This window comes from Schistocerca americana, chromosome 2, assembly GCF_021461395.2.
Source record: "Schistocerca americana isolate TAMUIC-IGC-003095 chromosome 2, iqSchAmer2.1, whole genome shotgun sequence".
NCBI classification, from domain to species: Eukaryota; Metazoa; Arthropoda; class Insecta; order Orthoptera; family Acrididae; genus Schistocerca; species Schistocerca americana.
The window spans coordinates 937,847,666-939,001,098 of record NC_060120.1 but is presented as its reverse complement, the minus strand read 5'-3'; the positions used below and the strand labels follow the sequence as shown (position 1 = coordinate 939,001,098).

The window sequence follows — 1,153,433 nt, the reverse complement described above, 5'->3', positions numbered from 1 at the left end:
CAAGACTAATAACTAGAGATGGGAAAAGCCGACCAATTAAAACCGATAACCATACAATGAAGGCTTTCACGGCCGGTGTTGTCTTCAGTTGAAACTTCCGGGCTGACAGGCCGTGGTCGATGTATAAAATTTCCACCTAACGTTTCGTCTCCATCTGCGGGAGACATCTTCTGAGGTCATCCGATTACTGCCACTGAGGCTCCAGGTACTCTCGCATTTATAGAGTGCATAGATGGCACCACCATTCGTCACGTGATGCCGACAGGTATGCCTGTCTTTGGAAGGCGTCATCATTCTCGATTAAGAGTAATCGATTGTCATTCTGCTGGCGCAATGTCGACATCCATATTTTGTCTAATTTTAAAACTTCCTCTTTTCTATTAAAATTGTTATGGTGTTTGTGAATCTCTATTGCTTCTCTGTACATGCGCGCATTATAATGGGATGCCGGCCGCGGTGGTCTAGCGGTTCTAGGCGCTCAGTCCGGAACCGCGCGACTGCTACGGTCGCAGGTTCGAATCCTGCCTCGGGCATGGATGTGTTGTGATGTCCTTAGGTTGGTTAGGTTTAAGTAGTTCTAAGTTCTAGGGGACTGATGACCACAGATGTTAAGTCCCATAGTGCTCAGAGCCATTTGAACCATTTTATAATGGGATGTTCGTGCTAGAACGCTTGTCTCTTAAAAATTTAATTTCGTGGTTCCCATCTCGAAAAACGTGCTCAGCTACTGCCGATTTTTCGATGTGTGCTAAACGACAATTTCTTTTGTGTCCTTTTTGTTGTTCCAATATACCGGGTGATCAAAACGTCAGTATAAATTTGAAAACTGAATAAATCACGGAATAATGTAGATAGGGAGGCACAAATTGACACACATGCTTGGAATGACATGGGGTTTTATTAGAACCGAAAAAATACAAACGTTCAAAAAATGTCCGACAGATGTGTGTAGCATAACAAAGGAAGACGAAGGAAGGATGATGTCCTTTACAGGAAATTCTCAATATGCCCACCATCATTCCTCAACAGTAGCTGTAGTCGAGTAATAATGTTGTGAACAGCACTGTAAAGCATGTCCGGAGTTATGGTGAGACATTGGCGTCGGATGTTGTCTTTCAGTATCCCTAGAGATGTCGGTCGATCACGATACACTTGTGACTTCAGGTAACCCCAAAGCCAATAATCGCACGGACTGAGGTCTGGGGACATGGGAGGCCAAGCATGACGAAAGTGGCGGCTGAGCACACGATAATCACCAAACGACGCGCGCAAGAGATCTTTCACGCGTCTAGCAATATGGGGTGGTTCTAATAAAACGCCATGTCATTCGAAGCATGTGTGTCAATTTTTACCTCTCTATCTACGTTATTCCGTGGTTTATTAATTTTTCAAATTTATACTGACTTTTTGATCACCCGGTATACTTGTCCACAAATGTATGGCATTTTGTATACCCCAGGTGTTGCTAGGGGGCTGTCGGTCGTCTTTTGCAGTTCTTAAATATTCCTTAATCTTCTTGGTGGGTCTGAAGATTGGTCCGATCCCATACTTGGCCAGAACATTCCCTATATTTAAAATCAGTTGCTGAACACTAAATGACAACTCGACGTGTTACTGTAGTAACAAAAAATTGGTTCTGATAGTGACTTATTAAATTCAAAAGTGATTAAATGTGACAGTTGTGAACGAAAAGCATTCTTCTTTTCAGTGCTGTTGGCTAGCAGAAACACCTCATCACCGTATACAGAAAACAACAACTACAATAATTTACGTACATCGCAACAAATCCTCTGAATACTTCAAAGAGAAACCCAGCCCTGCATGTCGGTGGCACAATTGTTTTCACAAAGCACAGAGGAACTGTGTGATTGTGAAACTGTTGCGTTCATTTGTTGCAGCTTATGTGACAAACTTATGTTTTCATCATTTCCCTGGGAATGATCACAGTCACATTCATGCGAAAACCTAAATCGGGCAAGGCGGCATATCTCACTCACATACCAGGCGTACAAATTAGTTGCATGGATAAGTGAGTCCTGTCATATGACACACGTACTGTCACTGGTGCCGCATTTGACTCACCAGACGTGTTATCCGACAGGAGGATTCGGTTGACTTGCCGCCTTGTTATCAAAGGTTTTGCGGTACCCATTCGAAAGCAAGTGTAAGTGAGAACTTCCATATAGCACGTTTTACAACATGTAAGCAACACTTCGGCTGGCTCAGTAGTTTGCCCGTAGTCCGCGAATGAGCTAGCACCGTGATTGCGTTCTCGTGTGCTAAACGCCAGACGAACAGCTGTGTCCCCTGCGGCGACCGCGTAATTAATATCTCGTTACGCCGTTTAATTGAAATGAGCTATAGCTGCGCCGCAAATAGAAGGAAAAAACTGGCGCCATTTATTTTTCAATAAGCCTCCTCACGCAGTGCATAATCCCGAATTTAATTGGATTGAAATTTGACATTGTGTTGTGTAATGATCTCCGTCAGACGCGCCACGGCTGTAATGAATTGCCTGCAATAAACGAATGGTCACACGCCCTTGTTCGCATCCCACCTGCCGCGCGGAGTGGCCGAGCGGTTAGAGGCGCCATGTCACGGATTGCGGAGCCCCTGCCGCCGGAGGTTCGAGTCCTGCCTCGGGCATGGGTGTGTGTGTGTTGTCCTTATCTTAAGTTCGATTAAGTAGTGTGTAAGCTTAGGGACCGATGACTTCAGCAGTCTGGTCCCTTAGGAATTCACACACATTTAAACATTCGGATCCCACCGTCGCGTCGTCACGACAGAACAGGCACTAAATCCAAACAAACCTGTCCAGTATGCATATGTACTTAAAAGGGAAACTCCCCATCGCATCCCCCTCAGATTTAGTGGTAAGAGGGCCCAGCGCATAGCCCGTCAAAAACACAAATCAAGCATGAAAACAGGGAGATGGTGTACTGAACTGTGAGAAAAAAAAGCAAAATCAAAACAGTGAACGGTCCAAGCTTGACAAGTGCAATATTGTGCAAGTTCATAAGTATATGTGATAGCAGGCGAGGTATCACACGGAAGTCTCACAGAAATGAAAACAACAAATAAACGGGTGCAAACTACGTTACAAAAAAGAAAGTCCAGTGTCAGATCTTCCAAAACGGAATGCAACTATGTAAGTAGGCTGTTTTGGTAACACCACGTAGCGCTCTGTATGAAAATCACTGGCTGTGCTGTGTGCAGTCTGTGGCTGGTTGGCACTGTTGTAATATTCGCTATTGTAGTGTTGGGAAGTTGGATGTGAACATCGCGTAGCGTTGCGCGGTTGGAGGTGAGCCACCACCAGCAGTGGTGGATGTGGGGAGAGAGATGGCGGAGTTTTGAGAGCGGATGATCTGGACGTGTGTCCATCAGAGACAGTAAATTTGTAAGACTGGATGTCATGAACTGATATATATATATATATATATATATATATATATATATATATATATATATATAACTTTTGAACACTATTAAGGTAAATTCATTGTTTGTTCTCTATCAAAATCTTTCGCTTGCTAACTATGCCTATCAGTAGTTAGTGACTTCAGTAGTTAGAATCTTTTATTTAGCTGGTAGTATTGGCGCTCGCTGTATTGCAGTAGTTCGAGTAACGAAGATTTTTGTGACGTAACTGATTCATGAAAGGTATACGTTATTGTTAGTCAGGGCCATTCTTTTGTAGGGATTATTGAAAGTCAGATTGCGTTGTGCTAAAAATATTGTGTGTCAGTTTATTGATGATCTGAATAAGTAAAGAGAGAAATGTCTGTGCGCTTTCAGTTCTGCTCAACTGCTTGAAAATCAAATAACGTAGAGGTTTACCAGCACAATCATTCATAAATTTTTCTAAGAAGAGGTTACAACTTCAAGAACGTTAAAAATAATTGTTTTGACAAAGCACAGAGAAACTGTGTGATTGTGAAACTGTTGCGTTCATTTGTTGCAGCTTATGTGACAAACTTATGTTTTCATCATTTCCTTGGGAAAGATCACAGTCACATTCATGCGAAAACCTAAATCGGGCAAGGCGGCATATCTCACTCACATACCAGGCGTACAAATTAGGTGCATGGATAAGTGAGTCCTGTCATATGACACACGTACTGTCACTAGTGCCGCATTTGACTCACCAGACGTGTTATCCGACAGGATGATTCGGTTGACTTGCCGCCTTGTTATCAAAGGTTTTGCGGTACCCATTCGAAAGCTACTTCCGTTTATCTGGTAATAGGGTAGTTTTGCAGAATCAGCTGTCATTATAGGCCCCTTCCTTATATATCGCTGTTGCAAACGGACGTTACAACACGACACAAGCACAAATTTGAATATAGTGAACGAGGCAAAAAAAAAAGTTGGCATAAGGAAATTTCGAATATGGTTCGCCCGCCTGACAGTCCAACACCATGCCCACTTAACCACCGCACCTTTCATATTCTCGCCTACTCTAGATTGCGCTTCTTGTCATTGGAGCGTTCACTGTTTGTGTTATGTTTTCTTTTCACAGTTCAGTACACCTTCTTTCTGTTTTCAAGCATGATCTGTGTCCAGTTTTTGATGTGCTGTACACGGATTTTTCAGAAGCGATACCGGAAAACACAGTTCGTTTGAATTCGGAAAGATTGCGAACTACGCGTATTTGATCATTCCTGTGAAGTTAGGTGCAGAAAACCGACGCGGAAGTAACGAACGTATTTTTATGGAATTTTTCTTACAAATTCTTACCTTCCTGTAAAAATAAATATCTCAGGGGTAGTCAAGTGGAGTCCGTTTGGATTGGATAATTTTTGAGGCGCAAGTGCATGCTTTTCTTTAATGTACAAAGATTTCACCGGGAAGTTTCTGATCATTCTGTCCTGCGTATGTACAATGTAAGGACATTATTCTTGTCCTGCGTACGGGAGAATGACAGATTTTTAAAACCTCTTCGTATAGAGCTTTCGCAAAATTCCCTGATTTAGTGCGAGTCACAATTACATTTTTTAATTTATGACTGCAGTCGTCAACTCTTTTTTGAACAATACTACCACATTTTCCGGGTGATTCTTGCATACATAAGAAAACATCATTCCTGAAACATGGTATACTGTGGTGTGAAGGGATGACTAACGTTTCTCAAATCTGTTTTCTGCGTATCGACGGTTTTCCCTCTTTGTCCCGTAGGGGGTCTATTGTACATCGATTGGTTCTGGTCGCTGTTAATTGCATAATCGATGTTGAAATCAGGGATGAGTACTTGAACTGTAACTGGAATCTTCCCGAAGCATGAAAAGCCGCTAGCAAGGTACACAGGACACGTCTGTCTGCAACGTAACTGCACTGAAACGCCAAAGAAACTGGTATTGACATGCGTATTCAAATACAGAGACATGTAAACGGGCAGAATACGGCGCTGAGGTCGGCAACGCCTATGTAAAACAACAAGTGTCTGGCGCAGTTGTTAGATCGGTTACTGCTGCTACAATGACACGTTTTCAAGATATAACTGGGTTTCAACTTGGTGTTACAGTCGGCGCATGAACGATGGGGCACATAAGAAGGAGAACTTCTGTGAAGTCTGCAAGGTAGGAGACGAGGTACTGGCAGAATTGAAGCTGTGAGGACGGGTCGTGAGTCGTGCTTGGGTAGCTCAGAAGGTAGAGCACATGCCCGTGAAAAGCAAAGGTCCCGAGTTCGAGTCTCGGTCCGGCACACAGTTTTAATCTGCCAGGAAGTTTCATATCAGCGCACACTCCGCTGCAGAGTAAAAATCTCATTCTGGATCATCGATATGAGCTTTCGGGGCCGACACGAATGTTTAAGTCTCCCCTGGCCATCATCACCGATACTGGACTGCTGATGACTGCAAACATGTTGTCTCGTCGTAGGAATCACATTTCAAATTGTATCGAGCGGATGGACGTGTACGGGTATGAAGACAACCTCATGAATCCATGGAACCTGCATACTAACAGGGGACTGTTCAAGCTGGTGGAGGCTCTGTAGTGGTCCGGGGCTTGTGCAGTTGGAGCGATTGGGACCTCTGATACGTCTAGTTACGATTCTGACAGACGACACGTACGTAAGCATCCTGTCTGATCCCCTGCATCCATTCATGTCCAATGTGTACTCCGTCGGACTCGGTCAATTCCAGCAGGACAATGCAAAATCCTACACGTCCGTAATTGCTACAGAGTGGCTCCAGGAACACTCTTCTGAGTTTCAACACTTCTCCTGGCCACCAAACTCCCCAGAGATGAACATTATTGAGCATAACTGGGATGCCTTGAAACATGCAGTTCAGAAGAGATCTCCACCCCTTCGTACTCTTACGGATTTATGGACAGCCCTGCAGGATTCACGGTGTCAGTTCCATCGAGCACTACTCCAGACATTAGTCGAGTCCATGCCACGTCGTGTCGCGCCACTTCTGCGTGCTCGAGGGGGCGCTACACGATGTTAGGCAGGTGTACCAGTTTCTCTGGCTCTTCGGTGTAAGACTCATCAAAATCTGTGATGAGTCAAATGGTCTCCTTGTAATCTAGCTGACCTGGTGACCCATGCTCCACAGACTTGATAATTTAAGTCATGTAAATATTTGCTTTGTGAGCCTCTCAATAAGTGTGTCTTTTGCCGACGACTTTCTTATTCTGGGACTTATCAAAAATGGTTCAAATGGCTCTGAGCTCTATGGGACTCAACTGCTGAGGTCATTAGTCCCCTAGAACTTAGAACTAGTTAAACCTAACTAACCTAAGGACATCACAAACATCCATGCCCGAGGCAGGATTCGAACCTGCGACCGTAGCGGTCTTGCGGTTCCAGACTGCAGCGCCTTTAACCGCACGGCCACTTCGGCCGGCAGGACTTATCCCAGTGGAGACTTTTGCTATTACCTAATGTGAGTGAGTAAATTATTTCAGAGTCGTTTCCCGCAGCAACCTATCTTTCCTGTCACATAACACAAAAAACTCCTCTCCCCAATAACTTAGAAACGGAGTTTCTCACAGTACCTGTCCGCCTGCAAAAGTGTGGAGGAAGAGGGGAAAAACTGCGCAACATACTCGTTCTTTAATGGTTTATGTCGGCCTCTTATTTTCGCTTAAAGCAGGGTGTCCATTCGTCCCATTTTTCCCGGGACAGTCCCGTTTTTTACCAAAATGTCCCGCTGTCCCGAAAGTTTTTTTGGGGACGCTCAAATGTCCCGTTTTTTTATGATTCCGCTTGGCTAGAGTATTTTACGCTACTGGTAGTCTGAGTTGCTATTAACTGCGCAATTATTTACTCTAGGAAGCGTGTGATGACTTTCAGCATACCCCAAACATATACCGAACTGTCAAACATCGCAAGTAATTTTAAACGCACTATAGGTTACACAGTATAACAACGAAGATTCTTCCCTTCTAAATCGATCCACTGAATCCGTCCTTTCGGTCCAGAGATACTCTACACCACTGACACTTGCTCTCTGGCTGTCGTCACCACACTGTTAATGTTTTGCACTGTTTAATCACTGTTTCGTTATGCCAAAACGAAAGTGTAATTTCAACAGCAATATAAAAAGCGAGTTTCCTTTTACCACTGGTAGTGGAGAAACTGTAGAATGTACGTTGTGCAGATTAAAATTTGCTATTGGTCATGTTGGAAGGTCTGACACTGTGAATCACATTAAGACGAAGAAACCGCATGAGTGATCAAACGAAAAGAACAAATAAATGCGTGACTACTATGTAAACTTAAAATCAGTAACAGAAATGGATAGGCAGTTGGCAGCACAAGAAGCTACATTTGCATACCACACTGCAATGCATAACCATAGCTTTAAGTCAATGGACTGTACTACAGCAGTTGTTAAAAAGCTTTTCAATCCTAAATCCACATGTGGACACACAAAATGTAATGCAATCATTTCAAATGTTATTGCACTGTATGCAGCTCAGCAGGTTTTAAATGAACTTAAAAGTGCTCGATTCATTTCTGTAATGATTGATACATCGAATCATCTGGATTTGAAGTTGGTTCCTCTCCTTATCAGGTATTTTCACCCTGAAAATGGCATCACGGTGAAAGTGCTCGAATTGGTTAATTTAGCTGGAGAAACTTCAGATTTACTTCAGAATTATGTGCTGGAGGTTTTAAAGAAATATGATCTTGGGGGAAAGATGATTGCAGTTTCTGCAGACAACACTAACACCAATTTTGGTGGTAAGCAGAGGAAAGGAAAAAACAATTTGTTCTATAAACTGCAACAGAACACAGTGAATAATATAGTAGGTGTTGGCTGTCCAGCACATGTGGTGCACCATTCCTTACAAAATGGCTCAGATTGCCTACCCATCGACTGCCAATTAATTGTAAACAAAATCTACCAGCATTTCCACATATATACAGTAAGGGTTGAATCTCTGAAGTCATTCTGTAAGTTTACTGAAACTGAACACAAAACTGTACTTAGGCACAGCAAGACAAGGTGGCTATCTCTGCTGCCAGCATTGGAAAGAATTGTAGAGATATTTCCTGCTTTGAAGTCATATTTCATTTCCCTTGATAAGTGTCCTGTTATCCTTAAACAATTCTTTGATAACCCTGAGTCTATTGTTCCTCTACATTTTCTTGTTAGCCAGCTGAAACCTTTCTCCACAACAATTAAATGTATTGAGAAACAAGAAATCACAATAGTGGAAGTTTATCAAGAAATAAACAAATTATTGGGAAAATTACAATGTAGAAAATCTTAAAGATTTCTCACATACTTTGTACATGAGACTCTAAGAAAGCTGGAAGAAGCGGGTGAAATTACTGTAGAACAATTTCATATTTATGCTGACATCTATGGCTCTTGACTGAGTATATTAAAGAATGGTGTTTACTATTTCTCACACCTTTTAAAGCATTTGACTGGGTTAATACTGAAAAGGAGCACCTACAGTGGAAGGATATTCAGGACTGTTGTGTTTTTTGTTAAAAGTATTGTACCAAATTTTCCTGTTGATGAAGACGAACTGTTTGATGAATTTTCATGTGCACAGAACTTCATAAAAAGTGAAGAAGGAGACAAAGAAAGAGTTAGCGCAATGTGGTGTAAAATATTTGCTTATTTCAAAAGTAAAAACATTAACATGAAAAACATGATTCATTTGGTGGAGTTTTGTCTGGCAAATCCTGGGTCAAATGCTGCTGTGGAACGTATGTTTTCGTTAGTGAACTGTTTGTTGTCAGATGAAAAAAACAGAATGAAAGTTGAAACAGTGAGGGCCTTGCTCATTGTCAAAACACACTTTAATGGCGTATCGTGTACTGATTTTTATGATACAATTTCAAACGAAAATGCACTTCTTGATAAAGTACATAAAAGTGAAAAGTACGGTGATAGTGTGGCAGAATAATTGTAAAACGTGTTTTGGAATCATCTGAGTGCACGTTGTAAAGGTAAACTTGTATGTGTATTAAATTTAGTCAATACAATATTTATGTCCCGTTCTTTTTCTTCATTGTCCCAGGTTTTTCTCTAATTAGTTTTAAATGTCCCCGTTTTCAATGAAAATGAAATGGACACCCTAGCTTAAGGTCGAACTACACGTGAATCGATACTGCTCGTATTGTCACTTTCGCCAACGAGCGGTACACAAGTTGTTCTACAGTTTTTCGCACTCCACAATGAGATGAGTTTTGTCCCGTTTTCCAGCGTTGGCTGATACAGGATAGCAATTATTGAACCATATGAAATAAAATCGCCATAACTTCTGAACGGTTTGCGTTACGACGTCCAAACTACGTGGTTGGCGGCGAGGCATGATGGGAATTGTATGGCTTGGTTTAGCGACGACGCCCACTTTCATAAGCAAAATTGGCGCATTTGGGGGACTGGGAATCCGCATTTCACTATCGATTAGTCTCTGCACCCTCAACGGGTGACTGTGTGGTGTGCCATATCCAGTCACGGAATAATCGGTGCGATATTCCTTGATGGCACGGTGATTACCCAACGGTACGTGAAGGTTTTGGAAGATTATTTCATCCCCATTATGCGAAGTGACTCTGATTTCGACAAGATGTGGTTAATGTATATGGGGCTCGACCTCACTGAAGCAGGAGGGAGAGTGTTTGATGTCCTGGAGGAGGATTTTTGGGACCACATTCTGGCTCTGGGGTACCCAGAGGCCACTGGCATGGGCGTCGATTGGCCACCATATTCTCCGGATGTGAACACATGCGACTCCTTTTTGTGGGGTTATATTAAAGACAAGGTGTACGGTAATAACCCTAAAGCCATTGCTGAACTGAAAACAGCCTTTCAGGAGGTGACCGACAGCATCGATGTCCCGACACTTGAGGGGGTCGTGCAGAATTTCGCTGTTCGTCTGCGCCACATCATCGCCAATAATGGCAGGCGTATCGAACATGTCAGATCCTAAACCCGAATATCTGTAGTGTCGTTTACATGTCGAATAAAGTGTGTGCACGCCGTAGTTTGTAGCTAATTTACGTTTTTTTCATATAGTTCAATAATTGCCACCCTGTACAATTCACAATGTCGACGCGTTATGTAACACATGTACGGCAGAATAACATGTCCAGTTCTTAAGGACCTCCCGTGTCTCGATAAGTGGCTAACTTTTTATTTATATTGCAAAAATAAGGTCCGGACAAAATAAATAAAAATGGACAGCAGCATGCGGTCCTCAAAATATTTTTCTTTGATGGTTGACTCTGTTCATAACAATGAATAAAATATTCACATGTACACACACGCGCGCGCGCAGTTCATACGTGCTCCCAATGCGTGTTCTCAACCTTTATTGTTTCAAAAGTTCTAATTTGGTGACAGTATTTGAAGGAATAATACAGGCTGTTCCGAAACTATTCGTTCAATTAATACAGGAGGAACAGAACATCAAAAAATATTGTTTCGGTAAGGAAAATAGGTTTCCTGAAGTCCGCTTGTAACGTTAGGGTACATTTTGTTAGTGGTGTTACGTTGTGTCCGTGTGGATGACTGGGAATATGTACTGACGTTCCCAACTACTCTGTGTGCAGATGGTTGGCTTTGAGACCTGGATGGAAACACGCTGATTCAGTCGCAGTCATTTCCGCCTTGTGACAACAACAGTGAACGTGGAGTGATTTACGTATGCTGAAATGGCTGACACGCATCTTGTATGCGGATCTGTGAACGGGAATAGATGAGCTGCATGGAAAGGGTATCGACAGCGTTTACCCAATCGACGAGTTCCACAGCACCAATGAATGTTACGCAAAGGGTATACTTCCAGCATGATGGGCGCCAGCCCATTTCAGCGTTGCTGTGAGGAATCATTTGAAAGCCACCTTCGGGAATCGATGAATCAGCCTGGCCACCTGTCCTCACGTGTGCGGATTTCTTTCTCTGGGGGAGTATGAAGCAGCAGAAGTATGAAGTCCGCAGCTCGTGGTCGTGCGGTAGCGTTCTCGCTTCCCACGCCGGGGTTCCCGGGTTCGATTCCCGGCGGGGTCAGGGATTTTCTCTGCCTCGTGATGACTTGGTGTTGTGTGCTGTCCTTAGGTTAGTTAGGTTTAAGTAGTTCTAAGTTCTAGGGGACTGATGACCATAGATGTTAAGTCCCATAGTGCTCAGAGCCAGCCAGCAGAAGTATGAAACCGTTGGGGAAACAGAGGAAGACTTCGTCGCTAGAATTACCGTCGTTGCTGGTACCATTGCGGACATGTAACGTATCTTCGGATAGACACGACAGTCAATAGAGCGTGGTAAACTGCCTTCTGTGCAAATCGTCCCTAATATCAGGAATGCCACCTCCTGTATTAATTTGAACGAATGGTTTCGGAATCATCCTGTGTAATAAATAAAATATGTAAGCATATTTGTCCGTCACTGACATAGAAGACCGCAAACCTTCTTTCCTTCCCATCTGTGCAAGCTATGCAGTGACTAGAGTACATGTAAAGCTTACTGGGACAGGATAAATGCCAGCTACAATGAAGTCGATAATTCGATCGTAATATTGGCATTTTAATTTGATATCCCGCACAATTGACAAAATTTACAAAAAAATGTGAATTTCTTTGTAAACGCACACACTCCTGAGAATGGCACATTAACAATTTGCAATTACGCACCCTATTACCGGCAGCTACGTTGATAAATACTCGGCACCTCGCAAGGATCAAGAATATTAGGTAAGTCGTTGGAAGTGGTTAAGCGTTGGTGAAAATCTCGCTTCCGAGCACACAAAGAGCTCTAACCGCAGAACTCTGCACGGAACACGGTGCTGCGATACAGACCGTATATCTCTTTTCGAAGACGATGGCCAAGACGCCGTCTCCAAGTCCGTACCGCACGATGGCTGAAAGCGAAGTCCACTCTCTCCATAATTCTCCCGTCCCCCACGCGTACGAAAACGCGGCGGAAGAAATCTCAGTTTCGGCCAATGTCGAACGCTCTATCATCGCCGAAATCCCTCCAACGGCATTTCTGAGATCTTCCCAATGATCGAGTAGATCATAACGCCCCTAGGCAAACGAAATTCCCGTCTTCGCCACGTGTTGCCCCTCACAGGTGGCTCCGGATGCCGGGCTACCCCCAAAAGCGCCGTATTGTCCCGCGTTTCCGGTGACCGCTACCTGCCGCCCACGGCGGCCCGGCGAGCTGCGGCCATCTGCAGACTTTACATTCCACAGTTATCAACTTCCGACGCTTTTCACCAACGCTTTAAGTTAGTGACTCAATCATGCAGACATGCAGGGAGTACTGGTCAAGAGTGCCTCATATTTATCATAATTCAATAGAGTCATGATCTGATGCCCTTGCCAGTCCCTTTATTATTAATACTAATGTTGGTAAGCTAACGTGTAAGTGCCCATGTCCTGGCACCTTACAAATATAATGCATATAATAAATATAATATACAATATAATAAATCAAGCCAAATACTTGACAGTATTACTGATTTTTTTTTTTTCCAAACCGACTGGGTTACGAGACATGTCCACCCTAACTGTTTGCCCATCAGCCAAGAGTTTTGCGTAGACGTGATTCTTCATCCATTCTGTTAAAATGAAGTGCCCTGTGGCGATGGCCTCTCGGCGGGTAGACCTGGTCGCCTGGTACAAGTCACTTGAGGTGACGCCACTTCGGCGACTTGCGTGTCGATGAGGATGAAATGATGATGATGAAGATGACACAAACACGCAGTTCCTGAGCGGAGAAAAAGCTCTGGCCCAGCCGGGAATCAAACCCAGGCGAGCTATTCACTCAGCAACGGTGGCGGACATCTATTCTGTGTAGGAACACTTTATCCAGCAGTCTTTATGTATTTTAATATTTTGATACTTCGACCATACTCTTACCACTTCCCTCACTGTCAGACCGATAAAGACCTACCATAAATTATCAGTTTCACGCCCTTGTTCATCAATTCTGGCGCCCTGCCTTTCACAGCAATAAAAACGGTGCAGGTAAGTCTGCAACTCGCCAACAAAGATATACAGCGCTCGACAGGCACTAGCGTCACGCCATCCACCTCGTTAAACTCCTGGGGTGTCCTTTCTCCTTTCGCTACTGAAGTCCCAAAATTAGCATCCAGCTTATATTTTCTGCGCGGCTAGATCGAAATTTCCGGTTATTCGATCTTTTCTCATCAAACGAGCTACACAGGAAGTTCCCCCTTTTTTTACCTCCTTCCTGCCACTCTCTTTTGTTAAGGCGTGGCGAAGTTTGTTTACAGGTGCAGGGAAGCCAGTTTCTTTTTCAGGCCGGGTGTGGCGTAATGGGGATTCTCCCCCCCCCCTCCCCCCGCACTCCTTATCCTTCCTCCCTCCCCTCCTGACACCTATCCCCTTCCCCTCACCAACCCTCTCCCTTGACGAAGGCGGCAGCCACCAGCTAACCTGGCGGCGCACAGTCTAATGGGCCTTTTACCTCAACAGCAGGCGCGGTTCGCTGCTAATGACACAAACAGGAGAGACCTTCTTTGTTACTTAACGCGCGCTCGAAATTACCGCACCTTCGCTGGCAGCCGCTTTCTATCCCGTTCTCTTTCCAGCCCGCTCTCTTTCCACCTCTTGCTACTCAGGCGGTAATTGTAAAGTGCGTCACCCACACCACACGCCCTCCGGCCAACAAGCCCTCCGCCCTCTTCTCGATCCTGTGAGATCAGCACCCGTGTCCCCTCGGCCGTTTGTGTTGTCCCTCGGCCGCACACACAGCCATGTACAGCGTGCTGGTGCCTATACAACCCACCCCGCCACCCCCTCCTCCATCCCTCCCGCGCACAACAGCATTTTGCACGCCCTGGCCTAATCTCGAAAATGGCAGAGACCGTTTCTTGGCCAAATGAGCGTGTGTGCTCAGCTGCAGGAATCTCGGCTAGAGGGGACGGCAGAAGGAAGCTGATTACCGTGGTAAAGCCAGCCGCGCCACGTCCCCACTGGCCGTTTTGCGCTCGGGTCCCCACCTCTTCTGTATTCCACGCCACGCTTTTGATGCGGTCGAGGACGTGCGAAGCGGGCGGCGATGCAAAAGCCGACACTACAGGCGCGTCCCTTTCTTCTCCTCGGCGTTTTCTCCCGTTTGCACACGCCGTCTGCTTTGTACCGACATGGGTCGTTTCCTCTCCCATCACCCCTTTGGTGAATCTAAGTTTTTCCTTCAGGGAACACTTGCATACTGCCTTCACTCGGCATTTTTCGTAATTGATGTAATTATTTTTATCTCCTTATTACACTACTGGCCATTAAAATTGCTACACCAAGAAGAAATATAGATGATAAACGGGTATTCATTGCACAAATATATTATACTACAACTGACATGTGATTACGTTTTCACGCAATTTGGGTTCATAGATCCTGAGAAATCAGTACCCAGAACAACCACCTCTGGCTGTAATAAAGGCCTTGATACGCCTGGACATTGAGTCAAACGGAGCTTAGATGGCGTGTACAGGTACAGCTGCCCATGCAGCTTCAACACGATACCACAGTTCATCAAGAGTAGTGACTGGAGTATTGTGACGAGCCCGTTGCTCGGCCACCATTGACCAGATATTTTTAGTTGGTGAGAGATCTGGAGAATGTGCAGGCCAGGGCAGCCGTCGAACATTTTCTGTATCCAGAAAGGCCCGTACAGGACCTGCAACTTTCGTTCGTGCATTATCCTGCTGAAATGTAGGGTTTCGCAGGGATCAAATGAAGCGTAGAGCCACGGGTCGTAACACATCTGAAATGTAACGTCCACTGTTCAAAGTGCCGTCAATGCGAACAAGAGGTGACCGAGACGTGTAACCAATGGCACCCCATACACTCACGTCGGGTGATACGCCAGTATGGCGATGACGAATACACCCTTCCAATGTGCGTTCACCGCGATGTCGCCAAACACGGACGCGACCATCATGATGCTTTAAACAGAACCTGGATTCATCCGAAAAAATGACGTTTTGCCATTCTTGCAGCCAGGTTCGTCATTGAGTACACCATCGCAAGCGCTCCTGTCTGCGATGCAGCGTCAAGGGTAACCGCAGCCACGATCTCCGAGCTGATAGTCCATGCCGCTGCAAACGTCGTCGAACTGTTCGTGCAGATGGTTGTTTTCTTGCAAACGTCCCCATCTGTTGACTCAGGGATCGAGACGTGGCTGCACGATCCGTTACAGCCATGCGGATAAGATGCCTGTCATCTCACTGCTAGTGATTACGAGGCCGTTTGGATCCAGCACGGCCTTCCGTATTACTCTCCTGAACCTACCGATTCCATATTCTGCTAACTGTCATAGGATCTCGACCAACGCGAGCAGCAATGTCGCGATACGATACACCGTATTCCGACCTTTATCAAAGTCGGAAACGTGATGCTACGCATTTCTTCTCCTTACACGAGGCATCACAACAACGTTTCACCAGGCAACGCCAGTCAACTGCTGTTTGTGTATGAGAAGATTGGAAACATTTTCATGTCAGCACGTTGTAGGTGTCACCACCGGCGCCAACCTTGTGTGAATGCTCTGAAAAGCTAATCATTTGCATATCACAGCACCTTCTTCCTGTCGATTAAATTTCGCGTCTGTAGCACGTCATCTTCGTGATGAAGCAATTTTAATGTCCAGTAGTGTAATTTATATCTTCTTGCGACATTAGGGCCAGCAGATTCTCTTTTGTACGTAACTAGACTTCCTTAATGACTCACCATTACAATACGCGCATTACACGCGACCAGTACATAATGATGACGATAATAACAATAGAGAAATAACTGTCCAGGCTAAAAGGTTGCAAGGACGCTCTCATAGAATTCAGATGTTTCTCATATTGACTCATTTCTGCAAAGTAACGTCAGAATAGTAACTCAGAACAAACTAAAATTAACTTGGAGTCAGCAATGTGTGCATGGTCACGCCTGAAGGAGGGGGAGTTGTTCTCGTTGTAGTGGTGTTATCCCATGGCAGTCCTAAAATAAACAATTAGCATCACCTTGCCCATTAGTGGTTGGGCCTTCGCGCGTTTTGGAGGTGACGAATCGAAGTATTTCCACTGCTAGCATTGCTCTTTTGCCTCTATGTCATAGTGATCCTCCCAGCGTAGCCACGGGTTCCCAGGTAGATGCCGTGTTTCTTGACTTCCGCAAGGCGTTTGATACAGTTCCCCACAGTCGTCTAATGAACAAAGTAAGAGCATATGGACTATCAGACCAATTGTGTGATTGGATTGAAGAGTTCCTAGATAGCAGAACGCAGCATGACTTTCTCAATGGAGAGAAGTCTTCCGAAGTAAGCGTGATTTCAGGTGTGCCGCAGGGGTGTGTCGTAGGACCGTTCATATTCACAATATATATATATGACCATGTGGACAACATCGGATGTTCACTGAGGCTTTTTGCGGATGATGCTGAGGTATATCGAGAGGTTGTAACAATGGAAAATTGTACTGAAAGTCAGGAGGATCTCCAAAGAATTGACGCATGGTGCAGGGAATGGCAATTGAATCTCAATGTAGACAAGTGTAATGTGCTGCGAATACATAGAAAGAAAGATCGTTTATCATTTAGCTACAGTATAGCAGGTCAGCAACTGGAAGCAGATAATTCCATAAATTATCTGGGAGTAGGCATTAGGAGTGGTTTAGAATGGAATGATCATATAAAGTTGATCGTCGGTAAAGCAGATGCCAGTCTGAGATTCATTGGAAGAATCCTAAGGAAATGCAACCCGAGAACAAGGGAAGTAGGTTACAGTACACGTGTTCGCCCACTGCTTGAATACTGCTCACCGGTGTGGGATCCGTACCAGATAGGGTTGGTAGAAGAGATAGAGAAGATCCAACGGAGAGCAGCGCGCTTCGTTACAGGATCATTTAGTAATCGCGAAAGCGTTACAGAGATGACAGATAAACTCCAGTGGAAGACTGTGCAGGAGAGACGCTCAGTAGCTCGGTACGGACTTTTGCTGAAGTTTCGAGAACATCTCTTCACCGAGGAGTCAAGCAGTCTATTGCTCCCTCCTACGTATATCTCGCGAAGAGGCATGAGGATAAAATCAGAGAGATTAGAGCCCACACAGAAGCGTACGGACAATCTTTCTTTCCACGAGCAATACGAGACTGGAATAGAAGGGAGAACTGATAGAGGTACTCATGTACTCTCCACCACACACCGTCAGGTGGCTTGCGGACTATGGATGTAGATGTAGTTGTAGATGGTGATTTAGAGGCTGAAGAAGTCATATCGACTGACCTGACACAGCTACAATATTACCATTGCTCCCTCGGCTCGACGGGTTTTTTTGAGTGGTTGTGAGCAGTCGGAGAACCCACCACGCAGGCACCTTTGTCATGTTGAAAATGTCGTGCAAGATGTGAAACTAATCCATGACTGATTTTGACTAGTTGCACTATGGCCCAGACAGTGATGCGCCGATCTTGGAGCAACAGGGGTTAAACTTGCGATTGCCAGTTCTTCACAGAAGAGGCGAGCCACTTCGCTCGTCACCATCATACTTCTGTGAGCACACTGGGAGCGTCTGTGCCACCGAATCACTGTGTAATAAGATAATGTAGTGTTGCTACTTTCCACGAGCGCAGTATGGATTGTTTCTGCATTGTTCCCTCCCAATGCCGAAAGCGAATGACCACAAGGTACTCCACTGTGTCAACGGTCTATGCCAGTTTATTTTGGCTCTTGTAGCGGCGTGGTGCAGTACTGTGGCCTGTGGATATCATTGTGTACCAGGGCTGCAGACATGTAGCTGTACATACTCATAAACAAAATACACTACTGGCCATTAAAATTGCTACACCATGAAGTTGACGTGCTACAGACGCGAAATTTAACCGACACGAAGAAGATGCTGTGATGTGCAAATGATTAGCTTTTCAGGGGATTTACACAAGGAAACTACAACGTGCTGACATGAGGAAAGTTTCCAACCGATTTCTCATACACAAACAGCAATTGGCCGGCGTTGCCTGGTGAAACGTTGTTGTGATGCCTCGTGTAAGGAGGACTTCGATAAACGTCGGATTCTAGCGTATCGCGATTGCGGTTTATCGTATCGCGACATTGCTGCTCGCGTTGGTCGAGACCCAATGACTGTTTGCAGAATATGGAATCGGTAGGTTCAGGAGGGTAATACGGAACGCCGTGCTGGATCCCAACGGCCTCGTATCACTAGCAGTCGAGATGACAGGCATCCTGTCCGCATGGCTGTAACGGATCGTACAGCCACGTCTCGACCCCTGAATCAACAGACGGGGACGTTTGCAAGACAACAAGCATCTGCGCGAACAGTTCGACGACGTTTGCAGCAGCATGGACTATCAGCTTGGGGACCGTGGCTACGGTTACCCTTGACGCTGCATCACAGACGGGAGCGCCTGCGATGGTGTACTCATCGACAAACCTGAGTGCACGAATGGCAAAACGTTATTTTTTCGGATGAATCCAGGTTCTGTTTACAGCATCATGATTGTCGCATCCGTGTTTCGCGACATCGCGGTGAACGCACATTGGAAGCTTGTATTCGGCATCGCCATACTGACGTATCACTCGGTGTGATGGTATGGTGTGCCATTGTTTACACGTCTCGGTCACCTCTTGTTCGCATTGAGGGCACTTTGAACAGTGGACGTTACATTTCAGATGTGTTACGACCCGTGGCTCTACCCTTCATTCGATTCCTGTGAAATCCTACATTTCAGCAGGATAATGCACGACCTCATGTTGCAGGTCCTGTACGGGACTTTCTGGATACAGAAAATGTTCGATTGCTTACCTGGCCAGCGCATTCTCCAGATCTCTCACCAATTGAAAATGTCTGGTCAATGGTGGCCGAGCAACTGGCTCGTCACAATACGCCAGTCACTACTCTTGATGAACTGTGGTATCGTGTTGAAGCTGCATGGGCAGGTGTACCTGTACATGCCATCCAAGCTCTGTTTGACTCAGTGCCTAGGCCAGAGGTGGTTGTTCTGGGTGCTGATTTGTCAGGATCTATGCACAGAAATTGCGTGAAAATGTAATCACATGTCAGTTCTAGTATAATATATTTGTCCAATGAATGCCCGTTTATCATCTGCATTTCTTCTTGGTGTAGCAATTTTAATGACCAGATGTGTAGTTCCCATAGTCTAATAACATATGAAATTCACTACAAATTTATGAAAATGCACGTGGGTTTTTTCATTATTATAGTCGTTGTTGTTGTGGTCTTCAGTCCAGAGACTGGTTTGATGCAGCTCTCCATGCTACTCCATCCTGTGCAAGCTTCTTGCCTGCTGCAACCTACATCCTTCTGAATCTGCTTAGTGTATTCATCTTTGGTCTCCCTCTACGATTTTCACCATCCACGATTCCCTCCAATACCAAATTGGTGATCCCTTGATGCCTCAGAACATGTCCTACGAAACAATCCCTTCTTCTAGTCAAGTTGTGACACAAATTTCCCTTCTCCCCAATTCTATTCAGTACCACCTCATTAGTTATGTGATCTACGCACCTAATCTTCAGCATTCTTCTGTAGCACCACATTTCCAAAGTTTCTATTCTCTTCTTGGCCAAACTATTTATCGTCCACGTTTCACTTTCATACATGGCTACACTCCATACAAATACTTTCAGAAATGACTTCCTGACACTAAAATGTATACTCGATGTTAACAAATTTCTCTTCTTCAGAAACGCTTTCCTTGCCATTTCCAGTCTACATTTTATATCCTCTCTACTTCGACCACCATCAGTTATTTTGATCCCCAAACAGCAAAACTCATCTACTACTTTAAGTTTCTCATTTCCTAATCTAATTCCCTCAGCATCACCCGATACAATTCGACTACATCGGATTATCCTCGTTTTGCTTTTGTTCATCTTATATCCTCCTTTCAAGACATTGTGCATTCCATCAACTGCTCTTCCAGGTCCTTTGCTGTTTCTGACAGAATTACAATGTCATCGGCAAACCTCAAAGTTTTTATTTCTTCTCCATGGATTTTAATACCTACTCCGAATATTCCTTTTGTTTCCGTTACTGCTTTTTCAATATACAGATTGAATAACATCGGGGAGAGGCTACAACCCTGTCTCACTCCCTCCCCATCCACTGTTTCCCTTTCATGCCCCTCTACTCTTATAACTGCCATCTGGTTTCTGTACAAATTGTAAATAGCCTTTCGCTCCCTGTATTTGACCCATGCCACCTTGAGAAAGGTGAAAGAGAGTATTCCAGTCAACATTGTCGAAAGCTTTCTCTAACTCTACAAATGCTAGAAACGTAGGTTTGCCTTTCCTTAATCTATCTTCTAAGATAAGTCGTAGTATGAGTATTGCATCTCAAATGTCCTGTGAGTTAAATAATGTGACTAGTGATAAAAAAAACGATAGATTAAATGTAAGCGGTACAGGGATTCGAACCGCCGCCTTCTCCCCGACCTGCTCGCAAGGCGCGAACGCTAACCGTTTTTTTTTTTTTTTTAAATCTCATTTTGTTCGTTACTGTTCCTTGCATTTTTTGGGGCGGACGTCCCCTGACACCCATTGAAGTTCATTGTTGATCTATTATTCGGCTTCTTAATATTTTTTTTTTTTTTGTCTATTTAATACAGAGGGCAGATAGTCGTCTGACAGAGCTCGATGACAACGGTCAAGAACGCCAGCAGATTTGCACAAAATATTAATTGCGTGACAATACTTTTTTTTAGTTAATGGTTTATTTATAACAACCCATCGTATGTGGAGGGTGTAGACGTCTGGGTCTCCGTAGCAGGAGGGTATACACGACCACTGCGAACAGCGCGGCAGTTACGGCGAACGGAACGCGTGTTGGCCACCGCGCTACACGGCATCCGGCGAGGGCAGGACAGCTACGGCGAGCCCCCTTATGACACTGTGGCGGTGATGAATGGCCGACGCATTCCGAACGGAGCCGCGCACATACTGCCGGCGGCCGGCGCAAGCGCAGGGGATCGGGACGACCGCGGCGCACATTAGCGCATTCCTGCGCGACCATTCTGCACGGCACGCGTCATGCGACGCAACGCAACGGAACGCAGCGACACGCACCACGGGCGCCGGCGCGGCGCGTCTAGGAGGCCGCGGCAGCACCTGCGCGCGCTCTGTGGGAGGGGGGGTGGCGCTGAGAGGGGAGGGGGGAGCTGTTGATACAGGTCGGGTGGGAGGGGGGAGGGGGCACCGTGGCACGGGTGGGCGCGGGAAGCCATTACGGCTAATATGGCTAATGCCCGCCTGTTTCGACAGCAAACAGAGGCGCACGCTCTCATTGTCGGAGCTGCCTGTTTCCCCCCGTAAACACAGAGACCAAGAACGGTAAACAGCGCCGATCGTAGGCACGCGGATCCGTAGCGATCCGCTCTTTTACTGGCCGGCAACGAATGTTATTCTCTCATGTATTCACCGGCGCCGGTTTTCCCTTTCAGTAGCACGCTGCTGGTATCCCCGTTAGCAACACCCGCGTTCGTGCAGTGCCAAGTTCTCCTCTGTGCTGTAGTAGAGCATAAACCTTTTCGCCCGATTCAGGCTCACGTTGGTGCGTCCCACTCAACCATTACTGCCAGCCCATACAAGGAAAGAGCGTGTTATGAATCAGTGGAACTAAATCACGATCACAGATTCTGACAGCTGACGAAATTAGCTGTCTGTGGTTGATCCTGTTTGATCTGATCAGTCAATGGCGCTGTTGTTCTTTATAAGTAGCATTATTAACTGCATCCGGTTGCAGTTTTTACTCTATTGTAAGAATCAACATGTAAAGGGTTAAAAGTTCAACCAAAACATGATGTCCTAGCTCAGGGGTGGCCGAGAATTCAGATCGCGAGCTTTGTACTAGCGCGACTGTCATACCGCTAAGCATCTCCCCCCTCCCTCCCCCCCCCCCCCACACACACACACACCAAGCACTCTGGAAGTGAGGAATGAGAAGAGGGGGAAACTGCGAACGCTCCGCTTCTAAGTGTCAAAAACTGGTTCAAATGGCTATAGGCACTATGGAACTTAACACCAGTCCCCTAGACTTAGAACTACTTAAACCTAACTAACCTAAGGACATCAGGCACATCAATGCCTGAGGCAGAATTCGAACCTGCCACCGTAGCAGGCGCTCTGTTCCTGAATGAAGCGCCTAGAACCGCTCGGCGAGAGCGGCCGGCTTTAAATGGCAGTGCTGTCGTTCTGAATACACTTGATTTTGTGTTTCAGATTTCTCAGTAATGTAGTACACAAACAAATCAAGTTTTCGGTATTATTTAATTATTTTTGGCATGCTGAAGACATAATATACACACAGCAAAAAACGTTTCGCATCATCCCAGTTCCCAGAACTCCTGAAGACAAACGTTGACTGTGGATATTGTATCACAGACACAGCCCCTTTGACGGTTCAGTGATGTCACTAAACCCGCTCAAAGATGTAAACAACCATGCATGAGCAGCGCCTATTAGACGGAGGGGGTCCGACAGCCGATCAGTTCCAGTCATTCCAGCAGGAAGGAGGTACACGGCTCGTGTTGTCTGTAGTTCAGCCATGCCTAGACGGTCAATGATGCGGTTTGATCGCGTCCGCATTGTTACTTGGTGCCAAAAAGGAGTCTCAACAAGGGAAGCGTCCAGGGGTCTCGGAGTGAACCAAAGCGACGTTGTTCGGACATGGAGGCGATACAGAGAGACAGGAACTGTCGATGACATGCCTCGCCCAGGCCGTCCAAGGGCTACTAATGCAGTGGGTGACCGCTACCTACGGATTATGGCTTGGAGGAAGCTGACAGCAACGCCGCCATGTTGAATAGTGCTTTTCAAGCAGCCACAGGACGTCGTGTTACGACTCAAACTGTGCGCAATAGGCTGCATGATGCCCAGCTTCACTTCCGACGTCCATGGCGAGGTCCATCTTTGTAACCACGACACCATGCAGCGCGGTACAGATGGGACCAACAACATGTCGAGTGTACCGCTCAGAATTGGCATCACGTTCTCTTCACCGATGAGTGTCGTATATGCCTTCAATCAGACAATCGTCGGGAGACGTGCGTGGAGGAAACCCTGTCAGGTTGAACGCCTTAGACACACTGTCCTGCGAGCACAGCAAGGTGGAGATTCCCTGCTGTTTTGGGGTGGCATTACGTGGGGCCGACGTACGCCACTGTTGGTCATGGAAGGCGCCATAACGGCTGTACGATACATGAATGCCATCCTCCGACCGATAGTCCAACCATATTGGCAGCATATTGGCGTGGCATTCGTCTTCATGGACAATTCGCGCCCCATCGTGCACATCTTGTGAATGACTTCCTTCAGGACAACGACGTCGCTCGACTAGAGTGGCCAGCATGTTCTCCACACATGAATCCTATCGAATATGCCTGGGATAGATTGAAAAAGGCTGTTTATGGATGACGTAATCCACCAACCACTCTGAGGGTTCTACGCCGAATCGCTGCTGAGGAGTGCGACAATCTAGACCAACAGTGCCCTCATGAACTTGTGGGTAGTAGCCACGACGAATACAGGCATGCATCAATGCAAGAGGACGTGCTACTTGGTATTATAGGTATCGGTGTGTACAGCAATCGGGACCACCACCTCTGAAGGTCTCGCTGTATGGTGGTACAACATGCAGTGTGTGGTTTTCATGAAGAATAAAAAGAGTGAAAATGATGTTTATGTTGATCTCTATTCCAATTTTCTGTACAGATTCCGGAACTCTCCTAACCGAGGTGATGCAAAACTTGTTTTGATGTGTGTAATTTTTACCCTCTACATAACGGCTTAACGACAGAGGCAGACAATTTCACCCAGGGTGCCATGGAATCGTTACTTCCTTAGTTTCATAATCGAAAAAGGTTTTTCACACAAATGTATCGATTGAAATATTGTACCACTTTTGCAACCTCGTTATGGAGTAAAGGAAACTGTGCCTGAGGAAAGGATTCTAGAGGTCCAGGATATTTTTAACATTTAAGGATTTATCATTAAGACAAATATAACCCTGTAGGTCAATCAGTTACATCTGCACATGCAGAAGGGCACTTCCAAGTAAAACGCAAACTGTCTCGAAAACAGATGTAAGACTGGCAGTGTCCTCAAAACCTTTAGCGAACAATCCTTGTAATTCTTTGGTTGGTTGGTTGGTTGGTGGATTTGGTGGAAGGGGGCCAAACAGCGAGGTCATCGATCCCATCGGACTAGGGGAAGAAGTCAGCCGTGCCTCTTCAAAGGAACCATCCCGGCATTTGCCTGATGCGACTCACGGAAAACCTAAACTAGGACAGACGGACGCGGGTTTGAACCGTCGTTCTCCCGAATCCGAGTCCAGTGTGCTAACCAATTCGCCAACCTCGCTCGGTTAATCCTTTTAAGGCCACAGTGAATTCTTCAAACTTCGGGTTTTTTTAACAGTAGTGAGCTGAGGGAACTTGACTGTGTTGGTCAGATTCTGTCCCTTCTATAACGTGATCTTCTTTTTAAATGTATCCTCATCAAATCAGAAATAAGTTCTTTCTCACTTTGCAGCGTGTTATTGTAAGCAGTGTGCAGTGAAGTCCACTTAAAATGTGATGCATGGAATCGATTCTGGATATTCTAATTTTCGTTCCTGCACGTCTTTTTTCCTTCATAAAATCAACAACTGAGAGTTTTAAGTCGAAATATCGTTCCAGGCATGCCTCTTGACTTAACCAACATACTTTGCAGTAATATACAATGTCTCCATTGCAAAAACTTCTCCAAGAATGGTTTGTACCAACAGCGCCCAAGAGGACTCCTCAAATAAATATCTACGAAGGAGTTAAAACGTATAGGACTTCCGTTGCCCTTATTTTGACCTTCGAGCGACCCTCGTAGCTGCACGTGAACAAGAAGTTTCCCTCTTTTTATGTGTAAATCATCGACTGTAAATAATTCTAGAATCTAATTTTATATGCGGAGTTCCCGTGTGCGCTTACAATCCCTTCCTGGATACCATACGGCAGTTACAAACTTTCCTTCGCCTTTCCTTTCCACGTCTTTTATGAAAATATTGATAAACACAATATGCGGAGCATTATTTCGGTTTATTTGTAGTACAAGTAATGTAAAAATTGAAAACAAAGAAAACATTTTCCACCTAAGGACTCGAGACCACGATCCACGTATTACCGTCTTGTACTCTTCCAGCTGCTTCGAAACTATGTCAGCATAAACGGCTCATATGTTGCCCGACCCGCGCCAATTCCGTTTTTTCCCCTAAACGCATGGTATTCTGGAACTTCCACTACTGTCATTTTCATTTGTGCCCAAGCCCTGCACATACAATTCATCTGGACAAAATCGGTGATGAACATATGAGCTGCGGTCCCCTTCTAAAATAATATATTATCAGTATTTTGAAAAAAATATAGTACGAATGAATAATGAACTTATACTAATAGTAAATGAGTTTTATTATTTAGGGCAGTTGAATAAAGCGACTAGGTGGAAAGGAAGACAGATAATGAGAAGGATAAAAGTGGTCTGGAGTGCTTTTCTAAATTCGGAATACATAATAAAGACCCCAATGTGTCTAAAAACCAATGTGTATTTCCAGTTAGGACATATAGCAATGGAGCATGGAATTCAGTGAAAAAACCAGTACTAGAAGAGACAAGAAAATCAGTCAAATGGTTCAGGCAACAGACAGGAGTGGAAGATGCAATTACGACTGGGGTTAAAATTAAATAGAGACGGTCAGGAAATGTATACAGGTGAAAGGATGTTAAAAGCTCCTTGTTAGATTCAAAGAGATAAAGCGCGAAACGACATCCTATTGGGAGGTGAGTTGATGACATACTATTTAGAGAGCTCAGTGACTTGGAAAGTCCACTAGCCACTGGATGTCAGCTGAGTAATAAAGGCATCATTGACATTCCAACCCTTCCAAACCTGCCCAAGTAGACTGATGGTGATGTGATTGTGAAATGGAAACGTGATGGAATAACTACAGCTAAATCAAGACCAGGTAGACACCGTGTACTGACGGACAGGGAATGTAGACCATACCGTCGAGTACTGCTGAGGATGGCTGTAAACTGTGGGATGACATCAACAGAAGGAATCACTCGCCAGTTCCAGAGTGCTATCTGCAATCCAGCTAGCTTAATGACTTGGACAGAATGTGGTACAATAATGGAGCAGCTCCTCATAAGCCCCCCCCCCCCCCCCCTTTTCCTAAGTCAGTGCTAAGCGACTTTTGAAGTGGTGTAAAGGGCGATATCACTGGGTAGTGGATGTGTGGGAGGGAGTGATTTGGATTGATGAATCACGCTGTACCGTTTGGAGTAGTCTGGTGACAATGATCGTTTGTCTCAGCATTACAGTGCAGCCTGTCATAAGGCATCGTCTGTCAAGCAACGGTTTTTTGGACAGTAACATTCCCGGTCTGTACAGGCCTACACAGAGTTCCGGCCTGAACCCAGTGGGTCACCTTTGTGATGAGTTAAACCACGGATCCTAGAGTCCACTACCTTCTCTATTTTCCGCACTTGAGCAATAATGGGCCGCCATTCCTCCACAGACATTCAGGCACCTCTCTGAAAGTGTCTCAGCTGGTTTCAAGCCGTCGTGTACATGTTAATGTACACGAACAGATGTGAGGATACGTCTGGTCAGACGTTGTCCGTATGTCTTCATATCCGTAGTTAAAGGTGGTAATGCACGGAAAAATCTGTCGGAGAAATTTATACAGCAGTGTGTGTGTAACTTCCATTTTTACATCCCATTGCTTTCCCATATAACGGCTTTGTCTCACAACTGAAGGACTACTGCCGTGTTCCTGATGCGATACACACCAATCCTGTAGATTTTGCGCTTGGGATATAGCCTCTTCCAGATATAACATTTTTTTAAAATTATAGGATGTGAGATCTGCCAGTTACGCAAAACACTGTTTTTTTCCCAAGTATCCAAATATGTTTCAGCACCACTGTGCCATCATCCGTGGGTTCCCGTTTTATCTAATCTGTAATGTGAACATGTTTACTAAATGATTACAAATTATGTGGATATTTATTTCAAACAATAGTTCGTTTCCTTTTGTTAATACGTTTACACTTGCTGTGCTTGATTTTATGTATTATTTATTATAGGTAGCTTGTCATCTGCAACCACACGGTGTTAAAGAGAAGTTTTGTTGGGAGTTAACCTATCATCTAAACATAACTTAGTTTGTCGCGGTATTTCGAACCTTTATTCGTTTTTACTTGCGTTTTCGTGTGGTAAGGCCTTTTATTCTCAGCGTCATGGTCAGGTGTCGTGATGCACACGTAAATACAACACGTATTTTCACAAATAAGGTGTTTTGGTGAAGTGAAAAGTGTTTTACGACCTTATTTGTAGAAAGTTGTACTGAAAAATCATGCACACCAAGTGTAAAGGTGTTAACAACAAGAAACGAACTACTGTTTGAACTAAATATCCACACACATTTGTAATCATTCAGTAAAAATGTTCACATTACAAAGTAAATAAAACAGAAACCCACTCATGATGGCACAGTGGTGCTGAAACATGTTTGGGTACTTGGAAAAAACGGTGTTTTGCATAACTGACGGACCTCACATCCTACAATTTTAACTGCAAACACGGTAAACACAAGGAGCTGCAAATCCAAATGATATATAACATTTTTCACAAGTAGCAGTGGATCGCTGTAATTTAGTAATCGCATTATTCTGTATATATAACGAAATGGCTCCATAATTTCTGTGGTTAGTTTACCTACAGGCAACAACTTTTGTCTGTAATTTTATGTTATTATCGGAATTTTCGTCGTCTCATGTGGCTGACCTCACTCGTTGCGGGTGCAAGTGCGAGTGTGTGTGTATGTTCGTGAGAGAGAGAGAGAGAGAGAGAGAGAGAGAGAGAGAGAGAGAGGAGAGAGGAAAGAGGGGCGTGCTACTAATAACTGATATTAGTTAACGCAATGTTTCACTGCTTCAACAACAATCATCTGTAACTGGATTGTGTAACCGCGGTGTTAAACACCCTAAAGTTCATCAATCATCGTTAATTACCAACAGCCGTGGTTCCGGCTCATTGTATGACAGGTGTTGTGCAATACTAACATTTGTCACATGGCAGGTGTACGAATTTTGCTTGTTTGTGTAGCAGTTTAATCTTTTATGAACCCTCACAAAAAATGGTTCAAATGGCTCTGAGCACTATGGGGCGTAACTTCTGAGGTCATCAGTCCCCTAGAACTTAGAACTACTTAAACCTAACTAACCTAAGGACACCACACACATCCATTCCCGAGGCAGGATTCGAACCTGCAACCGTAGCAGTCGCGCGGTTCCGGACTGAAGCGTCTAGTTCCCCTCGGTCACCGCGGCCGGCTTGAACCCTCACATTAAGAAGGAAGATGCTTCTCCCGTCTTTATAAGTAGAATTCAGAATCGTCTTCTCCATTGCGTGCAAGATTTTCTATTCATTTTTTTTTTCTTACTTTGATTTTCTATAGATTCTTCTGTCATGTAATCTGATGGTATGTTTTAATGAATTTTTATTGTCATTGTGTGAAGCCATCCTCGCACACGAAGCATAAAAGTGATAATTATTGCTGTGTGTGTGTGTGGAACTTTATCGAACGCCTTCTGGAAATCAAGATTTCCTCTCGCGATATCTCGACACTATTCTGAAAGATCATGAGTACGACACTCGTCGAAGTACATACAATAAAACTAGCACTTTATTACGTTAGTCGTATACACTGATAAGCACAACATTATGACGGGGGGTACTGGGCAAGTGATGCTCTGAGGAAAGTATTAGGCTGGTGTATAAATTCGTAGCGTTTGTGTTTTGTATGTTGGTATTCGGGCTGCTGTGTGTTTATTTATCGATTGTCATTTTTTACTTGTAGTTCCCGGTTGCCATATGAATTTACATACTGTTATGTGGAGATAGTGAGTGGAGCTGTGGACACTAGAAAATGAAGTGCCGAAAGGAAACACATTTCGATATATTCTTCTGTTCGAGATCGATAGAGGGGTGCCAGCAGCGAAGGCTCTGCCTCTGAGCACTATGGGACTTAACTGCTGAGGTCATCAGTCCCGTAGAACTTAGAACTACTTAAACCTAAGGACATCACACACATCCATGCCCGAGGCAGGATTCGAACCTGCGACCGTAGCGGTCACGCGGTTCCAGACTGTAGCGCCTAGAACCGCTCGGCCACCACGGCCGGCAGCAGCGAAGGCAGCCAGAAATGTTTGTGCCGTTTACGGGAATAATAGCACTGGACAGAGAACGGCAACAAATTGGTTTTCTCGTTTTAAGGAGCATTGTTTGACATTAGTGACTCTCCAAGTTCAGGAAGAACTTCAGGGTTTGATGAAGATCGTTTGAACTTATTAATCCACAATGATCCATGTCATCCCTACTCGAGAACAGGCAAATGTGATGAACTGTGATCATTCTACCATTGTGCTACATTTGCATGCAACGGGGAAGGTTGAAAAATCTGAAGGTATGAATACCGCATGCTTGAACCGAAAATCAGCGGGGGGCCATCTCTGCATCGTTGCTTGCTCGCAAGCAGTTGGGTTGTGAACATCAGCGACGACCCCTGACCTGTACCGTTACTTGTGACGAGAAATGGTGTCTTTATGCTAAGGTAAGGAAAAGAAAGGAGTGGCTGGGCCCGAACAAAGCGGCAACTCCCGACAGAAAGACCTGCGCGCTTCCTCAAAGATAATGTTAAGCATCTGGTGGAACAGTGACAGTGTGGTGTAATACGAAATGCTTCCCCGAGGTGTAGCCATCACTGTTCACATTTACTGTCAACAACTGAGACGTCTTGCAGACGCAGTCGGAGAACAACGACAAGACAGACAGCGTGAAGCTATGCTGCTTATGGAAAAACGCTACGAACTTATGCATCAACCCAGTATACAGGGTGGTCCATTGATCGTGACCGGGCCAAATATCTCACGCAATAAGCGTCAAACGAAAAAACTACAAACAACGAAACTTGTCTAGCTTGAAGGGAGAAACCAGATGGCGCTATGGTTGGCCCGCTAGATGGCGCTGCTATAGATCAAACAGATATCAACTGCGATCTGTCATCTTCCCGTAATTTCTGTTGTGCCCAGTGGCAGAACTGTACACGACGTTCAGAGTCGTCGCCATGCAATTCCTGGCGCATAGAAATATGGTACGGGTGCAATCGATGTTGATGTAGCATTCTCAACACCGACGATTTTGAGATTCCAGATTCTCGCCCAACTTGTCTGCTACTGATGTGCGGATTAGCCGCGACAGCAGCTGAAACACCTACTTGGGCATCATCATTTGTTGCAGGTCGTGGTTGACGTTTCACATGTGGCTGAACACTTCCTGTTTCCTTAAATAACGTAACTATCCGGCGAACGGTCCGGACACTTGGATGATGTACCGAGCAGCATATATAGCACACGCCCGTTGGGCATTTTGATCACAATAGCCATACATCAACACGATATCGACCTTTTCCACAATTGGTAAATGGTCCATTTTAACTCGGGTAATATATCACGAAGCAAATACCGTCCGCACTGGCGGAATGTTACGTGATGCAACGTACTTATACGTTTGTGACTATTACAGCGCCATCTATCACAAAGCGAAAAAAGTGGTCCAACTAAAACATTCATATTTCTTTACGTACTACACGAATATATAATAAAAAATGTGGGTTCCTGTTTTAAAAACGCAGTTGATATTCGTTTGACCTATGGGAGCGCCATCTAGCGGGCCAACCATAGCGCCATCTGGTTTCCCCCTTCAAGATAGACGAGTTTCATTCTTTGTAGCTTTCTCGTTTGATGCTTATTTCGTGAGATGTTTGGCCCGGTCACTATCAATGGACCACCATGTATAAGCGGAGCAGAGACGAATGGACAATCATTCTAGCGACGATACGAGCCGCAGTTGGGGAAATCTAGTGCCTTAAGCGACTTTGAGAAAAGGGCAGAATGCTATGGCACTGCCGGCCGCTGGTGGCCGAGCGGTTCTGGGCGCTTCAGTCTGGAACTGCGAGCCCGCTACGGTCGCAGGTTCGAATCCTGCCTCGGGCATGGATGTGTGTTATGTCCTTAGGTTAGCTACGTTTAATTAGTTCTAAGTTCTAGGGGACTGATGACCTGAGATGTTAAGTCCCATAGTGCTCAGAGCCATTTGAACCTTTTTTTTTGCTATGGCACTGCATCTGGCAACGAGCATCTCGGAAACGGCGAAGCTAGCCGGCTGTCCACGTGCTACTGCCGTAAAATTCTATGGAAACTGGTTGGAGGACGGTAAACCACTGGTAGGTGGCATGATGTTGGACGTCCACGCTACATCACGAAACGTGCGGGTTGGGAGCTTTTCCGCACTGTGAAGCAGGATAGTCGGCCATCCGTGGCAGACCTAACGGCACAGTACAACGCCCGTGCAGGCACAAGTATTTCGCAGCACACCGTTCAGTGCACGCCGTTGAACGTGGTGACTACAGCAGACGACCCCTGCGTCTTCCCGTGTTGATCCATCGACGTAGTCAATGACAACTGCAGTGTGGACAGGATAATCGAGGTTCGACCGTGGATCAGTAGAGACGTTATCATCCAAAGGTGTACACATTCCGCTTTGAACTCACCCATGCTCAGCCGGGCAGGCATGCTGTTGCACAGTATCAGCAGAACCGGGAGGCTGCTTTACCCGTAGCGAAGACATGTCCACCCCAAGCAGGCTAAAGGAATCTTGATTCAAATGGCTCTGAGCACTATGGGACTTAACTTGTGAGGTCATCAGTCCCCTAGAACTTAGAACTAAAACCTAACTAGCCTAAGGACATCACACACATCCAAGATTCGAACCTGCGACCGTAGCGGTCACGCGGTTCCAGACTGTAGCGCCTAGAACCGCTCGGCCACTCAGGACGGCCAAAGGAATCTCGCTTACCTGCCCGTCTTCCCTCTGTGTTACGCTACGTAGCGCCGGCCGCTGTGGCCGTGCGGTTAAAGGCGCTTCAGTATGGAACCGCGTGACCGCTACGGTCGCAGGTTCCAATCCTGCCTCGGGCATGGATGTGTGTGATGTCCTTAGGTTAGTAAGGTTTAATTAGTTCTAAGTTCTAGACGACTAATGACCTAAGAAGTTAAGTCGCATAGTACTCAGAGCCATTTGAACCATTTTTTTGAGCTACGTAGCAGATTATCCTGTATGCTTTCACTGTAACGTTATGAGCAGGATTCCGAAGTTGATGAAGGGTCTTCTTCCTTTTTTTCGAGTAACACAAGACGAAGCTCAATGAAATATACACGTATATTCATTTTGAGCCAGAAAATGGTGGAATTTATTTGTTCTTTTTTTTTCCTTTGCCGCGTATTTCGGGCTTACTTATTTATTCAGACACGAACGGTTTTTCTGCAACTTTACCCTCTTTCGACTAGTACCGGCTCTTCTCAATTCAAACCATCACCAGGTCTCCTCCAACATATGTTTTCCGTAGTAAGCAGAACCATCTCTGAAAGTCGAGGCCCCTTGCACCTGAGAAACTGAATATGTCTATTTTACTGCAATGCCAACTAAAGTAAGGTTTTGTTTCAAATGGTTCAAATGGCTCTGAGCACTATCGGACTTAACACCTGGGGCCATCAGTCCCCTAGAACCTAGAACTACTTAAACCTAACTAACCTAAGGACATCACACACATCCATGCCCGAGGCAGGATTCGAACTTGCGACCGTAGCGGTCGCGCGGTAAGGTTTTGGAAGTCTAGTTTTTGCAATCTTAGTGTTTTTCAGTGATATATGACAATAGTCATACCAATTTTAATTACTTTTTTCAGGGATATATTGTCGGTTCGCTGAGTTCGTTCTAACTGGCCAAAATAGTTCATTTTAAATTCCCAAATGCATTTTAGCAAACAAGAAGTTCGTTTTCCACATTGTATTAATTTAAAAAGCACATGTCTAAAAGAAGAAGCTTTTCTTTCATACTAAGCTATTTTCGCACTGCGTTGCAAATCACCAGAATGTAGTTTGTCCTACATTTGCAAAGCCTATATACTGCTAAGTGGCATCAAGTCCTTAGCAAAAATTTCCACACGCTTGTGGATCGCTAATTCCTTGTCCCCTTTCAAAATATTTACGGACTGAGGAAACAGATGGTCAAATTTACAGACGTGTCGTAACATACTCGAGGTTCCCGACTAAGTACACTACTGGCCATTAAACATGCTACACCACGAAGATGACATGCTACAGATGCGAAATTTAACCGACAAGAAGAAGATGCTGTGGCATGAAAATGATTAGCTTTTCAGAGCATTCACACAAGGTTGCCGCCGGTGGCGACACCTACAAAGTGCTGACATGTGGAAAGTTTCAACCGATTTCTCATATAAAAACAGCGGTTGACCGGCGTTGCCTGGTGAAACGTTGTAATGCCTCGTGTAAGGAGGAGAAATGCGTACCGTCATGTTTTCGACTTTGATAAATATCGGATTGTAGCCTATCGAGATTGCGGTTTATCGTATCGCGACATTGCTGCTCGCGTTGGTGGAGATCCAATGATTGTTAGCAGAATATGCAATCCGTGGGTTCAGGAGGGTAATACGGAACGCCGTGCTGGATCCCAACGGCCTCGCATCACTAGCAGTCGAGATTACAGGCATCTTATCCGCATGGCTGTAAAGGATCGTGCAGCCACGTCTCGATCCCTGAGTCAACAGTTGGCGACGTTTTCACGACAACAACCATCTGCACGAACAGTTCGACGACGTTTGCAGCAACATGGACTCTCAGCTCGGAGACCATGGCTACGGTTACCCTTGACGCTGCACCACAGACAGGAGCGCCTGCGATGGCGTACTCAACTACGAACCTAGGTGCACGAATGGCAAAACGTCATTTTCTCGGATGAATCCAGGTTTTGTTTACAGCCTCATGATGGTCGCATCCGTGTTTGGTAACATCGCGGTGAACGCACATTGGAAGCGTGTGTTCGTCATCGGCATAGTGGCGTATCACCCGGCGTGATGGTATGGGGTGCCATTGGTTACACGTCTCGGTCACCTCTTGTTCGCATTGACGGCACTTTGAATGGTGGACGTTACATTTCAGATGTGTTACGACCCGTGGCTCTACCCGTCATTCGATCCATGCGAAACCCTACATTTCAGCAGGATAATGCACGACCGCACGTTGCAGGTCCTGTACGGGCCTTTCTGGATACAGAAAATGTTCGACTGCTGCCCTGGCCAGCACATTTTCCAGATCTCTCACCAACTGATAACGTCTGGTCAATGGTGTCCGAGCAACTGCCTCGTCACAATACGCCAGTCACTACTCTTGATGAACTGTGGTATCGTGTTGAAGCTGCATGGGCAGCTGTACCTGTACACGCCATCCAAGCTCTGTTTGACTCATTGCCCAGGCGTATCAAGGCCGTTATTACGGCCAGAGGTGGGTACTGATTTCTCAGGATCTATGCACCCAAATTGCGTGAAAATGTAATCACATGTCAGATCTAGTATAAGATATTTGTCCAATGAATGCTCGTTAATCATCTGAATTCCTTCTTAGTGTAGCAAATTTAATGGCCGGTAGTGTATTCAGTAAGTTTTTACTGAATTTGCATTGCGAGACACCTACCGATTTATTTAAAGCTATTTCCTAAACTCTCGGAAACTTTCCTCCCGCTGGATTTGGGCTGTGTTTCATGGTTGGTATATCTTCCCCAAATCTTAATTTCTCCTCGATTTCGCTTAAATTTGCTTTGTTCATTTAGCTCCTCGTACCGTTATGGTAAGTGAGCTGCAGTGAAACTACTTACGCAGACATATGGATTGATAGCGCAATATGTTGTCAGGCAGGGATGCTGAACGGGTAGCGGGGCCTGGGAAGCTTGCCAGCCTTGTGAAAATCCAAGCTGACGTGTTTTAACTAGTGTGCTTCAGTACACATGCATTCATGTGTCTCCGTTGCGGCAGGTGGGCTGATTTAATGGTTGCGTCGGAGATAGGGGCAAACAAGCTGGAAGGAGTATTACTACACCTCTGGTATTGTCTGGATGGATTAATCACGTTTGTTGTTGCACCAGGTCGATGGCGATGGTCGTTTCAGTATACGCCGTCACCAAGGCGAACGACTTTTCGGAACATGGACTGCGCCTCGTACGTTGGTCGGTGGGCGCAATATTATGCTATGGCGGACATAGTGCCTGAGGTAGTAATCGAAGAATCCATTACAGTTGTGGACTATGTGAACATTACTGCGAACCACCAGCATACCTTCCTTCTTGATGGGGTCTTCTATCAGGGTGACTGTCCTGGTCACAAGATCAGAATCGTGCTACAGTGGTTCGATGAGAATGTTATTGAACTCACGTTGATGTCTTATTTATCAGCTTCTACATCTACATACATACTCCGCAATCCACCATACGGTGCGTGTCGGAGGGTACCTCGTACCACAACTAGCATCTTATCTCCCTGTTCCACTCCCAAACAGAACGAGGGAAAAAAGACTGCCTATATGCCTCTGTACGAGCCCCAATCTCTCTTATCTTATCTTTGTGATCTTTCCGCGAAATGTAAGTTGGCGGCAGTAAAATTGTACTGCAGTCAGCCTCAAATGCTGGTTCTCTAAATTTCCTCAGTACCGATTCACGAAGAGAACGCCTCCTTTCCTCTAGAGACTCCCACTCGAGTTCCTGAAGCATTTCCGTAACACTCGCGTGATGATCAAACCTACCAGTAACAAATCTAGCAGCCCGCCTCTGAATTGCTTCTATGTCCTCCCTCAATCCAACGTGATAGGCATCCCAAACGCTCGAGCAGTACTCAAGAATAGGTCGTATTAGTGTTTTATAAGTGGTCTCCTTTACAGATGAACCACATCTTCCCAAAATTCTACCAATGAACCGAAGACGACTATCCGCCTTCCCGACAACTGCCATTACATGCTTGTCCCACTTCATATCGCTCTGCGATGTTACGCCGAAATATTTAATCGACGTGACTGTGTCAAGTGCTATACTACTAACGGAGTATTCAAACATTACGGATTCTTTTTCCTATTCATCTGCATTAATTTACATTTATCTATATTTAGAGTTAGCTTCGCCTGATGTGAAGCCGATGGAACACATCTTGGACGCTATCGGTCGCCAACTCTATGACCACCTACTACCGACTTTTACTTTACGGTAATTACATGACTGTCCAGAAACGGACCAAGGATTTACCGGATCCACGCAAGATCGCTGACGTACTGCGCTCCAACGGTAGACCAACACACCACTAAGCAGCTGGTAATAAAGTTTTAGCGCTTCAGTGTATATGATGTGTAAAAAAATGTAAGGATGTAGATAGTACCTAATAGTTGATAGTAAATCGTACTAACCCCTCGCAGTAACTGAACCATTCTCTTACACCCAAACCTCCAAATGTTAGACAGTCGGATCGGTGTCAAACGTTGTTTAACGACGGAGTATCAACGAAAATTCCGATATACTCGTAGCTAGTGCTACGTGCTGTCGTCCAGGAAAACGTGCGTAGATGGTAAGTAATAAGTAACACCTGGCCTATGGAGCGCAGTAAAAGCATAACCGTAACCGTCTGTCGTGGAGAGCTCCCATGGGGGAGGCAGTAGAATGTTCCTTTGTCGTATCAAGGGTCCCCGGTCCGAGCCTCGCTCATTCCAGCTTTTCCGCTGTAGTGGTTGTAAAACTGTTATAGGGGACGACATGTCCCTGGCGTGTAATAGGACTGATCGGAATTTATAGTAATATTCTATTGGTAGTCCGCTTTCTCTTCGTTTATTTGAAGTAGCAAACCTATAGAGCACGAAATAAACATAGATGATCTGAACATAAGAATAAAGAAACAATTTATCACACGTGCAGAAATATTAATAGTAACAATAATAATAATAACAATTATAGTAATAACAATAATAATAATAACAATAAAATAGTAAGGATAATAATAAGTACATAACGTTTAGAAATCAATACGAACACCACCACACACGTACAGTGTCGTTCATTCAGAAACAATGGTTTCACACTAGTGGTTGTGTACAAACAAGTGTGTGAAGCAAATTACTTTCGTACAACAAGCACATTTGGTGAATCACGTATTTGCGCATCCAACCTGTAGATTTCAGTATGGAAGTTTGTGCCTGAAACAGAACTGTGTCGAAGTTTCAAAGAGTCTGGGTTCATCAACTAGTTTGGGCATTATCCAGCCATGATGATTGAGAATTATAGGAACGTGGAGAACACCACTGATGTATTTGAAGGACTGAACCTTAAGAAGACTATTCTGTTGTTGCAGATTAATCTCTTCGGAAGAATCTCGAGCAGCGTCGGAGATTTTACGAATCATTTGCTTGTATACTGTGAAGAAATGAAAATCAAGTAATCGATGAAACGAAGCTGTGTTTACTGGAATTGTGGGCATTGTGATTTTGTCTTCTGGTAGATTATTTTGTACGCGCAGGTTACCAACAACTCTGGCGTCTTTTTGGGGCCCGTAAGAACCAAGCATTACTGAGAAGGCGGAAAAAGAACGTTACAAATACAATAATTAGTTCTGAAATGAAATTTCTGTCTATTGTGCCACGCATCCCTTTAGACGAGATGAAGGAGTATGCAGATGCGGCACCATCTCCTGAATTGAAGGGAAACTCTACATAAAGACGGACATTCGATTACATGTCCAAGAGATAACCTCTTAAAAAGTCAGTACTGATTCTATAAGATGCCACATTTCTCGATACGAGGATTGTTGTAGTTACGCTAGTGGAAAATTTCTGTGTAAAGTTAAAAATACCATGTGATGTGTGTTATTCGACACGGCAAGACTGTTTTATGTGCGTCGTTATGGCCTACTGGGAATCATTGTTTCTTTCTGTCTGCGTGACTGCTTACTGGATCCACTATGATGGATTTCGATAATGCATTAATTAATTGCGGTACCTTAATCTCTTTGTGTTTAGCTATAAGCCTGTGCCAACAGATTTGGCTGATGAAACACAAAGGCATACATTACGCGTACCGCGCTCGTCGCTAAAATCTCCCGAGTCCGTTAACAATGATCAAAAAATTAACATTATAAAGCTGGGATTTATTTTGACAAGCGCAAGATGCGTTGATAGCAAGACAAGACAATGTCAGTAGTTTTCATGTGACTAAATCAGTGCTCGTTTAGACACTCCTACCAATCAGTAACGTTTCGAAAAAAAAAAAAAAAAAAAAAACAGATATTGTCAAGGGAGAGTAACTGCAATTCATTTTATAGCAACAACCATCATAAAACATTTCAAAATATGCTTCCGCTTTCGACCAGCAAGTCTGTCGTAGATAAAAGAAAAACAGGAGACAGCAAGCATCATTATAAAATCTAAAAAAATCTACGAACTAGCTACAACACTAAAATTAGATCTCGATGCATGTGGTACAAGAGATGATGTTAGGTATCCGTTGTGTTTTCAACGTAAGCGTAGGCAACAATAGGAAGAAGACAAGCCTCTATAGGCAGGGTTCAAGGCGCTCTTTATTTATTGATACATGTACACAGTGGGGTCTGCTGGATCAGTGTTAAAGTGACAGACTATCGATGTAATGGTCTCTGGTTCGACTCTTGGTCAGTTTTACGCTCTCGATCTGTCACTTATCACTCCCTTCACTTCTCGCAATGTTTGTTGATGTGAACAATGCAAAGTTCCACCGTGGTTTGAAATCAACATTAAACTGTAGGCGCCCGGATAAGTGGCTGGGTGAGTCAGTGCTAAGGTCGGAGGAAGACAGCGGCATACCACCTCCAACAGACCCACGCCTCGTAAGCCACTGTCATGTTCACGCCAACATTTGGGTTGATGTCGGGTTTAGTTACACGTCTACAACATCGAAACCGATAGCCACTTCGGCAAACTTCGGAGCTACATTCCTTAAGTAATGCGGCTTGATTTTCAGCAGTTCTGAACAAAATTCAAAATAGTTTAAAGTTTTAAAATTTTTAAAGGCGGAGGCAGAGCTCCATAGACGCGTGATCTTATGAATGTATGAAACAAGTAGAGCTAAGGGGGTCGGCGGAATAGAAAGCTAAACCACGAGAACTTAGTTCTGAGTTACTGCGTGTTATGTGTTTGGTTAAATCTGTAAATCGTAAGTTACAATGGACTTATTTGTATCTTTTTTACAAATTGTTACACCGTTCTTTTACCTATGTTATATGCCATATGTAAAAAATGTTAATAAGTCCTAGAAAAGTATCTAGTTGTAATATTGTCCCCATTATTGGGAGTGAACACTGTCTTCATCAGAAATCACCTGAAAAAGTCTTGAGAGCAAATATGTGACTCTTACTACCTTGCATCAGAGAATAGTAGTATACCAGAGACGCTAAATATAAGGAAAACATCTATTACAGTAATATTCCTAAAGTAACAGTGTCGATTGTTCCGTTGTGACTGAATTAATATGTCAAGTGCTTCCGAACGTTGTGTTTGTTTCCTTACGTATTTAGAAGCAGAATACTAGAGAATGAAAACATTACACATAAAAACACTTCAATATGTGTAAAACATCCGAGAAGCAACTACATGAAGCTTTGTCAAGTGCAGTCACAGTACTAATAAAGGTTGTGACCCATCGTATTTTCTTGCTAGCTCTAAGGTGGTAGCAATTACCTTTCATCTCTTTTTAGTAATGATGTATGTTAAAAAGTCCGCATTTATTTGATGACTAATCTTCACTGACATTGTTACCTGCTTTCTACTTGTCTTTCGTTGGAGATAGATCGTGAAAATAAATACAACAAAATTTATAGGGAAATAAAACAAAATAAAAAAAGCGCGAATACCCAATGTTTGACGTTGGGGCCAAGACAATGCTAACCTACAAACACGTTTACTACAGGCTTTTCTATTGTACAGGGTAAAACGAGACAATGACTATAACAACCTTACGTGCGAATAATGATGTATATTATATTAAATTCATATGGTGCAGACATTAAAGAATTGCCCAAAGTTTTAAAAATGCTATGTCTAAACCCTTTGAGATTAGAGTGATGACAATATAATGCTGAAACGCATTTATGTTTCCACCATCTGATAAGTTTCGTGTTGTATAATCAGGATCTGCATCACTGTCATCAAAAAACGGATAACTGTTGGCAGTAATATCTTCGTTGGACATCCATCTCTTTATTCGATTATAAGATTTCGACGTCGCTGCCTGTTTGATTCTGTGACATGACACTGTTTTCATCCATGAACAAGAACATAAACACGGTAAGGCAAAACATATATAAAGCCGACAAATGATTTCTAACAGTTCAAGTGGAACTACTTGTTGCCAGAAAGTAGTGCAGTTGAAACCACATAGGAAGCGTGATCAGTCTAATTTCACTAAACCGAAATTTAGCACTTTCTTCCACCGATCCCTTCAATGAAGATCTTAGAGCAGTGTAGTTAAGGAGGAAAAATAATTAGCTGAATATTCTGTTCGTTAGCACAGATGAGTATGTGGTGGACATTGACGTCTAGGAAGCGTTTCTGTTACGATACATTCGAGTTTTTAACAAATTTTAGACTTTTTGAAAAATTGTTTAGGCTACTGAACTAGTGTTTTAAACTAAGGGAGATGACTTTTCACTATGAAAGTTGCTGATTTGTTAGAGTAGAGCAACTGCATCAGTTTGAGCTAAGGGACCATGGTCTGGAAAACGACCGAGTGGAAGGTTATAAGCGAAGACCGTTCTGATACCCCTAACAGTGGAATACATATGCTGGTACTGTCGTTACTAAGACTGTATGGTAGGCAACTTTATGGTGTGGATAGTATGAAACAAAACAGGAAAAAATGCATAGTATACGTTCGTTCTGAAACGCACACCTTAGGAGGTAGAAGCACTTGTTCAGTAGAAGAGATGTATCTCACAGTAGCGAAGATGAACAAGCGCTCATGGCTCTTAAAGTATGCACTTTAGAGCCTATGTTACTAGACAGTTTTTACTTGTTTTGGTCCATAGTATCACCTCTCAAAATATGGAAAGCAAAGCGACTGCGGTAGAAGAGGTTTGTTCCATAGTATCGAAGGTGGAGAAGAGCTCATAGCTTTAGAGCCCAAATATACTAGACATTTTTGCTTCTGGTATCGTGTGCTTCAACGGTATCAATTAATTACGATACATCCTATACAGGGTGGTCCCTTGATCGTGACCGCGCCAAATGTCTCACGAAATAAGCGGCAAAAGAAAAAACTACAAAGAACGGAACTTGTCTAGCTTGAAGGAGGAAACCAGATGGCGCTATGGTTGGCCCGCTAGATGGCGCTGCCATAGGTCAAACGGATATCAACTGCGTTTTTTCAAATAGGAACCCCCATTTTTTATTACATATTCGTGTAGCACGTAAAGAAATATGAATGTTTTAGTTGGACCACTTCTTTCGCTTTGTGATAGATGGCGCTGTAATAGTCACAAACATATGGCTCACAATTTTAGACGAACAGTTGGTAACATGTAGGTTTTTTAAATTAAAATACAGAACGTAGGTACGTTTCAACATTTTATTTCCGTTGTTCCAATGTAATACATGTACCTTTGTGAAATTATTTCTGAGAACGCATACTGTTACAGCGTGATTACCTGTAAATACCACATTAATGCAATAAATGCTCAAAATGATGTCCGTCAACTTCAATGCATTTGGCAATACGTGTAACGACATTCCTCTCAACAGCAAGTAGTTCGCCTTCCGTAATGTTCGCACTTGCATTGACAATGCGCTGACGCATGTTGTCAGGCGTTGTCGGTGGATCACGATAGCAAATATCCTTCAACTTTCCCCACAGAAAGAAATCCGGGGACGTCAGATCCGGTGAACGTGCGGGCCATGGTATGGTGCTTCGACGACCAATCCACCTGTCATGAATTATGCTATTCAATACCGCTTCAACAGCACGCGAGCTATGTGCCGGACATCCATCATGTTGGAAGTACATTGCCATTCTGTCATGGAGTGAAACATCTTGTAGTAACATCGGTAGAACATTACATAGGAAATCAGCATACACTGCAACATTTAGATGGCCATCGATAAAATGGGGGCCAATTATCCTTCCTGCCATAATGCCGCACCATACATTAACCCGCCAAGGTCGCCGATGTTCCACTTGTCGTAGCCATCGTGGATTTTCCGTTGCCCAGTAGTGCATATTATGCCGGTTTACGTTATCGGTGTTGGTGAATGACGCTTCGTCGCTAAATAGAACGCATGGAAAAAATCTGTCATCGTCCCGTAATTTCTCTTGTGCCCAGTGGCAGAACTGTACATGACGTTGAAAGTCGTCGCCATGCAATTCCTGGTGCATAGAAATACGGTACGGGTGCAATCGATGTTGATGTAGCATTCTCAACACCGACGTTTTTGAGATTCCCGATTCTGGCGCCATTTGTCTGCTACTGATGTGCGGATTAGCCGCGACAGCAGCTAAAACACCTACTTGGGCATCATCATTTGTTGTAGGTCGTGATTGACGTATGACATGTGGCTGAACACTTCCTGTTTCCTTAAATAACGTAGCTATCCGGCGATCGGCCCGGACACTTGGATGATGTCGTCCAGGATACCGAGCAGCATACATAACACACGCCCGTTGGGCATTTTGATCACAATAGCTATACATCAACACGATATCGACCTTTTCCGCAATTGTTAAACTGCCCATTTAACACGGGTAATGTATCACGAAGCAACCGCACTGACGGAATGTTACAGCGCCATCTATCACAAAGTGAAAAAAATTTCCAACTAAAACATTCATATTTATTTGCATACTACACGAATATGTAATAAAAATGGGGGTTCCTATTTAAAAAAAAAAACGCAGTTGATATCCGTTCGACCTATGGGAGCGCCATCTAGCGGGCCAACCATAGCGCCGTCTGGTTTCCCCATTCAAGCTAGACAAGTTTCGTACTTTGTAGTTTTTTCGTTTGATGCTTATTTAGTGAGATATTTGGCCCGGCCAGTGTCAATGGACCATACCGTCCATACCGTCATATAAGAGACATTTTCTCTGGTATTTCAGCAGATATTTAATGCATATATATTTTAGAACGTGTAGCTGGAGTCAGTCCAAACAAAGACTGCTAACTGTGGTGCTGTTGCGAAGCGATGGAAAATGATATAAAAATGAAAGCTGGTGGATTTAAAAATTGCGTGTCCAATGCTATCGTGAGAAGAATAGGCGTGTCATAATTACAAAAACTGTTCAGTTCCATTAAAAGTATTGGCATGCTTTAGCTTTACAAGGAGTTGTATTTTGACGTGTTTGAAATTTCAGGTTGCCTGCTTTTCGAATAAAAAGGTGAAAATAATTTTTAGATGTATTACAAATCGAAAAATAGTTGCGATGAACCGAGTGTCCAGACTGAGAGTTAAGTTACGCCCTCTATCGTAAAGGTGACTTTTCAAGACACTGTCCATTCCGTTCAACTCCTCTTCCAAGTCCTTTGCCGTCTCCGACAGAACTGCAGCCTTCAGAGTTCTCTTTCCTTCACAGTGAACTTAAATTCCCCTTCCAAATTTCTCCTCGTGCTTGCACAGTGAAGCATCCCCCCAACTCTCTTGTGGTTCCCTTTTTAGGTACTCCACGTCGACGTCTGCTCGTAGATACGTATCGTCGGTAGGTTTTCCGGCTTTATTTCCCGACGTGACAGCGACGACTCTCCGATGAGGTGCGGGTCTTGTGTTTTGCTATTACTGCGAGTCTTGTAAATATCGCTTTTATTTAGTAATTTGCCCGGCTAAAACTCTCCCCTTTTATGATTAAGACAGCCTGCGCCACTTTTCGGAGGTAGTGGGGACGTCAAAGAGTCACAAAAGTTCATATTAAGCAGTCCGGAAAACACGTGAGTTAGCGTGTTAGTTAATGCCTACGCTTTCCGCTAGACGGTGCTTACTTACTGCCGAATAGCTTTGGTTCCGTAAAACCTTCACCGATTAGTATTAGGTAAATGAAACAAGTACAACACTCTTGAATTTCACTTTCACTCTATATTCAAGGATTAAGATGGTGATGGATGATGGTCTATTTAAAAGGTTCCTAGCCTGGAGGAATCTAAATAGTCCGCAAATGCCGATATTCATGCGATCTACGTCCAGATTCGCAACTAACGGCACACGACACTTTCAAAAGTCCACACGTTAATATCTGAATACCAGTACCTCTGAATTCACTCGTATCAGCAGATAATTTGAGTTTCTGTCGTCTATATGACCGTAAAGTTCCAATCTAGCACTAAAGTCCTAAAATCCCCTTAATACTCCGTTGCTACTAACAGTCAGATATCGTACACTACATCACTTTTAATCTCCGTAATATTCTAATAGTTTATCGCGAATCTGAACATCAACAAAAGCAAAACGAGGATAATGGAATGTAGTCGAATTAAGTCGGGTGATGCTGAGGGAATTAAATTAGGAAATGAGACACTTAAAGTAGTAAAGGAGTTTTGCTATTTGGGGAGCAAAATAACTGATGATGGTCGAAGTAGAGAGGATATAAAATGTAGACTGGCAGTGGCAAGGAAAGCGTTTCTGAAGAAGAAAAATTTGTTAACATCGAGTATAGATTCAAATGTCAGGAAGTCGTTTCTGAAAGTATTTGTATGGAGTGTAGCCATGTATGGAAGTGAAACGTGGACGATTAATAGTTTAGACAAGAAGAGAATAGAAGCTTTCGAAATGTGGTGCTACAGAAGAATGCTGAAGATTAGATGGGTAGATCACATAACTAATGAGGAGGTATTGAATAGAATTGGGGAGAAGAGGAGCATGTGGCACAACTTGACAAGAAGAAGGGATCGGACGGTAGGACATGTTCTGAGACATCGAGGGATCACGAATTTAGTATTGGAGGGCAGCGTGGAGGATAAAAATCGTAGAGGCAGACCAAGAGATGAATACACCAAGCAGATTCAGAAGGATGTAGAATGCAGTAGGTACTGGGAGATGAAGAAGCCCGCACAGGACAAAGTAGCATGGAGAACTGCATCAAACCAGTCTCAGGACTGAAGACCACAACAACAACAACATCGTGAATCTTAACACGATAAAGTCCAATCTAATTATTTTCTCGCTGACTGACACGGGTTCCCCGCCCTTTGACGAAACAATCAACGAAAAAAGGCAATAATGATTATCAGGCCTTTTTATAGGTTTTTCATCACAAGCGTTTAACGTCACTGCCTTCTCCATGACGGAGCTTCCGTAGCTTTGCTGTACGTACATCTACATCTACATGATTACTCTGCAATTCACATTTAAGTGCTTGGCAGAGGGTTCATCGAACCACAATCGCCGGCCGCGGTGGTCTAGCGGTTCTAGGCGCGCAGTCCGGAACCGCGCGGCTGCTACGGTCGCAGGTTCGAATCCTGCCTCGGGCATGGATGTGTGTGATGTCCTTAGGTTAGTTAGGTTTAAGTAGTTCTAAGTTCTAGGGGACTGATGACCACAGATGTTTTAAATCCCGTAGCGCTCAGAGCCATTTGAACCATTTTTTTTTTTTTTTTTTTTTTTTTTTACCACAATCATACTATCTCTCTACCATTCCACTCCCGTACAACGCGCGGGAAAAACGAACACCTAAACCTTTCTGTTCGAGCTCTGATTTCTCTTATTTTATTTTGATGATAGTTCCTACCTATGTAGGTTGGGCTCAACAAAATATTTTCGCATTCGGAAGAGAAAGTTGGTGACTGAAATTTCGTAAATAGATCTCGCCGCGACGAAAAACGTCTCTGCTTTAATGACTTCCATCCCAACTCGCGTATCATATCTGCCACACTCTCTCCCCTACTACGTGATAATACAAAACGAGCTGCCCTTTTTTGCACCCTTTCGATGTTAAACTACTTGCTGATATACTACAATTTTGATCTGCAATTACCGAACTCTGATTCTACACTATTTTCCCCTCTAAAAATTCTATTCTTAATTTTAAATTATTCTTTCTATAGCTTTTATCACTGTAAACTGATCCGAGGTGCTACAGCAGGATTTCCTGTTCTTTTCTGCCACCACCTGTCGATAACTTCCTTATCGCCGTACGCCTTCGCTAGAGGCAGGTTGGATACTGAGCAGCCGGGAGGAGACAGTCACGTGACGTGGATCAGATACGTGGCGCGGCTTCCAGAACGTGGCAGGGGCGCGAAGACCCTTCCGCCCGGCGTCGGCGACTACTCGAATAACGTGACAGTCGCGCACTTCCTCCCTCTCGGCCCTCTCGCTAATGGGGTGCGCGGCTGTCGGCTGAAACGCACAGTTCTGCGGCCGACTCCTCCCCTCCGCGAGTTCTTCGCCACTCGCCGCCAAATGCCAACCCCCGCCCCCCCTGCATCGGGCGCCTTTTTCGGCGCGCATCCCACTGCGGACCGGCCGACACTCGCGTTACCCATTAATTGTTCCCGTGACAGCGGGGGGAGTTCCCGCGCTGATGGGGAACACGGCACCGCTTTTGTAGCGCTCGCGGGGAAACCGTAGCTGTCAGTGCCCGGTGAGTAGGCGGAGGGCGTCTGCGGGGGTGGGTGAGAGGGGGTGGAGTCCACACGCACTCACCCAGGGGTCGCAGCTGCTCCGCCGTGCGACCGCCAACTTTTAATCCCGCCATTGCCATTACTTACCGCCTTACAAGGCCCTCCCTAATTCTTTATCAGATGACGAAATTAATGCTGATATTATGCATATGGAAGCACCAATTTTCGAGAGCCAAGTTGGGTTAATAGACGTTTTATGGGGATTTATTATGCGGAAGGGCTTTATCGCAGCTCCTCTGTCGCGCTGGTGCAGTGCTCTCTTGTCGCTGAGAATGGAGCGTTATCGGAACAAACACTTCTGCAGTTGCAGTTAAAGCATTGACCGAAGTGGCGGTGAACCTCGAATCTTTTCTGCCTTTCACGAACAATGTTTATACCAGGTGAGCTATCCAGGCGCGACAGAAGATCCGTTCAAAAAATGGTTCCAATGGCTCGAAGCACTATGGGACTTGACATCTGACGTCATCAGTCCCCTAGACCAGGGGTCTCCAAACTACGGCCTGCGGGCCGAAACCGGCCCGCGAGGGCTGGCAAATCGGCCCGCGTTAGCTGGCCGGACACCCCCGGTATCCGGCCCGCCAAATATTTGAGGTGGCACCTATACTGACAACAATTGAGTTTCGAGGCCTATCGCGACCAATACACCGCGAGATTGGCTCTGCTACTCGCTACAAGACTACATAACTATACTTATTGTTGCACCGCTTGAATAACAATGCGTTGACATACACTACCTCTGTTACGTATTGCAGTAATAGTGTTGATAACAATGATTTTGAGATTTCGTTAACTTTGCAGGGCGCTTTCGTGAAGAATGTGCAGTGACATACTTTTTTGTTGGTGAAATTCGCCAGAATAAAATACGCCAGAATTTCTGTCAGGTACGCCCACCAATCCAAATTATGTAATTAAATAAAAATCGTAATTCGTTTCAGTGCTAGCTATTCCCACAACCTTAGATTTTTACGATTTCATCTTTCCTTTAGCCTTACATTACGGTGATCATGGAGTGCTAGGGTCCTTTAATCCCACTAGGTAGAGCTTGGCCCTTATGACTTCGTGCAGGAGTCAATGTCGCCCGCCGACTATAAAGTTTGGAGACCCCTGCCCTAGACTTAGAACTACATAAACCTAACTAACCTAAGGACATCACACATCCATGCCCGAAGCAGGATTCGAACCTGCGACCGTAGCAGCCACGTGGTTCCGAAGCGAAACGCCTAGAACCACTCGACCACACCGACCGGCCTGAAGATCCGTCCTCACAGCTGTACTTCCGCCAGTACCTCTTGTAGAGACTCGAATTTGTGCTTAGTGCTTGAATGGAACGAAGCCTTACGGTGATTGTCATAATCGATGAGTGTGCGGCGGCTCGGGTGAAATTTTGTGAAGGCCCACACACCCCTTCTCTAACAGCCAGAGAGTTTTACATTCACCTTCTTATATACTGCAGGTGACAGCGCAGGCAGTTGTAATCTTCACCTACTTGCCGGAGTGCAGTTCTCTACACTACTGGCCATTAAAATTGCTACATCGCCAAGATGACGTGCTACAGACGCGAAATTTAACCGACAGGAAGAAGATGCTGTGATATGCGAATGATCAGCTTTTCAGAGCATTCACACAAGGTTGCCGCCGGTGGCGACACCTACAGCGTGCTGACTGAGGAAAGTTTCCAGCCGATTTCTCATACACAAAAAGCAGTTGACCGGCGTTGCCTGGTGAAACGTTGTTGTGATGCCTCGTGAAAGGAGGAGAAATGCGTACCATCACGTTTCCGACTTTGATAAAGGTCGGATTGTAGCCTATCGCGATTGCAGTTTATCGTATCGCGACATTGCTGCTCGCGTTGGTCGAGACACAATGATCGTTGGCAGAATATGGAATCGGTGCGTTCAGGAGGGTAATACGGAGCGCCGTGCTGGATCCCAACGGACTCGTATCACTAGCAGTCGAGATGACAGGCATCTTATCCGCATGGCCGTAACGGGTCGTGCAGCCACGTCTCGATCCCTGAGTCAACAGATGGGGACGTTTGCAAGACAACAACCGTCTGCACGAACAGTTGAACCATTTGAACCTAAATGCGCTACAGTTCAATACATATGATGATGATGGCAGCATGCTGCTTATAGAAACGTGACTGAAGCAGCAGAAATTATTTCATAAATTTACAATACTCTCACATTTCTCAAAGCATTCAATATAACGTAGAAAAATTGAAGTTAAACAATAAAAACATTGCAGACAACAGAATTGATATCGATCTTTCATAAAGGATCCTTAGTAAAGATTGTGTACATTTAAAAAGAAACGATTGAAAATTAAATTCGTTTTCATCTTTATGTATTTTACTCTTCACGGAAATGCTCTAGAACACGCATCTTTGTTTAAAAATTGACCACAGCTGGAAGTCGAACTCAGACCACCCACATGACAATCAGGAATTCTACCACAGAGACATGCGGCCCACTGAAAAATCGACATCGATTTTGTGTATTAAAGGTGCTCAAAAAAACTGAAAGTCGATTTTCGAGAGAATTTTTAAAGTGTTGCATCAAACTGCTTTGGCGAATCGATATTTGAGTTTAGAACTTCACATACCATAAATATAAAAAGAAAAATCCGAATGGCGTGTTGTCCTTGTAAGATAAGTCGTAAGGTCATTATGTCCTCCTGTATTCCTGCATTTCTCCGGAAACCAAACTAATATTCCCCGAGATCGGCTTCCATCTGTTTCCCCAGCCTTCTGTAAATAATTCACGTTGGTATTCCCTAATAATGACTCATTAAACTGGTGGTATGGTAGCATTCTTAACTCGCAGCACCTGCCATAGGGAAAGGGGTGGTACTGATGCGCAACAGAGTAACATCTTGATAAGATTTAAAGCTCCTCTTGACATTTTTCCTTGTCTGCGATTTAAAATTTTGTTTGTTTTGAAAATCCGCCTTATGCAAACACCATTTATTTCTTTTTATTCACCCAGACATGTTTCGACATTTATGTGTCATCTTATGTGGGTCAAATTTTATTTCTGTAAAGTATAATATAAAGCTCATAATCATTTATCTATTGTAGACAGAAAAATTATAACATGAGCCTTTTGTTTGGCTTGTTTTGATTGCTCATCTGAAAATTACATTGCTAGTGAAAAATACGTTATTGTGGATCGGCTTTTGTGCCCTTTTTTGACGTTTTTGACAGTATGCCATTTTCAAAGTAGTACCGAAGAAAATTCTTTGTGCTTTTCTGAAATCCTGTTTCGTAGGCAGTGGTTATGTATGTTACTATGCTTCCTATTTCGTATTCTCGTGGATATCTCTTTCACTATTATTGAGTAAGCTGTTTCCACACGGTTATTTATAAAATTTCGCTCACAAATTCACTTCACACGTATTTTCTATAACTTCTGTCTCCATACACATCGTGAGGTGCAGCAGACAGACGACATTAGTTCGAACGAAACATTCATAATTAGCGCCACATTAAACATTAGGGCCGGCCATTGTGGCCGAGCGGTTCTACGCGCTTCAGTCTGGAACCGCGCGACCTCTACGGTCGCAGGTTCGAATCCTGCTTCCGGCATGGATGTGTATGATGTCCTTAGGTTAGTTAGGTTTAAGTAGTTCTAAGTTCTAGGGGACTGATGACCTCTGATGTTAAGTCCCATAGTGCTCAGAGCCATTTTTTTTAACATTAGGTTCAAAATGGTTCAAATGGCTCTGAGCACTATGGGACTTGACATCTGAGGTCATGAGTCCCCTAGAACTTAGAACTGCTTAAACCTAACTAACCTAAGGACATCACACACATCCATGCCCAGGCAGGATTCGAACCTGCGACCGTAGCAGTCCCGCGGTTCCGGACTGCAGCGCCTAGAACCGCACGGCTACCACGGCCGGCTAACATTAGGCAAATGATAAACAAGTGAGCAGCGGCAGCAGCATAGCACGTCTCAATGAGTGCGGAGACAGACGTGTCTCCTCAAACCATGTTTCATCACATTTTTTGGAAAGTTGTGAGCGAAATTTTATAAATAACAGTGTGGAAACTGTGTACACATTAGGAGTGGAAAGAAATATCCACTAGAGATACGGAACAGTACGGAATATGTAAGTACACTAACATATATATAACTACTACCTAAGAAACAGCACGTCAGTAATGCACAAAGAATTCTGTTCATGACTACTTTGCAGGTGGCATGCTGTCAAAAACGACAACAAAGGGCACAAAAATCCATCTATAATAACGCAGTTTCGCTAGCAACATTATTTTCAGTCGGGCGGTCGAAACAAACCACACAAAATGCTTGTGTTATAATTTTTAGCCTACAACATGTAAATGATTAGAAACCTCGTATTATACGTAACAGGAATAAAATTTGACCCACAGAAGGTGACATACAAGTGTCGAAACATTTTTGGGAGAATCTAAAAAAAATAGTTGTGTTTGCATAAGGCGCTTTTTCAAAATAACCCAAACAGTGTAATAGTGTGTATAAGGCTTGGTGACTTTTTTTACGGGGGGGGGGGGGGGGCGGCTAGAGGAGCGGAGACGTGAGGACGTGGAAGAGAGAAGAGAGGATAAGGGGAAAGAGCGGAGAGATTCATGGGAAGAGAGATTGCGGGAGAGTGGGAGGCTGAATCGGTAGAGCGTGATGCAGGTTGCATGTCCGGCTGTCAAAGTGTCCGCGGGACTTGACTCAGCTGGGCTTGTAAGTGGCCGCTCTGAATTAGTGAGGACGGCGCTCCGGGAATGGACCAGCGATTCGATATGCAGGCCCGCTACGCGTACTGGGGTTGCGTCGAGCCGGGCTGATTTCCACAGAAAAGGAGACGGCTGTAGCAGACGCAGGTAAGCAGTCTAAAAATACACTGTGGCCCAGGGCTGGTTCACGAATAAGTGTCACACGAGCGACTTATCATTTGGCACACCCCCACCACCCTACTTCCACCTCATCCCTAAACATACGTTCCCTTTCCTTGGACTACTGTTACGAACTTTGTAATGAAATCTAAATCTACTGACCGTGGAACTGTGTCGATTTTTTTTCTTTTAAAATATGTGCTACATAGACATTTCTCTGTAACAGATATAAATGTCTGTACCATAATTTTGAGAAAAATATTAAAAGAAAATAATAAATTCATTTCCATTTAAAGTAATTCCTGCGATCTTTAAAAGCTTGGATGAAAGCAGACAGAGCTACCTATTACGCCGTGTAGCTTATCAGTGTGGAAGTCTGCAAGCTTTCCTTGGCTTTCACAGTTAGTGATTATATCATGTGAACTCCTAAACAACAGAACACCTTCAGTCACCCTAAAACACACTCAAGAGCTGCTCCTCGTGGCTCTCAAACTGAAAATGTTACCTGTGTAACAGAAAATCTGCTCTGCTCTGCAGCAGCACCTGAAATACACTACTGGCCATTAAATTGCTACACCAAGAAGAAATGCAGATGATAGACGGGTATTCATTGGACATATCTGTTATACTAGAACTAACATGTGATTACATTTTCACGCAATTTGGGTGCATAGATCCTGAGCAATCGGTAGTCAGAACAACCACCTCTGGCCGTAATAACGGCCTTGATACGCCTGGGCATTGAGTCAAACAGAGCTTGGATGGCGTGTACAGGCACAGCTAGCCATGGCAGCAGTCGAAAATTTTCTGTATCCAGAAAGGCCCGTACAGGACCTGCAACATGCGGTTGTGCATTATCTTGCTGAAATGTAGGGTTTCGCAGGGATCGAATGAATGGTAGAGCCACTGGTCGTAACTCATCTGAAATGTCACGTCCACTGTTCAAAGTGCCGTCAATGCGAACAAGAGGTGACCGAGACGTGTAACCAATGGCACCCCATACCATCACGCCGGGTGATACGTCAGTATGGCGATGACGAATACACGCTTCCAATGTGCGTTCACCGCGATGTCGCCAAACACGCTTGCCACCATCATGATGCTGTAAACAGAACCTGGATTCATCCGATAAAATGACGTTTTGCCATTCGTGCACCCAGATTCGTCGCTGAGTACACCATCGCAGGCGCTCTTGTCTGTGATGCAGCGTCAAGTGTAACAACATCCATGGTATCCGAGCTGATAGTCCATGCTGCTGCAAACGTCGTCGAACTGTTCGTACAGATAGTCGTTGTTTTCCAAACGTCCCCATCTGTTGACTCAGGGATCGAGACGTGGCTGCACGATCCGTTAAAGCCATGCGGATAAGGTGCCTGTCATCTCGACTGCTAGTGATACGAGGCCGTTGGGATCCAGCCCGACGTTCCGTATTACCCTCCTGAACCCACCGATTCCATATTCTGCTAATAGTCATTGGATCTCGGCCAACGCGAGCAGCAATGTCGCGATACGATAAACCGCAATCGCGATAGGCCACAATCCGACCTTTATCAAAGGCGGAAACGTGATGGTACGCATTTCTCCTCCTTACACGAGGCATCACAACAACGTTTTACCAGGCAACGCCGTTCAACTGCTGTTTGTGTATGAGAAATCGGTTGGAAACTTTCCTCATGTCAGCACGTTGCAGGTGTCGCCACCGGCGCGAAACTTGTGTGAATGCTCTGAAAAGCTAATCATTTGCATATCACAGCATCTTCTTCCTGTCGGTTAAATTTCGCGTCTGTAGCACGTCATCTCCGCGGTGTAGCAATTTTAATGGCCAGTAGTGTATGTGCTACATAGACATTTCTCTGTAACAGAAATAAATGTCTGCCGGCCGGTGTGGCCGAGCGGTTCTAGGCGCTTCAGTCCAGAACCGTGTTGCTGCTACAGTCGCAGGTTCGAATCCTGCCTCGGACATGGTTGTGTGTGATGTCCTTAGGTTAGTTAGGTTTAAGTATTTCCAAGTCTAGTGGACTGATGACGTCAGATGTTAAGTTCCATAGTGTTCAGAGCCATTTGAACCATCTGAAATAAATGTCTGTACCATAATTTTGAGCAAAATATTAAAAGAAAGTAATAAATTCATATCCATTTAAAGTAATTCTTGCGACCTTCAAAACCTTTGATGAAAGCACACAGAGCTATCTATTAAGCCGTGTAGCTTATCAATGTGGAAGTCTGCTAGCTTTCCTCGTCTTTAACAGTTAGTGATTATATCATGTGAACTTATGAACAACTGAACACCTTCAGTCGCCCTAAAACACACACAAGAACTGCTCCTCGTGGCTCTGAAACTGAAAATGTTACCTGCGCAACGAAAAATCTCCTCTGCTCTGCAGCAGCACCTGAAATACACACATCAAAAAAAGCCTTCCAGCACCTCGGTTCAAAGAGTTCCTGAACCTGTACAGAATATTGGAATGGAGATCAAAATAAACATCATTTCCTCCCCTTTTATTGCTCATGAAAACCACACATTGCATGTTGTACCACTATACAGCGAGACCTTCGGAAGTGGTGGTCCAGATTGCTGTACACAGTGGTACCTCTAATATCCAGTAGCACGTCCTCGGTGCATTAATGCTTGCCTGTATTCGTCATGGCATACTATTCACAAGTTCATCAAGGCAATTTTCGTTGAGATTGTCCTACTCCTCAACGGCGATTCGGCGTAGATTCCTCAGAGTCATTGCTGGGTCACGTCGTCCATAAACAGTCCTCTTCAATCTATCCCAGGCATTTTTGATAGGGTTCACGTCTGGAGAACATGCTGGCCACTCTAGTCGAGTGATGTCGTTATCCTGAAGGAAGTCATGCACGCATTGGGGGCACGAATTGTCGTCCATGAAGACGAATGCCTCGCCAATATGCTGCCGATATTCTTGCACTATTGATCATAGTTGGCATTCACGTATTGTACAGCCATTACAGCGGCTTCCATGACCGCCAGCGGCGTACGTTGACGCCATATAATGCCACCGCAAAACAGCAGGGAACCTCCACCTTGCTGCACTCGCTTGAGAGTATGTCTAAGGCGTTCCTGATGGGGTTGTCTCCAAACACGTCTCCGACGATTGCTTGGTTGATGGCATATGCGACAATCGGTGAAGAGAACGTGATGCCAATCCTGAGCGGTCCATTCGGCACGTTGTCGGGCGCATCTGTACCGCGTTGCATGGTGTCGTGGTTGCGAAGATGGACCTCGACATGGACGTCGGGAGTGAAGCTGCGCATCATGCAGCCTATTGCCAACAGTTTGAGTCATAACACGATGTCCTGTGGCTGCACGAAAAGCATTATTCAACATGGTGGCGTTGCTGTCAGGGTTCCCCCGAGCCATAATCCGTAGATAGCGGTCACCCACTGCAGCAGTATCCCTTGGGCGGCCAGGGCGACACATACCATCGACAGTTCCTGTCTCTCTGTATCGCCTCCATGTTCGAACAAAATCGCTTTGGTTCACTCCAAGACGCCTGGACACTTCCATTGTTGAGAGCCCTTCCTGGCACAAACTAATAATGCGGACGCGATCAAACCGCGGTATTGACCGTCTAGGCATGGTTGAACTACAGGGAACACGAGCCGTGTACCTCCTACCTGGTGGAATGACTGGAACTGATCGGCTGTCGGACACCCTCCGTCTAATAAGCGCTGCTTATGCATGGTTGTTTACATCTTAGGGCGGGTTTAGTGACATCTCTGAACAAAAAATGGTTCTGAGCACTACGGGACTTAACATCAGTCACCTAGAACTTAGAACTACTTAAACCTAACTAATCTAAGGACACTACACACATCCATGCCCGAGGCAGGATTCGAACCTGCGACCGTAGCGACCGTGCGGTTCCAGACTGAAGCGCCTAGAACCGCTCGGACACAACGGCCGGACATCTCTGAACAGTCAAAGGGACTGTGTCTGTGATACAATATCCGCAGTCAACGTTCATCTTCAAGAGTTCTGGAAACCCGGGTGATGCAAAACTTTTTTTTGATGTGTGTATGCCGCGCGCAGTAGCCGCGCGGTCTTTGGCGTCTTGTCACGGTCCCGGCGGCTCCCCCCGTCGGAGGTTCGACTCCTCCCGCGGGCATGGGTGTGTGAGTTGTCCTTATTTAAGTTAGGTTAAGAAGTGTTTAGGCTTAGGGACCGATGACCTCAGCAGTTTGGTCCCTTAAGAATTCACACACATTTGAACATTTGATGTGTGTAAATTCGTATGCATCTGAACGTGAAATAAATTCACGCTGCTATTTAATGCGAGTGTGCTTACTGTGTAAGGGGATTTTTTAGTAGTACGTATATGGAAACTGAGGAGTTGTAGTAAGAATCCAAAAGTTCTCCAACTAGATTTTGAGTTTCAAGTGGGTGTCTCTTTTAGACAAATATGTCTATCACGGCCACGTCGGGGCAAGCACGGATCACAGAAATCATGCTAATATAACATGACACATATTCTTCAAATTATTCGAATGGGTCGGAAATCGGCAGATGTGACGTGATGTACAGATTAACAAATGAGTACAATTTTAGAAAAATTGGATGATTTATTCAAAGAAAGAGATGCATATACTGTGCAAGTCAATAAAGCGTTGCTCCACCTCTGACCCCTACGCCAGCAGTTATTCGGCTTCGCATTGATTGATAGGGTGTTGGATGTCCTTCTGGGGGATATCGTGACAGATTCTGTCGAATTGGCAGTTAGACTCTGTTTTTCACTTGCCGCCCTGTTTTAACGACCCACCACCTAATTATTTAAGGTGGGACTTATTTGAGCTCTTAGCCGCTGCGATCGGTGTACAGGCCCTGATGTGGCTTGAACCTCCACACCAGTTCCCGCATCCGGTCGCACCGTTTCCCGTGTCCCGCCTCGTGGAGGCGGGTCGTTGTTGTTCTTGTTTTGTTTTTATCTTTTATTTTCATTTCTTTCATTTTGTTTTCTTTGCTTGTTTTCTTTTCTTTTCTTTGTTTTCTTTCTTTTGGCAGCTTTCCCAAAACCGTTTAACAAATATTCACAAGAAATTTGAAATTTTGAAAAGGAAATACAAATAAATAGTTAATAATGAAGAAGAGGAAAGAAGACAGGAAAGAGAGAAGTTTGTAGTCCCGCCACCCTGCGGTACTGAGGGTGAACGCCTTGGAATTGGTCGTCAAGCCATTGATCCTCAGGCTCCAATACCTAAGAAGATCTATGCTATACTATAGCTACTACTAAGCTAATTACTAGAGCTACTACCAACATAATTACACTATTGACAGGTTTAAAGTTCAAATGGTTCTGAGCACTATGGGACTTAACATCTGAGGTCATCAGTCCCCTAGAACTTAGAACTACTTAAACCTAACTAACCTAAGGACATCACACACATCCATTCGAGAGGCAGGATTCGAACCTGCGACCGTAGCGGTCACGCTCGTTCCAGACTGAAGCGCCTAGAACCGCACGGCCACACTGGCCGGCGTTTAAAGTTCCGTGTTTGTCTGTGGCAACTCCGACGGTGCGCCGACACTGTTTACATCTATCTTCGTGCATTGTATGTATTGTATTGTATGTTAACTGGGAACCTAGAAACGACGGAGAGGCTCCGTCCCCGCCGCAGCCGCAGTGGTCCACAACCCCACGACGACTACCGCAGTCCACTTACCCCTCCGCCGCCCCATACTGAACCCAGGGTTATTGTGCGGTTCGGGCCCCGGTGGACCCCCCAGGGAATGTCTCACACCAGACGAGCGTAGCCCCTATGTTTGCGTGGAAGAGTAATGGTGGTGTACGCGAACGTGGAGAACTTGTTTGCGCAGCATTCGCCAACATAGTGCAACTGAGGCGGAATAAGGGTAACCAGCCCGCATTCGCCGAGGCAGATGGAAAACCGCCTAAAAACCATCCACAGACTGGCCGGTTCACCGGACCTCGACACAAATCCGCTGGGCGGATTCGTGCCGAGGACCAGGCGCTCCTTCCCGCCCGGAAAACCGTGCGTTAGACCGCATGTCCAACTGGGCAGGCATGTTCGTGTATTGGTCTAATTTAGTTTTATCCTTTGTAATAGCTGTACTTATGTTAAGTCTAGTGTATTTCTGTCAGGTCTTTTACTCTGGCTTAGTTTTCGTCCTCCACAATGTGGTGTCTGTCTAGGTGCTGCATATAGGTTTGTCATCTGTACGGCCTCTCGCGTATGTATTCTTTGTGGCATTCGTCTGAATTTTTGTCTGTTAGTACGTTTAGTTCGTAGACTGTCGAAATCCCCAGCTGTTCGGAGGAGGCTGCCCATAATACTGCAAACGCTTTGAATTTGGGATAGGTCCGGCGAACTAGCTGGCGAAGGTAGGGTGTGGCAAGCACGAAAACAATCAACAAAAAGTATCGCCGTGTACGGAAGGCCGTTATCTTGCTGAAATGTATGAGGCTAGGATGGTATGCCATGAAGAGCAACAAAACGGGGCGTAGAATACCGTCGACGTACCGCAGTGCTGGAACGGGTGATAACCAAAGGCGTCTTGCAATGAATCGAAACGGTGCCTCACACCATCACTCCAGGTTCTTGGGAGTGACTCATCGCTGTCCGGCGACTCTCCAGACACGTCTTCGCTGGTCACCAGAGCCTGGAATCTTATTGACTGGAGCAGAACTGCCTTCAGTGAGGAGACCCGCTTCGGATCCAATGATCAGCTGCCGCCAACAGCAGTGTCACCCACCATACGGCCCGACAATCAGGAATGATAGTGTGGGGTGCCTTTGAATTTCATAACAAGACCTCTTTGGCTGTCGTCCACAGCTCGTGGCCTCGCGGTCGTGTTCTCGCTTCCCGAGCACGGGGTCCCGGGTTCGATTCCCGGCGTGAAAATCCCTTTCACCTACCTCGAGATGACTGGGTGTTTGTGTTGTCCTCATCACTTCATCTTCAGTCATGAAAGTGAAGACATTGGGCTGAGCAAAGGTTGGAAATTTGTACGGGCACTGATAACCGCGCAGTTGAGCGCCCCACAAACCAAACGTCATCATCATCATCATCATCATCATCTTTGGCTGTCATCTGCGGCACACCTGCAGCAGAGCGGTATGTCGACGATATTCTACGCCTCGTTTTATTGCCCTTGATGGCAAGCCGTTCTGCGCTTACATTTCAGCAAGATAATGGCCTTCCTCACACAGCGAGAATTTTGATTGCTTTTCTTCGTGCTTACCAAACCCTACCTTGGCCACCAGCGTCTCTGGATCTCTCCCTAATTTGGAACGTTTCGATCATTGTGGGCAGGGCCCTCCAACCAGCTCGAGACTTCGACGATCTAAAGCGCCAATTGGACAGAATTAGGCCCGATATCCCTCAGTAACACACTGAACGACTCTGTCAGTCACTGCTAAATCGAATAATTGCTTACATAAGGGCCAGAAATGGACGAATGCGTTACAGACTTGCTCAATTTGTGAAACTCTTTCTCATGAATAAATCATCGAATTTTTCTGAAACTATAATCATTTCTCTTTTTGTACATGTACTCACATCTACCGATTTCTGCCTCATTCCACTCGAGATATGAATTAAAAAAGCCTTGTCACAATTTTTCATGTTTTATTCAGTACACGATGCATTTGGGACCCTGTGAGTCCATCTTCAGGTGTAATTCGTCTTAACACATTATTTATTTGTTCTCTTGAATGAGATGAAATGCATATTCCTGTCACGAAAAGGTTTGATGTTAGATTACAAACTTCGTAAGTCAGACGCGGAAAATATATGTGAAATAGTGAAAAAGATGGATAGTGTAAAGTTGCCAAATAATCCAAGAAAAGCATTTTTAGCGTTTTGTAACGTTTTAGTAACAGTATAAGTATTTCCCTCCGTCGTTTTCGAGCATATCACTTCATTCAAGAGGCACATTCGCAAGCACATGTTTGTAAACACTTCACAGATGTTTTTGTACATTGCATGGTCAAAGATGAATTTTTCATAGTGCTAAAGACATAATTATTAAACAGTTGACACATGCAGGAAATAACTTTATAACAGATCTTTAAAATAACTGAAATAGCTATGGCTTGCGAAATCTGTTTGTTCGTTTATCATCGACTCTGGTTTTTTGATTTTGTGGAGGTATATCTCCAGTTGTTCTAACAGATTTAGGGTCTTACCATTGACTTCATTATGTAATACTACCAAATTGTTTTCTAGATTGTTGATGACATGTTTCGTTTCCAACATATATTGTGCAATGACTGATTTTCAAAGTGGTTGAGCATTTACAGCCTTGACAACTTAAAGAAAGTGTCCAATAACATATGACTACAACTGCGACACAAGCAGTCCTGAAGCTGTGTTTGTGTCGCAGTTATATGTTATTGGACACTTTCTTTGAGTTGTCAAAGCTGTACGCCTGGTTGATTAGGAAGGAGTTGAAGTTTGTGATGTCTGAAGATGGGTGTAATCCCAAAACGCGTAACATGTTCTAATAAAAGAGTCAATCGAACATCTCATGACTTTATTGCGATTGTACAGCACTGGTTGGCAATTATTGACATAAAAATGATCGCAGGCCTCAGACGGGATTTTATGTCCTGTATGTCACGCTAGCTTCTCCTCAGCGGTCGTGCCTCCCGCCTTCAGATTCGAGACGCGCCTTGGGGCTGGGCGCATCGTGTCGCTGGTCGACGTGAGCGTGTTAGCTGCCCGCCCGGCCGTAATCGCCTGGGAGTGGCGCTGTTTGTGCCGACATGGCGCGCTGCCGCAGCTCGGCGCCCTCCCTCTATTGGGTTGTGCCTGTGCCCTGTGAGGCGCGCTCAGTGCGGGCAGACACTAGTACGTGTACCTGCCCCTCCCCTACCTCTGTGTGGCCCTGCCCGTGTACGTACCGGCCACCCCCACCACACCAATCACCGTCTCCCACTCTACAATTAATTGCAGCGCCTCGCTGCACTGGTCCACGTCTCAAACGTTTCTCTCGTATTTGGAAAGAGCCGGCTTCACAACCCGCTGAGCAGTCTTTTATCAGGACGTATTCTCGGCGAGTTAAGTTGCTTGAATGCAGAGGCGTTTCGTTCCAGTTGTAGTTGTTGTGGTCTTCAGTCCTGAGACTGGTTTGATGCAGCTCTCCATGCTACTCTATCCTGTGCAAGATTCTTCATCTCCCAGTTCCTATTGCAACCTACAGCCTTCTGAATCTGCTTAGTGTATTCATCTCTTGGTCTCCCTCTACGATTTTTACCCTCTACGCTGCCCTCCACTACTAAACTGGTGATCCCCTGATGCCTCAGAACATGTCCTACCAACCGATCCCTTCTTCTAGTCAAGTAGTGCCACAAACTCCTCTTCCCCCCAATCCCACTCAATACCTCCTCATTAGTTATGCGATCTACCCATCTAATCTTCAGCATTCTTCTGTAGCACCACATTTCGAAAGCTTCTATTCTCTTCTTGTCTAAACTATTTATCGTGTAAGTTTCACTTCCATACATGGCTACACTCCATACAAATACTTTCAGAAACGACTTCCTGACACTTAAATCAATACTCGTTGTTAACAAATTTCTCTTCTTCAGAAACGCTTTCTTTGCCATTGCCCGTCTAAATTTTATATCCTCTCTACTTCGACCATCATCAGCTATTTTGCTCCCCAAATAGCAAAACTCATTTGCTACTTTAAGTGTCTCATTTCCTAGTCTAATTCCCTCATCATCACCCGACTTAATTCGACTACATTCCATTATCCTCGTTTTGCTTTTGTTGTTGTTCATCTTATACCCTCCTTTCAAGACACTGACCATTCCGTTCAACTGTTCTTCCAAGTCCTTTGCTGTCTCTGGCAGAATTACAATGTCATCGGCGAACCTCAAAGTTTTTATTTCTTCTCTATGGATTTTAATGCCTACTCCGGACTTTTCTTTTGTTTCCTTTACTGCTTGCTCAATATACAGATTGAATAGCATCGGGGAGAGGATACAAGCCTGTCTCACTCCCTTCCCAACCACTGCGTCCCTATCATGTCCCTCGACTCTTATAACTGCCATCTGGTTTCTGTACAAATTGTAAATAGCCTTTCGCTCCCTGTATTTTACCTCTGCGACCTTCAGAATTTGAAAGACAGTATCCCAGTCAACATTGTCAAAAGCTTTCTCTAAGTGTACAAATGCTAGAAAAGTAGGTTTGCCTTTCCTGAATCTTTCTTCTAAGATAAGTCGTAGGATCAGTATTGCCTCACGTGTTCCAACATTTCTACGGAATCCAAACTGATCTTCCCCGAGGTCGGCTTCTATCAGTTTTTCCATTCGTCTGTAAAGAATTCGCGTTAGTATTATCCAGCTGTGACTTATCAAACTGATAGTTAGGTAATTTTCACATCTGTCAACACCTGCTTTCTTTGGGATTGGAATTATTATATTCTTCTTGAAGTCTGAGGGAATTTCGCCAGTCTCGTACATCTTGCTTCAAGTAATACACAGAGTATAACTCTTCCAATTCTACAGAGGGGTCCAAAAAAATGTATCCTCTGTTTAAAAGTCCATAACTTGCAAACTAGTTGACGGAGTTGTCTCATTTTTGATGAAAGTGTAGCTTAAAGTCCAACTTAAAGATATCACTGTAGGTGTTCGAAATGGTCACCACTGACATCCACACACAAACGATGCCGCCGAACTGCAGCACGAACTACTGACTGCAACGTGTTCAGTTGGATATTTGCACATGAATGTACGATGGAATATCGAAGTTCAACCAATGTGCGTGGCTTTTGTCGATAAACGACGGCACACTGGACTCGCATTCGGGAGGCCGACGGTTCAATCCCGTCTCCAGCCGTCCTGATTTAGGTTTTCCGTGATTTCCCTAAATCGTTTCAGGCAAATGCCGGGATGGTTCCTTTGAAAGGGCACGGCCGATTTCCTTCCCAATCCTTCCCTAACCCGAGCTTGCGCTCCGTCTCCAATGACCTCGTTGTCGACGGGACTTTAAACACTAATCTAACCTATAAACGACGTCCTTTAGTATTCTCCACAGGTAAAAGTCCAGAGGAGTTAGGTCTGAGGAACGTGGTGAATACTCCACAGCACCTCTACGGCCTATCCATCTTCCTGGTAGATTTTCGTCGAGATACGCCCTAACACGATTTGGTAGTGGGCTGGGGCACCATCTTGTTGAAAGTAACCTCTTCCGTCTCCATACAAGTCTTGAATGGCAGGAAAAATGGATGCCTGAAGCTTCTGAAGGTACACCTCACCGGTAACTGTGCCGTCAAAGAAGAATGGCCCAATCAAGCCCCGGTAAGACAACCCACATCACACATGTACTCCTGGCAAATTCACAACTTTGTCTACATGGGCGTTCGGATTTTCGGCGGCCCAGTAGATGCAATTGTGGCGATTTACTGCGCCATCGAGTTTGAACTGTGCCTCATCAGACCACACAATCATCTCTGCAAACTCTTCATCGTTGTGCACCATGTTAGTAAGTCACTCGCAGTACTCCATTCTACGATCTGGGTCGTCCTCGTTCATTGCTTGTAGGAATCGTGGGATGTAGCACTTCCACTTTGCTGTCTTCAGAATTCGCCGAACACTTGAGCGACTCACTCCAGTTTCAAGGGCATGCTGTCTCACAGACTTCCGTGGTGAGTGAGTGAATTGTTGTAACACAAGACGGGAGTTAGCTGGACTTGTTACTGTTACAGGTCGTCCAGATCGTTGTTTGTGTACATCTTTAACACTGCCTTCGGCTTCAAATTTGTCTGGAATGCGACGAATCGTTAAATGTGTCGGTGGCTCTGTTTTATGCTCATTTCGCCGTTGCCGTTGAACCTCATTAATGTTTTCGTACTTAAAAATACCACTTCAAAACTGACTTCCTTTCATCGAATGTAGGCCTTGCGCCAGCCATGTTTACTCGAGTAACTAGGTGCAACTAAGAACAAAACACTGACTATCTGGCGACTGTCGCCTGACAAAACAAAATAACACAATACAATGGTTGTGTGGCGATTGCCGGAACTACAAACTATTACACTACCAAAGATGAGACAACTACGTCAATTAGTTTGCCAGTTATGGACTTTTAAACAGTGGATACATTTTTTCGGACCCCTCTGTATTTCACGATAGTTATTCACTTATTGAGACACGGCTGTTTATAATTTCATATACAATTTGCGCCAGCGAAGACACGTCACCCTCAGTACGAGGGGAGCTCAAAACGTAAATAACTCATTACTGCGGTAGGACAAGTAACTTCTGTTGAATGCTGCACTACAAAGAATCACGGATACGTGACACTATCCCACTTGTGCATCTACATCTACACAGATACTCCGCAAGCCACTGTACGCTGCGTGGAGGGGTACCCTGTACTACTGCTAGTCATTTCCGTTCCTGTTCTACTCCCAAATTGAGCGAGCGAAAAACGACTGTCTACACTACTGGCCATTAAAATTACTACACCAAGAAGATGACGTGCTACAGACGCGAAATTTAACAGACAGGAAAGAGATGCTGTGATATGCAAATGATTAGCTTTTCAGAGCACTCACATAAGGTTGGCATCGGTGGCGACGCCTACAACATGCTGACATGACGAAAGTTTCCTATCGATTTCTCATACACAAACAGCAGTTCACCGCCATTGCCTGGTGAAATGTTGTTGTGACGCCTCGTGTAAGGAAGAGAAATCCGTGCCATCACGTTTCCGACATTAATAAAGGTCGGACTGTAGCCTATCACGATTGCGGTTTATCGTATCGCGACATTAGTGCTCGCGTTGGTCGAGATCCAATGACTGTTAGCAGAACGTGGAATCGGTGGGTTCAGGAGGGTAATACGGAACGCCGTGCTGGATGCCAACGGCCTCGTGTCGCAGCAGTCGAGATGACGGATCTTATTTCCATGGCTGTAACGGATCGTGCAGCTATGTCTGTGTCAACGGATGGGGACGTTTGCAAGACAACAACCATCCGCACGAACAGTTCGACGACGTATGCAGCAGCCTGGACTATCAGCTCGGAGACCATGGCTACGGTTACCCTTGACGCTGCATCACAGACGGGAGCACCTGCAATGGTGTACTCAACGTCGAACCTGGGTGCACGAATGGCATAAACGCCATTTTTTCGAATGAATCCAGGTTCTGTTTACAGCACCATGATGGTCGCATCCGTATTTGGCGACATCGCGGTGAACGCACTTTGGAATCGTGTATTCGTCATCGCCACACTGGGGTATCACCCGGCGTGGTGGTATGGGTTGCCATTGGTTACACGTCTCGGTTACTTCTTGTTCGCATTGACGGCCCTTTGAACAGTGAACTCACCAACTGAAAACGTCTGATCAATGGTGGCCGAGCAACTGACTCGTCACAATACGCCAATCACTATTCTTGATGAACTGTGGTATCGTGTTCAAGCTGCATGGGCAGCTGTACCTGTACACGCCATCCAAGCTGTTTGACTCGATGCCCAGGCGTATTACGGCCAGAGATGGTTGTTCTGGGTACTGATTTCTCAGGATCTACGCACCCAAATTGCGTGAAAATGTAATCAGATGTCAGTTCTGGTATAATATATTATTCCAATGAATATCCGGTTATCATCTGCATTTCTTCTTGGTGTAGCAATTTTAATGGCCAGTAGTGTATATGCCTCCGTATGCGCCCTAATTTCTCGTATCTAATCTTCGTGACCCTTACGCGCAATGTATGTAGGCGGCAGTAGAATCGTTAACCAGTCAGCTTCAGATGCCGGTTCCACAATTTTTTTCAGTAGCGTTTCTCGAGAAGAACGTCGCCTTCCCTCCAGGCACTCCCATTTGAGTTCCCGAAGCACCTCCGGAACACTTGCGCTTTTTCGAACCTGTTGTTGTTGTTGTTGTTGTTGTTGTTGTTGTTGTCTTCAGTCCTGAGACTGGTTTGATGCAGCTCTCCATGCTACTCTACCCTGTGCAAGCTTCTTTATCTCCTAGTACTCACTGCAACCTACATCCTTCTGAATCTGCTTAGTGTATTCATCCCTTGGTCTCCCTCTACGATTTTTACCCTCCATGCTGCCCTCCACTACTAAACTGGTGATCCCTTGATGCCTCAGAACATGTCCTACCAACCGGTCCCTTCTTCTTGTCAAGTTGTGCCACAAACTCCTCTTCTCCCCAATTCTATTCAATACCTCCTCATTAGTTATGTGATCTACCAATCTAAGCTTCAGCATTCTTCTGTAGCACCACATTTCGAAAGCTTCTATTCTCTTCTTGTCCAAACTATTTATCGTCCATGTTTCACTTCCATGCATGGCTACACTCCATACAAATACTTTCAGAAACGACTTCCTGACACTTAAATCTATACTCGATGTTAACAAATTTCTCTTCTTCAGAAACGCTTTCCCTGCCATTGCCAGTCTACATTTTATATCCTCTCTACTTCGACTATCATCAGTTATTTTGCTCCCCAAATAGCAAAACTCATTTACTACTTTAAGCGTCTCATTTCCTAATCTAATACCCTCAGATTCACCCGATTTAATTCGACTACATTCCATTATCCTCGTTTTGATTTTGTTGATGTTCACTATGCTGTTGGTAGTAGCTTACCCGCACTCCTATTTTTTTATTCATTATTAAACCTACTTCTGCATTACCCCTATTTGATTTTGTATTTATAACCCTGTATTCACCTGACCAAAAGTCTTGTTCCTCCTGCCACCGAACTTCACTAATTCCCACTATATCTAACTTCAACCTATCCGTTTCCCGCTTTAAATTTTCTAACCTACCTGCCCGATTAAGGGATCTGACATTCCACGCTCCGATTCGTAGAATGCCAGTTTTCTTTCTCCTGATAACAACGTCCTCTTGAGTAGTCCCCGCCCGGAGATCCGAATGGGGGACTATTTTACCTCCGGAATATTTTACCCAAGAGGACGCCATCATCATTTAACCATACAGTTAAGCTTTTTGAACCAACCGGTAACAAATCTACCAGCCCGCCATGAATTGTTTCGATGCCTTTCTTTAAACTGAGCTGGTACGGAACCCAAACACTTGAGCAGTACTCAAGAATAGGTCGCACTAGCTTTCTATATGCGGTCTCCTTTACAGGTGAACCACTCTTTCCTAAAATTCATCCAATAAACCGAAGTCGACGATTCGCCTTTCCTACCACAGTTGTCACATGCTGGATCCAACTCATATCGCTTTGCAACGTTACGCCCAGCTATTTAAACTACTTGACTGTGTCAAGCAGGACACTACTAATACTGTATCCAAACATTACAGGTTTGATCTTTCTACTCATCCTCATTAACTTACATTGTTCCACATTTAGTGCTAACTGTCATTCATTACACCAACTGGAAATTTTGTCAAAGTTGTCTTGTCTCTTCCTACAATCACTCAACGTGGACACCTTACCACAGCATCATTAGCAAACAAACGCAAATTGCTGCCCACCCTGTCCGCCAAATCATTTATGTGTACAGAGAACAACAGCGGGCCTATCGCACTCCCCTGGGGCACTCTTGACGTTACTCTTGTCCGTGATGAACATTCGCTGTTGACGTCAGAAGCCGGCCGCTGTGACCGCGCGGTTCTAGGCGCTTCAGTCTGGAACCGCGTGACCGCTACGGTCGCAGGTTAGAACCCTGCCTCGGGCACGGATGTGTGTGATGTCCTTACGTTAGGTTTAAGTAGTTCTAAGTTCCATAGTGCTCAGAGCCATTTGAACCAGTTGTTGACGTCAGCATAATGTATTCTATTGTGTAAGAAGTCTTTGAGCCACTCAGATATCTGTGAACTTATTCCACTCCTCGTATCTTCGTTAACAGCGTACAGTTGGGCACTGTGCCAAATGCTTTCCGGAAATCTACAAATACGGAATCTGCCTGTTGCCCTTCATCCCTAGTTCTGCAATACAGTCACCAAGTCGACGTAAACAACGATCGGAAGGTTCTAGTAATCGTTCAATTTCTGCTTCGTCACGGAGCCATTCGAGAATTTTCTTTTTCTCCTTCTACTTGCTGCTCAGTATAAGATCCAGCACCTAATTTATCATTGTGGGTGGTTTTTGTCTCGTCCGCTGAGCTTGGAGCAGCCAGAGCCGGCCACCACTGATCCCTGCGTCCGAACGCACCGTTGCCCGTTTCTTCCACTTCGAGACGAGCCATTTCTTTTGCTCGTTTTTCTTCACTGTTGAAGCAGCCTTTTATTTATATGAAATAACAGTTCTCTGAAATGGGGATACAAATAAATTGCTCGAACAGTTCACGGGTGTACTGCCGGTCTATAATATCCAACGGGCTCGTTGGACACTATGGACCGGCAGTACGCCAGTGGACTGTTCGGGCAAGAAATACGCCGGGAGAGACGGAAGAATCACATTATAAATGAATTGTTTGATTAGAGAACTGCTGTATGAGCGTCCTCATCTCTTTCCGCCGCCAGATGTTCTTTCAGATTGCCAGAAAGATGGAAATCTCACCGTGCAAGATCTGGACTTCCAGATCAGCATCATTGACGTCTGTGCGGCCTTGGTCAAATAGTTGGCACCATATCATTACGGCCGGACGCGACGTTGTTTCTAGCCCATACAGCGCCAGAATTTCACAGTGAATCAGTGTGCAATTTAGACATTTTGCCTTCAACAATCATACCTTGCTGCGTACTGTAACTTTAGATTACGTTCGCAGTGGCCACTCCGCTTCACTCGCACGTTGTGATGCACCTGCTACGCGCTCCGCAGCTGAGCTGTGTCTGCAGCAAACTTGGAACATCTACCCTTTTCTGAAAATGCGACACGCCTGTTGCACAAATAGTCTTAGCGAGGGACGACATGCGTAATTACTTTCTCAAGCCCATACAAAGCAGAACTAATAACTGTATCGCGATTCGGATAAAAAAAAATTAACTTGCGGCATCAAATTCGGATAAAATGCTAAACTCTCGATTGGTGCCTGTATCATCGTGGTAGGGACTAAGCCAGACTGTCGTCAAACTGGCGAAGCTCGCCCTTTGGTATCCAGAAAATAGCATCTGATTGACTAGATAGTGAAACACAACTAGCTCTTCATTTACAGGAAGTGTTGAGTGCTATCGACAAAGGATTTCAAATTGATTCCGTATTTCTAGATTTCCAGAAGGCTTTTGGCATTACACCACGCAAGCGGCTTGTAGTGAAATTGCGTGCTTTTCGAATATCGTCCTAGTTATGCGGCTGGATTCGTGATTTCCTGTCACAGCGGTATCAATTCGTAATAACTGACGGAAAGCCATCGAGTAAAACAGAAATGATTTCTGGCGTTCCTCAAGGCACTGTTATATTACGTCTGCTGTTCCTTATTTATATAAACGATTTAGGAGGCAGTTTGAGCAACAGTCTATGTTGTTCGCAGATGATACTGTCGTTCATCGTCTAGTAAAGTCATCTGAAGATCAAAACAAATTGCAAGACAATTTAGAAAAGATATCTGTATGGTGCTAAAATTGGCACCTGGTACTAATTAATAAAAAGTGTGAGGTCATCCACATGAGCGCTAAGAGGAATCCGTTAAAGTTCTGCTACACCAAAAATCAGTCAAATCTAAAGGCCGTGAATTCGACGAAATACTTAGGAATTACAGTTACGAACAACTTAAATTGAAAATAACACACAGAAAATGTTGTGGGGAAGACGAAGAAAAGACAGTGGTAGAACACTAGAAATTGCAGCAGATCTTGTCTGTCGCATTTTGGAATACTGAGGTGCGCGGTGTGGGATCCTTATCAGGTAGGATTAACAGAGGACATCGAGAAAGTTCAAAGAACAGCACGTTTTGTATTATCGAGAAATAGAGGTGAGAGTGTCATGGACATGATACAGGATTTGAAGTGGCGTTTCTCTCCTCCATATGCGAAAGTAGTTTGTTGACGCCGTCATACATTTTCAGAAGCCATCATCGTAATAATATAAGGAAAGTCAGAGCTCGCACGTAAAGATATGGGTGTTCATTTTTTCCGCTTGCTGTCCGAGGAATTATTGTGAAGGTGGTTCGATGAACTCTCTGCCACTTAAGTTTGATTTTCAGAGTACCCATTCATGTGTAGATGTAGATGATGACTTCACGGACATATGAGGCTGTGAGCTATGTGAAGTCTTCCTCTGTAAACTTTCTTTGTCGAACGCACGCTAACGTGTATTGCTAGACGCATAGCCGGTGTCTGCATAACAGTTATCGCACAGTGTAATTCGCACTGCTCCCCTACTCACAGAGTCTCAATAGTTGTGGTACTGCAAGCGATAATTGAAAGCGAGCACAAACGTAATCCGTGGAGGCTGAGTGAGGGTGCAACATCGGCATGTGCCATATCCGTTATGTCATCATTAATCTAGCCAATCAGACGCCGACTTCCGGGCGTAAAAGTGCGAGCATCCCGTGTTTCACGGCTGTTCGGCTTTGTCCCTACGATAACGATGGAGGCAATCATCGAATCCTTAGAATTTTAATCAAAGACTCCGTCACCAAAGACTTCGCAGACATATCAAGTTGTGGTTTTCGCTAAGCTATAGCAGACAGTGCAGCGAATTTTCTGACGTATGTAGGTAGCCCTATTTCTTAACGTTTATAGCTACCGAATTATGACACTGACTTTGTATTTCAGTGGCATTGGAAAGGGTCTTCCTACAGGACTTTAATGCATGTGAGAGGTAAATCTGAAGCTCACAAATGAAAGTAGTGAAGGGGAAACGTGTCAGCCTTCCAGCTGAAGAGACCGGCCACGGTGTCAAGAGTAGCTGTGTTGACTCGTGCCGTGTTAACCGCACCCCTGTGGCGAAGCTCCCAGAAAGGATGCGCTAGCTAGCCTGGCTGGCGACTGACAGCTCCAATTACGGCGCTCGCAGGCTGCTCCTGGGAAGGGAAAGAGCTGCCGCGATCCTACCTCAGCTCACGTCACCTCAGCTCAGCTCACCTGCACACTGGCTACGGCCGCGTCGGTCCGTGGCAGCCGATATCGAGCCGATACCGGCTGAAGAGACGGTGGTCAGGGCCCGCCTATTCGAGACACACAAAGCCGGTTGCAGCGGCAAAGGGCGGTCGCACGCCGGTATTAAGGGCGCGCCGTACACGTGCTTTTAGAAGTTCACACTTCTCCTGCCACCTCAAACGTAAACGCTTCCCTCATCTTCGTCACAAACAACAAGTTGCATCTCCGAAAGATATAACTGTGGTGACAAAAGTCATAGAATACCTCCTAAAATCGTGTCGGACCTACTTTTTCTCGGCGTACTGCAACAGCTCTACGTGGCATGGACTCAACAAGTCGCTGGAAGAAATACTGAGCAGAAATATTGAAGCCGTCCGTAATTGCGAAAGTGTTGCCGGTGCAGGATTTTGTGCACGAACTGACCTCTCTATTGTTATTGTTGTTGTGGTCTTCAGTCCAGTGACTGGTTTGATGCAGCTCTCCATGCTACTCTATCCCGTGCAAGGTCCTTCATTTCCCAGTACCTACTGCAACCTTCATCCTTCTGAATCTGTTTAGTGTATCCATCTCTTGGTCTCCCTCTGCGATTTTTACCCTCCGCGCTGCCCTCCAGTACTAAATTTGTGTTCCCTTGATGCCTCAGAACATGTCCTACCAACCGATCCGTTCTTCTTCTCAAGTTGTGCCACGAACTCCTCCCCAATTCTATTCAATACCTCCTCATTAGTTACGTGATCTACCCATCTAATCTTCAGCATTCTTCTGTAGCACCACATTTCGAAAGGTTCTATTCTCTTCTTCTCTAAACTATTTATCGTCCATGTTTCATTTCCATACATGGCTACACTTCATACAAATACTTTCAGAAACGACTTCCTGACCCTTAAATCAATACTCGATGTTAACAAATTTCTCTTCTTCAGAAGCGCTTTCCTTGCCATTGCCAGTCTACATTTTATATCCTCTCTACTTCGACCATTATCAGTTATTTTGCGCCCCAAATAGCGAAACTGCTTTCCTACTTTAAGTGTCTCATTTCCTAATCTAATTCCCTCAGCATCACCCGACTTCATTCGATTACATTCCATTATCCTCGTTTTGCTTTTGTTGATGGTCATCTTATATCCTCCTTTCCAGACACTGGCCATTCCGTTCAGCTGCTCTTCCCGGTCCTTTGCTGTCTCTGACAGAATTACAATGTCATCCGCGAACCTCAAAGTTTTTATTTCTTCTCCATGGATTTTAATACCTGCTCCGAATTTTTCTTTTGTTTCCTTTACTGTTTGCTCAATATACAGATTGAATAGCATTGGGGAGAGGCTACAACCCTGTTTCACTCCCTTCCCAACCACTGCTTCCCTATCATGCCCCGCGACTCTTATAACTGCCATCTGGTTTCTGTACAAATTGTGAATAGCCTTTCGCTCCCTGTATTTTACTCCTGCCACCTTCAGAATTTGAAAGAGAGTATTCCAGTCAACATTGTCAAAAGCTTTCTCTAAGTCTACAAATGCTAGAAACGCAGGTTTGCCTTTCCTTAATCTATTTTCTAAGATAAGTCGTAGGGTCAGTATTGCCTCAGATGTTCCAACATTTCTACGGAATCCAAACTGATCTTCCCCAAGGTCGGCTTCTACCAGTTTTTCCATTCGTCTGTAAAGAACTCGTGTTAGCATTTTGCAGCCGTAGCTTATTAAACTGATAGTTCGGTAATTTTTACCTCTCTATTATGTCTCATAAATGTTCGCTGGGATTTATGTCAGGCGATCTAAGTGGCCAAGTCATTCGTTCGATTGTCCTTCATGACACATGTGCTCCGATAACATGGCGCATTGTCATCCATAAAAATTCCATAGCTGGTTGGGAGCACGAGATCCATGAATGGCTGCGACAGGTCTCCAAGTAGCCGAACATTGCCATTTCCAGTCAATGATCCATGTAAACACACCAAACACTATTATGGAACCACCACCAGCTTACACAGTTCCTTATTGACATCTTGGGTCCGTGGCTTCGGGGGATCTGCGCCCCACTCGAACGCTACCATCAGCTCTTAGAAGCTCAAATCGGGAAGCGTGCGACTAGGCCACGGTTTTCCAGTCGTTTAGAATCCAACCGATGTGGCCGATAGCCAAGAAGAGGCGCTGCAGACGATATCGTGCTGATACATCTACATCTACATCCATACTTTGCAAGCCACCTGACGGTGTGTCGAAGAGGGTACTTTGAGTACCTCTATCGGTTCTCCCTTCTATTCCAGTCTCGTATTGTTCGTGGAAAAAAAGACTGTCGGTATGCCTCTGTGTGGGCTCTAATTTCTCGGATTTTATCCTCTTCGTCTCTTCGCGAGATATACGTAGGAGGAAGCAATATACTGCTTGACTCCTCCTTCAACAAAAGCCCGTACCGAGCTACTGAGCGTCTCTCTTGCAGAGTCTTCCACTGGAGTTTATCCATCATCTCCGTAACGCTTTCGCGATTACCAAATGCTCCTGTAACGAAGCGCGCTGTTCTGCGTTGGATCTTCTCTATTTCTTCTATCAACCCTATCTGGTACGGATCCCATACCGGTGAGCAGTATTCAAGCAGTGGGTGAACAAGTGTACTGTAACGTACTTCCTTTGTTGTCGGACTGCATTTCCTTAGGATTCTTCCAATGAATCTCAGTCTGGCATCTGCTTTACCAACCATCAACTTTATATGGTCATTCCATTTTAAATCACTCCTAATGCCTACTCCCAGATAATTTATGGAATTAACTGCTTCCAGTTGCTGACCTGCTATATTGTAGCTAAATTATAAAGGATCTTTCTTCCTATATATTCGCAGCACATTACACTGCTAGCAAAGGCACTTGCGTCGGTCGTCTGGTGCCATAGAGCATAGACCATTAACGCCAGATTTCGCAGCAATGTCCAAACGGATGCGTTCGTCGTACGTGCCACAGTGACTCGTTGCTTGTCTGTTAGCATTGACAACTCTACGCATGCGCCACTGCTTTTGATCGTTAAGTAAAGGCCGTTGGTTACTGCGGTGGCCGTGGTGATAGGCAATGCATGAAATGTGGTATTTTTGGCACGCCCTTGACACTGTGGATCTCGGACTATTGCAATCCGTAACGATTTCCGAAACTGATTGTCCCATGCGTCTCGCTCAAACCACGTTCAAAGACTGTTAGTTCCCTCGTGCCGCCATAATGACGTCGGAAACCTTTTCGCATGAAGCACCTGAGTTCAAACGACACCTCCGCTCAAGCACTCCCCTTTTATAGCTTCTTTACGCGACTCTACCGCCTTCTGTACATCCGCATATCGCTATCTCAAGACTTTTCGTGATCTCAGTGTAGATGTCACGAGAGACAGACCCGTCAGTATGACGGGGAATATTGTGTGGTCAGTGGCGAAATAGGAAGAGCAGAAAGGCTCGGTCAGGAGAGGCCAGTGATTTCGAACGTGGACTACTCACTGAACATCACCTAAGTAAAAAATCCATCAGCGATATTCAACCCTTGTACAGCTGCACAAGTCGTGTGTGTGCGAAGTGGAAATGCCAAGGAATCCGACATTTAAACCACGACCGGATAGGGACTGTTGAGCATTGCGGAGGGTTGTAAAAAGTAGCACTAAGGTGTGTTAGACCGGAAATTTTTTTTCACATTTTTGGATTTGCAATTTTCCGTCTAAAATGATATATATTAATAATGCTGAAGATTAGATGGGTACATCACATAACTAATGAGGAGTTATTGAATAGAACTGGGGAGAAGAGAAGTTTGTGGCACAACTTGCCCAGAAGAAGGGATCGGTTGGTAGGACATTTTCTGACGCATCAAGGGATCACCAATTTAGTATTTTAGGGAAGCCTGGAGGGTAAAAATCGTAGATGGAGACCAAGAGATGAATACACTAAACAGATTCAGAAGGATCTAGGTTCAGTAGGTACTGGGAGGTGAAGAAGCTTGCACAGGATAGGGTAACATGGAGAGCTGCATCAAACCAGTCTCTGGACTGAAGACCACAACAACAACGTTACATCAGATAGTGTATATCGATTGTTACATTAGGCATAGTAGTTAGGCTATGACTTACCCGAGTACGTTTTCTTGACGTCCACGAAATGGCGCAAATTGATATTTTCTTAAGTAATGATTAGCTTCTCGCTTGGTGGAGAGTCACTCAGTAAAAGAAATAGCCTTCCCCGAACCACTATGTGACGTGACGCACACATCGGGAGCCGCACAAGGCCGCAAACAAAGAGAGAGTCGAGCAGGAATTAAAAAGCAAGCATTCGGATAACAGATTCTGGACCCTTTTGTAATGAACAATCGCGAAGACATATCCACAATTTCCCCATCAATTTAATTTAAAATTTGTTCAAAATTCAGTCACGGTTCAAACCATTTTTACGAAATTTCAGACGGAAGGGAAAATTCATGGTAGTATGCTAGTATGCTGAGGAACCAAAATCTGAAAACAAATTTCGGCTGTCGCCATTTTGTGAGGAGCTGATAATTTATGAAAATGGCGCCAACCGTTATAAAACTACTAAATTGTTACCCATTCGTTCTTCCTCCTTGTAGAATGTAAGCATACAGTGGAAACCTCCTTTCCGACAGTTGTATCCGACCCAGAACAGAAAACCTCTGACATAAAATAGAAGTGGTCAGTTCCTGTGCATCGACAGCTAAGCTTTGGCACCTGGCCTGCTACGTAATTAGCAACGGCACTATTTTTTGAATCCGCATGCCTACAGGGATGTGAGCTTGAGATACAGTGTATTTCAATTTGACTGAGTGGATTGCGGGCACACTAATAAAGTTATCCTTTTGAAATATGGCTCAATTAGTCCTCGAGCACGTCCGCAAGGGGTAATAGGTATTTTTTTATTTTAATGTATTCATTATTTGTTGCAAAACGCGGCCATAACCCATGACAAAGCTACATATTTGTTTCAAACGCCCGTCATTTCATTATTTTATTAAATATTTAAAAGAAACTGTGTTGTATTCTGTGCACAATATCATGTAGATCAAGAGTAGTGTTTGTTTTTTTTATTTCAGATAATATTTGCAGATTATAGGACTTCAGTCATGGACACACCTGATTTTGGACAGAGTAGTTTTAACTCCTCGGATGGGGGAGGGGGCTAATGATGATTGGATTTCTTTAAGAAATCTGAAAATGTTTTTCGAGAATCAATAAAATAATGTGCAAAAGGATTTAAGTTAATTGCTTCATTATTTTTTGCAAAAAATCGTAAAAATCGCTTATTTTATAGAAAGACAGGAGAATGGACTCGGAGGTGCTATGCAAGAGGAGTAGACTATTGCCGGCACTGGGTTTCGCCCTCTCCCTTCTCTCATCATCCTTTCGGAGTATGCTGATGGATTAGCTCCATACTTAACAATCATATACAACCGTTCGCTAGACGAAAGATCCGTACCCAAAGACTGGAAAGTTGCACAGGTCACACCAATATTCAAGAAAAGCAGTAGGAGTAATCCAGTAAATTACAGGCCCACATCGTTAACGTCGATATGCAGCAGGATTTTAGAACATATATTGTGTTCGAACATTATGAAATACCTCGAAGAAAACGGTCTATTGACGCAGTCAACATGGGTTTAGAAAACATCGTTCTTGTGAAACACAATTAGCTCTTTATTCACATGAACTGCTGAGTGCTATTGACAAGGGATTTCAGATCGATTCCGTATTTCTGGATTTCCGGAAGGCTTTTGACACTGTACCACACAAGCGGCTGGTAGTGAAATTGCGTGCTTGTGGAATATCGTCTGTTATGTGACTGGATTTGGTCACAGTTCATTGTAATTGACTGAAAGTCATCGAGTGAAACAGAAGTGATTTCTGGCGTTCCCCAAGGTAGTGTTATAGGCCCTTTGCTGTTCCTTATCTATATAAACGATTTGGGAGACAATTTGAGAAGCCATCTTCGGTTGTTTGCAGATGACGCTGTCGTTTATCGACTAATAAAGTCATCCGAAGATCAAAACAAACCGCAAAACGATTTAGAAGAAATATCTGATTGGTGCGAAAAAGCCGGCCGAAGTGGCCGTGCGGTTAAAGACGCTGCAGTCTGGAACCGCAAGACCGCTACGGTCGCAGGTTGGAATCCTGCCTCGGGCATGGAAGTTTGTGATGTCCTTAGGTTAGTTAGGTTTAACTAGTTCTAAGTTCTAGGGGACTAATGACCTCAGAAGTTGAGTCCCATAGTGCTCAGAGCAATTTGAACCATTTTTGGTGCGAAAAGTGGCAGTTGACTTTAAATAACGAAAAGTGTGAGGTCATCCACATGAGTGTTAAAAGGAACGCGTTAAACTTCGGTTACACGATAAATCAGTGTAATCTAAAAGCCGTAAACTCAGCTAAATACCTAGGTATTACAATTACGAACAACTTAAATTGGAAGGAACACATAGAAAATGTTGTGGGGAAGGCTATCCAAAGACTGCGTTTTATTGGCAGGACACTTAGAAGATGTAACAGACGTACTAAGGAGACTGCCTACACTACGCTTGTCCATCCTCTTTTAGAATACTACTGCGCGGTGTGGGATCCTTACCAGATAGGACTGACGGAGTACATCGAAAAAGTTCAAAGAAAGGCAGCACGTTTTGTATTATCGGGAAATATGGGAGAGAGTGTCACAGAAATGATAAAGGATTTGGGATGGACATCACTAAAAGAAAGGCGTTTTTCGTTGCGACGGAATCTTCTCACGAAATTCCAATCACCAACTTTCTCCTCGGAATGCGAAAATATTTTGTTGACACCGACTTACATAGGGCGGGACGATCATCACGATAAAATAAGGGAAATCAGAGCTCGTACGGAAAGACATAAGTGTTCATTCTTTCCGCGCGCTATACGAGATTGGATTAATAGAGAATTGTGAAGGAGGTTCCATGAACCCTCTGCGAGGCACTTGAATGTGATTTGCAGGGTATCCATGTAGATGTAGATGTAGATGAAGATGAATGCAAACAACGCACCATGCTATACGCGCACCCGTTACAGTTACCTACCCCCAGCATATTCACTTCACACACAACTCTCTCACAGCGCGAAGGAAAGGTGCCATTGTGCACGAAGGAAAGGAAAGTAAGACCTTTCAAATTAGGCGGCTGAACCGGGCACTCGGGGTCTCCAATTCAACAACGCCATACAAGAATCAGTTACTCGATGTGCACAGCAGTGGAAATGTCGATGGTACGCGCTTTGTCTCTTGTTTGAATACAAACGTGTTCCATTCACTCACGGCACTTGCTGCTCACAACAGTAATGCCCATTTACCCTCCGGCCTGAAGCTTGTATTCAGTACTGCTCAATTCCCGTCCAGTTAGTTTTACCGGTAGTGTTATAACTGCAAGTTAACAGTGTAGATGTTTCACTGATGGAGAGTTGGCCGTATGCACTTCGTGTATGGGTTTATTGAATGCAATGGAAATGCAGCACAGCGACTCTATGCTGGGCTGTTCCTGTTGCGACGGCAACCCGAACAAATTACTTTTTGCGGCTAACGTTTGTTGTATAGGAGGCAGTATAATGAAAACGATACACATGTAAAAAAAGGGCAACTAAGAGTATCAAGATTTATTGTATTGTGAAACCTTGCTTCTTGCCGAATTTCATGATTCTAGGTAGACGGAAAGTACACTATAGGATTTGTAGGGTTTGATGAGTGAGTTTGCGAGTACCAAAACATGTAACATAAATGAGCGAACCTTTTGATTCCATTGCTCAGAAATTTAAATATTTACGTACGATAAATACAGGTTGCACATAAAGTCCGGGAACACTTTCAATTATTTATTGCACAAGAACCAAACTTTGTACAGATATCATACATATGTCAGTTTGAAGAGAGACCGTGAACTTTTTTTTTCCATGTATACCGCCAAAGCGTAGTTTGGTAATCTGCCGATAGTCAGCGATAGTCGCAAACCTGGCGAGTTCAGGTGCGGAGCGAGCTGTTTTCGTGAAATGGCCTCCCCGATCACCATATCTCACTCCGCGTGACTTTTTTCTGTGGGGACACATTAAAGATCTGGTGTATGTACCGCCTCTACCACGTTATGTAGCAGAGCTCCGGGAGAGAATACGGGAAGCGACTGCCACAGTCGACGATGCCGTGCTGGGACGTGTATGGTAAGAATTCGATTACCGTCTTGACGTCTCCCGTGTCACTCATAGTTCACATATCGAATGTTTGTAAAAAAAAAAAAAAAAAAAAAAAAAAAGGACTTTCAGAGTTTCTCTTCAAAATGTAATATGTATGACACTTGTACAATGTTTAGTTCTTGTGCAATAAATAATTGAAAGTATTCCCGGACATTATGTACACCCTGTATAAACGCGATTGCTTTGTAATTTCCTTCTAAGCTGTGGATGAGCCAAGCACCACGCGTGGCAGATAAGATAGGTGGGTTGCCTACACGAAAGGTGGTTCCGTTTCCCGTGGCTGCTAGGCCTGTAAAAGAAGCGGCTGAATTTTATATCCTATCTATTTGCTATTGTTGAGACACATGCCCGTTACAAAGTATTTGTTACTCGTTATTTTCGTTACCTAATGCCATGACGTGCAAATGACTGTTTTTTCATCATTCACTGTGGAGCCACCTCCTCCTCTGAAAAATAAAAGAGGTCGTTTTCTTGTTTTCGGATGCATGGTGACTGCACTAAACTATGACAAAATGTACTACATTATCTTTAATGTGAAATCGTTTAAATAAGACAACTGTTTATTGTGAAATGGAACTAATCCTTCTATTTAGTTCAAATCACAATTAAATTTTACAGTCGAACTGAACACTTGTAAGAAACGTAGTTAGATCTAAATGACGTCGAAGACATGGATTCCCCACACAAGTCATGCTTGCTATGTATTGGTCGTACACGGTGTTTGAATTAGGAACTGGACGGTTACGAACAATGCGGACTCTCTCTAAGGGCCGGACTCGAACTGCGTCAGTGAAAGGAAACATGACGTGTCACAAAATGTGTTGGATTCTTCGTGTCACCACCGATAATGTCCTGTGAGAACAAGAATTTGGAGGAATGTGAAGAGTACCGAATCGGCACGACCTCCGTGCGTGGAAGAGTAACGAAACGTTTCCATCACTGCGAGTCCACTGAGGTAAGCAACTGGAGAAGTACGAAAGCTACCGACGCGTCCCGAGTCTCTGTGGATATAAACTTTCGAAAATTGCACGATTAATGCCTCCTATGTGCCGCAGTAATTATGCGCTGGCGTCAGGTTTTTCCACCTACAGCGTTTCATCCGTTCAAAGCGAATCTGCGTAACGGGGCAGCTGGATTCACAAAAGCATTTCAAAGTCATTATATCTGCCCTTGGAATAAAACCGCTCAACATGTTTCTACAGAAATACTGATAAAATAACAAGTAATGTCCGACGAACGAAAAAGCTTTAGTATCTGTTGCGACACATTTATTTGTATTTCTGCATGTATGTGATATGTGAAGAGCTTCTAGTGATAGCTCAAGGGCTTCCGTTATAAAAAAAATTGTTCATAAAGATTGTTTCAACTTAAAAAAATACATTAAAAATTAAATTATTTTCTACTGTAGCTCCCCTATCTGTATGACTGTCCAGCGTAACATTCCGAAAGAGAGTTTTTACTTTTGCCTGTCAGTGAAACCTTAGAAACCTGGCTGTGTACGCAATGTAATTTTATGAGAACTATGGAGTCTTCGAAACGCGAGGTGCTGACGCGAGATCGGCACCTTGCAACGCGATCACGGGAGGAGATAGTCGTTGCAAACCGCATTGACGAATGAGCGACACCGGCATAGCCACGCCCAGAAACGTTTCGCTACGCCGCCTCAACGGATCTTCTACTAACGGCCGAGCACAGTACAGCTCACCCTAGACCGCCATCATCGACTAGACGACAGCATCGTCTTCTAATGGGCCAGCTGTGTGATTTATTAGGCACAACTCCAGCTGAAAGTTACTATTAAATGTACTCTGAGTGAGAGAGTTGTATTTCGTCTGTGTCCAGAGATACGTTAATGTTCATAATCAGTTGGAAATATTCGTGACATTCCTGTGGATATACACTACTGGCCATTAAAATTGCTACACCACGAAGATGACGTGCTACAGACGCGAAATTTAACCGACAGGAAGAAGATGCTGTGATATCCAAAGCATTCACACAAGGTTGGCGCCGGTGGCGACACCTACAACGTGCTGACATAAGGAATGTTTACAACCGATTTCTCATACACAAACAGCAGTTGACCGGCGTTGCCTGGTGAAACGTTGTTGTGATGCCTCGTGTAAGGAGGAGAAATGCGTACCACCACGTTTACGACTTTGATAAAGGTCGGATTGTAGCCTATCGCATTTGCAGTTTATCGTATCGCGACATTGCTGCTCGCGTTGGTCGAGATCCAATGACTGTTAGCAGAATATGGAATCGGTGGGTTCAGGAGGGTAATACGGAACGCCGTGCTGGATCCCAACGGCCTCGTATCACTAGCAGTCGAGATGACAGGCATCTTATCCGCATGGCTGTAACGCATCGTTCAGCCTCGTCTCGATCCCTTTGTCAACAGATGGGGACGTTTGCAAGACAACAACCATCTGCACGAACAGTTCGACGACGTTTGCAGCAGTATGGACTATCAGCTCGGAGACCATGTCTGCGATTACCCCTGACGCTGCATCACAGACAGGAGCGCCTGCGATGGTGTACTCAACGACGAACCTGCGTGCACGAATGGCAAAACGTCATTTTTGCGGATGAATCCAGGTTCTGTTTACAGCATCATGATGGTCGCACCCGTGTTTGACGACATCGCGGTGAACGCACATTGGAAGCGTGTATTCGTCATCGCCATACTGGCGTATCACCCGGCGTGATGGTATAGGGTGCGATTGGTTACATGTCTCGGTCACCTCTTGTTGGCATTGACGGCACTTTGAACAGTGGGCGTGACATTTCAGATGTGTTACGACCCGTGGCTCTACCCTTCGTTCGCTCCCTGCGAAACCCTACATTTCAGCAGGATAATGCACGACCGAATGTTGGAGGTCCTCTACGGGCCTTTCTGGGTACAGAAAAGGTTCGACTGCTGCCCTGGCCAGCACATTCTCCAGATCTATCACCAATTGAAAACGTCTGGTCAATGGTGACCGAGCAACTGGCTCGTCACAATACACCAGTCGCTATTCTTGATGAACTGTGGTATCGTGTTGAAGCTGCATGGGCAGCTATACCTGTAGACTCCATCCAAGCTCTGTTTGACTCAATGCCCAGGCATATCAAGGCCGTTTTTACGGCCAGAGGTGGTTGTTCTGGGTCCTGATTTCTCAATACCTATGCACCCAAACTGCTTGAAAATGTAAGCACATGTCAGTTCTGGTATAATATATTTGTCCAATGAATACCCGTTTATAATCTGCATTTCTTTTGGTGTAGCAATTTTAATGGACAGTAGTGTAGACTGTACAAGTTACGTAATTCTTCACCTTATCTGTGTTATTGTAAGTGAATTAATATTGTATGTGTATTTCAAATCAGTTATTTTCCCGCTGTAGACTCAATAGACAATGACTGTTACCTAAGTACACATAATAACTTTCCATTCTGGCTGTAATAATCTTTTTGGCTTGCCTACGTGACGACGCATGACTGAGCTGTTCCTTGCAATTGCATACCACCGCTGAAAGCTGAAAAAAGTGATACTACTTTGCCATTACTTAAATAAATCTTGTCATGTGAAGAGCAAGGGTGCTACAATCCACCTTAATACACAGTTAACAACCAGATCTCGTGAACTGTAATGCAACTTCGAATTAGTCTGCTTTAAAATTTTTCTGCGGTATTAAATAAGATTAGAAAATGTGAACAAGTGTACCCTGTTATAGACAAGTGCAGTGACTCTCAATATTGAACATAAATTTCGCAGTACACTGAGGCGAAAAAAGTTATGGGACAGCTATATGCAAATGCGGACATGGTGGTAGTGCAGCATACATAAAGTAGAAAAGCTTTCATACGTGATTATGGTCGCACGACGAGAATTAAAACTCTGAACGCGTAATGGCAGTTGCAGCCAGACACCTAGGATATTCGATTTCGGAAATCGTCAGGGAATTCAATATTCCGAGACCCACAGTGTCAAGAGTGTGCCGAGAATACCAAATTTCAGGCATTACTTCTCAGCACGACCAACGCAGTGACCGACGGATTTCACTGAACGACATAGAGCAGCGGCGCTTGCGTAGAGTTGTCAGTGCTAGCAGACAAGCAACACTGCACTGTGTATGACTTCAGAAGACAAAGTGGGACGTACGATGAACCTGTCTGCTAGGTCGGTGCGGTGAAATTTGGCGTTAATGAGCTGTGGCAGCAGACGACCGACGCGAGTGCCTCTGCCAACAGCACGATATCGCCTACAGCGCATCTCCTGGCCTCGTGACCATATAAGTTGGATCCTAGACGATTAGAAAACCGTTGCCTGGTCAGAAGAGCCCCGATTTCAGCTCGTTTCACTTGATGGTAGGGTTCGAGTTTGGCGCAGGCCCAAAGAAGCCATGGATCCAAATCGTCAAGAAGACACTGTGCAAGCTGGTGGTGGTTCCATAATGGCGTCGGCTGTGTTTACAAGAAATGGTCTGGGTCCTCTGGTCCAACTGAACCGATCATTGACTGCAAATGGTTACGTTTGGCTGCTTGGAAACCATTTGCAGCCATTCGTGGACGTCATGTTCCCAAACAACGATGGAATTATCATGGAATGCAGTGCGCCGTGTTACCGTGCCATAGTTGTTGAAGAACATTCTGGACATTTCGAGGGAATGATATGGCAACCCACATCACCCGACAAGAACCCCATCCAACATTTATGGGGCATAATGGAGGGTCCTTTACCGACAACACTTTCGCAGTTATGGACGGCTATAGAGGCTGTGGCTCAATATTTATGCAGGGGAATTCCAATGACTTGTTGAGTCCATGCCATGTCGAGTTGCTGCACTACGCACGGCTAAAGGAAGTCCGAGTCCGTGCAGGCCGGCCGCGGTGGCCGAGCGGTTCTAGGCGCTCCAGTCCGGAAACGCGCTGCTGCTACGGTCGCTGGTTCGAATCCTGCCTCGGGCATGGATGTGTGTGATGTCTTAGGTTAGTTAGGTTTAAGTAGTTCTAAATTCTAGGGGACTGATGACCTCAGATGTTAAGTCCCATAGTGTTAAGAGCCATTTGAACCGAGTCCGTGCATAATCTGTATACTTGAAACAACAGTACCAAATAATCAAAAACTTTGAGTTACAAACCAAATCAGAAAATTTACCCTGAGCACGACATCCCACTTTCTGCAAAGCTAGTGCCCTCGGCTCAGTATTACCTTCTGTAATATATTTCAAATTGCAGCAGCTCTCTTCCAAAATCAGGCTTCCACATCAGTACATTTACCGGGCCAACGCTCGACACCCAAGACTCTCTCTCTCTCTCTCTCTCTCTCTCTCTCTCTCTCTCTCGAGCGGAATGACTACTTGACGACATAAACTTTGGAATACAGTCAGTCTTCCTTATACACGTACTCAGGAAAAGTGTTTCCCATGGCAAATGTCACAGACAAAACTGCCACATCTCATACTGTAACAACCTTTCAACAGGTTATAATTTCGTGGCGGACCGGAATGTGAATTACTCTTGGAGTTTCAAGCGGACATAGAAATATAAATTCCTTGTTTGCTACGGTGACTGATAGTGACTGCTTGTCGAATATTGCTTCTGCTGGCAATCAAGACACGATAATCGTATTTCCATCTACCGCGAACTATTATCACATATGTACTTTTAACAATGTTTGAATGGATGAAACCTCCGACCCAGCCGCGGATCATCCGTAACAGTTTGTTCACTGAAATTGCAGCCTCAGGAGGGATAGCAGGTAACGAAATTTATTTGTTGTGCGGTAGAGTATAATACGAAGATAGAGCGCAGCCACGGGCCTTATCGAGTCAGAAATTTCCATTTCTCTTCATTGGACAGCTCCATACATCTCATGCGAAGTTTTTCTTACTTGAAACCCAGTATATGAAGTTAACACACTGAAATGATGAACCCGAATAGCATATAAAGGATAAAGTGGTTTAATACAGGACTGCAGATTGCAAACCTGTGTAGCAACAGCGCCCGCTTTAATTGTGTTTACAAAGCAATTGAAGTTCCATAACCTGCTAGAATCCAGTGAGCTCTGAAATCTGCCAGTTACGAGTATATACATCATGGTTTGCTGTACAGTTGCAACAGAGGTATTTCGTAAAAGAATGGAGTAACTAGAATTGTCGCGAGAGGTAAATCGTCTGAAATGTCACATGTGGAGAGAGCTTACGATAAAGTTGATTAGTGTTTATATTTCTGCGAATGATAATGGCCGATATTTCTTGTACCTGTTTCGATGTTATACCTCTCGGCTTGAGCTAGATTAGCAAGCTCTTCTCTCAGAAGATATTCAGCGAGTTCTTTCACGTAATTTCGTGCTGGAATGAGAAGTGTTTAGCCGAAACGGCCCTGCAGAATTTAGCGTCAGTGGTGACCACTAGGTGAAAAAGGAGAGTTTTCCCGCTGCTGTGGCTTCGACCTTCATCTCGTAATTTAATGTCGGTTATTTGTGAAAATATCTTGTTATGTCTCGTGTAAGAGGAGCGTAAAGCACAGGGAACGAAACGTTTCTACAGTTTATTCGGAAAGGAGATGGCATTTGTAAGAGTCAAAATGGTTCAAATGGCTCTGAGCACTATGGGACTTAACATCGGAGGTCATCAGTCCCCTAGAACTTAGAACTACTTAAACCGAACTAACCTAAGGACATCACGCAACACCCAGTCATCACGAGGCAGAGAAAATCCCTGGCCCCGCCGGGAATCGAACCCGGGAACCAGGGCGCGGGAAGCGAGAACGCTACCGCACGACCACGAGCTGCGGACTTCGTAAGAGTCGAACGACGTGAATGGGAAGCAGTGGTTGAGAAGCCAGTGAGACAGGGTTGTAGTCTACTTCCGAAGTTTTTTAGTCTGTACATTGAACAGGCAGAAAAGGAAACCAAGGAAAAGTTTCGAGAGGGAATTATATTTCAGGGAGAAGAAGTAAAAACTTGGAGATCTGTCGAATACATGGTAGTTCTGTCACAGACGGCTAAGGACTTCGAGGAGCAGTTGGTAGGAATGGATAGTGCCTCGAAAACAGGTTATAAAGTGAACATCAACAAAAATAAAACAAGGATATTGGAATGTAGTGGAATGGTATCGAGTGATGCTGAAAGATTTCGATTAGGAAATAAGGAAATAGTGGATGAGCTCTGCTATTTAGGCAGCAAAATAACTGATTATGGCGGGAGCAGAGAGAGTATAAAATACAGACTTCCTACAGCAAGAAAGGCGTTTCAGGAAAAGAGGATGTTAAGACCTAATATAAATTAAAGTACTTGGGAGAATTTTCTAAAGGTATTTGCCATGAGCATCGTATGACAGTGAAATGTAAGTTACAAACAGCTCATAGAAGAAGAGAATAGAAGCTTTTGAAATAGGAACGCATAAGGTTAGATGGTAGATCGAATAAGAAATGAGGAGTTACTGAATCCAACTGAGGATGAAAGAAATTTCTGGGAGAACTTGACTAAAAGATGGGATCAGTTGATAGGATACAGACTGAAGCATCATGGAATAATCAGTTTGGTAACGGAAGGAAATGGGGCTAAAAATACAGTAAGCAGGTTCAATTGGGTGTAGGTTACGGCAGTTATGCAGAGATCAAGACGCTTAGACAGTGTAGAATGGCGGGAGAAGTAGCACCAAACCAATCTTCGGACTGGAGACTGAAGACAACAACAGGGAACTATGCTTGATACGTCAGAAGGCAAGAAGCTAAAATGTCTTCTTTTCCATTTCCGGAAGCAGATTCACATAGACAGAAACTAGTAACACATTTAAGCCAAGTTTATACTGCAGCTGATGCTGGATGTAAACATGTCTTTTATTAACCGTATACGGTCGTATTACGAGCGTACCACCTCGAATAGGACCATGCCTAGTAAAGGACTGTGGTGTTCAAACCCGTCTTCGAGTTGATGAATGCTTTGCCTTTAGTCCAAAGTGTTTCCGTGTTTTAGCTAGGCAAATTAGACGTAGTTGTACAGTGATGTGGAAACCTCGGGTGTGGAAAGGTTGGGTGGTTCCTTTCCGCTAGTTATTGCCTGGGCTTCCCGGAGGGGTGCCGCTGGTTATACCAAGTGATGAAATTACTGAGGTCAAATTGCTATAATCGTTAGGCAGACAGGGGGACCATCCCCCCGAAACAAAATTTTACTAAAAGCGTTTACATTCTTACGCACTTCAATTTACGAATTTTCTAGAAAATTACAAGCTTTTTTTTCATACAGGTTTCTTTTCAGTTGTGTTCCTGCGGGTTAGCCCTAGGTGGATTAGTTTTCGGCCTGAGTGCCCGTAGAAAACATTCCAGACAGAGATAAACTGTCATTAGCAAACCGACTACACCTTCTGCCGATAGCAAATCTGACACGGTGCCTTAGTCCACAAGTGGAACTGAAAAACCACACGAAGTTGAGTGAAGGCAAGACACAAGGGAAATTATGCTCCACTAATAAAAAAACAGCAGAAATACTGTACAAAATCTCTTCGCCCCTGCAGCTTGCCGAAAGATGGAAACAGTATGGTGCTGGATTTGGACTTCCCAATCAATATCACCCACGTTTGTGTACACTTGGTCAGATTGTCGGCACGATTTCATTACATCTAGACGCGACATCACATTTGATTCATATACGGCCATAATTTCACAGTGAACCTGTGTGCAGTTTAGACGTTTCGCACACAAGAGTCGTACTATCACATGTGCTTCAGCTTTCGAGCACGTTTCAAGTTTCTACAGTATTTCAGCCGCACAATGTGATGTATGTGTTATCTGTACCACTGCAGATCCGTGTCTGGAAGAAACCTTGAAATGCATTCTCTTCTTCTAACGTCACTACGTCTACCTGCTTTAATACCCTTTCGGTATGACCAGATTTGAGTACTCGTCTTCTACCCTAAAGTATTTACATTTGGACGAGAAAAATTGGAAATTTGTGGTAAGGTCTTATGAGACCAAACTGCAGAGGTCATCGGCCCCTAAGCGTATACACTACTTAATCTAACTTAAACTAACGTATGCTAAGGACAACACACACACGCAATGCCCGAGAGAGGACTCGAACCACCGACGGGGGGTAGCCGCGCGAACCGTGACAAGGCGCCAAAGACCGCTCGGCTACCCCGCACGGCATTTGGACGAAGTGAAGAAGGCGAAGCTGAATTAATTTGTACTTAGCTTTTCTGTGTTGAAGTTTTGACCATTGTCTCCCAGGCTGCTAATGCTGCTGCTCGTGCGCCAAGGAAACTGGTGCAGGCATGCCGATTCAAATACAGTGATATGTAAACAGGCAGAACACGATGGTGCGGTCGGCAATTGTTATATAAGACATCAGGTGTCTGGCGCAGTTGATAGATCGGTTGTGGCTGCTACAGTGACAGGTTATCAAGATTTAAGTGAGTTTGAATATGGTGTTATAATCGGCGCGCGAGCGATGGCACACTCCATCTCCGAAGTAGTGATGAAGTGGAGAGTTTCCCGTACGACTATTTACGGGTGTATCATGAATATCTGATATCCGGTAAAATATCAAATCTCCGACATCGCTGCGGCCGGAAAAAGATCCTGCAAGAACGGGAGCAACGACGACTGAAGAGAATCGTTCACCGTGACACAAGTGCAAACCTTCCGCTCATTACTGCAGATTTCAATGCTGGGCAATCAACAAGTGTTAGAATGCTGTATCGGGCATGGATGTGTGTGATGTCCTTAGGTTGGTTAGGTTTAAGTAGTTCTAAGTTCTAGGGAACTGATGACCTCAGATGTTAAGTCCCATAGTGCTCAGAGCCATTTGAACCATTTTGAACAAGTGTTAGCGTGTGAACCATTGAATGAAACATCACTGATATGAGCTTTAGGAGCCGAAGGATATGAAGGGACACGTTGTTAGCACACTGCTGTCCCGGTCGTTGTCAAATGGCTCTGAGCACTATGGGACTTAACATCTGTGGTCAACAGTCCCCTAGAACTTAGAACTACTTAAACCTAACTAACCTAAGGACATCACACACATCCATGCCCGAGGCAGGGTTTGAACCTGCGACCGTAGCGGTCACGCGGTTCCAGACTGTAGCGTCTAGAACCGCACGGCCACACCGGCCGGCGGTCGTTGTTACCTTTCGTGACAGGAGGCGCTATTTTTCAGTCAAGTAGCTCCTCAATTGGCCTCACAAGGGGTGAGTGCATCACGCTTGCCAATAGCGCTCGTTAGACCCGGACGGTTACCCATTCAAGCCTGATAGCACTTAACTTCGGTGATCGGACGGGAACCGGTGTTACACTGTGGCAGTGTCGTTGGCTTGGCAAAGGAGAGGGTGGCATGTGATAATGGTTGTAATGTAAGTGGGTGGAGGTATTTTTGCAGCCAGAAAGAATTTGGTCCAAAGGTTATTAGCGTGTACGCGATAGGATAGGGCGATCAGAAAGTACTCTACAAGCCACCAAAGACAGCAGTTAGTCAGCCGCTTTCATTCATTCGAAGCACGAGGAGCCACCGGAGATGCAGATGCAATTTGGAAGCGGATGTGGGTGGGTACCTGCTGCTTGAACGGTCGCCAAGGCCGGGAGATCTAGCGCCGGAGATTCTGGCGCGATAAATCAAAGTGTGGCCGCGCGCCAGCACCGCCCCTTCGGTGTCGCGGGTTCCGCGGATCGACTCCCTGCAAGAGCAAAAACGTTTCCGAGACAGTCTCCCTCCGTACCAATCACTGTCTCCCCAGATTAACGAGCAGATGTCGGGGAGCGGTCCCCCCCGTCTTTCGATCGGCCCCTGACACGGTCGCCATAAATTGGGTCGGCGGTCTAGAGACACGCCTTCTGCTAATGAAAGCGCCGCAGCCGCTTTGAGAGTGGTCAGTGCCGGGCCGGTGTGGCAGTGGCAGGGCGAGGGGTGGTAATGGATTGTGCCGCCAGAGGTCTCCAAACTGCCTGGACGAGCGCCAGCACGCGCCCAGTGCCCGCAGCCGCACACTCCTTAAGCCAGAAGTTCTTAACCTGACACTGGAAAGGAGTCGATTGCCGTTTAGAGATCATACTGAATTACTTTCTGAAAATAATTGCTCTTATCACTCCTATTTAATGATCTTCAACATTAAAATCGACCATTTTCACATTCACTGCTGAATATACACTACTGGCCATTAAAATTGCTACACCACGAAGATAACGTGCTACAGGCGCGAAATTTAACCGACAGGAAGAAGATACTGTGATATGCAAATGATTAGTTTTTCAGGGCATTCAGACAAGGTTGGCGCCGGTGGCGGCACCTACAACGTGCTCACATGAGGAAAGTTTCCAACCGATTTCTCATGCACAAACAGCAGTCGACCGGCGTTGCCTGGTGAAACATTGTTGTGATGCCTCGTGTAAGGAGGAGAAATGCGTACCATCACTTTTCCGTCTTTGATAAAGGTCGCATTGTAGCCAATCGCGATTGCGATTTATCGTATCGCGACATTGCTGCTCTCGTTGGTCGAGATCCAATGACTGTGGGTTCAGGAGGGTAATACGGAACGCCGTGCTCGATCACTAGCAGTCGAAATGACAGGCATCTTATCCGCATGGCTGTAACGGATCGTGCAGCCCCGTCTCGATCCCTGAGTCAACAGATGGGGACGTTTGCAAGACAACAACCATCTGCACGAACAGTTCGACGACGTTTGCAGCAGCATGGACTATCAACTCGGAGGATGTGGCTGCGGTTACCCTTGACGCTGCATCACAGACAGGAACGCCTGCGATGGTGTACTCAACGACGAACCTGTGTGCACAAATGGCAAAACGTAATTTTTTCGGATGAATCCCGGTTCTGTTTACAGCATCATGATGGTCGCATTCGTGTAGGGCGACATTGCGGTGAACGCACATTGGAAGCGTGTATTCGTCATCGCCATACTGGCGTATCACCCGGCGTGATGGTATGGGGTGCCATTGGTTACATGTCTCGGTCACCTCTTGTTGGCATTGACGGCACTTTGAACAGTGGACGTTACATTTCAGGTGTGTTACGACCCGTGGCTCTACCCGTCATTCGATCCTTGCGAAACCTTACATTTCAGCAGGATAATGCACGACCGCATGTTGCAGGTCCTGTACGGGCCTGTCTGGATACAGAAAATGTTCGACTGCTGCCCTGGCTAGCACATTCTCCAGATCTCTCACCGATTGAAAACTTCTGGTCAATGGTGGCCGAGCAACTGGCTCGTCACAATACGCCAGTCACTACTCTTGATGAACTGTGGTATCGTGTTGAAGCTGCATGGGCAGCTGTACTTGCACACGTCATCCAAGCTCTGTTTGACTCAATGCCCAGGCGTATCAAGGCCGTTATTACGGCCAGAGGTGATTGTTCTGGGTCCTGATTTCCCAGGATCTATGCACCCAAATTGCGTGAAAATGTAATCACATGTCTGTTCTAGTACAATATATTTGTTCAATGAATACCCGTTTATCATCTGCATTTCTTCTTGGAAAGCAATTTTAATGGCCAGTAGTGTAGGTGTCCTCTTAACAAGGGGATTTTCTCGATGCTTTTTAGAACTTGAAACTCAGTATCCAGACATCAACTAACTAAATTTTTACTGTTATTTAAATTACATATGTATTAACAAATGGAAACGTTACTTAACAAATGATAAATCATACTTTTTAATAAAAATAACGTGCTTCCGTGTTTATTTACCATTCACGTGAAAATATAAGCATTCACAGTCAATTAAACTTTGTTACAAGAATCGAAACATCAAATAGAAAGTAAAATATTTATTTACTAAAAACATTCAACAGCCTAGACCACATTCTTTATCTCATTATTTAAGACAATCGGTTTCGACAGACCTTACTGCCATCTTCATTGTCTAATATTTTAGTTATGAAGCGCGTTCATGTAAAGGCTGCACCTCACGCCAAGTTGTTATTGAGATAAAAATTTGTATTTATTTTTATTTATTTTGATAAAAAGGCATTCCGCATGTCTGTTTCAAATCTTACTTTGTTTTCATATGATCAGTAATAATTACAAATAAAAATGTCATTTTTACGAAAAAACGTAATCTAGTATTTGTGAAGTAACATTTCGATTTGGTAATAAATGTGGAATTTAATTAAAAATAAAAGAAGTATGCTATTCGTGAAGTTCGAACTAACGACTTTACCATCTATATTACGAAACGGCTAAAACAGTTACCCGGTCACAGCTGCAAGTTGCCTGTCTAAAGGCTTCCATGGACAATAAAAATATGATTTTGAGTATTTCAAATAATTTTTGACCAAATTTAATTTGTAAAACGCTGTCATAAGCTACTCTTTAAGAAGGAGAATCTTACATTAAAAGCATAACACAACACTACAACCATTAAAATTAGAACCCATCTGTTTTTCTTGAAGCAGTGTAACTGACGATGATAAATTATTTACTACTTGAGAACTGTGCCAGTTTGTGACTTCAAACAAACTTTATACACGTTATTGGAACCCTTTTACAAACATTTTCTCCCTGACACTCTCCTTTAAAATGATGAAAGGCAAGAATTTTATCGCTTATTACATTTTCACTGTTCGTGCATTAAAACTTCAGCACTGGCCACGATAATTTGATTTATTACTTTTTGCTATTACCTCTATTCGCAGCATACTTAGAAGAATGTATTTACATATACTATATATTGTACCTGCAGAATTATATCATTGTAAGGTACGTAGTTCAGGAGATGACGTCATAAACATTGAGATGCCTGAAACCTAGCTTTTGCTCAAAACGGGGCGCAAATTAACTCATCCAGAAGATCTTAAAACCAACATAATTTCTGTTTTTCATCTTCAGTCATAAAGGTTTTAAGAGCTTAACGTCAAATATTTCAGACATTAATTCATTTGTAAAGAAATCAAACGTTTGAAGCTGTTTTATGTATAAGAGTACAACAGTTAAATTCTTTAAGGAAACAGAGTGGAGGGGGAGTGAACTGGTTACAATCCTATTACGTTGTGCCATTCATCTACCAGCAAAAACGTTTTTAAAAAAGCGTGATTGGCCTAATCTTCAAAGGCCATTTCCCGTTTGTTGTATATACAGGGTGGTCAGGAACAGTCTGAAAAGCACGTAAATGTATTGCAAGGTAGGTTCTGCTGAGAAATAATTGTTAAGAAAAACTTCGATGCGTTGCTCCATTCCGAGGTAATTGGCATATAAGTTAGCCAATCAGGCCGTTGTGTACGATAATTCAAGCGTTCCCCCGAGACGATGACGCCAAACGTGTTCTTTGTTTGGTTTCCCAAACTGAACAAGAGAGCGATAAAAAAAATTGACATGAGGCGGTAACAAGGATCGAACCAGTGCCAAAGGCTGAACAATCTCGTGCGATATCACCTACGCTATCAGAACAACTGACATTAACTGTAACTGGCTGACCTCTTGAATTAGCGCGCGCAATGGCCTGAAGGGCTAACTTCAATGTTAATTAAGTCGAAAACGCCGCAACGTATCGAATGTTTTTCTTAACAATTATTCCTCAGCACAACCTACCACACAGCATCCTTACAAGCTTTTCAGGCTGTTTCTGACCACCCGGTATGTATGGAATTGCGTCGAACTAATTTAGGAAATTGATGTCCATGCCCCGATACTAAAACAAAGTCGAAGCTGGCCAGTCTGTAACGCCCTCTTGTTAAATTAGCTGACATCTGACGGCTAGCGGGCTGAGCTATTCGTGCCAGGAAAACGCCAATGGGCGTCACACTGGCACTGTCAATCCGTACTGTGTTGTCACTTCTGCTACGCGAACCAGTATGCCTGCCAGTCTGCAAGTAGGGACCTTCTCTCGAAGCGAAAATTTCACCATTTTCAAAAGAAAAGACTCCTAACATAGTAAAAAAACTGACAACCGTATTTGACATGTTTGGAGATATATCGATTTTTATACCACAAGTCAATTTCAAAATTTTAACGTGATGTTTGTAGGAGGTGGAGACTGCACATCACTCTTGTTACTAGTTAAATATTGACAAAAACTGCAATACAGCGCCGTTTTGCGCAGCTTACACAGAACAAACGCAATGCGCTACGCTGCTTTCGAAAGATCCGTTGCTCAGTAAGTTACTCGTATTTTGGGAAGGAAGGAAAATAAATATTTCAATGTGTCCAGTAGTTCCAGTGATACGATGTGATAATTTTGAAACTGTTATCTGGCCGGGAAAAACTGCACTCGTAAAAAATAGAGAGAGAAAAATGTAACTCCGACCCCAATTAAAGGTAAGTGCAGATTTCTGATGTGCGTAGAGACAGTACAGGGACCTATGCCATACATGACATACAAAGAGAGAAAAGATCATCGTAATAGTAGGAATCATAGATCGCAAGGGAAGAGTTAAGCATTCATTTTTCCCACGTGGCATTCGAGAATCGAACGGTCGTGAAATAATCTGCAAGTGATTCTGTGAACCAGCTGCCAAACATTTAAGTGTGAACTGCAAAGTAATGAACGCGGATGTAAATATCGACAACTACACTACTGGCCATTAAAATTGCTACGAAGATGACGTGCTACAGACGCGAAATTTAACCGACAGGAAGAAGATGCTGTGACATGCAAATGATTAGCTTTTCAGAGCATTCACACAAGGTAGGCGCTGGCGGCGACACCTACAACGTGCTGACATGAGGAAAGTTTCCAACCGATTTCTCATACACAAACAGCAGATGACTGGCGTTCCCTGGCGAAACGTTGTTGTGATGCCTCGTGTAAGGAGGAGAAATGCGTACCATCACGTTTCCGACTTTGATAAAGGTGGCATTGTAGCCTATCACGATTGCGGTTTATCGTCTCGCGACATTGCTGCTCGCGTTGGTCGAGATCCAATGACTGTTAGCAGAATATGGAATCAATGGGTTCAGGAGGGTAATACGGAACACCGTGCTGGATCCCAACGGCCTCGTGTCACTAGCAGTCGAAATGACAGGCATCTTATCCGCATTGCCATAACGGATCATGCATCCACGTCTCGATCCCCGAGTCAACAGATGGAGACGTTTGCAAGACAACAACCATCTGGACGAACAATTCGACGACGTTTGCAGCAGCATGGACTATCAGCTCGGAGACCATGGCCGCGGTTAGCCTTGACGCTGTATCACAGACAGGAGCGCCTGCGATGGTGTACTCAACGACGAACCTCGGTGCACGAAGGGCAAAACGTCATTTTTTCGGATGAATCCCGGTTCCGTTTACAGCATCATGATGGTCGCATCCGTGTTTGGGGACATCGCGGTGAACGAACACTGGAACCGTGTATTCGTCATCACCATACTGGCGTATCACCCGGAGTGATAGTACGGGGTGCCATTGGTTACACGTCTCGGTCACCTCTTGTTCGCATTGACGGCACTTTGAACAGTGGACGTTACATTTCAGATGTGTTACGACCGTGGCTCTACCGTTCATTCGATGCCTGCGAAACCCTACATTTCAGCAGGTAAACGCACGACAGCATGTTGCACCTCCTGTACGGGCTTTCTGGATACAGAAAGCCAGCTCATTCTCCAGATCTCTCACCAATTGAAAACGTCTGGTCAATGGTAACCGAGAAACTGGCTCGTCACCATACGCCAGTCGCTACTCTTGATGAACTGTGGAATCGTGTTGAAGCTGCATGGGCAGCTGTAACTATTCACGCCATCCAAGCTCTGTTTGACCCAACCCCAGGCGTATCAAGGCCGTTATTACAGCCGTTGTTATCACCTGGAACTTACAACTACTTAAACATTGCACGACAATGGCCGTCCGCATACTGCTGCCCACACTGCTGAATTTGGAACAAGAGTACCATAAGCCTGTTTAGCCAACAGTCCTGTAGTCTCAGCAATACTCCATGTCTTCCAAACCAAAATGTTAGCATCCTGAAATGCATCAAGACCACCATAATCTGCTTGATTGCCCCATACAACAGCAAGTGCCAATCAGGTACAACCTCCGAACACTGCTTGTACATCACAGGTAAAGTTCAGATGGAGTACACGAAAAAACTCAAATTTGAAGTACTGGATCATCCTCCATATAGTCCCGATCTTGCCCACTCTATCACTTGTTCGGTGCACTCAAACAGGCATTAAGGGACCGTTGATTTGCCTCGGACGAAGCAGTGAAAGAAGCGATGCATTCCTGGCTCGCAGCTCAGCCGAGAACCTTCTTTTGTGAGGGCATCAGGAAGCTTGTACAACGATGGACCAAGTGCGTTGAAACGCAAGGAGACTATGTCGAAAAATGATGTTCTTGTAAGTTCCCTACTTGAGTACAATAAAATTTTATAACTACTTTGCGGATAATAATTGACTTACCCTTGTACAAACGATTCGCAAACAACTGAGGCCCGTTGACATGGCACATTATCATCCATAAAAATTCCATTGCTCTTTGGGAATAGGAAGTCCATGAATGACTGCAAATGGTCTCCGAGTAGATTAATATATAACCATTTCCATTGAGCGATCGGTTCAATTCCACCAGACAACCCATTCCACGCAAAAACAGCCCACACTATAATGGGATCACCACCAGCTTTGCATAGTTCGTCGTTGAAAACTTGGGTCCATGGCTTCGTGGGCTCTGCGCCACACTCCAGCCCTACTATCAGCTCTTACCTACTGAAATCGGGACTCATCTGGCCAGAGAATGGTTTCCAGTCGTCTGGGATCCAACCAATATGGTCATTGGCTGCAGGCGATGTCGTGCAAGCAAAGGCACTCGCTTCGGTCGTCTGCTGCCATAGCTCATTAACGCCACATTTCGCCGCACTCTCCCGACGGATACGTTCGTCGTACGGCCACATTGATTTCTGCGCTTATTTCAGGCAGTATTGCTTGTCTGTTAGCACTGACAGTTCTAGGCAAATACCGCTGCTCTCGGTCGTTGAGTGAAGGCTTAGCTCCCTGCGAATCTAATACTACATCCATCTACATCCATACTCCGCAAGCCACCTGACAGTGTGTGGCGGAGGGGACCTTGAGTACTTCTATCGGCTCTCCCTTCTATTCCAGTCTCGTATTGTTCGTGGAAAGAAAGATTGTCGGTATGCCTCTGTGTGGGCTCTAATCTCTCTGATTTTATCCTTATGGTCTCTTCGCGAGATATACGTAGGAAGGAGCAATATATTGCTTGACTCCTCGGTGAAGGTATGTTCTCGAAACTTCAACAAAAGCACGTACCGAGCTACTGAGCGTCTCTCCTGCAGAGTCTTCCACTGGAGTTTATGTATCATCTCCGTAACGCTTTTGCGATTACTAAATGATCCTGTAACGAAGCGCGCTGCTCTCCGTTCGATCTTCTCTAACTCTTCTATCAATCCTATCTGGTACGGATCCCAGGATCCCACACTGCTGACCAGTATTCAAGCGTACTGTAACGTACTTCCTTTGTTTTCGGATTGCATTTCCTTAGGAGTGTTCCAATGAATCTCAGTCTGACATCTGCTTTACCGACGATCAACTTTATATGATCAATACATTTTAAATCACTCCTAATGCGTACTCCCAGATAATTTATGGAATTAACTGCTTCCAGTTGCTGAGCTGCTGTATTGTAGCTAAATGATAAGGGATCTTTCTTTCTACGTATTCGCAGAATGCCTGAAATTTGGTATTCTCGGCATACTGTTGACGCTGTAGACCTTGGAATAATGAATTCTCTAACGATTTCCGCAATGGCGTGTCTCATACGTCGATAACGTTTTCACATGAATCACCGGAATACAAATGACAGCTTCGCCATTGCAATGTCCTTTTATACCTTGTGCACGTGGTGCTACAGCCATCTGTATATTTGCCGGCCGGAGTGGCCGAGCGGTTCTAGGCACTACAGTCTGGAACCGCGCGACCGCTACGGTCGCAGGTTCGAATCCTGCCTCGGGCATGTATGTTTGTGATGTCCTTAGGTTAGTTAGGTTTAAGTAGTTCTAAGTTCTAGGAGACCGATAACGTCAGAAGTTAAGACCCGTAGTGCTCAGAGCCATTTGACCCATCTGTATATTTGCATATCGCTATCCCATGCATTTTTGTTTCCTCAGTGTATGGTCAAGCATACACATCTCGTGGTGTTCCTATAATTTTTCCGACTTTTGTATTCGTCTGTAGGAACCTTACTAAGTACTAGAAGCGCGATGGAAGTTAGTACGGTGCGTGCTTGTTGCTGTGCGTACGGGCGAGACAGCCGACTTGGAAGAGCGTGTGCGTTTACTCAGAGGAGCGTGTGCGTCTCGGAGACGGCCGCCAGTAGCGACCTAAATAAGTAAGGAGGCGGCCCTAATAAGCCACTGTGCGCAATGAGGACCGGGCAGGCAGGCGGGCAGGGCGGACTCTCCAGCTCCAGGCTCCAGGCTGGAGCGGCGGCGTAATTAGGACGCGCTACGCCGGGCGGCTGCGGTGGCGGTGGGCTCTGTGGCGCAGTCCAGTCGGCGGGACCACAGCGCATCATTACCAGCCGCGGAGGCAAATTATCGCTCGTGCTGCTGTGCCGTATTCCTAAAGCACTGGGCTGCCATCGGTTGTAGTCTTTCCTCTATTTCTGGAGAGCTAGCCGTAACCTGTGTACAGAACCATTTCGGCTGCTCCCGCCCACCCCCTTCAGACATTACTTGGCTTTTCTTGGGCCTTTATCCATTACACTCACGTCCGTAGCTGAATGATATCTATCTACATCTACATTTATACTCCGCAATCCACTCAACGGTGTGTGGCAGAGGGCACTTTACATGCCACTGTCATTACCTCCAATTCCTGTTCCAGTCGCGTATGGTTCGCGGGAAGAACGGCTGCCGGAAAGCCTCCGTGCGCGCTCGAATCTCTCTAATTTTACATTCGTTATATCCTAGGGAGGTATAAGTAGGGGGAAGCAATATATTCGATACCTCATCCAGAAACGCACTCTCTCGAAACCTGAACAGCAATCTACACCGCGATGCACAGCGCCTCTCTTGCAGAGTCTGCCACTTGAGTTTGCTAAACATCTCCGTAACGCTGTCACGCTTACCAAATAACCCTGTGACGAAACGCGCCGCTCTTCTTGGGACCTTCTCTATCTCCTCTGTCAACCCGACCTGGTACGGATCCCACACTGATGAGCAATACTCATAGGTCGAACGAGTGTTTTGTAAGCCACCTCCTTTGTTGGACTACATTTTCTAAGGACTCTCCTAATGAATTTCAACCTGGTACCCGCCTTACCAACAATTAATTTTATATGATCACTCCATTCAAATCGTTCCGTACGCATTCTCCCAGATATTTTACAGAAGTAACTGCTACCAGTGTTTCTGCGCTATCATATAATCATACAACAAAGGACCCTTATTTCTATGTATTCGCAATACATTACATTTGTCTATGTTAAGGGTCAGTTGCCACTCCCTGTACCAAGTGCCTGTCCGCTGCAGATCTTCCTGCATTTCGCTGCAATTTTCTAATGCTGCAACTTCTCTGTATACTACAGCATCATCCGCGAAAAGCCGCATGGAACTTCCGACACTATCTACTGGGTCATTTATATATATTGTGAAAATCAATGGACCTATAACACTCCCCTGTGGCACGCCAAAGGTTACTTTAACATCTGTAGACGTCTCTCCATTGAGAACAACATGCTGTGTTCTGTTTGCTTCAATCAAGCCACACAGCTGGTCTGATACTCCGTAGGCCCTTACTTTGTTTATCAGGCGACAGTGTGGAACTGTATCGAACGCCTTCGGGAAGTCAAGGAAAATGGCATCTACCTGGGAGCCTGTATCTAATATTTTCTGGGTCTCATGAACAAATAAAGCGAGTTGGGTCTCACACGATCGCTGTTTGCGGAATCCATGTTGATTCCTACAGAGTATTTTCTGGGTTTCCAGAAATGACATGATACGCGAGCAAAAAACATGTTCTAAAATTCTGCTGCTGTCTGTCAACAACGCAATAGACTGAAGGGTAAGCTATTCTCAAAAATGTTGTTTTACGTTCGGTATGCAATGTGAAATGTTCATTGTTGCTGCATTTATTAATTTAATAAATATGATATTAAATGTTTTGGTATGTCGCTTTTTGCGCCATTCTATCAATTTGTCTTCTAAAGTCGATGTTAAAAACCTCAATTACTTGGGATCGATTATTATTGGCCATGGATGTTCAGACATCGATGATGAAATCGAAATCAGCATCACTGATTTCCCGACATCGCAGATCCGTAGCGGGGGTCGCGCAGTGTTCGCGTAGCACGCTCCTTAAAAGCGGATGTGTTTGTCATGGTGAAACTCGCCAAAAGTGGCTGGTGCACACTTCCAAGGGAACCTCCCCATCGCACCCCCCTCAGATTTGCTTATAATTTGGCACAGTGGATAGGCCTTGAAAAACTGAACACAGATCAGTCGAGAAAACAGGAAGAAGTTGTGTGGAAATACGAAAAAAATAAGCAAAATATACAAACTGAGTAGTCCATGTGCAAGATAGGCAGCATCAAGGATAATCTGAGCTCAGGAGCGCCGTGGTCCCGTGGTTAGCGTTAGCAACTGCGGAACGAGAGGTCCTTGGTTCAAGACTTTCCTCGAGTGAAAAGTTTACTGTCTTTATTTTCGGAAAGTTATGATCTGTCCGTTCGTTCATTGACGTCTCTGTTCACTGTAATAAGTTTAGTGTCTGTGTTTTGCGACCGCGAGCTATATTTGCTGGATTCATCTTGTCCATGGAATACATCTCACGTATTTAATGCACTCTCGTCCAAAGTAGCGAACAGTGAACTGCCAGCCAGGGAGCCTCGTTAGCAGGAATACTCTCTCTTCCGTGCGCTGAAGTCGACTGACGTCGTGTGTTTCGATGTTTGTTTAGGTGTAGCGTCCCCATACTACGGCGCAGTTACCTCGCATCGGACGGATGGACGGACATATAATAATTGTCTGAAAATAAAAAATTGAACACTTCACTCCAGGGAAGACTTGAACACAGGACCTCTTGTTTCGCAGCTGCTCACGCTAACCACGGGACCACGGCGCTCCTGAGCTCACACTCTCCTTGATGTTGCCTATCTTGCGCATGGACTACTCACTTCGTATATTTTGCTTTTTTTTTTCAGAGTTCCGCACAACTTCTTCCTGTTTTCTCGATTGATCTGTGCCAACTTATAACTAAATCTGAGGGGGGTGCGATGGGGAGGTTCCCTTGTTAGAAACGAGTTGCTCCACAACGTAATTTGCGACCCCAGCGCTCTCCACCGGCAGTTGTCGCTATTATCTGGAGCACAAAACAGGAAATCTGGGAAAAGGGACAGGCTTAAAATTACATCATCAGCCCTAGCGATCGTCGAACACGAGCGGAGAAAGTCGAGGAGATTGTGGGCACGTCGATGGACTGAACAGTGATCTGTTGTGCATATTTAAAAATTTTGCGTTTGCATTCCTTTGGACTCATTAACTCAGGCCTAATGCATTTTACCTTTTTAGATATGCGGGAAACCGCTTCGGCTAGACAGTGTTAATTGTGGTAGCTGCTATGTATTCCATTATGTAAACAGAAATCCTCTTTTCCTGCGTCTATTAAAACGCACGTTTGCTTCAAAAATGGTTCAAATGGCTCTGAGCACTACGGGACTTAACTTCTGAGGCCATCAGTCCCCTAGAACTTAGAACTACTTAAACCTAACTAACATAAGGACATCACACACATCCATGCCCGAGGCAGGATTCCAACCTGTGACCGTAGCGGTCGCGCGGTTCCAGACTGTAGCGCCTAGAACCGCTCGGCCACTCCGGCCGGCGCACGTTTGCTCTAATGCTCACATGCTATAATCCGTTCACCATAAGAATAAACCTGATGTAAACAAAGACAAACGCGAGGATTGGTCAGAAGCCGTAGCAGGCGTACACTGGTGTTGCTACGCTCTTGGAAGTAGGTTCTACTTATGTAATAGATATCTTATTACTAAGTTACGTTATATGAAGCTTTAAGATATTCAAATGTATTAACAGCCATCAACGTTTTTCTTAATCACGCTTTAGCTACGTAGTTTCGATTACAAAAATCGAGTGCAGTCACAGCCTCTGCAGCGTTCTGCTCTGATAATCGCGCTGTTAATGTGCAGTACAAAAAATGGATGAGGCTGCTTTTGTCCCGAAGTGAAACACGCTCGTGGAACACCGTTAAAAAGTGCAGAGAAATAGGCTGTTCTTAATGTTTTTCATAAATTTACAGATTTAATCGGCTTTGAAGTTTTCGCAGCGCTGTATATGTTGCAGTTGACATATTATTCCACATTAAACGTGTAGCGCAGTCGGTAGTGTAAAGGAATGTGAGCTCTATGCAGTTTATGCGTGCGTTGTTTTAAATCTCCTCAGTATCAGTTTCTTTTTCTCTTTCAACCTGAAATACCTACATCTTGTAATTATAAAACTTACCATCATTTTGTATGAATAATGCAAGTCTTCTTGTTTCTAATTACAAACTGGACGCGAAATTCCTGTTTCCAATTCAAATACAAATTCTTGATTATCGATGTTCTGTGAAAGACTGTTCATAAAAGTTTTTGAAATTAAGAAAGCATAAGTTTAATGTTTTAAGGCAAAAATTAAAAACCAAATCCTCTTTATTTGGACTATGTCCATCGTTTTACACCACAGAGGTAGATAAGTATCGTAGAAATATGAAAAACGGTCTTTTTCACAGCATCGAACACTTCATACAAATGTTGCGTTTTTATATTTACTACTGTCCCATTACCATACGAACTCAACAAGACTGATCGGGATTAAGTCCCATAGTGCTCAGAGCCATTTGAACCATTTTTGAACTGATCGGGAGCCAAGCTGCGTGATTTGGCCCGAGAAGTAACAAGACCGTTACGCTGCCAGACGTATTGGAACTAAGGCACGCAGCTGTTTCACTCGTCACTACCGAACGCCGGCGGGATATAGAACGGCTCGTCATAAAAGAAGAGAAAATGCGGCGCCTGGTTGGCTTCGAGGATTCTGTTGTTGATAGGCTCGTTATCTACGTAGCAGGTGACACTTCCGGAACTGAAAAGTGTTTCTTGGATTCGGATAAGGAAGGAGCTAAGAGATTACCATACGACTGACTGTAAGTAATACCTGTACCTTCAGTGGCTTCAATATTTAACTATAAGGTGAAACCCTTCAGTACTCTCTTACGTTTACACACAGCTTATGCAGAAAAATTACCCTGTGGTTAAGTCAGGAATTTTCATCATTCTTGTTTTTAATTACAATAACACGTTAGCTTAAACGATAACGTGTTGCGGTTTACGTTTTGTCGTCTAAAGAACGTATTGTGGGAGATTTGCAGAGTATTATTTCATTCTGCTTAAAAAATAATGACGTTCGAAGCTGTATTGCTCCTCTGTTCGTCTGTTTTTACGTGTGAAATGCAGCTGGCCACGTCACTGCAGGCTAGCTGTACCAGCTGACCGGCCAGTGCTATCCAAGTTAAACGCGCCGATAAAGCAGTTGTCCTGTAATATCGCTAAGTCGATGTGCGCGTAACGCACAGCACAACGCGTACACTTATTATCGCACTTGTCAGTACTCGAGAGAGATTGGCTGGAGTCCCAAGTGAAACGGGAATGCAATGAGGTTCCAGCAAACGCGGAAGAATACATAGTGCAATGTTTACATCAGGTTTATTCTTATGATGAACGGTTTATAGCCATGTAGTTCTCTCTGTACTGACTTCCGAGGGGTCGGCCAGTGGTGTAGACAGAAGCTTTGCAGTTCGTTCAGCCACGTTCAAAAAATGGAATAAATTCACTCATGAGTGGAGAGTGCTCTTATTTACACATAAGATCGAATACTTTAAAACATCCTGCCATTAGATTGACAATAAAGTAGCAGAATCTTTTAGAGAACATGGAGGTGAATACAACAATACTGGCAGAAAGCAGAATGCGAACTGGCAACCTTACTTCATAATCCGCGTCTCTATCCGCTACGCTAACTACACTTGTCAAATGTTGTTAGTAGCCGGTCGGTGTGGCCGTGCGGTTCTAGGCGCTACAGTCTGGAACCGAGCGACCGCTACGATAGCAGGTTCGAATCCTACCACGGGCATGGATGTGTGTGATGTCCTTAGGTTAGTTAGGTTTAAGTAGTTCTAAGTTCTAAGGGACTAATGACCTCAGAAGTTAAGTCCCATAGTGCTCAGAGCCATTTGAACCATTTTATGTGACGTTATTTTCTTTTCGAAGTGGTAAGTAAGACTTCATGACCATCCCTTGTATTGCTCTATCTTCCAAGAAGTACATCTCAAAAGTACAACATTTATGACAGAGTGTAATTTCTATATTTCAAGTACTTTTTTTTTCTTTTTACTTTATTCAAACTTTCTCCGAGTTCTAGATTTGAATTCCTTTCCAATCGGCGATCGCTTTTCAGTCTGTGCCGTTGACTGTAAATAATTCTCTGACAGGAGTTGTAACGATACGGGAAAGATCACCGAACTTAGGCTCTGAAGGAATAAAAAAGGCGCGTGCAGAGACAGGCGAGAGCGAAATGTCTTTTCAGAGCAGAGCACAGGCAGGCGGCATCAGCTGACGTATTTCTCAGGGCTCTGGGCCGCCCTTCTGACGGATTTGGTGGCAGTATTCATAATTAAATAAGAATTTTGGAAAATTTAATAACTTTGCCTTTTATCCGCCGAGAGCACGACCTTCCCTCGACTCGCTGCAACTGTATTTCTTCGTTTTTCATTAATTTCCGTAATTAAGGAGATGGGAGATTTTCTCGCCTTTATTTCGCCGCCTGTCAATTATCTCGCAGCTTCGGCGCTTCTTAGTCGCTAATGAAACGAATCCACATAGCACTGCACTTGGTTACCGACAAGTCGTCCCCTCCATCTACAGTGCCTCTAGCAGCAGACACTGCCGCCAATAAACGATACATATCGACTCCTTAATGTACAAATCCTATAGGCTGGCAGAAGTCCTTCTCCCGTTTACGGCACCTCGACTAAGCGGTCAGAACAGCTAACTGCACGAGAAACAGTATTTCTTAGCCTCGAGGCAAATCTACGACTGAACTTACACCATCTGTCCGAAAACTCCCGAGACTGATTTTATTCCTGGAGTATAAGCGACGTCAGCACAGTACCTGCAATGGCATCTTGAACCATCAACCTTAAACAATAGTTGTTTTTTTCAACCACTGAGTTGTTAGCACTGAGAAGTTGTGGACGGTCGGCCATAGTGTGTCAACGTTGTTGTGTCACAAATCACTATTGAGTTACGAGCAGTGATTCGATTTCTCTAGGTTCAGATGGCTCTGACCACTATGGGACTTAACTTCTGAGGTCATCAGTCCCCTAGAACTTAGAACTACTTAAACCTAACTAACCTAGGGACATCACGCACATCCATGGCCGCGGCAGCATTCGAAACTGCGAACGTAGCGGTCGCGCGGTTCCAGACTGTAGCCACTCCGGCCGGCGGATTTCTCTAGAATAAGGCACTCAAACACGACGAAAAATAACGTAGCCAACAACACGACTCGAACCATACAACTGACTGCAGACCACCTAATGGTAGGTACAGTTCTGTGAGTAAAACATCATAATACACATTTGACGCAGTGCCAACGCAACGACTATGCTAATATCCCCAACGAAGCGTCGCACAGCCCTTCCTATAAACACGTGCTTATCTCTGAAAGTATGCATTTCCGGACGCATGTTTACTGGACATACTTTGCTTGTTTCGATTAGTGCTACCACCTCTCAAACTATTAGACTTTCTTTTTTTTTTTTTTTTTTTCAACGCCCTATACACAGTGGAGAGAAATTAAGCCACGAAATATTAATCTTGGATAGCTGATGTAGGTAGAAACCAAAATTAATAATGTTTAAATCGACAACAGACCATTTTTAAACTACGGAAACGTGGCGCCACGCGCTCCGATTGGCCGTGGGATTGCCCAGATGCGTTTCGTCGGTTGACGGGCAGCGGTATGGTTGTCGACTCACACATACACTACTGGCCATTAAAATTGCTACACCAAGAAGAAATGCTAATGATGAGCGGGTATTCATTGGACAAATATATTATACTATAACTGACATGCCATTACATTTTCATGCAATTTGGGTGCATAGATCCTAGCAAATCAGTACCCGGAACAACCACCTCTGGCCGTAATAACGGCCTTCATACGCCTGGGCATTGAATCAAAGCTTGGATGGCGTGTACAGGTATAGATGCCCACGCAGCTTCAACACGATACCACAGTTCATCAAGAGTAGTGACTGGCGTATTGTGACGAGCCCGTTGCTCGGCCACCATTGACCAGACGTTTGCAGATGGTGAGTTCACTGTTCAAAGTGCCGTCAATGCGAACAAGAAGTAACCGAGACGTGTAACCAATGGCACTCCATACCATGACGCCGGGTGATACGCCAGTATGGCGATGACGAATACACGCTTCCAATGTGCGTTCACCGCGATGTCGCCAAACACGAATGCGAGCATCATGATGCTGTAAACAGAACTTGGATTCATCCGAAAAAATTACGTTTTGCCATTCATGCACCCAGGTTCGTCGTTGAGTACACCCTCGCAGGCGCACCTGTCTGTGATGCAGCCATGGTCTCCGAGCTGATAGTCCATGCTGCTGCAAACTTCGTCGAACTGTTCGTGCAGATGGTTGTTGTCTTCTTAGGGATAAAGACGTGGCTGCACGGTCCGTTACAGCCATGCGGATAGGATGCCTGTCATCTCGACCGCTAGTGATACGAGGCCGTTGGGATCCAATACGGCGTTTCGTATAACCCTCCTGAACCCACCGATTCCATATTCTGCTAACAGTCACTGGATCTTGTCCAACGCGAGCAGCAATGTCGCGATACGATAAACCGCAATCGCGATAGGCTACAATCCGACCTTTATCAAAGTGGGATACGTGATGGTACGTATTTCTCCTCCTTACACGAGGGATCACAACAACGTTTCAACAGGCAACGACGGTCAACTGCTGTTTGTGTATGAGAAATCTGTTGGAGACTTTCCTCATGTCAGCTCGTTGTAGGTATCGCCACCGGCGCCAACCTTGTGTGAATGCTCTGAAAAGCTAATCATTTGCATATCACAGCATCTTCTTCCTCTCGGTTAAATTTCGCGTCTGTAGCACGTCATCTTCGCGGTGCAGCAATTTTAATGGCCAGTCGTGTACGAACGTCCCTCGCCCCGTCAGTGCCCCAACGTGTTACGCACACGTGTCGAATAGGTCTTGCTCCGGCAACAGGGCAATCGTGCGGCCAATCGGAGCGCGTGGCGCCAAGTTTCCATAGTTTTACCTACACAACATTAGTAATTTTGTTTCCTACTGGCACCAGCTATCCAGGGTTAAAATTTCGTGATACAGTTTTTCTCCACCTTGTATATTCCTTTTATTTATAAACAACTGTAGCACTTATCAATAATAACAGGAAACTCTTGGCTTTGATCATGATGAAGAACGTTCTATTGAGTAACAAAAAAGAATGATTGCAGAGACTTTTTATGTTTGCGCATGTAATCTGTATTTTCACCAAAAGTAATTGCTTTGGTTACATAAAAGGGCAGAAGTTACGCAATCAACTAATTTTTATTAGTTGTAAAATACAATTTATATTTTGTAAGGATATAAAATACAAAATGGACTAACACCGAAAGACGTTCGGCTCTAATTATGTGCAAAACAAAACAACAAACAAACTGAGAGACATCGGCTCCCTGTTTCTCTCTCTCTCACACATTCATTTACGTTTTTGTCCCTACCAATGCTATCGATTATCCTACTGTTTACTACGTCATTTATGTACCTTACCATACTTTTGGTAAAGCGCAGTTCTAAATATGTGTAGTTTGAAGTGTAAACTGAAGCCATTAGTCCCCAACAGCTTCGATTCGGAAGGTGTACAGAAATTCTCGCAAAATTTTTGGTGCCCTGTGCAATCTTGATACATATCCTGGGTTGTTAATTTCTCTTATGGGGACGCCATTGATGAAATGACGACTACAAACGCAAAATGTTTTGCTGGAGCCATTGCTTACCATCAACTGTATCACTGTTTCAGGACATGAGCTATGCTTTCCGTCTAGTTACGAGTTGCTTTGCATTCGGAATGGGAACAACGTTCCAGAAGGAGAGTTGCGTCTTCGGTTTGTGTTGTACAAGTGACGCAGGACGAGCGTGAGAATAGGAACGTCTGCAGCGCATTGCAGACTGGCGGCAGGGCAGGACGAGAAGAGGAGACTGGTTGTTGCGACTGCAAGCCAAGCAGAGACAGAGTTAGCGCGAGCTGGGCCGCCTGTTTGCGCAGTCGCCGGCTAAGAAGCTGTGCGCCTGGAGCAACAAGGCCGCGGCCCAGGGGGATCCCCCTTTTGTGTGTCTGGCGCATTAAAACCAATCCGCTGCGCCGCCGCCCCCGCCCCCCCCCCCCCCCCCACCCCCAGACGCGACGCGGCGCCGTAATCAGATTAGCGCCGTGCGCAACCGCCGAGGGAGGTCCGTGCGCCGCCAGCGCGCTCTGAACGGGGATAACGGAACCGGCGACCGAGTAGACAATCACAGCGCGCTGCTGCCGGAGACGTCCGGAAAAATCTCCCTGCAACTTTTCACGCTGACACAAGCCGCTCTCCTGCATAAATATGAAACAGCCTGGAAATCGGCTTTCGGCGCTTCGCTTCCGAGGGCGCCGGGCGGGACTGTCGAATTCCGCACCGGAGCGTCGCCACACGCAAACGTGTAAGTTACGCGGGATATTTTGCTACGCGCAGAGGCTTCCTTCCTTTCGCGTGGTACAACCTCTGGAAATAGGCCGAGAAAGAGGGTTGCATCACTGTCAGCCACTGTCTTGTGTTCCTGGGTCCTTAACAAGGGCGTACCCAGGATCTGAACTAGGGGAGGGCGGGGGGGGGGGGGGGGGGGGGGGGGCAGGTCATACTAGTCTCAGGAAACAAGGACTGGAGACAAAATACAGCACTTCTTACTAAATAAAACAGTAAACCAGTGAAAAACTGCTTTCAATAAACAGTTCACATACAAGAATGCATTTGTACAATCCGAGAAAACATGCAGCATTTCTTATTAAATAAAACAGTAAACTAGTAAAAAACTGCGAATATCTTCTAGGGGGGGGGGGGACCTGCCCCTGTTTTTGGGGTAGCACATTTAAGTTCTTGTACCTAACAAGATTGCACGCTGTTTCTGTCATTCTCTAATACACTGTCCATCTACGACACTGATGTAAGTATTTTCACCGACCAACGTGTGGAACAAACAGGGCAATCTATGTTATTTGACGTACTAGTCAACACCTTCCGCTGATTTTGCAGTGTTACACTGTTTCTTGTTGTCTACCGTGCGACGTCTTTCTTAAGGTATCACGCCCTTCTACGGCCAGCAAACTACGCACGAGATCGATTTAGGCTAAGTAAGCGGGTATTCTTACCATACATAGTACTGAGCATTTTTTATACAGGGTGAGTCAGTAGGAAAGGTACATCCTTTCAGGGGTGATTCTGAACAAAAAGCTTCAAATGAACATATGCCCTCTCCTTAACCATATTCGACACACAGCCGTTAGAAAATCACGTGCGTCTGTCGCATGTCCTTTAGCAGCACTCACACGCGAATACAACCATTGTTTTGTGTTTCTGGGTTCTTAAGAAGCTGTAACGTTATCGTACCAAACTGCCCCTCTTTTTAGGATAGCGCATTTAAGTTCTTGCACCTAGCAACATTGCACGCTGTTTCTGTCATTCTCTAATACACTGTCCATCGACACCACTTATTTACGTATGTTCACCGACCGGCGTATGGAACAAAAAGGCACTCTATATTGACGTACTAGTCAACACCTTCCGCTGATGTTGCAGTGTTGCAAAAACTAAGCGACTTAACTTCTGAGGTCATCAGTCGCCTAAAACTTAGAACTAATTAAACCTAACTAACCTAAGGACATCACACACATCCATGCCCGAGGCAGGATTCGAACCTGCGACCGTAGCGGTCGCTCGGTTCCAGACTGCAGCGCCTAGAACCGCACGGCCACTCCGGCCGGCAGAGTTGCACTGTTTCTTGTTATCTACCATGCGACGTCTTTCTTACGGTATCACGTCCTTCTGCGACCAGCAAACTACGCAAGAGATCGACTTTGGCTACTAAATAAGCTAACTTATCATACATAGTACTGAACATTTTTTTTATATACAATGAATCAGTAGGAAAGGTACATCCTTTGAGGGGTGATTCTGAACAAAAAAGCTTCAAATAAACATATGCCCTCTTCTTAACCGCATTCGACAAACAGCCGTTAGAAAATCACGTACGTCTGTCGCATGTCCTTTAACAGCACTGACACGCGAGTACAACCAAAGCGACATTAGGCAGCGTAGTGTTGTCTTTACTAGCCACAGGTCGTCTTTCGGTAATCCACACGTTTTTTCCCACTTACACATAGAGTCAGTGGGCCCGCTGCTTCCAACAATAGGGTTCCAAAACGTCTTCATGACAATCGACTTTTTCCCTTGGTGGGTTGATGCTGCTCCAATTACACTCATTTCGATGGAAACAACAACTAAGAAAAACCGCAGCTGTACACAAGAGCTGCTAATCGCATTGCAGTTGACTGTGGGTTTTCTGAACATCTGTTGTGGGGAACACTATTAAACAAAATATTAGATCACAGTCTTTCACTTACTGTCACCTCCACTTGTCCCGTTCCCCACTGTTTTCAATAGTTTCCTGGGAAACTCTTGGGAACATTTGATGTTTTTCGTTCAGAATCACCCCTCAAAAAGCATGTACCTTTCCTTCTGACTCACGCTGTCTATCCCACTTTTATTTAGTCTTACGTTTAGCTTTGAAGACAGATCAATAACGACGAATAACAAACTACCTGGATCAGCACATAACGAAAACAACATAGTTGTTTGTTCCCATGACTTTACTAGCACGTACTCTGCAGACCGAAATGTCTAAAATTGAATAATACAATTAATACTTTCACTATTTGAGGAGGACACCCCACCCCTCGAGTACACTGCGCCCGGCATCCGACAACTCTGGAGTCAAAAATGGCTCTGAGCACTACGGGACTTAACATCTGAGGTCATCAGTCCCCTAGACTTAGAACTACTTAAACCTAACTAATCTAAGGACATCACAAACATCCATGCCCAAGGCAGGATTCGAACCTGCGACCGTAGCAGGTTCACTCTTTAGTAAGTAGGATGTTTGGTTAGTTAGTTAGCTAGTCAGATGATTTCAGAATGAGATTTTCACTCTGCAGCGGAGTGTCCGCTGCAGAGTGAAAATCTCATTCTGGAAACATCCCCCAGGCTGTGGCTAAGCCATGTCTCCGCTATATCCTTTCTTTCAGGAGTGCTAGTTCTGCAAGGTTCGCAGGAGAGCTTGTGTAAAGTTTGGAAGGTAGGAGACGAGATACTGGCAGAAGTAAAGCTGTGAGTACCGGGCGTGAGTCGTGCTTCGGTAGCTCAGATGGTAGAGCACTTGCCCGCGAAAGGCAAAGGTCCCGAGTTCGAGTCTCGGTCGGGCACACAGTTTTAATCTGCCAGGAAGTTTCAAGTCAGATGACTTGTTTGATAATTAAAAGTTGTGTGGCCACATGACCACGAAACAAACAAAACTTATCAGAATCTGCGGAAAAAATTAATATTTGGGTCAACATTTGTAAAACTCTAATTCCTCTCTCTCAAACCCCACCCCATGGGGAAAAAGGGAGAGTTTTAGTTTTAGCGAATAAAAATTTACGAAGTGAATGAGTATTTTTCATTTATCCGTAACCATTTTCCACGCAAAAATAAGAACATGGATTTTCTTGAATTACAGCGCCAACTACCAAGAATAAAAAAAAGGGAAAATGTACGTAGTTTTTTACGTAGAATCTGATTCTGCAATAAAAAATGGGGGTTCCCATTTTAAATTTTATAGTTGCCTCCCGCCCCACCCCCAGAGGGGTGGCGGGCTAATTTTAGCACCAGCAGATGACCCCCTCGAAAACAATCAAGTTTGCATTCCACACATTTTTTCGTGTGAAGCTTATTTTTCGAGTTATTCTGAATTGTCAACTTATAATTTACACCCTGTATACATTAAATTTATTCGCAGTTGCGAATATGGACAACCATCAGCTACGTAATGGAATGATGACAACGTAAATTTGTGCCGGACCGGGAATCGAACCCGCGTTTCTAGCTTACCGCAAAAGGTCGCCTTACTATTTGGCTATGACTCACGGCTAGACCCAAACTTCCACATGTCGTCGACCATCTGTCTACATCTTGCACTCGTACATCCATCATCTATACACACATGCATACATGTCCGAAGAAACTTTACATCATATTTCTGAGCCAGCCTGCGTGGCCGAGCGGTTCTAGGCGCTACAGTCTGGAACCGCGCGACCGCTACGGTCACAGGTTCGAATCCTGCCTAGGGAATGGATGTGTGTGGTTTCCTTAGGTTAGTTAGGTTTAAGTAGTTCTAAGTTCTAAGGGACTGCTGACCTCAGAAGTTACTTCCCATAGTACTCAGAGCCATTTGAACCATATTTCTGAATAACACAGGCACTGCAACATCATAAGCCGTATATGGCTGCGAGTGGTACACCATTCGTTGTAGACACGTTGGGCAGTCCATATATATTCTGTCTGGCAAACTTGCAATGTATCGTCAGGTAAGGATGCGTTGACAGCGGCAACGATAACTGTCGCCAGACGCCGTAGCCGGAGGTTGTCCGGTTACAGTGGCCGATAGCTTGGTCACAGAGCGTCCAATCCCCTTCGTCTGGTTTTGGCAGGATTAAGGAGATTGAACTGGAATTTGTTTTAACCTTCTTGGGCGAGATGGATGCCACCATAGCTCTGTGCTTGGAGAAAAATGCTGCATTGCGAATTCTGCGATTGAAAAGACGCTACATCTGTCTCGAAAAGAACATTGCGAGTACTGTACACTTTTTCCTCAGTTACTGGAATAACCAGACAAGTTCTTAGAATAGAAGACATCAAGAGACAAACGTTATGTTACGTACTCTAGATTACAGAGTCTCTGCACGACATGAAAGAAATTCAGCAAAACGTATGTCAGTTAACTTTCAATGACGGTCATTAGCACACGTGTGGAAGAGGAATATAAATTTTAGAATATGATACTCTGAACACTATCACGGTGTAAGTGTATATGGATGTGTCCACTTAATCACGGGACAATTATATATTTTTATTTTTATGATTTTGGTTGGGGTGGCTTTAAATATTGTGGGCTAGCATGAGACTTTTAATTAACTTATACCGCGTTAGCTCTCGTACGGACATCGGTTGTCCCGAAGTACGTACGATATAATATTTTTTAAGAACAACGCGCGACTCAGCGCCTTCTAATAAATAGTTCGCGTGAGCGCTGCTATTTTGAAAAGAAAATATCCGTATTCTTACGCAAACAGTAATTATTAATATGGGTCTCAGGGGCTACTGGTTATTTCTGTACCAAATGTCACAAACATTAACTGAGATATTGCGGAATGTAATGATTTTCCATATTTCTTGTTCATTATTTGCAAGGCAAACCTGGAGAGAATCTCATCTGCCGTTAGGAGGACAAAATGAAACATACTGTACTCATTTAGTGCTGTGAATTTCGATAAATGAAATCTATCACTACTGTATTTAACTTTGAAATTAATGAAAGATCAAAATTGAGAAGTCTCTTGCATTTACATTTAGTAACATGAATCGGCAACGTAATGGCCAACTAAATCCTGCTAGGGGAGATGAACTCCGTTCACTACGAAGTTCTGCAAAAACTTTGTTAATTATAATTAATGGTTGCGATCATGAGAGGTGACAATTAAATAATACACACTTTCTAATAAAAAATTTTATTATATTTTTCAAAAATACAGATGAAACTTACGTTATTTATCAAACAGCACTACAATGGCGGCCTACCGCTAGACGAAACAAAAACAGGAGAGCTGGTTCAGTCAAGGCATTGTCTCTGATCTTCATGGCCTATGTTACACAGAGATTATACAAAAAACTGTGTTTTGTTAATTACGTCGGTATTTGTGTTTTTTATAATAATAATTTACAATCTTTACTATTTCTTATACGTCGCGCAGACGTACTTACAAGGGAACCTCCCCATCGCACCCCCTCAGATTTAGATATAAGTTGGCACAGTGGATAGGCCTTGAAACACTGAACACAGATCAGTCGAGAAAACAGGAAGAAGTTGTGTGGAACTATGAAAAAATAAGCAAAATATACAAACTAAGTAGTCCATGTCTATGATATGCAACATCAAGAACATTTTGTGGGCAGGAGCGCCGTGGTCCCGTGGTTAGCGTGAGTAGCTACGGAACGAGAGGTTCTTGGTTCAAGTCTTCCCTCAAGTGAAATGTTTATTTTCTTTATTTTCGAAAAGTTATGATCCGTCCGTTCGTTCATTGACGTCTCTGTTCACTGTAATAAGTTTAGTGTCTGTGTTTTGCGACCGCACCGCAAAACCGTGCGATTAGTAGACGAAAGGACGTGCCTGTCAAATGGGAACCGAAAACATTTGATCGCAAGGTCATAGGTCAACCGATTCCTCAAGGAAAACACGTCTGATATTTCTATACGACACTGGTGACGGCATGTGCGTCACATGACAGGAATATGTTGTCGACCTACCTAACTTAACTCGTACACTTGCCGAATGGATAAAAAGGTTCTTCTCCCTTTCCCGATTTAGGTTTTCTTGTGGATGTGATAATCAGTCCCAAGAAAGTGATGAAAACATAAGAGTTTGTCACATAAACTACAACAAATGAATGCAACAGTTTCACAGTCGCACATTTTTCCCTGTGCTCGGTCAAAACATACGTTTTTAACGCTTTCAAATTTTTCCGTGTGTAGACTGTCAAATCCTGCATATTTCCAAGCAAATCTGAAAATGTCCTTGAACTTTGGAGAGCGAAGTTGATTATACAAAAATTAAAGTTTTCACACAAGGGAGGACTTGAACCAAGGACCTCTCATTTTGCAGTCGTTCACGCTAACCACGGGACCACGGCGTTCCCGAACTCGCACGTACCTTGATGTTGCATATCTTGCACATGGACTACTCAGTTTCTATATTTTGCTTAGTTTTTTCATAGTTCCACACAACTTCTTCCTGTTTTCTCGATTGATCTGTGTTCAGTTTCTCAAGGCCTGTCCACTGTGCCAACTTATAACTAAATCTGAGGGGGGTGCGATGGGGAGGTTCCCTTGTTAGTCTTTAGATAATTTATCTTTCACACGTCTCGAAGCAAAAACTTCTTTTCCCTTTATCCAAATGTCTATTTACGTGACGTACCATCACAACACCTAAAGCACTCAAAAGTGGAAACACACACCCAGTGATACAATATTTGCAAACCACTTCATATTCCAGAATCACCACACCACTGGCAGAAAACCGCTGGTAATGGTTCAAATGGCTCTGAGCACTATGGGACTTAATTTCTGAGGTCATCAGTCCCCTAGAACTTAGAACTACTTAAACCTAACTAACCTAAGGACATTACACACTTCTACGCCCGAGGCAGGATTCGAACCTGCGACCGTGGCGGTCGCGCGGTTCCAGACTGAAGCGCCTAGAACCTCTCGGCCACCCAGGCCGGCACAAAATTAAGACTTTACTGGGTACATTTTCAATTAAAAATTGATTTCCGTGGGTCCTGCGCGGAGCCAAACGTTCGCAAAGTGTGGCGAGCAACCCGATTAGTGTGACGTCACAAGTTCGTTGCAAGGCCCGTATATCTCGTTGGTCCCGACTGTGATCTGCTGACGCCAACGCTAAGGTGTTGGGGTTGTTCGCTCGGAGCGCATAGCGATACGAGCATTGTCTGCCCCAGTCGGCCATCGGTGGCACGTTGCACTAGCGCTGTTGGGGCTTAATTTGCCCGTCCGAAAGTGACATTTGGCTGGCGGGCGGCGACGCATTCGCAGATAACGTCCGCCATTCTGCGTGCACGCAGCTGCCGGCCGTGCACGCATTCGGCTGCCCCTGCTGTTAACGGTGTACACACGCAGCGGCCTGTCCACCCCATTGCCGCGAATCATATCGCTAACGAGACCGCCTGCAACAATCCACAAAATGTTTGCTCACCGCTCTCATCATTACGCTACGGACAACACACTGTCCAATTCTGAGCATCGGCGGACACCGTCCATATGGAAATTAAAATTTTCTAAATAACTGGCAGTAAACATCAGTCTGTACGAGAGTCAGTATTATGTGATATCGGCAATTTGCGGCATCAGCTGTCTGCCGATAATGCTGTTGCGTACCAGGGTTTTGCCTGGCTCTGTCATGGAACGGAGCACATATACACTCATCGTCATAAAAAGAGCTGCAACAGGAAGGACAAGGCGGATTGCGATCTTTATTGGCAGGCAGTTCGATGGTGCAACACATATGAAATGCAAATTCTTTCAACTATGAAGGACCAACATGCATTGCGCTACACCGTCCGCAAAATGTACGAAATGTCGTTCAATAAGTATGCAACATATTTTTTTCTGAAAGCAAGTCGATTTCATTCAGGATTTCAATACACCATATTATTCCCCAGTCTTTCGGCTACACAGTACTGTTTTTCAACATGATCTCCGTTCAGTGCGACGTCATACAGGTAGGGCCCGCATGTCCGCATGGTACCACTCTACTCGTCGACGACGAAGCCAGCTTCTTGCTGCATCGATAACCTCCGCATCATCAGCGTACTCTTCTCGCGGAGTGCGTCGTTCAATGGGCCAAACTGACCGCAAAAAATGTGTTGCATTAGTTACTGAACGCCCCTCGTACGAGAGTAATCTCAAAAGTAAGGTCTCGTATTTTTTTTATAAGTACATAGACCTGTTTATTTCTACAATAGCTTACATCAATTTACAGCTTGAACATTTAGCCACTTTTCGACATAATCACCATTTCTGTCGATGCATTTTTGTAGACGCTGTGGCAGTTTCTGTATGCTCATGTCCTCCTAGTTCGCCGCCATGCTGCTCAGAAAGTTATGAACCTCTTCTTTCACCTCGCCGTCGGAGCTGAATCGCTGGGACCACAAATAACGCTGACAGGTACTGAGAGACTCTGAAAAAACTCTAACGGGGAATTCAGAACCGGAGAAGAGGAATATTGAGCAAGGGCATACGACTTGGCGCCCAGTGACTATCACCTGTTCCCTAGGTTAAGAGAACATTTGGCCGGAAAGCGATTCAGCTCCGACGACGAGGTGAAAGAAGAGGTTCATAACTTTCTGAACAGCGTGGCGGCGAGCTGTTATGACATGGGCATAGAAAAACTGCCACAGCGTCTACAAAAATGCATCGACAGAAATGGTGATTATGTCGAAAAATAGCCAACTGTTCAAGCTGTAAACTGATGTAAACCATTGCAGAAGTAAACAGATCTATGTACTTATAAAAAAATACGAGACCTTACTTTTGGGATTACCCTCGTACATGTTACTATGGTGTCGGGCCCCCATAGTTGTGGATACACGTCCAGACGTCACGGCACAGAGCTATACACGTCTCGGATGTAGTCCTGTGAGACTCCATCCCATGCCGCTTGCACCTGAGCCCGTAGTTCCCACACATTGGTGGGTAGAGTTGGAGTGTTGATGACATGCTCTATGGTACACCCCCCCCCCCCCCCCCCCCCCATATTCCTGATCGGAGAGAGACTGGGTGATGCGGCTGGCCATGGTAGAGTATCCACAGCCTCAAGTCACGCCCAGGAGGTGGCAGTGATATCAGAACGAGAGCTGTCCTGTCGAAACAGGACACGGGCATGGGCGTTCATGAACAGCGGAGTTACCGATTGCAGGACCTCATTTATGTACTGTGTAGCTGTCACAGAGCCCATTACGAACACTAAAGGTGAACAGGCACCACAAGATATCGCTCCCTACACCTTCACACCAGCTTGGCGGGATGTGTGATGGGAGATCACAAACCGCTGTTTGCGACGCTCACCTCTGCGCCTCTGGACCCCGAACTGCGGATGCTGCAGCCAAGGCTGCAGTCCTCCTGCCTCGGCCAGCCTCCCATTGTGTCCCGTCATCTGACGTTCGTGGGGATGTATGTAAGAGGCTTGTGTCGTTGTGGTGGGATGCTTGGTCATCCCTCCAAGGAAACAAGCTCCGGGCAGTAAAACCGCTCCCAACTGCTTGGACAACCTCCTCCCGACCATCTCGGCGAGAGGAGGTCCTTCTGACCAGGTTGCGGATTGGGCATTGCCGGTTTAGCCACCGCTACCTGCTCTCCGGTGACCCAGCCCCGCAGTGCACTTGTGGTCAGGCATTAACAGTGCGCCATGTTTTATTGTCGTGTCCCCGTTTTAGTCAATTTCGTGTTGTCCTGTCCCTGCCATCTACTTTACCAGATGTTTTAGCTGATGACGCTCGAGCAGCTGCCCGTATTCTGCGTTTTATAACTTTAACTGGTTTGTCCAATGACATCTAACCTTTTTACTTATTTTATCCGCATCTTTGTCAGGTCCTTCTGGTGTCCCCCCCATCCCCTTGAGTTTTGCTAGATTCCATGTGCTCTAACAACAGTGACTGGGCGCTAATGACCTCAGCAGTTGAGTGCCCTTAAACCCCATAAAAAAAAAAAAAAAAAAAAATAATGGACCCCGAACCGGAAGTTGTCACCTACAAGGCGATGACCTGCTGCCAATCTGTAGGTTCCCATGTCCGTCGTTGCAGACACCAGGCGAATCTGGCGCGACCCCGCGCGGGTGTGAGCGGCAGGCATCTAAACGGTCAACGTGCAGCGAGCCGTGCGACCTGGAACTGTCTGCCAGTGGTACGACCACTTCCAGGATGTTGCATAGAAGAAACTATAGCCCGGTGAACGGTTCCTGTTGTTGCCCTTGCATCCGCTCGCACTTGACGGACAACCGTCGGTGATTCCTCCTTGTGGTGCATGTCGGTATACCAAATCCTACATCTGGTGCATGCTTGCCTTCCTGCATCAATAGCCACCAACAATGGTGTCTTTTTTGAACGATGTGACGCGTAGTACGACTATCAGACCACCCAACCTTCCGAAGCCACACGACACGGCCCCTCTCGAACTCGTCTAGTTAGGAAAACTGCTGTCAAACATTTCGGCTGGACAGAGTACACATTCACACTGAGGTGACAAAAGTCAAGGGATAGCGAGATGCACATATGCAGTTGGCAGTAGAATCGCGTGCGTAGGGTATGAAAGGGCAGTGCATTGTCGGAGCTATCATTTGTACTTAGGTGATACTTGTGAAATGGTTTCCGACGTGATTATGGCCGCACTACGGGAATTAAAAGACTCTCAACGCGGAATGCTAGTTGGACCTAGACGCATAGGACATTCCAATTCGGAAATCGTTAGTGAATTTAATATTCCGAGATTCACAGTGTCAAGAGTGTGCAGAGAATACCAAGTGGAATGATCAGTTTACACAAGTAACGGGCAAGGCGAACTCTAGATTGCGGTTTATTGGTAGAATCCTGAAGCGATGCAGTCCTTCAACAAAGGAAATTGCTTACAATACGTTAGTTTGTCCAGTCTTAGAGTACTGTTCGCGTGTATGAGACCCTTACCAGTTGGGTCTGATTCAAGAGATTGAGAAGGTCCAAAGAAGAGCGGCAGGATTCGTGACTGGTACATTTAGCCATCGCGAGAGCGCTACAAATCTCATGGATAGTTTGAAGTGGGACACACTTGCAGATAGACGACGCGCTAAAGGGAAGGGGCTGCTCACTAAATTCCGAAATCCGAGCTTCGCCGAGGATGTAGAGCATATATTATCACCACCAACTTTCAAATCACGCCATGATCGCCATTCAGAGATAAGGGAAATTAGAGCTCGTACTGAGGCGTTTTCCCTCGCGCGATCCGCGAGTGGAACAGAGGGGGGGAAATATGACTTTGGCGCGAATTGTGCCCTGCGCCACACACCGCTTGGTGGCTAGCGGAATATATATGTAGATGTAGATGTAGCAGAAATTTCAGGCGCTACTACTGCCTGCCACGGGGAACATAGCGGCCGAACGCCTTCACTTAACGACCGAGAGCAGCGACGTTTGCATATGGTTATCAGTGCCAACAGACAAGGAACACGGCGTGAATCAACCGCAGAAATCAATGTGGGACGTACGACGAACGTATCTGTTAGGACACTGCAGAGAAATCTGGCTTTATTGGGCTATGGCAGCAGACGACCGACGCGAGTGCCTTTACTAACACCACGACATCGCCTGCACCGCCTCTCCTTGGCTCGTGACCATATAGGTTGGACCCTAGACGACTGGAAAACCGTGACCTGGTCAGTGAATCGCGATTTCAGTTGGTAAGAGCTGATGGTAGTGTTCGGGTGTGGCACAGACGCGAAGAAGCCATGGAGCCGTCAACAAAACACTGTGCAAGCCGGTAGTGGCTCCATAATGGTGTGGGCTGTGTTTGCGTGTTATGGACTGGGTCCTCTGGTCCAAATGAACCGGTATTTGACAGGAAATGTTTATTTTCGGCTGCTTGGACATCATTTGCAGCCATTCATGGACTTCATGTTCCCAAACAACAATGGAATTTATATGGATAACAATGCGCCGTGTGACCAGGACCCAACTGTTAGCGATTGGTTTGAAGAACGTTCTGGACAATTCAGGCGAATGGTTTGGCCCCCCAGACTGCCCGACATGTGTTGGACATAATCTAGAAGTCAGTTCGTGCACAAAATCCAGCACCGGTAACACTTTCGCAGTCATGGACGGCTGTAGAAACAGCATGGCCCAATATTTCTCCAGGGAACCTACAACGACTTTTTCAGCCCATGGCACATCGAGTTGCTGCCCTATGCCGAGCAAATGGAATCCGACGCGATATTATCCCATGACTTTTATCACCTCCGTATATAATTAAAGAGGGATGGTTCCCACCAAGTCATCTGGAAAGATAAACTGTGTTTTCAAAGCAGTAGTTAGTACAAAAAAATATTAAAGCTGGTGCAGCATGGAAGGTTGTACTGGCCTCCGATAAACTGGAACGAACAATCGCTGTGCGAATCTGTCTGGGGACGATACTGGTCCAAAAGGACACGTTGTTCAACACTCATGACTGAGGATAGGTTTGAATAATGTGGTGCGAAACATTGTTGCGATGTTGCAGATCAATTACAATGTTCCATAGGCTGTGGTTTTCACTATCCCCGAACAGTTCGTGGTCTGACTGTTTCAGTGCAGATAATTAGCGAGAGATGTAAATAGTGCTCCCGATAAGTAAATCACTAATGCATTGTCGTTGGTCTATGACAGCTATAGTAAAAGCATTCCTATGCTTACTAGTTTTGTTTATTCCGCGTTGGCAACACGGGGGCGACATAGCCATTTTATTTGTTCTGCTGCCGGCCGGAGTGGCCGTGCGGTTCTAGGCGCTACAGTCTGGAACCGAGCGACCGCTACGGTCGCAGGCTCGAATTCTGCCTCGGGCATGGATGTGTGTGATGTCCTTAGGTTAGTTAGGTTTAATTAGTTCTAAGTTATAGGGGACTAATGACCTCAGAAGTTAAGTCGCATAGTGCCCAGAGCCATTTGAACCATTTGTTCTGCTGTTTTTGCTGCTCGTAAACCTAAACTACTTTAATGAGTCATAACATTTGAACCAACAATCAGACACAGTTGCAATTTTCAGAGGTGATAATGCACATTTGGGAGATTACATACATACGTACTAAATCCTCACAGCAAATGCTGGAAGTGTCCTCCACCAGCATTCGATTTGCAACTGTACTCGTTCCACCATATTCCGCGATGTTCTGTAAGTGTATCATCGCCAATGTCGCTTATTTCGTGTATAATGGCCTCAAGGAGTTCCGCAGTTGACCGTGGTCTGTTCTTGTACACGCGACTTTTAAGGCACACCCACAAGAAAAAAAATCCGGGAAAGGGGGGGGGGGTTAGTTCAGGTGATCGGCGGAATGAGGGCACAAATCTATTAAATTAATTATGTCACCAAATAAGCTGTTTACGAGTTGCATGAAAACGTTAGACGTGTGACACGTTGCTCCACCTTGTTGTTAACAACCTTCTGTAAGATCGATGTCATCCACCTGTTCCACAAGTGTACTGAAAATGCCCGTATAGTGTCTACGATCATAACAAAGAAAATGGGGCCAACAATTCCGGAGGCTTACACTGCGTACAACATTCGAACCTTTTCAAAAAAAATTGGAAATTTGTGGTAAGGTCTTCTGGGACCGAACTGCTGAAGTCATCGGTCCCTAAGCTTACGCACTACCTAAACTAAACTTACGCTAAGGACAACACAAGCACACCCATGCCCGAACTCCAACGGTGAGGGGTGGGGGGGAGGGGGGGGGGGAGCAGCACGGACTGTGACGAGGCGCCTTAAACCGCGCGGCTGCCGCGCTCGGCGAACCTTGCATGGATGATATGCGGTGTTCTGTGTATCGATATAACTTGACAGATGGAAACATGCCTCATCTGTATATGGAGGTACGGAGAGAGTCTGGCAGTTGATAAGAAACCCCTGAAGCCAGCAACAGCAAAACCTTCTTTTCTCATGATCTGTTTCTTGCAATGCTTGTGTCAAATGCACTATGTATGGCCACAGTGCCGATCGTTTCGCAGTTTTCTGACGTGTGTCATATGAAATGCCTGTCTCCTGGCTCAGTAGATGCAAGAGTTCTGGAAAGTTCGCCAAGCGTCTTCGAACGTTATCGGTAACCTCTGCACTCCATGATGATCTGTGTTTACCACTGCCACTATTTAGTACACAAGTTGTCTCTAGTTTCCTTAAAATCGTTAAATTGTTGCCTTTGTTAGAATATTGCGCACACTGAATTTTTTTTCAAAATGCTAGCTGAGTTGTAACAAATGAATCTGTCTTCTAATATGTTTTCAAAATAAAAATCCGCTCTGGAAGTGTGAACTGCATGTTTCTGCCAGCTAAAAGCGGCGAACGGTTCACCAATTTGCTCGTTATTGTCAAGCGGCCCGAACTAAATACTCACAGGCTTCGCAACCCGCGACCGGCGGGGCTACGAACTAACACGAACCGATTACGGGCGCCATTATACCGGACAAAGGACCTTATGCGCAGAAACGACGATCAGCTTGCCAACAACGGGCGGTACTCCATTCTCCCCGAGCTAATGATGTCAATAAAACAACTACCCGTTTCTACAAGCTTTCGGAGGGAAATGACGACCCACTGAAATAGGTCACGTTTATATGGACCGTCCTGTACATTGTGTACGCAGTGGGTTGGGTGTATCCGTTGTGTACAGGGCAGAGAGATAAAGTTGTAGGTAACAGGAGTCATCTGTGCTCGGGCAAGACAAAGCACATCTCGATCAGTTGGATTCTGCAGGTTATGGAATCTTCATGCGCCAGCACGCTACGTTGACAGCATTGCAATCCCCTAATGTCACAAGCAACTCACACCATCGCAGCGTCGAGGCGCAACCTCGCTTGCACACGCACATTCCGTAACATAACACTCGTATTCACATCTTCCGCAACACTAGATGCACTTGCTAGCTCGTTGCCATTCACAATGTAGGCGCTTGACTGCAGTCAAACACTATGCCCACGACACGTCTTTTCTGAGTCCAGAGAGGCCATTTCACTTGTTCTCTCAACTCGCCGACGCTGTTCCCCAACGAGGCTCGTACACAAGAACGAACTGCGACGACAACGTCAACGTAACAACGAGGTGACAAAAGTCACGGGATACAGATATGCTCATATACAGATGGCGGTAATATCACATACACAAGGTATAAAAGGGCAGTGCATTGGAGGACCTGTCATTTGAACTCAAGTGATTCATATGAAATGGTTTCCGACGTTATTATGGCCGCAAGACTTGAATTAACAGACTTTAAACACGGAATGGTAGTTGGAGCTAGACGTATTGGACAAACCATTTCGGTAATCGTTGTTGTTCTTGTAGTCTTCAGTCCAGAGACTGGTCTGACGGAGCTCTCCACGCTAATCTGTCCTATACAAGCTTCTTCATCTCCCAGTACCTATTGCAACTTACATCCTTCTGAATCTGCTTAGTGTATTCATCTCTCGGTCTCCCTTTACGATTTTTACCCTCCACGCTGCCCTCCGGTACTAAATTGGAGATCTCTTGATGCCTCAGAACATGTCCTACCAACCGATCCCTCCTTCTAGTCAAGTTGTGCCACAAATTTCTCTTCTCCCCAATTCTCTTCAATACCTCCTCATTAGTTATGTGATCTACCCATCTAATCTTCAGCATTCTTCTGTAGCACCACATTTCGAAAGCTACTATTCTCTTCTTGTCTAAACTATTTATCGTCCATGTTTCACTTCCATACATGCCTACACTCTATACAAATACTTTCAGAAACGACATTCTGACACTTAAATCTATATGTTAACAAATTTCTCTTCTTCAGAAACGCTTTCCTTGCCATTGCTAGTCTACAGTTTATACCCTCTCTACTTCGGCCATCATCAGTTATTTTGCTCCCCAAATAGCAAAACTCATCTACTACTGTAAGTGTCTCATTTACTAAGCTAATTCCCGCAGCATCACCCGACTTAATTCCACTACATTCCAATATCCTCATTTTGCTTTTGTTGATGTTCATCTTATATCCTCCTTTCAAGACACTGTCCATTCCGTTCAGCTGCTCTTCCAAGTCCTTTGCTGCCTCTGGCAGAATTATAATGTCATCGGCGAACCTCAAACTTTTTATTTCTTCTCTATGCGCTACAGTCTGGAGCCGAGCGACCGCTACGGTCGCAGGTTCGAATCCTGCCTCGGGCATGGATGTGTGTGATGTCCTTAGGTTAGTTAGGTTTAATTAGTTCTAAGTTCTAGGCGACTGATGACCTCAGAAGTTAACTCGCATAGTGCTCAGAGCCATTTGAACCATTTTTTTCTTCTTTATGGGTTTTAAAACCTACTCCGAATTTTTCTTTTGTTTCCTTTACTGCTTGCTCAATATACAGATTGAATAACATCGGGGAGAGGCTATAACTCTGTCTCACCCCCTTCCCAACCGCTGCTTCCCTTTGGTGCCCCTCGACTCTTGTAAATAGCCTTTCGCTCCCTGTATTTTACCCTGCCACCTTCGGAATTTGAAAGAGAGTATTCCAATCAACATTGTCAAAAGCTTTCTCTAAGTCTACATATGCTAGAAACGTAGGTTTGCCTTTCCTTAATCTATCTCCTTGGATAAGTCGTAGGGTCAGTAATGCCTCACGTGTTCCAACATTTCTACGGAATCCAAACTGTTCTTCCGCGAGGTCGGCTTCTACCAGTTTTTCCATTCGTCTGTTAAGAATTCGCGTTAGTATTTTGCAGCCGTGACTTATTAAACTGATAGTTCGGTAATTTTCACATCTGTCAACACCTGCTTTCTTTGGGATTGGAACTATTATATTCTTCTTGAAGTCTGAGGGTATTTCGCCTGTCTCATACATCTTGCTCACCAGATGGAAGAGTTTTGTTATGACTGGCTCTCACAAGGCCGTCAGTAGTTCTAATGGAGTGTTGTCTACTCCCGGGGTCTTGTTTCGAGTTAGGTCTTTCAGTGCTCTGTCAAACTCTTCACGCAGTATAAAATCTCCCATTTCATCTTCATCTACATCCTCTTCCATTTCCATAATATTTTCCTCAAGTACATCGCCTTGTATAGACCCTCTATATACTCCTTCCACATTTCTGTTATGGAATTTAATATTCCAAGTTACACAGTGTCAAGAGCGTGCCGAGAACACCAAATTCCAGGCATTACCTCTCACCACTGATAACGCAGTGGGCGACGGTTTTCAGTTCATGACAGAGTGCAATGCCGGTCGGTGTGGCCGAGCGGTTCTAGGTGCTACAGTCTGGAACCGCGCGACCGCTACGGTCGCAGGTTCGAATCCTGTCTCGGGCATGGATGTGTGTGGTGTCCTTAGGTTAGTTAGGTTTATGTAGTTCTAAGTTCTAGGGGACTGATGACCACAGCAGTTAAGTCCCATAGTGGTCAGAGCCATTTCTGAACAGAGTGCAGCGGAGTTTGCGTAGAGGTGTCAGTACTAACGAATGCCGGACATTTGCCACGCCGGACATTTGCCACACTTGCCCCTTCGCCAGGTAGCGATCCCTCAGGTAAGAGGCGCCCTTCCTCGTAATTCTTCTGTCCGCTTTCAAACCGCCGTCTCCACATCTTACTCGATACAACCAGTACGTAAGGGACCTCCTTCTTCGACATCTTAGTCAAATACAGAGCTTCTTTCCGAAATAGAAATATTTATAACTTTTGGGAAACGAAAGGAATACCGTCGATTATGTCAGTATGTAATTAGTTCTGCCAAGTATAAATATAGATCCCTCTGTCTGTACGGTAGCTTCCTTTCACGCTTACTGATTGAGATAGAAACAGTCCATCGCCGAGCGAGCAACAAGAAAGGAACGATGTAAAGAGAATGCGAATGTACGCTAATCATTTCTTTTTGATCACTGCATTTGTGCCTACTTTAATTACTACAACTGCATGCCCAAAAGACAATAAGGAAAGAAGAAATGGGTATGTGAATGTTTGAAAAGAAGAACGACATTCGCCATATTAATTTACTCTCTAAAATGTGAAGTGAAGTGCAGCGGGAAATGTTCAAAACATGACTGAAAATACGTTCACTAAATAGAGATAAGAACATCTATGATTGACATGTATTCTAAAGTCGACGTACAGTTTTAAAATGTTAGAAATAAGGAAATGAAGTAATACAGAATGCTATTCTTGTAACGTACGTTGTTGTTCTACATTGTTTAGCTCTGGTATTTACAGGGTCACAGAGAAAGCATCCTAGGTTTTGGAGGGAAAAGCCGTGATTTTAATGATCTGCACTACAACAGAAACAAGAAGCACAACTTAAGGAAAAATAATGTAATTTGTGTTCCAGCTCACAGGCGACATTGAAGCAGATAGTTCAAAAAATGGTTCAGATGGCTCTGAGCACTATGGGACTCAACTGCTGTGGTCATAAGTCCCCTATAACTTAGAACTAGTTAAACCTAACTAACCTAAGGACATCACACACATCCATGCCCGTGGCAGGATTCGAACCTGCGACCGTAGCGGTCGTGCGGTTCCAGACTGTAGCGCCTTTAACCGCTCGGCCACTTCGGCCGGCGAAGGAGATAGTTCCTGTGACTTAGTATGGGTAGAGGTTATATTATACGACCGGAATAAATTAATAACTGCCTCCTTTTACCAACCCCCAGTCTCAGATGAAACAGTTGCTGAACAGTTCAAAGAAAACTTGAGTCTCATCACAAGTAGGTACCCTACTCATACAATTATAGTTGCAGTGACTTCAATCTACCTTCCGTATGCTGACAAAAATACATTTTCAGACCCTATTGTAGACTTCCGTCATTGTTATAAATGCTTTTTTTAAATTATTTTGAACAATTAGTTCACGAGGCCATTCAAATTGTAAATGGTTACGAAAACACACTTGACCTCTTAGCCACAAATAATCCTGAGCATCACGACGGATACAGGGAATAGTGAAAACACAATCGTAGCGAGGCTCAATTCCGTAACAAAGAAATTCAACGAAACTAAACGCGAAATATATTTATAAAAGCAACTAAAAATTCGGTTGACGTCTTTCTAAGAGACAGTCTACAATCGTTCCAAACTATGTAAGTGAAGACCATATGTGGCTTAAGTTCAAAGAAATACCATCAACAGCACTCGAGAGATTCATACCAAATAAATGAATAAGAGACGGAACGGATCCCCCGTGGTACACAAAACACGACAGAAAGCTGCTGCAGGAGCACGGAAAAAGGCACGTATATTTTAGACAAACGCAAAATCTCCAAGATTGGCGAAGTTTTACTGAGGCTCGAAATTTTGTGCGGATTTCAATGCGAGATACATTTAATAGTTTCCACAATGGAACTCTCTCTAGAAATGTGGCGGAAAATCCAAAGAGATTCTGGTTCTATATTGAGTAAACCAGAGGAAAGGGTCAGTAAGCGATGAGGAGGAGGAGGAGGAGGAGGGGGAGACAAGGGACCCAACCCTTCGGAGCAGGTGAAATCGTGGCAAATGTCCGCACACCGTGCTAACACACAGCAACAGTGTTACTGCACCGTATCAAATAACCGCAGAAATCAATCTGGAACGTACGACGAACGTATCCTTTAGGACAGGGTGGCAAAATCTGGCGTTAATGGGCTATGGCAGCAGACGACCGACATGACTGTCTTTTCTAACAGCATAGCCTTCGTGACCATGTCGGTTGGACCGTACGCGACTGGAAAATCGTGACCTGATCGGATGAATCTCGATGCCAGTTGATAAGAGCTGGTGGTAGGGTTCGAGTGTGGCGCAGACCCCACGAATATGGACCCAAGTTGTCAAGAAGACACTCTGCATGCTGGGGGTGGCTCCGTAATAGTGTGGGCTGTTTTTACGTCGAATGGACTGGGCCCTCTGGACGTTCGCCTGCTTGGAGACTATTTTCAGCCATGTTACCAAAAACGATGGAATTTTTTTGGATGAGCTTGCGCCATGTCATCGGGCCGCAACTGTTCGAGATTGGTTTGAAGAACATTCTGGACAATTCGAGCGAGTGGTTTGGCCACTCAAATCGCCCAACGTGAATCCCATCGAACATACATGGACACAATCGAGAGGTCATTTCGAGCACAAAATCCCGCGCCAGCAATACTTTCGCAATTACGAATGGCTATAGAGGAGGCAGCATGGCTCAATATTTCTGCAGGGGACTTCCAACGACTTGAGTCTATGCCACGTGGAGTTGCTGCACTGCGCCGGGCAAAAGGAGGTCCGGCACGATAATAGCAGGTATCTCAAAACTTCTGTCACCTCAGCGTACAGTGAAATGATAATGAAATCAAGACCCTAAGCTGTCGACAGGCGTTTATATACCGTGTGATCAAAAAGTCAGTATAAATTTGAAAACTTAATAAACCACGGAATAATGTAGTAGAGAGGTACAAATTGACTCACATGCTTGGAATGACATTGGGTTTTATTAGAACGAAAAAAAAACACCCCATATTTCTAGACGCGTGAAAGATCTCTTGCGCGCGTCGTTTGGTGATGATCGTGTGTTCAGCCGCCACTTTCGTCATGCTTGGCCTCCCAGGTCCCCAGACCTCAGTCCGTGCGATTATTGGCTTTGGGGTTACCTGAAATCGCAAGTGTATCGTCATCGACCGACATCTCTAGGGATGCTGAAACACAACATCCGATGCCAATGCCTCACCATAACTACGGACATGCTTTACAGTGCTGTTCACAACATTATTCCTCGACTAAAGCTGTTGTTGAGGAATGATGGTGGACATATTGAGCATTTCCTGTAAAGAACGTCATCTTTGCTTTGCCTTACTTTGTTATGCTAATTATTGCTATTCTGATCAGATGAAGCGCCATCTGACGGACATTTTTTGAACGTTTGTATTTTTTTGGTCCTAATAAAACCCAATGTCATTCCAAGCATTTGTGTAAAATGGCTCTGAGCACTATGGGACTCAACTGCTGAGGTCATAAGTCCCCTAGAACTTAGAACTACTTAAACGTAACGAACCTAAGTACAACACACACGTCCATGCCCGAGGCAGGATTCGAACCTGCGACCGTAGCTGTCGCACGGTTCCAGACTGTAGCGCCAGAACCGCTCGGCCACCAGCGGCCGGCAGCATGTGTGTAAATTTGTACCTCTCTATCTACATTATTCCGTGATTTATTCAGTTTTCAAATTTATACTGACATTTTGATCACCCGGTACATCAGCGGGAACAGTTGAAAATGTGTGCCCCGGCTGGGACTAGATCCCTGGATCTGCTGCTTACATGGCAGACGCTCTATCCATCTCAGCCACCGAGGGCACAGAGGATAATGCGACTGCAGGCATATTCCCCTTGCACTCTCCCAGTGAGACTCACATTCCCAACTTAATGTCCACACACTACATTCGTAGTGCCCCTGCCCATTACACTCATTACTCGCGGCAGACTATCTTGCCGAGTCCCGTAAGAGTTCGGGCAATGCGTGTGCATTCTCCGAAAGAACAGATACCATCTTCATATAGGTAGTGCTAACCGGTCATTGACCTCCTTCTTCTGTGCTGGATGCACACGCTTTGCCCGAAATCTTACGGGACTCGGTAAGATAGTCTGCCGCGAGTAATGAGTGTCGTGGGCAGGGGCTCTACGAATGTATTGTGTGGGCATTAAGCTGGGAATGTGGGTCTCACGGGGAGAGTGCAAGGGATAAATCCCTGCAGTCGCACTATCTTCTGTGCCCTCGGTCGCTTAGATGGATAGAGCGTCTGCCTAGATGGATAGAGCGTCTGCCATGTAAGCAGGAGATCACGGTTTCTAGTCCCAGTCGGGGCACACATTTTCAACTGTCCCCGTTGATGTGTATCAACGCCTGTCCACAGCTTAGGGTATGTATTTCATTATCATTTCATCCTAAGAGAGCTGCATGGTCACCGATGGTATCTGTTCTTTCGGAGATGTCCATCTTCATATCAGTGTACAATATCTTTCCAGCAATTGTTTCATAAGCGCGGTAGCGTATCACAGATGGCGAAGACAGCGGTGCTAATGTAATTGCGTCTCGCAAAATGCGTTGTGAAAATGTCACGAGACGTGACGAAATGAAAAATGAGAAGCGAGGTTAATTCGGTTAATAAAGTGCTCTATGTCGGGAGCGCCACGCCTTTGCCAAATGGCCAAAGGCAGGCGAAGGCGGCGGCAGCGGTAAACACGCCACGCTGCCGGGGCAGCAGGGGGCGCGCGAATGTAACGGGAGCTCCTCGCTGCTGATGAGTTTCATTACGCTAATTTCCAGCCAGCCGGCGTGTAATTACGGACGTGAACTGCTCCTATTTGCCGTCAGTGGCCTAGGCCCTTCCTCCTGGGCACAGTTCCTAACTACCGCTTCACTTCAGACTGATGCCGTTTGACCAAAACAAGACGGAAGCTGGAGTTCAGCGTCTTCTAGCTTTCAAATCCAATGGGGAACACGATCTACATCTACACCGGCTGACAAAAAAGACAAGCGCCAGGAAGACATGTTGAATGTCAGTGTAAGTTACGAGGAGAATACGGCAAGTGCCATAACCTGATTTCGTACGAACTTAGCTGAGTGGAAGAGGAACTAAAATTTGCGAACACTCGTCCTAGCTTATCCGTAGATACTCGGCCATAAATGTTTAATTTTGATGCTCTTTAGCTCGCTATAAGTTCAGTGTAACTGGTGGCATTTTGGCTAACTTTGCGGCCTCTCACTTTTGAGTCCCGTATTCGAAACACGTTAACTGTTGTTATAAATTTGATTTCGTTTCTTTTATGTATCCATTCTTGTCAATAGGAGATTACTACAGGCATGTCTCTTATCAGGTTAAGGGATACTAGGGCATTGTACTAATTATAAAATTACTACTGGGTTTCACAATAAGTGTCACACATTTATTAATAATATGCTTGTGTATTACATTCTCAGAGCTTCCAATCTTTTTAAATCCACATATTGTTATATTCAATTCTCATATCAGTTCTTAAATTTTGTGTTTTATTCTTAAGTGCGATGTCGTCAGTCATACGTCCACACCGCCGGCTGAGAGATCGGTCCGCCGGATGCGATTCTCTCGATAAACGGATCAGAAGAACGGCTGTGTTAGCCAAAGAGTACACAGCCAGTCGCAGTACTTACGCTCGCCGCGAGGCGCCGCTAGGCCACTTCATGTACAGCAGGAGAGTAGTGCAGTTGTGCCAGTCTACAGTTCGTAGCCGCGCTCAGTGGTCAGCAAGCGCCGATGTTACACATCGTCTGCAGCTCAGTCACTGATGCCATCAAGTCTTTGTAGCTCCGTTCCAAGTTAACCTTCAAATTCACCGGATTGGACATTCAAGATTACGAGAGATTAATTCGTCACTGCAAGGTCTGTGACCTGTAAATTATGTCATTCTACAGACGCTTAGTGTAGTCGCGTCTTCTATAATTGTCAACCAACAGATCATGGACTACAACGAAGTTAAGTAATAATTACTTTAGTATTTTGTACTCCTGTTAATTAATTGTGTTTTCCTGTTGTAGCTACCAAGCAGTCTTGGCAAAGTAGAACCCACGTTTCCATCTCCTTGGCTACCTCATGTTGATGGACTCGGTTATGGTGAAAGATCAAGAGCCATCATTATGTTTATTATTCATGAATATTTGGTGCATTATGTTGGATGATACGGACCGTAGAAACGTTCGAAACTTAGGAATTCCGATCTTCACGAGTATAGCGCGAAGGCAGGTTTGCCACAACAATAATCCTCCGTATGAATCTAACTCGGGAAAGAAACGTACTTAGCAGTGCTAAGAATTTCACGCGTTGGCAGTAATTTCGCTGCAAATCATGCATAACGGATCACTTTTCCCAAAATTGACACTAGCAGTTTATTATGAATCAAGCTACACTACAGGAATTTCACCTAAAAAAATTTCAAATAATTTGTCCATTCTTTTGTTTTTCAATTCGTTCACAAAATATACAGGTGGCAGTCAAATACGCACAATGTTCTTTCATTGGAAAACATTCGTGTAGTAATCTTCTACAGACATGGATACATAAATGAGAAACAAGAATGAAAATAATAATCGGGTATCGAAAACAGGGCGCAGAAGTGTGAAGATGCAACGCTAGCCTTTGTGCCAACGTATCGGTTGAGCTATTTACTCGCTAAAGGGCACTGAAAGTACCTTGAAAATTTTGACCGTCTTTTTCTGAGACAAGGTCGAGCGTGTACAGATAAGCCGAGGCATGACGTGTTCACTTGTTTTTGATCCGCTGAGTTTTGCAGCTTATGGAATCTGCATGCGCCAGTACACTACAGTAACAGCATTGCAAACCCCTAACGCCACAAGCAACTTCCGTAACAACAATTGCATTCACATCTTCCACATCACTGGATGCACTTGCTAGCTCGTTGTCATTCACACTGCAGGCGCTTGACTGCGCTGAAACACTATTCCCACAAGACCTCTTTGCTGAGTCTAAAGGGGCCACTTCACTCTTGCACTGAGCGAAGTTTCTCGAAAATTGGATTATGGCCCTTGCCGTGTTCTCCTCGTTAGTACTCCGACACATCATCGGCAAGTTTTCTAGCGAATAGAGTTGCAGTTGAAGAGGTCAGCGGGAGAAAGTGATAACCCTCAATTCAGCAATGATTAGTCTCATCACGGAGTATTTTTGAATGCACAGCATGGTTGTAACAAGTAACTCCATTGGTACCTATAGAAAAAAATGACTGCTACATAATTTCTTTGCTGTATTGTATTCATGTTGCTGTATTTGAATACAACCGACATGTAAAATGCAGTAACACAAAGTTACGCTGTTGTTGGTTACTGCCTTCTTCCGCCAATCCCTACAGTTCCGTGGGACAGGTACAATAGTCACCAGAGTGTATTAGTGATGTTCGAGTTTAGTGTTATTATCAGACCTGGAAGGCTAAGAGCGTAAATAGAGACAGATGGCGAGTGATCACTATGAAGGACACGGAGTCGCTGGTTTTGAATATCTAGATTTGTGGGCCATTCGAATGCGACGGCGATCAGATGTTGAACTGGCTGGGAACGTGAGGGCAGGCGTAACCGCCGTCAGAGTTCAGTCGATCGCGTCTGACCACTACAAGGGAAGATCACCGCTTCGTGCACTAACCACGTCGTAACACCTTCACATCTCCGCCTGCCATCCGGAAACAATCCTTGTCATCTCGCACCATTGGTCGGGGCCAACGGCCTTGCCGCACGTTCCCATCAGATCACGGAAGTTAAGCGCTGTCGGGCGTGGCCGGCACTTGGATGGGTGACCATATGGCCCACCATGCGCTGTTGCCATTTTCCGGGGTGCACTCAGCCTCGTGATACCAATTGAGGAGCTACTCGACCGAGTAGTAGCGGCTCCGGTCACAGAAAACCATCATAACGACCGGGAGAGCAGTGTACTGACCACACGCCCCTCCTGTCCTCATCCTCAAGTGAGGGTGACACGGCGGTCGGATGGGCCCGATGGGCCACTTGTGGTCTGAAGACGGGGTGCACCATTGGTCGAAGACTAACAATAGCCGGACTAGAGAATAACCACCCATGCGTAGGATGACGTTAACACTCAGCAGGTTGTTTATGTGATGAAAAGCGTGTCGCGATGCGACCACATGGAATCGTTGCGAATAGTAGTTTGAAAACAACGTTCACATCTCCTCGAGTGTGAGTGTGGTGGGATTAGAAAGGGGTTCAATTTTTTCGGTAAGGAAATTGTTTGCGGGGGAAGCTCAAGAAAGGAATAGTGACCGTTGGAGAGTGTCATCAGAGAAGTGAAAGACGGCCAGGCTGAATTTTCTGATGGAGCAACGCAGTTTGTTGCTGGAACTGCTGTTGCTGTGGAGAAAAACTGCTTCAGGATCAGCTGCTGCTGTTTCTGCCCTACAAGTTGCGCGAGATTTGCGTCTTTGGGACGCAACTAAACTTTTACTCAATTTATTGTGATTGAGAGTAGTCAGAAAGTAGGGAACGACCAAGGCAACCTGCTGATGCTGGGTCGAATGGCCAGGGACCGCAAGTAGCGGTACAACAAGTGTGAACAGCAAGAGAGAAACAGACTAGGGAGACGGAAGAGCAGAAGTAGCGAATCTGTGACCAGTGGCGTGTAACGAGAACAATACAACCGCAGTGAATACACAACTGAAAATGAGCAAATCTCGGTTATTGCTGCGAATGGGGACACCAGCGCTCGAAACTTTAACAGTGCGGCATGTCCGACAAGATCGAGTTTCGTGCCTCCGGCGAACTTTTCAAGAACGGTGGTCGGAATACCAGACGTACAGGGCTATTACAAATGATTGAAGCGATTTCATAAATTCACTGTAGCTCCATTCATTGGCATATGGTCACGACACACTACAGATACGTAGAAAAACTCATAAAGTTTTGTTCGGCTGAAGCTGCACTTCAGGTTTCTGCCGCCAGAGCGCTCGAGAGCGCAGTGAGACAAAATAACGACAGGAGCCGAGAAAGCGTAAGTCGTGCTTGAAATGCACTCACATCAGTCAGTCATAACAGTGCAACGACACTTCAGGACGAAGTTCAACAAAGATCCACCAACTGCTAACTCCATTCGGCGATGGTATGCGCAGTTTAAAGCTTCTGGATGCCTCTGTAAGGGGAAATCAACGGGTCGGCCTGCAGTGAACGAAGAAACGGTTGAACGCGTGCGGGTAAGTTTCACGCGTAGCCCGCGGAAGTCGACGAATAAAGCAAGCAGGGAGCTAAAGGTACCACAGCCGACGGTTTGGAAAATCTTACGGAAAAGGCTAAAGCAGAAGCCTTACCGTTTACAATTGCTACAAGCCCTGACACCCGATGACAAAGTCAAACGCTTTGAATTTTCGGCGTGGTTGCAACAGCTCATGGGAGAGGATGCGTCCAGTGCGAAACTTGTTTTCAGTGATGAAGCAACATTTTTTGTTAATGGTGAAGTGAACAGACACAATGTGCGAATCTGGGCTGTAGAGAATCCTCACGCATTAGTGCAGCAAATTCGCAATTCACCAAAAGTTAACGTGTTTTGTGCAATCTCACGGTTTAAAGTTTACGGCCCCTTTTTCTTCTGCGAAAAAAACGTTACAGGACACGTGTATCTGGACATGCTGGAAAATTGGCTCATGCCACAACTGGAGACCGACAGCGCCGACTTCATCTTTCAACAGGATGGTGCTCCACCGCACTTCCATCATGATGTTCGGCATTTCTTAAACAGGAGATTGGAAAACCGATGCATCGGTCGTGGTGGAGATCATGATCAGCAATTCATGTCATGGCCTCCATGCTCTCCCGACTTGACCCCATGCGATTTCTTTCTGTGGGGTGATGTGAAAGATTCAGTGTTTAAACCTCTTCTACCAAGAAACGTGCCAGAACTGCGAGCTCGCATCAAAGATGCTTTCGAACTCATTGATGGGGACATGCTGCACCGAATGTGGGAGGAACTTGATTATCGGCTTGATGTCTGCCGAATCACTAAAGGGGCACATATCGAACATTTGTGAATGCCTAAAAAAACTTTTTGATTTTTTGTATGTGTGTGCAAAGCATTGTGAAAATATCTAAAATAATAAAGTTATTGTAGAGCTGTGAAATCGCTTCAATCATTTGTAATAACCCTGTATTTCGTGCCCTGGAGGCTGATTGGCTGAAAAGCCTGTGTGGTGAATACTTCGTGAAACGGTTTTGGAGCTCGCGAAATCGGAAGTTTCTGGAAGTTTCGTGGTGTATGGGAGTTGTTATATTTCATTCCAATCCGTACGCAGCAAAGTTAAACATCAAACAAAGCAAGTGCATTTCAGGCATAAATATTCCCCATTCATGCTCTGTTAAATTATCATTGAGAACAAATCATCACAAACAAAATATGTTGTACTTATTTTTCTCTCTTGCTTCCTGTTCGTTGTTTAACGCTCCTCTCCTGTAGTGTTGCTGCTCGATATGGGATCCGCATCAGATAGGTTTGAGAAATTTCAAAGAAGGGCAGCACGTTTTGCATCACCGCGAAGTAGGGGAGAGAGTGCCACGGTGTGATACACGAATTTGGTTGGTAATAATTAAAACAATGCCGTTTTTCGTTGGGCAGGGGCTTCTCAGGAAATAGCAATCACTAACTTTTTCCTCCGAACGCGAAAATATTTTGCTGGTGCCCGCCCACATGATCATTGTAATAAAGTGTTAGTTTTTTCTTTCTTGCTGTTCGAGAGTGGAATGGCGCAGAAATAGTTTTCTGAGTAATTTCCACCATTTGACTGTTAATTCTTCATTTATTTTACACCGTCATGGTTTCAGATTTGTAGCCATTCTCAAGTCCATGTTGAAAAGTTAAAATATGTTTGATCTACGACTGGTCTAATACGACAACTGGTCTAAAAGACCAAAAATATGTTTCTTCGACGATGATACGTTAATCACAGACATGTTAGATATTTTAACTTTTTAACACGCGCTTGAGAATGGTTACCAAGCCGAAATCATGATTGTGTAAAATAAATTAACAATTAACAGTCAAATGACGAAAATTTCTTTCAAAAAATTCTGTATGACGTTGCCTCCACGAAGGGAAGGCCGTTAGTAGCTTGAAGGTGGTTCCAAGAATCCTCCGCCAGGCACTTAATTGTGAATTGCAGAGTTATCATGTAGATATAGATGCAGAAGGTTGTGTTCAAGAGTTAAGTTCATCACCGACTGACTGGCGTAGAATCTTCACACGTCAACTCAAACTCTCATAATTGGTGTGGAGCGCCCATTTATAATCTCGCATTTCGCGCGAGAATTTACTCGAAACAGAAACTTTTTAATTACAATAATTTTATAATTAGTACATTAATTTTGACAAAATATACATTTTGAGAAACCTATTAATTAGGTTTCTAAGAATGTCGTATTTCTTATTTAAATCTTGTTCAGTTTTACAAAAGAATATTCTAGAACACGAAAGTTTTTATCGTCAGTAAATTTTCCAATTAATAAGTTTTGGAAGAAGAATACTGTTGTTTCAAAATTCGAGAAAAAAAGCTTGAATTGAGGTATGTCTAGGATGATAGAACTAACTTTCACCTGTAGAGAAAATTTTAGTAGTACACACGTTGTACGTATCGTAATTATATTTCTTTAAATAAAATGTTCTTGATATAACTGACAACATTATTACAATCAGAAAACTGACAACTAGATACTGAATAATAAAGTGTAATGTGTAACATCTTTATAGAATTTCGACAATTTCTGAACATATTGGTTATACATCATGTATTTAATAGAGAGAATAAAAGAAAAGAAGTGTTATTTGTATCATTGTTTTCAGTTACTTTCTGTGTTTTAAAATAAATAATGTGATGACGAACCTTTATTACTGTACGTTAAACATACATGTTGTACTTGATAAAGCCCAAAAGAAATGATTTTATTGGTTACAACATACGCTGAAAGAAATAATTGCTTATATGTGATCACATGTGTCGCGTTATTCAGATAAAAGTTTGTATCGAGAGCTTTTGTAAGCATTCGTACAGAATACTACAGTAATGGAAATTTATCTGCGCCTCCATTTACATTTCGAAGTATACTTCAAAACTCTCTTCCAGAGAATCCTTCACGAACCCTTGACGTCCCCTTCCGCTCTGTACAGTTTGACATTCTGTTCCGTTCTATGACTTCCGGTGAGAATGGACTTAAAACCACCAGCACCAACATCATTGTTCAGTAGACGTCCCCTTCCGCTCTGTACAGTTTGACATTCTGTTCCGTTCTATGACTTCCGGTGAGAATGGACATAAAACCACCAGCACCAACATCGATATTCAGTAGACACCTCACGTCAAACGTGTACGACAAATGTTCGAGAGCCAGCCGTTGTGACCGAGCGGTTCTAGGTGCTTCAGTCTGGAACCGCGCGACCGCTACGGTCGCAGGTTCGAATTTCCTTAGGTTAGTTAGGTTTAAATAGTTCTAAGTTCTAGGGGACTGATGACTTCAGATGTTACGTCCCATAGTGCTCAGAACCATTTGAACCATTTTTGAATTGTTCGAGAAAACCGTCTTGCATACGCCCAAGACAGCAACGTTGAAATTCAGTTCACTGTACGACTTTAACATCTCCGGTTTGTAGTAAACCCTATGCGACACTCGAACGAGCGGACCCTCTTTCGGGAAGTCAGGTACTGTAATAAAGAATTAACCTAGGTAACCGGCTACAGCCATGACATATTTATAGAAAAGCATTTTTATTTCCTAATTAGCTGTATAAATTATATTTATTCGACCGGTTTCGGTTGTTTCAACCATCATCAACTGGAAGGAAAATATTCCTCCAGTTGATGTGGGTGAAACAACTCAAACCGATCGAATAAATATACTTTATACAGCTGATTGTCTGGTTCAAAAAATGGTTCAAATGGGTCTGAGCACTATGGGGCTCAACATCTGAGGTCATCAGTCCCCTAGAACTTAGAACTACTTAAACCTAACTAACCTAAGGGCATCACACACATCCATACCCGAGGCAGGATTCGAACCTGCGACCGTAGCGGTCGCGCGATTCCAGACTGTAGCGCCTAGAACCGATCGGCCACCCCGGCCGGCGATTGTCAGGTACTGTAGTTTTGAAATCATCGGTTACTTGAACATTGGCTGGTTCTACCTCTGCTCATAATGCGCCACTTCGAATTATTGACTTCACTGTTCTTTGTCAGTATCCCATGAAAATATGAAGTTTCCGTGTCTTGTCTTTAGAAGCGTTCAATATTTGTTACTTTCTACGTTCATTTTTCAGTTAGTATTTCCTAGTTGCTAAAATGCTATTTTTCTTTGTTTTCAGGTGAGTTGCCGTGTTCCTTTGATTGCACTTCTCTCCCCTTGCTGATGTAAGTATAACTTCTAATTACCTTCGTGTTGATAAAACGCGTGCAGTAGTGTAGGAAAACTTTATTTTCATCCACGCCCGCCGCATCATTGCTAATCGCATGGTGATCGAAGCTTAGGTGAGGAGCAATGTTGTACCGACCGTGTTGCGGAGTGTCAAACGTAAATCTGTGTGGGAATAGGAAGCTTTTAGTTGGCTAAAGGATCAGTTCGTTCTACACACCGCAATGGCATCCACTAGAGATCAGTCCCCCCAATGGTCGCTTGTAAAAAAAAAAAAAAAAACAGTAAAAAGAATTGGCAGTTTATGTACTAACGATATGCAGTCAGCCGCTTTTTTTAATTTGATGCGACATATTGTGGCATGAGCTAGTTTTCGAGCCATTGCAGGCTCATCAGCAGATGGAGGTGTTACAGGAACATTACATCGTGGATCATCTGCAATTAGACTCTTGGCTCGTGGTGTTGGCGAAAATAACGTGAATTAAAGAAAAATTAACGAAATGTGTACGAGACGAAGAGACCATTGTGTTTTAGGATCCTTACATTGCACTGCCTCGTAGCCCTTATTCCAATAACGCACGTTGTAGCCCACTTACACACACACACACACACACACACACACACACACAACTTTTAAATGCAGTTGGTTTCAAAGTAAAGAAACACTGAATGTTAATGCAAAGAGCATGAAAATAATAAATACTATACTTAGCGTCTCATGCCATTATATGGCCGGAAATATTATCACGATATCTGTTTGAACCCCCAGGGTTAAATACTTGAGTTTTTCTCTGTTCAGTTGTGTGATTTCCTTGATTAACCATTTCGAAGCGTAACTTCTTCAGCCCCATTGAAGTTGCGACCACGAAAGTGCTGAGGTCATCGGTCGCTAGACCTACAAACTACTTACACTAACTTAAACTAGCTTATGCTAAGAACAACACACACTCCTACGCCCGAGGGAGGACTCGAACCTCCGGCGGGAGGGGCCGCGCAATCCGTTACATAGCGCCTCTAACTGGGCGGCCACTCCGCGCGGCCGCAGGAAATCGGACAGCTTTGCGCAACCTCATTGAGATGATGACAGTGGCCTCACCCTACGGCTCACAGTGCTTTTGTTCACTGCCAGATCTCCTTAGACAGTCTTCAAGCGCCTATGAATATCTGCAAAGCTCTGTTTTTCCGACAAAAGGAGCTCAATGACAGCTCTCTGCTTGGAAAGCACCTCCACCGCAGACGCCATTTTGAAGGTTTCCTATAGCGCCGCCAGAAATCGGAACTTAATGAAACTATAGGGGCTGAAGCTGAAATATTTCACTATGTCCCACAGCAAATTCCGAATTTTTTCGGCAGAAACTGGCAGAGAAAAAATTGTGTTGCGTTACTTATGAAACGTCCTTCATAGTTTCTGTACGTAAGCAGAATTCATGTATATATTATACAACATACTTTTTTGAGATAAGAACATGGCTATATCTGAGACACACTGCAGATTCGCTACAGCTGTGTACACGGACTGAGCAACATAAAACTGGCCCAGAAAACATTGCATGCACCTTAGGCTTGCCAACTCGACTTACGTCATTCGTACCTGAGGCAGATGATTTAAGATAGGTTCCCTATCTTAATATGCGTGAAATACAGAGGGGTCCAAAAAAATGCATCCGCTGTTTAAAAGTCCATAACTAGCAAACTAATTGACGAAGTTGTCTCATCTTTGGTAGTGTAATAGTTTGTAGTTCCGACAATCGCCACACAAGCGTTGTATTGCGTTGTTTTGTTTTGTCAGATGGCAATCGCCAGATAGTCAGTGTTTTGTTCTTAGTTGTACCTTGTTTTCGAGTAACCATGGCTGGCGCAAGGCTTACATTCGATGAAAGGAAGTCAGTTTTGAAGTGGTATTTTAGGTACGAAAACATTAATGAGGTTCAACGGCAATGGCGAAATGAGTATCAAACAGAGTCACCGACACGTTTAACGATTCGTCGCATTCGAGACTAATTTGAAGCCGAAGCCTGTGTTAAAGATGTACACAAACAACGATCTGGACGGCCTGTAACAGTAACAAGTCCAGCTAACTGCCGTCGTGTGTTACAACAATTCACTCGCTCACCACAGAAGTATGTGAGACAGTGTGCCCGTGAAAATGGAGAGAGTCGCTTAAGTGTTCGGCGAATTTTGAGGACAGCAAAGTGGGAGTGGTATACTGCACGATTGCTACACGCAATGAACGAGGACGACCCAGGTCGTAGAATGGAGTACTGTGAGTGGATTACTAACATGGTGCGCAACGATGAATAGTTTGCAGAGATGATTGTGTGGTCTGATGAGGCACAGTTCAAACTCAATGGTACAGTAAATCGCCACAATTGCATCTACTGGGCCGCCGAAAATCCGAACGTCCACGCAGACGAAGCAGTGAACTTGCCAGGAGTAAATGTGTGGTGTGAGTTGTCTTACCGGGCTTGATTGGGCCATTCTTCTTTGACGGCACAGGCCGGCCGGAGTGGCCATGCGGTTCTAAACTCTATAGTCTGGAACCGAGCGACCGCTAAGATCGCAGGTTCGAATCCTGCCTCGGGCATGGATGTGTGTGATGTCCTTAGGTTAGTTAGGTTTAATTAGTTCTAAGTTCTAGGCGACTGATGATCTCAGAAGTTAAGTCGCATAGTGCTCAGAGCCATTTGAACCATGGTGCCCCAGCCCACTACCAAAATCGTGTTAGGGCGTATCTCGACGAAAATCTACCAGGAAGGTGGATAGGCCGTAGAGGTGCTGAGGAGTATCCACCACGTTCCCCAGACCTAACTCCTTTGGACTTTTACCTGTGGGGAACACTGAAGGACGTCGTTTATCGACAAAAGCCACGCACATTGGATGAACTTCGAGAATCCATCGTACATTCATGTGCAAATATCCAACTGAACACGTTGCAATCAGTAGTTCGTGCTGCAATTAGGCGGCATTGTTTGTGTGTAAATGTTAATGGTGACCATTTCGAACACCTACAGTGATATATTTAAGTTGGACTTTAAGCTACACTTTCACCAAAAATGAGACAACTCCGTCAATTAGTTTGCAAGTTATGGACTTTTAAACAGTAGATACATTTGTTTGGACCCCTCTGTATTTTCTGGGGCAGTTTTGCTGTACCCGCCCACTAGATGATTTTTAGAAGTGACGACCTGTGTGCCTTTACTAAACAATGCTCTGACAAACTGTCATTCGCTGCACTGTTGTTCACCGACGATTAGATAGAAGTTCTTTTCGTTGGTTTCCATTTACATAACTACGATGTGATGGCGTCAGGAGGAGGTGTCGAGCACCGGCGCTACTGCTGTTATGGTGGGGAGCGCGGCCAGCTATTGGAAAATCGGTTCGTGGTATTGACGCAGATAAATATCGGCGAAAGGGCTGGCTCAGAGCACGCACGCAAGGGCGTCGCCCGGCCCTTCTATTACTCCGGCACCTGCCGTGCGAAGCGGCTGGCAGCCCCGACGGTATTTACGTCAGCGGCAGGAGGCGGCGGGCAGCTAACGCCTTGGCGCCCAGTCAAGGGCGGCTCGGCCGGCCCTCTGCGTTATTGGAGGCTGAGGCTCCTGCCAAGGGCCGTGTCCCACCCCCGCCGCCCCCACCCCACTCCCTTGTAATTACGGCCGATCCCGCAGTTGGCGGCTTCCGGAAACGACCCTGCGCCCTCAAAGGCCCGGCCCGAGATTAACGTCTTGCGCTCCTTTGGCGACGCTTCGATACTCCGCTTCACTTTCTGCTGTTTGTTTACTACGCCGAGTGTAAACAACAACGCCCAAACGACGAGGCTTTACCCCCCTTCTGACGCTGTGATGCAAAATACACCTCCACAGCAGGGCGTTTGTCTCTAAGGCTTTACTCTGCAAGTAAGGCGTGGGTCAGACAGCGGAGAGAGCTGTAATCGAATACACCCTAAACGACTTTACTAAAGTACATGGCCAGCCGCTATGGCCGAGCGGTTCTAGGTGCTTGTCTGGAACCACGCGGCTGCTGCGGTCCCAGGTTCGAATCCTGCCTCGGGCATGGCTGTGTGTGCTCTCCTTAGGTTAGTCAGGTTTACGTAGTTGTAAGTCTAGGGGACTGATGACCTCAGATGTTAAGTCCCATAGTGCTTAGAGCCATTTGAACCATAATGTGCATGGTATTGTCAACAGCTACTGTGTCAGAGAAGCCCCGTACCACTGTGTCAAAACGGTATACAAGATGACCTGAAACAGTCTCAGAAGAATGTAAGGATGTTGGAGGGAAGGCTGTGCTGAGAAGTAATTGTTAAGAAAAATTTCAGTATGTTGCGCCGTTTCTGAGTTATGTAGCAGTGAAGTTAGCTAATCAGATCGTTCGCGCGCACCGACTGAAGCAGCCTTCCGCAAACAGTGTCGCGAAACGCGTTCTTCGTTTCATTTCCTCTAACCGAACATACGTAGCTTTTGCCACGTAGCTTATATTGATCACTTCCGGAAAACGCAGATTTTAATTGGTAATGAGCATTTAAAAAAGTGGTAACTCATGGACCCACAGATGTCTGCCGTTACCGCAATTTAGCGTGTGCAAGTCACTGAATTTGCATGAGCAATCAGTGACCTGTTTGGCTAACATCAATCGTAAATAAATCAGAAACGGTACAACAAATCAAATTTTTTCCTAACAACAGCATAGCCATCCCCCCCCCCCCCCCTCTCACCTCCCCTGTAACCCCTTACAGGTTTTTCAGACCGTTTCTGACTACCGTGTATATACTTTCTGTACTGGAACAGTTAGACACAACATCTATGTATCGAGCCGATCTTTAAGTGCAGTATCGTGTGATCTAGTGGTCATAACGACCTCCTTGACATTGTACGGCGCATCGGCATATGACTTGGGGACCTCACGTCCGTGAAGTAAGAGGGAAAGCGTTAGGTCGCCTACGCACGCTTTACCCAGTCTTAAACCCGATAACGACGTTATGCACCCAATGTGGATTAATGCTATACCTGGCACTTACTAGGCCCGCTATAGAGTACGCTTCTGTGGTATGGGCCAATGCTGCGAACATCCGCAAGGCTACAGAAAGTACAGAACGAAGCTCTACGCCTTGCTCTGCACCTATCCTGACGCTTCCCCACCAGGGCAGCAGGCTGACGTTCCAGTGTTAAAGGACCGCTCCCCAATTTTATGAAGAGGCGAACAGAAAACCCATTAGTAGCCAATCTGGGCAACCCGATGCATTGGCTCCCGACATCAAGGTAGCCGGACCAATTGTGTGAATAAAAACAATTGCGTGTAACAAAACAAGAATGGCACCTTGGTTCAAATGGCTCTGAGCACTATGGAGCTTAACATCTGAGGTCATCAGTCCCCTAGAACTTAGAACTACTTAAACCTAACTAACCTAAGGACATCAAACACATCCATGCCCGAGGCAGGATTCGAACCTGCGACCGTAGCAGTCGCGCGGTTCTGGACTGAAGTGCCTAGAACCGATGGCCACAATGACACCTTGAGCAGACGCACCAAAACGAGAAAAAATGGCTCTGAGTACTATAAGACTTTACTGCTGTGGTCATCAGTCCCCTAGAACTTTGAACTACTTAAACCTAACTAACGTAAGAACATCACACGCATCCATGCCCGAGGCAGGATTCCAACCTGCAACCGTAGCGGTCGCGCGGCTCCAGACTGTAGCGCCTAGAACCGCTCGGCCACTTCGCCGGCAAAAAGAGAAGAATTAAAAAACCAAACGAATAGAGCGTTAAGTAGGCGAGGCACTACCAAGTGCCAGAACTAGAAAAGAAACGAAATCCAAAGATCTCCTAAAGTCAAAGTGATTGAGTGAGTGGTCCTGTAGTGACTGTGTGTCTTGCGGGACTCGATCTTTCCCCATAATGAGTGGTCTGGAGTGGTAATATTTCGGCACGTATTGTGATGACATTCCGGCCAGTATTAATAAAGTAGTGAAGCACCCAGACGACATAGTGGGACGTCAGTGTACTTTTATAGACATACACACAATCGATGGGTATGTAAATGTTAATGTTTCAGTTCTCTGTGACAGGTAAAAAATGGTTAAAATGGCTCTGAGCACTATGGGACTTAACTTCTGAGGTCATCAGTCCCCGAGAACGTAGAACTACTTAAACCTAAGGACATCACACACATCCATGGCCGAAGCAGGATTCGAAACTGCGACCGTAGCGGTCGCGCGGTGCCAGACTGTAGCGCCTAGAACCTCTCGGCCACTCCGGCCGGCTCTGTAACAGGTAGAATGGTCACAAGAGTGCATTGTTGTTGTTCGTGTTTAGTGTTGTTACCACGCCTGGTAGGGTATGTGAACGTGCGTGAACGGCATTAGAAGTTGAGTGAGCACTGTGAAGGATCACCACCTTTCACGGTTTGAAAGGGGTCTCGTCGTGAATCTCCATTTCGCCAGCTGGTCGAACTGTGCAATGTCAAGATTTGTGAAGCGTTCAGATGTGACAGTGGCCCAACCCCTGACTACATCAGACCATGAGGGTATGCCTGCTCATCGTCAGTGTTCTGGTGGACCACGTCTGATCACCACAAGGCAGGGTCTCCGTATTGCGCATCAAGCACATTGTAACTGTGGTGTCATCTGAAAAGCGAGGTGCAAAGTAAACACAAGAAACGATACTCGCTGCAATCTGCATCGAAGGATGAACGACACCGGCGTGGCCACGCCCACAAACTCTACAAACGTTGAAACGTCCCCTATGAAAAATTAATGAATTACTGTGCTGATAAACCTCTTACATTATTTGCTTTTCAAACAGCTGAGCAAAACTGAACGTACTCAGACATTCACTAAACTGACACACAATATTTTTAGCGCAACGGAATCTGACTTTCAATAATCCCTACAAAAGAATGGCCCTGACTAACATTAACCTATACCTTTCACAAATCACTTACCTCACCAAAATCTTCGTTACTCGAACTACTGCAATACAGCGAGCGCCACTACTGCCAGCTAAATAAAAGATTCTAACTACTGAAGGCACTAACTACTGATAGGCATACTAAGCAAATGAAAGATTTTGATAGAGAACAAACAATGTATTTACCTTAATAGTGTTCAAAAGTCATTATATATATATATATATATATATATATATATATATATATATATATATCAGTCCATGATATCCAATATTACAAATTTACTGTCTCTGATAGACACACGTCCAGATCATCCGCTCTCAAAACTCCGCCATCTCTCCCCCCAAATCCACCACTGCTGGCGGCTCACCTCCAACTGCGCAACGCTACGCGCTGTTAACAGCCAACTGCCCAACACTACAATAGCAAATTTCAACAATGCAAGCCAGCCACAGACTGCACACAGCACAGCCAGTGATTTTCATACAGAGCGCTACGTGGCGTTACCAATAAAAGAATCTAAACAGCCTACTTACAACGTTTCGCTACACCGCCGCATCCGCTCGCGTGCTTACGGCCGAGCACAGTTTCGCTCCGCCTAGTCCGCTGTCATCCACTAAGGCGACAACATCGTCTTCTATCAGGCCAGCTGTGTGATCAACGTCTTAGGCAGAACTATAAGTGAACGCTATTGTTAAACGTACTCGGATGGAGAGGCTTGTATTTCGTCTGTCTCAAATGAAACGTTAATGTTCACAGAGAGTTCTAAATACTCATAACATTCCTGTGGAGACGGATTGTACAAAAGTAATTCTTCTTATCTAGGTTGTAATAAAGTGAAATAATAGTCTATGTCTTATAGTATCCACTCGGCCTCATCCCGGAGCAAACCGTTTTACAGGCGAGCGTATTTTCGTCCAGTACAACAATAACACCTTCATATCTCCACGTCCCGTCGAAGAACAGGTAATGGAATCCTTGCAACATTCTGCGGCGTGCCGCACCTTTGGTCGGAGAATAGCAGAAGCGGGATTAGGGAGCAACCGTCTCTTGCTTAGCCTGCCGCGGACACCACCAATAGAGAAGGCTGCGTTTGTAGCGGTGCCATGGCAGGAGGAATGGCGTGGCAGTGCGTTCGGCGATGAATAGTGGTTCTGCTCTACCACAATATTAGCAACCTAGGAACAAGTACCATTTGTGCAGCGTTTTTGAGAGGCAGAGCGGTGTTGCCACTGCCGTTAAGATGTGAGTAGCCATCGGGTATGACGTCAGGTCACTGCTAGTAGAACTCTTCACTGCACAACGGTCCGTCACGGATATCCTGCTTCCTCATGTGACACCTCTCACGCCACAGTATCGTAGTGTCATTTTTCAACACGACAATGCACGTCGACACATGGCAACTCTATGAACTACCTGCCTGATGTTGAGGTACTTCTGTAGCCAGAAAAATCCCCAGAACTGTTCTCGGTAGAACACACGTGGGACTAGCTGGGACGTCAGTTCAGTCCCATTGCCAACGTCCACGATATTCAGGACCAGTTGCGGGCCAATTTGCCTCAGGAGAGGATACAACAGCTCTATGACATCCTTATCAATCGAATCAGTACATACGTTCAGGCCAGATAGTTTGTGGCTTCATACTGATAAGTGGGCTTATACTGCCAAATTATGTGTTAGTTTCACTCAGTTTTGTAATCACTACAATAACGTTACATGCAATCTCAACACGTTAAGCGGCCTTTCGTTTCTTCCTCTCTTTTCAGATGCTTCACTTTTTTCATCTACATCTACATCTATACTCCGCGAGCCACCTTACGGTGTGTGGCGGAGGGTCGTTGCGTAGACCACGTGTCAGTTTTTCTCTTCTTCCTCAAAACCCCGTGTGTTTGTGATTTTTCCGATTTCAATATCATGTAGATTTGGAGACCCTAATTCTCCCAGGTCTTTTTCTGTCTGTCTGTACCAGTTCGGTCTTGTAGTTTTGGTCTTTAAAAATGTATGGATTTTGTGCGTTAACCTGTTTGAGCCCATTCTTTCTAAATGCCCCATGAACTGGATTCTTCTCATGCGCATTGTGTCTTATTTTGGAGATATTTTATATATTTCTGCATTGGGTTTTAGATAATGTACACTACCTTTAGTTCTTGGTCCTAGAATTTTCCTCATTATTTTACGTTCTTTCACTTCTAATTCCTCTTTTAGTGTTCTGTATTGAAGGTTTAGTGTCTCAGATGCGTAGGGAGCTTCGGGTTTAATTATTGTTGTGTAGTGTCGTATTTTGCAGCTCCACAAGAGACTTTGTTGTAAATGTTTTTTGTTAATTGAAATGCAATCTCCATTTTCTGGACACTTGATCTGACAGATTTCTTTTCCTTATAATTTTCTGCAATCCATTCACCTAAAAATTTAAATTCTTTTACTTGAGAGATTTCTTTGGCACTTTTTTTTTTTTTTTTTGCAGCTTTAAGCAGAACTTTATGTTCACATGATATTCGAAACCCATGATGTGCAGACATGGTAAACACTACCTCACACTAGTGTCGACACTGTCAAGTCAGTACATGTTCCAACTTGATATTCCCTGTCTCGATGGATCAGGCAATTTACATCCAATGGTTATGTCGGCAGCTGATGTAAAAAAAATTAATATTTTTTGGTCACACCTCGTAAACTCTTTCTTTAAAGAATTTACTTGGGCACATCAGGCTGTGTATTACGTGTACGAGTTCATTGAATGCAGTGCAAGAGCGGCACAACGGAGCTGTTCTGTGCCGTTCCCCCAGCGACGGTATACACATCAGAATACTGTTCCATCTGCTATTTTTGCGACTCTTGGAAGGTAAACCAATGTACACCGCTATGTATCACTGTTAATATGCAACTGACTCCGCTGGGAGAACAAAGCCGAGATAGAAAGGAGCGGTGCTCAATGCGAGATTGAAGGGTCGTTCAATAAGTAATGCAACACATCTTTTTGCTCGGCCGATTCCAGTTGAATAAAATGTTTAATTTATTCCAGGACATCGTGGAATATTCCCGCTTCAGCCCCCTACATTGGCTCTAAACACTATGGGCCTTAACATCTGAGGTCATAAGTCCCCTAGCGTTAGAGAACTACTTAAACCTATGGACATCACACACAGCCATGCCCGGGGCAGGATGCGAACCTGCGACCGTAGCAGCAGCGCGGTTCCGGACTGAAGCGCCGAGAACCGAACGGCCAAAGTGGCTGGCCAGCCCCTACAGTTTCATAAAGTTACGATAGGTGGCGGCGCTATACAGAGCGTTCGAAGTGGCATTTGTGAATGTCGCGTGACTGGGGCCTCCCGTCGGATAGACCGTTCGCCGGATGCAAGTCTTTCGATTTGACGCACTTCGGCGACTTGCGCTTCGACGGGTATGAAATGATGATGATTAGGACAACACAACACCCAGTCCCTGAGCGGACAAAATCGGAGAAAATCTCCGACCCAGCCGGGAATCGAACTAGGGTCCTTAGGATTGATATTATGTCGCGCTGACCACTCAGCTACCGGGGGCGGACTAATGGCGTTTGTAACGGACGTGCATTCCAAGGACAGAGCTGTCATCGAGTTTCTTATGGCAGAAAATCGAAACATCGCAAATATTCACAGGCGCTTGCAGAATGTCCACGGAGACACGTCAGTGAACAAAAGCACGGTGAGTCGTTGGTTGGGCGAGGCGTTTGTCATCATCGCAACAAGATCGCGCAGGCCTGTCCGATTTCCCGCATACCGACTGGCCGCACACAGCTGTGACACCTACAATGTGTTCTTCACCACAAACAAACGTTTCTTTCCTCATGACAACGCAAGATCCCACAGAAGTCTCTGCACGCAATAGGAGCTCACAAATCCTCACTGCACTGTTCATCCTCATGCACCCGATCTCACACCTTCCGACTTGCATTTGTTTGGTCCCATGGAGGATACACCCCACGGGAAGCAGTACGTGGATGATGGAGTGGTTACTGATCCAGCAAGTCGTTGGCTGCGACATCGACCAATAGACTGGTACCATACGGGATAGAGGCCCTCTCAGCAAGCTGGCGTAAGACCGCCGCTTTGAATGGAAATTATGTTAAGAAATAGGGTTTTTTAGCCAAAAGAGTGGGGAATAATATGTTGTACTGGAAACCTCAATAAAACCTACCTGATTCCGGAAAAAATGTGCTGCATTACGTATTGAACGCCCCTCTGATATTACTGATGTCAACATTAAATACTGTGAGTGAACGGAACAAGGTTGTTACCAAACAAGACTCACAGCACATAATAGCCACAGTTACACTGTTGTTGAGATATTTCTAGTGCAGTGTAGACACAAAGGTAAGTGGGAGTAACTAACCAAACTAAATTTAATTACTTTGTAGCGAGCCAACTCAGCTCATAGGTCCCTTACACCAAAATACTTTACCAGTAACTCAGATTACCTGCATAGTTTTGTCGGTGTAATTGGGACCGACCCTGTGTACTGTGCATCTATACTCATAGTTGGAAGTAACTCTAGCGTACGCCACACTGATTATCCCCTTTTTTCTAATGCTCAGCACTCGGGGGAAACGTTGCGAATGACGCGGACGACAACCCTGCAGCAAAGAGGAGTGCTGCATGTAGAGTCAGCCCTCGGGTATTCGGGACTTCTCTGAGGCTAGTAGAACCCAGTACCTGCGCAGGGCTGGGGCTAATTTCTAATTTTCCTTCATTAGTCCGAGTAAATTGGCGCTTTGTTACTGGCACGTTAAAATGCATTAAATTCCTCCTAGCGCGCTGCCGCCAGCGCTCCCGGTTCGCGGAAGCACGGAGGGAGGAGTTCTGTTCATTTCTTTCGGCGTGAACATCAAAGGCGGGCGGGCTGCATGACACTTGTACCGAGCGCGGAATTTCGGAGCGCTCGTTGCGAAATGTCAGCCACCTAATTAAATACTTCCACGGGCAGCTGAAAATCCGCTCGAAATTCCCTTGAACGCAATTACTGTCATAAAATATTCCGGCCAGTTCTTCTGCCGTCTCGGTATGAAAATTTTATTAAGTGATACTTGTACAGTACTGATACACGGCAAGGTGAGTGGATTGTAAGTTGTAATGGACTTAGACTGGACGACATCCGCCCTGACGTAAGCGAATGATTGAGAATGAAGCACATCGATCCCAGCTACGGTATGGTACATTTCTTAACCTTATCTCAAGCATTTAAACTCGTGAGCCTGAACCAGACAGGTACATGCATATGCGGGAAAGAAGGTTCCCCAAAACATCGTCTCCTTCAGAGGGAAACACGCGAACAAAAAATATACACTACACTGAGACTACACAGAAACAGAAACACATATGCAGGATGAATCACCTGAAACTTGCACTACAGATATTGCGCAAATGGAAAGTGCTACTGATGCGCTGTTTTCACAGAATGGATTGATAGTCAGGGGCTCTTATCGTTAACCAATAAACAAATCGTAATAGAAAGTGTATTTTTTGTGCTAAACTTATTTAAATGGAACAACGCTATTGACATTAACAAACTAAAAGTAGGGTACATTACAATGTTGGAGGTGTTCGTTGCAGGATTCCAGTGCGAGTCTTTTACATGATAGCGTATTTTGAAAAGTTTTCACACCGACATTGATTTGTGCCATTCAACCGGTGTAGTTGCCAGGTACGGTGTTGTTATGTTTGCTTACAGTGTGCTTGTGTGTTCCTTGAGTGCACTGCGGCTCTCTAGTCAATTAGCGTGTGATAGTCCCAGCAGTAGGTCGTGAGTGGGCAATGGGGTTTACCAATGCAGAAAAAGCCGACATGGTCATTGTGTACGGTGAGTCTAGGAAGAGTGCAGTTCGTTTTTGTACGATGTATGCGGCAAGGTATCCCAATAGACGTCAACCATCCTGGCAGTTATTTATCGACTTCTTGGCTCTGAGTACTATGGGACTTAATATCTGAGGTCATCAGTCCCCTAGAACTGAGAACTACTTAAACCTAACTAACCTAAGGACATCACACACATCCATGCCCGAGGCAGGATTCGAACCTGCGAACCAGACTGAAGCGCCTAGAACCGCTCGACCACAACGGCCGGCTATCGACTTCTTCAACCAGTTACGTGTTTGTGGTAAACATCTAGAAAACGTAACAGAAGTAAGCAAGTGACGACAGAAGACGGGGAAATTAATGTTATTGCTGCTGCTGCGGTTGATCAGCACGTTAGCTCCCACACAATCGCACGAGGAAGTGGCATATGTCAGACAAGTGTCCTACGCATTCTTTGGCGACATAGGTTCCATCCCTTTCACATCTCTCCATCAAGAGCTCCATGGAGACGATTATGAGAACCGTTTTAATTTCTGTACATGGCCATTAAGACAGGATACTCAAAATATATCATGTACCTTGTTTAGTGATGAAGCCACATTAACAAAACATGCCAGGTAAACTGTCGAAACATGCACTTTTGGTCTGTTGACAGTCCCCGTTGGCTTCGTCAGGTGGAACATCAGCGTCCATGGAGTGTAAACCTTTGCTGTGGGATAGTGAACAATCAGCTAATAGGCCCGTTTTTCTTAGACGTAACACTGAAGGCGCACAAGCATTCGCAGCCTCCGAACAGAACATTTTCCGCGAATGCTGCAAGACGTTCCTCTGCAGACTAGGAGGGACCTGTGGTACCAACATGATGGCTGTCCAGCCAGTGCACGAAGTACTATAGCATATCTTCACGAATTGTTTCCAAATTGTTGAATTGGACACAGAGGATCTGTACCCTGGTCGACACGTTCCCTGGATTTGATGCCTGTAGACTTTTTTCTGTGCGGAAAGCTAAAAGGCCGTGTCTGCAAGGGCATACCAACTACACCCGATGTTATGCAACGACGTATTGCTGCAGTGTGCTCGGATGTATCCGCTGAAATGCTAGCACGTGTGCAACAGTCATTCCATACCAGACTGGAAGCGTGTACTACCGCCACCGGTGGTCATTTTGAACACAGCTTGTGAAGGTCAGTTGTGTCGTTACTGGTCAGAATGCTGATAACTAGTGTATGCACTTGTAATGTTCTTTAGTGTGTGCTACCACAGGTATTGTACACTACTGTCCATTAAAATTGCTACGCCAAGAAGAAATGCAGATAATAAACGGATATTCATTGGACAGATATATTATACTAGAACCGACATGTGATTACATTTTCACGTAATTTGGGTGCATAGATCCTGAGAAATCAGTACTCAGAACAACCACCTCTCGCCGTAACAACGGCCTTGATACGCCTGGGCATTGAGTCAAACAGAGCTTGGATGGCGTGTACAGGTACTGCTGCCCATGCAGCTTCAACACGATACCACAGTTCATCAAGAGTAGTACTGGCGTCTTGTGACGAGCCAGTTACTCGGCCACCATTGACCAGACGTTTTCAGTTGCTGAGAGATCCGGAGAATGTGCTGGCCAGGGCACCAGTCGAACATTTTCTGTATTCAGAAAGGCCCGTACAGGACCTACAACATGCGGTCGTCCATTATCCTGCTGAAATGTAGGGTTTCGCAGGGATCGAATGAAGGGTAGAGCCGCGGGTCCTAGCACATCTGAAATGTAACGTCCACTGTTCAAAGTTCCGTCAATGCGAACACGAGGTGACCGAGACGTGTAACTAGTGGCACCCCATACCATCACGCCGGGTGATACGCCAGTATGGCGATGACGAATATACGCTTCCAATGTGCGTTCACCGCTATGTCGCCAAACACGGATGCGACCATTATGATGCTGTAAACAGAACCTGGATTCATCCGAAAAAATGTTGTTTTGCCATTCGAGCACCTAAATTCGTCGGTGAGTGCACCATCGCAGGCGCTCCTGTCTGTGATGCAGCGTCAAGGGTAACCGCAGCCACGGTCTCCGAGCTGATAGGCCATGCTGCTGCAAACGTCGTCGAACTGTTCGCGCAGATGGTTGTTGTCTTGCTAACGTCCCCATCTATTGACTCAGGCATCGAGACGTGGCTGCACGATCCTTTACACCCATGCGGATAAGATGCCTGTCATCTCGACTGCTAGCGATACGAGGCCGTTGGGATCCAGGAGGGCGTTCCGTATTACCCTCCTGAACCCACCGATTCTATATTCTGCTAACAGTCATTGGATCTCGACCAACGCGAGCAGCAATGTCGCTATACGATAAACCGCAATCGCGATAGGCTACAATCCGACCTTCATCAAAGTCGGAAACGTGATGGTACGCATTTCTCCTCCTTACACGAGGCTTCACAACAACGTTTCAGCAGGCAACGTCGGTCAACTGCTGTTTGTGTATGAGATATCGGTTGGAAACACTCGTCATGTCAGCACGTTGTAGGTGTCGCCACCAGCGCCAGCCTTGTGTGAATGCTCTGAAAAGCTAATGATTTGCATATCACAGCAACGTCTTCCTGTCGGTTAAATTTCGCGTCTGTATCACGTCACCTTCGTGGTGTAGCAATTTTAATGGCGAGTGGTGTATAAGGGTCGGTGTGGGAACTTTTCAGAGTACGACATCTCGTGAACGACTCGCACTAGAATCCTCCAACAAACGCCACTGAGACATTAATTTACCCTACTTTTAGTTTCTTAATGGTAATATGCATTGTTCAATTTAGAAAGGTGTATGTTTGCACAAAAATATGCTTTCTAAATATTTTTAGAATCTGTTGATTGGCTAACAATACGAGCCCCTTAACTACCAACCCATTCTATGAAAACCGCACATCAATAGCATTTTCCATTTCCGCAATATTTGAGCTGCAAGTTTTAGGCGATTCATCCCGTATACAGTGCAGTAAGAGACCAAGAACAATGGACGCAGTTAAATGCATCGTCAGACAGTATTTCAAAAACAACACATGAAGAGTACCTGGGGGCTCGACATGACAGACATGCCTATATGCAGCGTAACAACAATCTCCAGAGGGTGGACAGTGACACCCCAGTGACAGCAACAACAGTGACTCTAAAGAGGATGAGGAAAACCATTCCGAGGTATTCACCGCCAGGAACAACAGGTGATGGGAGTAACAGGTGTCTCCTCTGTCTTGTCATCTTTTTACATTCTTATAAAGCAACAAAATTTTATTTATATTTCAACCGAAAATTATCTGTTTTTTTAAGTATTTATTCCGCGTCAAATGTAGGAGATAAAAATAAAACAAAAAATTACAAAAAAGATGACGAATGAAAACTGTAATAGGTACGGCTTGTTTCAAAACATCTGGGAAGAGATCTTTACATCTATAACAAAAATAAAAAATATGAATAAACAAATACTCTTACAGCTTACTCCTCAGGCAAGTTCTTGACCATCTGGGGAGTTCAACGTTACAATGATTATTATAATTAGCAGTCTTTTAAGGAACACAACGCTTCATACTCATTAGCGACTTATGAGAACGATGCAACACGCCTATTCTGTCACAACTTTCATGGTGATATCTTCTTGTCTTCGTCCTGTCTTAGTGATGATGTTGCGGATGTGAGGGTGATGACAGACCCTCTTCGTTAAGATTAGAGTTTTTGGATAAATACTTCACGGATTTCTTACCGCGTCGGATCTGTGTACAGTCTCGAGCTTTCGACGGCTTCCTGCGTCCTCATCCTCAGGAGATTTCAGTAAGCCGTTAGGTGCTTAGTTTAGTGGGCCGAATTATGTAATACAGACGTTACGAAGCCCGGAACTTCCATATGCTCCCAATTCCTCTTCGTCAATCTTGCTTCTTTCGTTATGTAGTCGACACTTTTATGATATGGTCACATGAGATCGAAGATCTTTTTCTTTTTATTGACCATATGAGTAGTAGGCCCCTAATATCGATTTTAGCGCTGAGACAGACAGAGAAGGGAAATCACCATTTTTATATATTTTGCATGAACGAGAATCTGGTGGTCGACTAGGCCACTCTGTTTACTCGAAGCCAACCTATGCCGCAGAGCGCCTCCCAGAACATACTGGTAGAGATAAAAATGTTTCTGTCAAGGAGCACCTGGATTCAAAGATCAGATATCCAAGACACATGTTCCGGAAGAACAGCTATAGTGAAGGGGATATTAAGATAATCAACCGACAGAAGAGTGCCTATACCACCCCTTCATCTCTTTGGAGGTGCAACAAATGATGTAAGCTGAGTCCTGGGCAGAGATGTTATTCAGTGCATTTTCAGATGGCCCAAGAAAATTACCCAACTCTGCGCTCAGTAAAAATACGACTTTGGTCTCAAGTGTTCCTGGAATTTTTGAATTCCCTTACGAATATTGTAGTAGTTACTTTGATCAGTCAGAGCGAAAGATTTTAGAAGTCTGCACGTAATACTGATGCCACATTAAACATCGCAATTTCGGTAATTCTGCTGTTGCCGAGCACAGCCTCATGAACAGCCTCATGTTTGACCAAAGGGAAATTTTATCTCAGATACGTACTGGGTGGTTATAATTAAAGTGCAGTTACTCAAGGAGGCCCAGTATGGGATATAGTTATAGTATGAGAGCGATACCTGGTGGATAAGTTAATGCGGAACCTTTTTACACTGGAAAAGAATTAATTTCAGTTTTGCCTACCAGATACAAATCTGGCGCTGTATGCTGCTTGTATGATGGCATGATATCCTCGCACTCATTAGACAAACCAAAGCTGAGTGAACAACATGGTTATCGAGAAGACAGACCTTGCACTATCCGTGAAACTGTTTTATGTGAACAGCAGCTATTACAATGCTGCTAGCCGGCCGGTGTGTCCGAGCGGTTCCAGGCGCTTCAGTCTGGAACCGAGCGACCGCTACGGTCGCAGGTTCGAATCCTGCCTCGGGCATGGATGTGTGTAATGTCCTTAGGTTAGTTAGGTTTCAGTAGTTCTAAGTTCTAGGAGACGGATGACCCCAGCTGTTAAGTCCCATAGTGCTCAGAGCCATTCGAACAATGCTGCATTGAGAGAGTGTCGCCTACTGAAAGATCTGAGGAGAGGCCGATGTCATTAAATGGTGTAAAGAAGATGATGATAAAATTCGAAAACATGGGTAAGCCTGGCGTGGCACCCGGAAGAGGAAGGCGTCCTTTCCCGATAGAAGCTATTGACGTGGTTGCTGTTGCTTTAACTGACCTCGTAGCACTACCACGGGTAGTGCTAGTGCACTAGGTCACGAGAGTGGCCAACAGTACGGAAAGTTTTGCGGTCTTTTTTTACATTGGTACCCGTACAAGATGCAGACTGTGCAGCAACTGAAACCTCATGGTCTGCAGTAACGTTCTGCATTTGCTCTTCGATTCTGGGACGGATCGACGTTGATGACATGTGATCGGACAATGTTACTGTATAAGGAGTGGCAAGGCACATTTTACACTACAGGGTGCAGTGAGAACACAGAACTGTCGACTTTCGGGTACTGTTAAACCTCATGTCGTGCTCGAAGAGCCATTGCACTCGCCGTATTTCTTTGAAGAGAATACACCCAAGGGGCCTGTCATATTTACTGTGAGCCTGCACGTTATCGAGACCTCCTTGTGCAGCATATGATTCCAGCTATGGAAGAGCCCAGCTGTGTGGAAACCACTGTTCACATGCTAGCTGGAGCAACACCTCATGTCGTTCACCCAGTGAAATATCTACTTAATGCATCCTTCCACGAACGTGTTACCTCCAGAGGTTTCCTAGGTGCATGGTCTCCATGATCACCTGACTTAAATCCATGTAGCTTTTGGCTCTGAGGATATCTAAAAATGGTTCAAATGGCTCAGAGCACTATGGGACCTAACTTCTGAGGTTATCAGTCCCCTAGAACTTAGAACTACTTAAACCTAACTAGCCTAAGGACATCACAAACATCCATGCCCGAGGCAGGATTAGAACCTGCGACCGTAGCGGTCGCGCGGTTCCAGACTGTAGCGCCTAGAACCGCTCGGCCACTTCGGCCGGCTCTGAGGATACCTAAAAGAACGCGTTTACCAGGGACATGTTCGCTCTCTACCTGATCTGGCGGCCACTTACAAGGACACATTGTTCAGACTCCACCGGGACTGCTGCGAACTGCGAACAGCTGTTGATCACGTCGTTTTACGGACGCAGAATCTCGTCGATGTCTCCAGTGCGCGTGTTGAACAGATTGTGTAAGCGGTAGTTTATAATAAAATCAAGATTATACCTTTTTGCGTCCCGTCCATAATCCATTACATGTGGAAACATTTCCATACGTCTTTCTTGCATTCACAGTGCCAGATTTACATGTGTCGGCCGAAAATGGAGCTAAATTTTCCCAGTGTAAGGTTTCGAATATCTACCAAGTTTCTCTACCATACGGCAATTACAAACAGCAATGGACCTCTGAGAGTAGCTGCACTTTAATTATAACCACCCGGTACCGACTGGGATTCTGTCATCAAAGAAACCGTTGAGTTCGAAATGGGCAACAACATTAGCTGGGATAACGGCTGTAACCTTAGTGCTAAGTGTAACGGGCATATGCTGCTGAAAGGCAGCAGAGAAATACCTGGTGATTCATCTACCATTGTACGAAATCATCATCGTTACAAGTGTACTTCCGTCACAGAGTCAGCATAATTTCTGGTAGTATATGGAAGTTTAACTTCGCCACGTCTCCATGACATTCCATGGCCAACTAAATAAATTACTACATGGCATACAGACAGCTGGTGAGGATGACGACCGAGGGACTCGTCGACAGCTTGAGACTGCATATACATATGACCTAGACAAGAAATCCGCGAAGAATATGTTCAAGAATATCGCCGCGAAAGTAACATTCTCATGAGACTAGTGCCTTTTCTGTTATCTCACAACGGAGCGGTGAGGTGAGATGCATATTCGGCATATATTTCGCTACGTACCTTCGAAGCGATTAACACTGTGCCCATTCCCTGTACCCGTGGTTCTCAAATAGGGTAATTACTTCTTTAGGGCTGAAGCGAATCAAAGGCGTGCAAACACAAGGGTTCGTTTCTGATTTAGTCATCTCAAAAAATGTCTTTGATTTTTCGAGTCCAAACTTTACAAGGCCATCATACCCATCAGCCATTTCACTTCACAGCAAGATTAACGCCTCCTTTCTAGGCTTTTAAGTTCTTTAGCAATGCCGATCCACACTGCTCCTCATGTTTTGACATATCCCCTTTTATTTTTCGATGGCATCACACTGCCTACATCAGTAAATTTATAGTTTATTGTCGTACTATTGTATAATTTAGAATTTAGACCATTTTCAAGTACGTGCACTGTCTGACAAAAATGCGGAAGGCTTAGAAGGTGAGGAGAAAACGAAATGAAACTTCATGGGTTGGAAGGGTATTTGAGGTTCTTTCAGTGAACACAAAATCGAGTCAAATTTGTAAAGGAGTTGGTACTATAAGCCAGCCTATCAATACGACGTTGAACCCACTCTAGCTTGAATGCATGCACCGATTCAGTTGGGAAGTTTGTCATAAAGCCGATGCATGCTCTCCTGAGGCATCCTCGCCCACAACTGTTGTAACTGTCCCTGGATGTCGTGGATACTGGCACTGGGACACAGTTGACGTCGCGGCTGGTCCCACATGTGTGCTATCGTGGGCAGACATGAGGATTTTGCTGGCCACGGTAGTACTTCAACATCAGGCAGACATTTCATAGAGACTCGTGCCACGTGTGGACGAGCACTGTCCTGTTGAAAAATGGCACCACGATACAATCGCGTGAGAGGTAACACATGAGGGCACAGGATGCCCATGACATCAGGTTTCAGTCAGTCACCACCAGTCGTAGTCACACCCGACAGCTCCCCACACCATGGCCCCAGTAGTATCGCTGTGCCTCTCCAAAACATTGGAAGGGTGCCCCTGTCGAAAGGTCGCTGACGATGGTTATCTGGGGTCGTGTAGAGTAGGGCTGTTGATAAAATATCGATACAACGATGTACAGATTTTAGTCAAAATATATCGACATATATCTTGTAACCTCCCCACAAAATTTTATAATGACAGAAATAATAAATGAATAGGAGCCAAGCGTAACCTCCCTAGCAATTAAATTTAATGACAATAAAAAAATGAGAATCGCAATCTGACCCAAGTATAAGTTCCTCACGAAAATAATGAAAGTCAATTCAGTGATAAGAAAATCTCAGTAATAATGATAATTCAATTAAACCGAAATATCGGTGTTTGGCCCTGTGCAAAAATCAGAATTAAATTCTCACCTCATTGTGACTGCTAGTCAAATTTCTGCTCTTATTCTTGCGCACGGCTTGGAGGAACTGCATTGCAAATAATAATATTCTTTTTTTTTGTAATTTAATTGAAACTTTTCTTTAAGGGAAGTGGAACGAAATCGTTAGTTCAATTAAATAATTTTTTTTTTGTAAAATTGCTTTTGAAATCAAAATTATTATTGGGGCACTTGTTGGAAATTAATTACAATAAATAAACTTTACATTATCTGATGATTACCTTAATTAACAATATACCTCATTCAGCATCTTGACCAGTGTTGCCGACAGACTACATCACACAACCGCACTGGGCTGCTACTACTGACCGACTGCTCTGCATGACGACTACTAGCGAACTGCTCTACCTGACGACTACTAGCGAACTGCACTGCATGCCGACTACTACTGAACTGCATGACGACTACTACTGTACTGCTCGCAACACTCGCGCGGTCAAGCGCAGACTAACTACGATTATAGGCTCTCTGGTCAAAGATTTTAACGTGCCTCACCATCGCTGCTACGTTACATACGTGTTTCAATCTTCGGTAATTATTCTTCCGATACATCGATATCAAAATGGCAATATCGCGTTGCCGATATTTCTAATTTATGTTGTATTTTTTCACAATTTTCGGTGAATATTTGAAGTTGTTCTTTTGAATCTGTAGTAGAAAATAATTTCACTTTCACTGTGTGAAGAAGTCTTACTACTTGTTGAGCTCTCATCACGTCCAATCCTTCTCTTTGACTCCGTGAAGCAAGTATAGGTGGCGCAAAAGTAGTTGTCCGATTGTACTGGGTGGTGACGTGGGATAACAAGATTTGAGACTTGGAAGAAGTAGCACACCAGATGAGTAAAAAAAAATACGCAACTAGTGTGCTATTTCTTCACATCGCCGTTCTTCAAAAACAATTTCTGAAAATGATGAACAAAAATCTGAACGACAAGACTGGTCTCTGCGATGGGCAGAGACGTGCGAGGGGAAATGCTGACGTAATCGGCGCTCGGCAGTACTGACAGGAACTGCAACGTTTAGCTTCACCACGCAATTTTCACATTACAACTGCCACGTCACTGGCGTTGGCAGAAATGAAACAATTGGGAAGTCGACATGAAGAGTTTCCGACAAACCGAATATCTGACGAAACCGAACGACGGACCCATCGGACACAGTTTATTGTGTCACTTATATGCAGTGAGCGTGTATCGTTTTCCATTCAGTTATTGCTCTAATGGGTATAAGCAGGCTACTAGCTTGTTGACGTACAGGATATCTAATAATAAATCACTACTCAAATATACAGTTCCAAACGAGCAATATATTCACAGTGTGCAGCCGATATTTTTATTGGCCGGTACGTCGATATTTCTTCCGCCGATAATCTAAGTATCGATATGCTTTCTACAATCGAGAGCGGTTAATGATATTTCTTTAAGTATCGATATATCGGATTCCCTCATTTTTAAAAAAAATTATCAATTATAATGTAGAGTCGCTTTTCTTCGCTACACATAATGCGACGCCATTCGTTAACTGTCCATTGTTCCGGGCACGCCGTTTGTGTTGTTGTGTTCGGCTGGTCCCGGCGGAGGTTCGAGCTCTCCCTCGGGCATGGGTGTGTGTGTGTTTTCCTTAGGATAATTTAGGTGACGTAGTGTGTAAGCTTAGGGACTGATGACCTTAGCAGTTAAATGCGATAAGATTTCACACACGTCTGAACATTTTGTTGTGGTGTTAACTGCAGTCTACGTGTGAGAAGATAATTCTCTATTGCGGCTGGTCTCTGGGCAGTAGTGCATAATGACACATTTTGACGCAGGGAGTTTTTTATATTTAGTTAACAAACAGACGCAGATACGAAGGGTTTACGAAGTGCCGGATGCGCAAAACGACGAATCCACTTGCCCTGGTCAGGCGATGACTATGACTACACTCAGGTTGTCAAGCAGCCCAACATCGGGCCACTGTCACATATGAATGACCTACAAATTTAGATACTGTTCGCTTCGACTATCCGGATAAATGGAGACATACAAAAATTGTTCAAATGGCTCTAAGTACTATGGAACTTAACATCTGAGGTCATCAGTCCCTTAGGCTTAGAACTACTTAAACCTAACTAACCTAAGGACACCACACACATCCATGCCCGAGGCAGGATTCGAACCTGCGACCGTAGCAGCAGCGCGGTTCCGGACTGAAGCGCCTAGAAGCGCTCGGCCACTGCGGCAGGCTGGAGACATACAATGAGGTCCCTTTCAAACTCTCTCACGTGATGATAAGGCTGTCTCACGTCTCTACTTCTCGTAGACGCTTGAATTTGTTAGTTCTCCCATTATTATTATTATTATTATATTGCTTCTGTACTTCACAGTTTGTGATGACTCATGAAGGCTATGTGATTAAATGTAATAAAGGGCCTGAAGATCCCAATCTTACCAGGTGAAACAAATGCACGAAAAAATGTAAATAAATAAATTTTCGAGCTCAGAATATGTTGTAGGATTCTACGAGAAACGAACGTTAGTGGGGCTGACCGGCAGTTTTGCGGATCACTTCTGCTACCTTTCCTGTAAACGGCTGTGCTCTCGATGGAACCATCTTCAAAAAGAAATTGTAAATGCCGGCATTATTTCCGGCAAAAATTCCAGTAAAATTAAATTATATAAAAATTAAAAATGATCGGGGAATATAAAGCGAGCCCGGAACCCCACAAGGTTCCATTAAATCGCACCGTGCAAACAAATAATTGGCAAAAATAAATTCAAAACTAAACGGATTTGATACGTACGTCGCCCGCTAGAATGTTTAACAATTTGCGCAGGATCTGCGGACCACGGACAAAAGTGTGGTTGCTTTTTCCAGTACACGTGTAATACGGCTGCCGGCGCACAGTGGTGGAGTATGCTTCCCGTGGAGTTCTCCCCCAGATAAACGCTGCAGTTGGCGGTGGCGGCGCATTCTCCACAACGCGCAGCCCGCTCTGCCGGTTATTACAGCTGCGCCCATCCCATACCCCCTACCCACCCCCCTCACTCCCTACCCCTACCCTCCGCATTATCAGTTTTATGCCCCGCAATCCATTTTCTGGCGGCCGCAGACCGAACCCTGCCCCCGACCACAAATTCCGCAAAATAAATTCTCCATTAAATATCCGGCTAATGAACAAATGCCCGCCCCCACGGTTCGCGGCCCCGCCAGCTCTGTGCATATATACTGTACAATGCGGAAGATACCCAAAGAGTGCAATAAATCATAGCGTTCTCCCCTCTTTGTCCTTTTTTCTCCCTCTCGCCTATCTCGCGTCACTGAAATGGCGCTCTACTGTGCGCAGCCGATAGATAACGCCACTAAAAGAGTTTGTAATCAACGTTCCTTTTCAGCCTCGCCAACAAGGTAGACACAGGCTGTCGCTGATTAATTCCGAAAAACAGTAGCTCGTCGCAGATTGATGGTATTTTCACACAATTCGTGACCACAAACGCCATTTACTTCGTGCTAGTTAATCTTTTACGGAAAAAATGACAGAACCTCGTTCTGATGGTGGGTGTCAAGGTACACGTTTAAAGTTTTGGGACTTGTACTGAAAATGTGTACCCTGATGCCAAATCTTATCATTTCATTTCGCAAGCTACTCTACAATTTTCGTGTTTTGAATATAAACGTAATTTGATTTTCAAAATACTGCTGTAGCTATTTCACTTTAGAAGACTGAAGGAGTACGGAAATATAATTTTCATTTGTACACGGCGTCCGCAGCTCGTGGTCTTGCGGTAGCGTTCTCGCTTCCCGCGCGAAACGTGTGCGTGCTCTTGTGTTCCTCCAGGACAAAGTGTCAACCAAGTGTTTCATAAATATGTCCTTGAAAGGGTCAGGAAAAGGAAGAATCGAAAGAGACCTGACGTTGCAGACAGGTGGATGCTGCATCATTACAACGCCCAGTGTCCCACAGCAATGTCTGTCACGGAATTTTTTTACCTCAAAAGGCATTCCTTTTCTTCCACAGCCTCCCTATTCACCTTGTCTGAGTCCTTGTGACATTTTTCTTTCCCTAAACTGAAAAATGCCCTACAAGGATGTCATTTTGGGACTCTGGAGAACGTTCGAAAGACTGCGACTGATATGTTAAAGGCCCTACCAGTTAAAGCCCTTCAGCGCTGCAACCAAGACTGGGAACACTGAATCTGCCGGTGTATAGCTGCCGAAGGGAGCTGCTTATGAGGGGACAATACTGTTGTTTGAAAGAAATAAAAACTTTGGTAGACAAAATACCAGTCTCATTACTTTTCTCACACGCCTCGTACCATTCCTGTAACTTGTACTTCATGTTAAATAGTAATGCAGTTTAAACAATTTCCTCTTCACTTTGGTAGCATAGTAGGAAACTCTGAGTTCCTGTCCTAATAAATTTTATTTTGTTTAATTGTGAGGCTGTAAATTAGTTGGAACTAATCAGTTCGATTCATATAGCGCCAAATGCGCGCTATCGTCTTCTCATTTCAATATTTGTTAAGTCGAACCTGCAGCCTGTGTTATTAATGAAGTTCTATTGTGGTTATTATCACCATACAAAACTAACTTTTTGCGGTAATGATTAAGAACAACACGGTTTCGCGTCATCAAGCTTGCTGCTTTCCAACGACGACTGCTTGGCTTGCTGCTAAAATCAAATGGCTCTGAGCACTATGCGACTTAACTTCTGAGGTCATCAGTCGCCTAGAACTTAGAACTAATTAAACCTAACTAACCTAAGGACATCACACACATCCATGCCCGAGGCAGGATTCGAACCTGCGACCGTAGCGGTCGCTCGGCTCCAGACTGTAGCGCCTAGAACCGCACGGCTACTCCGTCCGGCTGTTGCTAAAATCATTGTATACCGTACGAAAAGGCTCAGAACACCTACACTTTTTTGCCAATTTTACGAATACATGGTTTCTTTTCTAATTGGCGATGTGATGTATCCTTTCTCTCGACAACGCTTTACTATCACGAATAAATTTAAAATAATTGTCCATGCAGATGAAAGAGGATACATTCGACAACTTCGGCTACGTAGGCGGGTACTTTGATTCGGCCAGTGGGTGTTGGGGCACGCTGCGGTCTCGGAGAGCATGCTAGATAATCCTTCGACATTGAATGTCAGCGACACGGAAGAAAGTTTTACGGAAGCTCGAAATTTAGTGCGGACGTCAATGCGAGATGCTTTTAATAGTTTGCACAATGAAACATTGCCTCAAAATATTGTAGAAAACCCAAAGAGATTCTGGTCGTATGTAAAGTACACCAGTGACAAAAAACAGTCAATACCGTCACTGCGCAATAGCGATGGAAATGTTACCGATGATGGTGCCACTAAAGCGGAGTTACTAAATACGGTCTTCCGTAAGTCCTTCACGAAAGAAGACGAAGTAAATATTCCAGAATTCGAAACCAGAACAGCTGTTGGCATGAGTGACATAAAAGTAGGTATCTTAGGTGTTGCGAAACAACTCAAATCAGTTAAGAAAGGTAAGTCTCCCCGTCCATATGGTATACCAGTCAGGTTCCTTTCAGAGTATGCAGACACAATAGCGCCTGTCTTAGCTATCATATACAACCGCTCACTTAACGAAAGGTCTGTTCCTAAAGACTGGAAAGTAGCATAGGTCACACCAATCTTCAAGAAAGGAAATAGGAGTAACCCATTGAATTACAGACCCATATCAATGACCTCAATTTGCAGTAGGATTTTGGAGCATATACTGTACCCGAGCATTACGATTCACCTTGAAGAAAATGACTTATTGATACATAACCAACACGGATTCCAAAAATATCGTTCTTGTGCAACACAGCTAGCTCTTTATTCCCATGAAGTAATGAGTGCTGTCGACAAGGGATCTCAGATCGATTCCATGTTCCTAGATTTCCAGAAGGCTTTTGATACCATTCCTCACAGTCGACTATTAATCAAATTGCGTGCACATGGAGTACGTCTCAGTTGTGTGACTGGATTCGTTATTTTCTCTCAGATTCGTAGTGATAGACGGTAAATCATAGAGCAGAACAGAAGTGGTATCTGGCGTTCCGTAACGTAGTGTCATAGGCCCTCTGCTGTTCCTGATTTACATAAATGATGCCGGCCGCGGTGGTCTAGCGGTTCTGGCGCTGCAGTCCGGAACCGCGGGACTGCTACGGTCGCAGGTTCGAATCCTGTGATGTCCTTAGGTTAGTTAGGTTTAATTAGTTCTAAGTTCTAGGCGACTGATGACCTCAGAAGTTGAGTCGCATAGTGCTCAGAGCCGTTTTTTTGAAAGGCGGTCTTCTTTGCGGCGAGATCTATTTACGAAATTTCGATCTCCAACTTTCTCTTCCGAATGCGAAAATATTTTGTCGACACCCACCTATGTAGGGAGAAAAGATATCATAATAAAATAGGAGACATCAGAGCTCGAAGATTTAGGTGTTCCTTTTTCCCACGCGCCATTCGAGAGTGGAATGGTAGAGAAGTAGTATGAAAATGGTTCGATGAACCCTCTGCCAGACACTTAAGTGAGAGTTGCAGAGTAACCATATACAGGGTGTTACAAAAAGGTACGGCCAATCTTTCAGGAAGCATTCCTCACACACAAAGAAAGAAAATATGTTATGTGGACATGTGTCCGGAAACGCTTACTTTCCATGTTAGAGCTCATTTTATTACTTCTCTTCAAATCACATTAATCATGGAATGGAAACATACATCAACAGAACGTACCAGCGTGACTTCAAACACTTTGTTACAGGAAATGTTCAAAATGTCCTCCTTAGCGAGGATACATGCATCCACCCTGCGTCGCATGGAATCCCTGATGCGCTGAAGCAGCCCTGGAGAATGGCGTATTGTATCACAGCCGTCCACAATACGAGCACGAAGAGTCTCTACATTTAGTACCGGGGTTGCGTAGACAAGAGCTTTCAAATGCCCCCATAAATGAAAGTCAAGAGGTTTGAGGTCAGGAGAGCGTGGAGGCCATGGAATTGGTCCGCCTCTACCAATCTATCGGTCACCGAATCTGTTGTTGAAAAGCGTACGAACACTTCGACTGAAATGTGCAGGAGCTCCATCGTGCATGAACCACATGTTGTGTCGTACTTGTAAAGGCACATGTTCTAGCAGCACAGGTAGAGTATCCCGTATGAAATCATGATAAAGTGCTCCATTGAGGGTAGGTGGAAGAACATGGGACCCAATCAAGACATCACCAATAAAGCCTGCCCAAACGTTCACAGAAAATCCGTGTTGATGACGTGATTGCACAATTGCGTGCGGATTCTCGTCAGCCCACACATCTTGATTGTGAAAATTTACAATTTGATCACGTTGGAATGAAGCCTCATCCGTAAAGAGAACATTTGCACTGAAATGAGGATTGACACATTGTTGGATGAACCATTCGCAGAAGTGTACCCGTGGAGGCCAATCAGCTGCTGATAGTGCCTGCACACGCTGTACACGGTACGGAAATAACTGGTTCTCCCGTAGCACGTGGTCAACGTTACCTTGTACAGCAGCAACTTCTCTGACGCTGACATTAGGGTTATCGTCAACTGCACGAGGAATTGCCTCGTCCATTGCAGGTGTCCTCGTCGTTCTAGGTCTTCCCCAGTCGCGAGTCATAGGCTGGAATGTTCCGTGCTGCCTAAGACGCCGATCAATTGCTTCGAACGTCTTCCTGTCGGGACACCTTCGTTCTGGAAATCTGTCTCGATACAAACGTACCGCGCCACGGCTATTGCCCCGTGCTATTCCACACATCAAATGGGCATCTGCCAACTCCGCATTTGTAAACATTGCACTGACTGCAAAACCACGTTCGTGATGAACACTAATCTGTTGATGCTACGTACTGATGTGCCTGATGCTAGTACTGTAGAGCAATGAGTCGCTTGTCAACACAAGCTCCGAAGTTAACATTACCTTCCTTCAATTGGGCCAACTGGCGGAGAATCGAGGAAGTACAGTACATACTGACGAAACTAAAATGAGCTCTAACATGGAAATTAAGCGTTTCCGGACACATGTCCACATAACATCTTTTCTTTATTTGTGTGTGAGAAATGTTTCCCGAAAGTTTGGTCGTACCATTTTGTAACACCCTGTAGACGTAGATGTAGAACAGCGACTGCTGTCGCTGTACAGGAGATGCCCTGTGTTCCGGGAACGTCGGCTATCATGCGTACAATAGGGGCCGTGTGCTTCCCGGCCCGCGCTCAGATCCTGGTCCGAGGCGCATTCCGCAGCCACACTTCCGCGAACAGCTACATTCGCCCGCCGGCCGCTAGGGGCGTGGAAGCGGTTCGGACGTCTGTCCGACCGTGGCTCCCGGCCAAGTCCCTGCAGCGATTCCCAGAATTCCGCTCCTGCAGAGCAGCCAACGGGTAGCACTAGATTCACAGGATCTCAGGCATACGTGGCGTCATTTTCGCGTCACATGCTGTATCGAAGACGGAATGAGTTATCTCTAGACTTATAAATCGATTTTCCATTTTTTTTATTTTTTTTTTTTTTATTTTTTTATTTTTTTTTTTTTTTTTTTTTTTTGTAACACCCCACCCGTCACTTATCTGGTTTTGGCGTGTGTTCACCCCAGCTAATTGACTAACAGATCAACAGAGAGTGCAAAACTGCCGCAATATCGGATAACGCAACGAAAGTAATAAGGCCCTGTGACTCCAGATTGAACAGCGGTGGCAGTGTTGACATTAATTGATTCAGAATTGATCACTTTTAATTAAAAAGGGGTGCACATTGATGTTATATTCAGCTATTGAACACCAGATGCAAATGTTGAACCTAAAATTAATTAAGAAAGTGACTTGGGATTTCAATTACTTGATTGAAAACAGATGAAGTCGATTAGCACAAATTTATTTTAACTCATGACCTTCAATCATCACATTACATGACTCTCCTACCAGGCAGTGGTAATAAATTGCGTTTGCGTGGAGTAAAGCACGATAACTCAAAAGTAATTCCTATCGAATGACCCAGGCGTAATACGAAGTGCGAGAAGAATCCTGCAATACACGGCCCATGAAACCCTCGTGGAAACTTTGCCGACGTGATCCAACAAATTAATCAGTGACCGGAGCGGGTGCAATATCACCGAATTCAGCGTGGTGGAGAGGCATCGTTGTGCGGACGTCGACCAACCTTGTGGTGCTGCAAGGCTGCGCTCGTCTATTCACTCCTAGCTATCTTGCTCAGTACATAGCTGAACCAAAACTTCTGCACAAAATACCAATTTTTCCGGAATTCTGACTCCCAGGAGAGTACTTCAAATTCCTTGGTCCTATCTTCCCATCAGAAGTCGGCCTATTTCATTCTGTCACTCTTCACCTGATTTACTTCAGGCTATGCGGACCGTGAATTCAGCGTGAAGTTGCTATAGTCACGAACACGCATATTTTGGCCTCTGTTGACTGTAGCTTTGTGCGGCTTACTCGCATGTTTCACCGAAAACGGGACAACGGACATTTATCAACAGGCGTACAAGTTCTGCGTCTGCTTCCTGGTACACCAACATGAGGTCAACCACCCACTAACTGTCACTCATCTTAAGGCAGCTGGACGCCGCGCCCCATTACCGCTTTCTCAGAGCTTGAGCCGCCCTAACCTGCCTATTGTCACTTCCCTTCGCTGCTCCCCACTCACACCGTCAACTCTGTATACTTCCCTGGGATTAACTAGCCTCCAGTAAATCGGTGAGTTTCCACAAAGTTTTCATGTCGTGTGAATTACTTTAAAACCGTCACCCGACATTAATTATTCCAATACGTCCATACTATACCCTCTACAAGATGCATTGTACCTTGTCAGTCATTTTTGTTCAGCCCTACTGTTCGCTCAACGTGAGTTAGGTGGTCTTTAATGACTTCATGTAAGGGGCATAGTTCTTGCCATCTTACATTTTTAAATTCATAAATGTTTATTAACGTTTATCTATACATCCCAAATGCAAGAATCTGGTTTATTTTAGAAAAAAAAATTTCGAATAATACGTATTAAAGTTATAATACGTTATAACCACATCTCTCTCTTCACAAATTCCTATCTTCCATTCCTAAATCGCTAATTTTAAGATTTTCGTTTCTTAATTACTTTTAAGTTCAGAAGTATTAAAAGCAGTATTATTATTAATCCTTATTGAAAATAAGAACCCCCGTCATAAGTTCGTGTCCTCCCTCGGGCATGGGTGTGTGTGTTGTCCTTAGCGTAAGTTAGTTTAAGTTAGGTTAAGTAGTGTGTAGGCTTAGGGACTGATGACCTCAGCAGTTTGGTCCCATAGGAATTCAAACACATTTTAAAAATGAGAAATAACGCACAAGTATTCTGTACAGGTACAGTTTCTTATTGTGAAAGTACAATCTTTCCTAGTAAGGAGGTGGGAGGTCATTTGAAGGGCTTATTTCAATAGTGGTACATGTCCATTTTTGTTCATTTTGAGATACACAGTCCAACAGTTAAGCGCTGAAAAATTTGCAGTTGAAATAAATGGCTCAAATGGCTCTGAGCACTGTGGGACTTAACATCTGAAGTCATCAGTCCCCTAGAACTTAGAACTACTTAAACCTAACTAACCTAAGGACATCCCACACATCCATGACCGAGGCAGGATTCGAACCTGCGACCGTAGCGGTCGCGCGATTCCAGACTGAAGCGCCTTGAATCGCTCGGCCACTCCGGCCGGCCTAGATTTTCGTAATTGCTCGGTTCATAGTAGAGAGAGACGTTAGGTACACTGAGCTTTTACATCTCTGTGACGTCACTATGACGTGGCCTAGTCGAGCCTGAGCGGAGTGACAATCATTTCAGAAGGTTTCCTCCAAACGTGACGTCATTTTGTAGTCACACGCAGTATTGACAGCCGAAGGAACTGTTGTCGAGTTTCTTTAGTGTTTGATGCCGGCCTCTGTCACGAGGGTAACAGCCTACAAGACTTCGTTCACACGGTCCGCAGTTCGTGGTCTAGTGAGAGTACGGCTTTATCGGCCGAGAACTCGCGGACGTGCTGTGCCTTTCCGCCTGCAGTGCCGGCCCGCTCCCCTTGTTTACTTCCTTTAGCCGTAGTGCGACAAAATCTTGGCGAATCAGTACCCAGAAGCAACATGGAGAATCGATTATAGAAACTACTTTGCTAGACTAAAAGCACTCGATGCTGAGCGCTTTTTAAAGGAAGAGTCCAAGATCCCGGCTGTCGACATCATCGTCATCCACTTTTCGATAGTAAGTGTCACAACCTATGTGAAAATTACTAACAACGCAACGTGCGACAGGGTTCTTCGACACATGAAACAAGGACTACGCTTCTGCAACGTAGACGGAAATGTTGGCAACGTCGAGGTTGCTCATTCCGGACTGGGACTGCAGACTGTAAGCTAATTTGAACTACCCTTGCAGGCCGTTGTGGCCGAGCGGTTCTAGGCGCTTCAGTCCGGAACCGCGCTGCTCCTACGGTCGCAGGTTCGAATCCTGCCTCGGGCAAAGATGTGAGTGGTGTCCTCAGGTTAGTTAGGTTTAAGTAGTTCTATGTCTAGGGCACTGATGACCTCAGATGTTATGTCCCATAGTGCTCAGAGCCATTTGAATCATTTCAAGAGGTGGAGAACGCCTTATTGTTACGTTTTGTTTTGTAGCATTTTCATTTGTACACATTTACTAATTATAATCATGTAATTACAAAAATAAATAAATAACTAAATATAAACAAATTATAGACCCGTTGAACCTACCCCTTATGAGAAATTTTGGGAATAGTTAGGGGCAACCCCTGAAGGATGGTTCAAATGGCTCTGAGCACTATGGGACTTAACTGCTGAGGTCATCAGTCCCCTAGAACTTAGAACTACTTAAACCTAACTAACCTAAGGACATCACACACATCCATACCAGAGGCAGGATTCGAACCTGCGACCGTAGCAGTCGCGCGGTTCCAGACTGTAGCGCCTAGAACCGCTCGGCCACTATGGCCGGCGAACGCCTGAAGAGGAATAGTTTATTTCTTTTTTATGGTAGAATTAAAGTGGCGCTGCTAAGAAGGGGTAGATTTGATTTTTGTTCCTTTTTTTTTAGATTAAACTTAGATGACAAGGTAAGTCCACGACAAAAAAGTGGCTAGAGGCTAGCGTTGAAGCTTCGGGATCACTGGCACCTGAGTTCGTTCCCAGCCGGGTTGGGGATTTTCTCTGCCCGGGGACTTGGTATTTGTGTTGTCCTCATAATTTCGTCATCATTCGCAAAAGTGGCGAAATTGGACAGTCAAAACATTGGGCATTTATACTGGCGCTGATAACCACGCAGTCGAGCGCCCCACAAACGAAATATCATCTTCATCATCATCATCATCATCATTGTGCAAACATGTAATTTTGATGTCACAGGCAGTATCGAAGATTAATAAAAACACGTCGTTCTTGGTACGTTTTATTATTATTGTAATTTAACGACACATAGTGAGTTAATGGCGGTTACAGCTTTTATTACTTCCAAGTTACAGTACAGAGTCTACACTTTTGAAACGTCATCATGATGTAACGGTTATGGAGCGAGGAACTGAAAAGTGCAAGATCATTCGTTGCGGGTTCATGAGAAACCTCCAAACTTTTCCCCTTTTTCTTAATAATTCCGTGACTTCCTTATTAATTTTACAGAAGTATACACCGTTATCAAGTATAGATTTAAGTGCAAGGTAGTCGTTTCTGAAAGTATTTGTTGGAGTGTAGCCATGTATGGAAGTGAAACGTGGACGATAAATAGTTTAGACAAGAAGAGAATAGAAGCTTTCGAAATGTGGTGCTACAGAAGAATGCTGAAGATTAGATGGGTAGATCACATAACTAACGAGGGGGTATTGAACAGAATTGGAGAGAAGGGAAATTTGTGGCACAACTTGACTAGAAGAAGGAATATGTTGGTAGGGCGTGTTTGGAGGCATCAAGGGATCACCAATTTAGTATTGGAGGGCAGTGTGGAGGGTAAAAATAGTAGAGGGAGACCAAGAGATGAATACACTAAACAGATTCAGAAGGATGTAGGTTTCAGTAGGTACTAGGAGATGAAGCTTGCACAGGATACAGTAGCATGGAGAGCTGCATTAAATCAGTCTCTGGACTGAAGATCACAACAAAAACAACATACACCGTCATATACACTGTTACCCACATTCAACAGTGTTCTCTCAGGAGTGAGTTGTTTTTGTCAATAATTCAAACTAAACATGGAACATGCAAATGCTATTAAATACTTAAAACACGATAGTCTTCTGGTAAAGCAAAGCTACCACTCAGGAAAAAAGCATGGAGAAGCTGACACATTTACAGAAGAATGAGAAGATAACTTAGTGTCAGGCATCTACGCAATATAAAAGAACATTTGCGAGGTGGTTCTTGTAGGACACTTCTTTGCCAAACAAGAACGTCTTCAAGTAAAGTACATTGCTAACCACCAATATGACAAAAAAATGGCTCTGAGCATTATGGGACTCAACTTCTGAGGTCATTGGTCCCGTAGAACGTAGAACTAGTTAAACCTAACTAACCTAAGGACACCACACATTTTCATGCCCGAGGCGGGATTCGAACCTGCGACCGTAGCGGCCTCGCGGTTCCAGACTGCAGCGCCTAGAACCGCACGGCCACATCGGGTGGCCCAATATGACATTTTTCGGCTTTTTATTACAATACGTTGTACCAATACCGATACGTTTTCGAGAGATCTTCAGTGTGCTGGCGTTTTGAAACAGCATTTATTCATAGAACATTAGTTAAATGACCTGCCGCTCTAATTCATCCGCTAGAATTGCTACCCAGCCTTCTTAATTACAGACTAATTCCTGAAACTAATTTTCAGAGTTTTAAAAAGCAAACTTATGTTGTTGAGACTCCTTAATGAACACTGTTGAGTATATACCGTAGATGGATTTAGTGCTGGCTGGGTTCAACTTGTTTTTTGCTTGCAAATCAGCAAGTCGTCTCACATTAGTGGTGATAAAGACGTAGTAGGAAGAACAGTACAACTTCTTCAGTAAGTTTTGGAATTAAATCTTGAGAACGCTGATATCTGTCCCTTACCCACAGCCCCGTCCACATGAATGCAGACTTTTACACATTTATAAACAACGCAGTTTCGATGTTAACGTAATCTGTAATAGAGAAAAAGCGAAACTCCCAGTTCTCTCTGATCTAGGCTAATGTTATCGACTTGAACGTAACGTTCCGTTCGCCTCACGTGTTTTGCACCGTACGGTCACGAAAGTCGGCAGAATGTTCTTTCCGTCTTCAATATTGCGTATGACGTCATAATGACGTCACGTTTGCAGGAAGTCTTGTGAGATGAGTGTAACCCGTCCGAGCGCGGTGAGCTCCCCGTAGCAAGAAGCTCACATCTGATATACTTGCTGTCGTAATTCTTAGAATTAATGAGACTGGTTGCTGTTTTCAATGTCCAATTACATAAGCGGGTTATGTTCATTTGAGAAATGCTGTCTGCAGATGCACAATCATTGTGTGTGCCTCATTAGTATTAATAAATGGAAACGTATTTATAGGTTGCGCGCCATTGGAAATGTCACATCTTACCTCATCGTATTCCATTTGACCTGCTTATTGACTTCGTTTTAACTCATCTGTTTATTCATTTGAGGACCGTGTAGTTAATATAATGTCGTCTCGTTACATATACAAAATTATACGTCCTTTGCACATGAGAATAATAAATGTAGTGCTGCCATAACAGTCTTTTGAAACCGTAAAATGATTGTAAATACGTATTATCTTACCCATTCATGCACACGAATTAAAGCAGCAGCCCATATCTTCAGTTGGTACATTCATTGCAGTTTTGGAAACCATTTCTGCCTTTCCTTTCTTTGAAAGTGGAGAAGCTGCCAACTTCATACTCAGTGTGTAGATATGTACTACGAAAAGATTTTAACAGTACCCCCCCCCCCCCCTCCTCTCCGCCGGCCGGAGTGGCCGAGCGGTTCTAGGCACTACAGTCTGGAACCGCGCGACCGCTACGGTCGCAGGTTCGAATCCTGTCTCGGCCATGGATGTGTGTGATTTCCTTAGGTTAGTTAGGTTTCAGTAGTTCTAAGTTCTAGGGGACTGATGACCTCAGAAGTTGAGCCCCATAGTGCTCAGAGCCATTTGAACCATTTTTAGTAAGCTCCCCCCCCCCCCCCCCCCACCCCAGTGGTAAAAGTGTGCTGGTCGTGTGCCGTATGTTCCAATTTGTGCGAAAAATAACAGTTCACTGCGAGAAAAATAAGCTTCTTCCTTTTCAGTTAAAAAAAGTAAATGAGAAAATGATAAATACAGCGACAGAAACATTCCTGTACCATGTACCATTACCTGTATCAGTATACGTTTGGCTGCATATGTGTTTTAAGTGAAGATTTTGTTGCTTGGGAAATAAGTCTTCTAAAATAACTATTTTGTAAATTTTGTTTTATACTTTATAGTCGGCTGAGACTAAGTTACCCGCCAGGGTAGCCGAGAGCGCTAATGTGTTGCTTCCTGGACTCGGGTAGGCGCGCCGGCCCTGGATCGAATCCGCCCGGCGGATTAATGACTACGGCCGATGTGCCGGCCAGCCTGGATGTGGTTTTTAGGCGGTTTTCCACATCCCCCTAAGTGAATACCGGGCTGGCCCCCACATCCCGCCTCAGTTACACGGCTCGCAGACATTTCAACACTTTCGTACTACTCCATGGATTACACTAGTCGCAGACAGTTGGGGTACACTAATTCTGTCCCGGGGGGTACGGGTTGGCGGCAGGAAGGGCATCCGGCCACCCCTTAAACATTACCATGCCAAATCCGATTAACCATGGCGACCCTGCCTAACTTTGGGAAGAGGCACAAGCGAAAGAAAGAAAGTTGGCTGAGACTAAGTTACCTTTTAATTGTCATTTTTCCGTTTTCCGTCGTTCCTTAGTAGCTTCAAAATTCATGGAGGTATGTTCCGTCTGTGCTACTAAATGAAAGGCAGTTTGTTTTTTAACCATATGCGTTTAACTTATTTTATTTATGAAGCATCTCCGGTGGCCTGTAATACATGTTTCTTTTTATGCCCGTAATAAATGTGCTATGTAGTAGTTATCATATGTTGCTATGCTACATTTTGTCGCGTTTTTTCTTGATTTTCAGATTAGAAACAAATTTTCGTAGAACAAATTTCATGAAGATATATTATGGTTTGCTGTTGCTTACGATTTCCAGAGTTGTTAGTCCATATGTATGGTGCTGGAGATGTGGTCATTCGGTCTCCATGCTCCAGTTTCTTATTCTAAGTGGTATCTAGTTTGTTTTGCCAAATTATCGACTTGTTTTGAATATTTACTGGCATTTTAGTGTTTCATGCTTACTTTGTAAATTAATGACAATAGCAACCCTCTCCTGAGAGGGCGGGAGAGAGAGAGAAAGGGCCGGCCGGAGTGGCTGAGCGGTTCTAGGCGCTACAGTCTGGAACCGCGTGACCGCTACGGTCGCCGGTTCGAATCCTGCCTCGGGCATGGATGTGTGTGATGTCCTTAGGTTAGTTAGGTTTAAGTAGTTCTAAGTTCTAGGGGACTGATGACTTCAGCAGTTAAGTCCCATAGTGCTCAGAGCAATTTGAACCATTTTTTGAAGAGAGAGAGGGCACACTTATATGTATAACAACATCGAACATTACAGAACATACTTATGTTAAATTAGATGCTAACCAGTTGCTTTAAATTGGTACTTACAACCACTGGTACTTACAGCCACTACACCACGATGAACATCCGTAACCTTTGACTCTGTGCTGTAGCTAAGACGAATCCTTTAACCGCTGATACGTTATTATGCGACGTTTAATTGTAACAAATCGTACCAAGAACGACTTGTTTTTATAAATCTTCAATGTGTCGTTGTCTTTTATAACACGCGAGTTGTGATACGAAAACTATCAAACTCTGAAATTCTTTAATCACCATATGACATTTTTGTCATTTTGTTACAACAAATTGTACCAGTACGTCACATGTGCCTCAGGTCTTGTGAATCTAATATTACACCGCACCAGTGAAGCTGGTCACCATCTTCCGAAACCGCGTGGTATCCGAACCAGCAGCATGCTTCTTTTGCCGTCGTTGTTTGCTTGGGTATGCCCAAAGTTCTTTGTTCTTTTCGTAGATATCGCTTCGTCGATGGCAACTGAAGAGCGGAAATAGAAAACACTGCAAGGGCCACATCTCACATTTGTCAGGTGAATGAAAAAAACAAAGTATTTCTGTTTGTTCACAACTGATTCGTATCCAAAATACTGATAAGGTATTCTGATAGCACAAAATTATGCTTCTCAACGCACCATCTCGAAAATAATGGGAAAAAAACTGAACGTTCTTAAAAAACTATTTAAGTGCCGTGCCAGGAAATTCACTGTTTCTAAATGGCAATAAGAAACTTTTTATAAGTTGATTTGTGCAAAGGAAAAGACACCAACTAGCCATTATTAACAATGCTATTTATTTACACAAATAGCGCCGTTATCGGTTTCGACTCGACAAATTCATCTTCAGACAACTAATATAAACCATTTGAAATGTAATATAAACTTGAACAGCTGTCTGAAGATGAACCTGTGTGTCTGAAACCGGTAACGGGGTTATTTTTGTAAATACATTGCGTTATTAACAGTTACTAGTTGCTGTTTTCTTTTTTACACGAATCGGCTTGTATTTCGTACACTGCCGCAATCTAAAAAGATTCTCACAAGTTTGAAATATACAAGTGGCGCACTTCAACAACCTTCCAGGAAACCGTGTCTTTTGCGTGTATTTTCACGTGAAATTCGAATGGAGCACATACAAATGATGCCATCAGCTGAACATTGATTTCAGCCCAAGTAACGTCTACTCAATATAGATCCCATCTTCTGTGCAAAACATACTTTTTTTCCTTGTTACCCAAACATGTTTCGGCACCTATGTGCTATCATTAGTAGCTTTTGTTTATTGAAAACCTGTGAAAAGTGAATATATTTTAGGTTATAACTGTTCTAACAAAATGGGGTTCAAATGGTTCAAATGGCTATGAGCACTATGGGGCTTAACATCTGAGGTCGTCAGTCCCTTAGAACTACTTAAACCTAATTAACCAAAAAGGACATCACACACATCCATGCCCGAGGCAGGATTCGAACCTGCGACCGTAGCAGTCGCGCGGTTTCGGACTGAAGCGCCTAGAACCGCGGCCGGCTAACAAAATGAGGCCTAAATACAGTTTTTGTTCTTACTTTGATTATACATTATACGTTTTTGCAGGACCGTCTGTATAGTTCCTGCACTGATAACTTGTTATCCCAATCCAAACGATGTAAAAATGAATTTTATTAACGAGTTAGCGCATCCCTTGAAAACACCGAAAAAGTACAAGAGCTGGAAATCCAAAAGGTGAACAAGTAACATTTTTGCAAAAGGAATTAGTCGATTCGCACAATTTGCCTGAGCGCTAGATCCAGTTCGTTGTTCAAACCTTGGTTAAAATACTGTAACATAGCTACAGTTAGACATATTTTCGAATGGCTACACTAATGGTTGCTGGTCCGCACTAAACTAAAAACCGTCTACCGCATGATCCAAGCTCAAATAGGAACCTAGCATTAAGACCCTCCTCCCCTCCTCCCTTAAACCGTGATTCTGCGCGCGGTCTTTTCAAACATAGTATGGTTTATTCAGTTTGTTACCCCAATTACCTTCGTTTCTGCTAATATACATTCGCAGCAGCGAAAAAACCTCGAAAATGTATAACGCATAACACAGAGTAACGCAACTACCCTCAGATGAAACATACATTTACTGCAGAGCGTTTAATCTGTTCTGTCAGTGTAAAGCAGTGTACAAAGCAAATACAGAAATGTTCCCATAGAGGCATGTTCAAAATATCGACCACCACGGTCACGGTAGGGCGTACAGCGTCTATTAACGTACAACTAGCATTGCCGGCAAAACAAACCCGAGAAAGAACCGCGCCGTACTGAATGCTAGCTGGAGGGCAGGGAGGGAAAGGGTATTACTGCTGCTAATGGAAAGGAACTTGAATTAACGGAAAAAAATTGTTTCCAAACAAGTCACACAACACACACAGTCGACATTTGCACTGTTGTGCAGATATTTTTTGTGACGTACAGGTAAAAACTTAAATGGTGGTTTAAAATCAAATGAAACGCAGTCACTCTGTAACGATCTACTGGAGACCAGTAGTCCCACACACCATAATGCTCAGAAAATATCTCGTAGAAACCTACGAAATTTTGTTAGTGGAGTTTTTTATGTTTATATCTGTTGTCCCATCAGTCTTAACGACCTTAAGTAACTTTATCTCCGGAACAAAATTAAGAAAATATATCAAACATACAACGTTCAGGTACCTGGGAGACATTAACCAGCGTGACTGCATTCCTTTCAACTTTGTACGTTACGAATAAACAGGAGTTGGACAAAACTGCGGAAACACAGCGAGAAATACATGTTTAAATATAAATGCAGATGCCAACTAAGCCTGCAGGTTGCGCTGTTGTATTTGACCACGAACCACACCTTTGCACTGTCCTCAATACGTTGCAAGTGTCAAGGGTGGTCCGAACAATGTTACGGATAGTTGTGAATGCATCATGTCGAGGCCAAGTGAATTTCCGTGTGGGCAAATTTTTGATGCTCGTTCAATGGGTGCTTCTGTAACCAATGTAGCAGTAATGTTTGGTGTTAAAAAAGGTATCGTAGCGAAGATTTATAACGCATACAGGGAAAGAGTATAAACGTCGAAACTTCCTGTCAGATTAAAACTGTGTGCCCGACCAGGACTCGAACTCGGGACCTTTGCCTTTCGCGGGCAAGTGCTCTACCATCTGAGCTACCAAAGCACGACTCACGCCCGGTACTCACAGCCTTACTTCTGCCAGTACCTCGTCTCCTACCTTCCAAACTTTACAGAAGCTCTCCTGCGAACCTTGCAGAACTAGCACTCCTGAAAGAAAGGATATTGCGGCGACATGGCTTAGCCACAGCCTGGGGGATGTTTCCAGAATGAGATTTTCACTCTGCAGCGGAGTGTGCGCTGATATGAAACTTCCTGGCAGCACTTGCCCGCGAAAGGCAAAGGTCCCGAGTTCGAGTCTCGGTCGGGCACACAGTTTTAATCTGCCAGGAAGTTTCATATCAGCGCACACTCCGCTGCAGAGTGAAAATCTCATTCAGGATAAACGTCGTTCGCTAAGTCACGACACGGACGAAAGTGTCTGCTGACCGATCGCGACAAACCGTCATTGAAGAGGATAGTGACGACAGCTGTAAAAGTCCCTGCAAAACTGAATGTCACTTTCACTAACCCTGTTAGCACCAAAACAACACGAAGGAAGATCTGTAATTTGCGAATTGCAGGACGACCTGGAAGTCCAAAAACAGTAATGTGTGATGCAACTGCCCTTAAAATAGTGCTTCGTTTATACGTTTTACGTCGTGTTTTTGTGTTTGTAGATGTTGAAAAATGTGGGTGCATTGTTTTCACTTTCTCTGGTGTGCTCTTTATATCCAATTTTTAAGTTTCTAGCGGTTAGTCCTATGTAGAATTTGTGGCGTGTGTTACGACGTGAAACCTATAAACGAAGCACTAGAAATCCTCCATATTACACAGAAGGGAACATTCATGAACATCCTTGAGGAAACAGAGATAGCCGGCCGTGGTGGCTGAGCGGTTCTAGGCGCTGCAGTCCAGAACCGAGCGACTGCTACGGTCGCAGGTTCGAATCCTGCCTCGGGCATGCATGTGTGTGATGTCCTTAGGTTACTTAGGTTTAAGTAGTTCTAAGTTCTAGGGGACTGATGACCTCAGAAGTTAAGTCCCATAGTGCTCAGAGCCATTTGAACCATTTTTGAACAGAGATATATTCATATGCATACAGCAACCCTACAAATTTACTCAACGAACAAACTGACGTAAAGCATAAAAAGTACACAGAAAACTTTATTCACATTATAAATCAAGAAAACGGGCAAAGTAATTACTCAGAGACGCTAAATAACAGATAACCATAGTAACAGCAATAACATCATGAAGAGTGTAAAACGAAGACATAACACCAATATAAATCATAGACATAACAAAATTACTATAAAAAATTAAAAATGTAAAACAAAAATCTCAAATAAAACTAAAAAAATTCCAGGCAAAACCATAATTGGAACCAAACCTATAAAAACAATAAAAAAACTGAACTTCACACATCACTTGTTGATAATAGTAACTGTGTAAACATGTAATCTCGCTGATCCACTGTCATCCAAGTTGTCAGAAAAGTAGCATACATGGAAACCAACTAAAATGAGATATACAATTCCAGTGTACACCTAAGAGGGCCCGCCCAGTTAGCCGTTCGATCTAACGCACTGCTTTCTGGGAGGGAAGGCGCGCCGGCCTCCGGCACGAATCCGCCAGGCGGATTTGTGTCGAGGTCCGGTGTGCCGGCCAGTCTGTGGATGGTTTTTAAGGCTGTTTTCCATTTGCCTCGTCGAATGTGGGCTGGTTCAGCTTATTCCGCCTCAGTTACACTATGTCGGCCATTGCTGCGCAAACACTTTCTCCTCGTACGCGTACGCCATAATTACTTTACCACGCAAACATTGGGTTTGCACTCGTTTGGTGTGAGACGTTCGCGCGAGGGGGGGGGGGGGGGGGGGGGCGTCCACTGGGGGGGGGGCCGAAGAGCACAATAACCCTGGGTTCGGTGAGGGGCGGTTGGGGTGTGAGTGGACTCCTGTAGCCTGTTGTGTGGTTGTGTACCACTGCGACTGGGCGGGGATGAAGCCTCTCCGTCGTTTCTAGGTCCCCAGAGCAATACAAAACAATACACCTAGGAGAAAGTAATAAAATTCTAAATAAGACAGGACATTACAGCAACGATGTTATGTGTAAGGTAAAAACACCTGACGATGCATTATAGCTCCGCTGATCACAGTTAAAAGACGATTATATTAAGACTATCACTTACTTATGTATTTACAGAGCACCTGATGATGGCAATATGCCGAAATGGGCTCTTCGTGAATGATCTAAATAAAAACAATTTACAGAGCAATGTAGCTGGCTATTATTTGTAATAATTATGCCATTAAAAGACATATTTTGCACTTCGCGCCCCAAAGAACACAAAACCTACCTAATAGCCGGTGTGTCCACCTTTGGCACGGATGTAAGCGGCGCCGCGTTGTGGCATGGAAGCAATGAAGCCTTGGTAGGTCGCTGTAGGGATCTGATACCACAACTGCACACACAAGTCTCCTAATTCCCGAAAATTCCGGGGAAGGGGAGGATGGGCGCTGACTCTACGTTCAGTCACATCCCACATGTGTTCGATCGGGTTCAGATCTGGAGAGTTGGGGGGCCAAATCGGAACTCGCTACTATGTTCCTCGAACTACTCCATCATACTCCTGACCTTGTGACATGGCGCATTATCTTGTTCAATGCCACTGCCGTTGAGAAACATGATCGTCATGAAAGGGTGTACGTGGTCTTCAACCAGTGTACGATACTCCTTGGCCGTCATGGTGCCTTGCACGAGCTCCACTGGAGCTATGGACACCCACGTGAATGGTGCCCACAGCACAATGGAACCGCCGCCAGCTTGTCTCTGTCCCGCCGTTCCCCTGGAAGGATAAGGACTGGCGTCCTCCCAACAGCACGATGAAGAAGGTATCGTCACTCATCAGACCAAGAAACACTCTGCCACTGCGCCAACGTCCAGTGCCGATGGTCACGTGCCCATTTCAGCCGTAGTTGCCGATGTAGTATTAACATTGGCACATACATGGGTCGCCGGCTGCGGAGACCCATCGTTAGGAGTGTTCAGTACACTTGAGACTCACTTGTAGTCTGCCCAGCATTAAAGTCTGATGTTAGTTCCGCCACAGTTCGCCGACTGTCCTGTTTTGCCAGTCTGCCCAGCCTACCCTGTCCGACATGTGTAATGATGGGCGACCGCCCAACCCCACGACATCTAGACGTGATTTCACCTTGGTTTCGCCACGTGTTGAAGACATTCACCGCAGCACTCCTCGAACACCCGACAAGTCGTGCAGTCTCCAAAATGCTCTCGAGCCGAGCCTCCGGGTCATCACAATCTGCCCTCGGTCAGACTCATATAGATCATGAACCTTTCCCATTCTACACACGGACAGCACGCTCACTGTGCGTGTGTCTGACTAGCAGTCATTCCTCGCCAGGTGACACTGCTGCCACCTGGACAAGTTTATATCGATCGTAGATCGGTGGTCATAATCCTCTGGCTGATCAGTGTATAGGGCAGTACGAATGGTCGCAGGTGTATTCTACCCGTGGGAGAGTTATGGGGTTGCTTCAATTACTTCCGTGTGGCTTGATGGTCGAGTAGATGATTTTCAATTGGACGCTACTTTGGCGACTAATCTATACCAGCTATTCAACCGGGGAAAGAGGGCCTACCTACAGTTTAATATGGAATCAGAACCACGTGTCTTTCCTGTCGACTCGTAACATCGTTGTGAGATGAAGGCAGGAAGAAAATTTCCTTGGTCTGGCCGGGATTCGATCTCGTGAGCCCTTGGTTTCCAAGTACTACCAGGCTCGACCACGGATTTGCCGAAAAAACTGAAATGGCAGACGCTTGATGACGGACGTTAACTATACCGAGAAAGTCTGCTTACAAAGTAGACCCCGCTTTAAGTTATGAATCCACGAATATAGTACAACCCCCTACATACCGCTCCCGTGGGCACCGCGAGGACAAAGTTAGACTAATTACACAGAAGCGTGTAAATAATCATTCTTCCCGCGCTCGATACGTGAATGGTACAGGAACTGGTGCAATGAGAAGCACCCTCTGGGAAACACTTCACAGTGGTTTGCAGAATATCGATGTAGAGTATTATCTATCCAACTGAATTACGTCCCCTGAGCCTACTATTATTCGCCGAAAACCTCGTTTCGATATCTCGGACCGTCCACGAATTAAAAAGGATGCAAGTTTTGCTGATTGTATGCAATGTAAAAATAAATTCTCATAGGCAGTATTCGCAGTCTAAGTTCTCTCTGTAAGTTCGTCCGGCTTTTATGGCGCTACTTCCTGCTGCAGCATATTGTAAGGTGGTGTAAGGCCTCTGACTTACTTTTGGTAGTCGATGAGAGTGATGTGAGTTGTCTTTTTATTCGATGAGTCATATTTCACACCTGTAAGCTGGATAATTTCATATAGATGTCTTTAATAGTCGATATGTTAAACCACAGAGCTTCTGCGTACAAGCAATGTGATCTTTGGTTGTCGGTAGTTTGTCGTTGCCGGTATAGCATTCGCGTGTATTAAGTGACAGGGTCTAGAGTCTATCACGCTGCTGAGCTGTTTGGGGAAAAAAGTAGCAGAACACAGAGTTGCAGATGATGTCGGTTTTTTGTTGTTGGAAATACGGTTTTGTAAAGATTAATTTAGAAGTGTAAAGATATTCAGGTAATGTTGCCGCTACACAGCTTGCTCGCACGTAATTTGTGTTTGAGAAAGGGAAATTTTCGTTTATTGATTCGAAGTGGTTAATTTGATTGTTGAGACGACGTTAAACAAAATTACCTGCTCACATCGCTTGGAGCCAGAGTCATAGATCCGTCACTCCTTAATACTCTCCATAAATGAGCTGCATGGCAGAGTTACATTTTTTAAGTGAATTATGTAAAGACTGTTCTAACCGTTAAAAGTCAGTTTGATTATGCAGTTTTCTAAATGCTACTTTTTTCTGTATCGCTCAGTGTGTTCAGCTTCTTTCGCCGTCCCCTTACTAAACTTTTACTTTGTACTCGGGCGTCACCACATTGTATTTGCGGAGCGCAGAAGTATTATGTGCTTAGCATAGTTGCTTTTCTTTGCATTGCACTTGGCCTAGGTTTTCTTTAGCTGGTTTGCTGCTGCGCTGCGTTCTAACATTCTGCTGGGTAAGTCATGAAACTTTGTCAGGGCCAGTTTGACATCACTGTCAGGGCACAGAAAGATTATTTACAGTTGTAAGTAGGCTGTTTAGGTTTTTATGTTGGTAACGCCACGTAGCGCTCTGTATGAAAATCACTGACTGTGCTATGTGCAGTCTGTGGCTGGTTTGAGTTGTTGGAATATTTGCTATTGTAGTGTTGGGTAGCTGGATGTGAACAGCGCATAGCGTAGCGCAGTTGAAGGTGAGCCGCCAGCAGTGGTGGATGTGGGGGAGAGAGATGGCAGAATTTTGAGAGCGGACGATCTGGACGTGTGTCCGCCAGAAAAAGGAAATTTGTAAGACTGGATGTCATCAACTGATATATATATTATGAGTTTTGAACACTATTAAGGTAAATACATTGTTTGTTCTCCATCAAACTCCTTCATTTGGTAACTATGCCTATCAGTAGTTAGTGCCTTCAGTAGTTAGAATCTTTTATTTAGCTGGCAGTATTGGCGCTCGCTGTATTGCAGTAGTTCGAGTAACGAAGATTTTTTTGAGGTAAGTGATTCATGGAAGGTATAGGTTATTGTTAGTCAGGGCCATTCTTGTAGGGATTATTGAAAGTCAGATTGCGTTGCGCTAAAAGAAAAAGTGTGTCAGTTTAGTGTTGATCAGAATAAGTAAAGAGAGAAATGTCTGAGTACGTTCAGTTTTGCTCAGCTGTTTGAAAAACAAGTAACGGAAGAGGTTTTCCAGCACAGTCATACATAAATTTTTCTGAGGGGACGTTTCACAGTCAAGCATTGCATTGCAAATTATCATTAGTGTCATTTCAGCTGAAGTTTAGTTCAGATCTCATTTATTTTGCCAGACATTCTTACTCCAACAGTGCTGTGTTCCGTTATTGCGGTGGGTCATTTGATGTTCGGAATTTTACTTAGTCAGTTTGGGTGCGTAAATCTGCAGGGCATTTTTACAGAACATTTCGGGCATTTATTCTTTCAAAGGGCAGTATGTAATTTTATGCAGGATTTTTATTGTTATTTTATGTGTCAGAATTGCAAGATACGTACTGTGATGTCACACATTATAGCACAGTTCACTCCATTGCATAATACAGAGTTTCACGTGATAGCATCTTTAATGTACAGTGTCAGGATTTTTAATTATTTGTAGTAAAAGTTAAGTGGAATACAGTGCCACAGTTTCAGATAGATTGGCGAGTCCTTTCATCAGTTAGTATTCGCATACGAGTTTACACTTGCATTATTCAGTTGAAAGAATGCTGGCATTACAATACATATACACACGCAAATTAAGAATTGGACACTTTATACAAAACAAAATGAATAATACAGTACATCCACTTCGTGTCCACAAGTTCTGTCAACGACTAACGCTCCATCTGCGGCGACCAGTCAAGAAGAGCGAATAGGAATAAACTAAACAGTCGACACGGTGCCGATTTTGTGGCGCTATGTTCGGAAGTTGGCACTACGATGTTTCTGAAGCTCTTTGGTGAGCAGCAGCATGGATAGAGAGAGCGTATTGTCTCTGAGGGACGGTGCCTGGCCGGCAGTTGAAGTAGGAAGTGGCTTGTGAACGGTCAGTCAGAGCAGAAGCGGCCTGGCAGTGTTGTGGAAGGAACGTCGTAGTTATATCGTGGCCAGGAGACCCGAGACTGTAACGCTCGCCTGGATAGTGTCTGTTTACGACCTGTGGAGATTGCTGCGATGCGCATCAAAATACGTTCTTCTCTGTGTGGACTCCAGAGTGGATATTGTCACAGCAGCTGGCCGATAGTATTTGGAGAAGTCCTGCGTACCGTTAGAAAGCAACAAAAAGGAAGATGAACTGAGTACTGAGATATAAGCAGCAGCTGTTGGGCGGATGCCCGGCTGCTAGACTTGCCAACAGAAAAGGGAAGTGTCAGTGGGCCGACTAAGTGGCAGAGTTGGTTAATGACAGTTGTAAGTTAATGTGTGTTCAGTGTTTCCATGAACTGTTCAGCATGAAATAGCCAGTCTTAGTTGAGCCACGAAGTGCTACTTGATACTTGATTGTTGTTGTTGTTGTTGTTGTTGTTGTTGTGGTGGTCTTCAGTCTTGAGACAGGTTTGATGCAGCTCTCCATGCTACTATCCTGTACAAGCTTCTTCATCTCCCAGTGCGTACTGCAGCCTACATCCTTCTGAATCTGCTTAGTGTATTCATCTCTTGGTCTCCCTCTACGATTTTTACCCTCCACTCTGCCCTCCAATATTAAACTGGTGATCCCATGATGCCTCAGAACATGTCCTACCAACCGATCCCTTCTTCTAGTCAAGTTGTGCCACAAACTCCTCTTCTCCCCAATTCTATTCAGTACCTCCTCATTAGTTATGTGATCTATCCATCTAATCTTCAGCATTCTTCTGTAGCACCGCATTTCGAAAGCTTCTATTCTCTTCCTGTCCAAACTATTTATCGTCCATGTTTCACTTCCATACATGGTTACACTCCATAAAATACTTTCAGAAATGACTTCCTGACACTTAAATCTATACTTGATATTAACAAATTTCTCTTCTTCAGAAATGCTTTCCTTCCCATTGCCAGTCTGATTTTATATCCTCTCTACTTCGACTATCATCAGTTATTTTACTCCCCAAATAGCAAAACTCCTTTACTATTTTAAGTGTCTCATTTCCCAATCTAATTCCCTCAGCATCGCCCGACTTAATTCGACTACATTCCATTATCCTCGTTTTGCTTTTGTTGATGTTCATCTTATACCCTCCTTTCAAGACACTGTCCATTCCGTTCAACTGCTCTTCCAAGTCCTTTGCTGTCTCTGACAGAATTACAATGTCATCGACGAACCTTAAAGTTTTTATTTCTTCTCCATGGATTTTAATACCTTCTCCGTATTTTTCTTTTGTTTCCTTTACTGCTTGCTCAATATACAGATTGAACAACATCGGGGAGAGGCTACAACCCTGTCTCACTCCCTTCCCAACCACTGCTTCCCTTTCATGTCCCTCGACTCTTATAACTGCCATCTGGTTTCTGTACAAATTGTTAATAGCGTTTCGCTCCCTGTATTTTACACCTGCCACCTTCAGAATTTGAAAGAGAGTATTCCAGTCAACATTGTCAAAAGCTTTCTGTAAGTCTACAAATGCTAGAAACGTAGGTTTGCCTTTTCTTAATCTAGTTTCTAAAATAAGTCGTAGGGTCAGTATTGCCTCACGTGTTCCCATATTTCTACGGAATCCAAACTGATCTTCCCCGAGGTCGGCTTCTACCAGTTTTTCCATTCGTCTGTAAAGAATTCGCGTTAGTATTTTGCAGCCGTGACTTATTAAACTGATAGTTCGGTAATTTTCACATCTGTCAACGCCTGCTTTCTTTGGTATTGGAATTATTATATTCTTCTTGAAGTCTGAGGGTATTTCGCCTGTCTCATACATTTTGCTCACCAGATGGTAGAGTTTTGTCAGGACTGGCTCTCCCAAGGCTGTCAGTAGTTGTAATGGAATGTTGTCTACTCTCGGGACCTTGTTTCTACTTACGTCTTTCAATACTCTATCAAACTCTTCACGCAGTATCAGATCTCCAATTTCATCTTCATCTACATCCTCTTCCATTTCTATAACATTGCCCTCAAGTACATCGCCCTTGGATAGACCCTCTATATACCCCTTCCACCTTTCTGCTTTCCCTTCTCTGCTTAGAACTGGGTTTCCATCTGAGCTCTTGATATTCATACAGGTGGCTCTCTTTTCTCCAAAGGTCTCTTTAATTTTCTTGTAGGCAGTATCTATCTTACCCCTCGTGAGATAAGCCTCTACATCCTCACATTTGTCCTCTAGCCATGCCTGCTTAGCCATTTTGCGCTTCCTGTCGATCTCATTTTTGAGACGTTTGTATTCCTTTTTGCCTGCTTCATTTACTGCATTTTTATATTTTCTCCTTTCGTCAATTAAATTCAATATTTATTCTGTCACCCAAGGATTTCTACTAGCCCTCGTCTTTTTACCTACTTGATCCTCTGCTGCCTTCACTACTTCATCCCTCAAAGCTACCCTTTCTTCTTCTACTGTATTTCTTTCCCCCATTCTTGTCAATTGTTCCCTTACGCTCTCCCTGAAACTCTGTACAACCTCTGGTTTAGTCAGTTTATCCAGGTCCCATCTCCTTAGATTCCCACCTTTTTGCAGGTTCTTCAGTTTTAATCTGCAGTTCATAACCAATAGATTGTGGTCAGAGTCCACATCTGCCCCTGGAAATGTCTTACAATTTAAAACCTGGTTCCTAAATCTCTGTCTTACCATTATAAAATCTATCTGAAACCTGTCAGTATCTCCAGGCTTCTTCCATGTATATAACCTTCTTTTATGGTTCTTGAACCAAGTGTTAGCTATGATTAGGTTGTGCTCTGTGCAAAATTCCACCAGGCGGCTTCCTCTTTCATTTCTTAAGCCCAGTCCATATTCACCTACTACGTTTCCTTCTCTTCCTTTTCCTACTATCGAATTCCAGTCACCCATAACTATTAAATTTTCGTCTCCCTTCACTATCTGAATAATTTCTTTTATCTCATCATACATTTCTTCAATTTCTTCGTCATCTGCAGAGCTAAGAAAATATTATTAATCCTAGAATACCAACGCATTTTCCATGACGCACATTACCGTGGGGGAGGGGGGGGGGGGGGGGGTCATGCCGTCCCCTATAAAAATCTAAGAAAAGGTGAAATTCGTTAATTGTTGTTGACTTATATTCACAACGCACTTTTTTAAGGAGTGCTGATGTGTAAGCTGGTTCCAGAACCTAACATGAAAATATCGTTTAGCACACTCTTAGCAGTATCAAGACACTTTCAATAACTGTACTACCAAATGTACTATTACTGCAAGAAAAAAAATGAAGTGGAAATTTCGTTAATTGTCTTTTAGAGAGATACTGATAAATATGTTCTTGTACCGGAAAATGCTGAATATGATATTGATCGGGAAAAGTGACATCTACCACTGAGACTTACATTTTTGCGTTAAGTTTAACTAAAATATTTAAAACGTTTCTGGAATTTGACAGAAGAAGTCATTAAGAGCAGTAAATATTTTTTTCAGAATTTTAAAATATAAAAAAACTGACTGGATTACAGTATTTTCGGGAGGTGAATATAAAGTAACCCCCCCCCTCCCCCCCCCCCCCCCCCCCCCCCCGATATTGTGCCGGTTTAACTACACACTAACAGAATGTGCAGCTTGAAGAAATGTGGTTTAACCAGTTCGTCGTTGACGCTAATTAACAAGTAATTATCAAGGTTACTATCGTCTGTCTTTTTAAGCTAATAGAGTATTTTACTCGAGTATTGCAGTTTTGAAGGGTGTAAGTATTCTTTTATGCCATACTTTAGGAATTGTTTACTTTTAAGGAAAAGTCTTGAGAGTTGCTGTTCTGAACAGTCAACAAAGGAAAAATTTTAGTTAACAAACGGTTGGTAAGTTACTGATTTTCTTGAAACCAAAGAGTATTTTTCTTTTTGGATTCTATTTTAGTGGTTATAAGTTATTTGTGAATGCGTGTCTGTCTAATGAAATATTCATAAATTTGCTCAACTTTAGTTTATCTTCTGATTTGGTTCAGAACGTCATTGACGTTGAAGTCCATTATCATCAGAACGCATCAGTTGGAAGACGGTATTGTGTTCGTTTAAAAATTTTATCCATTACGAGTGTAGAACACTGCGACAGTGATGAATGAAGATTTCCAGAATTAACTGCACCCAGTCGCCTTTTGTGACGGTTCAGTTTTTATTATACTATGACCGGTTTCGACTCGCCTAGCGACTCACCATCAGATGGTACACGATTTTAATGACTGTTCGTAACATAGTGGAGGTTGTTGTGTAGACGTGGCAAGACAGAAAAACGACAGAAATAAGCACTGAGTCTGGCGAGGTATCAGGAATTAATTACTTCTTAAGGTCGACCTGAAGGCATTACTCACTGTTATTAGCCATAGAATTAAACCGATAGATTTTTTCCACGGAAAAAGCAAAATGATGCGGAGTTCTTATGCAAGATTTTGTTTACGGATAAAACATCGGTGACAAGCGACGGGCAAATGAATCTTTACAAAATACAGCAGTGATCAGCACCCGCTGAGAAGTCGGTAAATAACGATCTTTGCCTGTCAAGGTATCACTGGTTTCTATTTCATTGATGAGACTCTAAATAACCACTTTTTTTCATTTCGCCGTCGTTATTGAAAGATGTCGGTCTGAACAGAGTACAGTCCACGTCTCACTGACACGACGGACTTCCGCACACTCGTTACAGCTAATTACAGGCCTCCTGGACAGAACAGAAAGCTGGCTGGATCGGTGGTTCGGGAATACTTAACGGTCTGCTCGCTCACCACCCATCACACCTCTGAACTTTTTTCTCTGGAGAAAATTAAAGCAAGGGGTCTACAAGGAAACACGTGATGTCTCACTAAGATCTGAAATGCCGCCTCTACTATGATAAATGCAGATTGCATTCAACTTACAGTTTTCTCCCCTGATCGCTTTATATGGCGTAGCAGTGCTCAAGATCAACATTTTGAACATTTTAATGTGACGAACATAATAACAAACTCATGAATTGTGCCTGAGTTATGTATTTGCTTCAGTTTGGTACAGCAAGACAAGCGTTCGTGTGACGTCTTCTCCTGACGGCGGGACAGTGGTTTCCTGGGTTGGGATTGTTTGGGGGAAGCGACCAAACTGCGAGGTCATAGGTCTCATCGGATTATGGAAGGACTGGGAAGGAAGCTGGCCGTACCCTTTCAAAGGAATCATCCCGGCATTTGCCTGGAGCGATAAATCACGGAAAACCTAAATCAGGGTGGCCGGACGCGGGATTGAACCGTCGTCCTCCCGAATGCGAGTCCAGTGTGCTAACCACTGCGCCACCTCGCTCGTTGTGGTTTCCTGCACTGTTAATTTGTTACTACAATGGTGTGCAAAACTTAAGGACGAAAATAACTTTCGCATGATGTGTCACCGCCAAGCAGCACAGCTCGATGAAACTTCGGACCATACATACGGTATAGTACAGTAGGTATTTGAAAGAAATGCGCAGTTAGACGAACAGAAATTAAAATTTCAATCGAAGGCATTGATTACGCTGAAGTCGCCTCAATTCTTCATGGTCCCTTGGACGTTACAGAACTCGGCAAATGGCTCTTAATAGGGGGTGTGATTACCATGGACGGGAATGTATGCTCTGCAATGTACTCCCATGCTGGCCACAATGTTGGTAACGAGTTCTTGTAGTGGGCCGTTTCCTCCACCAGCGCAGCTGACAAATGGTTTACTGTCGTTAGTGCATGTCGGCGAGATGCAGTATCTCTCCCCAAAGCTTCCTACACGTGGATTGTGTTTGTGTTATGTATTAAGCCGGGGACCTATAAATGACGGAGAGGCTTCGTCCCCGCCGTAGCCGCAGTGGTTCACAATCCCACAACAGGCCACAGCAGTCTACCCACCCCACCGCAGCCCCACACCGAACCCAGGGTTATCGTGCGGTTCGGCCCTCAGTGGACCCTCTCGCCGCCCCCCCCCCCCCCCCCACCACCGCCATACGAGTGTAACCGCTATGTTTGCGTGGTAGCGTAATTCTGGTGTACGCGTACGTGGAGACAGTGTTTGCGCAGCAATCGCCGACATGGTGTAACTGAGGCGGAATAAGGGAAACCAGCCCGCATTCGCCGAGGCAGATGGAAAACCGCCTTTAAAACCATCCACAGGCTGGCCGGCACACCGGACCTCGACACTAATACGCCGAGTGGATTCGTGCATATAAGTACTCCATGGGATTCAAAAATGGTTCAAATGGCTCTGAGCACTATGGGACTTAACATCTGAGATCATGAGTCCCCTAGAACTTAGAACTACTTAAACCTAACTAACCTAAGGACATCTCACACATCCACGCCCGAGGCAGGATTCGAACCTGCGACCGCAGCGGTCGCGCGGTTCCAGACTGTAGCGCCTAGAACTGCTCGGCCACAAAAATAAAGTATGGGCCGAATGCACCTCTGAAAACTCGCACTTGAGGAAGCAGTACAATGTTACGATAACGTTGACTGGTGAGTAGGACGTCTTAAAAGATTTGGAGGTTAGAAAGCTGACACATCATGCTTCCCCACACCATAACATCTGGACCATTAAACTGATCATCTTTGACAGTGCTGGACGTACCCTGGTGGGAGCACGTAATGCACCCATCAACATTGCCGAACATGATCGTTTTTGTGGTCCAAGTATTATGGTGTGGGGAAGCACAATGTCATGTCAGCTTATACTAACCTCGACATCTTTGAACACGGTACACCCACTGGACAACGTTATTGTGGCATTGTGCTCTTCCCCATTGTGCGTCTTTTCGGAGGTGCATTCTGCCGGGCTTCATTTTCAAGGATGACAATCGAACAACCCAGATAGAGAAACTCTTCGGACGACAGGATATTCCGCAAATTGACTGGCCTGCCCGTTCCCCCGACTTAACACTATCAAGCACGTGCGGGATACGCTGGGGAGACTCACTGCAGCGCGCCCACATCCACCAACGACCACCCAGTAGTGCACTGGTAGAGAAATGCGACGCCCTACCTCAAGAATTCCGTACCAACCTTATGTCCTGCATGGGAGTACGCATTGCTGTCCGTGGTGATTACGCACACTAATAAGAATAATGCGAGGTCTTTTGTAAGGTCATGTAGACCACCATAAATCGTGGTGACGGCAGTGCTGTTATGATCTTTGAACAGAAGTGTCATTTCTGTTCGTCCCATTGTGTATTTCTTTCAGTTAGCATCTGTGCTGTTCTTGCTTCGTATCATCCAAGTTTCATGCAGCTACTGCTTCGTGGTAGTGGTAGATCACGCGAAAGTTGCTATCGTCCTGATGTTTCCCACACCACAAAACGTGACGCACCGAAAACAAATAAAAATCGATAGTAAATGAAGAGAATGTATTTATCTGTCTTGAATAGTTCAATTTAGGTATACAAATACACCGATTCCGCAGAAACTCATTTACTTATCATACCCTGAAAAGCCAAGGAGACGGACAGGCGGAACAATGATATTATGTTACGTTTTTGCTAGTTGGATGCAGCCAGTTGTTTGTTATGGTTTCATTTTGCTACAAAATCGTATAAGTAGCTCTATCACCGTTTAAAATTTATAATCTTAGTGCCAAATTACGCTAACAAGTGCCTGTGATACCTTTTTGTAGCAAAATGAAACCACAACGAACGACTGACTTCGTCCAACAAGCAAAAACGTAAAATAATATCATTGTTTCACCCGAAGATGAGAGTGTAAACTGTCGAAACGCTGAACATGATGAAATAAAAATAGCGTTTGACGCAGATAATTGTTTTATTTGATTTATATTATTCTGCAGTGACTTTACGCCAATGCCACATTAGGCAATGGAATGGCTGCTACGTTCAATAAATCAGAAGTACAATACCTGAGAATGAACACGACTGCATCCGATTACATTACAGGTAAACTCCGAAGCGATATGAAATGGAAGTAACAAACAACACTGAAGAGCCAAAAAAACTGGTACACCGGCCTAATATCGTGCAGGGCCCCCGCTAGCACACAGAAGTGCCGCAGCATGACGCGGCATGGACTCGACTAATATCTGAAGTAATGTTGGAGGGAACTGACACCATGAAACCTGCAGGGCTGTCCATAAATCCTTAAGAGTACAAGGGGGTGGAGATCTCTTCTGAACAGTACGTTGCAAGGCATCCCAGATACCCTCAATAATGTACATGTCTTGGGAGTCTTGTGGCCAGCGGAAGTGTTTGAACTCAAAAAAGTGTTCCTGAAGCCACTCTGTAGCAATTCTGGGCGTATGGGGTGTCGCATTGCCTGCTGGGATTGCTTAAGTCCGTCGGAGTGCACAATGGACATGAATGGATGCAGGTGATCAGACAGGATGCTTACATACGGCTCACCTGTCAGAGTCGCATCTAGACGTATCAGGAGTCCCATATCACTCCAAAGCACACGCCCCACACCATTACAAAGTCTCCACCAGCTTGAACAGGCCCCTGCTGACATCCAAAGTCCATGAATTCAGGAGGTTGTCTTCATACCCGTACACGTACATCCGATCGATACAATTTGAAACGAGTCTCGCCCGACCGGGCTACATATTTGCAGTCATCAACAGTCCAACGTCGTTGTTGACGGGCCCAGGCGAGGCGCAAAACTTTATGTCTTGCCGTCATTTAGGGTACACGAGTGGGCCTTCGGCTTCGAAAGCCCATATCGATGATGTTTCGCTGAATGGTTCGCGCGCTGACATTTGTTGATGGCCCAGCAATGAAATCCGTAGTAACATGCGGAAGTGTTGCACTTCTGTCACGTTGAACGATTCTCTTCAGTCGTCATTGGTCCCGTTCGTGCAGTATCTTTCTCCGGCCGCAGCGATGTCGGAGATTTGATTTTTTACCGGATTCCTGATATTCATGGTACAATCGTGAAATGGTCGTACGGACAAATCCCCGCACCATTGCTATCTCGGGGATGCTGTGTCCCATCGCTCGTGCGCCGACTGTAACACCACGTTCAAACTCACTTAAATCTTGATAACCTGCCACTGTAGCAACAGTAACCGATCTAACAATTGCGCCAGACACTTGTTGTCTTAAATTGGCATTGCCGACCGCAGCGCCGTATTCTGCCTGTTCTGTACTTGAATACACATGCCTATACCAGTTTCTTTGGCGCTTCGGTGTAATTTGCTTTTGACATATATTTATGAAGCAATGTTGAACAACCACGTTTACAACTCCTCGCTATGACACCATAAGCCGTTTTTGAACTGTGTAACCATGCATCAAATGTGCCATACACTGTTTGATTTACTCACAACAGCATGGAATTGCTTTGGCAACAACGTAAGTACAGAAATTATGTCAGTTTTATACATAACACTTACCTTTTTTACATTTTTAACTATGAGAACAAATTATAACTTCTTTACTTCCAATGTGAGCGCAATCCTTTGTACAAACTGGTGAAGAGTAGTCGTTAATCCGCACCCAGCCGGCCGAAGTGGCCGCGCGGTTCTGGTGCTGCAGTCTGGAACCGCGAGATCGCTACGGTCGCAGGTTCGAATCCTGCCTCGGGCATGGATGTGTGTGATGTCCTTAGGTTAGTTAGGTTTAACTAGTTCTAAGTTCTAGGGGACTAATGACCTCAGCAGTTGAGTCCCATAGTGCTCAGAGCCATTTGAACCATTTGAATCCGCACCCATGGTGGGAATAAATACAATTCCAGATGTGACTGCAATTTGATGGCAGTAACAGGGGGCAATTCCATGTATAATATACGACTATAATAATGATATAGCGATTTCAAACGGCCATACCTATTTAACGCATAGCGATACATCGATAAAAATTACAAAGAACCTAAAAGAAACTTCAAGCATCATTTTTCATGTGTGATTACGTGAAGAGCATCAACATCATTTTTCGTACTTTGAAGGTGTCTGTATGACTATCCCTGCTCGCACGAACAACCTCGAAGCGATAATCCATTCTGAGGCATATGTGGAGCCACTGACGCGAGCGTATTAGAAACGCGCGTTTTGGGTTCACGTAATATTTTTTCCGAAGAAGAAGGCACATATAGAAGGACTTTAGGTCTTTGACATAGCCCCATAATAAGAAATCCGTTACTGCGAAGTCCGAATATCTAGCTGCTCAAGAGCAGTCATGTCCAACACGACATATCCAGAGGTCTGGAAGGCGTTTATTTAAAACTGTGCGAACCTTCGAAATCACTGCGCTTGTGAAGTTCGAAGTTTTGAACTTTCTTTTGCATTCTCTGTGATTCTTATCGACGTATTACTGTGTATTAAACAGTTATAGTCGTTTGTAATCGCTATTTTCATTTTGAATTGGCCTGCATATTTTCTTTCGAAACGAACGAATTTATTTTCCTTCCCGGGTCCAATGTGTACACAGTCGATAGGTGGAAATTTTAGTAGCCGTAATTGCTACCAGATAGATCGCGTTGACTAAACAGAACAGTGTCTGTTCACGCGAGGAGTAGGAAAGTGCCCGATGTGCGCTGTGATTTGATCCTTTTGAAAACACCGTACTTTTGTCTTCGAAGTTAACAACAGTCGCTAGGATGCAACCGCATACCATATTTAATGATTGTTGGGCTTTAACGGTGTACGGAATACCAGAAATCATTCCTGCAGGTTTTCAGGTAACATAAACCATTCTTACAGGGAAACGTGGCTCACTTATATGAACAAGATAATTTCCTTAAAACAGAATTTCTCATCAAGTCAGATAAGTTTCAGATTGCCTACTGAGCTGAATCAGCTCAGTGCACACCGATAGCATGGACGTGTGTACTTTCGAAAGGCTATGAAAAATAATTCCTACAAAACTCAACGAAAAACACGTTCCAGTATTCGTTGTGCATTGATCTGTTGTAGACGCCTCGTTGGCGCCATCATATTGTTGGCCGCCGCTGTACTAATCTTCGAGACAATGTTTTTAGGTTGGAGAGTAGTGCGAAGCTGAAACTCGTCGGAGCGAGCTCGGGCATTTCCGTCGCACTTCGGGAGACAGCTACGCGCCGGCTTCGGGCCTGTGACGAAAGCGGCAGCCAGCAACGTAAGCAACAAGTAGTTGGCCATGTTCTAAACAGTTGAAGCTGTCGCGTTCAAAACGAGTGGATCCGTTGTGTTTCAGCTAGTGTTTTATCGGTTTTTGACTTAGTCGGTGACCTGTGTATGTATCACACATAGTCTTGTGAATGTTTGGAGTGAAGTGTGCGTGTTTTCGAGTTTGCCGTGTGTGACCTTGTTGCTATTTAAGAGGTCTGGAATCGCTTCCGAATGAAAGCATCACCGTATTTTTCTCTGCTTGTCTAAAATGCGTGGTGGATGTTGAATGTATAGTTCGACGTCTACTTTTTGTAGGTATGAGCTCCGTAAGAGGATGTATAAGTGTTACCAACCGCAGTTTCTCCTTCCGGCGGGATTTTTCATCTTTCGTTGCAGTAACTTGTCAAATTACCCCTCGTTAACGAATCAGAATACCGTTCACTGTACTTTCTATAAGCAGCTGACAATAATTTCGTGTGGTATCCAGGCATAGTGATTATATACAAACAACCTTTTTTCTGTTAGAGTACTTTATCATATGGTGCTGTCAAAACAGAAGCTGTTGATTTGTTTACAAATAATATTATTAGCGATTTCAAAATATTAACGGTTATTTAGAGTAACGTTATGCTGTCATATCTGTGGATCTTTAAAGATTTGACCCGTAATTTGCATGTCGTGAAAACTAGATTTTGTACACCATTAGTATTCATACAGCCTATCTTCAGTGCGCAAGAAGGTGAAGCTATATTCTCATTTTTAATTTTTTTTTAAGTTGGCCCGCAGGCAATAATTTTTGTCATTCATGTCATCGGCCACCGATGCTCGCGTCAACTAAAGCGGATCTAGAGTAATTCGTTGTTGTGTTCCTGGCACGTAGTGCTCGCTAAAAGCTATTTCTTTGTACATTAACAGCAGCTACATTGCCGTATCCTACTTACAACTTAAAATATCGGATTCCCAATTTAATTATAAACGGGTTTTAAGTCGTTATTGCAGTTTCGATGACATTTTCACGCCTGGAAAGGAGCTGATCTTAGCTAGTCAAATCAGATTCGATTGGGTGGTGGATACCCTTTTAAGTTGTGGCATCACTAGTGATAGAAAACGGTGACGATATTTCTAAAGATCAATAGGTTACTGGGTCTCTTAGTACAGCCGGTTGTGTGTAAGATGTGTTTTCCTTTCTAGGTCGGATGTTGACTCAAATGACGTCGCGGTAGCACACAAGTGATGAGTGCGGCGAAAAAGTGAAACGTTACACTCAGTTTAGAAATAATATTCGTGTGTTGTTAATCTTCGGCAACAGCAGCGTCGTAACTGTGCGACAAGACAACAATGACGAGCCGCCGGAAAAAGCGCCAGCAGGATGGCTTCATGAAGAAGGTGTCTTCGCTCTTCAACCTAGACACGGTAAGAACATGAAAACAAAACAGCCTCTCACTTTACGCCGAATCGCTGCCCCAGTTTGGTGCGCCGTTAGCTGATGCCAGGAGCAATTCGAGCTTCCGCAAGCCTCGCGTTTTGCGCAGGAGTTAAATAGGCGCCGTCCTTTTGCAGTAGGGCGGCAAGCAGCTGAAGCAGTACTTTGCACGCCAAGTTTGCACACGCGGCAGCACGCCTCGCTTTACTTCGCATCGTCTCGCTTTCGTCTGCCCCTGGCGGCGTTGATTCACCTCCTGCGTCGCCCGACGGGTCCCCCCCTTTCACCTTTCCCGCTATGCTGGCTGCAGCAAGCCAGTTCCACTCTAGCAGGCCGGCGAACCAGCTTCGCGCCCCGTTGCCAAACCTCTTGTGGGGAAAAGAGAGGGCGCAACGCCCGTGCCGGCCAACGATCTTCATTCCTTTCTCTCCTCGCGCACCTGCGAGTATTGCAGCCACGGCGATAGTGTTCTGTCTTATAGCCGGCGATGGGCTTCGGAGTTGTCACACGTACCCCGATCCAGATTTAAAAAACTGCATAACAAAAGAAGCAAGCTAAGCAAAGTTCAGTCATCACTTGTTTCTTTAGACAAACCTCTCGTACAGACAGAGAGGTTATTTCTTACTCAATAGTGAAAACAGTAACCAATCATAATAGTTAATAATGTTACTTATTAACAGCAAATAGCACCGTTACCGGTTTCGACTCGACGTAGTTATCGGCAGACAGCTTTTCAAGCTTATAATTGCGTTTATCGTATGGCGCCCATGCTATGTTGGCTGTTCGTTGTAGCGAAAGTTCATTAGGGTGATGGTGCTCAACCGTAAAAAAACTGTGTAAGGAGAACTACTATACTGTAATTGGACATAACAACGAACGTAAACGACTGTCTTAAGATAAGACCGGAGTTAGATTTGTATAACCGGTACTTACATCGAAAGTCCTTGCTCTCTTGACTGTTTTGAAGATTTTCATATTTCAGGGAATAATAAGTAAGATAAAACGCTTTTCAAAATTTTGAAGGTACTATGTAGAGCACCACATACGCCTAAATAATTCGGCCATAAGAATGTTTACATGCAAAGACGTCAATTTACGAAGACAAAACAGTGCCAAAGAATAAATGTGTTGTGTTATTATTGACTTCCCTTTATTTTCTTAATACCGCATGCAGTTGTTCATGTTCATGTAGTTTTCTGCCATGTGCAGTGCAGTGAACGTTTCGATGCAGACGCCAAACACCTAAATGAACAATAGTAAAGTAAACAAAAGGAACCCGAAGGTGATCGTGAAACTTTACAGAAACATGTGTGGGTGAAAAAAAAAAAAAACGGCTCAAGGCAGAATCATCTTCCAAAACATGATTACCTGAAAACAAACACGAACCGAAAAAGTGAGTTTTAACCTCAAAATCAAAAAGAGCCAAAGGAGGGGATGGAATGCTCATTGTATAGCAGAAATTAAGTCCATCAATTGTAATATGTCAATGCAGTCGTTACATTGTAATTTATTATTCATTTCGTTTATGGTGGCATGTGTAATATGTTCCAGAGACAAGGCATATATTGGGAATTTCGTTTTTAGCAGTACATATGTTGTCTTGGTTTTAAGTGTGTGTGTGTGTGTGTGTGTGTGTGTGTGTGTGTGTGTCTTCTTACAAGGGAAACTTCTCATCGCACCCCCCCCCCGCCCCCTCCCCTCAGGTTTAGTATAGTAAGATGTTGGCCCAGTGGATAGCTCGTCAAATACTGAACATAGATCAGGCATGAAAACAGGACGACGGTGGTCTGAACTGTGAAAAGAGAAGCAAAATCGAAACAGTGAACGGTCCATTTTTTTGCTCCGCAAAACCATCATTGACGTGCCAATTCTCTGTTCACAAATTTGTGTCAATGTCATGGTGTAACGTCCTCTTGCAACAGCGAGGTATAGTAAGGAATCTCCGGACGTAAGTACGTCCTATTTGTTCTACACAACTGCCACATGTTATGACTCTTGCATTCCATTTTTGTCCATGATGGGCAATAACTTTTTTCTTCTACTGGAATCGAATGTTCCTTCACCGGCATTTACATCCTCAAAAGACGTACGCCGCGATCTTGTGCTTAGTGGAGGGTACTTCGTAACAATATTATCCGCTGCTGGTCCTACTTCATTCGCGTATGGAGTGAGATAAGCGCCGTATCTCTGTTATCTCATTCTCGTGAGCCCCACGCGAGATATACCAAGGAGGCAGCATAAAGTCCACCTCGAAACCGATTCTATATATTTACCCAAGAGCATTTCCAGGGCCCAGCGCCTCCATTCTGCCCCATTTGAATTACGACGAAGTCTTAGTGGCATGCCTGTTTGATGAGGATTCGAAAAATTTGCTCAGAACTCTAGGACAGGATGCATTAGAAACATGCGGTCGGCAACACCAGTGTAAGACAATGTCTGGCGCAGTAGTTAGATCGGTTACTGCTGCTAAGATGGCAGGTCATCAATATTTAAGTAATTTTGAACGTGGCGTTATAGTCGGCGCAGGAGCGATGGGACACGGCATAACCGAGGTAGCGATGAAGTGGGGATTTTTCCCGTATGACCATTTCACGAGTATACCGCGAACATCAGGGATCCGGTAAAACATCAAATCTCCGACATCGCTGCGGCTGAAAATAGATCCTGTAGGAACGGGACCAACGACCATTAAAGAGAATTGTCCGAAGTTACAGAAGTGCAACCCTTCCGCAAATTGCTGCAAATTTCAGTGCTGGGCCATCAACAAGTGTCAGCGTGCGAACCAGTTCAACGAAACATCATCGACGCAGGCTTTCGGAGCCGAAGGCCCATTCGTGCACCCTTAATGACTACACGAAACGAAGCTTTACGCTTCTCCTGGGTCCGTCAACACCGACAATGGACAGTTGATGTCTGGAAACATGTTGCCTGCGATTGGAGACAACCTCATGAATCCATGGACCCTGCATGTCAGCAGGGGACTGTTCCAACTGGTCGAAGCTCTGTAGTGTGTGGGACGTGTACAGTTGTAGTGATATGGGACCCCTGATACGTCTAGATACGACTCTGACAGGTTACACGTACGTAAGCATCTCGTCTGATCACTTGCATCCATTCATGTCTGCTGTGCATTCCGACGGAATTGGCCAATTCCAGCAGGACAATGCGACACCCCCACACGTCCAGTGCTACAGCGTGGCTCCAGCAACACTCTTATGAGTTTAAACACTTCCGCTGGCCACCAAACTCCCCAGACATGAATATTATTGAGCATATCTTGAATGCCTTGCAACATGCTGTTCAGGAGAGATCTCCATCCCCTCGTACTCTTACATAACAAAAACTGGCTGCATCCAACTAGCAAAAACGTAACATAATATCTTTGTTCCGCCTGAAGATGAGAGTGTAAACTCACAAAACGCGTCGTGGGATAAAATAAAAAGAGTGTGAGACAGATAATTCATTTATTTGCACTTTTAGTGTCACAAACAGTCGCATTTCCTGACAACAGTCCAACATGGACGTCATAAGGGATTGTAGATGGTGTTAGCGTCACTTTGAATTATAAATTAGACAACTTTTTGACATTGTGCGCTTTGTGGCGAAAGAAGTTGTTTAACATGTCTGAACGTTTCTGCCTTTTTTCCTTTGTGAAGTCGCACGAAATACCACCAAAGTTTTTTTCTGTGACCCCCTTCGTAGCTGAATGTAGCCGGCACGGTTTGGTCAAGGAGCTAGCCATCTTCTGGGAAAAAAAGTGAAGTTTTCATCGATGATCTTTAAGAGGTGCGACATCCGCGCAAACCAAATGAGACAGATAGAACAAATAAAAGAATGGTCAGCGTTGCTGCCTGCGATGCGGAAGGACCTGTGTTCGATTCGCAGCACCTCCTCAGACCTTCCCGTGTTACGGAGGTCTAGCACGCGGCCCATTCAGCCCTTGTGAGGCCAGATGTGGATCTACTTGAATAAAGAAGTAGTGGCATCATGAGGATTCATTTACTGGCAACAATAGCTGTTATCACATCCTTAGGATATGCAAAAAATACCTTATTTATGGCGATCTAAACTGGACCTAACAGTGACCAACCACCTGATCCTTGTTACGCAACCATTATTTGTTGTGCTTCCGGTCTTTGATGCTCCATCATGCCGTTTCTGTTTCGTATACTGATATGAGATTGTACTAATATCTCTGACCTCGATGAGACGCCGAACACTTACTACATCATTGGTACAAAACATTTCGCAAAGAAATTTGTTTCGTTTGCTGTAGCCAGTCGAACGCTTAACGTAACATTCAGAGTGAGCTCACAATCATTATTTTCAGTGCCAGTACTAACAAGGGAACCTCCTCATCGCACCTCCCTCATATTTAGTTGTAAGTTGGCACAGTGGATAGGCCTTGAAAAACTGAACACAGATCAATCGAGAAAACAGGAAGTTGTGTGGAACTATGAAAAAATAAGCAAAATATACAAACTGAGTAGTCCATGCGAAGATATGCAACTTCAAGGTTCATGTGAGCTTAGGAGCGCCGTGGTCTCGTAGTTAGCGTGAGCAGCTGCGGAACCAGAGGTCCTTGGTTCAAATCTTCCTTTCAGTGTAAAATTTTGTTTTTTACTTTCAGACAATTATCAAAGTTCAGGCACTCACACATAATCAACTTCGCTCTCCAAAATTCCAGGACATGTTCAGATTTGCTTGGACATATGCAGGATTTGACGGTCTACACACGGAAAAATTTGAAAACGTTAAAAACATATGTTTTGACAGAGCACAGGGAAAAGTGTGCGACTGTGAAACTGTTGGATTCATTTGTTGTAGTTTATGTGACAAACTCTTATGTTTTCATCACTTTTTTGGGAGTAATGCTCACATCCACAAGAAAACCTAAATCGGGCAATGTAGAAGAATCTTTTTACCCATTCGCCAAGTGTACAGGTTAGGTGGGTCGACAACATATTCCTGTCATGTGACGCACATGCCGTCACCAGTGTCGTATAGAATATATCAGACGCGTTTTCGTGTGGAGGAATCGGTTGACCTATGACCTTGCGATCAAATGTTTTCGGTTCCCACTGGAGAGGCACGTCCTATCGTCTACTAATCGCACGGTTTTGCGGTGCGGTCGCAAAACACAGACACTAAACTTATTACAGTGAACAGAGACGTCAATGAACGAATGGACAGATCATAACTTTGCGAAAATAAATATAGTAAACTTTTCACTCAAGGGAGGACTTGAAGCAAGGACCTCTCATTCCGCAGCTGCTCACGCTAACCGCGGGACCACGGCGCTCCTGCGTTCAGACTGTCCTTGATGTTGCCTATCTTCGCATGGACTACTCAGTTTGTATATTTTGCTTATTTTTTCATAGTTCCACACAACGTCTTCCTGTTTTCTCGATTGATCTGTGTTCAGTTTTTCAAGGCCTATCGACTGTGCCAACTTATAACTACACTCCTGGAAATGGAAAAAAGAACACATTGACACCGGTGTGTCAGACCCACCATACTTGCTCCGGACACTGCGAGAGGGCTGTACAAGCAATGATCACACGCACGGCACAGCGGACACACCAGGAACCGCGGTGTTGGCCGTCGAATGGCGCTAGCTGCGCAGCATTTGTGCACCGCCGCCGTCAGTGTCAGCCAGTTTGCCGTGGCATACGGAGCTCCATCGCAGTCTTTAACACTGGTAGCATGCCGCGACAGCGTGGACGTGAACCGTATGTGCAGTTGACGGACTTTGAGCGAGGGCGTATAGTGGTCATGCGGGAGGCCGGGTGGACGTACCGCCGAATTGCTCAACACGTGGGGCGTGAGGTCTCCACAGTACATCGATGTTGTCGCCAGTGGTCGGCGGAAGGTGCACGTGCCCGTCGACCTGGGACCGGACCGCAGCGACGCACGGATGCACGCCAAGACCGTAGGATCCTACGCAGTGCCGTAGGGGACCGCACCGCCACTTCCCAGCAAATTAGGGACACTGTTGCTCCTGGGGTATCGGCGAGGACCATTCGCAACCGTCTCCATGAAGCTGGGCTACGGTCCCGCACACCGTTAGGCCGTCTTCCGCTCACGCCCCAGTGGTGTCGCGACAGGCGTGAATGGAGGGACGAATGGAGACGTGACGTCTTCAGCGATGAGAGTCGCTTCTGCCTTGGTGCCAATGATGGTCGTATGCGTGTTTGGCGCCGTGCAGGTGAGCGCCACAATCAGGACTGCATACGACCGAGGCACACAGGGCCAACACCCGGCATCATGGTGTGGGGAGCGATCTCCTACACTGGCCGTACACCACTGGTGATCGTCGAGGGGACACTGAATAGTGCACGGTACATCCAAACCGTCATTGAACCCATCGTTCTACCATTCCTAGACCAGCAAGGGAACTTGCTGTTCCAACAGGACAATGCACGTCCGCATGTATCCCGTGCCACCCAACGTGCTCTAGAAGGTGTAAGTCAACTACCCTTGCCAGCAAGATCTCCGGATCTGTCCCCCATTGAGCATGTTTGGGACTGGATGAAGCATCGTCTCACGCGGTCTGCACGTCCAGCACGAACGCTGGTCCAACTGAGGCGCTAGGTGGAAATGGCATGGCAAGCCGTTCCACAGGACTACATCCAGCATCTCTACGATCGTCTCCATGGGAGAATAGCAGCCTGCATTGCTGCGAAAGGTGGATATACACTGTACTAGTGCCGACATTGTGCATGCTCTGTTGCCTGTGTCTATGTGCCTGTGGTTCTGTCAGTGTGATCATGTGATGTATCTGACCCCAGGAATGTGTCAATAAAGTTTCCCCTTCCTGGGACAATGAATTCACGGTGTTCTTATTTCAATTTCCAGGAGTGTAAATCTGAGGGGGGTGCGATGGGGAGGTTCCCTTGTGAGTGAATATTGATGACGCGCCGAACAATGACGTTGAACAACGCCCGCCAAAACTCTGTATGGTCGAAAAAATACAAACAACGAAAGCAAACAGCGTAATTCGAGTGACTTTGCAATCACTGCTTTCATTTTTGTTCTGCACTAACGACAAAGTGTGGTGCGAAACCACAACAAATAAAATCTAGCCGTGCCCAGAAATGCTCCGAGAAGGCGTTAAGATTGCGTCAGCCAACCGTATTTCACGCAATTTTTTACTCCCAGAAATAGAAAAGAAAACATGCAAATTACAGTTCAGATTTTTTAAAGGCAAAATACGCTTTTGCTTTGATATGATGCGTGTTAGTTGTGGCTTAATAAATTAAAGACACTGCAGTGAAGGCAGGAGATCCGTATGTTTCAAAGTGAATTCAAAACGCTGTGTATGAACTCGTGGTAATAACATTAACAGCAGCTCAGTTCTCAAACTGTCGCCGATCTTTTGAAGTAGTGCTCTGCCATTTACACGGAAAACGTAGTAGACTTTTTCCAGACACATTTATGCTACACTGGAAACTGTCAGGTATTCGACAAACACGAATTCGGTGAAGCGAAGGTTGTTACAGGGAACATCGTAATACGGTTGCTAACGACATTTAACAGTTGCTTGTTATTTCCTAATTACCCCACCAAAAACGAATGATTTTTAGTTTGTTGCATTTTATGACCGTGTTTGTAGTCATTAAGTGTCATACAAAAGTAAATGTGTTCTGTTTATACTCTTATCGGCAGTTCTTCTATTTTTTAAAACAATTACAGAACTGAAAATATTCAGATTTTAATTTTGCCTTCTTTCATTTTCCATTCCTGCATGTTTCACATATCCAGGCACATCCTAACACGACTGCCCCTTTTTGCCAGTCTGTCACGTCCTTACATTTATCCTTTATATACAACGTCCGCTTGAGACATAAATGCCTCACTGATCGCTACTTTCTTATGCTCACGTAGAGGTGGTGCGTGCGTGGTTGAGCACGCGAATCGATCGCTAAGCCATCTGTAAAGAGTTTAAGATTCATCTGTGCGTGCGCACTGGGATGACTAATATTTTGTCCAGTGAGTGTATGATAAATTGAGTGACCAAAAGTCACAGGAAGAGTTGTTCCACTTGAAGGAAATACGTGTGCGAAAACCACAGGTAGCGGCCAATGGCGCGAGAGTAGACATGATATCTGAGCAGTCTGTTGCAAATAAATGTGTAGTGAACGTGGCAGCACGTAACGGGGTAACTGGCTTTGAATGTGAGATAATACGCGATGACAGACGCGTGAATGAACATAACCCTTCGCAGATTACACAGAAATTCAGATTTCCGAGGCCGGCCGGTGTGGTCGTGCGGTTCTAAGCGCGTCAGTTTGGAACCGCGTGACCGCTACGGTCGCAGGTTCGAATCCTGCCTCGGGCATGGATGTGTGTGATGTCCTTAGGTTAGTTAGGTTTAAGTAGTTCTAAGTTCTAGGGGACTGATGACCTCGGTAGTTAAGTCCCATAGTGCTCAGAGCCATTTTTCAGATTTCCGAGGTCAGCAGGGACGGGTCTTCAGTATCTCAGAGACAATATTTCCATACGCGTGAGCCACAACAGAGGATGACCCCAGGGAATCCATTTCTAGCAGGTCTGTACGTAGACAACTCACCAGCAGCTGACGACACGTTCGCGTCCCTTAGCTGATACCTCGACTCATGAGTCTCAACTACTGCCTGACGCCTAAGACATCAACAATGGTAGATTGTCTGATGAATCAGTGTTCCAGTCGAATCGAACTGACGGGCTTGGGAGATTGTACGCTCATGAAACTATGGACCCTGCTTTTCAACTTAGTTGTGGCCTGGGATGTGTTCGCTTATCACCATTAAGCCCCGTCGTACGGCTGTAGAGACGACTGATATGTACAAGCTACACAGACATTGTTGCAGGCCACCTTTATCCGTTTCTGGCATTAGAGTATTCTGATGCACATTTCTGGCATTAGAGTACCCTGATGCACATGGCTTATTTCAACAGGATAACACGACATGTCATCGCTCTTTGGTTTTTCGCAGGTGACTTGAAGAACACTTCAATGAATTCACGACCATGTCTTAGCCCACGTACGCTCGATGAACCCCTACACGAACTATAGAAGAACTGTTAAGGTTAGCAAAGCAAGGTGGATAGTTCAGTATCTCTGCAGAGCGATTCGAACATCTCATACAGTCCATGCCTCGATGCGTCAACTGCAGTTTTGAGGGATCCCGGAGGTGCGACTCGCATTTAACATCCCGGATGTGCGACCCGCAATTAACATCACGTCCAGTATCTTCCCACGAGTTTCGATCACTCAGTTTAAATGCCTAATTGAAAAGTATACCTTCGATGTAGCGGCGCTGTATGTAATCCCAGTGGATGAATGTTTTTGCTGAGAGGTGGCGTGGTGGTATTCCCTGTTGCATAAGCGGAATCAAAGACTTGCAGCAATTTCCTCATTTCTGGAGACTTGTTACTGCAATTCGTTGCGTGATTAATTCCTCCGCACTAAAAGGGGAATGTGATTCTCAAATTTGTCGCAGGATGAAGGTCGTTTATGGAGACACTGTGCACTAAAAGCTGGTGGTGTCAGCGTTAGGAGGGGGGGGGGGGGGGGGGGACGTGTAAAACGTCCAGGCCACGCCCCACCCTGGGCAGGCGCATGTTGTGACGATCAGTGCCACGTTTTCGCCTGTGGAGGAGCTCATACGGTCAAATCGTCGAATGACCACACGTGACGTTGCTATTACACTGCCGATTTGCGCAAGAACTATGTATCACGTAATTATTGAAAGCTTCTTTATGGCAAATTGTGTCCACAGTGGGTGTCCAAGAATCTTTCAGCGAGTCAGAAAGCGCTGAGAATGGGTGTTTGTCTGACCCATCATGGAGATACGCGAAGCAAAGAACGGATTTCATTGCTCACATTGTTGCATGTTATGAAACATGATGACATCACTTCGATGAGCACGGAGAGGCGGCATTTCGGCTCCCGTCATCGAAAAACTCCTGCTCTACCCAGAAGACTGAAAAAGTGATGCTCAGTTTCCTTTTCGACAAAGAAGGACCCCTACTATTCGAGTTGCTGTCGCGGAGGGCAACAGTTAACGCTGAACAATATTGAAACACCTTGCTGAGACTCGAAGAGGGCATCGAGAAGAAACTCCGGGGCTAGGCCTCGAAAGAGATAGTGGCTCTGCAGGGCAACGCTAGGCCACATGTGGCCAAGGAGATCCTCGACTTCGTTCAGGAATTTCGATTTGAGGTCCTGGAACATCCACCTTGCAGCCCCTATATCTCCCCACGTGACTCGCGTATCTTCGGCCTATTAAAACAGTCCGGGAAAGGTCAGAGGTTCACCTGTGACAAGGAAGGGCAGGACAGCGTAGAAAACTGGATCTGTCAGCAACCGAGGAGTTCCTATCCTGAAGCCATGCACTCCCTTCCTACGCGCTGGGCTCGTGTATCAGTCTCAGTGACAATTACGTGTACTTGTACTGCTCCAAACAAACTGTATTTATAATTTGTTATTAAATTTCTTTACACATAAGTGTAGTCTCCTTTTCATTTGAATACGTCTTACCCATGATTTAAAATAAATTGTGTCACGTTCTTGATAGGCAAGTGTCAGATCAAAAGAAAATCAAAAAGAGAAAGAAACAGCGTTTACAGACAGATAGGTATGCGGTCGTAAAAGACACGATTTTGTTGTTGAGCTTTTATGAACCACTTTGCCATTGACCACAGGAGTTGCGAAGAAACGGCGTTCCTCTTCTCAGCACTTATGTCAGCGTCCTTTGAATTCTGCTTGCGTCAGCGCACTCCAGCGTGAATCGTACGGATGTTCTCTGGCTGGAGCCGTAATAAGGCGAGGCGGAATTGCGCGTAGTCTTGAGGGCGTATAAAGGAACTGTAGCCGGTCTCTATGTAGACCACAGTTATCTATTCACCGTTGCGAAACCACCTGCATCGTTGTAACATCGTTACGCTGCGGCACACATTAATGCGACGCTAGCGCCACAGAAAAGGTCCCTTGGGAGGTTTATACGACCAACGACACATGTATACCTCCATTTAAGGACACGTTTGCACCTGGAATCTGACGGTGTAAAAAGTACTTAATGAAGCTGGGTCACTTGTTACTTATCCAACGCCCCCTTCTTCCATCCGCCATTCACGGATGTTGTGGGCGTAGAACGATATGACGTAGTTTTCCATTTGTCCAGAATTTGGCCGGTTTGCCATTGTTCAAGTATAGTAAAAGAACTGCTTGGCTAGTATGTAATTTTAAACGTAGCTTCAGTGAACAGAAATTGTACTTGGGGCGAAGATGTGTAGTAACAGTAGTTTTTTTTTTTTCATTTTCTTGGTTTACAGCTTTAGCGATCAATATGCACAGTGGCTTCAGAAAACAAATTACATATGTCGTCCCACGCTAAGGCCATTGCGCAAAAAGAGTATAGCACACCTTCAGAAGGGAGTACATGTTCCGGATCTCCTGCAGACATAGTACAGCTGTGTTGCGAATGACAAGTGTATCACAGAGTGCGCGCGAAATGGCGCGGCAGCTGGAAGCATACTCCAAAGCTGAACTACGCGGGACAGTGCGAGTCCTGTAGGCAAAACGCCCAAATTACATGCAAATTCACCGCGAAGCTCTGGCGGATTGACTGTCAAATTCTGGCGGAGCATGGACCAAATGCAATGTCGCGTGCAGCCGTAGCGAAAGGGTGCCATCAGTTCGACTAGGATTGCAGAGACGTGAAATGAAATGAAATGATCGTATGGCATTGTTGGCCGGGAAGCCCCCATTCGGGGGAGTTCGGCCGCCGTATTGCACGTCCTTTTTAGTTGACGCCACTTCGGCGACTTGCGAGTCAGTGATGATGAAAACGATGATGAAGGACACACAACACCCAGTCCCCTGGCGGAAATCGAACCCGGGCCCCCTGCATGGTAGGCGGTAACGCTATCGCGGAGGCGGATTGCAGAGACGTGGATGATACTGGTCGGAAAGGAAAGCCATCGACATCGACCAAAGACAACAGTGTTAAGGCAGTCGAGCAACCGCAGACTGGCGGACAGTGCTCTGCAGATGCGCATCTCAGGAAACAGTAGCCGTTCTGTCCTCCAAGATCGCCTGTAGTGCCGGTAATTGTGCTCACGCTGGGTGCCACAATCACCGTCGCCTGCACACAAACACGCAAGGTTTATGACCGTAAAAGAACAAGGAACGTGGAAGATTAAACGGAGGTATTGTTCTTCTGCACGACACTGCAACACCCAACACGCCGCGAACAACAAAAACTTTGCTTCGACGTTTTCGATGAGACATTTGGGAGCATCTCCCGCCAAGTCCAGATCTTGGACCATGCGATTTTCCTCTTTTCAGCAAGCAGAAAGGATGTCGGAGGGGGTGGGGACCAGGGTGGAGAGATATTCCAGCGATGAGTTCGTTCACTCAGCATTCTCGAATGGCTTCGTTACCAAGGAGCAGATTTCTCCTGTCGAGGAAATGAACAATAGGTAGAACATACCGATCATTGTCTACAGCTTGGGGACTACGTTCACATATCTGTGTCACACGGAAGAATAATGCAGCATTTAATAAAACAACTTTGCCTTTTATATTAATAGACACGTCTTCGGCCTCGCATCTTATTGACTGGAGTAGAATTGTCTTCAGTGATGAGTCCCGCTTTGTTCTGAGCCCCGATGACCACCGAAGACGGTTCTGGAGATGCCCCGGATACTGGTAGGATATCAACCTGGTTGTCGCCCGCCGTACGGCACGACAACCAAGGGTGGTGGTCGCGGTGCCATCTCTTTTCGTAGCAGGACACCTTTGGTTGTCATTCGCGACACCCTTAAAGCACAGTGGTACGTCGTCGATTTTCTATACCCCTTTTTGTTGCCCTTCATGGCAAACCATCCTAGGCTTGCTTTTCAACAACATAATGTCTGCCCGCACACGGAGGAAGTTTCTACTGCTTTTCTTCTCGCTTGGACCAACAGGATCGCCGGATCTTTCCCCAATTCTGAACATTTGGAGCATTGTGGACAGAGCCCCTGGGGGTTTTGGCGATTTAACGCGACAGTTGTACACAATTTGGCAAGATATCGCTTACGAGGACATCTCACAACTCTGTCAAGCAGTTGCAAGCCGAATAACTACTTGCATAAGGGCCAGAGTTGAATCAACATATCATTGACTTGCTTAATTTTTGAAACTCTTTCTCTTCAATAAAACATCCATTTTTCTGATATTGTAATCGTTTCTTGTCTGTATATGTAGCTCATTTCTATCGATTTCCGTCCCATTTGAAGAATTCTTTTGTGGTGCGTCTTTTTTTAAAGTGTGTTACAGGAGACTAAGTAGGAAAAAGATCATCTAGATCTAATTAGACTATGCTTACAAATAGGTGCTTAACAGGGAGCGGTGAAAGTAAAAAGAGGGAGGAAAAATTATCAGTTGATACGTAATATGAAAGTCCGAAACAGTAATACAGCGACTAAAAAAATGGTAGAAGACAAAGATGGAGAGTGAATATATGACTAACAATCAAAACACTGAAACATGTTAAAATAAGTAGGGCTTTTGTGCTCAAATTGCCAGAGCTGGTATTAGAAAAGTAAGGCACAAATGTATATGGGCTCTGAAGAAGTGTTGAAAATTGGGACGAGCTAGCTACAGCCCATTAGGTAATTACACGCTATTGCTCCTCTTCATTACTACAAATAGAATAGCTGGGTAGTTCCGGCCGCCAGCACCATTCGCAATACCCCTGTACGTTCTTTCTCCCCTGGAAAGTAGATGTCTGCTGCACTGCGTATTGGGTGAAAGCTGTGGGTCGTTCGTGCGGTGTCCTCGTGGCGTGATTTTCGTAACGCGCTTATGCAAGCACGCTCGTGGCCTATCGCTAAACCCGTATCACGACACCAGGTTTTGCTGTGTTATCACCCACGCCATTTCGTTGCCTGAGCGAGGGGACCCATAAAGTGTGACTGTATCTTTGTTTCGCAGCCGTTGGTAATCTGCCGCCAAGACTGTTTCGCCTCAGGCGTTTTTGTTTGGTCTAGTGCTCTCGATTTCACTCAGACCCCACTAGACAATCGCTCGTGTCTGTGGAAACCCAGTGTAATAACCGACTAATTGCTACAGTATTCTCCCATCCACTACGAAACAACCTCTGCATTCCTTACCTTTATCATATTTGCAGGTGCAATCAGTAGGCTATGTTATCGAAAGAATCCGTACACCCCCTTTGAAAATTATGATTGACAGTGCTGAAAAAACTCTTACGTTATTTGATTTTCAAACAGCTGAGCAAAACTGAACGTACTCAGACAGTTCTCTCTTTACTTATTCTGATCATCACAAAACTGACACACAATATTTTTAGCGCAACGTAATCTGACTTTCAATAATCCCTACAAAAGAATGGCCTTGACTAACAACAACCTATACGTTTCATGAATCACTTACCTCACAAAAACCTTCGTTACTCGAACTACTGCAATAGAGCGAGCGCCATTACTGCCAGCTTAATAGTGTCCAAAAGTCAGAATATATATATCAGTTCGTGACATCCAGTTTTACAAATTTTCTTTTTCTGACGGACACACGTCCAGATCTTCCGTTCATAGTAACCTTTCAAAACTCTGGCATCTCTCCTCATACCACTGCTGGCGGCTCACCTGCAACTGCCCAACGCTACCCGCGGTTCACATCCAACTGCCCAACACTACACTAGTGGATATTCCAACAATGAGTCCAACCAGCCACAGACTGCACACAGCGTATTCAGCGATTTTCGCTCAGAGCAATACGTGGCGTTACCAACATATAAACCTAAATAGCCTACTTACAACCCTTAATATGAGATGTGTCCACCATTCACTTTTATGGCGGCTTGAAGACTGCAGGGGACACATTCAGTGAGGTGTCTGAATGTGGAGGAATGGCAGCCCGTTTTTCCTTACGTGCCGAAAACAGAAAAGGTAGTGTTTGCAGAGCCGACGTTCTAACTCGTCCAAGAGGTGTTCTGTTTGGTTCAGGTCGAGACTGTGGGCAGGCCAGTGCATTTCAGGAATGTTATTGCCCACAAACCATTACGTCACAGATGCCGCTTTACGACAGGCTACATTGTTATGCAGATACAAACAGTCATCGTGTCTGATTTTTTTGTGGTAAGTTCCTGTGGGACCAAACTGCTGAGGTCATCGGTTCCTAGGCTTACGCACTACTTAATCTAACTTAAACTAACTTACGCTAAGGACAAAACACGCACACACACACACACACACACACACACACACGCTGAAGGGAGAACTCTAACTTCCAACGGGAGCAGCCTCGCGAACCGTAATACGGGCGGCTATCCAGTGCGGCCCATCGTGTCTGAACTGTTCCTCTACTGTATGCAGTACACAAAACTGTAAAAGATGTTAATATCCTTCTACATTTAATGTTTTCAGAAGCGCAATGGAGGAACGCACGTTAACCACGAAAAACACGCTCATACCGAACACTACTACTCTCTAATTCACTGTTGGCACCACGTAAAGGCAGATAACGTTCCCTAGGCGTTCGCCAAACCGCGAACCCTTCCTTGCGATTGCCACAGGGTATTGCAGAATCTTTTTTGTGACTCGTTTTGCAAAGCACTATACCCCAAATCCAACGAAAATACACGCAAAGTATCTGAAAGGGATTTGCGCCGAAATATACTTTCACGAAAAGTTGAAATACATGTCGTTCCATGAAGCGTGTTTTAGTAGCTAGAAGGTTGACACCGAACGGGATAGCGCAGTAGTTAGCACATAGGATTCTCATTCTGGAGGACGACGTTTCAAACCCGCGTCCTGCCACCCTGATTAAGGTTTTCCTAAATCGCTTAAGGCAAATGGCGGGATGGTTCCCTCGAAAGGGTACGGCCGCTTTCCTTCTCCATCCGTCCCTAATTCGAGCTTGTGCTCCGCCTGTAGTGACCTCGATGATTTACATCTACATCCATACTCCGCAAGCCATCTGACGGTGAGTGGCGGAGGGTACCTTGAGTACCTCTATCGGTTACCCCTTTCTATTCCAGTCTCGTATTGTTCGTGGAAAGAAAGATTGTCGGTATGCCTCTGTGTGGGCTCTAATCTCTCTGATTTTATCCTCATAGCCTCTTCGCGAGATATACGTAGGAGGGAGCAATATACTGCTCGACTCCTCGGTGAAGGTATGTTCTCGAAACTTCGACAAAAGCCAGTACCGAGCTACTGAGCGTCTCTCTTGCACAGTCTTCCACTGGAGTTTATCTATCATCTCCTTAACTCTTTCGCTATTACTAAATGATCCTGTAATGAAGCGCGCTGCTCTCCGTTGGATCTTCTCTGTCTCTTCTATCAACCTTATCTTGTACGGATCCCACACCGGTGAGCAGCATTCAAGCAGTGGGCGAACAAGAGTACTGTAACCTACTTCCTTTGTTTTCGGACTGCATTTCCTTAGGATTCTTCCAATGAATCTCAGTCTGGCATCTGCCTTACCGACGATTAATTTTATATGGTCATTACATTTTAAATCACTCCAAATACCTACTCCCAGATAATTTATAGAATTACCTGCTTCCAATTGCTGACCTGCTATATTGTAGCTAAATGATACAGGATCTTTCTTTCTGTGTATTCGCAGTACATTATACTTGTCTACATTGAGATTCAATTGCCATTCCCTGAAATTACTCGTACTTCGGAAGACTTCTCTCCATTGAGAATGACATGATGATGGGACGTTAAACACTAATCTCCTCCTCGAAAGATGAGCGATACAAGCGAAAAACGAGCATGCAACTAAAGCCCCAATTTAAATTCCCTGTATGGTTATTAAGCAGGCTGTGCGTTTTGTTGTCACTATAAAGAAAATTTTGAGGATTCGTGCAGCTACGAACGACCGTCTCTTTACATATGGCGTTCAGAAACAAATAGGGCATATGGTGTTTTTTCCTGGTAATACTTTGCTTTAAAAAGGAATTTAGTGTTACCGATCAAAATGTAACATTTTGCCCTCCGTAATGGTTCTGCTGACGTGTAAAGACGAAGCGACGTATGTAGAATACTGGAATGAGTAAAGAAAACTGCGCTAGTTACCTTAAAATCTACTCCTGCAATTGATAAATCCCGCCAAATGTGAAGTCCATTACAATCGGAACGGTTCAGCCTACAGGTTTTTGGAACGGTAAAGGAATTTTGAACGTGGTCTTCATGGAACGCAAATCAGTTTTGCGACATAATGTGACAGATTAAAAACATTGAGACGATCCATCTCCAAAACAAAGGTGGTAGTCACTTCTCATTTGACACCATCAGAATCGTTAGCGGAATGTTTGTTAGCGAGACAGTTAACTCGCCGACACAGCGAGTTAATGTTTGATTTGCTTCGATGTAGAAACACTGATATCTGCCCTTGAAGCGTAGCAGTATTCCAGAGGAGTTCTACAACAACCTTCTGGAATACTACTACTTGTGACAGAGAGGAAGGTTTATGGACAGTATACAACGCACGGGAAGAGTGTCACGCAGTATGAAATCTTTTAGGTGAGACGTGATGTGTGTTGGAATACTGCAACTAATCAGTGTCATCTAATCAAGTCGAGAGCAACGTGCATGCCTGGAGTAATCTTGAATGATTCACTTTATCTCCATCGAGGTGGTACTTGACGATGATTGCCAACAATTTCGAAGATTAGATTGAGATGGGAATTCTGATGACTATCTGTAATAACACTATCGTTTGACGACTGACAGTGGTAATGAGGAAACAGAAGTGACGAGAATGATGTATAAGTATCTACATTTAACGCCTTTCTACGCAAATTTCTGTTCGATGCATTACGTCGTATCTCCAGCTTCAGTTCTGTGTGCTCCAAATGCGAAAGCCTGACAGTGCTTCCGCGCATTTGAAATCTCAAAAGATCCTTTAAATGCAGAAAAGAAAAAAATATGAAAGGTTTTTGGCAACAAAATTATTGCAGATTTTGCCCATAAAGTAGGAATAGTAATGGAGTGAGCATTCGGATGCACGTTCCAGAATTAGTGTCACCCATATACACAGTACCTTTCAGATCACGTTACTGTGTGCTACTGACCTATCCGCTATAACAATTCCTCGTTTCACTTGTTTAGATTATCACTCCAAGCGGCAATAATTATTATCTTCTTTGTTGTTGCTGTTGTGGTTGTCCCCAGCCCCCAGATTGGTTGGATGTAACTCTCCACGTTATTCCCTATACTTTCTTCCACTGCCAAATTAACAATTCCATGATGCCTCAAGGCGTCTCACCAATTTGCTTCAGTGCCTCCTCATTAGTTATTCGATCTACCCATCTAATACTCAGTAGTCTGCTGTAGCATTATATTTCAATAGCTTCAATTATCTTCTTGTCTAAACTGCCTGTCTTCCGCGTTTCACTTGCTTACAAATCCCTTCAGAGAAAGACTTCCTAATACCTAAATTCAGATCAGATGTTAACAAATCCCTCTCCTTCAGAAATGCTTTTCGCGTTATTGTCAGTCTGCATTTTATATCTTGCCAAATGGCAAAATTCATCTACTATTTTTCGCGTCTTATTTATTAATTAAATTCCCTGAGCATCGCATGGTTTTATTCGACTTCATTTCATTGCACTTGGTTTACTTTTGTTGATGTTCATCTTATAATATCTTACCAAGACACTCGTTCCATTCACCTGCTCTTGCAACATCTTTGCTGTCTGTGACAGAATTACAATTTAAATCACAGTTTTTATTTCTTCCCCTGAACCCTTATTTCCTTCCAAAATTTCTCCTTGTTTTGCTTTACTGATTGTCCTATGTGCAGGTCAATAACATGGGGACAGGCTATTATTGACTAATCCATAAATGGAAATTAGGAGGACAAAATACACATTTCCGGTTTGATATTGGCGACGTGTGCTGTACTTTATACTGACTTCGTGCACATTCCTACTCATATGTTTTGTCAGATACTAGATTAACACAATATAGTAGCAGCATTTCGCGAAAAGTAAGCCGTTACCTATTCCATAGCGAGTGAAATTTACACACCAGTATCATCTTTACTCTTACAAGGGAACCTCCCCATCGCACCCCCCTCAGATTTAGTTATAAGTTGGCACAGTGGATAGGCCTTGAAAAACTGAACACAGATCAATCGAGAAAACAGGAAGAAGTTGAGTGGAACTATGAAAAATAAGCAAAATATACAAACTGAGTAGTCCATGCGAAGATAGGCAACATCAAGGATATTCTGAGCTCAGGAGGGTTGTGGTCCCGTGGTTAGCGTGAGTAGCTGCAGAGCGAGAGGTCCTTGGTTCAAATCCTCCCTCGTGTGAACATTTTAATTTCTTTATTTTCGCAAAGTTATGATCTGTCCATTCGTTCATTGACGTCTCTGTTCACTGTAATAAGTTTAGTGTCTGCGTTTTGCGACCGCACCGCAAAACCGTGCTATTAGTAAACGAAAGGACGTGCCTCTCCAATGGGAACCGAAAACATTTGATCGCAAGGTCATAGGTCAATCTATTCCTCCACAGGAAAACACGTCTGATATATTCTATACGACACTGGTGACGGCATGTGCGTCACATGACAGGAATATGTTGTCGACCCACCTTACTTGTACACTTGGCGAATGGGTAAAAAGATTCTTCTACGTTGCCCAATTTAGGTTTTCTTGTGGATGTGATAATTACTCCCAAAAAAGAGATGAAAACATAAGAGTTTGTCACATAAACTGCAACAAATGAATCCAACAGTTTCACAGTCGCACACTTTTCCCTGTGCTCTGTCAAAACATATGTTTCTAACGTTTTCAAATTTTTCCATGTGTAGACCGTCAAATCCTGCATATGTCCAAGCAAATCTGAACATGTCCTGGAATTTTGGAGAGCGAAGCTGATTATGTGTGAGTGTCTGAACTTTGATAATTGACTGAAAATAAAAATTAAACTTTTCGCTCGAAGAAAGATTTGAACCAAGGACCTCTCGTTCCGCAGCTGCTCACGCTAACCACGGGACCACGGCGCTCCTGAGTTCAGTCTGCCCTTGATGTTGCCTATCTTGCGCATGGACTACTCAGTTTGCATATTTTGCCTATTTTTTCATAGTTCCACACAACTTCTTCCTGTTTTCTCTATTGATCTGTGTTCAGTTTTTCAAGGCCTATCCACTGTGCAACTTATAACTAAATCTGAGGGGGGTGCGATGGGGAGGTTCCCTTGTTAGTAGGTACGGGACAGAATAGCATATAGCAGAATTGTATGTGCTTCGGAATTTGTCCATTGAAAGCAATTTCCTTTCTGGACGATGAAGTCGCTTCGTACGTCGCATGTATTTGGAAGTTACATGAAGCGGGGAAGCAATGCCTTACTATTGTTCGAAGCAACCGCATTAATCACCAGCAGCCACTTTCAGAAAGCAGAGAAGAACATTCAGACTAGGGTTCCACAATGACCTCGCTGTCCATCGCTCATACAATGCGCTCATGATCAGCTGGTGTAATAGCGGTATAGTTCTCAACATAGAAAATTCGGGACTGACGTAACTTTCGAACTGGACGCACATCCACTTGCGTTTGAAGCCACCACATGCGATACAAGCGTAATGGCCCGTAAGAGCTATTGACTCACGCACGCAGATAAAAAGCGTGACACAAAATGTGGCAACACGTCCGATAAAAACGTGGAACGCTGGCGTCGCCAGATAAAAATGCGAGGATAAGTCCGATAACATCTGAGCCCTTGCGGGGGAAATTACGCTCGATAACACACTGTTTCAGATGGCTGCAAGACTGCATTTTGGATAGCATTTTCTAAAATCCTAAGCATTTAACTATTTTTTGCTAGATGGCGTGCATTTCGTAGATAATTCGGAAGTGCATATTGTTTGACAACACACTCGTAAGCAATGTTACGTGGTAACTAGAATATTTGGCCGGCCGGAGCGGCCGTGCGGTTCTGGGCGCTACAGTCTGGAGCCGAGCGACCGCTCCGTTCGCAGGTTCGAATCCTGCCTCGGGCATGGATGTGTGTGATGTCTTTAGGTTAGTTAGGTTTGATTAGTTCTAAGTCCTAGGCGACTGATGACCTCAGAAGTTAAGTCGCATAGTGCTCAGAGACATTTTTTGAACCAAAATATTTGATTTAATGTGTTCTGGAATTTCTTAATGGACATGTACGTGAACTAACCCCGAGTAACCGCTGCTAGATAATAACTAAAATACTAAAGAACAGGAAACAGCATTCAGGATGTTCAAGTCGCATTGCAAATGACGAATACATAACGTTGTCTGAATCGCGTCGTTCCCGAGCTATTTTCAAATACAGCTTGTAACTGCATGGAATGTTACGAAAGCTCAACGTTTGCCCATTGTAGAAGCTTTCGTTTCCACACCACGCTTCCCGCAAGTACGTAATCAATATTTTACATATGCGACTGGAGAATGACCCCCTACAGAAACAGGATACCGTGTGTTCATTCTCCTGTGTATTTCTTTCGTTATACAATCGGTCATTTCCTTCAGCTGCCCTAAAAACAAATACTCATTCAACTGTTCTGTGGCTTCTTTGTTTATTTGTACTTGCTTAACCCGCAGGACAGGATAGATAGAATAAATTGTGAAAAGGGGCCGAAATAAGGGGCTGTCAGTTACACTCGAACATACAACTTTATTATTTGATCAAACATTACAAGAGCCCAAAAAAATTTTTTTAAACACACAGCTTTAATCTTTGGGACTTAATTGCCGGCTGAAGGCCACTTAAATTTAAAAACGGCTGAAGGCCAATAACTTAAAACGAAAGCTTAATCAGAAATTTAAAAGGCAAGCCTTATCTTAAAACAGTTCATTAGTTAAGCTGAAGTAAACGAGTTAAATTCAAATTGGCTGAAGGCCGAACACTTAAAAATCTAAAACATTATTTTTTTAAAAAAATACCAAAGTCCTTAAGTGAAACAGTTCTTTAATTTAGGCTGAAGACCGTAAGAACAATCAAACTCAAACCGGCTGAAGGCCGAAGGCCGGCCGGGGTGGCCGAGCGGTTCTAGGCGCTACAGTCTGGAACCGCGCGACCGCTGCGGTCGCAGGTTCGAATCCTGCCTCGGGCATGGATGTGTGTGATGTCCTTAGGTTAGTTAGGTTTAAGTAGTTCTAAGTTCTAGGGGACTGATGACCTTCAGAGCCATTTGAACCATTTTTTGAAGGCCAAAGACTTAAAAATTCAATAGGTTGAAGTAAACAAGTTAAATTCAAATCGAGACTGCAATAGAAGGGAGAACCGATAGAGGTACTCAAGGCACCGTCCACCACACACATTCAGGTGGCTTGCGGAGTATTGATGTAGATGTAGATAGTAGAACCACAGCAGTGGAATTCCGTGTTAATAACCACGCATGAGAACCTTTAGGAGGCAAATTGCTGTAAGGAGAGGCAGCCTGTGCTGCGCGCACACACACACACACACACACACACATACACACACACACTCACTCACTCACTCGCGCTAGCTCTGTCCGGTCCTGATTTATGGCGGCTGGGGGAATGTAAAACGCAGGATGTGTGAAATCGGATCAGGCGCGCATGCGTGAAAATATTCATCTCGCGCACGCGCAGGGCCCCGCCGTCCGAGGAGGCGCCTCGCCTTGCCACGCCCACGCGCCGTCGACCGGCCTGCCGCCAGATATAAAGGCCAATTGCTGCCCTGCCACACAGCTGGCTGGCCTTTGGCGACGGCGTCAGGCGGAAACACCGCCGAGAATGACGCGAGGCGGCTGCCTGCAGTCGCCGAGGCGCTAAAATCCTGTCTCGCAGCAGAAAGCGAGTTGGGAACTGCTCTGCATTCGGCTTTTAATGATGTGGCTATAGCAGGCCTTGACAAATGTGTGAGCTGATGGGACGTAATAACTTCAGTGATGGCAAAACTTAGATTGCGTTTATTTACAGCAAGCCTTGAGTGCTATTACAACAAAATGTGTATGTTAGATCAATTGGAAAAATGCCGTACCTAGGAGGTCAGCATCTTGATAAGGTATTCTGCCTATTGGCAGGTACGTGACACCATTGCTGTCTACATCTGCCCCAATTCCATACCAATTGCTTCTTAGTGTGATATCTTCATCTTTTCACTTCATCCAACAATTTTATTCTTCGCCTTCCTATTTCCTTCTGTTCATGCACTCTACCTTTGACAGATGTTGTTAAAATTACTTTTCCTCGCAGTATATTTACATCCAAATCTGCTTTCCTTTTTTAACCATGTTTAGGAGAGTGCTTTGTTTCTTTGCCCTTACCAGTACTCCAATCCTAAAGAAAGCAGGTGTTGACAGATGTGAAAATTACCGAACTATCAGTTTAATAAGTCACGGCTGCAAAATACTAACGCGAATTCTTTACAGACGAATGGAAAAACTGGTAGAAGCCGACATCGGGGAAGATCAGTTTGGGTTCCACAGAAATATTGGAACACATGAGTCGATAATGACCCTACGACTTATCTTAGAAGATAGATTAATGAAAGGCAAACCTACGTTTCTAGCATTTGTAGACTTAGAGAAAGCTTTTGACAATGTTGACTGGAATACTCTCTTTCAAATTCTGAAAGTGGCAGGGGTAAAATACAAGGAGCGAAAGGCTATTTACAATTTGTACAGAAACCAGATGGCAGTTATAAGAGTCGAGGGGCATGAAAGGGAAGCAGTGGTTGGGAAAGGAGTGAGACAGAGTTGTAGCCTCTCCCCGATGTTATTCAATCTGTATATTGAGCAAGCAGTAAAGGAAACAAAAGAAAAATTCGGAGTAGGAATTAAAATCCACAGAGAAGAAATAAAAACTTTGTGATTCGCCGATGACATTGTAATTCTGTCAAAGACAGCAAACGACTTGGAAGAGCAGTTGAACGGAATGGACAGTGTCTTGAACGTAGGATATAAGATGAGCATCAACAAAAGCAAAACGAGGATAATGGAATATGGTCGAATTAAATCGGGTGATGCTGCCGGAATTAGGCTAGGAAATGAGATGCTTAAAGTAGTAACTAAGGTTTGCTATTTGGGGAGTAAAATAAGTGATGATGGTCGAAGTAGAGAGGATATAAAATGTAGACTGGCAATGGCAAGGAAAGAGTTTCTGAAGAAGAGAAATTTGTTAAGATCGAGTATTGATTTACGTGTCAGGAAGTCGTTTCTGAAAGTATTTGTATGGAGTGTAGCCATGTATGGAAATGAAACGTGGACGGTAAATATTTTGGACAAGAAGAGAATAGAAGCTTTCGAAATGTGGTGCTACAGAAGAATGCTGAAGATTAGATGGGTAGATCACATAACTAATAAGGAGGTATTGAAGAGAATTAGGGAGAAGAGTAATTTGTGGCACAACTTGACTAGAAGAAGGGATCGGTTGGTAGGACATATTCTGAGGCATCAAGGGATCACCAATTTAGTATTGGAGGGCAGTGTGGAGGATAAAAATCGCAGAGGGAGACCAAGAGATGAATACACTAAGCAGATTCAGAAGGATGTAGGTTGCAGTAGGTACTGGGAGATGAAGAAGCTTGCACAGGATAGAGTAGCATGGAGATCTGCATCAAACCAGTCTCAGGACAAAAGACCACAACAACAACAACCAGCACTTCAGTGTTCTTAATTTTATCCACCCATTTTATCTTCTCAGCCAAAGGCCTTGCACCTGTGGTAACACCGTTTCCCGTCAGACCAGCGGAGTCAAGCGCTGTCGGGCTAGGCTAGCACTTAGATGGCTGACCGTTCGGGTATGCCGAGAGCACTGTTGGCAGGCAGGGTACACTCAGCCCTTGTGAGGCCAATTGAGGAGCTACTTGACGGAGAAGTAGCGGCTCCGGTGACGCAAGCGACAACGTCTGGAAAGGTTATGTGCTGATCGCATGCCTCCCCTTATGTGCATCCAGTGGCGCCTATCGGCTGGTGAGGATGACACGGCGGTTGGTCGGTAACGTTGGGCCTCCCGTGGCTTGCTCTGACGGAATTACTTAGTTAGCTTATATTTTATTTTCTCCATTCTCCAAACCTGCATCTCGAATGCTTCTATTTTGTGTTTGTCTTTTTCAGAGTCAAAGTCATAAGTGAAGACATTCTTTACGAAGCATTTAACGCACCTTTTTCCTAACTCCAACCCTAGTTGGCTGCGAAGTAAGCGTTTCGTTTTCTGGAAAGCGTGCTTTTCCAATGTAGTTCTTGATATTGTTTCTTTTTCATTCATTCAGTTATCAGTTAGCATGTACCCCATATATCTGTATTGTCCAACTTGTTCAGTTTCTTTTTCACTTTCATATTTTCTTCGTGATGTGCTCTAATCAGCTTATTTTTCTTTCTGTTTTTCTTTCATTCCGTACTGTTCCTACCCTTTTTCTTCTACACGTACTCGTTCCTTCTCTACTTCTAGCGTCTCCATTATCAAATCTTCGACATATGTCGGAACTGCAGTTGGTCAAAGACAATAACTCAGTCTTACTGCTCTTCCGGTTTGAAAACAGTTTATCGTATCATTTCTTATCTTCGTGGTTGTGTACACCTCTTTAATTAGTTTCCTAATCTACCAAGTCACGTTCTTCAATATTAGAATCTTCATCATCTTCTCCCATTTCACTCACTCAAAGACCTTTTCTAGACCTATGAAACACAACCTTATTCGTTTCCCTCTTTCTGTATGTATTTCACCATTGAAAGGTAACGAGGCAGAAGTCCATTTTCCGCAGTCAAATCAAATGGTTCAAATGGCTCTAAGCACTATGGGTCTTAACATCTGAGGTCATCAGTCCCCTAGAACTTAGAACTACTTAAACCTACCTAACCTAAGGACATCACACACATCCACGACCGAGGCAGGATTCGAACCTGCGACGACCGAGGCAGGATTCGAACCTGCGACCATAGCAGCAGCGCGGTTCCGGACTTAAGCGCCTAGAACCACTCGGTCACAGCGGCCTTCTTTCCGCAGTCTCGATTTAATGCAGTACGCATTTGTGCATGAAAATCGACAGCCTGGTCCAGCCCATTGCCGATTCAGATAGCTTAACGTGAATCGTTTTAACAGTGGCTAAATCGGCAGTGTGCTGAACCATGACAAGTGTGGTCAAAGTCGAAACTGCGGAAACTTTCCTTAACGTTACTTTACCATTAAGGTACGGAATGATACCTACAAATTGAATTACATGCAGTGAAAAAAATAAATGACTCGTTAGTTCTGGGTGGAGTCGGTGAGATGCAGTATTATAAAATCCTTCTGCAGTCAGCTTCAAATGCTAGTTCTCTAATTTTTCTAAGTGATCATCGAAAGGAACGTCTTCGCTTCAGGGATTCACATTTGAGTTCACGAAACGTCTGTAATAATACTCACACGGTACCAAATGTAGCAACCCGCCTCTGAAATGTTTCGATTTCTTCCTTTAAGCCGACCTGGTGGGGAGTCCAGACTCTCGGGCAGTACTAAAGAATGACACGCATTAGTGTTCTATGCGCTGTCTCCTTTATTGTCCTAAAACTGAACGACTATACCGGAACCGAGCATTCGCCTGCACTACTACCGTTCTTACGTGCTCGTTCCATTTCATATCGCTCTGCAACGTTCCGCCTAGATATTTAACCGACGTGAATGTGACAAACAGCACGCTACTAATGCTGTATACATTTACAGCAAGCTGCCATTCATCAGACCAATTAGAAATTTTGCCCAAGTCATCTTGTTTCCTCCTACAATTACTCAACTACGACACCTTACCGTACATCACAGTATCATCAGCTAACAGTCGCAGATTGCTGATCACCCTGTCCCTCAGATCATATATATATATATATAGAGCAGTCCCATCGCACTTCTCTGGGGCGCTCCTGACAATACCCTTACGCTAATGAACACTCGCCGCCGAGGACAAAGTACTGGGTTCTATTACTTAAGAAGTCTTCGAGCCACTCACAGATCTGGGAACCTATTATGTACACTCGTACGTTCGTTAACGGTCGTACCATCAACTGCACGGTCCGGTCATTTGCAACTGGCACAGAGGTGAACGTTTAATTTCGAAGCGTGTATGAGGGTATCAGACAAGGGTTGTAGTTTATCACCGACATTACTTAATAAATACAATGACGACGTCTTAAGAAGGTGAAAACGAAAAGGACATCCTGGTTACAGATACATCAACATGAACCATAGTTACCTATCTGTTTTATTGTATTTGTCAATGAAAATAAATTAGAATATACCATACTTAAGTTGTACCTACTGGGCAAAGAATACAATTGTTCAATTAATAAAACGAAGGTAACGGCTTTATCATCAGTTACAGAGTAATTGAACGAGTTAAAAGTTGTAATTATTTAGGAAACCAAATAAGGTAGAGAGATAGATAACAAGCTTCATCAGTTTCAGTACATACGGGGTGTTCCAGGAATGTTCAACTGTGTGTGAATTCCTAAAGGGCCCAAACTGCTTAGGTCATCGGTCCCTAGACTTACACACTACTTACACTAACTTACGCTGAGAACAACACACACACCCATGCCCGAGGGAGGACTCGAACCTCCGGCGGGAGGGGCCGCGCAATCCGTGACAAGGCGCCTCAAACCGCGTGGCCACACCGCGCGGCGGAGTTCCGGGAGGAATGGTCAGTATTCAGGGATATGACGGGAATGATAGTTCGAAACAAAAGAGTCAAGTAAACCTGGGCTCTAAAACGCATACCTTAACAGCTACGAGCACTTCCTGATCTACGATACTTTGAAACAAATCTCTTCTATAGGAAGCTCTTTGCTTTCCATGTTTTGAGATGCGACAGTATGGATAAAAAAAAGAGAAAAGTGTCTAGTAAACAGGGGATCTAAAATGCATACCATAAGATCTGTGAGCGCTTGTTCATCTTCGCTACTTTGAAACGCAACTCTTCTAATGAACAAGTGCTCATAACGTTTAACGTATGCATTTCAGAGCACATGTTTACAGGACATCTTTTCTTGTTTTGGTCCATACTACCACTTCCCAAAATATGGAAAGCAAATAACTAGCTGTAGAAGAGATTTGTTTCACAGTAGTATCGAATATCAAGAATTGCTCATAGCTCTTAAGGTATGCGTTTTACACCTCATGTTTATTTGGCTTTTTTGTTTCGAATGATAATTCCTATCATATCCCTAAATATTGACCACTCTTCCGAGAACACCCTGTGTATGACACAGTTGAGAGTAAACGGAGTCAGAAAGGAAAAAAATGAATTTGAAAAACAAAGGCTAGTGACTCTGCTGTACGGGAGTGAAACCTGGGTCCGCACAAAGAGGGATCAGAATAAAACACAGGCGGCAGAAATGATATATCTAAGACGGGTGAAAGGTTGCACACTCCGAGACTGGATGAAGGATGGACAAATATTAGAGGAGAACTAAGTGCTGTGGGCATAAACAACACAATAGGAAATACAGAAACAGGTGGTACAGCAGAATGCCAGAAGAAAGACTCGAAACAACACTGCTGAGAGGCATGCCGACAGGAAGAAGAAACTCTGATAGTCTCAAAATGAGATGGACTGAACACTAACATTTGAAGGCGGAACAGGTAGTTAGCCTAATCCCTGTTATTGAAGACTGTAATGATGATGGAGCGGAAGTTAAACCTTACCTCCAAGTTTCTGCCCTCATTCATGTAGGCGATATAGTCAGTGACGCACGTAGCATTTAAAGTGCCATTTTGTGAGGAGCAATTGACACCCTTTGTTAATGCAAAGGCTTTGCATACAACATCGTGTTTTGAGTTTCAAATGAACGGCTCATAAAATCCATGTAACAAGCTTATGCCGTATGACTATTAATGCGTGCAACATCGACGAATATTCTCCGGCGAATTTGACGAATTATGTCTGCTTTATGGTATTCAATCATTAGACATGGAATCCCGTAAAATCTACGCCGTGTTTAGGAAGGCTCAACTCCCTGTCAAGCTCCCTCACTGTGATCCAGCAGATGATGGGCTTGGTAGGCTTAATGCAGCTGGATATTAGACTCCGTAGCGGAGTGATAGGCGAGGACGTTGTAGACTATTTCAATTCATGAGTGTCCTTAAATAAAAGTACACGCTTACACATAACTGCCTCACATACACCCACATTGCCGGAGAAAGAAGGCGGTCAAACCAAAACTTTCGATGTCGACCTAAAACATAAAATTATAACTGACTGCGGCGTAAACGGCCTTGCCGCAGTGGAGACACCGATTCCCGTGCGATCACCGAAGTTAAGCACTGTCGGGCGTGGTCGGCACTAGGATGGGTGGCCGTCCAGGCCGCCATGCGCTGTTGCCATTTTTCGGGGTGCACTCAGCCTCGTGATGCCAATTGAAGAGCTACTCGACCGAATAGTAGCGGCTTTGGTCAAGAATACCATCATAACGACCGGGAGAGCGGTGTGCTGACCTCACGCCCCTGCTATCTGCATCCTCCTTGAGGATGACACGGCGGTCGGATGGTCCCGATAATCTACATGGCTGTTTTAATCACTTGCAATGGGCGGTCCATGCACAGTGCAATACATACACAACACGTCATCCTAAGCCGTTTGCTTTGTTTAGACGAAATGTGATAGTTTGAAACGGACACTTCGATATCTCGCTGTTTGCCAAAACATAAATATTTTCGATGTTTAAATTTTAAAGGTTGTCCTACTTTTCGCAAATAAAACGCGATTCCCTTAAGCCTCTTGTTCTACAAGACCCCAATACGGAGAGAGAGAGAAGACAGCACAAAGACGACCGCGTCAAAAATAGTAGCAAAAGTCAGCGTGCAATTAGCAGTAGTGGTGGCACATTTGATTGATTCAGCGTGTATTACTGACATATCGATATCTAATGAGATTAATGTAATTGATGCTGACAACGTTTTATTGAGTTCATTAACACACTCCCAACAAATATGCAAAATAAATTCGTTAAGTTCGAACTGAAAAATTGTACTTTCTGTTATTTTTCGACTAACTAATTAAGTACATATAGCTGAAAAATAATTACTGAGTTGATTTAATACTATAGCGACAGGGTCGGAGGCAGCAATCATGAAATGCAAAAATTTAGAGCTTTGCGTGGCAGCCAGTATTTAATTTGAATACAAATTGCTGCGCGAGTCCTGCGATTCTCAAGAAAATTGTGATTGCGCTTCGGTTATCAGAAAATGTCTCAAGTAATCTTCTTGCGGAATTGCTGAGTTTCTGAGTGCGAAAGCTTCACACCAAGACTCGTACAGTTAGGTTCAATACGAACTTTTACTGACCGTTTTCCATTCTGTATTTCCTTCATGAACACATACACAATCACCAGAACTAGACGCTCCCTTCTGGGTATAAAAAACGGTAGTGTGAAACTTTCAGCACACATCTCTCACACATATGAAAAGAATGAAATATGGACACCGGACTTGAAACTATTTATTTAGATGTTAAAAATGATTTTACACCCCTTTATTATTCAATAGCCACGAAAACGACACGAACATTTATTTATTTCGCTAAAAGATTCCGTTTGAATCTGCGTTGGAGACATGTAACCATTGTAACAGATTTGAATATAAACGTCAGTATCGTACTCACATGCTACTTTAGCTTGTGTATTCAGGGGCATGTTAATAAGTGACCAAGATAGCGACTTTTTTAACCTAATTTTTTTTATTTATTTGCTTGCTATGTTTGGATTAGTGGTCTGTGTTTGTATAATAGGTCATTTTTACAATCTTCTTTGAACTTGTTACATGATGTTGTTGATAAAGAATTTGTGTCTCAGCATTGGGGTGCTAGTAATATCAGTTAAGAGAAAGACGGATTGACTAAAAAGAAAGAGAATGAAAATATAAAAAAAGAAAAACAGATAAGATCTTACACTACGTTCGTAGAAGACCCAACCAGTATTGCTTGGTTGCATGTACATGTCGTGGAACTACAGTGAAGGTAAACTTAGAGGGGTTCAAGGCTACACAGCGGATTACCAGAAATCGTTCTAATCACGCACTGTTCGCTGTTGGAACAGGCAAGGGAGAAAGTCGGTAACGCAAAGTACCCTCCGCCCCACATCATAAGGTGAAGTATAGATGTAGATTTTGGAACTGTGGACTCCAGGAAAGAGCTGAGAATACAGTAAATTATGGACCTTCAAAAGTGAGGAACGACACTAACTGTAAACGACTCGCAAGTAGATGCGCTGATAAGGCACAATATTATGAGCACTGCTCACCGCAAGACTGAAATGCCTCTTGGTGGCACTGCGAAGCGGTAACCAAAGTGTGTAAGCGCAGTAGAGAAGAGTGTGAACATAATTCTAGCGAAGATAAACGGGAAAATCCAGTGACATAAGCGACTTCGACAAATGCCAGATCATTATGCTACAGCGCCTGTAAACCAGTGTCTCTGAAACGGGGAAGCCGGTCAGCCGTTCGCATATTACTGTCGTATCTATTGAGTGTTGTTTGTAGGACGGCGAAACCACGAGCAGGCGACAATGTGTTGGACGCTCTGTATCGCAGGATAGGTGACGATCTGTACCCAGTGTTTCGGAGCACAGCAATTCAACGCCCATTGTGGATCGTGGGGCTCCCCTGCGCGTTACCATGTACCATGTTGACCAAGTGATATCGCCATTGGCTGTAGTAGTGGACATGGGATCATCTAGACTGGACTGGGATCAATGGAAACGGGTCGCCCGGATGAATCACGTATGTTGTTACACAAGTTCGATGATAGTGTTCGAATACTCCTTCATTCAGGCAAATGGTTGCGGGAACATGCGCCGCACCATGGAAGCGGGGCGGTGGGCGCAGTATTATGCTACTGGTTTCACTCTCCTGGGCTGCCATGGAAGCTGTCTGTGAACATTATTGCGGACCACCTGCACCTCTTCCCCAACGGCGATGGCATCTCCCAGCTGGATTACTGTTGGTGTCGCGCGACCCGAATCACGCTACAGTGGTTTAAGGAGCATGATAGCAAATTCCCGTTGATATTTTTGCCCAACATATTCGCTTGATCTGAAGTGGAGCACCACTGGAACGCCATTTCATGGATATACAAATTAATAGAATGGGAGCCAGAATTGATCCCTGAGGTAGACATTGTTTAGAATTCTCCACCTGCTAGTTGTCCGCTCAGGAACATCTTAGAACACACGTCAGAGATGTTTACTAGAAACGCCAGCTTTTGACATGGGATATTTTCAGTAAACTTTGACATAAATCCCGCAATCCACACCGAGTCATAAGCTACTGTCCCATAAAAAATTGCAGCTGTTTGAAACTCCGTTGAAATTAAGCCTCTGCTAGAGTTGCTAATGTTAAGACCTGGTCATAGCAGTTCCGATGTTCCCTACAGCCATCGATTAGTGGCCTCTTGAATACGATTTAGAATAAGCCTTTCTAGTATGTCATGCTGAGTAGCGATACGGTTCTGTAGCGAGAAGTACCGCCTTTGCGTGGTTAACAGCTCCCGTGAAGATTGTTGCAATCTGGCGATCCCTGGACAACGGCTTAATACCGGCTAATTCATCCACGAGGTTGCTGCAACAGAGCAAGAAGTACTCGAGAGACATCTGATGTACCGAGGGCTTGTCAATCCGTGTACGCGAAATCGCCGCTATTTTGGCTCATTAGTGTGTTATCATTGTCGTGCAGTGTAGAGCTGGAATGTGCAGAAGCAAGCGAGACGCGGGTTGGTACGCAGGAGGAAGAGCCCCCTGTGGCAGGTGCCGGCGTCGGCCAGTGAACCCGGTGGCTCCTGCTGCTGCTGCGGTGCCGCCAGAGCCGGCGACCTAACGGTACAGCCGCAGCCGCAGCCGCGAGCGCCACGGGAGCATTCTCGGAGAAAGCCAGCCGAAGGCCGTAGGCCGCTGCAGCGGGCGCTGTGCCAAGCTGCCTGCACCAACACATCCGCCAGCGAGCTATTTATCGGCTGCTGGCCTAACCCAGCTCATCCGCCATTCAGAGCTGGACGGATAATTACAGTCCATACACTGTACGTGTACATAATGCTTGGTGAGCATATAGTCTTCCCCTGATCACTAAAATTTATATCCAAGCAAATATACTACAGTACTGGCCATTAAAATTGCTACATCAAGAAGGAATGCAGATGATAAGCGGGTATTCATTGGACAAATATATTATACTAGATCTGACATCTAATTACATTTTCACGTAATTTGGGTGCATAGATCCTGAGAAATCAGTACCCATAATAACCACCTCTGGCCGTAATAAAGGCCTGGATACGCCTGGGCATTGAGTGAAACAGAGCTTAGATGGCGTGTACAGGTACAGCTGCCCATGCAGCTTCAACACCATACCACAGTTCAGCAAGGGTAGTGACTGGCGTATGGTGACGAGCCAGTTGCTCGGCCACCACTGACCAGACGTTTTCAGTTGGTGCATGCAACATGTGGTCGTGCATTATCCTGCTGAAATGTAGGGTTTCGCAGGGATCGAATGAAGGGTAGAGCCCCGGGTCGTAACACATCTGAAATGTAACGTCCACTGTTCAAAGTGCCGTCAATGCGAACAAGAGCTGACAGAGACGTGCAACCAATGGCACCCCATACCATCACGCCGGGTGATACGCCAGCATGGCGATGTCGAATACACGCTTCCAATGTGCGTTCACCGCGATGTCGCCAAACACGGATGCGACCGTCATGATGTTGTAAACAGAACCTGGATTCATACGAAAAAATGACGTTTTGCCATTCGTGCACCCAGGTTCGTCGTTGAGTACGCCATCGCAGGCGCTCCTGTCTGTGATGCAGCGTCAGAGGTAACATCAGCCATGATCTCCGAGCTGATAGTCCATGCTGCTGAAAGCATCGTCGAACTGTTAGTGCAGATGGTTGTTGTTTTGCAAACGTCCCCATCTGTTGACTCAGGGATCGAGGCGTGGCTGCACGATCCGTTCCACCCATGCGGATAAGATGCCTGTCATCTCGACTGCTAGTGATACGAGGCCGTTGGGATCCAGCACGGCGTTCCGTAGTACCATCCTGAACCCACCGAATCCATATTCTGCTAACAGTCATTGGATCTCGACCAACGCGAGCAGCAATGTCGCGGTACGATAAACCGCAATCACGATAGGCTACAATCCGACCTTTATCAAAGTCGGAAACGTGATGGTACGCATTTCTCCTCATTACACGAGGCATCACAACAACGTTTCACCATGCAACGCCGGTCAGCTGCTGTTTGTGTGTGTGAAATCGGTTGGAAACTTTCCTCATGTCAGCACGTTGTAGGTGTCGCCAACCTTGCGTGAATGCTCTGAAAAGCTAATCATTTGCATATCACAGCATCTTCTTCCTGCCGGTTACATTTCGCGTCTGTAGCACGTCATCTTCGTGGTGTAGCAATTTTAATGGCCAGTAGTGTAGATAGGAACTGCCGGACAAAAATTAGGATACCCTTTTAGGGGTTTACAATTCACTCATGATTTATTGTTGCAACAGTGCAAACGAAGTAAATGATTTACAGATAAATAGGACAAGCGGCTCTCAGGTACCACATATCGATCCATTCTGAAACACCCATATTAGTACGTGGTATAGCCTCCACTGGCGGCAGTGCAGGCGCTGACTCTGGCATCCAGTCCATCGTACATGGCGAATACTATACGTTATGCCACACCTGCTCGACCTGTTCACGAATCACTTCTCGTTTCATCGTATCCCACACGTGCTCGACCAGTGACAAGTCCGGACAGCGTGCTCGGCAGGGAAGTTTCTGCACGTCTTTCAGAACATGTTGAGTTTCACGTGCGAGCATTATCATGTTGGAGGAACACATCACCTTCCTGTTGCAATAACGGCAAAAGACTAGACCTAACAACGTTCTGCACGTACTGGTCGATAGTTAGCGTCAACGAGACTTGCAGCTTGTCGCACCTCAGACCATAAGGCCTACGATGGGACCAGGGTGTCTTGGACGAATGCATTCTACGAGACCGCACTCACCGCCCAAACGATCATCACTTGCGTGCAAGCAGAATCTGCTTCCATCGATGAAGACCACGGCACGCCATACCATCTTCCAAGTGATACTCAGACGGCACCAGCCTAGCCTTACAAGTCGATGCTGTGGCGTGAGTAAAGTCGGGCTAGAGGTGTGCGTGTCCGTAGCGTAGACCCTCTGCTAGTAGTCGGTCCCGAACAGTTCGTTCAAATTGGTTCAAACGGCTCTAAGCACTATGGGACTTAACTTCTGAGGTCATCAGTCCTCTAGAAGTACTTAAACCTAACTAACCTAAGGACATCACACATATCCATGCCCGAGGCAGGATTCGAAGCTGCGTCCGCAGCAGTAGCGCGGTTCCAGACTCAAGCGCCTAGAACCGCTCGGCCACAGCAGCCGGCGAACAGTTCGTCTTGACACTTCTAGACTCCTAGCTCACTTACCTGTGCAGTGGTAGCTGTACGATCTTCCACTGTTGCCCTTATGATACGACGATCCTGGCGGCTGTCTGTGCTGCGAGGACGTTCAGAACCTCGTCGTCGGGTGTGAGAATGCTCACGTGATCACAGATACCAGCATTGTGGCACAATTGTCGTCGCAACTCAAACTTGTGTGGCAGTTCTCCGAAAGAACCAATTTGTCACCTTTCAAACTCGCTCATTTGGCTCAAGGGAACACGTGGGCGTCTCCGTGACACGATTGCATACTTGCTTAACAGGCATGCACCACACCGGGCCTTTTGGCTGTGAACATTCTGTTTTTAAGGATAGACTCAGATTGCGATGTGGTGGCTGTGCCACTACGCTATCTGCTGGCAGACATTGAAAACATTATTAGTGCATCTACTGTCTCCCAGGTGGCATACGCCCTCTTCGGGTCAAAATCGTTTCAGGTGTACTAATTTTTTTCCGGCAGTGTAACTATGCGGATTGTTGTGAACGGCAGATTGACTCATAGAGTTTTTGTTTTCTTCACTTTGTTGCCTGTTGAACTCTTAGGCGACACTGAAATTTCTCTCCGTGCCTTTGCCACCATACCTCAGGTCAACGCCTCTACGTCTCGTATTCATGCCGTAAGAGTTTGCAAATCAGGAATTGGTGAACTGAAGCGTTTATCGTTAACGTAATCCCACAAAAAAGTCAAAAGGCGTTATGTCGGGTGGACGTGTGGTGCCCTTCATATTGGACTGTCTCTACCGATCTATATGTCTGGAAAGCTTTTACTGTGAGTTTCCACTATCGTGAGAACTACGATCAAAAGAATATATGAACAAGAACAGAAGACCACTATCAATCACCGAAATCGTAGCGGTGTTCCGTAGTTTTTCTTCTTCTTTTTCTTTAGCGTCTGTCCCAGGATCCTGTGAGTGGATTTGCTGTCTCCATTTTGTTCGATCGTGGGCCATGTGTGGATGAAGATTTATTGCCTTCGGGTAACTGTGCAGAGTGTCGGTCCATCGCTGCGTTCATCGTCCCTTTTGTCTCGTTCCCATGGTTTCCACTGTGTATGCTGTCTTTGCTGTAGTGTCGCCGTCTGCGTGCAGCACTTGTCCAACCATCGCAAACGGCTTTGTAGCATTTTTATTTTTTTTTATTTTTTTTTTGTTTTTGAATCGGTGTGTCTTTGTCACACATATATTACGCAGGAAGACGTACAGATGAAATCATTATTCTACACTGAAAGCGCAAAAAAAAAAAAGAACGACGCCCTGCGGTTCTTCCACGGACAATGTAAGTGTTATCACATGTGGTATTTTAATGAGCTTTCATTGACGTCCACCTAGCAGAGAATAGATTAGTGCTTAATTGTCTCTTCTTTTCAACGTGAATGCGAAGTTTTTCTAACAGTTTATTATACGTTTGACCATCCACTCGGAGCAAGTAACAATTCCTTTATCAGTTTTTCGTGGGTGTATTTATCTCTCAATTTGAACCAATCCTTGGACCAGCGTTTCGTTTTCTTTGTATTCGTTATACACAGTGTTAAAATCAATGCAGGAAAATCTTTGTCTGGATAGGTAGCAACTATAACTAGCGCGAAAATACTTTCGATACGATACGCACAGCTGCTAAAGAGAGGTTAAATTAGACAAACTTTGTTCGTAGGTCCGTACGCTTGTTTGACAAACTTGTAAATAAGAAACAAACTTGTGAACAAGAAACGGTGAATTTTACAGAGAGATTTGGTCTTTTACAAGGTCCTTTAGAATGAACAAGTAATTTAGTGAGTCCAAAAAGTGTTCTTGCAGCCGTATATTTTTTAAAGAAGTAAGTCGGTGGCACGTGAAAAGCAGCGAATACGAAATCAGATAACATTCAAAGCGATAACAAGGTTAATAAAATAGAAAATTTCATACAAAGGCTACTTCATAAAGTATTCGTCCACTCATCTTTCTTGACATTTAGAGCCTGAAAACCTGGTTTTAATTCAAAAAAATAAAAATTTAGTGCAGCTTCTGCGTGCAGTTATTCCTAGGCACAGAGCTAGCGCCGGCCGGAGTGGCCGAGCGGTTCTAGGCGCTACAGTCTGGAACCGCGCGACCGCTACGGTCGCAGGTTCGAATCCTGCCTCGGGTATGGATGTGTGTGATGGCCTTAAGTTAATCAGTTTTAAGTAGTTCTAAGTTCTAGAGGACTGATGACCTCAGCAGTTAAGTCCCATAGTGCTCAGAGCCATTTTTTGAACAGAGCTAGCTGTCACAGAGAAAGGAATTTTGTCCCTTTCTTCTTGAAGAGCATCTTTTAAGTCCGTCTTTTTTTAAATTTGTCTTCTTTTGATGTTCTCTTGCAGCAATTTCCAAAGTTTAATACATGGGCTGTGAGGAGGGATGTTGAGCTGTATGCTTGGGGCCGTTATTCTGTTGAAAGTCGTAATTTTCTTGGAGACCTAAGTTTTAGGCACTAGCGTTTATATTTTCCTTTAATATGTGCTGCAAAAGACCGTAGTTAACGTACACAAATTATACATCTGGAACTGCGCAAAAAAGAGGCCAAAAAACAAAGAAGACAACATGTATAAAAATGATTCACTGAGGTAATTTCCAAAGGATTGGCTCTTCAGATTTCGTATTCCGTTCATTTCACGCGCTACAGACTTACATTTTAAATAATATGCAGCTACACTGAGGTGACAAAAGTCTTGGGGTACCTCCTAATATCATGACCTCCTTTTGCCCGGCGTACTGCAGCAACTCGACGTGGTGTGGACTCAAACAAGTCGTTGAAAGACCCATGCAGAAATACTGAGCAATGCTGACTCCATGGGCGTCCATAACTGCGAAAGTGTTGCCTGTGCAGGATTTTGTGCACGAACTATGACCTCTAGATTATGTCCGATACTTGTTCGATGGGAATCATGTCGGGCGATCTGGGTGGCCAGATCATTTGCCGGAACTGTCCAGAATGTTCTTCAAACCAGTCGCGAACAATTGTGGCCCAGTGACAAGGTACAGTGTCATTCATATAAATCCCATTGTTGTTTGGGAACATGGCGTCCATGAATGGCTCCATACGGTCTCAGAGTATCCGAACATAACAATTTCCAGTCAGTGGTCGACTCAGTTGGACCATTCCATTTAAACACAACCCCCAACATTACAGAGCCCTATTTACAACTTGGATCCATGGTTCCGTGGGGTGTGCACCAATCTCGAACTCTGCCGCCAGCTCCTACCAACTGAAATCGGGAGTCGTCTGTACAGTTGGTTGTTTCGGGGAAGGAGACCAGACAGCGAGGTCATCGGTCTCATCGGATTAGGGAAGGACGAGGAAGGAAGTCGGCCGTGCCCTTTGAAAGGAACCATCCCGGCATTTGCCTGGAGTGATTTAGGGATCGTCTGAACAGGTCACGGTTTTCAGTCGTCTATGGTCCAACCGATATGGCCCAGGTGAGACGCTGCAGGCGATGTTGTGCTGTTGTCAAAGGCACTCGCGACGGTCGCCTGCTGCCATAGTCCATTAACGCCAAATTTCTCCGCACTGTCGTGACGGATAAGTTCGTTTTACGTTCCACATTGATTTCTGCGGTTATTTCATGCATTTTTGCTTGTCTGTAGGCACTGTCAACTACGCAAACGCCGCTGATCTCGGTTATTAAGTGAAAGCCTTCGGCCACTGAATTCTTCATGGTGAGAGGTAAAGCATGCACTGTTGACACTCTGGATCTCGGAATACTGAATTCCCTAACGATTTCCGCAATGGAATGTCTCATGCGTCTAGTTCCGACTACCATTCCGCGCTCTAAGTCTGTTAATTCCCATCGTGTGGCCATAATCACTTCGGAAACTTTTTTACATGAACCATACAAGTATAAATGACAGCTGCGCCAATGTGCGTTTTTGTACTTATTTATTTATTTATTTATTTATTTTATACTTCTCATTCTCACACTTGAGGGGTAGTGGGCGGGCCACTTGAGAGCGTCTCGCTCTATTTGGCCTTAGCTTAACATTTTTTGGTTGCTTTTTTTCTTTATTGACGATGTTCTTACAGCTATGTCTTACATCTAATTACTTCTAATATACAGTTCTTGCTATATATTTTCATATATTTACAATTATAGCTGTCCTTGTGTATATTGTTTCCACAATCGGGCATTTTGATATGGGTACAGTTTGCTGCTGTGTATTTGAACTTTATGGAATATTACAATAATGTGATAGGATTGACAATAAGAATTAAGAACTAGAAGTAAGTTAACAGAGAGAAATTGGAATTTATATAAAATTATGACATGGTTGGTACACAATTACTAGGGTTATAAGTACTTCGATGGTTGACAAGGTGGTTGGAATTACTATTTTTATGAATAAATGAGTGATCAGCTTGCTGTTATTCCTGGCCTATGGCTGTGCGATATTTAGGTTGTTCAGGTGTGAGGGAATTCACATAGGATCGGGATCCGGATCCGGATCTAGTGCCAGTACTGCCCTTTTATACCTTGTGTACGCGATACTGCTGCCATCTGTATATGTGCATATATCGCTATACCATGACTTGACACTTTCGTGTATATAGAACAACGCTTTTTGAACTAAGTGTAGCGGACGTGGGACTGTCGCACAAATGCATATACGAGCATTGACGAATTGTAAACGTCGACAAATCCTTGCTCCCAGAAGACCGACCCGAGTTCGGTTTGGCAAGCGCGCCAAGACTGCGTGTGTAGGTCGGGGGGGGGGGGGAGGTTGAAGCCACGTGGGCGTGCAGCTAGAGGAGGTCCGACGCGACGCTACGCTGGCGAGGAGCGCTATTTCGGTCCCTGCCTCGGGGAAGGTTCCGACCGTTACAGAGGCGCGCCAGCGGTCACTCCCCTACTCTCTCCCCCTCCCCTTCCCACGCTGTACCTGTCTACCTCCCCTCCACCAGCCAAGCCAGTTCCTTGAAGCTGCCTCCTCTTCCTCGGCCCGACGGCTTTGCTCGCTTCCTCGTCGGCGGCGTAACTTTCGTGCCCCAGTTAACGTGGGAAACTGCATTAATGACTACGTCCAGCGCTAAGATGAGGAATGTCGCGCTTTCTGAAGCTCTACACCGACGGCGTCAGGCGACGCGTCGCATTCGCAGACTAGGTGGAATTCCAGGCAGTGAGGGAACCGGTTTGAAAGGAGCGAGCTGGCACACAGTTCGAAAACTGGAAGAGCGGGGTTCAGATCTTTGTACGGTCTTCTCCTTTCTCTTGTAGCACGGAAGATGTGCTCCCTCATAATTTCGATCCACCCGTGGAGATGAGTCACTGGACATCTTCTTGAAAAGCCACCCAGATAGTGGATTTCGTGAAAGGAGATGCATTCCTGAAGCATCAAGGCGTTGTCAGACTGGTAATGGAAAGAAGTGAGGCGAAGATGGGGCAAAAATCGTAGACTTCCTTGAGTACACTTGTTGTTGTTGTTAAGCTCTTAATTCTGAAGAGTGGTAGTGCTGCAACTGTCTACGCTGGTGTATCCTATGCAAGCCTCTTCATCTCTGCTTACTTACTGCATTCTACGTGCTTTCCTTCCAATTGCATTTTGTATCCTCTCTACTTCGGCTGACAGCAGTTATTTTACTACCCAAATACTGAAACTCATCTGCCACGTTTAGCTTCTCAGTTGCTAATCCAATTTTCTCTGCATCGCCTGATTTAATTCGACTACGCTCTAGTATTACCTTTGTTTAATTTTCTTGACGTTTGCTCCATTTCAAGACACTATCCATTCCCATCCACTGTTCCTCCAAATCCTTCGCCATCTCTGATAGAGTTATAACGTCATTGGCAAAACTCAAATATTTCATTTCTTCTCCCTGAGCGCCAAATCACAGTCCTAATTTCTACTTGGTTTCCTTTAGTGCTTTCTCAGTGTACAGATTGAGTAGTAATGGGGATAGGCTACAAACCTGCCTCACTCCCTTCTCAACTATAGCTTCCCTTTAATGTCCTTCTACTCTTATAACTGCAGTCTGTGTTCTGTACAAGTTGTAAATATGCTGTCGCTCCCTGTATTTTATCTGTGATACCTTCAAAACTTATAATGGCGTAGTCCAATATAGTAAATTGTAAAAAGCTTTCTCTAATCTACAAATGCTGTACACGGAGGTCAGCTTGTCTTCAACCTTTCATCTTCAATAAGTCGTATGGCAGTATTATCTCTTCTATTCCAGCATTTCTCCAAACTAAAACTGATCTTCTCCGAGATTGTCTTCTGTCAGTTTTTTTGTAAACTATTCGTGGTGGTTTTTTTTTTTTTTTTTTTTTTTTTTTTTTTTTAAGCCATGACTTATTAAAGTGATGGTTCAGTAATATTCGCAAACTGTCAACTCCTGCTTTCTTCGGAATTGTGATTATGACATTCTTCTTGAAATCTGAGGGTAGTTCGCCTGTCTTATACATCTTACACACCAGGTGTCATGGCTGGCTCACCCAGGGGTGTCAATAATTCTGTGGGAATGTAGTCTATTCCAAGGATGTTGTTTCTTCATAAGACTTCCAGTGCCCTGTCAAATTCTTCTCGCAGTATGAGCAGGTTCAAATGATGCAGTAGATATACAGAGAGCAAGAGGCTTGCACAGAGCATAGAGAGCAGCATGAAACCTGTCTTCGGACTGAAGACCGCAACAACAACAACAACAACAACTACTACTACTACTACTACTACTACTGCTGCTACTACTACTACTACTACTACTGCTACAACATCGCGATTTTCCTCAGACGGATCCTAGAATGGTTCCTAAAAACTGACACAAACGATATCCTTTCGCATCCCTGTCTTATCAGACGTTAGCGGAACGTAAACGGATCTGTGCGTCTCAAATACTGACAGAAGCTAAAAAGCTAACTTTCTGTACCCAGCCTACTATAGCGTAGACTCCGCAAGCCACTGTACACCTAATGGTGGAGGGTACTTTGTACCCATATTAGCGATTTTCTGTTTTGTTTCATTTGTGGATTGGGCGAGGTGGAAAATAAGTCTAAATAATGCCTTTCCTGTGCGCACTCTGATCTCTTTCATATTTTTCTGGTGGTCCCTACGCGATGTAACAGTCATATACAACCGTTCGCTCAAGGGAAGATCCGTACCCAAACACTGGGAAGTTGGACAGGTCACACCAATATTCAAGAAAGGTAGTAGTAGTAGTAATTCACTAAATTACAAGCTCATATCATTAACGTCGATATGCAGCAGGGTTTTGGAACATATATTGTGTTCGAACATTGTGAATTACCTCGAAGAAAACGGGCTATTGACACGCAATCAACTCGGATTTAGAAAACATCGTTCTTATGAAACACAACTAGCTCTTTACTCTCGCGAAGTGTTGAGTGCTATTCACAAGGGATTTCAGATTGATTCCGTATTTCTGGATTTCCGGAAGGCTTTTGACACTGTACTACACAAGCAGCTTGTAGTGAAATTGCGTGCTTGTGGAATATCGTCTGTTATGTGACTGAATTCGTGATTTCCTGTCAGAGAGGTAACAGTTTGCAGTAACTGACGGAACGTCATCGAGTAAAACGGCATTGATTTCTGGCATTCTCCAAGGTAGTATTATAGGTCCTTTGCTGTTCCTTGTCTATATAAACTATTTGGAAGACAAACTGAACAGCCGTCTATGTTGTATGCAGATGACGCTGTCGTTTATCGACTAGTCAAGTCATCAGTAAATCAAAAAAAATTGCAAAATTATTTAGAAAAGATATCTGTATGGTGCGGAAATTGGCAACTGACCCTAAATAGCGAAGAGTGTTCGGTCATCCACATGAGTGCTAAGATGAATCCGCTAAACTTCGGTTATACGATAAATCACTCAAATCCAAAGGCCGTAAATTCAACTAAATACCTAGGAATTACAATTATGTACAACTTAAATTGGAAGGAACACATAGAAAATGCTGTAGGGAAGGCTAACCAAAGACTGCGTTTTATTGGCAGGACACTGAGAAAATGTAACAGATCTAAGAAAGAGACTGTCTACACTACGCTTGTCCGGCCTCTTTTTAGAATACTGCTGCGCGGTGTGGGATCCATACCAGGTAGTACATCGAAAAAGTTCAGAGAAGGGCAGCACGTTTCGTATTATCGCGAAATAGGAGAGAGAGTGTCACTGAAATAATACGAGATTTGGGGTGGACATTATTAAAACAAAGGCATTCTTCGTTGCGGCGGAATCTTCTCACGAAATTTCAATCACCAACTTTCTCCTCCGAATTCGAAAATATTTTGTTGACACCAACGTACACAGGGAGAAACGATCACCATAATAAAATAAGGGAAATTAGAGCTCACACGGAAAGATATAGGTGTTCGTTTTTTCCGCGCGCTATACGAGATTGGAATAACAGAGAATTGTGTAGGCAGTCCGATGAACCCTCAGTCAGGCATTTGGATGTGATTTGCAGAGTACCCATGTAGGTGTAGATGTAGATATACGTTGGTGGCAGCATAGCTCTTCCACAGTCGTCCACGAATAGAGGTTTTCTCAATTTACCCGACACCGTTCGTTACAAGCGGCTTCTAATCAGACTGCGTGCCTATGACAGTACCGTCTCAGTTATAGTGCTGTATTCGTGAGTCCCTGTCAGAAATGTCAACAGTTTATATGCAATTATGGGAAATCAGCTAGTGAAACCGAAGCGGTATCCGGATTTCCAAAGGAAGTGTTACAGGCCCTCTACTGTTCTTAATTTCGTAGTTTTCAACGGTATTCACTACCTACCACTTACAAACTATTTACGGAAAGCACCTGAAACATAAATCTGAGTTGCTACACTGGGATTTGAATCCTTGTTATACCGGATCCGAGTCCAGTGTGTAACCGCTGCGCCACCTTACCCATCGGCTAGTGTAGGCCTGTGCAGCTTCATAGTTTCTTTGCTGGTTAGTGCAGCATTCAGTGGCTTACGTGTGGAAAACACTTGTTCCTACGAGAATGTTAGGAGTCGCAGCGGCGTGGTAGCCGCGCGCCCCTCCGCAGGCAGCTAGCTTGCCGCACTTCCGGAACACGACTTTTGCGTTAACAGTCGAGCAGTAATCAGTTTTCACGTCGCACGCTCTGCACGGTTTAACGCCTCACTTTCTTTAGCTCAGAAAAAACGTCGCGCCATTCCACAGCCCCTTCTTGGTCTTACTTCGGCAGCACTCGGTAGCACCGCTACACGAGATATCTTTACTGCCGGCCTTCCTATACGGAACTCTTAGAGATTCACTTCCTTATGAACTCGACAAGACAAATGGGGGGCTATTCACCACGTACTAAATAAAGCCCATACGAAAGTGTAACATCTTTTTTTACATTTATATGTTACAATGAAGGTATATTTTCTATATTCTATAATATTTTAATATGTATTCTATATATATCTATATATATTCTATAATATTTTCTATAATATTATCTATTGGATATGGTACCAACTAAACAACTGTGAGGAAGGTAGAGAGACAGCCTTCGCTTTGTCCCAGTCCTGTTGACCTCTCATAGCCTATTTCTCAATAAGCAGGGAAGTCTACCTTCTCATCCATTCCATACCACTGATATACTCCAAATCATAATCACGTTTGTAGTGTCTCCCATCTCCAGACGACGGCCAGAAACGTCTGTCTTGCTACGTAGAGGAACATTCAGTGCCTTTAATTATGCGTGGGTATTCTTTGCTGCCTTCTTGACTCGCCACCCACGGCTTTTATCACCAATCTTTCACGCTCCTGTGATTTATCTGATAACAACGCAACTGCGTAAGACTGAATATTTTCTCTGTTGTTATTTTTAAGATCTCTATTTGTTCTCCATCAAAGACTAGTTCGTTTGTTTCAACTGTGGGCAAAGGCTGCATCCCTGCAGAGACAACTTGTGGATAATACGGGAACTGGTATACAATTATAATATGTTCCGGAGTACCCCACGTCTTGCTGTCATTCACATTCTAAGTTTGGCCTTTTCCCTGTTCGATGCAAATGCACTGGATACGGTCCGTGCCCATCAAGAAATGCAAAAGTCCGTTATTTAGTAGCTCTTCCACCTTAAGTCCCCCACTTAAAGCAGCCAGGCACGTAAATGCATATTTGACAACAGGCTTGCAGAAGCGTGTTTGAGCGAGCATGCTCAGATTCCTGGCGCTTCCACACGGTTCAAGCATGCTTGAGAAGCAATAGTTCGTTTACCAGAAAATTTCGAGCTCAGATGAGAAAGCGCTGGCTTTGGCAACCATTCTGTTTGTGTTACGAAAAGGACAAAACATAAAATTTGATACGTGAAATAAAAGGTGGGTAAAGAAACGAAAATATTATTTCCATATTAACTATTCGCGGTGTACACGCTTGGAAACTGTCTCAAAGCAGAGTTGATTTTCTTCTCTGCTTATCCATGTAATACGGCGTTCTTTGACCTGACTTGCATTACAGTACAACCTTTATATAAAATGTAATTTGACAGGGCCAAGTGGACATTAAATCAAATCAGATCATTGACAAATGCATGCACAAGCTTTCCTTTTCTAGATACACAACGCTCAGACATACACGCCTTGAAAATCGATAAGCAATCAAGCTTTTACAGTCCTGGTGGTTGTACAGATTTGTCCTACACACGCTCAAGCATGCTTGGGCAAGCACGCTTGCGCAATCGTGCTTGTCAAGCATACAGTTACGTGTGTGTCCCTCTTTACTGAGGGGGAATGTTGTACGAATTCTTCGTAACACAAATGCGCGCAGAGCTTAAATGCGAATCCTTCGAAAAAAAGCGTCTTAGTTCTTGCGAAACCCTGTTAGGGTACGTTTAAAAAGCCTGCATACCAAGCAAAATAGACTTTTTATCCCCTCACTCAGTACGTAAATGGAATAGTTCAGAAAATCGATAATATTACCACCTCTGCAATGTACTTATACGGTGACTTGCGGAAAGAAAAAGTAAATGTTCGTTTAGATTAGAATAGTTACTGTGTGTGTGTGTGTGTGTGAGAGAGAGAGAGAGAGAGAGAGAGAGAGAGAGAGAGAGAAATTAAGTGGAATTATTCGGGATGTCATGAGGCTCGGATGTTATCACGCTCTGTACTGGCCGTCGGTTTGAGACAAAAAAAAAAAAAAGTTAGTTAAATGACCTCCTTGAAGTTGACAAAGAGGAAAAGTTAAGGACCGCTCCGAACACCGGTATTTGAAGAAGCGAGTGACGTGTACAAGGAGATCAGCTCTCTGCAGTACATTTCTTATGGTTACTCTTTCTAAAAGGGATTAAGCTCAGGTAATGCTCTGCAACGATCTGCATGCGAACTGCACCAAATCTTGTGCACATAATCGCCCCCGCCATCAACGAGGTCCCGTTGATAGCACGCGAGTTGATATATGCCTAGCGACCCAGTACTTTTACCGACGAGGGTCGTATGGCACGAAAAGTTTATCAGTTGTGGGCAAGGACTAAGTGTTTCTCAAAGGTCAGCCAGTGCGGACTGTCGTAGAGTTGCGTCGAGGTAGAAGGAGTGGGGAGGGACTTTATTCGAAGAGGTAATTACAGGGCAGCGAAAAACTCGAACAATCCGTCTCACCCGAGTTCTGCCTGCTTCCATACCCTCCTGAATCAGCTGGAAAACGCTACGGCTCTTCCACTGAACGGGAAGTGTAAGTGAAGAGCCCACAGATCTAGGACTCAAGCTGTTTACTGGGCAATCTTTGCATATCCGACATAACTCTATCTTGCTGACAAAGAAAACAACAGATCTGCTTTTCATGTTCTTCTAGCCGAGATTAGAGCTTTTGAAAATTTTAAGAAAAACATCTGTGTCCACAGTGGTTTTAAAGAACATTGGACCGATAGTTAGGCTATCGCCAACCGCTCACCAAACTCCAATTTGTTTTACCGTCAAGAGGAATTTGATACACAGTGTGAGGGTTTTGAATAGAGCAGTAACGGTTAGCCTGGCTTTTCACATGGCCAGAAAGATAGTCCCAAACTTCATCATTCATAAAATACAATATCTGTTGAATTTCGCCATCCACGTTGTTTTTAAGCAGCCACTCACAGTTCTTAATCATCTTTAGTTTAATGATACAGTGCAGGCTTCCGCTGCCGGTACCTGCGTCGTTGGTGACTTTTTGGGGCACTAGGCCGTGGTCCAAGGCATACTGACTGACGTTTCGTCTTTAAATGCTGCAGACATCATCAGGGGCTGTAAAGACTCAGAAAGCAGATACAGCCCCAAACAAGCTCAGCAAGTCCACGGCCCTAAGTCCTTTTTGTGAAAGGACTACCGTCAAATGGGACAGCGTCACAACCCAACAAACATAGAAACCAATTTAAAAATTCGTAAGACTAGCACTGGCTTGCTTCAAAAATTAGCAATAGAAGAGAAGTATCGTATACAAAAATAAGTAGTCCAGGGAAAAAAGTACTAAATAATACACTTCGTTCTGCAGTAAAACACACACACACAAAGAAAAACACAGTGATGTAAGTGATTACACTGCCCTAACTTATGTCACATTGTGTGCACCACACACACACACACACACACACACACACACACACACTGAATGTTCTGAATGTCAGTAAGACTTAGAAATTTGCGTGCTTCTCTTAAACAAAAGGCGTGCTGAAACAAATGAAAATTATACAGCCACATTAACAAACTATAATAGATGGTTGCTGAAACGTTGTGTTTTGTGACAAAATAAATAAAACGAGTGCGCAACCATCAACAATTCCGTTAACAAAGAAAGTAACATTCCGAAAATAACGGGAAACGAGGCTAGAATGTCAATAGTTGTAAATAACATGCTAAATAATGTGGTTTTCGGTCTGAAATGGATGAGAATGGAAACCGTTTTGTTTGTTTGCAGATGACAGGCTGTAAATATGGGTGGTAGATATAAAGCTACGGATACAGAATAACTTGGGTCGTGTAAGGTGTTAGACGACCACAGTATTATTGCACCTGGGATTGAAGGCGCTTCGGTCGTTTGGTTTTTTTTTTCGCGATATTTAACGAGTACACGCAGAAAAACTTGGTAGTAAATGCGCCACCGTTTTGAAATCATTCGCAATGCGATGCGCCTTCCTTAGTTACCACCGTAGCCTACGTCAGCGTGTGTTTTGATTACGGCAGCGGGAGCTCAAGGGCAGTAATATCGTAGTTGAATAATGCAGGTAAAATTAAACGAATATTTGTTTTCAGAGCTAGTGATGTAGGACTAATTTTTACCATAGCGTAAACATACACAATATTTTGTGTTTCAGTTACGTAACATGTGTCATTGATTTACAAATGTTACCATATCATAAAAACTTTCAAACTGAGGTATAAAAACGAAGGTAGCAAAAAAGAGCTGAAACATGTTTCCATAAAGAAAATTAAGCAAATGGCGTCTTGCATCAAGCAGAATATCTCTCCAGTTATAGCCTGGTTTAAATTAGTGGGCATCTAATATTTAAGGTTCAAAGTCGTGACGTTATCCCAAAAAGTAATGTCCGCAGAAAGCGCCCCGCACTCCGTGGCGATAGCTAATCGCTCGTACAAAAATCTAAATTTCACATATGAAGTGTTTCTGTTAAAACAATTCCGATACACGAACCAGCGCCCTTGCAATCGCAGATACGTTATTATGCCACTATTTCAGGGTTGGGGATGTTTTGAGGGAGGGGACCAGACAGCGATGTCATCGGTCTCATCGGATTAGGGAAGGATGGGGAAGGAAGTCGGCCGTGCCCTTTCAAAGGAACCATCCCAGCATTTGCCTGGAGATAATTAGGGAAATCACGGAAAACCTATATCATGATGGCCGGACACGGAATTCAACCGTCTTCCTCCCGAACGCGAGTCCAGTGTGCTAACCATTGCGCCACCTCGTCGGTCACTATTTCAGATTAGGTTCTAGATCGCAGTGCAGGCTTTTATCAAGATCGCGTGAGAACGCCACGGCTTGTACGAGATTCGCCATGTGCACGCAACACGTGACTGAAGACTGTAACGATGAACGAAACCAGAGTTTGTAGCGCACGCAGCTCGACGACTCCTGTTAACACGTTTATTTCCGTGAGGTTACACTGCGAAATGCAGATTTCTTTCAACTTTCGGACGACAAGGTTTTGCATGGTAATATTGCACATGTTTTAATGGTTCTTAACTATTTGATTTGGGTGGAACGCCTAGCAGGTGTGGAAATGTGTGTGAATTCCTAAGGGACCAAACTGCTAAGGTCATCGGACCCTAGACTTACACACTACTTAAACTAACTTACGCTAAGGACATAACACACACCCATGCCCAAGGGAGGACTCGAACCTCCCGCGGAAGCGGCCACGGAATCCGTGACATGGCGCCTCAAACCGCGCGGCCACTCTGCGCGGCTAGCTACCAATGAGAGCCGTTTCTTGCGGTTCATCCTTTTGGAAACGCTGTGTTTCTTAGACCATACATAATATAGGTCGCACATGATGTCATTATATTGAAAGCAACATCTTGATCAGCTGGCTAAAGTGGCAATCATTTATAGGCGACTTCTGGAATACTGTTCAAATTATCTTAATTGTAGTATTTTGAGAAAACGTTTCTTTATTACGGTGGAGAAGTCGTCTGTAGCGTTTGGTTGCACCAAAAGTTATGAGAAAGTAAACAATATTTCGTTCCACAGGTAAAAAAGTAGCAGGCTCGTTTATCAAGAGTCAGTGAGTTTACAGGCAGGGTCTAAGGAGTGATATCGTTCCCAAGCAGATGCGAATGGTCTTCTATTTGAGGGAGCTTGTATGTGTCTAAATATTACAGAATCAAACATGTTTATCTAATGAAAATATATTAATCGTCAGATCTAAACCTCGCTGAATGAAGATTTTGAAAGAACGTTAAAATTTAACTCACTACAAGAGTTTTCTCGAAAATCACTGTTACTCATCATATACTGACATTATTTCGGTATCTGTGCTAGGTTAAGCAAAAGTCAGGAAACATAAACGCTTAGTTTTTGTAAAAACTCGACATTATCTATAGAAATGAATGTCGTTTGGAAAGCATAATAAAACGTTTCATATGTATTGTCGGGTGATCGCCAAGAGACTGAATCCTCCCTGTCAATCTATGTTATGTCTTTTCCCGTGGAAGCAGTGGAATAAATTAATCACAGTGTAACAAATATAGGAATTCACTGAAGAACTGTATTTCTGTCGCTTGTGAAAAGAAAGAGCTGCCAGCACAATGTTTCAAGCTGTTACCGTTTCACCTGGTCTATTGTAAAAACGATAATCATCGCATCAATATCTTGAATTTCGGAGAAATTAGATTAACTGTACTACTGCATGCGTTATATTAATACAAGAACTATTTCAGCTTCTGAAATGAGAAAAATTGCACTGTCCGTCCAACGAGAACCGAGACATTTTATCTTTGGCGTTTAACTGGCGTCAGCACAGTAATTACGGTGGCAGCCTGAACTTACAACTTACTGTAAACTAACAACTGTGCATTCCACCACTTCGTTGTAAGCAGGTGATGTTAATTAGCCTTAGTGTGTTAACTTTGTTGGGTCACAAAATCTCATTGGGGCAACTTTTATAAATCAAATGTTCAAGATATTTTCCAGAATGTTTTGAAGAAGGGGAAAGTGTGTGCTACGTTTGTCCTGAACACCTTGACTACCAAATAATAAGGACTACGGAGAAGCCTGTGGCGACTCTATTGAAATGCAGAACGCGGAAAAATCTTTCCTGGAAAAGAATCGTGATGCGCAGATAAAGTGCGGAAGAAATTCACTTGAAGCGTAACGCTTTAAAGACTTAACTGACGTTGAAGCCAATGTGACGCACGAGTTGAACAGTATCCCAAAGGAGGACTTTCCTGGCATTTGACATGGTTGCATTAATGTTCTGTATGTTGTGCAAAGTTGGGGGGAGACTATGTAAAACACGTGAAGAAAAACCCTTTCCTGCCCGACGAAACTTAAAAGTCTCTTCCACTTCCGAGAGTCATACACCTTGGAGTTGAATTTATGCGTTGACATCCCGTCGGGACGTCAGTGTACCTCTGCTGTAGCGCAAGAAACTCTTTGGCTGTGATAGTTCAATATCTCTGTCCATAGAGGACAGAAGAAAACGACAGACTGTCGTACCCCTGTGTTGTTCATATCGTCATAAGATTTTACACGCCTGCTGACGTGAAAGGACAGTATCGTGTTTTGATGTTTATAAGCTAATTTCGTATTTTTTTAGTTAATCGAAGCTGATATTACCAATACAGTAAGTAAATAACCCCATCAGATAAGATGAATATATTGCGACTAGACTCAAAAATTCCCACTTGAGATTTGGACATAAATTAAAACAAATATATGTATTACAACGAACTATTCTGTTTTTAATTGCTTTGGTTTCACCCCAAATATTACATGCTTTGGCAAACTTTTTCATAATTTGGGCAGGAAACGGGTAAAACCACACACTTTTTTATCAATCCAGTCTCGAAACCTTTTTGGGGTAACAAGGTATAAGAGTCAGTTTCACTTGGCGAAATACTTAGTCACAGTTAATGTACGTGGCTATTATGCTGTGATCGAAAGGATTTCGTATTTGAACCCAACATTCCGTCCCCATGTGCGGAGCCGGCGGAGTGGTCGAGAGGTTCTAGGCGCTACAGTCTGGAACCGCGCGTCCGCAACGGTCGCAGGTTCGAATCCTGCCTCGGGCATGGATGTGTGTGACGTCCTTAGGTTAGTTAGGTTTAATTCGTTCTAAGTTCTAGGGACTGATGACCTCAGAAGTTAAGTCCCATAGTGCTCAGAGCCATTTGAACCATTTTTTGAACCCATGTGCGGAGGACGTTTTCAAGGTGTATCGTATCGTTTTCGAGTGACAGATTCGCACCCTGCCTCGCTACTGACTGCAGCAGAATTCCGTTTACACGTGCTCCCGCGCTGTGGCGTGACGTCACATGTTTTGAATACCCGAGCGCAATTGGCCGTTGTCGATTGCCGCCGTCCACTGTTGCCGTCACATTCAGTTTCACGCCGCCCTCCTTCCTATTGAAATTCTTGGATTGTTTTACAATCTCTATGTCCTCTCTGTATAGCCTTTATGGTATCCCCTTGAGTTAGTATATTAGCGGGATGTTCCGTTAACCGCCCGCTGAGGTAAAAAGAGCGTTAAGACGGTCGCGCAAAAATCCAAGCGATGCACAAGCGCCTGTGAAATCGAAAGTTTTCCTGCCTTTCTATTATTAAGGCCGTTACTGACCGCATACGAAAAATCTTGAAAAAAGTATCATCGCTGTAATCTACAAACCCCCAATACACTATCACCGCCGGCCGCAGTGGTCTCGCGGTTCTAGGCGCGCAGTCCGGAACCGTGCGGCTGCTGCGGTCGCAGGTTCGAATCCTGCCTCGGGCATGGATGTGTGTGCTGTCCTTAGGTTAGTTAGGTTTAAGTAGTTCTAAGTTCTAGGGGACAGATGACCACAGCAGTTGAGTCCCATAGTGCTCAGAGCCATTTTTTGAACACTATCACCTAAAACTGGCCAAGGATGTACGCAAATCGCTGGAAAAAGCAGGAATTTATACGTGTCCGTGTAGTTGTGAGGAGGAGTACGTAAGTACTTCAAAAAGAACGACCAAAAAGAGAATGGAAGATCACAAAGGGGGAGATCGACAGATCAGCTGTTACAGAACATGCTTTGCAGGCAGGAGATCACTACATTCTCTCTGGTAGGACTCAAGTACTGGCAGCCTAAAGTGGAACCATGAAAGGATTTACCGAGGCCATAGAGATTGTAAAACAACCGACGAATTTCAATAGGAAGGAGCAGCACGTGAAATTTAATGCCATTTGGATCCCGCTGCTGAAGATGATTTGTACCAGTCTACAACCATGGGTTGACAAGCAACAGCAGATGACTGCAGTCAACAAAGGCCATAAGCTCGGGTATTTAAAAATGTGACATCACCCCACTGCGCGGGAGCAAGCGTAAATGGAATTCTGCTGCTCCAGTAGCTACGCTCCCCCTTGAAAATGTCCTGCGCAGATGGGGACGAAACGTTAGGTTTCAACGTGAAACCCATCGACCCGGCATAATAACCCGGAACCTTTCATTAGTTGTGACATGTCCGGCCGTGAAAGTTACCATTTTACAAGTAATGCATAATGATAGAAATTCGGCTACAACTACAGCGCACCTAGCACTCAAAGTCAACTCTACATCGCGCGTGCGTTAATGTTATGGGATAACGTACCGATGTCAATGGCACACCTTTCCCGAGACGCAACGCCAACAAATCATGCCTCAAAACATGCATTTTCACGTTTTGCCGTAGTTGTTGTGAGAACTTATGTTGCAAAATTCTGGAACGGCGTTAGTAAAGAAACAATGTTCTTGACACGTAAATAAAAGTAAACAACTGAAGACGCGATGGTAGGCATCTTGAAATGTCATCAGCGGAAAATAAACGCCTATATAAGCAACTGGTAGCAGCTAATTGATTATACAGTTGCAGTGTTCTAATACGTCCACAGTGGACAAGTATTATCTACTAATGTTAATACGAGAAAGATTAGAGATCCAAGCCGGCCGCTGTGGCCGTGCGGTTCTAGGCGCTACAGTATGGAACCGCGCGACCGCTACAGTCGCAGGTTAGAATCCTGCCTTGGGCATGGATGTGTGTGATATCCTTAGGTTAGTTAGGTTTAAGTACTTCTAAGTTCTAGGGGACTGATGGCCACAGATGTTAAGTCCCATAGTGCTGAGAGCCATTTTTTACAAATCCAAAACACGACAGTGAGACGGACAGTCTCAGTTGACGACAACCATTTAGGAGTAACTTCGAGATTTGTGGCCACAGGCACGTCATTAGAGTGAAATTATATATATATATATATATATATATATATATATATATATTCTTCCGCGGGTCAGATTGAAACCAATCGTGGACCGTTCCCCGCCCGCGGGTCGCCAGTTGCGGAACCGTGTTGTAGACGAAGACATTGTGTACTCGATGAAAAAAAAAAAAAAATCAAATGTGTGTGAATTCCTGTGGGACCAAATTGCTGAGGTCGTCGGTCCTTAAGCTTACACACTGCTTAATCTAACTTAAACTAAATTACACTAAGTACAACACACACACCCATCGGCCGACGGGAGGAGCCACGCGAACCGTGACAAGGCGCCCGAGACCGCTCGGCAACCCTTCGCGGCGCAGCGTACTCGATGACGTGGTTTACCACCACGCACAATATGTCTTCTCGACACCTACATCTACATCTACATTTATACTCCGCAAGCCACCTAACGGTGTGTGGCGAAGGGCACTTTACGTGCCACTGTCATTACCTCCCTTTCCTGTTCCAGTCGCGTATGTTTCGCGGGAAGAACGACTGCCGGAAAGCCTCCGTGCGCGCTCGAATCTCTCTCATTTTACATTCGTGATCTCCTCGGGAGGTATAAGAAGGGGGAAGCAATATATTCGATACCTCATCCAGAAACGCACCCTCTCGAAACCAGGACAGCAAGCTACACCGCGATGCATAGCGCCTCTCTTGCCGAGTCTGCCACTTGAGTAACGCTATCACGTTAACCAAATAATCCTGTGACGAAACGCACCGCTCTTCTTTAGATCTTCTCTATCTCCTCTGTCAACCCGACCTGGTACGGATCCCACACTGATGAGCAATACTCAAGTATAGGTCGGACGAGTGTTTTGTAAGCCACCTCTTTTGTTGATGGACTACATTTTCTAAGGACTCTCCCAATGAATCTCAAACTGGCACCTGCCTTACCAACAATTAATTTTATATAATCATTCCATTGAAATCGTTCCGCACGCATACTCCCAGATATTTTACAGAAGTAACTGCTACCAGTGCAATTTTGTCATATGATGACATATTGGAGACCGTGGCTGTTTTTGAAGACAAATGTTGATCGTGTTAGGACAGCAACCAGCCACAAATTTACTTTGAGTTCCTTTATTCAAAGGAAACCGTTACCGGTTTCGAATCGTTGCGATTCATCATCAGACGGTTTACACGCTTTCTTTCTACATTTGGTGTGTTTTTTACAGATTAATTGTCCTAAAATATAAATAAAACACAATTACAAACACGCCACACACAGATGGTTGCGTTGCAGATTTTTGTTGCATGTGACTTACGTGAAACGTCGGTTTCGAGTGATTGTTTCTATAACGTTCATCCAATCGATGTAAATGGATTCCCACTGCATCCTCGTTGTTGCACACGTAATAGTTCTCACTGTACACTTTAAATTTGTCACTGAGTTCATTCCAACCACGCACCACATGTTTTGGTACATACAAAGAGCTTACAAACATATGGGTGTCACAGATGCTACGATATATCGTAACTTTTGACGATGATGTCCCATGTTTGGAGAGGATCACATATTCTTTTACAAAACTGTAATGTCTTTTACACTAGTGTAGAGAGATAGAATTTTTTTTATATTTTTTTTTAATATATATGTATAAATCTGTTATTGCTAATTTAATTATAAAGTTTTTTATATATATTTAGAGCTGTATAGGTAAAATAGTACATTATTTTATTACATTTGGCAGCATGAGAATTATAGTAACAATAAATTTTCTACTTGATCTGCAGACAGGTGTATTAATATTATTTTTTGCTTTGGAGGCTGGAAAGTAATTTTTGGAAATTTTTCAGGAAAGGGGCGTTAGCCAACTCTGTTTGTTCGTTAAGGATATAGTCTGGGGTGCTGTTTTTGTGTGTGTGTATTTCTAATTCTTCTAATATATTCATAGTGGCCCCTTTTTCTGTTAGATGTAAAATCTTTAAGTTGTCCTCAATGTTACCCACTGAATGGTTTTCTTCAGCAATATGGGCTGCAAATGCTGATTTGTTCAAGTTACCAAGTCTTAGGGCATCAATATGTTCTTTATATCTAATTTCAAAACTTCTGCCTGTCTGTCCAATGTAGAATTTGGGGCATGTATCACACTTGAGTTTGTATATTCCTGATTTACGGTAGGGATTCTTGGAGGTGTTTACATCATGCATCACTTTTTGTTGTAATTTATTTTTTGTGGAAAAGCTGATTCTGATATTTTTCTTCTTTTTAAATAAGTTTGCTATTTGGTATGAAAGTGGGCCTATGTATGGGAGAGTAGCATATTTAGGTTTGGCTTCAGTGGCACACTGATTTGGCTTGAAGTGACTGCTGTGAAGTGGATCTGTGGGTTTCGTCTGCATTTTGTTGTGGAGTTTTTCTGTTATTGTGTGCCACTGAAGCCAAACCTAAATATGCTACTCTCCCATACATAGGCCCACTTTCATACCAAATAGCAAACTTATTTAAAAAGAAGAAAAATATCAGAATCAGCTTTTCCACAAAAAATAAATTACAACAAAAAGTGATGCATGATGTAAACACCTCCAAGAATCCCTACCGTAAATCAGGAATATACAAACTCAAGTGTGATACATGCCCCAAATTCTACATTGGACAGACAGGCAGAAGTTTTGAAATTAGATATAAAGAACATATTGATGCCCTAAGACTTGGTAACTTGAACAAATCAGCATTTGCAGCCCATATTGCTGAAGAAAACCATTCAGTGGGTAACATTGAGGACAACTTAAAGATTTTACATCTAACAGAAAAAGGGGCCACTATGAATATATTAGAAGAATTAGAAATACACACACACAAAAACAGCACCCCAGACTATATCCTTAACGAACAAACAGAGTTGGCTAACGCCCCTTTCCTGAAAAATTTCCAAAAATTACTTTCCAGCCTCCAAAGCAAAAAATAATATTAATACACCTGTCTGCAGATCAAGTAGAAAATTTATTGTTACTATAATTCTCATGCTGCCAAATGTAATAAAATAATGTACTATTTTACCTATACAGCTCTAAATATATATAAAAAACTTTATAATTAAATTAGCAATAACAGATTTATACATATATATTAAAAAAAAAATATAAAAAAAATTCTATCTCTCTACACTAGTGTAAAAGACATTACAGTTTTGTAAAAGAATATGTGATCCTCTCCAAACATGGGACATCATCGTCAAAAGTTACGATATATCGTAGCATCTGTGACACCCATATGTTTGTAAGCTCTTTGTATGTACCAAAACATGTGGTGCGTGGTTGGAATGAACTCAGTGACAAATTTAAAGTGTACAGTGAGAACTATTACGTGTGCAACAACGAGGATGCAGTGGGAATCCATTTACATCGATTGGATGAACGTTATAGAAACAATCACTCGAAACCGACGTTTCACGTAAGTCACATGCAACAAAAATCTGCAACGCAACCATCTGTGTGTGGCGTGTTTGTAATTGTGTTTTATTTATATTTTAGGACAATTAATCTGTAAAAAACACACCAAATGTAGAAAGAAAGCGTGTAAACCGTCTGATGATGAATCGCAACGATTCGAAACCGGTAACGGTTTCCTTTGAATAAAGGAACTCAAAGTAAATTTGTGGCTGGTTGCTGTCCTAACACGATCAACTGCTACCAGTGTTTGTTCCGCTATCATATAATCATACAATAAAGGATGCTTGTTTCTGTGTATTCGCAATACATTACATTTGTCTATGTTAAGGGTCAGTTGCCACTCCCTGCACCAAGTGCCTATTCGCTGCAGATCTTCCTGCATTTCGCTGCAATTTTCTAATGCTGCAACTTCTCTGTATACTACAGCATCATCCGCGAAAAGCCGCAAAGAACTTCCGACACCCGACAGACTTCATCAGATCTTTATTTCTTGCGCGGCTTAGTCGATGTAAGAGGGCAGGAGATGAGAGACATCATTGCGTAAGCTGACGGTTACGCGAGGAGCCGCACGGAGCCGAATGAAACGCCCGCCAGCCAGCCGCGGTAGCTGAGGTGGCCTTGTAACTGGTAATTGTTGCGGTGCGCCCGTGTCGCTTCCTCGTGTTTCATTCGTGGGGGGGGGGGGGGGGGGGGGGGGGGGGGGGGGGGAGAAGCAGTAGTGGGGTGCAGAGCGCGTTCTTATCACGAGAAGTATCTGTTTGCAGCCTTCTTCCTGGTCTTGACGTCACACAGCGGCCGCCGCCCCGGGACGTGGACATCACGCCTGTGGCGTTGCTAACACGAGCGGCGTCTCCGCTAATTGTACGCTTTGCGCCACTTGACACTGTGGCGACAACTGACACCAACAGATTGGCATTCAAGGGCGGAGTAGAACCTTCAGTCGGTTCCCATCTACTCACGCACTACTCGAGTCCTGAAAACTATGTTCTTTTAAATAAAAATAAAATAAACAAATAAATATTTTGACAGGTTTCATGTGAGCCAGAATTTGTTCCCATATTTTGCTCATCTCAGCATGACTTCAACGGCTTGCACATTCTAGCAGTCGTCTGCACCCACATTTTCTTCCCATTTACAGTTCCCAGATGTCGGAATGAATGTTTCACTAACCAGATCGTTTGATCGTGCTGTGGATTTTCGTTCCCATTTTTTTTTTTTTTTTTTTTTTTTTTATCACGAGCAGTTCACTTCAAATTTGACCTATCCAAGAAACTATCCAGGACCAGCCGTGGAGGGGTGAGGTGCGGGGTTTATACAGTACCGGGTGGTTATAATTGAACTGCAGCTACCCAAGAAGGTCCAGTGTGGTCTGCAATTATCGTATGACAGCGAAACTTGGTAGATATGCTAATGCGATGATGCGGAACCTACCTGTGCAGGAAAAAAAATTGCTTCCAATTTTATCTACCAGGTGCAAATCTGGCGCTGTGCAGCATTTCGTCGACGTCTCTGGTGCTCATGCTGAACAAATTGTGTATGCTGCGGTAGTAATAATATCAAAATTTGCTTTTCTCACTTGTTTGACCCTTTCTGCCCACGTCCCGTTCCTGATCCATTACATATGGAAACATTTCGACCCAACTTCAAAAATGGTTCAAATGGCTCTGAGCACTATTGGACTTAACTCCTGAGGTCATCAGTCCCCTAGAACTTAGAACTCCTTAAACCTAACTAACCTAAGGACATCACACACATCCATGCCTGGGGCAGGATTCGAACCTGCGACCGTAGCGGTCGTGCAGTTCCAGACTGAAGCGCCTAGAACTGCTCGGTCACACCGGCCGGCGTTGAAGAAGCCGACAGCTTCGTTTGAAGGCTTGTTGCTATATAAGTTCCTAAAACGCAGCGATCCGGAAGAGTCGTTATTAGTTGTATTCTTATAACTGATGTTGTTAGTAACTACCCGGATGTCGTGCTTATTACAAACTGTCGCCCCAACTATTGGGCTGTCTGAGCATGTCTCCATATCTGACTCAAACTATTTTCACTTATTGTTCCACTTTCATTACAGAGCATTTAAGATAAATACGGTGTTTAGGAAAAAGTGTCACGTATTCCTACAGTAGGTAACATTGCAAACAACTGGAAGAAAATTTCGTACTGTGGTATGTCCGGAAACCACTACCTGTTGAGATATGGACTAATCGGTTCTCACATTCCCATCTATCTGTTATGTAACAGTGGACCTATAGGCAATGCTGAACGTGGTTACCACGCATGTTCACGTCTTTCAGGCCTTCATCGCAGAGAATCACGCGCTCTATCATATACATCTGGCTGCATTCGGATTGCGTCACATGCATTGGTCACCGTTCGCACTCTGTCGATGTGTTGGCCATACATCAGTGTCTGTCCCCATAGCCAGGAATCCAACGGATTCAATACCGGTGAACGGGGAGGCCGTGTTAATGGAATATAGTCGTTGTCGCTATCCAAGGATAAAGTTGTCCAGTTGCGCTGGTGATTCATCGCGCAGAAATCGGTGATAAACAGCACCTGTTAATCTGTTTGGTACAGAGTATGGCCGTATAAGTCTCTCACCGATAATTCCTGCCCATTCATTGATACTGAAGTGATCCTTAGGTTTCATCTCCATGGTTGCTCTAGGATTTGCATTCGCCCGCACGTACGTATTGTGCTAGTTCGCTATGCTATCCCTTGTGTACTGTGAATACATTGCACAAGTAAAACGACCCATATTTCAAACTATTAGTTTCTGGAAGTATCATTATAGAAAATTTTCTTCTTATTTTTATCAGTACTGCCTCCTGTTGAAATATGTGACACTTTCTTTAAATAATGCTCTGTATATCTCTTGTAGCAGGTTAAGGCATAGTCCTCCACTAAATCCGTTCCACCAGAGTTGCATTCCCACATACCAGATGCAGGGATCTCTAGTTGTCGTGTTTGGAAATTATAGATGGCACCATCAGTAACAACGAAAGTTCTCCGTGAGGTCTATACAGGGTGTTACAAAAAGGTACGGCCAAACTTTCAGGAAGCATTCCTCACACACAAAGAAAGAAAATATGTTATGTGGACATGTGTCCGGAAACGCTTACTTTCCATGTTAGAGCTCATTTTATTACTTCTCTTCAAATCACATTAATCATGGAATGGAAACACACAGCAACAGAACGTACCAGCGTGACTTCAAACACTTTGTTACAGGAAACGTTCAAAATGTCCTCCGTTAGCGAGGATACATACATCCACCCTCCGTCGCATGGAATCCCTGATGCGCTGATGCAGCCCTGGAGAATGGCGTATTGTATCACAGCCGTCCAAAATACGAGCACGAAGAGTCTCTACATTTGGTACCGGGGTTGTGTAGACAAGAGCTTTCAAATGCTCCCATAAATGAAAGTCAAGAGGTTTGAGGTCAGGAGAGCGTGGAGGCCACGGAATTGGTCCGCCTCTGCCAATCCATCGGTCCACGAACACTTCGACTGAAATGTGCAGGAGCTCCATCGTGCATGAACCACATGTTGTGTTGTACTTGTAAAGGCACATGTTCTAGCAGCACAGGTAGAGTATCCCGTATGAAGTCATGATAACGTGCTCCATTGAGCGTAGGTGGAAGAACATGGGACCCAATCAAGACATCACCAACAATGCCTGCCCAAAAGTTGACAGAAAATCTGTGTTGATGACGTGATTGCACAATTGCGTGCGGATTCTCGTCAGCCCACACATGTTGATTGTGAAAATTTACAATTTGATCACATTGGAATGAAGCCTCATCCGTAAAGAGAACATTTGCACCGAAATGAGGATTGACACATTGTTGGATGAACCATTCGCAGAAGTGTACCCGTGGAGGCCATTCAGCTGCTCATAGTGCCTGCACACGCTGTACATGGTACGGAAACAACTGGTTCTCCCGTAGCACTCTCCATACAGTGACGTGGTCAACGTTACCTCGTACAGCAGCATCTTCTCTGGAGCTGACATTAGGGTTATCGTCAACTGCATGAAGAATTGCCTCGTCCATTGCAAGTGTCCTCGTCGTTGTAGGTCTTCCCCAGGCGCGAGTCATAGGCTGGAATCTTCCGTGCTCCCTAAGACGCCGATCAATTGCTTCGAACGTCTTCCTGTCGGGACAACTTCGTTCTGGAAATCTGTCTCGATACAAACGTAGCGCGCCTCGGGTATTGCCCCGTGCTAATCCATACATCAAATGGTCATCTGCCAACTCCGCATTTGTAAACATTGCACTGACTGCAAAACCACGTTCGTGATGAACACTAATCTGTTGATGCTACGTACTGATGTGCTTGATGCTTGTACTGTAGAGCAATAAGTCACGTGTCAACACAAGCACCGAAGTCAACATTACCTTCCTTCAATTGGGCCAACTGGCGGTGAATCGAGAAAGTACGTACATACCGACGAAACTAAAATGAGCTCTAACATGGAAATTAAGCGTTTCCGGACACATGTCCATATAACATATTTTCTTTATTTGTGTGTGAGGAATGTTTCCTGAAAGTTTGGCCGTACCTTTTTGTAACACCCTGTATATGTTCGAATGCTTCTGAAAAGCACAGAATCCAGGAACGACCCATTCCTTCACTTGGTTGTAACCTGTCGCGAAGTATCAAAACAGCACACACTCCCCCACAGAGTGGAAATTTGTTTCTGGGTACAATGTCCTGCCCAAGACTTACGCTATTGCTAAGCCATTTCACCGCGGTATCCTTTCTTCCGGGAGTGCCATTTCCTCAAGATTTGCAGCTCAAGTTCTCTAAAGTTTGGAAAGTGGGACGGAGGTTCTATCAGAAGTAAAGCTGTAAGGGGGGATCGTGATTCATGTTGGGATAGCTCAGTGGCTAACAACATTTTGTAACACCTCCGCTTTTTTCCCGACCTGATCTGGTCGACTAGCAGCCCAATATTTATTATTAACATGACCGTGAACCTAATGGGGCAGGTAATCGGAATTGACTGCTACGGAAGTTGTTACTTTCCAGTTCGTCCTGTTCAATACTATGATACTGAATGTCTGGTAATAAGGAACACCAACACCGTTTTACTAATTACGAACTTATATTCTTCTCAAAACACAAAAAGGAGACAGCCACCGCCTTTGTCATACACATATAATTACGGCTAATCTCAGCACAGGCTTTCTTCATCTTCCATTATCGTCACACGCTAATCCATCGCTGCATCCAACACTGCAATCCAAGGTTAGGCCGGCGCGGTAGACGCGAAACTAAATATCGGCACTAGGAACGTCACTGATCATTTTTATAAAGATACTTCATCACTTTCCCGGTATTTATTTATTATTTAGGGGGCTAACCACGGTGATGGTGACACCCTTCTCGTTAAAAAACCCTGTATTCCAATAATGGCCTCCACACACACACACACACACACACACACACACACACCATTCCCGCAACACGTCACAATCGATTGTTCGCCCTATCGACCTGTGCCGAGTGCAAAGTTATAGTAAGGGCCTACGGACCCCTTACAATTTCCAGCGATAGACAGGGTTCCGTATTCGAGCTCGGTGCGGCATAAAATTCTACTTTGCCAGGAAGTTCCATAACGGCGCACACTCCGCCGCAGAGCGAAAGATTCAATCTCGAATGTGAAGTTTATTTCGGTCCACGTGCTGCTACCGTCTAAACCCCTGTAAAGTACCCTTCTCTTGCAAAGTTAAGTGTCCAGTTACAGCCCCTTTAAGTGCCACCGCGCGAAAGAGAAAAAGCAACGTGTTCTTTGCGAGCCACTGGTATAAGAGTTGTGTTTGCGAAGCAGATGCACGCGAGACCAGTCTTTTGCGCATGAGTCACTCCGCAAACTTCCCGCAGTGCTGATTCAGCGCAAAGAGGAATGCGCCACGGATGCGATTGCCAGCTACAAGAGATTCGCCAGCACGAGAAATTTCCCAAGGTTGTTCACCTTCAGCGGCGTCACGATTTGCCTGACGCTATATTGACAGCCTTACCCTCAGTCGGTAAGTCGCCGTTACCAGGCAAGAGAAAATCTCGGCACATCCACATTTTCGGGATTTTTAAATAACAAAAGTAATGATTATTGTTATTAAATATTACATAACAATATTTATTAGTATTGTTCACGTCTGAGTCCTACTGCACCACGCGATGTACAAGAAGGGGCGCCGCCCGCTGTGGCCGAGCGGTCCTAGGGGCTTCAGTCCGAAACCGCGCTGCTGCTACGGTCGCAGGTTCGAATCCTGCCTTGGGCGTGGATATGTGTGATGTCCTTAGGTTAGTTAGGTTTAAGTAGTTCTAAGTCTAGGGGACTGATGATCTCAGATGTTAAGTCCCATAGTGCTTAGAGCCATTTGAACAAGAAGAGGCATTTTCAGATTTTGTTAGCTTTCGTTTGTGCTCACGTTGCATTCATTCGGTCAGAATGGCCTCTTTTCCGCTCGTAAGACCAATCTGTTCCGGTCTTATAAGAAGTTTTCTGCCAGGCCAGTTATTCAGTTGTAAATTTCCTGCCTAATAATTGTTCTGCATGGTATATCAACCTGTGCCATTCTTACTTCCTTTACGTCTTCTCTTACTGCACCGATGCACTTTATTGTTTCGGTGTTAGCTTTACTGTAGGTTTCCTGTCTAGTTAACCTGGTTGATTCCATTCCTTTAATTTGCTCGTAGATTTGTATCTTGCGTTTTCTCATATCCCCATAAATCTTGCTAAATTTTCAATTTCTTTAATCGCTCTTAGTTTGTATACTCTTTATTCAGTGTGATTTGGACCTAAAATTGTCGTGATTACTTTTATTTCTCTCTTCTGGACTTCTCCAGAGGCCCCCTTTCTGTTGTAAGTAGGCTGTTTGGTTTTTATGTAGGTAACACCACGTAGCGCTCTGTATGTAAATCGCTGACTGCGCTGTGTGCAGTCTGTGGCTGGTTGGACTCATTTTTGGAATTTTCGCTATTGTAGTGTTGAGCAGTTGGGTGTGAACAGCGTGTAGCGTTGGGGAGTTGGAGGTGAGCCGCCAGCAGTGGTGGATGTGGGGAGAGAGATGCCAGTTCTGAGAGGTTACTAAGAGCGGACGATCTGGACGTTTGTCCGTCAGAAAAAGGAAATTTGTAAGACTGGATATCATGAACTGACTTTTGAACACTATCAAGGTAAATACATTGTTTGTTCTCTATCAGAATCTTTCGTTTGCTAACTATGCCTATCAGTAGTTATAATCTTTTATTTCGCTGGCAGTATTGGCGCTCGCTGTATTGCAGTAGTTCGAGTAACGAAGATTTTTGTGAGGTAAGGGATTCATGAAAGGTATAGGTCATTGTTAGTCAGGGCCATTCATTAAAGTCAGATTGAGTTGCGCTACAAATAATTTTGTGTCATAAGTAAAGAGAAAGCTGCCTGACAAGGGAACCTCCCCATCGCTACCCCCTCTGATTTAGTTGTAAGTTGGCATAGTGGATAGGCCTTGAAAAACTGAACACGGATCAATCGAGAAAACAGGAAGAAGTTGTGTGGAACTATGAAAAAAATAAGCAAAATATACAAACTGAGAAGTCCATGCTCAACATAGGCAACATCAAGGACGGAACTGGATTAGGAGTGCCTTGGTCCCGTGGTTAGCGCGAGCAGCTGCGGAACGAGAGGTCCTAGGTTCAAATCTCCCCTCGAGTGAAAATTTTTTTTTCTTTATTTTCGCGAAGTTATTATCTGTCCGTTTGTTCATTGACGTCTCTGTTCACTGTAATAAGTTTAGGGTCTGTGTTTTGCGACCGCACCGCAAAACCGTGAGATTAGTAGACGAAAGGACGTGCCTCTCCAATGGGAAACGAAAACATTTGATCGCAAGGTCATAGGTCAACCGATTCCTCAATAAGAAAACACATCGGATACATTCTATACGACACTGGCGACGCCATGTGCGTCACATGACAGTAATACGTTGTCGACCCACCTAACTTGTACACTTGACGAATGGGTAAAAAGATTCTTCTGCCTTGCCCGATACTACGGCGCAGTTTACGTCGCATCGTACGGACGGACGGATAGATAATAATCGTCTGAAAATAAAAAAATTAAATTTTTCACTCGAAGGAAAACTAGAACCAACGACCTCTCACTCCGCAGCTGCTCACGCTAATCACGGGACCACAGCGCTCCTGAGCTTGGACTATCGTTGATGTTGCCTATGATACGCATGGACTACTCAGTTTCTATATTTTGCTTATTTTTTTCATAGTTCCACACAACTTCTTCCTGTTTTCTCGATTGATCTGTGTTCAGTTTTTCAAGGCCTATCCACTGTGCCAACTTACAACTAAATCTGAGGGGGGTGAGATGGGGAGGTTCCCTTGTGGGTACGTTCAGTTTTGCTCAGCTGTTTGAAAAATCAAATAACGGAAGAGTTTTACCAGCACAATCTTTCTTTATGTACAAAGGGGTAGTTTCATATTTCTTTTTTCCGTCAAAGGGGACGTTTCACTGTTTAAAACGAATCCTTGAGCCCCATAGAGAACATTCTGATTTGATTTATTGTTTAAGTTTTGTGCGGTTTGAAATCCAGTGTTTCATATACATGCGTTTTGTGGTCCTGAAACCCGTTTCCGTTTTGTGACAACGAATTTCGGTACCAGTCTTTTCCAGGTCAGTTCTCGGAACGATTTCGCCTAAATGTTTAAACTGAGGAACTCTATTGCTTCACCTGTATTTCGTTTTTAGAATTTTGGGTGTCAGCTAACTGCTAGAATGTATTTTGTTTCTTAAAATTGTCTTTGGAGCCCTATTCCTTCTGCTGTTTGTTTAAGAATTTCTATTTGTTTTTGCGCTGTTTCAGCGTCTTGACATGCATCGCCAGGTCGTCTGTAAATGCTAAGCAGTCTGTCTAACATTTGTTCTTCCTAATTCGATTGGTTCGTTAATTTTAAGATCTGTTTCCAGTATTCGCCACTCTTGGAATACTTTTTCTAAGACACAGTCCATAAGTAACAGACGGAGTCCATCACCTTGTCTCACACCTGTTTTCATTTCAAAGTGTATCGAATTGGGCAAGATCTATTTGATTTGGAACCTGCTTGATATTCATTATTATTTTTATATATCTCTTGAAGTTTGCTGTTGCCCTTCATATTACGCCATCTTGTGCTAGTATTTGCACCTCTTTATCAGTACCACACCAGAAACTCTATAATCTGCTTTTATGTTCTGGTCTTTGTGTACCCGTACTATTTTTCCTCTCTATTGTCACTTCTGGCTTCAAATTAACTATTCCTGTATGCCGTAGCAGACTTACCACCAAGTCGTCCCTTTCTCTGGTAACGATCTTTTAAAACTTTATCTTCAGGCTTGACGTATAATTTATTACTTCTTTACTAGCAGCTCTTTTAAACACATTTTGCAGACAGATGGACATATATCACAAAGTGTACCTGCAAAATTGTGTTACTGAATAACCCAGAATTTGTGAAGTATGGCGTGATGAACATTGAATTTGTGAAACGGATCTTTTACACATGGGATCTCGACACGTTCATGATCATAAGTGCAGAAAAATCCGCAGCTGTAGAGAGGGTTTTTCAGCAGACATTCTTCCAGAGCATCATTCCCAAATGCAACAGCAAAGAAGTGGGTGGAGTAAGTGATAGTGGTGCCAGAAGTACCATCCGTCACACGCTGTAGAAAGGAAAACTATGTCGGTAAGAACCACCTAGCTTCTAAGGAAAGGAAGTGGGAGTGAAAAGCTTTGTTAACACCTGACTTTTAGGGTGCTCTGTATGACCGACGTGTTGTGCAGACAGTATCGGAAAAAATGGCTCTGAGCACTATGGGACTTAACTTCTGAGATCATCAGTCCCCTAGAACTTACAAGGGAACCTCCCCATCGCACCCCCCTCAGATTTAGTTATAAGTTGGCACAGTGCATAGGCCTTGATAAACTGAACACAGATCAATTGAGAAAACAGGAAGAAGTTGTGTGGAACTGTGAAAAAATAAGCAAAATAAACAAACTGAGTAGTCCATGGGCCACATAGGCAACATCATGGACAATATGAGCTCAGGAGCACCGTGGTCCCGTGGTAGCGTGAGCAGCTGCAGAATGAGAGGTCCTTGGTTCAAGTCTTCCCTCGAGTGAACATTTTACTTTCTTTATTTTTGCATAGTTATTATCTGTCCGTTCGTTCATTGACGTCTCTGTTCACTGTAACAAGTTTAGTGTCTGTGTTTTGCGACCGCATCGCAAAACCGTGCGATTAGTAAACGAAAGGACGTGCCTCTCCAATGGGAACCGAAAACATTTGATCGCAAGGTCATAGGTCAACCGATTTCTCCACAGGAAAACACATCTGATATATTCTACACGACACTGGTGACGGCATGTGCGCCACATGACAGGAATATGTTGTCAACCCACCTAACTTGTACACTTGGCGAATGGGTAAAAAGATTCTTCTACCTTGCCCGATTTAGGTTTTCTTGTGGATGTGATAATCGCTCCCAAAAAAGTGATGAAAACATAAGAGTTTGTCACATAAACTGAAAATGAAAAATTAAACTTTTCACTCGATGGAAGATTTGAACGAAGCAATTTTCGTTCCGCAGCTGCTCACGTTACCACGAGACCACGACGCTCCTGCGTTCCCAGTGTCCTTGACGTTGCCTATCTTGCCTTGAACTACTCAGTTTGTATATTTTGCTTATTTTTTCACAGTCCCACACGACTTCTTCCTGTTTTCTCAATTGATCTGTGTTCAGTTTTTCAAGGCCTATCCACTGTGCCAACTTATAACAAAATCTGAGGGGTGTGCGATGGGGAGGTTCCCTTGTTAGAACTACTTAAACGTAACTAACCTAAGGACATCACACACATCCATGCCCGAGGCAGGATTCGAACCTGCGACCGTAGCGGTCGCGTGGTTCCGGACTGAAGCGCCTAGAACCGCTCGGCCACAACGGTCGGCTAGGACTGGGAAAGAATGAAGTAGTTTTCAGCCATGACCTTTCCAAAATAAACCACCTACAACTGGATGATCGGACACGGTAGTTGAAACATCGTCCTCCCGAATGCGAGTCCACGGTCTTAACACTGTGCCATTTCGCTGGACAGATATAGAACGGACAAACCCGGCGCCGAGTGCAGTGGGTCATGACGACGTAGCGGCGTCAGTCACGTAAATATCTGTTTCACTCACATTGTGTGAATAACGGGAATTCGCCTCCGTGAGCGAATGTCTGCACTGTTGTAGCGAGAGTGACATTTCTGCGACGCCCAGGAATAGCGGAGGGAGCGGCGGCCGAGCAGTGCTCCGCCTGGGGAATATTTCGGGAGCGGAGGCAGACGCGGCCGCGTGTTTACAGAGTGAGTGGCCAGACAGCTAAACACAGCGGCCGCGCTGTGCGGTCGGCTGGAGTCCCGGAATACACCCGGCCAGCTGGCCTGCGGCTCACCGAGCACCGCGCGCGGCCGTCTGGGCGCCACGTCCCTCACCACCAGTTCCATAAGACTTCCTGCTAGACTACTGCCCATTAAAATTGCTGCTCCACGAAGATGACGTGCTACAGACGCGAAATTTAACCGACAGGAAGAAGATGCTAGGATATGCAAATGATTAGCTTTTCAGAGCACGCACACAAGGTTGGCGCCGGTGGCGACACCTACAACGTGCTGACATGAGGAAAGTTTCCAACCGATTTCTCATACACAAACAGCAGTTGACCGGCGTTGCCTGGTAAAACGTTGTTGTGATGCCTCGTGTAAGGAGCAGAAATGCGTACCAACACGTTTCCGACTTTGATAAAGGTCGGATTGTAGCCTATCGCGATTGCGGTTTATCGTATTGACGGTAATACGGAACGCCGTGCTAGATCCAACGGCCTCGTATCACTAGAAGTCGAGATGACAGGCATCTTATCCGCATAGCTGTAACGGATCGTGCAGCCACGTCTCGATCCCTGAGTCAACGGATGGGGACGTTTGCAAGACAACAACCATATGCACGAACAGTTCGACGACGTTTGCAGCAGCACGGACTATCAGCTCGGATACCATGGCTGCGGTTACCCTTGACGCTGCAACAACGACAGGAGCGCGTGCGATGGTGTACTCAACGACGAACCTGGGTGCACGAATGGCAAAACGTCATTTTTTAGGATGAATCCAGGTTCTGTTTACAGTATCGTCATGGTCGCATCCGTGTTTGGCGACATCGCGGTGAACGCACATTGGAAGCGTGTATTCGTCATCGCCATGCTGGCCTATCACCCGGCGTGATGGTGCGGGGTGCCATTGGTTACACGTCTCGGTCACCTCTTGTTCACATTGACGCCACTTTGAGCAGCGGACGTTACATTTCAGATGTGTTACGACCAGTGGCTCTACCCTTCATTCGATCCCTGCGAAACCCTGGCCAGCACATTCTCCAGATCTCTGACCAATTGAAAATGTCTGGTGAATTGTGGCCGAGCAACTGGCTCGTCACAATACGCCAGTCACTACTCTTGATGAACTGTGGTATCGTGTTAAAGCTGCATGGGCAGCTGTACCTATACACGCCATCCAAGCTCTTTTTGACTCAATGCCCAGGCGTATCAAGGACAGAATTACGTCCAGAGGTGGTTGTTCTGGGTACTAATGTTTCAGGATCTATGCACCCCACTTGCGTGAAAATGTTATCACATGTCAGTTCTAGTATAATATATTTGTCCAGTGAATACCCGTTTATCATCAGCATTTCGTCTTGGTGTAGCAATTTTAATGTCCAGTAGTGTATTAGTATGCAGCAGGGCGCGAACGTACTTCCTCCGACACCATAACCACAGGTCTCTCCGTTCACATACAGCTCTTTGCATTAGTATTGTTTTCATTGTTAAAATCGTGCCAAGAGTGATGTTTGTGACAAATCTCCAAAGCGCTACTACCTTGGAGCAGCATACTGTCGTAACACGTAGCTATACTACAGAAACAACAAAATCGATTAAATCCAATATGGATTCTCCCAATTAGGGAGCGGCGGACGTCACATGACCCGACCCAAATACCGTGAAATGCTATTGGTTGTTCTTGTTTCCGGTTCTAGGCGCTACAGTCTGGAACCGAGCGACCGCTACGGTCGCAGGTTCGAATCCTGCCTCGGGCATGGGTGTGTGTGATGTCCTTAGGTTAGTTCGGTTTAAGTAGTTCTAAGTTCTAGGGGACTGATGACCTCAGATGTTAAGTCCCATAGTGCTCAGAGCCATTTTTTTGTTCTTGTTTCGGGCCGAACTGTCTCTAACAAGTGTTTATTCTCGTAGACTTATTCACCCCCCACGATAACTGTAAGAGTACAGTGTTTGCTACAGTTCTATGCTTTGATTAGTATGCGTCAGTCGGCGAGTCTTGACAGTCTGGAATCTTCGGTACGTTCCCTGCTTTTTTTCGGGGTCGGGGCTCTGTAGAGCTGAACGTGCGAGAATGCGTGTAGGTCGGTGTCTGGAGCTATAAGTGTTAGATCGTAAAGATGGCAATCGGCTACAGTAAACGCTAAATAAGGTGTTAAGAGGAAGAATTATATTAAAAAGTTGAGTGGTTATTAATTAATAATAACACACACACACATATATATATATATATATATATATATATATATAAATTATGGAGAAGAAACGAGTGTTAGCCTTTCCAAAGCGAGTGTAACAGTCACTGATTAGAATTTATATGAATTAAGGACCCATAGGGGACCGCAATGACAGTTGACACTGGTATCGATAAAAGAATCAAGATCACTTAATGATCCGGAATGACAAATTATCAGTATGGATATGAATATTGTGAAGGCGTAGTTGAGAACATTCACTGTTGGATATGCATATACATCGTGTTGTCATTTATAACAGACCCTGATCATGTGTAATTTCCCAAGCCGATGGCCATTAATCGCAGACACGTGACGAGCAATGGATAAAAGGTTCATTTCTGTGCGGACGGTCGTCTTCCTTAAGAGCCCGATAAGCGAACAACTACATGAACAGTAATATATGTAAAATTAAAAAGGGTGAGTCTATACAGCTCATAAGCTATGCTCCCGGCTTCCTCTGCAAAGTACATTGTGTGTATGCGCTTACGAGGTCTGGTCGCTCGTTACTTTCCGAAAACCATCAAAATGCGCCTCAAGTAACAAAACGGAACTTTAAAACGTACTTTATCCATCAAACGCAGTGATTAATAACTGAAAGAAACGACACGTGTTGAGCACATTTATCTCGTCTAATCTCCATGGAATTCTCGACATCACTGCCGCCATTCACACCATGATCAGGAAAGAAGGTTCTGCGCAGAGGGCATCGATTGTTTGTACCCTCTATGAGATGTGACACTTACCCGGTAGCATAGAGAGGCCTAAATATGGGGCAGTGAAACACAAAATATCGATTTCAAATAAAACAAGACGTACGAAAACAGCTGCAAGTATTATTCATGCTAAATATTATATGCAGGATCCGAAGAAAAGGGGATACAGAAAACGGAGACTTACAAAAGTGTGACTTCCGTAGACAGAGGAGCGATGAAGTATGCACAGTATGAGAATGAAAGAATATAGGTCAGGAATAAAGAGCAAAAGGAAATAAGCTGATACGAAAAATACGGCCCTCAGCTCGCCAAGACGAAAGAAAAGAACAAGAAAATAAGTAGCATCCATAAGAATTCAGCTTTCCCTACCGCTCGGTAGTGGGCGTTCCAGCTTTGACGGTTGGGAGCAAGGGTTATAAAAAACAATCTGGTTTTCAAAATGTTGACGTATGCTATTTGGTAAATAATTATTGTTACATGCTTTAACTTAATGGAATTCTGCTTTATAAATTTTATAAAGTAAAGTTACTTCCCTTTTTTATAAATGGCCATTATTGAACAGGTGGGCCATTAGAAAATTTTACTACTGACAGAGATCCAAAAGTAGGTAAAAAAGGTTGACGATCCCTGTACTACAGACCTGAATTCGATGCAGTGTGAGGTGAATGTCGTGTGACTAGGGCCTCCCGTCGGGTAGACCGCTCCTCAGGTGCAAGTCTTTCGATTTGACGCCACCTCGGCGACTTTCGCGTCGATGGGGATGAAATGATGATGATTAGGACAACACAACACCCAGTCCGTGAGCGGAGAAAATCTCCGACCCAGCCGGGATTCGAACCCGGACCCTGAGGATTAACAATCGCGCTGACCACTCAGCTACCGGGGGCGGACGCAGTGTGAGGTGTACGTATGTTACTTTGGCTAATACAAATATTTGCTACATGTGATTAGTGTGTTCTGTAACAATCATACTCCTTACTGTATTAAAGATATTGTTAATTAAATTGTATGTTAATAACAAACACTTGTTATGATTTTATCCCGACGTTTTCGCGATAAATCTAAGGCGCGGACCCGAACGAAACACACATAATTTTGCACATAATTTTAGTCAGATTTTCTGAGACGACTTTATAAAATTTTTCTTGTACATTTGTATCAATCGAAGACGGTCTCCTGACCGAAAGCGGCTGTCTGTGAAAGATAGTATCACAACAGCTTTTGTTGATTAGAAAAGGCCGTTCTTCAAAAACTTCTTTATGTTTAATAGAAGACATCAGGTCTTGTAGAAAGGAGGAATCAGATATAAAATGTGGGCGTTGTTTAACTACGTGGACCTTAAATAAAGGTATTCAGAATGAACTCGTTCCGTAGCACGACACGGCAACGGTGAAATAAAAGCGGCGGTACAGCCTTGTCTCCGTCGAGCAGAGCGGCAAGGGTGAAGGGGGGGGGGGGTTGGAGGTGGCAGAAGAGCGGAAAATGGAGAGAGATCTGGCGACCGGCTAATTTCGTTCCTCGGGAGGCGGACCGGCAGACAATTCCGAGCCAGCGAACGGGGGAGGAGATTGGAACTATTAACTATGCATAAGATCTCTCGCTTATCTGAGCTTGCAGTATTGGAATACTGGCGCCTACACCGGATTAGGTCAGCCCCGCTATACCCCGGCCAAACTCCTTCGTTTCCTCTCTTTCGCGAGATCAGCTGAGTCCGCCTTCTGAATGTCAACTCTGCGGGCGGATTAATACGGCCCGCCCGGGGCGGTGACGTCGTCCGCTCCTCGGAATGCGGCACGTAGCGGACGCCGGTGCTTTAAGGCGCGGCGGCGATCCGCCGAGTCGACGCGGCCGCTACAGCAGACGGCGGATTCTAACGCGACTGTATTGAGAGAGCGGCGGCCCGGCTGTGTCGCGCAGCCATTCGCAGGCCGCATTTATTTCGCGCGAACAAAGGAGACCTCCCCGCGGTGGCGGAGTGGCTCACAATTCAAGCGTAAAATCAGATGCAGCCGGCGCGAGCGGAATTGCTGATGCACTTTGCCGACGCCGGCTGCAGACCGAGTGGCTGCTTGGGGCGAAGAGGGCCCGGTCCCCTTACTGTTTTGTTGGAGCAACACTCACAAAAATAAAGGAAACTAGGCATCTGCATTGTCCCCCCCCCCCCCCCCCACCGCACGACACGGAATAGCAAATTCCAGAACAAGAAATAGTGAAGAGGCAGATAATGCACGTGGAGCTGGCACGTATGCTGCTGCATTCCACCGAGAGCGATGTTCACCTCTTCACTGTATAGGCGAGGCAGGCTCAGTTGGGTTAAGGTGCTAGAAACTTAGGGGCTAGAAAGGTAATTTCCAAAGAGGGTAACTAATGGCGACAGTGGTAGCTTCACTTGGACGCAGATTTTATTGAAACGTACTAGTCTCTTCATGTCTGGAGTGCGCTGATGGTCGCAGCTGTGTTCTCAAATAGTGAACACCTGCTTCAGTCGCTTAACTGTGCCTTAGCTGAGCCCAAGACTGGTTTCGGCTCTTAAATCGGACCAATTTTACTAGTGGATCTGAAACTTACACCACAGTAGGAAGTTTACAATCGTACAAAGTGGAGACAGAGCACACGACTTTTACTCTCGTAATCATTTAGCAATGCTTCGTCACAGAAAAATGTAAGCCATGTTTCTCTCTTTTTTTTTTCTATTTCTGTACTCATGCTGCACATCAGTAAATTCCCTTTTATATAAAGTTAGTAAATATTTCATCAGTTTTCTCTGTACAGTGGAGTGTGCGCTTATCTGCAAGTTCTTTTCATATTAAAACTGTGCACCAGACCGGGGCTCGAACCTGGCACCTTTGCGTTTCGTCGGCAAGTGCTCTGCAGACTGAGGTAGCCAAGTACGACTCAAGACCCGCCCTCACAACTTTACTTCCGCCAGTAACTCATTTCCTACTTTCCGAGCTTCGCACAAGTTCCCCTGGATACCTTGCAGGACGACCACCCCTGGAAGAAACGATATTCCGGAGAAATGGCTTGGCCGCAGCCTGGGGGATTGTTTCGAGAATAAATCACGGTCGAGACCCGGTCCGGTACACTGTTTTAATCTGCCAGGAAGTTTCAAATACGTAAATTTCCATTATATCGTGCATTAACAATATCAGAGTCGAAACCGGTAGTCGAATAAAATTATACTGGAACTCACACTGAACGTTATTTTGTTAAGTTCTGATCTGATGATGGCAGTAGCCAAAACGTCGTTATACTAAAGATTAGCTGAAAAACCTGGCGTTACCCGGATATTTATTTATTCCCATCTTCTGTTAGTTATCTTTTCCTTCCCCTCTACCTGTTATCGAGCGAGGTGGCGCAGTTATCACACAGAACTCGCATTCTGGAGGACGACGGTTCAAACCCGCGTCCGGCTATACAGATTTAGGTTTCCCGTGATTTCCCCAACTCGCTCCAAGAAAACGTCGGGACGGTTCCTTCGAAAGGTCATGGCTGATTTCCTTCTCCATCCTTGACACAATTCGACCTCGTGGTACGTCTCCAATGATACTGATGTCGACGAGACGTTAGACCCAATCTTCCTTCTGCTCCTTCTTCCCTCTCCCTTTCCTTTCTGTGTCCTTCTCTCCCCTCCATCTCTGTCCATCTCCTCCTCTTCCCTTCCTTTGTCTATTTCCTCCACCCTATCTGTCTGTTCATCTCCTACCCCCAATCTCTCTGCCTGGCTCTTCTTCCTCTGTTCCTGTCCATTTCCTCCTATTTTCTTTCTCTGTCGATCTTCTCCTCTCGCCTTTCTGTCTCCCTTATCTCTGTCGTTTTCCTCCTACTCCTATCTGTCTATCTCCTCCTTCCCACTCGTTGCCTGTCTATCTCCTCGTCCTACCTTCTCTCTCAACGTTATCACATTTATCCCAATAAGAGGCTGGTGGTTCTTACCCCTACAGTATTTCTTTCCGTACAGTAACTAATATGTGTAACAAATTTGAGTGAAATCGTTCCAGGGGTTTAGGATGAGCTTTTTACCCGTGGTTTTGCTCGCGCGCGAACATGTGTAATGTACTTCGTACATATTTAAGATATTTATAGCGTATTTGTACACATATTTCGCCTGAATTTCTAGAGAATTTCGCCTTGCAGTTTCATTTTCACAAAGGTTAATGTGTGTGACATTGTATCTCCTGCACTAGGTGCAAATGGTTCAAATGGCTCGGAGCACTATGGGACTTAACAGCTGTGGTCATCAGTCCCCTAGAACTTAGAACTACTTAAACCTAACTAACCTAAGGACATCACACACATCCATGCCCAAGGCAGGATTCGAACCTGCGATCGTAGCAGTCGCACGGTCCCGGACTGCGCGCCTAGAACCGCGAGACCACCGCGGCCGGTACGAACTAGGTGCAGTACAATGATATTTGTAACTACGTTCAGCGGTATATGTGCCTACAGTCTGCGAAATGTATTACAAACAGCATTAGTAGTAAAGAATTAATGAATTAAAACGTTATGCATGATGCGGCAGTTTTTTCTTGCATCTCAGTATTTGGCATCATATCTCTTCAACTATGCTCCGTACAATGATATATTTTTTTATGTACATACGTTCAGGACAAATGTGGATACTGTCTGCAAAAACTGTTGTGAATAGACTTTGTAGCAACGAAGTAATAAATTTAAACTTCTTGAGTGATGCGGTAGTTTTCCACGCGTTCAGTATTTATGACGTCGTATCTCCTGAGCTACGTGTCGTATACTGAAGTAATTTTTTTGATACATTCAGTGGTATATGTGAATAGGCTGTAAAATGTGTTACGAATACCGTTAATAGTAAAGAAATATTGCACGAATAGCGAACATGTAGTATGCGACAAACTTTTACCTTTCATCATTTTGTGGGGGTTGTCAGGGAGAAAAAATTTCGTAAATGTTTGAAATTAACCGTAAAGTTTGCTCTCGTTGTCAAACACTGGATAACTAAAGTATCGGTATTCTCACGTCGTGGGTTATACTGTTTTTTTCAGCGCCGCTCCCGCCACTCTCATAGAGAGGGTGGTTCTTATCCCATCAGTCATTTCCAGGCAGTAATGACACGTGTACCAAGTTTGGTTGAAATCAGTACAGTGGAGGAAGTGAGGAACATACACACAGTATTTTTCTGTTTTCGCGTTTGCAAGAGATTATGGGTCTTTCTTATTCATATAATAGAAGTATGTTCTGCAGTACTCGATGTTATTTAAATATAAGAGCGTGCTCTCATAAGGAAGGAGTTTATTCTGATTAATAATTGGCAGATGGAAGACCTCCAAGTGCAACTATAAGCAATGATTAGCCTATTTCTATTCTAGCTTGTTAGAAATAATTGGCTGTGTGTTCCTAATATGTCACAATGTACGAGGGCGTGGACAGTAAGGAATCTAAGAGGACAGTTTAAATTGTTTCGAGTGAAACGAGCAGCAACGTTTCTATTTGTCATTTCGGAAATATTTAACTGCGATCGGATCGTTAACAACAGTTTCGTAAATTCAGCGGCCAAGAAAAAGATCTCACCACACAGCAAGTGATGATGAATTTGGTGCAAAACGGAGACCTCCACCGGTTCCTTCGCACCCTGAAGAGGGCTTACAAGAGAACCTCCCCATCACACCCCCCTCAGATTTAGTTGGCACAGTGGATAGGCCTTGAAAAACTGAACACAGATCAATCGAGAAAACAGGAAGAAGTTGTGCGGAACTCTGAAAAAAAATAAGCAAAATATACGAAGTGAGTAGTCCATGCGCAAGATAGGCAACATCAAGGATAGTGTGTGCTCAGGAGCGCCGTGGTCCCGTGGTTAGCGTGAGCAGCTGCGGAACGAGAGGTCCTTGGTTTAAGTCTTCCCTCGAGTGAAAAGTTTAATTTTTTGTTTTCAGACAATTATTATCTGTCGGTCCGTCCGATGCGAGGTAACTGCGCCGTAGTATGGGGACGCTACACCTAAACAAACATCGAAACACACGACGTCAGTCGACTACAGCGCACGGAAGAGAGAGTATTCCCGCTAACGAGGCTCCCTGGCTGGCAGATTCCAACAATATGAAGACGCATATGTTATCAACACAGATCAGTCCGGTTTTAACTATAAAATGAAATCGACCAGCACGTTATCGTTAATTGGAGAATGCGACACGGAATGTACTGTAGACCAGCTGCATGCCACTTCACATAGTTATACCATACAATATGCTCTGAACAAAGCAGGATTTCTTTAACCTACATTTTATTTATGTTTGCAGGAAAAAAATGATGTATTTGGACCGCAAGCTCAGCAACAGGTGAATAGGGTACTTGCGCAAATGCCGAATGTCATTGTGAATTGCAGTGCGTCAGGAAAAATGGAGAAAGGACTAGTGAAAGACTTTAATGAACGCATGATTGCTCCTTACGCGGACAAAGATTTTGCCTTACTCCTGGACAGCTATACAGGACAGAAGGATCAGGCATTGTACAGTTTTAGTGTGGGAGTAGACGTGATTACCATTCCTCCAGGCTGTACACCTCTTGTGCAACCGTTAGATGTATTCGGTTTTCGGCAAGTGAAACACTTTGTGAAAAGATTCTATGATCTTGTGAAGCTGCACAGGTACACAGAGCAGTATTGTTTACGTGATAGTGTGTCAATTATCAAAGTTCAGGCATTCACACATAATCAACGTCGCTCTCCAAAATTCCAGGACATGTTCAGGTTTGCGTGGACGTATGCAGGATTTGACGGTCTACAAACGGAAAAATTTGAAAACGATAAAAACATATGTTTTGACAGAGCACAGGGAAAACTGTGGGACTGTGAAACTGTTGCATTCATTTGTTGCAGTTTATGTGACAAACTGTTATGTTTTCATCACTTTTTTGGGAGTGATTATCACATCCACAAGAAAATCTAAATCGGGCAAGGTAGAAGAATCTTTTTACCCATCCGCCAAGTGTAAAAGTTAGGTGGGTGGACAACATATTCCTGTCATGTGACGCACATGCCGTCACCAGTGTCGTATAGAATATATCAGACGTGTTTTCCTGTGGAGGAATCGGTTGACCTATGACCTTGTAATCAAATGTTTGCCGTTCCCATTAGAGAGGCACATCATTTCGTCTACTAATCGCACTGTTTTGCGGTGCGGTCGCAAAACACAGACACTAAACTTGTTACAGTGAACAGAGACGTCAGTGAACGAACGGACAGATCATAACTTTGCAAAAATATAGTAAACTTTTCACTCGAGGGAAGACTTATCTTGCGCATGGACTACTCAGTTTATATATTTTGCTTATTTTTTTCATAGTTCCACACAACTTCTTCCTGTTTTCTCGATTGATCTGTGTTCAGTTTTTCAAGGCCTATCCACTGTGCCAACTTATAACTAAATCTGAGAGGGGGGGTGCGGTGGGGAGGTTCCCTTGTCAGCAGACGTGGCGCGGGAACTGGCCTTTGCAGGCAGGCAGGCGCAGGAGAAAATGCGGTAGGTGTGGGCGTGGCGGCGCGGCCTCCAGAACCCGGGGAGATGCACCGGCGGGACGCGGCCAAGGGCAGTCAAGGTCACGGCCGACCTGTTGCCGCGGATAAGCCGAGCCGCACACTGCCCACGGCGCTGGGGCTGCCACAGCCTCAAGGCGAGTTAGTGTGGCCCTCACATGCAGACAACGGTTTGCCGATTCCGCTCACCTTTCGCACAATTGTGCTACATACTCAAGTGTAATAAAAGCTGCTCTGATACAATGCGTTTCACAGATGTTTCCGGTAAATCGAGGTTCAAAGTTTTACCCGTCTGTTCAGTACTGCACGAGAGCGCCAGCTGCCGAGCTGGATAAAACGGAAACGGACACCTAAACATTCCAATATGCATTTCAGACGACCTCGCCGGAACGGTACGGTACGTAAACGTCAAGGATTCTCGGGAACAAAGTATGGACGTTGACACTGCTGGTGGAACGGTGTCTTCGGCCTGTTCTCCCACTCAAGTTACACATAGAGACTTCAGAAAGTAAGTTACATATGTCGCCCTACGCTAAGACCATTCAAAAGATCTCTTCAACTGAACCAGTGCTCATAGATGTCTGAGACTGGTTTATGCAGCTTTCCATGCTACTCTATCCTTTGCAAGCTTCTTCATCTCCCAGTACCTACTGCAACCTACAGCCTTCTGAATCTCCTTAGTGTATTCATCTCTTGGTCTCCCTCTACAATTTTTACCCTCCGCGCTGCCCTCCAGTACTAAATTGGCGATCCCTTGATGCCTCAGAACATGTCCTACCCACCGATCCCTTCTTCTTCTCAAGTTGTGCCACAAACTCCTCTTCTCCCCAATTCTATTCAATACCTCCTCATTAGTTATGTGATCTACCCATCTAATCTTCAGCATTCTTCTGTAGCACCACATTTCGAAAGCTTCTATTCTCCTCTTGTCCAAACTTTTTTATCGTCCATGTTTCACTTCCATACATGGCTACACTCCATACAAATACTTTCAGAAACGACTTCCTGACACTTAAATCTATACTCAATGGTTAACAAATTTCTCTTCTTCAGAAACGCTTTCCTTGCCATTGCCAGTCTACATTTATGTCCTCTCTACTTCAAGCATTATGAGTTATTTTGCTCCCCAAATAGCAAAACTCCTTTACTACTTTAAGTGTCTCGTTTCCTAATCTAATTCCCTCAGCATTACCTGATTTAATTCGACTACACTCCATTATCCTCGTTTTGCTTTTGTTGATATTCATCTTATAGCCTCCTTTCAAGACACTGTCCATTCCGTTCAACTGCTCTTCCAAGTCCTTTGCTGTCTCTGACAGAATTACAATGTCATCGGCGAACCACAAAGTGTTTATTTCTTCTCCATGGATTTTAATACCTACTCCGAACTTTTCATTTGTTTCCTTTACTGCTTGCTCAGTATACAGATCGAACAACATCGGGGAGAGGCTACAACCCTGTCTCACTCCCTTCCCAACCACTGCTTGCCTTTCATGCCCCTCGACTCTTATAACTGCCATCTGCTTTCTGTACAAATTGTAAATAGCCTTTCGCTCCCTGTGATTTACCCCTGCCACCTTCAGAATTTGAAAGAGAGTATTCCAACCAACATTGTCAAAAGCTTTCTCTAAGTCTACAAATGCTAGAAACGTAGGTTTGCCTTTCCTTAATCTTTCTTCTATGATAAGTCGTAGGGTCAGTATTGCCTTACGTGTTCCAATATTTCTACGGAATCCAAACTGATTTTCCCCGAGGTCGGCTTCTATCAGTTTTTCCATTCATCTGTAGGGAATTCGCGTTAGTATTTTGCAGCTGTGATCTTACGGAACGCATTTTTGAATTTTGGGGTCCTTGTTTACTAGCCATTTTTGCTTCAAATGATCTCTATTGAATGGTTCAAATGGCTCTGAGCACTATGGGACTTAACATCTGAGGTCATCAGTCCCCTAGACTTAGAACTACTTAAACCTAACTAAACTAAGGACACCACACACATCCATGCCCGAGGCAGGATTCGAACCGGCGACCTTAGCAGCCGCGTGGTTCGGGACTCAAGCGCCTAGAACCGGTCGGCCACCGCGGCCGGCCAAAGAGCAGTAATAATAACAACAATTATAATAATAATAATAGTAATAACGATGATGATGATGATAATACTCGTTGTGGTACATTCTTAGAGAGGAGTAATAGAGAATCGTGATGAAATGAACGTTTATCTGTCGATACATTCCTACGCGTATCGTTGTGAAGTCATGTTGGATTATACATTATTTGACTGTAGCAAAACACAAAGCTAGGCGTTCTGGCGAAGGCGGGCCAATCGACCGCTGTGTCATCCTCTGCCAATGACGTCAATCGGATTTAGGGTCAGCACATCTCTCTCCCGGCTGTTGGTTTCTTGACGTCGGGACTGCAATTTGTTACTCAATAAGCTTCACAGCTGGCATCACGAGGCTGCTTGCACCCCGTTCAAACCTCCCTACTTCGAAAAATTACGCCGTCAGTTTCGGGAATCGAACCCGGGTTCTCCGCACAGCAGCAAGACACAATGACCATTTAACTACGGAGGAGGGCTGCTTTGACTACTGTGCGTCATATTTGCGATACGCGCATGAATGTAGGGATAAATAAATGTTCATTTCATCACCATAATACCTCTCCGTGAATGCACCGCAGTGGACGTCTTCTTCATCTTTTTCTTAGCATGTCGATGACAACCATTTAAAAGAAGTTACTACCTCAGCAAAGTGCACTGCTTTTGGGTTTCCTGCTGCCGTATCCTTTTGCATCATGATTCCGAGGAGATGGTGTAGACAGGGCAGGAAAGAAAGTGAATCATTGCTCAACACCCCACATGCACAGGAGACACAACTTGGCTATCGCAGACTCCCCATTTTAACATGTCAGTTTTACTTCTACCAATGTCCGCCCCCGGTAGCTGAGTGGTCAGCGCGACAGAATGTCAATCCTAAGGGCCCAGGTTCGATTCCCGGCTGGGTCGGAGATTTTCTCCGCTCAGGGACTGGGTGTTGTGTTGTCCTAATGGTCATCATTTCGTCCCAATCGACGCCCAAGTCGCCGAAGTGGCTTCAAATTTCGAAAGACTCGCACCCGGCGAACGTTCTACCCGACGGGAGGCCCTAATCACACGACATTTACATATTTTTACTTCTATCAATGCCCACGCGAAGACGAGTAAGTGGTCTCGATGTTGGGCATGACGGGCTATTTCCTGGGGTAGGTCCTCTTTTAGTGGTATCCAATCACTTTTAGCCCTGCCCTGACAATTTGGAGCCCCTCTTTCGCCTTTGACTTCACTAAGGGGAAGATGCATAAGTTGAAGCTTTTTCTGCTGCTATGATGTCGACCAACAGGTTCATGCCCACGAAGATGGTGTCTGTCATCAGTATTCAGTTTCCTCCTTTCTGATTTCGCTGATACTATCCGCCTGCTATCAGGTGCGGCTATTCCGACCAGAACTTGGATCTTCTCGACTGCCGCTGGTATAACAAGATAATGTTACATGAGAGGTCCCTCGACGTGTGGTGTCCTGCCACGAAAAGGATCTCCCGGTGTCGCCCTGTAACACTGCCATTGGTCTGCCAAACCTCTCAACACGATGGCAATCAGGGATTTAAGGAACAGATCCTTTCCAAGACCACCCTTAATAACACTCTCGATCAACACCAAGGGATTTTCAACCACCACATGGTTGTTATTATTATTATTATTATATTATTCCTTCGGAAGAAACATGATACGTCGTAGCGATACGTCGAGGGTTGCATTCGAATTGCGATTGTCACTTCTGCTTTAAAGGAGTGTCCAGCATCGGACCCAAAAGCCACCCTTGCGGCGCACCAGCATTGATGTAGACTAATGGTGCAGTCCGAGAGGCCCCGTGCTGGACACGGTCATGGAGCATTCGTCCTTACAGGAGTGCCCGGAGAAGACATTTTGAAGAGGAAGCTCTACACGCAATTAGGCATAATAATTACACTACTGGCCATTAAAATTGCTGCACCACGAAGATGACGTGCTACAGACGCGAAATTTAACCGACAGGAAGAAGATGCTGTGATATGCAAATGATACGCTTTTCAGAGCATTCACACAAGGTTGGCGCCGGTGGCGACACCTACAACGCGCTGACATGAGGAAAGTTTCCAACCGATTTCTCATACACAAACAGCAGTTGACCTGCGTTGCCTGGTGAAACGTTGTTGTGATGCCTCGTGTAAGGAGGAGAAATACGTACCATCACGTTTCCGACTTTGATAAAGGTCGGATTGTAGCCTATCGCGATTGCGGTTTATCGTATCGCGACATTGCTGCTCGCGTTGGTCGATATCCAATGACTGTTAGCAGAATATGGAGTCGGTGGGTTCATGAGGGTTATACGGAACGCCGTGCTGGATCCCAACGGCGTCGTATCACTAGCAGTCGAGATGACAAGTATCTTATCCGCATGGCTGTAACGGATCGTGCAGCCACGTCTTGATCCATGCGACAACAGATGGGGACGTTTGCAAGACAACAACCATCTGCACGAACAGTTCGACGACGTTTGCAGCAGCATGGACTATCAGCTCGGAGACCATGGCTGCGGTTACCCTTAACGCTGCATCACAGACAGGAGCGCCTGCGATGGTGTACTGAACGACGAACCTGGGTGCACGAATGGCAAAACCTCATTCTTTCAGATGAATCCGGGTTCTGTTTACACAATCACGATGGTCGCATCCGTGTTTGGCGACATCGCGGTGAACGCACATTGGAAGCGTGTATTCGTCATCGCCATACTGGCGTATCACCCGGGGTGATGGTATGGGGTGCCATCAGTTACACGTCTCGGTCACCTCTTGTTCGCATTGACGGCACTTTGAACAGTGGACGCTACATTTCAGATGTGTTACGACCTGTGGCTCTACCCCATCCCTGCGAAACCTCACATTTCATCAGGATAATGCACGACCGCATATTGCAGGTCCTGTACGGGTCTTTCTGGATACAGAAAATGTTCGACTGCCACCCTGACCAGCACATTCTCCAGATCTCTCACCAATTGAAAACGTCTGGTCAATGGTGGCCGAGCAACTGGCTCGTCACAATACGCCAGTCACTACTCTTGATGAACTGTGTTATCGTGTTGAAGCTGCATGGGCAGCTGTACCTGTACACGCCATCCAAGGTCTGTTTGACTCAATGCCGAGGCGTATCAAGGCCGTTATTACGGCAAGAGGTGGTTGTTCTGGGTACCGATTTCTTAGGATCTATGCACCCAAATTGTGTGAAAATGTAATCACATGTCAGTTCTAGTATAATATATTTGTCCAATGAATACCCGTGTATCATCTGCATTTCTTCTTGGTGTAGCCATTTTAATGGCCAGTAGTGTATTTGGTACGGCTGCCGCCACGCAGTTGCCAGACGTCCATTAACCGCTCCCCATCTCGCGACCCAGAGAGTGTGCTGTAGTCAGTTGGTCCGCGCCGCTCCAGTTGGACGCTGTCTGCCGCCACGGCGTCCGTCCCGTGGAAGATTCACGCGCAGTTGGCATTTCTCGCGTTATTACCACCTCCCGCAGAGTTATGGCGCTAATTACGAAAGGGCGCGGCATAAACACGGGCGGGCAGGGCACCGGCGTAAATCCCCGGGAGATCCCTTCCGTAAACACCGGCCGGACAAATTACCTGTTTCCGCTCTTTCCGCCCTCTCGGCTGGCCGCCGCATAATGATGCAGCCGTCTGCGCCGAGTTATTACGGCTGCTGCTGTTCAGCCTAAAGACGAACCACCGACCGAGTTCGCGCTGTGCTGAAGGTTTAGACAAGTGCTCGTCAAACTTCTTTGCCCAGGAGCCAACAGTGGCAATGTGAAGCGGCACCTCGGTCCGCAAATGTACCGATGTTATTCTTAATTGGTACCCTACGTAAATTAGTATATAATTGAGACCCCAACAGACTAGCGATCGCGAGGGCGCGATAAGGTGGCCGTCGGCCCACTAATAAAGGTCGTTGAAAGTCGGCATCATTCGGAATACTTCGTATGACTGTTTATCTGTTTCAGATTGCTGCCACCCTCAGCGACCCCAAAGCTGTGACACTATAGTTGCTTGACGAAGTGTTGTTGTGTGAGCGGTTCATTAAAACCGTAGTTGTACTAAATTTTAAATGCATTACGCAGTATGAGACACGATCGCAAATGTGTACTAAATGTTTTGAATGTCATTTTTCTTCTGCTCACTACCTTGTATTACAGCAGCCTTGATTTAACTTGATATCACTTGCTACAAATAAGTGACGCATTTGAAGACGACCGCCAATGTAATCCGTACTCATGAACCCGTGTTACTTCCGTGTCGAAGTTAATATCATAGCAGCTGATTCGCACGAGTCGTGCACGCACCTGAGTTGCCGATACTGGAAGTCGAACAATAATACTTCCCCTCTCACATCCTCTAACCCTGCAGTGGCCGCGCTATTTACTACTCTACCTTTGATGTAAGTAGCCAACTTTACTTACCTCACGGCCGAATTCATCAATTTCAGTTAAAATTAAACGTATCTTAAAACATTAGTGTCTCTATATTTTAGTTTGGCAACGGTTTCCGTGAGATCACCGAAGTTAAGTGCTGTTGGGCGTAGTCGGCACTTGGATGGGTGACCATCCAGGCCGCCATGCGCTGTTGCTATTTTTCGGGGTGCACTCAGCCTCGTGATGCCGATTGAGGAATAGTAGCGGCTCCGGTCAAAGAAAACCATCATAACGGCCGGGAGAGCGGTGTGCTGAACATACGCCCCTCCTATCCGCATCCTCAATTTAAGATGACACGGCGGTCGCATGGTCCCGATGGGCCACTTGTGGCCTGAAGACGGAGTGCTAGAGTGCTATATTTTAGTTTGTTAGTAACCGGGAAATCTACACTCTTACGAAGCTCTTAAGGTTCAATGAAGTTGTGCAGACGCATTCGACGTCGTTGTATTGAAACTAAAGTCTCCATCAGCTGACTAGTGGCGGAATCCTTCGCAGGCAACTTCTGGAATACTGTTCAGTATATCTTCATAGTAACTGTCCTTTATTACAATAGCTATTAAACGGTGCCCGATCTCTTACGGGAATCGGCAAAAAGCCGCGGGTAATGAGTATAATGGGCAGGGGCACTATAAATATAGTGCGGGACAATTAAGTTGGGAATGTGGGTCTGACGGGACGCGTGGCAGAGATAAATCCCTGCAGTCACACTATCCTCTTTGTCCTCGGTGGCTCAGAGGGATAGAGCGTCTGCCATGTAAGCAGGAGATCCGGATTCGAGTCCCAGTCGGGGCACACATTTCCAACTGTCCCCGTTGACTTATATCAACGCCAGTAAGCAGCTAGGGTATTCATTTCATTGTAATTCTCCACTTATATTGTCACAAAAGCCACAGCAGTTCTCGTTTCACCAGCTATCGATGGCTTTCAGTAATTACATTTCTTCAGTCAAAAAATCTGTAGTTTGATTATCGCGGTAGATATGGAAGTTTCGCATATTAATCGTATAGCAAAACATTCTCGTCTTTTCGCGCTATCTTTTGACAAAATCTTTTTTGGATATCTCAAACTATTTATGAGATACGAGGAATTTATGAATATTTTATTCTAGTTTTTTTTCCCTGACGCACGTGTTCGTCTCGGAGCGTTAAATTTTCTCGAAATTGGAAACAGACGACGATATACTTACAAGTTCAAAGAATAATTCAGTATATCATCTTCACCTACACAGCAACGTGTGACTTATCCCGCACCAAACACAAATTCATAGCGATACCTATTTTTCACTGCAGACTAAGAATTTCTTGAAGTGATTTTGACCATTGACGAAATGATAGCCGGTTCATCATGAAGCTGACGAATTAAACTATAAGATGTTTGAGAATTAGAGTTTATTACCGAATAGTTTCTTTAAAAACAGTTTGAGAAAGCTCGCAAATCGGTCGGCTTGAGCATCTTTCTGTTCACGCTGTCAAGGGAGCCTGACAGGTCCCGCACGCTTCCCCCCACTCGCTCCGTACTGAACTGTCAAAAGTCTCAACTTATTTTAAACGCACTGTACTCAGAGTTCCAAAGTGCAACAGTGCGGTTTCCAGCTGGCACACTGACGGTATGTTGGGTATTGAAAAGAATGCCGTACATCGGTCGTCCAGCTCTTTATAGGCCACACATTTTTGTGATAAAGCCTGCTGCCGTCCTTACGATGTTATTTATTATGTGGCTATCAGTTTTGGTGCTTCAGTGCACCATCTTCACGCCTTATCTGACGCTGAGGGGGTTTACACCATGCGTATACATGATCCAACAGTGGCCAGCATCTATAACTGGTTTTCGCAGGTTACCTGTGACAATGATGTTGTCTCTCCAAGCATCAACTATCAGCTGACTTGTCAGTCAGCTGATAGTTGATAGTAGTCTACGAAAACCAGTTGGCCAGTGATGGATCGTGTATACGGATGGTGTTAACCCCCCTCAGCGTCAGATAAGGCCTGAAGATGGTGCATTGAATGTCACTTCCCTGGGGTTTTCAGTCAGCCCTGAGGCTGCAAATGCGCGCAGCCCACATCAGTGGCCATTTCCTACTGGTATTGTGCATTTGCAGCAACACCACTGATTAGAAACGCCAGAGAAATCGCCATTAAAAGCTGTCCACTGCAATGAAAATCGTTTACCACAGGGTTAAAGGCGTTATTTTCATTCTGTGACGACAACCAGCATCAAAAGTCGTATCTTTTGTCAGCACTGTGCCGGTGTTACGAAGGTGGCTTTACGCTGGCGGTTGAACGGTAGTGCGTGGCAGTACTCTTTACTGCTTAACCCGTCACAAATGACCTTCCCCCTTCAGTGGAAAGTAGAGGGGAGAAGCGGGCTTTAAAGCGGAAGAAGGGGAACGTGTAGCAGCGAGGGAGCGGGCGACTGGAATTTACGAGTGTCACGTGTAGGTCGTTGGGTCGCAGCTGCAGTGTCGGAGCGTAATCTAGGGGGAGAAACAGATACTGGCCGGGGGGACGCCGCGCTGCCATTCATCGTGTTTCACTTTCCTTACTTACGCTTTCCACAGTTTGACGAACATGGAAATGCTAACATGTTCGTGGAATGGAAATGTCGAATTGTATTTTTCAAATCCACGCTCCGTAACCATCCTCACAAAGTGTAATAGAGGGTGCTCTGTTTTCCCTCCTTTCCCGTTCGAACTAGGACTGTTGATATTTTTAAAAACATCGAGTATGCGATATATCGATATTTAAAAAACAATACCGTCGTCGGCTCTTGATATATCGAAAAATCCTATATACATATCGAAGATGGAAATATCGGCCGGCCGAAGTGGCCGAGCGGTTCTAGGCGCTACAGTCTGGAGCCGCGCGACCTCTACGGTCGCAGGTTCGAATCCTGCCTCGGGCATGGATGTGTGTGATGTCCTTAGGTTAGTTAGGTTTACGTAGTTCTAAGTTCTAGGGGACTGATGACCACAGAAGTTAAGTCCCATAGTGCTCAGAGCCATTTGGAAATATCGACGTACCTGCCTATAAAAATATCGACTGCACATTGTAAAAGTACTGCCAGTTTTAGAGCTGTATATTTAAATATTGGTGTATTACTAGATATTCTGTACATCAACAAGCTAACAGCCTGTCGTATCATCCTTGTGGCAAGAATTGAAAGGAAAACTATGGCAGTTTACGCTTGGCGGTAACGACTTTGCTAACAATGGTAACGGCATGGAAGTGGCACAATAAAAGATGTCCGATCGGTCCGTCATCCGGTTTCGTCACATTTCGGATTTGTCCGGAATACGTCATGTGGACTTCCATGTTTTTTTTTAATATTTTTTAATTTCTGCAAATGCCAGCGACCTAGCAATTGTGGTGTCAAAATTGCGTGATGAAGCTAAACGTTGCAGTTTCTGTATGTAGCGCCCGAGCACCGATTGCGTCAGCGTTTCCCCTCAACATCTCTGCTCACTGCGGAGACCAATCGTATCATTCGGATTTTTGTTCATCATTTTCAGAAACTGTTTTTGAAGTATGCCGATGTGAAAAACAGCACAATAGTTGCGTTAAAATTGTTTTTTAAAGCAACTTGTGTGCTATTTCTTCATATAGGGTATCTTGTTACTCTATCCACCCTGTCCCCCCTCCCCCACCCCTCTTCCCCCCGGGTGCGGAAGTCCATCGTTAGCAAATGTTCGTTGCATCGTGTGTTCAGACACACGTGTACTCTGCCCAGCATTAAAGTGTGATGTTAGTTCCGTCTCAGTTCGCCGCCTGTCCTGTTTTACCAGTCTGCCCAGCCTACGACGTTCGACATCTTTATTGATGGCTGGTCGCCCAAGCAATCGACGTCTGGAAGTGGTATCACCTTGGTTTCGCCTGGTGGAGAAGACACCACAGCATTCCTCGAACAGCGGACAAGTCGTGGAGTTTCCGAAATGCTCGTGCCAAGCGTCTGGGCCATCACAACTGCCCTCGGTCAAATGTGTATAGATCGCTCCCTTCCCCATTCTACACACAGACAGCACTGTCACTGATAATACACGCACCGTGCGTGTCTTACTAGCTGTCATACCTCGCTAGATGATGCTGCTGTCGCCTGGACGGGTTTGTATCGATAGTTGGTGTGCGCTAATTATTGATTGACGTTGTCAGTTTATCTACTCATTGAATAGAGAGGATAAATGAAAGAAAAATTACAGAAAAGGAATAGAAATGACAATTTAAAGCTAAAAGAAAATGCAAAGATCAGAAGATGACTTACGAATATGAAACGTGCGTCGTTGCATACACGTTGTGCATCGTATCCACCTATTACAGCACAACATTGGCCGTTGCATTGCAATCCCACATCGAAGATTATTGACGGCAGCTGTGGCTTGCTTGCGTAGTGAGATGACACTGCATGTACAATGGGGACCACTGTGAGGTTGTAATTAGGAGTCCAGCCGGTGAGCACAGTAGTGGAATGGACTCTGCCATGAAACAGCAGGGACGCGGAATGATCATGGCGGGGACGTGACCGCTGGAAGCGGCTTCTGCCCGCATCCCAGATTAGGCTGTTGTGTGTGTGTGTGTGTGTGTGTGTGTGTGTGTGTGTGTGTACACCCCGCTTTCTGAGACGGCGCTGCCCTCCCGCGGCCTTCCGCGGCCCGTCGCGCCGTGTCGACTTCTGCCGTTCCGCGCCCGTTGCCCCGAAAGGGTGCACCGGCCTGGCTTAAAGTGCCAGACGTCCCGTCCCGACCAGACCGCGCACTCGCAGTCCGCATGCATGCATGCGTGCGTCAGAGACCGCGCGACGAGGCTATGCGGCCAGCCACAGGCCTTTGTAAAGCTGCTGCGCACGGCTAGCTGGGCTGTCATCTTTCTGCCGAGGACGTACACGGCGTAGAGACCAACTAATGGCTAGCGGACAGCGGGGCAAGTGCTTACGTTCGAACAGCTGACCCCTCGCACATAGCGCAGGCTGCAGGTCTGTAGCTTTGACCGTGCACGCCAAAGATGCTGCAACCTACGTCCATTTGGACCTGCTTACTATGTTAGCGGAAATGCTCGGTCCCTTACGTGGGGCCGGCCGCGGTGGTCTAGCGGTTCTAGGCGCTCAGTCCGGAACCGCGCGACTGCTACGGCGCAGGTTCGAATCCTGCCTCGGGCATGGATGTGTGTGATGTCCTTAGGTTAGTTAGGTTTAAGTAGTTCTAAGTTCTAGGGGACTGATGACCACAGATGTTAAGTCCCATAGTGCTCAGAGCCTTACGTGGGGATCTTTGGAAGAAAGTCAAAGTACTTTTCGTGAAACACTGTGGTGTAAGTTAAGAGAAGCTGAATTCGAAGAAAACTGTACGTCTTATGCTGCAACCAACTGTAATGTGTCCCTCAAAGAATGAATCCATACATATTATAAAAATGTATGTATGCATTTAATGTTCCACATATCCTCCTAAAAGATCGAGTACAACCGAACTTGGTACAGGTATCACGTATTGTGTGGAAAGAATCGCTGTGGGGGCAAGAACCAATTACCTATCAGTGCGGTGGGGGTGCACAAGCAGCGTAGTCAGCGACTCGCCAATACCCATACTTAGTCATCCAAAAAAATGGTTTAAATGGCTCTGAGCACTATGGGACTTAACATCTGAGGTCATCAGTCCCCTAGAACTTAGAACTACTTAAACCTAACTAACCTAAGGACATCACACACATCCATGCCCGAGGCAGGATTCGAACCTGCGACCGTAGCAGTCTCGCGGTTCCAGACTGTAGCCCCTAGAACCGCACGGCCTCTCCGGCCGGCCGTAATAAAACGAATGAACTTTAATCCCCCGGAAGCTAACTGTTCGGAGGTGGGATACGTCACAGTGACTACATAGGAGCACATTAAAAACCATGGATAGTCAGAACTATTAACCTGTATAACATTCCTATTTGACCAAAGACGGCTCCATTACTTGGTATTTCCTGGTTTCTTTTAGAGTCAGGCGTAGAGTCATCACCGGTAAGCGGAAAAGCTTCGTGACGGCGGACAGTGAAGAAAGAGTAAAGTGACTTCGTAATAAGAAATTTAGATTGTAGGACGCGACTTGCAGAAAAGGCAAATGTATATGTGATGGCGTGCAGTTGACACACCACGAAACCAATCGTTTCCCCCCATAATTAAATACCTGAAAGACGAACCGACTTCCCATTCATCATTAGTAAAGAAATATGGACTAGTTGCTTTTAAAACATAAATGAACTGAGACAACATCATTATTACTACCAGAATTACAGGGAATGAGGAAGTGCATCCTTACACGACGACCGTCGTGGGACAAAGGGTATTAAGTAGAAGAATTTAAGTACCTCAATTATTATGAAAAATATGAAACGGGAAGTTGCAGAAGAAACGATACACATTACAGTTTGGTGTTGGACATAGTGAGATATGTTGTTACATGACGTATACCTCACATATGGATCACGAGAGAAAGGTAAGGGAGATCAGGACGACTACAGAGGCACGTAGACAGTAATTTATACGATGCTCAATGCGCGAGTGGAACGGAAAAGAAAATCGATGATATTCATACCCCATGCACTGCATTGTGGCTTATCGAGTACATATGTAGATATGGATGTATAGCAGCGTTTGGGTTTGTAGTACGAAATCCACGGGCGTATGTAGGACTCGTCACGAAACGGGGTATGTCCTGCTTCTGGGCTGTAGCATCATGGATCAGCAGTAGTGAGCACTCCAAAGCGGCAGCTATGGCGAGACAAGCCACGCTACTAACCAAGAGCCTGTCTAATGGGGACCAAGGGATGAATACAGTAAGCAGGGTCAAATGCATGTACGTTGCAGTGGTTATTCGGAAATGGAGAGGCTTACACAGGATAGACGAGCCTGGAGAGCTGCATCACATCAAGTCTTCCGAGTCAGGTCTACCACCACCACCACAACAACAAGAATGATGTTAATAGTTTTATCTACAGGGAGCAGAATAGCCTGGACGCTCCTTCGTTTACGAGTTCTGTTGAGATTCAACAGATTTCGTTGGTAGTACAGATCAACAGAAACTACTTTAACTCCTTCCCCTCTCCCTGTCCCTTCTGTCTCTTTCCATCTCCTCCTTGTCGTATCGGCCGCCGCACAGCAGCCGTCAACTCGGCGCGGCGTGCTACAACATGCGCGGCACACAGCGAGTACCGCTGGCGCCGCACACGATGTCAACAACTGGCGCAAGTGTCGCGTCGTCGCGGGGTTAGCGGCAGCGTACACACCACTATCGATACGGATTACCCTGGCGGCGCTGCTCTTGCCACCAGACTGAGCAACCGTATAAGGGCGCCATCTACCAACACTCTGATTGGCCGGACTTGCGGATTTAAGCGAGCTCCCTGAGCCCGTTTAACCAGTTCAATCTTCGCCGATGACTGTGTTACTACCCGGCTGCTGGATTCACGAGGACCGAACCGTACTGTGGCCTCCCTGGCTGGAAACTTGCGACGCGTCGGTATCGACTGGTTGGCAGTGGTTTGGACTTGTATTCTCTCTACTAGTGACTCGGATTTCTCCTTGGCGCTACAGCCAGCGAAGTGTTGTGTAGTCGAACTTAGGTTTTGTTTTGAGGACAGAAGGTCAAATAAATTTGGTTATCACGGAATATTTGTTGTATTATAGTGCGGACATAACACTCCTCCCGCTCGCACCCCCTGTCTGCCCGCTCTCCCCCTTCTCCAGTGCTATTTGTCCATTTTCTCCTCCTCCTCCTCCTCCTCCCCTCCCCCCCTTTTCTCTCCACGTTATCACGCACCCCCCAATAGGAGCCTGATGGTTCTTCTCCCCAAAGTACCTGTTACCAGATTGTAACCATAGAATAATATCTCTGGAGTGAGCATTGTGTTCTGCGCATGTTGTCAACATTAAACCAGGACTGTCACGTGTTTTCGGGACTTCGCTGTGCCTGTGTGCTTTCTGCAGCGTTTGAAGTTTATAATATCAAGAGTTTTTGTTGTGTTTCACAGTTTGTTGATAGTGTAATAGCGATGGTGAATTACTGTTATTGCTATGGATGCAAAGAAAAATATGTGAATGGAGGGATAGTAACTTTTCATGGGTACATACCATGTAGCTCTAATTATAGTTATCATATTAGTGAGAGACATTGTATACGTTTAAAAATTTCGAGACGCATTATAATTAAGGCTTGATTCTGTAGACCTATTTTTCTACGATTTTATGACTATATAATAGATATTACGGCTCGTACAAAAGCTTACAAACAATCGCTTCCTCTCGTAAATTTGCTAGTAGAACAGGAAACGGAATGGATAGTTGTTTCAGCAAATACTATCCTCCACGCATTTATCAGTGACTTCTCGATTATGTATGTAGATTACTCAGTCTACTATTTATTTAATAAACAGGGAGCAAGTACGTAAAATGCGTTAAATAAATACTTCAAAGCGTCACCAGTGAGAAAAATTGTGCTTTAGGTCGCAAAAAGGAGAAAATAAATACGCAGAAATAGCAGAAAAAAAGACTAATTAGCAGGGATACAATCGCTAATGTGTGGCAAATTCGCTGTTTTTCGGACATTTGCAAAAGTACTAGCATACTGACAAGTCGTTTTGCAAGACTGTCACTGCAAAAATGTACGTCAGGTTCTGTAATAGTATAAAGTGCCGTATCGTACCGAAAACTACCAAAAATCGAGTGCATCTGAACTGTGACACCTATCGCAAAGAAGCAGGATGTAATATCACTTGCCCTTAAAAGTTAAGTAACTGGTTTATTCCCGGTATCAAATGAATACTGTTAAAATGTCTGCGCAACATATATAAATAATCCACGACACGTACGAAAAGAATCCGTCTGTACTAGGGATGTAGTGACATTCGAAATATACAGGGCGCTATACGGACAAACACACGACGTCCCGAGATCACGTGACCAGGCCGGCAATGTATGTTGACAACACAAAATCTGTTCTGCGCATGTGAGTGCTCACTCCAGAGATATTTACTCTATGATTGTAACTAATATGTGGACGAAATTTGGTTGAAATCGTTCCAGGGGTTTGGGCCGAGCTGTTTACCCGTGGGAGTCTGAATCCTTACAAAAACAGCTGTAGCCGCACGACGTATTTGCACGTGACGGGCGCCGCTCGCCTGTCCCTTCCTACAGTGCACCTCCGGAGTGATGTATATTCAGCTGATGCTAACGCCGGCGCTTCTGCTTTGCTTCCTGCGCGCGGTTTACATGGTCGGCAGAGGGGCCAATAAGCCTCTCCGCCCCCCCCCCCCCCCCACACACACACAGAGGGCTGAGCGCGCCGGTCGAATAACAAGCAGCTCTCTCGTAGTTGCTAGCCACGCCTCTCGTGTCGCGAGCAGTTAGCCCGGAGGTACAGGTAAGCACGCGCGCTCCGCTGTAATTACCCCTGTACATACAGGGCGTGCCCATTAGGGCGGCGCTCCCAGATCGCCCTCGCCTCCGGCCACGTCGCCCCACCTCAGCACGGCCACGCCATCTCCACTACAACAGGTCAGCGGAACGTGCCGCGTTAACGCTCCAGTTCAGCCGAGACGCCGATTCCGCATTTTTTATTAAAGGCGCTGACGAGGGGGAACTCTTCATCGCATCCCCTCAGATTTAGTGGTGACATGGCGCAGTGGACAGCCCGTCGAAAACTGAACACAGAACAAACATGAAAAGAGGAAGGCGGTGAACTGTGGGGAAAAAAAAAACCAGAAAGAGTGAACGGTCCAAGCACAAGAAATGCAATAAACAGCAGACTAAAACAGCAACAGCGTCGTGGCTAAGTGGTCATGGTGATAAAGTGGCAAGCGGGAGCCATGTTCGAACTCCCACGTGGCACTTACTAATATTTTTCTCACAATACTATGAACTGCCCGTCCGGTCACTGAAATGTTTGCTTTCTTTCTGTGGTTGTAGAACATGAACCATGTGGTAAGAATACGGCCGGCCGGAGTGGCCGTGCGGTTCTAGGCGCTACAGTCTGGAACCGAGCGACCGCTACGGTCGCAGGTTCGAATCCTGCCTCGGGCATGTATGTGTGTGATGTCCTTAGGTTAGTTAGGTTTAATTAGTTCTAAGTCCTAGGCGACTGATAACCTCAGAAGTTAAGTCGCATAGTGCTCAGTGCCATTTGTAAGAATACGTTACCGTTGCAAGTAAACGTGATGAATAGTGACAGCAGGCGAGATACCACATATACGTCTCACAGAAATGAAAACAATAAATAAATGGGTGTGAACTACTTTACAACAAAGGAATTCAAGAGTCAAGACTTCCAAAACGGAACCCAACTTCAAATACGCTAAAAAGATATGTTTTTACAGAGCACAGAGAAACTGTGTGATTGTGTAATTGTTCCGTTCATTTGTTGCAGCTTACGTGACAAACTATTATGTTTTCATCATTTCCTTGGGAATGATCGCATTCACATCCATACGAACACCTATGTCGGGCAAGGAGGCATATCTCACGCACTTACCATTCGTACGAATAAGGTGCGTCCATAAGACATTCCTATCATATGACAGACGTATTGGCACTAATGCCGTGTATGACACAACAGACGAGTTTTCCAGTGGGGGATTCGGCTGACTTGTTGCCTTGTCATCAAACGTCTGCAGTTTCCATTCGAAAGACTCACTTTCGGCTGCTAATAGAGTAATTGTGCGGAATCAACTGTCATTATAGACCCGTACCTTACACCTAGCTGTTGCAAACGGACGTTACAGACGACACAGACACAAATTTGAATAAAGCGAAAGGCGGAAAAAAAATGGCGGGAGGTAGGTTTGAACAGGGTTCGCACGCGGGGTAGTCCAACAGCGCAACCACTGCACCACGACGACTTCTGTATAATGTGTTGCTGTACATTGTGTCCTTCTATTGGACCCTTCATTGCTTCTGTTTTCCTTTTTCTTCACAGTCCGGTACAGCTTCTACCTGTTATCATGTTTGACCCGTATTCCACTGGGACCTCTTACCTCTAAAGCTGAGGAGGGTGCGGAAAGGGACTTCGAGTCGAAGCTCACGAGGAAGATTGCCACTGGTGCGTACGTCACAGCACGTGACAATGCAGGTCCTCTCGGATAGCGTGCGGAAAGAATGAATACCCACATCTTTCCGTACGAGCTAAAAAATGGCTCTGAGCACTATGGGACTTAACATCTGAGGTCATCAGTCCCCTAGAACTTAGAACTACTTAAACCTAACTAGCCTAAGGACATCACACACATCCATGCCCGAGGCAGGATTCGAACCTGCGACCGTAGCAGTCGCGCGGTTCCGGACTGAAGCGCCTAGAACCGCTCGACCACCGCGGCCGGCCGTACGAGCTCTGTTTTCCCTTATTTTATCGTGGTGATCGTTCCTAGCCTATGTAGGCCGGTGTCAACAAAATATTTTCGCATTCGGAGGAGAAAGTTGGTGATTGGAATTTCGTGAGAAGATTCAGTCGCAACGAAAAACGCCTTTCTTTTAATGATGTCCAACCCAGATCCTGTATCATTTCTGTGACACACTCTCCCATATTTCGCGATAATACAAAACGTGCTGCCTTTCTTTGAACTTTTTCGATGTACTCCGTCAGTCCTAGCCGGTAAGGATCCCACACCGCGCAGCAGTATTCAAAAAGAGGATGGACAAGCGTAGTGTAGGCAGTCTCCTTAGTAGGTCTGTTACATCTTCTAAGTGTCCTGTCAATAAAACGCAGTCTTTGGTCAGCCTTCCCCACAACATTTTCAATGTGTTTCTTCCAATGTAGGTAAAGAGGCAGAACTTGACACATATGCCTGAAATGAATTGGGGTCTTATTGAAACCAAAAACGAGTGCAAAAGCCGGCCAACAGATGGCACTGGACAGCAAACACGTCAGAGACACTGCATAAGAACCGTGTATAAAACGAGCTGTATTGACATAGGGAGTCAGACGCGCCAGCGTCATTGTATGACGAGAAAGTCACAGTGTGGTATGGATTTACCACATAATTCGTGATCTAGCCCTTTTTCATGGAGGAAATGTCGGGTGCTGCTTTTCAAACTGTCACTGTGACGGGTGCGAGATATGTCGCTATGTTACAGAATCGCATCATCACTAGCCTTGGTGATAAACACCTGCTGGTTAGGTACGACTTTCTTAAGGAATGGCGCTCCACCCCATGTTGCAACACGTGTGAAACATCTCATGCGGACATCGTTTGGTGGTGATAGCGTGCTCGATGAGATTGAAGTCGGGAAAATGGGCCAGCCAGATATTCATCGAATATCCTCTAGTTCCAAGGGCTCCCCCACCAGTGCTGTTCGATGCGTTCGCACATTGTCTTCCCTAAAAATGAAGCAAGGCGCAGTGCAAAAAGGTTCAAATGGCTCTGAGCACTATGGGACTCAACTGCTGAGGTCATCAGTCCCCTAGAACTTAGAACTACTTAAACCTAACTAACCTAAGGACATCACACACACCTATGCCCGAGGCATGATTCGAACCTGCGACCGTAGCGGTCGCGCGGTTCGAGACTGTAGCGCCTAGAACCGCTCGGTCATTCCGGCCGGCGATACAGTGAACCCCTGAAAATATGCACGTTGGGAGGAGTGCAGTGTTACAACAACATTGGCCGATGAATGTACCGTATTCAAAGATCTAGACATCAGAATGGCCTCGCCACACCGTTACACCTAGACCACCACATCGATTATGTTCGACAATGTTCCACGGCGCATTACGTGTTCCCAGTACGTCCAGTATCACTGCTCAGACTGAGTCTGCTCCCATCTGAGAAGAGCACACGATCGTGGTCCTCGTTGGTCCAGGCCTGTTTCTCTCGGCACCACCGCAAACGGTGCCGGCAATATGCGGGTGTCAACGGAACACTACGTACTGGTCGTCGGGCAGAGAGAGACAACTCTCCCTCCCCCCCCCCCCTCCCTCCCTCTTGACCCTCGCAGTAAAAAAAAAAAAAATGGCAAATGGGTGTGAAATCTTATCAGACTTAACTGCTAAGGTCATCAGTCCCTAAGCTTACACAATACTTAACCTAAATTATCCTAAGGACAAACACACATACCCATGCCCGAGGGAGGACTCGAACCTCCGCCGGGACCAGCCGCACAGTCCATGAAGTCCATGACTGCAGCGCCTAAGACCGCTCGGCTAATCCCGCGCGGCACACCCTTGCAGTCCCCGTGTCACTGTGGAGCGTGATACTGCATGTCTTACAGTTCTGTTAAATGTGGTTGCAGTCACACCCACTGTTCAACGTGGGGCCCTCCTTGCCTGTTCGACCATGTAGTGGCCTTGTGCTGCTGTAATTGACCCTTGGTGACCAGATTCTCTCTTTCGGACAACAGTGCCCGAGGTCCGGAATGCTGCGCATGCAGGTGACCCATTGCTGTGAGCAATACCTAAAACCTGGGCTACAGTCATCATATTTCATCATTTTTTTCAGTTTCTCGGTGATTATTCCCCGTGTGAAGTCATCTAAGTGTTGTTTCCGGGTCATATTGTAATATTGTATTGCACGCTGATTCACACACACTGTCTTTTTCCCGTTCCTTCAGCTTCCTCGTGTAGCGGGGCCAGCCTCATTTGGCGCTGTAGTCATGCTGATCTCACGCGATGTCACTTCCAACTTTCTGTGCAAGACTGGGAGACCTCTGTCAACATGCTCCCGCAATTTCGTTCATTCATAGTACTTATTAAGTTATTGTATCTAACTCGCCCTTAAGTTTTGCAAAGCAGTGTATTTTGATATAAGGGACTTGTGTCCGTTAGGTCATTACAGAGTAACTGCGTCTCGTTTGATTTCTAACACCCATTCAACTTTGTATATGTATTCCATCGCAAATACAGGGTGGCGCACGAAATGTGTTACCAGTTGTTTCTTTCACAGTTTACGACGCACATTAGATATCCCGCTGGGATCTCTACAGCAGTACCAGCAGAGCTTGGAAAAACAAATGAGTTACGAAATCACGTGTAATTCACGATACTGCCGCTAGGAGAGTAGTAAGCAGCAATGGCTGACAATGGAAGACTGACGACACAGCAACGATCGGCAATTGTGTCACTTTTTCATGAAACTAAAAGCCTTGTTGTGACTCAGAGGCGTTTTCGACAACAGTTTAACACACGATGGGTCTCTTGCAAGAAGACCATCCACAGGTTGTAAGATAAATTTGTACACGAAGGAACAGTATTGGAAGCGAAGTGACCTCGGCCTAAGCCTGTTCGTTCGCCGGAGAATATTGAAGCGGTACGAGTATATTCAAGCGGTACGAGTTGCTGTACAGAGAAGTCCCGGGAAATCGTGTAGAAAGGCAGCAGTGCAACTGCGAATATCCAGACGCTCCGTTTAGCGCATTCTTAAAAGTGACCTCCATATGTACCCATACAAGATGGCCTGTGCACAGAAGCTCACTGAAGAACACAAGCAACAGAGGCTACTGTTTACTCAGTGGGCGGAGGATAGGGAAGAAACTATCAACAACGTTTGGTTTTCAGACGAGGCGCATTTTCATTTAGACGGTGTGGTTGACAAACAAAGTTTACGCTTTTGGGCCACTGAAAACCCACAAGTGCTTCATGAACGACAACATTATGCTCTGAGGATTACAGCGTGGGCAGCAGTTTCCAGTCACGGACTTATGGGACCCTTTTTCTTTGAAGAAACTGTGAACAGCGAGCGTTATTCGAGCATGCTTCGCAATAGTTTCATTCCACAGCTTCTTGCTACTGCCTTCCCCTTCAACACGCAGTGGTTCGTGCAAGATGGAGCAAGGGCACAAACTGCAAACACTGTGTTGGAGTTTTTACACGAGCATTTCGACATGCGGATCATTTCACTCAGGTTTCCAGGTCGCTTCAATGACGGACAAAATTGCTCCCCAATAGTCCAGACCTCAATCCATGTGACTTTTTTCTTTGGGGGTACCTAAAGGAAGAATATAATAATTCCAATCCCAAAGAAAGCAGGTGTTGACAGATGTGAAAATTACCGAACTATCAGTTTAATAAGTCACAGCTGCAAAATACTAACGCGAATTCTTTACAGACGAATGGAAAAACTGGTAGAAGCGGACCTCGGGGAAGATCAGTTTGGATTCCGTAGAAATGTTGGAACACGTGAGGCAATACTAACCTTACGACTTATTTTAGAAGAAAGATTAAGAAAAGGCAAACCTACGTTTCTAGCATTTGTAGACTTAGAGAAAGCTTTTGACAACGTTAACTGGAATACTCTCTTTCAAATTCTGAAGGTGGCAGGGGTAAAATACAGGGAGCGAAAGGCTATTTTCAATTTGTACAGAAACCAGATGGCAGTTATAAGAGTCGAGGGATATGAAAGGGAAGCAGTGGTTGGGAAAGGAGTGAGACTGGGTTGTAGCCTCTCCCCGATGTTATTCAATCTGTATATTGAGCAAGCAGTAAAGGAAACAAAAGAAAAATTCGGAGTAGGTACTAAAATCCATGGAGAAGAAATAAAAACTTTGAGGTTCGCCGATGACATTGTAATTCTGTCAGAGACAGCAAAGGACTTGGAAGAGCAGTTGAACGGAATGGACAGTGTCTTGAAAGGGGGATATAAGATGAACATCAACAAAAGCAAAACGAGGATAATGGAATGTAGTCAAATTAAGTCGGGTGATGCTGAGGGGATTAGATTAGGAAATGAGACACTTAAAGTAGTAAAGGAGTTTTGCTATTTAGGGAGTAAAATAACTGATGATGCTCGAAGTAGAGAGGATATAAAATGTAGGCTGGCAATGGCAAGGAAAGCGTTTCTGAAGAAGAGAAATTTGTTAACATCCAGTATAGATTTAAGTGTCAGGAAGTCGTTTCTGAAAGTATTTGTATGGAGTGTAGCCCTGTATGGAAGTGAAACATGGACGATAACCAGTTTGGACAAGAAGAGAATAGAAGCTTTCGAAATGTGGTGCTACAGAAGAATGCTGAAGATAAGGTGGGTAGATCACGTAACTAATGAGGAGGTATTGAATAGGATTGGGGAGAAGAGAAGTTTGTGGCACAACTTGACTAGAAGAAGGGATCGGTTGGTAGGACATGTTCTGAGGCATCAAGGGATCACAAATTTAGCATTGGAGAGCAGCGTGGAGGATAAAAATCGTAGAGGGAGACCAAGAGATCAATACACTAAGCAGGTTCAGAAGGATGTAGGTTGCAGTAGGTACTGGGAGATGAAGAAGCTTGCACTGGATAGAGTAGCATGGAGAGCTGCATCAAACCAGTCTCAGGACTGACGACCACAACAACAACAACCTAAAGGAAAAAATTTTCCCGAAACGTCCACGTGATTTAATGGAGCTCAGAAGACTTATTCTTCAAGCTTGCAGTGAAATTACGGTAGACATGTGCCGTAGAGTAATCACCAACTTCAGTGTTCGTTGGAAGGAAGTTAGGAAACGAAGTGGTGGACATACTGAGCATGTGCTGAGTTAGAACAAATCTCCGTGGACGGCTCTTCATTGTAGTATATGTTCCTTTCAGATTGTATTGACAATAAAGTTTATATTCAAAAACAGAATGGTCACACATTTCGTGCGCCACACTGTATCTGCGCAAAGTGGAAATGTCGATTTTCTGTGCTGTGTGTCTTCTTAGGAAACAAACATGTTACGTCCAGTCACGGAACTTGCTGTTGATAACAGCATTGCCCTCTTCACGCTTCGCCCTCGAGCTTGCATTCAGTACTGCTCGATTATTGTGTGTAGGATTTGTTTTTCCGACATGTTGCTACTTGCACGTTAACTCAGCAGTGTGAATATGTTTACTGGTACTATGGAGGAGCGGCACAACGACACTGTTGTGACCTGTTCCTTGAAGCGACAGCAGCCACGTCGCAGTGTCTTTGCATCTGTAAGTATGCACAATTTGTGTTGTACTTTTTGATGCTTCCATATTACAATCTTCATCAGTGGTTTTCGCAGAAACAGAGATAACTGGAACTTGGGGGGGGGGGGGGGGGCGGAGGAGAATCAGAATCTGGCTCACCTCTTCCCTCGAGCGATTAAATACTCGGCTAACAAAGAGGACGTGGTGATCTGAAAAGAAACAAATGGCTCCGATTCACTAGTCGAATCGCTCCGCCTTGGCTGAGTGTAATTGCCACAGAAAGTGGAACAGCGTTATAACATGGCTAAGTGATTGATAGAGGAAGTGTCATGTTTAATTTGTAACTATTCGACGAGGTGGAATTTAATCAGTCGTTTTATCTGCGGATGTAGTTCTGTGTGAGGCATTACGGGTGTCCATTAGCATACGGAGGAGTAAAATGTAACAATTCTCAGGAAATCACCTCCGTTTATTGCGAGGCGTCTCGAGAGAAGACAAATGGTTGTCTATAAGTGTTCCTGGATGTAATATTAGAAAAAAAGCAGGGCATATATTACTTACTGTGAGGCTTAAAGCATCAGCTATGCATAGGATAACCGTAGCCCAGAACTGCCAATTGCGGAGGAGCGAAGTACGAGCTATCAAGAAGTGGATGTAAATCAGGTTTCAGTGCTGGAAGAGCGAGTGACTAACGAGGATATCTTCTCTAAATTGCTGTGTTCGGGGCGGAACCAATCTGCCCCGCTCAGTTCGATGGTATAAACGCTCACGGTAATCTATTTCTGTTGGACTGTATAAAACGTGTCGCCTGGAATCCGAATGCGTACCTACGTGCCACAGTTCTCCGTATAATGAAGGATGCGTAACATCTTTATTTATTACTGTCCACTTGCTTTTGAAATTAAGCTTTGTCCGTCTCATCCGATTTAATTAAATGTACTAACATCTTTTAGAGTCGCACTGAACCTCTTTGTTAATAAGACTAACATTAACGTAAAGATAATACCCCCATGTTATTACTGCTCAAACATTATACAAAAATCAAAATTGTCAAATTTTGTCTGTTGGATATCAAGTTACAGAAGGATTAAGTCAGGGATGTTGCATTTCACCCCCGTACATCGTCACTAATATTATAAATGTGGAAGTGACTATGTCTGTTAGTTTTCACGACCAAACAGCCGAACCGATTGCGATGAAATCTGATAAGCAAATAGCTTAAACTATGAGGAAGAACCCAGGATACTTTAGACAGAAAGAAAAAAAAAGAGATCCTTAAGAGGCTGAAGTAGAGAACGGAATATCTGTTTTTACACCAGTGAACATAAACCATGTTAAAAATTATTAAATTTGTTGCGTCATGAGTTATTTACAGTTGCTCACGTGCATCACGAGTTGTTCTTACCTGAACTGCCAGACGCGTGAGGGCAGCTGACATTGCACAGACAGTATCTTACTGATTTACCATCACTCATCACAAGAAAACTACCGATATGCAAGCATAGGTGTAGATAATAGCTTGTTACGTATAAAATACGCTGATGAAAGCATAGAATTGTAAGAACAAATGAAAATTATGCGGATCTTCGTGAGTTGCAGACGACTAACGGATTCTTGCCCAAGACTATGAAAATACAGAGGATATGTCTAGAAAAAAAGATACATGTGTGTAAAAAGTGAGGTCTAAATCTAAATACTACATTAGTAAATTCAAACAGATAGAAAAAGGTGGAATAATGAAGCTTTGGTACTGAAAGAAGGAACAGATAAGGACGAACATAAATACCTAGGGATGAACATTACAAATGGTGGAAAATAAAACAAAGAAATTAGGCGGGGAATATTATTTGCTTCGAACTGGGGTCGAGAGGTGCTATTAACTTTTTTAATGAATCTAAATGGTTCAAATGGCTCTCAGCACTATGGGGCTGAGGTCATTAGTCCCCTAGAACTTAGAACTAGTTAAACCTAACTAACCTAAGGACATCACAAACATCCATGCCCGAGGCAGGATTCGAACCTGCGACCGTAGCGGTCTCGCGGTTCCAGACCGCAGCGCCTTTAACCGCACGGCCACTTTGGCCGCCTTAAATGAATCTATGCCGCTTCCAACTTAAGTTTTAGTTTATTGTCAAACTGTTTTACAATTTCACCCATATTGTCAATTTTTTCCATTGAGATTTTGATGATATTACAGTCATTAAATGTATTTAAGTACTTGAAAGTGGCCTAAGGTCGAAGTAGTACGTATCAAAAGCTGCAGGCAGCAAGGAATCATTCAGAAACGATTGATAGTAATTGTGGGAAATAAGACTATTTCTTTATTAAATGGAATTTTTTGGGATGAGCATTGATACAACAAGAAGAATATTTGCATACAATACGTAAGGCCATTATAACACACGGTTCAGGAATATGGACATCGAAATGGTAACTAAATTCAAAATTACTAGTTGCAGAGACGAGTTTCTGGAGATGGCAATGATATAAAAATAGTAATCAGGCGCAGAATGAACTGTCAAAATGCAATTCAACAGAAACAACTTCAGTATCAAAAATGTGCAAAAAGAAAGGCTACTAAAATGTATAGTGGAGTACATACCAAATGGAAAAAAGGAGCTACCACCTTACAGTTGGAATCAGAGGATACAGTCGTTAACGAGAGAGAGGGATATTCCTATGGAGAAATAGAGAAGACAGCAGCCTACACATGGGACGATAATTCCCTGGTCAGGCTGCTGCCAATGTCTGAGCAGTGGTGCAGGTTGACAAAGAATGTTGTAGAGAACCATTGAGTCCATGATCTTTTCTCGAATGACTGGCGCAGATGAGAAAAAATTACGATGTGATTGCTGCACACTAAGGCTATGCTTCCATGTTTTGGTCAGAACTAGTTGACCAGAACATTGACAACGAGTAGACCTGTGCCTGCCCTCTCATTCTCATGCAGTCAAACATCGGACCACTGTCACTACTGAATGTCTCACAAATTTGGATGTTGCACGATTCTTCCACTCGGCCAAATGAAGACCCTCAACCAGACTCTTTCAAGACTCACTCAGGTGCTGATAACGAAGTCTAACACAAGTACTCAGCACCTTCATGTCCTTCACAGTGGTCACTCACTATGGGATGCTGTTAGACGCCCTTACATACCATACCAGACCTGGTGAGAAAACTGAACATGAACAACATTATGCGCTCTGGTGGCCGACATACCTCTAAAATGGTTCAAATGGCTCTGAGCACTATGGGACTTAACATCTATGGTCATCAGTCCCCTAGAACTTAGAACTACTTAAACCTAACTAACCTAAGGACATCACACAACACCCAGCCATCACGAGGCAGAGAAAATCCCTGACCCCGCCGGCAATCGAACCCGGGAACCGACATACCTCTCACAGAGATTTGCAACTGTAATAATTTTGACACCAGCCAACTGTGTGTGCGTGTACAAAGTTACATTAACATCCGACCATGTCGTCTGGGTGCGTCACTTTTTTTGGGGGGCTTTCGGATGTGGCAGTCAGTGGCTTGATGTTGGACTGCGTGGGAACGTGAGGGCAGACATATTGGACTTCAAGGTTCTGGTCAACCACGTCTGACCACCACAAGGGAAGATCGCTCTACTGGGCAGCAAGCACGTCGTAATCCACTCACATCTGCGTCATCCGAAAACAAGTAATGGATTTCCTGCAACATTCTGTATCAGCAGTTGGACTAGGAAACTACTGTTCGTGCGGAGACTGCTGTTGTTACCACGACACAGACAGCTGTGTTTGGTTTGGAGTGGTGCGGCGGCAGGGATGCATGAACTGCTGATAATGATGTGTTCGGCCATGGATCACGACTCTGCAGTAGTACCCTGGACGACCATGGAGGCGACCTGGGGAGGAGTCCCATTCTTCCATTGTTTTCGAGAGGCACAACCGTGTTATTACTGGCTGCATGATGTGGGGAGGCGTCAGGTACGATTTCTGGTCACAGCTGATCGTGATTGAGGCAACTCTGACGGCACAACAGACATCCTGCATACTGATGTGCTACCTCTCATACAACGGTGTCGTGGTGCCATTTTTCTACAGGACAATGCTCATCCATACATAGCACTTATGTGCATAAACTGTCTGTGTGACGTTGAGGCAGTCCCGAGGCAAGCAGGATTACCAGATCTGTCGCCGATAGAACAGACGTGGGATCATCTCCTTGCCAGTGTCATTATCCAGAATATCAAGGAGCAGTTACAACAGCTACGGGCTCTTGCTTCAGGGGAGGATACAGCGGCTTTATGACACTTTTCCCGATGTAATCAGTGCCTGCATCGGGGCCAGAGCGGACGCAGTGTTACACAGATAAGTGGGTTCGTACTGCCAGTTCCTTTGCTAATGTGGCTCGATATAGTAATCAGTTTGAAAGAGCACAATACACCCTCTCAAGACGATTTCAAACCTTTAAGAAACTTTTTCTCGCTGACGTCCCCCACAAAATGATGAAAGGAAAAAAGTTTGTCGCTTAGTACATTTCCATTGTTTATGCAGTAAAACGTCCGCCCCGCTAGCTGAGTGGTCAGCGTGACGGATTGCCGTCCTACGGGCCCAGGTTCGCTTCCCGGCTGGGTCGGGGTATTTTCTCCGCTTAGGGACTGGATGTTGTGTTGTCTTCATCATCATTTCATCCCCATCCGGCGCGCAGGTTGCCCAATGTGGCGTCGACTGTAATAAGACCTGCACCATGACGGCCGGACCTGCCCCGAAAGGGGCCTCCCGGCCAATGACGCCAAACGCTCATTTCCATTTCCATGCAGTAAAACTGCCACATGAAGGATGACGCTTTAATTGATCACTTCCTTACTACTAATTGTATTCGTGGCACATTTTCTAGACAGTATTCACATGTACCACTGACTGTATCAGAACAATTACATCGTTATACGACACGTAGTTTGGGAGATACGACTTCATAAACATTGAATACGCATCACGCTAGACCTTGCTACTAACTCTATTTGCAACGCTTCTCGCAGACACTATGCAAATGTGCCCCTCGGAATACCCACAAAAAAGTATTATGTACAACACGTAGTTCAGAACCTATGACGCTAACACTGAGAGGCGGGGAAAAACTGCCGCATCATGCATGACGTTTTCATTTATTACTTCTTTACTACGAACTCCATTCACAACACCTTTCGCATACTGTAGGCACATATACCATTGGATGTACCGGAAAAATTACATCGTTGTACAGCACATGATTCAGGAGACACTACGACATAAACATTAAGCTGCGTGAAAATAAAACTGCAGGGCGAAATTCGCTAGACATACATGTCAAATATGCGTTCAGATACGCGAGAAATGTGTAAAATATATGCGAAATATATTTGAGATGACCGTACGCAAGTGACGCCATGGGTAGAAAGATCGTCCTAAACCCTGGAACGATTTTAGTCAAATTTAATATACCGGGTGATCAAAAAGTCAGTATAAATTTGAAAATTTAATAAACCACGGAATAATGTACATAGAGAGGTAAAAATTGACACACATGCTTGGAATGACATGGGGTTTTATTAGAACCAAAATGCAGGATGGCGCTCCACCCCATATTGCTAGACGCGTGAAAGATCTCTTGCGCGCGCCGTTTGGTGTTGATCGTGTGCTGAGCCGCCACTTTCGTCATGCTTGGCCTCCCAGGTCCCCAGACCTCAGTCCATACGATTATTGGCTTTGGGGTTACCTGAAGTCGCAAGTGTATCGTGACCGACCGACATCTCTAGGGATGGTGAAAGACAACATCTGACGCCAATGCCCCACCATAACTCCGGGCATGCTTTTACAGTTCTGTTCACAACATTATTCCTCGACTACAGCTATTGTTGAGGAATTATGGTGGACGTTTTGAACATTTCCTGTAAAGAACATCATCTTTGTTTTGTCTTCCTTTGTTATCCTAATTATTGGTATTCGGATCAGATGAAGCGCCATCTGTCGGACATTTTGTGAACTTTTTTTTTTTTTTCCTTGTTCTAATAAAACCCCATGTCATTCCAAGCATGTGTGTCAATTCGTACTTCGCTATCCACATTATTCCGTGATTTATTCAGTTTTCAAATTTATACTGACTTTTTGATCATCCGGTACATATTAGTGACAATATGGAAAGACATTCTATAGGGGTAAGAACCACCAGCCTTGTATTGGCATGAGATTGATAAGTGGAGAGAGAAGGGAAGACGAGGAGATGGACAGACAGCGAGGGGTAGGAGGATGCATGAACAGATAGGAGAAGAAGGAGACTGACATAGTTTGGGAAGGAGAAATGGACAGAGAGAGGGGAGACATGGACAGAAAAAAGAAAGAGGAGGAGTGGACAGAGAGAGGGGGTGGAGGGAATTGACAAAGAGAGGGGAAGGAGGAGATGGAGCTAGAGAGGAAGGATCAGATGGACAGAGGGGGGAGGAGGATGTTGAAAGAGAGTGGGGAAGAGGAGGGGATGGACAGAGAGAGGTGGGAGGAGGAGATAGACTAATAAAAGATTCGAATAAAAAAGTATCGGGGCAACGCCGGGGTTATCAGCTAGTTAATACACTACTGGGCACTAAAATTGCTACACCACGAAGATGACGTGCTAGAGACGCGAAATTTAACTGACAGGAAGAAGATGCTGTGATATGCAAATGATCTAGCTTTTCAGAGCATTCACACAAGGTTGGCGCCGGTGGCGACACCTACAACGTCCTGAGATGAGGAAAGTTTCCGTCCGATTTCTCATACACAAACAGCAGTTGACCGACGTTGCCTGGTGAAACTTTGTTGTGATGCCTCGTGTAAGGAGGAGAAATGCGTACCGTCACGTTTCAGACTTCGATAAAGGTCGGATTGTAACCTATGGCGATTGCGGTTTATCGCGTTGGTTGAGATCCAATGACTGTTAGCAGAATATGAAATCGGTGGTTTCAGGATGGTAATACGGAACGCCGTGCTGGATCCCAACGGCCTCGTATCACTAGCAGTCGAGATGACAGGCATCTTATCCGCATGGCCGTAACGGATCGTGCAGCCACGTCTCGATCCCTGAGTCAACAGATGGGGACGTTTGCAAGACAACAACCACCAGCACGAACAGTTCGACGACGATTGCAGCAGCATGGACTATCAGCTCGGAGACCATGGCTGCGGTTACCCTTGGCGCTGCATCACAGACTGGACCGCCTACGATGGTGTACTGAACGACGAACCTGAGTGCACGAGTGGCAAAACGTCATTATTTCGGATGAATCCAGGTTCTGTTTACAGCATCATGATGGTCGCATCCGTGTTTGGCGACATCGCGGTGAACGCACATTGGAAGCGTGTATTCGTCATCGCCATACTGGCGTATCACCCAGCGTGATGGTTTGGGGTGCCATTGGTTACACGTCTCGGTCTGCTCTTGTTCGCACTGACGGGACTTTGAACAGTGGACGTTACATTTCAGATGTGTTACGACCCGTGGCTCTACCCTTCATTCGATCCCTGCGAAACCCTATTTTTCAGCAGGATAATGCACGACCGCAAGTTGCAGGTCCTGTAAGGTCCTTTCTGGAAGCAGAAAATGCTCAACTGCTGCCTTGGGTAGCACATTCTCCAGATCTCTCACCAACTGTAAACGTCTGGTCAATGGTGGCCGAGCAACTGGCTCGTCACAATGCGCCAGCCACTACTCTTGATGAACTGTGGTATCCTGTTGAAGCTGCATGGAGAGCTGTACCTGTACACCCCATCCAAGCTCTGTTTGACTCAATGCTCAGACCTATCAAGGCCGTTACTACGGCCAGAGGTTGTTGTTCTGGGAACTGATTTCTCATGATCTATGCACCCAAATTGCATGAAAATGTAATCACTTGTCAGTTCCAGCATAATATATTTGTCCAATGAATACCCGTTTATCATCTGCATTTCTTCTTGGTGTAGCAATTTTAATGGCCAGTAGTGTAAATAAAGAAATGGCACGGCACTTCAGTTTACAGGTCGGAGGAAGGCATAAGCATATCACTTGCAGTAGCCCCATGCTTAGTAAAACGCTGTGATGTTCAAACCAGCAGGTTTAGTTTATAAATCGCTGCGCCATCGTTGTCACACGCTGTTTAGCAACGTGACGTGAAATAAGAGAAATTTGGCTTTAACCAGCGAGAAGAGGAAAAGCGACGTGAGGGATGTGACGGGCCTGCCACACGCCAGAAAGGTGGACAGCAGAGAAGCGGGAGTGAACTGTCGAACGCGACCTCGCCCAGTGTGGCGCGCGGCGCGTCGCTACCGCTGCCGGCCAGTGCATGCCATTTGGCTCTTGTCAGGCCCAATTACGACCCCGTTGACTGACGGCGTGGGCGGGCGCTAACAGCCGAGCTGCGTAACGCATGCGCGACCGGGTCTGCGTGCCACAGACCACCCTCCCCTCCCCCCCCCCCCACTCTGTCTCTCTCTCTCTCTCTCTCTCTCTCTCTCTCTCTCTGGCACACACACACACACACACACACACACACACACACGTTACTCGTGCCCTAGGGTCCCGTTTTTCATCAGGGCAGTGCACTCGGTGGGCAATAATACAGGACGGTGTGTGGCCATTCATAACTCAGGGCCAAGGTCTCTCTCTGGCGCGCGCAGCGGGTGGCGGCCGCACGAGTGGACATTTAGGCCCCCCCCCCCCCCGGACGCCAAGCGACACGTAACCGATGGCCGTTAACGCCAGCTTCCAAGTGCTCCCAGCACCACCCCCATGTCGCGTCCAGGCCGACGTCTGCAGGATATATGGAACACTCGCCTGCCCCGATGCTGCTCTATCGCGGACAGTACACTGCGTGCCCCTGTTAAAACGCTCGAGAGGATATTCTCCGAGCGGTCCTTATGTCTCGACTGAGAGCGAGAGTGATGTCGTACCGAGCACCATTCTACGAGGGAACTTCAAAAAGTAAATTACGCCTTATTTGGGCACACCAAGTAACTTTTATTGAATGCTGCACTAGTCTTCAAAGTGACACAAATACGTGACACCACGTCTCCGAAATAAACGGTCAGAACGTTTTACTAGTCGTTCACTTCCTCTACGGTAGAAACCCGTTGCTTGGTGACGGAGCCATTCGAGAACGCTGTGTGGGTGTCCTTATTGGAAAATATCTTTCCTCCTCCAGATGTTCTTTCAGCATGCCGGAAAGACTGAAACTGCATGATGAAACATCTGGACTTTCTAACAATGCCACCAATTGCAAAGTAGGTTAGAAATCAGATTAATAATGTTGCTCACGCAGCATATGTTCGCTTTATCGGGCAACAACAAAGTTAATGTTAAAAAAATATATCGGCTCAACCACTTGTTTATAGTGTAAAACACTAGCCAAACACGACACTGAAATGACTCGCATTTCTGTGTCGTGTTTGGCTACGTGGTGTGTGGTATCAACGAAGACGCACGGGCGGTTAAAGACATAGAGGAGAGAGCCATGTGGTTAGATGTTGAACACCATAGGCGACACCATTTTAGAGTTTTTTATATTTTGACGACTATGTGGAGATACATCTTGGAAAAGACGGCTGCAACAAGGGAAGTAGCCACGATGTTTTAATTTTATTATCAATTTTATTGTGCCTGGTGCATGTTCCATTTTAGCGAGTTTAACAGGTTCTTTTACTTTTTATTATTCTGATGATGGAAGCTTCACTTCCAAAACGCGTCAACCTTAGTGTTTTACACTATAAACAAGTGGTTGAGCCGATATATTTTTTTTAACATTGACATTCACAACCACGACCTCTCATCCAGTATGGATAAAATCAAAAAAACAACAAAGTTATTGGCTGTGAATGGTATCGTTAGAATGGAAATAATGAAGTCACTGTAAAAAAGTCATTAATTTTGCACTTATGCGGCTCATCTAGTTGATTCTAGGGTAATTCCACTTTGACTGCTAGAAGATCCAGATCTGTATTATAGCAATATTTGAAGACCTAACAAATCCATTTTTCAGGAAATTCTTAATGATCAAACAATCCCAGATCAGAACAATGGTATGGTAGAAATAATTTATGACGTGGTGTTCTTGATCCACATTTTTATTAAACTTCTTGTAAATTCACATATACTTCTTCTTAATTGTCACATCGTTAAGAAAACAGTTTTGTATCAATCTTCATATATTTAATTTCCACTTTAACCAAACACAAGACTTGACTGTTCTTTTACAAAGCGAAATAACAACTTAACTTCTGCAAAGTGAAACAAAGACTGCTCTGTGCGCACTCGCGCCAAAACGGTTACAAGTAAGTCAAAGATTATGACAGTCTCACAGAAATGAATACACACAAGAACCATATCACTGTAATATATCGATACATCGGAGTACCTATACATTAAGAAAACCAAATGTGAATATTGTCACAAAAATATGTCTGTTACTTCGTAGAAAAGTAGTATGATATTACTGGTATCAAGAACTGGGGTTGGAATGCCGTAATGGTCACGTAAATAAAGAACCATTACAACTTCCAGATTAGCATCATCCACGTCTGTGCGGCCTTGGTCAAACTATTGGCACCATTTCACTACGGGTGGACCACACAGTGCCAGAATTTCAAAGTGAATCTGTACAGTTTGAGCGTTTTGCCCACAGGAATCGCGCTGCCTCTCGTACTGGTGTGCGTTCGCAGTTGCCGCACCACTTCGCTCGCACGCAGTGCTGCCCCTGTTATCCGTACCACAGCAGAACTCTGTCTGCAGGGAACACGGAACATGTACTCTCCTCTGGCAATGCGCCACTCTTGTAACGCAATGGTATCCGCTTGGGACGACTTGTGTAACTACTTACTTTCTGAAGTCCATACTTATTTTCGATAAGCTGTGCTCGTCATTTTTTAAATATTTCATAGAAACCACGTTGGAAACACCTACACCTACTAAGATAGATCACATTAATTTTGCTACCGATTTCTGTCATAAAGTGTCATCTGTTAGGCACAGAAATGTATTAGCTTAGCATATCTGCACCCACATTTACACCTACATCTATAGCCCGCAAGTCATCTTATGGTCTGTGTCGGGGGGGGGGGGGGGGGGGGACGTATTTGAGGTACCACTGTCTTGTCCCCCCTTTCGCGTCCATCCACGAATTGCGAACGGTACATGTGATTGTTGTAAAGTACCTCACGCGTGACGTGTAACTCCTTTAATTTTCTCGTCGTGATAATTTGGCGCGACGTATGTGGCACAGAGCAATATGTTGCCCGACTCCTCTTGGTATGAACGAAATTTCTGCAGCAACTGCTGTCTCTTGGAGCATTTCCATAACGCCCAACCGCCGTGTAAACGATCCCGTTACGAAACGCTCCTTTCTTCGTGGGTCTTCTGTATCTCTTATATTAATTCCACTTGGTAGCGCCGGCCGGAGTGGCCGTGCGGTTCTGGGCGCTACAGTCTGGAACCGAGCGACCGCAACGGTCGTAGGTTCGAATCCTCCCTCGGGCATGGATGTGTGTGATGTCCTTGGTTAGTTAGGTTTAATTAGTTCTAAGTTCTAGGCGACTGATGACCTCAGAAGTTAAGTCGCATAGTGCTCAAAGCAATTTGAACCCACTTGGTAATTTTCCGATATGCTACAGTATTGATTCAAATGGCTCTGAGCACTATGGGACTTAACATCTGAGGTCACCAGTCCCCTAGAACTTAGAACTACTTAAACCTAACTAACCTAAAGACATCAAACACAACCATGCCCGAGGCAGGATTCGAACCTGCGACCGTAGCGGTCGCGCGGTTCCAGACTGAAGCGCCTAATTCTGCCACACCGGCCGGCTGACGAATCAAAGAGGTCGTGGAGAATCTCGTTTGCGATTGTGTACGAATGCTCGAAATGTGAACACTGAAGGGCCGTGAAGAACAAGTTAATAGCGAACTATTACCCAGGAATGGTTGACGGCAAGCGAATGCAAAGTTGTGCTGCTCACAAAGCGCTTAGTATCAGCAAAATACATGGTTCCGGGTTCAAGTCCTATCCGACATTGGATGTTGTAAGACAGCGCACACTTCTCTGCATATTGAAACATTCATTCTGGGGACAATCCCCTAGGCTGTGGCTAAGCTGTTTCTTGACAATATCTTTCCTCGAGCAGTGCTAGTCAAACAGATTTTTCAGAAGAACTAGGAGCCTGGAAAGTAGCAGAGAGGTTCTCGCTGAAGTAGAGCTGTGACGGCGGGTCGCGAGTCGTACCTGGAGGCTTAGTCGGTAAGAACATTGTCCGCGAAAGGTAAAGATTCCGTGTTCGAATCCCTGTTCGTCAAAGGATTTTAATCTGCCTGTAAGTGTCATCGTATACTCTTTGATATTAGATTTTTAACGGGTTTCCTAGATCGATTTAGAAGAACGTCCGATGGTTCTTATCGAAAATGACACGGCTTATACACCCATCTTTGTCCAGGCAGATTGTTCAGATGTGTGTGAAATCTTATGGGACTTAACTGCTAAGGTCATCAGTCCCTAAGCTTACACACTACTTAACCTAAATTATCCTAAGGACAAACACACACACCCATGCCCGGGGAGGACTCGAACCTCCGCCGGGACCAGCCGCACAGTCCATGACTGCAGCGCATGAGACCGCTCGGCTAATCCCGCGCGGCTGTCCAGGCACACTACGAATATAGAGTGTGGACATAAAAATGTGAGAATGTGGGTCTCGCGGGAGGCATGCGCGAGATAGTCCCTCCAGTCGCGCTATCCTCTGTGCCCTCGGTGACTCAGATGGATAGATCGTCTGCCATGTAAGCGGAAGATCCCCGGTCCGAATTCCGGTCGGGGCACACATTTTCGCCTGTCCCCATTGATACAAATCAACGCACGTCAGCAACTAAAGGTATTAATATATAATTCTAATCTTTGTCCTATCCGTGATTGTGATTCGCCTCGTATGACCTCAGTATCGACGGATAGTTACTCATCAGCTGTCCTTCATTCCTTCCACAGATGTCTAAGCAAGAGATCCGTGTAGACGTTCGCTTTGCCGGGCTGACGGGTGGAGGGAGCCATTAAGGTCGCTCGGATTGTATGTTTGGCTCTGGATGACTGACCACGTCAAGCGACTGAAAAGACGACGCAGAACAAAGACCCACATCTGCGCGCGTCTTGTTCAGTAGCCGTGAAGCTATATGCTGCGCCATTGTTCCAGCGGCGGGGTTTCGTAGCGCATGGATTCATCTTTGTACTTGACTTCAAGCCGGAGAGTTACTTCGACAGTGATTTGCGTCTCAAAGTGTAGGAGCGATCAGGCAAGCATTTTGTTCAAGATATGGATCAGTCATTTGTAACTCCCAGGACGGCTGTCCAAAGAACACTTGATGAGTAATTCGGATTAAGTGAAGCGTTCGATACCGCTTCGCAATTTCACAACCTAACTGTCGCCTTCAGCCTAACCTCGTGAAACACTACAGACCAGTCTGTTGCCACAACACACATTCAGAAAACTTACATAGACGAAAAAGAAATATTGCCAATTTATTTTTCTCTTTACGTTTGCGCTCGTATGACGTCACATGCCACATCGTCTTTGCTTCACGGCACGAAGCCGACATCCGGTATCGTTATGTTCAATTGACCTTGTAATTCGTTAACTACTGCATTCGAAAATCTAATCTTCTTCAGTTATCATTAAATTATTTGCAGAAGCCTGTGTAGCAACGCTCTTACTGCAGCCTGAAATGAAGTAAGAACCATCCTACTTCACTGTCGTGATTAGTACAGTTAACAGAAAACAGCATGGCCCGCAGCTTGTATGATTTGTTTAAAGGACTTATTTTCTCGCTTATGGCTTTAGAAGTTTTTATTCTGTTGTTGTAAGACCGGCGTATCGCCATTTTCAAGCGTTTGGAGATACAGTGAACGCTCAGTAATTCGAAATTCGCTATAATTTGGACTGGTTTTGTATCAGGAAGTGAAAAGCTCATTTATTCTAAAATGTTGATCGTGTGCTCCCCCCCCCCCCCCCCCCCACCAAACCTCTTCCTCGCTTCACCCACGGCCAACAGTGGATATCCACTGTATCATTGTTAGAAGCACGCAATAGTCAGAGCCTGCTCAATTCGCTAGCTGAAGCGCGTATGACGAGTTGTGTTGAATTCCATCCCCGCGATCGTTTATAAGTGTGTTAAAGTGTAGTGCAGTGCGATACAGCAACAAAGATGAGTGCTAGGAGTAAATATAAATCGGGAAGTTTAGGAATTAAAGTGACTGATAAAATCCTAGACGGTAGTTCTGCCAGAATTGTAACCGCTTTTTACATTAAGGAAATTGGATTTAGTGCTAAAACGAGACGTACTAGCCGGCAAACGGTCAACTGGACACGTGAACCATGAAAACCTAACTTTTCTCAATTTTTTAAGTGAATCTAGTCCCGAAACGTTTCAGACAAGGGTAGTAACGTGCTAGAAACGACAGCACTCTGCGGGAGTTTCTGAATGAGGTTTCGAACTGCAGGCTGGACTGGAAAGATGTTCAGATGAATAAAGTACGTGGTTTCAGATATTATTACAGTTACTACAGATTTTGTTTATAGGGTACATACACCATATGTTATACTCCTAACTATAACTTCAGATAAATATTTGAGGAAACATTTCTGTGATTCGGACTGTGAGTCACTCCAGTTCGTCCAAGTTAGTGAGGTTTCATTACGTTCGATGCTATGTCGCAGCATGAGGTGGGACCCAACCTCATAAGGGTACTGCTTACTGTTTATATGCGCTGACGTCACATTTCCCTACACTTTAGCACAACAAAGCGTGCTAAAAATGGCGCGGTTTGGAGAGATCTTGGATGCGGTTTAACACGCGAGTATAAATACGGAAATCACCAAATACGACATGTTAAACCTTCGCAAACACTGAAATCAGCATGGCAGCTGCTCGGTTTACGTCTTTCACAACTCACGACAGCGTATCGTCACATGTGACTGATAAGATGATTTAATATTCGTAGAGGCTACACGAATATTGTGAATGATAATACATCAGAACTCAGTACTCTGCTCAGAACCCTGTACTCTACAAGTGTTTCTAATGCCTTCACATCTGTAACATTGAGCCAAAGGAAATGTAACTGCATTACTTCTCGCGTGAACACACTGAATATGTTAATTTAACTGCTGCTCGCATCATTCGTAGCCGTTTAAGCTGTGCTCTTATGTCTCAACGCAATCCCAACCTCGTAGTTCGTGAGGTATTCAGAAAAAGCAGTCAAATATTTGTGACAACCAAGGTTATTAATTTAATTGCTGCTCCTTTCACTCGTAGAAACTTAAACTGTGCTGTTAGATTCCAACATAATCACAATCTCGGTCACTTGTACAGTGCTGTGATTGGCTGACGAGACAACGTACGCTGTACTGTGACTGATAGAAGCAAACCCAGTAGCCGCCATGTTGATTTCAGGGTTAACGAAGCTAACACGCTGTATTTGGTGGTTTTCATATTTATTCTTACATATTACGAATGTATTGTATTAGTATTGGAGGGCAGCGTGGAGGGTAAAAATCGTAGAGGGAGACCAAGAGATGAATAGACTAAGCAGATTCAGAAGGATGTATGTTGCAGTAGGTACTGGGAGATGAAGAAGCTTGCACAGGATAGAGTAGCATGGTGAGCTGCATCAAAGCAGTCTCAGGACTGAAGACCGGCCGGCCGGAGTGACCGAGCGGTTCTAGGCGCTACAGTCTGGAACCGCGCGACCGTTACGGTCGCAGGTTCGAATTCTGCCTCGGGTATGGATGTGTGTGATGTCCTTGGGTTAGTTAGGTTTAAGTAGTTCTAAGTTCTAGGGGACTGATGGCCAAAGTAGTTAAGTCCCATAGTGCTCAGAGCCATTTGAACCATTTTTGAACTGAAGACCACAACAACAACAACATTACGAAAAAATGCAATTTCAGTGATGGACATTAAAGATCTGTCCAAAACGCGTCATTTTTAGTACGGTTTATTGTGATAAAGGGTCAAGAAATATGACATCGATGTGTAAAACTATTAAGTGAACTGTCGGTAATTCGGACTTGGGACTCGCCCTAATTAGTCTGAATTCGGAGGGTTTCATTGTAATTGATGGCACGTCGCGTCACTGGTTTGACTTCTGATACAACGCCGTGGGGGTAATGTTAGTATAACTTATATCGGTGCCGTACGAAGGCATCGAATATTTATAAATCTTGATAGTGACGTTAGCTCGGTCAGTCTACCATCCCTGGCTATATCTACCTCTCATCTCTATTTCATTCTCATTACATCCGCCGGCTGGGGTGGCCAAGCGGTTCTAGGCGCTACAGTCTGGAACCGCGCGACCGCTACGGTCGCAGGTTCGAATCTGCCTCGGGCATGGATGTGTGTGATGTCCTTAGGTTAGTTAGGTTTAAGTAGTCCTAAGTTCTAGGAAACTGATGACCTCAGAAGTTAAGTCCCATAGCGCTCAGAACCATTTGAACCAGTTTTCATTACAGCCGAAATGTACATCTTATATTTCAGTCAGTTCCCTGATCCATCTTGCCTCTCCCAGTAATCCCAAAGCACCATCTGCTGATTGCTCACTGAGCAATATTCAGTTTTTGGATTGGTTTTACCTTTAAACTTTACGCCTCATTACTGTAAATAAAATCTAGTACTACTCACAGATTCCAACTATACAATTATCCCTGTTTCTGTGACCACCACACCGTAATATCGTCTGCAGGTACAGCCACTTGAATCATGCCACCAGACGGTAGGTACGTCGGGCTGGACTGGAGTCGATACGGCTACTGTGTCCCACGCACATGCGCAGCAAATCAGGGCCGATGGATAGTGCACGGCCGTGTAATCCAATTAGACACGGGGAACGCGTCTATTGGGACGTCCAGAGGGGCGTTAATTTATTTACTGAGCCAGTAAACGGCTACCTGTGCACTCCGGGCACGCGATTACGTGTGTGGTTAACATTCAAACGCATAGCCGCGTCCTTGATGCGGCACGGAATTTTATGATCGCGCGCTTAAATCACGACCCTGAGAGGTGACTTTACTGTCAACCAGAATAGAGTAGAGCTCCACAGTTGGATGTCCAAATAATGGCTGTAAAATGTCAAACACGACTCACTGTGCCTTTGTTAGACTCTCGATTAAACCAGCAGCTTCATGGGATGTGGACAGCAGTTCTCAAGATAAGAGACAGTGAGGCAAGTGGAAAGACATGGTAGAGTGAATAAATGTGGTTGGCGAGGGTGCAGTCCTTCTCCCTTTGTGTTTAACATTTACATTGAGGACGCAGTAAATAAATGTAAAGATACATATTTTCATGGAATAGCAATACATCATTAACCCCCCCCCCACGGGATTCTGCAAATTCGCATGTACACACATCAAAAAAAAGTTTTGCCTCACCCCGGTTCCCAGAACTCTTGAAGATAGACGTTCACTGTGGATATTGCATCACAGACACAGTCCCTTTGACTGTTCAGAGATGTCACTAAACCCACCCTAAGATGTAAACAACCACGCATGAGCAGCGCCTGTTAGGCGGAAGGGGTCCGACAGCCGATCAGTTCCAGTCATTCCTCCAGGAAGAAGGTACACGGCTCGTGTTGTCTGTAGTTCAACCATGCCTAGACGGTCAATACCGCGGTTCGGTCGTGTCCGCATTATTACTTTGCGCCAGGAAGGGCTCTCAACAAGGGAAGTGTCCAAGCGTCTCAGAGTGAACCAAAGCGATATTGTTCTGACATGGAAGACAAGAACTGTCGATGACATGCGTCGCTCAGGCCGCCCAAGGGCTACTGCTGCAGTGGATGACCGCTAGCTACAGATTATGGCTCGGAGGAACCCTGCGTAATATGTAACGTATTCACTCGTTTGTAAAGTAATCAGACGCTTGAAGCGTTTTCATACAAAGAAGTTTACTAGTTATGAAACTATGCCACTATTACAACCGACGTGTCGACCGTTTTTCGAGCGATCTTCTTTAGGATTCTATTCAAGATGAATCTAACAATTCCTGTTCCGCAAAAGACACATGCTAGCAGATGTGAATATTACCGAACTACTGGCTGCAAAATACCGACACAAATTATTTACAGAAGAATGGAAAATCTGGTAGTTGCAGACGGGCCGGCCGAAGTTGCCGTGCGGTTAAAGGCGCTGCAGTCTGGAACCGCGAGACCGCTACGGTCGCAGGTTCGAATCCTGCCTCGGGCATGGATGTTTGTGATGTCCTTAGGTTAGTTAGGTTTAACTACTTCTAAGTTCTAGGGGACTAATGACCTCAGCAGTTGAGTCCCATAGTGCTCAGAGCCATTTGAACCATTTGAAGTTGCAGACGTCAGGGAAGATCGGTTGGCGTTCCGGAGAAATGTAGGAACATGTAAGGCAGTACCGACTTCACGACTTAGCTTAGACGGAAGAAAGGCGAACTTGTAATTTAGAGAAAGCGTTTGATAATTCTGACTGGAACGCACTCAGATACATTCTCAAGATAGCAGCGATAAAATGCAGGGAGTGATTCAAATGGCTCTGAGCATTATGGGACTTAACATCTGAGGTCATCAGTCCCCTAGAACTTAGAACTACTTAAACCCAACTAACCTAAGGACATCACACACATCCATACCCGAGGCAGGATTCGAACCTGCGACCGTAGCGTTCGCGCGGTTACAGACTGAAGCGCCTAGATCCGCTCGGCCACTGCGGCCGGCACAGGGAGTGAAATACCTGCACAGAAACCCGACTGCTGTTGTAAGGCTCGGAGGACATGAAAGTGAAGCAGTGATCGAGAAGGGAGTAAGAAAAGGCCGTAGCTTATCTGTACATATAGCAAGCTCTAAGAGCAACGAAGAACGAATTTGGAGAGGGAGTTAAATCTTAGAGATAAGAATTAAAAACCTTGATGCTTGTCGATGAATTGCCCATGTAATTCTGTGAGAGACTGCAAAGGACTTGGAATGGGATTGGAGCGGAAGGCTAGTGTCTTGAAAATATATTATAAGATGATTTTGTGCACCAGCTGGCTTCTCGATTATATCTTATGTGGGACGATCTGGGTGGCCAAATCATTCGCTCAAATTGTCCGGAATGTTCTTCAAACCAATCGCGAACAGTTGTGGCCTGGCGACATGGCGCATTGTCAACCATAAAAATTCCATCACTGGCTGGGAACAAGAGGTCGGTGAACGGCTGCTAACGGTCTCCACGTAACCGAACATAATCAGGACCCAGTCCATTCTATGTAAACACAGCCCAAAGCATTATGGAGCCACCACTAGCTTGCACAGTGCCTTGTTGACAACTTGGGTCCATGGCGTCGCGGGATCTGCGCCACACTCGACCTCTAACATCAGCTCTTTCCAAGTGAAATTGCGACTCTTCTTACCAGGCCACTGTTTTCCACTTGTCTAGGGTCCAACCGATATGGTCACGAGTCCAGGAAGGCGCTGCAGGCGCTGTCCTGCTGCTAGCAAAGGCACTCGGGTCGATCGTCTGCTGCTATAGCCCATTAACGCCAAATTACGCCTCAGCGGACAAGTTCATAGTATGTCCCACATAGACTTCTGCGATTATTTCACGCAGTATTGCTTACCTGTTAGCACTGAAAACCTCAGGCAAACGCCGCTGCTCTCGGTCGTTAAGGGAAGGCTCTTGGCCACTGTGTTAGTGGTGAGAGGTGGTGCCTGAAATATGGTATTCTCGGCACACACTTGACACAGTGGATCTCGTAATACTGAATTTTCTGACGATTTCCGAAATGCAGTGTTCTATGCGTGTAGCTCCAACTACAGTTCCGCATTGAAAGTCTGTTAATTTTCGTCGTTCGGCCATAATCACGTTGGACGCCTGTTCACATGAATTACCTGAATACAAAAGACATCTGCATCATTGCACGGCTCGTGTATGACTTGTGTACGCAATACTTCTGCCAGCCGTGTATGTGCATATCCCATGAGTTTACTCGCCGCATTGTACACTACTGGCCATTAAAATTGCTACACCACGAAGATGACGTGCTACAGACGCGAAATTTAACCGACAGGAAGAAGATGCTGTGATAGGCAACTGATTAGCCTTTCAGAGCATTTACACAAGATTGGCGCCGGTGGCGACACCTACAGCGTGCTGACATGAGGAAAGTTTCCAACCGATTTCTCATATACAAACAGAAGTTGATCGGCGTTGCCTGTGAAACGTTGTTGTGATGCCTCGTGTAAGGAAGAGAAATGCATACCATCACGTCTCCGACTTTGATAAAGGTCGGATTGTAGCCTAGCGCGATTGCGGTTCATCGTATTGCGACATTGTTGCTCGCGTTTGTCGACATCCAGAATATGGAATCGGTGGGTTCAGGAGGGTAATACGGCACGCCGTGCTGGATCCCAACGGCCTCGCATCACTAGCAGTCGAGATGACAGGCATCTTAACTGCATGGCTGTAACGGTTCGTGCAGCCACGTCTCGATCTCTGAGTCAACAGATGGGGACGTTTGCAAAACAACAACCATCTGCACGAACAGTTCGACGACGTTCGCAACAGCATGGAGACCGTGGCTGCGGTTACCCTTGACGCTGCATCACAGACAGGAGCGCCTGCAATGGTGTACTCAACGACGAACCTGGGTGCACGAATGGCAAAACGTCATTTTTTGGGATCAATCCAGGTTCTGTTTGCAACATCATGATGGTCGTATCCATGTTTGGCGACATCGGGGTGAACGCACATTGGAATCGTGTATTCGTCATTGCCATACTGGCGTATCACCCGGCCCGATGGTATGGGGTGCCATTGGTTACACGTCTCGGTCACCTATTGTTTGCATTGACGGCACTTTGAACAGTGGACGTTACATTTCAGAAGTGTTACGCCCCGTGGCTCTACCCTTCATTCGATCCCTGCGAAACCCTATATTTCAGCAGGATAATGCACGACCGCATGTTGCAGGTCCTGTACGGTCCTTTGTGGATACAAAAAATGTTCGACTGCTGCCCTGGCCAGCACATTCTTCAAATCTCTCACCAACTGAAAACGTCTGGTCAATGGTGGCCGAGCAGCTGGCTCGTTACAATACACCAGTCACTATTCGTGATGAACTGTGGTATCGTGTTGAAGCTGCATGGGCAGATGTACCCGTACACGCCATCCAAGCTCTGTTTGAGTCAATGCCCAGGCGTATCAAGGCCGTTATTACGGCCAGAGGTGGTTGTTCTGGGTACTGATTTCTCAGGGTCTATGCACCCAAATTGCGTGAATTGTAATCACATGTCAGGGCTAGTATAATATATTTGTCCAATGAATACCCGTTTATTATGTGCATTTCTTCTTGGTGTAGCAATTTTAACGGCCAGTAGTGTAGTTATACAGGAAGGAAGAGGCCTACACAGGATATACTAGTACGAAATGCTGTGTCAAACAAGACCCCCGACTGAAGACCACCCCACCACAACACCAGCAGAAAAATCAATTTCAGCCGTAGGTATTCTTCGCGCTGCACTTTTCTCTGCAGCCACGGAGCGAACAGCAGCGAGACAAGGCCCCAGAAGGCGAACGCCTTACCTCGAGAAGGAGGGCGCCTGCCTTATATCTTGTTTGGAAGGAGGCGCTCACAGGGAGTTCGGGCAACGAGGCGCCCGAAACTTCGGGTCGTTCCGCGGCACAAATGAGTCCTCCTCGTTCCGTCGCCAACTTGGATAACTGGCGGACCCAACTGCTGCTGCAGCGGCGCCGCAGACTGCGACCGCGCAATACACTGTGTGGCTTTGTGGCGCTAACTCACCGCCGTTCAGGGAGGAGGCGTAGGTGCTCTCGTAACATTTCGGCACCAAGCAGTCGTTGTTATCCTTTCTCCACCCAACGCGGTAACGTGAAATCATGAAGTAAAACGTCTAAGAAATCGTCGTCATCATCATCATCATCATCATCATCATCATCATCATCATCATTATCAATTTTCTGCCGTACTGACAGGACCTTCATGTCTCCATTTCCGGTGAGCCTTAGTTACCATTCTAATCTGCTGTATGTGCTGCCGTCCAGCATAACATCTGGATTTCAAACCTCTTCCTTCCTCGTCTCCTCTTCCCTTCTCTCTTAAGATGTGTCCATTGCAGTTTCTTTACTTCCTTTGTATTATAGTTGCTAATTGTCTTTGCACTCCTACTCTTATCAGTCAGTACCTTTTCGTAAAACAGTCAGTTAAAACGGAATCATTATAGGATTGCTTTGTTGTCCATCTGTCTGCCTGCCTGTCTCTCCGACTGCTAGAAAACCCTTTTTTGTCAGAAACGGGTAGATGTATCACTTCAAATTTGTCACATACTAGGGTCTATAGTCTCTTGGAGGGGAAAAAATTGAAGCTTCTAGGTCAATGCAATCATAAGATGCAGCCATTTATGTCACATATTTAAATACTCGCAAACTCACTCATCGAAACGTTTAGTGTAGTACCTGTTGGTCTAGAATTTTGAAATTTGGTAAAAAGGAAGGTTTCACAGAACGACGAAACAAAAATCCGAAAACTGTAAATTGGTAATTTTATGGATCAACTGGCTGTGAGCACTATGGGGCGTAACATCTGAGGACTCCCCTACAACTTAGGACTGCACTACTGGTCATTAAAATTGCTACACAAAGAAGAAATGGAGATGAGAAACGGGTATTCATTGGAAAAATATATTATACTAGAACTGACATATGATTACATTTTCACGCAATTTGGGTTCATAGATCCTGAGAACTCAGCACGCTGAACAACCACCTCTGGTCGTAATAACGGCCTAGATACGCCTGGGCATGGAGTCAAACAGAGCTTGGATGGCGTGCACAGGTACAGCTGCCCATGTAGCTTCAACACGATACCACAGTTCATCTAGGGTAGTGACTGGCGTATTGTGACGAGCCAGTTGCTCGGCACCATTGACCAGACTTTCCAATTGTTGAGACATCTGGAGAATGTGCTGGCCAGGGCAGCAGTCGAACATTTTCTGTATCCAGAAAGGCCCCTACGGGACCTGCAACATGCGGTCGTGCATTATCCTGCTGAAATATAGAATTTCGCCGGGATCGAATGAAGGGTAGAGCCACGGGTCGTAACACATCTGAAGTGTAACGTCCACTGTTCAAAGCGCCGTCAGTGCGAACAAGAGGTGACCGAGACGTGTAACCAATGGCACCCCATACCATCACGCCAGGTGATAGGCCAGTATGGCGATGACGAATACACGCTTTCAATGTGAGTTCACCGCGGTCTCACCAAACACGAATGCAACCATCATGATGCTGTAAACAGAACCTGGATTCATCCGGTAAAATGACGTTTTGTCTGTCGTGCACCCAAGTTCGTCGTTGAGTACACCATCGCAGGCGCTCCTGTCTGTGATGCAGCGTCAAGGGTAACCGCAGCCATGGTCTCCGAGTTGATAGTCCGTGCTGCTGCAAATGTCGTCGACCTGTTCGTACAATTGGTTGTTGTCTTGCAAACGTCCCCATCTGTTGACTCAGGGATCGAGACGTGGCTGCACGATCCGTTACAGCCATGCGAATAAGATGCCTGTCATCTCGCCTGCTAGTGATACGAGGCCGTTGGGATCCAGCACGGCGTTCCGTATTACCCTCCTAAACCCACCGATTCCATATTCTGGCAACAGTCACTGGATCTCGACCAACGCGAGCAGCAATGTCGCGATAGGCTACAGTCCGACCTTTATCAAAGTCGGAAACGTAATGGTACGCCTTTCTCCTCCTTAGACGAGGCTTCACAACAACGTTTCACCAGACAACGCCGGTCAACTGCTGTTTGTGTATGAGAAATAAGTTGGAAACTTGCCTCGTGTCAGCACGTTGTAGGTCAGCACGTTGTAGGTGTCGCCACCGGCGCCAACCTTGTGTGAATGCTCTGAAAAGCTAGTCATTTGCATATCACAGCATCTTCTTCCTGTCGGTTAAATTTCGCTTCTGCAGCACGTCATCTTCGTGGGTAATTGATTTCTCAGGTTCTATGCACCCAAATTGCGTGAAAATGTAATTACATGTCAGTTCTAGTATGATTTATTTGTCCAATGAATACCCGTTTATCATCTGCATTTCTTATTGCTGTAGCAATTTTAATGGCCAGTAGTGTACATTGTGCTACTCAGGAAATTGTAGGAACGACTCCAGGATAGACTAGCTTGGAGAGGTGCATCAAATCAATCTTTCTACTGAAGACAGCAACAGCAGCAACAACAACAACAACAACAACAGAGTATCTACCGTAAGATTGTTATCTAAGATATGTATCGATACCTCAATTTATCGTTACTTTTCTTTTCAATAATTTTATGAATACGATGCCTTTATTAAGACAATAATCGTTAGTTAGATAACCGTCTGATCAGTCGAGCGCATTTATGCGCTGTTTCCGGTATTCTGGGTTGTGAGCCTGCCCCATATCAAATCCACCTCGCTTATTAACGACTAATTTGTTAATTTCCTATGGGACCAAACTGTTGAGGTCATCTCTCCCTACGCTTACACACTACTCTACATTTATACTCCGCAAGCCGCCCAACGTTGTGTGGCGGAGGGCACTTTACGTCCCACTGTCGTTACCTCCCTTTCCTGTTCCAGTCGCGTATGGTTCGGTGGAAGAACGACCGCCGGAAAGCCTCCGTGCACGTTCGAATCTCTCTAATTTTACATTCGTGATCTCCTCGGGAGGTATAAGTAGGGGGAAGCAATATATTCGATACCTCATCCAGAAACGCACCCTCTCGAAACCTGGACAGCAAGCTACACTGCGATGCAGAGCGCCTCTCTTGCAGAGTCTGCCACTTGAGTTTGCTAAACATCTCCGTAACGCTATCACGCTTACCAAATAACACTGTGACGAAACTCGCCGTTCATTTTTGAATCTTCTCTGTCTCCTCTGTCAACCCGACCTGGTACGGATCCCACACTGATGAGCAATACTCAAGTATAGGTCGAACGAGTGTTTTGTAAGTCACCTCCTCTGTTGATGGACTACATTTTCTAAGGACTCTCCCAATGAATCTCAACATGGCACCCGCCTTACCAACAGTTAATTATTATTCCACTTCAAATCGTTCCGCACGTATACTCCCAGATATTTTACAGAAGTAACTGCTCTCAGAGTTTGTTCTGCTATCATATAATCATACAATAAAGGATCCTTCTTTCTAGGTGTTCGCAATACATTACATTTGTCCATATTGAGGGTCAGTTGCCACTCGCTGCACCAAGTGCCTATCCGCTGCAGATCTTCCTGCATTTCGCTGCAATTTTCTAATCCTGCAACTTCTCTGTATACTACAGCATCATCTGCGAAAAGCCGCATGGAACTTCTGACACTATCAACTAGGTCATTTTTATATGTTGTTAAAAGCAATGGTGCCATAACAGTCCCCTGTGGCACGCCAGAGGGTACTTTAACGTCTGTGGACATATCTCCATTGAGAACAACATGCTGTGTTTTGTTTGCTAAAAACTCTTTAATCCAGCCACACAGCTGGTCTGATGTTCCGTAGGTTCTTACTTTATCAGGCGAAAGCGCGGAACTATATGGAACGCCTTCCGGAAGTCAAGGAAAATGGCATCTACCTGGGAGCCTGTATCTAATATTTTCTGAGTCTCATGAACAAATAAAGCGAGTTGGGTCTCACACGATCGCTGTTTCCGGAATCCGTGTTGATTCCTACACAGTAGATTCTGGGTTTCCATGATATGATACGCGAGCAAAAAAACGTGTTCTAAAATTCTACAACAGATCGATGTCAGGGATATAGGCCTATGGTTTTGCGCTTCTGCTCGACGACCCTTCTTGAGAACTGGAACTACCTGTGCTCTTTTCCAATCATTTGGAACATTCCGTTCCTCTAGAGGCTTGCGGTACGCGGCTGTTAGAAGGGGGCAAGTTCTTTCGCGTACTCTGTGTAGAATCGAGTTGGTATCCCGTCAGGTATAGTAACTTACGCTAAGGACCACACACACACACACACACACACACACACACACACACACACACACACATGCTCGAGGGAGGTCTCGAACCTCCGACGGGGGGAGCCGCGCTAACCGTGGGAAGGCACCCAGACCGCGCAGCGTATTAACGACTAAGGCTGGTGAGTCGACCAGCCTGGATTAGATTTTCAGGCGGTTTTCCACGACCAAGTAGGTGAATACCAGGCTAGGGCTCGTGTCCCATTTCAGACACACTTTAAGCTAACATTTAGAAAAAATTCCTTCACTTGAACATGGTATTTTCTGTAGAGTCTGGACGCAGACAAATTGGATGCACAGTCCGTCCACGGAAGAGTTGTGGTATCAGCAAGGGCATCTGGCATCGAACTGTCACTAACAATGCCAGAGGACTTACAACAGTGCCGACCTCATACTGAAACGGGAAAAGGCAAGAAAGAAGAAGAAGAATCCCGAGTAAAGTATCGATGGTTTTTGTTCTGTACGCTGTCTCTAGCGCACCGGATATGGGTTTGTTTCTCGTTTCATGTTGATAATTTATTGTTGATACAGTGTACAGATTAAATAAATGTTGTATAAATGTTTGTTCCGTAAATATTGCGTTTGATTTATCAACTGTGGAAGAACGTAGACGGTCCACGTAATTCCACATCGGGGCGTCTCTAGCGGTTACGATAGCACTTGTTGGGGTCGACCGTGTGGCCTTTCTTCTCACCCTGCCGGGCCGTGCGGCTGAATTACACCCTCCTGCCAGACGGGAATTCAATTTAATTTCCTCCTAGCATCTCCCTCGCCCTCCTTCTGCCCTCTCACCCTTTCCCCCTACCCTGTTCTGTCTCCGTGTGTTCCGTCGACGGCTCTAAAAAAATAAAGAGAGATACTGTGTGCTTGCCGCTCGTAAAGGAACTCATGCCCCCTCCCCCTGCCCTCACCCCCTCGCTCTACCGAAGCAGTCCGACGCGGTCGATTTACCGATATTAGATTCGACCAAGGACAAAAGTCGAACTCTATTCCGAGATCGTGTCTGGCCGCCACCAGATCGAGCTCCTGACTCGCGCGCCCCCCAGATTGGAAATCAGTGCTCGCCGTAAATGGTTTTATTATCGGGGCGGGTCGCGTCGCGTTTGGGGAACGGCGTCTCTTCGACACGCAGACACCCTAAATTCTCATCCACTTAAACGTTACCAGTTAAATTTGCTCCTCCTCTAATGAAAACCGTCTCCGTAATGGAGTCCGCCCTAGAAACGTCGGCTAGACGCGTCTTCGACGCACTTCGTTTATCGACCACCGTTAGCTTTGCAAGGACGTACTAAGGGAATGGGTTGGAAGTTATCGCGTTTCTGGTGCTGCTGAATAAGTTTTTATTGATACGTAACCGAATTTCTTTTAACTTTATTCTTCTTTTTTGTTTTGTTTTGGCCATCTGAGGACACCGTTACTAGATATCAGTGGCCAAAAAAAAGCGGCGGTAAAGACGTCTTCAGATTCCTCTAATGGTGCTAGGCATCCTGCTCGACTCTACAGTCTTTACTGGATCAGAATAACAAAGTGACTGACATTTGAGCATGGAAGACCGGGGGGGGGGGTTGTGGTTCTCGTTTACGCGCAAGAGCAATATTGGCTGGGTAGCAGCATGTATGCAGTACCGCACTGGTCACGTTCGTACGCCTCTGGGGTACCACAGAGATATTACAGTTGTGTACGAACAGAAGGTGTGGCCAAACTCGTGCTGTGATTGGCTGCTGTTATTGTGGTGTCACCGCCAGACACCACACTTGCTAGGTGGTAGCCTTTAAATCGGCCGCGGTCCGTTACTATACGTCGGACCCGCGTGTCGCCACTGTCAGTGATTGCAGACCGAGCGCCGCCACACGGCAGGTCTAGAGAGACTTCCTAGCACTCGCCCCAGTTGTACAGCAGACTTTGCCGGAGGTGGATCGCTGACAAGTGCGCTCTCATTTGCCGAGACGATGGTTGGCATGGCCTTCGGCTGCGTCATTTGCTGCGACCTGGCAAGGCGCCATTACCAGTTTATATTGAGATTATAATTCATTTATCAACAAGAGCGATGTTCTCCGATTATGGATTAAAGTTGAGTATTCAGGCAACTACGTTCTTTTCTTATTGGACTCAACTCCTTTAATTGTTCCAGACCTCGCGCCGGTCTGCGTGAGCTTGAACGCGTGCATTTCGGCCTCCTCTAGCAACACGGTGTTGGCTCTTCTGCCAACACATCAGTTATGGTAGCTGTCCTGAAGGTCGCTTTGTTATTCAAGTGCAAGTATGTCGAATGAAACAACAAGGTTACTGTCACCAGTCACTATTTATTTATTTCACGGCGCAGTACTGACCTCCATCATCAAGTGGGCTTATGTGGATTAATACGACATGTATGTCTTGCGTTACGACTTAATGTAACCTGTGGCCCTAGTGCACACAAAAAAAAAACATATTTCAGTACATGACTCTTAGCTTTATGACGGTATTTGACTGAAAGGGTTGAACGAAAATATAAATGTGAAAGTCCTAATAAAAATACCTCCATCTGTTAAAGGCTCCAGTATCTGTCACGTTACAGCTCATACCGCATCACACTTTGTAAACACGGAGGGGAGCAAAGACGGCGTCTTGAGTCTAATAAATCAAACAACATATAGCAAAACAAAACACTATTTTGGAGGAAGACTCAAAACATTTTGGAGGTTTTTGGTTGCGTCTCCAGTAGTCGCAGATTCTGTTCTGTCGAGTTTAAGTAAATTAATACATTGTACAAGTTTAAGTAATCAGGATGACATTTTACAAACAATATATAATTATTGATTGGCGACTCATGTGGTCGCTCTAAGCTTGTTGATACCAGTGCCTACCAATTTTAATTGTATATTACAGCACTGAGGATGGTCACTAAGTGACCGAAAATCGATTTTGCGGAAAAAAAATACGACCAATGCTGATTCTCCTTCCAATTCTAATATGTAATTGTGTTGCCAACAGGGGTAACATTTATACATAAACGACAGTATATTTGTTATTACTATGATTCATTGTGTGTGTGTGTGTGTGTGTGTGTGTGTGTGTGTGTGTGTGTGTCAGAGAGAGAGAGAGAGAGAGAGAGAGAGAGAGAGAGAGAGAGAGAGAGAGACGACTGGAGTCATTTTTATTTCTACTTTCACATTTATATTTTGGTTCGTCCTTCCAGTAAGAGACCTCCACAAATCTGTGACCCATGTACTGAAATAGTGTTTGCTTTTTTCTGTACTAGACAATGCCATAGGTTACTCGAAAGTCGTAAAAGAACACATACATGCCATATTAATCCACATAAACAGCATTAGAGAGGCAGTTTTGACGTTTCGGTTGATAATGGAAGCAAGACAAGAAAAATCACCTCGTCTGTTGACTGACAGAGACCGCCGACAGTTGCCGGCCGGAGTGGCCGTGCGGTTCTAGGCGCTACAGTCTGGAGCCGAGCGACCGCTACGGTCGCAGGTTCGAATCCTGCCTCGGGCATGGATGTGTGCGATGTCCTTAGGTTAGTTAGGTTTAATAAGTTTTAAGTTCTAGGCGACTGCTGACCTCAGAAGTTAAGTCGCTTAGTGCTCAATGCCATTTTTTGAACCGCCGACAGTTGAAGAGGGTCGTAATTTGTAATAGCCAGACATCTATCCAGACCAACACACAGGAATTCTAAACTGCATCAGGATCCACTGCAAGTGGTATGGGAGTTAGGCGGGAGAGGAGAAAACTTGGATTTCACGGTCGAGCGGCTACTCATAAGCCACACATCAAGCCGGTAATGTCAAACGGCGCCTTGCTTGAAGTAAGGAGCGTAAACATTGGACGATTGAACAGTGGAAAAACGTTGTGTGGAGTGACGAATCACGGTACACAATGTGGCGATCAGATGGCAGGGTGTGGGTATGGCGAATGCCCGGTGAACGTCATCTGCCAGCGTGTGTAGTGCTAACAGTAAAATTCGGTGGTGGTGGTGGTGTAGTGTGGTCGCGTTTTTCATGGAGGGGGCTTGCACCCCTTGTTGTTTTGCGTGGCACTATTACAGCACAGGCCTACATTGATGTTTTAAGTACCTTCTTGCTTCCCACTGTTGAAGAGCAATTCGGGGATGGCGATTGCACCTTTCAACACGATCGAGCATCTATTCGTAATGCACGGCCTGTGGCGGAGATTTATGCGACAATAACATCCCTGTAATGGACTGGCCTGCACAGAGTCCTGACCTGAATCCTATAGAACACCTTTGAGATGTTTTGGAACACCGACTTCGTGCCTGGCCTCACCGACCGACATCGATTCCTCTCCTCAGTGCAGCACTCCGTGAAGAAATGGGCTGCCATTCCCCAAGAAACCTTCCAGTACCTGATTGAAAGTATGCCTGCGAGAGTGAAAGCTGTAATCAAGGCTAAGGTTGAGCCAATACCATATTGAATTCCAGCATTAGCGATAGAGGGCGCCACGAACTTGTAAATCGTTTTGAGCCAGGTGTTCGGATACTTTTGATCACATAGTGTATGAAACGTGTCGTGGAAATAAACAGTGACCGGTAACAATGAATGTGTTTCATTCGGTATCAGTAACAGTCACCGTAAAATGAAGCAAAAAAGGTACGTATTTACAGGTATATGTTGCAACACAAACATTTCAGATACTTTTGCTCGATGGTATACTGGAATTGGCTATTGCCGCCTGTTCATGGTATAGAGTTTGATTCCCTTTGTTTTGTTTCTTACTTTTTCCTATGGTTGCGTTATCTTGATACGTGAAATGGCAGAATAATATGAACTGGAGTCCTGAAAAATCGTCGTTAGATACACCTCCTTTTAAAACAGAATCCCATGTAATCAATATATTTTTTTTCCAGAATTCTTTTGTAGCCTTGAAGTCAGCTGTGCGCAAGAACAACTGTGAAGTTTTCACAGAGATGGTATTTCCTTGCATTATTCATTTTATGGCAGAAATTCCAGTCCAGTAATGCATTTATCCTTATCCTCAGTGAGATATTTGTTGCTTGTGATTTGCTTCTACTTCTGAGTGCCATATAAAGCAGCGTCCCTCTTGCCGTAATTTTTCACGTTACCGACTTACTCAACCTTAACATACCCTATTCGCGTCCCGTCACGTTTTTCATCAGCACTGTCATTCCTTTCGCCTCATCGTGAATCAGTTTATTGACATGGACAACAAGCCATTGCGGGCGCTGCCGAGTATCCTCTCCATGATCGCTTGCTGTGCTTGCACACGTTACGTGCATTATATAAAAGGGGAAAGCCTCAGACACGGCCAAAAGAGTTTGCTCATGTTTGGTCGGTCTAATGTCTGCCATTGTAAAATTAAAAAATAAATGGCTCTTAAAATATTTTCGCTCATTCCCCCCCGCCCATCACCCGGTTTTGGGAATGTCAGAATACCATTAATGAAGTCCATGACACGCAATCAACTCAAAATCGAAGGATCTATAGATAATTGAAAATTTAGCGTTTTTCATCCTCGTTTTTTGGGGGGAGGGGGGGGGGGCAAACGCATTTTTTCCGAGAAAGTGAGAAAATAAATAATCACGACAGCCGTTTAAGCATCTCAAGGTTGACACACGTCGTCAAATGCGGCGCTCGATGAGGCCTAAGGCCTCTGACCGGGGAGCAGAGGACCTGTGTTCGATTCCTACAAGCATTCTAGTTGTAACTAGAGCGGTTGTAACAGACTGAGTGAAAGAGCGGTGTAAACGATCAGCACTAAAATTATAATTACTCACTAATCCAAGTTATTTTAGAAATGTGTTTACCTGCCTTGTTATTAGTCCTAAGTGATTCATTTACCTTATTAGCCCCCACCATTTTAGATACAGAAAAAATAATATTAAAAAAATGCAGAATGCTTTTAGAAATTGAACAGAGGCCTCCGCTCCACAGCCGTGGGCCTTGGTCGCTCGAAATGCGCCGCTCCCCATGGTTGGTGTTGGCCTTATGGTACATAAGCGGAAGGCACGAATCTTTCTTTTACGGATCTTTCGGAAATTATGTGGCTGTAGAACCTATATTATATGCTGATGAAAAATAGTCGGTTTTCAATTATCTGTCGATCCTGTCAATATTGAGTCGATTGCGCGAAATTAACTACAGGGATGAGTTTCTGAAAAACGTTGGGGGGGGGGGGGGGGGAGGAGGGGGCGGGGGGAGTGGCCAAAATACACACATCAACCGAAGTGTTGCGTTACCCCGATAAGTCGTAGAGGTGTGATGTTAATGTGACTTTTCCTGTTCCGATCTGAAGGTCATACTGGACGGTTTTTGTAAACATACACAGTCATCATGAGCGTTGCCTGTTAACAGAATGCCGCACTCGAATGGATTGCAGTATTTCAGCTGAAAGTGAAGCACCAGTAGGGACGGATTAAGAGACTTCTGTGGAACAGTTGAGTTTAGGTGCACCATACCACGAAGAACAGTCGCGTCTAGTGATCGGGGCCGCATCATCACGCTACGTGCAGAATGCTTGCCAACCAGGGAAATTGCTCGATGTATTTACCGGAATCAAAAAGATGTGATCCGGAGATGTAATCGGTTCCAATTGACGGGGAGTATTGATGACTTAACACACTGCACAGGCCATCCACGTTCGACAGTTGCAGAGATTCACACAGAACTGTTAGGACACGACTGCATGAAAGGAACCTCGATTTCGAACAGCCGCGTCGAGCACTTTGTCGTACACTACAACACCATGGGCTCCGTGACGTGTATGGGTAAAAAATCGTGCAGAATGGATGCCCCAGGATTGGCGTTGTGTGTTGCTTACGGACGACTCGGATTTATTTGTAGCCTGACAATCCCAGACATCGTGTTTGGAGGCAACCCGGTAATATCAAAACGCTTTCAACTCTGTGTCCCACATGTGTAACAAGGTGATGGAATGATGTTATGGGCTGGTATTACATGGAGTCACCGGACACCTCCCGTGGTTTTTGAGGGCAATGTCATTGCTGTACTATACAGGAATGAGACTCTACAACAAATAGTGGAACAGTATCGGCAACATTTTGGTGACAATTTCATCTTGATGGATGATAACTCGCATGCTCGTCATGCTGTTCTCGTGAACACGAGCCTTCACTAGAGTGGAGTGGCTTACCTGCTCTTCGTTCGTGGATCCAATCGAACATGCGTGCGATCGATTGAAACGAGCTATTTTTGGACGTCGATAAAGACCATGTATTCTGCGCGACTTAGTAGAATCGCCATTGAAGAGTGGGAAAGTTGGGACCAGGGTTGGCTTGATGATATCGTCGATGGTATGCCACAACTGCTTTGTGCATGTAGGTGAGCAAGCGGACGTTCCAGCGTGTACTGACGGTGCTTAAAGAGTGCTGTTAACCCCCACCCACCCCCCACCCCCCACCCCCGTGGTAAACAGACTATTTTGTCCGTTAGACAAATGTTGTTTTGTTTTAGCTAGAGATCTGGATACATCACAAATGAATATACAATGAGATGACAAAAGTCATGGGGTTCCTCCTAGTATCGTGTCGGATCTCCTTTTACCTGGCGTAGTGCACCAGCCCGACGTGACATGGACTCAAAAAATCGTTGGAAGTTCACTGCAAAAATATTGAGCCATGCTCCATGTATAGTCGCCCATAATTGCGAAACTGTTGCCGATGCGGGATTTCGTGCACGAACTGACAACTCAGTTATGTCCCATGAATGCTGGATGAACTTCAGCTCATTGTCAACCATAAAAATTCCATTGACAGTGTTCTAGCAGTAGTGGACAGCAAAAGATCCTGAGAGGAAGATCCCAGCAGAGGGGTCGAAACGTTGAACATTTTAGAAGAAACATGACGCTGCTCAATAACCCACAAGATTTAAACTTTAGTGACAATGGCCACGAAAGCCTGCAGACTTACATAATTCTATTGTTGTTTGGGAACATAAGGTCCATGTTGGCTGAAAATGGTCATCAAGTACCCAAACATAGCCATTTCCAGTCAATGATCGGTTCGTGTAGGCCAGAAGACCCACTTCACTCCACGTAAATACTGCCCATACCATTTTTGAGCCACCACCAGCATGGCACAATGTTTTGTCGACAACTTGGTTCCATGGCTTCTTGGGGTCTGCGCCACACTCGAACGCTACCATCTGCTCTTACCAACTGAAATCGGGTATCACCTGACCGGGCCACAGTTTTATAGTCATCTGGGGTCCAACCGATATGGTAACGAGCCCAGTATAAGCACTGCGGGTGAAGACGTGCTTTTGGCAAAGGCACTCGTGTCGGTCGTCTGCTGCCACAGCCCATTAACACCAAATTTCGCCGTACTGTCCTAACGGAAACGTTCGTTGTACATCACACACTGATTTGTGCAGTTGTTTCACTCTGTGTTGGTTGTCTGTTTAGCACTGACAACTGTACATGTGTTTGTATTGCTATGTCATTACTGTTGTACCTCATTATACATGGTGGTCCATTCATCGTGACCGGACCAAATATCTCACGAAATAAGCGTCAAAAGAAAAAACTACAGAGAACGAAACTTGTCTAGCTTGAAGAGGGAAACCAGATGGCGCTATGGTTGGCCCGCTGGATGGCGCTGCCATAGGTCAAACGGATATCAGCTGCGTTTTTTTAAATAGGAACCCTCGTTTTTATTACATATTCGCGTAGTACGTAAAGAAATATGAATGTTTTAGTTGAACCACTTCTTTCGCTTTGTGATAAATGGCACTGTAATAGTCACAAACATATGGTTCACAATTTTAGACGAACAGTTGGTAACAGGTAGGTTTTTAAAATTAAAATACAGAACGTAGGTACGTTTGAACATTTTACTTCGGTTGTTCCAATGTGATACATGTACCTTTGTGAACTTGTCATTTCTGAGAACGCATGCTGTTACAGCGTGATTATCTGTAAATACCACATTAATGCAATAAATGCTCAAAATGATGTCCGTCAACCTCAGTACATCTGGCAATACGTGTAACGACATTCCTCTCAACGGCGAGTAGTTCGCCTTCCGTAATGTTCGCACATGCATTGACAATGCGCTGACGCATGTTGTGAGCCGTTGTCGGTGGATCACGATAGCAAATATCCTTCAACTTTTCCCACAGAAACAAATCCGGGAACGTCACATCCGGTTAACGTGCGGGCCGTGGTGCTTCGACGACCAATCCACCTGTCATGAAATATGATATTCAATACCGCTTCAACCGCACACGAGCTACGTGCCGGACATCCATCATGTTCGAAGTACATCGCCATTCTGTCATGCAGTGAAACATCTTGGAGTAACATCGGTAGCACATTACGTAGGAAATCAGCATACATCGCACCATTTAGATTACCGTCGATAAAATGGGGGCCAATCATCCTTCCTCCCATAATGCCGCACCATACATTAACCCGCCAAGGTCGCTGATGTTCCACTTGTCGCAGCCATCGCGGATTTTCCGTTGCCAAATAGTGCATATGATGCCGGTTTACTTTACCGCTCTTGGTGAATGACGCTTCGTCGCGAAATAGAACGCGTGCAAAAAATCTGTCATCGTCCCGTAATTTCTATTGTGCCCAGTGGCAGAACTGTACACGACGTTCAAAGTCGTCGCCATGCAATTCCTGGTGCATAGAAATATGGTACGGGTGCAATCGATGTTGATGTAGCGTTCTCAACACCGATGTTTTTGAGATTCCCGATTCTCGCGCAATTTGTCTGCTACTGATGTGCGGATTAGCCGCGGCAGCAGCTAAAACACCTACTTGGGCATCATCATTTGTTGCAGGTCGTGGTTGACGTTTCACATGTGGCCGAACACTTCCTGTTTGCTTAAATAACGTAACTATCCGGCGAACGGTCCGGACACTTGGATGATGTCGTCCAGGATACCGAGCAGCATACATACCACACGCCCATTGGGCATTTTGATCACAATAGTCATACATCAACACGATATCGACCTTTTCCGCAATTGGTAAACGGTCCATTTTAACACGAGTAATATATAACGAAGCAAATACCGTCCGCACTGCCGGAATGTTACTTGATACCACGTACTTATACGTTTGTGACTATTACAGGGCCATCTATCACAAAGGGAAAAAAGTGGTCGAACTAAAACATTCATATTTCTTTACGTACTACACGATTATGTAATAAAAATGGGGGTTCCTATTTAAAAAAACGCAGTTGATATCCGTTTGACCTGCGGCAGCGTCATCTAGCGGGCCAACCATAGCGCCATCTGGTTTCCCCCTTCAAGCTAGACGAGTTTCGTCCTTTGCAGTTTTTTCGTTTGATGCTTATTTCGTGAGATACTTGGCCTGGTCACTATCAATGGATCACCCTGTCTAAGGATGCCTCAGAGCCAATTTATGTTTTCTGCGCCACGAATTTCGAAACAAAGGGATGATGCAAACTTTTGTTGACGAGTGTGTGTACCTTAAGAGTCCTTCATTGTAGGTGGTGCACAAGTGACCTGCCAAACATGAGCAGAATCGGTTGGCTTTATCTGACAAGGGAACCTCCCCATCCCACCCCCCTCAGATTTAGTTATAAGTTGGCACAGTGGATAGGTCTTGAAAAACTCAACACAGATCAATCGAGAAAACAGGAAGAAGTTGTGTGGATCTATGAAAAAATAAGCAAGATAGGCAACATCCAGGATACTGAGAGCTCAATAGCGCCGTGGTCCCGTTGTTAGCGTGAGCAGCTGCGGAACGGGAGATCCTTGATTCAAGTCTTCTTTCGAGTGAAAAGTTTTCTTTCTTTATTTTCACTAAGTTATGATATGTCCGTTCGTTCATTGACGTCTCTGTTCACTGTAATAAGTTTAGTGTCTGTGTTTTGCGACTGCACCGCAAAACCGTGCGATTAGTAGACGAAAGGACGTGACTCTCCAATGGGAACCGAAAACATTTGATCGCCAGGTCATAGGTCAACCGATTCCTCCACAGGAAAACATTTCAGATATATTCCATTCGACACTGGTGACGGCATGTGCGTCACATGACAGGAATATGTTGTCGACCCACATAACTTGTACACTTGGCGAATGGGTAAAAACATTCTTCTACGTTGGCCGATTTAGGTTTTCTTGTGGATGTGATAATTACTCCCAAAAAATAGATGAAAACATAAGAGTTTGTCACATAAACTGCAACAAATGAATCCAACAGATTCACAGTCGCTAACTTTTCCTTGTTCTCTGTCTAAACAGATGTTTTTAACGTTTTCAAATTTTTCCGTGTGTAGACCGTCGAATCCTGCATATGTCCAAGCAAATCTAAACATGTCCTGCAATTTTGGAGAGCGAAGTTGATTATGTGTGAGTACCTGAACTTTGATAATTCTCTGAAAATAAAAAATTAAAATTTTCGCTCGAAGGAACACTTGAACCAAGGACCTCTCGCTCCGCAGCTGTTCACGCTGACCACGGGACCACGGCGCTATTGAGTTCAGTCTATCCCATATGTTACCTATCACGCACATGGATTACTCAGTTTGTATATTTTTCTTAATTTTTCATAGTTCCACACAACTTCTTCCTGTTTTCTCGATTGATCTGTGTTCAGTTTTTCAAGGCCTATCCACTGCGCCAACTTATAACTAAATCTGAGGGGGGTGCGATGGGGAGGTTCCATTGTCAGATAAAATCTGAGGGGGGGTGCGATGGGGAGGTTCCCTTGTGAGTGCTACCCTTTGATAGAACTAAAACGTGGCGGTGCTTTATCGCGTGATCACCGCCGGGTCTACGGTTCGCTTAGTCGAGTAGTACTTGGCATCCGATCCGGGGTGTCAGTAGGGGTCATCGAGCGTCAGACCCTGAATGGGGGTGTTGGGTAGCGGTAAGCCCGGGCGGCGCTAGGCGCCCGCGACAGACGGGAGTGTGAGGGAGCCAGTGATGTGAGCTGGGGTCGTGTCAGCGCAGTTACGGGAGCCGCGCTCGGGCGGCTGATAGCGGGGGCCATCTGTCGGCGCGCCGTTCGTATCTCGCTGTCTCCGTCGCCCTGCCGAGTGGGGTCGTGCCACGTCACGCATGCGCAGATGTGCTGTAGCTGAGTTAACCCGTCCCCGCCATGAAAATTATTACACGATAATGACGTTTTCAAGTTTTTAACCAGACTGATACACACAAACTATCTGGTTATCATTAATCCTTATACAGGGTGGTCCATTGATAGTGACCGGGCCAAATATCTCACGAAATAAGCATCAAACGAAAAAACTACAACGAACGAAACTCGTCTAGCTTGAAGGGGGAAACCAGATGGCGCAATGGTTGGCCCGCTAGATGGCGCTGCCATAGGTCAAACGGATATCAACTGCGATTTTTTAAATAGGAACCCCCATTTTTTATTACATATTCGTGTACTACGTAAAGAAATATGAATGTTTTAGTTCGACCACTTTTTTCACTTTGAGATAGATGGCGCTGTAATAGACACAAACATACGGCTCACAATTTTAGACGAACAGCTGGTAACAGGTAGTTTTTTTGAATTAACGTACAAAACGTAGGTACGATTGAACATTTTATTTCGGTTGTTCCAATGTGATACATGTACCTGTAAATACCACATTAATGCAATAAATGCTCAAAATGATGTCCGTCAACCTCAATGCATTTGGCAATACGTGTAACGACATTCCTCTCAACAGCGAGTAGTTCGCCTTCCGTAATGTTCGCACATGTATTGACAATGCAATGACATGTTGTCAGGCGTTGTCGGTGGATCACGATAGCAAATATCCTTCAACTTTCCCCACAGAGAGAAATCCGGGTACGTCAGATCCGTTGAACGTGCGGGCCATGGTATGGTGCTTCGACGACCAATCCACCTGTCATGAAATATGCTATTCAATACCGCTTCAACCGCACGCGAGCTATGTGTCGGACATCCATCATGTTCGAAGTGCATCGCCATTCTGTCATGCAGTGAAACATCTTGTAGTAACATCGGTAGAGCATTACGTGGGAAATCCGCATACATTGCACCACTTAGATTGCCATCGATAAAATGGGGGCCAATTATCCATCCTCCCATAATGCCGCACCATACATTAACCCGCCAAGGTCGCTGATGCTCCACTTGTCGCAGCCATCGTAGATTTTCCGTTGCACAATAGTGCATATTATGCCGGTTTACTTTACCGCTGTTGGTGAATGACACTTCGTCGCTAAATATAACGCGTGCAAAAAATCTGTCATCGCGCCGTAATTTCTATTGTGCCCAGTGGCAGAACGGTATACGACGTTCAAAGTCGTCGCCATGCAATTCCTGGTGCGTTTCTCTGTATTCTGGAAGTTAGTTGAGACGTACTGGCGGAAGTAAAGCTGTGAGGAAGGGTCCTAAGCTGTGACCGGATAGCTCAGCGGGTAGAAGCATTGCCTAAGTTCCTAATTCGATTTACAGTCGGGTTGGTTGGTTGGTTGTTTCGGGGAAGGAGACCAGACAGCGAGGTCATCGGTCTCATCGGATTAGGGAAGGACGGGGAAGGAAGTCGGCCGTGCCCTTTGAAAGGAACCATCCCGGCATTTGCCTGGAGCGATTTAGGGAAATCACGGAAAACCTAAATCAGGATGGCCGGACGCGGGATTGAACCGTCGTCCTCCCGAATACGAGTCCAGTGTCTAACCACTGCGCCACCTCGCTCGGTTTACAGTCGGGGACACCGCATTAATATACCACCAGATTTCAAAAGAGCGCACATTCCGCTTTAGAGTTAAAGATTCTACACGAAAACCTGTAATTTTGTTTATATCTGAAATTCCAATTTAGATGTTCGTTTACCTTATATATTTTATACTGTAGACAGCATAGTATTTATCAAACCCCTCACGGATTATACATAGATATAGTATGTTGATGTTTTGTTGACCCACGTTCCTATAGACGGAAACTGGTAGCACTGTACCCAGGGATTTATTAAGCAGCTCCAGCTTTCGGCTTGTTTCCCAACGTTTTGTTAATTTTGAAAATAATTTGCTGTAACAGTCAGCCCTTCGGATAAGAGACGTTAACCTCGGTACCATCCTTGACTCAGTTGCGTAGCCTTTTATAGGCGGAAATAGTGTTTTACAATATCGTCTGGTTTCATTCCCTCTAGTACCGTTGATATCCATATACGACTAGTCACTGTGCAAACACAAACCACTTTCAGACAGATACATAACTAACACAGCGCGCAGAGGAGACACGACCGAGTCTGTGTCAATAATTCAGTAAACCCCACGGACTCCTATGAAAATAAATAACTTGGTTCGTGTGCGAAGTAACGTTTTGGAGTCGTTCTTTTTCATGGGCGTTGCTTTCGGAAAGCGATTATCGCTAATGAACCAATAGTCGCCGTTTTATCACAGTTTCGCCCCAGTAGATAACATTGTTACAGCTAAGCTAAAGAGGAACTCGTATTAGTAATGCTACATATTATCGCCATCGGTGTTCCGTTTGTACGTCGATGAAGTAGTGAAGAAAGTGACTCAAAATTACAGATAGACCTAACTCCACACATATATATATATATATATATATATATATATATATATATACACAATCACGCATACGCAAACAGATACAAATATAGTATTACAGTAGGGTTAAGGGCTTAGGATGAGACGGGTTAGCCGGCCGAGGTGGCCGAGAGGTTCTAGGTGCTACAATCTGGAACCGTGCGACCGCTACGGTCGCAGATTAGAATCCTGCCTCGGGTATGGTTGTTTGTGCTGTCCTTACGTTAGTTAGGTTTAAGTAGTTTCTAAGTCTTGGGGACCGATGGCCTCAGAAGTTAAGTCCCATAGTGCTCAGAGCCATTTGAACCATTTGAGACGGGTTAACTCCTTGTGCTCCATTGCTCAACAGGTGCTGAGGAAGTACTTAAAATGCGGCCCGTAGGTAGTGCTATCGAAGTGTTTACGCGACCTGTTCCGCTGACGTCTCACTGCTATAGACGAGTTACTTCTATGTCTCGGTAAACAAATAGTTTCGAGTATTTACCAAAAACATAGGTGTCTCTTTGCGTTCTATAATTTGCAAAATAACCTAGTTACGATATCTTGAATTGTTTGTGACCTTTGTTATGACCATATGAGTCGCTGCTCTTAGTTTTAAATAAAATTTCGATATCTTGTCTACATTTAATACACTGCAATATATGAGCTAAAATCAACCCTTGTGTATTGTGTGTATTGAACCGGGGACCAAGAAACGACGGAGAGGCTTCGTCCTGCCGTAGCCCTCAGTGGTTCATAACAGGCCGCAGCAATCCACCCATCCCACCGCCGCCCCACACCGATGGTGGTGGTGGTGGTGGTGGTTAGTGTTTAACGTCCCGTCGACAACGAGGTCATTAGAGACGGAGCGCAAGCTCGGGTTAGGGAAGGATTGGGAAGGAAATCGGCCGTGCCCTTTCAAAGGAACCATCCCGGCATTTGCCTGAAACGATTTAGGGAAATCACGGAAAACCTAAATCAGGATGGCCGGAGACGGGATTGAACCGTCGTCCTCCCGAATGCGAGTCCAGTGTGCTAACCACTGCGCCACCTCGCTCGGTCGCCCCACACCGAACCCAGGGTTATTGTGCGGTTCGGCCCCCACTGGACCCCCCTTCCCCCCTTCGGTAACGTCTCACATCAGACGAGTGTAACCCCAAATGTTTGCGTGGTAAAGTAATTATGATGTACGCGTACGTGAAGACAGTGTTTGCGCAGCAATCACCGACACAGTGTAACTGAGGCGGAATAAGGGGAACCAGCGCGCATTCGCCGAGGCAGGTAGAAAACCGCCTTGAAAACCATCCACAGGTTGGTCGGCACTCCGGACCTCGACGCTAATCCTTCGGACGGATTCGTGCCTGGGACCGTGGGGTCACGCCTTCCCGCTCGGGAAACAACGCGTTAGACCGTGTAGCCGAGCGGGCGTAACTCAACCATACACGAAGTTTGCTCAGTGCGTTCCTACCTCTGCAAACTCTTTAAAATTTCGTGCAATGTTTTTACTTAAACCGATGCAGCTCAGTAACTATGACATATAACGAAATAAAAATTAGTCCTTTACGAACAAAGGTATTAGACGCTAAGATGTGCAAAAATTAAATTGTTTTCACGTAGCAGATTTCTTAAAACGGGGTGATAAGTATTTCATAGCAGACGGCAAGTCCGCACGGACAGAAATGGTGACGCACTGCATCTGACCGTCGCATGGATATATAAATCAACAACTCGACAACTAAATGAGATAGCGTTCTGCGATTTATTTTAAATAACATTTAGATATCTTATCTACATTTCATACACTGCAATGTATGAGCTAAAATCGGCCATACGCAAAGTTTACGCAGTGCGTTTTTACTTCCGCAAACTTTAAAATTTCGTGCGATGTTTCACTTAATTTAGTGCAGCACAATACCTAAGACGAATAACGGAAAGAAATCCAGTCCTTTATCGAGTAAAGCTATCAGACTATAAGATGTGCAAAAATCAGATAGTTTCACGTAATAGTTTTCTTAAAATTGGATGAAAAGTATTTCACAGCCACCTCTCAGCACAAGTAGCAGCATTTGGCGAGCAGTACCGCCATAACAAAGCCGCACTCAGCACGGAATGTAGGGAGCACGTCTGCAGCAACGATAGGGTTAATTTGACGCTGCAAGCAGAAGAAAAAGGTAAAATAGCTGCGACAGACTAGAATATTCTTCTTCTTAGCGTTAATCCCGCCTAGTACAGGGTCCGCTGTACTCAAGACGTGACAAATTTAGTTTCTTAACTTTACGGCCGGATGCCGTTCCCCTCACCGCAGCCGTCGGTTACCTAAGGGAGGGAAGTCGTATGCGCCTCCTGTGAATTATGTAAACTTTGTTCTCTGTGAGATCGTATTTTAACTGTTTGTGTACCTTATTTTCTGAGTCGGAAATTCGGGCAACTCCCTGTATTTGCCTAAACGAACGTGGGAAATCGCCTAAAAACAACAGTCAGTTTGGGTGGTGTAACAACCATGGTCGTTAAAAGTCCATGCGGATTAGATCCGGGTTTGGTTCACCTTCCTGTGTCACAAGCTAGCGCGCTGCGCGTTACCCTATCCGGGCAGGAGACAAAAAACAATAGAATATCCAAAAGAAATTGTAGAGCAGGGGAAGTGGGCAGTTTTTACCTACCGCCCACATTTGTGGTAGTAGTAACATTTTCTAACCGTCCATCGGTTGCTCGGTAGTGATCATGTGCAGGATGACTATAACTATATGAAATAAAATCGTCAATACTTCTGAACGGTTTGCGTTAGGTCGCTCAAACTGCATGGTTGGCTACGGGTCATGATGGGAATTAGTATGCGCATGCGTTTTTGGTGTAGCGGCGAACCCCATTTTCATTTGTATGGGTTCGCCAATAAGCAAAATTGGGTCATTTGGAGGACCGAGAATCTGCATTTCGCGATCGAGAGATCAAAAAAAATAAATAAATAAATAAATAAATAAATGTTCAAATGCATGTGAAATGGTTCAAATGGCTCTGAGCACTATGCGACTTATCTTCTGAGGTCATCAGTCGCCTAGAACTTAGAACTAATTAAACCTAACTAAACTAAGGACATTACACACATCCATGCCCGAGGCAGGATTCGAACCTGCGGCCGTAGCGGTCGCTCGGTTCCAGACTGTAGCGCCTAGAACCGCACGGCCACTCCGGCCGGCTATGTGAAATCCTATGCGACTTAACTGTTGAGGTCATCAGTCTCTAAGCTTACACACTACTTAGCCTAAATTATCCTAAGGCGAAACACACACACCCGGGAGGACTCGAACCTCCGCCGGGACCAGCCGCACAGTCCATGACTGCAGCGTCAGAGACCGCTCGGCTAATCCCGCGCGGCGATCGAGAAATCCCATCACCCTCAACGGGTGATTGTGTGGTGTGCAATGTCCAGTCACGAAATAATCTGTGCGATATTCCTTGCTGACACGATGACCACTAAAAGGTACGTGAAGGTTTTGGAAGATGATTTCATCCCCATTATCCAAAGTGACCCTGATTTCAAGAAGATGTGGTTCATGCAAGAAGGAGATTGACCCCATCGACGCGGGAGAGTGTTGATGTCTTGGAGGAGCACTCTGGGGACCGCTCTGGAGCATCCAGGCCACTGGCATGGGCCTCGATTGGCCGCCGTATGCTCCGGATATTCCGGACATGAACACATGCGACTCCTCCTTGTGACGCTATATTAAAGACAAGGTCTACAGCAACAAGCCCAAAACCATTGCTGAGCTGAAAACAGCCATTCAGGTGGTCATCGACATCGTCGATACTTCAGCGGGACATTCAGAATTTCGCTATTCGTCTGCGCCGCATCATCGCCAATGATGGCAGGCATATAGAACATGTCATAACCTAAATCCGAATATCTGTAGCTGACGTTTACGCGTTGATTCAAGTGTGTGCACGGCGTAGTTAGTAACTGATTTACGTTTTCTTTCATATGGTTCAGTAATAGTCACCTTGTATAAAGCAGGGAAGTCAGTTTACAAAATTTATGGAACAGCTTTGCAGCACGTTAAACATGTAATACGAGTTATAGTAAATAATAATAATAACGATTACTTACCAAATACTTCGCATCAATTTTTTTTTGAAAACCTAATGAAAATGTTTTTAAAACCCCTACCGCCAACCATGAAGATTGAAACCCCCACTAGTGGATGGTTGGGCGCAGATTGACTACCACTGTTATAGAGGATGTTGTGTGCAGTAGTTAAGTAGATATGACAAGATTAGGACGAGACAGGAGAAGATTAGCCCGCATCTCGTGGTCGTGCGGTAGCGTTCTCGCTTCCCACGCCCGGGTTCCCGGGTTCGATTCCCGGCGGGGTCAGGGATTTTCTCTGCCTCGTGATGGCTGGGTGTTGTGTGCTGTCCTTAGGTTAGTTAGGTTTAAGTAGTTCTAAGTTCTAGGGGACTTATGACCACAGCAGTTGAGTCCCATAGTGCTCAGAGCCAGGAGAAGATTGACAGCATCAAACCTACCGAAAGAGTGGTTATGACTGTAACAAAAAAAGCTGAGGAGCCAGGTTTCCCGAGCTAATCGTTTCCACTGTAATTTGGTAGTTCGCCACGACGTCCTCTCCACCTGCGTCCGCTTAGTGTGCGACAAACTGGGTGCAAGGCCGGCGTGATCGATCGAAATTTGCTGGCCGTAGTGCCAGCTGCACGGATTAGTGGGGAGGGGCGGGGGGATCGTGAATTGCGGCGTTACGCAGCCGTCGCGCGCCACTAAAGCGCGTATTTAGTGTCGCGGTGCTTGCGGCGCTGCGTTTTTATCAGCCGTCTGATAACCGCCGCCACCGCCAAAAGGCGCGCTGTCCAGCCGCGTGGCGTTTGTTGTGGTTGTGTGCCCGGTTTCCGGCCTCGCTTTTTACTTTGGGCTGCGCCGTTCACGTCACTTCGGTGTACGGCGCGAGTCGTGTTATTGGCAGACCATGGTGACAGCATGCGATTCCCCTCACTGATTGTATCTTTCAAAGAAAACCCTTCTCACAATGTACTACGGAAAATACACTGCTGGTCGTTAAAACTGCTGGACCAGGAAGGATGGGGAATAACGAAATTTTATTTACTGTGCACATTCAGTACAGTAGGAAGAAAACGTAAATTTCTAGATGACTCGGTTGTGATGAACTTAATATACAGAGCTGCTACTCTGTGGCGGTTCCTTTATCATATAAGATGTTAGGATTATAAATGCGAATATCTCCGTTGATGACCGAGGACAGTGTACCTAATAACATTAGATCACTTGTTGTTGTTGTTGTTGAGGTCTTCAGAGACTGGTTTGATGCGCCTCTCCATGCTGCTCTATCCTGTTCAAGCTTCATCTCCAAGTAACTGCTGCATCCTACATCCTACCTAATCAGCTTAGTGTATTCATCTCTTCCCTCTACGATTTTTACCCTCCGTGCTGCCCTCCAATACTAAATCGGTGATCCCTTGATGCCTCAGAACATGTCCTACCAACCGATGCCTTCTGCTAGTCAAGTTGTGCCACAAATTCCTCTTCTCCTCAATTCTGTTCAGTACCTCCTCATTAGTTATGTGATCTACCCGTCTAATCTTCAGCATTCTTCTGTAGCACAACATTTCAAAAGCTTCTATTCTCCTCTTGTCTAAACTGTTTATCATCCATGTTTCACATTCACACATGGTTACACTCCATACTAATACTTCTAGAAAAGACTTCCTGGCACTTAAATTTATAATCGATGCTAACAAATGTCTCTTCTTCAGAAAAGCTATTCTTGCCATAGCCAGTCTATATTTTATATCCTCACTACTTCGACCATCATCAGTTATTTTGTTCCCCAAATAGAAAAGCTGATCTGCTACTTTAAAGTGTCGAATTTCCTAATCTAATTCCCTCAGCATCATCTGATTTAATTACATTCCATATAAGTATTTACGTCATTGGCAGGCTAATAATTGCAGCTATTACGAGTAGTACGTTTTTAGGTTGGTTAGTACCTCCAAACGTGTGGCACAAGCAAGCTGTTAATCTTTATTTTCTACTTAGCAGTGGGTCAGGTATTGAACTGTGGATGCAAAACGGGAAGTCAATACTGACAGTTATAATCCACTTCGCAGTGCAGTTACGATTGTCCAGGAGACATCAGGTAATGAATTGTGTAATACGTTTGCAGAGAGACTGTTAGACGCAGAGAAAAAACAACTAACACACTTAAGTGGGTGCGTATTAAGGTACCAATGATAACAAATCTGTCACTTCACCGACCGAGGTGGCGCAGTGGTAGCACACTGGACTCGCATCGGGAGGACGACGGTTCAATCCCGCGTCCGGGCATCCTGATTTAGGTTTTCCGTGATTTCCCTACATCGCTCCAGGCAAATACTGGGATGGTTCCTTTGAAAGGGCGCGGCCGACTTCCTTCCCCATCCTTCCCTAATCCGATGAGACCGATGACCTCGCTGTTTCGTCTCTTCCCCCAAACAATCCAACCCCTTCACCCCTAACACCTTGTATGAGCAATCGAGTCCACTTCAGCCCGAGCGTATGATAGTAAAAGTTTATCTCGGGTGAATCAGCACAAATAGCTGTCTACATTTAAAAAAACCTGGAAACCAGCACAAAAATCACGTATGGTGCCCTGGAATTCAAATCTGGCTTCCAATTGTTTAACGTATTTGAAAGACTCTGGCGCAATCTAAAATTGATACAAATCTGCGACTGACTATACAGTCAGCTTTTAGTCTTCATTCTTCAGAAAACTATGGATGGCCGTGTTTTCCTTGTCTCTTGTTCGATGTCCACCGTTCCGCGTCTCCGTTGCATCAGCTATGTCTCCTGGGGGCTTCATCGCCCGGGATGTGATGCTGTGTGGCGGTTCATACGTTCTTTTCATGCAGCATATTGTCACAAAATGATTAATAAAGATATTTTATTCCCACATGACGCTCTTCTCCCGTCACTCAGCGAATATTTGAAACCCATTATCGTACCTTTACATTCGAAATTAATATTTTAGGGAAGAATAAAAGAAACAAATGTATGAGTGACAGTCAAGTGACAACCGAATACCAGCCACAACGGGACGATGGAATGGCTGCATTAAAAGTAACCACCACATGCGTTAAGACATTTATCCCACATGGAGAGGAGACGATCAGTTTCTGTTCCGTAGAACGCTATCGGTCGCTGACAAATCCACAATCGCCCCCACTTCCGCATTTCCCCGTCCTAATGAACCTGACGTCCACGCATGTCTTTCTCCAAGTCGCAAAAGATATGAAAATCACACGGTGAAATAAGTAGGCAGTACAGAGGCTGTTGCTGTGTACCCAACCAAATCGCTGAAGCATAGCGTTTATCCGATTGGCAGTGTAGGATCGGGCCTTATCGTGCAACAGGAGGATTCCATCCGATAGCATTCCGACAGCCCGAAGGAAAACGGCAAAACCAGCAGTGGAAACATCCCACATCTCCCACGCCAAAGAAGTCCAAAACTGTTCACTGAAGTTCCGGTAAGTTCATGATGATCTCCTTGGCCTTCAAGAGTCCTTTGCTCGTCGAGTTCCTCGAGCGTGGAACCACAATCAATGAGCAGCCCTATGAAGACACTTTATAGAACTACGACGCCCCATAAAAGCAAAACGCCCATAAATGGTGTCTGACGAAATCACCCCGTTGTACGATAACGCCTGCCCCCACTGTGCCAGTCGGAAGGACACTGAGATGCTCAAATGGTTCAAATGGCTCTCAGCACTATGGGACTTAACATCTCAGGTCATCAGTCCCCTAGACTTAGAACTACTTAAACCTAACTAACCTAAGGACATCACACACATCCATGCCCGAGGCAAGATTCGAACCTGCGATCGTAGCGGTCGCGCGATTCCAGACTGTAGCGCCTAGAACCGCTCAGCCACTGCGGCCGGCTAGGGAACTGGTTTTGAAACATGCCGATGTACCGTTCAGAATTGACCGTTTCGTCGAAAAAGAAAGGTCCAAGCCCAAAACCTTACGTTTTGTTTATTTACAACGCCGTTAACGTCGATGTACGCCTCTTCAGAGAACCAGACGTTATGCATGAATCGTTCGCTTTCCCATATCATTACTGAAACAGCAAAATTACGCCTGTCTTCTTTATGTTGACCGAGGACAGTAGAGAGACCTGTCACTTTGTGCGGCAGCAAATCAACGTCTGAATGAAGCCTGCACTGAATAGAGCGATGCAGTATTGCAAGTTCGGCTGCAGCTCTCCCAGTTTAATTACCGAGGGTCCGTTGCACCGCCATTCTCACAGTTTCCACGTTTTCAGGGGATCAGATTTGAGATGCGCGTGACCGCTTTGGTTCTAACATCCCATTATTTTAAATTGCCGATGCAATCTGTATATTGTGTTTTTAGTGGGAGCCCATCTTCTGTTAAAATGTCGACAGAAACATCTCTATGTAATAATCACACTCTTTGTTTCTGTGTATAAAAGCACTAGCGCTAACTTGGCACTGCGTTGAGCAGCAGCCGTCCCTTGTCGGCCACCTTAATTAACTGGTATGAGCTGAGCCCTAGGACTCTCCAGGAACGACTGCGTGTACGACCGCAAATATGTCGCTGGAACATCCTGTAGATGCGTCACTTCTGCTTCGTGCGGCTACGCTCAAATGCTAAACGTTTGCATGCCTAAGCACGTAGTACACTTTATGCCAGTCTGACGTTTGTCTCGTATCCTCTTTGTCATAGTTCGACAGCTATAAACGTCGTAAGTTAGCCTGTATGACAGAAAAGCCACAATGTCCACTATGGCTTAGGTTAGGTGTTTCCCGATATATTTCTCGCTCTGGATATAGTTTGGGCGTCCTACATTACTTGCCACAACTTGCAGTGAAGATAGTTCTGGTACACACAGATGGTCTGATACCGATCCATCACAAAATAAAATTTAGAAGTAAATCCTTTGCAGCCAATATGGACTTCGAGTGATCATCAAGTTCCTCTCGACCATACGGTTGCCGGCATGAAACCTCGTGCCCCCCCCCCCCCCCGCCCCCCTCTCCTCACCTCCCCCTCCACCCACCACCGATCTGTTTCAGGCTTTGAAAGCAACGCTATAGGAGGCCGTAGCCAGCTGTGTTGTGATACGTAAACCATTGCTGACGCCGGTCGAGGGGAATGCTGACTGCTGACGTTCGCTGTCGTGATGCTGACGGGAGCTTTCAGCGTTACTCGTGTGTATGTCGGTCAGCCACATATGCGTGAGCAGTAGTGTCACGTGAGATCTAGCAGTAAGGCATAGTGTTGAATTTTAAAAAAATGGACAATGCTAAAGTGACTCAGCTGTAAGAACTGGGTAATTTGGGCCGCGCTTAAGTAAATTTTAGGGTTTTATTTCAGTTCCTGGATCTAACTGCGTAACTGTTGGACAGCCCACAACAGTTAATAAAATACCTAGAAACATGAAATTATATTTAAAATAAATAAACCTTCGATCAAATTGCCAATGTTATGTAAATACCGCAGTCACTTTGCGTAGGTCCGTTAATTGTATCTAGCAATAAGATACGTTACGAGAGAAAATTGATAAGTTTGTGACTCTCTTAAAGAAAACACTATTTTACAAAAAAAAATTTACGTCCTTTCTTATCATAATCTTTTTTTAGCTCACAACACTTTGCGCTACATTCCTCCAGTTTTATTAACCCTTCTAGAAAATACGATATTTTCGAGGTCTACAAAATATCTCGTACGAGTCTGTTTCTGCCACCATGTCTTCATTGTAAGTGAGTTCCTCCCTATCGAGCCAGTTGTTCAGGTTTGTAAAGAGGAAGAAGTTGCTAGGAGCCAAATGTGGAGCACAAGGTGGGTGATGTAGCAGTTCTTAGTACACTTCCACAATTTTTGCCATTGTAACGACTGACGTCTTGGTTTGCAGAATCTCCTGGTGAAAGGGAAAGCTTCACCAAATGTGGTCGTTTCTTTAACAGCTGCTTGTGAAAGTGGTCCATTAAGGCTTTGGTAGGTTGTCAGTAAACATCACGCCTTCAGAATCCCAAAAGACTGTCATAATGACTTCTCCAGCTGATGAAAACGTTTTCGCTTTCTTTGAAGCACTTTCGCCGGTAGAAATCCGCTGCTTTGATTGTCATTTTGTCTCAGATCGGAAGTAATGGTTCAAATGGCTCTGAGCACTATGGGACTCAACATCTTAGGTCATAAGTCCCCTAGAACTTAGAACTACTTAAACCTAACTAACCTAAGGACATCATACACACCCATGCCCGAGGCAGGATTCGAACCTGCGACCGTAGCGGTCCCGCGGTTCCGGACTGCGGCGCCAGAACCGCACGGCCATCGCGGCCGGCGAAAGTAATGGATCCACGTTCTATCAGCTGTGAAATTGAAATAACGCCGGGAAAACTTATAGGGATTGCGACTGAACATGTGTGAACATGTGCAGACATACCTATGAAATGATCGCACGATTGCGCTTATTGTCAACTGTGAGCTTTTGCGGCACCCATCTTGCTGACACCTTTCCTATGGCCAAATTTTCGCGCAAAATATTATGTACCCGTTCACTTGAGATGTTTACGTCCTTGGTTACCTAGCGGATCTACACTCTCAGTCTTCCTGCAAAATATGGCAAGCTTTATTCACCACTGTTGAAACGGCTGCTGCGGTCGAGCGGTTGTAGGCGCCTCAGTCCGGAACCAAGCGGCTGCAACGGTCGCATTTTCGTATCCTGCGGGTGTGGATGTGTGTGATGTCCTTAGGTTAGTTAGGTTTAAGTAGTTCTAGGTCTAGGGGACTGATGACCTCAGATGTTAAGTCCCGTAGTGCTTAGAGCCATTTGAACCATTTTGAACCACCACTGTTGTGACCTCAGCTGGGCGTCCTGCATGCTCTTCATCCCTCGTACTCTAACGGGCACCATACCATGTTGTGTAGCAGAGTCCCCATATTCCTTTCTCAGCTTCTCTTCAGTTTCGCTGATTCTCTCACCATACAAAAACAGTAGTGTTTTTCAGTACACGGAAGTCAATGTTCTCCATTTTCAGGATGGAAAACACAACTATCTATTAAACGCTCTGAACAGTGCTCTACAATACACTTCTCGACGAATTTCCGTAATTATACACGGACTAGATATGCAACTCAGTGCCAATAAGAAACTTGCGATTACAGCACGATCTCTCGTCGAAATCACGGACTTACCAATCCGGCCTTGTCAGATTCCAATGGGAATGAAATTGCGTATTAAATAATTTAACGTTTCTTTATAATGCCCAACGTTACTTGAATCTCGTAGAGTAACCTCCGTTAGGTACATTACAATTATATCCAGCATTCAGCTGCCAGCGACTGTCATTCAAGTGGCGGTGGTGATAGTTCAGCGGAATGGGTCTGGAATAGTCGCGAACGGGGCTGGAAAAGAACGAACTCATCAGACAAGATACCTGAATGGAAGATTATGGTTCAGATGGCTCTGAGCACTATGGGACTAAACTTCTATGGTCATCAGTCCCCTAGAACTTAGAACTACTTAAACCTAACTAACCTAAGGACATCACACAACACCCAGTCATCACGATGCAGAGAAAATCCCTGACCCCGCCGGGAATCGAACCCGGGAACCCGGGCGTGGGAAGCGAGAACGCTACCGCACGACCACGAGCTGCGGACGGAAGATTATGAAAGTTTATTCTAAGAGTATAGAGATATATTAGATTAAATTAAGCGAATAATCAGCATCTTCGAAAATGATAAGCCGGCCGAAGTGGCCGTGCGGTTCTGGGCGCTGCAGTCTGGAACCGCGAGACCGCTACGGTCGTAGGTTCGAATCCTGCCTAGGGCATGGATGTGTGTGATGTCCTTGGGTTAGTTAGGTTTCACTAGTTCTAAGTTCTAGGGGACCAATGACCGCAGAAGTTGAGTCCCATAGTGCTCAGAGCCATTTGAACCATTTGAAAATGATAAATATGATGTAATGATGAAAGGCCAGTTATGCGGCAAAGATAGTTGCGATTATCAGGCCCAGTGGAGCACGGGCTATCTTTGTTGTCATCCATCCGACAATCCTGCTTGCTGTCAATCATTCTAAACACAGTCCATTCACCTTGTTCGGAGTCTTCCCACAGGTCTGGTGCTAGTTATTTTGACATTTTAACGCCGGCGTTCTGGCATACGAACTATGTGACCTGTCCACTGTAGATGTATTTCCATTACATATACCATGTGCGTGATGTACATTCTCCACTTTTTGCATGTACAGCAGGTCCTTCCATTTTACGAAGCACCTTTCTTTCAAACACACACCATCTTTAGGTCTATTAAGGTGTTTTACAGTTAATTTATTGCTGAGACATTTTTCTTCTTGCAGACAGAATGAAGGCTATTGACAGCTTGCAGTCTCTGTTATATTTCTACTTGGCTGGAAGGTCCTCGTTTTAGTACAGGCCCCAGGTATTTGAATTCAATCAAACACTTGATCATACCCTCTTGGCGGAAGCTGTCATATGCTTTGTTTAAATCAAAGATCATCTTATGACGTTCTCGCCAAACCTTTGTTTACGGACAGGTGTTTTGACCCCGTTACTACAGAATACAAGCTTGGCATGTCACGAAAGAAGGCGTGCATGTATTTTGTTGGTTTTGCGGTGTAATCCACGTCAGCGGCGTGCACGACACCGTACGATATTAATGCTCCGGAAAAAAAGAGAAGAGGCTTTCTTCCGCGTGTTCTTGCACTTGCCAAGGTTTGAAACGAGTATCTCTCGGTACCGGGGCGAGGGCTGGCGTATTTATGGTCGGTAAGTATGCAGAAGTGATTAATTGCTCCTTGTGCACGTTCGCGGTGTGATTTACGCGGCGCTAATAGCGCAGCGAGCACGGCCGCCGTATGATTAAAAGCTTCCGACCGGAGCCGCAAAAACCTGCTTGGGCCACTCCGGGTCTGGGCGCACGAGGCGGGCGGCAGAGCCCACGTCCTGCCCTGCCTGCAAAAAGAGTCACGTGTGTGAGCTACGTAGGCGCTCGCCTACAGAACGAAAATATGCACAGGGTGTTAAAGTACAAGACGTATCGAATGTTTTGAGTAGTGGTAGTACTCATCGAAACGAGAGAAACCATTCTAATGAAGGTGGGTGTGCAAACGCATATTTTCTGAAGCGTGAGCACTTGTTCATCAGGGAGGTTAAAAGACATTCGGTTGCGGACATGAGCACAGTTGTCGAATTTGCACTCTGTCAACACAGTCAGTAAATGGTTTTGGTGTCTTTCTGTATCACAGCTCTCTAGGTAGACGTAAGTACGAGCACTGTGTGATCTGCAGTCACTTGTGTCGTTCTAACTGTCTACTACCGTGTAAACGCATTTTGTAGTAAGAAATATTGACCAAAGGCTGATCATGTTACAACAAAAAATTTCAAGCAGGTGTAGTAGGAGTACTGTAACTTCACGCGTGTATTTCTGAAACGAAACAACTCGAACGAAATCTATAATATAAACAAAGTCGAAGGAGGAGATGTGGTCAATGATATAATATGATCTATCAGTACCACATATATGTAAGATATAACTTGACAAAGGTGCAGAAAAGCGCAAACACACGCACGCACGCACGCGCGCACACACACACACACACACACACACACACACACACACACACACACACACACACAGAACAGCCGCGCGGGATTAGCCGAGCAGTCTCAGACGCTTCAGTCATGGACTGTGCGGCTGGTCCCGGCGGAGGCTCGAGTCCTCCCTCGAGCTTGGGTGTGTCTGTGTTTGTCCTTAGGATAATTTAGGTTGTGTGTAAGCTTAGGGACTGATGACCTTAGCAGTTACGTCCCATAAGATTTCACACACATTTGAACACAAACAACAACAACAACTACTACTACTACTACTACTACTACACTCCTGGAAATTGAAATAAGAACACCGTGAATTCATTGTCCCAGGAAGGGGAAACTTTATTGACACATTCCTGGGGTCAGATACATCACATGATCACACTGACAGAACCACAGGCACATACACACAGGCAACAGAGCATGCACAATGTCGGCACTAGTACAGTGTATATCCACCTTTCGCAGCAATGCAGGCTGCTATTCTCCCATGGAGACGATCGTAGAGATGCTGGATGTAGTCCTGTGGAACGGCTTGCCATGCCATTTCCACCTGGCGCCTCAGTTGGACCAGCGTTCGTGCTGAACGTGCAGACCGCGTGAGACGACGCTTCATCCAGTCCCAAACATGCTCAATGGGGGACAGATCCGGAGATCTTGCTGGCCAGGGTAGTTGACTTACACCTTCTAGAGCACGTTGGGTGGCACGGGATACATGCGGACGTGCACTGTCCTGTTGGAACAGCAAGTTCCCTTGCCGGTCTAGGAATGGTAGAACGATGGGTTCCATGACGGTTTGGATGTACCGTGCACTATTCAGTGTCCCCTCGACGATCACCAGTGGTGTACGGCCAGTGTAGGAGATCGCTCCCCACACCATGATGCCGGGTGTTGGCCCTGTGTGCCTCGGTCGTATGCAGTCCTGATTGTGGCGCTCACCTGCACGGCGCCAAACACGCATACGACCATCATTGGCACCAAGGCAGAAGCGACTCTCATCGCTGAAGACGACACGTCTCCATTCGTCCCTCCATTCACGCCTGTCGCGACACCGCTGGAGGCGGGCTGCACGATGTTGGGGCGTGAGCGGAAGACGGCCTAACGGTGTGCGGGACCGTAGCCCAGCTTCATAGAGACGGTTGCGAATGGTCCTCGCCGATACCCCAGGAGCAACAGTGTCCCTAATTTGCTGGGAAGTGGCGGTGCGGTCCCCTATGGCACTGCGTAGGTTCCTACGGTCTTGGCGTGCATCCGTGCGTCGCTGCGGTCCGGTCGCAGGTCGACGGGCACGTGCACCTTCCGCCGACCACTGGCGACAACATCGATGTACTGTGGAGACCTCACGCCCCACGTGTTGAGCAATTCGGCGGTACGTCCACCCGGCCTCCCGCATGCCCACTATACGCCCTCGCTCAAAGTCCGTCAACTGCACATACGGTTCACGTCCACGCTGTCGCAGCATGCTACCAGTGTTAAAGACTGCGATGGAGCTCCGTATGCCACGGCAAACTGGCTGACACTGACGGCGGCGGTGCACAAATGCTGCGCAGCTAGCGCCATTCGACGGCCAACACCGCGGTTCCTGGTGTGTCCGCTGTGCCGTGCGTGTGATCATTGCTTGTACAGCCCTCTCGCAGTGTCCGGAGCAAGTATGGTGGGTCTGACACACCGGTGTCAATGTGTTCTTTTTTCCATTTCCAGGAGTGTATATACATAACACACGCGAAAATTTTTTTTTCGTTTGATATAATTACAAATTCACAATTTTAGGATATTTCCCTTCAGGCATACAGTGAAATCTTGCTTATTGGCAAATGTCATGGTTGTAGGCCAACGGTAAATACCTTCCCCTTAGATTTCGATGAGTGAGTTTGCGGCTATCAAAATGTGTGACATAAAATGGCCGTATCTTTTGATTGCATTGGCTTGGAAGCTTCCCAAGTTGTTACACCGCCAAGGGACCCTACCTCTTAGTATGTGACATAAATTTCAATATGGTACGTCTACCATTTCTTGAGAAAAATGGGTTGTAGCAGTCAGACATATGGTTTTACCGATGGCGGTACACGACCCTAAGAAATATTTTCCTTAAAAAATTATAACTCTTTGCTCTAACTTACTGGAAAATAACTGGATAAACTGTATTCTTAACTCCGCAAAAAGAGGAACGTATCTTACGTTTATCTACGTAAACAAATATTTCTTTCGCTTACTGTTTTGTAATTTATAGAAAAAATATCTGTAACACACTGTGTAAGGCAAAGTTCGATGTGGGAGTAACGTGGAATGTTCTAAACACACCGCCAAGTCTTTTCGCGCGTGTTATGTATATACACTCCTGGAAATGGAAAAAAGAACACATTGACACCGGTGTGTCAGACCCACCACACTTGCTCCGGACACTGCGAGAGGGCTGTACAAGCAATGATCACACGCACGGCACAGCGGACACACCAGGAACCGCGGTGTTGGCCGTCGAATGGCGCTAGCTGCGCAGCATTTGTGCACCGCCGCCGTCAGTGTCAGCCAGTTTGCCGTGGCATACGGAGCTCCATCGCAGTCTTTAACACTGGTAGCATGCCGTGACAGCGTGGACGTGAACCGTATGTGCAGTTGACGGACTTTGAGCGAGGGCGTATAGTGGGCATGCGGGAGGCCGGGTGGACGTACCGCCGAATTGCTCAACACGTGGGGCGTGAGGTCTCCACAGTACATCGATGTTGTCGCCAGTGGTCGGCGGAAGGTGCACGTGCCCGTCGACCTGCGACCGGACCGCAGCGACGCACGGATGCACGCCAAGACCGTAGGATCCTACGCAGTGCCGTAGGGGACCACACCGCCACTTCCCAGCAAATTAGGGACACTGTTGCTCCTGGGGTATCGGCGAGGACCATTCGCAACCGTCTCCATGAAGTTGGGCTACGGTCCCGCACACCGTTAGGCCGTCTTCCACTCACGCCCCAACATCGTGCAGCCCGCCTCCAGTGGTGTCGCGACAGGCGTGAATGGAGGGACGAATGGAGACGTGTCGTCTTCAGCGATGAGAGTCTCTTCTGCCTTGGTGCCAATGATGGTCGTATGCGTGTTTGGCGCCATGCAGGTGAGCGCCACAATCAGGACTGCATACGACCGAGGCACACAGGGCCAACACCCGGCATCATGGTGTGGGGAGCGATCTCCTACACTGGCCGTACACCACTGGTGATCGTCGAGGGGACACTGAATAGTGCACGGTACATCCAAACCGTCATGGAACCCATCGTTCTACCATTCCTAGACCGGCAAGGGAACTTGCTGTTCCAACAGGACAGTGCACGTCCGCATGTATCCCGTGGCACCCAACATGCTCTAGAAGGTGTAAGTCAACTACCCTGGCCAGCAAGATCTCCGGATCTGTCCCCCATTGAGCATGTTTGGGACTGGATGAAGCGTCGTCTCACGCGGTCTGCACGTCCAGCACGAACGCTGGTCCAACTGAGGCGCCAGGTGGAAATGGCATGGCAAGCCGTTCCACAGGACTACATCCAGCATCTCTACGATCGTCTCCATAGGAGAATAGCAGCCTGCATTGCTGCGAAAGGTGGATATACACTGTACTAGTGCCGACATTGTGCATGCTCTGTTGCCTGTGTCTATGTGCCTGTGGTTCTGTCAGTGTGATCATGTGATGTATCTGACCCCAGGAATGTGTCAATAAAGTTTCCCATTCCTGGGACAATGAATTCACGGTGTTCTTATTTCAATTTCCAGGAGTGTATATCGCCCACCATCTATGGGCAACTAGGGGTTGGGGGGTGGAGGAAGAGCACTAGTGTATCTCTCACCCAATTTAGTACCAGCGATGGCGGTGTCTATGTTCCCCTTTATCGGGTAGTACAATGAAAGCGACAACAAACAAATAAAAACAGACAAAAAACTTCTGGTTTTCTTCTGTCTGTACGAATAGTCCACTACCTTGCTCATTAACAATTCAAATAAAAACAGACAGAAAACATCTGGTTTTCTTCTGTCTGTACGAATAGTCCACTACGTTGCTCATTAACAATTCAGTCATTGACCGTGGGAAGCTCGCTTGACATGGCCATGGTTATGAGGAATGCGCTTGACGTCATGATTGCCAGTATCGGGATAGTAGCAAGCAGTTGCCGAAGAGGTCGACCGTGAAACGTTTCTCAGAAGCGCTATACGCTGATAGTCAGAGCGGCAAGTGCACACGTCCCAGAACTCGTTCGCATAAATGACTGCGAGGTTTCCGCGGAACTAGCGTCCTTTATCTCCTAGAGAGGCGCCGCTGCCGGCAACAGATAAGGAAGGCGCCCACGCGCTGGCAAGTAGAACGGGCCGGGTATAAAGCCGCCGTAGTGAGTCCCGCGACGTGGTGACAGCCGCAGGGGCGTCGATAGCGTCACCGCGTGAACGCTTCCCCACACAAAACTGCAGGCGGCTCGTCGTCTTTAGTGTCGGCATCAAAACTAGACCATCGCGATGCCTTTCAGTGACGTTATTTCACACAGGAATATCCTGCGGTGAAGCTGCTCCCTGCCAACTCACCGAGTAATATGAGGTCCTCAAGGACCGTTCGAGACGTATGATCTAGCTGTAAACTGGAGGGGGAGCTGGCCCTTGCCAGGAAGAAGACCAAGGTTATTCTGTAACTACCGTAAAGGCAAAATAATGCCGTCCTCACAAGGGACGTGTTTCCCACGTTTCTGATGTTGTTGGTCTGGAGCACGCTTGAAAGGAGCTGTTAGAAATGGGGAGCGCTTTTGTTTGTACATAACGTTGACACTCCAGAGGATACTACTGTTAAATCAGTAGGAAGCCATGGAATCTTTTTTAAAAATGCGAACTTGAATAAGAATATACAGAGGATAGGCTAAATAATGTGAACATCTGTACCACGTGGGAATGATTTATTCGTAAGTGGTTGGACCCCCATTTTCCCGTAATGCAGCTACGATTCTTCTCGGTCGGCCGGTGTGGCCGAGCGGTTCTAGGCGCTTCAGTCTGGAACCGCGCGACCGACCGCTACGGTCGCAGGTTCGAATCGTGCCTCGGGCATGGATGTGTGAGATGTCCTTAGGTTAGTTAGGTTTAATAGTTCTAGGGGACTGATGACCTCAGATGTTAAGTCCTATAGTGCTCAGAGCCATTTGAAACATTTGATTCTTCTCGGAATACTGGCATACTATGTTGTATAGTCTCCAGTGGAATGTTATGCCACTCTAAGACCAGAACCTCTTCTACTCCTGTAGTGGTGAGGGAGGCAGAAATTGCTCCGCCGTCTGAGCTCGTATACCGCCTACAAGGATTCGATAATGTTCAAGTCTGGCCAGGGAAGACGCTGCACTTCATTTGCGTGCTCCTCATACTACGATTGTACTGTCCTGGCTGTGTGATTGGGTGCATTATCGTCCTGAAATATGGCATCATTGTTGGGGAACGAACATATGAATCATGGGGTGCACCTGATCACCTAAAATGTTCACATAATCGTTGGCTAAAACACGGCATCTGAGAGTAAAGATGGGGCCTGCAGAATACCATGATGTAGCTGCCCATACCATCACACTTCCACCTCCATATTTAACCGTTGGAATCAAGCAATCAGGATTGTAGGCTTCTCTTGGCTTTCTCCAGACGTAAACCCTGCCCGATGTTGAAAATAACGAAGACGTTTAGTCGTCGGACCATATGACGTTTTTCCACTGATCAGCCGTCCAGGATGTTTTGCACTTCTTTAAGTTGATTGTCGTCACTAATAGTTTCGGCATAGCAGCTCGTCCATGATTATTCGCTTTGTGGAGTTCTCGACAGACAGTGTTGATAGATAAAGGGGCCTCGAAGATGGCTATTGGGCTCAGCAGGTGTTCGATGGATCCGTCGTTCGGTTTCGTCCACATATCGGATTTGTCCGGAACCCTTCATGTCGACTTTCCTATTTTTCTCATTTCTGCCAACGCCAGTGACCTAGAAATTGCGGTATCAAAATTTCATGGTGAAGCTAAAGCTTGCAGTTTCTGTTCCGACGCAAAGACCAGTCTTGTCATTTAGATTTTTGTTCATCATTTTCAGCAACTGTTTTTGAAGAATGCCGATGTGAAGATATAGCACACTAGTTGCGTTAAAAATTCTTTTTTAACGTCACTGGTGTGCTATTTCTTCACATCCGAAATGTTGTTATTCTATTCACACCTCCACCTCCACCCCCACCCCCCACCCTCTCAGTGCAATCCGACTTCTTATTCTTTTGTGGCAAACATTCTTGGTTCACACAATTAAAGTGAAAGATTGGACGTGATGAAAGTTCAAAAAGTGGTAAGACACCTTCACACAATGAAAGTAAAATACATCTACATCGATACTCCGCAAGCCACCCAACGGTGTGTGGCGGAGGGCACTTTACGTGCCACTGTCATTACCTCCCTTTCCTGTTCCAGTCGCGTATGGTTCGCGGGAAGAACGACTGTCTGAAAGCCTCCGTGCGCGCTCTAATCTCTCTAATTTTACATTCGTGATCTCCTCGGGAAGTATAAGTAGGGGGAAGCAATATATTCGATACCTCATCCAGAAACGCACCCTCTCGAAACCTGGCGAGCAAGCTACACCGCGATGCAGAGCGCCTCTCTCTCAGAGTGTGCCACTTGAGTTTATTAAACATCTCCGTAACGCTATCACGGTTACCAAATAACCCAGTGACGAAACGCGCCGCTCTTCTTTGGATCTTCTCTATCTCCTCCGTCAACCCGACCTGGTACGGATCCCACACTGATGAGCAATACTCAAGTATAGGTCGAACGAGTGTTTTGTAAGCCACCTCCTTTGTTGATGGACTACATTTTCTAAGCACTCTCCCAATGAATCTCAACCTGGTACCCGCCTTACCAACAATTAGTTTAATATGATCATTCCACTTCAAATCGTTCCGTACGCATACTCCCAGATATTTTACAGAAGTAACTGCTACCAGTGTTTGTTCCGCTATCATATAATCATACAATAAAGGATCCTTCTTTCTATGTATTCGCAATACATTACATTTGTCTATGTTAAGGGTCAGTTGCCACTCCCTGCACCTAGTGCCTATCCGCTGCAGATCTTCCTGTATTTCGCTACAATTTTCTAATGCAGCAACTTCTCTGTATACTACAGCATCATCCGCGAAAAGCCGCATGGAACTTCCGACACTATCTACTAAGTCATTTATATATATTGTGAAAAGCAATGGTCCCATAACACTCCCCTGTGGCACGCCAGAGGTTACTTTAACGTCTGTAGACGTCTCTCCATTGATAACAACATGCTGTGTTCTGTTTGCTAAAAACTCTTCAATCCAGCCACACAGCTGGTCTGATATTCCGTAGGCTCTTACTTTGTTTATCAGGCGACAGTGCGGAACTGTATCGAACGCCTTCCGGAAGTCAAGAAAAATAGCATCTACCTGGGAGCCTGTATCTAATATTTTCTGGGTCTCATGAACAAATAAGGCGAGTTGGGTCTCACACGATCGCTGTTTCCGGAATCCATGTTGATACCTACATAGTAGATTCTGGGTTTCCAGAAATGACATGACATGCTGCAGTTTCAAAAGGTTCAACTTCAAATATTTACCGAAATTATGAAAAAGTATAACATAAAATAAAAATTTCGGCACTGGATGTTGCCATTTTGATACCGATTTTTGGAAAAAATAGTGATATATCGATATTTTGCCAACAGCCCTACTCCAGTGTCCAACATAACTATCTTCTCTGGTTTCGGCTATAGAGGAAGAACGGGCTGTCATTCCTCCAGAGACATTGAGACAGCTCATTGAAAGTCCCCAACAGAGTTCGAGCCGTCTTAAAGGCGAAGAGTGGACGCGCAACACATTAATGTCCGCTAATACATGTCCGTATACTTTTGATCATGCAGTGTACATGTAAAAGATAAACCATGGTAAGATCGAATGGCTCTTTTCAAAACTAAAAATTTTTTAGCCATATTGCCAAGTTAACCCTTCATTACACGCATTTTGTTTTTAGATGTTAATTTTTTTTTTTTCCAAACTGTTCAAGGATTTCAGGAAAAATGTTGAAAAAAATAATATGTTTTTAATTCAGAAAAAAGAATTATTTTTATTCAGTTTGCATTTGTGCAAAACTGTGGGAAACTATCGCTATCACTATCTGCAGATTCCAGATCATTCACATTTATGGTCGGGTCTTCGTCTGAAACGTCAAAATCTAACTCATCTTCACTGCCAGAAGGGGATTCTAGGGCCATGAATTCTTCATACGTCATCACTTTACGTCGCCCATTGTCGAAATACGAGAATGACTCCATTACAGCACTCGAACTATCACGATAAACTAGAAGAAAGCAGAAAGAAGGAAACTCTACTTTCTCATCGTTCGATTGTGGATAGAACTATTATTACGCACTACAGCACATATGCAAACAAAATTGATTTGTTTGCTACTCACATATTTATTAGCAGAAATACAAGATGAACGGAGCAGAATACTCTCCAAAGGTTGTAGAAGCACTACAATTTTTTTGCATTCACGTGTTCTTCCATTCAATTACTAACAATCACCGCCGAAAGAGAGCAATGTCAGCCTGACTTACAATGCTACTCACACCAACCCACATTGTCGCGTCATACACTCAGTAGGGCATTCTAATAGCAGAATCTTATCAGTTATCGTCATAATACAACATAGCACATCAGCAAAGCAGTTTCATGCGTTAAACTTCAAGAACAAAGGTGAAAAGAGAGTTGAAACTTAGCTTTGCACATCTGCAAAGCAGCAACGCAGTGAAGGGCTAAAATTCACCCCAAGTTTCTGGCCTCATTGATGTAATGGCACAGTCGGATGGAACCCTTTTGAAATAACATGTTTTTTTTACTTTGTCTTTGGTTCTTGGCTAATGCGCTGCTGATGTCTTCTGGAACTGACTTGGCGATGCGTTGGCGGCTGCGCCCCGTTATGCATTGCTGCAAGACCTTACCCTGGCCCGGCACGCGCTCTGTTTCCCTCTTAACGCAGACGCTGCGCGCGCTTCGCTGCTACCGCTTGCAGGTCCAGAGCATTGCGGCATGCGATCTACTCCAGACTGTCATTAAGCGGCGCATGTGTTGTTGCTGCAGATCATCGACGACCCGCGCGAGAGCAGGCGGCTGTCGCGGAACTCGTCCTACCTGGCGGGCAGGGAGCCCTCCTTCCTGTCGGAGATCTTTACAGAAAAGGTGACCTCCGCGTCGATTTTCGTTGCCTCGTAGTGGTGGGCGCCGCGGTGGCTCGTGTCCGTCCCTGCTGTGTCCGCTCCAGTGTCCCCCGCTTTGGATCGTGTGCTCTTGCAGCTGGTAGACTGGTGGTCCGCCTGTACATACGCCAGTAGTCTCCGTGGTAGTTTGGGATTTGTTGTGCACGTACCCTACAGTTACTGTTCGGTGGATTGGTGTTGCGTCATATGTCTCACCAAGGTGTCGTATCTGTTTCAGCCTCTGTAATGTCTTGTGTTAGCCAATAGCATCTCCGTGCTGTGACTTTTTTCATTGCAGGTTCAAACAGTAAACGGTGACGTGATTCTCTCGGTCAGAGAATATTCCCACATTACTGGCCACACCTGACATAACTGGTCGTTGATATTCTGGATAGCGGCATGCCATGTGTGGACGAGCTGTGTCCTGTTGAAAAATAATACCACGATTCTGGAGCATGAAAAGTAACATGTCATGAGGACGCAGTATGTCCGTGAAGCACGGTTGTGCCCATGGAGGAAGGAAGGAAGATTAGACTTAAACATTGCGCCAACATTGTGTGCCCTCAAGAGTTCATTCAGTCGCTACAAACCTTGACAACGAGTATGGCCTGCTCACGTTCCGAAGCCGTCCAACTTCAGGCTACTGTCACATCCAAATGCCCCACAACGCACGATTCGACCAGCCAGCCAAATGGAGACCCAGAACGAGGCCCCTGCCAGACTGTGTCAGGCGCTGATAGCGCTGTCTCGCACGAGTAGACTGCATCTCCGTGTCGCCGGCCGCTGTGGCCGAGCGGTTCTAGGCGCTTCAGTGCGGAACCGCGCTACTGCTACGGTCGCAGTTTCGAATCCTGCCTCGGGAATGGGTCTGTGTGATGTCCTTAGGTTAGTTAGTTTAAGTCTAGGGGACATGATCTCAGATGTTAAGTCCCATAGTGCTCAGAGCCATTTGGATCTGTGTGATGTCCTTCACAGTGATCACTCAACATCTGACACTGTTTACAGTCTATATATACCTACCAGGCCTGGTAACAACAGCAAACACAAACAGCACTACATGCACTCTGGTGGCCATTCGACATGTCACAGAGAATTGTAGCTCTGTTTACATACCTGCCAATGACGTGTGCCTGTACAAAGTTACATCAACATACGACCAAGTCTTCTCAGTGCTTCACTTTTTTTGTCAAGTAGTGTTTATTTATCGAGCCAATAGACTGGTATGGCGCCCATTGTGAAACTGAATGTTGTCTGGCTGCGTTTCGGACACGGGAAGCGACGAGGGAAGTATATGTGCGTCTGCAGAGGCGAATGGGGAATAATTATAGCGACGATACGGGCCGCAAATAGAGAAATCGTCTAATGTAAGCGGCTTTGACAAAGTGCAGGTTGCTGTGGCCGCCACTTGCCAACAGGTGTATCGAAAGGGTGAAGCTGGTCGTGGGCTACTGTCGTGAGCATCTATGGAAAGTGGCTGCAGGACGTTGAAACCACGGGTAGGCGACAAAGTGTTAATACGACCACGCCTCATCACATAATGTGAAGGCTGTGGCACACCTTATATCTAAGGGCTCTCACTATCATCGGGATTAGCTATTATTGTCACCAAACGACTCACCAGAAACAGAGACCCTTACTGTACAACAATGAAAAACTATAACTACAAAGAAAACTCTCTCTACAATTGCGTGCTAGCAATAAACAATAGCTACACTAATTACACAAACTACAAGAAAAAATCAGAAGATTCCAGTGAGGTATCCTCGGCTAAGGGTCGACATATGAAACGTCCCCTTAGAAAAATTTATAAATTACTGTGCTGATAAACCTCTTACGTTATTTGGATTTTCAAACAACTGAGCAAAACTGAACGTACTCAGACATTTCTCTCTTTACGTATTCTGATCAACACTAAACTGACACACAATACTTTTAGCGCAACCCAATCTGACTTTCAATAATCCCTACAAAATAATGGCCCTGACTAACATTAACCTATACCTTTCACGAATCACTTACCTCACAAAAATCTTCGTTACTCTAACTACTGCAATACAGCGAGCGCCAATACTGCAGCTAAATAAAAGATTCTAACTACTGAAGACACTAACTACTGATAGGCATAGTTAGCAAATGAAAGATTTTGATAGAGAACAAACGATGTATTTACCTTAATAGTGTTCAAAAGTCATAATATATATATATATATCAGTTCATGACATCCAGTCTTACAAATTTACTGTCTCTGATGGACACACGTCCAGATCATCCGCTCTCAAAACTCCGCCACCTCTCTTCCCACATCCACCACTGCTGGCGGCTCACCTCCAACTGCCCAACGCTACGCGCTGTTCACATCCAGCTGCCCAACACTACAATAGCGAATGTTCCAACAATGCCAACCAGCCACAGACTGCACACAGCACAGCCAGTGATTTTTATATAGAGCGCTACGTGGCGTTACCAATATAAAAACCTAAACAGCCTACTTACAACCTGTCAAGACATTTTCGTCTCTGGAAGATGCCACATGTTAATATATTCCACCTAATATTAGCTGCCTTGAAGTAGCTGTCAAGCCCTGAAATAAATATCAGAATCGGATTAATCAGAAGAATGCTAAAGGGAAGCCATAACAGACACTATTACTTGAAAGCACCAAACTGCCAGAAGCTATATAAAATCTAAGGAAGAAGCAACTCAACTGTTGCGTAAACAACACGCACACTCAGTTTAAATAATCGGTCCCCCTAAACGTCTTAACTCATTCCCAACTGATAGAACACTTCAATGGTTCTAGCTAGACGATAGCAATACACTTTTAGTGGTTACTCCATTCCATTCTACGTGTAGTTCGATGAGATTCAATGTCAGTCAGTATTGCAGAAATTTAAGTGTAGCGCAATGATCTTGCCTGTATATAATATAAAAATTAACTGAACTTTTTAACAATAGAAATTTGTAACATCAATTTTCGGCCGGCGTATAAGGGGATTCTCAGATGCCCGCTGTATTACCGGTGCGCCGTCGGCTGCCCTCACTTAATGGACGGCTTCTCGATCCACAGGTCGTTTCAGTGTCAGCTGCACCAGATTAATCAGACCAGTAATGCTGGAACATTTTTCAAACCCGGTAATACATTTAAAATACCTCTAGGTGGGACGGTTGTTATACTCTCAGCAATCTTTCTTCTTTTCAACGTTGTCAGTGAACTGTCGCGCATGGCTGGCTGGTGTAACTAAACCCGCGAACCGTCACGAGGTCCGTAGCTTACATGCTGTGTAAAGCAGGACTGGCGCGGTCTGTAGCTGATCAGACGCAGGGGATAGTGCTGTTAACCGGTGCAAGTATTCCGGAGCACACCATTCAGTGGGGCTGCGCACCAGACAGCTCGATTCACACGACCGAGTTATTGTCACGATTTCGTAGCGTAATCGCTCGCCCGTTTTAGCAGTGCGTGTGAAACAACGGAGCCCCGCGCGCTACGGAGGTGATGCTGCGAACTCGCCGCGAGAGAGAATTGTGCCAGCCAACAACCACTGCTGCATCGCAGCGATCACGCCTATCGTGCGCGATTGAATGGGGCAGCGCACATGTGTTCGCAACACTACTAGCAGCAGCAGCCGTCAGCCTGCCACGGATGCAGCCAGTTTGCGCGCGGAATTGGTCATTGAAGGGGTGAAAAAGATACCCTGAAATATGTAACACATTTCGCAAAGGGTATTACGGTAGGTTTTAGAAGTGAGTCGCATTGTCGAAGTGTGTGGAAAGCTTTGCGAGGGTTTTACTGCGAAACCAGATGAGATAAAAATGATACACAGTCACCGAAAAAAGTTCATACATCGTTGTTCATGTAGAATAACTTCATTTGTTAGTACTAAAGATCACAACGAGAGATGTTTGCTGAAGAAACAAATAAGGTTTCTCCCTAATCAGTATATATAAGAGTATTAATTAAATTAGTGTAGAAAGTTAAAACTTCTCTATCAGCAGACTTCGCACAGTGGGGCAAAATAATATTCATACATTCAAAGAAAATTATAATGTTTGTAAATATAATATCAGTGTTAATACTCTGTAGACACTCCTCTTCTGTGTATCATTCTGTTAACATCTTTGGCATTGAATGAACTAGTTTTTTGGTGTCTCTGAGTCAATATTTGCCATTTTTGTTGACATTGTTTCAGAGCAGCCTGACTTCGTTTCCTTGTTTTCTGACTATTCTCTCAAGCGTTTTCCACAGATTTTCAATTAGATTAATGTCTCCGCTCTGTGGTGGAAACTTGAGAACTAGGGGAGTGTGATACAAAAACAACAGATGAATGGTTTCCGCTGCATGCTTAAGCTCATTGGCTTGTTGGGAGTAGTAATATGTGCCTAAACCGAAGCTGTCGACATTTGTTTGCAGATTTTCCTTTAGGTAATTTAAGTGCTGAAATCTATCCCCGTTGTGGCCGCGCGGTTCTAGGCGCTTCAGTCCGAAACCGCGCTGCTGCTACGTTTGCAGGTTGGATTCCTGCCTCGGCCATGGGTGTGTGTGATATCCTTAGGTTAGCTAGGTTGAAGTAGTTCTAAGCCTAGGGGACTGATAACCTCAGATGTTAAGTCCCATAGTGCTTAGAGTCGTTTGAACCATTTGAAATCTACCCATGTTACCTATAACAAAAACAAGTTGCCCAACACCGGATATAGCCATATATCACCATGCCATAATTCCTCCAACACCACCGTGCTTAACTGTTGGTTGAATGTTTTTGGGATCCATCTCCATTTTGGTCGTTTCCACACCAAAATTTTGCCATATGTTAAATTTACTTTCATCTCTGAACAGTACCTTCTCCCAGAAACTTTTGTTCTTGTTTATATGCTCTCGAGCAAATTCAAGTCTCAATTTCTTGTTCTCCTTGTTGATGTATGGTTTTCTTCAAGGTACCACAACTCCATAACCCACACTACTTAGAATATAGCGAACACCCATGGTGTGATTTCCTACCCGAACTGATCATTAACAAGCGCAGACAATGCAAAAGGTGTCAGTTTCGGATCTCTTTTGACCATCCTTATTGACATATTTCGTTCTCTTTGCTTTACCCCTGTGGTCGACCTCCTCTTTCACTGTTAACGGAAGTATTTCTTTTGTAACTAGCGATATTGTGGGCTGCACAGTTGCCCGGCTTCTTTCAATAATATTAGCTATTTCTGAAAAAGAGTTTCCCTTCTCGTATTGGGCGGTAACTATTTGTCTTTCCTCTACAGTTGTATCCTTCACTTTGCAGTCCAGTTTGTTGTTGCATGGCATTTTAACGCTTGTCACAACTGATATGCACGAGGTGCAGCTTGCCACTGAAGTCGCTCCTTCCGACGAGCAGTTCGCTAATGGTTTATATATATTTACTTTCTACTAGTGTATGAATCCTTTTTTCCCCACTGTGTGAAGCCAGCTGATACAGCATTTTTATTTACTTTTTGCAGAAGCCTAATTTAGTTAATCTGAAACGTCCCCTTAGAAAAATTGTACATGACTGTGCTTAAACTGACACAATATTTTTTAGCGCAACGCAATCTGACTTTCAATAATCCCTACAAGAGAATGGCCCTGACTAACATTAACCTATACCTTTCACGAATCACTTACATCACAAAAATCTTCGTTACTCGAACTACTGTAATACAGCAAGCGCCAATACTGCCAGCTAAATAAAATATTCTAACTACTGAAGGCACTAACTACTGACAGGCATAGTTAGCAAAAGAAAGATTTTGATAGAGAACAAACAATGTATTTACCTTAATAGTGTTCAAAAGTCATTATATAATCAGTTCATGATATCCAATATTACAAATTTATTCTTTCTTAATGACACACGTCCAGATCGTCCGCTCTCAAAATTCCGCCATCTCTCTCCCCACATCCACCACAGCTGGCGGCTCACCTCCAACTGCGCAACTCTACGCTCTGTTAACAGCCAACTGCCCAACACTACAATAGCGAATATTACAACAATGGCACCCAGCCACAGACTGCACACAGCACAGCCAGTGATTTTCATATAGAGCGCTACGTGGCGTTACCAATATAAAAACCTAAACAACCTACTTACAAATCCTTTTATGTATACAGATCAGGAAGGATACCGCACACCGTTAGCTTACCAATAACATCTCTTGGTTGTGTTCTGACACGTAAAGTTGTTCTACAAGAACAACGATGTATGAACAAGAACAACGATGTATGAATACTTTTTCTCCATGACTGTGGGTACACATCACCGTTAAACTATTTTGTGTCTGTCTTCTAATGGTGACGTTTCTCCTCGAGTGTGGCCATTTAAAACGTGAAATAGCTGTAAGCTGTAAATGATTTGCTGCCTGGCGGAATCCCTTTCGTTGGAATGAGAAAATCTTCATTTAACAATAACAGTTTAAAATAAATTCTGTTAGCTCAGCCAGTTCATTGCAATCATTGCTTTATTATACTGCAGCAACAAAATACATAATTGCACACATTTTAATGATGATATAAACTGGATAACCTTTCACGGAAGGTAAATTGATTCACCGCTTTGTTTGATTGTTATCTAACGGATTTATATACATTTCTCGTGACGTAGTACTTTGCCAGGATTGCCTATATGACCTTCCACTTTGGATTGACTGGATTTCGTTGTCCAGATTACAAAGCATGCTTTTCAGATATCATGGCATTTTCCAGCCACTTTCCTTCTGTGAATTTCGGTATACACTTTGTGCAAGACTTCTCACACAACTTTACAAACTTTTCTCACTATTTTACTCGGTGTTATGTGCCACATTCTGTATTGATGCTGCATATCAGTGAGTGTGCAGGCACTACCTAAATATCTGCAAGAGGTGAACGATTGACGTTACAGCTGTTGTTTTACTGGTAATCCATCACAGGACTATACATTCATTTGAAAATAAAGAATTTACTTTCATCTTCTCTTAAATCCACAATCAATCTCACGAACGCTAATTTCAGCTGCTGTGTACTAATAACCATTAGGTGAATCCGAAAACTACAGTTGCGTTTCTTAAACTTAACCCTAAGTCGATGCCGTGAATGTTTTATGAAATAAACTGTGTCGTGGTGTATTTACATAATCCAGACTCAAACTGCATTTGCTAGACAGGCATTTGGACACAAATATAGAGTAATCAATACAAGCTATTCCAGTTGTTATTTAGTATTTATCGGCATCAAAACGGCTTTGCAGAAACAGAACATAACATGGCCTGCTTAAAAATTAATATCTCATTTGCGCATCAGTTTCATATTGAAATGTATCTGTCAATTACTGAAAGCTCTTTAAATCATATCATTGGTAATTAACAGCAGTTCAGTTATGTGCATTAGTGTCCAAAATTTAAAACAAAACTAAGAATAATCACGTAAGTTTCAGTTTAAGGCAATTTCTCCCGGTTCTGTTGTGGTTACATCAGCATATCTACTCGTATATTGTCTGATTTTCTCATCTGTGTTTGTTACGACTTAAGTTAGCGTAACCTCTGAAAAAATGCATTCCCATACATGCAGTGGTTACAAAAATGTCCAAGACTGTGCATTCGCTTGGAGTCCAGGAGTATGTGCTGTAAAATTGTGAGCCGGCCCCTGTGACCGAGCGGTTCTAGGCGCTTCAGTCCGAAACCACGCTGCTGTTATGGTCGCAGGTTCGAAGCCTGCCTCGGGCATGGATGTGTGTGATGTCCTTAGGTTAGTTAGTTCCAAGTCTAGGGGACTGCTAACCTCAGATGTTAAGTCCCATAGTGCTTAGAGCCGTTTGAACCATTTTTTTGTAAAATTTTGAGCAGGCATACGAACATGCCTCTTAGTTTACTCTGCTAACTAGTTACATCGGTTGCGCCAATAGAAAGTGTTCTATTTTGTTCTTTCCCCAACTCATTCACACTCATCAGCTCAGATTCAGTAACGCATTCACTGTTGCGTTGAGGATCACTTTAACTAGCTTTTTCAGCATCACTGTTTTCAATATGTTCCACCTCCTATAACCACTAAGTGACAGTAGCCTCAAAATCTGGATCTCAAACACCCGTTCAGCCCATGTTATCCGTGCCGAGTGATGTTGCTGTAAGTACTGCAAAACAAAGTGTTTAAAATTACTGAGTTCATAACGTTAAACTGTGTGGTGGGGTCGCGTCATACCCCAGCAACTTACTGTACTTACCAGTTCAAATTAACAGGAGTTCGCAGCTATGACTGGTATAGGTTGTCCAGTATTTGTTTCTAGCGAATCCTGCAGTTCTTTGATCACGTAATTGGAGGATACGAGGATAACTTGGAAAAGATGATTATCTTAGGCAAAGTCGAAGGAAAAAAATTGTAGAGAAGACCACCGAGACGATGGACGGCCCAGGTAAAGGAGAAGGCACACAAGGTCCCGAGACAGGGAAAAATAGAGACAGACTGTTCAAAAGATGTGGGTCACCAACTTTCAACGATGAAAGACGGAGTCTTGATGATGATGTTGCCTGTCGCTTACGTTAAACGATTTTCTGCAACAGCAAGACCATAGGTCAGGCAGTTTATATAATTTTGAATCAACAAAGTGTATACGCGAGGAGTCTCAGTCAGCTTCATGATAACGCTAAATAGCTTTGATTTGCCGGTATCGACTTCATATGTAAGCCCTGGTGGCTTTCCGATCGCTCACCAAAGCTGCTCATTTAGTCAGGATGCATTTCACTGAGCAAACGCGAATATGCGTACCGTACACCACTTGAAATGGGGGAGAGAGGGTGAGAGTGGGTCGCATACTTGGCATACCGCATTCGTTTCGCAAAATTGCTCCAGCCGAGCGCTGGTGAAATCGGCAAGCCTGTCCGCCCCTCGAAATCATAATTGGCGAGGATTTCGACGTTCTTTACTCTGCTCAAAAAATATTTATTTGACAGCCAACTGCCAACGAGCGATTTTATACCTGACTTGTTCCAGTCGGTCTGATGAACAAATTTTTGTGTTATCGGTTTTCTTCTCCCACCTTTTTGTGTCGTTTTATATTTTTTTCCCCCTTCAATTCGCTCCCTGTTTTTTTCGGCCGCCCAGGAGCGCCAGGTGTGGACAGTTGGTGGTAGTGTTTTGCCAGCTGTTGCAGAGTTTCTGCTCCAGTGGAGATAATCATTGAGAACGTTGGAGAGCGCTGCCCCCACCCCACCCCCCTCCCCTCACTCACACACACACACACACACACACACACACACACACAGGCGCTCGATCTTCATACTGCCTCTGCTATTGGAAGCGCGCGCACACACTGTCAACTGTTTCCCCGCCGCCGGCAGGAACATGTCCCTGCGCCCCCCGTCTGATGGCTGACAGAGAACGGCTAAGCGTAACAAAGAGGCCGCCGCCGCATGTGTATGTGTGAGCCTGCCGCCCTGATGGCGGCATATTGAGCCGTGCGCGGCCGCCGTCACGGGCAGGGCTGCCAACTGTCGGGCCGTGACGCGCATTGCGGCCATCTGAGGACGACCGCTTTGTTTATCTCCGATTGGCGCGTCCGCCGCTTACGGGTACAATGGGGTCGGCAGCTGTCACGGCACCCCGCCAGTGGCGCTGGCAGCGGCGGCAGCTCTTTGTGACGTGTCGGAGTGGACATCGACGTCCTACCTTACCTACAGGGCTTAGCCTGGGATTTTGCCGCTCCGTGCGTAATTTTCAGGCTCGGCCTCACCCCCTCCCTCCCTCCCTCCCGGACCAGCCGACTACTTACATTTTCAGCCAAAGTCAAGGTTTTTCAGAATGTCATCCATCCACACCGTCTTATTTTCACATAGCACACTTACTTATACGTCATTTTGACGTGAATACTAGAGCCACGTGTATGTGTGTGTGTGTGTGCGTGTGTGTGTGTGTGTGTGTGTGTGTGTGTGTGTGTGTATGTATGGGGGGGGGGGGGGGGCACCAGTCAGTTAAACGGAACTGAAGGCTTTATAGTGTAATACATTTTGAATTATAACTCCAAAATTAATTAAATCAGCCAAAACTAAATTATGTCAACGCAGAGTATATACAGGGTGTTACAAAAAGGTACGGCCAAACTTTCAGGAAACATTCCTCACACCCAAAGAAAGATAATATGTTACGTGGACATGTGTCCGGAAATGCTTACTTTCAGCGACAGAACGTACCAGTGTGACTTCAAACACTTTGTTACAAGAAATGTTCAAAATGTCCTCCGTTAGCGAGGATACATGCATCCACCCTGCATCGCATGGAATCCCTGATGCGCTGATGCAGCCCTGGAGAATGGCGTATTGTATCACAGCCGTCCAAAATACGAGCACGAAGAGTCTCTACATTGGATACCGGGGTTGCGTAGACAAGAGCTTTCAAATAACCCCATAAATGAAAGTCAAGAGGGTTGAGGTCAGGAGAGCGTGGAGGCCACGGAATTGGTCCGCCTCTACCAATCCATCGGTCACCGAATCTGTTGTTGAGAAGCGTTCGAACACTTCGACTGAAATGTGCAGGAGCTCCATCGTGCATGAACCACATGTTGTGTCGTACTTGTAAAGGCACATGTTCTAGCAGCACAGGTAGAGTATCCCGCGTGAAATCATGATAACGTGTTCCATTGAGCGTAGGTGGAAGAACATGGGGCCCAATCGAGACATCACCAGCAATGCCTGCCCAAACGTTCACAGAAAATCTGTGTTGATGACGTGATTGCACAATTGCGTGCGGATTCTCGTCAGCCCACACATGTTGATTGATCAATTGCTTCGAACGTCTTCCTGTCGGGACACCTTCGTTCAGGAACTCTGTAACGATACAAACGTACCGCGCCACGGCTATTGCCCCGTGCTAATCCATACATCAAATGGGCATCTGCCAACTCCGCATTTGTAAACATTACACTGACTGCAAAACCACGTTCGTGATGAACACTAACCTGTTGATGCTACGTACTGATGTGCTTGATGCTAGTACTGTAGAGCAATAAGTTGCATGTCAACACAAGCACCGAAGTCAACATTACCATCCTTCAATTGGGCCAACTGGCGGTGAATCGAGGAAGTACAGTACATACTGACGAAGCTAAAATGAGCTCTAACATGGAAACTAAGCGTTTCCGGACACATGTCCACATAACATCTTTTCTTTATTTGTGTGTGAGGAATGTTTCCTGAAAGTTTGGACGTACCTTTTTGTAACACCCTGTATATAAAATCTGTTCGCTTTTTCTCACTCCCTGAGTAGAGGGGAGCGCGGGTGATGTTAGATCCGTAGTGACTAAGACTGGGAAGTACTGCATTGTCGACGTATGGTCGTCGCTTCTGCTGTACAAAGTGGAAGATGTCAGGAGAACGAGTGACTTACACATAAATGCGTTATTTGTTGAAGAAAAGTATAACTCGTCAGTGCCGGTTTTATGAGTCCGTAGTACGCAAAAGAAAAACGGTTATGGTCGAACATGGAAAAGGCGTGTTTTCCGACATGCTATGACGATCATTTATGGCTCCAAACAAGCATTTCTCCAATTCCATTTATTGTAGCGAAAAGTAACAGATGCATGCTAAACAAAGTTGTTGGAACACAAACAGTTTGAAATACGACGAAACTTGATTAACAGTTCGTGCATTTCAGTTGCTTAAACTCCAAAATAAGTTTTGACAGGTTTTTTCTGTATTATCTTAGCTATTAATATCCGAAGACATAGGAAAATGAGGGGAAACTTAAAAGATGTTAGAGACAAAGTAAAAAAAAAAAAAAATTGTAAATGGTAGTTGTTAATGGCAGATGCAACAGTACGTTGTTCCCGCACATATCTCAGATATTCTCCCAGTGGGAAACTGAGGTATACTATTGTCAATGTTCAACCTTTACATCATGCGCAAGTGTTGCCAACTCTTGGGCATCACTATGAAAATAACAGCAAGTCGATGTAGCAGTGGACAGCATGTCGTGACCACCAGGATACACGGATGTAGTTGGTTCGCCATATGCCGTTGTATAATTGAATATTGTTATTGTTATTTTGCATGGTGATTATTAAATGATCGTTTTACTATTCATTGCAATAGAGAATAATTCATAGTTAGTTATAGTCCATAAAATAAAGCCAAGTGAAGAAAGCATGTTTTGCAAACGGGTACATATTTTTGTATACATCTTTCATCGAAAATCATTAAATAATCGCGAAAGAGCATCATCACTTAAAGAAAAAGTTTCCTTCCTCCAGAAAAAAAATTCGTGTCTGAAAGGATTGGACTGAAGTTTTCTTTATGTACTCAAGGAATTTTGTGTGTCCCTTTCGTATCAAATGTCAAAGTAAATAAAAAATAAAACTATTAAAAATAAACTTTATTTTAATTTCTAGTTGTTACTTCCTGCTTTCCACTGTAAAGAAGAACTACAGCACAATTTTTGAAATTAAACTGCACAATCGGGTTACTTTTTCAGAAGTTTTTTAGGTTTTCGTGATTTTATAAAATATGATTAGTTATATAATTGATAGCACCGGGTTTGTACCATCAGGGTACTTAACGCCAATTACAACCGCAAAATAAATGAAAGTCATGTATATGACATGATCCTGTCCAAGGGGTAACTTTGCACATGTATAATTCAGTTTCGAGTTTTTAAGAAGTAAATTGAAAACAATCTTCCTGCTGAGTCTAGAGCACGATTTCCTCACTCTTCACTTTAGTAGCACTTCTGCAGTAGCGTGAGGCACCACTAAACTTCAATAAAGATAGCATATTTACATAAGTGATTACAGATGTTGTTTGAACTTCAGAAACCCCCTTCGTAATATCGTAGGCTCATAAACTAGGTCCTCAGTATCCTGATAGTTGATTTCGGGGATACCTTCAACATCAGGCCATACAAATGTCTGTATTAAGTCACCTGTCATCTTCGCAGACTTGTCTCTCGTAACAAGATATCACATTGTGTATTTGTCGAGTAAGTCCTTGGTTTTCTTCTTGTCTGCTTTTTTTTTGTACCTAACAGCCTGTGTAAGTTACCCCACCCAAGCGCGTGTCGTACACTTACGCTTCTTTTCGATTCGCTAGGAACATGCCTCAACAAAAGAGGGCTTCGCCTACAGTTCCCAGCTCTTGAAGCACATGTCATACAAGCAAGAATGATAAGTAGACTATAAGTCTGAGACGGCAATGACGGCTTCTAGGCGATGTAAAAATACGTACGTCCAGTTAACTGCATTTATCATCCAGCAGGATGAGATACAAACAGCACGATCACAGTATTCCTCCCAGTAAAGTTCACCATGTCGTACCTGAACAGCCCTTTTACTCAGAACCTCCAGTACCGGCCACGTGCGGCGCTCTGCAGAGTGGTCCATTGATCGTGACCGAGCCAAATATCTCACGAAATAAGCGTCAAACGAAAAAACTACAAAGAACGAAACTTGTCTAGCTTGAAGGGCGACACCAGATGGCGCTATGGTAGGCCCGCTAGATGGCGCTGCCATAAGTCAAACGGATGTCAACTGCGTTTTTTTAAATAGGAACCCCCGTCTTTTATTACATATTCGTGTAGCACGTAAATCTGATGTCCCCGGATTTTTTTTCTGTGGGGAAAGTTGAAGGATATTTGCTATCGTGATCCACCGACAACGCCTGACAACATGCGTCAGCGCATTGTCAATGCATGTGCGAACATTACGGAAGGCGAACTACTCGCTGTTCAGAGGAATATCGTTACACGTATTGCCAAATGCATTGAGGTTGACGGACATCATTTTGAGCATTTATTGCATTAATGTGGTATTTACAGGTAATCACGCTGTAACAGCATGCGTTCTCAGAAATGATAAGTTCACAAAGGTACATGTATTACATTGGAACAACCGAAATAAAATTTTCAAACTTACCTACTTTTGTATGTTAATTTAAAAAACCTACCTGTTACCAACTGTTCGTCTGAAATTGTGAGCCATATGTTTGTGCCTATTACAGCGCCATCTATCACAAAGGCAAAAAAGTGGTCCAACTAAAACATTCATATTTCTTCACGTACTACACGAATATGTAATTAAAATAGGGGTTCCTACTTAAAAAAGCGCAGTTGATATCCGTTTGACCTATGGCAGCGCCATCTAGTGGGCCAACCATAGTGCCATCTCGTTTCCCCCTTCAAGCTAGACGAGTTTCGTTCTTTGTAGTTTTTTCGTTTGATGCTTATTTCGTGAGATATTTGGCCCGGTCACTATTAATGGACCACCCTGTATAGAACTTAGTGGGAAGCGTGTAGAGTAACACAGCGTGTAAAGTAATCCCGGTTGACGATTCTCTTATTTCGACTTTTTCCTGATTCCATCGTGATTAGTCAAATTCACGTTAAATCTAACTCTTAGTAACTCGAATTTTTTGCTAGGTCCCTTGAACTTCGTGCTGTCGAGGTTGCACTGTATTCAGAAATTACAAAGAACATTTTTTTTTTCTTTAGGTGTTGCGTTGACCCTAAAAAAGTATAGTTGATGATCGTGGATTGAGGGTCCTGCAGGGTCACAAGCGGTCTGAATAGTGTAGCTGAAGCTTCCACTCCGTGCTGCTGGGCTGTAATCACAGTCTGGAAAATGAGGCTAAAGTAAACAGGCGCGACGGACGATGTCGCTGTGTTTCACGGAGGCAGAGAGCGACGTGTGATGAGCGGCTGGCCTCTGTGGTTCATAATGCGTACTCTCATACCCCGCTACCACGAACAAGACTAGCTTCCGTCCCCAGCTCACACTATTTCACGGTTGCAGCGCCCTGGTGGCGAAATTGCGCCGCTCGCAACACGCACACACGCGCTACGCATTCGCTGGGGGCCTGGGGGGGAGGGGGGGGGGGGTGGCCCTTTCCTCGTACAAAACCGTTGTTGCCAGAGGACACTGGCTCTCTGTACAAGTTGACGATGGCTTCTGCCGCAGTTATTGGTTTCTCATGCAACGCGGATTCGGACATTATGGCCGGCTTTTGAAAGGGCCGATTTGGAGTGCCTTTCATTAGGACGGCACGGCGATCAGAATGGGAGCACCCATAGGCTGGCGGTTTCTCGTTTCCGCCCCGCGAGAGTTCGATTTGTGACAGCAGCCATCCCCGCTGGCTGTACTCAACATTGGCAGATCTAATCAGGTTCTTTGGGAATTACGCTATTCTATCGGCACTGATGAATTCCCATTGAAGTGCTAATTCGTCTGTGTGCGGCCACCCGCAGCTGTGATCGCTCCTGTTTTGTTTTTAACCGCAGCGCGTTTCCCGCAAACTGTTTCTCTTTGCGTGACCGTACGTTGTGTGCAGCCTCGACGTAAACGCGCCACGGCAGGCAATAATAAAACTAACTGCCTGTTGTTGTTTGCGTCTGATCGTAACGTCTCTGGGAGACGCTTGCGTGTCACTTAGGTAGCGGAAAAAGCGAAGATCCTTGAGTTTGAGTTTTTCTATGCCAGATCAACTTCAGTTCTTACCCCTGCTGTTCGATCCAGCAATTTTTTGTAGAAACTTCCTGGCAGATTAAAACTGTGTGCCGGACCGAGACTCGAACTCGGGACCTTTGCCTTTCGGGGGCAATTGCTCTACCAACTGAGCTACCCAAGTACGACTCACGCCCCGTTCTCACAGCTTTAATTCCGCCAGTACCTCGTCTCCTACCTTCCAAACTTTACAGACGCTCTCCTACATACCTTTCAGAACTAGCACTCCTGAAAGAAAGGATATTGCGGAGACGTGGCTTAGCCACAGCCTTGGGGATGTTTCCAGAATGGAATTTTCACTCTGCAACGGAGTGTGCGCTGATAAGAAACTTCCTGGCAGAGTGTGCGTTGATATGAAACTTCCTGGCAGATTAAAACTGTGTGCCGGAGCGAGACTCGAACTAGGGACCTTTTTCTTTCGCGGGCAATTGCTGAGCTACCCAAGCACAACTCACAGCCCGTCCTCACAGCTTAAAGCTGTTCGAGTCTCGGTCCGACACACAGTTTTAATCTTCCAGGAAGTTTCATATCAGCGCACACTCCGCTGCAGAATGAAAATTTCATTCTGGATTTTTTTTTTTGGGTTAGATACCGTGAATGGAAATGGGGATGCTGAGGTGGATGTGTGGGGTAAAAAGGAACGACAGGATTACAAATTAATTTGTTAGAGGAGTTTTGAAAGTGGGACCCATGGGGAAAAAGACACAAGAGAGCAGACTAAGGTGGTACGGACACTTACAGAGAAAAGGGGAAGAGTATGTCGGAAAGAGAGTTGAAGATACAGAGATTGAAGGAGCGAGAAGGAGAGGACGACCGAAGATGAGGCGGAAGGATAAGATATCCGGGGACCTAAGGGAGAAAGTATGGAAGAAGGAAAAGGCAATGGATAGAGTACTATGGAGGAGAAGGATCGAGAAGAGCAACGACGTCCCTACGTGACGTGGGACAAGGCGACGATGAAGAAGAAGAAGAAGAAGAAGATACAGTGAATGGATGCGGCTAAAGATGACTTATTAGTAAGGAAATATTAAATTCACACGGTAGTATGAAAATCACCTAAAATTTATCCTAGAGGAGCAAAATTGTAAAATTAGTGTTTTTTTATGGGGGGTGTGACTAAATTTCCTTTACAGACTTTGAGGACATGTTCCTTACCTGCACCAAAACAATATAAAGTGTCTGGTAATCATGAGCTCTAAAATGCATCATTTAAGAAAGTGATCGTCAATACTGACATTTTTGGGCAGCATCTCGGGCCGCACGTGTACCCATCTTATTGTTAATTAGTATGTTATGGACCCCTCCCCCCCCCTCCCTTATCAGTAGACTATGTCTTGTAAGGGCGTGGTAAGCTGGCCGCTGCCCCCAAGTAATGATCATTAAAAGCCGGCACCATTTGGCATGCTTCATGTCGACTGTTCTCAAAAATGGTTCAAATGGCTCGAAGCACTATGGGACTTAACATCTGAGGTCATCAGTCCCCTAGAACTTAGAACTACTTAAACCTAACTAACCTAAGGACGTCACACACGCCCATGCCAGAGGTAGGATTCGAACCTGCGACCGTAGCAGCAGCGCGGTTCCGGACTGAAGCGCCTAGAACCGTTCACTCACAACGACCGGCGACTGTTCTCTGTTTGATTGCTTCCACCCGCAGCGATCACAAAATTTCTGACGCTGTAATCGCCTAATGAAGTGTTGTGTTGTCTGTGTGAGCGGATGATTTATTGATTAATAAGAGTGATTTTATTTTTATTTGAACGCCTTATGCAATATGATATATTATCACATTTGTTTACCATTATATACGTATTGAAGGTAATTTTTCTACTGCTCATTGAGTTGTATTACAACAGACTTAATTTAATTGCATATTCGTATCTACAAATGTGTACTACATTTGAAGATGACCGTCTCCATAATGTGCATTCACGAGTCCATGTTATTCTCGTTTGAAATTTATATCATAGCAGCCGATCGGTACGAGACACCCATGAGTTGTTAGCGCTCGAAGATAAGCAAGAAAATGTGCGCTCTACCTCGTCCCGTCACCCCGCTACGGTATATCAATTTACCCATGCACACAGCTTCGCCCTGAGATGACTGCCAACTTTCCGCGCGCCACCTATAATTCCTTCAGCATAATTTTGATTCGGTGAGGAATCAGGTATAGCCAATAGTTGCGTTTGGTATTTATTCATTACCGATTTCGGGTATACCAATGTTATCGTTCTTCAGAAGCTATTACACATTAACTCATTAATATTTATTATAAATGTAAATGTATATTCGAAACCGGTAAAGAATAAATACATGCCATGCACAACTGTTGGTTCTTCCTGTCTTATTCGTCGAATAGCCGCGCGGGATTAGCCGAGCGGTCTGGGGCGCTGCAGTCATGGACTGTGCGGCTGGTACCGGCACACCTCCCTCGGGCATGGGTGTGTGTGTTGTCCTTAGGATAATTAAGATTAAGTAGTGTGTAAGCTTAGGGACTGATGACCGTAACAGTTAAGTCCCATAAGATTTCACACACATTTGAATTTATTCGTTGAATGTAATTCTTGGGCAGTTGCTGACTATTCCTGCACTGTTTGTCCTTCACACTCTCTGGTAAGCGGCCAGTTTTACTTAGCTCACAGCTGAATTTACCGACGTCAATTAAAATTAAGCGCATCTTAGAATATTACTCTCTCTTGTTATTGAGCAGGAAATCTCTGACACTCTCTCAACGGTAGTTAACGTTTTTGGATTCGGTTGTTAGTTGCTAGATGCATTTTATTATAAAATACTGCTGAGGTCCGCGGGCTGCACAAAAACTTGATTAGGACCCCAGTTTGACGATCACTACTTCAAGAGCTATGAGCACTTGCTCATCTTCGCTACTGTGAAGCAAATCTCTTCTGTTGAACAAGTGCTCGTAGTACTTTAAGTAAGCATTTTAGAGCCCCTTTTACTGAACTTCTTTCTTATTATGGTTCACACTATGTGAAATATGGAAAGCAAAAAGCTTGCTGTAGAAGAGATATGTTACACAGCATCGAAAATGACAAAGTCCTTATAGTCCTTAAGATATGCATTTTAGAGCCCTTGTTTACTAAAGATTGTTTTTTTCTTTCTGGCGTAAGGAACATGTTCTCAAAGTCTATTAGAGGGAATTTAGTTACACCGTGCATAGTTGATTTGGCAAGTTGGGACGAGCACAGTTTGTTACGAAATTCATAAAACTTACTGTATCTCACATGACTGAGTTGTATGTGGCCATTATTTCTACGTTAATTTGTACTTAAGCATATTTCATTAGTGTGTGCAAAGTATATTGTACTGCAGTACTAATCCGAATATTAATGCACTTTTTTGATTAAGTGATCTGAAATAAATCTTTTTATGTTTAATCCGGGTATCCAGCATGATAGCATCAAAAATACGAGGGCCGTTCAGAAAGTAACCTCCGGTTGATTTAAAAAAATACACCAAGTTAAATAAAAATATTTTAATATATACATCTTACAACTACATCTTTGCACTATTTTTCTACATAGTCTCCATAGCGATTGAGGCACTTATCGTATCTCTTCACAAGCTTTGAAATTCCTTCTGCATAAAAATCACTCGCTTGTGCCTGGAGCCAGCCTGTGACCGCATCTTTGAGCTCTTCGTCGTCATCAAACTGCTGTGACCCGAGCCATTTCTTCAAATGCATGAAGAGGTGATAATCACTTGGCGCCAGGTCTGGGCTGTAAGGTGGATGGTTGATAACGTCCCACTTGAAGGACTCAAGAAGGGCCGTTGTTCTGCGAGCAGAGTGAGGACGGGCGTTATCGTGCAAAAAAACGATACCGGAAGTCAGCATACCACGGCGTTTGTTCTGTATAGCCCGTCGTAACTTTTTTATTGTTTCACAGTACACGTCTTGATTAATGGTCGTACCACGTTCCATGAATTCAACCAACAACACCCCTTTGGCATCCCAAAACACCGTTGCCATCAGTTTTCTGACAGAAAAATCTTGCGAGGCTTTTCTTGGTTTGGTAGGCGAATTTGAATGTGCCCACATCTTTGATTGTTCTTTTGTCTCAGGGTTCACGTACTTAATCCAGGTTTCGTCACCGGTCACGATTCTGTTTAACAATGGTTCTCCTTCGTCCTCATAACGTGACAGAAAGTCTAATGCAGAGGCCATTCTTTGAGTTTTGTGGTGGTCGGTAAGAATTTTGGGCACCCATCGTGCACAGAACTTACGGTAACCCAATCTTGCTGTCACTATCTCGTACAAGAGAGTCTTAGAAATCTGTGGAAAACCAGTAGACAACTCCGACATTGAGAAACGTCGATTTTCACGAACTTTTGCATCAACTGTCTGAACGAGTTCGTCAGTCACCAATGATGGTCTACCACTCCTCTCTTCATCATGAACGTTTTCTCGTCCACTTTTAAATAAACGTACCCATTCACGGACAACTCCTTCACTCATAACTCTTGGTCCGTACACGGCACAAAGCTCACGTTGAATAGCTGCTGCAGAATATCCTTTGGCTGTAAAAAACCTTATGACAGCACGCACTTCACATTTGGCGGGGTTTTCTATTGCAGCACACATTTCAAACTGCCACAAAAACTAAACTAGCGCAGGTACGACGTTCACTCGACCACGGCTTGATGCCGACTGACCTGATGAGTGCGTGAACGCACAGATGGCGTCGCTACTCCCCCCACAACCCGCACTGTGACCAATCGGAGGTTACTTTCTGAACCGCCCTCGTATTTTTATTCATACACAAAGTATATACTAGGTTGACGCTGAAAATTATGAGTACGAAATTTGAAAATAGATTGACTGACAGAATCTGTTGGTTAGCAACAAAAATAACCAGCAGAAAGTCACATTAATACCTGTCGAAATGGAAAAACAGAAAATGAAGTTTAAAAACTGCGTGTTCACCTTTGACACCATCTGCAACACTTTATTTCGTTACAGAACTTCACGTCTGACCCTCGTAATGGATTTATTACGTAATTATCATGCCATTTATTATTTAATGTTGACTGGAACAAAGCGTTTTGTAAGCTATCTTTTTTTTGGGGGATGTTTGGGTGAAATGTAACCGAGAACCTGCATTCGACTAGATGAATGTGGGAAACCTTCCGAAACAATTGACCGATAGGATCGACTTTCGACAGGTAAACCCTTAACCAAAGAGGTTCTCGTCTCCCCAGTTCGACGCATTGTGGGCAGACATACTAAATGATATTCTTCCGTCGCGCCCGACAGTGCGAAATTTGCGATTTAGCAGAGCCGCAGTCTGCCACAGCTAGACAAGCGTGACAGTTTTGTAATGAATAAATTATCTGTATCCCCGTGTTCCAGAAGAGACAAGTACCATATGTTGCCCCCCCCCCCCAACACAATCCTCCCTCCCTCCCTCCCTCGTGCAGTCCTTGTTGACAAGAAATCACGAGATATCTCAGTTAAGGCGTTTGGATGTAGATAGCAAGGATATGTCCGTGTAACAAAACAAGGGCATTTGGCCGTATGAAGAGTATCCGTATTGTGGTAATTTTCAACCGTGAAATGTTTATTACGCAGGAGATGAGTATTTCCATATAACACACTGTCAAGTCGCGGGGAGTTTGTCAATTGCAAAACAAATCGGGTTTGGTAAAGGCTAGTTTTGTGATGAAACAGATTTTTGGAAAACTTACAGGGAAAATCATTAAGCATTTTAACTGACAGTGAAACATACATTTGATAATGTTGACATGTAAAGGTTGCAGAACAACATGAAGAAATTTCGAACAGGAGCAAAAAATACTCTTAAGGAGCTTGTACAGAAACATAACAGTCTCTTCGGTTGTTGACGGCGCGTTGACAGTCATAACAAATGAAGGGACAAAGGAGGCATATAGCATTTAAATCACTACCGTATCTTAACTGTGTTTGCCATACGCGATGTAATTGGTAAATCAATTTAATTGCAGAAAACTGGCATATATATGCATATGACGTATAGATCCCAGAAAATGAAGACCATTGCTACGAAAGTAAGTCTTAAGTTCTGGAGAAGGTCGTAAACAGTGTGATTCAAGCACACCTGAAAAAATCGCAGCAATTGCATTAATCAAAATGGTTAGAAGAAGAACAAAAAAAAATGGAAATGATAACGTAATGGAAAAAAGTAATCACCTAAGTAATTTAATATGTGGCTTAAATATAAATGGGGAAACGGCGTAGATAAAAAAAATTAGTTTGGGATTTTATCCGGAATGGTGAACAGCTTAGGTTAGGCAAATGGGTACTTACGAAAATCCACAAAAACAAATCCGGAAACATAACTACGTATAAGTGAGTTATAAATTGTGAACGATGAGAGAACCACATTCAAACCCCAGAAGCGACAGAATAGTGAAAGAATGTTTAGCAGCACCATTACAAAATGTTTTCACCCACAATAGCGAATATGGCATTATTTTCACATGCAAACTGCATAACGATAACGAGTTTCTACACGAACAGAAGATTCAGAGACACGTTGCAGAACAGAGATATACAGTGTTCAGGTGCGACGGTAGAAACTGACTGTCAGAAATCACATAGAAACAGTATGTTGTCGAAGGTGGTACTGCATAGGTACGGCAGAACTTAATAAAACGCGTGCAAGAGATATTCGTCCAAATTTGTTACCAGAAAAGTGGAGCGTTGCATTTGCACACGTCTATGAGTATGCCACTTCCGTTACGAAGAACTTTTGCCCCGACGTTCGGAAATCATCGACATGATACGTTTGAACAAAAACACAGTTTTGTTTACTGAACCGCTCGCTAGATACCTAAGTGATTTGAACTAAATGACCTTTTTCTGTTGTGGTTTTCGTTACATACGTTAGAAGGAAGTGATTACATAGAGCTTCTTTGGGAAATGATCACTTCCATAGTGCGATAAAATTATCCTTTTGGGCACTCGTTGGGCAACAATATCGGCTTATTTTATCGTTTACATCTCATATCTACTGTCTTACAGATAGAAATCAAAAATTCAGTGATACATAGACGGTAAATGTAATTGAATTTGTTTACCCAGAAGGATGCTTTGAGAATATATGTTGATATAAATATAATCGTACAGTGTGATATAAAATAGCGACGTGAGGATCTGTATTGTGATACACAAGTGAAAGTCTGTATAATGTAGAGGCTAGGCACCACTGTCGAGCAGTAAAAAGTGTGAATATTTATGAACTGCTGTTCCTGCCACGGTAAAATATACTTATCTCTGGAATTCTCAAGGTACACCACCAAAATGCATTCTTAAGCAGTTCTAAGCGACATAAAACATGGCAATATGTAAAGCTCTGCTTTAAAAGCTGTAAAATTAGCGCCATAACATTCCGTAACGTAAATTTAATTTAGGAGACGCAATGTTTTACAAATTTCAAACCAACTGACGCTCAGTGAAACATTTATCTTTTTACAACTGCAGTAGATACGTAAATATTCATAGAGCTTGTCAGATAAAATATATCACCGCCCCTTTATTAAGAGAAATGTACATTCATTAACTTTTTTTTATCCAGTGTCTTTTTTAGACGTATGTTTAATCAACGTTCGGTGTTACAATTTTGGATTGCCTCATTGTTTCCATGTACAGTACATTGCGCAAGTCTCCACCAATAAAAGTAAATTGTCACATGACACTGGTATTCCCCAGACTGTGGTATTACGCTCTTGTCTACATGTTAGGCCAAGGTCCAAGCAGCAGTATTGCACGTTTTGCCCTGTTTCAGACGTTTCGTAATCTCTCCCGAATCTTTTGTGTGAAAACTGTAAAAGTTTTTTAAATAGACAAAACGTTATTAATATTCTGTATCTTCATTCTTCACTTACACATACAGGGATTTACAGCCTCTGCCGCAGAAGGGCTTCGAAATGTAGCGTGTAACATGGTGGTATGTAATGTAACTATGTCGATACGTAATAAACAGCGTGCTGTAATCATATTTCGAATTCGAAGAGTTCATCCGTACATTTAGCACCCTCTCCTTCAACATGTGAATGCCGGATCACATACCTCACTGTCATAGATCATTCTCCATACAGTCCCAGTTTCGCCCCATCCGATTTTCATCTGTTTCGTAAACTTCGAGAACTTAACTTCGACAATGAAGAAGCGGTGCAAGCAGAGATGAGGTTGTGGCTCCGTCAACGAAGGCAAACATTCTAAAGAGACAGTAACAACAAACAGTTTCTCGTTGGGAGAAATGTGTTCGTCGCCAGGGTGACTATGTTGGGAAATATGCAGACACAAAAACAAGGATGTAGAAACTTAATAACTTTTGTTTAATTTAATAAAAAACTTTAAGACTTTTGACATATAAAATTCGGAGGCATTGCTTTTCAGCACGCCCTCGTACATACGCAAATCGAAATTGGTCCAATGAGAAAAGCTTACTTTCCATGAGGGAGTGCCACGAAGGTATAACTGTAGTTGCCATGTTGGTAAGAGACGCTTCAGATGTTGCTTAACATGGAGGCAAAGTGTAACGAATGCTTAAAATCGTAGAGCTATTGTATGCTATTGTATGTACGAGACAATTGTGAGATAAATTATTGTGGGAATGTGCTGCCAATCTGTCCGTAGCATGAATTTGGAGCAGTTTTCCCCTGTAGATAAGGTTTATATAGGATAGCCTCAGTCATTACGTCCGGAATATACCGATTTCCAAACGACTATGCTCCTAGTGAGGATACTGATAAAGTGGAGTATTGTGTGGTAATTCGTTTTCGGCAGCATCGGATATGTTGTAGTTGTCAGGTGAATCCAGACAGCTAAAGAGGTCATGTGGATTACTGTGTCATATCTGAAACGGGAATTCAGTGTGTACCAGTACTGCAGACGTCTGATGAATCCATTTGTAAAATTTGCAACCATCCAGACTTGGCCTGTAGTAATCCCATGGAGAGGTCTTGATCGCTAAAATCTTTATTTATGACGCGTTTCGAGGAATCGTCAGCAGATAAAACATGCATGGGAAAGCTCATACAAGAGAGCAATACAAGAACGCACAGTCTCAGATGAAATTGCCGTTAGGCACATTTGCAAAAGATGTTATTTTGAGACTTCGCATGCCGTGTCTGGCAATCATTTAACAGACAAATAACTGTAGATAGACAAATAATTAATTACGTAAACTTTTTTCGTGTAATTAAATCTGTAAGAGTACCCTCCCATTCTGGCGTAATGCGACAGAAAAACTCGCATTTCTGTGTATGAAGGTGAAGCGATTTACCTTCGAAATCGATAGCGTTTAAACCTTGGTGACGCTGGTAAAACTGCCAACTATTGTAGGACGAGAAAAAATTGTCTTTCGTCAGATAATTGTAACATCTCCTATGTTTTCCGTCATCTATCGCGGGTAGAAATTGATCTCATAAGTTTGTAGTAAAATATTGAGTAGTAATGAGTAACCTCGATCGGATATTACATAGAGTCACAGATAAGGATCACATGTACATCTCTGCCTGCCTTCTTACGTTTCCGCTTCCGTAGAGGAATGCGTAGTGCTGTGCTTACACCCAAACCTCCAGATGTCAGTGGTGGCTCTCGATCTTGCACCATGATCGAGTCCATCAACATAAGGTGGCAAATATGAGGTAGCCAAGGAGGTGGAAACGTGGGTTCCACTATGCCAAGACTGCTTGGTAGCTACAACAGGAAAACACAATTAATTAGCAGGAGTACAAAATAAGAAAGTATTTATTACTTAGCTTTGCTGTAGTCCATGATCAGTTGGTTGACAATTATAGAAGACGCGAATAGACTAAGCGTCTGTAGAATGACATAATTTACAAGTCACAAATGTTGCAGTGACGAATTAATCTCTCGTAATCTTGAATGTCGAATCTGGTGAATTTGAAGACTAACTTGGAACGGTGCTACAAAGACTTGATGACCGCAATGACTGAGCTGCAGACGATGACTAACATCGGCGCTGGCTGACCATTGAGCGCGGCTACGAACTGTAGGCTGGCACAACTGCACTACTCTCCTGCTGTACATGAAGTGGCCTAGCGGCGCCTCGCGGCGAGCATAAGTACTGCGACTGGCTGTGTACTCTTTGGCTAACACAGCCGTTCTTCTGTTCCGTTTATCGAGAGAATCGCATCCGGCGGATCGATCTCTCAGGCGGCGGTGTGGTCTTATGACTGACGACATCACAGTCAGACACTCAGATCGCTACCAAACGCTGGTTGTCGATAAAGTATCCACCAAAACACCGATTTAGTTCGTGCTTTGTGCTGTCGTCCAGTAGAATAGGAGTAAACCACAATTAGAACAACGGAGAACAGGGAAAGCGTATCTTTAAATTATTGCTTTGTGTATCTCGCGTGGTTGCGTTTGCAGAGCGAGAGGTCGCTTTACCATAGGGTCTGTCTTCAAACCCCCAATGAAAACAACTTTTTTTTTAACTGTTTACGCGTGAAACAGTTGTATAGGAGAACGTTTTCCTGACGTGTAAAAAGACTTTTCGGAGCTTGTAGCAATGCTCTTTTGGCAGTCTGCTTTCGCTTCGTTAGTTGAAAGTAGCAAACCTATAGAGTACATCTGTATAGATAGGTGTGGTGTTCTGTCGGACATGTGTGACGTAATAGACACCACTCGTGATGATGCAGCTAGTGCATTTGTAGTTTGACAGAATAAACAAACAGTCGGAAGAGCAGAATTTTAAACTGTTGCATTACACGTGGGGAGGAATTATTAGTCCCATGTAACACTTTCACGCGAAATACAGTAAAAAAGAATTGTCATCATTGTGATTTGAACCCACGACCCGTGGTATGGCAATTTGACGCTCTACCACGGAAGCTACACGTGTAGCTATACGTGTTAGTTACAATTATACTGTTCCTGTGCTCCGTAGTTCTGGACTTGCTTTTAATTAAATTTCTGGGCAACAGTATTTACTATGAACGAAATCGGAGTTTTGGTTGATACTTTACCAACATACAACGTTTGGTACCGATCTGACATCTGGAGGTTTGGGTGTTAGCACGACTGGAACTCTTCGCATAGTTGACGTCACAGGTCGGGAAATACCTGGCTTTGTTCGATCTTTCGATCGCCGCATGATCTAACATCTTCTGCTGGTTATATCTCCATGACGCGTCATAGCGTTATTAATATATCATGGATTTTAAACACAAAAATAACCGTGAAACACGTACAGTTGAGTGCAGTTCATAAACACAGCCACAAATAAACAAATAAATAAATGATCACAATCACGATTCAGTCTAATTCTCGATCTTTAGCTTGTCCTGTGATGTAATGACGTCTCCACAGCAAGTCTTTCCACAGTTATTCATTCTCGTGATTGCAGGCATTTGACTCCAAGATGATTCTCCTCCTTGTTTCATCTCGATGTTACCATCTTGTCTGAAGGTTGACTGAAAGCGGGTGACATTTTTACACGTCATTCTAACGTGTGAGAAGGGATCGAAAGGCTCATTACAACTCAGTTGATAAATTACAGTCTCTAATAATTCCGTAAAACATTGTATTGGAAAGAGAAACGAATAATATTTTTGAAGGACAATACTTTCATCGTAGACTTTGTATGCAACAAAGCATCATAAATGTCTCTATACGGTGTCCATAAATACTGTATAAGAACTTATATTGTAAATTAGTTCAAATACAACCGAGAGTGTACAGTGGTAGGATTTATTGCCATTTCCGCCTTTATTTCACGAAACGCAAATTTCAAGTAGAGCTATAGCTTGTTCTTGTGGCAATTTTTTTAGTTCCTGGCGGTCGCTGGCTTTCGCGCCGCGTGAGTCAAAATATGTTACATGGTTTATATACTAAGATGGTATCTGTTCTTTTGGACATCTCCGAAAGAACAGATACCATCGGTGACCATGCAGCTCGTTAGAATGAAATTACAATGAAATGAACACCCTTAGCTGCTTACAGGCGTTGACATACGTCGACGGGGACAGATGAAAATGTGTGCCCCGACCGGGACTCTAACCCGGGATCTCCTGGCTCAGATGGATAGAGTATCTGCGATGTAAGCATGAGATCCCGGGATCGAGTCCCGGTCGGGGCACACATTTTCATCTGTCCCCGTTGACGTATGTCAACGCCTGTAAGCAGCTAAGGGTGTTCATTTCAATGTAATGTTCCATGGTTGTTGGAGCAGTACTCGGATGATGTATCGAGCTCTGTGGCTCATCGGGAAATCTCGAGCTCGTTCGAATGTAACTGTCGTTTGCCCAGCCTTAGGAAGACCTAGTTCTTAAAGAGTTCGTTTCCACCATTAGAGAGATGTGACCATAATCGCTATTGTATCGAACTGCACCATTAATATTTGGAATACTTTAAGACTAATTAAATTAATTATTAAGAACTCTGGAGTTGTAAAAGATTAAGTATGTTACAATATTTAATAATTAGACATGGCGACTCTCGCAGAACACTAAAAACAAAATGGTGTATAAAACATTGCTATTATTAATTTGCAAGTGGTACTAATTCCATTTGATGTGTCCTGATTTCCTGCCTCAGCTCCGTGGTCAAAGTTATTTTTTTAAGCTCTGCCCCACACGGAATTGCCTTCCACGGGGCTCGCGGATCGTAAATTATACTTCATGCTAGCAGGAATCAATCTTATGTACAACTTGAGTATTGATCGTGGTCAGCGATTTCAGTCAGTGACCACCATCATGGAGTCAGATGACGGCATTTTTCGTCCGTGTGGTTGAACCTCAATAGAACAATGGTGAACGATATTTCCTGGATGGGAGTCAGATGGCGCTTCAGTCTGGAACCACGTAGAGCGCCTGTATAGGGAGAGAGTGGCCAACCGGACGATACGGCGGCCATTTTTTCTGCCAAACTGCGGGCGGAGCTTTCGAATGGCCAGTAGTGGAGTACACACTCACCGAATCAAAAGCACAAGACAATATGGCGAAATCATTCGTTAAATGCCTTTGTTTATAAGAATAATGTGTTATAATAATTTTCACACAGCCAATTTACAGGTCTGTTTTCAAATTTAACTATGTATATTGCAAGTTGTTTTATATGTAGTAAAAAGCAAAAACGACTTACTTCGCATAGATAAGAGTACTTGGTTCGTTTCCACAAGGTTCCTGTTTGATTTATGTCAGCCCTGTTGACTGCGACTGCGCACTGCTTTCGTCTTTCTTCATTGCGTGCAAATGCCTACACGCGAAATCCACCTTCGCCTCTATTAGAACAATCAAATGCAGCACAGCCTGGCATCGTTTACGAACGTCTGCAGAACGAATTACAGATGTCAAAAACAATACTGTACAATTACTAACGTGTTTACTTCAAACATGTAGGCCTACCGACTTCATCACAAAACGCTTCATTATTTCAACTCGTATTTAAGATCGCAAACGCTAATTACGTACTAAAAACGATATACAACTTAGTAGAACATGCATACACAACGCATAACAAGTCTTTCAATAATTCAAATACCTCTTAATCGTTTCCAAAAGTCCTCTGAACTTCAATTAAACTCAAAAGCACGGCGAACATAGGAAGCGCAGGAGACGTTTGGCGCCATATTTCTGCCAAAGCTAATCAACCAATCACGGGCAACTTCACCTATGGCCACTCTCTCCCTATACAGGCACTCTAGAACGGCGCGACCGCTACTATCGCAGGTTCGAATCCTGCCTCGGGCATGGATGTGTGTGATGTCCTTAGGTTAGTTGGGTTTAAGTAGTTCTAATTGTTAGGGGACTGATGACCTCAGATGTTAAGTCCAATAGTGCTCAGAGCCATTTTTGAGGCAGATGGCGGCATTTTTCGTCTATGCGGTTGAACCTCGATGGATCAACTGCGGACGACATTTCCTTGGTTTACCAGCACATCTACGTGCTATTCCGTACGGCATTGTAGGAATATTGCCAGCTTACGGAACATCAGGGCGAAACTGAATATTTCTATTACAGGTTTGACGTTTTCGCTCGACCGGCTTCCGCGTGCTGCACAAAGCATCCACCATTCGCAGGACGCGTGTCAAATGTAACAGAGGACATTCGACCCAAAACCCAGGGCCAGTCGCCGTGCCGAATGAAATCTGTACTGTTGAGAATGCAGAATTCAGGGCCGCCGTCGGCCGGCCGCTATTTGATTAACGACCTGCGCGCGTGCGGGCCCACCGCAGAACGCAGCCGACAGCGAGCTGTGAATGCGCAGTGGCGGCGGGTGCGATGTGATCACAGCGCTCCGGGCATTGTGTGCTCCCGCCGACACAACTCTGGAAATTTATACATGCCCCGTGACGGCGCACTGTGTTCTTTGACGACTGTTGACATGGGCGTTACATGTTGCCCTTTCACCCGGATAGCCTGCCAAAAGGACAAAAAAAAAAAAAAAAAATTTTTCGGTTTCACCATTGTGCTCCAGTACAATCGGCCAGATGACGTACGAGCGAAATATCGAAACTGATGTGGAAGTTGGTTTGTTTGCGCTTATACGCTGATAAGTCCAGGAATATCAGAAAATCCTGTGTTTGTCTTTAATTTCGCGGAATCCATTGTCTGTAAGACCGAAAACATGCAGGGAAATTGAAAGCAGTATCTCCTGTGGATGAGCCCCCGCTAGTTTGGATTAGTCTAAAGGAAAACCCTGCTGGTGCTATCTACACTACTGGCCATTAAAATTGCTACACTAAGAAGAAATACAGATGATAAACGGGTATTCATTGGACAAATATATTATACTAGAACTGACATGTGATTACATTTTGACGCAATTTGGGTTCATAGATCCTGAGAAATCAGTACCCAGAACAACCACCTCTAGCCGTAATATCGGCCTTGATACGCCTGGGCATTGAGTCAAACAGAGCTTGAATGGCGCGTACAGGTACAGCTGCTCACGCAGCTTCAACACGATACCACAGTTCATCAAGAGTAGTGACTGGCGTATTGTGACAGCCAGTTGCTCAGCCACCATTGACCAGACGTTTTCAGTTGGTGAGAGATCTGGAGAATGTGCTGGCCAGGGCAGCAGTCGAACATTTTCTGTGTCCAGAAATGCCTGTACATGACCTGCAACATGCGGTCGTGCATTATCCTGCTCAAATGTAGGGTTTCGCAGGGATCGAATGAAGGTTAGAGCCACGATTCGTAACACATCTGAAATGTAACGTCCACTGTTCAAAGTTCCGTCAATGCGAACAAGAGGTTACCGAGACGTGTAAGTAATGGCACCCCATACCATCACGCCGGGTGATACGCCAGTATGGCGATGACGAATACACGCTTCCAATGTGCGTTCACCGCGATGTCGCCAAACACGGATGCGACCATCACGATGCTGTAAACAGAACCTGGATTCATCCGAAAAAATGATGTTTTGCCATTCGTGCACCCAGGTTCGTCGTTGAGTACACCATCGCAGGCGCTCCTGTCTGTGATGCAGCGTCAAGGGTAACCGCACCCATGATCTCCGAGCTGATAGTCCATGCTGCTGAAAGCGTCGTCGAACTGTTCGTGCAAATGGTTGTTGTTTTGCAAACGTCCCCATCTGTTGACTCAGGGATCGAGACGTGACTGCACGATCCGTTACAGCCATGCGAACAAGATGCCTGTCATCTCGATTGCTAGTGATACGAGGCCTTTGGGATTCAGCACGGCGTTCCGTATTACCCTCCTGAACCCAGCGATTCCATATTCTGCAAACAGTCATTGGATCTCGACCAACGCGAGCAACAGTGTCGCGATACGATAAACCACAATCGCGACAGGCTACTATCCGACCTTTATCTAAGTCGGAAACGTGATGCTACGCATTTCTCCTCCTTACACGAGGCATCACAACAACGTTTCACCAGGCAACGCCGGTCAACTGCTGTTTGTGTATGAGAAATCAGTGGGAAACTTTCCTCGTGTCAGCACGTTGTCGGTGTCGCCACCGGCGTCAACCTTGTGTGAATGCTCTGAAAACTAATCATTTGCATATCACAGTATCTTCTTCCTGTCTGTTAAATTTCGCGTCTGTAGCACGTCATCTTCGTGGTGTAGCAATTTTAATGGCCAGTAGTGTACCTAACGTTTTTTGGCAGATTTTGCGAGTCCTCGTGAATGGAAATTCGTAGAGTGGCAATTACACAGTTTCCTCGTGGTCTTTTGCCTCTAATATCTTCTAGAGGTGCAGGGCTACGGCACCTTGTGAAGTTTTGAGATAATTTCTTTGTCCTGTTGTCATTGAATGAAATAAGAGATAAAATTTGCTTCGTTATATTGGATTAAAATTGGAGATGGCTGGATCTCTACAGCTGCGACAGTTATCTTTTAACCCGTGGCCCGTGACGTCTTCGAACGTCAAGTGAGCAGTTCATCGTAACGATGATATTACGAGGGTGATTCAAATGAAGACCTTAAAAGTACCACAAAATTTCGAAAAATTGTGTGGAGTTGGTAAGTGGCAGTAGTGTTCCTTGCGATTCAGAAAGTGGCCGACAGGTGGAAGGCAGCAGCATCCACAAGATGGCCGCCCGCTGTCAGCATGCACCGCGATTGAACAGCAGTCTGTGATGGGTTTTTTGTTTTGCGGAAGTGTCGAACCAAGCGAAATTCGTCGCAGAATGGCAGCGCAGTACGGTGATTCGTGTTTGTCGTTGCAGCAAATGTACCAGTGGTGTAGGAAGTTTAAATGCAGTGTAATTTCTGTGGGGGATGACCCAACACAGGCAGTCTCACCCCATAGTGACGAAAGAGAACATTCCGTTAGTGGAGGAGCTTGTAAACGGGTACAAGCGTGTAAATCTGAACTAAGTAGCCACAAGTTTGAAGATCAGACTTAGTTCCGCGCAGATGTACTGCACTTCAGTAAGGTGTCAGCAAGATAGGTACCACATCAGTTGACTGCCGAATTGGAAGACCGTCGCATCGATGCCTGTGAAGAACATTTCCATCGTTTCCGCGTCGAAGGTGCTGAATTTCTGGGAAAAAATTGCTACAGGCGATGAGACTTTTGGTCCACTATCGCCGATCAGAAACGAAACATCAGGCACGTCGTGGCACCACAGTTTATCGCCGAAACCAAAAAAAATTTCGAACTCAACCGTTTGCTTGAGAAGCTATGCTCATTCTCTTCTGGGGTGCAAATGGAGTAATTTTGCAGCAATACATCGATAGGAGAGTGAGAGTAACCAGTATTTCTTATTCAGACGTGCTGAAAAATCAACATAGCCCTGCAATCAGGAGTAGAAGTTGAGGACTTCTGACTTAAAGAGTATTGCTACAGCATGAGAATGCCCGATCGCTACAGCCCGTACGACAGTTGAAACTATTCAGGAAATTAAGTTTGAATGTGTGGTACATCCTCGTCATTCTCCAGTCCTCGCTCTTAGTGACTTTCGTCTGTTCGGTGCACTCAAAGAAGCAATGGGACCTGTAAGAGCAGTTGAATGAAATGGGCAGTGTCTTGAAAGGAAGGTGTAGAATGAGTAACAACTAAAGTAAAACAAGGGTAGTAGAATGTAGGTGGATTAAATTAGGCCATGCTGAGGGAATTAGATTAGGAAATCAGACGCTAAAAGTGATATAAGAGTTTTCCTATTTATTTAGCGAAATAATTGATGATGTCCTAAGTAAAGAGGATATAAAAAGCAGACTGCCTAAAGCAAGTAAAACAGTTTTGAAAAAAAAGATGATTGTTAACATCGATAGCAAATTTAAGTGGTAGGGAGTCTTTTCTGAAGGTCTTGGCTTGCGGGTATCCTTGTACGGAAATGAAACGTGAACGATAAGCAGTTCAGACAAAGGGAGAATAGAATCTTTAAAATGTGGTGCTACAGAAGAATGCGGAAGATTAGGTGGGTGAATCAAGTAACTAAAGAGGAGATAGTGAGTCTAATTGGAGAAAAAAGAAATTTATGGCACAACTTGACTAAAAGAAGGGATAGTTGGTATGAAAATCGTGAAGCACGAAGGAATGCTCAATTCGGTAATGGAGGGAAATGCGGAAGATACAAACTGTAGAAGGAGACCAAACGATACATGTTCAAATGGATGTAAGTTGCATAGGAATGAAGAGACTTGCACTGGGTAGACTAGCGTGGGAGGGTGCATGAAGCAGACATATGCTCGGTTTGAGCTCAAAACGCCGTCTTTCAGAGTAAGATCATCGCTAGGTGTGACAGAAAAACGTAATTGCGTGGCTGATCTGTATTTGACTCCCTGTAACTGCATTATACATGTCACTCTGTTTTTGTGACGCATAGTTCATGAACGCGCGTTTACCGAATTGTAGCACACATATCATTCGGAATTATGGCCAGTGCCGTGAACAGGATGCGCAGTCGGACGATTAGACATCCATTATTCTCCCACAATGCCTCGGATCAACGCGCGCAGTAAAACAGCATATTTTTGTGCACGAGTTACCACACTGCATGCTATTGTACAGTTACCGCAGTGTCACTTTCCGGCTTGAAATGCATTTCCAAAAAATGTGGGAAAAAAGGAAAAACAGAGAAGGGGAAATGGAACATCGCGCTCAATTTGGCCTTGCGCCCGCTGGCCGCAGAAAGGCAAATTTTTGGCTGGCGGCGCGGTTGCGTCGGTGGTCACAGATAAACGCCGAGCGAGAAGCTCTGTAAAAACGGATATTGTTCGGTCTGTCCCCGGACGCAGTTCGCGGTGAAAAAAAATTGCGACAGGGCTTTTCGCTTGCACGCTGCCAGTGTCAATTACAGTGCGGCGATAAAGACTTTTCGCATGTCAAAACGCTGCAAAAAAATGTGTCCCCTCGGATGACACATCCCGAGCGCCTGTTCATTGTATCAAGTAATATCTCGATCAGCGGGCAGCGCATCATACGGGAAAAATAACCGTTTTGTCTGAACGAAAAAGGTATATTTGAAACTCTCTTACCCTCGCGTCTCGGAACTTCATTGGATTCGCGCTAATCAAGCGACGTACTGCTCTACCGATTTTCCAAAAACATTTATGGGAGGACGCAGATGAATTCCTTGCAGTCCGTGTAAGAGGTTTGGCGCTGAGTTACATATATATAACGACTATGCGCAAAGCGTTCTTCTTATGGAGCAGCCACAATTGTACAAGTCCATTTTGAAAAATGAAGAAAGCCACAGGACAATCTTTTATTGCGTACACGACCGGTTTCGAAACAGTTACAGTTCCATCATCTGGTGTAAACTGCAATAGTAAAAATGTTCTGTTACACGTGAAAAGGAGGAGATCCTCAAGTCTGCAACATCAGATAAGGAACTATTCTTATTTACTGCGTTGAACACACAAACCGCAGTCGGTCTTTGGCCTCACCAATCAGCCTCCTCCAGCGTCCCTGATCCATATATTCTTCTTCAGACAGCCCCAGCGTACTCATACCCTTTCTGACCTGATCAAACCATCGGAGTCGTGGTCTTCCTCGTGGTCTTTTGCCTCTAATATCTTCCTCCACCACCAGCCTGATGATCTGGGCTTCTCGACGCATTACATGTCCATACCACTTCAGTCTTCTTTCTTTGATCACTGCTACGATGTCCATCGACTTGTATAGCTCCTGCAGTTCACAGTTCTTTCTTTTTCTCAGTTCATCTCCATCTCATCACTGACCCAAAAATCTGTCTGAGGATGGCATTCTCAAATGTCGGGAGATTTCTTTCCATCTTTTGCGTGATGGTCCAGGTTTCTGCTCCATATAAGACTACAGGTTGTATTCTTGTCTTGTAGATCTTGGTCTTTGAGGATCTCGATAGAAGCCGGGACTTATACAGATTTCCCAGAGCAAACCTTGACCTGTTTCCTGTTTGTATCTCGTTCCTTTCATTGAGTATAACCCCGAGATATTTAAAGTCTTTTACCCTTTCAGACTTTCTCCTCCAACTTCAGGGGTCTGTCATCATTTTCTCTGCTAACTACGAGGTATATTGTCTTATCTATATTCAACGTCAGGCCTGCTCTCATTGCCTCTTCCATTAGTGCTCTTGTCATCTGAAACAGGTCTTGATCTTTCTCTGCTATTAAAGCTACACTGTCTGCATAAGCCAGGGTGGTGATCCTTCTTCCCAGCTGTATTCCTGTCTCTAGGCTTGCTACCTTTTCAGGGCTCTCTCCAGTACCAGGTTAAACAGGAGAGGGGAGAGAGGAGAGGCAGTCCTCACCTTGAACTTCTTTGATATGTTTCCATTTACTTTCACCATGCATTTTGTCTCCTGGGTGCATATCTGTGTCAGTTTTATGAGTTTTCTGGGAACTTGCCCCCTTTCGAGTTCTTGCCATATTGCTTGTCAAGTCACACTATCATATGCTATTTGGAAGTCCACAAAAAGGCAGTGAACATTTTTGGGGAATTCCCAGCTCTTTGCCAGCACTTGCCGTATTGTATGTAAATGGCCTACAGTTGACTTTCCCTTTCTGAAACCTGCTTGTTAGGGATCCCAGTACTTTCTCGATATGTGGTGTTAGTCGCTTCAGTAATAACATGCTCAAGCTCTTATAAGCTGTACATAGTACTGTGATTCCTCTACAGTTGCTACATCTCATTGGGCCTCCTTTCTTTAGTAGAGGGCAGATGACAGACTCCTTCCATTCTTCTGAGATCCTTTGCTTCTTCCAAATTAAGTAGATTAAGTGGTATAGTCTCGCTTGTAGAGTAGCTCTTCCCTCCTTCAGCATCTCTGTAGGTATGCCAACTGTTCCTGGTGCCTTCCCCCTCTTCAGCAGTTTTATGGTCGCTCTTACCTCTTCCATGCTTGGTGGTTCATACTCCCCCAATGTATCTCTGTTTTCTCTGTAAGATTCTTCTTCATTTTATATTGTAGCACTCATGGTGTTTACATCCACATTCAGGAGGTTTTCGAAGTAGTTTTTCCATTCCTCCATAGCTTTATTTCATCTGTGATTATCTGTTCTTCTTGACCTCTGATCACCTTAATCCCTGGACTGTATCCTTTCTTGAAGAGCCTGACTGTCCTGTAAAAGTCTCTGTTATTTCCTACTGTCTGGTCTTCTGCCAGTTTTATTTTACTGTATATGAACACTCGCTTTTCTGTTCGAAGTACTTGTCTTGCTTCTCTAGCTGCTTCTATGTATCCCAACCTTGGATTATTAAGTGATTTTATTTGTAAGTAGCTTCTTGTTCTCTCTCTTTTAATTTATTTTAATTTTGAAATTTTAGCCGCATAGTTCCTTATCTGATATTTCAGACTTGAGGATCCCCTCCCTTTCGCGTGTAACAGAATATTTTTGCTATTGCAGTTTATATCAGATGATGGAACTGTAACTGTTTCGAAACCGGTCGTGTACCCAGTAATAGTTTATGCATTAAGCAACAGTCCTGCGGTTTTCTTCAGTTTTCAGAATAACGACAATGGAATGGCCGTGCTGCAGTTCTGGATGTACTTCACGAGAAGATACAGCGCCGAACGAAATATACAACACATAATGCCAGTTTCTAAAGTATTCATGGATCCTCACATCGGTAGGGATGTCGCATTTCTGAGAACTTTTACTACGTACTTAGTTACGATTGGGTCCACTAACGAACCCTTACGGACTGATGATTCTGAGAGGCCGACTGGCCTTCCTCTGTTCGAGAGATGGAGATTCGGATGTTGTTCTTATTTGGCATAATGTTGTAAGTTAGTTATTTTCATTTGTTGTGGGAGTGCATACCTAACACTTTTGTTACAGTTTTCTGCCTTTTACGGCATTTTGTATTTTTTATGTGGTTCTTTGTGAAAAGTGCAGAATAAACATCCAACATTTCCTCTCTCTCTCTCTCTCTCTCTCTCTCTCTCTCTCTCTCTCTCTCTACTGTCTCACAGTTTTCTACCTTTTGTGGCATTTTTTTAATTAGTTGATGTAAAGACAGTAAGGTAGTTCAAATCCTGGTGGTGGATGAAATTTCCACTGCCCGTATTTGCCGTAAAGGGCAGGACAGGTGGTGGCGTAAAGTTCCTGATCACTAGTCTTTGCCCCAATGCCCTGGATTAAATTCCAGACCTCTCCGCAGTGTGGCATGGCCGACGGATGGGGACATTAAGATCTGCAGCCCATTGGTGGTATTCGAAAGGATTTCATCCTCTCTCATCGTCAGTATCATAAACACAAACATAACGCTACACTAAATGGTGTATCGAACGTTTTCTGTCTAATTGAAACAGATATTAGAGGGCCCACGACCGATAATATTGAGATGGGGAGCCAACGGTTGGAAATGCATATTTTTGTTATGGGCATATACAGCGTACACCGCATAACAACAACGTAGCTCATAGTAACTGTACAAAGTGTCAACCACCAGTCTCGCTTGCATGGCAACGTCGCATGAAGTTCTGCCGCTCTGTCTCAAAGATCGCTGGTGTCTGTTGGAGACAGGCAGCTTGGGCCCTAGCAAGCAGGTCTTCATCTGTTTCTGCCGGGGTTTCATACACCAACGTCATGACGTAACCCCAGTGGAAAAAGACCAGAGGCGTGAGATCCGGCGATCGCGCTGACCATGAGACAGGACCTCCCGTTCCAGTTCAAAGATGAAGGTACGTGTTGTTCAGGTGCTCGCGAAGACATGAACATCAAAGTGGGCTGGTGCACCGTCATGTTGACACCACATGCTTTCGCGGACAGCAAGGGGTATAGTCTCCAAGAACTGTGGCAGCACATGTCGCAGGAACACTACATCAAACGGGAAGGCAGCAAATAAGGTACTGTACTAGGACAATGCCCGCGCGTACGATGACAGAGAATCGTTACTGGTGGTCACCGACGTGGGTGGCGCTGGGATTATCTTCCCTCCAGGCAACGCTGTTGCGACTGTTGATAAACCTCATCACGGGTGAAAGAGACCTCATCCGTGAAGAGTACAAACTGTACGCAGTTCGGCACTATAGCGCTGCGGTGGATAATCCATTGTGAGAAGGGAACGGAACACGGAGCTCAAAGTGCACTGGTCCCGGTAGTTATATGCGGTCTGTATGATGGGTTGTAATACGTGTTCCACCGGTTCTGTCCACACTGTATCTTTCGAAGTGTGCGTTTCACGGGCAAGTTGACGGGTGCTTATTGCCGGGTAGTCGACCACACCACTCCTGAAAGTCTGGTGTTCGGCAATGTCGCTGGCGGGAACCTTGGCCGGCTCTCTGTGGCGTCAACTACCCCGTGTCTTGTAAGTTGGTATCCACGGAGAAAAACTTCTTCCACTTAGGATGACGTCTGCAGGGAAAGCGTTCTCTGTACATTCGTGCTGCTTTACGGGCGCTTCATAGTGCCGCACCGTACTGATGCATGTCTGCCAACTTTTGTGAAGAGCAATGTTCCACCGAGCGAGGTGGCACGGTGGTTAGCACACTGGACTCGCATTCTGGAGGACGACGATTCGAACCCGCGTCCGACCATCCTGATTTAGGTTTTCTGTGATTTCTCTAAATTGCTTCAGGCAACCGCCGGGATGTCACCTTTGAAAGGGCACGGCCGACTTCTTTCCCCATCCTTCCCTAACCCTATGGGACTGCTGACCTCGCTGTTTGGTCCCCTCCCCCAAATTAATCAACCAACCAAGTCAAGTTCCATCTTTGACAACGCGTCATGCCTTGTACACAGCCGGCCGAGCGGTTCTAGACGCCTCAGTCCGGAACCGCGCTACTGCTACGGTCGCAGGTTCGAATCCTGCCTTGGTCATGGATGTGTGTGATGTCCTTAGGTTAGTCGATTGGGCGAAGATTGTCAGCATACACATTGCTTTTTAGTGTGCCCCGTAAATAAGAATCGCACGATGTTGAGTCTGGCGACCTTGGGGCCTAGAGGTCTCTACTGACAAGACTGTCTTCAGGGGCCGACCGATGTGGCCGAGCGGTTCTAGGCGCTTCAGTCCGGAACCGCGCTGCTGCCACGGTCGCAGGTTCGAATCCTGCCTTGGACGTGGATGTGTGTGATGTCCTTAGGTTATTTAGGTTTAAGTAGTTCTAAGTCTAGGGGACTAACGAACTCAGATGTCAAGGCCCATAGTGGTTAGAGCCATTTGAACTGTGATGACCTAGTCGCAATGCCGAATTACAGCCTTCAATAATTCGACTTCGCGCAATGTCGTGACCGCTACGGTCGCAGGTTCGAATCCTGCATCGGGCATGGATGTTTGTGATGTCTTTAGGTTAGTTAGGTTTAACTAGTTCTAAGTTGTAGGGGAATAATGACCTCAGAAGTTAAGTTCCACAGTGCTTAGAGCCATTTGAACCGTTTTTTAACCTTATACGCAGTAACACACATCACTATGGACACGTCACAAGCTGTCTGATGCAATGGACAACCTACACTACGGCATAGTGTTGTGCGTGTAGCACAAGTTAATCCGTCGCTGCGATGTATGCGGTCACAAAGGACACACGTGCTACGAGCTAAATTGTGTACAGAGTGTCTGTCTGGTGTACGCTATTGACCATCCGCTGCCTGTTTTCAGTGTACAACAGACACCCAGGATCTTCGTGAGAGTGCAGCAGAACTGCATGTGCCGTTGCAATACTTGCACTGAGACTAGCGGTCGTCGCTTTGAACAGTTACTATGAGCTACGTTGTTGTTGTTATGCGATGTACACAGTGTATTTCCGCAACGCAATAAATATGCATTTCCGACTGTTGGTTACCTGTCTCAGTATAATCGGCTGTGAACTAACTATAACCTGTTTGAATATGACCCAAAAGGTTTTAGATACCTTGTATACGAGCACGCATTACACCCACCAGGGCTCCACAAACTGGATGAAATTTGAGCCCAATTGCAGTCGGACCTGTTCGAAAAGCTCACGTGTCAAATATATTTGCACGAGCTGAATTATATTTGATATTGACGTCAGTGGCAGCTCATAAAGATACATTTTCAATTATCTTGCAAACAGCTCACTTGCAGACCCATGTTTACTGGCACGTTTTCGCTTCTGTTGTCGTATACTTACACTCGTGACAGTTCCCGCTACTAATTATGATATGACCTTGCGCCCCTCTCAACTTGTATCGCTTGGGCCTTAAACCGGCCCTGATCAAACAGCGGCTCCAGCCTGCCGGGCAAGTGCTCGCTCATTAAATCGCAACGTTCGCCCTTAATAGCGGAGAATGACTATGGTGAATTCCACGCCAGCGCTCGGGAACGCAATTTCAAATTCCTGTAGCCTTCTGTACGAGCAGAATAACATTATCGATCAGTGAGGATCACTCACTCCCGCCTCTATGCATGCAGCACTGAAACATCACCTCTAGCAGACGGGGACTACCATTTGCTTCTTACAATCCTCAGAAGCCCGCCAACCGTCTCTTCGATTAGACGAACTTCAAGCACCTACATAACCAAATTCAAGAACAGAATGCATGCATTCTCATCAGCCATTTCCTGCTTCTGCTGACAACATTCCCATCCAAAGTGATGGTTCCTGGTAGGATTTTCCGAAAGTTGGTCTCCAGTATGTGCTGGAAACGCCTGCCATCGTGGGAATTCCCGAGCCCTTAAACCAGTGTAGTGGATCCTGACACGTTTTGAAAGATTAAAGTAAGACTGACCCATCATTTCCGGGCTGAACAAAGCTCCCTACCCCAGAAATGGGCTCTGGCGTCTGCAGTAGCAGCCAGTGCTAGTCATTGAACGGGCACTGGAGTAATACACCTTCAGCATATGGGAATGTCCATAGCAATACAATTTCGCCATCGCGATTTGGCTGTCAATTGCGTAGCGTCCTAGCGGTTGTATGTTCGGTAATGAGCCGATGTCAGAATGATGGAACCCCGCCGCAGGTAGAGACGGTAGATGACGGTTCACACCCGAAGGATTAGTAAAACAGTGTTACAGTATTAAACATTTATTGTTCACAAAATACAACAGTTGGTTCAAATGGCTCTGAGCACTATGGAACTTAACTTCTGAGGTCATCAGTCACCTGGAACTTAGAACTACTTAAACCTAACTAACCTAAGGACATCACACACATCCATGCCCGAGGCAGGATTCGAACCTGCGACCGTAGCGGTCACGCGGTTCCAGACTGCAGCGCCTAGAACCGCAAGGCCACTTCGGCCGGCTGAGTAGAACTCCACCAGACCAGAAGCAGTATTTGTACAAGGCGAGCTAGTGTGCTCTTGTACGGAATAGCAGGAATGACATCATTCGTTCTGGTTTTCACATTTGCTCATCTGTCTGGGTCACTTCAGGATTTCACAGCTACGACTTTCAGGAACTCTTTTCTGCCATGTCAGTAACTAAACATTTACTCTTGTGTCCGAGTTAAGCATTCTTGCAACACTTTGCACTGTCGCCATTGTAATTATGTACCCCTTTCACTGTGATGTAATTTTGTTACTTCGCTTTCGTGGTCATTCATAAACGTAACTTTATGGTAATTAAATTGACAGTTGTGGTGCTAGTCTAAAAGAATTTGACCATTAAATAACAATTTTTGAAACAAAACTAAAAGCGCAAAAGATCAATTTATTCACTTTAGAGTAATAAATTACATTGTTTGGGTTTGTTTACATACGGGAAGGTAGGCCAAGTGGCCAGTTTGTTTACATAAGGAGAACAAGGGACCATTTGCCTCACGATCTGCATACTTCCACTACTTGTCTTTGAGCTCTAGTAATAATTAAACAGTTCTGTCGTCAAAAATTAATTAAACTGCAATAACAGTTAAGTAGTAGAGGGCTTAATATGTAGAAGAGCGTAAGGAGTTGAAATGTCTTCCATCAGTACCTTTCCAGATCTACTACAAAGACTGAATGAAAACTATGCCTCTGGCGTACGTAACTGCCGAAAAAACTGTTTTGAAGAGGATAACCTTTATGTTGAGACTGTGTTCTTTATTTCTATTAAGTCAGTAGAAAGCACAAGCGCCACGTAAGTGTTACCCTGCTTCATTTAGGTGTAACGCACTCAAAAAGTGTATACTTAAACTGTTTTACCTCTAGATACGTCGTCCAGAGCAACAACGACTGAATTCACTGTAAAACCTGGATTGTTTTAAGCAATGTATTATAGTCGTCGATTGTAATCCTTTGGTAATGAAATTGATTTTATTCGTTAATTGTTCATTCCATGACATTTTAAGACGTGTGCTTATGTTGTGTCAGGTATACCCACTACTGTTTCAAGATTGAACAAGGAGATTAAATATGATTGATCACCAACATATACCAAGTACTTCGCTTCTAAAATAAAAAAAAATCGCACCAGTCGTAAAACCCTCCAAAGAATCCATTAAATTTCGGGCATGCAGCCGCGCAAATAAAATTTCCTCTGCTAATATTTCGGCCGCGTATCGTCCGGTCATCTTCAAGTTGGGAGCCATAAATGCCCTAATAAGCGCTTTAGCCAGCACCCAATATGATTGATCACCAACATATACCAAGTGCTTCGCTTCTAAAATAAAAAAAAAAATCGCATCAGTCGTAAAACCCTCCAAAGAAGTTGGGGGCCATAAATGCCTTAATAAGCGCTTTAGCCAGCACCCAAGGGTTTAACGTCTCGTCGCAAGCGATGGCGATAGTCTGCAGCCAATGCCCTAAAGATCGATACATAAGTCGATCGACAGCGACGTATCCAAACATATCCCAATGTTCAAAAAGAATAAAGTTCACAATTACAGAAGAAAACATATCAGTCTCGTACTTTGCTAACAAACCGCGCTGGATGGTGGCAGCAGGATTGTGGCTCAGCCCTCCACGAATACCTGGTCTCCTTAAAGTTGGTGGAGACGGAGTTACAGATTGATCTTAGAACACTTCCAGAGAGTTGAAAGCAGATCCCGACACTGGTTCTCGGTTTTGTGCCCTTCAGCTTTAATCCCACCTTTCTCGCAGCATTAGCTCTGCACAATATTTAACAGAGCAATTACGGCATAAACTGCGCTTAAAAATTCGTCGGGGAGGAAGGAAAGCAATTTGTCCGGGAAAGCTAATACTAACGCGGCGGCGTTTTTGGTATTGGCAGGGCTAACTTTTTAAAGTGGGAGTGTAGGGGAGAAGGGGGCGTCGGGATGCATAGTAGCTCGCAGCGCTGCGAGGCGGCGTCGGCGACGGAGGCTGACGCCGCTATTAAAAGCGGTTTACTCGTCGTGAATGAGCGTGCATCGGGCGCATCTGTGCGCCTTTTTTACGGCAGTTTTGCGAGCTCACTTTAGAATTTGTTGAGGCGTGACGGGGGTTGGCCTGAGGCAGCTGGTACGTGCCTTCCGCCTCTTCCGAGAGAGGCTTAGCCACCTTTTTTCCCCGCCGTTTGCAGCAGCTGTGTTTTGCAGATATCTGTCTTTCTGTTTATACCTCTCGTTGTCACGTCGTAGCAAAAGCTGTGTTTTCGAGGCTGTTTACTGATAACGGCCACCATTAGGCGTGTCCGCTACTTGAATCTGCCTCCGCATGACTTGCATCTCGTAATAATCTGCGAGACGTGTTTTGTAAAACAATTATCGTGCATTTTCAAAACAATTTTTTACTAAGTGAAATGCCATATCTTATCCTACTTTTCAATACAGCGTGGAGAAAAACAACCTAATAACAAGATCAGAGCAGTGTAGGGGACGTCGAATCGAGGATAATTTTCCAGATGACCGTAGGTCAGGAATGCACCGTTAGCCAGTTTTATTTTACAAGAAATACTGCTTCCTGACCTCCACTCCTATTCCTTCTACGAAGCTGTGACTTTCTGCCGCTGTCCTCCCAATCCCCCTCCTCCCCCTCTCCTCGCGCAACTCAGATTATGGATACGACTGTGGTCACTTATTTCTCGAATTTATTATTACATCGGTTTTAGGACACCGTAAGGCGTTTACCCGATGCTCATTGGCGATGATTATCTATCGTGCCACTGATCTCTTCTTAAAGTCTTATCCATCCATTGGGCATGACCATACTATACTGCACGGTCCAGCCACATTAATGTGACCACCGCCCCCATGTTCGACGTCAGCGTGCAATAACCACTCAACAGAGGGCAGGAGGTTGTACATGGGGTGTTCAAAAAGCCTCTCTGCAGTGCCGTACGATTGTTATCCGCGCGTGACGCGTGACTAGCAAGCAATGTCTGGCGTTTTCACAGCACATATTAACAGCGCAACGGCAAGATGCTGCATCACATAAGTATGATCTTGTTGGAAAAAAAGAAAAGAAAACTGGAACTAAAAGCTGAAAAGTTGAACGGACTCGCTGTGGCTAAGCATACTGAAAAGTATCAATTCTTTCTAACATCGAGTTCTTTCATCTCGATACCAATTCTTTTTATTCGATACTTCACGTCCCTCTACCTGTATCAGTGTTTTATAGCGGGCATGGCGTCCAGTGATCCTACTACTGATTTATTACATTTTCATTATTTATCTGAAATTCTGGCCGCCTGGCTCATTTCCAAAACTCTGAACGCGCGATCACCAAGACGCCAACAGCTGAACGAGGGATGTGTCTGCGAGTGACAAAACGGGTGTACTTTAAAACATGTGCGACGCTCCCAACCTTGGCAAAGTTTCGATGGAAGTCCCTTCACTCCGAAAATCCTTGTTTTCAAGTTTAGATTTACTTATTTGTTTTTATTGTGTTGTTTGAAACAGTTTAGATGCAACCATTACTAAATCAGTGATAGAATGGCACATATCAGAAGTTAATTTTGGTATCATTGTGATAAACTGGATAATAACGAAGGGCAGTGCATATTCCGTTTCAAAAAATTGAAGCCTTTGGGACGTACTTCAAACATGAAAAAGCATTTAAAATGTACTTTTGATATAATCGAATTCAAAAATTACGATATTGGGAAACAGTCCTAGGAAATCACATGTAAACAGTGCGATCTGCAGTGAGTGATTGAATTAATCAGAATAATTCAGTATACACAAAAAAGTACTCCGTCTTCAGGCCACAAGTGGCCTACCGGGACCATCCGACCGCTGTGTGGAGAATGCGGATAGGAGGGGCGTGGGGTCAGCACATCGCTCTGCCGGTCGTAAGATGGTATTCTTGACCGAAGCCGCTACTATTCGGTCGAGTAGCTCCTCAGTTGGCATCACGAGGCTGAGTGCACCCCGAAAAATGGCAACAGCGCATGGCGGCCTGGATGGTCACCCATCCAAATGCCGACCACGCCCGACAGAGTTTAACTTCGGTCCGATACCGGTGTATCCACTGCGGCAAGACCATTGCCCAATTCAGTTTAAATACTTTTATAAATTTAGAAATTATAGGCAGTGTTTTTAGTTCAAGTAACGTCCTTTAATAAACGACCACATTTTGTACCACTTCTAAATAGATAGTTCACCGGCGGCAAAATGTGCGTACCTGTGCGCGCGCGTGTATGTTTGTGTGTAGAAATCCTAAAATATCGATATGATTTTTGTATGCAAATAGTATCCCCGAAGGACACCTTACAGCTGCTGTTCCGGTTTCTTAATTTTCAAACCCGTGCATGGGAGATGTTAAAATTTATTTTTCGCCCATTTACGTAAATAACATCTCCGGAATTTTTTATACTGATATTTTATCAAAGATAAGTCGATACCTCAAGGTATGGATGTCTCATTCGACAGTGTCTCCAGGTAGGCCTGCTAATGGTCTAATTATTTGTTTGACTGCAGTGGCTGTCGCTGGATTCTTTCGGAAAATGCAGTAAATGAAGCAGGCAAATAGGGAATAAAAACGTCTCAAAAATGAGATCGACAGGAAGTGCAAAATGGCTAAGCAGGGATGGCTACAGGACAAATGTAAGGATGTAGAGGCTTATTCCACTAGGGGTAAGAGAGATACTGCCTACAGGAAAATTAAAGAGACCTTTACAGAAAAGAGAACCACTTGTATGAATATCAAGAGCTCAGATGGAAACCCAGTTCTAAGCAAAGAAGGTAAGCAGAAAGGTGAAAGGTGTATATAGAGGGTCTATACAATGGTGATGTATTTGAGGACAATATTATGGAAATGGAAGAGGATGTAGATGAAGGTGAAATGGGAGATACGATACTGCGTGAAGAGTTTGACAGAGCACTGAGAGACCTAAGTCGAAACAAGACCCCAGGAGTAGACAACATTCCATTAGAACTACTGACTGCCTTGGGAGAGCCAGTCATGACAAAACTCTACCATCTGGTGAGCAAGATGTATGAGACAGGCGAAATACCCTCAGACTTCAAGAAGAATATAACAGTTCCAATCCCAAAGAAAGCAGGTGTTGACAGATGTGATAATTACCGAACTATCAGTTTAATAAGTCACAGCTGCAAAATACTAACACGAATTCTTTACAGACGAATGGAAAAACTGGTAGAAGCCGACCTCGGGGAAGATCAGTTTGGGTTCCGTAGAAATGTTGGAACACGTGAGGCAATACTGACCTTACGACTTATCTTAGAAGGAAGATTAAGGAAAGGCAAACCTACGTTTCTAGCATTTGTAGACTTAGAGAAAGCTTTTGACAATGTTGACTGGAATACTGTCTTTCAAATTCTAAAGGTGGCAGGGGTAAAATACAGGGAGCGAAAGGCTATTTACAATTTGTACAGAAACAAGATGGCAGTTATAAGAGTCGAGGGGCTTGAAAGGGAAGCAGTGGTTGGGAAGGGAGTGCGACAGAGTTGTAGCCTCTCCCCGATGTTATTCAATCTGTATATTGAGCAAGCAGTAAAGGAAACAAAAGAAAAATTTGGAGTAGGTATTAAAATCCATGGAGAAGAAATAAAAACTTTGAGGTTCGCTGATGACATTGTAATTCTGTCAGACAGCAAAGGACTTGGAAGAGCAGTTGAACGGAATGGACAGTGTCTTGAAAGGGGAATATAAGATGAACATCAACAAAAGCAAAACGAGGATAATGGAATGTAGTCGAATTAAGTCGGGTGATGCTGAGGGAATTAGATTACGAAATGAGACGCATAAAGCAGTGAAGGAGTTTTGCTATTTGGGGAGCAAAATAACTGATGATGGTCGAAGTAGAGAGGATATAAAATGTAGACTGGCAATGGCAAGGAAAGCGCTTCTGAAGAAGAGAAATTTGTTAACATCGAGTATAGATTTAAGTGTCAGGAAGTCGTTTGTGAAAGTATTTGTATGGAGTGTACCCATGTATGGAAGTGAAACATGGACGATAAATAGTTTAGACAAGAAGAGAATAGAAGCTTTCGAAATGTGGTGCTACAGAAGAATGCTGAAGATTAGATGGGTAGATCACAAACTAATGAGGAGGTATTGAGTAGAATTGGGGAGAAGAGGAGTATGTGACACAACATGACAAGAAGAAGGGATCGGTTGGTAGGACATGTTCTGAGGCATCAAGGGATCACATATTTAGCGTTGGAGGGCAACGTGGAGGGTAAAAATCGTAGAGGGAGGCTAAGAGATGAATACACTAAGCAGATTCAGAAGGATGTAGGTTGCAGTAGGTACTGGGAGATGACGAAGCTTGCGCAGGATAGGGTAGCGCGGAGAGCTGCATCAAACCAGTCTCAAGACTGAAGACCACAACAACAAACTTTCTGGCCGGCGCGCGTTGTGTTGTCCTATAAGCAGGGACACGTAGTAAAATTTACAACGTTGATATTTTTATGTAAAAGCAAGCGTGTGCTGGACAGTCTGTTGAAAATAATGAACAAAACGGTTGACATACACTATCAGCACTATTATAATAAAAACTTTAGCCATTTTCGTTTCTTTTGATAACGTTTTAGCAAAGCTTACACCTGTCACAACAGCAGCGCGCGTTGTACGTTTTACAACATTCAACACTTCGTTACTTACAGTGCAGAAAACTGACTGAAAAAGTTAAACAAAGAAACTGGAGCCGTTTTGTCATTGTCGAGTAAACATCAACAATGGAATACATTGCAGCGGTGGCGCGGTAGCTAAAGGTTAAGGCATAAAAACCGCTGCAGTTATACTTTTTACAACAGTGCGCCCTCTGGAGGGCTGAGGACTGGAGAAGAGACGTCAAGGAAAACCGCACTGACTGTATGTACCCAGTTGGCAAACCCCAGTTCCTCTGCTGGCTTTGGACAGTGCGCGCGCGCAGCGACGGCGTTGGCGTAGTGACCGCTGATTGGCCGCTGGCGTATCTTGGACACCTTGAATGGCCCGACCGTCGTTTGTCATTCAGGCAGGCGGTTGTCGCTGAATTTGCTTCGAATGGGTGCCAATTGACACGCTGTCGACCTCTCGGCCGACAGCCGATGACGTCAGCCTTCTGTTTAAACATCGGCCTTGTCCTTATCGGCAATGCCCGACCGCCGCATGTCGCACGATCCGTGTGAAGCGTGGGATACATTTACAAACACTCAGGAGAAGCATTGGTCACTATGAAGCAACTGTAGCAGTAGCTGAAACTACAGATTTTCCTTGAGCAGCTTTACAAGCAATATAATCTGCTTAGTTATTATAAATTATTGAAAAATTTCATCAGCACGACATAAGTACATGACATTATATAGAGACGTTTGACGGCTTTTGCATATATCTAATGATGCCCAGTGTGACACCATTGTTACAACAGATTATGTTCCCGAAAGGAAAGCGTTCAAATGGCTCTGAGCACAATGCGACTTAACTTCTGAGGTCATCAGTCGCCTAGAACTTAGAACGAATTAAACCTAACTAACCTAAGGACATCACACACATCCATGCCCGAGGCAGGATTCTAACCTGCGACTGTAGCGGTCACGCGGTTCCAGACTGTAGCGCCTAGAACCGCACGGCCACACCGGCCGGCTAAGGAAAGCGTCCAATAGAATCGACGGATATGAACTTTTTTTTTTCTTTTTAGTAGCGTTTTGAAACATTTTTTTGGTAGCATTTGAAATATGGCTGCCGTAAAGACAACGTGAAATAGGTACAATGAATCGTTTTCCATGTGCAAAAGCAGTGAAAACGGTCGAATTTCTCTATAGTTCGTCTAATCTTGTCTTCTCGGCCTTTCAGGCGAGATAGGTAGAGGATTGTAGTACAGGGTGTCCCACACAAAACAGGTACGCCTGACGCCCCAGATTCATGTAACAGTGAACTACCAAAAAGAAATTTGATAATGGTAACGTTAAAAGCGTATAGTTAGCTGCTTACAAGAGATGCTGGAAGTGGTGGCCATGGGCATCCAGGCATCGCTGACTTCGGGGGATGACGTTACAAGCAAAACGCTGCAATTCTGCAGGCGCGATGTTGTTAATTTCTCTAGTAACGTTCCGTTTAAGGTCGCCTATTGTGCGAGGTCTGTCAGCATACACATTGCTTTTTAGTGTGCCCCGTTAATAATAATCGCACGATGTTGAGTCCGTCGACCTTGGGGGGGACAGAGGCCTCTACTGGCAAGTCTGTCTTCAGGGGCCGGCTGCTGTGGCCGAGCGGTTCTAGGCGCTTCAGTCCGGAACCGCGCAGTTGCTACGGTCGCAGGTTCGAATCCTGCCTCGGGCGTGGATGTGTGTGATGTCCTTAGGTTAGTTTAAGTAGTTCTAAGTACTAGGGGACTGGTGACCTCAGATGTTAAAGTCTCATAGCGCTCAGAGCCATTTGAACCATTTTTTGTGCTGTGACGGAGCATACGCGTGGGACGCAGATGCACTTTGTAATAAACCTTTTACATTTCCTTTATGTTTTCGTCTTCCTTATAGGCAAAGATACAAGATGAAGCGGTAGCCCATCATAGAGCCTATGCCTACCGTCATGTATTTTTTGACTTTCAGTTGTTAATAAACAGAGGATTTTTTCTGGTACCGGTAGGAGGAAGGAGGGATTCGCGCTCAGCTAGTGAAAGAGTGAGAAGCACGTCAATTTTTTAGCGAGTAATTGTAGACCGCCATTTTGGGGTCGCTATGAATAAGTGAGGTGTGTGGATTTCATATGTGCACCGTTTAGAAAAATACAGTATTGTTTTATTAACAGAAAGGACGTGTGAGTTGTTATTTCAAATAGTACAATAATTACAATAACTGAAACCCACCTGTGTACTTTGGAAAATTACGAAGATCCGGTAAGCTTAATAGGAACACGGTCAAGACTTCAAAGGTGAACGCGGCGACCAAACGTAGTATTATAAAGAATGGTAAGCACAAATCTACAGCGGAGAAAGAAACTACTCCGCCCTGCAAAATAATATGAACTAATACGGACTTATTTCCAGGCATAGCTCAGCTTATTGTGCTTGTCATTCACGCCGAAAAATTAATCTCATTAATTCAATACATTTTAAAAAGCCACGCATTTTATTATCATCTATTCCATTATTTTATTATACTATAACTTCTCCGATTGCTGCTAGCCTACCATCAATGGTGTGGGATGTCTCAGAATGTTGCAGGGAATCGATTACTTTTTCTCGGATGGCACGTGCGGAAGTGAAGGGGTTCGATGTTCTTGGTGCACAACACGACACTCCTCCCTTGTGGTGATTTGACCAGGTCGACAGGAACATTGGCGACGAGTAAATCTGCTCTCTTTGCCATGTAGTCCAACATCCGGCTACTGTCTGTCACAACCGAATGTCCCACAAAGCTTTATATTGCACGATTCGACCAGGGGGTAAAATGGAGACCCACAATGAGGTTCCTGTCAAGCAGTGTCTGGTGCTGATAACGCTGTCACTTACGAGTACGCGTCATCTTCGTATCCTTCAGTGATCACTCCACATCTGACGCTGTTCACACCCTTATATGCCCTACCCGACACTAGACACTAACAATACTGAAGCATTCTGATAGCTGTTCTACCAGTCACAAAGAGTTGCAATAGTATCATTTAGATACACACACATCTACATCTACATGGTTACTCTGCAGTTCACACTGAAGTACCTGGCAGAGGGTTCATCTAACCGTTTCCGTACTATTTCTCTACCATTTCACTCTCGAATGGCACGTGGGAAAGAGGAACATCTAAATCTTTCCGTTCGAGCTCTGATTTTTGTTATTTTATTATGATGATCATTTCACCCAGGTGGGTGTCAACAACAAATTTTCGCATTCGGGAGAGAAAGTTGGTGATTGAAATTTCGTAAATAGATCTCGCCGCAAAGAAGACCGCCTTTGTTTCAGTGACTGCCACCCCAACTCGCGTATCATATCAGTGACACTCTCACCCCTGTTGCGCGATAACACGAAACGAGCTGCCCTTCTTTGCACTTTTTCGATGTCCTCCGTCAATCCTACCTGGTAAGGATCCCTCATCACGCAGCAATATTCCAGCAGAGGGCGGACAAGTGTAATGTAGGCTGTCTCTTTAGTGGGTTTTTCGCATCTCCTAAGCGTTCTGCCAACATATTATCTATGTGGTCTTGCCAATTTAAGTTGCTCGTAACTGTAGTTCCTAGGTATTTAGTCGAATTCACAGCCCTTAGATTTGTCCGATTTACCGTATACCCAAAATTTATTGGATTTCCTATAGTACCCGTGTGGATGACCTCGCACTTTTCTTTGTTCAGGGCCAATTGCCTCTTTTCGCACCATACAGATATTCTCTATAGGTCATTTTGTAATTTGTGTTGATCGTATGATGATTTTACTAGACGGTAAATTACAGCGTCATCTGCGAACAACCTAAGGGAGCTGCTCAGATTACTACCTAGATCATTTATGTAAATCAGGAACAGCAGAGGGCCTATGACACTACCTTGCGGAACGCCAGATATCACTTCTGTTCTACTCGATGATTTACTGTCTATCAGTACGAGCTGTGACCTATATTAGAGGAAATCACGAATCCAGACCCACAACTGAGACGATACTCCATATGCACACAATTTAATTAATAGTCGCTTGTGAGGAACGGCATCAAAAGCCTTCTGGAAATCTAGGAATATGGAATCGGTCTATGATCCCTTGTCGACAGCACTCATTACTTCATGGGAATAAAGAGCTAGCTGCGTTGCACAAGAACGATATTTGCTGAATCCGTGTTGGTTATGTATCAATAAGTCATTTTCTTCAGGCTGATTCATAATGTTCGAGTACAGTATATGCTCCAAACTCCCATTTCAGTGATGTGGGTCTGTAATTCAATGGGTTACTCCTATTTCCTTTCTTGAATATTGGTGTGATCTGTGCTACTTTCCAGTCTTTAGGAACAGACCTTTCGTCAAGTGAGCGGTCGTATATGATTGCTAAGAAAGGCGCTATTGTGTCTGCATAGTCTGAGAGGAACCTGATTGGTATACCATCTGGACCGGAAGACTTGCCTTTCTTAAGAGATTTGAGTTGTTTCGCAACACCTAAGATATCGCCGGCCGGTGTGGCCGTGCGGTTCTAGGTGCTCCAGTCTGGAACCGCGTGACCGCTACGGTCGCAGATTCGAATCCTGCCTCGGGCATGGATGTGTGTGATGTCCTTAGCTTAGTTAGGTTCAAGTGGTTCTAAGTTCTAGGGGACTGATGACCACAGATGTTAAGTCCCATAGTGCTCAGAGCCATTAGAACCTAAGATATCTACTTTTATGTCACTCATGCTAACAGCTGTTCTGGTTTCAAATTCTGGAATATTTACTTCGTCTTCTTTTCTGAAGGAATTACAATATTTAGTAACTCCGCTTTAGTGGCACCATCATCGGCAACATTTCCATCGCAATCGCGCAGTGACGGTATTGACTATTTTTTGCCACTGGTGTACTTTACATACACGCCAATGGTGTGTACGGTTACGAACATACACTGAAATCCGACTATGTCGTCTGGGTTCTTCACTTTCGTTCTCAGGCAGTATATATAAACGCTTTAGGAGACCATCTGCGCATCCATTTTACAAGGGGAGGCCACAACACTGGGATCACAAATTTACTTCAAACTTTGCACACCTTTAGTAGGCCATTAAAACAACGTAATGTTCAAGTAGTAAGGTGCTCTACTGTGGCAGTTCCGAGAACATCGCAAGAGGAGTTCTACGCGTCTATTATGTAACTGATGTATCTTCGCGCATGCGCCCGACGTTGGAGTTCATTGCTGTCTATGGTTAGCGTTCGAGCTACGTCAAAGGCGTCGGTTCGACTCCCGCTCAAACTTAATTTTGAATCTATATTTTTTTGATCGCTGGTCATATTATTGATTTTCATGGCATTTGAGATGTAAAATAATTAAAAGAATGACGTGTATTTGCACGAAGTTTTAGTGAGTTTCATGTTATCTACGTACTATTTTTGATTAAATTTAATTATTAGAGCAAACGTCCTTATAAGTATCGACGAGTAAATTAAGAAACACATAGGGTTTTCCTGAAAGTGCTGTCTGTCGTGATTTGTGAAATCCGTTGTCCATACAATCTGGTAAGGTACCCAGAACTACTTTGCACCGCAACGCTTGGAGCTGCAGACACAGAGGCAGGCCCCATTTGGCAAGTAACCTGCGTAGCGGTGAGACGTTGCCAATGTAGGAAGAACAAATAGTGAAGGTGCAATTTTTTTGAATATCACAGAATGTATACTTATAGAGCAAATAAGAAGGTTTGAGAGGGAGACGAACCGTTGCTTTATACACGTTCGTCTTGCGAAGCATGAACGCTACATCTACATCTACATGGATACTCTGCAAATCACATTTAAGTGCCTGGCATAGGGTTCATCGAACCACCTTCACAATTCTCTATTATTCCAATCTCGTATAGCGCGCGGGAAGAATGAACACCTATATCTTTCCATACGAGCTCTGATTTCCCTTATTTTATCTTTGTGATCGTTCCTCCCTATGTAAGTCGGTGTCAGGAAGTCGTTTCTGAAAGTATTTGTATGGAGTGTAGCCATGTATGGAAATGAAACATGGACGATAAATAGTTTGGACAAGAAGAGGATAGAAGCTTTCGAAATGTGGTGCTACAGAAGGTTGCTGAAGATTAGATGGGTAGATCACATAACTAATGAGGAAGTATTGAATAGGATTGGGGAGAAGAGAAGTTTGTGGCACAACTTGACTAGAAGAAGGGATCGGTTGGTAGGACGTGTCCTGAGGCATCAAGGGATCACAAATTTAGCATTTGAGGGCAGCGTGGATGGTAAAAATCGTCGGGGGAGACCAAGAGATGAATACACAAAGCAGATTCAGAAGGATGTAGGTTGCAGTACGTACTGGGAGATGAAGGAGCTTGCACAGGATAGATTAGCATGGAGAGATGCATCAAACCAGTCTCAGGACTGAAGACCACAACAACAACAACTGCCAAACACTTAACTGTGATTTGCAGAATAATCGTGTAGAGCTCGATGTCGCTAAGCCTGTCACAAGGAAGAACGGATACTAAAGCACGCAATTTACCAAGGGAAAATGTGAAACTGTCGCCACAGATCCTGTACTAGGCGGTATTGTTTATGCAGCGAGTAAATGAGTCACGTCAGCTAGCAGAACGTCGTGTGCCACTGCGGTTTCCTGCCTTGGACGGAACGCGCGGGAAATGACCGTAGACATCAGTTGAAACACGCGTCGTCATCTGTGCGATAAGGGTGCGGGTGACCAATGGCAGTAGCAGAGACACCGCATCAGCGGGTACAGACAGGATACACGGTCCACGACCGCTGCCATTGCGGAAGGGTTGGCAGTTTCGCATTCGCACGCTACAGGATCGTCCGCCTGCGGGGAAGGAGCGAGAATGATCATCAAGTTCCTCATACAGTACCACGCGGTAATTGCACAATGTTCCATTTTTGTAGTTTTTTATAGTTTTCTTATCATTTAACGTGAGTCATTCTTTTCATTCCGTGAACGGTTCAAAATACCGAAACGAGATTTTCGGTAAACGATAGTCAGTAGAGGAGCGAGTAACTATGACGTCATAACGTCTATTCGCTCGTCTATCGAACTTGTATGACAAAATACCGTAAGATTTGAAACCCTAATAACTATGAGACTAATAATGCGAATGAGGTAGCACTGTTTTAAACAGACCGACCTTGTATTCGGGAGGGCGGAGGTTCCAATCTATGCTGGCAGTGGTGGCCGAGTGGTTCTAGGCGCTTCAGTACGGAACCGCGGAGCTGCTACGGTCGCAGGTTCAATCCTGCCTCGGGCATGGATGTGTGTATGTCATTAGGTTTAAGTAGTTCTAAGTTTAGGGGACTGATGACCTCAGATGTTAAGTCCCATAGTGCTTAGAGCCATTTGAACCGTTTTGAGCCATTTTGTTCCAATCTATGAAGGCCATCCTGATTTAGGTTTTCTGTGGCTCCCCTAAATTACTTCACGCTAATGCCGGGATGGTTCCTGCTGTAAAGCCACGATCCGTATGTAAATGGCTATAAAGTTCTAACGCATGTGAAAGTGCATAGTCCGAGCATGTGTTGTTTCAAATTTGGCCAAGTCCATCAGTAGCCAACCATAGCATAGCACTCGGTACACGGCACCCATCTTGTTCTTTTTGCTTGCGAACTGTATGTATGTAAGCGCTGCTTATTATTGCTTCTTTGTTCAATTATAATGTTTTTTTCTGTAAATAGAAATGAATGCGTCATAAGTCTCTCCAGATGAGACACGTAAAAGAAAATGTATACATGCTAAGTATTTGTATTTTTATTCAAGAGCAACCAATGCTAAAATTAATGTTAATGCAACTATTTTCCTTTCTACATCTACATCTATATTGATACTCCGCAAGCCACCCAACGGTGTGTGGCGGAGGGCACTTTACGTGCCACTGTCATTACCTCCCTTTCCTGTTCCACTCGCGTATGGTTCGCGGGAAGAACGACTGTCTGAAAGCCTCCGTGCGCGCTCTAATCTCTCTAATTTTACATTCGTGATCTCCTCGGGAGGTATAAGTAGGGGGAAGCAATATATTCGATACCTCATCCAGAAACGCACCCTCTCGAAACCTGGCGAGCAAGCTACACCGCGATGCAGAGCGCCTCTCTTGCAGAGTCTGCCACTTGAGTTTATTAAACATCTCCGTAACGCTATCACGGTTACCAAATAACCCAGTGACGAAACGCGCCGCTCTTCTTTGGATCTTCTCTATCTCCTCCGTCAACCCGACCTGGTACGGATCCCACACTGATGAGCAATACTCAAGTATAGGTCGAACGAGTGTTTTGTAAGCCACCTCCTTTGTTGATGGACTACATTTTCTAAGCACTCTCCCAATGAATCTCAACCTGGTACCCGCCTTACCAACAATTAGTTTTATATGATCATTCCACTTCAAATCGTTCCGTACGCATACTCCCAGATATTTTACAGAAGTAACTGCTACCAGTGTTTGTTCCGCTATCATATAATCATACAATAAAGGATCCTTCTTTCTATGTATTCGCAATACATTACATTTGTCTATGTTAAGGGTCAGTTGCCACTCCCTGCACCAAGTGCCTATCCGCTGCAGATCTTCCTGTATTTCGCTACAATTTTCTAATGCAGCAACTTCTCTGTATACTACAGCATCATCCGCGAAAAGCCGCATGGAACTTCCGACACTATCTACTAAGTCATTTATATATATTGTGAAAAGCAATGGTCCCATAACACTCCCCTGTGGCACGCCAGAGGTTACTTTAACGTCTGTAGACGTCTCTCCATTGATAACAACATGCTGTGTTCTGTTTGCTAAAAACTCTTCAATCCAGCCACACAGCTGGTCTGATATTCCGTAGGCTCTTACTTTGTTTATCAGGCGACAGTGCGGAACTGTATCGAACGCCTTCCGGAAGTCAAGAAAAATAGCATCTACCTGGGAGCCTGTATCTAATATTTTCTGGGTCTCATGAACAAATAAGGCGAGTTGGGTCTCACACGATCGCTGTTTCCGGAATCCATGTTGATTCCTACATAGTAGATTCTGGGTTTCCAGAAATGACATGATACGCGAGCAAAAAACATGTTCTAAAATTCTACAAGAGATCGACGTAAGAGATATAGGTCTATAGTTTTGCGCATCTGCTCGACGACCCTTCTTGAAGACTGGGACTATCTGTGCTCTTTTCCAATCATTTGGAACCCTCCGTTCCTCTAGAGACTTGCGGTACACGGCTGTTAGAAGGGGGGCAAGTTCTTTCGCGTACTCTGTGTAGAATCGAATTGGTATCCCGTCAGGTCCAGTGGACTTTCCTCTATTGAGTGATTCCAGTTGCTTTTCTATTCCTTGGACACTTATTTCGATGTCAGCCATTTTTTCGTTTGTGCGAGGATTTAGAGAAGGAACTGCAGTGCGGTCTTCCTCTGTGAAACAGCTTTGGAAAAAGGTGTTTAGTATTTCAGCTTTACGCGTGTCATCCTCTGTTTCAATGCCATCATCATCCCGTAGTGTCTGGATATGCTGTTTCGAGCCACTTACTGATTTAACGTAAGACCAGAACTTCCTAGGATTTTCTGTCAAGTCGGTACATAGAATTTTACTTTCGAATTCAATGAACGCTTCACGCATAGCCCTCCTTACGCTAACTTTGACATCGTTTAGCTTCTGTTTGTCTGAGAGGTTTTGGCTGCGTTTAAACTTGGAGTGGAGCTCTCTTTGCTTTCGCAGTAGTTTCCTAACTTTGTTGTTGTACCACGGTGGGTTTTTCCCGTCCCTCACAGTTTTACTCGGCACGTACCTGTCTAAAACGCATTTTACGATTGCCTTGAACTTTTTCCATAAACACTCAACATTGTCAGTGTCGGAACAGAAATTTTCGTTTTGATCTGTTAGGTAGTCTGAAATCTGCCTTCTATTACTCTTGCTAAACAGATAAACCTTCCTCCCTTTTTTTATATTCCTATTAACTTCCATATTCAGGGATGCTGCAACGGCCTTATGATCACTGATTCCCTGTTCTGTACATACAGATTCGAAAAGTTCGGGTCTGTTTGTTATCAGTAGGTCCAAGATGTTATCTATACGAGTCGGTTCTCTGTTTAATTGCTCGAGGTAATTTTCGGATAGTGCACTCAGTATAATGTCACTCGATGCTCTGTCCCTACCACCCGTCCTAAACATCTGAGTGTCCCAGTCTATATCTGGTAAATTGAAATCTCCACCTAAGACTATAACATGCTGAGAAAATTTATGTGAAATGTATTCCAAATTTTCTCTCAGTTGTTCTGCCACTAATGCTGCTGAGTCGGGAGGTCGGTAAAAGGAGCCAATTATTAACCTAGTTCGGTTGTTTAGTGTAACCTCCACCCATAATAATTCACAGGAACTATCCACTTCAAAGTTCTGTTTAGTTTATTTATTTTATAATGATAGGGTCATTCGTAGAACAATAGTGCATAAGGCACGTAATGTTAACTATTCTTTGAAAAAAAAATTATAACAGAAACATAATCTAAGAAGTACGTCGATACGGCCGTGTGGTTCTTAAATTATTGAACAAAGATGTGTCGAATACAGCGTTGTAAAAGTGGTGTACGGTTGAATAAAACTACTACTATTGTTACTAAACAGTGGTTGAAACCACGACGGACAGATCGTGTCCGTACGTGTTTCTCGTGCAGTATTTGATTTGACTGTGACCTTATCGTGCCAGCAAGGCGCATGCGCGTGATTCTTACGAATTAGCTTTGCGTGAACTTATAAACTGCTGTTGCGTTGGAAATGCGTTTAGCTAGAATATTGATTCGGATGTTATTGTGAAATGCTTGCGGAGCTGTACTAGGAACCCTAAGTGAGACCGTAGAAATATTCGTCGGAATATAAGTGAAAATTACAATTAAGTGGAATATGTCGCCTCTATGTCTAGTAAATATGCTTGGAATATAGAAGAGGGCTTTTGAGAGGAAAGCTCGTATCGAAAAGAATCCAAAAAACCTAAAAGTCCAGTGATGAACCAATACTAGAGTAGTCACAGGAGTGTCGAAAAAGGAAATGAAAAAACGGTGGGGAAGCTATTACGCCCTATAGCGACCAGCGACTGTCCAGACTTGTGATTTATCTTTTCTGTTACCAGTCTATTACTCTATGTAACCACTGCGCTAAAGAGATGGATAATTAAATAAAAAAATACTTGTTACGATTTTATCTTGAAATTTTCACGAACAATTTGCGGCGCGGACCGGAACTTCGCACACAGGAAACCCTTTTGTATAGCTAATCCTTACCTCTTCTATCAAGAGGGATATTAAAGCAAATATTTTTCTTGAAGAAACGTATTACCTTTTTTTACCGGCATACCAGAGCTCTTCAAAAGATGAATACAGTAATGGAACGTTTTTAATGTTGACGTTGAAACTTTTCCCAAAAGTAGCGGAGAAAAGTGTTCAGAGCGAAAAGCAAAGCGGCCAGAATAGCCTGTTGCGATGTAAACACCGCCAAGTGTGGCTCTCGTGTCAGACTCCGTGACATGCAGCAAAGAGATACGCCTCCGCCTCCAAGATAAAACATATTTCCTCTTGGCTCTGCTTTATAGGTTCTGTTCTAAAGGAAACTGTATGGTCAAGTCTAGCGTGTCAGAAGCGCCCTACGAAAATTACACTCCTGGAAATTGAAATAAGAACACCGTGAATTCATTGTCCCAGGAAGGGGAAACTTTATTGACACATTCCTGGGGTCAGATACATCACATGATCACACTGACAGAACCACAGGCACATAGACACAGGCAACAGAGCATGCACAATGTCGGCACTAGTACAGTGTATATCCACCTTTCGCAGCAATGCAGGCTGCTATTCTCCCATGGAGACGATCGTAGAGATGCTGGATGTAGTCCTGTGGAACGGCTTGCCATGCCATTTCCACCTGGCGCCTCAGTTGGACCAGCGTTCGTGCTGGACGTGCAGACCGCGTGAGACGACGCTTCATCCAGTCCCAAACATGCTCAATGGGGGACAGATCCGGAGATCTTGCTGGCCAGGGTAGTTGACTTACACCTTCTAGAGCACGTTGGGTGGCACGGGATACATGCGCACGTGCATTGTCCTGTTGGAACAGCAAGTTCCCTTGCCGGTCTAGGAATGGTAGAACGATGGGTTCGATGACGGTTTGGATGTACCGTGCACTATTCAGTGTCCCCTCGACGATCACCAGTGGTGTACGGCCAGTGTAGGAGATCGCTCCCCACACCATGATGCCGGGTGTTGGCCCTGTGTGCCTCGGTCGTATGCAGTCCTGATTGTGGCGCTCACCTGCACGGCGCCAAACACGCATACGACCATCATTGGCACCAAGGCAGAAGCGACTCTCATCGCTGAAGACGACACGTCTCCATTCGTCCCTCCATTTACGCCTGTCACGACACCACTGGAGGCGGGTTGCACGATGTTGGGGCTTGAGCGGAAGACGGCCTAACGGTGTGCGGGACTGTAGCCCAGCTTCATGGAGACGGTTGCGAATGGTCCTCGCCGATACCCCAGGAGCAACAGTGTCCCTAATTTGCTGGGAAGTGGCGGTGCGGTCCCCTACGGCACTGCGTAGGATCCTACGGTCTTGGCGTGCATCCGTGCGTCGCTGCGGTCCGGTCCCAGGTCGACGGGCACGTGCACCTTCCGCTGACCACTGGCGACAACATCGATGTACTGTGGAGACCTCACGCCCCACGTGTTGAGCAATTCGGCGGTACGTCCACCCGGCCTCCCGCATGCCCACTATATGCCCTCGATCAAAGTCCGTCAACTGCACATACGGTTCACGTCCACGCTGTCGCGGCATGCTACCAGTGTTAAAGACTGCGATGGAGCTCCGTATGCCACGGCAAACTGGCTGACACTGACGGCGGCGGTGCACAAATGCTGCGCAGCTAGCGCCATTCGACGGCCAACACCGCGGTTCCTGGTGTGTTCGCTGTGCCGTGCGTGTGATCATTGCTTGTACAGCCCTCTCGCAGTGTCCGGAGCAAGTATGGTGGGTCTGACACACCGGTGTCAATGTGTTCTTTTTTCCATTTCCAGGAGTGTATTTCAATTGTGTTGTATTTATGTTGAAGTGAATACCATTTCTGGAAACAAGTAAACATTTCTAAGGGTTGATACAACAGCGAACCATGGCACGAGGCAGTGTTTATATTACAGTAGCCGTTTCAGTCCGTCTTGCCTTTCAGTTTGGGCACGTGCCTCCAATATTTTTGCGAAAAATTTCAACACCAACATTAAATTGCGTCTTTGACTGTACTCGTATTTCCAAGAGCTTTCGTTGAAGCAAATAATTCAATTTTTTAAAAAATGCCGAAAATCTCGTTTCGGTATCTTGAACCAGATTAAAGGGGTGTTACGACTTAGGCTGCGTTCACATTTGCATCGACTTTTTTTGTTTTAGTTAGCCTTTAATGTACATACCACGCAGTCAGCATAATAATTAGTGGTACATGTAGTGATTAAAAGAAGATTAAGGACATCATGGTAACTGTCAATAAATGTAATTCTTTTAGATACTGACAAAAAAGATATACGTTAATGTCTTTGTTTAAAGAAAGTCGGTTTTATTAACATTTTGTGCTGCCAGACCAGTGTTGTACAAGAATTATTTTCCTTTTATATTTACGACCTATGGAGCACCGTCTACATGTATTGTATTGAAATTTCTTTATTGTGTTACCATTCTGATCTACAATTTCGTCACCAGATCACAAAACATCATTTTAGCATATTGTATTTAATGCACCCTGATTTTTCATTATTATCATTCCGTCTCGGCTTTAAAACATCTGCCGGCCAGTGTGGCCGAGCGGTTCTAGGCGCTTCAGTCGCTACGGTCGCAGGTTCGAATCCTGCCTCGGGCATGGATGTGTGTGATGTCCTTAGGTTCGTTAGGTTTAAGTAGTTCTAAGTTCTAGCGGACTGATGACCTCAGTGTTAAGTCCCATGGTACTCAGAGCAATTTTTTTAAAACATCTAATTGTTTAAATTGCTATCTTGGAAATGTCAGATATGAATAGAATTACAGGTTGAACGCATGTGATGGGAGTCACTAAGCAGATTAATTTGAAAAGTGTGATGTCATATCTGCCGCCGATTACATAATTTCTTCCTTTTAGTCGCTTGGCTTCGACCTTTTAAAGCGATCCCTAGACGATCAATAATATCGCGCAGTGATATTGCGCAATATTAATGACGTACTCAAATGGTTCAAATGGCTCTAAGCACTATGGGACTTAACATCTGAGGTCATCACTCCCGTAGACTTAGGACTACGTAAACCTGCAACCGTAGCAGCCGCGTGGCTCCGGACTGAAGCGCCTACAACCGCTCTCCCACCGCGGCCGGCAATGACGTCCTCCTTATACCGTCCTGTAGTATTGTGGTTCGGAATAAAGACACTGCTGCTGTGAGTATTGCCCAACTTTGCTGCAGCAGAGAAAAAAGGCGGATTAAGAATTGGCTCAAGGAGCGTACAAAATCACTCACGAAAACTTGTTGAGGAAACTGAGGTTGAACGAAAAAAAAAAGATTATCATAACTTTTTGTGTGTTGATAGCCCAACATATGATACATTACTGGAAGTAGTTGTCAACATACATAGGCGTCCCCCTCCCCCCTTCGGAATCTGGAGTACTGGTGTTTTCATTCATTAAAATATTCTTGTACACTTTAGAAGTGATTTCCCATTAATCCCCCCCTCACTGCACTGAACCTTTCAGTTAGGCAAATGTAGCACAACGTGGTTGGCCGCAGTTACACAATACATGGGTGCAGCATTTGATGTATAGGCTAGTCTTTTGTTATTTGCACGTGTAACAAATATTGAGAGGGTGAGAGGATAACCATCAATTCTCTGGGATATAATGTTTTTTTGTGTCACCAAGAAAATTTAGTTATTGTGGCACGATATACCTCAAAACTGATCAACTCATTTATATCGTAAATGGTAATGTTGAATTTCTGCGGATGCCCATATCCGTACGATCAGAAATCAAAATACTAGAATGAGAGACGTAATTCCACTAAGTCAACATTTAACTAGATAGTTAAATGTTGACTTAGTGGAAAGATTTATTAGACTACAATATCTTACCACTGGAAATTCTTTCGAAGTCTTTAAATTTACAAGTGCAACTCCACCTTAAAGGATTTGAGACATAGTTATGAAAACGTGTCATCCAATAATACGTCCAATAACGCATTATATTCGAGAGGGTATTTATATACCTTCATTCATAATTTTGCATTAATTAATTTTTTAAAAACATCGTCTTTCGTAGTATTTCATCGTATATTCTGAACAAGAAATCATATGATTTATTCGTGGCATTTCTATTTTTGTACTCATCTGCCGTAACATCCCACTATGCTGGAAATTATTTATGCATTTCGATGCATTCCAATCGTCTTGTTTTAAACTCATTTTCAACAGCACAGCAAAACAAAGAGTGTATAACCTAGTATCCCCAGTCTGCAGCATGCGACAAACTGGCAAGGATGTTGTTAATACTGCCCACAGACGGCACAGTATTTTCGGATAGCGCATAATATTTCAGAAGTTTTTGATTTTCTCATTATCATTGCGCAATATCTCAACCCCTCCCATAGACATTCAATATTATTACGCTTGAGGAAAAATTGTGTAGTATTACTGTCTGTCTAGCGGGCGCCTAATTTTGCTCTTGTTCAGCGGTATCTTTTTCCATAGTCATAGAGCTTACTTCTGACATGAATTCCATTGTCGGCGTAACATTCGTATGTCACCGGAAAACGAAGACAAAGAGAAGAAATGGAGAATTATTCACTTGTAGGGACAGAACGAGTGCGGATCGGCATATGGCTGATTCGATGGATTTGCACGACTGAGTTGCCACAGTTACTTTTATTACCGTTGTTGAACGAAGACGCGACGAATAAATCAAGTATGTTTGTATTCTATTTAGGTAGTTCGTGTTTCATTTTTGTTGTTAGTTTTAATATCTTGATTTATTACAGTTGTAGCTGCCTCTGATTGTAAAATGGTATGAGTGAAAATATTGCTAAAATAGAATAAAAGTAAAATAAGAGGATGTTACAAACGCCAGCACCGATGCAAACGCTTCTCTGTTGTCATCTGTTGGCGTAAACAGTGGAAGAGCAAAACTTCATGTAGCCTCTGTCATTATTAGCATGTTTATAAGAAAATATATCAGTATCACGAAGCTCTTATTAACTGAGAACATGGGATGTTCTGTGTACTGATAATTTAAACACTTCTGTTTACGCAGAAATCACTAATAATGTGAGTTATACCTTCATGTGCGATAGATAGATTGGGAATGACAACTAAATTGTTGCACCTCATTCTGCAGTTAAATTATCCTGTACAAGGTGATCATTAAAAAGAATTCTGTTATAATCTCACAAAGCCTTAACTGAAGCATTTCCTAATGCGATTCCAGCGCCTTAATCACAGTGTCGCATCAGTAGATACAGTCACGAGACGTGTTATGTGTGTTTGCGCACGTGAGCCGTAGTGTGTTGTTATCTGATGCCGCGGCAGTGATGAATTACTATACAAATACGCCAACTGATAGAAATGTGGCAACCCTGTGTTGCAGTCCTAGTAGTGATTGCTTCTGAACGTGTTCCGACGTGTTTCTTAGGGCAGAGAAACGGCTACGTCTCGTTTAGCTTGATGATCTCCTTGTTGAATCAGAACCGTTGCAAGAAACTTCTTCCATTGAATGTGAAGTCAGAATGTTGTCACATTTGTTTCCAGACTGCGAGGAAATGACTCTAGTCCTCTTGTACTGGCCTCCTTCGTATGTTTCTTGCAGTAAATCAGAGGAGAATGTTACTCGTTGCTTGTCGATTGCCAAAAATAGTAACTCATATTGTATACATTTACATTAATTATTTCCAACGGTTCACACACCTTAATATGTTTATGTATCTACACTGTTTGTCCCACCGCATTTAGTAAAAGATGTTAAGGCAAGAGTAAAATTAAAAAAAAAAAAAAATCTTTTCATGTCCTATATTCGCTTGTGTGAATAGTTCCTCGCCCTTTAGACATACGTTTGTGTGATTTATTCTCTGTGTTTCATTCCAACGAACTCATTCTTCAACATAGAGGCGATTTCTGTCTAATACATGCCCTCATAAACTTCAAGACTGGTGGCACCATGCGTATCTATGAACCGTAAGCTGGTACCCCCGCTCCTTTTAAAATTTATATGAAATCTGTTAACTCATAAAACTGGAGAACACCCAGTATTACCATTAAAATGTTTCGTGACGTTCTTTATCGCACGCAGTTGTTGCCAATTCAGTGATTTGAGTCACAGAATTTACGCAATATGTAGGAATCAATATCCGTTAAACATTATTGTTAGTACGCACGAATATACGACAGTAATAAAAGAATGAAACACGTACAGTGTACAAGTGTGTGTTCACTCCACACGAATTGGATGTCGATTTCAACATATAATAGTATTCTGTCACTGATAGAAAGGCACTTCGTGTTGTTAGACCCATGTGTTATGTAATTTCTTAAACGTTTCACTGATGCGACAGATAAGCACTTCTTTTTATTCTACATCTACATTAACTAATCAGCAGTTCACATTTAACTGCTTGGCAGAGTGTTCATCGAACCACTTTCACACTGTTTCTGTACCGTTCCCCTTTCGAGCAGTGCGCGGGAAAAGTGAGCACGGAAACCCCCGTGTGCGCGAGCTCTTGATTTGTCTTATTTTATTACGATGAGTCCCTATGTAGGTGAGCGTTAGCAAAATATTTCTCCCTGCTCTTTTAAATTCTCTTTGCGTCTTCCTTAGTGTCCGTTTGCTGACTTGAAATTATAAAAGGAGGCCGTGTTCCACACTATCTATTTTCTGCCATAGCGCTTAGGTTAAAACGTATAATGATAAAAATTTCAATAACTTACGTCATCGTATTCACCCAAACACATCTGGCTAACGTGTAAGACAGAAAATCCATTTTATAGGGTTGAAATCAGTGTAAAAAAGAAAAGGCCGTTTGTGATGCGAATGAATCGCACAAAACATTTCTCTAATTATCTGCGAAATAACATTAATGGTTCCATTTTGATAGCGATAGATCTCCATGGCTGTGGATTGAAGTACTTCAAAATATACGGTAACCAGACATTCTATTGCTTCATTTATGCCATGATACGTTTCGGGTTATCGCCCATCTGTTGAAAACGTTCTGCCGCTCCGGGCGTTGCTAAGCTCAAAAGAATTCTTAATGATTCTCTGTCTTAGGTAGGTGAAAAAACTGCACACTGCACTCTTTTTACTGTAAGTGTAGTTAGAATACTGAGTTCGTTTTGTGAAGGAAACAACTGAGTATTGGATTATCAAATACACACATCAAAAAAAGTCTTGGATCATCCCGGTTCCCAGAACTCCTGAAGATAGACATTGACTTTGGATATTGTAACACAGACACAGTCCCTTTGACGGTTCAGTGATGTCACAAAACCCGCCCTAAGATGTAAACAACCATGCGTGAGGAGCGCCTATAATACGGAGGGGGTCCGACAGCCGATCAGTTACAGTCATTCCACCAGGTAGGAGGTACACGGCTCGTGTTGTCTGTAGTTCAACCGTGCCTAGACGGTCAGTACAGCGGTTCGATCGCGTCCGCATTGTTACTTTGTGCCAGGAAGGGCTCTGAACAAGGGAAGTGTCCGGGCGTCTCGGAGTGAACCAAAGCGATGTTGTTAGGACATGGAGGAGATACAGAGAGACAGGAGCCGTCGATCACATGCCTCGCTCAGACGGCCCAAGGGTTACTGCTGCAGTGGGTGACCGCTACCTACCGATACGGCTCGAAGGAACCCTGACAGCAACGCCTCCATGCTGAATAATGCTTTTCGTGCAGCCACAGGACGTCGTGTTGCGACTCAAACTGTGCGCAGTCGGTTGCACGATGCGCAACTTCACTCCCGACGTCCATGGCGAGGTCCATCTTTGCAACCACCACGCCATGCAGTGCGGTGCAGATGAGCCCAACAACATGCCGAATGGATCGCTCAGGATTGGCATCACGTTCTCTTTACCGATGAGTGTCTCATATGCCTTCAACCAGACAATCGTCGGAGACGTGTTTGGAGGCAACCCGGTCAGGCTAAACGCCTTATACACACTGTCCAGCGAGTGCAGCAAGCTGGAGATTCCTTGCTGTTTTGGGGTGGCTTTATGTGGGGCCGACGTACGCCGCTGGTGGTCATGGGACGCGCCGTAACGGCTGTACGATACGTGAACGGCATCCTCCGATCGATAGTGCAACCATATCGGCAGCATATTGGCGAGGCATTCGTCTTCATGGACGACAATTCACGACCCGATCGTGCACATCTCGTGAATGACGTCCTTCAGGATTGTGACATCGCTCTACTAGAGTGACCAGCATGTTCTCCAGACATGAACCCTGTCTAACATGCCTGGGGTAGTTGGAAAAGGGCTGTTTACGGACGACGTGACCCACCAACCACTCTGAGGGATCTACGCCGAATCGCCGTTGAGGAGTGGGACAATCTGGACCAACAGTGCCTTGATGAACTTGTGGATAGTACGTCACGGCGAATGCAGGAATGCAACAACGCAAGAGGACGTGCTACTTGGTATTAGAGGTACCGGTGTGTATAGCAATCTGAACCACCACCTCTTAAGGCCTCGCTGTATGGTGGTACAACATGCAATGTGTGGTTTTCATGAGCAGTAAAAAGGGCGGAAATGATATTTATGTTGATCTCTATTCCTATTTTCTTTACAGGTTCCGGAACTCTCGAAACCGAGGTGATGCAAAACTTTTTTTTGATATGTGTAAAATTACAGGCGCTGCACGTCGTCGTAACAACTTCCTGTCAGACTTCAAATCATTGTTAGTAATAACTGCAGTAGCTTTAGCCTGGCACAAATATAGATACGCCGATTTCGAATGGATATAAAGCAGATACTAGTACGTTTATAACATTTTCGTTGTTTCGGCACAGCAATAATGCGCTGTGGAGGCCTATTGTTCCGCGCTTCAACCGCACGTACGTACATCCGTCTTCCTGGGATTGCATTCACCGAAACTCAAAATGGGTGACGGCTCGGAAGTTCATTGTCGAGTTCATGTAACAAATTTTTCCCCAACAAATTAATAAGATGATTTTTCCCTGCTTATCGCCCAGTGAACGGTCCGGCGTCGTGAATAAGTGGTCACGGTGTTGGACTGCAAAGGGGGCGAGCCGTGTTCAAACCCTCCAAAAAATGGTTCAAATGGCTCTGAGCACTATGGGACTCAACATCTGAGGTCATCAGTCCCCTAGAACTTAGAACTACTTAAACCTAACTAGCCTAAGGACATCACACACATCCATGCCCGAGGCAGGATTCGAACCTGCGACCGTAGCAGTCACGCGGTTCCGGACTGAAGTGCCTAGAACCGCACGGCCACAGCGGCTGGCTCAAACCCTCCCTCAAGCCATATTTTTTATTTATTTAATTATTAATTTTTTGAATCCTGGACCGAAAAAAACACACGGTTGGCGTCTCATACACGGCATTAGTGATAGTATATGTGTCATGTGACAGGAATCTCTTACCGACGCACTGGTCTAAGTTGTACGTCTGTTAACTGTGTGAGATATCCATCCTGGCCCGATTTAGGTTTTCGTATCAATGTGAATGTGATCACTCCCACGGAAATGATGGAAACGTGATAGTTTGAGCATAAGCGGCAACAAATGAACGCAACAGTTTCACAATAATACAGTTTCTCTGTGCTCTGTCAAAACAAATGTTTTCAACGTTTCTGAAGGTGGGTCCCGTTTTGGAAGTTTTGACTCTTTAATTTCTGTGTTGTAACATAGTGCACACCCTTTTATTTGTTGTTTTCATCTCTGTGAGACGCCTATATGGTATCTCGCCTGCTCTCACTTTCCGTCACATTTACTTGCGACTGTAACGTATTCTTATCATATGACTCATCTCTGTAACCAGTCTATGACATGAAAATGCCAAGACTACAGAAGAGGACAAACATTTCAATGACGGGATGGACAGTTCATACTGTTACGGAAAAAAAAGAAATATGGCACGAGGGTGCCTCGAACACGGTTCGTCCGATTTACAGTCCAACACCACGACCACCTAACCACGACACCGTGGCTGTACAATTTCTCTCGATAATTGAACTTGTTAAGCTTGGACCGTTCACTGTTTTTATTTTTATTTTTCTTTCACAGTTCAGTACACGCTCTTCCTGTTTTCATGCCTGATATGTGTTCCGTTTTTCACGGGCTATCCACTGGGCCATCTTACCACAAAATCAGAGGGGAGTGCAATGGAGAGATTTCCTTGTCAGCAACAAACTGATGTTAATAATTTAGCGGGAAATAAAAGTTTCACACGTCAGAGATATTCCTTTACGTCGCGAAGGCGGAGAAAGAAACGTACCTCTCATATCGATAGAAGCTGCAACGTATTGCCATTTCCTCTCTGCCGGAAACAATTTTTTGGGTCGCTTGACGAGGTCGGGCTCCAGTAGTGGGTGAAGCATTCGTTGCCTTGTTATTTACGGTTTTAATTTGACTGCTACTGCGACTGAACAAAAGAGAGCGCAAAAAGCACGAGATGCGCGCCGGGCCGCCGTTCCGCATCGCATTGTGATTTGGCGGCGTTATCGAGAGTCGGTGATTATCCGTTGCAGCTTTGTTAGTCTCGTTAAAAAATATACGGCTTTGCGACGCCAGCTCTGGTTTTGTAGCCTCTCGCAGTCAGCTATACCGAACCGCCTGCTGCACACAAAATTTAAACAGAATTAATTAACGGATCACGTCCGTGAGCGGTCGTGGCGTGAAATCGCTTCCGCCTCGAATATTAGCCCTGTGGCACTATTTTTTACGATAGTCATCGGATGAATCCCGTCTGCCGGTATGGAATGTTTTTTGTGCGCACATTTGTCCTTCTCAATCCCCTTGTTTTTCTTTTTTTGTATTTTTTTTTAACTTGGAGCTCTTCGCACAACAAAACTTAATAAATGATTTTATGGCTCCTTTTGTAGTCTTGAGTTTGGTATTTGGAGGGTCGATAATAAGCTTTCCTTTCTAGCAACACTCTGTGCCCAGGACAATAGCAGAACCTACTTCGCTCTGTGCGAAACTAATTAGGCGCCGTCTCGTTGACGTGTAGCCAAGAGCGTGTTGAACCAGTGTTACAGTATCGGCGTCTGTGGCGTTCGTTAAGTATTTATTATTCTGTTGCAGCCGAGATCTCTGATGGGAACATATGCTTCCAGGCTTTTACCTTGCCTTTTAAATGTCAATAATCTTTGAACTGGACCGGTGCTGTACCAGTTCATTCAATGATCAGTTGTACACTATAAAATCCCCTATCTCCATACTGTCTATTTAATCTTCGTACTGCCTCCATTAAGAGACGTGATTGTAGAGCTCAACACACAAAAATCGAAAGTACTTAATACCTTTCCGATGTTCCCGCCTAAAGACTACCTGATCACAACCCTTCGTTTCCATTTCTGATGAAAGTTAGCCTTTTAGAGGCTTCTGGAGAAACTCATTTTTGCAGGTAAAGAATTTAAATTATTTTAAAAAATGTCCCCAGCCCACCATCAGTTCTAAGTTATGGTTTTTGGAACAGGTAATTGTTTTAGTTACTCAGTTTATAAATTGTAATAGTTAGCGCTCGATTGGAAAATGGTGCAAATGGCTCTGAGCACTCTGCGACTTAGAGGTCCTCAGACGCCTAGAACTTAGAACTAATTAAACCTAACTAACCTAAGGACAACACACACATCCATGCCCGAGGCAGGATTCGAACCTGCGACTGTAGCGGTCGCTCGGCTCCCCAGACTGTAGCGCCTAGAAGCGCACGACCACTCCGGCCGGCTTCTCGATTGGAGACAGATTTGGTGATCAAGGAGGCCAAGGCAACGTATCGACACTCTGTAGCACATGCTGTGTTACAACTGCGGTACGTGGGCGAGCGTTATCCTGTTGAAGACCACCTCTTGGAATGCTGTTCAAAAAATGGTTCAAATGGATCTGAGCACTATAGGACTTAACATCTGAGGTCATCAGTCCCCTAGAACTTAGAACTAATTAAACCTAACTAACCTTAGGACAACACACACATCCATGCACGAGGCAGGATTCGAACCTGCGCCCGTAGCGGTCGCTCGGTTCCAGACTGTAGCGCCTAGAACCGCATGGCCACTCCGCTGTTCATTAATGGTAGCACAACATGTAGAATCAACAGTTTTGCAGTCAGGGTGCGTGGGATAACCACGAAAGTGTTCCTGCTGTCATATGAAATCGCACCCTAGACCAGTCCTTAAGTGGCCTCATCCTAACGAACACAAGGCCATCACTGGCACCGAGGCAGGACCAACAGACATCAGAAAACACTTTGAGCTCTCTCTTGACAGCACTGAAGTCGCAAATGGGGTCGGTTCGGGGTCAGTGGAATGCACGCTACAGGGAGTCTGGCTCGGAGGTATCCTTGAAGCAATCAATTTGTGATAGTTCGTTGTGTCACTGTGGTGCCAACTGCTGCTGCAGATGCAGTAGGATGCGCCAGGGCCATACTCGAACACGATGGTCTTCCCTCTCGGTAGTGCCACGTGGCCGTCCGGAGCCCGGTCTTCTTGCGACCGCACATTCCCACGGCAGTCGCTGCCAGCAGTCATGTACAGTGGCTACATTCCTGCCAAGTCCTTCTGCAGTATCGCAGAAGGAACAATAAGCTTCTCGTAGCCCTTTTACATTTCTTTCTTTCTCGGGCCTTAGTCCCGCTCCAACGCGGGGTCGGCCTTGTTTTTACGGATTTGGCAGTGTTAATGGCAGAGGGTTGCCGGATGCCCTTCCTGCCGCCATCCCGAACCCCACGGGACGGAAGTAGTCTACCCCAGCTGTCTGCATCTAGTGTAAGTCATGAAATAGTGCGAACGTATTCAAATGTCTGTGAGTCGTGTAACTGAGGCGCAACTTGGGGACCAGCCCGGTATTCACCTAGCGGGATGTGGAAAACCGCCTAAAAACCACATCCAGGCTGGCCGGCACACCGGCCCTCGTCGTTAATCCGCCAGGCGGATTCGATCCGGGGCCGGCGCGCCTACCCGAGTTCAGGAAGCAGCGCATTAGCGCTCTCGGCTACCCTGGCGAGTTTCTGGTAGCCCTTTTACATGATCCCGTGCAAACTCGGTGAGGTGTTGGTAATGGTATCTTTGCCGCCTTAAAGTCGTTCTTGACTCTCATCAATACACCACGTTCCATGTCCAACGTAACTAACGTGTATTTAAAGCAATACCTAACTTCCATCCTCATAATGGCGGTACCAGCGCCAATCTTTCGCGACTGGCGCGAAATCTGAATAGACATCATCTATCAGATCTAGAAACACGCTTACCAACTTTCGTGTATGTCGAACAACTCCTTCTTGGTGCTGCGATTTTTTTTCTGCCAGTGTAGCTTGTTTCCAAACAAGACAAAGGCATTTGCGCTGTTGTGCAGATATCAGTGCAGTAAAGGTTCAAATGTTCAAATGTCTGTGAATTCCTAAGGGACCAAACTGCTGAGGTCGTTGGTCCTTAGACTTACACACTACTTAAACTAACTTATGCTAAGGACAAGACACACACTCATGCCCGAGGGGGGACTCGAAGCTCCGGCGCAATTCGTGACATTGCGCCTCAAACCGCACGGCCACTCCGCGCGGCTGCAGTAAAGGAACAAAGATAAATGGGAGTAAGAAATCAAACGAAATGCAATTACTTCGTAATTGGCCACCGTTGACCACGAGTCTCTGATAGGAAAATGCTCTGAAAACATTACTATACAACCTCTGAAATTTTGCTGTGGTGGAAGTCGAATTCAGTCTGCAGGGAAGCTCCAAAGAAGGACGACGTCTCTCGTCCAGTTACCTCGAGAGAGCATGACGGAGATCACCATCCAACTAGGGTCGCAGACGCTAGAAGAGTATCACGCAGAGAATTACTGCCTCAGTCCGAGAGGTTACGTATCAAGAAGGGTCCGCCAACGTATTACTTCCTCATGCACATATCTAACGAAATCAAGCCGGCAGGAGTCACAAAAATAAGAGCTCAAAAGGGGCACACCGACTGCTGTTCTTTATGCTCACCATTCACGAATGGAACGGACAGCAGTCCTAGAAATACTCTACGCCGTTCACTACGAGGTGGCTTGCTTAGTGTAAATGTGTATCAGATGAGCTGATTCAGTTAGTCTCTCTCATACTGGCGTCGTTATGCCGGAAAATTAGGTTACTGTGTGTGCTCAATTGCGGCGTTTTGATCTCGTGACTAGCAACTTGAATTACAAACTTTTTTAACTAAAAAAAAAAAAAAAAAGCATCCACAGTTCGAGCATACCAGCGGGATCGATCAACTCGTGACACACCAGTCGGCCGAACAACGAAATCCGTCACAGTTTGCAAGTACTCATTTTTTTAATTTTACTAAAAAAAAGAAATATATAAAAAGGCGGAAGTTGGCAGGTAGAACTGCCCGCAAGCACTATCAGAGCGGCCGACCGCTCTGACGGCGCGACACGGGACGAATTATCGTTGGTTAGCGGTCCCGTCGGGGATGGGACAGCTCCGCGTGTTTGGTGCGACAAATCAACTTTGCTATGCTAATGGCGGCCGCTATGGAAATGTAGCCCGCTGCACGACGGCAGATTTCCCCCGGGGTGTGATGTACGGGGTCTCTCTCTCTCCCCCCCTTTCTCTCTCTCTCTCTCTCTCTCTCTCTCACACACACACACACACACACACACACACACAGTCCCATGCGTCCACTGGCTCCGGCTCCTCGCGGACCTTCCCCGTAACTAACTTCCCGCATTCAGATGCAGACGGGCCCCGCTCACCGTCGCCCAGTTGTGGACGTATTTCATTCCAGCTTATTACACAGCGCGCATCCCGCTTACGGCCGTACTCGCTCGAGGCGGGCTTCAGTTTCCGGGCCATAAGCTGCCGACAATCCTAAGTGCTTAATAGATCTAATATCCTCATTCTGCGGCAACTGTTCGCGAGTTTCCATCGCCGTAACAGAGTTAAAGATGTAGTTCGAGCCGAAAGAGTCATGACAAAAAGGGAATAGTTGCGAGGGGAACCCAGATTACTTCCACAGAAACACTCGGATGTTCCGGATTGCCTTTCTCGTATAATCACTCAGCTGTGAGCTTTAAATCAAAACTTGCCGATTCGCCTCCGAGGCCCTGCCCGGTTAATGACTTTTATTTTCATTCTTTTACCATCAGTATTCTGATTACTTTGTCGCGACCCGCCACGTATTAGTTTACTGTACCACCCTCTACATATCAGAGAAGCATTTCCACACAGCGTCCACCAGTAATTACTGGATGCATTCCGAACTGTGTCGTACGCTCTACAGTTCCGTCAAATACCATGGATATCTTAACAGCTATGCCTTTATCATTTCAACGTTTTCCACATATTCCTCTCCTCGCCGATTTTGAAGAGAATCTCCTTATTTCTTATCAGTTCACCTAATTTTAAGCGTACTTCCGTAGCACCACATCTCAGTCACTTAGATTATCTAAATGGTTCAAATGGCTCTGAGCACTACGGGACTTGACATCTATGGTCATCAGTCCCCTAGAACTGAGAACTACTTAAACCTAACTAACCTAAGGACAGCACACAACACCCAGTCATCACGAGGCAGAGAAAATCCCTGACCCCGCCGGGAATCGAACCCGGATGAAATTTGAAAGTGAGCCGGCCGGGGTGGCCGAGCGGTTCTAGGCGCTACAGTCTGGAACCGCGCGATCGTTGCGGTCGCAGGTTCGAATCCTGCCTCGGGCTTGGATGTGTGTGATTTCCTTAGTCCCATAGTGCTCAGAGCCATTTCACTTTCACCTTTCTTTGGTTTACTCTCAGTTCATAGTGAGCGCATGGAATATTCATTCCTTCAACACGTCCTGCAATTCTTTCTCACTTTCACTTAGGAGGAATATCGTCAGGGAATTTTATTATTTACATCCTCACACCCTCAATTTTAGTGCCGCTCCGGAATCTTTCTTCTATTTTCGTCATTGCTTCTTCGATGTACAGATAAAACAGTATTGGTGAAAGACTGCAACCCCTGTATTATACCCTTTCTGATACGACTACCTACATCTGCATCTTCATCCATACTCCGCAAGCCACCTGACGGTGTGTGGCGGAGGGTACTTTGAGCACCTCTATCGGTTCTCCCTTCTATTCCAGTCTCGTATTGTTCGTGGAAAGAAAGATTGTCGGTATGCCTCTGTGTGGGCTCTAATCTCTTTGATTTTATCCTCATGGTCTCTTTGCGAGATATACGTAGGAGGGAGCATTATAGTGCCTGACTCCTCGGTGAAGGTGTGTTCTTGAAACTTTGACAAGAGCCCGTACCGAGCTACTGAGCGTCTCTCTTGCAGAGTCTTCCACTGGAGTTTATCTATCATCTCCGTAACGCTTTCGCGATTACTAAATGATACAGTAACGAAGCGCGCTGCTGTCCGTTGGATCTTATCTACTCGAATCTCTTCTGTCAACCCTATTTGGCACGGATCCTACACCGGTGAGCAGTATTCAAGCAGTGGGCGAACAAGTGTACTGTAACCTACTTCCTTTGTTTTCGGACCGCATTTCCATAGGATTCTTCTAATGAATCTCAGTCTGGCATCTACTTAACCGAAATTTTATATGGTCATTCCATTTTAAATCACTCCTAATGCCTACTCCCGGATAATTTATGGGATTAACTGCTTCCAGTTGCTGACCTACTATATTGTAGCTAAATGATAAAGGATCTTTCTTTCTATGTATTCGCAGCACATTACACTTGTCAAATTCAATTGCCATTTCCTGCACCATGTGAAAATTCGTTGCAGATCCTCCTTCATTTCAGTACAATTTTCTATTGTTACAACCTCTCGATATGCTACAGCATCATCCGCAAAAAAGCCTCAGTGAACTTCCAAATGTTATCCACAAGGTCATTAATATATATTGTGAATAGCAATGGTCCTACGACATTCCCCTGCGGCACACTTGAAATCACTTACTTCGGAAGACTTCTCTCCATTGAGAATGACATGCTGCGTTGTGTTATCTAGGAACTCTTCAATCCAATCACACAATTGGTCTGATAGTCCATATGCTCTTACTTTGTTCATTAAACGTCTATAGGGAACTGTATCAAACGCCTTGCCGAAGTCAAGAAACACGGCTTCTACCTGGGAACCCGTGTCTATGGCCCTCTGAGTCTCGTGGACGAATAACGCCAGCTGGGTTTCACACGATCGTCTTTTTCGAAACCCGTGCTGATTCCTACAGAGTAGACTTATAGTTTCCAGAAGAGTCATTATACTCGAACGTAATACATGTCCCAAAATTCTACAACTGATCGACGTTAGAGATAAAGGTCTATAGTTCTGCACATCTGTTCGATGTCCCTTCTTGAAAACGGGGATGACCTGTGCCCTTTTCCAATCTTTTGGAACGCTACACTCATTTAGAGACCTACGGTACACCGCTGCAAGAAGCGGGGCAAGTTCCTTCGTGTACTCTGTGTACAATCGAACTGGTATCCCATCAGGTCCAGCGGCCTTTCCTCTTTTGAGCGATTTTCATTGTTTTTCTATCCCTCTGTCATCTATTTCGATATCTACCATTTTGTCATCTGTGCGACAATCTAGAGAAGGAACTACAGTGCAGTCTTCTTCTGTGAAACAGCTTTGGAAAAAGACATTTAGTATTTCGGCCTTTGTCATCCTCTGTTTCAGTACCATTTTGATCACAAAGTGTCTGGACATTTTGTTTTGATCCACACACCGCTCTGACATAAGACCAAAATTTCTTCTCTTGGTCTCTAAGTATTTTTTTTTTTCCTTCGTGGATCTCGTATATATTGTACATTACGCATCTTTCCTTGTTTATAACAATCTTATATTTGGCACGATAAGCAATGAAAACTGTTTATCTGTCTTTGTCTTCAACCCGTGGGTTGCTAGGCTCGCTCACATTTCTTCCCTTCTTGATGCTTTCGTCCTGGGTGTTTGTAATTAAAGTGCAGCTACTCAAAGAGGTCCGGTGTGGGCTGCAATTATCATTTGGCATCGAAACTTGGTAGATATGCTAATGCTTTATTGCGGAACCGATTTACGTTGGAAAAAAATAGTTCCAGTTTTGGCCACTAGGTGAAAAACTGGCGCTGTGAATGTAAGAAACACGTGTAGAAATGTTTTGTATGTACTGAAATAGGAACGGGACGTGGGCAGAAAAGGTCAAGGTATAAGATTATCATGCCGCTTCTCGCCTCTGAGAAGGTATTTGGCGCTTCGTGAACCAGGCTTCACTTATTTCACAGAAACTGGAAAACAAGTCAAGCTCAGGTATTCGAAGGGACAGTGTTTATAAACATCGTTGGTGAGCCGAGATAACCGAAGCTCTTCGGTTGTATAGCAGGGCGCGTGGAGCAAACAGTGACTCACCGACGCGGAAGAGGGACTGTTGTCCACGCAGTTCGTATAGAATCGTCTCAAGGCAGTGACTCATTATTAGGAATGTGCAAAGGAGGTGGTGTTATAGGATCCACATTTACATAGTTTAATAAAATCAGTGTGAAAAATGTTAGAGTATTTATTTAACGAAATTGTTTTTTTTTCGTACCTTACTTAACGTAATTGACATATTAATCGATTGCTTGGTAGAGCAGTTCGTCTAAGAAAATCACAAAAATTGAGATATTCTATAGTATTAATTTATTTGGTTTACTAATTTTCGCCCTACACGTCCATCATCAGAGTAACTGACCATCGTCACAAAAAAGGATGCAGTACTGGTGAATCACTTTGGAAAAGATACTACGTATGTGTAACTAACGATTACAACGTATAAAGGAGTTACGTGTTTAGAAAATGAAAAGAGATGGTACCCAGCCTTAACAGTTACCAGATTCTAACTTGGCATAATAAATTGCACTAAACGTTGAATCCCGAAACCTGAAAGTTATGGAAGGGCAATTTTTTCACACATCAATCTCTGTTTCTTTTGATCAGTTTCTTTTGGTTTGTGGTTAGACTTGTTCCATTTTTCATCAAGGATTCACGAAAAAGTCTCTTATTTTATTTTAATTTTTTAATTTAATTTAATTTTTTTTTAAAGCTTAGATGAAGTGGAAGACGGCGGAAACGCTACCGTCATGGGTCCTTCGTATTCAGATGTGTGTTAATATTTTAAAGTTCCATCTACGGAGTTATTTGTAGCTCCTCTTCTTGAAGAGCTTTTTCCGCAAATTTTACGCTTTACTGTTTCGTCAACTTTGCAGAAGGAATTCCGTATCACACATATTTCACCGCAGCAGCAGCGCGGTTCCGGACTGAAGCGCATAGAACCGGTCGGTCACAGAGGCCGGCCATATTTCTTACACTTCATAACACCTACATATAATCTACATGACTGCTCTGCAGTTATTAGATATATCGTATGTTGTTTCGTTATCTGTATGATAAGCAGGTTGTTCTTATCCATCATTCGTTACTTTAGAGTTATTACATGTTGACACTTTAGTGCTTGGCAGAGGGTGCGTAGAACCACTTCTAGACTATTTCTCGACCGTTCCCTTCTCGAATAGAACATGGGAAAAACGAACGCACAGTTTTCTCTGTGCGAGCTCTGATTTCTCTTATTTTATTACGATGGACATTTCTCCCTGTGACTCAACAACAATTCGGAGGAGGAAGTTAGTAATTGAAATATCGCGAAAATATCTCACCGCAACAATAAACCTTTGTTTTAATGACTGCCACCAGAACTCGCTTATCATAACCACAATAACAGAAAAGGAGCTTTTGTTTTTCGAACTATTCTTTCCACAGTTGCGTTGTTTGCGGAAATAGACAACAGATACTCGCATAATATCAGTAGTTGGCGTCTGCGTTCAGGATAAATGGACCTTTCTTCCACGGAGTGTTTGGACTTCCCTTCTTCCGATTCACGCTCTTCAGGTACATACATTCCTGAAAACAATTGTCGCCGATAATCTTCACACCATTTTTAATCGAGTATCCAATACTCCGTCCGAACAGACCTCGAAAGGTTTAACGGTACCGACCGGCCGCTGCGTCATCCTCAGTACAAATGGGAAAACTCGTTCATCCTTGGGAACTATTTCACTGCTGATCGTTCTTTTTTGGGAACCGTTCATTTTTGCTCGTTCGCCGTTCATTTGTGCTTGGTATATGGTTCTTATGAAAAACTGAAAAATAGTAGTGTAGGTGACTGAAGGATGGGAGGGCACCAGGAGGGGGCACTTGCCTCCCCCATGGAGTATAGAGTATTTATTCATTACAGAATTCTCACACACTTTAAGAAGAAATTTCTGTGATTCTGCAGAACCTCTCGGTTAGCCAACTGTAGCCTTGCGTGGCTGATCGCAGGGAAATAATATAGGGTGGAGCACGGAAAACCGGCCTCGAGTACAGACTACTCGCCAATTACTGACGATGCGTTGCCCGTTACGAGCAGATACAACAAACAGACAAACATGTAATAATTAGGCAGTGAAGAAATAACAAGCTAACTCCAAGCAAAACTTGCGAAACAGTCGATGGCGATGTGTAGAGAGCTGGAGAAGAGAACATGAAAATCTCACGCGACGCGCATGGGCTATAGCTCATGTAGTCTTGTAAACCTGTTGATGGCTGTTTCCCAACTTAATAGACCACAAGTGCCTTGTATAAAATTCTTCGTTTCGACTTCCACTACATAGCTATGCTACGTTGTAAACAATAATCGTTTACACCCTATATATACTTCACGTTGTCTCTGAGTTCGTAGGCGAAGTAGACGTTATGGAAGCATAAAATGAAATGCGGTTTTCTCATACTTGCGTCACACGCTTAGTAAAAATTAGGTTTTTATGTTGCATTATTAAAGTTAATGCAGCAATAATAATTAAGTTCGCAGTAATAAAGTTTTTGGTTTGAAAGCTCCTTCTGAACAAATGTTTTTGAGATAATAAGTAAATACGATTTTATGGCCATCTATGTCTTTTCAAATGAAGAGGCACCGATTTTCATACTGAGCCAAAATGACCCACAACCCACTTTTTTTTTTTCTTCAAAGAAAACAAACTAGCAGGTAATGCAAATTGGAAACAACCAAAATTAAAAATAATTAGAGCCTTCAACTAGGAGCAATCGGTAGTGGAACTGAGACAGGTGGTCATGCGAAGAACGACGAGTGCGGCCGGCGGAGACCAAGACTGAGACGAGCACGCGATCGAGGCTGGAACGAGAACTGCCGAAGTGACCGCCGCGACCGAAGTGAACTAATGAACTATGAACCAATCGTTCCTCGTTCCCGGGAACTATAAGTAGACCGCCGCGACCGAAGTGAACTATGAACCGATCGTTCCTTGGAATTCGTTCCTCGGTCCTTTCGTTCATCTTGGTGAACTGTTGCTTTGCACCCATTCGTTCGCGAACTACCCATCTCTAATCCTCAGTCAATACAGGTCACCGGATGTCGATATGGAGGGGCATGTGGTCAGCACAACGCTCTCCCGGCCGTTGTCTGTTTCCGTGACCAGAGCCGCTACTTCTCAGTTAAGTAGCTCCACATTTGGCCTCACAAGGGCTGCGTGCACTCCGTTTGCTTACAGCGCTCAGCAAACTCGGACGGTGACGCATCCAAATGCTAGCCTGACAGCGCTTAACTTCGGTCATCTGACGGGAACCGGTGTTACCACTGCGGCAATCAGGTATAGAGTAATGTTTTGAATCATCATCCAACCTGGGGCTTCAGATAGCGTCATCCAATCAAATACTTGATATTTATTACAAGAAATAGCCCATTTCTCTAATAATCAAATGCTATGGTATAGAAAGCCATTGTCTCCTCCTCAAATTTCGGAACTAAATTAATTATTTCTTGGTTAGGGTTCTCTTTCTTTTAATTTACTCAAAGTGATCTTGGTTTGCATGCCAATAAAATTGGCAGTCTTTCTTTAATTAAGATATCTTGGAGTGTCGATTAATATATTTCTTATATCAGTTATCGAGACTTTATTCTTCTCTACGCTTTTTATATTTTTTTCAAAGAGAGCCAAGTTTGCCTGCGGCAACATGAAGTAAATTTCACGGATTGGACTATTGAAAAAGCCGGCCGCGGTGGTCTAGCGGTTCTAGGCGCCCAGTCCGGAACCGCGCGACTGCTACGGTCGCAGGTTCGAATCCAGCCTCGGGCATGGATGTGTGTGATGTCCTTAGGTTAGCTAGGTTTAAGTAGTTCTAAGTTCTAGGGGACTGATGACCACAGATGTTAAGTTCCATAGTGCTCAGAGCCATTTGAACCATTTTTTGAACTATTGAAAAAACTGAAATTATTTTAGGTTTCCTGTCTTCGGCGTCAAAAAATTGTTTTAGTGGAATCCAAAACTTAAAAATTCTCTCAGCTGCTGCCATTAACGACAGCCACCTTGTTTTTGAGGGACATAGAAGAGTCTGATGATTGACATCAACGTATAAGCAGAACTGTTTCATCTTCTCTGTCCTTACCGTGTATTTGAAAAATAATTGAATATTTTCGTTACGATTAATCCTATGTCGACAGTTAAGATTCCAGTGGCGCCTGGTATAGTATTGTGGAGAAAATGGTTCAAATGGCTCTGAGCACTATGGGACTTAACTTCTGAGGTCATCATTCCCCTAGAACTTAGAACTAATTAAACCTAACTAACCTTAGGACAACACACACATCCATGCACGAGGCAGGATTCGAACCTGCGCCCGTAGCGGTCGCTCGGTTCCAGACTGTAGCGCTTAGAACGTTACGATTAATCCTATGTCGACAGTTAAGATTCCAGAGGCGCCTGGTATAGTATTGTGGAGAAAATGGTTCAAATGGCTCTGAGCACTATGGGACTTAACTTCTGAGGTCATCAGTCCCCTAGAACTTAGAACTACTTAAACCTAACTAACCTAAGGACATCACAAACATCCATGCCCGAGGCAGGATTCGAACCAGCAAACGTAGCGGTCGCGCGGTTTCAGATTGTAGCGCCTAGAACCGCTCGGCCACCCCGACCGGCTGAGAATATGGGAAGGGCGTCCAATTCCTTCTACATTTTTTCGTAGTTCTTGTTTAATTTGGTGAAACACATTCCGCTGGCCGTGTCATTGGAACCCTTTGAAGTTGTATCATTTCCACAAAAAGCAGTTAACTTAACTAATGGAATCTGAAGTTGTCTTAAAGTGTCTAGACAAAACTTTGCAGTTGTCTCCGATGTTTCGTCACTCGGTGAATCAAACTTCAACAGCTTCTCATAGTTTCCGTCAGTTTCAGTGAAGTACTGAACAACTAAAGGAAACATGTTTTCAGCCTTGTGATCCGATGCGTCGGTGCCTATGCCGAAAAATGAAATGTCTTGCAACTGAGTGTGGTACGAAAGCCGCGCGGGATTAGCCAAGCGGTCTGGGCGCTGCGGTCATGGACTGTGCGGCTGGTCCCGGCAGAGGTTCGAGTCCTCCCTCTTGCATGGGTGTGTGTGTTTGTCCTTAGGACAATTTAGGTTAAGTAGTGTGTAAGCTTAGTGACTGATGACCTTAGCAGTTAAGTCCCAGAAGATTTCACACACATTTGAACATTTGTGGTACGGGAATATTTTTAACAATCTTTTAACAATCGTTGTAGCTTTGATCTGGCTGTAGACTGCATTGCGGCGACTTTGGAGTCACGATACATTGCTCCTGCGTTCAGTTTTACGGTTCAGTCAAGAGACCTGGTGGATTTATTATGCTTTACAACTTTATAAACTGTTGTTGGTTCTGCAGCAGCAACCAGTTATTCTTCCTGGGTATTTTCTTTAATCATGATTGTACAAATAGGCTTTCACGTCGATTCTACCGCGAATGTGTTTGTATGATTCTCCGTAGAAATGTGATGCCTCACATCTGCCTTACCTCAGTGAGTTACTTAAATGAAATAGCTGTAAATCTCTCAGAACGCATCCTGATTCGCACGTCGTTTCTTGACAAAGGACCACTCTTTTGTGGAATCATGCGAAAAGTGACACTTTCTCTTTCCATCCGTAGACGTTTTCGTAAGGTATGATAAGTTTATTAGACGGCAAACAGTCGACAATAACACTTTAGTCATCGAAGTACACGTCACAATACACTTCACGCGCTTTATACCCGCAGTAAACACTTCAGACATTACTAAATTGCCCTCGTTCTTCGTATTACTTTTAGAAAGAATAGTCTTATCAGATCGTTACCCAAATGGTGACTGTCCGATCCTTCCGCGTGGCGCGGCTTAAATAGTTCCAGCCCCGTATTGCTGCAGAGGGCTGGTATTTTCTCGTATGATGTTGCCGGATCTAGAAGGTGCTTGCATCGTCGGTACATGATACGCAATATGCAACGCCATCTATGAGAAGACCTTGTCAACATAAGCTTGTTGATATAAATAAAACTGTTCGGTCCCCTCCCTCATATCAATCGACCATAAATAAAACTCGCTGAGGCTGCATTGACAACTTGCTCTAACAGATGGCGATACGTCAGTACTTGAGCCAAGCTCGTAATAGCATTTTGCAAAATCGGGACAATATTGCATCTTGTTGGGATGTCGGGACTAGAAAGCCCAAGGGGCGGATGGAAACCCTAGTTGAGACGCAAGCAAAATTTCAAAGCCGCATATTGTGCGTTGCACGTAACCCACATTGTCGTGGTAAGCGACACTATACATGTCTCAGTTTGCCCACCTCCCACAGCGGCAGGGAGGGGGGAGAATTCAGTAGTGCCAGCAGCGAAACTAGTACGGCCTGTTTGTCGCAAAGTAAGCTAAAAGAATATCACAAAATTAAATTCTAATTCGAGGAATTATGACCGTAAAGAAATTATGCTCGTTATTTATTGAACGGACCTCGTAGATTTGACCAATACTACCTACTAACGGAATATGCGACACTTTTTTTTAGTAAAAACTGCCTTTAGTCGGGGTATGGTCCATTTCGGATATGGTACACGATAGCCGCCAGCACGGCTTGTGAAAGTGGATGTATTTCGGGGGAAAACTGTAAAATGGATTTCATCGGCGCTACTCGGCCACACGATATCCAACGTGAATTTAATTGTGAGGCAGACCCGCGTTATTCACAGCCGAACGGTCGGCACACCGAGTGTCGGGCCAGCAAGCAGAGCATTTGATTTGTTTGCGCGGGCAGCCGGCGTGTGTGGAGTGCCATTCCGCCGCTGATAACACGTACTGGCGGCCAGTGAGTTCTGCTTTGCTCTGGGAGAAGTCGCGCTGATGGGCCCGTTTCGACAGTAATGAGGCGTAATGCACGCCGAGTTGGCCCGCTGCTTGCTTTTCCGCCGCGGCACTCACCGCTCGCGGCGCCGCAGTTTTTAGTAATTCTTGCTTTGCTACTCTCTAATGTGACTCAGGGGAAGAGAATATACGGTAAAAAAAAACAAAATGAGTGGAAGCAAAGGGGAAGTAAAAATATCAGAATTTTTTTTTTCCAGTACACGTTTTGTGGAGAAGGAAATGCGGCGAAATTGATGAATGTTTGGAGCAAAGTGAAAGTAAAAAAGAAAAAAATTAAAAAAGAGAAAAAAGCGCATTTTCTACCCTTGTAAAATATCCGCCAGTTAGCAGTGAACGAATGAAGGAAGCAATAGAGGCTCAGTCAAACAGCGGAGGCAGTGCGCAGCAATCTACTTGTCGAATGACGCTGTTTGCCACTGGCAAGGGGACAGTATGGAATGGCTGTATTCGATTTTCTTCATACTTTTAAGGTCAGTGACTGGACATCAATTTTCTGAAATTTATATACAACAATATAACGGGTGATCAAAAAGTCAGAGTATAAATTTGAAAACGGAATAAATCACGGAATAATGTAGATAGAGAGGTACAAATTGACACACATGCTTGGAATGACATGGGGTTTTATTAGAACCAAAAAAATACAAACGTTCAAAAAATGTCCGACAGATGGCGGTTTATCTGATCAGAATAGCAATAATTAGCATAACAAAGTAAGACAAAGATGATGTTCTTTACAGGAAATGCTCAATATGTCCACCATCATTCCTCAACAATAGCTGTAGTCGAGGAATAATGTTGTGAACAGCACTGTAAAGCATGTCCGGAGTTGTGGTGAGGCATTGGCGTCGGATGTTGTCTTTCAGCACCCCGCGAGATGTTGGTCGATCACGATACACTTGCGACTTCAGGTAACCCCAAAGCCAATAATCGCACGGACTGAGGTCTGGGGACCTGGGAGGCCAAGCATGACGAAAGTGGCGGCTGAGCACACGATCATCACCAAACGACGCGCGCGAGAGATCTTTCACGCGTCTAGCAATACTTTTTTTTTGTTCTAATAAAACCCCATGTCATTCCAAGCATGTGTGTCAATTTTTACCTCTCTATCTACATTATTCCGTGGTTTATTAAGTTTTGAAATGTATACTGACTTTTTGATCACCCGGTATATATATATAAACCTCCGAAACAAGCCTTGAAAGTGGTGTTGACTATAAAACATTTCTAGCTTTCAGCTTCGTCAGCGGTAGCAGAGTGCGTTGCGTCGAGGTATTATAATGGTAAAATGCATTCCTGAAAAGAAAGAAAAAATTAGCACACCTGGAAAGACGACGGCGATTGTGATCCGATGGCGGCGTATGTCACCTGGGGGATAGTAGATCTTCTGATAATGGTTTCAAGGTCGTCAGCTAACAGATAGCGTAGTGCAGTGGTTCCCAAAAGGTGGTCCGCGGACCCCCAGGGATCCGTTAGCTATGCCAGAGGGGTCCGCAGGATGCTATTAGAATAAAAAATATATTAAATATATTGCGTATGATAACAAATTTTTAAGTTTTGGCCGCTTCCTGCATGAGGAGAGCTTCAGCAAACGCTAACTTCTGCGTCTAGCGTCTTCCTAGAGCCAACTGACACTAGCACACTGGCGCAAAACTAGAATTAGATAGAGGCAAATAGTTCTGCTGTATGCCGTTAGACTGCGCGCGCTGCGTATTTGCAGCTGACAATTGACAGTCACTTTACACAGAAACTCGCATTTCCGACGGCAATCGGCCGTTGTTAATTTATTGCCAGTGCTTTGACAATAGAAAACGTATAAAGAGACTCTTAATTTGGCTTTTTTAGGTACTTGGTACTGTGATATGACAAGGTACCAATCGTGCTCGATGACGGGGTCCTCGAGAAAATTTTGTTGGGAACTCCTGGCGCAGTGGAATAACTACCAGAGCTCTCTCTGTTGTGTATACCCTTAAACAGAGAATGCTCACAGCCAGAAGGCTCAGTGCTGTGCAGATGTTTTAAGCAAGTAGTCAACAATGCTAGGGTGACGCATTCATGCAACTTACAGCCAACTGAGCCGGCCGCTGTGGACGAGCGGTTCTAGTAGGCGCTTCAGTCTGGAACCGCGCGACCTCTACGGTCGCAGGTTCGAATCCTGCCTCGCGCATGGATGTGTGTGATGTCCTTAGGTTAGTTAGTTAGGTTTAAGTAGTTCTAAGTCTACGGGACTGATGACCTCAGATGGTAAGTCCCATAGTACTCAGAGCCATTTGAACCAGTCTAGCCCGGCCTCGGATATTCAAAGAGGTGCTCACTATGGGTTCCACGCATGCTCAGAGCGGACCACAAGATTCAAAGAAAAGCCATTTCATCTGAGTTGTTGGAGCTTAAAGATTCTCCACGGGTAACACACTTTGAAGATGACGAGAGTGTCAGTCATGCAGTGAAAATATGACTACGCCTACAGGACAAGGGATATTACCAGCAGGGAACAGATGCTCTTCCACAACGTTGGCTTACGGCCATAGAACGGACGGAGACTACGTAGAAAAGTAGGAGATGGACAAGTCATGTTGGTGTATATTGTCACCAAATTCTGACTTAACAATAAGTATGTTTTGAGAAAAAAAAAAAGTGGGACATTACTTATTGAAAGACCCTCGTAGTTGCTACGACGTGAAGTCCATATGTAGAATGAAAAAATCGCAACCTTTATGCGGGTTTTGTCACTGTTCCATCATACAACACTTTAAAATATGTTATTAATGTGAAAACACACATGATGTGCTCACCGTCTTAAAATCAAATGGGATGCGTATGAACGAACTTAAAGCCTAGTTTACACGACGACACTAGGTTGCATGCAACTGCGCTGCCGGACAATGCGCAAGTGCGCCGCGCGTTTGCGCAACTCGTTGGTGAAACTAAACGCTTTCGGCGTGTTCCAACTTTGTCGACACTAGTTGCATGAGTTTTGAGGTTATGTGTGTTCGTAGAGTATAGATAAATTGAAATTGAAGTGGGAAGCGGAGAATAATGTTCGCTTTTTAGATATTTATGCTTCTATGCTTTGCATAGGTGTTGTGGGATTTCAGTGATGCTGATTACAAAAATAAGGAACATATTGCTGCCACTGAGACCGTCATGTGCGATCGTAACAAAAATGGTTTGATAATATCTGAGCTGCAGGGCAAAATTTATTGAATTAGGAGCACATATACAATCGAATTAAGAAAAATACAAGCAAGTGTAATTTTAGCTGTGGCAACGCACTGGTCTAAAAGACTAAAATCCCATTGGTCGAGTTGGCCAACTCTTTGTTAAGAAATATTGTTGACAGGAGGGAAGGCTATACAAATTCGAGAAGCTGCATTCTTCATTAGATATTCATCTATTTAAAACGTCGCTGATGTGCTCCCCATTCACATATGTTAGAATTTTGAAATATTGCCGCTGTACAGATCTATCTTCAAGAGAGTAGTTTGCAAACCATTCTCTTCTTAATGCGGCCTGCTTCGAATAATTACCACTGTTAATGGTAATAATTATTACTTTTAATAATTATTGGTATTAATGAAAAATTGTCATCACCAGCTAAAACCGCATCTTATAGCATGCCGAGTGTTTTCGATTGTAATGCACGCAATATGATAATGTAATTTCAGTTCTGGCGACAGTGCTTCATGCATTACAATATCTTTCTTCCTTATCGCATAATCAACTCTATTTAGAAGAAACGGTAACAGTTCTGGTGACATTCTAAGACAGTTAAAAGAACTTCTTGGATAAACCGTCATAAATTACTTCAGCAAGGATGCTGAGCAACCGAGCTGACGTCTTTTCTTCATCCAGTCACGAATCGAAACACGTTTCTTAATGTTTTATTATGTATCGATTCCACGCAACAAGCTTTAAAAAATGGTTCTAATGGCTCTGAGCACTATGGGACTTAACTTCTAAGGTCATCAGTCCCCTAAAACTTAGAACTACTTAAACCTAACTAACCTAAGGACATCACACACATCCATGCCCGAGGCAGGATTCGAACCTGCGACCGTAGCGGTCGCGCGGTTCCAGACTGTAGCGCCTAGAACCGCTAGGCCACCCCGGCCGGCCCAACAAGCTTTAACTCCATCACAACTCGTGCGACTTAGCTGCCAAAACTTTCATTTCAGACACGACTCAGGAACCCACAAAACGACGAGACTGAAAGTGTATTCTGGTTTCGCCGTGTCTACAGTCAAATATGAAACCATTTGCATGCAACTCATTCCACGCAACGAATGGCGCAACCCGATGTCGTCGTGTAAACTAGGCTTAAGAGCACGAATGTATCATCAAAGATACAAAAACCTGTACAAAAACAAGTACAGATTTGGTCCAAGATATCACTGCATAAATATGCTTAGTATAAAAGTTTTACCAAAATTCGCGTAACCGAGCCGTAATTGTCTCGAAGGCAGGTGAGCTTAGAAAATGCGGGTGGACAGTATAATGGTCGCCTAGTCGTAGATATTTCTATAATCGCACTATTTCACTCCCATTTACGGAGCTTGTTACCAATTAATGTTAGGTTGGCGCCATTAAAATGCATTGTGGTAATCTCTGCTGCTTGCTGGATCGCTGCTGTGTCTCGATGCTAATGCTGGCTCTAAATCTGGTTGTCTAGGGGTAAAAATATGAGGTCCCGTGTTTTTGATGTGCTTTTGATGATAAATAATGAGCGAAACCAACAAATGGTTCAGAGCACTATGGGACTCAACTGCTGAGGTCATTAGTCCCCTAGAACTTAGAACTAGTTAAACCTAACTAACCTAAGGACATCACACACATCCATGCCCGAGGCAGGATTCGAACCTGCGACCGTAGCGGTCTCGCGGTTCCAGACTGCAGCGCCAGAACCGCGCGGCCACGAAACCAACAAATATTTAAACTTCAAATACTCTACTTTTATTACGCTGGTGGCCATCATAATTCCACTGTCCACCAAAGACAATGATACAACACAAAGTAGCACTTCTTTTACATGTTCTTTGCAATTTTTATCCACCTCGAACAATAACTCACATACACTTTACCAAAGTGACTTTTTAGACTCCGCTCCCGACCCTTCTTGCTGCTTGTATTTATAACCTTGTCAAAGAACTACGAAAAAGAGATATAGTTTATAAGTCACATGTACATCTGTTATCGTAATTTGTGCAGAGAAGTTATTAGTTTATATCGAGTGAAATGATTTAACAGGTTATTAAAATGACAGACAGATTTGTTGACTTGACAGAATAATTCTTTGTTAGAAAAAGGCCGGTTTTTAGAAGTTTGTCAATTGACTTCTCTAATTTGCATAAATAAGTAAATAACATGAGTTATAAAGAATTACATTGGTTTTCGTCTAAAATAGGAGTGTTTACGAGAATACTGAGTGAAAACGGTCCTAGTGAACAAATAGGTTTCACTGGGTGATTTTTATTCAAGGAGATCCAAAATACGTAAGTTGGCCACTATTTTTCGTACTTCATATTAATTATTTAAGATGAACTTAGTGTTTTTACATGGTGACATTTGCTGTATCAGTGATCAAGTGATATTAACTTTTGTGTGGGTCAGTTATTCAGTATAATTTAATGGGTTGACTGTTTCTGGAGACATGTTATGCAATCATTGTTAACATACACAATAAATTTTCTATAATCATAAATATTCGTAAAATTCGTTGAATTTGGAGGGTATCGCATACTTCGGTAAAGTAAAGCCTTTAATAGGTTCCATTACAACAGGGAATATATAATTTTTTTAAAGTGCTTATTGCGTGCATTAGGATCAAATAGCCAGCTAAAATACAGTAAAAATTATCGTATAATTAAATACTGGAGAATAATCCGGTCACAAAACTGCTATGATATATGTGAGCAAATTGTGATTCTTGCGAGTCTTCCGCCAGCTGTACGAGTGATTGTGTTTAAAGACAATTGACCTTGCAATTTTAGTAGGCAGGTAGCTGCGGTCGCGAGCGCGGCACGTTATTCTGGTAGCGGGAGCATCGGACTCTTGGCGGAGCACCTTGTTCGCGGCCCAGGCGAAGTTGGCCGCCCTGTAACGACCTCGCCGCGGACCAGACGTAAAGTCCAAAGCCCATTACCGCCATCAGCAGCGCCCTCGCTGCTCGCGAAGCAACAGCGCAGAAAATTGGCCCGGCGCCAGAAGTGCGAGGCATATTACTCATCGGGGCCGACGTTGAGTCCTCGCTGCGCGGTGCGCACACGTCTCGCAGACCGCGCCCATCACGTACTCGCCTCAGAGAATTCGCTCCTGCAGATCTCAGGGTCGCCGTGGCGAGGCACTGAACTGTGCACTCTCAGGCGAACTGCCACTAGTACCTCCCTCAGACCAAGCATCCGAGTTACACTTCAGTCCTTCGCGTATATGCCTCTTCCTTTACTCAGGCACATTTATAATATACACTACTAGTCATTAAAAGTGCTACACCAAGAAGAAATGCAGATGATAAACGGGTGTTCATTGGACAAATATACCATACTAGAACTGACATGTGATTACATTTTCACGCAATTGGGGTAAGTAGATCCTGAGAAATCAGTACCCAGAACAACCACCTCTGGCCGTAATAACCGCCTTGATACGCCTGGGCATTGAGTCAAACGGAGCTTGGATGGCGTGTACAGGTACAGCTGCCCAAGCAGCTTCAACACGATACCACAGTTCATCAAGAGTAGTGACTGGCGTATTGTGACGAGCCAGTTGCTCGGCCACCATTGACCAGACGTTTTCAGTTGGTGAGAGATCTGGAGAATGTGCTGGCCAGGGCAGCAGTCGAACATTTTCTGTATCCAGAAAGGCCCTTACAGGACCTGCAACATGCGGTCGTGCATTATCCTGCAGAACTGTAGGGTTTCGCAGGGATCGAATGAAGGGTAGAGTCACGGGTCGTAACACATCTGAAATGTAGCGTCCACTGTTCAAAGTGCCGCCAATGCGATCAAGAGGTGACCGAGACATGTAACCCATGGCACCCCATACCATCACGCCGGGTGATACGCCAGTATGGCGATGACGAATACACGCTTCCTATGTGCGTTCACCGCGACCACGATGTCGCCAAACACGGATGCGACCATCATGATCCTGTAAACAGAACCTGGATACATCCGAAAATATGACGTTTTGCCATTCGCGCACCCAGGTTCGTCGTTGAGTACACCATCGCAGGCCCTCCTGTCTGTGATGCAGCGTCAAGGGTAACCGCAGCCATGGTCTCCGAGTTGATAGTCCATGCTGCTGAAAACGTCGTCGAACCGTTCGTGCAGATGGTTGTTGTCTTGCAAACGTCCCCATCTGTTGACTCAGGGATCGAGACGTGGCTGCACGATCCGCTACAGCCATGCGTATAAGATGCCTTTCATCTCGACTGCTAGTGATACGAGGCCGTTGGGATCCAGTACGGCGTTCCGTATTACCCTCCTGAACCCACCGATTCCATATTCTGCTAACAGTCATTGCATCTCGACCAACGCGAGCAGCAATGTCGCGATACGATAAACTGCAATCGCGATAGGCTACAATTCGACCTTTATCAAAGTCGGAAACGTGATTGTACGCATTTCTCCTCCTTACATGAGGCATCATAACAACGTTTCACCAGGAAACGCCGGTCAGCTGCTGTTTGTGTATGAGAAATCGGTTGGAAACTTTCCTCATGTCAGCACGTTGTCGGTGTCGCCAACCTTGTGTGAATGCCCTGAAAAGCTAATCATTTGCATATCACAGCATCTTCTTCCTGTCGATTAAATTTCGCGTCTGTAGCACGTTATCTTCGTGGTGTATCAATTTTAATGGCCAGTAGTGTAATACCTCTTACCTTCTCCGGCTTCAACATCACAGAGCCAATGCTTCAAACACGCGTAAAGTGCCGCACAGTACGACCACAGGTGTTTGACGAGTGGTCGTCCCGTGACATCCGCAGAACCGTACGGATTGATCGGCTGTCTGTTGTGTTAGGGCCGGCCGGTGTGGCCGTGCGGTTCTAAGCGCTTCAGTTTGGAACCGCGTGACCGCTACGGTCGCAGGTTCGAATCCTGCCTCGGGCATGGATGTGTGTGATGTCCTTAGGTTAGTTAGGTTTAAGTAGTTCTAGGGGACTGATGACCTCAGAAGTTAAGTCCCATAGTGCTCAGAGCCATTTGAACCATTTGTTGTGTTAGGTCCCCCCGATTTGAATGTGGGGCGTCAAGAACCCATTTGTACCAGGACTGTACGCAAACAAATGCATCGCATAGACATCAACAGTGATACACTATATTATTTGACATACCTGTGTCGACACTTTCCGCTGAAACTGCAGCGTTGCACTGTTTCTTGCCCCTTGCCTTGCGGCGTCTGTCTCGTGATTCTGTAAGGTGGTGTAACTTTTAAACTATGTAGGAGAATCACTTTATTTGGATGATACGGGTCTTTTACCCTACCGAGTACAGAATACTTCCTTGCCTTATTACAGAGTACTTTCTTGATATCGTAATTTTATTCGGCCTCGCGTCTAGTGGTGAAAGCTGGTCGGTATTGACGTACAATCACAATTTACTCGGAATCGATATCGTTACAGCAGTAAAATAGCATACAGTATTCTTTGCCTGACTTTGCACGACATACATTTCAGATCGAACTGCCCAAAGGTAACAATTCAATCAATACTGTCAGATTGCCTCTGGAGTTCACTGCCATCGTGTATGATCGGTTTCACAGTACGATCCATATGCTTATTACTGAATGGTATTTACTATGGATTTATGTATTACTGTGGCGCCACAGTAGTATATAAATCCATAGCTGCAGCGTTGCACTATTTATTGCCTCTTGCCTTGCGGCGTCTGTCTCGTGATTCTGTAAGGTGTTGTAACTTTTAAACTATGTAGGAGAATCACTTTGGTTGGAGTTTTGGCTTTCTATATTGTGAACGATTGTAAAATCGTCATATTTGTGTCGTTAGGTGTTCAGAGGCTTAACCTAGTGTTCAGAGGCTGAGCCTAGTGTTCAGATGCTGCGACTGCCGCTTACGTTACGCTTGTTTGTCTTAAGTCTGTGGTGCGCCGTGTACACTGCACTAGACAGCTGTTCACGGCCGCTTCTTTGGCGTTTTCAGTCATTCCTGAGGCTGCAAATGCACGCAGACCACGGCACTAGTAGGGAGTGCCTATTGCGGTGGACTGCGTGCATTTGCAGCCTCGGGACTGATTGAAAACGCCAAGGGAGCGACCATAAACAGCTGTCCACTGCAGTGGACATTGCGCACCACTGTGGACATTACCACGCAGGTTACCTTTCCTCCCACCCACAGCTGCCTACCGCTACACTGGCGACTGTAGCTTGCCCTGCGCTCGAGTTCTAAATAACTCGTTTGCTTGCGCTAAGGCGACTTGATTCGATGCAACAACTTTTAATAAAAATGATCGGATAGGAACGTATAGTTTCTTATGAAAATGTCATACCTTTCCACGAGTTTATGCCATTACTGTGTATACCATCTCTCACTGTCTCTGTGTGAAATCGCCAAAAATAATAATAAAGCGTTATACTGTTACTGTGCTCTAGAACTAATTGTGCCCTAGATAGCCATGCGCAGGAAGCATATCCTTCTCTGTCTATCTAAATATTAAGGTGATAGTAGTAGAAAGAAATAAAGAAAAAAATAGCATTAAAGACACTCTAAACTTGATTCATTGTACAGAATAGAAGGGAAAGAAAAATGAACAGATTATCATGAAAATCCACATTCAAGTAATTCAATATGATCGGTCCATTCGTATCATCAGGAAAGTGGACTATGATAAATAAAGCTCTCGCTCTCTCTCTCTCTCTCTCTCTCTCTCTCTCTCTCTCTCTCTCTCTCTCTCTCTCTCTCTCTGTGTGTGCGTGTGTGTGTGTGTGTGTGTGTGTGTGTGTGTGTGTGTCGGAGCGCCCATTGCATATACAGTGTGTGGGCAGAAAGAGACAGCTCTGCCTGGTTTGCATATTCCATGTGTATGTGTGCTAGCCCGCTTGTGTGGCTCCCGCCTAACTGACAAGGTACCTGTTTGTGTTTCAGGCGCACACGCCGCTGTTGCCCGGAGATAGCAAACACGTGAGTATCCTACTGGCGCCGTGTGTGATCAGTTTGCATGTCCTGTCACTCACTGTCCACTGTGTGTGTTTTGGTAGGTGCGAGAGCCAGTTTTCTGTCCTTTGAATTCCACACTTTTCTCCGCGAGCGCGGTGTACGAGCGTCATTCGTTTCAAAAAGAGATTATGTGAAACATCCTGGCAGATTGAAACTGCGTGCCGGACCAGAACTCGAATCAGCATCCTCCGCCCTCCACGGTCACAGGTTCTACCGGCTGTGTTCTCCAAGCTTGACTCACGCGCCGCTCTCACACATTTACAGCCTTCCGTACTTCTCTCATAGGTTCATATCTTTAGCATTCTTCTGTAGCACCACACTATAAACGCTTCTATTCTTTGTTTGCACTGTCTATAGTTCACAATTCACGCCATACACTGTCTGATCATAAGTTGCCAGACATCCTCTTGTAATGCAAAATTTACCACTGGATATCACGAGCGGCGGCCTTCCAGTATAAAAGAAGTTTACGAACGAATTTCACAGGACTTTGGAAATTTGTGGTAAGGTCTTTTGGGACCAAACTGCTGTGGTCATCTGTCACTAAGCTTACACACTATTTAAATAACTTAAACTAACTTACGCTAACGACGACACACACATCCATGCCCGAGGGAGGACTCGAACCTCCGATGGGGGGAGCCGCGCGGACCGTTACAAGACGCCTGACACCGCGCTGCTAACCCGCGCCGTTTTTTACAGGACTGAGTGGTGTTTGCAGTGGAGGAATATATGGAGATGATGATTGTATTAGGATGGGAATGCATCCTGTCATAAAGGAGCATCTCTGAGGGAATCGTTTGTCGATAGTAACGTTCGTAAAATGGACTGGCCTGCCCAGGTCCCCACCTCAACCCAATAGAACACGTTTGGGATAAGTTATAAAGTCTATTTCGTTCAAGACCCTGACGCCCAACTTCATTACTTTTTATGTTTACGGCTCTTGAGAAAAAATGAGCTGCTACTTCTCCACAGACATTCAGACACCTTGTTGAAAGTGTCGCCCGACAGAGCTCAAGCTGTCATAGTGGCGAAGTTAAAAAATGGTTCAAATGGCTCTGAGCACTATGGGACTTAACTTCTGAGGTCATCAGCCCCCTAGAACTTAGAACTACTTAAACCTAACTAACCTGAGGACATCACACACATCCATGCCCGAGGCAGGATTCGAACCTGCTACCGTAGCTGTCGCACGGTTCCAGACTGTAGCGCCTAGAACCGCTCGGCCGCTCCGGCCGGCAGTGGCGAAGTATGGACACACTCCGTGGTAATGTCCATTAATAGATGTCCAGATACTTTTGATCGAATAATGTATGATGATACGCCGGCCGAAGTGGCCGTGCGGTTCTAGGCGCTGCAGTCTGGAACCGCGAGACCGCTACGGTCGCAGGTTCGAATCCTGCCTCGGGCATGGATGTGTGTGATGTCCTTAGGTTAGTTAGGTTTAAGTAGTTCTAAGTTCTAGGGGACTAATGACCTCAGAAGTTGAGTCCCATAGTGCTCAGTGCCATTTAAACCATTTTTGTATGATGCTACACTCTAGACAAGTACTTAAAAGAAACTTCCTAACAAATTAATATTAGATTTATCTTCTTCGGCAAAGCTTTTCTTATTAACACCAGTCTGCACTGTACATTCTCTCTATTTCGGCCATCATCACAGTCCAAATAGAAAAACCACTACTTCTAGTTTATCATTTACTAATCTAAGACCTCAGTATCACCTAACTTACAGGGATTGGACAATAATATGGCAACACCGTGCCAGATCCCTCGCTTCTAAACTGATACTGTTATTACTCAGCTTAGTCGCGAGTCCGTAGAGGGTGGTATATGTGACGTACAGTATAACTGGTCAGCATTTCCACCCGGAATTTGCGAGTGTATGTTGGACCTTCCTTGATCCGCCTTGGTGGGTCGTGTCGTCGGATTTTCTCCTACCTGTGCGCGGTGCAGCTTTCGTAAATGTCGTCCCGTGCAGATTCTTCATTGGCGCATTGGATGTCTTTGTCGGTGGAAGCTAGTTATCTGAAATTGCTGTCGATCAACTTTGGGGTATCTATTTACTCGAAATTAACATTCAGGGTACCGTAATATCATTTTTATTCCTATTAGATCAACAATGAAACACTCATGTCACAAACTACTCGTAACCGAGAGCATGGCTACCATCGAGCAAGACAAGAAGAGCTCTTAACGCCTACTGCCGACTTTGGCGCGCAGTCCGTATCTCTTACTAGTTTCGTCACAGTTCGTGGATTTCCGATCAAGTTCGTACTTACTAAGATAGGCATTTGTTAATGAACAGGTGTGAATTTTAACGAGGCAAAATTATGATAAATAGCTTTAAACATCCAGAGGCTCCTCCTAGTATTCATGTTGTCATAAATGACTTTAATTATTAAATATAAATAAACAAAATCGGTGACTTTGGCGCCAAGATGGCGGTACTTCCCGTCTTGTATATTTTCCAGGCTGACGCTTGTTGCTAAGGTCCAGCGCCGAGCCCCACCCCACTACGCGCGACATATGGTCGCTTCGTCACCTAGCGTGGGAAATGCTCTCCAACTCATGGCCGGCTACGACTACAGCATTTCCTAACCATCGTGAATATATCAATTAGAGACAATAATTAAAAGCGGTAAAAATGTCTTCCTCACGTAAGAGGCACCTTACAACCGCGAGACATGCATGCTCGAACATAAGTGCAGATGCTAGCCAAACCTGCCGGTTGTGCTGTTGTATTTGATCACGAACGGCACCAGTGCAATATCCACAACACGTTGTGTCAGTCGTGGCCAGAATGGTGTTCTGTGTAGTTGTGAGTGCATTATGTCGGAGCTCAGTGAGTTCGACAGTGGGGGCGTTCTTATGATGGGTGCCTCCGTAACCAAGGTAGTCGATGTGTCCGATGTTTCAAGAGGCTGTGGAAGATTTATACCGCGTATAGCGAAAGCGGAAAGACATCATCCACTACGTCACAAAGCGGATTAAAGCGTGTGTTGAGTGATCGTTGCGGTCATTGAAGAGCATTGTGACGGTAAATAAGAGGACGACAGCTGCAAAAGTCACTGCAGAACTGAACGTCGCACTCGAAAGCCCTGTCAGCACCAAAACAACACGAAATGAGCTCCAGACGCAGGGAATTGCAGGGCGAACTGGAACACCAAAACCACACATCAGTGATGAAAACGCCCGTGACAGGACAAAATGGTGCCGAAACCATAAAACATGGCCTGTGGAGCGATGGAGCCGGCCGCTGTGGCCGAGCGGTTCTAGGCGCCTCAGTCCGGAACCGCGCTGCTGCTACGGTCGCAGGTTAGATTCCTGCCTCGGACATGGATGGGTGTGATGTCCTTAGGTTAGTTAGGTTTAAGTAGTTCTAAGTCTAGGGGACTGATGACCTCGGATGTTAAGTCCCATACTGCTTGGAGCCATTTGAATTTGGAGTGATGGAAGAAAGGATCTGGTCGGATGAGTCTTGTTTCACATTGTTTCCAGCTTTTGGCCGAATTTGCGTCTCCAGAGTGAAACACGGCACGGATCTGGTGATGATTTGGGCAGCCATGTCGTGGTACTCCATCGCCTCCACGGTCAGTCTGCAAGAGAGCATTACTGCCAAGGATTATGTGAACATTTTATCTAGTCAAGTCCGTCGCATGGTAGAATGTTGCTGTGTTAGCAGACGATAGGGCCCCTGTTTACACAGCTAGCATCGCCCAGAACTGTTTTGTGATCACGAGCATGAATTGTCGCATCTCCTCTGGCTTCCAGACTCTCCAGACCTCAATATTATTGATCCTTTGTGGTTTACTTTGGAGGAAATAAATTGTGATCAGTAGTCACCTCAATCACTGTTACCTGAACTTCGGGCTATTTTGCAGGAAGAGTGGTATGAGATTTCCTTGAAAAACATGCAGGACCTATATTTTTTCCGAGACAACTGGAAGCTCTTTCGATGCCAACAGGTTTCCTACATCGTACTAGATAACGTGTTTCTGTTGTTCGCTTATTTGTGTCAATTTTGTTGGTGTTTCTTATTATAATCTCTGTCCGCCCCCGGTAGCTGAGTGGTGCCGGCACGGGAGCTCAGCGTGTTCGGTCAGAGGGTTAGCTGCCCTCTGTAATAAAAAAACTGAGTTAATGGATCAACAACGAACTAAAACGGGTGTCTTGCGACGTTCGCCCCGAGCAGATGCAAAGAACGAAAGCGAACAAAATGAGATTAAAAAAAAAAAAAATGGTCAGCGCGACAGAATGTCAATCCTAAGGGCCCGGGTTCGATTCCCGGCTGGGTCGGAGATTTTCTCCGCTCAGGGACTGTGTGTTGTGTCGTCTTAATCATCATCACTTCATCGACGCGCAAGTCGCCGAAGTGGCGTCGAATCGAAAGACTTGCACCCGGCGAACGGTCTACGCTACGGGAGGCCCTAGTCACACGATATTTATTATTTATTATAATCTCTGTTCAAGACACCATTCAGCTCTTTTAGATTTATGTGATATATTTAAACTTCCGAAAACTGAATAATTTTCCCTTGTATCAGAAAAATGCCATACTTTGTGACGCGCGATACTTTATTTTTGCTCCGCAAATTCCCTTATCCCTGACATTTTAAACATCTGGCACCATCACCACACAGAAATGCAGTTTACAACAGCTTACAGATTGGTGGAGAGCGGTCCGTCAGACAGTAAAAGAACCAATCTATAAAATTGACGACACGTCGGTTGTGTTGTAAATGTCAATGTTTGTTGAAATGCTTTTAAAAACATTTTATTATCCGGCGCAGTCACACACAATTTCAACAAGAAATTAAAAGTCAGCCTTCCGATGATCTTGTTCTTCTTCTGCTTCTCCTTCTACAGTGAGGTTGGTTTGCAACAGTAAGCCATTCCACTTTTCTGTCTGCTTTCCTGCTCATTTACAGACACGTAACACACACTATATCACTCATAATCTGCTGCATCTATGACATCATTGATCGTCCCGGCGATTCCTTGTCTCAGTAGCGCGTACTATTGTACGAGTGATGCTATTGTGTCTTTAAATGTGCTCTATGAATTTCTTCATTCGTGTTTGATGTGCATACGAAGAGCCCTCTTCTTTGGTAACGTTCTACCCAGTTGATCTTCAATATCCTCCTGTAGCACCAAATCTCAATGGCTTCTAGACGTCTTCTCTCACCTTTTTCTGCTGTCCAGGTTTTACACCCGTATTGGGCCACAGATCACTTATTTCTAGAATGATGTTCTTGCTGGTGAGTAAAGTCTTCTCAGATTAAATGTAATTTTGATTTACTTTATTCTGCTCTCAATTTCTTTCCAACTTTTGCTATCTTTTGTGATCCTGCCGCAGAAATAGATAAATTCCTCTGTCACTTCTAAATCCTGTCTCTCAATTCTCGTTCTTAGAGGCTTATACTTTCATCGTCACTGTAGTCTTTCTCTTGTTTATTCTCATACCGTACTGATTAAAGGGCATCCTTTCCGTTATGAAGAAGACCTTCCGTGTATAATCTTTCGTCTCCGTGTCCACATCAACATCATCTGCATACCGCGTTATGTCTATCGTCTGTCCATTAATTTTGATCTCAGTCTCAGTTGTTTCGTGAATTTGGTCTATCACTTCCTGCATATAAGTAGTGAATAAAGAGAAGAGACAACACATACTTCTCTCCGCCTTGTTTACTTTTTGTTTCTTTTTCCTTACGAAAATTCCAAGCAGCAGCCACTTCGTCCTTACATAAGCTGAGTAACATTTGCTTGTCTTTGTATTGAGACCTGCTGTTTTCAGCCCTCTGAACGAATTTTGCCACATAATGTTACCAAATACCTTTTCCAGGTCAACAAAGACAACTTAAGGTTATTATACAGTATTTCTGTAATTGCTTTTTTATAAGAAGCATCAGTTCTAACTACTTCTAAGCCAAACTGATCTTTTTTCAGCACATCCTCCACCTTATTTTCAAATTTTCTCATTATTACCCTTATGATAGTCTTTGACACTTGTGATACTAGATTAAGGTTCTGCACTGTTCACACTTTGTAACTGCCGCCTTCGTCGGTATGGGAACCATGATGCATTTCTGGAAGTGGGTTGGCATCTCCTCTACATCTACATCTACATACATACTCCGCAATCCACCATACGGTTCGTGGCGGAGGGTACCTCGTACCACAACTAGCATCTTCTCTCCCTGTTCCACTCTCGAACAGAACGAGGGAAAAATGACTGCCTATATGCCCCTGTACGATCCCTAATCTCTCTTATCTTGTGTCTTTCCGCGAAATGTAAGTTGGCGGCAGTAAAATTGTACCGCAGTCAGCCTCAAACGCTGGTTCTCTAAATTTCCTCAGTAACGATTCACGAAAAGAACGCCTCCTTTCCTCTAGAGACTCCCACCCGAGTTCCTGAAGCATTTCCGTAACACTCGCGTGATGATCAAACCTACCAGTAACAAATCTAGCAGCCCGCCTCTGAATTGCTTCTATATGCTCCCTCAATCCGACCTGATAGGGATCCCAATCTCTCGAGCAGTACTCAAGAATTGGTCGTATTAGTGTTTTATAAGCGGTCTCCTTTACAGATAAACCACATCTTCCCAAAATTCTACCAATGAATCGAAGACGACTATCCGCCTTCCCCACAACTGCCATTACATGCTTGTCCCACTTCATATCGCTCTGCAATGTTACGCCCAAATATTTAATCGATGTAACTGTGTCAAGCGCTACACTACTAATGGAGTATTCAGACATTACAGGATTCTTTTTCCTATTCATCTGCATTAATTTACATTTATCTATATTTAGAGTTAGCTGCCATTCTTTACACCAATCACAAATCCTGTCTAAGTCATCTTGTATCCTCCTACAGTCGCTCAACGACGATACCTTCCCGTACACCACAGCATCATCAGCAAACAGCCGCACATTGCTATCCACCCTATCCAAAAGATCATTTATGTAGATATAAAACAACAGCGGAACTACCACACTTCCCTGGGGCACTCAGATGGTACCCTCACCTCCGATGAACACTCACCATCGAGGACAACGTACTGGGTTCTATTTCTTGAGAGGTCTTCGAGCCACTCACATACTTGGGAACGAATCTCATATGCTCGTACCGATTTCAATCCCAGATAAGGAAGAGAACTAGGAAGATGATAAGGAGGAGGAATCCATTCACTCGTAAACACTTCGGGAAAATCACGTAGACAATATAGTTTCCTCAAAGTGTTTACGAGTGATCTGCCTCTTTCTTAGGAAGTGAAGTCGTCAAGAAAAGGTCGAAACATGTAATTTCTCGTTGAAATTGTGACATTAGGCCGAAAAAGAAATCATTTTAAAAACAACTCTACTACATTCGAGACGACCTGAGACGATGCGTGATAGCTACTAGCGCTGTTGCAAGCTCTCAATTGGGTCGTCTACAGAGCTGTGACAACACAGAGGCGTTGTCATAGAGACGCTCACAAAACGCGTCACGTGACTGGTTGAGGTAGGCAGCCGAAGGTGCCACGTTTAGGTCCCATTAACCGTCAGGGATCTTCTTACACCTGCTTGACGATATGTTGTGAACAGTTACAAGATATCAGCGGAGGAGTGTGAGTACGATACGGTGTCGCATAACGCGTAGCAGGTGCGTCATATGCCTGCACACACGCACACACACACACACACACACACACACACACACACACACACACACACACACACACAAAGTGAGGGTGGGGAATACAGTAGAAACGAGATGCAGGGATGTGGGAGAATACGGAAAGGGGTGTTAGTGTAATCCCAAAGGGAAAAACAAGAGTGTCGTCCAAATATTTGTCGGCAATAATTCAGAGGATATAGCCCTAAATTACGCGGGATTTATGCAGCGGCCGCTTTTAGAAGGTGCGCAGTGCCCCCCACCCTCTCCGAGCAGGGCGCTGGCGCGCATGCACACCAGCCTCCTGGCATTCCTCTGACCCGTATGGTCGCTGTGCGCCGTTTTAACACGGACGTTTGCGTCTGCCTGCTACTGCTCGCTGCTAGTTTAAACGGACGCCGTGTCGCTGCATATTAACGTCGCTCTCTCCTATCTAGAGGATCCAACAAAACCGCGCCGCCGCTGCCAGCGTGAACCGTGCCGTGGCGCCTGCAACAGTTGGTTGGTCGCTTCGCGTCCGCTTCATTAATATGCTGTTGCGCTCGCTAGGCGGGGGATTTTTTTTCTTTCCACGGAGAGCATTTTCGACGGAGGAAAACAGCTATAAACACAGAAGGTAAATACAGGGGGTCGGGTGGTTTCTTGTGCGTTCATATACGAGGTATAGCCAGAAGGTTTTAATTATCACTTCGGGAAAAATCTTGCTGCGAGCGTGAAACTTACTGATGATGATAGTGCTTTTCTACATATGCTCCCGTCAGTGCGAGTCATTTCTCCCAACGATGGATGACTTGCTTGTAGAAGTCTGCGTTTTGGCTATCTAGGAAATACTCGACCGCGAAAAGAAACTCGTCGCCATTCTGTAAATGCCCGCCACGCAATGGATTGTTGAACCGAGGCGGCCGTTGCGGCCGAGCGGTTCTAGGCGCTTGAGTCTGGAACCGCGCGACCGCTACGGCCGCAGGTTCGAATCCTGCCTCGGGCATGGATGTGAGTTATGTCCTTAGGTTAGTTATGTTTAAGTAGTTCTAAGTTCTTGGGGACTGATGACCTCAGATGTTAAGTCCCATAGTGCTCAGAGCCATTTGAACCATTTTTTTGTTGAACCGAGGAAAGAGGAAGACGAATGTAAGGGGTACCCCAGAGAAGTCTGTTGGGTCCCTTCCTGTTCATGTTGTATTTCCGTGACATGGCGCACAATATTCATAGTAACTTCATTACCTTTCGCAGATGACGGAGTTGTCTAAGCTGAAGTACTGTCTGAAGAAAGCTGCACACTTATTCAGTCAGATCTTGGTACGTTTTCATAGTGGTGCAGAGATTCCCAAATTGGTTTAAATTCGCAGAAATGTAATATTGTACACTTTACAAAACGAAGAAACGTAATATTCTTTTACTAGTCACAGTCTGAATCGGTCAACTCATACAAATGCCTGAGTTTAAAATTTTGCAGGGTTATGTAGCAGAACGCAGAATTTATGGTTTATTATTTAGAAGTACAAAACTTTAGTACACAATTTCTGAATTAATGAAGTGATTAGATTAAAATAATAAACAGAACTGATACCATGGATGTATACAACCCGTTTTTTTAACATCGCTATGAACATCTGTATTGTATGAAAAGAAGCAGCTGATATCAATGTCCATACAAAAGTCAATATTCTGATCTAAAAATTAACGTATAACGAAACGTGGACGATAAGCACAGAAGACAAGAAGGGAATAGAAACATTTAAAATGTGGTGCTGTAAAATAATGTTGAAGATTAAATGGGCAGGTCGAATAAATGGATCGAATTGGAGAAAAGGGGAATTTATGGCACAACAAAAGTAAAGGAAGAGTCCGATTCCTAGAACACTTCCTGAGGCATAATAATCTATTTATGGCAAAAGAAATATCCGACATTTAGCTGCAATGTGATATTGAACGAATTCATCGGCGACAGATAAAAATTAGTGCTGGACTAGTAGTAGAAAGCTGATTTCCAGCTTTGCCTGAGTGTTCACCGTAACTGCCTCGGCTATACGAGCAAGTCCCCCGTCAGATCAAGGTCTGCATATGCAGCACGCTACAGAGTAGCACCCTCATTTATTGATCCACTTACACGCAGCCTAACTATATTCCCACAAGGGTTCAGAGACTGTGGTGTATCCGTACTGAAATGTGGTAAAGCCGTCTGGCTTATATACAGGGTGAAGAAAAGTTCGCGCATTCGGACTTCGCAGCGCGATTCCTCACATACTGCCAATACAAAGGGCCCTCACGGTTGGCCGTGCGGCCTAACGCACGGCTTCCAGGCGGGAAGGAGCGCCTGGTCCCCGGCACGAATCCGGCCGGCGGGTTTGTGTCGAGGTCCGGTGAACCGGCCAGTCTGTGGATGGTTTTTAGGCGGTTTTCCATCTGCCTCGGCGAATGCGGGCTGGTTCCCCTTATTCCGCCTCAGTTACACTATGTCGGCAATTGCTGCGCAAACAAGTTCTCCACGTACGCGTACACCACCATTACTCTATCACGCAAACATAGGGGATACACTCGTCTGGTGTGAGACGTTCCCTGGGGGTTCCACCGGGGGCCAAACCACATAATAACCCTGGGTTCGGTGCGGGGCGGCGGAGGGGTGAAGTGGACTGCGGCAGTCGTCCTGGGGTTGTGGACCACGGCGGCTGCGGCGGGGACGGAGCTTGTCCGTCGTTTCTAGGCCCCCGGTTAACATACAATACAATACCAATACAAAAATGTCTCTCACAAAGTTTCGTTCTGCGCATATTTTCGGCAGAAAACGGACGTTAAAAATGGCAATCTGGCAATACTGTAATCACATGGTAGGGCAACTACCTCTGTCAGCGCACAGTAGTAGTGCTGTACAGGTGGTGTAGTGGATAGCGTTTTGGGTTAGCATGCAGGAGATCAAGGGCTCGATTCTGGATCGAGGTGTATTTGCTTTAATTTGCCAATTTCATTCTGCCAAATAATACTGTAGTATAAACCTTTACTTAAGCCACGTGTATCCGACATTCAACTAGCACGTTCCTAACGAAATATAGTGGACCTGAACGTGGCACGAATAATAGTCGGTACTAATCGATGGGACAATTGGGGGAGGTTACACAGAAAATAGGTTTAATCTAATAGATGGATTGGTGCGAACAATTCGCGTCCACGACGTGCAAAAGGCTTCTTCAAAAGCTGACCAATGAAAACTATTGCATTTCCATTTCTGTGGTCCTTGTACTTAAGCGCAAATGTTTTGTAGAAGACCCAATGTAATCGCTGTATGACGATTAAGACGCCAGACACCGTACCAAGCAGACTACATTAATCAAATGAAAAGAAATTCGCCTCGATCTAGAACCGAACGCTAGACCTCCCGCATGCTAACCCAAAATACTACCCACTGTACCAACTAGAAGCACTACTGCATAATGTTGACAGACCTATTTACCGTACACTTGATTGCAGTGTTGCCAGACTGCCAATCTCTGACTTCCATTTACTGCCAGAAGTATTCACAGGACGAAATTTTTTGACAGGCTTTTTTGCATTGTTAGTATGTGAGGAATCGCGTTGCAAAGTCAGAGTGCGCAAATTTTTCTTCACCCTGTATGTTATATAAGGATGGTGTGTGTTCTTTGAGACACGCCAAATAATGTTATTGGTTAATTGGTTTGCATGTACATTTCATAACAATGAAACAACTTACGAGTAGTTGTCTTAAAATATCACATTCAATCCTGAGCGAACTAGACTTCCCCGCTAAAACGATCTTGGTGGCCATTTCACGTTGGTATGACGTCTCGAATTAGTAAGATATCCGTCAGAAGCTGTGGTTCTTAAGACATCTTCTGACTTTAATGTGAAGTTATCTGAAAATGGTTTTTATTAGCTTCAAGAGCTCAAGAATCCGCGGGTCTGACAACAGGAAGTAAAACAACTTACGCGTGGTCCTGGCATTCCGCGAAATGATCTCAGTTCAAAATGTTAAAATGCCGGTAACCATTCTTTTAAAAGTAGTGGCAGTATTACCAACTGAACTGCGACGCGTTTCACCTGGCGTCACTGGGAATTTAACGCAAAGGAATCTGATGTTCGAGATGTATCTTCAGATTTAATTCACAAGTCGGTCGCTGAATAGCGCAGCCATATAAAATAATTATAGTTACGACTTTTAGAATTACAATAGGGCCCCGCACCACGGTATTAAAACAAAAACTTTTTCTAATTTAAAAATTTTGCTAGCTATTGTCTAGGCAGCATCCCAGATAACTTGCGCGTAAGTGCGATCCTGCACGCACGACTATCAAACCCGTTGTAGTGAACAAGTGATTACACAAGGAACACAATTTGCAACCGCGGATATGAGGATCTAGAAAATAAGTCCACTCTCCCAGAAAAAATTCATTCTAGTTGAACAAAATACTTTTACTTGAGATCGTCAAGTTGCGTTATTAAGTGTGCGATTCAGTAATAGCAGATAGTGAGGTCTGAAAGTAGTGAAGAGATCTTTAATGACACTCGGGTCTACTAGCAACGGAATAAGTTTCGTCGCTAAAGCTCTGTGAGGTCAGAAACTTACTGGCAGATTACAACTGTGTGTCGGGCCGGGACACGAACCTGAAATCTTTGCCTTTCGCGGGAAATTGCTCTATCCACTTAGCTGCTTGAGCACGACTGAAGGACACGACCCCATGGCTACAATTTCAGCACGAGGTAAAGGACACTATGTGAGGTTACTTCTACTTGACGAAATCTCTCTAGTAGTTTACTGAAATATCACTATATATATTGTTGTATATAAATTTTAGCACTGTTTTCATCATTATCAAGACGTATTTTGTTCCTTGTTGCTGTTGTCCTTATCTCCAAGACTGGTCTGATGCGTCTCTCCACGCTATTGTCCAAGCCTCTTCACCTCTAAATAGCTACTGCAGCCTACATTCATTTGACACTGCATACTGTATCGAGACTTGGTCTCCCTCTGCTATAATCCTTAATCCCCAGTTTCCCTCTGTTAAAAAAACTTACTATTCCTTTCGGCCGAAAATGAATTAGAAGCTGGACACTCTTTTAGTAAAGCGGAACCGTAAAACTCTTTTTCTCCCCAATTCTTCTTTAGTTATTTTTGGGTCAGCAGTCTTGCGACTGGTTTAATGCGGGACTCCACGACTTCCTGTCATGCGCCAGCTTCTAGCATACAGTGTTCTGCTCCAAACGTAAATTCTTAGAAATTTCTTTTTATAGTTAAAGCTGATGTTTATTAGTAGTGTTCTTCTTATGCCCAGGAATGCCCACTTTGTCTGTGCTAATCTGCTTCTCATGTTGTCGTTGCTTCGTCAGTCATGTGTTACTGTACTTAAAACGTAACAGAATTCATTCACTTCCTCTTCTTCGAGCTACTATTCTTCCGCAACTTTTGTCTTTCTACACCTTACTCTCAATCCGTAGTCTGTACTTATTGACTTCATTCAGTAGGACTTTTACTTAAGATAGCAGTGTCATCAGTGAGTCTGTCATTGATGTTTTCATTTCACCATTTAAGCTTTCTTTTATTTCCGTCATTGCTTCTTCGATGTGTGAATTTAACAGTAGGAACGACGATAACTCCCGTGTCTTGTACCCTTTCTGACCTGAGCTCTCTGTTTATGAGCTTAAGTTCATATTATTCCTTCTTGCTTCTTATTCATGTTGTATATTATCTCTCTCTATAGCCCACTCGTATTTCTCTCAGAATTTCGAACATCTCGCACCATTTTCCCTGTCTCAAGCTTTTTCACGGTCGATAAATTCTACGAAAGTGTGTCGACTTCTGTTGAACTTGCTGCTATTAGCAAGCGCAGTGACAGAACAACCGCCGGCCGGGGTGGCCGAGCGGTTCTAGGCGCTACAGTCTGGAACCGCGCGACCGCTACGGTCGCAGGCTCGAATGCTGCCTCAGGCATGGGTGTGTGTGATGTCCTTAGGTTAGTTAGGTTTAAGTAGTTCTAACAAGGGAACCTCCCCATCGCACCCCCCTCAGATTTAGTTAAAACTTGGCACAGTGGATAGGCCTTGATAAACAGATCAATTCAGAAAACAGGAAGAAGTTGTGTGGAACTGTGAAAAAATAAGCAAAATATACAAACTGGTCATCAGTCTTGGTGACATAGGCAACATAAGGGACAAAATGAGCTCAGGAGCGCCGTGGTCCCGTGGTAGAGTGAGCAGCTGCAGAAGGAGAGATCCTTGGTTCAAGTCTTCCCACGAGCGAAAATTTTCCTTTTTTTTGTTTTTGCGTAGTTATTATCTGTCCGTTCGTTCATTGACGTCTCTGTTCACTGTAATAAGTTTAGTGTCTGTGTTTTGCGAGCGCATCGCAAAACCGTGCGATTAGTAGACGAAAGGACGTGCCTCTCCAATCGGAACCGAAAACATTTGATCGCAAGGTCATAGGTCAACCGATTCCTCCACAGGAAAACACATCTGATATATTCTATACGACACTGGTGACGGCATGTGCGTCATATGACAGGAATATGTTGTCGACCCACCTAACTTGTACATTTGGCGAATGGGTAAAAAGATTCTTCTATCTTGCCCGATTTAGGTTTTCTTGTGGATGTGATAATCACTCCCAAAAAAGTGATGAAATCATAAGAGTTTGTCACATAAACTGAAAAAAAAATTAAAGTTTTCACTCGATGGAAGATTTGAACCAAGGACCTTTCGTTCCGCAGCTGCTCACGTTACCACGAGACCACGGCGCCGCTGCGGTCCCAGCGTCCTTAATGTTGCCTATCTTGCCATGAACTACTCAGTTTGTATATTTTCCTAATTTTTTTCACAGTTCCACACAACTTCTTCCTGTTTTCTCAATTGATCTGTGTTCAGTTATTCAAGGCCTATCCACTGTGCCAACTTATAACTAAATCTGAGGGGGGTGCGATGGGGAGGTTCCCTTGTAAGTTCTAGGGGACTGATGACCTCAGATGTCAAGTCCCATAGTGCTCAGAGCCATTTGAACCATTTGACAGAACTACCTCCCTGGTGCCTTTACCTTTCATGAAGCCAAACTGGTCTCTTCCTTTTTTTTCCTGTCTGCTTTCGCTTAAACTTGCATAAAAGTATACAAGCCTTGTGCTCCCTCAACAGTGCTTACTCCCCCATCTTCCATCCCGCTTTTCCGTCTGGTACTAAATTTAAAACTTCTTTATGGCTGAGGACGTATCCTATCAACATAGCCATTCTTTCCGTAAAGCTGAGCCACAAAGCTGTTTTCAACCTAGTGTGAAGCAATACTAATTCATTAGTCATATAATCTCCTTACTTTCAAAAGGTTCAATTTCCTTCTATTCTCTTCGTTCCATATACGTCCGCATTCATTCTTTGTGAATGTCGGCTATGTGCGATTATGATTAGTTCTCTCTCTCTCTCTCTCTTTCTCTCTCTCTCTCTCTCTCTCTCTCTCTCTCTGGAAATACTGTCGGCGCTGCCTCATCGACAGACCGAACAGCACAGAGTTGCTTTTTACGAACTGAACGCAAGAGTGATTTTTCAGTTGCTACTTCCAGATGTCATTCTGTGAACGCCTGTCGTTCTGTGCGTTCACAGCCGTTCGTCTCTTTCCTCCACAATAGACGCAGAGGAAGTGGAAAGGGGCGCGAGGGGAACTGCATCACGCCTTGGCTCCGCCAAGCTGTCCGACGTCTCTTGCTCGTCTCCCTAATGCCGCACTCGGCGCTAGTTGGCGTCAGAGGGGCTCACAATGTCTTTTCTTCCCTTTCCCGCCCGTCATCTTTTCTAGAGTTAGCATATTTCAGTGGCGCGCTTTAAAATCTGAGGCGGCGTTCTGGAGCCCGCAAGTGGCAGACGGTTGCCCCTGCCGTCAGCCGCCCCGCACAGCACGCCCGCTTCGAGGGGTTGCCTGCGGACTCGGTGCAGGGCCTCTGAGCAGCTGTCAGTGCTTTGTGCTCGCCCGCTTCCCAATGGTAAAAAGCGGCTAAAGTAGGGTTGCTCACGCTATGCGCACTATAAGTACCGAGACGAGAGGTTTAGCTCGCTGCTGAGGTATAATTTAAAATATACATTTATCGAGATCGATCACGAACTACATCGACAAAGTTTCGGAGCTTATTCGCGGAAGTTTTCAGAGTACTTTTGTATAAGGAACCCATTGGCCACGCTGGCTTGTTGCCGAGAGTTACACAGCAGAATTATCTTGTTACAAGTTTTCAGATGTGACACTACGTAAATCGCTATCATTTTAATTGCAATCAATGTATTTTACAGAGATTTCATGGATTGAACATATATTTATAACCTGACATTTACTCGTATAATGAATTTCGTATGTCGCTTAGATGTGACACCTTTTTATAAATATTAATGTGGTAACCCCCCCCCCCCCTTCCCCACCCCCGTGGCACCTGTAGCTTAAAGTGTGCGATGTAAAATGTGTTTTGCAGCAGTACGTCGATAGCACCCATAGTTCTTCTGACTGTACGCTCTTGAACAGTTCCAAATTTTGCCTTGCGCACTTCGTCTTATATACATACCGAACATTGCAACCAGGCAGTTTTTGAAATAGCCGGCCGTGGTGGCCGAGCGGTTCTAGGCGCTTCAGTCCGGAACGGCGCGACTGCTACGGTCGCAGGTTCGAATCCTGCCTCGGGCATGGCTGTGTGTCATGTCCTTAGGTTAGTTAGGTTTAAGTAGTTCTTAGTTCTAGGGGACTGATGACCTCAGATGTTAAGTCCCATTGCGCTCAGACCCATTTGAACCATTATTTTTTTATGTATTTGCTTATAACACGAATTAGTTTCGAACCTTTTTGGGCTCTTCTTCAAAGTTATTTCCGTAGCGCGATACTGGCTGCTGGATTTCTGACGCTTAAGGCAGATTAAAAAAAGTCTTCCAGGTATCGTCATAGTGCTAATGAGACATGAGCTCTGTCAGTATACCTAACAAACTAGTATGTAACTTAACGTGTTAACATCGGAACTGTGGATGATACTGGTATGGTCGGTAGGGCCAGCTCTTTCGCAGGGGCGATCTGTGCAATAATAATAATAATAATAATAATAAGCATTTGATAACAGACTGCCTGGCCTTCGCCCTTTTTTTCTGATGAGATACGCGCAGCTACGGAACAAATTAGTCAACTGACGACAGAATCTGCAAAGGCGGGACTGCACACGTCTCCTTCGAGAAAGCTGAATTTAAAGTCAAGTGCATTGAGAAATTTAAATATCTACGAGAGTGGACAGAGCCACACACATCTGAGGGAGAAGCATTTGTATCACGCATCAGAAAAATGGAAAGGGCATACCAACTAACCAAAACCATCTGCAGATAAAAAGCAATATCAGTTAATGACAAGATAATACATTACAGTGCCTTAATACGGCCGGAGGTCGTATATGTCGCAGACTGCCTTGCTCTAAATAGACAAGGTCTGATCGAGAACTTAGAGAAAGACAGATATTGAGGGAAATTCGAGGCCCAATCAAAGAATTCAGGAGACGACGCAACCATGAACTCTGTGTGTATGTATAAAAGGTCACTACCATTTGTAAAGGGATTTTATTCTGTGGCCACATTGCACGTATGACTCCCACAAGCTTGAGCAATCGGATCTTCTGCTAGTTTTTCAACTAGAAACCATGGAAGTGTAGTTTACCCAGATAAAAAAAGAACTGTCAGAAATGGGAATGGCATTTGAGGATAGCCATAAAAGCATTTCTCCATACACAACATAAACCTTAATGAGCGCCTTGGTTTCCAAGAATAGCCAAAATTAAAAACGTCAAAATGTGGACTGGAGTGTGAAAGGAACAACATAGGAAACGAATGCTAGAATGCTGGGTTAAAGTTAAGGCACAGGCGTAAGGAACATGAAAAGTGCAGTTGAAGTAGCGTGGTCTGGTGAAGGCCGATACGAAAAGAATAGTAATATTAACTGTATAATAATATGTTTATCTGTGGCTCATTGATATTGCGGTCGACAGTAAGTCTGAACTCCTCCTAGTAAGTGGTCTCAGAGCCAAGTCTTCCCAGCTATATAGCATCATTATTTAAAATTAATAAAATAAATTTGTTCCAAAAGGCTAGACCTTTAAAACTACGTCCACATTTATGACCGTTAATATTAATGAAGTGTTTCTTTGTGTAGAACAACGCAGCCTTGACTGCTCACACAACACCTTCCCAACACAGTCGGTATACCTGTCCGGTTAATGGTTTCTCTATGATTCTACTCTCGAAGAGCCCGTGACAAAAACAAGCACCTATATCTTTGCGTGTGAGCTTTGATTTCCCTTACTGTCCCGTGCTGATCGTTGCTGCCTATGTACCAGGTGTAGAAGTATGAAACAGGTATTTCCCTATATATGGTGCCAGCCGCCAGCGTAGGGCCCTTATGTTAACGAGTGTAAACACACAGTAACCCAAGTTCCATACATCTGTATCTGTTTCAAACCCGTCAACATGTCGAGTTGTTTGCCTGCGAACTACGATTTGCGGACAACATTGGTTTTCTGCTATGATTTGAAGAAAACTGCTGCAGAATCGCATCGAATGCTTGTCGAAGCTTTCGGCGAACATGTTCTTGGGACAACACAGTATTTCGAGTGGTTCAAAAAATTTAAAAGTGGTGGTTTTGACGTGAGAAACGACGAGCGCGGAAAACCACCGAAAAAGTTGTAGACAGCGAATTTCAGGCCTCATTGGATGAAGATGACGCTCCAACTCAACAGGAACTAGTGGAACAGTTGAATATGGTGCAGAAAGCCGTTTCTCTTGGTTGACAGATATGGGTAGGGTGCAGAAAGTGGGAAAGCGGGATCCGTATGAACTAAATGAAAGACAGCAAGCAAATCGAAAGACCACGTGTGAAATGCTGCTCGCCAGATGCAAAAGAAAGTCGTTCCTCAAATGAATAGTGACAGGCGACGAAAAATGGATATATTTTGAGAATCCTAAGAGTCGTAATTCATGGGTGAATCCAGGCATGCAATCGACATCCACTGCAAGACCAAATAGCTTTGGAAAGAAAACAGTGCTATGTGTTTTGTGGTATCAGCAGGGTGTCATCCATTATGAGCTGGTAAAACCTGGAGAAACTGTTAACACTGACCGCTACCAACAGCAAATGATCGATTTAAATCGGGCATTACGTGAAACCGACCGAAATATGGAAAAATGCAATAAAATGTCATATTGCTCCATGATAACGCCCCATCACACACAGCAAAACCGGTCAGGGAAACGATCGAGGCTTTCATTTTCATTTGGGAAATCTAGGGCATGCGGCTTGTTCTCCAGACTTCGTTCCGTCCGATTATCATGTATTTTCATCACTGGGACACGCTCTCGTTGAACAACGAATTCGTGCGAAAATGACTCGCTGACTGGTTCGCTTCAAAAGAAGAACTGCTCTTTTGTGTGTGTGTGTGTGTGTGTGTGTGTGTGTGTGTGTGTGTGTGTGTGGAATCCATTCATAGCCTGCTGGAGAAAAAAAAAAGTTCAAATGTGTATGAAATCCTATGGGACTTAACTTCTAAGGTCATCAGTCCCTAAGCTTACACACTACTTAACCTAAATTATCCTAAGAACAAACACACACCCATGCCCGAGGGAGGACTCGAACCACCACCGGAAGCAGCCGCACAGTCCATGACTGCAGCGCCCAAGACCGCTCGGCTAATCCCGCGCGGCCTGCCGGAGAGGTGGGAGAAATGTATAAATAGCAGTGGAGATTAATTTGAATAAAATAATGTTTCAGTTTCAAAATACAGACTTGTAATTATTGCAATCAAATTCTAGTTTCGTACTTCTACACCTGATAGGTCGGCGTCAACAAAATATTTTCGCATTTGAAGGAGAAAATTGGTGATTGAAATTTCATGAGACGATCCCGCCTCAACGAGAAACGCCTTTGTTTCAGTGATGCCCACCCCAAATCCTGTATCATATCCGTGACACTGTCTCCCGTATTTCTCGCTACTGCAAAACGTGCTGTCCTTCTTTGAGGTTCCTCGATGTACTCCGTTAACCCATACCTGGTAAGCATCCCACGCCGCGTAGCGGTGCTCCAAAAGGAGACGGAGAAGCGTAATATAGGCAGTCTCTTTAGTAGATCTGTTGCATCTTCTAAGTGTTCTGCCAATAAAACACATCATTTTTATGTGTTCTTTCCAGTTTATGTTGTTGGTAATTGTAATTCCTAGGTATTTAGTTGAATTTACGGTCTTTAGATTTGATTGATTTATTGTGTAACTGAAATTTAACTAATTCCTTTTGTCGCTCATGTGGATGACCGTACACATTTCATTCTTTAGGGTCAACTGCCAATTTTTTCTTCATACAGAAATCTTTTCTGAGTTGTTTTGCAATTTGTTTTGATCTTCAGATGACTTTAGTAGGCGATAAACGGCAGCATCATCTGCAAATTGGGGGACTGATGACCTTCGCTGTTTAGTCCCCCTTAAACATCCCAACAACCACCACCACCACCACCACCACCACCATCTGCAAACAACCCAAGGCGGTTGCTCAGAGTCTCTCCAAAATCATTTATATAAATGAGGAACAGCAAAGGGCCTATAACACTAACCGGGGGAACGCCAGAAATCACTTCTCTTTTACTCGATGACTTCCCCGTCAGTTACCGCGAACTGTGACCTCTGTGACGGGAAATTGCAAATCCAGTCGCATAACACGATATTCCATAAGCACACGATTTGGTTAAAAGCCGCTTGAGAGGTAAGGTGTCGAAATCTTTCAGGAAATCTAGAAAGACGGAGTCAACTTGAAATTCTTATCGATAGCACTCAACACGTCGTGTGAATAAAGAGCTTGTTATGTTGGCTGCATGTCAATAGACCGTTCTGTTCGAGGTAGATGTTTATCTAATTCACATTAGACGAAGTCTAGTGATGGATATGCGTACCCCCCCCCCCCTCTCAACACACACACACATACATACACACACTAAAACAAAAGTTGGTACGCCGATGTGCAACGCTGACACTGCTCAGTGTGTGTGTGTGTGTGTGTGTGTGTGTGTGTGTGTGTGCGTGCGTGCGTGCGTGCGTGCACGAACGCGCGTTTCTCAGGGACGCACGGTTGCCATACATAACACTTTTTCCTAAAAATCTGTGGAAACTTTAAAGAGGCTAGCGTGGTTTGCGGTGATAACGAAAATGCGAGTGCATCCGAAGCCATATCCCAACGCACCTGCCCTCCCGCGTGAGTATAAGCGACGTTTACGCACTGCGTGAGATCATAAACGGGCCGCGTGGTAACAACATTCCCGCGGAGGGGCAGAAGGGACGTTGGAGGACTTTTATTGCGTCCGTAAATATACGGGGGCGACGTCATGGCGGCGGCCGATAGCCGCTTTATGGGGAGGCCAGGCCGAGGGAACATCGGCGCCTGCGGCGTAGCCTACACGTTCAGTTGCCGACACAAACGCACCGCGATTGCAACCGTTCAGAACGAGATCTGCCACAGCCGTAAAATAACTTTTACACAAACTCATAGCATCGGTTTTCTGCTTCACTCACTTTCTTTTTAAAGGCAGCTACGCATTTCGCTGGTCGTAGCATTATCATCATGATCAGTTGGGATATAGAATTAATCAACAAAAAGTTTTTAAAGAGAGACACGCTGCAGAGTAGCTAAGATTGTAGTTTCGGCGCTAGACACCACATGTGTCAAAGAACAAAGTGTAAATAAAGTAGTTGTAGGCACCTTGAACGATATTATATGGTAGTACTTTAAGGAAAGTTTTTAATGTTGTATGAGATTTTATATAATAAAGAATCGTCTGCATTTCACACAAAGCTTTTAGCACTGGCTATGTTGTTGAGCTGTAATGTCATAAAGAAGATTCGAAATTGTTCTGAATCAAGAATATACACGAACAATTGTTTTGGTATGTTACTTAGTGCCCTTATTTTCATGCAATACCGTGCGGTTCTAGGCGCTACAGTCTGGAGTCGCGTGACCGCTACGGTCGCAGGTTCGAATCCTGCCTCAGGCATGGATGTGTGTGATGTCCTTAGGTTGGTTAGGTTTAAGCAGTTTTAACTTCTAGGGGACTGATGACCACAGCAGTTAAGTCCCACAGTGCTCAGAGCCATTTGAACCAATTTTTTTCATGCAATATATGTCTTGTAGTAAATAATGATCCTTCTCTAGAAATACGACAATTTTAAAGAAAATTTTAAATTATAATAAAACCAGTAACCACCACCATCAATTATTTAAAGAATCGAACTCCCATGTATAAAGCCGGTCGGAGTGGCCGAGCGGTTCTAGGCGCTACAGTCTGGAGCCGCGCGACCGCTACGGTCGCAGGTTCGCATCCTGCCTCGGGCATGGATGTGTGTGATGTCCTTAGGTTAGTTAGGTTTAAGTAGTTCTAAGTTCTAGGGGACTGATGATATCGGAAGTTAAGTCCCATAGTGCTCAGAGCCATATGAACCATTTTTGAACCCATGTATAAAACGTCTGATTACCTGACAAATGAGTTAATGTGTTCAAATGGTTCAAATGGCTCTGAGCACTATGGGACTTAACATCTGAGGTCACCAGTCCCCTAGACTTAGAACTACTTAAACATAACTAACCTAAGGACATCACATACACCCATGCACGAGGCAGGATTCGAACCTGCGGCCCTAACAGCAGAGAGGTTCCGGACAGACGCGCCTAGAACCACTCGGCCACAACGGCCGGCAGTTAATGTGTTAAATATTTGACGTTAAGCATGTAGACCCTTGATAATTGAAGACACAAGACCCTAGTAAATTAAAACATCATACCTGATGCTGGAGTTTTACTGTATGAAAGCGATAAACTTTTTCCTTTCACTATTTTGTGGGAGATAGTCGACAAGGAAAACTTTCGTAAAGGTTTGAAATCATACTTAAAGTGTGTTGGAAGTCGCTAAGTGATCGCATTCTCAAATCGTGGATGAGTTTAGTCTGGGTAACTTGCGTGCAGTGTTTTACACTGCCTCAAGACATTCATAGTTTCTAACATTAATACCCAACTTCTGAGGTTAAATCTTTAACTTAAGGTTATTTTCTTAAAATGAGTAGATTATGACAACATTAAATTTTTAAATGCGTTCGATAAATATGTAAAATATTTCAAATCAGGCTTTTTGACCAAGATGTTAAATAGGCGACCTGCACCTGGAACTGGGTGACCGTCTCAGCCCTTAAGCAAATTGGATCACGTGACATAAAACAATTGTATGTGACACTACATGTAGGATCTTTGCTGCGACGGGCGTTTAATGAATAATGCAACTATTTCTTTTCTGAAAGCAGGCTGGTTTTATTCAAGCTTCCAGTACACCATATTATTCCTGAGTCTTTTCACTACAACATCCCATCATAATCTCCGTTCAGTGCAAGGGCCTTACGTCACCTTACCGTGCGGGCCTGTATGCCCGCATGGCACCACTCCAGTGATCGACGTCAGAGATAACGTCTTGCCGCATCAATAGCCCCTCCCATCATCCACGTAGTGATTCGCACGGAGTGCGTCCTTCATTGGGCCAAACAGATGCAAGTCAGAAGTTGCGAGATCCTGGCTAAACGGTGGCCGAGGAGGAACAGTCCAGTGAAGTTCTCTGAGCTCCTCTCGGGTGCACAGACTTGTGTGAAGTCTTGCGTTCTCATGCAGAAGGCGAAGTTTGTTTACATCCGTCGATCACCTCGAAAGAGAGTGTCTGCACGTTCCAACTTTGCAGGAGAGAGAGCGGTGTACGGTCGTCCGGCACGCTTGAGATAGGGTATGTCTACCCGACCTTGTTGCGATGATGACAGGATCCTCGCCCAACGACTAACCTTGCCTTTGTTCAGTGCCAGTTCGCCGTAGACATACTGCAAGCGCCTGTGAATATGCCTATGCTATCCTCTGGCTTTCTCCCAAAGAAATTCAACGACAGCTCTCTGCTTGGAACGCACCTCTGCTACAGACGCCATATTGGAGGCTACATACAGCGCCGCCACCTATCGGAACTTCGTGCGACTACAAGTGCTAAAGGGGGAATATTCCACGATGTCCCACAACAGACACCACATTTTTTCAACTGAGCCGAGAAAATAATGTGTTGCATTACTAAATGAACTTATCTCGTAGTAGCTCCCAGCGGGTTCCTAGAACTTTAATAGTTAAAGGTCACACCTGGTGAGCGCACTGTGAAAATTTCGTGCTCAGATGACATGGATCCGACAGTAATTATTACAGTAAATAACGTGTTTATAACACGTTGAGCGAATTCGTGTTTAGACGCCTGGTTTGGCGTAATGTTATCGTTTTAGTGTAGTGATGTGAAGGAAAGTTCGTTATATAATTGACGAATACTTCCGTCTTATTACACATATGGAATATGTAAACGTGGTTGACACGGCAACAGTGTTCTCCTGAAAAGGAATGATTATGCGTTGCTCCACTTCACAGTGAAGTAGAAAGAAGTATAACTTTTAAAAAAATAGTAATGTAGTTTTTATAAAACAATTTGAGAAGAGAATATACTATCAAAGTCGAAATGGACTTTAAGCAATATCCGGCCATCCTGATTTAGGCTTTCCGTGATTTCCCTAAGTCGCTCCAGGCAAATGCCGGGATGGTTCCTTTCAAAGGGCACGGCCGGCTTCCATCCCCGTCCTTCCTTAATCCGATGAGGCCGATGCCCTCGCTGTCTGGTCTCCTTCCTCGAACAACTCAACTCAGCTTTAAGCAATTTACATTTTTTACACCTGTCAAGTGGAATACGGGATCATGGTTCGTTTAATAACCGTCCTGGGGGAAAATACTGTCCTTTATAAAATGTATCAGGACTGTGGACGCAAGTAAACAAAAAATATTGACTGTAGTTCTGTTTACATCGTGTATTGCATTTGTGACGTGGTCCTGTGTATATGTCTAAACGTATTAACCTGCAGGAATTCAGCCGTAACAAAACTTTGTCTTCTGTTAACAATTAGGCTATAAACCGTTCAGCCATGTTGGAAGCGAGCCGTAGGGACTGACGGTAAGCTTATCTGGCCATATAAACAAACGGAAGCTCCACATGGCATATCCGTCTGGTTTGGGGCTGGCAACAGATGGTTAGCAAACTAAGGGGATATTAACTATGCATAGTGTGTGTTTGTAGTGTGTAAGTGTGTGACAGTCTCTAGATCGTTGTGTGGGGGTCATATTTGGTCGTTTGTGAAGCGATTTCCGGCTTTCTTGGTCTAGTGAATTGATGAGATCTTGAGGCGAAGAAATTATTTTCATATAGAATTTGACGAATTTCCTCTGCATGTTGTGGTAGAGGGATTGTTTCCGTTAATTTCTTCAAGCGTTTGTTGGCGGCCATTGACCACACTTCTGAATCATACGTTATGGCCGGAAGTATGGTGGCAGTTTTTGCGTCGTCTGATAGTGCATCATCCTTGAAGGACGGGTACAATTGGTAAAATTAGCCACAACCTCTATTGGCCGCACTGGTTATGTGCGACCTACAAGTGAATTTCGTGTCTGTGATAAGAACAAGGTAGTTGACGGAGTCGCACCAAGTCTTGTCAGTGCTGTCACTTATGAGTTGGTGGTTGGGCAGCATGATCTTGGTGGTGAACACAATTGCTTGGTTCTTGTTAGAATTAATTTGCATCTTCCAGATAGTGCGCCATTGGGTGATTTTCGTCCAGCTGTGGCCGGGAGCTGTGGCCGAGCGGTTCTGGGCGCTTCAGTCCGGAACCGCGCGACTGCTACGGTCGCAGGTTCGAATCCTGCCTCGGACATGGATGTGTGTGATGTCCTTAGGTTAGTTAGGTTTAAGTAGTTCTAAGTTCTAGGGGACTGATGACGTCAGCAGTTAAGTCCCATAGTGCTCAGAGCCATTTGAACCATTTTGTCCAGATGTCTGTGGAAGTGCCGAAGGTACCAACCATAAAGTTTGTATTGCCTCAGCCCTTGAACTGTGTAGTACCATCAACGTATAAGACGATTTCTTCTCCCGCCAGCTTGGGCATGTCGTTGCTGTCGACAGAATACAGCACGGGCTCCAGAACCTAACACTAGGAAACCCAGCCAATACCGTTTTTAGGCTGCTGCAATGACTGCCGTTCCTGTCGAAGTATTTCCTCTCCCTCTTGAATGGATCAATCGTCTTTAGCATATTTCCTGGACATTCTGTTGAGGTTAATTTATCTATTAAGCCATCGTGCTAGACGCGCTCATAAGACTTTCTATATCAAGCAATACGCCCTCAGGTCTCTCTTCTTGCCTCTTCGCTGTAGAAATTATTTTGGGAAGATGTAGTGGGCTGGTGCGAATCCAGTACAGTACGCTCCAGAATTTGACCTAGGAGATCGTGGATGGAAATAGTTCTATACTTCTCATTTAGGTCACGCGCCCGGGTTCGATTCCCGGCGGGGTCAGGGATTTTCTCTGCCTCGTGATGACTGTGTGTTGTGTGATGTCCTTAGGTTAGTTACGTTTAAGTAGTTCTAAGTTCTAGGGGACTGATGACCATAGATGTTAAGTCCCATAGTGCTCGGAGCCATTTGAACCATTTCTCATTTAGGAACCGGTCATTCGGGGTTCGGGAAGAGTAATCATTTTAGCCATCTTCCACGCCGAGACTCACTCTAATGCGCTCCCGACCACCTTATATACCGATATGACGGACCAATTGCGCTTGCGTGTACATGGAAGATCATAGCCTGTCTAATCTGGCGTGACCGAGTACAGTATTCAATAATGTCATGCCATGGCCTTCTGGAACATCTAGATTTTAACATCTGTATCATTCTTCTGGTACTTGATTTTTAGGGAAGCCATTGAAATATGTTTGACGAACGATTTAGGTATTTGCAATAACGGCTTAAACCTTGGCCAAAATGTGTAACGTATCGTTGGCAGTAGTTAGTTACCACAAACAACGATACTATCCCCCTGTCGACCACAATTTGCGACACGTCCTTCACAGAGGGCATCACGGTGGCATATGTATATCTCTGCCCCCGGTATAGTATTTCTTGCTCTATGATCTTCGGTGAAGGCACACTGAACATTTGTGAAAGGTTCAAAAAATGGTTCAAATGGCTCTGAACACTATAGGACTTAACATCTCAGGTCATCAGTCCCCAAGAACTTAGAACTACTTAAACCCAACTAACCTAAGGACATCACACACATCCATGCCCGAGGCAGGATTCGAACCTGCGACCGTAGCGGTCGCGTGGTTCCAGACTGAAGCGCCTAGAACCGCTCGGGCACCAACGGCCGGCTTTTGAAAGGTAAATTAGAAGTTTGATCCTAAATGTAATTGAAAACTCTATGCCAAGGTTGTTTGTGCATGCATGTAAAAGATATAGCCCGTTAAAGTGGTGGAGTAACCTTCTGAGATTCGTAATAACTGAAAACGTATTACTGCAGTCTGCTTCTTAAAGTGAGCCATTTGATATTCGTGTTAAAACTTGGGATGGAAGAAAATGGAAAAGAACTCTGTATGTAATGGTACTTACTCGTCGCTGCTGATAACTTGTTCAAAACTTACAAAACGACAGTCTTAAATGAACAGTGCTGGCGTTCTCTGCCTCTATCTCTTTCCTTTTGTGTTTTCCTGCCGTCATTGCCATCCTAAAAGAATAACAGTTAGAAGTCCGGCGCTTGTAGTACCAGACGTTTCCCTGTAGGAGTTGGAACAAGTTTCTCTCTCTGTCCATTTGTAGCGGCATAGGTTTTACGGTCACCAGCGTTTTCCCTCGCCAGCGGAGAAAGAAATTTTCGCATTTATGGTCTCGGCGGTCCGAATGCAATTTTTCCTTTACAGCGCGCCGCACACGGCGGTAATGAAAGCTTGCATTTGACAGGCTATTGTGGGGAGTAATTCCAGCAGCCACTCATCTGGAGGGCCACAGCCGAGGAGAAAGGCGCTGGAGAAAGGCAGGGGGTGGAAATATGGGAGCGGACAGGTCCGTTCGCATGAGAGACAGCCGATGGGGGTGGGCCGGGGGACGGGTGAGTGAGAGGACGGACCGGGAATGGAGTCTGCCCGTTGGTTGCCGGCAGCTTGCGCGTTCTTTATTAAGGCCATAAATTAGGCCCCTTCCGCCGTCATTAATTAATTTTTTCGCCGTGAAATATTGTGTGCGGAAGCAGCGGCTGTTGTCCCAGTAGCCGGCGAATGTGGTAGCCGTCGTATGCGGTCGCGTCACTGGATCTGGTGTGGAAATGAAACTGAGGCGACGACCGTTTTTATGTAATCGGGGCACGTTGAAGTGAGCAGTTGCTTGACCATGTTAGCGAGAGATTACGCTGCAGCCACGGCGCTGAAAACGAGCGAGTTCAGATTTCGAGAGAGGGCTTTTGGTGAGAGTTAAAAATCGGCTGGTAACAGACTACGGCTAAAAGAGTTAATTATTATTATTTTTTTAATATCCATTTTGACCAACTGAGGTCACATAACAACAAATTCCTCTTATTCCTTTGATGTTTCTTATTTTTCCAATACATCTTCTGTGAATGTTGTCTCCGATTCTTTATTTTTTCTGTCTTCACAGTCTTATGAATGTAGCTTTTCATTCTTAGAAACGTTTCGTCTGCTATTCCTGATTTTTTGATGTTCATTTCTTATTTCTGTAACCCGTGTGTTCCTTATTTTTTTTCCAGAAATACAGGAATATTTGTTTCGTTAGCGTATTCTCATTCATTCGGTTGAGGTGTCGAAAGAAATTCAATCTTCGCCTTGCCAATATTTGTGGTATTTTCTCTTTATTTTCGTAGACCTCACATTACTTCTCATTTTCCAACCACCTGCAGTTTGTATTTCGCCCATTATTTTTCTAACAATCTGTCTTTCATATACCTCTATCTGTTGATCTTATAATCCATATTGCTTAAAAATACTAATCATTTAAAAAAGTTTACGAAGCCGACAGAAGCAGCCAGAATATTAAAAACTGTCCTTGATGTGTACTTGAAAAAACTATTCTCTAATGTATGTCTATACCGAACCTAAGAACACATCGCCAAATCGGGTTGGACTTCACTGCTCAATTACCCTATAGTCCAGACCTGGCAGCCTCAAACTTCGTAATTCATGCAGTGAAAACAAGAGTATTTACGCAGAAATAACAAGCTTTTACACAATGCTACCGTAAGGCCATAGAATGTAACGAAGACGTTGTAGAAAAGTAGTACATGTACAAGAAATGTTGACTGATTTTGCCACCAAAATCTAACTCTCAGGCCGGCTGAAGTGGCCGTGCGGTTAAAGGCGCTGCAGTCTGGAACCGCAAGACCGCTACGGTCGCAGGTTCGAATCCTGCCTCGGGAATGGATGTTTGTGATGTCCTTAGGTTAGTTAGGTTTAACTAGTTCTAAGTTCTAGGGGACTAATGACCTCAGCAGTTGAGTCCCGTAGTGCTCAGAGCCATTTGAACCATTCTAACTCTCAGAACGAGTATGTTCTGAGAAAAAGATTGTGGAGCTTTATTTATTGAACGAGCTTCATATTAGGACTTCCCAATACGAGTTACGACAGCCAGGCGGGAAATTATCACAATTAAAAATAAAAATTATTTCGGCTGTGGACCACGTTGCACTTAAAATATTGGAAATTGTTAGTAATCTACAGGGTGTTCGGAACTTTACTGTGCAGTTACAACATATTTTGGAGAAGACATCCACGGACGGCTGCCTAGTATGAACCCGCTTAATTTTATTGGAAAATGCTTTCTGCAGATCTAATTGTGATATACTTCACACGTACACAGTTATTTCAGTTTTTAAGCCACAAAGCGTGCTACAGAGATGGCGATACACTATAGATTTTACTGCTCCCCAAAGAAAAAAAAATCTGATGGAGTAAGGTTCGGCGAGCGAGGGGACCTTAAGCTTTTCGAGACGTCAGTTTCCCCAAAAAACTCTTCCAGAAGACGCATAGTGTTGTTAGCTGTGTGCGCAGTAGCGCCATCTTGTTGAAACTCTGAGCAGTTGATTTTCCGTTAACATGACCTGAGAGGTCGAACAAGGCCTCATCTGTATAAGTTACATCAAGAACATCAGTGGTATTCCCGCCAATAAAAGATTTGCAGTAACTGATTCGCTTTTCATGAATCTTTCCATTCTTGCACTGTTGTCACTTTATGTGGGAACAATTTCAATGTTTACCTAAGCGCTTTATGTGCGGTTGCAAGCTCGATATCTTTTTTGTGTCAACTTGAGCAGTGATTTTGTTTGTCTGCTGCATAGAGTCAGAAATATCCAACAACTTCTGTTCGTTTAGTTTAGGTAGTTTCCCAGTTCCTGTTCGTCAGCGTATAACACAGCCTATCTCTCGACATTTCTCAGGAAGTCGACGAATCGCATTACGATGAGGACAGCTGTTTTCGGGAATTTTTCAGCAGATGTCCCCTGCTTGAAATCCTTGTATTTATCCCCTTCTCGAAATGTTCAGCAAGATAGATACCTCTTTTAACACAAGTTACGGGAATATTTCCAGAATGACATTTTCACTCTGCAGCGAAGGGTGCGCTGATATGAAACTTCCTGGCAGATTAAAACTGTGTGCCGGACCGAGAGTCGAACTCGGGACCTTTGCCTTTCGCGGGCAAGTGCTCTACCATCTGAGCTACCCAAGTACGACTCACGCCCCGTTCTCACAGCTTTACTTCTGCCAGTACCCCGTCTCCTACCTTCCGAACTTTACAGAAGCTCTCCTGCAAGTTCGGAAGGTAGGCCGGCCGCGGTGGTCTCGCGGTTCTAGGCGTGCAGTCCGGAACCGTGCGACTGCTACGGTCGCAGGTTCGAATCCTGCCTCGGGCATGGATGTGTGTGATGTCCTTAGGTTAGTTAGGTTTAAGTAGTTCTAAGTTCTAGGGGACTGCTGACCACAGCAGTTGAGTCCCATAGTGCTCAGAGCCATTTGAACCATTCGGAAGGTAGTAGACGAGGATGAATAATCCGATACAAATAAATCCAACATAATTAGAGTTATACGTCTTCAACCATAAATGTTTTACGTACTTAACGTCAAAATTTAACACGTAAACTAAATTATATTGTACGTGGGAGTTGGATTTTTTAAAGAGTCGGGGCAGGAGGGGTGGGGTCTTAACACCAAAACCTTCAGACGTCAGACACTCAGATGGCTACCAAACGTTGTATGTCGAATATCAACCAAGACCCCGATTTCATTCGTGCTGTGTGCATGAGTAAACGGTAATTAAAAGTATCACCGTAGGTACGAAGCACAGGAAAAGCGTGTCTGTGAGTGATTGCATTCAGCAGATCTCGCGTGGGTGGGAGGGTAGAGCGTTCAAACCAAAATGATGACAGTTTTTTTTTAAAAGGACTTCTTAGAGTTTGTAGTAATGTTCTTTTGGCAGTGGTATTATTAATAGTATTATTTTGTTTATTATTAATTATTATTATTACTATTACTTCCGCGCGTGTGATTCAGTTGTTTCTTTATTTTTCTTTTCTGATTATATATTCTGCGAAACTACATATGTATTCTATAGGTTTACCACTTTTAAGAAACGAAGCGAAAGCGGACTGCCAGGAGAACATTACAGTAAACTCCAAGCAGCTCTTTTGCGTATTATACACTACTGGTCATTAAAATTGCTACGCCAAGAAGAAATGCAGATGATAAACGGGTATTCATTGGACAACTATATTATACTAGAACTGACGTGTGATTACATTTTCACGCAATTTGGGTGCATAGATCCTGAGAAATCAATAACCAGAACAACCACCTCAGGCCGTAATAACGGCCTTAATACGCCTGGGCATTGAGTCAAACAGAGCTTGGATGGCGTGTACAGGTACAGGTGCCCATGCAGCTACAACATAATACCACAGTTCATCAAGAGTAGTGACTGGCGTATTGTGACGAGCCAGTTGCTCGGCCACCATTGACCGTCAGTTTCAATTGGTGAGAGATCTGAAGAAGGTGCTGGCCAGGGCAGCAGTCGAACATTTTCTGTATCCAGAAAGGCCCGTACAGGACCTGCAACATGCGGTCGTGCATTATCCTGCTGAAATGTATGGTTTCGCAGGGATCGAATGAAGGGTAGAGCCACGGGTCGTAACACATCTGAAATGTAACGGAAATATAACGTCCACTGTTCAAAGTGCTGTCAGTGCGAACAAGAGGTGACTGAGACGTGTAACCAATGGCACCACGTACCATCACGCCGGGTGATACGCCAGTATGGCGATGACGAATACACGCTTCCAATGTGTGTTCACCGCGATGTCGCCAAACACGGATGCGACCATCATGATGCTGTAAACAGAACCTGGATTGATCCGAAAAAATGACGATTTGCCATTCGTGCACCCAGGTTCCTCGTTGAGTACACCATCGCAGGCGCTCCTGTCTGTGATGCAGCGTCAAGGGTAACCCCAGCCATGGTCTCCGAGTTGATAGTCCATGCTGCTGCAAACGTCGTCGAACTGTTCGTGCAAGTGGTTGTTGTCTTGCAAACGTCCCCATCTGTTGACTCAGGGGTCGGGACGTGGCTCCACGATCCGTTACAGCCATGCGGATAAGATGCCTGTCATCTCGACTGCTAGTGATACGAGGCCGTTGGGATCCAGCACGACGTTCCGTATTACCCTCCTGAACCCACCGATTACATATTCTGTTACAGTCATTGGATCTTGACCAACGCGAGCAGCAATGTCGTGATACGATAAACCGCATAGCCGAGCGGTCTGGGGTGCTGCAGTCTTGGACAGTGCGGCTGGTCCTGGCGGAGGTTCGAGTCCTCCCTGGGGCATGGGTGTGTGTGTGTTTGTCCTTAGGATAATTTAGGTTAAGTAGTGTGTAAGCTTAGGGACTGATGGCCTTAGCAGTTAAGTCCCGTAAGATTTCACACGCATTTGAACATTTGATAAACCCCAATCGCGATAGGCTACAATCCGACCTTTATCAAAGTCGGAAACGTGATGGTACGCATTTCTCTTCCTTACACGAGGCATCACAACAACGCTTCACCAGGCAACGCCGGTCAACTGCTGTTTGTGTATGAGAAATCGGTTGGAAACTTTCCTCATGTCAGCACGTTGTAGGTGTCGCCACCGGCGCCAAGCTTGTGTGAATGCTCTGAAAAGCTAATCATTTGCATATCACAGCATCTTCTTCTTGTTGGTTAAATTTCGCGTCTGTAGCACGTCATCTTCGTGGTGTACCAATTTTAATGGCCAGTAGTGTAAATGCGTTGTCCCGTGTAACACTTTCACACGCAATACAGTAGAAGAAAATTGTCATCATTGGGATTTGAGCGCCGGACTCTTGGTACAAGTATCTAACGTTCTACGAACTCCCCCATGGAAGCAGAAAGTGTTAGTTTTTCACAATTACGCTTTTGATGTGCTCCGTAGTTCCGGTGTTACTTTTAATTAACGCTTACGCCCGTTGTGCTGAACAACAGCACATAGTACGAACTAAATCGCAGTTATGGTTGATACTCTATCGACCTACGACGTTCGGTACGTATCTGACTGTCTGACGTATGGAGTTTTGGATGTTAGTGGTATTACAGATTTTCAAAGCAACTGACCGTTGCACAACAGGAGTTTGGAGGAATACCTGCAAGTTACGGATCGACCAGCTACTGAGAGTAGAGTGTGTTTTATTGGTAGCCGGTTGATGTCTCGCACTGCCCTCTGTAGAAGCGAACCTGCAGCGAGGACGGACAGTGCGCGGAGAGGAGGTGACAGCTTGCCGGGGGCGGTTCGGCCGTCCGCGCGAGTTGTGAGATGAGTTGGCCCGGGCTGGGGGTGGGTGGGGAAGCCGCTGTACGCCGGCGTGTAGCGCAGTGTAGTTGCAGCCGAGCGCTAAATTGGCCGGGGCCGCCGGGTGCCGGCGCGACCGCGAGTTGCGGGCTAGTTGCGCTTCGCACGGCCGGCGCCATGTCGTCGGTTACACCGAGCCCTGGCAGCCCGGCCTGTCCCCCTGCCACTGCTAGCCTGCAGCTGTCCACCTGTTGATGAACGGATGTGTCACTCACCTTTGCACGGACTCTAGTCGTAAATGAGAGAGACAAAACGTGCCAACAGCTAGGACGAACGCTGCAGAGTAAGAACCAACATCGGATGTAGCACAAGTCGTGGGATATCTTCTAATATCTTGTGGGGCCCGCCAGGTTGGCCGTGCTGTCGAACGCACGGCTTTCCGGGCGGGAAGGAGCGCCTGGTCGCCGGCGCGAATCCGCCCGGCGGATTTGCGTCGAGGTCCGGTGAACCGGCCAGTCTGTGGATGGTTTTTAGGCGGTTTTCCATCTGCCTCGGCGAATGCGGGCTGGTTCCCCTTATTCCGCCTCAGCTACACTATGTCGGCGATTGCTGCGCAAACAAGTTCTCCACGTACGCGAACACCGCCATTACTCTACCATGCAAACATAGGGGTTACACTCGTCTGATGTGAGATGTTCCCTGGGGGGTCCAGCGTGGGCCGAACCGTACAATAACCCTGGGCTTGGTGTGGGACGGCGGAGGAGTGAAGTGGACTGCGGTAGTCGTCGTGGGGTTGTGGACCACCCGGCTGCGGTGGGGACGGAACCTCTCCGTCGTTTCTAAAAATGGCTCTGAGCACTATGCGACTTAACTTCTGAGGTCATCAGTCGCCTAGAACTTAGAACTAATTAAGCCTAACTAACATAAGGACATCAGACACATCCATGCCCGAGGCAGGATTCGAACCTGAGACCGTAGCGGTCGCTCGGTTCCAGACTGTAGCGCCTAGTACCGCACGGCCACTCCGGCCGGCCCGTCGTTTCTAGGTCCCCGGTTACCATAGAGTACAATACAATACAATACCTTGTGGGACCTCGTTTTGCTCGGCGTAGTGCAGCAACTCGACGTGGCATAGTCTAGTCGTTGGAAGTCCCCTGCAGAAATATTGAGATGTACTGCTTCAATAGCTGTGCGAAACTGCGAAAGTGTTGCCAGAGCAGGATGTTGTGGACGAACTGAACTCGCGATTATGTCCCATAACTATTCGATAGGATTCATGTCGTGCGCGGTGGCCAAATCATTTGCTCGAATTGTCCAGAAATTCTTCAAACCAATCACGAACAGTTGTGGCCAGGTGATGTGGCGTAGACATGCATAAAAATTCCATCGTATTTTGGGAATATGAAGTCCATGAATGGGTGCAAATGGTTCAAAATTGTTCAAATGGCTCTGAGCGCTGTGGGACTTTTCTGAGGTCATCAGTCCCCTAGAACTTACAACTACTTAAACGTAACTAACCTAAGGACATCACACACTTCCATGCCCGAGGCAGGATTCGAACCTGCGACCGTAGCGGTCGCGCAGTTCCAGACTGAAGCGCCTAGAACCGCTCGGGCCCACCGGCTGATACCAACTTTATTGCTGGACTTTCTGTGTGGCTAGTGGCCGGCTGCAAATATTCCTCAAGTAGCCGACCATAACCACTTCCAGGCACTGACGCAGTCCATTCCAGGCAAACACAGCTCATACCATTATGGAGCTACCACCAGCTTTGCACAGCGCCTTTTCACAGCTTAGATCCACGGCTTCGTGGGGCCTGCGCCATACTGACACCCTACCAAAAGCTCTTACCAATTGAATTCGGGACTCACATGACCAGGCCACTGTTTTGCAGTGATCTAGGGTCCAACCGATATGGGTAGGAGCTCAGGCGAGGCGTTGCAGGCGTTGTCGTGCTGTTGGCAACGACACTGGCGTCGGTCATCTGCTGCCATAGCCCATAAGAGCCAAATTTCGCCGCTCTGTCCTAGCGGATACGATCGTCGTACGCCCGACATTGACTTCAGCAGTTATTTCACGCAGTGTTGGTTGTCTGTTAGCACTGACAACTCTACACAAACGCCGCTGCTTTCGGTCGTTACGTGAAGGCCATCAGCCACTGAATTGTTCATGGTGAGAGGTAACGCCCGAAATGCAATATTCTCGGCACACTCTTGACACTGTGGATCTCGGAACATTGAATTCCCTAACGATTTCCGAAATGGAATGCCCCATGCGTCTAGCTCTACCTTGTATCATTCCGCGTTCGAAGTCTGTTAATTCCTGTCGTTCGGCCGTAATCACGTCGGAAACCATTTCGTATGAATCACTTGAGTTCAAATGACAGGTCCTCCAATGCACTGCTCTTTTATACCTTGTGTATGTGATACTACCGCCATCTTTACATGTGCATGTCTGTATCCCATCACTTTTGTCACCTCGTTGTTGTGTTGACGTTGACGTCGTCCCAGTTCGCTCTTGTGTACGAGCCTCTTTGGGGAAGAGCGTCGGTGAATTGGGAGAACAGGTGAAATGGTTGAGGCGTGCACGGCTCGCGTTTATCCCATTTATTGTCTGCCATCTTCTATTACGGTACTGCCGCCTCGTTTTCTCATTCCATTTACTGGCGTCACTAACGTCCTGCGTTACTTGCCCATGAGCGGCAGCAGCACCGCATATCGATAAGTACACTGTCGTACCAACTCTGGAGCGACCTATAGTATTTCTGAGTCGTCGTGTGTCTGGCAGTCAGTTGGAGACGGACCAGCACTGCAGTCGGGATGGAGCGCTGGTGTGGCGCGGACAGCCAGTGCTCGCCGTCCGCTGGCGACACACATGAACTGTCCGACGGAGGGAGATTGGAGCGGGACGGCCGTTGGTTGCTCGTTCGGTTGGTCGTCTCATCGGCCGACGTATATTTAGTTCAAAAAAATGGTTCAAATGGCTCTGAGCACTATGGGACTTAACTTCTGAGGTCACCAGTCCCCTAGAACTTAGAACTACTTAAACCTAACTAACCTAAGAACATCACACACATCCATGCCCGAGGCAGGATTCGAACCTACGACCGTAGCGGTCGCGCGGTTCCAGACTGTAGCGCCTAGAACCGCTCGGCCACTTCGGCCGGCGTATATTTGGTCTTTCACCGTTTCCGGGTCTGGCAGTTGGTCGGTTGGCGTGGAGCAGCGAGGAAATCTCCGCGGCGTGTAGTTTGGCAGGAACCGCTGGCGGCCTGTATGCGGTGTGGCGTCGGAGTGTGTGGTGCTGTTCCCATTGCTATGAGGTTCGTTGCTCACCGGTCCTGGACATGAAAGTTGAGTTTTGACTTAATCTACCAGCAAGTCACGATTGTTCACATTGTGTCATTTGGAGTTCGTTGTCGGCTGTTGGAATATTCCCACGAGCAACAACGTGTGTTTTCAAGTTGGCAAGTTTTAGCCACCCTGCAGTGGAATTTAACTGTACTTTGTTATTTGAATTGAAGTGCACCAGCGCAAGCTTCTGCCTTGTGGCCGTTAACGTTCCGGTTACCTGCCCTGGCCGTTGACGTAAATTCAGGCAGTGTATTTTCCTCATCGTGTTGTCGCTGTCCAGCACGGTGTGTAGTTTGACAGCTCAATGTATAATTGGTTGTGGGCGCCAATACCTTCTACGTTGTTCCATTGAACTCCCTGGTTGGGTGAAGCGGAGGTTAGCTTGTCTGTGGGTCCGTTGACTGTCTGTCAGTTGGGTTGTCGTCGGATCGACAATGGTTGGGACGACTGCCTGTCTCACCTAAGCGAGCGTCAGTGTTTGAACTCCAGGCCGATCCTCGGAATTTCTGAGCGCCCTTGGGTGTACTGCCTTTTCTTGTTTGTACTTGTATGGCGCCTAGCCGATTTTTAGATTAAGGTTGTTTTGCCCTTGAGGCGTCAGATGGTTTGGGCCTTCAGCCTAATTTAAGAACTGTTTTACGTAAAGCCTTTGGCATTTTTTAAAAATTAATGTTATTGGGTCTTAAGTGTTGGGCCTTCAGCCGGTTTTGAATTTAAGTTGTTTGCTCTTAAGGTGTCAGATTCTTTGGGCCTTCAGCCTAATTAAGGAACTGTTTTAAGATAAAGCTTTGCCTTTTAAATTTCTGATTTTGGTTGAGCTTTAATTTGCTGGCTTTCAGCCGTTTTTAAAGTGGTCTTGCCCTTAAGGCATGAGATTGTACGGCGCATTCAGCCGCTAATTAAGTTCCAAAACTAAAGCTGTGTTTTTTTTTTTAATTTTTCTTGGCTCTTGTAATGTTTGATCAAATGAAAGGTTGAATGTTCGAGTACAACTGACAGCCGCTTATTTTGGCTCCTTTCCACATCTTAAACTATTTGTCCTGTTCTGCGGGTTTAGCAGGCCGTTTCTACACTCTACAAAGAAGTCTCGTGAGAACAGTGATTGAGTGCTGTCAAGCGCCTGCAGTGCGAATGGCAACGAGCTAGCAATGGCATCTAGTGTTGTGGAAGATATGAATGCGAGTCTGAAATGTCGGAAACCTTTTCACATGAGTCATTCGGGCACAAATGACATCTCCGGCAATGCTCTGCCCTTTTGTACTCCTACCTTGTGTGCGCGGTACTACCGCAGTTTGTACATGTGCATATCGCTGTCCCATGACTGTCGTCACCTCAGCGTGTGTATGGTCTGTATTTGGTGCGACATCTCTTCCGGCAAGCGCTGTACAGTGGCTACGCCTAGCCTAGTGCCTACAGTATGTAGGTCTGGCTGTGGGCCTGTCGTTTGTCCTGAGGCTGACGGCGTCTCAACCACTGCGGACGCTTCCGTCCCCATCTGCTCTGCGTGCACAGCCTGCCTGTGCTGTGGAGTGGAGCAGAGCGGAAACATGCGCTGTGTCCCCGGCCCTGTTCGCCGGCGGGACAGGACGCGACAGCGGCCAATTAGAATAACAGGTCCACTATCTGCATATACATCAGCCCGGCCAGGCGCTGCTGCCCGGGCTTCCATCTGCGTTTCGCTGCCCGGCGCACCTTCAGCAGAGAAAGTAGATGCATAACTGGAGACACGGTGTCCCGAAACCGTGAAACTGACATGACATCCGAAATACACGCGTGGTATCGCGTCGATGACAAGAATGTAAGTTGAAATGGGCACCAGCCAAAATATTATCGATCCCCATAAAAGAGCAGATTGGTCGCTTGTACTGTAGACGATGTAGCACTCGTGCCAATTGGTTATGTGACTCTCAACCCCTGACGGAATTCACGGTAGTTCTTCGGGAGTCCATCTCGTCATCTTTCGATTTACACTCATCGCGGAACGTCAACTATCTGTGTGATCAGGTATGGATGCTGTAATACATGTCTCTCGTGCCAAACTTCTAGCTGTGGGCCAGGTGAACCCACCAGATTGGAAGGTGCAACTACGAATAACTTAAATTGGAACGATCACATAGGTAATGTTGTGGCTAAAGCAAACCGAAGGCTGCGGTTTATTGGCAGAACACTAAAAAAAATGCAACAGGTCTACTAAGCAGACTACTTATACCACATTTGTCCGCCCTCTTCTGGAGTAGTGTCTGCATCAGATGGGACTGATGAAGGACATCGAAGAAGTTCAAAGAAGGGCAGCTCGTTTTATATTGTCAAGAAAGAGGGGAGAGAGTGCCACGAACATGATACGTGAATGTGGGTGGCAGACGTTAAAAATAAAGCCACTTTTTCTTGAGACAGGATCTTCTCGTGAAATTTCAATCACCAGCTTTCTCCTCCGATTGCGAAATATTCTTTTGGCGCCCAAATACATAGGGAGAAATGACCACCATGATGAAATAAGAGAAATCATATCTCGTACAGAAATATTTAAATGCTCATTTTTCCCACGCGCCTTTCGAGAAGTAGCCCTTACAAGGCTTAAACCGTCCTCACATGGGACGAGACAGCTAACGTTGACGTGGAGGCGGACGAAACATACGACCTCACGAGAGACAGCGCCGTCGACACATGGGATGAGCTGATTAACCCTGTACTGCACGGTAAAGGTTGAGAGTGGTTCGATTAACCATAATTGCGAATTTCAGAGTAATCTTGTAGATGAAGAAGTGTTGGACGCTACCGTTCTCTTGCTGTGTTCCAGGGCACATAAGGATCCGAGGAAATGAACTCTCTGATGCGCCTGCCAAGAAGGCTTGCTCCCTTACACCTCCAGCTCGCTGTTTAGTCCCCGTGCAGACTGTTACCAAATCTGTGATGCGGAAGACCATGTGTTTAGTGGGAGGCTCGGCGGCGGGAAACGATGAGTAATAAGCTGCGTTCAGTGAAACATTCATTGCGACCGTGGCCTATCTCGTACCGACCACGACGAGCTGACGAAGTAGCCCTTACAAGGCTTAAACCATCCTCACATGGAACGAGACAGCTAACGTTGACGCGGACGAGACAGCGCCATCGGCACATGGGATGAGCTGGTTAACGTGATTTGCGCTCTCAGCACTCCACAGCGGCAGCTGTCGGCTTTATTGGCTCGCAAACCACGCAATTTGTTTACGAAAAAGGACACACGTAAAATAGCAGCGATAACTCTGTTAGCAGTTGTCGAAGAAGAGCGGAGAAAATCGCAAATCATTTTCTGGACTCGTCGCTGGTAGAGGAACGCTACGCAATGCTGTACAACGATCTGAGATGGTAGAAGTTACTCGTTAACTCTTTTGAATTTACATCTCATTTTTCGTTTTAAATTCAATATGGTCAAGGTACAGCGTCTAATGTCAGTTTGTGCATTCTCGATGTTACATTGATTACCTACTTCAACACATAGATTTTCAGATCGATATTCGTTTCGTAATTTCATTAGCAGTATTATCCGTTGGTTGGTTGTTGGTGCACCAACAACCAATCAACGGGTACTAATAACAGTAAATAACAAGCAACAAAATCGATCTCACAATGTGAATAATTCTCGCTATACTCAGTGCTTGCATGTTTCGTATATACATATTGCCACAGCTACACGACCGCTACACTGCTGCAGACAATCTATAAATATTTACCATATGTTTATGAATCGCTAGGCGGTTCGAAACCGGTAATGTGCTAATAAAAATTGGAGAACCAAACAAAAGGCGACTGGTTGCAGTAATTTCAAGAAAGCTTTATTCATCACAGTAGCAGTGATCCTCATCCATAATGGATGAAAGCTTTAAAAATGGACCAGCCATGATCTGTACCGTGAAGACACTCCACACAGTGAAGATTTGCTATGGATAGGAACTTCATGAACGTTCGTTGGGTTACCTTGTCCAGACACATATTGACTGCCAGCAGCTATAAATGATGCTAGTGTTTCAAATGGGTCTAAGCACTATGGGACTTAACATGTGAGGTCATCAGTCCCCTAGAACTTACGACTACTTAAACCTAACTAACCTAAGGACATCACACACACATCCATGCCCGAGGCAGGGTTCGAACCTGCGACCGTAGCAGCAGCTAGTGTTTCAACCCTATGTTGCCGTACCAGTATCGGCGCCTAACAGCAAGTCATGACACTAACGCTGGTAACAAATTCTGCTGCGCACAGTCTGAAAATCATTCCTGTACATTTGGGTTCCCATACGGTAAGTAGTTTACGTGTGCACTGGTCGAAAGTTTAAGAGCAACGACTCTGTATTTTCAATACTTGTTTGTGGGTACCACTGGATTTTAAATTTTATTATTATTTTTAACAGTTTTTAAACACCCTCATCTGTATTTATTTCAGCCAAGGGCTCTGATGATTTCACCGCTTTGCGCCCTAAACCACTAATCGTTATCATCACCATCATCTCATGCAAGCGATTCGACCTTTCTCAAACTCCGAAGGATTGCGATAAGCTGCATGTGCACGCAGTGTGCATACTCTTTGTTACGCCACATAAGGTCGATATTTTATTTCTAATATCGATGACGCACTATTGCAAGAGACATCAGTATCAATACAGCAACATCGATATATCATAAATATCGTTGATTATCGTACATGCTTTAATTAGTTCAGGATATTATTATTGGATGTGGTAATCTTCGCAATTACTTGCTTGCTTCAAGGTGTGTCAGATGTCACGAAGCGACGTACTGGTGTTGCCTGCCTTGCAAGTGATGGCCGGTATTCTCTGTTCAGCATCACTTTAGGTTTGATGGGTGCCCACTACTGTGGGCTGTCGCCAACACGGAAGGCACGGCTCTCATTCAGCGAATCCCACGAGACATGTAGCCGCAGCAACCATCCACGGTTGCCAAATGTGCATGTCCACTACTACAACATTTGCCACTTGCTTGAGGGAGCTTGCTACCCTGTGGGATCATCCGTCGCGTGCTGCGATTTTGCTTTTTCCTATCTTAAAGGAGCGATGTTTTTTTTTTACGTGTTCAAAAATGGTTCAAATGGCTCTAAGCACAAACCTAAGTAACCTAAGGACATCACACACATCCATGCCCGAGGCAGGATTCGAACCTGCGACCGCAGCAGCCGCGTGGTTCCGGACAGAAGTGCCTAGAACCGCTTGGTCACAGCGCTCGGCTTTTTACCTGTTATTAGTGTTTGTTGAGTGATGGAACAATGTCAGAAATACATTTCTTCAAAAATTATTCAATGGAAATGTTAGATGTCGCTCTCTTGTCCAAGAGATTGCTGTATGGGGCCAATCTGGTGAAACGGTGTCCATGTTACGTGTCTGCGCCGTCAACAGTTGTTCGTGGTAGTGCTCCCAATCATTCTGTTGATAGTGACAAGACGCCTGCCGTCGTAAAGCGAAAGAAGAAGATAAGTGATAGGCTTCAGGGTCGCAACGTTAAAGTAATAGATAATCTTAACACTTTATGGGGCAATGTTGCTCTCAAGCAACGTTAAAATTGCGAACCATTTTCTGCGTCATATTTCGTTCGTTCTTGGGTGAGCAATGATGCTTACAAGCAATGTTTAAGCTCTCTGATTCAGCAATATTCCGTTCTCTACAGTGGAAAGTTTCTAAATAGTTTGCATCTTCCGTAGACACTGTGCTAGATTATATGTTCCTTCACATTTTGTGGTGCTGTTTTATCTTGTGCAACGCAAACTATTTGTAAATGGAAAAGGAAGTGTTGAATTGAGTTATTTTAAAAATGTGTCAGCAAATTCTTAACTGGGACATAGCAAATGGACTGACGTTATGTAGTAACAGGAAGCTTGGCAAGCCGCGACAGCCAGTCAGGATGATGAAGAAGAAGAAGAAGAAAATGAAAACAGCAACTCCTGTGCCACTGAATGATGTACGAACTGCCAGTTTTCGGCATTGACAAAACTATTGGCTAAAGGGAAAATATAGGCTTTATCCACAGCGGTATTCAGCTGTAAAATGTGGAACTGTTGTGTGCTTCGTACAAAAATGAATTGTTGTAAGGCGTTTCTCATGAAATGCGCAAATTGCAACCATTTTTTCAGCCACAGGAACAACACTGTAGTATTTCATGTTGTAGCACCCATGTGCCTTGTATGGGCAATAGTGCTTACAGGCGGTACACTGTATCTTAGAAAAAAATCCATGTAAAAATGTTCACATGACCACATATTTAACTAATATGATTTTTTTTCAAAATATTTCAGTGTGTGTCCAATAAAATGTTAAAAAGGTGGTGTTCATGGAAGTTTCCAAAAACAATGGTACCCCTGATAAGAAATCGACAATCAGGCAGAAACATGGATATAGTCATTAGGTTCCAGCTCATCACTGCCAGTTTAATCCAGTAAATTGATATGGGCCAAATTAAACTCATAATCACTGTTATGTTAGAAACAAGTAGACAGTTTGATCGGAAAAAGTGATAACAGGATAATTATAAAGCTAACGATGTCTTTCTAGTAATGAAACCAAATAGGCAACCACTTAGCTCTTAAAGCGCGAACAGAGCACAATAGCCTCATTTAACTCTCAGTGCCTCTTGTCTGCGGTCTGTGACGGAGTTCCGATATGGAGTAGATAAAAATATGATGGATTCTTAAGATTTTGTTCATATAATATTAGGTAGCAAAAACGTTTTCCATATGTGAAAATTCGGTGACGTTGACAGGAAATGCATTTTCGTAAACTTTCCAAATGTTTGTTGCTGTAAATAAAACTAAAATGAAAACACGGTGCAGTTCTTGCAGAACACACTGATGTCTGCTCCATCTGTGTACCTCGAGTTGTTTGCGAGTTTGAGCCAGGTGAATGAATAAAAGATTACGTGTGTGTTCTGTGTGGAACGCGGTAACTCTGCTCTGCGCTGGAGATCAGAAACCGAGCGACTACGAGTGAAATGTCGAGAGTTGCATACATTAAAAATCAAGGCGCCGCTGTACGTCAGTGATATACCAGCTTCCTTCCTTCCCGCTGTAGTCCGCGACTATGACAAGTCAGAACGGTGGTGCAGCAATCGCTTCCAATTCGTAAGACCGGCGCTTGAAAACAAACACTTTACAGCTATAACTGGTCCTATAGCTCGTCGCTAGAAAATTTGCTTGCTCTAGCAGGGGTGTCGGGTTCGATTCCTGGGCTTGAGAAATTTATCTGTATAGAAGTATGATTTTCCTGACAAAACAATACGCACAAGGACCAAAGCGTATTAATTATCTGTTTCAAAGCATGTGAACATATGTCAGCTAATTTATTAAGAACACGTAATGCACAATTTGAGCTTCACTATTGGCAGTATTCCATAAATGCTATGATATCTTTGATTGCAACAAACAATACCATAAATTATGTTCTTTTAGACATATGTTAGATGTTGTGTCTAGGAATCCTGCATACTCGGTTCACTAGACAAACACTCAAACAACTCGTATTAACGAGTTGTATTACAACAAGACAAGTAAAAGTACTTAAGTTTGATCTAACATAGGTTTTTCAAATGAACTGCAGTGACCGCTGATCTCTAACTGAGTTCCATAGCGATTGCTAATAAAGAGGCCACGATGCGTCGGCTAAAGAAGTGGCTAACGTTGAAGCTGCTATCGAAATCGGTGCCACCGGTCGGGCGCTACGGTTATGTCGTCTTCACCTAGGGCCGCTGGTGTCGCGTTGTCGTCCTGGAGGGAGCTCGCTCAGCGCGCGATTGGCTGACCTCTTGGCACAGCCTTCTTTTCTCTGTCGTTCCCAACTGGCATGCCGGCGCTGACTTTACGTCGTAACATTCCTCCGCCCCAAAGCGAAGGACCTACGTCGTGACATTCCTCTGCCCCAAAGCGAAGGACCATCACCGTATATAGAGCATGACATATCCTCTGCGCCCTCGTGGCTCAGATGGATAGAGCGTCTGCCATGTAAGTTGGAGATCCCGGGTTCGAGTCCCGGTTGGGGGGCACATTTTCACATATTCCCGTTGATATATGTATATATATTTCTTTCTTTCGCTTGTGCCTTTGTCCCGCAATGACGCAGGGTCGGCATGGTTAATCGGATTTGGCAAGGTTAATTGAAGGGGTGGCCAGATGCCCTTCCTGCCACCACCCCAATACCCCCCAGGATGGAATTAGTGTACCCCAACTGTCTGTGTCTAGTGTAATCCATGGAATAGTACGAACGCTTCAGATGTCTGCGAGCCGTGTAACTGAGGCGGGACGTGGGGACCAGCCCGGTATTCACCTAGTGGGATGTGGAAAACCGCCTAAAAACCACATCCAGGCTGGCCGGCACAGCGCCCTTCGTCGTTAAGCCGTCGGGCGGATTCGATCCGGGGCCGGTGCGCCTACCCGAGTCCAGGAAGCAACGCATTAGCGCTCTCGGCTAACGTGGCGGGTCGTAGATGGCTGCAAGTCATCAGTGGGGTACACAATATCAATATAAGTATATAGTTCTGGCAATACCGGCCATGACCTTCTTCTTCTGTGCGGATGCTTACGTATTAGATGCACACATATTACTCTTACGGAACGTGGTAAAAAGGTATTCCACAAGTAATGAGTGTGTTGGGTAGGGACACTACGAATGTAGTGTGTAGACATATAAGGTGAGAATGTGGGTCTCGCGGGAGTGTGCGCGATATAGTCCCTGCTGTCGCACTATCCTCGGTGCCCTCGGTGGCTCATATGGACAGAACGTCTGTCATGTAAGCAGGAGATCCCGGGTCCGAGTCCCGGTCGGGGCACACATTTTCACCTGTCCCCGTGTATATATATATGCTCGTCAGCAGCTGAGTGTATTAATATATAATTCTAATTTCGTTCTAGACGGCTGCAGATCATCAATTGTGTCTGATCTTTCGGACATGTCCGAAAGGACAGACATTCCATATAAGTGCAAGTAATGTAGTTTCACAGTACCTGATACGTTGTGAGCAATGATGTGAGCTTCTTACTGTTGCAACCACTCGAGCCATTCCTCTCCTTTTTCGTGAGCTACAGTTGTTACATGTTCGCCGGGTGGTCACGCTGCGTTTGTTGCTTGGTTGGCGAGTAACTGCTGTACCGTGTTTAGAAAGGTTGCAATCTGCTGCGTCTGAAACTGAAACATCTCTGTTAGCTTCGTTGCGTCTATTGCTTGCAGCTGAGGCGCCTGAGCAGGGGGTTAGAGAGGTGGGTGCTCATTTTGGAGTAGGCAAATGTAATAAACAGACAATGCAAGCAATAACAATAAGCACACAAACAAAGAAAATTTCTGCAACGCTCACTTGGAAACACTGAATAGAAAAAACACTGTAAGAGACACTCGTCGCCATGTTGTTGTTGTCTAGGAATCCTGCATACTCGGTTCGCTACACAAACAAACAACTCGTATTAACGAGTTTAATTACAACAAGTACAAATATTTAACTTTGATCTAACAAAAAATTGTCAACTGAACTGCAGTGACTGCTGATCTGTAATTGAGCTACGTAGAGATTACTAATGAAGAGGCGACGGTGCGTCGGCTAACGAAGCGGGTAACGTTCAAGCTGCTATCCAAGTCAGTGCCACCAATCGGGCACGGCGCTTATGCCGTATTCACGTGGGGTCCGCTAGTGTCGCGTTGTCGTCCTGGATGGAGATCGGTCAGTGTGCGACTGACTGACCTCTTGACACAACCTTCTCTGCCGTTCCCTATTGGCGTGCCGGCGCTTACTTACGCCTTAACATTATAGACTGACAGACCTTTATAATTGAATTATTCATAATACAAATGTTCAAATCCATGACAAGCAGAATTTCTGTTGTACTGCTTTTGAAAAAAGGGGCCGGCCGGAGTGGCCGAGCGGTTCTAGGCGCTACAGTCTGGAACCGCGTGACCGCTGCGGTCGCAGGTTCGAATCCTGCCTCGGGCATGGATGTGTGTGATGCCCTTAGGTTAGTTAGGTTTAAGTAGTTCTAAGTTCTGGGGGACTGATGACCTCAGCAGTTAAGTCCCATAGTGCTCAGAGCCATTTGAACCATTTTTTTTTCTTTGAAAAAAGGGAAACAACGCGCTATTAAACATGCGGTCATAATGTTTTGGCTGATCAGTGTATAGATTTCGCATTAGATGTGAAAGAGTGTCTGTATCAATACCTTTTGGTTCCACTTGCTCCCGACGAGCAACTCAGGCGAAGAATTTTCAGTTAAATGGACGCCGCTGGAAAGCGGCGAAGCGTGTCTCCGAGCGAACGGAGACGGCGAGTTGGAAGATGGCGGCATAGGTCCCTTCGGAGAGTATAAGGCGAGTATACAGACTCGTTTCTGATCCCAGCTCCGCGCCTCCTCGCGCTCCTGCCGCATTGTCAATCCCGAGGTAATTCTGAACGGCGCCATCGACGCAGCCCCGAGGGGCGCTGTGGCCCTGGGGATCGCCTCTCAGCCCCAGACGTACCGGCGCCGGTGACGCAATCTGCAGCGTCGCCCGCGGCGTCGGCGTCGCTTTGCGTCCCCGCGCGGTATCTGCGCCGTCCCCCCGGGCGCGCGTATCGCAGCCCTAATGGCCGCCTCCGCCGCGCCGAGTCGGCATCAGCCACCGCCAGCTAATGACGTCGCCCGTAGCTCCCGTGCACCAGCTGCTATCTGCCATGTGGCGCCGCGGCGCGTGTTAACCGCCGCGCCGTGTGCAGCCTGCAACGTCTGTGCGCTGCATATTGCCTCAGGTGCCGCCCTGTAAGGCTCGCTCCCTGTCTATCGCGACGGATAAAGCTGCGAGTTCTACCAGCGCGAACACGCAAAAATGAGGCATTGCTACTTACAAGGGAACCTCCCCATCGCACCCCTCTCAGATTTAGTTATAAGTTGGATCAGTGGATAGGCCTTGAAAAACTGAACACAGATCAATCGAGAAAACAGGAAGAAGTTGTGTGGAACTATGAAGAAAATACGCAAAATATACAAACTGAGTAGTCCATGCGCAAGATTGGCAACATCAAGCATAGTGAGAGCTCAAGACCGCCGTGGTCCCGAGGTTAGCGTGAGCAGCTGCGGAACGAGAGGTCCATGGTTCAAGTCTTCCCACAAAAGATTTCCTCTTCCCATCCCTGATTCCTTGATTCCTTGACCGACGAGGGGGACACTGTGACCAGGCCTCGGGTTACGACCCCTGATCGCTCTGCCTTCTCCGCCCTCCCCAACCTCCTTAAAAAAATTAAAAAATTAAAAAATAGAGAAAAAAGTGGTAATCGTCGTGCATTCTAAACTTATAGTCGCCTGTTCGCGTCCGACTGATTATTATTATTTTTTATTTTTTTATTATTATTTTTTACCACATTTTGGTCTAACGTTAAAAAAATAAAAAAAGGAAAATAAAAGAAGAAAAAAACCAAAAAAGTCCTCCCTCGAGTGAAAAGTTTTCTTTTTTTATTTTCGCAAAGTTATGATCCGTCCGTTCGTTCATTGAAGTCTCTGTTCACTCCAATAAGTTTAATGTCTGTGTTTTGCAACCGCACCGCAAAACCGTGCGATTAGTAGACGAAAGGACGTGCCTCTCCAATGGGAACCGAAAACATTTGATCGCCAGGTCATAGGTCATCCGATTCCTCCACGGGAAAACATGTCTGATATATTCTATACGACACTGGTGACGGCATGTGCGTCACATGACAGGCATATGTTGTCGACCCACCTAACTTGTACAATTGGCGAATGGGTAAAAAGATTCTTCTACCTTGCCCGATTTATGTTTTCTTGTGGATGTGATAATCACTCCCAAAAAAGTGATGAAATCATAACAGTTTGTCACATAAACTGAAAATAAGAAATTAAACTTTTCACTCGAGGGAAGACTTGAACCAAGGACCTCTCGTTCCGCAGCTGCTCACGCTAACCTCGGTACCACGGCGCTCCTGACTCACACTATCCTTGATGTTGCCTATCTTGCACATGGACTACTCCGTTTCTATATTTTGCTTATTTTTTTCATAGTTCCACACAACTTCTTCCTGTTTTCTCGATTGATCTGTGTTCAGTTTTTCAAGGCCTATCCACTGTGCCAACTTATAACTAAATCTGAGAGGGGTGCGATGGGGAGGTTCTCTTGTCAGAGCCGGATCGACTGGTGATCGCCTCGGGAGATCACCTTTATTACTCTACTTGAGTCCACATGTACGAGGGGCGTTCGGTAATGCAATACATTTTTTTCTGAAAGCAGGTTGGTTTTATTCAGGATTCCAGTACTCCATATTATTCCCCACTCTTTTGGCTAAATCCATTTTTCTGTATAATCTCTGCTCAATGCGACGGCCTTACGGCGCCGTACTGGAAGGGACTGTATGCCTGCACGGTACCACTCTACTGGTCGATGTCGGAGCCAATGTCTTGCTCCGCCAGTGACATCCCCATCACCCACGTACTGCATCCCGTGGATTGTATTCTTCGTTGGGTCAGTCACATAAAAGTCGAAAGGTGCGAGACGTGTGCTGTACGGTGGATGAACGACAACAGGGGTCTATTCTGTATCGTTCTTACCGATCGGTGTAGTAGGTTAGTCTCGGTAGTGACGTCATTTTCGGTTGTTTATCGAAATATCTTATTCAGTAAGCTTCTGAGACTTGTTACCGAACGGTCCTCCCGCCGATTTTACGACAATTGTACCGAGAGGTTTTGGATTTCGATCTGGCCCTGTCGATCGGTGAGCTGGGGTTATGTACACCTATAATTTGTTATTTTAAACATATTTAGCGGTTTTAGCTTTGGATTTAGTGATTCTGTTACTAAAGAGTCACCAGAGGACGCATCCAGTTGTAAAGTGAGTTCATAATACACTATTTTTCTTTGTTAGAAATATGGTTAGGTTAGGTTTTTACTGTGAATGATTACATAAAAAAACGTTTTCGGTCAATATTCTCTCAAAATACGTGCTACTTTCATGCAAATAAGAGTTTAAAGGCCATTAAATATCAAGACATCGGCTCTGATTACCTATGAGTGTGAACTGACATTACTAGTGACTTTGTGTACTGTTTCCCACAAATGGTTTAGTTAGTAACTATCGAAACGCGCTTACAGCTTTCAAGTAACGATGGAAAGCAATTATGTGAAGCCTGACATCGGAAACCTTCCAAACTATCACGCACTTATGACTTACGCAGCACCGTTTAGCAACGAAGTCAGCCTACGTTCTTCTATGGAGTACAAGAATTCAGCAGTACGTTTGTATTGTTAAGCGTGGCAAAGTGGTTAGCGCGTGGGACTCCAATATGGAAGGACACGGGTTCGTGCACGGATGGGTTAAAAATTTTTTTTTCCTCTTCATGTATGCAACGCGTTTGGCTAAATCCATTTTTCTGTATAATCTCTGTTCAGTGCGACGGCCTTACGGCGCCGTACTGGAAGGGACTGTATGCCTGCACGGTACCACTCTACTGGTCGATGTCGGAGGCAACGTCTTGCTCCGCCAGCAACATCCCCATCATCCACATACTGCATCCCGTGGAGTGTATCCTTCGTTGGGCCAGTCACAGAAAAGTCGAAAGGTGCGAGACGTGTGCTGTAGGGTGGATGAACGAGAACAGTCCAGTGAAGTTTTGTGAGCTACTATGGGGTGCGCAGACTTGTGTGATTCCTTCTATTGTCATTGAGAAGGAGAAAATCGTTTGCCTTTTTGTGGCGGGCGACGAATACGTTGAAGTCGCTTCCTCATTTCCTGAGTGTAGCACTTCAGAGTTGATCGTTGCTGCGTGAGGGAGGACATGGAAATGAGCGTTTGGCGTCACTGGCCGGGAGGCCCCTTGCGTGGCAGATCCGGTCACCTTGGTGCAGGTCTTATTACATTCGACGACACAATAGACGACCGACGCGCCGGATGGGGATGAAATTGTGATGAACACAGCACAACACCCAGTCCCTGAACGGAGAAAATCCCCAACCCAGCCGGGAATCGAACCCGGGCCCGTAGGACGGCAATGTGTCACGCTGACCATTCAGCTATCGGGGCGGACTTCAGGGAGGACATCAAACAGAATAACCTCTTCAGAGTCGTAGAAGACCGTCGCCATGACTGTAGCGGCTGAGGTTGGGGCTTCGAATTTTGTGTTCGGAGGAGAGGTGCTGCGGCGCCATTCCGTGGATTTCCGTTTTGTTTCCTGTTCGAAGTGATGAACTCATGTGTCATTGCCTGTGACAGTGTTCGACAAAAAAGTGTCACGGTCAGCTTCGCGCAAGTAATTCCGCACCGATGGTCCTCCTTTGCACTTTATGGTCTTCTGAGAGGCACTGAGGAAGCCAGTGAGTATCCCATTGAGTCGTGTGTGCCAGTACTACCAGCAGAGACGTCCAGTTGTGCAGCGAGCTGTTTGATTTAGATCCGTTGATCGTCGCGAATGAGTGTGTCCGCACGTTCCAACATTGCACATTGCAGGAGTCGCCAACGCGGAGGTCGGACAGGTTTGCGCGACCTTGTTGCGATGATGGCAGACGCCTCGCCCAACGGCTCACCATGCTTTTGTTCATTGCCACGTCTCCGTAAACATTCTGTAAGCGCCTACGAATATCTACGATGCTCCGGTTTCCCACCAAGAGAGACTGTACGATAGCTCTCTGGTGGGAACGCATCTCCATTACAGACGCTATTTTGAAGGCTACCTATGGCGCCACCACCTAAGGGAAATTAACTATGGGGGCTGAAGCGGGAATATTGCACGATGTTCCACAGCAAATTCCGCACTTTTTTAACCGAAATAGGCCTAGAAAGAAGTGTTACATTCTTGTTGAATGCTCCTCATGCACTAAGGGCATTATTTTTCAAGTTGCTTTTTTTCTTTGCCGTACCCCCTAGGCCGCTTCCATTGCACAAAAAAAGGCTTATGTGTAATACGGGTTCAGAGAGAAAGTGGTGGCCCTCGGCTCGTACATTTGGCAAAAAAGTTGCTTAATAATTTTGTCCATACTTTTGTCTTGTGTACTATAGTACAGAAGTAGCTGATTAATCACTAACTTCATTACTTTCAATTTAATTATTAATATCGCCGTATTAACTTAAATAATACTGTCTTATTACACTATGCCGCACAAAGCTTGTGACATAAATATCATGATAAAATCACATTTTCTCTTGGAAATCCTTGTTCTTTACTGAACCTTTTCTTTAAGTGCCGTAATACAGGGTGATTCAAAAAGAATACCACAACTTTAAAAATGTGTATTTAATGAAAGAAACATAATATAACCTTCTGTTATACATCATTACAAAGAGTATTTAAAAAGGTTTTTTTTTTCACTCAAAAACAAGCTCAGAGGTGTTCAATATGGCCCCTTCCAGACACTCGAGCGATATCAACCCGATACTCCAACTCGTTCCACACTCTTTGTAGCATATCAGGCGTAACAGTTTGGATAGCTGCTGTTATTTCTCGTTTCAAATCATCAATGGTGGCTGGGAGAGGTGGCCGAAACACCATATCCTTAACATACCCCCATAAGAAAAAATCGCATGGGGTAAGATCAGGGTTTCTTGGAGGCCAGTGATGAAGTGCTCTGTCACGGGCTGCCTGGCGGCCGATCCATCACCTCGGGTAGTTGACGTTCAGGTTTCATAACTAACCTTTTTCGTAGGACTCTCCATACAGTTGATTGTGGAATTTGCAGCTCTCTGCTAGCTCTGCGAGTCGATTTTCCTGGGCTGCGAACAAATGCTTGCTGGATGCGTGCTACATTTTCATCACTCGTTCTCGGCCGTCCAGAACTTTTCCCTTTGCACAAACACCCATTCTCTGTAAACTGTTTATATCAACGTTTAATACACCACCTATCAGGAGGTTTAACACCATACTTCGTTCGAAATGCCCGCTGAACAACTGTCGTCGATTCACTTCTGCCGTACTCAATAACACAAAAAGCTTTCTGTTGAGCGGTCGCCATCTTAGCATCAACTGACGCTGACGCCTAGTCAACAGCGCCTCAAGCGAACAAATGTACAACTAAACGAAACTTTATAGCTCCCTTAATTCGCCGACAGATAGTGCTTAGCTCTGCCTTTTGTCGTTGCAGAGTTTTAAATTCCTAAATTTGTGGTATTCTTTTTGAATCACCCTGTATATTGTATCCAGGAAAATAGAAATTTTCGGATTATTAACTAGATGTAGATCATTGGCGATTTCTTCACAGCAAATGTTTTATTGTGAGAAATTTTTCAGTAAGTCAGATCGGGTCTCGTTTTATTATAAACTAACAGTTCATTTCCTGTTATTGATGATTTCTGAAATTCGAGCGATTTCTACTAGAAACGTATTGAGGTTCTACCCCGAATACTATGTATGTTTTGTGGAATACTTGCTGTCGCTGATAGCGTATTGAAAATGCTACAACTGACCGAGCTCACTGAATCTAGTATATATGCGCAACATCTCCACATTGATATGTTTATGTGCTTTGATGACAGGCAATTCATTTTTTTTCATGAGTTTTTCTTGCATGTCTGACCAATAAATGTTGTGGTCGGCGTTAAAAAAATACATAATTGTAGGATATGTATCGTCAGGAAACAGTGTGTGCTATAGCACTTTTGGGCGGATCGAAATTATAAAATAAAAAAAGTAAATCACCTAGACCAGGAATCTAACTCTGGAACTCTAATATTCTAACGCAAAACTTAATCAAATTAATTATTTATTTTCGCGTAGTACCACAAACTTTTCGCGATGTGTAAAACGGAAAAAAATAAATTAACTGCGACTAATGCAATGGCTTGTGCCATTTTATTTCCTTTTATCGGTGATACATTTGACGAGCGCACAGGCAGCCAAACATCTCAGCTACACGGAAGCAAACTAGAATGCGTCTGCCCTGCGTATTCTGAACCGCTAGCACAGACGCAACAGAACAAAAACGCATGAGCAGAAGTAGGTGGACTGAATGTACTGTACGTAATCGCTCTATCGTGTACACGTCCTGCCTCATCCTTTAAGCACTCTGCTATGCACCCACTTCGTCTCTCGGTAATTTGTGCTGCAGTTATTGTGATGAAAGGCGACTGAAAAAGGAAACACGAAGACGCCTATAGGTAAAAAAGAGCTCCGCAACGAGATTTTATGCTTGTGAAAGTGCAGTGATAAGGCTGGCAATAACATTGATTAGCTGGCAACCGGCGAGTTATATACCAGTTTCAGCTGTTTATTTCGCATATCAAATCAAAGAATTTCAATGATTATTCCTGAAACTGATAAATATTTCAAGGAGGTTATTAGTCATTATTTGAAGGTTAATTGACTTTCAGTACATCATGTATATTTTATTTTACGGAGAGGTTCTTACACAACTTCATTCAAGATCATACATGGATTAACATAACCGCTCTCGACAAATTACGGATTGTCGTAGACCCCAGAATCCACAAGAATGGAGGCTGTGTTATCTAAATTTTTATCTTGCGCATCATCAATGTCCTCCATTTCAATTTGTACAAATTTATTGAGTAGCTCCCCCATATACTATATTTTCTTTTGTTCAGATGTCAGGCTCCTCAGTTGTGCTATTTAGTCGCCATAACATGAATATTCCTCAAGATTTCATAGGCACTTTTTATAAATTTACAGACAACTTCTTCTCTATTTTACATTGAGGCGCATTCATGCAGATATATGATCGGGTAATTTTTATCTTATTTTTAGTACCTGCCAAGGTCAAGCTAATACGCGCATGGCATATCTCAAATTTTATTCAAATGATCTTTGTCAGTGTGCCTTCTGCGGAGTCAACAGAGATCACTGGACGTAAATCACCTTAAAGTATAACCACAACGAAACACACGTGGACCCAAGCTGCCTGATGTCTGCCTGCGCAAGAGATTCCCACACAACCCAGGAAGCAGTGCGCTAGAAGACACTCCCTCTATTACGAACAATTACGCATCCTCAAAAACGCATGCGAGCTTGCGTTGTTTATAATGTAAGCGCATGCGCGAAGTTGAACAGAAGAAAGGCATCGTGTGGACGCACCCTGACAACCGCCACAACGCTGTGCATTGTTACGTTGGCAGGCTGCAAATCCCGTTTGCAAAGACTTCTGTTTTCTAGGTGGGATGGGGAAGGGGATTGGGAGGCAGTTGCCCACCCCTGCCCTTCGCTGGGTACACTTTGAGCCGGTCTTAACACACCGTCTCCTCCCCCCCCCTCCTCTCTCATAAAACACACGCACATACAAAAAGTGGCTCTGAGAAATACTTAAACCTAACTAACCTAAGGACATCACACACATCTATGCCCGAGGCAGGATTCGAACCTGCGATCGTTGCGGTCGCGCGGTTCCAGACTGTAGCATCTAGAACCGCTCGGCCACTCCGGCCGGCACGCACATGCAAAAAATTTTAATTTTTGTATGGGGCACTGGAGAACGTTGTCACAGGACCAAATTAAAATACTACCGCTACCCCGGTATCGACCGAGCTTACTGGTAGATTTGTCTTGATTGTCAGGTAAATGTCGGAAGGTACAAGGGTGAGTTAATAAATAAGTCGCAAACTGGGCGCTCGACATCAGAGCCACGTTTTTCGACATGCTGTCCTTGTAAACTTAAAAACACTTACCCCATCCTTCGACGAGGCGTTAAAAGCCTGCAGCATAGAATTCTTGTGGCAGCGTTCACATCTAAGAGTGATCTCTCGGGATATAACAAGTTTATTTGGTTCTTTAAATTGCTGCAATCCACAAGACCGTTGTGACGTGGGGGTAGCGAATTACCCGTAGACGGGGAAACAGTGTGCCGTCCTTGAAACAATGTGCCATCCTTGAAATAATGTGCGTTTTGGACACGCCTTTTTTGTGACTTTTTCTTGCCCTTTGGTGAATATCTGTATCCAGTTGAATACGAATTTACATAAAATCTAACCATATACGGCACGAAATTCGCTTTGGGCGTGCGCAGTGGATAGCCGGGGGCTCACAAGAATTGGGTTATTCTAGTCGGTACACACTCGTAGCACACACGCTATCATGGTCGGACTGCATGTCATTAGCTACTGGCCGCGGAACAGCGTGTATCGGCTACCGTCCACGCGACATGTACTGCCACCTTCAAGATACGTATAGGCGCGATATTTAAAACGATATGCGGTATACTGGCGTTTGCGACTAATTTATTGACTCACCCTTCTATAACCCCTTCCATTTATTCCCAGTTGGGAACCCCTGTGCGCGAGAATCATCTGTTATCTGACAGAAAAGAACGACGACTGTGTATTAAGGCTGGATCCGAAACATCCCGCTCTACTCATTAGAGTGGAGAAGGAAAAATGGAGACAAAACCGGCCACAAACACAAGTAGTAGAGCTTCGCGAGTTTTTCTCGTTTGAAACGAAAAGGCTTCGACAGTCTGTCTAGACTGAAGGAGGAAGTTTTGAGGTCAACGCAATCGAGTAAAATCCCGATCTCCGTTTTCGAATTCTCATGCCGGCGTCCGGATTACAATTTCTCCGCTTGTCTGCGCTAGCCGACGTCTTAGCGTGTGAGTGAGTGGATAGCTGTTTACTAAAGGAAGGGACTGGGGTCTAGTTGGGCGGAAGGGGGGGGGGCAAAATAGGAGGGGGGAGGGAGAGGCGAATGGCGCAGAGCAGTTCATTTGGAAGAGTGGCCAGCAAGTCTGTTGACGCGACCGGGCGAAGTCGTTGCCAAGTTTAAATTCAATCTGGCCATCAGCGGTGGACAGCAAGCCGCGGCACGGCAAGGCAGTCGGCTTAAGCTTTGCGCCCCGCGTATTAGCCCAGCTCACCCCTGGAACGACCAACTCGGCGCCGGTCGCTACTGGGTTGTGCGCTCGTCTTTTGTCTGAGGCAGCGCGCGCTGTATCCTGGAAGGCGGCACTGGCACCGCGTGGGGCTTCCCCTTGTTTCGTTAGTTATTCACGTCGCCGTGAGAGGCGCGCCGCGTCGTGCCAACTCGTGCGTAGCGCCGCACTACCGTTGCTGTCGAGTGCCGCATTCAATACAGCTAGCTACTCGCAGTTTGCTTTCGATTACAGAACGTGCGTTCCTGCGTTCGCAGTTGCTCGGTAACTTGGAACAACTGGGTAGTTGCACGAGTTGCTGTTAATGCTATTGTGATAGGAAACTTGATGTGCCAGCACCCGTAGCAACTTTAAGGTGGGCGCACGCGAACGTACACAGAATCGCAGTTGGGGGGGGGGGGGAGACCGTGTTAGTGTTGCCGTTAATGGCAAAGCAGTTTTAAGATATCTGGCTGTGGATACACTTCCCGCTGGTCAGAATACACCAGTAATCTCTCTCCCCCCCCCCCCCCCCCCCCCCCAATCCAATTCTCTGCAGAACCGAATTCCAATGTATAAAAGATCTTCAAAGTCTGATTATGATACAAATGAGTTAATGTGTTAAACATTTGACGGTAAGCATGTAAAACTATATTGTTGAAGACGCAAAGCCTTCATTATTTACATTTTTGTAAGGAGCTAGTTTTTCTCCTAAACTGTGCCTCATACAATCATATATTATTGCAGGTATCTTTAGTGGTATATGTGGATGCTGTCTGCAAAATGTGTTGCGAATAGAGCTAGTAGTAAAGAAGTAATAAATCAAAACGTCATTGCTGATGAAATTTTATCCGATGACCAGCAAACATGTAGTAAACAATAAACTGCTTTCCTTTCATTATTTTATGAGGCTGTAAACGAGAAAAAGTTTGGGAAAGGTTTGAGAATACGTCCCTAAGTGCTGTCATTTTCAAACACTTGATGAGTGTAGTCTGGGTATTCTGTGCTCCGTTTTAAGAAAAGCTAGTTTCTTATGCGCCTCAATATTTACGGTGCCATACCTCCAAAACTACAATGCAGGTACTTTCAGCGGTATTTTTAAATATCATCTGCAAAATCTGTAGCGAGTAGTTTCAATAGTAAACAGTAATAAATTAAAACGTTAGACCTGATGCTGACTTTTTACTGTATGAGCATGTAGTAAGGTATAAACTTTTTTCCTTTCGTTATTTTGTGTCGGATATCAGCATGAAAAAAAATTCCGGAAGTTTTTCAAATTATCAGAAAGTTTGTTGGAAGTCGCTAAGCGCGCTCATTCTCAAATAATGGATGAATAGAACCTAGTCAGTTTGCACGTTGTGAGCTACGCTGCATCAAGACATACGAGGTTCGTGAAAAAAGTAATGAGATTGACAACACTGCGGGCGGCCTGGCAACGCTGTAATGTCGTACTTGTATAGACCGGTGTCTTCATCCGTACGAACGGGTCAGTTCGAGTTCCAGCCCCGTATAGCCATCACGTGATTTTTTAGAGCGCCATTAGTGAAGTTATGCTTTTGTTGTGTGTTACGGTAATGTTACAGTGGATTTTAGAACAACATTATGCCATCAAGTTTTGTGTTAAACTCGGGGAATCCGCGAATGTAACCTTTGAAAAGTTGAAACAGGCCTACGGGAGATGCCTTAGCAAGATCATAAGTTTTTCGCCGGCATAAATCATTTTTGGAAGACCGAGAATACGTTGAAGGCGAACGTCGCTCAGGGAGACCTTCAACTTCAAAAACCGATCAAAAAAGTCGAAAGTGTACGTACTCTTATAAGATCAGACCTACGTTTAACAATAAGGATGATGGCCTCTTAAACACTTTCACCGTACATCAGATTTTGACCGAAGTTTTGCACATGCGAAAGGTTTGTGCCAAAATCGTACCGAAAAAACTCACAACTGAGCAGAAGAACAATCGAAGAAACGTGTGAGTTGATCTTTTGGAGAGGATTGCGAATGACCACGAATGGTTCAGTTGTGTGATCTTAGGTGTTGAGTCCCAATGATCTGAGTCCTAGCAACTTTTTACTTTTTCCGAAATTGAAAAATGTCTTAAAAGGACATAATTTTGGGGTTCTGGAGAGCATTGAAAAGAACGTAACCGACTTGTCAAACACCCTACCAATTGAAGACTTTCAGCTCTGCTACGAAGACTGGGTACAACAATGTCGCCAGTGTATACTGCTAAAGGGAATTACTTTGAAGGGGACAGTATTATCCGGAAAAAAGCTTGTTGTTGTTGTGGTCTTCAGTCCTGAGACTGGTTTGATGCAGCTCTCCATGCTACTCTATCCTGTGCAAGCGTTTTCATCTCCCAGTACCTACTGCAACCTACATCCTTCTGAATCTGCTTAGTGTATTCATCTCTTGGTCTTCCTCTACGATTTTTACCCTCCACGCTGCCCTCCAATACTAAATTGGTGATCCCTCAGAACATGTCCTACCAACCGATCCCTTCTTCTGGTCAAGTTGTGCCACAAACTTCTCTTTTCCCCAATCCTAAACAATACTTCCTCATTAGATATGTGATCTACCCATCTAATCTTCAGCATTCTTCTGTAGCACCACATTTCGAAAGCTTCTATTCTCTTCTTGTCCAAACTATTTATCGTCCATGTTTCACTTCCATACATGGCTACACTCCATACAAATACTTTCAGAAATGACTTCCTGACACTTAAATCTATACTCGATGTTAACAAATTTCTCTTCTTCAGAAACGCTTTCCTTGCCATTGCCAGTCTACATTTTATATCCTCTCTACTTCGACCATCATCAGTTATTTTGCTCCCCAAATAGCAAAACTCCTTTACTACTTTAAGTGTCTCATTTCCTAATCTAATTCCCTCAGCATCACCCGACTTAATTCGGCTACATTCCATTATACTCGTTTTGCTTTTGTTGATGTTCATCTTATATCCTCCTTTCAAAGCTTTGGTAGATAAAAAATCAGTCTCATTACTTTACTCACACACCTCGTAAAGACAGTGTCTACTTTAATACTTCTCTTATTGTGTTAAACCTTCAAAGTAAGAGTGTAACTCTTAATGAGTAGATATGACAGCATTTTAAATTTTCAAATTCTTTCAGTAATTATCTGCAGTGCTGAAAATTCTTGTTGCTCCTGGAAGCTGTTAGATAGGCATCCTGCAGCTCGGACGTGGTGACCGCGTTACCGTTTAGTAATACAAATTAAGTATTCTTGCTTTCTCCGAATACGTCCGTCAGTCCAGTAGGAGTACATGCAAGATCAGTTTGCAAAGAATGGTTTTTATTTGTATTTATTCATTTATTTTTTTCGGTTGGGGTGGTGACTGTGTCCTTCCTCGCTCCTCGTTGAGGAGGCTCTTGTGTAACTGCAAGCTCGACAAGCATACATAGGCGTCAGCCCCCTCCTGGAATCACGCGTACATCCAGTTAACTCAGTGCAAAATTATCAAGCTTTTCTACAAGAAATGGGTTTCTGGAATTCTATTAAAGCGCAGATTTATCATTGACGAGGTATTCCCGCATTCATCTAGACGAATGCTGCCCCTGGGCTACCCTTTCCCTATACAATACCCACCAACGCCTCCTCGCCCACAGAAAAATGTAGCTTTTAAGTAACATTTTGTTGAACCCTAATTATGGCAATCAATAATAAGAAAAAAACACGACAAGTGCGAGTAGGACTGGCACTCCAAAAGTTCCATAGAAACTTAGTTTTGCATATACGCCCATATAATTAAGCCATACTGGATATCGAGGCGCTCGACAATTTTTGCTTGTTATCAGTACTGGCAAGGTATCGGTATGGGGAATTCCAAGACTTTAGAGAATGCTTTGATTTCAAGTTTTATTTTACTTGTGTATGTAATTACGCTCTCGCGATTGTAATTATTCATTTATTTGATTAATTTTAGAGTTATATTAATATGGTATGTTAACTGGCAATCACAGGTGCGTTGACTTCATCTGCTCTCGTCCCAGAAAAATGGTGCATCTGGCCATAGGGCTATTGTTGTTCCGTGGAATGTCTCAACGAATGTTTTTTGAAATATTGGGACCTAATCCCGAACAATGGAAGTGCAGCAGTTGCCAGTGTTAAAATTACTTTGCTTTGAAACATTACAGCTGCTATATGCGTCGCAGGCGTAGACTCTCAGGGAATGTTTGTATGTAGAATGAGTAGTTCGTTAAGGACTTGCGATGCTAGCGTCGGTGTAGTGCGTCAGTCGGGCACTCCAAAAGTTCCATAGAAACTTAGTTATCACCACTAAATGGCAAAGGCATCGTTTTCTCAGTGGCAGGGAACTTCACTTCGTCATAGCTCAGCCAATTAGCATAAAAAATATGTAAATCATACACACAAACCTTCCTTGTGAATCACTCTACCTATTACTGAACACCAGATCAAAATCCCTACAGTAGTTCTCGAGATCATTGACGGATTACGAATGCAGTGTAATTTTTTAACGACGAAAAATTAATGTTATGTAATTACAGATCAAAAATTTTCGGATTTTTTTTCCTTTATTTGTACTGTGAACCCTTGCGTCTTGCCAAATTTCATTGTTGTAGGTCAACGGAAATTCCGCTATAGGTTTTGGTGAGTGAATTTTCGGTTCCTGTCACTAGTTTCTACCGACTTAGAGGAGACTTAATCACATCCAAATCTAGCGCGTCACGATAGCGCAGCGCAGAAACTGAGAATGAGGCGGCGTCGACAATCCCTGTTGTAATGATGACATCACATTAGGTTGGTATATAAGTTTAATAAACACAACAGATACACACAACAGAGACTGTCGACATCACGAATATACTCTCCTTCACCATTTATAACAGTCAGCCAACGTCGGGTTAACTTTTTCATTCTGCGAATGTAGAAATCAAATGGTTTTGACGCGAAGAACTCGTCTAGTCGTGTTCGGATCTCTTTTTCATCCGAAACCGAGAAGTTCCTTGAAGATTGTTCGATAGACAGCGGAAAAGGTGAAAATCTGAGGACGCAAGATCAGGTGAGTAAGGTGGAGGTGGAATGACTTCCCTACCCAACCCCTGAACATTTTTGTCATTCTAGTAGAATGCGGGCGGGCGTTATCGCAGAGTAGCATCGGTGCACGCAGTCTTCCTGGTCGTTGTTCTTGGATTGCGTCTGCAAGACGTGTTAGTTGTTGACAATAAACGTCAGCAGTGAAGGCTACACCGCGGCGGAGCAATTTTTAATACACAACACCGACGCTATTCCATCAGATGCGTAACATTATCTCTTCTAGATGCGCGCAGATCTTTGTACGAGAGGTTGCTGCTTTGTTTGGGCTCAACCATTCCTTTCTGTTCCTTATGTTAGCATAAAGACACCACTTCACGTCACCAGTAACGGTACGGGACAGGAATGGTCGGTGTTGTTCACGAGGCAGTTGATGACGAGCAAGTAGAGATGCTCATGTGGGCACCCGCTGATTTTTGTGATTTTGGTTCAGAGCACGCGATACACATAATTTCGATTTTTGTACCTTCTCCGTTGCATGTAAGTGTTGCACGATGGTGGAATGATCACATTTCATCACATTTACCAGTTATCGAGTACAGTGACTTGGATAATTGTGGATTAATACGTTTAAACGATATTCATCAAACTCCGAAGGTCTTCCTAAATGTGGAGAGCCACTAATGTCAAAACAATACTTCTGAAAATGAGAAAACCATTTTCTTGCGGCGCTCTGTCCAATGACATTACCCCTATACACGGAGCAAATGTTTTTGGCTACCTACGCTGCTGTCACCCCTCTCTTGAACTGAAACAGAAGAATATGTCGGAAATGTTCCAATTTCATCACTGGGCACTCCATTTTCCAGCGTTCACAGCTCCACTCACTATCTCCAAATGACAAGATGACAATATGCAAAGTGAAGTAGCAACAGTGAATTATAAATAAAAATTACAATCGATAAATAAACCCTTACCAACCGGAATGCCAACGTGCAAAACAAAAACGCTACGAACTTCTGCACCAACCTAATATTCGCACGACTACAACAACGGCTGTTACAAACTGATACGTCACAACTAGGAGAGCTGACTGTTTTGCTCCATGGGCGCGCCCATTGGCTTTTAGACCGTGTGTATGGACGCATGTGGCGCAGTACTCCTTGAGCAACGAATAGCAACGCGGAGCACGCTGGTAACGAGATCGTTGTCTCCTCTGTGTGTGCTCGCCAAAGCGGGAGATGCGAAAGTGATCCGATCTTCAAATTTCTATTACATCGAAACGGAAAATCTCCGGACATGATCTCCGTATCAAAATTTTATCTACAAAGTCCTTCTTCTACCCTTAGAAGTCCGTACTAGGAACTGTGAAACACAGTGTATAAGACTGAACAATATGTGTCATAATTTCGTCTTCCTGTTTTTAGTGTTTTCCATTACTTTACATACTTCCTGATGTGTATCATTTCCCTGACAGATGAAATTAAACTTTATAATTCACGTCATATTTGCCTTTTCCTTGTCTGTTTCCAGCGTCATTAATAATCTTATCTTTCCTAACGTAATATGTATCTCACTTCATTACATTTCCGAATACCGTTTCCCAAAGTAATTCGCAGTTTTTGCACGCCTGGTTTCAAAATATGATTATTTCGTGAAACCAACGTGTGGTGTTCATAAACTTTCCAAGTTGCGGCAACATACACCACTGGCCATTAAAATTACTACACCAAGAAGAAATGCAGATGGTAAACATGTAGTCATTGGACAAATATATTATACTAGAACTGACATGTGATTACATTTTCACGCAATTTGGGTGCATAGATGCTGAGAAATCAGTACCCAGAACAACCACCTCTAGCCATAATAACGGCCTTGATACGCTTGGGCATTGAGTCAAACAGAACTTGGATGGCGTGTACAGGTACAGCTGCCCATGCAGCTTCTACACGATACCACAGTTCATCAAGAGTAGTGACTTGCGTATTGTGACGAGTCAGTTGCTCGGCCACCATTGACCAGATGGTTTCAATTTGTGAGAGATTGGAGAATGTGCTGGCCAGGGCAGCAGTCGAACATTTTCTATATCCAGAAAGGCCCGTACAGGACCTGCAACATGCGGTCGTGCATTGTCCTGCTGAAATGTAGGGTTTCGCAGGTATCGAATGAAGGGTAGAGACATGGGTCGTAACACATCTGAAATGTAACGTCCACTGTTCAAAGTGCCGTCAATGCGAACAAGAGGTGACCGAGACGTGTAACAAATGGCACCACATACCATCACGCCGGGTGATATGCCAGTATAACACGAGGCATCACAACAACGTTTTACCAGGCAACGCCGGTCAACTGCTGTTTCTGTATGAGAAATCGGTTGCAAACTTTCCTCATGTCAGCATGTTGTAGGTGTCGCCACGGGCGCCAACCATATGTGAATGCTCTGAAAAGCTACTAATTTGCATATCACAGCATCTTCTTCCTGTCGGCTAAATTTCGCGTCTGTAGCACGTCATCTTCGTGGTGTAGCAATTTTAATGGCCAGTTGTGTATGTTTTATAGAGCAATCCTTTCAGATTAAAAGTTAACGTAAGACCAAATGCCACAGTCCATTGTGTCCAAAAATCACGTTACAGCCCTGCGAGGTTTTCTGCATTGTATAGACTGTACGCTGTATGCCGCTCCAGCTTTCAGCCTTTCATCCACGACACGTATTTGCCGTTTGTTTGGCAGTTCCTGTTGGCAGGACCGTTCTTGCACCGCTGCCAACCTTTACAGTCCTTTTTCGTCCGGCTGGTTCTTTTTTTTTTTCCACTCGCATACACGGACTGCATGCACACGTAAACATCCCCGAATACATTTGCACGCACTCGCAACTCCATCAGCCCAACAAGCCATAAATTTACGGGTATAAATTCGATTTTGAAAGCCATTGTAACGAGAAGCTTCGTATAACTGAATTTTAAGCAGCACTTGCGAGACTAAAAATGAAAGAAAATTTATGAAGTGGAATCAGAATTTTCTGCTGTGGCGCAGAATTAAAATCTAGATCTTGTATTCTTCAGTCAGAAGACTGGTTTGATGGGGCTGTCCATGCCAGTCTACGACGTGCAAGCCTGTAGTAAAACTAGTCGGCTCAAAAATATTGAGGATGTATAAGTACATGTGTGTTTCCTACCGGTGTCTCTAGTTTCGCTTATAGCACGCAGTTTCTAAAAAAAGGTGCCCACTGTATTTCTTCTATACTGACATGTTACTTTCCACCGATGTTCATTATCCGTTTAGGAACTTTAGCGTAAATTGCATGTAATATATTTTTATGAATAATGCACTGATTTTTTCCTTCCGTAATTGCATGTCTTTTTGGTAAAAATTGTTCGTATTTAACACACATCTATCTGAAATGATTTGCGGATATATTTAGCATACATAAATCTGTGATTGTAGTTCTCTTTGACTACGTGCAAAAAAAGCACATGCAGAACGAAATGTATCTGCGAATTATTGAACACGCCTAATTATGAAATCAGTAATTATGGCCGGATCACAGCTCCACCGTTCTGCCCAGCGCATTGTAACACAGGGACTAGTTTGATAGCAATTCATCGTTATTAAAAATTGACTTTTGTATTTCCAGTGGAGTGGCAAAAACCGCATTTGCTCGTGTCACTCTGTCGTGAAATGTAGCTTATATATTAATGGTTAGTTCCTTCTTCCGTAGGAAAATTCATGATTTGCGCTACTTAGATCGTGTTTACATGGACGCTACGCACATAATCTGTTCGATCAGATTCCTTTAACGATATTTATCATACAGATTACACGTTAATGCAAAGGACACCCGGTTTTAGTTCCGGCAGTACATAAGAATTTTTCGTTAGTAATAGGAGTCCAGATGTGTAGTAAAAGCTGCTTTTGCGCGACACATTATTAACTGTACAAGAGTGTACATTCATTGAGTGGCAACAGTTTGTAGGTGGAGATTGACAATAATGTGTGGCCGACGAATGAGTCTCATATTTAGTTGGCGACGTCAGTGGTGACCGGTGACGATTAAACCATTACCATCAGTTTTTTTAATATAGCGGCATCGTTCCAGGCTAATCGTAGTTTTTTCCACGATACCGTACGTATCTTGATATTTTTCTTCGGTTCTTATATTCTGATGCTCGTAGTCAATGTAGGAGTAATAATCGTCAAAGATAACGTAGTATTTCCACACTATGTAAGTCAGTATGTGTCTTATAATCATTGCTGCCGCATTGTTTTTAGAGCGTGGATATTGGAGCGTCTCTGAATAAATACGCTCCTTCACTTCGATATAATTTGGGCTTCTTTGGTCTGTAATTGGCAGTTTGCGACGCATATGTTGTGGCGGCATTTCCAAACGCAAACCTGCGAATGGCGGTATCCATCGCTTCCAAATCTCACATCCTGATGTGTGGAAGAGACAGCTCTTGTTCAGTTCCTCGTTTGTCAGTGTGTCGTCATTTACAATGCGTTATCACTGTGACCTTACGGATTATTGTACATTTGGATTGTAGACGTTTCTCCACATGATATTCCACTTCAAGCAAGAATTCGTATAGTATAGAATTGGTTGCCGGTTTTGGGGAGTTGCTAATCTTCTTTTCTTCTGTTCTTCTGTACTCCATGTAGTACAGCCTGATGTAGCGGATTAACTGAAGGTACCGGAGTTGTATTTCGCAAAGCTCCATACTGTCTGCTAACCATGTGACTGTTAGCCTTGCACCCGAACTCGAGTCCTAGGTGTCCGGTTTGATTTCATCCCATTAAGCGCAACTTTGAATGCACTAGGTATGCTGACAGTATATGATCATTTTTTTAAGGGGGGCAGTCAGCAGCAGAAATGTATTTTGAGAAGTTTTGCTGTAGTGTATTTCTTATTTATTACAGCCGGTTTCCGTTCTCCACCATCATCCAGTTAACTGTATCAACAGACCACATAGGCCGATAACTGGCAAGTCATTGTGTGTCATTTAGGAAAAAAAACAATAAAGACTTCATATGTCATACATAGTCCCCATACGGGACAGTTCTTGAGTTAAGTCAAAATATTCAAATGTGACACACTGTGGCCCATTAAATGACAGGAAAATAACTTGATGCTGTGATTCCAGGCGCGATCAAAACAGGTATGTGAGATACATGGCCAAAGTTATTACATGCCAAACAAAGATACAAACGCCGGCCGGTGTGGCCGAGCGGTTCAAGGCGCATCCGTCTGGAACCGCGCGACCGCTACGGTCGCAGGTTCGAATCCTGCCTCGGGCATGGATGCCTGTAATGTCCTTAGGTTAGCTAGGTTTAAGTAGTTCTAAGTTCTAGGGGACTGATGACCCCCGATGTTAAGTCCCATAGTCCTCAGAGCCATTTGAACCATTTGAAAGATACAAACATAGCAATTGTCGGATCGAAATAAATAGTTTCATATAATAAGACAATTCTACCATAATACAATTCACATGAATACAGTGATGACAACAGTTACAACAAAAACGGTCTATACGCACAGCAGTAATGTTTCACATCTATGACACGAACTGAAGCAATCACTAGGATAAAAAACATAATTCTATTTGTGTAACAGCTATCTCCTATGTCTTTCATCCTAGTGATTATATCATGTACGCACTGACATTGTTCCTGACAATAATCAGTGCTATTGGAAAAAAAGATTGTGAATTAATATTATTTCACCATTTTGTTGTGATTGTCACATTTTATCCATTCCTATTATTTTAATGTTAACTGCTTTGTTTGTATCTTTGGTACACAGTTTCTTTAGTCATGTATCCTTAATACTTGTTCTGGTCGCGCCTGGAATCGTAGTATCCAGTCATTCCTCTACCACTTAATGGGCTATGTGTTCCACATTTGAAGAAATTATTCTTCTCGATGTACGCTATTAGTCTGACTGTACTCAATGAGTTCCTCATATGTGGAACTATGTACGACATGTGACGCCTTTATTATTAGTTTTTTTTTTGTCTCAAAATGACAAGTTGGTTACATGTGACCTTGCTATTCGGTGTATAGGACTTTGTGAAATGCATAAAACAGTACTGTATTATATTTGTTATTTGTGACAAATATAATGAAGTACTATTTTATGCATTTCACAAAGTCCTATATACAGGTTGTTGTTTATGCGTGTCACGATTTGGATAACAACATAAAAGAATTACATGTGACTCTTGGGGAGAAAAAAAAGGCGCTAATTGTCCTGCGGGTCTAAGAAGTGTGTATCAGGCCAGAACTACGTGTTAATGTTGACAGTTGGTCTTGTTTTTTAAGATCAGTTGTATTTTTCTTTTCGCGGATTTTTGTTGCTTGTTATCCACAGCAGGGTATTTCTGGAAACAGACTCGCGATTCATCTTACCGAGAAAACACACAAACGGCTGCAACGACGAAATCTCGCTGTTTAATTTATGCGTGAGAAAACAACCAGGCAAAAGCTGTGATGCAAATACGTCGAGCGCAGTTTCGCGGCTGTTGTATAAATAAGTTTGTTTATGTGACAAGTATTTTTCTTAGTTACTGACTTAGTCGGTGGAAATCTACCTTGCTTTTCCTTTTAGTTCACATTAATCATTTTTCCCTTCTACTACTAGTATTCCTATAGTTTGTGACTATATAGAAAGAGAACATGTAACTGAAGTGCGGTGTTAAAAACTTTAAAACCTTCGAGAAAACATCAGGGACAACATTAATTTCCTTTAGTCTCACAGGCAGTCAGTACTAGACTGACAGTACAGTAAACATTATCATTGGTGCCACTGAAACAGTTCAGAATATCAATATGGCGCGGCGAGCGCAAAGGAGGTATAAACAGCTGTGTATTTACTGATGAACAGTCGCAGGAAATGCTGATAAACTGATATAACTACATTACCTGTAGAGTTTCGACATAATGGTCAATACAGGCGTCGTGTTTGGCTGTACTTCTTCATGGAACCGATGGAAGATACAAGGAACATGTCTCGGTGCAAGCATGACTAGAAACACCTTACTTTTGCTTTTGTACTGTATGTAAGCCTAAATAATTAGATTGCAATTTATCTTATCTGAAATACTGGAAATGTTTAAATAGTTTTGTATATTTTAAGGGGTTTAATAAATCTAACATTAACAGACGTAGCTCAGTGATGCGTTTTTAAACAATTTTGATCAACTCTTCTTCCAATAGTACGCTCGTTATGAATGTGCTCCTACGATTAGAACGTGCTGTATGTCGTTTATAACTAGTGTCTTTATTCATATGAGTGTTCTTATGAAAACTACAGTCTACTTTAAACATGCGTGCATCTAACTTGATGTTCTTCTCATAACACCACTCGTAAATCTTAACAACAACGTTTCGTTTCAGAAAATCGTAGTAGTAGCATACACAGACTTCCTGACGTCGCCATCTTACCTCACCAGAAGTCAGGCTTCAGTAAAAGATGCGTCTTTGACAGTCTAGTGTTCAGCCCCGACCGCTACCATCTCTGCTTCGTAAATTGGAGGTCGCCCGCTGAAATCGCGTCTCAGGCGTGAGTGCAGATTTTAAATGTATCTTTCGTGGGAATGTTCTCTGTAGAATCAGTATTGAGGCATGTGTGTTCTGACTATAAATGAGGTAATACCCGATGCAAAAATGGTAAACTTTAAACCAGTTGATCTGGGTGCACAACCTAAGCTCACCGTAAATGACATTTCTCACCTGCTTAAAATAGCACACTTGTTGCTTTCGAATTGGTTGCAGGCGGTCATGCAACGCTCCACCGCCGACTTGAGTCACGGCACTGTAGTTGTGTGTCTGTGCCAGTCGGTTGTATGGACTCAGCTCAATAAGACAAGTCGACCCGGAGACATGACAGAATGGCAGAAAGAGCCTGTCGTATTTGAACGTGCCCAATTTCTTGGTGTACCATCAGTTTGGGCTGCCAAACTGTTCTACACCGAATGTTGTGTCACTCGCAGCCATGTAACACAGCCTAAGGACAGTGGTTGTATGTCAGCCCTACAACTGATAAGAAACTTCTATCACTCAACGCAAGCGCTACCTCTCTTTGCGTTTGAGGAGAGGAACAAGATCCCAACCATATGTTTGTACAGTGTCTTCGGAACACGTGTCCCATAAACGTCCTTGCAAGTAATCTTTGGGCTCTTCCTGTCAGAAAGGTCACAGCTCGTAGTAATTGACGAAAAGTCATCGAGTAAAACAGAAGTGATTTCAGGCGTTCCCCAAGGTAGTGTTATAGGCTCTTTGCTGTGCCTTATCTATAGAAACGATTTGGGAGACATTCTGAGCAGCCGTCTTCGGTTGTTTGCAGATGACGCTGTCGTTTATCGACTGATAAAATCATCAGAAGATCAAAATAAACTGCTAAGTGATTTAGAAAAAATATCTGAACGGTGCGAAAAGTGGCAGTTGACCCTAAATAACGAATAGTGTGAGGTCATCCACATGAGTGCTAAAAGGAAGACGTTAAACTTCGGTTACACGATAAATCAGTATAATCTAAAAGCCGTAAATTCAACTAAATACCTTGGTATTACACTTACGAACAACTTAAATTGGAAGGAACACATAGAAAATGTTGTCGGGAAGGCTAACCAAAGACTGCGTTTTATTGGCAGGACACTTAGAAAATGTGACAGGCCTACTAAGGAGACTCCCTACACTACGCTTGTCCGTCCTCTTTTAGAATATTGCTGCGCGGTGTGGGATCCTTAGGCAGATAAAAGTTCAAAGAAAGGCAGCATGTTTTGTATTATCGTGAAATATGGGAGAGAGTGTCACGGAAATGGTACAGGATTTGGGGTGGACATCATTAAAAGAAAGGCGTTTTTCGTTGCGACGGAATCTTCTCACGAAATTCCAATCACCAACTTTCTCCTCCGAACGCGAAAATATTTTGTTGACACCGACCTACATAGGGAGGAACGATCACCACGATAAGGGAAATCAGAGCTCGTACGGAAAGATATAGGTGTTCATTCTTTCCGTGCACTATACGAGATTGGAATAATAGAGAATTGTGAAGGTGGTTCGATGTACCCTCTGATTTGCAGAGTATCCATGTAGATGTAGATGTCGTCACTTCCCAAGCAGCCTCCAAACCTTGTTACCATCCAACGATATTGCAACGTATAAGATATTGTATGAGTTCGTTAACATCAAGATACAGCTCCCTGCGCTACTATTCTAATGCTGCTGGTACTTGCAATGCCAGGGAAAGCCCAAAGCTCAATTAACTACCACGTGTTACAGAATATGGAACGCTCAGCCCCTAAATTTATGTTACTATGTACCTCCTAGGTGTACGTGTGTGAGAACTGGTATGTCTATATGTGTAGCTGCAATGCACAGTTCTGATTCTTGGAAACTGTTCTCCTGTTCTGTCAAGATAGTGCTTTTAGACCTGCACAAATATTCAATTCTCTCTCCGAAGTTTTTGGAACAATTTTCACAGGACATACGAAGAACATTTTATTGTTAATGTAGATGTATAGTCCTTAATGTGCTCTGAATTCGTAATATCCCAAGTGTGTAGCAACGGCGATTTATTATTTCTTATTGCGTTATTACCAGTGGGATTTTGGTAGTACACTACTAGTGTGCATCCCGTATTCCATTTTCGTCTTCTCTACTCGTTTTCTTATACTCTGATTTTAAATCTTGTTTTATGTTGAATGAGTCCTTTGTTAATTCTATGTGACATCGTACCAGGGTAAGACTTAAAGAATATCTACCATGAACTGTCAAAACCAATTGTAATATAACATTTCCTCTGATTAGCTGGCTGTATGGGAACGTTCCTAAAAACCAAGAAATAAGAAAAAGGCAGCGGTCGTTAAGAGATTCAAACTGACGAGAGTCACGCCTTGTCAATGACAATCGGTTTCAAATCCGACAGGAATTGCTGCTGTCAGTGAATTCGCGTCCATCTCACTCGGTTTCCGAGCGAACATTGCGAAACGAACGGCTTTGAATGCGCATTTGGAGTCGGGTACAACGCAAAATACCATCGCTCACAGCGGGTACAAAGCTGCATGTTTTCAGTGGGTCAAACAACACAGAAACTTAACGGTAGCTGATAGGAGGCTTGGAGCGGTGTCCAGAGTCTCGATTTTTCCGCATTTCAAATGATACAAGGCGTGAGTACACCGATGGCCCAGTGACGTGTATGGAAGGGGATGTAGTTAGTTCTATAATGTTTTGGGGATGTTTTACGTAGTATGAATTGGGACCTCTCATTCGGGTTACGGTGAACATGAACAAGGACGTTTATTTCAGCATTCTCGGAGACCAAGTGTTGTCCTTTCTTCTGCATCTTCATGATGAGCATTTCGTGGACACCTTCGACTTCGGAGATGACAACAGCCGTGTTCACAGGTGGGGTTGGGGTTGTTTTGAGGGAGGAGACTAGACAGCGAGGTCATCGGTCTCATCGGATTTGGGAAGGATGGGGAAGGAAGTCGGCCGTACCCTTTCAAAGGAACCATCCCAGCATTTGCCTCGAGTGCTTTAGGGAAATCACGGAAAACCTAAATCAGGATGGCCGGACGCGGGATTGGACCGTCGTCCTCCCGAATGCGAGTCCAGTGTGCTAACCACTGCGCCACCTCGCTCGGTGTTCACAGGACTGATACGCGTACGTTCCTGGTTTGATGAACACTCTGGCATCCTGCCGCACCTCGACTGACCCGCTAAATCACCCGATCTTAATTCTGTAGGAAATGCCTGGGACTATCTGCAACAGTTGATGAAGCTTAACAATCAACGTCCCCGCAGACTATTAGCTCTGCGGGTTCTAATTATCAGTGAGTGGCTTCAGCTGGACGTGGCATACTTGAAGAAACTTGTACACTCGGTTGGTGAAAGGAGGTATACAGCAATCAGTCGCAACTTGTGTTTATTGGTAGCAGAACTAGTTTCGCTCACTGATTGGCCATCTTCAGTGCTACAAGTAATACAGGAACGAAAAAAATCGCAACACAAAGAAGAAGTAGTGCGACATAATCGAAAGTTGATTGACGTGTTTCTACATCTGAACGATGGTATCTATTCAGACTCCGCGCCAGAGTAGCGCTGGTAGCACTTCTATGACGGTGTAAATCAGACTTGCTTTAAATATATTCTGTATCGTTCCTGAGCGTTAGTTACCTCTGAGACTGGACGTAGTGAGACGATGATAGTCAAGAATGCTTTTAAGGCGGAAAAAACACCGTTATAAACACTTCATTTTGTAGACTTGGCAGGAATGTAGCCACTGACGTGATTGATGGCTGCGGTGGTCACGAGAATGTAAGATCGCCAAAAGACCGGTCTCCGGATGGCCGCGTAACACTACCGAGAAGGAAGACCATCGTGTTCGGGGTAAGGCTCTGGCGCATCGTACGGCACCTGCAGCAGCAATTCGAGCACCAGTTGGCACAATAATGACACAACACCTGTTACAAATCGGTTAGTTCAAGAATAGCTCCGAGCCAGACGCGCTGTAGCGTGCACTCTTACTGACCCCAACCACCGCTGTTTGCTTCTTCAGTGGTGTCAAGCGAGAGCAGGATGGAGGTGTGTTGTGTTTCCTGATAAAAGGTGATACTGCCTCGGTGCCATTGAGGCCAGTTGAGGACCAGCAACCAACTTTTCTACGCCTAAGACTCAATAGGACTACACCTGTAGTTATGGTGTGGGGTGCGATACCTGTGACAGCAGGAGCGCTCTTGGGGTTTTCCCACGCATCCAGACTGCAAATTTGTACGTCAGTGTGGTGATTCGACCTTTAGTGCTGCCATTCATGAACAGCATTCCAGAGTGTGTTTTCCAGGAGAATAACGTTCGTCCACATACCGCTGTCGCAACCCATCATGCTCTACAGATTGTCGACATGTTGCCTTGACCGGCTCGATCACAATATTTATTATCACATATGAGACGCTATCAGACGACAACTCCAACATCATCAACAACCAGCATTAACAGTCGCTGTGTTGAGCGACCAAGTGCAACATGCATGGAACTCCATCCCACAAACTGACATCCGTCAACTATACAACACAGTGCATGCACGTTTGCATGCTTATATTCGACATTCTGGCGGTTACAGCTGTTATTAATGTAGCATCATTTCACATTTGCAATGGCTTATCTCGTGTATACATTAACCTGTGATCTGGCAATGTTAATGTGCTACCTAGACGAATGTATTCCAGAAGTTTCATTACCCTACATTAATTAACCCCCCCATGAACCATGGACCTTGCCGTTGGTGGGGAGGCTTGCGTGCCTCAGCGATACAGATAGCCGTACCGTAGGTGCAACCACAACGGAGGGGTATCTGTTGAGAGGCCAGACAAACGTGTGGTTCCTGAAAAGGGGCAGCAGCCTTTTCAGTAGTTGCAAGGGCAACAGTCTGGATGATTGACTGATCTGGCCTTGTAACAATAACCAAAACGGCCTTGCTGTGCTGGTACTGCGAACGGCTGAAAGCAAGGGGAAACTACAGCCGTAATTTTTCCCGAGGGCATGCAGCTTTACTGTACGATTACATGATGATGGCGTCCTCTTGGGTAAAATATTCCGGAGGTAAAATAGTCCCCCATTCGGATCTCCGGGCGGGGACTACTCAAGAGGATGTCGTTATCAGGAGAAAGAAAACTGGCGTTCTACGGATCGGAGCGTGGAATGTCAGATCCCTTAATCGGGCAGGTAGGTTAGAAAATTTAAAAAGGGAAATGGATAGGTTGAAGTTAGATATAGTGGGAATTAGTGAAGTTCGGTGGCAGGAGGAACAAGACTTCTGGTCAGGTGACTACAGGGTTATAAACACAAAATCAAATAGGGGTAATGCAGGAGTAGGTTTAATAATGAATAGGAAAATAGGAATGCGGGTAAGCTACTACAAACAGCATAGTGAACGCATTATTGTGGCCAAGATAGATACGAAGCCCACGCCTACTACAGTAGTACAAGTTTATATGCCAACTAGCTCTGCAGATGACGAAGAAATTGAAGAAATGTATGATGAAATAAAAGAAATTATTCAGATTGTGAAGGGAGACGAAAATTTAATAGTCATGGGTGACTGGAATTCGAGTGTAGGAAAAGGGAGAGAAGGAAACATAGTAGGTGAATATGGATTGGGGGACAGAAATGAAAGAGGAAGCCGCCTGGTCGAATTTTGCACAGAGCACAACATAATCATAACTAACACTTGGTTTAAGAATCATGAAAGAAGGTTGTATACATGGAAGAACCCTGGAGATACTAAAAGGTATCAGATAGATTATATAATGGTAAGACAGAGATTTAGGAACCAGGTTTTAAATTGTAAGACATTTCCAGGGGCAGACGTGGACTCTGACCACAATCTATTGGTTATGACCTGTAGATTAAAACTGAAGAAACTGCAAAAAGGTCGGAATTTAAGGAGATGGGACCTGGATAAACTAAAAGAACCAGAGGTTGTACAGAGATTCAGGGAGAGCATAAGGGAGCAATTGACAGGAATGGGGGAAATAAATACAGTAGAAGAAGAATGGGTAGCTTTGAGGGATGAAGTAGTGAAGGCAGCAGAGGATCAAGTAGGTAAAAAGACGAGGGCTATTAAAAATCCTTGGGTAACAGAAGAAATATTGAATTTAATTGATGAAAGGAGAAAATATAAAAATGCAGTAAGTGAAACAGGCAAAAAGGAATACAAACGTCTCAAAAATGAGATCGACAGGAAGTGCAAAATGGCTAAGCAGGGATGGCTAGAGGACAAATGTAAGGATGTAGAGGCCTATCTCACTAGGGGTAAGATAGATACCGCCTACAGGAAAATTAAAGAGACCTTTGGAGATAAGAGAACGACTTGTATGAATATCAAGAGCTCAGATGGAAACCCAGTTCTAAGCAAAGAAGGGAAAGCAGAAAGGTGGAAGGAGTATATAGAGTGTCTATACAAGGGCGATGAACTTGAGGACAATATTATGGAAATGGAAGAGGATGTAGATGAAGATGAAATGGGAGATATGATACTGCGTGAAGAGTTTGACAGAGCACTGAAAGACCTGAGTCGAAACAAGGCCCCCGGAGTAGACAATATTCCATTGGAACTACTGACGGCCGTGGGAGAGCCAGTCCTGACAAAACTCTACCATCTGGTGAGCAAGATGTATGAAACAGGCGAAATACCCTCAGACTTCAAGAAGAATATAATAATTCCAATCCCAAAGAAAGCAGGTGTTGACAGATGTGAAAATTACCGAACTATCAGCTTAATAAGTCACAGCGGCAAAATACTAACACGAATTCTTTACAGACGAATGGAAAAACTAGTAGAAGCCAACCTCGGGGAAGATCAGTTTGGATTCCGTAGAAACACTGGAACACGTGAGGCAATACTGACCTTACGACTTATCTTAGAAGAAAGATTAAGGAAAGGCAAACCTACGTTTCTAGCATTTGTAGACTTACAGAAAGCTTTTGACAATGTTGACTGGCATACTCTCTTTCAAATCCTAAAGGTGGCAGGGGTAAAATACAGGGAGCGAAAGGCTATTTATAATTTGTACAGAAACCAGATGGCAGTTATAAGAGTCGAGGGACATGAAAGGGAAGCAGTGATTGGGAAGGGAGTAAGACAGGGTTGTAGCCTCTCCCCGATGTTGTTCAATCTGTATATTGAACAAGCAGTAAAGGAAACAAAAGAAAAATTCGGAGTAGGTATTAAAATTCATGGAGAAGAAATAAAAACTTTGAGGTTCGCCGATGACATTGTAATTCTGTCAGAGACAGCAAAGGACTTGCAAGAGCAGTTGAAAGGAATGGACACTGTCTTGAAAGGAGGATATAAGATGAACATCAACAAAAGCAAAACAAGAATAATGGAATGTAGTCTAATTAAGTCGGGTGATGCTGAGGGAATTAGATTAGGAAATGAGGCACTTAAAGTAGTAAAGGAGTTTTGCTATTTGGGGACCAAAATAACTGATGATGGTCGAAGTAGAGAGGATATAAAATGTAGGCTGGCAATGGCAAGGAAAGCGTTTCTGAAGAAGAGAAATTTGTTAACATCCAGTATTGATTTAAGTGTCAGGAAGTCATTTCTGAAAGTATTCGTATGGAGTGTAGCCATGTATGGAAGTGAAACATGGACGATAAATAGTTTGGACAAGAAGAGAATAGAAGCTTTCGAAATGTGGTGCTACAGAAGAATGCTGAAGATTAGATGGGTAGATCACGTAACTAATGAGGAAGTATTGAATAGGATTGGGGAGAAAAGAAGTTTGTGGCACAACTTGACCAGAAGAAGGGATCGGTTGGTAGGACATGTTCTGAGGCATCAAGGGATCACCAATTTAGTATTGGAGGGCAGCGTGGAGGGTAAAAATCGTAGAGGGAGACCAAGAGATGAATACACTAAGCAGATTCAGAAGGATGTAGGTTGCAGCAGGTACTGGGAGATGAAAAAGCTTGCACAGGATAGAGTAACATGGAGAGCTGCATCAAACCAGTCTCAGGACTGAAGACCACAACAACAACAACAACAACATTAATTAAATTTGGTGTTACAATTTTCATCCGTAAGTGTACAATCGCTCACATGCCATCTTTCACATAGAAGTGGGTACTTCATACCATCAGATAAAGGTGTCATATTTCAGCCGTTATTTGGTGTAGTCCCTCTTCCACTACACACATAAGACGTTCAAATTGCACGGAGGCCGCTGTTTACAGTTATCTCACACCTGGGGTCAGTATACGTCATACATGCGCCATGGTACAGTAATGCATTCTATTTATGTACTTTCTTGTTGAAATTATCACGAAAATAACAGTGTTGAGCAAATATATTTTTTATCGGCATACAACAGTAGCGACTGCAACGGTGTGTTATGTTAAAGCTGTAAAAATTCTTTGCAGTCATAATGGTAGTAATGTGATCTATTGCATTTGGTGTGCACATAATTGCTATTCATATTGTAGCAAACAAGTACATCGTGTGTAAATGTGCACTACTGGCCAATAAAATTGCTACACCAAGAAGAAATGCAGATGATAAACGGGTATTCATTGGACAAATATATTATACTAGAACTGACATGTGATTACATTTTCACGCAATTTGAGTGCATACATCGTGACAAATCAGTACCCAGGAAAACCACCTCTGGCCGTACTAATGGCCTTGCTACGCCTCGGCATTGAGTCAAACAGAGCTTGGATGGCGTGTGCAGATACAACTGTCCATGCAGCTTCGACACGATACCACAGTTCATCAAGAGTAGTGACTGGCTTATTGTGACGAGCCAGTTGCTCGGCCACCATTGACCAGACGTTTTCAATTGGTGAGAGATCTGGAGAATGTGCTGGCCAGGGCAGCAGTCGAACATTTTCTGTATCCAGAAAGGCCCGTACAGGACCTGCAACATGCGGTCGTGCATTATCCTGCTGAAATGTAGGGTTTCGCAGGGATCGAATGAAGGGTAGAGCCACGGGTCGTAACACATCTGAAATGTGACGTCCACTGTTCAAAGTGCCATCAATGCGAACAAGAGGTGACCGAGACGTGTAACCAATGGCACCCCATTCCGTCACGCTGGGTGATACGCCAGTATGGCGAAGACGAATACACGCTTCCAATATGCGTTCACCGCGATGTCGCCAAACACGGATGCGACCATCACGATGCTGTAAACAGAACCTGGATTCATCCGAAAAAATGACGTTTCGCCATTCGTGCACCCAGGTTCGTCGTTGAGTACACCATCGCAGGCGCTCGTGTCTGTGATGCAGCGTCAAGGGTAACCGCAGCCACGGTCTCCGAGGTGACAGTCCTTGCTGCTGCAAACGTCGTCGAACTGTTCGTGCAGATGGTTGTCGTCTTGCAAACGTCCCCATCTGTTGACTCAGGAATCGAGACGTGGCTGCACGATCCTTTTACAGCCATGCGGATAAGATGCCTGTCATCTCGACTGCTAGTGATACGAGGCCGTTGGGACCCAGCAGGGCGTTCCGTATTACCCTCCTAAACCCACCAATTCCGTATTCTGCTAACAGTCATTGGATCTCGACCAACGCGAGCAGTAATGTTGCGATACGATAAACCGCAATCGCAATAGGCTACAATCCAACTTTTATCAAAGTCGGAAACGTGATGGTACGCATTTCTCCTCCTTACACGAGGCATCACAACAACGTTTCACCAGGCAACGCCGGTCATCTGCTGTTTGTGTAAGAGAAATCGGTTGGAAAGTTTCCTCATGTCAGCACGTTGTAGATGTCGCCAGCGGCGCCAACCTTGTGTGAATGCTCTGAGAAGCTAATCATTTGCATATCACAGCATCTTCTTCCTGTCGGTTAAATTTGGCGTCTGTAGCACGTCATATTCGTGGTGTAGCAATTTTAATGGCCAGTAGTGTATCTAGAAACGTTGCACACCTCCATCGGTTTCAATAAAACTCAATAAGAACAGTTAAAAGAGAATTATATTAAAACCACAACTTTAGATACATCATAAGCGGACATAGTGGTGCTTCTATGAAGTTGTCACCCACTTCGTTATATAATTTCGGTAATTATGCATCACCACCAGTACTAAAACAAACATAAGATACAAGCGGATAATGAAATAAGAACGCTGAGCACTTTCAGGTTCCAGATGGCGTCAAAGAAAGAAAAAGAAATAGAGGGAGAGAGAGAGAGAGAGAGAGAGAGAGAGAGAGAGAGAGAGAGAGAGAGAGAGAGACTTGTTGACTCTCCTCCTCGTCGTATTGAGACCAATATTTGGACTGCAGCCACTGCCCACTGTTCCACTGTCTTCTATCGGAGACTACTGTAAAGTTTTTTCCAGTAAACTTAGAAGCTGAATGCCAACTCATGGGGAATGAAACATGCTGCATTTCACTGTTTTTGTGTAAGTTACAGCTGCGTAATTAGTTGTACCTACAGAGTTCTCTTTCCATAAGGAAGGTGTTGCAAAAGGAAAACGATCCTCAGTTTTTACTACAAAAATATCGAAGGTGATTCAACGTCTTTTCATTTAAGTATGAAATCAAAGGGCTTTTTCAGAAAAAGTTTTATTGCGTGTGAAATAAAGTAAAGACTTTTGGTACTGTTTCTAACAGATTCTTGCAGCGTAATTTAGACAATATTGTAGTGTAACTCCCCGTGATGTTCTCACAGCATGTGAGAATCTGAAGAAAATTAATGTTGGAACATTACGTTTATAATTCTTGTCTTGTTGCCTACATTTTCAGGCAAAATTGGCTGTGACTAGAAACGGCTTTCCGTGAAACATGACCGTATGACGTCGAAGTTTAACGTTTCCGCTCCAGTGTTTTGGCAGCACATGATGCTGTAAGGAATATACGTATCTTGGCAATGTGTAGCCGGCATGTAATATGATCCTTCTGGAAGCAAGAGAATTTAACATCATCTGAAATACTGGTAACGTAAAACGCAGGAAAGAAACAACTATCGCACCGAGTTAATAATTAGCATGAGCCTCGTGTGGATTGGCTTTAAGCATACAATTACTCTGCGAAATTCAAGCGTTGTTTGCTGAAAATATTAAAGTTTGCAAAATAATACCATGATTCACTTTTATATGATATCACGTATCGTATATTTTCGCTTCGGGAAAAAAGTTTCTAAAATTATAACGTGGGATGTGATTAATTTTGAAGTCACACTCCCACTGACCAGCGTCACACAGGTTATTTGTGTGCAGTGTCACAAATGATTTAAGGATAATTTTGGTACATATTTAATTCCGCAGATAATCATCGATTTCTAAATCAGGTCACGTCTGGATGGACGATATACTGAACACAGGAATGTAGAGTTCTTTTGCCTCATAATTTGTATGCTCCAAAAATTGTTTGTGTGCAGTTAGATGGCTTGCAGTTAGATGACTCAGGTAATCGAAGCGTCTACAACCGGCCACTGTGGCAGAGCGGTTCAGGCGCTTCAGTCTGGAACCGCGCTGCTGCTGTCGCAGGTTCGAATCCTGCCCAGGGCATGGATCTGTGTGATGTCCTTAGGTTAGTTAGGTTTAAGTAGTTCTAAGTCTATGGGACTGATGACCTCAGCTGTTAAGTCCCATAGTGCATAGAGCCATTTGACCACTTGAAGCGTCTTCGTTAGCAATCTTATTGTGCGAAATTCAAACGCTGTTTGATCCTTAGGGTTTAAATTGAGTATCATAGGCTGGCTAAACTTAATGCATAAGAAATGTTTAGTTCCGACAAGATTCGAATGTTGCTGAAGTCTATATCGCCTCACCTCCCTCTACTGCCACCATTCAGTGATGGCTGGGTGAGCTGATAGACGGATACATTAAACGGCAAATTGTCATTAAAAAATTATAAATTACTTATAGTCAGGATTTCTACGATTATTTTGGGCATAATATGACAAAAATATCATCATCAAACTGACGGTGATCAGAGTGCCACGGTGCGGGCTGTATACATCGCAGGATGCTGAAACATTGTAGGTACTTTCATTAATAGGCGCGCTCGCGGAGTGCGTAGAAAAGATAATAGTTCTGCTCTCTGCCACCAGGTGAAAAATTGCGCTATAAGCAATCAATGTGTGATGTTTCATGTTTTGACGTCAGTATGCAGTCTACATCTACATCTACATCCATACTCAGCAAGCCACCTGACGGTGTGTAGCAGAGGGTACTTTCAGTACCTGTATCGGTTCTCCCTTCTATTCCAGTCTCGTATTGTTCGTGGAAAGAAAGATTGTCGGTATGCCTCTGTGTGGGCTCTAATCTCTCTGATTTTCGCTTGGCGACGCGTGCTAATTTCTTCTGTGAAGTAACCGTTGGCGTGAAGGGTTAAGAAGGTTGAAGTTTTCCGTAGGAAACGCAATGGCTATTGAGAAGGAAGACCGTGCACTGCTACTAAAGTTCTTTTACCAGAATGGCAGCAGTAATGAGACTGCGTTGCGGGGATACGGCCTGCGAAGGTGCCTCGTGTCAATAAATAGGTTAAAGAATATGATCATGAAATTTGAAGAAACAGGTGCATTAATGTGGCCCAGCAGGGCGAGTGAGTCGGCCATTCCCACGGCAGTTGTCGATGAAGTTGCTGTAGCCAGCTGTAGCCGACGTGCAGCACATGCCTCAAATTCTGCAGCCAGAGCTCCAGCTGCGTCACGGGAATTGTTTCTTCCCCGATCAGCAATTCAAAAGATTTTATGGCGCATTTTACTCTGATATCCGTACAAGATTCAGAATGTGCACCAAATGAAGCCCCAAGATAGACTACAACTCCCTGACTTAGCCGGCATCGTTTTTTTGGCACGCATGGAAATGGATGATATGTGGCAGGAGGCACATTTTACTCTGTAGGGTGTCGTGAATGTATAGAAATGTCGCCTGTTCCGCCACATATTGTGCAGGAGGATCCACTGTGTAGCTGTGTGGTGTGATTTCATAAGCTCCTTCATTCTCAGTCCGTTTCTATTCGAGGAGATGACACCACGCAAGCCCGTTAGGTGCACAGGACCTCCTTATGCAGCTCGCGAGTCCAGCTTTGCAAGAACACAACCGTGTCCACGCCATTATTTTGAAGCACATGCTTGCCTGGTGAAAAATTTACTTCGATAAATCTTTACATCCGCATCATCTCTCGGCAGTTTCAAGATGTGTGGCCTTCCAGATCTCCCGACCTAAAACCAATTGATTCCTGGTTGTGGGGATATCTGAAAGATCATGTCTGTCAAGGATGTATCCGGACTTCCTGATCAGAAGAACAGCATACGACTACATACACTATGTGACCAAAAGTATCCGGACACCTGGCTGAAAATGACTTACAAGTTCGTGGCGCCCTCCATCGGCAATGCTCGGATTCAGTACAGTGTTTGGCTCACCATTAGCCTTCATGACAGCTTCCACTCTCGCAGGCATACGTTCAGTCAGGTGCTGGAAGGTTTCTTGGGGAATGGCAGCGCATTCTTCACGGGGTGCTGCACTGAGGGGAGGTATCGATGTCGGTCGGTGAGGCCTGGCACGAAGTCGGCGTTCCAAAACATCCCATGGTGTTCCGTAGGATTCAGGTCAGGACTCTATGCAGGCCAGTCCATTAAAGAGATGTTATTGTCGTGTAACCACTCCACCACAGTTCGTACATTGTGAACAGGTGCTCGATCGTGTTGAAAGATGCAGTCGCCATCCCCGAATTGCTCTTCAACAGTGGGAAGCAAGAAGGTGCTTAAAACATCAATGTAGGCCTGTGCTGTGGTACTGCCACGCAAAACAACAAGGGATGCAAGACCCCTCCATGAAAAACACGACCAAACCATAACATCACCGCCTCCGAATTTTACTATTGGCGCTAGACACGCTGGCAGATGACGTTCACCGGGAATTCGCCATACCCACACCCTGTCATCGGATCGCCAAATTGTGTACCGTGATTCGTTACTCCACACAACGTTCTTCCGCTGTTCAATCGTCCAATGTTTACGCTCTTTGCACCGAGCGAGGCGTCGTTTGGCAATTACCGGCATTATGTGTGTCTTATGAGCACCCGCTCGACCATGAAATCCAAGTTTTCTCACCTCCCGCGTAACTGTCATAGTACTTGCAGTGGATCCTGATGTAGTTTGGAATTCCTGTGTGATGGTCTGTATAGATGCCTCCCTATTGCCCAGTACACATTACGATCCTCTCCAACTGACGGCGGTCTCTGTCAGTGAACAGACGAGGTCGGCCTGTACGCTTTTGTGCTGTACGTGTCCCTTCACGTTTCCACTTCACTATCACATCTGGCACAGTGGACCGAGGGATGTTTCGGAGTGTGGAAATCTCGCGTACAGACGTATGACACAAGTGACACCCAATCATCTGACCACGTTCGAAGTCCATGAGCTCCGTGGAGCACCCCATTCTGCTCTCTGACGATATCTAATGACTACTGAGGTTGCTGATATGGAGTACCTGGCAGTAGGTGGCAGCACAATGTACCTAATATGAAAACCATATGTTTTTGGGGGTGTCCGAATAATTTTGATCACATAATGTAGCGCTCTGGTTATACCCGAAATGCTGCAAGCAATTTTCGAGCAGGCTGTGTTACGGATGAACCATGTTGCTGAGCCGGAGAAACATGTTGAACACATGTTATACCTATGGAGCATATCCTGATAAACGTGCAAGAACCATCATCATCATCATCATCATCATGTGTTCGGTTGTTCCTCCCCTTTGCCTGCACCCGCACCACATTCGGGCTGCTTACAGCACCATTTTTCACCTCATGGCAGAACTAGTGTTTCTTCGGCGTACTCCTTAGCGCATCGATTAATGAACATACCTACGATGTTTCAGCGTCCTGCGAAGTGCACAACGCGCAATGGAGCACTCGGAACACCTTCAGTTAGCTCCAGCGGCATAAATACATGCCTTGATTTATATACATACACGGTTATATTTATACACATACACGGTTATTCATGAGAACATCCACGGCATCAGAAGACGTCTGCGCGAGAACCACAAGATACGTATCAGTGGATAGAACATCTCTCCACGTTTTTAATTCACATCGCAGGCGCTCAGTGTGAGCACCGTTTGTGACATGGAAAACGCACGTTTGTGACATGGAAAACGCACGTTTGTGACATGGAAAACGCCAATACGTGAGTGCAATTTATTGACGTTGCTGCTGCAGGATGGTGTAACGCAGCTCGCTTTGGTCATCTGCTCATTGGGTTACCTAACTTTAGGCGCGATCTATTTCGATGCGACAATATGGAGCGGATGATTCGTTCACACGTTTCGAAACGGCAGCCCGCTAGTGGTGCTATCTCCACCCACGCCCCGTCACGTATTACGAATCGAAACGAAGGGAAGCTGTGTTCGAATGATGTTACATATCATTTTCATTTATTTTTATGTACGTCTTGTAGTGTTCATGCAGTCGTCTTCTGAAACGGCATAGGTACTTACTATGATCCATATATTTATTTCAGTAGCAATGTACTCTACAAATGTTTAGCGTGAAAGTTTGTTGATAATTTTGATAACTGTGAATCCTTGAGATGAACAATCACTCGAAAACAATCACTCGAATAACATGGAACACTTTCAGTGATAAAATTCAGCAAACATCAACTCACAGATTTACTTAATTATACGAAAGATAACTTAATAGTTTTCCGTGTTTTTGTAGCCTTTATAGAAATTAAGAAATTACGAAACATACACAGAACAATCGAGTATTGTGTAATGAATAAAGAAAATAACAATAGGTACGGCTGGGGTACATAATAATCAGTGCTGTAAACAATTTTACTATCGTCAGTGTTCTGTCCTGATATTTTATAGAAAATCTGATCGAATTATAAATTCGCAGCACAAATCCACTTTTCGTTACAAATTACATGTGGATCATCTATAACAATAGTCCAGCACTAGTCTGCCAAAATACCACGAGGCCACTTGTCTGCTCACCTCGCCTCCATTACTGTAATATTGAAGTGTAATCGCACGCCATGTTCGTCAGAAACCGTTTGCAGTTTTCAGGGAATAAGTGAAGGTGGGTCTGAAGGAAGCTTCTTTCAGACACATATTGTAGCCAAGACTTTTACACTCCTGGAAATTGAAATAAGAACACCGTGAATTCATTGTCCCAGGAAGGGGAAACTTTATTGACACATTCCTGGGGTCAGATACATCACATGATCACACTGACAGAACCACAGGCACATAGACACAGGCAACAGAGCATGCACAATGTCGGCACTAGTACAGTGTAGATCCACCTTTCGCAGCAATGCAGGCTGCTATTCTCCCATGGAGACGATCGTAGAGATGCTGGATGTAGTCCTGTGGAACGGCTTGCCATGCCATTTCCACCTGGCGCCTCAGTTGGACCAGCGTTCGTGCTGGACGTGCAGACCACGTGAGACGACGCTTCATCCAGTCCCAAACATGCTCAATGGGGGACAGATCCGGAGATCTTGCTGGCCAGGGTAGTTGACTTACACCTTCTAGAGCACGTTGGGTGGCACGGGATACATGCGGACGTGCATTGTCCTGTTGGAACAGCAAGTTCCCTTACCGGTCTAGGAATGGTAGAACGATGGGTTCGATGACGGTTTGGATGTACCGTGCACTATTCAGTGTCCCCTCGACGATCACCAGTGGTGTATGGCCAGTGTAGGAGATCGCTCCCCACACCATGATGCCGGGTGTTGGCCCTGTGTGCCTCGGTCGTATGCAGTCTTGATTGTGGCGCACACCTGCACGGCGCCAAACACGCATACGACCATCATTGGCACCAAGGCAGAAGCGACTCTCATCGCTGAAGACGACACGTCTCCATTCGTCCCTCCATTCACGCCTGTCGCGACACCACTGGAGGCGGGCTGCACGATGTTGGGGCGTGAGCGGAAGACGGCCTAACGGTGTGCGGGACCGTAGCCCAGCTTCATGGGGACGGTTGCGAATGGTCCTCGCCGATACCCCAGGAGCATCAGTGTCCCTAATTTGCTGGGAAGTGGCGGTGCGGTCCCCTACGGCACTGCGTAGGATCCTACGGTCTTGGCGTGTATCCGTGCGTCGCTGCGGTCCGGTCCCAGGTCGACGGGCACGTGCACCTTCCGCCGACCACTGGCGACAACATCGATGTACTGTGGAGACCTCACGCCCCACGTGTTGAGCAATTCGGCGGTACGTCCACCCGGCCTCCCGCATGCCCACTATACGCCCTCGCTCAGTGTCCGTCAACTGCACATACGGTTCACGTCCACGCTGTCGCGGCATGCTACCAGTGTTAAAGACTGCGATGGAGCTCCGTATGCCACGGCAAACTGGCTGACACTGACGGCGGCGGTGCACAAATGCTGCGCAGCTAGCGCCATTCGACGGCCAACACCGCGGTTCCTGGTGTGTCCGCTGTGCCGTGCGTGTGATCATTGCTTGTACAGCCCTCTCGCAGTGTCCGGAGCAAGTATGGTGGGTCTGACACACCGGTGTCAATGTGTTCTTTTTTCCATTTCCAGGAGTGTATAATACGCCCTGGCAGAGGCCTTATATGCTAAGGAGGGCAGGTATTCTGCAATTTTCAGGGAATAAGTCGGGGTTAGCCAGATGGAATCGTATTTCAGAGACATATTACAGTCAAGCTTTTTATAACACTCACTGGCAGGCGCCTGATATGCCAGGAAGAGGACATCGCAGAGTGAGTTGATAGATAGACTGGGGCAGTGCGATCAAGTTAACGATCGCTACAAAAGGCCTAAACCGCTATTGCTGTAATAGCAGCAAATTATCGCACTCGTCCAAAAAGGAACGATACATCCAAGAGGGAAAGAAGAGGGAGGAAGGAAAATGTCGCAACACAACAACTTTCGCACATTCCACGACTTGAAGAAAATAGAGTCCGCTGGCATGGAGGACCTAAGGTGACGCGCTTGCCGGATTCACGTACTTACTTAAGCTCACGGACCTGGTCAACACGTGACGCGACAGCAGCGATCCTAGCTCATAAAAGCAGAACTATAGCGCCTGTGACGTTAATGTTTATAGGGGAACGCACCGATATGAAAAATGGTTCAAATGGCTCTGAGCACTATGGGACTTAACATCAGTCCCCTAGAACTTAGAACTACTTAAACCTAACTAACCTAAGGAGATCACACACATCCATACCCGAGGCAGGATTCGAACCAGCGACCGTAGCGGTCGCGCGGTTCCAGACTGTAGCGTCTATAACCGCTCGGCCACAGCGTCCGGCACGGATATGAATCGCACCCATTTACCGACACAACATACCGACAAACTATGCCCCAAAAGTTTCATTTTTGAGAGTAAATTCATTTTACGTTCACCCCACCGCCAGATGTTTACAGTTCTTTACGTGTCGTGAATATTATTTCTGTACTCAGGACGATGCGCAATAGCTACTGTTTCTTTACTTACGACGTTTCACAATAGCTATCTTTAACTTCCATTGCAAAACTCTGCAACGCCACTGATAAAGAAACGATGTTCACGACACGTAAATAAATCTAAACATCTGAAGATAGGGTACCAAGGATCTTGAAATGTCACCAGGAAAAATAAACGCCTTTAAAAACAACTGGTTGCAGCTAATTCATTATATTTACCTTCAGTTTCAGCAGTTTCATTTCTCATACGTCCACAATCGACAAGAATAGGAAAACAAAATATGACAATGAGATGGGAAATCCCAGTTGTCAAGCAGTTAGGAATAAAAATTGGTTCAAATGGCTCTAAGCACTATGTGACTTATCATCTGAGGTCATCAGTCCCCTAGAACTTAGAACTAATTAAACCTAACTAACTTAAGGACATCACACACATCCATGCCCGAGGCAAGTTAGGAATAACTATGCGATTTTTTGGCCTCGGACAGGTCGTTAGAATGCTCGAAATTTAGTGTGTTAATATGCACAAACACTATTAATAAGCGTTTGGTGAATATTTGTCCAAAAATATATTTAATGACTGATCGCATAGCATCGGTTGTTTCTGTAACACGAAATAAATTAAGCCATCAATTCCACGTTCAGTTTAAAAATTTTAGAAGTCTAAATCGCTTGAACGCAACATATATCGGTTGTGTTATACAGAAGCCAAACTGTCCGCAGCTCGTGGTCTAGTGGCTAGCGTTGCTGCCTCTCGATCTCGGCGTCCCGGATTCGATTCCCTGCTGGGTTGGGGATTTTCTCTGCTGCCTGGGGACTGTTTGTTTTGTCCTCATCATTTCATCATCATCATCACCATTCGTAACAATGGCTAGATTGGATCGTGTACAAATTGAGCTGTGTAAAAATTGGGACTTCGTGGTTCAAATGGTTCAAATGGCTCTGAGCACTATGGCACTTAACATCTATGGTCATAAGTCCCCTAGAACTTAGAACTACTTAAACCTAACTAACCTAAGGACATCACACAACACCCAGTCATCACGAGGCAGAGAAAATCCCTGACCCTGCCGGGAATCGAACCCGGGAACCCGGGCGCGGGAAGCGAGAACGCTACCGCACGACCACGAGCTGCGGACTGGGACTTCGTACGGGCGCTGATGACTGCGCAGTTGAGCGCCCCACAAACCAAACGTCATCACAGAAGCCAAACTGGAAAAATGCGAACAATAGAATGGCGAATGTTGAAAACACTCGAACCTTGATCTCCTGTGCTTACTGGGCAGATGCTCTTACCACTACGCCATCCGGACACAGTGATCACCACAACCGCAGGGATACCCTAGCACGCCTTCCGTCAGGCCCATATTTTCAGCTTACACCATGCACTACAGATGTAGAGGCACTGGTAATTATGGTAATTAGCTTCATTACACCACATTTATACATGGGTTGGATAAAAATTAGTGGCAATACGGTTATAATTCATACTAGGCTTTATTGACTGACTTTCACCATATTTCATGCCCTCAATATAAGCGCCCAGCATTTGGATCACCTACCGTCAGCGCATTCATATATGTCGATGACTCTCAAGGAACGTCCTACGGTACAGATGATGTTGCCTCTGTTATAGAGAGCGTCGCGGAGAAGTTCCTTCATTGTGGCGAACATGTCGTAAACGCACGGACACATATCGGGCGATTACAGTGGATGTTCCAGTACCTTCCACCTTACGTATTCGGAAGCTCCTGCACGTGGTTTGGTTCGCAGTGTGGCAACGTGCATTGTGGTGGAGGATGATGGGATGCGCTACCAAAAGGAAACATTGTTCTACACTCCGATCACGTGCCACTTAAATATTGATCCACGCACATTGTTCGTGTTTCCTAAACATACTGTTAGGCTGCTTGAACTGGCCTCCCGCACTTTGACAGTACACACAGCGACTGACTAACACATTATTGACGCTGCTTACTGCGTTAATTCAGCTGACCTTCTGTGACAATCTACAGACAGCGGGCATACCATATGTCGCACATCTTCCTTGTTATGTCAGTGTTACAACTTTTTATCCGACGCAAGTACACTACTGGCCATTAAAATTGCTACACCAAGAAGAAATGCAGATGATAAACGGGTATTCATTAGACAGATATATTATACTTGAACTGACATGTGATTACATTTTCGCGCAATTTGGGTGCATAGATCCTGAGAAATCAGTACCCAGAACAACCACCTCTGGCCGTAATAACGGCCTTCATGCGCCTGGGCATTGAGTCGAACAGAGCTTGGATGGCGTGTACAGGTACAGCTGCCCATACAGCTTCAACACGATACCACAGTTCATGAAGAGTAGTGATTGGCGTATTGTGACGAGCCAGTTGCTCGGCCACCATTGACCAGACGTTTTCAATTGGTGAGAGATCTGGAGAATGTGCTGGCCAGGGCAGCAGTCGAACATTTTCCGTATCCAGAGAGTCCCGTACACGACCTGCAACATGCGGTCGTGCATTATCCTGCTGAAATGTAGGGTTTCGCAGGGATCGAATGAAGGGTAGAGCCACTGGTCGTAATACATCTGAAATGTAACATCCACTGTTCAAAGTGCCGTCAATGCGTACGAGAGGTGACAGAGACGTGCAACCAATGGCACCTCAGACCATCACGCCGGGTGACACGCCAGTATGGCGATGACGAATACACGCTTTCAATGTGCGTTCACCGCGATGTCGCCAAACACGGATGCGACCATCACGATGCTGTAAACAGAACCTGGATTCATCCGAAAAAATGACGTTTGCCATTTGTGCCCCCAGGTTCGTCGTTGAGTACACCATCGCAGGCGCTCGTGTCTGTGATGCAGCGTCAAGGGTAACCGCAGCCACGGTCTCCGAGGTGACAGTCCATGCTGGTGCAAACGTCGTCGAGCTGCTCGTGCAGATGGTTGTTGTCTTGCAAACTTCCCCATCTGTTGACTCAGGGATCGAGACGTGGCTGCACGATCCTTTTACAGCCATGCGGATAAGATGCTGTCATCTCGACTGCTAGTGATACGAGGCCGTTGGGACCCAGCACGGCGTTCCGTATTACACTTCTAAACCCACCGATTCCATATTCTGCTAACAGTCATTGGATCTCGACCAACGCGAGCAGTAATGTTGCGATACGATAAACCACAATCGCGATAGGCTAGAATCCGATCTTTATCAAAGTCGGAAACGTGATGGTACGCGTTTCTCCTCCTTACACGAGGCATCACAACGGCGTTTCACCAGGCAACGCCAGTCAACTGCTGTTTGTGTATGAGAAATCGGTTGGAAAATTTCCTCATGTCAGCACGTTGTAGGTGTCGCCACCGACGCCAGTCTTGTGTGAATGCTCTGTAAAAGCTAATCGTTTGCATATCACAGCATCTTCTTCCTGTCGGCTAAATTTCGCGTCTGTAGCACGTCATCTTCGTGGTGTAGTAATTTTAATGCCCAGTAGTGTGTTTTAGGCATTTAAGCTGGTCTGGCCTGACACACGATTCCTTGTGCGCAGGTGAACGGCGATGCGGAGTGGGAGTTCGAGGAGATGGTGCTGGAGCGCGGCGGCGCGGGCCTGGGCTTCAGCATCGCGGGCGGCACCGACAACCCGCACGTGGGCGACGACAGCGCCATCTACATCACCAAGCTCATCCCGGGTGGCGCCGCCGCCGCCGACGGCCGCCTCCGCGTCGGCGACACCATCCTCCAGGTCAACGACGTCTCCGTCGTCGACGTGCCGCACGCCGCAGCCGTCGACGCGCTCAAGCGCGCCGGCAACACCGTCCGCCTCGTGAGTACTACCTCTCTCTCTCTCTCTCTCTCTCTCTCTCTCTCTCACTTCATGTATCTCCCCAACCTCCCCCCCCTCCCCTGTCTCTGTTCTGATCTTCTCTCCTCTCAGGTAGGTCCGTTGGAAGGGCCGGAACAAGGCCAAAGCGGTCGGCTGAAGGAGCCAAGCTGAAAGGCCACTAGTGTAGCTCTCTTGCAGATATTGTATCATAAGTAGCGAAAACCTGCATGGGTCAAAGTGTACGATAATACAGTGTCCAGTCACACAGGGTGAAAAGTATTTAAACCGAAAACCTCTGGGAGGTTGTAGGGGACATCAAAGCAAATATTTTTCCCTATTGTCTTTTTTTCCCATGAGCAGTATTTAAACCGGTAGAGGAAGATTTCTCTGGCGGCAAATTAGTTAAACCAACAAACACTTTTCCATTTTTTTATGACCAAGAGACAACACATTAACACAAACCAATTTCAATTACAGTAGATTTTTCAAAAATGCCTCCATTGACACGTAAACAAAGGTTACACCGTCGGATCATGTTCTGTGTGACACGGGCAAAAACCCCAGGAGTATCCTGAATTGTTCCTGCTGCTGCTACTATCCGGGCAACCAGATCCTCCTCTGAAACTTCCTGGCAGATTAAAACTGTGTGCCGGACCGAGACTCCAACTCGAGACCTTTGCCTTTCGCGGGCAAGTGCTCTCCCAACTGAGCTACCCAAGCACGACTCTGATGCAACAGGGGTTGCCTAAACAAGGTTGCGCATCTCTCCCCACACAAAAAAGTCCAGAGGGGACATATCAGGGGATCGAGCAGGCCATGGTACAGGACCACCTCTGCCAATCCACGTTTCTGGGAACCGTCAGTCCAGGAATCGACGCAGACGACGACTGAAATGTGCCGGCGTCCCGTCACGTTGGAACTATATGCGTTGTCTTGTAGGGAGCAACAACACCGACCCACACATTAACGAAGAACCGCACTTGATGAGCGCTAGTAACTGTGGGCTATCCTCACTGCAAACATGCCAATTGTGCATGTTGAAGACTCCATCACGCCCAAAAGTTGCTTCATCGGTAGACAACACAGACGATGTAAATGTAGTATGCATTTCACACTGTTTCAGGTACCACTGCGGAAACTGTGCTGTGGGTCGATAATCAATTGGTTCCAGGTTGTGGACACGCTGTAAGTGAATAGGACGTAACAGTTGCTCTCGAAGGACTGTTCTTATCTTCGTCTGATTCGACCCCATGTGCTGATTGATCCTGCTCCACATGCTGCAAGACAGTTTCCTCAAATTCCAGCGTTCTTACCGTGCGACGGCGTCCCTATCCAGGTAATCTGCTAAATGACCCGGTCTCACGCAGACGTTGGTACACAGCAGCAAATGTCGTATGATGCGGGATACAGCAATTAGGATATTGTTATTGATAAACCCGCTGTGCAGCTTGTCCGTTGTGGTGCGCTACGTAGTACGCAACAACGATATCAGTGTACTCACTGCAGATGTATCGCTCGATTAGAAAACAGAGACAATGCACTACTAGACTGGTGGACAGCAGTTGTCTACAGCTAAAGAGCGCAATACGCCCTCTAACAACTGAAGATCGTAATACGGCCTCTAACAACTGAAGAGCGTAATACGGCCTCCACCGGTTTAAATAATCCTCATAGGAAAAAATGACATTAGGGAAAAATATTTGTTTTGATGTCCTCTGCAACCTCCCAAAGTTTGTCGGTTTAAATACTTTTCACCCTGTATACAGTCAGTCAGAAACCCGAATAACCGTCGTTTGCAATATGAGATGTGCATGAAGAGAGTCAGTGCGGAAGTTCTGGAAGGTCCCGACAGAGGAATGGAGCCCTGCGACTCCAGTGCCGTTGCGAACCACGCTAGGTTTCCCGGCTGAGGATCCATGACGCGAATAGCCCGATCTAGGTGGTCCCACATATTCCCGATTTGGTTTAAATTTGGAAACTTGCGGTAAGTTTCTGTGGGACTAAACTGTTGAGGTCATCGGTCCCTAGGCTTACACACTACGTAATCTAACTGAAACTAACGTGCGCTAAGGACAACACACACAACTATTCCCGAGGGAGGACTCGAACCTCCGACGGGGGGAGCCGCGCGAACCGTGGCAAGACGCCCATAGACCGCGCGGCTACCCCGCGTGGCTTTGGTTTAAATCCGGGGAGTTTGGTGGCCAGGCGAGTACAGTAAACACAGCCTGGTGCTCTTAGAAATAGGCACGTACACTGCTGGCTGTGTGTCACGTTGCATTGTCCTGCTGGTAGATGCCATCGTGTCGAGGAGAAACAAAGTGCATGTAGGCGTGGACATCGTCCTGATCCACAAGGACAGATGCATACTTGCGTTGATCCATTGTGTCTTGCAGAATGACGAGATCACCCAGGAAATGCTAAGCAACCGTTTCCCAGAACATAACGCTCCATCGTGGTTGCAGAGCGTTTTCTTTCAGACATTTCACGCCATACGCACGACCGGTATCTGTCCGGTGGACCATAAAGCGTAATGCATCCGAGAAGGCCACCTGTAGCCAGTCAGTCAAGGTCCAGTTGCGGTATTGGCGTGCAAATTCCAGCATTCGTCGCCAATGACAGCAGCAAAGTTCGCTGAACTCTAGTTGAGGAGACACAGCTTGTAGCCCCTTGGTTCATCTGGGCGGTTACTTGGTCAATATTCGGCCGTACACGTCACCACAGCCGTCGTTCACTCGTGTCGTGAATGGTCTGTGGTGCACTACAGATGCCTAAGGGCTGGTTTTGGACAGCGCCATTTTGCCATGCACAGTATACGAGGAAAGGTCAGAAAATAACACAGAATAATTTTACTAGCAAACAGTTTAATAAGTAACAAAACAAAACAAAATCACAAGTGAACTTACATCTTTTAGCAACTTTCCTACGTAGTCACCGACGTTCTGAACACATTTCTCCCATCGAGGTACCAGTTTCAATGTGCCCCATTCGTAGAAGACCGTTTGGTTGAAGTATAGCCATCTTCGGACCGCTGATTTCATTTCCGTATCTGTCGCAAAGCGTTGGCCAGCCAGGAATTTCTTCATGGACCCAAAACAGATGAAGATCCGATGGACCAAGGTCCGGACTGTATGGTGGATGCGGGAGCAGCTCCCACTCAAATTTGGTGATTCCCTCACGAACAGGAGCAGCAACGCAGGGGCGTGCATTGTTGTGAAGAAGTTTCACACCGTCATTAATGCTGTGGCGTTTGTCACGAAGGGCACGAAGTAACTTAACGCACGTTTTAATGTAGGCTGCAGCATTCACAGCGGTCCCGTCTTCATCAAAGTCCAACAGTAACCCACGATGCATATCCCTGAGTCATTTTGAATTTTTTCGTATTGGGGAACCAGAATGTTTCCACTCCATGGAGACTTGCTTGGTTTCGGGCGTGTAGTAGTACGTCCACGACTCTTCATCAATGACGATTGGTTTCGGAAGGTCATGCCCTTCTGCGGCGCAGTGCGTTAAGAGATCCAAGGTTGTCATCATTCGCTGGCCCTTGTGGTTGTGTCTCCTGTTCTTAGGTGCCCAGCAAGCACTAACTTTACGAAATTTCAAAGTGTCAAGATCAGTGGCGTACACCGCATCAAAGGAAATGTTGAACTGCTGCGATTATGTTCGCAGTTGCACACGCCGGTCGTTCAAAATTACTGGCTCAAAGTCTCCGACCTTCTCCGGGGTTGCAGCCTTGAACGGCGGCCCGGAGCGTGGCGAATCACCGAGGTTCACGAGGCCCCCCTGCTGTAAAAAGGCGTAGACATTGCTACGGTCCATATAGTAGTCTCTATACACGCCACGCATGTCCTTGTGATCGGAAATGCTTCCACCCTTGGCTCGAAAGCTAATGACAATGTCCTTTTGGACATTAGATAAATCACTCCGTATCGCATTACAACTCTTGTACAGTTTCTCCGCGTCCTCCCGACACGGTTTGTATATCCTCCATAGCTAGTGTTACGACCTGCCGCGCGTGAGTGGTTATTCCACGTTGATTTTGAACATAGGCGGTGGTCACATTAAGGTGACTGGACCGTGTAGAAGCGAGGAGTCCCAGTAAGCATGGGTTCGCAAACAAGCCGTTTGCGAGATAGTTGCGAATATGTGGTTACGATTCGCCACTAACTTCACTCTCAAATACTGTCGCAGTTCATATAAATGTATTGAAATGTATACTTTCCGGTTAATACCCTACATGACTGGTTTCAATTTGCGCCCAAGGCCTATCTCAACTACAGATACAATACTATTTGAACACGTTACATGTTGCAATTTACTGTACCCTCGTACCCGTTAAAGATGTTCCACGTATCGTCCTCACATTGGAGACAATATACTCGTATCGGTAGTGAGTTACGAACTCTATCAAATACAATCGACTATACAATTCACTGCTGCAGTTCTTCAATCTATCACTTAGAGATAACCGCAGACAGAAAAATCCAGCGGATTAAGATCAGGTGATCATTGAGGTCAATGTACAGGCCCTGCTCGGCCTATCTATCTTGGGCCATATTGGCACATTAGATTTCGTCGTATACCAGCAGCAAAATGTGCATATGCCCCATGACGCATGTAAGACATTCCCCGACGTTGCGCAAGGTAAGGTAGGCCGTGCGTAAAATTTACGCCCAGTTAGACGGGGACAATCGAAACGCTTACATTTCAAATACATTTGTGCTAACTACGACCTGTTTTACACTGAACTCAGCGACGAAGCAGAACCACACATTCGCGTTTATCTCCCAAAAGACTCGTCAATCATGCTAACACCGTAAGTTCTCTGTGTAAGTGGCTACGTCAGATGAACTGCAAGAGGAAGTCCTAAAAGATTTGCTTACCTCTTTTACAGACAGATTCCGCGATGATGTTACAAATTTTCAGGGATTGTCGAGAAGAGTGAGTGAATAAATTTGAGATAAAGGACGCTGGTACAGAAACAACCGAGTCGAAACATACAAGCGAAAATCGTTGTGATACCCCTGACAGTGGACTCCCATCTACTTCGTACTCTTTGCTTTCCATGTTTTGGGAGTCGGTTGTATGTAGCAAAACCAGGGAAAAAGTCCAATAAACTTAAGCTCACAAAGTGCACATGTTCATCTTCACTACTGTAAAACATGTCACTTTTTCTCAACAATTGCTCATAGCTCTTAAGGTACGCTTTTAGGAGCACATGTGTATTAGGCAACTTTTTCTTGTTTTTCTCCATAATACCTCATTCCAAAATATGGAAAGCAAGGAGTTTGCAGTAGAAGAGTTCCACCGTCAAAAAGGTATCACAACGATTTTCGCATATGTGTTTCGACTCGGTCGTCTCCGGACCAGGGTTCCTTGTATCAAATTGATACATTTACCCTTCTTCATAATCCCTCAAAGTTTGTAACATCACCGCAGAATCACTGTGTATAAATGTCTCTACGTCCGGTAGGTAATCTTCTCCATTGGTCGCAGATTCTTTGCTGACAAACAGCGAAATATAGGAAGCTAATAAGCAACGCTATTTTTATCTTGAATGATGAGCTCCAAGTACTTTGATTTTTAAGTAGGAATGCCATCTCGTTTTATTGGTGCGGTGATAAAATACTTATCATACTGCGAAACACATATCACCGAGCCATTTATTATCGACCGAGAGCCGGTAAAGTCAAGACTAAGATGTCTATTCATAGCTCCGAGCAGAACAACAAGTGACAAAACAACCAGTCTTTTCTTATATTAACTATTTCCGCTTCTTCTAAATTTCTGTGTCCTAATGCCAGCACCCAGTCATCGGCATATCCAAACTCACCGAGATCTAATTTTGGGCATATGGGACATGCAAAGATAAAACAGCAGTTGGGCGTAGACAGATCCCTGAGGTAGCCAATGGTTTAGCGTCTTTGAAGGGCTGTTGCTAAGAGGGTAGACGTCGAGACGTCGCGGGAAGGAGCTATTACGTTTGGGCGTGCTCTTGACCATATCGTGAAAGACATTGCCCGGCTTGTTGGTGTAGCACTGCGGATTGCTCCTCATCTCTTACACGGAGTGGTGTACCATTCGAAGACATGTTACACGGCCTAAGGACTGGTCGCAAAAAGGTCACAATCGGCAGAGATCGGAGTCGAGTGTCACGCCTTGTGTCAATGATAGTCGGGTTCAACCCGGCACGGATTGCCAATTTCGGTGATGTATGTCCGTCGAAGCCAATTTCCAAGCAAAGATTGCCAAGGGAACTGCGTGCAGTGGACATTTGAAATCTGGCAGTTAGCAGAAAGCCCTGTCCACAGCAGCACATCAAGATGCACGTTTTCAGTAGGCCAAACATGGCAGAAACTGGGTGCTGGCCTTCTGGGACCGTGTAGTGTTCATTTCAACATTCTCGGTGACCATGTATTGCTCCTTATTCCACTTCTTCGTGCTGAATGTGTTGTGGACACTCCCGGATTTCAAGGTGACGACAGCCGTGTTCACAGGGCTGCACGCACACGTTTCTGGTTCGACGAACATTCGGGGACACTACAGCATCGCTAAATCACACGATGTTCAGAATGAAACTTTCACTGTGCAGCGGAGTGTAAGCTGTTTGAAACTTCCTGGTAGATTAAAATTATGTGCCAGGCCGAGACTCAACTCGGGGACCTCTGCCTTTCTACCGAGCTACCCGAGCACGACTCACGACACGTCCTTACAACTTTACTTCCGCCAGTACCTCATCTCCTACATTCCACACTTCACAGAGGCTCTCCTGCGACACTTAGAAGACTAGCACTCCTGGAAGAAAGGATATTGCTGAGACATGACTTAATCACAACCTGGAGGGTGTTTCCAGAATGAAATTTCCTCTCTGCGACGGAAGGCCCGCGGAAGGCAAAGGTTCCGAATTCGGGTCTCGGACCGGCGCACAGTTTTAATCTGCAAGAAAGTTTCACTCGATCTTAATGCCATAAAAAATGTTAGAGAATATTCGAAGCAACAGTTAACGATGAACAACTCTGCAGCTTGGTATCTCTGTGTGATTTAATCATCAGTGAGCGGCATCAGCTGAGTATGGCATACACGAAGAAACTTGTGAATTCCTCGAAGCACGCTATAATCAAGAATAGAGACGGTGTTACGGTATCCTTGGGAAAGGGGGTGACGAATTTTTCTCCATGTTGTGGTTATGTCATAGTAATGTTTCGTAAAAGTTGGCCATATCTCAGTGTTACATTTTGTACAGTAATAACGAGCGCTCCTGTTGCCGTGCGTAAGTGATTACGCGTTGGTATGTTGCAGCAGATTTTACATTCTTTTACTGCTCGATATTGCGCAGCTGAGGAGCTGATTACGAAAACAGCCCTTCTCAATAATTTACATTTTTCAGGAGTGCAGTAAAACTTTGTAAATCGCTATGTGTAATTTTGTTCTCACTTGTATTTTTATATTGCTTCCTAGGTAGGTGTACCTAAAACATTCCTTTGACATAGTAATAATTTAACATTGAGCCTGCTACAAGGAAATTTTTGTCAAAGTGGCGTTCTCACTAACACAGGTTTCTCTCTTCAGATAATTTAGTTGGAAGTAGATAGGGCACTTTCAATTTGACGCCACTTCGCCGACTTGCAGCCGATGAGGATGATAGGATGGCGATGAGGACAGCACAACACCCAGTCCCTGGGCGGAGAAAATTCCCCGATCCCTCCGGGAATCGAACCCGGGCACAGAGGTTTGACAGTCCGTCACTCTGACCATTTAGCTACCGGGGGCGGACACGGAAAATATTAAGAAATACATATGGATTAAAAGTATACATTTAAGGATTTAGGTGCAAAGTTAATCTGTTTAAATTCTGAACATTAATAATTCAATAATACTAAAAGGAGAAAATTTAAACTATAAAATTAGAATGGTTAATTAAAACAGATACATTTAATCAGAGTTCACCGTCTAGCGAATGAAGCCAACTGATAGCAGAGGGAGCAGCATCAGTTAAGCTACTGAATGGTCCTGGGTACTTTGTCAGAGGCCAGTCTCCGACAATATGCTGAACGGCTTGCTCTTGGGCTCCACAATTACAGGCTGGTGACGTCTTCACAATTTCCAAGATGGTGTACCCGGGCAACGGACTGCTAAGGAAGTCTGCACCACCGGCAGCAATACCAGATCTACTATTTCTCGCGGCTGTTCAAGACAACAGCACAAGAAAACGAAATGCCACATTAAAGATGCATAGAACTGAACAAATCATGCTCTCTCTGGTCCTCTTCACTATTGTTGCGAGTTTTGATCATGTCCAAACTCAATTCATCTTCTCCCTCTCCACAGGCAATTAGTCTAGTGAAAAAGTTTTGGCTCTCATTCATCAAGAAAGTAAATCGAAGCTTGAAGTCTGTAGTTTTCGACTACACAATCTTGATTACATTGCTGTATAGCTAACTGAAAGTCAACTAGTGTTGATCTTCACTTAGTTCTGCCTATTCTTTGCAAATGTGCCATGGTATGTGATGACTACGACTACATCATTGAAAATATCGTGAACACTTGTTACGAAATACTATAGTCGTCTCGCATGAAGTATTATATTAGTTTTTAGCTAAGCTACAGGAAGTTTTTGCGCGTAATCGAAAGGTACAACTATCTAATCCCTGTCGGGCATTATCAACTATGATAAGACCAGGCAAGCAGTGATTTGGAACATTTTTTTTTCAGTTTATATATCATGAGAAGAGTTGTTCCCATTGTTCAGCTATTGTCGACTGAAAGCATCTTAGTCTTTGCATCTCCAGCCAAATGAAGTAGATGTCACTTTACGTACATACCTTCAAGAAGAGCTTATTTGCAGTCATCTCCAACGCTTTTGGCGGGAACACATCTGCCATGATGGTTGACCTGTTCCTCTTCCATCAGCCTCTCCTTTTTTAATTACGTTTACTTTCTTTCTTGAAATTTATTTCGGACCATTGGACACTGTCTTCGGTACCCATAACAGAATCACAGGCACCGAGCCTTAACACAGGCAAGGAGTAGAATGGAAGACCCCAACAGTTAGGTAGGGGATGATAAATATTGAGATTGTCGCCAACTTCCACACAATAGTAACCCATATCTATTCGCAAAGGCCGTTTTTGTTAGAAGTCTTTTTGACAAGGGTCTTTTTGTAGGGCAGTCCTCCTTTGAGTTGCAATACTTCATTACAGGTGAAACGTCCCCTTTGAACAATAATACACGACTGTCCTTTACCTGACACACAATATTTTTTAGCGCAACGCAATCTGACTTTCAAAAAAATCCCTACGAAAGAATGGCCCTGACTAACATTAACCTATACGTTTCACAAATCACTTACCTCACAAAAATCTTCGCTGCTCAAGCTACTGCAATACAGCGAGCGCCACTACTGCCAGCTAAATAAAAGATTCAAACTACTGAAGGCACTAACTACTGATAGGGATAGTTAGCAAATGAAAGATATTAATAGAGAACAAACAATGTATTTACCTTGATATCATCATATATAAATATAGCAGTTCATGACAAATTTCAAAACTCCGCCATCTCTCTCCCCACATCCACCACTGCTGGCGGCTCACCTCCAACTGCGCAACGCTACGCGCTGTTCACAGCCAGCTGCCTAACACTACAATGGCGAGTATTACAACAATGCAAAGCAGCCACAGACTGCACACAGCACAGCCAGTGATTTTCATACAGAGGTGGCGTTACCAATAAAAAAACCTAAACAGCCTACTTACATAGAGAAAACATAAACAGCCTACTTACATAGAGAAAACATAAACAGCCTACTTACATAGCCCCCATGCTCCCCACAAAAAATTTTACAAATTGGTTTGGGCAGTGCCCAATACAGATTTGAAAAAATTTTTCATCATTACAATAACAAAGATATCAAATGCACACACTTATTGATACAACGTTGGTCAAAAGCTAAAATTTTGTCACAGTCCATAAAGACAGTCCTGATCATTCATTACGGTAAAATATAGTGTTTTTCTCAAAGTCTGAGCAGTAGAAGAAAATGCACACGGAAGTAGTGGATTTCCATGCAGTCTTGAAGAAGTAGTGTTGTCCTTCCAACGGAAAGACAGTGCTGACTCTCGACATGCAGACAAGTATTGGGTCACAACAGAGCAAACCCACTGCAGAGTCAGTCGAAGTTTTGATGAATATTGGTAGGTAGGTCATCACAGAGCAGACCCACCGTAGTCCTGGTAGAGATTACGATATTGGTGGGCCACCAGAGGTGCAGACCCACTGCAGTCCTTGTAGAAATAATGGTATTGATGGATCATCAAAGATGTAGACCCACTGTAGTCCTTGTAGAGATAATGGTATTGGTGGGCCACCAGAGGTGCAGACCCACTGTAGTCCTTGTAGAAATAATGGTATTGATGGATCATCAAAGATGTAGACCCACTGTAGTCCTTGTAGAGATAATGGTATTGGTGGGCCACCAGAGGTGCAGACCCACTGTAGTCCTTGTAGAGATAATGGTATTGGTGGGCCACCAGAGGTGCAGACCCACTGTAGTCCTTGTAGAGATGGCCAGCAGCCATCTGTTGCGATTGTGCAGGTGCACATTCACCATCGAAGAGTCTTGCGGAGAATATAGCAAGTCCATAAACCACCACTTGTGCACTCACAAAGTTTTTGGACTTGTCCTTAGAACCAGCAATGCTGTTATCCAGTCCCTTGCTGAATTATTAACACACGTGCAAACACTATCAGTCCCTACTTCTCACATATTGTCCATATACTATGACCAACGGAAATGTGTGCAGTGAAATGGAACTTACAAGTTACTTAATTTGAAGAACTGGTGTCTGTACAATTATAAATTTACAACATGAAAATACAATTACAAAGGTACAAAATACATCATTAAAGAACATAACAATACAGATAACATTTGTAGTAACACAGGCTTTACAAAAGAATAGAAATAGACATATACATCAGTGTTACAGGAATTATGACATGAGTACATACATAAAAGATCGAATAACTTTCGAAACATCAACTTCACACATGAGCATTAACACAAAACAGAATAAATAATGTCTAAACATCTTTACAAAGTAAATAACACATTATTAATGCCAATTGTATTTGAGGATAACAGTATTCCTCATCATAGTGAATGTAACTTAGTATTAGAAGAGAAAAAAGTTCTATGAAACAGTACACAGAGACAGGAAGAAAACAAATACACAAGGGTACACAAACATATAGTGGGATAACACAAAAGGGAAAGGGCAGGGTTTGTTTTCAGTGTAACATTTGGTACTGCAGTCCAACCTAAAACTTCATTCCATAGATCTTTCGTCTTATTTCAAAATCTGTTTCCACCAAAAAAATCCTATCAAAGCATGCTTTCTGTATTTATATGTTCACATATTTCTTACCTCATTATTTATTTCCAAGAAAATCCTACGTAAACCTGTTGTCCCTAAACCCTACTTTTTTGCTCATATCCTCTTTCAAAATACTTTTTTTGGCCAAACCATTTTCTTATAGCTTCTCAATGCATTTCTTCCAATTCATCACATCTCGTTCTCTCATATAGCCTACCCCATCTTAAGCTAACTTAAATCTACTGAGCTCAGATGCTAAACTAAGGGACAAGGCAATGCAGCAGCACAAAACAATTAACACAAGCAGCAATGACAAAAAATACAGATTGGCAAAGCTAGCAGCAGCAAATGTAATAACTTATATCAAAACATGACATAGCTCAAGCAGAAAAAAATATTACACTAAAAATGGCCATGTCTAATACCTATGTCACATCTTAACACTAGAGTGATGCATCACAATTTATTCTACAAAAGAAATTACCAAGTACTCGAAAAGAAAATTATGAATGCAGTTCCTGTGAAGGTAAATTTCGCTTTGTGCTCCCTCATTTTTTTGAAAAAAATTATTATATACTCGATCTGTAGACAGAAAATATTTATATTAGTACATCTATAAAATTTTATTTTAACCAATGCTGCAGTGCAGCTAGAAACTAGATATCAAATGAAATAAGCAACTATGTACAAAGCAAAGCGTAAGAACATCGTTCAATAGTCATGTGGCATTTCATAAGTAGTAAAAAAATCTCTCATCTAGAAAGACAGTAGTCATAGTCAGGTGTGTAGACAAACTATTTCTTGTCATTTCATTAGGCATTTCAGTAAATGTCAGAAAGTACGATATGTTTCCAAGTAATTAGCGTATCGAATTTGCGATGCTTTCTCTAAAGGAATGACAATGGCCAGGATAATGGCCTCCCTTTTTTTTTCTTCCTGTGCTCTGAAAGGCACGCGCCAATGGCCCTCTCTCCAGGCGTCCGACACAGCTGGGTGCCCATGACGCATTACGTGCAGGTGGTCACTTAACTTTCTTACGGAAATATTTACGACAGCAGTTTCCGCTACAGTGACAGTCTCACATAAAAATATTTCACAGGTCAAGAATTAGCGTTGCAAATCTGTAGAAAGAAAATCCTATAAATATAAGTGTCCAAATAAAATATTCGTCAGCATTGTGATACAGTCACGCATTTACGCACATTTCATAACTCTTAAAGTACGATTCTTGGTTTCCAACATACTTCTTATTCCTCATATACGGTAGCAACATCTTATTGATCATAAACATATCTCAACAGCATAGTACACATCGTCGTCGTAATAATAACATCATAACACCTCAGTCAAATCTCAAAATTGTCGTAGCTTCCTCCAATAATTTCAAAACCTAAAAAAAATTCTCTGCTCATTTCAATAGTGTCATCTACCTCAAACGTACTTTAAAATCATGCTCCCTTACCAAATACATCATTCAAAGCTCTCATAGTATCACAATGATTCCGAAAAAATATGAACAGTTTACAAAGTACAGACAAAATACAGTTTCATAAGTGTGAAGTTACCCAACTGTGTATTGCGTAAACATGTGTCACTGATGTAGTAAAAAAATGTTTATCTCTCAGTTAAATGATCAGATAGCTGTGTAATTTATGTGTTAGAGAAATATGGTACCGATGTGTAAAGTTGTATAAGCAAATACCATATTAGCTAGGGTTCCTTGTGGTTGCCACACACATGGTACACAAAGTAAGCGTGTACCCCCCTGAGGATTAATGTAATTATACCCTCAGGTGTTACAGATTACAGCAATGGAATGAAATGTATTACGGAAAACCTTTGTATCATTGTACTTCAAATATCTTTAAAAAATAAATGTTTTAAGTACAAAATTAATCACTCAAATGCGTGTCCTGTAGCGCTAAATGTGCGTCTCGCTGTAAGATAATTCTGTGGAAGTGTCGTACTTATCGTCCTCCGAAAGCTAAGTTCTGCAGAAGTCAATGTACTTACCTCATGATAAACAAAAGTGAAATGCTTTATGTATAGATATCTTAGTTATTACGCTTATTGCCATGATGAAGAAAGTACTGTGCTGTAACGTATTGTTGTGCTACGGAAAAGGCAATCTCATTATAGCTATACCACAAAAGTTACTACTAAAACATGTTTTACTTTGCAGAATAAAACAGAAAAACTGTGCAGATATAAAACAGAAACACTGCAAAAGCAACATTGTAAATTTTCACTCATTAGTAGTGTCGTGATAAAACCGTGTAGTTGTCACATAAACTAACCACTGTGTCGTCTGGTATCTCACAGAAAGTACTTTAAACCCAGAATGTATTTTCAAGTAAACCAAAATGTTGCATTAAAATCTCATTAGCAGTACTGGTAAATGTTCTAAGTATGTGAGCCTTGTAGTCGTTCCATAATCGTGCAACTAACAAGCAAGAATGTACACACACAATAACACTGTGACGTCTGTTCACTATAACAATGCATTCGTCATTTCTGTTTCAATAAGTTCTCTTGGTTCTTGACTGGATATTTAACTTCAAACATTGTTGCATGTTAACAGTTTCTTAAGTCTGACACAGCATACTAGTAATGTAAAGTGAAAAGTTTTATGGCAATGACAAAGTTAAAAAGCAGATTATCTTTAAATAAACAGTTTTACATGTGAAGTGTGGTGCTATCCTTTACTCTTCATAGTACTCACAGTTTGATTTGAATGCAACTATCATGTTGTATACGTCGGTAAGGAATGCTAAAATTTTTCTCAAGGTTAGCGCCTATGTTATTTTTCTCGGAGCCAGCGGGCGCACGCGGCTGCCTGCTGTGCGAGTCATTGTCTGCCTCTTTGTTGGCGCGCGCCGTTATTGGGGTTTGGAGACTTAACTTCTACAAATTCACCGTGACGAGAGGGCCCAGCTCTGTTTAAAGCTCGCCAGTTCTGATGCAATTCAGGTCTGTCGTTACGATCACATCGTCTGTCGTCATGTCGGTAGTTCCTGTAGTTTCTTTCTTGTCGGTTAAGTGGTGGAGAATTTCTCCCTGAATCGTGACTGCGCGCTGGACCGTTGCGTCTAAAGTTATTCTGTCTCCCGTGATAATAACTGTTTTGGTTTCCATATTGTCTGTTCCTATGGTTATCTCTGTCATATTCATAGTTACGGAAGTGCGATCTTTCTCTGTAGTTATTACTACTCTGCCAGTGGTTGTCATATGGGTGGTGTCTGTTTTGGACACGATTTGCGTTGTAAGAATAGGCTTGTCGTGTCCAGTTATTGCTTCTGTCGTCACGAAATTGTGACGGATGTGACCTGTAGTGATTGTTTTCCTGTTTTCGCATCCCGCGACGGTCTGTGTCAATTTCCAGTTCTTGTAACAGTCCCTGAAATGCTTCAATGTCGTCTTTGCAACGTCCTGCTAAAATAATATGTCGTAAATGTTCAGGCAATTTCAGTAAGCAAATGCGGATGAGTTCTGAGGGGCTGTATGGGTTTGAAAGATACTGATTCTTACGCAACATGTCTTCAAAATATTTCACAATACTGGAAAATTCAGATTGTTCGAAACGTTTCATCATTATGATGCTTTGTTTTACTCGATCTTGTGTGGCCTGAGACCAATATGCTGAGAGGAAGGCATGGTAAAACTCTCCTTCACTGTGGCAATCGTGAATGACCGACCACATTCTTACAGCTGGTTCATTCTCTAAGTAGCCACACATAAATTCTAATCTGTGCTCTAATGACCAGTTGGGAGGAAAACAATGAGAGAATTGATGGAGCCATGCTTGTGGATGAATGTCGTTGCCAGAATTCTTAAATGTTTTGAATTTACGTGTAGTAATGAACAGCTTATAGTCAAAGTCATCATGTCGGCGAGTCGCATATCGGTCATTGTTACGTCGTTTCGGCGGTTCCATTTCAAAATTCGGTGCACCTTGCCAATTTCTTTCATAACTTCCGAAATGCCCTATGTTATTATTTTGTGGCTGTTCCGTATTTCTATGTCCCTCTTCCCTTATTGGGGCGCGAGTGTCCTCTGAAATACGTAATTCTTGTATTACCTGTGTTAGCTGATCTTGTACTTCCCGGATTTCTCTTTGGTGTTGCGTATCAATTTGATTCAGATTTTGTTTCAGTTTCCTAATTTGTTCGCTCTCTTCTGTGTTATTAAAGACTACCGGTTTTGTGTCATTCAGATTATCATCTACCTTCGTAGATAAATTATTTAGCTGATCCGAAAGTTCAACTACTTTCTCTGATAATGAACTAATTTCCTCCATGTGTCTTTCTACTGTGTCCTTTAAGTTTTCCTGAGTTTTTGTAAGTTGCGTAACCGAATCGGTAGATGCAACTGAGTCAATTTTAGCTTGCAAGGTCTCATGATTTTCATGAACAATAATTTGCAGTTCTTTTATGGCTGCTTCGTGATTCTGTAATGCATTTTCATGCCGCGAAAAAATAGGTTGAAAATGTTCACAAATTTGTGTTTTTATGTCGTTACAGACTTTTTGACATTTCGATTCGATTTTATGTAACTCAGTAGTTAAATCTTCACGTGTTTGTTCAAGTGTGGTGTCTAACTTTTGAAGATTTTGTTCCATTGTGTCTAACTTTTGAAGCTTTTGTCCCATTTGTTTCTGATTTTGTTCAAGTGTTGTGTCTAACTTTTGTAGCTTTTGTCCCATTTGTTGCATTAACTGTAATAACAATGCACTGGTGTCTGAAACATGTTCCTCAGTGCTTTTCGGCAGTGAATTTGCACCGGCAACATTCACATTTTGACAAGCGGAAAACGTGTCTTGACTCATTTGGGAAAACGGTGAGGATGCAAAACCTGAATCTACAGTATTTGCAAAATTGTGTCCTGTCATTTCGGATTCCTGAGGCGAGCTGCTGCCGACCGATCGATCGATAATGCTTCCCTCTTCACTAATTGTTTCACTGTCCACGCCATTGTTTGCCGCCCGCTCCATTTCCCTATGCATAATTATCAAATTACTACTTTGAACATCAGTTAATTCATTACTCGGTGGCGCAAACACACTGCTTTCATTTTCACTGTCATTTCTCAGTTTACTTTGGAGCCTAGTATTACGTTTTTCACACGCCATTATTGTCACAGTATTTCACACGACAACACAGAAAAGCACAATTTGAAGAGCAAAAATAAGAGAACACATTAACATAACACTGAAAATAATATCTAGTTAATTGCAGCTGCGAAATACTTGGTGCAAATCTACATGAATGCCACAACTGTTTTACTGTACAACAATGAAAGACTGCAACTACAAAGGAGATTTTCTCTACAATTACGCGCTAGAAATAAACAAAATCTACACTAATTACACAAACTACAACAAAAGATCAGAAGATTCCAGTGAGGTATCCTCGGCTAAGGGTCGACATATGAAACGTCCCCTTTGAACAATAATACACGACTGTCCTTTACCTGACACAGAATATTTTTTAGCGCAACGCAATCTGACTTTCAAAAAAATCCCTACGAAAGAATGGCCCTGACTAACATTAACCTATACGTTTCACAAATCACTTACCTCACAAAAATCTTCGCTGCTCAAGCTACTGCAATACAGCGAGCGCCACTACTGCCAGCTAAATAAAAGATTCAAACTACTGAAGGCACTAACTACTGATAGGGATAGTTAGCAAATGAAAGATATTAATAGAGAACAAACAATGTATTTACCTTGATATCATCATATATAAATATAGCAGTTCATGACAAATTTCAAAACTCCGCCATCTCTCTCCCCACATCCACCACTGCTGGCGGCTCACCTCCAACTGCGCAACGCTACGCGCTGTTCACAGCCAGCTGCCTAACACTACAATGGCGAGTATTACAACAATGCAAAGCAGCCACAGACTGCACACAGCACAGCCAGTGATTTTCATACAGAGGTGGCGTTACCAATAAAAAAACCTAAACAGCCTACTTACATAGAGAAAACATGAACAGCCTACTTACACAGGGACTGTTTCTGCCGTATTTGGTAAATGCAAATGGTGAGTTTCTGACATGACTGACAGAGAGCGCCGAAACCCTGGAAACAAAAATAGTGAGGTTTTTTTTTTTTAATGAACTCTTGAATAACGCTGAATTTTTTTGTGTTTGTGCGTGTATTCATCTTAACGACAAACAGTCGTCCGCGATAAGCATCTGTTCGCCAGCGTCGCTGCAGAGTTCAGTTCCGTCGACATTTTTCCGGAGCTTCTTTATTTTTCTTCTGATATTAAATTTTTCTTAAACGACTTCCATGAAGTCGTACCGTGACTGCAGTTATTACAGAGTCGCGCCAGTGTCTTCCCTGTCGTTCCGGATATGACCTGGAATGTTTTTATTCCACCATCTCCCGAGAACTGGCTAGTGCAGGCCCAGGCAAGCTTACCCCGTTTTCCTGTTGATGCACTTATACGCTGATTTGCGAGGCACGTTAAATTCCCAGAAGGCTGTTCCCGCATTTGCCGTGATATTATTGCTCGCGGCTGTAGGAATGGATGTAACATTTCGCGAAATTCCCCGCTTGCAATGTTTTTAGTTTTCTAGTACTACATATGGTGCCTGCTGATTGGACAAACATTATTGCGAAGTAATAACGCAGCAACCAACTAACTTGGCAGCTGACATGCGAAAGACACTCTTTACACTCCTCGAGATAAACAGATCTGATCTTTTTGAAAACGGCACCAAAAAGAGATTAGCCACTGCTAAACTATTTCACGAATTACGGTCACCGAAGGCGGAAGTATGATGTAGGAAGTTAGGAGAGTAGTTCTGTGTCGTAGAACTGATAAACGGTCACCAACATCGCAATCAAATGACGACGTGAAACCGTTCACTTCCATTCTGACAAACGAATATTAGTGTTGAGTAATGTCTTAAGAGCCCGCCCGGTTGGCCGTGCGGTCTAACGCACGGCTTTAAGGGCGGGAAGGAGCGCCTGGTCCGCGGCACGAATCCGCCCGGCGGACATGTGTCGAGGTCCGGCGAGCCGGCCAGTCTGTGGATGGTTTTTAGGCAGTTTTCCATCTGCCTCGGCAAATGCTGGCTGGTTCCCTTTATTCCGCTGCGCAAACAAGTTCTCCACGTACGCGTACACCACCATTACTCTACCACGCAAACATAGCGGTTACACTCGTCAGGTGTTCAAAATGGTTCAAATGGCTCTGAGCACTATGGGACTTAACATCTGTGGTCATCAGTCCCCTAGAACTTAGAACTACTTAAACCTAACTAACCTAAGGACATCACACACATCCATGCCCGAGGCAGGATTCGAACCTGTGAGCCGGCCGGTGTGGCCGTGCGGTTAAAGGCGCTTCAGTCTGGAACCGCGTGACCGCTGCGGTCGCAGGTTCGAATCCTGCCTCGGGCATGGATGTGTGTGATGTCCTTAGGTTAGTTAGGTTTAATTAGTTCTAAGTTCTAGGCGACTGATGACCTCAGAAGTTAAGTCGCATAGTGCTCAGAGCCATTTGAATCAACCATTTTTTTTCGAACCTGCGACCGTAGCAGTCGCGCGGTTCCGGACTGAGCGCCTAGAACCGCTAGACTCGTCAGGTGTGAGACGTTCTCTGGGGGTCCACCGGAGGCCGAACCGCACAATAACCCTGGGTTCGGTGTGAGGCGGTGGAGGGGTGAAGTGGACTGCGGTAGTCGTCGTGGGGTTGCGGACCACTGCGGCTGCGGCGGGGACGGAGCCTCTCCGTCGTTTCTAGGTCTCCGGTTAACATAACATAATGTCTTAAGAGCCCCCACACACTCAGTATTTATTGCGTAGTAATATTATATCAATACATTCCACAAACGTATGAAGCCAAGAATGGCACAACAATATTGCGCATTATTTATGCCCGGGATGCGTCAGTTGAAACTCTGCCTTCCTAGTGAACCTGTCGCCGCTCGGCGATTTGGAACTCGTAGGCTATCAACTGCAGCTGACTTCCTTACTCTTCAGAACACATACAGAAAGTATGCAGAACGCACGAAATATGTCTGAAAAGCTCCCAGTGAACATTTCAGTGCGGCAGGGGCTCATTCAGTGAAGTATAGATTCGTAAACTACAACAACATTACAATAATTATAAATTATAACACGTGACTGTATAATTTATCGTGTACATATGTTGTTTTTCTATATGTTTCTCTAGTGCAGCAAGTGTTGCAAATAAAACTGTCTCAAAGCAAATAAAACAATTGTTTTCTGATTTCTGATTGAAATCTTATATTTTGTGCTGCCCACGATGTGACAGCGGTTTCCTCTACTATTGTGAAAAACGAGATATCTGGCGTTTTCTTAACAGTTAGGAATTTCATTTCTCAAAGTAAAAGTACCACATGTTCGTTTGATACACATCCTCCAGAACACTCTCTGATCTTATGTCACTTACTTTTTTCGGTTCTTTGCGGAAATTCGTTCGGAGCGATTTGAATTTCTCTAGGTCTCGGGAGGAGCAATACTACCCATACATATACAATATATTGAGCGAGCGTAAATATTTTTAAAGCTTTCCATTCGTCTTCAATGTCCTGTATTATGCAAATCGTCAATACCGTTCTCAGACTGTCGCAATAAGTATTGAGCGTCACAGGGTCCTTTTAGTCTTACTAAATATGTACCAAGTAAAGAAATAAAGACAGCATAGACCCGACGTGGTTTAATGTTAACTTCATAGAATGTTGCGAAAAGGGATTGTTACACTCACGCTATAAAACAAGCAAACTTTATGGACCTAGACAGAAAACATAATGACCATTCCAGTATCCGTAAGCCTACAGTAATTTCCACAGACAGATCTTGGCGAAAGATGTATTACAATTCCTAGAAAGTTCTGGCCCTGTGTAAACTTATTCGACGGATCCAAGCTCGTGGATCAGTCTGGTGTTGAGACTGAAGACTGCAGACAGAAATCCAAAATATAAAACACTACATTTAAAAATGTGTTGACGCATGAGAGTACTATCATACCGATGCTTGGCCGCCGCACAAACTCACAGATGATAGATACTGAAGCAGTAGCCCCCGGTATTGAAAAACAGTTTAGACTACACAAAGTGAAGAAGACAGCAGATCGTGGTAGAATCCCTGTTGAACAGGACACGTTGCGGAATTAGCGCTTTTCCTAGCTCTCGCACAGGAAATACTCACCGTCGCCCTCGATAGTCCTCTCTCTCCCTTGATGGCCAACTTTTCTGTGAAGAACTCTGAGCAGACAGCGCTGGAATCAGCGGCCCACAAACCAGTTGTATTTTGGAGGTACGTAGGCAATTTTTTCATAATGTGCTCTCACTGCAGAAAAGAAATTAACGTAGTTTTTACCTATCTCTGCTCCTTTCATAAGAACATCCATTTCACTATGGAAATAGTCTGGAGTACTGCTTGCGGCGCCGCGCGGGATTAGCCGAGCGGTCCACGGCGCTGCAGTCATGGACTGTGCGGCTTGTCCCGGCGGAGGTTCCAGTCCTCCCTCGGGCATGGGTGTGTGTCTTTGTCCTTAGGACAATTTAGGTTAAGTAGTGTGTAAGCTTAGGGACTGATGACCTTAGCAGTTAAGTCCCATAAGATCTCACACACATTTGAACATTTTTTTTGCTGTGCGGTGTGTGACGGAGGACATCGAAAAAGCTCAAAGAAGGGCAGCTTATCCAGGAACAGGGTAGAGAGTGCCACAGACATGATACATGAATTGACATGGCGATCATTGAAACAAAGGCATTTTTCGTTGAGCAGGATCTTCTCGTGAAATTTCAATCATCAACTGTCTCTTCCCATTGCGAAAGTATTCTCTTGGCACCGGCCTACATTAGGGAGAAATGTCCATCGTAATAAAATAAGGGAAATCAGAGCTTGCACAGGAAAAGTAAGTACTCGTTTTTCCCACGCGCTCTTCGAGGGTGGAACAAAAGGGAAGAAGCTTGAAGGCGGTTCGATGAAACCTTTGACCAGGCACTTAATTGTGAATGGCAGAATAATCATGTAGACGTAGAGGGTTCTCTACCATTCCTTGGTGTTGTGATTAGACGGAAGAACGATGGTTCTGTGGGGCATTCAGATTTATAGTAAGCCCACTCATATCGATGTGTACGTGCAATCATCGAGTTTTCGTAGGCCGTCGCAAACTTACGTAGCCCTTTCACACAGAGCTCACACAGTCTCAGACGAGATAGATTGAGTAGATGGACTTTTCGTTCCAGTATATTCATAGTGAGGAGATTCTCCATGGTGCAGAAAACGTCAGAAAACAAAACAAAAATACATAAAAATATTTGCACAGAGAATACAGATATGCTAAGGTAGCTTCCACAGACACCTAGTGAAGGGGTCCTCATGGCTATGGGTCAAGAAAAACAATCTTAAATATATTTTCGTTTAAAAGATAATAGCAAACTTATCGTAAAACATGTCCGCCCCGGTAGCTGAGTGGTCAGCGTGACAGACTGTCAATCCTAAGGGCCCGGGTTCGATTCCCGCCTGGGTCGGAAATTTTCTCCGCTCAGGGACTGGGTGTTGTGTTGTCCTAATCATCATCATTTCATCCCCATTGACGCGCAGGTCGCCGAAGTGGCGTCAAATCGAAAGACCTGCACCAGGCGAACGGTCTACCCGACGGGAGGCCCTAGCCACACGACATTTCTATCGTAAAACATTTAGGTGTTCGGTACATGGACTAAAGAGCTGTCCCTCCTAAAGACAGTGTTCCGGGAAAATAGATATTCTACTCAGCAGATGAAAAGGGCACTATTAGTTAAAACAAAGAACAAGGAAGTGGACAAAGGGGAGAGCATGCCTTTATTGGCAACATTTCGTTCAACATACCCAAAATCTTCCGAAAATTTAAGGTGAAATAGGTTTTATGATCATCATCTAAGATTGCAGACTTTCTGGGATCAGTGAAGGACAGTTTGGAATTGCAGAAGGTGTGAGGTTTCTCATATTTTGGACAGGATGTTATTTTCCAAATTTTACATTTTAGTGGGACGCTGCAACTGGCAGAAGTAATTCGCTGCCTTACGCAGCACTGCAGAACTCGAAAGCACCGAATGAGAAGCTAGTTCGCATGCAGGCATCGATAACTGCAGAACCATATGGCACAGCAATGACAAATTCAAATGGCTCTGAGCACTATGCGACTTAACTTCTGAGGTCATCAGTCGCCTAGAACTTAGAACTAATTAAACCTAACTAACCTAAGGACATCACACACATCCATGCCCGAGGCAGGATTCGAACCTGCGACCGTAGCGGTCACGCGGTTCCAGACTGAAGCGCCTTTAACCGCACGGCCACACCGGCCGGCACAGCAATGACACATTGGAGCAAGGATATGTAGTCAAGCCATTAAAATGAATCTTGCTTGGCGATCGATACGTAGGGTAACCGCATTCATTCACGCGTGTATCTCAGAACTTGTTTATTAAATACTAGCAGAGAAAACCGGCGTTGCCCAGATATTTGTTAATAGCTGTTCGTCCACGCCCGTACCACGCAGTATCTGGCCGTGTGATTAACGTTTTTGGCGTTACATGTCCTGAACTATATGTCGTACGATGATGTAGTAATGTAGGTAAATTCAACGACATATGCGGATACCGACTGAGAAATGTATTGCGAGTGTAATAGCAAATAAGTAATAAATTCAAACGTCATGCACGATGCGGCTGTTTTTCATGCAGCACATTGCTTATGACGTCATATCTGCTGAACTACGTGTTATACAGTGATATTATTTTGCAGTTAAATTCAGTGCTATAAGTGCGTACTCTCTGCAAAACATGTTACGTGTAAAGGTAGTTGTACAGAAGTAGTAAATTATGACGTCATGTATCATGCGGTACATTTACTGCATGAGCAGTGGAAAAGTAGTAAGCGGTAAACATTTTTCCGTTCATCATTTTGTAGGGGTTGTCAGCGAGAAAAGATTTCGTAAAGATTTAAAATAATGTGTAAGGCTCGTTGCAAGTCGCTAAGTACTCTCATTCTCAAATACTGCGCAAATGAAACCTGGGAATTCACGCGTGGCGAACTACGCTTCTTTTTCAACCCCGTCCCTTTGACAAGTTGGTGGTTCTGACAGCCGCAGCGATTGTTGCCTGACAGTATGGTTTATGTGTACCAGGTTTGGTTGAAATCGATCCAACGGTTTAGTAGGATATGTGAAACACACACGCATACATACTTTTATAATGTTTATGATGTGGTTACCGAAACCCACTTTAGCGTTCCAAGCACTAGGAAGATCCCACATTTTTTCAGAGCTTTAATACGATAGTGTATCTATGCAGTAAACCAGTTAAAACAATTAACACACACACATACATATTTTTATAATGTTTATGGATTGGTTACCAAAACCCACTTCAGCGTTCCAAGCATTAGGATGCGCCCACATGTTTTCGGAGCTTTAATACAATAGTGTTTCTATGCAGTAAACCGGTTAAAATAATAAACAAATGAACATTGTTAAGCTACTGACGGTGTACGAGTAGCTACAACGTTTTATCAAGTATGCAAGATATTTCGACTGCGCGCCAAATATCGGCAGTCGGCGATAGGACGTTCTTAGAACCTGTTTTTTTTGTGATGTCGCCGATGCGATGTAATCCGAATCTGTTCTCTGAACTAGCTAGCCCTCTTTACCATGCTCTCAGCTTTGAGGAACTTTTTGCGATGAATTATTTTTGTTACTTCACTGTAAACTTTTCTACGAAGTTCGCTAATAAACGCACCGTAATGACTTCCCGGGACTTATTTCACAGGTATTCGCACCACCATTTAAAATCAGAGGGTGCCTGTGTGCATCTTCTAAAGAATTCAGTGCGTTACAGGAACTGCTTCGAGGGATAACATGAAATAGAGATTCACAGAAAACAAGTAAGAGGAAATCCTATGCGCCGATTCATTAAGATAATCAGGAAAGAGCTAACTTGTGCAGTCTCGAGTGGAAAGACATGACCAGTCGTTCTGCACGTCACCTGTACCACTTTCTACGGACATGTTGCTAAACTGAGAAACTTTTCCGGAGGTTAGGCACCACGAGCGGATTTACAAAATACTTTGCCAGCGTGGTACGGCTTTCGTAGGTCAGACTCACCATACCGTGGGAGAACGCTGCACTGAACACCAACGCGGCACTTCCGTTTTGCAACCAGCCGAGTCTACTATTGCCAAACGTTGTATCTCCAGCGAACATTCAGTGGCGTACTAAAGAACAATAATTTTAGCCACAGCAACATCGTTTTGGGACGCCATTACTAAAGAATCCGTGGAGATACGCGTGGCGGAAAATCTAATGAAACATGATCGCGGCTACCAGTTAGATATTCCGTGGAACCCCAGCATTTCCACGAATATCTGTAATCGGCCGGCGGAAATCCTGAGGACAGCTGGGTCTTTTCCACCGGCGACAACGCTGCCCGCCAGGTAGTGTGGTTATTCTGCCGTCACGATGTTGATGCCTGCGCGAGATACAAACAGCGCGCCTATGAACTGCGGGGCGGGAGGGGAGAGGAGTCTTCGTCATTCACCAACAATCCTGAACCAGGTCATCAGAGGAACTGCAACTACTGCGCCTATCAAAATACAGGGTGATCAAAAAGTCAGTATAAATTTGATAACTTAATAAACCAAGGAATAATGTAGATAGAGAGGTAAAAATTGACACACATACTTGAAATGACATGGGGTTTTATTAGAACAAAAAAAAAAACAAAAAAAGAAACAAAGTTCACAAAATGTCCGACAGATGGCGCGTGAAAGATGTCTTGCGCGCGCCGTTCGGTGATGATCGTGTGCTCAGCCGCCACTTTCGTCATGCTTGACCTCTCAGGTCCTCAGACCACAGTCCGTGCGATTATTGGCTTTGGGGTCGCCTGAAGTCGCAAGTGTATCGTGATCGACCGACATATCTAGGGACGCTGAAAGACAACATCCGACGCCAGTGCCTCTCCACAACCCCTGACATGCTTTACGGTACTGTTCACAACATTACTCCTCGACTACAGCTACTGTTGAGGAATGATGGTGGACATACTGAGCATTTCCTGTAAAGAACATCATCTTTGCTTTGTCTTACTTTGTTGTGCTAATTATTGCTATTCTGATCAGATGACGCGCCATCTGTCGGACATTTTTTGAACTTTAGTATTTTTTGGGTTCTAATAAGACCCCATGTCATTCCAAGCATGTGTGTCAATTTGTACCTCTCTATCTACACTCCTGGAAATTGAAATAAGAACACCGTGAATTCATTGTCCCAGGAAGGGGAAACTTTATTGACACATTCCTGGGGTCAGATACATCACATGACCACACTGACAGAATCACAGGCACATAGACACAGGCAACAGAGCATGCACAATGTCGGCACTAGTACAGTGTATATCCACCTTTCGCAGCAATGCAGGCTGCTATTCTCCCATGGAGACGATCGTAGAGATGCTGGATGTAGTCCTGTGGAACGGCTTGCCATGCCATTTCCACCTGGCGCCTCAGTTGGACCAGCGTTCGTGCTGGACGTGCAGACCGCGTGAGACGACGCTTCATCCAGTCCCAAACATGCTCAATGGGGGACAGGTCCGGAGATCTTGCTGGCCAGGGTAGTTGACTTACACCTTCTAGAGCACGTTGGGTGGCACGGGATACATGCGGACGTGCATTGTCCTGTTGGAACAGCAAGTTCCCTTGCCGGTCTAGGAATGGTAGAACGATGGGTTCGATGACGGTTTGGATGTACCGTGCACTATTCAGTGTCCCCTCGACGATCACCAGTGGTGTACGGCCAGTGTAGGAGATCGCTCCCCACACCATGATGCCGGGTGTTGGCCCTGTTTGCCTCGGTCGTATGCAGTCCTGATTGTGGCGCTCACCTGCACGGCGCCAAACACGCATACGACCATCATTGGCACCAAGGCAGAAGCGACTCTCATCGCTGAAGACGACACGTCTCCATTCGTCCCTCCATTCACGCCTGTCGCGACACCACTGGAGGCGGGCTGCACGATGTTGGGGCGTGAGCGGAAGACGGCCTAACGGTGTGCGGGACCGTAGCCCAGCTTCATGGAGACGGTTGCGAATGGTCCTCGCCGATACTCCAGGAGCAACAGTGTCCCTAATTTGCTGGGAAGTGGCGGTGCGGTCCCCTACGGCACTGCGTAGGATCCTACGGTCTTGGCGTGCATCCGTGCGTCGCTGCGGTCCGGTCCCAGGTCGACGGGCACGTGCACCTTCCGCCGACCACTGGCGACAACATCGATGTACTGTGGAGACCTCACGCCCCACGTGTTGAGCAATTCGGCGGTACGTCCACCCGGCCTCCCGCATGCCCACTATACGCCCTCGCTCAAAGTCCGTCAACTGCACATACGGTTCACGTCCACGCTGTCGCGGCATGCTACCAGTGTTAAAGACTGCGATGGAGCTCCGTATGCCACGGCAAACTGGCTGACACTGACGGCGGCGGTGCACAAATGCTGCGCAGCTAGCGCCATTCGACGGCCAACACCGCGGTTCCTGGTGTGTCCGCTGTGCCGTGCGTGTGATCATTGCTTGTACAGCCCTCTCGCAGTGTCCGGAGCAAGTATGGTGGGTCTGACACACCGGTGTCAATGTGTTCTTTTTTCCATTTCCAGGAGTGTACATTATTCCGTGATTCATTCAGTTTTCAAATTTATACTGACTTTTTGATCACCCGGTATATAGCATATAAGTTATGTTTCTCCTACTATACCACTGGAGTTTCCTTAGATGCTAAGAAAACCTATGACCGGGTGTGGAAAGACAAGCTCCTCACTAAAGTGCAAGACTTAAGGACGTTCCCGGACTATTGCATCAAGATCATCACCAGCTTCTTACAGCAAAAACGACTAATGGTGAAGATAGAAGAAAAACGCTCCACTATTAAACCATTCAATGACGACATTTCTTAAGAGTCCGTATTGTCACCCACGTTGTTTATCATATACGTGAACGATCTTCCGGCCCTGCCACGTGTCCACCCGGCAAAATTGGCGCATGGCACTGCTCTCTTAACTAGCAGCCAGAGGGTGAACATCGTCACCGGGAGTCTGCAATGCCAAATTACGTTGATTGAGCAGTGTGCAAAGAACGATGACATTACTCTTAACGCTGACAACACACGTGCGGTTATATTTATTCGTCGACGCCCTGATCTGCTTGGCTGACTGATCCTTCGTGGCACAGCAATTACACTACCGGCCATTAAAATTGCTTCACCAAGAAGAAATGCAGATGATAAACGGGTATCCATTGGACAAATATATTATACTTGAACTGACATGTGATTATATTATCACGCAATTTGGGTGCATAGATCTTGAGAAATCAGTACCTCTGCCCCTAATAACGGCCTTGATGGCTGCGGGTACCCTTGACGCTGCACCACAGACAGGAGCGCCTGCGATGGTGTACTCAACGACGAACCAGGGTGCACGAATGGCGAAACGTCATTTTTTCGGATGAATCCAGGTTCTGTTCACAGCATCATGCTGGTCGCATCCGTATTTGGCGACACCGCGGTGAACGCACATTGGAAGCGTCTATTCGTGATCGCCATACTGGCGTATCACCCGGTGTGATGGTATGGGGTGCCATTGGTTACACGTCTCGGTCACCTCTTGTTCGCATTGACGGCACTTTGAACAGTGGGCGTTACATTTCAGGTGTATTACGACCCGTGGCTCTACCCTTCATTCGATCACTGCGAAACCGCACATTTCAGCAGGATAATGCACGACCGCATGTTGCAGGTCCTGTATGGGCCCTTCTGGATACAGAAAATGTTCGACTGCTGCCCTGCCCAGCACATTCTCGAGATCTCTCACCAATTAAAAACGTCTGGTCAATGGCGGCAGAGCAACTGGCTCGTCACGATATGCTAGTTACTACTCTTGATGAACTGCGGTATCGTGTTGAAGCTGCATGAGCTGCTGTACCTGTACACGCCATCCAAGGTGTGTTTGACTCAATGCCCAGGCGTATCAAGGCCGTTATTACTGCTAGAGGTGGTTGTTCTGGGTACTGATTTCTCGGGATCTATGCACCCAAATTGCGTGAAAATGTAATCACGTGTCAGTTCTAGTATAATATATTTGTCCAATGAATACCCGTTTATCATATGCATTTCTTCTTGGTGTAGCAATTTTAGTGGCCAGTAGTGTATTTCAACTTGATACGTCAACCCGTTCACGAGAAAAGGCGTTCTTAACAGTCAGACAGATTGATGGACAAAAAAGAGATCCTAAAAGGGTGTTCCCTTTTTACCGATTGAGCCACAGAACCCTAAAAACATGGCAGCCGAGTTAGCTTTGGTTGCTACAATAAGTGTGTTTGTTGTGTGATGTCCTTAGGTTAGTTAGGTTTAAGTAGTTCTAAGTTCTAGGGGACTGATGACCATAGATGTTAAGTCCCATAGTGCTCAGAGCCATTTGAACAAGTGTGTTAGCCACTTTGAAATTTTAACTCGTTGGTCCGGACTAAAGACACTGCTGTCACCTAGCGGAAAATCATGGTACCAGCACTCACATGAGTAACTGTGTTGCCTCTGACAGCAAATCGAAACGTGTTTTTTTTTTTTTTTTTTTTTTTGGGGTGGGGGGCTGACGCAAAATAACCCCCAGGGCTCAAGTAACCTTATTTTACGTTACTTCAATGTATGATCAGTTAGCTAGCAAAGTGTATTGTAGAAATATGTGATAAAACATTAGTGTGTGACGCGCGGTTGCAGTACGTGCGGCGGCGACGGACGGCGGGCAACGTGCGCCTGCTGGAAATCGAGCTGGTGAAGGGCAGCAAGGGGCTGGGCTTCAGCATCGCGGGCGGCATCGGCAACCAGCACATCCCGGGCGACAACGGCATCTACGTCACCAAGATCATGGACGGCGGCGCCGCCCAGGTCGACGGACGGCTGCTCGTCGGCGATAAGCTGGTCGCCGTCAAGAACACGCCGGTGAGTGCCGCACACGCCTCCAGCCGCAGCTGCGTTCCCAAGAGCCGAGGGCCTAAGGGGCACTTTGCTCAGAGCGCATGCGCAGCACAAGTAGCCGAGTCGTTGCTGTAAACGTCGTGTTGGTAGCCGAGGATTAGCGTCAGTGCCAGATGACATGCCTACAAAATGCTGCGACCTCTACTGGCGCACGTGTAGTACACTTCTGTGTCGCTTTTCTTTGGGTCTTCAGTCTCCTGACTGATTTGATGGGACCCGCCGAAATTTCTCTCCTGTAGCACATGCACCCAGCGTCCTCAATTACTTGTTAGTTATAAAGGTCTCAGTACAGTAGTACTACTGAAATTATTCCTTGATGTCTCAACTCATATCCTGTCACACTTCCCCTTTTTCTACTCTGTGTTTACCATGTACTCCTTTCCTCTCCGATTCAGCGGAAGATTTCCTCTTTTCTTATCTTATATTTTTACGTAAGTACCAATACCCTTCCATAATAGCACGCCTTAAAAGCTTCGATTCTCTTCCTTTCCAGTTTCCTCACAGCCCATGTAATGCTGTGCTCCAGACGTACATTCTAAGAAACGCCTCCATCAAGGCCAGTGTTTGATGCCAGTTGACATCTTTTTTGGCCAGGAATGCTCTCTTTGCTTGCGCTAGTCTGCTTTTTATGTCCTCCTTGCTTCGTCCATTATACGTTATTTTGCTTCTAAGACAGCAGAATTCCTGCACATCATCTAGTTCACGTTCCCAGATTTCGATAGTAAGCTTCTCATTAATCCAATTTCTGCTCCTCTTTATTTTCGCCTTTCTTCTGTTTACTCTAGGTCCGTATTCTAATTCAGTAGACTTTTCATTCTATTCAGCGTGTTCTCCAGTTATTCCTCGCTTTCACCAATGCCGTCATCGAATCTCATCATGTGCATCGTTCCACCTTGAATTTTAATTCAACTCCTGAAACGTTTCTTTTATTTGAGTCATTTGAGTCCGATATAGAGATTGAACAGTAGGGGAGAAAGACTGCATTCTTGTCTTACAACTTTTCTAATCCGAGTACTTCGTTGTTAGTCTACCATTCGCATTGTTCCTTCTTGGTTCTTACACATATTGTATTACCCGTCGTTCTCTATAGCGTATGCCTATTTTTCAGAGAATAGAATTCCGAATATCTTGCACCACTTGAAATTTTCGAATACATTTTCGAGATCCACAAATCTTTCGGCCGTTGCTTGATTTTTCTTAAGTCTTATCAGGTCAGAACTGCATTTCTGGTGCCTTTATCTTTCCTAAAGCGAAACTGATGGTCATCTAACACATCCTCTATTTCTTCCCCATTCTTTTGTATATTATTCATGTCAGCGACTTGGATACATGAGCTTTTAAGCTGCCCTTACTATCTTCGGAACTTTGTAAGTGGTATTTTACAGAAAGTTGGATGGTATGTCTCCAGTCTCACAGATTCTGCACATTAAGCTTCTTCGCAGTTTGGTTGAAGTTTCCCCCCACTGATTTTAGAAATTCCGAATTGATGTTATCTATGCCTTCCGCTTTATTTGATTGCAAGGCTTCCAAAACTGTCAAACTCTAACTATAATACCGTCTTCCGAATCGATTTCCATTTCTTATTCTATCATGTCAGCAGGCAGATACTCCCCCTGTTAAAGATTATCAGTTTATTTTTTCCACATATCTGCTCCCTTATCTATTTTTAACCGTGGAATTTCTCCTACACTGCGAATGTTTACCCCTCTCCTTTAATTTCACCTGATTTTGGTTTGACTTTTGTGTCCTTCCGACAACCATTTTATTTTTGAATTCTTCCCATTTTTCCTGCAGCCATTATGCCTTAGCTTTCCTGCACTAGTTTTTTACGTCATTCCTAAGTCACTTATTCTTGATTGTTTCTGAGCGCTTTTTACTTTCATCTTTTGTCGATCAATTGAAGTATTTCTCCTGATGCTAAATCTTTCTTTACCAGTTACCTTCTTTGTACCTACATTTGTCTGTTCAAATTTTATGACTGCTCCACATAGATGTGTCCAGTTTTCTTCAAATGAACTGTCTATTGTGGTATTCTTTATCGCAGCATCTGCAGGCTCAGAGATTTCAAAGGCACGTCATCATTCCTTAGTATTTCAGTATGCCACTCCTTTCCACACTGATTCCTCCTGACGACTCTCTTAAACTTCAGCTTACTCTTCATCATTACTAAATTGTGCTCAGAGTCTATACCTGCCCCACAGTACGTCTTACAATCCAGTATGTCATTTCGCGTCATATTTAATAAAACTGTCGACGTTTTCGCTGATGTTCTAATTAGCCTTCATCGGACTGACTACCCTCCTCGCGTTACCACAATGGCTACCATTGGATGGATTAACACACGCCTTGGTTTTGTTTCCGTCAGTGCGCGGTTTTGGCTGTGAAGCCAACCCATCGAAATGGGTATACTTGGCGTATAGTCCCGTAACTCATTAAATCACCCACGGTTGTAAACGTAGGAGGTTCGCCACATATCCAGACCTCACAATTACTGGCATAACACACAGTTCATATGTAACAGTAATTAACTAGCGTAACACCTGTATGATGGGGTTACTGGACCACCTAAAATCTGTTGACAACAAGATGTCTCTGTGTGTAGGTTCAAATGACTCTGAACACTATGGGACTTAACTGCTGAGGTCATCAGCCCCCTAGAACTTAGAACTACTTAAACCAAACTAACCTAAGGACATCACACACATCCATGCCCGAGGCAGGATTCGAACCTGCGACCGTAGCGGTCGCGCGGTTCCAGACTGTAGCGCCTAGAACCGCTCGGCCACCTCGGCCGGCGCTGTGTGTAGGCCAATACGCCATTCAGCGCTATTCCTTCTTCGTCGTCCCAATTTGAAGATCTGAGAACTTGCGCTAGACTCGCTGAGGGTATCAGTAATTGTGCTGGTACGTAACCTCCTTGTCTAACTCCGCTTTCAGTTCTGTATTTTCGTCTGATTTAGTCTCAAGTGACATATTCGTATTCTCTAATTTGGCTTGATGGCCAAAAATTTTCAACATGCAAGAAGTTGGTAACCACCATACCGGAGTATTTTGGAGAGCTTTACTAAACGAACTTCTCCGATGGCAATAAATAACTGAGATCTCGCTGGCTAAACGGTATTGTCAAATGAGAATATGTTAAGGGGTAACACCACTGTAACCATCTAAAAAAGCGTTGCCTTGACTTGTTTTGGGTGGAAGGAATGGTGATAAAGAAATAATAGTTGGGGTAGTTATTGAGTATGTATTTAAGTATATTACAAAAATGTTTTGCCGGAAAATATTACAGAATGGGACACCGTAGTAATTCTCCTGAGGCATGATGAATTTGAGGCGATCTGTGGTACGCATTGTGACTGGTGCCCATTTGAATCTGCAAAAGAAAAAAAATCTATGTAATCTACGTCAGTGTAGCTAGTGAACCACATAACGGATTTTAAAAATATTGATTTTTGTCTGATTGGCGAGTGTTTGAATAAAATCGCTCAATATTCACCAAAAAAGGACAGTCATTTATTAATAAATATTGTTGAAATTAACTAATAGAAACTCTCCCACGTGGTTCACTTTGAAATGTTATTTGAAAGTTGTGGTTAAATTTTCAAATGAAAAGATTGAAAACTGTTGGAGTTATGCTGGGTGGCGTTTTGAAAAGTCATATTCCGAGAAAAACGCGTTTGAAGTTTTGTTATGTGTTATGGACATGAACAAATGAATACATTCTAATTTTAGAAAATACTTACCATTAATCTGCTATCCCAAGACTGTTCTATCGTGCTGTTGCCGTTGCGATCGAAATCATATCCACTAGTTTATCATTGAACGATTGAAATATTGGTCGTGGCAATTCCGTGAACGCACACATCTTTACAATTTCGTTTTACCCTACTTCAAGCAGGCGTAGTGTTAGGGCGATTCGACAGTTGATTTCGTATCTATTCGGTATAAACTTACTACTTGTTATAACAACTTCTGGTGAGTTTGCGCAAGCAATAATTACTGTGAAGCCTAAGCCTCGAGGACTTCGTTCTTGCAACGTGAGGTCGGAGTGCACGTTTTACATTTCACGTGTTGAGAAATAACAAAGAACACGGCAAGAAAATTTATAATCCTATAGCTCAATCCATAACTCACATCAGAATCGTGGTCACTAACTTTCAGTTTCTTAACAGAGGCACTGATCCTTCAGAACTGTTCTCAGCCTCATATTATTCTTTGGGCGCTTTGATAACGTATTGCTTCGACGCCGCGTTGGATACGATGCTTTCGTACCTTTTCTTTTCGAGTACACTTTCTTACTATTCATTTTTACTTGAAAGGCAAAACCGTATACTACGGGGGTTGGAACTTAAATAGCGGCAACTATTTATTCACAACCGATCCGAAAGTGTTACATGTTAGCACCTGCTACTGCGCTTCAAAGAAGTCACCAGTGTCGTGTAGAACCCGTTGCCAGTGATGTGGAAGGCGTAGTATACCGTTAGCAGAGCCTGTTCTGTTGATGGTGCGAATGGAGCGGTCTAAAGCTATGGTGATTCTCGTGTACGACTGTGATGGTGTTATCCTAACGCATTACGTTCCTCCACGGCAGACCGTCAATGCACAGTATTACTGTTCGGTTTTTGGAGAATCACGTGCCATCAGCTTTGCGAAAGAAGCGGCGACACTTTCTGCGCAATCCACCCATCATTTTGTACGACAATGCGCGGGCGCATACAGCGCAAGCTGTGGCTCTCTGTTCGGTCGATGGGACTGGGAAGTACTGTACCATCCACCATACTCCACGGACTTGAGTCCTTGTGACTTTGATTTGATTCCGAAGATGAAGGAACCGCTTCGTGGCATTCGCTTCAGAACTGTTCCAGAGATTCGACAGGCAGTAGGCCACTCCATTCGCACCATCAGCAGAAGAGGCTCTGCTAACGGCACACTACGCCTTCCACATCGCTGGCAACGGGTTCTACACAACGCTGATGACTACTTTGAAGGACAGTAACTGGTGCAAACATGGAACTCTTTTGTATCGGTTGTGAATAAATAGTTGCCACTATTTAAGTTCCAACTCTCGTATAAGATAACAAACTATCAAAATTCAGTACAGCACACGAAATCAAGATTCAAAGATGTTTTATTTCCTACACGTACTGACACTTGCTGGTGCCAAGCTAACGTGTTATTGTTTTGAAATGCTTCTAACTTCACTACTGGCCATAAAAATTGCTACACCACGAAGAAGACGTGCTACAAACGCGAAATTTAACCGACAGGAAGAAGATGCTGTGATATGCAAATGATTAGCTTTTCAGAGCATTCACACAAGGTTGACACCGGTGGCGACACCTAAAACGTGTTGACACGAGGAAAGTTTCCAATCGATTTCTCATACACAAACAGCAGTTGACCGGCGTTGCCTGGTGAAACGTTGTTGTGATGCCTCGTGTAAGGAGGAGAAATGCTTAGCCCGATTGCGGTTTATCCTATCGCGACATTGCTGCTCGCGTTGGTCGAGATCCAGTGACTGTTAGCAGAATATGGAATTGGTGGGTTCAGGGGGGTAATACGGAACGCCGTGCTGGATCCCAACGGCCTCGTATCAGTAGCAGTCGAGATGACAGGAATCTTAGCAGTCGAGATGACAGGAATCTTATCCGCATGGCTGTAACGGATCGTGCAGCCACGTCTCGATCCCTGAGTCAACAGATGGGGACGTTTGCAAGACAACAACCATCTGCACGAACAGTTCGACGACGTTTGCATCAGCATGGACTATGAGCTCAGAGACCATGGCTGCGGTTACCCTTGACGCTGCATCACAGGCAGGAGCGCCTGCGATGGTGTACTCAACGACGAAGCTGGGTGCACGAATGACAAAACGTCATTTTTTCGGATGAATCCACGTTCTGTTTACAGCATCATGATAGTCGCGTGCGTGTTTGGCGACATCGCGGTGAACGCACATTAGAAGCGTGTATTCGTTATCGCCATACTGGCGTATCGCCCGGCGTGATGGTATGGGGTGCCATTGGTTACACGTCTCGGTCACCTCTTGTTCACATTGACGGCACTTTGAACAGTGGACGCTACATTTAAGATGTGTTACGACCCGTGGCTCTACCCTTCATTCGATCCCTGCGAAACCCTACATTTCAGCAGGATAATGCACGACCGCATGTTGCAGGTCCTGTACGGGCCTTTCTGGATACAGAAAATGTTCGACTGTTGCCCTGGCCAGCACATTCTCCAGATCTCTCACCAATTGAAAACGTCTGGTCAATGGTGGCCGAGCAACTAGCTCGTCACAATACGCCAATCACTACTCTTCATGAACTGTGGTATCGTGTTGAAGCTGCATGGGCAAAACTGTGCCTGTACACGCCATCCAAGCTCTGTTTGATTCAATGCCCAGGCGTATCAAGGCCGTTATTACGGCCAGAGATGGTTGTTCTGGGTACTGATTTTTCAGGATATATGCACCCAAATTGCGTGAAAATGTAATCACATGTCAGTTCTAGTATAATATATTTGCCCAATGAATACCTGTTTATCATCTGCATTTCTTCTCGGTGTAGCAATTTTAATGGCCAGTAGTGTATACCCAAGCACTACAGGGGTATCGAGTTGACGCTGGTAGGCCGTTTCGTGTCGTCCGAGGCGCTAGAGGAGCACCTCGGAATTTCATAGAACAAATTTTTTCAACGATTATACCTCTTGCTTCATATTTTAGAAGGTTCAAACCATCTTTTAAGCCAATAAAACATGATTTTTTGAAAATTCTGCAGTGGCGTTACCCCGAAAGAAGTGCCGTAATTAAAGTAAAATGTATTGCTTTTTACCGGACTCTCTCATCAGTTAAAATCAACATATTATTCTATCAACTGCCAATTTGTGAGTAGAGTAGGAGATCCTTCCTTCGGGTGAGTGTGGAAGAGGGTATGCTGGACCTTGTGAGCTGAGGAAGCTGCCCTCGTCAGCTGAATACTAAACAATGACCCCTGGCATACAGCCGGAACCAGCGGCCAGTAATATTTGGCCCGCAGCAGTAAAAGCGGCCGGCGGTGCTGGTGTATCTCGTAAAACGAGATGTCCGAGCGCCGGTCGCGAATACGGGCGGAAGAGCTGCGTACGTAAAATCCCCTCGGGTATGCTGCGGCCTGCGCTGCGTGTCAACGAAATGCGTGGCTGACTTCATATCGTGCAGGCCGAGTATCAAAACTTCTCCTAGCGTAAAGCTGTCATCAACCGGCAAATTGGTGTTACATTAGGCGCGCTCGTATTGGAGACGTGGATCTCTTTGCCTATGCCTGGCCTGATTACGTGCTCACCTATCCGGTTGTACACTGCGGAGAGTATTGTAAAGTTATATATAATGAACAAGGCAATTCGGAGTGAATATAGCGATTAGAAAGGGGTATTACTGTGTAACGCATAGCGATACGTTGCTAAGGATACTAAATAGAAAACACTTTCCTGATGTTCTGCAAAATGTGTATTTGGTCACGAAACGACCTTCCGCTTCTTAGTCCACCGTTAGCTGACAACTGAAACAGATAAAATGACGTGCGACGTTCAAAGATATTACAAAACTGATCTGCATTTTACGAATCCGGATTGACGTCAGCTGTTTGTGCCTGATGTAAATTTGTGCAGCATCGGCACTCAAATCCGGATTTCCCGCTTATCGCGAGCGATCGCCTTAATGACTTCCACTATCCGACCAGACCTCCAGGACCGACCCAAAGTTCCATATGTCACTGAGTCCACAACCCATACGCTCGCACGTCTCGTGACTCCGGCACGGGGGGAGAGAAATATTTTATCGTCATTTTAGCCCGTCGAGGCATGCATGATACACTATTGATTGTATAGTACTGTATTGTATACCGGCGGCCTAGAAACGACGGAGAGGCTCCTTCCCCGCCGCGGCTGCAGTGGTCCACAACCCCACGACGACTACCGCAGTCCACTTCACCTCTCTGCCGCTCCACACCGAACCACTCTTACAGGGAATTGTGTGTTTGGCCCCCGGTGGACCCCCCCACCCCCACAAGGGAACGTCACACACCAGACGAGTGTAACCCCAATGTTTGCGTGGTAGAGTAATGGTGGTGAACGGAACGCGTACGTGGAGAACTTGTTTGCGCAGCAATCGCCGACATATTGTAGCCGAGACGGAATAAGGTGAACCAGCCCGCATTCGCCGAGGCAGATGGAAAACCGCCTAAAAACATCCACAGACTGGCCGGCTCACCGGACCTCGACACAAGTCCTCCGGGCGCATTCGTGCTGGGGACCAGGCGCTCCTTCCCAATCCGGAAAGCCGTGCGTTAGACCGCACAGCTAACCAGGCGGGCTACACTATTGATGGTTACAACTCTGCGACATACGGAAGATTTGGTCGGTCCTGGAGGCATGCTTGGATAGCCGAAGTGGTAAACGTGTACGAGAAACGGAAGTTTTGTGGGGGAAGAGGTCTTTTGGCTAGAGGCGTTAGTACTAGGGTGACCATGAAGCTGCCAGCCTGAGTGGGCGAGCGGTTCTAGGCGCTTCAGTCTGGAACCGCGCGACCGCTACGGTCGCAGGTTCGAATCCTGCCTCGGGCATGGATGTGTGTGATGTCCTTAGGTTAGTTAGGTTTAAGTAGTTCTAAGTCAAGGGGACCAATGACCTCAGATGTTAAGTCCCATAGTGCTTAGAGCCATTTGAACCATTTGTATGAATGCGTGTTATCTGTTCCTTCAGACATGTCCGAAAGAACAGACACCACGCGGAATCAAAAGGTTCAAATGGCTCTGAGCACTATGGGACTTAACATCTGAGGTCATCAGTCCCCTAGACTTAGAACTACTTACACCTAACTAACCTAAGGACATCACACACATCCATGCCCGAGGAAGGATTCGAACCTGCGACCGTAGCAGCCGCGCGGTTCCAGACTGAAGCACCTAGAACCGCTCGGCCACAGTGGCTCACCACCCGGAATCGGCAGCTGTGATACATATGATGTAATTGAGGTTGTAGGGTGGAGAAAGAAAAAGAAGGGTAGGGGAAGGAACTAATGTATCATCTGTAGCGGGTCTTTGAGTGGAATCAGCAGCAGTGAGTGAAAATGTGCGCTGGACTGGTACTCGAACCCGGGATCTACTCGTTACTAGGCACTTGCGTTAACTACTGAGCTACCCGGGCACAGTGTTTATCGTAAATGTGCGGATTGTCTCGGCACACTCACATTCCCACCTAACGCCACCTATCCGCATTCCCTGTCCTTGCCTTCCGTGCTCGCTAATTCTAGATTTCCGCTGAAAGTCGAACGAAAGGTGAATCTGCGCTGAAGACTGTTGATTCATTGCCCATCGAGATGAATCACATATGAATGCATACTGTCTGTTGTTTGGACCTCCAGCGGGAATCTAAAATTAGCGAGCAATGAGGGCATGGACGGGGAACTGTGGATAGGTTGCATTAGGTGGGACTATGAGTCAGCTGGAGAGCGGCCGAGATAGTCCGCACATTTTCGAGAAACAATGTCCGGATGACGCAGTGGTTAGCACAATTGCCTAATAACCAGGAGATCCCCGGTTCAAGCCCCGATGCGGCACACATTTTCACTCGCCGCCGCTCATTCCGCATGTATTCCCGATGCGGTTGATGTCATCAGTTCCTACTCTTTCATTTTCTTTCTCCCTCCCCCCTCCCTCCACTTTCAATTGCATTAGCTGTACATTTTAAATTTAACCATCATCGCTAACTTTAATAAGAAGTTTAACGGCTATATTGTTTCCAGAAAAAAACATTAAATTTAAATACAATGATGACATGTAAAGTGTTTAGAAAGGAAAGTATTATATTTTTACCTCTCAGAAATATTTACAATAACTAAAAATGAAAAATAGAGTTTTTTTACGTGTGCGTCGCTAAAAATAACAAGAGATAAAAATGAAGTTGAATTTACAATATTGCAAGCTAATATTTGTGTAACTAAAGCTGAATTCAGCGCAAGGGAAAAAGGAAATTAAGTTTTGTCATTTAATGATAACTTGGCATTCTGTGTCATATGTTTCTTGAGTTTAAGCATTTCCAATACAGTTATCCTCCTGCGTTTCTTAGCAGTTCATAAAACTTCATACTCTACACCATATGGGTGGTTGTCTATTAAAAGATGTTCGGCAACAGTTGATCTCCCTTTCATATTCTTCTGCTTACCTTACGTTCGTATAAACTAATTGCCACAGCTGTGCTGATTGCGATCTTTATTTATTTTTTGTTTTTAAAACATGACGTGCATCCTAGAATATGCAGCAGTATGTGTTTCATAATTAAAATTGTTTTCCTATTGAACTCGTATACATTGTTTACTGCATAGCACCGAACCAAATTGCGATTCGGAAGTACATTACAGTAGTGGAGACAGTATCGTCAGAAGTCGCTAGACCGCCGGGCGATCGGAAACTCGAGATTTCCCGAGCTGTGACTTAAATTACTCGAGCAGTTCAAGCTGTGTTCAAGAACAGCACTAGTTACGTCAACCGCACGTTCCCATTTGACTGCACATGCGCAGCCAAACCTGTTATGCCTACCTGATCTTATGCAGCGGCATTTGCCGCCAAATGCTAATGTCCGAGCATCCAGCCACGTTCCATTCCCAGTAATGCCGTCAAGCACTATTTAGTTTGTTTTCTTCAAAATTTGCCAAATACTTTACGAACTGTGGAGCCATCGATCTGCCTGCGGAGCTCCTTGTATCTCCGGGTTTGCGCCGCCCACGATTCCGCCCGGAAACTATAACTCCGGCCATCTAGTGTCTGTGGGTGGGTTTTGAGAACCGCCGTGACGTCTGTGATGTATCGCGTAACGGTCAGCGCGGAGAGAAATGGAATCAGACGCGCCATTTTGGCCTGCCGCTGCCATCATCATTTATCCACGGCCGCTGCTTCTCGTTCTCGCTCTGTATCTCTCGTTTTTCCCGACTCCCGCCAGCCTGACGGCTCTCATGCACCCCAGCAATAGCAGCCTCCGCAGACACGGTTTCCCGGCATTGCCTCTTTGTTTACTCAAAGCGACGCACCCCGTCTCTCTGTGCCGGTTTCGTTATTGCCGAGGATATGACGGGACATTTGCAGCGCTGAAGAAAGTAGACATTTCTTGGCCCTATATGTGGAGTTTATAACAAAGAATTATGGCCGACCTATTACGTTTCACGATTCACAAACTTGAAATGGTAAAAAAACCTAGTGAAAACATTTTTTTTTTTTCTACAGAAAATAAGTTTAATTCTCCACATAGCGCTTCAGAATAATGGTGATAGATAATCGAAAAGACAATTATGGTCAGACATTAACCCTAGCAATACCAACGCATTTTGCTTAAAGAGCATTACAAAGAGAGCGTGGGAGGGGGTGGGAGGCCTTATGCCCGCTCAAAACATTCGTTAATGGTTGTTGACTTATATTACGAACATACTTTTTGAAGAGGTACTGCTGTGTTAGTGGGGTCTTGAACATGAAAATATCCTTTAGCACATTCTTAGCAACATCAACACATTTTCGGTAATGTGTACTACCAAGGGGAGGGTATTTTAAGCCCAGCCTAAAAAACTGAAAAATGCAAATTTTATTGAGTGTAGTTCAGTTTTACTTACAAAATAATTTTAAAGAGATATTGATGTGTAAATAAGGTCCTGAACATGATGGCATTGAATATGATGGTCATTGGTGAAAACAATGTCTACTACTGAGAGTTAAATTTTTGGGTTAAGTTTAACTGAAAAAATTAAAATATTTATGGAATCAGGCAGAAGAAAATATTAGAAACAGGTAATATTTTTTCCAAAAATTTAATATATTAAGTTACTGGCTGGATAACAATATTTTAAAAAGATGTGCACAAGGTACCCCCCTCCCCCTTTGGCATTGAGGGGGTTGACATAGGAAATGCAATACTAATGCAAGTAAATGAATTTTTGCTACTTAGGAAGTACACTCCTGGAAATGGAAAAAAGAACACATTGACACCGGTGTGTCAGACCCACCATACTTGCTCCGGACACTGCGAGAGGGCTGTGCAAGCAATGATCACACGCACGGCACAGCGGACACACCAGGAACCGCGGTGTTGGCCGTCGAATGGCGCTAGCTGCGTAGCATTTGTGCACCGCCGCCGTCAGTGTCAGCCAGTTTGCCGTGGCATACGGAGCTCCATCGCAGTCTTTAACACTGGTAGCATGCCGCGACAGCGTGGACGTGAACCGTATGTGCAGTTGACGGACTTTGAGCAAGGGCGTATAGTGGGCATGCGGGAGGCCGGGTGGACGTACCGCCGAAATGCTCAACACGTGGTGCGTGAGGTCTCCACAGTACATCGATGTTGTCGCCAGTGGTCGGCGGAAGGTGCACGTGCCCGTCGATCTGGGACCGGACCGCAGCGACGCACGGATGCACGCCAAGACCGTAGGATCCTACGCAGTGCCGTAGGGGACCGCACCGCCACTTCCCAGCAAATTAGGGACACTGTTGCTCCTGGGGTATCGGCGAGGACCATTCGCAACCGTCTCCATGAAGCTGGGCTACGGTCCCGCACACCGTTAGGCCGTCTACCGCTCACGCCCCAACATCGTGCAGCCCGCCTCCAGTGGTGTCGCGACAGGCGTGAATGGAGGGACGAATGGAGACGTGTCGTCTTCAGCGATGAGAGTCGCTTCTGCCTTGGTGCCAATGATGGTCGTATGCGTGTTTGGCGCCGTGCAGGTGAGCGCCACAATCAGGACTGCATACGACCGAGGCACACAGGGCCAACACCCGGCATCATGGAGTGGGGAGCGATCTCCTACACTGGCCGTACACCACTGGTGATCGTCGAGGGGACACTGAATAGTGCACGGTACATCCAAACCGTCATCGAACCCATCGTTCTACCATTCCTAGACCGGCAAGGGAACGTGCTGTTCCAACAGGACAATGCACGTCCGCATGTATCCCGTGCCACCCAACGTGCTCTAGAAGGTGTAAGTCAACTACCCTGGCCAGCAAGATCTCCGGATCTGTCCCCCATTGAGCATGTTTGGGACTGGATGAAGCGTCGTCTCACGCGGTCTGCACGTCCAGCACGAACGCTGGTCCAACTGAGGCGGCAGGTGGAAATGGCATGGCAAGCCGTTTCACAGGACTACATCCAGCATCTCTACGATCGTCTCCATGGGAGAATAGCAGCCTGCATTACTGCGAAAGGTGGATATACACTGTACCAGTGCCGACATTGTGCATGCTCTGTTGCCTGTGTCTATGTGCCTGTGGTTCTGTCAGTGTGATCATGTGATGTATCTGACCCCAGGAATGTGTCAATAAAGTTTCCCCTTCCTGGGACAATGAATTCACGGTGTTCTTATTTCAATTTCCAGGAGTGTATATTAACAGATGACAACACGAATATAATAGGTGTTAAAAGATTTGCAATGACTAAACAAACTTTCAGGAATTGACGCCATTTATTAATAAGCAAGCAGTTTAATGTAGAAACAAGAAAGAAAATCATAAAAACATTTATTTCGAGCATTGTTGTGAAGGTTTTACTCTGGGGAAACAAGAAAAGAAAAGTTAGAATCAGTAGAGATGTGGGTATATAGAAGAGCCACAAAACACCCTGAACTGATAGAAAATCTAACGAACAAATGTTAAAATAAATTAAAGACAGAAGGACATTGATCAACATGATACAGAGGAGGAAACCTAAAATAACTGGCCACATAATTTGACAAAACAGCTTCATAAAAACAACTTAGTAGAAAAAGTACTGAGGGATAAATCTAAATGCAGACCCAGAACATTGATAACACAAAGTGTTATTAGTGGAACAAACTGGTACAACTACAACCAAATGACACAGATGGTGAGGGGTAGAGAAGGATGGCTACATCAACAAGGCATTGCCTTAAGTGTCTGATGATGAAATATAGCTCTGTTGACCTCAGTGCATTTGGTTCTAGTGAGATTACAATGATTGTTTTTTATTTGTACAGCAAATCAGTTTGCTTCAAATACTGCATGTATGTGTGTACAGCACGGGTAACATCTTAATTCCAAGAATATTCCTTCCTTCCAAATCATTTTTTGAGATTAAGAAATAGAAATATGTCACTTGATGTGGAATCTAGGGATGGGTGGGGAATATTTCAAACTGTAGGTTATTCCCTTTTGCCATTTCAGCAATAGTGTAACACCACTTTCATTTCTCTCTGCTTTGGATCCTTTCTACTCTAACTCACTAGTCAAACAGCCTAAAAATCTTCGCATTACAAGAAGCAGTTGCGTTTTCAAAATACCTCATCATGATATCACTTTGTAAGTGCTGACTTCCACTCCCCTCTAAAAATAACTTTCCATTCCTCTTTCTCTGACTGAATGGTTTCCATTTGTTTGGCACTCACGTTAACAGTAAATTTTGTCGTGTCTCACAGTAACAGTGCTGTTGTGTCATTAGGATTTCTGCACATACTTGAAGTGCTTTCACTGAAACTGAACAACTGCAGATGAATCAGTAATTATTCTGTAGCTGATTATTCCATCACTCATTGGTAGAAGAATGAATTGTGAGTGTAAATCATTGTGTGTTTTTCATTTATAAAACAAATAACTAGTCTTTCAGTGTTTCCTATTTCCTCTTCCAATGATGTTGCTAAGGATTCTGGCGAAGAGTATTATGAAATGACTCAGTCGCCAATTTTTTTTGAGTCCTATTTTCAAGACGAGTTAAATTTTGTAAGAATTCTACCATTGAATTTTACAATAGCTACTAAATTTGATTGTGTCGTATATTAAGTTTTGCAAGCTTTAATGCACATATATGTAACTATTTCACTGATTCCTATTGTTTACAGTATTTTGTTTATTTAAGGAGTGGGACCTATAATATTTTTGTAGCTGTTCATGTCTATTTCAAAATGTTTGTTTGTATTGATGTTCACATGAATGTCTCAAAGTCTTGCTGTATTTCACAATTGTTTGTGCTGATGTTTCTCATTCACTTTTGAGAAGGAAAGCAACAAGCTATGTTCCTTGCAGGAGTGATATTTATATTTATTGTGTCTAGGACGCTGATGTATGCTGCATGATTGTTATTGTGAAACTGGATTTATTACCTACAGTTTTCAAATCATTTGATTTGCTGTACAGGAGACATTTCAAGATTTACAATGAAAATATTTTTATGAGAAATACAGAAGTTTTACATTATTTTATATACATTACTATGATACAGTTACAAATGCTCCCTAAAGTTTTCTGTTAAAAAAATTAAAACAAAGTATGTAATCCCTTTTTTCTACAGTATAAAAAAGTATGTTACTTATATGTAGTAACTGAGCTTTTGGCTGCATGATCATTATACTATTATTTTATTTTAGGGTCAGAATTTGTATATGTAAATTGTTCACCACAAATATTGCTTTGGATACAATAACAAATTCATTTTCTAAAAAAAAAAATAGTGGAATTTTTATTTTACATTAGTCATTTGTATTTACTTTCTTTCTAAGAGCTTTTGACTAGCCTGGTAAATGAATATTATATTTCAGCACGGAGAAAAAAATCTGGAAAATGTCACCCACGAAGAGGCTGTTGCAACTCTGAAGGCCACACAAGACAGAGTGGTGCTGCTCGTGGCGAAACCAGAAAATGCGTACCTGCCGCCCCCACCTGATGTGTCCAATACACCTCCACCACGTAAGCTTATATTGTATTCTTTGTTTTTGGAACAGTAGAGTGTTTCTTTACCTGAAGTATAAAACCTCATCCTACACAGTTAAGTTAAAATTGGCAATGTTTTAGGCAATGTAAAAATCTAATGACATGTAAGAATGTGTGAAGTATGGGAATGTAATCCTTAGAACAGAACAAAACATTTTGTTGTACGTGTATTTTAGGCAAGCTGTTTTACATGATACATCTGCAAATAAACTATAGAGTCACCTACAACTCATACCAAAAACTTTAAAATCATCTTCACTCTATGGTATAGTGCCAGAGGAAAATAGTACTGTAATGTAAAACAAATACTGTAAATAATTCTTCTGATTTGGTTTTAGAGAATGAGGCTGTATCCACATTTATTATCAACATTTTTATAATCAAACATTAGGATTCATGTTGTGGAAGCATTGACTGTTACATCTCAAATACCAAATCCTGAAGCTACTACACACACACACACACACACACACACACACACACACACACACACACATATATACCCGTCCCTTTTTCCCCCTAAGGGAAGTCTTTCCGCTCCCGGGATTGGAATGACTCCTTACCCTCTCCCTTAAAACCCACATCCTTTCGTATTTCCCTCTCCTTCCCTCTTTCCTGATGAGGCAACAGTTTGTTGCGAAAGCTCAAATTTTGTGTGTATGTTTGTGTTTGTTTGTGTGTCTGTCGACCTGCCAGCACTTTTGTTTGGTAAGTCTCATCATCTTTGTTTTTAGATATATTTTTCCCACGTGGAATGTTTCCCTCTCTCTCTCTCTCTCTCTCTCTCTCTCTCTCTCTCTATATATATATATATATATATATATATATATATATATATATATATATATATATATACACACACAAAGATGAGGTGACTTACCGAACGAAAGCGCTGGCAGGTCGATAGACACACAAACATACACACAAAATTCAAGCTTTCGCAACAAACTGTTGCCTCATCAGGAAAGAGGGAAGGAGAGGGAAAGACGGAAGGAAGTGGGTTTTAAGGGTGAGGGTAAGGAGTCATTCCAATCCCGGGAGCGGAAAGACTTACCTTAGGGGGAAAAAAGGACAGGTATACCCTCGCACACACACACACACACATATCCATCCACACATACAGACACAAGCAGACATATTTAAAGACAAATATGTCTGCTTGTGTCTGTATGTGTGGATGGATATGTGTGTGTGTGTGAGTGTATACCTGTCCTTTTTTCCCCCTAAGGTAAGTCTTTCCGCTCCCGGGATTGGAATGACTCCTTACCCTCACCCTTAAAACCCACTTCCTTCCGTCTTTCCCTCTCCTTCCCTCTTTCCTGATGAGGCAACAGTTTGTTGCGAAAGCTTGAATTTTGTGTGTATGTTTGTGTTTGTTTGTGTGTCTATCGACCTGCCAGCGCTTTCGTTCAGTAAGTCACCTCATCTTTGTTTTTTTATATATATATACAATTTCATTGACATATGTTTTACAGTTATTAAGTAATGCATTTGACACACATTTTTCTCATATAATTGGAAATAATATTCATTTGAAGTGCTATAGTGTAAATTTGAGAAAGTATGCAAAAAGAAACATCCAATCACGTTAACCTTGTATGCTTCCTTATGCTTCATGCAGATTCAGTAGTGTTCATTCTTCTTGAAGTTACTAGAATCACATAGTAAAATTCAGTTGTACAATGAGCTGCATGTTTTTCAGTGCTAGTGTCATTTTCCTCATCGAAAACGTTTTTAGAGGCAGGCTTACAGAAGAGAATAACTGCGAACTCTGACATTTTACATAAGTCGTTAAGTGTCAGACTTAATTATTAGAAAAGTTGTGTAATAAGCAACAATAATGTATTATACATCAAGAAGTGTGTATTAGAATTTAAAAAGGAAACACAAGAAAATGTGGCTGAGATAGCATTGTGTTCATAGTAAGTAAAAGAACCTGGCCCACATGGCTTCAGGCTGGAGTTTCAATGAACAAGTTGTTGGAAAATTTTCAATTTTCTTTTTGTTGCTACTACTTTGTGTTGTTGTTGGCAGTTATTTTTCAGACTGGTTATGGTTATTTTGGGTATGTGTTAAAGAACTGAAATTAGTTGCCCATGTAACTAATGTTTCTTTAAATGTTTCACTTGGATGATAGTAAGATTCCTTCTATAAGGCAACAGAATGATCCTTCCTCTGTCTGTATTCAATTAAATTTAGTCTTCTGCCACTGAAGACCTCATGGCTAATAAGTTGCTGAAGCATGACCTTCCTTCCTGCTGTATATTATTTTGGTTAGTTCTGCTCATTGTCATTTTACTGTTGCATTGTAAACAGAGATTCAAGAAGCCATTGAATTCTCAATGCAACATGTAGCTGGAGTTACAGCTGCATGAAGAGAAAATGTAATTTCCACTGTGTTGCATGTGAAAGTGTGTCCATATTATATCAATATCACTAGCCCCCAGTCTCCAATACGTTTATGATCGTTAGATGTAAAAAGCAAGTTTAGCTGTGTTGATTTCTGTATGTTAGCTAATTTCATGTTGCGTCACTCTTTTTGAAACCTAGGTTCTTAGAATAATAAAATAAGGGAGCATTAGCATGATACATGCCCTGCTGAAATATGTATAGTATTTTCAGCTGTCATAAACATATAAGTAAAAGAATACTGTAAATGTCACTAAATTTGTTTTTCATTTGTGTAGAACTTTGTGGGAACAGGTAGGATGGATGAACTAGTAGTGAGGAGAATTAATATGTGTTCTCATACACAGGTTCTTGATGCTACCAGTGAGTCGAAACCCATGTGAATTTGTAACGTAAACCTACTCTCACCATTGTGGAATGACAAGTGTGTGTGTGTGTGTGTGTGTGTGTGTGTGTGTGTGTGTGTGTGCGTGATTTATGAAGACAAATCATGTCACTAAAATATTTACTCGTAAAATTATCCATCCAAAAGTGAAATGTTAAAATTGATTCAGTCATTGCAAAAATGCTCCAGCACAGTGATGTAAAACTTTTACGGGTGACTGAGTAATAGTTGCCTATATGATGCCCTAATTGTACCCTCAAGTGAAGATTTGGCTGGAAGTATGGAACTTGTCTGTGAGTGAGGAGCTACAATAGGCACTGAGTACGTATGTCAAGTTTGCCACGTGTCTTTTCAAATTGGTGGTTTTTAAATAGCCTGTGAAATAAAGTAAAAGTAAAGTAACTTAATAAAGTATTTGAAAACTATAAATTGGCCAGTTATGTGAATCCCATTAGTTGAGTCTCATAAATAGTATGACTGTTTAGAAATGCTGATTACTTACATTATGGAAATATACAGGAGCCAAATTTTCAATGCCTAAGCCAGTAACTATGCCAACAAAATATTTTTTACATTCTTGCAGTTTTCCCACTGTTGTAGTAATTTATAATTCAAGGTGTGCTTGTCATAATGAGGGTCTCCTACTTACTGTAGGTAGTACGTGTGAGTCCGCATTACTTTCTTAAAGTAATGAACTTTGGATGCCAATCAGTTGTTGCTAGCAAGGATCTAGAAAAATTGTCTGTCGATTCAAAGGGTGCTGTGTCCTGGCACATCATTTTAGTTACTGCTGTTTTCATCTTGGGGCTCTTTTCTTTACGGGCATTTTCTTATTTAAATGCCTCTGAGACTCTCATGCAGTGTCATTTTATTGTGATGCTTACATTCAGGCTTTCACATGTGCACTTTGTCATATCACTGCAGAAAGGATTTACATATCTGTTTTACTCTTATCACATTTCCCTCGAGCAGTTTGCATATCAGTGAAACACCCACGACTAAAAGAATTATGTGAGAGCATTGGCTCTCTGATTCAGCTAATCTTGCACTTCATTTGAGAAGTTACTTTTTAATAAAAAGTTGTTTATTAATGGTTCTGTTAACATTTGCATTTATTGTGCTTATAATTATATGCAGAGATGCCACTTTGTAGCACCACAAGATAAAATTAATTGTTGCGCTACTGCCTGGTGGGGACTCTTTAACTTTGACAGCTAAACACTCAATATATAGTTTCTTTCCATTATGTACCCATGCCCACATTTTCAACTTTATGGCTAAGTGCTCCACCATAGTAATTTACACAACAAACCATTGTCATTTTTGCTGCAAGCAGGGAGACCATTGGGGCATTTGTTGATGTGATTTTAAAAATTAACTTTTACAAACAAGCTCTATAAGGCTCAAACTCTGAATATATGAATATATGGGAATAACTGGTAACCTGTAGGATCACATGTTGCTCTTTGCTCCAAGTATGTTTGGTGACATTGTGAGAATTGTTCCAGCATTACAGAAAATTACCACTTTACTGAGAAAGCTGTGATTCATGATACACATTAGTAGCACTAGAAAGGTGCTTGGTGCTTCCACAAATAATGGTTTCATGTATGTTATATCACTGCACCACACTTGTTTATTAAGCACAGTACCTAGATAAACAAATTGTATTCCCAGGATGCTACTTGCCATTAGCTGTCAGATCGGAAGAGTGATCCTTGGTTTGGCTATTCCTCTCACCAATTGTGGTTGACTACTTGGAAGAACGCATATTCCAAGGGATAGATAGTATGTATATAAATAAGCTTTTATTTCATTAGATCCATAGGGAGTAGATCTGCCCAAAATAGGCCACTTTCAGTATTTCTGTACTTCCTGCTACAATTCATCGAGGGAACATTTACTGGGTCAATTAGGACATGTTTGGAGGTGTCCCATATTGTGATGTTTGCTATGATCACATATATTGTGATAATCCTGAATAAGGCCTTACAGGATGAGGTTGCCTTCCATGGTGCTACACTGATTCTGATGCAGCTGAAGTTCTTCCAAATCTTCCATCTCAAGTTCTCACTGCTGGATGTTTCCTGCAGTGGAGGAGGCCTGATAAGGTCTTTGTTCAAGAATCTTGCATGGGATTTTTCCAGGTGTGATCTTAATTGAAAGTATGTTTATGCTTCCTAAGGTGCTTGTGACCAATGCTTTGTGAGTTAGTGGTCTGTATAGTTTATCAAGCTACGTAGGTTTCATACAGCTGGTCATTAGTTGGTGTGTTTCATTTGTGTTGCCTGTTTGGTTCAGCTTCCCATCTGCTATTAACCAGTGTTCTTAATATATTATTTCTTGCTCAAACTTTATGATAGGTCTTGCCGCAGTGATGTTTGTACATCAGTGACTAGTGCAGTAAAACATGTCACAAAAAGAAAATTGTCAATATTATATATTTACAAAAATGAAATAATATGCTGATATTACTTCCACTAATTCTAAGTGATATGTTCTCGAAAATGTGGAATGGGATGGACAGATAGAATGGACAGTTAGAAAAATGTCATCCAAATTAGTGTATTACAATTTTCTGAAATAATTTAACATGATAGTACAACAAAAAATTGCTTTGATTCTTGAAGATTATAAATCTTCATATTTCATAAATGAAGGAATTTCAGCAAAACAGCATGAGTATATTTCAGTAGTGGTCAGTAGCAGTGGTTTCTCGCTTATTCTGACATGCATGTTAAGAATTATCTCTGAAACATCTTTGAAATGATTTCAATATGTGAAGGTACATCCATTTCATTACTTTGTGTATATTATTGTTTTCTTCCAATGGGATGTAATGAATGGGATTTAGGGAGGACTCTGCAAATGTTTGACTTGGCTTTATGGTTTCAATGTAAATTTTTGATATTACTTCCATTCCTATCTCTCTTCTTTCAGCTGGTGTGTCTTGATATTTCAAGGCAAATAACTTTTTGTCAGTTGAGATGTTTCTCATAAATTTTGTAGAAGTAAGATGAGTTCATCTGCAGGTGTTTCTATGTAAGTAATTAACAGCAATTGCTGACATGGCATTAGTAAACTCATAACATTTCAGTGATAATCTATTTAAGTGAAGGACATTATTTTATAAATGTTTCCTTGTCAACGAATAGATTATTGCCTTATATGTTCTTATGTCATAGTGAACAGAAGGAAAAAAATCCATTTCTCAACATTGCCTTCAACATTTCATTGTTACATTTGCCTCTGTTGTTATCAGGTTATTTGTAGCATCAGTGATCGGTGTGTTTCATGTATGCTAAATACACATGTTCATATGTTTGTAATGCACTTTATAAATGTCTTCCTTTTGGTACTGAACCCAGCTTTTATTTTTCAGTGTTCATTCACTGCTCCCAACAATGTTGGGTAAGAAGTGATGCCACTTTGTTGCTATTTTGGTCATTGTTGGAGTTGTGCTTCAATGCCCACTGCTGCTTTATACAATATGAACCAATCCATTGAATATAGGGCATTCCAAGAAATTTTTTAATTGGAAATTTTTGAGAATTGCCATTCAAGTCAATATTGGTGTGGCAAAAAAAAAAAAAAAAAAAAAAGAAACCGAAATTTACTGGTTTGCCTAACATCCAGTAGTAATGTAGTTTCATTTCAGGCTGTGTAATTCAAGGGGTGTAGCACAGTTGTGTATCTGGCTAAATTTCAGTTTGGGAAGTGTTGTTGTGATCTGCAATGAAAAGGGCCTAAATATATCCCCTTGGAATGGTAAACAATGTTTTATTTTGATGTTGAAAGGCGAAGACAGTAAGTAAATTTCTTTGTTTGATTTCCGTATTATTATCATCACCAGTGAAACCAGTCTACCACTAACAAGACTTTGGGTAGTCAGCATCGATTTATTCTATTTTTGACATGTCCCACAACTTTCCTTATTTCTATGTAGTGATTCATTGCTCCAATGCAATTTTTCAATCCATTGGAATGTTTAAATACACATTTCTTGGCCATTGTTGTCTTGCTAATTAGAAAATGTATGTGCTAAGATTGATCCTCCAACAGATGGAAATGAATAGGTTTGATCTGCTAGGAAAGAGGGCAAATAAATAGAGACATACAAATGAAATACATACAAGTGAAATTGTTAGTGGCTGCTGTTGAGACAGCAGAATAAAGAAGCACATATACAGGATTAGATAAAAGCAATAAATGCAGTAGGAAACAAAAAACTGAAATGGAATGCTTTAAATATATACCTATATATGCCTGATCAAAGTGTAATGTAAAATTGTTCATAGAAATAGCAATAGGCCATGACATTGTACCTCATGATAGGCAATACAGTCCGTATCAATGGTTAAGCTTAGATTAAGCCTGCACATGGCTTGGCCATGACAACATCAGAAAGACTTCAAGGAAAGAGAAACACCAACTGCCATTTATTCAAATAAATACTAACCAATAATGATTTACTCTCTGTAGAGTATATGCTGCATTGATTTTACATAAAAATTGAAATTGTGCTGAATTAGGGCCTGAACACAGATGTATGTAGATTGTGCTTCCCATCTGAGTCATCCCAATACATTAAGCAAAATTTCTCATTATCTCAGATTCTCACAGAATCAGTATATAATTTAAACATGTAATTCCATGGCACTGAAGGCTAAAGAAATCAAGTAAAAAAATTAAGTGCATCAAAATAAAGCATCAGTTCTCTCACTTTCTCTCTATGTGTGCATTTGTGATGCTTGAAGTGGTTCAGCAACTGTGCACTGATAACAGATGCAATAACCATTTCACCACTGGTTCTAAATTAAAGTGACCCACTTTTTGTGGGAGGGGGGGGGGGAGGGGGGGGGGGGAAGCTGATAAATAACACCTTTTTGAATGTTTGAGAGTCTACAGGGGAGCATGATAGAATAGTAAGAGAATATTGGACATGATTTCAGAAGAGTCTTTTAAACATGCCATGAGGACTTTGCTAGCCCTATCTTTTTCATAAATATTCACTTATAGAGGTCCTCCCAAGAAATAATTATTCATAGCTTGTTTATACAAGCTAAGGACCCTGAGAGTCAGAGCAAGATTGAAAGAGAAACTTTGACGTGAGTAGTGACTCTGAAGCTTCTAAAAAAAAGTTATTTTTGTGAAAAATCGGGAAGAGACAATAAAACAGAAGATGAAATGAAGGAAAGGAAAACATCTCAGTCAAAGCACATGTATTGAAATGTTTCCAAAGCTTGAAATGAAGTATTTTCATAGACTTTCCCAGATTTTTGTCATAGCTAATGATTACATTCTCTGTCTTCCATAAGTTAGGAGATGTCACCTTTCGGTTGTTAATTACTTGTGTGATTGATACTGTCTGTAACACTCAATGTGTTTTTTTATTTATTACATTATTGAAATGTTTTGAGTACTTCCAGCGCCAGATCAAACCTTAGAATTTGCAGTTGCAATAAAACCTATGCCGAAGCACAGGATAGATTATATTGCAACTGACACTAAACTTTGTTTCATAAGCTCTAAGTTTGTATCTGATGACATCAGTAGCTGAAACATGTCAGTAATATAATAAATAAAAATATATTAAGTCCTCTAGATAGTATTATTTGTAAAAGTTCATTTCAGGAATTTATTTCTTTTATCAGTGCATTGTGTTTTCTGTTGCAACAGTATTAAAGGTCTAGCACTATTTATTACAGTGAACTGAATTACACTGTAATATGTACTTTGCAATTATATGATGGCAAGGAACAGATTCTCAGCCTGGCAGTGAAATATACTCTCTCTCTCTATCTACGAAAAAAGTCAAAAGCACACAGATGTCGTGATGTAGTCCCCTTTTACCTCAGTGCATCACTTTGCCCATTATCTTTCCATCACAAGTGTAATCCTGAAAGTTTTATAAAATATCCATGCACAGCAGCAAAATCCTTTTCACTGGATGCAAGATATTCTCCAGCCATTGATTTTCTTATATTTATGAGGAAAAGTGAGAGGGTGACAATTGCAGTGAAGAGACTGGATTTCTGACAATTTGTACTACAGATCCCACAATTTTCTCATTACCAAAGCACTTGTGTGGGTAGCTGCAGTGAAAGCACTTGTGTGGGTAGCTGCAGTGTGCTTCAAAGATGATTTTTTTCTCTCCAGTCAGACACCTTCTCACATAATTCTTTATCTGTGTGGTCCAGAGGACTTGCAGAAAAAACTGACTTTTTAGGTGTAGGACTGACAGTATCCAGTCACTGCTTTGATTGCTGTTTTGTTTCCAGCTTGAAGTAATGGGTTGATACATCTCAATCACATAGCAAATCTGTGCACAAGAGTATTAGGATTCTTCTAGAGAGAAGTCAAAGCTTGAAGCAGTGGAGTGAAACCACACAAATGTATTTGGATTCTTCTTCAAAGAGTTCAAACAAAAGCTGACAAATTCATTTTCACATTCAGCAAATGTTCCATTTTCATGTACAAAACTTTCTATTGATTCTTGATGTGAAATATTCCACAGTCTTTCTCTCTGATGCGTCTCTGACCTGAACCTTTAATCATCAATTGTCCAATACCAGGTAGTACACTTTCTTGATGTTTCCATCTTTTGTTGGACATTTGGTTTCAGGTGTACACTTTTTAACTGTTGAAACCTAAGGAGTAGACACTTTATAAACCTTGAATGATTTATATACATTTTCATTGGCAATAAACACCCCAAAATGAAAAAGAATTTATATATGTGACTACATGGTAATGCCCATATCTTGCTCTCACACTGGAATATGGTTTGTATACCATCTATATAGAACAGTTTCCCTGAATCAGCAATGAATGCCCTTAAACAATGATGTAAGTGAAGACAACCACTTCCAGTATAGTGAAGAAATTGTGCAGCTGATTGGAACACCTGTAAGAGGAAAATGTTGTAGATTTCTGTTAAAATTTTGCCTTCTAACAAACCATTGTCAGTGACACTAATTGTGATTTTCGATAAAAAGACAGTTTGGTATTTCATTGTCGCTAGTGCTCATCTGTACGTGCAATGAAAGAAAGTGAGTTGAATAGATATGTAATTTTTAAAAAATGGTTTAAAAAAAATTTACTTTAACCGTTTTGATTATTCAGTTGTTAATGATAAACTATTATCAATATATCTGACCATATTAAATAAATAAATAAATAAAATCAACAATTTAGGAAAAGATATATTGCTGCTTAATATAAAGATGACACATTAAGTTGCAGACAGGCACAATTAAGAGACACTTGCACATTGGCTTTTGGCCACAGCCTTCATCAGAAAAAGAGGAACATACACCATTCATTCACACAAGCAGGCGCACCTCAAGCAGTCCACAGCTCATGGTCTAGTGGTGAGCGTTGCTGCCTCTGGATCACGCAGTCCCGGGTTAAATTCCCTTCTGGGTTGGGGATTTTCTCTGCCTGAGTACGGTGTTTGTGTTGTCCTCATCATTCCATTGTCATCATCATCATTCGAGGCAGTGACCGTGTAGAAATTGGACTGTGTAGAAGTTGGACTGGGTAAAAATTGGGACTTTGTACGGGCGCTGATGACCAGGCAGTTGAGCACTCCACAGAACAAACGTCATCCATCAGCACCTCAAGCACACGTGACCAACAACTCCAGCAGCTGGCCCAAGCTGCAGAGGTTGGCAGTCGTGTGCTTGCTTGTGTGAATGAATGGTATGTGTGGCTCCTTTCCTGTTGAAGGCTGTGGCTGAAAGCTAATGTGTAAGTGTCCTTTAATTGTGCCTGTCTGCAACTTGACATCTCATGTTTATGGTAAGTAGCAATCTATCTTTTTCCACATTGTTGATATTCTGAACTGGCATTTCCACTGTTGAAATAAATAAAATGTAACAAGACAGGCACACAAAGTTGCACTTTAGCTAATGGTGGTGTTGGCAGACATTATTACACAGGCTGGTTTCAGTGCATTAAATTACTAAAAATTGGGAGATCACATCTGTTTACTGTTCCATTTATAATTTTGACACACTCATTTGCAATGCACTTGTTGAAAAGGAAAGGGCTTCAGTAGGTTTTTGCTTAAAGATACTTTCTTGTTGCAGCTCCATCAGAATCACAGATGCCATATTCCGATTCTCTCAACACTCCAATGACACTGCAGGCATCGACGCCACGGGCTGTCAGTGAAGAAGACGTCTCTAGGTGAGTAATTATGTCTAAATTTTGTAACAAACACTTCGTATAGTACAAAAGTTTTAACATTCTTAAGTGGATGTTAAGTTGCTTTTGTAATTTAAGAACGTAAAGGGACTTAACATTTGTTAGTTCTTGATTGCTTGAGAATGTTTCTTGGCTGACTAACAAGATTTTAGGCATGCATGTGGGTATCATTCACTTTTTATAGTACAGAAGAATCTAGGTGGGACTAGGTGTAATCTGAATTACTGAAAATCCATATAATCCAGAAATATTCTACTTTTTGCAAGAACTCTACTGTGTACCACAGAGTACTAACAATTTATTGTGGCTCTAAGAAGAAACACTTTTCTGTTACTTGAACTCTATAGTTATGTTTATTTACTGAAATAGTGTGTAAGGTTTTTTTCAAGCGTTTGTGGCATTTGAGAGATGCGCAACTGCCTAGACATCTCACTAACATCAGTTCAGCTGGAGTTTCTTCTGGCTAATGTCCACTGGGTATCCAGCTCTGGAGGCATTACTTCTTCCCTTGAAATCAGTCATTCTCTGTGGTACAACAGGTAGCAATACAAATTTTGTCACTGGTCATGAAGCTGTAACCAGTATGACTATCACACTGCAACCAGGCATCTATGTCACTATCATCTACATTGGAGTCGATAGTTCGGTGACTTGACCCCAAGAAGACTATAAAAGTCACTTCTTTAATATTTACCAATTTAAATACATAAATCACACCAGTTGCTCCCCTTTATACAGTTAATTTACCCAGAAAATTAACTGAAGAAGAGGGAACAGCTGGTGTGATTTAGTACAGTATACGTGTTTGATGTTCATCAGTGCATCTTGATCCATTGGTTGTAGAAGAGCTGTTACATTAGGACAGAAGAACTTCACTCTGATGTCACAACTGATGAGCTCCGCCACTCCCGGATGTGATAGTGCATTGTCAATAAACAATATGGCCCTTGGTAGAAGACTCTCTTCCTCCAAATATCTTCTTACACTTAGCACAAAATCATCATGGAACCAGTTTTTAAAAATACCACTGTCCATATATGCATTATTTTTTGATTTGTAGACAACTGGAAAACAGGACCCATTAGCATTTTTCATTGCATGCAGATGTATTAATTTTTCTTTCAACAGGAGAGAGACTTTGTGTCCTATGAACGCATTGCTACAAGCCATAATTATAATTTGATCTGTACAAGTCTTATAACACCTAGCTGAGTCATCTAATTTGAAAGTCAGCATATTACTGGGTAACATCCAGCAAATAAGTACAAATTTATCTGCATTATAAATCTGGTGTGGGGTTCAGTTCTCAGAGGGAACAAAATTCTTCAAATCCTGTTTGTGAAGTTTTCTGCAGCTACTGTAGCTCCCAAAAATCTTTAAACTGATAGTGAAAGCTGACATATGCCTTGCTGAGCTTCCATCTTTACCGTCAGGCTGGCTGTGAAGTTGGGATCATCATCCGGTAGCTTGCTGTTCAAGTTTAGTGCCTTTTCCTGCAGCATTAGACTGGACCTCAGAACACCGTGCTCTCTTGTCTCACTAAACCAAGTGAATAGTGCTTCATCCAGTTTTTCATTTCTTGCATTTTTTATTGTACAGTAGTTATGCAAACTGTCTTTAGGCATCATTTGAAGCAGAAGTTTTCAATTTCTTTTCGGTGGTTCTTCGAGCCTGACACAATTGAAGTTACTTACATTCTTTTGCAACTGTATGAAAGACTAATTAAAACCAAGTGTGTTTTGCTTTTTCTAAAGCATCTTCAGTGGGCACTGTAACAATACAGTCTTTTTCTCTTAAAATTTTGCTTGCTAAGATAATGAAAAGTTCACTTTAATTTACTACCATAAACATTATTAACACTTACCACTGCTCATAGTTTTTTTGTTGTTTAAATAATTCTTCCTGTTCTTCCATGTATATGTGTTGAATTTTAAGGTACAGCACTTTCACTAACACTAAACGTATGCATTACAAACTTGTATATCTGCAACTGCAGAAAAAAGAGGCCAAAAAACAAAGAAGAAAACAATTTGTGTAACTGCGCCACATTCTGCAGCCTTGTTTTTCATCAGTTCTTCTTTGTTTATTCCATTTAGTGCTTCCAACTTTTTGTCTATTGAAGCAACCACTATCTTTTACTTGGCAGTCATTTCATTCACGCACACTGAAAACGTGGAAACAAAAGACCAATACTGGTACACGTCTTAACTCTGTATGAATCAGATACTCTCTGACTGTAGTAACAGTAGCTGGAAATGAGGGACTCGTGATGTCTGTGCTGCCTACAGTGCCACATGTACTGCACATTTTTGTGTTAAAAAAAAAAAAAGGAAAAGGAAACAAACTGCTGATCTGGATAAATCAGAAATCTGGATTAATGAGGACCAGATCAATGACGTTCTCGTGTAATAGATTGTGTACACATTTTGAATATAGACTTTCCGGCCATCTTATGAGTGAGTCAGAAACTGTCACTGTAGCTACAGCCCTGGATATATCAGTATGGCAGTGAACTATCTGTAGCTCTGTACCTGAACCCAAAATTTCGTTGATTGCTCAGTACACTGGAAAATTTTGTTGAAATATGTATTTTTAACAAGCACTCATAACATATTAGTTGCAGTCACATTCACCTTAGTAACCACTGGAATTAAAAAATGAGAAGTTTTATAAAATAGGGAGATGATAAACTGCTTGCTCACTGCATGTCACAGTGTCAACTCTCATCTTTAGACAATTTTGAAGGACCTCAAACTTGATGTTTTAGCTGTGTAAATGCTTTTCATTTCTGTATATGCAAGGAAGTTGTAGAAAATGTTGTTGTCTCCATTAGAAGTTATGTCAAATATTACGGTAGTTGCTAAACGAATAAGTACGCATTTGACATTTCTACTCTTCATCATTAGGCAGTGATACTTAAAGATATATGTGATGAACTGGAGTATGGACAGGGGTAGACAAAGATAGCACATTTGTTTGCAAAAATGAAAATTATGATTGTACAGGATGTAATAAGGAGTAAACCTTGAAACTCTAAATCCAGGAAAAGATCCTTTTACTGGAGGATGAAAACTCACTTTTCTCATTAGACTGTAGGTGTATCGTAATTATATTTTTTCCTAGAAAGTTGAACTTTTTCATCAGTATTTACTCACATTCATGTATTTGAGATAGTATGAATAAGTTTTTCATGTAAGAAGACTGATAATGATTAGAATTTAACACCTTCCTCCCTAACTTCAAGGCCATTAGAGATAGATAAATCCTGTGAAAACCAATGAGTTTTGTCTGTGACAAATTATATGATTGCAATGGAATATAAAGGAAATTGTAGTTAATACTAACAGAAAAATTACCTATCGTCCCATTTTTATATCAAAATAATATTTGAATGCAGATGTCCAACAAGGGTGTAGTACTAAAGGGACAGCAGCTCAGATGAAATATGAAGTGATGAGAAATATATAGGTTCTGTTTTGTTTGTTTATAATTTGACACTCACACAGCCAAAGATGTAGATAGCTTAATAGTTGTCCACATATTAAGAATATGCAACCTAAATTTATTTGAGAGGACACAGTTTATGATTTTTTTTCTTAGCATTTTGTTTTCAGGAAAGATAAAGGCAAAGATGTAAGGCAGCTATTTAACCAAAGTAAAATTACTCAGAATCTTGTGTCATAGCGATCTTTTTGTTAATAGGATGACCTGAAGCAATCACGGGAAATCTTAAGACTTCATGATACTTTTGGACTGAGATAAACGTTTACACAATGATCAACATGAGTGAATGTTCACAGTTACAGTTTTTGTCTCCACTGCTATTAGTTTACTCAGTTGTTGAGAAGCTATACCATTATTCGTCATGGAAAACCAAAACTGATGAATATGCAGCACAAATGAAAATTCATGTGATCTTTATTTTGAATGAACTGATTAATCCATTAGTGCCCAAATTATTTTTTGTTAATTTTTTATACTTTTTACCTTTATCTTTTTTGTTGTACTGTAAAAGAAGCATTGAAAATGAAAAAGCAGTTTTTAATTTTCTGGTGTAATACACTCTTATCTTACAACAACAAAAACCAGTCTTTCCTTCTCATCCTGTCCGGTAAGTCTACCCTGACCCAGGGTTCTGGGTGACTTTTTTTGAACTGTATCCCTTTCCCTACACCACTCTAGCCCCTTTCCTTCACCCCTCTTCAACTCTCTGCTAGTAGAAGGAGCTACTGGCTCTGAAAGCTTGTAAAAGTTAAACCCTTTTGTGTGTGTGTTCCCCTGGTGCTGCTTGTTGAGTAGTTTTTTTGCTCTATCTTATAGATAGCTCTAACCACTACTGGAAGCAAAATATACATAGTTTACATGTTTTTGTACTGAAAGAAACAAATGAAACATGAGTAGAAATTACAAATCAAAAACAAAGACAACAACAACAAATTACCTGGTGTGATAAGCAGCAAAACATTCAACACAGTCCCAACTTACATTTCTTGCAATGGGTAGGTGTTGTTATCTTAGAGTTCATACCAACACATTGTCTTTTTTTTTAGTTCCTGTATTTTCACTATTAGATGGTTCATTCCATCAAACCAGTGCTCATCTACTATAGTACTGGAATGTGGGGATCACGTCCGTTCAGTGCTATTGCATATCTCCTCATGTATACCAGCACAATTTCTCCTTGAAAATATGCATGAGGATTCGTATTTTCATTTTTGCAGTAGAATATACAGACATTGTGTACAGTGACACCCAGTAAGCAGCTAAATAGAGCCCATTACCATTTCCTGTTATGGGTATTTATCCTGTACTGATTCAGTTAATGAGTCATTCAATCAGTTCCACCCATGTGCTTGTTGTATTCTGTCAGGATGGAGGGAGCCTCCGTGCCGTTTATGCAGATACATGTCAGTATCCTTCTGTAGGCAAGTGGATACTACCTCTTCCATCTTCCTCTATTACCTTCTTTCCACAGGGGCAATTTTTGGGGGCTTCGATTTTTGGTCACAGTCACTGTCCCCCCCCCCCCCCCCCTTCCCCCAAAATAATACAAAATTACAACAGCAATAAGCATAATCCCATAACACATAGTAATTATTAAAATGGTTTCATTAGTGTTAATTATATGATGGATCTGGGTAGGAATACTCAGTGCAGAATGACAAAGGCAGTTAGCGTACATAGTAGTCACTTTATTAGTTGCACTCCAATTCAAAGGAAACCTGTACACACATAGCTGTTTTTCAGAGCGACCTGATGGAGCAACCACACTTTTAATGTAATGATGAAAATGTACTGTGTGTCCCTTTGATACAATTAATATTGCATAAATCTAAATAAATAACATGATTGTTGATATATGAAGGAACTATTTACAATTTTTGCCACCTGAATGACAAAGTATTTTAATTGTTACAATTACTCTAAATCCATGGTGTGATGAAAGTCGGGCTATTGAAAAAAATCCTTAAATTCAATTGTTTCCAGTAGGGGACTGCTTCTCACAACTATTGACACATGAATGAGAGAACAGGTGTTCAACCACCATTAAATAAGAATAACAAGAGTATAGAAAATCATTGTTGTCCAAAATAATCAGCAAAAGCCCAGTCCTAGTCATGTACCATTAATGTAACACTTGGCACTAATAGCTTTTACAAAAGTGCTCACAGTTTTTAGAAAAGCATTGAGTTATTGAAAATGCAATTACATTGCTCTTGCACAGCTGCTCAACAGCTATCTTGGTGTACAGTGTGAAGCATCTGATGTAAGGTACAGGGGAAAAAAAAGATATCACGTATGTAAGAGGAATATGCACCTCCACATGGAAGGATGAAAGAAATGAGAAAAACAGAATGTAGATATAAAAAGGTAGAAGGCAAGAGCTAACACAGTGATCATGATATAAAGAGAACTGGAAATAGTGTCTCAAGCACATCCTTAATAAAGTAATTTAAAGTGAAAAGTGATGAATTGGCATACATTTTCTTTCGCATGAAGAGTAACTGAATTATCTTGTGTAAAGAAGGAAGAGAAGTAAGAATAGGACTGTCAATTTGTAATCCTTGTATTCATAACATTTTTTTCAAAGATGTTTTCATGCTTGATAAATTGCCATTTTAATCCTCTTTCTGCTCATTATTATTCCTTCACCATGGGCTCACTTATTTCTCCCATTCCTAAGCTATACATATGTATGCCACAGTTAATTCACAGAATTAAGATGATATGTGTACTGATGCTACTTTCCATACAGTTACAAAGATAATTGATAAAAGACAGGAGCATTTCCACTTGGGCTGTTCAACTGGATTAAATGCTTTGTCTTACACTTGTGATCAGTTTCAACTCTATAGCATAACAGCAACAACCAAGAGAGACCACTAATCAGTACAATAAAAATTCTGTGCAGGTGCACTGTAGGTAATGTAGATACAGGGAGGTGAAGAAACGATTACTAATAGTGGCTGTGAAAACATATGTACAATAAGTACATGTCTAAAACAACATTCCAGTGTAAGTTCAAACATGGCATTTGCAACCAAAGGTGGAATACAAATTACAACATAAAACTGCAAACTGCTTAGTGATTATGATTGCAACAGTAAGTACAAGTGGTATAAAACTTAATGATCACCACTAATGGTGAGGAAACAACTGGAAAAATATGTCCTTTGAAACCACATACACTGTTGAGCCAAAACTGTAAGACCAACAACTTAATAATGTGTTGATCTACCTTTGGAACATAATGCAGCAGTGATTATCCGTTGCATGGATCTGCCAGTCATTGTTAGGTTTCTGGAAGTATGTGGACAAGATGTTTACCTTCAGGTCATGCAGTTCCTATAAATTATGAGCTGGTGGTTTGTAGTGCAGAGCTGGCAGCCGATAGTGACCCACGTGTGTTTCATCAGGTTAAGGCATCAGCACGAGTTCTCTATCGTGCTCATCAGACCACTGTAGTCAGATTCTGGCCTTGTGATACAGACATCCCGATGGAAGATGTCATCAACTTCGAGGAAGACGTCAGACATGTGAAGCAGAATAATTTTGACACATTAATTTTAAATTAACAACAGCCTGAGTTGCAGTGTTTACCTAGATTTACCTAGGTTTCAGTTGGGGCAACCCAACCTTCTTCAGAATAAAAGGAACTATGATTTGTCCCTAATGGACAATGTCAAATACTAATAAAAACTATAATATAGTGAAACATCGTCATATTGGAATTACTTATCTGGGAAACTGCTTCAGCCCCACTTCGCGACTGCAGTACAGCAGCAACAGATGTTGTACTGTGTTTGTACATGTATGGTGTCACATACTGCTTATTTAAATGGATTTTCCCCACTTGTGGCTCATATTGGTTCTCCATCCATCTCTGCTCTTTAATGAGACACCGTTTCTGCAACACCACCTAACGGAATTCAGTCTCATAATGTACTGTTCTCATAAGGTTTTAGTTCATCAGTGTATATACACGTGGTCATAATCATAGACACATGTGATCATCACAGTTACAAGCAGGAAAGTGAAAACCTACAGTAAATGCTCAGATTAACTGAGACATTCAATAAGGCTTTGCCAATTCGCAAACTAATCATCACCTTCCAACCTACCCTGTGGAACCCTATAGATCAGAATGCTACCATATCCAAGATTTCGTATTGACAGTTATTGGCTTCACCAGACCAAAATGAACTGTCATCCTCTAACCTAACATAGACTTTGGGCTGTTCTACAGAGCAGTATGTAGCCACAACCTACATTCCAAAAGTTATTATAGCTGCAAAAGAAATGTTAATAGTGTTCTTTTTCTGTTTGCATATGAATGGTGTCACATGCCACACTGTCATTAAGTTGCGTGTCAAAGGTAACATCTGGTATCAATAGGTTCAGTTGACACAACTGGCCTATCAGTAAGTGTACAATTTATGTATATTGAATTTCTGTTGTTGTAAGATTCTCAAAGTAAATCATTTTACATATACTTATAACTACAAAAGGAGTACATCACATTAATACTTACTATTCAGTGAGGGTGAGTAAAGAAAATTGGCATCAAACACAGACACCACTACATGAAATTAAAAGAGTTAAAACATAAAATAATAAACTTAAATATATGAAAACTTTCAGGTCAGCATAAATACCTGTCAGTATAAATACATCATTCTAAAGTCATAAAAAGATAAAAAGAAGAGCTTAAGAAGCTCAACATCGTGAGCGTACACTGCATAGCAAACAAAGAACAATTAAACAACTTATAATTTACCTCATTCCACATGCACTTACTAAAAGCTGCGCAGTAGGTAGGGCAGTTGACAACTGATTAGATGAAAACCATGCAGTGAACCATCATCAGCATTTATTGCTTCTTTAGAATGAAACATGGTCTTTTTTTGTTCCTGTTGCTATGTTATGTTCCTTATGGGTGTGTCATGACATTGTGATATTAAAATAAAATAACAGTCAGTGTTCTGGCTACTGCTTTGAAGTGACTGTTTCTGGTCAGTCATAGTTGTTGTATACATGTGCTGTTGGTCCTGTTTTCTTCCATTTGTCACACGGCAGCTATCATTGTGACACGTGTTAGAAAAAAAAATGGTTCAAATGGCTCTGAGCACTATGGGACTCAACATCTTAGGTCATAAGTTCCCTAGAACTTAGATCTACTTAAACCTAACTAACCTAAGGACATCACACACACCCATGCCCGAGGCAGGATTCGAACCTGCGACCGTAGCAGTCCCGCGGTTCCGGACTGCAGCGCCAGAACCGCTAGACTACCACGGCCGGCCACGTGTTAGAGGAAGAGATCTAGAAGGAGGGAGCTCAAGAATGTAACAGATGAATTTTTGTTGGTTACCTTCAGTGGACTGCATGGAAGTTGCCATTTTAATATAGTATTAGTTATGCATTTCACAGTTTATTCTGGAATCTGTTGGTGCCTGTTTCTTGTTTTGGTAGTATGTCTACTATTAACCCAGCAGCTCATTTCTAAAAGCACAGTCTTTCAGCAAGGATTACAGTAGCCCAAATAGCAAGCCATTTTGCTCTCTCAGTGGTCTCCCTGCCCCCCCCTTTTTTTCTGGTAGCTGCATAGCCTAAATGGAGACTTTTCTAAGTTAGTGGGGTTGGAACAAATTTCCTGATGTTCTCCCACTGGTAACTTGTTATCTTGTCTGAACTGTTAGCAAACCTGATGCTGTGCTAAAATGATGCATTTGTTAATAGGATGTATCCATTGTACAAATGTAGATCAGTCCACATTCACAGCATGTGAACATTCGGCCTGGCGACTGTAGTCAAGAGCAAGCAATGCCCGAGGCTGTTCCTGCTAATTTAGACTAAATTAATACTCCTACACAGAATATCTGCGATACTCTGCAGTAAGCTTGATACCTACTGTTTTTCTGCTTGTTATGATGCCCTTTGTGGTCCCTTTCTCAGTGATAATTACCTGCCAGTATAGCTGTGTGTGTTAAAACACCCACTTTTTGGGTCGCAGGGAGGCATGCTGGCTCCGGTTAAAATCTGCCCAGTGGATTAATAATGAGGGCTGGTATGCCAGCCAGCTTGGATATGGTTTTATGTGGTTTCCCACAGTCCACTAGGTGAATACTGGACTGGTACCCACATCCCGCCTCAGATACACTCTTTGCAAATATTTCAAAAACTTTCTTACACTTGCATATAGAATTTTCTCTAGGCGCAGACAGATGGGGTACACTTATTCTGTTCTATGGGTGAATAGGAGACTGACGACCTTTGATGTTTAGTCTCCTTAAACCCGTAGTCAGCAGCAGCTCACTGATTATTTCACATTGTATTTTTGCTTAGAGAGTGGTAGCTTAGCTCTCATACTCTAAGCATTAATGGTTTGGTGTGCCCTTATGCTAGTTAACTTATCACTAAATTCTTCTGGTTTAAATGGTGGTGAGACATAGGCACTCAGTTATCTGTCACTACCAACTGGCCTTCTCAGTACTCTGTGTAATTGTGTCCTGTAAACTTCGACATTGATCAAAGTTAGCATGCAATTCTTGATAATTTCCACTATTAATTATATAAAGGAATGCTTTGGTTTTATGTAATATCCATACATATGGCCAAACAACAGATGTTCAGTCCTATTTGCTGTAATTCTTTAGGCTGAACCTGGAGGGAGGGGGATTCAGGTAGGTGTTTCTCATTGAAAACCTCCATGAACTGAGTCGATGTTATAATTTAATGTAAAAAGTTATCATTAAGTATGTACAGGTGTTGAACAAAAATTGAGAACTGCTAAAAACACAACTCATTACCATGTCTGATATGGTGTAGGAAACCCATTGGCATTCAAAACAGTTTCCACCAATCTCAGAATGGATAAACACAGCTCCTGTATGGTTTTGTAGGAAATCTGTATTATTCCTCCTGAAAAATAGTTGCAATTTCAAGTATCAGTGATGGAGGTGGACAGTGATCCTGCATCCTTATCTACAAAGTATACCACAAAGGCTGAATAATATTGAGATCTGGTGACTGTGATGGCCGGGGGGAGATGTGAATATTTATCTTCATGCTCACAAAACCAGTCGTGGGTGATGTGAGTTGTGTGAACAGGGACTGTGTCGTCATGGGACACAGCATCACAGTTGGGGAACAAATATTGTATCTTAATTGTATCATTGATCAGTCAAAATGGTCACATAATCCTTGGTAGTAACATGACCTTGCAGGGTAAGCACGAGGCCCATGGAATACTGTCATCACCAAATACCTGTCATGTTCCACTCTTCTGATGTAAATTCAGCCAGAAGGTGGAAACAGTGTGAAAAAAGACCCTTCTGACCAAATGAGATTCTTCCACTGCTCCATAGTCCAGGTTTTATGGCTTCGGCACCACATTTTCTTATTACAAGCATTTACATCACAGTTGAGTGGGTTTGGAATTCCAGCTCGCCCTGTAATGCCGTGCTTCTGAAGCTCCTGTCATGTTGCTTTGGTGGTGACAGGGTTCTTGAGTGCAACATTCAGTTCTGCAGCGACTTTTGCAGCTGTTGTCCTCGTATTTTTCATCACAATCACGTCATTGAGTATCTGTCACTACCATTCAACACACACTTTTGTACACATTGTGACTTAGCAGATGATGTTTTTCCTCTTTCCCTGTCTGCGGTATAAATCTTTGATACGTGCCTCAAGAAACATGAACACTTTGCATATCTTGTTTACGGGAAGCACCTATCAGACGAGCACCAACACTTTGCCCTCCATCAAATTCACTTAGCTCTGGAAAAATGCATTCAAAATGACTGTACTGAGACTTGCAATATATTGAGGGGATTGCACAGGTGCCATTGGCGGTAAGATACAGGGGCCCCACCAGCAGGTTTTGATAGCATCTGCATTTATGTTCAAAACTGCATTTCTCACGGTGTTTCCATATTTTTGTCCAACCCCTGTATTTTGAAAGTAATGTTGTTTTACAAGTTTGATGGAGTGCACAGATTCCTATACTAATGACTGATGTCCCACAAGATAACTTACTTTGACCGTCACCAGGAGGTATATGGAAAAAACCTCCAACACACACACACACACACACACACACACACACACACACACACACACACACACAGACATGTTCATGTAAGCAAGCACACCTCATGCATACATACATGACCTCGTTCCATCTCATATCACTTTGCAAATTTATGCCCGGATATTTAAATGACTTCACTGTGCCAAGCAGGGTGCTATTAATACTGTATCCAAACATTACAGGTTTGATCTTCCTACTCATCCACATTAACTTACGTTTTTCCACATTTAGGTTTAGGGCTATCTGCCATTTATTACACCAACTGGAAATTTTGTCTAATTTGTCCTGTATCTTCCTACAGTGACTCGACTTGACACATTACCATTCACCATGGCATCATCAGCAGTCCTTTCCATAATATTGTTGATATTCCAACTCGGCCTCTCCTTTGTTTAACTTTAGTATGTGTATAGATATAAATAGACAGAGACAATGCAATTGGATCGATGAAAAAAAATTACTGCCCAAGTGGCAGCAGGTAAAAACATATATGAAGGTTAAAGGAATGTGTATGCTTTCAGAGCCAGTGGCTCCTCCTTCTGGCATAAGAACTGAAGAGGAAGGAGGAGGGGCAAAGGAAAAGGACCGGCAAGGTTTAGGAAATGAGGAGAGTTGTAGAAAAGTGAGCCAGAACCCCAGCTCAGAGGAGACTTAGCAGATGGGATGAGAAGGAAAGACTGATTGTTGGGGACTACAGTGAACAAGATTTGAAAACTTGAGAGCTTAAAGGTTGAAAATAGAGTAATAAGCAAGTCAGTGATTATAACAAAACATCGTGCTAGAGTTAATAAGAACTGAAAGCTAAGTGCATTGTAGGTGGTAGAGGTGGGGGGAATAGACAGGACAGAAAATACAAGCTATAGCAAACTAAAAGGGAGTGAAGAAAGGAATAGTTATTGAGAAGAAATGCAGAGACCGAAGAAATTAAATAGAACCAGAAAGTAAGTTCCAGTTATGTCCAAAGGTGGCATGAGTTGTCAGAAAAGATTGTGCATGTGGAAGAATAGAGAGGAGGTATAAGGGAATAATGCAGTGCAGTTTCAGTCCTGTGATTGCAGTGGTTACCTCACAGTACTACAATCAAATAGCTGCTTTAGTGTCATATCCCACCAACTGCACACAGTAATCTGATTTTTGCACGCTCAGAAGCAGTCTCTAGCAGAGCTCCATCGCCAGTTGTACCACGCGTGTGGACACGTTGTACCATGCGTGTGGACACGACATTACATTATGAGTGACTAGTCAGCTCCAGTGGTGCAGGCAGTTTACTGAAGGACAAACTAATATTCACTATGAAGACTGTAGTGGCTGACTGTCCCTGGTGACATCAGAACCGATAGAAAGTGTGCAGCAAGCAATTTTGCAGAACCAGTGCTTCACAGTTTCAGAGCTCTCTCATCATTTCGCACAGTTGTCTTGCTCACTGTTGCACGAAATTATCTCCCAGTGGTTTGGTTTTCACAAAGTGCATGTCAGATGGTGCCAAGCAAAGTGACAGATAAACACAAAATGAAACGTCTCGCTGTAGCATTGAAAGTCCCACAGCAGGTACAGAGAAAGGTGACGAGTTTCTCAACCATGTTGTCACTGCGGGTGAAACATGGGTGTAGCATGTCAAACCCAAACTGAAACAACAGTCTGTGCATTGGCGGCATGATGATACGCCTGTGAAGACCAAATTCAAGGACACAGTCTCTTGTGCACTGTCTTCCGGAATAGATGTGATGTGCTCCTGTGGGAGTTTTTACCATGAGGGGAATCCGTAAATACTAATTGGTACTATCAGACATTGAAAAATCCGAGGGGGGCAATCCAGAACCTGAGACATGCGATGTTGACAGAGAGGCATTACACTTGTGTGCATGACAGTGCAAACAGCCAACACCATACAAAATGTGCCAAATAAGTTTGGATAGGAGATCTTTGATTATCCTACAGCCCCGACCATGTCCCAAGTGACTTGCATCTCTTTTGTCTCAAGAAGCATTCTGCGGCAGGAAAATGTTTCCACAACCACGCTGAGGTGCAGACTGAAGTGACTTAGTAGCTCCAGATATTGGCAGCAGACTTGTAGGGAATGGGCACGCAGTTGATGGTGCACCATTGCAATAAATGCCTCAACAATGGTGGTGACTATGTTGAGAAGTAGCCACTGAATTTATGTAAATATTTCAATAAATATTTTTTACATAGTGATGTTTTTGTTTTCTTTAATGGCTGTTGGAACTTTCTGGGTGCATTCATAAATTAAGGCTAGGTGTGTGGCATGCCCCCCATGAACCATGGACCTTGCCGTTGGTGGGGAGGCTTGTGGGCTTCAATGATACAGATAGCCATACCGTAGGTGCAACCACAATGGATGGGTATCTGTTGAGAGGCCAGACAAACGTGTGGTTCCTGAAGAGGGGCAGCAGCCTTTTCAGTAGTTGCAGGGGCAGCAGTCTGGATGATTGACTGATCTGGCCTTGTAACATTAACCAAAACGGCCTTGCTGTTGTGGTACTGCGAAAGGCTGAAAGCAAGGGGAAACTACAGCCGTAATTTTTCCCGAGGGCATGCAGCTTTACTGTATGATTAAATGATGATGGCGTCCTCTTGGGTAAAATATTCCGGAGGTAAAATAGTCCCCCATTCGGATCTCCGGGCGGGGACTACTCAGGAGGATGTCGTTATCAGGAGAAAGAAAACTGGCGTTCTAGGGATCGGAGCGTGGAATGTCAGATCCCTTAATCGGGCAGGTAGGTTAGAAAATTTAAAAAGGGAAATGGATAGGTTAAAGTTAGATATAGTGGGAATTAGTGAAGTTCGGTGGCAGGAGAACCAAGACTTCTGGTCAGGTGAATACAGGGTTATAAATACAAAATCAAATAGGGGTGATGCAGGAGTAGGTTTAATAATGAATAAAAAATAGGAGTGCGGGTAAGCTACTACAAACAGCATAGTGAACGTATTATAGTGGCCAATATAGACACGAAGCCCATGCCTACTACAGTAGTACAAGTTTATATGCCAACTAGCTCTGCAGATGACGAAGAAATTGAAGAAATGTATGATGAGATAAAAGAAATTATTCAGGTAGTGAAGGGAGACGAAAATTTAATTGTCATGGGTGACTGGAATTCGACAGTAGGAAAAGGGAGAGAAGGAAACATAGTAGGTGAATATGGATTGGGGCTAAGAAATGAAAGAGGAAGCCGTCTGTTAGAATTTTGCACAGAGCATAACTTAATCATGGCTAACACTTGGTTCAAGAATCATAAAAGAAGGTTGTATACGTGGAAGAATCCTGGAGATACTTAAAGGTATCAGATTATATAATGGTAAGACAGAGATTTAGGAACCAGGTTTTAAATTGTAGGACATTTCCAGGGGCAGATGTGGACTCTGACCACAATCTATTGGTTATGAACTGTAGATTAAAACTGAAGAAATTGCGAAAAGGTGGGAATTTAAAGAGATGGGACCTGGATAAACTGACTAAACCAGAGGTGGTACAGAGTTTCAGGGAGAGCATAAAGGAACAATTCACAGGAACGGGGGAAAGAAATACAGTAGAAGACGAATGGGTAGCTCTGAGGGATGAAGTAGTGAAGGCAGGAGAGCATCAAGTAGGTAAAAAGACAAGGGCTAGTAGAAATCCTTGGGTAACAGAAGAAATATTGAATTTAATTGATGAAAGGAGAAAATATAAAAATGCAGTAAATGAAAAGGAATACAAACATCTCAAAAATGAGATCGACAGGAAGTGCAAAATGGCTAAGCAGGCATGGCTAGAGGACAAATGTAAGGATGTGGAGGCTTATTTCACTAGGGGTAAGATTGATACAGCCTACAGGAAAATTAAAGAGACCTTTGGAGAAAAGAGAGCCACTTGTATGAATATCAAGAGCTCGGATGGAAACACTGTTCTAAGCAAAGAGGGGAAAGCAGAAAGGTGGAAGGAGTATATAGAGGGTCTATACAAGGGCGATGTACTTGCGGACAATATTATGGAAATGGAAGAGGATGTAGATGAAGATGAAATGGGAGATACGATACTGCGTGAAGAGTTTGACAGAGCACTGAAAGACCTGAGTCGAAACAAGGCCCCGGGAGTAGACAACATTCCATTAGAACTACTGACTGCCTTGGGAGAGCCAGTCCTGACAAAACTCTTCCATCTGGTGAGCAAGATGTACAAGACAGGCGAAATACCCTCAGACTTCAAGAAGAATATAATAATTCCAATCCCAAAGAAAGCAGGTGTTGACATATGTGAAAATTACCGAACTATCAGTTTAATAAGTCACAGCTGCAAAATACTAACACGAATTATTTACAGGCGAATGGAAAAACTGATAGAAGCCAACCTTGGGGAAGATCAGTTTGGATTCTGTAGAAATGTTGGAACACGTGAGGCAATACTGATCTTAGAAGAAAGATTAAGGAAAGGCAAACCTATGTTTCTAGCATTTGTAGACTTAGAGAAAGCTTTTGACAATGTTGACTGGAATACTCTCTTTCAAATTCTAAAGGTGGCAGGGGTAAAATACAGGGAGCAAAAGGCTATTTGCAATATGTACAGAAACCAGATGGCAGTTATAAGAGTTGAGGGGCATGAAAGGGAAGCAGTGGTTGGGAAGGGAGTGAGACAGGGTTGTAGCCTCTCCCCGATGTTATTCAACCTGTATATTGAGCAAGCAGTAAAGGAAACAAAATAAAAATTTGGAGTAGGTATTAAAATCCAGGGAGAAGAAATAAAAACTTTGAGGTTCGCTGATGACATTGTAATTCTGTCAGACACAGCAAAGGACTTGGAAGAACAGTTGAATGGAATGGACAGCGTTTTGAAAGGAGGATATAAGATGAACATCAACAAAAGCAAAACGAGGATAATGGAATGTAGTCGAATTAGGTCGGGTGATGCTGAGGGAATTAGATTAGGAAATGAGACACTTAAAATAGTAAAGGAGTTTTGCTATTTGGGGAGCAAAATAACTGATGATGGTCGAAGTAGAGAGGATATAAAATGTAGAATGGCAGTGGCAAGGAAAGCGTTTCTGAAGAAGAGAAATTTGTTAACATCGAGTATAGATTTAAGTGTCAGGAAGTCGTTTCTGAAAGTATTTGTATGGAGTGTAGCCATGTATGGAAGTGAAACATGGACAATAAATAGTCTGGACAAGAAGAGAATAGAAGCTTTCGAAATGTGGTGCTACAGAAGAATGTTGAAGATTAGGTGGGTAGATCACGTAACTAATGAGGAGGTATTGAATAGGATTGGGGAGAAGAGAAGTTTGTGGCACAACTTGACTAGAAGAAGGGATTGGCTGGTAGGACATGTCCTGAGGCATCAAGGGATCACAAATTTAGCATTGGAGGGCAGCATGGAGGGTAAAAATTGTAGAGGGAGACCAAGAGATGAATACACTAAGCAGATTCAGAAGGATGTGGGTTGCAGTAGGTACTGGGAGATGAAAGAGCTTGCACAGGATAGATTAGCATGGAGAGCTGCATCAAACCAGTCTCAGGACTGAAGACCACAACAACAATGTGTGGCATGAACCAAGGACATGTTGTAATGCCAGTTTGCATAATACTCAGAAACTGGGGTCTGAGGGAGTAATCCAGATGGCATGTGCAACAAACAGGCACTGAGGTCACGATTTTCATGTTGTGGAGCATGCTTTACAACAGGGTATTGTTTGTTGCCAGTATGCATCTTCAGTCAGTGTCCTTTCATCCTAACTGATAACTTGGTGGTAGTAATACCAGTATAAAAAGGCTGAATGGTGTTAACATAACAGCTGGTACACAACATGTGTCGTTTCACAGGTGCCTCTCGATCTCAGCATTTTCTTCTTATTAAGTATTTAAAATTATAAACAACCAACCAGTTGGTCGCAATGGTACATTACTCCTTACTAATGTAAAATTATTACCTTCTGAAGAAGACAGATTTATATTTGTCGAAGCCTAGGTAAAGAATTTCTTTAACCATTGCAACTGGTCGGCTGTTTATAATTTTATTATGTGAAACCATTGCTGTTGTGCAGCTATGTTTAAAATATTAAGTATTTCTTTCTTCACTCCCCTTTAGTTTTCTATATCTTTTATTTTCTGACCTGCCTTTTTTTGCCACCCCCACCTCTACCACATACAACACACTTGGCTTCCTACTCTTATTAACTCTTGCATTATGTTTTGTCAGTAATCTGTGTCTTGCTTATTACCTTGTATCCACCTTTAAGCTCTCAGGTTTTCAAATGTTGCCTGGTCTAATCCCGAGCAATCGGTCTTTCCATCTCATCCAGTCTGATATGTCTCCACTGAGCCAAGGTTCTGGGTGACTTCCCGTAACTCTCTTCATTAGCCAATCCTTTTCTTTCACCTCCCTTCCTTCCCCTTGTGCCAGGAGGAGGATCCACTGGCTCTGAAAGCTTGCACATTTCTTTATCCTTCATATATATTTCATCCTGCTGCTGCTTGGTGAATAGATTTTTTTATCTGTACAACTCCTTGTTTCATTTGGTCTGGCTGTGGTAGTTGAGGGAGTAAAGTTATCAGATTGAATTATTCATTCTGTTGAGACCCATGTCAGGTCGAGGAGCACATATGTCTGTGTAACACACCAGGTAGTCATTCTTTGAAGGCTGCCTGCAACATTAGCCCTGACATTGGTGGTTTTTGCATTTTACGTTATGATGCATTCACAAACACACAGGAATTTCTCTAAATTCATAATTATGTTTGCATGATGAAACTTACCTTTTGTATGAGGTATCAATCCATTAGCTATACTGGCTGCTTTTACTCTACTGGGCTTCTTCGTTGCTATTGAAACAAGGAAGAGCTTGATGGTAGCCGTTTTTATTATTATTATTATTATTATCATTTATTAGTTTAGAATGTGAAAAATTGTAAGTTATTAACAAAATTATTTGCAGTAGATAGGCTAATAATAACGATTACTCAGAGAGGAATGGTAAAAAACAGTGTTTTAATTCTTTTCAATATAATAACCTGTGGACACAGCATAAATGAGACATCAAAATTTTTGTTAAATATTTAACTTTTTAAATTCTATTAATTGGAAAATTCAGTTGAGAAAACAAGGAGACAGAATGCGCGAAGATTTTCATTTTTACTCATTCTCACAACAGATAAATCCCTCTCATCCTAGAATTTGCTTAGTGATTGGAGTTTGTGCCTATTATTTTAATGTAATGAAGAGTTATCATGATTAACACAGGCACTTTGTCTGTTGTGACTTGGATGAAACTTGATCAAAGACCCACACCTTTTCCCTAACAACCAGAGAGGTATTCACTCATCTGCTGATGCACTGTCCCTTGACTACATAGGCTGTTGGATTCTTCACCTACCTGCATGGGGTATACTTGTATTGCTGCTGATAGGTTTTAATTGAAAATGGACAGGTGAATGCTACAGAATCTGAGAGATCTTTTTAGAAGTTAAATTACAAATATAATGTAACCATAAAAACAAAATAAGGCAGCCCTGCTACAATCAAGAAGAAATTATCACCACAATGGTGAACTTCTCTCCTGCTGTAGGCCAGCAGTTATAAATAACAAAGACATATGAAATCCCAAGAGGCAATACAGTTCAGAATTGACCCAAGAGAGAGAGAGAGAGAGAGAGAGAGAGAGAGAGAGAGAGAGAGAGACTGCTAATGAGAAGTTTGCCTCAATTATATTAACAGTAAACCACAAGAGCTGAGGTGTGAAGCAGGAGCAGAAGTGGCAAGATGTGGCTGACTGCATTGCTGCCATCATTTCCACCAAACTTGATGCGAGTGGAAATTTCCATAACAGTATATGAGTGACCACCGTAGTCACTGCAGTATACCATTTGGTATTCATAGTACACGTTAGGAATCCACAGTACATTAGACCTCTTCCAGGTGCTGAAAGAACATTTGGGGTTAAGATGGCAGCCACTTCTGCACTACTGCTATGTACGAAGAGCCACGTCTTTGCATCTCCGAATAACTGCATACAACAACTGGGTTGAGAGCTGGTGTCCTGTGGGTTTTATTAACATGAGCATCCCCACATATTGCATTTCCACAATATGTGAAAAGGTACCCTGTACCAACTTAATCAGAGGGGGAAGGGATAACGGTTCCTGTGACCCAGACTGGAGGTGTGGCTCGGGCATCTGAAGATTAGGCTGCCAGGCCGTTTGGTTGCCAGTTGTCACAGGACACAACAAATTGGTGTTTCTGAGTGACTTTGTCCCTGCTGGACACATTTGAACCAAATAGCTAGAAAATTCAAGGCAACCCACCATCTTCACGAGTGACAATTTTAACTAATGGGGAAATGGGAATATTATTTAACTCACTCCACACTGTAGTCCACTTTGAAGGGATGACTTTAGTGTGATTTAATGGTTTCTTTACTCAAATCACATTTTAATTAATGAATTTTTAAATTAATCAGTTAACAGGCTCTAGTTCAGTACAAATCAACCTGTTATCTCGCCAGCAATGTGTATCAACAGTCAGATTATCTGAATGAATTTTCGAACACTCTCTTATTTTGTTTCTGGTCCAGGAGGAGGCAGTCTTTGTGACTACATCATGTGCTGAATCTGTCTATGAAAATTCTATGGGTTTTCATCTGAGTGACCTTACTGGGCCAATAACTTACTTCTCATGAAAGATGGAACATAAAAAGTTCAAAAATTGAGAGTACCATGTGCAACTTCTTGTGTTCGTTGGCAGTGCTACGAATTGAGATTTTTCCAGAGCTGAATGACAAATCTTTGTTAAGTCACCTCTGTTGCTATTTGGTTCATTTTCTCACTACGCTTTTTAAGTATTATGTTAGTCAATAACATTTTACTGTCATTGTGTTTGTATATTTTCATTGTCAGTTGACAGTGCCATTTTACAAGAAATCAAATCATTATTGCCTTCCCATGAGGAATAGGTTCAGTTGCCACCTATCAAATCACCAGTATTCTTCTGTAATTGCTGATCGAATGTCTTTTTTGTAAGTTATCTGCTCTAGTTGCCAGTTATGTTATAATTGAAATTCATACAAATCTTTTAGGCTTGCTCACAAGTTATGTTGAAGTGTATTAGTTGTTTACATTGAGGATAGTACAGTCACCAGAAAAATGTATAAATTTGGATGACATGTATTGTCAGTTGGAGTCCTATTTAGTCATGTCTGTGGTAGGAAGTAGGCTCTAATGATTTCTCTGTGTTTTATAGCTGATTATCTCATATTCTGTCCACAGCTCGTGGTCTTGCGGTAGCATTCTCGCTTCTTGCGCATGGGGTCCCGGGTTCGATTCCCGGCGGGGTCAGGGAATTTCTCTACCTTGTGATGACTGGGTGTTGTGTGTTCTTCATCATCATTTCATCATTGACTCACAAGTCGCCAAAGTGGCGTCAACTAAAAAGGACTTGCAATACGGCAGCCGAACTTCCCCGCATGGGACCTCCCGGCCGACAATGCCATATGATCATTACATTACATCTCATATTCTGAATGCTGCTTTCTTTTCTGTGGTTTGTGGTCTCTTACTTTGATGGCAAAATAAACAGTGCAAGAAAACAGTGTTAGTTTAACTCTGGATCCTTATGTTAATTAGAGAGGTAGTATGAATAATGTGCATTTCATAAACAAATGTCATTTAATAAAATCAACTGTTGTATAATACAAAATTGCAATATGTAAGTAAATATATGGATTTTTAGCTTGTTTTACACAAAACAACTGTTTACCAGTTTTGACAGTATTAAACTACACTCCTGGAAATAGAAATAAGAACACCGTGAATTCATTGCCCCAGGAAGGGGAAACTTTATAGACACATTCCTGGGGTCAGATACATCACATGATCACACTGACAGAACCACAGGCACATAGACACAGGCAACAGAGCATGCACAATGTCGGCACTAGTACAGTGTATATCCACCTTTCGCAGCAATGCAGGCTGCTATTTTCCCATGGAGACGATCGTAGAGATGCTGGATGTAGTCCTGTGGAACGGCTTGCCATGCCATTTCCACCTGGCGCCTCAGTTGGACCAGCGTTCGTGCTGGACGTGCAGACCGCGTGAGGCGACGCTTCATCCAGTCCCAAACATGCTCAATGGGGGACAGATCCGGAGATCTTGCTGGCCAGGGTAGTTGACTTACACCTTCTAGAGCACGTTGGGTGGCACGGGATACATGCGGACGTGCATTGTCCTGTTGGAACAGCAAGTTCCCTTGCCGGTCTAGGAATGGTAGAACGATGGGTTCGATGACGGTTTGGATGTACCGTGCACTATTCAGTGTCCCCTCGACGATTACCAGTGGTGTACGGCCAGTGTAGGAGATCGCTCCCCACACTATGATGCCGGGTGTTGGCCCTGTGTGCCTCGGTCGTATGCAGTCCTGATTGTGGCGCTCACCTGCACGGTGCCAAACACGCATACGACCATCATTGGCACCAAGGCAGAAGCGACTCTCATCGCTGAAGACGACACGTCTGCATTCGTCCCTCCATTATCGCCTGTCGCGACACCACTGGAGGCGGGCTGCACGATGTTGGGGCGTGAGCGGAAGACGGCCTAACGGTGTGCGGGACCGTAGCCCAGCTTCATGGAGACGGTTGCGAATGGTCCTCGCCGATACCCCAGGAGCAACAGTGTCCCTAATTTGCTGGGAAGTGGCGGTACGGTCCCCTACGGCACTGCGTAGGATCCTACGGTCTTGGCGTGCATCCGTGCGTCGCTGCGGTCCGGTCCCAGGTCGACGGGCACATGCACCTTCCGCCGACCACTGGCGACAACATCGATGTACTGTGGAGACCTCACGCCCCACGTGTTGAGCAATTCGGCGGTACGTCCACCCGGCCTCCCGCATGCCCACTATACGCCCTCGCTCAAAGTCCGTCAGCTGCACATACGGTTCACGTCCACGCTGTCGCGGCATGCTACCAGTGTTGAAGACTGCGATGGAGCTCCGTATGCCACGGCAAACTGGCTGACACTGACGGCGGCGGTGCACAAATGCTGCGCAGCTAGCGCCATTCGACGGCCAACACCGCGTTTCCTGGTGTGTCCGCTGTGCCGTGCGTGTGATCATTGCTTGTACAGCCCTCTCGCAGTGTCCGGAGCAAGTATGGTGGGTCTGACACACCGGTGTCAATGTGTTCTTTTTTCCATTTCCAGGAGTGTAGACTATATATTATTTTGCGGGGTAAGGTAAAGAGCTGTTCTTATACTCCCTCTCTGGGTGACTATAAAGAATCATTGTGAAATTGCTTACTCAGGATTTGAATACTGAAAGCTCAGGACGTTTGCTCAGTGCTGTCTGAAAATCGTTTCTTGCCACTGTAAAATATCCCATGCTAGACAAGAAGTCATTTTTGCAGTTTAGAAAAATAAGTTATAATTGCAATAAATTTTAGAGCTTTCCATGTAGTTACTGTATTCTGTGGTGTTAATGGTTTTCTGTGTGTGTGATTTTTCTTTTTTATCTGCACTGGTGGAGATGGCTACTCACATTAAAGCAAGCTCAACAATCTTGCATATGCAAACATACTTGATTGTCTTTTGCAGATGTTTGCATGATCATTGATTGTTCTGTCAGCATGAGAGATCTACAAAAATCACACAACGCTTCCTGATCCGTGCGTCCTTTCTTGACAAAAGATATTGTCCGAAAAGTGACTCTTTCTCTTTGCATCCTTACGCATTTTCGTAAGCTACGATAAGTTTATTAGACGATAAACAGTCTACAGTAACTCTTTAGTCGTGGAAATACACATCACTATTATTCACGCCCTATACACCCACAGTTAACACTTCAAACATTACTAACTTGCACCCGTCGATCGTATTACAATAGAAAGAATCATTTTATCAGATCGCTATTCAAATAGGAACTGCCCGTTCTTCCACATTGCGCTACGGAAATAGTTCCACGCCCGTACTGTTGGTGAAGTCTGGTATTTTCCCGAATGATGGCGCCAGATCCGTAGAAGGTGCTTGTATCGTCGCTATTGAGACGACATCGTCAACATAAACTTGTGGATATAAATAAAACTAACTGGGGCTGCATTCACATGTCGCGCTAACAGATGGCGTTATTTCAGTACTTGAGCCAAGCTCGTAAAAAAACATACTTGATTGTCTTTTGCAGATGTTTGCATGATCATTGATTGTTCTGTCAGCATGAGACTAAAATGATTTTCAAATGTGGCAGTTTGCACAAGCACCTTTGCTCGAATTTGTTTGCCACATTAGAGTATGCTTGTACGCGGCAAAGTTAAATTCAAAGTTTCTTTGTGTTGTGGCAGTGTGTCAAGTAAGCTCTAAGAGATAACTTGCGATTTGTGATCTGCTTGAGTATTTTATCTGAGAGCATGACAGCACAAACTGGTGCAGTGGTAAGACACTGAAATCACATTCAGGAGTACAGTGATTGAAATTGCCATCCAGATTTATGTTTTGTAAATCACTTAAGCGAAATAACTACTATGGTTGCTTTATAAAGGATGTGGCCACATTCCCTCTTCCTCTCTCCCCCAATCCAAGCTCTGTCTCTAGGTACATCGTCATTAATGGGATCTTAATCACTTCTTCCTTACTGTGTTTTGAGCATAAGCAAGTTATATTTGTGGTAAATGGAATCAAAAGAATATCAGATGACAAGGCGCATAACCAAGCATATGATAATCCACTGACCAAATACGAAGCGGCCGATTTGACCGAGATCAGAGTTGCAGTAGTCAAGAAAATTAACTCCCATCAGAGCACTTCATAGGGGGCAAAACAGCTAAATAGATGGTGAATGAAGGTAAAATTTTTTGGTCCAATCTGTTATATATAGTAAGAATTCCTTACACAACTAGATTTAGTATAAAAAGCCATTTTCGAGTATTTACAGAGAAAAGACACTGCAGACATGAATGTGGCAATGAACTTACATGATCTGCCACCATTCTTGTTGCAGAAATCCTACTTTTTCCGATGGTGTACAAACAGTTGACTCTGTGTGTGGGGGGGGAGGTTTTTGTGTTCCTTCATAGGTTTACTTCAGGTACATGTAGCTGTACTTCAGCAGGCATAAAAGTGAGAACTTTGGGTGCTGAACTGCGTTTCATTTATTCCTGAGAAATTTGCTTACAACTTTTATTTTATTCATGCTGTGTCTCAAGAACTCTGCTGCTAAATGAAACAATAAGTTTACTGTTACCATTTAATGTCAATAACAGTCACAGTAAAGCCTAACCTAAAATGTTCGCATTTAAAGTAACTCTGCTACTGTTAAGTATTGTTGATGAACAACGCAACTAGCCACGAATCATTGAGGATGACAGAGACAGCTTTTCAGATCATTGAGACTGACTGGTTGAATTATTCACCATCCATCTTGCCTTATTTGAAGTATTGTTTCTGCTCGTCAGTAAATAGGGCAGTTTAAATTGATTTCAGTTTCTAAATCATGGCAAATACATCAAAATTCAAAGTTATCAGGTTAGGAACACTTAGTTGTTCAGAATTATTTTGTCAGTCGTTCAGATTAATTTATTTATTGACACTCCTCAGTTTTCACATCAACGCAGTGCCAGTACATCAAAAATCGGCTGTAAAAACGATTTGAAAGAAGTAGGTATTTTACTTTCGCAGAAAAGAGGCAGTTCATTGAGACTTTGGAATATGGACGGCGGGAAATCAGAAAATGTAATGGAAACTTTCTGGATACATCAACCATAATGTGTACAGTCGTGAAGCAGAAAGAGAAGATTGGTGAAAACGTGTTGTAAGAAGGGAAGAAGCAGACCCGACGAGGTTATGTCCGAAGAAAGCGTAGCTGCAGAAATGGCTGAGTCACCGAAAAGGGCAAAGCATAGCTGTTGGAGGTTACATGCTTAAAATAACGCTACGTCATTCGGTATTAGTCTGGGCACTGAAGGGTTCACGGCTAGTGAGTAGCAGCTCACTGACTAAAAACTTCGTTTGCAAGAAGAATCGTGGAGAAAATGCAAGTGATGTTAGTTTTTTCAGCATGGGAAAATGAATGAAAGCAGTTTTCAAATGTACTCTCGGAATTTTTTTCGCTGGAAATGTTAAAATAAATAAAAAATAATGAAGTATGTAAAAATCAACTTCCCTTTAATTTGAGTTCTATTACTTTTTACGTCCTTTTTGTAAAGAAATCTGTATATAACAAACTACAGAAACATGTTTTAAAATTGTACTTTTACTTTCGACTCTTTCCAGATTTCACCTTGATCAGTCAAGCTTTCGTTAAAGCTGCTCTCGAGTGTAGAACATTTGATTAACGTGATTTTGTCTCGGTTACTTGTATACAGTAGACTTGGCCACTGTTTCTATGTTTCGATACAGTGTATCGATACGTGGAACTGCTTCAGTGTTTCGGAACGGTTGTGGTTCACTGTTTCGAAACAGTGGTGTTTCATTCCGCCCCTGTCTCGGACCAGATTCGATCTCGAGCCAGACACAGAAACTGTATCGTTGTTTCAAAATAAGGCTGTTTCAGTCCACCTGTGCCTGGAACGGACTAATTGTATCGAAACAGTGATGTTTCATTCCACTCTGTGTCGGACGAGATACGGGCTCGGCACAGGTACTGAAACACAACATACCACTTCATGAAACTCTTTCAAGAGTGTCGAAATCTTTTTGACAAGCAGTAGCATGAAGCTTAAGATATCCGAAAATAAAGCTTCGTTTCTAGCTGACTGTCCTGTTTCGAAATGGCGTAACATCTGCTTTATAAACACTAACCAAACAATAAAACAACGCATGCTATTCACATTCAAAATAATAAATATGTGAAAATCATTCAGTTAAATTACACTTTTTTTATAACATACGCTTCTCTGTTCATGTACAGTAATCATATTAAGAAACGCAAGTAAGCCTACAACATTTTGAATAAAAAAAGGCTTAGAGTGACTGTTATTAGACATATACATAAATTTGATGTAGTATAATTGCAAGCAATCTGTTTGACAAATCACTGATAGTGTAATGGTGTACGGGAAGGGCTGGGAAGCATGGTGAATTTATAGTAACGGTTCGAAACACCTTGAAAGACAAAAAAATTTTCTGTTATATTTTGTTATTTATTCGAATTATTTGGCGTTATTTGTGCGTCTATAGTCACTGTGCCTATTATCTACAATGATTCCCCTTGTGTAGATGGAAATTAGCAGGATGGATATATTACCTATACTAACGGAATGTGTGTTTCTGCAGTTTGCTCCCACCTCCAGTTCCGTTCGTGGTGGTTCTTCTGTCTTCAGCTATGGCTGTCCTCAGCCAATTGAAAAGTATGAAAGTCACGCGACACGAAAGCAGCGCATTTGCTGCAGGAAATACGAAACTGCCAAGACGCCTAAGTGATAGTTTCATACTTTCTGGGACATGATTAGCGCTCTCGCACCTCATTTGTGTTTATATGGACATACTTATACAGTAGACATTCAAGATGATAAAATGTGTAGGTTTATTAGAATACAAAACACAAACTGTTTCACTGTTTCGAAACAACGTATCGGAACATTACATTGTACTGTTTCATTTGTTTCGAAACAGTTACGTGTTTCATTTTTCCCATCTCTAGTATACAGGGTTGCCATATCTAGCTGGGAACTCGGCAGGACACACTGAGGTGGGGGTATAGAAATGAAGTAAAAATTTTATTTAATATTATCAATTTTTATTTAGTACACAATTACATGGAACCTGTTGCAGCTGAAGTAGTTGGTACACCATATTTTTCGGAAGATGTCACCTTTTTCGGCAAGTCAGTCTCAGTAAAATAGTGAACAACTAAAGGAAACGTCTTTTCAGCCTTGTGGTTCGATGCGTCGTTACCTATGCCGTAAAATGAAACTTCTTGCTATTGTTTTATGCATTCAGACATAGAATGTGACGCGAGAATGCCGGCCGGAGTGGCCATGCGGTTCTAGGCGCTACAGTCTGGAGCCGAGCGACCGCTACGGTCGCAGGTTCGAATCCTGCCTCGGGCATGGATGGGTGTGATGTTCTTAGGTTAGTTAGGTTTAAGTAGTTCTAAGTTCTAGGCGACTGATGACCTCAGAAGTTAAGTCGCATAGTGCTCAGAGCCATTTGAACCATTTTTCTGACGCGAGAATATTTTTAATAATCTCTGTAGCTTTGGTCTTGGCTGTAGACTGCTTTGCGGCATTCAGTTTTACAGTACAGTCAAGAGAACTGAGAGACTGATGATGCTTGACAACTTTGTAAGCAGCTGTTACTTACGCAGCAGCAACGAACACTTCAAGCAGCTGTTACTTAACGCAGCAGCAACGAACACTTCTTCCCGGGTATCTTATTTAGCCATGAATGTAGAAATAGGCTTTGATGTCAGTGCTACCGGGAATCTATTTGTATGATTCTTCGAAGAAGCGTGATGCCTCACATCCGCCTTACCTCCATGAGTTACTGAAATGAAAGATCTACAAAAATCACACAACGCTTCCTGATCCGTACGTCCTTTCTTGACAAAAGATATTGTCCGAAAAGTGACTCTTTCTCTTTGCATCCTTACGCATTTTCGTAAGCTATGATAAGTTTATTAGACGATAAACAGTCTACAGTAACTCTTTAGTCGTGGAAATACACATCACTATTATTCACGCCCTATACACCCACAGTTAACACTTCAAACATTACCAACTTGCACCCGTCGATCGTATTACAATAGAAAGAATCATTTTATCAGATCGCTATTCAAATAGGAACTGCCCGTTCTTCCACATTGCGCTACGGAAATAGTTCCACGCCCGTACTGTTGGTGAAGTCTGGTATTTTCCCGAATGATGGCGCCAGATCCGTAGAAGGTGCTTGTATCGTCGCTATTGAGACGACATCGTCAACATAAACTTGTGGATATAAATAAAACTAACTGGGGCTGCATTCACATGTCGCGCTAACAGATGGCGTTATTTCAGTACTTGAGCCAAGCTCGTAAAAAAATAGGGACAAAATTGGATATTGTTGGGACAAGAAGGTCCATAACGGTGAAGGTTCAAAAGGCTCTGAGCACTATGCGACTTAACTTCTGAGGGCATCAGTCGCCTAGAACTTAGAACTAATTAAACCTAACTAACCTAAGGACATCACACACATCCATGCCCGAGGCAGGATTCGAACCTGCGACCGTAGCGGTCGCTAGGTCGCAAACTGAAGAGCCTAGAACCGCACGGCCACTTCGGCCGGCGCATAATGGTGAAGGTCCCGATGTATTGGGACGGATGGCAACCCTGCTTTTGTAAGACGCAGAAACGAACCTGCGGGTTGCCTTTGAAAAACGAGGTTCGCAAAAGTAATTCAGCCAGCCGTGTGCGACGATGACGACGTCATTGTTTTTTTTTTGTTTTTTATGGATGTTAGCACGTTACAGAAAGTCTATAACTTGCGTATACGTACAAAAAAGTACGGTGTGATTCTCATACACTATTTTCATTTCCACTGAACCGTTTGCGATTCCCGAGTTTCAGGCGCGCAACAACAAACTTCAGCCAGAATATAGCAGTTAATGATTTCAGCGAATTATTTAACTGGCTGAAAATTTCCTCGCCGCACGTATTACTCCGTGAGTGTTTGTTATGCAGAACAACTTTTCGTTCTAGTTGGAACTGGTCGCCCTGAGAATGGAAAGAGCGATGCTGGCAGAGTAATGCATGAATGCATGTATCCTGTTTGTGAACGTACGTGCACGGTGGACTTTTTAAGGCGAAAGTGTTCATTGACATGCAGCGTGTTTTGAAGTTTCAGTGGCACCGATTCTTTGAAACGTAGGAAATACATTTCAGCGTGTCAAAATGTATAAGAGAGTGTTTTCTTTTGCGCAATATTTGTAGATAAAACTAATTCTAAAGCACATAAAATATATTGTGTGTAGCCCCAGACTATTTTGCGTGGCGCTTGAGAGCAGTGTAAATTTTGGGGATTTTTAAAATATTCCTCTTGTGATGAGCGCTTTCATTTGATCATCGGAAGTAGGCTATAAAATACTGTTGTATGTGTTCCGCTCTGCGGCCGTTGTAAATTTCTTAAGGGTAATAATTTTCCCGCTTAGTATATTTTATTTGGAAATAATCACGTTATTAAATCATCATTAGCGATTAACTAATGTTGCCCACTTCGGTATTATCAAGCTAATTCGTTATAATAAACTGTAATGCGTAATACCGCACATCTGTGTGATGGTAGCAACATGTGATAACATCCCTAATAAGGGTTTCGCGCAACGAGACAGTAATGGCCACAACTACCTCAGACATAACATCCATATTTAAAAAGGAAAAATACGACCCTTATCACATCTGACCACGCCACGTCTTTTATCATTTTAAAACGTATTTTAATATGTTGTTTGCTGGTACAGTGACAAAACCCCACCAAAGGTCGCATTTTTTTCCTGTTTACATAAGGATTATGTAGGTAGGTATGTCCGTTAAGTACTAAGCTTCATAGGGATTGCAGTGGAATACTGTAACTACAGTATTTAATGCACCACTAGACCGCTACCCCTATAGCCGAAGAGAAAAAAGCCACCTAAACGTAATGGTAAAACTTTTCTAACAGATAAGAAACCAACTCCGAAGCCACGAATGTCAAATTCTTCGACTCAGCCTGTCTTTTCAAGATGAAGTAATTAGATTAAGTCAAACAATTTTCTTATTGGAAAATCTAGTGTCGCATAAAAATTTGCAAATCACTAGATTTCGTGCAAAATTGTGTGTAAGGACACTAGCCTGACATAATAAGAATGGATAACAACAGAAATATATTTTTCTTATGCATGAAATACCATATATTTTCTTGAGTTTAGAGGAATAAGCTAAAATTATGTGCTAAAGTACCAGTAAACCCCCGATTCCTTAAAGAATCGCGATCCCATGTATAAAATAGTTTCAGACGTCTGACTGTCTTACAAATTAGTTCATGTGTTAAATAATTGTCTTTAAACACCGAAACGAGAAAACGTTCCGTAAAGCTTGGAAGTTATTTGTAAAGTTTGTTGGAAATCGATAAGTGCTCTCATTCTCAAATACCAAATTAATAAAATCCGGGCCGGCCGGAGTGGCCAAGCGGTTCTATGCGCTTCAGTCCGGAACCGCGCGACCGCTACGGTCGCAGGTTCGAATCCTGCCTCGGGCATGGATGTGTGTGATATCCTTAGGTCAGTTAGGTTTAAGTAGTTCTAAGTTCTAGAGGACTGATGACCTTAGAAGTTAAGTCCCATAGTGCTCAGAGCCATTTCAACCGTTTGAAACAATAATGTATCGTGTCTGAGAAAATTGTGCAAGACACAAGGGGTAAGAATCATGTTCTCTGCGTGTTCCGGACTGAGAGAACTCTTGCGATAGTAAATCCTAGATCTTTGGCACAGAATTCCAAACGAGTTTTCTGAAACTTTCTGTTATATCTGTTAACGTATACTTTTCTCGGTTGGTCATCCAATTGCATACCAGAATAAGGTGTGATCAAATAGGTTTTTAATGGAAAAGCTTCTCGAACAATCGCGTGAGGCAGTCGAAATCTCGTACCCGGTAATTCTTTTGGGCCTGGTATATTCAAGATTTTGTTTCCAGTTCTTTTGCTAAATCTGGCCCCGTAAAGATCCCCACATCACTGTTCTTTCGAAGGTCACCAACGCTCACCCATATATAAATTTACAGCCTTCTTCCTCGCATAATAAACAAATTATCATCACATCCATGTCAAACTGCCTATTGGCTTCTGTATTGGGTTCTTCGGCCGACGTTCATCTAATGATTTTACTTGAACTTCACCATCGGCAATGGTGGGTGAAGCTTTGACAATGCCAGCCACTCGTGCTGGCGAACGTCAGTAAAATCGTTAGATGAACGTCGGCCGAAGAACCCGATACAGAAGCCAATAGGCAGTTTGTCAACAAGTGGCCACGAAAGCCTTAACAATTTTGTACATCCAAGTCACTTACGTCCATTTTGCTCGGAAGTTTCGAACGACTCACATTCAAAATTCGCTACGTATTGTTGCGCCGCTTCAGTTCAAATACGGTATATTAAATAGAGCCGCGTTGTACCGCGACTTTTTTCTGCAGTGCAGTTCCTGTAGACCAGGGCTTCCCAACCTTTTCGGACCCCTTCTTCAGTCGAAAATCCATAGCAGACCCCTAGTCAGTCAAGGGCACAGTAACTTTAAATTTCAGAGCGAAACCTATGGGAACTGAAAGCATCTTAATGCAAGTGCCATGTTCCCAATGACCCCCCTCCCCCACCCCCATCGACGTATCAATAGTATTTGGTTTAGAGATGAATAAAAACAACTTGAAATTAACGATCCAATTTGAATTCCTACTGTATCCAGACCCTTACTAGTGGATTTACTCACTTTGTTCAAAACGCTATAGCCTGATTAAAATTACTTAGTAATTGAAATTTCACACGATGGAGCAATCAACGTCACGTCCAAACTGTTCTCTGTTGACAAGCTGCCGCTTATGGTCTGTTCACTTCCACCATTTGACTACTGCTGTGTAAGGAGCATGCATATTTCGTAACAGTCGTTTGTGTGTCTGTGTGTGTTGGGGGGGGGGGGGGGGGGGGGTTTCGTGAAATCCGAAGGAAAATGTTCAAATGTATGTAAAGTCTTCCTTTGGTCGTCCTCCCTGCTCATTCATTTCAACTGGAAATACCCCTTGTTGTGAAGGCGATAGAGAAAATACACCCTTCTTCAGTGATCCTGACTTAAGCCACCGATCCATGTTAGAAGTAATAAACTGGTCAAAAATCGACTTATGAAATAGGTAGTGCACTGACAAAGCAAGTTTAACATTTAATGATGCCTGGGACTGCATACGTGCCAGCGAGCGCTGTGATTGGTGGACAATGCTCGCTCCGCGCATGCGTAAAAGGTTTCAGTGCATCTAGCGCCGTGAGCCGGGGCACAAACGACCCCCGTATTGTTGCGAAACAGTCGATCAGAGAAGCCGCATTCTCCGGCACTTAACTGTGTATGCGTTCTCACTTAGGAACAGCAAAGGCTGCTTGGGGATCACACGAAAAAAAAATTGATGAATTTGATTTTCACATTTTTATACAGTAATTTTACTCATTATTTTGCACGATTTGGCGAAAGGTGGCCGCGGACCCCCTAGAAAGAGCCGGAGGACCCCTAAGGGGTCCGCGGACAACAGATTGGGAAGCCCTGCTGTAGACTGTGGTTTTAGGATGCACGCGTGCATCAAAGCACGGTTGTTTGATATGGCCGTGGTATCGTTGCAGTTTACCTTTTAAAATGAAAGCTTAATCTGAGCTCGGGTGAAGTTATTTCCGTGCAACTGCTGTTCACAGTTGATATCGCGACCATTTAACTGGTTAACTTCAAGTTCGCGGGACAGCCGACCGTTCCAGCAGGGAACGGGCTGCGCAAAGGACAAAGCGAGAGGAAGACTGAAATCCCTTGCGTCGGGGCCAAGTGAATGGAAGAGGGACAGTTAGTGCCAACTTGTGCTGAAGAGCTAAGAGCCCCAGCGATGGTGCCGTGGCGGAGGGGAATTAAAACGCGGGCGGCGCATTCATTTTTGTACCCCACCCCTCTCCCGTTGATTAACTTCCTCATTAAAGGCGACTCGTGCCGCCTGCTCCTTGAAATACAGCGACACAGGTCCGCGGCTGAGTTTGCCAAGTTGCGAGGGCGCTCTTGATAAACTTCACGGTCCGGGCACGCTGCACAGCGTTCGCAAAAGCTGCTCTGAGGGGTGGTCTGGTCCGCTCCATCTGCAGCAATGCTTTGTCTCTGCTCCTTTATATTACCTTTGATTCCGTCGTTTGTGTCTACACGGGTTAGTGACTTGCATTTCCTAAGTGCTGTTTTACGTTGCCCAAACTATGATACGAGGGCTATCCACAAAGTACATTACATTTTGGAGTTAAAAATAAATAAAGTATTGGAAAATTTTTTATTATATACAGATGAAAGCCACACTTAAATACCACTTTTCTACATAGTTGCCATTTAAATTAAGGCACTTATCGTAGCGATGGACGAGCTTGGAAATTCCTTCGCCGTAAAATTCGGCCGCCTGAGCCTTCAACCACGTGGTTACCTCTTCTTGAAGCTGTGCGTCGTCATCAAAACGCTGCATAGCCAACCACTTCTTCATTGCTGGGAATAAGTGGAAGTCGCTCGGTGCCAGGTCGGGACTGTACGGCGGACGAGGAAACAACTCCCACTTAAAAGATTCGAGAACTTCACGAGTGGCATTTGCCGTGTGGGCCCGGGCGTTGTCGTGAATCAGCAAGATGCTTGAGCCCAACTTTCCACTGCGCTTGTTTTGTATTGCTCTTCTGAGGTTGTGCAGAGTTTGGCAATACCTTTGAGAGTTTATTGTAGTGCCTCTTTCCAGGAAATCCACAAAAATCACACCTTTTTGTCCCAAAAGACAGTCGCCATCACCTCCCTTGCCGACATTGTCTGCAAGCATTTCTTGGGTTTTTGGGGGGAATTTGTGTGCCACCACTGCATTGACTGCAATTTTGTCTCGCAGTTCACATACTTAACCCATGTTTCGTCACCAGTAACGATGCGATCAAGTAATGAGTCGCCATCTTTCTCGTAAGCGTCCAAAAACGTTAACGCAGCAGCCATTCGCTGATTTTTGTGAATCTCTGTCAAGATTTTTGGTATCCATCTTGCACAAAACTTGTGGTAACCAAGCTTTTCGGTAATGATTTCGTGCAACAAACTTCGTGAAATTTGTGGAAAACTCATAGAGAGTTCCGTTATTGTGAAATTACGGTTTTCACGGACCGTAGCATCGACTTTTTCGACAAGTTCGGCAGTCACTATGCTGGGTCTCCCACTTCGCTCTTCGTCGTGAACGTTAGTTCGGCCATTTTTAAATTTTATAACCCATTGACGCACTCCACCTTCAGTGATTATGTTGTCCCCATACACTTCACAAAGCTGCCTATAGATTTCTATCGGTGTACAGTTTTTTGCAGTCAGAAACCTTATTACAGCACGCACTTCACACTTCGCGGCATTTTCAATTAACGCTGACATTTCAAACTGTCACAGAAACTCAACGGAGTACAGCACGAACCTCTCACTAGCACGGCAGGATGCCGACTGAGCGGTGGAATGCCATGACACCAAGATGGCCGCGCTAGCCCCGCCCCAACGGACACAAACGAAAACGTAATGTACTTTGTGGATAGCCCTCGTATAAACGCCAACTTCTGAGAGCGCCATCAACGGTGGCTAACAATTAGTGTAGTTCATATCTCCGCTACCAGACAGGGTAGATGATGAGAAAATGCGGAAACTGAAAATGCAGGGAGATTTAAAAAGAAAGAACAGATTTCAGTTGTTTAATAAGTCACAGCTGCAAAATACTAACGCGAATTCTTCACAGACGAATGGAAAAATTGGTAGAAGCCGACTGCGGGGGAAGATAAGTTTGGATTCTGTAGAAATGTTGGAACGCGTGAGGCAATACTGACCTTAACGACTTATCTTAGAAGAAAGATTAAGAAAAGGCAAACCTACGTTTCTAGCATTTGTAGACTTAGAGAAAGCTTTTGACAATGTTGACTGGAATACTCTCTTTCAAATTCTGAAGATGGCAGAGGTAAAATACAGGGAGCGAAAGGCTATTTACAATTTGTACAGAGACCAGATGGCAGTTATAAGGGTCGAGGGGCATGAAAGGGAAGCAGTGGTTGGGAAGAGAGTGAGACAGGGTTGAAGCCTCTCCCCGATGTTATTCAATCTGTATATTGAGCAAGCAGTAAAGGAAACAAAAGAAAAATTCGGAGTAGGTATTAAAATCCATGGGGAAGAAATAAGAGCAGCTGAACGGAATGGACAGTGTCTTGAAAGGAGGATATAAGACGAAGATCAACAAAAGCAAAACGAGCATAATGGAATGTAGTCAAATTAAGTAGGGTGATGCTGAGGGAATTAGATTAGGAAATGAGACACTTGAAGTAGTAAAGGAGTTTTGCTGTTTGGGGAGCAAAATAACTGATGATGGTCGAAGTAGAGAGGATATAAAATGTAGACTGGCAATGGCAAGGAAAGCGTTTCTGAAGAAGAGAAATTTGTTAACATCGAGTATTGATTTAAGTGTCAGGAAGTCGTTTCTGAAAGTATTTATATGGAGTGTAGCCATGTATGGAAGTGAAACAAGGACGATAAATAGTTTGGACAAGAAGAGAATAGAAGCTTTCGAAATGTGGTGCTACAGAAGAATGCTGAAGATTAGATGGGTAGATCACGTAACTAATGAGGAGGTACTGAATAGAATTGGGGAGAAGAGGAGCTTGTGGCACAACTTGACAAGAAGAAGGGACCGGTTGGTAGGAAATGTTCTGAGGCATCAAGGGATCACAAATTTAGCATTGGAGGGCAGCGTGGAGGGTAAAAATTGTAGAGGGAGACCAAGAGATGAATATTCTAAGCAGATTCAGAAGGATGTATGTTGCAGTAAGTACTGGGAGAGGAAGAAGCTTGCACAGGATAGAGTAGCATGGAGAGCTGCATCAAACCAGTGTCAGAACTGAAGACCACAACATTACAGATAAACTATGAAAGGCAAAAACACATTGCGCATGTCACTGGATAGGGAAAGGTTCAAAGTTTCGTGTTCGCACAGACACTACACCAGGCACTCAACACGAACATCATGTGTTGCTCGAGAAACGTCTAAGCGATACTCAGTTTCATTCCACACATGACTTAACAGTTCGATTTTTCAACTCTTAATGAGTAGCTGCTATAGGTGGGACAAATGATGTATCTTTTAATTACACCTACAGCAAAAAACCGCAAGGTGTGAGATCTGGTGACGTGGGAGGCCAAAAGCAATGAACAAGATCTTGTTGTCCACCCGTTGTAATCTAACGCTGTTGGATGATGATGCTAAGATAACGCCGCACCTCAAGGGAAAAGTGAGGCAGGGCGCAGTCACACATAAAAATGGAGTCATTGGAATCTTCGTGAAGTTGAGTAAGCTACCAGTTTTGCAGCATATCCAGATAAGATATTTCTGTCACAGTTTCCTCTGCAAAAAAGGAGGGGCGCTAAAATTTGTGATCAGAAACGACACAGAACACATTCAAACTTCGGGCGAGCCTCTTCCAGGCTCGACGATGACTCCAGGATTTTGTGATCCCCAAATTCTTACATTATGGCGGTTTACTTCACCCTATAGAGGAAAAGTCGAGTCGTTCGGAAAAAGTGTAAAATTCGTACCTTGTGTTACGGCCGCCAGGACAGAGTTGCTGCCGTAAATGCAACTCCTAAGATTTCACCTGCAAGCTGCGTTGCAGAACGGACCACATTGTTGTTTGAGGAAGTTAAAGTCCCTGGCCTACCTGTCTTGTGGACTTCCGACGACTGCGTGTGTACGCACCACGGATACACTCGACATTTTCATCCGATGTGCGTGACAGACCTGTGCCCTTCCCTTTGCGTATGCAACTAACATCCAAGAATTTTGTATGCCAGTTATAAGTCTGCTTGTGCAGAAGTATCTTCTTGCGGAATCGACGGCGGAATGCACGTTGCACTCGAACAGTGGATTGACTTCGCGCAGATTCCAACAGACAAAATGATTCCTCTTTGGTGTAGTCGCCATGTTTCTACAAACAGACAACAGCGCCGCTGCGTCAAAACTTTGAACTTTCCCCTGTCCAGTGACATGCGCAAGGCGTTTCTGTCTTTTACAGTTCGTAAGAAACAACTGAAATCTGTTCTTTCTTATTTAATCATCTGCTATTGAGTAGATCAATGGGGATGATATAGGTAAAGATGCAGTGATTGTAATAAATGCGCGTGATGAATTTGCCGTGAGAACAGAAAGTTTGTGTCCATGACAGCTGTAGTCCTCCACCGACTCCGTTCTTTATCTGTATCTTTACACCGTAAATGGTGGAAAGTACGTCTGGTACCACTACTATTTTCCTCTTTCTCTGTTCTGCGTGGGAAGAACGACTATCGATAAAATTCCGTTTAAGATGTAATATCTCTGATTTTCTAGCCGTGGTCATTTCGCGAGACCTATTTGGGAGGAAGTAATATGTTGCCCGGGTCTTCTTTTAACGTATGCTCTCGGAATTTCAACAGTAACCTTCTCCTCGATACGCAACACTTCTCCTGTAGCGACTGCTGCTGATTGTTTGAGCATCTCCGTAACGCTCAAGAGGCTGACTATACAATCCCCTGACAAAACGCCCGCTCTTCGTTGCATCTTCTGCATCTCTTATATTAATACTACTTGATAATCCCAGAATGATGAATAATAATCAAGAATGCGTCGCACTAGAATTTTGTAAACCACTACTTTCGTGGACGAATTAGGCCTACTTTCCTTAACATTCTTCCAGTGAATCTCAGTCTGGCATCTGCTTTTCTTACGGTTAATCCTAGGTATTTTGCGGTTGTTAATCTTTCTTGTGAATTTCCACTAATACTGTAAGCTAACAGTAATGGATCTCTTCGCTCATGAATGGCAACATGTTACAGTAATTTACATACGTTTACTGCCAATCTCTGCACCAATAATCTATTCTCTGCAAGTGTTCGTGCAATGCGGTACAGTCCTCTGGTGTTGTTACCTTGCTATAGACAACCGCTATAGACAACCGCATTATGAGCGAGTAACTTATATTATGATTCCGACGTTATCCAATAGATCATTTATATAAGGGGTAGTGAAGTGAAAACGAGACAGATGGAAAAATGTAAGTAAACTGTTCATCATTTCAAAAACAATCGCCATAATTGTTTTACTAAGTTTATCGTACTGTGATACAAAACGGCCAGTACCTTCAAGGAAAAATGTGTGCGATTGACTGCGGAACCACGACTGTACCCGCGCGTGCTCGTCTTCGTCCGAAACAAATGAACGGCCACGAATGTCTTACTTGACGGCTCCAAAAGATACGGAAATCGCATAGGAAGAGATTTGGACTGTTTGGACAATGTTTAAGGGCTCCCCAACGAAACGCCTGCAGCGTAGCTGAAACAGCCTTAGCAACATGTCGTTGAGCATTTTGACGGCAGGTTGTTTCGACTACGCTGCAGAAGTGTCGCTCGGAAGCCCTTACACATCATCCTCCATACAGTCCAGATCTCTTCCTATGCGATTTCCATGTCTTTTGGAGCCGTCAAGTAAGACATTCGTGGCCGTCCATTTGTTTCGGACGAAGACGAGCAGGCTTGGGTACAGTCGTGGTTCCGTACGCAACCGCAAACATTTACTCTTGAAGGCATTGACGGTCTTGTCTCACAGTGGAGTAAATGTATTAACAGTTATGGCGATAACTTTTGAAATAAACATCTCACTGTTTTCCATCATTCTCGTTTTCATTTGACTACCCCTTACTTATAATGGAAACAGTTAACTGCCCATTACACTCCCTTGGGTACTTCACAAATTATCTCCTCGTCTAACGACTTCGTCTCGTTGAGAAAAACATATTAAGTTCTGTCTCTTAGAAAGCAGTGAACAGTCACAGATCTGGTCAGATTGACGATAAGCTCGCATTTTTTCACTAAACGACAGAACGTAACTGTATCGAATCTCTCTCTTTCTGTTCAGTTATCCCGACGTGCGGGGTCTGCTTTGTAAATACTGAGTTGGCACGGTTAATTTTGAAGGGGTGGCCGCATGCCCTTCCTGTCGCCACCCCCATAGCCCCCTCCCCCCCTCCCGTTGGACAGAAATAGTGTACCCCAGCTCTCTGCGTCTAGTGTAAATCACGAAATAGTGCTAATGTGTATCAAGTGTCTGTGAGTCGTGTAACTGAGGCGGGACGTGGGGACCAGCCCGGTATTCACCTAGTGGGATACGGAAAACCGCCTAAAACCCACATCCAGGCTGGCTGGCACACCGGCCCTCGTCGTTAATCCGCCGGGCGGATTCGATCCAGGGCCGGCGCGCCTACCCGAGTCCAGGAAGCAGCGCGTTAGCGCTCTCGGCTACCCTCGCGGGTATCAAAAGTCTTCTGGAATTCAAGGAATACAGCATCTACTTGGCCGCTTTTGTGCACGGCGCTCTGGATTTCATGGACGAACAGAGCAAGCTGCGGCTGATTAACAGTATTACTTCATTTCTTAGAGTCACTGTGCCAGTAGATAGCTACACCCTGTTCTTCGTTGTTGTCGTCCCCCCCCCCCCCTACACACACACACACACACTCACTCGTGTGGCAGGAAATTAAAATAGAAAGACTGCCATTGGTCGGCCGTATTTCTCAGGTACCAGGCGTCATCAGATCACTAGAAGTAGCCCGTAAAGGTGTGTGTGTGTGTGTATAGTGCGGATGAAAGTCTACATATGCTGAAGCATCGAAAGTCTTCACTAATCACTAACTTAAACGTTGAACACATGCAGTTCTTGTACCAAATCTTACCATATCGTCTTTTTCACTGTCCTTGCCACTCGTGCCCATATGGCTGTGTCGTTCGTATACCCATATCCGAACATGTAAAGAATTACACAAATACAGTTATGCGTGGGAGCGGGAAGGGCAGCTTTGCTAGTCATACCAGGGGTTGCGTGGGTATTTCCATAAAGCTTTCACTAATCGCAGCTGTAACGAAACGCACTGCTCTCCTGTGGGTCTCCTCTGTTTCATCTACACACATACTCCGCAATCCACCACACGGTGCGTGGCGGAGGGTACCTTGTACCACAACTAGCATCTTCTCTCCCTGTTCCACTCCCAAACAGAACGAGGGAAAAATGACTGCCTATATGCCTCTGTACGAGCCCTAGTCTCTCTTATCTTGGTGGTCTTCCCGCGAAATATAAGTTGGCGGCAGTAAAATTGAACTGCAGTCAGCCTCAAATGCTGGTTCCCTAAATTTCCTCAGCAGCGATTCACGAAAAGAACGCCTCCTTTCCTCCAGAGACTCCCACCCGAGTTCCTGAAGCATTTCCGTAACACTCGCGTGATGATCGAACCTACCAGTAACAAATCTAGCAGCCCGCCTCTGAATTGCTTCAATGTCCTCCCTCAATCCGACTTGATATGGATCCCAAACGCTCGAGCAGTAGCCAAGAACAGGTCGTATTAATGTTTTATAAGCGCCCTCCTTTACAGATGAACCACATCTTCCCAAAATTCTACCAATGAACCGAAGACGACTATCCGCCTTCTCCACAACTGCCATTACATGCTTGTCCCACTTCATATCGCTCTGCAATGTTACGCCCAAATATCTAATCAACGTGACTGTGTCAAGCGCTACACTACTAATGGAGTATTCAAACATTACCGGATTCTTTTTCCTATTCACCTGCATTAATTTACATTTATCTATATGTAGAGTTAGCTACCATTCTTTACACCAATCACAAATCCTGTCCAAGTCATCTTGTATCCTCCTACAGTCACTCAACGACGACACCTTTCCATACACCACATCTACTCATCCATTAAATTTCCCTTTTTGTGTCCAGCAGCAAGCAAATTTTCTCCAACGGAGACAGCTGTGCAAGCGAAGAAAGGTTTTCTGTTAGTGAATTTTGTTTTTGTTTTATGGATTTGTTTTCACCCAACTTTTCGATGGGCTGGTAGATTCGGGGAAATTACAGTGAGCGCCCGGCATCAGTCCTAGCTGTCAGCTGCACACGCCCGTACCGTGTGAAGGCACGCGATGCGTTGGCAGAAGTGCGCAGTGGTCTGTCGCCTCGGTGCGGTGTTTTTGGCGACACGAAGGCCAGCCTGGCGTCCCGTCAGCGCCTTGGCACGCACGTATTCCGCGACCGGCCATGCCGGGCAGCGGCCCTGGGCGTGGCCACACTGACTCACGCACCCTGCGCACTGCGTGAGTGCGTGGCGTCGTGCGTGCGGCGCGTCTCGCAGCAACGCGTCGGCCACCTCTCCCGCTGCAGCCGTGCCATTTACACTTCTGGGGATAGCTGGAGGCACACTGTACTGCCCAAATCATCCAGCCGCAACTCGACTAGCATGTTGTCCGCAGTGACGTCAGACACGTAGCAGATACGGTGTGTATCTGCACGACGACGTTCGGCAGCAATCATTCGTCAGTTTTAGAGAGTCTGTGTAGAAAAGGCAGTGGACAGTTCTCCAGCGGCTCCCATGTTGCAACCAACATGCCCGCGGGATGTACACTTCGACTGGGTCCCAAGGAGAAACGCTGTCACCCACCAACTACAGGGTTAGCCAGTGAAACGGGAAGATTTAAATAAGTATTGTATTGTATGTTAACTGGGAACCTAGAAACGACGGAGAGGCTCCGTCCCCGCTGCAGCCGCAGTGGTTCACAACCCCACGACGACTACCGCAGTCCACTTCACCCCTCCGCCGCCCCACACCGAACCCAGGGTTATTGTGCGGTTCGGCCCCCCTTGGACCCCCCCCCCCCCCCCCCCAGGGAATGTCTCAAACCAGAGGAGTGTAACCCCTATGTTTGCGTGGCAGAGTAATGGTGGTGTACGTGTACGTGGAGAACTTGTTTGCGCAGCAATCGCCGACATAGTGTAACTGAGGCGGAATAAGGGGAACCAGCCTGCATTCGCCGAGGCAGATGGAAAACCGCCTAAAAACATCCACAGACTGGCCGGTTCACCGGACCTCGACACAAGTCCGCCGGGCGGATTCGTGCCGGGGACCAGGCGCTCCTTCCCGCCCGGAAAGCCGTGCGTTAGATCGCTTTAAATAAGATACTAATTCTTTATGAAAATTTATTTTTTTAATTTAATGGTTATAAATATAAAGTACAAAGGTAGCCATTTACTGTACAATAAGTGAAAAAAAATATGTTTTGACTATAACATCTGCCAAATGTCCTCCATTGGAATCTATGCACTTCTGCAGCCGGGCTTGGAAGTCTCCCGCGACATTTTGCAGCATATTAACTGGTATTCCTTCAATTTCGTCCCGAATTCGTTGTTTTAGGGCTCGGATAGTTCTGGGTGGATCGTTCTGAAAAACTCTTGTTTTTAAGTAATCCCATAGAAAAAAAGCCGCAGGTTGTCAAATCTGGAGAGCGAGGTGGCCAAGGGATATCCCCGTTTCGGGAAATGACGCCGCCTGGAAACAAAGCATTCACAACATTCGTGGCAACTCTTGCAGTGTGGCTTGTTGCCCCATCTTGTTGGAGCATTGTGTGTTCATTCACTGGAAAACGGGCGAGTTCTGGCGTGAGAAAGTTTTGGATCATTGCAACATAACGCACAGAGTTAACAGTCACTGCACTTCCATTGATATCCTCGAAGAAAAATGGGCCTATGATTCCTGTTGCCGACATTGCGGACCAAACCGTCACTTTTTGAGCATGAAGAGGCGTTTCATGATGTGCGCCAGGGTTTTCCTCCGACCAGTATCTGAAGTTTTGTTTATTAACAAAACCAGAGGTGGAAATGTGCCTCATCGCTCATCCACAAGTGGTTTACTTGGTCGCCATTTTCTTCAACTCTTCTGGCCATTTCCTCACAAAATTGTAATCGTTTCTGATAGTTACTTGGTTTGAGAGATTGCACAATCGATATTTTGTATGGGTGAAAATGTAAATCTTGACGAAGAATCCTTCTCACCGAAGTGTTACTTATTCCAAAAAATACGGCTGGTATAATTAACAAGAATAAGTAAATTGAATTCAATTAAACTTCATAAAATCTGTTAACGATCAATACTCAACTTCTGGTGCGTTACGACTCCCAGGACTGAACCTCCAAATGCTCTGTCGAGCCGCCCGCTGCCAGCCGTTTCAACGGACGCAGAAAGGCCCGCCGATTTTCAGAACCTGCTCGGCGGTCGACAGCATACAGCCGAACTGCAGATTAGGCCCCTCGCGGACCCACGCTCAGGTAGATTCCTTTCGCGACGAGCAGTTAACGCCCCATTCCACGGAGCCGCTGCTCGCGTCGCTTACTCGATGCCGCGATCTGCGTGCTGTCCCTCTAGCACCGGCAGAGAAGTCGCTTCTTGATGCCCCGACTGCCAACTCTCCACGAGAGCCCATACAGCCACCTCTTACACCACGCGAACAGCCCACTTCTCCCCTTTCCCGCTAGAGGAAGACACCGAAGCCTTCAATTTAGAGAGCCTGTATAGGGAGAGAGTGGCCAACCGGACGATACGGTGGCCATTTTTCTGCCAAACTGCGGGCGGGACTATTGAATGGCTAGTAGTGGAGTACACACTCACCGAATCAAAAGCACAAGACAATATGGCGAAATCATTCGTTAAATGCCTTTCTTTACAGCTATAATATATTGATAGTAGCCTACTACAGCACAGGAAAGTTTGATACAGTGGCTGTAAAAATTATTCGTTACTTGCATTTATCTCCTTTAAAGCTCGTTTACTAGGCACATTGCAATTAAAATAACCTAAATAAAAAAAATATAATGTATAGCATTTGTTTTGTATCGGAAGTGCATAACGCTAAAGATTTAACGTACCTGTATTATGTCAGATGAACGAAAGTCGTAAGCAGATGTTTACTTGTGACATGCAAAAAGTGTGAGACGTATTAGTACTTCTTGTCACGTCTTCAAACTTTTTGCTTGCCACAAGTAAACAACTTCTCACGGCTTTGTTTCATACCTCTCGTAGATAACAAACGAAAAAGATTACAAAAATCAGGTAATGCTAAATATAGCCTACTGTAATAACGACCAAATATAACAAGAAAACTAACGTATCCCTTCTACCCCACAGTAAGTAGGCCTATAAAAAACTGTCTTCAAGAGTACCTACAATTATTTACTAGGAATAATGTTTTAGCAACAACAACTGCGGAAAACGTGCTTACAACTTGCCTGCATCAACAGTCAGGCAATAATACTGAAACCAAAATAATGCCTAGTGTTCTGATTCGGAACGACATAAAGTCGAATGAGCATGGCACAACAATTACAGAAACTTTCCGTTTCCAGCAAGGACTGTTGGCTTTAGAAAAGCTTCTGATGCTACCAGTATGCATGAACTGTTAAAGAAATAGGAGCTTAAAGGTGCAGTAAATTGTAATAGGCCTACCTGTTTTCGTGACTAAAAATATTTGAAAAAACTTACTCCTTAAAATCAGAATTCTCTGAGGAAAGTGAATAACCAAACATTTTTATAGGCGTAACTAAATAAATATTACGGATAATATATACCATTAAGAAAGTTGTACCGGGACTTTATTTCAAACAGTTACTCATTCCTTCCTGACTGGGCATTTCAGACTGCAACAAAAAGTTACAAATTTTGCCAAAGATTACCAAATTCAAAATATACTTGTTTCTCGTACAGTAGGTATTTGGAACCTCTGCCAGATGTCAAAAACAATACTCTACAATTACTAACGTGTTTACTTCAAACATGTAGGCCTACCGAGTTCATCACAAAACCCTTCATTATTTCAACACGTATTCAAGATCGCAAACTCTAATTACGTACTAAAAACGATATACAACTAAATCGAACGTGCATGCACAACGCATAACAAGTCTCTCAATGATTCAAATACCTTTTAATCGTTTCCAAAAGTCGTCTGAACTTCAATTCAACTCAAAAAAGCACGGCGAACATACAGGGTGTTTCAAAATTGACCGGTATATTTGAAACGGCAATAAAAACTAAACGAGCAGCGATAGAAATACACCGTTTGTTGCAATATGCTTGGGACAACAGTACATTTTCAGGCAGACAAACTTTCGAAATTACAGTAGTTACAATTTTCAACAACAGATGGCGCTGCGGTCTGGGAAACTCTATAGTACGATATTTTCCGCATATCCACCATGCGTAGCAATAATATGGCGTAGTCTCTGAATGAAATTACCCGAAACCTTTGACAACGTGTCTGGCGGAATGGCTTCACATGCAGATGAGATGTACTGCTTCAGCTGTTCAATTGTTTCTGGATTCTGGCGGTACACCTGGTCTTTCAAGTGTCCCCACAGAAAGAAGTCACAGGGGTTCATGTCTGGCGAATAGGGAGGCCAATCCCCGCCGCCTCCTGTATGTCTCGGATAGCCCAAAGCAATCACACGATCATCGAAATATTCATTCAGGAAATTAAAGACGTCGGCCGTGCGATGTGGCCGGGCACCATCTTGCATAAACCACGAGGTGTTCGCAGTGTCGTCTAAGGCAGTTTGTACCGCCACAAATTCACGAAGAATGTCCAGATAGCGTGATGCAGTAATCGTTTCGGATCTGAAAAATGGGCCAATGATTCCTTTGGAAGAAATGGCGGCCCAGACCAGTACTTTTTGAGGATGCAGGGACGATGGGACTGCAACATGGGGCTTTTCGGTTCCCCATATGCGCCAGTTCTGTTTATTGACGAAGCCGTCCAGATAAAAATAAGCTTCGTCAGTAAACCAAATGCTGCCCACATGCATATCGCCGTCATCAATCCTGTGCACTATATCGTTAGGGAATGTCTCTCGTGCAGCAATGGTAGCGGCGCTGAGGGGTTGCCGCGTTTGAATTTTGTATGGATAGAGGTGTAAACTCTGGCGCATGAGACGATACGTGGACGTTGGCGTCATTTGGACCGCAGCTGCAACACGGCGAACGGAAACCCGAGGCCGCTGTTGGATCACCTGCTGCACTAGCTGCGCATTGCCCTCTGTGGTTGCCATACGCGGTCGCCCTACCTTTCCAGCACGTTCATCCGTCACGTTCCCAGTCCGTTGAAATTTTTCAAACAGATCCTTTATTGTATCGCTTTTCGATCCTTTGGTTACATTAAACCTCCGTTGAAAACTTCGTCTTGTTGCAACAACACTGTGTTCTAGGCGGTGGAATTCCAACACCAGAAAAATCCTCTGTTCTAAGGAATAAACCATGTTGTCTACAGCACACTTGCACGTTGTGAACAGCACATGCTTACAGCAGAAAGACGACGTACAGAACGGCGCACCCACAGACTGCGTTGTCTTCTATATCTTTCACATCACCTGCAGCGCCATCTGTTGTTGAAAATTGTAACTACTGTAATTTCGAAAGTTTGTCCGCCTGAAAATGTACTGTTGTCCCAAGCATATTGCAACAAACGGTGTATTTCTATCGATGCTCGTTTAGTTTTTATTGCCGTTTCAAATATACCGGTCATTTTTGAAACACCCTGTAGGAAGCGCGAGAGACGTTTGGCGCCATTTTTCTGCCAAAGCTAATGAACCAATCAAGGGCAACTTCACCTATGGCCACACTCTCCCTATAAAGGCTCTCTACTTCAACTGCGACAAGGGCGCCACCGCCAGAAAACGGAGGGCGACTGCTTCACGCTACGCGCTGCGGCGCGCTTTTCAAAGCTAACTTTACTACGGGTCAGAGTGTAGGATTAATCAGTCAAAACTTCAGTTTTGGAATAGCTTTAGTAGGGTACGCTACGGTCCGCACCGTGTACCGTGCCAGAGCTAACGCAGTGGCCGAGTTGTAAGAAATGAGATAGCCAGCCGCAGACGACAGTAAAGCCTAGTGACGCCGTAACGCCGCAGCGGGATGCGAAATCCGGCGCGTTGCCCGCCGTCACGGTTTATGCCGAGGGACGCAGCAGCGCCGCCGCCGGACTTGCTGGGCCGTGACCCCGTAAGCCCGGCCACAAAGCCGCCCTTAAGGGAGGCGGCGGAGGCCGCTGTGAGTGCGCCGGTAAACAAGTCCGGCGCTCTTTCAAACACCTCCCTCCGGGGAATCGCGTAGGCCCGCTGGGAACGTCGCGAGATGAGGTGCTGCGTTGCGCTGTCGTCGCGGCGCCGACGGTGAACCGTAGACAGAGCCACCTCAAAGAACACCGACAAAGCCACTGGCGCTCTCCGTCCACAGCCTCGAAACACTTTGCTTTCACGAGTAATGGCGTGGCGTCTCACCGCCCACAGACATCAAATACTACCCCGTTCCTCTCTTTCTCCTAGCGTTTGTCCCGTGGTAGGAGTCCACTGTTTTCATGAGTACGCCCTGTCGACTTTTTGCCCAGTATACTGTCTGCACCAGAGATGAATGTGCGGCTGTGAGTCTGTGGCGTGCTGTAAAGAGCAAAATGCGCGCCGGTCTAAAAATATTTTCATGAATTTTACTACGTGGGCATTGTAACTCCGACTGACTTGAAGAGGTTGGAGCGACGTAAATGTACACTACTGGCCATTAAAATTGCTACAAAAAGAAGCAATGCAGATGATAAACGGATATTCATTGGACAAATATATTATACTAGAACTGACATGTGATTACATTTTCACGCAATTTCGTTGCATGGATCCTGATAAATCAGTACCCAGGGTGCATGGATCCTGAGAAATCAGTACCCAGAACAACCACCTCTGGCCGTAGTAACGGCCTTGATACGCCTGGGCATTGAGTCAAACAGAGCTTGGATGGCGTGTACAGGAACAGCTGCCCATGCAGCTTCAACACGATACTACAGTCCATCAAGAGTAGTGACTGGCGTATTGTGACGAACCAGTTGCTCGGCCACCATTGACCAGACGTTTTCAGTTGGTCAGAGATCTGGAGAATGTGCTAGCCAGGGCAGCAGTTGAACATTATCTGTATCCAGAAATGCCCGTACAGGACCTGCAACATGCGGTCGTGCATTATCTTGCTGAAATGTAGGGTTTCGCAGGGATCGAATGAAGGGTAGAGCCACGGGTTGTAACACATCTGAAATGTCCACTGTTCAAAGTGCCGTCAATGCGAACAATAGGTGACCGAGACGTGTAACCAATGGCACCCCATACCATCACGCCGGGTGATACGCCAGTATGGCGATGACGAATACACGCTTCCAATGTGCGTTCACCGCGATGTCGCCAAACACGGATGCGACCATCACGATGCTGTAAACAGAACCTGGATTCATCCGAAAAAATGACGTTTTTCCATTCGTGCACCCAGGTTCTTCGTTGAGTACACCATCGCAGGCGCTCCTGTCTGTGATGCAGCGTCACGGGTAACCGCAGCCATTGTCTCCGAGCTGATAGTCCATGCTGCTGCAAACGTCGTCGAACAGTTCGTGCAGATGGTTAGTGTCTTGCAAACGTCCCCATCTGTTGATTCAGGGATGGAGATGTGGCTGCACGATCCGTTACAGCCATGCGGATAAGATGCCTGTCATCCCGACTGCTAGTGATACGAGGCCGTTGGGATCCAGAACGGCGTTCCGTATTACCATCCTGAAACCACCGATTCCATCTTCTTCTAACAGCCATTGGATTTCGACCAACGCGAGCAGCAATGTCGCGATACGATAAACCCCAATCGCGATAGGCTACAATCCGTCTTTTATCAAAGTCGGAAACGTGATGGTACGCATTTCTCCTCCTTACACGAGGCATCACAACAACGGTTCACCAGGCAACGGCGGTCAACTGCTGTTTGTGTATGAGAAATCAGTTGGAAACCTTCCTCATGTCAGCACGTTGTGGGTGTCGCCACCGGCGCCGACCTTGTGTGAATCCTCTGAAAAGCTAATCATTTGCATATCACAGCATCTTCTTCCTGTCGGTTAAATGTCGCGTCTGTAGCACGTCATCTTCGTGGTGTAGCAATTTCAATAGCCAGTAGTGTATCAGTTACATTCTTCGTTTGTGTACATAGGGTACCAGTAGCTGCTGTGTCATTAGTTCGTTAATACGGGTAGAGTGTTTGCAACTTGTTACCTGTTACCTGCGTTTTTGTATGTTTCGTTATATCCAGTTAAAAGTTTGGCCAATCGATTTTTTCGTCTGTTTCTTACTTATACTGCAGATGTATCTGTATTTCACTAGAACTTTTGTCTCTCTGGTCTGTTCATAAAAAACCGTACAACGTCATCTCTAGGTTTTTATGAGTGAGTTTCCGAGTAACAAAATATGTGACATTACTGAATAATAATTCCAATCCCAAAGAAAGCAGGTGTTGACATATGTGAAAATTACCGAACTATCAGTTTAATAAGTCACGACTGCAAAATATTAATGCGAATTCTTTACAGACGAATGGAATAACTGATAGAAGCCAACCTCGGGGAAGATAAGTTTGGATTCCGTAGAAATGTTGGAACACGGAAGGCAATACTTAGAAAATAGATTAAGGAAAGGCAAACCTACGTTTCTAGCAATTGTAGACTTAGAGTAAGCTTTTGACAATGTTGACCGGAATACTCTCTTTCAGATTCTGAAGGTGGCAGGGGTAAAACACAGGGAACGAAAGGCTATTTACAATTTGTACAGAAACCAAATGGCAGTTATAAGAGTTGAGGGGCGTGAAAGGGAAGCAGTGGTTGGGAAGGGAGTGAGACAGGGTTGTAGCCTATCCTCGATGTTATTCAATCTGTATATCGAGCAAGCAGTGAAGGAAACAAAATGAATATTCGGAGTAGGTATTAAAATTCATGGAGAAGAAGTAAAAACTTTGAGGTTCGCCGATGACATTGTAATTTTGTCAGAGACAGCGAAGGACTTGGAAGAGCAGTTGAATGGAACAGACAGTGTCTTGAAAGGAGGATATAAGATGATCATCAACAAAAGCAAAACGTGGGTAATGGAATGTAGTCGAATTAAATCTGGTGATGCTGAGGGAATTAGATTAGTAAATGGGCCACTTAAAGTAGTAGATGAGTTTTGCTACTTGAGGAGCAATGTAACTGATGATGGTCGAAGTAGACAGGATATAAAATGTAGACTGGCAATGGCAAGGAAAGCGTTTCTGAAGAAGAGAAATTTGTTAACATCGAGTATAGATTTAAGTGTCAGGAAGTCGTTTCTGAAAGTATTTGTATGGAGTGTAGCCATGTGTGGAAGTGAAACATTGAGGATAAATAGTTTGGACAAGAAGAGAATAGAATCTTTCGAAATGTGGTGCTACAGAAGAATGCCGAAGATTAGATGGGTAGATCACATAACTAATGGGGGGGGGGGGGGTATTGAATAGGATTGGGGAGAAGAGGAGTTTGTGGCACAACTTGACTAGAAGAAGGGATCGGTTGGTAGGACATGTTCTGAGGCATCAAGGGATCACCAATTTAGTATTGGAGGGTAGCGTGGAGTGTAAAAATCGTAGAGGGAGACCAAGAGATGAATACACTAAGCAGCTTCAGAAGGATGTAGGTTTCAGTAGGTAGTGGGAGATGAAGAAGCTTGCACAGGATAGAGTAGCATAGAGAGCAGCATCAAACCAGTCTCAGGACTGAAGACCACAAAAACAACAACTGACTGTGTCTTTTGACGGCATTGATTTAGAGTTTTAAATTTGTTTACATCGCCAAGGAACTGTAAACCGTGGTATTTAATATAAATTGCAACGTGATACCTCTACCCGTTCCCGAGAATAAGGTGTCTTAACAGACGGACAGAGAGATAAGAAAATGATATTATAAGCATTCCCTCTTTAAAGATTGAAGTATAGAAACCTAAAAATAAAAGAAAATGAAAAACCACAAATGGTGAACAATGAAACACAAGGTTAACAAGGTAGTCTCTCGTAAGGTAATTTTTTTCGGACGGCCAGGGGCCCGGCAGCGTACACTGTGTGCAGTTGTCGGGCGGAAGGGAGAGAGGTTAAGGACTGCTTCCCTGCTCCTTGCCTCTCCCCTCACAAACATTCTTCTCAGTTGCCTTGTCCTAGGTTGGACACTTTTCTGCGTTCTGTAATTTTGATGCGATTAATGTATTTGCGTGTGTCCACTAGCAAGTAATTTCTACAATGATGCGAGTAACAGCTGAGTTTACATTAGAATAAAAACTTGCGCAAGTTTACTTCTGCAAGTCGCTTGGGCAAGTTAATTTATGGGACTTGTAAGTGCTTGCGCTTCGAGTCGCATCATGAGACAGGCAAGTGTAAGTGTACACTGTCGTGATTTTAAATCAGAACAGCTGACACCGTTGTTGCGTTTTATTAACGTTGGAGAAAGATCATGAAAGAAACAAAAAGATAAGAAATAAAATAGTATTTTGAGTGAAGAAATGTGTACAAGGGCGAACATACGCTGGCCAACAAAAAAGTGAAGCACGCAGAAGACATGGTCGTACGTCAGTGTTAACTTCGTACAAGTACTTACCATTGACGGGTATGTCAGTGATTAGTGTCGCAGTTCTCTGTGACAGTAGAAAGGTCACAAGAGTAACCAGCGTTGTTACCAGCCCAGATAGTTTTACGGGGTGTTCAAAAAGTCTCTCCGAAATGAAGCTCAGTTTAAAAATGGTTCTAGTGACTCTAAGCAATATGGGACTTAACATCTGAGGTCATCGGTCCCCCTAGACTTAGAACTACTTAAACCTAACCTAAGGGCATCACACACATCCACGCCCGAGGCAGGATTCGAACCTGCGACCGTAGTAGCACCGCGGTTCCGGACCGAAGCGCCTTTAACCACTCGGTCACAGCGGCCGGCTGAAACTCAGTGAAATACAAATTATTAATTTATTGAATATTCATTTTTACTTACAAATTTTTACATTAAATGTTGAAGTCCCCCCCCCCCCCACCTCCCCGCCCCACCCCCGCCCCCCCCCCCCCCCCCTCCGCTGTTGTTGAATACACAATTCATTTCGTCTAATCATGTTTCCAAACACAAGCTGTAACATTTTTTCTGTAACAGAAGCAGTGAAAGTAGATATTGCAGTTTTCAATTCATCGATGCATTTTGGTCGGTTTTTATAGACAGTTGCTTTCGTTGTACCCCAGAAGAAAAAGGCAGCTGGTGTCAGGTCAGGCGATCGTTGAGGCCAAAGTCCCTGTGAAAAGGCCAAAGTCCCTGTGAAATTACGCGATCACCTAAAACATCATCAAGCAGTGACATTGAAACGCGACCTGTATGCGCGGTTGCACCATCTTGTTGAAAACAACCGTTCAGTATTTCACTTAACACAAGTTCTCGTATGATTGGGTACAGAATATCACTGCAGTATCATTCTGCGTTTATTGTCTCGTTGAAAAATATGGGACCCACAATCCGACGTCTAGAAATTGCAATCCAAACTCCTATTTTCACAGAATGAAGTGGTTCCTCATGAATACACACTGGATTTGCAGTACTCCACATGCGAGAATTTTGGGAGTTCATGTACCCGAATAAATGAAACCACGCTTCATCAGTGAAAAACGTTTCATTAAGAATATCCCTTCCGTTTTGTTGAACGAAATTTTTGAACCATTGACAATAATGCAGTCTCTTGCCATGATCAGTATTTTTCAGTTCTTAGACGACTGTCACTTTGTATGGGAAAATTTCTAATTTTTTCCTTACAGGTGTGTGGGCCTTTCCGACACTAACATCGATTTCCTGGGCGTTGTTCGGGCTCACGGACATTTTATCGGAAATATCGAGTAGTTTATCCTCAGACAAAACGCTAGGACGACAACTTCTCGGTGCATCTGTTACTGAAACAGTACTTCGAAATTTGCTAGTCAAATCTTGCACAGTATCGCGATGTGCGAGTGTTGTCTCCGGGAAAACTGAATTAAATGTTTGGCGAACTGAAACTGTGTATTTACCGCCAGCTTTGAACACTTGTTCGACTAAAAACACACGTTCTTCAATGGCCAGTATTTTAACAGTGACAAAAACGAAACAAACGAACGAAGGAACTAAACTTACACGTTCTCGTCTACACGTAACGACACACACCAACGATACTACTGACGCTGGCTGAGATAAACGAAACAGTGGAATGTTGGGAGGGAAGTAACCCAGGCAGGCGAACAATCATACGGCACTGCGGAGAGACTTTCTGAACACCCCGTATAAGGGACATGAACAGCGTCAGATGTTGAGTGGTCACTGTGAAGGTCACGGAGATTACGCATACTCGCGCGAGACAGCGTTTTCTGCACCAGAGCCTCATCGTGGGTCCCGATTTGGTTTCTGGTCGATTCGTGCATTATCTGTATATATGGATGTGTGTGTGAAATCTTATGGGGCTTAACTGCTAAGGTCATCAGTCCCTAAGCTTACACACTACTTAACCTAAACTATCCTAAGGACAAACACACCCACCCATGCCCGAGGGAAGACTCGAACCTCCGCCAGGACCAGCCGCACAGTCCATTACTGCAGCTCCTAAGACCGCTCGGCTAATCCCGCGCGGCTGTGTATATATGGAGCATATGGATATGACAGTGGCCCGATGTTGTATTATATGGGAACGTGGGGGCAGGTATATTCGTCGTCAAGGTTCCGATCTACGACGTCTAACCATAAGGGACGATTGACGTATTTTGCACCAAGTCCATTGCAGCCTTTTCGTATCTGCCCCACCACACGAGAACAATGAATGGAGTTCCTGCGTCACACTGCATCTTCCCGCACCATTGGTCTGGGACTAGGAAATTACTATCCCCTGCGTAGGGTGCCATTAGTACAACAGCACAAATAGCTGCGTTTGGAGCGGTGGCAGCGACCAGGAAACATGGACTGCTGATGGATGGCTTCGCTTCATGTTCATCGAAGACTCGGGATTACACACTACACCGAACGACCATCGTCAGAGAGTATGGCAGCTACCTGGGAAGAGGTTCGATCGTTCCAGCGCTGTCACTCGTGGAGTCATAATGTGGGGGAGACATCGGTATGATTTTAAGGTCATGGCCGGTAGTGACTGACAAGGGGAGGCCGCCAATTGTGAAATTCAGATTCGATTCATACTGCGCATAATAAAAGCTCATGGCCAGAGGTGTAATGTGGCAAAGCACCAAGATGCACTTCTCAGCCGTTGTCGAGAAAATCGACAGTTAAAAGAAACCGTTGCCGTGAAATACTCTCTACGATTAATAATTTTCCACAGCGTCGTGGCGCAGCGGTACGCGCTCGGGTTCGTAATCCGAAGATCGCTGGATCGAATCTCGCGCCATGCAACATTTTTTTTATTATTAGTTTATTGTAATTCAAATATAACATGCATAAGCAATTCATTAATAGTTTATATATATATATATAACTATTAATGAATTGCTTATGCATGTTGGTGAAGGCGGATCGCTCTCCAATTGTACCGCTTCCATTTTTCCGTTTGTTTAACAGGGCGCACCAAAGTTCTCACGTCCGCACTGATTTATAAGTTACGCTAGGGACCGCATCTACCTTCTTTCGAAGTTAGCAGGCAACTACGCTGTTATGCGGCGGCTCGTTGCGGCCCATTCAACATCTGTCCTTCAAGTGTAACGAGCGAGTAACGGAGTTTATATTTCATACCTGCCACAGCAAATTTGTGTTCGTGGGGTTTCTATTCTAATTCGAACATTTGACTTACGCTATACGTATTCGTTTCGGAATATCGTTTCTACGTCTTCCGTTAACTATACGTGGTTAACATTATGAAGACAATTAATAACATAGGTGAAATACAACTTTGTTTGGGGAAAACATAATGATGTTCGAAGTCGCCAGTTTTTCCACGACAAACGACTTTCAACAACTTATTATATGCACACTTGTTGCAACTGATTGCCGGGAATTATATATATATATATATATATATATATATATATATATATATATATATATATATATATATGTGTGTGTGTGTGTGTATACACACACATTTGAATTACAAAAAATAAATACTAAAAAAAAAAAAATGCATGGGACGAGATTCGATCCGGCGACCTTTGGATTACGAACCCGAGCGCTTACCGCTGCGCCACGACGCTGTAGAAAATTCTTAGTCGTAGAGAGTATTTCACAGCAACGGTTTATTTTTAACTGTCGATTTTCTCGACAACGGCTGAGAAGTGCATCTTGGTGCTTTGCCACATTACACCTCTGGCCATGAGCTTTTATTATGCGCAGTATGAATTGAATCTGAATTTCACAATTGGCGGCCTCCTCTTGTGAGAGAACTCTGACGGCACAGTAATACCTCACTGGACATCCTGTGTCCTACTGTGCTGTTGTGATATTTCGAAAGTAAGTAACGCACTGCACTAAATTCGAATATTTTGCAATCGAATATTGTGGTTGTTATGAGTTTGCGTTTGGTGCATGTTAGATCATACATAGCTCTGTACGAACTATAGCTAACATACTGAATTTTTGTTTAAACTTGAGACAAGATTTGTATGTGTCTCTAACCACGAGAAAACTGATTGTTTGTAGTGCCCTCACTTCCGCTCGCGTACACAAACTGTCGTGTGTAAGTGAAATATTCATAACATTGCTGATATCTCATAAATGGTTTGAGATATCGATACACGAAATTTTGGCAAATGATAACATACAAAGAGAAGGGCATTTTTGCCGTGTTATTAATATGCAAAACATATTTATCTACCGCGATGTATAACGGACAGTCAAATAAAAATGAAACAGGTGGAAAAGCGTAGAAAAACTTATTATTTTAAAAGTAATCGCCATAACTGTTAATACATTTATCCTATAGTGAGAGAAGATGGTCATTGCCGTCATAGAAAAGCTTTTGCGGTTGGATAAGGAAGCATAATTGTATCCGCGAGTGCACCTCTCGTCTGAAGCAAATCGACGGACATGAATGTCGTCCATCATGGCACCAAAAAATATGGAAATGGCATTGTGAGGATGTGTATGGGGTTCCCAGCGGAACTTCTGCAGGGCAGTCGAAACAACGTTAGTAACATGTGTACCCGGCCACATGTATTAACAATTCTGACTATTACTTTTTAAGTACACTACTGGCCATTAAAATTGCTACACCACGAAGATGACGTGCTACAGACGCGAAATTTAACCGACAGGAAGAAGATGCTGTGATATGCAAATGATTAGCTTTTCAGAGCATTCATACAAGGATGGCGCCTGTGGGGACACCTACAACGTGCTGACATGAGGAAGGTTTCCAACCGATTTCTCATACACAAACAGCAGTTGACCGGCGTTGCCTGGTGAAACGTTGTTGTGATGCCTCGTGTAAGGAGGAGAAATGCGTACCATCACGTTTCCGACTTTGATAAAAGACGGATTGTAGCCTATCGCGATTGCGCTTTATCGTATCGCGACATTGCTGCTCGCTTTGGTCGAGATCCATTGACTGGTAGCAGAATATGGAATCGGTGGGTTCAGGAGGGTAATACGGAACGCCGTGCTGGATCCCAACGGCCTCGTATCACTAGCAGTCGAGATGACGAGCATCTTACCCGCATGGCTGTAACGGGTCGTGCAGCCACGTCTCGATCCCTGAGTCAACAGATGGGGACGTTTTGCAAGACAACAACCATCTGCAAGAACAGTTCGACTACGTTTGCAGCAGCATGGACTATCAGCTCGGAGACCATGGCTGCGGTTACCCTTGACGCTGTATCACAGACAGGAGCGCCTGCGATGGTGTACTCAACGAAGAACCTGGGTGCACGAGTGGCAAAATGTCATTTTTTCGGATGAATCCAGGTTCTGTTTACAGCATCATAATGGTCGCATCCGTGTTTGGCGACATCGCGGTGAACGCACATTGGAAGCGTGTATTCGTCATCGCCACACTGGCGGATCACTCGGCGTGATGGTATGGGGTGCCGTTGGGTACACGTGTCGGTCACCTCTTGTTCGCATTGACGGCACTTTGAACAGTGGTCGTTAGATTTCAGATGTGTTACGACCCATGGCTCTACCCTTCATTCGATCCCTGCGAATCCCTACATTTCAGCAGGATAATGCGCGACCGCTTGTTGCAGGTCCTGTACGGGCCTTTCTGGATACAGAAAATGTTCGACTGTTGCCCCGGGCAGCACATTCTCCAGATCTCTGACCAACTGAAAACGTCTGGTCAATGGTGGTCGAGCAACTGGCTCGTCACAATACGCCACTCTATACTCTTGATGAACTGTGGTATTGTGTTGAAGCTGCATGGGCAGCTGTACCTGTACATGCCATCCAGCTGTGTTTGACTTAATGCCCAGGCGTATTAAGGCCGTTATTACGGCCAGAGGTGGTTGTTCTGGGTACTGATTTCTCAGGATCTATGCACCCAAATTGTGTGAAAATGTAATCACATGTCAGTTCTAGTATAATATATTTGTCCAATGAATAACCGTTTATCATCTGCATTTCTTCTTGGTGTAGCAATTTTAATGGCCTTTAGTGTAATAAACAGTTTACTTACTTTTTCCCGTCTATATCGTTTTCATTTGAATGCCCATTATACAAGCAGCTATAGATTTTTTCGGTAGAATTACATAATTTTTAACCAGCGTCAGCAACAGCAATAGCGAAGAAATATCTTTATAATGAGAATGGGGTTTTTTATGATCTATGGACCTATCTTGTCCTCAGTAGCTAGTATAATAATGCACTGATTCAGGATTTCATCGCAAAATCAACTATATTAGTATGTCCTTAAGATGATTCTATGTAAACCAGCCTTATTTTGACAAAAAAGGAAATTTTAACATGGAAATAAACAGAGTGTATACGTTACTCAGAAATCGTCACTCACGATGTCTTTCTTTCTTTCGCTTACGCCATAGTCCCGCGGCGATCGCAGGGTCGGCGTGGTTACAACGGATGTGGCAATGATAGTGTTAGGGATTGCTGGATGCCCTTCCTGCTGCACCCCGTACCACTTTCCCCCCCCCCCCCTCCCCCCCCCCCCCCCCCCCCCCCCGCCCAGGACGGAATCAGTGTACCCCAACTGTCTGCGTCTAGTGTAAATCGTGAAATAGTGCAGACGTGTTTCAAATGTCTGCGACGGGTGTAACTGAGGCGGAACGTGGGGACCAGCCCGGTATTCACCTAGCGGGATGTGTAAAACCGCTTAAAAACCACATCTGCCGGGCGGATTCGATCCGGGGCCGGCGCGCCTACCCGAATCCAGGAAGCAGCGCGTTAGCGCTCTCGGCCACCCTGGCGGGTTTGCCACTCACGATGTCTCTCTGAAGAAAAAATAGCCGGTTGAGGTGGCCAAGCGGTTCTAGGCGCTACAATCTGGAAAGGCGCGACCACTACGGTCGCAGGTTCGAATCCTGCTCGGGCATGTATGTGTGTGTTGTCTTTATGTTAGTTAGGCTTAAGTTAGTTCTAGGGGACTGATGACCTCAGAAGTTAAGTCCCATAGTGCTCAGAGCCGTTTGAACCATTTTTTGAAGAAAAAATAAGTAAACCGGTCTGGGGAAAACAAGTAGCCATTGTATAGTAATTTCGGTGGATTCCCATACAGTAGTGTAGTTTTAATGACGAGTGGCTGGGACCGAAGCTTGCCAAAAGATTTTATTTGTGTATCTCAGTGATTTGAGAAAAATGAAAACAGTTCACAGCACACAGGAGAATAAGGTGGCAGCACGGCGAGAAGGTAGGGTGTTCTTCCTCACAGCTGATCTCCGCAGAGACAACAGCTCGGCTGCGACCGTGGCGGGCGCCAGACGGAGAGAGCTGTGCGGACAGAGGCGGCATTCTGAACACGCGCCGGCGGCAACCAGGCGTCGCTATTGTCTCGCCACCGGCGCAAGGACACTCGCCGGCCGCCTGTCGCAAAACAGAGGTGCGAGCCAGCCGCTCAGCACGGCGCACCTCCCGGCTGGCGCTCTCGTTAACTGCTACCTGCCCCAGTCGCCAAACCGATAAAGTAATTTTATTAAAATCCAGTCATTACTATGCTAGGATGTGCAAGAGGACATAGAAACTCAAAAGGATAAAACGAATTAAGTAGAAGCGAAGAGGTGAAATTAGATCAGTGCTAAATAAAGTAAACAGCGCCAATGCTTCGACACTGCAAGCACCATAAGCCACATTGGCGCGATTCTGCGATCTTAGACGGCGGTCTGATGACGTCACGAAACGATTTAGAGGTCTTGTATAATACAAGAAATATATCCACAATTGCGAATTTGGACAACCATCAGCTGCATAATGGAATGACGATAATGAAAATCTGTGCCGGACTGAGACTCAAACACGAATTTCATGCTTATCGCCAGTATTCACCTTAAAATTTGGCTATCCGAGCGCGACTCACGGCTACGCCCAACCATGTCGTCAATCATGTGTCTACAGCCTGTACTCGTGCATCCATTATTTATATTCCCGTACAGGGAAGACATTTTACTTGAAATTCGCTTACACAGTGTTGGCGGATAAACACGATATTGCAGTGCCTGTGTTATTTTGAATTACGGATCTTGTGAAATCCTGGAGATATTTAATGAACAGCCCTGAATACAGGGTCTGTCAAAATTATGTTAATGGTAGAACCAATTTATTAACTTAACATACATTTAAAATGGTTCAAATGGCTCTGAGCACTATGCGACTTAACTTCTGAGGTCATCAGTCGCCTAGAACTTAGAACTAATTAAACCTAACTAACCTAAGGACATCACACACATCCATGCCCGAGACAGGATTCGAACCTGCGACCGTAGCGGTCGCTCGGTTCCAGACTGTAGCGCCTTGAATCGCACGGCCACTCCGGCCGGCACATACATTTATAAACGTAGTACATCGAATGTGCTAAATACCTGCTAACTCGAATGTTCGCCATCACACACAACACATAAAAACCAAGGATTTACAGTAGCATTGACAACCCATACACACATTTCACCGGGAATCCATGATGTCATGTGGTTCCGCAGGTCACTGATGTCGCGAACTTTCCTACTGTAAACGCGCTCCTTTACCATGCCCCCTCACCAGAAATGACATAGTGTTAGGTCAAGAGACTGGGAGCGCCGTCTTGCTGGAAATACCTAGTACGGCGGATTTCTAGTGGCAGCTAATCAGTTACGTTTCTGCGCCAATGTTTTTTTAGAGCATGGGCGAATTGGATGTGGTATGGTCGCATCCCAAAGCCGAATTTCAAGATGCGCCACGCTGTTTTTCTGAGGAATTCCTGTTTCCAAACTGCATCGTGCGCTGGATTTCGGAGGACTCTGCAATACGTCTTCCTGAACAACAGCGATATTTTGTTCACATCTTCCTGGTTTTGGACGTCCTGCACTGTCTCGATAGTCGTTAGCTACATATTCAGTATCCACAAAATTCTTGTAGTTACGGTTCACTGTAAACGGCGTGGTGGCTCACATGCAAACCACTGTCTAAACTTTTCATCAACAAGAGGCGGCGAACCATACACTTCGATCGAGCTTGTTGCAGATCTTGCAATGAAATTCCAATGATCAGCTGTGCAACAACTAAAAATACAATAAAATACTAGTTACAATACATTTCAATAAATTATTTCTGCCCTCTGTGTGTTATGTCTATTTCAGTGTTAACATAATTTTGACCAACTTTGCATTTGTTTAATTTGGCTCAGTAACACTCTTAAATATCGCCCATCTCTATTCACGGTCGGCCATTGATATGATGTCACGTGACACGCTCGATTCCAGCTCAAGTACAAAGCGTCGGGAAACCACGATTTGGCTGCATCCGACTGTGTCACAGCCGACAGTACAGTCTGATGTGACTATTACTATTGGCCTTTGTGACATGATCTCTCTCTCTCTCTCTCTCTCTCTCTCTCTCTCTCTCTGTCCTCGACATAGCAGGTGTCTGTCTCACCAGATGCGTATAAGCGTTCATTGATCTTCGTGGCAACAAAACAATCTTGCCCCTTACAGCTGTTGTGGATTCAGAATACGGCAACCATGCCCGACATAGCTCTCTCTGTTCACCTGCCTGGGAACAAAACAGTCTTGTCCCGTACAACTGGTGTGGATTCCAAACACTCCAAACATGCCCAACACAGCTCTCTCTGTTCACACGAGGTATGCCAGAGCCACGGATAGAAATCTGCTGTTGCTGAATTTGTTTGAAAACTACCATCGCACTGGACATGTAGCCAGAAACTTCTGCGCAGACAGAACTCAGGACAAATAAATCCTGAAAAGATGTGATCAGCACTGACGTTGGTTTGAACACCCCAGTTATTCTTTTGGTAATGTTATGCCCTTACCATCCTCCGAACTTTGAAATAACTTACCTTTTGATAGGAGACAAACATTTCCAGAGGCTAAATAAGTGGTAAGTGACATTAAAATTCTGGTACTGACTTGGCATCGAATCCGAGACCTTACGTGATACAAATGTTGTAGACACACAACTGTCCATGATATAAACACATTTTAATGACATAGATAAATAGCATTAGTTGCAATCTCGAATTCCCACAACTGAAGTTGCCGTCTACGAGGAAGTTTTATACGCAGAAATTATTGTAATTTCTAATCAGATTTTCACGATATATCAGTATCGTTCAATGAATGACAAGTAAAGGGAAAAGTAAATTTCAACACCCTAATAAAGGTTGAAAAAATGACAAGTTTTGTTTACGCGTTTATGGAAGTATAACGCGAGTGATTCGTCGTATACAAATACGCGTAATATCGCGGGGTAGTGTAAAATAGTTCAGTTGCAAGATCAAGGAAACAGCGGTACACATTTTACCGTATTACGTCTAAAACAGGAGATCGATCAAAAGTTTATATAATATGTTTCCAGAAATAAATGCAAGATCCACAGAGAATGACGTATAGTTGTCGAAACCGTTGTGTTCTGCAGAAAGCAGAATTTACTTTTTTAACCATACTGTTTGATTAGCTACTGTTCTTCATTAATATCTGGAAATTACTGCCACAGAGATTACTTTCGGAAAAAATGTTACAATTTTACTGTTATTTTGTTTTTGGATGTCTGTATGTGCTATGAAATCGAGTGAAGGCTAACACATTTTATGAGCACGCCTGTGTTTAGTCACCGCGTCACTGTTAGATTCATGCTTTGATTTCAGAGACTCTGTTAGACTGAGGTCAGCGCTTATTTCTCTGCAAAGTATGGCTGGAACTGTATGGACTTGCATTTTTAGGGTCTTGCCACACAAAATACAACCTCCCGAGATCATCTCAAATGGAAAGTGTAAAGAAATGTTTCCTCAGTTCCAGAATCGTCCAGTTGAGACCAGATGGCACACGGTGCGTCGTTTCGTTTTACCCGTCTCACAAGACAATTTTTATAATAATGACATCATTAAAAATTTCAGCCCTTCTTCACCCGTACTAGAATCACGTCAGTATTCACGGGCAAGGAGTGGTTTCCCAGAGATATAAAACAACGGCAGTTACTGGGTAGACCTTGCCTCACTGTTTTCCCATACCTTGCAACTGAAGCATTTGGGGCTTGGTTGTATTTCTGTGGCGCTGATATATTTCCTGCAGACAAAGTTCAGAGGTACTATTTATATCGTAGCGTACTTGTCTTAATCACTGAACAAGCGAACGTCTGAAAAAGAACGCGATATATTATAGTAGTTTTGTGTTACGGTAGTCAATTTATTCAATTCAGCTCCACGTCAAGAAGCCAGTAACGTACTTCTCATTTCTGTGTCTCTGTGGTAAACATGAGATGCTCAAATTAAGTGTTAATAAATACGTAGTTAAATAACATAATTGAGTATAGAAGTTGCAGTAAAATATTTAATAAGGATCGACTAATGTTAAATAAAAATGATGTAAGGAAGTAATAATAAAAAATCACAGGTTCATATCTATACATGTAACCATACAGTCACATATACCAGTCGCCATACAGACATTTATACTAATTGCTATACAGACACATACTCCAACAGAAACACACACACACACACACACACACACACACACAGAGAGAGAGAGAGAGAGAGAGAGAGAGAGATCACAGGCATGCTCTCAAATTTTGGCAATAACATTCTGTAGTTGGCGACAGTATTCAAAACAAAATATGAATAAAATGTGTGTTCATATTCTCAGTGCAGTGCAAGTGATAATTTTAAAGACTGGAAGTGGAACAGTAGCTTTAAAACCAACGAAGCAAGCACTGATCAGCATCTACGAACCTTGTAAGGAGACGTTTGGGCTATTATTACGAGGGTTGACTGAAAAGTAATGTCTCCACCTTCGTAACTCTTCAACAGTTGCGAGCACTGGTAAGTGGCAGATAGTCGCTAGTTCCGTAGCCTCTTCTCTACATCTCCACAGCTCCAGTTGGCGGGAAGCCTTAGCATTGAACGGTTGTGTTGTTACAATGTAAAGTATGGAACCCTGTGCAGACGGTCGGTCAATGCGATTTAAGCAACGTGCAGTCATTGAATTATTGACAGCAGAAGGTGTCACCCCAAAGGAGATTCATCAGAGAATGAAAGCAATTTATGGTGATTGTGTTGATGTGAGTAGTATGCGTCGTTGGGCGAGTATGTTTAAAGATGTTGAGGTGGGAACATCTGACCTGTGTGACAAACAAAGAGTTGGATGTCCTGTGACAGCAACCACCGAGTTTCACAAGAAAAATGTTGACAGATTGATTCAGAACGATCGTCGTGTCTCTCAGAGAGAAAATTCAAGTACAATCGACATTTCACAAGAACGTGTATTGCTTTGCTTGGCTATAGGAAGGTCTATGCATGATGGGTATCCTGGATGTTGACTCCTGAAATGAAAGTGCACAGACTTGAAATTTGCCAGGAATTCCTCTCGCGTTATGAGAATGAAGATGTGCAGTACTCACATCAACACAACGACCATAAACTGCTTTAATTCTTCTGCTGTCAAGAATTCAACGACTGCATGCTGCTTAAATCGCGTTGACCGACCACATGCGCAGTGTTCCATACTTTACAATGTAACAACACAACCGTTCAATGCTAACGCTTCACAGCAACTGGAGCATTAGAGAAGAGGCTACGGAACAAGCCAGTACCTACCACATACCAATGCTGCCAACTGTTTAAGAGTTATGAAGGTGGAAGCATTACTTTTCAGTCAACTCTCGTATTTCATAGTAAGTCAGAAAGTGCCAAACGGTAATGCCTGACATCTAGGCTGCCCTGCATGACTGGCATATTGTGCAGGTACTCTCAGAATGTGTTCCAGAGGGTTTGTGAGTGGATTGGTGTGGCTGAGCAGAGACAGAGGGGGCAGAAGGAGATAGAGAGTGATCGGGGAGTGATAGGGAAGAGAATGAGATGGACAGATAGAGGTGGGAGCAGGTGATGGACAGGAGATGGACAGAGAGAGGGGGAGAGGAGCAGGAGATGAACAGAGAAAAGGGGGACAGGAGGAGACGAACGGATTGAGATGGGAGGAGATGAGTAGTTAGAGGGAGAGAATGGGATGGACAGATAGAGGTGAGACAGGGACAGGCGATTGGAAGGGATAGATACAGAGAGGAGGGATGAGGAGATAGGCAGAGAGAAAGGGGAGGTGATGTGTGGAACGTATGTGCCGTACGCGTATGTGGACGATACCGCAGGTAAAAGGTTAGTATGTATATATTTCATGCGACTAATTATGTCCTTCATAAAGTAATGGCGAAACGCATATGACGTGATAACACTGCTTTTATTAAGTTACTCATAGGGATAATCAATGGTTTGATAACATACACATAAATATGTATACTATTTTGTTTTACCTATTTCACTGTACTCTCTGGTTATTAAAAAAGTAAAAAATTAAAAGACCGATACGAAACTAGGAAAACGTATACAAAAGGCAGGGAAACTCGCAAGCCCCTAACCAACACACACGAGGTGACGTGACAAATATCAGTCTAATATTAAAAATAATTTTTGCCGTTTCTGTTCATATTTATGGTCAGTGTAAGCGTTTTCGCTGTCCAAGTATTATAAAACCTTCTTTCGTGGAAGAACACGCGAAGAAAAATATCTACACATCTATAAAGCAACTCCTGACAGCTAGGAAATAATCCTGTTTCGATAAAGTTGGAGCTCACCAGCTATTTATTTATTCATTCATTTGTCGAAATGTTTCCCTATTAACATTGTCAGGTCTGGTGTCGTTGTGTTACTCTTTTCACGAACATATAAATTTCGTCATAGTAGTTTCATAAACTAGCCGGCCAGTGTGGCCGAGCTGTTCTAGGCGCTACAGTCTGGAATCGCGCGACCGCTACGGTCGCAGGTTCGAATCCTGCCTCGGGCTTGGATGTGTGTGTTGTGCTTAGGTTAGTTAGGTTTAAATAGTTCTAAGTTTTAGGTGACCGGTGAACTCAAGATGTTAAGTCCCATAGTGCTCAGAGCCATTTGAACCATTTGAGTTTAATAAACTGATTGTGTCTTCAACATCTAAGTAGATAAATATGTTTCAGTAACATCGGCGTGAAATCTCGTTCCGATACCTACATCCGTTAGATCTTTAGCGATATCCATATATACATCGGCATCTATACTCCGCAAGACAGCTTATGGTGTGCGACCGTGAGTACTTTATGTACCTCTGTCTGTTCCCTTCCCTTTCTTGTTCCAGTCGCGAGTAGTGCGCGAGAAGAACAATTATAAGCAAGCGTCCATGTGAGTTTGAATATCTCTGATTTCCCTTTCGGTTTATTTTCGCGAGATATGCGTAGGATGAGGCAGTATATTGGTTGACTCTTCTAGGAACATAAGCTCTCGAAATTTTAAGAGCAAAAAACGCCGTAAAGCACGACACTTCTCTGGCAGATCTTTTTATTAGGTCTTTATAGTAGTAATCCCGACGCAAGAGTCGTTCGTCGCCTTGAGATTGTGAAAAGACAGCCGAGTGTGTGCTAACATTGATTTATTTTGCAGGTTTTCTTATTTCACTGATCTATTAAATTCGAGCGATGCACTAATAATAATTGGACAGCTGCACTGCACTTGATATCTCAAGATTGGTTTGAATAAGCACCCCAGCCAGTGTCATGTCGAATGCGATCGTTGATGCGTGCATCTCTGTTGTTTGGATCAGTGATTGCCCAATGAGGGGGTATACCGCTGTAGTGGCCTATGGAACGGTTTTGTAGTTGGCCTGCATGTGCGCTAGGGTGCTTGTCGCCCGTAAGTCCCCTCCCTGCTGCTGGCCCACATCGGTTAGGGGTTCGGTTACAGGGGATGATTACCGAGTGGCAGCTGGCCGCCGGCTGTTCCACCCCAATGGCGAGAACATCTGCCGGCTCGAAAAATCCGTTACTGGGGCGGGCGCGTGCCTTACCGCCCCTCACGTGCGCCCGTGTGTGTGTGTGTGTGTGTGTGTGTGTGTGTGTGTGTGTGTGTGTGTGTGTGTGTACACGCAGGCCAGCTGACTTTCTAACCTGCTGCCGGACAGAACTAGCGATGTGATGAAGATGGCAACCGAAGTCCTGAGACGAAGGTGTAGTGGAGCGCCTGCGATGGTGTACTCAACGACGATCCTGGGTGCACGAATGGCAAAAAGTCTTTTGTTCGGATGAACCCAGGTTCTGGTTACAGCATCATGATGGTCGCATCCGTGTTTGGCGACATCGCGATGAACGCACATTGGAAGCGTGTATTCGTCATCGCCACACTGGCGTATCACCCGGCGTGATGGTATGGGGTGCCATTGTTTACACGTCTCTGTCACCTCTTGTTCGAATTGACGGCACTTTGAACAGTGGGCGTTACATTTCAGATGTGTTACGACCCGTGGCTCTACCCCTCATTCGATCCCTGCGAAACCCTACATTTCAGCAGGATAATGCACGGCCGCATGTTGCAGGTCCTGTACGGGCCTTTCTGGGTACAGAAAATGTTCGACTGCTGCCCTGGCCAGCACGTTCTCCAGATTTCTCACTAATTGAAAACGTCTGGTCAATGGTGGACGAGCAACTGGCTCGTCACAATACGCCAGTCACTATTTTTGAGAATTGTGGTATCGTGTTGAAGCTGCATGGGCAGTTGTACCTGTACTCGCCATCCAAGCTCTGTTTGACTCAATGCCCAGGCGTACCAAGGCCGTTGTTACGGCAGAGGTGGTTGTTATGGGTACTGATTTCTCAGGCTCTATGCACCCAAATTGCGTGAAAATGTATTCACATGTCAGTTCTAGTATAGTATATTTGTCCAATGAATACCCGTTTATCATCTGCATTTCTTCTTGGTGTAGCAATTTTAATGGTAAGTAGTGTAATTCATTGTTTTGCGAATATGGTTGGTAGTATAGAAGTTATAATTGGAAACATCATGCCTGATGGTGAAATTGTACTGCATGAATACCAAAAATGTAGTTTCGCAAAGCTTCAAATTAACTCTTAAGTGCTCTCATTCTCAAATAGTGGATGAATAATTGTCTGCGTAATTTTCTTGCCCTGTTTTACGCTGCCTCAGGGCTTTTTCGCAGTGTCTAACTAAAATAATACTGTCTTACTGTGCTAAACCTTTATCGTACGATGGTCTCTCTGTATGAGTAGATTAAGACAGAATTTTAAACTTTTAAATTCGGTAAATAATTATATGAAATCCTGAAAAACTAATTTTTGTTGCCCTACGAGCCGTTAGCCATCCTGCAACTGCGATGTGTTGACCAAGTGACCGTTTTAGTTTGTGATATAAGAGATTACTTATATAACTAATCTGTCTTTCTCCATTCTGTTGATATTTTGTTTTCATTTTATGCATCCTCACTCTACTTCCTCAATTGAATGGTTTATATTAGGAAAATGGTTTTAATGCGAATTACTCAGTCTAAGTAATTAACGACTAGTGCAGGCGCCCATGACTGATATTTCGCTCGACCGACTTCACCCGCCCGATAATAGAAATAAACGTGTATTGAGCTTTTATGAGTCGGGTGGGATCATTTCGCGCATGACTGATATGTGGATCGATCGGGCGCATACATGGACAATGGGGACAATAATTAGATAAAAATAGATTTTATCTTGATTGAAGCATCACTATTAGGTGCCTAAAATAAAAATTCGTAGTAAACATTCGTTAACCAGCCTAATGACCAGGGCCATAGAATACGTTTCTCACTGCGTAATAAAGGTTCAGCTCCATGCTAATATCCCAAGAGTACTCCGTCATAAACAATGAGTAAATAGTTAGCACAGCTTCACCCACTGGAATTACTGTATTAATAAAAAGAACCTCCATACTCTGTAATAAAATGGATGCAAGTAATCATACTGGCAACGCATTCTCTTACCAAAATAAACGATGTCTTTGAACTAAAAATTTGAAAGTGTACATCGGTCACGTCAAAATGGATACAGATCTACGACTGACATTTTCAGTGTTCATTCTTCAGAAAACAACGCCTGGCTGTAATCCCTGTGTGTCTCGTTACATGCCAACTGTTCCGCGCTTCTACCGCGCCTGCTTTTTCTATCGTGCCACAGCTATTCAATTCCCCACCCCTCGATCGCCGCCCCCAGTGCTACGAACGTTCACTACGAACTGATGAGTCGCTAGGCGACTTGAAATCAGTAATGGAAAAATAAAAATTCTACCATCACCAAAGGCGGCTGGTTGCAGTCATTTCTCAGAAATCCATAAAACACTTCAAATAAACATCGATTTTGAAATGTCAACAAATACTTGCTCTCTTCTTATTACAGATAAAATACTAGGTACATCCAGTATTAAATACAAGACACGTGAAAGCCCATTGCAGTATGCCTTGGGAAGAACTGAGATCAAACCCGACGAAGTTTTAGAGTTACGCCAAAATGTCACTCTTACGCATTGGGTACACTCCTTGCTACTATTTAACCTCATACTACGAATGAGAATTTCGTTTCTTATAGTACTTCTATTGCAATGCCTCAATTACCTTATTCGCCGCGCGGGATTAGCCGAGCGGTGTGGGGCGCTGCAGTCATGGACTGTGCGGCTGGTCCCGGCGGAGGTTCGAGTCCTCCCTCTGGCATGGGTTTGCGTGTTTGTCCTTAGGATAATTTAGGTTAAGTAGTGTGTAAGCTTAGGGACTGATGACCTTAGCAGTTAAGTCACATAAGATTTCACACACAGTTACCTTAATCCAAGTAAATGCGTGTAGCAAAACATGTTGCTCATCTTAGAAGGTTGGGTTTTAATTATTTGAAATTCAGAACATAAGTCGATAAATGTCGCCCGTTATTACCCGCTTACGATGTTCCCAAAAATTTTATTTACTATTTTGACTAAAACGAACGATTACCTTTAAATTGTCTGCGTACCAAGGAAACACGTGAAACAAAAAACTGTTTCTTTCATAAAAATTATGGTATCGTCCGAAAACTTAATTTGACATACGGCTATAGCTTTGCGTGATTCAGTTCATTTACCTGAAGACGTTTAAATATGTCGAATATTACACATCGGACCAAAACAATTTATAATTCCGATATCTTTGTCTCAGAGGGGACATCCATAGATACCGCACTCGACCCGCCACAGCCCCGTGTGCGTGCGTGGCGTCGGTAACTTTGAAATCTTCAATGGGAACTCCCGTTTTTTATTGCGGATTACGATTTTACGGCAAAATCTACGTACGTATTGCCTGAAGCAGTTTCTTCATTTCGCCACAGGTGGCGCTGTAATCGGAGGAATAGAAATGGGTACACAATCGTAAATTACGACATGCTACTCAATGGCCCTTGAATATCCAGTGGCACATCGGACCCCACATATCATGCTGCGGGGGTAGGACAGGCCAGTATTTTATAACTTCTAGTTGGAAACTCCATTCGGAAAGTTGTATTTCTCCGACAAATGGAACAGGGAACTACTCGACGCGTCATTGTGGCCGTGTAGCCAACAACGACATATCGTAAACACTGCAACGGGAGCTCACGTATCGTGCAGACGTAGAGCAGATGGCGGCTCTAAACATTACTATACTTGCGCAGTGTTTATTGCTTACACACCTACCTATTATTTGGAGAACAGACGTGCAAGTGGACGAGGAATGTTGCAACCACAACAGAACAAAATTAAATGATTCTCATTTATGAAGAATGTAGGAAAAATGGTGAGGCTGCTGTTCCCTTATATGCTCTCGTTCGTTCTTTTACAAGATCGTCAACGCCTTTATGTCTGACGACAAAAGGAAAGGAACCAACAGTGAAGCTAATAAAATAGCTGTACTACCGGCAATGCACCACGACCCAAGGATAAGCAGCCGGCCATTACACAGCGATTTCGGTATGTACGTAGATAGTATTTTCACAATACTACGTTGTCTGTATGACCCATACCACTTGTGACTGCATCAAGAACTTCATGGCGCCAATTTCCACAACCGGGTAGTGTTTTGTGAACGGGCACGTCAACACAAATGCAAACGACCCCCACGTTCTTTGCTGAGGTATCATTTTCGAATGAGTGTACATTCACAAACCATGGTAGTGTTAACCGGCATAACATGTGTTACTGGAGTGTAGACAGTCCCCACTGGTTACGGCAAGTTGACCATCAATGACCTTATATGAATCTGTTCTTTCGGACATGTCCGGAAGAACAGATACCATTGGTGATCTTGCAGCTCTCGAAGAATGAGATCACAATGAAATCCAGACCTTTAGCTGCTTACAGGCGTTGATAATTATCAACGGGGACAGTTGAAAATGCGTGCGCCGACCGACCCGGGATCTCAGATGCTCTGTCCGTCTGAGCCACCGAGCACACAGAGGATAGTGCAACTGCAGGGACTTATCTCTGGCACGCTCCTTGTGAGACCCACATTTCCATTTTATGTGTCCGAAAGAACAGATGCCATCACCATATAGATAAGCTTACCGCCCGATGATCTTCAGTGCGGGTGCACTCACATTGCCCGAACTCTTGCGGGAATCGGTAGATTGACTGCCGCGAGTAATGAGTGTAGTGCACAGCAGCACTACAAATGTAATGTGTCGACTGTAAGTTGGGAATGTGGGTCTCTCGGGGAGCGTGCCAGAGATAAGTACCTGCAGTCGCACTATCCTCTGTGTCCTCGTTGGATCAGACGGATAGAGCGTCTGCCATGTAAGCAGGACATCCCGTGTCCGAGTCCCTGTCGGGGCACACATTTCAGCTGTCCCCGTTGTTATTTATCAACGCCTGTAAGCAGCTTAAGGTCTGTATTTCATTGTGATTTCAATCAACGACCTTGGTCGGTTAACGTATTTTGTGGCATCATGGGGAACAAACTCATTGGTCCGTATTTTATCGATGGCACGTTGAATGGACGCAGATATCGATCGTTTTTGGAACGGAAACTACCGGTACTACTGCAGGCTGCTGCCCTGGACGTTGGACAACGTATGTGCTTTCAGCAAGATGGCTGCCCAGCGCATTACGCAACTGAAGCACGGGGGGTATTAGACCGTGTTCACACTGGTCGGTGGCTCGGGAGAGGTGGTCCTCTATTATTGGCCCATCAGGTCGTCGGATTTGACGTCGCTGGATATTTTTTCTGCCAGCAAGTTCCAACAGGCCGTGAAAACATGGTCGACCGCATCATAAACACTTGTGCTGACATTCCCGCGGGCCAAGTACGGTCATTTGAAAAGCAGATGACGAAGTGTATTGAAGTTGGTAAAGCAGAGTGGCGTTTGCCTCGAGCCACAGCCACAGTGGCGCGTCGGGTAGTCCCCTGTTCAATATGTCGGAGGAATACGTTGAAAATGGGGTTCCCATTTAGAAGTTGCGAAATAATGGCCTGTCCTGCCCTCGCAGCACGGAGGTGGGATCCCCCGTGCCAGTGAGTATTCAAGGGCCGTTGAGTGGAATGTCGTAAATTACGATTGTGTACCCATTTCTATTCTTCCGATTACAGCGACATGTGTGGCAAAACGAAGAAAATCCTTCCATTGATCGTGACCGGACCAAATATCTCATGAAATTAGCGTCAAACGAAAAAAACTACAAAGTTCGGAACTTGTCTAGCTTGAAGGGGGAAACCAGATGGCTCTGTGGTTGGCCCGCTGGATGGCGCTGCCATAAATGACTCTAAGCACTATGGGACTTAACAGCTGAAGGTCATCAGTCCCCTAATCTTAGAACTACTTAAACCTAACTAACCTAAGGACATCACACACACCCATGTCCGAGGCAGGATTCGAACCTGCGACCGTAGCAGCGCTGCCATAGGTCAAACGGATATCAACTGCGTTTTTTTAAAAATAGGATCCCCCCCCTCCATTTTTATTACATATTCGTGCAGTACGTAAAGAAATATGAATGTTTTAGTTGGACCACTTTTTTCGCTCTGTGATAGATGGCGCTGTAATAGTCACAAACATATGGCTCACAATTTTAGACGAACAGTTGGTAACAGGTAGGTTTTTTAAATTAATATACAGAACGTAGGTACGTTTGAACATTTTATTTCGGTTGTTCCAATGTGATACATGTACCTTTGTGAACTTATCATTTCTGAGAACACATGCTGTTACAGCATGATTACCTGTAAATACCACATTAATGCAATAAATGCTCAAAATGATGTCCGTCAACCTCAATGAATTCGGCAATACGTGTAACGACATTCCTCTCAACAGCGAGTAGTTCGCCTTCCGTAATGTTTGCACATGCATTGACAATGCGCTGACGCATGTTGTCAGGCGTTGTCGGTGGACCACGATAGCAAATATGCTTCAACTTTCCCCACAGATAGATATTCGGGGACGTCAAATCCGGTGAACGTGCGGGCCACCTGACATGAAATATGCTATTCAATACCGCTTCAACCGCACGCGAGCTATGTGCCGGACATGCATCATGTTGGAAGTACATCGCCATTCTGTCATGCAGTGAAACATCTTGTAGTAACATCGGTAGAATATTACGTAGGAAATCAGCATGCATTGCACCATTTAGGTTGCCATCGATAAAATGGGGGCCAATTATCTTTCCTCCCATAATGCCGCGTCATACGTTAACCCGCCAAGGTCGCTGATGTTCCACTTGTCGCAGCCATCGTGGATTTTCCATTGCCCAATAGTGCATATTATGCCGGTTTACGTTAGCGCTGTTGGTGAATGACGATTCGTCGCTAAATAGAACGCGTGCAAAAAATCTGTCATCGTCCCGTAATTTCTCTTGTGACCAGTGGCAGAACTGTACACGACGTTCAAGACTTCGCCATGCAATTCCTGGTGCATAGAATTATGGTACGGGTGGAATCGGTGTTAATGTACGGTAGTATTCTGAACACCGACATTTTTTAGATTCCCGATTCTCGCGCAATTTGTCTGCTACTGATGTGCGGATTAGCCGCGACAGCAGCTAAAACACCTACTTGGGCATCATCATTTGTTGCAGGTCGTGGTTGACGTTTCATATATGCCTGAACACTTCCTGTTTCCTTAAATAACGTAACTACTCGGCGAACTGGGATGATGTCGTCCAGGATACCGAGCAGCATACATAGCACACACCCGTTGGGCATTTTGATCACAATATCCAAACAACCACACGATATCGACCTTTTTCCGAAAGTAGTAAACGGCCCATTTTAACACGGGTAATGTATCACCAAGTAAATGCCGTCCGCGCTGGCGGAATGTTACGTGATACCACGTACTTATACGTTTGTGACCATTACAGCGCCATCTATCACAAAGCGATAAAAGTGGTCCAACTAAAACATTCATATTTCTTTACGTATTACACGAATATGTAATAAAAAATGGGGGTTCCAATTTTAAAAAAACGCAGTTGATATCCGTTTGACCTATGGCAGCGCCACGTAGCGGGCCAACCATAGTGCTATCTGGTTTCCCCCTTCAGGCTAGACGAGTTTCGTTCTTTGTAGTTTTTTTCGTTTGATGCTTATTTGGTGAGATATTTGGCCCGGTCACTATTAATGGACCACCCTGTATATGTAGATTTTGCCGTAGAATTGTAGTATGCAATAAAAAGGATGTTCCCATCGAATATTTCAAAGCTACCCCGCCACCTATGCACGGGGTGGGGTAGGGGATCTAGCGTGGTATCATTGGATGTCCCCCTCCGAGACAAACAAATTGGAATTGTAGCTTTTTTTGATCCAATGTGTAGCCTTAGAGATATTTCAATGTCTTCAGTTAAAATGAACACCCTGTATATTCCTCACGGCGTCACGTACTGGCAACGTCAACAGGTGATATTCAGTCTCGTGCTGGGCAATAAATGTTCATCAGTGTATGTAGATGTTGATGTAGATCACTAGAGTGGAGCTCTGGCTCGCCCGGCCATGTCCCCTTTTTAGTTCGTGTGCTGGCTGCGACTGCGACTGCGACTGCGACCGCCAGGTGACCTTCGGACGCCTTGGCCGTGTATTTGGAAGTTGTGTCGGCGGGAGCCGCACGACTCATATAATTCCCGAGTTCCCGGTTGGCTCCGGTACCCGTGTTCCTCGAGTCGCGTCCTTATAGGGCGCGACTGTAGCCACATGCTGTGTTTACCAGCGCGCTAACGGCAGTTGTAGCAGCGCGCCTGTAATCTGCATTTCGGAGGGGCGTGGTCACTCCACCTCTTCCTGCGCCCGCGGGAACAGCGATTTGCTCCCGTAACCCATGCCCGCGGCTTCACGCATCCATGTCAGACGGCCACCGGGCCGTGGGAATCGTCGTTGCTGTCATGTTCCGCAGATGCTGAAGCCGGCACCGTTTTTCTCGCAAGCAACGCATTTCTCATCGTGAAGCACGTCAAACGCCTTTTTCAGCAAGGTGATATATCACGTGAAACGTGCTCCTCCTGTGCCTGATTTGCGACTGCAGGGCTCTCCAGCGGCATTATCGACTACACTGAGGTGACAATAGCCACGGAATAGCGATGTACACATACACAACGTATAAAAAGGCAGTGAATGGGTGGAGCTGTCGTTTCTATTCAAGTGATTAATGTGAAAAGATTTCCGAGTGGATTATGATCACACGGCGGAAATCAACAGATTTTGAACGCGGAATGGCAGCTGGAGTTAGACGCATGAGACATTCCATTTTGGATATCGTTAGGGAGTATATTCCGAGATCCACAGTGTCAAGAGTGTGTCCAAAATATCAAATGTCAGGCATTATCTCTCGCCTAGACAACGCAGTTGCCTCGGTACTCACTTAAGGACCGAGTACAGCGGCGTTTGCATGGAGTAGTCAGTGCTAACAGACAAGCAACGCTGCGTAAAATAACCGCAGAAATCGATGTGGGACGTACGACGAACGTATTCGCTAGAACGGTGTGGCGAAATTTGGCGTTAATGGCTCATGACAGCAGACAACCGATGCGAGTGCCTTTGCTAAAAACACGACTCCCCTGTAGCGCCTGTCCTGCGCTCGTGACCATATCGGTTGGACCCTGGACGCCAGGAAAACCGTGGCCTAGTCAGATGCATCCCTATTTCAATTGCTAAGAGCAGATGTTAGGGTGCGAGTGTAGTGCAAACCCCACAACGTCGTAGATCCAAGTTGTTAGCAAGGCGCTATGCGAACTGGTGGTGGTGTTATAATGATATGGGCTGTGTTACCTTAGAATGGAGTGAGTCCTCTGGTCCAACTGAATCGATCATTGATTGGAAACGGTTATATTCGACTAATTGGAGACCATTTGCAGTCATTCATGGACTTCACGTTCCAGAACATGTCACTGGGCCACAATTATTCGCCATTGGTTTTAAGAACATTCTGAACAGTTCTAGCGAATGATTCACAACCCAGATCGCCCGACATGAATCCCATCGAACATTTATGGGACATGATCGGAAAGGTCAGTTTGTGCAGTAAGTCCTGCACCGGAAACACTTCCGCAATTACGGGCGGCTGTAGAGACAGCTTGACTTATTTTTTTCTGCAAGTAACTTCCAATGACTTGTTGCTGCACTACTCTGTGCTAATCGAGATCCGACACGGTATTAGGAGGTATCCCATGTCTTTTGTCACATCGGTCTATATCTGGACCGCATACCTTACAGTTCGTTTAAGAAATTGAATCCGCTTAAAATAGGTACCTTACGTTAACTCTGTTAGCGACTGTTGAAGACGAACGAAGAAAATCGTGAAAGAAGAGTGTGAACACGTCAGTGAATTGAACAACGAATTGTTACGCATGTGTAAAAAAATTGCTTCGAAATTCAAAGTGGCTTCATTAACTCTAGCCTAGCGCATTTTACCTTTTCAAATACACGGGGAAGCGTCTTGGGACCGCAGTGTTTGTTGCGGTAATTGTTACTTCTAACGTTATAGAGACACTACTTCGCTTTCATTGCGTCTGTTAAAACGTTCATTTGCTCCCTTATGCATATACTGTTCCGTCTGTATTATACATTGTACCGATTTTCTAGTTTTCAGCCATCGTCGCGAACAGTAATCTTAAAATTCATTTTTTCATGATATCCGACCCGTTTGCAAAATCGAATCAACTCACTCCTGCTCCGAACACGAGCCGCAGATCTAAAATGGCAGATGTAAAATGGCTTCATCTCAATTCTTCTGTGACATAGAAAATCATCTTGCAGAGCATAAGCCACATCCCTCTCCACGAAGGAATAATGTAGTATGTCTTATTCTGCCTTCAACTCTTGGGAAGGCTCAGCAACATTAAATCACACGCTGTGATGTCACGAAACTCATCCATGTCTCCTTTCGCTTTCGCATTCCATGTGAAGATGGCTTTAGACAGTCTCTACGTTTACAGAACCAACCGAATCCATAAGACAGAGCATTCGTTCGTGTTATTTTGTCTTCAGTCTTCTGACTATTCTGAAGCGGCCTGTCACAGCTTACCCTTTATTTCAGAACAGCATCTACACACAACAGAAATGCATGCAAATATCGAGGGGGAAACTGTACCGGAGATGAGAAATTAAATTGAAAAGAAAGGTTTTTACTGGACATGTGATCAGGATGAATACAGATAGAATGACGAATAGACATTGGAAAACAAAATGGAGGACGAGAGGAAAGACAGAAACCAAGTGGGGTGTTGAGCTCTGGAAATACTGGACAGAACTAGAGATCAAGGTAGAAGGGAAGGAAAATTGGAAAAGCTAGTACATACCGACATATATGCCAGAGATCGACGACAGAGAAGGATACAGGAAAAAGATGTAGACAGAAGAAGAGAACACTGAAGATCTCGGAAGAAAACGGGAGACCGGCCGTTGCGGCCGAGCGGTTCTAGGCGCTTCAGTCTGGAACCGCGCGATCGCTACGTTCGCAGGTTCGAATCCTGCCTCGGGCGTGGATGTGTGCAATGTCCTTAGGTTAGTTAGGTTTAAGTAGTTCTAAGTGCTAGGGGACTGATGACCTCAGTTGTTAAGTCCCATAGTGCTCAGAGCCATTTGAACCAAAACGGGAGACAAGAAGAGAAGGGATGAAGAAAAAGCAATCTATGTAGGGCTATCCGTGGTCCTACACAGGCCGTAACGCAAGAAGAAAGAGAAGGTTTTCCACATCTGTATGTGTTGGCTCTCACTTCAGAGTAGGGCAGCAATGTCTAATGAAACCCTGTAGTGTTCTCACCACCCTTCGAGGTACTGCGTGCTTTACCTTATGAGCATCGATTGTAGGCTTTTGTACGAGCCCAGAAAGTGCAACATTGACCGAAGTATCCTCAGTTTGACGCTAGATGGAGATTACGTGTTATTATTCTGAGGCTGCCCACGTGGTTTCTACAACTCCTGCTGACAATGGTGGTTTCGTAACTCTAGAGAGTGTGGAGGCTCACAATAGCGCTGTAGATAAACCGGAACTTCATTACTCTCAAGACACCGTCGCTGCCTTTTTTCCTCTAAAACACCGTTATTGGTAGCGGTACGACGCAAACACAGTATCAGACTCTGTCAACGTGGCGGAGTGTACCGCCGTTATTGGACGCATTATCTCGGTCCTATTGTCTCCATCTCTTTACAGTGTCTGCAAAAGACAATAGCTAACATGTGCCGAGAGATAGTAGAGACAGCCGGATATTATTGGAAAACCGAGAAGCACAACACTGTTTTGTTGAAATGGATATATCTAGCAAAGAAAATAGAAATGACGCTGTGATATTTAAGTGGCGGATTTTTTTTCATATACTGCTCTGAGTCGCATACATAAAAGATTTCTAATAAATTTTTCGGAGATACAAAGGCAATTTTTTCTGTATATTAAATAGTTACAGTACTTGATATGTGTAAATACGGCTCAAGTGACAAGCATTTTTAAGAGAGTTAGGTTTCTGATTCTGTCTTATAAACGTAAGACATGTCAACGAGACGTTGTAAAATCATGCCTCAGAAATATAATATCCTGAATAAAACTGTGTTAAATCAGAGCTGTACGCTATAGTACTATGACATGACGTACAACTCGGTAAACCATCAAACTGAAAATATACTTATTTCTCTTAGTACTTAATGTCTTATAGTGAAGAGATGTAAGATTTTATGTCACAAGGCTTAATATTAAGGAAAGCTTTGGGAACTGTTATCCATATTACATGTCAAGCAAAAACGTCACCACCCACAAAATTTGTTTGAATACATTCGTGCTTTGCTAGGCGTGGCCTGTTAGCAGAGTACCTTTACGTTATGCTGGCATTCGAATTGGCGTACCTAGTAAGGTGTCAGCGGGATTCCACAAATTACTAACGTGGAGCCAGAATAAAGTTGCAGATCGATGTTTTTCACATATGCAGAGCGCCGCCAAAGGCCAAAGCCATGTCAGCTGCAAGAAAAATATCGAAAGATTAACGGATTTGCTGTTTGACCCAACCATAGAGATGCGAAGCTGTTCTCTTTCACCATTATACCGAAAAAACCGTGGAAACGCTGCATTGTCCCAAAATCTAACAATCAACATCAAGAAATTAAAGTATAAAGTATTAACTTGACATACATTTTGATGGTAGCCGATAACTGTTACGACGAACAGGGTATAATTTCTCAACCTGAAATCGAATCGAATTTAGATATGCCTCGAAACATGCGATGGAAAGAAGACAGTTTAACGTCACGTCGACAACGAGATCGTTAGGGTCGGAGCTCAAAGCCAATGTAGGAGACAGTATTTCCTGTGTCCTTTCGAAAGGAAGTACCCCGGCATTTGTGTTAAGTCTGGAGGGCCAGAGTGTGAATTGAACTCCGGTAGTTACGAATGCGCCGCGTGGAATTAGCCGAGCGGTCTTAGGCGCTGCAGTCATGGACTGTGCGGCTGGTCCCGGCGGAAGTTCGAGTCCTCCCTCGGGCATGGGTGTGTGTGTTTGTCCTTAGGATAATTTAGGTTAAGTAGTGTGTAAACCTAGGGACTGATGACCTTAGCAGTTAAGTCCCATAAGATTTCACACACATTTGAACAGTTACGAAAGCGAGACCAGTACTGTTAACCACTTAACAACCTCGCTCGGCCCATTAAGCAAGAGTGTGGGAAAATTTACACACAGACGACGGCGTACCACTGCTAAATTGCAATTGAGCAGAACTACAAGTTTAATAGAGCTACAGTCAGGAGTTCCTTTTAGCCTATTTGTTCCAGCCAGGGAGAGTTTGGTCCACTCTGGGTTTGGTCTACTCTCTGGATGTAAACCTCTGGTCTCTTTAGTGCAGAACTGCTGCGAGCCCGCGGATTCCTGTTCGTCGGTGTGTTGCGCCACACCATATGTTTGGCCAAACATTTCGATCATGATTATTATGTGTTAGCACTTCAGATTGTGAACTTTGTGGCATGTTCTATATCAGTGACTAAAGCAGTCTGTATCACTATACGCCTGAAATTGTTACAGCATCCTAGTTCCAGGCTGCCTGTCTAACGATTTCCTGGGGCAATTCGATTTCCGGTATTTCATATAATAATTGGCCGACTTAAAAAAAAGAAGTGTATGTATCTTGAGGCACAGCGCGCAGATTACCCAGACTATATTCATCCATTGTTTGATAATGGCAGCACATCGCGACTCCCAACAAACCGTTTTCGAAACTTTTTCTCGCTGAAATCCCCTACAAAATAATGAAAGGAAGGAACTTTGTCTCTACTAACATTACGTTGTTCATCCAAAGTTCAGCGTTAGGCGTGACATTTTAATTTATTACTTAGGTCATCGGTGTCTAGGCCTACACACTACTTAATCTAACTTAAACTAACTTACGCTAAGGATAACACACACACACCCATGCCCGAGGGAGGACTCGAACCTCCGACGGGGGGAGCCGCGCGAGCCGTGGCAAGGCGCTTCACACCGCGCGGCTACCATGCGCGGCACCAGAATAGCTGCTTCCTTCATGTAACATACCAATTTTACAATCACTCTCGCGGTTTTGTTCATGCAACTGGTAGCAACAAATTTAGTGCTCCAGAAAAATATTTCGTTGGTTTTGTGTCTTTACTGTGCATATCCTGCAATAAATTAAGAAGCATTTGCAACACTGTTCTCGAAGTTTTTTATCTGTCACTTTGTACATGTTTGTGTGTGTTGTCAAAACTGACCACCTGTATCAACAACGAGATATTTAATACCCCGCGTTTGCTCACTTTACATGGATAAAACCGACTCCCATTGATCACCATGCGCGTTTGCACCCATACACGTTTCAGTTTGATACAAAAATATGGAAATCAAATAAAAGTAAAAAAAAAAGGTGTTTCGTGTGAGAATGGAAAATGTTATTCCGTAGAATGAAATTTTCACTCTGCAGCGGAGTGTGCGCTGATATGAAACTTTCTGGCAGATTAAAACTGTGTGACGGACCGAGACTCGAACTCGGGACCATTGCCTTTCGCGGGCAAGTGCTCTACCAACTGAGCTACCCAAGCACGACTCACGCCCCGTCCTCACAGCTTTACTTCTGCCAGTATCTCGTCTCCTACCTTCCAAACTTTACAGAAGCTCTCCTGCGAACCTTGCAGAACTAGCACTCCTGAAAGAAAGGATATTGCGGAGATATGGCCCCGAGTTCGAGTCTCAGTCCTGCACACAGTATTAATCTGCCAGGAAGTTTCATATCAGCGCACACTCCGCTGCAGAGTGAAAATTTCATTCTGGAAACATCCCCCAGGCTGTGGCTAAGCCATGTCTCCGCAATATCCTTTCTTTCAGAAGTGCTAGTTCTGCAAGGTTCGCGGGAGATCTTCTGTAAAGTTTGGAAGGTAGGAGACGAGGTACTGACAGAAGTAAAGCTATGAGGACGGGGCGTGAGTAATGCTTGGGTAGCTCAGTTGGTAGAGCACTTGCCCGCGAAAGGCAAAGATCCCGAGTTCGAGTCTCGATCCTGCACACAGTTTTAATCTGCCAGGAAGTTTCAGTGTTATTCCGTGCTAGAACGCTATGCATCCAGCTGTTACTAACGGCTCGAAATGTTCAAATGTGTGTGAATTCCTAAGGGACCAAACTGCTGAGATCATCGGTCCCTAGACTTACACACTACTTAAACAAACTTATCCTAAGAACAAAACACACACACACACACACACACACACACACACATTCATGCCCAAGGGAGGACTCGACCCTCCGGCGGGAGGAGCAACGGCTCGAAATGGTTTATACTTTGTACGTGACAGCACTCGAAAAATTTTCAAACTCGTATTTCACGAGTGATTTTGAGAATCGCGTCGTACTGCTTCAGGCAATTGGCGTCCGGCACTGGCCAAATTCTTCAGCTATGAATAAAATGTAAGACAGTCTCTTCGTAAGTCTAAGATCACGATAACTGGCCGAGCAGAACCACGTTCTCTAGTCGTTTGTTGCTATACGACCTGTTGCGCACATGTCCCAGTATGTCAAGTAGAACCGCTTCGCGGGATCCGGGGGACAGGAGCGCAAGACGTCAGGCAAGTACTAAACCCGGCGGCCTGTGTGCGGTGACTGATCCGTTGGGACTGCCTCGCGACAGAGCATTAGGGTCGCGGAAGCGCCGCCGGCTGTGAATTATTCAGCAGGGGGGAGTTAGGAATTCAGAGGAATCGCGATCTGGGAGCGCGCAACTGCTAGCCCGGCGCCCCGGGCCGCGGCGTAATCTGGTCGGCGAAGTTCAGTCCCCAGCCCGGCCACGGTCTGAGACACGCGTCCGAATCAGCTCAGGTCAGCCGTATGCGCAAGCCTCCAGTTCGTTACTCCCAGGTAGGTTTTACTCGCCGTGTCCGGTGAATTCAAACGCCGTGCGCGGGCGACAGGTGGTGTGAGTGATTCGTGTAGAAACTGTACGTATCCGACTACATTTAGTTCGACGTTTAAACGACTGCTCTGCAATTCACATTTAAGCGTCTGGCAGAGAGGTCATCGAACCATTTTCACCCTGTTTCTCTACCGTTCCACTATCGAACAGCGCGCGCGAAAAACGAACACAGACATCTTTCCTTGCGAGTGCTGATTTCTCTTATTTGATTACGATGGCCATTTCTGCCTCCCTAGTTTGATGACAGTAAACGACAATGGCAGTTATAAGAGTCGAGGGACATGAAAGGGAAGCAGTGGTTGGGAAGGGAGTGAGACAGGGTTGTAGCCCCTCCCCGATGCTATTCAATCTGTATATTGAGCAAGCAGTAAAGGGAACAAAAGAAAAGTTCGGAGTTGGTATTAAAATCCATGGAGAACAAATAAAAACTTTGAGGTTCGCCGATGACATTGTAATTCTGTCAGAGACAGCAAAGGACTTGGAAGAGCAGCTGAACGGAATGGACATTGTCTCGAAAGGAGGGTATAAGATGAACATCAACAAAAGCAAAACGAGGATAATGGAATGTAGTCGAATTAAATCGGGTGATGCTAAGGAAATTAGAGTAGGAAATGAGACACTTAAAGTAGTAAAGGAGTTTTGTTATTTGGGGAGCAAAATAACTGATGATGGTCGAAGTAGAGAGGATATAAAATGTAGACTTGCAATGGCAAGGAAAGCGTTTCTGAAGAAGAGAAATTTGTTAACGTCGAGTATTGATTTAAGTGTGAGGAAGTCGTTTCTGAAAGTATTTGTATGGAGTGTAGCCATGTATGGAAGTGAAACATGGACGATAAATAGTTTAGACAAGAAGAGAATAGAAGCTTTCGAAATGTGGTGCTACAGAAGAATGCTGAAGATTAGACGGGTAGATCACATAACTAATGAGGAGGTATTGAATAGAATTGGGGTGAAGAGGAGTTTGTGGCACAACGTGACTAGAAGAAGGGATCGGTTGGTAGGACATGTTCTGAGGCATCAAGGGATCACCAATTTAGTACTGGAGGGCAACGTGGAGGGTAAAAATCGTAGAGGGAGACCAAGAAATTAATACACTAAGCAGATTCAGAAGGATGTAGGCTGCAGTAGGTACTGGGAGATGAAGAAGCTTGCACAGGATAGAGTAGCATGGAGAGCTGCATCAAACCAGTCTCAGGACTGAAGACCACAACAACAAACGACAATAAATTAATCTCGCAATCAGAGGAGAAAGCGGGTGATTGCTATTTCCTGAAAAGGACTCGGCGTAAAGGAAAATGCCATTATTTTAATTATTGCCACCACAACTCGCTTGTCGTATGCGAGACACTCTCTCCCTTATTTCACGACAATAGAAAACGAGCTGCCCTTCTTTGAACTTTCAGTTCTACCTGATCTGGATCCCACACTGCGCAGCAGCACTCCAGAAGAGCACACACAATCGTAGTAGAGACACCCTCTTTGATAGAACTGTTTTAAGTTTTCTGCAAATAAAACGCAGTCTTTGGCTTGTCTTCCCCACAACATCTTTTCAATTTGTATTATTCCTAATTGTTAACGCTAAGCATTTAATTGAATTCATACCCTTCAGATTTGTGTAACCTAAATTCAGCGGATTGCTTTCAGTACTCATGTATATGACCCCATATTTTTCATTACTTCGAATTAACTGTCACTTTTCGCGCCATATCTTCTCTAAATCATTTTTCAGATGGTTTTGATCATGGTACGACTTTAAGAGAAAGTAAATGACAGCATTGTCTGCAAACAAAGTAAGAGGGCTGCCCAGATCGTCCCTAAAATGTTTGTGTAGATTAGGAACAGCAGAAGACCTATAACACTTGCTTGGGGAACGCGAGATATCACTTCTGTTTAACTCGATGACTTTCCGTCAGTTGCTACGAACCCAGATGACAGAAGATAAATTTGAGATCACCTGTCGATAGCAGTCCATACTTCATGAGAATAAAGAGCTATTAGTGTTTCCCAAGAACGATACTTTCGATATCCATGGTGACTGTGCATCAATAGATCATTTTCTTTCACGTAATTCATAAAGTTCAAACACAGTATACATTACTAGTTCTTACAAAATATGCAGTCCGATTGTAAAATTACGATGTGATACAAGCTGAATGGAAGGATTTTCAAGCTGACTCGTTGTACTATTTATATGAGTTTACAGTAAGGATAATTTGAAGCTTTTTCATTGTGTAGTGAAATTATCATGCAGCGGGAAATACGCAAACGGTACGATTGTTTCACGGAAGAGCCAAGGAGTAAAGCAAAGTGCGTCTGTAGTCCACAGTCATTCTCAGTCAGAGTAGGACGGACGACAAATCGTTTATTGATTTCAGGAAAGCATTTGCTTCAGTAGACAGAGAAACAATAGATAAAATCATTACAGAACTTAATGTTAAAGCAAAATAGCAAACAGAATTCGTGAAATTCTAGCAAATACGATATCTGAAGTTAAATTTACGGAAGAAGTATCTGAGACGTTTGAAATAAAACCTTATCGCCTTTATTATTTAACTGCGTTCTAGAAAAAACTGCAAGTCTGGAATTTTGAGTTAAATAGAACCAATAATTCTGGGAAGGGAATCAATGGAATTGAGATAAACTGCTTGGCTTTTGCAGAAGATTTAGCAATTCGTTCACAAAATCTGACAGAAGAAATCACTCCGATAAAACTTAAGAACAGCGAATAGATCTGGTCTCAGAATTTCAGCTGGGAAAGAAAGAAACAAAATTCATAACAGATATAAAAAATGCTACAAAATGCTTAGAAACACTAAGAGGTAAAATTGAACGAGTTGGTCAGTTTGATGTCTTGTAGAAACTATGCAACATAATGGACTAGAAAAATTTGCAGCAGATGTAAATGTTAGTTACATGCAAAAAGCCTGTGGGTTGACAGAAAATATCTACAGCAAGAAATACATATCTAGAAAAAGAAAACCAAAACAGTGCAGCACAGTGATAAGATCAGAATGTTTATATGCATGTGAATGCTTAACGGTGGACTGTAAGCCGGATAGGATACAGGTAGGCGGACTTAAAGATGGGTTATAAAAAAAGAGGGTGTAATATAAACTGTAGGTGGTTGGAAATACTGGGAAAATATTAGAAATAATGGCAAATCGAAGATTAATCTTCCCCCGACACCTCTACGGAATGAATGAGAACAGACTAACGAAACAAATGCTTCCGCATTCCTGAAAAAAGATACTAAGAATACCCTGTATAGCAGAAATAAGAAAATAACTAGAAAGAAACAACATCAAAAATCGTAAGTAACGGAGAGAAACCTTTGGAAGAATAAAATACTAAAGTTTTAAGTCTTTCAAAACAGAAGAAATAAGAAATTGGGATCAACATGGACAGAAGAAGGAAAATACAACATAGCCCGGATGACGGAGTACTGGAAAAATAGGCAACAACAAATAAAGAAGTGGAAGTGATCTTTGTTCGTCAATACGTAGATAAAAAGAAATGTATACTTAATGACGATCAGTAACGAAAGAAACGAGTAAGAATACCCTTCAACATCGAAAACATACAGTAAAAAATTTAGACGATACTAAGGCAGAGCAGGCAAACGCAGGTACAGACGGGGCCAGTGCTGTTGTGGAACAGACTACGCAGAAATTCGATTGCGACTGTGAAGTACTCGGCTGCAGTTAGCAGCACCGAGCGAAGTGGCACATTGGTTAGTAATCTGGACTCATATTCGGGAGGTCGGCGCTTCAAATCCACGTCAGCCCATCCACAGTTTGCCTCTTCGTGGTTTGTCTCGACCGCTTAAGACAAATTCCAGTAGGGTTCCTTCAGAAGCACACGGACAGTTTTCTTCCACTTCCTTCCGTCGATCCGAGGTTGTGTTCGAGCCCTAATGATTTCGTCATAGACGGGAAATCAAACCAATCTTCCTTTTTTTCCTTGTAATTTTATATATGAAAATGTAGCGTCCGTGTATTAAAGTTTTAAGATAGGACACACGTGACATATCTTATAATAATTGATAATGTTCAGAGATAGTAATAGTGATGTTTCAGTGATAATTAGCCTCTAATAATGGAAATAATTAGATAATATTAATTTGATTTAAACCTCCGAGACTTTATGATCAAAAGGCCGAAGAATGAATTTGTTGTTCTCTCGAGAAGTTACGAATTTACAGTGACTTCGTAGAGGTGCATGTTTTTTGATAATACACCTTCCTTGATGTCTACACCTCCGGGAATACACGCAGCCAGCCACAACACACTTATAATAACTGATCTTAAACAGATTAAAAAACAGATACAAAATTGTGAATGCGTTCAATTTTTATATGTTTGTTAAATAATAACTTACCTCCTTTCTTCAACGTTGCTTCTCGGAACATAGACTGTCCTATACAATGTTTTCTTATACATTAGTTGTTCAAAAATGTTCAAATGTTTGTGAAATCTTATGGTACTTAACTGCCTAGGTCATCAGTACCTAAGTTTACACACTACTTAACCTAAATTATCCAAAGGACAAACACACACACCCATGCCCGAGGTAGAACTCGAACCTCCGCCGGGACCAGCCGCACAGTCCGTGACTGCAGCGCCTTAGACAGCGCGGCTATACATTAGTTCTTGTCCGTCTGATCTAAGGACATAATGCTTTGTACAGTCGAATAATAACTGCAGAGCTGGGGCGGATTCTGTCCTGCTCACTCCGATACCATTCCAATAAGAAGAGAGAGAGAGAGAAAATAAATATTGAACAAAAAGTAAATGAGGAACGAAACACTGCAGTGATTACATATAAATTGCTTCCTGATCCTAGATCTTTGAAAGTGAGTCTCTGTACTTAATAGATGGCTAATTAATTTTTGTTTGTATATTAAAAATATCAAGATTTTAACATGAAAATATACGGAGCGGAAACTAAGGCTACCGGCTACCTAGGGAAACAATATTTGAGGACTGAAATATTAATTATAAAATTGTAAAAAAAGTATAGCTGAGGTCGCTAACGCGCTCTTGTGCTATGGTGCTCGACTCGGGAGGTCTCTCGTTCGAATCCAGAGGTGGAAGAAATTTTCATCGCTATTACATGGCTGACAATGGTGATCAAGGATTCCTGATCAATACACTTTGCGCCAATATAGCAGATCAGAATCCAGCTCTTTCCGCGTTGTCACGTGGTTTTAAGGCACATTGACACTTGATGCTGATGCGTCCGTCGAATGGCTTCGTTAAGCTCGGCGGCGCCCTTGGTACAATTGAGGAGGAATAGTCTATAGGCCTATTCGGGCAACGGGTTTCATCCTCTTCGTTCCCTTCACCCATTACAGACACTACTTATCTAAACATTCAACACAGGCATCCACACTACACAGATACGTACCTGGCACGTCGTAACAGCGAGGAGGAAGGCTCGTAGTTAACAAGGACAAAATGCGGGATTCCCGCATGTGTCCACAACGTTCGTTTCCTGACTGTGGGATAGATATTTTGTAGAACAAGTCCGAAGTTTTGCCCGTGTATTACTGCGAAAGCATGGAGACTGCTAATAAAATATGCAAATTTAAAATTATGTACTGTGCATTTGACAGGATATTAAGGGGAATCCCAGAATCAACACAAATAAAGTTGTGTGAGGTGATGAAAGTCCCCGTACTTGCATACAGGTATTTCGCTGGATGGAGGCGGCAATGTCGGTAGCCCCTTGTGCTATTGGAGAGGCAGACCGCCCTCTGTTTTCCGTTTTTAAATTTTTATTTACCCTTAACACTAAGAAGACTACACCACACTGCCAAAGAACTCACCGCTGTCATCAAAAATGGTTCAAATGCTTCTGAGCACTATTGGACTTAACTTCTGAGGTCATCAGTCCCCTAGAACTTAGAACTACGCCGGCCGGTGTGGCCGTGCGGTTCTAGGCGCTTCAGTCTGAAACCGCGTGACCGCTACGGTCGCAGGTTCGAATCCTGCCTCGGGCATGGATGTGTGTGATGTCCTTAGGTTAGTTAGGTTTAAGCAGTTCTAAGTTCTAGGGGACTGATGGCCATAGATGTTAAGTCCCATAGTGCTCAGAGCCATTTGAACCATTTTTTTCTAATAACATCGGCTGTAGGCTACAACCCTGTTCCACTTTCTTCTTTACTTGACGTAGTGTGCTGAGGAACAAAGATGAATTCTGCGGCGAAATGTCACATAAAACTATTGAAAATTAGTTACATCGTTCAAATGAATTAAGGATTGGAATACTATCTTCTTACATTGTATGTATGTCCCATGTGATACCTGAGGTCACCGTGTTCACACTTTCATTCTCACCTGGTGTCCGATAACGTTTAACCGCATAAAGCGATAGATTTGAATCTCAGTTTCGTATTGTAGTTCCCACTTCCCCTTCAGATGGTAGACATCCGCTGCAGATTTCAACTTACTATCAACACCGGACTGACCGCACGTAAATTTCAGTCCTGTGGCGCGCAGTGTGTGAAACTGAATAAACATACCACTTATAACTTGAATGCAGCACACATCGCAGTTAACCCTCTCTTAATTAGCGCCACGTGTGCCCACTGTATAAATTAGTGACAGTGTTTGCAATCGAGATTTTTCAGAAGATTTCTGAAAGTATTCGAAAACTTTCAGTGCCGCTTATAAGCCTTATAGCATCAGTCCCCTGTCTGCTTTCCTTAGCTCTCCCCCCCCCCCCCCTGCCCCCCACCCCCCACCCACATATCACAGAATACTCTTGGGTTTCAGGTCGCCTGCTTTGGGACGCAAGTATTTATTCACACGCTCCATGTTTACCACGTGGCAATAAAAAGCAGCTGTTAAGAGGATTAGGAGGGCCCACACGACCTTGTCCGCTACAAAGCAGGGGTTGGAAATTTAATAAGCAGCCTGGGAGTCCCGTGTGTGAACTTTCTGGGCTTTTTCGTCGTTGAAAAGAAATTAAAAAAACGGCATCTCTTATGCACGCTTCCGCTCGTCCTTTTCCCATAAAACGACACGTGTCTGGTACATGCGCCGTAACACATTTTATGTTCTCAGATGGGTGCACATTCAAGAGGGTTAATGGGCAACAAAAACTGTCGCCTAGAGAAATCTTCGTACATCAATCGAGTAAAGCTGTTTCTCACCTGACAAATTTGTCGGTGCGGATATTTTCCACAACAAGTATAGAAATATTCGTTTCATAAATTCAAGTCTTTTTCTCGCCGCTGTTAAAGACATACTGGGTGAACTTTAATAAAACCGACAAACTGCAGCGACTGATTCCTGATTGTAAAAGGAGGTAAAGAGGTCTTACGTACGTATGTTCGGAAGTGACTGTGTTTGTGGAATGACAACAGATCGTCCCCGAACATATTGCAGAGCAGCGTCGCATCCACGCTACAACAGATTGCAGGTGATAGGGATTGTAGCAGTTGTCATGCAGGATACCCATAATCGTACTTTGACCTACACCCGACACCATCTTGGGGGGCCACTTGCCTGGAGCTTATACTAGGGTTTGTCCCAACATCTTTCAGAACGCGGTCCTCCGAATCTGGTGTACGCATAGTCCGCCGCCTCACTGCACGTTCGTCTGAAAGGACCAATGATCACACAAACGCCCAAAAAGGACTTGAAATATTGTGTGATGTGGTTGGTGTCTGTGAGGGTACATGTTTTGGTATAGCCGAGCTGGCTGTCGACCTTTTCTATCTGTTTGTCCGTAAACAAACACCATTTCGGCTTGTTCGCGACATGAGCAGCGGAAGATTTTGCTACTTACAGTGCACTGCGTCAATCACACAGCCTGCAACACACAAGGAACACATGGTACGATGTCAGAGGAACATTCATTCGTCAGCGCCATCCATCATGACAACGATGTATTTCCGGACATATGTTCATAGGACCTTTTTTTCTCCATTATCAGTCTGGAATCTGACCGTGCAGTTTATCTTTCTTGTTAATGTTCCCTCTGTATAACTTTTAGACACGTTTCGTCTCTTATATTAAAGGCATCATCGGCTAATTTTTAGTTCGTCTCGCATGTCCTATCAAAATCCGCATTTCCTTGCGCATGGAAATAGGTTAAGAGACGCACTACCACTGCAGTAATGAAAGACAGTGTCATATTTATGTTGATCTTTTTGAACACTTTTTTCCGTTTACTTAACCATGTGAAACACTTCACTATATATATATGACACTAACTTCGGATTTCGATTTTGGTGCAGATCCAAAGAGTGGGGTGGGGGGAATGTCTTGAGCTAACTTTCTGGGAATAAAGTTACAGAAAACTAACAGTCTCAAAAAAGGCAACGAATTGTGTAAATTACAAGCTACATTTAACACCTAATACTGTCCAGTATCTTGTGCAATGCCACCCACTTCTCCCCCATATGGATGGACTTGACCTGACCTGTAACATTGTAGCCTGGTAAGTATGTCCATTCTAAGGGTGACCATACCTGCTATCAATAACAAATTCGATACAGTTCATAATCCTTTAGGTATAATCGACAAACTGTGGCAGTTTGAGTACGGGGAGACAAGAAAGGGATGGATGACCCTCTTTGGGGTGGGGGGGGGGGGGGGGGCGACAACAGAAAGACTGACTTGCTTCTTTCCCACTACAGTTCGCCGGTCGGAATGGCCGTGCAGTTCTAGGCGCTGCAGTCTGGAGCCGGGCGACCGCTACGGTCGCAGGTTCGAATCCTGCCTCGGGCATGGATGTGTGTGATGTCCTTAGGTTAGTTAGGTATAATTAGTTCTAAGTTCTAGGCGACTGATGACCTCAGAAGTTAAGTCGCATAGTGCTCAGAGCCATTTGAACCATTTGAGCCGCTACAGTTCCGCAAGTATGACGAGACTGAATACGGTTTGTTTATTTGTTTCTTTTTAGGGCGCAAAAAACAACAGGGTTCATACCCCCCCACCCCCAAGTCAAAACTATAGAACACGAAGACAGAGAGGAGTTATAGAGCGACTACTAAAGCGTGCTCGACGTTGATGATGTAAGGTAACACTGACGGGCCGAAATGATGGATTATCCGTTTCAGATGGCCGCTACCTAAGCTGTATTTTGTGAGACTGTGGAAGGTGTGAGACGAAAATTAAGTGATGCAGTGTATACATTTGCAGATGTGCTGGCTTCGAGGAAGCGTGATAAATGGAAAAAGTTCGATTCTGTTGTTCACACTTCAGACGAAAATCATTAAAATTTAGTCCTGTGCAAACAAAAGTGGTTTTATTCTCATTTATTCTACATACACCATGACAAAACACATTTGCTCCGTTCAACGAAAACTAAGCGCAGAGCACCTGCCTTTATAGGCTAATAGCGAGTTGTGTAACTTACCATTCAGTTCTGTAACTTTTTCGAAAGCTGCTGTGAATTTATTTTAATAATTAACCACCTTTTAGAGAGCAGACTATTTCCGTTTCCTGTTTTCCTGTACCGGCATCACAGACTCGGTAACATGTCGAAAGTCTGTGGTGTCAGTGTAAGCGTTATGCATTCTGTAAACAGAGGATAAATATTAATAAATTTACAGCAAGCGTCAAAAAATGGTTATACGCTAGCGCGCGCACACACTCACGCACACACACAATGGAGATAACATAGGAACCTCTGGTGAGTTCGCGGTTGGCTTTTGGCACAAGCGCTGGTGTTCCCTTCCGTGACTATGTGTCTGAGAAGGGATGGTCAATATACAGAGATATGATAGGAACGATCATTCAAAGCAAAAGAGGCTAGGGGACGTGTCTGAAATACATGCCTGAAGAGCTATGGGCACTGCTTCATCTTTGGTACTGTGAAACAAATATCTTCTATTGCAAGCTCTTTGCTTTCCATATTTTTGGAGGAGGTAGTATGGATCGAAACAAGAAAATGAGTAGTAAATGTGGAGTAAGAGACGTGTTTCACAGTAGCTAAGATGAAGAATCCCTCATAGCGGTTAAGATATGCACTTTAGAATCCATGTTTACAGGACTACCGGCCGGGGTGGCCGAACGGTTCTAGGCGCTTCAGTCTAGAACCGCACGACCGCAACGTCGCAGGTTCGAATCCTGCCTCGGGCATGGATGTGTGTGATGTCCTTAGGTTAGTTCGGTTTTAGTAGTTCTACTAGGGGACTGATGACCTCAGAAGTTAAGTCCCATAGTGCTCAGAGCCATTTTTTTACTGGACTTTTTTTCATGTTTTGGTCCATAATACAGCCTCTCAAAATTTGGAAAGGAAAGAGCTTGCACTAGAAGAGATCTGTTTGACAGTATCGAAGGTGAAAATGTGCTCATATTCTTAAGCTATGCATTTTAGAGCCTATGTTTGCTTGATTTTTTTACATTGATTGATAGAAAGTTCCTGTCATATTGACCGCTCCTTCTGGGACACGCTGCATACACATATACATAGATACATTTACATACACACGTACGTATAAGTGTATGCACAAGCAGAACAGTATTCACTACTATTTGATCATTGCGTGATAATCGTCATATCCAGCGATTGCTTACATAGCGGCTATGCGGCGAGCCCTCGTTCATACAGGTGAACTCGTGTATTCGCTCTCTTTTCTACACTGGTATAGTCCATCTGTACCCTATGACACTTATACAGTCAATTTTACCCGGTGAGAGACTCAAGTGAGGAGCTGTCAGTTAAATGGGCATCGGCGAATACTCGAGAGTCGAGCCTCTGAGCGTACAGAGACGTCATGTTGGGAAATGACACCGTAGGAACAGTTGGCGAGTTAAAAGCGAATATAATGTCTAATGCCTGCCTCGGTTGGCTTTTGGCACAAGCCTTCCGTTGCGGGCGAGCGCGCATGCAACAGCAAAATAGCCTTCGCTGCATCACGGCAAGGTGTTGATCAGCTTGTTGTCGTAGCCAGGAGCAATCTGGTGTACAGGAGTGACCAGCAGCATCGACTTGGAGACAGTGTCTTCGAATTTGGCGCCGGATCATGCATGTCGCACCGGTTGAACTTGTTTAAGTCCCGAAGTGGCTGCCTCAGGGAGTTGTCCTTGATAGCGGCCCCGTACATGGGAGATGGCCAGAAAGAAGGCAACACATTTAGCAACTTCCGAGGGCAGCAGCCGGCTGGACGTAGCGAAGCAGGAAGTCGCGGAGCAAAGCAGCGAGGCAGCTTGGCAGACGTGAGTCGGGGATGGCGATCCCTTGCTGTCAACACGAGACTTCGTTCAGGTCTAGAGCAGCGGGCGGAATTGGCATCGTGGATGTAGGGAACGCAGACTGGCCAGTAGTATGGGGCTGATAGCTGCTCTGTGTTTTCAGCTACGATAGTTAAAGGAAATTGTGCTGATTGTAATTAGTGCTGTCTTGTAAAGCATACGATACAAATATAAGACAATGCTAAAAAAGTTTATTTTATCGTTGTTGTGTTAACTGAACTTTTAATTTGTTCTTGTTGCTAGCCCTTGCTGCTTTGTTGTTCTCATTTATTGTGCCCAGCAGAGGGTAACTTGGCATAGTGTTTTGCATCGGTGATTTTCGCTCCCTGTTAATCGCTTGTTTCCTTTTAGGATGTCGGCTTTGGTTGGGAATATTTTAGGCTTTGTTATTCTGGGCTGAGGTTTATTATGGTGTGTTTTCTTGTTCTCCTTGTGTTGTTATGTAATTTTAGAATAATATTTCTTGTCCCTTTTATTGTAAACTTGGTGAAAAAGGAGCAGATTATTTTATCGTGTGTGGTATTGTGTTAAGCATTAAGTTTTGCATCTTGGTAAACTGAGAGTTGATTACTTGTGTATCTGGTATATGCGCTTGTATTTGTTGAAATTGGTCAGTAAATACATTTAAATACTGTTAAGAATTTACGACCAAGCAACCACCAGGCGCTCTCCACTCCCACCACTTCCTCTGCCACACGGCCGAATGGGATTTCTCGGATGTTTTACTAAAGCAATATGCTAAATACCAGTGTAAAGAAATTATTGTTATTATTATTATTATTATTATTATTATTATTAGATGCTGTGGCTCAGTTTGGTTAAATGGAAAAGAGAATGCACACTTTCTAATATGTATGACAGTTGTATACACGATCTTATCTCTTTCTCCTCACTTGTCTCTCTCCATCTCTTCTTCCCCTCTCTGTACATCACCTCTTCTCCTCTCTCTCTGTCTGTCTTCTCGTTTCCCTCTCTCTGTGTCAATTTCCTCCTCTCCGTTCTCTATATCTATTTCCTCCCTCCCTCCCCTCTGCTCATCTCTTGTTTGTATAGCATATGGCGCTGCCGTAGGTATATAAAATACGCTTGTATTGGAATGCAACATTTTGTCAAAATTTCAAAGGAATCGGTGAAGAACTTTAGGAGATTTTGCGATTTTGTTCAAACGAACACGAGATTTTGCTAACAACGTATATGTGGCGCTCCAGTAGGGGTATAAAAACACGCTCTTATTCATTCGAATGAAGAGTTGTATAAATATTTCAAAGCAATCGGCGAAGAACTTTCGTAGATTTAAGATTTGAACAAACAAACATTTATATTTTTATTTATGTAGATTATGGGAATTCTGATGTAAATCAATTACTGTTCTTGTGTTGAATCGTTTTAGGTGAGCTTTCTGAAGCTTTCGAGGTGCGAACAAGCGCTAGAGTATGAGATAGCCGCTAAGCTTTATTTCATTCAATTGTGTCGATGGAAAGGTTAATGCGAATGGGAAAATCTCAAAATGTGATGTATATTAGCAGTTGGAGTTAGAGTATAAAAACAAGATTCTTTTAGTTCAGTTTTTAGTTTTTTCAGACGATCTTGCTATACTACACAAATGTATTATAGTAATACCAACGAGAAAAAACTACATTTTGAACAGAATTGCAGAAAAAACAGGTCTTTCTTTACGTAATAAAGACAAAATACAATAAATATATAAAAGATGATCTTAATTTAATTAACACAGATTACGGAAAAATTAAAAACGTAAATATCTTGATGACGTAATGCAAGAGAATGATAGTGACGGAAAGAAATTCAGTATAAGGAAGGTGGAAATGGCCTTGCACTTTGTGAGGAAATCTGTTTTCAAACTGTAGCTAGCAAAGCAATAGACAAATGTTATCTCTGCTTTTGTTATGTTATAATATGTACATTGGAAACGTATTTTTCTCGGCAGCCCTGTGCTTGTGAAGCAGCATGGTACACTTTTCCATTTCACATTCATACATTTGACAACGTGTAGCGTTCCTGTAAGCTTGATGTCTAATATCTAGTGATATTATTTCTGTTTTTATAAAAATCTGTGAATATAAATATTTTAATTCATCTTGTGCTTCCTGACCTTAAGAAAGCTGTTTTCTTTGTTTTCAGGTAAGTTGCTGTCTTCGTTCGATAGTGCCTACTTCGCTTTGCAAGCCGACAGCCGTGTAAGTGTACTATCACTCAATGTTTTCGTGTTGCTAAACCAGCTGCAGTTGTCTTCTAGTAAAGTATTTATAACCCACAGATAATTTGTTAGAATCTAATCGTGGCTCATAACTGGCTGTTTTGTTCCATTCAATCCGCACTGATGAGCCAAAACATTATGACCACTAGCTAATAGCGTATTCGTCCACGTTTGGAGCGCAGTACAGCAGCGACTCTGCGTGACATGCATTCGACAAATCCTTGATAGGTCTCCGGAGGTATTTAACACCAGATATCTAGGTACAGGTCACACAGTTCCCTTAATAACGGGCCTGTGGTTTGTGGGAGGGGAGCTGTCGTCCAACAGCGTCCGAGATGTCTTCCATCTGGTTTTGATCAGGCGGATGTGGTGACCAAATGATCAACGTGAGTTCACTATCGCGCCTTTCAAAGCACTGTAGAACGATTCTGGCCTTGTGACACAGACATTAATCCTGCTGGGAGATGCTGTCGTCGTCGAGAAAGACATCAAGCATGACGGGGCGCAGATGGTTCGGAATACAATAGCCCTAATGTAAAAAAAAAAAATTGATTGGCTATCAGTTTTGTTTCAGGATCTACACGAGACACAGTTTGTAGAATCATCATTTATTATCAGATTCACAACACTCAAACGTATTAATTTAAATTAAATTTTAAAAATAACAAAAATATTTGCAGAAAAACTACTTCTTGAATTCTAGTGTTCGAAAAATCCATGATAATTCCGGTAAATTTATGTTACACGATGAATCACAGACTCTAAAGATTGTCGATTCAACTAAATACGTAGAAATTATAGTTACGAACGACTTAAATCGAAACCATCACACAGAAAAATTTGTGGGGAAGTCAAACCGAATACTACATTTTATTGACAGAGCTGTTAGAAGATGCAGTACATGTAGTGAAGAGAGCACCTACACTACGCTTGTCTGCCCTCATCTGGAGTGCATCTGCGCGATATGGTTCCTTACCAGATAGGATTGACGGAGAACATAAACTCAGAAAACGGCAGCGCGTTTTGTGCTATTGAGAAATAGGGGAGAGAGTGTCGCATACAAGATACACCCATTTGGGACGGCGATCAGTAAAACAAAGGCGTTCGTCTTTGTGGCGAGTTTTTTCCACGAGATTTCAATCACTAACTTTCTGTAGCGAATGCCAGACTATTTTGTTGACACCAGCCTACACACGGAGAAAAAACAACCGTAATAAAATAAGAGCAATCCGAGCTTGTTCGAAAGACACAGGCGTTAATTTTCTCCAGTTTGTATTCCAGAAAGGAATGATCGAGAAATAGTTTGAAAGTAGTTCTGTGAACCCTCTGCCAAACAGTTAATTTTGAATGCAGAGCTATTGTTTACATGTACACTGAAGCACCAAAAGAAACTGGTATAGGCAGGCGTATTCAAATACAGGCAGCATACGGCGCTGCTGTTGGCAACGCCTGTATAAGACGACAAGCGTCTGGAGCGTTTGTTACATCTGTTACTGCTGCTACGATGGCAGGTTGTCAAGATTTAATTGTAGTGTTCTAGTCGGCGACGAGCGAAGGGACAGAAAATCTCCGAGGTAGCGATGAAGTGGGGCTTTTCCCGTACGACCATTTCACGAGTGTACCGTGAATACCAGGGATCGGGAATCGGGTAAAACATCAAATCTCCGACATCGTTACGGTCGAGAGAAGATCCTGAAAGAACGGGACCAACGACGACTGAAGAGAATCGTTCAACGTGACAGAAGTGCAACCCTTCCGCAAATTTCGGCAGATTTCAGTGCTGGGTCATCAACAAGTGTCAGAGTGCGAACTACTTAACGAAACCTCATCGATATGGGCTTTCAGAGCCGAAGGTCCACTCGTGTACACTTGATGACTGCCCGACACATAGCTTTACGTCTCTCCTGGGCCCGTCAACACCGACTTTGGACTTTTGATGACTGGAAGCATGTTGTCTAGTCGGACGAGTCTCGTTTCAAATTGTATCGAGCCGATGGACGTCTACGGGTATGGAGACAACCTCGTGAATCCATTGACGCTGCATGTCAGCAGGGGCCGGCCGCGGTAGTCTCGCGGTTCTAGGCGCGCAGTCCGGAACCGTGCGACTGCTGAGGTCGCAGGTTCGAATCCTGCCTCGGGCATGGATGTGTGTGATGTCCTTAGGTTAGTTAGGTTTAAGTAGTTCTAAGTTCTAGGGGACTGATGACCGCAGCTGTTAAGTCCCATAGTGCTCAGAGCCATTTGAACCATTTTGTCAGCAGGGGACTGTTTAATCTGGTGGACGCTCTTTAATGGTGTGGGGCGAGTGCAGTTGCAGTGATACGGTAGCTGACAGGTAATTTTCTTTTTTTTTTTGTTTTTTTGTTATCAGTCGTCAGACTGGTATGACGAGGTCTGCTATTGATTCCTTTCCTGTGTCAACATCTTCATTTCAGATTATCACTTGCACCGAACGTTATCAATTGTTTATTGGATATAACCCAGTATCTGTCTTCCCCTACAGCTTCCTCCACTCCCATGAAAGTTATTCTCTTGTGTGTTAACACCTATCTCATGATCCGCCGTCGTCTTTTTTCAGTGTTGTCGATATGTTCCTTTCCTCGCCGATTCTGCGGAGAATTTCATTTCTTCCCTTATCAGTACATGTAATTTTCAACATCTTTCCTTAGCACCACACCTCAAAGAGCTTCGATTCTCTTCGTTTCCGGTCTTGTCACACTGCGCGATTCACTTCCATGCTATCCTCCAAACCCAAAATCTCACAAATTTCTTGTTAAGACTTCGACCGGTATTTGATACTAGCAGCTTTCTTTTGGCGAGGAATGCCCTCTTCGCCTGTGCTATATGTGTAGTGTTGTGTAGGACGATAGGATCGCGTCAGTTTAGTTTAGTTTGTCCAGAATGAAAGTTTCACTCTGCTGGGGAGAGTGCGCTGATATTAAATTTCCTGACATATTAAAACCGTGTGTCGAACCTGGACTTGAACTCTGGAACTTTGCCTTTCGCAGGCAAATGCTCTACCAAGTGAGCTACCCAAGCATGACTCGCAACCCCTACTCACGGCTTTCCTTGCACCAGTACCCCGTCTCGAGTGCCGCCCAGCGCACACTTATAAGCTGTCAGGAAGTTTCATATCGCGCTCTCCACTGCGGAGTGAAAAATTTCGTTCTGGAAAAATCCCCCAGTCTGCGGCTAAGCCATGTCTCCGCAAAACGCTTTCTTCCAGTGTGTTGGTGCCGTAAGTTTCGCTGGAGAACTTCTGTGAAGTTTGGAATATAGGAGACGAGGTACTGGTGCAAGCAGAGCTGTGAGGACGGGTCGTGCGTCGTGCTTGGATAGCTCAGCTGGTAGAGCACTTGTCCACCAGAGGCAAAGATCCGACTTCGAGTCTCAATCTGGTACATACTTTTAATCTGCCTGGAGGTTTTTTACTAATCAAATTATCGTGGCAGTTCTCATCCGACCCAGGAGGGAGTCGCGATTTTAAATGAAGTTTTCACCTCTCCCCTTACCACACGGTGAACTTGCTGTAGACATGTTACGTGCACTATAAAGTCCCTGAATATAATTTCGCTTCTTGCTGCAGTTGTATGGTACCCTTCTGTCGCTTTGTAGCGTTCATTACATCAGAATGACCGTGGAAATCAATTGCCAGCGTCGCGTCTCAGAGAGCACAAGCTTCCCTTTCCTCGCGCCGTTCTGGGGCATTGTGTCTTGCTACTGCACGCTTCGCCGCCTCCACTTGTTGCGCAATTTATCTATCGCGTTGCGTAAATCACAGAATGTTACGCAAACAGCACTACTGCCTCGGTCGAAGGCTATTGTCTTGACTACGTCACCTGGGAGGTAGCAAACGCTGTTTCTTTTCGTTGCTTGTCGATCGAAGCAGTGCAGGGGAATATCTCTCTGGGCGACGTGAAGGCGTGTAGTTACTTAAGACAGTAATTAATTTCTTCCGATCAATGTGTTACATAGTGACAGTGGGTCTGTCCACCGACACACTGCTGAACTAGGAGATCGATGAGTATGATGTGTTATTTATCGAGTTTGAAGGAATGAAGAAAGGGGGGTAAATTTTTGAGAGCTCGTCAAAAGGGAAGCAGTAGCACTAAAAAAAGTTGGTGGATTGAATCTACCGATATCGAACGTCAGCGTTGATCCCTAAGGGACTACTTCCTGGACACAAAGGGAAATCTTGAAAAATCTGTCAGTTTTCTGAATATTGTAGCTCAAAGAATAAGAGTTGTATGTAACGCCTACCATCCTTGACAGATATTTTTTGTAACATTTTGATGTATGAACCACAGATTTTGGTCTCACACTTTTTTGTGAATTGTATTTTGTGTTGCAAGTAAAATAAAGCACGTTAATTATTTGTGTATGGGATAGGTACACATCTACATGTCTCAAATTTTAAAAAAATAGATGCTTGATTTTTTTGTTGCAGTTCTATATTCTATTAGCTTTGAAGTCAAATTTCAAAAAGATGCTGGTGCATGAATTATGATTCAAAACTTTTTTAATAATGATTATCAAAAATTTCAGTTTTTCTTTTAAAAAGGCTTTAATTTTCAAATATAGATGATAAGAATAGCCCACTTTTTAGCTAAATGAGTTTTTAGACAGCGTACAAAATTTCAGCCTTCTATCTGTGTTTTTAACCTTGTGTACCAGAACGTCAAAAAAGTGAACTTCGGGAAATCAAGTTGAAATTAAAAAACTTCTATCTCTACCTTCCCTGCATAACACTGATGCATCTCAGGCCTATATTCGACTTGTTTCTGCTGTTATTCTCTCATCCTCTTCTTTTCCAGAATTTTTTTTGCTTATTCTTCCTTCTTTCGTGGCTTCCAGTACTGGTTTCCCTGCTTTGGAGAGTCTCCTGTGGTCAGTGAAAATTAAAGTTCTTTGCATATTTAGTCCACCAGGCACTCCCATCAATCCCATAAACTTAAACCTTGACATTGCACCATCACTGAAACACAGCAGAGCATCCAGCACATCTATTTTCATCAAAGTATTCAGTCCTACCAGAACAACTTTTTATATCCGTTACCACATACAGTTGTTAAAACTCTCAGTTTGGTTTTGAGTTCTGTCACGTTATTAAGTCTCTAATAGTTTTGTGTCACTAAGACATTAGGGACCAAACAGTCATTAAAAGCAGTGCGGTGAGGAAAAAATTCTGTTTTTAACACAGCTGTGTGAGTGACATGGGGGCGTCGTCATGTTTTCAGACACTTTTAAATTACTCTAATTTTTGGGGCTTTCTTCTGTACAATTTTCACGAAGTAAACTTTTTCTTGTTCAGAAATCTATATACAATTGTTTAACACAAAGGTTAAGACACATCCTCAAGTTTCCGTTCCTCTTAGCCATAGAGTCCGCGGAATTGCGTAGACTCCCTGAACAAGTTACACTCATCCTGCTGCTGAATATTGCAAAGGCAGTCTACATCCGTGCGCGAAAGCGTATCCGTTGTTACACGAATGCTGCCGATGGAAGCCGAAACGTTCATCCACTAGTGCGTGTTCAAGCGGTGAAGACGCCTGCAGCTGTCTTCTTCACAGGTCCTGCGGAGTGGACAAAGAAGAAAGAAGGAAGAATATGGGAACTTGGTGCAAAGAATAAGTGTGTGTTTTAATTGGCAGTATGAACGGAAACCTGTCTTTTTAAGATCAGAAGTAAAGGTTATCGCGGCAGGAACGGAAGTCATGTATCATTAAATGAAATATGCTTGTACGTTAGAATTTTATGCCTTATACAGCAGTGGACAAAATCCAAAAAAAATTTGAGCGCTCACATTACTGGGGAGAAATACTTATTGAGAACTGGAAGAGAAGAGGAACCTGCAGTGAAACTTTACGGACCAGATGTATAGTTTTTTTTTTAAGATTTCGATTTACTAGTGGCATGGAATTTTGAGAGTAACAGATAACTTCTCGTAAAAAGTAATTGATTTTCTCATCTGTACCCTGCTTCGTTAATTTCTGTTGCTCTAGGTCAATGGTTCTCAACTTGGGGGTAATTTGCCCCGCAGGTGAATATACAATTTTCTGAGGCGTAAAAACAAAAGGATTCACTCACAAAATAAATTACTTTTAAAAGATCATTACTATTATCACTGTTTCGTAAGACTGTAACACTAGTTAGATAAATTACCAATAATTATTTTTTTAAATTCTAGCTTTAACATGTGACACAGTGTGGTGGAGGTTAGAGCTTGTGAAACGAATGTGCGAACATCATCTTCCTCTCATACTCTACCTACCACACATATACCTTGTAATTTGCATTATGCATCTGTCACGGTACATCTGATACATATCATGAAATTTCTTTCTCCAAGTTGTAGATCGGAAATTGCTTCATTATTTATTTCACAACAATAAACAAACTAATTGGCAGAACAACACAACAGTAACTATGTAATTGCCACTGTACTGCAGTAGGGCGTACAACGTAAATTTCTTTGAATTTCCCAATACTAACGCGATGATGATCGGTTTTACATTTGACCAGGTAAAAGGATATCAAGCATTTTGAAACAGTTTTTTATTTATTTTTTTATTCTGTTAAGACAGATCTACAGTTGTTCAGCGAATACATGTTTTTGTTACGTTTTGAGTCATTTTGTTTGCCGTTTCCACAGGAATAAAAGATGAAATGGGTTTAGCAGAAACTATTTAGTTTTCTGACGGGTTCTCAACAATATACATGAAATGTTTTATTATGCTTGTATGAGAAATGGCATCAATGACTGCCCATAATCTCCGATTTTGACTTATGATTTTTGCTTAACACAGTGCAGACACCGAAACAGTATCAAGAAAATAAGCATAACATATTAGAAAACGTTGCTTAAAGAGAAAACACTTGCAGTGAACTAGATATTAACATTTTAATGTCTCAAAATCTTTGTCATTCATAGAGTGTTAGATTTGTGTACGAATAACCGGCCGAAGTGGCCGCGCGGTTCTGGCGCTGCAGTCTGGAACCGCCAGACCACTACGGTCGCAGGTTCGAATCCTGCCTCGGGCATGGATGTGTGTGATGTCCTTAGGTTAGTTAGGTTTAACTAGTTCTATGTTCTAGGGGACTAATGACCTCAGCAGTTGAGTCCCATAGTGCTCAGAGCCATTTGAACCATTTTTTGTGTACGAATACGTAACTTAGCCTCAAGGACCCATTTGCACGTTCGGCCACTCTCATGGAATCAAATGCCAACAGCAATTGTCTCATATTAAACCCAGAGTATATTCGTAGCAACACTAGAACCTCACACAGTCGCGTATTAAAAACAATTAAAGGCTTAATACCAGATGCTGCAGCTGCAGGAAAGTTTATAAGATAAACAACGCAAGAAAACCAAATGTATACAAAAGAATTGTTAGAGCCAAAGCAAAGCGTTTCTTCTAACAGAGCTGCCAACTTTAAAAACTGTTGCGAAGTATATACACTGAGGAGCCAAAGAAACTGGTACAGCTACCAAGACCGTGTAGGGCTCCCGCGAGCACGCAGAAGTGGCCCAAAGCGACGTGGCATGGAGTCGACTGATGTCTGAAGTAATGCTGAAGGGAATATACAGCATGAATACTGCAGGGCTGTCCACAAATCTGTAAGAGTACGAGAGGGTGGAGATTTCTTCTGAACAGAACGTTGCAAGGCATCCCAGATATGCTCAATAACGTTCATGTCAGGGGCGTTTGATGGTCAGAGACAGTGTTTAAACTCAGTAGAGTGTTCCGGGAGGCACTCTGTAGCTATTCTGGACGTGTGGGGTGTCGCGTTGTCCTGTTGGAATTGCCCAAGTCGCAATGCACAATGGACATGAATGGATGCAAGTGATCAGACAGGGTGCTTATGCACGTGTCACCTGTCAAGAGTCGAATCTAGATGTCTCAGGGCTCCCGTATCAGTGCAACAGCACACGCCCCATACCATTACAGAGGCTCCGCCAGCTTGAACAGTCCATGGAATCATGAGGATGTCTCCATACCCATCCACTCCATACGTTTGCAACAAGGGTCGTCCGACCAGGCAACATGCTTCCAGTCATCACCAGTCCCATGGCGGTGTTGAAGGACCCAGACGAGGCGTAAAGCTCTGTGTCGTGCAGTCATCGGGGTACACGAGTGGGCCTTAGGCGCCGAAAGCCCATATCGATTATGTTTCGTTGAACTGTTCGCACGCTGACACTTGTTGATGGCCCAGCACTGAAATCTGCAGCAATTTGCGGAAGAGTTGCTCTTCTGTCACGTTGAAAGATTCTCTTCAGTCGTCGTCGGTCCCGTTCTTGCAGGATCTTTTTCCGACCGTAGCGATGTCGGAGATTTGTTGTTTTGCCGGATTCCTGATATTCAAGGTACACTTGTGAAATGGTCGTACGGGAAAATCCCCACTTCATCGCTAGCTAGGAGATGCTGTGTCCCATCTCTCGTGCGCCAACTATCACACCACGTTCAAACTCACTTAAATCTTGATGACGTGCCATTGTAGCAGCAGTACCAATGTAACAACTGCGCCAGACACTTGTTGTCTTGTATAGGCGTTGCCAACGGCAGCACCATATTCTGCCTGTTTTCGTATCTCTGTATTTGAATACGCATGCCTATACCAATTCCTTTGGCAGTTCGGTGTGTTTGTCGAGCAGAAGTCTAATGGCAACATCGACGTGTGGAAGCAGTGGAAACGTGGGTGTGGACGCACAGCGAGATTCTTTAAGTTGATTTTGTAAACAACTTCCCGATGTCCGTTTCAGTTCTTTTAACCACCATTTTGTTTAAAAAACTCTAATACGTCGATTTAAGGAGAAAAAGAAAAAAAGAATGGATTTTCTGAAGCGGATTCACGGGCGAGTTACCTTAACTCAAAAACAAAAATACACTACTGGACATTAAAAGTGCTACACCACGAAGATGACGTGCTATAGACGCGAAATTTAACCGACAGGAATAAGATGCTGTGATATGCAAATGATTAGCTTTTCAGACCATTCACACAAGGTTGGCGCCGGTGGCGACATCTACAACGTGCTGACATGAGGAAAGTTTCCAACCGATTTCTCATACACAAACAGCAGTTGACCGGCGTTGTCTGGTGAAACATTGGTGTGATGCCTCGTGTAAGGAGAAGAAATGCGTACCATCACGTTTACGACTTTGATAAAGGTCGGATTGTAGCCTATCGCGATTGCGGTTTATCGTATCGCGACTTTGCTGCTCGCGTTGGTCGAGATCCAATTACTGTTAGCAGAATATGGAATCGGTGGGTCCAGGAGAGTAATACGGAACGCCGTGCCGGATCGCAACGGCATCGTATCACTAGCAGTCGGGATGACAGGCATCTTATCCGCATGGCTGTAACGGATCGACCAGCCACGTCTCGATCCCTGACTCAACAGATGGGGACGTTTGCAAGACAACAACCATCTGCACGAACAGTTCGACAACGTTTGCAGCACTATGGCTGGGGTTACTCTTGACGCTGCATCACAGACAGGAGCGCCTGCGATGGTGTACTCAACGACGAATCTGATGCACGAATGGCAAAACGTAATTTTTTCGGATGAATCCAGGTTCTATTTACAGCATCATGACGGTCGCATCCGTGTCTGGAGACATAGCGGTGAACGCATTAGAAGCGTGTATTCGTCATCGCCATACTGGCATATCACCCGGCGTGATGGTATGGGGTGCCATTGGTTACACGCCTCGGTCACCTCCTGTTCGCATCGACGGCACTTTGAACAGTGGAAGTTACATTTCAGATGTGTTACGACCCGTGGCTCGAACGTTCATTCGATCCCTGCGAAACCCTACATTTCAGCAGGATAATGCACGACCGCATGTTGCAGTTCCTGTACGGGCCTTTCTGGATACAGAAAATGTTCGACTGCTGCCCTGGCCAGCACATTCTCCAGATCTCTGACCAACTGAAAACGTCCGGTCAATGGTGGCCGAGCAACTGGCTCGTCACAATACGCCAGTCACTACTCGTGATGAACTGTGGTATCGTGTTGAAGCTGCATGGGCAGCTGTACCTGTACACGCCATCCAAGCTGTGTTTGACTCAATGCCCAGGCGTATCAAGGCCGTTATTACGGCGAGAGGTGGTTGTTCTGGGTACTGATTTCTCAAGATCTACGCACCCAAATTGCGCGAAAATGTAATCACATGTCAGTTCTAGTATATGTGTCCAATGAATACCCGTTTATCATCTGCATTTCTGCTTGGTGTAGCAATATGGCCAGTAGTGTAATGCCCAGATTGACTCGTTTTCCTCCGTAAGTAAAGGTGCTCGGCGTAGTGGCGCGAAAGAACGCTTCCACTAGCACCCGGCTGAAGCGTGTAAGTCTGTTGGCCACGGAGCGTGCATCGGCTCGGCGGGCAGCGCGCAACTGGCTGCGACCAGTAATCCCCTCACCTTGAGGAGGCTGTTTGCGTGGACGGGTGTGTCGCCGACCGGCACCTTAGCTCGCGCCGCTGCCGCTGCTGCGTCTGCTTCTTTTTCGGCGACCATCCGCGGAGGACGCTGATGTCACTCCGTGACGGGCGACTGAGTATCTTCCAGCAAAAAGCGCAGTCCGCTCTTAGTGGCCGTGCCGGGGTCTTCAGCGTACGCGCTGCCGCTGGCAGCTGCGCGTTTGTATTTCGCGCCAATCTCCGCTCTGTATTAACTACCAGTGTATTTTGTTTTTATATTTTCTTGGAAAATGTGTAGCACGGTGGTATCGTCCGTGATGCCGGATGCCATGTCTAAGCCTTACTCCAGACGGATTTTTCCGCGGTAAGTATCGACTTTTTTTTGTGATATCAGTCCTCTGGTTTTATGGAGCCGGCCACGACTGCCTCTCATGTGTCAACCTCTTCATCTCTAATCGGAGACCACACGCGAGTTGGATTTTTGTATTTTTTTTCTATATTTTACCTGAAGTTAAGAGAAAATGGACGTTGAAGTACATGTTTATACTGCTGGAGAGCACTGTATAAATACAAAGAATATTATTTGCTGGTGACTGAACAGGTACAAGTGGAACAATTGTAAGTGCCAAGGCAGCATTTGTCGAAAATGTATCTGTACTCCCATAAAGATGAAGCATCATTTTTATAATTACGATGTAGTGACAGTTTTTCCACTTACTTCCAGAATGCAACATGTCATTCTCAATGGAGAGAAGTCTTCCGAAGTAAGAGTGGTTTCAGGTGTGACGCAGGGTAGTGTCGTTGGACCGTTGCTATTCACAATACACATAAATGACCTTGTGGATAACATCGGAAGTTCACTGAGGCTTTTTGCGGATGATGCTGTGGTATATCGAGAGGTTGTAACAATGGAAAATTGTACTGAAATTCAGGAGGATCTGCAGCGAATTGACGCGTGGTGCAGGGAATGGCAATTGAATCTCAATGTAGACAAGTGTAATGTGCTGCGAATACATAGAAAGAAAGATCCCTTATCATTTAGCTACAGTATAGCAGGTCAGCAACTGGAAGCAGTTAATTCCATAAATTATCTGGGAGTACACATTAGGGGTGATTTAAAATGGAATGATCATATAAAGTTGATCGTCGGTAAAGCAGATGCCAGACTGAGATTCACTGGAAGAATCCTAAGGAAATGCAATCCGAAAACAAAGGAAGTAGGTTACAGAACACTTGTTCGCCCACTGCTTGAATACTGCTCAGCAGTGTGGGATCCGTACCAGATAGGGTTGATAGAAGAGAATGTCCAACGGAGAGCAGCGCTCTTCGTTACAGTATCATTTAGCAATCGCGAAAGCGTTACGGAGATGATAGATAAACTCCAGTGGAAGACTCTGCAGGGGAGACGCTCAATAGCTCGGTACGGGCTTTTGTTGAAGTTTCGAGGAGTCAAGCAGTATATTGCTCCCTCCCACGTATATCTCACGAAGAGACCATGAGGATAAAATCAGAGAGATTAGAGCCCACACAGAGGCATACCGACAATCCTTCTTTCCACGAGCAATAAGAGACTGGAATAGAAGCGAGAACCGATAGAGGTACTCAAGGTACCCTCCGCCACACACCGTCGGGTGGCTTGCGGATTATGGATGCAGATGTAGATGTACTTGCACATTTATCATCATTTTCACGTCCATGTTTCAGTTTTATAAAATTTAGCTGCATATTTCACTATCGCGACGTGCAGTCGTGATATACTGTATACACTGTGTTTACATGTGATGAACAAATAATCTTTTATTGTGACTGGTAGCGGAAATTTTTCTACAACCTTACTACCCCAAAGGAAAGTTGTCTTACCGACCTCTGTGGTAGAATACTTGCCTACCACGTGTGGAGCCGTTCGATTTCCGGCTGTGGTATTTTTTAAACAAATATGTAATTTCTACAACTCTTCTGTGGGGCGTAAAATACGTACAAATGAAAAGATTTAATTTGCGTTTTTTATTCAAACAATCTCTTTTAACAATATTTTATTAAAGATAGGTAATAAAGAATTTCTGTATGCATAGAAAACTGGATTTTTGTGTGCGATATGTAATTAGATGAGAACGCCTACGTTTTACTAAATGAGAATCAGATATTTGTTACTTAAAAATATTTGATGAATTTTACATTTAAAAGTTGGTATTCGAACTGTACGGAAAAACATAATGACAGAAACGAAACTCGAACTAGCGATCCCGCGATTACATGTCCGACACTACCGATTGTTTCCCATCTTTATATATTTTGCTCTTCACAGAAAATTCTTGTAAGACGGGCACCTTTGCTTACTGATTTTCAAACGCCGGGAATTGAACCCAGGCAGGCTACCATTCCAATACAGAGCCAAGGTGCCTCTGGAACCAACGACCTTGCTTTAGGATGTTAAAGATTATCGGAAAACTTCTAAGTCGATTTTTTCGCGAAATTTGGGAGCTGCATTGAACTGCTTTCGGAGATTGATATTTGAGTTCTGAACTTTATGCTCTGTAAATATAAAAAAATTACAAAAATCCAACTGTGTTTGGTTTCCTTGTCAAAGTAGCACACTAAGTGTCCTAAATTATTTGTTGGATAAACAGGGTGTCCCACTCAAACCTCCCTGATTTCAAAGACCCAGGGAAACAAAACACAGTAGATACGACAATGAAAAATGCCCCACATTGTACACCATCTCAAAGAATTTATTTATTTATCATCAGTACAGCTCTACATGTGAACTATTTGTAACACAATGAATTTCGAGTCTATATTCAGTTTCTTGCCAAGTTCTTTGTAACATTTCCTCTGTTATTGTTGCAGTCTCATTAGTGATACGATATGGCAACTTAGGAATATCGTCCATTTTGGTCGCATACACGCGGTCCTTTACGAATTCCCAGATGTAGAAATCAAGCGGCGTAATGTCGGGGGAACGTGGTGGCCATGCAATGGGTCTTACGCGTCCGATCCAACTGTTGGAAAATTTCCTATCCAGGAACTTGCGAACAGCTATTGACTAATGCGACGGAGCCCCATCTTGTTGAAAAATGATGTCGGGTTGCAAGTCTTGTATCTGAGGGTACGCAAACTGCTTCATCATGTCCAGATGCACTGACCCATTCACTGTTTGTTCCGCAAAGAAGAACGGTCCAACAATCCTGTCGTGCATTAGCCCGCACCAGAAGTTTAGTTTAGGGCTATCACGAACCCAAAATCCGCACATTTTGCCTATTAACCATTCCTGATAGATGAAAGGTTGCCTCATCTGAGAATAATCATCTTTCCAGGAAGCTGGCATCCATATCAGTACTCTGCAGCACATCCGCAGCAAATTGTTGTTGGCTTGGTTTGTCGTTCAAATGGCTCTGACCACTATGGGACTTAACATCTATGGTCATCAGTCCCCTAGAACTTAGAACTACTTAAACCTAACTAACCTAAGGACAGCACACAACACCCAGCCATCACGAGGCAGAGAAAATCCCTGACCCCGCCGGGAATCGAACCCGGGAACCCGGGCGTGCGAAGCGAGAACGCTACCGCACGACCACGAGATGCGGGCTGGTTTGTCGTTCTGCGTTAGATGTTGCAGAATTTGCACTTTGTAAGCACACATACAAAGACTCTGGTGAACTACACAATGGAATGTTGATCGGGGTACATCAGGTTGCCTAGATGCTTGACGAATTGGCTTACGTGGGCATCTGAGAAACGTTTGCCAGATGTCTTCCACTGTCTCTTCGGAAACTCCGTATCGTGCGCCGCCAGAATGTTTCAGAACACTTCCGGTTGCCAGAAACCTCCTGTACCATTCCTTAGTTGTTTTCACATCAGGTGGATCACATTCATACACACGACGATAATTTCTTTGCACAGTAATCGGCGATTTTGTTTCTGCAAACCACACTACTGCTTGCAGGTGCTGCTTTGGAGTCGCCATTTCACTTCATGTGTCCATGCTGCACTCTGGCGACGATACTTGGCACCTCTGACGCGGGAATGTAAATTCTTTGAAATGATCTACAATTTGGTGCCTTTTTCACTTTCTAATCTATTGCGGTTTTTCTCTCCTGGGTCCTTGAAATCGGGGAGGTTTGAGTGGGACACCCTGCAGTATGGATATATTACAAACACCGTCTTTCCCTGCAGCGTTTTCGCTTTGCAACTTCCTGAAGTACTATGGCAGTTTTGCCCTAAATTCTTTAACACATGTCCTGCGAAGCCGCCCTCCCTCCTAGGCGGTCCATTCCACATATTCCTTTCCCTGGCGATCCTGAGATTACCTTAATCAGTCAGTTTTCAGGATCATTCTACAGAGTGGCGCAGGGAACGGGAAATTTTGAACATTAGTATTGTGGGCACTGTAGTACCGGCAGTTAGTAATCATGCAGCGTTGGAGTGATGCGGAACATGCTATCGTTGTGACAGGGTTTTACATACTGGGTGATAAATGATAAGTTGGCTCTTGCGCAGAGGGTATTTCTACAACATTACCAGCTAGGACATCATGGACGTGTCCAATCTGGTCAAGTGATTACAACGTGGTTGCCTAATTTTGAAGAAACTATTTCAGCCTTGAAGAAGAAGCCTCCATGTGGCGTTTGAACGATGTGTACCGCAGATAACAATGAGGCTGTTAAATTTGCATCGAGAGGAATCTTCGCTGCTCCGTTCGACAACATGCATCTGCGCTAGAGATTGGACGACGAAGAGCACAAGGAATACTGCACGAATTAAAGTTCCACCCTTATAAGTTACAGATTGTGCAACACTTAAAACCACGAGACCATATGTCGTGTGGGGAGTTCAGCGAACGGGTATTGGTAAAATCAACGCGGACTCCGATTTCCATAACAACGTATGGATGTCAGACGAAGACCACTTCCATCTCAACAGATATGTTAACAAACAGAATTTGCGTTACTTGGTACAGGAAAATCCAAAGAGTTTCAGAGCGTCCATTACATAGTAAAAGTATGGTGTACTCTATCACGTCATGATGTCATTACCCCCTTACTTTTTTAAACTTGAGGATGGCATTGCAGTAACAGTAACACCCACTCGGTCTGTTTCTAAGTAGAAACATTCTTTTCACCGAGACTGTCGATTTCAACATGAAAGATATAATATAGTTTCAGCAGGACCGAGCCACGTCACATTGTTCGACTATCGATGGAAGCCTTCACCAATTGTTTGGAAAGTGCGTCTCGTAACGGTGACATTCCATAGCGTGCGAGATACTCATATTTTACGAGGTGTGGCTAGAAAAAAACCGGACTAGTACTGGTGAAACAATAAAACGAATGCAATAAGGCTGAAAGTCGCGTGGCCTGTCACGTGACTCTCGCTCCGCCTACTGCTCGAGTTTCATCTGCCTCCTGCACTCAGTCTGCCCGTGGCGTCTGTTTTAAGTAGTTGACGTTTTGTCTGTGCGTCGGAAAATGTCGAGTGTACAGAAAGAACAGCGTGTTAACATCAAATTTTGTTTCAAACTAGGAAAATCTGCAAGTGAAACGTTTGTAATGTTACAACAAGTGTACACGGCGATGATTGTTTATCGCGAACACAAGTGTTTGAGTGGTTTAAACGATTTAAAGATGGCCGCGAAGACACCAGTGATGACACTCGCACTGGCAGACCATTGTCAGCAAAAACTGATGCAAACATTGAAAAAATCGGTAAACTTGTTCGACAAGATCGCCGTTTAACAATCAGAGCAGTGTCAGAGTTAACAGGAGTTGACAAGGAAAGTGTTAGGCAGATTCTTCATGAAAGTTTCAACATGAACAAAGTGTGTTCAGAAATGGTTCCAAAGTGTCTCACAATTGAACAGAAGGAACGCCGAAGAATGATTTGTTCTGACATCCTGGAAAAGACTGAAAGTGATCCCACCTTCTTACAAAATGTTATTACTTGCGATGAATCGTGGTTTTTTACTTACAATCCCGAAACTAAACGCCAATCGATGCATTGGAAAACTCCTGGTTCTCCACGACAAAAAAAGTACGAATGTCAAAATCGAAATTCAAGGCAATGATGATTGTTTTTTTTGACATCAAAGGGATTGTGCACATTGATTGGGTACCAGAGGGACAAACAGTGAATCAGCATTACTACATTAGCGTCCTGGCTACCCTACGTAAGCGCGTACGGAGAAAACGGAACGATTTGTGGAGAAAAAAGTCATGGATCCTTCACCAAGACAATGCCCCAGCTCACAGTGCGTTGTCAGTGAAGACGTTTTTGGCAAAACACAACATTCCCATCTTAGATCATCCACCCTACTCACCTGATTTGGCCCCCTGTGACTTTTTTCTTTTCCCTGAAGTCAAGTCAGCTTTGAAAAAAACTAGATTTGAGACTGTTGAAGCAGTAAAAGAAAAAGCGACGGAAGTAATGTATGGACTTACCGAAAATGATCTGCAGCATTGCTATGAACAGTGGAAAATTCGTATGGAGCGGTGTAGAGACCGAGGAGGAGAGTACATTGAAGGAGATAACATGAAATTGTAAATAAATGTTTTTCCAGCATCAGTCCGGTTTTTTTCTAGCCGCACCTCGTAGTGTATGCGATTTATTGCTCTGGGGACATCTTATAAGCAATGTGTACCGCACATGTTCCATGAACTAATATAGACGATTGAAGACGAAATCACCGCCATTCTCCAGAGACATTCTACACCGAGCATTTGTGAGTTTCCATAACAGAATAGTAGAATGTGAACGCCAGAACGAAGCAGATCTCTCCGATGTCGTCTTTAAGACGTAACAGACAGTTAATGTCATTTTGTAATGAAAACATAAATGGCATACTAAATATGTACACTTCCTTCAATAAAGAAATGTCTTTCCTTAGTTTATTCATGCAAATAACGTTACTTCAGAATTTCCAGTTTCCTTGTGCCATTCTGTACATCACATGTCAGACACTTCGACTGTCTTCTTTTCCAGTTTGTCACAATCATTGATTGTGTGTGCTCCAGATATACATTCTCAAAAATTTATTACTGAAATTAAAACCTATGTTTGATGACAGTAATCTTCTTTTGGCAAGGATTGCCGTATTTGCTTGTTCTGATCCACTTCTCGCATCCGTGTTGTTTCGTCCATCATGCGTTATTCCCTCCCGAGGTAGCAATATTTCTTTACTTTCTTCTACCACGTGGTCCTCCATTTTGTCCTTCATTTTACAGCTAACCTCGTTTCTGCTAATCCTCATTTCATTCGTCTGTACATGGATTATTCTTAGCCAATATTTTGCGCCCAGTAGATTATCATTCTATTCAAAAAATCCTATAATTTTTCGTGACTATCTCTGAGGATAGGAATATCTTCCGCTAATCTTGCTGTTAATAGCCGTTCGCCCTGTGTTTTTAATTCATCTTCTGAACCTTTGTTGCATATTAATCATTACTTCTTCAATGTACATGTCGAACACAGGCGAGTAAGGTTCAAATGGCTCTGAGCACTGTGTGACTTAACATCTGAGGTCATCAGTTCCCTAGAACTTGGAACTACTTAAACCCAACTAACCTAAGGACATCACACACATGCATGCCCGAGGCAGGATTCGAACCTGCGACCGTAGCAGTCGCGTAGTCCCGGGCTGAAGCGCCTAGAACCGCTCGGCCACAGCGGCCGGCTCATGGGAGTAAGACTGCACCCCAGCCTTACAACGTGTTCACGTGAGCGCCTCTCTCTTGGCCTTCCATTTACATTGTTTCCTCTTAGTTCTTATCCACATTGTATGTTTCGTCTTAAGCACTTCATTATAGCGTTTGTTGCTTATGTCAGATAATTTGCCTGCTTGACTTTATGTCATACCCGATGGATGTAGATGTTTAGTCCTTACTCCGACCGAATTTTCCCTTGATAAGTAGTTTCATGATAATCTCTGCCGCATATTGGCAGAAATGGACAGTCGAGTTTCGAGCTTGATTTCGATCATTACCCTGTGGACCTATTTCTAGATCTTATTACAAACGTATTTTACCAAGGTAAATTTCTTTTTGCGCGTTTCATTGTAATACCTACCGCATATTGGGAGAAATTAATTGCGTTGGTTGTTTGACTTCGATCAATATGCGATGGAGGTAAGTGTCAAGGCCTTACTCCATACGGACAACTGGGTTGACTGCTTGACTTCGATCATCACGCAATGACAATAAAGTAGATGTTTGAGGAGTTCGTTTTTATTGGAGAAACAGCTGCAGTCGACTCTAGATGGTTCAAAATTCAAGAGACCTCAGAAAGTTCGAATAATTAAAGAGTTAGATTTAACGAAAATTTTGGCTCATCAAGAGGGAATCAAGAAATAATCGAAATACAGGCATCCGGTACAAGAAGTAAAATAAGAAATCTGTGATCTTTTCCTGCTGCAGTGACCTCTAGTGAACTTGGGCAAACACATTTTCCTTGTAGCCAGACTCGAAAATACGTAATCGTGTACTTCCGCTCTCAGGATGTATATGCGCAACGTCTCATGTGACGACTTCCCTCTTCTGTAGCTACAGGTGGAATTGACTGTGCTTCTTCTTCTGGTTTCCTCAAATCGTTAAAAAGTACGAAATAATGAAATCTACATCAGAAGAATGGCGTCCGAGAGTGAAACGTTTTGACTTCTTTGAATGCGTTTTTGCAACCGATTTATCTGCTGTATTACGATATTCACTTTCGATGCAACAAAGGTATGTATCGATGTATTGAAAGAGGACACAACTGATGAAACATTTGAATTACGAAGTGTTAGATAGACGCTGTCTTCGGGCTATCAGTGTGTTTGTTGGATGGGTGTCACGCTGGTCAATCGATTTGTCGACTGTACCAAAATTCTTCAAATTGTTTACACAGGACAATCAGTTCGATTTATCGCGTAATCCGATTTATCTGTGTTCGATATATGAAGAGTCGATTGTACTTAAGTGTTCTCCAGAGCTAGTATTTCTCAGTAGCAAAAATTTGAAGAATATTGGTAGTCCTGTTCCGTATGAGGAAGAGCAATTTTAACAATGACTCTAAGAACTGTGTAGTTAATGCTAACTGTGTGGCTCGGTAGCTACTCAGGTAAATCTGACAGTTCGAAAGGTCTGTGGTTCAGTCCTTAGTCGGTTCTGGAATCTTTCTTCTGTCATCTTTCACCTCTGGGTGTTACTTGTTAAAGTTAAAAATGCCGAGCTGGCCCTGGTTCGAAGTCCACGTAAAACTGTGGTCTCTCTTTAACTGGTTGAGTAATTCGAATTCGCAGGAGACAGCCACTTCCAATTGGATTACGCCTATTTAAAGGATGACAGTTTTGTTTTATTAGTCCAGCGAATATATGTGACAATCCAAAAGAAGATGTGGGAAGAGACAGAAGGTAAAAAAACGCTAGACACCTGCTGTCCGTATCTCTAATTAATTAACTGCCTCACTGAAGCAGGAACAGTGTCGGCCTTTTTTTTCCAATCGTTTTTCTCTCGACGTTTGGACTGTCAGAGACACGCTAGAGCTCTCAGCAACACGCATTTCCACTCAGTGAACATTCTGTCGCTGACACGTGCGCATATAACATTAGGTAGCGCAACCGTCACTGACACGCACGTTGCGTAAGTTGCCGCCAACGGGTGCTGTTACGTGTGTGGGCGACACGCTGGCGTTCTTTACTGAATACGTCGGAGAGAGGCATCAGCTCTCACTTGTTCGGTACCTGAAAGAGCCCGTACTTTTACATCACAATCAGACTGAAAGTACGAGCCTACCGAGGATCACACCAGATTTGGGACTGAATTCAACACTCCTTTGCAGATACGGCTCAACATGTCGCTCTTAACGGAATGAAATCGACAAATATAGATGCAATCTCGGGACTAACACAAGGAAGCGTGACTGTACAGTTATATTTTACAGTATATAGGGTATCCCTCCTAAGAGTCGTCAGGCGCATTTTCTCTGGTGTTTCGGTAGCTGTTTGCAATTTATTGTTTGCTATGTGTAGCTGGAGTTAGACCAAATATTAGGTTAGTACACTACCGGCCATTAAAATTGGTACACCAAAAAGAAATGCAGTTGATAAACGGGTATTCTCTGGACAAATATATTATACTAGAACTGACATGTGATTACATTTACACACAATTTGGGTGCATAGATCCTGAGAAATCAGTACCCAGAACAACCACCTCTGGCCGTAATAACGTCCTTGGTATGCCTGGGCATTGAGTCAAACAGAGCTTGGATGGCGTGTACAGGTACAGCTGCCCATGCAGCTTCAACACGATACCACAGTTCATCAAGAGTAGTGACTGGCGCATTGTGACGAGCCAGTTGCTCGGCCACCATTGACCAGACGATTTCAGTTGATGAGAGATCTGGAGAATATGCTGGCCAGGGCAGCAGTCCAACATTTTCTGTATCCAGGAAGGCCCGTACGGGGCCTGCAACATGCGGTCGTGCATTATCTTGCTGAAATGTAGGGTTTCGCAGGGATCGAATGAAGGGTAGAGCCACGGGTCGTAACACATCTGAAATGTAATGTCCACTATTCAAAGTGCCGTCAATGCGAACAAGAGGTGACCGAGAAGTGTAACCAATGGCACCCCATACCATCACGCCGGGTGATACGCCAGTATGGCGATGACGAATACACGCTTCCAATGTGCGTTCACTGCGATGTCGCCAAACACGGATGCGACCATCATGATGGTGTAAACAGAACCTGGATTCATCCGAAAAAATGACGTTTTGCCATTCGTGCACCCAGGTTCTTCGTTGAGTACACTATCGCAGGCGCTCCTGTCTGTGATGCAGCGTCAAGGGTAACCGCAGCCATGGTCTCCGAGCTGAAAGTCCATGCTGCTGGAAAGTCGTCGAACTGTTCGTGCAGATGGTTGTTGTCTTGCAAACGTCCCAATCTGTTGACTCAGGGATCGAGACGTGGCTGCACGATCCGTTACAATGATGCGCATAAGATGCCTGTCATCTCGACTGCTAGTGATACAAGGCGTCTGGGATCCAGCACGGCGTTCCGTATTACCCTTCTGAACCCACCGATTCCATATTCTGCTAACAGTCTTGGATCTCAACAAGCGCGAGCAGCAATGTCGCGATACGATAAACCGCAATCGTGATAGGCTAGAATCCGACCTTTATCAAAGTCGGAAACGTGATGGTACGCATTTCTCCTCCATACGCGAGGCATCACAACAACGTTTCACCAGGCAACGCTGGTCAGTTGCTGTTTGTGTATGAGAAATGGGTTGGAAACTTTCCTCATGTCAGCACGTTGTAGGTGTCGCCACCGGCGCCAACCTTATGTGAATGCTCTGAAAAGCTAATCATTTGCATATCACAGCATCTTCTTCCTGTCGGTTAAATGTCGCGTCTGTAGCACGTCATCTTCGTGATGTAGCAATTTTAATGGCCAGTAGTGTACTTAAGTTCGTAGCGTTTTTGTTTTACACGTTGTATTTCCGGTTGCTATCGGCTTATTTATCGCTTGTCACTTTTGATTTGTTGCTATTTGAGCATACAAATTGTCATTTTTGTCATTCGGTAGTAGTGCGTACAGAGCTGTGGACGGTGGAAAATGGAGTGCCAAGTGAATCGAAACGTTTCCGACGTAGTCTTCTGTTTGAGTTCAGTAAGGGTATGGTTGCAGCAGAGGCAGCGAGAAACATTTGCGCCGTGTATGGGCATATTGCCATTGGTCAGAGCACGGCAAGAAAATGCTTTTCTACTTTTAAGGAGGCTTATTTTGACGTTAGTGACTCTCCACGTCCAGGAAGCTCTTCGGGGCTTGATGAAGATCGCTTGGACGTATTAATCCCTAATAATCCACGTCACTGCACTGGCAAATGTGATGAACTGTGATTATTCCACCACTGTGCGACATCTGTATGCAAGGGGTGAGGTTCAAAAAATCGGATGTATGGTTACCGCATGCTCTAATCCAAATCAAAAAAATCAGCGGGTGACCATACGTGCATCAAAGCTTGCTCGTGAACAGTACCGACCATTCGTATCCTGTAGAGTTATTTGTGACGAGAAATAGTGTCCTCCCTATCTAACATAAGGAAAAGAAAGGAGTGGTTGAACCCAAACAAAGTAGCAACTTCCCGTACAAAGAACTGCGCGCATCCACAAAGGTAATGTTATCTGGTGGAACAGCCCCTGTGTGGCGTATGAAGAACTGCTTCCCCAATGGGTAAGCACCACTGCTGATATTTATTGTCAACAACTGAGATATCTTGGCTGGCCGGTGTGGCCGTGCGGTTCTAGGCGCTACATTCTGGAGCCGAGTGACCGCTACGGTCGCAGGTTCGAATCCTGCCTCGGGCATGGATGTGTGTGATGTCCTTAGGTTAGTTAGGTTTAATTAGTTCTAAGTTCTAGGCGACTGATGACCTCAGAAATTAAGAGCCTTTTTTTTTTTTTTTTTTTTTTTTGAGATGTCTTGCAGGCGCAATCCAGGAACAACGACCAGGAAGACTGCGTGAAGTGATGCTACTCCACGATAACGCCCGCCCGCATTCTGCTAGACTGGCAAAATACAGTAGGCCTATACAGGAGTTGAGTTGGGAAGTCAGTCCGTGGCCACCTTATTCGCCTGATCTAGCGGCCTCAGGTTTTCACCTTTTCCTCTCTCTATAAAACAGCCTTCAAGGGACTTCTTTTCCGGCTGAAAATGCGCTGCGAATGTGGTCCGACGTGTTCTTCGCCTCAAAACCACGCACTTCTACAGTCGCGGAATCGACATGTTACCCCAGCGTTGGCAGAGTGTTGTAAATAGTGAAAGAGAGTGTATTATTAATGACTAAAGTTTCTGTTGCGTGTATTTGTTGTGTTTATGAAACTTACGGAAAAACGCTATGAACTTATGCACAAACTCAGTAAATGCTCCTCATCGCGTTTGTCATGCGACGCCCTGTGCCGACGAAAAAAGCACTCCATCCTCAGGCCACCATGTGGCTCATCGGGACCATCCGACCGCCGTGTCATCCTCAGAAGAGGATGCGGATAGGAGGGAGTTGTGGTCAGCACACCGCTCTCCCGGTCGTTATGATGGTTTTCTTTGACCGGAGTCGCTACTATTCGGTCGAGTAGCTCCTCAATTGGCATCACGAGGCTGAGTGCACCCCGAAGAATGGCACCAGCGCGTGGCGCCCCGGATGGTCACCCATCCAAGTACCGGCCACGCCCGACAGCGCTACACTTCTGGCGGGAACCGGTGTATCCACTGCGGCGAGGCCGTTGCCCGTGCCGACGGAACGGGTCGGTTTATTTCGCATTACAAACAAAATTATTTTTAGAGCGGTATTTTACGTGTCCATCCGACAAAGCGATTCCAAATTTGTCTTGTAAGATTTTGTTTTACTGATAAGTGAAAACTGGGACAGTAAAACACGAAGAATAACCAGTATTTCAGCAACCACTCAACAGCGCTGCTGTATGGTGCTGGAAGTCGGCGCGGGCGGCATGCTGTACTGGATACTCCTCGTGGTTTTTTTTTCCCGAATAACCCATTTGGAGGGTACGATGTTTTACTATACCTGTTTACATCTCAGGAAAACAAATATCGCACTAGACAAATTCGAGACCTCTCTATCCATTGTGTACGTAAAATTCCGGTTTCAAAATCATCTTGTTGTAATGGGAAACAGACAGACACTTTCCGTTGACAGTTAGTGTCGCATGAATGACGTGATTAACCTAACCTAACCTAAGCCGTATTTGTGTGGGTTGGCTTCAAGTTGAGATTGCAAAAACGAAATTGCAGAGATGACTGAGTGTTGTTGTGTCGTCTTCATCATCATCATTCATTCCCATTACGGTCGGAGGAAGGCAATGGCAAACCTCCTCCACTAGGACCTTGCCTAATACGGCGGTGGTGGTCTTCCTCACCGTTCCCTTACGCTCTGTCAAGGAGTATGGGACTTCATCATCATCATCTATGAGAACGTAGCAACCTAACACCAGAAGACTACAGTGAACTGCAGGAAGAACTGCAAAAAATCGGTGATTGGTGCAGGCTCTGGCAGTTGACCCTGAACGTAAGTAAATGTAACGCAGTGAGCATAAATAGACGAAAAAATCCACTAATGTGCGATTGAAATCCACTGCTGTACGATTACACTATCATTGACAAATCTCTGAAAAGAGTAACTACCGGAAAATACCTTGGAGCAACCATTAAAAGTGACTTAAAGTGGAATGAGTACATGAAACTTAACAGCAGGAAATGCAGATGGCAGACTGAGATTCGCAGGAAGACTTATAAGGAAGTATAATTGGTCCACGAAAAAAGTGACTTAACAAAACATTGCCGATTTTTGAGTATTGCTTATCAGGTTGAGCCAACAAAAGAGGTAGATAAGATTCGATGCAGGGCGGCGCGCTTCGTCATTGTCTCGTGTACTCCGCGGGATAGGATTACGACGATGCACAACAAGCTCCAATGGCAGACGCTATTAGAGAGACGTTGTGCATCACGGAGAGCTTTACTATTGAAATTCCGGGACTGGGCCTTCCGGGAATAGTCGGGCAAAATATTACTTCCTCCCACATGCGACGCGCGAAATGACCGCATAGAGAATGTCCGAGAAATCAGAACTCAAGCGCCATGCGCGAATGGATCATATGGGTCTGCGGGAGAGGGGAATATAGTCGTACGAGACGTATCCTTCAATGCACATCCTAAGGTGGCCTCCGGGGTTATACACGTACGAGGGGAGTTCAATAAGTAATGCAAAACATTTTTACTCTCGGTTGAAAAATGTGAAATTTGTTGTGGGACAGCGTGGAATATTCCCGCTTCAGCACCTATAGTTTGATGAAGTTCCGATAGATGATGGCGCTATACCGTAGCCTTAAAAAAATGGCTCTGAGCACTCTGGGACTTAACATCTATGGTCATCAGTCCCCTAGAACTTAGAACTACTTAAACCTAACTAACCTAAGGACATCACACACATCCATGCCCGAGGCAGGATTCGAACCTGAGACCGTAGCGGTCACGCGGTTCCAGACTGAAGTGCCTAGAACCGCTCGGTCACATCGGCCGGCGTAGCTTTCAAAATGGCGTCTGTAACGGAGATGAGTTCCAACCAGAGAACTGTCATTGAGTTTCCTTTGGCGGAAAACCAGAGCATCGCAGATATTTATAGGCGTTTGCAGAATCTCTACGGAGACCTGGCAGTGAACAAAAGCACGATGAGTCGTTGGGCGAGTCGTCTGTCATCATCGCACCGAGGTCGCTCAAATCTGTCAGATCTCCCGTGCGTCGTCCGACCGCACACGGCTATGTGGTGCCCACAGGAAACTGAAGAAACGACGTGAGCATGTTCGTCGCCACAAAAATGCAAACCAACTTCTTCACCGTAACAACGCAAGGCCTCATCCAAGCCTGCGCACACGAGAGGATCTCACAAAACTTCACTGGAGCGTTGTTACTCATCCAGCCCGGGTCTCGCATCTTCGGACTTTCATGTGTTTGGCCTAATGAAGAATGCACTTTGCGGAAAGCGTACGTGGATGATGGGGAGGTTATTGGTGCAGCAGGATGCAGGCTTCGACGTCGACCAGTCGATGTGTACCATGCGGGCATACACGCCTTCCCAATAAGACGGCTTAATGCCAACGCATTTAACGGAGATTATGTTGAAAAACAGGGTTTTGTAGCCAGAAGAGTGGGTAACAATGTGGTATGTTACAAACGCAAATGAAACCAACCTGCTTTCAGAAAAAAAATGTTGCATTACTTATTGAACGCCCATGTAGATATGAAAAAAAAAGAAAAGAAAAAAAAAAGAATTCGGGTAGGGGCCGTTTACGAACCGTATGTGTAGAACAGAGTACTCTTCATCGTTTGGTATGGCGCTCATCATACCTGACATTATTTATTGATGACGATGCAGCGTAAGAGAAAATGTCATCGTTCTCATAACCTGGACAGAATTTCTATTCCGTGCAATGAATGGGCATCTTGCTTTGTGTGAGTGCTGATGAGTGCCGACGGGTGGAAGAAAGATTGCTGTACTGTTCAAATACAGTATTAATGACATACTGTTTCATTAAGTCACATCGGTAAAATACACAAATACGAAATGCGACGAGCAGATGTCAGCTGTAGGGAAGGTGACTGGACGACTAAAGTTTATTGATAGAGTGTTAGGAACATGCAGCGCACATGCAATGCAAACCGCAGAGAGAACGTTTGAGCGATCTAGTCTTTGAGTGTTTGGGATCCCCAGGCGGTTTCATGAAGCAAGACATCGAAGCAATGCACACGCGTGCTGCTACATTTATTAACGGTCGATCAATACGAGAGTGCTTCGGAAATGCTCTGCAATTATAGATTGGATTCATTGGAGCCAAGAATGCAATCTTTTCGCGGAACTAGAGAGACAGCTTACACTACACTCGTTCGTCCTCTGTTAGAATATTGCTGCGCAATGTGGGATCCTTACCAGGTGGGATTGACGGAGGACCATCGAAAGGGTGCAAAAAATGGCAGCTCGTTTCGTATTATCACGTAATAGGGGAGAGAGTGTGGCAGATATACGCGAGTTGGGATGGAAGTCATTAAAGCAAAGACGTATTTCGTCGCGGTGAGATCTATTTACGAAATTTCAGTCACCAACTTTCTCTTCCGAAAGCGAAAATATTTTGTTGAGCCCAACCTACCTAGGTAGGAACTATCATCAAAATAAAATAAGAGAAATCAGAACTCGAACAGAAAGGTTTAGGTGTTCGTTTTTCCCGCGCGCTATTCGGGAGTGGAATGGTAGAGAGATAGTATGATGGTGGTTCGATGAACCCTCTGCCAAGCACTTAAACGTGAATTGCAGAGTAATCATGTAGATGTAGATGTAGATGAACGCTATTAAGAAATTTAGCACCTCCGTCAACCTATATCTATATGGACGCAGGTGTGCTGGCGTGAGTCTCGCGGCAGAATAGTGCGGGAAGCTGTCACAGGCGACGCAAGCGAAGCATTGTATGGGCAGAATCATTGGCCGATGTATTTACCTGTCGGCAACGATAAGCCACGGCCGTTGTTCTTGCTCTGATGTCAGCTACCTGGGACCTGGCCTTCGCCTGGCACATGCTCTGATGCGCATGCTTGGTTGTTCTATTCAGTGGCTCGCGCTAGTCGCGTTCGGTGCTCTTCTCTTCACGGTTGACACGCTCTCTGTCGCTCCGTAGATAGACTCGCGCGTCGAGTTCGTTCCCTCCTCAGTGCTTCACCTCCCCGACAGTGGCGGTTCGCGGCGTTGTCACGCCCTGTGCAGATACAAAAAGAAAGTTCAGAGAATCAGCAATTGCGACAACCTGCAAAACAATTGTATTGTCTCGAACGTTCATCTCGCGGAAGGATCGCAAGGACAAAATAAGGGTGGCTAGCCCTCGTACCGAGGCCTAGGAGCTATAATTTTCCTTTCGCTCGATTTGCGAGCGGAACAGGCAAGGGAATTAAAGGTACCCAATCCAGTGAAGTATTCATGTCAGTGTGGCTCCGCGCCTACATCTACCACTTTGGCGAGTGGCGTCAGGGTTCGAGTTACGAGTTTGGCAGGCAGTATTTTTTTCATGTTGTTAGAGAATTTTGTGTTTACATTGAAGTACTAATTTACTAATTTATTTACCGGTCTCGTCATCTCCATCTCCGGTGGTTTATTGCAAAGCACAGTACAATAAAAAGCAACCATATCGCGCCACAGGTAAATCAGTATGAAGTTTCTAAATACATTATTGCTAGTAAATACCCACATTTTCTTTGCTACATAATGCCCGTAAACAGAACGAGAAGGGGGAAAAAAAGAAACACAGCATAAGAACAGCTTTTGCTTGGCTACAGCGAGGACAATAATTTTGTAACTTCTACATTTACAACAGCTCACATTTACAAAAGGTGTTCTAAGTTTGCACCGCCTGCTTGAATGCAAGTATTGCATCGCCCAGTAATCCCTTCACGCAGGCGCTCGATAACAGCCTCCGTATTTTGGATGTGACGTCAAACGTTCAACAATTATCGTCCAATTTTGGGGTATTTCCCAACATTTGAGGCCCAATGTGTCATATAAAGTTATTTGACTCAGCGTCGTCTATATCGCTACGGTTTTTTTTTAAACGTTAATAAGAATCATCCTGTCTGTACATCTTAACTGAAGTTCTCCTGGTATTCCACCGAGCGAGGTGGTGAGGTGGTTAGCACACTGCACTCGCATTCGGGAGGATGACGGTTCAGGCGGCATCCGGACATCCAGATTTGGGGTTTCCACGATTTGCTTAAATCGCTTCAGGCAAACACCGGGATGGTTCCTGTGAAAGGTCACGGCCGAGTTCCTTCCCTATCATTGACACAATCTGAGGTTGTGCTCCGTCTCCAATGACCTCGATGTCGACGGGACGTTAAACCCAATTTTCCTTTCCTTCTTCCTGATATTCCGGTACCGCAGATTTCGTTTTAAACACGTGTGGCATTCGGGCTCTTTAATAAGCTCATTTACTGTCCTTCCAATTTCACCTGTATAAACTCCGCCATACTCAAAAGTCACCTCTTAGACTCCCACAGCGTGGAGCCGAACATGTGCGTCCGTTTTGCTTCGGCAACAGTCTTTTTAATTTGCGTTTAGTGAAAAAATACCTTTTCTGGTGCTAAATGGACGCACCTGCACGCCTCCGCGCTGCAAGAATCTATGAAGTGGCATGTGGCTGTGGAAACGCGTGCATAGGGAAAACTAGAAGGATTTTACCTTCAGTGACAACAGCTAGGAAAGACTGCAGAATTGCAGGAAAGGGAACGACGTGCAATCACTGGCGGATTGTATTTGTAGATGTAACATAAAAGTAAAATATAAACGTGATGCTGTATAGAAGTGTTGGCCTAGAGATCCGGACGGGTGGTCCAGTCGCAAAATTAGAACACGCGTCTTCTATAGTCGATCACAATGGCCCCGTTCCTTCGCGAAGTTTAGTGTACAGTCATTTAACTATGATATGCGGATGTAAAATTCCCGATTGCGTTGATAACAGCGAAACGAGGGAAAGATTGAAACCCAGTCGTCGAGCATGGCCGACCCATCTCAGCTGATTCTCAACTGCCACTGATGGTGGGTTAAATCGGAGGATTAGGTGATATTCTTCTCAGGTTTCCAGGAAGATCAAGTCGACACACTATTTCGACTGTTAGCTGGTCGTTATTTTTAGTTCAGACGCAGCTGTTGCTGAGTCTTGTCGAATAGACGTCACGCTAGAGTTGGCGACTCCAAATGGGCCAGTAGAGAGTAATATGTCGTGAGTGCTGCCTCAGCTATAAACGATACGAGCAGCACCGCCGGTGGTGAATGCTAACAAAAATGAGGTTTCGCTGACGTAACTAACGGTCACAATCTTCATCCGATTGTGTTAAACAATGCCGTGTTTTATACAGGCCAGCGCAGGTTTACACGACTTGCTCAGAGAACAACGCTTGTCCGTACTGAAAAGATTATCAGCCAGCCTAATTTTAATGAATTCCTCCATTACACAGTCCATTGAAATTAAGTAAGACGGTTAAACAAGATCCTTTAAGCGTCAGCAAATGTCTCTCATATCGTATCATACGAGGACCGTTCGGAAAACATGATCGTATCGGTCGCGAAATGGAAACCACAGTGAAAATCAAAAATGTTTTATTTCCAACAGTTAGCTACACATTCCAGCTACTTCTCTACGTAGACTTTTTCGTAGCCTTATACCAACTTTCCAATACCCTCGTCATATAAGACCGCTGCCTATGATTTCCGCTCATTGTCTACGCTGGTCCACAATTGATTGTCTGTGCCAAAATGTCATCAGAGCCAGCGGTTCATGTGAGCAGAGATGAAACGCAGGGGGAATCAATTCCGGGCTGTATTGTAGGTGACCAAACAATTCTCGTCGAAAACGCTGCAGGAGTATCTTCACTGCCCCTGCATCGTGTGACCGAAAATTGTCCTGAGTGAGGACGCATTACGTGGGCTGCGTTACATCAGGCGAAATCTGTCACCAGGTCCTCGTACTTGGCGGAGGACTCTCGGTCTAGGCATCTTTACATGTTCACTGTGCGCTCTAAACTGAAAAGGGCCACGTGACACTATCGCTGGGCATACTTGAGACACTGCCCAACAGGTCAGTGCAAAGCTTCATCGGATTTTCACTGTGGTTTCCATTTCGCACCCTGTCTGACCCTACTTTCCGAATAGCCCTTCGTATTATTTAACGATACTCTCATGATAGAAAAACGATGTGCCCGCTAATAAACCAGACGCCGCACGCTCTAGACTCAACTCAGCCATCCACGAATTTATCATCAAGTTTTACTTGCGAGAATTTAACACTACCAGAGCTGTTGTATCTGCATGGCTTCATGTTTTATGCACCTGATGGATGGAAACCTGTGTGTAAAATATTACGACGTAAGGTTGATGTACACTCATGCTCATAAATTAAGGATAATTGCAGAATGTGGTGCCACACAGCGTGGCATTACGCAAAACTGGCGCTAACAGCGTAGGCACATAGGGAACACACACGACACAAATCTGTAAGTCCACAGTATTGGTGGTAAGTTGAGAAAACCGTCCCGAAACACATGTACTACAAAACGCCACTGTTTCCTGCGCATGTACCCCGACATCAGTATGGGATATGATCACCATGCACACATACACAGGCCGCACAACGGGTTGGCATACTCTGGATCAGGTGGTCGAGCAGCTAATGGGGTATAGCCTCCCACTCTTGCACCAGTGCCTGTCGGAGCTCCTGAAGTGTCCTGGGGGTTTGAAGACGTGCAGCGATACGTCGACCGAGAACATCCCAGACGTGCTCGATGGGATTCAGGTCTGGAGAACAGGCAGGCCACTCAATTCGCCTGATATCTTCTGTTTCAAGGTACTCCTCCATGATGGCAGCTCGGTGGGGCCGTGCGTTATCATCCATCAGGAGGAAAGTGGGACCCACTGCACCCCTGAAAAGGCTGACATACTGGTGCAAAATGACGTCCCGATACACCTGACCTGTTACAGTTCCTCTGTCAAAGAAATGCAGGGTTGTACGTGCACCAATCGTAATCCCACCCCACACCATCAAACCACGACCTCCATACAGGTCCCTTTCAAGGACATTAAGGGGTTGATATCTGGTTCCTGGTTCATGCGAGATGAAATCCCAGCGAGAATCACTGTTCAGACTATACCTGCACTCGTCCGTGAACATAACCTGGGAACCGAACGGGGTGGCGCAGTGGTTAGCACACTGGACTCGCATTCGGGAGGACGACGGGGTTCAATCCCGTCTCCGGCCATCCTGATTTAGGTTTTCTGTGATTTCCCTAAATCGCTTCAGGCAAATGCCGGGATGGTTCCTTTGAAAGGGCACGGCCGATTTCCTTCCCCATCCTTCCCTCACCCGAGCTTGCGCTCCGTCTCTAATGACCTCGTTGTCGACGGGACGTTAAACACTAATCTCCTCCTCCTCCTCCTCCATAACCTGGGACCACTGTTCCAGTGACCATGTACACTGCTCTTGACACGAGGCTTTAAGGGCTCTCCTGTGACCAGGGGTCAGTGGAATGCACCTCGTAGGTCTCCGGGCGAATAAACCATGTATGTTAAGTCGTCTGTAGACTGTGTGTCTGGAGACAACTGTTCCAGTGGCTGCGGTAAGGTCCCGAGCAAGGCTACCTGCAGTACTTTGTGGCCGTCTGTGGGCACTGATGGTGAGATATCGGTCTTCTTGTGGTGTTGTACAATGTGGACGTCCTGTACTGAAGCGCCTGGACACGTTTCCTGTCTGCTGGTCACGTTGCCATAATCTTGGGATCACACTTTGTGGCACACGGAGGGCCCGTGCTACGACCTGCTGTGTTTGACCAGCCTCTCGTTGCCCTAGTATTCTACGCCTTATAACGTCATCAATATGTGTCCTTTGAGCCATGCGCATGAGGACTGCTGCCAGCACCACCGTGCGACGACCGCAGTCAGATACACCGCATGGTCATACCCCGATGTGATTTAAACCCGCAAACCGCCCACCAGAGCGTTGTTTCACCATGTATCAGCATTATCCTTAATTTATGAGCATGAGTGTAGTCCTGTGATCGTGCGAATTAGGCGTATTTGTTGGCCTCCCGCTCTCGAACAGCGCACTGTAAGCCTACCATCATTTTCCTCCCAGTGTACGTGATTGAGAACGGCAAACAGAGGTTCTCACCAAGTTACTATAGTCGTTGCTTTTACTGCAAGGCCGACCTGGCTTGGTTCTCTGGGCTTGGGAAGAGGGCTCTTGTAGAGCCCGCTGACTTGCAGATAAACGTGGACCACTTTCAAGGCAGTCCACTGTCTGTCCTCTACACGCAAATTCCTCGTAATGAAATCCTACTTGTGGACTTTCCTTCAGGTGAAGTTCATCAATATTCATATGCTGCAGATTAAATTACAAAACGTTTGTTTGGAAAGCTTCACATAAGTTTCTACTCCGTGTAGGCTCTGCTATACGTTTAGAACACTCTTTTTCTTTTTTCTAGGGAAACACCGTGGTCCATAGATAATACTATCGTCATTATTCTTTCCTCGTGAGCACTGCATCTCTCGGAGGCGACAGTAATCTCTTCTGCCTGTCAGTGTAAAGCTCTCTGGACCTTCGTTATCGCTGGTGCCAACGAGCTGCGCTTTTAATGCGAACTCAATGCAAATTCTTTCTTTTTTCTCTCTTTTTTTTCTCTCTCTTGCAAAACCCGAGCGAAGCGCCGTTTGATTAAAATTAATGGACTCCAGCGCCAGCTTCAAATACAATTTTGCGAATGCCACTACCTGTAGTACTTCGCGTCCTTTTGTCTTCCATGGACGCTGGAGGAATTAGGCTGCTGCTTATCGCGAAACGAGAATTGGCGTTCATCTCGACTACACTGAGTCTCTTTCTCAAAATAAATAAATCAACAGAATTCTTGCATAACTTTAAATGGAAAAATGTACCTCACATGGAAAGTGTTAAGGATGTTTCAGGTGAAGTGTTCTTTTCTGAAACTTACAAGATAATAAGAGAAAAGAATATTTTCTTTTTTTAGAGCTTTCGCCGTTTATTGTGAACTCTAACGCGTCGGGCTCCTCGAATCACTTCGCCATGACGTCCTCGATTGGCATCTGTGACGTAGTCGGTCGACCGCTGCGCGGTTTGTCTGCAGTGTCCGTTTCTCTGTTACCAAACTAAAACGAAACTCCGTCCGAACAGGCCATGAAGGCCCAACGGAACCGACAGGCCGCCGTGTGATACTCAGCGTACAGGCGTCACTGGATGCGGATATGGAGGGGCCTGAGGTCAACACACCGCCCTCCCGGCCGTATGTCAGTTTTCGAGACCGGAGCCGCTACGTCTCAATCAAGTAGCTCCTCAGTTTGCCTCACAGGGGCTGAGTGCAGCCCGCTTGCCAACAGCGCTCGGCAGACCGGATGGTCACCCATCCAAGTGCTAGCCCAGCCCAACAGCGCTTAACTTCGGTGATCTGACGGGAACCGGTATTACCTACATCTACATCTACATTGATACTCCGCAAGCCACCCAACGGTGTGTGGCGGAGGGCACTTTACGTGCCACTGTCATTACCTCCCTTTCCTGTTCCAGTCGCGTATGGTTCGCGGGAAGAACGACTGTCTGAAAGCCTCCGTGCGCGCTCTAATCTCTCTAATTTTACATTCGTGATCTCCTCGGGAAGTATAAGTAGGGGGAAGCAATATATTCGATACCTCATCCAGAAACGCACCCTCTCGAAACCTGGCGAGCAAGCTACACCGCGATGCAGAGCGCCTCTCTTGCAGAGTCTGCCACTTGAGTTTATTAAACATCTCCGTAACGCTATCACGGTTACCAAATAACCCTGTGACGAAACGCGCCGCTCTTCTTTGGATCTTCTCTATCTCCTCCGTCAACCCGATCTGGTACGGATCCCACACTGATGAGCAATACTCAAGTATAGGTCGAACGAGTGTTTTGTAAGCCACCTCCTTTGTTGATGGACTACATTTTCTAAGCACTCTCCCAATGAATCTCAACCTGGTACCCGCCTTACCAACAATTAGTTTTATATGATCATTCCACTTCAAATCGTTCCGTACGCATACTCCCAGATATTTTACAGAAGTAACTGCTACCAGTGTTTGTTCCGCTATCATATAATCATACAATAAAGGATCCTTCTTTCTATGTATTCGCAATACATTACATTTGTCTATGTTAAGGGTCAGTTGCCACTCCCTGCACCAAGTGCCTATCCGCTGCAGATCTTCCTGCATTTCGCTACAATTTTCTAATCCAGCAACTTCTCTGTATACTACAGCATCATCCGCGAAAAGCCGCATGGAACTTCCGACACTATCTACTAAGTCATTTATATATATTGTGAAAAGCAATGGTCCCATAACACTCCCCTGTGGCACGCCAGAGGTTACTTTAACGTCTGTAGACGTCTCTCCATTGATAACAACATGCTGTGTTCTGTTTGCTAAAAACTCTTCAATCCAGCCACACAGCTGGTCTGATATTCCGTAGGCTCTTACTTTGTTTATCAGGCGACAGTGCGGAACTGTATCGAACGCCTTCCGGAAGTCAAGAAAAATAGCATCTACCTGGGAGCCTGTATCTAATATTTTCTGGGTCTCATGAACAAATAAGGCGAGTTGGGTCTCACACGATCGCTGTTTCCGGAATCCATGTTGATTCCTACATAGTAGATTCTGGGTTTCCAGAAATGACATGATACGCGAGCAAAAAACATGTTCTAAAATTCTACAAGAGATCGACGTAAGAGATATAGGTCTATAGTTTTGCGCATCTGCTCGACGACCCTTCTTGAAGACTAGGACTATCTGTGCTCTTTTCCAATCATTTGGAACCCTCCGTTCCTCTAGAGACTTGCGGTACACGGCTGTTAGAAGGGGGGCAAGTTCTTTCGCGTACTCTGTGTAGAATCGAATTGGTATCCCGTCAGGTCCAGTGGACTTTCCTCTATTGAGTGATTCCAGTTGCTTTTCTATTCCTTGGACACTTATTTCGATGTCAGCCATTTTTTCGTTTGTGCGAGGGTTTAGAGAAGGAACTGCAGTGCGGTCTTCCTCTGTGAAACAGCTTTGGAAAAAGGTGTTTAGTATTTCAGCTTTACGCGTGTCATCCTCTGTTTCAATGCCATCATCATCCCGTAGTGTCTGGATATGCTGTTTCGAGCCACTTACTGATTTAACGTGCGACCAGAACTTCCTAGGATTTTCTGTCAAGTCGGTACATAGAATTTTACTTTCGAATTCAATGAACGCTTCACGCATAGCCCTCCTTACGCTAACTTTGACATCGTTTAGCTTCTGTTTGTCTGAGAGGTTTTGACTGCGTTTAAACTTGGAGTGGAGCTCTCTTTGCTTTCGCAGTAGTTTCCTAACATTGTTGTTGTACCACGGTGGGTTTTTCCCGTCCCTCACAGTTTTACTCGGCACGTACCTGTCTAAAACGCATTTTACGATTGCCTTGAACTTTTTCCATAAACACTCAACATTGTCAGTGTCGGAACAGGAATTTTCGTTTTGATCTGTTAGGTAGTCTGAAATCTGCCTTCTATTACTCTTGCTAAACAGATAAACCTTCCTCCCTTTTTTTATATTCCTATTAACTTCCATATTCAGGGATGCTGCAACGGCCTTATGATCACTGATTCCCTGTTCTGTACATACAGATTCGAAAAGTTCGGGTCTGTTTGTTATCAGTAGGTCCAATATGTTATCTCCACGAGTCGGTTCTCTGTTTAATTGCTCGAGGTAATTTTCGGATAGTGCACTCAGTATAATGTCACTCGATGCTCTGTCCCTACCACCCGTCCTAAACATCTGAGTGTCCCAGTCTATATCTGGTAAATTGAAATCTCCACCTAAGACTATAACATGCTGAGAAAATTTATGTGAAATGTATTCCAAATTTTCTCTCAGTTGTTCTGCCACTAATGCTGCTGAGTCGGGAGGTCGGCACTGCGGCAAGGCCGTTGGCAATCTGTTACCAAACTACTTCACCCAAATCCGCACGTTGCTGATGTCCGCCACAGCGTACCCATACAGTTTCTTCGTGGATGATGCTAAACAGCTTTAAAATTATGAATCAAGAAGCAAAACGCTGAGTTTTCCAAACAGGTTTTAATGCGTAGATCCAATGATGTCGCGTATGTGTATAAGTGCCTGGTGACTGTGTTGAATGGTAGTGTTGTGAAAAGGGCAGCTCAGGCCATGGTGTGTACTAATTCCGTTGTTATGCGTTATTTTTTTATGACACAGAACGCATTAGTTTTGGATCCACTCTCATAGTTTATTTACACTACTGGCCATTAAAATTGCTACACCACGAAGATGACGTGCTACAGACGCGAAATTTAACCGACAGGAAGAAGATGCTGTGATATGCCAATGATTAGTTTTTCAGAGCATTCACACAAGGTTGGCACCGATGGCGACACCTACAACATGCTGACAGGAGGAAAGTTTCCAACCGATTTCTCATACACAAACAGCAGTTGACCGGCGTTGCCTGGTGAAACGTTGTTGTGATGCCTCGTGTAAGGAGGAGAAATGCGTACCATCACGTTTCCGTCGGATTGTAGCCTATAGCGATTGCGGTTTATCGTCTCGCGACATTGCTGCTCCCGTTGGTCGAGATCCAATGACTGTTAGCAGAATCGGTGGGTTCAGGAGGGGTGTTACGGAACGCCGTGCTGGATCCCAACGGCCTCGTATCACCAGCAGTCGAGATGACAGGCATCTTATCCACATGGCTGTAACGGATCGTGCAGCCACGTCTCGATCCCTGTGTCATCAGATGGGGCCGTTTTCAGGACAACAACCATCTGCACGAACAATTCGACGCCGTTTGCAGCAGCATGGACTATCAGCTCGGAGACCATGGCTGCGGTTACCCTTAACGCTGCATCACAGACAGGAGCGCCTGCGATGGTGTACTCCACGACGAACTTGCGTGCACGAATGGCAAGACGTCATTTTTTTCGGATGAATCCAGGTTCTGTTTACAGCATCATGATGTGGTCGCATCCGTGTTTGGCGACATCGCGGTGAACGCACATTGGAAGCGTGTATTTGTCATCGCCATACTGGAGTATCACCTGGCGTGATGGTGTGGGGTGCCATTGGTTTCATGTCTCGGTCACCTCTTGTTCGCATTGACGGCACTTTGAACAGTGGACGCTACATTTCAGATGTGTTACGACCCGTGGCTCTACTCTTCATTCGATCCCTGGGAAACCGTACATTTCAGCAGGATAATGCACGACCGCATATTGCAGGTCCTGTACGGGCCTTTCTGGATACAGAAAATGTTCGACTGCTGCCCTCGCCAGAACATTCTCTCAGATCACTCACCAATTGAAAACGCCTGGTCAATGGTGGCGAGCAACTGGCTCTTCACAATACGCCTTTCACTACTCTTGATGAACTGTGGTATCGTGTTGATACTGCATGGGCAGCTGTACCTGTACACGCAATCCATGCTCTGTTTGACTCAATGCCCAGGCGTATCAAGGCCGTTATTACGGCCAGAGGTGGTTGTTTTGGGTACTGATTTATCAGGATTTATGCACCTAAATTGCGTGAAAATGTAATTACATGTCAGTTCTAGTATAATATATTTGTCCAATGAATACCCGTTTATCATCTGCATTTCTTCTTGGTGTAGCAATTTTAATGGCCAGTATTGTAGTTATTTTCCAGATAGTTGAAGCAGCGAGCGGTAATTTTAAAAACGGAATATCATTTTTTTTCTATGATATAGTTTATGCATTTAGACCAAGTGTGTAGCAACCAAATTTCCATCAGTCTGAGGTAGAGAGCTAGACAGCTCAAAGATTTAGGGGTCTTCAGGGAACGCGCTGTATGCAAAATTTACTGGTGTGACGGAACAAAAAGCTTCCTCGATGCGCTCTGTGAAGTTATGTTGGGTTAGATTGTAGAATGTTTCCTTACAGGGCCTTAAACAGGGCGGATGGGAATGCTCTAACAGATGAGGTTCAGTCTGCTGCGGATATTGACGTGTAATAAACATGTTATAGGCATCGAGGGACTAATTTGACAGGTTGCTGATGATCGGCGAGTGCTGACACGACGCCAGTGAAGCAGCCATGGCGTGTGCCGTGAGATATCCTGGCCGAAGGGCTCCATCAGCCCAATTTTACGTCAGTAGATTCTTTGTTGTTGGGCTATGTAAGGAATCGTGTTTGTGTCACCGAACACCCAAACCCGGGTATCTTGAAACAGCGCATCGAGTTAGGTTGTCGGTGCATGCCACCAGCAGCTTCACTCGCGGGTCGCTTAGGAGATGAGTTTTGTTTTCAGGAAAGTGGGCCCTCGTTCGAATACTGCACTCAAATGAACATTTCGCCACCACAGCATCCATCTGAATACCTCGAATTATGTACAGCACGTTGCAAACACCCCCGAAAACTTTGAACGCTTCTAGACGCTTCTAGATACGTGACTACAATTAATAGACATTTGATTTAAATTTGTACACAGCATGTTTAAATACAGCAGCAACAATACAGAAAAAAATATTGTATGTATGACATAGATAAAGCTGGCTGTTGTTTTTGTTGACTTTATTTTTGCCGGAGCGATTACAGGTTACATGCCATTCTTTGGCGATCGTAATTTGCCCACATAGAATTTCGGTAGATTTAGATCGAAATTTTATTTAACTTTTGATGGGTTTCTAACACGTCCTCCATTTGTTACAGTTGCGGCAGCGTGTTTCATATTAAAGGAAAAACTTAAAATTTACAGAAAAAAATGTTAGGAACTGAATGGTTCAAAAATGACACTGAGCACTATGGCCCATGGGACTTAACAGCTGAGGTCATCAGTCCCCTAGAGCTTAGAACTACTTAAAACCTAACTAACCTAAGGACATCACACACATCCATGCCCGAGGCAGGATTCGAACCTGCGACCGTAGCGGTCGCACGGTTCCAGACTGAAGCGGCCGGCAAGTATTACTGTATGAGTAATATTAATACAACAAGGAGTTCAGTTGTTAAAATCGGTGCTTGAGTTCAGTTGTAAATGAGAATAACTGTTACTGTCGGTTGTTCGCATAGAGCTTACAAGGGACGTCTCTTGTCTCGAACAGGAATTTGTATGTAAACATTTCTGCACAGACCCCTCTCATACTTCTAACCGCGCCTGCGATGGCGTGTGATTGTGTAGCTCTTGGTACCGTACACAACAGCGCTTGCAGTGTTGGAGGAGGGAGCTTTAACAGAGCAGTCAGTCAGTTACCTCAGCAAGTAGTGGACGTGTTTAGTGTACTTTTAATATACATACATGCCAAAATGAACGAAACCATTAATGTTTGGAACGTTTTAAATACTGTGGCATGCAAGTTAAGAAGACGTTATACAAAGGAAGACGGTGTAGGACAGGATGATGACACTTTTGCGCAAACTTTTTGGTGGATCTGACTATTAAGAAACATGAATATTCATGTGAGTGCTCGACTGAGTTGCATTGGATACGATAGTAGACGAAGAAAATGACTTTATCAACGATAACGCAATTAACAGTATTCAACATCGTAGTGTTAGTGGCAGTGGCGGAAGCAATATGCCTCAAAGAGAAGCTAACAGTTCCGGTGACTAATTAACTTCACCAGGAAAAAAATCCAGTGCTGTTAGTAGTTTAACAAAATTGTCGGAGGAACGTACTGAACATATTTATGATGATTATTATACACCACCGCAGAAAGTCGCGATCTACAGCTCATTATTGAAGAGACATCGGTCTATAAGAAGCACATCGAACATCAATGTAATATTTGATTATATGGAGAAAAAAAGGCATAGCGAACATCCATTTAGAGGAAACATTGCAATCAAAGAACTGGAGATAAAACAACACATTCTATCCCAATTTGACATAGCAAGGAATGAAGGAAAACGTGTCCATTAAAGACACCTGAAACTTTCGGTAATGCAGAAAGCAAGAGAAAGTGGGCACGCAAGGTTTAAACGTTCTGCAGCTTTCATAATACGTCCGAAGAAAGAGTACAGAATGTGCCGTAGACACATCACTGCTTTCACGAAACCCTGATATGTACAGAAAGATGAAGACATTCACCATTCCGGGACCAGATTTGTCGAAGAAGTAAACCAGAAAACTGCTGGTTTCGAGATACAGGCACAACATTTTTGGAACACTGATCACAGTGTATTTAATCATGAACTAACGTCTGGTGCGAAACTGTCTAAACAATGAGAAAAACCTACAGTTGCCTTGGTCTAGTCTGCACACAATACAGTTCATAGTTGTAGAATAGATGTTGGACTTCCAGTGAATGGAGACCTAACAAAATAACAGGATTGTTAGAAAGGCTATTGAAGGCAATGTTCGATCAAACATACATTTGGAGGCTAGCAGAAGTGGTAAAATGTCAAAAGACCATTTAATATCGTTTTTCGTGAATGGAGTTAATGTTGCAAGTAACCAGAAGTGTATAATACTTTGTGATTCTTGGAGTGCTCACAAGAACACAAAATAGTAGATAATTTATGTGCGGTAAAGACACTCAGTGTATGATTATTCCGCCAAAAACAACTAAATACGTACAGCCTTTGGATGTTTATTTTTCCCTACAATATAAAACGTATGAAAGAAGGGTAAAAGAGTCTATAAGATCTTTTCTGCAGTGACTTCGGCAGTAAATTAGGAAGTAGAATTTTCATATTGAAAACGCATTCTATCTCAGTGTATCAGCCTGTGCTTCAATATTCCTGGCATGGTGCTGGGTACGGTACCACCGCACATGTTGATGATTTCAAGAGAGTGATTCAACTGGCACTTGATTTTGCAACTCAAATATGTGATTCCGAGCCGGCCGCTGTGGTCCAGCTGTTCTAGGCGCTTCAGTCCGGAACCGCGCTGCTGCTACGGTTGCAGGTTCCAATCCTGCTTTAGGCACGGATGTGTGTGATGTCCTTAGGTTAGTTAGTTTAAGTAGTTCTAAGTCTAGGGGACTGATGACCTCAGATGTTAAGTCCCATAGTGCTCAGAGCCATGTGATTCCGAAGATTGTGCAGGTACTGTTTTCGCCTAATGTGCCTATTGTAATCCCGCATATTGTTTCATGCATTTTCTTCAGGAACCTTTCGTACTTATTTATTTCAAGTTTCTGCTACCAGTCACTTTTTATGTTATGCTTAATATAACATAATGCAACGCGTTTCGAACATTTTCTGTTCATCTTCAGGCGTTTAAACATACATACATACATAGAAAAATGTTACTTAAGAATAAAAAGTCTTAAACTAGATTAATCTAGAACACTTTGTCCATTGTTTTTCACTGTAGCTGCTCGTGTGGCATTTGGGGGGGAAGGATGAGGCCAGTGTATGGCTAGAAATCGAAATCAGCGATGTCTTCTGCTGGTTTTCTTCTTTGTGGTTGACTATGTATATCAGAGCAATTTCGTACATTTTGAAAGTCCGATAATGGTCAGACTTAAGAGTAACACAATCGAAAGCTTTCACCAACCTAACGACAGTGGTGCGTAAAGATTCTAAATGCAACATGTTCCAGTAACGACTTTGCAACTTTGAAGATTCATATAAATTAATTCATAGTACCTACAGAGGTGATTGTAGTATCAATACATGAAGTTTTGTCTCGCGTAGTTCACTAGTGCCGAATCGCACCATAAGGAGCGCTAGCGGCAGTTGCGTTAAAGATGGCTGCCTTCACTGTACCCGGGCGTGTTAGCTGTATGTTTTGGTTTGAAGAATCGAAGTCGGCAACAACAGTTCAGCGTGGTTCCCGTACCAAGTACGCTAAAGATCCTCCTAGTATGCCTACAGTTTGAGAGTGGCATAAATGTTTTGTAGAAACAGGGTGCTCGGTAAGACATGGGAAATCATAAGGTCGTTCAAGCACATCTGACGACGTCGTTGAGCGAGTGAGACACTGTTTTGTCAACAGCCCTATGCAATCGACCCGACGTTTTGTCAACAGCCCTACACAATCGACCCGGCGTACATCTCACGTACTGCAAATCCCACATATGATTGGCGTGTGTTGAGAAACCGTGTAGATTGACGATCGTATAGGCAATGAAAGTCACTGATAAAATTGATCGCAAGAACTTAGGTGCGGATATGTTAAATAGATTACATGAAGATGAAAATTTCTTGGACAATGTCATCTTTCCTGCCAGTCGACTTTTCACGTAAGCGGCAAGGTTAATACACATAACTGTAGGATTTGGAGCAGTGAAAATCCACATCAAAGATTGCAACATGTTCGTGATAGCACCAAATTGAACGTTTTTTGTGCGTTGAGCAAGAACAAAGTGTACGGCCCCTTTTTTCTGTAACAGAATCATCAACAGGATAGTGTACCTGGATATGTTACAACAACTTTCGATACCACAGATCGATGAGGATGACCAAGAACGAAATGTTCACTTCATACAAGATAGTGCACCATCCCACTACCTGGCTGACATGCGGGATTTTCTCAGTGGCCGCTTTCTAGTGTTCCTTTACAAAAATTAATGAATTACTGTGCTGATAAACATCTTATGTTATTTGATTTTCAGACAGCTGAGCAAAACTTAACGTACTCAGACATACACTATAGTGACACACAATATTTTTAGCGCAACGCAATCTGACTTTCAGTAATCCCTACAAAAGAATGGCCCTGACTAACAACAACCTATACGTTTCATGAATTTTTACCTCACAAAAATCTTCGTTACTCGAACTACTGCAATACAGCGAGCGCCAATACTGCCAGCTAAATGAAAGATTCTAACTACTGAAGGCACTAACTACTGATAGGCATAGTTAGCAAATGAAAGATTTTGATAGAGAACAAACAATGTATTTACCTTAATAATGTTCAAAAGTCATAATATACATAGCAGTTCATGACATCCAGTCTTACAAATTTACTGTCTCCGATGGACACACGTCCAGATCATCCGCTCTCAAAACCCCGCCATCTCTCTCCCCACAACCACCACTGCTGGCGGCTCACCTCCAACTGCGCAACGCAACGCGCTGTTAACAGCCAACTGCCCAACCCTACAATAGCAAATTCCAACAATGCAAACCAGCCACAGACTTCACACAGCACAGCCAGTGATTTTCATACAGAGCGCTACATGGCGTTACCAACATAAAAACCTAAACAGCCTAGGTCAATGGCCCGTGATGCGCCAATTGCATAGCCCCCATGTTCCCCAGACCTGACACCACTCTATTTTTTTTTTTTTTTTTTTTAAATGGAGATTCATCAAGAATATTGTGTTTGCACTTCCTGTGCCTACTTCTCTACCTGAACTTGAGCAATATTACCTGCAATGGTGCAGCGAGTTTGGGAAGAAATTGACTTCCGATGGCATGTGTGCAGGATAACCGTCGGAAGCCGCATACAACATCTTTAGTATAAGGTAAAAAAAAAAAAAAAAAAAAAAAAAAAAAAAAAAAAAAAAAAAAAAATTGATGCGTGTCCCTACAAAATAGCACTAAACCCAGCTCTATATCTTCTTTCAGTACATGTATATGAATGTTTAAAGTTGTAAAGTCCTTTTTGAAACACCGTGTAGATTAGAACACCGAACCCTGTTCGAACTGAGAGACTTTCCTTGTTAGTAACAGACGACCACGCCTTGCCCTCCGTCATGTGACTTAGATGTTGGTTTGTAACCTCAGTACAACAGTGTAAGGGGTGTGCGCGGCCTATTTGTATCTATGGTGTAAGGACAGTGGGCCCAAAGCTCGCGTAGTTAACAAAGTAGAGGCGGGTGAGACGATGCGGTTCATTTAGTGACGGGCGAAAGTGGATCGGTGGCGTCGAATGAAACGCACGGTCCGTGCTGCGGCGCGCAGCCAATGATGCGACCGTTTAGAGGCACTTTGGGCGCGCGGCGCCCCCAGGCGTCGTGTTTTACGACGGCGGCCGTTTTACAGCGGCGATAAAGCGCAATGCCCCGTGGCCGGCCGGGATCTTCCCCTCCCCCAACACCGCCCCCGCAATTACGGCCGACATGACGCGACAATTAAGCCAGCCAGCTCCGGCCGTCGCTGCCCCGCCTTACTCGCTGGCTCTGTGTTTATGGGCACAGCGGCTGCTAGAAAGCGGATAATTTCACCGATCCGGCGGCGGGTGTAAGTACCGTTAAGTGATGGGACAAGCGACTCTGCGCTATGTGTCGCTTTCATGAAAGTGAACAGACTGGCAACTGTGAACAGACAGAGAAGACAGAGTAAACAGAAGAACCCATTAACAACTCTGTTGTTGTCGCCATTTTCCAAGGGAATTACAGGGCAAGTCAAAATGACTGTAGCTGTCCGGAGAGATACTTTGATAAGAATTTAAGAGTGTAAAAGTTCAAAACTTAAATCTCTGCGCAAGCGCAGTGACACGAAAGGCGACACATATGCGCACCTTAATAGTCCCATATTTAGTGAAATTGGCGGATCACGTTCTAATGGGACCGTGGGCTTTACCTATAATTCAAATATTGTTAAATAACTGAGGAAATAAAATTAAGACACAATTCTGTCGGAAGTTTCCAGACATAGAATACATTACACTTGATTGCAGGAGAACGAACCTATGTCACGCAACAGTCGCTCCTAAGTACTCTTGTGGACTATGCTTGGTTAGCCAGAACAGTCTAAGTATCCAACGTCTTCGGTTTGTGTGCAACGAGGACGCAGAGAAGTGTCGTTACCTCGCACATGGCTACCGAATGCCTTTGGACGTGAAGGATGCGTAAATCTTGCTTGCGCTAAATTTCTGTGCAAACGCGTCGACGCTGCACGAGGACATCCTTCAAGGCAAGGCCTGTACTGCTTCTAGTGATAATAAGCGGATTGTCCACCAACTGCCATGCGATACCGGTCAGTTTGCGTACGTTCCGTTGTAAAGCTTACGCTCGCATGTCAGCATTTAAAAAGTGAAGCTGAAAGAGGAAATACTCGCTGCATTATCTTTTTCGTTATAAACATCTTACCATTCGGGGATTAGGATTAATGTATGATCCGTTTTCCTACGTCAGCCTTATTCATGTCATCGCTTCCTGTGTCTTGTAAAGCTTATTTTTCGATGTGGTACTTGGGCTATTTTCTTGTCGTAATTTAGAGTTTTTGATATTGTATTTTTGACGCCTCTAAATGCCATTACTTTTATCATATCAGTAGAAATTTCATTCTATATTCTTGGCACAGTTAGCTCAGCTTATAGCGGTTTGCTGTTTATCGTCATTATTAGCTGGTTATCAGCTAAAATAACTCTTCTTTCTGCCATTACCTCCTGAGTAGTGGTACGTCTAATCGGTCAAACGCCTTTCATGTAAGTGCTGCGTGGGCTTCATTAGTATCCTTTCCTCTTTTCTCTCTCTGTTGTTTTACAATGAACACGTTGTCGGGGGATGATGTGCCCTTCTAAACCCATACTGCTCTTCTGAAAAAAGTGCTTAATTTATTGTTTGTACTCTTTCACAGATCATTCTGGTGTGTATCTTATGTTCTGTCTTTACCACACACCCACCTCAATAACTTTCGCATTTATTTCATTTTTTTTTTAAGATAGATAAAAAAGGGTTTTTCTCCATTCGTATATATCTGTGTGTTTGAATCTCTTCAAATTCTGGTAAAATAAGGACCATCACGCTATGTCTTACATATAACCACATACATTACACAATAGCTATTACAACACATGCGTCATTCATCTAATATGGAATCCGACACATAGAACTAATTATTACATAAATAATGGAAATAATTTTGGGACAAAACAGTTTATTTTCCTTCGGGCAAAGTATAACAGCAAAGACAAATTACTAGCAGACAGATCGAGCCTGTGGACTCTGAACATTAGAGAAGGGGTGAGACAAGGCGATAAACACAAGTAAAGAAGAGAGGGCGAACAAAATGGTGTGGCTGACGGAGAAACTAAAACAAAGAAGCGTGACTGGAAGAAAATGGGAGCGTCTGCTTCACATTTAGACAGAGACAAATGACCGTAGTTTATTTTTAATGAAAATGCTAAGGCTGGCAAAAGGAAATGCTTCAGATTTTTCTCAAATGTAACAGGGCACTGAATTGTGCTTCTTCCAGAGACGGCCAGCAGCAACGAAGGAGTACGCGTAGTTTGCTTTTTAAGTTTTCGAGTTGTGGATCGGCGCAGGCACATACTAGATACGTGAGACATTGTGTTTGGAATATAATGAGATTACAATAGGTATCTAATCCCTGTTGCGAGGTACTGGAGAGCTTACGCACTGGGGAGCTGACGAAGTAGACGTAGTATGTGGTGGTCGCGAAAGTAGTCTGGGCGCAGCCAACCTCACAGGGCGTATCGAGCACTGGCATGGATGTTAGCGTATGTGACTCGCATGGTTAGATCCATCCGTCTCGAGTTCTCAATAGTTTTGCCGTATTGGATTACACCGCAGTAGTGATACTGCGGCAGCATAAGTGATTCAGTTTTCATTTCAAATCCTGTGAAAATATGTTCCACAACTTGCATAGAGGTAAGAAGAAGAAGAAGAAGAAGAAGAAGAAGAAGAAGAAGTCATCTTGCCCTTGGCGACAGTATTTTCTGCCCAGCTGAACTGTTTCTATTGCTATTTAAAACTAAACAGATTGTGTGAACAATTTCATAATCATTCTACTGAAGGTACAACAGTCAACGTCTTCGTTAGTTTCATCTACTAGTTAAGGCACAAAGGTCGGCGTCTTCGTTACTTTCATCTAACGTTAGACCGCAACTTCTGCACGGAAGGAAGGAAGGAGGAAGATTGGGTTTAACGTCCCGTCGACATCGAAGTCATTAGTGGCCGAGCACAAGCTCAGACTGTGGCAAGGATGGGGAAGAAACCGGCTGTGCCGTTTCAAAGAAACCATACCAGCATTTACCTGGAGCGATTTAGGGAAATTACGAAAAACTAAACGTGGATGGCCGGACGCGGGTTTGAACCGTCGTTATCCTGAGTGCGAGTGCGGTGTGCTAACCACTGCGCCACATCGTTCGGTGCATGGAAGAAGAGTACCAGGGAAGCGTAATGTGATTGTAGACAGTGATAAGGCATTTGGAATAGAATGCTTAATGTGGATGAACTGCAGATGTAGAGGAAAGAGATATAACAATTGTGTATGTCAGATCACAATTCCAGGAGTGAACAAAGATACCAGTAACCATCTTATAGATTTTGTAAAATGTACAGACATGGGTCTGGCATGACTAGGCTGGAGGCTACAATATACAACTGCAGAATGGATCGTGTGTTTGACTCTGTGAAAGACTATTTAAACATTTTAAATGCAAGCAAACAGTACTTCTACTGTGCTCCACTGTACTCCATGCCAATCACCTCCATGTCATGTCAATTAACATACAGTTTATCTACCCATAAACTTTGCGGAGATTCTTAATACAAACTCCAACATCATCCTGCACAATACCGTCAGACACAGCTGCTTCCGAATTGAGACTTATTCCTACATGCTATGTCTACTTCGTCAGCTCCCCAGTGCGTATGCTCTCCAGCACCTCGCATCAGGGATTAGGTACTTATTGTCATCTCATTAGATTCAAAACACAATGTATCACGCCGACGGAGTGGCCGAGCGGTTCTAGGCGCTACAGTCTGGAACCGCGCGACCGCTACGGTCGCAGGTTCGAATCCTGCCTCGGGGATGGTTGTGTGTGATGTCCTTAGGTCAGTTAGGTTTAAGGAATTCTAAGTTCTAGGGGACTGATGACCTCAGAAGTTAAGTCCCATAGTGCTCAGAGCCATTTGAACCATTTCTCATTCATCTAGTATCATATAGATACAAATAAGGAATACAAACTGCTTCTGGAAAAAATCAGAAATCATTGCAGATGTACAGGCAAGGCATATAATTTCTTTAAACAATGAGTATGAAAAAGGTGGATGCAAGTGGAGAACATACGATATCAGTTTATGAATTCTTTCGTTACTTATTGGTAGAACAATTCCGTGTATTTAAGGTTGATGTTTATTTCAAACTAGTTTTCGGCATAATGGGCCATCTTCAGAGAACAACTTAGTCAGTTGTTTCCTGAAGATGACCCATTAAACTAGTTTGAAATAAGCGAAAAACAGTTTTACGAAAACAGTGTACTTGTTATTCAACCTTAAGGTATCAGTGTTTACTGTTAAGTAACAACGACAAGTGGTCATACATTCTGGCCTAAAATGTCAGAATCAAAAATATTTACTACGTTAAAGAACAAACGAAAAGTCTGTTGATAAAGCGCTATTCTTATCTCTATCTGCTTAGGAAGGGTGGTTACATTGTACCTGAATGCTGTGGTCTGGATGTTGTGCACCTAGCAACAGAACAACCATTTGCAGAATTCAAATCTATGGAATAATAAATTTAACGGAAATTACTTTTGCAAAAATTGTGAACTTAAAAGTCCTATACGGAAATTTTGCCAAGTACACATCAGGACAATGTGGGGCGTTTTAACAACAGTGCTATGCAGGAAATGAGAGGCAGAAGTAAAATTCCCGAAAGTCCTCGGCTAGAAAATGGCAAGAAGGCGCGGAACTAATTGTTAAAGCCTTAAAAGAATTTACAAAAAAAATTAGATGTGCGTAAGAATTCGAGTACTTACCTCCTTACACTGGACTCGCATTCGGGAGGACGACGGTTCAATCCCGCGTCCGGCCATCGTGATTTAGGTTTTCCGTGATTTCCCTAAATCGCTCCAGGCAAATGCCGGGATAGTTCCTTTGAAAGGGCACGGCCGACTTCTTTCCTTGTCCTTCCCTAATCCGATGAGACCGATGATCTCGCAGTTTGGTCTCTTCCCCAAACAACCAACTTACCTATTTTGTGCTTGTCAAATTACTGGATGGAGAAAGAAATATATGATTCAGATGCAGGTTTAAGTTATAAGTTAAACATTTAGCTGAATGTTATTAAAATTTCAGCAACCGAAAATAGAGGGAAAGTTGTTCTCTGTGTATAAATGTGTAGGCAAAAATTAATGGTCTTTTGGATGGAGTGCAATGGCTGGAGAACTACCTTGGAAAGTAGTTGAAGCAAGGTAGTTGAAAATATAGTGACCCTCGTTGCTTGCCTATATAACACTGGAAGCGTAACATGATACCGTCTTATCAGTGCTCTTGAGGTAAGATCGCTATCTGGGCTCCTAGGATTCCTGGATAACTACTACTTATCAGTTTCAGCGTTATATTATCATTGGAAGTGACGCGTCGCACTATGTTTACCTGTCTTCGAACCCACAGTACATAATGACTCCAGTGTTTGTTTTCTCCGTGTTGGCACATGTATGACGTTACTCGTCGCATCATCAATACCTCGCGGGACGAAACCGACATGTGGTATCGTTAGGTACAGTTGACCGACTGTTTTGCTATTGCATGATCTGGCGGAACCTTTTCAGAGTCCCTTGAAAACAGCAGAGTTTAATATACGATTACCATGCGCGTTCCTCTCTGTGGGCGCAGCGGCACGTACAAGCGAGCCCATCAAAAGTTGCGCCGGTATTAAACCGCTTCTGCTGGCCCGTAATTTAACTCTTCCTCCGTCTGCAGTCTGGCGCTGCAGCCCGTCGAACGTGCCCCCTAGCGCGCCTGCTCGGCTAGCCAGCCGCTCCGTACGTGCCCATCAGCGCCACCTGGGTTTTAGCTCTCGCTTCTGCCCAACACGTTCATATCCCGTCTACTGCCTCGTTGCAGATCCTCAGCAAAGCTCTGTTTATGTCTTCCACGCTACGGTCGTAGCTTTCATCTCGATTTTGTAGCTGACCACAGTCCCTTTCTCACGCTGCAGAAGAGACTTCTCGTGTCAGACTGCAAGGATCGTTCAAGGTTGAGGAAGACGATTGTTCATATGCTGGGAATGAAAAGAGACATACACTCAAAACTACTAGAAACAAGAAAGAATTATCTTATTGAGTTTAAAAGCTCTTACTGCCGTAGTTTTCCGCGTTGGAATTTTTTACGCATCCTTTTGAACAAACAAATGTTTTCCTTCTCCTTATTGTTTACGAACTACGTTCCTAGCATTTGTAGACTTAGAGAAAGCTTTTGACAATGTTGACTGGAATACTCTCTTTCAAATTCTGAAGGCGGCAGGGGTAAAATACAGGGAGCGAAAGGCTATTTACAATTTGTACAGAAACCAGCTGGCAGTTATAAGAGTCGAGGGGCATGAAAGGGAAACAGTGGTTGGGAAGGGAGTGAGACAGGGTTGTAGCCTTTCCCCGATGTTATTCAAACTGTGTATTGAGCAAGCAGTAAAGGAAACAAAAGAAAAATTTGGAGTAGGTGTTAAAATCCATGGAGAAGAAATAAAAACTTCGAGGTTCGCCGATGACATTGTAATTCTGTCAGAGACAGCAAAGGACTTGGATGAGCAGCTGAACGGAATGGACAGTGTCTTGAAAGGAGGATATAAGATGAACATCAACAGAAGCAAGACTAGGATAATGGAATGTAGTCGAATTGAGTCGGGTGATGCTGAGGGAATTAGATTCAGAAATGAGACACTTAAAGTAGTAAAGGAGTTTTGCTATTTGGGGAGCAAAATGACTGATGATGGTCGAAATAGAGACGATATAAAATGTAGACTGGCAATGGCAAGGAAAGCGTTTCTGAAGAAGAGAAATTTGTTAACATCGAGTATAGATTTAAGTGTCAGGAAGTCGTTTCTGAAAGTATTTGTATGGAGTGTAGCCATGTGTGGAAATGAAACCTGGACGATAAATAGTTTGGACAAGAAGAGAATAGAAGCTTTCGAAATGTGGTGCTACAGAAGAATGCTGAAGATTAGATGGGTAGATCACATAACTAATGAGGACGTATTGAATAGGATTGGGGAGAAGAGTAGTTTTGGCACAACTTGACTAGAAGAAGGGATCGGCCTGAGGCCTCAAGGGTTCACCAAATTAGTATTGGAGGGTAGCGTGGAGGGTAAAAATCGTAGAGGGAGACCAAGGGATGAATACACTAAGCAGATTCAGAAGGATGTAGGTTGCAGTTGGTACTGGGAGATGATGAAGCTTGGACAGGATAGAGTAGCATGGAGAGCTGCACCAAACCAGTCTCAGGACTGAAGACCACAACAACAACATGGGTCGAGACCTGTTTTTCATCTTCTGTAAGTCTGGCTTTTATTGCTGAAGTTGAATTACACCGATGAGCCAAAACTTTATGACCGTTGATGAAATATATTCGCAGATTACGAACAACCATCAGCTGTTTAAGGGAATGGCGACCATAAGAATCTGTGCCGGACTGGTTCTCGACCCGGATTTCTCGCATTACGCGAGCGGTAGTTTTAACAACTTCGGCTATCCCGGCACGAATCACGGCCAGACGCAGACTTCGATATATTGTCATTTGTGCGTTACGATCTGTATGCCAACTTGGACACACATTTTTGGTATCGGCGGATGAATACAATATTGAACGACATAATGAAAATTTGGGTGTGACCGCGAGTCGTCCACTCAGTCCAAGCGGAAGGCGACCGCTCGGATAGAGCGGGAAAAAGGGGTTCATGTCCCGGTACAGCAAAATTTTGACTGTCAACGTTTCCTTATACAGCTGATGATTGCTCATATTCGCAGCAGCGAATACATTTCATGTATTTTAACGGGTGTAGTCACCGCATTGCCGGTTCCTTCGGACATGCGTGTATGCTCGAAGGAACATTGCATCTTCTGAACAAGGCATTGCAATGTCGTCTAATGACTGTTGCCCATTGCGAGATTGAATTCCGTCTTGTCGCGTTGCGGAGTTGTGACACAACAACAGAAGTATGTAAACAGAGAGCAGACGTGTGGGAAATCAGTTTAGTGGCGATAAGAGACGCAAATGGCGAAATCTATTGACTCAAGCGACTTTTACAAATGGCAGATTGTTATGGTCCGGCGTCAGGGAACAAGGCTCTCGGAAGCGGCCGAGCTGGTCAGCTATTCGCGCGCCACTGTCGTGACCTTCTACGGAAAAAGGTTGAAGAACGGTAAAAGCACAGGAGGGCCACAAGATGTTGGTTGTCGATGGCCGATAGAAATATGAAAATCGGAAGCTTGCAGATGGGAAGCTTGTCCGCTCTCTACAGCAGGACAGGCGGCGATCTGACGCCAGTGGACAATGCTATTACAGGCACAAGCGTTTTGGAGTGGACCGTTAAGCGCACATCGTTGAGTATGGGGCTCAGCAGCAGACGACCCCAAGCTGTTGCAGTGGGCACAGGATCACCAGATGGGGCCGTGTATCAGTGGGAACGTGTCACCTGGCCGGACCGAGCGGGGTGGCGCAGTGGTTAGCACACTGGACTCGCATTCGGGAGGACTACGGTTCAAACCAGCGTTCGGCAATCCTGATTTAGATTTTCCGTGATTTCCCTAAATGGCTTCATGCAAATACCGGGATTCTTCCTTTGAAAGGGAGCGGCCGATTTCCTTCCCCATCCTTCCCTAACCCGAGCTTGTGCTCCGTCTGTAATGACCTCGTTGTCGACGGGACATTCAACACTAATCTCTTCCTTCTCACCTGTGTTACACCAGATCGAGTGTCGTTTCCGGATATGCCCTCATCCAGGCGAACAGCTGTACGAAAACGTACACAGCGCCAAGGACGCCCGCCAGTGGGGCCAGTATTATGGCGTGGCGAACATTCGCGTGGGCTTCAAAAATGTTCAAATGTGTGTGAAATCTTATGGGACTTAACTGCTAAGGCCATCAGTCCCTAGCTTACACACTACTTAACCTAAATTATCCTAAGGACAAACACACACACACCCCATGCCCAAGGGAGGACTGGAACCTCCGTCGGGACCAGCCGCACAGTCCATGACTGCAGCGCCTGAGACCGCTCGGCTAATCCCGCGCGGCGTGTGGTCTTTCATGGGACCTGTGGTAGTACATAAGGCACCAATACAGCTGTGGGTTACGTAAACAATATAGCGGACCACAAAAATTCAAAATGGTTCAAATGTCTCTAATTACTATGGGACTTAACATCGGAGGTCATCAGTCCCCTAAACTTAGAACCCCTTAAACCTAACTAACCTAAGGCCATCACATACATACATGCCCGAGGCAGGATTCGAACCTGAGACCGTAGCAGCCGCGTGGTTCCTGACAGATATAGTATCGAATGTCCAAAAATCGGGTACACACTAAAGTCGGCAATATGCATCAGCACCACAGCCATCAGCGATGTCTTGCTGCACTCCCCAACGACACATGGGAGAGGCTGAAGAAGACACGGCATCTCTTCAGCACAGCAGCGTCCTCGCACTGAGGTCAATATAGTGTCGAGCATGGAAGCACTCTGGCCCTGTTCGTGACCACAGCTAAAGCAGCCAACATCATCGAGTAGGAATAAAGAGTTATCCAAGTCTCAGATGGAAATATACGTTTTTAAATGTTGAACCGTGTACTGCACGAGAAGAGTTTATTAATTAGAGCATGAAGCGACGCTTCAATAGTCAGTGACAGCTGTAAATATTCTGCGCATTCCTGAGGCAAAGATTATGTCAAGCTAAGTAAATCTTTTTATTCATTCACGTAATAAAGTGAACTAATATTTCATATGTTGTAGTCAGATGAGTCATCTCTCCAGAACAAGTAAAGAATAGATAGTTATGTGCGAACGATTGTAGTACGTGTGGTCACAAGACATATAGTGCCACATACCTCCGAAAATCTACCAAGGACTTGCCAAATCAGTATGAATCGTTGCTGCGTTGCCCCACTGAGAACGACGTTCTTTGTGTGTGGTGTTAAATCTTCAGTGTTATCACATACCTTATCTAATATTCCGTAAGTTTGTGTTTTGTTTACTATCAAGTCCCGTATATGTATAGGATGTCATACTTTCGAGTAGTCTTCGTTAGGGGTGGCACGGCGGTTGGCAGAGTACTGAAGTAGACTTGGCAGCCAAATCGTCAGGTAGCGGTAGGCGACTTTCTTTCTCGTGCTGTTCTGAGCCCTCCGCAGCTACCATCTGTCCGGCGCTCATTCAGTGCGAGGCCATTAAAGCGTTCGGGAGTTGTCCCCGTGACCCCGGAGTGACACGTGATTACGGCCCCTGCTCCCTGAATTAAGGCGGCACCCACTTGTGGAAGCCACGCCATAGTCGTCCTGGTGCTCTGCTCACAGAAGGTCAGAGAAGCCCTCACCAACCGCCGCACTGCCGCTGCTGCCTGTCTCAGAGCCGTTTGCGAGGTATGCTTCCGAAAAGTCGTCTCTCATCCCACTACTGTTGCAGCTAATTCTCTTACTGTAGCGCTCTGCAGCAGCCTCATTCGTATGGCATCGCGTCTGCTATTGCTTCCCGAGTAGTGCCATGCAGGATTTTATCAGGAGTATGTGGCTCAGGAGAGTGGAGAGTAGTGCTGGAAATATGAGCGGATTTTCATGTTCTGACTCTGACAATCAAGAGCATTAATGTTACGTAAAATATGTCTGAAAACTTTACCTCTGGCGGTAGATTTCTAAGGAAACTGGGGCATTATACTTTCGGTTTAATCTCAGTTACTATCGTAAAAGTCAAGAATGATAATATTACCGTTGACTTCCGTATGCCGGCTGGAGTCGCCGAGCGGTTCTAGGCGCTTCAATCCGGAACCGCGCGACCGCTACGGTCGCAGGTTCGAATCCCGCCTCGGGCATGGATGTGTGTGATGTCCTTGGGTTAGTTAGGTTTAAGTGGTTTTAAGTTCTAGGGGACTGATGACCTCAGATGTTAAGTCTCATAGTGCTCAGAGCCATTTGAACTTCCGTATAGCCGGCCGCGGTGCTCAAGCGGTTCTAGGCGCTTCAGTCGCCTACGGTCGCAGGTTCGATTCCTGCCTCGGGCGTGGATGTGTGTGATGTCCTTAGGTTAGTTAGGTTTAAGTACTTCTAAGTTCTAAGGGAGTGATGACCTCAGATGTTAAGTCCCATAGTGCTCAGAGCCATTTGAACTTCCGTATAATTTTGAACTCTAAAATGGCTACGGCTCACAGTTAGCTTGGAAACAATTCGTTTGTTATTTTACTAACCGTGAAACAAAAATAAGGTTGAAGTTTACTTTCGTAATTATTGCACTCAGAAAAATTGTCGGATTCAGTGAAAAATAAAGGACTACAGGTTCTAACGAATATAATACACTCCTGGAAATTGAAATAAGAACACCGTGAATTCATTGTACCAGGAAGGGGAAACTTTATTGACACATTCCTGGGGTCAGATACATCACATGATCACACTGACAGAACCACAGGCACATAGACACAGGCAACAGAGCATGCACAATGTCGGCACTAGTACAGTGTATATCCACCTTTCGCAGCAATGCAGGCTGCTATTCTCCCATGGAGACGATCGTAGAGATGCTGGATGTAGTCCTGTGGAACGGCTTGCCATGCCATTTCCACCTGGCGCCTCAGTTGGACCAGCGTTCGTGCTGGACGTGCAGACCGCGTGAGACGACGCTTCATCCAGTCCCAAACATGCTCAATGGGGGACAGATCCGGAGATCTTGCTGGCCAGGGTAGTTGACTTACACCTTCTAGAGCACGTTGGGTGGCACGGGATACATGCGGACGTGCATTGTCCTGTTGGAACAGCAAGTTCCCTTGCCGGTCTAGGGATGGTAGAACGATGGGTTCGATGACGGTTTGGATGTACCGTGCACTATTCAGTGTCCCCTCGACGATCACCAGTGGTGTACGGCCAGTGTAGGAGATCGCTCCCCACACCATGATGCCGGGTGTTGGCCCTGTGTGCCTCGGTCGTATGCAGTCCTGATAGTGGCGCTCACCTGCACGGCGCCAAACACGCATACGACCATCATTGGCACCATGGCAGAAGCGACTCTCATCGCTGAACACGACACGTCTCCATTCGTCCCTCCATTCACGCCTGTCGCGACACCACTGGAGGCGGGCTGCACGATGTTGGGGCGTGAGCGGAAGACGGCCTAACGGTGTGCGGGACCGTAGCCCAGCTTCATGGAGACGGTTGCGAATGGTCCTCGCCGATACCCCAGGAGCAACAGTGTCCCTAATTTGCTGGGAAGTGGCGGTGCGGTCCCCTACGGCACTGCGTAATATCCTACGGTCTTGGCGTGCATCCGTGCGTCGCTGCGGTCCGGTCCCAGGTCGACGGGCACGTGCACCTTCCGCCGACCACTGGCGACAACATCGATGTACTGTGGAGACCTCACGCCCCACGTGTTGAGTAATTCGGCGGTACGTCCACCCGGCCTCCCGCATGCCCACTATACGCCCTCGCTCAAAGTCCGTCAACTGCACATACGGTTCACGTCCACGCTGTCGCGGCATGCTACCAGTGTTAAAGACTGCGATGGAGCTCCGTATGCCACGGCAAACTGGCTGACACTGACGGCGGTGGTGCACAAATGCTGCGCAGCTAGCGCCATTCGACGGCCAACACCGCGGTTCCTGGTGTGTCCGCTGTGCCGTGCGTGTGATCATTGCTTGTACAGCCCTCTCGCAGTGTCCGGAGCAAGTATGGTGGGTCTGACACACCGGTGTCAATGTGTTCTTTTTTCCATTTCCAGGAGTGTATAAAGATGGTAATTACATACAAATTGGCTTTCAAAATAGTCACGAACCGAACGTACAGATTCCAATGAAATTTACGTTTTCCTTTGGTCCAAAATGAAATAGGTTCTTCGAATGAAGTAGTTTTAGTGACACAAAATATTTTAATGCTTTTAATGGACATTCAGTCTACACAGTAAATAAACTCGCATTTAATAATACAGTTCAGCAACAAAGACCTGATTCCATCCAAGACCTAATAACAAGAGAACAAGAGTGCAAGAGAGCGTTTCACTCTCCTACATGTCCTTTTACCATATTGCAACAGTGTTATCGTTGCGTAATTTTTATCTCAGTACTAGAAACAAGGTCCATTCACCGCTGCCGGCCGCGGTGACCGAGCAGTTCTAGGCGCTTCAGTCGGGAACCGCGCGACTGCTACGGTCGCAGGTTCGAATCCTGCCCCGGGCATGGACGTGTGTGATCCCCTTAGGTTAGTTAGGTGTGAGTAGTTCTAAGTTCTAGGGGACTCAGGACCTCAGATGTTAAGTCCCATAGTGCTCAGAGCCATTTGAACCATTCAATTCACCGCTGCGTTACATAGATGTTGGAATCAATAAAATAAATATTATTTCACGTAAGCCCACTAGACGCTCTCGTTCAGTAATTATCGTGAATCCTGGCTGTGACGACACAACTGCTTCCCTAGTGGCTTGTAGGATTGTATTAAGAGTAAAGGCCACAAGAAAGTGAAATGTACTCCTGGAAATGTCAGTGGAATTACATGAGGAACGCAGCTGAACATTTTCCATCAGTTGTAGTATTGTTATTGTTGCATAGTTGAATGTTGCTGATTGCACAGGTACGAGCAGCTCAGGTATAGTATTCTGACTTCAGTATGACTATGGAAGTTGGCCTCTGCCCTGAGAAAATGCAATTTTCTTCTTTTTTACATCCATACATGTCTCGGTGAGGTCTCAACATCGCCATTGGGTATCTTATACTTTTTGTCGAATAGAAGGTAAAATTTTTACTAGTTAATATGTGCAGTCTGGCTGGACATGCTCGTATAATGTAACGCTCATTCCTCTGCTTGCGAGACAGGAAGGTGAGACATACCCGAATCGAATGTGTGCGGCGAATTAACGACCGTGGCCGGTGCACAGGATAGTCCGAATGTGATTTTTAGGTGTTTTCCCACGCTCATCGGAGAAAATGCTGTGCTAGTCCCCGACTTCCGCCTCAGAAAATACGATACGCAAACGATTAAAGTACGATCACACACAGAACAAAGTGTACACACTTCGCACACAGGTCGTGGACACGACTTCCCTCCCTTCGGTAAAGGACGACTGCGGCGACAGGAACGGCATCCAGCTGCAGATTTAAATAAAATAAATTTGTCAAATCTTGAGTACAGCAGACCATGTACTAGGTAGGATTAATGCTAAGAAGACGAGGAAGATGTTAACATACGCAATTTTGGGACGGTGGTGTTCATAGTCCGTGACATTATTGAAAATAATCACTTTGTTTACGTAAAAACTTTTTAATATAACTCGTTTTTAAAACAGACTAAGATGTATGAAATATTTTCTGCCAGTCCATATAGATTCGTAAACCTATGCAGAAAGTACTTAAAATATGTGCTTGTGAATTTTTATTAGTTGTGACAGTACTTGTAAAATTTAACACGAAAAACGTGGGGCGCAGCTAACAGATTATTAATGCATGAATAGTTCACCTGTCACCAGCAGTTTTATTGCATTGCAAATGATACGAACTGATGTGTAATTTTTCTAAACGACAGCTACTTTCTACACTATTTACTATTGTCTACTGCTTGCGCCCCACATTTTTCTTTTGAATTTTGAAGTGTTGTCATAGCTATTAAAAATTCACAAGCACAAAATTTAAGGACTGTGTGGCGTTAGGAATACGTGCGGGGCTACAAGAAATGATTTTATACATTTTAGTGCATTTTAAAAAGTTTTCCCTTTATTCAAAAGTTTTTTATTTTAATAATTATTTTGTGCTTCAGTCTTGTGCGTGTGAAACTTTTCAGTCAAAGTCGAACCTGTTGATGAGATTACAACAGAGATATGTGGTAAATTTCAGGTTTATTTCACATTCTCTTCACCCGAGTCAACCAGTATAGCCGGCCGCGGTGGTCTAGCGGTTCTAGGCGCTCAGTCCGGAACCGGGGGACTGCTACGGTCGCAGGTTCGAATCCTGCCTCGAGGGGACTGATGACCACGGATGTTAAGTCCCATAGTGCTCAGAGCCATTTGAACCATCTGAACCAGTATATTGCTTCCTCGTACGTACGTCTCGCGTAAAGACCGCGAAGGTAAAAGTGAGCGAGATTCCAGCTCACACGGAGGCTTACCAGCAGTCGTTCCTACTGCAAAGCATTCGTGACTGCAGCAGCCAAGGGGAAAGATTTTAATGGTACACGTAGTACCCTACTCCACACGTCAGACAAAAGAGTGAGTTCATATTGCTTTGCCATCCGGTTCTGAGCTATGTTGAAAGTTTAAAATCTGTAGGTCTTCGGAAAGTTAGTTTAAAATCAATTGCAAAACTTGTACTGAAAAAGAAAACGACGTAAAAAGTGTTAGATAACTTCTTATCATATACTGATGTCCCTGGCTGTCATCTGCAACTAGTCAGGAGTCCTCAGTAGTATATTACATGTTTTAATCGAAATGTTAGGCCTCAACCGAAGCTATTGCTTTTTCCGCTTTGTTAATGTTTTATTATAGTACTGCAACTGTGTTAATTCTGTTCTGATCTCTGATTTGTTGCTTCTGTTTTATTAAGTTTACTAGCTCATGCAGTTGCTTTCTTTGAATCAATCAACCAATTTCAGGGTACTTAAATCCCATCTCCCATCTTCAGGTACTTTCTAGAGATCATTAGTAATCGAAATCGTATATTCATTGCCAGCCCGAGCTTGCATGATTCCCAAAATTGCTACAAACGTCAGCCAAAAACCCCTAACTGTGCATGCGATTCCGATTACTCGTGGCCTGTAGAAGGTGTCTGGAGTATGGGGTTTAAGTGGCCCGAAATAGATTGCGTGTGGCGTATCAAATTTTCAAGGAACTCAGCTGTGTGGGCGAGTAAACTGAATAATCAGAATGTTGCATGTACCCTAACTGCTACCTGTTGTGATGTAGATAAAGTCATTGTGACTAATATAGTACAAATCCTCAGCGGAAAATTTTCCAAAATGTAATTTATATGGTTGTATTAAGCTATGATCTTTTTTCTCTTATACTGTTCAAAAATGGTTCAAATGGCTCTGAGCACTATGGGACTCAACTGCTGTGGTCATTAGTCCCCTAGAACTTAGAACTACTTAAACATAACTAACCTAAGGACATCACACACACCCATGCCCGAGGCAGGATTCGAACCTGCGACCGTAGCAGCAGCGCGGCTCCGGACTGGAGCGCCTAGAACCGCACGGCCACCGCGGCCGGCTCTTATACTGTTGTTTTATACTTAAGTAGGTAAAAAAAATCTCTCTCTCTCTCTCTCTCTCTCTCTCTCTCTCTCGTGTCAGGCAAGTATGATTTCAGTTTGTTTTTGAAGTTTATTTTATTACCTAGTAAATGCCCAACATAACCTTGCGGGTGGTCAAGGCTTTTTATGGTTGAATACGTCACTCGTTTCTGTGACAAGCTAACATTGAGGGAAGGATAGTGTAAGCTATCTCTTCTTATAGTATTAAATTAACGAATGTGACTGTTGCTTTCGAAATGTGAGTGATGGTTAACAACAAAATACATAGGGGGAGTTAGTTTACTGTGAGGCTATTTGTCTGCTCAACTTTTTAAAGAGCTGTCTACAAGAGATTATGGAGTGGGCACCACATATTAGAATTTTACGTGCAACAAACATTTTCTTCTGCAATGACGAATTGCCGTAGTATATTAAGCTGTAAGACATTAGCGAATGGAAATAAGATAAGTAAGTTAACTTTTTTACATTTTCACCTCCAAATACAGAAATTATCCTTAACACAAGTTGCAGAGCTTAGACGCCATTTCTGCACATTACAGCCTAAAGCATGGATCACACGAGCCCCCCGTCCCCCCCACCCCATCTTCTAGAGCCGTTTATAGCAGATGCCAGGCGCTATGAAGCGAATCATGTGTCAGCACGGATTCCGCATGTGTTGATAGGGTGTGAAAGTTTGTTCGCCCTCTTCATTCACGGCACCAAGGAAGCCGTAGAAAGATGAGCCCATGTCCCTAGGCGTCAGGAAAACCTTCGATACAGATACAGAATATGACTTATTCGAAGCCTCTGTTAACGTGATGGATATCAGACATGACGCTGAGAAACAAAAAGTTAAACTGATTTCCTCAGGGTCTGATAATCAGTCGATGGAAAGTTTTTTTGGTGGCGATATAATGAGCAAGCAGCTGCTGATGCTGTACGTTGAAGTAAAGCAAACCAAACGCATCCGCGGTACTGGCTGTAAACTGACCTCTGCAGCCAATTTGAAGTCATGGCAATTGAGGAGACTCCGTCGAATAAATACACAAGGTGATTCCATGATGATGTTAGAAACTTTGAGGGAAGATGGAGAAGGATAAATTTATGAATTTGAGTTTCTGGATCCTGGTTCGGAAACGAACGAGTCGGAAGTTATACGCGAAAACCATTCTGACATCCCTGACAGTGGAATATATGTACCGGTACTGTCGCTTGTAAGCGTGTAGGGTAGTTGTCTTACAGAGATGGTAGTAGAGACGAAAACAAGTAAAATGTCAATAGTAAACATGGGCACTAAAGTGCATACCTTAAGAACTATGACCACTTGTTCAGTAGAGGAGATGTACACTCCTGGAAATTGAAATAAGAACACTGTGAATTCATTGTCCCAGGAAGGGGAAACTTTATTGACACATTCCTGGGGTCAGATACATCACATGATCACACTGACAGAACCACAGGCACATAGACACAGGCAACAGAGCATGCACAATGTCGGCACTAGTACAGTGTATATCCACCTTTCGCAGCAATGCAGGCTGCTATTCTCCCATGGAGACGATCGTAGAGATGCTGGATGTAGTCCTGTGGAACGGCTTGCCATGCCATTTCCACCTGGCGCCTCAGTTGGACCAGCGTTCGTGCTGGACGTGCAGACCGCGTGAGACGACGCTTCATCCAGTCCCAAACATGCTCAATGGGGGACAGATCCGGAGATCTTGCTGGCCAGGGTAGTTGACTTACACCTTCTAGAGCACGTTGGGTGGCACGGGATACATGCGGACGTGCATTGTCCTGTTGGAACAGCAAGTTCCCTTGCCGGTCTAGGAATGGTAGAACGATGGGTTCGATGACGGTTTGGATGTACCGTGCACTATTCAGTGTCCCCTCAACGATCACCAGTGGTGTACGGCCAGTGTAGGAGATCGCTCCCCACACCATGATGCCGGGTGTTGGCCCTGTGTGCCTCGGTCGTATGCAGTCCTGATTGTGGCGCTCACCTGCACGGCGCCAAACACGCATACGACCATCATTGGCACCAAGGCAGAAGCGACTCTCATCGATGAAGACGACACGTCTCCATTCGTCCCTCCATTCACGCCTGTCGCGACACCACTGGAGGCGGGCTGCACGATGTTGGGGCGTGAGCGGAAGACGGCCTAACGGTGTGCGGGACCGTAGCCCAGCTTCATGGAGACGGTTGCGAATGGTCCTCGTCGATACCCCAGGAGCAACAGTGTCCCTAATTTGCTGGGAAGTGGCGGTGCGGTCCCCTACGGCACTGCGTAGGATCCTACGGTCTTGGCGTGCATCCGTGCGTTGCTGCGGTCCGGTCCCAGGTCGACGGGCACGTGCACCTTCCGCCGACCACTGGCGACAACATCGATGTACTGTGGAGACCTCACGCCCCACGTGTTGAGCAATTCGGCGGTACGTCCACCCGGCCTCCCGCATGCCCACTATACGCCCTCGCTCAAAGTCCGTCAACTGCACATACGGTTCACGTCCACGCTGTCGCGGCATGCTACCAGTGTTAAAGACTGCGATGGAGCTCCGTATGCCACGGCAAACTGGCTGACACTGACGGCGGCGGTGCACAAATGCTGCGCAGCTAGCGCCATTCGACGGCCAACACCGCGGTTCCTGGTGTGTCCGCTGTGCCGTGCGTGTGATCATTGCTTGTACAGCCCTCTCGCAGTGTCCGGAGCAAGTATGGTGGGTCTGACACACCGGTGTCAATGTGTTCTTTTTTCCATTTCCAGGAGTGTATTTCACAGTAGCGAAGATGAACAAATTCTCATAGCTCCTGAGATATGGATGTTAGAGCCCATGTCTACAGGATATTTTTTTCTTGATTTGGTCCGTACTACCACCTCGATAGTTGCCTATCCTCCAGTGTTATCAACAGCACTACCGGTACATGTATTTCACTGTCAGAGATATCAGAACGATTTTCGCTTTCGACCCGTTCGTTTCCATACCAGTGTCCCTTAGTTCAAATTGATACATTTAGCCTTCTCATTCTCTCGAATTGTCCAGAATGTTCTTCAAACCAATCACAATCAGTTGTGGCCCGGTCACATTTCCATCGTTGTTTGGGAATATGAAGTGTATGGATGGCAGAAAATGGTCCACAAGTAGCCGAACATAACCATTTCCAATCAGTGATCGGTTCATTGGACAAGAGAACCCAGTCCGTTCCTAGTAAACACAGCCCACACCATTATGGAGCCACCACCAGCTTCCATAGTTCCTTTAAAAAAATGGCTCTGAGCACTATGGGACTTAACATCAGAGGTCATCAGTCCCCTAGACATAGTTCCTTGTTGACAACTTGGGTCCATGGCATCGTGGGTTCTGTAACAGACTCGAACCCTACCATTAGATCTTATCAACTGAAATCGGGTCTCAAGTGAGCATGTCACGGTTTCCAGTCGTGTAGTATCCAACCGACATGGTCACGAGCGCAGGAGAGGCGCTGCAGGTAATGTGCTGTGAACAATGGCACTCGTGTCGGTCGTCTGAAGCCTTAGGCCACTAACTCCAGATTTTGCCGCACTGTCCCAACAGATACGTCCGTCGTACGACCCGCATTGTTTTCTGCGGTTATTTCACGGAGTGTTGCTTGTCTGTTAGCACTGACAGCTTTACGCAAACGCCGCTGCTACCGGTCGTTAAGTGAAGGTCGTCGGCCATTGCGTTGTCCATGTAATGCCAGAAATTTGGTATTCTCGGCACAGTTTTGACACTGTGGTTCTCGGAATATTGAATTCCCCAACGATTTGCGAAATGGAAAGTCCCATGTGTCTAGCTCCAACTACCATTCCACATTGAAAGTCTGTCAATTCCCGTCGTGCGGTGGTAATCACGTCGGAAACATTTTCACATGAATTATCTGAGTACAAATGACAGTTCCGCTAATGCACTGCACTTTTATACATCTACATCTACATGAATACTCTGCAAATCACTTTTAAATGCCTGGCAGAGGGTTCATCGAACCACCTTCAATCTCGTATAGCGCGCGGAAAGAATGAACACCTATATCTTTCCGTACAAGCTCTGATTTCCCTTATTTTATCGTGGTGATCGCTCCGTCCTATCTAGGTCGGTGTCAACAAAATACTTTCGCATTCCGAGGAGAAAGTTGGTGACTGGAATTTCGTGAGAAGCTTTCGTCACAGCGAAAAACACCTTTCTTTCAATGATTTCCAGCCCAAATCCTGTATCATTTCTGTGACACTCTCTCCCATATTTCGCGATAAAACAAAACGTACTGCCTTTCTTTGAACTTTTTCGACGTACTCCGTCAGTCCTACCTCGTAAGGATCCCACACCGCGCAGCAGTATTCTAAAAGAGAACGGACAAGCGTAGTGTAGGCAGTCTCCTTTGTAGGTCTGTTACATTTTCTACGTCTCCTGCCAATAAAACGTAGCCTTTGGTTAGCCTTCCCCACAACATTTTCTATGTGTTCTTACCAATTTAAGTTGTTCATAATTGTAATACCTAGGTATTTAGTTGAATTTACGGCTTTTAGATTAAACTGATTTATCGTGTAACCGAAGTCTAACGAGTTCGTTTTAGTACTCATGTGGATGATCTCACACTTTTCGTTATTTAGGGTCAACTGCCACTTTTCGCACTATTCAGATATTTTTTCTAAATCGTTTTGCAGTTTGTTTTGGTCTTCTGATGACTTTATTAGTCGATAAACGACAGCGTCATTTGCAGACTACCGAAGACGGCTGCTCAGATTGTCTCCCAAATCGTTTATATAGATAAGGAACAGCAAAGGGCCTATAACACTAACTTGGGGAACGCCTGAAATGACTTCTGTTTTACTCGAGTACTTTCCGTCAATTATTACGAACTGTGACCCCTCTGACAGGAAATCGCAAATCCAGTCACATAACTGAGACTAAATTCCATAAGCACGCAATTTTACTACGAGCCGCTTGTGTGGTACAGTGTGAAAAGCCTTCCGGAAATCCAGGAATACGGAATCGATCTGAAATCCCTTGTCAATAGCACTCAGCACTTCATGTGAATAAAGAGCTAGTTGTGTTTCACAGGAACGATGTTTTCTAAATCCATGTTGACTGTGTGTCAATAGGCCGTTTCCTTCGAGGTAATTCATAATGTTTGAACACAATATATGTTCTAAAATCCTGCTGCATATGGACGTTAACGATATGAGCCTGTAATTTGGTGGATTACTTCTACTACCTTTCTTGAATATTGGTGTGACCTGTGTAGCTTTCCAGTCTTTGGGTACGGATATTTCGTCGAGCGAACGGTTGTATATGATAGTTAAGTATGTCGCTAATGCATCAGCATACTCCGAAAGGAACCTAATTGGTATACAGTCTGGACCAGAAGACTTGCTTTTATTAAGTGATTTGAGTTGCTTCACTACTCCGAGGATATTTACTTCTACGTTACTCATGTTGGCAGCGGTTCTCGATACGAATTACGAAATATTTACTTCGTCTTCTTTTGTGAAGGCATTTCGGATGGCTGTGTTTAGTAAATCTGCTTTTGCCGCACTGTCTTCGATGGTATCTCCATTGTTATCGCGCAGAGAAGGCATTGATTGTTTCTTGCCGCTAACATATTTCATATAGGACCAGACTCTCTTTGGATTTTCTGCCAGGTTTCGAGACAAAGTTTCGTTGTGGAAACTGTTGTAGGCGTCTCGCATTGAACTCCGCTCTAAGTTTCGAGCTTCTTTAAAGGATCGCCAGTCTTGGGGATTTTGCATTTTTTTAAATTTGGTATGTTTGACTGGAATACTCTCTTTCAAATTCTAAAGGTGGCAGGGGTAAAATACAGGGACCGGAAGGCTATTTACAATTTGTACAGAAACCAGACGGCAGTTATAAGAGTCGAGGGGCATGAAAGGGAAGCAGTGGTTGGGAAGGGAGTGAGACAGGGTTGTGGCCTCTCCCCGATGTTATTCAGTCTGTATATTGAGCAAGCAGTAAAGGAAACAAAAGAAAAATTCGGAGTAGGTATTAAAATCCATCGAGAAGAAATAAAAACTTTGAGGTTCGCCGATGACATTGTAATTCTATCAGAGACATCAAAGGACTTGGAAGAGCAGTTGAATGGAATGGACAGTGCCTTGAAAGAAGGATATAAGATGAACATCAACAAAAGCAAAACGAGGATAATGTAATGTAATCGAATTAAGTCGGGTGATGCTGAGGGAATTAGATTGGGAAATGAGACACTTAAAGTAGTAAAGGAGTTTTACTATTTGGGGAGCAAAATAACTGATGATGGTCGAAGTAGAGAGGATATAAAATGTAGACCGGCAATGACAAGGAAAGCGTTTCTGAAGAAGAGGAATTTGTTAACATCAAGTATAGATTTAGGTGTCAGGAAGTCGTTTCTGAAAGTATTTGTATGGAGTGTAGCCATATATGGAAGTGAAACATGGACGATAAATACTTTGGACAAGAAGAGAATAGAAGCTTTCGAAATGCGGTGCTACAGAAGAATGCTGAAGATTAGATGGATAGATCACATAACTAATGAGGAGGTACTGAATAGAATTGGGGAGAAGAGGAGTTTGTGGCACAAGTTGATAAGAAGAAGGGACCGGTTGGTAGGGCATGTTCTGAGGCATCAAGGGATCACCAATTTAGGATTGGGGGGCAGCGTGGAGGGTAAAAATCGTAGAGGGAGACCAAGAGATGAATACACTAAGCAGATTCAGAAAGATGTAGGTTGCAGTAGGTACTGGGAGATGAAGAAGCTTGCACAGGATAGAGTAGCATGGAGAGCTGCAGCAAACCAGTCTCAGGACTGAAGACAACAACAACAACAACATGTTTGTTTCGTTGTTTCTGCAACAGTGTTCTAACCCGTTTTGTGTTCCAAGGAGGATCAGCCCCGTCGTTTGTTAGTTTATTCCTTGTGTACGCAGTACTATTACAATCTGTATACGTGCATATCACTGTATCATGACTACTTTCATCTCGGTGTAAAGAACGGAAATATAGGATGCTTTCAACGTTTGCGATCACGCAGAACTAGAAACTTGGACGCCATTTGCGCAGTCGCAGCGTGCGACGAGCGCCGCAGCCGGTAGCGCGCACGTGCATTGGTGGCCGGCCGTTGGCAGCTGGCTGGCTGATCGCCTATTCAGGTCCCGGCCGGCGCCGGAAGCGCAGCCACCGCCGCCCGCTGACTCAACGGCGGCGCACGGCTGCTGCCGCTGTTGTGATAAGGCGCTAGGCCGGCCGCTGGGATGGGATGGCGAGGAAAGCCCGCGCAAAACAGCGGCCCCCGCGGGACTCTGCGGAACAAAAGAAATTGTTAGCGCCCAGCGCTATCGCGCCCGTAGCCCTTTGGGGCCCAAATCCCATCTCCGGACACGCTGTTTTATTTCTGTTTCCGCCCTCAGGTAACACTACAGCACGCAGCACAACAACAGTGCTGTATGAAATGTATTCGCAGTACCGCTCGCGATAAGCGGGAAATCCGTGTTTGAGTCCCGGTCCGGCACAAATTCTACATCTACGTCTATATACATACTCCGCAATCCACCATACGGTGCGTGGCGGAGGGTACCTCGTACCACAACTAGCATCTTCTCTCCCTGTTCCACTCCCAAACAGAACGAGGGAAAAATGACTGCCTATATGCCTCTGTACGAGCCCTAATCTTTGTGGTCTTTCCGCGAAATGTAAGTTGGCGGCAGTAAAATTGTACTGCAGTCAGCCTCAAATGCTGGTTCTCTAAATTTCCTCAGTAGCGATTCACGAAAAGAACGCCTCCTTTCCTCTAGAGACTCCCACCCAAGTTCCTGAAGCATTTCCGTAACACTCGCGTGATGATCAAACCTACCAGTAACAAATCTAGCAGCCCGCCTCTGAATTGCTTCTATGCCCTCCCTCAATCCGACCTGATAGTGATCCCAAACGCTCGAGCAGTACTCACGAAAAGGTCGTATTAATGTTTTATAAGCGGTCTCCTTTACAGATGAACCACATCTTCCCAAAATTCTACCAATGAACCGAAGACGACTAACCGCTTTCCCCACAACTGCTATTACATGCTTGTCCCCCTTCATATCGCTCTGCCATGTTACGCCCAAATATTTAATCGACGTGACTGTGTCAAGCGCTACACTACTCATTGTCGTCTTTCCATTATACGACTGAGGGTTGTCCGAATTCACAACGGCGAATGCATTTCATAACGGCTGTAGTCGCCGCAGTGCCTGTTCCTTCAGACATATAAGGGGCGTTCAAAAAGAAACGGGCCAGAGGCACAATTATACAAACCAGTGCCTGTACGTTAGAAGTACTGACCCTGGCAGTTGAGACACTTGTCCCACTGTGACAAAGGCGGTGAATGGCTGTCTCATAAAATTCCCAGGGCTGCGATGTTTACCAGTTCCGTACGTACAGCTGGACGTCGTTGTCCGAGGTGAATCGTTTGCCCCTCGGAGCACTTTTAAGGGGACGAAAAATGGCGGAATCACAGGGAGAGAGGTGCGGACTGTATGGAGGGTGGCCGAGAACCTCCGATATGAATTTCTGCAGGAGTGCTGTTACTGTGTTGGCCGTATGAGGCTTTGCAGTGTCGTGGAGCGGAATGACCCCACGGGTGAGATTTCCTGGTCGTTTTGATTTGATCGCTTGGCGAAGGGTGGTCAAGGTTTTCGGGTAACGCTGGGAATTCACTGTTGTCCCGTGCTGCAGGAAGTGAATGGGAAGGGGTCCATCTTGATCAAAGAACAATGTCAGCATGACCTTCCCTGCACTCTTATGGACGACGACGTGCGGAACATCGCAGCACCTGCAATTTTATGAGACAGCCTTTCACCGCCTTGTGTCACAGTGGGGCAAGTGTCTCAACAGCCAGGGTCAATACTTCTAACATACAGGTACTGGTTTCTGTAATTATGCCTCCGGATTGTTTCTTTTTGAACGCCCCTTATACATGCAAATCCAAAGGAACTTCGCCGGCCGGGGTGGCCGAGCGGTTCTAGGCGCTACAGTCTGGCGCCGGCTGGCGTGGCCGAGCGGTTCTAGGCGCTACAGTCTGGAACCGCAAGGCCGCTACGGTCGAAGGTTTGAATCCTGCCTCGGGCATGGATGTGTGTAATGTCCTTAGGTTAATTAGTTTTGAGTAGTTCTAAGTTCTAGGGGACTGATGACCTCGGATGTTAAGTCCCATAGTGCTCAGAGCCATTTGAACCATTTTTTGTCAAGATAGAATAGTATTTGCTACTGAAAGGACATACTGCAAGAGCTGTAGCGGGGGAGAAAATGACTGAATAATTTTCAAATGAGATATGTTTAACTAAAAATCCCACTTTGAATGATTCTGCGCGTATCTCTTGGCTAACAATAAGTGGGGTGATGTGCGACCGTGTGAAATTGCAGTACAACGTGATGAAATATGTCGCACTGCACAGCAACAAAAATCGGACTTCGAAATTATGGGAAATAAGATTGCAGGATGTAGAATAAATGAAGTAATTAATCATGTAATGGTACGTGGATGGCTCGTTACCGTCACGTAAACGAACTTATGATTCGCAGCGGAAATGAATAGCTGAACATAAAATACGATCGTACAAATAAATATTCATGGGTACAGGACAGGTATGAATAACAAACATAAATACGTCTTCGCGACCTCCGGCGCGCGGGCGCGGACGGCGAAGAGAGCGGCCCGCGGGGGGAGGGGGATTTAAATCGGCCTCCTGCTCTCAGGAGCTCAGCTCATCAGCGCACCTGACGATGGCGATATGTCTGATCGCCGAAATATTGTGCCCGTTGGACGCTATGAACCGGCAGTATACCCGTGGACTGTTCGAGCAACAAATACGCCGGGACAAACTGAAGAAACACATAAACTCATAAGCTGCCAAAATTGTGGTAGTTATTAGCAATTAACTTAGGAGTTGTACAAATGATGTCTTACTTTTAAGACAGCAGAAGAGAGAAAAGCGAGTCCCAAAGACTCGATTCTGCTTCATTTCTTTTACAAGAAAAAAGACGAATGGAAGTGGAGCAAAGATACAAGGCTGCAAACCGTTAGTATCTATCTCTCATATCTTTTTTTTTTTAATTGTATTTGGAATTCAGGGACATTTCATGTGGACAACATGACTTTCATACTGCAGTCAGTTGCAATTATCGTGCAAATGCCTCGGTTTGCGGTCTTACGACACGCTTTTCGCCTCTCTTATCGCATATTTTCCTCTTTGTCAGAATTCGCTAGTACTAATTGTGATACACCCTGTATACATTAATTTTTGTTTTAAAAAATGTAGCATGCAGCTCATAATTATTTAGTTTTTCAAATGATTAAAAAATTAGTTTATATTTTTGTAAATTGATACAAAGGTACCTGTACATGTTTTATTAAAGAGAACTGGTAAAGCCCGCATGAAACTGTTCCTTCTTTCTCGATCAAGCTAACGGAAGCAAAAAGAACCAAGCAGTTTTGCTGAAGCTGAGAATAAGCCGCAAAATTTGCATAAGGGAAGTCATAGGCAAGTTTTCGCAGGGCGCCCTCTGCTACTAACGAGGTCCATTTGTCCACAGGACGGAGTCGTCTCTCTCCCGTCTGCACTGCACATTGTTCCCTGTAATTGTGTGTACTGCGCACTTTCCGCCTCGCTCGTTCCGTGCCACTACGTTTTAATTAAAACCTGTCGACCTCTGCAGTACTGTGTTCCGAGTGTTTGCTAATGGTAACTAGTTACCAGATTTATTTTTCTTTCTGTATCTCTCACTAGGCCCTCTCGGTTGCTCACTGCGGGCAGTAGCCGACGTTAAAAGCCACAATGTTCCACATTCTCCATATATATATATATATATATATATATATATATATATATATATATATATAACGATACTGTGACCATCTGGGGAGGTATTTTTGAAATTTAGATTTATTAAAAGGCCGGCCGGTGTGGCCGTGCGGTTAAAGGCGCTTCAGTCTGGAACCGCGTGACTGCTACGGTCGCAGGTTCGAATCCTGCCTCGGGCATGGATATGTGTGATGTCCTTAGGTTAGTTAGGTTTAATTAGTTCTAAGTTCTAGGGGACTGATGACCACAGATGTTAAGTCCCATAGTGCTCAGAGCCATTTGAACCATTTATTAAAAAGTTTCTTTGATGCTTTTCTGCAAATGTTAAAAGAGAGAATACAACATTTGTACTGGTAAAAAATAAAGTTCCATCGTACCACACCTTAAAATCTGCGGTTCTGAGTTATTTATTTTCGTCAGAAGTACCGGTACGGCGTACCTTTACAAATCAAACACTGTGTATATACTGTGTGCCCGACATAAAACCGTCGTGCCTCACGTCCGAGATTCAAGTAACAATGAACTAACTAAGAAAGGGTAGATAATACGACGTTAAAAACATTCAGTTACCTGTTTATAAGAGACGCTGGAAATGGTGGCCATGGGCATTTCGCGACAGTGCTGCCGCTTCACAAGCAATTCTGCTAGAGATGATTAACCGGCACGTGAAGCGTACCGTTTTTATATGGGATAACATATATGCAGAATACAGGATAAACTCGGGATAGAAATTTCGGAACATTCTGATACTGAAATATAAGTGAAACAAGTTGATGGACTCTCTCCGCTAATTTTCAGCTGTGCCTCAGAAACAGTTATCGAAGGTTAGTGAGAAACATCCCGATATAGCTCCCTGCGCTGCTAATCCAGTACTCTTGGTAATTAGAATGCCAGGATAAGACCGAAGTATAATTAACTGACTATACTCCCACCTCTTACGAAGTAGGATATGGAACGCTCAGCCTATAGATGTATGCCATTTTGTACCACCTATATGTATGTGTCTGAATACTGGTGTAGCTATACGTAAATCTGTTAATACTCAGATCTGGCTCTTGTATACTGTTGCCATGTTCTGTGTGGATGGTACTTACAAACAAACAAAAAATGGTTCAAATTGCTCTGAGCACTATGGGACTCAACATCTGAGGTCATAAGTCCCCTAGAACTTAGAACTACTTAAACCTAACTAACCTAAGGGCATCACAAATATCCATGCCCGAGGCAGGATTCGAACCTGCGACCGTAGCAACAGCGCGGTTCCGGACTGAAGCGCCTAGAACCGCTCGGCCACAAAGACCGGCTGGTACTTACAGATCTGCACAAATATTCAATTATCTATACGCAGCTTTTGCTCAATGGTTGAAGACATATAAAAGAACATTTTAGTGCTAATTTAGATAAATAGTCATTAACATGCATTGAATTGGCAATATCCCAAATGTGTGTCAATGGCGATCTATCATTTATTATTGTATTACCAGTAGGATTCTTATAGCATTCTACCTCTGTTTACCCTCATTACATTTTCGTCTTGTTTACTCTTTTCAGTGTATTGTGGATGCAAAATTTGTTTTATGTCGTAATGTGACATTTGTTAACCATACGAAACTTCGTACCAGGGTACGACTTTAACTAATGTATGCTATGAGTTGTCAAAACAAATTCCAGTGTTGATGTTGCTGTATGGGAACATTCCGAAAGCCAATAAATTAGAAACAGAAAGATGGCGATAATTGAAATCGGAGCTGAAAACTAACAAACCAACAAAATTGTGAAGAACAAGTATTATGATACAAGCTTAGGTTTGGAAGACGATCTCTTGGTTCTGTGTCAGGACATTGAAACAGCACAAAAAATCACGAAGAAACAGCCGATATGGAAAAATCGGAAAAGTTTCTCATTTCAAACATTTAACCATTCAGGGGACCGACCTGGGAAAGACTGGTCACGAAATTCGTTACCACGAAATGGAAACAGCGTTCACGCTTACAAGAGAAGTCTGTGACATAAAATGCATCTCGAAATACACAAAACTGAGACACTACAAAACAGTAATCATACCAGAATGCCTTCATGGACTGAAACACTCAGCAGAGAAGCACTGAAGAAATCCAAAGGAGAGGACGAGAAGTGATTAGGAAAATTTTAGGTTCAGGTTATACCGAAGATGTAACATACAGATGAAATCCGAAAGTGGGATTTGTGGCGTCAATTGAATCAGAGCTCGGAATTTAATGTTTTGTTTGTTGACCTCGTGATAGAAAATGCTACCCGGTGTAAATGCAGAAGCAAAAATAACGGTGCGGTAGCGGGGACGGAGGCGGCGCGTGCTATTTATAGCTCCGGGACGTGACGTGACGTGGAAGGCGGCAAGGCAGCTGCTACTCGTATGCTATATTGGGGCAGACACAGGACCGCTGCTGTTGTGGGCCCCCGCATTCCTGCCTGGCAGAAACTTGGTGGAGGGGGGGGGGGGGGGGGGGCTAGGCGGGGCGTGCTTTCCCAAGGCCGGTCCGCAACCAGGCCCGCCTGTCTGCGATCCACGTGGGAAACTACACGGCTGCAGGAGCATTTTAATATCTGCTATTTTCTCATTACGTCGATTGCTGTGCCGATAGGGTTAATTGAGCTAAAATATGCATTCTTGAACTTATCCAGCAGCTTTTGTGACAGCTTCCAGCTCCCATAGCGTAGTTTAAAGGGACCAATATGTGGTAGTGCGTGTTTTGTGGAATATTATGGGATCTTGTTCATATACTCTCTAAATGATTATTCTGAGAAATTGTTTTTAGAACATTTGTTTTATTTAAAATATAATGTTTGTCGCTCACTCCCAGATCTTCTGTGACAGTACGATTTGATGTACAACATTTCTTATCACTTACCTTAATTTAGTTCCATAACTAGAATCACAGGTAATAGCGATAGAGTGCACGCACTTGGATAGGTAACTGTGTTCATGTGAGCCGTCCATCACATGATGATCCACGTGGGGCAGACACTTACCAGACTCAGATTCACGAGTGTCTCAGTCAGCACCTTGCATAAAATGGCGACCCTACCAGGATGTTTTTAAGCAGAATTATAGGTTAAAACATAGTTAGAAAGTTTTTTGGGCGACTTAATTCGAAATATTCTTCAGATGAAAGCCCATATCATGGCCTCTGCCCAAAAGGTGACGCATCATTGTGCAAGTTTATCAGAGCAAAAATGAGTGGAGAATCTTATTCGCCTAATCATAGTCTTTCAGCAGCTGTATTTGCTTCTATAAAGCCCATATTTGGATATCTGACCAGGCCTGAGCTACTGTAGAAGTGTTAGCATGGGCGAACACAAAATCCAAATGTGTGTTTCGATAACTTGATTTAATCTTCTACCAAAAACTGTGTTTCTATGTATGCAGACATTAAAAATAGGAGTCCATGATACTGTTCTCACATACAGCTGTGTAAATGTTGTCAAGTGTTGGGTATTACAAAAATTGAGGATTATTCCTGGGGAGAATATGGTCTCAGGTCTTTCTTTTCAGGGAGAACCCTCGATCGGAAAATATCAAGTCCTCAAGCAACATTCGCAAAGTCACGAAAACAAAAAAGCTATAAAACTGAAGTTTAAGCAAACACAAAAGTATAAAATCCTCTTCTTAAAAGAGTGAACGCAATCAGAATCGATTAAATTTCGCAGTTAGCGATGTCATTCTCCCCTCTTCAACGCCAAAACCTTCTTCTACAGAATCTTTAACGATGACGTTCAGTTCCGTTGACGCTCTGTTGGATGCCGCCTTATGGAATATTGTGCAGTGTTTTGACGCTCCGTTCTTGTCACCACTATTGTGAATCGACCTTGCTTTTAAAAAAACGCATTTCGGCCCCTATGTGTCATCAGCAAGTGTCATTAGATATGTAAAGTTTTTTTAAATGGCCGCTACCAGTCACAAACTACAGCCTGGTAGCAGTAATTAAAAAAAAAAAAAAAAAAAAAAAACCTTTACATATTTCTTGAGACAGTCACCGTCGAAAAATAGTCAAATGGCTTCAAAGTGTCATTAGCTTCTTACATTATTTCGTTGGTTTCATTATAGAGAATAAAGACGATTCTCTTACAATTTTCTCTTAATTTTTTATTGATTTCGAAGCTCTACAGCGAATAAATAAAAAGCGATAAAATCGCAGTGTGGGAACAAACATAGGAAGACAGTAGTCTTTATTTTCCGTAGCAAACTGTGTCCCCCAATTTCCAGCACTATGGAAGCAAGAAGATTATTTCCCTACTTCTTGAACGAGGTGATGCTGAAATGAGCGTTCCCGTTACGAGAAGCGCATGCGATAAGTTCATAGGTCGCGTATGTAAACGAAGAGGGGGGGAAACTAATTTGAGAAAGCGCGAAAACAACTTACCTACAGAAGCAGGGAGGAACATTCCTTGACGTTATGTTCGCGTTTTTTGTTGAAGGGACGAAGAGCGGCAGAAGCCAGTGCTAAAGCTGTGGAATAATACTCCGTAAAATACTTGCTTTGTCATTTCTACCGACATTAGATGCAGCCTTAGCAAAAAAGTCGCCCTTGCGCGTAAGGACGGCCAGTGAAGAACTAGAAGTAAGGCATTAGTAGTTTACCAGTGATAAACAAAAACAGAAATCTGCAGACCACTTGCAGGCCAAGGGCAACGGGAATTTGACGCAGGCTGATGCAACACGGAGAAGCGGTTAGTGGAACCGAGGTACTCATCTTGGCTGCGCGCGAGTGGTACGTTTTTATATAGGAAAGTAGCCACTGACTGTAGAATATTCCGTTGAGTCCGGAATCTTTCCAGTCAACGATTCATTTCTTTCTGATATGACGACGAAGTTAACAGCTAGTTTGGGATTTCGTATGACACTCTCGCATTTCGACATTCTGAAAGTCCATCGCCGCTGTGACTACTCGTCAGATAAGTACGTTAGAGTTTAACTTTTCGGTGAAAGATAAATAGGAATATTCAATATTAACTTTTTTCAGCGACGAAAGTAAAGGGTTAACGTCTCGGCGAGATGAGGCCATTAGAGACAAAGCATCAACTCGATTGGGGAAAGAAATCGGTAGTGCGCTTTCAGAGGAACCATACCGGCATTTACCTTAAGCGATTTAGGGAATTCTTTCATAGAACGCAAGTTATGATACTAAAAGCACGAAATATGAAATCCTTTAGCCATAAAATACATTGTTCCCGTGATTTTATTATGACAAATCTTGTCAAAAAAGGCGCGTTTTCGATATGCCCTCATTGTAGCGATGCTTTGCAGCAGCGTCCATTCAAAGGACGTAATCCAGTATGGCGTATTGTACGTTCTCCTTTGTGGTAAATACGATCTTACATCTCATTGGTCACGTTCCTGTCCACGAACCGAAATTCTTATGTGTGATTCAGCCTTTCGTGATTGAAAATGCACCGGAACATGAAATTCTACGTCGTGACGTCACAAAATTTGACCATTTCCTCTTAAAAGTGTGCTCTCACTCCCCGTGTAAGGACGGCATAAGGCACTAGATTCGTACATGAGAGGAGGACATCTCAAAACTCGTCGTTATCTTAAATCGATAAAGACGAACGTCGGAATGTTCGTTTGATGAGGGAATGGCCTATTTCCTTGTTTCCGTACCTTGTACTCTGTCTCCAGTGAACTCTTACACGTCTTGACGTTAATGTTTGTATACAAAACGTGCACTAAAGTGAATAGGAATGGTCCTGTGTGCTTCGACGCGGCACAAGCCGCACATCAGTATTACACGCAGAGAGCAGACTATCATGGCGTCGAGTGCTGAAATTAAAGTGGCTATAAATATTTACTATTAAAAACAGTCTTGATCACGATGTATTTATCAAGGTGACCGGTTTCGACCACTACTGTGGTGATCTTCAGACCATTGAGTAGGAACCTCTTTCTGTTGGAGAAAGAGGTTCCTACTCAATGGTCTGAAGATGACCACAGTAGTGGTCGAAACCGGTCACCTTGATAAATAAATCGTGATCAAGACTGTTTTTAATAGTAAATATTTATAAGACATTGATCACTGCTGTTCCTGTAATGCATTCAAAAGTAATTAAAGGGGCTATAACCGACATCGCGAAAGTGAACAATTCGATAAGAAGAGAACGGTCATTATGAACGAAAAAACTGACGAGCAAACGAGAGGAAACAATTTATTTTAGAGGGCGAATCTTTGTTTCGAAGTTGAAAATGTGGAAGTATAATAATTATAATCAAAATGGTTCAAATGGCTCTAAGCATATCTGAGGTCATCAGTCTCCTAGACTTAGAAACTACTTGAACCTAACTAACCTAAGGACATCACACACATCCATGCCCGAGGCAGGATTCGAACCTGCGACCGTAGCAGTTCTTCTCACGCGAAAACGGCGTCATTTTTCTGTTCGTAGCGTTCGGCTAAAATAATCACGTAGTCTTTGTACCTAGATGTCCTATTCTGCCTTATTGTTTCACTTAGTGGCCGGAGAAGCTGCGAGGCGCTGAGGTGTAGACTGTCTTGCTTTTCCGTTCTGCATGAAAGCACAAGGGCGAGTGAGTGGTTCGGATTCTGTCGGTGACATCCGTGTATCATCGATTGAGTATTCACCCGCGGACCTACACTTGCCCTATGTTCGTTGCAACATGTAGACACAGGGTGGGGCTATCAAGTTTAGACATTCTGAGCAGCTTCGCGGACTCTTGTTGTCCTTAGAAGGATCGTGTAAATAAACACTTTGACGCGCATGGTCTTCCTGCCCTGCCGATTTACACGATTTACCGGCAGTTCATTGTCGTACGTAAACAGTAAGATAGAAATTAAATAAGGTGGTACAGACGAAGAATCCTCTGTAACTGGATCGCATCTTGTAAAATGACTGGTTTTGCGCTCGTGTTGGTGTCACTGGTCATTTAGTATATTCTTATATGGGAGACAGCTGCTGCTTTCTTCGAGTTTTCACGGGGTAGTGGATTCCAAATACACTACTGGCCAATAAAATTGCTACACCAAGAAGAAATACAGATGATAAACGGGTAATCAATGGACAAATATATTATACTAGAACTGACATGTGATTACACTTCCACGCAGTTTGGGTGCATAGATCCTGAGAAATCAGTACCCAGAACAACCACCTCTGGCCGTAATAACGGCATTCATATGCCTGGACATTGAGTCAAACAGAGCTTGGATGGCGTGTACAGGTACATCTGCCCATGCAGCTTCAACACTATAGCACAGTTCATCAAGAGTAGTATTGCGACGAGCCAGATGCTCGGCCACCATTGACCAGACGTTTTCAGTTGGTGAGAGATCTGGAGAATGTGCTGGCCAGGGCAGCAGTCGAACATTTTCTGTATCCAGAAAGGCTCGTACAGGACCTGCAACATGCGGTCGTGCATTGTCCTGCTGAAATGTAGGGTTTCGCAGGGATCGAATTAAGGGTAGAGCCACGGGTCGTAACACATCTGAAATGTAACGTCCACTGTTCAAAGTGCCGTCAATGCGAACAAGAGGTGACCGACACGTATAATGAATGGCACCCCATACCATAACGCCGGGTGATACGCCAGTATGGCGATGACGAATACACGCTTCTAATGTGCGTTCACCGCGATGTCGCCAAACACGGATGCGACCATCATGATGCTGTAAACAGAACCTGGATTCATCCGAAAAAATGACGTTTCGCCATTCGTGCATCCAGGTTGGTCATCGAGTACACCATCGCAGGCGCTCCTGTCTGTGATGCAGCGTCAAGGGTACCCGCAGCCACAGTCTCCGAGCTGATAGTCCATGCTGGTGCAAACGTCGTCGAACTGTTCGTGCAGATGGTTGTTGTCTTCCAAACGTCCCCATCTGTTGACTCAGGGATTGATACGTGGCTGCGCGATCCGTTACGGCCATGCGGATAAGATGCCTGTCCTCTCGACTGCTAGTGATATGAGGCCGTTGGGATCCAGCACGGCGTCCCGTATTACCCTCCTGAACCCACCGATTCCATATTCTGCTAACAGTCATTGGATCTCGACCAACGCGAGCAGCAACATCGCGATACGATAAACCACAATCGCGATAGGCTACAATCCGATCTTTATCAAAGTCAGATACCTGATGGTACGCATTTCTCCTCCTTACACGAGGCATCACAACAACGTTTCACCAGGCAACGGCGGTCAACTGCTGTTCGTGTATGAGAAATCGGTTGGAAACTTCTCTCATGTCAGCACGTTGTAGGTGTCGCCACCGGCGCCAACCATGTGTGAATGCTCTGAAAAGCCAATCATTTGCATATCACAGCATCTTCTTCCTGTCGGTTAAATTTCGTGTCTGTAGCACGTCATCTTCGTGGTGTAGCAATTTTAGTGCCCAGTAGTGTAGGAGCAATAATGGGTTGATTCGTGGGCCAGCGACATAGTGATAAATTCGGAATTTTCTGGCTACACGGCAAAACGTCACAAGCTGTAGCTTGTTATGCGGAGACATGTTCGCGAGGAACTCGCCCTGTTTGCACCTTAGTCACGCCCCTGGTCGGGACGCCACATTTGTCGCACCTTGCTGACGGGCCATGAATCTGCCATCAGCGCCGCTGGACGCGCTATCCGCTTTCGATATCATCAGCAAGGCTCAGAAATATGCTCCGTGCCTTTACTGCAGACCGTTTTCTAATCTCGTTCACAGTGTCACAGTACACTTATTCTCTGATCGTATCTGTTACCCGCAATAGCGATGTTATCCGCAGATATACAGGGTGTTCCTGGTATAAGCGCAGATATTTCTGTTTGTGACGGAGGACAGTGTATTGAACAATATTAGATGAGTATTTACGTCATTTTCAGACCAATAATTATAGCCATTACAAGTCGTATGTTTTTAGATTGGTTAGTACCTCAAGTGCATGTGGCAAGAGCGATCCACTTATGCTTATTTTCCCATGGGCAAAGGGTCAGTGGATACAAAACGGTTAGTCTATATTCACAAGCGTAGTCCATTTAGTGGTGCAGTACGATCGTGCAGTAAACATCAAGTAGTAAGTGAAGTAACGTGTCTGTGGGAAGACTGTACGACGCAGAGAAAAAACAACCAATACAGTGATGTGTCTTCAGTATCTGCATTTATACCCTTTACATCCTATACAGTGCGAGACTCAAAACCTCTCTGCGCAAAATAATTAAAGAAGTGAGAGATCCTACGCATGAGTACTAAAAAGAAATCGCTTAAATGTCTGCTACACGATAAATAACACAAATTTAAATGTTGTCAGTTCAACAAAATATCTAGAGATTACATTACGCGCAGCTTAAATTGGAACCACACGAAGAAAACTTCGTAGGAAAGGCGAAGCAAAAAACATGTTTCATTGGCAAAACACAGACAAGTTGCAACAAATGTAATAAAGATATTATCTATACTACGCTTGTCGTCCACTTTGGTGTATTTGTGCCCAGTATGGGACCCTTACCGAGAAGGATTGACGAAGGATATAGGAATAAGTTCAGAGATGGGCATCTCGTTTTGTGTTATCGGGAAATAGGCGAGAGAGTGTCGCGGATATTGTAAGCGAGTTGGGTTTTGCAATCATTCAAACAAAGACGTTTTTTCCGTGCGGCGAAATCTTTTCACGCAACTTCAGTCCCAAATTTCTTCTCCGAATGCCAAAATTATTTAGTTGACTCCCATTTAGAAATGGAGAAATGACGATCGTAATAAAATAATAGAAATAAGCGTTCGCACGGAAATACGTGCAATTCGAGGGTCGACAGGCAGTATGGAAGTGGTTCTATGAACCCTCTGCCAAACATTTGACTTTGAACTGCCGTGTAATCATGTAGATGTAGATGCCTAAATCTACAGTACCAGTCAGATGAAAACAAATCCACCGAATCAGTGCTATAGGAAAAGTTAATCGTGTCAAGTTTCAAATCCAAGAAGTACAAAAGTCACTGTAATTTTAACTACACAATTTATGGAGCAAACCGAGAATAACGTTGGAAAAATCATTATGAAAGTATGAAAATGAAATTTTACAAAAGAATAGCCGTAGAGAGCTGGCTGTTTGCGACGGAAGATGCGCATTAAAAGAGGCGGTTGGTAGCACAATTTATCCATCGAAGATGAGATTTCTGCATGCAGTTCGAGGCCCCGTAACATGATAGGGAAGGAGAAACGTGGACCCACACGTTTGTGTCAATTGAAAATATAGTTCTGCATCCACACATAGACGCGCAAACCATAGTACAGGGCTTGCAGCCGGTACTTCGCAACAATATTGGCGATTTTCTGATGAAATATGGAAAACAAAGAACTAATAGCAAAAGAGATGCATTTCACAGTATCGAAAATGAGTAAGTGCTTAACTATTAAGGTATGCATTATAGAGCCAATGTTTACTAGACAGTTCCTTCATGTTTAAGCCATACGATCACCTTTGAAACTTTTTCGGTGTTCTGGGCTACTTTGTATATCACTATAAGGCTGAAACGCCCCTAGTTGCAGATTGCCTATCTGAGGCTCCTAGGAGCAACAAAAATTTTATTTTCAGTATTTCATCAAATTATTGATCGAATTTAAAAATTAAAAATGCTGTTCTAATCTACTCATTAAGAGGTATAACATTATGTTGAAAGTTTCACACAATAAATCAAGCATTAAACTTAGTAAAAGCGCGCGCGCACACACACACACACACACACACACACACACACACACACACCACATCACATAAATTCTTCACCGTAATGGTTATCACGAAACTTTCAAAAGTGAGCGCCACACTTAAAATAAGCGAGACGATGGACCAGTGAGCAGGGACAACAACATAGCACATCTCAATGAATATGGAGACAAAAGTGTCTGCTCAACTCACGTTTTGCGGAAGTAGTAAATGTTAGAATGAAATAACATTGAAAAACGGTGTGAAACAGTGTAATCAATAGCTGCAGAAAAATATATCCAACAAAGGACACAACAGGACGGAAAATGTAAGTACTCGTTAAAAATATAACTGCTATCCACGAAAAAGTAGCCTTCAAAAATGCACACATTTTCTTCGTAATTACTTTGAAATGAAATGCTGTCAAAGCGGCAAGAAAGAGCACAAAATTCGAAATGAAAAATGCATTTTCGCTTGTAATGTATTCTTTAGGTGAGCAGTCGTAAACTAACCAAAAAATACACGCTATAATTTTTAGGCGTGCAATAGGTAAACGATTATAAACTTACGCGAATACATTTGATGTACTGAAGATTACACGTAGGTATTGGAACCTATGTGCGCGAATAGAAAGAAATAAGTGTTTTCCATAATCCAAATTTTAAATCGTAAATATGGAAAAACGCTAGGAGGGGCTTCGAACGTGAGCAAGATGAAAGTTACAAATTGCGTGTGTGTCTCCAGCGACTCATTGCGCGCAAATTACGCTGACTGTATTCAGCCAGTATTTGATAATGACTTCCAACACACTTTACATGCAGTTTCGAACCTTTACAAAACTTTTTCTCTCTGACACCCGCTACAAAATAGTGAAAGTAAAAACGTTACTGCATGTTATAGTTTGGCTGTCCTTGCAGTAAAACTTCAACATCAGCATGACGTTATACACTATTGGCCATTAAAATTGCTACACCAAGAAGAAATGCAGATGATAAACGAGTATTCATTGGACAGATATATTATACTACAACTCAGATGTGATTACATTTTCACGCAATTTGGGTGCATAGATCCTGAGAAATCAGTACCCAGAACAACCACCTCTGGCCGTAATAACTTCCTTGATACGCCTGGGCATTGAGTCAGACAGAGCTTGGATGGCGTGTACAGATACAGCTGCCCATGCAGCTTCAACACGATACCACAGTTCATCAAGAGTAGTGAATGGCGTATTGCGACGAGCCAGTTGCTCGGCCACCATTGACCAGACGTTTTCAATTGGTGAGAGATCTGGAGAATGTGCTGGCCAGGGCAGCAGTCGAAAATTTTCTGTATCCGGAAAGGCCCGTACAGGACCTGCAACATGCGGTCGTGCATTGTCCTGCTGAAATGAAGGGTTTCGCAGGGATCGAATGAAGGGTAGAGCCACGGGTCGTAACACATCTGAAATGTAACGTCCACTGTTCAAAGTGCCGTCAATGCGTACGAGAGGTGACCGACACGTGTAACCAATGGCACCCCATACCATAACGCCGGGTGATACGCCAGTATGGCGATGACGAATACACGCTTCTAATGTGTGTTCGCCGCGATGTCGGCAAACACGGATGCGACCATCATGATGCTGTAAACAGAACCTGGATTCATCCGAAAAAAGGACGTTTCGCCATTCGTGCACCCAGGTTGGTCATCGAGTACACCATCGCAGGCGCTCCTGTCTGTGATGCAGCGTCAAGGGTACCCGCAGCCACGGTCTCCGAGCTGATAGTCCATGCTGGTGCAAACGTCGTCGAACTGTTCGTGCAGATGGTTGTTGTCTTGCAAACGTCCCCATCTGTTGACTCAGGGATCGAGACGTGGCTGCACGATCCGTTACAGCCATGCGGGTAAGATGCCTGTCACCTAACTGCTAGTGATACGAGGCCGTTGGGATCCAGCACGGCGTTCCGTATTACCCTCCTGAACCCATCGACTCCATATTAAATTCGGTTAAATTTCGTGTCTGTAGCACGTCATCTTCGTGGTGTAGCAATTTTAATGGCCAGTAGTGTAAATTGAAGCTTCTTTACTACTAACTTCATTCACAGCATAGTTTGCGGACAGTGCCCACATATAGCGGTACCAGTGAATGTGCCTGCAAAATTAAATCATTGTGCGTCTCACTATTCAGGAGATATGACGTCATAAACATAGAGATGCGTGAAAAACTAGCGTCACTAAAAAGAGGCATAAGCGTTTTACATGCGTAACGTCAAATATTTAACACTTTTCTTAAAGAATCGGGGGAAGAAGGTGAGGGGGGATGATTACTGTCACACAGTCGTCCCAGAATATATGGTTCAAATGGCTCTGAGCACTATGGGTCTTAACAGCTGAGGTCATCAGTCCCCTAGAACTTAGAACTACTTAAACCTAACTAACCTAAGGACATCACCCAGATCCATGTCCTAGGCAGGATTCGAACCTGAGACCGTAGCGGTCGTTCGGTTCCAGACTGCAGCGCCTAGAACCGCTCGGCCACACCGGCCGGCTCCCCGAATATAGATTCTCTGAGTTCACTCATTAGTGTTTTTCGAGAATTGCATGACCGGCCTTCCAGTGATTTTCTGTTTAATTTCTATTAAATTTTCGTATCGAATGTACCGGCCTTTTAGGATTCTAGCAGCGTGTCTCGGAATTAGTTCGATGTCTGCTGCCACAGCTACCTGATAAAGACTCCAAATGCTGCAATAGTAGTCTAGAAGTGATCGCATTTGCGTCTTGTATGCGATGTACTGCACAGTTGCACTGCCATTTGCCTCTGACCTCTGCGTCCTGTGATGAGGTGCGAACGTCCAACACCTTGTCGCCCACTCATGGTTCACCGTTCTTCGATCACTTTCCGTAGATGCTCGTGAAAGCAGTTCGCAAACAACAGACGAGTTTCGTCGATTCCGAGACTCAAGTTTCCAGACGCTGAGCCATGACAATCAAAGTCACCTATGTTAGTGAATTTCCCCATTTGCGGCTCATATCGTCATTGGAGTGATCCCCCATTTGTCTCTGCTCCGCTTTTGAGGATGTCCCAGAAATGTTGCGACGAAGTCGTAGGAGAGGTGCGGATCATCGTAAGGATTGAGAATTGCATAGCAGCTCATGGCCGCGAACGTCGTCGTACGTCGCTAGGTGCTGCTGTACAAGAGAGTACTGGAGGGGAACGCTACTTGAAGATGTTGCAGCAAATATGAGGCGCAGCATGTGGTTCCAACATGATGGGGCATCTGCACATTTTGGACTGGTTGTTTGGAGCCTCTTGAAGAAGTCGTTCCCGCATCGGTGGATGGGACTTGGTGGACCGGTTCCCTGGCCCCCACGTTCACCGTATTTATCGAGCCAAATCTCTCATGTTTAAATCTCATGTATAGCGATCCTGTGGGGCCTGAAATACATATCGTCGCAAGAATCGTCTGCGCAGCTACTAGACTCAAAGAAACTCCCGGTATGTCTGAGCGTGTCTGGCGGTCAGTGCACCATCTGTGTCAGGCTGATGGTGAAAACTTCGAATATCTGTCGTAACATCAGAACAGTATTCATGTCGTACACCATGTATACTGATTGTGCGCAATAAGAGTTTCAAACGGAGCGCTCTCTCGATTTGATATCGAGCTCTGTGAGAATAAATAAAAAAGCAGTGAAAGAAGCTGCACAAACCTCACTCCTTTCTGGTCCTTGTGTGTGTTTGTAGGTCGTAAGTTTTCTTTTAGTAACATTCATACGGGGGCTGTTGGACGTGGCAACGAATGGCTGACTTGGTGTGGTACGTCGTATTACTGCATCACTACGTGGTCTGGAATGTTTTAGCGAGAGAGATGTCATAGTGTGCAAGACCTTTCACATTTCTTCACCTGTGCTACCATTTACCCCTGACATCTGCGCCCATGGGCTGCTATGCAGTTCTCAATCCTTATGATGTGCCCCACCTCCTCCAGAAGTACGTAGCATCATTTCTGGGACACCTCGTATAATTACGGTACCGCGTCATGCGCCCGCAACGCCACCAGATCTCGCGGTGTACAGTGGCTCATCAGCGTCTGTAAAGAGGCCGCAATAAATCTTTACGTAAAACAAAATGTTATTCAACGGAATACCTCAAAATTCGGCACCACGTGATTTACATGCAGCAGTCCACGACAGGTATAGTTTGTATGATACAGCCAGCGGTTACTTAACCCTTAACTGCTCTAGTGGAGTCATGGAGAGCCCCAGGCGATATGAATACAATACATAGTGTGTGAATGGAACAACCGACGGCGCCTGTGTTCTTGGTAGTGAGTGAAGTGATGCCGTTTAACGCAGTGTGTTGGATGCGGTGTCTCCGGTAATATTTTGTGAGATAATGAGAAAGATGTCTCAGATACCCCACCCTAGTACTAATGTAAGTTGTTTTTCATTATCTGAATTAGTGTTTTACGCGACTGAAGTCTTAGAGTGCTTCGCAAAGAGCAAAATTTCAATGATAACGTCAATTTTTAAGGTTCTGTGAGTATGTATGCATTGTTTTTCAGAATGATATCATCGAAGTCATTAACAGATGACGAGTTGGAAAGAATAGTGAATGATCCTGCGTTTTTGCAAGCTGATGAGGAGAGCATAGCAGACGAGGATTAATTTATACTAAGTGATCCTGATTCTACCTCTGAAGTTACATCAGAAAGTAGTTGTGAAGCATCCGATGAAGAGGAGTGTATTAAGCTTTCCGCTGACGAATATTTTTTTTAGAAAAAAGCAGTGCTACAAGTGGTCAAAAGAAGCTCTCCTACAACTCGTACCCGTGCTCACAATATAGTTAGTCTCCTTCCAGGCACTAAACGTGAAGCAAACACGCATATTGTCTGCTTGGGAATTGTCAATTGCTGAAGATTTATTACAACTAATATTCACCAATACAAACGTCAAGATACAAGACATGTCAAACAATTACAGAGCTTCTAAATGGTTCAAATGGCTCTGAGCACTATGGGACTCAACTGCTGTGGTCATAAGTCCCCTAGAACTTAGAACTACTTAAACCTAACTAACCTAAGGACAGCACACAACACCCAGCCATCACGAGGCAGAGAAAATCCCTGACCCCGCCGGGAATCGAACCCGGGAACCCGGGCGTGGGAAGCGAGAACGCTACCGCACGACCACGAGATGCGGGCTACAGAGCTTCTCAACTAGCATTCATAAAGCCGCTAGATATATTAGAACTGAGAGCATTTCTACGTCTGGTTTATTTATATGGAGTAATGAAATCTAATCATGACAATGAAGTTGACTTTTTGCTAATGATGGAACTAGTCGTGATGTATTTCGAGCCACTATGAGCGTTCATAGATTTTTATTCATTTTGTCTTGTTTGCGTTTCGATTGTGCTACTACAAGACGTGCTAGGAAGGCTGATGACAGGCCTGTAGATGTTAGAGGTGTCTGGGAACTCTTTATAGACAAATGTCAAAAGTATTATACTCCAGGAGCGAACGTGGCAATCGATGAAATGTTATTATCCTTTCGTGGTAGGTGCAAATTTCACATCTACATGCCTAAGAAGCCAGCCAAGTACGGCCTCAAATTTATGTTCCTTTGTGATTCACCAACATTCTATTTATGCACTGCATTTGTCTACATGGGCAAAGGTACAAATAAAAGTATATCATCAGTTCCAACACAGGTTGTTTTGAAATTAATAATAAAGTGCTCAAAACCGGTTTGTTCCGATCATAGATTTTTCAGTCTGCCAAAATTGTAATCATATCTCAAATGCGTAAAATGTTTATAATATTCAGTGATAAAAGTGAAATTCAAAAAAAATTGTCCTTAAATTATAGTTTCGTTTAACTTATTGGGGTACTCCGAGACCCCATTAGAGCATTAGCGTATGAGCATTTCACTAGAGTAGTTAAGGGTTAATATTTGAGGGATACTGGCTGCTTCGAAAATGGTTCAAATGGCTTTGAGCATTATGGGACTTAACTTCTGAGGTCATCAGTCCCCTAGAACTTAGAACTACTTAAACCAAACTAACCTAAGGACATCACATACATCAATGCCCGGGCTACTTCGAAACTGACCGCATGCTATCTACAGGCGTTGTTAGGAATCAATAGTGCTGTCCCGAGAGAGGGTTTACCGGCAGCCCCGTTTAAATCGCGGAAAAATTAAATGGGCGGTCGGGGTCGGTGTTGTCCGCAGGTGAAGGACTCGCGTGGCACCGGATGAAGACTTTCGCGCGACTGGCCTCGGAGAGAAGAAAAGAGCCGGAGGTGAGGAACGCCCGCCGTAATGGAAACCTATTACAGGGGGCGGCCGCGCTGAGATTACCGGCCACCGCCCCCGACTGCTATAAATCTCTGTCCACACCCAACAAACGCCCTCACACGACACGCCCGCGCACTGAGTGAAGTGTTCCAAGAAAGAGCTACCTGCTGAAAAGGGCGGTCCGATTTTCTACGTCTTCCTAAAGTACACATCGCTTATGTGCAGCATTGTTGTTGCTAACAGAAAAGGGACACCAGAAAACAGATGTTCACATGATCTTCCACGTGTTAATGTACTGAAAATATGTACTAACGCATACCTCAGTCCTTTTCATACGTGGGCTGTTTTTTAAGTAAGTACCGTTTTGAAATTTAAAAAAAGACGTGCTAAGATATCGCAATAATTTTATTTTTACATGAAAGCCTGTACCTTAATCTACTTTTCTACATAATTTCCGTCAATATAGTACACTTCTAATAACGTTGTACCAGTTTCTGAATACCCTCCTCATAGAAGTCTGCCGCCTGACTTGTTAACCACTGCATCACCACTATTTTGACTTCGTCATCGTCTTGAAGACGCTGACCGCCCAGGTGTTTCTTCAAGTGCAGGAACAGATGGTAGTCACTGGGCGCAAGATCGGGGCTGTACGGAGGATGATCTAGAGTTTCCAATCGAAAAGATGTGATGACATCTTTGGTCTGATTCGCCACATGCGGACGGGCATTGTCTTGCAGCAAAACGATACCCTTGCTCAACTTCCATGAACTGTTGCTTTGAATCTGGTGTGACGTAGGCCACCCATGTTTCATCGCCCGTAACAATTTGGCTTAAGATATCACCACCGTCGTTGTGGTACCGCTCAAGGAAAGCCAATGCACTGTCTAAACGTTTGGTTTTGTGCACATCCGTCAGCATTTTCGGTACCCAACGTGCGCACAATTTTCGGTATTTCAAGTGCTCGGTCACAATGCCACACAAAACACCACGAGGAACATTAGGAAAGTCATCTCGCAAGGAGGAAATCGTAAAGCGTCTGTTTTCTCGCACCTTATTGTCCACTTCCTGCACCAAACTTTCATTAACGACCGAAGGACGCCCACTCCGTTGTTCATCGTGCACATTTATGCGGCCATCTTTAAATGCTCTCACCCACTTTCTTACCATTCCATCACTCATAATGTTTTCTCCGTAAACTGCACAGATCTCACGATGAATATCGATCGGTTTTAGGCCTTTAGCGCTACGAAATCTTATAACAGCCCGTACTTCACAGTCGGCGGGACTCACGGTTATCGGAGGCATCTTAAACACTCAGTACACAACGTAAACAAGGAAGAAGCAGACTGTCATGGCGTCAGTGCGTAGGTGAAGGTACAGGCTTTCACGTAAAAATAAAATTATTGAGATATCTTAGCACGTCTTTTTTTAAATTTCAAAACGGTACTTACTTAAAAAACACTCCTCGTATTTCTGCTGTCGCTAAAATCAGTCGTTTAAGTAAAGTAATTTTTATTTGACAGAGAGAGCTTTCTTTATTCTCTAGCGTATATCCCATTTCTTTGTTCTCTAGTGTATACGCCAACATATTTTCTTTTGAACACTTACATAGAGTTTTCAATACATTTAATATTACGTACCGCCGACAGTTGGAGTGTAAGAGCTTTGAAAGATCCACTGGCGTTAAGTCATGGGATTACATCCACTCGCTGACCATGATAAAACTTCATTTAAGTTCTCCTGGGTCCACATACTGGTATACGAATTCAACGCGGACTGTTTATTGTTATTATTATTATTATTATTATTATTGACATTATTATCGTATCCAGAACAGAACAGTACAATTATTTAGAAATTAACAATGCATCTACAATATGCTTGCATCGTATACAGAAGATTTGTACATACTTATTGGTAATGACGTGTCTTTCAAGTGATCTACCAAAGTGTTGTGGAAGAAAAAAGATTTATCGAGAACTGTTGTGAAAGAAAAAAGGTGTTTCAAGAACAATCTAAAGACAGACAAATGGGACAGTAAGTGTGTTTCATAACACAAAAACGAGCCATTTCAGACTCATCGTGATATGTTCCTTTTCTTCTTGATTTTGCACGACAAATTATCTCCGTATTTCGTAATCAACAGCCATTTGATTCTGCCGAATAAGGAACTCGTCTAGAATTATCTATGCATTGCCGTCTTCACCCAAGCACACCCATGTAACTCGTACACTTGTTCTGATACCACCTACCTTCCTTTCGATCATTGTCTCAGTCTGTTCGTGTCTCTCGGCAACCAACAAAGAATTTTCTTCATCCTTGGATCACATCCATTCACATCGTTACATACAGTGCCGTCTCCATTTTATTTCCAATGCGTTTATATCACGTCTCATAAATGCCAAACGCAGTTGCCGTGATGGAACGTCAGTAGTTTTGAATCTACCTGTACTTCGCTACCTTTTTTTATAAAAAAAAAGCCAGTCCCCATCAGTATAGTCTCAAATCCACAACTCCCGTGGATACCCGGGACCCGGAAAATATTTCATCCACCTAAACATACGAAACTCAACTTAATCATCCGCTCCGGGAGAGGTTGATATAACTTGGGCTGGCTTATCTTTAGGTGGATGAAATATCTACTCGGCCAGTTATATTTTGCCCACCTTGTACCTATCTTGTACTCGTTGGTTTGTCCAGTGTTGCATGTCCATTGTTTTATTTTGTTTTGAGGAGTTGGTTGTTTATTATCTTTCAATACAAATCAAAGGCATATTAATCCACGTCCACCTGGCGCAGTTAGTGTTGTCACCATAATGTTTACTAGAACGGTATCATCAGAGTAACTCTGCCAGTAACTGGAGTAATGTTGGGTATACTTTCTAAAATGGAAACCGAATACGAAAACTTGAATGACAAGAAAAAAGCTAAAGATCTGTTTCGAAAGAGAGAGACGGTTGCAAGCAATTTTATGTGATAACTGGAAGTGTCTCTTACGTTAACTCAGAACCAACATTTACTGTGCGAAAATGTAGTTTATCGTGAAGAAAGGGCCTTTGTTCTGAAGTAATAGATTAGCAACAAAAATGGTTCAAATGGCTCTGAGCACTATGGGCCTTAACATCTGAGGTCATCAATCCCGTAGAACTTAGAACTACTTAAACCTAACAAACCTAAGGACACCACACATCCATGCCCGAGGCAGAATTGGAACATGCGACCGCAGCAGTCGCGCGGTTCCGGACTGAAGCGCCTAGAACCGCTCGGTCACAGCGGCCGAAGATTAGCAACAGATGGTGTGATTGTCGAGTACCTTTGCGTTACGAAAAGAACGGAGAATGCAATAGAATCGTATCACTTTCAACGTTGTAGCATTGCGTTCGCTTCAGGTAGTATGTTAAGAAAAAAAAAGTTAACCAAGTTACTACATAGATCTCCGTTACTTTTCTTTCTTTCTTTCCCCTTTGCCTTTCTCCATTTCTCTACGAGGTGGGCGTTGTTATATGTCGATTTTGGCAGTTTTAGTAACTTTAGGTGGCGGGATGTCCTATCTGACGCTACCACTTCCACAGGAAGGAATCAGTGTGCTCCATCTGACTGCGTCTAGTGTAGATTTCATGTTTAAAGGTGCTAACGTTTTCTTAGTGTTTGTGGAGCATGTGTTCGGGACGTTGATAGCAACGTAGTATTTGCCTAGTTGTATGCAGGAAACCACCTAAAAACCACATCCAGGCTGGCCGGTTCAACGGCCCTTGTCATTAATCTACATAGCGGATTCGACCCGGTTCGACTCGCTTCCCTGTGTTCCGGAAGCGAACATTTATTTATTTATTTATTTATTCAAGTGCTCTGCCAACATTTTTTTCTCATCTGCAAGAAGTTTCATTTTCTTTCTTCAGAAAATTACATGAACATTTGAACGGGAACGGAAGAAAATAAAAACTGCCCTTATGTTGCAGTTTACCGGATGGGATTAAGTATTAAATCTTTGAAAGCTTAAATGTGTAACAAATAACTAGATTGACATGAAACTAACATTGTAATGAAGTAGGTATACATTATAAAGTTAAACAAACATCAGAAATTGAAAAACACAATAAGTTTCTAAAGAATATCACTTCTCCAACTAAGCTACAAATTTTAATAAATATCTTTCACATATCAAACTAAAAAATTATATCAAACCCTGTTGCACTATAACAGTTAAGTAAATTTTAATTTCAGTAGCACTGACTTCATTGTCGCACCAGAAATAATATTTCTTTATTATTATTATTATTATTATTATTATTATCGTATGATAGAAGGAAACAAACACGTAACTCTTTCATCCGGACATGTCTTTTCGTATGTGTATGGTACTCACCGTTTCTTATGTTTCATTCTTCCATCGCAGTAGTAATGTAACTTCCATGCCCTGGACGTTCCAGCTACGCGGTGGGAGGGGGGTCTTGAAACGCACTCCATAGGAAGTTAGAGAAATAATGTCGGTATTTCGGACTGCACACTATCTTCAAATAACGTTCGTATAAAAAGGTCCAGAAGTGCAGCACGCTCTTCGGGCCATCTCTGAACAAATAAGAACCCCGGCTGGCCTCGATGCCACATTACTGTATGTGGATAGTAAGTTCCGTCCGGGACAAATACAATCCCTGGTCCAGTGTCGTGTTGTTCCGCTCGAAAAAAAAAAAAAAAAAAAAAAAAAAAAAAAAAAAAAAAAAAAAAAAAAAAAGCGATAATCTGTGTCATCAAACGCCACACTTTCTGTCGAGCGGTCGCATATGATGCGATTTTCATCCAGACTTTGGCATTTAGGGTATAGTGGTGAACCCGCTATATGAATCTCATGGGTTCTGGATCAAGTCACATTTTTACCATTAACCGCTAGATACAACATTGCACGTGTCTCTATGTCTAAGGAAACATGGTAGATACCATATTCCAGTTGGCATGTGGATGCTTCCTCTCATTAGGACTGCTAGGTCGTCCTGTCGACCTATCGAGGTGGGGCGGTGGTTAGCATACTTGACTCGCATTCGGGAGCACGACGGTTCAACCCCGCGTCCGGCCGTCCTGATTTAGGTTTTCCGCGATTTGCGCAAATCGCTTCAGGCAAATGCAGGGATGGCTTCTTTGAAACCGGACAGCTGACGTCCTTCCCCATCCTACCCTAATCCGACGACACCGATGACCTCGCTGCCTGGTCCCCTCCCCCGAATCAGTTAACCAACCATCGTTCTGTCGGTGTGCGGACATTTGCCACGATTTTACCTGCTCCGAAGGGTTGGGTCCCTTGTCTCCCCCTCCTGCTCCTCATCGCTGCTGCGCAGTAAAGGTACTTACTGAGCCTTTCCGATGGTTTACTTAACATAGAGCCAGAATCTCTTTGGATTTTCCGCCACATTTCTAGAGAGATTAAATGTCTCTCGCATTGAAATCCACACCAAATTTCGAGCCTCAGTAAAACTTCGCCAATCTTGGAGATTTTGCGTGCGTCTATATTATACATGCCTTTTTCGGTGCTCTTGCAGCAGCTTTCTGTCGTGTTTTGTGTACTATGGGTGATCATTTCCGTCTCTTATTAATTTATTTGGTATGAATCTCTCGAGTGCTGTTGATACTATTTCTTTGAACTTAAGCCATGTATGGTCTTCACCTACATAGTTTGGAAGGATTGGAGACTGTCTCTTAGAAAGACGTCAACCGAATTTTTAGGTGCTTTTATAAATAGATATATTTCGCGTTTAGTTTTGGTGAATTTCTTTGTTAAGGAATTGAGCCTCGCTCGACTATGTGTTCACTAATCCCTGTATCGCCAGGTAGCGAAGGGGCAAGTGTGTCAAAGGTCCGGCGTGGCAAATGTCCGGCGTGGCAAATGTCCAGCTTTCGTTCTGTCGTTAGCATCCGTTAGATGTCGTGTGCCGTCGCTGGTCTGGTTTCAGGAAAAACCTTCTGACCGTAGCCGTACTCGATAAAAGAAAGTGCCTAATTGGTGAAGTGGCTGGGCAATGCGCTGTACCGCCACTGCCACAATTCAAGAAACTTGTGCTAGTTCTTCTGTTAAGTTTCCATTCAGAAATGTCAGATGTCGTCTCTACAGTTTTAGCGCTCTAGGCAATCCGGGTAAAAACGTACAGCAGATCTCTGTTAGTAAAAATTAAAATTACGTAGACACAGAACTGTCCTACACACTTGAAAATCTGCGACTTGACCGCGTGAAGCAATTGTCGAATAATTCCCCGTACTGGTCGAGTGGCGACTGCGGGAAAAACTGCCCTATGTGGCCGCCACCGGTGTTAATTTTCCGGTGCGTGCCGCCAGCTTTATTGGATTGGCGAGCGCGGGAGGACAGCCCTCCCAAAGCCGGGGCTTTGCTGCAACCCGACCGCCGCGGAGGGCCGCGAAGCCTGTACGCACGAGAAGGGTCTTCAGCTGTCTGTCCGTGTAATGGGCTTTCCGCGGGAAAGGACGAGAAACCGCGACGCAGAGCGCCGGAGAGACGGCCTTAGCGGTCTTCTGGATTAGCCGTCTGCTGCTTTAATAAGACTGAAAGACTCATTTGCACTCCATTCACACTAGGTGGCCATCTGCAGCTTTAATGGCCTGTAAAAAGGTCACTTCGGCCCTTTCCGGGTGCCGTGTTTTTACTTTTTATTTTGACTCCGAGTTTTTCTTTCCATCTCTACAGAGGCTCTCGGTTACAGACTGTTCGTTTGAGTTGGCATGGATGTGAAAAGTTGTCTCCAGTGGACTTTTTACCTATCTTAACGACGTCCATTGGCAACAAACATTTGTTGTCCAGTATTTCATAAAATTGTTGACCTAATGTAAAAATTCAAAAGGATATCCTAATAATATGCTCATTAACCCTTTGAGTTCCACTCATATAAAACAACATTTGTCTTTCAAAATGTTCACAAAATTGGCGTTTATAACCTCAGAAAGCAACGAATACAATAAGATATTGGCAAAAAGTAAACAATCAGTTGTTTCAAGGAAGTGGTTCGACTTTGGAACCAAAGAAACGTATACGAGGGTGAGTCAAGTGAAAACCTTAAATATTTTTTAAATATTATTTGTTGTGCAGAAGTGGTACAAAGCTGTATCACTTTTCAACATAATCTCCCCCACGCTCAATGCAAGTCCTCCAGTGCTTACAAAGTGCATAAATTCCTTTAGAAAAAAATTCTTTTGGTAGTCCGCGCAACCACTCATCCACCGCGTGGTGTACCTCTTCATCAGAACGGAACTTCTTTCCTCCCATTGCGTCTTTCAGTGGTCTAAACATATGGAACTCACTTGGGGCAAGGTAGAGTGAGTATGGTGGATGAGGAAGTGGTTGGTGGAAGTGAACCCAGGTTTCGTCCCCAGTAACGATTCTTGCAAGGAAGTAATCACCTTCTCATTCAAGGCGCCGAAGAAGTTCTTCACAAGCATCAACACGTTTTTCTCTCATTTCAGGAGTCAGCTGCCGTGGCACCCATCTTGCAGACACTTCGTGAAACTGGAGCACATCATGCACAATGTGGTGTGCTGGCCCATGACTAATCTGTAAACATACTGCAATGTCATTCAGTGTCACTCGGCGGTTTTCCTTCACTATGGCTTCAACTGCTGCAATGTTCTGTGGAGTCACAACTCGTTGTGCCTAACCTGGACGAGGAGCATCTTCCTCTGAAGTCACACCATTTGCGAACTTCCTACTCCATTCGTAGACTTGTTGCTGTGACAACCATGCATCACCGTACTGAACCTTCATTCGTCGATGAATTTCAATAGGTTTCACACCTTCACTACGCAAAAACCGAATAACGGAACGCTGTTCTTCCCTGGTGCAAGTCGCAAGTGGGGCGGCCATCTTTATACTGATACTGCGACGGTATGTGTGCCATTCTGCACGCTGTTTGTAGCACGCTTACCAACTTACAGGATAACGGCGCGAAATTTCGATTTGTTATTACAAATTTAAGGTTTTCATTTGACTCACCCTCGTAGTTTTCAACCACCCATCATTTCATGAGACATATTTTAAATCAATTTCACATTTTTCCTTGATACAGTCCCTCCAGTCGAAACCTCCATGTGCTCATAATACCTTAAACAAATTATAATCCTAAATAACAAGCAAAGATGGGCCTACAGACAGTTTCGAAATGTACCACTGAATATGCCTGCAAAATGATATCATTCTCCGACACATAGTTCAGGATATATGACGTCTTAAACATTGAGATGTGAAAAACTGGCTTTCCTTAGAACGGAGCGCAAATTATTTAAACTATACTCATCCAGTGTTTGAGAAGGTCTTATATTGACACTTAAACGGGTTATCAGTTTTTTTGTGCCAGTTCAGGTTTGAACTTCTTCGTTAGCCTATGAGTGAACATCTAGAAGCTAACTAAACCAACATAATAATTAGGGTTGTGCGTCTTCAACCATATAAGCTTTACACGCATAGCTTCAAATATTTAGCACATTTATTAATTTACAAAGAAATCAGACGTTTGAAGCTGTTTTATACACGAGAATTCGTGTCTTTGAAGTATTGGGGTTACTGGTTTATAGCTGGTTATGAGTTCGACTCCCGACGGCCACTACGACGTTCGATGCGCTTTGGTTTCCCAAGCCCGCATTGATAATCTATGGAGCGCACAACCTCTCAGCGTTTCCCAGCTCTGATGGACGTGATGACCGACTAGATCATAATACATCGAGTGCCGGACACCAAGCCTTGTTTAAACTGAAACATCCGTCGTTGTTTATTAGGTTTTCTGACAGCTTTATGTCAATACACTTCTTAAGTACGATGTCCCAGAAATTTGGCGATTGCGTCATGATTCTGGACTCATATTGTTTGATCAATGTATTGTCCGCCTCGATAGCTGAGTGGCCGCCGGCACGGTAACTCAGCGTGTTCGGTCAGAGGGTTAGCTGCCCTCTGTAATAAAAAAAAAAAAAAAACTGAGTTAATGGGTCAACGACGAACTGAAACGGGTGTCTTGCGACGTCCGCCACGAGCAGATGCAACGAACGAAAACGAACAAAATGAGATTTTTAAAAAAAAGTGGTCAGCGCGGCCGAATGCTGTGCAAAGGGGCCCGGGTTCGATTCCCGGCTGGGCCAGAGATTTTCTCCGCTGAGGGACTGGGTGTTGTCTTCATCGTCATCATATCATCCCCATCGACAAGCAAGTCGCCGAAGTGGCGTAAACTCAAAAGACTTGTACCAGGCGACCGATCTACCCGACGGGAGGCCCTAGCCACACGACATTTTATTTTTCATCATTGTATTTGAAGTAGGACTCAGCGACAGCTGATTTTCGTGGTTCTTTTAGTCAGGTGTGTCACTGGTGTTCAAAAATGGTTCAAATGGCTCTGAGCACTATGGGACTTAACATCAGAGGTCATCAGTCCCCTAGAACTTAGAACTACTTAAACCTAACTAACCTAAGGACATCACACACATCTATGCCCGAGGCAGGATTAGAATCTGCGAACGTAGCGGTCGCGCGGTTCCAGACTGAAGCGCCTAGAACCGCTCGGCCACCTACGGCCGGCGAAGACCGGTGTTCCTTGAATCTCTCGTATACAGTTCTATTACAATTCCCACGTAAGGTGTCCCATGTTCGTACGGAATGCGAGGTACAAATCCGATTTTAGGAGTCCTAGATCGACTTTAACATTACAAAGAAACAATAGCCGGAGGTACTCCGTCAGTCAATCACTGCGCGAGGAAACATAGGGTATCAGGGACACGCTGTCACATAGGACAGAGTAACAGTTGACATCTTGTGCCTTCCTACCGTTTCAAAGATGGGAAACACTGTTAAAATACAGCAGAATGGAACGGTATGCAAACAAGACAAGGGCGTCGTGTGGGCGGTGGGCATGCTACACCATTCCCTGTATCAGAAGGGACGGTGATGACATTATTCCGATCCTCACCACAAGCTGCTACTTTCTGCTGTGTTTCCATCACCTAAATGAAACTTTACGTTGCACGTACGACAACACAGCGACTTTTATTTTCGGAAATATCTCTCTGTTAGTACTGCATATGTTAATATATATTGCTTCAAGCAAATGTTAAACGTTTTACCTCATTTATGACTTGTGAATCTGATTGTCATGAATCCAACGTTCGATTCTTGGTTGTGGTGGGGTTACAATTTTTCACAGTATCTCCCTCCTCCCCTCCCACCCTACGGCATATGTAATTTGCCTTCACCACCACATTTAACTTTCTCAGATACGTAGGATTTGAATAATAATAAACATAAAATACATAAAATATTTTAATGTAATAATATGTGTATATGAGTGGTTTCTATTGCCCTAATTCCTTTTGGAGGAGGAGGGGGAAACATGACACCCCTCCGCCGCCCTTTCACATTGGATTCGCGCCTATTCTGTGGTATTTGCATTCGTTAACCTCGAGACATTGATTGAATAGATATGCCGAGTTTTCCAAATAAAGGAACTTGACAGATGATGGAAACGACACATCTCAGTGTTTTAAAATCATCTTTATTTGGTTTCAGCTGTTAAATACGAGCTGCCGGGTTCCTCTGTAAATAAAGTTTAAGGACAAATAGTTTGAGTATGTGTAGACAACGAAATGAGGATGGCTCAGCGGCGTGTGGCGTAATGAAACGTGAAAGCCGCCATTTCACAAGACCAGCGTGTTACAATCACTGGTACATCCACTGCTGTGTGTATTTCAGCTAAGGACACGGTTATCATTCCCATCACTTTCTACGAACTGTGAACTTTCTGACCAGAAGTCATATAGGAAAAGAGAAATGATATCTGTTATTTCCCCAGGGAAATGTTTTAGGCCCTCTGTAGTTCTTGATCTATATAAACGATTTGGGAGACAGTCTTAGCAGCCCTCTAAGATTGTTTGCAGCTGACGCTGTCGTTTCCGCCTAGTAACGTCATCAGAAGATCAAAACGAATTGCAAAATGATTTAGACAAGACAGCTATATGGTGAGAAAAATGGCAGTTGATAATACAAAATGTGTGACGTCCTCCATCTGAATGCCGAAGACGTTGTTGAAACTGTATCCATCACATAGAAAAACTTGTAAGGAAGGCGAACCGCCGGCCGGTGTGCCCGAGCGGTTCTAGGCGCTTCAGTCTGGAACCGCGCGACTGCTACGGTCGCAGGTTCGAATCCTGCATCGGGCATGGATGTGTGTGATGTCCTTAGGTTAGTTAGGTTTAAGTATTTCTACGTGCTAGGGGACTGATGACCTCAGATGTTACCGCATCTCGTGGTCGTGCGGTAGCGTTCTCGCTTCCCACGCCCGGGTTCCCGGGTTCGATTCCCGGCGGGGTCAGGGATTTTCTCTGCCTCGTGATGGCTGGGTGTTGTGTGCTGTCCTTAGGTTAGTTAGGTTTAAGTAGTTCTAAGTTCTAGGGGACTGATGACCATAGATGTTAAGTCCCATAGTGCTCAGAGCCATTTTTTGAACCTCAGATGTTGAGTCCCATAGTGGTCAGAGCCATTTGAACCATTTTGAAGGCGAACCAAAATATGCGTTTTAATTGCAGAACACTTAGAATATTCATCAGATCTGCTAAAAGGAATGCCGATACTACGATTGTCCGTCCCCTTCTGAAGTACTGCTGCTCGGTATGGGATTCACACAGTATAGGATTGACAGATGTTATCGAGGAAGTTCAAAGCAGGACAGATCGTTTGGTATTGTCCCCATGTAGGGGAGTGATTGTCACATCTACACTGCTTGACACTTGTCGAGGAACAGCTGAAACTAGCTAAGGAACAAATGCCAGTAGCTACGAAACAACCGACCATTGCTACATCCGACCAGTGATAGTAAAAGAAAATGTAGAGGGTGGTACATATTAGCTGCAGCGAAGCCTATGTGCGAACGCTGTTGGTGCATTGCAAAGTTCTTGCAGTACGGTGTTTGATGAAGGCTGTTGTGGAACTAATCAGTGCGACATTCCATGAGCTACGCCAAAATGTGTGCACGACATCATTTGACTGCTGCCGATCGTAGACGAGCAGTTGGACGCCTCGAAGACGGTAAATGTGTCACCACTGTGGCCACAGTAATAGGTGTGTCCAAAAAAGTGTCATTTCGCGATTAAAAAAGGTCGCCAAAGGTGGAAGTGCTATGCGAAAGCATGCCGGCGGTCGTAGACGGACCACCACATCGCAAGAGGATCAATACATAGCCCTAGTGGCGAAAAGGAACTCCGAAAGAAGGTTCACCTACCATTTGACCATCTTCTTCTGTGCAGATGCACAAACAGTGCCCGAACTCTTACGGGAATCGGCAGTAAATCCGCGAGTAATGAGTTTAGTGGGCAGGGGCACTCCGAATATAGTGCGAGACAATAAGTTGCGCCGGCCGCGGTGGTCTAGTGGTTCTAGGCGCGCAATCCGGAACCGCGGGACTGCTACGGTCGCAGGTTCGAATCCTGCCTCGGGCATGGATGTGTGTGATGTCCTTAGGCTAGTTAGGTTTAAGTAGTTCTAAGTTCTAGGGGACTGATGACCACAGAAGTTAAGTCCCATAGTGCTCAGAGCCATTTGAACCATTTTTTGAATAAGTTGCGAATGTGGGTCTCACGGGAGGCGTGCCAGAGATAGTCCCTGCAGTCGCTGGATGGAGCGTCTGCCATGTAAGCAGGAGATCCCGGGTCCGAGTCCCGGTCGGGGCACATATTTTCAACTGTCCCCGTTGACTTATATCAACGCCTGTATGCAGCTAAGGGTATTCATTTCATTGTAATCTCATTCCTAGGCAGCCCGCTACAGAAATCGCAGCCGCCGCTGTGACCGAGCGGTTCTAGGCGCTTCAGTCCGGAACCGCGTTGCTACTACAGTCACAGGTTCGAATCTTGCCTCGGGCATGGATGTGTGTGATGTCCTTATGTTAGTTCGGTCTAGGGGACCGATGACCTCAGATGTTAAGTCCCACAGCGCTTAGAGCCATTTGAACAGAAATCGCAGCCGCTACCGGTAAATGTCTCTCTTCCAGAACCATTTCGAAGCGATTAAATAGGGCTGGTTTGTATGTACGGAAGTCTGTTAAACGCATCCCACTTCAATTATGCTATCGTTGACAAGGGGTACGTTTGTGTGGGGAACATGTTGACTGGGTTCAGCAACAATAGTCCAGAATAATGTTCTCAGATGAATCCTGCTTCACTGTGGCATGTGATTCTGGGCACTAGTTAGTGGCGAGAGAGGGGGGAACACGTTGCACACCACAGAATGTTCATGAACGTCATCGATACGACCTAGGCATTATGGTTGGGGTAGGGATTACGCCCAGTGCTGGAACACCGCTGCATACCTTCCCGCGAGACACTGTTACAGCACAGCGGAATTGTAGGGAGATTATTGTGGATCATGTCCATCTGTTTAGGGTTGCGGTGGGTCCCGACTTTTTGTTTACGTACGATAGTGTCCTCCCACGCAGAGCCGCTGAGGTGTCGGACACACTGGAAAGTGAAGTTATTGACTGTGTGGAATAGTCTGCATATTCGTCGGAAGTAAACCCTACAGAGCATGCTAGGGATGCTTTCGGCAAACGTGTCAGTCAACGAACACCCCCTCCCCGAACCGGGCTAGAACTGAAGACGCCTTGAGTGAGGACTGGGAACATATTCCCCCCCCCCCCCCCAAGTTCTCCTTAACAGAATGGTTCCCAGCATGTATAATAGGTCCAAAATATGCGTTAGTGCCCGAGCAGGGCGTATTCCTCACTCAGAGTCCGGGATCGACGTTTACGTTGGGAGTCTGTCCTGTGTCAAACATGAACGTTATTTATGTCTGTTATCCTGCTTTCCCGAATCTGTACCATTTTTCGTTATAGGTATACCACTCCACGTCTATTACGTATGTGCTGTATTTCCTGTCGTCCATCATTGCCTCTGATTACTCCCATCTAACAATGTCTCTGTTCCTTAGCAACTGTCAAGCAGTGTATCATACGCGACTTGGAGTATCATTAAAACAAAGGCGTTTTTCGTTACGGCGAGATCTCTTCAGGAAACATGAATCACCAACTCCCTCCAGCTAAAGCCAAAATATTTCGTTGACTTTCATCTACATACGGAGAAATGAAAATCATAATAAAATGAGAGCAATTAGAACACCCACGGACATATTTTCCTACGTGCTGTTCGAGTGTGGGACGGTTTAGACGTAGTCTGAAAGTGGTTCTTTGAACTCTCTGCCGAACACGTTAGTGTGAATTGCAGAGTAGTCGTGTAGGTGTGGATGAAGTCACAGGCCCCAGTATTGATCAAATGGCAAGATCGTTGAGCCCTATCCAAAGAGAGCGCGCCGGCTGGGATGACGGAGCGGTTCTAGGCGCTACAGTCTGAAACCACGCGACCGCTACAGTCGCAGGTTCGAATCCTGCCTCGGGCATGGATGTGTTGATGTCCTTAGGTTAGTTAGGTTTAAGTAGTTCTAAGTTCTAGGGCATTGAAGACCTTAGATGTTAAGTCCCATAGTGCTCAGAGCCATTTGAACCATGTTTGTCAGAGAGCGCCTGCTGTCAAGTTCCGGGCAGTTTGACGCTGAGCCCTGCAGAGGAATGCAGTGCGGCTCTCCTGGGGCGCCGTGTTTACGGCCATGTGGCGTCGCAGTGGCGGGGCGTGTAGGCCTACGGTCGCTGCCCGCTGCCTCCACTTCCGGCCCCACGCCCCTTTTTCCCCGCCCTGTGCAACTCCTCACGTTTCGCCAGGGTCGCTGCCGCCCATCCATCGTCCTTACTATCCACGAACTACAAACACCTATCAAAGAGTGTGTCCTCTTTGCCAGTCCCACTTTTAAATCTACTCCTCTCCAAGCGATTCATCCTCAGGACATTTTCCCCCTTATCATAATTATTAAAGTGCGCGTCCTTTATGACGGCGGCCGAGATTAGGTTCGTTCTGCGCATCTGACGTCACAAAACACAGTCAGCCAATGAACAGAGAACGACGTATCAATTGCTTCATATTCTATTAATTAATTAAACCAAACAAGCAATAAGCCTCCTAATTCAGGCGATAGTAAGGAAAGGCGTTTGTATCATTCTCACTAAGCGCTTTTTCGCAATAAAGAACGGGTAATTGTTTATTTCCTATTGTACTTCGACGAAAGGAGAGGAATTCGTAGTCATACCAACAGTGTTTGTCGGTATTTTGGGTGATATTTTAAAGTCCTCCGGGTGATATATTCAACGACAAGCAGCGGTAGTGTAGTGGTTAAAGTGTATGGCTGCTAAGCGAAAGGTTCTGAGTTCAAACCTTGCTTAGTGTTTAATATTTTCTTTGTTTAAAAACAATATCGAAGTGTCTTACTTCATGAATTTTATTCGCTTGAATGTAATTTTTTGAAATTTCTAGTGGCAACTAAAATCGACCATACGGAAAGTATACGCTATGGACTTTTACCTCTGCAAACTTTTCAAAATTTCGTCCAGTTCTTTACTACATCTAATGCTGCACAATAACTGCGTTGAACTTCGAAACAAAATTAAGTCATTTATAGGGGGGAAGGTATCAGTCAAGAAGATGTGTAAAAATCAAATTTTTTAGTTTTTGTGAAATCGAATGATAAACTGTGTCAAAGCAGTCGAAACACCATGTGTCTGCACAGGCGAGCAGTGCAATGATGACAAAATCGCGCACATCGCAGAATGCGGGGAGCACGTCACTGTAACAGCGAAAGGGTTAATGCGGCCGTGGTGGCTTTACTTCATAAACTGCGCGCTCTCCCTTAAACGTAAGTTTGCGAACTATACTATATACTATGGCTCTGCTTCTCTTGGCGCGTACAACTGGTAACGCAGCAATCTCCCGCGTCTGGGCGGGCATGCGCGAACCGCCAAGATAAAAGAATGGAACTATAGTGCTTTAGAAAGCATCGCTCCTGCGAAACGCAACTCGCCCTTTTTTCACATGATATCTTGCGAACCATGGATGAAGGGTATCAGACGGATGCCATATTCCTTGACTTCCGGAAAGCGTTTGACTCGGTGCCCCACTGCAGACTCCTAACTAAGGTTCGAGCATATGGGATTGGTTCCCAAATATGTGAGTGGCTCGAAGACTTCTTAAGTAATAGAACCCAGTACGTTGGCCTCGATGGTGAGTGTTCATCGGAGGTGAGGGTATCATCTGGAGTGCCCCAGGGAAGTGTGGTAGGTCCGCTGTTGTTTTCTATCTACATAAATGATCTTTTGGCTAGGGTGGATAGCAATGTGCGGCTGTTTGCTGATGACGCTGTGGTGCACGGGAAGGTGTCGTCGTTGAGTGACTGTAGGAGGATACAAGATGACTTGGACAGGATTTGTGATTGGTGTAAAGAATGGCAGCTAACTCTAAATATAGATAAATGTAAATTAATGCAGATGAGTAGGAAAAAGATTCCCGTAATGTTTGAATACTCCATTAGTAGTGTAGCGCTTGACACAGTCACGTCGATTAAATATTTAGGCGTAACGTTGCAGAGCAATATGAAGTGGGACAAGCATGTAATGGCAGTTTTGGGGAAGGCGGCTAGTCCTCTTCGGTTCATTAGTGGAATTTTGGGAAGATGTGGTTCATCTGTAAAGGAGACCGCTTATAAAACACTAATACGACCTATTCTTGAGTACTGCTCGAGCGTTTGGGATCCATATCAGGTCGGATTGAGGGAGGACATAGAAGCAATTCAGAGGCGGGCTGCTAGATTTGTTACTGGTAGGTTTGATCATCACGCGAGTATTACGGAAATGCTTCAGGAACTCGGGTGGGAGTCTCTGGAGGAAAGGAGGCGTTCTTTTCGTGAATCGTTACTGAGGAAATTTAGAGAACCAGCATTTGAGGCTGACTGCAGTACAATTTTACTGCCGCCAACTTATATTTCGCGGATGGACCACAAAGATAAGAGAGATTAGGGCTCGTACAGAGGCATATAGGCAGTCATTTTTTCCTCGTTCTGTTTGGGAGTGGAACAGGGAGAGAAGATGCTAGTTGTGGTACGAGGAACCCTCTGGCACGCACCGTATGGTGGATTGCGGAGTATGTATGTAGATGTAGATGATAGTAAATATGAGTCTTCGTATGAGATACTGTCCTAGTCAGTACAAACGTATTTGAAATGTTAACTTATCGAGCGAGCGAGTTGGCGCAGTGGTTAGGACACTGGACTCGCATTCGGGAGGACGACGGTTCGATCCCGCGGCCGGCCATCCTGATTTAGATTTTTCCGTGATTTCCCTAAATCGCTCCAAGAAAATGCCGGGATGGTTCCTTTAAAAGAGCACGGACGACTTCCTTCCCCGTCCTTCTCTAATCCGATGAGACAGATGACCTCGCTGTTTGGTCTCTTCTCCCAAACAACCCAACCCCCAAACTTATCGATTATGTCCGCATCTAACTGAGCTGAAATTTCACCTGTGGCTCATGCTTGGGGAATGTGGTAGAAGCATTATGTAGCATCTGCACATGTTGTTGTTGAAGTAAGTCGACATTTATCGCTTCAATAAGGTCCAGAATGGGTCGAACTGTGCGTAGGCGTCCATGATCATTTTGACATCAATCTTCTGGATTTATCTGTCTTTGTTCATTACAACCGTGCATGACGGTAACAGTCAGCGTGCAACAGGCAGGTGTTGTCGTTGCTGGATTATGGTTATTCATCTTGTTTTACTGGTCCTGTTAATACATATCTATAAAATAAGTACTCTATTAGACTAATTCGAGCTCAAAAATAAATAAATAAATAAATGGTTCAAATGGCTCTAAGCACTATGGGACTTAACATCTGAGGTCATCAGTCCCCTAGACTTAGAACGACTTAAACCTAACTAACCTAAGGACATCACACACATCCATGTCCGAGGTAGGATTCGAAACTGCGACCGTAGCAGCAGCACGGTTCCAGATTGAAGCGCCTAGAACCGCACGGCCACACCGGCCGGCTAATTTGAGCTCGTTCTCTCCAATGGGCACGTATAGTTCTACTTTAAAAATCATTTTGTTTTTAACGGGAAACAAACCGACGCTTACCGTTGAGAGTGGGTGTTATGTGCAACAATTGTTTGGACTGACTCCAGCTCTACACTGCAATAACACGATCACCAGAGAAAATGCGTCTTACCACAGGGACAGCCTGTATGTAAATGTCCTAGTGCATAACGTCGTAAGCTGTATGACGTTGTTTGGAGACGATGTGTTTTGTATAGGAAGATTGCAACGCCAGAAGGCTTTAGTGAAACGCAGAAAGACCTGCAGAGAGTTGTTGATTGCAGCTGTGGCTGACACTTCACCCTGGACGTAAATGTAACGTATTGCGTGAAGGGATACATTCTTGTTCGGTTACACTGTTGGTGGGAACTCACTGGAAACAGTAACAATCGCAAAGTAACTGTAGGAAAATCAGGTACCAAGATAAGATACATTGGAAGAATGTTAAGGAAATGCAGTTCATTCACAAAACACTTGTTCGATCGATTGTTGAGGGTTGTTCATGAGGATGGGACCCTTTTATCGAGAAGGGTTAACAGAAGAGATAGAGAGGATCCAACGAAGGGAGCAAACTATATTTCGTTATGGGATCGGAGCGAGAACGTTATGGGGATGCTCAACAAACTGCAGAACCAGTCGCTACAGCGAAATCTTTGTGATCACGGAGAAGGTTACTGTAGAAATTCCGGGAGCATATGTTTGAAGAAGAACTGGGTAACTTATTACTTCGGCACACATGTGTATCGCGGAATGACCACGACGAGAATGTCGGAGAAGTCAGAGCTCATACGGATGTTTATCGACAGTCGTTCTTGCCACGCACCATTCGCGAATGGAACAGCGAAGGGAGGAAAATTGACTGTGGTGCCTGAGGTACCCTCCACCAGCCACGGTAAGGTGGATAGTATAGATGTAGATGTAGTACTGTACAATAAACTGGTAACGTGCTAAAGCAGTATTGTATTTCTCGTAATGGAAGGTCATAGGTGACATTCGGCCCCAGTTAGAAGAGGACTTAATCGTAAAGTACCGCATAACTAGAACAATAGTTCGTACTGAAGCCAGTGGCGGATCATAACCATACATTCACAATTATCTTTCAAAGGGATTGTTTTCGGAACCATTTTTACTGGAACACTTTTGCTTCTATTATCATATATTTTTCCCTGTAAGAATTTTCAGCTTGATTGTGATACACATTGCACAGTTTAGTGCGTTTAATAACACGCTAATAAAAGAAAAGAAGAAGTTGAATAATAATGTTACAATGTGACAGTAACTGCAGCGAAAATTCCGTCTGTACAAACTTCATATCTTCAAAATAATGTCTGAGTAATTACTTGTAACTTTGATGATAAGTGAGTGCACAGCGCGTACCTATCCGTGAGCACGTCATCTGGTGAGAGGGAGCGATTATTCCTTCAGTAATGAACTGCTGTGTACTGAATGCACACGGGCAGACGCACGGCACGGTAACATACTTCTGTTAGACACGTGTTCTATCTTTTCATTACTTCTCTGACTGCCTGTGAAACATCGCGTGTGCCTGCCACACGTTAACTTCGTTCTCTAAAGATGAAAAGAACCCTTGTAATGAAGATTTGTGGATTTCGGAACACGTATTGCATCAGTGAAAAGTGTGCTAATTTAGTGTCTACATGTTTTGGATTTCAAGTGGTGCTGGTTGTAGAGAAAGTGTCACTGCTACGTCAGCCGAGTTGAATGTTGTGCTATAATTAAGCAGTCTCGTGTTGCAGTCTTTCCTGGCGTCCTGTGTTTCGATTACTAGAGGACGTGCCGGCTCTTTGCCGGTCACGAAATCTGCAAGAAGCTGCTGGTGCCTGCAAGAATATTTACGAATCACACTCGTACTGATCAGACCGGTCCGTGACAAATCTAGCAGCACGCCTCTGAAATGCTTCCAAGTCTTTCTTTAACACGATCTTGTGGGGTCGCAAATGCTCGATTAGTACTCAAGAATATTCCGTACAGGCGTTCTGTGCGCGGTTTGCTTTACACTGTAATCCGCGCTACGCCTCATTGGCAGTCTCCCAATAAACCGTTGTAGGACTCCACGCCTCTTCCGCAATTCTCGGGTGGGACGCACCAGAGCCCAATGGACAGCGCGACACGCCTTCGTACGGCGACTGTGTGTTTTATCGCTCACGCCATGCGGTTTCCTCCTTCCTGAACAGTTTCCTCCTTGCTTTCGCCGATAACACTTCTTCGTTTGCTCTTCCTCGTCGTCTCTGTAAACGTCGCGTAGTTGGGGTACTTGCCGGTCGGTGTGGCCGAGCGGTTCTAGGCGCTTCAGTCTGGGACCGCTACGGTCGCAGGTTCGAATCCTGCCTCGGGCATGGATGTGTGTGATGTCCTTAGGTTAGTCAGGTTTAAGTAGTTCTAAGTTCTAGGGGACTTATGACCTCAGATGGTTTAAGTCCCTTAGTACTCTGAGCCATTAGAATTATTAGTTGGGGTACTTGACCTGGTGAGTCTGTTAATGTGCAGTATTCCTTGTTACGCAAGAATGACAGTTTAGTCTACTGTTGTAATTCCTTCAGCCCCTTTTTCCCCACTCGTAGTTTACCATAATCAGTTAATACAATTTATCCTTCCAATCCAGACACCATAGAGCGTCGTTTTACCTTGAAACTCCTCCATTGACCCGAGTTTGCATAAAAACGGTATGGGATTGTGGGTCCACCTTGATGCAAAACACATTTTTGTTTAATTTATTTGTTTCCAAACTAATTTCAGGGACAATATCGCCATGATCAGTGGATTCTTCAATCCTACAACACGCAAAATATATATATATATATATATATATATATATATATATATATATATATATATATATATAGCATAGCTGTAAACGTTAGAAAACATTATTACATGTGTACTGTTTGGTTCAAAATATTGTGCTCTGTGAATAGTTTCATAATACATTATTTACTATTCACAGAACACAATATTTGGAACCAGGCAGTACACATGCAATAAAATATTTATAACTAAGCTATATTTGCATGTTATAGAATTAAAGAATGCACTGATGATGGTGTTATGGTCGCTGAAACTAGCTGAGGAATAAATAAATAAAAAACAAAAGGGGTTTGCGTCAAGGCGGACCCACAATCCGACATTGTTGCCATAGAGCATTGTACAAACATTCCACGCTACACTAAGCTGGGTATGCGTCCATCCGAGAATTATTTCCAGTAAATGTGTAGATAATTTAGCCCCATTTCCATTACATGGTGTCGACAATCCTAAGGGCTAGTGGCTGAGTGGTGGCTGTTCGTCTCAAGGTGCGCTCAGTGCGCGCTTTCTGCCTTCTACTTTTGCACGCTAATCACGGAGGGAATTTTCTCCCGATTTAGCGTCTACTTATTGGTCCTTACGTATAAACCTGTAATAGGAACAAAATTTTTCTGTACACGACTCACACATGAAAGTTTTCGTCATTACTACAAAGAAAAGGTGTGATCAAAAAGTAATGGGAATTTTTGTTTCTCTTAAAGTATTTTTTTTATAGATCAGCTATAACATTGTCCCGTTCAGAGTAACCCACCTCACCCTTGGGCCAGAGCTTTTTCCAATCGTGGGAGCACTTCTGTAACTCACTTTTCTTAATGGTGTTCAGCTCCTTCAGGGATTCTGCTTTTATCTCGTGAGTGGTGGTAAAATGACGTCCTTCCATTTCGGAGAAGGCTGAGGCAACATAATGGTTTTGTTTTTTATTTGCCAAAAATAACGAACAAGCATTTTCACAAATGGTTTTGCCACAGTTCTGATCCTTTTCTTCAGATAACTTCACGCAAACGGCGCATAACTTCCAGGTAGTATTTCTTATTGACCTTTCGACCATAATGCAAGAGCTCCTGAAACACTTTTCCATTGTAATCGAAGAAAGCTGTGAGAAGAATCTTCGCATGTCATCGAAGTTGACGAACTTTTTTCGGTCTTGGCTCTTCAGGGAGTTTCAGTTGGGACGACTGGGCCTCGGCTTAGACTTCGTACCCATATACCCATATTTCGTCTCCTGTTATACCCTTCTTTAGAAGTATTGGCTCGCTATCGACTTGATTCAGCAATTCCTGAGCGATGACTACGCGACGTCGTTTTTGGTCGAAACTCAACGGTTTCGGAACAAACTTCGCAGCTACGCGTTTCATGCCCAAATTATCCGAAAAACTTCCTTGTCATGAGCCAAACGATATGCCAACATCATAGGCAAGCTCTCTGATGGTGATTCGGCAATTTTCCAGAACTATTTTCTTTACTTCTTCCACACGGTCGTAATGAGTTAATGTGCTGGGGTGTCCAGGGCGGTCATCGTCTTCAGCTTGTGCTCGACCCCCTCTGAAATTTTATACCACTCGTAAACTCTTGTCTTATTCATAGTAGATTCGCCAAAGACCACAGTCAACATTTCGCATGCGGTCCTACACTTTATTCCATTACTCAAGCAAAATTTAAAACAAGTTCTTTGATCCGTGTTTTTCTCCAGTAAAAATTCGCCGAGCACCAGAAAATATGTATAATCTTTTCGACTGTCAACAATAAACTGAATATTCAAAACAGCTGGAAGTGCAAACATACATCAGAAACATGTGTACCAGCAAGATAATTTTTTTCAATCTAGTATAGTATTAATGGCCCGAAGTATCGGTGTTACAAGATCTCTTTTGCTGCATCGAAACGCATAGCTGTGTGTTAACATTGATTTATTTTGTGTTCTATTCTGAGTAAACGACGTGAGTGGCCAAAAGTCATGTTATGGCTCTCTCATTTGAAGGCGTGCCATATATGGCGCCAGAATGTTGTAGCTATATAGTGCGCAATAGCGCCAGTGTAGTAGACGCGCTCTCTGAGCAGTTTGCTACAGACGGGTATGTGGTGGGAGTGGCAGCAGGTCGCGAGAGAACCGACTCTGAACGTGGGAGGATAATCGGTGCAGGACGCATGGGTCGCAGCATATCGGAGAGTACACAAGAATATGAGTTTACGAAGACAACAGTGTCTCGTGTGGATCGTCAACACCACAGAGACGGTGTTGACAAATGCGTAAACCTCCGCACAGGACCACCTAAAGTGTTTGTCGAGAGGACGGCACGTCACCGCCGCATGGCAGTAGGGGGCGGGCAAAGGTTACTGTGTCAGATCGCCGCCAGTCTGAATGTGGGGCGTCAGGAAACCATTTCTACCAGGACTGCACGCAGATGCATCGCATAGGCTTCAGCAGCCGACAGCGAACTCGTGGCACAAAATGGCTCTGAGCACTATGCGACTTAACTTCTGAGGTCATCAGTCGCCTAGAACTTAGAACTAATGAAACCTAACTAACCTAAGGACATCACACACATCCATGCCCGAGGCAGGATTCGAACCTGCGACCGTAGCGGTCGCTCGGTTCCAGACTGTAGCGCCTAGAACCGCACGGCCACTCCGGCCGGCTCTCGTGGCACAGTGCCTCCCAATTTCTTTTTGTGAGTGAATGTATAACGACTCACAATAATCTGTTTAGAATGCTGTAGTCGGTTGTGAAATATTACATAAACGAAATAAAAGATTGATCACCAGTAAAACAGAAGGTGCGCGATATGACTACACCGCAGAGTAACTAAGCTGCTGTGGATAGCGTGAATGACAAATAAGGAGTCCTTAAGCGTGTCAGCAGAGATCGGGAAATATCTAATATGATTAACAAAAGGAAGATGGTGTATTTAGGGCGTATGGTGTTCAATGAAAAATACCGAATATTACTGCAGATAATTAAACGCAAAATTGAAGACAGTAAATGAACTGGAAGAAAGAGGACGACTTGGCTGGGAAACGCTTGCTTGTGGACGGAACAGTGTGATATTTAGTCGGTGATAAATGCCGCAGAGAACCGACCTGATATGAAAAACGTGATCACAAACATTCTCTAGTGAATATGCACTGGCAGAAAAAATAGTAGACGGTCTCTACAAATTTCCTCCTCGACTGTTCCTTCTGATGCTAAATTGAGTCTTTCTGGAACTTTATTGTTCCTAGTAATGTAACGTCCCCTTTAAAAAATTATAAATGACTGTGCTTAAACTGACACAATATTTTTTAGCGCAACGCTATCTGACTTTCAAAAATCCCTACAAAAGAATGGCCCTGACTAACAATAACCGTGTACCTTTCATGAATCACTTACCTCACAAAAATCTTCGTTACTCGAACTACTGCAATACAGCGTGCGCCAATACTGCCAGCTGAATAAAAGATTCTAACTACTGAAGGTACTAACTACTGATAGGCATAGTTAGCAAATGAACAATTTTGATAGAGAACAAACGATGTATTTACCTTAATAGTGTTCAAAAGTTATAATATATATATATCAGTTCATGACATCCAGTCTTACAAATTTACTGTCTCTGATGGACACACGTCCAGATCATCCGCTTTCAAAACTCCGCCATCTCTCTCCCTACATCCACCACTGCTGGCGGCTCACCTCCAACTGCACAACGCTATGCTCTGTTAACAGCCAACTGTCCAACAATGCAAACCAGCCACAGACTGCACACAGCACAGTCAGTGATTTTCATATAGAGCGCTACATGGCGTTACCAACATAAAAACCTAAACAGCCTACTTACAGTAACTATTCTATATCTACATGGATACTCTGCAAATCACATTTAAGAGCCAAGCACAGAGTTCATCGAATCACCTACACAATAATTCTTTATTATTCCAGTTTCACACAGCACGCGGAAAAAACGAACACCTTTCCGTGCGAGCCCTGATTTCCCTTATTTTATTATGATGATTGCTTCTTCCTATGTAGGTCGGCGTCAACAAAATATTTTCGCATTTGGTGGAGAAAATTGGTGATTGAAATTCCGTGAGAAGATTCCGCCGCAACGAAAAACCCCAAATCCTGTATCATTTCAGTGACACTCTTTCCCCTGTTTCGCGATAATACAAAATGTGCAGCCCTTCTTTGAACTTTCTCATGCTTGCCTTTTACATTGCTGCAGAGGGATTGTTTCAGAAACATCATCGTTGTCGTCCTATCAGTATTTCGTGCCAGACATTGTTGTTGAAGAGAACTTCATCCGTCACTTTTCGCATTATTACATTGATTCAGAGACAACAGAGTTCTTTTATTTCTTTCTCTTCTCCAGAGCTGTTATTTTGTAGAAAACTATTTTGCTTTCTACTACGCTAGAGCGACTTTTCTTGCTGGAAGGTAATAGGATATTATATGTTATTCATCAGAGGAATAACAGCCACAGGAGATACGGTAAATACTTTTAATTTAAACTTCAGTGTCACTTAATGATTACAGTGTTCACATTACTGGTTTCGGTAGGTGTTTACCATTTTCATATGTGATTACTCCTCTAACAATAACAATTTAAGTTATGCACTAAACACCATGAAGTTGTGTAAAATACAGGGCTATTCAAAAAGAAGGATGAGGTTTCAAACATGTATTGCTTCCAAACTACAAAAGATAGAAACACCATTCCAACGTTCCTGGAAAGAGAAAAGTTCAAATTTTTATGCAGTCAATGTGAGCACCATGTGGTACAGATCAAATATCAAAACGGTGGCTCGTTTCGTGCCATATACGAAGCATCTGCTCTCGTTATCGAATGGGATGTCGCAGACTTTCAAGAGTGTCACGCACAGGGGGGATAAAAACGCGATCTTTTACGTAATCCCACAGAGAAAAGTCACAAGGTGTCATGTCCGGAGACCCGGTAGGCCACCGGTGATGAAGTTCGTCTTTTGCTTCCTCCTCTTCCAAACCTCCCTCTGGAATGGTTTCATTCTGGTAACGTCGAACGTGTTTAGGGAAATTTGGAACAGGAGGAGCAGAAGATGAACTTTGTCGCAGGTGGCATCCCAGGTCTCCAGACCTCACACATTGTGACTTTTATCTTTGGGGTTGCGTAAAAGACCGCATTTTTATTCCCCCTATGCCTGACACTCTTGAAAGTTTGCGACCTCGCATTCTTGAAGCTGTGAATTCGTTAACGGAAGACCGGTTGCTTCGTGTGTGGCAGGAAAGGAGTCATCGTTTTGATATTTTTCGTGTAACAGATAGTGCTCACATTGAATGCATAATAATGTGAACTTTTCTCCGTCCAGGAACATAGGAATCGTATTTCTACCTTTTGTAGTTGGAGAACAACAGAAGTTTGAAATCTCTTTCTTCTTCTTGAATAGCCCTGTACGTCATTCTCTTTTAACATGTGAGGACATGGTGTATAATTCATTGACTTAAATTGACTTATTTTGTACTGCTTTATGATATTCTGAGTCGTAACTGGATTTGCTATATACAGCGTGTCGAAGGTGCTAATTTATTAGTCGCATTAAAAGTGGCAATCAGTTGTGAAAAGCGGTAATGTAAACATTGTAATTGTCAAGCTATCTTCACGTAATGAAATACTGTATAAATATTTAAAGGGTCACATGCTTCCGTTTGGCAGTAGCCTATGTCAGTTTATAAAAAAATCAGGAAATAAAAAATGGTTCAAATGGCTCTGAGCACTATGGGACTTAACATCTGTGGTCATCAGTCCCCTAGAACTTAGAACTACTTAAACCTAACTAACCTAAGGACATCACACACATCCATGCCCGAGGCAGGATTCGAACCTTCGACCGTAGCAGTCGCGCGGTTCTGGACTGAGCGCCTAGAACCGCTAGACCACCGCGGCCGGCAAATCAGGAAATACACTGAATAAAAAAAAAAAAAAAAAAAAAAAAAAAAAATCGTTCCTGTTGACTTTGCCTCCGTCACAAAGCGATCTGTGTTTCGCAAATGTACCCTACAATTCTGGCTGCTCGCCAAATGTGACGGAACGCTCTAATTACTCTAGAGCGAGTTAATACACGCAATAAAAGCCCGAGTGCGGCTGCACATCCTCCGCTGACGGCTACGTAATCGCGCTGTTCGCCCGGCTGCCGACAGCAAATAGGGCTGGAACGCAGCTACGCAAACAGGTCCCTTATCTCGTGTTTAACGTTACTCACTGCAGGGGAATTCGGTTCCGCACCGATGTCTGCGCTGGCCCACCGGAAGCGGCCACTTGGCTCACCAGTAGCGTGGCCGAGCAGGCCAGAGACGTGTCACACACAACGTTCCCTTTGCTTGTGTACATCCTTCTGGCAGCAACGTACTCGTACTGCACGAAGCCGAAATCCACCTACAAAATTTCTGAGGTAGTTGGGGAAAAATTTCTGAGTATCCTTGTTGCTAGACACCTATAGGAGTCATCCAGGCCCAGAAGCAGGTTGCTTATGTAAGAGTTTCTATAGACAACAAAAATTTGGTTTTGAGTACTTCAAAAGTGCTGTCATTATCTACTCATGAATAAGTATAATCCTACGTTAAAGGGGTTTAAAACCGTACATCGAGTATTAAAGCTAGAAACTGGTTCTTGACACATCGTAACTCAGGGCGTGCAAATTATCCGGAATATATTCAGCCAGTATTTGAGCTGAGAGCACTTAGTATTATTAGCGTAGTTTTCGCGTCTCGTATTTCAGTGAGTGTTTCTTGATTATCAGAGTAGCTCATCAGAAGATTATCTTGGGAATTTGTCACCGTATAGAGTAGGGTAAACATAGTCATGTGTAGGGACTGTGGTTGTTGTGAGCGGACGCAAGGAGAATTGGCCACTCTTCGGGGGCAGGTGGAGGCTTTGTCTGTTAGGCTCATCGAGCTCGAGGCGCAGGCGTCGGCTCGTAGTGGCGTTGGGGCAACTGTGGTGAGACCTATGCCTACTTCGGTGGCCTTGGAATCACATGGAACCCCTGATGTCGCTGCGTCTTCCGGCAGTGAGCATCTTACCGGTCAGCCATCACTCCAGGGTGAATGGCGGACAGTGGTGGGCTCGCGCGTGCCTGGCCGAAAGACGAAGGTGGGATCTGGCCGCGTGGCAGCTGCCTTACCCCTTTCCAACAGGTACGGGGTGCTTCCTAGTGGTGATGACATCGTTTCCGAGCCACCACAGGATGCCTCGCCTGTTGGGCCAGTGGCCGATTCTCCGGCAAGGTCCCGACAGTCACAGAGGGCGGGCCTATTAGTTATAGGGAGCTCCAACGTTAGGCGGGTTATGGAGCCCCTCAGGAAAATAGCGGGTAGGTCGGGGAAGAATGCCAGTGTGCACTCGGTGTGCTTGCCGGGGGGTCTCGTCCGTAATGTGGAGGAGGCCCTTCCGGCAGCTATTGAACGCACTGGGTGTGACCGGCTGCAGATAGTAGCACATGTCGGAACGAATGACGCCTGCCGCTTGGGTTCTGAGGCCATCCTTGGTTCCTTCCGGCGGCTGGCTGATTTGGTGAAGACAACCAGCATCGCACGCGGAGTGCAAGCTGAGCTTAATATCTGCAGCATAGTGCCCAGAGTCGATCGCGATCCTCTGGTTTGGAGCCGTGTGGAGGGTCTAAACCAGAGGCTCAGACGACTCTGCGACTATAATGGTTGCAAATTCATCGACCTCCGTTATTGGGTGGAGAACTGTAGGCCCCCCCTAGACAGGTCAGGCGTGCACTACACACCGGAAGCAGCTACTAGGGTAGCAGAGTACGTGTGGCGTGCACACGGGGTTTTTTTAGGTTAGAGGGACCCCCCTTGGGCGAAACGATAAAATACCTGACGGCTTACCAGAGAGGACATTATCATCGTTGATAAAGAACGTCCGTCCTCAGAGACCAAAAACAGGAAAAGTTAACGTAATATTGGTAAACTGCAGGAGTATCCAGGGCAAGGTTCCTGAATTAGTATCTCTTATTGAAGGAAATAGTGCGCATATAGTATTAGGAACGGAAAGTTGGTTAAAACCGGAAGTGAACAGTAACGAAATCCTAGACACAGAATGGAATATATACCGCAAGGATAGGATAAACGCCAATGGTGGAGGAGTATTTATAGCAGTAAAGAATTCAATAATATCCAGTGAAGTTATTAGCGAATGCGAATGTGAAATAATCTGGGTTAAGTTAAGTATCAAAGGTGGGTCAGATATGATAGTCGGATGCTTCTATAGACCACCTGCATCAGCAACCGTAGTAGTTGAGCGCCTCAGAGAGAACCTGCAGAACGTCGTGAAGAAGTTTCGTGATCATACTATTGTAATAGGGGGAGACTTCAATCTACCAGGTATAGAATGGGATAGTCACACAATCAGAACTGGAGCCAGGGACAGAGACTCTTGTGACATTATCCTGACTGCCTTGTCCGAGAATTACTTCGAGCAGATAGTTAGAGAACCAACTCGTGAAGCTAACGTTTTAGACCTCATAGCAACAAATAGACCGGAACTTTTCGACTCCGTGAATGTAGAAGAGGGTATCAGTGATCATAAGTCAGTGGTTGCATCAATGACTACAAGTGTAATAAGAAATGCCAAGAAAGGAAGGAAAATATATTTGCTTAACAAGAGTGATAGGGCACAAATCGCAGAATATCTGAGTGACCACCATCAAACGTTCATTTCTGAGGAAGAGGATGTGGAACAAAAATGGAAAAAATTCAGGAACATCGTCCAGTACGCCTTAGATAAGTTCGTACCGACTAAGGTCCAAAGCGAGGGGAAAGATCCACCGTGGTATAACAATCATGTACGAAAGGTACTACGGAAACAAAGAAAGCTTCATCATAGGTTTAAGAGTAGTCGAATCATAGCTGATAAGGAAAAGCTGAACGAAGCGAAAAAGAGCGTAAAGAGAGCAATGAGAGAAGCATTCAACGAATTCGAACATAAAACATTGGCAAACAATCTAAACAAGAACCCTAAAAAGTTTTGGTCATATGTAAAATCGGTAAGCGGATCTAAATCCCCTATTCAGTCACTCGTTGACCACGATGGCACCGAAACAGAGGACGACCGAAGAAAGGCAGAAATACTGAATTCAGTGTTCCGAAACTGTTTCACTGCGGAAAATCGTAACACGGTCCCTGACTTCAGCCGTCGCACGGACGCCAAAATGGAAAATATTGAAATAAACGATATCGGAATTGAAAAACAACTGCTATCACTTAGTAGCGGAAAAGCATCCGGACCAGACGAGATACCCTTAAGATTCTACAGTGATTATGCTAAAGAACTTGCCCCCTTTCTATCAGCAATTTATCGTAGATCGCTGGAAGAACGTAAAGTACCTAGCGACTGGAAGAAAGCGCAGGTCGTTCCCATTTTCAAGAAGGGTCATAAATCAGATGCGAATAATTATAGGCCTATGTGTTCTCGTATTATGACGATCTTAGATAATACAAATCTCCTTCATCATAACCAACATGGATTCCGCAAACAGAGATCATGTGAAACTCAGCTCGCCCTATTTGCCCAAGAAATTCACAGTGCCGTAGACACTGGCGAGCAGATTGATGCCGTATTCCTGGACTTCAGGAAGGCATTTGATACGGTTCCGCACTTACGTTTAGTGAAAAAAATACGAGCTTACGGAATATCGGACCAGGTTTGTGATTGGATTCAGGATTTCCTAGAAGAAAGAACACAACATGTCATTCTTAACGGTTCAAAATCTGCAGATGTAGAGGTAATTTCGGGAGTACCGCAGGGAAGCGTGATAGGACCTTTATTGTTTACAATATACATAAATGACTTAGTTGACAACATCGGTAGCTCCGTGAGGCTATTTGCAGATGACACGGTTGTCTACAAGAAAGTAGCAACATCAGAAGACTCGTACGTACTCCAGGAGGACCTGCAGAGGATTAATGCATGGTGCGACAGCTGGCAGCTTTCCCTAAACGTAGATAAATGTAATATAATGCGCATACATAGGGGCAGAAATCCATTCCAGTACGATTATGCCATAGGTGGTAAATCATTGGAAGCGGTAACGACCGTAAAATACTTAGGAGTTACTATCCGGAGCGATCTGAAGTGGAATGATCACATAAAACAAATAGTGATAAAAGCAGGCGCCAGGTTGAGATTCATCGGAAGAATTCTAAGAAAATGTGACTCATCGACGAAAGAAGTAGCTTACAAAACGCTTGTTCGTCCGATTCTTGAGTATTGCTCATCAGTATGGGACCCTTACCAGGTTGGATTAATAGAAGAGATAGACATGATCCAGCGAAAAGCAGCGCGATTCGTCATGGGGACATTTAGTCAGCGCGAGAGCGTTACGGAGATGCTGAACAAGCTCCAGTGGCGGACACTTCAAGAAAGGCGTTACGCAATACGGAGAGGTTTATTATCGAAATTACGAGAGAGCACATTCCGGGAAGAGATGGGCAACATATTACTACCGCCCACATATATCTCGCGTAATGATCACAACGAAAAGATCCGAGAAATTAGAGCAAATACGGAGACTTACAAGCAGTCGTTCTTCCCACGCACAATTCGTGAATGGAACAGGGAAGGGGGGATCAGATAGTGGTACAATAAGTACCCTCCGCCACACACCGTAAGGTGGCTCGCGGAGTATAGATGTAGATGTAGATGTAGATGTAGTGACATCTAAAAAACTTTACACATAACTCCAAACGTTTACGTAAGTTTTTCTTGGTGCTGCCCCCTCACAGAACACACACACACACACACACACACACACACACACACACACACACACACACAATACTGAAAGCAAAATAAGTGATCACTTACTACATTACTACATCTTCGCTCTTCTTGCAATGAAACTTCTGCAACAGACATTTTAATTCATTACTTTATTACTACTAATTCTATTCGCAACACATTTTGCATACAGTACCCACGTACGAGGTGTGTTCAAAAAATTCTGCAACATTTGTAATGCGAAATAAAATGCGGTTGGCATCCCTGCACACGCCTGTGTTTAATGTGTGACTGCCTGATGTTTCATTGTTGTATGTCTGTTAGTGATCGTTCAGTGCTGTATCGTGTAGAACGTTGTGTCGCACAGTTTGCGAATTTCGAGATGGCAGAGTCAGAGAAGCAATGCGTCTGCATTAAATTTTTGAATGAAACGCAAGAAAACCTTAACAGAGACATACCAAATGATGCAATAAGCCTACGGTGACGAGTACTCAAGCCGCACTCCGTGTTATGAACGGTTCACACTGTTTAAAAATGACCGGACGGAAGTTAGAGATGACCCTCGCCCAGGACGCCCTTCGGCGTCTACCGACGACTCTCAGATCAGGTACGTCAACGAAATTGTGCGCGCCAATCGTAGACAGACTGTCCGACTGATTGCACAAGAACGTATCATTTCAACTGGATCATGGCATGAAATCTTGACACAGCATCTCGGAATGCATTGTGTTGCCACCAAGTTCGTCCCACGGTTCATGAGTCAAGATCAGAAAGACCGTCGCCTCGCAATCTGTGAAAATATTTTGGATCGCGCAAATGAGATCGAGATGTTCCTTAAGAGAATCAAAACTGGTGATGAGACGTGGGTCTACGGTTATGATGTTGAGATCAAGGTTCGGCCTTCACAGTGGGTTGGCAAAAGTTCACCAAGACCAAAAAAAGCTCGTCAGGTCAGGTCGAATGTCAAAGCCGTGCCGATAGTTTTCTTTGACTTTGAAGGATTAGTTCATCGTGAATTCGTGCCACAGGGTCAAACTGTTGAGCGATGATATTATCGGGACCTGTTGCGACGCATGCGAGAAAATGTTAGAAGGAAACTGCCTGAAATGTGGCGAGAGAATTCATGGGTCTTGCATCACGATGACGCACCCGCACGGTAATCCCTGTTGGTGGATGACTGTTGCACAAAAAACGAAACGACTGTGCTGCCTCATCCTCCGTACTCTCCAGACCTGGCCCCTGCACATATTTTTCTATTTCCAAAGTTGAAAACCCTTTTGAGAGGAAAAAGATTTTCTACGATAGACGAGATAAAAGAAAATTCGCGGACGGCGCTTCGCGCGATCCAGCAAGAGCCGTACCAGTTCTGCTTTCAGAAGAGGAAACGTAGTTGGGAGCGGTGTATCAATTGTGGAAGCCGGCCGAAGTGGCCGTGCGGTTAAAGGCGCTACAGTCTGGAACCGCAAGACCGTTACGGTCGCAGGTTCGAATCCTGCCTCGGGCATGGATGTTTGTGATGTCCTTAGGTTTGTTAGGTTTAACTAGTTCTAAGTTCTAGGGGACTAATGACCTCAGCAGTTGAGTCCCATAGTGCTCAGAGCCATTTGAACCATTTCAATTGTGGAGGAGAGAATTTCGAAGGAGACCGTGCACAATAAGTAAAAGGTAGGCGTAAACAAATTTTATGGACGAAGTTCCGGAATTTTTTTAACAGCCCTCGTATGTCACTTGAATGTACGACGCGTAGTTCGGCAGGTATAACTTCATAAGCATTGAGATGCGTGAAAAACTACAATGTCTTGAACCATATAAGTTTCATGTGCTCAACGTCAAATATTTAAGACATTTTTTCTTTTGTAATCTAATCGTACACTTGAAGCTATTCAATACATGGAGAGTTCAATTCTTTAAAGAATCTGTAGGGGGAGGGGGGGGGGGGACGTGTTACCTTTTTTGGTACATGGAACCCGTGGTCTCCGATATGACTCATTACAAAGTAATAATGTTGTTGTACCGTACGAAAATACACTCGTCAGTGCAACGATGGGTTATTAACGTTGTTCTGGGAGGAGATGAAGTGGATACTGTAACAACGAAATATTAGGTCACTTAATTACAACAAAGATGAGTTACTTAACTTTGTATAATTCATTTCCACAGGAATGTCATGAGAATGTTCAACTGCCTCTGAACATTAACGTTTCACTTGATACAGTCAAAATACAACTCTGTCACTCAAAGTACATTACATTGAGTCTTGTACCATGGGAAGCAAGGGAGAGGATGTTGTTTGGTGGCCGGTATTACCTTTCTAATGCACAACTCCACACGTGGATTAGCAGGGTTCTTTATTCACATGAACAGGAAGGTACTTATCTTTAACGGATGCCATGTGTTGTGGTACAAGCTCTTCTGTGATAGTCCTCTTGCAGACAATATCAGTCTTCTAGCTACTACAAACTTTAGTATCGCTATGGGTAAAGTTCAAGTCCCGCTATGTAAACTAATCTGGTGTCAGTGTACTGACAGACGCCAGCTTGGAGTGCGAGTTAGTGCGCCAGTGGCTGAGATAGTGACTGAGAGCGTCATACTCACACTGAGAGTGAGCTAGTGACTGGCTGACGCCCTTCGGTCAGTGACGGCGATCTACTTGCGGTCGAGAGGGCGTTGGCGGCGTGTTGCTTGGGAGTGTCTTTGGCTTCTCTCCCGATAGGCGCGCTTGCTCCTACGCCTACTATCGATCTTCTTGCTATATCTTTGCTTACCGGCGTGCTGGCGACAGCTTACGCCAGCACACCTTAAATAGTAACTTTCAGGTAGAGCTGTGCCTCATACGTTGATCACACAGCTGACCTACTACAAGACGAAGCTGTCGTCTTACTGGATGACGGCGCACTGGGCTCGGCCCTGTGCTCGGCCGCAAGTAGAAGGTCCGTTGCGGAGGCGTAACGAAACTTTTCTTGGCGTGTCGCTCATTCGTCGATGCGGCTTGCGGCGACTAGCTTTCCTCTTGGTTACGTTGCGAGGTAGCAACCTTGGAGGGGGATCTCGCTCTTCGGAGGACGCCACAAATGTAATTACGATTTGCTCAGTTTGATAAATCTTTGATTCTGTGAAAATCCCTTCACAACAATGAAAAAAACTAGAAGTGGTAAACACGGAAGGATCCGGTTTCTCATATAAGGAACGAGTTTGTTTCCGACCAAGACACGCAGTGCATAACATCAAGATTTGTACTGCATTGCAGATATTTTCAGTGCATTATAGTTACAAAGATAAAATTACGCAAAATATACACTGAGGTGACAAAGTCATGGGACACATCCTAATATTATGTCAGACCATTTGCCCGGCATAGTGCAGGAACTCGACATAGTATTGACTCAATCAGTCGTTCGAAGCCCCTGCAGAAATGTTGAGCCATGCTCCCTCTGTAGCCGTCCATAATTGCGAAAGTGTTGCTGGTTCAGGATTTCATACACAAACTGATCTCTCGATTAGGTCCCATAAGTATTCAGTAGGATTCATGTTGGGCAATCTGGGTGGAAAACAATTCGCTTAGATTGTCCAAATATTCTTCAAACCAACCGCGAACAATTGCGGCCTGGTAACATGGCGCACTGTCATCGATAAAAATTCCATCATTGTTTGGGACATGACGTCCGTGAGTGGCTGCAAATGGAAGCATCGAAAGGGCCCACTCCGTTCCATGTAAACACAGCCCACACAATTATGGAGCCACCACCAGCTTGCACAAAGTATTGTTCACAAATTGGGTCCACGGCTTCGTGAGATCTGCGCCACACTCGAACGCTACCACCAGCTCTTACCAATTGAAATCGGGACTCATCTGACTACGCAACGGTTTTCCAGTCATGTATGGTCCAACCGATGGTTGGAGGCGTTGCAGACGATGTTGTACTGTCAGCACAGACACTGGCGTGGGTCGTCTCCTGCCATAGCCCATTAATGCCAAATTTCGCCACACTGTCCTAAAGGATACGTTCGTCGTACATTGATTTCTGCGGTTACATCACGCCGTGTTACGTGTCTGTTAGCACCGACAATCACTGTACGCAAACGCCGCTGGCCTAGGTCGTTACTGAAGGCCGTCGACCACTACGCTGTCAGGGTGAGAGATAATGCCTGAAATTTGATATTCTCGGCACAGTCTTAACACTATGGACCTCGGAATATGGAATCCCCAAACGATTTCCGAAATGGAATGTCCCATGCGTCTAACTCCAACTACCATTCCGCATTCGAAGTCTGTTAATTCCTGTCGTACGGCCATAATTATCTCGGAACGCTTTTCACATGAATCACCTGAGCACAAATAACAGCTCTGCCAATACACAGCTCTCTTATACCTTGTATAGACAGTACTACCACCATATATATATATGTGCATATCGTTGTCCAATGACTTTTGTTACCTCGGTGTACGTCAGACGTAGTAACACAGTGAAACACATTTTTATTGTATATTTCAGCCTCGTTGCCGCGGTGCTCTAGCAGGCAGAACACTGGACAACGATCGTGATGGTTCTAGGGTAAATGTCTCACAGGGCAGGGACTTTTTCCCGTTCCAGTCCCTCCAGGACAGCCGCAGGGCCACTTAGCCTGCCACAATTGAGTACCTGGGACTTTCCCTTGGGGTAAAAGGTGGCCTGGACGGTAGGCCCACCTCCCTTCTCCTCCTAGCGCCTGTACTCGCAGTCAGGCCACTATCCGGACACGGACTTGCGCCAAAGAGGTCCTTTTTTTTATTTTATTTTTTTAATTTTTTTACACTACTGGCCATTAAAATTGCTACACCAAGAAGAAATGCAGATGATTAACGGGTATTCATTGGACAAATATATTATACTAGAACTGACATGTGATTACATTTTCACGAAATTTGGGCGCATAGATCCTGAGAAATCAGTACCCAGAACAACCACCTCTGGCGTAATAACTGCCTTGATAAGCCTGGGCATTGAGTCAAACAGAGCTTGGATGGCATGTACAGGTACAGCTACCCATGCAGCTTCAACACTATACCACAGTTCATCAAGAGCAGTGTCTGGCGTATTGTGACGAGCCACTTGCTCGGCCACCATTGGCCAGACGTTTTCAGTTGGTGAGAAATCTGGAGAATGTGCTGGCCAGGGCAGCAGTCGAACATTTTCTGTATCCAGAAAGGCCCGTACAGGACCTGCAACATGCGGTCGTGCATTATCCTGCTGAAGTGTAGGGTTTTGCAGGGATCGAATAAAGGGTAGAGTCACAGATCGTAACACATCTGAAATGTAACGTCTACTGTTCAAAGTGCCGTCAATGCGAACAAGAGGTGACCGAGACGTGTAACCAATGGCACCCCATACCATCACGCCGGGTGATATCCCAGTATGACGATGACGAATACGCGCTTCCAATGTGCGGTCTCCGCGCTGATAGTCCATGCTGCTGTAAACGTCGTCGAACTGTTCGTGCAGATGGTTGTTGTCATGCAAACGTCCGCATCTGTTGATTTAGGGATCGAGACGTAGCTGCACGATCCGTTACAGCCATGCGGATAAGATGCCTGTCATTTCGACTGCTAGTGATTCGATGCCATTGGGATCCAGCACGGCGTTCCGTATTACCCTCCTGAACCCACCGATTCCATTTTCTGCTAACAGTCATTGGATCTCGACCAACGGGAGTAGCAATGTCGCGATACGATAAACCGCAATCGCGATAGGCTGCAATCCGACCTTTATCAAAGTAGGAAATGTGATGGTACGCATTTCCCCTCCTTACACAAGGCATCACAACAATGTTTCATCAGGCAACGCCGGTCAACTGGTGTTTGTATATGAGAAAGCGGTTGGAAACTTTCCTCATGTCAGCATGTTGTAGGTGTCGCTACCGGCGCCAACCTTGTGTGAATGCTCTGAAAAGCTAATCATTTGCATATCACAGCATCTTATTCGTGTCTGTTAAATTTCGCGTCTTTAGCACGTTCACTTCGTGGTGTAGCAATTTTAATGGTGAGTAGTGTATGTCAGCTTCAGCATTGTTGTGGCCTGTAAGTAATATATGCAATAAAACGAAAACAAAGGTAAGGAGGGGGGGGGGGGTTGAGACGTCAAATGAAATGGAATTATTCTGTAATGAGGCGCCGGAGACGAAGTGTCCCTTGTGCCAAACTACTCAGAAAGTAATCCAAAACGACTTACGAAATTTGTCGGTGGAATTCGGATTCACCCTGTATACAGGGTGTCCGGGGAATGTTGCGTCGAAATTCGAGGGCTGTGGAGTGTTTCTCGGGAAACCGAGAACAGGAACGCATTTGCGAAAACGTCATCGAACGGCGCTGCAGAGCGTCGAAGTTAATAGACACTGGTGCCTACCAGTAGGCGAACCGTAGGGGGAACGTCTCACAAAGTTGTCCGTCGTTCAGTGTTAGCGATTGATTGCGACGAGCGCCAGTGGAGAGGGAGCTAGCCGCTGCATAGAACGGCCATGTCTCCTACATCTACATCTACATTGATACTCCGCAAGCCACCCAACGGTGTGTGGCGGAGGGCACTTTACGTGCCACTGTCATTACCTCCCTTTCCTGTTCCAGTCGCGTATGGTTCGCGGGAAGAACGACTGTCTGAAAGCCTCCGTGCGCGCTGTAATCTCTCTAATTTTACATTCGTGATCTCCTCGGGAAGTATAAGTAGGGGGAAGCAATATATTCGATACCTCATCCAGAAACGGACCCTCTCGAAACCTGGCGAGCAAGCTACACCGCGATGCAGAGCGCCTCTCTTGCAGAGTCTGCCACTTGAGTTTATTAAACATCTCCGTAACGCTATCACGGTTACCAAATAACCCTGTGACGAAACGCGCCGCTCTTCTTTGGATCTTCTCTATCTCCTCCGTCAAACCGACCTGGTACGGATCCCACACTGATGAGCAATACTCAAGTATAGGTCGAACGAGTGTTTTGTAAGCCACCTCCTTTGTTGATGGACTACATTTTCTAAGCACTCTCCCAATGAATCTCAACCTGGTACCCGCCTTACCAACAATTAGTTTTATATGATCATTCCACTTCAAATCGTTCCGTACGCATACTCCCAGATATTTTACAGAAGTAACTGCTACCAGTGTTTGTTCCGCTATCATATAATCATACAATAAAGGATCCTTCTTTCTATGTATTCGCAATACATTACATTTGTCTATGTTAAGGGTCAGTTGCCACTCCCTGCACCAAGTGCCTATCCGCTGCAGATCTTCCTGTATTTCGCTACAATTTTCTAATGCAGCAACTTCTCTGTATACTACAGCATCATCCGCGAAAAGCCGCATGGAACTTCCGACACTATCTACTAAGTCATTTATATATATTGTGAAAAGCAATGGTCCCATAACACTCCCCTGTGGCACGCCAGAGGTTACTTTAACGTCTGTAGACGTCTCTCCATTGATTGTCTTGATGGATGACGGTTTCGGACAGTCGTTTCCGAGCGCAGTTCATTTTTCTCTTGGAACCCTCTAAAATTTCCAGTGTTTTTCGGTATCCAGGAGAAAAATATACTGCAGATGGAAACCCGTGTCCGAATCCTTCATCCACCAAGGCGACAGACCACCACATTCATAAGAGACAAGTCCTGTCTGTGCAGGAGCTAGCGCCATCTTCTCTGCTGGTGATCGTGGCAGTCAGTTGCCATCCCTGAATAACAAACAACATTGCGAGACGCTCCGCCAACAGTCTGGTCCGTCAGTGTACAAAGTCACGTTTGCTGTCGAAGGGGTGGCCTATTGGCAGGCGCCGGCGCCGATAACTTCGACGCTCTGTAGCGTCGTTGGATGACGTTTCCGGACACGGGTTCCTATCGTCGATTTGTGCCTAAAGACGCTCTACAACCCCTGGAGTTTGTTGCAGCATTTCTGGAACATCCTTTATAATAAGGCTGTTGAAGTAAGAAGTCTCAATGTTGATTCGTTAATCGCGCGCGCGCGCGCACGCACGCACACGCACACACACACACACACACACACACACACACACACACACACAGAGAGAGAGAGAGAGAGAGAGAGAGAGAGAGAGAGAGAGAGAGAGAGAGAGAATACTTAGTGACATCGGCCAATTTAGATAGAAAGAAGGATCCTTTATTGTATGATTATATGATAGCGGAACAAACACTGGTAGCAGTTACTTCTGTAAAATATCTGGGAGTATGTGTACGGAACGATTTGAAGTGGAATGATCATATAAAATTAATTGTTGGTAAGGCGGGCACCAGGTTGAGATTCATTGGGAGAGTGCTTAGAAAATGTAGTCCATCAACAAAGGAGGTGGCTTACAAGACACTCGTTCGACCTATACTTGAGTATTGGTCATCAGTGTGGGATCCGTACCAGGTCGGGTTGACGGAGGAGATGGAGAAGATCCAAGGAAGAGCGGCGCGTTTCGTCACCGGGTTATTTGGTAACCGTGATAGCGTTACGGAGATGTTTAATAAACTCAAGTGGCAGACTCTGCAAGAGAGGCGCTCTGCATCGCGGTGTAGCTTGCTCGCCAGGTTTCGAGAGGGTGCGTTTCTGGATGAGGTATCGAATATATTGCTTCCCCCTACTTATACTTCCCGAGGAGATCACGAATGTAAAATTAGAGAGATTAGAGCGCGCACGGAGGCTTTCAGACAGTCGTTCTTCCCGCGAACCATACGCGACTGGAACAGGAAAGGGAGGTAATGACAGTGGCACATAAAGTGCCCTCCGCCACACACCGTTGGGTGGCTTGCGGAGTATCAATGTAGATGTAGATGTAGATGTACTGTGTTGTGTCTGTCCTACATAGTATTTGGCAGCCCGAGAGGCGAGAATTGACATGCCCTCTGTTGGAACGTGTTCTTGAAAACTGACTTCCGTAAACATGCGAGAACTTGACCGCCCATTTCACGTTGCTGATCGGGCCGAGGCGAGAACGAGCACAGTCGTTGGTTGTACTCGTAAAAATCATGGTTCTTGGATGCATTTTCGGCTCCGTTCGCTTCTAGCTGCCTCTCACTACTTGAGTTCATGTAATGGCTTTCATTTACTGCACAAAAAAAAGAACTTTGCATCGTAGGACATATTTTTTTTAAAAAAAAGACAATATTTGGCCATGCGCACTTTGTATTTGGATTAATGTAGCCGCCTAGAATTTCGCTAATAATCCCAAAATTTTAAACATGGCTGAAGTAGCAACTGTTGAAAATCTTCACGGTAAATGGTAACAGCCAAACAGTTGCAGAATAAAGATTTATTGAAATCTTTGACCACGGTTTCGGTATATATAAATATACCTTCATCAGAAGCAAAAATACACTAAAATTACATCCTGCAGATAGTATGCCGTGGTCGCATGGACCTTCTCTTTATAATTATGCTGTACAGATGGAGGTGATATTTTAATTTTAACTACTGACGGCGCCTTTGGCACGATTGTTTTATGCATCTCCACTGCAGCATGTGATTTTAGTGTATTTTTGCTTCTGATGAAGGTATATTTAGATATACCGAAACCGTGGTCAAGGATTTCAATAAATCTTTATTGTGCAACTGTTGGGCTGTTATAATTTACCGTGAAGTTCACTAAGAATCCTTCCATTAATATTGAGAATTTATTATGAAAACACAAGAGGATAAAATATTCTGAAAATCAGTTCTGATGGAAGTAGTGAAGATCATAAATTTTCAGCTTAGTGTCCCCATTATAGACGCAGACACGCTAGATACACATCTGAGAACTGACCCGGATAGCGACAGCTGCGTGGTTGAAGTCTGCAGCGGTCCTAGCAGCTACACTGTACTGAAGAAACTTCTCGGTTCTTGGCTATCTACCAGAGTCCTTTTGGACCTCGAAATGACTGTTATCGATTGCTCAAAGTGCTATATTTATCAGCGTGTCCGTACTTTTTATTAAATTATGCCGTTAAGCTAATTTTCCCAGTCCGATGGAGTACCTCTTCCTTGGTTACACGACCTACACATCTAATCTTCGGCGTTCTTCTGTGACACCATATTTTAAAATCTTCTATCCTATTAATATCCGTGCTCTTTATCGACCACTTTTCACTTCAAATTAAGGCCAAATTCCAGAAAAATAGTTCAATAAAACTCTTCCTGACACTAACTTTTCAATTGATTTTAACATATTTCTCATTTCTTGCTATTGCCAGGCTGCATTTGATATTGTCTTTAGTTCTGCTGTCATCAGTAATTTTACTGTCCAAATAGCAAATCTCATCTACTACTTTGCGTCTTATTTCCTAAGCTAATCCCCTCCGCATCGCCTGGTTTCAACTTTAGTTTGCTTTTGTTGTTTTTCATCTTGTAACGTCTTTTCATGATATTATCCATTCCTTTCAACACCTCTTCCAAGTTCTTTGCGGTCTGTTAAGGAATTGCAGTGACATTGCTGAAGATAAAAAGTTGTCATTAATGCCCCTGAACTTCAACTCCTTTTCCTCATTTCCCGCTCGTTCCCTTTACTGATAGCTCTGTGTACGCTTTGAATAACATGTCTCTCTCCTTTCTCAAGTGTGGCCTCCCTTTTATGTCATGGACAGAATACAGCCTCATAGAAAACTGCATCGTAACACGGCCATTACCTACCCAGTAAATGTTCTTACAGATGCCATGGCCGCAAACTGGCCTGCAGTAACCCATGTATGCACTGACCACTGAGTCCTTGGTCAATAAAAATGAAACACCACTGCAGAGAACATTTTTACACCCATGGACTTGTGGTGTCGTAACTGTTAGTTAAAACCAAACAAGAGCGCGGCTGTGTTGATACGGTCGTGCGAAAACAACGCAAAACAGGCCAGTGTTCATAAAAGGCAGCACATCAAGACAGTGTAAACTGTTTAACTGCACTGTCTTCCGCCATAAACGGCCCATAAAACGTGGTGTAAGAACTTTCAATAAAAGAACAAATAGGTAGCAGCAACAATTTTATGTTTTTTCTGGCTTCCCTTCAGGACAACTTGGAACTTAGGTTGCTGTGACATGCAGCGGTTTATGTTTAGGACGCACGGATAGCAAGGTCCGAGACAATTGCAGAAAGTCTTCTCCATCAAGCATGTAGCCTTTTTTCTTACACTATTTAACCGTTTTTGGTGGCATTTTTATTTTTGCGCTTTTGTGTAGCTCACTACACACATGAGAGAGATTTTCTGTTGAACCTTAGTGCCTGTTTGCACGTTCCCTTTGGCGTAGAAGAGTCTGCGGTGCTGCGCCTAAATTCGTTATCGCCAACATGCCGTTGCATATTGTATGGGAACAATGGCTAGTCTATACTCGAGCATGAAAGCGATGTTAGACAAACGCTGCCAATAGTAGCCGAAGCGTTAACTCATACGTGTGCCTTTAAGCGGCGAAGATGTCTGCAGCTGTGCACTTCACAGTGTGCTGGCAAAATACACTACTGGCCATTAAAATTGCTACACCACGAAGATGACGTGCTACAGACGCTAAATTTAACCGACAGGAAGAAGATGCTGTGATATGCAAATGATTAGCTTTTCAGAGAATTCACAAAAGGTTGGCGCGGGTGTCGCTTTAGGACACGCTTCGTTGTGTGCTTTAAGGGACGTTTAAATGAACACAGCCTCTGGTGTTGATGGTGTGTGTACTGTGGTTCCCTCACGCTACGGTCGCAGGTTTGAATCCTGCCTCGGACATGGGTGTGTGTGATGTCCTTAGGTTAGTTAGGTTTAAGTAGTTCTAAGTTCTAGGGGACTTATGACCTCAGAAGTTAAGTCCCATAGTGCTCAGAGCCATTTGAACCATTTTTTGTGGTTCCCTCAGCCCTTCTAAATCTGCCCCCTCCGTACCCGACTCCGCTATCGCTCGTGCCGGACGCAACCATCAATCCTTGTGGCGGAAATTGCAAAACAAAAGAAAAATACATCACCTCACACCACACCACTCCACACTATGGGTACTAGAGTTAATGGTGTTACTAGACAGGACGCCGGTGTCTTGGCATCAAAGGCCAAATACACTACTGGCCATTAAAATTGCTACACCAAGAAGAAATGCAGATGATAAACGGGTATTCATTGGACAAATATATTATACTAGAACTGACATGTGATTACATTTTCACGCAATTTGAGTGCATAGATCCTGAGAAATCAGTACCCAGAACAACCACCCCTGACCGTAATACCGGCCTTTTGATACGCCTGGGCATTGAGTCAAACACAGCTTGGATGGCGTGTACAGGTACAGCTGCCCATGCAGCTTCAACACGATACCACAGTTCATCACGAGTAGGGACTGGCGTATTGTGACGAGCCAGTTGCACGGCCACCATTGTCCGGACGTTTTCAGTTGGTCAGAGATCTGGAGAATGTGCTGGCCAGGGCAGCAGTCGAACATTTTCTGTATCCAGAAAGGACCGTACAGGACCTGCAACATGCGGTCGTGCATTATCCTGCTGAAATGTAGGGTTTCGCAGGGATCGAATGAAGGGTAGAGCCACGGGTCGTAACACATCTGAAATGTAAAGTCCACTGTTCAAAGTGCCGTCAATGCGAACAAGAGGTGACCGCACGTGTAACCAATGGCACCCCATACCATAACGCCGGGTGATACGCCAGTATGGCGATGAGGAATACACGCTTCCGATGTGCGTTTACCGCGATGTCGCCAAACACGGATGTGACCATCACGATGCTGTGAACAGAACCTGGATTCATCCGAAATAATGACGTTTTGCCATTCGTGCACCCAGGTTCGTCGTTGAGCACACCATCGCAGGCGCTCCAGTCTGCGATGCAGCGTCAAGGGTAACCGCAGCCATGTTCTCCGAGGTGATAGTCCATGCTGCTGCAAACGTCGTCCAACTGTTCGTGCAGATGGTTGTTGTCTTGCAAACGTCCCCATCTGTTGACTTAGGAATCGAGAGGTGGGTGCACGATCCGTTACAACCATGCGGATAAGATGCCTGGCGACTGCTAGTGATACGAGGCCGTTGGGACCCAGTACGGCGTTCCGTATTACCCTCCTGAATGCACCGGTTCCATATTCTGCTAACAGTCATTGGATCTCGACCAACACGAGCAGCAGTGTCGCGATACGATGAACCGCAATCGCGATAGGCTACAATCCGACCTTTATGAAAGACGGAAAGGAGATGGTACGCATTTCTCCTCCTTATCCGAGGCATCACAACAACGTTCCACCAGGAACCGCCGGTCAACTGCTGTTTGTGTATGAGAAATCGGTTGGAAACTTTCCTCATGTAAGCACGTTGTAGGTGTCGCCACCGGCGCCAACCTTGTGTGAATGCTCTGAAAAGCTAATCATTTGCATATCACACCATCTTCTTCCTGTCGGTTAAATTCGCGTCTGTAGCACGGTCACTTCGTGGTGTAGCAATTTTAATGGCCAGTAGTGTATTCGCCTCACTATGTACTTCATGTATTTTTTAGCACTGGTAATGGCTAGGCGCTAGAGGAAAGCTAGATTTGCCGAATAAAACCTGCAAGAAAAGGACGACTGCTGTGTCATTTGAAAATATACTCAGTCCTCTACGTACTACTTCCGTAGAGATCGTCATGACCAGGTCAGACTAATTAATGCGCGTACAAAGGGATTTAAACAGTCATTCTTCCCGCGCGCCCTACGTGATGGAACGGGAGTAACTATAACGTGTGGTACCATGCTAAGTAAACTCTGCCATGCCCTTCACTGTGGCTCGCACAGGATGTATGTAGATGCAGACAAGCTGTTGCAGTTTCCCTGGGCAGCGATGTATCTACCGGACAAGTGCATTGTCAGGGGCTGTCTCGTTGGGGATCACAGTTGAGATAAACTGCGGCCGGATATTCCGGTCGGCAAATGGGCGCCTGAGGCGGGGCTCATTAGCATGCGATCAAAGCACAGCAACTAGGTCGGGCCGGTCCCCGCCGTGCATGCAAGTTTCCGCGTAATCGCAAGCGGCCCTGTAGAGCGAAAACCTGCCGCCTGCAGCCGCTCGCCGCACTTAATTAGCCGGGCGGCTCAGCGGGAACTCGTCCCGAGCGGGATGATGCATCGCGCAGACTCCCGTCTTTCCGTGCCGTAACGGCGAGCTCATCGCCGTATTCCTGGCGAGTTTTTACCCCCAGAAACGGGCGGGAAGCCCTTGCGCAGCGCATTTCGGTCGGACTGAAAGAGCCTTGAGTTGGCTTCTTTACGACACCTCTTACACCGCAGTCACTTCCTCGTTCCGCAGATATTAGAGCCCGTTTCATGCTTTCTGAAGGAATCTCAGCAATTCCGAAGTCTGTTAACTTCTACTGAATTCGCTGGTCGTTACATAAACTCGGGAGCGGAGCTAGATTTTTTTTCCCTCCTTCAAGGCGTTTGCTGCCTCCGCCAGTGCCTCTGCGTTTTTAAGGGCTATTCACGTCTGACGGCAGTGGAACGGAAGTCAGTGGAATGTGGCGGAGCGGAAAGCAGTCCGCAGTCGAACGCCGGTGTCTCCACACCACACGGAACGTCAACACAACGCCGCCTCACCCCTCCAGTACCGAGCGGTGAAAGTGAGGTTATGGGACACCTCCCGTCGTAGACAACATGTAATCATAACGTGTGAAACTGAAATGGAAGTAACGTGACGGAGGGCAAAAAGTCGAGTTTCTGTCAGGAAGCACTTTGCGAACAGCCTATAGTTACAGTTATTCTCAAAAAAATGTGTGTGAAATCTTATGGGACTTAACTGCCTAGGTCATCAGTCTCTAAGCTTACACACTACTTAACCTAAATTATCTTAAGGACAAACAACACACCCATGCCCCAGGGAGGACTCGAACCTCCGCCGGGAACAGCCGCACAGTTCCTGACTGCAGCGCCTTGGACCGCTCGGCTAATCCCGCGCGGCCAGTTATTCTCATTTTCATCTGATATCAAGTACTGATTTTAATACGACTTAATTGTATTAGTGCGAGGACTGTTCAAAAAATTCCAGAGAATTCGTAATTTCGCGCCAATGATGTGTTGGAGCGAAATGAGAACGCGAAATGCCGTTCGCATCCCTGTACACCTCTGTGTTTAATGTGTGACTGCCGGAAGTTTCTGCATTGCATGTCTGTTAATAATTGCTCAGTGCTGTATCGTGTACAATGTTGTGTCCACTGTTGCGAATTTCGAGACGGCAGAGTTAGAGGAGTAACGCCTCTTCATCAAATTTTGCGTAAAACACAAGAAAACGCCGGCCAGAGTGGCCGAGCGGTTCTAGGCGCTACAGTCCGGAACCGCGCGACCGCTATGGTCGCAGGTTCGAATCCTGCCTCGGGCATGGATGTGTGTGATGTCCTTAGGTTAGTTAGCTTTCAGTAGTTCTAAGTTCTAGGGGACAGATGACCTCAGTCTTAAGTGCCATAGTGCTCAGAGCCATTTAAACCACAAGAAAACTTTTACAGAGACACACCAAATGACGCAAGAAGCCTACAGTGACGGGTACTTAAGCCGTACTCGGTGTTACGAATGGTTCACACGGTTTAAAAAATGGCCGGATTGAATTTAAAAATGACCCTCGTGTAGGTCGCCCTTCGACGTCTACGACGCCGCTCATGTCAGGACCGTCAACGAAATTGTGCATGCTTATCGAATGCTGACTGTCCGAGAGATTGCGGAAGAATGTAACATTTCGGGTGGATCACGTTACGAAATCCTGACACAGCATGTTGGAATGCATCGTGTTGCCGTCAAGTTCGTCCCACGGCTCATGAGTCAGGACCAGAAAGAGCATCGCCTCACAATGTGTGAAGAGCTTTTGGATCGCACGAATGAGAACGAGATGTTCCTTAAGAGAATCGTAACTGGTGATGAGTCGTGGGTCTACGGTTATGATGTTGAGACCAAGTTTCAACCTTCACAGCGTGTCAGGAAACGTTCACCAAGGCCAAAAAAAGCTCTTCAGACCAGGTCGAATGTCAAAGCCGTGCCGATAGTTTTCTTTGACTTTGAAGTATTAGTTCATCGTGAATTCGTGCCATAGGGACAAACCGTTAATCGATGGTGATATCGGGACGAGTTGCGACGCCTGCGAGAAAATGTGAGAAGGAAACAGCCTGAAACGTGGCGAGTCAAATCATAGATCTTGAATCACGATAACGCACCCGCACGTTAACCCCTGTTGGTGCCGATAACGCATCTCCACATTCATCTCTGTTGATGCGTGACTGTTGTACAAAAAACGAAATCACTGTGCTACCTCATCCTTCGTATTCTCCAGACCTGGCCACTGCGGATTCTTTTTATTTGCAATATTTAAAACCCGTTGAGAGAACGATGATTTGCAGCGATAGACGAGATAAAAGAAAATTCGCAGACGGCTTCGAGCGATCTAGCAGTAGGCGTACCAAGATTGCTTCCGGAAGTGGAAACAGCGTTGGCAGCAGTGTATCAATTTTGGAGGAGAATATTTCGAAGGAGACCATGCACAATAAGTAAAGAGTAAACGTAGAAAAATTCTGTGATGAAGTTCCGAATTTTTTGAACAGACATCGTAGTACTCTTGTAGTAGTATATTTAAATTAATTTCTCCGAAATTACCGACAGTAAATCAGTGCTTATCGTTTTTTAATTGGCCTGTTGAAACGCTAACAGACAGTTCGAAACATTGTATTGAAAGTCTTCTTTATACAACTGACAGAATTAGGTTCTTCAGTGAATTCTTGTATTTTTTACACTGTGTGCCATTTAGACCGCTGCTATCACAAGAGAAGAAGACAAAATACAGTTTGGTAGGAAGCATTTAGTTTTCTGACGATTTCTCAATAACACTTGCGAAATGTTTTATTACGTTTTTAGAAGAAGTTATATCTGTTTCTATAAGTAATGTTCGGTTTTTATACAAAATAAACATTTATCTTTTATGACTTTTGCTTACTCTAGTACAGATACAGAAACAATATGAATGTAGGATGCTTCTTAGAGGTCGTTAACTACAGAGAAAAATCTGGCAGTGAGTTACATATTAATATTCTGTCGCAAGATCTACATCAGTCAATGAGTTTAATATCTGAGGACCATCGTATTTTCACGAGGTAAATATGAATGACCATTATCATTCAGTTTGGTCCGGCCGCTGTGGCCGAGTGGTTCTGCGCTCTTTAGTCCGGAACCACGCTTCTGCTTCGGTCGCAGGTTCGAATCCTGCCTCGGCCATGGATGTGTATGATGTCCTTAGGTTAGTTAGGTCTATGTAGTTCTAAGTTTAGGGGACTGATGACCTCAGATGTTAAGTCCCATAGTGCTCAGAGCCATTTGAACCATTCAGTTTGTAATATTTAGACACAAGTAAACACTCTCAAATAGAAGACCATTCGCATCTGCTTGGTAACGGTATCACTTCTTATGTTCTGCCTGTAAATTCACTGACTCTCGGAAAACTTGTTTGCAAATTTTTTGTGTTTTTAAAACAACTGTCCCTTTGGTACGGAATATTACTTCTTTTCACAAATCTTTCGGTGGAGCCAAACGCTACACAAGATTTTACCGCTGTAATAAAGATACTTTTACTGAAAAAGTTTAATTAAGATAAACCGAACAGTCTTCCAGGAGTCTCCATGAAAATGGATGCTGCCAGTAGTCGGCTGATCGAGATGTTGGTTTCAGTATCATGACATAATGCGCAGTCTGTATCAGCTTGGTCTAAACTAGCGTTTCTCAACCTTCTTTGTCCTCTGGGGTACACTAAATTACGTTTCAAATTTTCGCGACACATGTAGAAGTGAGCGAACACCTAAAGTATGTACAAAATACATTTTGCTATGGAAATTTCAAAAGGAATTACTCCAAGAAACAATTTGGCGATAATTTTGTATGTTGTAGATATTTTATCTGCTGAAGATTGTATTCCTCGCGACATACCTGACATATATTCGCAACAAGTAAATGTGTCCTCTAGACGGTGGCTACGAAACGCTGGTCTGAGCTATCCTTGACACAGAAGTCGGAATATGGTATTTGGAACTAGAGACGAAAGAGTTTGTTAATTGCCAGAGCGGACTTAATAACGGGCATTCTTGATAAAGATTGTATGGCTAATTTTCTACGCTGCTGAAAGATGAAAGACTAGGGAAAGGGTCGTGAAAACATTTCAAAACGTACAGGGTGTTTCAAAAATGACCGGTATATTTGAAACGGCAATACAAACTAAACGAGCAGCGATAGAAATACACCGTTTGTTGCAATATGCTTGGGACAACAGTACATTTTCAGGCAGACAAACTTTCGAATTTACAGTAGTTACAATTTTCAACAACAGATGGCGCTGCGGTCTGGGAAACTCTATAGTACGATATTTTCCACATATCAACCATGCGTAGCAATAATATGGCGTAGTCTCTGAATGAAATTACCCGAAACCTTTGACAACGTGTCTGGCGGAATGGCTTCACATGCAGATGAGATGTACTGCTTCAGCTGTTCAATTGTTTCTGGATTCTGGCGGTACACCTGGTCTTTCAAGTGTCCCCACAGAAAGAAGTCACAGGGGTTCATGTCTGGCGAATAGGGAGGCCAATCCACGCCGCCTCCTGTATGTTTCGGATAGCCCAAAGCAATCACACGATCATCGAAATATTCATTCAGGAAATTAAAGACGTCGGCCGTGCGATGTGGCCGGACACCATCTTGCATAAACCACGAGGTGTTCGCAGTGTCGTCTAAGGCAGTTTGTACCGCCACAAATTCACGAAGAATGTCCAGATAGCGTGATGCAGTAATCGTTTCGGATCTGAAAAATGGGCCAATGATTCCTTTGGAAGAAATGGCGGCCCAGACCAGTACTTTTTGAGGATGCAGGGACGATGGGACTGCAACATGGGGCTTTTCGGTTCCCCATATGCGCCAGTTCTGCTTATTGACGAAGCCGTCCAGGTAAAAATAAGCTTCGTCAGTAAACCAAATGCTGCCCACATGCATATCGCCGTCATCAATCCTGTGCACTATATCGTTAGCGAATGTCTCTCGTGCAGCAATGGTAGCGGCGCTGAGGGGTTGCCGCGTTTGAATTTTGTATGGATAGAGGTGTAAACTCTGGCGCATGAGACGATACGTGGACGTTGGCGTCATTTGGACCGCAGCTGCAACACGGCGAACGGAAACCCGAGGCCGCTGTTGGATCACCCGCTGCACTAGCTGCGCGTTGCCCTCTGTGGTTGCCGTACGCGGTCGCCCTACCTTTCCAGCACGTTCATCCGTCACGTTCCCAGTCCGTTGAAATTTTTCAAACAGATCCTTTATTGTATCGCTTTTCGGTCCTTTGGTTACATTAAACCTCCGTTGAAAACTTCGTCTTGTTGCAACAACACTGTGTTCTAGGCGGTGGAATTCCAACACCAGAAAAATCCTCTGTTCTAAGGAATAAACCATGTTGTCCACAGCACACTTGCACGTTGTGAACAGCACACACTTACAGCAGAAAGACGACGTACAGAATGGCACATCCACAGACTGCGTTGTCTTCTATATCTTTCACATCACTTGCAGCGCCATCTGTTGTTGAAAATTGTAACTACTGTAATTTCGAAAGTTTGTCCGCCTGAAAATGTACTGTTGTCCCAAGCATATTGCAACAAACGGTGTATTTCTATCGCTGCTCGTTTAGTTTTTATTGCCGTTTCAAATATACCGGTCAGTTTTGAAACACCCTGTAGATATGTGTCAACGGTTTGCAACATAGTCCCAACTAAATAAGCAGTGATCCAAAAAAGCGTTTATGTCTTTATTACAGTTACAAATAGCAATCTTATTGAATACGTAATTAGATTCGGTCTGTGACGACCATCATCGAACCTGAATACAAATACTTTTTCTACCACATCCAGGCAATATACGCAAGTATGTAAATCATTTCTCGCTTTCAGATATTTTGCCTCATTTTTTGAAAATGTTTATTATACAACGAAATTAATTAGCTGTTTTGTATGATTGCGGTCTGTAAATGGAAGCAAGACATAAAATATATTCATTTACGCTGTTTATTTCCTCGAGGACATATACCGGGTGATCAAAAAGTCAGTATAAATTTGAAAACTGAATAAATCACGGAATAATGTAGATAGAGAGGTACAAATTGACACACATGCTTGGAATGACAGGGGGTTTTATTAGAACCAAAAAAATACAAAAGTTCAAAAAATGTACGACAGATGGCGCTTCATCCGATCAGAATAGCAATGATTAGCATAACAATGTAAGACAAAGCAAAGATGATGTTCTTTACAGGAAATGCTCAATATGTCCACCATCATTCCTCAACAATAGCTGTAGTCGAGGAATAATGTTGTGAACAGCACTGTAAAGCATGTCCGGAGTTATGGTGAGGCATTGGCGTCGGATGTTGTCTTTCAACATCCCTAGAGATGTCGGTCGATCACGATACACTTGCGACTTCAGGTAACCCCAAAGCCAATAATCGCACGGACTGAGGTCTGGGGACCTGGGAGGCCAAGCATGACGAAAGTGGCGGCTGAGCACACGATTTTCACCAAACGACGCGCGAAAGAGATCTTTCACGCGTCTAGCAATACTTTTTTTCCCTGATAAAACCCCATGTCATTCCTAGCATGTGTGTCAATTTTTACCTCTCTATTTACGTTATTCCGTGGGTTATTACGTTTTCAAATTTATACTGACTTTTTGATCACCCGGTATATGAGCAAACCATGGAACAGCATTTAGAAGGCATAACATAGAGTCTTTTTATTTTATTCACAGCCTTTTGTTTCTAAGAATCAAATAACATAAAAAACAACAGTATTTTACTCCTTCAAGTGAGATGACTTCTTTACCATTAAAAGAGGGTTTTTTTTTAGTGAAAATTGTCCCATCAGTTAATGAGTTCTTATTTTTCACTGTGCTGACTTATTCTTTGCGCAAGCATTGTATAACACAAATAATTTTTCGCTTTCAGATATTTTGTGTCTTTTGTAAGACAACACTCACAAGAAAAATATCCAAGTCCTCCTACAACATTTTCGCTGGGCAAGAAAGCAAAGCAGGCAACACAGAAAAATTAATAAGACGTGACAATACAAAATCCACTTTTGTACAGTTAGTTAACGTCTCGTTCCGCTCATTCCTTTCCGTTCGGTTGATGGCCGTCACTTGAAATCCATTGAAGAATGTTGTGACGTTCCGTACGGTAGACAACCGGTGCGAACAGACTTGACGGTCATCATTTGAAGTGCATTGTAAAATGTTTTTGACGTTCCGTATGGCGAAAAACCGGTCTGAACCAACCTTTAAAGCTCTCTTACTGTTTGTGTTAACATTTACTATTTGCAATTCTCTTGTTGGTCTCTTTGTTGACAGCTTTATTACCCTGCATAGCCTAGAAAATGATTCCTTATCGACCACAACCCAGCACTATATATCATTGTTATTACAGGCCTCCGTTATCGCCCCAATGCAATTATAGTGTTTTTGGTCATGTATTTAGAGTACGTTTTTAATTTTATGTGATAGGTTGTTGAAAAGTTTGTATTTACTAAACTTTTAAAACTCTGTTTTCAGGTAAGCTACACTCTACCTTGGTCTTCCGTTTACGTTGCCAATATTCTTGTAAGTACAAAAAATTTTTCTCCATGTTGAAAAAGTAACTGTAGTAGTATATTAATTTTATTTTTACGCCAGCATATCGTTGGTTATTATGAGATGGGCACCGTTGACCAGTCATTCGGTTTTATGTAATTCCATGAGCTTAAAGCAGTGTGTTACAACCTACGCGTAATGCAGGACCGTGTTGAAAATATATGAGCAAGTTGCAGTCTGCCGTCACAGCTTAAACTGAAGAGAATTTTAAGATAAGCCTGTAAATTAAAACATACATTGCTCGAGGAAGTGAAACCAGTGGAAATCTATAATCCATGTGCTGGTATTCTGGGCTGGGAATGCTCGGGGTCGTGGTTCCTGGTACGTGAGTTGAAGCTACTCCGCGGAACTCAGTTCTACATTCCAGCTGGGAATATAAGGTCACGGTTTCTCACTAAACTTGCCGGACTGGGTCCAACACCTGTCGAAGACATCGAATGTCTATACGTTGTCTTGTCTTGAGTTCCCTACTCTAGCTCAACTCAACCGCGTTTCCCTTTAGAGAATATATGATTCTCTGTATTGTATTTGACCTTTTGATTTCTCTCTGATGATGATGTAGCGTAATGTTTCAGTCCCTTGTGCAATGAAGACAAACCACTGGTGAAACCGGGGTGGGGGGGGGGGGGCGGGGGGGGGGGCCGGGGGGGGGGCTACAACCATGCGCCCCCCCCTCCTCCAGAACTAAACTGTTTCTTCTTAAACCCACAAAAAAGTAAGCTTCTTTGCAACATAGGTTTCAGACTTTAACAGTGTTGATAATTTCTTCGTTATTGTAGGTGCTACTGTCAAAATGGCCGGCCGGAGTGGCCGAGCGGTTCTAGGCGCTACAGTATGGAACCGCGCGACCGCTACGGTCGCAGGTTCGAATCCTGCCTCGGGCATGGATGTGTGTGATGTCCTTAGGTTAGTTAGGTTTAAGTAGTTCTAAGTTTTAGGGGACTGATGACCTCAGGAGTTATGTCCCATAGTGCTCAGAGCCATTTTTGAACTGTTATAATACACTGAAGCGCCAAAGTAACTGGTACAGGCATGCGTATTCAAATACAGAGATACGTAAAAAGGCAGATAACGGCGCTACGGTTGGCAACGCCTATATAAGGCAACAAGTATCTGGCGTAGTTGTTAGATCGGTTAGTGTTGCAACAATGGCAGTTATCAAGACTTAAGTGAGTTTGAACTTGGTGTTATAGTCGGTGTACGAGCGATGGGACACAGCATTTCCGAGTTAGCGAAGAAGTGGGGATTTTCCCGTTCGACCATTTCACGAGCGTACCGTGAATGTCAGGAATCCGGTAAAACGTCAGATCTCAGACATCACTGCGGCCGGAAAAAGATCCTGCAAGAACAGGAGCGACGACGACTGAAGAGAATCGTTCGACGTGACAGAAGTGCAACCCTTCCGCAAATTGATGCAGATTTCAATGCTGGGCCATCAACAACTGTCAGCGGGCGAACCATTCAACGAAACATCGTCGATATGGGCTTTCGGAACCGAAAGCCCACTCGTGTACCCTTGACGACTGCACGACACAAAGCTTTACTCCTCACCAGGGTCTGTCAACACCGACACTGGACTGTTGATGGCTGGAAACATGTTGCCTGGTCGGACGAGTCTCGTTTCAAATTGTGTCGAGCGGATGGACCTGTACGGGTATGGAGACAACGTCATGAATCCATGGGCCCTGCATGTCAACAGGGGAGTGTTCAAGCTGGTGGAGGCTCTGTAATGATGTGGAGCGTGTGCTGTTGGAATGATATGGGACCCCTGATACACCTAGATACGACTCTGACCGTGACACTTGCATAAGCATCCTGTCTGATCACCTGCATCCATTTTTGTCTGCCGGCCGCGGTGGTCTAGCGGTTCTAGGCGCTCAGTCCGGAACCGCGCGACTGCTACGGTCGCAGGTTCGAATCCTGCTTCGGGCATGGATGTGTGTGATGTCATTAGGTTAGTTAGGTTTAAGTAGTTCTAAGTTCTAGGGGACTGATGACCACAGATGTTTAGTGCTCAGAGCCATTTGAACCATTTTTGTCTATTATGCGTTCGACGGACTTGGGCAATCCCAGCAGGACAATGCGACACCCCACACGTCCAGAATTGCTACAGAACGGCTCCAGGAACACTCTTCGGGGTTTAAACACTTCCGCTGCCCACCAAACTCCTCAGACATTATCGAGTATTTCTGGGATGCCTTGCAACGTGCTGTGGAGAAGAGCTCTCCATCCCACCGTACTCTTACGGATTAATGAACAACCCTGCAGGATTAATGGTGTCAATTCCCTCCAGCACTACTTCAAACATAGTCGAGTCCATACCACGTCGTGTTGCGGCACTTCTGTGTCGCCTTACACGATGTTAGGCAGGTGTACGAGTTTCTTTGGCTCTTCAGTGTAATAGATCAGTAGGCAACTTGGTTTACTCAAAGAGAATTTGGAAACAACACGGTGAAACAAATTTTGTGTGAGCTGCGCATTAATATAAGTGGACAATGTAGAAAGCAGGTATTACTACAGTACATATGTCGTCAGATGTATTCAGTGGCGTGACAGATCTATTCGGCACTGACAGGACCTATACACGAGGATCTCGGCGATCTGTATCTTACCTGAAGTTACAAATAATATCATAATGTGATTTTGTGTTATAGACGCATCGCTCATTCTTAGAAATCCTAGAAACAGGCGTATAATACAACCGCAGTTAACTTGCCACACAGTGTACTGCAAACCTATTCCCAGAGTAAGGGAGAACATCTAAAACGGAGTATTACAGGAATCTAATTTAAACTTTTGTAAGCAGTCGTCTTCACTGATTGCGGTTCGTGCGTATATCGTAGAGAATCCAATCTCTTTCTGCTTTATAAAGCATAAGTCCTCTAGTGCAGATCTGCTCCGTTCCGAAGTAATGAAAACTCAGAGGCACTGAGGCAATGCCGGGTTTCATAACGCGGCCACAGCAGCTATAAGGGCAGAATATTGCCTGAGAGCACGAATCCTGTCACAGATTGACTCTCTTTACGTTGTCACAGCGAATGAATCCAGAAGATATCATTTCCCTACGGCTGTCTGGAATATCTTATATGCACTAACGACTACGAAAACTGTAACACTGAGAAGAATATTGCCACTTAGGAATGTCGGTCTCATAACTCAGATTCTTTGTACTTTCGGAGCTATGTTGACATGGTATTTTTTTTTTCTTTTTATTTTTTACTCCATAACCCTGATCCCTAAGTAGTGCCCACGAGTTTTTATACAGCCTGTATACAGAGTGAACCCTGACTCCTCTGACAGAATTATGGAACTTGTTCAGGGATATTTTTTGAGAATTTTGGTATAAGGGACATGTGTGTTCACCAGTGGTTGGATACAGATTAATTGCATTTCGTTTGAGTTTTCTGTCCTCGTGTACATTTCTGTCGGTTTTGCACTGAAAATATCTGCGCAGTAATGCAATGCAAATATCGACCGTAGGCGCTGTGTTGTTCTTCGGAAAGAAATTTGTTGTATTTACTAATGGTATTTGCTGTTGGGAGCAGTAACGTCCACGTTACTTTTCACCCTCAAGCTTGCATTCAGTACTGCTCGTTTGTGCCTCTCCGCCATTTTAGTTATACGATAACACTGATAACAGCAATGTAGATAGGTGTACTGGTGTATTCGGGCGTCACCGAATCCGATGGTCATGCCGCAGGAAGCCACGCTTTTGTACTACTACAGAGAGAGATTGTCGGCACCTTTGAGCCAAATGTCAGATTTCTGCGTTACGTTGATGGAAAATGACGGGTTTTCAAAAAAGTGACATTGTAATTGTTTTGGGCAGTGTATTTCATCCGCTACAACCCGAAACTGCTTTGTCCAATACAACTCAGATGTACTACCGCTGTGATAGTTTAATGTTCCCGGTGTTATTACTTGGCCCAGACAGCGTCACAGCCTACATAGTTCAGGGAATAATGTCAGTTGTATCTGAGGATACAAAGTACTTGCTTGTAAGCAAAGCACAACAGTTCCAGGTTAAATCCGTGTACCGAAAAACTCCCTAGAAAGAGATAACGTATAGGCATCTCAAATACACTGTTGTTTTTAAATTCAAAATGGCATGAGCGTCGTTGTTCCTCCATAGTTCACACTGCAGTTGCGCGACAGCTTCTGCTACTAACGGCTAGAGTTTAGAAACAGTTCTTTATCCCATTCCGTTCGGTGTACGATACTACCCGGACTCCTCGTAATCTGCTTTAAAATGTAATTCCCCGTACTCCAGGGTGCTATGTGATGGGGTGACTGTGTTTACCGCGGGGGGGGGGGGGGGGGGGGGGGAGAGACTCCTGAGGTCTGTAACAAGCCCTTTGTATACCGAAGCGAACACAGACGAAAGTGCAACAGATTTGAACGTCGTTTGTTTATCTATAGTGATCCGCCGCTCAACAGTAATTAAAAATTACTGACAGGACAAAAGCCTCATTACACGATTGACGCCCAACGTAGATCAGAAGAGGACACCAGTACATAATAGGCGACCGGACTGCTACCGCAATTTTGTCCGTAGCTCCTGCCGTATGGAAGTGTTGGAGAAAGGTTTACCGTGTCGGAAGGGCTTGCCGCAAGTTACGGTATTTTGTCGGAGAAAAAGAACAGAAGGAAGGGTGAGAAGGAGCGAGGACAGGTTGGGTGAGCGAGAGATTTCTTTCACCGGCCGGAATCTGCGGAGAGGTGCGCCGTCCGGCCGGAGTATGTGGAACGTTGAACGTCGGCTGGTGCTGCGGTCGGCCCGGCCGGACAATTTCCCCGGAGACGTCGGGTGGCAAGCGGGTCAGCCGAAGCCCGCCGCGCCCAGCGCCGCGGTGCTTAAACTGCTTGCCCCGCCTTTGTACGGTTTCCTCCGGCCGAGCTGCGCCGAAGCGGAGCAGCGCGAAATTTGGAACTACTCCGCGTCATGAAGTAGTCTGCGGCGAGGTTGTTTCGTCATCCAGAAGACTCACAAGGGGACAGTCATCCAGCGGACTCGCAAGGGACCGTTTGAACTTCCCTTCACTGATCTCATTCGTATTGACAGGCTGTGTAGGGAACCACTACGACTTCAGCACAGGGCAAACAGGAAGACGCAGCTCTAAACCGTTTTGGAGAAAATCGAGTTTGAAAATTTTTGGCGTGCTTATATACTTCGTATTGTCGCTAGTATTTAAGGAGTCCGCAGGCATGCGACTAAGCGCATGGTTTCATGAGCACAAAGTCTCAGGATCAAATTTTGCGCCGATACTTCTTTCTTTCCATTCCCACGTAATTCTAACAACAGATTTACACTGAAGAGCCAAAGAAACTGGTACTACTGCATAAGATCGTGTAGGCCACCCGTGAGCTCGCAGAAGTACCGAAATACGACGTGGCATGGACTCGACTAATGTCTGAAGTAGTACTGGGGGGAATTGACACCATGAATCCAGCATGGTTGTCCATAAATCCGTACGAGTACGAGGGGGTGGAGATCTCTTCTGAACAGCACATTGCAAGCCATCCCGGATGTGCTCAGTAATGTTCATGACTGGGGAGTTGGGTGATCAGCGGAAGAGTTTACACTCAGAAGAGTGTTCCTGGAGCCATCCTGTAGCAGTTCTGGACGTGTGGGGTGTCGCTTTGTTCTATTGGAAATGCCCAAGTCCGTCGGAATGCACAATGGACATCAGTGGATGCAGGTGATCTGACAGGATGCTTACGTACGTGTCATCTGTCAGACTCATATATAGACGTATCAAGGATCCCACATCACTCCAACTGCACACGTCCTACACCGTTACAGAGCTTCCGCCAGCTTGAACAGTCCCCTGCAGACATGCAGGGTCCACGGATACATGAGGTTGTCTCCATACTCATAACGTCCATCTGCTCGATATAATTTGAAACGAGGCTCTTCCGACCAGGCAACGTGTTTTCAGTCGTCAACAGTCCAGTGTCGGTGCTGACGGGCACAGACGAGGCGTAAAGTTTTGTGTCGGGCAGTCATCAAGGGTACATGAGTGGGCCTTCGGTTCTGAAAGCCCATATTGCTGATGTTTCGCTGAATGGATCGCACGCTGACAGTTGTTGATATCCCAGCATTGAAATCTGCATCAATTTGCGATTCTCTTCAGTCGTCGTTGGTCCCGTTCTTGCACGGTCTTTTTCCGGACGCAGCATTGTCAGAGATATGATATTTTACCGGATTCCTGACATTCACGATACACTCGTGAAATGGTCGTACGGGAAAGTCCCCACTTCATCGCTACCTCGGAGATGCTGTGTCTCATGCGCCGATGGTAGCACCACGTTCAAACTCACATGAATCATGATAACCTGCCATTATAGCAGCAGTAACCAATCTAACATCTGCACTAGACACTTGTTGTCTTATATAGACGTTGCCGACCGCAGCGCCATATTCTGCCTGTTACATATCTCTATGTTTAAAAACGCATGCCTGTACCAATTTCTGTGGCGCTTCAGTGTATTGTAACGGTGCAAACTGTCAGTATTTAAAGATTCATTTAGTAATTTCTTAACATTTTTTCGCAAGGACATTGCAAATAAAAATAAACGTCACGCAAGAACTTCGCATTAAAATAAGTATAGTCATTTTAATTATATCATCGTGTCTACATTTGCAACAAGTATAATGTGTAACCTATGGAGTACTTACTAATCAGGATGATACTGATCACAGAAACATGGCAAACAAGAGTAATTGCGACATAGAGCACATGTAATGAGTGCCGAATCTTTGAATGTGCATGGTTTGTTCCATGTGTCTGTTGCAAAACAACTTGGTGAGGATTCAGAAATTGTTCTCGGTCATCACAGAATTTCGTGGCGTATCACGCGTATCTGCTGTCAGAATTACGTGCGAATGAAAAAAAAGTACCAGCAGAGAGGTTCGATCCATAAAGACCGCGCTTAGGAAATTAAGCACTTGTGTTAGTGACCATACAAAGTAAGCTACATAGCATACCAAAAATTTACAAACTCTATTTCCTCAACAACGGTTGAGAGCTGCGTCTTCCTTTCTACCTATGTTGAAATCATAGTCGTGCCCTACACTATCTGTCAATATGGATCAAATCGATGAGGGAAAGTTTGTACGGTCCCCTTGTTAGATTACATCAGTAGCCCTCTTTACATCCTAGCAAATGGAAGCGAACACATTAGTGTGCGCATTCGCAGATAAATAGTGTTCATTGCAATTCGCTTGTACACACATCAAAAAATGTTTTGCATCACCTCGGCTCCGAGAGTTGCGGGACCTTTACAGAAAACTGGAATAGAAATAAACATAAACATCATTTCCGCCCTTCTTCTTGCTCACGAAAACCACACATTGCATGTTGTACCACCATGCAGCGAGACCTTCAGAGGTGGTGGTTCAGATTGTTGTACACCCGGTACCTCTAATACCCAGTAGCACGTCCTCTTGCATTGATGTACGCCTGTATTCGTCGTGGTTTACTATCCACAAATTCATCAAGGCACTATTGGTCCACATTGTCCCAGTCCTCAACGGTGATTCGGCGTAGATCCCTCAGAGTGGTTGGTGGGTCACGTCGTCCATAAACAGCCCTTTTCAATCTATCCCAGGCGTGTTCGATAGTCTTCATGTCTGGAGAAAATGCCGGCCACTCTAGTCGAGCGATGTCGTTATGCCGGCCGGAGCGGCCAAGCGGTTCTAGGCGCTACAGTCTGGAACCGCGCGAACACTACGGTCGCAGGTTCGAATCCTGCCTCGGGCATGGATGTGTGTGATGTCCTTAGGTTAGTTAGGTTTCAGTAGTTCTAAGTTCTAGGGGACTGATGACCTGAGATGTTTAGTCCCATAGTGCTCAGAGGCATTTGAACCATTTTTTTGATGTCGTTATCCTGAAGGAACTCATTCACAAGATGTGCACGATGGGGGCGCGAATTGTCGTCCATGAAGACGAATGCCTCGCCAATATGCTGCCGATGTGGTTGCACTATCGGTTGGAGGATGGCATTCACGTATCGTACAGCCGTTACGGCGCCTTCCATGACCACCAGCGGAGAACGTCGGTCCCACATAATGCCACACCAAACAGCAGGTAACCTTGCTCCACTCGCTGGACAGTGTGTCTAAGGCGTTCAGCCTGACCGGGTAGCCTCCAAACACGTCTCCGATGATTGTCTGGTTGAAGGCATATGCGACACTCATCGGTGAAGAGAACGTGATGCCAATCCTGAGCGGTCCATTCGACATGTTGTTGGGCCCATCAGCACCGCGCTGCATGGTGTCGTGGTTGCAAAGATGGACCTCGCCGTGGACGTCGGGAGTGAAGTTGCTCATCATTCAGCCTATTGCGCACAAGCCGGCCGCGGTGGCCGTGCGGTTCTAAGCGCTGCAGTCCGGAACCGCGGGACTGCTACGGTCGCAGGTTCGAATCCTGCCTCGGGCATGGATGTGTGTGATGTCCTTAGGTTAGTTAGGTTTAAGTAGTTCTAAGTTCTAGGGGACTGATGACCTAAGATGTTAAGTCCCATAGTGCTCAGAGCCATTTGATTTATTGCGCACGACGTCATGTGGCTGCACGAAAAGCATTATTCAACATGGTGGCGTTGCTGTCAGGCTTCTTCCGAGCCATAATCCATAGGTAGCGGTCATCCATTGCAGTAGTAGCCCGTGGGCGGCCTGAGCGAGGCATGGCATCGATAGTTCCTGTCTCTCTTTTATCTCCTCGATGTCCGAACAAACATCACTTTCGTTCACTCCGTGACGCCTAGACACTTCCCTTGTTGGGAGCCCTTCCTGTTATAAAGTAACAATGCGGACGCATCCGTGTACCTCCTTCCTGGTGGAATGACGAGCTGATCGGCTGTTGGACCCCCTCCGTCTAATAGGCGCTGCTCATGCATGGTTGTTTACATCTTTGAGCGGGTTTAGTGACATCTCTGAACAGTCAAAGGGGCTGTGTCTGTGCTACAATATCCGCAGTCAACGTCTGTCTTCAGGAGTTCTGGGAACCGGGATGATGCAAAACTTGTTTTGACGTGTGTATATGTGAACAAGCGTTTACACTAGACGAAACGGCAGACAACAGGAGATAACAAACACAGACTATGAAGGCTGCTTTATCGTTTTCTTGACACTGATAATCGGCGCACCGTATATAATACTATACAGTTATACCCGTGATGTAAAATTTCGATGTCAGAGGGGGATTATCTTGCATGGCGAACGTACTATTTTTGGCGAAGAAAGCAAAACAGCGTAGAAAGAAAAACTTTGTGTGTCTCAGTTTGTACGCGAACGTGAAATGCGCGGAGGTAGTGCACTTAATACTGAACTACAGCTCCAAGTTTCCTTAGCGTTAGTCCAAAACTTTGCACACATGCCAGGTTTTCACTTGCATTTCGTACAATTGTGGAGAAAAATTAAAAAAATATATATCTCTAATTACCGACGAGCAATGTAACCTGAGGAAAGGCTAGCATTTACACTCCGGTTATTAACAACCGGCGACATTAACATTAGTCATTGCTTCGCATTTAAATAGCTGTTATACAGGGTGTCCCAGGAGGATTGGTCAATATGCAGGGATGTGACAGGAACGATTATCTGAGGCAAAAAAAATTTGCTAAACATGGGCTCTAAAATGCATACCTTAAGAGCTATGGGTACTAGTTCATCTTCCCTACTGTAAAACACGTATCTCTACTGAACAACTGTTTATAGCTCTTAACGTTTGCATTTTAGAGCCCATGTTTAGCAGATAACTAAAAAAATGGTTCAAATGGCTCTGAGCACTATGGGATTCAACTGCTGAGGTCATTAGTCCCCTAGAACTTAGAACTAGTTAAACCTAACTAACCTAAGGACATCACAAACATCCATGCCCGAGGCAGGATTCGAACCTGCGACCGTAGCGGTCTTGCGGTTCCAGACTGCAGCGCCTTTAACCGCACGGCCACTTCGGCCGGCAGCAGATAACTATTTCTTGTTTTGGCCCTTACTACTTCCTGAAAATGTGGAAAGCAAAGAGCTTGCAATAGAAGAGATTTGTTTCACAATATCGAAAACAAAAAAGTGCTCATAGCTCTTAAGACATGCATTTTGGAACCCATGTTTACTGCACCTTTTTGCTTCGAATGATCGTTCCTGTGATATCTCTGAATATTTGACCATTCCTCGTGGTATTCTCTTTATATTGAATAGTTTCTGGTGTCTGCAGTGACATACCCGAAACACTTCGAGTATTTTATCACACGAACAAGAAAGATAATGTCAATAAAATTCGATTAATAAAATGTGAACTATGCACATCTTGTTACATAGACTATTCGATAAAATCTGCTATAAAGTTTTTAGGGGGCGTATAGCCTGATACCGGATAAATCATTTTTGAAAATGACCGCACTTCGTATGAATCGATCGCACTATAGGCACTTTTATTCTTCCAAGATGACCGGTTTCAGCAGTCTTATGCTGCCATCATCGTAGTATCTTATGGATCTTGTTGTAAAATTGCGATGTCACATTACATGAAGTCAAAGCATAAAAGGCACTCCGGACTTATACATGTCTCGATAAAAGTCCAGTTGATAAAATGCACTCAGATGATAAAATCCTCATATCGTCTGTGCGTGTTGATGTCGAACATATATGGACGATACGAAGAATTTATTAACTGTAATGAATGGTGTGGTTGTCAAGGATTAACTGCACATGGATGGCGTATCCGTTTTGTTTCGTACAACTACGAGAATGATGTAGCCACATCTGATTCGACACTGAACATTCCTTTTGGAAGTGGGCGCCTGTCTTTGTTGTACTGAAACATTTCGATGACAGATGCACACATTTTGTCTTTGTATTTTTTAAGTTTGGCTTGGAACGCGTCAAGCTAGAACGGTCTCGACTGTGCGTAAAGTTTTGTGCCACAGAGCATACATTTTCCGCGTTGTGGAAGGTAACTGCGCACCAGCGTTGACGGTGGAGGTCAACTCAGATACGTGTCACGGTTCTTTCGGCCGGATGGTAGTGTGAACATCCTGCGGCGCAGAACAATGAGGTTCCTCATGAGTGAATCCACACGCGAAGGACTCTGGCCAGTTGCCGCGTACTAGACCGTATCCCGCTTCGTTTAAACCTCTTGAAGGTCGTCGCGGCAATTTTCTGATGCACACGATTTATCTCCAGTCGTCAAATTACCTCCTGCAATTAATGTGCAAATTTTTAATCAAATCTTAAATTCCCGCAGATCAGGTCCTATCCAAGATCTTTAAAAAAATAAATAAATAAAATAGAATTCCGTTAAGCTTTCTTAGCCTTAAAAGAAGTACTTTCACGTAAAATATTTCCATCACGGCGCCAATATATTTTTTTTCTGTTTGTGCAAGGTAAATACTAGAGTTTGGTAAGACTTTCTCGTGTAGTGTAATATGCAGAGAACTAGCTTGCGAGACTGGGACATGAGCAGACCTAGATCAAATTTGCATAGCGTATTAACGGCTGCGGGCAGGCACGCTTTAGCCAAATGCTGGGATGGTCCACAAATTCGATATGCATTCAGTTAAAATGCGACAAATTTTGCCGAGTCCTGAAAAGATAGACCCCGTACTGGACGGAATAAACATCAGGGAAAATAAAAGTAAGAGGAGGAAGAAGAAGGCAGAATTTGATAATATCGAGGGCTAATCGCGCTTATATGTGTCTTAGATATACAACTCTTCTTTTATGTATCATTATGTAAAAGAGTATTTCGCCGCAGTGGTCATCTTTAAATAGTACGTCACGTAGACAAAAAGTGCGTTCGTGAACGTGACTAATACCCCTTTTATGTTATGTATAGATTAGTGGTTTGGGAAACACTCTTAGAAACTGTGTATAAGGTTACTCAACCTGTATGTTTTTTATGATATCCGATGCTGTTCTAAAACTAAAGCTTTTTTTCACCGACAACCTTAAAGTTTTCCAGCTTCAGTTTTTCGCTTTCGTTCTTTCATTGAGCACTGGAAGAAAATGCCTTTCGCATTGTGTTTTTTCACTAAAATATATGACAGATAGTCAATCTCAGAGATAAATTTCCAGTAGCGGAATAGAGCTAAACAACTGAAGCAGATGCAAGGTTGAGAACGTACAATAAATGTAGATGTTGAAACTGATTTTTCAGCTCAGAAACACGCGGACACGAAACAATAAACATATAGTTCAAATGGTTCAAATGGCTCTGAGCACTATGGGACTTAACATCTATGGTCATCAGTCCCCTAGAACTTAGAACTACTTAAACCTAACTAACCTAAGGACATCACACAACACCCAGTCATCACGAGGCAGAGAAAATCTCTGACCCCGCCGGGAATCGAACACGGGAACCCGGGCGTGAAACATATAGTGATCAGAGCTAGTTATGTTATTATAAAACAACTTAACGTAAGAGTTAAGTGTTGGTGCGACTTCACACCAAAATGTGAGTTAACAGGTGTACTACTATGAGAATGTTCGTACCTGACTATGCGTAGAATGCCAAGCTTATTTGTACCCTACTTCCTTGCGATATTACGATACAATCTTCCGCATTGAGATAACGGCAGCGCCCTTTATCACAACACCAGGAAATATCATCGAGGATCGAATGTTCCAGAACGCTTATTCCTGGACGAAGTGCGATGACACAGCTATGAAACGCCAGACATTTTAACAAGAGTAAATAAAACTGAAATTTACAGCTAGCTAGGGCAGGACACGAATGGATTAGTTTATTATAACAAAAGAGATTCATTCGATTCCCTATACTGTCATACTGATGGTTCTCCTAAGCGGTGTAGATAGGTGACAAGTTATTACTATAAGCAAGGCCTCGTGTGAGCGCTCGCACAAAACCGAATCTTTATTCTCGATGTCGAGCCGAGCCGACGCTAGAAACAACGAGAAGCTGGAAAATGGGAGCGGAAAGGGGGGGGGGGAGAGAAAGAGGTTCCCGCAGGCGAAGGTGTCAAAAAGCGTTCTCCGTCTCTCCCAAACCTCTTTTCTTTAACTTATGAAGTTGTAATAAGACGTTCTGGTAGCGCTAGTATTAGGTATAGATTGAAGGTTATTCAGACCTATGTTAATCTGTGTGGAAATTTTTTTCTCTCTTGATATTCTCTGATCATGAAAAAGTAAGTAATGTATAGAACACCACACTTTTTCGCTAGGCTTGTTCCTATTGGGATTGTTATGCCAGCTTCTGACTCACACGACCACTTGCCTATGGCTTAACATGTAATCCCAATCTCAGAAGAACTTGGGATTTTTCAAATATAAATCGCGCTGATACAGATTAAATCCACTCGAATGGCAGCGCAGATCCTGGGGCAAACGGTGATTGAATCATTAGCCGTGGATTTTTATCTATGGTGTTGCCAAAATCGTTAATGGAGAAGTGTCATGTTGTTTAATTTAAAGACCAGGCACCCAGGTGCACTTTAACAACGTATGGCACCATAAGTTGTGGCAGTAAGCCACATATAGCCGTTTGACGGCTTATACCATTCGCTTCAAAATGGCTACACAATCGAAACTGTGCAGTAAAGATAAAGATAAGATCCAAGTTAGGACAGCCGATGCTTCAGATTATTGTCATTAAGAAAATAACAGAAGAATGAGAACGAAGCCTTGTTGCGTGACAAATCTAAAGGTGAAGGGGCTCTGGCTGTACTACTTGTTCATGCCTGACCCCAGAGATACATAGCCTGTAAAACTGATCAACATGCGTAGTTTACAGACACTCTTAACAGCTCCCGCAGTATTGTACCTAATGCTTTATGTGCAGTCAGTGCAAACGTAGTGTGTGGGCCAAGAAAACTTGCAAAATGGTGTAAATAATTACCCACTACCCTCCCCTCTCACCTGACCGGGCCTAGGTATCGGACCCATTTTCTACTACAAGTGTGATTCGAACTTGCCTGCACGATCACAGGTTGTGGTGTAAGATATGGAAAGGAGGTGAACACAACACTCTACTGAAATAATAGTCGACTGCCGACTGTTTTAAAATTTATAGTAATTTCAAAATTAAAGACCATAATTAGGGTGTCGCAGCAATGCCCTGATACAACATTGCCAACGGCCTTGCCGCAGTGGTAACACCTGTTCCCGTCAGATCACCGAAGATAAGCGCTGTTGGGCTGGGCTGGCACTTGTATGGGTGACCATCCGGTTTGCCGTACGCTGTTAGGAAGCGGGGTGCACTCAGCCCTTGTGAGGCAAACTGAAGAGCTACTTGATTGAGAAGTAGCGGCTGCGGTCTCGGAAACTGACATGCGGCCGGGAGAGCAGTGTGCTGACCACATGCCCTTCCACATCCGCATCCAGGGACGCCTGTGGGCTGAAGATGACACGGCGGTCGGTCGGTACCGTTGGGCCTTTATGGCCTGATAGGGATGAGCTTATTTTAGTTAGATTACACGATCCGGAGGTAACGCTCGGTCCGTCATGAAAAACATTAAAGAAAAGTTACAAAAGGAAGAAATGAAACACGTAATTAAGGATGAGCGGGAGACATCCCATCTAATAATGGCAATACGGCAGTAGGCGAAACAGATTATCTTACGATTAGTGACCGCATGGAGGCGTCTGTGGTGCAGCTGCGATCGCAGTTACGAATGGCCATCATAATTTCGGGTGGCCCGATCGTCGCAAGTAGGGGGCAACGTTCTCCGACTAACCAGTAGTGACGAGTGTAGAACTCAACTATCTCCACATGGCGCCAGACGGTAGGACAGTGTGGTGCGGAGGCTGTTTGTAGCTTCTTCATTGCAGAAGTCAGACCTGAGAGGCACAGAGCTCTACTCGTAAGGGGTTATTTAACACATCGGATTTAGGAGAAAACGGCTGACTGGAGGGCTTTACTTTTCATAGCCAACCTATGAGCAGGGTACAAAGTTAAGATAGGTTGGCAGGCACTGGCTGCCTCTAATGGTTCGGTTCGCTTCTTTGACACCTCTATAAGCTGTAATTACCCTAATCTAGATGTGGCGATAAAAATTTGCCACTCTTGGAGAATGTGGCACCACAAACTCCTCGTCTCTTTGGGAAGATTTGGACGTCACAGGTACAGTTAGTAGAGACAGGAAAAAATTGTTTTATCGTATGGCCAAATTCGGTGTTGTTTTTTGTCAAACTCAGTGAGATTTTTTTGCCAAATTCGATGTTATTTTTTGACAAATTCAGTGTTTCTTTTAGCCAAATTCGCTGTTCAAATGGTTCAAATGGCACTGAGCACTATGGGGCTTAACATCTGAAGTCATCAGTCCCCTAGAACTTAGAACTACTTAAACCTAACTAACCTAAGGACATCACACATATCCATCTCCGAAGCAGGATTCGAACCTGCGACCGTAGCGGTCGCGCGGTTCCAGACAACCGCCTAGAACCGCACGGCCACTCCGGGCGGCAAATTCGGTGTTATTTTTTGCCAAATTTGTTGCTATTTTATGCAAAATTTGGCGTTATTTTTGTGCCAAAATCGATGTATGTTTGTCAAATTCTCTATTTTTAACCGAATTCGGTGCTATTTTTGCCAAATTTTGTGAGATTTTTGCCAAATTTCGTGATATTTTTACCAAATTTGATGTTTTCTACCAAATTTGATATTTTTTCGAATATGGTGATATTTTTTCCAATTTTGGCGCATTTTTTGTCAAATTCAGTGTTTTCTTAAATTCGGTGTTATTTTTTGCCGGATTCGGAGTTATTTTTTTCCAAATTTGGATTTATTTCTGTGCTAAATTCGGAATTAACTTATTTGCCAAATTCGGAGTTATTTATTTTCCATATTAGGTGCTAGTTTTTTGCCTATTTCGGGATTTCTTTTGATATCACATCATAGTTCATTACGTGACAGATGAACTGTCATTTTAAGATTATATACGATCCTCTGTGTTCAGGAAAAAAGAACTGAAAATGAAATTTCAACAATTGTAATAATCAGTTACCAGCAATAATGAACTGTCGTCCTCAGTTTTATAAAAAAAGAAATTATACAGGAAAATGACAAATTTCTCGATGCTTTGTAGAAATCACGTTATTGCTTCGCGTTACTGCTTTCGTGAAATTTTCCTGTCCCTAACCATTAACGGTGCCTCTTCCTTATATGAACGGTCGTCATTTAATGACATAGTGTGACAAGCCATGCTAAACGAATTACGGAGTAGGTTCAGATCGACTTGAGTTCGCCGGTGGCCATAATTTTGGAATTCTAACTCGCTGGCTGCCGGCGATAAACTGCTTCGGACGGAGCGTCGTGTACAGCGCCGGCGAAACTTCTGCAATCGCGTTACGAGCGCGGGCACACGACGCTATCCTGTTCTCCAAATTGCTGCTCTCTCTGCCCGCGACGGGGCCTCGTTAGCCTACGTGGCGCCAAAGGAGAAACGGCGTCGACCCAAACTAGATGCTAAACGAGCGCGAGCGCGCACTTTCGGCAGATAGGTCTCGGCTGACGCCGTCATTACAGCCAGCCGGCCGCTTCGAATGCCCCACTTGCAGCAGTCCTCAGCTGACCGTACGGCGAGATGTAATGGAGACGGATCCTCGCAAAAATACTGCTCAATGTACAGGTGTCTGCGAAGTCCAAGGTTTTCCCACCGCTCGTGACAAACGCTACTGACCGCATAGGAAAGAGCCTGACGTAAAGGAATATCGCTATAATTTGCAAACCTACTTGGAACATTCAGGAGTAGCTAAAGTCGGCAAAGAATGCTCATAAACAGCTGGTAGAATCGGGTGTTTACAGGACACAGTGTAGTTCGGAAAGGCGTGTACGTATGAACTACTAAAAGAACGGTCGAAAACCGAATAGCCGGCCGCGGTGGCGGAGCGGTTCTAGGCGCTTCGGTCCGGATCCGCGCAACTGCTACGGTCGCAGGTTCGAATCCTGCCTCGGGCATGGATGTGTGTGATGTCCTTAGGTTTAAGTAGTTCTAAGTTCTAGGGGACTGACAGTGCTCAGAGCCATTTTTGAAAAGCGAATTAGAACAACACAAGGGCAACTGTAGAATGGGAGAAACTGACACATCAGCTGTTGGGCAATACGCTTTGCAGTGTGGAGACAACTGGACTCCATTTGATAAAACTCAGGCACTGGCAGTTGTGAAAGGCTACGCAGAGGGGGCATAGAGTTTGCCAAATATCCCAGTAATTTTAATCAGGAGGAGAAAGGATTTAGACGCTGAAGAAGATGTGTACTAGTCTTCCTCCATGGACGATAGCAACTGACAATTGTCTACAGAGCTTGAGTTTTCAAAATATGTGACATCACGTCTTATGCGCGGAAGCGGAATTTTATTCCAGTTACCAGAGAGCCAAGGTGTTTATCGGACCTTCGAAAAAGCTACAATCTTCATTGAAGATGTCCTTCACAGAAGGGAGGAAACAATGGGATTCAAGAAGAAATTTATCCGACCGCGGCGTATTAGCATGGAGTATTTTCAAAAGTGTGACATATCCGGCCATGAAAATTTATATTTTGCAGTGATCACTCAACATCGGACTCTGTTCACGCTCTTTATATGCCTTAGCCGTCCTGGTAACAAGACTAAACACGGACGACACTAATGCACTCTGGTGGCCATCTTAACCATCATAAAGATGGTTCAAATGGCTCTGAGCACTATGGGACTTAACATCTGAGGTCATCACTCCCCTAGAACTTAGAACTACTTAAACCTAACCTAAGGACATCACACACATCCATGCACCAAGCAGGATTCGAACATGCGACCGTAGCGGTCGCGCGGTCATGGACTGCAGCTGCTAGAACCTCTCGGCCACAACGGCGGGCTCGTTGCAAAGAACTGCAACTTTAATCAGTTACATACTCGCCAATGGCGTGTACGCCTACGAAGATACATTGATATTCGCACATATATTATGAATGCTTCACATTATTTTTCAGGCAGTGTATATTAAATTTAGTTGCAAACAAGTAAAAAAATACAGTTTGCACCGAGCATAAAAATGTTGCGTCAAACTTCGTAGCTACTGACGTACACCATGTTCCGTGTTCACAATCAAATTTATTTAATTTAAGATAACAATAATTTGTAACTTTTACGACAGACTGCATTGTGTTACCAAAGAACAAGAAATATTAAAACTAATGCGATTCGAACCTACGTGCACGAGATTTGACTGTGTTGAAAACGTGGACCTAGTACCACATGCTCATCATCTCAGATAGTAAGTTCTTTCATCATCAGCAGCAGCTGATTAAAATCACAAATTCTTCCATTTTCCGGAAACAGTCTGTGTGCGGACCAGATGCGTATATAAATTATCCTCAGTTCGAAGTGTTCTAACGATTCCGCCTGGTGCGAAACTTGACTTTTAACTTTGATATTTTTCGAAACCACAGGTGTAGGGACCTAAACACGTACGCAAATATTACTTTGTAGCAACCCCCCGTAGCAGCATTCCCGAAGTTCGTCGAAATTGGTAGATGGCCTTGTGCGACGGCTGTTCAAGGAGTATCGAACCTTAATCCTCCCCTCGTAAACCAAAGAATCGTGGGAAACTTTCTTCAGTGGAGATGGGTGGGAGACATTCCTGCGCAGTCGTAATTTTTTATTCCACGCCAGGAGGAAGCGCCAATCGTTGGCAGCCAACCTGTGAGTGAGGACATGTACTGAGCGTATGTCGTATTCCGTTAATTTGTAAAATGATGGAAGAACTGAGCAACGGTATTGCAACAAATTATGCCAAAAACTTGGCAATGCCCAAGTGGAGCATTTCGCAAGATTCAACAGGCTTGCGCAGACGACTCAAAAGCAACTTACGAATAGAGGGCTGGTGCAACAGCTTCAAAGGTGGCCACACATCAGTGGACAGAGAACCGCTTTTAGGCAGACCCTCAAGAAATGGCAGTGTCATTGATCAAAGTAGGGACCAAGGCCAAATCATCAATACCAGGAGGTCCTTCGTACCTTTCGTGATTCTGTGCGGCGCAAACGACCAAATCCGTGGGCAGCAAAACTTGGCAGCACTATTATGCTAACGCACCCACCCATTCTATGCATTTGATTCAGAATTTCCTCACCAAACACAACATTTCTCAGGCTCTCCATCCCCCAAATTACACATCTCCGCGTAAATTTTAGCTATTTTCAAAACTGAAAATGTCCTTGAAAGGAACACGGTTTGTGTCAAGATAAGACGTCATGCGGAATGCGACGGCCCGGCTGACCACCATATCAAAAGACGCGTTCCGGAAGTGTTTGCAACAATGATGGAAGCGCTGGGAAAAGTATGTGCTTTAACCGAGAGACGTCTTGGAAGGGATTTGGGATTCTGTGCCTCCAAGTTAATAATGGGATTTTTGCGAACCAGAGGTTCGATAATTTTTTAACACGCCCGTAAACACTTGTCGCAGGCTGGTGAACTGGGTACACGGTCAGTTCCGTACACTTCAGGTCTCAGGTATTTGGACTGACTGGTTCACATGGTAACGCTTGGAGTGTTTCGCCGCTGCTGCTACGGCATTGGCGGAATGGCGTGATGAGGCAGAGACTGTCCTCGCTTGAGTATCACACGGCCGCTACCGTCTCCCACAGTTGCCGAGTCTGATGGCTGCCACGCGCCCTGTTTTCAGGGCCGCCGACAGAGTTATTACACCTCGCTCCTCGTGTTTCGTAACTCCCCACTGTCGAGTGTCACGGCCGCTTCGCGCGAGGCGTACTTACCTGCAAGCTCTGCACAATGCCGAGCAGGCGTAAGTCTGAGGTGTGGTAGTCGCCATGCGGGGTCTTCGACATTCTCTCCATAACTACCGCTTCGAAGGCCACCCGCTATTGCGCGTGGTTAGTTCCCTCGTGACAGGTCGATAATCAGCCCCTTGAAAGAGCGCGCTTGTCACTTTGGAGATGGGCTGGAACGATACCAGGCAGTCTTGTTGTCCCCAACATAAGTAGTCGCACTGAAATGATACGTATATGCAAATTGACGCAGTAAGATGGATCAATGTGGAGACATGGCAGAACGGCATTTGGACGTGCCCACGACCACACTGTAAATGAAGTTCGCCGAGTTGTTAGTGTTTCAACGCGGACTATCCAAAGTGGCTACGAGGAATAGTGTTTCACTCGCAGTCATGTAATACGGCAATAGAACAGTTCTTGTAAGAAAATGCTAACCAACAGGGACTGGGAATGAATGCCACGCCTTGGCAGTGACAATCGATTTCGAACACGACAGGAGCTGCCGCTGTCGGGAATTCACGCCCATCTCAAACAATTTCCGAGCGAACATTGAAAAGCGAACTGCATGTAGTCAACATTTGGTTCAAAAATGGTTCAAATGGCTCTGAGCACTATGGGACTTAACTTCTGTGGTCATCAGTCCCCTAGAACTTAGAACTACTTAAACCTAACTAACCTAAAGACATCACACACATCCATGCCCGAGGCAGGATTCGAACCTGCGACCGTAGCAGTCGCGCGGTTCCGGACTGAGCGCCTTAACCGCGAGACCACCGCGGCCGGCTAGTCAACATTTGGAGTCGGGATACCTCGCAAAAGGACACTGGTCGCAGCGGCACGTAAAGTAGGACGTTGTCAAGTAACAAAATAACATAGAAGCTTGACATCTGACTGGAGGAGAGTAGTGTGGTGCGACGTGTCGCGATTTTGCCTCTTTTCAAATTATGCAAGTCCTCGAGCGCACGGACGGCTCAAAACGGCGTTTGACCTCCAGTGTGTGGGAGTTGTAGTTCAAGCCCGAGGTAATTCTGCGATGTTTTGGGGATGCTCTTCTTACCATGACTTGGGTCCAAACATTTAGGTTGCGGGGAATATGGACCACAGCCTATGTCAACATTCTCAGTGATCAAGTGTTACCCTGTTTTGTACAACCACAGTATGAGTATGTTGTGGGCATTACCGTCATCAAGGACGACAACGGTCGTGTTAAGAGCGCTGGACGCATACGTTCCTGATTTGACAAACACTCAGGCAGCGTATCGCACCGCAACTGGCCCGGTAAGTCAGCCGATCGTAATCCTGAAGAATACACATACTCCCAGATGTTTAATGGCTGTTGACTGCTGCCAGTGATTGTTTGGTAATCGTGTAATCGTACCGTAAAAAGTCTTCCCGTTTGTTTATGCGCAATGCGTTATGCATTTCTTTATGTTAAGAGTCAGTTGCTAATCCCTGTAGCAAGCGTCGGTAGTTTGCAGGTCTTTCTGAATTTCGCTAAAATTTTCTAGCATTTTGACTTGGCTGTGTACAGCAGTATGGTCCACGAACACCATCATAGGGCTTCTCGACTAGGCCATGGGGCCACAGGGTGGTCAGCAATAGTAAGCTCGTAAGGGTGGTAGGTTGTATTGAGAAATAATTGTCAAGAAAAACATTTCGATACGTTGCGCTGTTTCCGAGTTAATCGGCGTTGAAGTTAGCCAATCAGGACGTTGCGTGTTCAAATTCAAGCAGCCGACAAGATACAATTAGTGTCAGTTGTTTTCATAGCGAACATGATAGCGCATGAGACTGCTCAGCCTCTAGCTCGGGTTCGATCCTTTCTATCGTCCCATGTCCAATTTTTATATCGGTTACTCGTTAGATTTTAAGAAACCAAACGAACACGTTTGCCGACAGCGTCTGTGACGGGCCGCTTGAATTTGCGCGCGCGACAGCCTGATCGGCCAACTTCAATGCTACTTAACACGGAAACGGCGCAACGTATCGAAATTTTTTTCTGAACTATTATTTGTCGCCACAACCAACCCTGCAATACCCTTACAAAATTTAATTCCGTTTTTAACCACGCTATATGCATTCCGAATAGTAATGAATATTTATTTTGTATATCTTTGGAAATACATATACAGTGATTACAAAACTACTGCACGTCAACATTTAAGCACCGCTCTCCAGCATAAAATACCACAAATGAGAACAGCTGTATATGGATATCAACGTCTTTTATGTATTTTACAACATCTCTCGTTACCGTGAGGAAATCTTCGAAAGGACCCTTGTAGGCACGTGCGGGACACGTCGATACAACATGAGCAACTGTCTGTTGTTCTGAAGCACGGTCGCACGATGGTGATGAAGATTTGCCCCGCTTGTAGAGAGTGTCTGCACGTCGTCCATTGCCCGTTCGGATGCGGTTCAAGGTAGTCCAAATTGCCCGAGGCTGGTCGAATCCAGGGGGTTTCTTCTGGACGCAGTGCGACTACAGGCATTGTGGGGAACAGTTTTGTTGCCAGCAGCGTTTCCATTCATCGACGGTGTTGAATTCAGTTTCCATAAGAGTCTTGGCTGTGATGAGAGTGGGATGTCTTGATCTTAACGCTTCGAAGGGAATACGTCGTTCATATTGGTAAGTCGGTGTTATTAGCAATCTTCTGGTATTCACGTTCTGGTATTCACGCAGTAGCGCGCTCTTCCATCTGATATCAGGAGGTGGAATGTGGCTCAAGATAGGTATTGAGTGTGTGGGAATAGATCGTAAGGACCCACTAACAGTGCGCATGGCCTCGTTAAGTTGTACGTCTATCTTTTTTACGTGTGGACTCTTAAGCCAGACGGGTACACAGTGCTCTGGTGCTGAGTGTACCATACCGAATGCTGATACCCGGAGAGTGCCTGATGACGATCCCCAACGGTGCAATATACGTACTATCGTCAGTCAAGAATGCACATCTATGTTCTGTATCTGATCTCAGTGGCATCCCTGAAGTTACAGTGAAAAATAGGAGAACTAACAGTAATTAATATAACACTCCCTTTGTGTACGCCTGAAACTACTTTCACGGCAGAAAGCGTCTCCCCATTAAAAATGACGTGCTGTGTTCCACTTGCTAGTAACTATGCAGTGACAAAGCTGGTCTGATATTCCGTGCGCTCGTATTTTGTTTACAAGACCAGAAGTGTCGAACCGAAGTCGGGTAACACGACATCAACTTGTTAGCTTCCGATAACAGTAGAAGACGCCACGGTCAAAACATAACTCTCGTCAATGAGCGACAGCCAATAAGCGAACAATAGCTCCCTTCCCCCATCCGCAAGTAATAATGGCGTGTGACGGAGGCCTCCCGTCGGGTAGACCCCTCGCCTGCTGCAAGTCTTTCGGTTTGACGCCACTTCGGCGACCTGCGCGTCGATGGAGATGAAATGATGATGATTAGGACAACACAACACCCAGTCCCTGAGCGGAGAAAATCTCCGACCCAGCCGGGAATCGAACCCGGGCCCTTAGGACTGACAGTCTGTCGTGCTGACCACTTTTTTTTAAATCTCATTTTCTTCGCTTCGTCTTCTCGGGGCACGTCGCAAGACGTCCGTTTATGTTCGTTGTTGATCGATTAACTCAGTTTTTTATTACAGAGGGCAGCCTACCCTCTGACCGAACACGCTGAGCTACCACTCAGCTACCGGGGGCGGACATCCGCAAGTCTTACAGACAACGACTCCATATTAGTCTTTCTTTCTTTCTTCTTCTCCCCCCCCCCCCCCCCTTTTTCCGCCTGAACTATTGAACCTAAAATTAGATGAAGATTTTGGCGCATTACGGTAATTGTGGTGGTGTGGAAAATGCGAGAGCAGTACCGTCTCGGCTGGGAGAGATACACATAACAGAGACAGCAGTAGAGCACAAGGTTGCGGTGAACGACCGGGCCCCGGCCCCCAGTGAGCGGGCGAGATAGGGCACGGCAGCAGGCAGCAGGCGCCGACTGCAGTGGGGCCAAACCTGTTTGTGCCGGGGGCGGCGGCGGCGGCGGCAGCGACGTCCGGCCTTGCACCCACGCCGCCACAACGGAAGGCAAGGCCGCCGCCGCCTCCGTCTGGAGCCACCCGAACGGAAGCTTTCAGCACCTGTCATTTCCTGGTATTCTCATTCTTGAAGCAGTCCTTAACCTACATGATTGTAGTATGTATACGCTACTTGACAAACACGAAAACCTTGTTTCGGGAACCGTTATTTTGCGACCACGATAAAATGCTGTTACCCGATGTTATTCAATCTGAGCAATCAGTAAAGGAAACTAAAGAAAAATTCGGAGTAGGTATTAAAATCCGTGGAGAAGAAATAAAAACCTTAAGGTTTGCCGATGACATGGTAATTCTGTCAGAGACAGCAAAGGACTTGGAAGAGCAGTTGAACGGAATGGACAGTGTCTTGAAAGGAGAGTATAAGATGAACATCAACAAAAGCAAAACGAGGATAATGGAATGTAGTCGAATTAAGTCAGGTGATGCTGAGGGAATTAGATTAGGAAATGAGACACTTAAAGTAGTAAAGGAGTTTTACTGTTTGGGGAGCAAAATAACTGATGATGGTCGAAGTAGAGAGGATATAAAATGAGCCCGCATCTCGTGGTCGTGCGGTAGCGTTCTCGCTTCCCACGCCCGGGTTCCCGGGTTCGATTCCCGGCGGGGTCAGGGATTTTCTCTGCCTCGTGATGGCTGGGTGTTGTGTGATGTCCTTGGGTTAGTTAGGTTTAAGTAGTTCTAAGTTCTAGGGGACTGATGACCATTGATGTTAAGTCCCATAGTGCTCAGAGCCATTTTCGATATAAAATGTAGACTGGCAATGGCAAGGAAAGCGTTTCTGAAAAAGAGAAATTTGTTAACATCGAGTATCGATTTAAGTGTCAGGAAGTCATTTCTGAAAGTATTTGTATGGAGTGTCGCCATGTATGGAAGTGAAACATGGACGATAAATAGTTTGGACAAGAAGAGAATAGAAGCTTTCGAAATGTGGTGCTACAGAAGAATGCTGAAGATTAGATGGGTAGATCACATAACTAATGAGGAGGTATTGAATAGGATTGGAGAGAATAGAAGTTTGTGGCACAACTTGACTAGAAGAAGGGATCGGTTGGTAGAACATGTCCTGAGGCATCAAGGGATCACAAATTTAGTATTGGAGGGCAGCGTGGAGGGTAAAAATCGTAGAGGAAGACCAAGAGATGAATACACTAAGCAGATTCAAAAGGATGTAGGTTGCAGTAGGTACTGGGAGATGAAGAAGCTTGCACAGGATGGAGTAGCATTGAGAGCTGCATCAAACCAGTCTCAGGACTGAAGACCACAACAACATTCAAATACACATGGCTACATTTGAACTGCGTCACATTTATTGGTCACATGCTCCCGTAACGTCTGCAATTGTCGATAGGTTGAGCATACAGCTATGCCTGTAAATGTACCCATAGCCAGGAATTCAACGGATTCAGGCCTAGTGAACGTGGAAGCCACGTGCCCGACCAATCCATCGCCCATGAAACGTTGCGGTGAGAGGTAGTGTCGCACGATTCGTCGAAAGTGGTGTTTTGACCCGTCATAAACAAACCACAGTCGTTGTCTTCCTGAGAGGATGACGTTCTCCAGTAGCGCTGGTAATTCATAAAGCAGAAATAGGTGAACGCAGCACCTGTTAATCTGTTTGGTAAAGTGTATAGCTCTATGAGGCTGTCACCAACAGTTCCTGCCCATAAGATGATACTGAAGCAATCCGAATGCCTCGCCTCCATGATTGCTCGAGGATTTTTATCTACTTACGCTTGCTTTTTGTGGTTATTGACTGTGCCATCTGTTGTGAGGGCCTACTCCAGCTTCTACTAATCATTACTCGTTACTAGTAAAAGGCCCCGTATCTCAACGGTATTGGTTTCCGGACATGTAATAGTAGGAACTTTTTTTGTAGCTTTTACTAGTGTTCTCTTCTTCAGGAATATGTGACAATTTTTTTAAAACATCCTGTATATGATTTTAAAAAGCAATAGTTACGATCCAGCACCAAGTTTCGTTTAATTTCATAATCATCCCCCAAAACCTAACAGTACAGTACACTTCAGTGCCCAGTGAGGGATATGGGGTTGATTCTGAATTTACGTGCAAGTTTTCTTACATGCGTTTTGTTTGGGTTCCTACTTATTGGTACAGTGTGTATGTAAGAGAAAAGTCACACAAATACCTTTCAGGACTGACTCCTGTCCGTCTCGCATTCGGACGAGGGAAATGTTCTTGAGCTAGAACGGTAGCTAATATATTACAACTGATCAGAGGCTAACGAATTGAAAACTTTTGGGATTTTGTAATTTGGAAGGTGATAAGTAGACATGAGGAATCAACCGTTGGTGTGCAGTGATTGTCCTTTGTGCTGAACTCAATCGTACTTGCTAAAACTATACAAGAACTTCCAGGATCCAAAAAAGCGCCGACTTTCGAGTATTGAAACGTATTCCAGTTCGTTTAGTGGGAACATAATACACCATTGTAAACGGTTTGATTGCAGGCGTACTTCCAAGGCCACAGTGCTGTCAGCCAGTCAAGGAGGATGGCAGGTGGGCGGATAACAAAAGTCCTCGCCTCCCAAGGCCAGCTGCTTCGCTTATTGCCGAGGCAACGCTTTCTGTGGATGCGACTCTTACGCGGGACGGCAAAAAAATCACGCGCGCCTAAACAAGCTCTTAATTATTACTGGCAAAGTCGGCAGTAATCTCCATCCGGTGATGACGTCGAGGTTATTAGGAACTCAGCTCTGGCTTTGTTGGACAGAGGTAGGAAACGAATTCTAAAATTATCAATGCGAAGAAACCATTCTAGCATTCATCTAAAGTGTTTTAAAGAAGTTTCGGTAAGTTTACATTTCGATGACAGGACGAGAAGCTGACTTCACACACCCCCCCCCCTCCCGCTCCCCTCCCTCGAATGCAGGCCTAGTTTATGAACCAGTGCGAAAAAGCTGAAGTAACAACCGGAAGCAAGATAATTCTGCGAGGGCAATGATTTTTCGAAATTTATACGCCATGTTTCGTTCTGACGTATCGAACACATTGGAATTTGTGAACAAAATTTAGTAGGTGAAGGAAGTATTAAATGCTCTGTATCGAAAAGTTGGGCGACATGTGACCTAGTAATAAAATACTGGTCTCTTGTTAATTTTTTATGTGTGGAGTAGCTGACTGTTTTTGTGTACCACTCTCCCTTTTCCTCTGTCCGTAATTCCGTTACCAGTATCGCCTTCATTGTCGGTACCATTGTGAACCCTCCGCCCTTGCACTATGCAATGGCTTGCGGAGAAGAAATAGAAATTTGTCTGCATTGCAGTTCGTTTATTCGTTAGGTAAAATCCCCGACTGCGGGAGAATTGGATGCGATATGGCTGCCGGTTGGCGTTGACTAAAATGAAATTATAGAGTCACAAGTGAATATTTATGGCCGGCCGAAGTGGCCGTGCGGTTAAAGGCGCTGCAGTCTGGAACCGCAAGACCGCTACGGTCGCAGGTTCGAATCCTGCCTCGGGCATGGATGTTTGTGATGTCCTTAGGTTAGTTAGGTTTAACTAGTTCTAAGTTCTAGGGGACTAATGACCTCAGCAGTTGAGTCCCATAGTGCTCAGAGCCATTTTTTTTGAATATTTATGGTGACCCGCCAGGCTAGCCGAGAGCGCTAACGCGCTGCTTCCTCGACTCGGGTAGGCGCGCCGGCCCCGGATCGAATTCGCCCGGCGGATTAACGACGAGGGCCGGTGTGCCGGCCAGCCTGGATGTGGTTTTTAGGCGGTTTTCCACATCCCGCTCGGTGAATACCGGTCTGGTCCCCACGTTCCGCCTCAGTTACACGCGTTGCTGGCATTTGAAACACGTCCGCACTATTTCACGATTTACACTAGACGCAGACAGTTGGGGTGCACTGATTCCTCCCTGTGGGGGAGGGGGGGTACTGGGTGGCAGCAGGAAGGGCATCCGGCCATCCCCAACACTAACTTTGCCAAATCCGTTGTAACCACGTCTACCCTGCGATCGCTGCGAGACTATGGCGTCAGTGAAAGAAAGAAAGTAAATGTTTATGGTATTAGTCAGTGGTGATTAAAGGCGTTACATGATATTGAGCATGTACATATTTCTGTTACACTTGGAGGTGGGTGTGACGAAGTTTCCCAGTATTCGCGATTTTATGTGGATAGGTTTGAAGAGAAGTTTATGTAACGGGATGTGGAAGAATCTCATATATGGGAAACTGGTGTTAAAAATTGAGGCGGAGTCTTCATTTGGGATGAGGTAGTTAGGTGGGTGGTTTTCATGAATATTTCGTGGCTTGGGAGGGAAAGTCCATTGAAATTACGCTAACATAGGACGTGGATTGTGTGGAGACGGAAGGAATCATCTTTGGCACGTAGCTCGGGTAGTCATTTTCACCGACGATAATTAATGTAAATAATAAATCTGATCACTTTATTTTATTCTACCGGTAATTGCTTATTCTAAAGACAGCATTCTCTTTCACCTTCCGAATATCTCTGGTAAAGCTAGATACTAGTAATTTACTTCAGATTGTAAATTTTAAGCGAAAAACCAGTGATGATCATGTACAAACCTGCATACATACTTGTATTGCGTTAGAGGACGCTACGTAAATGATCATTTGAATGGGAATAAATGTCGACATTATATTTAATCTTCCCTCTGGTGCAGTGTCAACACATAAAACAATATGTTTCATTCCCCTGCGTCTGTTGGAATAAAGAAAGCCAATAACTTAGCACGGATCTGGTAAATATCACGTTTGTAGCTAGCCAGCTATTAATCGTGATTGCAGTAGTGGAATGGGTAGCGGACTAGCTGTGAAGTTTTCATTAATACGAGTTTTATTTGTCTTGGGAGCAAATAAAACCTGTATTGAACAATCAGATCACAACTCCACAGCTTGTCTATGTAATGTTTATGAAACTTAGTATTAGACAATGTCGTCACATTAACTTATATGTAAACAGTGTAGTAATTATCAGAGTTGCAGTAATTTACTAACGTTCTTCCACCGAGCAGACGTTGAGACAGGAACACACTAATTTACATTTATTTTCCCGCAAGGCGAAAAAAAAAAAAAAACACATCCAGGCATTTGTTCGGGTTCTCACCATTATATTGCCCACCCTCTGCGTGTTGTAAAGGTGCGTAAGGGCAAGCTTAGGCGTCAGAAATGGAAGAACCCAACTGACTGTGGTACAAAAGTGCCAGAACATCTCTTCGATAAAAGAGGAATAGAAACTTGTTCTACGGAATGATGTTAGGTTTCTTTTTCTTTAAGTGTTTTATCTATAACTGTGTGATGGAACACAATGGCTTTGACTATATTCTAATGGCCTCACATGCAAGTCTGTCAACAGCTCCTGTTTCTCTCCAGTGACGTCATCTTGAAGCTGCGAGGAACCACGTGCTTTGTTATTTGCGGCAGTCGTTTCCTTATGGAGCGCAATCCGAACAGCGTGACTCACAAGCCCTCTTTCAGCTTTCAAGGTTCCGACGAATTCGATGACGTGCGCCGCCTATCAGCGGTCGGGTCACGCAGCCGTCCCGTCGCCTTCTTGCTGTGGCCACTGCCGGCTGGACGCAAGCCCGAGTACTGCGGTGGTGACGTCACGAGGTGGGAGGGGTCCTCTGCTCCCTCCACCGGGCTCCTACCCACTCTCTCCACGCCCCTCCCTCCCCTATCCCAGCCTACTTTGGAAGCAGTGACATAATCAGGCCCATTCAGCAAGCCCAAGGAAAGAAACCGTATAAAAAGAGGTACCGGCCGAGAGCAAGCGAGCGTTAGCTGCAACGCCGTGTAGCTTACTCAAAGGCGGCTTCTGTCGGAGTGATCCGTGTATATACACGCTTGCGTGTGCGCATGACATCGCTCTTAAAGCGGCTACGTACGTAACTGGAAACTTGATCGTAGAAAACAAGATCGTAGAAATCGCATCGCCTCCACGCAGTACCAGCACGCCGGTACAATCATCAGTTTGTGCTCCGACTACATGTAACTTGGACAACGACAATTTGCGCATTTTCGCTGGCTTTTTTGTTGTGATGCGTTAACAAAAGGAGTGTTTCCAGAATGAGATTTTCACTCTGCAGCAGAGTGTGCGCTGATATGAAACTTCCTGGCTGATTAAAACTGCGTGCCCGACCGAGACTCGAACTCGGGACCTTTGCCTTTCGCGGGCAAGTGCTCTACCAGCTGAGCTACCGAAGCACGACTCACGCCCGGTCCTCACAGCTTTACTTCTGCCAGTATCTCAGTTTCAAAAGGAATGTCGTTGTAATGCGTTAAATAAGGAAGGAGGAAACAAAACATTGGCTGTAATGAAACAAAAACCTTATTTGTGTATCAAATTACTCTGAAATCTGAAATGTATCCTTTAAAAAAATACTACGTGGTCAGGCCCAGAGGACCGCGCGATGCCATATGGCACCATTCGGATGCAGTACGGATGGACATGTCGTCAGCACACCGCTCTCCCAATCATCGTCGGCTTTTCAGACACTGAAGCCATACTTCTCACTGAAGTAATTCCTCACTCGGCATCACGACCATGAATGGATCCCGTTCCAGTGCTCCCATCAAGGAAAAATCACCGGTAGTACCGAGAATTGGACCGGGTCCTCCAACAAGTCAGACGCGCTGCCCTCTCAGCAACGGACGCAAACTGTAGATATATCCACATGATTGGTATAAGTTGTAAGGAGGCTGTTTAGGTTTTTACGTTGGTAACGCCACGTAGCGCGCAGTATGAAAATCTCTGACTGTGCTTTGTGCCGACTGTGGCTGGTTTGCATTGTTGCGTTGCGCGTTGCGCAGTTGGAAGTGAGCCGCCAGCAGTGGTGGATGAAGGGAGAGAGAGATGACAGAGTTTTGAGAGAGGACGATCTGGACGTGTGTCCGTCAGAAAAAGGAAATTTGTAAGACTGGATGTCATGAACTGATATATATATATATATATATATATATATATATATATATATATATATATATATATATATATATATATATATACCTTTGAACACTGTTAAGGCAATTACATTGTTTGTTCTCTATCAAAGTCTTTCATTTGCTAACAATGCCTATCAGTAGTTAGTGCCTTCAGTAGTTAGAAGAATCTTTTATTTAGCTGGCAGTATTGGCACTCGCTGTATTGCAGTAGTTTGAGTAACGAAGATTTTTGTGAGGTAAGTGACTCGTGAAAGGTATAGGTTTTTGTTAGTCAGGGATATTCTTTTGTAGGGATTTTTGAAAGTCAGATTGCGTTGCGCTAAAAAAAGAAAAAATATTGTTTGTCAGTTTAGTGTTGATCAGAATAAGTAAAGAGAGAAATGTCTGAGTACGTTGAGTTTTGCTCAGCTGTTTGAAAATCAAATAACGTAAGAGGTTTATCAGCACAGTAATTTATAATTTTCCAGAGGGGACGTTTCAAAGTATCTCAGGACCAGTGGAGAGATACAGGGTGACCCAAAACTCCATTAACATTTGAAAATTCATTACTTCACGGAATAACGTAGGTAGATAAGTTGAAATTGATACACATGCTCGAAACGATATGGGGTTTTATTGAAACCAGAAAAAGTGCTCAAAAGCCCGACAGATGGCATTTCATCTGATACAAAAGCAATAATTATATAACAGTGGATTTTTAGTAAAGACGGTGTTGTTTATAACAAATAGTCAGCATGTCGGCCGTCATTCATCAGCAGTATCTGCAGTCGAGGGACACTGTTGCGAACCGAATTGCACACCATATCACTAGGTATGATGAGAAAATGCCGTCGGATGTTGTCCTTTTAGCATAATGAGGAGGTCGGACGATCGCGGTAGACTTTCGACTTTAGGTAACCCCACAACCAGTAATCACATGGATTGAGGTCTGCGGACCTGGAAGGCGAAATAGGACGGAATTGGCGGCTCAGCACGCGATTCTCACCAAATGACGTGCACATGGGATCTTTCACACGTGTAGCAGTAGGTGATGGAGGACCACTTCTGCAGTTGCGGGTGCTCTCGAATGGCGTTACTGATGTCTTGCTGTTCAGTGTCATCTGCTGGCCGGTTTTTGCACTCGCGTTTTTGCTTGCAGTAAAATCCCGTGTCATTTCAGGCATGTGCGTCAAGTTTTGCCACTCTGCCTACATTATTCTGTGAATTAGTGCATTTTCAAATGTTAACTGACTTTTGAGTCGCCCTGTGTATTTGAACTTGGAATGTTTGCTCTTGCTATTCCTTGATAGTCTTACGGAAAATAGGAATATTAAGCCAAATGGTAAGTTAGTGGAAATGATTAGAATTTGTGTCCGCCCCTGGTAACTGAGTGGCAGCCGGCACGGTAACTCAGCGTGTTCGGTCAGAGGGTTAGATGCCCTCTGTAATAAAAAATAAATAAATAAAAAAAACTGAGTTAATGGATCAACGACGAACTGAAACGGGTGTCTTGCGACGTCCGCACCGAGCAGATACAACGAACAAAAATGAGACGTCATACCTAACGGCCCGGGTTCGATTCCCGGCTGGGTCGCAGATTTTCTCCGCTGAGGGATTGGCTTTTGTGTTGTCCTTATCATCATCATTTCATCCCCATCGACACGCAAGTCGCCGACGTGGCGTCAACTCGAAAGACTTGCACCAGGCGAATGGTCTACCCGACGGGAGGCCCTAGCCACACGGCATTTCCATTTCCATTAGAATTCGTGGTACGAATACTGACTTACTTTTTTCTTTTCTGGTTAATTTTCCGGTTCTGTGAAGTTCTTAAGGGAGTATACTGGGAAACATTGAGGAAATTTAGGAATTCTATTGGGAAATTTACCATTTCGTCAAGATTAATCATTGTATCATGGGTTTAAATCTGTTTTCTTCCCCAGGTGTCACATTCTGCATTCGCGTAACTGTGTCATTTTTTCTTGCGGAAATTGTTCGCTGACATATTCTTTGTTTGTGCAGTTTCTGTTTATCAGCGGGTACACGTTTTTGACGAGTTGTTCGTCAGTCTTTAATACGTTGCACAACTCACTGGTTAAGACGAATTTTTCGAAGTGCGGATCACTGCTGTATGCGCCGTTTTCAAGTTGTGGGTCTATTCTAGAACATTCGAGAATATTGTAGAACATTCTAAAACGTCCGAGAATGTTCGCAAATGTTTGCTAGCATTATAGAACGATCTCGAATTTGTTTCCCTTGAAGAATACACTGAAGTGAAAGAGACAGGCCGTGCGGTTCTAGGCGCTACAGTCTGGAATCGAGCGACCGCTACGGTCGCAGGTTCGAATCCTGCCTCGGGCATGGATGTGTGTGATGGCCTTAGGTTAGTTAGGTTTAATTAGTTCTAAGTTCTAGGCGACTGATGACCTCAGAAGTTAAGTCGCATAGTGCTCAGAGCGATTTGAACCATTTGAAAGAGACGGGAGGTGTCCGGGTGACCACCAGGGTGAGACGGCGACCACTTCAGACGCTCACATCTCCACAACCGAAACAGCTGCCACTGTACTACCACTGTACTGCACGACAGGGAACTAAGACTAGCACTAGAAGCAGGAACCAATGATTGGCAGTTGGTGGGTTGGGATGTATCGTCAGCTTCAGCCGCAAACTATTTCATTTATGTATTTATTGTTAAAATTGTAGGCGTGTGGAATGGGGACGGGAAGAAACCGTTATTGTTGACAGTAATCTACAGTTTGACTCTTATTAACGTTGAAAAACCCTCGAAGCGACATACAAGACGCTGAGACAAGTAATTTAATATAAGACACGTGGTGCCGGAAATCTCGGGAAATACCCCAAAAGTAGATGGCGAATGTTGAACATGTGACGTCACCAGATTATACTTCACCGCACATTCAGCGACTGGGCTTGTCGATCCTACCCTCGCCGATAGGGGGCAGTGTTGCACATCGCTCCATTAGGCTACTCTGTTTTCGAACACCTTTTGTAAATGTGATTTGTTGTAAACTCAGAAGTCACAAAATTACTATCCTCGCAGTAACCAAGCAAAAGCTGTTCTTGTTTTGTGTTTCTTTCGTTTTGGCCCTCCTTTTTTTGTTTACAGATTGTGTTTAGTAAAGAGCACGTAGGTCATTTACTGATAACGGTGCAATTCGGAAACCTATACTTATTTACTTGTGACGCAATATGGAAGGCTTTATTGTACTATAGTTTGCAATAAACCAGCGGAGACCGAGAGACCAGTGAATAAAATAATAAATCTTACCTTAGTATAAACACTGCGTGCCAGATGCAAGACTCGAACCCTGAACCCAATGCGCTAAACCCGCGCCCATAGACCTGTAACCACTCCGATGTGGATACTAGATTAGGATTGGGATGATCATGTGCCATAGACAGATTCGCTCTACGGCTGCACGTGCGGCGAGGTACGCCATCTGGTGACGTCACATGTTCAGCATTAGTCATCCCTTACACTGTAGGAAATACTGCAACCAGCTACTCGTTGTTTTGAAATGATTTCACTGTACCATTACTAGTTTCGGGCCTGAACCCATCGTCAGATGTCAGCGTTGACTTCTTTGCAAGTTTTACTTGTGTCTCTTCCTGAAAAGCCCTCCTTTACATTTTATAAGACAAAGGTTTTATTTTTTTTTTTCACAGTTCATATTGATCAAATGGTTCAAATGGCTCTGAGCAGTATGGGACTTAACATCTGAGGTCATCAGTCCCCTATAACTTAGAACTACTTAAACCTAACTAACCTAAGGACATCACACACATCCATGCCCGAGGCAGGATTCGAACCTGCGACCGTAGCTGCAGCGCGGTTCCGGACTGAAGTGCCTAGAACCAATCGCCACAGCGGCCGGCCATACTGATCAATGAACTGAACTAAACACAAGATTATGCATTTTGTTCAGTTCATCGATCAGCACGGACTGGAAAAGGAAATCAAACCTTGTAAAGCAAGGATTTTCAGGAAGACATAAATGTAAAATTTGCAAAGAAGTCAACGCTTACATCTGAAAATGGACTCAGACTCCAAACTAGTAATGGTACAATAAAATCATTTCAAAACAACTTGTTACTGGTTGCAGTATATCCTACAGTGTAATTTAAGAAAACAGCCGCGGTGTTATCAAACGACACAGGATGAAATAATTTGTCAGCCACTTCTGGGGTATTACCCAACATTTGGGGGCGCATGTGTCTTAAATTACTTGTCTCAGCTTCATCTATGTCGCTTGGTAAGTTTTTAAACGCTGATAAGAGTCACCTTGTGCAGTTAATGTAGCCTACATACTGATCAATCACAAAAACGCTCTGGAGAGGTTGTTGGCCACCACTCTCATCGCCCCTCCCTAAAAAGAGATACCGGGCATGAAACATATTTGGGCCGGGCGATGTGGCCGAGCGGTTCTAGGTGCTTCAGTCTGGAACGGCGCGTCCGCTACGGTCGCAGGTTCGAATCTTGCCTCGGGCATGGATGTGTGTGATGTCCTTAGGTTAGTTAGGTTTAAGTAGTTCTAAGTTCTAGGGGACTGATGACGGGTCGACCGAAGCGTCCGATCCCACCCGTCGGCTTTGACCCGTGACGTAAGGCTGTTGTGGTATGTGACGTCACGACGGCGCGGAATTTAGTTTGTTTGTTGGTTGGTTGGTTGGTTTGGGGAAGGAGACCAGACAGCGTGGTCATCGGTCTCTTCGGATTAGGGAATGATGGGGAAGGAAGTCGGCCGTGCCCCTTCAGAGGAATTTAGTTTGTGAGAGTGGCATATTTGTAGGTGTCGTTTTGATGCGATCGGTGGTGCTCTCTGGTGGTGTGTTAGGTGATGTTTTTGGTTTAGTTTGCGAGTGCGGCGTGGTGTGTGAATTTTGATAAATTGCTTTTTTCATGTCTTTGGTAGGTATGGATATGACTGAGAGGGTCAACAGTTTTCGGTTGTCGGCTATGATGAGGGACAGTGCGTTGTCTCTAATAAAATTTCTTCAAGTATTCGGATTTTTGGATGAAGTCGTGAAGTGTTCAGTATGTCGTGAAGAAATGAGGCTTACTTATAGTTCCGGCGTCTCGGACCATGGACGGCTGTATGTTGAGATGTCGTAAGGGTAACAGGTCAAAGGAAGTGTTCGATCCCAATGTGTGGCTGTGAATGTTGGTATTGGTATCAGGAGATGTTTTTGAGTTATATAGGTCAAGGGAAGTGTTAGGTCCTAATTTATGGGATCGGGAGCTGCTGTTGAGCTATATAGGTCAAGGGAAGTGTCGGATTCCAGATGATATTGTGTTTAGTGGTATTCTGGGAGTTTTGTGATGTCGGTTTTTTTCGTCGTTTTGTATGGGGGTAGGTGTCTAAATTTGTTTCTATTTAGTTTTTCCCCCACCCAAAAACCCCCTATTTCCCGCGGTTGTCCCGTTAGTGTCATTAGGCTTTTTGTGGAACGTGTGTATGTTTGTTTTTCGATGTATTTTCGTCCTCATAATGTGTACGTAACGACTTTATATGCGCCATATCGGAATCGTGGTTTATGGTCGTTTCCGCCATATTTGTGACGTCATGGGTCAAAGCAGACGGGCGGGATCGGACGCTTCCGTATTTCCCTGATGACCTCAGATGTTAGGTCCCATAGTGCTCAGAGCCATTGGAACCATGAAACATATTTGGAAAATCATTCTAAATCAGAAACACACTCTGGCATCCTGCAGAATCGAACCCCGGATCTGCACCTGCTTGTCAGGCTAGTAGTTACTTGTGTCGGCACAACAGTTTCCCGCGCGTCGGCCCGGAGCTCTCACTTCATTCTGCGTACGGGTGACACAGCGAGCGAGAGGTGGGGGAAACACTGTAGTAAGCTTTCATGGCACGCGTGGAGGGGTAAGCGGGGAGGGGGGCAGCAGAACTGAGCGGGGGAGGGGGACAGCTGGCACAGACTCGGCGACGGGGGAAATCCTTCAGTTGGCCCGGGGAGGACCTATTGTCAGTTGCGAAGCGTGCACCGTGGCGGGCAGCGAACCGCCGTTGGAACTGCGCGGTAGATAGCGCCGTTTGTTCGCCGAGAGGTCGCTGCCGCGGCACTGCGCTCGTGTGTTTCTCAGTCGTCGTATCTGGCCGCTCACTCTCTCTCGCGCGCGCGCGCTCGCTCGTACACAGAATTCGACAATCAAGACAAGAGCGACGTTGACGAGTGGCAGCGACCTAAAAGTTTCTGCACGGCCGCCAGTGTTTTCCTCGTGTGCAGTGTTTGTGCGTGTGTTTCCGAGTGTCGCCGGTGGATGTGTTGTGCGACCATGCAGATACGCGGCGGCCTGCCAGAGCCGTGGTCGACGCAGTAGCTCACGCGTATCGGCAGTGTCAGTGATCGGACCGCGCCCACCCCGCCGGACATGGTGAAGGAGAACGGGCTGCCGCCCCCGCAGGCGGTGCGCAAGTGGGTGCCGCTGAGCAACTGCTTCCGCGACTCGGAGCTGGACATTTCGCGCGGCGGCGACGTCGTGGTGGGCGACGCCGGCGGCGCGGGCAACGGCGTCGCGGGCTCGGGAGCGGCGGTCGGCGTCGCGCAGAAGACCGCCACGCTATCGGCCTTGGGCAAGCGCCTGCTCAAGGACAAGGTCCGCCCGAGGTACGCAGAGGTCGTGTCTGTGCTTGTCTTCTTGTTGTTGTCTTCACCGAATATCGACGTACCGATACATATAAACTGCAGGTCAACACGACTTGGTTTTGACGCTGAAGTGTGATGATGCCACCCCTCCCTCCCCTGAAAACTCAGTTGAGGTGCTCTGTAGCATACCCCGAAGTCGGCACTTATCGAGTTTAGGGGGACTCCCATGAAATCTTTGATTTTTTACCGATTATCGTCAATTTTACTATGCTGATCACGAATATGACATATGTTTCATCACTTTTGAAACAGTAAAACAACGTATTGTCATTTAATTTACAATACGAAATTCGGTCAAATCAGGGAAAATTCTAGTCATTACGAGTTAGTAGAACAAACGCACAGAACAAACACTGAACTACACTGTTATGTGACTTTAGCGTAAACTGAATGAGGCGATTTTATGCGAGTGCTTTGATGTGCTCCGATTTAGCTTCAATGATGTTTGCAAATAACATATTCGTGGTCCGGTCAAAAAATGAGGAAAAAATTTTTTTTATCTCTGGATATATTAAAAAGTTTTTATCGGGGATGAAAATAAAAAACATTTTCGAGACCGACATAGTCTAACTGATCAAAAAGTGATGAAAAATGTTGTCCCACTAAACCAGATAAGTGCCTGAAGTCGAAGTTAGGGTGGAAGGTGAAAATTTGGTTGTTAAGTTGGCAAAGTCAATAAATACGAATGCCAAATAAGCGATGTGGTAACAGGTTGATCTGTCTTGCGGTGTCTACGTTCGCGCCATTTTGGACATACTGGACCATATGTGCAGGGGATGGGGCTTTGGTTAATTATATAATGTCCCCCCCCCCCCCCCCTCTCCTAAAAAAACGTACATTCAGTAAAACCACTTTTATTTTTGCATATATAAATTTCCAAATTTGGCAGCTAGCTTTCGAAGAATAAAGTAGCAAATTGCAAGCTACATTTGACACAGGATACTTTCCAGCTGATTGTGTGATGATGGCGTGCGGCAGTGAATGGGCTAACATTCTAGTCAGGTAAAGGCGCACATTCATAAGCCGAAAAATTCGACACGATTTGTAAGTCTACATCTAGAACCAACAAACAGGATGTCAAATAAGGGAGGACAGAAAGGGGAAGTGCACTCCACTGACATCCAAACCTTCAGATGTGTCAGTCAGTCAAGTCGGTACCAAACGTTGTACATCGACAGACTGTTAAGCAAAGCTCAGATATAGTCCTGTCGTCCAGGAGAAGGTGCGTAAACGGTAAGTAGTAAGTAGCAGATGACCTACGGAACATAGGAAAAGCTTAACTGCCGGCGTGTGTCGTGTAGAGCCCCGATTGGGGGAGCCCATTGAGCGTTAATCGCAAGGCTTCCGGGTTCGAGGCCTGGTCTTGCCAGTTTTTGCATTGGCAGTCCGTCCTCGCTCACTGTGTTGATTTGAAAGTAGTAAATATGTGGCGCGAATTTGTAGTTTCACAGGATAAACATAAATAGTCGGAACGGAAGAGTAAAGCGATAATTGCTTCACTCGTGGAGAAGTATTACTAATGATGATGGTGATAATAGTAATAATAATAGTAGTAGTAATAATAATAATAATTGACTGGCGGACCGTAGCATCGTTGTACATAATAAACTCAGAACAGTGCTTTTACATGCCACGAACATGTTGTTCCAAATAACAATTTCGCACGTACTACAGTACAAAAACTGCCATGACCAGGACCGAACCCGGGACCCTTGGCATGACGAACTAGACACGACAGGTGCTCACGGTAAAGCTTTTCCTATGCTCAGTAGATCATGTGGTACTTATTAAGTACCGTTTACGCAGAGCATAGCACAAAGTACACCGGTGTTTCGGTTGATACTATCGATGTACGTTTGGTACCGATCTGATTATCTGACAACTGGAGGTTTGAGTATAAGAAAAGATCTAACAGAAAGCCTGACTTCTCGAATGTACGAGTTGTTCGAAACAGCTCAAGGAAACAGCAATTACACTCACACAAACGTTGTCTTCAGGCCTGTGTTCACAATCGTAGTGCTGAGTCAAATTTTGATAATGATGAGCACACAATTTTATTGTATAATGTGTAAAATACTATTCAAAATTGTGCGAATTTCGTACTATTATCATTCTTAAATTAATTGCACGACAGTTGTTCTTCTGAGATCTTCGTGTTAAGGTCGGCCCCCTCCCCCTCAAATAATACTTGCTGTCAACAATGAAAAAATAATGAAATGTTTTGATAACAGTAATTTGTGTACATCTCTACGTAGTTCATAGCGTTAGGATAACATACAAGAAATTGCTTTTGTCCCATAATTGATAAAGTTACATAATGGATATTTGCATCTGTCGTAGCTTATATGCGCTATTCATACATAATACGCAAGAAAATACTCGTTGGAGATATGCCCATTGTATGAAGTTTTCTGAATTTAATTTGCAGTTTGTTTTATTACAAAAAGCGCGTTAAATATGTCAAAGCGCGTTTCCAATGGCGCGAATGTAGAAATCAGGCTTCACGACAGATCACTGTGTCTCCACAACTAATTTCACACACGTATTCGTTGGCTTCGCGAACTCGCTACCAAACTATCGCTTTCCAGCGTAACCCAGACCAAGGGCAACGATGTTTTTGTTGTGGTCTTCAGTCCTGAGACTGGTTTGATGCTGCTCTCCGTGCTACTCTATCCTGTGCAAGCTTCTTCATCTCCCAGTCAGTACCTACTGCAGCGTACATCCTTCTGAATCTGCTTAGTGTATTCATCTTTTGTTCTCCCTCTACGATTTTTACCCTCCACGCTGTACTCCAATACTAAATTGGTGATCCCTTGATCTCTCAGAACATGTCCTACCAACCGATTCCTTCTTCTAGTCAAGTTGTGCCACAAACTCCTCCTCAATTCTATTCAGTAACTCCTCATTAGTTATGTAATCTACCCATCGAATCTTCAGCATTCTTCTGTAACACCACATTTCGTAAGCTTCTATTCTCTTCTTGTCTAAACTATTTATCGTCCATGTTTCACTTCCATACGTGGCTACACTCCATACAAATACTTTTAGAAACGACTTCCTGACACTTAAATCTATATTCGATGTTAACAAATTTCTCTTCTTCAGAAACGCTTTCCTTGCCATTGCCAGTCTACATTTTATATCCTCTTTACTTAGACTATCATCAGTATTTTTGCTCCCCAAATAGCAAAACTCCTTGACTACTTTAAGTGTCTCATTTCCTAATCCAATTCCCTCAGCACCACCCGACTTAATTCGACTACATTCCATTATCTTCGTTTTGCTTTTGTGATGTTCATCTTATACTCTCCTTTCAAGACACTGCCCATTCCGTTTAACTGCTCTTCCAAGTCCTTTGCTGCCTCTGACAGAATTAGTGTCATCGGCGAACATCAAAGTTTTTATTTCTTCTCCATGGATTTTAATACCTGATCCGAACTTTTCTTTTGTTTCCTTTACTGCTTGCTCAATATACAGATTGAATAGCAACGATACAGATGCAAAATTTCGAAAGAGGTGGTGGTCGACTATCTCTCTCCAGCCGGCTGTTTACTGGAAGTGAGTTCTGCTTTACAGTTCGCGGCGGCTAGAAATGTACGGTCTAGCCCTCCAGAAGACGGTCCGGTTGTAGTGCGACCGCAAGAAACAGCCAAGTAGCCCCGCGCCGCGCCGTGTGGCCATGTTTTTGGGTCTTGACCCTTAGTTACACATTCTATCCACGCGCCAGGATCGGCCGCGTTGAGTGTTTTTCCCTGTCCGCGCTTGCGGCCGGTCAGATAATGCTAGAATTTACCGCAAATGAAAGACGCTATCTCGCAGCGCGGTTGGCCGCTGGGGTGGTCACCCTGGCGCGGTGGCGTTATAAAAGACCGGCCTGTCCGCCGCTGTTGAATAGCGCTCCTGTGTGCGCTTATCTCCAGCGGCAACATCACAGCTTAAACTCGGGGTGCGGTGTGAAGCACATGTTATAATTGAAAACAAGCATTTCGGGTAGACTGTCGAGGAAGCCGCCGCATTTGATATATATCGAAATTGAAGCATGGTTTTTCTGAATGGTTGACTGTATCAGTTAAATTGTCTCATTTCCTATTACTTAATACGTAATTTGTTTTTACTGGAGAACACTGTTATCGAAGACTTTCTCAGCATGTGCAAATTTTGAATTCGACTGACTGTTCAGTTATCATAATTACTCCGAATAAATTTGTATTTGTATATCACAAAAATTGTACTCTAAACGACCTCTGGTTGTTTAGAGCAATCAGTATAGGCAACGCAGGGGAAAGGGAGTTAGAGTTCGGGGGAATGATACAAAAACTCTCAGGTTTGCTGATGGTATTGTAATTTTCTAATAGGTAACAAATGTCTATGATCAGTTCAACGGAATGGATAGTTAAAATAACTGCTACGAAAAGCGTCTCAAGCTGCACAGAAAAAACTTTTCACTGTCGATGACCAGTTTCGGAGTGTTTGTCCTTATCAGATCAGCCATAAATGTAAGTCGTGAGTTACAACACTCATACAAGTGGAAAATTGGCCGTGAAATCAGTGTCATAATAGATAACATGATCTCCACATGTGTTCATCGCTGTCAAGTTTTCGCTCTGACACCTATGAGCACATTATTGATTTCATGGCCAATTTTCCACTTTTGTAAGTGGTATAACGCAAGACTTACACTTACAGCTGATTGGATAATGGACAGGCGCTCCGTAACCGGTCATTAATAAATAAATGTTCTTCGTGTGCACCTTAAGACCGTTTTTATAACTGTTATTCTAATCACAAAAAAGTTGCAGATACATTTCAACCCCAACATTCAGGAGCTAAGGAGGATGTTCATGTCCACTGCAGCATCTCCACACACCTTCAGATGCTTTTCATGGATGCGATTGGACGTTTTACCTTTAGTAGTAAGGAATTCAGTCACAGAACGCTGTCTTATATGTACGTCAGTGTCGGCAATCTATTGATGTAGGACACTGTTTCTAGAGTGGACTGTAGATGGTTTGCAGAAGTGCGCCAAATTCATGATTACTATATTACCAAAGTAATGGAGGAGAGAGAAAAGGAGGCATTACGTTCTGACTGGCCCTCGTATCTTCTAAAAATGAAAGTATTTTGACATGTAATACAAAATTAACTGTTAGGGAATCGTTGCTGAAAGTGTCTGGAATTTAGTCTTCTATGAAAGTGAAACACGGACGATGAACAATGCATAGAAGAGAATGGAAGCTTTTGAGTTGTAGTGATACAGAAGAATGTTGAAGAAGATTCGATGAATGGATCGAGTAACTAATGAGGAGGTACTGCAATGAATTGAGAGAAAATTATGGCACAATTTTACTAACAGAAGGAATTTGTTGATAAGATACATCCTGAGCCATCAAAGAATCGTCGAAGACACCACCACCATCACCAACAACAATAACAACGACAACGACAACATTGATAGAAATGGCTTTACGTATGAATGTTGTTTTTTTTTGTCATTGAGCTGTTAGGATAACAAGATTAGTACGGTTTTTATTAATCTTTAACATTTGCTTTGATTCTCACCGGGCCGCGCAGGATTAGCCGAGCGGTCTAGGGCGCTACAGTCGTGGACTGTGCGGCTGGTCCCGGCGGAGGTTCGAGTCCTCCCTCGGGCATGGGTGTGTGTGTTTGTCCTTAGGATAATTTAGGTTAAGTAGTGTGTAAGCTTAGGGACTGATGACCTTAGCAGTTATGTCCCATAAGATTTCACACACATTTGAACATTTGATTCTCACCGGCTGTGCATGTATTAAAACGGACGCAAGTGAAAGACATGAAGTTCTCAGTCGAAGGACGAATGAAGCTGGTTTGAAGCATTAACTACTTCGGTATAGAATGGCTGCAGAGGTTTTGTTGAGGCGACAAATTCTGCACTGCCTGAAAGAATTTTGGGAAATAACGGAAAATCTAAGTGAGGACGGCCGCACCAGGACTTAGGTCTCGGCCTTTCCGTCTGTGTATGTAGTGTCTTTTCCTCTGACACAGCTACACCGATTTTATGGTGTGAAAAAATGGGCTGTTAACCTGAAAAATGGTCGCGCGGAAATGGAATGTGTGCGAATACCTAGGCATAAGAAAATATGCTTCTGTATTATGAGTCATAACTCTTAGACAAGGCTTGGTTCTTTCCTGTTTGGAACCTTGATGGCGTAACGATTTCTCACTGTTATGCGCATGTGCGTGAACATGCTGTTGAGACACACTCGTCGTTACGCGGAAGTTGCGGACGCGCTCGCGGGCAGCTCTTTAATGACCTTGCTCACGACTTGCGTGTAACCTTGATGCCACAGGCATCCCAGTAGTAGAATTGAAATCAAGTGGCAAGAGAATCACTTATAAAACTGAATGACATTTCTGTAAAACTGATGACCCATTTACGAGCTGTTGGGATTGTGAGCATTTATGTCTTCCGCCTGCGATAACAGTTGTGCCGTTAAAATAGGCTATTTAAAGAGAGAAACTGTCAATAATAGTGACCGAATAAATTGCCTTCACACAGCAGATGCGGTACACTGATACAGGTGCCGTCATTATTGCTAGCCTATTAATGCCATTGTTACCAAATATTTAGGACAATCTGCAACGCTACGGGAAACAAAGAGCTCACGAAATACGCACGTGGGTACCAGTCATAGATTCCTTATTACTTGAGGTACTGTGTAGGCAGCTACTCAAAATGCGTTTCCTTGTCCCCGTGCGCATTCCATTTTATTAAGGGGAAGTGTAGTCAACTGTCAAAAAGACACTTTGCTTGCTATTTTGTTTCGTTAGTTAACCAAAATCAGCTGGTTAATACGGTAAATAAAGTTTTTTTTAATTTTCTTGCAATACTTCGTACTTTTCGATATCTAGCAAAACAAATTTGTAAATAATGTGTAATTTTGTTGCCACTGACGATATTGTGTAAGGAGTTACAAATATAGAGTTTGCTGAAGTCTTTCTGTGTTATTTAGTTACTGCTATTGTTGACAGGTTTAGGGGTGGCCAATACGTTGTTGACACCTCATTGATTCCCAATAATATAAAAAAAAACAGTTTCCAAATTTTTCACGAAATTCGCCTCTATCGTGTTCATAAGCAACGAATACAGGAAGAAATCGGCTAAAAGGAAACAATCGTTTTAAGGATGTGGTTCCACTTTGGAAATAAAAGTTTCCAACCACCGGCCGGCCGAAGTGGCCGTGCGGTTAAAGGCGCTGCGGTCTGAAACTGCAAGACCGCTACGGTCGCAGGTTCGAATCCTGCCTCGGGCATGGATGTTTGTGATGTCCTTAGGTTAGTTAGGTTTAACTAGTTCTAAGTTCTAGGGGACTAATGACCTCAGCAGTTGAGTCCCATAGTGCTCAGAGCCATTTGAACCATTTCCAACCACCCATGATTTTGAACTCATAACACCTCAAATAAATTATCGTCATAAATAACGAGCAAAAATGGTCATACAATTTAATGACTTTGCATCAAAAGAACATGTTGTTCCAGTGGTTTCATTTCGAAACCGTCCATAGAAGCAATAGCGCGAATTCAAATTTATATGACAATAGCATTATACATACTTACTGTCAATGATTTCCTGAACATGATCGTGATAAAAAACCACATGTCACAATCTCCTACAATCACGCAGTACAGTCAGTACACTGACTGTTGCTCTGAACGCTGTGCTACATTCTGCAAAGTGTGGGTGCTCCATTTTGCTGAAAGATGTAATCCGCTGAATTCATATTGTGCTGTGGCATCAGCGATTGCTGAAGCATGTCTAGGTTGACACACTTGGTTCATGGACAAAATGGAGCTTACATATTTGTGCTGCACAGAGCACATTACCTTTCGTTGCGCAGCAGTCGAAATTTTGAATTTATTTTTATATTCTATGTAAGTGTTATCAACGCGTTGCTTTGCATTAAATACTTATAGCCGTTCGTAACCGCTTTATTCATTGTGAATTCAGTATGTGTTGCACTCGTGTTACACATTTGGTTAAGCTATCTTAAGGCACAATGAAATTAGTTGCTTGTGTGTGGTAGACAAGAATATAAGTCACGTGTCTTGTAAGAGAATGCCAGAACGTAAATCGTTTATTCGGTGTAGTGCTGAAGCTTAGGACGCATTTATAGCAGCTGCTTTCCTTCTTTGCTTAGACCATGTTTGTGTCTTCTGACTTTTACGATGCTTCCGGAGGAGTAGTCGGCTATTTACGTGAGGCAGCCGTGTTTGGAATGTTTGTCCCCTCGTTCGGTTGAGATTCGTTTTCGTGGCGACGCAGTCTATTTAAAGCCAAAGTAATACGGTCTCCCGTCAGGTGTCCCGAAGCTGAGAACGCGACGGAGCAAGAAAGCAGTTCCAGTCAAGACTGTTAACTGTCGCGCGGTGTCAGACTTTGTGGCCCTGAATAGAGCTCATCTCCACCCACACACGTGCTGCAGAAATTCTCCGTGACCCTGCGTTCACTGGGGACGGAGAGAGAGAGAGAGACTCTTTTAATTTTGTTTATGTCGCGCGGAAACAGACTTGGTCTCAGCAGAGTAGCAGAAACCTTTCCCTGAATTTAGGGTCCGCAGCTCGTGGTCTAGTGGCTAGCGTTGCTGCCTCTGGATCTCGTGATCCCGGGTTCGATTCCCGGCCGAGTTGGGGATTTTCTCTGCCTGGGGACTGGGTGTTTGTGTTATTTCATCATCGTTCGTGACAGTGACTAGATTGGACTGTGTAAAAAATTGGACTGTGAAAAAATTGGGACTTTGTACGGGCGCTGATGAGCGCGCAGTTGAGCGTCCCATAAACCCATCATCATCCTGAGTTTAGGGCGTTGACAAGCGAACAGCCGACAGCGCCGTAATGTACAAGAGGCATGGACGCTGAACGTTGGACAAATGTCATTGTACTGAAGCGGTAATGCATCTACGCAGGGACAACGAGAGTGGCACGTTGTCAGAAGAGAGTTAAGTGATCATTGTTTCCTCTAGACACAGTTCTGCTGCGGACGGGTAACTGGTGCATTTGTAGTGAACGGGTGAAGTGGCGCAGCAATTGGGGGCGTACTCCAAAGTTAAAGTGCGCGGTACACCAAGATCCTTGTGGCCAAAGGCTAAATTGCACAGAGGTTCGCCGTGAAATCGCGGCGCTATGTGGAAAAATGCAGTGTCGCGTCCAGCCATAGAGAAGTGATGCTAACAATTTGACCTAGGACGCAAAGACTTGGTTGGTGCTGATCGGAAGGAACGCCATCAACATCGACCACAGGAGACACTCTCCATGCAATCGAGGAAGTGCTTCACAGCAGTCGCAAAGTGACTTGTTGACATTGCTCAGCTGATGCAATCATAATAGGCAGTGCTCCTCCATCACCGAGATCATCTGGAGTATCGGAAATTGTGCTCATTGTGAGTTCCGCGACCACTGTCACCTGCGCACAAAGCTGCAAGGGTTATGACATTTCTGGACTTTCTTGAGCGGTACTGCGTCGGAAGGCAATGATTTCATAAGCTGAATCACATTACCAGCGATGAGACATGAATCCATGTGGTACAGGCACACTCTTCGCCTCCATGGAAGAATGCCAACTTGCGCCATTAGCAGGGAACGCCATAACCAAAGCTTTCTTCGACTTTGAATGAGCTGTGTACGCAGAGTTTATGGCTAAGCGCACAACCATTAATGCTACATAGCTGCGCAGCTCCGTAAAGAACGACAGGCGTGAAAAATTAAGCAAAGGCATTGTACATCTGGGCGACAGTCCCAACACCCCGCGCGGCACGCACAACACAAGCTTTGCTTCAACGTTTTCGATGGGAGGTTTGGGAACACCCGTCATACAATCCATATCTTTCACCATGAGATTTCCATTTTTGTCTTGTCGGCAATCTGAAAGAACGTCTTGGGGGGAGAGATTTTCCAGCGATGAGTCGTTCAGGCAGTGGGTCGTTTCGTGTTCAAGGAGATGATTTCTATCGTCCAGTAACTGAACGCTTGGTAATACGTTCCTACCGTTATATACGGAGACTTGTTGCCTAATTTGAAAAGTTGTGTCACGTATATTTGTCAGTTTGAAGTGTAGCGCAACGTTCAATAGAAGTTAATTGGCCTGTTATAATAATACGTAACTTACACTCTGAAGCCCCTCACATACGAAGCCAGTTGTTAACAGTCGTATCGAGATGCCAGGATATAATATTGATTGATGATGAAAAATTTCTATGTTTATCAGCAGTATGGATGCGTCGTCTGGAAGCGACGTATGAACGAGTTTCCTGCCCATCATCTTCAGCGCTACTCTGCGTCTAATAACCCATTGGTGGAATTCACAGAGAATGCCTTATATACTACTTGTGTATGTTCATAGATAGTAAAAGTGGGGACGACAGGTTAATTGCTTATGTTCAAAGGGGATTCGGTAAAAGCAAAAGAATAACGGACAGTACATATCCTTAATGAATATGACTGGAGTGTACCCTGTTTCGAAACTTCCGGCGGATTAAAAGTGTGTACCGAAGGCAAGACTCCCACTCGGTCACACTGTTTTAATGTCAGGAAAGTCCTTATTCTGTGATAGTGTTGTGATCAGCTGATCAATCGTCAGTTGGGTCAGTGTGTTAGAGAATTAGCATTCATGACATCGACGAATTTTATTTCACCTTTTTTATGCCCTGGAAGGTCTCAATTTTAAGTCCCTTTTCATTCTATGGGCTGGTAGAACTCACGTGTGGATTGAAAGGAAAGACAAGTCTGCTCAGGTGAGTAGAATGATTCGAAGCTGTTGGCTTTTTATTATGGGCCAGAAAACGGACATGAGATGATCGTATAAAGTTCGCCCAGTATCCCTTGGACTGAGAGCATATGACAGTTGACGGTAGTCTGCCCGTCAGACATTTACAGCTTTGGAGACGGAGTGAATCTTACAAAAAATGGTTCAAATGGCTCTGAGCACTATGGGACTTAACAGCTGAGGTCATCACTCCCCTAGAACTACTTAAACCGAGACAGGATTCGAACCTGCGACTGTAGCGGTCGCGCGGTTCCAGACTGAAGCGCCTAGAACCGCTCGACCATTCCGGCCGGCAGTGTGAATCTTACACAGTGCAACGGAGTGTACGCTGTTTCGAAACTTCCCGTGAAACTGCGTGTGGATTCGAAACCTGGAACAGGATTTCGCGTGCAGTGTTCCTTCTGTTGATAGTGATTTCTCAGTGCAAGGCGCCCTCACAACTTCATTTCTGCCAGTACCTCTGATATTGGCCCGCGGAAACCAAGAGTCTGGGTGTGAGTCGTGGTCCAATACCAATTTCCAAGTTTTGGGTGTACTGGAAAGGTGCTGGCTGCATACTGACACTATATTTTGCCCTCATTTTATGTAATCTCTGTTTGGTTTTTACGTTTATCGTATGCGTCGCAGTGCAAATGGAAACAGTGGTATTAAATTGCAAGAAAATATATATTTATGTGTTTTACTCAAAATAACCTGTACCCATCGCTGTTGGTTGTAGATGTTGTTGCCCTGTGGATCGCCTCCCGAACTCTTTCATTCCAAGCCTTATGTAGTGTTTGCAAGGCTGGTCTCTCTCTCTCTCTCTCTCTCTCTCTCTCTCTCTCTCTCTCTCTCTCTCTCTCTGGGAATTCAGGCCTCCGTGGCGTGGTATTTAGTCTTTAAGCATCACAGTCACTGAGGTCGTTTTTCAGAGGCCCCATTGATTCTTGATTTAGCTGCGTAAACCCTGTTCATTGCAACACACTTTCAGCTGGACCCACGGTTTCTTTTTCAGTTGGGCTATAGGGACGCCAGCTTAAATTTGTTGTGCGTAATCTCTTGTCGCTTGTTTTCCACTTCAGTCCACAAACACTTTCTACAGCTATGATGCGGATTCCTCGTACAATAGTCTTTTTCTTCAAGCGATGCAGCGACAGGGTTTGAACATCTTGCCAAATAGGTTTCGTTGTCCCTCATAATTTTTCTTCCAGTCCTCTGAAGCAGCTGAATGACTTTGCGCAGGTGCTGGTCTCGCATTCGGGACGGCGGCGGTTCAAATCTCCGTCCGGTCACCCAGACTTACTTTTTCCATGGTTTCCTTAAAATCTAGAATCTGTCATGGTAAGGCAAAGAAAGATGTTGCGTACATTACACTTGCAACAAACAGATTGTTATTAAGAAGAAAATTCTTCCGTGATTAACTACCGGGGAGGGGGGAAGGAAAGAAGGAAGAAACGTAAGATAAGTTAATCTGGGCCAGGAAGAGAGTAAGTGCATAAGCCAACACTCGCGTAGAAGTGTTTTAAGTTTCATAACCCTTTCAGCTCGCGAGAAATCGCAGTTATCAGTATTGCGTAATGTTATAATGCTTTTCTTATGTTTGTATCCTGGTTTTGTAATCAGTGGTGCTAAGAGTGAAAGGAAATTCAAATACAGTTTACCAATCACCTGGGAATATCTTACTCACAGAGCAAATTGATGTGCGGACAAGTTTTTCGTTTCATTAACCGGTCTTTATACCAAACCACACGATTACTTTATTACAACGAGCAAATCATCGTCGTCCTAGCGTGTTGCTCATATGGTTAGTTGAACAGGCTTGCTTATATGAGATGCTTGCACGTGCATGCTTTTCAAGCTTGCAGTTGCGTGTGTCACCGCCCTTACATATCCGCACACGACCATATTCAGTGTCAGTCTCCTATAATGACCTAGTTAGGCGGCGTGCTGGGGAAGGAATGTGAATTAATGTTACAAGACGTTTATCCTGCAGCTGTTACGGTACACCTCTTGCGTAGGTTGGCACGTAAACAAATACAGTAGAAATCGTGATCATCCATTTTCTCCTTCTAGATACGAAGTTCAAACATCTGTGATGCGCATATCGTGAATTTAAGCTTCGAAAATAGAATTCGAAAGTGAAATGTTGAGACTGTAGTCGGAGCACGTACTTATTGAAATATTTCTGATTTAAACAAGTTCTATAACCTGCAACGGACAATTAGCTGTCCTCCTCGTGTGCGTTGACAGCGAGATTTCACACTGGTGTTGCCTGGTGAAAATTTTGAACCCCAGGTTTATGATATAGACTGGATTTCAGTGAGACCTCTATGGGCGCCACTTTGTACGTACGGCACGATAAAGAAGTGTTTGACATTAACAGCTGTTGTTTGCGTACATAAAGCCTCTGGGGCTATAAATTTGTTCTGATTCTAAACAGGAGGTTAGAGCTGATGGCTTATTTCGCCTCCCCCCCCCCCCCCCCCCCCCCTCCCGGAGCCGAAATATCTGTTGGGCACCCGCTCTTGTGTGCAGTATGCGGAACAAAATTAGAGTGTAGCGGTGTACCATTAGTGGCAAATTGACCAAAGTTCATCAGGCTAGTCGTTGTAAATCAGTAGAGTTGGAAAGCGCTCAATTTGGGTTCCGGCATTATAGCGTCGCGTTGCGCGTCTAGTTAAAGGGAATTGCGAGCGCATCGACGAAAATTTATAGCCGGCTCATTTAAATTAGCCGTAGTAATCACGGCACATCCGGTTCTTGTTTTTATTTCCATCTTCGCTGACAGTTACACGGTGCGTTGTGATCTATGGTCTTTGTCACCCTACAGTGGTGTTTTCGATGCTAGGACAGTGTTTACTTTAATGTGTACGCAGGCAGAATGTACACTGCAGCTAGTGGAATGAACACAGCAAACAAAATAGAGAAAAAGCTGTTATTGCCGTGCTATACCAACATCTGCAGAACCGGTCTGGGTGTGTGCTGTGTTCTATATCACATGGATGCATTAGCTAATCGGGATAACGTAACAGGTCTCAACAGACGATAACTGCGCAGAAAAGCAAGTGCTTCCGCGCTCTTCTTAATGACTGAACCTTTTTATCAACAGACCTGTTAAGTTTTCAATTAAGCTTATGAAAAAATGAGTACGGTAGTATAGGTTATATAATTGTAGTGTAAGATTATTTTTTAAAAATAGTCCATTGTGAACTGCATTACAAGCGAACGACTGCTGGGCACAACGCAGTTTCAGCCTCATTGCGCTCTGTTAACATGACAGAGGTGAAAAACTGCACTGTTCCACCAGATATGGGCCGCACATCTCTGGCTGTTTTACCAGTTTCGTCACTGCAAACAATAACCTGTCTCCTTGCCCCACGAGCTACCTCTCCATTTGGTAGCGTTTATCTCGCCGTAGTGGCAGCATGTTTTTCGTGATTTGGCAGAATTGTAATAACTTCGTTGGTGGATGCTATACCGGACACCTTAATCGTTCAGTTGACCTAACGGAGTAAAGTCGTGTCCCTCTTCTGTCTGTGAATTGTGTAACTTTTGATCTGTATGGTATCGTATTATAACTGTACGAGCATCGTCGTACTTCGTGCAGCGAAGATTGGGAACGAGCCCAGCATTTGCCTAAACGAACATGGAAAACAGCCTAACAACCACGTTCCGACTGGCCAGTGTATCAGACTACCGGACGTTATCCCACCGCGCAGATTCTACCCTAGTCTAGCTCACCTCCCTGCCTCGTAATCTAGTTCGTTGCACTCAATCTAAACGAGTAGGTCTCTTTCACTAGGTACACAATACTGAAAGAAAGGTACATGGGTCAAAAGGTACGAGGTACTGGCAGAAGTAAAGCTGTGATACCGGGCGTGAGTCGTGCTTCGGTAGCTCAGTTGGTAGAGCACTTGCCCGCAAAAGGCAAAGGTCCCGAGTTCGAGTCTCGGTCGGGCACACAGTTTTAATCTGCCAGGAAGTTTCATATCAGCGCACACTCCGCTGCAGAGTGAAAATCTCATTCTGGGTACATGGGTCAGTTTAAAATCACTAGTTGTTTCAATTTATAAGTAAATAAAAAGTAATCTGAATCAAACATACAACGTAGAGTGCGATCATTTGGATGCTACGAGGATCATTTAAAAAATTCTGAATACTGCGCGGCCGTTACGATGGCGTCGTCAAATTGTAATCGTCGTCAAATTGTAATTCATGTCAGTTGTGACAGAGACTTTGGATGTGACTGTCGTATATGTAGTTACTGGTTCGCATGGCTGCGTCGTTTAGAGACCAGCGTTCCTGCATCGAAGTCGATTTCTACGTGGAATAAACCCAATAGTATCTACAGCGCTTTGAGGTAGTTGTGTGGGTCGTAGCACAGTATCACACTGGGCTGCTCGTTTCCGTGGCGGTCGGGTAAGCGCTGAGAACAACACAAGAAATGGAAGGCCATCAACTGCAACAGACGACACCTGTCAGGTTATTGTTGATGACATAGTGAGAGAGGACCGACGAAAAACATACGAGGGAATTACATATGAGTCCAGAATATCTGTCACTTCAGTGTACAAAATCACAACTGAGAAGTCAAAGACGAGAAAAGTTGCTGCCAATTGGGTTCTGCATCGTCTTGAGTGAAGATTAGAAAGCGGGACGCAGAAGAATTGCTTCAGAGTTATCGAACAGAAGAAGAATAATTTCTGGAAAGGATTGTTGCTATTGATGAAACATGAATAGGAGATTTTGAACCAGAAATGGCCTCGCTCGTCACAGTGGAAAACTTCCGTCACTCCACGTCCGAAGAAATTCCGCCCCCAACAGTCAAAGGTGAAACTGAGGATGACCTTCGCATATGAAATGAGGGGAGTCATAGCTACGAATTGAGTACCTCAGGGGACGTCGTTAACAGGCGCGTATTACAAGCTGTTTCTGCAAAACATTTTACGACCGAAAATTCATCAAAGGCGGCCTCACATGCTTCCAGCTGGTGTCATGTTTTTGCACTATAATGCAAGACCCCACATTGCCCTACCAGTAAGATAAACGCTCGACAAATACATACGGGAAATAATTCTCTACCCACCATACCGTTCTGATATGAGCCCGTCAGACATTGATGATGAAGCTTCCAATGATGTGACCCGAGTAATCAGAGCGCTAGGAGCCCTGTCCGGAATACAGAAGTTGCCAAACCGTTGGGAACCAGTCAAATGCAAGAATGGAGATTATACTGAAGGCCAGAAAAGGTATTTTGTGAGATACATGATTTTCTTCAGTTCTATATTTGAACGTGCAGAACTTTTGAACTGACCCTCATATATTGTCAAAAATTTTATATAGATACTTTAAGCCATTTATGAAGTGTTAGCGAAGTGTGCGCGTAAGAGCGATCAGTATGGCAACATTCTCTGTAATGCCACTTTTAAAAACGCCGTCAACGTGAAACATTATCATACAATTATTTAATTTCCTTCTCTGTGGACACGGTTATATCTTCCCATAATTTACGACTTTCCGATTCTTGCTATTGCCAGTCTTGAGGTTATGATGCTAGCAAAGGCGTCGGATAGAGGCATATGGGGGATGTTCGTACAGGATCTTCTGAGGATATCAGCAACATGTGGTTCACTTTTTCCTGCGATATGGCAATAGCTTGGTGGTGGGTTAGTAAGCAGCATCGCTTAGGTATCCCCGCGAGAAATAAAGTGGGGATAAAATCAGGAAACTGAGGAGGCTACCACTCGTTTGAAATCATTTGACCATAAAATTATTGATCCACAAATGTCGTACTGTTGTTGGGTATCCTCAGTAATACAGTGGCCAAAATAAATGTAATACACTGCCAGAACTTTAACACTGAACATGGTTATCCAGAAATACGTCATGGTATCAATACATTGCTTTGTCTGTAATGTAATTCTAACGGAAACAGTCCATGTTTCTGCCATGATGGGGAGGCATTATGTGTAGTGTGTGGCAACGGTGTCACATGTAAACATCGCTGTATTTGTGCGGTGTGTAATTACGAGAGTTGTTACTCCAGGATTGTTAGGACAACAGCGTACGATCAAGGGTCCGTATAGTCACTCTACTGGAGCAAGGAATAGACGGCTCACCGTCGCAGCGAATGTCGCGGTGAGCGAAAGTGATGTGCCTCGAACTCTAGGCATAAGTTCTTAGCGACAGGATCAGTCGACGATCGTCACAGAACTGGTCGCAGAAGAAAAGCAACGAGTGCTCAGGACCGATATCTGCGTTCAACAGCAAGTGGAAACGGTCAACACAACGCTACACGCTTACGGCGGCCAACCCAAGCAGCTTCAGGAGCGCAGGTGTCAACTCAAATGATAGGAAATAGACTCCATGAGCAGCGATTATGTGGCAGACATCTCAAAGCTCCTCCCCTGAATTGGGTTCGGAGAGGGGCTCAAGTAGCATGGGCACGAAGCCACCCTTGTGGACTAGGCAGCAGTGGGACACAACGCTTTTTTCCGTTAAGACCCTTCTCTGTCTCCATGCTAACACTACAGATACTTGCGTGTGGAGGTAACCCGTAAACCCTAACCATATAGTAGACCGCAGTTCAGTCATGTTTTGAGGTGGAATTCTGTATGACCGCTGTGCGCTGGGCTGCAGGATGATGATTAGTGTGAAGTATCGGGATGCCATCCTCGCATTGGAGCGGGATTGGCGCTGATAGGTCCGCTGTAGAGGCTTATCCGAAAAAATTGTGTGCCTAAACACATTCAAAAGTGTCTCCAGTTACGAGGACGGGAAGTTCGTTTATAAACAATGTGTTATGCAAAATGACAGTGAGCAGAAATTGTAGTGTGTGCAGTGCAATAGTTCGTAAGAAGTTTTTTTATATGTGATTTTCAAGTGGAAATGCGTTCATCTTTTTTCTTTCTATTATGTCCAGTATTGCCAACAAAGCGTTATGCAACATTTATGTCGGCCACTGTATTTCTTTGTAGTTAAAAATTTAAGTACTATGTAAATATTACGATATCCGTCTATTTTTACTTTACAAGCGATCGATAATATCTGTTGTTACTGTTTATCCTCATTATCAGCCATTCGGGACTGGAACGGACCGTGTAGTGTAACAGCACGTTTTATCAAATACCCTGGTTCACTGCTTACATCCGTACCGGCTTAACATGATTGTATTTGTTAAGTAGTGGGTAAGAAAGGAGCAAATACTGTGCGCCTCGATCTGTGTTTGCACAGAAGGTGCGTGCGCTGTAACAAGGGCAGCGGCGAGCAGATATGTGAGGCGCGGCGTTCATTTCTCGTAGTAGAGCTATATGTATGCTTTGGCACTACGAGTTGGTGGTGTCGAGGGCGGCTCGGAATAACAGGGCCGCCGACAGTGTCAAAGGGGACCCAAAACAAATGAATGACTTTCATGTAAAAGAAGACTTCAATGTACGGCCTCAGGTTACATAATAGTAGGTGTTAATGTTTCATATTTGGCTAAAACAATTTGAGTTCTAATTATTGGGATCTGTCATTGTGAGACTTGAGGACTTTAAATGCATAGAGGTGCAAATGAGAGTTCGAAGTTTACTTAGTAGCTTGAAGCAGTCGTCGTAACCTAACATTTCAGTATCATCCAGCAAGGATCGAAGTCCAGAAGAGAAAACAAGTTCGTACACAGCGGTGGGCCAGAGTAGCTGAACCACCAGAACAATTTCTGAAGGCGATCGTTCATCAGCAAGATTTACACTGAAGAACCAAAGAAACTAGTACACCCTTGTAATACCGTGTAGGACCCCCCAAGCTCGCAGAAGTGCCGCAACACGACGTGACATGGACTGAGACTTACGTCTGACGTAGTGCTGGAGGGAATTGACATGATGAATCCTGCAGCGCAGTCCATAAATCCGTAAAGGTACGAGGGGGTGGAGATCTTTTCTGAACGGCACGTTGCAAGGCATCCCACATATGCTCAATAATGTTCATGTCTGGAGAGTTTGGTGACCAGCGGAAGCGTTTAAACTCAGAAGTTTGTTGCTGGAGCCACTCTGTAGGAATGCTGGACGTGTGGGGTGTCGCATTGTCCTGCTAGAATCTCCCAAGTCCGTCGGAATGCACAGTGGACTGAATGGATGCAGGTGATCAGACAGGATGCTTACGTACGTGTCATCTGTCAGAGTAGTTTGAACAGTCCCCTGCTGACATGCATGGTCAGTGAATTCATGATGTTGTCGCCATACCCATACACGTCCATCCGCCCGATACATTTTGAAACGAGACTCGTTCAACCAGACAATATGTTTCCAGTCATCAACAGTCCGTGTCTGTGTTGACGGGCCCAGACGAAGCGTTAAGCTTTGTGTCGTGCAGTCATCAGGGGTACACAAATGGGCCTTCGGCCCCGAAAACCCATATCGATGATGTTTCGTTCAATGATTCGCAGGCTCACGCTTGTTGATGGACCAATATTGAAATCTTCTGTCACGTTGAACGATTCTCTTCAGTCGTCGTTGGTCCCGTTCTTGCAGGATCTTTTTCCGATTGCAGCGATATCGGAGATATGATGTTTTGCCGGATTCCTGATATTCACGGTACACTCGTGAAACGATCATACGGGAAAATCCCCACTTCGTCGCTACCTTAGAGATGCTGTGTCCCATCGCTCGCTCGCCGACTATAATGCCATGTACAGAGTCGCTTAAATCTTGATAACCCAGCCATTGTAGCAGCAGTAGAACCCATCTAACAACTGCGCCAGGCGTTTGTGATCTTATATAGGCGTTGCCGACCGCAGCGCTGTATTCTGCCTATTTACATATCTCTGTATTTGAATACGCATGCCTACACCAGCTTCTTTGGCGTTTCAGTGTATAACACGTAACTGGCAGATTCGACACGGTGAAAACGTACCAAACGCAGACAGCAGCTGAAGTTCGCCACTAAGAAAGACCCAACTCTTTCATCGTAACCGAACGGGTTACAGTGGTTTACAGCCTTTTAATGACTGGCGGATGCTGTTAATGGACTTCGGTTGTGGACGAGGATAGTATTTTTTTTTATTTTCGTGGAGCTCAGATCATCGACGTCATCACCACCAACGCCTCCACCGCTTGGCAATCGGACTCACGAACAAAAGAGCGGTCTCCGCAGCTCCATGCATTGTTCCATTGTAGCAAAGTGACCGCGAGACCCACAACACTGTCATAAACGAATTAACATACAGCGACGCCATAGTAATTACGGTTAACTGTGTCGTTATATCAGCCTGGTGCAGCATAAGAGCTTAACACCAGTGTTCTCCCGTAATAGAGGAGTGCTGCAGTGGGCGCGGAACAAAACAAAACAGAGCCCGACAGTCAGGTGTTAATTTGAGTGCGATTACGTGGGTCACAGTTAAGCGAGCGTTTCGCGGGGTGTTAGCGGCTTTCACCGGGTTCGGAATGCCGGCTCGAATAACCCGCTTTGCGTGCGCCGAGGGGGACGGCCGTTGCCCGGAACACACAATGTGCCGGCGTTACTGGAGCGGGAATGCGCCCACCGTTTTCATTCTTCCGCTACGCACAAACGGCCGCATTTTTTTCTGAAATATTACCGCCACAGAGGTTTACACTCATCGCTTAAATTCCGGTCTCGTGTTGTTCAGCCAGAGAATGATTGTCCGGAAAGTTCGTGGTTTGCGAGCCCGTTTGCGCTCGCAGTTTGGCCTGTAAATTTAGGCGAGCACGTGAAGCATTTGTTTCTGCTTATACTCGGGCAGTTGGTGACGGTAGGTAGACATACACTTTGCGTGTACGCAAATGCGTGCGTGTGATTTCGTGCTAGTACATAAATTTTGCACGTAGATGACTGTACCACATTTCGGTTGGCCCCATTGCTGTAGGCTACACTGCCTGACAAAAATTGAACGACTCAGAGGGCACGGTCTGATGTCTTTGTAAATTAGTACACGTACGCACTGCAATGTGGGGTATGTAAATGATATAGAGTTGCAGTGCTCTGCGGCAGGTAGAACAGACACCAGAGTGCATTAGTGTTGTTACAGACCCGGTAGGGCACACGAGGTGTTCGGAACTTCCCGTCACAAACTCTACGACTTGCAGAGGGGGAATGGGTATATAATATTTTCAACTGGAATCCATGTCATCTAACGAGACTACAGAGCTTCAAAGATACAGGCGCTGGCGTCTATAAATGTATGTATATACAGGGTAATTCCGTGATGATGTTACAGACTTTCAAGGATAGTGGAGAAGGATAAATGTATGAAGTTGAGGTGAGGGTCCCTGTACCGGATACGAAAAAATCGAAAGTTACAAGCGAAAACTGTTACGATACCTCTAACAGTGGAATACACGTATCGATACTGTTGTTGCCGTGATTGCCTACTTATATACAGAGGTGGTAATATGGGCCAAAACAAGAAAAAATGTATGGTAAACACGGGCTCTAAAATGAATACCTTAAGAGCTATGAGCATTTGTTCAATAGAGATGTTTCGCGCTAGCGAAGATGGACAAGTGCTGATAGCTTCTTAGGTATGCATCTTAGAGCCCACATTTACTAGGTATTTTTTCTTGCTTTGATCTGTACTACAACCTCTGAAAGTTGCATTCCTTACATTCTTAACAGGAGCAGTACCGGTAACCGCTGTCAGAGGTATTAGAATGAATTTCAGTTGTAACTTTCGACTCGTTCGTTTCCGGTACAGGTACCCTTACCTCAAATTGCTGTATGTATCCTTCTCCATCGTCCTAGAAAGTTAGCAACATTATCACGGAATCAACCCGTATATACATACATTCAGAAGCGCTGGCACCTATAGCTTTGACGCCTTGGATGACGTTTCGGAACATGGGTCCTATTGAAAATGTTGTGTACTCACTCCACTCTAAGTCCTAGTAATTTTTATTGGTAGTTTTCGATGACCCTGTATAAAAGGCGTGAACAACGTCAGATGTCGAGTGATCACTGTGAATAAGACAGATGCCGTGTACTCGTGTGAGAAAGCGTTATCAGCACCGGAAAGAGTTTGAAAGGGGCCTTTTGTTGGTCTGTTTTACCGAATCGTGCAATATCCAGATTTGTGGGACATTCAGCTGACAGTGGCCCGGTGTTGCATTGCATGGAAACGTGAGGGGAGGCATACTTAACTTCAAGGGAGGTCGTAAGGGAGGACCATCGTCTTCTGCAGCACGTACGTCTTAACTACTCCACATCCGCACCTGCCTTGCAACGTTCTGTATCATCGCGCACCATTGGTCGGAGATTAGCACCAGCTGGACCAGAGAATTGCTGTTCCATTGAAAGTTACCAAAATAAATAAAAATTAAACTGAAGTACTGTCTCCGATTGTAATCTCTGAACAGTAATCATAATTAATAGTCGTAATGAAAAGGGAAGTGTTTCATACTGTGAAAGATAGCAATCTGACTGCAAGAATTTTGAATAAAGTACCTGAATAATTAAGTTAGACATGAAATCTAGAGTAATTGGCTTTGCAAAATCTGGTCACACAAATTTTCTCTGAATAAAATAAGTTGGCCCTGATTGAATGAATAAAAAAAATCATATTTTCTCCTTACCTCTATTCTGCGCAAATCTGGATAACGCGTTGCAGTTACTGCTCCGTCTTGCGCGCCTCTATGCTAAAGCTGCAAATTACTGTATCTGCATAGAGAAACTCGAGAGGTGCAATGACTTCTTTGTTAATTACAAATCGAACTGTTTTGCGAACAAGCTTGGTCGGACGATCCATGAAAAAGAATTGTAAGAGAAAGGTTGGTAAGAAATTCAAATATGCTCATAAATGACAACACTTAAGTTTTTTGTGTAGCCTACTGTGAAAAAGTACTCAAGGCAGAATTTAAATTTAATGCACTTCTTAACATTCAAACAATACTATTTCCTGTCCCTCAAATCTAGCAACTTTCAGTACAATAACAAAGTTAGTCCGATGGCACAGCAATAGTGAAAAAAAGCAACATCATTATAACATTTACCTGATATTCCATTAGACTTCCTCCTTCACAAAAATTCATTGATAAATTGAGACTTTAAAGTTGAAATATAATATTGCCACTGCTTCCTCACTCCAACACTGGTTAACATTGTCAACTTCCTCACTCTAACGCTGCTTAACATTATCTGCCTCACTCGAACATATCTTAACAAAGTCTGCTCCCTCACTCTAACTCAGTTAACCTTTTACTGCCCATATGCGCCCTCGAGCAGCTCAGAGATACTAGCTTAACGTCTGCCATACAGCTTACAACATCGCTGTTCGCCCACAATAGATTCAGATACCAGAAATATGCATGACACCTATGACCATGCGTACCCTGCCGTTAACACCACAACACAAGCGGCTGTATTTGGCGTGGTGTCGTGACCAGGAGCGTGCACTGCTGATGAACGGCGTTGCATTGTCTTCAGTGATTACACTACTGGCCATTAAAATTGCTACACCAAGAAGAAATGCAGATGGTCAACGGGTATTCATCGGACAAATATATTATACTAGAACTGACGTGTGATTACATTTTCACGCGGTTTGGGTGCATAGATCCTGAGAAATCAGTACCCAGAACAACCACCTCTGGCCGTAATAACGGCCTTGATACGCCTGGGCATTAAGTCAAACACAGCTTTGATGGCGTGCACAGGTACAGCTGCCCATGCAGCTTCAAGACGATACCACAGTTCATCAAGAGTAGTGACTGGCGTATTGTGACGAGCCAGTTGCTCGGCCACCATTGACCAGACGTTTTAAACTGGTGAGAGATCTGCAGAATGTGCTGGACAGGACAGCAGTCGAACATTTTCTGTATCCAGAAAGGCCCGTATAGGACCTGCAACATGCGGTCGTGCTGAAATGTAGGGTTTCGCAGGGATCGAATGAAGGGGAGAGCCACGGGTCGTAACACATCTGAATTGTAGCGTCCACTGTTCAAACGCCGTCAATGCGAACAAGAGGTGACCGAGACGTGTAACCAATGGCACCCCATACCATCACGCCTGGTGATACGCCAGTATGGCGGTGACGAATACACGCTTCCAATGTACGTTCACCGCGATGTCGCCAAACACGGATGCGACCAGCATGATGCTGTAAACAGAACTTGGATTCATCCAAAAAAATAACATTTCGCCATTCGTGCACCCAGGTTCGCCGTTGAGTACATCATCGCAGGCGCTCCTGCCTCTGATGCAGCGTTAGGGGTAACCGCAGCCATGGTCTCTGAGCTGATAGTCCATGCTGCTGCAAACGTCGTCGAACTGTTCGTGCAGATGGTTGTTGTCTTGCAAACGTCCCCATCTGTTGACTCAGGGATCGAGACGTGGCTGCACGATCCGTTACAGCCATGCAGATGCCTGTCATCTCGACTGCTAGTGATACGAGGCCGTTGGGATCCAGCACGGCGTTATGTATTACCCTCCTGAACCCACCGATTCCGTATTCTGCTAACAGTCATTGGATCTCGACCAACGATCCGTTACAGCCATGCAGATGCCTGTCATCTCGACTGCTAGTGATACGAGGCCGTTGGGATCCAGCACGGCGTTATGTATTACCCTCCTGAACCCACCGATTCCATTTTCTGCTAACAGTCATTGGATCTCGACCAACGCGGGCAGCAATGTCGCGATACGATAAACCGCAATCGCGATAGGCTACAATCCGACCTTTATCAAAGTCGGGAACATGATGGTACGCATTTCTCCTCCTTACACGAGGCATCACAACAACGTGTCATCAGATAACGCCGGTCAACTGCTGTGTGTGTATGAGAAATCGGTTGGAAACTTTCCTCATGTCAGCACGTTGTAGGTGTCGCCACCGGCGCCAACTTTGTGTGAATGCTCTGAGAAGCTAATCATTTGCATATCACAGCATCATCTTCCTGTCGGTTAAATTTCGCGTCTGTAGCACGTCATCTTCGTGGTGTAGCAATTTTAATGGCCAGTAGTGTATAATCACAGTTCCGCACTGCCGAAGATGACCATCGTCGGCGAACATGGCTGCGACCTAGGGTGAGGTTATTCTTTCAATGTTTTGGAGAGGCACTGCGGTGTTGCTCCTGGCATCATGGTTTGGGGAGCTAGCGGCTGTCCAGTTCACGGCTGGTAGTGACTCGGGCAGCTCTAATGGCACAGCTGTACGTCTCGGGCGTCCTGCGTCCTCATGTGTTACCTCTCATGCCATGAAATCGTGGTGCTGTTTTGCAACAGGACTGTACTAGCCAGCACATGGCAAATGTGTGTATGAACTGGCTGTGTGATGCTGGGGTACGCCTGTGGCCAGGAAGATTACATCTGTGCCCCACAGAACATGTGTGGCACTAGCACGGACGTCAATTTCATCGTGGTGCCAGTTTCCAGTATACCAATTACAACGCTTGTGCGCCATCTTGCCTCAGGGGAGGATCCAACGGTTTTATGAGGCCCTTTCCATTCGAATCTTTGCAACGTCATGCTGATGAGCGGGCTGATACTGCCAAGTTCTTTGAAAATTTGGCTCTATATTGTAATAACTGATATTACATACCCTCTCAACCCTTAAATTTTCATTTCGTTTCTTCCTCCCCTTCTTGATTTCTTTTTCAAGTAGTATATTTTTTTCCCCATAAAAGAGTTGCTTTGCGTTCATTTTTCTAAAATAGATATGATCACGCTTGAGAGGTGAAATGTGCTTCATTCTCAGCGGCTGGATTCTCCTTGAATAGAATCGTTTTGAGTATTTTGTATTGTGGCATTATGCCGCAGTAATAAAATAGTAAAACGAGATTCGACGTTTACATCGACTAAAACGTTCCTTCGTCGTCGGAGGTATCGCGGACTCATTCCGTCCTTGCAGCAACCCATGCGCTCCTAGAGAGTGAGTGAGTGAGTGAGTGAGAGAGAGAGAGAGAGAGAGAGAGAGAGAGAAGGCGACGTATTGTAGCGTTGATTAGCAAGAAAACGCTTATCGGCAGACCAGGATCCGTTCCTGGTACGCCTACACTTATAAAACAGTCGCAATAAAGGTGCCAGCCTTACTATGAATTGCGAAACAGGACTAAATTGCCACTACTGCAACGCCGGTCATTTGCATTTATGGCTAGAGCGTGTAGATTTCGTTCGCCGCAGTCAGTCAGTACATCTCCCCTTATGGTTCCTTGCATCCTGCATAGAGATCTTGACAAAGGGAAACCAGGGTAACCGTTAGAACTGTACTAATAGTTCGATATTTCTGCATTACCACAGTTATCGACTAGACGCTCTCATCTGCCCTGTTCCTCTACTATAATCTACCGCCGTTTTAGTCCATTTTTAATTTCATCCAACATTTCATGTATTCTCTTTTTTTCTGACCGTCTTCCTTGCTATATTTTCTTCAGTGACTCTCGCTGCAGGCTACTTCTTCGCTTCCACTAGTTTTCTTCCCTCTCCTGTTGTTAGAAGTACCCTTCATTGGTCATATTGCCAGTCCATTTCACTTTTAGCATTTTTCTCCAGAACCACACTTCAAAAACCATGCAAGTATTTTTTTTCTTCCTTTCTGACTGTATCCTAAACGCCCTTCGCATATGACATCCATGACCAACTCCGTGCCCTCCGCAGTATAGGGACAGCCACCGTTTTTCTATAGGCGCCGACGTCGGCATTCCAGTTAATGACTTGGCTGACAAACTAGCCGAAGAAGCAGCTGGGATGCAAACACACTACTCCTGGTGCTTCGCCATATCCTCGAACATTGTAAAACTATCCAAGACCTGCTACTTGAAGTCGACCTAGGACACAAACCTATCAGAGATTCTGTCGCGCCATGAAACAGCTATAAGCCGTGTGCTACACTTCTACGAAGACGTCTAAATTACAACAAGATTTAAACATATAGGGGACGCAGGGGGGAGCATAAGCCTCTCGCCGCCGATTTAGCACCGAGGCGTCACCCAATCAGTTCTTCGCATCTGAACCTGCCAATGACGACAGAGTATATCTATTTCTTTACCTGAACACACGATACTACCCACATATATTAAGTTGTCAATTTAACTTTCACGCAGTGGCCTAATGTTTAGTCATTGAATTTTACTACCTAGTACAAAACATATGTTTCTTCTATTACTATTTAACAAGTTGGGAGGGGGAGAGAGAGAGAGAGAGAGAGAGAGAGAGAGAGAGAGAGAGAGAGAGAGATGCTTCTCTACATCTTTGGAAACCAACAGAAAATGTAAGTACTAACAACCACACAGGTAAGTCCCTTTATACACTCCTGGAAATGGAAAAAAGAACACATTGACACCGGTGTGTCAGACCCACCATACTTGCTCCGGACACTGCGAGAGGGCTGTACAAGCAATGATCACACGCACGGCACAGCGGACACACCAGGAACCGCGGTGTTGGCCGTCGAATGGCGCTAGCTGCCTGCGCAGCATTTGTGCACCGCCGCCGTCAGTGTCAGCAAGTTTGCCGTGGCATACGGAGCTCCATCGCAGTCTTTAACACTGGTAGCATGCCGCGACAGCGTGGACGTGAACCGTACGTGCAGTTGACGGACTTTGAGCGAGGGCGTATAGTGGGCATGCGGGAGGCCGGGTGGACGTACCGCCGAATTGCTCAACACGTGGGGCGTGAGGTCTCCACAGTACATCGATGTTGTCGCCAGTGGTCGGCGGAAGGTGCACGTGCCCGTCGACCTGGGACCGGACCGCAGCGACGCACGGATGCACGCCAAGACCGTAGGATCCTACGCAGTGCCGTAGGGGACCGCACCGCCACTTCCCAGCAAATTAGGGACACTGTTGCTCCTGGGGTATCGGCGAGGACCATTCGCAACCGTCTCCATGAAGCTGGGCTACGGTCCCGCACACCGTTAGGCCGTCTTCCGCTCACGCCCCAACATCGTGCAGCCCGCCTCCAGTGGTGTCGCGACAGGCGTGAATGGAGGGACGAATGGAGACGTGTCGTCTTCAGCGATGAGAGTCGCTTCTGCCTTGGTGCCAATGATGGTCGTATGCGTGTTTGGCGCCGTGCAGGTGAGCGCCACAATCAGGACTGCATACGACCGAGGCACACAGGGCCAACACCCGGCATCATGGTGTGGGGAGCGATCTCCTACACTGGCCGTACACCACTGGTGATCGTCGAGGGGACACTGAATAGTGCACGGTACATCCAAACCGTCATCGAACCCATCGTTCTACCATTCCTAGACCGGCAAGGGAACTTGCTGTTACAGCAGGACAATGCACGTCCGCATGTATCCCGTGCCACCCAACGTGCTCTAGAAGGTGTAAGTCAACTACCCTGGCCAGCAAGATCTCCGGATCTGTCCCCCATTGAGCATGTTTGGGACTGGATGAAGCGTTGTCTCACGCGGTCTGCACGTCCAGCACGAACGCTGGTCCAACTGAGGCGCCAGGTGGAAATGGCATGTCAAGCCCTTCCACAGGACTACATCCAGCATCTCTACGATCGTCTCCATGGGAGAATAGCAGCCTGCATTGCTGCGAAAGGTGGATATACACTGTACTAGTGCCGACATTGTGCATGCTCTGTTGCCTGTGTCTATGTGCCTGTGGTTCTGTCAGTGTGATCATGTGATGTATCTGACCCCAGGAATGTGTCAATAAAGTTTCCCCTTCCTGGGACAATGAATTCACGGTGTTCTTATTTCAGTTTCCAGGAGTGTATTTCTAATGATTATTATCTTTTTGAATGTCCACCCATGATTCATTGATTCATTGATGACGGATCCAGGTGGTGGGGGGGGGGGGGGGTATCGTTCATGCGGGTCATGATTTCCCCTGAAACTCAATTGTATTAGGAGCATCTATATTTTTACATACACCAATATCCAGATTTCATAGCTAACTTTCGGAGAGTTAAGTAGCATGTAAATTAGAGTATCCTGAAAATCTCAAGGATATATAGAAACTACAAGCTACGTTTAACACACAATACTTCAGATTTCCTTGAGAGGGCCGGCTTACGTGGAAGATTTTGGCTTGGCAGCCATGTATAGGCGCACAGTCTCAGGCTGTAACCGACGCATCCGACACGATTCCCGAGTCCACGGGTAGAAATAAGAAACCACAGAAAGTTGAGTGAGGGAAGACAGAAGCGGTAGACCCTCCATAGACGGAAAAAAAAGGAAAGACTGACTTCCCAAACGTAGGAGGTACCGACTCACAGAAACAGCTTTTTCGTCAGTTGCACGTTCGCGTTGGCAGTTTGCACATCTGTGTTCGTAACAGTAGTTCTTATTGAAATAATGGTAGCAGTGAACGCAGTGTCAGATTAAAAGAATCTGGACACCTAATAATTGCCAATAAACTGAGAGAATGCTTCAGATTTGCCGTATGTATTACCCGATTACAAGTCTCCCGACATCTATTAGTGGACACTTATATGGAGTGTGCTACGCCGTAAAGTCAGGCGCCGCCACGCCAGTCTGGAACCAAAGAGAAGAGGCGGCTGTGAGAAGAAATCCGCCAATAGCACGCTGACCGACCCCTCTCCAGGACGACAACGCCAGAGCAGCGACCCTTACGTGAAGAGGACATACTGGCCGCGACCGATTGGTGACCGCTCAGTTTCAATAGCACCTTCAAGATTAACGACTTCGATAGCAGCGTCAACGCTATTTACTTCGCTTATTCTCTCTACGTAGCACAGATCTGGAATTGTCTATACTGAAGAAGACTGATTATTTTGTATGCCGCCCTTTGCTTGTGACACATCTGTGTAACTGGCAAAGTTAAGTATTGTAATTTTCTTAATGTAATAAAACTCATTAATACGACTTGTTTGTTTGTCTAGCGAAACGAGTATGCGGGCTTCTTAGATACTACAGGGCGTGTTCTCACCTCGCCTTTATGATGGCGTGAATTCTGCTGGGGACACGTGCAATAAGGTGGGTGAATGTGTGCGGAGGAATGGCAGCCCAGATCTCAAGAGCCGAAAGCAGACAAGTGCAGTGATCAGAATGAGATTTTGGCTCTGCAGCGGAGTGTGCGCTGATATGACACTTCCTGGCAGATTAAAACTGTGTGCCGGACCGAGACTCGAACTCGGGACCTTTGCCTTTCGCGGGCAAGTGCTCTGTAAACATCCCCCAGGCTGTGGCTAAGCCATGTCTCCGCAATATCCTTTCTTTCAGGAGTGCTAGTTCTGCAGGGTTCGCAGGAGAACCTCTGTAAAGTTTGGAAGGTAGGAGGCGAGGTACTGGCAGAAGTAAAGCTATGAGGACGGGGCGTGAGTAATGCTTGGGTAGCTCAGTTGGTAGAGCACTTGCCCGCGAAAGGCAAAGATCCCGAGTTCGAGTCTCGGTCCGGTACACAGTTTTAATCTGCCAGGGAGTTAAAAGTGCAGTGATGTTGGGCGCTGCGATCTGGAGCTAGTTCATTGTTATAACTCATCCCAGAGGAGTTGCATTGGTTTGGGGTCAGGACTCCGGGAAGGCCAAACCGTTTCAGGAGTGTTATTGTCCACAAACCACTGCCTGACGTGGTGCTTTATGACAGGTGGTGGGTTGTCACGCTGATATAATCGTCTCCGAACTGTGCCTCTACTGTACGTGGTACACTGTGCCGTAAAATGTCATATCCTTCCGGATTTAGCGTTTTCGTAAGCACAGTAAGGGGCCACACCTTCATACCGTAAATCCACCTTCTCCGTAAATCCACCTTCTCCGTTCTTTACTCCTCGCCCTACACAAGATGGCAGAAAACTTACTTAAGGCATTCGCCAAACCTAAACATTTCCATTCGATTGCCACAGGGTACAGCCTGATTCATCTCTGCAAATGACTCACTTCCAGTCACACACTCTCCAATGGCTCCGCCCTTTACACCACCTCAAGCGTCTCTTAACATTGACTCTGGAATAGTGTAGCTTATGAGGAGCTGCTCGACCATTGTTACCATTTCTTCTGACTCCCTGCGTACTGCCATTACGCTAGCTGATCTGCTGATAGAATTTAACTCGCGAGTGATTCCTCCCGCAGGGATAATGCAGCTTATTTGGAACTCCGTCCGAACAGCCCATGAAGAGCCCAAAGGTACCGACCGGCTGGCGTGTCATCCTCAGCCCACAGGCATCGCTGGATGCAGATATGGAGGGGCATGTGGTCAGCACACCGCTCTCCCGACCATAGTCAATTTTCGCGACCGGAGCCGCTGCGTCTCAATCAAGTAGCTCCTCAGTTTTTCTCGCAAGGGCTGAGTGCACCCCGCTTGCCAACAGCGCTGCATAGGCCGGATGGTCACCCATCCAAGTGCTAGCCCAGCCCGTCAGCGCCTAATATCGGTGATCTGACGGGAACCCGTGTTACGACTGCGGCAAGACCTTGGCCTTATTTTGCAACTACCTTCGGCAATGCTCGACAATAGCTACCCGTCAGCACATGAGGTCCGCCTTAGCTGTCGTCGTTGCTTTGCCTTCGCACGTCACATCAGCGACAGACCACTTGGGCAGGTTTAAAAGGGTTGAAAAAAAAATGTCCCTGATTGATTTGCTACTCAGGTGACATCCAGCGACTAGTCAACTTACGAAGTCTCATTGAACTCTTCAGCTGACCAATTACCCTGTTACTACTTCTCTATTGACAACACAATAACCCCGCCCCCCTTTTAAACTGTCTGGTCCACATCTCGTGACATCTGTGGATAATTCCGCAATACACAGGATTGTCAGGATATATTTGATTAGACAGTGAACTTGTAAGACTTTTTTTTTCTTCGAAAGAATGACTTTCAAATGCTGTATTATTCTGAATTGACATTGTGCTGCTGGCGGCAGTGGCCGTGCGGTTCTAGGCGCTACAGTCTGGAACCAAGCGACCGCTACGGTCGCAGGTTCCAATCCTGCCTCGGGCATGGATGTGTGTGATGTCCTTAGGTTAGTTAGGTTTAATTAGTTCTAAGTTCTAGGCGACTGATGACCTCAGAAGTTAAGTCGCATAGTGCTCAGAGCCATTTGAATCATTTTGACATTGTGCTAAATCAGTGCACTGAGAATGATGTTAACAAGTTTTATTATTATTATTATTATTATTATTATTATTACTAAAACCGTAGGCATCTGCTTACGCTAAATGCGAGCGTCTCGACATGTTGTATTTGCGGGAGTGAGGGACACTAATAATAGGTGTCTGTCCCCAGAAACAAGATAAAATACTTAGCGAATTTAATTCAGAATTATATATTTTTACAGGGGTCGCATTCTGCGCGCTTAATCCTGGCAATATTAAACAAGGTGGGTTACAGGTATTTTCTGTGTCCAGTTGCTGTTTATTTTACGTTCACGTGGCGGAAGAAACCGTGTGTTAGAAATTCCAATAAGGGGGCACGGCAGGTGGAGACGGCGACGGGCGGTTTTATTGGCTGTCGCCGGGTCGCGGCTATATTGGAAGCGGCGGTGCGTGGGCGACGAGCGCGCGTGCCCCACTTCACACGTGGCGCGAGCGACCCACGTGTGTGGAAGCAGCTCCCGTAATGGGCCTGCAATTAGCCTGCAGGCGCTCCACGTTCGCGCCGAGAGCGGCCGCGTCGCCCGTCGCTTTCCTTTGGTAAAGTTGCTGCCGCCGCCACCAGCGCAGCCAACCGCCCAGCGTCTGGCTGTCACGGTTTCTGGCCACGGCGCTCCACTTATGCGCCGCTTTCGGGGGAAACCTGTTTCTTTTGAGTGGAGGTTCCATTTGGCGCACCCAGGCGAACGATACTCAGGATTAAGTTCTATGCAGTATTTAAAATGTGGATGGGCCTGCAGAAGTGGGGAAGCTGACAGAACTACATTGTTCACTCGTATTAATGTGACCACCTGTCGGCCGGCTCGTGTGGCCGAGCGCTTCTAGACATTTCAGTCTGGAACCGCGTGACCGCTACGGTCGCAGGTTCGAATCCTGCCTCGGGCATGGATGTGTGTGATGTCCTTAGGTTAGTTAGGTTTAAGTAGTTGTAAGTTCTAGGGGACTGATGACCTCAGATGTTAAGTCCCATAGTGCCCAGAGCCATTTCAACCATTTGACCGCCTGTCAAAAGCGTGAATAACCACCTCTTGCCTCGCGGACCGCCACGAGGCGTGCATGAAGAGTTTCAGTGAGGTTCTGGGAGGTACCGTCTCGGATTTGGAGACTGCAGACTCCAGTGCTGTGGCCAGCCACACTAGGCTTGAGGGTTCATAGCGCGAACAGCCCGATCGAGGTGGCTCCACAGATTCTCGATTGAGTTTAAATCGAGGAGTTTGGTCGCCTGTGACGTAGGGTAAACTCATCCTGCTGCTCTTAGAACCACGCACGTACACTGCGAGCTGTGTGACACGTTACATTGTCCTGCTGATAGAGGACATCGTACCGAGGAAAAACAAACTGCATGTAGGGATGGGCATGGTCCCCATGGATAGACAGACACTTGTGTTGACTCACTGTGCCTCGAGAGTGACGAATCGCCCAGGGAATGCCACGAGAACATTTCCCAGACCATAACTCTTCCGACGATTGTTGCAGCGTCTTTGTGGCCAGACATGTTACGCGTTACATGCCAATGGCCATATGTCCGACGAGCAAAAAACATCATTCATCCGAAAAGGCCACCAGTCGCCATTCAGTGGACGTCCAGTGGCGGTATTGGCGTGCAAATGCTAGAAAATGGTTCAAATGGCTCTGAGCACTATGGGACTTAACATCTGAGGTCATCAGTCCCCTAGAACTTAGAACTACTTAAACCTTACTAACCTAAGGAGGGCACACATATCCATGCCCGAGGGAGAATTCGAACCTGCGACCGTAGCAGCCGCGTGGTTCCGGACTGAAGCGCCTAGAACCGCTTGGGCACCGCGGCCAGTATGCAAATGCTAGACTTCGTCGCCTATCCATTGCAGTCAACGTGGGTGCATCAGCCAGCTGCCTGCTGAGAAGCCCCGTGCCCCATCAGGGGGGGTAGTTGCTCAACAGTTGCACGTCTCTTTGCCCGTACACATTGCCGCAACCGTTGTTCAAACCTGTCGTCTATGGCACGTGGTGTAGTACAGTTGTTTTGGACAGCGCCATTTCGCCATGCACGTTATGCTTAAGCCACGCCGGCATGCGAACAGTTCACAGACTTAACCGTTTCGGAAATGCTTCCACCATTGTCCCGAACGCCAATGATCAAGCTGTTTTCCATATCAGATAAATTGCTCCATTCCTCATTACGACAACATTACCCCCCCCCCCCCCCCCCCCCCCCCCCCGTGCACGAGAGGCCTTGTTTACCCTTCACTGTTAGTGCTGCCACATGCTGTCAGTGAGAGACTATTGCACGTTGACGTTGGACATTGGCGGTGAGCCGCCCTGTGTGGCCGAGGGGTACTAGGCGCTTCAGTCTGGAACCGCGCGACCGCTACGGTCGCAGGTTCGAATCCTGTCTCGGACATGGCTGTGTGTCATGTCCGTAGGTTAGTTAGGTTTAAGTAGTTCTAAGTTCTAGGGGACCGATGACCTAAGATGTTAAGTCCCATAGTGCTCAGAGCCATTTGAACCATTTTGAACCATTGGCGGTGATCACATTAATGTGACTGATCCGTGTATAAACATGTTAGCTGATTACCTGCCTTGAAAGCGAATAGTTCGTGATCGACGAAGGAGGGAGGAAATAAGAATCAGCCTAGCACAGCAGAAGAGAGCATCGTTCGCTTAACAAACTAGTACCAAACATAGGTCTTAATTTGAGAGGAACTTCCCTGTGAACGTGTTTTGCAGCAGTGAAGTTAATCGTGGGCTGTGAGGAATACCGAAGAAAGAAAACAGAAGAATCACCCTAAAAACTAAATTGGCCGATAAGAAATGAACGGTAGAGTTTATCCACAGAATCGGCGAAGAAATGAGTATGTGGAAAACACAGACTTGGAGAAGGGAAGGATTGCAGGACGTGTTAAGACATAGGGAACAACTTCCACGATAGCGGAGGGGGTCGTAATGGGCGGTAACTTTAGGGGGAGTCAGACTGGAATGTATCCAACAAATAATGGAAGGCATTGGGCTTAAGTAGGCAACTGAGAAGAATGCAAGGGAGGGGCTCGGCGGGGAGCGGAGAAGCAGTCCTTCCCCTCGCTCCCTTTTTCCCTGTACCTGCCTGTCAAATGTGTTATTAGCAGTTCCAAAAACAGTGCCCTTCCAATAGACTTGGCAGCCTTCTTGTGTGTCATTGTTCTCCAGTTATTGTTTCAGAGTTTCTTTAATTTTTTTTATTATTCATAGCTGCAGTGCTCCGGCCGCTGTGACCAAGCGGTTCTAGGCGCTACAGTCTGGAATCTCGCGACTGCTACGGTCGCAGATTCGAATCCTGCCTCGGGCATGGATGTGTGTGATGTCCGTAGGTTAGTTAGGTTTAAGTAGTTCTAAGTTCGAGGGGACTGATGACCTCAGAAGTTAAGTCCCATAGTGCTCAGAGCCATCTTCTGTACCAAAGCGCGGTCTAACATCGAAGATGATGATAACAGTCAAGTGCATATAGTAACAGATCTGACATCGTTGCCGAATGAAATTTTTCGTCACTACACCGTAGTCCAAAAGCAGCTGCTCTCATGAACAATTTAATGGGCGGAAGGATGGAAGCTGTATAACAAAATTTTCTGTATTGGCTGTTCCTGGCAGCTGTTGCTCATTTACATTGCAAAGTGCCTTTCCTCTTCCAAGTAAGTGTCATCCGATGGCAACATTACTGAAGAAGTCAACAGATTACAAGCACTGCTTGTTTTCCTTGTTGCAAAGCTCCACCATCCGATTGAGAGTTGGTCGCTATCTTGTTTCATTTCCTTAGCAAATCGAAGAGTCGCTGTCTCGGAAATCTGATTACCGGCTGTCGCGGATCAGAAACACGGCTGATTTGTGGCTCAGGAGGGGGAGGAATCGCCATGACTCACGGGCGTGACTCAGGCCGGCTAGAGACACGGGAGGTTCTATGAATCACGTGGTTTCGTGTGCGCCGCGAGAAGTTGTAGCACCTTGAAGGCGTGTCAGCTGACGCCGACGCTACCTGTACACCACCAACTTTGTTCACGTTCCAAAATATTCACAAAGACTGTTTGCAACTGGTACTTTGCTACTCGTGGAGTGGATGCGCACAGGGCACTTTCATGCAGCCACGCCGCTCGCCCGTCTGACAGCAGACATGTGGTGGTGCGATTAGAGTAATGTTCTGCGCTATTGCTTGTCTCTGTTGGCAGATGGCTGTCACGCTGGGTTCAGTCTCTGATGGCACACAGAGTCGGAGGAATAAATGAACACTCTTCATCTACATCCATACTTTGCAAACCATAGTGAAGTGCATAGCGGAAGGTACTTCGTATTGTACCAGTTACTAGGGCTCCTTCCCGTTCTGTTCATTTATAGGACGCGGGAAGAAAGTTTAAAAAGCCTTAGTACGCGCTGTGATTAATCTTGCCTTAACTATCCCTACGGGAGCGATACTTGTGGGTCAGTAATTTAAAACTGGTTCTTGAAGCTCTGTATGTAGGTTTTGTTGGGATACCATGCGTCTGTTTCAACCGCCTGCCGGTTCAGTGCTTTCTTTTAGCATCTCTGTGATGCTCTCCCATAGATCAAATAAACGTGTTTTGCTCGTCTCTGTGTACGTTCAATACCCCTGTGAGTCCTATTCTTTTGTTACGAATCCCATACGCTTGACCAATATTGTAGGAGGGGCGCACAAGGACTTGTAAGCAATTTCCTTTGTACACGGATTGCATTTCCCTAGTATTCTACGAGTGAACCGATGTCTGCCACCTGCGGAACCTGTGCGTCCGTTCCATTTAATATCCGTACAGATTGTTACACGCAGGTATTTGTATGAGTTCACGGATTCCAGTTATGACAAGTTGATACTGTGTCCTGTTGATACTACGCATTTTTGTTTTGCGAAGTGCACGATTTTACATTTATATATATATATTTAAAGCAAGCTGCAAATCTTTGCACTACTTCGAAATCGACTGAATATCTGTACGGGTTTTTTTTAGACCGAACTTCATTACAGATAACTGCAACACTTGTGAAAGCTCTGAGGTTGTTATTAATGTTGTCTGCAACGTTATTACATACATCATTGCTAGAAAAGGTTCCCCAACACACTTTCTTGGTTTCACAAGCTGCGACATGGTCGGGAATTGAACAGTGAACCGAATATGGAATAAATTTTCTGTCATCACACAACCGGATTCGGTCTATAATGATCATCTTCACATCTGTCTTTGTGCTTAGCATTCGACGATGCCATTATGGCTCCAGTATATTAGGACATATTTTTATAGAACTGATCTGAAGATGGTCGTTACAGACAGTAACCGGTAGTCTGATGACAAAAAATGTGTGACGATAGACGTAAACTAAAGGAAATTTACACTTTCCTGGGTGACAACCGAAGCTGCTTCTACAGTTGTCGATGATTCGCCATTCTGCGTCCTCCTTACCAAGAAATCCTCAATCCACTCACAAATGTAGCTTGAGTAACCCTGTACAATCGTACTTCTGATAATAATAAAACACTGTGTGTGATGAGAGTGTTCGAGCTTCAGTATACTTCTGGAAGCTCATCAAGTATCGGTGTCGTTCAAGTGAAAGTAATTATAATATTTTTCCAATAGATTTTTGCCCGCACAAATTAAAAAGTTGCGTCACTTAACGACGGAATCCCACTGTAGAAACATTTAGAAACTGTTTGTTTCGTCTACGCTGAAGCTTTTAACTTTAACCATCCTCATATTAGTGTAATATTAAAATGTGACGAGTATCATCTGCCTAGGACAGATCTGGAGACGCAGTGGCGAGTCACTGTACGGCCCATTGGAGAGGCCGGCTGTTGAAATCCCCGTCCCGTCATCCGGATTTTGGTTTTCGGCTGAGTTCTCTTACCCCATTCCTCGCAGATCTGAGCTTGTACTCCGTCTTGAATGACTTTACATTTTACCTGTCTTGATTGAGAGCATAGGAATGGAAAGTTACCACTGTCAATCCTCGGACCTCCCATGCAAGTTAAGCAAGGATTGTCCTATTATAGAGATGCTTAACGTAGTTAAAATTGCGAAGCTCTACATTTTTCGTATTATCTCAGAGTTTAAAACATAACTTTCATTGTTCATCAACCCTTGATATGGGAGGACGCTAGTCACCAACATTTAGGTTTCCCATCGTTCCCTACCTGTCTTTTTGTACAAATGGTAACGTATTATGGTAAAGGAAAGGAACCATGTCGCGTCAGTTTTCGCTTCAACTTAATTCTATATTTACAGTGCAATGAACGTAGTTTATCCTCTGGTGTGTGCCAAACTACTAAAACTTCACAGGCCTTCAGAGCACAAAAGATAGTCCCGTTGTTCTGTCAAATTACTTACTGAGCTGTTGGTGACTTTCGAAATAGTCACGTCCATTTTGAAATCACTATTCTAGCAGAACGTGGTGGACACAAAGGCCTTATGAATTTTTAGCTGTCATTTGGATAATAGAAGAAACACCACTCCGTCTAATGAGTAGAAAAGGCTTTCCAGTTGGATTCGAACAGACCACTTCCACAAGGGTTACACCTTTCTTAAATCGCTGAGCAACATAGTTCATTCGTGCCTCAGAAAATATATAATGGAACAAGGTTTTCACGATAAACCTGGACTCAAATAAATAGTGCTTTATGATGATGGGGGTGGTGTGTTCAACATAGAGGTTATTAGTACCATTACTAAATTATTATGAAAGTGATGAACTTAAAAGATCTGTTTATCACGAAATTAACAACTTTTAAAAACTCTTTTCTCCTCTTCTTTCCTTCCTATCTCCCCTTCTCCCTCTCCCTCAGGTGGTATCAATACGAGCTCTTGCGGCAGCCGTCGGTTTTGTTTTAATGAACAGTAACAAATACCTGATTAGATCACTGCAGTCAAAAGAATTCTCGTATAAGGATCTACGCTGCATATCTCGTTGTTTTATCAGCTACTGTGTGCGCAGTGACGTTAAGATTTCATTCAACAATCAGTATTCACTCCAAACCATACTCCGTGTTACCTCAACTTCATGTTCAGAACCGACTGTCCTCTTCTGAAGAAGTTCGCGTAATAATACACAGCAAGGGGAAACAACTACCAAACGTGTCGCCATAGTTGCTGCTATATTTTAACGATTTCCTAACAAGTGGTTGCTCATCGCTGCACAACATCGTTAGGCTGAATTAGTCAATTCCAGATAAATTTCTGTAATCTGAGATCTATTTTCGTTTTCACTTTCTATTGTAATAACGAGTGGCATTCGAATTGCACTTTCAAATGAAGTACTGCTGGTACCATACAATAGTCCATTTGTCTCATTTAATTGGTGTTGAACCACACCCGAAACAGACTAACGCAATCTCTGTAGATATAGCTAACAGTGTTGACACGTTTTAGTACCCACCTACATGACTCTGAAGTTCTCTTCGGACTAATATCTACTACCAAACAGATACAGCAATAAACTAGGAAGCGTTCCACCCACCCGATTAAAAATAAACAGTAAGCGTGTGGCAATGTATCAAAGGTTACAGCACAACAGGGTAGCACCACGAAATGCGCGTGAATTATTTTAAGCTTAGTTCCACGGTGGCTGCATGTTACAGCTCGATTTAGTAGAAAGAACTGATACCATAGTGGACAAATAACGACTCACAAAAGGTTTACACAACATACAATCTCATAGCTTTGCGATACATGTGGCATATCGATAGAATCTACAGTATAAATGAAATTGTCAGTTTAATATTTAAGTGCAAATGTTTTCTCCTACAGCCAGCTTTTGTCATTATTAGTTCTGGATCAACCGGACGTTTCTGTAAACATTAGTGTGCAATGACTGAAATTTCGGCGCACTTTTGACACTGGATTTCGGAATACTGAATTCTGTGTTTCCAAAATGGAGTGTCCCATGCGTGTAGCTTTCAACCATCATTCCAATTACAGAAAGTCTGTTAATTCCCGTCTTGCGGCCATAATTACGACGGAAACATTTTCATGTGACTCACATGAGTGCAAATAACAGCTCCTCCAGTGTACTCTACTTCATACCTTGTGTTCGCGATACTACTGCCATCTGTATATGTGCATATAGCTATCCCATCACCCCAGTGTAAGCTGTCTCTTAGCGAATGACTCTTCTCGTGCATAGTCCACACCTCCGTGTTCGTCTTTTCCTCGTTGCGCTCGACAAAAATTCTCGGAAATGCCTGACGATAAGACGAGTCGCTTTAGGTGTTAGATACGAGGACGTCCAACTGACGACCCTAATTGTGGAGAGCATACGCGGAGAGGATATGGTCAATTGTTCAGATGCTACTCATGAATTCTATCCTGCTTTTTTCACTTCCTTGTTTTTTATTTTTATGCAGAAGCACGAAAATCCAGTAAAGGAAGAAAAAAGCTTGTAGTATTACTTTCTTTTTTTCCAGTTAGCTTCTGGCTGTTTGGTAGCTTTGCAACTGGGAATAGCTTCCTATCCACGCTTCCCATATTCTTATTGTAATGCATGACAGCACTTGGCTTTTGCATGAAGGAACGCGCTGACCATCACGACGTCTCTCCTGCCCTTCCATTTCGTCATCTGCTTCTGACTCCACGCCGAGCTAATCACGTGCAAGGTCTAAAACGACGAAACTGATTGGAAAAGAGCACAGGTAGTTCCAGTTTTCAAGAATGATCGTCGAGCAGATGCGCAAAACTATAGGCCTATATCTCTGACATCGATCTGTTGTAGAATTTTAGAACATGTGTTTTGCTCGCGTATCATGTCATTTCTGGAAACCCAGAATCTACTCCGTAGGAATCAACATGGATTCCGGAAACAGCGATCGTGTGAGACCCAACTCGCCTTATTTGTTCATGAGACCCAGAAAATATTAGATACAGGCTCCCAGGTAGACTTCCGGGAGGCGATAGATACAGTTCGGCACTGTCGCCTGATAAACAAAGTAAGAACCTACAGAATATCAGACCAGCTGTGCGGCTGGATTGAAGGGTTTTTAGGAAACAGAACGCAGCATGTTGTTCTCAATGGAGAGACGTCTACACTCGTTAGAGTAACCTTTAGCGTGCCACAGGGGAGTGTTATGGGACCATTGCTTTATACGACATATCTAAATGACCTAGTAGATAGTGTCGGAAGTTCCATGCGGCTTTTCGCGAATGATGCTGTGGTATACAGAGAAGTTGCAGCATTAGGAAATTGCAGCGAAATGCAGTAAGATCTGCAGCGGAATGGCACTCGGTGCAGGAAGTGGCAACTGACCCTTGACATAAACAAATGTAATGTATTGCGAATACATAGAAAGAAGGATCCTTTATTGTATGATTATATGATAGCGGAACAAACACTGGTAGCAGTTACTACTGTAAAATATCTGGGAGTATGCGTGCTAAACGATTTGAAGTGGAATGATCATATAAAATTAATTGTTGGTAAGGCGGGTGGCAGGTTGAGGTTCATTGGGAGAGTCGTTAGAAAATGTAGTCCATCAACAAAGGAGGTGGCTTACAAAACACTCGTTCGACCTATACTTCAGTACTGTTCATCAGTGTGGGATCCGTACCAGGTCGGGTTGACAGAGGAGATAGAGAAGATCCAAAGAAGAGCGGCGCGTTTCGTCACAGGGTTATTTGGTTAGCGTGATAGCGTTACGGAGATGTTTAGCAAACTCAAGTGGCAGACTCTGCAAGACAGGCGCTCTGCATCGCGATGTAGCTTGCTGTCCAGGTTCCGAGAGGGTGCGTTTCTGGATGAGGTATCGAATATATTGCTTCCACCTACTTATACCTCCCGAGGAGATCGCGAATGTAAAATTAGAGAGATTCGAGCGCGCACGGAGGCTTTCAGGCAGTCGTTCTTCCCGCGAACAATACGCGACTGGAACGGGAAAGGGAGTTAATGACAGTGGCACGTAAAGTGCCCTCCGCCACACACCGTTGGCTGGCTTGCGGAGTGTAAATGTAGATGTAGAAACGACAAGAGAAGCTATTTTCTCATGAGAGTAACGATTGCAATAATTTGCGACCTTACCAAAATCAACAGTGAAAAACGATGTAACTGGTCGAGAATGCATAATCTTAACTAGAGAACCTAATTTCTATGCAGCTTCTGTAATCGTGATTAACGAGAGCTATCATGTTTTGGAGAAAGCGTTAACTAAAAGCTTTATAACACCTGTCGGGCGGAAACTCGTTGTTCCAGTTAGCTTAGACACAGAATGTGTCGAACGCTACGAGAACGAGCAGACCATGGACTCATACACTACTGGCCAGTAAAATTGCTACACCACGAAGATGACGTGCTACAAACGCGAAATTTAACCGACAGGAAGAAGATGCTGTGATATGCATATGATTAGCTTTTCAGAGCATTCACACAAGGTGGGCGCTGGTGGCGACACCTACAACATGCAGACATGAGGAAAGTTACCAACCGATTTCTCATACACGAACTGCAGTTCACCGGCGTTGTCTGGTGAAACGTTGTTCTAATGCCTCGTGTAAGGAGCAGAAATGCGTACCATCATGTTTCCGACTTTGATAAAGGTCGGATTGTAGTCGATCGCGATTGCGGTTTATCGTATCGCGACATTGCTGCTCGCGTTAGACGAGATCCAATGACTGTTAGAATATGGAATCGGTGGGTTCAGGAGGGTAATACGGAACGCCGTGCTGGATCCCAACGGCCTCGTATCACTAGCAGTCGAGATGACAGGCATCTTATCCGGATGGCTGTAACGCATCGTAAAGCCACGTCTCGATCCCGGAGTCAACAGATGGGGGCGTTTGCAAGACAACCACCATCTGCACGAACAGTTCGACGGCGTTTGTAGCAGCATGGACTATCAGCTCGGGGCCGTTGCTGCCGTTACCCTTGACGCTGCATCACAGACAGGAGCGCCTGCGATGGTGTGCTCAACGACGAACCTGGGTGCACGAATGGCAAAACGTCATTTTTTCGGATGAATCCAGATTCTGTTTACAGCATCATGATGGTCGCATCCTTGGCGACATTGCGGTGAACGCACGTTGGAAACGTGTATTCGTCATCGCCATACTGGCGTATCACCCTGCGTGATGGTATGGGGTGCCATTGGTTACACGTCTCGGTCACCTCTTGTTCGCATTGACGGCACTTTGAAAAGTGAACGTTACATTTCAGATGTGTTACGACCCGTGGCTCTACCCTTAATTTGATCCCTGCGAAACTCTACATTTCAGCAGGATAATGCACGACCGCATGTTGCAGGTCCTGTTCGGGTTTTTCTGGATACAGAAAATGTTCTACTGCTGCCCTGGCCAGCACATTCTCCGGATCTCTCACGAATTGAAAACGTCTGATCAATGGTTGCCGAGCAACTGGCTCGTCACAATACGCCAGTCCCTACTCGTGATGAACTGTGATATCGTGTTGAAGCTGCATAGGCAGCTGTACCTGTACACGCCATCCAAGCTCTGTTTGACTCAATGCCCAGGCGTATCAAGGCCGTTATTACGGCCAGAGGTGGTTGTTCTGGGTACTGATTTCTCAGGATCTATGCACCCAAATTGCGTAAAAACAGTCACATGTGAGTTCTAGTATATTTGTCCAATGAATACCCTTTTATCATCTGCATTTCTTCTTGGTATAGCAATTTTAATGGCCAGTAGTGTTTATATGTCACGACCACTTGGTGTTGGATGGGGGGAATCCACTGTAGGGCAATGCGGAGTTTTGGGATGGGTGTGGTGTCTGTTAGGGGTGTACATCTAGGCGTTATTGGTTGCGTCAGACCAGAAGCTTACGTGCTCCGTATAATAATACGAACAGTGAGTAAGGTTCGTTGAGTCAGAGCGGAGAAATCCTCCCAGCATGGCGTGGCACCTGGCATGCGGGACGCGGCCGTGGCGTTATCAGACGGGGGCCGCTACGTCATGTTTGTCGTATCTGGTTGCGGCGCTATCGCGCCAACTGGAGTCACTATCACATCTGGCTGCCGTACTAACACCAGCTGCTGCCGTACTAGGCGCAGCCGACGATGGGCTCCGCCCTGAGCGGCACACACATAAAATTTACTTCCCATTCAACAACACCAAAAGGTGCAGGATTTGTAGAGGCCGGTGGAGGACACTCCTACTTGCTGTCTGTGAAAGTGTAGTGCTTGCAAAGTTCTAGGACTTCCCTAAGAAAAAGTTTTCCTAATACTATAAACAGAAAGGAAACGTTAAGGGTACGCTTCAACGTTCCTTGAGGTCTTTCTGAACATACCTGTTAACGGGAATGTGGCACTTGGCGTATCGTGGGATCTTTCGTACTCTCGTGTCACAAGTCTCAGTTGTTTTCTTTTTAATTGCTTCCATATTCCTCAAATTTAGTTTAAAAGACGTGCTGTAGGAATCAGCATGGGTTTCGAACAATACGATCGTGTGAAATCCAGCTCGCGCTATTCGTCCACGAGACGCAGAGGGCCATAGACACGGGTTCTGTTGTGTTGGCAGAAGAAAAAACTGGCTCTCAGCACTATGGGACTTAACATCTCAGGTCATCAGTCCCCTAGAACTTAGAACTACTTAAACCTAACTAACCTAAGGACATCACACACATCCATGCCCGAGGCAGGATTCGAACCTGCGACCGTAGCGGTCGCGCGGTTCCAGACTGAAGCGCCTAGAACCGCTTGGCCACCAGCGGCTGGCTGTTGGCAGAAGATCCAACACCGTGTTACTAGTGGAGGCCGAAATGCACGCGTTTTAGCTCACGCAGGCTGGCATGAGGAGGGAAGAACTATAGTGACGTGAGGTCTGGAACATGACAAGAAATTAGAATTCAGAAAGCGGACGTAATTAGTTTTATACTTAACTTTAATCCATTAAAGATGAACGTCGCTCTTGATGGTACATGATTCACAATGTTATCTGTTCAGATTATAGTAACTGAATATGGCGCCTTGCTAGGTCGTAGCAAATGACATAGCTGAAGGCTATGCTAAACTGTCGTCTCTGCAAATGAGAGGGTATGTAGTCAGTGAACCATCGCTAGCAAAGTCGGCTGTACAACTGGGGCGAGTGCTAGGGAGTCTCTAGACTAGACCTGCCATGTGGCGGCGCTCGGTCTGCAATCACTGATAGTGGCGACATGCGGGTCCGACGTATACTAACGGACCGCGACCGATTTAAAGGCTGCCACCTAGCAAGTGTGGTGTCTGGCGGTGACACCACAGGTTCCCAGGTAGATGCCGTGTTTCTTGACTTCCGCAAGGCGTTCGATACAGTTCCCCACAGTCGTTTAATGAACAAAGTAAGAGCATATGGACTATCAGACCAATTGTGATTGGATTGAACAGCTCCTAGATAACAGAACGCTGTATGTCATTCTCAATGGAGACAAGTTTTCCGAAGTAAGAGTGATTTCAGGTGTGCCGCAGGGGAGTGGCGTAGGACCGTTGCTATTCACAATATACATAAATGACCTTGTGGATAACATCGGAAGTTCACTGAGTTGCTGACGTCCATCCTACCTGCCTGACTTGGTTTTGCGGATGATACTGTAGTATATCGAGAGGTTGTGACAGTGGAAAAGTGTACTGAAATGCAGGAGGATCTGCAACAAATTTTCGCATGGTGCAGGGAATTTCAATTGAATCTCAATGTAGACAAGTATAATGTGCTGCGAATACATTGAAAGAAAAATCCTTCATCATTTAGCTACAATATAGCAGGTCAGCAACTGGAAGCAGTTAATTCCGTGAATTATCTGGGAGTACGCATTAGGAGTGATTTAAAATGGAATGATCATATAAAGTTGATCGTCGGTAAAGCGGATACCAGACTGAGATTCATTGGAAGAATCCTAAGGAAATTCAATCCGAAAACAAAGGAAGTAGTTACAGTACAATGTTTCGCCCACTGCTTGAATACTGCTCACCAGTGTCGGATCCGTACCAGATAGGGTTGATAGAAGAGATGGAGATCTAACGGAGAGCAGCGCGCTTCGTTACAGGGTCATTTAGTAATCGCGAAAGCGTTACGGAGATGATAGATATACTCCAGTGGAAGACTCTGCAGGAGAGACGCTCAGTAGCTCGCTACGGGCTTTTGTTGAAGTTTCGAGAACATACCTTCACCGAGGAGTGAAACAGTATATTGCTCCCTCCTAGGTATATCTCGCGAAGAGACCATGAGGATAAAATCAGAGAGATTAGAGCCCACACAGAGGCATACCGACAGTCTTTCTTTCCACGAAGAATACGAGACTGGAATAGAAGGGGGAACCGATAGAGGTACTCAAGGTACCCTCCGCCACACACCGTCAGGTGGCTTGCGGAGTATGGATGTAGATGTAGATTACACTGAAGTTGTCTTGAATAAATTTGTCTTCAGTGGTCAGTTTCTGCCACATGTCTGGTCATAAGTGTGACACTTGATAAGGACCATGTGGTCGAAATTGCCCAGTAGTTACAAAATATTTCATTCCATCAAGTCAGCGTCGCCGACACCATGACGTCATTTAACCCATACAAATTTGCCACTTGCGACTGGAGCCAGTGCCTGAGAGCCGTTGAGACCTTTCACCACTGTGTAAATGTTGACTGGACAGTTCCCAGCGCACAGAAAGAGAACGGAGCGAGCAAGACCGATGCTGTACGACGGGTGGTCAAACATTTTCCATCTTCACTCCCATGAATATAGCTCTGTATGCTGATCGTGATGCGGGGGCGCTACTCTGCATATTCCGCGCCTTTTGTTCTGAGCTGCCAACTGAAATTCCCGGTATCAGAATTTCTGCGGAAAAGGATATTTTCAGCTGAGAGCACCTCTCGTGGAACCGAGGCACGAGTTTATCAGATATTCGGCGCGGTCAGTCGGTAGAGTTAAAAACATTTTCTAGCCACCACGATGGGTTTGGAACGCTTTTGCGATATTACATTCCTGCAGGGAGACATTTCTGCGAAGCGTGGGGCTCTTGCTAAGTTAAGCTGCTTTTAGCAGGAAGCATACTGGCGCACTAAGAATTTGTCTCCTGCCTAGCAGTGTAGCAAAGCGTGTTACTGGGAATTACTTTTTAATATACGTTGAAAGATTGAAAAAATTGTGATCAAGCTCTTTTTCATGATTATACATTTTGCCTTCTCCAGTTGCAGGCAGTCTTGCCTGTCTTAGGACAACTTATGTACATTGTAAGGACATAACTTTTGCATAAATAATTGATTCCAGGATATAACGACGTTATTCTGTAGGGTAATGGTGAAATAAATAATCGTAGAAGAGGGAAAGGTCGCAGTTTTTTCTGTCGTTCATTACATCAACAGTCAACGAGTTTTACATGAAACATGGATAAAATAATGTTTAATATATGTGATTTACTTGTTAAAATAAGAGGTATTTATGAGACAGCGAATACATGTAGCTACGTGACATTTGCCTGTGCTTCCGCTGCAATTGTACTCGGTGTCCACCCATACAGATTTTGATTCTAAGAATCTCTCAAGGGGAGTGTCTCTGGAAAAGGCATGTTCTTTGAGATAGTCTTCTTGGTCTTCATTAGCGAATATTTTACAAATTGCAAAAGACATTTATCTGACCTTGTATCGTTTCCAGAGAACACCACGAGGAAATAGTCTCTTTTCGTCCTCCTTCAAACTTACAATATTTAAAAGATTTCTGATGAGTATGACGTCCATTAAATTTCTTTTCACTATTTACGTAACTCCCAATGGTTGTGACTGTTTCTTCAATGTAATTTCTACGCGGAGGCCACACAAGTTAGAAATAATTTTTAAGTTGCCGTCAATTTGAAGTCTCTTGAAAGCCTTTGCAATTGTTTCGTCAGTCTTAATTGCTGACGTACTTTTGTTCTTTTCCCATCGAAATTTAAAATTAGTCGATGGAACTGGTGGCTGTGATACTCTGCGTCTTGTAGAAGATTTTTTAGTAATGAGTAAACATTTGGATGAACTTTTCATGTTAACGTGTTTATCCTTCGAATTCATACGTAAGATACATTGTTAATCCGATAGTGCCTTTCCACTGCAAATCTACCAGTTGTACGTTACAGGTCGCGCCGTACTGGACGGTGATCCTACATCTGTTCCGAGGTCCACTGCCTGAAGTATCTTGGGCTTCACAGAAACGTCAACACATTCCATCTCAGCACAAGTGTAATTCAGCATTACTGTCACGAAGATCGTCCGATGTCTCTCTTTGTGATATGTTCACGTGGGGCAAGCTGAAGCGGTACTCAAATGATCTCCATGCATTGGGAGAGCCACAGCAGAACGCTGAAAAGGCTTCGGCTATCTTCTATTCCCTAACCATGATAACATAATTCGTGCCTACAAGACGTTATTAGGGCCACGCTTGTATTCCTAGACTACTCGTGATTTCATTTTAGAAAAACACTGCTAGCTTCTTCCTCCATCCATATCAAAAGTTATCTTGCTCATTTGATGGTTCATTGCTTCTGCACCGGTCGTTAGAACGTACTTAAAGTAGTGTAGTGCCCTGGAAAAAGCAGAGTTCAAACTTTAGTTGACCAACTAACTATTTGCCGTTGGGCGATGATGCATTGTAAGAATTGCTCCACCGGCCGTTGTAATCGAGCGGTTCTAGGCGCTTCAGTCCGGAACCGCGCTGCTTCCACGGTCGCAGGTTCGAATCCTGCCTCGCAACAGTGTAGTCATGGCAGGAGGTGGTTACGTCGGATCGGCTGATGTCATTTGACGTCCATCCTTCCTGTCTGACTTGGTTCGAGCCTCATTTGTGAGAGATAGAGAAACGTGGTTGAGTACATGTTTGCAGAATACACGGCCATGATCCTTCTGAATGGAGAAAATGGCTCTGAGCACTATGGGACTTAACATCTATGGTCATCAGTCCCCTAGAACTTAGAACTACTTAAACCTAACTAACCTAAGGACATCACACAACACCCAGTCATCACGAGGCAGAGAAAATCCCTGACCCCGCCGGGAATCGAACCCGGGCGCTGGAAGCGAGAACGCTATCGCACGACCACGAGCTGCGGACCTGAATGGAGAAGACCACGGTAATGGAGGATCTCTTGGCTGCCTTTATCAGGATCGTTCTCCACAACGTCCGACTCCATCGCATACGTTCTTCGCCACCATTACGCAACGACTTCGAGAAAGGGTATCTACAGCGTCAGCAGGCGTTTCTATGTTGCTCCACGGAGACGCCCCACACCTGAATTGGAAGAGACCGTACTGCATCACGCTGCAGAGAGCCCTTCAACGGGTACACTAGCAATTTCTCTGGCTGTTAATGAGTGAAATTGTAAAACAAGTGATGTGCTGGATCGCGCCTAATCAGTTACTTCTAAAAATGGCCGCGGTAGCAGCATGTTTTCAAATTTTGTAGCACGGAAACCGTCAGATCTAATTCAAAATGTAATGTACTCATTCCCGTCTACAAGTTCTGGAAGATTGTAAGGGGAATTTCCGAAGACCCTGTGTGTTCTGACGAGCCTTGGGAGTCGTGTAACTAGCCTGTAGAGACAGTCGATGACAGTGCTACGGTAGGTGCATTGACCATTTGAGTTGGAGCGAATAGAAGCGGTGCTAACAAGCATATGTTAGCATATATTTCTCCTGGCCTCATTCGCAAATGATTGGCCCATGCTTACCGGTGCTGGAAGTTGAACGGTCTGTCGCCTTCTTGGTGTTTCAACCTACATAACCAGTCCACATACGTTTGCGTGCAACAGTTCCGAGGCGAAGTTAGGCTAGCGAATGTCATCCTAGTTTCACTGTTGTCGCCGCAACATGGGTGCCAGGTCAGTGAGATGACTTCTCTACCTATCTATAGCGGCGTGACGCAGCTGTAAAATTACCGCTACTGCCGGAAACCAACTATCGCAGGATATTTCAGTTTACCAGTAGGCAGCGCTGTTTTAATTTTTCTCCTGTAGGTGTGTGCTACAGTACTGTGACACAGCGATCTGAGTACGTACCAGGACTGCAGACGTGTGTACCTACAAACAGAACAGAAATTAATTACGTCACGTAATTTTTTCGAGGTGATAATGAACTCCTTAGGACTACGCCATCTATGTGGAAATAGTCTATGTACAATAAGGGAAATCCACGCTGATTTTTTTTGGGAGGGAGCCCACTGGAAGGCCACGAATCATATCATGATCAGCTGAGTCCCAGTTTCGAATTTCTCGTGTGTGGTGCTCTGGCACAAGTTTGTCAGCAGCGGTACTTACTGACCTTACTGCTAGGGAAGTCACCGCTCATTAACCTAACGTACCAGGCGATAGTAAACAACAGAGGTTATCAATACACAAGACACAGTCAGTATTGCAAGGCTTTCAGTTTCCGTGAATGTGAGCAAAAGCGGAAAGCAAATTCTCACCTGAAGTGCCGCAACTTTTTCGTCATTGCGCGTAGCACACTGTGGAAGTGACTAATGCAACGAGCATTCCGTGCAGAGAGGTCGCCATTAGATTAGTCGTGTTCTAGTTTATCTTAAACGGCCACATGCGCCGGAATACCGCCTCTCACTTCCTGCGGACGTGGATGCAAATTACAACACCTATGCCGGCGTTTCGCTGTTCCTATTGTATCCTGTGTTAATAACAAAGGAGGGACAAAACAGGAAAGGTGGAGCTGCTGGATCATTTGCAATGTTGATGTCGCTTTTTCAGACCCTTGTCGTGACCTGTCAGCCTTTTCCATTTTTTAATTCTTCGCTCGATAACTCTTTAATTAAACGCAAGGTACAGTCCTCGAGCCAGTTTTCTTGGGTCAGGAGTAGTGTAGCTCCCAATGAAGGCGTCCGATACACGTTGTCTGTTTTGCTTTAGAGGGGTTTCTTCCACAGTTGCGTTTTTACAAGTAATATGAGAATTATACAGTCTTTTGTGACTATAATAAAGTCCTGTTTGGAGGAAATGCGTTTCACTTTTATTCTTCACTGATCACTGTAACAATTGTGGTTTTGCTTATATCGGTTCAGCGAGACGATAAACGTTCCTGTTGTGTCTAGGCAAGACAGCCTAGACACAATGCGAGGAAGCCGAAAGGCACGCGCTAAGCTAAAGCAGGATGGCGTGAGGTCTGAAACAGGATACGTAATGAATGCTATAAAGAAAAGTACGTAGCTGCTGGAATACTTAACTTTAATCCATCCTTGTGGTACATCTGGAGATTGTGGCGATACAAGTGAGACTCTTTAAATACATGCAATGTTACTAATGGCGCCTTGCTAGGTCGTAGCCATTGACTTAGCTGAAGGCTATTCTAACTATCTGCTCTGCAAATGAGCGAGGCTTCGTCAGTGTGCATCGCTAGCTACGTCGTCCGTACAACTGGGGCGAGTGCTAGTACGTCTCTCTAGACCTCCCGTGTGGTGGCGCTCGGTCTGCGATTACTGACAGTGGCGACACGCGGGTCCGACATGTACTAATGGATCGCGGCCGATTTAAAGCTACCACCTAGCAAGTGTGGTGTCTGGCGGTGACACCACAGTTCCCATGTTTAAAATTACTTTCATTACTCGTGTTTTATGGCTCCTGGATGATTTCCATGCATTCTTCTTCACACAGGCATTAGATTTTTTAGCTGACTACACTATAATAATACACATTATTTCCCAGTTTCGTGATATTATCTATCCACGTTTATTCACCATATGTACTTTGTTTTGATTCCGCGTAGTGCGATCGTCTTTTATTTTTGTGGCTATGGCATTCCGCAGGACGAAACAAAAGTACACAAATTACACGACGTGAATAAATGTGGGTAGATAATTACGTCAAAACTAGAAAATATTGTGTTGTGTAGCGTGCTAAAAATCGAACGCCTGCGTAAAGAAAACGCGTGGGAATAATACAAGAGCTAAAAACCGTGAAAACTAAAAGTAATGGGTGCTGTTCATAATCTTGTCATACCGATTTGAAAGGAATAACACCCCTATTACTTGTAAAGTGTTAAGCTTCTTTAGTATTACCTGCTCGGCTCTGACGACTAAATTTCACCTGAAAAAAAATACAAAAAATAAACGCACACTGAAGAGTTCACACGTCTGCTTAATGCCGAACACCATCCCCCATCCTTCTCGTTCTGAAGCACTGCTCTGTGAACAATCAAAACTCGACACCTTTAATTTTTAATTTGTTGTTGCCGTAGTTCGGGAATTATTGGACTCCACTGTGTAGAAATCACTGTTAATATGTTCGGTATGCTGTGAGGTATGTGACTTATCACAGGATGTTATTGTATTAAAGAGTAGGAGAGTAAGTCCAGGTAGCTTTAAACTGCGAGATTATTGGTGAGATGTCAGATACAGTTACACCAATTAGCTGTCCGCGCAAACCGATGAGAATCTGTACGAAATGGGACGGACGCCGAAAGTCAATTGTAAGGAAGGTTGACTGTTGATCTAGATTGGTATAGTTGGTTCCGCAGTTTTTTCGTGTTGGAAGATAGTAGCTAACAAGCCCTTAGTGCGGCCTGTTCTTTAATACTGCACGCCTGTTTGGAATCACGTGAGTTGTGGCTAGAGGAAGTCAACGAAGTAAGTTTCAAATACCAAACGTAGCCTCTAAGTACGTCAATTCAGTGACGGAATTTTGATCTACAAAACGTTTGTGTTTGGATGTAATAGGTACAAGGGCACTTAAAACGTAAGTGACACATTATTCTCGCAGGCCAAGTAACTTGTATTGGCTGCTACACTACATTTCAAAGTTATACAGATACGTGACGGTATATTCCAGCATGGTTACTAAGTCTTTGTTAATAGCAGTCGAAACTTTCTACCAATCGTTCAGTTCCTGAGCGGTAGATTCCGCTTCTTCGTTAGGGATCCACTCGAGAACAGATGTGCAAACATCCTCATCATTTGAAAATCTCTCTTGATTGGTGTCAGCAACAACGCGTTACCTTACCTGCCCAGTCTCGGTGCAGTACACATGTTTAGCCTGACAGGAAACTGCCTATTCATCTATAAAGCTGTCTGTGGTCTTCTGTCCTCATGCGTTAGGCTTCCTCTGACGCCCACATTGTGTTTTTCAATTATCCTCTCCTCATTACTTCTTTAGTCTACCTGGTAATATTTTACCTGTGCAGTGCGAACTCATTAACAATTTCGCTATTACATAATTACTGTCATAATGTTATAAAGTTCACTGTCGACGCCGACGCCCGAGGCAGTATAGAGATGACGCCATGCAGCAGCGCTGTACGGGGCACGTAGTTACCGACGAATAGAGCGGCAGTGCCTGTAATGAATCCCGCGATTAATTCTCGTCCAGAGCTATGAATATTTCGGCAGCGTTATTGAGCTACCATATAGTTGGGCAGGTATTAGCCACCGCTAATGGACTGCGGTCGCTGCCTCGCTAAAAAGTTGATGAGCTGCACTTCTACACTATCAATATGAATTATTCTTCGTCCAGAATAGCCGAACGGGCAAAAATACATATCATCGGCAGCCATGTGTGGATTTTCTCCGGAGTTATCCGAAAATACGAGGCTCGTTCAATAAGTAATGCCCCACATTTTTTTTAAAGCCATTAATATACATAGGCAAACGCCCTTGTTGGTGCTTCACATTTTATGTTTGTTCTGTGCGCCAGTGAAGTTTCAAATCCTTTTTTGCAGATGGCAGAGCCGTAGTACAGCGTCAAAGTGGCGTCTACATACGACTCACGTTACAAGCAGCGTGCTCTGTTTGAATTCTTGTGTGCAGAAAAAGAAACCGTGGTGAACATCCATAAACGTTTGTGTGCAGTGTGTGGCGATGCTGCAGTTGACAGGAGTACAGTTGGGCCAAGGATGAAGAAAGTTACAGCCTCAGGAAATGCAGAGACAGAGCTCCAAGATCAGCCACGCTCGGGTCGTCCGTTATAGCCGTTGCTCCAGACATGCTGAATCGCGCGGATGCTGACCGAAACCTCACAACTCGACAATTGGCTACACAGTTGTCGATCAGGATTGAAAGTGCGTCTGCAGTGATCGAGACTCTCGGATATTCAAAGAGATGCTCAAGATGTGTTCCAGGAATGCTCACAGTGGACCACATGATTCAAAGAAAGGCCATTTTATCCGAATTGTTGGAGTGTTTTGAAACCGACGGGGAACAGACTTTGAAGATGACGAGAGTGTCAGTCATGCAGTGAAAAAATGGTTACGCCTACAGCAAAAGAGCTTGTACCAGCAGGGAATACATGCTCCTCGACAACGTTGACGCACAGCCGTAGAACGTGATGGAGACTACGTAGAAAAATAGGACATGTACAAGACATGTTGATGTATATTGTCAGCGAATTCTGACTCTTAACAATAAATATATACTAAGAAAAAAACTGTAGGGCATTACTTATTGAACGATTCAAATGGTTCAAATGGCTCTGAGAACTATGGGACTTAACAGCTGAGGTCATCAGTCCCCTAGAACTTAGAACTACTTAAACCTAACTAACCTAAGGACATCACACACATTCCAGCCCGAGGCAGGATTCGAACTTGCGACCGTAGCGGTCGCGCGGTTCCGGACTGAAGCGCCTAAAATCGCTCGGCAATCCCGGCCGGCACTTATTGAACGACCCTCATACATTGTAGACGGGGAACGTATACATTTGTCAAAAATAGATAAGGTTCAAAATGATCAATATTTTAAGGCTGTCGAGTATGTTGCAAAGACAGTTCAGTATAATGGACAAAAATCGAAAGGTTCCATTGATAAAACATGTTGACGGTGCTACGTAGACGGAAGAAAGGAAGATTAAGATTTAACATTAATTTGTCCATGACAGTAGTCGTTTGAGCGCCGTCACTGTAGATTAAATTACTTCAAGAAATACTCACTACTTTTTGTGTAACAGAATTAATTCCAAGACGCGTTTCGAGGTTTCGCCAATCTTCAGTTGGCGTAACACATTTCTCTTAATCAATAATACATTTTTGTCCACTTCAGTTTTAAACGTTGCAGCTACCTTCTTACATAGTGTACTGTGTCATAGGGAGCCAAACACAAAAGGGTAGGGGTCTCTCAATCGTCAGCAATTCAAACGTAGGCGGATAATAGTGCCCTTTAGGGAAATGACGGAAAGGGATGTGAAGGAGCTCCATGAGCATTAAGTGTATGTGCGTGGCGGCCTCGTACAACATGTTGAAGAGAACTGTTACGCACGTTGGAACAAACGATGCCTGTTATCTGGGCTCCGAGGTCATATTCGGGTCATTACAGAAGGTTGAGAATACCAGCCTTGCTCACTGAGTTTCAACAAATCTCACAATTTGCAGCCTTGTCCCCAGAACAGTTCGCGGCTTCCTGGTTCCGAGTCGAGTGGAAGGCTTCAACCAGAATTTCGAAGTCTGCGTGACAAGCTAGACTGTGACTTCTTACACTTGCCCCATAGGACTGAGGACTGTAAGGTCACACTGAACGGGTCAGTTGTGCATTACCCTTACGAAACTGCCACCCATGTAGCGGATTTCGTGTGAAGTGCACACAAGGTTTTTTTCCCCTCTCTTTTAGGCGACTCTCCACGCTTTCCAGATAACGATATTTGTAGGGGATCAACAAGTATCAGTGTAAGATCCAAAGACTGCACACCACTGGCGAGAGTATTGAAATACTACTGGTTAACTGTCTAATTATTTGCAACAAAGTGCCAGAGTTTGCAGTGCTGCTACAAAGCAGTGAAGCTCACATAATACTACATACAGAAAAATGGTTAAAAATTGAAGTTTATGACAGTGGGATTTCTGGGAAGATTTTAAGCATTTATTGAAAGGATAGGCTAATGGGAAAAAGAAGTGGTATGTTTGTCGCAGTAGACAGGTTCAGGTCCACCGAGATATAACTGAAACGGCTTGCGAGATCGTTTGGGTAAGACTCCGTATCAGGTATGGTCATAAAATTATTAGGCCTATTTGTTCCTTATATCGACCACCAGATTTACCTTCCGGTGTAACAGAAAACCTTAGGGAAAACTTCAGTTCAGTAATACGTAATTTCCCCGATCATACTGTCATCATCGGAGGAGGCTTTAAAATCGTCCATCATTCAACTGGGAGAGTTAATTTAGTTAGTGGTGGATGTGACAAGACATCCTGTGAAACATTACTAAATGCCTTCTCTGAAAATTGCCTAGAACACAAAGTTTGGAACCCCACTCATGATGGAAATACGTTAGATCTAACGGCAACAGGTAGATCTGGCCTCTTTGAGGATGTCCACATGAAACTAGAATCATTGATCCTTAGGTAGTTGTACACAAATGACAAGCAAAGTACAAAGAACAACTACAGAAACAGAAAGATATAAGTTCAGTAAACTGGATAAAGAGGCTGTAGTGTTATATCTCAGCGTGTGATTTGAAACTTTCATCTCATGACTGGAGCATGTGGAACTATGGCTCAAGTTTAAAAGTATATTTTATCATGCATTGGACAGATATATACCCAGTAGAAAAATTCATGATGAGACAGACCAGCCTGGTATACAGTGGTCGTAAGGAAACTTTTGACAAAACAGAGATTATTGCATAATAGATGTAAAAAAAACACATAGGGCTATAGAGAAAGGGGTATTGAATGAAATGCGTTTAGGTGTTCAGAGAACAAAGCGTTACGCCTTAACTGACTACCATAGCAGAATATTCTCAAAAGAACTTTCACAAAATTCAAAGAAATTATGGTCGTATGTAAAGGCTTTACTGGCACCATAGTTAGTGTCCAGACACTCGTAGACGAGACAGGAACTGAGATTTTGGGGAGCAAAGGCAACAGCAGTAACGCTTAATTCCGTTTTCAAATGTTCATTAACCAAGGAAAAATCCAGGAGTATCGTCGCAACTTAATTCTCGTACCATTGGAAAGGTGTGTGAAATAGATATTTAGTCTCAGTGGCGTTGAGAAAGAGCTGAAATCGTTAAAATTATGCAAAGATTCAGGGATCGACGGAATCCTATACTGAATTTGCTACTAAGTTAGCACTCTTTCAACTACACCCTATTGTAGTTTCCCTCGAACAAAAAATAGCGCCCAGTACCTGGAAGAAAGCAGAGGTTACACCCTCCTACAGGAAAGGTAACGTAAGGAATCTACAAAACTACCGTCCAGTATCCTTGACATCCATTTGTTGTAGAATCTTTGAACGTAGTCTGGGCTCCAACATAATGGGGTGTCTCGAACAGAATGACCTCAATCATGCCAACCGGCATTTATTTCGAAAACTTTGATCATGTAAAACCCAGCTCGCACTTTCCTCGCGTGACATACTGAAAGCCACGAATCGAGGCACCCAAGTAGATTCGGTATTTCTGGATTCCCGAAAAGCCTTTAACCCAGTACCACATCTACGCTTATTATCGGAAGTACGATCGTAATGGGATATCATGAAGAATCTGTGACTGCTGGATTAAGGATTTCTTTTTATTTTTATGTTTTTGTAGTGGGGACGGAGTAAGCTACCTTGGATGGAGAATCATCGACAGGTGGGGAGGAAACTACGGGTCTGCTTCAGGGAAGTGTGTTGGGACGCTTACTGTTCATGTTGTATATTAATGATTTACGACCGAGCGAGGTGGCTTAGTGGTTAGCACACTGGACTCGCATTCGAGAGGACGACGGTTCAAACCCGCGTCCTGCCACCATGATTTAGGTTTTCCGTGATTTCCCTAAAGTGTTTCAGGCAAATACCGGGATGGTTCCTTTGAGGGGGCACGGCCGACTTCCTTCCCTATTCTGATGGGACCGATGACCTCGACGTTAGGCCCCTCCCTCCAAATCAACCAACCACCCAATGACTTTTCGGACTATATTAATAGTAACCTCCAACTTTTCTCAGATGACACAATTATCTATAATGTACTGCCTGAAAAAAAAGCTGCACAAATATTCAGTATTCAGTCAGATCTTCATAAGATTTCAAAGTGATAGAAAGATTGTCAACTAGCTTTAAATGTTCAGAAACGTAAAATTGTGCCCGTCACAAAACTAAGAAGCATAATACCCACTGAGTATATCGTCATGGAGTCACGACTGGAGTCGGTCAGTTTATACGAATACCTAGTCGTAATAATTTGTTGGTATATGAAATGGAACGACTTCTGTTCATCGTTAGAATATTAGGGAAATGCAGTCAGTCTACAAAGGAGACTACATACAAAACACCCGTGCGATCCGTCCTAGAATCGTGCTCCAATGTGTGGGACCCGTACCATATACAGGGTGTCCAGAAAAGGACTCCCTGATTTCAAAATTAAATATCTCGAAAACAAAGATCGATAGAGGAATGCAGTAAACGGTATGTTTATTGTGAAAGCTGTAAGAAGTTTATACAGCAGTTTGAAATAAGTTACAAAAGCTGGTAACAGATGGCGCTGTAATCGCCATACGTAATGCCTAGTATAAATAGTGATCCGAAGCCCAGAGCGATCAGTTCCACTATTGAAACGTGAAAGGTGGTTAGCGTACCGAAGGAAGAGATTAAAACCATGTACTCCATTGAACAACGCGTTTTTCTGGTGCTAGAGTACCACAGGTTAGTAGAGAGTCCTACGGCAACAAGGCGAAGTTTTGAAGCACGATTTAATGTTCCAAAGGACCCGATGCGAAAACCACTCGTACGATCTTCGCAAAATTTCAACGAACAGGCAGCGTAACTGATGATCTAGTGGGGCATGTTGGCCGCAAGCAAACCGCAGTTACGCCTGAAAATATCACTACAGTTTCTGGAATTATTTAGCGAAATCCAATGTCATCCGTCCGTAGAATTGCATCTGAGACTGGTTTAAAGCTTTCCAGCACGCGGAAAATACTGAGAAAGGGCCTACACACGTTTCCATTCAAAATTCAAACGCACGAGGCCATACCCGTACGAGCTGTGCAACAAAGGGTTGCCTTTGCTAGTCAGATGCTCACAATGATTGATAGTGAAGGATTTGATGTTGGCTGCATCTGGTTTGCAGATGAAGCACACTTCCACCTGAATGGATACGTGAATAAGCAGAACTGGCTATTTTGGGGTTCCGAAAAGCCATATTGGTGTGAAGCGAAACCCCTGTATTCTCCTAAAGTTGCTGTGTGGGCTGCAGTATGCAGCAGAGGCATTATTGGCCCTTTTTTCATTCGAGAAACGGTCACTGGTGCACGTTACGTTGCAATTTTGGAACAATTTGTCGCCACACAGCAAGCGTTAGAGGATCGACCAGGTGCTGAATGGTTTATGCAAGATGGAGCCCGACCACATCGGACCGAACAAGTGTTTCGCTTTCTTGAGGAAAACTTCGGGAATCGAGTCATTGCTTTGGAATATCCCAAATTTACTGGTGCAGTCATGGATTGGCCTCCATATTCGCCGGATTTGACTCACTGTGACTTTTTTTTGTGGGGCACAGTGAAAGACATCGTCTACCGAAGCATCCCGCCACGCTGGACGAGCTTGAATCGGCGATCTCTGTGGCATGTGAATCCATTTCGGTTGAGTCACTACGAAATGTGATGGCGAATTTCATTCTTTCTTTTGCGCCACCTCTGTAGTGCCAATGGTGAACGTTTTGAAAACATTGTGATATGATTGTTTGCAAAGATTGTTTTCATACTATTATTTCACTTACGTATGCTGATATGAGCTGTACAGCGTACAGCGCCATCTGTTAGCAGCTTTTGTAACTATTATTTCAAATTGCTGTATGAACTTCTTACAGCTTTCACAATAAACATACCGTTTACTGCATTCCTCTATCGATCTTTGTTTTCGAGATATTTAATTCTGAAATCAGGGAGCCCTTTTCTGGACACCCTGTAAGAGTAACAGGGGATATTGAACGTATACAGAGAAGGGCGCCACGAATGGTCGAAGGTTTTTTGGATCCAGGGGAGATTCCTGAAAAAACTGCTGAAAGAACTGAACGGGCAGACGTTAGAAGATAGGCGTAAACTACCTCGTGAAAACAACTTAGAAAGTGTTTAGAACGAACTTCGTGTTGACTCTATGAACACATTACAAGCCTTCGTATATCACGCCCATATAGGGACCGTGTAGAGAAGATCAGACTAGTTACAGCGTGCACAGAGACATTTATGCGGTCATTCTTCCCTCGCTCCGTACGTGAGTGAGATGAGAAGCAGCCCTAATAATTGGTGCAAAGAAATGTACCCGCTGCCATACACGTCAGTAGTTTGCACAGTATAGATACCGTTGTTGACAGTGTAGGCTAGCACGGCCCATATTTAGTTCAGTTAAAACTGGAGTACCCGGAGGCCGTAGTCGATATAAAGAACTATGCCGTGATATTTCGTCAACAATTGCGGGACAAATATTCAGAGGTAAAACAGCAACCGGACCATTGGCTGAAGGGGTTCCTGTATTTATAGAGCTGCATACCATTCTTCACGTGACGCCGAATGCTTGATTGTCTCTGGGTTGCATCATCGTTCTCTATCAACAGTAATCGATGGTCATTTAGCTGGCTCAAAGTCGGCATCCACATTTTGTTCAAATTAACTTCCACTCCTTTTCTGTTAAAACTGTTACGTTTTTGGTGACTCGCTAAGGCCCGTCTATACATGCGTGCAGTATATTGCGTTGCATTTGATAAAACGCTAGTCCCACTGAGTTTTTATATCTTGGTCTCCATCTCGGAAAGCGTGTTTAGCGAAACTAGCGTTTTTGCAAAGGCAACGCATTATAGGGTCGCAGAGATTCACGAACGTGATAACCATTTTAATAGAAAAGGAGAGGGAGTTTCAGTTAAATAAAATGTGAATGCCTATTTCGTGACACCTGAATCACGATGGATTACAGTTAATAGAGTACGATGATGCCAGAGATAATCAAGCATTCAGTTTCACCTGACGAATGGTGGTGCCCTCTATACAGCCCTATAAATTCGGGAACTACTACAGCCCATGACGCAGCTGCCGTTTTACCTCTGAGTATGTTTCCCGCAGTTGAAGACGAAACTTCAGGGAATAATTTTGGATCTCTACAATATCCTCTAAGCCCGGAAGCTTGAGCTGAAGTTGTAGCTCCGTGCTTCATATTTACATGCAATATACATACACCTCTAGATTCACTGATCTACGGTTACGTGACGAATGCAACACTGCATCTGTTATCTGTGCTTGAAAAGTCACAAACAACTTCCTAAGCTGTAGAGAGAATGAAGTGGGTCATCTATTAAAAGTGCTCAGGAGATTTCATCACATGCCGAATGTCCTCAAACAGAACCCATCGTGATCCTCGCGATTCTGTTTCCAGCCTATCTGTCGTACAATCTTGGGCATGAACGTTACATACGCAATCACCTCCCGAATATTGAGGACGCATAGAGCTGTGACACCAGCATTTGAGGTCGAAGAAGCTGCTCTTCATTCTTCCGGAGAGGATGAGAATTCGGTGCTTTCCTCTGAATTCCTGTCAGTTTTCTTTATGAGTACTATGTAAAAATGCGCAATAGTATCTACTGTGCACTGCCTTTTCGTCGGTAATAGAACTGACCTTCTCATAGAACAAGTCTGTACTCGGAAAAAACAGTGACGAGAAGTTTTACAAAAGCGACAGAGAGGTGAAGCTGTTTACTTATACTATGTCCACCGGCAAAACTTTGGTGAACAACTTGTGAACTAATTCCCCGCACTCTCTGCTGTTCCTAGCGACCCAGCCTGGGAAACGTAATTTAGATCGCGATCTGTGTGTGCCAGGAAGTTTGCAAGTTGCTCCGCGTTGGAATTAAACTAGCTAGTAGTTCTCGAGATGAGACTTTTTGTTACTGTGCTCCAGCTTGTACAAGTCTAGGTCATTATTATTATTACACGACGCAAGTACGCTGTGTATTTCTGCATTGATATAGTACTTGTAGGAATTGTATTTAGTTCTTGAAAAGACTTTTTAACGAGTGAACCACAAAGATCACGGCGACTTTTGTTCTTGAGGAATACAAGCGGACGGTGATGAAAGTTCCTGACCACTTTTATAGAAGAACCACTTCAGTCACCTCTAGAGTTCACGAAGTTGTTTTATTTGTAGTGTGTTATATACAAAATTTGTAAGATGATATGTTTATCGAACGAAGCTGCTTTACATTTGAAATAAGCGGAAGCAATTGTAACAAGTTCGCTTTACAGTTAAGTCTCTTGTCTGAAACATACATAGATTTGCATATACAACGGATTAAAATTCAACTAAATGCAGTTTATACATATATACTAAAAGAACCACTGTACCGTGAATGATGGAGGATTCTTCATACCGTTGGTAATAGCACTTTGTCGTGTTCCTCCTGTGAATGAACAGGGAGGGAAATTGTTTTTTTGCCAACGTTTCTCTTTTATCCGTGTGGTCCACACGCCAAATATGAGATGGAGGTAGTAGAATTAATTATAAATAGTGCATTTTAATTAGATGGACACTGAATATCCGCAACAGAATTTGACGTGAAATTAACGTTGCCTTTTACTGAATAACATTTCATTTTACGGTAGCCAGGCAACTGCATAACAAAATTATCCGTCACAAGTCAGTAAACTAGTATGAGATTTTCACTCTGCAGCGGAGTATGCGCTGATATGAAACTTCCTGGCAGATTAAAACTGTGTGCCCGACCGAGACTCGAACTCGGGACCTTTGCCTTTCGGGGGCAAGTGCTTGGCCACGAAAGGCAAAGGTCCCGAGTTCGAGTCTCGGTCGGGCACACAGTTTTAATCTGCCAGGAAGTTTCATATCAGCGCATACTCCGCTGCAGAGTGAAAATCTCATTCTGGAAACCTCCCCCAGGCTGTGGCTAAGCCATGTCTCCGCAGTATCCTTTCTTTCAGGAGTGCTAGTTCTGCAAGGTTCGCAGGAGAGCTGTAAAGTTTGGAAGGTAGGAGACGAGATACTGGCAGAAGTAAAGCTGTGAGTACCGGGCGTGAGTCGTGCTTCGGTAGTTCAGATGGTAGAGCACTTGCCCGCGAAAGGCAAAGGTCCCGAGTTCGAGTCTCGGTCGGGCACACAGTTTTAATCTGCCAGGAAGTTTCAGTAAACTAGTGTTTCACTCACGGTGAATTTCGCGACTTTTAAGTCCGTCGTGAGGTGCCAGTTTCAAATACCAATCCGAAAATTGAGCTAACACAACGAAATGGATTGCGATTACTAAATATCAACTTTTAGTGAATGGTTATAGTGTCTGCGCTGATTTTTCGGTCACGGACACATCCTTCACAATTAAGTGTAAACATTTGTAACATTTTTGTAAAGATGAAACAGACTTCTTAAAACCTGAACATCTAATGTGTGAATCCCTTCGACTTTTTCCTTCAAGTTAACCTGGTTGAGATTCCAAACAATAAAGTAACAGTGAAGTAACTCTCCACAAAAATGGACGAGAACAACAAATTCGGGGGGGGGGGGGGGGGCTCTGCGGATCGGTTTCCTGCATGTAGTGAAGATGGCGCTATTACCGTTCTGCTTGTTAAATGGAGAAGGTAGTGATGGTTGACAGGTTGTGAGTTAAGGAAACCAGCGAATTATATAAATGAGGGATGTTCAAAATAAAAGTTGCGAATCGACAGTGTGGGTATAATTGAAGTATTTATTCAAAAGTAATCACGAGAGACCAGAGCACAACTACCCCACTTTTTTCACGAGCCGAAAGACACTCTGTGACCAGAATTTCTGTGGCTGTGGCAGGAGCATTTCCCCCCGCGTGTCTTGCAGTTCGTCGTCCGAAATGAAGCGCTTCGCTTTGAGATGCTTTTTAGCGGATCAAAAACATGGAAGTCACAGGGCGACATGTCCTAGCTGTAGGGCGGATGCTGAAGCTGCTCCCTCTGGAACATAGCCATTGCACTTTGTGGGCGCGTGTTATCGTGGAGGAGGGTTATTCCCTCTTTGAGCAGTCCATGCTGTTTGCTCTCGATGGACGTGAACCCGCCCTCTTTGAGCAGCCCATGGCGTTTGCTCTCGATGGACGTGCGTAGGCTACAGAGTGTCTCACAGTGAACGTCAGTTTTAACGGTTTTTCCGTACTCGAGGAATTCGATGAGTATCGGACATCGGACGTCGGAGGGGAAAAAAAAAGAAAAAGCGGTGAGCACCACGTTGCCTGCTGAGGTCATAGCTTCGAATTTTTTAGGGGGAGGTGGCGATGCATACTTCACGTTCCTAGATGTCTCATTACGTTATCCCAAAGCGGCATAGACAAATCTCAACCGGTTTGGTCATTATAATGCTCCGTACCTTTTTATTTGAACACTCCTTTATAATCAGTAGAGAAATGTGTTTGTCAACAAACTGAAACACATACACACATAATATACATCAGTAGAAAAATGTGTTTGTCAACAAACTGAAAGGTATACATACATCATATATGAACAAAAGAAAAGTTCAGTTAGGAAATTAGAGTTAATAATACGTGCAGTCACTCGCAGCGTTCGTAATTGCTTGGCATCTCCGAGACATGCTTGAAACAAAGTTTTCCGCTTATTTCCGTGTAAGAGACCTCCAGACTCCTCCTATCTGCGCTGACAACTGTTTCAGAGTGAAGACATTTCTTCCGTGCATCTTCTTTTGATGTAGGACAATACATTTTCGATAGGATTAGCATCAAACGAATCTGGGTGCCAACCCAGTCCTGTAAACCTTCCTCCTGTTTCCAATCTCTGCAAACCCTGCTGCGCTGTTTCGGATCGATGTCCTCCTACAGTATCCAGTCTTCATTTGTGTCGCTGAACAAATGTTTGGCAGTCGTTGTCAAACGTATGTGATAAACGCGACGCGTAAGCTGTTTCATGTCTCTTCTTACCTATCTCAGCAAGAATTAAAAGTAAACTAATGCTTTATGGACACTGTGTGAAGGACAAAGGTTCCCTCTGTTGAGCTGTGAAAGAACTAAGGCAGTATCTTTTACCATCACGCTCTTATTTGAGAATATAAATATCGTGTTTCTGGAGGAACAGTAAATATTTTAGGGAAGTGGTAGATAGTATAGATTAATTAGAATGGAGTATTCCATATAGGCTAACATGTGTCCAATTTTCATTTGTCGCAGAGATAAGTGTCATTTCGCGTGTTAGTACTCCTGCTACTGTATCTTTATTTATTGATTGTCATTTTTGCTTTAAAGTCCAAGTTCTGAAGTTGCGCTGGAATTTACATAATTGAATATTTCAAATATGATTGTGATTCATTGGCCAGATTATTGATGGGTAGCAATGGTCATGTTCTTTGGGCACCAAGGTTGCTAGATCTTATCCCTTGAAAATCTCTCTCTTTAGGGATGGTTGAAAGGCGAAGTCTGCAAAAAAACTTGGAAACAGGAGACAAATTGATCATTCGGATTATGTAGATTGCTACTCATGTAAAAGAGCACCGAAACGATCTCAGAAGAGCTAAACGTGGTGCTGTCAAGAGAATTCTTAAGTGCACTAAAGTCGGAGACTTTGCAGTTAACCCATCATTAGCTTATACAACCGGCGCACAGGCGGTCACAGGTTTCAAGCCCGTTGTTTCATTGCCGGCTGAGACGCGTCGAGAAGCTGTAGTTCTTCTTAGTATTTCTTCTTCTCTGTTGATAGATTCCATGTCATGGCGTATACCATTGGAAAACTGAGAAATCGATCTATTTGTTGGTGTACAACACATGCGATTTATTTTGATATTTTGCGAGTTATAAGCAGCTGTTGTCAGGTTTTATTAGCGTTATCTCCCCCCCCCCCTCCTCCTCCCCCCGCCCCCCCCCCAGTCCCGCCAAAAATCAAAAACAAAAAAATCCAGGAACTGTGTAGTGTGCAAGTCAAGAAAGGAGAAAAGTGTACACGGTATGATTGTGAGAAATATCTAATGACGTTCACATGCGTTTATTTTTTGGGTGTAGCACGCCAACAAAAATTTCTAAAACAGATTTCTAAAGAATTCCTATCACAAAATTACATAATTTTGAGAAAACTATGTAAGACAAAATTTGCTGATTTTTTTTTATTTTTTATTTTTTTTAAATTTACATTATAAATGCAGGGTCGACTATGGGAAAAAATACTAGTAAGTAGGTGGGTCAATGATTTGCCTTTAATACCTTCTATGAGTACGTATTTGGGTTACAGCTAAATCTCTTTGACCAGTAAAAAATTTACCGATGTTATACGAAGTGTTTTATTGGAATAAGTCCATACTACCGCGTCTTACAGAACCTGACAAAGAACAGGATATATTGCTCCGTATTGCCCCAAAAAATGGCTATCGTTTTTCTATAGTTGATAAAATATATTATTCTAAACTCGTGGTTCTCCAAAACAGCGGCAACAGATTTAGTGACGATGCTGCAGAAAGATAAAATTTATCTCGTTTCTCTTTCATGGGAACGCTTCTTAGAAACTCAGTGCATTGTTCCGGAGATTTAATCTTAAAATTCCCTTCAAAATTAACGCAGTAGGTCAGCTATTTTTACACAATATTAAAGCTAAAAGCAATAAATTTATAATTGCAGGCATTTATAAAATCTGCTGCATTAACTTCAAAGCCTTTTTATATTGGCTAGACAGGCAGTAACTTGAAAACTAGGTTCAAAGAGCATACAGAAGTTGGAACAAAAACTCTGAAGACAAATCCACCGTCGCCTCTCATTTAGTTTCAGAAGGACGCAGTATCACGAATATTGCCAGTAACCTCACAGTTTTGTATAAAATGGTACCTATATGGGCATCTTGGAGGAAACTGAAATTCGCAACGATGTGCATCGAGATAAGAAAGATACCCTTAGCGATCAAAAAGTTACGTTTCATTGCATAATACGGTAGGTCCACTTATTGTAAAGAAGGGGGCACGCTCAGTTCTTCATGATTGCGTGTCATATTAACATCGTGTTCGTATGCAGAAGTACCCTTTGCTGCTTCCGTTAGTTTGCTGTTGTTCATCATAGGGTCGCCGAGAGTCATTTGTTGTCCCCTTTTCGTAATAATACTTCTTACGTGTGATTTTAGTGTGCATTCTTGTCGATCTTTTAATTGCCATTTTTCGTGTATTTGCTTTTATTTTACTTTTTCGGGATTGCATTAACTTTCTCGTCATGACTTGCCGCTGTCTGCATATCAACCTGCTGCCTCCAAGCACACCCTGTAACTTCGTTCTCCCCTGTTCAAGTGCCACTCCTTGCACGTCTTAGCAGTCGTTCTGTGTTCCCTCGGGACTGCTGAAATGTAAGTTCATGTGACATGTTGGTTTCCTAGATTGTAAACGTTTCCATAGAATATTGTGTTTTTATGATGGTTGTTGTCGAGTTATTTTATCAAAATTATTTGCTTTATGTAACATGTATCTATTTTAATAGTAGGCGAGTTCACACTAAATTACATTTTTAATTTTTTGTTTTTATGAAGTACTAGGACGAATTGTTTCGGTCACATGTGTGTTACATTTGGTGTTGTTGATGCTTCTGCTACATTCCTCTCGGTTTGTCTAATTCTGTTGTACTTTGCTGTTCTATACATTGTAGATAGCACTGGATCGTGGCCTTGGGGACCGAAACCGGTCGTGATCTTCAAAATAAAATGAAATTGCGAATGGTGATAGTATTTTATTCAGACCGATACTACAGATGCCGGCCGCTGTGGCCGAGCGGTTCTAGGCGCTTCAGTCCGGAACCGAGCTGCTGCTGCGCTCGCAGGCTCGAATCCTGCCTCGGGCACTGATGTGTGTGATATCCTTAGGTTAGTTAGGTTTAAGTAGTTCTAAGTCTAGGGGACTGATGACCTCAGATGTTAAGTCCCATAGTGCTTAGAGCCATTTGAACCATTTGATACTACAGATGCGGAACCTCCATGAAGATGCTCTCTGTGCTGAAGAAATTAGTAGATAAGTGTTACTCTGAAATGAGGAGGTTAGCACAGAAAAGGAAGTCGTGGCCGACTGCTTCCAACCAGTCACATGACTGATATCACAAACAAGAATTTGAAAGCGCTAATGACAAGAACAAGCCAGTGCGAAACACTTATATTCCCGCGGAAACTTGCATAGTTAAAATATACCTGATTTTTAATTTGTAAACTAAGGGAGTTTATCTACTTCTATTCCTCCTGTTTATGGACACGGCGTCGACTTGGTTATCATTTAAGATTATCTGGTGTACGCCAAACGGAGTGGAAATTTCGTCTCAGTCGCAGTAGATTATCTCAGTTGTCTATCCACGTCTGATTGCGACACTTCCAGTCCGTCGGTCAGCACGCTATTGAGGCGACAGTACAATTTGGGCCACGCATGGCGCCGGTACGCGGCCTGGATGGAGACGGTCGCATTCCTGTTGCTGCCCGAAGCTTCCGTGACACGCCTGCCGAGTGTGAGACCACAGGCATTGTGTCCGTCGTTGGGGCACCGGAAGGGCGCTCCATGTGCGAAGTGTTCCAGCCTGCCTGCCTGCCTCCAGGCGACGGAACGCGGCCAGCCAACTCTCACCCAGTAGCCATGACAGCAGTGTCTCTTAACTTTTTTGCGATAGACGATTTGCAAAGAAGCTCTACTACAGAAACAACGGCAGAAATTCGTTCACAGCGGTGGGGTACAAAAACTAGAGTGGAAACTGGGACTCCGGCTCCTAATAATACTTGGTGTACACGAAACTCTGTTACCACGTTTCTTTCCTGCTCATAAGAGATAGTGATTGTCTGAACTCAAAAACTGCTGAGCAAGTTGGACATTTCCACTTTTTGAATTGGTTTTTCAATTCAAGCTGCATTCTCAAATAACGTTTCCTCAGAGAATAGGAAGTAAGAAAGTAAAGATATTTTTTTAAATCCGCTATAGTTTGATAGTCCTGAAACAAATTGACTCGGTTTACCATCACTGTTGGTCTTTTGCGTTAGCTGAGGTGGTTCAGTTGAGGGTTTGGGGTTGTTCAAAAAAATGGCTCTGAGCACTATGGGACTTCACATCTATGGTCATCAGTCCCCTAGAACTTAGAACTACTTAAACCTAACTAACCTAAGGACAGCACACGACACCCAGCCATCACGAGGCAGAGAAAATCCCTAACCCCGCCGGGAATCGAACCCGGGAACCCGGGCGTGGGAAGCGAGAACGCTACCGCACGACCACGAGATGCGGGCTGGGGTTGTTTGGGGGAGAGTCCAGACAGCGAGGTCATCGGTCTCTCGCATTACGGAAGGACGGGGAAGGAAGTCGGTCGTGCCCTTTCAAAGGAACCATCTCGGCATTTGCCTGGAGTGATTTAGGGAATATTTCAGAACACATTATTGTGGATACTCGCTTTTGTTTGTATGCACAAAGAAAGAAATGGGGGGACTGACTTACTGTCTGTACTCTTAGGGGACAAATGCTGCGGAGATTATTTGCAGAATGTAGCTGCAATATGGCGATAGCTGACTTAGTGAATGAAGAAGTTACGAGCTGAAAAATCGTTTTAAAAGTAGACGTGTTATCGTAAGCGATGAAGAGTGTTCAGGTAGACCATGCACTTCGAAAACGGACAGAAACTTTGAGACAGAGTTGATGAATTGCGTGTGTGTTGATCATCAGCCACGGTTTGTCGTATGCAGTAGTCCATGAATCTCCAAACTATCCCAAAGTTTGTGCTCATTGAGTAGCACGTCAACTGGCAGACAAATACATACAGGAACGTATAGAAAAGTCGAAATTAAATTTCAGGTGTGTTGAAGACTAAGGGGGAAGACGTCTTCACTAGCGTAGTAAACGGTGTTGAAACGTGGGTCCATCATTAAGAAGTAAGCGACACAACACCGTGCGGTAGAATCCACATCTGTGCCAACAGCAAAACAGATCGCCGAGCTTCTGCCGATGGTTGATGACGACAGTGTTTTGGGGTAGGAAAAGTCCACTACAGATTCTTTATACTCCTAAACGTCAAGCAGTGACTAGTGACAGCTAAAGTGAGCTGATGCGAGATCTGAAACCCTAAATCAAAATAAAAATGAGAGAGAAGCTTTCAGCATGCGTGATTCTGCTGCAGGGCAATACCCGACCTCGTACGTCGGGGGAAACCTTCCACATGGTCAGAAATTTTGGTTTTGAGCTGCTGGATCAATTACCGTGCAGTCCTGACCTGGCTCCCTATGACTTTTTTCCCATTCCGATGAAGGAGCGTGAATCATAGGTTTCATCGGATGACGAGATTTTGGGGGCGGTACAAGAGTGAATGCACACGTTGCACAAAGCTTCTTTCAGTACGAAGTTAAGAAGTTTGTCGAGAGATGAACCAAGTGCGTAGATGTCGAGGGAGATTAATTAGAGAAGTGATGTTAGTTTCGAGCTGTTTTACCAATAATAAAATACCTTTGAAAAAATTGCCTTTGGTTTTTGACTTGTCCTCGTACAATTCTAACTAGAATATGTGATCTTGAACGTAGACTCTTTACTTCAATAATGCAGTAATGTCCTTGTTTGTTCATCTCTTCAAATGTCAATCAGTGAAACTTCGCAACCCCTTATCTCCTTTAGCTCATTTGTGAAGATTAAGGGTACTGAAGGTAAAATCGCAGTGGTCTCAGAAAGTTCCGTAGATGCCGTACCGCAGTTTTCATGATCATGTATCACAAGTTTCGTACTTCTTTCAGTTACTGATTTATTTACATCTCCTTCGTCTTGGTCTGTTGTTTATGCACACGTGACCATCGTTAAAACGGATTTGACTTACGAGAGCGCGTTCTTTGAAAGGTAGGCCTGCGGGCACACGCTCAAAATATCCTAGCGAATTACGTAGAGGAATGTGTAATGTTACTCAATTTTTCTGCTATATTAACAAAACAATTCTTACGCCTTTCCATTGAATACCTGCACTCATTTTCACGTTGCGAGAGGAGAATACTGAACGTTTTAGGAGAAGATAGGATCTGGACATTAATAATGATCAATAGATAATTAAATGATGTACGCTTATCAGGATATTTAACTTCCTTACATATTCATTTTATTTGACATTTTTCATTGAGACAGTTCCAGACAATTGCATAATACCGGTGTATGGTGTCCTTAAACAGTAGTGGCCGATACCAAATCTTCCCCTGTCTTCCCCCATCTAATTTCGGAGAGGAAGTAAGAGATCAGCTGCATTCTTGCCCGTGAACACTAAGATGGCGCTACAGGACAGTGGCAGAGATGGCTATTCCGCAATATACTCGGTGATCAGAAAACTTATCTTCCGTCGCAAATATTGAATTAACACTCGAATGAAAAATTATTACGCGGTTGTAGTGTGGGGAAAAATTGGCATTTACGAAGTCGGCAGAGTACTATCACATGTGAAAACGGCTTAGTGATTGAAAACACCGTAAAGAATAATCGACAATCCCGTGAGGCATCCAGAGCGACATAGACTCTCACAGCTAACATTTCAGGGTAAAATAGTCACCAGTCGTCGACGTTGAAGAATAATTTTGCCCTGAGATCTTGTATTGGGTTTCACTTAATAGCCAATTCATAAATGATAGATGCTTTGTACCGCCAAAATCCATTGCGAAGTACAAGTCCATGCTGACAAATGTCTCTGTAAACCTGCAGCGTTTTGCGCGAAGAAATCTTGCAACGGTTTAGCATCCAGTCCCCCTACCGTGGTATCTTTGCCTTTCGACTTCACCCTCTAGAAGGAAAATCGGCTGTGAAACTCCGTGTGATGTAGTGCAGTGCGACATAGGAATCGATCAGCTGGCTCGCTACGTGGCGTACGTGATCCCGTCGGCTTCCAGCGACGGCGCAACTTTCACGAGTTGGTTGTTCCAGATTTATTGCGATCGTGATCTGGCGCTGTGTGCCCGGGACACAGACTGCCCAGCTGGCTCGGTTTCTCCTCTACCGGCCTATCGCAGCAGACCACAAATTAGTGCACTTCTACCACTGTTTACCTTTTATCCCTCGTTTACGTAAGTGAATTGTATTTGTAGCCTGTTACCATGATGTGTCGCTATGATTTGTTATCTACATCTACATCTGTTTCTTCATGCCACCGAGTGTGAGTGGTACTCGGTATAGGGGTCTAATTTTCCTCCCTTTCCATTCCGTCCACGGGCAGCAAGCGGAAAGAAAGCTTGTCGGTATCTTCTTCCTCTTGCTGCTGCTGCTGCTGCTGCTGCTGATGATGATAACGATGATGCTAATTGCTGTCGGTCGGAAGATTGGTTGATTGCAGTTCCCCACGCCAGTTTATTCTGTTCACACTTTCATAATATTTTTAAAATCTCAAATATTCTGCCCCAATTTATCAATGGTTTTTCGGAAATAAATTCATTTGTACGTCTATAACAATGTTATCCTCTTCCCACTAGTTTTTATACACTTATGCCAGCGCTTCTTCCGAACCTCGAATTACTTCTGGAAATAATTTTTAAATAATGATGCCTTTTTAATCTTATCTATGCTTGCAAACGCCGCCCCTCTAAGGTTTTGCTTCTTTTTGGGAACATAAGAGTCATATGGGGTCAGGTATGGCGAAAATGGACTCCAGGATATCACTACAGTATAGTTTTTGGCGAAAACGTCACGAACAAGCGACGGAGTGTGTGCAGGTGCCTTACCGTAGTGCAGAAGGCAAGAATTTGTTTCACCACAAACACTGGAGTTTTATTCGGGTTGCTTCACACAAACGGCATTGAATTTTTAAGTAATACTCGTTACTGATTTTTCGACCTTGTTGCAATAAATAATGGTACCTTGTACCGTTAAAATAGGAGAACCTGTGAGAATAAATTTCACATTTCACCGCAGTTGTGGATTTTTGTTTAGGTCTTCGCGATCCAGAATGATTCTACGGGGGCTATTGCGAACCTTAGTTTCGACGTCATATCCATAAACCCATGTTCCATCATCTGATGTTATACATTTCAATAGCTCTGATCGTTTTTGACTTCGTTTAACGACTCGTGGCTCTTAAAACGACGCAGTTTTTTTAAATCGAAGTTCAGCAGTTTTAAAACTAATTTTGCTCTTACAAATGTCATTGCTAAAACATAAAAAAATTTCATGAGTTGAGCCAGTTTACATGCGATAAACCTCAGCGGTCTTCGCTGTTGTGATGTGGCGGTCGTTCTTAATATAATATTTTCTGGCACTTTTTCCACGATTACATCGGTTTGATGATGATGATGATGGTGTGTGTGTGTGTGTGTGTGTGTGTGTGTGTGTGTGTGTGTGTGTGTGTTTTTTTTTGGGGGGGGGATCTTTTAGTAACGTCTACACCATTAAAAAAACCGTCTTTTACTCATACGAGTCTTATCAAAAGCCATGCGTGACATTTCTTTTGCTAGTTTTAGAACTTTACTGCACTTCGAATAGCAAAATTTAATACAAATTCTCTGATCCATTGTTATATAAAATAAACGCCGCTACTACCAAAAAACATGTAACCTTTTTGACAGCTGTCAATAGAGGAAATATCCGGTATGGCTAACGCTGTACAGATGCTTTTCACACAACACAACGAAAATAACCTGCGAACTGGACTTACACAACACTTGAAATTACGGAATTCCCTTTACTGTTTCAACACACTTCGTAGAAGGGATTTTTGCAATAGCCAACAAAATGGAATTTATCTGGCGAAAAGCATTAAGTCTGCTGGTGCTGATTGTCTGCTATTATAGTAAGAATTCGTAGTTGAAAGCTTTAGGATAACATTATTGGAAACAAACCAGGCGATGCCTTGTATTTGGGTGTAAAGAGCAAAACCGTAATTTTTTGTGTTACTCGTACCGTCACAAACGGTCAGATTTTAAGGCAGAAGTAGTAAAACAAAATCAGTGGAACTCAGAAGCAAATGAAAAGAAGTGCGCTGTATATACTGAAAGTCAGTCAGTCCTGCGTTACTGGCACTGCGTACATATGATTTTCGAGGTTAGCCACTCATTTCTTCATCGTAGGAAGTTGTGTGTATTGTTTTAGCTCAACACTAGATTTGATTAAATTAAAATAGTCCCATTTCAGATTTTTTTATACGGGTATAGAGCAGTCACCCCAAGAATCTTTTGTCTCAAACCGAACAGCGGGCGTCTTGTGTACAACATAACGTAAATGACATAAACAAAAGTGTATAGGCGTCATATGAAACTTCCTGGCAGAGTAACAAGTTCACGCCGGCGCGTACTATCGGTGGCCCACGCTCGACTCTTATCAATTATGCTACCAGCAATACACTAGTGTATGACATATTACCTATCTGCCAGGAGCAACGAACAACTGTGAATACAATAGTGTTTTTATAAATCGAACGTGGTATCTCTGCATTTGTAGTCGTCGAGATTAAGCACTAGAGCACGGAAGTGGCTTGGAAGAAATGTTTATTCCTAGTTTCTTTGGAAGAAATGTTCAAAAAATGGTTCAAATGGCTCTGAGCACTATGGGAGACAGTTCCATACAATTGCGTAGAAGCGGTGCATTGCGTCCTTAAACAGTAGTGGCCGATACCAAATCTTTTCCCTGTCCTCCCTCATCCAATTTCCGACAGGAAGTAAGTTAGATCAGTTGCATTCTTGCCAGTGAACACTACGATGGCGCTACAAGACAGTGGCAGCGATGGCTATTCCACAATAGCTCGCTGATCAGAAAAGTTATCTTCCATCGCAAATATTAAATTAACACTGGAATGAAAAATTATTACGCGGTTGCAGTGTGGAAAATTGGCATTTGCGAAGTCGACACAGTACAATCATATCACAGGTGAAAAAGGTTTAGTGATTGGAAACACCGTAAAGAAAAGAGAAATAGTTCGACAACCCGGTGAGGCATCCAGAGCGATATAGACCCACACAGCTAACAATTCATGGTCAGAATGGTTCAAATAGGTCTGAGCACTGTGGGACTTAACTTCTGAGGTCATCAGTCCCCTAGAACTTAGAACTACTTAAACCTAACTAACCTAAGGACATCACACACATCCATGCCCGAAGCAGGATTCGAACCTGCGACTGTGGCGGTCGCGCGGTACCAGACTGAAGCGCTTAGAACCGCTCGGCCACTTCTTCCGGCGGAAGAAATGTGAATTAGTAAATTGTGTCTAGAACTACGTAATCGAACTCAAGTACTGAAGAATTCCTGAAGTCCTCTGTCTTGCTAACATTCATTCAGAAGGCGAAAAACTGTTGGAGACAGACAGACAGACAGATAGAGAGAGAGAGAGAGAGAGAGAGAGAGAGAGAGAGATTTCACGGGAATTGTGACTGAGTCCCAAATGCTGTTGAAACGTGCCTGCTACCGTCTGAATGCCACACGCTGTCATTTTGGCGGTCTGGTGGGAGTGCATCCTGTGGATGGCACAGCTCCGGTGGTGGCCTTTTGGGAGAAGTGGAACTCGACTGCGGCGCAGGGCGGCTTGATGGAGTTAAAAGGCCAGCCAACAGGGGGGCGCAGTGGAGCGGTAGTTGGGTTCGGCGTCCCGGGAGGCCGCAGAGACATCGATTTCCGGCCGCAGAGCGTCCTGCCGCCCTCGCCCCGTCTTGTCTTTCCCGCCGCCGGAAACTAGATTAGCGGCGTGCCGCTGCCTGCTCGTCTTAATTCGCGGCACTCAGCTCTGGTTACTACTTGCTGGTCGGCTTCCTGCCCCGCGCGCTTCCGCCGTTCAATCTGACAGCTCCGTTTCCTTCTGTGTCCTGCAGTTCGGACTGTCGTTCTCGTTTCCGTCACTGATTAGTTGTGTCACGAGGTGCGCCGTTTCTGCTGTAACGCGACTGGGCACTGATCGACGACCTATATAAACTACATGGACTGGCTGAAGCGCCGCCATGTCTGAAGCAACTTGAAAGCTTAGACGCCATGTTTTGCAACGTCAGTGTCAGCTAGGCGAAACAGATCGTCTGCTAGCATTAAACCAAATGTTTGATCATTGCTATTGGCAGCCACGATTTTTCTTTATGTTTCCGAAAATATTTGCCATTACGAAGTGCGTTTGTCGTTTACTATGTCATCCTAAGTGTGATGTCTATTATTATGGTATTTTTACTGTAATGTAAAGAAGCGTATTTTGTAACTGCTGGTGTATCTTTCGTTATAAATACAGCCGTATTTCTTCATAAATTATACTTACGAGTATCCTACCTCCGCTCAAATGATGTTTCACATTTGGAAGTACTGTATACATATGTGTCAGAGGTACACTTGTACAGGTCGTTGATATTTATATACAGAAAGCAAATGATAGAAGTGGACACAAATATTTGAAAACACGATTTGTAGGCTTCATTATCCTTGCCATTGAGAATTTCTGAAATGTATGCTAGATTTTTTTCGTTTGTTGTAGCAAGTTTTTAATGTATTTCAACAGTTCTAGTGGAAGCTAGGGCTCACGTTTCATGTCATATTGTTCCTCAGAAAAGAGTAATTACCACATCCTTTAAAATCATTTCATTTGGGTTGAATGTTGACATTTGTATCACGTGCAGCATGAATCAACATTCTATATGGCATCACGAATCTTGTAACTTACCACAAGTTGTGTAAAAGCAAATATCACAATTTAACAATCAAAATTATTGTTTTACAGCCATAGCATTCCAATAATCGTTTGATAATGGATAAAATGAAATCGTTCGATTTGCACATTCTCCATTGAGCTACAGAACCACAGTTTACATCCTTTTATTTCTGTTATGTAGCTAATAGGAATAAGTTGAAGGATAAATGAAAAAAACACATTTATAGTATACAGTAATTGCCAACTTTAATAATAAATAGTATTTTACCTGGGTTTACAGTGGTGATCCATTAAGGTGTGTCAGTCTATTTGTAAACTAAGTAAACCAATTTACAAGAAATATATTACTGTCCTTTGGACGAAATTAACTTTGTATACATCTGTCTGATGTTTTTTCCTCTGCCCTCCATTGATTTTGTTTTACACAAATGATGCAACCTACATGTTAAGTAGTGCTTTAACAGTAGCTTTATCACTATACAGTAATGAGTCTTCTCCAAATTCTGAGGAAACTGTTACGTGGTCATACCCAGTAAATAAACACTGTCTATTTCCCAACATTCTGAACACCTCAAGATATAATCTTTTTTGGCTCTCTCTTTATGCTCTGACTTTTTCGCAGGTGTTCAGGAAATGAAAATATTGTTGGGATGGCGTTAGCCAGAAGTCGCTTCTTATCATTGGTTACATACATAAACTTGTCTTCAAAAGGAGTAGAGCATATGTAACTATATTGGGAAGGCTGCCCCTTATCTCGCCTCATATTGACTACACATCGTTGCAACAGCTCAGTTTATATACACCAGTTATTGTTTAAAGGTAATTTTGCTCTGGGCAAACAAATGTACTGGCGATACATTAAGACACGCCAAATACAAAAGTTTCCATCTGCATGGCATTTCAATTACCAGGGAGATACAACTGTACTGAAACTTGTGAAATACCAAGTTACTGCCAAGAAAAGTTAAGACATAAATACATGCTCATACGTACCTAAAATAGGATATTCCAACTGTTTCATTACTTGGTTGGTTGGTTGTTTCGGGGAAGGAGACCAGACAGCGAGGTCATCGGTCTCATCGGATTAGGGAAGGACGAGGAAGGAAGTCGGCCGTGCCCTTTGAAAGGAACCATCCCGGCATTTGCCTGGAGTGATTTAGGGAAATCACGGAAAACCTAAATCAGGATGGCCGGACGCGGGATTGAACCGTCGTCCTCCCGAATGCGAGTCCAGTGTGCTAACCACTGCGCCACCTCGCTCGGTTGTTTCATTACTACGATAAGTACAGTTGTATGCTGAACATACACTGGGCATAATTTACGATTCAGAAAACAACTTTCACAATACATTTCGATCACAAAACAAAGCTTCTGCAGCGTACACGTGAACTATGATCCGTGTTCATGACGTTACAAAATATGGCGGCCAGTGTTGCTTGTTGCTGCCACCCAGAGGGCTGTTACTCGTAAGATAGCCTCTCTGTTGTTTATGTACCTCATTGGCACTGATGGTGCCAGTAAAGATGGTGACTAATCGCTGTCACCCAAAACAATGTCTTTGCGAGCACTGCGATAGGAAAGGATTCGAACACAGACAACTGTATTAACTGCTGAATGTGCGAGACGGGCGTTGCTTGTGTGTCTTTTCCTGTACAGACGAAGTGTGACCTGTGCAGGACGTTACAATGACAAGATCCTTTTAAGGACGACTGTGTAGTGTAGCCTCTTCGAGACTGTTTATTCAGAGCGTCTAGATCGTGATGTTACGTCTCCTGTATGTATAAGAAGAGATGGCTCTAAGCACTGTGGGACTTAACATCTGAGGTCATCAGTCCCCTAGAACTTAGAACCACTTGAAGCTAACTAACATCAGGACATCACACACATCCATGCCCGAGGCAGGATTCGAAGCTGCCTCCGTAGCAGTCGCACGGTTCCGGACTGAAGGGCCTAGAACCGCTCGGCCACTGCGGCCAGCTGTAAGAAGAGATGAAGTATATTTTCCTCCACCTCCTCCTCCTCTTATTCATATTCCTGCCACTCCAACTTTTCCTCCTTTCCTCCACCCACCATCCCCCATTCGTTTCTGACATTTTTGTATGTATGTCATGAGTTGAGAAATAGTCGCCCCAAAATATGCAGGTGTGTGTGTGTGTGTGTGTGTGTGTGTGTGTGTGTGTAAAATGAGTATTTCATTATGATAGATGTAGTATCCCACATTAAAACGATTAAATTCATATTTTTGAGACCATTCCCCATAACTCACAATAACAGACTCACCTACGTATTGAAAAACGAATGTCAAAATGCATACAGACGCTACAACGCAAGTAAACACACCAGAAAACACTCACGGACATTTGGAAACACTATACACAGAGCGCGCGCGCGCGCTCACACACACACACACACACACACACACACACACACACACACACACACACACACACAGTCGAAGGTGACTGGTTATGTGAAATACGTTCGCGAAGGTTGAAAATGGGATATTCTGGTTATATGCAGGATAACGTGATAAAATTCCGCGGTGCCACGTGTGTAATAGGAAGATACTTTAGTATACTGACATCCAGAAACATTATATAATAATGTGTTACACACATGCAACAAATTTGTATTACAGGCCACAGAGAATGTTTCGTAAATAAACAGAAGCGAAAAAATGTATAAAAACAAACAGCCTTTCATTTAGTGGCATGTACGTATCACATTTCAAAAAAGATGACGATGATATAGAAGCAACCACGGAATGACACAAAAAATGTAAAATTGCGATAAATAAAAAGCAATATTCAAACGTTCGTATTTAATCACCTAATGGAGTTTCTCAGTTAATTTTTACATTTGTTGATTTCTTCTATTTAATTTAGTGTGTTTGTAGAATAATTACATGACGTGATCACACTGCGATGGTTTGGCATCACTGATCACACTGCGATGGTTTGGCATCACATTTAGACGTTGCACTCTACTGTCCTTAACTGCCTTGCTTTCCACTATTGTAAACAACTTTCAAATTATGAAAAATGTGTATTAAGAAGTGAAGAGAGACTGCATGACAGCACTGTAATGAAAGGAGAACGCATCTATCCAAGTAAATGTCTAGTAGTGAATTATGAGTAGTCAAGCTACATTACGTATATTACAAAGATCATAATAAAAAAATTAGATCTAGTAAGAAGCACAAAAGGTTCCAAATTGAGAGGCAGCGATGAAACATAGAAAAAGTAACGAAGAATAAGGAAAGTAAGACATTTTTTTTTCGACATTTATACAGTTAGAATGACAATAAACGCACAAAACAGATCATCCATTGTTTCTGTGAAATGAAATTAATAGGAAACCTGATCCGAGAACTTGAAAAAGATTTAAAAATACACAACCTAAAAGCAGAAGCACCTGCAAAAGAAAGATGTTCTAGGAAGAATGTGTTATATTTACAAGGGTAAACAGTAAGATAACACTTGTAGTTTGAAGAAAGAAGGAAAGAAAGAAGAAATGACAGATGGGAAGAAACCGTAACTGTTACGTTGTTCCTAATTGGCCAAAGTGGAAGGAGCAAGAAAAACAAAACGAAATAGTATACTATCAGATTCGGAAAGCCTGTCTCTCTTTAGCGATCGGAAGAAGGAACCGTAAATAAATGCTTGTACGCAAGTCGAAAACAATTTGAATTTCTCAGGTAATCATATACCTGTATTAATGGTCACTATTAGCAAAACGTTGCTTTGTCCTCTTAGCTTTGTACTATACGTCGAAAATAAAAGATGCAGCAAGTGCTCTGGTGTTTTGATGGCGAAAGACGGAGGACACTGAATCAAAAGTTAAGCAAATTAAATCACACTTAGTGTGCCCCTTCACAGCTGTTTCTAAACTTCAGAATGCTAGCACAAATCTTGTGGCAAAGCGTCTCAACGCTACCGCTTCGGCTTTCACGGAAGTTTCACTTATTTATACACCGATGTGTGAATAATTCGTAATTGCTGAGCTTGTAGGCTCGACAAAGTGTGAATAGCTGTGCGCGCTCGCGACCGCGCGGTGAAATGTGCCTTGTTTCCTCTAAGTACTCGCATCGTTAGAGGCTGTCAAAAGCCTGTCATCAAAGGTGCCGGCGCTCTGAAGCTGGAGGTTCGCTCCCACGGCGAGCTGCGTCGAGCAGTAGAGGAAGAGGTTAATCTGGCCAGCCCGTATCCCCGGCGAACCGTCCGTCCCCCGGGACCTCGGGAGAGTGTCAGTTCGAGATCCGGCGCCGAAGCAGCTGGTGTCTTCCGACGGTACATTCACCTGCACCGGCGCTGACGTACGCGGGCTCCGAGAGTGAGTTTTAGAGGCTGTAAAATTTACCCACTGTCTATACATTAAATGGATTCCTTCCATCATCAGATTATAGTTGTAGCTGTATTTAAATTGTGTCCACATAAATATATTACTTCAGCCTAAAAGTTTAAGGTACCGGGTGATCAAAAAGTCAGTATAAATTTGAAAACTTAATAAACCACGGAATAATGTAGATAGAGAGGTAAAAATTGACACACATGCTTGGAATGACATGGGGTTTTATTAGACATAAAAACACCCCGTATTGCTAGACGTGTGAAAGATCTCTTGCGAACGTCGGTCGGTGGTGATCGTGTGCTCAGCCGCCACTTTCGTCATGCTTGCCTCCCAGGTCCCCAGACCTCAGTCCGTGCGATTATTGGCTTTGGGGTTACCTGAAGTCGCAAGTGTATCGTGATCGACTGACATCTCTAGGGATGCTGAAAGACAACATCCTACGCCAATGCCTCACCATAACTCCGGACATGCTATAAAGTGCTGTTCACAACATTATTCCTCGACTACAGCAACTGTTGAGGAATAGTGGTGGATATATTGAGCATTTCCTGCAAAGAACATCATCTTTGCTTTGTCTTACTTTGTTACGGTAATTATTGCTATTCTGATCAGATGAAGCGCCACCTGTCGGACATTTTTTGAACTTTTGTATTTTTTTGGATCTACATCTACATCTACATTGATACTCCGCAAGCCACCCAACGGTGTGTGGCGGAGGGCACTTTACGTGCCACTGTCATTACCTCCCTTTCCTGTTCCAGTCGCGTATGGTTCGCGGGAAGAACGACTGTCTGAAAGCCTCCGTGCGCGCTCTAATCTCTCTAATTTTACATTCGTGATCTCCTCGGGAAGTATAACTAGGGGGAAGCAATATATTCGATACCTCATCCAGAAACGCACCCTCTCGAAACCTGGCGAGCAAGCTACACCGCGATGCAGAGCGCCTCTCTTGCAGAGTCTGCCACTTGAGTTTATTAAACATCTCCGTAACGCTATCACGGTTACCAAACAACCCAGTGACGAAACGCGCCGCTCTTCTTTGGATCTTCTCTATCTCCTCCGTCAACCCGACCTGGTACGGATCCCACACTGATGAGCAATACTCAAGTATAGGTCGAACGAGTGTTTTGTAAGCCACCTCCTTTGTTGATGGACTACATTTTCTAAGCACTCTCCCAATGAATCTCAACCTGGTACCCGCCTTACCAACAATTAATTTTATATGATCATTCCACTTCAAATCGTTCCGTACGCATACTCCCAGATATTTTACAGAAGTAACTGCTACCAGTGTTTGTTCCGCTATCATATAATCATACAATAAAGGATCCTTCTTTCTATGTATTCGCAATACATTACATTTGTCTATGTTAAGGGTCAGTTGCCACTCCCTGCACCAAGTGCCTATCCGCTGCAGATCTTCCTGTATTTCGCTACAATTTTCTAATGCAGCAACTTCTCTGTATACTACAGCATCATCCGCGAAAAGCCGCATGGAACTTCCGACACTATCTACTAAGTCATTTATATATATTGTGAAAAGCAATGGTCCCATAACACTCCCCTGTGGCACGCCAGAGGTTACTTTAACGTCTGTAGACGTCTCTCCATTGATAACAACATGCTGTGTTCTGTTTGCTAAAAACTCTTCAATCCAGCCACACAGCTGGTCTGATATTCCGTAGGCTCTTACTTTGTTTATCAGGCGACAGTGCCGAACTGTATCTAACGCCTTCCGGAAGTCAAGAAAAATAGCATCTACCTGGGAGCCTGTATGTAATATTTTCGGGGTCTCATGAACAAATAAGGCGAGTTGGGTCTCTCACGATCGCTGTTTCCGGAATCCATGTTGATTCCTACATAGTAGATTCTGGGTTTCCAGAAATGACATGATACGTGAGCAAAAAACATGTTCTAAAATTCTACAAGAGATCGACGTAAGAGATATAGGTCTATAGTTTTGCGCATCTGCTCGACGACCCTTCTTGAAGACTGGGACTATCTGTGCTCTTTTCCAATCATTTGGAACCCTCCGTTCCTCTAGAGACTTGCGGTACACGGCTGTTAGAAGGGGGGCAAGTTCTTTCGCGTACTCTGTGTAGAATCGAATTGGTATCCCGTCAGGTCCAGTGGACTTTCCTCTGTTGAGTGATTCCAGTTGCTTTTCTATTCCTTGGACACTTATTTCGATGTCAGCCATTTTTTCGTTTGTGCGAGGATTTAGAGAAGGAACTGCAGTGCGGTCTTCCTCTCTGAAACAGCTTTGGAAAAAGGTGTTTAGTATTTCAGCTTTACGCGTGTCATCCTCTGTTTCAATGCCATCATCATCCCGTAGTGTCTGGATATGCTGTTTCGAGCCACTTACTGATTTAACGTAAGACCAGAACTTCCTAGGATTTTCTGTCAAGTCGGTACATAGAATTTTACTTTCGAATTCAATGAACGCTTCACGCATAGCCCTCCTTACGCTAACTTTGACATCGTTTAGCTTCAGTTTGTCTGAGAGGTTTTGGCTGCGTTTAAACTTGGAGTGGAGCTCTCTTTGCTTTCGCAGTAGTTTCCTAACTTTGTTGTTGTACCACGGTGGGTTTTTCCCGTCCCTCACAGTTTTACTCGGCACGTACCTGTCTAAAACGCATTTTAAGATTGTCTTGAACTTTTTCCATAAACACTCAACATTGTCAGTGTCGGAACAGAAATTTTCGTTTTGATCTGTTAGGTAGTCTGAAATCTGCCTTCTATTACTCTAATAAAACCCCATGTCATTCCAAGCATATGTGTCAATTTGTACCTCTCTATCTACATTATACCGTGTTTATTCAGTTTTCAAATTTATACTGACTTTTTGATCACCCGGTACTATGAAATACTGTACGGCAATAGGGACTGTGGTGGCTAAAACAAGCTCTAATGCTATTTTGTCGGAAACTGACATCTGAGCCCGTGGCCGTGTACAAAATATGTATTGACTCTCACAGAGAAGATAACAGCAACCGGCCACTTTTTATAATGCTGTTTATTTATTTAAATAGCGCCGATACCGGTTACGAACGTTTTTGCGTTACCTTTCGTCATTTGGGGAAACTAAAAGTGAAATTTGCTTGGGGTGGTGGTCCCTTCAATAAAATCAAAATGTGAGACAGTTTTTTTAACTGCAATTGTGCCTCACAACGATTTTAAACGATGTAAACAAACTATTAGAGTGAAGATGTTTTGGCTACTTACGTTGAAAAATCCGCGACATTTCGTTCCAGTGCTGACTGCTTTTGATTATGCAGCAGCAAAGACATGATCGCAAGCAGTAAGCGCTGGAATGTAATGGCGCGGACTTTTCAACGTAAGTAACCAAAACATGGCCACGCTAATAATTTGATTACATCGTTTAAAATCTTTGTGAGGCACAATTACAGTTAAAAAGACATTCTCATAATTTTTTTTTGTAAGAGGGCACCACCACCGTAAGCTTACTTCATCATTTGGGAAAACAAAAAGCGAAAGCTAATGTAAAATGGATCTTAACGCGAACAAGCCGTCTGAGGATGAATGCACCGGTTCCAAACCGGTAACGGCATTATTTAAATAAATAAATAAATAGCATTATCTTCCCTGTACAAGTCTTATCTAATTAAAGCAAGCTCTACTCTAACATTCTGAAACTAAGAGTGAAAAGTTCTAGGATCATTGCATTTTCGCTCATGATTGTCCGGGAAAAACTGATGAATCACTTCTGAAGACACTTCGTATTATTCTTATTAATCTTATTCCTCTCCCTCCATTTATAGCATAAAAAGTTGTTTATCGTGGCTGACCATCGTTTTTCGCCTCGTGCCAAGGTAGATACCGAGGTTTAATTATATCTGACTGAAAGTGTATAATACTATCTGTACTCTTGTTTATAAATAATATCGTATGCCTATACCGTTTGCACAAGTCTCCAACTCATCACTTTGTAATAATGTATGGACCATTGTACAATAAGGCACATTGTGTGGTACCATATGGTACGGTTCACGCTGAGTGCAATACGACACGTTGCAATATAGGTCATGCAACGCGACGCTTACTGGTGCGACACCCTTGTTCTCACAGGAATGATACGATATGCGTCTCACCGTACGACAAGCAACAAGACAGCACGAATCACATTTCATTTTGAGTTGAAATCAGGAGCTCCTCTGAAGAGGACGTTGTTGTGGCTGATCATTGTGTAAACAGTAAACAACTGAAAAACAAAAGGAAGTGCTGGGCTCACCAGTACAAAGCTATAAATACCATAAATAGTTTGTCTGCGGTTTCTCATGAGCTCTCCCAAATGAAAATAAATTCCTCGAATAGTACTGAATGAGTCCAGACAGTTTTCAATTTTTGGAGCAATTAGTATCTGTTACCTTGTCAAAGAAGCGCACAAATTTTTGACTTGCGATTTATCCTGGTGACAAACTGCTATACAATAAGGTAAGATGGTGAAAGTGTGTTAATGACGTTAAAAATGCCACTACGAAAGGTTTATTTTCTTCTAACATAAAATGACCTGGTACGGTACTTAATGTGGTACATGTACAAATAATGGTTAATAAATAATAAACCTGGCATAGTATTCCTTGTACTGCTCAGTTTCGCAAAGTAGTATATGTTTTAGCTTGAGGAGTATCCAGAAGAAACGTTGCTGCATTTCAAATGAGATCAGTCAGATCGATGTGTAGCATTGGGTGCTGAACTCTGCGGAGTGATAGACAATGTTTTTGAAGAAATGGAAGAAGACAATGATGATAAGAAAAATCCCGACTTGGCCTTGTCGACTTCGCCCAGCTGCTCATTCAGAAGTAACAGGAATTTAGCTTTCAGATCCCTTTTGCGCCTGTCACAAAACTTTTGAAATCGGGGAGCATGCATATATATATATATATATATATATATATATATATATATATATATATATATATATATATATATGGCTATTACAAATGATTGAAGCGATTTCATAAATTCACTGTAGCTCCATTCATTGACATATGGTCACGACACACTACAGATACGTAGAAAAACTCATAAAGTTTTGTTCGGCTGAAGCCGCACTTCAGGTTTCTGCCGCCAGAGCGCTCGAGAGCGCAGTGAGACAAAATTGGCGACAGGAGCCGAGAAAGCGTATGTCGTGCTTGACATGCACTCACATCAGTCAGTCATAACAGTGCAACGACACTTCAGGACGAAGTTCAACAAAGATCCACCAACTGCTAACTCCATTCGGCGATGGTATGCGCAGTTTAAAGCTTCTGGATGCCTCTGTAAGGGGAAATCAACGGGTCGGCCTGCAGTGAGCGAAGAAACGGTTGAACGCGTGCGGGCAAGTTTCACGCGTAGCCCGCGGAAGTCGACGAATAAAGCAAGCAGGGAGCTAAACGTACCACAGCCGAGGGTTTGGAAAATCTTACGGAAAAGGCTAAAGCAGAAGCCTTACCGTTTATAATTGCTACAAGCCCTGACACCTGATGACAAAGTCAAACGCTTTGAGTTTTCGGCGCGGTTGCAACAGTTCGTGGAAGAGGATGCGTTCAGTGCGAAGCTTGTTTTCAGTGATGAAGCAACATTTTTTCTTAATGGTGAAGTGAACAGACACAATGTGCGAATCTGGGCGGTAGAGAATCCTCACACATTCGTGCAGTAAATTCGCAATTCACCAAAAGTTAACGTGTTTTGTGCAATCTCACGGTTTAAAGTTTACGGCCCCTTTTTCTTCTGCGAAAAAAACGTTACAGGACACGTGTATCTGGACATGCTGGAAAATTGGCTCATGCCACAACTGGAGACCGACAGCGCCGACTTCATCTTTGAACAGGATGGTGCTCCACCGCATTTCCATCATGATGTTCGGCATTTCTTAAACAGGAGATTGGAAAACCGATGGATCGGAGAGAGAGAGAGAGAGAGAGAGAGAGAGAGAGAGAGAATAGTCATCGTTAACAGCTGATGACATCCAGCGTCCTTTCATTTCAGTAGGTTTTTCGTTTTCAGAATGGGTTTGTATCGACAGCACATGGAAAAGAGAAACACGGGACAGGTCCGCACTCCGCCTATCAGGCCACAGCAGACAGCAGTAACGCTGCTTGTGGCACGTAGCTGCCAACCTCGCCGCGGACCGCCTCAAATATATCTCCCGTAGTTTCTCGACAATGGGAAGAGCTATCGCTCTCATTACACCGTTAAAAAAATCTATATGTTAGCTATATATCATATGCACCAGTGTATGATTTAAAAACCACCAAACGTAAACTGGCCGGCGACTGCATGCATTCACTGCAAAACTTTCGAAATATGCCGGGCGGTTTACTTTACTTCCGAGTATCACAATTACTATTGCCAACAACGAAAAGACAAACAGTTCATTATCGAGCTGTGATGCCAGACTACAAGATGCGGAAATTTTTTTTTTATCGAATAGTTTCCGACAAATCAACTGAGAGAGACTGCAAGTAGAGAACACGAGCGAATCCTAAAACAGTGGTTTTTAATTTTTTAGGCGAAAAGTAAAAGTTTAATGACAAACTAACTACAGAAATGAATGTAGCTTTGCTTCATCTACATAAAACACGAATGATTTGAAATTTCCCTTGCCGTGTATCGTACGACAGAAGTTGAGTGGAGCGATCAGCACTCCATATTGCGCCGGGCGATACGACAGAATGACGTGTCAGTGTCGCACCGCTGTCGTCCCGGTGTGAACCAGTTAAGTCTCAACAACTGCGTTGGTATGCATTCAGCCGATGAGGATTGCTTCTGCGTTGGTATTAGTACAGAGCTCAGAGGCCTTCTCACAGCATCTCAGAAAGCTAACCTTGCCTTGTTTTTCACTTGGCCTACTGCTCAGAAAAAACCGTATGTGCTTCTCAGTAATGCGTAGAATGGAACTACATGATTCTCCACCTGAAAATCATAGTGTGAGCCATCGAAACACTTAGTGGTATAATAAGCAAGTGACTGGCATAGAAAGCTGTTTAATTTATATTAAAGGCTCCTTTATTTCGCTACCTATTTCCAGAATTTAATTGTATTTTCTTGCAGTTACACATGTCGTGTTGCGTGGGTATTACGAAGTCCTGTATGTACCCAGTTACGTCATAATGTTGTATGTAAACTAGACCTATTAATGCTGTCACCACAATATGTTTTACGTATCTGCTTGAAAATGGTATCTTAGAAAAGAATCTCAATTCAGCTGAGGTGGAATATTGTAACTTTACATTGCTTGTCATCTGATAGTTCATCTGAAGATAACGTGTATAAAACTTACACGAAAGTTTTAACAAAACGGCGCTATTACCCGACATGGGCTAACCATGTTACGAATTGTGCTATTTAAGCCTTCCCAAACGCGATAAATATTGCTGCAGCTCTCAAAAGTGCTGCTTAGGAAGTCGCAGTAATTTGACTGAGTATCTGCCCATCATCTTCGGTTACCTTCATTGCTTCCATTTTTTTATTATTTTATTTATTTATTTATTTTTTTGACGTGGCGTCTCGCATTCGAGAGGACGTTGCTTGAAACTCATGAGCTGCCAACCAGATTTACGTATTCCGCGGTTTCCCTATATCGCTTAACGGGAATGCCAGGACATTTCCTTTGAAAAGGTATGCCAGATTTCCATCCACTGTCCGAGCTTGTCCTCCGTCCCTAACGATCGCGTCGTAGACAGCGCTATAAACCTTAATCTCCCTTCCTACTTCCCATCTTCTTCTTCTTCTTCTCCTCCTCCTCCTCCTCCTCCTCCTCCTCCTTCCTCTTCTTCATTCGTTGAAGATGACAACAGGCGTACAATCTAAATATTTCGAAGTTTCAGCGACTCCATCCGGCACAACCTCTGCAGTCTTCGGCAGCGGCTTTTATGTCTTGGAGATATATATTATCATCTAGGGAGATAAGTTAAACGTCTTTTCTACATCGAAGGCTCGAGATGGACTAAAAATGGAACCTTACATACCGACGCAGTTCTAAAAACATCTACATACAAAACGTCTCGACTAATTTAGCATGGTCTCTGTAACAGAGTGCATGACGTTGAAGCTCTATAATCGTGAAGTCCTTCGTTTGAATCTCTCTAGAGCAACTTTTTTTACTGTCATTTAAATTCTGTGTTTATCACTTGGAAATAATAATTAACAAAAAATATTTTATTAAAAATAAAATATTTTATTTTTAAATACTACTCCCATGAAAATTCGAGTACTCATAATAAACTGAAATTGGTACGAAAAAGGCAACGTCGAATAGAAAACTAAGTACTTTTTATTTCTAGAAGTTGAACAATATTGCAAATGTATATTGGTTTTTATTGAACAATGAGGCGTTTCACATGTGTGTATAAAATTTTAATTCGCCCCATGTGATTCGTAATTAAAAACAGAGATTTTCATTAAAAATGATTCATTTTCTGTTAACCAATATTTCCAGTTGTTAACAAATATAACATTTAAATGAAGGTGAATAAAAGTCGCAATTAGTAAGGATCGAACCAGGGACACGTTACTCCCTCAGCTACCAGTAAATCTCTTCTGATTTTCAAATGCGATTTTTTCGAATATTTTGGAGAATTGCGTCGTACTGATTTAGGGAACAGATGAGCGACCTCTGATTTTCATATTCTATACGTGTGAAGAAAGTCTGAGACGGACAGTGCGCAATGTCCCCGTGTAAGACGGAGAAAAGAATCTACTGTGACGTCATCAGTCTCTCACTTCCAGTGATTTTAGGAAAACTGCATGAAGCTTATAAATCTAGAATGACCGGATGGAAGTTTGAATCCAGCTCCTGCTAATTATATTACTATAGGGCTAAAACGGTCTCCTGGTCCCATTTGTTGGGTTGCGTATCTAACGGCTTCGAGTGGCAAAAAAAATTTGATTTTCCGTATTTCCCATAATTGTCGACCGAACTTAAAAATTCAAAATGCTGTGCTAATCTCCTCGTTAAGAGGTATAATTTTCCGTTAATGGTTTAATACAGTAATACAAATATTTTAGTTTAAAGCTGTGTATATGACTTCATCCAGTACATGGGAGTCCGATTGTTTAACGGATCGAAGGTGAGACGGTTACGGTGTGTATTTCCCTAACCACTGTGCCACCCCGTTCGCTTCATGCCATCGGAATGGTCAGCAGTTAATAGTTTACTGATTGCAGAGTGTTGTTAGGTAGTTACGTTCGTTACAGGACCAGTGGAGACAGCTAACATGCATACTCGGAATGAATATTTTTATCTTGCCTAGTACGCAACCTTCACTCACGTAAGTCACTACACGTCGGCAGGAGAGTAGTTTTCGAATATGGTGTCGGCCTCTCGCTCCTGCTGACGTCATCGCACCCGTGGCAGGCTACTCCGCTTCTTTCACCTTCGTAACTTTCTGGACGTGGCTGCCTCATGCATACTATATAACGCTGTCACATCGCCTATTCTGGCTTCTGACACACTATATCCTACCTATTAAACATCAGTCTAGGTACCCTACTGCGCCACTACACCCATATCGCATCTTCCATGCACCTTCATGCCTTATGCATCCTCTCCCGGCGAAATTAAACTCACTCCCACTATCCAGCGACGAAATCCGTCCAGAAATACCCAACTTCCCAGCCTTAGTCAAGTCTCCACAACTCATACCATCCTTCCACTTTCCGTCCTATCACTTCCTCCCCCACAATCACTTTTAGTCGTTACCTGTGGCTCCATAAGGCCTCATAGCCGCACTTCTCATTTCATCTCCACGATGAACATCGTCTTCATGCACAACCAGTATAGCCTTTACACCATGGCAACATTAACGTTATTACAGTGTTTTTAAATGTAACAAAAAATCATCTAAAAAGTTTTAAAATTTGTCCATCAGTATGTTACAGTAAACCAATTAATGTCATGTATTTTTAATGTTTGTATTTTAAAACTTTTATTTAACATATCCCTTCGCGGGGAATTGAAATAATGAAAAGAAAGAAAATACTCGTTTTCAGCAGTCAGATGTTTCAACTCGTGTGTACGATGGCGGTGACAGCTGTCGAAAGCTCGATAATTTTATCTCAATTGACAAGGTTTGGAAACCGAGAACATTTTGTGCAGTTACTGTGTCACCGTTTCTAGAGTCATAACCCAGTTGGTCTACACTTCAGTTGACTTTGTTTTTGTTCCATTCCTCGTATCATACCACTACAACCTTTCAGTGCACTTCAAACTTTATCGAGCAAAAATGACGCGCCGGAACTGAAGTTGGTTCAGTCGGGTCATGCTCTTTTAAGCTCTCAGGGGTTTTTGAAAACCATTCAACAGCCGAGATCGCGTAAAATAGTTCTTTATTTGCGAGAACCGTTTTCAGCAGACTACCCTGTCATCTGCAGGTCTTAAAATCTTTTGTTGTAAAACATATTCATTTTATGTCGACCTCACGCGCAGGATGTTAAGCGGATAAAAATAGCGCATTATTAAGGATTTGTCATCGCTAAAAACTGATTGTCAGTTGTACTTTTTTATACGCCGTTTAAAGCGGACTCGCACTGCTTAGAATATTTTTACCGTATGCAAACAGTTACGCTATTGTGTACCGTGTCTGTATAATGCAACAAGCAACTATCCTGTTTCACAAGATGTTTTACGTTTTTAAATATTTTAGGGATGACAAACCTTTTATAATGGGCTATTTTCATCCACATGACATCTTGCGCGTGAGCTCAGCGTAAAATGAATATGTTTTACAACAAAAGATTTTAAGACCTGAAGTCTCTTGAAACCGGTTGACTTAAATTAAAAAAAAATTTGAAATCTCGACTGTTCAAAGGTTTTTTAACAATTAAACAGATCGCCCATCAGTTGTCTTAAAATGAAAAAATTCAATCTCAGTGGTTTCTCTTACTAATGATACGAACATCTTGATGCGTTACCACTCAGCTGTAAGTCTGCTCGTGATTTAGTACGTGGTTCTAGATGCAGTTTTAAAACAGTCAATTATGTGTACATGGGAGATTACATAGGAACATTTTGTGTACTTTTGGCGGTTCATGTTTCTTCACGGCGTAATGGTGTACAATGACATCTTGTTGGGACTGGAACTGAGAGCTTAGCCGTTAAGTTCAACTCTGTGGAAAAGACAAACATAACGCCATTCACAGTCCTAGTGCAGAATCGACCTTACGTTGAAATTCAATGGAGAAAAAATTCTTCCACCGTTCCTGTGGCAGGAGCGTGCCTGCAAGACCTCTTGGGTTGCAACAGGGGAGAAAATTCTACATCTGCATGTACCTCTATATTCCTCAAGCCACCTTGCGGTGTGTGGCAGAGGATAATTTGTGTACTGCCGCCGTCACTTCCCTCCTTTCGTATTTCAGTTGCGAAAAGTTCGCGGAATAACGATTGCCGGGTAAGCCTTCGTGTGCGCTGAATCTCTCTAATTTTATCTTCGTGCTCTTTTCGCGAGATATAGTTAGGAGTAAGCAATGTATTTTTTGATTCTTCTAGCAACGTTAGCTCTCGGAACTATAAAAATAAACCACACCGTGATACAGAAAGCCTTTCTTGCAGCGTCATCCGCTGGAGCTGGTTGATCATTTTGTAAAATTCTGCGAAGCCAGCCTCCGAAAAAAGACCAACGGTTTTCGCGATGGAACTAGGTGAATTCTCCACGGGCAATGTTAGAGAGTGGTGACGCGCGGTTATCTCCATGAAGGATGGACCTCTGCTTCCGACGCATGGTCCGTGCGTCCCTGACATAAATGTCGCCGCTGCAAACCAAACTACAGTATGCAGATAAACACCGTGCGCATAACAGAACCGTATAGCAATTGCTTCTGTAATATATCTCACGTTCAACGAACTTCTGTGCACTCTTAATACCACAGCTTCTGCATTAAAAGTCATTAAGAATGTACGTAGTTTTTACAAGGATTCCTATGTTCAAAAAATTCCTTTGCATCGCCAGATCAATTAATAGGCAGTATGCTGATACCTACACCCATCTTGCAACTCTGGAATCAACCTACGGTCACAGTATTGCAGTTAAATCCTGCCAGCTATATATATCCGATGCCCTTTCATCGAGAGCATTTCTGTTTCGATTAAGGGCTCATTCTCCTCAGTCAGCCTACAATATAAGCTATTTGCGATTTTTTTTACAAAACTAGTAAAACAATCAACGTGATCTTTTTGCACATTATTTATTGTCCATCGAGGAGTTAAAGTTGTTCCATCGAAAATGAATTGTGTCCATGACGGAAGTGCTTCACTCTGCAGATCGATATCTGAAATAAAAAAAAAAACAGACATTTCACTTAATCTATACGATATTGAGCACGGAGTAATAGCACAGATTTTTGAAATTTGACAAAACAATAAAACGGCGATCGTTTGAAACAAATATGTAGCTTTTTCGTGTGTTTTTGATCACGTTTTTCGTAGTAAGTTGTGAATAAATTAAAATACTGAAAAATAGCCTATTACTCCTTGCGGACATGACCGGGGAGTAATTCAGCCAAATTTCAGAAAAATACATTAATGTGCCTGCAGTCGATTCCATCGGTTGAGATACAATACCGAAACCAGTTGTAATAAAAGAATATTAATACAGTTGTGTGTCTTGCTTCAAAGAATTAAATAAAACCAGGTCCCTAGCTTAATGTTACTCGTCGACTGCTCCGAAAGTCCAGCCGCTAGCTTTAATCGAAATAGAAATGCTCTGGATCAGAAGCCATAATTTCTGTCTTAGTTGGAAGGCTTGAATAGCATTACGACCGTGGATCGACTCCACAGCTGCAGGATTCGTGGAGTCAGGAACACACCATCTGTTCGTGGAGGTATGTTCCGTCTGTCCAACTAACTGAAGGCAGTATGTTTATTGCCATACGCGTTGCACTTGCTTTATTTGTGAAGCATATTCAGTGGCCTGTAATACAAGTTTCCTTTTATACATGTAATAAACGTATTATGTGGTAGTTACAGTATGTCACTATGTTACATTTTGTCATGTTTTTCTCTTGTATTTTAGGTTACAATCAACTTTTGTAGCACAAAATTCGTGATGTGAAATTATCTTTCGGTGCTACTGATAAGTCGCCCTCATGACATTACTTCATTTCCTGGAGTTCCAAGCGTTGACAGTCCAAACGTAAATAATTGCGCCAGTCCTCTGGTTCCTGCTGTAGTTCTCGAAGAAAAACTGACATGGAAGAATGTTCCTCTGTTCATAACCAATCCCGGTACCATCGTGAACGACGTGTAGACTTTTTGTTGCATCTCGGGTGATCACAACGGTAGTTCGTAGACTTTTGAACCAGGGAACAGACCAGGGAAGCTGGCTACATTACTGAACATCAATAGATAGTGCTATAATTGAATAATCAAACACATTTACTTATTTACTTATCTTTCTATAAGCAGTCACATAGAACATAACGTGCATTTCCAAAAAAAATGGCTCTGAGCACTATGGGACTCAACTGCTGAGGTCATTAGTCCCCTAGGACTTACAACTAGTTAAACCTAACTAACCTAAGGACATCACACACATCCATGCCCGAAGCAGGATTCGAACCTGCGACCGTATCGGTCTCGTGGTTCCAGACTGCAGCGCCTAGAACCGCTCGGCCACTTCGGCCGGCGAGCATTTCCAGTCTCTGAATAAAGTCTCTTGTCAACTCAACAGTAAACTTTATTCAGTATATCCATTGTGGATGTCGAACTGCGACTGTGACTTAAATTGGCGATTTATCTGGTAATAAATATGCAACCAGTCGCTTTTTTACGATTTATTCAACCATGAACGTATTCTCGAGTCAGTGCAGTGTCCTCTTCAGATGGAGGTGTTACAAGAACATTATGTTGAGGACCAAGTGTAGCTAGATGCAGTGCTGGTGCTCCTGGCGGAAATGATGCAAATTTAGTAATCGATGAGGAAACAGTTACGAATACGAAAGAATTTTTGTTTTACGTACTACAGTCCACTGCCATGTGGTTCTTGCAGACCTGATTAATTATGACGTCGCAAGCCGCTGTCCCTTGGAGCTGATATGTCGAACTATGGAGACGATCTGCGCTGACGAACTGGTCCCCGAGCGCTGTCGTCGGCGTCCTTTATGCCAGCGACGGAGATGGCGCTGGTGTCGTGGTGTCGCGCAGAGGGGAGGTGCGGCGCCTGATACGCGTATACTGCCACGCTGGCGCCACCCCTTGGGGTGTGCAGGTACTGATGTTCGTGCTGGCTGGCATTTGATTTTTTTTTTAATATAGTGTGTAGTGTGGACTGAAGAGATCATCCTTTATGACTTATTCTTCTGGGATGGGATGTAAGGATAAAAGGAAAACACTTTATTTATTACACATTCAGTTAGGCTTGGGCACGCAATGGGTCCTTTAGCCTGCTGTCTTTGGTGATGTCTATCTCCTGTGGAGGGTGAAATGTGTCAAGACTGTTGTGTGACTGGTTCCTCGTGTTATGACTGATTGCCTATGGGGGGTGAAATGTTATTGACTTCGGTACTCGATACTTGTGCCATCTTGCAGGGTTTACCGTTCCTACCGATTCTAATTGTCGAACTTCGTCCCTAAGGGCATCGATCTTGTCAAAAACTCGTAGAACCTTGTCATGGAACTTCTCTTGTATAGTGGTCTCGTGGAGTGCGGTGCGGATGTCGACGTTTCTTGTTCACCACGGAGCTCCTGTGATCCATCGATAGCAAACGTTTTGCAGCGATGGAGTTTGTTGTAGTTGGAGACGCACGTAGTTCCCCACGAGGTGGAGCCATACAACATTGTGGGTTCCACCGTTGCCTTATACGATTGGAGTTTAGTCTTAGGGTTGAGATCCTTACTCTTCAGGAACGGAATCAATGACCTGGCCATCTTCTGGGCTGCCGTCTTCTTGTCGTCAATATGCTGCGTAGAGAGTAATTTTTTGTCAAGGTCGACACCGAGATACTTCACTCCCGGCGACCATGGGATAAATTGGTCAGCTATTTGGAGTCTGTCGTTCAGAACTGGTTTTCTCCGTGTGAACAGAACGGCTGCCGTCTTCGTCGGGTTGGTCGTTATCTTATTTTGTAGCGCCCAGCGTTCCATTACAGCAAGTTGCCGTTGCATCCTAGCGATTAGCTGGTCCAAGTGTCGTCCAGTTGTCAGAAAGGCCGTATCGTCCGCATAAAAACTCGCCGTAACAAGGGGGACTGTTGGCATGTCATTTATATATAAGTTGAAAAGCAGAGGCGAAATTACAGAGCCCTGCGGAATTCCTGCGGAGATCAGTTTCATTTCGGAGTTTTTATCGTCGACTCGGGCATAGTTTCCTGTCCTGCAGAAAGCTGTCCATGAGTCTAATGTAACAATCCGCAATAGGGGTAGTGCGATGCAGTTTGACGATAAGGTTGGGCCGCCACACCATTTCGTAAGCTTTTTCGATGTCAAGGAAGACACCAATCGTGAAGTGCTGCTTGTTGTATCCTTCTTGTATCCGTTCGGTGATGCGTAGAAGTTGAAGTTCGGCAGATAACTTGTCCTTGAAACCGAATTGTTCGGGTCGTATAACATCATGCGCTGTAACCGTGTCATGGAGCCTCTTCAGCAGCACTCTCTCGAGCACCTTGCCAAGGGTCGGCAAGAGGCTAATTGGCCGGTAACTGTTGGGTTCTGCTGGCTCTTTACCTGGCTTGGGTATTGGAACTACTCGAGCCGTCTTCCATGCCGTAGGAAAATATCCCTGCAGGAGACAGCTGTTGAGAATTAGGGTAAGGAGCACAGTTGGCTTCCTGGGCAACTGTTTCAAATCGGTGTTGCTTATGGAGTCGTTGCCCGGCGGATTATTCAGAGTCTTCCGGACAATTTTACGGATCTCTGCTGGTGTGGTGACTTGTGGGCGGCTCTGCACAGGCGCAGTACGAAAAGCAGTCCATTCTGCTGTAACGACGGCTTCATGTTCTTGCAGGCGGACGTCGTTCACGGGGGTCACTGGTGGAGACATGTGTTCTTGGTCAGTCGTAGCATACAGCTCCGCCTGTGCGAGTTCGTTGGCATTTGACGGCCAGCGCACGGCCGGTGTTCTGCGATGACACCACGGTTTTCTTCAGTTTAAGAGCACGTAGTGCAACCGTCATCACTAAACGTTCTTCAGAACTCCACTACTGGCCATTAAAATTGCTACACCACGATGAAGACGTGCTACAGGCGCGAAATTTAACCGGCAGGAAGAAGATGCTGTCATTTGCAAATGATTAACTTTTCAGAGCATTCACACAAGGTTGGCGCCGGTGGCGACACCTACAACGTGCTGGCATAAGGAAAGTTTCCAATCGATTTCTCATACACAAACAGCAGTTGACCGGCGTTGCCTGGTGAAACGTTGTTGTAATGCCTCGTGTAAGTAGAACAAATGCGTACCATCACGTTTCTGACTTTGATAAAGGTCGGATTGTAGGCTATCGCGATTGCGGTTTATCGTATCGCGTCATTGCTGCTCGCATTGGTCGAGATCCAATGACTGGTAGCAGAATATGGAATCGGTGGGTTCAGGAGGGTAATACATAACGCCGTGCTGGATCCCAACGGCCTCGTATCACTAGCAGTCGAGATGACAGGCATCTTATCCGCATGGCTGTAACGGATCGTGCAGCCACGTCTCGATCCCTGATTCAACAGATGGGGACATTTGCAAGAGAACCATCTGCACGAACAGCTCGACGACGTTTGCAGCAGCATGGACTGTCAGCTCGGCACATGGCTGCGGTCACCCTTGACGCTGCATCACAGACAGGAGCGCCTGCGATGGTGTACTCAACGAGGAACCTGGGTGCACGAATGGCAAAACGTCATTGTTTCGGATGAATCCAGGTTCTGTTTACAGCTTCATGATGGTCGCATCCGTGTTTGGCGACATCGCGGTGGACGCACATTGGAAGCGTGTATTCGTCATCGCCATACTGGCGTATCACCCGGCGCGATGGTATGGGGTGCCATTGGTTACACGTCTCGGTCATCTCTTGTACACATTGACGGCAGTTGGAACAGTGGACGTTACATTTCAGATGTGTTACGACCCGTGGCTCTACCCCTCAGTCGATCCCTGCGAAACCCTACATTTCAGCAGGATAATGCACGACCGCATGTTACAGGTCCTGTACGGGCCTTTCTGGATGCAGAAAATGTTCGACTGCTGCCGTGGCCAGCACATTCTCCGGATCTCTCACCAACTGAAAACGTGTTCAATGGTGGCCGAGCAACTGGATCGTCACAATACGCCAGTCACTACTCTTGATGAACTATGGTATCGTGTTGAACCTGGATGGGCAGCTGTACCTGTACACGCCATCCAAGCTCTGTGTGACTCAATTCCCAGGCGTATCAAGGCCGTTATTACTGCCAGAGGTGGTTGTTCTGAGTACTGATTTCTCAGGATCTATGCACTCAAATTGCGTGCAAATGTAATCACATGTAAGTTCTAGTATAATATCTTTGTCGAATGAATACCCGTTTATCATCAGCATTTTTCCTTGGTGTAGCAATTTTAATGGCCAGTAGTGTATTTCGGAACGATTGAGCAAAAGATGGAGCGAAAGTTGAATAGCGTAGCTGCGCGATTAGTGTCAGTTTTGTTGTCAGTCTTGCATGATCGTGCAAGACTGACGACAAAACATTACGTGTAGACACAGCTTTGCCTCCCTTGCTCACGTCCCTAGCACGAGTTTAAGATACTTCCTTCGAGGACGACACGCCAGTCGCATCCGTTCCCATTCCGACCTAGTGCTGAGGCTCTAACGACCTCGCCGTTGACGGGACGTTAAACTTGGAACGAGTGGCTCGGAGGAAGAGCAGAGGCATCTAAAGTGCGGCGTCAGCAGGAGGCGACCTTTCGAAAGGCGGGCGACCCAGATGTGGACCCAGCCGCCGAGGGTTCCCTGGAGACGGCGGCAGCCCTGCGCGCCGCCGCGTGGGTGTTTGTCGGCGGGCAGGCTGTGTGCGGGAGTAGGGAGTAGGGTTTTGGGCCAGAGCGGGGCCTATTGATCCGGCGGGCCGCGGTGCGCGTGCGCCGTGACCTAGAGCGTCGTCGCGACGCCTACCTGGGCGGCGTCGGGCGTCAGTGGCGTCGGCGGCGCCGTCGGTCCGGCCGTAGTGCAGCCGCCAGCCGTGAGCAGGGCGCTACGCGGTCACGTGGGTGCGTCGCGACGCTCCCAACGCCACGCGCAGCACGGCCCCACAGGTGGCACCGGGCTCTGGAGACGCCGGCCGCGGTAACGTACTCCCTTTCTCGTCTAGCGAAAGCGAGCGTTGCGGCGAGTAATTTCTGTTTTAGTGGGTATGATAACTATGCTCACCGGTCAAAATATTCGTCACCCCCCATGAGGAGCACACAGATGGTCTAAGCTGGTGCCAAGCGGTCGTGCAGCCCCATCCCAACGTAAGATGTGGCAGTGAAATGGTATTTATGTGCCAGCAGGTTGTATATGGAATTAGCGCAGTTAGATGGGTAGGCGTGAGAGAATGGCAGAAATGAGCTGTCGTAGTTGGCCGTGCCCATGATCATACCGCGAATACGGGTGCCCGGTTTTTTTTTTTTTTTTTTTTTTCTCTCTCACTGAAGCAGACTCTCCAACATGTCTACAAGAAATGTTATACCACTCGCAGCCATGTTGTCGTAAAAAAGATTCCAGCCGACAGGGAAGCAAGATGAGTGTCGCACCTTGTCAGTGAAAAATTCCCAAAAGGAGTTGCTACTGTAAGTGAATGTAGGTCCGTCTCAACCAGTTTCGGAGGAAAGTTGCGGAAGCATCTGCGTGCATTGGACAAAGGAAGTCGGGTACGCTGGCAATATTACCTGTTTTCATATGGTGCAAGGCGTCGAGTGTACATCTAGCCTAGTGAGGTGTTTAACCCGCAGGGTGTCGTGGGTGTAGCTCAAGCCAGGGTGGTGCTGTGAAGTTTTATTCTTTGTACCATGGTTTCGGCCCACTCATTCATGAGCCAGATTGTACATTTCAACGTAATCGAAGACGAAGTGTTTCCCTTTCTTCCATAGCTCAGACCAAACAGAAAAATGTTAAGACGATTGTTTTAATGTTTCTGGCGTTCGACAACTCCCCCAATCCAAGTACAACGCACAGCACGTGCGTACAACCACATGAAACTGTCAGGAAAGCCCTCCTTTGGGATGCTGTTTAACTCCCACGTCACATTGGCTGGATGTCGGTTATGTCATCAAAGCGTTGACTCTCCATGTGAGCCGGCCGAGGTGGCCGAGCGGTTCTAGGCGCTACAGTCTGGAACCGCGCGACTTCTACGGTCGCAGGTTCGAATCCTGCTTCGGGCATGGATGTGTGTGATGTCCTTAGGTTAGTTAGGTTTAAGTAGTTCTAAGTTCTAGGGGACTGATGACCTCAGAAGTTAAATCCCATAGCGCTCAGAGCCACCTCCATGTGAATTTATGCTCTTTGTCGTTTCGTGATAGGCTGATACTAATAACATCACGCCTTGTCACCAGTGATTTTCCAGGAAAGAACTGTCCGCATTTTCCATTTCAATCAAATCGCGGCTGGCGTCCAGCGCCTTTGTGTTTTGTTCGGAAAGGCAAGGTGGTGTGCGTGATTAACTTTGCACAAGCTTTTCTCCTGTTCAAAACATTCTGGAGAGTGTCTTGAACAATCGATTTAGAAATGTTGCTCCATTGCGATTTGTAACACAACAACGTGGACACGCTGAGACCTCACTTCCACTGCTTAACACTGCGCCCTCACAACTGACTGGTCGAATGCCCGTCCGTCGCATTTGTTAGTTCAAGCTGCCACCGTAGCTACTGCGCTGACGTCGCTTGTACACCAGAAATGAAATCAGTGTCGGGACGTTTGGGCGGACGTTGTATCCTGTGGACGCTTAACTGTTCCAAAACGGGAACTGCCGAGGTAACAGGTATACGTTCTTCATATGACGACCACACGGGCAGGATGTCGCAAGTCGACTGGTTAGCTAAATCTCCGATCTTTATTCCATACAGAGTATTTGGGAGTGTTTGGAACAGCGGGTGAGACGTAGTATTCATCATCCCGCCATTTATAGCTCAATGAGTTCCCGACGGTGGCTTGCAGCTTGTAACTTCTTTTTCTGGCTGAACTGGGGCCTTTAAAAAGTCAAAGGAGGTGGGGGTTTCTAATTTCTTGATCTGTATTCTTATATAAGGAGGTCCCAACGTCGACATTTTAGAATACATACGAACAGAGCTACAACGTCTTTGAAGACTGTGGTATGTCTTTCGCAGTTGAAACGCTAGTGTAGAGGGACGCTGCAATCAATATCTATAAGCCTCAGGGCACCATTTGTTATGTGGCGGAGAATATGTAGTGTAAAAGTCAAAATATGTAGTGTAAAAGTCAAAATTAATCCCATCCTCAGGAAATAAGCGTTGGTGCCAGATAGGGAATTCGACAATGCTGTCCTAGGAAAGGTCAAGGTTGACCTTTAACGTGGTATGAAAAGTGTGTCGTGTGGATGATTGTACAGTGTTTGTTTTGTTATGAATGAAGGGAATAGAGAGGATATAACCCGGTGCTGGCACACTCCCCCGCTCCTCTCGAGCAGCGCCGAAGGAACCGTCCAGTTCAGCGTCGCCAACCGACGAATGAATCACCATAAACAAAGCCTATCCACCAGAACATTTATTTCTATTTATTTACTTATTTTTTAATCACCAGTCATCTTGCAGATATGATGCGGGATGCCATGACTTCCCCTCATGTGCCAACGCCTTCGTCCCGATGTAGCATTTACACCCAAAATGCTGAGTTAGTTGTTGGATATATTCCAGGCTCGGTCTTCCTCTTCAGTTTTTACCTTGTAGAGCTCCCTCTAGCACCATGGAACCTATTCCTGATGTCTTAACACATGTATTATGCTGTCCCTTCTTCTTGTCCGTATTTTGCGCATATTGCAATCCTCGCCGATACTGTGAAAAAGTCTTCATTTCTTATCAGTTCACCTTATTTTCAACATCGTTCTATAGCATCACATCTCAGATGCTTTGTTCCTCTTCTCAGCGTCCCTTACAGTCTGAAATGCATACAATTCTGTGCTCCAGACGTACGTCCTCAGATTTTTTTTCTTTAAATTAAGGTGATCAATGTTGGATGCTAGAAGACCTCCTTTGTCCAGAAATGCCATCTTGTCTGCTAGTGTATTTATTTCCTCTTTGCTCCGTCTGTCATAAGTTATTTGGCGTCCAAGACAGCAGTAATACTTCGCTTCCTCTGTTTCGTGATGCCCAATTTTGATTTTAATTTTATCATTAATCTCATTTCTGCCAGTCTTCATTTCTTTTGTCTTTCTTCGGTTTACTCCTAATCCACTGCGCTATGTATACAGTTCAATTTGTTCAGCACGTCCTATAATCCTTCCTCATTTCACTGAGGATAGCAATGTCATCAGCGAATCTCATCATCGGTATCTTTTCACCTTCAAATTTAATCCCACTCTCGAACCTATATTTTACTTCCGTCGCTGCTTCTTGGATGTACAGGATGAACAGTGGGGGGAAAGGCTGCATCTTTGTCGTACATAGTTTTTAATCCGAGCACTTCGTTCTTAATCTTCTATTCTTATTGTTCCTTCTTCGTTCTTACACGTGTTCTATGTTACATGTCTGTGCCTATAATTCGTACCTAATGTACTGAGAATTTCGGACACCTTGCATCATTTCACATTGTCGAATGCTTTTTGTAGGTCGGCTGGTTCTGTGAACTCTTTTTGTGGGTCGGCAGGTTCTATGAACGTGTCTTGATTTTTCTTACGTCGTGCTTCCATTATCAGTCGCAAAACTAGATCTCTCTCTCTAGAGCTGTGTTAAAGCCAAACTGATATCCATCTGGCAGATCGTCAGTTATCTTTTTTATTCTTCTGAATATTGATATATATTTTGAAAACTAATGTTCCTACAACATTCTTGGGGCACGCTCGAAGTTACTTGTACGTCTGAAGATATCTCTCCTTCAAAACTAACATGCTGTGTTTTGTTTGCTAGGAACTCTTCAATCCAATCATAAACCTAGTCTGATATTCCGTGCGCTTCTATTTTATTCATTAGGCGGCATTGCGAATCTCTATCGAACGCTTTCTGGGATTCAAGGAATGTTCCATGCCTAATTTTGGAATAAACTGTCGCGGAACTTTGCGGCCAAGCTCTCAGGGGTTCACAACTTGAGTTTTGTTATGGGTCCCACTGCAGTTCGTGACGAATCGCCCGACACTAATTTGAATCTCCTCTACCTCTTCCCGTTATCTCAACTTCGCGACCCGTAGTCCGGCGAAGCCTAATTCGTACGAAGGCTTTAAGAGACCTATTTCTCGTCTGAATTACACTTCCTTAAGATTCATCCAGTAAACCAGGGTCTGACATCTGCGGTGAGATACTGAGTATATTCAGGAAGTAACGGGAATTTGTAATTTCACGTGCTGTATTGGTAAAATTCGTGCTATGTCTTCGTTGTTTAGTTGGTGATCATCACTGTAAGGTATTTGTACAATGATAGCCGTATCGGTTGCTTAATCGGTTCAACTGTCAAAAAGATTACGTGCGTTTTGGTAGTACAGGAGATTATTTTACTTTAAGAACTGAATAAAGGAAAGAATGGTTACGAACGCTCGCAAAGTCACAATCAGAGAAGTTGGCAGACGATGTTGGCACACCATCTAGCTCATGCCTTGAAATTTTTTAAGATGTTTTGGTTATGAAACCTATGTTGAACTGCCAACAAAAGCAGTGGCGATTTGCAAGTTGCCCAGGAGTCGCTAGCAGTCAGCACCGATGCAGAACTACTGAAACTTGTATACCAATGACCCGAGAGTTTACGGATATGACGTCGAAACTGAGGTTCACTGGATCGTCAAGACTAAAAATGGCGGACAAGTACGGTGAAGCATGAAGTTTATAGTCAATGTTCGATTTTAATGGCGTAGTGTAACGAGCTCTTGCTACGAGGTCGAACGATCAATAAGGAATACTACTCAAAAGTTGAACGCCGTTTGCGTGTAGTAATCGGAAATGAAATGCACGTATTTGTGGCGAAACAGTTCATGGCCTCTGCACCACGATAATGCACCTGCTCACATATGATTGCTTGTTCGCTGACATATGATTGCTTGTTCGCTGACATATGATTGCTTGTTCGCTGACATATGATTGCTTGTTCGCTGACATATGATTGCTTGTTCGTCAATATTTGGCCAAATATAATACTATACAGTGCAGTCCCAGTGTCCATATTCGGCAGACATGATCCCATGACGGACATTTTTCTGTTCTCAAAAATAAAGAAAACCTTAAACGGCCGTTGTTTTACAAGTGTAGATGAGATTAAAAACTCATTGCTAAGAGGGCTAAAGCCATCGCTAAGATTGAGCTCCAGAAGCGTTTATGGAATTGGAAAAAGCTCAGGCTGAAGTTCATGAGCCGGCCGGTGTGGCCGAGCGATTCTAGGCACTTCAGTCTGGAACCGCGCGACCACTACGGTCGCAGGTTCGAATCCTGCCCTCGGGCATGGATGTGTGTGATGTCCTTAGGTTAGTTAGGTTTAAGTAGTTCTAAGTTCTAGGGGACTGATGACCTCAACGATAAGTCCCATAGTGCTCAGAGCCAATTTGAAGTTCATGATACGCGTCGAGTAACGTCGCAATTCTACTGTCTCGCAAGACTGCGAGAGACCACGAGCGCTCCGGCTAGAAATCCGAAGTAAGGGAATCAATCCTAACTCGTTCCTTGATTTTTTTGTCACTTATCGCTTGTTTTATTCACTGTCGCAGTGATCATATTTGAAAAGATACCCAGTAAAATCTGTGATACGGGGTACAAAGTGGAGGTACTATAACTGGCTCGACAAGACATTTCAAGGGTCTAAGTAAGGCAAAGGCATACCATCTCCAAAAGGTCCACGCTAGGCCTGCGGTGTTCAACCAATCTTCTCACTGAGAGCAGCGTTATACCATGCCCGAGGCAGGATTCGAACCTGCGACATAGCGGTCGCGCGGCTCCAGACTGCAGCGCCTAGAACCGCTCGGCCACTCCGGCCGCCCCGGATAAACAATACACGTTAAAAATCTAGATATGTATGTCGTAAGACCACATTTTGTCAGTTGATCAATGGTTTGTATCTCTATTCGTAAAGCACTCCTTAAATACCTCTGGTACGAAAGCGGGCAGCTTCAAATTGCTTCCCGTTTGTGTCTCACATCTAAGTCGCAAGCGGTAGTCATCTGTTCCTTTGCCATTCCTCCTGAAACACAAGTAAGTACATGTATCATGTCACCATTGTACTCGCACTCGGGAGGACGACGGGTCAAACCCTCATCCGGCCATCCTGATTTAGGCTTTCCGTGATTTTCCTAAATCGTTTCAGACAAATGCTGGGATGGCTCCTTTGAAAGGGCACGGCTGACTTCCTTCCCTAATCGGACGGGACCGATGAGCACGCTGTTTTGTCTCCTCCCCAAAATCAACCAATCAACCATCACCACTGTACGACAGCATGTCCTAGAAGGTGTGTAATATGCAAAAGCCACGATGACGCCGGCTGAGGAAGTAGAGAGAGAGAGAGAGAGAGAGAGAGAGAGAGAGAGAGAGAGAGCGTGTGCGTGCGTGCGTGCGTGCGTGCGTGCACCATAGTGCTCGCGCCCCGATCGTGTGGTGAAATGAAAGGCACAGTATTTTGAATGATTTTCATCTCAGTATTGTCTTACTGTTTAGTAACACTCCCTGATGTAACAACTGCTCTCTAATGAAGATGTTTCCTGTGTAAAGTTGGCTTATGTATGTACTCCCGGATTTTCTTCTACAGTATAACTTTGTTTTGGGGCACTATCAACATCACTGAGATAACAGCATACCTCGAAATATTAGATGTGTCAAATCTTACTTAAACGCTAACCATAGACTGTTGACTGATTACGTACATTCTTCATCTATAACGATATGGCACCAAGAGAAATTTGTTTTAAGAATTGAATTGGCTAATCAAGTCATTAATTCGTGCAATACTGTAGTTGTCAATTCGTTCCAGGTTTAATAACGGTGAAACAACGTGCAACGTTTAAACTAACTCATTAACACCTCTGTTTCAGGATTAATGAATAATATGTGAACCACTGAAAATACGGTAACACGAAATTCAGGAGCTGCCTGTACGTGGCTCTAGGTCAGGGGAAAGCTTATAGATTAAGTATGTAGCAACTGTTCAATTGACAATATAATTGCCGCCATATCTTAGTTGTTTTACAACGGTTGGTGCCAAACGGAAGTCAGCGGTAGTTCCGCGAGCACGTAATCGCAGGGTTTCTTCTGGAAAGTGAAAACCGTGGACAGCCGCACTGCTTTTATACGTAGGGACGAGCAGTAAGACGCTAGTCACAAAATGTGTCGAAGTGTGGATGCAAACATTTCGCTTTCGAATGTTCTGGGAGAGAAAGCAGATTCTCGACCGCTGTCTGGCATTCACCTCTGTAATTAACGGAGAGTAGGTGATAACGAGCTGTTTTCTAATTTCCGGCGTTAGATTGCCTGATTACTCTAGCCAGTGAAAACGTTCGTTATGAAATTCCCGTGAAACAGGAAAAATACATTTAGAAATGTGCGAGACCGGAGCAGTCTGTGGTGAGCGGCTTGAAATCTTTCATAATGTATACAAAAGTGTTACTTTATTATGTACTCTTCTTAGTGATAAGGTTAAGAAAGAGAGCGAAGCATAGAATTTTTAATGGAACGAAAGATACGTGGCACGATATGGGGTCATATCTGTTTGTGAAACGTTCTTAACTGCAGAAGATAACTGAAACATCTCATGAATGCACCTGCAACTGATAATGCATTTGGACTTTCAACTATTATTGTGTACCTTCATGTGTTTTGTCGAGTCAACCGTCAGTATAACATAAGATCTTTGACCAGCGGGCCGAAATACGTTAAGCGTTAGTAGGGTTTCCTGTAATGGTTGTGTATTGGAATGAATGATTTCTTTATTAGTGAAAAGACCAAGGAACTTCAGTAGTAAAGAATCGAGCGGTTTCCTCGCCCAATATAAACCTTTTATCCCTGCTTGAGTTATATTCGCCGTTTCCGATACTTTTGTAACTGTGGAAGGGTAGTTTGAATCTTTCTATTAGTCTGTAAACAACTAATACAGATGTCCCCTCCCATGTGACAGGTTAGTATCAGCGCCCATCTCAGAGTCCACACAAGTTTAACGATTTTTTCCTTCACTCTTCTCATCTGAAAAGTGCAAAACACAGTATTCTACGAACCAAATGACAGCTTTATCTTTAGGACTTGGAAGCTCAGCCTTTTAAATGAATAATTTGTGATAAAAAAAGTGGGAATGTCTGATTACTCGATGTTTTTCCCAGCAGTGAGCCGGAATTGTATGCCTACTTTCTTCACGTGAACATGTAACACCGGCCTTTTTTCACACATTCAACTATAAATGTTCCCGTAAATGTTGTTTTGCGTTACTATGTGATGTCTCCAATGGAAGAGTAGTTTCTAGAAAATAGTTTTTGTTGGAAATAATATTAAAATGTATGACTAGTGTGTGTGTTATTTTTCCTAACATTAATCTGACACAATAAGTCGCTGTTCGAAGTACACGCATGCAATGACGATAGCCAGAACACGTGTCCACAAATCCTGTTAGTAGTGAGCACTTTGGAGACGGTCGGATCATTTTGTTCCTACAGCAAGTTTGTAATGTGCTAACGTTTCCGTGAGTGCAAAGTTCACTAGAGATTTAAATGTAACTTTTTTGAATACTAATTAAAACAATACGTAAAGAGCGAACGTTATCGTGTAAATACTGCTTACAGTTGATTATATGTCTTTATGTATCCGTTCCTAAAATTCATGTAATCGAAGAGTTCGTATTACATTTGTGTATTATTTTTGGATTATAATCGTTTTCGTTTCATTAAAGTAAGATTCCCAATTTCGCAGGCTCCCATTCTTGAATGAGACGGAGAGTAGTGTGAAACCCCCTTAATCAAGTTCATTACCAGGAATGTGGGGGACGGATGTGTGTGTCTTCATTGTACGTTCTTCGACGAGTGCCGAGCGACTCACCAAAAGGACAGGAAAAACGACATTAACTAAGTTTCCGACCTGCGTATTTGCTCCTCTATAATACTCAATAGCTGACAGAGAGACCGTTGTTTAAATAATCACCCTGAATCGCTTTGGACCTGCTCACTGGCGGAAGCAAACTGACACCGAACTTTGAGCTTGGTGTGGTGTGTCCATCGACAAGAAATATGTATATGGAAGGCCAGAGGTACCTCGAGGTACTGGAGATGTTAACGCAAACCGAACACAGATCACAAGTATCCGGACAACCTTATGTAATGCGGAACTGACCACTAGATTTCACGAGAACCGGACACGCCGCTATAAAAGGAGGCGGGGAGTGTTGCGTTGTCGGTAGGAAAGCAGTGACAGCAGGATGGTTCTGTCAGGAGAGCTCGTTGACTTCGAACATGGATTTGTCATTGACTGTCACTTGATTAACAAATCCATCATAGACAGCCGGCCGTTGTGGCCGAGTGGTTCTAGGCGCTCCAGTCCGGAGCCGTGCTGCTGCTACGGTCGCAGGGTCGAATCCTGCCTCAGGCATGGATGCGTGTGATCTCCTTAGGTTAGTTAGGTTTAAGTAGTTCTAAGTCTAGAGGACTGATGACCTCAGATGTTAACTTCCATAGTGCTTGGAGCCTTTTGAACCATTTTTTCCATCATGGACATTTCAAACCTTCTACAACTGCCCAAGTCGACTGTTGGTGATGTGGTTGTGATGTGGAAAGGGGAAGAAACAACCACAGGTAAACCAAGATCAGACAGACCTCATGAACTGACTGACAGAAAAGATCCAGCATTGTGGAGGGTAGTTGTAAAAAATCGCATGACATCAGGGGAAGGAATCACTCGTAAAAAGAATGGTCGTTATACGCCATACATTTGTTTCAGACAACACGATGTTTGACATGGTGTGTAGAGTAACGCCGGTGGACAGTGGATGACTCGAAAAGAGTTAATTGAAGTGATGAATCACGCTATTGCCTGTGGCAAACCGATGGAAGGATGTGGGTTTGGTGAATGTACAAAGAATAATACATGCATTAATGTGTAGTACCAGCAGTGAAGTACAGAAGATGTGTTGTTACAGTATGCAGCGGTGTTTCGTGCTTAGGTTATGGTCCTCTTATTGCTGGCAAGAAAACGCTAAATGCGTAAGGATATGAACACAATTTACAATAGAAAATAATACGTACAGTGGAGGAACAGTTCGGAGACGATCGATTGTATCAGCATGACAATGCACCCTGTCATAAAGCAGCATCCGTGAGGTAGTGGTTTGTGTGGAATAACATTTCTGGTGGAAGGGGTATGTAGAGGGTCTGTACAAGGGCGATGTTCTTGCGGACAGTACTATGGAAATGGAAGAGGATGTAGATGAAGATGAAATGGGAGATATGATACTGCGTGAAGAGTTTGACAGAGCACTGAAAGACCTAAGTCGGAACAAGGCCCCGGGAGTAGACAACATTCTATTAGAACTACTGACACCCTTGGGAGAGCCAGCCCTGACAAAACTCTACCATCTGGCGAGAAAGATGTATGAGACAGGCGAAATACCGCCAGACTTCAAAAAGAACATAATAATCTCAATTCCAAAGAAAGCAGGTGTTAACAGGTGTGACAATTCCTGAACTATCAGTTTAATAAATCACGGCTGTAAAATACTAACACTAATTCTTTACAGATGAATGGAAAATGTCGTGAGGCAATACTGACCCTACAACTTACCTTAGGAGATAGATTAAGGAAACGCAAACATACATTTCTACAATTTGTAGACTTAGAGAAAGATTTTTAACAATGTTGACTGGAATACTCTTTCAAATTCTGAAGGTGGCAGGGGTAAAATACAGGGGGCGAAAGGCCATTTACAATTTGTACAGAAACCAGATGGCAGTTATAAGAGTAAAGGGGCATGAAAGGGAAGCAGTGATTTGGAAGGGAGTGGGACAGGGTTGTAACCTATCCCCGATGTTATTCAATCTGTATATTGAGCAAGCAGTAAAGGAAACAAAAGAAAAATTCGGAGTAGGAATTAAAATCCATGGAGAAGTAATAAAAACTTTGAGGTTCGCCGATGACATTGTAGTTGTGTCAGAGACAGCAAAGGATCTGGAAGAGCAGTTGAACGGAATAGACAGTGTCTTGAAAGGAGGATAGAAGATGAAGATCAACAAAAGCAAAACGAGGATAATGGAATGTAGTCGAATTAAATCGGGTGATGCTGAGGGTATTAGATTAGGAAACGAGACACTTAAAGTAGGAAAGGAGTTTTGCTATTTGGGGGGCAAAATAACTTATGGTGGTCGAAGTAGAGACGATATAAAATGTAGACTGGCAATGGCAAGGAAAGCGTTTCTGAAGAAGAGACATTTGTTAACATCTAGTATAGATGTGTCAGGAAGTAGTTTCTGGAAATATTTGTATGGAGTGTAGCCATGTATGGAAGTGAAACGTGGACGATAAATAGTTTGGTTAAGAAGAGAACAGAAGCTTTCGAAATGTGGTGCTACAGAAGAATGTTGAAGATTAGATGGGTAGATCACATAACTAATGATCAGGTATTTAATAGAATTGGGGAGAAGAGAAATCTTTGGCTCAACTTGACTAGAAGGGGTCGCTTGGTAGGACATATTCTGAGGCATCAAGGGATCACTAATATAGTACTGGAGGGCAGCGCGGAGGGTAAAAATCGTAGAGGGAGACAGATGAATACACTAAACAGATTCAGAAGGATGTAGGTTGCAGTAGGTACTGGGAGATGAAGAAGGTTGCACAGGATAGAGTAGCATGGAGAGCTGCATCAAACCAATCTCTGGACTGAAGACCACAACAACAACAACAACAACATTTCTGACATGAACTGGCCTGCCCAGAGTTTGTCTGAACCCAGTGGAACACATTGGGGATGAATCAGAAGGCCGACTTCGCTCCAGGTACCAGCGTCCAACATCACTACCTTGTGCGGTTCCGGCTTTGGAGGAAGAATGGGCTATCATTCCTTCAGAGACATTCAGTCACCGCGTTGAATCTGTTCCCCTGCAGAACTGAAGCCGTCATAATGGCGAAGGGTAGACAACACTCACTATTGATATCCATTAATAGGTGTCCGGATTCTTGTGGCCGGCCGAAGTGGCCGCGCGGTTCTGGCGCTGCAGTCTGGAACCGCGAGACCGCTACGGTCGCAGGTTCGAATCCTGCCTCGGGCATGGACGTGTGTGATGTCCTTAGATTGGTTAGGTTTAACTGGTTCTAAGTTCTAGGGGACTAATGACCTCAGCAGTTGAGTCCCATAGTGCTCAGAGCCATTTGAACCATTTTTTTGATTCTTGTGATCATGCAGTGTACTTACCCTACTGAGACAAGAGAAGGCATGCAGGCTGCGGCTAAGCCATTTGGCGAAATTAATTGAATCCCTCCTTGTGATCAGAACAAATCTTCCACTCTATGGCTGAGTGTTCGCCGTTTTGAACTACTTAGCTGATTAAAACAGTTTGCCGGACGTGGACTCAAACTCGGAACGGAACCTTTCCTCTCTCATAGTCCTCTAGGACAGGGCAAAACCATTTCTCCGCAGAACATCCTTACTTGTAGAAGTGCTAGTCCCAAAATGTAAAGCAGACTGGACTCGGCATTCGGGAGGACGACGGTTCAATCCGGGGTCCGGCCATCCTGATTTAGGTTTGCCGTGATTTCTCCAGGCAAATGCAGAGATGGTTCCTTTGAAAGGGCACGGCCGACTTTCTTCCCTGTCCTTCCCCACTCCGATGAGACCGATGACCTCGTAGTTTGGTCTCTTCCCCCAAACAACCCAAACCCCAAAATGTAAGCAGGAGAACCTACGTGAATTTTGGAAAGTAGACTGGAGATATTGGCGGAATTGAAGGTCCCCGGTAGCTCCGTCGGTAAGAGCATGGCCCAGATAAGGTAAGGTTTCGAGTTCAACTTCTGGTCCGTCGCACAGTGTTAACCTGTCAGGAAATTTTAATTCCCTGTTCGTCATTTGACGGTAACACGTTACCCCCCTTGCTCCAGAATGAGCGAAGTGGCGTAATGATAGGACGGTGGATTCTCAAAGAGAAGACGGCGGTTCAAATCGCCGTTTGGCGACCGCTGTGTAGCTGTTCGTGGTTTCCCTACATGGCGTAAGATACCTGGCCAGATATTGGTACAAAATTCTTAGCCCAGTAATATTACATGTTACTTGCATGTTTATATACAGTTTTTAGTTTTACAAGTGGTATCTTTACAACTTTCATCCATTGTTTGTTTTTATATCGAGTGTTTGATGCTTGTGATACGAATAAATAGCTGCGTGTAACCTTTCTGACTATTACGTATTGAGCGGCTATTTTCGCGCGACAAAAATAAATAAATCTGGCGATTCCATACGGATTTTTGCCGTATTTCATGTATAGAGTTTTCATTACAGTTTGCTGTTGACAGTAATCTGATGCTCCCAATAAGCCCGGCCGCCCGATACATCGCATAAATTAGCATTGTTAACGCTGACAGGTTTTATTTTCCAGCGCTGATGAAATGCTGCGCTAGCTATAATTTCCAATTCTCTCGGCGGCGCATATTGATCAGAAGCGTCGGCAGCGATGGAGTTTCATGGGAGCGTGTGGAGAGCGGCTCTCCACGGGGCGACACACGGCGAGGCGTAATGAGGAAGGCGCGCCGGGATGTGGACATTGTGTCGGAATTCTGGGAATGAGCTCGCTGACTCAGCCACGCTGTCGCCGGTGAGCTGAGCTGAGCTGGTGGTGTTTACGTGGCGTGGCGGACTGCGGTTAACCGCCAAGCGCGATGGTGCGGTGGCTAACACAATAGGCCCATGTGCAAAAAGACCAGCGTTCTATTTCCCCTCTAGCCAACTTGCTTTCAGTTGTCCATAGATTTCTCAAACCTGATGGAGTGTGTTCTTAACAAGTTTTCTCCGTATGAAATCTGCATGTGTGATATCCGTTCGGTCGGATAGCCGTATGTACATAAATGATTTGGCGGACAGTGTGGGTAGCATCTGCAGTGTTAATCGATGATGCTGTGGTGTACGGTAAGGCGTCGATGTTGAGTGACTGTGGGAGAAGGATGCAATATGACTTAGACAAAATTACTGGTTTGTGTAATGAGTGGCAGCTAGCTCTAAGTGTGGTAAAACGCAAGTTAATGCGGATAAGTAGGCGAAACACTCTCGTATTGTTCGGAAACAGCATTAGTGGTGTGCTGGTTGACACAGTCACGTCTTTTAAATATCTGTGTTTAGTGTTGACAGCGATATGAAAGGGAACGCGCATGGAAGGACTGGTGGGAAAGGGGAATGGTCGGCTTCGGTTTATTGGGAGAATTTTAGTAAAGTGTGGTTCATCTGTGAAGGAGATCGCGTATAGTACGCTGGTGCGTCCTGTTCTGAAGTACTGCTCGAGTGTTGATGCCATATTTCTCGACTTTCGAAAGGCGTTCGACTCAGTTTCGCACTGTCGCTTGCTACAAAAAGTGCGCGCTTACGGTCTATCCAATGACATACGCGGTTGGATAGAAAGTTTTCTAACAGACAGGGAGCAGTATGTCGTCCTGAACGGGGTGACTTCAATAGAAACAAGCGTAACTTCAGGTGTGCCCCAGGGCAGCGTAATAGGTCCTCTGCTTTTTACGATTTACATAAATGATCTGGTTGATGGTACTGACAGCGGCGTTAGACTGCTTGCCGATGATGCTGTAGTCTACAGAAAAGTAGTATCACAAGGAAGTTGTGAACAAATCAATGAGGATTTGCAGAAAATAAATGCGTGGTGTAATGACTGGCAGTTATCTCTCAATATTAGTAAGTGTAACCTACTGCGTATAACAAGGCAAAAATCCCCATTAATGTATGAGTACAAAATAAATGGTCAGTCTTTGGAAACGGTAACATCAGGCAAGTATCTGGGTGTGACTATTCGAAATGATCTCAAATGGAATGATCAGATTACACAAGTAATGGGTAAGGCGAACTCTAGGTTGCGGTTTATTGGTAGAATCCTGAAGCGATGCAGTCCTTCAACAAAGGAAATAGCTTACAATACGTTAGTTCGTCCAGTCTTAGATTACTGTTCGTCTGTATGGGACCCTTACCAGTTGGGTCTGATTCAAGAGATTGAGAAGATCCAAAGAAGAGCGGCAAGATTCGTAACTGGTACGTTTAGCCATCGCGAGAGCGTTACAAATCTCATAGAAAGTTTGAAGTGGGTCACACTTGCAGATAGACGTTGCGCTAAACGGAAGGGGCTGATCGCTAAATTCCGAAATCCGATCTTCGCCGAGGATGTAGAGCATATATTATTACCACCAACTTTCACATCGCGTAATGATCATCATTCAAAGATAAGGGAAATAAGAGCTCGTACTGAGGCGTTCAGACAGTCGTTTTTCCCTCGTGCGATTCGCGAGTGGAACAGAGGGGGGGGGGGGGGGGGGGGGAAATATGACTTTGGCGCGAATTGTGCCCTGCGCCACACACCGCTTCGTGGCTAGCGGAGTATATACGTAGATGTAGATCCGTACCAGATCGGATTAAATAAGGACATCGAAACAATTCAGAGGCGGGCTGCTAGATTTGTTACCGGTAGGCTCGAACAACTCTTTAAGTATTACGGAGATGCTTCGTGAACTCAAATGGGAATCCTTTTCGAGAAAAATTATTGAGAGAAGTTAGAGAACCAGCATTTGAAGTTGGCTGCCGGACGATTCTACTGCTGCCAATATACATTGCACGTAAGGACCACGAAAATAAGAGAAATTAGGGCTCACACGGAAACATATAGACAGGCGTTTTTCCGTCGCTCTATTTGCGAGTGGAACAAACAAGGAAATGACTAGTTGGGCTACGGGGTACCCTCCACCACGCGAAATACGGTGGCTAGCAGAGCATCTGTGCAGATGTAGGTGAAAGAGAAATTATCAAAGCTTAGCTACATACGGACATTGCATTAAATGCAAGGCGAAATGTGAAAATTTGTACCGGACCGGTACTCGAAGCCGGATGCTCCGCTTCTCTAGAAAGGTAGCCTTAACCGCCCCATCATCTGAGCAAGTTTCCTATCCAGCCCAAATTCCCATGTGCCACTAACTACGGATGTAGTGTCCTGCATCCATTACCACTCTGTTTGCTCGGAGCTATTTAGCAGAATCGCGCAAGGGTTCGGACTAGTGAGTGCACCTGCACAGAAGATATTTTACCCTCGGGGTGCATATGTGCACGTATTTGTATGTGTGGTGTCTCTCCTTTCGGACAGAGGACACTTTCATCTGTATTATGCGACATGTGGGAATCTGGGCTGGGTGTGAAGCGCACTCATACGGCCGATGCCGCTAAGGCGACCGTTCTATAGAAACGGAACATCCGGATTCGAGTCCTGGTCTCGCACGAATTTTCAAATGTCATCTGGCATTTAATACGAGGGTGAGTCAAATGAAGGCCTTACATATTTTTTAAAATATTATTTATTGTGCAGAAAGTGCAAAAGTGGCATAAAGCTGTATCACTTTTCAACATAATCTCCCACACGCTAAATGCAAGTCCTCCAGCGCTTATAAAGTGCATAAATTCCTTCAGAAAAAAATTCTTTTGATAGTCCGCGCAACCACTCATGCACCGCGTGGGGTACCTCTTCATCAGAACGGAACTTCTTTCCTCCCACTGCGTCTTGAGTGGTCCAAACATATTGAAATCACTAGGGGTAAGGTCTGGTGAGTATGGTGGATGAGGAAGACACTCAAAATGCAGGTCTGTGATTGTTGCAACTGTTGTACGCGCAGTGTGGGGCCTTGCATTGTCATGTTGTAAAAGGACACCTGCTGACAGCAGTCCACGTCGCTTTGATTTGATTGCAGGTCGTAGATGATTTTTTTAAGGAGATCTGTGTATGATGCACTGGTGACAGGTGGTCCCTCTAGGCATGTAATGCTCCGAAATGAGCCCTTTTTCGTCCCAAAGGAGAGTCAGCATAACCTTCCCTGCTGATGGTTCTGTTCGATACTTCTTTGGTTTTGGTGATGAGGAATGGCGCCATGCCTTGCTCGCTCTCTTCGCTTAAGGTTGGTGAAAGTGAACCCAGGTTTCGTCCCCAGTAACGTTTCTTGCAAGGAAGCCATCAACTTCTCGTTCAAAGCGCCGAAGAATTTCTTCACAAGCATCAACACGTCGCTTTCTCATTTCAGGAGTCAGCTGCCGTAGCACCCATCTTGCAGACACTTTGGTTAACTGGAGTACATCAAGCACAATGTGGTGTGCTGACCCATGACTAATCTGTAAACATGCTGCAATGTCATTCAGTGTCATTCAGCGGTTTTTCTTCACTATGGCTTCAACTGGTGCAATGTTCTGTGGAGTCACAACTCGTTGTGCCTGACCTGGACGAGGAGCATCTTCCATTTGCGAACTTCCTACTCCATTCGTAGACTTGCTGTTGTGACAGACGCATCACCGTACTGAACCTTCATTCGTCGATGAATTTAAATAGGTTTCACACCTTCACTACGCAAAAACCGAATAACAGAACGCTGTTCTTCCCTGGTGCAAGTCGCAAGTGGGGCGGCCATCTTTATACTGATAATGCGACGGTATGTGTGCATCTGCACTATGCTGCCACCTGCAGGCCATTCTGCATGCTGTGTGTAGCACGCTTACGAACTTACAGGATAACGGCGCGAAATTTCGATTTGTTATTACAAATTTAAGGTTTTAATTTGACTCGCCCTCGTTCGATGTTCATATGTAGCTGAGATCTGAAATTTTCTATTTCTCTGTTGCGTCTGTAATGATCTCGATGTCGATCAGCTGTTAATTTTTAACATAGTGTAAGTGCCAGTATGAAACTACCGAAGTCTCTATTGGAGCATTCAAGTAGACTCCAATTAACGCTTTGCGGGTTGAAGTAAATGAAACGCCATTAGAACTGCGCAGGAAACACATCATTGTTAAATTTCTCTTTAGTTTTCACTTCTTAAATAACAGTTCATTAATAAAGCTTATCTCATAACAAAGTGGTATGAAGGCAGGTATTGGATTAAGTAACTGCCGCCGTTAAGAGAATTATACTTCCATGCTTCCCCAAATTTAAGCTGATTCAGCACGCCCTATGCTAACAGCTTCTTGAAACTGAATATCAAGACGTAACTTCCATTCATACTAGGCGCACTGAATGAGAAAGTAGCTGATAACCTAGCAGCATGGTCATCTTCAGGACTAATCTACAAAGAAGAATCCAAACAGAAAATGGCGGCAGGAGGAGCATTCTTAGACGGCAGGACCAATCGAGTAGACAAATTAAAGCTCCCTGAAGTTCGGTCCATACTCGCTGCAGAACTTACTGCGCTTTTACAGGGAGCTAAGTACTCAAAATAATTGCAAGAAGAAACAGTATAATTTTATCAGATTCTCGCTCAGCATTTATGCTGTTAAAATGCCACGATGTCAAAAATACCAAAAATTGTCTAGTATATCGCATTATACACTGAAACGCCAAAGAAACTATTATAGGCACGCGTATTCAAATACAGAGGTATGTAAACATGCAGATTACGGCGCTGCGGACGGCAACGCCTGTATAAGATAGCAAGTGTCTGGCGCAGTTGTTAGATCGGTTACTGCTGCTACAATGGCAGGTTATCAAGATTTAAGTGAGTTTGAACACGGTGTTATAGTCGGCGCACGAGCTATGAGACACAGCATCTCCGAGGTAGCGATGAGTGAGGACTGTCCCGTACGATCATTTCACGAGTGTACCGTGAATATCAAGAATCATCGCTGTGTCCGGAAAAATATCCTGCAAGAACGAGACCAACGACTACTGAAGAGAATCGTTCAGCGTGACACAAGTGCAACCCTTCCGCAAATCGCTGCAGATTTCAATGACCTCTGGAAGTGCGTTACCAACAAACACGTAAAACTCTTCTAGCAAAAGATGACATAACTTCCTATTCGATTTTATAACAGTGGGTCAAATAAGAATGTAGCAAAAGAGAAGTTTTTTACATTGTAGTGTTGTAAATATGTTAATGTGCTTGACTTATAGTCCGTTTAAAAAGATGTAACAGATAATTGTTGTATTTTGTGATCTGAGGCTGGCTGTTTGGGTTATGTCCAAAAAGCTTTAATATATCAAAAAAATATAGCTCTCGTCTACATAATATTATTTTGTATATGTATGTTTATGTCCAGCAATGTGTGTCACGTTTTGTCTTAGGTGTCGCAATCATTATTGTAAACGTACTACGCCCGTAGTAACTATACAGTAAACACGTGAATCGGACGTCGGTCCTGAAGCAGAATACTGTTTTTAATAAACTGTGCTGAAATTCTGTCGCGAGGATACCGTTTGGCAGTAGATCAGTGTGTTGAAATTCCGTCGCCAGGATACCTGTATCCGAAACAAATGTAGAGTGATGGTGGAAACTTCAAATTCCAATCTGAAGTGATAAGTGAAGCTGATACCTTATGTGATGCGTGTTTTGCGAAAAGACCCTCATTTCGTATAGTATCTCTGCGTTGGCTCAAAAGAGAAACAATCTGCTCTCCATAGATTTCACAAAATTCATTCAAGTTTAAACATGATTGTACTTCCAGCGTCACACACACTAAGAGGCATCCAATACCACAAACATACGGAAAAGCATCCGTGTGTCTTTCTCAACAGAAAACATCCAGCTGATACACTCTCTTATACACTGTGTGAGAATATTGTACCAACGATACCACAACATAGGCTATATTTTCAATTATATGTGACGAAGTTGCTGTTTTTCCTAGTTAAATGGAAAGTGGCGACAAACTACGCCGCTATGTGGAAAAGAAAGTCTAAGCTAGCCACACGTAAGAGCAGTGTGGTGGTCCGATTAGAAATAATTACGTCCTTTTTCACATCAAACCCAAACTGGTTACTCTGCAAATGATATTTTTCAAAATACCAGCCTGTAATTTGGTTGATAAATAGATGTGCTTCCTCAATATATATTACAGTGTCCAAAAAAATAAAATATCGCTCTCTTTAGACCCTCGAACAATTTTTTAATACAACTCTCCCTTTTTACAATTACAAACGTTATAAACGGTTGTTGCACTTCCAAAGCAAGGAGCGGTATATATTTTTTTATAAAGTCACCGACGCCACATAATTGTCGTTTAGTCTCTCTCTCTCTCTCTCTCTCTCTCTCTCTCTCTCTCTCTGTGTGTGTGTGTGTGTGTGTGTGTGTGTGTGTGTGTGTGTGTGTGTCAAGTTCTGTCAGTCACGGCCAGATGGCGCTCGTGTTGTTAACGGATCATTTTTCTTAATATCATAGACCAATAGCCTTTTTGGCGGCATGAAAGGGAAAAAACTACTATTGTTCAACTTCCACTCCCTCCATTCTTATCAAGCTTATAAAAGAAAACATATAACTTAAGTTATAATGTGCTGAGACGATGTCTCCATCTCTTACGGAAAAATACACGCACATTGCAAACGAAACTGGGTGTCCCAAATAAAAGAAAAAAACAAACTCTAGGGATACGTCTCGTAAACAAGGGCTGTAAAATGTGTATATTAACAGGTATGAACTCTTGTCCATGTTCGATAATATGAGTGATCCCTTTCGCTGAAAGGGGTTTGCTTTCCGTATTTTTGGAGGAGGATGTATTAACTGAAACAAGTAAAAAATGTTTAGTAAACGTGGGGTCTAAAATGCATACTTTAAGAGCTAGGAGCACATGCTCATCTTCGCTAGCGTGAAACACATCTCTTCTACTGAGCAAGTTCTCATAGCTTTGAAGGGATGCTTTTTAGATCCCATGTTTACCAGACTTTTTTCCTTGTTTTGGTCCGTACTACCCCTCCCAAAATATGAAAAGCAAAGAGCTTGCTGTAGATGAGATGATTTTCATAGTATCGAAGATCAAGAAATGTTCATATTTCTCAAGGTATGCTCTTTAGAGCCCTTGTTTAATATACTTTTTTCTTGTATTGGTGTAAGGAACCTGTTCCTAAAGTTTGTCGCCGTTTTTCTGGGAGACTGTCTTTTGCGCGACCCGCGGACTCGTGACGTCTGCACGATGGGTTTCGCCGCTGCAACGTATTCCCGCGATATCAATTACAGCGCATTTAATATGATTTATTTTATTAAGCTGTTAATTCTTGAATAAATTTTCCGTTTGCTTCGTGTTAATGTTGCCATATTGTTGTCATGCTCAAAAAAGCTAATAACTTTTTACCCCTTGTTCTAATATGTTTCCAGGGATCGAAATGCTCGTCTACAACCTGATAACCAAAGAAAATATTGTAGCGGAATCGAAGTCAAATAAATTTTCCTGAAGGACACCCATCTCCGCCTTTGCGTGTAAGCTTTATTTAAAAGTTTGCATAAGTGTTAATATGAGGTCAACCAAAACCCCACCGACAAAGTTTTAGAAGTGTTATTTGGTCGAAAACAAGAAAAAAATAAACATAGGCCTTCAAGTGGATACCTTAAGAGATATGAGCACTACTTCGTTCTCACGATTATGAAAAGCATCTCTCTTACGGCACGCTTTTTAGAGCCCATCTGTACTGGACACCATTCTTTCGTCCTTTAATCCGTTCTACTGCCTGTGAAAGTTCATCGGTGGAGTTCCGGTGTACCGTGGATATCCATACGTACTCTATGAGAACGCTTACTGCAAACTTATTCAAATGCAACGAAAGTTTGTACGGTAGTGGGATTTTATGCTAATTCCAACTCCATTTCACGAAATTGTCGAGTTTCAAGCAGGGGTATAGCTCGTTACTGTGGTAACTTCATCGCGTATCCCTTGCACTTGCATCGCTCGAGTCAAATGCCACGTGATCGTCTCGGGGAATCAGAAACACTCTCGGATGCGAATTTCGTTTGCCCTGCCCGTAGTGCACATTCAGTTCAGCTAACAGAAATCGAGCGGACGGTGTTAAAGTTGTTTCCACAACATGACGTTTCATACAGAGCGCTTCATCTCGGGACTCAAACGTCGTAGGGCGGTGTGGGATGTCTGTTGCACTGAGTATTCATATCGGGAGATGGAAAAATAGTCAGTCACAGGAAACAGTTGATACGTTTGCAGGCAAAGAACTATACAGTAAAGGAAAAGGTGCTAGATAAGCAACTATTTTAATGTAGCATCAATTTTATTCACTAACCATATTCAAGTTTTTCCCATATATCATCATGAAATATTTAGGTAATTACGTTTTGCCTGAAACAGTTGTAAAATTTATTTCCATTTTAGAGCAACGTAATTTCTTGAACTAATGTTCAATTCTTCAGTTCTTTGCGACAGCGTTTAATAAAAATAATTGTTACGGCTAACAGTTATTGAACGGCACTGCTACTAAGGACAAATATATGATGTTGGAATCGAAGAAGGCATTCTTTTTAATCTTTTAAGTGGCTTACTCTAAGTTTTCCAACTTCTTCCCTTTCGAAGTTAAGAGTTCTTGACAAACGGATCGACAGAGTTGCCACGGGACGGTTTTTCTGTGCTCTTTGGGGACCAGAACTTAAAAAAAAGGCAAGTAACACATCTTTCCTTGAATTAAACAAGAATCTACTCACCTTAATGTGAACATTTTTTCTTCTGATGAGATGCAGTGCCTGAAATTTTTACGAGCAGAATAGGAACGTAAATGATTAAATTAATTTCCGCAATGCACTACACAGTGACTTGTGGGATGTTTATAAAACGTAAGATACTGAATTGTCACTCGTATGGAGTGAGGTTAACATCCCCTTGTGACAGTAGTGATAGTGAAGTCCGTCATCGCCCCATTTCCCCGTATTCAACACCTGATGTGGTTTCCACAGCAAGGCCACATAATTAAGATTTTCCCCGCATTCTGCCAACTATTCCAAGCTACGGGTCTAACGATGTCGACGCAGACGGTAAAAAGCCAACAATGTTCAAAGCGAACGGTACTGTTGAACTCTATTTGCGAAGCATTTTCTTTGGCATTCTATAAATTTGATGTTAAAAATTGTGATTGTAATCGAGCGTTTTCTTCTGTTTTGAAAAGAATGAAAAACTTTAACGCAGCTAAAATGGCTTTTAAAATGCTTTTTTTTCTTTGTTTTCAGGTAAGTTACCGTCACCCGCCGATCGTGCTTGCTTTCTTTTTCATTGCTGGTCGTCTTGTAAGTATATCATCATGCTTAATTGGTTTCGCTTCGATCAATCAGCTGCAGCATTACTCTAATACATTTTTTTTTAAATCAATGAAACTGTTACGATATAAACAGAGCACATGATCGGCCATAATGTGAACCACCGATTTGAATTCTAGCTAATTATCTGATGTCCCTGTAGAGATTGTGGTTCGAGACACGAAGGCTGGTGCACCAAGACCTCGACTCGCGTGGTAGTATTATGGCTGTGCCATCAAATTTACATTTGCAAATAGAGATTCTCAAACACCAGTGTTTGCCTTAATCTGCAGTCGTCAATGAAAGCTTGTGTTGGTGATGTTCGATGAACGTACTGAAATTTGAATAATTCCATTTCCAAAGAAAGTAGGCGCTGACAGGTGTGAATCTTACGGAACTATCGGTACAACAAATCATGCTTGCAAAATACTGACACGAATTCTTCTTAGAAGAATGGAAAAAACTGTTAGAAACTGACCACGGGAAAGACCGGTTTGGATTCTGCAGAAATGTAGGAACACGCGAGGCAATATTGAACCTACGACTTACCTTTGAAGATAGGTTTTTCGCTTTAAGAAGGATCATTTCGCCATTAGTGACTCTCGACGTTCAGGAAGAGCTTCGGGGTATGATGAAGATACACTACTGGCCATTAAAATTGCTACACCAAGAAGAAATGCAGATGATAAACGGGTATTCATTGGACAAATATATTATACTAGATCTGACATGTGATTACATTTTCACGCAATTTGGGTGCATAGATCTTGAGAAATCTGTACCCAGAACAACCCCCTCTTGCCGTAATAACGGCCTTGATACGCCTGGGCATTGAGTCAAACAGAGCTTGGATGGCGTGTACAGGTGCAGCTGCCCATGCAGCTTCAACACGATACCACAGTTCATCAAGAGTAGTGACTGGCATATAGAGACGAGCCAGTGGCTCGGTCAGCATTGACCAGACGTTTTCAGTTGGTGAGAGATCTGCTGGCCAGGTCAGCAGTCGAACATTTTCTGTATCCAGGAAGGCCCGTACAGGACCTGCAACATGCGGTCGTGCATTATCCTGCTGAAATGTATGGTTTCGCAGGGATCGAATAGAGGGTAGAGCCACGGGTCGTAACACATCTGAAATGTAACGTCCACTGTTCAAAGTGCCGGCAATGCAAACAAGAGGTGACCGTGACGTGTAACCAACGGCACCCCATACCATCGCGCCGGGTGATATGCCAGTATGTCGATGACGAATACACGCTTCCAATGTGCGTTCACCGCGATGTCGCCAAACACGGATGCGACCATCGTGATGCTGTAAACAGAACCTGGATTCACCCGAAAAAATGACGTCTTGCCATTCGTGCACCCAGGTTCGTCGTAGAGTACACCATCGCAGGCACTCCTGTCTGTGATGCAGCGTCAAGGGTAACCGCGGGCATTGTCTCCGAGCTGATAGTCCATGCTGCTGCAAACGTCGTCGAACTGTTCCTGCAGATGGTTGTTGTCTTGTAAACGTCCCCATCTGTTGTCTCAGGGATCGAGACGTGGCTGCACGATCCGTTACAGCCATGCGGATAAGATGCCTGTCATCTCGACTGCTAGTGATATGCATCCAGCATGGTGCTCTTCATTACCCTCCTGAACTCACCGATTCCATATTTTGCTAACAGTCATTGGATCTCGACCAACGCAAGCAGCAATGTCGCGATACGATAAACCTCAATCGCCGGCCGTAGTGGCCGAGCGGTTCTAGGCGCCATAGTTCTCAGAGCCATTTGATAAACCGCAATCGCGATAGGCTATAATCCGACCTTTATGAAAGTCGGAAACGTGATGGTACGCATTTCTCCTCCTTACACGAGTCATCACAACAACGTTTCACCAGGCAACGCTGGTCAACTGCTGTTTGTGTATGAGAAATCGTTTGGAAACGTTCCTCATGTCAGTACGTTGTAGGTGTCGCCACCGGCGCCAACCTTGTGTGAATGCCCTGAAAAGCTAATCATTTGCATATCACAGTATCTTCTTCCTGTCGGTTAAATTTCGCTAGCACGTCATCTTCGTGGTGTAGCATTTTTAATGGCCAGTTGTGTATTACTGGTAATTAAATTCTCTGTTATGTGTATGGTTTGAGTTTATTAAACTTACAGAAAAACTCTGCGAACTGATGCACTAACCTAATATTTACATGTAGAACCAAGTCTTCAGGACAAATAGCCGTTTCAAAAGGAACTTGATAGGATTAGTTATGCAGAGATGAAGAGGGTTTTGCAGAATAGGGTAGCGTGAAGAGCTGCAGGAATCTAGTCTTAAGAAGAAGAAGAAGAAGAAGAAGAAGAAGAAGAAATGAGACGACGACTGTTATTGTCAACCCTAATCTAAAATTTTTGCATTTAAAACATCAAATTATGTTTCATAAAAGGAGAGTTTCTTTCCATTGGATTTTGATTCAGTAACGATGGAGATAATTGAAAACAGATAGCACAGCAGTGGTTATACGCTGCAGGTACATGCACACTGCCAGCATCCGGAGGAAGCCTACAGTGCGTGCCCCTGTTTTAAGTAACGCTGACTGGAAAGCAGCAGGCAAGTGGAGAGAGCGTTATTTACCGCCAGGTGGCTCCGGCTTGGCTTATATTTGACCCTGCCACCAGGGCCGGCTCCCGGTTTAATAGTTGATCAGCCATTATTTCCAGCCGCTTCCGCACCGGCCGTGTCACAAAAGCGGCCGGCAACTCTCGCTATTAAATTTACAGTAGGCGCCGACGATCGATCGATGGCGGGCCGTATTCCGGCCTTGTTGCTACACAGAACGGCGCGGCGCAGCGCGCCCTCTCAAATGCGCGGCTGCCTCTCGGAGGCGCAGCAAACCCCGACCCGGCCCTCGTGTAAACAAAATTTATTTGCGGCCATAAAACTCGCCGGCTGGAGAGACCCCGCCGCCGCATCTGGCTCCCCTTTTGTCTGGCCGAGATATGTCGGGGCAGGTAGTGGAAGAGCTCCACGTTCGCATAGCGGCTGATGTGCGCCTTTCGAGCAACTTTCCAATCACTGAGAGTACAGCACGTGAAACGGGTGAAAGGCCACGTTTGGAAACGTAATCGTTTTATTTTATCCTTTTGAAATTGTTGGTGAATTTCAGCGTCTGTAAAAGTAATGATCTTGTTTATTAGAAAAAAGGCCTACATACACAGCGATTCATCTGGCTCTATGGATTTTATGCTCCCCGCAACACCTTCGAAAACCACAAGCGATATCTTAATATTCCCCCGTCCACTATATGTAAACTGCGGTATTAGTGCTACAGAAAAGAAATGGACAGACCCTTTTTGGAGGAAATTTAATCTGGTTAAAACGTATCCCAGTACAAAATTTAGCTACATTAAATTTCCTACAAAAAGGTCCTTTAAATGTTTTTCTGTAGAACTAATAGTTGACACGTAGCGAGCGATAGAATATGATAACCATGCGTGTGGTATTTGGAGCCGTTGCGGGTAGCATAAAACCCATAGGTAAGGCAGTTGAGGTAGGTCATCCCCAAATATGTGCAGAATGAATAAATATATCGAGGTGTGGTTTTCACCAAATTAATCATATGGCGGAGACTATGGTGAATTTCCTGGCGTTCGCAAGTAATGTTTACCGTTTATAGTCGCCGAATTAAAACACCGACTTCGTTTTATTCCATAGTGGGACGATATCCTTTTTTGTGCGGCATTTGAATGAAGCTTCTGAGAGAATTTTGGCGAAATAACTTGTGTGGGGGCTTGATCGAGAAGTATAAACATAGCGCCGCAAACCACTGTCCCGCTGTCAGGAGAAGAGATTCCACAAACGTCTATCCTACTTATCAAACACGTAACTCAGGTATGGTTCTTGTGTATACCTGTGCGCTTGAAGCCCATCTGTCTGTGTTCTGCTGTTGCAGCTGTCAGATAACTGAAGTTGTAGGAGCAGAGCAGTTCATACCAAAGGTGAAGTTCGTAGATTCTGCCCTGGTCCGGCATGTTATGTTCTCGGGAAGATTTACTTGTGGAATACGTATGGAAACACAAGTGGGTTATTAGCAATGTAATATTTCGAGCAGCGCTAGGAACTGCGATTTGACATGTAAGTCAGTGGTATTATGTACATAGCGAAGACCTCTTAAAACTGCCAAAAGCAGATATGTTATTGATTTATTATTATTTTCGACTGTTTTAGATGTTACATTATCTTCACAAAGTCCACAAATATCAACGTAACAGAGGGGAGAAAATGGGAATTATTGAATGTCGATTGCGGGAGGAACAGGACCTCTGGTCATGTGAATGCGGGATCATAAATACCAAGTCCGATGGGGGTAATGAGGGAGTGGAATTTAATAATGAATAAGAAAGTAGGATGCAGATAAGCTACTATGAACAACATAGTGAACGCATTATCGTAGCCAACATAGACACGAACCCCACGCCTATCACAATAGTGTAAGTTTATATGCCAACTAGCTCCGCAGATAGTGAAGAGATTGAAGAAATGAAGATGTTGCGATTCGTAAGAGCATTTGCACATAATGGGCAATGTCTTGAAAGGAGGATATAAGATGAACATCAACAAAAGCAAAACAAGGATAATTGAATGTGGTCGAATTAAATCGGCTGATGCTAAGGAAATTAGATTAGGAAACGAGACACTTATAGCAGTAGGTAAGTTTGCTATTTTCTCACTAAAATAACTTATGATGGCCGAAGTATGCAGACTGGCAGTGCCAAGAAAAGCATTTCCGAATAAGATTCAAATGTTTCAAATGGCCTATGGGACTATGGGACTTAAAATCTGAGGTCATTAGTCGCCTAGAACTTAGAACTACTTAAACCTAACTAACCTAAGGACATCACACGCATCCATGCCCGAGGCAGGACTCGAACCTGCGACCGTTAGCAGTCGCGCGGTTCCGGACTGAAGCGCCTAGAACCGCTCGGCTACCGCGGCCGGCTCTGAAGAAGAGAAATTTGTTAACATCGAACATAGTTTTAAGTGTTACGAAGCCTTTTTGAAGGCATTTGTCTGGAGTGTAGCCAAGTGTCGAACAGGGCGATAAACAGTTTAGACAAGAAGAGAACAGAAGCTTTTGAAACGTGGTGCTTCGAAGAATGCTGAAAATTAGATGAGTAGATCACGTAAGTAATGAGGAGGTAATGAACAGGAATGGCGAGACAAGAAATTAGTGGCACGACTTGACCAAAAGAAGGGATCCGTTGATAGGGCCAGTTGGGACCTCAAGGGGTCACCAATTCAATTTTGGGGGGTTGGGGGGGGGGGGGGGAGATGTGGGTGGTGAAAATCGTAGAGAGGGAGACCAATACAGTGTGCAGATTCAGAAGCATGCAGGTTGCAGTAATAATTCAGAGGTAATTAGGCTCGCACAGGGTAGTATACCACAGAGATCTGCGTCACACCAGTCTTCGACTGACGACGACGGCGACAACAAAAACAACAACAACAGAGGACGACGGTTAGTCGGCACAAAAAGTATAAGCAAGTACACCGTAACGATTATTGTGGTTTCACTGTACAGTTAAATTTGCTGACATCAAAACAGGAGGCTGAACTATGTGTGAAAGTACGGTGTCTGATACAGTTGAATCCTGTGTGCTGACTGCACTTCTGCTGTCAACGAACCGTCCTCCCATATTATGTTGATCTTATATCTAGAACTGATGCTATAAAATCGAAGCTAGTCGAAAATAATAATGTTATTAACACAACAACTATTTGCGATTTAAGATGTGTCTGCTGAATCATTTAAGAGTTATAAAGCTCTATGTGCAGAATGTAATTTATAAACTAAGTGTTCCTTTACGTTGCTGTTAGATATTCACAGCAGGTATGGCTGTAATATGTTTTATCTCTTTTCTGTCGACAAATTTTAAAGGAAACGGAGTAATGAGGTGTTGAGAGAGGGACCTACAACGGCTGGTCGCAGCAGATAAGCTGATGGAAGCAAGTGCAGCGAAGCCGTAGCCTTTAGTGGTCGGAAAGTAATGACACGGGTAGTAATCTTGGGCGTGCTGATGGACGGACGCTTTGGCAGGAACTGGCGGCCGGTTGATTAAAGTACATCCCGCGGCGGGCAGCGGCTGCGCCTAACACAATGGCCTCCAGATGAGCGCACAGATAGTGCCGCTAATGTAATGGAAAGCCAGCCGAACCGACTAGTCGCGGCCGGCCGTGCGGAAAGTCCTCTATCCGGCGTCCTGTCAAACTGGGACACGGCCGATGGCGGCGCCTGACTGTCAGCTACTGCTCACGCTGTGAATGTTCCCAGTATTTCGCAATTAAAAAGTCACGTAGAATAAATTTCACAGAAATGCCACACTGGGACTGCCAAACATACTGCTTCGCCCTGGGGATTTTAAAACTGTACCTCAATGTAGTACTGATAGCCCTTGTGGGCTTTGTAGCAAGTGCACAGCGTTTCCGACGGGTACGATACATAGCCACCCTGAAAAGTATACAGCTAGGATGGCGGGAGCATACACTGAAGTGACAAAAGCCATGGGATAGTTCCTATTATCCTGTTGGACCTCCAGTGTAGTGCAGCAACTCGACGTAACACGGACTCAGCAAGTCGTTGGAAGTGCCCTTTATAAATATTGAGCTATCTAGCCTCCGTTGCAGTCCATAATTGCGAAAGTGTTGCCGGTGGAGGATTTTGTACACCAACTGACCTCTCGATTAGTTCCCACAGATGTTCGATGGAATTCGTTTAGGGGCCATCTAGGTGACTAAATCATTCGCTCCAATTCTCCAGCCGGCCGCGGTGACCGAGCGATTCTTGGCGCTTCGGTCCAGAACCACGCTGCTGCTACGGTCGCAGGTTCGAATCCTGCCTCGGGCATGGGTGGGCATGGATGTGTGTGATGTCCTTAGGTTACTTAGGTTTAAGTAGTTCTACGTCTAGGGGACTGATGACCTCAGATGTTAAGTCCCATAGTGCTCAGAGCCATTTGAACGAATTGTCCAGAACGTTCTTCAGCCTAATCGCTAACAATTGTAGCACGGTGACAGGGCGCATTGTCATCCATTAAAATTCCATCGTTGTTTGAGTACATGAAGGCCATGAATGGCTGAAAGTGGTCTCCAAGTACCCGAACATAATCATTTCCAGTTAATGATCAGTTCGGTTGGACCAGAGGACCAAGTCCATTCCAAGTGAACACAACCCTCACCGTTAAGGAGCCACCAATAGCTTGCACAGTGCCTTGTTGACGACTTCGGTCCATGACTTCGTGGGGCCTGCGCCAGGCTCGAATCCTACATGGTCTCAAATCAACCAAAATCGGAACTCATCTGACCAGGCCAGGGTTTTCCAGTCGTCTAGGGTCCTTCGATGTGATCAGGAGCCCAGGAAACGCGCTGCATGCGATGTCATGGTGTTAACAAAGACATTCCCGTCGGTCGTCTGCTGCCATAGCCCATTAGCGCCAGATTTCGCCACACAGTCCTAACGGATACAAATGTCATACGTCCAACATTGATTTCTGCTGTTATTTCACGCATTGTTGCTTGTCTGTTAGCACTGACAACTCCACGCAAAAACCGCTGCCCTCGATCGTTAAGTGAAGGCCACTGCGTTGTCCTGGTGAGAGGTCATGCCTAAAATGACGTATTCTCGGCGCACTAGTGACACCGTAGATCTCAGAATACGGAATTCCCTAATGATTTCCGAAATGGAATGTCCCATACTTCTAGCCCCGTATTCATTGTCCGTTAATCCCTGTCGCGCGGCCATATCACGGCGGAAATCTTTTCTCATGAATCACTTGAATACGAATGAGACCTCCGCCAGTGCACTGCCATTTTATACCTTGTGTACGCGATACTACCGCCGTCTGTATATGTGCATATTGCTATCCCATGACTCCTGTCACCTCAGAGTACCGTACTCCACCGGCAGAGACTATCTCGTGACTGTGGAAACATGTCCCGCCGACATCACAATACGAAGTTACAAGTTTAAAAATAACTGATAAGTTACATGTTATGGACTGGACAATTGACGAACGGCAACGAGATTGCAACAGTAGAAGTACGGGATCCGGGTGTACAGACTCATTCCGAACATCAAAGAGAGACTACAAATGAATCATATTCTCACCAGCATACGCTGAAGAAGAGCAAAATAAACTGATGCACCTGCGTAACATCGTGTAGGGCCCCCGCGAGCAGGCAAAGTGGCCCAAAATGACGTGCCATGGACTCGACTAATGTCTGAAGTAGCGCTGGGGGAATTGACACCATGAATCCTGCAGGGCTGTCCATAAATCCTTAAGAGTACGAGGGGATGGAGTTCTCTTCTGAACAGCACGTTGCAAGGCATCGCACGTGTGCTCAATAATGTTCATGTCTGAGGAGTTTGGTGGCCAGCGAAACTCAAAAGCGTGTCCCTAGAGGTACTCTAGGAATTCTGGACGTGTGGGTTGTCGCATTGCGCTGCTGGAATTGCCCACCTCCGTCGGAATGCACAGTGGACACAAATAGATGCAGGTGATCAGACAGGATGCTTACGTACGTCTTACCTGTCAGAGTCGTATCTAGACGTTATCAGTGGTCCCATATCACACCCAACTACACACGCCCCACACCATTACAGAGCCTCCACCAGCTTGAACAGTCCTCTGCTGACATGCAGGGTCCATGGATTCATGAGGCTGCCTCCATAACAGCACACACCCATCCGCTCGGTACTATTTTAAACGAAACTCGTCCGACCAGGCAACATGTTTCCAGTCATCAACAGTCCAATGTCGACGTTGACGGGCCCAAGCGAAGCGTAAAGCTTTGCATCGTGCAGTTTCAAACCCTTCGGCTCCGAAAGCCCATATCGATGATAATTCATTGAATGATTCGCACGCTGACACTTGTTGATGGCCCAGCATTGAAATCTGCAGCTGTTTGAATAAGGGTTGCACTTCTGTCACGTTGAACGATTATCTTCAGTCATCGGTGGTCACGTTCTTGCAGGATCTTTTTCCGATCGCAGCGATGTCGGTGATTTGATGTTTTACCGGATTCCTGATATTCACGGTACACTCTTGAAACGGTTGTACGAGAAAATCCCCACTTCATCGCTACCTCGGAGATGGTTTGTCTCATCGCACGTGCGCCGACTGTAACACCACGTTCAAACTCACTTAAATCTTTATAACCTGCTGTTGCAGCAGTAACCGATGTAACAACTGCGTCAGACACTTGTTGTCTTATATGGACGTTGCCGACCGCAGCGCCTTATTCTGCCTGTTTACGTACCTCTGTATTTGAATACGCACGCCTATACCAGTGTCCTTGGCGCTTCTGTGTGTGTCTGGTTCATTTTAGGACAGGCCACCTTCAAACAGATCTTCAGTATTGTGTGACTCTGTGAATTACGGTCCCCTGAGCATGTGGTGTTCAATCCCCCTCCCCCCTCCTATCCTTCCACCCCCTTCCAGGCGATACACCCTCAGGACTAAACGACATTCGTATTTAGCACTGATGACACATACATGTTTCTGAACATAATTGTAAACTTTATGTAAGAATGAAATAAACAAGTTCAGGAAAGGTATTTCAGACAAAAATGCACTTATAAGAGAGGTTAACAGAAGAAATGAGGTAAGTGAGAGTTAATATATGAAAGATGAGGTATGAATGGTTGGTGGTAGTGCCGATGGTGGAGATGTCATAAGTTCATATGAGACTCCTTTCACAAGCTCTGGCGGGCATAACGGGACGGACCATCGTGTCATTCTTTGTTAATGACGTCATTGGATACCGTACAGGAGGGCGTGGAGTCATGCCATATAGTCACATTAATGTGACCACCGCCTGTGTTCGACATCAACGTGCAATAAACCACTCCCAGGCGCCAGGTGGCAACACCAGCAGTGGAAGGTATGTAAAGCGTGTCGGGGATATGCGGAAACAGTGCATTCGTTGCCGTAATGCAGAAACGGAGCGATTTATCTGACGTCCAAAAGGGGATGATGATTAGCTTTCGGGCCAAGGGTGAAAGCACTACCGAAATAGCTAAGTTTGTAACTGTTCTTGTGCCGCCATGGTTGATGTACAGAGGGGTCCAAAAAAAGGTATCCACTGTTTAAAAGTACCTAACTGGCAAACTAATTGACGTAGTTGTCTCATCTTTGGTAGTGTAATAGTTTGTAGTTCCGGCAATCGCCACACAAGCGTTGTATTGCGTTGTTTTGTTTTGTCAGATTACAGTCGCCAGATAGTCAGTGTTTTGTTCTTAGTTGCACCTAGTTACTCGAGTAAACATGGCTGGCACAAGGCTTACATTCGATGAAAGGAAGTCAGTTTTGAAGTGGTATTTTAAGTACGAAAGCATTAATGAGGTTCAACGGCAATGGCGAAATGAGTATCAAACAGAGCCACCGACACGTTTAACGATTCGTCGCATTCGAGACAAATTTGAAGCCGAACGCTGTGTTAAAGATGTACACAAACAACGATCTGGACGACCTGTAACAGTAACAAGTCCAGCTAACTCCCGTCCTGTGTTACAATAATTCACTCGCTCACCACAGAAGTCTGTGAGACAGTGTGCCCGTGAAACTGGAGTGAGTCGTTCAAGTATTCGGCGAATTTTGAAGACAGCAAAGTGGAAGTGCTACATCCCACGATTGCTACACGAAATGAACGAGGACGACCCAGATCGTAGAATGAAGTACTGCGAGTGGTTTACTAACATGGTGCGCAACGATGAAGAGTTTGCAGAGATAATTGTGTGGTCTGATGAGGGACAGTTCAAACTCAATGGTACAATAAATCGCCACAATTGTATCTACTGGGCCGCCGAAAATCCGAACGTCCATGTAGACAAAGCCATGAGTTTGCCAGGAGTAAATATGTGGTGTGGATTGTCTTACCGGGGCTTGATTGGGCCATTCTTCTTTGACACAAAGTTACTGGTGAGGTGTACCTTCAGAAGCTTTAGGCATCCATTTTACCTGCCATCCGAGATTTGTATGGAGACGGAAGAGTTTACTTCCAACAAGATGGTGCCCCAGCCCACTATCAAAATCGTGTTTTAGATCGTATCTCGACGAAAATCTACAAGGAAGATGGATAGGCTGTAGAGGTGCTGTGGAGTATCCACCACGTTCCCCAGACCTAACTCCTCTGGACTTTTACCTGTGGGGAACACTAAAGGACGTCGTTTATCGACAAAAGCCACGCACATTGGATGAACTTAGAGAATCCATCGTACATTCATGTGCAAATATCCAACTGAACACGTTGCAGTCAGTAGTTCGTGTTGCAGTTCGGCGGCATCGTTTGTGTGTGGATGTTAATGGTGACCATTTCGAACACCTACGGTGATATCATTAAGCTACACTTTCACCAAAAATGAGACAACTCCGTTAATTAGTTAGCAAGTTATGGACTTTTAAACAGTGGATACCTTTTTTGGACCCCTCTGTATAATGTGCATGGAAAAATGGCGCTGTCCACTTACCAGCGCAGAGGCAACCGTGGTGCAGATGTGAACGACAGCTGCGGAGATGTGTATGGGCGAATAGAAGTGCAAATTTTGAGCAACTGACCACCCAGACAAACTAAGGAGGTACCGACAGTGTCTCCTCAACGACCACTCTGAGAACATTGTTGCTTGTGTATGGCCGCCGCAGCAGACGCCTGGTTAATGCACCCATGCTGAGTGCTGTTCATTGGCGACGAAGGCAGGAATTTGTACGCCAGTAGCGCAGCTGGACTCCCACTGAGTGGCGACAGGTGGACTTTTCAAATGAATCATGTTTTATGCTCCATCGGGCATGGGGCCCCATGTCTACCTCTACATATAGTTCTTCCTCGGCACGAAGGCATCCACCAGCAGGACAACGACAGAGTCAAACAACTCGCAGTGCACGTGCGTGGTCCAGAGAGCAGCAGCATGAGTTCACTGTACTCTCAGGCCACAACACTTTCTGATTTATAACCAGTCGAGAATCTGTGGGACACTTCGATGAGGCTGTTAGCGCCATGCCGGCCGGAGTGGCCGAGCGGTTCTAGGCGCTTCAGTCTGGATCCGCGCGACTGCTGCGGTCGCAGGTTCGAATCCTTTCTCGGGCATGGATGTGTGTGCTGTCCTTAGTTTAGTTAGGTTTAAGCAGTTCTAAGTTCTAGGGGACTGATGACCTCAGTTGTTAAGTACCATAGTGCTCAGAGCCATTTGTTATCGCCATGGATACTCGGCCGAGAAGCCTTAGAGCAGCTGCCGACTGCACTGGAATCGACATGGCTTCACGTATGTGTCTGTACCTTTCAGAACTTCATTGATACTCTTCCTGCACTTCTCACAGCGGTCGGCACTGCAGAAGGTAGTAATTCAGGCTTTTTAACAGGTCACGTTAATGTGACTAGACCGTGTAGTAGGGTGGTGTCATTCACAAATAATTGTGATGACTCGATGTTTTTTGCCGAGACGCTCAACAACTGCACAGTAAATTATTAAACGTTGCGTATTACGTGAATAGATATGTTATACGTATGAAATGATCAGTGGCTGAAGTGTAGGCTGTTTTCCCCACGTAGCACAGGCAAAAGTATTCGTCTAGTAGTATTTTTTTAAAAAAACTAAGTATATGTCACGTGAAAGGAAGGGAACATTAAATGTGAACATCCAGTCGTGTACAACGGATCTTGGTTAGTCATTTTTATTGATGGACAAGGAAATAAATACATGCAAAGCGATAACAAATTTGACAAAATGGAGAATTTATTCAAGGGCTGCTTAAAAAAGTATTCGTGTAACCATTTTTTTAAAAAAATTACAGTCTGAAAATATGATTTCAATTACAAAACTTAATATTTAGTGGGGTTTCCCTTTGCAGATATTACTGCTTCGTCTGGGCATCGACTTGGCCAAGTTTGCCGTCAGAGAGGGTGGAATTTTGTCCCATTCGTCTTTAAGTGCTTCTTTTAGGCCTCTCTTGTTAGAAATGTGTCTTCTCCTGGTGCTATCTTCCAGTACTTTCCAAAGGTGATCAGTAGGATTAATGTCCGGGCCCTGAGGGGGGGGGGGGGGTGTTTAATTGTTTTGGGGTATTGTACAGGAGCCACAGCCTTGTATTTAGAGCCGTATGCTTTGGGTCGTTATCTTGTTCAAAAATGTAATTTCCTTGCAGACCTAATTTTTCCGCGCTAGGATTCAGATTGTCCTTTAAAATGTTGATATTCATATGGTGATCCATTGTACCTTCTGTGAAATGTAATTTTCCAACGCCTGCAGCACTCGTACAGCCCCACGCCATCAGGGAGCCCTCACTGTGTTTAACCGTTGGCACAAGACTTCGTGGCAACATCTCCCCATTCCTCTTACGCCAGACCATACTCCTGCCATCCGACTCGAATACGTTATATTTACTCTCATCAGAAAATATTACTCTATTCCAGAAGTATTCCTTTTTGAATCTATGTTCGATCGCAAAATGATGACTTTCTTTTCGATTCTGTTCACTGACCCGAAATTTCTTGCGCGCTGCCCGGCCGTGATACCCATACGTTTTGAAGGTATTTCTGATGGTGTTAGCACATACCTTCTTTTCCCTAGACTCTTAACTCGCCAGCCAACTTAGGAGGGCTGATTTTAGGTTTCTTCTTCATTTCCTTCGTGATAAATCTCACGTCTGCATCAGTCAAAATGTGAGAGTGTCCTGTACGTGGTTGGTTTCTGAATGATTTTGTTGCGCAAAATCCATCTGTTATCAACTGAACCGTCGATCTAGGTCTACCGACTCCACAGAATAAGTTTCCTTTCGATTGAGTGGGGCCGCGCACTGTTGACTCCAGTGTGTGCCGTGGGTCAGCGTTATAGTTTAATCACTGCGCGCAGAATTTTGGCTTGTTCAGATGGTGGACGAATACTTTATGAACTAGCTCTTGTATTACATTTTCTATTTTGTTAACCCTGCTGTCGATTTGGATGTATTTCTTTCCCTGCTTTTCAACAAAAATGACTTACAGAGGTACTTCTTACAGGACTCTTTAGATTTTGTATACTTTTCTTTTCATGCTACACTGACTGTCTTCTAGAAGATATACAGCTAGACTAATACTTTTTGGATTCGCTGTAGGTAGCCGCAAACCGAAGGTCGGCCAGAGAAATTTACATTAGCAACGAGTAAATTTATTGCTTTTTAATTATTTTTTCTTGCTTACCTTCATTTCATATTTGTAACTAATTATGGTTTCTTTGTATACATTCTTAATAATAAGTTAATTATAGAAATTAGCATCTTAATACTGCATACTAGAGTTAGCGTTATGGAGAGAATTTTCAATCTGTTGTATGTAACCTGCGAACTGTTTTATGTTCGGAGCAAATAAATAAACAGAATAAAATATCTTTGCGATTAATAGATTACAGTGGAGTGGACAGTATTGCTGGCTTGTAGCCATACCTACAATACATTCAACACAGTGACCACGTGCGCTCGAGGGAAAACTGTGGTTGGCTGATGGCTGGCCCCAATCACTCGAACCGCTTGGACGCCAAACACAAAGTTAATTTTATCGGCATATAATCCGCATTTTTGCACATTTCATTTCGATTGCGCAGGCATTCCAACACACTATTTCCTTTATAAATAAACTTCGAGCAAAGTCAGTCTTTGCTTGAGTGAACCCTGCATATGCGAAGCGGCTTTTCCATAAGGCGAGGCGTTCAGCCTTGAATGGGGCCAGGCGCGCAGTTGTTGCGAAGACGTATCGAGCGCGCCACACAACGCGCGCCCCAGTTAAAAGGCCGCACGTCACTGCTGCTGGCGGGCAATTAAAAAAAGATAACATAAACACAGGCGTAGCGCGCGTCTGCTTCGCAGCGTCATAGCGGCGGAGTGCGCAAACGTCAGAGATAACAACGCTGAGATTCTGTAGAGGCTGTGGCAAAGAACTTTGCTGTCCTTTTAGCAATACGTTATCGTAGGTTACTAGAGCTACGTATAGTATCTAGCGATTCGAAGAAAGGCCAGGTCATTTCCATTTTAAAGAAAGGCCATCGGAAACGCGTGTAGTTATTGGCCTTTATCGATAACGTAAATATGTTGCAGATTTATGAAACATGTTTTATTGTCAAGCTTTATGACGTTGTAGGAGAACAAAAATTCCGAGATGTTGCGAGACTCAGATCGCTCTGTTAGTCTATGAGGCCCACGATGCTGTAGACATAGACCGACTGATTCTAAAACATTTTTCATCAATTTCAGAGCCTTACCAAGCTGGATTAATAAAAGAGAGAGATTACATCCCACGAAATGGAACTTTGCCATCTGTCCCACGTGCCATTTGTGAATAGAACAGGAAAGCGGGGAAAATATATACCGGAAGTGCCTTCCGCTACACGCTGTTATGTGGCTTGCGTAGTATAGATGTAGACGTAGTTATAACACGATGTCTGTGTCATGCGATAGGTTGCTCTCGTTTCGTAGCAAGCTTAACACTTCTAAGTTGTTACACCACCGAACGGAATTTTGGATTTCTGTGGAGACCGTAAAATTCTGTGTTTGCAAAACTTTGTCGCCTTTCGTGGTGAAGAAGAAGGTGAACCATTTTAAAAACAGTATCCTTTTAGTTCTGAAGAAGCAAAGTGGAAGCTATTGACCAACAATTGCATCATGTGACTCGATAACTGTAAATTTAGAAGTTCTCAGTTTGACCTGTAGCTTGTCATAGGATTTTCTGTTGATCTTCAAAAATCTTCCTTTTTGGCAATCCTTTGCTTCAGAAAGAAAGGCACAGATGATAGGTATTCCACATTAAACTGCAATCCACTCCCTTACAAAGTACGATGAGTTTACTAGGACATATTGCGCTTCTTTCAAAACACCTTTTTGACTGGTGGTGGTGCTGTTTTTGTTTGTCGGATGCTCAGCCAAGTTGTTTCCTGTTTCGTGGAGTGATGCCCCCGTCGGAGGGTTAAGTCCTCCCTTGGGCATGGGTGTGTGTGTTGTCCTTAGCGAAGTTGGTTTGAGTTAAAACTGAGTAGTGTGTAAGCCTAGGGACCGATGACCTCAGCAGTTTGGTCCCATTGAACGTACCGCAAAATTTTTCTTGTGGAGTATTTTGACGGCTGCGTTAGTCACAGAAATATTGTGCGCAAAAATTATCAACTCATCTGGGCATCTGAAAACATACGTTTATTAACCTCACCGGCGAAACGTCAGAAAACATGTTTATTAATATTACTGAACTTACGCTAACAATAACTGTATTCTGTTCAGCGTTTTAACGAAAGTAGCCCACTTTCATATCATATGGTCAAACCCAAAATAAGTGACCGTAATGTGGTGGAATCTAAGACTTCCGCATAATGTTATCCTGTAGCAGATCGTGAATGAAACTTTTCTAAGTGCTTCTGATTCCATATGAAACCATAGATCTCCGATTAATGGCCGGGTAGGCTGATTTTCATCTACGAGGAAGACAAGTCATATGACCACTTCTGACAGGACTGCGTGTGTTCGTTCATCGTTGTTTTAGAAGGCATTCTTCGCGTACATCACTGATTTTTCTTCTTAAACACCGCATCCCAATACTGAAATTTTGCGTCGGTAATTCTGGCTCAAAAATGTATGCCATACGGTCAGCTGAACTGTGAACTTTATAGCCGACGTAGCGCGTATGTATACATATCATTCTTGTGTTTTCAAGTGCCACCAGTTCAGTATCCGAGCCATAAATACAACCGCAACATCCCGACACCTGGTCCCCCTCACTCTGCCTCTCCCTCTAAAAAGAATTCATTATTATTAGGTAATGTCAAGAGAGAGGAGAAAATAACGAAGCGGATCTCTTGCGACAAATATAGGAGTTTTATGTCAGCGACCAGCGTTTAAGTATCGGTTATTAAATCTGATCTCAGAAACTATTCACTGAAATGCACCGTTTTGTTGCCTCCTCTTGGTCTGTTTCGTGTTTGAGGCATAATATTGCGTCGACGATAGGGTCATTAGAAACCTGTTGTTGGATATAAGTTACGGAAAGAATTAATCCTTCCATCTTTTCCAAACAGTCATCTCAATATTTGACGCACGTGAAAGGGGGATACCACAGAAAATTTTGTTTAACTGTGAGGACCGTTGTTTAAACTCAGGACTTCCTGCATACGAGCCCACGTTATAACTAGTGAAATCTCTCTCACAGTCTGTAACTCCCGCAGTATCGCGACGGGATGAAAAATTTCGCATGGGTTTTAGTGTTTCCCTGGAATGTGAGATCAGCATATTAATTTCACACGCCAGTTTTGTGAGCCCATTATAAGTAGCATCAGGTAGCCTGCGAAACAAGACAGGAACTGGGCCAAATTAGCAACATCCTCATACTCCTTGAAAATTAAGCTAATAGGCACCCATCATGAGTATTATGTCTACGGTCAGGGGCCAGTGTAGGGAAAATGTTCTGCACTCAGTGTGAAAGTTGCCTATCCAGCAAGTTTTACTGTGCCATTAGCCACCCCTCAGTAATTTCACATGCGAGCCGGATTTTGCGTGAAATATAAATTTGTCTTGATCGCAAATTATACTAGTACTTCAAATCAGTTGTTTCGATTGTTGAATAATCACTCTCAGATCTAGAAAGCATAGAAAATTCTATCTTAAATGTGCAAGACGATAAAGTAATTGAAAGTGAGCATACCATGAACACAGTTATAATACGTAAAACATCCTGTGCAATTTGTACACATGCTGCGCCGCTACAACTGTTTCACATGCGTCTATGCAAGCTTTTAAAGAAGACTAGATACTAGAGGACACACATGGTATAACAATTACACCTTTGAATTAAAAGTATAATAAAGTTATATGTGTGGCAGAAGAAGAGAATGCTAAAATTAAATTCCCGTAATTAGCGATTATCAGTAGTGTTGCCACGAAATGTTAGGAAGGTTACTCTTAAACAAAAAGAGAGAGGTGTGTGCTCTGATTTCGATGTCATGATTCCGAATTGTACGCCGCTACATACAGTCCCCTCCCAACCAGATTATGAAGACCTGATCCTATATCCAGATTTGAGCCCTTTTGACTAGCTTTGTGGTGCAGTGATCGCAAAATTGGACTTAGAAGGGCGCTGTGTCTAATGTCCCAACACGTTGATCCTGGTCCACATTACTACAGTATAATATAAATAATCTATTGGCGTAATAATTCTGTCCCCAAATCTGTTTGCTTGATCCATACTGTTGAACTTAGAACGTAGCTTTGTTTCTTATGATACTGATGTCTCCTAATCGGCTATCTGAGGTTGGCCATATAATTCAAAATTTTCATGTGGGTGGTGCCCCCGTTAGTAAATTTGGCGCTGTTACTTTGTCTTCCAGTTTTTTCAAAGAATGGTCCCATTCAGTTTTAAGCTTGCAGACACTCTCGGGCTTAGCAGCGTGTACACGATTGCTCAGTGGTTAGCGTTCTCTCGACCTTCAAATAAAAAGGACGAACGGACTTATCCATACGTCTCAGGCTGTTGCACGAATTGTATTGCCGAACAACAAGTATATTGTTTACCATTTATCGATGATTCATTAGAGAGCGAGCCCAGTGTCATGTTCGATAAGGGTGAGGGAGGAAATCGATTGTGCGCTTCTCAAAAGGAGCGTGACCCTATTCACCATAAGCGGTTCTGGCAAATGACGACAAAGCTGAATTTAATTGGCCAGATGGTGTTTAAACTATGCTCCTCCATTTTTTGAGTATAGCCTGTCGATGGAGCGGGGATTGAATTTTTTATTTTTATTTTATTTATTTATTTTTGCTCTCTCCCCAAAGTACCATATTTAATCATACAGGCTTTCATGTCTTAACGAGATTTGATTTCTTCTAATTTCCTGCTTATGTGAAGCAGGGTGCACTCAACTTCACATTTTCTGCTTTCCCCTGTTCCCTATATACTAAGCTTTTGGACAAGAAAGAGAATGAAATAACGTCTACTAATGTTGGAGGAGTGATGAATAGTCTGTTAACCTTGCGTTGCTACTGTGTTCGTTTGTACCGCCGTTGCTACGAGGGGTCTCACAGACCCGACCCGCGTATGTCTTGATTTGTTAAGGATAGGGAGCACAAAAGGGCTTCACATTCACGTATGTTGTCTAGATGAGGTAAACAAACAAGGTTTGCTTTGGGTTTGAGTAAAATGTTGTCCTTTATTGCTATGCAAGCAAATTACACAGTGATTCTAACATTTGCATACCGTACAGGCCAAAAATGGTTACACAATGTGTCTGCCGTGTGTCATAGCACACGAAGTAGATCAATGAAAGCTACGAAAACCAAACTCGGGTATGAACAGATGAGTAGAATACATGTACGAAAACGTTGTAAGTAAACGGAGTGTGTCCACGATGTCTTTTGAACATACTGTTTCCTCATGTCGTTTTACCACACCAGGCCACAACATGCTGTCTTTACAAATTAAACTTGTGTTTTTTGAGAGACACAAACTTTGAGTATTTGAAATAAATATATTGCGTTTTACTATCTTCACACACATAACGCCGTCCTCTCACAGGCACCGTACTCTGGTTCACATTCCCAACGTCTTACTGTTCGATCCCCACCAGTCCTTTGACATATTTTGAGAGATCGGTTGATATGCTAACGTGTGTGCTACAAACGTATTTGTCTTGGGAAAAACGATACCATCATTGCTACTTTGGGTCGCATAGCCCCAACAAGTACTTACCTACCTGCTATGATCGGTCTGGCAGGCCCAAACACGCTACAAGCACTCCTAGACAGCGGTCTTCCGCCATCACTTGACGAACGAAAGGCACAGCTGTGCAAGGTAGAAAGCTACAAGGAACGCTGCTCGTGTGCAGTGTTGTGAACCTAATGAAAATGAGCGTCAAGTAAAATCCTGGTTGGGTTAATTAGTAGAAAAATTTTCATACGGTTGGTGTCCCCGAAACAAATTGAGCGCTCTTGCTTTAGCTTCCAATTTCGTCGTTTTTATGTAGCAGAAAGATGTATCTAACAACAAACTGAAAAATATGCATACATCGTATATGAACAAAAGAAAAATGCAATTTCGATTAATAATACGTCCAATCACCCGCAGCGTCGGTAATTGCTTGGCATCTCCAAGGCAAGCTTGAAATAAAGTTTTCCGCATATTCACGTGGAAGAGGACCTCCAGATGCGTCGAATTTGTGTTGACAGCCGTATCAAAGTGAATTTTGCTTGCGTTTGACGCTATGTTAAGTATGGGTTTCCCGATAAAAGGTTCAGAATCATTTTTCCACCTTCGAGTAGCTTTACCGATTGAGCCACGTTGTTCAAAGTCGTCCATGTTTTTAACCAATTTATAGCGTGTTACCTAAATTTGTACAAATTACTTGATTTCACCATATATTTAGACGCTGCGAAATGACTCATTTTTTCAGACCTTTGGGGTGGCCGCGGAGAAACACAGCCTCAAAACGTAGCGCGCAAGCTATAGTCTTGTGAATCTCAGTCAAGAATTCAAAGTAAACTAATACTTAAGGGGGGTAGGACGTCAAACGGGCTGACTTCGAGGAGGAGAGGCACCACAGGACATTTTAATTTGCACTGTCTATACTTTTACAAATAAATTCATAAAACTTTGTCAACATGACCAGGAACGATTCAGGATTCATACTCATAACAATGGAAGTTCAAAAACACGAAAAAAATATTTTTTAAATGTGAAATTTCATGATTTTTTTCACTTACTGTTGGCTGCATTTGTTGCTATAGGTACAGTTTTCTTCATAAGTAAGAGATTCTTCGATGAATTTTGCACAGCTTACAAACCATACTTACAGGTGTATGAAACTCTAGAATTTATTTAATCCATGGAAAAATGAATGGGCTGTTACGTTTTTAGAGAAAACTCGAATTTTATAGTTAATTACCTCAATTTTTACCACAGTTTTTAACTCATTTGGGAAATTCTAGAGTTTCATACACCTGTAAGCATGGTTTGTATGCTGTGCAAAATTCATCGAAGAATCTCTCTTACTTATGAAGAAAAGTGTACCTACAACAACAAATGCAGTCAATACCAAGTGAAAAAATGATGAAATTCCACATGTAAAAAAATTGTTTTGTTATGATTTTGAACTTCCTATGCCATGAGTATGAATCCTGAATCCTTCCTGGTCATGCTAACAAAGTTTTATGAATTTATTTGTAAAAGTATAGACAGTGTAAATTAAAATGTCCTGTGGTGCCTCTCCTGCTCCAAGTCGGCCCGTTTCATGTCCTTACCCCCCTTAATGGACATTACACGAGGGACAAAGATCCCGTGATATCTTTTACTATCTGTGTGTAATGCCGACCACGCTCTCACTTAAGACTGTAGGTATCACGCTGAGACTCTGATTATAAACTGCGAAAGTTTCATGAGAGATGGGAGAAGAGCAACAGCGGGTGTAACGTGGTGATGCCGAAGCTAGCGCGGGCGCGATTGGGAAAATTTTGCGGTGGTATCTGGGTCAGGCAGAAACAGGAGCAGGGCGGGGAATGGCACGCTGGGTGTACACAAGAAAGGCCTCTCGCTAATGTAGGCAGTCGGGCACGCCTGCGGGCGAAAACTGGCGAGCGGCTGCGCGGGCCATTATGTGCGCAAACACGGCGGACCGCGTCAAAGCAGCCGACGCCACGCCGCGGCGGCACCGGCTGCGCAGGAATAAGGACGGAGAGCCGCCCATCAAGCCTTGTAACTGGGACGGCACCGCCGCAGCGCGGCAGAGAGAGAGAAAGGAAGAGGAGACATCATTGGATTTTAACACCGTAGACGCCATACGAGAACTGTTCAAAAAATTCTGGAATTTTGTCCACCAAATTTTTCTATATTTACCTTCTACTTATATGGTCTCCCTCGAAATACTCCTCTCAACAGTTGATAATTCGTCCCCAATGCCGTTTCCACTTACGGAAGCAAGCTTGGTACGCCTTTTTCTGGATAGCGCGAAGTACTGTCTGCAATCTTTTTATTATCTCGTCTATCGTTGCAAATCTTCGTCCTTTCAATGGGTTTTTACGGTCGCGGGTTCCTGCCTCGGGCATGGATGTGTGTGATGTCCTTAGGTTAGTTAGGTTTAAGTAGTTCTAAGTTCTAGGGGACTGATGACCTCAGAAGTTAAGTCCCATAGTGCTCAAAGCCATTTGAACCAGCAATGGGTTTTTCAGCATGGGAAATAAAAAAGTCCGCAAGGGCCAGATCTGATAAGTATGGAGAACGAAGCAGGACAGTGAAGCACTTACAACTAGAACGTATCTGCGTTGATTGGATGTTGTTAGAGATCCTTTTTCGTTCTTTTACTTTCTAAGTCGCGTATCATCGGTATAAAAACTACCCTGATTACCCATTTTGGACACTGTATTTGATGTATTTTGTATCGTTTCAGTATTCAGCTGTTCGGGGAATATACCTTCCGTCCAAAGATTGGTTTGATCCAGTTCTCCATGCTAGTCTATCCTGTGCAATCCATCTCTGCGTAGCTATTACAACCTACGTCCATTCAACCTGTCTACAGTAGTCAAGCCTTACTTTTTCTCTACAACCCGCCTCACACACACACACTCACTCACTCACTCACTCACTCACTCACTCTCCCTCTTCTTAAGTCAAGTTGGGCCATAAATATATTTTTCTACTCATTTCGATTCAGTGCCTACACATTAGTTATTCGATCTGCCCGTCCAATCGCCGGAATTTTTCTGTGAATCTCATTTCAAAAGCTTCAGTTCTTCCTTGTCTGACGTGTGCATCGTCCATGTTTAGCTTCCATATAATATTTCACTATTGAACTACACTGAAACTACTGCCAGAGGGGGCTCGTACAAAATATGCGCTTTTCTCTAAACGGAACGAAATGTGGTCACATTATTTAACGCTCGTTAAATAATCTTATGTGAAAAAATCCAGTTATTCTAGCACTGTCAGTTGTCAATTAAAACTGGATGTATTGGAGATTACCCATAGTTCTTCGTCAGGGGGGAAATCTAGCTCCTGACACTGCTGAGAATGTCGTCACTGGCCACTGACGTAACTGTGTCGTCATGGAGAGAGTGGAGTAGTCACTTCCAATAAAACGCGACAGAGAAGATTACCGTGGAACTTTTTATAACGTCCGGCGGCTTGCACAGTTATGAATCGATGCGTAAGCGTAATTGACGATAACAGTTCGAAAATGTTTCTTTTTCTTGAGTTTAAAACAGAGATTCGAGTAGTAAATCTCGACCTTACTGAATCTGCATACAGAAACTTGTTACTTTTTGTATCTGGCTTTCATCAATTGTAACACGACTCTGAGAACAGTGGTGTGACTGTAGCAGTCAAATTGTGGGATCAGGATCGCGTAAGGAATATTTTATTCGTGGAAAAGTCTTTTGTTGCAAACTAATATTTCGCGAGATAGCTGATGAGTAACGTTAACGGATAAACGTCGTCGACCATCAGGTAGAAGTAATCCTACCGATCGCGAACAGATAATGAGCTGCCAAAACAATTGTGCTTTGTGAACAACAGACCCATTCTCTATTGTTCTACTCTTACACTGGAGCGATCGAACCACACACTGTTGTTCTCATCTTACAAGCGATGAGAAAGGTCAGTTATTTCTCTTTTTCTTTTTCCTGTAGAGCGCATGTTCTTTCTAGTTTCGAAGTTTCCTCTAGTCTTCACAGCTTTACGGGACGGGCAAGTATGTCAGAAACATTGCATGAGGAGTGTTCAGCAGAAAATGTAGGAAATATCACTGTGGTTATGGTTGACGTCTTTATTTAAAAGTTATCACCAGAGTTCTGAGCTCAACTGTCCTACTGTTTCACGAGCCGAAGGGTCCCCTTTCTTAGAATTCCTGTTGCTGTGGCAGTAGCCAGTCCTCCACAGTGCCTTTCATTTTGTCGTCAGAGTTGAAGCGCTTCCCATTGAGACGTTTTTTTAGCAGACCAAACAAATGGGAGCCGCAGGGCGACATGTCCGAGCTGTTCGGCGGATGCTCAAGCAGCGCGTCCTTGAACTTGGCCTTTACACTTCGTGTGATCTTGGAGACGAGTGGGCGCGGCTTATTGTAGAGCAGAACCATACCCTCCGTAAGCAACCCAGTCCGTTTGCTCTTGATGGACTAGCATAGGATACGGAGTGTCTCACAGTGACATCATTGTTAATGGTTTTTACGTGCTCGGGAATTCGATGATTACCGGACACTGGACGTCGAAAAAGACTGTGTACATCACCTTGCCTGCTGAGGGCGCAGCTTTGAATTTTAAGGGGGAGGTGAAAATGCATACAACCAAGCCGGGCACCAAATGCGCGTCCTTAGATATTTAACTATGTTATCCCAAAGCGGCACATGCAAATTTCAATCAGTTTCGTTGTTACGATGTTTCGTACGTTTTCATTTGAACACTCCCTAGACATATAGGACCTAGTTTAGACGGGTTTAGATATTTCTCCTAAAAGATACTGAGAGTCTGAGATAGCTATAGACTTTGCCAAATGAATGCTCAGTTTCGTACTGAGAGACGATGTGACAAAAAACAAATAATCATGCCTAAACTAAATCTAGCAGGCAACATTAGTTCAGAAGACACTCCGGAGACGTTGGTTTTATATATCTATATTTGCGGCCATGCTCCACGTATGAGACCATGACAAGGGCTACTTTTTTTTTTTATTTATTTATTTATTTTTTTTTTACTGTATGTTAGGGTTTTCCCGTCCCAATCAAGCGTACAGTGGAGAATTTTTTTTTTTTTTTCAAAAGTGTTGTTTCACTGGAAATACTCCACTCGTTTCAAAGTCGAAATTTGGTGGGACCTGATTCGGTCGTCGGCTCGTGAAACTTGTGCGGTGCCTTTGTCTTCAAACTGTCCTGCCAGAAATGTATTCCAGACACACCACATTCGTGTCGGCGGCGATTTGACGATTGTCGGCAGACCGTCGACCGCCCCATATGGCTCTGCGTAGGCGACGTGACGTCCGTTTATCACTTATGACCGTTATGCGCGGCGGTTTAGGCGTGAGCAAACATTGTCTCTGCGATACTGAAGAGCCACTGGACAATGTGTACCTCCGGAGCCCGAGCTCTTGTGTAATCTCCGATGTGCTATGACACATGCGTCGGGCACCGATTACCGTCTAACGTTTAAAGTGGGTTCACGCGCGACGTGTGTTCACTAGACACCTTTCTGTGACAGATTACTCAGTTACGTGTCTACTATCGTACCTTACGCCGCATGTAGCAGCAGCATTCGTGCGTCGTATACGGCACATCTTCAAGTGGGACAACTCTTCCGGACTATTTTCGGCCGCTTACAGAATATAACATCAGCTTGTCATTCATAATTAAATATAAAAAATTCGACTTAACTTCTACCTAATATTATTTTACGAATAAATAATTTGAAGGGAGAGGGGAATAATTGAAATGTGGACCTCAAAGGTACCTTCATGCGCGTCGAGTTTCAATAGTCACCCGTGCTCGTCATCCACGGTTTTGTAGGCACTACCTTAGACAGTTTACTGTGTACAGTTATATTTTACATGGATAAATTAACAAACCACAATATTTGATGTGTTCATGATCGCGCCGGCTTGATGCAGGAAACGGACAGTCGTAGCTTTTGTTCACGTAACTTAAATTTATCACTTTTAAAAAAGGCACATTTTAACTGGTAATTAGCATTTCAACAAGTGGTACCTCACGGACCGACAGTTGTCTCTGCATTACCGCATTATAGCGCGTGCAAGTGATTGAATTTGCGCGTGTAACGACTTGATTTGCTACTTCGATGCTAAATAACTCTGAAACGGCGCAACGTATCGATTTTTTTTTCCGAACAGTTATTTCTCAACACAACCTCCCGCGGAACACCCTTGTAAGCTTTTCACACTGTTTCTGAACACCCCGTATTTATTTCCCTAATGGAGGAAGAGGAGGAGGAGGAGGAGATTATACGTCCCGTCTACAACGAGGTCACTAGGGACAGAGCACAAGCTTCCGAAATGCCTGCACAAAAGAAGACGAAGTAAATATTCCAGAATTCGAATCGAGAACAGCTACCAACATGAATAACGTAGAAGTAAATATCCTCGGAGTAGTGAAGCAACTTAAATCACTTAATAAAAGCAGGTCTTCTGGTCCAGACTGTATACCAATTAGGTTCCCTTCGGAGTATGCTGATGCATTATCTCCATTCTTAATCATATATAACAGTTCGTTCGACGAAAGATCCGTACCCAAAGACTGGAAAGTTGCACAGGTCACACCAATATTCAAGAAAGGTAGTATGAGTAATCCACTAAATTCCAGGCCCATATCGTTAAAGTCGATATGTAGCAGGATTTTAGAACATATGTTGTGTTCGAAGATTATGAATTACCTCGAAGGAAACGGTCTATTGACACACAGTCAACGTGGGTTTAGAAAACATCGTTCCTGTGAAACACAACTAGTTCTTTATTCACATGAAGTGTTGAGTGCTATTGACAATGGATTTCAGATCGATTCCGTATTCCTGGATTTCCGGAAGGCTTTTGACACTGTACCACAAAAGCGGCTCGTAGTAAAATTGCGTGCTTGTGGAATATCGTCCTCAGTTATGTGACTGGATTCGCGGTCTCCTGTCAGAGAGGCCACGGTTCGTAGTACCTGACGGAAAGTCAGCGAGTAAAACAGAAGTGATTTCAGACGTTCCCCAAGGTGGTGTTATAGGCTCTTTGCTGTTTCTTATCTATATAAACGATTTGGGAGACAATCTGAGCAGCCGTCTTCGGTTGTTTGCAGATGACGATGTCGTTTATCGACTAATAAAGTAATCAGAAGATAAAAACAAACTGCTAAACGATTTGAAAAAAAAAATCTGAATAGTGCGAGAAGTGGCAGTTGACCCTAAATAACGAAAAGTGTGAGGTCATCCACGTGAGTACTAAAAGGAACTCGTTAAACTTCGGTTACACGATAAATCAGTCTAATCTAAAAGCTGTAAATTCAACTAAATACCTAGGTATTACAATTACGAACAACTTAAATTGGAAAGAACACGTAGAAAATGTTGTGGGGTAGGCTAACCAAAGGCTGTGTTTTATTGGCAGGACACTTAGAAAATGTAACAAACCTACTAAGGAGACTGTCTACACTACGCTTGTCCGTCCACTTTTAGAATACTGCTGCGCGTTGTGGGATCCTTACCAAGTAGGACTGATGGAGTACATTGAAAAAGTTCAAAGAAAGGCAGCACGTTTTGTATCATCGCGAAATGTGGGAGAGATTGTCGCAGAAATGATACGGGATTTGGGCTGGAAATCATTGAAAGAAAGGCGTTTTTCGTTGTGACGGAATCTTCTCACGAAATTCCAATCACCAACTTTCTCTTCCGAATGCGAAAATATTTTGTTGACACCGGCCTACATAGGGCGGAACGATCATCACGATGAAATAAGGGAAATCAGAGATCGTACGGAAAGATATAGGTGTTCATTCTTTCCGCGCGCTGTACGAGATTGGATTAATTGAGAATTGTGAAGGTGGTTCGATGAACTCTCTGCCTTGCACTTAAATGTGATTTGCAGAGTATCGATGTAGATGAAGCTCAGATTTGGGAAGAATGAGGAATGAAGTCGTCCCTGCCCTTTCAGAGAAACCATCCCGGAATTTGCCTTAAACCTAAATCAGGATGGACGGGTGCGGGTTTGAGCTGTCGTCCTCCCGAATATGAGGCCAGTGTGCTAACCGCTGGGCTACCTCGCTCCGTCTCTGCTGGGCCTACAGGAAAGAGTCTTGGGTTTTGATCATGCTCGTTACATGAACATGAATGATTACCGTTCAGCATACGTAGGATGTCGTAGTTTGCTACAGTATTGATCATTATGAGTTACCATTAGTACAATTGACAGGAACCGTAACGTTTTCACCAGTAGCGTGCGTTGATGAGAAATTAACGTGTGGTTTCTCCGCTTGAAAGTGAGCAGGTTATTAACAATTTGAAGTAAAGAGAGCGGCTTTGATGAGCTGTTAATGAAACGGGAGCGGATATCCAGCTTTCATCTCCTCCATCGACCTGGCTCGAGATGTTACAGTGAAACCGCCAATTGTTTGGTGAAAGTATTGCGTTAATTGTGCGCAGGAAGACGGTAGGAAGAAATTGCAGGTGTTTATATGGAATAAATTCGTTTCTTTCGAACCATACCTACCTTCCGGTGAACATCATGTGAACATCAAAGAGCCTTTCTGCAGGTTTCTCATTACTGATATACACAATTTCATCCTAAACAATAGAAATACTGAGTATTAGACGGAAACGTAACTGTAGGTTAGTTTTGACTTGTGCTCCGAAGCGAAAATTGTGCACAGAATATACTTCATAACGCCGGGAAACTGTTTAATAACTGCGCAACCACCATTTCGCAATCTGAGCTACAAGTAATATTCAACTCGCTGATGTGCGCGTTTTGTATTACGAAAAGCCGACGTACCGCGTTTCAAGTTGCAAACTACGGGCGCAGATAATGAGAAAATAACGTCATTATCCTTTGTCCGGTTGACGAAATAGCAGGAATATTATGTTCAAACTCTGCTATTAATTTGCAGTAGCCGGCATCTGTAATTAGATTTCTGACAGTATGCATTACTCGTTCTAGGAATAGAGACGGTTGTTCGTTGACGACAAAAAGCACTTTTTCAAATTCCTTCCAGTTTCAGCAAGAAAATGTTTATCCTCGAGGAGAATAGCAAAGCATCATTATAAGTACTTCATCGATCATTTTAATTAACATAATTGGAACCATTTATTCCACCATTCCGAAAAGGAGCACCTGAAACTGAAATAAGCAATTGCCGTAAGAAAATAACGAAAGATGAAGGGGAAAAATGTATGGCGTCAGAGCTTGACCCTGCACTGGCAACATTATAAGCTTGCCCTTCAGTCCTAATTACTCTTAATGCTGCCAAGTCGAATACGCCAACAGATCATCAAGCCCACTTTAAAACGGCAGCTTGGTGCCTGTTGGTAGGGAATTTCCACTGACAGCGTCTACAATGGCTGTTGGAAGACGATTTGGTTTCTTTCAGCCTAACTCAGTGTTTAATAAAAGAGTTAGTAGATAAATGAGACGATTTAGTTTTAATTATTCTGATCAGACGAAACTACTTTGTCCGGCCGTAACTGTGGGACGACGCTCGTCGAACTAGAACACATGCAGTTTCAATTATGGATATACGAACATGCAGTATTAGTTCACATTATTACTTAATAAAACATTTACTTAACTTTGACACACTTCGTTGCCGCAGGAGTACTGGATAATTTACAACTGTCACTGACGAACAAAGCATCACTTGAGGCACTAATTAACAAACAATTCTCTTGAGGTACAAAGTTCGATTGTGCAACAGCACGAGTTCATCGGAAAATCTAACAACTCGTTGATCCTATACTACGCTGCTGAATCGTTCAAATGAAGTCGTGAATCGGGACAGAGCGCATCCCTGCTGTATTGATCTCCGGTGTGAGGACGCTAATGTGCTGAGAGGGAAGACGTGGTCACGTCATTTAGCAGACTGTGTGAATCTCTTCGATTGTTTCACATAACTTCCACTTTACAGAAATAACGTAATCAAAAATGGAGGCTTTCTTCCCTTGGAAACAGCGCTACTTGATACCACCAAATAACGACGAAGCGTAATTTAATCCCTGACTAGTGCAGTACAGCGTTGATGTTGGATTTTTGTTCTACTCTTGAATCGTGACTACCTTGAGAAAACAGTTTCGATCTATTAGGAGTTAGAATTATCTTCAAGACTTGGCTGGGCAACACCGTCGGAAACCATGGACCATAGGAGGTGCTGAATGCTACATAACTCACTGACGCAAACAACAGATGTACACGCGTTATTCTTCAGGTGAAAAGATAATCTCAGAAATGGGAGAGTATGTCCTTTGCATCATTATTTTTGACCGGATTATATTCCAGTGTCAGCTTTGTTGCTGAGCGATCAGTTCGTCTGACTTCCACGTGGAGGATCCACGTTCAATTCCTGTTAGTGCCAGGTAGTTTGACTCGCTGAGAGAACTGGAACGGAGTTTCTTCAACCTTGCGATGCCAACTGAGGAGCTGCTTGAGTGCTAAGTAGCGGCTCCTAAGATCTGGACAGGTGACAATGGCCGGAAGAGCGGCATGGTGAGCCCATGTTCCTCCATACGGCATCCAAATAGCGCCATATTGCAGGGCAACCGGTCGTTATTGCGCGGTCCTCTGGACCTGATGGCGGAGTAAAGTTTAAGTGAAATATTCATTCATTTGGAACTTGGAAAACAGCACAGAGCAGGCTAGGCCCTAACCACATCTGCTGTAGTGAATGGATAACGAATCGAGTCTAGACAGATAGCAACTCAGTACAAGGAATATTTTCCGAAAGCAGAGATACTTATGCTGGATTTTTAGTGCCAAATGCTGCGTATGACTGTAAACGTGCAATGTGTGCCTTTAATACGTATTTACTCACTACCTTCTCCATTGTCTAATATCGAACAAACAATAGGATACTACAGCTATTATTGTAACACCCTACATTGTGGGAAATTTCTTTTTGCACGACATAACTTTTTTGACGTAGTCTATACAAAGTTTCTCTACAGGATGGAGTTGATTCCTTCTTCCATCCTTGCCCGTTCCGAGCCAGCGTTCATCCTCTAATGGCACCGGTGTCGACAAGAACATTACTCTCCAGCTTTTCCCTCTGTAATCACAAATTAGCCAGCGGTACTGTCAGTAAGATTACGTAGAGACATGACGCTTGACCAATGGGGCAAAACGATGTCATGGACGCAGTACTTACTCTGACGCATCCTCTGATGACACTACCACTCTTGCGTGGCGAGAGAACACGCGTACGTAGTTTTTGGGTGCAATCGTTGTTGTAGCATGTCATAAACAAAGACGTTCCGGATTTCCACGAACGGCTGGTGTTTTCGAACACTCATTACAGAGAAACTTCTAAGAAGTCCTGGCAGGAAGTAGAACCATACAGAAGCGCTATAAGCGAGAGCACGTAATGGCCGATGAAATTGCCTTCATTCTACTCCTGATTGGCTGAAAGGCCTAGTAAAGGTTCGTTTGTTCAAACTCATATATCTCTGAAAGTTCTTCACCGATTAATATAATAGGGGAAACGTTATTACCAAAAATCTCGAAAAGTTCGTGACCGAATTACTTTAAACTTTTACACGATGCTCTTATGAACATTCGGACGGACATAGGCTATGTATAGTTAAAGCTTGTTAGCAAACAGGTAGGTTATACACACGTCAAAAAAAGTATCGCATCACCCTAGTTCCCAGAACTCCTGAAGATAGACGTTGACTATAGATGTTGCATCACAGGCACAGTGACTTTCACCAGAGATGTCACTAAAACTGCCCAAAGATGTAAACAACCATGCATGAGCAGCGCCTATTAGACGGAGGGGGTACGACAGCCGATCAGTTCGTGATTCCACCAGGAAGGAGGTACGCGGCTCGTGTTCTCTGTAGTTCAACCATTCCTAGACGATCAATACCGTGGTTCGATCGCGTCCGCAATGGTACTTTGTGCCAGGAAGGGCTCTCAACAAGGGAAGTGTCCAGGCGTGTCGGAGTGAACCAAAGCGACGTTGTTCGGACATTGAGGAGATACAGAGAGACAAGAACTGTCGATGACATGCCTCGCTCTGGCTGCCCAATGGCTACTACTGCAGTGGATGACCGCTAGCTACGGATTATGGCTCGGAGGGACCCTGACAGCGACGCCACCGTGTTGAATAATGCTTTTCGTGCATCCACAGGACGTCGTGTTACGACTCAAACTGTGCGCAATAGGCTGAATGATGCGCAACTTCACTCCCAACGTCCATGGCGAGGTCCATCTTTGCAACCAGGAGACCATGCAGCGCGTTACAGATGAGCCCAACAACACGCCGAATGGACCGCTCAGGGTTGGCATCACGTTCTCTTCACCGATGAGTGTCGCATATGCCTTCAACCAGACAATCGTCGGAGACGTGTTTGGAGGCAACCCCTAAGACACACTGTCCGCCGAGTGCAGCAAGGTGGAGGTTCCTGCTGTTTTGGGGCGGCATTATATGGGGCCGACGTACGCCCCTGGTGGTCATGGAAGGCGCCGTAACGGCTGTACGATACGTGAATGCCATCCTCCGACCGATAGTGCAACCATATCGGCAGCATATTGGTGAGGCATTCGTCTTCATGGACGACAATTCGCGCCCACATCGTGCACATCTTGTGAATGACTTCCTTCAGCATAATGACATCGCTCGACTTGAGTGGCCAACATGTTCTCCAGACATGAACCATATCGAACATGGCTGGGATAGATTGGAAAGGGCTGTTTATGGTCGTCGTGACCCACCAACCACTCTGAGGGAACTAACGCCGAATCACCGTTGAGGAATGGGACAATCTGGACAAACAGTGCCTTGATGAACCTGTGGATAGTATGCCACGACGAATACAGGCATGCATCAGTGAAAGAGGACGTGCTACAGGGTATTAGAGGTACCGGTGCGTACAGCAATCGGGACCACCACCTCTGAAGCTCTCGCTCCGAATTTAGGGATATTGGTCTGTAGTTTTGCAGGTCTGTTATATTACCCTTCTTCTATACTGGAGTCACCTGCACCATTTTGCAGTCGCTTGTTCTGGACGAGAGATTCGCGATAAATGCAAGCTAGGTAAGGGGTCCGTGTCGTAGAGTACTCTTTGTAAAATCGAACTGGGAATCCATCCGGATTTGGTGATTTATTTGCCTTCAAATCTTTCAGTTGTTTCTCTACGCCAGATGCTTATTACTATGTCGCCCATACGGTAGTACGTGCTATGGTCAAATGGCGGCATGTTTGTACAATTCTCGTCTGTAAACGATTTCTTGAACGTTGAATTTAAAACTTCGGTTTTCATTTTGCTACCTTCAACTGCCACACCAGACTGTTCAATAAGGGACTGATTGGAAGCCTTAGACCCGCTTAGCATGGCTCAGTATTTCTGCAGGCATCGTCCAATGAGTTGTAAAGTCAGTGTCACGTCGAGATGCTGTACCAAACCGGGAAAGAAAGATCCGACACGGAATTAGGATGTATCCCATGACTTTTGTCACCTCAGTGTGTGTGTGTGTGTGTGTGTGTGTGTGTGTGTGTGTGTGTGTTGGGATTTGTCGGCCGCTTGCGACCACACGAGGCCTTCCAAATCAGACGGACGAGTAGTGGATGTTCAGCCTTAGTTGCTCGCTCTGTAGTGCATGTCAGTCCAGCCACTCCTTACGCCAAGCCCCGCCAGCCACTCCTGCGATTTGTCGTAATGGCCGGCGCACGCAGTGCTGGCGGCGCTCGGCCCGTATTTGCCTGCAGACCGGTTAATCGGGCTTCTCCGTATGGGTGCAGGCCAGTAATGGATGCTGTGGAGGCCACTGTTGCAGCACTAAGTGGCGGTACAAAGTGTACTTTAAAGCGAGATTACGTCTTCCCGTCTCCAACTGAATAGCTCGACCGTGTATATAATGTTGCTACTGCCTGACTAATGGTAATCGCTAGGCAAAGCCCAAGAGCAACAGGGACGCTGAATCTGATAGCACTGTACTAGCTTCGGCAATTTCGAAGGCGAATATTAATTTTATTTTTGGTCATAGGGCTGCGTGGTACAGTGCCTTGCCCGATGCTACGAAACGGTTGCAGTATGACGCACGACATGCGACTTGGTAGTGATCTTCGTCGCTGTGAGCGGCTGACTGTCCCAATATTCGCATTAAGTGAACCGTTTTATGTTGATTTTTTGCTGAAAGGATTGGTTCAGTGGTATCGAATATATATACGTGAAAACGGAGCAAGCTGACGATGTGAGCGATTAATCATGTTTATATACGCATAAAGAGAAATGCCCTGACTGACTCATCATCTCCCAGGCCAAACTGCTAAGGACAGAAACTTGAAATTTGGCGTAGGTGTTCATCTTGTACTCTAGGAGTCCATTAAGAACGGGTTTTTCGAAATTCAAACGCCTGAGGGAGTAAAATAGGAGATGGAAGTTTTTATGAATATATTACAGTATAAAAGTATTTTTAAAGTTAATCGTAAGAAAATTTATATTTGGGTTGTCGGTTATAAATAAAGAAAATACTTGTTTCAGTGTTTTTGCCAGTTCAACTCCTAAGGGGATGAAATAAGGATGAAAATGTTTCGATGTATTTAAAGCTAAATCCCTGAAAATTAGTATTTGGCTTTTGAAGACATATGTGTTGGGGAATAAAATTTTGTATGGAATTATCGCAACAAGAACTGATAAGGCAGGATTGCCAAAGATCTCGGACTCCAGCTACGAGAATCACTTTTTGCCCAGAAGTATATTAGGAAAAGACAATGCTTCCATTGTCTAAATTAGCGTAAAAAGTTCAGAAGATATTGCAATTTGTGATCAGGATAAAAATTTTGATTAAAGAAAAACAAAAAAAATCTGTGCTCGAGCGAAGCAGCGAGCGCTAAGCTAGTGTTTGATAAATTAATTTTGGAATTAGTTTTTCTTTGCAAGTATTATCTATGGCCTCTTACTGTATTGTACGTCATTGTGTACATTTTTACTTTAATACAATCACAATTATTTTACTAGTTTTAAAAGCTAATGTGAAAGTATACTGGGGAAATATGACTTTGACTAAGCGGCAAGATGACAAAACACACAAATAATTCAAGACAATGTTGAAATTATGTAAATACTGATAAAAGTCGAACACGTTTCTATTCTTGTAAGTATGAGACAGTATTAATTAATTAAACATTACTGCGTATTTCTTACTGGGCAGTGTTTAGCGAAATTTTTATTGTATTGAAAACTGCATCATTTTTTTCATCAACATATCTGAGACACATTTTCCTCCTTCAACGTTTGAGCTATCTTCATCCCACAGTGCAACATTCTATTTTATCACCTGGTGAAGGGTCTGCGGAGATCTCATCACATTTAGGACGCCGCGCAATACCTTCTTTGGAAGTTTTCCTTCATTGTTTTAAACGTTCTTGTTCTACATTGAATGCTTCCTTCTCAACGAACATCGGCTTTATAGGCGAGCTCCTTAAAACACTTACACCACGACTTTTCTCTTTTTTTTCACACACTGAATTTCTTTAGGTAATAATTTAAAATCGAAGATATTTGTGCACCGTTTTGTCCTAATGAGAACAACATTTGTTGAAGTTTCTCGTTGTTCCTTACACTCTACTTGGTGGTTATCAGGAGATTCGTCGGGGAGGGTTTCTGTGTGTTTCCGCCGCAGCAAAATGACGCTAATTAAACGAAAGACGATCTGAAGGTACGATTACACATTCTCTGAACCCATTAACTGGATTACCGATTATATCTGCTTTGAAATAAGCAGAGCTCAGTAAATGACGAGGTATGGCAGTAGGACATGACCTGTGAGAAAACGGGAAAAGAAGAGAATCGAAACATTTGAGATGTGGTGCTGCAGAATACAGAAGAATATTGAAAATTAGGTAGAGTGATAAGGAAGGAAGAAGGGTGTTCCCCGGAGAATCGCCGAGGAAAAGAATGTTTGGAAAGCGTTAACAAGAAGAAGGGACAAGATGGTACGACATGGGTTAAGGCATCGGGAAATATCTTCCACAGGAGTTGTAGAAGGAGAAAACTGCAGAGAAAAACAGACTGGGATACATCCAGCAAATAATTGAGGACGTAGGTCGCAAGTGCTCCTCTAGGTGATAATGTTGGTTACAGGAGAGGAGCTGGTAGCGGGCCGCGTGAAACCAGTAATTAGACTGATGACTCAAAAGACCAAATAGCGCCGTTACTATCTTCGACCGACAGGTTAATCAACAGACTGGTGTTCACGTTGAAAATTACGTTTAGCTTACGTGTTGACTGATTCTCGATGTGACGAAAGTTCCTTGGGGCCATCAGCTGGCATTCAGTATCACGGTCAGAAGTGGTAGTTATGATTTGGCTCATTGTTGTTAGCCAGGTAACATAAGTAACTTTAATATAAGTATGAAAAGAATGAAAAACGCAAGGAAAAAAAATTCCGTTTCCAGTCCACCGACTGTCGCGTTCGGAAATCGAGGAGAGAAACCGGGCGCAGGAAAACCAGCCGCTTTCCACCGACGCTATGACACAATCTGCGAGGAAAGCGCCAGCAGTGGGTACGGCGTGGCGTTGCTTGGCTTGCGTCGCGCTGTAGCGTGCCAGCACGTCCTTGACACGGTGGCGGGCCACGCTGGCCACGCCTCCGCCAGCTGAATGCCGTGGGATGAGGTGGGGGGGGGGGGGAAGGGGGGGGGGGGGGAGGGAGCAGGCCGGAAGGAAGGCAGCAGCGCGCGTGCCCCACAATGCACCGGAAGCGCGGGCTCGCGACCGCTGCGTTTCTGCCAACGGAAAAGGGCACGGCGCGCCATTCCATTCCGTTGCGTTCCTGTTGTCTCCTGCCCTCCACAAATCACTGTGCGCCGCAACGTTCTTTCGGAGCCACTTTGTAATCGTCGTGTTCTCCAGGCGCGCACAAACTTGAACTACACTCATCACTCACTAGGCGTATTGGTCACTTTACGTGACCTACGTGGAGCAAGGTGAGAGACACGATTGTACGTAGCCTGTACTCCATGTCCTTCAGTCTATACTGAGCAAGCAGTAAAAGACACCAAAAAGAAATATGGAAAGGGAACTATACTTCAGAGAGGAAACAAAAGGTTACAGATTTTCCGATAACATTATAGTTGTATCAGGAATGGCAAAGATGAGTTTACGGCATAGATAGCCAGTTATTATTTATGCATTTCTTCCCATCTTAAGTGTGCTGCAATTTAAGAGTATTTTTCACCATATTCGTGGCTCTTTAATTTACAGTTCATCTTCAGCAGTTACCGGTGTTTATGCGTCGTTTTTACGTGTTCTTAAGTCGACAGCTTTTTTAGCTTTTTCCCCTCGTCGTTAGCGAAGATTAAAGTCGAAATTGCTTGTTTTTCTCGCCAGACGCGTTTCGCTTTACTTGAGCAAAGCGCCACCAGTGGTGGTAATTTCTGCTTGGTTTTTCGCCTCCATCAGGAAATGCCGTCTCCTAGCACCTCTTTGGTTTATTTCTTCCTTAGACACTGACACTTCTGCTTTGCTGAACTATGTATTTTTTTACACAGTTGCAGTTAGTAAGGTGACCATCCGTCCCGTTTTTTTCTTTCTTTTTTTTTTTTTTTGTTTTTTTTTGGCGACAATCCCGATTTTTGTGTGTCTGTCCCGAATTTTTTCAACGGTGATTCAGGACACCTGTTTATTCCGAAATTAACAATCATGACCCAATTTGCCCCGAATTAGACATTCATTTCACCTGTATCGGTATATTTTAGTATCAGTTTTAGTTATGGTGGGAAATTGTTTGACAAGAGGGTACGACAAATTGTCGAAACCGTTATCAAACTGTTTCTACTGTGCAAACACGTATTGGCCGCAGTTCGAACAGCTAATGGGCAGTCAAGAGACCACGGCAACTGGGAAAAAGTCGCACTCGAACGCATTCGCGCGGTCGAAACGGTTCTAACCGTAACTCGAACAGAAGAAGGAAGAAATCTGCATATTTCCTGATAGCCATGGAAGAGGCAGAGGTGGTTTTATGGCAAACATGCGGACGAAATACAAATTAACTCGAACAGACGAACACTTCTGACTGATGCATCTAACCACAAAGAGATTCAGGTCTTTCCTATCCTCGTCAGATATTTTGATTCCAAAACTGGTGTAAAAGTAAGATTATTACAATTAAAATCGTTGCCTGGGGAAGCATCTACTATTGTGAGTGGCTATTTAACAGAATGTCTCAGAAAAAACAGCCTAGAAGAAAAAGTTGTTGGACTGTGTGCTGATAACACTAATTGCAATTTTGGAGGTGCTGAAAGAAATGGTCAGAATAATGTTTTTACTAAACTACAACTGGAACACGGTCATAGACTGATAGGGATTGGTTGTGCTGCTCGTATACTGCATAATACTGTTCGAGCAGGTACTGATATTTTGGCTGCAGATATAGAAATGGTAGTTTCCAAAATATTTCTGTATTTCAAATCATACACTGTGAAAGTTGAAACTCTGAATGACTTTTGCAGCTTTGTTAGATTTTGCAATGATTTTGGGTTATGCATCAAACAAGATGGTTAGCACTGTTGCCTGCGAGTCATCAAAATGTTTAAACCACTAAAATCATACTTCCAATCTGAAAAAAGTGTCCATTGTTATTTCAAAACTTCTTTCAAAACCCTTTGTCTGAAGTATGGCTATGCTTTGTTCACAGTCAGGCTTCATCATTTCATGAAGCAGTTAAAAAAGTTGAAAGACAGTCACTATATTTGAAGTGACTGATTGTATTAGTAAGTTGAAAACGACATTGGAGTCCAAAATTGAAGACCAGTTCCTTCCCTCAAGAGTTAAAACAATTCTTGAAACTCTTGAAACAGACGTAGGTCTGCTTCCAGCAGAGATAAAGAGTTTTCATGGTGCCGTATTATTTTTCTATGAAACTGCTCTATCCTACTTTAAAAAAAAAGGACTGAAAAAAGTTTCCAGACTTGGACTGCTACAATTGGGTTACCTTGAATCAAATACCTGTATGGGATGACATTGAAAGAACTTCTTCTCGAGTTAGCGAAACTGTGCCACATGTTCAGTTTGTAGAAAATTTAATGTATGATGAGCATGTCAGTGTCAAACAGTTTGTAACTACTGAGAAAATCATTGAATGGACTGCTAACAACACTGTTCCAGGTCAAAGATGGGTTGAGATTATTTCTCATTTCAGCCAGAATCATGTGCCATTCTCAAATGTACTCAAGCTAGTGGAGTTTCTTTTCTGCCTTCCTGACACTAATGCTGCTACTGAAAGGGTATTTTCCCACATGAACAATATATGGACAAGTGACAAGACACAGTTGGCTGTAGAAACCATGAAAGCAATGTTAGTAAGTAGAATAAATTACGATGAAACTTGTGTCGAGTTTTTTCATATGTTGTAGAAAAATACAGACTTGATAAAGAAAATTCACAGCACTGATAAATACAGTTGCCCTGATCACACTCACTCATCTTAGAAGGTATTAATATAATGTAAATGTGCTTTTCTTTGTAACAAATTTGATATTTTGTATTTATTACATTTAATTGAAACCTCCTTCTCATATAATAAATAAATATAGCCTATTTTGCAAAATTTTTAATGTGTCCCGGATTTGGGCCTAGGAAATATGTTAATGTCCCGAATTTGAGTCTAGAAAATATGGTCACCTTACAGTTAGTCAACATGGGTCTGGACAATATAAGCAGGGCTTTACTCGAAAAGCTGTTCTCTCAAAACAACAAAAATACTGCTGTTGCTCCTCGCGAGTATCGACACATTACAGGAATACGGAGAGGTCCTCTTTCCGCACCAGGGCTGAACATGATTCAGAAGTTTGAATTAAATGGCGATTTGGGAAATGCTCCTGGGAGAGGCCGACGACCAATTGCGCCACAAATTGTTGAAGACCTTACTGTTTCCATAGCTAAGAATGCTGGAATAAGGCGCTATCGTCAAGCACTGTACGAACTGTGTCACGACGGCTGAACATTCCATGGTTCACTGTTGTTTTGGACGGCAGTAGGGCAACCTCGATTGCGATTCCAGGCTGTCGTGGAAGCAGATGGTTGTCACAGTGAGCAACGTTTGTATCAGGGAATGTAAATATGGTAGGCAATTACGAGGGTGAGTCATATGAAAACCTTACATATATTTTTAAATATTATTTATTGTGCAGAAGTGGTACAAAGCTGTATCACTTTTCAACAAAATCTCCCCCACGCTCAATGCAACTCATCCAGCGCGTACAAAGTGCATAAATTCCTTTAGAAAAAAACTCCTTTGGTAGTCCGCACAACCACTCATGCACCGCGTGTCGTACCTCTTCATCAGAACGGAACTTCTCTCCTCCCAATGCATCTTTGAGTGGTCCAAACATATGGAAATCACTTGGGGCAAGGTTTGGTGAGTATGGTGGATGAGGAAGACACTCAAAATGCAGGTCTGTGATTGTTGCAACTGTTGTACGGGCAGTGTGGGGCATTGCATTGTCATGATGCAAAAGGACATCTGCTGACAGCAGTCCACGTCGCTTTGATTTGATTGCAGGCCACAGATGATTTTTTAGGAGATCTGTGTATGATGCACTGGTGACAGTGGTCCCTCTAGGCATGTAATGCTCCAAAATGACGCCTTTTTCGTCCCAAAAGAGAATCAGCATAACCTTCCCTGCTGATGGTTCTGTTCGAATTTTCTTTGGTTTTGGTGATGAGGAATGGCGCCATTGCTTGCTAGCTATGTTCGTTTCCGGTTGGTGGAAGTGAACCCAGGTTTCGTCCCCAGTAACGATTCTTGCAAGGAAGCCATCACCTTCTCGTTCAAAGCGCCGAAGTTCTTCACAAGCATCAACACGTCGTTCTCTAACTTCAGGAGTCAGTTGCCGTGGCACCCATCTTGCAGACACTTTGTGAAACTGGAGCACACCATGCACAATGTGGTGTGCTGACCCATGACTAATCTGTAAACTTGTTGCAATGTCATTCAATGTCACTCGGCGGTTTTCCTTCACTATGGCTTCAACTGCTGCAATGTTCTGTGGAGTCACAACTCGTTGTGCCTGACCTGGACGAGGAGCATCTTCCACTGAAGTCACACCATTTGCGAACTTCCTACTCCATTCGTAGACTTGCTGTTGTGACAAACATGCATCACCGTACTGGACCTTCATTCGTCGATGAATTTCAATAGGTTTCACACCTTCACTACGCAAAAACCGAATAACAGAACGCTGTTCTTCCCTGGTGCAAGTCGCAAGTGGGGCGGCCATCTTTATACTGATACTGCAACGGTATGTGTGCATCTGCAGTATGCTGCCACGTACAGGCCACTCTGCACGTTGTTTGTAAGGTTTTCATTTGGCTCACCCTCGTAACAAACGTTACTATCTCATGTGGAAATGAAAATGTTTCTTTTAATGGTTTCTTCCTTATTTCCCCCTCTGTACGTCCTTAAAAACGTTTCCACAAAGTTTCGTCCTACCATCGCTCGTTTGTCGTGGGGCTCTATAAAGTAGCTAAAGTGTAACTATAACCTCCATGTACTTTACCAGTACCTGCTTTAATAATCCCGATGTTGAGTACTGTAAATCGTCAAATACACACTTTACTAGTAGCGATTCGGCCCTGTCCTTGATATTATTAATGATTTTTACCTACCAAGATGGTGCAAAGTACGCTGTTTGTGCCGCCTCCAGCCGATTCCGCTAAAGCATTTTGATGTGATTGTATTATCTAGAATCCTCTGTGAACCTTCATTGCAGCGAAGACAGTAAAGTCGGCATAATGCTTGGCTAATATCGATTTTTCGTTTCCAAGACTTCCGATGAGTCACCGTACCAGGGCTAAGCATGTTGCAGTGCAAATGACCTTGTGTAGTCGCAGTTCAGCGAAACAATAGTCTTGCGGCATTGCGGCACGGCGAATTGGAGTCCCGCGAAGAAATAAAAGAGCGCGGTGACGTGTCTTTGTCCTCGTTCATAGATGGACTTGAAGTGGATTATCAGCGTGGCCACGCGCATACGCGGCGTGCTGTACGATGCGTAGCTACACGTGAGACCTCACACACCCAACGCAAGCAGTTACGGACTGTGACATTGATAAACTGAAACGCCTTTCCACAGAGGCATCGAGCCAGGTAAATAGCGCAATTCGCACAGGCTTGGGTCGATGATTCTGTCTGCAATTTCGGAAGACAGAGCGTTATAACTGTAGGGAAAAGTTTTTCTGTCGTAGGCTTGCGGAAGCGGTTCCTTTGAGCGACTTCGGCCAGGAATCTTATTGGCTGAGGTAGAATTGTCTTCAGTGATTAGTCCCGCTTGGAATTGATCTCTGAGGACCAACGAAGACGTGTGTGGATACTCTCTGGAGCGCGGTAGGATACCAACATGAGTGACGCTCGCCATACATCCCAACAACTAGGAGTGATGGTCTGGGGTGCCTTTTCTTTTCATAGCAGAACCCATTTGGTTATCATCTGCGGCACATTTACAGCACAGCGGTACTTCGACAACATTCTACACCCCGTTTTGTTGCCATACTGGGCTTACATTTCAGCAAGATAATGACCGACCAGACACGACTACAATTTCTACTGCTTGACTTCGAACTATTGAACCCTGCCTTTTCCAGCAACGTCGGTAATTTCTCCCCAGCTGAGAATGTGTGGAGCACTATTGGCAAGGCTCCCCAATATCCGGGATTTCTGACGATCTAACGCCCCAGTTGGACAGAGTTTGGCACGATATCTCTCAGAAGGGCATCCAACAACTGTCAGCACCGTGAGCAATGTAACATAATATACCAGCGTAAGTATTTCGTGCAGTGGTGTATTACATCGCGTTTATTTTCTATGACGAAGTATTTCACAGCCGATGTCGCCAGTTTACAGCACTATGGAAGAAAAGGTGCAGCATCAACTCTGATTTTCATGGTAGACTCCCCAACCAAGCAAAAACGAAATGGATAATTGTTAGTGGACATAGACCGTAACATCAAAGGCACATAGTATTGGGCAATTTAGCGACAGATTCCGCGCAGTCCTTGGTTTCTCAACTAGCCGCTCGCAGGAAAAGAAACTGTTACTCTTAACAAAATATGAGCACTTCACATGGATGCTAATTAAGACACTTGTGTTACAATTCATACCATCTCTAAGCCGTGGTTCCTGTCGTGCTAGTACATCAACTAACAGATGTGATAAGCACAATCTTCCAACAACAGTTACATTGTACGAGGGGCGTTTGAAAAGTCCGTGCGAAATCCGAGAGATGGCACCAGCGGCGCGTATCGAAGTCATGTTCTGTTAGTAGAGTCTTTGGAAAGAACGCACACCTAGTTTGTCATATTGGTCTGTTTCTTTGTGTCTGGCATTCATATGAGTCAAGGAAGTCGAGTGATTGTCAAAAAATGAGCGAAGAAGAATTTCGTGTGGTGATTAAACATTATTTTATGAATGGCAAAACGCCTCAGGAGACTAAAGAGAAGCTTGATAAACATCACGGTGACTCTGCACCTTCGATTAGAACGATTTATAAGTGGTTTTAAAAATTTCGGAGTGGCCATATGGGCACAAATGATGCTAAACGTTCTGGACGCCCCGTGGAGGTTACAACTCCAGAAATAATTGATAAAATCCATATTATGGTGATGGATGACAGAAGAGTTACGGTGCGTGAGATTGCTAGTGCTGTGGGCATCTCGAATGAACGGGTACATAATATTTTGCATAAACGTTCGGACATGAGAAAACTATCCGCAAGATGGGTTCCGCATTTGCTCACGCTTGACCAAAAACGGAATCGTGTGAAGTGTTGCAGAGATGGTTTGCAGCTGCCCAGGAAGAATCCGCAGGTCTTAAAGGGTCGTTTCGTCACTGTGGATGAAACATGGATACATTACTATACTCCTGACCAAACAACAATCTAAACAATGGGTTACCAAGGGAGAATCTGCACCAAAAAGGCGAAGACCAGTCCTTCGGCCGGAAGGGTTATGGCGACCGTCTTCTTGGATTGACAAGGGATAATTCTCATCGACTATCTGGAAAAGGGTAGAACTATTAAAGGTGCATATTATTCATTGTTATTGGACCGTTTGAAAACAGAGCTGCAAGAAAAACGCCGGCGATTGGACCGCAAAAAAGTACTTTTCCATCACGACAATGAACCAACACACACCTCAGCAGTTGTGGTCGTAAAATTAATGGAAATAGGATTCCAACTCGTTTCACATCCCCCATACTCTCCAGACTTGCCTTCCTCGGACTGCTATTTGTTCCCCAATTTGAAGAAGTGGATGGCGGGACAAAGAATTTATTCAAACGGGGAGGTGATGGCAGTAACTAATAGCTATTTTGCGTACTTAGACAATTCTTATTATTCGGAAGGGATCAACAAATTAGAACAGCGTTGGACGAAGTGTATAAGTCTAAAAGGAGACGACGTCGAAAAATAAAAAAGGTTTACCCCGAACACGTAAGTAGTTTTTATTTTTGCACGGACTTTTCAAACGCCCCTCGTATATGATTTAAAAAATTATGGGGTATGCTCCTCTTAAAGTAGCTCTTGGTTCCATCAGTAAGTCCGTTGCCGAATGTATTTTCCATTTCATCCGTCTATTTAATATTTGAGGAGTATTTCTGACGCTGGATCATGTATACTTATATATAAATTAGATTTCATATTGAAAATTTGTAGCTTTTATTATAACGTACTTTATAGATCATTTGTCTTGCACAGTTGCTCGCGCATCTTTATACAGTTTGGTTATGTAATACAGTGGTTTTATATTTTGCAGTGAGGTCAAAGATGTCCTGTTTCTTTCCTCATATGACATAATTGTATCTGATGAAATGGGCTTTGCATGAAACGAATAAATAAATGAAAAGTCGGAAGTGAAGGGATAAGAAAATTGTGACAAATTGCTAACAGTAATTCTTTCTTCTTGCTGGCTGAGAAACGGCCTTTATGTAAAACCACTCAATAATTGACGTCGTTACCAGTAGTCGTCGTGTTTTTAATGTGTGGCAGCTTCTCCTAGATTTGTGCTGTCGTTTCGTTATTTCGTAGACATCAAGAACTGCCGAAAGTAGAGTTTTACAGAGGGCTGGCTTCGCTGTTAAGGACGCAGTAAAAATGGTCCTGAATCTGCTGGCGAGGGCCTGCGATCGCCTGGGGGGAGCCTCTTTATCTAAAATGAAGCTGGGCCTCTCCTGACGGTTGCATCGACGTCCTCCGATCATTCCCTATTATCCGCGATTATACAGATGCGACCGTACCGATACGAGCCTAATTAGGATAATAGAGCAACCCGAGCTGGCAGATCGAATATTAGAGAGAGAGAGAGAGAGAGAGAGAGAGAGAGAGAGAGAGAGAGAGAGAGAGAGAGAGAGATCGCTTGGCAGCTCCGGACGGTCCACCGTAATTGGATCACTGGGTTAGTTGCGACTTAATGGAATCGCTGTAACCTCTTTGTGCTCGCTCTCTACTCAATTTATCGGCACTTCCGTCGCATTATAGCTCTCATTCACGTAGGGACCGATGCAGAACACTGGTATCTGTGTTGTTGAAAGCTCAAAGAGTATCCTTCGTCTTATTGGCGCGTTGTCGATAACAATTTATTGGACGTAAGAGATATCGCTCTATTTATTACAGGTGTAAATCAGAGAAGTCGTCGTACCGCTATTTCACTAAGTTGTAGGCCGAAGCATGAATTATGTAATCAGTTTATTTCTTTTACCATGTGTGGAAGTAATAGCAAAAATACTGTGTGTAGATGCAGATGTAAAATTAAAAACAAGGTCTGTGTAAATTTAGATCTGTCTACATACGCCCTCCAGCCTCCTCGAACCATGTACACAAGGTGATTGACCTGCTCCTACCGATGGCGTTTTATGCAACCCGCAGTGTTACATTTGGCCTTCATAAACCACGCGCGGCACTTTCATATTCTCTCGCTCGCTACCAGTTAACTATTAGTCCTACAGATAAAAATCAACAGGATCTTTTAACTGGAAATTTTGTACTGGGATGCGTTTTCGTTGGAGACCACGTTTTTCCAATAATTCAAGACAAACGTACAAAAATGACCTTCAAACGCACCGCCACCCGCACACTCAGTACTCACCAAGCAAGATTTGTATCTTACCATTGTACAAAAACTCCCAACTGCATGAACTGTTCCCGATATTCGACATTTTTTGTCTCTATTGACTGGGCTATTACGCAACCAGCGTAGTCGGCTATTTCGTTAGCATTATAGTTTAAACGTGCCCGTGAGGGTAATGAGCGACAAAGGACATTTGTAAAAGTTGCGCTAAAACTGATTACGTTGACAATTCGATCCAGACTTAACCCTGACAACGTACAGTAGTTTTTTAGTCAGAAGGCCTGACGAATACAACGATGTAATTGTTCATTTTAGAAGGTTGCAACAGTTAAAAGATCGGATTCACGATGAAATATCCAGAATTCCTTGTTCAAAAACTGACTGAAACGCGTCGAGTATTTTGTAGCGCGAATGACCATCATTTGTCCGATGTAGTATTTCGTAAGTAAACTGTAGTAAATGTTGTATCTTGTTCAGTTTCTTTCGCGGTTAGTTCTTGTGTTTATCAAATTTGAAATCGTCAAAACATTTTGAAATACCCTGTACAAATATATAAGTAATGGGAAAAGGTTAATTTTATTTGGACACTACGAATGAATCGAAACGGGCTAGCAAAACAAAATTTCCTATATTTCAGGAAAAACAAATCAACTATAGCTTGGATTAAGGAAATAAGCACATGAAAGAAACAATATCAGAGATTGGAGATAACAAAAAAAAATTGTAAGTATAATATTAAATACAGAAGGCATACAGTGCACGAGAAATAAGAAAGCCAGAGCAACATTAACAGAAAATGGAAAAGACATGGAAAACAAAAAAGGTTCAAATGTCTCTAAGCACTATGGGACTTAACATCTGAGGTCATCATTCCCCTAGACTTAGAACTACTTAAACCTAACTAACCTAAAGACATCACACACATCCATGCCCTAGGCAGGATTCGTAACTGCGACCGGCGCGGTTCCAGACTGAAGCGCCTAGAACCGCTCAGCCACAGCGGCCGACCATGGAAACTACATCATGGGGAGGAGGAGTGCTGGCAAAATAGCAAACAGAAGAGGACAAGGAATTGATGTTGTACGTGATTGTAGTTGATCAGTACGAAGGTAGAAAAAAAAGCCTCTGACTCTGGCGACTTATCGCTGAAATTAGTTCGCAGATAGCAAAGTGTTTACATCAAGACATACAGAAATCCCATTTTGGAATATAGGCTGCTGTTATTGCAGGTGTATGTGGACAACTTGTAGGGTTCTGTTGAGCACGGTTTTGGAAACCGCGTCATGTAGCGTAGCGCTCATTATTAAGAACAGTGTGGGTTCGCTGGTGGTCGTCGTGCCCTTCCCAGCGGCCCGTGTACCAGCTGCTGTTTGCGGAGTAAAGGTTACGGGGGCGGCCTGTGTCCGGCGTGCACGGAGCGCGGGAAACTGGCCCGCGCCGTAAAGTTGTTACCGGAATGATCGCTCCCCACACGCGGAGGCTTTGAGGTGCGGCCGGAGCCGCTATGCGATCTCGCAGCGCGGAGGATATTCCCACGATAAGTCTGGGCCAGAGTCTTGCTGCGGGCAGGCGGGAAGCGGCAGCGTCTGTGAAAACTTGCACGTCGGCTGCGTTCAACTAGCTCTCTCTCTCTCTCTCTCTCTCTCTCTCTCTCTCTCTCTGTGTGTGTGTGTGTGTGTGTGTGTGTGTGTGTGTGTGTGTGTGTGTTTTGTACCATAACGCAGCCGGCGACACATCTAATGAGTCCTTCGCAGTTCATGGGCGAACACAGATAATGCCGTTTTCAAGAAGGCATAATTATAAGCCTGTATCGCTATTGTAGAATTAAAGAACGTGTTTTATGCTCACGACGTTTCTGCAGAACGAAAGTCGTCTCTTCTCCTTCCTCTGCCTCATTGGACCGCTTCATTTTGTTGTCATATACGAATGAACAGTTTCGCGGCGATATAGACTGATAAAATTTTCCGGCTTTCAGCCGTGTCCAGTGGTTTAAAATCCACGAGCTTCCGGACGAGTTCTCCTCTGCCATTGTCAAGTGGTGACAGTCACCTCTTGACAATGGCAGAGGAGGACTCGGCCGGAAGCTCGTGGATTTTAAACCACTGGACGCGGCTGAAAGCCCGAGAAAACGTTATCTTCTAGCCATCTTCTTCCGAAAGTTTTCTTTTGCAATTATCTAGTACCTTCTCGTTCGTTCTGATTTTTTTTTTTTTTTTTTTTTTTGTCGCTCCTCATCGGTAAATACCCTTTTTATTGTATGTAGTTTTTTATGTTGTTCAATTTCTTTAATTTTTTTGTTTTGTTCTGCATTTATCCAGTGATAATTCTAGCACTTTCGTATCCTGTTTGATAACCTTAACCCATCCTACTTGTTGATTTGTAATCCGAAGCTTGTCTGTGATTTTTGTTTGGTAATGTGGTCTCTGGTGTCCTCATGTTGTAACCAGAAAAAAAAAAAAAAAAAAAAAACCGACGTGCCTTACGCGTACGGATATCTTGAGAAACTGAACTCGTTCTGTTCGACCATGAAATGCAGAACACCGTAGGCAGCGACGCTCAGGTTGATGCCGTGTTGTTGAACTTTCGGAAAGCATTACATACAATTCGAAATTCTCGTTTACTTAACAAAGCATGAGTTTACCGAGTGTCGGACCAGATTTGTGACTAGATTCAATACTCTCTTGCAGACAGACTGCTGCACGTCGGTCTTAACGGAACGTAATCGACAGACGTTACGGCAATCCCAAGGACGAGTGACAGGGCCGGTACTGTTTGCAGTGTACACATGGTGGTTATAATTAAACTTCCCGTACTTGAGAGGGGCCCCATGAAAAGAGACTTACCGTACTACAGTGAATCTTCGTGGAAACATCTATAAGGACACGCGGAAGAGAAGTAACGAATAAACCACTGAAAGAAACACATTTTCATTTCCGTATGAGAGGACAACGTTTGTTAATTGCGTACCTTGTTAACGTTCCAGGTCGCTAACGTTGTAATGATCATGTACATCGACAGCCTGGAACTGCACTAGAGATTGCCATACTGCTGACCGAAACAACGGTGGTCCATAGAAAATTCAGCTGCCATTATACAGCTCGTGTACTGCTTGGATATCGTACATTGCGTCCAGCATTGGGGCAGTTGTCCTCGCCCTCGGCCTCTCCAAGGAGCAATACCCAAATCGCCATTTAATTCGAACTTCCGAATCGTGTTCTGCTCCGATGCGGAAATCATTTATTATCCGTAATCATTTAATTCGTCGATACTCGCCAAGAGCAGTAGCACTGTTGGCGTTGTTTTGATAAAACAACTTTACGAGTAAAGTCCTAATCACATTGTCCAGACGCATGCAGACACTCTGCAGCTGTAATTCACACTGATGCTTGGGTTTCAATCCTGCGTCGCCGTACCAGTACTACCACCTAACGGCAAGTCATGACACTTTAACATTACTGACAACGCAAATCCTGCAGCGCACAGTCTGAACGTCATTCCGATAAAGTTGGTTAACCATGCGGTAAACAGTGTTCCGTCTATATTGTCTCAAGTAGAGGAAGTTTAATTGTAACTACGCTGTACGTAAATGACCTGGTGGCTAACGTTGATATCACAGGAAGGCTATTCGCATATGACGTTATTGTCTATAAGGAGGTCGCAACACCAGAAAATTCTAGCGAACTGCAACACGGCATGCAAAGAATCGATGACTGGTACTGGGACTGGCGTTTGACCCTGAAAGTAAATAAATGCAACGTGGTAAACTTAGATAGGCGAAGGAATTCACTACTGTTCGATTAAACTATTGTCGATAAACCATTGTAAAAAGAACAGCCGCAGTGCACCTATGAGTAACTATCCGGAGCAACCTAAAGTGTGACGACTAAAACAAGTTAATTAATGAAAAACAGATGGCAGTCTGAAAGTCTTTGGAAGAATAGTATGGAAATGTAAATACATCCACGAAAGAAGTGGCTTAAAAATATTTCTTCAACCAATAGTTTAGTATTGTTCATCAGGCTGGCACCCTTACCAACTTCGGGTCCGCAGCTCGTAGTCTCGCAGTCGCGTACCATATCCCGAGCACGGGGTGCCTGGTTCGATTCCCAGCGGGGTCAGGGATTTTCACCTGCCTCGAGATACTGGGTGTTTGTGTTGTCCTCATCATTTCATCATCATTCATGAAAATGGCGAAATTGGACTGAGCAAAGGTTGGGAATTTGTACGGGCACTGATAACCGCGCAGTTGAGCGCCCTACAACCCAACAATCATCATCATCATCATATTACCAATTTCGATTCATAGAATGGAGAGAAAATTCAAAGAAGAGCGACAGACTTTGTGACGGGATCGTTTTGTCACCGCGAGAGCATTGCGGCGCTGCTGAACAAACTCCAATGGCAAGAGGGGTTGTGCATCACGGAGAGATTTGCTAACATTTCGAGGGAGTACGTTCCGGAAAAGGTCGTTCCGGAAATGGTCCTTCTGCATACATCTCGTGAAGTGACTACAACGAGAACGTTTCAGAAATTAGAGCTCGTACGAAGATTTACCTCCAGTCATTCTTCCCATGCGCCACTGACATACGGAATAGGGAAGAAGGAACTGATAAAGAGATGCGAGAAGTACCCTCCGCCACACACCCTAAGGTTGCTTGCGGGGACACATATGTAGATGGAGATTTGGCAGAGGTTGCATAGGACAACTTTCAGACGATTCTCTATCAATCTACTCTCGAAATGCACGCGTGAGAAGTGAACATTAAAAACTTCACGTAGCAGCTCTGACTTCAGTTATTTTATGATGGCCATTTCGCCCAGGTCAGTTGAACTTACGAATGCCGGCAGTCGGCTTTGACCCGTTACAAGTTGTTGTCATCGTTGTTGTTGATGATGATGATGATGATGATGATTATGTGCAGTGTGACGTCATTAGTGGGTAAGTAGAGAGAGACAAAAACACTTACAAAACTTCGTTTGATTCTCCTTATTTTCCAGTTAATGGTAACGGACCGATTTGTAACGTGGCCTGGAGTCTAGAATATGTTGGAAGGTGACAATTTAGATGTGAATTGGCGAAGGCAACGAATGTGATGTATTGGAAATGATCATTTAGATGTTAGGAAGAAGTTGCCTCCAATATTTGTGTATATTTTTAAATTTTTTCCAGGCATTAACTCATTCGATTTTATCTGATGTTCCTGGAGCTGGCATGACAAGCGTTTGCTGAGGTAGTTTACAGCTTATTAACTACGTTATTCCCATGAAATTGTAACAAACGATCCTATGTCCAGGATTATTTTCACGCTCAGGAAGCAGTGCTTTTGCTAAGTTGACAGAGTGTAACGGGAATTTTAATCCGGAGCTCCACTCTTTCGTTTTCATTTTTTTCCCCTCTCGAATAAGGCGCAGATAGGCAATTCTTTACATTCCCAAGAACTTACTTCTTTTTCCAACTCACAAGCAAGATACGTATTGCCTAGACGAAACAGAGGCAATAGAGAGCGTCGATACGTGTCACTGCATTCCCTGACCTGCCAGAGTGAGCGGCGGGAAGTTAACTGTGATGGTAGCTGTCCGGCCTGGGGAAACAGCACGTGATACTATGACGTCACGTTTCGCGCTACGCTACCGTACGCCGGTACTACGCTGAGTGGTTGTGTGGTTGTAGTGGTTAGAGCGCCCGCTGAGTGAATCACTAAAGCCCTCAAAGGACAAAGAGTCCTAAAAAGATTCCTCGATTTCACTAGATTGTATATAAATCAATAAAGGTAAAAAACGTGAGGTAAATTTTAACTTACACCTAGGACTTCTGTGTTTTTATTTTCAAAAGAACCTTCCTACTTTACAGAGTTATATTTTTTACATTCGTCCATATAAGACCTTGGGGCACTTTTCACAATTCGGTAGTGATTAAATTTCTCATTTACTCTTCGCGAATGTTCACTGTACCCTCAAATGGTACGCGGTGCAACTGCATACACTGCTGCTGCTGCTGCTGCACTGACCGACGTCTGGTGTTGCAAAAGGAGGCAAATAGACGGAGCCCTTTAAAAAACCGATAAAAAAGCACATTCAATCAGATCAACCGACATTGGAGGCCTGTGGTACAATGCGAGATCCGTACAGCCCTTATGGCCGAAGCATCGTGGAACCAGCTCATTGTTAAGAAATGTTCGTAAGCCAGATCTTCAACAAATGTAGCTAAGCCATTCCTGTAACCACTTTTGCCACATTAAAGAACGAACTGTAAATTATTTCTCGGGACACGGACACCTAAAGCTATGGAGAGTCTCCTCCGTTCTCAACCACAGTACGTGAATCCTGTGTTCCCCATATTCTCACGTTGTGGCGGTTCAGCTTTTCTCTTAAATGGAACGTAGGCTCACCGTTGACACTAAACGTGACAGGAAATTATCTGAGACCTCCAAAAGTTCTGACACATTCACACTACCAACCACAGGGAGTGGTGTAAACCTCACAGACCCAATAATGGAAATCTGTCCTGATCAGACAGCATGCACAGAAGTAGAGAAAGATGGTACGTATTATAACGACCTTATGTGTACGGATAGGAGCCTTTAAGCATGGAGCGGGTGGTCGACATAACGACGATACCAAGAGCTTTAAAACATAGGATATGTTTTTTTGAGTTCAGCGTTATATTAAAGGACCACAGTCCGCAGCACATCTTAACAAACAAGATTTATGGCTCTGAGCACTACGGGACTTAACATCTATGGTCATCAGTCACCTAGAACTTAGAACTACTTAAACCTAACTAACCTAAGGACAGCACACAACACGCAGTCATCAAACAGATTTATGACTTCTTAACGAAGAACATAAAAATCATCAAGGGGAATCTACCTTTAGATAAACTGGAGTACCTACACGGCAACGTTCTATCACCTAATGCTAAAGCCATGTGGTATCGTCAAAGATAAAATACGTAGCAGCTAAAGAAAAATCATTCATCACCTCAGCACAATTTTAATTTGTGAAACATGTGGTCTCGTGGTACGTTACGTCACAGGTTCACGGGCGGATTCACATCTCAGGTCTGGTCGTACATCCGAAAGAGACTTCTGACCACAAATAGAACAGCCGCAAATTGCATCGACGTGGTGAAAATGACAAGGCCGCAAAAGCTGCGATGTCCACAATCCAGAAACAAAAAAGCAATTTGGTACGATCGAACACACGACTACGTACAACTTTTCAACGATTATTATTCATACATAGAAGTAGAACATAAAACAATAAGAATCCATAAGAATTACTCAGAAAGAAAAAGCCCAGCGTGTGAACCATCGCACTGGAATAGAAGCCACTCATTTACAAATCATCAAAGTTTAACGTTCTTTCGAGGCATTCTTTGTGGGTGTTGCAGTTTTCATAAACTTAAATGTAAGAGAGATTAGGGCGTCGGTGCAGGAGATACCTCGCCGCCAAACACTACGGAGGCCTGCGGACAGCTGCAGGAGTCCGGACTTAATTATCCGGTTGCGGGCTGGGAGACTACTGCCGCCCGATGGCGATGCGGCTGGGAAGCCTGGGGTGGGGGAAGAGAGATCCGGCGGGTTGCCTTGGCAACGCACCGCAACCAGCGTCTCGGGCGGTTCAGTGCCCTAGGGCGTGGCGCGGTATTAACCTGCCTGTCCCGAAAGGGAAGGGACAGTGTCTCGCGCGTGCCTGCTGCGTCGGACCATCCAAAGGGACCTCTAGGCTTGTTCATGTAATACGATATAACGATTGGCCGTCGTCTTTCAGCGATCATAATTCCGTAAAAAAAAATGCAAGCAAACTGGCATCAGACGTTAATCAAGATTATTTATTTCAATATACACGCATTTCAGTCGTGCCCGCTCATCATCGGATGCTTAGGCATTAGTTTAACTTTAGAAAAAAGAAAGAAAAAAAGAAAAGCAAGTTGCTACTGATCCTAATTAAACACTGCAAGCTTTCCCGACCAGTACATGTGTAAATGGTGATATCTTTTTTATGAGGCTTAGGCCATACTCCGTCATATTTCTCTGACTGACGTTTCGTCTACCAGTGCTTGTGACATCGTCAGAGGCTATAACAACTCAGAAAGCAGTAACAATCCCAGATAAGCTTGTTTGAGATGTAAAGAAATTAAACAGTATCTAAATGAAAAGAAGCAGACATATGCGAGCAACGAAAAACTTAGTCTCTATGGCTGGATGGGGATTTGAATTGCCTGAAACTCGGAATAATATACACTCCTGGAAATGGAAAAAAGAACACATTGACATCGGTGTGTCAGACCCACCATACTTGCTCCGGACACTGCGAGAGGGCTGTACAAGCAATGATCACACGCACGGCACAGCGGACACACCAGGAACCGCGGTGTTGGCCGTCGAATGGCGCTAGCTGCGCAGCATTTGTGCACCGCCTCCGTCAGTGTCAGCCAGTTTGCCGTGGCATACGGAGCTCCATCGCAGTCTTTAACACTGGTAGCATGCCGCGACAGCGTGGACGTGAACCGTATGTGCAGTTGACGGACTTTGAGCGAGGGCGTATAGTGGGCATGCGGGAGGCCGGGTGGACGTACCGCCGAATTGCTCAACACGTGGGGCGTGAGGTCTCCATAGTACATCGATGTTGTCGCCAGTGGTCGGCGGAAGGTGCACGTGCCCGTCGACCTGGGACCAGACCGCAGCGACGCACGGATGCACGCCAAGACCGTAGGATCCTACGCAGTGCCGTAGGGGACCGCACCGCCACTTCCCAGCAAATTAGGGACACTGTTGCTCCTGGGGTATCGACGAGGACCATTGGCAACCGTCTCCATGAAGCTGGGCTACGGTCCCGCACACCGTTAGGCCGTCTTCCGCTCAAGCCCCAACATCGTGCAGTCCGCCTCCAGTGGTGTCGCGACAGGCGTGAATGGAGGGACGAATGGAGACGTGTCGTCTTCAGCGATGAGAGTCGCTTCTGCCTTGGCGCCAATGATGGTCGTATGCGTGTTTGGCGCCGTGCAGGTGAGCGCCACAATCAGGACTGCATACGGCCGAGGCACACAGGGCCAACACCCGGCATCATGGTGTGGGGAGCGATCTCCTACACTGGCCGTACACCACTGGTGATCGTCGAGGGGACACTGAATAGTGCACGGTACATCCAAACCGTCATCGAACCCATCGTTCTACCATTCCTAGACCGGCAAGGGAACTTGCTGTTCCAACAGGACAATGCACGTCCGCATGTATCCCGTGCCACCCAACGTGCTCTAGAAGGTGTAAGTCAACTACCCTGGCCAGCAAGATCTCCGGATCTGTCCCCCGTTGAGCATGTTTGGGACTGGATGAAGCGTCGTCTCACGCGGTCTGCACGTCCTGCACGAACGCTGGTCCAACTGAGGCGCCAGGTGGAAATGGCATGGCAAGCCGTTCCACAGGACTACATCCAGCATCTCTACGATCGTCTCCATGGGAGAATAGCAGCCTGCATTGCTGCGAAAGGTGGATATACACTGTACTAGTGCCGACATTGTGCATGCTCTGTTGCCTGTGTCTATGTGCCTGTGGTTCTGTCAGTGTGATCATGTGATGTATCTGACCCCAGGAATGTGTCAATAAAGTTTCCCCTTCCTGGGACAATGAATTCACGGTGTTCTTATTTCAATTTCCAGGAGTATATATATATATATATATATGGGGGGGGCAATAAACTGCCCCTGCTGCCGGGTTTTATACAGCCTGCAATGCCTTCATCTACATCGATACTCTGCAAATCAAATTTAAGTTCCTGGCAGAGGGTTCATCGAACCACCTTCACAATTTCCTGTTTTTCCAATCTCGTATAGCGTCCGGAAAGAATGAACACCTATATCTTTCTGTACGAGCTCTGATTTACCTTATTTGATCGTGGTGATAAATACCACATGCAAGATTTTCGTATTCTCTCACTTACTACACACGGATTGTTAGCCCAACAGAAAAAATGATTTTTGTAGGAAATTTAATGTAGTTCAATTTACTACTGGGATATGTTTTCGCCGGAGGCCACGGCTTTCTAGTTATTCAAGAAAAACGCATTTTTGGAAAGTTACTTAGATACGTTTCTCTGATTTGAAAACTATGGCCTTAAGCAAAAAAACATACCAGTACAGAATTTAACTACATTAAATTGCCTAGGAAAAGGACCTGATAATTTTTCATGTAGGACAGATAGTCTGCGGGTAGTGAGCATAGAGTATGAAAACCTTGCGCATGATATTTGAAGGCGTTGGGGGTTGCATAAATCACTACGATTGGGATTGCTAAATCATCGTGCATATGCGCGTGTATGTGTGTCACTATAAAATGTAACGTTTACATTGGCTCTTGGCCCAATAAGCTTTATTCCTACGTTTCAGATCTTAGTTGAATGAAGATGCAGTTGTGGACGCATGATGTCATGAAGTGCAGTGAGGTGTGAACGACAGACTACAGTTAAACCTACCATCAATTGAATAGTCTTATGACCTGATTGGCTGCTGTGGTAAGAAGTGGAGGGATTATATTCGGGACAGCGCGCTAAAACTCATATTTTCGTTCATTAATGATTGTGAACCTTTAAAGACCGACATACCGCTACATAGTCAAAACATTATTTTACGGGTATGATCAACTTTTCGGAAATATCTGAGTAAAAAGAGCCGAATCATTTCGCGCCGAATGAGAGTTAAGCGAAGCGGTTCGCGCGAAACGGTACGGTAATGCTTAGGAGGAGCCAAACTATTAGATTAAACTGCAGTTAAGAGTCCAAGACCGCGATTCTACGAGTAAATGCAGAGTGCAATTGAGTTTCGGAAGCGTAATTAGGTTTGTGAAATACTAAAAATATGTGCTACTATATTTGAGAGTGAAAGACTACTGTGTTTTTTGAATAATAAGAGTGGTTAGCAACTTAACATGCGATTATTTCAGGCGTAGATATTACCATAATCTATCTCAGTGAACAGTTTTCTGTTATGCAATGTGCATAATAAAAAAATAGCTGGCTTCTCTATGAAATTCGGAACTTATTATTTCACTAAGAGATAGTCTCAGCCCGTTTCTTAGCAAGTCTGAGGGACGGTTAATGACAGTAACAAAGACTACCACGTATCATGTAACTTAAAAATTGAGAGTTGAACGCTCCTCGTACCTCTTTTTTCTTAAATTTGTGTAAATTATCCTCTGAAATGTGTCTCTAGACGTTCTGTCTAAACCTTTATAGAACATCCACATACACATCTTTCTCCAAATTCAAATTTTCTCTTCCCTCGAGACAACTTATCAATAATGTTTGGGCTTCGGAATCTCTCCTGCGGCGTATGTACTTAATTAAAATGACAATTGGGATAAAAAAAGTCCTGATAGCATTTCGTCGCTAGACAGTGAATCCCTCGGTCCGTTCTCATTTCGCATGCATCGAATTGGACGGCGGGCTTGTGACGATGTGCAGGCATCATTCCTATAGCCTGTGTGCGACTGCGCCGTTGTATTTCATTGCTTCGATCATGTAAATCCGTCCCTGTCCGTCGGGGCGGTTATGTGATTCGCTAAAACGCTATGGACGTCTGAGATGATTTAGTACGTCAATAAATCTGTGATCGAGTGAGGTGTAGTGTTTGTACGACCATTGGGCAGTCTATAATCGTAGTAAGTATACAGCAGCGAATTCTGGAGGGGAAACAGTTCGCCTAGGCTGGATGTTCTATGCACGACTGATCATGCAATTATATCTTTCGTGACTAACTGCACATACTCACAATCCCCACAGTACAATTGGATGCATGCGAAATGAGAACGTAAGGTCAATTCTAGGGAAGGCAAATGGTGAACGTTTTATTATGAGAATTCGCGGAAAGTGTAGCTCATCTGTTAACGAGACCAGGTACAGAACACTTGTCCGACCTATTCTTGAGTTCTGTGGACCCACCAGGTCGTGCTAGAGGAAGACTTCGAAGCAATTCGGAGGCGTGCCGCTAGATTTGTTATTGGTGGATTCGATCAACACGCGACTGTTACAGGACTGCTCCACGAACTCAGGTGGGAGTCTCTGGAAGCAAGAAGGCGTTCTTTTCGCTTAGCGCTATTCAGAAAGTTAGAGAGCCGTCATATTCGACAGAATGCAGAACAGTTGTATTGCCACCATCTCGCGAAAGACGAGTAGAATAGGATAGGCCATTTTCCGATAGGGAATGACGAGCAGTGGTACAAGGTAGCCTCCACCATGCAATTGATGGTGACTTTTGAATTACGTATGTAATGTAGATGAAGAAACATTTAAATTATGTAAATGCTTCCAGAAGTAACTACAACCAGGTGTTTTTTGTGATGCTTCAATTTCTATTTACTACGACCGTTTTCGAATCACCAAGCGACTCACCATTTTTGGGGTTAATACACACTAATTAATGATTAAACACCAGAGCTTAGCATAGATAATAATCAATGTGTATTAACAAAAAAAACATCTCAAGCGTACTTTCAATTTAACAATTGTAGATCAAATATTGTCCTGAACTTAAAGTTAGATTGATTTCGTAAATAACACATGTTAATTTGGCAGTAACGAATACATGTTACTATTGTAATTATATATTGACAGCAGTGTGTAATTTTTGATAATGCGAGTGCTGACCAAATAAAATCTCCGCCCCAACACAAATTCTTTCAACACTAACCTTAGTCACGCGGTTCGATTTGTTTACATTCCGTAAAACACACGAGAGTTGCTGCCTTTAGCAACATAAATTATGTTTTCCAGAGCCATGTGGCCACCAGAAGTTTGCTGATAACTGTAAGTAAAGACTTTAACTTTTCTAATGATGTAAATGCACTGAAGCGCCAAAGAAACTTGTATAGGAATGCGTATTCAAATACAGAGATATGTAAACAAGCAAAATACGGCGCTGTTGTCGGCAACACCTATGTAAGACAAAAAGTGTCTGGCGCAGTTGTTAGATCGGTTACTGCTGCTACAATGGCAGGTTATCAAAATTTGAACGTGGTGTTATAGTCGGCGCACGAGCGATGGGGCACAGCATCTCCGAGGTAGCGATAAAGTGGGGATATTCTCATACGATCATTTCACGAGTGTACCGTCAATATCAGGAGTACGGTAAAACATCAAATCTCTGACAGCGGTGCGGCAAGAGAAAGATTCCGCAAGAGCAGAACCAACGACGACTGAAAGAATTGTTGAACGTGACAGAAGTTCAACCCTTCCGAAAGTTGGTGCAGATTTCAATGCTGGGCCATCAGCAAGCGTCAGCGTGCGAACCATTCAACGAAACATCATTGATACGGGCTTTCGGAGCCGAAGGCCCACTTACATACCCTTGATGTTTGCACGACACAAAGCTTCACGCCTTGCCTATGCCCGCCAACACCGACATTGCGCTGTTGGTGACCGGAAACATGTTGCCTGGTCGGACGAGTGTCGTTTCAAATTGTTTCGAGCGGCTAGACATGTACCGGTATGGAGACAATGTCATGAATCCATGGACCCTGCATGTGAGCAGGGGATTGTTCAAGCTGGTGGAGACTCTGTAACGGCGTTGTGCGTGTGCTATTGGAGTGATACGGGACCCCTAGATACGTCTAGATACGATTCTGACAGGTGACACCTATGTTAGCGTCCTGTCTGATCACCTGCATCAATTCATGTCCATTTTGCATTCCGGCAGACTTGGGCAAGTCCAGCAGAACAATACGAAACTCTACACATTCATAATTGTTACAGAGTGGCTCCAGGAACACTCTCCTGAGTTTAACTACTTCCGCTGGCCACTAATCTCCCCAGACATTAACATTACTGAGCATATCTGGGATGCTTTGCTGTTCAGAAGAGATCTCCACCCCTAGTACTCTTACGGATTAATGGACAGCCCTGCAGGATTCATGGTGTCAGTTCCCACCAGCACTACTTAAGACATTAGTCGAGACCACGCCATCTTACGGCTCTTCTGCACGCTCGCGGGAACCCTACACGATATTAGGCAGGTGTACCAGTTTCTGTGGCTCTTCAGTGTAATTCCACCACACTCAGTGCCTACTTGTTTCTTTTTTCTATCTTGTCACGTTAAAAATGTGCGCTATCAAATGGTGAGTCGCTAGGTGACTCGAAACCGGTCGTGGTGAATAAAAATTGAACCATCACAAAAGGCGACTGGATGCAGTTATTTCAGAGAACTTCTGTGCATCACAGTCGCAGTATTCCACATCCATAATAGGTAACAGTTTTGAATTATATATTTGACTGGCCCACATATATTTCATTAATTTCCTGACGCATTTCAGCCTCTGGCTATCTTCAGAAAAACTGTATGAGGAAGAATAAGTGTCAGAAAAAAGTTATGTATACAAACATTTGCCCATCAGCCAGTTCTTAAAGGCAATACATTTCTAAAGCCTGTGCATTGTCGCTGCAGTCTCCCTGTTTTCAACTATCCTCTCCAATTCTTAATATTTTTGATAATGTGTTTCATTCAATAGATATTTAACGGGTTTGTTTTTTGGCTGTCTTTTCTTAACAAAATTATATGACAGTTTGCGCCCGTACATGTGTAGCCAGATTTCCCTCACAGTACTGTGAGAATATTATTTACAGTTAGCGTTAACTTATTCACTTTTAAAATATCTAAAATATGTCATGTTAAGAGACCAGAACGCGTAAATACTCGTATATCGAGGTGCTGTTTTCACTTAGTTATACCGAACAGTGTGGCGGAACCTCTGACGTACGAAGAAATTTTTAGCGTTTATTGTTGATAGATTTTGCTATATACTTTTCCTCTGTCAGAAAGAGACTTTCAGGAGGACTAAAGCAACGTCGAAGTTGGGGAACATAATCAAATAGTAACGAAATAGCAGTGCAGCAAAACAGCGTCTTGTCAGGAAATGAGGTCCCTGCTGTCCGTTTGTAAGCTAACACGTAATTCGGTTCGTGTGTTGTTACGACTGTCGTATCCAGTGCCCAAAATGTTTCGCTTCAGCAGTGACGCAAAAGCGATTTCGGGAAGACAATACTATCATACGCTAAATTTTACCTGGAATTATTGCAGCACAGCCCGTAGAATATGGCATTTGTCTTCGCCTCCAATATCCAAAATGATATATCACGTTCCTCACACTTCGTAACGCTTTACTAAGTATGATACTGAATTGCATGTGTTGCTGTGGTCTTCAGTCCTGAGACTGGTTTGATGCAGCTCTCCATGGTACTCTATCCTGTGCAAGCTTCTTCATCTCCCAGTACTTACTGCAACCTACATTCTTCTGAATCTGTCTAGTGTATTCATCTCTTGGTCTCCCTCTACGATTTTTACCCTCCACGCTGCCCTCCAATGCTAAATTTGTGATCCCTTGATGCCTCAGAACATGTCCTACCAACCGATCCCTTCTTCTAGTCAAGTTGTGCCACAAATTTCTCTTCTCCCCAATTCTATTCAATACCTCATTAGTTATATTATCTACCCATCTAATCTTCAGCATTCTTGTGTAGCACCACATTTCGAAAGCTTCTATTCTCTTCTTGTCTAAACTATTCATCGTCCATGTTTCACTTCCATACATAGCTACACTCCATACAAGTACTTTCAGAAACGACTTCCTGACACGTAAATCTATACCCGATGTTAACAAATTTCTCTTCTTCAGAAACGATTTCCTTGCCATTGCCAGTCTACATTTTATATCCTCTCTACTTCGATCATCATCAGTTATTTTGCTCCCCAAATAGCAAAACTCTTTTACTATTTTAAGAGTCTCATTTCGTAATATAATTCCCTCAGCATCACCAGACTTAATTCGACTACATTCCATTATCCTCGTTTTGCTTTTGATGACGTTCATCTTATATCCTCCTTTCAAGACACTAACCATTCCGTTCAACTGCTCTTCCAAGCCATTTGCTGTCTCTGACAGAAGTACAATGTCATCAGCGAACCTCAAAGTTTTTATTTCTTCTCCCTGGATTTTAATACCTACTCCAAATTTTTCTTTTGTTTCCTTTACTGCTTGCTCAATATATAGATTGAATGACATCGGGGAGAGGCTACAACCCTGTCTCACTCCCTTCCCAACCACTGCTTCCCTTTCATGCCCCTCGACTCTTATAATTGCCATCTGGTTTCTGTACAAATTGCAAATAGCCTTTTGCTCCCTATATTTTACCCCTACCACCTTTAGAACTTGAAAGAGAGTATTCCAGTCAACATTGTCAAAAGCTTTCTCTAAGTCTACAAATGCTAGAAACGTAGGTTTGACTTTCCTTAATATTTCTTCTAAGATAAGTCGTAAGGTCAGTACTGCCTCACGTGTTCCAATATTTCCAAGGAATGCAAACTGATCTTCCCCGAGGTCGGCTTCTACCAGTTTTTCCATTCGCGTTAGTATTTTGCATCTGTGACTTATTAAACTGATAGTTTGGTGATACAGGGCAATAATGTAAAATCTCCATTAGCAGAACTTGAAAACGCCATCCTTATTTTACCATTGGGCTGGCTGTCGAGTTAAGATACGTAACTGGGCCGCAGTTCGTATTCGTAGGTGAGAAAATGTGAACGGTTCTACAAAGCTCGTTTGCAAGAACGATTGTAATTACTGCCCACTCATAAACTGGTTAAAAATTTGGCCGTAACTTTAAAACTAAGTACCAGCCAGTGCATTGCCGAGCTGTGTAATTTTTGCAGCAAGCCTTCCTATTATCGAAATAGCCTAGTGCAGCTTTTCCCAGTGAATGCAGCAAGCGTGGGGGTCCTAGAGACCCAAGCTAAACTATTGCGTCAACGGCTGTAAGAACTCGGAACGACCTATCGACCCGCCTTCGACAGAACTGCTCGAGTGAGTGATTGCGTTCATTGTTCGCGAAGGCTGCGTGTGCCAGTTTTCACAGTCAAGGACTTGCAGCTTGCTTGCGTCACCTGGTGGCGTGCACTGTTCCTCGCAGGCTCTTCTCCGCAGCAGTTGCGTGTTTATTTCCTCCACAGTAGACAGATTTATGCAACATTCTAGAGATGGCCTTTATACTGCAGTGGGTGTCAATTGCGTAACGCGCGGAGCGCTACATAACGAGAGGGGGAGGCAAGCCCACGCGGCGGATTCAGGACGACTGTGGTTTTTAGACGGTTCTCCAGGCTAGTTTAGGCAAATGTCGGGCTAGTTCCCCATCTCCCGTTCGCAAAATAGGCCACGCAAACGTTTATAACACGATAAGACACAGACCAAGGTCACACGTTTCACAGACAGTGTAGGTTACCTGGAGGCCGCGGTGGCAAGAAAAGTATCGTGGCGCCAAGTCAGAGTAAACGTATTGGCCAAATCAGTAAACACGAGGGAACACTGTGACCCTGGGACAACAAAAAACAGAAGCTGAAGAAAGAGACAAATGGCTTAAGATTATAGTTTTGAGACCTGACGCCAGTGATTTCGTCGAATGCATAGATCAAGAAACCCGACAATACGCACCGTAGGAATAACGTCGAAGTGCTACCTGTCACCTGTTATCTGTACCGCCGTTCATCAGTTTTCTGGATTTAACAGTTGTCAGAACCGTAGCTGGTGTATAAAATATTGTTTTTACCGAAGTGCTCTATCTATAATGTTTAGAGCAGCAGCTGTACTTAGATGCAGTCTACCGAAATCGAATGTTATTTTCTTCTCCAGCAGCTATTTCCAATCTTTCTCTCTCTCTCGTGTTACTGAGTGTTCGTTGCAACAAGCGAGTAGTTCCTTCTTGGGGAGTCACAAAGAAGATAATTACGATCGCCTCTTGCATCCAGCACTGATTTTATCTTGCATTATAGTAGCAAAAAGCAAAGGCTGCTCCTTGTTTGTTGCCAGATTTGCTAACCAGAAAAGCACGACGAGTTTCACCAGTACGCTGTCATCATCGGATTGCGTCTATTCGCGTACTGTTCACGTTTTATCTGATGCTGATTGCCAGTCCTCTACATACAGAAACGGCTGTGGCATTGTAAGGCAACTTCATGCCGTTCCGTAAACTACGTGCGCTTCAGCGTAACAGATTTAGATGTAGGGCGCATTGTTTATATGGGAAGCGTTAATTTGGTAGAGCCGTCCCGCAAGTATGAACATGTCGCAATGTAATTTTATCAGTAATCTACTCATACCGCTAGAGATAAGCCACCAGTTGCGTATACGGTTTCAATACAAACTCTCCAGGTATTAGTCGTTTTAATGATTTGAGGTCACCAGGAGGTCATTATTATGTCACTGTGAATAGGTAAGCAGGAAACGTATGCGGAAAGAAGTAGTACTCCTTCATGTGTCCAGTTTCTCTTCTCTGGACCTTTCTGCAGGCAACTTTTATGTTACCAGTTCTCGAAGAGTGTCCGCACCTTCGCATTTTCACAAAGGGCGTCATCGAAATTATTATTATTAACGTTTGGGCGGTACTTTACCATGCGATGTACAGTAAAAGGCATTTTCAGAGTTTTTACTTTCATTATCTTCATGAAAATTTTTCTATTTGCAGTTTGATGTTGTGTTATTCTTGCCTCCTTCTGATGTTCTTTTACTGCACCGATCCGTTTTATTGTTTCAGCGTTAGGTTCGGTATGACTTTCGTAGAATTTCACAAAACTGTGTAGTGAACGTCGTTGGTTCCGATCTTTTGATGTACCCATAACATTTTAGCCTTCTTTTGTTATTCGAATAAATGTTGGTATAGTTCTCAATTTCCTTATTCGTTATTTATCTCTCTATTCTTTCTTCAGTATAATTTGCACCTACATTTTTCCTGATTACTGTTATTATTTGGATTTGTACAGTATCTCCCTCTCTGTTTGGTTCGATGACTTCTCAGTATTGTGTATATTGAGTTGCCTTTTTCGTCACAGATGTTTCATGTAAGTCTGAAGACTGTGTACGTCTTATGGCAACGAATTTCGCATTTATTAGTTAGTCCGCCGGTGAGGACAATATTGTCATCGAAGCAATCTTTTCTCGTCTTTGTCATTCCCTTTTTCTTCTTTCTTCGTACTGCGGGTGCTTTTTTTCTTCACGCTTATTCCGGAACAAGCAGTAGTGTTGTTTCTGGACTTCCATGAACTGTTACAGTTTCCGGAGGACTGTGTTTTAAATTCTCTCCGAGGTGAAAAAGGATTTTCTAAACAAAGCAAGGGAAAAATAAAGACCTCCGGTCGCTTTTCATGCGCACCTTCACTCTGACTGCTCTGTTTATGTTCTTTGAAGAGAGAGAGAGAGAGAGAGAGAGAGAGAGAGAGAGAGAGAGAGAGAGCGCGCCAGGTGCGCTCTCTGTGGCAGAGGTGGAATTATTAAAAACCCTGGCCACGTCACCAACAGACTCTACGCTGGCACGCCCGAGCTACCTCCACACCCTCTTAAGCCGTTCACATGGGAGGATAGAAGTTCGTGGACGAGGAGCTGGTCGAGTTTCGTGACGTCACAACGTAGAATTCCACGCTCCAGAGCTTCCGAAGCGTAAAAGACTGAATACGATACATCAGATTTTTGTTCTGTGGAGATAAACACGGGTATTAAGATGCAAGATAGCTTTTTAGGTCACAAGCAGAACTTAAGAGACGCCATGTTGGATCACGTTGTTTACAGTTGAAGCCGTATTTGGTGGGTTTTATATTACAACATACATCGTATGAATGTGTGCTATTTCAGGGGGCACAATTACATTGACAGTCTATAGAAAACGCGTAGTTTTTGGTACGATTCGTTACAGTTAAACGTCAGTTATTGATATGTTGGCGGTCAAAGCCTGTAGGATATCTTACCATCAAAGACAATGTAGATAACAGTAGTTTGCACTAATGTAGTGAATGAAAATGTGGAATTGTGAACTCAGGTGTAATCGGTTTGTATCCTCTTATCTGCAAATACTTTTTATTTACCTTTAGTTTCTAAAAAATTCTGGGAATTTCTTATTAATTTAATAGAAGTGTGTTGAACGTACCATGTAATATGGATCAGTGAACTGCAAGACTGCTTTCTTTGTTACTGCCTGATACTATAGCAATTCAGTATTTATTCACTCATTCATTCATCCATCCATCCATCCATTCAAAACAACTTTCCAGATTTTAGTATAAATAATGTCTTCATAAATACTGTGAGATTGTGTGCACTGACACTCGTGTACGCTCGAGCTACTATCTTGATACAAAACTTTCCTTTCCATCTATTATCACTTTGAAGCATATTGAAGATGTTATTTATCTAAACTGCAGGCAGAAAAGCGTGGCTAGCATGTGAGTAAGAAGAGAAATGTGCTTTTCAGTAAAGAACACGTAGCGAAGTTCGCATCCATTTTCCTGAGCAAACTATGTAATTTGTGCGCCATACAGATATAGCCGACATCTGCAGCTGGAGAGCGCCGCTGTGGTCGCAAATTACGATGAGGAGCACGTTCCGTGTGAGGTACGGGTGTATCGGTTTGCATCTGGGCTTGCGCCAACCACGATGTAAACCATGTCTGGCGTGCTTCATTATGAGAAACTTGCCCCACGTGAGAGTGGTTTAACGATCTCCTGCGGCCGGCTGTTTCACTGGACCTCGCGAGCCCTTGCCCACGAGCCGCTCCCATCGATACAGTTATCGGCTATTGGTCCACTGGTCGGCTGATTCCTGGATCTTACCAGAGCGCGAGCAACATTCTTTAGAGACAGTTCGTCTTTAAAGTCCCTCGATATATTTAACTGTTTTTTGACAATGCACGTAGGTACATTTACTTCTATAGCAGTACTGAGGAAGCCACCTGACGATATGTTGCGAAGGGTACTTGTGATGCCACTTGCTGATGCCCTCTTGTTCCATTCGCGAATGGCACGTGGCAAGAATGATTGTCGGGAAACCTCTATATTAGCTCTAATTTCTCGAATTTTCTCGTCGTTTCGGAGACATATATGGGAGGAAGAAATATGTTGCCCCACTCTTCCCGGAACGCGCACACAGCAATTCAGTAGTGTGAGACGCACACCACCTCTCATTCGCGGTTTGCCACTGGTGTCTGTTGAGCATCTCCGTAACGCTCTCGCGCCGAGTAAACCATGCCGCAGTACGCAAAGATCGGCCGAACAAGTGTTTTGTGAGACATTTCTTTCGTAGATGAGTGAAATATCTTGAAGATTCTTAATACTAATCTCGGTCTGGCATCTATTTTTCCTACTCTTTGTCTTGTCTCTTCATTCCATTTAAGATCATTCCGAATAGTTACTCCTAGATAAGTTACAGCAGTTCCTATTTCCAGTTCTTTGTCATCAGTTGTGTAAAGTAATGGACTGTTTTCTCCTATGTACACTACTGGCCATTAAAAATTGCTACACCACGAAGATGACGTGCTACAAACGCGAAATTTAACGACAGGAAGACGATGCTGTGATACGCAAATGATTAGCTTTTCAGAGCCTTCACCCAAGGTTGGCGCCGGTAGCGACACCTACAACGCGCTGACATGAGGAGTTTCCAACCGATTTCTCATACACAAACAGCACTTGACCGGCGTTGCCTGGTGAAACGCTGTTGTGATGCCTCGTGTAAGGAGGAGAAATGCGTACCATCACGTTTCCGACTTTGATAAAGGTCAGATTGTAGCCTATCGCGATTGCGGTTTATCGTATCGCGACATTGCTGCTCGCGTTGGTCGAGATCCAATAACTGTTAGCAGAATATGGAATCGGTGGGTTCAGGAGGGTAATACGGAACGCCGTACTGGATCCCAACGGACTCGTATCACTAGCAGTCGAGATGACAGGCATCTTAGCCGCATGGCTCTAACGGATCTTGCAGCCACGTCTCGATCCCTGAGTCAACAGATGGGGACGTTTGCAAGACAACAACCATCTGCACGAACAGTTCGACGACGTTTGTAGCAGCATGGACTATCAGTTCGGAGACCATGGTTGCGGTTACCCTCGACGCTGCATCACAGACAGGAGCGCCTTCGATGGTGTACTCTACGACGATCCTGGGTGCACGAATGGCAAAACGTCATTTTTTCGGATGAATCCAGGTTCTGTTTACAGCATCTAATGGTCGCATCCGTGTTTGGTGACATCGCGGTGAACGCACATTGGAAGCGTGTATTCGTCATCGCCATACTGGCGTATCACCCGGCGCGATGGTATGGGGTGCCATTGGTTACACGTCTTGGTCACCTCTTGTTCGCATTGACGGCAGTTGGAACAGTGGACGTTACATTTCAGATGTGTTACGACCCGTGGCTCTACCCCTCAGTCGATCCCTGCGAAACCCTACATTTCAGCAGGATAATGCACGACCGCATGTTGCAGGTCCTGTACGGGCCTTTCTGGATACAGAAAATGTTCGACTGCTGCCCTGGCCAGCACATTCTCCAGATCTCTCACCAACTGAAAACGTGTGATCAATGGTGGCCGAGCAACTGGATCGTCACAATACGCCAGTCACTACTCTTGATGAACTATGGTATCGTGTTGAACCTGGAAGGGCAACTGTACCTGTACACGCCATCCAAGCTCTGTTTGACTCAATGCCCAGGCATATCAAGGCCGTTATCACGGCCAGAGGTGTTTGTTCTGGGTACTGATTTCTCAGGATCTATGCGCTCAAATTGCGTGCAAATGTAATGACATGTCAGTTCTAGTATAATATATTTGTCGAATGAATACCCGTTTATCATCTGCATTTCTTCTTGGTGTAGCAATTTTAATGGCCAGTAGTGTATGTGCAAAATATTGCATTTACTTACGTCCAGGATCTACTGCTAGTTCGTGCGTCATTCATCAATTCTCTGCAGGACCTATCGCAAGTCTTCCGACCTTGCTACCGTCTTGTAGGCAAGCGCAGCACTTGCGAAGAGTCTTTCGGAGCTCTCGACATTTTCTAATAGATCGTTTATAGACTTTATGAGCAGTAACGGTCCTATCACACTTCCTTTGAATAAGCCTGAAATCACTTATACCTCTGTAGATTTTGTTCCGTTAAAAGCGACAAGTGGAGCTCTATCTGCAGGGAAGTCTTGAATCCAGTCGCAAATCTGTTCCAGTAGTCTGTAAGGTCGTATTTTTTTTCACTAAACGCCACTGGGAACTATGTAAAATGCCTTCCTCGCGTCAAGGAGCACCCCATCATCCTGAGCACTCGATGCCTACAGTACTGTATATCACGTGGAGGAACAGAACGACCTGAGTTTGGCAAGACCTCTCTTTGCACAATCCATATAGATATCTGTAGAAATGATTTTCGTTTTCCAAAAGCGTAAAAAAATCAAAGCATGTTCCATAATTCTACAACAGACTGACGACAGCTACATAGGCTGTCCTACGACTCATCTAGAAAACGGGAATTAACGCCCCTTTCCAGTACTAAGCGCCACACTGAATGGCCGCATGGTTTGAGGCGCCATGTCACGGATTGCGCGGCGACTCCCGCCAGAGGTTCGAGTCCCTCCTCGAGCATCAGTGTCTGTGTTCTTAGCGTAAGTTTGTTTAAATAGCGTGTATGTCTAGGGACCGATGATGTCAGCAGTTTGGTCCCTTAGGAATTCACACACATTTGAACCAGTACTAAGCGATTGTATTTGATTTTCTGTTCCGCCATCATTTTTCTCCACATTTGCCATTTCCGTGTTCGTACGATGATTGAAAGGAGGGAGTGGCTTACTGTCTTCCGCGGTGAAACAGTTTCGGAAAACCGAATACGGTATTTCGGCGATCTGTAACCTTTCGTTTCGATGCCAGTATAATCACTGAGTGCCTTAATATGTGATTTGGAGCCACCTAAATATCTTACAGTTTTTAGTCAGTTCGGATGACAAAATTTTACATTCAAAGTCGTTGAACGCTTCTCTATTGCTCTCTTTGCGATCATGTCCTCTTAACTTCGGTTTGTCAGTTTTTGACAACTCTTAAATCTCTGGTACTCTCTTCGCCTGCGTAGCAGTCTCCTAAGACGACTATTAAACCACGGTGGGTCTTTTCAATTCCGTAAGACCTTGCCTTGTCCAAGGCATATTGAAGGATATTTTCGATTTATTTCCATTTCTGTTCCACGTCTTCGTTCTCAGCGCCGAACACTGGATGTTGACTACCCAGATACTCAGCAATTTGTATGCTGCTACTCTTGTTAAGCAAAAATGTTTTCCCGCTTTTCTTAACAATCTTCGTAACACCAGTGGTCATTAATACTACCACAGCCTTATAGTCACTGATACCCTCCTCTAGATTAATTTATGCGATAGGCTCAGTTCTGCTGCCAGGTGGTCTTAAGATGTTACCTTTCCGAATATGTTATATGACTATCTGTTCGAAGTAATTTTCAGACAAGACATTCATAGTAATGTCACACGAATCATATGTCTCTGGCACCAGTTTTGAACGCATGACGCTCCTATTCTATACCTCACAAGTTCAAGTCTTCCACTAGATACTCCTTGGCGATTCATCGTTTCTACCAGCTTAACCACTGGATCGCTGTGACCACCTTCACTTTGCGTTGTGGGGCAACAGCGACGATTTCACTTTTGGTTCCCCGTGGCGTGTAAAACGGCCGCCATTCAATTGGAGGTTGGAAAAGAAAAATATAAGTCGGTTTCGGCGTGACTTAGCAAAGAGCGTTCTCACTTCAAGAGGGCAGTTACGTGAAGTGCTGAAATATTACGTGGAGATCAAATTTCGATGTCAGTTTGAGTGACCATGTATGAAACGCACGAAAAGGATATGCTCCGAACCAACAGAGAGATACCTGTTAAATAACAAATATTCAGTGAGTCACTGAGAAATTTTAATGAATCCATAGATGAAAACAATTTGTGAGCGCTGCGAAGGAATACGTCTTTAATATTCAGTCACTTACAAGCACAGCTTGAGTTCCCGTGTATAAATGCGATTTTTTTATTTGTTTGTTTGTTTGTGTATGATATGGCCTTTCTCTCCCTGTCCGTTCACTTGTAATCTTTCACTGCGTGATGGATCGCAGTCGCAGAGATGTTACTGATTTGCTCACGTCTGGTTCTCCACCCATAATGACAGGTTTCTTCTTTCGACATGGCTGTCTACCACATAATATATTTCAGCGGCTGCAGAGAAAGCAAGATTTGGCTGATAGGTTTCTCCTTTTGATGTGGTTCTCTACCACACAGTATTGCAGCTGCCGCAGAGAAAGCAAGAATTGGCTAATTTCTGTTAGCCCTCCTCACCACGATAGCTTGTTACCTGTCCTGCAGCTGTAATGTGCGCTTTGTGGCGTTGGTACCCATGTTCGGGACTTTTCCCGTTCGCTTTAGTGCGCGCTGTAATGAACGTGTAAATGGGCGACTGCGCCCGACGGGGTGCGGCTTACATTCTGTAGGAAGGAAAATCCAGTGACGTGATAGCAAACGTAGAGGAGTACATAGCGCAATGATCACGTCCGTCTTAAAATTATGATCTTCCCGGTGCCGCTTTGGGATCTTCAGTTCCGTGTTCACATTGCTTACGTCAGGGCCTCTCAGGGTGCTTGCACCAGCGCATCGCGTAATGCAGAGTGCAGAAGACGGATTAGCCGCTACGTTGACGACGGTCAAACGTCCACTCCTCGATTCTCTGCGCCGGCCGGGGTGGTCTAGCGGTTCTAGGCGCTCAGTCCGGAACCGCGGGACTGCTACGGTCGCAGGTTCGAATCCTGTCTCGGGCATGGACGTGTGTGATGTCCTTAGGTTAGCTAGGTTTAAGTAGTTCTAGGGGACTGATGACCACAGATGTTAAGTCCCATAGTGCTCAGAGCCATTTGAACCATTTGAATCGATTCTCTGCAATAGCGCTCTCTCTATTTCCTTACGCTTGTCTCGCACGCTCCGCCTATCCAAAACTTCACCTCTGTTTTCTTAGTCATTGCCAAATGTTTATGTGCAGTGGGTGGAGAGCTTAGTTTATGGGACAAGATTACCGGTGTAAAAGAGACGATAACTACATTCCTTTACATGTGCGTCATCGTTCAACCCACAAAAAAAAAAAAAAAAAAAAAACTGCCGTGTCGGTAATATCTGTGGACATTCCAAGTGCAATGGAGTACACTAGGAGGTTATCAATTTTGGCTGCCAATCGTTCATACAAATTCCCAACATTGTCGCTGTTTCGCCAAGAGATTGTCACTGTGAACTATGGTATTCTGTTGTATGCGAGAGCTGAAGTGGGATTCGTTGTCTCTACTGCGTCCAACAAAATATTCTTTATTAATGGAGCTTCCGTAAGCGGCTTCCGAGCTCTTTGCTAAACGTAGAGTAACTTAATAACTAGCTCTAAGCGTCCTTCCGCATCGTTCATCATCTTCTGCTCCCTAAAGTAGAGAAAAAATTGTGTTAGGGACAATACAAGCGAAAACGAATACACATTTGAGAGGAGTGTAAACGAACCTCAGTTTGTTTAGCTGTTCCTGTAATCAATATAACCACGCCAAAGTAGTGGCACAACCTCATTTGTGGGTACAGAATTCTATCTGACTCCCTTAATTCTTCCGCTCTGGCATCCCCTGTGAGTTCACTGTACTTTTCTGAATGCAGTTTGCTGCAGTGTCTTTCAGTAGACGATTTTTTTACACATAATTACCGCACCGCGGATTAGATAGTCGGTTTTATCGTCACCACTAATAAAGAAGTTCCCCCTTCCTTTTAAATGGTCTTTCGGAAATCTTGCATTTTTCGGAGCAGATTGTTCCATTATTCTAGTAATTGTCTTGCGCTTTGGTGATTAAAATTCTTCTGGGTATATGCCGCGTCATTGCTAAAAACTGACAACAACAACAATAATAATAATAAACTAAAACCGACGTTTCGGCCAAATTGCAACGGCCCTGAGGAAGGGCGAAACGTCGTTTTGTTTATTATTGTTGTTGTTAGTTTTTAGCAATGACCCGGCATAATACCCAGAAGAATTTTAATCGCTATGACACCGGCCGCGGAAGCCCACGTTCTTATGTCTTGCGCTCATCCACTTGTGTTGAATTAAGTCACCTATCAAATCACTCGGCAGCGTACCCACGGCGTCTTCACTATGTCACCCGAGTTGACGAGAATTAATCCGAGCTGGACCGATGCACCGTGCAAATACTCCCTGCACGTCGCTTTCCACACTCGCTATTCTCCGTGTGCCAGAGGCGCTGACCGACATACTACCGTGTTAATTGGATGGATCTTTTCAGACCGCATCGAGTCGCTTGCATCGTATACAGAGACATCTTCCATTAATCTTCTCTTTTCCGAGAGGGTTTGAACGTACAGTAGCTCGAGGTGAAAGCTTGTAATAAATCTACAGTCGCTTTTATTCCACGAACAAAGCAGTGCGGGTCCACCCCGTTAGATACGCCGTTGAGCTCCTGTGTATAGCCCCCTTGCGGGGTTGGGCCACCCTCCTCCGTCGTGACACATTCGCCCGCGACTGAGGAAAAAAAGAGACAGCAAAATGAAACGGGATCGTTTCTCACGTGCAGTGCCTGGTCTTGTCCTTCTTCTCGTGGCGGACCCGGCGAAAGCACCATCGACTGTAGGGAGTGCCGTGTCGGGGTCACGTGGAGGTCACCGCGGTTAGGCGGGACTGTGGGAAGGGGCAGGGAGGGAGGGAAGATTAAGGGAAGAGCACGGAGAGGTCTGCACCGTGGGAACCGACGCGACCTGCCGCAATAGCGGCGGGCGAGACAGCTTGGGTGCGTGCGTCACTCCTTATCAATACTCAGCGACCACGTGTTGCGTTCCCACTGGTGCACGTGACACGCCGCTACACCGTATGGCGCCTCCTTTAGTTAACCACACCCCCGCCGTCTCAGCCTAGACTCGAGAGAAGGAGGACGAATACGTTATGTTCGAGTATAATGACTTTTCTGGAGACTAGAAATCTACTCTGTAGGAATCAGCATGGGTTCCGAAAAAGGCGATCGTGCGAAACCCAGCTCGCGCTATTCGTCCACAAGACTCAGAGGGCCATAGACACGGGTTCCCAGGTAGATGCCATGTTTCTTGACTTCCGCAAGCCGTTCGATACAGTTCCCCACAGTCGTTTAATGAACAAAGCAAGAGCGTATGGACTATCACACCAATTGTGTGATTGGATTCAAGAGTTCCTAGATAACAGAACGCAGCATGTCATTCTCAATGGAGAGAAGTCTTCCGAAGTAAGAGTGATTTCAGGTGTGCCGCAGGGGAGTGTCGTAGGACCGTTGCTATTCACAATATACATAAATGACCTTGTGGATAACATCGGAAGTTCACTGAGGCTTTTTGCGGATGATGCTGTGGTATATCGAGAGGTTGTAACAATGGAAAATTGTACTGAAATGGAGGAGGATCTGCAACGAATTTTCACATGGTGCAGGGAATAGCAATTGAATCTCAATGTAGACAAGTGTAATGTGCTGCGAATACATAGAAAGAAAGATCCTTTATCATTTAGCTACATTGTAGCAGGTCAGCGACTGGAAGCAATTAATTCCATCAATTATCTGGGAGTAGGAATTAAGAGTGATTTAAAATGGAATGATCATATAAAGTTGATCGTCGGTAAAGCAGATGCCAGACTGAGATTCATTGGAAGAATCCCAAGGAAATGCAAACCGAAAACAAAGGAAGTAGGTTACAGTACAACTGTTCGCCCACTGCTTGAATATTGCTCACCAGTGTGGGATCCGTACCAGACAGGGTTGATAGAAGAGATAGAGAAGACCCAACGGAGAGCAGCGCGCTTCGTTAGAGGATCATTTAGTAATCGCGAAAGCGTTACGGAGATGATAGATAAACGCCATTGGAAAACTGTGCAAGAGAGAGGCTCAGAAGCCGTTACGGGCTTTTGTTGAAATTTAGAGAACATACCTTCACCGAGGAGACAAGTAGTATATTGCTCCCTCCTACGTATATCTCGCGAAGAGACCATGAGGATAAAATCAGAGAGATTAAGAGCCCATACGGAGCATACCGACAATCTTTTTCCACGAACAATACGAGTCTGGAATAGAAGGGAGAACCGATAGAGGTACTCAAAGTACCCTCCGCCACACACCGTCAGGTGGCTTGCGGAGTATGGATGTAGATGTAGATGAGTGAAGGGCTGTTCGTTGTAGTTGCACACGTAGCTGCCTATGTTCCCATTTGTGTTCAATACTGCGGCAAGATTTTCGTAGCCTGCAGTCACGTGGGAAACGAGGATTACCACCTTAGATTTCACACAAGGGCTGCTTCAGAACATCTGCCCCTCCTATGCCCGGGGACACTCGCGTGCTCCACCCACAAACACGGCGGATCACTTCACAGTTGCTGTTAATGTGTAACGCGGAGCAAAGTGTGACGGGGCCGCCGCGAGGTATGTCAAAATGCTAAATGCTCTGTCGAAGCTGATTTTAAGTGATCAGTGACAGAACTGCGGCAGACGACGCGCCTTATAGCCCTGAAATTAAACTCGTGTCTTAAGATAATCACGAGCTCGTGATGTGCAGCGTTTTCGAGGAAGCGGCGATCAACATTCTGCGGCAGAACTAGAATAACGGTCGCTTTGTTCACGGCGATTAAAGCTAACCTCTACGAGAAAACTCAAGACAGGGAAAAAATCCATCTTCAGGGCTCAAAGCAAACTGTAATTTCTCGCTACCATCGGTTACCTGAAACTATCCTCACACTGACTACTTGAGCTGCCGCGCCTGAAACTGTCACAGAGAAACATGTTTTTCAGACAGGGCTTTGGAGTATTATGCGCCGTTATCCTGTAAGTTGGTGAGCGTGCTACAAACAGCGTGCAGAATGGCCTGTAGGTGGCAGCATAGTGCACATGCACACATACCGTCGCAATATCAGTATAAAGATGGCCGCCCCACTTGCGACTTGCACCAGGAAAGAACAGCGTTCTGTTGTTCGGTTTTTGCGTAGTGAAGGTGTGAAACCTATTGAAATTCATCGACGAATGAAGGTTCAGTACGGTGATGCATGTCTGTCACATAAGCAAGTCTACGAATGGAGTAGGAAGTTCGCAAATGGTGTGACTTCGGTGGAAGATGCTCCTCGTCCAGGTCGGGCACAACTAATTGTGACTCCACAGAACATTGCAGCAGTTGAAGCCATAGTGGAGGAAAACCGCCAGGTGACACTGAATGACATTGCAGCATGTTTACATATTAGTCATGGGTCAGCTCCAGTTTCATAAAGTGTCTGCAAGATGGGTGCCAAGGCAGCTGACTCCTGAAATGAGAGAACGACGTGTTGATGCTTGTGAAGAACTTCTTCGGCGGTGTGAACGAGAAGGTGATGGCTTTCTTGCAAGAATCGTTACTGGGGACGAAACGTGGGTTCACTTTCACCAATCGGAAACGAAGAGAGCGAGCAAGGAATGCCTCCATTCCTGATCACCAAAGCCAAAGAAGTTTCGAGCAGAACCATCAGCAGGGAAGGTTATGCTGATTCTTTTTTGGGATGAAAAAGGGGTCATTTTGGAGCATTACATGCCTAGAGGGACCTCTGTCACCAGTGCATCATACACAGATCTCCTAAAAAACCATCTGCGGCCTGCAATCAAATCAAAACGACGTGGATTGCTGTCAGCAGGTGTCCTTTTGCAACATGACAATGCAAGGCCCCACACTGCCCGTACAACAGTTGCAACAATCACAGACCTACATTTTGAGTGTCTTCCTCATCCACCATACTCACCAGACGTTGCCCCAAGTGATTTCCATATGCTTGAACCAGTCAAGACGCAGTGGGAGGAAAGAAGTTGTGTTCTGATGAAGAGGTGTGCCACGCGGTGCATGAGTGGTTGCGCGGACTACCAAAAGAATTTTTTTCTAAAGGAATTTATGCACTTGTAAACGCTGGAGGACTTGCATTGAGCGTGGGGGAGATTATGTTGAAAAGTGATGCAGCTTTGTACCACTTCTGCACAATAAATAATATTTAAAAAATATTTAAGGTTTTCATGTGACTCACCCTCCAATTTCATGCAGCTATTGGACAACAGCCTTCGTTACTGTGTACTAGAAGATAATATACATATACCATCTTATTGATTTTATGTTAAATTTGTATAGCGATGTCGGCATATCATGAAGATCTACTCATCCCGAATTACAACTCTACATTTGAAATGTAGATGATCTTGGGACGGGAATTTGCTCTTTCCTATCCTATCCCACTCTTTTGCCATGTTCTTTGGCTCCACACCTGTTAAGGAAGATAAGAGTAAATCATTTGTTATCACACCATTTGAAATGATGAACTTGCCTGTTCTGTGAACTTGAGAACCTGTAGTACCTCGTCCTTGCGCTTTCTTCTTCTTTTCGTAAGGAAGAGTACATTGGTTGAATCTTCCACTCTTACTGTCCCTTTATAATAGATACATCTCTTCATTAGGCTCTGAGCAACATGGAATTGTATGTTAACCGGGGACCTAGAAACGACAGAGAGGCTCCGTCCCCTTCATAGTCGCAATGGTCCACAACGACTACCCCGCAGTCCACCCCTCCGCCGCCCCACACCGAATCACTCTTTCAGGGTTATCGTGAGGTTCGGCCCCCGGTTGACACCCCCCCCCCCCCCCGCCCCCCCAGGGAACGCGGAGAACTTGTTTGCGCAGCAATCGCCGACAACGTGTAGCTGAGGCGGAATAAGGGGAACAAGCCCGCAATCGCCGAGGCAGATGGAAAACCGACTAAAAACCGTCCGTAGACTGGCCGGCTCACCGGACCTCGACTCAAGTCTGCCGGACGGATTCGTGCCGGGGACCAGGCGCTCCTTCGCATCCGGAAAGCCGCGAGTTAGACCGCACGGCTAACCGGGCGGGCGAGCAACATGGTACGACGTGACGAAACTAGTGACCGTCTTCCAATACTTCAGTTAGTTTGGGAACAACATGGCAACCAATACCATTTCCAAGTACTTGCTTTGCAGCCTTAGAAGTTGCACATCAGAAAGTCGTACCAGCCATATGGGCGTTCACGCCTCATCAGAGAACACAGTCGGAGTCTTGCCCGGTCTGTGAAGCAGAATGTGCAGCAATATGTGGCCGATCTGACAGAGCTGAGACAATGCTGGTGTAGGCACAGCTGTTTCCGATCACACCGTTCAGCGCACATTTTTTTTTTTTTTTAAAAAAAGGCTGGTACGACTTTCTCGTATTCAGTTGAGCTCCTGAAGATGGGATTTAGATTGTGAAATCCGGGTCGTGAGTGAATGTACTCACATCGAAAAAGTTCAGTTTTATGAAGTTCCATGTTTTCTTAATTTGTTGGTGAGTCATTGCCGTGAAGGCATGAAAAAAAAAAATTGCACTGTAAGCATCTCGAAGATTTACAACTGCAAGGAGAACGGTGTGAGAGGGAGCACTTGTTTAGTGCGCAGTTTCTGAGGAATGAGTGCGGACAGAGGCGGAACCAAAATACGCGGCACTAATTACTCGCCACTTGTGCCGGCGCGGTCCCGCTTTGAGACCAGACAAGTCCGCCGCGGGCGACCGCCGACGGCCAGGGCGCGCACTTGACCCGTCCGGTCTGCGCTGGTGCCTCTCGTCTCCGGGCGCCCAGTTTGTCTCCCAATTAGTGACCCGGACCCGCCGTCTCCTTCCGGCGGCGCTTCTCGCGTCGTAGCCACCTTCTTGAGACGAAGCACGTCGACAACTCGGAACGCAGAGTCCCTTTTTCATTTTGCGCTACTGTATCGGCGCCCATTCTACGAACGCGCACGATACACTGACGAGCTAAAGCATCGGGTTGATTCCTCTTCGGAACGCTATAAGGCAGCGATTTTGTGCGGCATGCATTCGTAAAAGTCCTTCGTAGATTTCAGATATTCACACAGAGGTTACGCAATTCCTTAAGTCAGGGCTTCCCAACCTGTGGTCCGCGGACCCCTTAGGGGTCCGCTGGCTCTTTCTATGGGGTCCACGGCAACCTTTCACCAAATCGTGTAAAATGATGAGTAAAATTACTGAATAAAAATGTGAAAATCAAATTTATCACTTTTTTTTTCGTGTGATCCCCAAGCAGCCTTTGCTGTTCGTAAGTGAGAACGCATACATATTTTAGTGCCGGAGAATGCGGCTTCTCTGATCGACTGTTTTGCAGCAATACGGGGGTCGTTTGTGCCCCGGCTCACGGCGCTAGATGCGCTGAAACCTTTTACGCATGCGCGGAGCGAGCTTTGTCGACCAATCACAGCGCTCGCTGGCACGTATGCGGTCCCAGGCATCATTAAATGTTAAACTTGCTTTGTCAGTGCACTACCTATTTCATAAGTCGATTTTTGACCAGTTTATTACTTCTAACATGGATCGGTGGCTGAAGTCAGGATCACTGAAGAAGGGCGCAGTTTCTCCATCGCCTTCACAACAAGGGAAGTTTCCAGTTAAAACGAATGAGGAGGGACGACGACCAAAGGAAGGCTTTACATACATTTGAACATTTTTCTTCGGATTTCACGAACCGCCCCCCCCCCCCCCACCCACACACACGACTGTTACGAAATATGCGTGCTCCTTACACAGCAGTAGCCAAATATTGGAAGTGAACAGACCATAAGCGGCAGCTTGTCAACAGCGAACAGTTTGGACGTGACGTTGATTGCTCTTGGAGGAAGACAGCTCCCTCGTGAGAAATTTCAATTACCAAGTAATATTAATCAGGCTATAGTGTTTTGAACAAAATGAGTAAATCCACTAGTAAGTGTCTGGATACAATGGGAATTCAAATTGGATCGTTAATTTCAAGTTGTTTTCATTCATCTCTAAACCAAAGACTATTGATACTTCGAGGGGGCAGGAGACGGGGTCATTGGGAACATGGCACTTGCATTAAGAAGCTTTCAGTTCCCATGGGTTTCGCTCTGAAATTTAAAGTTACTGTGCTCTTGACTGACTAGGGGTCCGCCATGGATTTTCGACTAAAGAAGGGCTCCGCCAGCTGAAAAGGTTGGGAAGCCTTGCCTTAAGTTACGGATGGTCGTTACTGAGCGTGGAGCTGTCTCCAGGTAGCGCCTCACGTGTGTTCCAACGCGTTCAGATCACGTATGTTTGGTGGCCAAGACATCAACTGGAGATCACAGTCGTTCTCCTCAAGCTACCGTAAAACGGTTCTGACCTTGGTGACACTGACAGTTACCCAGCCAAAGCCGTCGGGGATGACACTGAGCATGAAGCGAGGTATGTGGTCCGCAGGTATGTGGTCCACAGTTGTCATGGTTTCTTCGATTACTACCGCAGGTCCCTTGGAAGCACAGGCGAATGACCCCATGGGCCACATCCGTGGCGCGGTGCACGTATCGCCTGGATGACGGCGTTTCAGGACACGTCCATCGACCGGGTGTAAGAAGAAACGCGATTCATCTGACCAGACGTCACGTTTCCACTGATATACACTCCTGGAAATGGAAAAAAGAACACATTGACACCGGTGTGTCAGACCCACCATACTTGCTCCGGACACTGCGAGAGGGCTGTACAAGCAATGATCACACGCACGGCACAGCGGACACACTAGGAACCGCGGTGTTGGCCGTCGAATGGCGCTAGCTGCGCAGCATTTGTGCACCGCCGCCGTCAGTGTCAGCCAGTTTGCCGTGGCATACGGAGCTCCATCGCAGTCTTTAACACTGGTAGCATGCCGCGACAGCGTGGACGTGAATCGTATGTGCAGTTGACGGACTTTGAGCGAGGGCGTATAGTGGGCATGCGGGAGGCCGGGTGGACGTACCGCCGAATTGCTCAACACGTGGGGCGTGAGGTTTCCACAGTACATCGATGTTGTCGCCAGTGGTCGGCGGAAGGTGCACGTGCCCGTCGACCTGGGACCGGACCGCAGCGACGCACGGATGCACGCCAAGACCGTAGGATCCTACGCAGTGCCGTAGGGGACCGCACCGCCACTTCCCAGCAAATTAGGGACACTGTTGCTCCTGGGGTATCGGCGAGGATCATTCGCAACCGTCTCCATGAAGCTGGGCTACGGTCCCGCACACCGTTAGGCCGTCTTCCGCTCACGCCCCAACATCGTGCAGCCCGCCTCCAGTGGTGTCGCGACAGGCGTGAATGGAGGGACGAATGGAGACGTGTCGTCTTCAGCGATGAGAGTCGCTTTTGCCTTGGTGCCAATGATGGTCGTATGCGTGTTTGGCGCCGTGCAGGTGAGCGCCACAATCAGGACTGCATACGACCGAGGCACACAGGGCCAACACCCGGCATCATGGTGTGGGGAGCGATCTCCTACACTGGCCGTACACCACTGGTGATCGTCGAGGGGACACTGAATAGTGCACGGTACATCCAAACCGTCATCGAACCCATCGTTCTACCATTCCTAGACCGGCAAGGGAACTTGCTGTTCCAACAGGACAATGCACGTCCGCATGTATCCCGTGCCACCCAACGTGCTCTAGAAGGTGTAAGTCAACTACCCTGGGCAGCAAGATCTCCGGATCTGTCCCCCATTGAGCGTGTTTGGGACTGGATGAAGCGTCGTCTCACGCGGTCTGCACGTCCAGCACGAACGCTGGTCCAACTGAGGCGCCAGGTGGAAATCGCATGGCAAGCCGTTCCACAGGACTACATCCAGCATCTCTACGATCGTCTCCATGGGAGAATAGCAGCCTGCATTGCTGCGAAAGGTGGATATACACTGTACTAGTGCCGACATTGTGCATGCTCTGTTGCCTGTGTCTATGTGCCTGTGGTTCTGTCAGTGTGATCATGTGATGTATCTGACCCCAGGAATGTGTCAATAAAGTTTCCCCTTCCTGGGACAATGAATTCACGGTGTTCTTATTTCAATTTCCAGGAGTGTAGAACAATCGTAATTAATGATGTTCCGTCAACATGGGATCACGTAGGTATTCGGGGCCCCATGTTCAACACTGTGCGCTGAACGCTGTGCTCCGAAGCACTTTACCTGCGCCGTCATTGTGCTGTGTTGTTAGGTCTGCCACAGGTTGCTGCCTCTCCTACTTTACAGAGCGGGCAAACCTGCAACCTGCACGTCCTCTGATTAGGCGTGGCCGTGCAACATCATGACACCTACTCGCGGGTTCCTCACACTACAATCGCTTTCCACGACATTAGCACGCGAGCAGCTATCCAGCTTCTTCGTTTCCGATATGCTCATTCCCAGGCGCTGGGACATAACAGTCTGTCCTCTGAAACTTCCTGGCAGATTAAAACTGTGTGCCGGGCCGAGACTCGAACTCGGGACCTTTGCCTTTCGCGGGCAAGTACTCTACCAACTGAGCTACCCAAGCATGACTCACGCCCCGTCCTCACAGCTTTACTTCTGACAGTACCCGTCTCCTCACTTGCCCGCAAAAGGCAAAGGTCCCGAGTTCGTGTCTCGGCCCGGCACACAGTTTTAATCTGCCAGGAAAGTTTCATATCTGCACACACTCCTCTGCAGAGTGAAAAATCTCATTATGGTTTCTGTCCTCTGTCAGAGCCGTTTATGTGAGTGGATATCCCCATTTGCGGCCTGTTTAGTCGCTTGAATGAATCACCATTCGTCTCTGCTCCGCTTAAACAGTTTCCTTACCGCCTGCCATCTCGACAACGCCACCAGGCGGAATCAAATCTCGCGGTGGACAGTGGTCATAATGTTTTGGCGTATCAAAGTGTATTAGGGCACTTTCTATTCTTTTCAGAGTGTTCATCCAGTGGTTGTGTTGTGATCTTCATTCCGAATGCTGGTCTGATGTTATTCTCCATGCTAGTTTTTGAGGCATTCAGCGTGGCTTGTAATAAAGGCTTTTCTTCTTATGTGTACAATAGGTGTGTGATAAAGTAGGTCGAACCAAGTCTCTATAATACAGGTTTTGTTGTTTGTCTCCTATTGTTAGGTGAAATATTCTTTAGTGCTCACGCTACTACAGGTTTTTAACAATTTTCGGTTCCATTTCCGATTTTGTACTGTCTCTCATTCAGATCTGTTTTCCGCTGGAACTATATTTAGTTACCCCGTACGATGCAGGATATTTTTCCAAAGCCTTTAAAAAAAATGAATGTGTTCATTGTGTGCTTTCACTGCCTATAGTAGTGCCAGTTGTCTTTTATTTGTGTTTTGATGATTGTAGGCCTTTCAGCTTCCGTTAATTTGTTGTGTGCCGCTGAGTGTGGTGGGGGAAGGTAGTGGGAATAAAGAGGGAATTTGTAAATTGGTAGAATTGGTTCCGCTCACACGATTACGTGCACGAGCGTGCGTGTGTGTGTGTGTGGGGGGGGGGGGAGGGGGGGGGCAGCATTACGGAGTGCACATGCATGGTTTTTTAAAAGAATGGAGCTGATGGATGCTCATATCTCGATGTAGGCGGGACAGTAAACTTTATCCTTGTATATATAATGTCGACAAGGTTTCAGAAGTTTGCAGTTTCATGGGAATCTGAAGTACGTTATTGCAATGCCTGTACAATATCATTTTTTTCTGCCGATACCAGGGTAGAGACTTTCGATTAAATGTTTTCCCTCTATGGGAATTACAGTAAGTGAAAGAGTGCAGGTTACTGACACATGGATGACGACATTCGAAGTTTGGGTCCGGCCGTGAAGCGTGCACGGATAGCCGAATGGTAAGCCGAGCGCTCGCGGCAGGCAGGAAATCAAGGGGTCCGGCACAAATTTCCAGTTTCGTGATTCCAGTCTACAGGTGGAGGTTGCCCGGATTCTCACCTGCTAATACATTTCCTGAATCTGAAATAACTGCAGGTCATCTGAAATTTTAAAATTGCTGACGCTGCTTCACGAAAGCTCATGCTGCGTCAAAAGTTACGCAATGAAATATGCTCTTTGTGGCTTTTCCCGAGTAAGGCAGAAGAAATCTTTAAGCCACGAGGTATACGTTACCTTCTAATAATTTGCTATCTGCAGTGAAATTATTTTATAGAGACAAAACGAAGAGCTTATTGACAATATTATTTGTTAGGAACGACCTTTTCGATTTTGACACAAGGTTTTTTTTTGTATCAGTAGACAGTAGTTACTGGACAAGGAGAACTTGAAAAAGAAGTTAACTTCTAATGATGCGCAAGAATGTCCTGAAATAGTTAACATTCTAAAGTGCGCTCATTTCAAAGGGACCTGGTCTAGAATCTATCTGTTCATATTTTCTGCGAAGCGGGTTCCCAGTAGGATCTGCGCTCGCGTAAGACAGTCAATAAAACAAAATTATCTCGTCGCACACAGATCCAATAAATAGGCGCCAAAATGACAGATATTCGTTCATATCAGACAGCTCTTGAGGTTAACCCACAACTAAACGACTAGCTAATTTAAGCAATTGTAATTCGAGTATGAGTATGGAATAGAGACACACACAAATTACTCTTATTTAAGAGTGATATATTTTTCTTTCTTTACCAGAATTATTTCTGTGAGGGACAGAAATCCGATTCATACTTCTGTAGAATTAAATAAAGCAAAGAGATCGGTTCATACCTCGTTTGGTTACCACGAGTACGCAGCTCCAATCGGAAGGCACCTCTGTTCGCTCGCTGGACCGAAATTTTATCTTTTTAGTTGGTCCACCTTCTTTCGAGAACTTGAGTAACAACTTAAATAGCTACCGATATCTCTCTCTCTCTCTCTCTCTCTCTCTCTCTCTCTCTCTCTCTCTCTCTCTCTCTCTCTCTCACTCTCGCTCGCGCGCGTGCTGTCGGTCGACATGCCCACTAAATCCCGAAATACTGGCCCCACAGCATTCTCCAGTGTCGGAACGGGAGAGAAGAGAAAGGAGGAGAGCAGGGCACGGTGGTATGTGGAACCCAGCACCGCTTGCTATCGCCACCTGCCACTTGTTTAGTTAATCTGGACTGGTTCGTAGCGAACAGCTTAAGACGCTCACCTCGTGGGGATATTGTCGGTGGCGGGACAATCAGCATTTGTCGGTGGGGAAAACTGTGACGCTCGTAGCTTTGTAACCTAGTTTCCAGTCAGGTGTTCCACATTTCGACACACATGTTGTAAGAAGTGAGAAAAAGAGTGGCCTCAGTAGAGAGGCGAATTTTTAATTATACGTGAAAAACGAATTCGTAGATTATATAAACTACTGAACAACGTTTGAATTTTTTAAATCTGTTGGTCACAGAAGATAAGTGGTTTAATTTAATTACGATGTATTTGCAACTCAGGGAACTGGTCTTCAGTCGATTAGTATAGTTAGGAGTTTAAACAACTTCGGCAATGTTTAATCTAGGCGGTAAAATACTTTTAATAAAAAAAGATAGAACACTTGCGATTAGGGCTCGCGCACTGAGGGTTCCGTACAAATGTAATTACGTATACAGATGATGATGATGATGATGATGATGATGATGATGATGATGATCATCGTTGAGAGGGAAGGCTAGGTTAAAACAGAGACTGAAGAACCCATAGCCGACCGAGACGCTATCCCGCGACCTCTCGGTTTCCAGGCACGCGCCTTGGTGCTAGTCCACCAGGCCCGTCGTGTATTTGGACAGCTCATTTATAGGTTTCAATGAGCTAGTTTGCGAGCATCAAAATATGTCAAATACATGGCCGTATCTTTTGACTGCATTGACTTAGAAACTTCAATAATTTACAGCGCCAAGGGACCATAGACCTTAGTTTTTGACATAAATAGCTCCTCCACTGGTTCCGGTTTGAAGTGTCCTACCCTCATAACGGTGTATGTCGTAACACGATGCCTCAACACGTGTAGCAGTGGTCTGCCACTTGACATGGCGCCCCACAGACATATCACATAATCAACTGTCTGTTACTGACGTAGATAAATCGAGTGTAGCTTAGATGGTGTGTTACTTATTAGCAGATTACAAACGTGGCTAACGGTGATTAGGGCGTGAAAGATGTGTATACTGGCTTATTCTTATTCTGGCTATTGTATTGCTATTAGAGGTTTGTATATGAAGTAATGTCTGCATATAATATGATTTATACAGAAATACTGATTTCCTTTGGTTGGTCATCACAGTCTAGGTATAGTCGAATAAAAACACGATTTCCAGCAGCCTTACTGGCTGGTTTAGTGTTCTAGCTCGGCGATTCACATATGGATATGTCCACATATGTTATTGAAAATGAGCTTCAGCTCTAAACTACCCAATAGAGCTAATTGAAGTATTTTGACCCAACACCTTCGTGAAAATGTCTTTCTTTGTTTACAGAAATTCTGGAACTCCAGAGTGATTCCTTCCGTCGATTTGATACGATTTGTACAAGCAGCACCTTCCGCAATGCTCGACTGTCCCTTGTGTGTCAGTACGTGAGATCTGTCTGGTCTTCGTTTAGGTGCGGTTGTTCTTACGCTGTTCCACTTTTCAATCACATCACCTATATTCGACTTGGGCAGGTTAAGATGGGTTGAAATGTCCATGATGGATTTGTTAATAAACTGTTGCCATTGACTTGTCACGTTCGAAGTCAACGAGCTCTCCAGATCTTTACAGTCTGCTGTAACTTCTTCTCTACTCACAACACACTACTTCCCACCTCCTTGCATGCTGGTGATGGTCGCCTGTCGTGACGTTCAGGGATCAGTTCCGCATTACGTAGTGGTGTCTCGATACTTACTCAGATACTGTATATTCTTTTCCTGTCGACGTTAAAATATTTCTCTTTTTCCGAAACAATTTTCTTGCTATTGTCAGTCCACATTTTATATCCTCTGTACTTCTGCCATCGCCAGCTGTTTTGCCGCCCAAATAGCAAACAGATTCTACCACTTTTAGTATCGAATTCCTAATTTAATTCTCTCAACATTAAGGTAATTCGGATACACCACATTACTCCAGTTTCACTGGTGTCGATGCTCATCGTATAACCTCTTCTCCTGGCCTCTATCCATTCCTTTCAGCCGATCTTCCAAATCCTTTGCAGTCAGGTTACGCACACGCACACACGAAGTCCTCTCTGCGTGGAAATCCAAACACAGTTCCTGATAGCTCCCGCAACGAGTCCAAGTCCGTTATCGTTGTTGTCAACTGTGCACATGTCAGAAGCCCAAGTAATGACAACCGAGTTCCAGTGCAGAGTGTCCGTACGGTATCAGTCGACCTGGCTTGCTAATTTACGCCTTCCTTCTACAAACCACTGTGAAGTGATGGGAAAGGGCGGTTCCCATTGTGCCACATGTTAGTTTCTTCGTTCCATTAAAGTGTAGAGCTGAGGAAAAAATAATTGTTTTATACCTCTCTGGGTGGTCAGTCTAAAAATTTCTTTGGTTTCTTACGGGAATGTGGACTGATATGAAATCACCGTCTATATTTGGAGAAATATGCTGTGGGCGCTATAAAGTGTAGACGTTTTAGACAGCTGCCAGGGAGGTGTTCGGCTGGTCGTTACGCCGTCCTCACACGGGACGAGTTAGTTAACGTTGAGGTGAAGCTGTAAAAGTTTTGTGACGTCACGTCCTGCTATTTCGCGTTGAGTTATTTCGTCACGTGAAATGCAAAATAAGTTCTGCGCTACTTCGGCAACCTAAAGTAGAACCAGCAGGAAACGAGAAAGCTCTCGTCGCCACAAGCACAATAAGCAGACGCCATACTGCATATGTCATTTTCAGTTGAATCCCATGTGAGATGTTTTTTTGTTATAATACACCCAATGAATATATGCCCTTTCTAAGCACAAGCACAATGAGGATCTATAGAAAACACGTCATTCTTGGTACGAAGTGTTGCAGTAAAATGACGGGAAACGTCAAATTGGTAGCTAGAGTTTTCGCGTTATGACAAGTGTTACGAAAGTAAGATATTTTAAGGCAACAGCGCACTGAAGATCAATCAAAGTCCCGTCGTTCTTGATAGGATTTGTTATAATTATAATGCCAATTAATAGCATGTCGGGGATTAAACCCTTCGTTAAATTGTAACATGAAATAGGTCGTCCATTGTAGTGTAACTGGTTGAGGCTACGATACAGTGTGTAGCGGGTTCGCATCCCTGTGTATTCACTCTCTCTCTCTCTCTCTCTCTCTCTCTCTCTCTCTCTCCCTCTCCCTCTTTTCTTTCTTTGTTTATTTCTTTATTTTCGTCCACCTTTGCGTTTCTTGAAAGATTATGGAACTTTCTTGTTAAATTAATAGAAATAATTTCTGTATTACTCGATGTTAAGTAAATATAAGTGCACTGTGGCACAGGAGTTACTTTGTCCGATTTTCTGAAGTTTTATAAGCAGTTGTCCGTACTGACTATATATGGAACTTTCTGTTTTGGCTTATAACATGTCCATGTACATTAAAGGCTTTATTTATGTCTGCTACAGACAAAACATCATGTCTATCATATGGACAAGGGAGGAAATTTGTGTCTTAATAGAGCTGACGTAAGGACATTACGCTCATCAATTTTCTTAAACAGTCTGTGTGGTTTCCGAGCCAAATAAATCCGACAAATGCCACTCGAGAGCGCTGGGAGCGTAGATCATATTAACCAGCTCATCCCGTGCGAGGACGGCTTACACCGAGCCGAGAAGCTTGGGTTTCGCCTACGTAGATAGGCAGCCCGACCAGCGCGCGATCCTGGCTGGCTGCCGACGTGCGTGCGTTAAGGCGTACTCCCACAGCACGTTATACGAGGGTTATTCCAAAAGTAAGGTCCGATCGGTCGCGAAATGGAAACGACTATGAAAATCCGATAAAGCTTTGCACAGATGTGTTGGGTAGTGTCTCTAGTATAACCCAATTAGCATCACGTCGCTCTTCTCATTTCTGAGCTCGCAGTGAGTGCGTAAAGATGTCTAGAAAATAGTGTCTGCCGCCAAGTACGAGGGCCTGGTGAGAAATTTCGCCTGAAGCTATGCAGCCAACATTACATAACTGTCGTGCTGTTTCGTCTTCACGACAATTCTCAGCCGCATTCTGCAGGGGCAATGAAGATGCTCCTGCATCGTTTTCAAATGGAAATGTGAGATTACCCACAATACAGTCCGCAATTGTCTCCCCCTGAGTTTCATCTCTGGTCACATGAACCGCTGTCTTTGAAGACAACATTTTGACACAGACAACGAGGTGTAGGCCAGCGTGGAGAATTGGCGGAAAGCACTGGCGGCTGCCTTCTATGATGAGGCTATTGAAAAGTTGGTACAACGCTATGACAAAAGTCTAAGTCAGAACGGCGACTACGTAGAGAAGTAGCTGAAAGGTGTAGCTAATTGTTACAAGTAAAACATTTCTGATGTTCACTGTGGTTTCAATTTGGCAATCAATCGGACCTTACTTTTGGAATAACCCTCGTAATTTCCTTTGCAAATGGCAAGTTCTGAAGAATATATCATCTGTTTTATCTACGACTTTGCCTATTTCATTTCATATCTTCAAAAATTATTACACTCAGATATTCGCATGAATTGACTGATACTAATTATTATTCGTAGATAGCGTCGTCATTGGATGCAAGTTTCTTTTCCGGAAATTTGTGGTAGGGTCTTCTGGGAGCAAACTGCGAAGGTCATCGGTCCGTAAGCCAACACATTGCTTAATCTAACTTAAACTAACTTACGCGATGGACAAAACACACACACACACACACACACACACACACACACACACACACACACACACACGCGCCCGAGGGAGGACTGGAACCTCCCACGGGGGGAGCCGCACGGACCGTGACAAGGCGCCCTAGACTACGCGGCTACCCCGCGCGGCGCAAGTTTCTTGCTCTTTGCGTGTGCAGCTCACGTAGCTCACGTTTTTCAGGATTTCCACGGATCTCTTCTGTGGCGTAGACAAACCTGTCACAATTCGTCCTGCCGTTCTGTGTACACGTTCAGTATCTCTTGTTAATCCTACGTGTGTGCGAAATAATAGAAACCCACAAATAGTTTAGAGCTACAAACCGGCTGGTCGATGGAATATTGGATGACATTGGAACAGATGGGAGCTGGAAACATTCACATCGTTTAAAATTCCTTGAATGGCGAGGAGGAGGAGGAGGAGGAGTAGTAGTAGTAGTAAGCGTACTGATATCTGCCCTGAAGCAGCGCCCTGCCGCGTTAGAGCTGAAGCAAGCAAGCAAGCAAGCAAGGCAGCAGGAGGGGCGAGTGGTGTGACGTCACACGTGACTGCAGTGGGACGAGGGCCCTCGTGTCTTGGCTAACAAGGCGCCGTGCCGCCACTCGATAAGGCGCCGATGTTGCAGGGTGCAGGCGAAGACGGTGCTTTACGTGGGCTGCATGCTGCGTCCGCTGCTCACGAGAGCCCGCTACTTGACGGCTAGCCCCCGCTCGTCAGTCTTGTCATATTGCCGACACTATAAAGGCACAACTCGTCTTTCTGTATCTGTACGTACGTCAGGGTCCGTTCCTTTCGGGTTTGACAAGTTGCTGGAAGGAACCGTTCCATGTGCAGATGTGCTGTGTATGTCACCAGAATGTTGCGGCTACATCAGGCGTATTATGGCGTTAGTGTAAACTCGAGCCGTCCCTTAAGCTCCTTTCAGGCGAGCAACTTCCCTGTCTGTCGACTATTCGTGGCACGTGTCTACTGCAGCGCTCCTGGCATTTTATTCCTGTACTCAGACTCGCCTGCCACGAGTGTTCGTTTCAGTTTAGATGTCAGCGACCAAACCTCGTATGTTGTGAGAGCTGTCTGCTGTGCAGTTTGGCACTTTAAGTCTGAAAGTGAGGTTATAAACGACAACCCGTTTTACGAAAAAATAGAAATACTGTAACATAATGTTGGGAAAAGCAACGATAATAGTAAGCTGAGAGGTGATCAGTCATGGCATACTTCCTAATATCGTGTCGGATCTCCTTTCGCCCGACGTAGGGGAGCAATTCGACGTGGCATGGACTCGGCAAGTCGTTGGAAGTCCCCTGCAGAAATTTTCAGCCATGCTGCCTCTATAGTCGTCCATAATTGCGAAAGACCGCTATGGTCGCAGGTTCGAATCTTGCCTGGGGCATGGATGTGTCTGATGTCCTTAGGTTAGTTAGGTTTAAGTAGTTCTAAGTTCTAGGGGACTGATGACCTCAGGGCCATTTGAACCATTTGAGCCATAATTGCGAAAGTGTTGTCGGTGTGGGATTTTGTGCACGAACTAACCTCTCGATTGTGTCCCGTAAATATTCGATGTGTGGCCCAACCATTTGCTTGAATTGCCTAGAATGTATGTCAAACTATTAGCGAACAGTTATGGCTCGGTGATATGGCGCATTGTCATTCATAAAAATTTAGTAATTGTTTGGGAATATGAAGTCAGTGAATGGTTATATATGGTCTCGCAAGTTGCCGAACATAACAATTTGAAGTAAAGGATTGGTTCAGTTGGACCAGAGGGCCCTCTCCATTCCATGTAAACACAGCCCACGTCGTTATGGAGCCACCAACAGCTTGCAAAGTGCCTTGCTGACAGCTTGGATACATGGCTTCGTGTGGTCTGCGTCACGCTCGAACCCTACCATCAGCTTTTACCAAATGAAATCGAGGCTCATCTGACCAGGCTACGGTTTTCCAGTCGTCTTAGATCCAACTGATGTGGCTCAGGAGAGGCGCTGCAGGCGATGTCATGCTGTTAGCAAAGGCACTCGGCGTTGGTCCTCTGCTGCCATAGCCTATTAACGCCAAATATCGCCATACAGTCCCAACGGATACGATCGTCGTGCGTCCCACATTGATTTCTGAGGTTATTTCACTCAGCGTTGCTTGTCTGTTAGCTCTGACAACTCTACACACACGCCGTTGCTCTCGGTCGTCAAGTGAAAGCCTTCGGCTACTGCATCGTCCATGGTAGGGGGTAACGCCTGAAATTTGGTATTCTCGGCACAATCTTGACACTGCGGATCTCGGAACATTGAATTCCCCAACGATTTGCGAAATGGAATGCCCCATGTGTCTAGCTCCAACTAACATTCCGCGTTCAAAGTCTGTTAATTCCCGTCGTGCCGGCACAATCACGTGGGAAACGGTTTCACGTGAATCACTTGTGTACAAATGAGAGCTCGGTCAATGCATTGCCCTTTTACATGTTATGTTCGCGATACTACCCCCATCTGTATATTTGGATGTCGCTATCTGATTACTTTAGTCACCCCAGTGTAAAAAGTCGCATGACCTCGAAGGAAAGATTCTGCCGCTTATCTGGAAAGGTTTTTTCCTGTCTTAAGTTCCCGCAGGCACCTTTTCTTCGCGAAGTATGAGGGTTATGTGGGCAAGTGTAGCTATTAAGTGTACGTGACGGTAATATGAATGAGTGTATGGAGTGAAATGTCACGTTCGTGATGGAGATGATGATACCAGGGAGATGGTGAAACTGAGTGGCGGCAGGCCGGTGTGGCCCAGCGGTTCTAGGCGCTTTAGTCAGGAAGCGCGTGACCGCTACGGTCGCAGGTTCGAATCCTACCTCGGGCATGGATGGATGTGTGTGATGTCCTTAGGTTAGTTCGTTTTAAGTAGTTCTAAGTTCTTAGGGACTGATGACCTCAGATGTTAAGTCCCATAGTGCTCAGAGCCATTTTTTTTGGACCCAGTGCCGGCACGTAGCCTACTCATCTCGAATAGCCAAGCTTAACATCCCCATCCTACGGACGGATCACAATCAATAGTGCCGCATGAAACACTCCGAAGAGGTTTGCAGTTTAATCCAAGACTTCGACCCTAAGGCTGGTGATCAGGGGCTTAACGTCACCATCCCTCGTGTCCCCTCTGCCGTCAAGGCAAAGAAGGGCAAGGCAAAGGGAAAATGTTGTCGACAGCACGCGGCGTACCCGAACGGTCACCCATCCAAGTACTGGCCACGCACGACAGTGCTTAACTTCGTTCATCGTTTGTTACGGACCAAACCAAAATTCGTAGCGGATATTCCTGACAAAAGATTGTGTGGTAAATTCTCTACACTCCTGAGAATTGAAAAAATAAAGAACGTGCCAGCCAAACATCTACATTTCTGTATTCTAAAAAAATATATTTACAAACATGTCAAATAATATTTAGATTGCAGTAAATAGCGCCTTTTTACTTTAACGTTTTTTTTCCTCTGTAAGAGCCAAATAACGTTGAAAATTATTTTCTCGTTAAATAGAGCTCACTTTTTCACTGTTGAACAATTTTCATTAAGGGACGTTAATGTATTTGCGTCGTTATTGGTGCAGAGCGCAGGCTTTCTTTTGTCCGGGTATTTTAAAATACAAATATCCTTTTATTTTCTCTTGCGTGAGAACAATAGTAGGAAAAATATCAGACCCTAGTGCAACGTTTACAGTATGTTATGAAAACGAGCAAACAAAAAAATAAAGACAAAGGAGACCCACAAGCACAACATCCGTAACTGTAATAATGTTGGTGTAAGCTCAACCGGAACAGGTTAGCCTACGACGTCAGCATATGACGTCACCGTCCCTTGTTCGTGCCCATGCGCGAACTGCAGCGTACTCAAGATACTACAATTGCACACTCGCTGTCCCACTACGCGGTGTGTGGCTGATTTACGCACAAGTATGTGACGCGCACTCATGACGAGTAGCCGATTTTGACCAGGAAATCGCCCATTTAAAACGGGCTCTAAGCTACCTATACATATTCCATTTAACTGCGCAGTTCACTATGAACGATGTCATTTACAGGCGATGAAGTGCTCGAATACTGGAGACAACCGCGCATTTCAGGCATGCCATTTGTCTGCCATATGGAATGTAGTTCATATTCTAATCGTACAAAACGAAATAAATACAAAATTTTAAAAGCGGCCACGTAATATGTTTTAAGAGAAAAACAAAACTTGTGGAACCAGACATGAGTCGTGAGTGTGTAGTAAAGAAAATAAACAATCTTCAATCCTTTTGAATGTTGGGCTCCATAAGGTTCCCTTCATGATAGAAATCTGCCAAAGCAGTACTTCTACATACAGCATGTATCGCTTAGAAAAATGCACCGATAATGACTGATGGCAGTCGAAATCGATTTGCAACAAGATAAATAGTTTGTTTCCGCGACTGGTTGCTACATTCTTTATCATTTTAATCTTCAATCCGTTTATCGGAAAAAATTAAAGAAGCAACACAGCAGCAGTCACACAAAAAACTTGCAAGTCTCTTGATTTACATTTATCATCATGAACATTATTCGGAAAGCTAGAACTGGAAATGAAACTGAGGGTGAAACTGAAAGTGCCGGACACACCTGTATTGCAGATAACTAACCAGTTAAACTCAAGCCGTGTGTAGTTATAGACACGCATTTAAGAACATAACAGCATCTCACAAGTTAATTGACGCCGAATGACGGACGATAATCAGCGAAAAACGCGTGTATTACGGTATCTACATCTGCATGATTACTCTGCAATTCACATTTAAGTGCTTGGCAGACGGTTCATCGAACCACAATCATACTATCTCTCTACCATTCCACTCCCGAACAGCGCGCGGGAAAAACGAACACCTAAACCTTTCTGTTCGAGCTCTGATTTCTCTTATTTTATTTTGATGATCATTCCTACCTATGTAGGTTGGGCTCAACAAAATATTTTCGCATTCGGAAGAGAAAGTTGGTGACCGAAATTTCGTAAATAGATCTCGCCGCGACGAAAAACGTCTCTGCTTTAATGACTTCCATCCCAACTCGCGTATCATATCTGCCACACTCTCTCCCCTATTACGTGATAGTACAAAATGAGCTGCCCTTTTTTTTGCACCCTTTCGATGTCCTCCGTCAATCCCACCTGGTGAGGATCCCACACCGCGCAGCAATATTCTAACAGAGGACGAACGAGTGTAATGTAAGCTGTCTCTTTAGTGGATTTGTTGTGTCTTCTAAGTGTCCTGCCAATGAAACGCAACCTTTGGCTCGCCTTCCCCACAATATTATTTATGTGGTCTTTCCAACTGAAGTTGTTCGTAATTTTAACAACCAGGTACTTAGTTGAATTGACAGCCTTGAGAATTGTACTATTTATCGACTAATCGAATTCCAACGGATTTCTTTTGGAACTCATGTGGATCACCTCACACTTTTCGTTATTCAGCGTCAACTGCCACCTGCCACACCATACAGCTATCTTTTCTAAATCGCTTTGCAACTGATACTGGTCTTCGGATGACCTTACTAGACGGTAAATTACAGCATCATCTGCGAACAACCTAAGAGAACTGCTCAGATTGTCACCCAGGTCATTTATACAGATTAGGAACAGCAGAGGTCCCAGGACGCTTCCCTGAGGAACACCTGATATCACTTCAGTTTTACTCGATGATTTGCCGTCTATTACTACGAACTGCGACCTTCCTGACAGGAAATCACGAATCCAGTCGCACAACTGAGACGATACCCCGTAGGCACGCAGCTTGATTAGAAGTCGCTTCTGAGGAACGGTGTCGAAAGCTTTCCGGAAATCTAGAAATGCGGAATCAACTTGAGATCCCCTGTCGAAAGCGGCCATTACTTCGTGCGAATAAAGAGCTAGCTGCGTTGCACAAGAACGATGTTTTCTGAAGCCATGCTGATTACGTATCAATAGATCGTTCCCTTCGAGGTGATTCATAATGTTTGAATACAGTATATGCTCCAAAACCCTACTGCAAACCGACATCAATGATATAGGTCTGTAGTTCGATAGATTACTCCTCCTACCCTTCTTAAACACTGGTGCGACCTGCGCAATTTTCCAATCTGTAGGTACAGATCTATCGGTGAGCGAGCGGTTGTATATGTATGCTAAGTAGGGAGCTATTGTATCAGCGTAATCTGAAAGGAACCTAATCGGTATACAATCTGGACCTGAAGACTTGCCCGTATCAAGCGATTTGAGTTGCTTCGCAACGCCTAAGGTATCTACTTCTAAGAAACTCATGCTAGCAGCTGTTCGTGTTTCAAATTCTGGAATATTCCATTCGTCTTCCCTGGTGAAGGAATTTCGGAAAACTGCGTATGTCGAAGATGACGCTAGAATTCGGGTTTGCGAGGTTAAGTGTCTGGTGTGGATCGTCAGCATCGCAGAGACAAGACTTCCAATTGCGTAGGCTTCCGCACAGAGCCATCATAAGTGTTTGACGAACGACTGTGACCTCGCCTCTGCAGAGCCACACAGGGAGAGCAACGATCGACTGGAAGTCAGAGCGTCGCTAATTTGAAAATTGTGTGTGTGTGGGGGGGGGGGGGGGGGGGGAGATAGGAAGTCATTTCTACCATGACTGTGCTAATACAAATGGACTGCATAAGCTTCAGTTCCCGATGACCGATTGATGTCCCTTTGCTGACACTTCGACACAGGGCTCAAGGATCGGCATTGGCATGTCGCCGGGAACATCGTCGGTGGACTGTCGAACAGTGGCGGTGTGTAGCAAGGTTCTGTGAATCCCGGTTTCAGTTACGAGTGTGCGACGTATGCCCTATGAAACTATGCAGTCTGCGTGTCAGCAAGTGTGGGTCCCTGCAGGTGGCGGTTCAGTTACGGTCTGGGCTGTGATCATATGGTCGGAATCAGGCCTCATTGTCCGGCTGCAGAAACCAATGACAGGCCGGCCGGAGTGGCCGAGCGGTTCTAGGCGCTACAGTCTGGAACCGCGCGACTACTGCAGTCGCAGGTTCGAATCCTGCCTCGGGCATGGATGTGTGTGATGTCCTTAGGTTAGTTAGGTTTAAGTAGTTCTAGGGGACTGGTGACCTCGGAAGTTAAGTCCCATAGTGCTCAGAGCCATTTGAACCATTTGAACCAATGACAGTTGGGTATTACAAGGGCATTGTTGCAGACCATCTGCATCCCTTTCTGTCATTAGAGTAGGCCGGTAGAGATGTTTCAACAGGACGATACGACATTTCCCTGCTCTTTGATTGCACGCAGGTAGCTTTATTGACACTGCAGTGACATCATGACCATGGCTTGGCCCCACAGGCAACCCGATCTTGACCCAATGAAGAGTCCATAGAAGCCTGTCGATTCCCGTGTACGCTCAATGAACTCCAAACCAACTACACAAGAACAATTATTCTGGGTAGAACTGCAAGACGACTGGACCAGTATTTCTCCAGAACGATTCCAACACATGGTAGAGCCCATTCCTTCAAGTTTTATTACATTTCTGACTGTTTGGGGAGGAGCAATTCGCTATAATCCTCACATCCAATGCCGTCCCAAAACTTTTGGCTACCCGGCACATCATAACCACGAGATCTTCCACAAACTAAACTGCATCTACAGGCCCTGGCGGGTCCATAGATACCGACCGACCGCCGTGTCATCCTTTGCCAATGGCGTCATTGATGCAGTATGAAGGGACGTAGGTCAGCACACACATCTCTCGGTCGTTGTAAGTGACTTGTAGCCGCACTACTCAAGTAGCTCCTCAGTCTTACCACGAGGCTGAGTGCATCCCGTTCCAGTCCCTCCACCAAGGAAAAATCCCTGACATTACCGGGAATCGAATTCGGGCCCTGTGCATGGCAGTCAGCCGTGCTGACAACTCAGCTCCGGTGACGGTCTCTGGCTTTCACAGGCCTTATGAGCTTACCTCGGATTGTCGGAATTTATTCAGTGTTGTTACGACGTGATCTGGGTGGTTGCGTAAAACTTTCCTGTATTGCAATATAGTGCTACGTATGGAAAAACCTCATGAAAAAAGAGAGCGTCTATGTTTAATCGTATTTTTTGTTAATTTATTACTCACTCGTTTATGAAAAGTCCCCCCCCCCCCCCCCCCATATGTCAGTACCACCGACCCACAGCGAAGCAAATTAAAGTTAAAAAATAACGTTGAAATCTGCCGCGAGCCAGACCAAAGAGCGTACATATTCTTGTTGGCTTGGCTGCGAGAATAGCAGTCTCTGATCGAATACTATTGCGTTAACTATTTTTTGGACATCAGTAAAAGGGTTTAGAGTTAGAAATTCTATAACTTTTTATTTGCACGAAAACATTACCTTTCTCACTTAAAATGTCTTAGTAATTTCAGTCTCCTTTTTCATATGCAACGATAAGGCAAGTCAGCTTTAAGTGCATGAAAAATGAACATCTCAGCGTCATACATAGGTGTCTAATTTTCGTGAAAGAATAATTCGAAGTTCTTTTTATACATATATTTTACACTTTAAGAAAAATCCACACTTACATGAACCGTACCGCAACTGAACCAACAAGACAAGTCATATAGTGAACATGTGCGAACAAGAAGCAGCTCACGAACGTTGTAAGTTTTCGTTTGTATACTGTTAGTACAGAGCTTACATAAAACATGCAGAACTCTTTGTTTTTAAATAATGTTACTCTTATTAGTTTTAAAATTATTTTTCTTCTCTTTCTCATGCACTCTCTTCATGTGTTACATTTTCTGTTCGGAATAATTTATAAACATTTCCGTTTTACGTAATTTTACGTCTTGCTTTAGGGAGGCTTAAAAGATCGGTTACACATTATGGAAAAGCATTCTACACGAATGATTTACCGAATCTTTTTCTGATGAAGTACAATTCCAGTTTGTTGCCTGATAATCGTTTCTTTTTCTAGAAGCCATGTGGGTCGATATTGTGACTGCGGTGTCTCCGAGACCAGGTGCGCTTACACAGGGAGAAATTTCTTCGGCGGGAAAGTTGCTCGGACTGACATCGCGCACTGATTACACGCGTCAGCTTTGTTTGCTGTGTTGCGTCGGCATTCATTTGGGCCGATCACGTCTGTCACAGCAGCGCGCATACATGGCAAGCCAGCAGTTACGTGGATCTAATTACTGAAGCCTAATGAAACATAAATCTCCTGGGGAGGGGGGGAAATACCCACATTCATGCTGCGGCCTATACAGAGTGATTCATGCTGCGGCCTACACAGAGCGAGCTGTATTGCGAGGCGATAAACAAACATCCGAAAAATTATTCTGCTGTGCGCTCTGGCCGCTTAGCTTGCTTAAATACTCGTGCATTGTCTCTCACGAACACACACTTACGAAATGCGTTGACGTAGTTATATGTTCTCCGGATATCACGAGCATCTGTTGAGAAACGTACACTACCTGATCCTATGCAATGCAGAACTGACCTATAGGTCCCACGATAGGTGGTAAGTATTCTGTTGTCTCTGTAGAAGCAGTAACAGCAGAATTTGTCGGTTAGGAGAGCTCAAATGACTTCGAACGTGGACTAGTCAATGGATGTCACGTGATTAACACTCGATCAGGGACATTTGTCAACCCTACTAAAACTGCTCGAGTCGACTGTTGTTGATGTGACTGTGAAATAGAAACGGGAAGGAACAAGCACAGCTAAACAGAGACCAGGGAGGATTCATGTATTGACGAACAGGGACCGTAGAGCATTGCAGAGGGTGGTTGTGAAAATCACATTAATCTGCGGAAAGAATCACTACTGAGTTCCAAAGCGCTACCAACAGTCCAGCCAGCACAATGTGCGTAGGGAGTTAAAAAGAATTAAGTACAGTTGTAGAGGAGCTACTCATAAGCCGCACTTCTCTGTCATAAGTGCTAAGCGACACCTGAAGTGATGTAAAGTGTGTCGCCAGTGGACAGTGGATGACTCGAAACCCGTGGTTTGGAGTGATGACTCACGCTATGCCCAGTGGCAATGAGATGGAATGGTTTAGGTTTGGCCAGCGCCCGGGAGCATGTTATCTGCAGCCATGAATAATGCCAGCAATGAAGTACGGAGAACGTAATGTCACGGTACAGAGGTGTTTTCGGGGTTAGGTTGTGGTCCCCTTACTGCGCTGCAGAAAAAGGTAAATGTGGAAGGACCTCAAAACATTTTATTGTACTGCGTACAGTAGAGGAACACCTCGGAGATGGTGGTTCTCTGTATCATCATGCCAATGCACCGTGTCTTAAAGTAGCACCTGTAATGCAGTGGTTTGTGGACAATAACATTCCTGAAATGGACTGGCGTGCCCAGAGTCCCGACCTGAACCCAATGGAACACCATTCGGATGAGTTAGAACGTCTATTTTACTCCAGACACAGACCTCCAGGATCCAACATCACTACCTTTTTTGGTTTGGGGTCTTGAGGAAGAAGGGGGTACCGTTCCTCAAGAGACATTCAGAAGTGTCCCCAGCACAGTTCAAGTCGTCAGAAGGCGGAGGTTGGAAACACGACTTATTAATGTCCACTGATAGGTGTTGGTACCCCTCTAATCAGATAGTGGATACGATATACCGCGGGCAAATCTAAATTATCTGTACGAGCACCGGCTACGGTATCAAGACCCACAAATATCTCAACTATTCTCCCACAGCTTCTTAATAGAGGTAAGCTTCAGCATAAGACAAATGCAGTACCACATGTACGATAATGACGGCGCCAACTACAATGCTGTTAACAACAGAAACCACAGTCATTAACGGGATATATACAAAATCTGGAATAAAATCACACACGTAGGGGTGTAGATGTTCATTCCTACGATACTAGCAGTTGAATACTATGCACTGACATAATGCAGACATGCGATACATTGTAGACGCATGAATCACATATGACTGGAGTGCAATGAATAATGAATTTCGCAAATTCCGATTACCTGTATTAAATAATGTGCGATGCTGTGGATGAGATGCCATGTATTATTCGAGGATTAATTACTATCGATAATTAAAAGTTAAGCCGGTTTCAGCTAGTACAACTATACGTTGTCAAATGTCCCTGGAGTAGTGACGCGGGTTGAAATTTTGCGATTGACCTTTCATTTGTGAATAGTTTTCAAGTGAAAGAAGTGCAGTAATTACAGTTTGTGAGGTTCCATTTCGTTGCTCGCTTCGCCGACGATTATTTCTCTGCTTGTCGGTGATGGACTGTTTCATCATTAGTATTATGATATATCAAATGTGTGTGAATTTCGAAGGGAGCAAACTGCTGAGGTCATCGGTCCCTAGACTTACACACTACTTAAACTAACGTATACTAAGAAACACACACACACACACACACACACACACACACACACACACACCCATGCCCTAGGGAGATCTCGAACCTCCGGCGAGAGTTCAAATGGTTCAAATGGCTCTGAGCACTGTGGGACTTAACATCTGTGGTCATCAGTCCCCTAGAACTTAGAACTACTTAAACCTAACCAACCTAAGGACATCACACACATCCATGCCCGAGGCAGGATTCGAACCTGCGACCGTGGCAGTCGCTCCGGCGGGAGTGGCCGCACTATCAGTGACATGACGCCTCTAACCGCGCGGCCAACATCATCATCATCATCATCATCATCATCATCATCATCATCACTTTCCCGAAACGTGTTCCGCGGAATACAATGTGGGAAACGCTGCTGTATAGAAATCTTTCAATTGTGGCGCCTCTGGTACTTCTCTCACTTTGGCGCCACAAACGTCGGCTTGTGTCACTTGTGTCTTAAACCGACCTGCAACTACTGCTCCTATTTCATATAACTCTTATAACTGTAGCCTGGTTTCTGGACAAATTGTAGTTAACCTTTAGCTCCCTGCTCCTTACGCAACTAGAAAGAGTGTATTCTGGTCAACTCTGTCAAAAACTTTCTCAAAATCTACAAATGCTGTGAACGTGATGCTACTTTCTTCGGCCTATCATGTAAGATCAGTCGCAGGCTCAGTGTTGTATCTTTTCCCGAGCGTGTTGGACGCAGCGCTATTTACTGGCTGGACCGTAAACCTGAGAGATGGTTTTTTTGCGTGTGTTTGCAGGGAGGTGCGCACGGTGGTGCTGAACAAGGGCGCGAGTGGCCTGGGCTTCAACATCGTCGGCGGCGAGGACGGCGAGGGAATCTTCGTGTCGTTCATCCTGGCCGGCGGCCCGGCCGACCTCAGCGGCGAGCTACGGCGCGGGGACCAGATCCTCAGCGTCAACGGCGTCAACCTGCGCAATGCCACGCACGAGGAGGCCGCGCAGGCCCTCAAGGTGAGCCTCAACCGCTGGACGCGCTGCCTTCTACTCACAAAAAAAAGGGAGCATTCTCCGTAGAAGAATCTCGGAGCATAAGAACATCCTCTGGAGGAAGTTCTCGATTTCGTACGAATAAAGCCTTCGAACCATATTCCCTGATGAGCGAGTTCCTTCTCACTGCTTAACCTCCTCCTCGAGAAGGTTGTCTGTGTGTGTTTGTACCACGTCCGGTACAGGACACATGCGTAATCTCAAATTTCATTCAACTCACTCAGACAGACAAATTATTCAACGCACAAACAGAACTGGCCTCATTGTGTCCCCGAAGAGTTGGACTGTGTTTCGATTTTAGTTTTACTTTCCCTAACAAATTATTAAGACGATTACAGGCAGTTCACGGAAATGCATTTTCTGACGATGTTATCGAATTTATGACGTTCGGGAAACTTTTTATTCCAATTGAGCAAAAAATGCCAATTTTCCAGTTTATTTTTATTTATTAATAGGACTCGTGGACAATGAGGTCTTAAAGTTTCAAAGATGAAATCGTGTCTCAAGTGCCTGAAAAATAATTAAATGTGTAATGTGACCTTCCGGCCAAGCCCACCTCTTGAAGCAACACTTAAGTACTAGCTCCGTGAAGTGGATTACATTTACAAGGAGAGGCTTCCAGCTTGTATGCTGGATGTTTTTAAAGCCCAGTTACAGGTTTCTGGCAGATCCTGAACTTACAAAAAAGTGTGTTCATGGCAAAACAAAGAATGCAAGTGAGTCTCTAAATTCATTCATATGGAAGCGATGCCCTAAAACCACATTTTCATGTACTACAGTTGTCATAATTGCAACTTATGATGCAGTTTTAGTATTGAATGATGGGAACAGATATTGGAGAGAATGGGCTTTAAGATAGGAAGTTTCGCGCAAGACATCTTGAGAAAAATAGATTTACAGCGCCTCTCTGCCAGTGAAAAGTCAGTTGAAGATGTAGTAAAGGAACGAAGGCAGAAAACTAAAACCGAAAGAGAAGAATTGAAGGGAGAGAGGACCCCGAGTACAAATCTGGGACCTTCGGAAGAGGTTACATAAGGAAAATCGTTAGGTTGAACTTTAAAATTCAATTTCTTGAAAATTATCCTTAATTAGACTACATTCCATTATCCTTGTTTTGCTTTTGTTGATTTTCATCTTATATCCTCCTTTCAAGACACTGTCCATTCCATTCAACTGTTCTTCCAAGTCCTTTGCTGTCTCTGACAGAATTACAATGTCATCGGCGAACCTCAAAGTTTTTATTTCTTCTCCATGAATTTTAATACCTACTCCGAATTTTTCTTTTGTTTCCTTTACTGCTTGCTCAATATACAGATTGAACAACATCGGGGAGAGGCTACAACCCTGTCTTACTCCCTTCCCAACCACTGCTTCCCTTTCATGTCCCTCGACTCTTATAACTGCCATCTGGTTTCTATACAAATTGTAAATAGCCTTTCGCTCCCTGTATTTTACCCCTGCCACCTTTAGAATTTGAAAGAGAGTATTCCAGTCAACATTGTCAAAAGCTTTCTCTAAGTCTACAAATGCTAGAAACGTAGGTTTGCCTTTCCTTAATCTTTCTTCTAAGATAAGTCGTAAGGTCAGTATTGCCTCACGTGTTCCAGTGTTTCTACGGAATCCAAACTGATCTTCCCCGAGGTTGGCTTCTACTAGTTTTTCCATTCGTCTGTAAAGAATTCGTGTTAGTATTTTGCAGCTGTGACTTATTAAGCTGATAGTTCGGTAATTTTCGCATCTGTCAACACCTGCTTTCTTTGGGATTGGAATTATTATATTCTTCTTGAAGTCTGAGAGTATTTCGCCTGTCTCATACATCTTCCTCACCAGATGGTAGAGTTTTGTCAGGACTGGCTCTCCCACGGCCGTCAGTAGTTCCAATGGAATGTTGTCTACTCCAGGGGCTTTGTTTCGACTCAGGTCTTTCAGTGCTCTGTCAAACTCTTCACGCAGTATCATATCTCCCATTTCATCTTCATCTACATCCTCTTCCAATTTTCATAATATTGTTCTCAAGTACATCGCCCTTGTATAGACCCTGTATATACTCCTTCCACCTTTCTGCTTTCCCTTCTTTGCTTAGAACTGGGTTTCCATCTGAGCTCTTGATATTCATACAAGTCGTTCTCTTATCTCCAAAGGTCTCTTTAATTTTCCTGTAGGCGGTATCTATCTTACCCCTAGTGAGATAGGCCTCTACATCCTTACATTTGTCCTCTAGCCATCCCTGCTTAGCCATTTTGCACTTCCTGTCGATATCATTTTTGAGACGTTTGTATTCCTTTTTGCCTGTTTCACTTACTGCATTTTTATATTTTCTCCTTTCATCAATTAAATTCAATATTTCTTCTGTTACCCAAGGATTTCTACTAGCCCTTGTCTTTTTACCTACTTGATCCTCTGCTGCCTTCACTACTTCATCCCTCAAAGCTACCCATTCTTCTTCTACTGTATTTCTTTCCCCCATTCCTGTCAATTGCTCCCTTATGCTCTCCCTGAATCTCTGTACAACCTCTGGTTCTTTTAGTTTATCCAGGTCCCATCTCCTTAAATTCCCACCTTTTTGCAGTTTCTTCAGTTTTAATCTACAGGTCATAACCAATAGATTGTGGTCAGAGTCCACATCTGCACCTGGAAATGTCTTACAATTTAAAACCTGGTTCCTAAATCTCTGTCTTACCATTATATAATCTATCTGATACCTTTTAGTATCTCCAAGGTTCTTCCATGTATACAACCTTCTTTGATGATTCTTAAACCAAGTGTTAGTTATGATTATGTTGTGCTCTGTGCAAAATTCTACCAGGCGGCTTCCTCTTTCATTTCTGTCCCCCAATCCATATTCACCTACTATGTTTCCTTCTCTCCCTTTTCCTACACTCGAATTCCAGTCACCCATGACTATTAAATTTTCGTCTCCCTTCACAATCTGAATAATTTCTTTTATTTCATCATACATTTCTTCAATTTCTTCGTCATCTGCAGAGCTAGTTGGCATATAAACTTGTACTACTGTAGTAGGTGTGGGCTTCGTATCTATCTTGGCCACAATAATGCGTTCACTATGCTGTTTGTAGTAGCTTACCCGCATTCCTATTTTCCTATTCATTATTAAACCTACTCCTGCATTACCCCTATTTGATTTTGTGTTTATAACCCTGTAGTCACGTGACCAGAAGTCTTGTTCCTCCTGCCACCGAACTTCACTAATTCCCACTATATCTAACTTCAACCTATCCATTTGCCTTTTTAAATTTTCTAACCTACCTGCCCGATTAAGGGATCTGACATTCCACGCTCCGATCCGTAGAACGCCAGTTTTCTTTCTCCTGATAACGACATCCTCTTGAGTAGTCCCCGCCCGGAGATCCGAATGGGGGACTATTTTACCTCCGGAATATTTTACCCAAGAGGACGCCATCATCATGTAATCATACAGTAAAGCTGCATGCCCTCGGGAAAAATTACGGCTGTAGTTTCCCCTTGCTTTTAGCCGTTCGCAGTACCGGCACGGCAAGGCCGTTTTGGTTATTGTTACAAGGCCAGATCAGTCAATCATCCAGACTGTTGCCCTTGCAACTACTGAAAAGGCTGCTGCCCCTCTTCAGGAACCACACGTTTGTCTGGCCTCTCAACAGATACCCCTCCGTTGTGGTTGCACCTACGGTACGGCTATCTGTATCGCTGAGGCACGCAAGCCTCCCCACCAACGGCAAGGTCCATGGTTCATGGGGGGGGGGGAATTTTGTATTACGCTTACAAAATTATAATTAAAAAATTATTAAAATTCTCCTATTTGATAGAAGCTTACTAATTGCAAAGAGATTAAGTAGAGAAAATTTTGTACAAATCTCCTCAACAATTTCTAAGAATATGGTATATTTATTTTTTGAGAATAAAATTATTAAATTGCATAAAAAAGGCACAAGTAAGTAATCCAAGGACCTTAACAGTAAATGTGTTAATTTCATGTAAAGTGTGGTACCAAATTTTATTGTTGCATCTTAAAAATTCTGGATTTGAATCATCTTTTAAGTAGTGTTCGATTTTCATCACCATCGCCCCTTAAAACTAAATCACATTTCTATTTATTCAAACTGAAACTATGTCAGAGGTTTCTAGCACCAGATAATTTTGGTTGAACGTGACTCACAATGGTCCACCCATGCATCAAGTACTTAAGTTGTCACCCGTACGCATTCGTTATGAGAAACAGCTAGCTAGGTTTGTAAGTAACCAGTTACTAATTTTTCTGATCCACTTCCTTGTTTCTAACAGAACAAAAAAGAAGATTTGTGCTGTTAGAAGACATAACTTAAATCAATGAACCAATACTGGAAGAACAAGCAAAAGCAATATAGAAAACACAGCCTCAGTGTTGCAGCAGCACTTATTTTGTGTGACACAGTCACAGTCTTTTAGATGAACTTCATTTGGAATTAGTTACTCATGAGGCCTTTTTATTAAAATTTCAAAACTTTTGTCAACATAATTTTGGTGTGTAACTACTTACAGAAGTAAACTATGCACTCCAACCATACAGCTGAATTCAACTGTGGTGGTACAGCATCTCTCATGACTGGTATGTGCATGCAAATGAAGGACCCCCCACTGCATGTGGAAACTGTTTCCTTGATTGCCACTTAACTTTTATTGTTTCCAGTTCTCCTAAGTTTCTGGGAAATTCGGATCCACAGAGGTGCTTCTTGGATAGCATGATGAACATCTGAAAATGTCAATGGCACAGTTGTTTGGTGTATATGTAAATCTTCTCCTACACCAGTCTTACAACCTAGATCTGCTAAATAGCACAAAAACATTTAGTTTTTTGCTTTGTTTGAAAGGTCATGCCCCTGTTCTTTCATGATTTTCGGGAAGGATGTGGTTCACCAGTCAAATAACATTTTTGTTGCTAAACCTGTATAAACTTCCACAGTTTCTCTCTTCAGTATTCCTTTGGGCTATGTATATCTTCTTTTGCCTTCCAAGCAACATAAATTCTGCTGTTTTAGTAAAAAAAACTTCAGTAAAACTTAACCTCAATGGAACGTACTGAGCTTGATGTGTGCTGCAGAGCTCATTCTAAAAGTGGAGAATGTTCTGCACTTATGAGAAACTTCTCTAGTAGGTTGCCCGTTTTATTCATATGAAATTGGAGAACATTCTTCGCATTGAGCAACTTCTCCTATCCTTTAATCCAAGGTGAGAACATTCTCAGGTGTAGTTTATTCACAGACACACACTATTCTTGCAAACCTGAAAATTTTTTCTGAAATCATGGGAATAAAGTACATCGTGATTTTATTCATACAGCCCAAAATCCTTCAAACAATAGATCTGAGGTCTTCCCTGCAAAGAACAGCTGCCAGCATGACTAATGTAAAAGTAGAAACCCTTGGTGCAGCAAAGCAACATAAGTCACTTAATAAGGGCCCATCACCTGGGCCAGACTGTATAGCAGTTAGCTTCCTTTTGTAGTATATGAATGAAACTGCTCCATTTTTAGCAATTGTATACAACCACTCACTTGACAAGAGATCCGAGTCTGAAGATTGGAAAGTTGAACAGGTCACACCAATAGATGAGAAAACAAATAGAAGTCAGAAGAAATATCCTAAATTATAGACTTACATCATTAACATTGATTTACAGTAGGAATTTGGAACATACAACAATGTTCCAACATTTTTCCCATGCCTGTTTAGGCAAATACTGAGCACTTTAGAATATAGGATGCACAAACAATTAAAATGCGATTACATACAATAAAATTTACACATTTCACAGATCGGTGGTGCATGAGACTTTCTTACCTTCAGCTAGCGTAAACTGTAGCAACAGGAATGCCAAGTGGCTGCAAAATTAAATAAAATAAATTTGCCGAAACTTGAGTACAGTGGATCCCGCACTTTATGGGAATAACATTGAGGTGATGACTGAGTTCCAGCATTATGAAAGATCTCAAAGAAAACAATTTATTCACACACAACCAGTACTGATTAGGGAAACAACATTCTTTTGAAACACAACTGGTTCTTTATCCAAATGAAGTCATGGGTTCTGTCGACAGGGCAGGTGAAGTTAATTCCAAATTTTTAGCTTACCAAAAGGCTTTTCACAATGTTTCTCTTAAGCACTTCTAATCAATTTGCATTCCTATGGAGTGTGCAAACAATGCTGTTGGAAGAAAATCAACTAGGTTGAAAATACTGCTCCAGTTCAAAATTTCTTGTATTATCACGACCAGTTTTGGGCTCTCATAAGCCCATCCTCAGGTGTTGCAACTGTGCTGTGGCCCCCGAGCGCCGCAGTGGACGTGTACTAGGTGCAGGGACTCCCTGTTCTGCACTCACTCACACATAGCACACTGCACCTAGAACATGTCCACTGCGGTGCTCGGGGCCCACAGCACAGTTGCGACACCTGAGGAGCCCGAAACCGGTTGTGTTAATAAAAGAAATTTACAACTGAAGCTGTATTTTCAACCTCCAGTCTATGGAGTGTGGTCGTAGATATACAACTGGATTCGTGACTTTTTGTGAGAAAGTTCACAGTTCATAGTAATAGACAAGAACTTCTAGTGGAACCGAAGTAATATCTGGCATTCCCCAAGGAAGTGTTGTAGTATTTTGCTGTTCTCTAAACTATATAAACAATTTAGAAGACAGAGAATGCAGTTCTGTACTGTCTAGAAAGTCACCAGAAGATCAAAACAAATTACCAAATAGTTTACACAAGATATCTGCCCGGTTTGAAAAGTGGCAATTGACCCTAAACAGCAAAAAGTGTGAAGTTCTCAACATGAGTATTTATTGAAAAGTTTCTGTTAAATTTGTTAGCATGATAAATAGACAACATTTCAAGATTACCCAGTCAACTAAGTTTGTAAGTATTGCAGTTACAGACTGCTTAAATTGGAATCATAACAAGCAAAATGGGCGGAGGTGAACCAAAGATAGTGGTCTAGTGTCAGAACATGTAGAAGATGGAGCATATCTCATAAAGTGACTGGCTACACTAAGTTTGTCTGACCTCATCTGGAGTACTGCTGGCAGAGAGGTTTGACAGAGGATATGGAAAAAATCCAAAGAAGGGATGCTCGTTTTATATTTTCGCAACATATAAGGGAGATTGTAACAGGTATGATAAAAAGAGTTAAAGCAGAGGCATTTTTCATCATGTAATGATTTCACAAAGTTTCACTCACAAAATCTCTGTTCCAAATGCCAAAATATTTCATTGGCTCCTCCCTACATTGTAATTAAATAAATGAGGTCAGAGTTCACCTAGAAAAATGGAGGTCTTAATTTTTGCCACATGCTATTTGAGATTGGGATGGTTAAGAAATAGTCTGAAGCTGGTTCAGCGAACCCTTTGCCAGTCACTTAAGTCTGAACTGCAGACAAACCATGTGGATTTAGTTGAATGATGCAATGGACCTACACTTAATCGGGAGCTTCATTTCAAATAGAATCAAGTATAAGGGGCAGTTAAATGAAAATGAGAGAGATGGGAAGAAGTAAGTAAACTGTTCATTATTTCAAAAGTAATCTGTTAATACATTTATCCCACTTTGAGACAATATAGCCAGTGCCCTCATGGAAAGCCTGGGGCTGCATATGGAAACATGATTGTACCCAGGTGTGCCACTCTTCGTTCGAAACCAATTGACGGCCCCGAGTGTCTTTCTTCGGGGCTCCAAAAGTATGGAAATCACATGGGAAGAGATTGGGACAGTAAGGAGGATGCGTAAAGGCTTTCCAGTGAAATGTCTGCAACGTGGTTGAAACAACCATGGTAATGTGGCTGGGCTCTTGTCTCACAGTGTGATAAATATATTATTTATGGAGATTACTTTTGAAATAATAAACAGTTTCCAGAATGAAATTTTCACCTTGCAGTTTCAATAAATAGCTTACTTACTTTTTTCTCCATCTGTCTCATTTTCACGTAACTTCTGTTGGTACAAACACCAACCCAGTTTGTCCATTCCAAATTATCAATGGTTGCAGAAGGCATCTGAAACAGGAATATTTTTCTGATGACTCTGGAACACTGCTGTGGCCACCAGGTGGTCTGTGGCACACAGCTTGGTAGCCATAGTGTTGGACCATCAGTAGGCCGTCTAAGACCTGTCTAGTGCAGATACTAAGCAGCATTTGCATCCTTGTATTTCATGCAAAGTAATTGCTGCCATGTGTCTTACAGCATTCATTAATCTTGTAAGATAACAGTAATTAAAATTACATGGCTTGCCATCTTTGTGCAAAAAGCCTGCAAGTGAGAATAAATCAATAGTTACCAGTAAGTAGTTGTGTTTTGTCAAAATTACGTCTTGAACTGTGGTTTGTGTGGTTTCTGAATATAATTGTTATGACATCCCATTCGTGAACGGAAAACTGTTGACAATCCAAGTCTCGGAGATCTTCACAACCTTTATCAGTTAAATGGAAGAAATTTGCAGAAGACTATTTAAAATTCTTAGAAGGAACAGTACTTCACAGTACACTGGAGCATTACACTCCCATTTTTTGTTGTCTCTCGTTTCATTTATAGATGGACTACACTTATGCAAAAGTCGCCAAACTCTTCCATTCTTGTTTCCCACTGCTATTTACATGTGAATGTACAATGTCATATCACTTCATAGTATTACAAATGTTGAGACAGACGCAAGAAGTTTACTGCTATCAAAATGCTTGAATCTTGCTGTGGATAATGATCAAAAACAAGTGTCTGTCATGTGTCAACCAGGTCATAGTTCCTCTGTCAAGAAGGAACTCACAGCGTTGGACACCATGATGACTGTGGTAGTGGTTTCAATGGAAAATAGTGCTGATGACTGCATAGTCTCACCTTATTCAGATATTCATCTAAAACTCTTCCATCATTGCTTGCATATAGTTATTTCTGAAATCAGTAGTAAGATTGGTAGTTACTTGTGTATAGTTATATAAATATTTCTTTTATTAAATTATTTTTATTACATTGTTGCAGGGTGCTGGCCAGACAGTGACTATTGTGGCACAGTATCGACCTGAAGAGTACAATCGATTCGAAGCTCGGATCCATGACCTCAAACATCAGATGTCCCAGCAGATTATGTCTGGCACACTCATGAGGACATCACAGAAACGGTCATTGTATGTTCGGTAAGTAACAGCTGGCTTACATTGCAATACTTTTCTTCTTCTGTTCACTAGGAGCCAGGATTCTCAATAAAATCCTTTAGGTAATCAATTATTGTTGGCATCAGCAGTTTGTATGTAGAATGTAAATTCCATTTCTTACACAGTCAAGGGAGCAAAAGTTATCTATAATTTTTATAGAAACTAATCCGGTGTTAAGATTTGAAGGAAATAAATGCAAGGCACTGTTTGAAAAGGGAGATATGCACATTTATAGCTCTTCTCCCATGTCATTCACTTGTTACAGAGAGCAAGCAATGAAGGAAACCAAAGAGGAATTTGGAAAAGGAATTAAAGCTGGTGCAAAAGAAATAAAAATTTGAGTTTTTCCAATGACATTGTAACTCTCTATGATGCCAAAGGATTTTGAACGTAAGTTGAATGAAATGAATAGTGTCTTGAAAAGAGACAAGATGTACATAAATAAAAGTAAAAGAAGGGTAATGGAGTGTTACTAACTTAAGTCAGGTAATACTAAAGGAATTAGAATTAGTTGACAAATTTTGGTATTGCTGTTGCAAAATAACTTACAGCAGGTGAAGCAAAGAGAACATAAAATGTAGACCGGCAGTAGGAAGTTAATCTTTCCTGAAAGGAAAAAAGAAGTATGTTAGCATCAAATATGAATTTAAATGATACGAAGCCTTTCTTGTGAGAATTTGTTTGAAGTATAGCGTTATAAGTAAGTGAAATGTTGCAGATAATATAGACAATATGAGAATAGAAGCTTTGGAAATGTGATGTTACAAGAAATGTTGAATGTTAGATGGATAGATGGAGCAGCTGGTAAATCGAACTGGGGGAGAAAGATCTTTTTGGCACAATTTTACTAAAAAAGAAAAAGGACACATTCTGAAGCATAATGGAATGGTTCGATTGGTAATGGAGAGAAGTGTGGAGAGTAAAAATTCTTGGAGAAAACAAGGCTACACTACAGTAACCAGGTTCAAATGGATATAGATTGCAAATGTCAGACAGATATGAAAATATTTGTGCAAGAGAGCCTCAAAGAGTTGCTTCAAATGAGCCTTAGAATTTGTGAGGACAATAACAACAATTACTGTTGCCATTTGTGTATTATGAATTTAGAAATGTGTATGTAGAGTGTCAATACTCTTCATTACATGTCATGATTTCTTACTTTAAACGTAATAGTGTACTTTTAAATCTTCTGGCTGTGTTCAGTGATGATTACAAACTGTTCTTTTTGCTTGCAATTTTGCTCATGCTGATGTAACTCTGACATTATTGTACACAGGGCACTGTTCGATTACGACCCCAACAAAGATGATGGCCTGCCCAGTAGGGGCTTGCCATTCCATTATGGAGATATCCTGCACGTCACAAACGCGAGCGATGACGAGTGGTGGCAGGCACGCCGCGTTCTCCCTACAGGCGAGGAGGAGGGAATGGGTATCATTCCATCCAAGAGACGTTGGGAACGCAAGCAACGAGCCAGAGATCGTACTGTCAAGTTCCAGGGACATGTTCCAGGGGGACCAGGCTCTGACAAGGTTTGTTAATTTTGGATATCTTCTGCAGGAAATAACTAATGAGTGATTTACTGTTTGGAAGGTGAGGGTAGAACTACTTTGTAAAGAGGTTAGATATATTTATTGTAGATTAGGTAGGTGGCCCCAGAGCAATCCCAGACATTTGATGTCTGGCATACTATTTGATATTGGGCTTATTCAAGAACAGAGTATACATTAAATGTCTCATTGATGTTTCCTGTTTCATTCTCATCAAAATGGTGCAAAAATGTGTGCCTGCCATAATTGTTTCTTATATTTATTCCATGAGATGTAAAATAGAAACTCAAAACATTTTTATGCAGAATGTCATTTATCTTTCAGACACCCAGAAAATATTAAGGTGATCTGAAAATAAATTTTTGTCAGTGAAGATAACTTTATTTACCAACAGTGTGTATTATTTATGCCTTTGATTTGCGAAAATTGAAAGTAATTCCTTCAGTCCTCTAAAAATGTGAAAAATTCTGTTTAATTTATGACATTTTTCACAGCATAATTTAAAGAATGACAGTTTTGTAATAATTTAATTTATGAGAAGACTGCTGTTCGAGTGTAAAACTGACACACATTATGACTAGTGGGATATTTGGAACTCGAAAATCATTCTTAACTAAAATGTATCTAGTAATGGAAAGTAAACAGTGGAAGTGAGAGCTTTTTCACAAGTTTGTTTCCTTCTCGTTTCAGCTGGCATAACCACAAATAGTATTAAGCAAGTTGTTAATTCAGCGTAAAAAATTAAGGTTATAGGAGATTTATTAATGTGTGTCTTCACTATTTCCACAGCCCTGAAGGTTTTCTTTCTTTACAGTGTTTATGTAGCACAATGACTGAATGATAAATGAAGGAGGCCTTTTAACGTGCCTTACGATGATGATAAAAGAAATTATGCTAACACTGTTTTTGTGCACATTACTTGAATAACTGACCTGGTCCTCTTCTCCAGGTACTCTGAATAGCTTGCTGCCTAGAGTTCATCATAAAACACAAAAACACTACTTATAGCACCTGAAGGAGACAGGTCAGATGCTGAAATAGTGTGCACAAAAATAAACTTCTCAGTGTGACTAGAAACCAAAAAACATCTGAGAAAAATGTCAGAAATCGCATCTATTAATCTTCTAAGTAAGCTAGTTGTTGTGATGTTGAAACTTATTTACTTCCTTCATGTAACTGGTGACAGTGGGATATTGGACCTAGTTTCTGATATCCTGTTTATATTTGTGCAAATAATTTGTGAAAAAAAAAATTTTCCCTGTTAGGGATTTTAGCTTATTACACAGAAAAAAATATGATTGGAATCTTTTCAGCTAAATGGCATATCACACACAGTTGCTGTGTGTGATAATTTACATGATAGTGTTATTAACATTTTGCTTTGAAAATGCAAAATGAATAGTCACATATTGTAAAGATTAAAATTGCTTTCCTGTTTAATTTTCTTGGGCCAATACTACAGCATTCAAGACAGGGGTATAAATTGTTTTGCATTATTTTATGACTCTTTATTTGTATTGTTTAGTGAGCTAACATATGAGATGGAATCCAAAATTTTTGGGACTGCTGGTGCCATCTGGAAAGTGAGTAGTAGAGCTTTGCACCACTAGGTGGTCAGAGATGCATATCTGATGAGTCAGTGTGTGGAGTGGCATTTAGATGGGAGGATGTGTTGCGTGTCCTCAGTGGTTTCCGTAATACTCTTGTGTTTGGTGTGTGGCGATTTTATGATGGATCCGTGAACAGAACAGCGTCAGACCGCAGCTGATGATCCAACCTTCTTGTAACAGGTTATCACCGGCGTTGAGAGCTGGACTTAAGATTATGACCCAGAGATGAAGCAACAGTCGTCCCAGTGGAAGAGCCCGGGCTCTCAAAGTCCGAAAAAAGTGAGACAGATGAAGAGCAAAGTGAAGAGTGTGATCATAATTTTCTTTGATACCAAGGGAATTGTGCTCAAAGAATTAGTCCTACCCAACAAAACAGTGAATTCCATGTACTACTGTGACATTTCGCTACAGTTTCGTGAATACGTGTGGCGACAACGGCCTGAACTTTGGCGTCAAGGGAACTGGCTGCTGTGTCACAACAATGCGCCCTGTCACACGTCCTTGCTCACCAGGACCTTTTTGGTAAAAAACAACATGGCGGTTGTACCCCACCCACCGAACTCTCCAGATTTGGCACCTTGCATCTTCGTGCTATTCCCAAAACTGAAACTCGAGTTGAAAGGCCGTTGGTTTGACACTCCAGACAGGATTCAAGAAACATCACTGGCGGTGATAAACACCCTCAAAGAAAAAGTTTTACCAGTGGCAGAAGTGCTGGGACGTGTGTGTACATGCGAATGGGAACTACTTAGAGGGTATGGTGACCATTAGTCCAAAAATATGGTTTTCAACAGAAGGCAGCACCAGTCCTGAAAATTTTGGATAGCACCTCGTACTTTACTAATTTCCATTCTGTCATGTCATATTGACTTATATTCTGGGAGACATTACCTTGATGAAGGAGGTTTTCATTGCATAAAACTGTGCCATATGAATAATCCAGTTGTCATGCAAGTTCATGTTGTAGACAACTATTTTAAGAGTTGGGTATTTTGACTAAAGTATCATAATCATCATCTTTTACAGCTTACCACCACTGGCAGGTATGCTTGGAATACAAGCCTCTCCTTCCTCCCCACTCTTCCTATCACCTCTCTGTCACTAGTCTGACCCAGTATTCTCCTCCCAACTGAATGCTTTCTCCCACTTGTCTCTTGGCCTTCCTCTTGGTCTCAATCATATTACTCATTCTTCTCTTGTAGGGGTTCCTCCTGTGTGTATCATTCTAAACCTTTCATTTGTCAGCTTTTACATTTTTATTACACCTATCCAACTTTTGAAATCATCAGTTGCTTGCATCTTACTTTTCCACTTTCTCTCATGACCAAGGTTTCTGCTCTGTACACTTTGTATGTAGTGTGAACTGTAAATCACTTCTTACTTTTTGGGGGACATTCTTGTTCCACATAATGAGCCTTCCTTTCCCTTAACTCCTGATCATTTCTTCCATTTTCCTGTAGCATCAAGGTGCATGTTTTCTTTCATGAAATTTGTTGTATATAACCCATTAATGTTAAGGAGTAACTTTTATGAAATTAAATATTAATTTCTGTTATGTGAATTGTTGCAGCTATATTAAAATACTAATTAGCTTAATAACCTGTTAATTCAGTTGTTTTACATTACAATGTTACTGTGTGCAACTGACTTGTGAACCATGCAACCAGCTGATTAACCAAGGAATTTTATGTAGCTAACTCTGCAGTGAGCGTATGCACTGTTACTGATTAGGGAATGTTTCATTTTACAGCAGTCGACACTAGACAGAAAAAAGAAGAACTTCTCCTTCAGTAGAAAGTTCCCATTTATGAAGAGTAAAGATGACAAGTCAGAGGATGGTTCAGATCAAGAACGTGAGTACACTTTATTCTGGTATGAGATTCACCCCATTAGCTGCAGTAGGGGCTTCCCCCCTCTCTTTCTTCCAGAGGAATGTGACAGCATTTATAAAAAACAGTTGTAGATTTTGCATAGCTACTTTGTCTCGCAGGTAGTTAAAGGAGGTAGATACTGTTCCCATTCTACCTGTGTTGAAGTCTTGACTAACATTTTCCAGCAAGTACAATCTGTTTTCTGGTATTGTTTCCCGAGTGTTGTTTGTTGTATTTAAGTGCATTTTTCCCTATGTTTTTGACAATAGCATGAAGCATGAAAATAACATAAACTTGTAAGATGTACTGCAAGGAAAATATGTGGGAAGGACTTGTTAAAATAAGACTTTTCTCCAAAAGAAGTCATTTGGAACAAAGCACACAGTACTACAGATTCATTTTTAGGATTGTTGTAAATAGTTCATGATATATGCCAGGAGATAGATAAATAAGTTAGGAAAGGCAGGGAAACCAATGAATTATGCGCAGAATGAGAATTGTTTGAGTGAAGATTTCTGTGCTCCATAGCTTGAAACTCTTTGCCTTTCTTCTTGCAACTGTGGAATTTGTTTTACATTGCACAACCAATTTCTTCCATTTTCATGGCTGAGAATCTTTATACGAGGTGCGGCTAGAAAAAAACCGGATTGATGCTGGAAAAAACATTTATTTACAATTATTTACAATTTCATGTTATCTCCTTCAATGTCCTCTCCTCCTCGGTCTCTACACCGCTCCATACGAATTTTCCACTGTTCATAGCAATGCTGCAGATCATTTTCGGTAAGTCCATACATTACTTCCGTTGCTTTTTCTTTTACTGCTTCAACAGTCTCAAATCTAGTTCCTTTCAAAGCTGACTTGACTTTAGGGAAAAGAAAAAAGTCACAGGGGGCCAAATCAGGTGAGTAGGGTGGATGATCTAAGATGTGAATGTTGTGTTTTGCCAAAAACGTCTTCACTGACAACGCACTGTGAGCTGGGGCATTGTCTTGGTGAAGGATCCATGACTTTTTTCTCCACAAATCGTTCCGTTTTCTCCGTACTCGCTCACGTAGGGTAGCCAGAACGCTAATGTAGTAATGCTGATTCACTGTTTGTCCCTCTGGTACCCAATCAATGTGCACAATCCCTTTGATGTCAAAAAAAAACAATCATCATTGCCTTGAATTTCGATTTTGACATTCGTGCTTTTTTTTGTCGTGGAGAACCAGGAGTTTTCCAATGCATCGATTGGCGTTTAGTTTCGGGATCGTAAGTAAAAAAACCACGATTCATCGCAAGTAATAACATTTTGTAAGAAGGTGGGATCACTTTCAGTGTTTTCCAGGATGTCAGAACAAATCATTCTTCGGCGTTCCTTCTGTTCAATTGTGAGACACTTTGGAACCATTTTTGAACACACTTTGTTCATGTTGAAACTTTCATGAAGAATCTGCCTAACACTTTCCTTGTCAACTCCTGTTAACTCAGACACTGCTCTGATTGTTAAACGGCGATCTTGTCGAACAAGTTTACCGATTTTTTCAATGTTTGCATCAGTTTTTGCTGACAATGGTCTGCCAGTGCGAGTGTCATCACTGGTGTCTTCGCGGCCATCTTTAAATCGTTTAAACCACTCAAACACCTGTGTTCATGATAAACAATCATCGCCGTACACTTGTTGTAACATTACAAACGTTTCACTTGCAGATTTTCCTAGTTTGAAACAAAATTTGATGTTAACACACTGTTATTTCTGTACACTCGACATTTTCCGACGCACAGACAAAACGTCAACTACTTAAAACAGACGCCACGGGCAGACTGAGTGCAGGAGGCAGATGAAACTCGAGCAGTAGGCGGAACGAGAGTCACGTGACAGGCCATGCGACTTTCAGCCTTATTGCATTCGTTTTATTGTTTCACCAGTACTAGTCCGGTTTTTTTCTAGCCACACCTCGTATAGCATCGAAGTTTAATTTTGAAATTATCAAATATGGAAATGCTGTTCTCTGTGAACAAATACATTATACCAGGATCGTTAATATCAGTATTACACCATTCTATAAAGAAAGTTGCACATTCTGTCTTTCATTTGCTTATTTTGAATTTTCTGATACCTTCCAAAGGAAACTGACTGACAAAAAGTTGTCTTTATCACTGCAATTCAGTGTAAAACTTCAAAGATTCTGAGTGATAGAAAAAATGGGTTTTTTTATAATCTGTGGAAGAATGTGGTGTTAATTAGTGATATGAGTATTTTACATTGGCTCAGTACTTTTTCTTCATCAGATGCAATTACGCACATAATTTGTTCCATATCTATGATTTTGACTGCTGTTTAGTCAGACCTGAAATGTACTATTCCTAGATGTCCATTGCTCTACAGGGCATTTTCTAGCTGCACATATTTTGTTCAGAGTTGATAATCAGTTTGGGTATAATGGAAATGACAAGTACTTCTCACATTGTTATTGTCTGTTGCTTTCTTATGTACATTATTTCCATATTATTATGTTTTCTACATGTACATAAATATTACAGAAAATGTAAATGTTTTCAAAGTACAAAGGAATTTTAAACATTCTTCAGTTTTTGTTGGGAACTGAAATAGTAGAGGAAAACAGTTATTATTTGTAGAGAATGTGCATACTCATTTTATCTCAAATAATTACTGTCAATACATCTTACAGTTTATGAAATGTTTTGCTAGATAGTAGAAGTCTCTTAACTGTTAGCATGGAGCTGTGGTTTTTGGGTTCTGCATTTTTCCTTTTACTTGTAAAAGTTGAACTGTGTAAGGAAAGACACATGTTTGTGCAGAACTGCTACTACAGAGGTCAAGACTCAAGTAAGCATTTTATGTAATGGTAATGAAGTAATGTTCATTGTCTGTGGCATGTTATCTAATACTATTTATTGTATGCTGTTGCCAGTTAATGTTTGCTTCCCATTGTTTTTGTTATGAAATGATGTTTATTGTTCTCTGTCTGTGCTGTAGCTTCTCCAACCACTCCCAACAACGAGGGTGATCCTAATAACATGCGTAAGTATTCTTTCCTGTGCCGGGATGATGGTGTGCATGGTATTTGTGTTGCCTGTTTGTATGTGGAAATTTGTGTAGTTTGTTTGATCTTGTCTACAGTCACTAATTTGTTTGGTACGTTTTAAGAGATTCTGAAAATTATCTTGACAGTCTTTTGTAGCCTTATTCATAGTAAATTTCTTTTAGTGGGTCATACTTTTTGAACATATTTATAGGATTCAGTATTATCTGTTTAGATTACATGCAAGTACTCTTGTGAAAGCAAACAGCTGTAGACAGAACAGTCTGACAGAAAAGTTTATCATTCATGGTACCTGTTAATAGCATAGATACATGTGATACAAACTACCATTACTTTCAATCTGAAAAACAAAGATTCATCAATCACTGGATGACACTGTAAATGAGAGGCGTTTAATTACAAAGAATGTTCCTATATTTGATTTAATTGCTCTTTGTTATATTTTACAGATTTCTCACTTAATTGTGTCAATTTTGTTTCAGCATTCATGCTGTGCTACACTCAAGATGACACTCACACAGAAGGTATTAGTCACTGTTTACTAAGTAGTTAAAACTGACGTAACCTCCTCTGTTGTTGAAAACCTTGATCCATGGCAGCCTTGCTTGTCTTCCCTGTGGACCATTCCTTGCATGCTTATCCTTGGCTTTGGAGCTAGTGTTGCTTAATATATTACATCAATTGATTGAAAGATTTAATTAGTTGTTGTTTGGGGTATGTTGAAAATTTTGTAACATTTGATTCTGTTACAGGAGGAGAAGAATCTGTGCTGTCGTACGAGCCAGTACAACAGCTTCAGATACAGTACACGAGGCCTGTTATTATACTTGGTCCACTGAAAGACAGAGTGAACGATGATCTGATTTCAGAATTCCCTGATAAGTTTGGCAGCTGTGTGCCTCGTAAGTACTGAAGATGTAGCACTTCTTACTGTTTGATATTGTTAATGAAGGAAAGAAAATTAGGTTTTAACATCTCATTCACATCGGGGTCATTAGCACAAAATATCTCAAACAAATACATTAAAATGTTTACTTACTGGTTATAATTTCTATAAAGTAAAATCAGTCATAACTTCTAGCTTTGGTGAAATGTGCATCTAAATTTTTGTCTGTTTGTGAATGACTAGGTGTACATATTTAAAAGGTTGTCATGCTTGTCATACTTTTATGGTTTGAAACTGAGTGATAAAAAAGTGGTGATTGGTGACCTTTTGACTAGAATGTCTGCTTTTGCAAAAACTTCAGTGACACTTTTTTTAATGGCTTTTGCTTTTTTCTCATTTGGCTGTATTGCAACTGTCAAAAAATGATTGTTCCTGTTGAGGAGCAGCAGCATTTTTCCAACCAGTGAACGGAGAGCTTATCCGACTGAAGGTGTTTCTCGGCATTATTTTTCTTGTCCCTCCAACTCAATAATTACAAAACCGGCAGAATACTGGTTTTGACCTTTGGTTAGCATTCATAATTGTGTGACTCATACTTGACAACACTACAGGTACTTTGTGTAGAAGTTTAAGTAGAACCAGAAATAACTCTATTCGTTGGGGAGAGCTTCGGCATGGTTGAATTACATCAACAGGTTGTTTTGTCTGATTGTGAAGTGCAAAGTGCAGACACTGTGAACTGGCAGTCAGCCATGAGCGAGCATAAACAAACCACCAGACAGGAGAGCAACAGTGTGGGGAAACCATCCCTGCCTCCCTGTTGCAGGGCAGCAAGCCTGCACCTGCCTGTGTTTTTCTTTTTAGTGAAAGTGGAACTGGCTCTCGGTCATTCAGATTGCCAATCCCTTTTGGTGCTGTGAAGTTTGTAACCAAACTCCGAGGTGGACCAAGATAAGTCTTCTCACTCATTTCAAAATAAGAAAAGAAAACAATGCACAGTACAAAGCATTCAGTAACGGCTACCACACAATTGCTTGCTGAGCTTCGTAGTGCCCTACTGCTAATAGTATTTGATGAAACCACGGAACCACAGTCCAAAACATCCACCACCTAAAACTGCCATGTTAAAGTGTTCGCATTGTACCAACTTCTGAAATTATGCTAGCAGACAAACATAAACATTTCCTTGCCTCTGTACATGCAGTAATGATTCTAATCTTATCTTCATGATTCCTATGTGAGCAATATTTAAAGCCGATTCTTGAAACTTTCTCAGGATAGTCTGCATCTGGCTTCAAGAGTCTGGCAGTTTACTTTGATCAATATCTCTGACGCTCTCCCATGAATTAAAGAAACCTGTGACCAGTCATGCTGCCCTTCTGTATATATATTCAGTATTCCCTGTTAGTCCTATCTGACCGATTCCTACAGTGACTCATTAATGTTATAGTCCTAGGATACTACTTTTTTTTTTTTTTTTTTTTTTTTTTTTTAAGTGCAAAATTTTACGTTTCTGAACATTCAAAGCAAGTTGCCAATCTCTGCATCATGTTGGAGCCTTATCAAGATCTGACTGAATCTATATGCATCTTCTCTGAGATAGTACTTCATTATAGATAACTGCATCATCTGCAAAAAGCCTGATTTTACTATTGCCTGTGAGGTCATCAATATACAACATGAACAGCAAGGGTCCCACTGCACCTCCCCAGGGGCACACCCAAAGTTAGTTTTACATCTGATGATGACTCTCCATCCAAGATAACATGCTTTGTCCTCCCTACCAAAACATCCTCAATCCAGTCACAAATTTCACTAGATACCCCATATTATCATACTTTTGACAGTGATGCTGGTTGTCATTGAGGAGGTCATACTGTTAGAGATACCTCATTATGTCCCCTTCTTGTAGACAGGTGTAACCTGTGCCTTTTTCCAAGAACTGGGCACAATTTTTTGATCAAGGAATCTACAATAGATTATAGTTAGAAGAGGGGCTAACTCAGCCACATATTCAGTATAGAATCTGACAGGGATTCCATCAGGGTCTGGAGCTTTGTTCAGTTTTAACAATTTATCTGTTTCTCGACACCACTGGCATTAATACATATTTCATTCATCTTTCAGCTGTATGAGGATTAAATTGAAGCAATTCTCATGGGTTTTCCTTTGTAAAGGAGCATTTGAAAATGGATTAAGCATTTCAGCTTTTGCTTTGCTACCCTCGATTTCAGTTCCTGTTTCGTTCGCTAGGGACTGGACACTAACTTTGGTGCTACGAACAGTCTTTACATATGACCAGAATTTCTTTGGATTTTGTGAAATGTCATTTGACAATATTCTGCTACAGTAGTCACTGAAGTCATAATGCATTGCTCTCTTGACAGCTAAATGTGTTTCACTCAACATCTCTTTATCTTCAACCCTATGCTTTGTTTTACACCTGCTACACAGTAATCTCTTTTTCTTTAGAAGGTTCTTTACAGTGACCGTGTACCATGAAGGTTTCCTCCCATTATGAACTATTCTACGGAGTATATATCTAACCAGTGCATGATCAACTATTCTTTTAAGCTTGAGCCATAGTTCCTCTACGTGCTCCTGCCCTGTGCTGAAAGTTTCAAGTTTCTTATTGAGGTATGATCTTACTGATTTTTTATTTGGTTACTGAACATATATATATTTCTGCTTGTTTTAGCTGCTCTCTGTACTTTAATAATTTTTGCTGACAACTGTGTCATGGTCACTGATACCAGTTTCAATGTGGACATACTAAAAGATGTCAGGTTTATTTGTTGCCATGTCATGAGTGGGGTTCCTAACTATCTGTTCTAGATAGCTTTCAGAGAAGGCATTTAGTAAAGTTTCACAGGATGTCTTATCACACCCACCGCTAACAAAACTGTAATTTTCCCAGTTAATTGTTGGATGACTAAAGTCTCCACCCATGATTACGGTATGATTGGGGAAATTATGGACAAGTAAACTGAGGTTTTCTCTAAAGTTTTTGGCCATGTTAGGAGATTAGTCTGATGGGCAATAAAAGGATCCAATTATCATTTTATACCCATTCCTGATACTGACAGTACCTCATCTCCATTTCCCATTTTCCTCTGCTTTCAATATACACGTAAATTTTCCCCAAAAATCTCACTGGTTTTTGTAAGCACTTCAAACTCTGGCACTTTGTTACGAATGCTTCGACAATTTACTTCTAGGATTTTAATACTCACACCAGTGGGAGGCATTTCTTTCACTCTTACACCGATACCTTTGGGTTTTCTACAGCTATCATTTGGGTTGGATGGAGAGTCATCTTGTCTAAAATACCCTTGTGCATCCCACACACAATCAGCTACCTGAGTAGCAGCTTCTGATGTGTGGTGCTAACCTGAAATATTAAGGGGGACCCTACAGTTGTCAACCTTATGACCCAAGTCCAGGAAGTTGCAGTCTATTGCTTGTCGCAGAACCTTCAAAACCTCTGGTTCAGTCCTTCCACTTGACACAGAACCAAAGGGTGACAATCAGTTCTGAGGAAAATGCTGCAATTTGTGAGCTTCGTTGAAACTCCACACGCAAGGCCAGTGTTCTCAACCCTCTCCGCCAGTTGCTGGAATGACCCAAGAATGACCTTGGAGCCCAAACAACAGGCATCATTTGTTCCAATATGCACCACAATCAGCAGCTGGTTGCACTCTGTTCCCTCAATGACTACCAGAATAGCCTCTTAAACTTGCTGAAGGAGGCCCCCAGGCATACACACTGAGTGCACCTGGCATTCCCTTGCTGCCATTTCCCTAAGGGGTAACATCATCTGCTGCGCATTCAAACTGCTGACAATTAATAGACCCGTACACTTTTGCGTTCGCCTCCTACTGACATCAGACAAAACAGGTTTCCCCAAAACAGGTGAAGTGAGTCCCACTGGCTCAGTTTCAGTGAAAGACATGGGGGTTAGTACAACACCCTGAGTCCTCCCTGGTCCCCATCTACCCTGTACAGGACACCTAGATCTACTATTGACACGTCACTCACACTTAAGTGGACAGGTAATGACAGATCCTGTACTCTCTGCAGAGGAGATAGGATCCACAGGAGAAGGCAGTACTTTGAGCATCTCTGGTACAGTTATCACAGGTAAGCAACTCTCAGGAGCTCTTTCAACACACCAATTCGCATAAGCTGCCAATTGTTTAACAGTTGTCAGAGCAATTTCCAGCTGCATACGAATGCCATCCAACTCGTGCCATGTTTGAGAACAGCATTCACAGTGGGCCTGCATTTTGGCTGTTGCAGTGTATCACAAGGCATTGAACAAATAACATTAAATTAAACCTGCTGGTTGTCTCACAATTTGTTGGGCTAAAAAGTTGCTAATTCCTTATAGGAATTGAAGCAGATACACAAAACAAGATTTCTATAAAGCAGCACAAAAACCTTTGGTAAAAATTACTAGTTTCCTAAAACACTGTTATTTTTAGTGTAAACAAACATGAAAATAGAGTTAATTTATGATAAATGCAGATAATATATAGGACTGTTCCTCTTTAAGGGAAAACTATATGTAACACAATATGTTAGTTAGAAAATAATCTGCTACAGTAACTAAATCACAAACAGTGATTTGTTAAAAGTTGCTCATAGATTATGCAAAGGACAATGGTAGCTTCCAAAAATTCTCAGAAACTGACGTTTATTTGTCCTGATATACAATGAAATTCATGTGTGATGTATACTTTGGCTGGAGGGTTGCAACTTTGTGAAGTGTCTCATAATGAGAATGAATTAAATTTGTATTGAATGTCGAAATAAGTATAGCTGTGATGACTGTCTTTGTCTCCATGTGGTGTTTTTATTTTTTTACACCATTGTGGCATTGGATTTTAAACTGTTGTTCTTGGGAATTAACAGTGGGACTAAATATGCACTGAGAATTCTTCTTCATAACATTACATGTAATCCAATATTACCAAGGCGTGCTGTCGCCTGACTCACTATATTACAAAAACCTTTTGATCAAGCAACATTTAAGTGACTTAAATTTAATTGTGATAATCTTTAATTCAAGGCATTCCTTACCAAGCTTTCATGCCCAGATTCTCCAGTGAATCCTGTAGTAGTGACAAGCAGTCATGCATGGAGTGTCTTGTCAGCAGGCCCAAGTAATAATTATTACCAATGAAGCCACCTGACATACTGTGGGAAACTCGGTCATTTTTTTACACACTTACACATTTTTGGAATCATTATGTTTTCAAATGGTGAACTTCTCAGGTATCTTTTTTTTCTTCTTCCTCTCTCTTTTCTCATCCACATCTATATTTCACAAGCCACCATACAGTGTGTGGTGGAGGGTACTAGTGTCACTTTCCCCTTTTCCCGTTTCAGCCAGGAATGGTTCGCAGGAAGAACAATTTCTGGTAAGCCCCCATGTGAGCTTCACTCATTCTGATTTTACCTTCGTGGTTTTTCAATTCAATTTCAATAGCACTAGGCTTTGAGCTGCTGTGTATAACTTACTTGTGTGGACAAGTTTCATAAAAAGTTAGTTTTCTGTTACATTGTGGTAGCAGACATTCGGCTAAGCAACGTATAGATATGCACATGATGGCATTTTTGAATTCTGATAATTTTACTATAGTAGGGCAACAAAACATTAACTTATCCATATTGAATCGTGGCTCTTCTGACTGTGAGTTCACATTTTGGTACATCAGTATTGAATTGTTCTCTGATTTAATGATATAAAGTAATAACTGAAGGCTGACTCTGATAGACATTGGCGGATCTTGCTGAAACATTCTAAACAAAACCAGAATACTGATAAAATTTTTTCTGTTGCTTTTCACAACAGAGGTTTCATTGCTCCTTTTTAAGTATTGCCAGTCAACATTGTATTGTCTTAATTTGCAGACACGACAAGACCCAAACGAGAATATGAAGTGGATGGAAGGGACTATCACTTTGTGGCATCTAGAGAACAAATGGAACGTGACATCCAAAACCATTTATTCATAGAAGCTGGACAATACAATGATAATCTCTATGGCACATCAGTTGCCTCCGTGAAAGAAGTTGCTGAAAAGGTTTGTTCAAATAGTATTCCACATATGCATATTAACTGTGCCATTCACAATATGGGAGATTGTCAATATCGGTGTTGCAGTGTGAGTTTTTTCAGTTTCATTTTTTATAGTGTTCTTCAGAAATGCCATGTGTTCAGACTTTATTTCTTTAAGCTCCACTGCACTTGATTTTGCAGTGTTATCTAGTTAATGAATTCATTAAGTTTGCAACTACTCATGAATACGTATTTTTATATTTGTAAAGCCCTAGCAATCCACAGTTAGACATCTAAGTGATACAACGTATCAGTTCATGCAATTAAGACAGTTATTATGAATACCAGTATATGTAAAAAGATAATAATATAATTCTGATTGCCTTTGGACAGCAAAAAATCATCAGTGAGTTGACTCCTCTGCTAATTTTTTAACAGGGAAAGCACTGCATCCTGGATGTAAGTGGAAATGCAATCAAGAGGTTACAAGTTGCTCAGCTCTTCCCCATTGCCATTTTCATTAAACCAAAGTCCGTGGAATCCATCATGTAAGTATTTTGTCAAATATCAGTTTAGTTACATCAGGCCAAGTAAGTGAACTGTAACTAGCCATATATACAAAATATTGTTCTATGACATAGCATGTAAATTTGCATATAGAAAGTGATCAGTTACTTTTTTAACTGACATACTCATATTCAAAGATCAGTTTCATGAAAATGAAGCTGGTTACAATTCTTAAATGTATGCGGTCTAGACAGAAGACAAAATTTGTTGTGCAGCCATTGATAATGGATTTTCTCCAAAAAAGACAGTATGTTAATTTTTGCAAAGGTCTATAAAAGTTTGATACATTTCAGTATTTTAAACTGTAATGTAGAAGAAAATCTGTTCAAAAGGCTAAAAAGTCATCTATCCATTTTGTTGCTGGCTGCTATGCAACACTTTGTCTTAAAAGCAAGGTAAGCTGTGTGTTTTGTCCATCATCTTTTAATTACTATTTAGGTTAATTTCAAATACTACTTTTTTGTTTAATCTTTGAAATGTGGATATTATTGTGTTCTTCCATCTAACCACATTATGGATTACCAAAGCCCAGGATTTCCTTCACACTGATGCTTGTTGTCTTTATATTTCTTTTATTTATGCATAGTACTTGTAAGGATTATTTGCATTTAAGTACATTGAGAATTCTTCATTTATAACTTGTTTTTGTATGGCATCAGTGTGCAAAACCAGAAATCTCTGCTACAAGAAACTAGAGTGGTGTAGAGTCATGCAAAATGAAATTTGTTCTATGAAATTATATAACTGAGACAAGATTCACAAATACACCAGTCTATTACTGTACTTACTTTATCAAGGATTTCAGATCTATTGAATTTATTTCATCTCATTTAATGTATTTATTTGTGCCAGATACCTTTCCCAAGGGTTGTTCCACACATTTTCTGTTTTTTGGGCAGATACGTGTAATTTCATTTTTGCAGTGTGTTGATGGAATCAACCGAAACAAATAATGCTTGTCCTGTGTTTCATGTAATGCCCATTGTGAACAAAAAACATTGGCTTGTTACTCATTTTAACCAAAATGTTATTTGAAGTTAAATTATACATGACAACAGATAGACAGTGGTCCAAATTTAGTCTAGTGTGATGCTTGTTTTAACGATAAGTGTTTATCGGGCCAACAAAAGTCTAACAACCATTTATATTCAAGGTAGCAACAAAGCGACACTTCTACATAATGATAACAAACTGTGAGATGGTGCAAGTAGACTTAAGGAAATTGAAACACCAAGCCATTATAAATGAAAACCTTTTGAAAGTTATGCTGTACTGTCTTGGTGCACTACATCTAGAACGCTTATTTTTGAAGTGTAATGTGGTTTATAACAAAAATTAACACCAAAAAATCAGTTAGCATTTGTTTTCTACTTCTTCCTTGCCCGACTTTGCCAGTCTTGTATGTCGCTCAGCACATTGCTCTCTGTTATTGCCATGCAGCAGCACAACTAATGCACCTGATAACCCTTAGGACAGATAGTTGGTATTCCGGTATGGTGCCCTCTTGAGTAAATTGTGAATAGTTTAGCTAATGGGCTACAAATAAAACTAAATCCACTGGTATCCTTTTTTCAGTTGTTTCTGGTAGTTTCAACCACTGAATTTTGATTAAATACAGTAGCTGAAAGTAGTTTGTGCCCTGTTTGTTGATATTTAATTCATGATAATTATAAATACTTAAACTTTGATTTTTGCTCCTCTAGGGAGATGAATAAGAGGATGACAGAAGAACAAGCCAAGAAAACATATGAGCGTGCAATGAAAATGGAACAAGAGTTTGGAGAGTATTTTACAGGTAATTTATCCATGTTTCCCCTATTTTTCAGTACTGAATCAATATTTGATGAGAGTGCTATATACTGTGTTTGACTGAAATTATTATTGTTAGAGAAAAGGTAATAGCACCTTGTGTGTTCATAAGAAGGTACATACCTAAAGCCTATAATAATAATTTTCTGCCAGATACCCACTGGTGAAAGTTTTATCAGAAAATCCTAGGAATACCTGGTCATGTGTAAAGTCAATGAATAATCCAAACCATCTGTGCAATCTGTTGCGGATCCTTCTGGTTCAAAACTGAAGGTAGAGACAGAAAGCAGAATTTTTAAATTACACATTTAAAAATGTATTCACACAATAGGATACTACTGTACCAGTGCTTGACTACCCTACACACGAATGAGTGATGTTGATATACGTCCCTGCCCCCAAGATTGAAAAACAGTTAAGACACTATAAAGTGAACAAGGCACCAGACACTGATGGAATTTCAGTTAGATTTTACATTGAATATGCTATGGAATTACCCACTTTCCTAGCCCGTATTTACCAAGAATCTCTTGCACAGTGAATAGTCCTATGCGATTGGTAAAGAGTCTCCCATGTTTGTGAAAAGGGTAATAGATTGGATGCACATAATTAGCAACCAGTATCGCTGATGTCTGTCTGTAACAGGATCCTTGAGTGTATTCTAATCTCAACCATTTTGAAATTCCTGGAGCTGTCAAAGAGATCAGCACTTATTCAGGGGGAAAAAAAAGGAAAAAGAAGAAACTCATGTGAAACAACTTGCTTCATTCATACATGACATCTTGCATACAACATATGACAGTGAACAGATAGGTTCCATCTATCTAGAATTCTGTAAGGTGTATAATCATGTTTTTCCAAGTATGTGATCAGCTTGAGAAATATTTGACTAATACAAAGGAGGTTCGATAAGTCTGGTATTAAACACAAAAAAAGGTTGTTTCATAAACAACTCACCTTATTCTCAACATAGTCTTCATTGAGGGAGATACATTTGGTCCAGTGATCTTCCAGCTTATTCATCCCATTGGAAAAATAGGTTCCATCACAATTTGCAAAATACTTGCTGACCGCAACTATAACATCCTCATTTGATGAAAATTTCTTCCCAGCAATCCAAAGTTTCAAGTGGGGAACAGGAAGAAGTCACTTGGGGCTAAGTCTGTTGAATAGGGCACATGAGGAACCAGTTCCAAGCCCAATCATGCTCTTTGCTGTTATTATGTTGATGTTTCATAAACAGTCACAAATCTGTGCAAAAAGTTTTGCAGATTGCGGTTAAATATTGCCAGAGATGATGCACTTTTTGTCATCTTGTGAGAACTGCAGCACCCACCTTGTACACAGCTTCTTCATAGCCAAATCTCTGTGCAATATATTGTGCACTCTCTCAGTTGAGATCCTTACAGTCTTGGAAATCTCACAGATTTTTGTTTGGTGGTCTTGCATTACCGTATCATGGATTTTGCCTTTGGTATCCTTAGTGGTGTCTTTGGTATTCTTAGTGGTGACTTCACTTGGACGTTCGGAGCATGCTTCTTCTTTGGTGCTTGTCCATCTATGTTTAAACTCACTGAACTAAAAGTAAATGCAAAATGGGATTTTCACTCTGCAGCAGTGTGTGTGCCGATATGAAACTTCCTGGCAGATTAAAACTGTGTGTCGGACCGAGACTCAAACTTGGAACCTTTGCCTTTCGCGGGCAAGTGCTCTACCGACTGAACTACCAAAGCATGACTCATGACCCATCCTCACAGCTTCAAATCTGCCAGTACCTCGTCTCCTACCTTCCAAGCTTCACAGAAGCTCTTCTGCGAACCTTGCAGAACTAGTAAGTAAATGGTCTTCAATGATGGTGATGATTCTGCATGAACTTCATCCATTTCTGTTTTGATTTTTTGCAGTAGTCAGACCCTTCAAATGAAAATGTTTAATAACAACATAAAACTCAGTGTTCTTCATTTTTCAGTCACAGTCAACACACTGACCAACTCCGACAGCTGTCAACAATGAACTGTACGTGGCACAGAGTTGGAATTCTTTATATGATTCATGGAGTAATCAAGCTTACGAACTATGAAGGAATAACAAAAATGTTCCATTCTTTCATGGAAATTTATCAGACTTACCAAACCACGCTTGTAGAACCCAGTACATTACATTGGAAGGTGAATGTTCCGCAGAAATGAAAGTTACATCAGGTGTGCCCCAAGGAAGCATAATACAGCCTCCAATGATTTCAGTCTTTGTAATTAACCAATCAGATATGATCAGCAGCTGTCTAAGATGCTGACAATGCTGTTGTGTGCAGGAAAGGTGCATGATCTTACGGAATTGCAGAAAGAATTGGACAAAATTTTCACTCGGTTTAATGAATGCCAGCTCTCTTTAAATGTGAATAAACATAAGGTACAAAGAGAGATAACCGTGTAATATTTAATAATATTATTAGTGGTGAACAAGAAGCATCTCATGGAGTATAAGTATTTAAGGGTGATACTAGCTGTGTGAAATGGTACAATCACATAGAATCAGTATGGGAGAGAGCATATGGAAGAGTTAGATTGTTACAATGGTTGGCCACTTGGGCTGCTAAGATGAGAGGGGTGCAAGTGTAAAATTTGTACCCAAAATGTATCGCAATCAGGAGCGAAAACAACCTATTTCCATGTTCACTAGATTTGTATTTATTTTTAGAGATCTTACAAGAGCCCAAGGAAGGAAAGAAAGGGGGAGGAGTGTCAAATGTCTGTAGCTTGTGTGGAAAAATGTTCTCAAACTGGCCCTTTGTTGGTAAGACAAGAAACTGAATGAATTCAGAGATGCTCTACTAGGATTGTAACATGTTGGTGTAGCCCATAAGAAAATGTAATAAAAATGCTCAAGGAAGTCGAATGAGAGTCCTTAGAAGAAAGACAATTTAGTCCTCGCAAAAGCACCATTGGTGGGTAAATTTGGAGAACCTGTGTTTGAAGGAGACTTTGAAAACACGGTGATGCCATCAACATATATCTCAGGTACAGATCATCAGAAAAATATAATACTTAGGACTTCTGCATAAGCATGTAGACAGACATTTTTTCCCTTGTGCAGTATGTGAAAGCATTAGGAAAGAAAATTGACAAAATTGGTATGATGTAATTTATGCCATGTATTGTATACAGTCTTTCTCTACAATATAAAGTTGCTGTTCCTTCATTTTCAGCTGTAGTCCAGGGTGACACTCCTGAGGACATATACATGAAGGTGAAGGAAGTGATTGAGGAGCAGTCCGGACCGAGCATCTGGGTTCCATCGAAGGACCAACTGTGACGGTCTGCGTGGACCATGCCCGCCCGCCGCTAGATGCGGCTGGCCCGCGTGGCGTAGTGTCTGAAGAGACCGTGGCCTGTCCACATGCCCAAACACACAAACACAATGCGACGGAGTGTTCCGTAGTGATGTCCCACGATCCGATGTGTCGCAAGGAGATTTGCGTGTTATTATCAGTTTTGTGTAGAGCTTGTTGTTTGTTCTTGTATCACTTAACTTGTTATGTGATTGTGCAATTTGTGTGTCAAAGATCCTTTTCAATTTTAACACATGGAATCTGACTAACCACAAAATAGAGTAATAATCTGATCTGAAATGTACACCGAGTCCTCGTTATTCGGAGTTTTGAGGCTTTGATTTGTAACTCGCATTGTATTGGCAATAAAATTTTATTCGAGGTAGGTGGTGTCGAAGGCAGTGTTCGACTGTATGCTGGCTTGCTCTGGACAGAAGCTCTGATATTAGTGGAACTCGTGTTATTAGACTGTGGATGGCTCATCTGATAACAGATTGTGTTTCCGGTTCTGCTAGATGCTGCGCAGTGGTGGTGATCTGTGGGAGTGGTCTGGGAGCTGAGCACGAGGCAGTGATTTGGGATAATATGGCCGAATTGAAATAGTTGTTTTTAAGAATATGACGATGCCCAAGTTTCTAAAGTTTCACCCTGTGTGTTGTGAAGCAAGTTAAATTATTTTTCAGGCAGAACTTGAACTGTGTATAGTGTGAAATCTTCATCGGACTGTGTACAGTCGTGGGGTTAAAAAGACTCAGTTTTTGTAAATGACTGACAATTTGGAAAGTGTCTTTGCTGGCACTCTAGAGATCTGATTTTTACTAAACAATACAGAAATCTCAGTTACTGCATATTATTTCCCTCTGTGTAAAGTGTGTTGCATTAAATGGAGAGAATATAGGTAAAAAGGTAGTACTCACCAGAATGAGGGTTCACAGTTGAGCCAAAAACATGAAAAAGTGGATGCTGTAACACTAGCATTTGGAATGAGAGGAGTTACAAAGTGGGAGAAAATAAAAGGTGTAGGGAAATGAATGAAAGGAGGTGGCTTTATCCAGTCTTTCCATTAAATAGCAGGTCATGGATAAAGCAGTTAAGGAATGAAGTAGTATATGATGAGAAGAGGCATTTTGGGACAGGAGAAATGCTACAGAATGGAAAGAGAGAGTAAAAAGTCAAGGTAAAATTAGGATACAAACAGGAGATAGAACCATGAGGAAAGGGTAGACAGCTTGCAGAAACAATATGATGGACAAAGGTGTCTGTGCAATTGCAGGCCTTGAGGATTCAGTCAGTAAAATTGGCACCTTGATCTGTTTAGATGCATTGCAGAGCTCCTGCTGAAATAACGTATTTATTGTACCTGTGCCTATTTATGCTATGGGTTTTACTGTTAGTGACACTGCTTGCATCTGTTGCGGCAGGTAACATGAATGGCTTTTAAGATGTGCATGGGTAGTGTGCAAACATCTCATCTATCAATCATTGTGGAAGACATGACATGAGAAAGTGGTCATAAAGACGTAGGTTTTATAACTGCAAAGAAAGAGCAGGAATTGGAAATTGATGAGGCATAAGAATGCCACCTGACTGTTCATTCATTTACCATTTACACTCAAGATATTCTCTTTCTGCTCTCTTACACACGACTCAGTCCTCCTGTAGTTGCTCAGTGCTTACATATTTTATTTTCCTCCACCTTTTTGCTCTCTGAATACAGAGACAGGAGCAGTTTAGGTTTCTATATTCCCTCTCATGTTTTTGTTGGCTGAACTGTGATACCTATTCTTGCTGAGTACATCAATTTCATTGAGCTGTACTCAAGTTTTCTATTTATCAAATGGGCTGCAAATGCCCATAATCCAAAGATAAGAAGGAAAGCGTCCTGGTTTCCTCCATGAAGAATTAGAGGTGTAGTTTAAGAAGAATTTACTACATATGAATAATGATATAATCTGATTGCCATGTTTCAATTTTTATATAGCAATTTAACATTCTTATTACCTGAATTTGAAGATGGTCATGTTTAAAAAAATATGCAGTTTGTTACTAGGTCTTTATTTATTGAGAACTGGTGCCGAAGACATATTCAGAGCTTGTAGTTTGAACACAACATGAATGTACATAACACTCTGTTTATTGGGATGCTGTAATAAGTGAAAAGTCCTTAGGGGCATAATGGTGGCTAATATTAAACTCCTTGTTTTGTTTTTAATCGTGTAAACCTGCTAACAAGTTGTTAATGCTGAAGCAGTATGGAAGCACAGCCTGCAAGGCACATATGATGTACTGATGGGAAATTCTTAGATATGATATGATGACAATGCATAAATAATGCATTTTCTGTACACTTTTGTGTGTTGTTATTTCTACAATTTTCTGATTTTATTATGTCCTAATGTTCTCTCTTTTGACATTTTGCAATGATGTCAGTCTTTACTCTATTTCTCTTTTCTGTAAACTCACTTCTTTTCTAGCTTTTTTCTTTTATTAGTTAGAGTGGCCTCTATATTTAAATTGCTGTGCCTGAATGTTCTTTTAAATGATGTTTTATCTCTCTTAAATTTTTGAAACTAACTGTCTGCAATTCATTATGGTGTTTTAACATGGCAGATAATGCTTGTAAATCTGAGGCCACAGTTTTCATAATTAACTTGTTGATGTGTTACTCATTTGTACAATTCATGTTTTAATTCAATGGCTGACATACTCAGTAAGTTCTACTCTCTAAGCAACTGTAGCTTACTATTAAGTGTGTTGGCTGGTACAAGTAAACAGATCAGATGACAATGTGCATGGCTTTTACATATTAACACTGTTTATAATAAAACTTCTATCCATTGACTGCAGTTGTGTAAAAGTGTTGTTGAATTATTATTGTATACAAAAAGTACTGCCCATTTCATTGCAGTGTAAATAAAGTTGAGTCCCCATAACTTTGGTTACTTACAGTTATTTCTTATTGGTCTCCTTTACTGTGTAAACCATTGAAAAAAGGTGTTAACCATGTTATTACCAAAGCAAGAATACATCCAACATATGACATATGAAAAGAGATTTATGTTCCAAAAGCAAAATATTTATATGGAAGATAATTTACCACAATAAGCACAGACAAAAACAACATCCATTTTGTAAAACAATAAACTGGTAGCCAAGATTGCAGGAATTATTTTTATTCCATGATTACCGGTTTCGGCAAAACTAAAACCGCCATCATCGGATCTAGGGAGGACAGAAAACACTATAAAAGTGCGTATGGATTCCACTTATATAACATCTATACACATAAATTAAGTTACATACCTTGGGACACGTACAGGTTGCAACATCAAGGCAAACAATGGTGGTATTAATAGTTGCCTATAACATGCAGGTCTTACAGAATTGTCATAAGTAGCACATAGGCGTCCAAGAGATATGACACTATAATTGTTAAGTGTCTCCATCACATACAAGCACAAGCTAGGTACTACCACAACTCCGGCTCTGTAATCATGGAATAAAAAGAATTCCTGCGATCTTGGCTACCAGTTTATTGTTTTACAAGCATCTAGATCCCTCCCGCACGAGCACAATGTGCTCCCTACAACATCCATTTTGAGTCATTTTCATACATTTCCCAAAAATTATTCCAAGATGAATCATGTCATAAAAAGTTTCAAAAAAGTTGTTGGCTCAGAGTGATTAAGATAATAATAAGTTGAGTTAATGAATTCTTTTCTAACATATTGTTATGAGTTGGCTATGTTCATTGTAGGGTAAGTCTTTCTGGGAACCCAGGTATGGTATTCCATTGAGTAAGAGATAATAAGTGTAATATGCAAGACCTGTCATTGGTCTTTAGATAACCAGGTAATTAGACACTTGAACATGCCAGTAACAACTTAATACTACTTTTACTCCCTTATGAACAGCATTGTCAAGAAGGGTAGTGTAAAGAACAATGACACTCTCCATAAATAGAGAATAAGAAAGTAAAAAATACTCTTTGCATTTTCCTGACATACAACAGAAAGGGGTGGGGTGGAATCATGATAAGTTATGCAATGATATGAAATGTCTAATGTACAGTAAAGGTAATCTTAAAGAGAAGTTATTTGCTTAACATCAACTTTACTTTTATCACCTCAGCAGTAAATTCAGAATTAATTTCTGTTCATCCCAATCAGAGGAGAAATAAATCTAAGAGTAACTATTTAAATGACCAGCATATAACAGCAAGTAAAAGGTGTTGTACGTACTGACCATTTAAAATAGCCTCACGTAACAACAAGAAACTAAAACCAGGCACAAGAGCAGGGCATTCAATAAGAACTAACACTTCATGTTGAAAGTGTTTATTGACACAATGAAAGCATGGATGCAACTGAACTGTCTTATTTATACACGAATAAACAATTCAAGAACATATCAATGTCAGATTCATAAGTCAGTCCCAGATACCACAAGTGTTTGCAGTACCATTAACCTGTATGGTCTCAGCCAGTGGCTGCAGCCAACAGACCATGCAGATCTTCACATAGGCTGTGGCAATATGCCTTGTAATTATTGGCAGTATTTTCTAATTTTTAAGTGTGTTGATACACACAAATAAATTATTTGAAATCACCCATTTCTTCAACAATCTTTTCATTGCAACTTTCCTGATGATTTTCATTGTTTTACTTTTTGTTAAACTAATTTCTGTGCCTGTTTCTTCGATTACTCTCTGCCAGGTATTTGGTTCTTCGAATTTCTGCTCATTTTCTTTTCAAATCATTACATCATCTGGATAAGGTTTTCGTATTCTAATTCACTGATTAATGTCTTACGCCATAAACTCATCATAGAAAAATAGTGTTTACTTAGAACCTCTTGTAGACTGCTCTTTAAACAGCTGCACAAACTGACAACAGTCTAACAGTACATTTACTCCATTACAAAGTATGTCATGAACAGTCAGTCACAGTTCAAAAACAACAGTAACATTCATAAATATAATACTAGACGAAGATCTGACTGACCCATCATTCAACTTTAGTATGGTACAAAAGGCAGTGAGGTATATGGCTATTAAAAACTTTTATCAACTTTCCCAGTGACCTAATGAATTTAATATACAACAAAATTGACTTCAAACACAAACTGAAATCATAGTTGTTCCTACTGCTTCAGATTTCTGAGTGGGTGAATGTTTGTTCAAGTATAAATAACTTTAAAACAGATAAAAAATTATAGCTCTTTGGAATCTCAACAATATGAAAAAGTAGTTTTATTAAATGTTTTGCAAAATTAACCTTTTTTATCAAAGGAAGCAAGGACATGGTTGCTACAAGTGTCCCCAAGTAAACTTTCATGATATTTCCCTGATTTCCAGACAGGTTTTAGCATTTTTCCCTGACAGATTTTGAGATCTCAAAAACATGTAAGGACATTCGTATTTCTCTCCCATGTGAACAAAAATCTTAAGTACTAACCTCAACATCTTTTGTAATAAACTGTTGTTAGATGGAGAAAGCAAGTCAAATGGTCTGCGTGTTTCATTAAGACTACTGTTGTTATTTTATTTCAATAAAACAAAACACATTTGGTGACAAAAATATGCACTTCCTTGGAGTCACCTTCACTGTTTTCAGAAATAACTTCAGAAAAAATTAGGCCTCTTGCAAGAAGTGTACAAGACAGGGAAGAGTTGTGTAAACCAACATTAAAGGTGACTGCCAATAAATATTGGTTCTACTATACTTGTTATTGTCGTTTATTACCTACTGTGTTATGTCAATTATTTTATGGGTATTGTGTGATTTTTCTTTTGAGAGCCGGCCAGTGTGGCCAAGCGGTTCTAGGCACTACAGTCTGGAACCACGCGACTGCTACAGTCGCAGGTTCGAATCCTGCCTCGGGCATGGATGTGTGTGATGTCCTTAGGTTAGTTAAGTTTAAGTAGTTCTAAGTTCTGGGGGGCTGACCTTAGATGTTAAGTCCCATAGTGCTCAGAGCCATTTGAACCATTTTCTTTCGAGAAATATGAGTACATAGCGTAGAAACCACCAGTCACTACTACAATTTTCTTCTTCTCCTCCTCCTCCTCCTCCTCCTTCTTCTTCTTCTTCTTCTTCTTCTTCTTCTTGTCGTCCATGCTTTCTAATACATCAAACTACTTTCAGAGTGCCAAAATATACTTCATTAAATAAAATGTCTATAAAACCTTGCACTGTACAGTGTATTTGCAATGAGACATTCTCAGTTCCTGAAATCCATCGCCTCTGGCCTACCGATGAGCACTGCAGTTCTGGGTCCATGGATAGAACATGAGAATCCACCGCATTATGCCATACACAGACAGATCTGGCCTGCAGACAGATCAGTAAGACTAGATCCGATGGGCAGGTCCTGCACATTAGTGGGAAATAAGGGGCTTCAGATTGGCAGGCCTGATCCATTAGAGAAACCCACAGAAATGGCCTGCTGTTTTGACCCGTCGTGGAATTCCACTCACGTGGGCAGCTATTCAGGAGTCACAGAGAGCATGTTGATGAACTGAGGCCACATTAATCAATCCATGCAACAGATAACTTGTGCAAATACTCTGAGAATCAGTAATAATGATAGGTAGCAACTCACTGTAAAGATGATCGCTGAGCTGCAGATAGGCACCTAGAAAAGACAATCACACTCTCACAACTAAATTTTTAGTCATAGCTTTTGTCAGAAAATGAGAGCACACACTCATTCACACAATCACTCAGACACAGCTCATGTGCATGTAGCCGCCTTTTCGAGCTGTTGCATCTACAGTCTCTGAAAATCAGAGCCAAACAAACCAATCCTCACACCTCCCTGCCTCTTGATGGCAGCTGCTAGGCTAGTGGCAAGAAGTGGTGGCAGCACTGACTGCAAGCTGAGGGGAGTGGTAGGAAGGCGATGAGGGAATAGGGAAGCGGCGTACGTTCTCAACTGCATCAAGCCAGTGATGATGCATCATACATCATTAAACAAACCATTTCATCTACTGAGACAAAAACGAGATTTTTCCAGTGTTTTTTTTTTCTCCAAATTTCCCTGACTTGTTTGGAATTCCCTGATTTCTACAACTTGTGGCAAGCCTGAATGAGTACAAGAAATTGACATATTAAATTGACATATTAAACAGTAATACATACAGCCGCAACACATTCTGGTGGGAAAGTTGTTACCATTTGTCAGCTAGAGCAACACTAGTGCTCCAAACAGTGAGAAAGCAGTCACGTGTCATAAGGATAATATAAGTTTTTAATTATTTTTCTGCTTAATCAATGAAATGATTGTTATATTTTTTTCCATTCCATGTGTTAGTAAAGTATCAAGGCACATGAATTATTGTGAATTAAATGTAAAAACTGCCGAATTTCACTTATTCTGACATAAGCTGCATCTTATTCATGAACAAATACCTTTGAATATGTATATAATTGAAGCTTAATCTCCTGACAGCAAGAGAATATACACACATACTTTAAGCGTCAGAAGCATATATGTCTGTTCTTGTCTGTTCTTATTATGATGATTTCATTGACACACAAAATATTTGCCCAGTCCTACACATCACTCGACTTTCTGATACATGAATATTGTTGTAAATGCAGTTACTTTTGTTTCAAAAGTGAATGACTTGAAGATACTTGGATTTTGTGGCTCAGAGGTAACGACAGCAGAAAGGTTGATTTCCTTTCTGTTGGGAAACAGTTTTATTGCTTTTGACATTTTATTATGTCTGTGTGATTTTTCCCTTCAGATACAGGTCTAGTGTCTTACTTGGTACATTAAATAACATAGGTATTGCATCCCGTACAGGATTATCATGTCCCACATTCACCGACTTGGCTGGAATAGCAGCGAACAAAACTTCATATTGTTGGGTACATACTAGATGTCATTCTGCAAAAAGTCGGGTCTTCTGGTGTTTACTAGTAATTTTTTGTTATTAAAGAAAGACAAAATTCTTCAGTAAATGTCTGCACATTACAAGAGAACCATAAATAAACAGTCCTGTAACATAGAGACAGAGGGGCTGGCCAGTACTTACCTCAGCTCGGTACAGCCGATAGATACACAAAACAGAACAGAAAATTTACGTTCCTAGCTTTCGGAACTTTGTTCCTTCATCAGGGAGGAGAGAGTGGAAAGAAAGGGAAGAAGGGAAAGTGGATTCAGTTACTCACAACCCAGGTTATGAAGCACCAGGGAAAGGTAAACAGGGAGGGTAGCAAGGATGGAGGCATGGTTGTCAGAGGGAAGCCAAAGATATTCTATTGTAAGTACTGTGCCAGATTCAAACCAAAGAGGATGCATACAGAAGTAAAGAGGGATATAGTATAAAGATAATCACAACTATGTAGGATGAAAAGACGCATGAGTGGCTAAAGAGGAAAGGGAAAGAGAGTAAGACTGAAGAGTAAATGGGAGTGAGACGGCTTAACATAGGTTCAGTCCAGGGGGATGGCAGGATGAAAGGATGTGTTGGAGTGCAAGTTCCCTTCTCCGCAGTTCCAAGGGACTGGTGTTGGATAGGAGAAGCCAAATGGCACGTACGGTGTAGAAGGTTCCTAAGTCCCTAGAATTATGCTGGAGGGCATGCTCTGCTACTGGGTATTGGACAACTCCTAGGCAGACAGTTGGTCTGCGTCCGTTCATGTGCTCAGCCAGTTTAGTTGTCTCCCGCAACTATACTGCAGACCTTATCCACAAACAGATCTACCAAGTAATACATTCCTCCCCGTCCAACAACAATGTTCCTACCCCCAGACCACACAGGAGCATCCCCCTTGTCACCCAATATTACCCTGGCCTCGAATACATCAACAAATTACTCTGCCAGGGATATGACTTTCTCAAGTCAAGCCCTGAAATGAGATCATCCCTTGACAAAATTCTCCCCACACCACCCAGAGTTGCCTTTCGTTGCCCCCCTAACCTCCGTAACATCCTTGTCAAATCCTACAATATTCCCAGACTACCTTCTCTACCCAGCGGTTCCTACCCCTGTAACCGACCCCGATGCAAAACCTGCCCCATGCATCCCCCCACAACCACCTACCCCAGCCCCGCTACAGGTAAAACATACACAATTCAAGGCAGGGCCACATGTTAAATAACACATGTCATTTATCAGCTGACATGCCTGCACTGCACAGCCTTTTACATCGGTATGACAACAACTAAACTAGCTGAGCTCATGAACGGACACAGACGAACTGTCTGCCTAGGAGATGTCCAATACCAGTAGCAGAGCATGCCCTCCAGCATAATTCTAGGGACCTAGGAACCTGCTATACTGTACGTGCCATTTGGCTTCTCCCACACAACACCAGTCCCTCGGCACTGCGGAGATGGGAACTTGCGCTCCAACACATCCTTTCATCCCACCATCCCTCTTGACAGAACCTACGTTAACCAACCTCTCTCCCATTTACTCTTCAGTCTTCTCCTCTTTCCCTTTCCTCTTTAGCCATTCACGCATCTTTTCATCCTACATATTTGTGTTTATCTTTATACTATATACCTCTTTACTTCTGTATGCATCCTCTTTGGTTTGAAGCTGGCACAGTACTTACAGTAGAATATCTTTGGCTTCCCTCTGACAACCATGCCACCATCCTTGCTACCCTCCCTGTTTACCTTTCCCTATTGCTTCATAACCTGGGTTGTGAATCCACCTTCCCTTCTTCCCTTTCTTTCCCCTCTCTCCTCCCTGACGAAGGAATAAAGTTCCGAAAGCTAGGAACGTAAATTTTCTGTTCTGTTTTGTGTATCTATCAGCTTTACTGAGCTGAGGTAAGTACTGGCCAGCCCTTCTATCTCTTTGTTAGTATTTGTTTCACATCTTTGTATGAGATTTTCCATTAATCATTTAGTCCTGTAACATACTTTTTCATACTTCCCTGTGTCCTTAGAAAACTATAGATTGACAAATGTAATGTTATTTTCTAGTTATTGTTGATTTTTATGGTACTCAATATGCTTTGAGTTGTAAAAACTATGTTACAAATCAACATAAACAATAGTATTTGCACTCATCCTATATCATATTCAGCAGTGTCCCTGGCTGCTTGCTACACAGCTATCGCAGTTGGTAACAAAAACGAGACAGAGTGTTGCGACTTAACGTTACACTGTGGTTTCACTCTTGAGCCACTGGGACACGCAGTTTTCAACCCCCATTTGAAACCAATTTCACAGTTGTCTTAGACAATCTCAACTCTCAAAACTCATGTAAAATCATAATGCTGACAACAAATCATAATCATAACAAACAGAAATGAACTGAAAATTTAATAAATTTGAATTAAAAGCACTTACTGCCCCAGCAGTTTCATTTTGAAACACTCACAAAATCAATAGTACAAACTAAAATTTACATTACAAGAACTTAAGGCATACATACTTTCACTGTCAATGATACCCTCATGGTGTAGACAGGACACAACAAACTTTCAATAGGAAATTGAAAAAGAATGTAGGAAAGTCATCGAAAAGGAAGAAAGTTTTGTTGTTTGGCAGTTCTCATGCCAGAGGTGTAGGCCAACTTCTGCAGGAGGAATTAGGACCAGAATACCAGGTCACAAATTTTTTCAAACCAAGTGCTAGTCTGGATCAGGTGACAGAGGATTTAGGTTCACTCTGTAAAGGATTTACCAGGGAAGACACCGTGGTTATTGTGGGAGGGCCAGGGAACAGCATCGACAGAGATCCTGGGTACAGTATAGAGTGTGACCTGGTAAAGATTGCGTCGGCATCGAGACACACCAATGTAGAATTTGTATCTGTCCTGAGACGCCATGACCGGCCTCATTTGAACTCTTCTGTTGGGAGAGTTAATTTGGAGTTGGAACGGCTGCTTGGGTCGGGTGCGGGGGCTCATATTGGTGTGGTTCCTGTTGATTATCTCAGTAGGTGGGACTATACCAGGCACGGCCTACATCTCAACAGGAAAGGGAAGGGGAAACTGGCTGGGGTAATAGCAGGAAATTTAAGGGGGGGAGGCACTGCCATGAATGGTAAAATACCAGTGGTTACAGGTGTTGGAGCAGCACCTTTTTTAGGATAGGTAAGACAGAAAGATGTCAAGTTCTACGAGAGGTCAGGATTGAAACAAATTTTCAGTTTAGGAAAGAAATTAAACAGCACAATTCTAGCACATTGGATCACCAATCACAGCTATCAATTATAAATTTTCACCAATCACCAGAAATTTTATCTCCACCAAGTTGTATCTCAGTCCTAGGTAATTGCATTGATGAATTAAAGTCACCCAACCCAATTGACATAATCTGCCTCTCTGAACACCATGTGACCACTGGTATAGGAACTAGGCCTAAGCACAATGAGAAACTCAGACAGGGGAGTACTGCAAATGTTAGAATAAGGAAAGGTTCTCATAAAAGTATAATTAAAAATAATCTAAGTATATTTCATCAAAATATTGGGAGTTTAAAGAATAAAGTAGATGAGCTTCTGGTTTGTTTAGAAGATTTAGAAGCTGAGAATGAAATAGATATACTATGCCTGTCTGAGCATCACATTGTTACTGATATGGATAAGGTAAATGTAAGTGGTTATAAGCTCTCTGCACATGTAATGAGAGAAAATATGGAGAAAGGAGTAGTTGCCATATATGTCAAAAGTTATCATTGTGCAAAAAGTATAGAAACAAAAAAGTTTTGTGTAGAGAAACATATAGAAGCATGTGCCTGTGAGCTTAAATTAAATAAAGGCACATTTATAATTGTAACTGTATATAGGTCCCCATCAGGAAATTTTCATCTATTTCTGAAAAATTTGGACTCCTTGTTGTGCTATCTGTCAGACAGGGGGAAGCAAATTATTATTTGTGGGGACTTCAATGTAGATTCTCTGAAAGAGGGTAATAGGAAAAATGACCTTGAAGTATTACTCGGTTCTTTCAATTTGACACCCGTTATTGATTTTCCTACTCGGGTGGTAAAGGATAGCAGCTCACTGATAGATAACTTCTTTATAGACCAAGATAAGTTTAACCAGATAAATGCTCAGCCTGTTGAGAATGGTCTTTCTGATCATGGTGCACAGCTAGTTACAATATATGACATAGTTCCATTCAGCAATACTAAACAGTCCTCCAAAGTAGTACGTTCAGTCAACGATTTAACAATTGCAAATTTCAGGGAAAGCCTACAGCAGTTAGACTGGGATGAGGTGTACCGTGAACCTGATGCCAATTTAAAATATAATTTATTTCATGACTTTTTGTAAATGCATTTGAAAACTGCTTCCCCAAGAAAATAGTTAAATATACTCGTAAGAAACCTTGTAACAAACCATGGCTTACTAAGGGTATAAAAATATCTTGTAACCGGAAAAGGGAAATGTATCTGACAGCAAGAAAGAGTAGTGACCCAGAAACTATCAAAAATTATAAAAACTACTGTGTTATATTAAGAAAAGTTATTAAAAAGTCCAGGAGTATGTGTATCATGTCTGAAATCAGCAACTCTGATAATAAAATTAAAACAATTTGGAATATTATTAAAAGAGAAACAGGTCAACCAAGAGCAGAGGAAGACAGTATTACCATCAAATTGAATGAAAACTTTACGAACAAAAAGTCAGAAGTTGAAAATATTTTTAATAATCATTTTCTAAATGTTGTGGATATAGTAGGATCCAGGTGTTCATTAGAAGATGCTAGGCTGTTAATGGAAGAGGCCATACCTATGCAATTTGATACAATTGAAATCTCACCCACTTCTCCCTCTGAAATTAGGAAAATAATAAACTTGCTTAAAAGCAAAAACTCACATGGAATTGATGGCATTTCCAGCAAAATACTAAAAGCTTGTTCTCAACAGATAAGTAAGATTCTCAGCCACCTGTGTAATAGCTCTCTGGAACAGGGCATTTTCCCTGATAGACTGAAATATGCTATTGTTATACCTTTGCATAAAAAGGGGGATAGATCTGATGTCAACAATTACCGTCCAATCTCCCTTCTAACAGCTTTATCCAAAATTTTTGAGAAAGTAATGCATTCAAGAGTAGCTTCACATATCTGTAAAAATGAAGTACTAACAAAATGTCAGTTTGGTTTCCAGAAAGGTTTTTCAACAGAAAATGCCATATATGCTTTCACCAGTCAAATTTTGAATGATCTGAATAACCGAACACCACCCATTGGGATTTTTTGTGATCTCTCAAAGGCTTTTGATTGTGTAAATCATGAAATTCTGCTAGACAAGCTCAAGTATTGTGGCATGAGTGGGACAGTGCACAAATGGTTTAATTCGTACCTAACTAGAAGAGTGCAGAAAGTTGAAATAAGTAGTTCTCGTAACATGCAAAGATCAGCACATTCCTCAAACTGGGGAACTATCAAGAATGGGGTTCCACAAGGGTCAGTCTTGGGTCCTTTGTTGTTCTTATTATATATTAATGACTTGCCATTCTATATTCATGAAGAGGCAAAGTTAGTTCTCTTCGCTGATGATACAAGTATAGTAATCACACCTGAGAAACAAGAATTAACTGATGAAATTGTCAATACTGTCTTTCAGAAAATTACTAAGTGGTTCCTTGTAAACGGACTCTCACTGAATTTTGATAAGACACAGTACATACAGTTCCGTACAGTGAATGGTATGACGCCATTAATAAATATAGACCTTAATCAGAAGCATATAGCTAAGGTAGAATATTCCAAATTTTTAGGTATGTCCATTGATGAGAGATTAAATTGGAAGAAACACATTGATGATACGCTGAAACGTTTGAGTTCAGCTACTTATGCAATAAGGGTCATTGCAAATTTTGGTGATAAACATCTTAGTAAATTAGCTTACTACGCCTATTTTCACTCATTGCTTTCATATGGCATCATATTTTGGGGTAATTCATCACTGAGGAATAAAGTATTTATTGCACAAAAGCGTGTAATCAGAATAATAGCTGGAGTCCACCCAAGATCATCCTGCAGACACTTATTTAAGGATCTAGGGATATTCACAGTAGCTTCTCAGTATATATACTCTCTTATGAAATTTGTTATTAACAACCAAACCCAATTCAAAAGTAATAGCAGTGTGCATAACTACAATACTAGGAGAAAGTACGATCTTCACTATTCAAGATTAAATCTAACTTTGGCACAGAAATAGTATCAAAAGTCTGACAGATAAAAGAATTTCTGAATGACAACTCCTTCTACTCCATAGAGGAATTTTTAGATATAAATTAAGGAAAAAAAGAAAAAAACAAAAATATTAAAAAAAATAAAAATAAAAAATAAAGAAAAACAAAAAAACACAAAAAAATAAAGTTGTTATATTAACTTAAGTATGTTGTTAAATTAACCTAATTATGTCATGTATTGGAAAATTCGACTCGTTCCACATCATTACGAAATATCGTATTCATGATCCATGGAACTAGTATTAATCTAATCTAATCTAATCTAATCTCTAATCTATGGTCTCTTATATATGCACTGAAGCACCAAAGAAACTGGTATAGGCATGCATATCAAATACAGATATATGTAAACAGACAGAATATGGCATTGTGGTTGGCAACACATATATAAGGCTATAAGTGTCTGGCGCATTTGTTAGTTAGGTTACTGCTGCTAAAATGCAGGTTATCAATATTTAAGTGAGTTTGAATGTAGGTTATAGTCGGCACACGAGTGATGGGACACAGTATCTCCAAGGTAGTGATGAAGTGGGGATTTTCCCATATGACTATTTCACAAGTGTACCATGAATATCGGGAATCTGGTAAAATATAAAATCTTTGACATTGCTGAGGCCGGTAAAAGATAGTGAAAGAATGGGACCAATGACAACTGAAGACAACCATTCAACATGACAAAAGTGCAACAATTCTGCAAATTGCGGCAGATTTCAGTGCTAGGCCTTCAGCAAATGTCAGCACGTGAACCATTCAACGAAACATCATCGATATGGACTTTCTGAGCTGAAGGCCCACTTGTGTACCCTTGATGACAATGCAGCACAAAGCTTTACGCCTCACCTGGGCCTGTCAACAGCAACATTGGACTGTTGATGACTGGAAACATGTTGCCTGGTCGGACAAGTCTCATTTTAAATTGTATAGAGCAGATGGACATGTTCAGGTATGGAAACAACCTCATGAATCCGTGGACCATGCATGTCAGCAGGGACTGTTCAAGCAGGTGAAGGCTCTGTAATGGTGTGGGACGTGTGCAGTTGGAGTGATATGAGATGCCTGATACATGTAGATATGACTCTGACAGGTGACATGTATGTAAGCATCCTATCTGATCACCTGCATCCTTTCATGTCCATTGTGCATTCCGACAGATCTGGGAAATTCCAGCAGGACAATACAACACCCCACATGTCCAGAATTTCTGCAGAGTGACTCCAGGAACACACTTCTGGGTTTAAAAACTTCCGCTGGCCATGGAACTCCCCAGACGTGAACATTATTGAGCATATCTCAGATGCCTTGCAAGGTGCTGTTCAGAAGAGATCTCCACCCCTTCGTACTCTTACATATTTATGGACAGCCCTGTAGAATTCATGGTGCCAGTTCCCTCCAGCACTATTTCAGACTTTAGTCGAGTCCATGCCACATTGTGTTGTGGCACTTCTGCATGCTTACAGGGGCCCTACACGATATTAGGAAGGTGTGTGTGATATATTATAATCATATAGCATAATCTCAGTGACAACTGTCATTTTGAGAATCATTAGTGATTGTTACAATGCATTACATTCATAGAATTACCTCATTGTACCACTACATGTCTCTGTCTTGCAATAGCACAAGTTGTTTGATGCAAAAGGCACTGGTACGTAAAAAAAAAATAAAAAAATAAAAATGGTGATTTGAAGCAGAAAACTGTGGTACTCAAAGGGTTAAGACAGACATGTACACAACTATCTTGTTACTGGTCATCATGTTGCCATATTTTTCACCGGGAAAGTGTACCACAATAATTGTGAAACTGACTGGTTCCAAGTTATAGTGAGAGGTCACAATTAAAATCCATATAGCATGCAAATAACTAACTGCGAAGACTGACCACTCTTCATAGACCAATGTAATACAAGGTTAGTGGGTTTATAAACACTAGCGAAAATCACTACCACATTCTTAATTCAGTATCTGAAATAGAACGAACTCATAAAATGATCATAATATGAATAAGGTATGCATTACAAGAGTGTACAGGAAGAATGGGAAAACATACTCTACTGGCAGGCTGTGACAACTAGATGGCAAGATCCAGAAAAGCTCATTTTTCAGTCATAGTTAACAATACTGTCAGGGACAGATTGTGAGCATAAAGGGCTTTGAGTCCCATTTAGATATTGTTGTTGTTGTTGTTGTTGTTTTTATAGAAAAATGGCTATTTGTATTGTGTAAGTTTATGAAGCTGGGTTGAAGATCATGACTTGTGGCTAATAAATAAGGTACATGACATTCCATTAGCTACATTCATTAATGAAACATGTGTTCAAAATGTTGATCTCCACAGCCAATACAGAGCTGTGCACATTATTGTTCACAGAATCTGACATATAACACCACCTCCCATATAACAGATTGGTTTTCTTTGGTGGTGGCTGTCAAACGTGGACAAATTCTATTGATATGATTTTCTGGCTCCTGTACATTATCTTATTTGTTTCAAGTGTCTCCACAGAAAATTAATACTTGGTATTATTGTTAAACGGCGAATGTAATAATGTAGCATGTTATGTAATTGGGATGTTTTGAGACCCTGTACTGGCCAGCTCTGGGCGATGACATGTCAAAGGCAAGGGGTTGGTGTCAACTATCGTTAATTGTATAAGCTTGTGGACAGATCACAGGGCATAAAATTGCTGTCTCAAAGTGTACCTCTTGTCACTGTATGCCACAGGGCTTACATATTGGCAAGGATGCAGGAATGCCACCACTGCGTGCTCAAACTATAGAAAAATGTTACCTGGATCAGCAAGTTACAGTACATATTAGTACATGCCAAAGTACACTGAAAATCACAAAAGGCACTTCATTATTGTTGTTGTAATCTGAAGAGACTACAGAGACTGGTTTGATGCAGCTCTCCATGCTACTATCCTGTGCAAGCTTCTTCATCTCCAAGTAACTACTGCATCCTACATCCTTCTGAATCTGCTTAGTGTATTCATCTCTTGGTCTCCCTCTGGGATTTTTACCCTTCACACTGCCCTTCAATACTAAATTGGTGATCCCTTGATGCCTCAGGACATGTCCTACCAACCAA

At 44.1% G+C, this 1,153,433-nt stretch overlaps 1 protein-coding gene and 1 non-coding gene across 5 annotated transcripts; both read left to right on the top strand.

Moving 5' to 3' along the window:
- Positions 1-198,418: 198,418 nt before the first annotated feature.
- On the top strand, positions 198,419-1,139,097 carry LOC124596031 (disks large 1 tumor suppressor protein). 4 transcript variants are annotated; one of them, XM_047134993.1, is made up of 19 exons: positions 198,419-198,572; positions 199,640-199,861; positions 366,072-366,170; positions 460,850-460,885; positions 551,929-552,204; positions 581,363-581,584; positions 597,183-597,330; positions 608,242-608,341; positions 1,106,010-1,106,223; positions 1,115,257-1,115,411; positions 1,116,706-1,116,961; positions 1,120,340-1,120,442; positions 1,123,444-1,123,488; positions 1,123,993-1,124,034; positions 1,124,263-1,124,412; positions 1,130,313-1,130,485; positions 1,130,899-1,131,008; positions 1,132,731-1,132,822; positions 1,136,042-1,139,097. In XM_047134993.1, exons 2-19 carry the CDS (start codon positions 199,787-199,789, stop codon positions 1,136,146-1,136,148), a joined length of 2,403 nt encoding a protein of 800 aa, XP_046990949.1. In that variant the 5' UTR covers positions 198,419-198,572; positions 199,640-199,786; the 3' UTR covers positions 1,136,149-1,139,097. The 4 variants fall into 4 exon arrangements, with proteins under 4 accessions (XP_046990949.1, XP_046990951.1, XP_046990950.1 ...); XM_047134995.1 differs by lacking the exon at positions 366,072-366,170; XM_047134994.1 differs by lacking the exon at positions 1,123,444-1,123,488.
- On the top strand, positions 897,650-897,724 carry Trnal-caa. Its single transcript has one exon. It is a non-coding gene; the product is annotated as a tRNA-Leu (tRNA).
- Positions 1,139,098-1,153,433: the final 14,336 nt, after the last annotated feature.

Bases quoted from the DNA above. Each gene is read 5' to 3' on its own strand.
- LOC124596031 (XM_047134993.1), top strand. From the start codon at position 199,787: ATGACGAGCCGCCGGAAAAAGCGCCAGCAGGATGGCTTCATGAAGAAG. The intron at 552,205-581,362 runs GTGAGTACTACC...GCGCGGTTGCAG, and splicing joins CCGGCAACACCGTCCGCCTC to TACGTGCGGCGGCGACGGAC. The intron at 608,342-1,106,009 runs GTGAGTAATTAT...GTGTGTTTGCAG, and splicing joins AGTGAAGAAGACGTCTCTAG to GGAGGTGCGCACGGTGGTGC.